The sequence below is a fragment of the Alternaria hordeiaustralica genome (genome assembly GCF_023758085.1).
Source record: "Alternaria hordeiaustralica strain BMP 2776 chromosome Unknown scaffold_12, whole genome shotgun sequence".
NCBI lineage: Eukaryota > Fungi > Ascomycota > Dothideomycetes > Pleosporales > Pleosporaceae > Alternaria > Alternaria hordeiaustralica.
The window spans coordinates 1-952,179 of NW_026056784.1; the positions used below are offsets into that span (position 1 = coordinate 1).

The following is a 952,179-nucleotide window of genomic DNA, read 5'->3' on the forward strand; positions in this document are numbered from 1 at the left end:
GCCCTAACCCTAACCCTAACCCTAACCCTAACCCTAACCCTAACCCTAACCCTAACCCTAATTATAATTATAACTATTTACCTAGAAGCGTATAGAATAAAGATGCCTATAATAAGTAATATAGTTAAGATATAAATAATAAATATACGTCTAATACGTAGCTAGAATTAAAGTGTAAGTAGAAAAAGATAACTAAATAAGTTAATAAAGATATAGTTAATTATCTTAATCTTTAACTTATATAAATAATTATAAGTATCTAGAATTAGAAAACTATTTAAAATCTAGAGGCAATATTAGGTAAAGAGTAACATTATTATTAATAGGCTTAATAAATACTAAATATAAGCTTAAATATAATTACTTATATAATTAAAATAGTAAGAGCTATAGAGATAATAGAAGTGTTTAAAAATTAGGCTACTATTTTTATTTTATAGAAGTAATAGAGAGTAAAGAGTTTATAGCTCTTTAATAAGCTAGAACTAGTTAAAGATAAGAGTTTTAGTTTTACTTCTTATATACTAGGTACGTAGCTTACTTAGTAGTTAGTATAGACTCTTAATATAGTACCTCTAGAAATATAAGTAGAACTAGGTACTAATAAGTTAAAAAAGAGGTACTTTAAGGTCTAATAAACTTACGCTAATATAATAGTAAGTTAAATATAGTAATATTAGAAGATAGATACTTTTTATAAGAAATATAAGTAGATATATAAGAAAATAAAAAGGTAGAGTATAGAAATAGGTTAAAGAGAGTAAAGGTATAGTAGTATTATAAAAGAGATATTATTTACTCTTATATATAAAGAGAAATTAAAGAGAATAGCTATAAAAGAAGAGAATAGAAAGCTTTAGATTAAGTTTAGAGAGTACCTAGATTAGAGTAAGCGCTAGAATATTCTTAAGAAGTAATTTAGAATAATTAGTATCTTTATATTACTACTATATAGTATAAATCTAAATAACTAGGTTAAGAGAAAGATTACGTAGGCGCGTGTTATATAGTAGATAGAAATAGTGTTTAAATATAATAAACTAGTAGTTAAGTTAGTAATAAAGATTAAGTAGTTAGTAGTTAAGTGTATATATAACTAGAATCTACTAATAGAATATACTTTTCTTAAGAAGCTATATTATTTCTAAGATACTAATCTATTAGCGCTGCTTAATAGTATATTAAGAATTATAGATAGTAGTATAAAAGAGAGTAGCGTAGTAAGTAAGTTAGCTTAGAAAGCTATATTTAGAAATTATAAGGTTATAGTTCTTAAAATTACTAAAGAGTAAATAAAATAGCTATAGGTTAGTTATAATAAAAGCACTTCTAGAATTATAAGGTTTTTAGATATATATAATTCTAAGACTATACTTACTTACTACTTAATATTTAATAGATTATAACTTTAGGTTAACGTCTATAAGCAACGTATTAAGAAGAGGTACTTCTAGAATTATAAGGTTTTTAGAATATATATAATTCTAAAACTATACTTATATATAGCTTAATATTTAATAGAACTTAACTTAGGTTAACGTCTATAAGTAACGTAGTAAGAAAGAGTACTTCTAGAATTATAAAGTTTCTAAAATACTTATAATTTAGAGAATAGTCTTATCTATATAGTTATGTTATAAGTAAAATAATTTAAATTATAAATTTAGATTAAAATAGATAATATTAGTTATCTAATATTACTTCTAGGCCTGCTAATATTAAACTTACTATAGCTAATATTACCTCTACGCCTACTAATATTATACTATATACTAGTAATATTACACTATAAGATTACTACGCACGTACTATATTTTACATAATAATAGTCTATTATTATTAATTCTAATAAAGTTAGAAAAGAACTAGAGTTTCTTTTTACTATAGAATAAGCAGCTAGAATAGGTAAAAGAAAGTAGTAGAACTATATTAAAGAAGCTTATAGAAGAAAAAGAAGCTCTACTATTAAACTATAACTATAGTGTAGAGATAGTAATAATAATTCTATACTTATAGTTATTAATATAAATACTTTTACGTAAAATATAACTCTAAGTAGCTATAGTTAGGTTAGTAGAGCTAATATAAACCTAAGTAAAGTATAACCTATCTACGTAACGTTTATAGATATATAGTAGCTTCTAGTATAATAATATACTCTAATAAAGTAGCTCTAGTTAATAGATATATACTTATAGATAAGCTGCTAACTACTAGTAATATTTACGAAGAAAGAAGTAGCTTCTAGTAGTAATGCTAGTGTTACTAGCATAGATAGAGTATCTACTAGAGTAGTATATATAGACGTAAGTATTAATATACTACGCTAATAGCTAACTAAAGAGTAAATAACTACTAGCAGCTGCGTAAAGTTACTATAATAAAGTTAAAGTTAAAGAGTTAATTAATAATCTAGTATAGTTAAGTTCTAAGTATACTAGATTAGTAAAGCCTAGACTTTAAATAGTACGTATAAGACTAAATAGTCTACTTATAGTTACGCCTTTAATAGAATAAGAACTAGCTCTATTAGTAATTAGCTACGCGCTATAATTACCTCTTTATATAGTAGTTTAACTTATAGTAAGTATATAAAGCTAAGTTATTAAGTAGATATATCTAAATATATAGCTAAACTAGCTATAACTTTATATAGTAGACTCTATTATTCTAGAAAGTATTATAACACGTATAAGAATATAGTTAGTTATATACTTATAGTTAGAGCTAGTAAGCGTAGAAGGTCTACTTATATAATAGTGTTTTTAAGTATATATAGCTCTACTCTAAACTAGTACTCTCTTTATTTCTAGAGTATTAGATTAGTAGAAGTTACTATAATACATACTAAGTCTTTACCTAAAAGAAGTATAAACTTAGTGTAGTTATGTTAATAGTCTTATACATATATAATATAGTACTTAATATTTATAGAAGTTAAACTAATAGAAGGTTCTATAATATAGCACTACCTTACGTTAATAGAAATAACACTAGACTAGAGCTACGTATTATTCTACACTATTAAAAATAACACTACTATATATAGCTCTACTACGCTTATAAGCTTACTAAGACATACGTAGTTTATATAGTAACTACTAGTATATATTAAAGATATATAATATATAGTAAGAGTATTAATAGAAGTATTATTCTATATAAAGTTAATAATAACGCTATAATATAAGTGCGCTAGTAACTTATTATCTACTATAATAATAACACTATTACTCTTACTAGTAAGGTCTAGCATATTAATAACCTAAGTAGTTCTAGTAGGTATAATAGTGTTAAAAGGTAGTACTTTAGAGATAAATATAGGCGTTAGAGCTAGTAAGTAGTAGTTAAGTTAAAATAAAGAATAGGCATAGCTATAACTATAGTAATGCCTTTACTCTAGACTAAGTAATTTTAAGCACTAGACTACACATACTTTATTTTAGTACTACTAGTAGTTATATTATTAATATTAAGCTACTATAATATTATTTATAACGTTTGCTAAGTAGTACTATAGTCTAAAGAGTATATATAGAATTATAAAGTTTACTAAAAGCTTATAATTCTATAATTAGTTATAGTATAGTTTTAATATTACTATATACGTTAATATCTAGCTACTATAATATCTATAGAAAAAGGTAGTGTATAGAATAGTAGCGTAAAAGGTATATAGAAAATTAATAGGTTTTTTAAATACTTATAATTCTAGAATTAGGTATAGTATAAAGTTAGAGAGTATGCGTATTAAACTAGTTTATAGCTTATATCTTATTCTACTATTATATTCTTGCGCTATATCTAATAATAATACTTACTATTAATATAGACTACTTATCTTATATCTTCTTACTTTACTAGTTATCTAAGAGATAAAGGCGCACTTTCTCTAAAGCCTTTTCTAACAAGTTCTTTCTAGTATACTTACTACCTCTTTCTACTATAGTTTTTATACTATAGCTAATACTCTATACTCTATCTCTATAAGAAGCCTTATATAGTAGTTTTTCTCTAGTAGATAAGAGCTTATTAGTAAGCTCTAGAGCCTAGGTAGAATTATAGAACTTATAGAGGTTACTCTTAACTATAATATTCTAAGCAACTATTACTATTAGTAGTACTTATCTATATTAGATTAGTATTTCTACTAAGCTTCTACTCTTCTACGTTAAAGCTCTAAATCTAGCTACTAATCTACTTTACTTTAAATAGATTAGAGTTATTAAGAATAGCCTTACATTTCTTATAGTTACTAAACTTCTTTATCTTCTTAGCTTAAAAATAGTACTTAGTTATAAAGTAATAATTATTATCTATAATAAAGCTACTAATATATATCTAGCTAAGGTAACTATATAGTCTATTCTATCTATAGAAATATAGTAGAGCTTTAGAGTTAGAGTACTTTAGTAGTATAGTGTTATAAAAGTAATATAGAGTTTATAGTAAGTAGAAAAAGATATATATAAGTAAAAGAGAGAGAGAGTAAGTATACTCTTTATATAGTTACTATATAGTTTACAGCGCACTATCTCTTAGTAGTAAAATAGATTAGTGCTTTTATTTTACTATATACTTATTTCTATAGTAATTATCTTATTATATCTTATACTATTACCTAAACTAAAATTTGTAATATTTACTATATTAATTATATTACGTGTTATATCTATAGTAACGTAAGTAGACTCTACGCTTATTATATTTACTATTTTAGTCTAGTTTTATATTTAAAATCTCTAATTCTTTATAACTCTCTATTAATTATATAATATATTACTATTACTATTACTATAGCTAACACTAATTCTACCTTTAAAGTTATTAGCATTACTATTAATACTCTAATTAGACTACTATTAGGCTTTACTAGCACTCTAACTAGATAATAAAGTATTACTTACTATAAGTATATATTTACTATATTACTAGTTTGTATTTATACTTTATATATATATACTATAACTAATACTAATAGAAGAAGGTAATTTCTACTATCTATATTAGTATTAACTCTATGCTTAGCTTATTTGCTAGTATTAAGGTTATAACTTATCTAGCTATCTAGGCTATTATTACGTACTATAATAACTTTTAATATTTTATTACTAACTACTATAAACGTATTAGTCTATAGTAATCTAACTAGATAGCTATAGAGTTAACTAGTTAGAACGCTGTCTACCTATCTAAGTATAACCTTACGCTTTCTAATAATCTACTACTATCTTAACTTATTATCTACACACTAATATTAAATACTACTACTATAATATATAACTATATCTTAGCTAACAAAATTACGCATTTTACCTATACTACGCTACTTAGAATCTATAAGACTAAACTATTTTATATTATAGTTTATACTAGAACTACTAATATTTTTAATAACTTCTAGTAACTTCTACTATAAGAGGCTATAAACACTATTATTAAATAGGCTAAGATATACTCTATAGCTATTTACTTTAAGTTTATCTTTAATAGTCTAAATATAACTAACGCTATACTATCTATACTTATTTATAGTATAGTTACTAATAGTCTAGCTCTATATCTATATTAGTGCGTAGAGTTAACTACGCAGTAGAATATACGTTTTGTTACTAGTAACTAGCTACTAGGTACTTCTAATACTACTTTTACGTATATAAATAGTTAATTTATAGTTAGAGTATAGTATTAAATAGGCTAGTTAACTACGCAATAGCGTTATAGTAATAGTACTAGATAGATAGAGTTTACTAATACTTAGTTATATTTCTAAATACATCTATATTATATATATATACATTAGTTTATATATTACTATATATAATATACTACCTTTAATATCTTAACTTATAAATATATAGTCTCTTATATTAATATACGTTAGTAATAATACTACTACGTATATATGTGTTTAGTTAAATCTACTATATATAAAATTATAGTCTCTTAGATATATATAGTACTATTTAAGTATAGTAGATATTATATATAGTACTTAGTTATGTTGTTTCTATACGTGCGTAGTATATAGAGATATCTACTTTATAAGTATAGAGCTACTTCTAAAATTATAAACTTTTTACTACTTTTATACATAAAATATTATAATTCTATATATAGCCTATCTCTAGTATAAGAGGTAAAAGGTAGCTTAAGAAATTATAAACTTTAAAAATAAATTAGTAGTAAAATCTTACAATCTTGTAAATAGTATATATAGATTTATAATAGGTATAATATAGGTAAATATTTTCTATAGTAGATAGATATCTAACTATTCTTTCTTATCTATAGAGTTAAAATCTATTACTAGTCTTACTACTATAGTATACGTAATAATTTAGAGCTCTTACCTTTATAAAAATTACCTATTCTATATACTTCTATTATATCTACGCTATCTATATAATAGAATTCTATTTACTCTACGCCTACGCTACCTACGCTACTCTCTACTACTTTGCTAGCTTTTTATAATTCTTCTTCTTATAGTTCTTAAGCTTCTTAGTCTTTACTTTCTAAGCTGCGTAATTAATAGAGTTATTAGTAAGGTTATTAACTAGGTCTAGCTTTAGCTTTTTAATAATGCGCTTAGAGTTAGACTTATTAGCCTAGTTAGACTTATTAGGCTAGATATCTACAGCGCCTATAGTAATATACTTACTAGTTAAATTCTCTTCTATATTCTTATCTTTATATATCTTAGTGTTGCTATTAAACGTAGTAAAGTTATTACTATCTACTTTCTTATTATCTATCTACTTATTATTAATATTTATATTACTACTATTTTTATCTAATATATTATCTAGATTATCTTTAGTATTAGTAGGCGTAAAGCTAGTAGTAGTATTCTTAATACTCTAGAGTAGAGTTAGTAAAGACATAGAGGTACCTCTATTAAAGTTATTACTAAGAAGTAGAGTTATCTTACGCTAATAACCTAGAACTAGAATAGATATATATTAGTAATTAGAATTAGCTAAGATCTTATTAAGTATTATCTTAGTAGTATAATATAGAAAACTTGCGCCTAAAAGTAAGTAGTTACTATACTATAGCTTACTATAGATATTATTCTAGTACTAGAGATATACCTTCTAACTATAAGTAATTAAGAGTAGAATATAAATTAGCTTAGATTTTATTATAGTCTAGTTAGTAGATATAGAGTACTTAATAAGCTAATAAGCGCTGCGCTAAGTTTTCTAAAAGGCTAGGTAGATTATAGTTACTAGAGTATAAGTTACTATAGTCTAAGACGCTCTAATAGTTATATTACTATCTATAAGCTTATACTTCTTACTTAGAGTACTAATAGAGGCTATAGTAGGCTCTATCTAACTATTACGCGCTTAGACCTCTTAGAAACAGGTTATATTAAATATAGTAATAAGAAAGTTATCTAGCGTTATCTCTAGTAAATTAAGGTATACCTTTAGAAAGTTATAATTCTTCTTATTTCTTAACTTACTATTAATAGAGACCTATCTCTCTATACTACTTATACTTATAGTAATAAGTTTATCTTTATTTATTATATTCTTCTTAGTCTAATTAGTCTAGTTAAATGCCTTAGTAATATTTATAGTAGTAGCTAGTATAAGTAGTATATTATCTATAGTAGTCTGTATAATGTTAATATTGTATATATTAGAGTTATATAGTTTAATAATAATATACTTATATTTCTAGTTTATATAAACTATATAGCTAACTATCTAAATAAATATTAAATTAGAGCTAGGTAAATCTATAATAATTATATAATAGGCATAGTTCTATATATTAAGTCTAGAGTTCTAATTCTTTAAAATGCAGATTACGTTATATAGCTAGTTATACTTAGTATCTATTAAGCTATTATACTACTTATATAGATTAGTATTAAACTTATAGAGAACTAAAGCCTTTATTATAGAATTAAGGTAAGTAAGTAGAGCTATAGATTATAGGCTAATAATATTAAGAAGAGTATTAAGAAACTTCTACTCTAATAGATTTATATAAAAAATAACTACTTTATAGCTATTCTTAATATACTATTTCTATAGTAACTTTAGAATAGTAATAATATAGGCTAAGTAAATAGTAAAGGTAGTAGCAAGACTAGCTGTATTATTAATATCTAGAACCTTATTATAGAGTAGTACACTAGTAATATCTATATTCTTATAGCTAGTTTCTACGTCGCTAAGTAGTAAATAGAGATACTTATAGTATTACCTAGTATTGCTAGATTATTATAGCTGCGTAAGAAAAGAGTTACTATTTATAGCTTATATACTTAAAGTATATATAAAACCTAGGTATAATAACGCTAAATTTAGTATACGTATAATATTACTATTTAAATTTATAACCTTTATCTTATCTATAACTATATTCTTAGAAGAAATATAAATATTCTTTAAAAGCTTAGTAGCGCGCGCGTTATAGAGGCTTTAGTTAATTACGTTATTTTTAATATAAAGTTAAATAGTAACGTAGAAAGAAAGCTTATTTACTAAGATATTAATATCTCTATCTAGATATATTATATATTTAGTATAGTACGTGCGCATAAAGAGTGTATTCTTAAAGATACTACGTAGAATAAGACTCTTAGTAGCTATAGTAATACTATTAACTATATATTTTTAGAAAGTAGTTATAGTTAGATAGTACTTAGTAAGGTTACTACTAGATAGGTATAAGTTACTATTAGTCTTAGTAAGAGCTATCTAAGCTTTTTTATCTAAGTTCTTATCTTAAATAAGCTTTAGTAGACCTAGATAACTATAGAAGTACTAAGAAACTAGAGTAGCTATTATAAAAATGTTAAAATAAGTATTAATTTATAAAAACACTTTTAATACTTATAAGTACTTATTACGTAGATAAGTAGCCTTATCTAATATAAGTACGCTTACTCTACTATCTAGGTTACTAGTAAACTTAGAATAAACTTTATATTAATTATACTACTTCTCTACTTCTTTAAGACTTAAGCTGTAATAGTTTATTATCTAGGTATTATAGGTAGAATAACTATGTTATGTTAATAGAGTATTATAAGTTATTAAGATTATAGTTTAGTAATTAGCGCGCTTAGAGAGATTAAAAAGTAGATTATTAATCTTTAAGAGGTTAGTAATATAGTAAATACTATATAGTAGTAAGATATTAGTGTCTATTATGTTGTAGTATACAAAAACATAAACTATATCTATTACTCTAACTAAAGCCTTTATAGTTTATGTAATAATAGCTAGATTAGTCTACTAGATAACTATCTATAACTACGCTAGCTTTTTTAAGCGTATCTAGTCTTTAGCGTCTTACGTAGCTTATATCTCTATATTCTAGTTATTAAGAAACTAAAGATATTAGTATAAGTCTATATAAAGGTATATTTAAAATTATAATATTTCTATTTCTTTTACGTGTATAGTATATATTATATAAGGCTATATCTAAAATTATAAGGTTTTTAAATTCTATATATTTAAGCTATAATCTTACGTAGGTACTAGCTTTATTCTATATAAGAGTATTTCTAAAATTATAAGATTTTAAAACTTTATAAATTCTATAGTAGCTTTATATAGTACGTAGCTAGTATCTATATTATTAAAGCTTATTCTAAAATTATAAAGTTTTTAAACTATATAATTTTAAAATAGACTTTATTATATAATATTGCGTTAGAGGTAAACTTACTTATATAATTATTATAGTAGCTCTATTAGTCTTATCTAACCTAGTAGAGTTAGTATATATATTACTCTTAGAGCTCTTTCTATACTTATATTACTTAGTAGCCTTATTAACTATTCTTGCTACTACTATTATCTATAGCTAAAGTAGAGTTTATAGTTTAGCGCTGCGTATAAGTAGATTTAACTACTATCTAATATTAAGTTAACTAAGCGTAGCTTAGTATTCTAATACTAGTATATACTTTAAGTTACGCATAGTAAGAATACGCTACTACTACTACTTAAACGCTTTATTCTTAGCGCTAATAAACTCTACACTATTAGTAGTGCTATCTTCTTTATTACGTTCTTAGTTTATCTCTCTAGTAGTCTCTAGCTTAGTAGCTTCTATAATATTTAAAGTTACGTTTAGCTTAATAGCTTTACTAAAGATATCTATATAACTAAAGCTACTAGTAAGTATATTAAGAAGTATGTACTTTGCTATATAAGTCTTGCAACGCTTAGCTATATTAGGTAATAGGTCTTTAACTAGATAGGCTAGTACCTAGTTCTATAGTAAGGTAAAGTTATTATTATTTTTAATTTCTATCTTCTTAGTAGGTTCTAACTAGTTAGGTATTTTTTTACTAATAAGCTTATAGTACTTATAGGTCTTCTATAGAGAAGTATTATAAAAGTTTATATCTATATTATTCTTCTAATTAATCTTATAGTTAGAAAAAATACTAATAAAGTAATTAGCGCTAATAAGCTGTGCGCCTTCTTTACTCTTTACTTTATAAAACTAGTTCTTAATAGAGTTATTATTAATATTATTACTAATTAAGTTACTAAGTACTATAGCGCTTATAGATCTAGTAACTAGTAGTTTAGATTTATAGGTTAACTACTACAAACGCTTAGCGTTAGAGGTACGCTTAGTTATAGCTATATTACGTACGTAGATAGCTATAGTAGTTAGCTTAGATTTAGCTACTACTAGAGCCTTTTTTATTTAGATTTTACTAAGTAGAATAGTAGGTAGATCTTCTGTCTCTACGTAAGATATTGCCTACTTACTTTAGGCCTTCTTACTTATAGTTAAAGAACCTACTACCTAGCTAGTGCTATTATTCTCTACGTCTAGTATTAACTTATTATTACTATTATTAATTAGCTTCTAACTAAGTAGCTACTAGTAGCCTTAAAACTTCTTCTTAGATATAGACTATAAGCTACTAGCTTACTTATTTAATCTAGGTGCTAGCGTCTTAAGAACGTCTACTTTGTAAAGAAGTAGGTATAGTATAAAATATTAGTCTATACGCTATATATTAGTAAGGCCTAGATTACTAAATAGTATAGATGTATTGTTAAAGAGTGCTAAGCAAAACTAATAAATAAGCTAGACTACCTACTTAAGCTATAACTTATTAGCTATTATTAACTCTATAATATAAATTATTATACCTTAGTCTAAGATATAGTAACTAAGTAGCTAGTAGTGCTATTAGTAATACTAGTAGAGAAACTAGAACACTTAGCATTTAAGCAGCTCTAAACCTTAGCCTATATAATAGTTTCTATAGTATTACTAGTATTTAGAATAATATTAGATAGGCCTTAGATAAATAAGAGAATTAAGTAGTTAATAGCGCTATTAATAGTATCGCGAAATTAGATATACTTAAAGATATTAAAGTAGAGGCCTAATATAGTCTAAGATAACGTAGTGTAACTACTAGTGTTCTTTCTATATTTATTATAGGTAGTATCTATTAATAAAGAATTAGATATATATAACTTTAGAATAAAAGAGTTAAGCGCTAGAAGCTCTATATTTACTAATAAAGAAGTATTACTAGGCGTAGAGAGTGCTATTATACTTAATAGCTCTATAACTATACTAGATAATAATAGCGCTAGAGTATATTCTATAGCTACTATCTATAATTTCTTCTATTTCTCTAGCTACGCTAAAGCTAACTAGAATAAAAGTAGCGTTTAGTTAAGAAGTAATATTAGAAGAGTTAATCTATAGTAAATAAGTAAATAGATAATAAAACTCTAATTAGTTAAGTAATATAAAATAGTAAAACTATAATATAAAATCTATTATTATATTAAATACTATATTAATATTTAAGACTATAACGCTAAGTGCTATAAGTTCTAACTAGATAATAGTAGGTACTATAAAGAGTGTTAAGGTTAGTGTAGTAATCTCTATAGTCTAAAGTTTATTAGTAAATACGCTTATTAGAGTCTATTACCTTATTATCTATAACTAAAGGCAGATTTAAAAATTATAAGGTTTTAAAAATATAGCTAATATAGAAGGCTTTCTATTACTTATTATCTATAACTAAAGGTAGATTTAAGAATTATAATATTTTAAAAATATAATTACTATAGAAGATATTCTATTACTTATTAACTATACCTAAAGGTAGATTTAAAAATTATAAGGTTTTACTATTCTAACTATAATCTATATTTATTAATTCTCTAATATCTATATAAGACTATATTAAGAATTATAAAGTTTTTTTAAGTTATTTTAAACTTATAAGAATTAGATTTAGATTACTTAATTAAGATAAGATAGTTAAGTAAATAGGCGCTCTAATTATAAGAAAAGAGAGAGAAGAAGTAATAGAGGAGAAGAGAGACAAGAAGTTTATATACTCTAATTATCTTAGTACGCTAGCTAACTAATCTAATAACTAAGCTATTAAATCTTTTAGTTTTCTTAAAAGTACGTAATTAATACGTTATTTTAACTAGTCTAGACTAAAGCTACGTACTTTATAACGTTATTAAATACTATTACCTATACTAGCGCTTTTTCTATTATACGCCTGCAAAAGGTTATAATTTTAGAACTAGCCTTACTTATTATCTACACTAGTTTATTATTAGTAGTAACTCTATTATACTACTATAGAGTTATTATAGTATTAAGAAGTATTAGTATATAAGTATAGTAAGAGCTATTTTAAAATTATAACCTTTTTAAATTATACTTATATATTATAAATAGTAAAAAAGTTATAATTTTAAAATTAGTCTTATATTATATAGAGTAAGATAATATAATTAAAGATATATTTTAATTTTAGACTATATTATAAAGTAAAATACTACTTATCTAACTAAAGTTGCGTATTAGTATCTACTATAATAAGTACTTTAACTACGCTATACTCTAACTATTAGAAGAATATCTTAGTAATCTAATATATATCTAGATATATTTATCTAGCCTTAAAATTGTTTTAGAAATTCTTTACCTAGTAGAAGTATTTACTAAATAATATAGGTGTTTTAATCTACTTAACTCTCTAGCTTTTCTAAATATATTTAATCTAATAGTTACGTATACTTAGAAAGTTACTCTAGATATATATCTAAATATTATAAATAGTGTATATATCTATATAAGACTGCCTAGGTTGTATTACCTACGTAGTCTCTCTATTACCTCTAGACACTACCTATATTAGATAATAGTTAAATAGTATAAGATACTACTAATAATAGCTACTACTCTATTTATTCTCTATTCTAGACTAATACTTATTAACTATATACCTAACTATATAGTTATATTACGCGTAGAAGTAGTTCTATAGCTCTATAGCTATAAAACATACTATATAGTTTTTAATCTAAAACTATTAAGTAGTAGAGAGGTTATCTAAGAATAACTATATTATTGTATTAGTTTAATAGCTCTACTACGCGTAGTTAAAAGTAAGTTATTATTTATTATATACTACTTTAAAGGCAACATTAATAGAGAAGCTTAGTAGAGGTAAAGAGAAAATATTATAGTTTACTATATCTTATTAGTCTATTACTTATTATATTACTATTATATTACTTATAGAAATCTTATACTTACTTTAAAGAAAATAATAACGCTATAGAAGATATAAGTATTGTATTCTATACGTAGCGTTTATAACTACTTTAGATAATAGTTATTAGCTATAGTATCTAAAACACTAGAAGTAGAACTTAGAATAACTTACTACTTTTTATAGTTAATAGTACATAGGCTTTAGAAGTACTATCTTCTCTTATAGTTAGCCTACTCTAGCGTTAGTTAGAGATAACTAAGGTAGTTTTAGGCTCTATAAAGAATAGAATAATATATTTATTATATAAAGCCTCTTCTTCTTTATAATATAAGCGCTTTTTGTTTCTATCTATAAACGTATTAATAATCTATTAATAATACTTTATATTATAATAGAGTAGCTATAGAAACTTATTTACTTAGTCTTATTTAGCTTATTTTACTTTATTAAAGTGCTAGTTTAGTATACTACTAGAGAGAAGAACGTAGGTAATATAAGGTAATCTATTTTATTTTTCTCTTCTACTTACCTATAGAAACATAATAAAGTTACTTAGCTTACTAATCTATAAGACTATATAGATATTAGAAATATAAACATCTATTATAAAAGTACTTATAGTAATTATTACTCTAAATATATTTAATGCAAAAGTACTTTAGTTATACGCTTAGTTTTCTACGCTTATCTAGCTATAGTAGCTATAATAATCTATCTATCTAGATAAGCTCTCTACTATAGTTATATAGTTAATAAATATAAGAACTTTAAGTTCTATTCTTTGCACGTATTAGATATAGTAGATTAGATTCTTCTTATAGCTATTATCTTGCACTTCTACTTCTTAAACCTTATATACTATATTTATACGCACTATAGGTTTTTAGTATATATAAGTATTACCTAGAACTCTAGCTAGTTATAGTGCCTCTTATTAACGTGCTATAGAGATAGTAGCTAATAGAAAGGTTAAGAGTATTATATATTACGTTAGTAAGTAAAGAGATAGTAAATATAGATAGTATTTGCTATTAGGTAGTAATATAAAGTAGAACTTATCTACTATAATTTACTCTAGACAGCGCTAGCTTTAAAGTTAGTAGATAAATACTTAAAAGGTAGAGTTAGTAATATTCTTAGAAATAGTAAGAATAATATATACATTCTTATTACACTAGCTCTACTTCTATACTATAGTTTTAATATCTATTACTATATATTACGTAGTAATATCTATACGTAGAGCTACTAAAGATATAATAATAATAACCTTCTTATAGCTAGAAAAGTAAGTTAGTAACTAAAAGAGTAGGCTTTTACTAGCTTCTATACTAGCAATATATAGAATAATAGTAGTACTCTCTAGAATAGCTTTTAGTGCCTTCTATTAATAGCTATAGTACTTAGCTTTTAGCTTTAAGTTTTCTCTAATTAGAGCCTTATAGTTTGCGTTACACCTTAATATAAGAGCCTTAGTTATTAGATATATTACGCTATAGCTCTTTTTAATATTAGGTTTATAACTTATAAAACTAAGCACTTTATACTATCTTACTAATATTTTATAATATATAGTAGATTAGTAAAACTACTAGGTAAATATATTTTATAGATTAAGTGCGTAGATACTATACACTATTTTAGGTAAATACCTAGACTAGATTTTCTAAGCTTTTGTATTTACTACTTTATATAGCTTTTCTACTTCTTTTTTTAATAACTCTATTAGTATTCTAGCTTTACTATTAAGTCTACGCTTAAAGATAATAATAAGATATTATAGTGTACTAATATTAATGTCTACGTCTATCTAGCGCTAGGTTATGTAATAAATAATTCTAGCAAGATATACTCTATTACACTTCTACTATCTATTCTTATTAGGCTATAAAAGTTAGCTTATAGCTTATAGATAATATAAGTTAATAATATAAGAAGCAGCTTAATATAAGATTATACTATAGAATAGCTATATAAGCTAAATATACTATATAAGAAGACTATCTATCTTACGTAGAAGAAATTAGTAGATAGCTTTAATTAACTTATCTTAATTATAGCTTTTATAGTATCTTAGAACTAGTGTTACTAGGCTATTATAAAAAAAGATATTATATAATCTACTTTCTATTAAGTTCTTAAAGTAAAGGCTAGTAGCCTCTAGTTTATAAGTAGCGCCTTTTCTAATATAATAGCTAAGAAGAAAAAAGTTTTTTAAAAAGTCTTATAGTGTATTATACTATACTAGAATTTCTAGAGTATTTAAGAGTTATAAAAGAATAGATTACTAACTACGCTCTTACGCGTTAATAATATAGTTTATAATAAAGTCTTAACTATAAGTAAGTATAGAATTAGTAGGTAAGAATACGCTAAAGCTAATACTCTTATTACTAGATTTATTATATAATTAATTCTATAGTATAGTTAAAAGCTCTACTCTAGAAGTAATATCTATAAGTTTATAGAGGTGCTGTAAGGCTTCTTTATACTTATTCTAAACTATACTTTAGTACTTAGTAAGTAATATCTAAACGTTACGTACACTTATAGTATTACTATTCTAGTAAATAAACGCGTTTAGATTCTCTCTATAGTAATACTAGCTAAGGTTCTACGCTATATAGATAACCTAATTTATTAGTATTAACTCTTTAGTAGATAAGTAGTTAGAAATCTATACCTATAGTAACTTTACTATAGTATAGTTATTAGATTCTTTTATACTTAAGCCTCTAAGATTAATCTTATAGATAAGTATCTCTACCTCTTATAAAGATATTAGGTAGTAGAGTTTATTACTACTTACTTAGTATATATTAGATAATATATTCTAGAAGTGTTAGAGTATAGCTATATAGGTAAACTTTTTAATTACTAAGAGGTTAGTTATAAATAGATACGCCTCTTAGAATCTATTACTCTTAGATAATATAGTAATAAAAGCTAAAGAAATAAGTATAGATAGCTCTATATTAGTAGTATATAATATCTATATAATAAGAGATATCTAGAATATATAGTAATATCTCTCTAGCTTCTCTAATATAGTATAGGTATACCTAAAGTTAAATTTATACTTTTCTAATTTATTAAGGTTATAAAGATAGTTATAAATAGCTCTCTATATAGTGTACTAGTCTTTTCTTAGACATAATATTAATAGCGTAGAGTAATATTACTTAAATACGTAATAGAAGAAGAGAAATATCTTTTATATTATAGTAGTATAGTAAAGGTTAAAGTTCTAGTAAGGCGTAAGTAGGTATAGTAGAATATCTTAAGAATGTTCTTTTACTACGTAGATATAAGTATACTAGCTACTCTAAGCTATAATATTCTACTAGGTTTAGGCTATAGTCTTTACTACGTTATAGAGTAAGTGTATCTTATAGTCTAATTTTTCTACTAGAGGCGTAGTGTATAATACTATACGCTTTTATAATATACTCTCTAGTATAGTAAGAAATAATATATACGTAATCTATAAATTTATAGATATATTAGGTTAGATTAGAATCTATATAAGAGATTTATTACGCTTACTTATAGTCTATTACTTAGCTATCTATAGCTATTTATAAAGAAAAGATATAGTTTATAGTAGTATAGTAACCTACGTATAGTATAATATAGTATTAGTAATTTTAGGTAGAGATTTAGGTTAAGGTAGACTACTACTCTAGTTAATAGAAGTGTTAGAAGAGAGAGTTACAATATCTACTTCTATATTACTATAGTTAGATACGTTAGATTTATACACTTTAAAGTATTTTATAAAACTAGAGTTTTAGTAGATAGCTAGAATACCTATAAAGAAGCGTTAGCTAGTAACCTCTCTAATATAAGAGAAATACTAGTTAGCGCTACTAATATATTATAGTAAATTAGATTTAAATAAGGCGTATTAGTTTTATAGATATAACTATATATTACTACTAGCGTTAGCGTCTTCTATAATAGTACTACATTAATTATATTAATAGAATTTTATATAGATAGTAAGACTATATATAATAGAAATAGCTATTAATAGAATATTAAAATTACTATACTTAGTTTTTAAATTAAGGTCTTCTTATATAGCTATAATAGCGCTAAGAATAAAGTAGCGTTTAGACGTAGTAACGTTAGTTTAATATTAGTCTTTAAAATAGAATAGAATAGTTTAAGAGAGAATAATAATACTATAGATAGAGTAAATTAGAGCTCTATACTTATAGTTATAGATAAGTTATTTTAGAATTAATATGTTAGATAGTGTATTAGTAAAAGTAGAAAAGATAATTTAAATATAAATTTTAGATTAAAATAAGAACTACGCTGTAGTTCGCGTAGGCGTAGTAGAAACTAGGCTAAGTAGTATATCTAAAATAGAGCTATAGCTATACGCTAACTAAATAAGGTATAGACACAGAGTTAGTAGATCTATCTTTTTAGTTTAACTACGTAGAAATACTCTTCTACGTTTGCTTAATACTACGCATAATAATATAACTACTACTAGTAGATATAGTAGCTTATTCTATATTCTATATTATTTCTAACGCTATTATAAACAACGCGCTAGATTTATAGGTAATTAGATAAGCTATCTAGAATAGCCTTTCTAGTATAAAACTAGCTACGTTTATTTATCTTCTAGATAACTTAGTTCTATATATAGCGTTTATATTACAAAATCTAATAGACGCTCTATATTAGATATATTAAAATATTTCTAAACCTAAACTTTTTAAAGTTCTTAATTATAATTATAACTATCTACCTAGAAGTATATAGAATAAAGATACCTATAATAAGTAATATAGTTAAAACGTAAATAATAAATATACGTCTAATACGCAGCTAGAATTAAAGTATAAGTAGAAAAAGATAACTAAATAAGTTAATAAAGATATAGTTAATTATCTTAATCTTTAACTTATGTAAATAATTACAAGCATCTAGAATTAGAAAACTATTTAAAATCTAGAGATAATATTAGTTAAAGAGCAACGTTATTATTAATAGACTTAATAAATACTAAACGTAGGCTTAAATATAATTACTTATATAATTAAAATAGTAAGAGCTATAAAGATAATAGAAGTATTTAAGAATTAGGCTACTATTTTTATTTTATAAAAGTAATAAAGAGTAAAAAGTTTATAGCTCTTTAATAAGCTAGAACTAGTTAAAGATAAGAGTTTTAGTTTTGCTTCTTATATACTAGATACATAGCTTACTTAGTAGTTAGTATAAACTCTTAATATAGCACCTCTAGAAATATAAGTAGAACTAGGCACTAATAAGTTAAGAAAGAGGTACTTTAAGGTCTAATAAACTTACGCTAATATAATAGTAAGTTAAATATAGTAATATTAGAAGATAGATACTTTTTATAAGAAATATAAGTAGATATATAAGAAAATAAAAAAGTAGAGTATAGAAATAGATTAAAGAGAGTAAAGGTATAGTAGTGTTATAAAGAAGATATTATTTACTCTTATATATAAAAAGAAATTAGAGAGAATAGCTATAAAAGAAGAGAATAGAAAGCTTTAGATTAAGTTTAGAAAGTACCTAGATTAGAGTAAGCGCTAGAATATTCTTAAGAAGTAATTTAGAATAATTAGTATCTTTATATTACTACTATATAGTATAAATCTAAATAACTAAGTTAAGAGAAAGATTACGTAAGCGCGCGTTGTATAGTAGACAGAAATAGTGTTTAAATATAATAAACTAGTAGTTAAGTTAGTAATAAGAATTAAGTAGTTAGTAGTTAAGTGTGTACATAACTAGAATCTACTAATAGAATATACTTTTCTTAAGAAGCTATATTATTTCTAAGGTACTAATCTATTAGCGCTACTTAATAGTATATTAAGAATTATAGATAGTAGTATAAGAGAGAGTAGCGTAGTAAGTAAGTTAGCTTAGAAAGCTATATTTAGAAATTATAAAATTATAGTTCTTAAAATTACTAAAGAGTAAATAAAATAGCTATAGGTTAGTTATAATAAAAGCGCTTCTAGAATTGTAAGGTTTTTAGATATATATAATTCTAAGACTATACTTACTTACTACTTAATATTTAATAAGTTATAACTTAGGTTAACGTCTATAAGTAATATATTAAGAAAAGGTACTTTTAGAATTATAAGATTTTTAGAATATATATAATTCTAAAACTATACTTATATATAGCTTAATATTTAATAGAACTTAACTTAGGTTAACATCTATAAGTAATATAGTAAGAAAGAGTACTTCTAGAATTGTAAAGTTTCTAAAATACTTATAATTTAGAGAATAGTCTTGTCTACGTAGTTATATTATAGGTAAAATAATTTAAATTATAAATTTAGATTAAAATAGGTAATATTAGTTATCTAATATTACTTCTAGGCCTACTAATATTAAACTCGCTGCAGCTAATATTACCTCTACGCCTACTAATATTACACTATATACTAGTAATATTGCACTATAAGATTACTGCGCACGTACTATATTTTATATAATAATAGTCTATTATTATTAATTCTAATAAAGTTAGAGTTAAGAATAGTTAGATTAAGAGCTTATAAAAGGTAATATTTCTAAAGTAGTATAATCTTATTATTACGTATAATAAATACGTAGTACTACTATTAGATATAATTAAGAATATAATAATAATACTAATAGAAAGATACTTTCTACTATTAAAATAGTTTACGTTTAAAGATATAGAGAAATAGAACTATATTTATAATAATCTAGAGAGTCTATAGTTTTTACTCTAGTTTTATAATCTAAATAATAGTTATAGATATATTTAGATTAGGTAGCGTCTAGTAGGTACTATAGAGCCTAGAGATATAGTAAAGAAGAGATATTTAAGTAAAGATATATTATTTTTAGAGTATAAGTAAATATAATAGTTTTGTATTATACTAAGTTTAAATATATTTAGTGTAATCTCTAATATTAGTGTTATATACTATTATATAGAAAGCTAAACTTAGTTATAGTAACGCGTCTCTTATTCTAGTCTCTTTTTATATTATATCTACTATATCTTCTTCTATTATTATATACCTATAATTATTTTATAAGTAATAAAGCTCTACACTAGTAATATTTACTAATATTCTAGTCTACTATAACTAAATAGATATAGCGTTTAGAACTAGAGCTATAAGTATAGTAGAGCCTCTCTAAAGTAAGAGAAAACTACTAGATAGTTTTACTTTAGCTAAGCATAAATATACTACGTGTACTACTATACTATTAAAAGATATATCTATTAAGAATATTATCTACGTCTATACTCTACACTAATTATTTCTCTTTATATAGTTATTAAAACGCGTTACTACTTCTACTTTAGTTTAGAATAGTAAGAAGTTAGTATACATCTACTATAGAATATTAAGCTTTAAGTATATTTCTATAGAAATTAAAGTAAAGTTTAAGCGTATAAAAGGCCTAGTAGAAAAGCTATATATAAATTAAAAAGAGTTATATTATACTTAAATAGAAATAGTCTACTTAGAGAAAGTAGTAGTAGCGCTATAAGATAATATTATAATAGAAAGGCTAAAGATAGCTAGAGCTTTAGATAAGGTTAATATAGCTAAAGTAGAAGTAGCTTAACTCTATAGTTATATTAAGATAAGTAAGAGTATACTCTATAAGGTTACTAAAAGCTATAAAACTATTATTAACGCTAATAATGCTGCTAAAGTTAACTACGCTAGTTTAGATACTAATAGTATACTTACTATTAATAGTAAGGTAGAGAATAATTAATAAGCTTTAGTATATAATAGCTAGAATAGAGAAATAATAACTCTATTCTAGAATATATATTACACTTACGTAATATAGACTTTTTTCTATACGTATAGTAGTTATATTCTAGTGCGTTTTCTATCTTCTATAAGAACCTTTATACACAAAATAATCTAATATAAACTAAACCTATCTATTCTAATATACTTTCTATATAATATACTACTATTATATATATATAATATATTATATCTTATTATAGACTCTAGCCTACTTATTATATATATAGAATAGAAGACTAAGATAATAAATTTTATAATAGGTTTATACTTAGATATATTAATATTTAAAATAAAAGTTTTATTACTTAAATAAATATAATAAGTTTACGTTAGGTATAGATATAAAAGATACGTATTATATAAAGGTAGAAAGGTTTTATATCTAGCCTAGATAGTAAAGTTTAATATTAGAGTTAGATAGTAAAGATTTTATATCTAGATAAAAAGTAAATAGTTCTTAGTACCTATATATACTCTAACTATAAGCTAGTAGATATCTTACTCTATAGTTAGAATTATATAAAATACAGTAGGGTGACAAAAAGAAAGAGACATTTAAAAAGTTATCTTTTTCAAAGCTATATATCTAAGCGACTAGACTAGCTAGAACTAAGATTTTTAGTGTTTTAAAAAGCTAAGAACTTCCTCTTTAAGTTAGCCTCTTTAGAATTTTGCTTAGTAAGCTTAAATCTGCGTAACGTTAGCAGTGTTCGAGTATACTAAAAAGCTCTGCTCTTTTTAGCCTATATCTTTTTGTTTACAGTATTAATTTCGCTAAAATTTTAATATGCTATTATATACACCTAGATCTATTACTAGTTTGGATTAGAAGTTATTCTATCTGTTTTTGCAATAGTTAGATTAAAAAGTTGTTTTTTAAGCTTTTTGTATTATAAGCTAGCTAGATCTAGTAACTAGTACTTAGTATACCAACCCTTAGCTCTTTTTACTGCCTTATAACGCCTAGGTAAGCTTTTAATGCAGTTATCTATCGATTCCTGCGGTATAGCTGCCCACTCTTCTAGAATAGCAGTAGAAAACAAATCTACTGCTTTCTTACTAGCTTCTACGCCTAAGGAGCTAGTAGGTCTTCTTGCTAGCTTATTCTTTAGTAAACCCCAGACGTTTTCTATAGGATTTAGATCTGGGCTATAGGTAGGATGCTCGAAGAGAGAAATCCTATTCCTTCTAAACCAATTGAAAACGGCTGGGGTTTTGTGAATCTTAGCGTTATCTTGCTGAAATTTCCACCCTAGATAGAAGAAGATATTAGCTTTCTAAATATAAAAAAATTTTTAAAAAATAATAAGAATTGACTAAGTTATAGTCGTTTAAAGTTAAAATTAAAAGAATTCTTTCTTACCTCTTTTAAAAAGGGGTTTAACTATAGAAGTTAAAACCTCTCTTATATATCTTGTATTTGTAAAGCTTCTAGGCTCTTGTGGAGTCTTAGTTATGTATAACTTAGATCTTCTACCTATCCAGATAGCTCCCCAAACAGAGATAGTAATGTCGCGGGCTATAACTTAGTTAGTAAGCTAGCTAAAAATAATCTGAAAAACTAGAAAAATACTAGATTTTCCGGAGAATAATTTGGCTTATTCAGAATTTTTTTAAACGTACTAGTATTGGTTGTAGAGACTTGTTCAGGCCCAGTCTTCTGATTTCTTCTCTTTCTAACGTATTCTTGCCTAGCACCGTGCCTACGCTGTATAGAAGACTCGTCTGAAAATATAACTTTGTTAAAGTTTATATTTCTAATATTTTTAAGAGTCTTCTTAGCGTATTTTCTTCTAAACAAAGCCTTTTCTTTGTTTAAAAGCTGCTTTTTCTTAGCAGTAGAAATAGAGTATTTCTCTGCTCTTAATAGGCGTTGTAGAGATCTAGTAGAGAAGTCTAGATTGTTCTCTTCTAGAATACGTCGATTTGTCTTTTTAGGACTGCGTTCTAGATCTCTATTAACTACTCTAGTAGCTCTTTTAGAGATCTTTAAAGGCCGGCCTAGTTTAGGCTTAGAAAGAGTAGTAGAAGTATTTTTTTTCTTTTTAATACGTTGTAGAGCGTTTGTAATAGACTTAGAAGACTTTTCTAGTATAGTACTAATAGCACTAGTAGATAGTTGTTGCAAAGATAGAGTGTAAACTTGTTTTTCGAATTTCGAAAGTTCTGCCGACATAGAGAGGATATAGAGAAGAGAAAAGTTAGACTTAGAAAGAGAAAAATATATAGAATAAGACTAAAAGAAGCTTACGTAATTTTAGCGCCTTTTTTTAGCGTACTTTTTTTTCTTTTTATTTTTTAAAATTGTTTAGATAAGAAACTATAGTCGAAATTCCGCTTACATAAGCATTATATAAGCTAGTATTACGTAATTTTTTTTTAGAACTTTTTACACGCTAGTTAAAAAGATGTAGCTATATTAAACTAGGCTTTTTTTTTACTCTATGTTTAACGTTACTTTTCTTCTTATACCTGCTTACTAAGCAAAAGCCTAGATAAGCTAACTTAAAGAGGAAGTTCTTAGCTTTCTAGAAAACTAAAAATCTTAGTTCTAGCTAGTCTACTTATTTAGATATATAGCGTTGAAAAAGATTACTTTTAAAATGTCTCTTTCTTTTTGTCACCCTACTGTATATAAGTATATTATTACTTATATAGAAGTATATCTACTTTATATAAAGTTAAAAGAATTAGTAGTTATAGAATATCTATAAGAAGATTAAAGTTTAGAACTTTAACCTAGATATTATCTAAAGAATCTTATAGACTTTAACCTAAGTAAGCACTAAAAACTAAAGTAGTATAGACTACTTATAGCAGACTTTAACTTAAAGTTTATATATCTAATACTAATAGTTATAAAAGATAAAGTAGAGTTTAATAAGATAAAAGTACTAGTTACTAAGTAAGAGAGTTATAGCTTAGTTTTTAATCTTACTAGATAAGAAAATATTTCTAAGATAAGTAGCTTAGCTTTTAGATAAGAGAAACTAGTTTTATTAGTAAGATTTACTTTTACTAAATAAAAGAGAGACTAGTCTAATTAGTAAGATTTACCTTTACTAAGTAAAAGAGAGACTTACTACTAGATATTCTATATTATTAATATTAATACTAAAGAAGTTTAGTATACTACTAATATATATCTCTCTATTTTTATCTTACTTTCTTTTCTTTACTTTTCTCTTTACTTACTTCTTAATTCTTTTTATAGATATCTTCTTTTACTAGTAGCTTCTATAGCGTCTATAAACTTTTCTTTCTATTTACTAATAATTAAAAGTTTCTCTACTTTTATAATAGATTAACTATATATTAATAGAATATATAGTTACTATATTTATAGATATTCTATATACTATTAATAGCTAGAATTTAGTAATATAATAAACTTATCTTACTATTTACTAATACTAAGCTTTAACTTAATAGATAAAAATATAAGTTATTTTACTATAACATATTTAATAATATTTTACTAATAGCTATATAAAGTTATCTAGATTTTTATATAAAGCTTACTTATAAAAATACTAGTATAATAGCTTTTTTATTAGTAGTACTTACTAGAGCTATTACTTAGAGTTATTAAGAAATACTAAAAAGTATATAATCTTAGCGCTTTACTAATTAGAAAACTATTTTATACTTTTAAAATAGAGTAAAGTATAAGTTAGAAGCCTTATATATTAACTAGTAATACGTTATACTACCTAGCTACCTAGAAAGAAGTTTAATATCTACTTAACTACTAGTAAAGCTATTAGATAATAAAGGTGTTTATAATACTACTAAAGAGAATAATAAAGAAAAGCTAACCTAATTCTACTTTATAGCTATCTAACTTCTTTATTAATATAAGTTTATTAGTATATACTTTAATATTATAAGTATAGAGCTTAATATAAGTTCTATTAGTAAAATTATATAAACTTTTATAAGTATAATTACTAAGAATATACTTTATATAATACTTTTAGTAATCTATATTTACTTTATTATTAAAGAATATAGTAATTAGTGTAAATCTATTCTTAGTCTAGAAGATAAGGCTTTACTTATAACTACTAATACTAAAGTAAAGACTAGAAAGTTAATCTAGTAGCACTAATAGCTAGCGTTTCTACGCTATTATATTTATTAGAATAGAGTTAGTATATTAGATATAGTGCGCTTAAATAATAAAGTCTATATAAGTTTCTTAAAGATATAGAAGATTACTTAGAGTTTATTAGAAAGGTTAAAATAAGTACTTTTTTTTTAACTATTATTAGCGCTTTAGTATATATTATAATAGTAAAAATAGTATAGATTCTTTATATATTTATTATTTCTTCTCTTTTATAAAAAGAGTATTTAAAAAAATCTTTTTTAGTTCTATACTTACTATATAATATTTTAGTAAAAGAGTAATAGAGAAGATAGTATAGATTCTACTTATATTTATTACTACTACTCTTCTTAAAAAAGTACTCTAAAAGTTATTTTAGATTTAGTACGTACTTTATAATATTTCTAATACTTTAGTAATAATTAATACTTTCTCTCTACTAGTTATAGTTTATATTATTTATCTAGTAGTTAAGCTCTTTTCTAAGTCTAATAAAAGTAAATATATAGAACGCTACTAGCTACGCTAAACGCCTCTTAGTTATACTTACTCTAGATTCTATATTAGAATACTATATATATACTTTCTATAACTATTAACTATAATCTAGTTATAATAATATTAAACTCTAGTAAGAAGTATATACTTACACTAGTAGAAGATATTATTATAAAAATAATAGTATTTCTATATAGTATCTATATAGTAATCTACTACTATTTTCTACTACACTATAATATATAAGTAGATATATTATCTAATTCTTTCTTAGATTTAAATAAGTATATATTTAGGTATAATTCTTTAGTAAAGGTATATAATATAATAAATAGTCTACGTAGTAAATATATAATTATAGTAAAATAAGATATTATAGATAATATATATCTATTACTATTTATTTATTATATAGAGATTTAGAGTTCTAATAATAGATATAGTAGTAGTAACTATAACGCTAGATACAACGCTATATATACGCTAGAGAGTAGATATTTACTATATTACTAAGTACTTAGTTAGTACGCTAAGACTTAGTCTAAACTAGTTCTTACTACTCTTATTAAATATCTATAGTATAGTAGTACTACTAATTTTATAAGTATCTCTATTACTAAGTATATAGATAATATAATTAATATTATAATTATATAGATCTAATTAATAACTTTACTCTTTAGAGATAGTATTTTAGAGTATAAGCTAAAGAATATAATATATATATACGTTTAATAAGGTATAGCTTAGTTATTATTATCTAAACTTATCTATCTATACTTTACTATACTATTCTTTTACGCTAAATATTAGCTATATATATATATAATTATCTATAATCTCTAATATATTACTAATAATAAGTATATTATAGTTTAGGTATTTATATATATAAATAAATTTAGTAAAAGAGAAGAATAGAAAATATAGTTAAACGTAGTATAAAAGTAAATAGATTTTATTTTATAAGTAATAGTTTTGCTAGTACTATTACTAGAATTAAAAAAGTAGTAATAATAACTACTATGTATATTTAGTAAATATATTACTACTAATTAGTGTTAGTATTTACTTTATATATATAACATATTAAAAAATAGAAATAGAAATTATATAGTAGTAGAAGATATAATAGTATATATTTTAATTTATACTTTAGTAGTAGCTCTTATTTTAAGAGGCTAGTAGATAGTATATACTACTAGCGTAATTATTCTATACTACACTAGTAGAATAAAAACTAAGTTACTAGGTAACTTAAAAAGTCTTTTTAGATTATACTTTTACTATACTTTATATAGTATAGCGTATTTAATACTAAAGAAAAATATTTATATTATAACTTATTTAAAGAGTAGTATATACTACTAGTATAATTATTCTACACTAAGCTAGTAAAATAAGAACTAAGTTACTAGATAACCTAAAAAGTTTTTTTAGATTACTCTCTTACTATACTTTATATAGTATAGCGTATTTAATACTAAAGAAAAATATTTATATTATAACTTATTTAAAAAGTAGTATATACTACTAGCGTAATTATTCTATACTACGCTAGTAGAATAAGAACTAAGTTACTAAATAATCTAAAAAGTTTTTTTAAGTTACTCTCTTACTATACTTTATATAGTATAGCGTATTTAATACTAAAGAAAAATATTCTTATTATAATATATTTAGAAAGTAGTATATACTACTAGTATAATTATTCTATACTACGCTAGTAGAATAAGAACTAAGTTACTAAGTAACCTAAAAAGTTTTTTTAAGTTACTCTCTTACTATACTTTATATAGTATAGCGTATTTAATACTAAAGAAAAAGATTTTTATTATAATATATTTAGTTATATAATTAAATTTTTATTTCTTATAGATTAGCTTTTTACTATATATATATTTCTTAAATATTCTCTCTAGGCCTTAGAGATAGAGCCTACTACATTATATTTTATAATATTATACTATATTATAAATAATAAATAAATAAACTTTTAAGCTATTAAAACTAAGTCTAAACTTAAACGCCTCTTACTACCTACCTATACTACTTTTCTTTCTTATATAACTTTATAATAAAGACTTATAATCTATATTAACTTATTTATTACTACTAATAATATATAGATAATATCTAGTAGTTACTACTATATTAAATGTAATTCTTCTTAAAAGTAAGCGCTACTACTACTACTACTACTTCTATTATAGTTATAATTACCTAAACACTTAAGAAAATTCTAGAATTAGTAGTAGTAATAAGTCTATAGTACTATAAAAGAGCTATATATTCTCTCTATACGCTAGTCTAAATATTCTAGAATAATCTTAAAAACGCCTATACTTCTCTATCTACTCTAATACGTTAATCTAACTATAAATACTTCTAAAGTCTATTTCTATTACGTATTCTATTATAAGCTTATTAATAAAGCTAGTAGTACTATTCTATTATCTAAGTTATCTACTTTATTTAAATTACTAGTCTAGTTATAGGTTTATAGTTATTATTATTATTAATTATAAGCTTATATAAAAAGCTTAAGTAGCTTAGCTATCTAAAGTAGTACTAATAGTATCTAGTTATAGTATTAGAGAGTAAATAATATATATTTTATAAAGTTAGTCTATATAGGTAATAGCTAGTTATACTATCTAGCGTAGTTAAGAGCTAGCTAATATTAGTACTATATCTTAGAGTACTTTATATACTTAGAAAAGCTACTACTATCTATTAAGTTCTTAAAGAGACTACTAAGAATAAAGATCTTTACACTAAGAATTTTATCTTTAATATAGCGTTTAAGCTTTTTATAAATATTAAAGCTAGATTCTAAGTAGAGAAAGTAAAGCTTTACCTTCTTTAATACCTATCTATAGGCCTTAATATTTTTAATATAGATATTAAGGTTAATTTCTTTTAACTTATATTTTAAAATAACTAATAGAGGTACTATCTTAAAGAGAGAGTAGATTAGAAGATATATTAGAAGGTAGTCTAATATATTAGTGTTATTATTATTATTATTATTATTTTTATTATTATAAGCTAGTGTTTTAATTAAGAAATAGATATAAAGGTAGATCTAGAAGATATAGAAGATATAGAGAATAAAGAGAATAAAAGAAAAGAAAAAGCTAAATATAAACTTTTTTACTTTTTAACTATAAGTAAGAGTCTAGTGTATATACGCGTATAAGACTTTTTTTTATAGACTTTTTTTATAAAACCTTTCTATCTACTTAGAATATCTATTATATATTAGATTTAGAGTTACTACTATATATTACTATCTTATAGCTTTATTTTAGAAATAGCTTTAAATACTTTAAGTTCTTAGATATTTATAGCTATTTCTCTATAGTTATAGCTTTTTCTACTCTCTACTTTTATATAAAGCTTCTAGAGAGTAATAAGATATATATATAACGCCTAAGAGCCTCTACGCCTCTAGTATAAGGTATATAGAATGTATACTCTTCTATTTCTCTTTCTCTATAGAATCTAGGCTAAATTCTAGCTTCTTACTTTTATACTTTTATATAAAGTTTAGAAGTGTTAAACTTTATAGCTTAGTTTTAATTACTAGAACTTTTAAAAGAATATATACTACTATCTACTATAAAATAAAGTATTTAGAAAATATACCTATATTATAATTATATACTATATTACTTAACTATGTTATACTTATATTTCTGCACTAGCATATTTAATAAAGTAATATTTCTTAAATATAATTATAATTAAGATATAAGTTAGTATTAAAGTATATTATAATAAATCTAAAAAAACTTTTTTAGAAGTAGCGTTATATAGCGTAATATATTAGTAGATAATAGTAGAGTAGTATTTAGAACGCGTATAAGTACTACTAAAATAGCTTTTTTAGTTACTTCTTTACTAAGTAAGTATAGATTATACTATAATTAGTTATAATTCTATAGGTATAGTTTAGAGTTTTAATTTATTTTAATATTTATTATAATAGTTTATATCTATCTTATAGAGCATTTCTAGGTACTATAAAAGTTATTAGATATATAGACTTTTTTTTATTTAGTTAGATAATTACTTATAAAGATCTAGCGCTAATAACCTTATTAGTTATATCTATTAGATTACTTAGAATACTCTATTAGAATCTTTATAGTATAAGCTTTTAGTTAAAGATATAAAAAGATAGTATATATATATACTCTATACGTCTACTACTAATCTAATTTATAATACTTATATTAAAAGCTTACTTATTATATATAAGATATATATATAAGTTTTTTAGATTAGAGTATATTTCTAACTATAGAATTTAATACTAGTAAGGTAAAAATAATCTTTTTATAAGCTTATATACTAAGCTATTCTTAGATACTATATAGTGTATAGGTGTTAGAGAGTATAAAGATATATTACTATAAGAATATAAGGTAGTTAGTATAGGTAAGAAAGTATATAGACGTTAGTTTAGTAAGAAAAAGTTCTATTATAGAGAGATTCTATTATCTAAAGTATTATATAAGAGTCTAATTTTAAAAAGTATAAGTAAAAGATAAAATAGTAGATAATAAGATAATTCTAAAAAGCTCTTATTAAAAGATGTTCTTTCTCTAGATAATTCTTAGGTTATTAAAGATCTAATTTATATAAGAACACCTTATGCACTAGTATAATAGTAGTATTTAAAGCTTAAGAAGCTTTATTCTTATACTTATCTTTCTATATTACTTTATAAGTAGCTTAGAAAATTTATATTATCTTTCTACTATTATTTATAAAGAACTAAATCTATTCTTTTTTCTTAAGCTTTAAAATCTTAGTCTAAATATAAACTTCTACTTCTATAATTCTATTATTAGTAAGATAGTATATATTATATATAAAGTTTAGAGTTATATATCTATTTATATTATCTAAGAGTAGTAGTACTATATATACTATAACTTTTCTATTAAGTAAAAGGTATATTATTATATAATAAAGAAAAAAATAAATAAAGAGCTTTAGTTTATAAAGGTTATATTTAATCTTATTCTCTAGTAAAATCTATTCTAGAACTAAAGATAAGAAAACTAAGTATACTAAATAGATTACTTTATTAAGATTAAGAGTAAAGTCTATAGTATAGTAACTATTCTAAAGTAGTAATATCTCTATAGCTACTAGTAGAAGTAGACTAGTTATAGTTCTAGCTTATAAAATTAGAAAGAATTTACTACTTCTATAATTAAGTAAAGAAGCTAAAGTATAGAGAAAATAGTCTTATAAATAAGTAGGTTCTAATTCTCTATCTCTATAGCTTAGTACTATCTATATAGATAATAGATACTATTTAAGAAGTTACTACTTAAGAATATACTTAAATTCTAAGTAGATCTATAGTAATATATAATATAGCGTAAGATCTAACTTCTATATAAAGTATATAACTATTTTCTTATTAATAATTTCTAAGCTAAGAAAGTAATTATAAAATAGTAATAGCTCTAGTACTACTTAAGTATTTAGTTTAGTTAGAAAGTAAAACTTATAGATACTATTCTAGAGTTCTAGAAAGAGTTTATAAATATAATAAGTAAAGTAGTATAGATTATTTAGATTATTAGGTTCTTTCTTAGAATAATATAAGTAGATTATATTCTTAGTAATAGTAATTACTTTTATATAAAAACGCTTATTATCTAAGTCTAGTAGATATAATATTTCTACTATTATTTCTACTTTAGTAGAAAGTAGTTAGTTTAATATAGTAAAGTCTAATATTATTAAACTTCTAACTACTAGTAATTTAGCTATATATTAGTATTAGAGTCTAAGATAATTTTTAGTTTTATAATTAACTTACTATATACTTAATAAATAGTAAAGTAAAGAGAAGAGAAAAGAAAAGATAAAAATACTAAGGTATAAGTAATAGCTTATAAAATATACTAGTATTATCTAAAAGGTAAGATAAGATAAAATAGAGTAAAAGAAAAGATAAAAGAAAGTATATAAAAGAAGATAGAAAGTAAAAGAGTATAGAAAATAAAAGAGTATAAAAAGTAAAAGAGCATAAAAAGTAAAAAAGTATAAAAGATAAAAGAGTATAAAAGATAAAAGAGTATAAAAGATAAAAAGTATATAAAATAGAAAAAGATATAAAGTATATAAATAGAAACTATTAGATATAATCTACTTTAGAATTAGTATATATAAAGCGTATAGGCGCGTAGTAGCTAAAGTACTATAAGATATATAATACTATAAGAGTATATAGAGTTTAATTTCTAAAAATATAAAAGTAATATAATTTTAATTATAATTCTTTTAGTACTATATACTTTACTATATAATAATAATAGTAGCTTTATCTATAAGCTAAACGTTTAGTTTATTAAAGTATTAGAAATAATCTACTTTAGAATTAGTATATATAAAGCGCGTAGACGCGTAATAGCTATACTACTATATTATATATAATAAAGTAATAGTACGTAGATAGTAAATTCTAAAAAGATAGAAGTAATATAATTTTAATTATAATTCTTTTAGTACTAGGTATATAGATAAGTAATTATAGTAGTAGTAGAAATCTATTTAAGAGAGTAACTAGAAAGGTCTTTTTTATTTATAGTAGACCTAACTCTCTAGGCCTCTTACTATAAGTATAGTATTCTATTTCTAATTATAAGTAATCTATAGAAAGATAGTATTATTAGTAATATAAGTATTAGTAGTAAAGCGTACTCTATATAAAACGCGTAGACTAATATATAGAATTTAAAGTAAGTTATTAAAATAAAAGTAGAAAATATATATAAGTATTTAATTAGCTTTTAACTTTATATTATAGCTTCTAGAGCTAGTATAATAAATATACTTATAGACGCAACGTATATATAGTATATATAGTATTAACTCTAAAGTTAGATATATTAATATTTAAAATAAAAGTTTTATTACTTAAATAAATATAATAGATTTATATTAGATATAAATACTAAAGATATATATTATATAAAGATAGAAAGGTTTTTTATCTAGCTTAGATAGTAAAGTTTAATATTAGAGTTAGATAGTAAAGATTTTATATCTAGATAAGAAGTAAATAGTTTTTAGTATCTATATATACTTTAACTATAGACTAGTAGATATCTTACTCTATAGTTAGAATTATATAAAATATATAAGTATATTATTACTTATATAAAAGTATATCTACTTTATATAAAGTTAAAAGAGTTAGTAGTTATAAAATATTTATAAAAAGATTAAAGTTTAGAACTTTAATCTAGATTTTATCTAGAGAATCTTAAAGACTTTAATCTAAGTAAGTACTAAAAACTAAAGTAGTATAAACTACTTATAGTAGACTTTAACTTAAAGTTTATATATCTAATAGTAATAGTAGTTTATCTAAAAACTTATTTAAATAGTAGCTTAAATATAATAGTAGCTTTTCTATTAAAACTATAGTCTACTTAAAAAACTATTTAGATAGTAGCTTAGAGTATTAAAAGCTTTTTATACTTAGTACTTTTACCTTACTACTATATACTTATTATAGTACTTCTTATAGTTTACTTAGTATCTTTAGAGTAAACTAGTTTTACTTTTAATAGATTAGTAAAGCTTTCTAGACTTAAGTTTTTTTAAGTAACTTTTTTTTTACTATCTATATAGTATAAGAGCTCTTAATAAAAAAACTAAAATCTAGCTATATAGTTAAAGCTTAAGAGCTAGAAGATAGAAGCTAGTAAAGAAAAATAATAAAAGCGTATAGATATATTTCTAGTAGATTACTATTAGATTAAACTAAGCTAAGATATAGCTAGCTATAAAAAGTATTTTACTAGTTTTAATAAGCTAGTAGTAGCTACTATATTTTCTTTTATAAAAGTATAATAGTATAGTAGTTTAGCTATAATAACTAAGCGCGTAGTAGAGTTTTTAGATAAGTATATAGCTTTAATAAATTATTAAAAGGTATAAAAATTAATTATAAGTAAATAAGTATTATATATAGTAGTATAGTTACTTAATAAAGCTAAGCTTTTAGATAGAGAAAATATATAGTAGAGTAGATTACGCTTATTATATATTATATAAAGCTAGTACTTAATAGCTTATTAAAGCTATATAGTATATAAAGAAAAATAATATCTAATCTAACTATAATATATTAAGTATAATCTTTTTTATAGTATAAGACGCTTTTAATAAATATTACTATAATAAATAGCTTAAGATATTATTCTATCTACTAGTTAAATATAGTTAAAAGTAGATATTATATATTATAATTCTAAAAGTTAGACTAGAAAAATAAGACTATACTTAAGATAATACTAGAGAATATAGTATTATAGTTTACTCTACTATATAGTTTTTCTATTCTTATAGTATTTTAAATTTTAGAATTTATTATAGTAGAAACTTTATAAAAAAGTAAAATATTTAAAAAAATAGACTCTATTCTTCTACTTTAATTTTATAGCTACTAGATATTATAAGTTTTTTTTATATATACTAATCTACTTCTCTCTCTAAAAGTAAACTATATTTATTTTTTAGTATTAATTAAAATATAGCTTCTATAATTTTACTAGATAAGTATTTAGATATAGTCTACTTAGTTTAGTTACTAGAAGGTACTATCTACTTAGACTAGTAGCTAGAGTAAGTAAACTAATAGTATATTAGAAACTTAAAATAATCTTAGTAGAACTTATTACTATAACTTTCTAAAGAAGTTCTATTCTTTTTATAATAGTTTTTCTAATATCTAGCTTTATATCTTAGAATATATTAGTATAGAAAATAGTAGATATAGTAGAATTTATATAAGAATCTTATATAAAATCTTAGAGTTAAACTATATATCTAGTATATCTTAGAGTAAACTAATATTATTAAGATATAGTACGTACTTATACTTATTATAGATATTAGTTATAATATTACTACTTTATAAAGTATTATTAGCTTTAGAAATAATAGATAGCTTACTAAATATAGTAATAAGCTAGAATATATATAGTTAGTAAAGTATATATATATAGAAAAGAAAGAAAAAAGAAAATAAAAATATATATAGTAATTAGAGAAATAATAAAGTAGCTATTATTAGATAGCTTAAGATAGATATAGTAGCTACTAGTATTATTATACTACTAAACTCTAATATAGCTATAAAATATAATAACTATAAAAGAGTTAGTATATAAAGCTTAGAGTAGAAAAAGTTTTATAGATAGTATATAGCTAATTAGTAGCTTTATAAAGTAAAGTAAGAAAGTATTAGTATAAAAATTTAAACTCTTACTTCTTAATAGTACTTAGTAATACTAGGTAGAAATACTAGATAGTTAAAGTATCTTTTCTAAGTAAAATACTTAATAATAAATAACTATATAAGCTATAATAATAATAGCTACTATACGTAGATATACTAAAAGAAATAAATAAGTTAACTAGATCTATAATTATAAGTAGAAAGAAATCTTATACTATACTTTTAGATCTAGTAAATCTATAAGTACTATAAAGTAAAAGATTTTCTTATAATAGAAGTAAGTCTATAAGATCTATAAGTATAATAATAGTAGATAAATCTAGTAGTAGATACTTCTAGGTCTACTAGACCTAAAACTTTCTACTAAAAATACTCTATTTTAGTTTATTTTAAATAGAGTTTAGTATAAAGTTTTATATATAAACTATATAATCTAAATAAACTCTATTTAGATTTCTAACTATAGTAAAACGCTATATTCTTCTAGACTCTATATTCTTAGATACTTATTCTTCTAGTCTAAATATAAAAGAATATTAAGTTTAGTTTTAGAGTATATATACTATATTTTTTAGAATTTAGAGTCTATATTCTAAAACTTAATATAGTTAGTTAATTTCTTATAAAGTTTTTATAAAAAACTTTATTAAATACTTTATATTCTTTACTTTACTATTTTTTACTCTAGACTATTCTACTTCTAAAAACACTATCTTTTTACTTTACTTATAATACTTTTATACTTTTACTTTTAACTTAATTAGTATATTTATACTACTAACTTAGAAGTATAGATACTATAATAATAAATATATAAAGTCTTCTAGCTTTTTAATTATAATATATACTTACTAGTCTAAGCTACTAATATTAAACTATATAAGTATTTTTTATTAAAATCTAAACTAACTCTAAATAAAGTTAAGCTACTCTACTCTTCTAGCTTTACTAGAAAGTAGTAACTAGATTTATTATAAGATATATATTACACTAGCTACTAGCGTAGCTTTTTTATTTTCTATATATTCTACTATAAAAGCTTAATATAATATATTATATTAGCTTACTACTATAATTATCTAAAGTTTTAATATTTTTTACTAAGACTCTAGCTACTTATAGTAGTAAGCTAATATAATATATTATATTAATCTATCTAATAAAGCTAAAAATACTAATCTTTATAATAAAGTTATTATATATAGCTAATAAGTAAACTACTTTAATTAGCTAATTAGAAGCTTTACTTCTATTCTATATAGTCTAAGCTAAATAACTTTTACTTATAAACTACTACTTACGTAGTAGTCTACTTATTAAGTAATAAATATAGAACTATATATAGTATTAGTCTAAGAGTTAAAGTATAGAAGTTATTAGCTAAGTAAAGAGTAGATAGAGAAACTATAAGGTTAATATAATAAATACTAGTAATTATTACTATATACTAAAATAGTAGTAATAGAGTAGAGTTAGAGTTAAAGACTAACTATAACTCTATCTAGATATAGTAGCTATTATAAAGCTAAGAGTTATATAATATATTATTCTATATCTTTTCTCTACTTAATTATATTCTATAAGATAATTATTTTAAAAAATTCTTTCTCTTACCTTTCTAATTAATTCTATCTTAATAAGTTCTTAATAGAGTATTAATTAAGTTATTAGTAGTAGGTATACTACGTAAGAGAATGTATTTAGAGAAGAGTTAGTAAGTTAGTAGATTAGTACTAGATATAGCGTAACTACTAGTCTATAGTTATTCTACTAAACTAACTAAAGCGTAGACTACTATAATAACATAGGCTAGAGGTCGAACTATTCTATCTCTCTACTTTTCTTCTCTTAATGCATTCTAATTTATTTGTCCTCTAATTCTCCGAACGGACATCTTGCGCCCGCACTCGACTATGTTTCTCTTCCTTGCACACTAGCAAGCGACGGCAGCCTAACAGTTGCGAGAGCCCGCACCCGCGCAAGAAGACACGCAGTGTTGTGCTAAGCGAGCTCGCGGCGACCGACCAGAACATGTTCGTGCCCTCCCCCAACGAATATCGAAAGGAAACGCATGCGCACGCCCTCGGCATCGAAAAGTCGGCGCCGATTGCCTGACGTCATGTAGTCGCCCGACGATATCGATGATACGACGTCTCGCCTAGACTACTTCGCACGCGACAGACCCCGTTCCTACTCTTCGTGCAAACAGGCTCTCGCTAACGAGCACATCGAAGACAACGATGACCCCCACGCCCATTTGCCTGCACGATCGCAAATCAGTCGCAATAATCTACCCGTACGGCCAGCCCTAAGAAAATTACCTTTTTGTGGGATGTTGGAGATCAAGAGACATACACACACTCGGCGGACACAACTGCTTCGGAACGGGAGCAGCTCGATGGAAACGGGCTTTCGCTCTTGGGAAAGCTGGAGGACGTTGAGGCCGGCCTTGTGGTATCTACTGGACTCAAACAACGGCTGGCGGAGGCGGACTGGGGCAGGGTGAAGCCGTAGTAGTCCGACACATCGGACGAAAGACCAGTGGAAGAGCTGCCGTAGGCGCTGCGGACCATACAGAATATCGTTTCGCTGTCCGGTGAATCGTGACCATCCAACCAAGTAGAATAATAGTGTGCACACCAAGGTGCTGGAGCTGACGTTTGGGAACGATGAAACGAGAGTCCGGTTGCGGAGCGTGTGAGTGCCCTTCAGCCTGTCTACGACTTGAGACACTCAAAAAGCTTCGCTAACCAGGGTGACACCATCCAGAATTGTAGCTACAATTGCACCGGAATTGCACTGGAATCTCGCTTCACAAATTCGAACAGCCTGACTACTGGCAAGATCGTCGGTTATGTCATTCACATTGAGCCCTCCGGTTAAGCGCATCACATTGTGTCATCTCTCCTCGGGATGTCGACCGATTTCATCAACCACGTTGGCTACGAGTGTCTGCGCGCTTGACCTATCGCTGTATCCATCGAGACCAAGATCGAGAGTCGGACTGTGAAGGAGGTGAAGGTACAACTGGGCGTACGAGTGGCGGTGCAGGCAGCACGGATCGATGCAACGTTGCGGGGTCTTGTTAGGCCTTAGTTCCTTCGAACGAGCGTACTGCGTTAAGAACCGTACTTGGCAGTGACTTTGCTATGTATGAAATCATTTCCTGGCTTGTGCGATTCTATTTTTTCAATCGCTTTTTGAATCCGACCCCGATCAGTGGAGTTGTGACGCGTTGAAGATGTGTTGTTGTGGGGGTGGGACGTTACGCGAACCTGTGCACTACGCGCACCGGCGGTACTCCTCAGCTGAGCGATCTCTGCGTCAACAATTGTACATGCCACGATGGGCAAACGTTGGTATCTCTCACGACTTTCACGATGACATCTAAACATCATACTTTCAGCTACTGTCTGCCAAGAGCTATTGATAATGTACGGCTTACTGAATGCATTCTGATGATCTTGCTGTTCGTGCGGAGGAACTACCAGGATGCGCATTCTCGACTTTGGATTGACTTCTCAATCTGCAGTTTTATTCCTCTAGCTCCGGCTTCCTCTCTAGCCCACTCATGTCCTCGCAGATACGCATTGGCTGTTTCATGATAACGTGCGTGCCACCACGCTGAGATGCACTTTAGACTGTTATTTCACGACTCAACGTCACAACACTAGCTCGCGAATAGGTAAGACACAGAGAAATATACAGGATGTGCTGCTGCAGGCTTATTAGACATACATCGTGACTTCGCTTACAAAGTCCCCAAAGATTGCACTTTGTTGGTGTTCTTTGCCTTGTTGCGCTCTCTGAGGTCTAATTCTCTCACTACCGCTTTAGCCAATTTCCTCCTCTCTTCGCGATCCTTCTTCTTTATTTCATCCGATCCTGTCTTGCCTGATTGCTGATTGCGAAACTCTTTCCAAAATTTTCCATAGAAAGTAAGGTGCTGGTCTGCTTCCTCCTCAGCCTTGCGCTGATGGTGTTCTTCCTCGTCCTCAGTGTCGTAGAATTCCAGATCGCCATTCTTTTCAGGGAGGCAGCGGATCGTTTCAGATAGCTGTGTGTTGATGGAGTGCTGGTAACGGCTTTTATCCCCGGCTTTGGTACGTTTGTAAGCGCTGTACCCATCTAAGCAACTGAAAAACAGGAAGAACGTAAAAAAGGTGCAAAGTCCAAGGGCCAGTATGCCGCCAACAAAGATGAGACAAATGTTTATGATAGAGTTTGTCCAAAACATCGTGTATAGGTATGCAGAAGAATTGTTGATTTCAGAGTAAGGGAAAGGAAGATTGCAAGAAAGTGGGTGGTTTTCTAGTTCTATCCGGGTAACCGGAGTCTCTGACGCAAGCCGCGCTGTGCTTAGTCGTACCGGATAGCTCGGCCGTTTGGACGAATCGTTCATTGATCCCCGCACGGCAAGCAACGCCACCTTAGCCTAACTAATATAGGTTAGTAGATTATCTAAGATAATCTACTATAGATTACAACTTGTAAATATATACAGGCTGTTGCGGAAGTGCGTATACACTATCTACTGTTTCTCGAGATATGTGCGCAGCAAGGCGAGCGACGCGATGCGACGCGACAGCTCACACCTTCTTCACTATCCAAACCTGCGCCAGGTATGCGTAGCGCGTCAACGCTCTCCGGTTGAACCCGTACTCTGCCTCTTTACTCCGAACCTTCTTGCCCTCGAACGTCAGGTCGCCGCACTCGTCGCCCAGATCCTCGAACTCAAAGCCCATCTCTTCAACAACGTCGACAATCTCCTCCAAGCTCAGCTGCACGAAAGGCCCGGTGCCGTACAGGAGTGGGCCGAAGTTGATCCATTTACCACCGGGCTTCAGTAGCCTCTGGATAGTGTCGAAATAGGCCATGAGGTTGCGCGCCGTGTCGATGAAGAAATGGGTGACGATGATGTCGTAGTGACCTGGTTGATCGTTGAATGCGGTGTTGAAGTCGCCCTCGACGAGCAGAACACCAGGGTTGGGGGCGATGTTGGGCACCGTTACACTCCGGGTCATGTCGGCCTTCGTAGCATGGTGCGACATTCCGTCGATGAATGGGTGTATGGTCACCGCGTGCGCATCCTTTTGCGCTTCCATGTACCGGTATCCGACGTTCATGAACATTGACCACTCATTGATCGTGACCTCGAAGCCTGTCATTGCGTCAGTTGCTGCGCTTCTGCCCTTGCGCGCCACACTTACCTCCGAGATTGGCGACATCATGACCTAGCCGTCCAACGCCGGAGCCTGGAAGCAGTACCCTGAGTGGTGCGCTTTCAGTTGACTCTGCTTTGATGGCGCTCAAGGTGCTCAGTATGCATGGGAACGCTTCGTTCCTCTCTTTCAGACCTTCGTCCGCCCAGTCGCGTACGTAATGCTTCAGGGTTTGGGCTGTCGCAAACTTGTCTGCTTGGCGCTTGTCGCTCTCTGCTTGCTTCATGTGCTCATCCAGTTCTTCCTGGCTGATGCCGTAGAACTTCATGGCTTGCATGGCTATACTCTTGGAGACGGCCGCGTTTACATAGACCAGCTCTTCGAGTTCATCCAGCTTCTTCGTGTAACCGACGGTGTTCTCCAACGTCTGTTCCATTGTGAGCAACCGGTATCACAACGCGCAGGTGCGACCGACCTTCTTCTGCTTCTTGCTGACGCTCTTGTACATACTCCGCCAGCGATCCAGCTCAGCCATGTGGCGTTCGCGGTACCTCGTATATGCCCACAGCGCTTCGAGAAGCCTGTAACGCGGGTGGCTCGTTCCCCATTTACCGCTCTTCTTGTCCATCCTCTTCAGCAACTGTAGCTTCTCCCTTCGATGGCGGGGCGAGGCGCCGTTGTCGCTTGGTGACATTGCACCCATCATCAAGGGATCTTGCGCGACCTGCGCATTGTCCATAGCGATCTTGACTTCGTCGGCGTTCGGTAAGTTGCTTGTGGCATGGGCTTGGCTTTCCCCGCTCGATGCTCCGACATTAGCCAGGGCTACTGAGCTGAGGCCAGCGAGCAAGAAAAGCAAGGATGACTTCATCTTCCATGCGCTCACGGCACGCGGTCGTTCCGGATAGATGGCGCGACGCACAGTATCGCAATTCGAGTTTTGCGGCTGAGTACCGTGCTGGCGCCAAGCAGGCCTCGATGTTAAGCGTTAGATACCGCATATTGTGGGGTGTTCTTCGCGAAAGTATCAATCTCAAGAAGAGCGCTTGATATAGTCACGATACTATGCCAATGACGAAGCGTAGGAAGACAACGACATGGGCCGCCTTCCATGCTCATGCTTGACGGTATGCCTCTCGTGAGAGCTTACAGGCGTGGCTTCGATGAACATGTCGGGGAGCGGCTTTGAGCGTGGACTCATTGTCGGTATCGATTGCTTGTGAATGCGATGCCATAGTTGTACGGTTCAAGGGCGCGCCTGCATGCACCGGCGCGGAAGACGCGTAGAAGGTGCACGAGCCATCGTCTGAGCCACCCGTGGACCCGTCGAGCTCTCCTTGGCGGGTGACTCCACGCTCCGACACTATGAAGGAGAGCACAGCCTTCAGCCATTCTTACGCCAATCTCCTACAACGATAGCTCCTTTAAATTCGCTCACGGCAGTCCGTCTCCAAACATTTCGCGATGGCCGGCCATAGTCTCGACCGGCGAGAAGTACCGGGCGATAACGTCATCGCACGGAATGCGCATGTCACGGAGGTCGCGCATCCGCTGTATGGTCGATACCAAAGACAGAACCAACAGTTCACCCTTGACTCTTCAGCTACCCACGTTTACTTGAATCCTCTGGTACTTCGAGCTCTTTCTTGGTGATGAAGGGGAAGTAGCGTTGGGGGTTGGAAGACCGAGTGCAACATACCGCCAGTCTGCGCAATGGTTATCAAATGACTCGGCTACTTGCTGGGACAATGCACATAGTACCGGGCTGTCTAACACTCATACGAGAAGCCTGCGCCGTAGACACATCAGTCGCCCCATGCTTTATGAACGGACTGCCTGGGTTATTGGACTGCTGTCTTGCGGTCAGTTCGCAGTTTCAAACCGAATGTTTGGAAAAGCGCTCCATCATTGGCCACCCCAGTAGTTGCGTCGTTCTGTCTTTGAATGATCAGCTAAGAAGGTGAGAGACAAGGGTACGCTTGGACAAGCAAGCATCGAGCTCTGCGCATTAGTTCATGGAGAGGACCGCTCCCCGCCGCAACTGGGTTTGGGCATCGTTCGCTTGAGTGACGGTAAGGCAAGCAATTATGTGGTTGGTTGTGCCTCGTCAAACACCGCGACGGGATTGTTTGCGCAGTTCCGTGGAGATGAGAAGACTCATAACAGAATCGAACGTCATATCGAATCCTTCAAGGTTACAATACTGAGTGAAGAGTCGACGTGTTTGGATCCGTGCGGACTCACCTTCACTGCGACTTTCGCTTAGCAAAGCGCGACAACGGCCACAACACTCCGCAGCCCGTTCCCCTCCACTCGCTCTACTTCCCCCAGATGTCACCCGCAACACCAAAGGAAGCGCCTGTCAACGCTAAGGACATCGACATGGCTCGCCTCAGCGGTCCCGCTAACGCGACACCGAAAACCGATCGAAAGCCGAGCCGCTTCCGCGGACTCTTCAGACAACAATCTAGCTCGAGCGCATCATCCAGTCCCGCTACCCTGCAGAAGTCGCCTCCGTCTGTCACCTCCAGCCCGTTGGCGTCGCCATATGTGCGCCCAGGATACGAACAGATCGGTCTCCTACCCAGCGAGCAATCCATGCACAGTCTACAGGGAATTGGTGAGACCGAGGTTGGCGATGGTGAGACGATCGGCTCTACAGCAGTTAAAGGTGCCTCTCCAAAACGCCATGCTGAGGAAGCAGGCCGCGATTCCGTTGAATCTGAGGTCGCCAAAAGCCAGGATACCTCTCCACGTACAGCTGGTGATGCAGACAAGCGCAGCGGGTTGCCATTGGGTTCTTCCCACAAGATCGCAGAGGCCATGGACAGTAAGTGTCTACCCAGGGCGCTTCGATACTACATGCTAACATTGAAACAGACGCGAACAGCAGCCATGTCAAAGATGCATGGTTCGCGGACTCCGCAGGGCGTCAGATTTCGCCTGGTACGTCAAGTTACTCACGATGTCAACGCACTCACTAACAAGCTTGCAGACAGCCCCAGCTATCCCCAGCACGGCGGCCCCGTCGAAGACCCCAGCATGGTGCAGTACAAGACCACCAGCATCAAGCGCACAAACGACTTCCTCAAGACTGCTCGTATATCGCCACAACCCCCACTTCTCATCGACACCGCCGACGAGCACGGTTACTCCACGCTTTTGGATGAAGACGAACCCAGCCCCCGCAAGTCTTTCGCGTCCAACATCTTCGACGATGACAGTTCGCTGAGTCAAGGCATCCGCGAGTATGTCACTAGCAAGATCGCCGAAGCGCTGGTCGAGCACAACCGGGAGCGGCAAGGCGACGCCGATGCTACGGTCAACAACATAGGCCCGCTAAACCTCATCATCAAGATCGACGCAGCCGGCCTCGCCAAAGCGAATACCTCTAAGCGGCTGGTCGGGAACGATGGAAAGATCGGCGACTTCCCGGAGCGCCTCACCATCGGTCCCTTCGAGATTTCGAATGCGCAACTAGAACGAGACATTCAGTTCGGTGTCATGGCCATGTACGCGATCGCCTTCCTCAGCGCATCTCTTCTGGGACCGAAGACTCTGCTTCTTACTCTCTGGAAATCGGCGATCTTTATGGGGGTTTACGCCGCTCTGCTGCGTCAATTGTGCTGGACTGAGAAGGTCGAGCGCGACGTGCTGCTGGCGCCTGTGTGCTTCGTGGTTAGTGTGGCTACAGGCATGGGCGAGCAGCTGCTTGACCAGGTGCGCATGATGATGGTTGCGGTACTCGCTGAGGCTATCGAACGCGTCGCTCAGAGCTGTGATGTGCAGTTACATAGCGGGTAGATGACTCAAACAGTATGGTGATAGTTCATGTTCCGATTGGTAGCGGTCGTAAGCATACTTAGGCTCCCGCAGCTAAGGCTGACAGCTACATGAATGGTAAAACATTAAAATTCGTGATACCCTCGCAAACGGTGATGTAGTGAGGACGTCGGGGAAGTCGTAGGTCAGACGTTGCAGTAGAAAACGCCTGCATGTACGTCATAGCTCGACGTACGACCAGGCGCTGCTTCGTTGCGCAGAACATCCTCACCTACATATCTGCGACCTGACGCCCAGTCATCACTGTATTAGCTTTCCGCTATGATGTGCTTTCTTCTTCCTGGACCAGTGTATCAACAATCCTTTCAAACCAACACGATAGACTGTTCGCGAATGGTGCTGTCTCGAACCGCTTCCCCGTGCATGTATCCGTCAAAATAACAGTCGCCGATAAACTCGTAATAGCCTTCAGGCGGCTTGCCCAACTGGCCGTCAAACCTGAAGTTGATTTTTCCATCACTCCAGAATCCATCCACAACTACGGGATTGAGTGCATCGCTTTCTTCTGTGTTCAAATGCGCGTGCCGCAGAATGAAGGGTACGTTTCCACCGTCTAGAACCCATACCTCGTCCTCTACACGAACGTGCGGATAGCAGAGGCCCTGGTCGTTGTCCCCGGTTTTGAAGTAGCGACGACCATGTGTTGTGACGGAGATCATGTGGCATAGTGTGGCATTGATCGTATCCTCTTTTCCTTCCACCCATGCAAGAAAGTGTTCGAGCCAACGCATTGTTGCCGGACTAGTTCCAGGACTAGATTTGAGATCCCACGCGTGGCCTTCTCTATCGACTGGAATGTCCAATCCACTAAGCATCGTTCGCCAAAACGCCATGACGTTATTCGGACCTTTATAGAGATTGCTCTGCATACTAATGTGAGCTAACATGTCCAACGCACTCGAGTCGAGCGCGGATAGCATCCATCTCCTGAAGACGTCTTTATGTCTTATATCAGCATCGTCTGTCGGGGATATTAAGGTCTGTACGTCCTCGGATACAAAGGTAACTTTGCCTACGCGCCTGCCTACGACCTCAAGGCCCACTCGTCTTGCCATCTCACCCGACGACCGCGGGGAAGCTCTTAGCAATACAGGCCTCGACCTGTGGTCGTCGGAAGCATTGAAAACACCATCATCAAATAATTTGTGCCGATCGAAAACTACATCGACGTCCATGCGATCGCAAGGCGCATCAAAGTCCCGCACCCAGGACGCCAGTTTGTCCGGCGCTGGGCCATATTGAGGGCCTGTCAGACTCTTCAATGACCCCCATTTGCGACAAAGCATTGTGTAAGTAGCTTGAAGAAAAACCTCCTCTTTAGACAAAGTGTAATCCGGGGTGAAGAATCGGTGATCAATGACACCCAACAGCCCGTAGACCTTGTCGCGTGGGTCCTCACACGCCCGGAACCCGTACACTACATGTTGAGTTTGTAGGTCATGTCGCCTGAGCTTGCCGCTGACATCGCGTTCTCGATCCCAATAGAGGCTCCGAGTCATGGTGCAGAAGTCCTTCAGAGCATTGATCATTGTAATAGGCATTTGCGATACGGGGGGATTGCAACATGGCTTCCAGGCATGTTGGTCGTAGTATAACCCGCAACCGGTGACCGTCTGAAGCGAGGTCGTCCATGTATCGAAGTACAAAGTGCCTGTCTTTGGTAAGATGGCTTCTTGTACAGTCCAAAGGCGTGTCCACCAAGGACTTCGGTAGATAGCGAGGAAGCCTTCGCACATCATATTGGAGGCTTCGTCGGGCTTGTAGACAGCCGTGTCGGGCGTATGGGGTTGGAAGCATTGCCATTCATAGACATGGCGACCACTCGCTAGCAAACGTACGATTTCGAATGGATCCGCTCCTGTTGAGTCGTCATTCGCTCCATCGCCAAGGCGACATTGCGAGGCATCGCAGCCTAGCCAGATCCGTACCTGGGCGCATCTGAGATATATCTTGCCCATAAGGGCCACTTGGTGCGACTTCTCCGTCGTATCCAACTGATTGATGCACACAGCGTCTACCCAGAGCGGAAGTTCATTTTCCGGGTCGCGCATGTGCCGGAGCGCCTGCTCGAGATTGGAGGTAACTTTAACCGCGACGCCATCGACCTCGATCAGCTTGGTGACGTTGGGGTCGCCCCAGGTATATGACAGAGCGTCATAATGTGGTCTCTCGTAGAGCCTGACTAGCCGCAAGCTACATCGGATAGGCTCCCAGGCGTTGCCAGCATGCAGGCTGAGAATACGCAGGTACTCGCTCGGATGCGGTAAAGGCTTGTAATCAAGGTGGGCGTGGATTGGCTTGGCTTTGTTGGCGTGCACACCCATCGTGAGTGGTTGTTGCCTGAAGCCTCATCAAAATGGCAGCTTGGAGGGATGCAGCTTACCGAGTGATCCCGGCGAAATCCTGCGTGCCTGCCAGATTAACATAGAATAGCGAAGCGAGCCAAATCTGAGTCTCAGATGGTTTCAACCATTTCAGCGCCGAATAAACCTTATCCGCTCACCATTTGCTTAATCTCTTGTGCGCTGAGAAGTAAACGTGGAGATGCACGCACAAGCTTCCTCTTCCACAATCTTATCAACCCCCTCGCAGTCGCGATGCCGATCGCATTGTACCCCGCCTCGCCTAACACCTCTATTCTTCCAAAAGCAGTATCTTTCCCAGTGCGCACGCATCAGCCGACTCCCGTACCCCAGCGACAACAATGCGCAAGGCTAGTTCCCACGATACAGTTCACCCACCTGCAGGCCAAATGTGGCGGCCGACTAGCTTAATAAGACGGCAAGTCCGTCCCGCACCACCCGGCAAGCGTACCCCTTGCCTCGTCGCACGCCAATAGGCCGTGCAGCCAGCAGGAACCTTGGGACAGCGCCTGGCTTTGACATGTGCGACTGCGACCCGGAACCGATAAGAACAACATCAACAACTGCATCGACTTAAGGCGCGCGTCTGGGACGTTGGGAACCCGGACATTCCGAGCTTTTCTTCTCGCAGCGTCTTGCAGCGTTATCGTTAACCCAGCCCATATCCATCAAGAGACGGACACCCTCTTGTGCGCTGCGCGCCATCTATGAATTGAAGCCGTCCGCAGCACCCAAAATGGCCGACTTATCGCACACCCGAACGAACGACTCGATGATTAAGAACGCCGCGCACCTTTCGGAGGACGTCCCACCCGAAGACGACGAAGTAAGCGGGTCCTCTAACATGAGAATAGTCGACTTTGGAAGAGACGGTACCGCCGATCCCGAGAATGGAGTGGTGGGTGAAGCACACCAACAGCCACCAAGACGCAAAAAGAGGAGGTTTGGACTGGGGAAGAAGAAAGAGAGTTATAGCCATACGCATTACAAGGTCTACAAGAGACGGTGGCTTGGGCTGGGCCAGTTGGTGTTGTTGAACATTGTTGTTAGTTGGGATGTAAGTTGACACCTGTCACCGTCGCCCGTTCCGTTGTTTGCTTCTGCGGGTGTTGGGAAAGGGTCTTCCGTTCCGGACTTTGGGCATTGCCCTGCGTTGTCGATCGGTGGTGTTGGGACAACACCGCATGAACTTCATTCTTGAGCACCAAGAAACTGCGAAGCATGAACATAGCTAACACACAACATAGTGGCTAACATTCGCCCCCATATCAACAACCTCATCGCAATACTTCCACGTCCCGGAATCCTCCATCAACTGGCTCTCAACCGCCTTCCTCTTTTCCTTCGCCGCAACATGTCCATTAACGATTTACCTGCTCCACCGCGGCCCCAAACCATCCATCATCGCCGCATCCATCTTGTTGCTGATCGGCAACTGGATCCGGTATGCGGGTACCAAGACCAACATCTTCCCTGTAGTCATGGTTGGGCAGATCTTGACAGGGCTAGCGCAGCCGTTTGTGCTCGCGGCGCCGACTCGGTATAGCGATATGTGGTTTACTGAGGGAGGAAGGATTGGTGCAACGGCGGTGGCTAGTTTGGCGAATCCATTTGGGGCTGCGGTGAGTAATGACGCGGGAAGAAAAGAGGAAACGATGGCTAACAAGACATAGCTTGCGTCTCTCATCAACCCGTTCTTGGGCGACGTACCGACTACGGTGTTGATAGTATCAATCATCGCAACCGTAGCATGCCTCCCGGTACGTCTTCTCATACCTCCAGTCAACCTCCACAACATATCTGACTAACACCTCACAGTCTTTCTTCATCCCCGCGGCACCACCAACACCCCCCTCAGCTTCCTCCGTCATCTCCAAAACGTCGATCATGACCTCCCTGAAGCACATGCTACGCACCCCCTCCTTCTACCTCGTCTTCTTCACATTCAGCGTCTACACCGGCTTCTTCAACGCCTTCACTTCGCTGCTAAACCAGATCCTGTATCCATACGGCTACACCGAAGACGAAGCGGGTATCTGCGGCGCGGTGCTTATCGTTGTCGGGCTGGTAGCCTGCGCCATCACCTCGCCCATCATAGACCGCACACACGCATATCTCCTCGGTATCAAGATCCTATGTCCCGTGCTGTCGGCAGCTTATCTAGCGATGATTTGGGCGCCGCAAACCAGGACGATCGTCGCGCCGTATGTGCTCGGCGCTGTCTTAGGCGCATGTTCGTTTTCCCTGCTTCCGATTGCTTTGGAGTACCTAGTCGAGATCACTTTCCCAGCTAGTCCAGAAGTCTCTTCCACCATCTGCTGGGTCGGAGGACAGGTCTTCGGCGGCATCTTCATCGTCATCATGAACGAGCTCAAAGACGGAAGACCCGTGGATCTGGACGCTGTACAAGATGCGGGCAGGGATGAGGCGACGGGTGGGAATAGGCCGCCTGGACATATGCTTTGGGCGCTGGTCTTCCAGGCCGTGGTTTGTGCGGTGGTTCTGCCACTGCCGCTTATGCTGGGTGTGAAACGATTGGGCCTCGCTAGTAGAGAGGGCAGGCTGAAGAAGGATGTCGATGGTGATAGCGTTGTTGTCGCCGAAGAGGGGTCTGGCGAGGGCGTGCAGGGACACGAGCAATGACTCCTTGGGGACATGGATTCTGGTGACGATTACGAGGATGATGATGACGACGACTAGGGTTTCTTTGCAGGCTAGGTTTTCTTACCTTGTCTTTTCGGGTTTATCTTAGGAGGGGAACTGGTTTCCTTGGTTCGTCTTTTTCATTATTATTGTAAACGAGATTCATGTCCGCGTAGTATCAATCAAGACGAAACTTTGCGTCGTTCATTCATGATGTTGTGCAATGTCTTGATTTGGATCGGGAGATAGAAGTACAGTGATATTCTAAACACGACTCTAATATGTACAGTCATCCACGCATGTGACATGTCTTGATGCTTGCATTCATTCCATTCCGAAACGGCTACGTTCCTACTACTTGTCGTGTGCCAATATTGTATTGTTATTCGTTCGTAGGAGGACGAGGATCGGCGGGGGTCGGGTCTGTTTACTTGAGCTGGGCGAAGAGCTTGGGGGCGGCGCATTGGGACGCGCAGTGGGCGAGGTGGAAAACTGGAGGCGGGTTAGATGTTGTTGTCATGGTGAGAGATGAGCTGACGTACATTCTTCAACGCAGTCCTCGCTGGCCTTGCCGTCATTCTCGATCTGGCCTGTTACCCGTTGGGCGCACTCGTCGTAGTGGTGCTTGGGGCCGTGGCATTCTTTGGACTCGGCGCATTCTGGGTGAGATGGTTAGTCACTGTTTCGTCTGCAGTGGCGCTGTGTGTCTGGTATCGGGCTGTGTCGGATACGGTGGGTTCCTTATCAACACGTCCGACCAAAGCCGAAGCGCCCCAGACACGCAATTGATCTCTCAAGGCCGCTGGATTGCCAGATTCGTAGTCCGGGATAACTCACCCTGCTCAAGCTTCTCCTTTGGGTCGGGCTCCTCCTCGTCCTCTTCCTCCTCCTCGGGCTCATCCTCGTCATCGCCGCTTGGCTTGTGTCCCTGCTCGCCCGAGTCGCCGCCCTTCTTCGCATCCTGCTTGTTGACCTCGGCCTCGTCGCCGCTCTCCTCGTCGGTGCCGGAGGCGGGCGTCTGGGTGCTGGTGCCACCTTGGACGGGCGGTTGGCCTTCGGCGTCGGCCGAGGGGTGGGAGAAGGTCTCCCAGACGTCGGAGAAGAAGTCGGTGATACCCATTGTGGTGGCTCCGGGGCAATTGGGGGTCCTCGAGTTGGGGTGCGGGTGGTAGCGGAGGTGTTGGGCGATGGATATGAGAGCTGCGAGAGGTGTCATGCCGGGATCGCGAAAATGGGCGGTGCACGGGCCAGCGAAATGGCTAGCGGCGTCATGTAATTCTGAGCGATCTCAGTGGTCTCTTCACTTTGCGATCACAGCCGCCGTGTCTTTCTTCAACAATGTGGTTTCATATTGTAGAAGAGATATGACTAGTTTCTATGTCTCTTGAACGCCTCCTCTACGCTCACTCCGCTGCCTACGTCCGCAATTACCCTCTCATCCGCCTCGATCAGCTTCGGTAGTAGATCGAGCAGCTCGTCTACCTTGCCCCGTGGCACCGCGACCACGCCATTCTCGAAAGGGTCAATCATGATGATGTCGCCGGCTTCGACTACCGTCTCGCCGATTCTGACGGGCACATTGTGTGCATGAAACTTGGTCTCGGCCCCCGCGCCGATGACAGACGTCGCTTTGGACCAGATTGGCAGCTGCGTCTGATTTAGCGCAGTGATGTCCCGCACGCGACCGTCGACGACAATACCCTCTGCACCGAGATGCTGCATGCGAGCCGCCATGATACCGCCGACGACTGCGCACGACTGCCCTGGAGGCTGGCTGATGACTACAATGGTGCCGCTCTCAGTGTAGTCCGCGTACGGTCTAGAGTCGGTAAGGTTGGAAGCTGGAATGCTGTCCGCCATCTTGGGAGGGCTCGGGAAAGACTTGGTCGCTTTCGGGATCATGAGGAAGGTTGATGCGGGCGCGAGGACCTTCTTAGGTTCAGGCTTGGGAATGCTGGCCGTATGAAGCAGCGGCCCTGACGAGGTCAACAAGTCATCCTGTGCAATGGTTTCAATTGATCGTACTGATATCGGCGAGGAAGCCTGCGCCCGGTACGTGCAGCTTCAGTAGACCATCAGCGAGCTATGAGAGATTAGCTACGCGTCTAGGCGTGGGAAAGGTAAGCGTACATCGCATGCTGCGTACTCGTATAGCTTCTTCCATCTTGGTGATGCCATTGTCGTGATTCTGTAGTATAGAGCGCGAGACAATGTATATGATCTAGACGTGCAGCGCGACAAGCTATGAGGCTCTTTACCCCGCCAGCCGAGGTGCACCGCGACTCTGGGAACTATGTCTCCTCCAACATGGAACTAAACGACCCTGAGTGTCGCATGCGTGACTTCAGATGTGAACTTCTCAGTCAATCGGACAGTCGAGATTGATCGGTTGCACTTGCTTCCTCTACGTCATCGGCCAATCGCATCAAGCCCTGAGGCGCGTCACGGAAGTAGACGCCGCTGTAGCATACTGCACGTGAATAAACGCGATAACGCAAACGCAAAATATTCTACAAGATGATTATGTGATGAGCCGTGGCGGTGAATATGACCCTGATGGTGGCGCAAGGTCGAGTTCCGCCGTATCGCCAAGCACACGACAGATGCAAGGGTCTCGGAACTTAGATGCATCTCAGCACTGGCCCATTCTGCCACTTTCCACAGACGTGACGACTAGCTTTCCGTGGCCTCTCGCCGCCACGCCCAATCCACCGCCCACGCGCGCCTATTCCTTTTCTTTCATCTGGTACTTGATATAGTCCCTGCGGCCTCTGCGCTGCGCATTCTTCACCATGGCCCTCCACGCGGCCGGCGCTGCCCAGGTGCGTTTTGCCACGAGTTCCGACATCGCGTCATTGAACCCCTACTGACTTGGATATAGAAGGTCGCTTCTGTCACGTCGCAACTGTCGCTCACCATGTCTACCGCCCTGCGCTCCCCGTGGCAGGCCCTGGGCCGCATGCCCACGGCTGCCGGCGTCAGGCAGCTCACTACCGCATCTTCGTCTTCATGTTCAGGTAAGTCGCAATGAGGCACAGTCGGAGCACAACACTGACACTCTGCAGTACCGCGCGTCGGACTATGCAACCCCCTCGCCATGACATCGCCCGTCGCTGCCCTCAGGGCACGCCAATTCTCTTCCATGTCGCGCAACGGCCCTCTCTCGCACCTCCGCCAGCTGACCAAGCCCGGCATGCTCGGACTCAGCCTCGTACAACAGCGCTCGCTCTTCGGTGGCCCCTCTCAGGAACAACTCGCTCGGCTTGAACAGGCTGCTAATGCCAGCCCTACAAGTGCCTCCGCTCAGGCTTCCTTCTACTCGGCTCTGCTGCGCGGCAACTACCACCAGATCATCATCGACCGGTACAACACTGGACGTTTCGCCACCAACTCTACAATCGACAAGATGTACAACAACGCCTTGGCAAAGACGGGACAGGACGGCGGCGAACACTCGGGGCTCACTGCGAACCAACGCCAGGCTATCACCCAGGCTATCGGCGCAAACGCTGGCGGTGCTCAGGTCGCCAAGACCAGGGGCGGCGCTGGCGTCAAGGCCGACCCTGTCTACGTTGTTGTGGAAGAGTCTTTGATGAACGTTATCTTTAAGTGGGTCCGCTGGATCTGCGGCTTCGCTCTGGCTGCCTACGTCTCCCTGATCCTCATCACCCTCTTCGTCGAGACCAGCGGCGTCCTCAAGAAGGGCGTTGGCGGTAAAGAGAACGCCGAAGTCCGTCCCGAGCAGCAAAACACCCGCTTCAGCGATGTCCACGGTTGCGACGAGGCCAAGGAAGAACTCACCGATGTCGTCGACTTTCTCAAGAACCCAGACAAGTACAACAAGCTCGGCGGCAGACTCCCCAAGGGTGTACTCCTAGTTGGCCCTCCTGGTACTGGTAAAACTCTGCTTGCTCGCGCTTGCGCGGGAGAGGCCGGTGTTCCCTTCTTCTACATGTCTGGCTCTGAATTCGACGAAGTCTACGTTGGTGTCGGAGCCAAGCGTGTCCGCGAACTCTTCACTGCTGCTCGAGGCAAGGCGCCCGCTATTGTTTTCATCGACGAACTTGATGCCATAGGCGGAAAGCGTAGGTCGCGCGACGCCAGCTACCACCGCCAGACCCTCAACCAGCTTCTCAACGATCTCGACGGTTTCGACCAAAGCAGTGGTGTCATCTTCATTGCTGCCACCAACCACCCCGAGTCTCTCGACGAAGCCCTGCTTCGCCCCGGACGCTTCGATCGTCATGTCCAGGTTGAACTCCCTGATGTAGGTGGCCGGCTGGCTATCCTCAAGTACCACACTCAGAAGATTCGCCTCTCTCCCGATATCGACCTTTCTACCATCGCCCGTGGCACACCTGGATTTTCTGGTGCCGAGCTAGAGAATGTTGCCAACTCGGCAGCTATCCGTGCTTCCAAGATTCAGGCAAAGTTCGTCTCTCTCGACGACTTGGAATGGGCCAAGGACAAGATCAGTATGGGCGCAGAAAGGAAGAGCCGCTCCGTACCACTCAAGGACAAGATTCACACCGCCTACCACGAGGGTGGCCACGCGCTCGTCGGTCTCTACAAGCCTGGCTTCAACGATCTGCACAAGGCGACTATTCTTCCAAGAGGTCACGCTGCCGGTATCACCTTTTTCCTTCCGGAGGAAGAGGGCCACCACACTCGCAAACAATACATACGCCAACTGCAGGTCTCTCTAGGTGGCAAAATTGCCGAAGAACTTGTATATGGTGAGGAGAATGTATCCACCGGAGCTTCTAGCGACATTTCCAACGCAACGAGGATAGCGTACATGATGGTCACTCAGTGCGGTTTCTCGGAGAAGCTCGGCAACGTCGACTACAAATCCAACTACGAGATGGTCGCACCCGAGACCAAGCGAATCATCGACGACGAGGTGCGAAAGCTGATCGATGAGGCAAGAAAGGATGCGAAGGAGCTGCTGCTGTCGAAGCGCAAGGAGCTCGACAGATTAGCCGATGCGCTTGTGCAGTACGAGACGCTGGACAAGAAGGAGATCATGAAGGTCATCAAGGGCGAGGACCTTCCTGGCCGGCTGAAGGCCTTGCCTGATGCGCCTATCAAAATCCCAGATAATCCACTCCCCACGGCGATAAGACCAAGGGGTGATGGTGGTGACGGCCCAGAACCTCCCGCTCCTATACCTGCGTAGTTAGCGGGATGGGAATGATGGATGTGCATAAAAGCACGTTGTTTATGAGGTGAATGGCGTTCGTTCGACCTCTTCCCTCTCGTTGGAGGGTTTCGCTTCATTGGTCATGTACAATATTAGGAATACTTTAGCTTAGCGAATACAGCGAGCTATTGACCACCTCGCGCCATTGACAGTGGTGAAAGTCGTATATGGAGATGACGGATAGAAAGGGGTAGATTGACGATCGTAAGAAAGGAATGAGGAATGAAGATAGACACATCAACTCAAGCAGCGTGCGATCCAGATGAAGCTGCCGGGTACACTTTTGGAGGTCCTACGCTCCAACCTCCGTAAATTGGACAAAGAAATCGCGATTGCGATGTATTCACTCATGTTGCCAGTGTGACGACCAGCTTTCACTTAGCGATAGCCAAATGAGAAATGGCGAGTACCTGAGCCCAGTCCTCTCTGCATGCACTCTCAAAAGTCGCGAAACAAGAACAACCCACTATGTACCTTCGAGCTTTGGCAATCACTGCAGCCAACTCAACTTCCTCACGGTCATTTCTACGGCTCCAGCCCCCTCCTTCTGTTCGACCTTGGAATTACAGCATGGCCAACTCCCGTAACAACAGGACTACGCCTTCGGCATCACAAAATATGAACGACGTCGTCGACAAGTACGCGTCACCGGCTATGGGGTCATCACTACCAGAATACTCGCGACAGTCATATGATCCTGTTCTGAGCCGTCGTGGGCACGGTGATGTCAGCATGTCTTCGTCGCCATCGCCATACCCTCTTTCAGAGCGCAGGAGAGCCAACCTCCATCAATCAACATCCACGCATTCAGGCTATCTCGATCGCGCCCAACTCTTCGGTCGCACACCTATTTCTATCCAACACAACGCACGTCGCGCCCGCCCTTCTTCAACCTCGAACGAACGAAACATACGAAAGCGATCCTCGCGTACCCCGACTGGTGAGTGGGCGGAAGCCGGTCTTCCTGAACCACCTGTCGAGGACAGAAGCGTCTCCTTGGACGTCGCATCAGGCCTGATCTGCACTCCCAACGGCATCACCACGCTTGACGTCGATAAAAACACGCCAGGTCGCTTTTCACCAAAGGCCCAGTCGCCTACTTCCCGCAAGACTTCGCCTGCTGAAGATGCGTTAAGAGAGCAGTTTGAGAAGGGTAGGGTAGAGCTGGCTAGGAATCTTGCGTGGCGAAGTAGTTCGAATGGGAAGTCGAGGTGGGCTGGCAGGGGGTTTGATACGAAGCGTGAGGGGTATGTGGCTCCTAAGACACCTTCTGTTGCTTCTGATGAGGAAGAGGAGGAGTTTGGGTATGTGGATCCGACTAGTGTACGGGATGTGCTTGCGAGGGTGAAAGCGAGGGAGGCGACTGGACGTACTCAATTGCCTTCCGACGATATGAAGCGTGGGAGGAATGGACAAGAGCAGCGCGAAAGGTATTCCGACGTCGGTGTCCCGCGCCGCAGTAAGAATGCACTCCTTGCCAATCCATCGGATCCAGATAAGCCTTTACCAAAACTTCCGAATCGCCGTGTGTTTTCGCTAGTCGAACCGCCGCCCATGAAGACACTAACTCGGAAGCGTCCATCTACAGCTAGCGGCCGGACTAAGCTTTCGTTCTCGCCCATCACCCCTGCCATCAACGTGGCTCCCCAGCCAACACGCCAGGATCTCGCTATCACGCCCGTTTCCACCTATCTCTCCTTCAGCTCCTTCAGCTCCGTCACAACAACAATATCCCAACCACCTATCCTTCCACACAATCGCACTGGTCTCACATTCTCCCAAGCAATCGCAATAATCTACGGCTGCATGGCCATAACAGCATCACACCAAGCGCTTCTTGGTCTAGGCGGTGACATCGCTGCTAAGGACTTGATCATGGGTCTGTACGGGGCGTTTATGCTCGGTCTTGCTATCTGTGTGGTCTTGCAAGTGGTTTTATGTGCTAGACTGTGATGGGTGCCAGGGGACGTTGGGTGATAGTGTGGGTGGGCATGGGGATTTGCACGTGAGGTCTTTTGGGAGTGGTTTGAAGATGGAGTTTGAGAGTCTCGCGGTCAGGTGTAGACGCGCGGCATGCATACTTTTTGAATGCCGGTATGGGGGAAAGGCTGATGTTTGAATAGACAATGAGTTGCTCTTGCGATGTGTAGGGGCATAATGTAGATATAGAAATGATGCGTATCGCGGCATAGTGAGTAGTCATGTAATTTGAATGTCGATCGTTGATATCATTTCGTATATGAGGTTTTTTAGCCTTCCATGACGTTCGTGAACGTATCCATGTGAACCCCAAGATGTTCACGACCATCACGTACCGCTTGCCCTCCCCTCCCCTTCCCTCCACCACCAACCCAAGTCCACACCCCATCCACACCCACATCCCCTCCCCCGTCCATACCCCCAATCACTCCTACGGCCTCCTCCTCCCCTCCTCCGCCTCCCGATCCCCCATCAACGACTCATCCGCATCCCCATACTCCATAACGCGCCTACGCGCCTCCCTCGATATCGCGTCGTTCTCTTCTTGCACGCGGCGCCGCTCCGCTTCAGCCCGCGCTTCGATAAGATCCTGGACGTACATCGTGGCGTCGGTGAGCTTGGTGATGATGAAGTTGGCGATTGCTCGCAGGGAGCCGGGGCCGTTGCTGTCCATTGTGTTTTGGAAGGTGTTGTAGGGTATTTGAGTTGGGGATATGTGAGATATGTGGGATATGTGAGATATGTGGGATATGTGAGATTGAGTGGTGTAAATTATGAGATTTTGGGAAGTCAGAATGAGTAAGAGTTGGGGATGTATGGTGGTTGCTTTTGTTGCGGCGATGGTGTGTATAGAAAGAGGTGAATTGTGCCTTCACCTGCTTCCCATGGTACGTGGTGGACCCTTATCCGCCTTCCACGTTGATACGTCCAACCTGCTAATGTGTCGCTTCGCGAAGTTCACTACCGCATTCACATTCGATTCCAGCCTTGGAATGCGCCCGCTAACCTTCACTCGTTGCGCTGTTCGAAATTGGTGCCGACATGCATGCAATACTAACAGGTCAAGACTTGAGAAAGTATCTCCTTCGTCTCCTACTCCACATCCTGTTCGTTCTTAAAATACCATAGCCCCACCATCAACAATGATATCCGTCCCATTGATATACCTCCCTGCATTACTACACAGCAACACCAACGGCCCCGTCAACTCCCACGGATGCCCCATCCTCCCCATCGGATTCCTATCATTCCAACTCTTCCTCGCCCTAATCAATCCATCGCCATCATTCAAAATCGTGTCCATATACCCCGGGCTTAAGCAGTTCACCCTGATACCATAGCTACTCCACTCCGCCGCCAGACTCTTTGCCAGCGACAACAGCGCCGTCTTGGACGAATTATACGCGCATTGCGGCTGCGGGTAGTTTGTGTGATGCGCCGAGATACTCGCTGTAAACGTAACACTACCCCCCGTCCCCTGCGCACGGAATTGTTTCGCGACGGCTTGTGCGCAGAGGAAGGAGCCGGTAAGGTTGATATCGTGCGTCCGCCGCCATTCATCCGCCGCCATCTCAATCGCGTGTGTGCAGCCTACGACGCCGGCGAAACAGCAGAGCATGTCTATGCTGCCCAGCACTTTTACGCTACTTTCTACGGCTGAAGCAATGGCTTTCTCGTCGCGTACGTCGACGGCTTCGGTTATGATGCGCGCGTGCGGGAACTTGGAGTGCAGTTTCTTGACGCTTTCGAAGGCTTGGTCGGGGTTCATGTCCCAGAGGGCGAGGCCCGTGGCGCCGTGTTCGAGGAGGGCGGCTGCGGCTTCGAGGGCGAGGGTGCCGGCGCCGCCGGTGACTATATTAATGCTGGTTAGTAGGATGGTCTTGGTGCGTGGTGGGTGTAGATGCAGATGGGTGAGGTTACCCTAGAGGCGTTCACGTACTGATCGCATTGCCCTTGACCTGGAACCTATACTGCGCTCTCTCTGCCGTAGACAAGTTCTCCAAGGGCGGTCTGGGTGCTGTAAGAGGGTTGTCGGCTGTTGACAGGGTCATCTCTGGGAGCTGTCGGTTGACGAGCGCGGCGCGGTCTTCTGCGTCTCCTGCCATTTTGATTGGATTTCCGCGAAACGATGGATCGAATGAGACTTGTGGCGTGTGATCAGGGGAATTGCGGGCTTCAAGATGGCCGATTCGGCCTTCTTATGGACGCGTTCGGACGACAGAGGTCCGTTTGTTCGGAGTGTTGGTGGAGCGCGCCCAGCTCGAACATGACGTCGGAAAGGGTCCGCCCCACCAGAGAGTGAGGAAGGTGTGCCGAGCGCGGGGTTCACTGCGACAACACGATCTCGATTTCCACGGTGTTGATGTACGACCATCAAGACCTCATCAATGCGCCTCGGCGACCCATTCGCAGCACTACTGTGTTCAGACTCGACATTCCCACAAGTCGCGATGTGCGCATCTGATCCGATCTAGCAATTCCACACAGCGCAACGTGCGGAGCGACTAATCACTGAAGGGTGAATGCCTTGATCAACATGTGCGCTCAGTACAGGCATTCTCTTTCACCCAAGACCTATAGTGGTGGTAAGCCGACTCTAATCACCTCTATCATGTGCTTCATCCAAATGAGTGAGATCCCACTCAACGGCATTCTTCATTCAGATCAGCTCAACCATGAAATACTCATCACAACCAACTCCGTCAACCCTCGAAAGGGACTTCGGACCCGAATGGTCCGACCGCCTTCGCACAAGTATCCCTTCCAACTCAGAGCTGATGATTGTCGAACAAGAAGCATGGAAAGATCAAGCTCATTGGAGAGACAACGACTCAGGCACCCCGAGACCTGTTGACCCATGGAGGCTGATAACTCCACCGGGAACGCCTGGGAAAGAAGAAGGATATCTAAGAGAAGTGGCAAACGATGGGTTTACGCTCGAACAGAAGTACGATGCCGCGAGTTGGGCGCTGGTCAAATACGATGACAATTTCGACGGTTTCGAGAGAGTCAAAGCGCATCGATTGCGCTGTAGTCTGGAAAGGCAAAATTTAGCGAAGAGGTTCGTGTGGTATGTTTTTTTAGCTGTCCTTCTCCATGGTATTTGGACGCACTGGAATGAGTCTGAGAAGCGCGGCATGTGCGACTGCCATTGTCCGTACTGTACTGCAGCAGTCGACTGATGTTGTGGGTTTGCTGGAAGAAGTCGGATGAAGTGAGCCAATGTATGCGACGCGCTCTTGAACATACCATGAGCCGACCGAGATGTTTGAAAGATGCGTGGTCTTCTTCACGCGTTCTTGTACGTTCTGGTAGTTAGATAGACGAAGAAGTCGCTGTGTTCGCATATAACAAATTGTTTGATTCACCGTGATGATCCGTAAATGCTGCCTCAATAGCAACTCCAGACTCCATCCATCACTGTGCTGCGCTCGATGCAGCTAAGATGCGGGGTCTCCACATCGTACCTTCCGCTAGTGATAGTTCGATCTGCATCATGAAAACGTACAACGACCCAGCTGATCAACGCTTCTTGATCATGACCGGCAGGCCCGGGGTCTTATCACATCTCTATTCGCGCCCCTTTCCGACCACGTCCAATGGCAAATGAAGACAGTCTGGTAAGACGCGGTAACAAAAGAGCAAGAACGCGGCACGGGTCAGTACAGTCCGAAGCACACCACAAAGCACAACTTGCTGACGCACATCTCCCAGCTGCACAAACTGCAAGCTCAAAAGACGCAAATGCGACGAAACGAAACCCACATGCGGTCGCTGCGGTAGCAAAAACGAACAATGTCAATGGGCTTCTCGCCTCACCTTCCGGGCCGAGAACGCTTTAGGTGTCGGACCATCGTCGCTGCATCGCCCATCCGGACGCCCACCAGCGCGCTTTAAGATTAAGGATGTGACGGAGGAAGTTATACGCGACTATCGGCATTATGATCCAGTGGACGACGTTGATACACCAGATCGATTTGATGATCGGCAGACTCCCCCTTCTACTTCTACCACCATATCGCCTGCTACAGCCGACGAGCAGGTACCTCCGCATCATGCTCACACGTATTGGACGTCAAACACGCCTTTCTCGGCTGCCGAGAATACTCTAGTTACTCTCCAGTCGACCCAGTACGTTGCTTTACCCACTCCGGACGATATTGGATCTATCTGGCACAGTCCTGGCACCACTACGTACCTGGACGACAGCGTGTTTCTACCAGGTTCAGCGTATCTCGATGCGCATTCCACATTTCGGAGCCATTTGATACAGGAAGTGAGATCTAATGTGCCGACGAGAGAAGTTACACCGGATGCTGTGCGTGTTGGACAGGGCTGGGAAGAGTCACAAGCAAACTATGCGACAGATGCAGCGAGGCACGTTACGGAAAGTTCTCTCGATACCACTACCGTCGATGAGTCAGAACCGACGAACGTCTCACCGCCTCATCTGTCCGCGGAAGACGACTTCGAACTCTGGAAAAACTGGCTCGACGAAGTAGCACCCTGGATCGATAAATTCGACCCAGAGCGCCACTTCCAACGCACACTACCCATCATGGCACGCTCACATGATCACTTGCGGTATTCGATGCTCGCTCTCTCGGCACGGCAAATAGAGCGGAAGAACAACAGTAAACACACATCACGCAGTCTAGCGCTCTACCAGACAGCCATCCAGCTCGTCCTCCCACAACTACACACACGGAGCACGCCGGTGATAGCATCATGCGTCGTGCTATGCGTACTCGAGATGCTGAGTAGCTCGGCGAAAGCGTGGCATCAGCATCTAGATGGATGTGCGCATTTGCTGGAAGCTGTGGGGATTAATGGCTTCTCAGGCGGCGTTGATCAAGCGCTGTTTTGGTGCTTTGCTCGTATGGACGTCTGCGGCGGGCTTATCGCATCGTCTAAAACGCTCATACCGGTAGAGCACTGGGCTTCTTCAGGAATGGGTCTCGATGCCGACGTGGATCGCTTCCGTTCCGTTGGCGACTACAATGTCTACGCGTGCGAAGCCGTGTATCTCATTGCTCAAATCCTTGACCTACTGTCTTTCCATTCAAACCTAGCCGGTCGCGTGGGCGCTACACCACGCTTACCCACAGACACAGATGCCGCATACACCGCACGCTGGACCCAACTCTGGCACCACATCTCAACATGGTACACCACGCGCCCCGCCGAGATGCTCCCAATCTCCTCCTTCACCCCACCCACCTCCCCCTTCCCGCGTCTCCTCTACAGCAACCCCGCCGCCATGTCCGGCAACCAACTCCACCACACCGCCTGCATTTTGATGCTCCGCCACAAACCTCCCAACACTACCGTTACACCCAAGCCCAACTCCGTCTTCTGGCACGCAAGACAGATCTGTGGAATCTCGATTAGCAATGATGATCATGCTGCTTGGACGAATGCGATTCAGCCGTTGTGGATTGCGGGACAGTGGATGAGCCATGAGAGTGAGCAGAAGGCTATTTTGCAACTGCTGGAGAAGATTGAGAGACTTTCGGGGTGGAGTACGAAGTGGAGGGCGGAGGATTTGAAGGAGTTTTGGGGGTAGGGCGGAGGTGGTGTGAGGCTGGGGGTCAGCCTGGCCTTGTACAGTGCAAGTGGTGGCGATGTTGCGCGAAGCCTTGTGTTGTTTGCCGCTGGAGGCGCATTTGTTATTCTCGATGGGTGAGGCTCCCAATCATACTCGACGAACTTGGAGGCAGAAGTTCAGCTTTAGAAGCTCAGTGTCCAGTCGCAAAAGCCACTCGTGTTCACGGGCTTGGCGGCATCTTTCAGCCCCCCATGTTCAGCCTCGTAGCCTGGACTATTATGTTAAAAGTCTTGTTGCTGCCAGATGTTGCGACAGTCTAATCCATATCCGCATAGCCTTGTTATAAGTCGAATCCGCCGAAATGGGCAACAGTTTCGGTTTCCTCAGAGGCGAAAGTGGAAGCGGATTTCAGTTCAACGTAGTGGAGGCTTGCAAGGCTGAGGATGTGGACCTCGCTCAGGCTTGTAGCCTGACGTTTGGTGCGGATCATGACCTAGTCTCGATTGGCAATGTTACGAGGGGAAGAATGGTGCCGCAGCCTGGTATCGCTGGCATTGGAGTAAGTCAAGATGGCAGATGCAGATATTGTACGCGAGCTAACGTCGCTAGATCTGGATCGCGATGGTACTGTTCTTCGTTGTTGTCGCGATATCCCTCGTCTTTGTCTTTATCGAACTCTGGATTAGAGCAGATGTCTCGTAAGTACCTTGAACTGGTTGTTAGACAAGGCTAATCATCGATGTAAACAGTCAGTTCGGCAGTGCCTTCGCAAGCTTCAGAGACAAACCCAACAACAAGACTCCCGAGAACCCGAACGCGGATCCGACATGGAAAGATAGAGTGCGTGCAGCTGGCCGGACTTTCGTCTTGGGTGTTGCAGACACTCAAACCATCTTCGTCGGAGCTTTCCTTCTCGGGTTTGCTGGTCGGAGCAAGTGCAAGCTGACAAGTTACCACTTTACAGTCGCCGTCAGTCAGATGATGATCGCTCTGTCTGTTCTCACCTTCTCCATCGCACTGGTGCGGACCTATTGGCGAAATCCCCTTGCAGCCGCTTTTCGATTAATACTTTCCGTCGGAGCCTTCATCGGTGTCGGATTGACGATCTTCAGGGAAGCCAATTATGCTCCGTATGACGCGCTCAAGCACTCGAGCCGAGACAGCGCCATATTACTCCCAGTAGCATGCATGCTGGAGATGGACCTGCGATCAGCGGCAGAAGAGCAAGCGCGTCAGAACCAAGCCGACCTCGGTTTCGGAAACGCAACAGCCTGGCCACCTGAAAGATTCATGTACATCGTCCTCGGCATCGCTTTCATCGCTGCGCACATCTCAGTCCCCATCCGCTTCGCCGAATCCAGAGACCGCGCGCCAAAAGTCTGGACGGATAAGCGTGCATTCGTTACCTTGATCTACTGGATCTTGGTGTTGCTCACACCCATCGTAACGTCGATGTTCTGCTGGTTCCGCGTGTACACGATGCGCGAGTGGATAGCTGGTTCGGGTTGGATGGAGGATCCGAATACGGAAATGATAGTGTGGGATTCGAGACAGTTGATTGCTATGGGCGTGCTTATTACGGTTATCATGAATGTGCTTACTGAGGCGATGGAGAGGGAGAAGAAACACGCGAAGAAGAGGAGTGACGGAATGGATGGAGAGGCGGGAGTGGAGTTGCTGCCGACTGCGTATCGTGGGTATGAGTATTAGGGTGCTCGCGTCTTGAGAATGGTAAAATTTGACGAGCGGATTGTAGCCCTTGAGGGCATGACCCATGATGAAGCTATGTCAGCATCGGATCGGGCTTTGCACGTTGTCAAAAGTAAGTTTCGTTTGCGCCTGAATTGTGACATTGTGTTGGCGATAATGAAGAGTGGGCGCGTCGCGATTTCAAAGCGCGATGACGGCACCAGAGTGCACGGACTCTCGGAGGTTGCGGCGATGTCGACCACTGTATGGTTGTCTCCATTACCACGACCATCGCCGCCCGAGACACGCAGAACCCGGTCGAAGGCCTTACGTAGCTTGCGCCTTCTATATGCGAATCACGACGCTGAGTGCACCTCTTTCCCTACGGATGCGCACACCTCCACCTCGCCCCCAACTGATCGCTGCCTTCCAAGGTTGGCTGGTGCCGTGTGCTTTCACTATTACCGTTATACAGCGACATATTCACACCTAATCTAATAGTTCCCCTGCAGACCGACCCACCACAGAGAGCGTCAGAACCTATCTAAACACATTTACCCTACACATACACCGATTCGACGTCTCGCACTGGCCTCTTCAACGCCCCGCCACCATGTTCACGAGCTTCACCGGCAACACGCGAAAGGCGCGCCAAGTCAACCTCGGCGGGAAGAAGACGAATCCCTTCGGTCCTCCCGGCTCCGGCGCCGGGTCACAAGCCGCCCTCGACCGCGCACAGCAAGAGCGAGCGCAACGGCAGCGGGAACGAGACACGCTCAATGCGGCCAAGCGGATACAGAAAGTATGGCGGGGTCACTCTGCCAGGAGAGATGTGGCTGACGAGCTACGGGGCGCATGGGACCGGGTAGAAGAGGCGAATGGCTCCTCGAGGACGGTGACATATGACTCGGAGGAGGAGGCTCTTGCCCAATTACAACGGCTGCTTCGATTCGCATCCTCACGGAGCGATGACGACCTGCGACGGATACAGCACTATGCATCGCGGCAGATGGAGACAGTCAAAAAGTTAGGCATCACATCCAGCGGGCCGTGGCCGTGGGCATATCTAAGGCTGGAGCGCATCCTACTCGTGGCCATAGAGCGGCAGCTTCAGAAGCACGCGCCCATGCAATGGAATCAGGTTGGGGCCTCTCTCACCGTCTTACAGTTCCTCGCAGACCAGATACCCGCCGAAACGTCCCAGAATGCCGAGCATTACTACCGCACTCTTGCACGCGTCGTGGCCACCTTCACCCCAACACTTGAAACGCAGAGCGAAGGATCGGAGATAAGTGACACCATAGTCAGGGCGGCTCTCTCGCCGATGACGCGGGTGACTGGGTACACACTGGATGCTTATGAGGCTTTCGGTATACACTTCTTGACTCTCCCACTATTAGGCTCGGACTCAACGTCAACACCATTACAAAAGTTCCGCGACTCGCTCGCCGACGCCATCAACTACAAGCTGCTCGCAAATGCACTGGCGACACTTTCCAAGAGAGCAGGGCTGCAAAGCAAATCCGAGCTGAAGAACACATCAAGTAGACTGCGTTTACTAGGAAACTTTATCTATTTCCACCGCTACGCCCACAACTTCGACACTCCCGAAGCCTACGCGGTTCACAAGGACTTTGTAGCCGTCGTATCGGTTCTGTTGAACTCCCTGCCAATCAACATTGTAGATGACGATCATCCAATTGCCGAGCTTTCCGAAGACGACGGTGCCGATCAAGACGCCAGCGCCGTGTCAAATTTCTTGAAAGAGCAAGTCCGCTCCCTGGTACATCAGGAAGGTATTGGAAGTCTTTTGGCTGGATCATCACAGTCAGCGGAAGCTTCTGAAGATGACAAGGTCGAAGAAGCCCGGCAGCTTGCAAACTACGCGCTTGCATTACTTCGCTTCTTCCCTCGTCGCGGTGACGAGATACGAATGTGGCTTTACATCGGTCCATCAGAGGCGTCTGGAAAGAGCGCAAGGAAGCTTCCAGCGATCAGATACTTCTGGGAAGCATCAAAACGATCATCAGTCTTTACCACCATCTTCCGGGACTCAAGGGCAGCTATTGGACTCTTGAAGCCGAAATCTTCAAATCTGAACAACTCTGACCGCCCCGGCACATCTGGACTAACGCAACATGGATTTTGGCAGCCAGCACAACAGCAAGTCGATCGCGACGCAGTCACCACCGACGAATGGCGCGTCATTCTGGTATTCCTCGAACTATACACCTTTGTACTCAAAGTCACCGACGACGAGGAGTTCTTTACGTCGGGGCAGAAAGACATCTACTCGGGCCAGATCCGCGACAGCGGCTTGCCTCTAAGTGAAGTTAAGGACCTGACGACCTTTCTAAAGAATTTGGGTTTTACGCTCTACTTCAACGCAGTAGACATTACAACTTCGGAAGATGACATGGGAGGCAATAACAGAAGTCTTAGCTACTTCAATCCTGGCGTCATGGACAACCAAACCCAGAAAGAGCATGCTGAGCCATCAATAGGTGGTGTCGCAGGCTTGAGGATAGATTACGTGAAAGGGCTGGTCACTGGACTACTTCGTATGGTGTACGAGCGCGACTCGCGACGCAAGTTCCTGCCTTCGGACCACTGGCTCATGGTCTCGCGCTTTGACATGACCGGGTTCATCCCGGCTGTAGTGGAGGAGGAAGAGTCGCGGCACAAGATCCAAGAGGAAGATGCGGAAGATCTCGACGACCTGGAAGAAGAGGAATTCGACGACACACCACAACTCATCGGCACCAGCCGTACCCAGACACAACGACGCTTGGAGAAACTACAACGGCAGCAGCGCAAGGCTTCGCGGAGACGGTACCTGCAAGCCGTAGCACCTCGTCTCGAAATCCTGCAGAACATGCCGTTCTTCATACCCTTCACCACTCGTGTTCAGATCTTTCGCGAGTTTGTTAAACTGGATATGATCAAGCGACGAGGATCTGCGGATCCTGAGTTCTGGCGGTTCCGGACTATGCAGCAGCCAAACGCTCGCAGTCAACTTGAGAAGCATACAGCGAGGATCCGACGAGAGAACGAGTTCGACGATGCTTTTGAGCAGTTCTATGAACTAGGCCAGGGCTTGAAGGAACCAATCCAGATTACCTTCATGGATCAATTCGGCGCTCCTGAGGCCGGCATCGACGGAGGTGGTGTCACGAAAGAGTTCCTCACCAGCGTCACCAGCCGAGCGTTCATGCCGACTGAATATATCGACATGTTTGTTGAGAACGACCAACATCTGCTGTACCCCAACCCCGCCGCAGTCGAAGAGCACAAAGAGGCCCTCCGGCAAGCCGGCATACGCGAGGGTACACAAGAGTACCGTGCCCAGATCACCGAGCTGCTTCAACGCTACGAATTCCTAGGCCGCATCATCGGCAAATGTCTGTACGAAGGTATCCTAGTCGACGTCAACTTCGCACCCTTCTTCCTGCGCAAATGGGCACTAACCGGCGGCACGGGCTCCGCCCCCAACGAATCCGGCTACCGCCCCACGCTCAACGACCTCCGCGACCTAGACGAAGAGCTATACCAAGGCCTGCACAAGCTCAAGACGTACCCCGGCGACGTCGAAGACTTCTCGCTCAACTTCACCGTCACCGACACCGTCATCGTAGACCACACGACCTCGCCCAAGAAAACCAAAGCCATAACCAAGGACCTCAAGCCCGACGGCTCAAACACCCCCGTCACCAACCAGAACCGGCTTGTGTACATTAGTTACATGGCGCGCCACCGCCTGCAAAACCAACCCTACGCCCAAACCACGGCTTTCCTCCGCGGCCTCGCCACCATGATCCAACCCTCCTGGCTCTCCATGTTCAACCAATCCGAACTCCAGACGCTCATCTCCGGTACTCGGACGTCCATTGACGTCGAAGACCTGCGCCGCAACACTATCTACGGCGGCACGTATGTCATCGGCGACGACGGGCTCGAGCACCCCACCATCCAGCTCCTGTGGAAGGTCATGAAGGAGATGAGCGATGATGAGAGGCGTGCGGTGCTGAAGTTTGTGACGAGTACGCCCCGCGCCCCGCTGCTGGGATTTGGTACGCTGAATCCGAGGTTCAGTATTAGGGATGCGGGGAGGGATCAGGATAGGTTGCCTAGTACGAGTACGTGTGTTAATTTGCTGAAGCTGCCGATGTATGATGATGAGAGGACGCTGAAGGAGAAGTTGCTGTATAGCGTTTTCTCGGGTGCTGGGTTTGATTTGAGCTAGGGGGTTGTGGCTGGAGGACGGTTGGATGGTGCGTGGTTGGGGGAGGGGGGTTGATAGATTTGCATAGCATGGTATTATGGGGCTATTATGAAATAGACTTGCATGTTGCATGTATACCATTCGACTACAATTTGATCGCCTTTGAACCTTGTGGTTGTTAGCCATGTGCAGCAGTCTTTCTTCAGATTGCCAGTGATGATTTTATTCGCCACGGGGTTGTTCGTCTCAGACCATGATATAATTGTAGGGATATCAATAGTTGCGGGTTTAATAGCGTATGGTAGCTTGAGTAAAAATTGCATTGTCGCCGTTCCAAGATCCTGCGGCTAGTTACGCTCACTGTTAAAATCTTGTCTCCATTATTTGATTGGGGGGTTTCCGGCATCGTGTATGTTGTTCGTGTTGTGGGAGTCGTAAGTGGCTCGCTGCGTATCGTCCATAGGTCATCGTATGGGTTATCGCAGTACTATGAGATGGGGTGGAATGGGGTCGAGATTTTCGCACACAGATACGAGTCAAAGAAGAGAAAATAGAAACTTCGCTGTCGGCTAGAGACCTAGAGGTCTCGTGTTCTATCTAGGCCACCGAGCGAACTAAACAACATGCCGTAACTTAGGAAATGTAAAGAAGAGAGTGTTATAAGAATCATGAACACGAATCCAGGCCACTTCCAACCTTCGCTGTTTTGCTTCCTCTGAGCCCCGTTGCTTTTCTCTTTCCACCCCGTTGCGAGTATAGTCTGAACCTTGTCGTACTTCGTGTTGAACTCATCTAGATCTTGCTGGGTGCTATCGTTCTTTGCGCCCAAAGGATTTGCGGCCATGACTTCAGATTGAAATTCTCGGAGCAACCTTCGGACCCCCGGACCAGTCACTTCCGCATCTAGGCGGAGCTCGCGATTATTGAGGAAAGCAAGACACAGATCCATCGTATTGTTGGCGAAATCAGATCGTAATACTGAGCTGCGCATGGCTGACCGCAGCTCCACGGTGAGTTTGTTCCAGCAAGTACGTATATCCATGTTTATAGATGCTTCGGCAGCCATATCGAGAATCTGGAGAGTAGCGGTGACGGCATTCCTGGCTAATCCGTCCTTTCGCTTCAAATCTTCGAGGCACCAGCATAGAAGTGAGCTCGTCAGCAAAGTTCGTTGTTCGGTGGTGACGGAGTCGTCCCACAGGACTTTGTCGGCAACATAAATGTAGCATCCATGGATCATAGCAAGAGTTAAGAAGGCAGGCTGCCCTTTGCGGCGAGAGGACGAGACTCCACTCTCAAATCGGGATAGTTCGAATGGCATGTTCCCCGGGTGTGTCTGTTTACGGCGTACCGCGCGCTCCTCGTGGTCATTGGTGGGGCGTCTAGCCTGCAATTCGACGAATTCTTCGAATGTCATGTTCTCCGTGACCTGTTCACGGGATTTCGCGCGCTCCTTGTACATCGTCGTCTTTGCCCAGTGTAGCCTCATTGTCTTCTCCATATCGTCTAATAACTCCGTATGGGGACGAAGGTTACATCCTTCCAGGAACCCGACAAACCTAAGTCCTTGCCGCATGTTCGCAAGAGAACGGTTAGTTTCTGTTACAAGTGTACTTTCCGAAGGCAATGCCTTCATCTCGAGAAGACTTGAAACGAGTAGAGTTTGGTCGACGTTGAAATGAGAGCCAGCTTGAGTCTTCAGTAGGTCCCATATTTCATCAGAGCGGAAGAAATCGATCGCAGTCTTATGGTAGAACTCGACCCATTCATCAATAGAAGACAAGCCTTGTTCAACAACATTGTCTTGGCCTCTGACTTCAAGTAGACCCTTCGTATGCCCATCGATCCTTCTTTTCATCCGTAAGCATAGCGATCGTCGCTTGTTTGACGGCATGGTCCGCACCTCCTCGGTGATAGCTTTTTCAACTGTCGCGTCGTCGTTGTCAGCCAGAGCCAGTTGAAGAGGGCTTATCGGCTCGGAATTTGCCACGTCCTTGCTTCTCAGCATTAGGAGGATCATTCGAGCCGTACCCGTTTGAGTTGCTGGATCTAGCGATCTGAACATGTGCTTGTACATTCCGTGAAGATCCGGCGGGAGCGCGTCGAGTTTGAGTTGCAAACTAGATGCCGTCTCACCATTTTGTAGTCCTTCTAGAATCGAACGAAGCGCTAACACCACCCAGAGAAAAACGCCGGCTGACATGTCGCATAGGCCGCACACCAAGGTTGAACGAAGCTTTGGATCTAGCTCTTCCATTTCTCTTAACCCCCGAGAGTGATCCAGCCTATCAGAGACAAACTTCATCATGTCTCGATACGTCAGGTCTTGTAGCCGAAGCTGAGGCATGTTTTCGAAGGCGTCGTTGAACGCTACCAATGGTCGGCTAGACAGTACCAGCTTCAAGTTGTCGTAAGAAGACAATGTTTCGAAAATGCGAATAAGTTCACCGTGATCTCCAGCGTACTCGTCCAGTCCATCGATGAAAAGGCAAATTTTGAGGCCTTTGGAGTTTTCGACAAGCAAATTAAGAGCTTGAACAAGCTCTGGAAGCGTCCAAGTGAGATCCAACTTGCGTCCTGCAACGATCTCGGTGCAAATTTCGGGAAAGACTGAAGGTATGAGCCGTGGGCATTGCGCAAGTAGCGTGTACAGAAGGCCTCGTAATAGACCCTCGTGAGATGATTGCAGGGTATGACCGGCCGCCCAGAAGAAGAATCTGGCCTGGAGCAACGTAGAGCCATCTCTCCACAAATCAAGGAGCTGAGTAGTCTCAGAGTTTGAGCAGATATACTTCATCAACGTAGACTTGCCGCTTCCGGCCTTTCCTGAAATCCAGTATAGACTGTTCCCACTACGGAGCCATTCCGCGAAATTTGACCAACGACGGTCTTCCTCGGGTGCTTTGAAGATCCATTCATATGTCTCATGATGGGCTATCGCTGTATCGCTGAATCTGCTTTGTAGCCCACGATATTGTAGCGCGGCCAAAACGTTGGTCGAAAGCGGCGAGAATCGCTCGTTGGAGACCGTTTCCACAAGCCCTGTGTTGGACTGATCTCTGAACGTGATTACACGCTCAATTGAGTTGCCAGGAGCCGAGTCTTCTTGGCCGGCAATTGCGAAGTTCTGGTCAGCGACTGAAAGTGTGGTGCCATCTTCAAGCCCCAGAATGACGCGGAGCACTTTCTCTCTTCTAGTATTTTCGCTCTTGCTTTCGGGATTCCCCGTAAGATCGCGAGGTGACGCCGATGATTCTGAAGAACTTTGTGTAAACGTCAAAATCTGCACAATGCGATTACTTGCCGTCTCCAGATTGTTAAGGCGCTGAGTTACTTCTGAAGAGTATAAATCCGTCTTCGCGTTGAGCAGGGCAAGGAGGCGTAACGAGAGGTCCTGCTGATAGCCTTCAAGCCTGCTGACAAGCCCTTCGATTTGCTCTTTCTTCAGAATAGTCCGAAGCGCAATGTTGACACTTTTCCATACGGATCGTTTGTTCGCTTTTGGGATAAGGTCTTCCAGATATTTGATGATTTCCGTTCCAACTTCAGCGCAGCCTGCAATGATGCGGTCAAAGGCCTTCAACAATTAGCACCTTATCCATCCATGCAGTCACACCAGCTGGGCTTAGGATGTACCTCATATTCATCCTTGAGTGAGTCCTTACGACCGCTGATTGGTGCACGCAAGCCATTGACCCAGGATTTGAGCTCCTGTGCTCGGTGCTCGATCTCTGAAACGCCGACAGTGGTACCTTCCTGGTAAATTTCGTGGCCAAGGAGTACAACTTTGACAGTAAAGTCAATGAATGTGACAACAGACGTCGCGATGGAGAGTGCGCTGATGGGATCCATCGCATGACTAGAATCGATAACGAGTTGAGAGATTAGCAAACTCGCGCAAGGCCTGAGCCAGCCTTTATCTAAGCATTTTCACGCGGAACCAAGGACGTCCGACGAGCACTCGCATCGCGACTAATGCTATGCAGCCAGGCTGAGGTGTGCATGGTGGAGATTCCAGGCCCCGGTGGAAGTTGTATTGTGTTTGGTGGTTGACCTATCAGATACTACCTACGGCGATGGCGGCTGAGGTGGCGGGGTCGAGGCTGCCTAGGTATAGACGAAGGCTGAACAGCATGCGCACTGCGTCGGCGTGAGCATGCCTGCGGCGCACTTAGAATCGGCTAGCTCAGTTGGAAGCTCATGGAAGCTAGAGGTATTTGACGCTGACAGTGGGCGATCTGGATGTTGAGAAGGGCTGTCGAAGCGAAGGCGCAGCCTGCGCACGCAACGCAGCCGCACGCTGTTGCCCAGCCCTGAAGGAGCTAGTCTTTATTGGGTTGTAGGCTGCCTACCACCGAAATCCGGACAGACCTTACAACACAATAGAAATGGGCTCCTTCGTAAAGGCCCTGGAGTATTGGACTCCCAATGAACCTCAATGGCACCCCGAAATAAGGAAATGCAGGAATGGTAGAAGATATCCGATCAGTGAAAGCGCTTGGTTGCCATCGCATTCTATTCCATTGCTATCCAACTCAATCCCATCCATAACCAACCCCACCACCCCTTTACTCATCATCCCCATCTCCATCCCCATCCCCCTCCACCCCCGGCGGCAACGGCGGAATACTGAAATCCTCCAAACTCGCCCACTGACTACTCCTCCACCCCCCAGCAGCATGCGTCGCCTGCGTCATCCCAAACATAGGACTACTCCACCCCTCACCCTCCGCAGCAACCTTCTCCGGACTGGGGAAGCTACTCGGTATAAACAACGGCGGCGGTTTCCCCGGCGAGATATTCGGCTGAGAACTAGCGATACGATGCGGTGTTGTGTGCGTGCTGGAAAAGTGCTGAGTACGCTTCCGTCGGGGCGTGCGCTGTGTGATCTCATCCACGGTTGTGGCTTGAGAGGGGTGGTAGGCTGATGGTTGGTGGGTTGAATGTGAATGGGGTGCTGTGGGTTGGGGGAGGCGCGGCGTGTCGTTGTAGCTGAATGCGTCGGGGGCGGCGCGCATGCTTGAGGACTCGGGAGGTCGGGCGTTGATGTATTGGGAGTATGAGAACCATTCGTTGTGGAGTTGCTGCTCTGCTTTGCTGGAGTGGGACTGTTGGGTTTCGTGGTCGGGGGACGGGGAACGGGGGACTTGTATAGATTCGCTGTTTAGATCTGCTGACTGGTGGATGTCTGTTGAGGTGGACTGCGGTACATGTACCTTACTTAATCGTGGAGGTGTTGGGTCCGGTGGTGGGGCATCTTCTTCTTCTTCCGATGAATCGTCGTTGATGATCATCGGGGTGGATGGACAGGTTTCTTGATTGAGGTCTTCAATGACTGGAGGGGTGGAGCGGAGCTGCTCTTCTGGTAAAGGTAGCTCTCCTTCACTACTCATGTTAGCCTCGCTCTTGATTGGCCTCTCTTCATTCGACGGATTTAACGGGACTGTGGGCAGTATTGTTGCGTCGTCGTCTTCGTCATCCTCGTAGTCGTCATCGTCATATCCGGGCTCCTGCTTAACAGCGACGGACTCGGCTACAGTGGAGGACGATCTGCCACTCGACTGCTTTTGCGGGTCGCCAAGTTCGGGAGAAGGTTCTTGGTCACCGCGAAGCTCAGGTAGATCGCCTGATTCTTGTGATGATGCCGAATCCTCCATGACTTTTTCTCCGTTTGTATCAGCACACGCCTGGTCGATCCTGTCAAGTACTGCCTGAGTATCAGCGCCAACGGCTTTCCCAGTTGCAACTTTACGGCGCCCGATAGAAGCTTGCGCATCCCCAACCCTGTGACGTCCTATAGTAGGCAGGTCTTCTTCTATGATACCATCATCCTCGTCTTCGGAGTCTTGTATCGTACTCTCAAACTTCCTCAGTGTTGGTGGTGGTATAGGCGTTTTTGAGGGCATCTTAAACGTCACCTGCTTGCGTTTCGAAGGTGTGTCTGGTACAAGAATTGGGTTATCCGAGCGCTGCTTGAGAGGAGAGCGGTGTAGCTTTTGTGGAGAGACTTGGGTCGATAGTGGCGAGTCGGCGGGTGACTGAGAGGAGGGAATCTCGCGGATACGGCGTTTCTCCGGGGTCGCTAGAAGGCTGAAGCGGGTTTTACGGGTCTTCGCCTGCCCTTGCGGCGCATAGAAAGCTTCCTCCGTGTCTGCGACTCGTGGTTTGTTTCCTCGTCTCGTCGCCCGGGTTGTTCTTGTGACAGGTGCTTCGATAAACTGTGTCGGTTTGTAGCTGTCTTCACAGTCCTCGTCCATCTCGTCCTCCACTGACTGCACCACCAACTCCGGGGTGCCTTGCGAGTTTGCCGTGGGCTCCTTCTTGATGTGTTCATCCTCTAGGTTCTGCTCCATGTCGTTTCCAGCTTCATTTGCACCGTTGTCCTCTCTAACACCATTCCCCTCGACACGATAGAAGCCTTGTTGCGCCAGACGCTGCGCAACAGCATCGCCGTAGGTCTGACTAGCCCTCTCTTCTGCCTCGACATCGCTCAATATCTCGTCTAAGTCCTCATCTGACATGATCTCTTGCAGCCGCATGCCTGGTATCATCTGCGTCAACGTGCGCTGCTTCCCGTCGCTCTTTGCTTTGCTTTTGCCACGTCCACCCCAACTCAGTCGCGAGCTCTGTTTTATGGGCTTGAAGCTGGGCTCTTCGTCTTCTGGCAAAGGCTTTCGTCCGTCGACTAGTTGTGTCATTGTTGATTGTCGCCGTAATGTGCGCTCTCGGTTGGTCTTGGTAGCTGTCGCTTCGTTGTCGTCATCGGATCCGGCTTCAACGCGCCTCGAGCGGCGAGGATTCTTAGGCGTGGCTGCCGTCCGTCGGCGTTTAGATGTAGGTTGCACTGGTTCGTCCTCTTCGTTGTCTTCTTGCTGTATCCCATCGCTGTTCCGCTTCTTCCCCTTCCTCTTCGCCTGCCTCACCGGCTGCTTTTCTTCTTCCTCATCCACCTCAGCCTTGATAGAAACTCCTCCGTCTTCCAGATCCTCCTCCAAATCTGTGTCGCTGTCCTCATCCGAGTCAGCGACAACAGGAGTACCCTGCCTCCTCATCTTGTCCGGCAGGAAGACCATTTGCCGCTTCCCATCGTGTACCGGAGTCGAGCGCCGGCGCACAGTCTTGCGCTTATGTGGAAAGCGCACCTGCTGGGGCACTTTCTTGGAATAGTAGACCTTGTAGTCGGCGTCCTGGTTGCTGGAACGCGTCTTGGGCGTCATGGCGGGTGGGTGGAGCAATCGATAAGTTGGGGCGTTGGAGCGTTGGTCGACGCGACGCGTTGAGGGGACTAGCGCGTCGTCGAGCATGACAGGGGTGTGCGTCATCACCACTTTCGCTCCTGCCGTCTCCGACTCACATACGCTATGCGCGTCAAGGCAGTAAAACAATGCGTCCACATAACTAGAGACAAAGCTTGTGGTCAAAAGATGAATTCTGGTTATATTGCTACATATATATTCGTTTCGGCACCTACGGAAGTCTAGCGGAAGAGATACTGGCTTGCCATCAAAGTGTACCATGCTAAAATTCATGCGGCTCGAGGGTGCGGAATGTAAAGAGACACCTTCCCAAAGAAGCAGTCATGCCAGGTTCAGCTTGCCCTCGCGCTTGTAAACCTCAGCAACCAAATCTTCCCACCATGGCTCGGCACTGGGTAGAATCACAGTGACATCCGAAGTGTCTAAACTCGTGGCCTCGGATGACCTGTACTTCGCATCAAGCCACTCCCATATGTGCTGTATCGTGCGCCATACCGGCGGGACGTTCTAGTAGTGGTTAGTCCGCGCGATGAGAAAGCTGTACAACGCGAACCACTTACGCCTCTAGTGCCGTGGACGAGATCTTCGAACCACGCCCTCACTATGTCACGATGCTTCTGTTCAACCGCGACAATTGCGCCAACGAAGACACGCACTTGCGCATGTGCCGCAGTAAAGTGTGGGCCGGATGTCGCCATACGATCAACGATCCACAAGAGGCGGTCGACAATACTCTGAACATGTGGGTGCCTTCTGGATTTCCTCATGAGACGGCAATACAGATAGATCTGAGCCGTTGCTACGTAACTTTCGGCCAAAAGCTCAGTAGTCTTAACAGCTGTGAAGATCTTGCCATTCTCGTCTAGTTCGCATGAATCCAAAAGAGCTTGAGAAGTGGGGTAGCCGTCAGACAAATCGGAGTATTGCTCGAAGTTTTCCAGGCGTTCTCCAATAACTTTTGCCAGGTTGCGCGCTGCTATCCTGTTGGGATCCTAGACTACGGTTAGGAAACCGTACAGCATTTCAATCGGTATGCCACGTACCTTATACAGCTTAGTGGAGAGATGGGTTATCTGCGCAAAGGTGTGCATGAGTTTTGGACAGAGTCCAGTACATCCAACAATCTTGTGGAGTTCCCGTTCGCCTCCTTCGAGCAGCCAGGTGAAGGAGCATCTGGCCTGATACTCGTCCAGTGGGTAAATCATGGCACTCATGATATTGTAGAGGGCGATTCTGTTGCCAAGCGTGATGCGAGCTCGAGAGCATTGTACGTTGCTAGGCGAGTGGTAATTGTAGAGGGGATCAGACATCTCCAGAACCCGCTCGGCAATTTCGGTAGCTTTGGACCAAGGTGGAGACTCATTACCGGAGTCAGTGGCCTCCCAGTTGATGTTCTGTCAGCAATCAGCTGTTGTTCTAGCTCAGAGTGGAGAAAGCATCGCCAACCTCATTGTGACTGAACAAGACCATCGCCGCAAGAACTGCGTTCTCTTTGCCAGGCTTGCATTTCTCCGTAGCTTGAAGCTCTCGACTAAGAAAGTGCACGGCTCGCTTCCAATGTAGGTTTGCTTGAGTCTTGACCTTCTCCTCCCCCGAGTAATCCAATATGTAGGTTGCCGCCAAAGCCAAGATCGCGTGTTTCACACAGTCGCTTTTGACGGCTATCGGGATGATCTCCTGCAGGTAGCAGTTGTCGGCCTTGATGAGGGTGACAGCCCCGCAAATTGCGATACGATCTGCCAGGTATAAGTGCAGGTCAACAGGAGATGTAAATCAGCTTACAAAACTCGAAAAGCTTCTCATTCATCCCAGTGAGCTTCAACCCTCGCCCGAAGTCTGGTGGCAGACGCGCCAGTCCATCTTGTATAGCCTGATCGACGACAGGTGCCGCATGCTGTGGTTTCTTCCAAGAGAATCTCTGCAGTCGTGCCGTAGGAAACTTCTGCTGATATCTGCTCATGTTCAGGCGAACCTTGATAAGGCCGTCGATATAGCCATCTTCAGGTATAGCTACCGGCACAGTATAACGCCGTAACCGTGGGTGGCTACGGGTCTGTTGCTCGAGGAAAGGATTGACGATGTCAGGAGCCCATGAACGTGCGGGTAATTGGAGAACCTCAGGGCCGAGCTCGGGGAAATTGATTCGGAGCCATTGCGATACGTCGCTAGCCTCGCCAAAGGATGGCGGTCGTCCTGAAAAGTGTCAGTGAATTGTCGGCGAGAGAGGCAGCGGCATTCTAGGCCTCGGCGATGCCTGAACACGGGAACCCGGGCAAACTTACGTCGCTTGCGTGACTCTGCATAAGACCCGTCATGGCTATTCAGTGGGGCGTCTTCCACTGACACAGGAATGAACACATCCTGCCATTGATCGTCCTGGAACAGGCCAGGCTGGTTTCGGCCCTCGCTGTTGGTGTCGATGTTGGTGTTGGGCAGGGTCAGTGTGGGTACGGCGGCACCGCGGGAGGGAAGAGCGACGCCGGCCACTAGTGTTAGCGCACCCTCCGTCTCGCCAGCGCGATGGCGCTTAGAACGTTTACCATCAGACGACATTTCAGTTTATCCTCAATAACCCTCGAATTCTCTATTTGTAATGTACGAATGCGAAATAAAGCTAGCCGGAGCTGCGAAGTGGGTCTATCAATATAGGGTCAGCGTTGTATAACAACCTGTGCTCTCGTTTTCTCAGCCTTGTTGGCTGAAGCTCCCAACCCTTTGGATCGAATCAGACAATGCCCGCATGCCGTCCGCCCGGCATCCATCTCCATTGGTACCCTCCAATAGCAGGGAGTGAGAAAACGAGAAAAGAGGAAACAACGCTAACAATGAGGTGACATTCTGAGGCGCAGCGCAAGTGCTGCAGCCCTGGAAGCTGAACGCTAATTTCCCCACCAGCATGGATGCCTCAACCCACCTGTTCTTTGAGAGTCTCCGCCTTGAGCCAAATTGGATCGATCAACACCTAATGGCCAGTTCTCCCCACTTGATTGCGACTAGCGGGTGGCCTGTCAGCCTGTCGGGATGCCCGTTAACGGACGTCGGCAATTACCTCTTACGGGTGCTACATGCTCTCGTCGCTTTGTCGGAGAGTCTAGTAATGGGAGAAGTTATCTCAAAGCATATAGACGAGCGAACACGGGAATTGGACGCGGAGAATGATTGCCACACTGCAAATTTGTTGGATGACAAACACGCGGCGCTGAGGTAGTATGATTTGTATAAATCGGTCTTATCAGGAAAGAACACTGACACCTTTAAAGAAGTATCAAGGATAGGTTTAACAGAACGTTGAGAGGTTGGTGCATTCATTTACTATCGTACGCTTAGTGTTCAAGCTTCCAGGTATTAATGAACGCAAGCGACAAGGCTCTTTGCTGACGCATGCCAGCAGACTGCGAGACCGAGTGGGTTTTCTCACTACCTATACCGCCTGCAGACCCGGAATTATTCACCGACATCGCTGATCCAGAGCCTCATCCTATCTCGCCTGGATCAGAAGAGGCTTTCATGACTGCCATGACTGCCGAGGCTGCAGACTATGGCATGGGCGATGCAGCGGCCGGAAGTTCTGCAGGCGTTAGCTATGGGCAGACCTCTTCTTCAGATGTGTGGCTGGACGATCCCAATGTCTCGCCTAGCAATACTGGAGAATCAGCCCCAGAGGCGCCATCTATAGAACAACTCAAATCTCGTGGTAAAGGTCACTACACGTGCCCACGAGGTACTGCATGTGACAAGGGTGGTGTGCAGATAAACGGTCAATTGACTGTGTACGAGCGCAATTCTGCTTTCAGGTACGTGTTGATATCCAAAAGCTAACGCCACAATCGGTTGGTGCAAGCCTACCTAGGTACTAGAACCTGGGGAACAAGCAACGTATGGCTCAGCGGCACGGGCTCGCATGCACCGAAATCTTACGCCTATCGTATTACGCTAGCTGACTATGATGATAGGGCGCACTTGCAGCTGCACGAGCGTATGTTCCAATGCGACATACCGGGCTGTACGAACAAGAAAGGCTTCGCGCGCATCGACCAGCTTGAACGACACAAAGCCACGACGCGGCATACGATACCAACAGGTCCTTCCGGCTATCCGGCTTCGTAAGCGAAACTCTTTTCCTCCTTTGCGGCCACCACTTGTATGGTGGATTCAACAAATCAACGATAGGGGTCAGGAATAAAGTTCAAGCATTACATTGATACATCTGCTTCCGCTTGAGGAAGAACGTTTAAGCAGAAATCTTCTGGACATAATCGCCTTTTATAGATTATAAAACATGGGTGGCAACACGGGTATCAAAAATGGTGGTGTACGGCTGTTCCTCTCGATCTCAACAACGCCTCACGTCTCTCTGCAGATACAGTCCTACGCCTCACCCAGCAAAGCCCGCGAATCAAAATCAGGCATGTAATCCGATCCGTTCCTATCTGCAACATCTTTAGCTGCGTGCTCGATGGATCTACAAGCTGTCAACATCTCCAAAATCCGTGCTCATTCGACAAGACTTACCTTAAATGATCTGATTAGCACCAAGCCCCAACTCCAGTCAGATCTGACCAGCCTGTCTCTTTGCAACAATCGAGGGTCTCTTCTGGCTCGCGCATCGATGAAAGTTGCCCCTGGTTGCGAGCTGTCGCAGGGCTATGCTCCGACTGCGTCGGCGACGCGAGCAGTCTTCCCGCTACACGATCGCCCTCGGTGTCACCTAACCACCTTTGGATCGCGAAGTCATCGATCTCGTCCTGCTTTCTCGTGCCAGTATGGTCGCTCAAGGATGAAATCAATGATGAAGTGAAAGAGGTAGTCATGTTGGTCAGGAAAGGTTGGCAACCTCTGATGGGAAGATGGAAGAAGAGCTTTGTTTTGAGAAACTAGATTGCAATAGCTGAGTCGCAGGCTTCTCTGAGGGTACTCATCGCACTTATACACATTTCGCAACCTCATTTCTTCACTATCTGAAACACTTCAAGTCTCTTGGGTGGTGTAGCACACTTCTCCGCCTCACAAGTAGTTTTCTCAATTTCTATAAGCCTATCGCTTGCAAGAACGAATATCCCCTGTCAGACTGAGGAGTATGCTCAGCTTCGACTTTGGTGATCCGAAACCAGGTACACACACAGGGAGGACAGGGCGCGGGACCAGATGGTAGAGACGTGGCAGTGCCTCTCTCGAGTTTGTCGCTTTTGACTTACCGGGATCTGCGCCATACGGCACAATGAGCGGTCAGCCGCAACGACATGTCGGCAGTCTCTATCTTCATCAGATTTCATGGCTGAGCGCTTTTTGTGAGTATGCGCGAGAGATTACTCGCGCTTCTCGATGCCGAAAGCCCGTTCATCGTGAGCTGATTTCATATATGTATTGCAAGAGCCACCATGAGCTGCGAGTTTGCGCTCTGCATCTATCACGCAGTCACCTGCTTTAATCCTCGGTCGCGGAGACATGTGAGCACATGCTATCGCACATGCAATGAATAACAAACCGATCTCTATCCAGGCAACAAGATATGCTCGATGCTTATTCCGCCCTGGAAATACATGAACGCACCCGAGCTTGATCGTTTCGTTGATGGGTGGCAGTCACAACCGGCGAGGCGGCTGAACACTCAAGCGGTAAGCGTTGTTTTCTCAATCGCATCGACACTTGGTCGCGCAAATGGGAGGGCAACGGTACCGCACGTGTGTAGAGCTTGCAATACAGCTAGACGCTCATTCGCTCACGCATGATACCATTCGTGCCTCTGAGGCTGAAAGGCGATAAGCAAAGTAGGCGGGGAACCCTGTCGTGAATTGAGAGAACTTGCAAGCGACCACGGTGCGGCAACCTGCATGCCACCATGGCTGTGCATACACATTTTAGCGCTGAGGAAAGAACGCTAGATGCTTTCGTCATAGCACCGATTACGACTTCTTGCCCGTATCGAATTCGCCATCGCAGCATCACTATATGTATTCAGGCTTCTGATCTACCCTGAGCACCTCATGGTTGCCTTGTCTGGGATAGCCAAGCCCTCGATTCCGTCACACCAAAGCTGTTCTCGCTTCGCTACGTTCCGATTGTTCAGCCACCAATCTCGAACTAGGCAACGACTGCCAAGGTCACTACACACAATGAGCGCCCAGCCATCGCATCTCATCATCGGTGCCGGGGTTTTCGGGGTTTCTACCGCCTACCATCTTATCAAGAAGTACCCTGAGGCTTCTGTACGATTGGTCGATCGAACGCAGTACCCCTGCCCTCTTGCCGCATCCTGGGATTGGAACAAAGTTGTTCGTGCAGACTATGGCGACATTTTCTACATGGAAAAGGCGTTGGAGGCCATACAACTGTGGCGAGATGACCCACTCTTCAGTCGGTTTTACTACCAAAGCGGTATGATCAACATCGACAATACCGAACTGGGGAAAGAGATGTTGCAAAACTATGAGAAGCTTGGAGTCAAGGTTGATGCGGAGATGGCGAGCCCGGAGCGCTTCAAGAAGATGTACGGTTCTTTCTACGATAACACCGATTTCTCTGAAGTCGGCGAAGTGTTCGTGAACAGAGACAGTGGGTGGGCGGAAGCTACCAAAGCTTTGACCGCTTACACGGACGCCGCGATCGAGGCAGGAGTCAAGTATACCGCAGCTGATATCGATGTATTGACATTCGGTACTGATGGAGAATGTACTGGAGTTCTAACGAAAGGTGGTGAAAACATCACAGCAGATCGCATCATCCTCGCTACTGGTGCAGGGACCGCCAAATTGATCGCCGACAGTGCTCCGAGCAGAGGCGAGCTACAAGTCGACGGGCGCCTGGTCGCTGGAGCAGTAGTCACTGGCATCGTCAACCTAGACCCAAAGAAGGGGCAGCAGTATACCGAGATTCCAGTCACAGTACATTCTGTCTTACCAACACGAGGTGAGGAGACCGACGTCTACCGTTTTTACTCTGACTGACAGAATCCAGGGGAAGTGATGCCACTAACAGCGCCTTTGTCGGACCAGGATCCATACACTGTCAAGTTCTGCAGAGATGAAGCCTACAAGAACACCGTCAAACACGAGGCATCAGGTCAAGAGTTCTCCTCCCCACCAAACGAGCCCGGTCAAGCACAGAGACAGCCGAATGAAGCTCTTAAACAGCGACTTGAACTCGTCAAGAACGGCATACTGGGTGAACCCGGGAAGGACGTTAAGTTTGACGAGTATCGTGTTTGCTGGTAGGCTACATCTCCGAACCACTACGATAAATCGGGCTAACAGTTCGTAGGGATGCCGTGACACCCTCTCAAGACTTCATCATCACGCCGCACCCGCATTCTCAGAATCTCTACCTCGCGACAGGCGGTTCTTTCCACGGATGGAAATTCATGCCTACGATCGGTCGCTACGTCGTGGAGATGCTGGATGGTACCCTAGACCCCTCTCTTGCCAAGCGATGGGCGTGGGATCGTGAGAACGAAGGCGGTGCACATGCTCACCTGCTTCCTACGATTGAACTACGAGACTTGTGAGACGGGTAATAGAACGCTCCCAGCACCTCATACAAGGGAAAAACTGAACACCCTAGAGGCTACATCAAGAAGAAAACCTGCAAATTAGGTAGCCTAACGTCGATGTAGGCTCTAGACCTGTCCAGGTTTCCCTTAGGTTGACGTGCCAGCGAGATTTCGGCCACGCCGATAACCTTACTAAGTAACATCGACATGCGAACCAAAGAATACATCGAACTGTCCTGTGACTCGACCTAATGCCGCAAGAAGCGAGTATGTTCCAAATGGGTATTAAACATTACAATATAATTTATTTGAGACAACCAGTCCTTGCACGACGTTCCATGTGAATAGCACGGCGTGGTTTGCCACTCTCAATTCCTCCACGTCTATTACCCAAAAAACCGCACCATGGTATCTTCAATCCCTGAAACGCCAACCCCGAACAGCAAATACCGAGCCCTTGCCCCGACCCAGAGATCGAACCAATCCAGTCTTTAATCCCATTTCAACACACCAACCCTCACCCTACCCCCCTCCTACCTCTTCCTCCCTCCACTCCGACTCCTCGCCCTCTCCGTACTCTGCGCAACGCTCAGCCCATTCGTACTGGGCCTCTCACTCTCCGTCCTTGCCTCGAGCCCCTCACACCAAGCCCGTTCCTGCGCCTTCGTCGCCTGAACCTTACTCAGCGTCTTCTTAAGCGCGCCATACAAATGCTGATTATCGCTCGAATCCAAATCAACCCAAAAGCTATAAATGCTCAGTGACTGATGATTCATATTCTTGAACCTGCGTAGAATGTATTGTCTTGCACTGAGTTCCGGATCCGATTCATTGCGTGTGTAATCTGGAAACAGTTTTTCCAGGGGTGCGTAGGCCATTTTGCTGACGAAGCGGGTGAAGTTGTTGAGGATGAGGATGATGGTTGAGTGGGCGAAGCCGGGGCGGTTGACCCATTGTTCGAAGCCTTCGAATTCGTGGACGAGGATGGATTCCGAGGGGCGCTCTGGGCTGGGTTTGTTGTAGAGGGACACGTCGACGGTGAAGATGACGGCGGTGGCGTCTTCGAGTTGGTGGTACCAGCGCTCTTTGAAGTGTTGTGGGACGTAGCCTTTGATGTTGAAGAGGTGGATGTCGAGCTCGTCCCAGTCGAAGCGGGTTTCGTTGATGCCGCCGCCAGAGCGGGTTAGCCGGATTATGTCGGCTTCGCTGGGGACGTAGTCCTTTTCGGCTATCCGTGGTGCTTCTTGTGCGAAGTACGGCGCGTACTGTGGGAAGTCGATCTCGAAGTTACGGACGTAGAGTTTGGAGAACTCGGGACACGACCAGATTCTGGTGATGGCCTTGACGGCGTCTGACGATATGCCGTCCTCTCTGGCGTCCAGCTCGTGCAACAAGATCGCGAAGTCGTGGGTCAGTTCGGCAGAGAGTGTAACGCCGGTCTCTGTGAGTAAATTCGTGATCGACGATATGAGTGATCTTACAACTTGGTAAACTGCGGGGCGGTACTTCAATCGTTCTTCCATCTTATCATAACCCTCGGCGAACTGCACTTTCAGCTGATGCATTATCAGCTCTTTGCCACCCTGTGGATTGCCTACAAGGACCAGCTTAGTCTCGTGCCGAAGGTTAGTAGCTTCTCTCTCCAAAGCACGATCTATTGCTTCGGACCGGTTGATTGCTGCCATATGCTCGTACTCTTCGTCCGATGGTGTGATTGTTCCATCGGAATCGTTCCGCGCAATCTTCATGTGGAACAATAGTCTCAGCCATTGGATAAATCGCGATATTTGCGCAAGGCTGGTAATGCAAGCGCCGTTTAATTTCGAGGATTGGGTGAGAGTCCTCAGATTTGCCGCATCTTCCTTCCTGATCTGGCGGCTCTTATGAAGCAGGATCTTTCGCTGCGCTTGGGCGGTACTGGCAGTCATTAGCATCGATTGTAAGCAAGGTCAACTAGCAGCTTACCATTGACATGCTGCAAGCAGCAAGTTCACGGCATCATTCTGTCGTTGGGCGACCTGTTGCAGTCGTTCCATAGATCTACTAGCGACGCTGTATTTTAGTTTGGAAGCGACATCGACAGCACCATGGTCCCGGTAGTCCAGACGCGCATTCAGAGCATCTACATGGCGTACCAGCAGCCCACAAGAATGCGCTAGCACGTCCAAGTCGGACACCAGTTGTGGATGGAGGTCGCTAATAGCATAATTGAGCCAGTCCAGGATGTTGCCGAGACTAGACTTCAAGGCTGTTAGTTGCGCGATGAGGTTGATGGAGGAGCCATTGCTATCTCTCCAACGGTTGTGGATCTGTCGCAAGCCGTCGATGTCCTGTCGCAGCTGGTCGCGAATGGTGCCGATGGCGCTAATTAAGGCGAACACCCTTTTCTCATCGTCCGCCATGGCGCAGTAGCGTAGCGTCGCGTCGCGTTGCAGCAAAACAAATGTCGTGGATCGATTGGGCGGCGCCGGATTGCTGTACAAGTGTCTGACTGTCAGGAATCGTTGCGACTGACGGCAACGCTCGCGAGACCCCGCGCATTTAGTCAGAAACAGCCAGGATTAAGGTTGGCACTTGCGGATGATTGTCACAAGACAGAACACAACAAGGAAGTCATCAGCGCCAGGTCCGCGGGGGTGGATGGACGGCCTGCTTATAGGGATGGCCCTGGTCCCGAGAAGATACCGCGAGCTTGGGGCGCGATGGGGCTGTCTGGCGAGAGTTGCACCGCGATCAACAGGGCGTGCTGACAGTGCGGGATTCCAACAACAACGGCTCGGCCTCGTCGCGAGAACGAGCCATCAGTCGCAGCCGTGATCTCAACGGTGCGATAGCGCGTTTTGATGCCAGGGGAATCGCGGCCAGCGGGTAGTGTGGCGGTCCCTGATGAAGGATGCCGGCTAATTTGGGGCGCGGATGCCGAGCGGCGCAGTTCAATGTCAGGTACAAAACGATATCGTCTCCTGACTGCACAACCGCTTTGGGTTGAGCTGATGTCGTCCGAATCAGGCGTGCAGTATACGAAGAAGAGTCACAAAGTGGCCTTGTTGTCGCCATGATCGATGACTCCCCAGACCTTTCGGCTCATATGTGGCTAGTGCAAACGCCACCAAGCGAGAACTCTGTCGTCATCGTCCGATGAGACACCTAGGCATTCACTTTTCCGCCCAGCAAACATGAGCCCTATAAACGCAACCATGCCGACCCTGCGATTGTTCGACTAATTACTGACACTTCAAATATCAACATTACATTATCAGTCGTCGCAGCCTTGAGCAAAAGCTAAGGGACGCGACTGCAGCATGGCGACTATCGACACGCTGCCGAATGAGATTCTCTCGTTGATAACGACCCATCTTGAACGACCGCGGGATTTACTTTACCTCTCTTTAGCAAGCCGCCGGTTGAGCGAGTTCGCAAAGCTCGATGGATGGAAAGCTTTGCTCAGAGGCCGCTTTGGCCTGAGCGGTCTGGACGCGGATGCCTACAACGCCGTCCACGGTGTGACAACACTATGCCGAAACTGGGATCGGAGAGGCCTGATCGCGAGATATCTTGAGCCAACAGAAAAGACGATGAGCATGAATACCTGGCGAGCCGAAAGATGGAGGGGTCCACAGGGCCAGACAATGGGCTATCAACCTAGCATTGACAGCTATGAAGAGATATATGGATCGTGGGGAGAAAGAAAAGAAGTATTGGCGTGGTCTGCTGGTACGCAAATTGTTATGCGTACGAAAGAGACGGGTGCGAACATCGAGAAGATCAGGCAACGCGAAGAGGGGCTCGACCAGGCGCCTGATCAGACGTGGAGGTATGACGCGTTCAAACACCTGACCACGTGGTTCACGTATAAGATCCCAGACAGCTCTGAAGGTCGCGACGACATCGTCAACTTAAGGTTGCTCCGTCCGCACCAACGGGATTTGGCCTCCGAAGACATCGTCTTTGGGACGGCATCAGGCCAGCTATCGGTACTCAGCGCCAGCCCTGATTTTGCAGAGACGCGGGTGCAAAACTATAACACTGACCGTCCTGATGTCTTTGATGAAACCAGAAAACGAGCCATCGCTGATCTGTCGATATCGTCCTCGAGCACGCCCTTGTTAGCCACCGCACTTTCGGATACGTCGCTAGCGATTTACCCTATCGATCGTCACAACTTCTCGGATGAAGCGATTAAGCCCTCTTCCGCAACAAAGACCGTATTAGACGGAAAACCACAACGTAAAATATGGTCATGCGAGTTCGTATCCGATGATGCAGTCGCCGTTGGATGGGGCCCCCACACCGAACCTATCGAGGTCTACCACATTGGGCCCGAAGGCTTTCTATCCGAGCCTTTGCGTCGCTTCAATGTGGCCAGCGAGAGCGTGGCGCATTCAAATCACACGGCGGTTTATTCAATACTCCCATTACCCAGCACATCACCGGGCGCATCCGAAGCAGGCTACACTTTCCTGTCTGGCGGCTACGATGGTATCGTTAGGCTGCATGACATGCGCTCACCACGCGGCTTCGAACAGATCTTCTGGGATCCAACAAACGATTCGGCCGTATACTCTCTTGCCGCACAAGGGCGAGAACGCTTCGTAGCAGGTGTGGCTCTACACAGCATGATCAAAGTGTTTGACTTGCGCTTATCAGGCTCGCATGCATATCACACCATTTCCACCCCTAGTCACAGACCAAAAGGCAAAGCGGTTTCGCGCGACTCGGCCACCAACATCATCATCGATGATAATAAAAGCCAAAGTTCGAGAAAGAGTGGCGGTTGGAATCTCTACCTCAGACCCCGCAACCCTGCTTCACGCACGCAGCAAGGTTCTCCCGTCTATAGTCTTTCCATTCCGTCATCCACGTCACAGAACTTATATGCCGGTCTTGAAGGCGCCGTCCAAAGTCTTACTTTTCACGGCATCGCGGATAATTACCCGGATCCTATGCTGTCATACGGCTTGGTCCGACATCACAACAACATTGATGTTCGCAAATCCTACAACCCAGACGGTGGAGTCATGAACTTGGGTATGTATGAGCAAGGTACGGAAGAAGGAATAGGGATGCAGTTGTTGGTTCAGGGCGGTGTGACGGCTAGCGTCGTACGCAAAGAACGGAGAGACAAGGCAATGGCTAAAGGGATAGACGAACGTTGGATTGACTTGAGAGATGAGCAGGATAGGTGGTCTGCTGGTGAGGCGCCACCGCCACAGGAGGAGCCACCGAATGATTCGAGAACGGGTGGAAGAAGACGCAGACGACCTGGAAGAGGAGGAGGAAGAGTGGCTTAGGATCTCTTTGCTGTATAATTTCACCGTCTATTTCTGGGTGGTGTAGCTATCAGAAGATTGCGCTGCCAGTTGTCTAGCTAGACGAGTGTAACCGTGCTTGCTAACGCGTGTTCGTCAAACCAACGCTTCTCTAACCGAGAAACTAGTCCAATCCTAACGTACTCCCTCTTCCCATTATTTGTGGGCTGCAGTAAAAGTGCGTCAACATTATCGTATTGTTGATTCCCCACGTATAAACCGAAACAGACCACCGACTTCCATGCGATCTTATCTTGCAACCCCTCATAGGTTAAACCGCTATCAACGGGCGGACATGGTTCAGAAGTGTCGAAGCTGAATCCCGAATCGAGGAACACGAAGATCTTTCTATGATTGCCGTCAACTAAATACGTCGCTAAGCGCATGACGATGTGATCTCCAGGTACCACCCAGCCGCTGAGGCAAAGGGATGCATGTAGAACTGGTCCGTAAGGATTGGACGTGGCTGGCTGGGTTTGGAAACTTTTCAAAGTACATATGTACCGTTCATTCTCAGCCGGGTCGTCAAAATCTATGCCGTGCACGTGTGAGCTCCATGAGAATGTAGGGCCCAGGATATCAACATCCTCGGGGTATTTCCAACGTCTTGTAGCGGGACCTGTGTTAACATACCACCCTAGTTGACACACGATGCGGTGTTCCCAGAGTCCTGCGATGTACTCCCCAGGCTTCAAGTGTTCCATGCATGCTGCCACTCCGGAAAGCGCGGGGAGAGAATCTTGTCCATAGGTAAGTTCCATCTTGCTGTATTCATGCGCTATGTCCATCCATTCCGACGCGAAACTTTCTGTCATCTCTGGGGCAGCTCGCAGGTTTGCAAACATCCAGTATCCTTTGCCAACGCGCCGCACCATCATTTCCTTACTGGCCGCGCCACACTCGCATTCTCGCCCATGCTCGCACTCAAAAAGAATCTCATTTGGCAGGAAATGAATAATTCGACGAGCCAGAAATCTCTCTTGCATGCACCAACCCCGTTGGAATAACGTGTAATCGTTCTTGTTTGTAAAGCGAAGACAGTCGTGGCTTTCAATGAGTCTTGCACTCACTTCACGGCCCTGCTGGCCATTTCGTGCGTATTCCATGACTAGGGGCTCCAATCTTTCGTGCAAAAACCCATCCTTGGAGTCCTCAGTCGCTGTGGCTGACAAGACGACATACGCGTTTGCGTAGATATCTGCCATAAGGGATGCCTCTTTCGCCCATTCTTCATCATCGTCTTGCACAATGCAAATCCGATCAATCCATATGTATTCCAGACCGAGTCCTCTAGCAACCTGAATGGCGTCTTGGAGAGTCTTTGGGAACTCTGAAGTCATCAGCTTCTTGAACCGTGCTTCAACGTTTTCCTTCGTCGTCTCGGACTGCTTGCCTGGTCCCCAACGGTAGGAAAGCGCAGCAAATTTGACTGAGGATTCTGGCGAGCAGAGTCTATAAGATTTCCCGTCATGGCCACAAATGTCAATCAAGCGTGTAGGCCTAGACTCGTGTTTGGGTGAAACATGCTGATGGGTTTTGTCGCAACGATTTATCCACTCCTTTATGACACTCATCGAGGCTATCGAGTCCGCAGACTCGGAAACATCTTTCGCGCATCTGAAAGGGCTCACAAGAGCCTCTGACTCTGTCGCTTGTATCAGCCAGCCCTTCGAATTAAAATCAAGGACGAACCTTTCGAGTACAACTGAACATGGACTCTCTCGCAACCAGCCGTTGAGTGCCCACTGCTGTAGCATATCTGGATATCGGTCTTAAGCCCATGGGAACTCAATTCCATCGAATTCGCATCTTTTGCAAAATGCTGCTGACACTTGCGTAGGATTCCGCAGAAGATGCAGTTTACGTTCAGGTTCTTCACAAGAATAAAGTGTAAGCAGTATTCATCACTGTTTTGGTGGCATACGCCACAACTCAATTCGTATAAAGTATACACTTTGTCGGGCACCACAGCAAGCTCGTTCGATTTTGCGATGATCTTCTTTTCACTTTTGTCTGGATAAAGTCTTCTGGCGAGGGACCTGACCAAGATTAGTACGCGTTATCAAAGCGTTTCAATCACCTTACAATAACTCTGAACGACTTCGTGGAGACACCTCCATGTCTGACCGTTCCAGAGGTACCACCCCCCAGGCTGAAGAGTCGTCGCTGGAAGACATCTCCGCATCTGAAAGCTCGTCGCGGGAAGACATCTCCACATCTGAAAGCTCGTCGCGGGAAGACATCTCCGCATCTGAAAGCTCGTCGCGGGAAGACATCGCCGCATGGAAAAGCCTGGGTAAGCTATAGTTCCATAGTAGATGTCATGCGTATATGGGAATATTGCCTCAACAGCAGCAACAGTGCTTCAGTTACTACGCGAAGTTAACACGCACACAGCGAGAGCTAGCTCCCGGGGCCTAGTTGATAGGCTGTCTCCGGAAGACCGGAATACCTGAGAAAATGGCGACCACACTGAGCGCCACTCCTCTGAACACCTGTGGAATGGCGTGTCGTGCGTCGATTCTGTTGTGTGTGTGCGTAGGCAGAGGAAGGAAGGCTGAACGGGTTCAGCTGATGACGCGGGCAGGTTGCACAGCCTATCCAGGCTTAGCCGAAAGCGGACTAGGCAGGTACTCCCCATCGACGAGCAGGCAGAATAGTAAATGCACATCGATAGTACTCAAATTTTGGACGTTTACACTCGCAGTTGTAATATTTCCACATCAGAGTATCCCCTCTCTCCACTTCAGTTCAACAAGTACTTAAGTTTCAATCAGAAGTGTGACCGGTCAGCTGACGTCACGCGAGGCCACCTAAACATGTACCCTACTCCACACGCAAGATGCTCGGTAGCCTTTCAGCCGCAGCATTGCGCGCCTCTAAATCAAAATTCCTATCCCAACCCAGTTCCAGTTCCCCTTTCAACGAAAGTCGTTCACATCCTCGTCACCTCCCAAGGCTCATTCCAACTTGCCCCAACAAGTTTCAGTACAGTCAAGATACCCCTCCATCCCATCCACCCCATCCATCTCACCCATACTCCCGCAAGTAACGCAAGACCGCGTGGCCATATGTCTCAGATATCGTGATGTGGTGCTACCAGCGTGGCAGTAGTCTTGGCGTAAGCTGTTTTCGCGGCTTCCGTGCGTGAACAATAGCCCGATGGAGTAAGATACTTCGTTTGAAGCGAACTGTGGAGACAGCTGAAAGTCGATTGTATCGTTGTGGTTATTCTCTGTGCGTCGTAGTTTGCCGGTCCAGTGATGACGCGCGTTGTCTTGGATTGGGGAAGAGGCTTCGCCTTGATTGCGACGGAGGAAACCATCTGGCATGTTTTTGTGTGCCTTGCCCGCACTGAGTGAGCCACTGCGGACTAAATTCGATGCGTTGTGAATGTTCAGATGTAAACCAGCCGTCCAAAATCCGAAGGATCGCATCCAAGCGCGTACTGCTAGGTGTTGGTCACGTCAGCTTACTTGCTGTCTCCACCCAAGCCATACGGCAAAAGACTGGGGAAGAGGATCTCGAACCTCAATGTGGAGCATTCCGCCGGCCCTGGTGATACGGCGAGTACGAGTACGAGTTAGGCAGACTCACGTTGGGGTTGCCAGGCGCCTGGCTTTGTGGTGCGTAGTTTGCGCTATAGCCGTAGACGTCTGCGTTCGACGAGAAGTCGCGTTGAAGATGCGATGGCGAAGGTATGTGAGATTGCTGGAAAGATTGTTGCGCTGGGTGGGTGTGGTATCGGTACATAGAGGGGCGAGTGGTCGCAGCTGCCTGCGCAGAGTAGTCTAAACTCGACATCCACGCTGGCGGCATGTTCCAAGGTATGCTCGCTGGTGGAGACGGAGAGTAGATGTGCGTATTCCAATGGGGTGGGTAAGAAGGATACGCTTGGTCGACTGCGAGGTGATGGGGATCAAGGGATGCGACGGTAGCTGCCAGGACGGCTTCGTTTGCGACTGCGCTGCTTGTGCCGAAGACACGGCTTGAAGGCATCTGGTATGGTGATGAAATCGCGCCTGTAATGTCGTAGTCTGCGGACAGAGAGCGCGGGTACACTTCGTGCTGCTCAGGCGAAGGTTCTGACTCCTGACGGCCCTCTGAGTCGTCCCTGATCAACTGCTGGAGGTATTGGAGCTTCCGTTTGCGCTTCTCTCCTATACCGAATGTCATTAATTGTGGTCACCACGAGCAACGACCTGCGGGTTGACGTACGATAGTTACGTGAAGCTATCCTGTTCTGTTGCTTTCGTATCTCGCTGTTGGGCTTCTTAGGCTTCTTCCCGGGCTCCTCACTCACTGCCGCTCGTCTTGGTCGAGCATCGGGTGTGGAAAGAAGCTGTGACGATGAAGTGGTAGGAGGAGAGTTCATGGCGCCAGCTAGTGTGTTCGGTAACCAGAACGATGGGATCAATATTGCCCGAAAGCGTTGGCGAAGGCTTGCTTTTGAGCCGCTGATCAGTTCCTAATTGCAAGACGGCAGGGTTACATCCAAGCCGTAAAGAGAGCTTAGCCTAGACCCTACATCGATGTTGACTAGGTAGAGCCAGGCGACGGCTTCTGATTCCGCGCTTTTCCTGGGCACTGCTGATTAAACACAACAAGAATAGCAACAGCCCCAATGGGCGGCGGAGGCAAGTAACGCACTTCATCACTATGCTGCCGTCAACCACGGTCTTAACTTCGCCGCACGGCATTATGATATGGTCATCCGAGATGCCAAATCTGAAGGGCCTCCTTTGAGAAGACTTAGTCATGGCTGCCGGGAATGCTGTGCGACACATGCGGATTGAAAGCCGCTTGGTCACTCAATCCCAAGATTACTTGTTTCCGCATTAGGCATACTGGACGAACTGGATAGCCATGGAGTTTGCGTTTGACAAAGAGCTGAATCATCGCGGAACCGCAATCCGATCTGACGCATGTATGGTGGATGCTAAGTTGCACGAGAGCAGGCGGAGCAGGCGGTAGAGACATCCACCTCATCCCCACCGCCTGCGCTATCATTCTCAGAAGAAGCTGAATCATCTGAGAAGCTTCGCTTTTAGCTGAGTCTTTCCAACCGAAGTTGGACGCCAGTGTGCGGAACAGTGTTGGTGGTATGGTGCGGTGTCTTTCATCCGCGCACGTAAACAGGAGGCGATTGTAACTCGGGCTCGCGCTTCGGCCCTCGCTCTGGCGATAAGATTCATTATCCTGCCTTTCCAGACGGTTCTCACAGCTTTGCAACGTCTCGTTGGCGCATTTGACGCGTCACCGCCACAACTTTCTGCCGACAAACGCAAACAGACCTCAGTCCAGCAGCGCATGCGATATCAGACGTGCGATGACGAGAGGATTGCCAGGTAAGTAGCTAGCTGGCACACGAGAATGTTGAGCTGAGATGGTACTGTACTTGTGGCGTGTCAACATTGTAAGCTACTAGCCAATAGTGGTAGGAGCTAAGGTGCTGCGTAAGCAGTCGCGAGACAAGGAATCTCACGCCGCCTTTTTGAGGGAAAGGGGCGAGCTGTGCATTATTCATACCTTAGAATAAAATTACAGCATTGGATGTGGCGTTCCTCCCATGATACTGTGGTGACACGAGGCAGACGAGCCACTCCCAAGGGCGCAACTTCCGAACTCCAAATCGCACCCACCCAATCAGGACATCTCGGCTGAGAAGCATTTTGAATTCAGAGATTTCCAAGGGCTGATCTGTCACGTTACTGTGCCGACTTCCAAGTTCAATAACAGGTGACGTTACGTGACTTGCCAAGAAGAGGCTGAAGCGCAGTCGCGTCTCCACGACGAAAGGTATGCGCGTTTGATTCACGCAAGATGGAGCTGCAGTGTGATAAAGAAGCTTTACTCAAGGTATACACTTCTGCTGATACTTGCGCAAGACGAGACAACACGAGTCTCCAGTCCAGTACGCAAACGCCACGTGCCAACGTATCATCAACACTGCCCAGGTGCAACTCAAGATACAGGCTTGCCGTTGACAACAACGCAGGATGCGACAACACGTCCTCGCTTGAAGGCCTGAAGTCGGCAAAAAGGCAGCCTTCCATCATATCATCAACACTGCGACTCAGCGTACAGTGTCGCGGTTCAAGGCTCAAAGCCCGCAAAAAGGGCAACTTCCCCTCAAATCATGCACAGCGTTACACCCAAGAACCATCTCAGATCACGTTCTTCAAAAAGACACAACACAGAGCCACCACATCGACACCACTAATGCCTCTCCGGCATCTGATGCTGCCTCTTGAGATAACTCGCCTGCAACACTGGTCAGCACCCAACATCCTCACATCATCACGTTGTTTCAGAAATGCTCTCTCTCACCTCATCAAGTACAGCCTGTAGCCTGCCTTCTTCGGCGACAACGCGCTTGACGGTATCGCTCACGTTGCCTTCGAGACCGACGTTGCAGCCGCGAGGTAGCCATCGGAGTATGTGGAATGCGTTGGCGTATACGCTTGTCGCGCCGGTTACTCGTCCGTCGTCTGGTAGGCTGGCTTGGAGGATGATTTTGAAGGTCTTGAGACCCCAGCAGTAGCGCAGGCCTAGGCGGACGAGGTCGGCGAAGCCGTCGAGGATGTCGTGGTGGGAGGGTATGGTGAGGACGACGTGTTTGATGAGGCTGCGCGAGCGCTGGTGCAGTGTGGAGAGGGTGTGGATGCCGCTTGTGAGGCTGAGGGTGAAGACGTTGTCGCTGTACAGGACCTGGCGCGCCTCTCTGTATATCAACTTGTTCAGCCGCAGGATCTCGGGGACGATGGGGTCGTCTAGCGGGATGCGCTCGGGACCCTGTCTGGGTCGATGGAAGGCATAGCCGGGGCCGGGCAGTTCGTGACGGGGCATGTAGGGGGCGTAGAGGTTGTTTCGGCGCGGTGCTGCGAGAAGGTCGTCGCCGTCTTCGGGTTTCTCGGGCGCGCGGTCGGCATGCAGGAGGAGCGGCTCTTCGCGCACGAGCGCCATGTGGTAGATGTGGATGCGCAGTTCGGCGGGAAGCTTCATGAAGGGGAAGAAGTTTGCCGTTGCGGTCTCGGACGTCTCTGAGGTGTCGACTGGAGGCTCGAGTTGCGACTCGGTCAAGGTGCTGGGTTCTGGCGTGAGAAGACCACTGCGGGCTCGCGAGCTTGATGCTCCAGCAGCTTGAAGCTTGCTGCCGGCCACATCGTCCTCAACTGAGCCACGAGTGCGAAGCTTCTTAGGCTCTGTCGCATACGATTCCGCTTCCTCCTCTTGAATGGCACGCTTTCGGCTACTCATGGCGGACACCGGGCGTGTTTGTCGGCGCATTGCCTCGTCTTCTGAAGTCATGTAGGCTCTTGGGTAGAACGATATTTCCTAAAGATGGCGATACTAGTAATCGTATTTGTTTTGTCTGTATATCAAACGATGGCTGGCTGGCCGTGACGCGTCGAAGTTGCCAAGTACAGTAGCGTGAAGTCTGCTGGCCAAGCGTGAGGTCTAGACAATGCGCGGCATTCGATAACAGCTGGGCTAAGAGAATCGTCAAGAGTGAATACAATGGCAATAAACCAAAGCGGCGCAAACGATAGCCGGCAAGGAAGTTCGCGACACGGCGAGGTGCAGGTGGACTCGACGCGGAGGTGGATGATTGCGGGGTTGGATAGCGTGTAGAACGGCTGTGGGCCCAGCAAACGTCAGTGCGCATGAAGATTGCGTCACGTGTGCCTATTTTACAATAGCTTCCCGATTCACGGTGAGAGGGCGTAAATGGACGATAGGAAAAGGCCGTCGCAGTCTCATGCTGGTACCCGATAGCTTCCACGTTTTCACTTCACGGAGAGGAGCGTGAAAAGAGAATAGGGATTAATGATTCCAGTCTCAATCTAGACATTTGCGCGGCACCACAGACGAGCTGCACTATCATGGGTTGAATAGTCTCATCAAGCTATCTACACTAGCCACCACTGACTCGTTGCGCTCGTCGCTCGCCTCTATGCAAACCGCAGTGGTCGGGGGAAATAATAATAAGGGAATCAAAATGACCACGCGTTCCCACCAGCCTCGTCCAAGCTCCTCTCTGCCTTGCCATTCGTGAATGCGGGTTTGGGCCTCTGAGGGAGAGGGGATCTGGGGCAGGCCTGAGTGCCACGCTCCAGCATCGAAGAATGACCCGAAGCGCCAGCTTTACCCTCTGGACCAGCACACTATAAGTCTATTAGGTTGTTGGCACCAGGCTGACGGGGTTGCTGCTGCTGCTGAGGCTGAGCACCGAATGGATTCGCGCTGCCGTAAGGGTTGGCGCCGAAGTTGCTCGCTGGGCCAGTTGCCGCGGGCATCATGCGGTTTTGCTGCGGCATGCCGGTGAACTGGGAGTTCAAGAACGGGTTGTTACCGGTAGCGTTGGCGTTGATCCGGTTCAAGCCCGCGCCAGCCGAGTTGACAAATGTTCCAGGAGCTGTGTGCTGAGCTGGGATACGCATGTTTCCAACGTTGCCGAAAGTGTCCTGACCTTCGCCTGTTGCAAGAAGCGCGTTGAGTCTGGCAGCGGTCGGGTCCATCTCTTTTTGTGGCGCCTGTGGCTGCTGCTGCTGCTGCTGCTGTGGTTGCGCTGCAGGTGCAGGAGAGAAGGATACTGGAGGGTTGAACGAGGTGTTGTTGAACTGGGTCTGGGTCTTCTGCTCGCTCAACGAGTTCAACGTCGGTTGCGTGAAGGTCTGAGTGGGCTGCGGTCGGTTGAAGGACTGAGCGAATGGGTTGTTGGAGCCAGTGGGCTGCGGCTTGAGCGACTCTTGAGTCTGGTTGCTCGCCCATGGGTTATGACTGCCAGGCTGGAGTGCATTCTGATCTTGCTGCGGTTGTTGCTGTTGCTGCTGACCCATGTCACCAAAGCCTCCACCTCCAAATTGACCATACGGGTTGTTGTTGAACGAGGTTTGCTGAGGTTGGATCGTGTGTTGGGGCTGCATGTATTGCTGCTGTTGCTGCTGAGCGCCGAACTGATCAAAGCCGGTAGGTTGTGGCATTTGGGGCTGCTGTTGGAAGCCACCGTAGCCGCCGAACCCATTCTGGAAGCCAGTTTGCTGAGGCTGCATTCCCGTGGGCTGTGAGTATGCGTTGTTGAGGAAGCCAGTGTTCTGAGGCTGCTGCTGGTTCTGGTCCATGAGGTTACCGAACCAGTCCACTTGGCCCTGCTGCTGGTACCCCTGGTTGTTGCCCGTGGGCTGGTAGGCATTCGGCTGTGCGGTGGTTTCGCCAAAAAGTAGGTCGGCGTTGGTCTGTTCGAGTTCCTTCCGGCGCAGCTCCTCCTCCTCCTTGCTCAGCTTGATGGCCTTTTCCAAGTCATCGTCGGTGTCTTCGACTCTGGCCCCACGTTCGCGGCGCTTCTTCTCCTCCTCTGCCTCGTTCTTGCTTGCCTCGAGCGCGAGTCTCAGCTCGAGATCTTCCTCTTCCGTTCTGCGGTTGCGGCGCTGTTCGCCGTTTCGCGGGCGCGTGGCTCTCTCCCCGCCATCTGGACCGTGGTGGCCTCCACCGGGGTACTCTTCGATGCCCGTGACCCGCGACTTCCATGATTTCCTGTCGGCTCGCTCGGCGCGCAGGCGCTCTTCGTCCAGAATGAGCGAAGTCAGCTCTTTAGCTGCCATTCGCACTGCGATTGTCTTAGTAAGGCACGAATTCGCAAAACAGGACGCGCTTACCGTTCTGGCCGACGTCGCGACCGTCCTCGTCGGTGTGCTGGAACTCGCGCAGTGTCTTGATGATGTAGATGTTCTTGCGCGCCCATGTCACGACAAGCTCAGAGCCCTCGTGCAGACAGTAGTCGAGCACCTTCAGCGACTTGAGGACGTGACGCCAGTTCTTGCCGCGGTCGTTCAGGCGCTTGTCGAGCATGTCCATGACCTGATAGAAGTCGGTCGAGCTGGGTAGCGGTCAGCATGGCTCGCGTAGCCTTCGCACTCGTCGTACCTATTGAAGGTGATTTGGGCGATCTCGGCCATGTCAGACCCGACGGGGCCCCATGGGTCGTTGCTGGTCGCTGCGATGGTCAGCTACGCCGTGCATGCAGCTCCTGGTGCACTCCATACCATTGCGGACCTTGACCTCGACCTGGCTGTACCCCTTGGTCACGTTCTTGACCGATCTCGCGATTTTACTCATGGTCGCGACGTAATTTCCGTCTCGCGGTGTGCGGTGTCGTTGGGTCGGAGCTGTCGGGAGGGAAGGGTCGCCAGAGGAGTGGCTGAGGTATAGCGCTGGGCGGATGACGTGCCACTAAGTAGACGGGCGCAAGCAATCAACAGCGCGGTTTGTCGTCGGAATTGATTGCCCAGCGATGGTGATAGTAGCGAGATATGGCAGCGTGGGTTGTGGCAAGCTGGGGTAAAATGGACATGCAGGAGAGACGTGGATAGACGTAATGCGAGGCTGGTGCGATGACCGCCTGCATAGGACAGGGCCGAGCGACCGAATTCGAGGGTCAAAGCGCGGCGACGACGTCAATGCCGGGCACCACCAGCACCTTCACTTGACGTCCAACATGGACATTAGTCTTGATATTGTGGCATTCACTCGTGCTAGATACGTGGATAACCTTCTCTGTCGTGAAACAGCTGTGCGAGCAGCACGCAACTATTGCGAATGAGCTGACGAGGCTTCTCTTGTCGCCTGGGCAGATCTTGGATGCAACGGGTAATGCTCGCAATGCGCTGAGCCCAATGAGGCGACTGTAGGGCAGCACACAGAATACGAAGGCGCTCGTCTCGAGCAACTTGTACGCTTAACTGGGATGCACCCTCAAGCATGTATTGTTGTCGAACTTTATCGTCAATTCAAAGTTCTGCGAACACCTTCAGGGTATTCAGGTACAGCCGAGCTCATTCACGTTCCTGCCATGCACGACGGGAGCACAACATCTTTGTACCTACCATAATGGAAATGGCATAGCTTTTCACATATTACGCATCTCACTTGCATACCGTGGAATGAGTGTATTATAGAGATTTAAATTTTTGGCTCCGCTTGCGCAGAATAGTGGTGTAGTCTAAGAGGCGGATGTAAGTCCTTCATTAAATACCAGTCTAGAGAGGTTTGCCGGTGCATATGAAAAACAAGACAATACGGAACAAGCCCGGACGCCCTTGCCCGTCTTGGTGTGTATGAGGCACGCCCAACGCCTGCCATCCCGTCTCGAGCTCCCGATGGAGAGAGGGATGGACGAAAACCCATGGAAAAACCGCCGCCAGATAACCACGACCCGGAGATGGGAAGACTTGCAACAAACAGATATGGGCAAGTCGAAAGAAACAGGAAAACTAACGCGCTCAATGACCCGCTAGCCCATAGGGATGCCAGTAAGAAAATTTTGTGGAACAGGGTATAGGTCCTGCCTGCCGAGAACACCAGAGTAAGGATCGCACCTCATACCAGGGAAAAACTGAACAGGTCTGCAGACTACATTGACCCAAAACCTTGCAAAGGAGGCGACCCAAAGTCAACGTAGGCTCCAGGCTGTCCAGTTTTTCCCTAGGTTGGCGTGATCGCATGTATTAGTTTTACAGTGGGGAAGATTAACCGTGACGCCACGGTGGAGCTTGCTCAAGCGTTACGTCGGATGTATCTTCCAGGATCTGTGGGAGAACTGCGCCAGGGCCGCAACTCTATTGGACAGCAGGAGCCCACATTCCGTTGCCCATCTCGCGGTGGTTGGGATTGTAGTGGTCCGGCTCAGTGCTGTTGGGACGACGGATGTTGTTTTGCTGGTAGTACATTCCGTTTTGTGCCTGGTACTGGGGCTCTGGGTAGACGTAGCCGTTGTCTTGGGCTCCAGGCGAGGGGAGAGCCTGTTGGCCCGGTGATTGCCAGCCCATGGCGGACATGTGAGGGCTGCCGTTGGCGCTGGTGGTGCCTCCGGACTGGTTGTGGTTTGCAGACGCAGGAGGCTCAAGAATCGGCGGTGGGCCGTAGGCGGTCGGGTGAGAGGTGATCGCTGGGCGAGAGCCGCTCACGTTGGATGTGTATGACTGAGCTGTGAGCGCAGGGGAGGCACGAGGGCTGGGCTGGGGCATCTCATGACGCATGTGGGGAGGGACGTTCATACCGCCCATGTAGGCGTAGTCGGAGCCCTGGCGGTGCAGGCCAGGCATACCACCAGGAGGCATTCCCTGTGCGGGTGAAAGAGAGAGATTGCGGTCATTGGGCGAAGGAGTGCCGAGCGGCGATGCTGTCTCGGAGTAGTCACCACCGTCGGAGCGACCGGTCCTGCTCGAGGCAGAGGCACGCGATGCGAGCGCAGCAGCAGTGGCGGCAGCGGCCTCTTCGACAGTGCCGGTGTGGTGGTTCTGGTGACGCGTCAAGGTAGTGCGACGCGTAAAAGTCTTCTGGCAGTCGGCGTAAGGGCACTTGTATGGGCGCTTGCCGGAGTGGATGCGACGGTGGCGGGCTAGCGAACTGGAGTCACTGAAAGGCTTTTCGATGTTAGTTGTGAATGCAGTGCAGAACAGAATTTTCGTACCTTTCCGCATCGCTCGCACATGTGCGGCTTCTCACCAGTGTGGACACGTTGGTGAACCGTGAGGGCGGAGCGCTGAATGAACTGCTTGCCGCAGTTGGGGTAGTCGCACACGTGAGGGCGGATACCGCTGTGGATACGTTCTGCATGCTGTCAGTGCTCTGCTTTTGATGTTGGGGCCAAAGCTTCTTACCATGACGTGCGAGGTCACTGCGTCGCGCGAAGCCTTTACCACAGGTCGAGCACGCGAAGGCCTTAGGTGGACCCGTGTCCGACGCGGGGCGCCCACCGTTGTGTTGGTGTTGGACCTGCGCGTCCGCCATCTGCTGCTGCTGCTGCGCGTACGCGTGGTCTGGCGGGTTGGGAATGTAATTACTGTTGTTGAGCATGGGCATGGGCGCCTGCATTTGCGAGGGCGAGGGGTAGCGCAGGCCGTTCATGTGCTGTTGGGGGATCGAGGGATACGAGGGGAGTTGCTGCTGCGGTTGTTGCGACGAGTAGCGCGACGAGTCTGACGGGTGCGGCGACACGCCACGCTCCGAGCCGTTCTCCGACTTGATGTGGCCGCCATTGAGGTAGCTCGGGGGCGCACCGAAGTGCTGGGGCTGCATTGCGTGTTGCATGGTGAGCGCTCCGTTTCCTAGGGATGCTGTTAATCTCTGGTTCAGAATCGTGTCCAACTCCATTCTCCGGTCGGCGGGATGCGCGTGACGGAAAGCGGCAAGGCACTGCAGGCCCGATGAGCAAGAGACGGGACGGTGCGCACCAAGTGAGGGTGAGAGCCTGTAAGGATGATGCAAATCAGGCGTCGGGCGAGGACGCAGCAGAGATGGGCGTGGGTGAGGGCGTCAGGTCGAGTCGTCGAGGGGCCGCGCGTAGGTCAATGCAGCGGATGCACTACTGAAGATGGCGATGTCAGTTGCGAGGTTGAGCGGGCGTCGTGGCAGCAGCGTCAAGGTAAAGGGTGAAAGAAGGGCGCGCCAGAAATTGTCGGTCTGGCAGTCACGCTGGCCACGTCGGAGCAGGAGAAAAGGGGAGTGGAGCGGTGAGAAGGACCTGCAGCGGGAATGCGCGGGCTGCACGGGGCGAAAGGGAATCGTGCAAAGCGGGAGTACGTACCTGAGATAGATATAGACGCGCGAGAGGGCAGGGCAGGGGATGGCGGTGATGGAGGGCGTGGTGTTGGAGAGTCTGCAGGTACTTCTTTCCTCGTTGCGCGTAGTTGCCCAGAAAGTCGTAGGGGCGCTAGAGCAGATTCGGCCTTGGGCGGATCGTCCTAGGCGCTAGTCGACAAAAAGGGACCACGATGTGCAGGCAGCGTCGCTGTCAAAGCGTCTGAAGCCCACCACACTGACACTGCGGTTTATGTAGACGAACGGCTATGCAGACACACGAAACTGCGCGTCTCACCGCAAGCAAACTGAAGAGTGGCGGGGGCGGCGCGGCGGTTCTGCTTCCCTGGCGTCCTGGCTGTCCACCTAGACAATGTGGTGACGTGACGTACAAGACACTTTGGGCCGGAGTGCTGATTAGATTGCTTCCGCCCAACAAGAGGGTCGGTATGGTCGGTAACTTTGTCGTGGACTGATGGGGGCGCTGGTCGATCGTGTTCCTCCCTAGGGCCGGCAAAAGAAAAGGTGAATCGTGGCTGCAGCAAAATCAGTTCTGCTCGCTGACTGTGTCTGAGGCTCTAGGTGATTGGTCCTAGCAGTCTGGAGATGTGGTGCGTGTAGAGGGAACGGGCAAGCATTCTTCTGACAGCATGGAGCAGGGCACGTTCAAATACACTCGATCAATGCATCGCAGCGCATCCAGCTGTGGAGCGGCCCTATCCTTGCGTTCATCTCGCGCTCGCGACACTACAGCTTCACCATGACCTTTCCTGTTAGCATGCCGCTGCTAGCTGTCAAGGAGCTGGGGCAGTCCTGCGACCTTGTTTGAGGCGTATGTGGCGCTTTTGTGCACAGATGAGGATCCACAAGCCGACGGTAGTCTCCAACGCCCATGTTGGACCTTACCACGCGACTGGAGGTGATGAGGCATCGTGACTTGACAAGCAGCATAGAGTTGCGGCTCCGGCGTTACATGCGGTCGCCACGATACCTCACCCTCCCCTTTCCACTACCGCGCAGATTGGGTCGCAACACCATGTGCAGCGATTCAGCGGTTCCTGGAGGCTGCTGGGATGTGGGAGCATGGGCCAGATTTGGAAGGCACATAGAAGGCCGCTAGAAGGGAGGGAAGGCACGGTGCATAGCACTTGCTTAGAACGTGCAGCAGGCGACAAGAAGCCACCAGGGGGCCAAAGCACCAGCCGGGTTTGAGACAGCGAAAAAGAAGCATAACGACTGAATAACCAACGTATTGCCTTTGCAGTCCCGCCGCCTATTGGGCCACGCTTGTCCATTTTGTGGAGGTTGGAGACTTGTGAGACACCCGGAGACGCCCCTGACCGCCGCCGAGTCAATCATTCAGGGCGCGAACGCCAGGTCTGCGTGGTCTACACCGCCACCACGAGGCCGTATCCAACGTCGTCGATGTCCATGTCCAACTGCCAACAGGGCGCCTCTGCATCCTTTGCAATGCACGGCATCTTCAAAGGGAATTCAATATCACAAAACCTCCTTCCCGGCAGGTAAAGCGTGCCTGCCGCTTCCGCGTCTCTAGCACATCCTCATTAAGGCAAGTCAGGCACGTGGTTCCTCCCTCACTCCCTTTTCCAAGCCAAGCTCTGCCCACCGACATTTGCTGCCTCCTGGCCGCGTTGCGGTGAAGGGGTCCCGCATATCTTCAACTCTTTGCAGCCTGGTCGTCGGTATGCTTCCGCCAGATCCGTCTGTGCTGCGCGTCCCACCTAAAGCCAATGCCCATATTTGCCGGACCCACTCCCAGCCTCGTCGCGTTTCTGTGCCTGACACGAGCGCATCTCCAAAACAGTTGTGCACGGGGCCAGCACATCACAAAAGCATAATTTCTCTACACCGCACTCCCCAGACTCGTTCATAGACGATCGACACCGACAAGCTAAATCTTATTTCTTATTGAGTCATCATCACGCGCACACAACGCGTACTGTGCCATCTACGGCAGCGCTGCCCACAGCTGTTTCACATCCTCACCCGACATGGATTCCTGGGAGCTATTCTTGTCTCCGAATGCACGGGCGCCTCACAATTCCTTGCGCTTTGTGTCATCGCCGCAGAATATGCCACTGGCCCAGCCGGCGGTTGCGGCCCCAGCTCCTTTGACCAACGTTCCGGCGTGCGTGCCAGGATGACTTGTCGCAACCCTGCGCGTAAGGCTCACACATTGCCCGAGCGCCCTTCTGCGCAATTTCTAGAAGACGCTCGCATTGGTCAGGCTCACGGTGCGCTTCACTCGCCCACACCCTGTCTTTTCCAGAAGATTACCCCTTTCGCCGGTTGTGACTCCGAACACGAGCCCGAGAGATGACTCTGCTCAGAACCTGCATGCCGTCATCTCAGTTGGCGCCTGCTTTCTACCCGCCAGGCTACCAGCCACCCAGATTTTTGGCCTTTCAACGCCTTGTTTAGCCCCTATGGACGAATTAGACGTCGGCGGCAGCGCGTACAACTCCGACCTGCATGAAGGTGATAACGGACAACGTTCAAAATTCGGCCCTACCTTGTCGTATGATCCTACCGGCCCTGCTGTACTGGCAGTTGTGAACTATATGCGCCCCTTATGATCGCGATCAACATTCAGTTCAATTGGCAAATTACGAAGACAGTTGTTTCTGCTGAGTTGTTCTGCATTCAGATATGGGATCCTGGTAGTATTCGATATTACACGTTCTATTGAAGTAAACAAAGAGATTGCCGCGTGCCTCTCGGGTGGCGTCAGTATCTGGGGTACAATATATCCAAAACGAGCTTCTTCAAAGACCGTTCCTACATGGTCCCAGACATGGGAACATTGCCCTGCATCTGGCGCAAGTGTGCGACCTCTGGCCTGACCTGGTGAACGACCAGGACGTCGGAATTGGTCAATGTCCTAGTACCTTACCTTCCCGCTGCCATCTAAGAAGATCTACCATCAAAGCTCCTCGTTCCGCTGCACGTGTCCGTAGGAGCGTTGCAAATGGCATCCTACGGCATGCGCGTTGTGGTACGCATCCCACATGCCGAATTAGTGGCTTGTACGCCGCTGCACTGACGAAATCTGCTGCGCGACTGGCGCGCGGATGAGTAGAACGGTGTTGGATCTACTAATACGAAATCTGGTATACTAAACAACTAGAAATACGATGAACGCATCACTAAGCCGATCGCTATTCCACCAACAGCCCTAGACCCTCGGTACTCCACCGGTACCGAATAACTCCATCTTCACCCGTTCGCTAGCCACGCCATAGCTCTTCAGCTTTGCCTCAACGTCGAGCATGAATTGTGTGGGTCCACAACAGTAGTACTGTGTCTTGCCGTTGTCGGTATGCAGGTACTTCCTGTCAATCTTGTCCAGATCCACGCGACCTTTGATATTGTAGTCACGGCCCTGGACTTCCCCTTCGCCCGGAGTCGACGAGTAATACACTGCATGCACGTTCTCGTTTGCTGCAGCGCATTGGTCAAAGTGCGTCTTGAAGGCACGTGTCTTTGAATTGCGTGCGCCCTGTATCCAGGTTATCGGTCGATCCGATTTCTCCGCTGTCAGGGAGTTGAAGATGGAGGTCAAAGCAGTGAGTCCGACGCCTGCTGAGATTAGAACGACGGGTGCGTCTGCATCGACCTCTTTCGTGTCGAAAAAGAATTCTCCGAAGGGATGCGACACCTTCACTACGTCTCCCTCGTTCTTCGTGTCGTGTAGAAGGTTGGAGATGTAGCCCGCATGTGTCATGTGCTTTGGTTCCGCAATCTCAATCACGGGCTCTTTCTTCACACTGGTTCTCAAATACTTCTTTCCCGGCGCATCGCTCAAACTGTACTGTCTCGCCTGCCACACGCCACCTTCCAGCTCATCCACGAAGACATTGACCGAGATATATTGTCCAGGTTTGAACATGGGTAGTTTAAGATCCACGTCCACTGGCTCGAGGTAGAACGACGTAATCTCCTCACTCTCCTTCTCTTTCTTCGTGATTGTAAAGTCCTTCCAATCAGGCCAATACGACGTCTCTTGATACAACTGATCTTCCTTGCCAATCATGATATTCGCCAACTGCCAGTACGCCGCACCCCACGCCTCCAGAATATCAGGCGTCGCAGCATCACCCAGTACCGTCTGCATCGTCTCAAGTAAATGCTTGCCGACGACATCGTACTGGTCCGGTCGAACAAATAAGCTCGCATGTTTGTGACACATGAGCTCCACCGCTGGACTCAACTTCCCCAGGTCGTCGATGTTGGCGGCGTATGCGTAAAGAGCCCCTGCAAGGGCCTGTGCCTGGTGGCCTGTCGCTTGGTGCGTATTGTTGAAGACGTTCTTTAGTTCGGGGTGTACGGAGAGTAGGTCATGGTAGAACTTTGTTGTTATGGTGTTGCCGTGTTCCGCAAGGACGGGCACTGTCGATTTGATGGTCTGCACTTGTGATGGGGTTAATGCGCCCATTTTTGCGGGTGTTCGATGGAGATTATCTGGAAGGTCTGGAATATCGGGTGCGAAATTGGGTATTGGTCGTTGTCGTGGTGTTGTGAATTTTCTTAGGAGTTCGATGGCTGGAATATACCACAGAAATTGAGACAACACAAACATATGATATCGACAAACACTTTCCAAATCCCACGCGACTAAATATCTCTCCCTCCCCCTCTCATATACGAACACGCCATCACCCACTCCCTGCAACACCCGCTGAGTTGTGCATCTCCGCGGTGTTGCATTTCCATCCAGCAAGCAACCAGGATATATCGAACGATGATAATAGTCCGATGGGCCCACGTTGCAAAAGCGTGACAGAATTTACGCCAGCGCGTAGTAATCTAGAAGCAATCGTGCTGCAAATGCGATCGGATATTACGTATAGCACACGTGTGAGTGATGGATCTTGTCGTATCCGGGCGCCCGCGGCTTTTCCGCTGCACGGCTACAGGGATGACGCGCGGGTGAGGATGTTCAGGTACGAAGTACATTGACGCGCGAAAGCTACGATAGGACTAGACTCCGACATGCGACAACGTTTTTAATCGCGTGTCTAGATTCGTGACGGGAATGTCGTAGTAGACCGCTAGAGTTAGTTATCCTGAGGTCGTTTCGCCGCAACTTTCTATATCGGGCATTGATGTTTTGCAAGTGCCCTGTCATGTCGACGTCCGCACCAGACTCTGCAACTCATTTTAAGTCCCATAGCTACCAAAATCTCACAGTCGCTAATAGCCTCAAGTCTGATGATGCAGTTGCAGTGTTCGGTGACTAAAAGTCACACCATCACCATCCGATGGTTCCTCGCAGCTCGCTTCCGAAATGCCGACTTCTTCCGAAGGCAACGCTGCACCTAGGTGCAGGCACGCTCTGAGGTAATCAGCCATTTCTGAAAGTCTGCTGATGGGTTGATGAAATCTTATGACGACGTCTGTATATTTGGCTCACGATTTGGAGTTTCTCCGCGGGAGAGCGCGTGCGCATGCCGCGTCTTGGCAGGCTCAAGGGTCAAAAGGCTGTGGTAACTCTGTAGACGCTGCAATCGACGGCGTTTGGAAAGTTGCCTGGTTCGGACTACGCCAAACAACGCATCACAGCATCCGACTCCTCGAAAACCAGGTCCCGCACATGCTTGTTGCGCAATCATCAAGGAATCCATCGTTAGCATTCCCGCTCTTTTCGTCAAGATTGCTATACATCTAGTATGGGCTGTTGACTGAGGCTAGAGGGTGCACACGGCAAGCAATCTGTCGTGCACACGCGACGCGTCACGGTCGCGTCCCAGCACTTGGGCATCTCCAGCAGCGCACTCGCCGTCGCGACGTGTCATCTAATGTCATAGGCAGCTTACAGTACCATACATACTCTGACTTGTTCGTTAAGAAATACTGCGACGCGTTGCGACAAATGAATCACAAAGCCTCGAGCACACATGACGGGGACCCTCACGTTTTTAGGATCGTCCTAACAATCTCAATGGTTTCCTGAGAGTTCCAGGCACAGCTCGATCATAAGCGCATACTCCAGAGACTTCGAGACAGGAAAGCGTTCAGCGACATCAATCTTTCATCTTTTGTATTTTGGTGTTTCCAAGCTGTGGCAATTACTTCCATGTGAATGGAAGTATAGCAGCGACGCCATTTCATGGAAAAACATCATCGAATTTTTAGAGTCCACATTCCGATCTCGCAAAGCAGTCATTTCCGACTAGGTTGTAATTTTACAGACGCCATCACTCATAGGTTCTCCTCTTCTTGAATTTTGAGAAAGTACATCGCGAACAGCAGACTAGGAAAGAGATGGTAAGTCAATTTTTTTGGAAGTACAGACCGACGAGGAAAAGATAGCAGGTTGCATAGAACTTATCAGATCATTTGGATCGTTTGTGTGGTTCTGCGGAAGACAAAGGCAAAAACATGCGATCTCGTTCTTGAGTTTTTTCTTAATGAAAAGCAGACCCCAAAAGAGAGGAAAGCCATGGGGCTGTGTTCTCGAATTTTTGGAACTTGAATGTCAAGACATAGTAATTTGAAGAGAAGAAGAGACAGATCAACGAGGATTTTATAAACACCTCCACCCACGCTGACACGTGATCTCACGCGGTCTCCCAGTTTCGCAGACACAGCTACGTACGGCCACACTTCATCCACTTCATCCTCTGCCCTTTCCCTGCAGCCATAGCGTAAAACCAAACACCCTAGAGCCTACATCAACGTTAGGTCACCTACTTTGCATGTCTTTGTGTTGCTGTAGTCTGCAGACCTGTTTAGATTTTTTCCTTGTAGAAGGTGGGCGTGAGGATCAGTGCGTCGATCAGTGTATGTCATATGTAGTAGCCGCACCGACACGGATGTCTACATAAACTCCGTCTCTTACATCTACGACCTTCCTTCAACAACGTGATATCCACGCTTTCAAAATCACGAGTGCCATTACCATGGCAGATGACCAAAAAATTCCAACATTATCACCATATGCGAAAGACCAAAATCATACTTCGCATCTTCGATGTGTGCGAGTCTTCCGCGCCTTCTCCTTCCACTTCAATCACCAAAAACATGCATTTGAGCTGGCTATGATCAATTCCACCGTCTTTTCCAGAAACTGATCGAAGATTACGACATGTCTGCAGACCAAAAGAACCACCACCAGCATTCCCATTTGTGCAGAGGACCAAAACCGTTATCTGCTTCAGTTCATGTGTGCGAGACTTCCGGTTCTCCTTTCTTAACTTCAGTTACCAAAACCAAAGACGATCATCGCATGTTCGAGACCGCCGCCTTTTCCGAAACACGAATGAAAAGAGAACATGTCTGGGAAGCAGAAACAAAACCACAACAACATCATTACATGTGCGGAGCACCAAAGTAACCGAAAAAACCCAGTAATACTGTATACATGTGCGAGTCGCGTTCCTGCACTTCAACTACTAAAACCAAACTGGCTTGACATGATGTTCCTTCCTTCCTTCCCTCGCTGGAATTCGAAATATCCATCAAAACGTAACTACAGGCAACGTATTTTTCTGAAATCGCAACAATGCCTGCGCATGTGCGATTCAAAATGCCAGCAATCCCCCCCATGAGAAGAAGCCTGAGAGCCCACGACGACAAGGTGCAAAACACAAAATCATAATCACCAAATGATGTGACTAAACGCGGGGGGTACATGTGTGATGACAGCAACGTCGCAAGATCGGAGATCATGATATCTTCGTGCGTACTTTTCGATACACCGAGCGCAGAGAACGCACCATGAAGCGCTTGTTGGATTTGTTTGGTAAAGAAAAGAAGAAAGATGAGTTGACAGAGAAAGACATGAAACGCGATGGGTATTTATACTCGCCAGGTATCAGTCACGTGCCGAGCCTTGATTGTCTCAAATCGATCCTCCGTATTTCGATGAAGAATCAACGAAAGAAAACATCAAGTGCGACATGTAAATTCTCGGCAGCGGTCGAAGATCACACGAAGACAACACATGAGCAACACACACAGTTCTCCGTTCCCCAATTCAGCAAAATCATAAAACGAATTTTCATAGGCATCAATCAAAACCCATATACTATTGTACAAAGCTCATATCCTAATCATCCCATCTCATCCTGTCCATACCATACCACATCCAACCCAAGCAAACTTCTAACGATAATCATTAGAGTTATAGCTCTGCCTATTCCCCTGGTATCCCCCTCCGCCTCCACCGCCACCACGATGTCCACCACGTCCACCTCTTCCACCGCGACCACCCCTATCATCTCTCGGCGGACGGTCATTGTAAGGGTTATTTCCTTGGTATCCGCCACCACCACCACCGCCGCCTCCTCCACTGCGACCCAGAATCTCGTCTGCGGGACGGTAGAAACGCTCATCCCTCAACGAGCTGTTGTTGGGTGCGTGGTGTGGCGGCGGAGCGCCATGTTGCTGACCTCCACCGTTCATCCAAGCTGGACGCTGTGTGACTGGTGGAGGGATGGGAGGTGCGCCGTATGGAGGAGCGCCGCCTTGCCAGCCACCTATGCCGGGAGGAGGCACCCATCCAGGTGGTGGGGGAGGAAAGTTGCCTGGGAAAGGAGGCGCGAAGTTGCCGCCGGGAAAGGGAGGAGCAAAGTTCTGCGGGGGTGGAGGACCGCCGTAGCCACCTTGGTTGCCTCCATATCCGCCGCGGTTGTTGTCCCAGCCACCGCCTCCACGGCCGTTCTGGTAGCCGCCTCGTCCACCGCCGTTGTTGTAGTTGTCGTTGCCGCGACGGTCGTTGTTGTAGCCGCCGCCTCGGTCGTTGTTGTAGTTTCCACGGTAACCTCCACCTCCTCGACCACGGCCGCCGCGGAAGCCACCGCGTTCGTTGGAGCGACGGACTGATTCGGCCTCACCGGGGCTGAGCGCTGGTTTGGGCATGATGACGCCTTCGAGGAGGGCGGACTTGTGGGCGCGGGTGTTGCTCACGCTGGGCATTTCGTAGTATACTCTGAATGACTGTTAGTACTGTCTGGATGTAATGTTGATAGAATTTTGAACATACCTCATGGACCGATCTTGAGTAATCTCAAACTCCGTGATACCATCTGCATCGAAAGGCGGCACGAGCTGACTGTCCATAACGAAAAGGTCGTGCGGCTCAATCTCTCCATGGAGCGCACGGCTCTTGGCAGGATCGATCTTGTACTTCTGCTCTCCCTTGCGGTACAGGGCCTTCTCAACATCGTCGAAAAGACCGCTCTCTTGGGAGAACATGAGTGTCTCTTTTCCGAACTCGTTGCGCTTCCTCTCGTCGTCAGAGAGCTCAGGGTACTTGGTTGCCATGGCATCTAGTAGTCGCTTCGAGTCGATGAAGGGCAAGATGGCGACACCCTGCCAGGCGAACTTCTTGCCGTTCAGATCGATAGGGAAGTCTGGAGGGTAGAAGTCGACGATAGAACTTTGAGGGTCTTCCATAAGTACACGGAAGGGTTCGGGGATGGCGTGGTTCGATGCGGCGGGCAAGACACCCATGAGTTGCTCGTATGGGTGGAAGGGTGTGCCCTTCTCGAAGAGCTTGCGGGGATCCATGTCTTCGAGACCGACAAAGTCTGCGGCAAAGGGAGCGTAGTGGTGAGGGAAATACCATGTCCACGACGGGCAACCTTGCATATAGTAGGCCAACACCCAGCAGAGACCCTCCGCGTACTGACGCGCGACCTTGTTACGGAAGGCAATGTCGTTGGGGTCAACGCCGAACTTCTGCTCATAGTAACGCTCCTCGTAGCCTTCCTCCCAAAGCATGATGGTGTCTTCTACAGTGCCGTCGTCGTTCTTCTTCGGCTCGGCAGCCTGGGCGGGTGGGTCGGGGATGACGGGCGTATTGCGACCGGGTGTGCCGTTGTCGGCGTCCTCAACCTCATCTGCCTTGCGCTTTCCAAGGTGAACGGTTTCGGTTTCAGCAGCGGTTTCCGACGAAGGCTCAGAAGCTGGGGTCGGTTCAGGCTCGGGTGCAGCGGTGCCATCGGCCTTGGCCTTCATGAGCTCCTTGAGTCGAGCAGCAGCGCTCTTGTTGGATTGGGCGTCACGGGTGTGCATGATGTCCTTGTGCACATCGCGCACTTCCTTTGACTGTGCATCCTTGGGGTCGAAGAATACAATACCCGCGCTGGTATACGTGTCGGTGCTCTCTTTGGCACGCTTGAAGCCAGGTGGGCCGCTTGCTTCAGTCCGTTGGCGCTTGTTGCCGTTCTGCTGTGCTTCGCGCCTAGCCCTGTTTGCTGCCTGGCGATCAGAGACTTCCTTTCGCTTCTTGAAGATGCCAGCCTCTCGAGTCGCTAGGGCGGAGAGAATCTGCTGCACACGGCGCATGTCTGGGAAACCATCTTTGGTCACGTAGTCATCCATTTCAGCAGCGAGATCTCGCCAAATGCTGATGAGCAAGTCGATACCCTGATCTCGGATCTCAAGACTAGGCAAATGTGGCAAGAAATCGTTACCGACAAAGAAACACATAAAGACCCAGTCATCGAGGGAGCGTTCTAGATCGTATTTGAACTTGCGCTTTGGCGTCTCCATTTCGACTGCCAGGTATTCGCGCAGAATGTTGGTATGCAGCCAGATGAAAGGCTTGAGTTGGTGCTCAGAAGTGGCCCACTCTTCGGCAGCTTCTTCTTCGGTGAGCTTCTTGCCGTCGTCGGGGAATTCACAGTTGTTGCGGATATGTCCCTTGCGGCCACAGCGCGTGCAGACCTTGTCCTTACCCGAGTCGTAGAAGACATCTTCTCTGAGAACACGGAAATAAGGCTCATGGGTAGCAAGACTCAACATGATCAAATCGGCGTCCAAGCCGTAGATAACGTGCGAGGTGTTGGGGTCATGAGTAGGCATAGAACGCTGCGAGCGGATAAAGTTCATGATCTTGTGTTCACCCTCACCAGGCACAGACGCATCGGAGATGATGACTTTCATGTCCTTCCACGAGGGGTCGGTTGTGAACTTGTAGGCACACCAATATTGGAGACTCTCGGCAAGGAGATGCATGAAGGGTGTACCGGGGGTGATTGCATTGGAGTCCCAGGTCTTTTCGATGACCTCTTCGAGACTGGAGATGTCCTCGCCACGACTAGCTTTTTGCGAGTTGAGCATTTTCTGGAATTCAGCGCGCTCGTCGTCCTTTTCCTTTGCCTCTTTGGCGGCACGGAAACGACGCGAACGCTGCTGGTTCATCTTGGCACGAGGCGCAACACCATCGACTGCCATGTAGAGAAGCTTACGAGGACGGACCATGCCGACACAGCGATCAGTGTATTCAAAGATGGCCATCATCATGTCGGCCTCGGTCTTGGGCGCGGGCTTATCTTCGGGATGCGAGCAAGGATGCACGATGCCGTTCATGTCGAGGTAGAGGTTGTCGAACTCTTCGCCGTTGGGGTTGGGGCCGGTGCGGTCTACGGGAATGACATTGTCGCCGACCTTCTTGGGCAACTCCTCCTGCACAGTTGAGACGATCTTGGGGTATTTCTGGCTGAGCCAGCGGAACATGGCTGGGACACCCATGATGGCGGTAGGCGCTCGGTGGCGCGCGACGTGTGAGGGTGAAGGGTGGCTATAGTGAGACTGTAGCTGGAGGGTAGTAGTGCGACTGCGATTGCGACGAGTGCGAAAGCGCGTGTACTAGTAGTCTGGATATTGTGGTAGTGCTGCGACGATGCGCGGTGGAAAGAAAAAGACTGCCTGATGGCGATGAAAGCCCTTCCCTCCTCTTGAAGTGCCGGATGCGATATCCAGTGCGGCGATGTGAGTGCTAGTGCCGCAATCTCCGTCGGCGCGCGATCACCGAATTTGCGCACGATGGTTGATGGGAGGTGGTGATGGGGAGAGAGAGGGAGAGGGAGCGGCGATGGAAGACGCGCTCTTTCCTTAGCATCGCGGCCGGGACCCTGAAGGTCGCGGTTTTGCCGACTCGCCGACGCCGCAGGGATGTGGAGGAGCCGCGAGCCCGTGCGCCAAATTATACGTGGAGCTCCACACACTATGGTTGCGACTATACTGAGTCGACTACGTTCCCATGGATAGTCATACGTATGACTGAACACTCGTCGTATATTCTACCATGAAGCCATAGCCCTGTCAATCCCCCAAGATGATGCGCGTTCTCGAGGCCAATGCGCCTCCGAAGCAGACGGCAACCGACACCATCAGCACTCTTAGTGGGAGGCTGACGAGCGCAAGCCTCCTTGAAGACCGTCGCGCTGCCATTCTCGGCCTCCGGAGCTTCGCCAAACAATATCCCGCCTCGGTCGCTTCCGGCGCGCTCAAAGGGCTCATCGCCTCGCTGACTAAAGATGGCGACGACGTGGACACGCTCAAGGTGGTGCTCGAGACACTGCTCATGCTCTTCCACCCCGACGAGACCAGTCACGAGGCCTCGGAAGAGTTGGAGTTGCTGCTGGCCGACCAGTTCTCACAAGTAGGTCCTGTCCTGCTACACATCTACTAGTGCTGAGCTTATGATAGCGGCAAGACAACATAACTCTCCTGCTTGATCTCCTAGACAAGCCCGACTTCTACTCCCGCCTCTACTCGCTGCAACTGATACGCGCAATCTCCCTCGCCCGCCCCCAACGAACCCAGGAATGCGTCCTCACAGCGCCCGGCGGCATCGAGCGCCTGGTAGCCACCTTGGACGACCCCCGCGATGCCATCCGTAACGAAGCCCTCGTCGTCCTTACCGACCTGTCCCGAACCTCTGCCGAACTCCAGAAGCTCTTCGTCTTCGAGGATGCCTTCACCAAGGTCTTTAACATGATACATGCCGATGGCGGCCTCACACAGGGCGGGGTTGTGGTTCAGGATTGCTTGAGTCTGCTGGCTATCCTCATACGCTTCAACGTGTCAAACCAGACGAACATACGCGAGATGGGCCATGTTGCGAGGTTTGCCGCGCTGCTACCCGGCGGCAATAAGCCGAAGAAGGCACGCGCGAGTGCCGAAGAAGAGGACAATTGGGTCAGTCCGCAGAGCGACAAGAACATCTGGGGGCTGCTCGCCATAATGCGCATGTTCCTCGTCAAGGGTAGCCCGGGCACACTGCAAAACCAGAACGTCTTCCAGCAGCATGGCCTCGTTCGTCAACTCCTCAACATCGTTTTCGACCCCGCAACCGCCATGCCCATCAAGATCGAGGCTCTCAACACGTGCGCAGATCTAATCAGAGGCAACGCTCGGCTCCAAGAGGGATTCGCTCAAGAGCAGGTCAGGCCCATTGTTGAGCCCCCTACGAATGGCGTCACTTCTCCCAACGGCGTACCTTCCGTATACGTTATTGAAGCGCTTCTGAACCTGGTCCTCTTTCCGGCGCCGAACGACCTGTTCGATCTGCGCAATGCAGGATGCGAGTGCATCAAGGCCTACTTCTACAACCACAGACAAATACAAGAACACTTCCTGAACCGAGCCATCGGTGGCCATGAGGGCGGCGACGAAACAGCCAATGCTCTTACAATCCTCATGGCTGGGCCACAAGTTCCCCCAACTGGCGACCCATACAGAATCTGGTTTGCCTCAAATCTAATCTACCACCTCATCTTTGATGACTATCAAGCGAAAGACACTCTTATGGGGGTCAAGGAAGGAGATGCAGAGAGCGGTGAAGAGGTCGTCACGTGCATACAAACGCTTACGGCGAATCTCATTGCAAGCCTGCAACTCGGGGAAGATGAGCGCATATCGGTAGCCTACCTAATGCTATTGCTAGGCTGGCTTTTTGAGGATGCCGCTGCAGTAGATGATTTCTTGGGAGAAGCCAGCAGTCTGCAAAGTCTAGTACAAGCCGTCCTGACCCCTGGAGAAGACCGAGTCATGATCCGCGGTCTTTGTGCTGCACTGCTAGGAGTCGTATACGAATTCTCAACAAGGGACTCACCCGTGCCACGACGCGAACTACAACCAGTTCTCATGACGAAGCTCGGTCGTGACAAATACCTGGACGCCATCACCGGATTGCGACGTCATCCGCTCGTACGAGACTTTGAGGTCTTGCCCCGGACTGCGGGCGGGGGTGGTGGTTTGCCGGACATCTTTTTCGACGAAGCCTTTGTAGACTTCCTAAAAGACAACTTTAGCAGACTATCGCGAGCTATCGATCGCAATCCAAACATCGAACAGCACCAGTCACATGATGGTGTTGACAGAGATGTAGTCGATGCGCTTCGTGGGGAGAGCAATGAGAAGGAGCAAACTATCCAAGAGCTCAAAGCACAACTCATGACTTTGGAGCAAAGAATAGATCAGGAGCAGGCGGAGCATCGCAAGACCCAGCAATCAGCCGAGGAGCAACGCAGCACACTGAAGCGCATCAATGATAAACTGCACGACGATCTCGATAAAGAAGTTGCGAAGAAGGATCGCGAGCACCGACAAGCTATGCTGGAGATGGAAAACAAGTACAATCTTCAAATCGTTGCGCTCAACAACAAGGTGCAACAAGCGAGCAAGGACGCCAATCTAGCTATCGCAAAGGTCAGACAAGAGTACGACGAGCAGCTGCACGACGCACATAGAACACGCACTGAGCTAGAGCGTCGACTGCCCGCCTCAGAAAAGGCCCGCCAAGAAGCCATTGAGAACATCCGTAACCTCGAACATACACTCATACAAACCCGCACCGAAGTCGCCACCATCACCGAAACCCTGCGCAACGCACAAACGCACGTCCAAAACAGCGAAGCGCAGCTCCAGCTCCTCACAGAAGAAAAGGAGACGCAACTCAGAGAGCTGGAAGAGGAGAAAGAGACTCAACTCAAGCAGCTCAAAGAAGAAACTGAGAAGTCCAAATTCACACTCGAAACCCAGCTCAAGCAATCCACATCCGACAAGGAAATTCTTCAATCTACCATCGATAAACTCAAAGCCGAGAACCAGGATCTTAAAACCAAGGCTCAAGATTCGACTTGGAAGGTCAAAGAAGCAGAGGAGAAATTACGGAAAGCTGAAGCCGCCGCTGCTGCCGCCAAGTCCACCAACCAGAAAGGTAAGGCTGGCGCTGGGGGTGCAAGTGAAAAGGAACTCAAAGACCTCAAAGAGAAGTTGCGTAAAGCGGAAGAGGCGGAGAAGGAGAAGGCGACTGAGTTGGAAGATCTTATTATGGTGCTGGCTGATCTCGAGGAGAAGAGGACGAAAGATAAGGTGAGTCTTCTTGTTTCGTGTGGTGATTGGTATGGATGTGGGACTAATGATTGTAGGAACGACTTAAGGCTCTCGGGGAAGAAGTGTCGGATGCGGAAGATGATGATGAGGACGACGACGACGAAGATGAAGATGATAGCGACGAGGAAGAAGAAGAAGAAGATGATGATGAGGACGACGAAGAGGAGAAGAAGAAGTAGACTGGCTCGATTAGACGCAAATCGATCTATCTTCGCCATCCATCATGAACTTTGTTTTTGGGTCTACATCAAATATTCTTGTGGGCTGCATACAAGAGCTTGTTGCTTGTGGACTGGCCCTTTCCATGAAACAACACCCCGTGAAGCGTTAGTGGGGTACGTTGTCCTGATACTCACTATAGGGCAAATCGCTGCGAGTGCTGTTGGGGTAACATCTAGGTGATGCGTTTTCCTCTAGGCACTTGGCTTTGACAAGATGTCGCGTTGGACGGGTGGGTTGTGGAACTCACGTTGGTTCTTTATCTTCTTTGTTCAGTGGGGGGCTTTGGCGTTGCTTGGATCGCTGGTAGGTATATGGCTGTAAGCACTCTCTCCTTCACTACATCCTCGAATGAAGTGAGGCAACCAGCGGAGGAGTGGAAGGCATCGTGACCTCACTTTGATGTTGATGATACTCAAGCCAACCCTAGCACTAGCACTCCCCATGGAGATTCGACCGCTTAGATGGGGTCAGAGTTGGATGAAAGGCAGTGGATGTTATAGCCAAATGTGTATGTTAAGATGAGTATTGAGCATAACGAAAGTCGCAATTAGGTTTAGCAGTAACATATTCCGAAACGTTAATTCGGAGAAGAGAGGCTGGGGAAGAGGTAAAGGTCTTACGTGTTACCAATGCGCAAGCTTTATCTGCGCACGTGTTGCATGGTGTGTCTCTAGAATCAAGTGTGGGCTATAACCAAGGTAACAACAGATGGGGAGGGGTGGTTGCGTCATGGTCAGCGGTCACGATTAATGCTGGATCCTGATGCGCTTGAGTTTTTTTTCTCAGGATCAGTGTTGAGTGTATCTAAAGTCGCGCCCAGCACTAACATTACCCATGAAGATTGGGCCGCCTCGAGATGAAATAGCACCAGCTTGACTGCTCTTAGTTTTCTCTTCCCTCTGCGCCGGTTGCCTTTCTCCTGAGTTTGCCGATTCAGACACTTCCGATTCACTTTGCGCCGGTTGCCTTTCTCCCGAGTCTGCCAGTGCAGACACTTCCGCTTCCCTCTGCGCCGATTGCCTTTCTCCCGAGTCTACCGGTGCAGACACTTCCGCTTCCACTGGTACAACGGATGCTTGCTCTGACTCGTTCGTCTGCGAGACTAGTGTCCGTTCGTCGGAATCAGTTTGGACTGGAATTGTCGCAGTGGCACTAAGCTCTCTTTTGTTGATTGCATCGACCCACAACCACAACTGCCCCTTGACTCTTACATAACCCGGATCCGTCGCCCCACTAAATTTGGTCATGTCCGAATGATTCTGATGGATAGCGGCATTGGGGTACTCAGGCAGAATAGCCGACTGACGTGGGACGATATCTCCTATGCCCACGTAGCTCAACTCCTCGTAAAAGGAGAATATCTCGATCCATTTCCCTTCGTTCCGACGTCGGTCTTCGAGCATGCTGAAGAAATCTTGTTGGAGTTGTGCTAGCATTTCGGACCTAAAGATGGGTGTAACAAGTCAGTGTTTGTCTCACGTATAGGCTGTAAGGGACATTGCTGACCCAGGCTCTAGAACTGCAAGGATTCCTTTGTTCGTCCTTCGGACCAGGGAAATGAGTTGGTTGAGAGGACGGGCCCTGTCTGCTTTGCCTGAGCCGAGTTGGGGGGTTCCCATGAATGCTATCGCGGTGGTGTTGATGAGGAGGGTTTTTACATGGTGTTCGGAGGTACCGCGGGAGATCAGGAGGGCTTGTTCGACGACGAGGCCGCCGAGGCTGTGGGCTACGAAGATCACCGGTCGTGAGGTCTAGTACGGTTAGCTGGTAAAGCGGCGTTGTGATGGTGGTTGTACTGTGTTCGTTTCTGCTCTTCGCAAAGAAAGGTCTTGGGCCAGAGACTTCCCATGGTCGCGCACCATGTTTCCACCAGCGATTTTGAGCAGCTTGACTACATCCGCGTCGTATCCGAAGGTGAAGATGCGCACGTTCTGGAGGTCCTTTGCTAGGAGATCTTTCGGCCAGAAGATCGAGTTCTTGTGCGTCCAGGTTGATTCGCGATTGCCAGTGAGGCCGTGGACAAATACGATACTAAGAAGAGTGTTAAGTGTATTCTGATAATTAGGCTGGGCGCCTACTCTACGGTGTCAGTCTCTCCTTCCGCTACTGTTCTGAGTCCGTAGTCGCCTGCCGTGCTGAAAAGCTCTCCGGTAGGCTCCTCTTCGTCATTGTCGTTTTCTAACCCTTTCTTTTTTTTCCTTCTGGCCTTCAAACTGCGAAAAACATTTGTTTCTGGCATGCTCACAGCTCCCGACGCAATGCGAGACAGGCTGAGGAAGGTTTCGAGCAGACCGATGGCGGGCCAGCATCTGCCTTGCTTCAGCCGCAGCTGAGCTGACCTCGGGACCAAGCGGGCTGTGAGGTGTGCGATAGGCTCTTAGCCTTACCCCGCCTTCTGAGTACCTCCAGAAGACTACTTCCATCTTACATGTTACCGAAGCCCATCTATGAGTTGCATGTCGCCGCCGGGCTCTCAATATTTTTCCGGATGATTGCGAGATCTTAGCCAAGGTCTTTGAGCACGAATGGACCCACCGAACCGAACCGTGGATAGCGGGGGTGGCGCCGTCTTCCAAGGCGACATTACGGCAGGCAGAGATATCACTATCAACCAGATCACCGAAATACGGCAAGCTACTGAACGTTTGAGTAGTCGTTGCATTGGAGCAGATGCCTCCGACAAGTTTCTCGGTAGCCTGGAGGCTCTGAGTGCAGCTGCCGAATTCACTGAGGACTATGTGAGAGAGCTAAATGCGAGTGTCTTCGCAAGCGATTCACTCCGTGAAAGGGTTTCTCGGGAATGCGCTTCAATCTCAAGCGAGCTCAAACAGCTGGAGAACTCGTTGGGGCGAGATGGAAATGGGACCTATGTGATTACCGCTTCGTTCAGTCAGGACGTGGTGGACGTAAGGTCGAGGCTAATGAGTCTGCAAATGCACCTCGGCAATGTCAACAGTCGTAAGACCGCAAAAGACTCTGAGGCTATTAAGGAGGCAGTTACTCAGCTGATGAATAACCACCAAAGTTCAGATGACGCTTCCTCTATCCGCAGCTTCTTTACGGCTTTCTCTATTCCATATGTTGAACGGAAGATATGGCAAGAGATTGAGAAAGCTCTACGCGAACGATTCACCACTGGATATGTGCGAGATAACTATGCCCTGATAGTGGCGTCAGTGGAAGAGCTTGTTTCTGAGCGAGCCCTAGCTAAACCGGACCCTACGCCACCTGAAGCGTCAAATATAACGATGACGGGTAGAACATTGCGTTTATCCGAGGAATACAACATTTACGTTGATCCCGATGTGGAAAACTCGGTTTCCGACGATAACGCATCGTTGCCTGCTCTGTACGGCGATGGCAAACCATATATGTCAGATATCGACTGGACAAGATCGGTAGAAGAAGGAACAGGGACATGTATACTGACTCTTGGTTAGTCTCCTCATTAGTAGTCGCGGAGCGGTCGCTGACACGGGTATCAGATGGGGGTGGGGTCAAATCGTATTCAAGCATTCTGATCATTGAGGCACTCATGGAAGAGGTCATAGCTTGTGAGAACAGATTTGAGCGAGCATTTACACACTATCCCAGGAACTTCGAGACTTCCGAATTCCGTCCATGCCACTATTTCCATAAGATGTACGGTACATCAACAGGAGGGTTAGTAATGCCTCTTGGATGTGTACTTTACACAAGCTTCCACCACAGTTTAGCTGTCATCTCATATCAACTCATGCTAACAGAACGCACCAGTATTTTAGCTATCGCACTGAGTCGGCTTCGCATGACCGTAAGTAAAACGATCTACGTGTTCATAAGCCTTCTCGATGATATGTACGGAGAAATCCGAGGCATTCCTCTTGCCACAAAGTATCACCATGAGTCACTCGAGTTTTCCCTCATGGACATGGCCTTAAGCAATTGCAAACAGCATTGGCTGAATCGATCAAAGTTTCGCTGGCGCCCGCCAGGCTATGGGACTAATGGTTATGAAGACGATTCGCACGATTCAGCAGTTTTGGACGATCTGGGCGTACGGCGAGATCCTCCCTCCAAGGAATCCAAACTCCATGCGCTCGAGCCAGATACTCCAGAATATCACCTTTGCCAAACGTGAGTACACCGCAATAATACAGCCGAAGTGAAAGAGCTCTTCATACGAGGGCATGCTTATCCAATGGAGATCTGGAAGCCGCTGACAACGCTCAGAATATGCGTAACCACTGTCCACTCAGGGCAGGTAGACGAGGCATATATGTTGCGCACATACACCCATCACTATGACCCGGATATATGCCCTCCTTGGGTCACTAAATACAACGAAGATACTCTCGACCTTAGAATCTGGCAGGTCGGTCGTGCGACTACCGCTACACCATCCTTGTTCGAAATGTTAGTGGCCACCGGTCCTGAGGGTCATGTGGGCATGAAAGACGGTGGAATACGGGAGAATAACCCTAGCTATTGTGCTTATTCTGAAGCTGCCTCACTTTCGGGAGACGACAACCAGCCCAGTCTTCTACTGTCCATTGGTGCTGGTCATACTAAATCAACTCCCGATGACATCGCCAAATCAGGAATGATAACGTCTGGTCTGTCCAGCTTGACTAAATTCGCAGACAGATTAGCGGTGTTCAAAAACGTGCTGATCAAATATTCGGCTGGCCAAGACCGGCACGAAATGATGCGCACCATTGCCAGGGGCGGACATACATGGTACAAACGCTTCGAAGTCACAGACGGCTTGGAGAAGATGAGAGCAGATCAGTGGGAACGCGGAGGGGTCCTCTCAGAAGGCATAACTCGGGCTGTTCCAGGTGGAAAAACCTTTGACACTATACGCACGGCTACCGAAGCATATCTGAATCGCCAGGGGCCTGATAAGAGTGTCAACGAATATGCCGCCCCGCGTGAGATGCTGAAGCAGACCGCGGAGAAGTTGGTTCGCATGCGGAGAGCGCGAGAGCTCGAGGCCATGACTCAGGGTGGGGAAAAGCGCGAGCATTGGGAAGCGTTCATGGGCAAGCACCTTATTGGTGAGCGGGATTTCTTCCGAAAGTACCAAGAGGAGTGGGACTACGCCCTGCTAGGTCGTAAGAATTAGATCAGACATGCGTAGATCAGGCGGGACGTGTGCAGGGATCTAGCTTTCGGAATGGTAGACCTAGCGCTTCCATGGACACTGACTAGTTACGCCCCATCCATACCTCGCCAGAAGCGAACTTGCGATCACATGTCCTCGTATCGAGATGGTTGTCAGCAATTAGTGGACGTTATGGTATGCGATGTGGCGTTCCAATGCACATACTCACGATTATGATGGAATTGTAGCGGACACTACCTGCTGCATACTGTGGGCAAAGGTGTTTGGGAAATACACCTGCATTGCGATTACTTACGGTGTTACTCAGCCGCGTCGTGCCTGCGTTATGCCACCAGCACATTCAACAAGAAAAAGTAGCGGAAACTACATATGAATTAGGTATCAGTGACTTGCGTACATGAGGAAACCATGAATATGGTAGACTAAATACCTACAGCAGAATCACAATCCGAACCCTCCCACTCCTCACAATCGTCCAAGAACTCCTCCAACACCTTCTCAAACCCTGCCGCATCTTCCCAAAATGGCGCATGCCCGAGCCCAGATAAGCCCAAGCACTCACCCCTCCAGAGCCTTTTCCACTTCACCTCCTCGTCGATATAGTCCAGGTTGACAAACTGATCTTCCACTCCGTTCACGACCGCGATCCACACATCTGTCGCCTCCACCACACGCTTCTGATCGCAACCCTTAGGCGGGCAGTCCTTCGTCCCAGTCGCGGCATCAGCTATGAAGACTGTCGCGCGCCCATCCGTCCGCTTCGCATCCTCCAACATCCACCTCTCATAGAACTCTTCCTTGCCCGCTGCCACGCCGTGTCTCAAATACAGCTCAGCCTCCAGATTGACCCAATTCCTGTTCCCCGCGAATGTAAGACCACCAGCCGGCATCTTGAACGCTTGAGCCATCTGCTCGGCGCCACGCGAGGGAGGGGTACCGATAAGCATAAGCCCTTTGACGCTGATCCGAGGAGCATCTTCCACCATGGGAGGATCGTCATGAGCGAGACAAGGAAGCATTTCGATCGCGATGTGACCACCCAGACTCCAGCCCATGAGCACCACAGACTCGATTCTGAGGTGCTGCAAGACACGTATGACGAGGTCGGCGTAGCCGCGATGACAGTACGTAGTCTTGACATCAGGGGCATTGGACGAGCAGCCGTGGCCGGGGAGGTCTAGAGTAACGATGCGCCAGCCCTTGTTGATGGTGGGGGACTCGATGATATGGCGGAATTGTTTGGAGGATGAGGCGTTGCCGTGTAGGAGAAGGAGGGCGGGCTGGTCGTTCTTGAGATTTGAGTCGTAGATGCTGATGAGACCGTGTGAAGTTCTCATAAGGAAAGAAGGCATGGTTGGAATCAGGGATGCGTTCTGAAAGAATATCGTAAAGTGGGAATGCTACGATGGTGGTGAGGATAGTGTTGCTCTCTTTGTTGGTATATATTGCGTAAAGTAGACGTGCTACTAGAAGTGTTTCTGAAGAGACATCCGGATGTGGTCGTCCTAACAAACAGCCACGAACTCACAAATTTATATATTTCTCTCTTGAATACCTATCGCGGCCTGCTTGAGTAGACAAAGCGGCAAAGACATTCTTCCATCGATTCGGTATTCGAATCCGTGTCAAACCGGAATGCGTGCCGCCATGATGTCGTTTAGTGCGTACCAATAACGAGCAAACATGAGCCTAAGACATGAGTGTTGACCGTCCAGAGACGTATCGTGACAACGTATTATTGACGTTGGTGGTCGTGGCAGCAGTACGGCAAACGTGCAAGAGCGGGAAGTTGAGGAGTGATCGGCGATTTTAGCGTCCCGTTCTGTCAGATTACAAAACAAGCCCTGGAGATGCACGTTCCAACGGTGGGGTAGCGTTTTCTGGTACCCAATCGGTACCCAATGGGATCCTCAAACGTGATAGAGCGCTGATCATTGCGATCCTCTAGTGGAAAGCTGAGACGCATGGGATTGAGACTTCTGCATGTGTGCGTGCATTAGTCCTGTCAGAATTTCTTGGGAGAGATCTAGGCATACGGCTGCAAAGCCTTCACCAACCCCTCATGCTTGACGATCCAACTATCATCCTTTGGGAACCCTGGCGCGTGACTTACTGAGCCTCCTCAGCCTCCTGCACGATACGCAATAGCATATGTACAGGAACCCGGCATTCCCCAGCATGAAGGGTGGCGGCATTGCTCCATGAGCCCCTCGAATGGCGAATCCTGCATCTTCAAGCTTCTGATAGTCTTGCGTTGTAAGATGGTGGTAAATCGCTCGCTCGGGATTACCTATCCGCGCGCTACTGATAGCGAGGACGGGACGCCCACAGCTTCGTATTGCCTCATTGCCCCATATCTCCCAAGTCTTGTCAGCCGCATCACGAGCGATATCCGAATCTACTGCAGGCGAAGGGGAAGGATGCCTTGCATCATGATGAGGCTGCGGGATTAGTCCGTGAGCTATGAATCGTCACACCAAGAGCTGTTGAATCCCTCCTAGACACTATACAGGCGCTCGATACGAGGTGGCAGGGCTGAGCCCGCGGCTACATGGATCCCCTTCTCGGGAACGGAATGGTGAAGTCTGTATTTCCAATCTACAGCGGCATCTCCAATCTACAGCGGCATCTCCAATCTAAAGCGGCATCTCCGTTCTACAGCGGCATCTAGACAGTAGCGTTAGTATGCAGTTTGGTACGCTAGGTTGCGAGTAGATTTCGGCGGAGTATTCTCCGTGATGCTGTGGGTTCGCGGACTGAAGCCTCACTTGTGCGTGGTTGTGTTAAAGCCGGGATACGACGCGATGTAGTCGGTGGTAGCGGTAAGAACTTCGTCTCAGCTCAAATCTGTTCAGTCGTAACGGAATGAAGGCTGGGAGGCTTTCTTGGGGAGAGTGAAGGAGGATCAAAACCTTTGTCATCTAGATAGACATCTCCCAAACGCGCAGTCGAATCGACCATTGCAACGGTATCTTCTACCTGTGTGATATATTCTTCTCATTTCTTTCCTGTGCAGCTGAGCCGTGCTCTGTACTCAGCAAGACGCTCCATTACCCGAGTACCGTTCCATATCTCTTCACCATCGCTCACTTCACAAGAAGGCAAACCGATCTGCTCGATAGCAAAACTTGCAGCCACGTTACCGTACATAGAAGCTTCATGAATATCTCCTGATGCTTTCCAGCCTGCAATAAACCCGCCTAGATACGTGTTGCCACCACCGGTGGGGTCGATAACCTTGACCGCCGATGGTTCGTAGTATGGGGGTAGCCATACACTTTTAGCTGCATGTTGAGTGGTCAGTGAGCCATGCTCACCTGCTCTCACAATAACGATTCCGCTTCCGCTCGGTCCGATTGCCTTGCTGAACTCTAGTGCATATGTTTCCAGTCGGCCAGGCTGAAAGCCTTCGCAGGGTGAATCCTCGAGCATGGTAGACATTTCTAAGTGATTGGGCGAAAACACATCCACAAGTCTGCAGGCTTTCAGGAATGAAGGTCGGTTCTGGGTGGTGCAAGCTGCTGGAAATGGTTCCCACACTATGAATGGCCGGTTTTTGAACCCGTGTTGCCTGCGAAGCTTTATCAATTCTGGAATCTGTGTTTCGACAACCTCGGGCGGTGCAAGGAGATGAAATGCTTCCGAGCCAAGTAGATTTGTGTTTACGAGATCGATTGGTGATGGCTTCAACGGCTCCGTAGTATAGCGGAACTTCTTCGCTAGGCAATCGTAAGCTGCAAAAGTCTATCACTAGAACAAGGCAGTCACATACGTCCAAATGTATCATCTTCGTACTCAAGAAGCCCTCTGGTGCTCAGTCTGTCCTGCGAGACGTTTACGTGCAGAGTGGTCCGCCAGGACTTTAGCTGTTCTCGCACAGCATCGGGAAAGTCGTAGCCCACAAGAGCCAGACAGCCCACCGTCTTCGATCGCGCAGGGGTCTTGAACAGGCGGCTCCCAAGCGTTGCTGTTTATCGTAAGTTTATCAGCGTTCTAAAAGCGCCACACGTGTAAGATACATACCGTAAGCTCCGGAGCCCCCCGCTACGTCAATCAAAGGCGATCGTTTTGGCAGGTGGATCTCATCAATAACCACCATACCAAGCGACACAGTACCGACAGTCGAATCGTCTTCTACATTTGAGGACCAGGTATCCATGTTGCGCAGTAGGGACATAGGGATAGTCAGTGCTATTCAAGAAAGGAAGGAGTGGACTACGGAAGTGGTGACAGCCGCGCCAATGTGACGCATGGAATGGACTGCGTTCGCGAAATGTGGAGTCATTCAAGGGCGCGCGCCGGGGGTTGACTGCATGCTGACCTATGAAGCCCTAGTGTGCCAATCTCGGCTAGTACACACACAAGTAACCTTGTATCTCCATGCCGAATAGGTTAGTATTTTGGACAAGTCGCAGGGTATTCATGAGGTTGCACACAGGAATCTGCGCGTGATATCCGTTCTCGGGGGTCCCGGTTCCGCGAGCTTACTCCGTACGGCCAACTCAGCCACATTCTTGTGTGCGCACTTGAGCGTAGGAGACGTTCTGCAGGCAGATGCCACTCAGCCTGACAGCCCCTACACGAGTATTATCGATGCAGAGATTCGCAATGGTTGCGTTAGACCGAAAGGAACCAAAGTGGGTGCGAGTGCTCCAGATGGTGAAATGAGACGTTCTTCCTGGATGATGCTTTCATAGGCACTAGACCACAATAAAACGAGGCTCGCACGCTTACCACCAGTAATCTCGCAAAAACTGGACCAAGCAGTATCTTGAACGGGATGTTGGTTCTATCGACCTTCTTATAGTCTTTGACTGTTCTGGGTCTATGTTGAAGCAGCGCCTGTCGCAACGCAGCAGAGCCGATGGCGATACCGATAACATCAAACGGCGTAGCGAGACGTTCAAGGGCTACTTAGCAATGACACTGGGCAGTTGCCGTGCTTCCGAAAAAACCGTACGATGATCGCAAACGAGTTGGCAATCGTTATTGGTGTGTGCACTCGCGCGTAGTGAGCAGGTGGCTGCTCTCGCCATAAGAGCGTGCTACGCTGGCCTAGAGGAGTTGGGGCAAGTATTCCGCCCACGCGGGCAGACTGATGCGAGTATATCGAAGCGTGGCGCGAAGAGTCTAGTATGCTATTAAAGAGGGTACTCTAATGTTGTTGATGTGGATGGTGAAGCAGGAACAGCCACGCGGATCGGTGTGGCTGGGATTGTGGGAAAAGGAAAGGGTGATGACGTCATTGATCATCATCTTAGAGCGCTGGTGATGCCGACCGCCCGGGTAGTTCTCTCTGTTGCGCTTCAACAGATACATCCTCACGCCATCTCGTTGCATTTTATGGAAATCTTTGAGGACCGTTCTCTCTCGCCATGTTGCCCACTAGGTAGACGCAGATACTCCCAGGGTCCACGAGCCGCTAACGGTGCTTCATTGCATATGCTTGCTGGAAAGCTATTCGTTTTGCCGAGAAAGGGAGAAAGAGATATTCAAATCAAGCATGCGAAGAGAAGCTGCTCAGCTAAGATGGCCGATACTTAGGTCTTGGTACTGAAGATAGCATTGGCACTGCGTCAAGATATGCAGTGCTTCCGACGTCGTACTACGTACGGCCTTCAAGGCCTTATCTTCGACCACCATTGACCTTCAATAGTGCCTTCAAACTTGCTATACAGTCTCACGTGTGGTCGACAGGTCCACTTCTTGCGTTACTTCTCTTTACCATTGCTTCCATCTGCTTCTACCGCTTTTGACTGCGATCCATTCGAGCGTCTTCGTCGCGTCTGTTATGTTGACTTCCTAATCGGTCGATCGCCGCACGCTCACCGCCTTGGCGCGGTGAATGGTGAAGATGAAAAGCGACGCGTGTTGACCTGGATCTTGTAAACGATTTACAGCTACCCTCCAGTCATCCTCTCTTCTCTTCGACTACCTTAACAACATGGCCGACTCCGAGAAACTCGCTGACTTGTCGGCACGCCTGCGTAGCCTCGCCAACGGCGACGAGAACACCCAGGACACGTCAAAGAGCCTGCTCTTAGAGGCTGCAGTTGTCTTGGAGCAGTCCTACTCATTAGAGAACTCTTATGTGCTGGTCTTGATCGATGCGCATAGCCATCCAGTAAGTTGCATTACCCATGTATATCGCACCCTGGAGCTGTACGCCGTATTGCGCTTTAACAAAGCATCAAATACATCGCATTGAAAACCTCCAGGGTAGAGTACAACTTCCAATAACGAGAGTCTTTCTACGTCCCAGTCATTGTGCCAGACTGCCAATGCTAACTGCTTCTTAGTTCATCAACGAGATCTTCAACAAGTCCTCCAACCAGAACTACCCCGCCTTGGACCGCGATCGACCATACAACCTCAGAAATCGCCTGTACGACGCGATTAGGAAACAGTTGATCGAAATCTCATCAGCTGCGTCACTTCGCACGTCTCGATTGGTGGTTCGCGTCTACGCCAATTCTGCCAAGCTGGAGAATGATCTCCTCTGCCCGCTGCAGCAATTTACTATCCAGTTCTCTTCGATGGACCCTTATTTCGACTTCATCGGAGTTCGGGACGAGGCTATCGTGGAAGTCAAAGTCGCTGGTGAGTGACACTTGCAATACATAATCTTACAAACCGTACCCTATTCATGTTACACCCCGGAGGTATACACTGAGCTGTGTCTTGCCAAAGCATACATCGCAACGCAATGTATACCTCTGGCGTGGGTTATGCTTCACATAAAACGAGCAGCTTCGTATACATAATGCTTACTTTACCAACCAGATACCTTCCAAACTGCTCGCCATGACCCGAACTGCAAGCACGTCTTCTTCGCCGCTTGGATGCGTCCTGTCTACCTCGCAATGCTGCAGACACCTTCCCAAAATGTGACGCTAGTTCACGGAAAGGCCATGGGCGCAGGTGCCAAGTCGCTTCGTCTGTCATACAAATCTGTCAGCATCCCGGAAGTCTTCAGCAAGCCCGAAGGGAAGGATCTGTTCTCCTCGCTTACCTCGCACTCGGTTGGCAAGCAGCTGGTGGAGAATTTGATCAGCAACAAGGCCTCCTTTGAAGATCATGTCGCCACCAGCTGCGATGACGATGTTGACTCTACTGCATCGGACGGCACCACGGATGCGTATCGTCGAACAGGTCAACTTCTACAGCAGCGCGACGCAATTCCCGGCCACGTACCCGTCAACGCAGATGGACAACGCCTCGACTATGTCATGAAGCGACCTCTTTTCATAGCCCAACAAGCGTACTCCAAGAAGTATGATACTGGTGAGCTACAGCCTTGTAAATGGTTCCATCTCGCGAACGTATGCCACTACCAGGACTTGTGCGCTTTCGACCACTCGGATATCAGTACCCAGGTTCGCAAGGTGCTTGAATACACAGTCAGGAGGAAGCCTTGCAATATGGGTAGTGAATGCCGTCGCATCGATTGCATCTATGGGCATGTCTGCCAGGACATGAGGTGCATCACCGACGGCCTCGAGACTTGCGGCATGAGGAGATTTCATGGAATGGATAAAGACTTCGCGAGGTGGGTAAAGGGCAAGCATGCGCCAGAGTTTCCCACCGGTGTCACGAAAGAGGCACTGGCGGAGGATGGAGGAAATGCTACCGTAGAGTCTTCCTGGTTCTAAGAGGTGATGACGTGAATGCATCCAAGGAGTAAAGGATTTTGGCGGAGTCTGGTCTTGACGCAAGTAGGCCGTACTCTATTATGTAGCCTACAATAGCCTTCAATGAACACATTCAGACAATACGAATGCGATGTAGATGTCCTACGCAACTGTCGTACTAGCAACCGATAATTCGTAATCTCGAAATGCGCTCCATGAAATGTGCGAAAAGACTTACCGCGCCGCTTTCTACTATGCCTTTCTTCTAATCTTATTACTACACAGCAAACTTCCCACTTAGTGCGTTGTTCGCCCGTGATCCGCACTTTATTTTTACTTTGCGTATCTTACTATCTTGTGCAGGCTCGAGAACTAGTAGTCGCCGATTCATACTACGGTCGCAGTCCATATAAGATCATCCCGTCGACAAGCAATTACAAGCTCCCAGCTTGTACCCTGAATTCACCCGTGTTGGGTCTCAAGAAGGCTTTGACGCACTGACACAGTATGAGGGAGACCGTAATTGTTCACACAGACCGCTGCCTAAGGGCCATACACTTGGCCGTTCTTTTCGCCTGCGTATATAAAACCTCTGTCCATCACACTCCTTCCCGAACTATGACCAGTCGCTGTATACTCAACCCCTAGACCTGGCGGCAAAATGTCACAACACTCCAGTCGTCAGGAAGCTCCCAATGCGGTCGGAGAAGCAGTAAGTTTGACTCATACAACGTTATTGTATGGCGACACTGACATTTCAAGGAATTGATCTCGGCCTCTATCAACGAGTACATTGCCGAGAAGCGCCGCGGATGCGCCACATTCCACGCGAAAACGGTCGGGCTCAAGGTGTCTCCGCGAAAGATCCAACAAGTTTCTTCCGGCTACTATAGCTTCGTTGGTACAAGCCCAGGAACCCCTCGCGTCAAGATACGCTATGATCTATCGTTGTCGAACAAGTCAGACATAGCAGACATATCTCCTCTAGCATGTGTCCAGGTCCGCGGGCGCCGTAGCTGGCGTCCTCTACGTGATTGGGTTGAGGTTCGGTGCAAATGTAAGGGCTTTAGCAACGAGACCGGGCTTGTACGTGCGACGTGAACGTTACTCGAATACTAGGCTGACACGACTCTCAGCTCGTTGACTACCGTATGTTACAGGACCGTCTCCTCGAGTTGCGCAAGATCGACTTCGATGTATGGAGGAAGACCTCGATCGCCGACATGTCCTTGGAGTCGCTTCAAGACGGAACCTTCTTCGCGCGCCATACATCTGGGGAACTTGGCAAGACAAATGCATTACAGATACGCCGACGACCCTCATTGGTTCTTACATGCGGTCCAGTAGCAACCTTATTGAGCGACGTAGAGATTCAGCTCTCATATCAATGGGTTTCATTCGGAAACTGGCTCACGGCAAAGCTCGCGACACTACCTCCACGTGCTGTTGACAACAGCCAACAGTGCTGGTGGCAGGCGAATGGCCGCGCTTTTAGGTTGTTGGACTTGCCTTTCGAACTTCGCTCGATGATATACAGACAGCTTCTTGGGCTTTACATCTGGCCTCACAAAAAGCTAGGATACCATGAACACCCGTTAAGAAGTCCGTTGAGAATCTTCGGCCAGGCAACGTATACAGCGTACACTAACCGCTGTATGGCATTCGCACGGACTTCTCAGTACTCTCTCGATCCCATCGGAAATGAACGACCTTGGGCGTCGATCAACACCAACATACAGTACATCTGTAAGCAGGTAAGAGCCGAGTTCCGCAAGTTTACCGTGACATCGACTGTGCCGCATTTTCGGGATCCTTGGACGCTCATAGAGGTGTTGCCTAGTTTACAAGGCAAATGGCTCCGTCACATCTCTCTCGGTTTTCCCAACTCCATTTACTTCAGGTTTCTGGGCTATGATGACCAACGCCAAGTGGAGTGGCCAGGTCAAGCTTTGATTCGAGTCTTTGGGAAGATCCCGACGTTAGCTCGCCTCCATTTGCATTTCCAGGTTTCTCTCCCCCGATGGATAGAGAGGGTAGGTATCGAGGATCAATTCTTCTCCCACGACCCTTGGGTTCGGTCGTTGCCGAGCCATCCTACTGACCTGATCTCCTGTCAGAAGACACTACTGGATTGGTTCTTCACACTGGCGCTGGAGGACCTTCGACAGATACCATCAGTAACTATGTCCGGACATGTGAAACTCAGCACACGTACTAAGTGGGAGGCAATACTGCATGATGAGCGCAATGGCACGCTTCACGACCTTTCCGCTGAAAGGCTGACAATCATGTCAGATTACTTGCGGCGACCTTTGTAAGTCCTGTTTCCCTCCAGCTTGAGACTGTTGTTGCCGGTGTGTGTTCTGACCATCTCTTGCAGTCCTCCTGTGTGCTTCTGCAAGCGCTCGTGCCACTGGTGGAAGGAATTCGGTCCGCCTGCCTACGGCGAGATAGCTAACTTCGAGTTCCCATGGCCTACAGGCCGCATGAATTACGACCCCAAAGTACACGATCGGTTCGTATGCGAAGATTGAGGCACAGAACACTTAGAGGGATAGGCGGTAGAAGGACTGGGATACCTGGAGACAAACATGCTCTTTACGACCCGCGCCGCTGAAGCCTGAGGCGTAGTGAGGTTGCGCGATAGGCTAGACACAACGAAGATATTATCAGTAGAACAGCAGGAGCTCCCTGTCGTGATGTTGGACCGTCGATGCTGGTGTCGTAAGCTCGGCGTTCTAGTCTTCTCGTGGCGGCTTCCCCTTACTTTCCCCGCATCGCACTAGTGACGTAGCGCGAAGTAGCGTGGCTCGGCAGTTACACAAGTCGTCAAACCTCACTCACGATCACCAAACCATCACTCTTTCGATCAAATTCCCGTGCGGTCAGCTTAACCCTCGCTTGAACTTGCGCAGCGTGGCTGAGCGTGCTCGAAAGACATTTGCCGCCCACTTCATCCGCTGCCGCTCGATCCCGGAACCTGGGTCGAGATCACAGCGCTGCGAACATGGGTATGTATCGACGTACCGGGGCTAAACAGAGGCTAATACGTGCTCAAGGCTCATGACTGGACAGCGCGCGCCAAAATGTGCCGTAGATGATGTGCTATGAACGATGAGACGGCACGCAGGTCCTTCACGTGTGGAAGATGCGGAGAACCTGGCTGTTGGAAATCAGGCTGGGCGATAAGTAGCCAGACGCTCAGCGGAGGATCATCCGGCCGTTGTCTACACATTTTAGTGACCTTTTGTCTTGGATTCTGCTCCGACTACAATTGCCGGATCACGAGAGGTGCTCACGGTGCTATCCTGCCGACATCTTCACGCGCTCCATGGCAAGCCACGTCTGACTTGCACTCCGGCTGGTTTTCGAAAGTCGAATCGCAATAGCACCGACATTCCAGATTGAGTCAGAATAGGCCCGCGAAGTGCGCCTGCTCGTACAACACGCGATACAAGTACCTCGCTGCGTCCTTGGTCTGAGCACAACCATTGCCTCTCACACACCAGTTGCTTCGATCACGATGGAGGCACACGACTATAATGAAGATGTAAGTCTCCGATACAATTGATACCGCCCAGTGCTAAGCGATGCAGGAACGCCGGCAGCTCGAAGCCGAGCTCCACACAGAGATCCTTCCTGGCACGGAGGTCATGGCAGATGTAGGCTCACACCATTTCGTCAAAGGAGCGCACCGCCAAGTTCTCGTCCCACAACCCAGCGATGATCCCAACGATCCTCTCAATTGGAGTACCGGTTGGAAGATGGCATGCATCATCTCGGCGTCAATGGCCACGTTCACGCAGGGATTTGGTCCACTGGCTCTAGCACCAATGTTTCCGGCACTGATAGAAGCTTTCAATACCGATCTGGCAGGTGCAGTCCAATTCACTGGTGTTTGCATCTTGGTACTGGGATTTAGCAACTTCATCTGGTGAGTAGCATCAAACTATGATACAGACGCCAAAGACTAATGGGTAATGCTAGGGTTCCAATCAGCACATCGTTCGGTCGTCGCCCGGTGTATCTCGCATCCCAACTCATCAACTTCGGTACCTCGATATGGCGCGCCAAGGCCAACTCCTACAACTCGTTCATGGGCGCGTGCATTCTCAATGGCATCGGCGCTGGACCGGCCGAGACCATCATGCCCGAGATCATCGCCGACATCTTCTTCTTGCACGACCGTGGGAAGTGGAACACTCTCTACTGGGTAGTCTACATGGGCTCGCTGATGGTCGGTCCCATCGTGTCTGGATCAATGACTGAGACGGTCGGCTGGCGCAGCTTCTGGTGGCTCAATACCGGCATCCTCGGCCTCTCGTTCTTGATGGTGGTCTTTATGTTCCCAGAAACAAGGTTCAAGCGCGCCTTGCCCGAGCACTTGGGACAGAAGAAACCCAGTTCACTAGAAGAGAAGACACGAGCGACTACCCAGGAAGACATCAACCACTCCGACAGCGAGAAAGAGACGAATCCAATCCAGCACATCAACACAGCTAACTCCGTCCTACCCAACACGGCGGGCCTAGAGATGTCCGAGACAGCTCAGCGAGACCCTTTTCTTGGCCGCGGTAAACCTGGCAAATGGCAGTGGAAGATCTTCCAACCAAACGCCCACCCGTTCCGTTCCATCTTTCTCGATCTTTGGATTCCCTGGAAACTATTCGCCTTCCCCATTGTCGAATTCGCCGCTTTTGTCGTCAGTTGGTCATGTTCCAGCTTCCTCACCATCAACCTTACACAAAGCCAAGTCCTCGCCCTACCCCCATATAACATGAAGCCAATGACGGTCGGATTTACAAACTTCGCTATCATGATTGGTGCCTTCATCGGACTCTTCACTGCTGGTCCGCTCAGCGACTGGGTGTCTGCAAGGAGCACCAGGAAGAACAATGGTATACGTGAGCCGGAGATGCGGTTACCAGCCATGATACCTTATGTCGTCATCATGTTCATCGGTAACATCGTCGTCGCGATAGGCTATGAGCGCAAGTGGCCTTGGGAAGCTATCATCGTCATTGGCTACACATGCGCTGGTATACAAGTTGCAGCGCTACCTGGTATCGTCAGTACATATGCTGTTGACTCGTACAAGCCCGTTGCAGGCTCGCTATTCGTTGCCATCACCGTCAACAAGAATCTTTGGGGCTACGGGTTTGGCAAATTCATCACACCGTGGAGTGAAGAGGTTGGGTAAGTCTCGTAAAATCCGATCATGAAGGAGCATTGCTGACTGTAGTAGATTTATCTCGCCCATTATGACGAATGCAGCTCTTGTTACGCTCTGGTGCTCGTTTGGTATTCTCTTTTGGTGGAAAGGCAAGACGTTCCGTCGCTGGAGCAAGAACAGCAGCGTCCACCGACTGGGCGCTTTGTAGTGCGCAGCGCACCTCTTTATTTGCAAGTCTTCCTGGCAGCACCTTGCCTACTTATAGCTCTCATCCTGCAATCACCTGCAATCACCGACATTTACTCATCTTCCTTCTCCCTCGCTCTCTTGCTCCCAGGTGCCGCACTCTTCTTCACATCATCAGCAATCCACTCCGACTCATCCGCCTTGCCCTCCAACTCCTCCCACCCATGCACCTCCATCTCCTCCAGCACCTCGTTATTCTGCCTCAACCACTGCCAATGCAGTAGCACCTGCCACACCCTCTCCAGCAGCGCGATACCACTCAACCCCGCCACCTCTTCATCAGTCAACAGCAGATAATCGTCCAAAGCCGTAACATGATGTTTCATCCTCGCTATCACACCATGTGTCCCATACCCTCCCGCCGGCGCCGCAATCACCGTCGCAATGATATTAGGCAGGCGCGCCCTTCTATGCGGAAATCTAGCAGGGAAAGTAACAGGAACCGGATCAGGCGCTGGTATCCCCGTCGGCGGCACCGAAGCAACCGCAACAGGCATCTCGCGACCCGTCGCCCCATGCTCCATCTTCCACTCCCTCAACATATCATACCGCAGCACCAACCGCATAGCAAGCTGTTTCTTCTTATCATAAAGCCTAGCCATCAGCGCCCTATTCTGCACAATCCCCTCCGGCAACAACGTCCGCGTGACGAGGAAAAGTAGCTCCTCGCACAGATACCGGAAACGACCTGTGGGCCTATCTTCAATCTGACTGAACAGAGCAGGCCAGTCCGTCTTGTTATCCACGGGCCGGAGTAAAGTATCAATGAGCGGATGTAATCCTTTCGTTCCAAGATTACCATGAACTCTGCCCCAGGCTTGTATCGCATCCAAACCCGCTTCCAGCGTCCCTGCAAACGGATTCGGGACTGTGGGCGCGAAGTGGTAGTGTAAGGATAGCTTTGCGGCTGCTGCTTCTTTCCGCGCGGACTTTCCGGGCGTGTCTTGTTCGAGGAGCGAGGAGGGCGCGTCGCTGACGGTGCTGTTGGCGCGTACGCCGCGGCCGCTACGTGTGGGTGGTGGTGGGGGCGTGGGACGCGGTGTGTGGAAGGAGGCTTGGGAGTCGGAGAGGATGCTTTGGGCGCGGTCGACGCGTTGGAAGCTGCGGCCGCGGGCGCGGTTTGGTGTTGCCATTTTGGGTGCGTGGAAGGAGTGGAGTGGACTGGACTGGACGGCAAGAGCGAGCGAGTGTGGAGGTGGTGGTCGGGGATGGGTGGGTAAGATTTCGAATAGAGTATGTTGAGTATATGGGATGTTGTGTGTGAGTGAGAGTGCGCGTTGTTATTGGTATGACGTGTGTGATTGTAGTGGATCGGGTGGAGGTGAGCGTGAAAGCGCAGTGAAAGAGGATGTGATATTTTCTGTCATGATGGTAAGAGGCAGGTGCGTGTTTGCGAGGCAATTGGTGTGGCTTGCTGTCTTCTCTGGAGCTATAAACTGGTCTACATAGGTTTGACACAGAAAACTGTTACCTGTACGCACAACGTGCTGATACTTCGAAATAGATTCTTCGATTCATACAGCAACTTTACCGTACTCGCCACCTGGGACTACTCGCATCAAACACTCAGCCCTTGATAGCCTGCTGTTGCATCTTCTCACCACTCTCATTCGCAGGCCCCAGACCCATCTTCGCCGGCCCACAAAGCTGCACACCATCCTTACTAAACCTGCTCCCATGAACCGGGCAATCCCAACTCTTCTCAGTCGTATTCCAGCACACCACACCCTTCAGATGCGGGCATAGCGCGGAGAACTTGTGGACCTGGCCACCCTCATCCTTGTACACGGCGAGCGGGTTGGCGGGGTTGGTGTTGAGAACACCGCCCTCACCAGGTACGAGGTCTTCGATGTCTTTGATGTCGGACTGAGCGAAGCGCTTGTATTGGGCGTTGATCTGGAGGTCGTGGCTGATCATGCTGGTTGCGGACTTTGCGATGGAAGCGAGACGCTTGGGGTCGTAGGCGGCAATCCAGGAGTTAGGTTGCTCGGTGATGGAGTCTGCGATGAGCTTTCCGGCGAGGACGCCGTGGGTCAGACCGTTGCCAGAGTCGCCGGTGATGATGTAGATGTGCTTGTTTCCTTGGTTCTTGCCGATGAAGGCCATGTGGTCGACTGGCTCGAAGACCTGACCACTCCACTTGTAATCGATTGTGGTTGCTTGTGGGAAGCGGGCGCGTGTCCATTCCTCGAGTTCCTTGAAGGGCGCGACAGTATCGGCTTGGCCAACTTTGTGGTCACCTCCTCCCACGATCATGTAGTCATCCTTCTCGTCGCACTCGGTGAGACGTATGTACTTGTAGATTTCGGCCGAATCGTAGATCAGGGCGTCTTCGACTGAACCCTTGGGTACGCGAATAGCAATGCAGTAGGTGCGGAAGTACTCCTCCTCGGCGATGACAGAGAGCTTCTGAAGCGGGACACAGGTAGCCTCGACAGCATCGGCACACTTGATGGTGTTTCCGTCGGCTGTCTTGACATATACATCCTTATGGCCCATGCCCATAATCTCCACGCCCTTCTCCTGCACGTCGATGCATCGGGTGTTGGTGTAGCACGAGAAGTTGGACTGCTGCTTGAGAAAGTCGAGCACACCAACAACGTACTTGGTGGGATGAAACGTGGCCTGCTGAGGGTAGATGACGGCATCGCTCTGATCAATGCTACCCTCCCAACCCTTGAGCTTGAAACCCTCCTTGTATTCCGTGGGGATGCCGAGCGCCTTCGCCTTGTCGCCGTCCTCGATAAGAGTCTTGATGTCGCTCGCATGGTCCTTTGAGTCTTTGGGGTATTGCGAGAAGTCGTAGCCGGGAAGCTGGCGGTACTCGCACTCAATGCCCAGCTGCTTGGAGATCTCGCCGACGCGGTTGAGCGCCCAGGTATGTGATTCGGCGGCCGCCTTTGCGCCCTTGTCCCCGTGCTTCTTTGCAATTGCAGCGTAGCCGTCGTCTATGTCGTTGGCGAGATGACCGCTGGTACGTCCAGTCTCACCTGAAAGTATCTCCCGGCCTTCGATCAAGACGACGTTCAGGCCACGAGTGACGAGCTCATAGGCAACTGAGACACCAGAGATGCCGGCGCCGACAATGCAGACGTCCGTCTCGAGATCCTTGTCAAGCTTGGGGAACTTGGGGATGCTCTTGTACGGCAGGTGGTGAATCCAAACAGGATCCGTCTCTCCGCTCGTGTACATGAAGTGCTCTGGGCTCGAGGTCTTGGCCGTGGCTACTGGCGCGTCGCCGCTCATGGTCGCCATGTTCGCTTGTTGTCCTGCGAAAGCGTATTTCGGTGTCTGCTGTAGGCGGGGCGCGACTCTGCTATATGAAGCCAGACGTATGGAGGATAGTCGTGCGGTATTTCGTAAGAGAGAGGTACGGAGGAGACGAGGGGCAGACAGCGACATGTCTTAACGGCAGGTGCAAGGAGCGTAGGAGCTGCACGTGGAGGTACATGGTGTTGTATATGCCTAAACTGTCAATAATCATGACGGGTTCATGTAATAGCCTGCGCATCATTGGTCCAGTGCGTCGCGTGAGCCAAAACAAAGCATTGGCAATGGTGTAGCTTTGACGACGACATGACGTCGATTGTGCGACTCCGTGGAGCGTCAAGTTGTGGACGACAGGAACGACTGTCAGCGGGGGAAAGAGTCTGAGCGAGAGTTATAAAATAAACAGGAAGTCAGCTAACGTATGTACAGTGGAAGACAATTGCGCAAAGACGATGATGAAGTCGCGATAAGAACAATGATGTTTGCGCGAAACCGTAACACGCTAAATTTCATCCGCGGCACGTCAGCACGTGACATAGTGCTTACCCCCTCTCCGCGGGCTTCAACAAACCCTCCGCAACATCCTTCAACACGAACTTCTTGATCTTACCGCTACCCGTCAACGGTACTTCCGCATCGCAGTCCTCTCCTAGCCAGAAGATATGCACAGGCGCCTTATGCCTGCCCAGCACCTTCCGCACCCAGCCCTGCACCTCAGCCAAATCTGGTTTATCCGTGTTGGGCTCGTGTAGGAGGAAGGCAGCGGGCACTTCGACGTAGCGGGGATGTGAGACGCCGACGACGATGGCGCGGGCGATGGATGGGTGTGCGACGAGACGTTCCTCGATTTCGAGGGGGTAGATGTTTTCGCCGCCTGATATTCCGTTAGCATGATGGCTTCAAGGGTTGTATTGACGGAAGAGAAATACATACCTCGGATGATGATGTCCTTGAACCGTCCGGTAATGGTACAGTATCCATCCACATCTAGAACCGCCTCATCGCCAGTGTGCAGCCATGGCTCGCCATACTCGTCGCGAACGATGAGCTCCGCCGTCTTCTCAGCATTCTCCCAGTATCCGCGGCAGACTTGGTATCCAGCGACGCAGAGTTCGCCTCTGACGCCGATGGGTACGACGCGATCCTGATGATCAACGATCTTGACGCGCGCATGTGGTAACACCGTCCCGACAGTAGTCAACCGCGCATGCAGCGAGTCAGTCGTATGTGCGTTGAACACCGTAGGACTGGCCTCCGTTAGCCCATACGAGGACGTGAAGTCCGACATGTTGAGCTCGTTGACCATGCGCTCCATCAGCCACTTCGGCACCGGACTGCCTGCCACGATGCCTGTTCTTAGATCACTCGTCCAGCCTTCCGGCCGTGGTACGTCCATTATAGATTCCATCATAGCTGGTACACCGTGTAGGGCTGTGCAGCGTTCCGCGTCGATAGCCTGCATACAGGCAACTGGGTCGAATTGTTCGGCTGGGAAGACAATCTTTGCGCCGTGTGTGAGGCAAGCGAGGAGGCCGAGGGTGAGACCGAAGCAGTGGAAGAGAGGTGGTGGGCAGCAGAGGGTGTCGTTTGGTGTGAGATCCATGCGGTCGCCGATGAAGCGGGAGTTGTTGATGAGATTGCTGTATACATCAGTCAAGGACCAGCTGAGATGATACGGTAACACTTACTGGTGTGTCAACATGGCAGCCTTCGGGTTGCCAGTACTACCACTTGTGAACTGCAGGTTCGCGACATCGTAGGGACTTATTATGCCGTCGAAGATATCTAGGATGTGCTCGGGGATGTATTGTGCTTCTTCGATAAGGGAAGAGTAGGAGATGAAGCTGTCATGTTGGCCGCGTATCAGGCACACAGTCTTGAGGTCTGGTAGTGTGGAGCTGATATCGGGTTGGCTGAGCTTCTCAAGCAATGGCCCATTGTCGAATCGCGCGATCGTCGGTGTAGTAAACAGTATTCTGCATTCTGCTATGGTCAGTCTTTCTTCCATGTCGTACGTCAAGTCAACTTACTGGTGTGCTTCAGCGCATACTCCATCTCCGTCGCCGTATACGTGTTGTTGAGCGTAACGCAGATACCACCCACTCTCGCACAAGCAAAGAAGAGCGCAACGTACTTCTCGCAATTCCCGCTCATGATTCCTATTCTATCCCTCGGTCGCACTCCCTCTTTCAGTAGAGCTCTTGCGAGCAAACTTGACTCCTCCCATAGCTTCTTGTACGTCCACCGCGCACCTGTCCAGGGTATGACAACAGCTTCATTGTCTGGGTAGCACTCGACTTGCCGCTGGAGTAGTTGCGAAAGTGTCAGTTGGAGTAGTGGTGGGTCTAATGGCCCTGCGACGATCGAGAGATTGGGATATGGCGGTAGGATGTAAGGGTCGATTTGAAGTAATGTTTGGTTCAGACGCTGTAAAGCGTCATTCCGCGATTGGTCGTATATCTCCCCCATTTCGATGTGTGTATCTCGCTCCCTCGCAGGCAGCGTCTCGAAGTACTGTGGTCGAATGCGGAAAGCGATCCGAATGCTACCTCCAAACTAAGAGTTCGCAACGGAGGGTATAAGTTGGCGACTAAGCTGATGGAAAGCGTAGAAAGAGAACGATAAAGAAGCAATAGTATACAACAACACCCAAAGGCAATCAATCACCCGACGATGAACCTTCGAAGTAGCAACTTCAGCCATAGCACCCAGCGATAACAAACAGCTCAATGACGGTGCTTCGCCGATGTCTCGGATCTAATCTCACAAACAGGCCACCCCATCTCGCCCTCCAAACAGTCCGTCTCCGGAGCCCTCGAAACGACGCGTCTGTGGGCCATCACTCACGTTCCGATCGCCTACCCACGCCATCGCCGGCCTCTCGCTCAGCCCTGCTCCTTCCGGACGCACCGCCGCAGGCAAGTCTAACAGGGCCACCATCAAGTGATGGGCAGAATTTTCCTTACTCACAAGCAGGCAAAGATCGACACAGCAAGTCGCATCGCCCCCGTGAGTGTAGTTCGTTTCCCAGTGCATGTTGGGACCGATGACAGCAAGCGGCGAAGCCACCATTGTCGGGGTAGTAGACTGACAGGGGTCGGGCGCTCGATCTTGATCTGATAAGATTAAACGGACCACCTAGGAGTATAGCAGCTGCGACATCGGTGGGCCTCCTCGTATGAGTAAGAGGCGCATTGATGCAGAGCAAATTTTTATCAGATCAAAAAGAAATTTTTATCAGATGGAAAGTACGAGTAAGGCGTCCGTCCTGCATGAGGCGAAGCGCTGCATCAATGTGGAGAGAGTGGGAAGGATGCTCTAGCGCCTTGTATCCGGCTGGGCAATAACCTCCAGCACTTGAGCGGATCAGATAATTTACTGGCCTGCCCCATCAGGCGCCCAGGTGTCATGCCGGTGCATCTGATAATTTTTCATCCACATCCACATCCACCATCGCGCAGCGTAGCGATCTACCAGTTCGAGAAACGTATGCGACCAGGGCCTGTGCATGTCGCTGCAGTGCCGTTATTACGTGTTGCATCCACACCAACATCTCCACAAAGTGACCGTCATGCGAGCGTGCGTGAAAATGCGGTCGAAGACATGCCGCGCCGTCCACTCTGGTTGCGCACTGGCTTGAGCGCCATGCACCGACGGATCAGATAAAAAAATTGCGGCTAATTATCAGATCCGCGTGCTGCAGCGAGTGAGGCCGGGGTGCAAACCGCACTCATTGGGTGGCTAGGATGTGAGGTCATGTCATATGTGACGTGCGTGTCGTCGGTTAGTGTGGGATATACGAACGGCCGGATGAATGTAATGTCGTACAACGGGTGTAAGTTTGGCTTGTGAAAAGCGATGCGGAAGCTGTCTAATGCACATCACAATGTTTGCGGCCGTCTCCAGGCGAAACCCGGGTTGCGGTACTTGGGAACGGAAGCTAGTTCCGAAGTGATCGGAAAGGGAAATGGCTCACGCTTTGAGTTGGAAGATGGACAACATGTGATATTTACATTAATGGAAGTTGGTATAGCTACATGGTATCGAAAAAGGAGCGCATAATGCCAAATTTACAATTTCGCTTTCGCGCCTGCATCCAGGCTTGGGCGGACCTTTTTCTCGCCGTCCCAAGTAAATGGACTCAGCGTGAAGAACTTCTCTCGGTTGACCATCATCAGCGCACTGCGCTTGTGAGGAAGGTCCATAAGCTTCTCAACGTGGAAGCCGTGGGCGAAGTCATATGCTAGCACCGTGCTACTCGTTGCTGCGGGCTCACCGACCAGGTTCCAGGTGCGCGGCTCATCGAGGAACATGTAGTGCATTAGGCCCGACCACCACGCAGACACGCGATATGGTCCTCGGAACCGCACGTCGCCGACGAGCGAGTGCCTGCCACGGTCGTAAGGCGAAGACTGATAGTGAGCACCCATGTGATCCTCCTGTGACATGTGTTAGTCCATAGGTTGTACGAAATCGAAGATGATCTTAACTTACCATCGCCCAATAAACTTCAAAGTACGCAAATAGTATGTCGTCGAAAGCCGCAAACATGGTGAGTACGTGGGGGTCCTCATGCAGCTTTCGGAGATATTCGCGGTGTTGATCCAGGGTACCGGTTTCGTTCCATCCCGCAGCGACACGTGGGTCGTTTTGCCACTTGTTGAATAGGCGGAGATGCTCATCATTGGTGTAGTCGAGAGCCACCATCGTGAAGTGCTCCTTCAGATGTGGAACCCATCGGCTATAGATGATCGAGCCCGGCTCGGGTTTTGGCTCACGGACTGGATGCTGCGTGTGCCGGGGGAGAGCGGGGAACTGTGTTGATGGCGCATTTTGAAATGGAAAAGGAGGATACCGCCTATCGATCGGCTTTCCTGCGGCGTCGAGGTGTGGTGCCCAGACTGGACGAACACCGAATGGAGATGCCGCGCCCTGCCAGAATGTTCCTCGGAAGAGGAGATGGCCATCATGAGGCGCCGATGCGTTGGAAGCCTTTGGATGCGAATGAAAGAGACCAGTGGCGTATAGCTCTTGGGCTAGTGCTTGAGAGTCCTTCCCTGACAATAGCACGCGGAAGTTCTCAACTAGGGGATGCAGCGAGACCAACGCGTAGGCGATGAGCCAGAGCTGCGGGACAGATGGACGATCTTGGGTCCACGTAACTGTCACATATGGAGATCTTCGAGTGCGCGCCCAAGAACTGTTATCTCCCATCGGCGGTACAGCATCTTGGCTCAAAGTCGCAACGTCGCTGAACGTCACAGTCTCGTTATGTAGAGTTGCGGGTGGAGCGATCCCTTTGCCGGCATCGCTCTGTGACGAGAGCTGAACTTGATAGCTGGCAGACTGGCCTTTAGGTGCCACGTTCGCGACAGCATATGCCGTAAGGTATGGGTGAGGGAGCTTGAGAACGAGCGGTTCCTGCGCGGTATCCGGCTTAGCTTGCTGCGCCATGGTGATGAACAAGAACTGAGAATGAAGAAGAAGTAACTGAAGATACAGTCGAGCATGCGACAGCAATGAACGAGAAGCTATAACCCGGATGCTTGAAGTCTCTCAAGATGCTCAGGAATACGATGCGTGAATGTTTAACCGAGGTCGTTCCCAATATCCGGTATAGCTTAGGCCACTGCATTACGCAGGCTTAGGTGGATTTGTTACCCATTCTCCGGCAAGGAAAACAGGTCACAGGGTCGTAGTCAAGAGGTGGCGTGAGGAAAGCTCCGATTTGGTGGCTGATCCACCCCATGTGGGCCGCTGTCTAGCTTCCACAAATCCATGCAGGTCGGCGTCAGTGGACGAAAATGCATCGCGCATTTGGTACCGGCGACGCTAACCATTGGTGACATCGTTGTTTCGAGCGTGGGCATCGATATACCTGATGATGGCCAGTGCGCAGGGTCTGCAAATTGTGCCTGAGCTGTGCAATCGTGTTATGTCGCTGTAGTACTATATCTCTTAGCGCTGAAACACCTTCTTACTGTACAAATCAAGAAAGCGACAATCGATACTTGCTTCAAATTGACCCAACAATCTTCCAAAATGACTTCGACCGAGAGAAGAGCAAGCGACGCAGCGACTGCCGCACCCATGGCGGATTCATCGCCATACTACGACGTTGTCTGTGTCGGCTTTGGCGCAGCTCAACTCGCCACAGCCATCGCGAATCGAGAATCCAAGACGCCGTCCAAAATGCTTTTCGTCGAGCAGAAGAAATCCTTCTCATGGGGATCGACATCCAACATCTCGAGAACGCGAATGGAGAGCCCCTTCATGTACGACCTGGCGACCCTGCGCAACCCAAGGACTGCTTTCAGCTATGTCAACTATCTGCTCGCTCGTAAACGTCTCATCGAGTTCTCAAACTCGGATCGTCTCAACCCTTTACGAGAAGAATTCGAAGACTACATGAGGTGGTCCGCCGAGCACTTCAAAGACGAAGTCCGTTATGGCAGCGAAGTCGTTGGTGTAGCGCCCGAGGTTGAGGCAGATGCTGTGCAAAGCTGGAAGATGGCCGTCAAGGACAGCGCAGGCAAGACATACGTGGTGCGGGCGAGGAGTCTTGTCGCACCCTCCCCATCAAGAGCGAGCAGTCCGGCTGCGCAGCCATTACCGACTGTTGACTTCCTATCCGGGCAGCGGATCATCTCCATGGACGAGTACCCCAGCAGGCGTAACGAACTGCGCGGCGCCAATGAGCCACGACTCAACGTGTCTCTTGTTGGCTCAGGCGAAAAGACTGCCGAGGTGCTGGACGATCTCCTGACGTGCTCGCGTCTGGGAAACATTACCGTCGTGACAGAGGACGAATCGCTGGCCCCTCTGACGGTTCTCGACGACACGAAGCCGTCGCAACCCCAGCTTTGCTCGATCTGGGCCAAACCGACTAGCGCGCAGCCAGCCTCCGTCACGGAAGCATCAGAGCTCATCCAGACGATTTACATGCGCGCGTACGAGAAGCTAGTCCAGTCCAAGGGCGAGTTCAGACTGCGCGTCATCATTGGGAAGGACGCTGCTGCCGCGTGCTCACATTCCGACTTCATCATCAGGGATACGGCAGCCAGTCCGCTTTCGAACACAGCATTGTTCCAGGGCATTGATTCGCTCATCCTGGGCTGTCGGCCAAAGGGAGAGAGCCTGGAGGAAGTGCAGTTCAAGCGTGGCGCTGTCGCGGAGGGCTGCCGGCTGTGGCTGGTGTCCTCGAAGTCAGAGGGCGGACGTGCATTGGCCAAGGACATTGCCTTGATGGCTGGCGAGATCGTGCGCAAGGCAGCGACAGGGTCATCTGAAGTACGGGATGGCGCCGGACTACAGGTCCAGGCTAGGATATAGAGCGGGATGATGGTGCGCAGCTGTGGGTTCTGGGTTCCAAGGTTTAGGCGCTAGATGGTGCAGAATTTTATCTAATCTGATGCAACTTGAGCACAGACCCAATGCAAGTGACTCGGTGACACGTCCTGAAGCCTCCACACACGAACCACACCGGCCCACACTACTTTCCACCACGCATCCTTCTTCACGTGACGCTATGCCCCTTCACGCTGTGCTAGCAGTTGACCCTGCTGCTGCACCATGTCGATCTTGGCCATCGCCTCCTGGCGCGGCCATAGCGCCCGGGGGGTGAACCTCATGCAGGCGTCTTCGCGCAGCTTCACCACTGCATACGGCGCGAGATACTCCTTCTTGAGCTCCTAACCACGTCTCGCAGGCTCAATGCCGTTCAGTAAGCCCTCTGGGGCCTCTATCAGGCGTTTCTTTGGTTTCCTACACCTCCTCTTCTACGCAGACCCGACATGGCTCGACAAGATACTGGTCTTCGTGGGCGCAATAGCTGCCATTGCAGCAGGCGTACCATTCCCACTCATCGGAATCGTCTTCGGCCAATTGGTCGATGAGATCAATGTTGCGACATGCAACAACCGCGAAGGTAGCTCTAACGGATCTGAAGAAGCCAACATTACGCCCAAGATCCTGCTGCTCGTCTACATTGCTTGTGGCACTTTCACTTGCATCTACACGCACCTTGTATGCTGGAACTTGGCATCACAGCGCCTAGCTCAGCGCATCCGAGACCGTTACCTCCGAAACCTGCTGCGACAGGACATGGCCTTCTTTGACAACCTACAGGCCGGAGAAGTGTCTTCTCGACTCAACGGCGACATCCAGTCAATCGAGAGTGGTACTGGCGAAAAGGTTGGCGTGGCACTGACTTGCCTCTCCTTTTGTGTCACGGCCTACATCGTTGGCTTCATCAAGAATGCCGAGATCGCTGGCATGCTCGTCTCTTTAATCCCTGCATTCTTGCTCATGGCCGTGGTTGGCGGTCACTTTTTTGGCAAGTATGCTGCCAAGGTCGGCGATTGCTTTGGGTCCGCTAGCGCCATCGCGTCTGAAGCGCTCAGTCATGTAGGCCTCGTGCATGCGCTTGGTGCAAATGCCAGGCTAGAGGCAAAGTTCGAGGGCCATTTGAGCGATGCTCGTGAGGCAGGTGTCAAGAAGGCCACGACCGCTGCGGTCCAAGCTGGTCTGCTCTACTTCATCGCCTTCTCGGCCAGCGCCTTAGGTTACTGGCAGGGTAGTCGCAGGATCGCAGACTCTCTCGAGGGCAAAGGCAGTGCAACTATCGGAGAGATCTACACCGTCACGTTCATTCTGCTCGATGGTCAGTATCTTACCGATCGTTTGAGTCTTCCGATGCTAACTTCCGATACTAGGTGCCATCGTTCTCAGTCAGATTGCGCCGATGTTGCCATTGTTTGGCGGGGCTATATCAGCTTTCGAGCGCTTGCGCAAGGACATCGAGACTCAACCAACCATTGACAACACCTCGTCATCCGCGGAGAAGCCTACTCATGTTGATGGGACTGTTGAGTTCCGCAACGTCGCGTTCACGTATAGTTCAAGGCCTGATCATCCCGTACTGAACGGTATCTCCTTGACATGCGAAGCTGGTACGTCACTTGCATGGAACGAAATGGAACTACAGATGCTGACCATCTAACTCAGGTAAACTGACTGCTATCGTGGGTCTTTCCGGAAGCGGCAAGTCCACAGTCGCCAGTCTTATCAGCCGATTCTATGATCCCGAATCTGGCGATGTACTTCTAGACGGCCGCAATGTCAAAGACATCAACATCAAGTCTCTCCGAGGTTTCATCAGTCTCGTCCAACAAGAACCTTCACTTCTTGATCGCTCCATCTTGGAGAACATTGCTCTCGGTCTCGTCAACAGCCCGCCTCATGCCCATCTCGAGAAAACGCTGCTGAGCGGAATCCTCGCTCAAGTTGCGGAAGACGTCAGGGGCGGCCAGGATCTTACTCAAGTCGCCGAGAAGGCTGGTCCTGAAGTTGTAGAGATCGTTCAACTTGTGAAAGATGCTGCGGACCTCGCCGATGTTGCTATCTTTATCGATCGCCTGGAGTTCGGGTTCGCGACCTCGGTTGGCTCGAGTGGTAGTCTCGTCAGTGGTGGACAGAAGCAGCGTATTGCTCTCGCCCGAGCTCTGGTCCGCGATCCTCGTATCTTGATCCTCGACGAAGCCACCGCTGCCCTAGATTCAGCTAGTGAGCAGCGCATTCAAGCTGCTATTGAACGGGCTTCCCGCGGCCGGACAGTGATCTCGATCGCTCATCGATTGTCCACTATCAGAGCTGCAGCGAAGATCATCGTCATGAAGAAGGGTGACATCATCGAACAAGGAACCCACGATCAACTCATGGACTTGGAAGGGTCATACGCAGACATGGTTCACCTCCAAACCGTCAAATCTGACGACGGTGCGACCAGCTCAAGAACCAGTCTAGACTCCCGTGACGCCGATTCTATCACCAACGAGAAGTTGGCGCTAAGTGCGCAGGAGCCCGATGCTGTACCAGCGAACGACGCCAATGCCGCGGAAGCTGTCGAGCACACTAAGGGTGTCGTCATTGCGGGCTCTATCAGGAAGACAATGCTTCCTTTGACGCGACCGTACCTACTTCTCGTAATGCTGGCTTTCTTGGCAGCACTGGTAGTAGGTGGCCAGTACTGCGGATCGGGTCTCCTGTTTGGTAACATCATGGGCACCATGTCTCCATGCAACACGCCCGAGTATGTTCGTTCTCGAGGTGAACTCCTCTCTGGGATGTGGTTCATGCTTGCCTGTGTCGCCTTCCTGGCCAATTTCACCAGTTGGGCGTCGTTTGGTCTCTTGTCCGAACGATTGATCTACAAGGTCCGCAACCTATCTCTACACACGCTACTCCAACAGCCGCTACAATGGCACGAGTCTGAATCAAGAAGCCCGACCGTGCTCCTCGAATTTATCACCAAGGATGGCCAATCATTAGCGGGCTTCAGCGGCTCCATCATTGGCACACTCTTCTCCGTCGTTGTCAACTTCATAGCCGCCATCATCCTCTCCCACATCCTCGCATGGAGAATCGCAATTGTCTGCCTCGTCGTCGTACCACTTCTCTTGGGCGCCGGTTTCATGCAGTTGCGTGCTATCGGTAAATTCGCCGCAAAGCACGCTGGAGCTTTTAGCTCTTCTATCGGTGTTACCATCGAAGCTGTCTCTAACATCAAGACTGTGCATGCACTCTCTATCGAAGAGGAGATCATTTCAACTTACAGACGATCGCTGAAGGCTCCACGCAAGGAGATGGTGAAGCAGAGCTTCAAGACCAACGTCTGGTTGGCCGTCGCCAACTCTTGTGGTACATTCATTTACGCTTTCGCCTACTGGTGGGGCACTAAGAACATCATCGAAGGCAGGTACACCCAAACTGAGTTCTTCGTCATTCTCATCGCCATGCTTGTCTCCGCACAACTATGGGGTCAGCTGTTCACCCTCGCACCTGAGATCTCGAAGGCCAAGAGTGCAATGTCGCGCATTTGCGGACTAATCGAATTGGGCAAGGATGGACCTGATACGGATCGCCACAATGACCCCAGTCTCTCGGAAAAGAACCAGAACGATATCGAGGCACTGGCTGAATCGCCAATACCACCTACCACGCAAGGTGGTGCTAGGGTTATCTTCCGAGACGTGGGCTTTTCCTATCCAGCACGTCCTGGTGTGCCGGTCTTAACATCTCTTTCCTTGACCATCCAGCCCGGTCAATTCTGCGCTTTGGTCGGACCATCTGGTGCAGGTAAGAGTACTGTTCTGGCCCTTCTTGAACGATTCTACTCTCCCTCCTCCGGTAGCATCTCCATCAACGGCCTCGATATCTCTCGGCACCATGGCGCGTCATTCCGCGATGAAATCGCCTATGTACCCCAAGAGAACATTCTCTTCCAAGGAAGTATCAAGTTCAACATTGGATTAGGAGCAAGACCTGGACACACACCATCCGACGAAGAGATTCAAGAAGCCTGCAAGTTGGCGAACATACACGACACCATCATCGATCTTCCCCAAGGCTATGACACGGAGTGTGGCTCCAAGGGCAATCAGCTATCTGGCGGCCAGCGTCAACGTTTGTCCATTGCTCGAGCTCTTGTGCGTAAGCCCAAGTTGCTGCTGTTGGACGAGAGTACGAGCGCCTTAGATGCGGAGAGTGAGAAGGCCTTGGAGCAAGGCCTCGAACGGGCCGTCAAGGGTCACGGTGTGACCGTCATCGCCATCGCGCATCGACTGAGGACAATTGCTAGGGCTGATGTGATCTTCTTGGTCGAAGCAGGTAAAGTAGTGGATCAAGGACGTCACGAGGAATTGGTACAGCGCAGTGAGAGCTACCGGGTTAACGCTCTTCACCAGATGCTTGGATAGATTTGTTCGTAATATGTATCTTTATATCGCTTTCCACCATGTCACTTTCACGCCAGCTCCACAGACTTTGGTAGTCTCTTTTCTGCGCCTTCCGGCAGCCAGACGAACAATGGAAGCTCTTGGTCCTCCCTCGCGCCGTTGGTCTTCTCCGGAGTAATGTCTTCCGACTTGTGCACCAGCTTCTCTTTCAATCTTCTGCTTCCCATCTTCTCGTAGAGCTTGATGCCTTGCTTGGAGCTCTCTATGTACATGGGCAACCCAGTCTGCCGGCAAATGTCGGTCTCATACTTGAACAGCAACTCGCCAATGCCCCGCCGTTGGTAGTCCGGGTGCACAGCCATGACGTGGCAGTAGACGTATCTCTCATTGAGCCACAGCTTCTCTCTCGCGTCCCAAAGCGGCTTCACGAGTGCCTCGGCCCGTTCACGTTCCTTGCCCTCCAGCCATCCAATCTCGCCTCTCTTCCAATCACTAGGCGCGATGTACACGTCGAAAAGCGCCATCCCAACGATCTTGTTAGTTTCGGTGTCGACACATTTCAGGGTGTATTGCGTTGCACTTGTCTTCCAGTACTCCGAGACATGGCCGGTGTGAGCCTTTCTTCTCCTAGTCAGTCCACACGTCCGACAGTCAACGCGATTCAATGACCGGCACTTACCGAAACTCGGAAGTTGAATCTGTCAAATCTTGCTCGGTAGCCGAAGGAAACAGCGCGCGCGTGATCGGGCTGTCCTTGAAGGCCGCAAAGTGCACGTCGTACACGGCGCTAATGTCTGGCACAAGAGCGGGGAGGACTACGAAGCCCATATTGAACGATTCGTCAACTTAGTATAGTGTCGTTTGGATGATCGAGCAGCGGGGAAGGATCTAGACCGCCTGCCAGTCAAGATGTAAACTTAGAAACAAAAGGTTTTGGTAACGTTTGACAGCTGCAGCGACTGTTCGACCCAAAGACATGAACTTGGTAGCATTATCGCCCATTAACCACGCGGATTCAACGATCCACTCTCGATGCCCAGCCTTGCGGTTCAGAGATCGTCAGTCACGCATACAACATACTTTGATACCAAGCAGTTGGAGGGCGGGCACCATAACTGTGCCAATTCCTCGGCTGTCACTGAAACACTACCACATGCTTCGCAACGCTAAATTACAGGGCGCAAAACTAGAATGCGAGACCCACATTACGACACGAAAAACCCTCACGCCACCGACGACAACCAGACCTTCTCCATTGAGGCGTACCGGCCGTTCTGCCTGAGCCTCCCCCTCGCATGTGCCGATTAAAGTTATCTGATCCGTCCTTAGCGAAACTTCCCGGCCACGGCGAGGGATGTGCCGTCGTACAACCGGATGACGCCTAGAGCGCCAAATCCGAGAAATACCATAGCCATGCACATATCCACCTCTTGCCGCGATCAGCGCGTACAAGAGAATTTGCCGTGTCGTTCACGCGTGGGATGGCCGTATCCCGTATGTACGGCGTGCATACTGCAGGCCGGCCCTTCTCACTGAACCAGCAACATCCCTAACGAATGATGCACGACACTTAAAGCCGGTGGACGCTGTCGATCGATGCAAGCAACGGTCATTGCTGCTGTAATTGGACGCGAGTAGTTCTCCGAACATCGGCCGTTATCAGATGGAAAAAGATCTGCAGCGCCAAAGACGTAACCCTGCATGACTCCTACTCCATCGGGCAATTCCGCGCTTGCATCGATACCACATCATCAAATTTATCAGATGAAGCCTCATGACGCCGCCTTTCACGCTAGAGTTATCTGATCCGCTAAGTGTGGGGATGGGTGTGCAGGGGCGGACGAGGCTTTTCTTTACGGCTAAATCGTGGTACTGCGCCTGATCCCACATTGGTGACATCGCCTCCGTGTTTACGTTAGGCGATGCGCAATACAGCCTGCATCGAGAAAGACAGAATGGCGCGATATAGTGGACCCTGTTTCTGCGTCGTAAGAGAAAACTATGACGCCGACGGCTGTCCGACCGAGGATGATGGGTCACTTGAAGCGGTCTGGTGTGCTCGTGCCGGAGATTCATCCTGGCGCGATGTGTGGAGAGGTTAGTTTGTGAGAGAGACGGAAGATCGTGGGTGAACTTGGTGGACTCGCGGCTTTGCACTGCTTGGCTATTGCTACAGAAGTATCCGGGGTCTTCATCGGACTCGGAAACATACACGTCTTCCTCAGCTCCACATCTTTCTCCAAAAATATATACCAACCTCGCCATGAAGAGACCACATAGCAGTTTGAGCGGCGACAAGATGCATCTTCGCAACGGCGAGCATGTATCAAACTTCGGCGGTGCTCCAGAGGAGCATGTTGCGAAGAAGGTGCAAAGCAATGGCGCCTCGAAGACGCACAAGCAGGCCGCAACCCAGAATGGCGACCATGACGTTCTGCATGCGAACGGCCACAGCTCGAAAGCCAACGAGATTCGGGCACTAATACCCAGCGACTTCACCTCAGATGCTGTTGTGGATACTGTTCTGGCTGCATGGTCGGTACTCATACACCGATGCCAGAGAGATGTCTTCCATCAATTCACTTGGGGCGCGGTCGATGGCCGTGATCGGGCTTCGCAATCCATCAACACAATCGATATCAACTTCGCCAGCCACCAAACAGCCGGGAGTTTGAAGTCGCAGATCAGCAATGTGCGGTCAAAGGACTATGATGCGCACAATGCTACTCTTTTCCTCAACGATGGATCATTACATGAGGTATTAACCAGCCCAACCATTTCCCTAACACGACTGACATGACCCAGTGGACTTTTGAAGTATCATTCAGAAGGGAGGGAGGCTCTCTTCATGCCAGTTCAAGATGGCAGACGACGACCATGTCTCGCCACCAAGCCGTTTCGCAACTTCATTTCTTTGCTTCGATTCTTGATACCCTATTCAGCAACCCTGATCACACCCTCTCTTCCTTCATGCCTGTTACCGACGAGGAACTCGATGAGCTCTGGAGTTGGAACTATCCCTTACAGCCAGAGTTGAGGTTCTGCATGCATGAGAAGGTTTCGGAGCAGGCGGCGCTCAATCCGGAGAAGATCGCCATCGAGGCCTGGGATGGCACTTTGACATATCGTCAAGTCGAAGATTATTCTACCGATTTGGCGCAGACCCTGCAACTGCTGGACGACTCGCCACGTCAGATCATTCCGGTACTTTTTGAGAAGTCGCGATGGACTTCAGTTGCAGTGTTGGCTGTCATGAAGGCCGGCGCATGCTTCGCGCTCCTTGACCCAGCACAACCAGAGGGCCGCCTACGAGCAGTAGTGCAGCAAGTCAGCGCGAAGCTCTTCATCTCATCGAAAGCTCAGTCTACACTAGCTGCGCGTGTCGCCCCATCGGCGACTATCATCCCCATCTCCGCATCCAAGTTCGACAAGGTGTACTCTCCAGCTGCTGCGCAGCAACCCAAGACCACTCTCGCACCAGTATCACCCGACCAGCCGTTGTACATCCAGTTTACCAGTGGAAGTACGGGTCTTCCGAAGGGATGCATCATTACGCACAGTCAGTACACGTCTGGTGCGATACCGCGCGCTGACGCTGTGGGCTATCGATCGCATTCTCGCGTGCTGGATTTTGCGAGTTATGCCTTTGACGTGTGCATTGACTCGATGCTCTGCACTCTCGCTCACGGCGCCACGCTTTGCACACCCTCCGATGAGCGTCGTATGAACGATATGAGTGGCGCGATGCGCGACATGCGCGTGACATTCGCCGGCATGACTCCGTCAGTTGCTCGTACGCTTGATGTAGACATCCTTGACCACTTGGATTCCATCGCGCTAGGTGGCGAAGGAGTATCGACCAGCGATGCGATGTCGTGGGGTCAAAGAACCAGGGTCGTCAACGCCTATGGACCATCAGAAGCCACTGTTGGTGCGACCATCAACGACAACGTGGCCGCTAAGCCATACATTACTATGGGCAAGCGCAAGGGATGCGCCATTTGGCTGACCGAGCCTGAAGACCACGACAAGCTCGTGCCTGTGGGTGCGGTCGGTGAACTGCTCATCGAAGGCCCCATCGTTGGCGACGGGTACCTCAACAACCCGTCAAAAACGAAGGAGGTGTTCATCGAAGACCCAGAGTTCTTGCTCAAAGGTAGCAAGAGCTACCCGGGCCGACATGGTCGCATCTACAAGACCGGTGATCTAGTACGTTTCGACCCTGATGGCAACGGTGAGCCCATCTTCGTTGGACGACAAGATCAGCAAGTCAAGCTTCGAGGCCAGCGCATCGAGCTAGCTGAGATTGAGTTCAACATGCAGAAGCATCTCCCCGCGGACACTCAACTCGCTGTCGAAGTCATCAAGCCCAGCGGAGGTGGTGAACAGACGCTCGTTGCTTTCCTCGTCGAGCAGAAGAAGAACGGCATGCGACATCTGGATGGAAACGTGTTTGGAAGCTTCACCACCAAGTTCCAGTCAGCTCTCAAAGCCATGACCAAGCAACTCGCTATCGACCTCCCCGGCTACATGGTGCCAAGCGCCTACATCCCGCTCTGGAAGATGCCACTACTAGTGTCGTGCAAGACAGACCGGAAGCGACTTCGCGAGATCGGTACCTCCGTCACACGCCAAGATCTCAGGCGCTTCAACTCAGTGATATCTGAGAAGCAAGAGCCTACCACCGAGACGGAGCTCAAGCTCCGTTCCTTATGGGCGAAGCTTCTCGGAGGAGAAGCGGACTTCAGTGCCAACGACAACTTCTTCAGTATGGGCGGAGACTCGCTCCGAGCGATGAGGCTGGTTCCTCTTGCGAGAGAAGCTGGGTTGTTGCTACACGTTCCAGACATAATGCTGAATCCTACCCTGTCGGCTATGGCAGCCAAGGCAACACCGTTGTCGGAAGAAGCAACGAACGACGTACCTGCTTTCTCGCTGGTTGGAAAGGATTGGGAAGCGAAGTCGGCACAAGCCGAAACTGCCAAACTATGTGGTGTCGAAGTTGACGAAGTCGAGGACGTTCTGCCTTGCACGCCGCTTCAAGAAGGTCTGATGGCTCTCTCGGCCAAGTTCCAGGATGCGTATGTCGCTCAGCGAGTTGCGACATTGCCATTAGCGACCGCTCAGCGCTTGAAGAAAGCTTTCGATGTCGCAGTTCAGGGCTCGCCCATCTTGCGCACGAGAATCGTCAACGTCTCTGGTCGCGGCCTATTCCAGGTTGTCCTCAAGGACGGCAAGCTTCTGCGCGAGCATGGCTCTGATCCAGCAGAGTATCTTCGACGCGACCGCGAAGAAGCTATGGATCTCGGAACTGCACTCTTCCGCTACGGTCTCGCTCAAGAAGCTGGTAGCGACAAGACTCACTTTGTCATCACGATGCATCACGCTGTTTACGATGGATGGTCCATGCCTCTCGTGTTTGATCGCATCAACCGCGCTTTCAACGGCCTCACAACGGAGAGGCCTGTATCTTTCAAGCATTTCATCAAGCACCTCACCAGCCTTGACCCGGCTGTAGCCCGAGACTACTGGAAAGAGCGATTGAACGGCGTCAATCCGCATCAATTCCCTCCTCTACCGCAGAAGGGATATGTCACCCAAGCCGACTCATTACTCGAACACTACGTTACCGTTCCAACATCAGCGCACAACAAGCTCACTCTGGCAACCATCATCCGCGGAGCTTGGGCATTGACCTCATCATTGTACATGGGCCACCCCGACGTCGTGTTCGGAGAGACGTTGACCGGTCGTTCCGCGCCCGTACACGCGATTGTGGAAATTGAAGGACCCATGATCACAACCGTTCCTATTCGCGTCCGGTTGAACCTCGACCGACCAATCGCGGAGTACCTACAAGCCGTTCACGCGCAGACCGTGCAGCAGATCCCGCACGAGCACTTGGGATTGCAGAACATCCGCCGACTAAGCAAGGATGCTCGTGTAGCATGCGATCTGCGCACGGGTCTTGTTTTGCATCCCAGGGAGGACGATGACGGCGCTCCTGTCGATATGGAGACTGCCCCTGCCAACACGTTCCTCCCCGCTGATGACGCGGAAGCTGCACGTGAAGCACTCAAATTCAACACATACGCACTCATGCTCGTGTGCACATTGGACGAGAACGGCTTCTTGGTCATGGCCAGCTTCGATTCAAAGTGCATCAGCAAGGACGCTATGGAGCGGGTACTCGTCGTGTTCAACCGCATCATCACGGCGTTCTTGGGTAACCCCGAGAGCAAGCTGGGCGATGTCGCTGTTCTCGATCCCGCTGAAGCACGAGATGCGGAGGCGATGAGGCCGCGAGATGTCATGAGCGACAGTGGTGTAGGCACCTCGCCAATCGACAGCCCGACTCAAGATGCCAAGTCAAAGGCGTCGTCGCCAAACGAGCAAAAGCTGTGCAGTATTCTCAGTCGCATCCTCGGTATGCCAGAGGCGGAGATCAAGCCCAGCGACAGCTTCTTTGAACTGGGTGGTGACTCCATTGGTGCGATGCGCCTCGTGTCCGATGCGCGCGCACAAGGCCTGAACCTGACGGTGGCGCAAGTCTTCCAGAGCCAGTCTTTATCCGAGTTGGCGGCTTCGACCGGCAACGAGAAGGAAGATAAGCTGTTGGATATCCTGAGCCGCATTCTTGGTATGCCCAAGAGCGAGATCAACGGCAGCGACAGCTTCTTCGAGCTCGGAGGCGACTCCATCGGTGCCATGCGTCTCGTCTCTGATGCGCGCGCTCAAGGCCTCAACATCACCGTCGCGCAGGTCTTCCAAAGCCAATCTCTTTCCGAGCTTGCTTCGTCCGCGGAGGAAGCAAATGCATCGCAGACTAACGTGAACATCGATGCGCCTTTCGCCGCGCTCGGCAAGGAAGCGTCGCTATACAGTGCCGACCGCATCGGCGCATACCTGCAAGACCAGACATGGCAGATTGCGGATATATACCCTGCAAGACCGCTCCAGCAGCTCGCTGTCGAGGGTACCGTGGACTTGCCACGCTACTCACTTCGTTACGAACTCATCAAGTTCGTCACACCAGTCGATCGTCAGAAGCTCGAGCAAGCATGCCAAGATCTCGTAGCACGCAACGAAGTCCTGCGTACTGTCTTCGTCAAAGACGAGAGCAAGGTACTTGGCGTGGTGCTGTCGTCTCTGCGGGTTCCCTACACCGAGATCGCAGTGCCAGACAACGAAGACATCGACACAGTCGCCCAAGCCTTCACAAAACAAGACATCCAAGCACCCAAGCCGCATGGCTCGTCATTCGTATCCTTCACCCTCTTCACAAGCGCAAAGACCGGCGCCTCAACCCTCGTCTTCCGCATCTCCCATGCCCAATACGACGAGATCTGTCTTCCCATCCTGTACGAGCAGCTCTCCGCGCTATATGCAGGCACCGACGTACCAGAGACGATACCATTCAGCAAGCACGTAAACCACGTGGTTCTAGACAACATGCCAAAAGCCATTCCTTACTGGCAGAACCTCCTGTCCGGCTCCCAGATGTCTGTCATGACGCCCGATATTCCACTTACACACCGCGGTCCCGCGGATGTATATATGGAGTTCGATATCTCTGCCCGCCCGGCAAACATCACGATCGGGTCGCTGCCAACCGCTGCATGGGCCCTCGTTCTATCACAGCGTCTTGGTCTCAGAGACGTAGTCTTTGGCGAAGTCGTCTCGGGAAGAAACATCGGCGCGGCGAACGCTGATCGCATCTTTGGACCGACATGGCAGTACATTCCCTTCCGCGTACCCTTCAAGTCTAGCTGGACGTACCTCGACCTGTTGAACTTTGTGCAGCACCAGCACATTACCTCCGCAGCCTACGAGTCCATGGGTTTCACGGAGATCGTGGAGAACTGCACGGAGTGGGATGCTAAGAAGGTCAACTGGTTCGATACAGTTGTCCACCAAGCACCTGCTTGGGTCGAAGAACTGCCGTTCGGCAATGGCGTTGAGGCGAAGTTCGAAACGCTGTATCCGCATGGTGAGCCGTTGAGGGAGTGGAAGTGTCAGGCCTTTGTCAAGGACGGAGGAAAGAAGTTGGGTATTGAGATTGTTACTTTTGAGGAGTGGAAGGATGTGGCGAGGGGTGTGTTGAAGGAGGTTGGTGAGGCGTTGGAGTGCTTGATGAAGGGTAAGGCGGGAGAGAAGATCTTCGATGGTGGAGATGCAGTTGATGAGGGCAAGCAGAGCTTGGAGGATTTCGAGGGCGTAATGTAAGTCGCATCTCGGTGTTTGCGTAGGCGTTAGTGTGATTGTAACCTTTTCCCATTTAATTCCTTGGAACTTTGATATCTCCCGCTGAATTGTGATTGTGTACGTGACTTGGCTCGATATCACTCGTTCTTCCCTTGGTTTGCGTACCACGCCTCATCAGCTTCGTAATACTGTTGGGCATCATCCGCCGAGTACAATCACGCTGCAATTTCTTTTCCCCAGGGTCAATATAGATGTATGTCGTGGCTCAGCGTTCCTTGACTAGGCACCATGCGGATATGAGTTCCTAGTGATGCGATGGTACTCGTCCGCGTAGCGTTACGCACGTGCTTGTCATCGAGTCCAAGTGTGACGAAGTTCATCTCGAATAGCGTCTTCGTGCTACAAGAGTCGGTTTTGATGTAGAGTAGACGGACATGAGAGACTGTGATAGTTACCGGACGTTGTTGACATTTGCCCTATGCCTCCTCTCGTTAGGTCAAACCGGCTGGTATCGTACATATACCACGGATGTGTCGTTTGAGAGTTCAATCGACACATCTACCAGCTGCGCTTCATCGATATACGCTGTTATCGCCCATCGATCGATATAAAATCTGCTACCATGAATCTACTTCTCACAATCGTCTCTCTCGCCGTCTTTGCAGCAGCGGCCCCTCCACAAGGACTGAGTAAGAGACAAGGCGCTCTCACCGGTCCTATTCCCGCTCAAGGCCAAGTCGAATGCGATGGCGAACCCGGTCGCACATATTGCTTTGACGAAGTCGTTTGGGGAAAAGGTACATTATCCATCGCGATACCTCGCCCAATCCACCTTTTTGCAATTTCCTCTTCGTTCCTCGATATACTCGCTGGTTAGCAAGGCTGATCTCCTACAGGCCAAGACTACCAGACGCTCCTTCACAGCTACTGTCAAGGGGAATACGCCCACGACGCTCTGAGCTGCCACGGATGCATGCGCCAGCCGTTCCCAACTGACCTCTGCGACGCTGGGCCAGGGGCTTGGAACTCGGCGTTTTATTGTACCGAAGATGGCTACAAATTCTCGCATCGATGCCAAGATTGGTGCAAGAATGGACTGTGTGAATGATTGACGACAGCGTGGCGTATTGTGGTGGTTGAGTGCGCGAAAAGGCGGTGGTTGGGAAGAGAAAGCAAGGGGCTCTCTCCTTGCCCAAATGGGTTAGCTCGGTTGGCGGTGGACGAAGACAGGATCTGCGCTCTCTTATAGATCAATCCGGTGCCTCGTATCTTTTGTGATTCTATGGAAAATTTTATCCCGCCGTTATCCTAAATCTTGTCTGTTCCTAGACTGTCCAGATAGCATATCGATGTCGGGACCTCGGGAAGGAACGCGTCCGGGTCGGTGCACGTGCTTTCGTGGTTAGCGTGATTGCCCAGCATTCCATTATGCCCCGCGTCTGCCTAGCGACCTTGATCACACATCAACCCTCCACATGTCACAGAACGCTCTCGCTCTGCTCTAGTACGCGCATCCAGCATGATGGATGCGGAACTACCACACCTTCCCGCAGAGGTACATCGCCTTATCGCAGCATACGTCGACCGTGAGGATTTACCAAACTATCGGCTCGCAAGCAAACAGTTGTGCGTTATAGGCACCGAAGAACTCTTCAATACGATTGTCTTCCACTACAGTACTGCGAGCATCGATCGCCTGCAGAAGCTCAGTGCAAATGATCGACTTCGAAGATGTGTCAAGACCATCTTCTGGGACGACAATTTGTGGCATATTTATCGCGTCGAGGGCATGCACGAATGGAAATGGTACTGGGACTTCACAGCAGGTCTTTTCCTGCCCCGTCATCGCCGTCGCGTTTCACAAGAGCTAGATAAGCCGTTATATGCTCAGCTTGCGGAGGACCGACGAGAGTATGAGGCGTATGGTGACAAAGTAAAGGACGAGAGAATCGCAAGACAAACAATGAGCCAGTTTGAGGCGCTTGGAAGCTTTCAGAACTTACGTTCCATACACATGTTGAACGGCCAGCTTTCGCAGGCCCACCGAGGTGTGAGAAAAGTGGCACATGCGCTACCCCGCGCTTTGCCCGTACCTCCCGTGTTGCGCAGAGGAGAAGGTATCAACGCTTTCTATGCGCTACCAGGGGTTGAGGCTTTCCGGACTATACAGCAATATTGCAAACCCTCGCTGAGAAAACTCAAGTTAGACAGAGTACAACCTCAGGCTTTCACCTCATGGGAGCCAGGTGAACTACATTGCTTAACAAGTCTGGACATCACGATCTTTGGATTCTCCGGTGACTGGCGCTTCCAAAGCACTAAATGGACGTTGGAACTACTAATGGAAAACCTGGAGATGTTCATTGCGTGTCTACCAGAGCTCGAAAGTCTCAAAGTCGGCCTTGAGAACGGGTCAGTGGACACCACTGCACCACTCGCGAGCATCCGCCACGTTTTCGCTGCTGAAACTACATGGCCCAAACTACGGAAATTATCGTTGTCTGGGTTTTCTGCTACGCCCGAGACATTGGTGTCACTTCTGAGCAGACACAGCTCCACGTTGAAGGATCTCAGGCTACGCGACATTTCCTGGAAGGCAGGCCCAAACGACGCAGCAGAAGAAAAGCCCAAGGTGTCATTGAGGTCTATTCAGCATTGTGCATGGCCGCGAGTACTGCAAGAGATAGCGGAGTGCTTGTCGCTGAAACGTGCGACTGTGTCGGGAACGCTTGGTGAAAACGGAGATGTGCTTGGATGGCGACTGGACAAGAACGATGAGCTCGCCGCTGATGTTGAGGATTTCTTTGTCAGTGGAGGGCAGTGCCCGCTGACGGCTCACAACGCTCACTTTGCGATCGACAATTGCGAACTCCCACCAATCTCGGTCGCATCATCGTAGCGATACATCAAGTATAAAAAGCGGATTCTGGTGAGCTTTACTAAAAGGCTCCCCCTGGAGATCTGCACGCCACTATTCGTCAGGGTCGCGCATAGAACATCGCGTATATTCTTAAGGTGCTTTACAGTAAGAGGCACAACAAGGCAACTAGCTTTTGGCAATCATCTTCACGTGAGATACAGTCAGAACCTGCAAAGATGAGGATATGGGGTCGGTGTCTCATGTGCCGTCAGTATCGTTACAATCTCGCCTGTTTCAGCCACTTTCATTTCATGAAGGGGCCATGCGACCCAATCGTACCAGTCGCACATAGTCTCACAATCGACAGGACGTTCTCATGGATACACATGTCATTCTAATAAAATATTTACAGAAGCGCTAAGAACACGAAAAGGCGTAAACGGGCACTGCCACCCAAGCAACGCTAAACACAAAAGGCCAAACAAGTTCTAGTAGTTGTACTTGTAGCACAGCGTCGTTCCAGTGGTGTCGAGGACATCCCTGACCTTGACATCAGGGCGAATACCGTAGACGTTGATGTTGGTGTCGAGGGTAAGGGCGCGGCCAGATGCGTCGTTGCCGTTGATGGTGTTGACACGAGCACCGTTGGCGTTCTGCCAGATGCGGAAGTTGCGGTCGACGAAAGCGTGGTGGAGCCAGAAGATGGGGTCGGCGGGCGAACCGTACGTGTCTTGCATGACAGCGCCGATGCCGTTGTGGCCCCAGGCGTGGGGGCCTCCCTCTGCGCATTGGGCCATGCCGGCGAAGTCGCCGTAGGCGTTGCATTGGTTCACGTAGTCGGAGTTGCAGTATTGGGTCTTGGCGGCATCGCCGTTGCGGGCAAGGCAATGGGGCGTGTTGCCTGAACCGGGGCCAATGTTAATGGCAAGGTTGGCGAATGCCTGCAGAGTGTTAGTTGCTTGGTTATAGGAGGCGTGTCGGACAATGGGGTTGTACTTACGCCATTGGTTACACAGTTTCCGCCCAGGGCAATGCCTCCGAACCACTTGGCTGAGAAGATGGATGATGCCGAGAAGCGACCGGCGTACTTGGTCTCGTCGAACCAGGGCATGGTTTGGCTGAAGCCACATTCTGAGCGTAGAATGTCCTCGAAGACCCAGGTGTAGTATCGGTGCCAGAGCAAGAATTTGGAGTTTCCATGCACGTTGGGTGTCAGGGTCTGGTGGAGGGCGACGAGATCCTCGTACCGGCTCTTGGCTGCGGGAAACTGGCCTGAGGGAGCGCGGCCCATCAAGCACTTGATGGCATCCACGAATTGTTGCTTGCTGCTGTCGGGGTAGGAGTCCCACTCAACGCGGACGCGGGGGTTGGCGCATGTTGCAGCGGCAGCGAGTGTAGAGACGCGGAAGTTTTGGTTTTGCGCAGCAGGCTCCTCTGGCTGTGTGGCATTGTGCTCCTCGAATATCCGCTTGGCATCCGCGAGAGGAACGGGCTGAACGAACTTTGGTGTCTCGGCGAAGATGTTGAGGGGTAGGGCCTTGATGAGCTTGGTCAGGGGAAGTTCCTGGGGAGATGGAAGCGCAGAAACGCTGGCTACAACAGCCAAGGTGGCGGACAAGATTGAGGTACGCATGATTAAGGTATAAGTATTAAAAAGGTACTAAGATCCCGATTGACAGTAGCAGGAAAGCGAAGGACAACAACCTAAAAGCGAATGCGGTTGCTTGGTGTGATTGTTGAGCGAGCTGTACAAAAAGATCCCGACATGCAGGACGGCCAGTCATCCTTATACCTGGGACCTGCATCTTCCGCCTTACCGCCCGACTGTCCACAGCGCGCGCGCCTCGTACTGCAGATCATTCGCAGTGCGCTTGACGAGCCGTCTCACCAGCGACACCTGATGATCGGTCATGGAAATACGAAGCACGCATGTACCGTGGGCGTGAATTCGGCCTAGGCCTGCAACGTAGTATTGGAAAGTAAGTAAGCGTGCGCGAGCTACAGCAGAGGGAACAAATGATAAGTGGGAGGCTATACTGCTTTTGGGCCGTGGCTCATCAAACGCTGGCCGGGCGCCCAGGTCAGGCCAACTCTCGGGCTTGACAGTCTACACACGAGGATAATGCTGCTGGCCGTGGCTCCTGGGCCTGAGCCGACCCCGAGTTGCGCGGAAATTGTCAGCGCGCGCTGACGTGAACGAACTACTGTGGAGCTTGTCGCTTTTCCTGGGCTGCCCACGCTGCGTTCACGCGGCGGACCTGCCGGCTGCCGGAATGCAGGGCCGCCATGATTGGATGGCGCATCGTGTTTTTCTCTTCGCTTCCAGATGCCGTGCAGCCAAATATAGCTCTCAGGAACGCCCTCGGTATCTAGCAATGTCTAGTAATGCTCCGGTCAACATGGCGTCCGCCAGCGTGCCATAGCTACTGTCATGCAGACTGTCACATCGCGCGCGGGTGAGTTGTCAATTGAATACGGCAGCGTCATCTCGACTGAAGGATTTGCTAGTATCACCCTTCGCCCGTTCAGCTGAGATTAGAATGCCACAATCCATTGTGCGACGGTAAGATAGCAGCCGTTGCCGTTGCAAACAAAGTGGCTGTGATTTGAAAGGGGGATCTGCGGCCAGCATGCACTTCCTGTCGCTAAACACCCAACCCCCAGCGCCTCACATAAAGGCGCTCCACACACATGCGGGAATAACCTCGCACAAAGCATCCCGAACAATCCACTATCGCCTTATCACGCAAACTCCCCATCGCAATCTCCTCGCGCACAGGCTTATCGGCCGTCTATTTCGAGTGGCGAGCTCCACTTCCATCGTGACGCCCCAATGCCTCGTCGTACGAGGTCCAATTCCACAGTACGAAGGCAGCATGGTGATGATGTTGGAAAGTGCGCGAGGGCGAAGGAGGAATACGGTCTACCCCGCCGGCTACTCAGCGCTAGCCAGCGCCGACACGAGAAAAACAATAACACTACTGCTCGAGGGCTGAAGAAGGCTGAGCTTAGTACCTGCGAGGCGTGCGAAAAAAACCATCTCGTGTAAGGTTCTTTTTAGCAAATCGAAAACGGCGAGCCCGGCGTGCCGCGATACTTCTTCACCGCCAGACAACTCACCAGTGCAAAGCCCCAAGCAATGCCGCAACGGGCATGGGCCACATGAGCAAAGAAGAAAAACGTTCAATCTATGTGTAGAACGCATGTTCGCGCTACTATAGGGCGTGTCTCAGCCTCATGGGACGGTTGTTCGGTTACACACAACCCACTAGAGCCTACCGCTACCAGCGTCTCTACCAGCGGCAGCGGCCCCCAACGCGGAAAGTCACACGGCTGGGTTGGAGAACACCGGTACTGGTACCGCTCGCGATGCGTGCACGTGGCAAATCGAGCATATGATGCTTTTGTGCTCTCATCAGCAATGTAACCCGCGCTACGCCTCGCAAGCATTCGTAGTCGACCCAGATGGTGTTTTGGAAACCGAGTACTTCCTTACAACTCCAACAGAACAATATTGCCGCCGCGCGGAGATCAGCGGTTTCCGCGATCTAGGTCTGGGAAGCCGAGAACTGTACATGCTTGTTCGCGCAGGCCTTCTTTTTTCCGTTTGCCACGCTTCGATCAGCGGTTTTGGTTGGCGCAGTGATGCTGGGTTTGGGAAGCCGAGTATATACTGCGGCGCATGCTTCTCGATATCCTTCAACATGGGCCTGTTCCTGCCACGCTGAACTCCGCAGTTTCGGTATGCGACGCATTGTCTCGATATGGAGTCGTCATCATCTATGAGGTGCGCATTGAGCCTGTAGTGGTCGATTTCATTACGTCTTACAGTCGCAAGACTCGTCGCATTTACTTAAACTGTCAAGTTACACGACAGACTATACATTGTTCAATTTGTTCGGACGTTGGGGTTTGAGTGCGTCAATACAAGACATGGTTTACCCGGAGGCCGAAATTGATGACATGAACCTTGCTTCCGATACTTTCGGTGACATGTCGGTTCCCTCCCTTCCGCTATGTCGACATCTGCCGCAACCCGCCGTAAGACCTAACAAGTGCATCAGCACTACGGTAATGGGAAGCGCATCTCACTCAGCCCTGGTCATGTCTTAATCAGACTACACGCCGTGTGACCCTAACTGAAAAGTCCTCCATAATCCACATCCCGGCGTTGTATATCTTCGCCGCTTCGTGCGGATGTACGATCGAGAAATCGAACCGCCTCAGTAGCTCGACAAACACTTTGTTGAATTCCATCAACGCGACGTTCTGGCCCAAGCACTTGTATTTCCCGTAGTGGAAGACTAGGTCCACGGTACTGGCCATGTGCGCAAGACGTGCAGGATCTTCCGAAGCGTCCAGCCAACGTTCTGGCCTGAAGAGCTCAGCATCTGGACCGAAGATATCTGTAGAGTGCTGGATGCTAAGATAGGAAGACCCAATCTGCGTGCCTGCAGGAATGAATTTGCCGGCAAGGATATCACCGCCTGCAGGAACGGCTTTGAAGTTCGACCCACTCGCTGGAGGCAGAATGCGCAAGCCCTCTTTGATAGTGGCCTGAAGATACGGTAGTTGTCGCGCCTCAGCATCCGTAATAGGCGAGGAAATCGTCCCAGCAGCAATACTGTCATCGATCTCCGCTTGTAGTCTTCTATAAGAAGATGCATTGGCCAGCGTATGCAGCATTACAGCGCGAATCGTAGACGCCGAAGTATCGCTACCAGCGATAATCTGCAGGAGCGCCTCGCTCGATGCTTCTTCCGGCGTAAGACCATGACGAATAAAAGATCCGAGCATATCGGACTTGGGCTTGGAATCCTCGGATGCAAACCGCTCCGCGACCGCCTTCCTTGCAACGTTGATGAAGGCCCCGAATCCGAGCCTGTCGCTCTCTTTGGGAAGCACACCTCTCAACAGCCGCGAATGTAACAGGTTCGCCAGCCAAGGCACGTACGAAAGCGCCATCATGACGGGAACGTAAGTCGTGGTGATCTTGATGTAATCGTGGAGATCGACGTCTTGCTTTAGATACCCCATCGGTTTCCCGAATGCCAGTGCACTGATGACGTCCAAGGTGAAGTACTGCGTTTTGAGCGCTAAATCCATGGGCCGGTATTCGGTCGCGGTCGAGATATACTTCCTCTCGATCAAATCGATAAACGCAGCAACCTGTTCATCAACAGTACCTTCCATAGACTCATTCTCCTTTCCAGAATACCCAGGAGCCATCTTATTCCTCAACTTCAGATGCGCCACCTCGTCGCGCATCGAAAAGAGATTGTCGCGTCCAGGCTCCAGCTTCATCGCATCGTACCATGGCCCTCGCGTGTATTCAGACCGCACTGCCGTTGTTCTGCGCACAATGTCTGGATCGCTGGTGACCAGATCGGTTGGACTGACGCGTACCAGCGGGCCATATTTGTCGGTTAGTTCTTTCGTCGCGAAAGGCAGTTGCCCTCTGAGCGATTTCGATATGATCCAGTAGGTGGAGATTGATGCCCAGAAAGGGCCGGGAATGTGCGATAGACGGTACCATTGCAGTGCGACGCGGGTTAGGTATGTCAGCAGTAGTGCGGTTGGTACGCCAATCGCGATGAGGCTGTTGTAAGTGTTCAGAGCGGGGCTGGCCCCGCCATCGTCAACGCTACCCGCCATTCTACGACGGAATACACTGAAGGGAGGTGAATACTGTGCGATGCGCATCTCGTCTCGCGACGCATCATATATGTCTTGCCCATTGCATTGCTGGGCGTAAGCATGTTTTGTCGTGCATTATCGCACGACAGGCATCTCTCGCTGCTTGAGTCCCTTCTCGCACTAGCCTGCAGACGGGCACATCGCACGAGAGCTATACCCAACCGCTCAGCGCGGATATGCCAGCCAAAATCTTTCGTTGATATTCATTAGTTCTGTTGAAAAAGAGGGTGAGGTCTATATCTCTTCAGTCGCTCAGAATCTTGTGTTGAAGCAGGCTCGCGTGTTTGCCAGTGGTGATGGAAGGCATGAGTTGTAATCATTACATTCTGACAGGCATAGAATCTATCTCAAAGCAGTACCCCGCATGACACCGAGTTCAATCCCCCGCTACTTAATATGAACTGCGTCATCGTGCTTAAAGTCAAAGTTGTCAATCGCCGACGTTGCGCATTCGAACGCTATGAATGATGTTGCCAACGCCTCTGAACTCGAAAACACAGCACCTGATCAATCATCGTTAGCACACAGAAAGGAGAGTTCTCGAAGCCACACATACTTGTACACTGTTTCGCAAGACGATACACCTTCCAACCGTACTGAACCGAACACCAACGTAGATCTTGCACCAATCAATTGTGTCGCACGTCGTTCGAATCAGGCAACTCCTGAGCCACCGGAGCCGTGTACATCTCCTGAGTACCCGAATAGAACTCATTGTTCTTTTTCTCTGGCTGACCATATTGCGCTGGCATTGGTGACAACGCCGACATTGGCGACATTGGCGAGCCATATGCGTGTTGTTGCGGTGTGGGAAGACCATCATCCGGAACGACTTTACGGTTGTGTTTGCGTCGGAAACATAGGAAGAGGATAACGGCGATGATAGCTATACCGCCAAGTGCAGCGCCGATCCCGATACCTGCTTTGGCGGCCGTTGACAGCTCTTGCTCAGATCTGGTATGACTCCCTGTTGTGTTGACATCGGTGTCGTTGGGTGAGTTTGGCTTCACACTCTCAACGACACTCCAATGTCCCGCCCAGCTCTGATTGAAGTAGTTCGTCTTCTCGCTATCCCAGTAGTCCAGAGTCGTCGCCCCGTCGGCAATGTCTGTGAGTTGATCGCCTAGGCCCTGACCGTTGAAGCCTGGTCCAGGAGCTTGACCAAGCCATGTGATCTGCGAAGCCCAGTTGCGACCAACGTATGCTGCTTGGAGGAATGCACGGCCTAGTCTATAGCGGTCTTCGTCGTTGGTAGGCGTGTAAGAGTGGCAGGGGAAGTAGGGTGTTGGCTTCTCGACGATAGGGGTGTCAAGTGTGAGGTTGAGTAGTGCGAAGGGGACTTTGATCGTGACGTTGAGGCTAGCTCCAGAGCCAGGAGGGAAGGTAAAGCTGAGGTATGCGGGAGAAGTGACGATCTTGGTGTAGTTTGGGTCGTCCGTCTTCCAGAGAAAGTATTTCGTCGTTGGGTCGTACTTGATTGGAAGCACTTTGGCAAGACCTTCGCACGTGTTGTCCGGCAGTGAGAGGTACGGATTACGAGGGTCGATGATGACTTGTTGGGCCTTGCCGGTCTCACCAGTGTCGGCGACAAGCAGATTACTGATGCTGTCCACTTCGAAGGGTGATTCGCCATACTCAACCCCGATGCCAATGTCAAGGAGGTCAACTTTATCCTGGTCCCGAAATGACGTTGGCGGACCTATAACGCGACCTTTGTTGTAACCGCCGAACACCAGCGAGCCAGGGTAGTCGAACGCCGCGGATCCAATATGTAGTAGATATGAGTATGAACCGATGATGCCATCCTTGTATAGCTTTCCGTTGTAAACGTTGAGCGAGACATCGTGTCCCGCCACACTGTCGCTCACCGAGAAGGTTTGTACTTGCTCTGCAGCCCCAAGGCCTAGGTAGCCAAGCCTCAACCCTGAAGTCTTGCCGTCGAATGCCGTGATATTGCCCGAATTTGTATGCATGATTGAGGCGTTCCAGACAGTCGCGCCGCCAATGGTCAATGCTCGGTCCGTGTAGTTCGCGGGGCCTGCTACTAGGCCGAATGATGGGAACTTGACAGTAGGATGCCAACCATTCGCTGGTATGAAGCTTGTTGCACCGGCTTCGGGCTCCCACGTTCCTCCTTCCCCACAGGCACTGTCCGGGAAAGGATCGCAAGCGGATCGGCTAAAGACGAAACTCTCAAACGTCCCTCCCGGATAGACGTCGACGTCGGCATGGTTCTGACCTCCTATTTTCAGATTGGTGTCGTTGCCTCCGAAAGTTACTCGCACGGCCTGCCATGGCCCATCGGGGCCATATTTCTTGTCACTCCATGGTACGTCGAGGTGGCGCTGCGCAGTCGAGCGAACTGTGAAGAAGACTAGGAAAGCGACCCCTATCTGGAGGAAAGATCGTGAAGACATCGGGCAGCATGCGACTGTAGAATCGAGAACAGTGCGATAAGTCGTAACAGGATATCTGACGACCAGTCATGGCATGCTATACATAGTCAGTGTGAGCCAGTGTGTAGAGGTTACCCCACTCGTGGGTGACACGAGGCTTCCGATCCATGTAGGTTGGAACGGATAACGACCTACATGGCGTTTCGAATGAAGTCACGGGCGGGGCCCGAAGTCTGCACGATTGGTCGAAGATGCTGTTCTTTGTGCATACATCGGTCCTGAAGCACTATAACATTGGCATTGTGCCTCGCACAGGATGTACTCCGCCGACAATGTAACCTTCTCGTTGTCGTCATGCGGTCATTCCCCGAAAGCATGTAGTCAGCCTTCGTCTTGGAGTGTGCCTTGCTGCAAGTAATCTCGTCCGCAGTGTCTTCTCGAGGGAGTGAGAAGTGGCCACGACTTACATCTGCAAGCATCCAGCGACGCTCCATGCCACGCACTCTCAGTTCTTGTGTTTACTTCTCAACGCTCAAGGATCGTCTGTACATTACGCATGTCTTCGAACTCTTCCGTTCTGCCCTCCTTTCCATGCCATGGTCGAGGGTCGCATATACCGCTCTCCGTACGTTTCCAATATGCGCTTTCGGCACGCAGGCTACGCATTCTTTTCATGGTTGGAGCCTTTCTGCTGCTGGCGGGTGTCTTAGTAAGGTACGATGAGCATGTTGCTCGACTTCCAACCCAATTCCGACAATTCACCAAACACAACCCTCCTTACTCAACGGAGTCATTGCAGTGCTCGATGCCAATCACAGACAAGAGCATCGTTTGGTCAGACTTCGCATACGTACAGTATGTAACAAACTCGAACTACCTCTGCAACTCTCTCATGATCTTTGAGGCGCTCAGACGACATGGGACGAGAGCCGACCTTCTCATGTTGTATCCACAGAAGTGGAAGGTGCCCAAAGACGTACTCGATGACGACGCACCTCCAACCGACTATGAAGGCAAGCTGCTTGCTCAAGCTCGGGACCAGTATCACGCAAAGCTGAACCCTATCCAAGTAAGGACGTATGTCAATGAGAAGGATGCGACGTGGCAAGACAGCTACACGAAACTGTTAGCATGGAATCAGACTCAGTACAAGCGCGTCATTTCCTTAGACTCGGACGCGACGCTCTTGAATGTACGTGCCTATCCCCGTCGACAAGCGAAGCTGTCGCTTGCTGCAATGACCGGTGTTGACGATCAGTAGCATATGGACGAGCTTTTCCTCCTTCCCACGGCTCCAGTTGCCATGCCTCGCGCATACTGGCTTGAACAATTCTTCCTGTCGTCCCAACTCATAGTCATCGAGCCATCGGAGGATAGCTGGCAGCGGGTGCAAAGCGCAATGGAACACCACGAGGGTCACGACTACGATATGGACATCTTGAACAAGGTGTTCGGTGCCTCAACTCTAGTGATACCGCATCGTAGATACGATCTTTTGACCGGTGAATTTCGCCACCAGATTGATCAGCATGAGGCCTACCTCGGTTCGCCGACGGAGAGTTGGAACGCAAGGGACGCGGTGAAAGAAGCCAAGTTCGTCCACTTTTCAGACTGGCCGCTGCCAAAACCGTGGTTGAACGCGACAGAGGATCAGGTCGCAAGACAACAACCGTCATGCACATCGGTGTCAGAAGGCGAGTTGGATTGTACGGACCGGGACGTGTGGTTGGAGCTTCGTAGGGACTTCTCAGAGCGACGTCTGGTATGTCAGTTCTGTCTTTTGCAATGTGTGGTACTGACAGCTCGCAGCGGGTGTGCGGAAAGGCTTACGACAATGTATAGGTAGCGGGTTAGATGCGCGCCGCATCGAGCGCATGGCATCCTGCTCTATTGAAACAGCTGTTGATATTATTGATTCCATCCCGGAGGTCAATCAAGTCGAACAACGCGTATCAGATCAGTTATCCATATCGCGAACTACTGTATCATATATGGCTGAGTGGTGTTGTCCATGGCGCAGCGGACGCGGTGACATAGCGGAACAGCGGAGAAGGAGCCGCGAGCCCACCCAAGCAGCTAACGATAGCTTCCCTGCGAGCTTGGTCAGCCGGACTGTACAGGATTAGTATATGCGTCATATGCCAATGTTTGGTACCTATAAATGCTGTGGTACCACAATGTCACGATACGTGCGAAATCTCCAAAGATTGACTCTATACACACATAGCCGCAAAAACATGTCGCACCTCCAGTATTACGCATACCCCGGCAAGGGCGAGTCAGCCAGAGAGAACACCAGATACAGCCAGTCTGTTCGTATCGGCGACCGCATCGAGTGTGCAGGCCAAGGTAATTTATACCCATGACTTTTTTGAGCTCCACAAACTGATGACTGCGACTGAAGGTGGATGGGATCCCATGACCAGACTCATACCCGCAGACATCGACGCTCAGATCGACCAAGCTTTCCAGAATGTGGAACTTGCTCTGAAGACCGCTGGTGGGAAGGGTTGGTCGCAAGTGTTCCGCGTAAACTCTTACCACATCCCTATGGACAATGAGGCGTTGGGAGCTATGGTGCGGAATTTCAAGAAATGGATGCCGGATCATCAGCCAATCTGGACGTGTGTTGGCGTTGTCAAACTGGGCGAGGATGCTATGAGAGTGGAGATTGAGGTGTCGGCTCATGATCCTCAATGATAGGACGATGATAGAACACTCGATGAGATCGTGTTGGACGCGCCCCTCAGGAAATCATGATTGATGCAAAAGGACCACGTTGGTAGCCTACGTGTGTGGAGGGCGATCTCGTGTATGGGTATCGCGTTTATGTAAAGAGCCCAATTCGAATTGCGATTCGTCAGCATCAATGCGAGATGGCGTGGTTAGTGATGCGTGATGTGGAAGGTGTGGACTTTGGGACGGAACACGTGAAAGGGCGACGAGGCTTGCCAAGACCATCGGCGCAAGTATCGCCGACGGGATTCTTCCAGTTCTAGCTCTTGCGACGCGCTCCGTACTCCACGCGCAACTTCGCTACCAACTTCATCAATCCCAATCTCTCATTTCTACGCCCAGACGAACACTTAGTACAAGATGCCGAAGTTCTTCTGCGACTACTGCGATGTCTACCTCACCCACGACAGTATGAGCGTGCGGAAGGCGCACAACAACGGCCGCAATCACCTCCGCAACGTCCAGGCCTACTACGAGCAGATATCGAGCGACCAGACACAGCAAGTCATCAATAGTATTACCGACGCATACAACACAGAAGGCCAAGCCAACCCGCTGTTCCAACAGAACCTGGCCGGTGGCTTCCCTGGAGGACCTATGGGCGGGATGCCCCCAATGGGAATGCCACCGATGGGTATGCCTGGATTCCCGCCGCCAGGAATGCCGCCCATGGGTGGAATGCCTCCAAACTTCATGGGCCGTGGAGGTCGTAAGTTGCCGCATAGCTACCACACACGATCCTTTACTGACAGCGCGACAGCTCCAATGCCACCCAACGGAATGCCACCCTTCCCTCCGCCAAACGGTATGCCCCCGGGCCCTGGTGGTATGCCACCCTTCCCACCACCACACATGGGAGGCGGCCCACCCCAAGGAATGCCGCCTTTTCCATTTCCACCACCAGGACAGGCAGGCTCACCCCCTGGAGGAATGCCTTATCCACCCCCAGGCGGTATGGGAATGCCCCCTGGCGGACCTCCTGGCAGATACCCCCCTGGACCACCAGGACGTTAGGAGCGACCTGGTGCACATGGAGGATTGATACCTGCCTTTGGTCACGACAACTACGCAGCTGAGGCCCTTGAGGCGGGCATGAAGAGGAAGAGGCAGAACGATGAGTATATACCCGGAGTTTCCATGAGGGATGGCGGACGAGAAGGAGGTGGAGCAGCTACAGGCGCGAACGCTATAGTCCCGACACGGATCAAGAGGGTATAGCGCAGGCTGGGACCATACGCTAGGGGAAGCGAGAGCAGTGAGACGGCTGCGAAGGCACATGGGAACAAGTACGACCCATCCCCAGGCTGTCGCGATGCTTTCGGCTCACGCTCGTGTAGTATTACTTGTCAAAAAGTTTATTAGTAATCACACGTAACGCGGTTTACGAAATCTATCGAAACTCACTCATTGCTTTCAGTCGCCGACCACCTTCTATCTACTGAACAAACTTCTAGTAAACGTCTCAACATCCATCACGTCCATGCCCAAAGCCTTATTCACCGTCTTGCCCATCTCCCACCACACACCATCCCTGGCGAATACCAGCCTGTACTTCTTGATGCCATCTTCCGGCGCCAAGTCAAGCTCCTTCTTCAAATGCTCAAGACTCCACGTCTCTTGCTCAACCTGCTTCCCGCTCACCCGCTTGACGATGTCAACCAGTTGCCCATAACTGATTGTATCGCCCGCGATGTACAATACACGGTCCTCAGCCTCCACATCCCCCGCTATGATCCTTGCCAACACCCGTCCGATATCATTCACATCCGTCACAGTAACCTTGTGATCCCAGTCTTTCAAACACCTCACCACCACTTTCCCTTCTTCCTCTTTACTCCTATCTACGATTCCCCAAAACTGCTCGAAAAGAAAAGACATAAAAATCCCCGTGCTGACAACCGTCCACTTGACATTACTCTCATCCGCCTTCTCCCTCAACAAATTCCTCACATCGCGCTGCGCACCAAACAACGGCATCATCCCCTCTCCATCACCAATGACATCGTAATCAACACCCCACTGCCAGGGAAAGAACCAGAATTTCCCTTTCCCCTGTTCTTTCCTGATCTTGCCAGCTAACAGGGCTTCCTCGGCGAGCTTGAGAACGCTACTGGGGTCAGCACCGAAGCCCGTGGCGGAGATGAGGATGTCGTATGCGGAGAATATTTTGGCGAGTGAGGGAGAGGGTGAGGAGAGGTCGATGGCTGTGAGGGAGATGTTGGGAGATTGGAGGTGGGTGTATTTGGATGGGGAGCGGATGCCGATTGTAATGTGGGTGTTTGGGAGGGCGGAGAGGTGAGGGAGGAAGGCTGTGCCTAGTTCTCCGGCGCCGAGGAGGAGGATGGTGGTTTGGGGGGAGGTCATTTTGGAGGAATGTTTGATAGTGTGGTGTGCGAGTATTATGAGATGGATGTTATCTTAATCGAAGTAAGTATGGGATAGAGCCTTCTGCTTATATGCACGTGAGTATCAGTCATCACAGTAGATCAAGAACAAGATCAGGTCATCATCTATCACATGCGAGGTATGCTGTTTTATGCGTTTGTGCATGTTTCTATGGTGGGGAAGTAGCGCGGAGATAAGACTTGGGAGACCGGAGTTAGTCGGCTTTGGATGGAAGCTGTGAAGTCAGGGAAGGAACGAGTAGAACTGTTTTTCCCAGCTTCAATCATACACTGATGAGATACTTAAGAAGACAAATCAACGTCAATGCTTATGTAATAAAGGCGATAGTATGGCACAAATTGCACAGGTGAGATACGCGCAAGCAAGTTGACCCCTCTATACCTGACTTTAGAGTGAGTTGTTAAGAATCCAAGATCGCGTGGAGTGGCGTCAGCGGTAAACTACTATTCATTAGGGCTGTATCACTCACTCCGGGTACTTTATTAATGGCTTGACAATGTCATGTCCAAGTGAGGTCAAATGTCGAGTAAAGGGCTCCTGTGCTGACGGTCCACGCTAAGCCCAAACGACGCTAGTGGTTCGCCTATCAACCTTGGAATTTTGAAGCCTCCAGCCTTTGTGCGCAGTGCTCTTCGACGAACAACTATTAACACCCGAGTGCGCCTACGTCCATCCCAAGCAGAAGCCACTCATCGCAATCATGGCCGAGCAACTCGTACTCCGTGGCACCCTCGAGGGCCACTCCGGCTGGGTCACCTCCCTGGCGACCTCCCTGGAGAAGTGCGTATACGCGGGAAGAGGGAAAATGCACGAATGCGCAATACTGACACGCGATTAGCCCCAACATGCTCCTGTCCGGATCGCGCGACAAGACTCTGATCATCTGGAACCTGACCCGCGACGAGACCTCCTACGGTTACCCCAAGAGGAGTCTGCACGGTCACTCCCACATTGTCTCCGACTGTGTACGTTCACCACAAAATTGGGCAATTGGCTAGCTAGGAAGCGACGACGGCTGAGCTGACAATTGCTGCACAGGTCATCTCCTCTGACGGCGCCTACGCTCTTTCCTCATCGTGGGACAAGACCCTCCGCCTCTGGGAGCTCTCCACCGGTGTCACCACCCGCCGCTTCGTCGGCCACACCAACGACGTTCTCTCCGTCTCCTTCTCCGCCGACAACCGCCAGATCGTCTCCGGATCGCGCGACCGAACCATCAAGCTCTGGAACACCCTCGGTGACTGCAAGTACACCATCACCGACAAGGGCCACACCGAGTGGGTCTCATGCGTCCGCTTCTCCCCCAACCCCCAGAACCCCGTCATCGTCTCTGCTGGTTGGGACAAGCTCGTCAAGGTGCGTACATCCGCGTTTACACCAATTCCTGCATTTCCTTGTTTATATGATGAATATCTATGTATTTGCTACTTCAGAGCTTCGGCTATGAGACAATTATCACCTAGTACTGATTTACGCTCCTCACTCGATCTGCTTCAAGCCACTTCAAATTCGGGAAGCTGACAATATCCAGGTCTGGGAACTCGCTTCCTGCCGCATCCAGACCGACCACATCGGTCACACCGGTTACATCAACACCGTCACCATCTCGCCCGATGGCTCCCTCTGCGCCTCCGGTGGTAAGGACGGAACCACCATGCTGTGGGACCTGAACGAGTCCAAGCACCTCTACTCTCTCTCCGCCGGTGACGAGATCCACGCCCTTGTCTTCTCCCCCAACCGCTACTGGCTGTGCGCTGCCACCGCCTCCAGCATCATCATCTTCGACCTTGAGAAGAAGTCCAAGGTTGACGAGCTCAAGCCTGAGTACATGGAGGTTGGCAAGAAGAGCCGGGAGCCCGAGTGTGTCTCCTTGGCCTGGAGTGCCGACGGCCAGACCCTGTTCGCCGGATACACCGACAACCGTATCCGCTGCTGGGGCGTCATGGCGAGGGGATAAGGTAGTGCATGTTGGGTAGTGCAACGGGGCGTAACGGGAAAATCACGATTCCACATCTTCTGTAGCATGCCATGGGTTATGATTGATGCTCATGCGGGATGGGTTTGGGACTCTTCCGGCATTACCACGTCCAGGCGCTTAGAGTCAATGAAAATTCTCAAGTCCAAAAGTGGTTGCTTGCCATGCGTGGTGGCTATGTTTTCGTATGTGGGCTATGGAAGCTCGGGTCACTCACAGAAGTGTCGCTTGCGATGAATGAAGGCTATATTTCATTGACTGTGTATGTTATGGTGAACGTCGAACCTTTTGTTGCTCTATCCTGCCTTCCCCGTCTGGCTCATAGAAAAAGCAACGATTAGGCCCCATGCCGTGATCATATACGCGCTCACACCGAATGCACCCTGGATGTCCGACTCCAGCACCGTCCAACATACCGCGAACACCAGACTTCCCAATACAAGCATTAAAAAGCTGATCGTTACCGGAACGTCGAAATCCCAGCCTTCTTGGAAGTAAAAGCCCCATCCATCAGCTGGCTGGTCACCACCAGCTCCTGACAGTTCTCCCGCAATACGTTTCGGTACCCGATGCAATACCCAGGTATAATCTTTGGTGATGGTTTCTGGGCATTTGAGCATGTGGAGCAGCTTGCTCGATCCGATGGGCGGCCACGTATCTGGCGGGCTAGGAATGTTGCAGCGGTACTCTGCGTTTAGGTACGGCTCGACGATGTGTATTGGAGGTAAGCAGCCACAGTAGCTTTCTGTTGATATTCTTGAGGCACAAGATTCGTTGTGGTCGCGAATCTCAACGTGGTCATTCGTTTCGAGAAGGAACTGGATTTGCATGAGCCCGTGAGCGGTGTGCTTGGAGATGCTTTGGTTGCTTACCTTGGTGAAGAAGATTCCTTGTATTGAACGACATGAAAGTGCACGGAAGAAGCGGTTGTGGCGTTGAGATACCTTGGCTTTGAGAAGGCTGAAGAGTTCTCGGTCGCTCTTGATGTCATGGACGTCGATTTGGAGTAGTGTTGGGTCGTCGCGCCTGCGATGTACGCAAGACATGAGATGGACCGTGTTTAACTGCTGTTGTGGGTTGCTCGGCTTTTTGATGTTGGCCGTGGGAGCTGTGTTCCCGGTCTTATATCGAACGAGGCCAGGAGAGTTTTGATCGTGCCAGGGAAACATCGCTAGCAACATGCTACTTACATGATGCATCCATGTTGACACTCTGATAGCATACTTCCGTGCCTTGACGCCAGGGCGATACGGAGTCACTGTAACCTTGGTGTTTACAGAGGATTTCTTCATTTCTTGTACTAATGCCGCCACCCCACCACTGTTTAGTTCTTTGAAGTCGTCAAAGAACTGATCGCCGCATGTCTGTGTTCACGGTCAGTGGGGTGGTTTTGCAAAGATACCTTTCTAATAAGCTTACACATTCACACCATATACGCGTCCAGCCACCTCGGAGTGGAGGCTCCAGTAACCCTAACGCCTTGAGGATATTATGTTGTAACGGAAAGGCAACTTCTGTTATAAAACGTAGCGCCAGGCGTTCCAGATTGATGCCTTGAGCTCGGTTATATCTTCTCATTGGAGTACCGAGCAAGCCTACACGCGCCGAGACAAATCTGCGTAGGTAATCTGCGAGAAAGCCATACACCAGGTTTTTTGCATCTCTTTGCCATGCATACCAGTTAAGCCTAGTGTTAGCTCTTACAGGAGTTGTTAACTCTGGATTGGAGATTGTTTCCATGTAAGCTGCGATATAAGCTGTCGCCTCTAGGTGTGCCGTACAAAAGCCATGGATGTTTGCTTGTAGTGTCGCATAGGCATTGCTATTTCCCAGGAACAAGTAGAAAGTCTTCAGGTTTCCCAATGCCGCAGCCACAAACCACATCTCCTCTGACAGTTTCACTGTCTCTTCTTTCGGGTTACATCCAAGGTCCTCTCCACTGGCGATAGATCGAGATGCGTAACCTGCCTTTGCTCTGACGAAATCGCAAGCAGCAAACTGAGAAGCATCGTTCGCCTCCTCTCTGAGCTGCTCCGCAAATGTTCTCAAGGAATAGTCGATGTATGACATGAGCCCGGCGGGTCCAACACTGGCATCGTTGCGGACTGACTCATATAGAGGCTTCAGTAGTTGATCCTCCCGCAAGATTGAGACGAGGATACATGTAGCACTCTGTATCTTCTGAATCATAAATCTGTTACCTCCACGTGACCCCGTTGCTTTGATCTCCAGAGACTCTGCATAGGAGCTCAGAGTATTTGCTGCTGTGTACGGAACACAGGGATCCTGTTGCTGAGTCCCTGATGCCACTTTTAACTTCTCTTGCGCCGCGAATAACTTGAACTCCTCTAATTCAGCAAGGCGCCTTTCCTCTGATTTTCCCATTTCGTGCTGTATTCTCAACGCAGCGAGCCCCCGGTCTTCCTTTCCAGACCTGTACCCCTTAGCTCCTCTCAGCCTGATGACCCTCACCTCAAGGTGATGAATAGGTTAGAATACGTGTATAACAACGCTTAAAGAAGCTCGACTGGTTTTTAGCTCTCGAGGAAGTGATGGAAACCGGCCAGCGCGATGCAATGCAGTAGATAAGCGCGCATCAGGCTGAGGCCTGTCAGATGATTAGGCAACCACACCTACGCAGCCTTGTCATCGTGCATGACTTTCAGCCTTCTGCCAAAACTTGTTCTCCAAGCCAGCCAGCGATATGAATGGCATGAGCCACCATTTTCATCGACGAGCAATTGGATGCGGTCGGATTTGAAGCAGCAGCGGAACTGGAGCAGGTGCACGCACACCCCTGTCAGCGATGAGCTCTTCTGATCCTAGATAGGCTACTCTCAGAGGTCAAGTATTGCGATCCGGACGAGGTTTTGACGGTTTGAGGTGACTTTTGCATGCCCAAAGTGTCTCCGCGTCTCAGCCTTTGGAGGTACGCCATCCTAGCGACGCGATCAGGGCCCCGCTAAACCGCATCCAATCTACCTCGGCTTGATCACGCATCACAAGCTCCCCAGCCGAACGACTCGCGCGTCCAGGTCATCAAAGCCGACGACGTCTCACTCCCAATCCTTATTCGAAACTTAGCCATTCGCAACATACAAGACCGCAAACATATTCCGACTCGGCCGATAGAAAGAAACGGCACGGAAAGACATAGGCACCTACAGTGGACAGCAGCGGCTCACGACCAACAAGCACAATGGCGGAAGCATACCAGAAAGAGTTCTTCAACGTTTCGTTTCCGACGGAATACGTCGCGCATGTTGAAATTAACAGGCCGGAGAAGCTGAATGCTTTTAAAGAGGTGTAAGTACAAAACGCATTCCCTACTTTCCCGAAGATCAGGATATATAGCCAGGGACGCATTTGTATCACATGATGCCAGAAAAGAGAAGGGAACACACTGGCATCTCGACATCACTAGACATACTGCCTAGAGAGCTCTACAAACGATATTTAATCCATTGATACCCCTACGGACTACCACGCGGAAACCCCATGTCCCCCAACTAACAACCCCCCAGCATGTGGCTAAACCTCTCCTCAATCTTCCGCCAACTCTCCCACGACCCCTCCGTGCGCGCCGTAATCCTAACCGGCGCCGGCGACCGCGCCTTCACCGCCGGCCTCGACGTGCAAGCCGCCTCAGAAGGCGGCGCCCTCTCATCCCAAGCAGACATCTCGGATGGCGCACGCAAAGCCAACGCCCTGCGCCGGCACATTCTGGAATTCCAAGCCTGCATCACCGACATTGAAAAGTGCGAGAAACCTGTCATCGCTGTTCTGCACGGCGTGAGTTTCGGTCTGGCGCTGGATATGTGTCTAGCATGCGACATTCGCATTTCAACGACTACGACTCATTTCAGTGTGAAAGAAGTGGATATCGGACTTGCGGCTGATATCGGCACCCTATCGCGTCTGCCTCATTCCGTTGGAAACCTATCTTGGGTCAAAGACATTGCGTTATCAGCGCGTATCTTCGGGTCGGATGAGGCGTTGCAGCATGGGCTTGTGTCGAAGGTGTACAAGGATAAGCAGGAGGCGGTTGCGGAGGCAACTAAACTGGCGGCGTTGATTGCTTCGAAGAGCCCGGTTGCGGTGCTGGGGACGAAGGAGATTATCAATTACTCGAGGGATAGGCCGATTAGTGAGGGGTTGAATTACACGGCCGTGTGGAATGCGGCGATGTTGCAGACGGCGGATGTTAAGGATGCTATGATGAGTGGGTTGAAGAAGACGTCGCCGAAGTTTAGTAAACTGTAGATGGTTGGTAACTCATGAAGAACGAACAAAAGCAGACTGGTGTCATGCCTCAACTCTTTGGAGCAATCCTGGTGTGAACGCCAACCAAACATGAGTCAGTATATCTGCATATTGGAAGGAAAGATGAACAGAAAGTCTAAAATTAATGTATTAGAAACGTACATATCCCGCCGCAAGCAGCGCTAACATGCAACATCTACCAAGCACCAAGCCTAAACAAACGAAACATCCCCCTCCCCTCCACTCATCCCATCAACATCTACCTAGGACCAAAAGGCCTAGGTCCAATAATCTGCCTCTTCCCCGCCCCAATCCCGCCCAACTTATTCTGATTATCCCCACCCATATACCCATACTGATTGACGTCCCAGCTCTGCCCACCCCCAGTCCCCGCATTAGGGTCCTTGGCAGCTTCTTGCAGCGCCCGCTGCGACTCTTCCCACTCCTTCTGGCGCTCGCGTTCGCGCTCCATTTCGCGCTCGAGGAGGGATTTGCTGGCCCAGCCGCCGGCTTTTGTCTTTGTTTGAGCGGCGGCTCGGCGGGCGTCTTCGCCTCGTTGTTCGGAGGTGGATGTGAGCTCGGGTGGGATGTAGGTCTGGGGCTTGGGTGGTGTGGGAGCAGGGTTGGAGGAAAGGTAACGGTCGGTTCGGCTCTGCTTTGTGTATGCGGCTGGGTCGGGGAGGGGTCGCGTGGTTGGTTCGGGTAGTGGACGTGTAGGCAGAGAGGGCGCTGCGGGTTCGGGTAGGGGTCGTGCTGGCTGCCTCTGCGTTTGATCCCATTGCTTGCGCAGGTACTCGCGATCGTCTGCTTGCGCCCATGAGACGTTGCTGTCTTGTGGTGAGGGAGCGCGGGGTGGAGGCGCTGGTCGGGCTCGACTCTTAGATCGCTCGCGTGTACGGCTCTTGGACCGCGACCGTACCTTCTTGTCAGACAGGCGTCCTTCTCGCTCTGCCTGGTACTGGCGCTCGCGTTCCTTGGCCTCTTCGAGCTGGCGCTCTAGCTCTCGTATGCGATCGCGCTCAGCGTTGGGCTCCTCGCTGCTTCCTCGTCGGCTACGCGGTGACCTGACCTTCTCCGCCTGGTATTCGCTCAGGTACTGCCCCTTCAGCCTGGCATCACTTCCAGCGCGCTTTCGTCTCGTCTCGGCGTCGATTCTATCCTGTGCCTCGCGTTCTTCACGTTGGCGTTGCTCCTCCTCCAGCTTCCACTGGCGCTCTTGCTCTTCCCACTCGCGCTTCTGTTGATCCAGTCGCGCCTGCTTGGCTTCTTGCTGTTTGCGTGTCTCCTCTTCCCACTTCTGCTCCTCCTCTATGCGTATGCGCTCTTCTTCGGCTTCGCGTTCGACGCGACGTATGTTCTCGGCTTCCTCAGCTTGCAAACGTAGTCGCTCTTCTTCGGCTGCCCTCTCGCGTCGCAGTCGCTCCTTCTCAGCCAGGTTCGGCACGTGCGGACCTGCGCTCGTGATCTGCCGCCGGCCACCAAATGAGATGCCTTGATTGCCTTGACTCGCACCACCCATGTATCCGTACTGATGAATGTTCCATGCCGGTGCCGTGCTGCCTTCGTCGACCTTCTTGCTCCAGCTACTGACTCCGCCTGGAGGTGACTTGGGGAGACCGTTGGACGTGTATGATGTGTCTGAGCCTCCAGTGCGTGCGGCACTAAGCGTCGATGCTGTCCTTTCGGCAGGAGGTCGAGCAAGGGGGTTGAATGTGCTCGAGCCGCTGGTGTTGCTGGCGGTGCTAGGTCCCCTGCTGCGTGGGAAGCCGGGAGACGGCAGTGCAGGACTCGGCATGCCGCCAGTTGCCGTCGGACTCAATGCGCCAGCTCCACCACGCTTTGGGCCGATGACGTTGGGGAAGTTGGACGGGTTCTTCGCGTTGGCCACACGGCTGAAGGCGCCGAGACACTGCAGCACCTGAGCTGGGTCCTTTGATTCGTAAAGGTCGACGGTGAGGAAGCGATCATGGGCAGGCATGTTCAGCGGCGGCTGTTCACAAGCTCGCAGGAAGTGCGAGATGTTCTCCATCTGTATGAAGGGCATATTGGACTTCTTGAACCTAACCGGCGTGGGTATGGCGAGGTTGATGAGTCTGGAAGAGTTAGCTATACTGGCCCGGCTACCTGGTAACTCTACGGATATCACTGTACCTGCATAATACGGTCCCGTCCTTGAGCGCATCTAGCAGATCTCCCGCGGGCAGGCGCTCTCCGAGTGTGTCTTCTATCCAGCTGCGGACTTCATTGGCTGCTTGGGGGGTGTATCTGTCCATCCGCAGCCTCCGCATGTCCTGGTCCAGCGACGTTACAGACGCCATGGTGGTTGGTTTGGGCGCAAATCAGGCTTGTTGCTGTTGGGCACGAAGGTCGTGTGGGCGGTGATGGGGAGGGTGCACGAGGTGTAGTGGTGAGATATGATAATGTATATGTCTCTATGTAAGGGCCTCGACTGCTACGTGTGTTGTTGTGGCGTCGGGGTATGCAATGATGGCATGTGTTGTTGTGTGGAGAAACTTGGTGGTGGGGGGAATGCTTGCACATGTGCTAACGTGAACGCACCAGCCACTCGCCCCAACGTCACCGGCCTGCGCGTCAAAGTCGCCTCCAGATATTCGCCCGCTGGAATTTGTTCGCGGCCCAACGAGACTCAGCATGGCGGGCGCACCGGGTGCAATTCGCAAAGCATGGTACCAATGGAAGATGAAGCGCTTCCCCTGGCGCAAGAAGTGGCTTGTGGGTGAGTGCAGGCCTCGACATAGGTCTCTGGCGTATCCTTGCTTCCAAGTAATAACACCTCGTAGGCTTCGATCTCCAGGGCAACACTTTCTGGGAATTCAAGGACGCTCTGCACGCCCTGCGCAACCGACGGATAGCAAAATACAGTCGCAGCACTCACTATGGCGACGTGCAAATATCACGTTCGTTCCTTCCATATCCAGTGTTTGACCGAGGCTGACTGTGGCAGCGTCATGGATGCAATGGCTGAGACACACGCGCTACGAACCCCCCACCGTCGCCGAACAACACCAGGACATGATGAGGCAGGAGCGGATGAAGCAGCTGGCGGCGCAGGCAGATGCACGATGGGCCGAGAAGCCGTCAGCACTCGATGCGCCGGATAAGCAACAGCCGGTGCAGATGTTGCAGTCGCGAGACCCAGACAGCGGCGTCACGCAAATGAATGCAGACCAAGAGACAAGGGACAGCATAGAACCACCGCGGCCACTCGATCAGGAAGTCGCGAGACCAGCGCCAGTAGAGCCCGAACAACCCGCAGAGCCTCAGCAGATGCCGCGCGACCCACCAGCACCGCCAGCCGAAGACGACACGCCTGCATTCACGCCCAGAAAGAGAATGAAGAAGGAGCCCAAGGACTCGCCATGGAAGCAGGCGGCTCAGAGTCAGGAGTGGCAACCCCAGGGCTGGAGTCCAGCGCCAGCCAAACGACGATCATGACCACGTTCAACAGCGACTGTATAACTACCTGTTTCAATACCTGACAAATATCAGCAAGCATATGCGATATTCAATGTCACCAAAATACTGCTCTCCGTTCGATTAATACTTCAAATTGTACACTGTCAAGATAGTCCTCCGTGGCGGTGTATCTGTCATGCCACGCTACCCAACCATGGCTCAGATCTCGAGTCGATGCGAGCCTGGCAAAGCCGTTTCCTCCGCCGGTCTCCGTCAACACCAATACCCAGCACATATTCACACTCCTGCTAACAATACTGTCGCTTACTTATTCCCAACGCAGCAGTACCAGAAATTCACCTTAGTGTCTCCGCGTTCCCGCACTATGTCAGGTGTCGAGTACGAACTGTGGTACCGATTCACGAACCGGACTGTAAACCACGCGCAGTGACGAAAATCATACCAACGATGCGCTTATGCATGCGCTTTGTAACATATATAGGCTCTTTACCCATGTCTTGACGTCTACCCGTTAAGACAGTATTCAGAACCATGGCACTACTTTCAAGCATCGACGATGACATGACATTCCAAGTCGCTGCACAAAATTTACCCCCAGAACTACTCCTCATCGTACTACAGCATTGGCTCGGCCAACAACGCATCGTAATCGATGGCTCCGCCCAACCTCATTACACACTATCCTACTCCAATCCCGAAAACATCGATCCTTTCGCCACCATCTCCAGCACCAGCGATGCCCCATCATTCATTTTCCAAGAATACTTCCAGTCTCGGATACGCTCCTGGCTGACCGACGCCAAAGAGTTCTCCGACCCAACAACATTCTACATGAGCCATCTCCTGATGAGTCTGAAGATGAAGGACCGTATAGGCTGGTACTATTTGCCCAGTCAGCCATGGGATGCCATCTGTCAGGACCCGAAACTCTCCCTGTCGACGAAGTTTCCGGTAATCAGCGATCGCAGTGCACAATACGCTCGTATGAAGCATCTCTCCTCGCTCCACGGACTAGAGAAGATTAAACTCGACTTCACAGCCGAACAATACTTCGCCATGTTCGACGTCGCAGTCCCACCCTTCCATTACCGCGACGGTGCAATCGCCGGCGACAACTTATACCGCGACGAATTCTGCCACGGTGCCGGCCATTTTCTTCTGCACACGAAAGAGCTTGAAATCCATTTCGGCGAAGCATACAAGCAAGCAAACCCCTGGTACGACGTCCAAGAAGCTGCTTGGTGCGAGACAAACCCCGCAAAGAACTTCCCTGAAGCAAGACTACGCCCGCACGTCTGCGATAGTGGCTTGGTTATAGACTGGATACTGGAGTATGCTTGGTACAACGGGCACCTCCAACATATCAAGACGATTACACTGACTGGCGATATCCAGCAATGGGTGAGGGAGAAGTGGTATGATATCTTCAAGCGGCATGCTATGTACCTCGAGGCGTATCCTGGACTGTACTATCGTATTTTTGCTGTTCATGAGCCTGATCCTATTGAGATGGAAACTATTGGTATAGAGGGCGAGGACGAGGATGATCAGGATGAGGCGTGGAGGCCAGAGAATCATTATCCGCCGGCTTGTAGGTGTGAAGTGGGGTGCTGGCGATTACGGGGTGGGAGAGTTGAGGAAGAGCTGGAGGCTAAGTCTTGGGAGGAGTTTGAGAGGTTTTCTGATGAGGTAGTGGACGGTTGGATGAGTGGTGTTGTTTTGGGATCGCTTTGAGGCCTACGTTAACGCCACGTCTTTTTATTTGCTTCATACCATCCCAGTGTATCCTGCAGGCTTGTCAAACTTCTCCGTTGCATGAGACGGTATTACTCATCCATTCAAGCACATTTCCGCACGCGTTGCATCAACGCGATCAGAATAAAATAGTCGCACTGGCTGCGGCGGTGCTTTGCGTACATGAGTTTGCATGAGCGTGCATACAAGTTGATATTAGAATCGAAGCCCTGAGTGCGCAACGGTAGACATTACGAGCCCTGTCGGCCGTCACGCTTAGGATAGTGGTCCGGATTGATGAAAGTAACAGCACGGAATGCAAGAATGTTGGTTAGACGCAGCTATGGATAAGTGTAAGTAACAATAATGTGGAAACAATGAAGATACTCAAAAGTCATGCATCATCCACATGTCGAACTCCCAAGGTCGTGACGCCGTCGCCTCTACGCATCGATCTTGAGAGCATTGAGTCGTCACACTCATCGTATTGTTGCTAAATCCGAAAATCGATGTACAGCGAGGCAGGGATGAATGGCCAGGTAAAGCGAATGCAGAACAACCAATATATCCTCGGCCCTCAAACTCCCTGCGACTATGACGTCACCGCCCGACCACCTTCCCGGCCCACGTCTGCACAACACCCCAGACCAGCAGCACAGCTCGAACTCAATCGACCAAACATCTCCATCCCATCGTGCCGACCTTCCCCTCTTCCGTCCATTCCAATTACTCGCATCACCGATCCACGCGCCGTGGGTCTGGAGTTCTGTCGATCTGGCGCGCCTAGCCGCCGATCAGCAGGAGACGATCAGCCACGGCGTCCAGGTCCGTGGTGATATACACGATCTGACCAGTCGAGGTAGTGATTGACTACGGGTGACTACGTGACTGCGTGGGGACTATATGCCGGCTACGACTAGCTATGCAGGAACTACGCGGGACTATGCGAGCTACGTGACGCTATGGGAAGGCTCCGAGGCAAGATCCAGAGCTCTAAGAGGAGGATGAGGGGTCAGCGGGATTAGGGTCGAGTTCATTGGATGGATGGGGGGATGATGGGGAGGCACGGTAGTACCTGGGGTGTGGATGTGGGAAAGCTTAAGGACGGGATGGGCGTCTGTTGTGGAATGTCTTTTGTGTTTACTATCGCTTCTTTGACTGTCTTCAATATCCTCCCTTCGACAGATCCCAAGGAAACATTTATACGTCCTTCGATTACGAAAGATGCGTTCCACGCTCGTCACCACAGTGCTCGTCGGAGCAAGCGTAGTATCAGCAAAAGGCCTCCTGGACCTCCCCACCGACATAGCGAATCTACTCACTTCGCTCGCTCCAGCACCAGCAAGCGACCCACGATGGACAAACTGGCACCCCGCTTCCAGCGGTGACGTACGCTCCCCCTGCCCCGGCCTCAACGCCCTAGCAAACCACGACTTCATCCACCGCAACGGGCGCAACATGACCATCCCCCACCTAATCGCCGGTCTCGCCGCTGGCCTAAACATGGGCGCAGACTTCACCACCGCCATAGGAGCCGCGGGTCTACTCTCCTCTCCAAACCCCCTGGGCGGCTCCTTCGACCTCGACGACCTGTCTATGCACAACTTCCCCATCGAGCATGACGCCAGCATGTCCCGCCAAGACGCGTACTTTGCTAACCCGCAGCCCTTCCACAACCCTACGTGGCAGCAATACATTTCCTTCTTTGATGGGAAAGAGCGTACGGATATCCCGACGGCGAGTAAGGCGAAGTACGCGCGCACGACGGATAGTCAGAAGAGGAATCCGGAGTTTGTGTATGGAGCGAGAGAGGCGGTGTTGAGTTATGGAGAGAATGCTTTGTATCTTTCCACCATGGGCGACCCGGTTACGGGTAAGGCCAAGCTGGAGTATGTGAGGAGTTTGTTTGAGATGGAGAAGTTGCCGTTTGAGCTGGGGTGGAGGCCGAGTGTGCTGCCGACGACGTTGCCCAGTTTGGGGTTGATGATTGTGCAGTTGCAGTCGAGTTCGCCGGAGCCGTTGTTGGAGGGGGTCAAGATTGTCGCGTAAGTGTTCTTCCTGAATGTCTGGTTGTGTGGGATGTATGTGCTAACGGCTGCTGCTAGGGACTCGTACAAAGATGTGTTTTTCGCTATTGTTGGTGGGTCGAATATCTTGGGTAACCTTACCGGAGGTATTAGTGAGGCGTTGGGATTGTAGTACATGCTGCTGCGTCGGCGTTAAGGAGTAGACTACGAATCGAATCTTATCCATTCAGCGGCCGAAGCCCATCGACATCATTTCTTCCGCATAACTGTTAAAATGCGGGCGTTGATGTGCCGCATGTGCTGGCCACTGTACTGGCCACTGTCTGTAGTAGCCAAATCCTGGCTGCCATGGGATATACTGCTGCTGGTATTGAGCATGATACTCAGGCGTATACATCGGCTGGGCAGCATGGTATTGTGAGTACCCTGGTGGTGGTTGAGGCCGACATTGCTGATACGGAGGTAACTGTTGACCCTGCGACCACTGTGTATACTCCCCAGGATACCAATGAACGAAGCTCTGCCGCGTGTAGTTCTGATGTCGTCCCCACAATGCGTGTAGACGTTGTTGCCACTGGTTCTGGTACGCATGGTAGTTGCCAGGCTGCCCCAACGACCTGTCGGGCGCATCGTGGACAGCTTCGTAGGCAGTATAGGGCGTTGGGTTGTAGTCAACCCGTTCGATTACTTTCTCCAGGTCCGCGGCGATCCGCTGTTCGCGGCGCGGCTTTGGTGCGTGGATGATAGTCTTGCAATCACCGTGCCCATCATCTTCAGCAAGATCAGACGAAACCTGCGTCGGCAGCGTTGACTGATTCCCGCTGTATGCCTCAGAGCTCGATCCAGAGTTACCAAAGTAAAGTGAAAAAAGGACGGGATGCTGCGCCCAGTATCGTTTAGTCTTGTCGGTAGTTTCGTCGAAATCTTGCCGTGTATGATCAGTCATGTTGCTGAAATACCTTTCAGCCATACAAGCCGGCGATTCGCGGATCAGCTGCAAGAAGGCTTCGTGCTTACGGGCTGCCTGGAATTCTGGGCAGTCTTGGTGGTCTGGCTTCTCTGGGTGAATTTGCTCCACAACAGCGACCTTATGCTCTTGCATGACAGGCTTGTTGATGGGAGCGAACTGATTGCTCTTGGGAGTTGGGATGTGAGAGAACATGCTGCTGATTGATACTTGTTCTGCTTTCGAAAGTGTAGTCGCGTGATGTTGGTATGCGCGTGGTTGAGAAAGTGTCTGGTTTGGTGAGTGCACTTGGATGAAGATAGTCTGAAAGTCTGGGAGGGAAGGTGAACAAACAACCACTTTTACTGTGAAATGCGAGAGTTATTATATACATATCTCGATGCGAAGACGAAAGCTGCACTAACGCAACTATGGTTGACCTGCGATACATTGACCAATGCAGGACAGTCATTCATACTGCCACAGTAAGCAAGTCTGGCATTATGAGGACGTCTTGTAGCCTAACCTGGGGACAGAGTTGAGAACCAAGGTTGCCGAAAAGAGTGGGTCACCAACCGGAGCGCAAGCTCACAAAGGGCACGTGACGAGCAGTGTAATCGCATGGTATAGCCACGAAGAGACTATAGAAAGTAAGGAGAAAGTTGTATTAAGTTATGAAAGGTCCAGACTCTTCGAACTCGAAAGCAGTGGACATCGAATTCCAAAAGAGAGGAAACGGACGGGTATCAAGGCTGTAGAGAAACGCCGCGCGCTATGCATGATAGAAAGCAAAAACACAGCGAGAACAACACAAAAGCAGTACAACAACGTAATGGAAATGAAGCGGGGTCCGCAAGCCTGCTTCCGGTCATACCGTGACCAAGTTTGAGCAGCGGCCTCATCTCCGAGAGGACAAGAGTCCTAAAAGCCTGGACGACTGTAAGAGTGCTCGATGTGAGATGATATCCATCTGGAAATCTCTCTTCACTCGCCAAGATGTTCACGCTCGCGACGTTCCGCCTCGTAGTCTGCGTTGAACTGGTCCAGTAGGCCCGGGGCTTCATCGCATGTCGCAAAACGAAGAGGCATGCTGTGTCCCAGCTGGTCTGGATCTTGCGCACCATGGGGAATGCCGTACGCCATGTGGAGGTTTGTAATCCGGCGCTTGTTGAAATGCTTCACCGAAGCCATCACGATACGCTTCTTTTGGTAGTCGTACTGAGCAGTATTGCTCTCCAACGACGTGTCGGAGTTGCGACGGTTGGCGGCCTTCTCGTCTTCGCTCTCGTATGAGCTTGCATCCGAGCTCGACTCTGACGGCGAGGCAGCACTAATCATGTTGGTGAAGTGGCCTTCGGAGACCACTTGGTCTGCTTGGCAGCCATATCCGAGCAAGATCTCACCATCGTGACCGCGGGGGAAGATGAGAGTGCAACCTTTGAGCTCCCATTCTATATCGCTCGCTTTCTGGAGCTCACCCTCTACTTCAGTCATGTCGTCTGCCTCTCCAATAGGCTCCAGTGGCTCACAGTACACCCCACTAGCGTCGGAGAGAGTGACATGATGGACAACCAAAGTCTCAATGGATGAGACCCAGCCAAGAACGATATTTCGCTTGCGCTCCGGAAATATGTTCTTGAGCGCGATAGGGTCATTGAAGTGATGCTCCCCTTCGTCATCACTGTATTCGCTGATGATGTCGCAGATGCAGGTATCATCCACATCGGCAACATGCTTGCTGTTACGCAAGATGGCGCGCATCTTGGCCTGTAGAAGAAGGATGACACTGCGGTCGTCAGATTCCAGGATTCGGGGGATCTTCAATTCCTTCAGAGAGATCTTGCGCAAGGCCTTGTGTTCTTCCTCGGTCTTCGCGACGTCAGGAATTAGATCTTCGATCTTGACCTGCAGCAGGCGACCAGGTTCCAGAAGCGCAGCTGCGTTTAATTCAGCTTGCATCATCTTCTCGGCCTCTGGGGGCGCGTCGCGGCGCGCGGCGTGAATAGCAGCGCGAAGCCTCTTCGCGGGTGGTGCTCCTTTATACTTGTTGACAACAGGGAAGACTTTCCTCAGGAGTATCTCGTGCGCAAAGATATCGCTGTCGGGGTAGTCTTCCGAAAGTTCGAGCGCGACGTTGAACCACGGCCTCAGAAGATAGAACTCTTCGTGCCATGGCGGGACGACCGGGAAGTCGGGGTTCTCGAGGAGCTTGGCCGCGAGAAGGCTGTAGTCCTTTTCCGCGACACGGCCGGCGGGGAAGTCATCCAAGAAGAGGTTGAACTTGTTATGGCGGCTCACCTGGTCAGCTGTGTGAAGCTTGACAGGAGACGAGTGTGTGGGTAGCTCCGGGACATGTAGAGCCCCCATCTCCAGTGCTAGCTCGATCTCGGACGCTACTGCACGAAGGGTCGCGGAGAGGCTATCGTGGGGTATGCGAATTAGGTTCACCAAGATGTGATCCCATGCTTCTCGATCGACCTGGGCCACAAGGATGGGGGCCACAAGGGTGATGGATGCGAGGGGAGTCGAACGCAGAAAGCTTGTTGCGCTGAGAATATCGTCCAGTGCTGGCGCTGTCAGTGTCTTGGCCTATGAACTACATTTGAAGATCGGCGTACCTTTCGTCTGCTCCTGCTCCAACTTCAAGGCGACTGTTGCAGCGCTCACTGTCGTCTTGCTCGGGACCGACCAGACTGAGCCCAGACGCCGAAACTTGGCGTAAGAAGACAGTCCAGGGGCGCGGGTTGAGCCGGTGACTGTCTGGCGAAGATATGTCTCCGCAGGGGGTAGAGCGCCAGTGCGACCACCACGCGCGCCAAATGGACCGCTGAGATGCTCGAAGATGGTGTACACATTGCTGAAGAAGTACGGCGCGGCCGGAAGAGAAAAGCAACTCGCGCGTAGTCCGAGGTGAGCCATGTCGGCGGTTTTGTCGGGTCACAGCGAGTGGTGGATGTTTTGACGACTCGCGCGAGTGGTGAGACGGTAGAAGCTGTTTTTTGTATATATCAAAGTTCCAAGCGCGTGATCTAGGCGTCGCTGGGAACTTTCGCGGTTCTGGGTTAGCGTATCGTAGTGAAGTGTACACTTGAAAGGGCTCGTGCTTTCTGACGTAGGTTGAAGTAGTGAATTCTGAGCAGAACCTTCCAAGAGTGCACGAAAAGGGTTATGGGTCGCGTGACCATACAATCACGGCGGCAAAGGGCGCCTATAATGGCGCGCAGCCTATGTCAGTCGCAGAACGAACGCGGTGTCTAGAGTAGGAACATGAACTGTGCAGCATAAGCTTGCTACCATACTGTCTTCAATTTACCATAACGAGTGAGCTGCTGTTTGCTGTAGACACTCCAGACGTGTCGGCTTGCTGACGCTGTTTGTGAAGAGCTACTCTCCCATGGACTCCTTGGAACCAACGGTAGACGCATACAGCGCACAGGTCATGCTCGCGGTAGCCATTCCCTGAAGACGCCGTCGATTATATGGAAGCCTGAAATTCCATGATTGCGACATGTTTAGCGTGAACGTGAAATCTGGCCTTCTTTCAAAGTCAGGTGTTTGGGAAGCATGTAATCGATCCGAATATTGGTGGTGTCTACCTCGCGGTAGGCAGCAAAGTACCAGCAAAATTCCACTGTCATTTCCGATGATATCCATGCTCTTTACAAAGTCGGCTGTTCGCTTGTGATAGCATATATGAAGACATGGTTTATGTGTCCACCCAAACTTCGAATGGGGAGCGAACGCGATCGGGCAGCTTCAGCTGTGCGGGTCCCTGAGGCATGCTTCAGCTACGAAGGGTTGTGGGCTTCTCCCTTGAACATGCGCTCATGAGCGTAGTAGACGGACGTTGCGCCAGGATGGCAGCTGGGTGTATTTGAAGAGACAGGAGGAAGCTACCCGTGGACCCGTGGACCCGTGGACGCTGGTTTGAGGTTTGCCGATGACGTCATGGGCAAGCGCCGGCCTCATCCGGCACCCTTGGCCGCTTGAGGGCAGTCGCCACTACCGAACACGTCTTTTACACTCCTATTGCACCGTCCACATGTATTTGTATCGTTGCGACAGCCATATATGGCCTCAATTACTGGGATGCTATGATCGCGGCGCACCTGCAGGCCCACGTGGGAGACCACGTCGCAGCAACTCACGAAGCAAGTCATCATCGCATGTCTAGATGCACAAGACCGCGAAGGGCTTACTGTCTTTTCAGATACAGTACATGGAGGTTGCACAGTATTTGCCAACATTTGTCTGCTTGGTCATTTGGTGTTGTCGCTGCCAGGCTGCCACCAGACGCGTTCACAAAGTGGGAAGCGTATCTCCGCAACGACCCAATGTGTACGTTGTCACGATATCAGATCCAACAATCGCACAACACCTTCCAGTTGCTTCGTATCTCGCAAATCTCGGGTTATTTACCAACACGATCAGCATTCCCGGCATCGACGCATTCTTTAGACCCTACAGCACGTGCGGAGTAAGAAGACGATATAAGTCTGCGAGTCTTACAGCGCTTCAGATGTACCGCACCCGCTCTAACTCTACACAGCCTATTGGTGTAGATTTGCAGGTCGGCCCGAAGGCATGTACGATCAACTCTCGTGTCGCCGCCGATTGATGGTCTAAGTATGCCAGCATGTGGCACAGCTCAGTTAGCCAGCCAATCGATACCGTAGAGTTACGCGCGGGGTGCCCAGCCTTGCTCAAATATGGCACAACAAGTACAAATAGAGGTAAATCCGCATATTGGCCTTGCTAATGCCTGTATCAGGCTTTTCACATGACGACCCCGCAGGCGCTTGGTATGGAGTGACATCTAGCTACATCTTCCATTTTACGACGCCTTCCCACTACTCTCGACTTTCGCGTGCTACTAATTCTACGTATATCCTGCCCACGAACAAAACTACTCTCATTTCGGCTTGTTTCAGGAGATGACCCATACGATGGCACCCGGTGCTGGCTCTGGAGACAGCTCGTCAAGTGGCCTGTATTCTCCTGTGGAGTCCAAGACTGCCATTGGGTTCAACTCATACGCAGAATATTTGTCGAAATTGGAGCGATCACCTGTCGTCTCTGACCTATCCGACCGTGATGAGATGAGGCTGTGGTTAGCAAGCTTCGACGGGGAAGGTCATTGTATGGAGTGGAGTTACTGTAACCTCTCCAATCAAAACAGGTTCGACGTGCCCGAAGGCCTGCCCGCCAAGGACGGAAGCGGTTTGACACCCCACACATCAGCTCTTTCCTCCCATGATTTTCGGACATCCCTACAATCCCCGGCTGAGAATGTGGTCTACAGAGTAGTCATAGCGAATTGTGCATATCACGGGCCAGATTCTCGGATGGAAGACATTCTCGGTCTTGGACTAGACCTGGGACCTGCGATATTCGATTACACGAAGACGTGTTTGAAACAGGCCTTCTTCGCAAACGAAAACGATTTTCCTCGACCTTGGTACAAAGATTGTCCAGCTCTACAGATAGGCGAGAGCGTTTTGTGCATCCTTGAGGCTGTGCCGGAAGAAGCACGCAAAACTGGTATGGTCTATGGTCCAAGCCCATGCAATCTAATTAGCTGACCAGTACTGTAGCAATCCTGTTCTTGGGGTCCAGTGGAGGGACACATTTCTGGGAACCTGCAATTTCCACCGGCTCCGTTATGTACCCATCCCAAAGACCATCACAAATCCGGGAGGGACTCAGTGATGCTGTTGACCAGCCTGACTCGATTCACTATAATACCTGGCTTGTGCAGCGCTTTATTACATCCGGAGTAGGTATGAGTAACTATTTCGGTGCAGGCAATTTTCTCTACGTATGCCTAGCGGCGCTAACTGAGCTCCATCTATCTACTGCACCTTGCTATGTACCGCATATGGAACAGGAGGGCGATGACCCCAAGATGCCATTGAAGTATCGTGGGCAATACCTGGTTGACAAGAAAACAGCCGTGACCCAGATGCACAGTTCAAGTGATTTATGGATTGCATTGAGGGAGGAGGTGGACGAGCAACGAACTGCACTCCGCTGGATATCTCGCTTCTCCCGAAAACACTTCGATCACAAGAACCAGAATCTTCAAGCAGATTTCGATGATATCATGGAACGATTCACGCTTCGAGTACAGGATCTCGAACAATCCGAGTCACAGTTCAAAGATTATCTAGCGGTAGAAGGGGCAAGAAACAGTATTCTCATGGCAGAGATGAGCATTCGTGAGAGCAAAAGAGTCATGCTGTGTATGTCTAGCTCTGCAAGAGATCTGATAATCCCGCTGACGCCTTTAAGTGACTGCTTTGGCATTCGTATTCCTACCGTTCTCTCTTGCTTCGTCAGTATATGGAATGGTATAGCAACCCTATTGTTTGCGGCTACTGCACAGTTCGTTTTCTTACTAACAATCCCCATAGAATGTGCAAGAGATCAACAGCAGTGGTCATTCCATCAGAGCTTTCATAGTTACAGGAGTTGCAATGTGTGCATCTTCTGTAGCTGTGTGGGCCGCCGCTGCTGCATATCAATCTCGCTTAGCCCATGTACAACGCAAACGAGGCTCGCCTGAAATTTTCAATATGCCATGGTATGATACTTGGATTCTACGCAGCCCGTATGTTCCGTTGCGGTTGATGAGGTGGTTTCGGGATGTAGCTGTAGGGGGCTTCGATATATTACAAGGATTGTGGAAGTCCCAAGTAAGAAGGTCTAGGTTCTAGAGCCGCAGTAACTGTAGGCTGATAACGTGTATGCCTTTTGCCCGTGCTCTCACATTAGGAGCCACGAGACGTGAGTAGCATTTCTCTTAGACTGCTACTAGGCTGCCCGCCGCAGCGAGTGAGGAATTTGGGTTTCTCGAGTGGTAAATACCATATCAAATCTGGGCATGTGCGTGTGCATGTATATATATTGGTTAGAAATAGCAACCTGCTCTATATTGAGTTAGTGTACGCAATATGCCTGGGCATCAAGACAAAGCGAATGATGGATACATCGCGACACAAAGCAAGTTATCGCGCGTCACGAAATCGTCAATGATAAGCCGATGAAGACACTCACGGATCTTTCAAAACGAAGCCAGAAAACCGCCTGCCAACGCTCCAAGAGCTCTTCTCACAGCTCCGCCACGGAAAAAGACCAAGATGTCAGTCAGCCACGAAGGCGGAGTTCGGGCCATGTGCCTCCGTGGTGTATCCTCGTAGAGAGAATATGGCGCGCCAAGTATCCCTTGCCACGCTGTACATCGTCAACTGTAAGACTCGGGCTTACCTCGTGGAAGCGGTGAGGCTGTTCACATTGAGCGACGAACACGGCGGGCAGTGTTGTTATCAGTAAATCTCGTCCGCGCACTTGGCACTCCGCGACGTACCGGAATGAAGCGCTCAAAACGAACTTTTTTGATTAGATGGTCGGCGGTGGGCCAGTTTTGAATGATCTGCAAGCGGTTGTTTTGACGTGCATGGGCCACTCCAGACTCAGATTGGACTTGGCGGGCAAGCGCGACGGGGTGATGACATCATTAGCTCTGGCTGAAGCGCGCACCGAGGCACACATGTTCAAAACTCATGAGGCTGGTGAGAATGCGATATAGACATTCTGAATCAAGTCTCTGCAGTTTCTGAGACAGCGTGGCGATTAGTGAGGGAAATATGTGACGATATGCTCCACTTCCCCTGGGCAACCTGGCAGCTCCCGAGCTAAACCATGCGCTGGTACCCGCTTGGCGTCTACACAGCCTACCTCACCAACCACCTCGTCATCTCAACCGGCCAGGAAAACAGCGAGCCAGCACTGCCCTCCTCCCCCTCTCGATAACTAACCACTTTCGCCGGGTCCTCGCTGCGAAGACACAACCTCAAAGCATTTGCCAATTCTCCTAGCCTGTATTCCGCCAATCGCAGGGCGTGCATTCGGCAGCTACCTACCAGACCAGCGAGCTTGGCTTCGACAAGTCATATACTGCTAGCTTTCCCGCGCCGTGCGCATCTGACTCTTCTCCCGAACAGCAATGAGTGAGTAACAATGGCCCTTTTGATTCATTTTCCCGCACGCGGCAGTTAGCCGGCCTTGTCATAGTCGCTTCGCGCAGCCTTGGTATTTGGATCGACCCTACAACACCATCGTTGTTCGGCTTTCCTAACCAAACCTCCATCGCCGCCGACCGACCGACCGGGGCGCAGCACAGCACCATCATCAACCTTCATCGCGCACTCGGCCCACGAATTATATATCGCTAACCCGCGCCCTTGGCAGAAAACATAAAGCAGTCTTTCCACCGTCACGGTCGAGCACAGAGTTATCACCGTCACCAGCAGCAAGCCATGCCCCAGCCCGCCAACGGCCGGCTCCACGATGAGCACACCCCGCTCATCGGGCGCACCCAGAATTATGAAGACGAGTCGCGCGTCAAGACTATGCCCAAGCATGTCTTGCATTTGATCTATGCGACACTCGCCAGCAACTACGTCAACGTCTTCCTCGTCTTCGTGCCGCTCGGCATCATCGCCGGCGCATTGCACTGGAACCCTACCGTCGTCTTCGTCCTCAACTTCATCGCTATTATCCCTCTTGCTGCCCTCCTGAGTTTCGCGACTGAGGAGCTTTCCGCTAAGCTTGGCCAAACCCTTGGTGGTTTGATGAATGCGACATTTGGAAATGCCGTCGAACTCATCGTAAGCTTCCGCGCGCATCCATTGCGCTGCAACATTGGCTAACCGCAACAGGTCTCTATCGTTGCGCTCAAGCAGGGCGAAATCCGAATTGTCCAAGCCAGCATGCTGGGCAGTATTCTGTCCAACATTCTTCTTGTGAATCAAGCTACTCCATTACTCATATTTCAGCGCTGACTGTGACCAGGTGCTCGGATGCTGCTTCCTCGCCGCGGGCCTGACTCAACACGAGAGCCGATTCAACGAGACCGTCGCATCCACCATGTCATCGCTCATGGCCGTCGCATCCGCCTCGCTCATCATCCCCGCCACCCTCTACGCTGTCATGCACGGTGACAACAAGAAGGACAACCTCGAGACTGACAAGAACATCCTGGTCCTCTCCCACGGCACCGCCATCATCCTACTCATCCTCTACATCCTATACCTCTACTTCCAGCTATACTCCCACCACAGCCTCTTCGCTGATGTCGAGAACCAAGAGGGAGGCGGTGAGGAGGAGGAAGCCCAGATCTTGTCGCCCGTTGCTGCCGGTGTTGCCCTTGTCATCGTTACCGTCCTTGTCGCCATTTGCGCCGAGTTCCTCGTTGATAGTATCGACTCGATTGTGGAATCCGCACACATCAGCAAAACGTTCGTCGGTTTGGTCCTGATCCCGATTGTCGGAAACGCCGCCGAGCACGTCACCGCCGTCATCGTCGCATACAAGGGCAAGATGGACCTCGCTATCAACGTCGCTATCGGATCCTCCATGCAGATCGCTCTCTTCGTCACCCCCTTCCTTGTCATCCTCGGCTGGATCATGGGACAGCCCATGACTCTCCACTTCCAGGGCTTCGAGACAATGATCTTCTTCATCTCCGTCTTGATCGTCAATTACCTGATCCAGGACGGAAAGAGCAACTACCTCGAGGGCGCCATGTGCATTGGCATCTACGCCATAATCGCACTTGCGTTCTACATCTACCCCGACAACGCAGCCGGCGACATCACCGTCGACGTTGTCAAGCGCTTCTTCGCTGCCACCTAGACGGTTGAAACCTTCTAGCTGCAAATCGATTCGCGTTCGCTGAGCGGCGCGATGAAACCCATTTCCTTTGTACAATCTATGTTCTGCTCTAATATATCTTGGCACAAGACTACAGAACGGAAGGGCCTCTTTGTTTTCCTATTTGCTACTGCATTTCCTTGGTTCCTTAGTCTCCTTGTACGAGTATCTGTGGGGCGGTGCAGCTGTTCTTGGCGTTTTATCTACTTGTGGCAGTGCATCGGAACGATCGGCTGCCGAAAAGTGGAGTGTGGCTTGACGATCGAATGTGGTCTGAGCTTGGCAGGGACCTCATGTTGGTAAGGTGGAGGGAAGTGAAGGATTTGTATATGTAGGATTGAATGAACTGTCAAAAAATATTCATATGTTCTTCTCGTTGTGGATACTCACATGCTCAGGACAAGCTATTCAAACAACACCCCAACCCTCCTACCCGATCACCAACCCCATCTCACCACCCCTCACCGACCCGCTTTAGCAAACTCCCCCCAAGCCGCCGCCCAAACAAGATACCACGTCCTACTCGCCCCACCATCAATCCACCTCTCATCCCAAAACCCATCAATCCCATCTCTGAAGAAGCTATAACTCGCCCTCGGATCAATCAAAGCAAGATTCGCATACAAAATCCCGCGCCACCCTCCTTCTACATTCGCCCGCCCTTCCGTGAAGAACGTATCCCATTCCTCTCTTACAAACCCCCGGGGCCGGATCAGCGAGGTGCACGGCGAAATGGGCACGATGTGGATGCCGTGGATGAGGGAGGTTTCGAGACCGAAGTACGCTGGAGAGTGTTAGTACGAGTGGGTTAGACGGGAAGGCGGATGGGGGTTCTTGATGTGTATGTATGTGTATGTGTGGGTGTGGGTGTGATGATGGGCCTTACAGCAACAGCAAAAGGTACTATGACGGGCATACGTACTCGCGTGATCGATTTTATTCTCAAACAGGATGCCTGCGACTTTGTTCTGCGTGTAGCGGTTTGGGTGGTTTGTGTTGTTGGAGCGGATGTACATGTAGGAATTGAAGCAGCGGGCTTGGATGGCGAGTTGGAGGTTTCCTGTTACCTATTGTCAGTCCACTCTTCACATCTCAACCCAACCCGTAGTCAATCTGGCAGATGGTAAGATGATAGGAGGAGATGCATACCCCTCTTCTCCATATTCGCATCCCCACTAACCCTCCCCCACATCTTAACCGCATAGCAAGAAAACGCATCTTCCCCCGTACTCTCCATATCCTTCCCATCCGCACTCTCAAACAAGCCCTTCGCCCAACTATGTCCATGCCACCAGTCAAACGCGCGTTGAAAAGGATAGTCCCGGCCGTTGTAATCACTCTCCGCATAGTCCTTCACCAGCATATTCGTCCACGCCCTGTTATCCCCTTGGCTCAACCACTCGGGATCCAAATACCCAATCACAGCGGCCGTGTAGACAAAGTATGCGTAGTGGAAGTGATGGTCGTTGTAATACGTATTCCCGAAATCGGTATTCGGATCCGTGAAGCCAGCGGCGGAGACGACGCCTTTCCAGCTGTCGTCGTAGTAAAGCGGATTACGCTGTTGGTTTTCAACATAGCGCGCGAATTCTTGTTTTAGCTTGTCTAGGCCAGCGTTGGCGATGGCTTCGTGGTTCAACACGTCTTTGATGACCCAGACGATGGTTGCGAATTTCGAGAGCGCTTTGCCGGCGAAGTACATGGAGTCTTGTGGTATGCGTTCGGTCATTGCGCGGCGGAGGTCGCGTTCTGCGACGGCGGCGATGAAGGCGAGGACTTCGGGGGGATAACGCACTTTGGCGTTTGCGCTCATGGTGGGGTTCCAGGGGCCGAAGTGCATGGTTAGCGGGATGGCGGGTTCGATGAAGGTCAGCTTTTCGGCCCAGATGGCTGTTGCTATGCCTTTGGTTGTGGTGCGGAGGCGCAGGTTGGTTATTTGGTTTCGCATCTCGGGGTCGAGCGATTGGATGTGGTGCGGTAGGGCGAACATGAGCAGTGGTGAGTGGCCGATCTTTATGTAGCGGAATGTGTAGATGCCTTTGCCGTCTGGTACTACGGCGGTGAGTCTGGCTTCGCATACGAAGGCTCCGCAGGCTCGGTCGTACATGGCTTCTCCTTCTGCGCCGAGTGGGTTCTTTGCCACTTGGATGGTGCCTTTGAAGGCTGGCGGGCCGACGAGTGTGTTTGCATTGATTCTGGCGAACTTCGTGGCGTCGTAGTCGAGGCTCGCTACTGGATTGATGTACATGGCCCAACACGCTCCGTCCTTGTCTTTCAGACGATACTTGACTGTACGGCCCATGATGATCGGTCCCACCACGTCTACGAAGCCGCGACCGCCAGTCTGTATCATGGGCGTTGCATCTCGATAGCCAGCTGTGACGAAGCTCATGCCTTGAACGACAGGGAAGATAATTTTAGGTTCTTTAGGCGTTGAATGCGCGTTGAGGTTGATGTTGACGGAGAAAGGGAGATGAGTGTCTGTGGTAAGGGTTGTCCGAGCATCGAGTTCGACGGCACTGAGAACAAGGTGCTGTTTGTGTAGCGGATTGATGTAGCCCTTCGCAGGATGCCCTGGCTCGAAGACCAAATCCTTCTCCTCAATATGGCTCACGCACATGCCCCATGTTTGTACCGTCCCCACATCCGATGCCGACTTGCCCCACCATATCGAGTAGGGATGTGTCCAAATAGGCTGGTTCTGCTGACCCAGAAATGCATTGGCGTAGAATTTGTTCGTGTGCAGAGTCGTCTTGTCGTCATCCTCCACCCCCGTTCTAGGGACTGGGTGATGCCGGCCGATCGGTATCTGCGGAAGAATGCTGTCTTGTTGTATAGGCGTGAAGATGTTATCGGGAGGTATCTCGTCTGGAACAGTCGAGCCGTTGTAGCCTAGCGAGGTCTTGATGCCTTTACGTGTCTCGCGCAATGTTCCGAACCAACTATCCTTCTTGCTGGATTTCGAAGACTTCGAAACCGGTCGGGGATCGCCGACGCGGGATTGCGATGGTCCCATCGACGCTATCGTAGGGTCTGGAAAGGGAGCTACTTGAGCCGAATGCTCGATGGGAATTGCGTGTCAGTCTTCTCCGTGTATGCTCGTAGGCGTGATAGTGATCGTATATCGATACAGTTGATAGACAAGTAGGTGGGTAGCGGTGATATCGGTTTAGGTTGTAGGATGCGGTCTGCAGACTGCGAATGATCCATTGCCTGGTGTTACTGTCGCGATGGGCGCAGTAAGGGTTGGGAAGTGACGCCTGGCCAGTTTGCTCAATACCACGAGGTTTGCGCATTTGCGCGGTCAAACGGTCGCACCACAGCGGCATCCCGAAGGCATGCACGATGTATCAATGAGTAAAAAGAAGAAAGATAAGGGGAAAATGACGTGCAGTGGCGGATCGTAACATGTGACTCTGTAAGGAAAGGTGGAAGGGGGAGGAAGTCACAGTGTAAGTGGAAGGAGGAGCTTTTCCACGTGGCTTGCAGAAGTGACTGCCAGCACATGACAGATAAGTAAGATTGAAGAACTGATACGCTTCCATTGCAAGGCAAGCGAACCTTTGCCTAATACCGTCCGCCTATACCAGCGGTTTCCGCAGTGGCGCAATAACGCCCTGTTTAACAATAACCCTCGGTCTCGTAACGTCTTGATGCGTCTTCTTAGTGACCCACTCCTTGCCCTTGGGCACGCGCAAACTCCTCTCATACTGTTCCCTGTTCTCGAATGGGAACGGCAGCTGGCTAGCCATGTACTTGACGTTAGGCTTCTGCCTCTTCTCATTGATAATGACCTTGTCCATTTTCCTGTCCTTTCGCCTGTCGGCATCGATGCCGGGCTTCTTGGTGACTGTTTTGGCGCCGAGATTACGCTTCTTTTCGGCCTTGGACATGCCGTCGCCGGTCCAGGAGCCCCATCCGGGGAGGATAGAAACTTCTTCGGTTGCTTCTTCGTCTGCGATGGTGGCTTTCTTTTCGGCGTCGAAGTCGGCTTCGACGTCATCACCGGCGAAGCCCTTCGCTGTGAGAGCTTGGTTGCGCATGACAACGTCAAGATCGATACCTTCGTCTTCGATGCTTTGCTCGTCCATGTCCTCGTCTTGGCCACCAATGACAGTCGCCCAACCATCGTCATCGGCCGTGGTGACGCGTTGCTTCAAGAAATCGTCGACCTTGGTCTCTTGAGGTTTGGCCGCTTGCTTCGACTTCTTTTGAGGCTTGACTTTGGGCGTAGGCTTAGAAGCGCCGGCCTTAGCTTGCGTAGCGGTGGTCGTGCTACTTGTAGCTTGGAAGAGCTCAGGCTCTGTTGTGGCCTTCTTCTCCTTCTTGGCCTTGGTCAAGAAAGGGTTGGACTCTCCGCTGCCGTTCTCTACAGGCGCGACAGCCTTGCGCTCTTTGCGGGCACCATTCGAGAGACCGCTCAAGCCGTTCTTTTTGGCGGGCTTTCTAGCTGATGCTGCGTCAGCAACAGACCCTTCGCCTTCCGCAGTCGGGTTGTTTTCGTTCTCTGCGTCGGAACCTTCGTGCTCCTCGAACTCGCTGCGGTTGATCTGTATAGCCGGAGCTGACACGTCCGCATTGGGACCGTATCTTCTCCGTCCTGCCTTGGTAGCATTCTCATCGATTTCGGCGTTGTCACTGTCTTCACCTGCAAGCTCGCGTCTTAGAGCTTCAACAGCTTCGTCGTTCTGTGCGCGTTTCGCAGCCTCGGACTTCTGCATAAAGGCCATCTGACCCAGCTTAGACTCCTTAGTCGAGAAGGGGTTCGACTTGAGCTTGCCGAGAGATTGTTGTAGTGCGTCGTTGTCCGATTGATCGTCGTCATCGTCGCTCTCTTCCTCCTCGCTTGGCACATCAGATGCTTCCTCATCGTCATCGCGCACGGTCTTGCCCTCAACACGACGACGAAGCTCCTCGTTCCGTCTGGCCATCTCAGTTACACCGTCGAGCGCATCCTGGTCCCAGTTCGCTCTTCCGGTAGCCTTGATGCCCTTGGCCCACTTGCTCTCGCGATGCTTAGCACCCATGCGTTCCTCTGCTCTCCGGCGATCGTTATATTCGCGCTCTTCCTCGGACAGATCAACGCCATCGGCCTTGAGTTGCTCACGTTCCTTCTCCAGCAGCTTTTCGCGCTCCCTGCGGTGCACTCGCCGATAAGACTTACTCTTGATCTTCTTGATGCGCTTGGCGCGAACCTCTTCGCGGAACAATAGCTCTCGTTGCATTCGCAGTTCAGCGCGTCGCCTAAGGACCTCCTCGACTGGCAGTTTGTTCGTTTGGAGCTCTTCCCACTTCTGTATCTTCTCCTCGTCTTCCTTGCCATTTGATAGCCCGCTCTGCTGGAGGATGGACTGAATCGTGCTTTCGAGATCGTTTGTAGGTGCAGCGATCGTAGTGGGTAGGAGGGTCTTCTCTCCCATGTCGCCTCCGGTGGGGTTTTGTAGAGGGAACATCAAATGTTCCGCGCGGCGGTTTTGCTTGATCGTGTCGGTCCACCTCTCAAGAGTTTCATTCGCTTTGGCGTTAGCTGCAGCGCGATCGAGCTTGTCTTGTTGTCGCTTCGGTAAAGGTGCATCTAGTTTCCTAGCAATGTCATTTCGTTTTGAGGATTTGTCGTCCTGCAGCAGCTTAAGCGCCTTCTTTTTCTCCGCGTCGGCGACCTTAGGCTTGAAGCTGAGGAGGTCGACTTTGCGGGAGACACCAAACTCGTCTGGCGCAGCCGACTCATGGACATCCACTCTCCTGCCCTTGGGTTTGTCGTCTTCCCGCGAGGCCAACGAAGAGATCAAGTTCTGCAATTGCGCCTGGCGATCATCCTCATCTTCTTCGTCGGATGAGAGGTCGGATGCGCCATCCGCTGCGGGGTCCTCGCCTTCACTTGGTTCCGAGTCGCTGTCGTCGAATGCGGAGACCTTCTTCTTCTTCTCTTTTTCCCTTCGCTCCTCAGCCTCATCCTCCTCGTATTGATCCAACGCAGTAGCTAGATCGATAGCATCTTCGCCAAGATCGTCTTCGTCTTCTTCCTCTCCATCTGCACTATCGCCCTCGTCGAGATCGATGTCGCCATCTTCGTCCATCATGTCTTGCTCTCGTTTCGACTTCTTTGCCTTTCCCTTGTGGTTCTTGGAACTGCCTCTGAACGTGTAGCCTTCGAAGCGTTCCTCGTCGCTCTCGCCGAACGCCTCGTCCGAGTCGATGCTCTCGTCATCGTCGTCGTCTTCCACGTGACCCATCTGCCAGGTGTTGCCCTCGGAGTCGCTTCCTTCGTCGTAGCTCTCGTCGCCAGACTTCTTCTTGCGCCTTTTGGGCCCGTCGTCCTCGTCCTCATCTTCGTCGTCCTCTTCGTCGTCATCGCGCGCGCGCTTGCGGTTGAAGGCGGGGTCGAATTCGCCTAAGCGGTTCTTGCGCACTTTCGCATCGTCTGGATTCTCGTACTGGGCGATGGAGAAGGCGTCGAGGGCGCGCTTCTGCGCTTTCTTGGGGTTTCGCGATTTCGCATTGCCTTTGCTTGAAGCGCCACCGCTTTGAATCGAGCTGCGTGCTACTCGGGGCGGCATTTCGGCGTTGTAGTTGAGAAGCAAGGCGGCGGAGCGACCTGCAGAACTTCTGGGTTTGCACTTTTTTGACGCACGGGCCACGCCCACCTCCGCTCCAAACTCCGCAAACGCCTCGAAGATTGACCGCGACCATCGTCGATATCATCGCATTGCTTGCTACAACGGCAGGGTCCAGCTAAACCGCCACCATGCAACCCACGGCTTCTCTCCAGAAGATGCTGCGGCGCCTGCCGCTTTCACCCAAACAGGCCGGCAAGGAATACTACAAGGGAAACCGCGTGGGATCCATGGGCACAATCAACAGATACGGAAACTTCACACCCGATTGGAGCAAGATACGGACATATGTGTACCCACTTCACGGCACACATAACATCGAGGTGCGTACAATGATTTGTTTGGCTTGCGACAGCTGGGAAGACATGGTAGAAATCTCATGCTAACATCTGTATAGTTGACACCCTTCGTAGACTCCAGTCTGGAAAAGGTGCGAGGACTCGACGTCGGCAAGGCGGAGAACTACGAAAAGCGATTCACCGGCGAAGACTACCTGAGGGCGTGGAAGCTGGCCGGTGGACATGATCTCGTGGAGACAGGGAGTGAAGCGGTAGCCTCAGGCCGGAATATACCAACACCGTTTGAGGAGAGACCCGCAACGAAGTCATGAAGATGGCCGAGGAGGACTCAGGGCGACTACGATATTTCGGCGCCGATATTGAGAGGGACATGATACGAAGAAGCGCTGGGACACGTCGCGCTGCATTGGGGAAAACCTAGTACATGCGCACCACTGCGACGAACACAAACGTAACGGAGCGCTTCGCATAACGTTGCTACAGCGCCGTGTATGAAGACTTCGAGGAAGCATAGCGTACGTAAAAGCCAGGCGGCTATGATGTTGTATATATTGTACATTACTTGGGTATCATATGCTCCCATCTGACCATAACACTTACACATCACCTCACATCACCACACCCCGCTTCATCCCCTCCTCAGCCCTCCCTCCTAACACCAAAGAAATAATTCCCCCACTGCTGACTCCCTGCCACCTCCTTCCACCCCAACCCAGGCACATACACAACACCCATACACTTGACATTCCCCCAACCAGGTTGTTTCGTAAACCAGCTCCTCAACTCCTCTTCGTTGACGTATTTACTCCACTCATGCGTCCCCTTGGGCACAATACCCAGAACATCTTCTGCAACCACATTTGTAACTACCCAGCTCGTCCACGTCCGCGCAATCGTGCTCATTATCAACCAACCGCCGGGCTTTACGTGCGGGAGAACGTGTTCGAGGAATGGGCCTGGGGCGTTTACGTGCTCGATTACTTCGAACAGCGTGACGATGTCGAAGGCTTCTGTGTCTGATTTCGGACGCGGTAGATCTTCGATAGACGTATTCAAGTATGAGAGTTTACCCGGCGAGGTAAGCGTAGGATCACGTCGCTTGTGCGCCTCAGCAATGGAGAGGACTTGTGGTGTGGGATCGATTGCTGTGACGGAGGTGGTGGTAGGTAGGCGCGCGGCTGATTCAGCGAAGATGCCGCCGCCGCAGCCAATGTCCAAGTATCGTAGTTTCTCAGACGGGTTTGGTGGGGATGTCGAAGAGCGGCATGAAGTTATGAAGTCGTGGCGGAGCGGGTTCATGAGGTGGAGGAGGCGGGAGGGACCGTGGGGGTCCCACCATGATGATGCGAGCGCGTTGAAGTGGGATACTTCCGTTGGGTCGACCGTGGAGGTGGAGTTGGGTGTTGGGTTATGGTGTTTGGGGGCGGTGGTCGATATGCATCGCGAGCTTGGTAGTGGTATTCGGAATGGGGATTGCTTGGTTGCTGTTCGACATGATGAACTTTGTGGTAATCCTCTCTGTATTGAGCGCACTGCTCTGGCTGTGAGTTGTGGCTTCATAACGACAATTGAAGCTTAATCGTGTCTATGAGACGCGGTACACGTTGATGTCACCAAAACTTTGGATCTGCGGCCTCGGCCATCTCAATTCCTTAGTCATCCCTTATCGATAAAGTGATCGAACAACCCATCATGTTCATGCTTGATCCGATCTTGAATACTGTCCGGCAATGGCTTTCTATTCTTTCGTCAAGTCTGCGAGCTTGATGATGGGCCTGAGCCTACCACTTTTTGACTTTTTACCGGGCACATCCTCTGCTCACACAGCCAGGCGCACTTCATCTTCTAATCATCGATCGTCACCGTCGTCGGAGATAAACATGACGTACATGATGCAATAATTGCTAATGGTAAAACAAATTCCAGAGTGACGAAAATTTGTCAAACAACGTCAGCACGTAGAGCTGAAGGTCATTCGCTGATGCACATGTGTGTTGCGCTTACCCGGCAGGCTTCGCCTGGATGAGGTCTTGTCAAGTCTAACCTATCTAGGACGAAAGGCGCATCTACATACAGCAAGTGTACTTAAAGTCGCGCCATCACAACTTCAAACTTCAAACCCAATCCGCTCTTCTCACTTGCAACTTTTCTCAAGAGCACTACTCTATTCGAAGCATCCAACATGTCTCATGGAATATGGACACCAGAAAACTTTGGCTGGATCGCCGTACCAAGAAACCGTTCCAACATCCCATCTGCCGAAGAGGTTGCTGGAATGAACAATGATTCCTATTCAGACCCCATGGACGCCTGGCCCGTGACCGATGTGACAGACAAGGCGCGCAAGTATGCCCAGGAGCATCTAACCAAGGAGACCTACAATCACAGCATGAGAGTATTCTGCTACGGTACGTACTACTCGACCACAACCTTCCCCACCATCACGACGACCACGCAACTTGTGAATTCTACAGAACCACTGACACTGCATAACAGGTATCTACATCATCCAACACTACTTCCCAGAATACCATTCTAAGGCCTTCTTCGAAACCTGGGCACTGACCTGCCTATTCCACGACATCGGCACGACCGATGAAAACATGTCGAACACGCACATGTCCTTCGAGTTCCAAGGCGGCCTCCTGGCTTTGACAAAGTTGCAAGAGTTCGGCGCTCACAAAATTCAAGCAGAGAGCGTTGCCGAAGCCATCATCCGCCACCAGGATCCCGGTGAGACAGGCACGGTTAGTGCCATGGTGCAGATGATTCAGATTGCTACTGAGTTTGGTAAGTCATACTTCTGTTGATAGTACTCTGGATTGACAAGTGATTGACATTACTTAGACAACATGGGACTACAACCGCATCTTATAGGCCGGGAGGTTATCGAATCGGTGACGGCGCAACTGCCTCGAATGGGCTGGTCGGGATGTTTCTCGAGCACAATTCTGAAGGAGATTAGATTGAAGCCTTGGTGCCATACTACGGCGTTGGAGAACTTTGCCGAGTCTGTGGCAGGGAATGAGCTTATGAGACCTTACGAATAAGCGGGGCGTGAACGAGAGCAAGATATCAAGATGATTGGAAACGACGATATGTATAAAGAACAAATGAGATTACAGAGCTAGAGTAGTATACAAATTGCGAATAGGTCAATCCAAGCTCGTTGCTTGCGGGTATGAGACTCTCGTACCCACCAACTCCCAACCCACAACCCCCTGCATCATGAGGCGAAAAGTGCTGAGAGCCACTGGAGCTCCACCCTTACCTTGGATCATTAGTATCAGTCACCGAATACGTAACGCACCGATACGTGTATCTCCCAGCGTTAAACTTATCCTTGATAGTATTGCACTCTTTGATCAATTTGCGAACCGCGTACCGACAATCATCTTCATCCAATTTCCAGTTGAAGCCCCTGCCACAACAATTAGCATCGCTGAAACATACACAAAGGCAAAGATAAGGACTTACTCGCACCACTCCATATCCCCATACGGTTCCTTCTCCCCCGTCTTCACCGTCGCTACATTCATACGCATATGCATGGGCGTATGATCGTTCGGGTAGAAAGGCGCCTCGCCTTCTGGCGGATACATGAAGCCGTCGGCATTGTTTCCGAATCCGTCGATCGTAGTGCCATCTTTACACCATGCGCTGATCGCCTTTTCGATGTCGTCTGGGGCGATTTTACGGTTGAGAAAGTATTTTTTCGGATCCCAACATTGAGTTGTGTAGGGGTTGTTGCTGTCCTTGGCGGTCAGAAATTCTGGAGCGGGAAAAGCTGGGTGTTCGTTCCAGGGAGGGTTGTCGAGCTGCGTGACGCCGCTGAGGTCGAGGCTGTAGTCGATGGTGCCGACTGTAGCGGTGAAGCCGTGGGTGTTGTCGGAGTCGGGGTCGCAGGTGCTCAGGCCGTTGGTGAGTGCGGCGACGCATTCGTCTTTCACAAACGAAGCTTGTTGGTTGTTGCCGTTTGGCTTTGCACGGAGCCAAAATGAGCGTCGGTCGGGCACGTCGAGTTGGGTGATGCCCCAGCGCCAGTATACGTTGTCGGAGATGGAGTTGGAACTGAATTGGTGGCCGTCGTTGTCGCTGCACCAGGTTTGGATGGCTGACTCGACGCTTACTCCACTGGAGGCGGTCTTGTCGTTCTTTGGTGCGTCGAGTGGGTGGTTCAGGCACTCGACTGTCGACTGAATCTGATGATGGGCAGCAAAGGAATATGTACCACAGCCGATATCGATGGCCCCACTCCCTGCCAGGAACTTCTTATCGTCACCTACTTTACATGAATCGTTATCATTCAGGGCTTGGAAAGATTCCTGACATGACACGGCGCACTCAGTAGCATTGTCTCCAGTGTTAGGTCGCCACCAAAGAGCGAACTTGTATTCATCGTGCTCTTCAGAGGTCTCGCGTCTCCAGAAGCGCCGGCGTTGAAGTTGCGACTGCTCTCCGAGGGAGTTGACCATCCAGGTGACATCTTCCTTGGAACCATCGGCCTTTTCGCAAAACTTGGTGTAGGTTTTGTTGAACGCGTCGACGGGAAACTTCGTATCTTCATTGGGTAGACAGAAGGCGAAAGTGTTCTCTATGGGAACCATTGGAATCTGAGCATGATATGGTACAGTCCATGGCTCGATAGTTGCTGTAGTAACAGCATAGGTCGACAATGGTGGGGCCGATGTCATTGTAGGACATGAAGTGGTACAGTCTCTAATATTGCCAATCTGTGTACAAGACGCAGTGCAAGTGACCAAGCCGGAGGAACTCGAGCTGCTCGTAGTACTAGACGCCGATGACATGGTAGATGTAGCTGTTGTTGTCATGGAGCCGATGGATGCTGTCGCGGTACCGTCCAGCTCGGTCTTGGACCAATAGTTCGTTACCGACGGAGGCATCATAAGGACAATGGCGTTGTAGGCCAGCAGGAAAGACGCGGCGCCAATAATTATCATGGCCTGCCGGGGTTGAGCTAGATATACCGCCAAGTCTGCGGCGAAGTCCAGTACCCCAAGCATCGCTTGCTGTACGTCTGGATTCGTCCATATCGGTTCCTGTCCTTCCAGTAGACCCAGCTCTGCGAAGGGGCCACTGGGACCGGCGTTGAGAACGATCTCCCGTGCTGCGCAGACGACTTCTCCAAGCTGATCTTCAACATCTCGACTGCGAAGCTTGCGTTTGTTCGATCCAGAGAACTCTGCACCAGCCGCGCACTGTTTACTGATGTTTATCATGCTGTTAAGGCGGGCGGCTAGATCAGCGGAGAGAAAGAGGGCCACGTCGCCGGTTGAGTGACCATCTTTTGACTCGGTCAGGGTGGTTTGGCGTGGTGCATCAGACCTAAGTATAGGTAAGTATAAGTGTGCTCTATTTAGTGACCGTTACTTACTGAGTAGTCGTGACAACGTCCGGCGTCGGGGTGATGAGTAAGGCTGAAACAGCGGACTCCGTGACGTAAGCAAAGGTAGATGACTGCGCTACTGATGCTGCAGAACTTAGTTGTGTAGCCGGAATGTGGAGCATAGAGGTCGCTCCTGGTCGTTGTGACATTGCTTGCGTAGGGTCGGCTGCTTGCTGGATGATCGGAAACAACAATGCGATAAGAGGGATGGCGGCAAGTGCCATCTCCCCAGCAGTGAGCTGTCTTGCTTCCAGATTGGTGTCACGGTTGAACAAAAGGCTCTTAATACTGTCGAAACATACACTATCGATCGTAGTGCAGTGGCTGTTCAGAGCCTCATTGATGCTGGTGCGCAACTCATCTGAGATGACCATGTCGACGCCATCATGATTGGCAGGCTCAGTGAACATGGCACGAGAACCACTCAGACTAGGTGTAGTGCTCTGGTGCTGATCAGTATATCTTCGATGCGTGAATTAAAGAATAGAGATAATGGCTTACGAGTGAGACGGAGTATTGGGAGAGATTGCCAACAGATAGTGTGATTGTGTCGGCACCAGCGATGCTAGCCATGGCGACGACGCTAATGGCAGTAAAGATAGAGATCATTGTGATAGGTCGTCACTTGCGTGGATGTATGCTGTAAGGTAGAGCTCAAGAATGGAGCTTCTGCAAATTCAACAGCGACATCTGAAGGCTTTAAGTACCTCGAATTCGCGGGTCTGACGGTGATGTGCCCATCTCGATGATGACATTTGAAGACATGAACGGCTGGTTTACGTCGCCCCATTCCACCCAACCTGAGATGCCGGGCAGGATTGTGTGTCTCCGCCTCCTCCTGCATATCCGCCCCACGATGAGGATGAGGATGTATGCATAGTCGATCCGTGGCGGCGCAGAGGTTGGTGATGTCCTACTGCGCCTCGTGTCATCATGTTGTTGACGCCGGTACGACGTCAATCAACTCCTGAGTGCATGGCTCGTACTTTATCGCGCATGCCAGCTCCAACACACGGCGCTGGCCGGTTCGGGTAGCTGATCTGCGATAGTTGCTCTGATGCATGAGATTAGACGGGTAGTAAGCCCAGAACCACTATCTGCATTGGTGAACACGCATCTCGACCCCAAAACAACTCTCCCTAGCCCCATGCGAGTGCACATCTAACAAGTCATCCCACCAACAGTGCAATCACCAGAGCGAAGTCATTCTCACTGGACCCCAACACACGTCTCCCGAGACACCTCAAGGAACAGCAGTGCTGGACGCCGCATCTATGATGGCGGCCAACTCGGGCTGATCAATGTCTCTTGCGTACTCTGCTGCTGTCTGACCGAGGATGTCACGGTACGATGTGTCTGCGCCATGTCTCAGCAGAACTTCCAGCTGATCTTTCTTGACCCAATGAACGGCGTGACACAATGGTGAACCCCATCTCTCCGTGGGATGGTTGATGTCTGCGCCTTGTTCAATCAGTAGTTCTAGAGTCGCTGTGCCTCTAGACCAGTCGTGATCACTGATGGCGGCAAACATCGCCAAAGGATCCATATCAGCCCCATGAGACAACAGTATCTTAGCCGCAGAGGGATCAGAGAGCTTGACCGCCGCAATTAGCGGAGTGCAGCGCTCGGCACTGAAGCCAGGCTTCTGTCCGGCCTCTGCATTTGGGTCCGCGTCATGTGCGAGTAGCCAACGGAGTAGCGTTTCATTCTCAACGGCTGCCCTGATTTCAGATGAGTGAAGGGGCTAGAAATGTGGCACAACATACACTCACTCAAGTGCCGTGGGGCCATATTCCGTGGAATTGACGTCCCAACCGTTTTCGACCATCAACTGAAGCAAGGCAGGATTCCCTCGATCAAAAGCCGCGTAGAAAGACTCTTCCGTCATCTTCGCACCCCATTTGATGAGGGCACCAATTGTTTCCATAGATGCTTCCTTCATGGCAAATATGAGGCATCTATCCAACTCCTCCTGTTCGAGAGGTGGATGTTGCGATAACTCGTTGTTCAATCTGGACAAGTCGTCGGATCGGATGATCTCTCGCAAATGGTTAGACAATGGTGGCCACATGTTTCGCGAATGGCTTCGTTATCGCACGACGTGCGACTGCAGTGATGTTCGTCGGTGTGATGATGGAATGGATGAGTCCAGAGGCGTGGTTGCTTATGTATGTACATCAGCAAGTGGTATTACGGCGTAGCAGCGCTTCGCGTGACGTCGCTTCCAGGATAAGTTACGAAGGTGCGTCATGCGCCAAGCTGTCCAATAGCAACTGTGAGCTTCCCCGGATAACCCCAATGGAGTTGGCCCCTGACTAGCGATATGAAACAATGGGGGCAAGTCGATAACAGATATTACAATTGCCGTACACCATCCCGCTATCGCCCCCCATGACTAGGTGCGATCAATGGTGGCGCGACCATTGGGGCCATCGCACTCTGTTTCATACCCCAGGAGTTTACCTTGCCGCAATGGGTCCATTTCTCTCGTTCTCAAGTCGCATTGGAAAGTTCCACTGCTATCATATAACCACAATGGGGTATTTAAAGAGCGCTTCTTGCTGGCTGAGTCCACATCACCAGAACTAAACTCAGGGTACCATACCAATACATCAGCGCATCACACGTCAGTCAGTCAGAATGAAGATTCTCCCACTCCTGATAGCCTTCTGTCTTTGGCAGTCATCAGCCAATGTCATCTTCAGTGCGTACTGCGTAAGAACATCCCACATGTCAACTTGTTCTGACACACTAAGCAGGACATTTCTTCGACATCGGTTCTGATCGATCGGTGGACCTCTATAACCCTCCTTCAAAGCATTTTGGAACGAAGGGTACCGCAGGTCAAATACTGCCGCGCGATGACGACGAGACGGTATGCCGTCCTCCGAGCAGACCTGTACCTGAAGCCAAAAGGGGAATCAATGAATCCCCTTCAACTGTGCATAACCAAACCTTATGGAGGCGTACCATGCCAGTTCCTGATCCTGGAGATGAAGATGCGTACATCGTGAAACAAACCGAGAGCAAGGATACATATCCCATCTGGTGGGGCGTAGACAATCCAGCAGAGGCCGGTCGAAAAAGGACGCAGTACGACGTCAACACAGCATTGTTCAGGAAATATGGGGATGTACCCATCAGTCTGTCAACGTTTGATCTCCATGGTTGCTCTTGCTTAGCTATCGTCAGCCGCAAAGGTGTTTACATGTCACACTACTGGGAGAGTATTGCATACTCACCGGACAAAAAGCAAATGAAAGCAGAAGGCACAAACCAACCTGATCTGTTCGAGAAGTTCGTTCTTTCAGGACTACGAGACGGGATCAAGGGGGCAAAGATAACTGAGCAGGCATCGCTTCGAGACAACGCGCAGCTGTTTGACGACGATCACACTTACGCATATCTTATACACCCTGCACCCAAAGCCGGCAACCGGAACGGATACCAGGTCGAAGCGCAAAAGATCCGGACAGTGGTGGAGGACCTTGTCCCCAAGATCAAGAATTCTGGAAGATTCATTCTTCATCCATACGCGGTTCAATCAAAAAAGTCAATACGCATGAAGACGTCAGCCGGGAGAGCTTTGTTTCTGTACGACCCGAGAGAAGCGGATCCACCCCAAAGAGGATACACCACGGCGAAGATTATGCTTTGGAGCGAGACTAGGGTCATACATCAAGACCAATGGGACTACAGCCGCAGAGGTTGATTTTTACATATTTGGAAGGAATATGCGTCTAGCGTAGCAGGCTGACTGTCTCCTTTATCTCTAAGTTTGGGGCTTACACTCGTTTATTGGACCGTTATCGTTGCGCAGCTTTCTCATATCGGCGATTCGACGTCAATTAGTAGTTAGTATACATTACATTATCTACACAACAGTCTAGTACATGTCAAGACTTGGCCAACAGAGAAAGACACGCAGATTGTTCGATCACCTTCACCACAAAGGCATGTATCTAAACCTTGGGGTAACTTTGCACCCTAGCGCATGCATGTGTTCCTCTAATTCTCCTGCCTAGCCTCCGCCTCCTCCAAGATCTTGGCTAACTCCGGCTGATTCTTCGCCCTCGCAAACATCGCGGGCGTATCCTCACTCAACCTAGATCCTCTCCTAGGATCAGCCCCATTTTCCAATAGATACACCAACTTCTCCTTTGCGCCCCAATTCACAGCATGGTGGAGTGGAGTCGCCCAGAGACTGGCTACATAGTTTACATCGACACCATGCTCCACCAAAGCGATCGTAGTAGCCATACCGTTTGCTTGGCCCCTAACCCCAATAGCGTGGAAAAGTGCCAAGGGATCCATCTCAGCACCGTAAGAGAGAAGTATATCGAGTGCGGTCGTATCATCAAACTCTGCTGCGGCAGCGAGCGGTGTGCAAGGCTGTAGACAGGACGCGCCTCGCCTCACAGATTTGGTGTTCGTATTGGCGCCGTGATCCAAAAACCAACGCAGTAAACGTTCATTGTCCAGAACGAGCCTGAAATTGATTAGCTATGGCCAGACTGATGCTGAATAGTTCACTCACTGTACAGCGGGTAGTTCAAACTCCGTAGAATCGACATCCCATCCATAGTCGATGAGTTTCTGGAACACGGCGGTCTCTTTCCTTTCAAAGGCTTCGACGAAGGCTAAGAATGAGAGTGTGGCTCCATGTTTGAGTAGGGTATCGATCATCTCTAGGGAGCCATTGGGCATGGCTAGTAGTAGACATTCTTGTAAGATCTCATAGCTGGGTGGAGGATGTCTTTCTAGCCATGCTCGTACACCATCGACATCGTCAGAACTGAGGGCGTTTTGGATGACCACCGGTGGACTGTTCATTTTGTGGCCAAGAACAGTCGTCTCATGACCGCATCCAGATTGATATCCGCCGGTATCAATTCAACTCCGGAGATGTGAGTCATCATCAATTCAACCACGCCGTAAACCCGCATACCCGTCTTGCTTCCACTAGGCTGCCACCTTGGCAAAGCCTCTGCGTGTTCAGCTTCCCGCCTCACTGAATCTATGTAAGGCTGGAGCAAGAGCACCTTTGCTCACTATTTCCTATGAATTCAACCCAATATGCAATCATATTCTTCTTCAGACCCTCTAAGTCTCGAACTCGTGTCCTTAATCCGGGCCAACGACGTCCCCGGCCTCCACGCCAAATTCTCCAAGCGCGGTCGTCCTAAGAAAGATACGCGAGCCATCACAGAAGAAGATAAAGTGTACTGTCTCCAAGTAGCCATGCCGGAGGCTTCTCTGGAGGTCATTGACACGCTGATCGGGTACGGAGCATATCTGAATTGGAAGTCTTTTAGAGATGCGCTTGCGAGGGGAGATGGGGAGACAGAATTACTGGACTTGATGCTGAAGAGAGGATGGACGTTGGGGGGACTATGGTATGGAGCGAGTGTAGTTGAGTAGGTGTATTCCTGAAAATGTTGTAGTGCGCTTTTGTTGGTCGATACCGTCACTGAGAGCTCTTTTGCTCATTCCCTTGATCTTTTCTTTATCGATATCTGCGCTTACAGAATATACGGAGCAAGAAGATAGGCCCGCTACGACCCACTTGTAGAGCCATTGAACTCTTCTCAATCAAGCTCGATGCTCGAAACCCGAAGGCTTACGCTAACAGACATACAGATCAGCTATCCGGCACGAAAACACTCTCCGCTGGCTTCTCATCCATGGCGCAAACCCGAACATAACGTCGAATCCCAGACTGGTAGGTTCCTGCGCCGATCGCACAACCCCTTTAGCAAGAGCTGCTGGATCTGGACGAGTAAACGCCATGGAGATCCTGCTCGACCACGGCGCAACGCTAGATCCCAACGCCATGCGCAGCGCGATCAAAGGGCAAAAGACAGACATGTCAGCCCTGAGATTCCTCATCGCGAGAGGCCTGGATGTAAATCGAAGTAACCTCAAGAGAAGCACGCTTCTAAACCAAGCAGTGTATCACAGGAACGTGGAAGCGGTCAAGGTCTTGTTGGAGGCGGGTGCTGATCCCAACATTGTGACATCTGGTTCCACGGCTGCGGACTATGCACGGAAAGTAGGCCGGGTGGCAATAGCAGAGATTCTGGAGGCGGCAATGCCGAGGAGGAGTAGGAGACTTAGAGGGGTGAAACCACTTGCGCAATGCTGAGATGGGCTGTACAGTAGAAGGAACATGTGGGCTGGACAGCTGTCACATGTAGGCAGTAGTAATAAAGTACTTCATTGAATACAAGGCTATAAAGGAAGTTGAGGTTGTGACCGTAGCACCATCCAACAATCGACCCTACGACTTGCACACGAACAGTGTATTCCACAGCCGTTAACCATTTTCGTCGTTTCGCCATTTCGAACGCCGATATGCCCACCCTTCCAAGTATCATGATATCGTTGCAAGGTTGCTAAGTGCATGCTCAACGAGTGACTGGCCGTGCCAACATGAGAAAATAAATGGACCCAAAACAAGCCAAACATGTACGCCTTAACCGTCATCCCATGCAGGTTGTGCGCCATATTTATCCGAGAAGTTTGTCCTTGGGTAGACGCTTGAGGGCTGCCTCAACGTCCTTGTGGTCAACGACGACGCCGCTCTCGGAACAACGGGCTTTGGCGCGGAGCTCTGAGCAGAGATTGTCGATGTCGATTGTGCCATCCTTGAAGTCTGGGCGACTTGAGAGCTTGTCCCTGTGCGGAGTTAGCGTACCAGTTCCCAAGTAATCACAGGGTTGTACTGACCATATCTTGTGGCAGTTGAGCAGCGAGTTGACATCCTCGCCGGGGACTACCTCGTCCTCGCCATCTTGTATGCGCTCAATTTCTTCAAGAGGATTCGTCTTCTGCACAGCAGGTGTGTCACCGAAGTGGAAGGGGCTACCGTAGCCAGTATTGAGGAAAGCATCGTTAAAGAAGCCACCAGTGAAGTCGCCGTCGCCCACGATCGCATTCTGGGTATCGCGGTACTCCCCAAAGAGTGTCGGGTCGAATTGGCCGCCGTTTTGATTCGCGAAGTAGTCGATGCCGTTGACGGCAGGTGTGGGGGATTTGGCGGCTAAGACTGCAGGAGAAGGTTTGTCGTCAGATTGGGACATCGCACGAGGCATGGGATTACGAGGGTTGCCGCAGGCCATGTTGAGCTTTTCGCAGAAGAGAACCTCACCTTCGGAGTTTCCATGACACACATAACCGTCCTTGATCGTGTCCAACTGCTGATTGGGCGAGGTATGACTTGGCTCTGGTGATGTCCCGCAGGAGGAGTCTTGGTTGGTAGGCGATGTGGATGAGTTGGACGGTGAGTCTGAATGGCTTGACGAGCCACTGTTGAACTGGAAAACACGCGATTGCGAACGAGTGGAGTTTTCTGTGTTACTGCGGGAGGGTTCGTTGTTCGTTTTGTTGTTGTTGTCGAATCCGAAAAAGCCGTTGAGACTGCCGGAGCGCTGCGCACTACCTGGGCCCATGGCGCCAGGGGAATCTGTGAGCGAGCCGTTGGCCCTGCTGGTCGGGCTAAGGGCGCGTCCGGTGCTGTTTTGGCGACCAGATGCATTCGACGAAACCGACGTGTTCTTGTTCTTTGCTAATGGACCGTTGTCTAGTAGCTGAGCACCAGGAAGTCCGCCGAAACGTGGAAACTCGAAGGAGAAGTTGTTGTTATTGCTATTGTTGTTCAGCATAGAGCTGAAGCCTCCAGCAAGAGCAGGAGTACGAGACACTCCGGTGCTGTTGAGCGAGAGTCGTTTTCGGTATTCGCGAAGTTCCGTTTGCAGCCGTTGCACCTGTGCCCGGAGGAGACCATTCTCGTGGTTTGTGGCATCGGAAGCCTTCTCGAGTTCCTGCACTTTGGTCTCGAGGTCCTTCAGGTGCTTCTCTTTGCGTTCTCGGAAAGCTCGTTGGGCCGCGCGATTCTGGGCTTTACGCTTCTATGCCTGCTGTCAGTTGGGCCAACGTGAGCATGCTCCGTAAAACCTACAGTTGTGGGCTCCGAAGTCAATGGTTTGCGACCTGGCTTCTTGGCTTGCTTGTCTTCACCTTCCCTGCGCTTGCCGCCGCCCTCGTCATCGTCATCGTCACCGTCGTCCGGACTCTTCCGCTTTTCGCTCGAATCGCCGGGAGTATCCCCAGGTAGTGAGCCAATCATGTCGCCGTCTGCGTTGTCGAAATCGAAGCCATTGTCGCCATCCAGGTAGTCGACAAAGGGACTCTCTTCCATACTTCCGCCGTTGAAGCCGTTCGCGGGTGTTTGTTGTTGGGGCGACGTGAAGTATGCGGGATCGAGGCTGTCGAGAGGATACTGGAATTGGGAGTTGTTCATAGACTGCTTGTTGTTGGAGCTGCTGTCTAGGCCAGCGGAAAAGATGTCGTTAGGGTTCTGGTTGTTCGAGGCCAGGGCCGCGAGGAGGAGATCCTGCTGCGTCGCATCCAGGTAGAAGGGCGCGCCATTCTGGAAATCGTTGGTAGTTCCGGCCATTGCAACTACAATCGCGAGGTAGAAGGTGGTTGGTGTTGTGTATAGCTCCGAGGAGAGCTTGCGGGTTGCTTACCGCAGCTGCGCAGCGTAGCGGAAGTTCGGAGGGGCTGGCTATCGGTCAACCACGTGCGATAACCGTTTTCGCCACCCGGACACCGCAAAATGTGGAGGAGCGGGCGCGTTGGGGTTCTGAGAGGTGGTATGAATGACGCAAGATGGTTGGGGTTGATTTGGGTAGCTCGTTCAGCGGGCGGAGGCGGGCCAGTAAGCCGACGAAGGTTTCGCGGGTATGGGAGGGCTTGTGCAGAGGGCAGAGCGCTCTGTGAGTGTAGCGCACTTGACGACGGCCGCAGAGGGGTATGCGATGTCTTTTGTCAAGAAATGGGCAGTTTGAGCGAAAGGTGGTCAGATGGTGAAGGAGCAATGGTGCAAGAAGTCAATTCGCAGCCTCACAGCCTGGAAGCCAGATCCAATGCGGCACCTGGGTACCCTAGCTGGTTGGTTCGGGCGACTTTTCGGAGCAACGCTGTTAAGCCTGTCAAAAAGCGGCCGACAACAGGTGAACGGATGATCAGCGTCAGTGATAGGTTGGGGCCGAGAGTGTGACTGTTCTCGCAGAGGCACGGCGTCAGAGAAGGGCGCAGCAGACGGCAGGCTCAGCATGCGCTTCCTGGTCTGATTGATAAGCACAAAGCTTGGTGGGGTAGGGGAGAACGCCATCGAAGACCACCACACCGGACGCTGATCACCGCGTCCGGTGCCTGGTCCTGCAGCAGATGTGAGTCTCGCCAGATTCTCGAGTGCTGTCTGCTGGAAGGAGACTGGCTGGTTATAACAGAATTGGGGGTTTCGCTGCTACTATACTCATTGGCGTCATGCGTCATGCTGAATAAGAGTTGCCACTGCGTCTCTCGCAGTCTACTTCCGAAGACGGCGCTTTTCTGGAAAGAAGAATACTAATCATCTCGCTGCGTACTTGCCTAGTCCATGCGACTCGGCCATAGTTGATCATGGATACTATCTCTCATAAACGTCGGTGAAGCAGCGTAGAATGGTGCCAAGCATGAAGATGCGGCAGGGACTATCAAATGCAGAGTTGATGGCTGCAGCTGCAGACGTTAGGTGACGTGAGCAGTGAGTTTGGGTGACGGTGGTGACGGCCCCAGTGCCATTCGACATTCACGCACGCTTGTCTCACTTATAGGGCTGAAGCGCGGAGAAAAAAAGGGTCTGGGCTGTGTGGGGCGGCGCCAAGACCAGCGGCAGCCTGCCGGGCGTCACTGCTGGTCGCGACTTCCTACCTGTACGCGACTGTGATTAATCCAACCCACGACAACATCGCAACCACAAGTCAACCAGCGATTGCAACATGGCGGACAACACCAAGCAGATCAAGAACGCCGTCAACGCCAAGAGGCAGGCAATCGCCACGGAAGAGGCGCAACGTGCAGGATGGGCAGGTCAAGTAAGCTGCGCACCACGGAGCTATCGCATTGACCCAACTGACATTGTATAGCTTCCGGAGATGGAGGCTCTGATTGCCACCGTCGGAGAGACTGAGGAGACGACTGGTTTGCGTGCGGAAATGCAGCAGCATATCGCCGAGCACGACGCCAAACTTGAGGTCCTGCGATCCGAACTCGCCGCTCTCGAGGCCCAGCTTCCTGAGGACGCCGCTGAACCTGCCGGTCCCAAGTTCGATATTGAGAAGCACCCAGTCCTGCGCAAGACCATGGAGAAGCAAGAGCCCGAGAAGGCCGTCGTATTGAACATTGGCGACATCTGCGAGGCGCAGTGGACTGACAGGTCCTGGTACAAGGCCAAGATCCAGAGTAAACTCGGCGCCGCCTCAGCCCCCAAGTACCTTGTTCGCTTCATCGAGTACGACGACACCTTGACCGTCGATGGCTCCGCCGTACGCCCTCTGCCGAACAAGCGCAAGCGCGACGCCGAGCCCGCGTTCGCCGCAACTCCCTCTGCGCCCGTTGTCTCAAGTGCCCACGTCATCTCCGGAGCTGCTAGCATGAATCCGAGTGCGCAGGCTGCCAAGAGCGCCGGAGCTGCCCAGGACGGAGAAGAGAGGAAGGCTAGTCGCATCGCCAACAAGGGCATCCTCAAGAAGAGGCAGTCAAACTGGGCCGACTTCCAGAACAAAGGTAAAAAGAAGGGCGTTGTTAAGAAGGAGTCCATGTTCCGTACCAGTACCGAGGCTGGCAGTCGAGGTGAGTAAACCTAGCAATCTTTCTGTGTCTCATTGCTAACGCCTCACAGTCGGCTTCACGGGCTCTGGCAAGGGCATGACCGAAACCCACAAGCGTCAGCGTTACGACCACAAGGCCGACGCGGACCAGGACGAGGAGTACTCTGGCGACCGCAAAGGCTTCTAGACCGTCCAAGGCGAGGTCGACGAATACTCCGTGGTACGTACAAGTGTGATCGAAAACATTTGATACTCTGAATCCCTTGCTTACGTTGCCCTCGGGCCAACTTCAGACCTAGGCATACCTCAGCTACATGGAGTGATCCATTGTTGATCGAGAAGCGAAGCTTTGGCTTTGTATAAGAGGATGGAGCTAACCTGATGCAGGAGTTCGCACTCGTTTCGACTACTCACGACTACTCGATTGAGTCTACACGAAGACCACGACATCTGCATCTTTCGGTATGACTCTTCGGTACACACTCTCGTCTGTTGAGCCAACTCACTAAGCACGACGACTCGATAGGCGTTCGATACCCACTTCATCTGACATCACTGGTCACGCATCACGTATGGCTAGGTTACATTGTCAGGTAAGATACATGCACTTTTACTTTCTCCTTTCGTGCGTGCGTACATGAGCCACTACTCTTGTGCGTACATCATCTGCGGCCAGGTCTTTTACGTAGTCGGTCGGACAAATAGCGTTTGGGGATTGTTCATAGGAATCAAACATTCAAGTTCAAGATCACTTGCCACCGTGCCATAGCCATGAGCAATAAGTGTAGCCTCGTGTTCTACGCGAAGGACGTTGAGTTGCCGAGCACCTTCCAAGGCGGTGGTCGCGGCTTTGTTCCCGAATGCCCCGCGGTCCCACCAGCACACATCCTCGCGTCTTCTAGCTCCGGCCTCACCCCACGCCTCGACGGTCCAACTACCGCGACGCGTCCGTCAACCACGAAGCGCAAGGCATGTCGGGACTGCTCCCTAGAGCTCCTGGACTGCAACACGCGACTTCAGCATGGAGGCGGATTGGGACGAGGTAGGTAGCCGACGGCATGCCAATCACGCCTACCGTACTGACCACTGCGCAGCTAGCCATCGCTCAATTGCCGCCCCCAGGACCACACCTACCCGCTGTACCCATATCGACGTTCGCTTTCGACACAACACAAGAACTGCTATGGACAGGAAACAACCATGTGAGTACGTTCACACGCGACCCGTGCCAGGTGCCGTGCGACTGACATCTTCGCAGGGGCGCGTCACGTCTTTCTACGGCCCTCACCTCGAACGCTACACCTCGTACCGCGGACATGCGCCTCCCGATGGCCCCGTCAAGCAATTCCTCTTCACCGAGAAGGGGATTCTCTCCATCTCTAAACAAAGCGTCCACTATTCCCACCGCCGCGGACTCACACAATGGCATCTGACGTATGTTGGTTGCGGAAGGGGAAAGAGCGCACAAGGGCAGCGGCTGACCATCAGCGTATAGGAGCGCCGAGTTCAAGGACATGACATGCATGAACTTCACCTCCAAAGGCACGCGCGAGATCCTCGTCGCAGGATGCCAGGCGCAAATGTTCAAAGTAGACGTGGAGAAGGGCATCATCACACACACGGTATATCGCATGCCTTCATTAATTACCCTGAACTAACCAATCGAAGCTCCCTAACGAAGCTCAATACACCATCATGAAGCGTGCTGGACAGTACCTTTGCGCCGCCACGAAGACCGGTAGCATCCACATCTTGGACTCAAATTCGCTTGCCGTCATCAAGGTGTTCGAAGGTCATACTGGTAGCATCAACGACATGGACGCAAAGGGCGATTTCCTTGCAACATGCGGATGGTCTCCACGACAACAATATGCATATATGCTGGACCCATTCACCAATGTCTTCTCTTTGAAGACGCTGAAACAGCTACCTCCCATCCCATTCCACACAGGTGCAGCCTATGTGCGCATGCATCCCCGTATGTCTACTACAGCTTTCATCGCCTCTCAGAACGGCCAGATGCAGGTCATCGATCTCATGAACCCCGACTCGGCCAACCTCCGGCAACTGAACTTCTACGATTCGTTCCTCACTGGCTTTGAGATGGCACCTTCTGGCGAGGCTATTGCACTAGCAGACTCCAACTCGCACATACATCTTTGGGGCTCTCCGACCAAAGTACACTTCCCAGAATACAGCAACCCAACAGAGACTGCAGATCATAATGTTCCACCGCCCCCACAGATGGATTGGAACCCTGACACGTAGGTCTTACCGATTTTCAAACTTGACGTATTGCTTACTCTGCCCAGACCCCTGAGTACTGTTGGTATGCCATATTACAAGGAACAGCTACTTTCGAGTTGGCCTAGTCATCTAGTTTTCGAAGTCGGTGCCCCTCCGCCTAAGATTGATAGCACGATACTCGGCAACATGACGCGCGCCGAGATTGGATTCTACGCCAAGAACCCCAATACGAAGCGCAGAAACCAAGCCGAAGCAACACGGCAGGTGGATAGAGTGAGCGAATCGCTGTCTGCCCCCAAGTTTCTAAGTGAGAAAGCTCGGGCATCGCAGTCCTTCACCGAGCCAGATGCCCGGATAACAGAGACTATGGAGACTTTGACCGACCTGCATCTCGACGATGTTACACGCAAAGATGTTCCAGCCATGTATGGAAACGTGGAGATCAAGTACAGCAAGTTCGGTGTTGATGACTTCGACTTTGCGTATGTCTTCCCAACAACATCATTTGCCCACGCACTGACACGGCACCAGCTACTACAACCAGACACCCTACTCTGGTCTAGAGACTCACATTACCAACTCTTACGCCAATTCACTTCTGCAACTCTTCCGATTTACGCCGCTGCTACGAAATCTTGCTCTGCAACACACTGCTTCGCCATGCCTCTTTGAGTCTTGCCTTCTTTGCGAACTGGGGTTTCTCATCGATATGCTCGAAAAGGCGGCTGGGCTCAACTGTCAAGCATCTAACTTCTTGAAGACCTTCAGTGGCCTTTCGAATGCAGTCTCACTGAATCTGCTTGAAGAATTTGCTCCCAACGTTGCACTTACCACTATGATCCAGAACCTCAACCGCTTTCTGTTGGACAAGGTTTCCGAAGAATTCCGACAGATGCTTCCAGGGAACAATGGGCCTTCAGCCATGGATCAAGTACTGGAAACCCAGGCAAAAGCGAGCATGAGATGTGCACAGTGCAATAACGAAACCATCCGTGGAGGCAAGAACTTCGTCAATGAGCTCGTATATCCTGCGAAGCAGGTGATGAGGAACACTAGAATAGCACGTCCGACCTTCTCACAGATCCTGAAAGCTAGCGTCGAGCGGCAAGATCAAACTCGGGGTTGGTGTACAAAGTGCAACCGTTACCAGCAGATGGTACAGCGGAAGACAATCCAGTCAGTACCTGGAGTGTTGATGCTCAACGCTGCCATACAAAGCCATGAAGCCAAGTTGTTGTGGTCGACGCCCAATTGGCTTCCGCAAGAGATCGGGATCATAGTAGATCAAGGTCAATTCTACTGTTTCGAAGGCCAAGACCTGAAGCTACACCTGCAACGCGGAGTACATCAGATCATGGTTTATGAACTTGTTGGAGTCGTCGCGGATATCAACAGCGGCGAGCGTCAGAAGCCTCACCTGGTAGCGACCATCAACACCGCACCTTCGTCACGAGAAGAGGATTTAGAAGACAGATGGCATCTCTTTAACGACTTCCTAGTGAGACCAATCCCCAAAGAGGAGGCTCTGCGCTTCGATACAAGTTGGAAGCTTCCGTCTGTCTTGACCTTCCAGCTGAAGTCTGCCCGCAACAAGATCGACGACTCGTGGAAACAGAACCTTGACACTTCCATTCTGTACAGGTGGTGGTCGTCTAATCCAACGCCTCCAGAGGAGAAATTTAAGCTGCTTCAACACTCATCAGAAGAGCCACGCCCTGGCTACCCAGTCGCTATCGATGCCGAGTTCATTCGCCTCCAAGCCGAAGAGATCGAAATGAAGGCCGATGGCACCCGCCAGACCATTCGTCCTGATCGCAAGGGCTTAGCTCGTGTCTCTGTATGTCGCGGCGAAGGAGAGCAGGCAGGCCTTCCCTTCATCGATGACTACATCGCTGTAACCGAGCAAGTTGTCGACTACCTCACCGAATGGTCTGGTATATCTCCGGGCGACCTCAGCCGCGAAACCTCTCCACACGCACCAGTATCCCTGAAACACGCCTACAAGAAGCTATGGCTGCTACTCAATCTAGGATGTGTCTTCGTCGGCCATTCACTTGCCAACGACTTCCGCACCATCAACATCCATGTTCCCAAGAACCAAGTTGTCGACACAAGCAACCTATGGTTCAAACCAGACTTCAAGCGAAAACTGAACTTGAAGTTCCTGGCTTGGTGTGTACTGAAAGAGAGCATCCAAGAGGATACGCACGATTCCATCGAGGATGCGACGACGGCGCTGAAGCTGTGGAGGAAATGGCAGGAGTTTGATGATGCGGGCGTGTTGGAACAGATGTTGAACGACGTCTACGCCAAAGGCAGTCTGGTAGGATTCAAGGCGCCGGGCAGTGGAGGAAGGGCTGTCGGAAATGGTGGGCAGGGACATAGGGCTGTGAGTGGTAGCTATGGTGGGGAAGTACCGGATCCATTGACGACACCGAAGAAGGGAGGTAGCCAGTTTGGTAGTATGGGCTTCCGCAGTCCGCTCAGACGTTGAGGTATGACTTTGTGTGTAGGTAGAGATGAAATGATACTATTCGGAAATCGAATACAGATCTAACAAAGTCTTCGATATGCGGGTTTCAATCCTAAAGACTTTACTATAATACATCGATCATGCACCTCGCCAATACGCTGGATCATTGCTGTCTTCCCCATCCTGTCTCTCTTTTTCCTCTTCTTCAATGACTCTGACATCAATCGTCTTCCTTATGCCCTCCTCACCCAAAATACTCTCTTCGCTCGTGTTTCTTACATGAGTTTTGCTCGCCCTCTTTCCCGTCGATAGCACCGAGAACAACTCCATCTGATCGCGCGAAGCTTTCCGTCGTCGGGTATAAGCAGGCCTTCCACTGCCTACTGTGGGATAGTCGCTGGCGGGTCGAACGTAGGGGGACGAAGAAGATGAAGAGAAGACCTTGTTGAAGAGGGGTCGGTAGGCAGGCGCGGACGCGGAGATCATGGCTACGTTTACTTCGATCTGGGAGAGGAGGAGGATCTAAGTGGAAGTGTCAGTGGATAAGAGATTTGGATACCTTCATTGGAGAGGTACATGTGACAATGAGGAGACTTACGAAGATGTCATCGTATGGAATATCCTTGGATACGGCGAAGACGTAGAGTGCGTAGAGGCGCATGATAGAAGCTATCACTGCGATACCTCCCACCATGAAAATGCCCATAAGCGCGACTGTGCTCTCTAGTCAGTTTCGGTACCCTGCTGACTAGAATGGAGGATACGTACAGCGCTTCCGTGGGTGCATGTTAAGCTGCTTGAAGACTTTGAACGGCATGATCAAGATGACTATATCGGTGAGGATGTTCACGGACGCCATAGCGAAGTACGTCCTCGGCATATCATTGCAGCCTTCTGGGAATTTGGCCGACCACGCTCGGGACGGCTTGGTGCCGCATTCGAAAGCCTATTCTTCACAGTCAGTGGAACTGAAGGTAAAGAGTAACTTCGTCGTAAGCGCACGTTGATGAAAGTAACAGTGATGGTCTGTATGATGATAAAGCCTGCAGCATAATATATCCAGCGTCGAAAGCTGTGATGCGTGAAGATTCGATGGTACAGTGCTAATATGCTGGCTTTCACGCAGAACAGCGCCCATGGGTAGACCAGTTGGTATGCATACCTGGTTGTATGTGGAATCAGCAAAGAAATTCAAGCTGTAGCAGAGAGAGCTTGACTGACCAGTGTTTGAGAGTGGGTATCAAGAAGTGGTCGAAGTTGAGATCTTTAGATTGCCGTCTAAAAGTGTTAGCTGGTCATTATTTTGACGATGGAGTGAAGTAGGACTTACCCGGTCCCATAACTGACTTGAAAACCGTTCATGATGCCCAAGCCAATGGCTACTACCAGGGCGACGAGCATGAAGTAGTCATCCAACCCAACGCAGCGTACGAGTATAGCGCGGCAGTACAATCTGAGTGAAACTGCTATCAAAGAGAAGAAGAGTAGCACGCCGGTCGTAATGAGCATCATTGGCTGACGCGAGCCATTGTCGCTGGTGATGTAAACACCGTCGCCTGCCATGGTATTGGTCTACATGCACGTGTATGCCGGAGTTGTACTTGGGAGAAAGCATTGCCGGTGCGTGGGTATAAGACATAGTGATCAACCACGCCGCACACAGCATTGTTCATTGAGCATCTTCCCAGTAGGATGGCACGGCGGATGGTCAGATCAGATCGAAGACGAACGGAAGCCTACAAATCGCTGTAGCCAATCGCGCGCGGTCAACATGTGGCTTGCATTGATGTGTTTGTAACCGAGCGAGGCAGCACGTGGAAATTGTCATTTCGTGGATCTCCGATTACCACTTGGAAGGTTCGACCAAGCGCCACTGGAGATGAAAGTCTTGTGCAAGGGGGATTCGTGAAATGCCTGTCTTGCGAATCCTCCGGATGTATGCTTTCTTGGCGCTGCCCAGGTGGCGTAGGTACCTACCTGGACGCCCCAATCAATGCCGTAGTCAGGCATACGAAATGGCGAACGTAGTTCAGTGTGCGATGAATCGTGCTGCTACACGTATAGACAAACTCCAGTGGTGTTGATGTTGCGCGCTGTTTACAATCATCAGAGTAGGACCTCGGGAAGAAGAGAAGATCTGCCAAGCCGGCTCGAACTCCTTGGCACGCTTTTCGGTTGCGCGAACCGAATCAATCTCTCCAAAACTCGATCCTTCCCCTTCCCCGTCCATAGCGCAACAACATACACCAGGCCAGATCCGCCAAGAAAGAACGGGTGTACTATCTAAAGACGCAAATGCGGCGCAGGTCATATCGGTACCTGTTCGTGCAGTACACTACTGGCATGCGTCCCGTCTGCTGCCGTGTCTCCCGGATTTCCCATCAATCACTTCCCCCGCCATTCACATTGGAGCGCTCAAACCCAAGCTATACCCGCACCTGAGAAAAGTGGCCACTCAGAAGACGCGCGACTACGGGAGCGGGCCATTGCCGGGTGGCATTTCTGGTTAATCCGATAGTCGGACATAGTGTCTTTTACACCTGCTGTATAGCCAGCGTCTGAGACCTGCCAAGATAACAACATGTACCAATTCTTTCAATTAACCTGTATGGCAGCCAAAGACATCGGTATTCTCTCCTGCCGCGTCTCCAACGACGGCACACTCGGAGGGAATGGGCCGGAAAATACATCAACCCTAGAGTAGGCAAAAGCTCCGATGTTGCATATCATCCTGCAGGATGCTTTCGCTCTCAATCCTTGCGCCCACCGGCTGCATGCGCCCAAGTTGCCCCCGTCCCTGGAAACATCAAGTACTGGGAGATGGTTACGTCTAAAGCCAAACACACACTCAACAACGAACAACACGGTGACGTGCACACATCAGTTCAAGCTCTGTCTCTTGCAACGCTTACCTAGTCAGGGTCAAACGAAGTCCTCTGCTGGATGCAAAACTGCACACATGGCGCTTTCGGCCTTCTTACTCTCGTCTTCGACAAGTCGAGTTGATTCAGCGTTCCCGTGCTTAGCGAGTCATGTAAACAGTCGCTTCCTGAGCATCGGTATTTAATTTGCATATTCTGGACTCAACATTTGCTGTGCCACATAGGCGCATGTAGACCCTGAATCACCATGCATGCGTAGAGCCTCCTAGGCCCGGCACTCTCACCAGAATCCAACAGCTCGTACCCAAATACAGGTCCGAATTTGCTGCCCTTGTGGCCGCCTTGCAGCGTCGTACGTTAGTGCCTCGTTCTTCTCGGGGCAGTCCGAGGCTTAGATGCACGTTGAGCGGCGCTGGTGGACTGGTAGAGGGCTACATAAAAGCTTGAGACCCGTCGTTATCTGGGTGAGTAGATCGCTACAACTCACCTTACCTTCAGTCATCGATCTCGAACGCTACGGCAGATACATCGATCGCCATGGTCAAACTACAGCTCCTTGTTTCATCGTTCTGCTTGGCGTCACTGTCAACTGCAGCAGCACTTCCTCCAACCAATTCTGCCGTGTGCAAGAACCCTATCAAGCGACAGGAATGGTAAGATGGACCCACATTGGCACACGATAGAATTTCGCTAATCATGGTGACATCACAGGAGACAGCTGTCCATCCCACAGAGAAGGAACTATATCGACGCTGTTCTATGTTTGACAGCCAAGAAAGCCGTGTCAGGGATCCCTGGCGCCCTAAATCGATTCGACGATCATCAAGCCGTTCATGTCAACCAAGCCGACCATATTCATTTCGTAGGACACTTCATCCTATGGCATCGTTACTTTGTCGCAACATACGAGAAGGCTCTTCGTGAAGAGTGTGGTTATACTGGCGCTCATCCCTACTGGAACTACTCCTTGGACGCAGAGCCTCACAACCCTACCTCTACCCGCGTTTACGACTCAGAGATATTCTCTCCCGATACCGGCTTCGGCGGCAATGGAAACAAGGTTGAACCTCTCCCTGGACAAAACGAGTTTGGCATGGAGGGCGGTACGGGTGGTGGTTGCGTCCAAACCGGTCCTTTCGTGGCCTCCAAGTTCACAGTCAACTACCCCGGCCCAGCAGACTGTCTTCGACGCGACTTCATACCCGCTCTCATGAACACTTGGGCAGACCCAAAACTCGTAACGAAGCAGCTCGAAGCACCGGATTACACCACCTTCGACCGCTTGATGCAAGGTGACACCACATCTGGCGCTCCCAACATCCACGGAAGTGGCCACTTCGGTGTCGGTGGTGCGTTGGGCCAGGCTGGCAACGCTGCGAACTCTCCTGCAGAGCCGCTCTTCTACTTGCACCACGCCAATCTAGATCGCATCTTCTGGGAGTGGCAGCAACTTGATTTGAAGACTCGTCTCAACCAGGTTGGTGGACCGATCGTTCCGTTCGACTACAGCGGTCAGAACGTTACGCTGGACTACACGATCAATATTGGAAAGCTGGCGGGTGACAGGAAACTGAAAGAGCTTTTGGACACAACAGCAGGGCCGTTTTGCTACACTTACTGAAAGCATTGGGAGATACCTACCCGCTTTAGCGTGCATGAGTAACGATATACATAATAATAATAGTCTCGAAAGCCTGATCTACTCTCACCCTTAACTGACTCGTAAGTGACTGTTTGTAAGTCCTTCGCAATTGTGCAAGACCACCGTACCGGTGCCGTTCGTCGAGACTGCGTTGGTGAGGAAGACAAGATATCGCGAGACAAGGGTGGGGTAACACTAGCGGCTCACCCTAGCGTCGTCTTGCAAACCTAGGGAAGGAGCTCTCATCCAACAACTGCCTTCACACCAGCTACACGAAACCACCTGGTTTTGGTCCCAACACTCACTATCAATATACCTTAGTTCTCAATGCCCTTGGAAATCGAATACTCAGCTTACTGTCCACTGCTACAATTGCAACATTGAATGACTTGATAGATGTCTTTGAAGCCATGCGACACCTGAACTCAAGCATCAAACAATTGCGTAGCTCTGGGGTTTCGACGTCACATGGTCTACAGCAAAGGGTACGAACGACAATGCGACTAAAATAAAAGCCCACCATCTATACACAACAATACCCGCTACGCATGCTCGTGTCTGAGCTCAAGTGCAGCATCTAGCCATGTCCAACACACACACATACGAGCCCCTCTCCGAGCGCCATATCAGGCTCCTCAAACTTCCCGAGACCGCGCGGCCTATCCAAGAGCCTGATATCATTGAAGTATCTTTGGAAGCCGCGCCTCCATACGAGACGATCTCCTATGTATGGGGCGAGCAAGATAAATCTTGTGTCTTTGAGTTGGGCTCGGGGAAGTCGGTTCTCATCACGCCTACATTGCGCACTACACTCACGCGAATACGGCTTCATTGCCAAACCGGCTATCTTTGGGTTGATCAGGTACGGCAATACACTACCTAGCAGATGGAGGTGCCATACTGACTTTGTTGCGACGCCCGCAGTTATGTGTCGACCAAACAAGCATTCCCGACCGTAACCAGCAAGTATCTCTCATGGGCGAAATATACAGCCGATGCCAACGCGTCTTAATCTGGCTCGGGCAAGAGACACCCTCCACCTCATACATGTCCTACTACCTATCCCCCACGCCCCCTCCCGAAATCCAACAAAAAACCAAACACACACCCTCATCAGCATCCCTTGTATCAAAACCCGGGCCCCAATCCTTCGTCCGAAACCTCCTCGCCCTACCCTGGCTCACCCGAGCCTGGGTAGTCCAAGAAGCCGTGCTACCAACCAAAGCCACGTGCTTCCTCGGCGCCTTCACCTTTTCCCTAGAAGATTTATGGGCCGTTGTGGTCCATTTCCGGAGTGCAGAACGGTATCTCACAGGGAGGGACTATGTCAATTTACGTCAGCTACCGGGGTATCTAGTGCTGAACGAGATCATGCGATTGCGGATGCAGGCGCGGTACCAGCGGGGTCCTAGCCCCAATGAATCGACGTGTTTCTACCATTCCCTCTCTGTCTTTGCGCCGAGATCCAGGACGTCGAGTCGGCATGACATCATTTTCGCTTTTCTGGGGCTACAGCGAGATCGAAGGGTGAAAATCGTGCCTGACTATGACATGGATTGGGACGTCGTACCTTGCGTAGCCACCAAGTCGATTATCGAAGCTACAGCCAGTTTAAACCTCTTCGGACTGCTGCATCGGAAGGACGAAGAAACGAGTCGGTGGCCGGTTTTGCCGTCTTGGGTGCCGGATTGGTCGAGGACGGCGGAGGCGGAACCGTTGGTTTTTCCGAGGAGTTGGATTTACTTTGATGCTGCTGCTGGGAGACGGTATGAGGTCAAGGCGGTGACTGACCTCGACGCCGCGTATTTGGTGGTTACGGGGAAGATCATTGGTGAGGTGGCGCATACACTTGCGTTTACGAAAGGCCTTGCTGAGCCGCTTACGAACCGCCATGGATGGGACATTTGCTCTTACCTCAACTTGCCACATCTACACTATTTGCTGGGACAGATGTGGCGAGAACAGAATACGACTGCCCCGTCAATGGAGCGTTTGCTGAAAATAATTTTAGCCGACGGTTCCTTCACACTGAACCAGAAGCTAAGGGAGCACTGCAGCGAAGGTCTACCAGCTTCAGACATAGACGAGCTGGTTTCGACGTACTTGGCCACTGAAAGCGCTCCAAAAGAGCGCGATGTTGTCACAATGGGTCGGTCCAAGAACGCTGATGATCTAGGCAAACGAGCGACCAGACTTCGCGATCATGCTCGCGTAGCTTGGGGCCGACAGGTTGTCGTGGGACGCGATTGGAGACTTGGGCTTGCACATCGATCGGTCTGCGAGGGCGACTTGGTATGCATCGTCCACGGCTCGAAAGTACCTCTTGTGCTCCGTCGTCTTGCAAATGGTTATTATCGCTTGATGGGCCAGTGCTATTTGGAGGGCACTATGCGCGGCGAAGAAGTAACTTGGGATGAGGCGAGTGCAGAAGAATTCGTACTTGTGTAAGCGTTACTGCCCCTTGTTGTCACTAAGCAAATGGCAAAGCACGTTCCATCACATAAGACAAAAGCGGATATCACGATTCCCATTTACAACTTCGTCTCCGTCCCCCTCAACGCCTCTATATCGACGACTTCCTTGACCGCCTCGGTGGTGAGGACATACGGACTCTCGTCATCCACACAAACGCTATCTTCAATCCTCATGCCTATGCCCCGCGCCCATTTAGGCCACCGCTCTTCATTCGGGACGTAGATACCGGGCTCAACGGTGACACACATGCCCTTTTCAAACTTCCTACTCCGGCTCAGACCGGGGGAGTCGTGCACATCGAGGCCAACATAGTGGCCCACGTGATGTGGAAAGAGCGTTTGGATAGCATCGGCATCCATGTCGAAGCCGAGGTCCTTCAGACCGGCGGCCAGCGAGTTGGAAGCTGTATGGTGTAGTTTGTCGAGGGTGAAGTTTGAATCTGTGCGGCAGAGCGAGATGCAGGATCTTTGTACTGCGAGCAGGAGGGTGTAGAGATCGCGTTGGGCGGGGCTGAACTTGCCGGATACAGGCCATGTGCGTGTTATATCCGTGACGTAGCCTCCATACTGTGCGCCCGCGTCGACGAGGACGAGTTCTTTGGGGTTGAGCAGCATGTCGTTGGAGACGTAGTGGATGGTGTTTGCGTTGATGCCGCCGGCTACGACGGGGACGTATGCTGGGCCGTCGCAGTTGTCTTGCTTGAACCAGTAGTCGAGGAAGGAATCCAGGTCTTTCTCCGTGGTGAAGGACTGCCGCATTGCGTCTGTGATGGCGCGGCCCGAGTGCTGGCCTGCGCGGCGCATGTTTGTGATTTCGGCTTCGGATTTGATAAGGCGGAGTTCGTTGACGAGGGGGCGGAGGGGTCGTACGCTTGCGGGTGCGTCGCGGAAGACGTTGAATATGCCGCCTGTGCGTGAGGGCTCTGCGCCTGCGAGGTATCGTGAGAGCAGGTTTTTGGATACACGGGATTGGGGGAGGTCGGTGTATATGGCTTGCGCGCGGTTGACTATGTCGGGGAGCAGACGGGGTAGGTCGTCAATGCTGCCGCTCACGTCGGCGTTGAAGACGTCTTCCGCGGCCTCAACGCCTGATCGTGGTCCCTCCCAGGCTTCCACCTTGGGGTCCTTGGGCCGGACGTAGAGGTGGAATGTGTGCTCTCCATCCTTGTGTTTCTCTATTACCGCCACTGCATCCTGCTCTCTAAACCCCGTCAAGTACAGGAAGTCTGGGTCCTGGTGGAACTTGTAGAAGACGGCGCCGGATGCATATTTCAGGTCGTTTGCGGCGAGGATGGCGGTCGAGTTTGGGGGCAGTTCTTTGGCGAGGGCGGCGCGGCGTTGGTGGTACTCGAGTGCCGTGATACTGGGGGTGACTGCAGGATGTTAGTAGAGGGTAAGACGTTGCTCGGGCGGTCATCACCTTCCCCAGCCTTGAGTAGGTGTGGATGCGTCTCATGGAGCGGTTGGCCAAAACGGAGTTCAGCGGCAGGCACAGCAGCGGCCGCATACGCCCTCGTGCCGCCGACTCTGGGCTGCACCCGCCCGACGCGTCTCGCAGCATCGCACCGGTATGGCACGCGTGTAGCCGGTCGCAGCCATTTTATCGCAAAAGTCATGGTCGTTGGCGGAGAGGTGGGCTCGGGCGAATCAAGCTTCGGCGGAAGAGGCATCGGTTTCCCAGCCTAGTGGGCGCTAGGCCGCTAGTGGGAGAGCCTGACGTACCTTGCAGGTGCCACTACCGCCGCAGCTTCCCCCCTCCCCGCAAACACCTCCAGGCCCCCGTTTCTGCCTGTCGGACAGACAACGCACACATGACACGCCCGGCCGCTTATCTTCCGACTCTTCGCACGCCCAGTCTGCGAAGAAGACCACCACCGCCGTGACGCTGCCCAACATCATCCGCAGAATGGCCTCGTCGGCCGCCCAACCCAGCGTCGTTCCGCCCAAGGACCTCGAGAGCTTCCAGCAACACCTGACCAAGTCGACGCGTATTCTCGCGCTTCTCGGTGCGGGGCTATCAGCCTCTTCTGGACTACCCACTTTCCGAGGTGCTGGGGGTATGTGGAGGACGCATGACGCGACCTCACTAGCGACTCCCCAGGCCTTTGAGCGCGATCCAGGACTCGTGTGGCAATTCTACAGCTACCGACGGCACATGGCCCTCAAAGCCAAGCCCAATCCCGCCCACTACGCCCTAGCCGAACTGGCGAAGAAGAAGGAGCAATTTATCACGCTGAGCCAGAACGTCGATGGTAAGCCTGCGCCTCAGACCCCAGCAGTCGCATAGCTAACACTCCCACCCAGGCCTATCACCGCGCGCTCAACACCCCGCCGAACAGCTCAAACTCCTGCACGGTTCTCTCTTCGACCTCAAGTGCTCAGACTTCTTCTGCAACTACTCGGAGCGGAACAACTACACCGACCCCATCGTGCCTGCTCTCGCCATACCCACCGACGAATCGGACCCAACCACAAACGCTGCCCTTGCCGCCCGCGAACTAGACATCTCAGACATCAACGTCGAGATCCCGGAACTCGACTACAAGCACCTCCCCCATTGCCCCGAATGCAAGAACGGCCTGCTACGTCCGGGTGTAGTCTGGTTTGGCGAAATACTGCCTAAGAAGGTTATGGAGGATGTTGACGCGTTTATCGAGGACGAAGAGGATATTGATCTCATCATGGTCATTGGAACGAGTGCGAAGGTATATCCTGCAGCCGGATATGTGGATCTTGCGCGCAGCAAGGGGGCGAGGGTTGCCATTATCAACATGGACGCCAATGATGTTCCTGCGGGAGGGCTGTACGATGGGGACTGGTTCTTCCAAGGCGATGCAGCGCAGATTGTGCCCGAGTTGCTGAAGAGCGTTATCGGAGAGATTGATACTGAGAAGATGGGAGATGCTGCGGGAGGAGCTGGCTTGAGACCTGCCAGACTGCATTGAGGTTCTGTGCTGGATTTGCCCTGTTGGATTTTAGCAAGACTGAAGTAATGCAATGGGGCTAGACTATAGGGTTTCACCTCGGTAGTCTCCTGCTAGTGCATCCCTACAGCATGAAACAACTGTCACGTGGACATTGTCAGTATGCCTTCATGTGAAAATCCGCCCCTGTTGCATCAAACGAGATGAATTGGTCATGAACCAATACTGCTTTTTATTACTATCCTGCTATTACTGTTCCGTGAACGGTATACTATGTACTTGTGTAGTTCACCTTTCCCTAGTCCTGCAAAGTCGTCGTTGCGACGCGAGTCGATAATGTGACACGCGCAAGCGAATGCTAATGCTATTATACAGCATCTCTCCTTCTTCTTGCATCGCTGTTCGAGATAGTATTTGGGTATAACACGCGTAAGTGATGTTGCGGTAGCGACGAGTGTTGGGCCCCATTCGGCTGACACATACAACGTGGCCGTTTGGTCCTCCAGTTGTCCCGTTTTTAGCCGGCGGTGTTCTAGAATGCGAACCTATCCTGTTTGCGACTTTTGGCCCCGTTGATGACGAGGTGGGGATCCTTTTGAGATACCGTTGTGATAAAGCGACCGCTAGCATGGAATAAGATGTTGATTCCGCTGAACGGTAGGCCCCCGGTTCCTCACCAATCGCATCATTTTGTGTGCAGTCGGTGCTGCAGTAGTTTTGCCGCGAAAGGTACTCCCCCGTCCTCATAACATGTGAAAGTGGTAGTTGCCGAAGTTGTCCATTTCATAACGGAACAAGGCTTCAGCTGGTTGGTCGTTGTCCGGCCATGGTAGATATTGCGGGTCGACCTTTGCTGGTGCTGGTTGTTGTAGCACCATGATGACCTCGTCTGGGAAGGCGTCCGCTATGTCAGCCCAGACGTACGGTTTTGACGTCTTGACTATCGAATATACGACCTGGTAGGCGCGGGACGCTAACATGTTTGTGTCGCACATGCTGCGGAGTGAGGTGACGAGTTGCCGTGTGCTGTGCACAGACGCTTGTAGTGTGTCGCGGAAGTGATCGGGGCAGGATATGGCTATCATGAGAACGGCGAGTGATTGCATGACTGTCACACATTAGTCAGTAGGTGATATAGGGATTTGAGGCGTCGACATACTGTTGTGGACGATTGTCCACCAGGGCCCTTTTTCATATAGACTCCTGACATTAGGCTCGTTTGCCAGCAGCGATGCGACATCCCGTGCCGCTTGTACGCACGACTCTGCCACAGACTGATCGAGCGAATTGAAGTCATCAGTTCCGGCTTGGAAGCAGCGTTCAATACGGCGGAGTGAGGGACGAGTCGTCAGAACCTTCAGTCGGTAGTACTGAAGTTTGAGCAAGAAGACGTCGCGTTGTTGCATGCGAGCTGAGTTCCGTTCTTCGGAATGAACTTGGGGAATGTATTCAAATGCCCACTTGTCAAGGTGTTCGCATAGAGATATGGTCATTTGCTGGACGTAGTCCCATGATGGCGCAGATCTACGTTGTGTGTAGAGATTGGAGATGATTTGCTGGGTCAGGAGGTTCAGGTGGATATCCGCATCGAGAAAGTCGAGATTGGACACAGGTACGCTTTGGGTCTGATCGCTATTCACGGCACTGGGCAGCGGAGTTGTGATGTCTTCGTTGGGTATAATGCTGGGCCGGCCCGTAATCGAACTCAGCATGCTCTCGAGTGCATGTAGACTCCACCAGGTGCAGACCATGCTCTGCCTTCGGGCGGCCGAGACAGATTGATCATCTTGTTGCACGTGAAGGCCGAGCGAGAAGGCCGATCGCATCGCCATGCCTACCATTACCCAAGCCCTGATACAATATTAGCATGCAAGCACGTCGATTCAAGCAAGAGACGAAGAGAGAATGAACTAAGTAGTCACGAGCAAAGATCTTCCGCATACGTACCGATTAACATGGCCAGCAGTCATGTAGTAAATCGCAAAGAGTCCAGCAGCCTGAAACGTTTAGCATAGTCAAACAAGATCAGCAGCTCAGACTTGCCTGCGTTGTGAGCAGATCCGGAGTCGTTAGGACAACGATTGTGTCATTCATGCTAAGCAATTGAAAGGCACGCGATAAGTAGACGATGTGATCCAGCTCGTCGGCTCGCCATTCAGCCTGGATGAGATGTGAAAACTTGGCGCCTATTGCAAAAACAAGGTTGACCAGCGCAAACCATTTCTCCGGGCAATGTATCGCCTGCCCGTTCCGAACCAAGGTGTAGTACTGTTGTAGCTGGTGCTCTATAGTTGGGGGGAGGATGGGAAAGGAGCCTTGGATGGTCTGGGTGAAGCACTGGAATAGCAGTACTGCAGTATGTTCTGGTGGCAGCTCAAAGGGATTCCCACAGTCTGTGAGTTTGATGCCTTCGTCATCGAGATAGTAGTTGGTGAGAGCGATGTGTTCGAGCGGGGTCGCGGCAAGGGAGGTGGGTGACGCAGTGAAAGTAGGCGAGGGTGGCTGAGAGAGTGGCGCAGTGGTGTCAGGTGGGCCAAACAGAACGGTATCGAGAGCTTGTACTCTACTCCTGAGCGTCTGTAGCCACTGTACTTCGGAGATCTGGCCCAAGAAGCCTGCTTCGACTACATTGGGCAGTTCGCCACCGTCTTCGTCGCCAGAGTCTTCCGGGACAGTACCGTCCAGGCGAGGAAGGGGTGACTGATCCGAGGTAGGCGAGGTTTCTGCTCCGAGCGGCACATAGCTAGAGGACGGGGCAAAGGGGTGCATGCGCAAGTGCTGAGAGAATGGTTGAGGGGCGGATGCTCGCGAAGAAGAGGATATGGAGACGGGCGACCCGACCTCGTCATCTGACTTGGCGGTATTAGTTTGAGCAGTGGCATCCGGCTGGCAGGTCCTGTACTCACATCCTGGAGGGCATCTTCAATTCGACGTCGGTCATCGTCGCTGACGCGCAAGCTGAGGTCTTTGAGGACGGAGACGAGGGCATGGTTGCGGTCTTTGGCACTGGCGGAGTCAATTTCAGAACTTGGAATCAGGTCGTTCAACTGACGTCGCCAGCCGGTCTTTCCTGGGGCGCTCGTATACACATGTCTTGTCGGTCTTGTCGCAGTAGTTGCAGCGGGGGAGGCCGCCGCTACACTTGATCTCTAGCGTGTGTTAGAGGTCGAGAGAAAGTGAATGATGTTGGAAAAGACAATGGCAACGCACTCCGCTTGTGACAGTTGCGACATGCCCGCTGGACTCTGTCCCTCTGGCGCGACTTGGGCGTGGTGGGTGGCGGGGCGCGTCGGGGTGGTAAGCGTGGAATGGCGACCTTGAACTGCGACCCGTAGGGACCGGCCGAGGGGTGACCAGCCGGAGGGGGTCCAGGTCGCCTGTCGTCTTGCATCGGGCCGCTCGCGAAAACTCACGCTGCGTGGTAAGGGAACAAGAGTCATCTCAGCGCATCTCGCATCGTGTTTATGAAAATAACCGCCTGCGTCATGGGAATCAAAGATTGGGGATGAACGCTGCGCCTTGGCGGGAGCGACCTCGTAGTGATTGGCTTCGGTGCACAAGTCCGCATGGCCAATACTCATCGTGCCCGCGCATTTGCCCTGGTTCTGCTGCGTGCGCCGCCATTGCAGGGGCGCGCCACGGGGCGAGTGTCGAGACGAAGGTTCCGCCGCGCCCCATATAGTGACTTCCTCGACCACGGGCGCGGGCAGAGAAGTAGACGGCGTAGACGTTGACTCCAGATCCGCAGGCGCTAGCCCTCGGGCCCCTCTGCCGGTCGTCCCCTCCGCCGTTCAGCGGCATCCCGCCGTCGCTGGCCACTCGCACACTGCATCACAGCAATTTCCCATGCGCGACCAGACAGGTCGACATGGAATTTGCCTCGAATGCGATCCTGCCGGCACTTCACTTTGTCACCTTAGCACAAAAGCAAACCTTGGGACACGTGCCCGCTATCAGTGGTCCGAGCTAGCCCCGCCATCCTCAAAATTTCGATTCGAGTTCCGCCGAGAAGAATTACTGCTCTCGCTCTAGACATCTCGCTGCTTGTAAGCGAGGAACCCAAGATTGGGGCGCTGGCGTGTTTTCTTTTGCCGTATCAACGCCTCCAGATCGCCGTCCTGTCGTCCTCGTCGTCCTTCTATGTACCTCTGCAGTGCCATCGCACAAATAACCCGAGTCATGCACTATGCTGTATAACCTTATCGTGACCGGACGGCATATGGTGTATCTCCTAGACTGCACCTTGTTAGTAAGCCATGTCTTGAACAAACACGCGCATCACCATACTCCCACCTAAGGATAAAACCCGATCTTTTGTGGATCAAGTCATCTCAAACCACCGGACAACACCCGCCAATCAGTGCAGCTGCCAAATTTGGGTTGTCCCTCGGTTGCCCGGTTTCGGCCTAGCGCCGCTAAGGCACATGCAACCTTTAGCTTTACACATCCATAAATCCTCCCGACTGCGAATGCGAATATAGTCTTGCATAGCTAGGAACAAGCCCATGGCGCTTCTGCGCGATATAACGACCTGATCTGCGCTTTGTGCCAACGCAGCACAGTAGTACCACGGGTGTGTGCAAGCATGGTTTCATTTCGCCGGCCTGCAGGTGCATCCCTTGCTATAGCACAGGTCGCCACCCAGACCAAGGGTCGTGTTCCGAAGGCCACCCGGCACATGTACTTTCACAAGCAAGAAATACGAAACACGACTGATTATAGTTCAGCCTCAATCTCGGTCCCACTGGTCCCTTGATAATCCACTCTTATATCCACCGCCGTCCGCTCAGGCATGCTCGAGCCACACCCCGCCAACCCCGCCACCTCTTTCTCCACTATCCAGCCTCTCCGCGGAGCCTCCAAACTTTCCGGCCTTCGCGTCTGTTATTAGGACTACCTCGCCATACCAGAATCCCCTATCTTTAACGCGTTGCTGCTCCTCCTCGTTCTTTGGCAAGCGCAGTATAATCTTCGCACCGGTGTCACGAGTCTCCACTTCATGCACGCGCCTGAGCTTGAATTCAAATCCTCCAACAACCTCTTCACCAGCACTACCGATGACGGCGTCGTAGGTTCTTCTAGTCTCATCTAGCAGGGCCTGGTCGCCCACGATGATAGTAAGTCGGCTGACCCCAATTGCGCCGCATGGATGAGTCGTCTTCGAATCGTCTATTGGAACGCGGACATCTCGAGGTGTAATGTCGTGGCAGAAGAATGGCACCCTGCCCCTAACACTCTGTCCACCTTTCTCTCCCTTGGGGAAGGTGACAGCCCAGGCTACGTCGACTCCATCAGCTCTCTTTCTTCCACCCTTGATCGGTTTTGAGTGACTTTCTATCACCGCCTCGTAATTCTTCTCGGGCGAAAGTGAGTTGGTGAGGCACCAGTCTTTCCAGCCTACGAAGTCGGCGTCCGGGCCCCACCAATGCTCAGGCGCGAGGGAAGGGTTGACGAAGGAGATGAGTTCGATGTAGCATCCGTCTGCGAGGAGAATCAAGACATTCGATGTCGCGCCGTCAGCGTGGAAGCCTCCTGGGGTGAGTGTAAAGTTGTCCGAGAAGAATGGAGGGACTTCGGGCAGTTGCGTTGTTGGGTTGGCGGGGACGAAGAGGATGAGGTGGTCTAGGCTTTGCTGTGACGTGGCCATCGCGGCAGTTGTATCTTGGTGACTGATTTGGTTGTGACCTCAGATTGTCTCACGGTGAGTTAATTACTACCTGAAGAGCTCAGCACCAAGTGTTCATGGACGTGGAGTTATTGCGCCCGGGCTTGTCCGGAAGAGGGATGACTTCGGGAAGCGACAGGGATACATGAGGGGTAGCTCCTGCCAACACTGCTCATCGCGTGAGTAATCAGTCACTTATATACGCTGATCTTACTCGATCGAGCTTGAATACTCCGAAAGACCCAAATCTGGCGCTTACCTCTACGAACGACCACCGTATGACTTGACTTTGCCGTATCGCAGTAACTTTCGCGCGACCTCGAAAGAACGTGCACTCGACAGTGAAGCGGCGGCAAGCAACACATGCGCATATCGTTTCGTGCATCACCATCTACCGTACTATCATGGCAAATGAACGAGACTGCATCAATCATGAAAGCGACGGATGCTAGCCGATACACCATCCCAGCCTATCGATTCAAAACAACATCCCCCGTCCAACCCTCAATCCCATCCTCATCCTCATCCCATCTCCTCGCCCACAACTTCTCACACTCCCTTCCCAACCTCACCAACACCACTTGCTCTTTTCCTCCCTCAAAACTCTTCTCGTCCTCAAATAACTCTCGTATACTCACATCACGATCCAGCATCTGCCCTTTGTTGTTGCCGTATTTGTAGCCTGGCATAGGCAGGATGGCGATGTTAAGCAGTGCGCGGGCTTCGGGTGAGAGTCGGATTGGCGTGTTTCTGGTGGCGCCTTGGAGGGTCTTGAAGATGTGGACTGCGTGGTGGATTTCTTGATATGCTTGGGCGGCCCATACGGGGAGGGTGGGGAAGTGTTGGAGGAGTGTGGAGGGGGTTAGCGGTGGGAGGGCTCTCGATGTGGCTTTTGGTCGGATAGGCAGTGTGGTTGGTTGAGACATTGGTGCGGGTATTGGGGTGCTGGGACGCGATGGCGAGGGTACTTTCTTCTTGGGTGCTGGGCGGTTTGGCTGATGATTGCTCCAATCTTGACATTCTGATTGCCCCCTTATAGAGATGAAGATGTATGCTCTGCCTGACATGTTGCGCCGGGTCAGACATGTGTCTTTCGTTATGACCAAGACATTGCACTGAGTGGGCTTGAGACCCAAGTGAGTTGTGTAGGCCAATGTTTCAGATAATCGGTAGCTAAGTATGTATATGATAGCATCATAGTTCCCCTCCAGGTGCAGTCTACAAGGGACTAACACTGTACTGCCGTGGTACCAAGGCGGTACTCAGGAGGTACTCCACGTTCCTGGCATCGTTCGGTGCACTCGTAATAACCCGTTGTATACAGCTGGCAACTGTTTTAGAGTGCAGAAAACAGAATAACACTGTTTGTATCCACGTTGCCGAAAGGCGTCATCTAATCTTGCAGTCAAGATAATCGCCAGGCCGCTCAGTCTGTAGATGTGAAGGGGCACGTCTCTGGTGTGATTCTCAGTTCTCCGATATCGCAGTGTCTTTTGAGTGGGCTCTTTCTTGAGCGCCTCGGCTTCGTTGGCTCTGTTCTTCCTCTCTCTTTCTGTGGCGGTCACGAGAGCTAGGCATGGAGGGGGCTGAGAGATTGTCGACTTGCGCTGGGTTGGGCTTCTTCCGCTTTTCTCATGCGTTCTCGCTGCTCGGGCTTCGAAGTACCCTGCTTTGGTGTCTACGCCGCTCAATGCCGCAGCAATGTTCAAAGCTGCGTCGTACTGTCGACCGACTGCCGTGGTTCGGTTCCTTAGTAGATATTCCGGATGCCAGGCGTACACGACGACGAACAGAATCTTTTGGGCGTTGTTGCGCACTATGCCCATGAGCGTCGTGCTGCCGCATGATAGTCGAACTGTGATATTTTCCACGTTGTGTCGCTCATGGAAGCGCTTTCTGTTAAAGGCGCCAAATACTAGTAAGACCTTCTTCGACAGCGACTGACATCTGTAGGCAAATTCGTCATGCAGTTGTTTCACTTCCTCTTTTCACCCGTCGGCAACATTCGCGAGGTGACTTACGGACGCCGCGCTCAGACGGCGGAAGTACGCTTCAAACCAATAGGTGTTACTCGCCACGAAGCCCTTCTCGATGAGGATTCGGATGCAACAGTTGGTCGCGTCTAGAGTCTGACCGTCGTTGAGATGCTTTGTCGTGAACGTTGGGTAGTGCAGCTGCAGATGCAACAGGGACGTCGCATATCCTGACGGTGAGACGATATGGGATTCTACCATGCCGCTTCGCCTCGCCTCTTCCTTCTTGAATGATTGGAATAAGCCGGGCATGTTGAAGGTATCCTGTCCGTACTCCAGGTCATACTCAGTCTCTTCTAGGAACTCCCGCGCCTCGCAGGTCATCATGGCTAGAGCTTGCAGCACTTCTGCCCGCACTGCAGCGAGCCTGGCCTCCGAAGGAGCGTTGATGGATGCCGTACTCTCAGAATCCATGTGCGTCGCCCATGCAGCTATTTCATCTGGAGTCATGTCGTTCGTGTCGAGATAATCGCCGTCATCGAGCAAGATAGCGCCATGCTCTCCACCAGTCCATGTGTCCTTTACGTTATCTGCCCGAGTGACGTCTTGCACCAACATGACTCGGTCATCCTCGTCTACCCATACGTCTAAATGCTGGGTCGTGCTCGCGACGTCGATGATGGCTCCTGCCTCGTTGGCCATTGTGTTGTCGCTGGCGGCTGCCCGCTTGCCGTCGACGCCTGCATGCTGAAGTGGCATAGTCGTTGATGCTCGATCCCAGGCGAAGGCTGACTCGCTGGTCTTGCTCGCGTCGTCGATGATGGCTGCTGCCTCGTTGGCCATAGTGTTGTCACTGGCGGCTGCCCGCTTGCCGTCGACGCCTGCATCCTCAAGTGGCAGAGTCTGTGATGATCGACCCCAGGCAAAGGCTGCTTGCTTTGTTGGCCTCGTGTCCTTGGCTTTTGGTGCTCGCTTCCTACTGATAGTTAGCGGTTAGCGGTAACGATCATAGGAAAGCGCATCTCACCTTTTCGGCTGTGCATCTTCTGCCAGCCGTACACCTCGTCCACTGGAAGACAGTGTGGCCTGTCTCTTTTGGTCGCTGGCGGTCGACATACCTCGGCGATCGAATCGAGACTTACCCGTGGACTGTAGGACGAAGATGCGAAGGACGAAGCTTGAGCACGACCGCACTCACCGTTATGCTGTTGATGTGACGCCATCTCTCTAGCAAGCAGGTGCGTTGGGGGCGTATCCTGTTGGAGCAGGACGCGGCTTCCCTCACTTGGGCGGGCACAGAATCCAGCAGGCGCGCGCCCCATTCTTGTTGGACAGCCCACCTGCTCTCTCATGATCCTTCCGCAGTCGCTTCGAACGACATGCTAAGTCGCGAAACTCGTAAGAGTATCGCGTCCGGCCTCGTAAGATTGGCTAATGCGCTTTCTTTGAAGTAAGTCATGGCGGCACCACCTTAGAGGCACTGCTCGCTCAACTTCCTACGAACTAAATAGAGCAAGTGTAATGAAGGACGCAAGGTAGGTGCATGTCCCTAATCCAATATACACCTCCACCTTTGAACATGCAATGCAATACGAAAGATGTTGATCAATGGTAAAAAGGTGTCTTATTCTGGGTCGAGGGCAAGTGGTGATGATTCTCAAATGCGGGCGGAACGCTGAAGTTTGCCGAGCCCTCCGACGAAAACCGCAAGCACCGAGCCTCCGGCGAACGCCACTTCAGATCATGATCATTTTAAGTCAGCCGAGAGAAGGCTGCGCAACGTATTGCTCGTATCATGTGCCATACTCGGAACTCCACTTAAAGGACGGTGTGATTCTACTGTCTCTTGTGGCATGATGACTAGTTGTGTGCCAGTGCGACAGTGTCTGTGGACCTGCCTCTAAGACACTAGGACATTAGCTTGCTGGTGCATCTAGCGCATGCCAAGGTGAGCCTGTCTGTGGATGGGCACATAGTCCCATTGGGGCTGGTGCCTGTTGACTGCTCTGCAGGGTATCTGTCACATTATAAATGATAGGTTTTCTCAACCTTTCATCAAAGTCCGGTATGGTGTATCGGCTAGCATCCGTCGCTTTCATGAGTCAATTGTGTCAGCTTCCGACGAGAGCCGGGTTCGATTCCCGGTACCGGAAAAAAATGATCTTTTTTGCATCTATTATCTTTTTTACAACATCATCTTTTTGCCCGCGTCTCAAAACTTAATCTAGTCAGATGCTACATTGATGTAAGTGACCTGCAGCTTTTTTGTTTGTTCATATCTGTCATAAGGCTTGAGTCTACGCATCTTGAGACGGACACTGACGGTACCGGAAAAAAACGTTCTTTTTCGCCAATTCTTCTTTTTGCCCGCAGCTCAAAACTCAAGATAATTGAATGCCATACTGCCTTTAATGTGAGAGTAACTTCCAGCTCTTTTTTTGTATGTTCACATCTGTTGTAAGGCAGCTTGAGACAGACGCTGAGGCCATGTAGTGATGCCATCGCCTGCCACGTGAAAGCGCGCTTCGGCGCGGGCGCGTCTGGCCTTGCAGCAACTCCCCCACACTAGCACCTCAGCACAACTATCGCGTTATGGCGAAACTCGCAACACCAGCTTCTGGCTCCAAAACGTCGAACTCTTCCGCACCTACCAATGGACATGCGCGATCCGCTGCACTGGAAGCTGTAAGCGCACGACCACGGCACAAGCAACGCCGGCCTACCAAGCAAGCGTCTTACGAGCTCACCAACCATGCCAAAGCCTACCTCGAGGGCGGTCAATGTATGCGACACCACTAGCCACACAGTATCAAGCTTACACTGACTCTAGATGCCAGCGGGTATGACTTCCTCTACAGCCTTCTCGCCGCCGGCACAAGCATATCGAGACCTGCGCAGCCATACATAGGCTTCCTCGCACCGCCGGCATACATCGCCTTCGCCTCCTCCATGGTCGCCGACCCCAGATTTACCACCAAAGCGCGATCGCGAGACGCCGCCAAAGGCTCCAATGCCGCGCTGCGATATCTACAATGCGTGCACACGACGATAGACGACCCCGCATACCCAACGATAAGGAAAGCCTTCATGTTCCCAAGAGAACGCAACAGGAGGAGCGCGCCCAGCTACAGGGCTAGTGCAAGTCTATCACCCCAGCTGAGCAGCGACATCAAGCGAATAGCGGGCGAGGCTGCCAACGAGAAGAGCCTGTGGTATCGCGCAGACGACTTCTGGCATGCTGTGGGATGGGCGTTCAATTGCGCGATAAAGCACAAGAAACGGTGGAGTCGGTGGAAACTGTGGCTGAGGGTCATGCTCGACTTCCTCGAAGCCGATTGGGATGTCTGCGTCAAGCAAAGCAACCAAGAGGGAGCGAGCGACGAGACAACCCTCCAGCAGAGTCTCCTCTGGCACTACATAACCGGCGACGAGACAGCAATGAATCGCGCAAAGAGGCGCCGGATCATCAGAGCTGTACTCGCAACGGCGACACCCGACTCGCTCAAAGACTACCCGGAAGTCTGGGAGAGGGAGACAGCAGAGCCGAGACGTGAAAGAAATGAAGACCAGCCAGTGGGTGAGGTTGACTTCGAGACTGGGGAGTTGGCGGATTATGGTAGCGATGAAGACATGCAGGACGCATCGGACGATGGCGGGGATGAGAGTGGCGACGACACGTCTTCGGAGACCAGCGATAAAGGGATTAAGAACGTAAACGACGCCATAGAGCGCCTTGGCGGACAGGACGCGATCGAGCTGCGGCAGCGTCTCATAGCACTCGTAGGTACCTTTTTGGTCGGAGTCGACGACAACTAACAACAAACAGCTCGCCGAAGTGGCCGTAGAGCTACCGGAACTCTTCACCCGGATATATGACCTCTGCGACAACATCTTGGAAGAGTTCAGTCAGGTCCCGACCATGACCTTCCAGGTGCTTTTGTCTACGATGAAGCTACCCGATGACATTCGAGTCGCCTTCACCGCGAACCTTCTACATGGTATGATAGCCAGCAAGCCACCGAGCTTCTTTCTCCGAGACCCTATTCAACAGGATTTCGAAAAGACTCTTCTTCCACTGAAAGGAACAACGCAAAGCTTTGCAGCAAACACCAAGATCTCACTCATACTGGAACAGTTGTTCATGCACATGATGAAGAACAATGCTCTCGCCCCTAACCAGGCTCTTCGCAAAGCTATGGAGGCTGGTATTCAAGCACGACGTAGTGTATATGGTACTGGTAAAGGTAAGAGAGGTAACGCTGAGGAAGAAGAGCAAGCAAAGAAGCTGCTACAGGAAAGCTCGGACAGGCTGTTGGGATTGCTTGAGGTATTGGAGATGGCTCATGGTAAAACTCCGCAGTCGACGAGAGTGAAGGAGTCCGCACTGCTTTCTTTTGGCTCGGGTTCATCGCTTTCTCCCGCGCCTGATAGCGAGACCGAGCCTGAAGACTGAAGAGGATTAATTGTATTTCCTCGGGAATCTCGAGGCCGCTCGCAATCAACTAAGAAGCAGCAAACTGAACGACACTGAGGTTTGGGCGCTCAGTCCCGCCTCGTTTGCGCTACCGCGTTTTCGATACCCAAACAACCACGCAATGAAATACTGGCGTATTCGGTTCCAACCGCGCCGCAAGAACATTTATTTACGAGCTTTCATCTCTCTAGGTACCCCGTGCACGGTCGCACTGGCGTCATGTCTGTCTTTATTTCCGATTTGCAAAACTGACACTTTACTGGCACCCATTGGTACTCATCTGCGGAGCACGGCCCCCACCTGCCTTACTTTCGGTACCAGCTTTTCGACAAGTACACCAATACCCATACAATCCACCGAACAAAGCCGCAATGGCTCCTAAATCTCGGCCCCAATCCAGGCCCGCGCAGATCGCTGCAATGAAGGAACGAAAAATATTGCGCACCCTCATCGTATGCTACTTTTTGACCTTGGGTAAAAGTAGATATGCTGACGGCGAACCTAGACTGACACTATTACGGAGATCCAGGCGTACATTAAATACCAGCAACAAAAGAGTCTGAGGTTCAGGCTAAACTCGAGAGGACTGCGAATCGAGCGCTCCATAGCTTCCACGTCATCATCGACGCCCATACGACTCATCCAACCCGGGGAAGAGGATATACTCCTCAGTGTACGGAGACAGTCTTTGAAGTCTACACTGCTCGCGGAGCAAACACCGCACCCGCAGACCAATCAAGAAGACGAGTGGCTCACGTTGCAAGAATGGTTGACTCGACGATATGGGATTGCCTCTCATCTAGAAGATGAACCTGACGATCCAAAGAAAGAGTCTCTAAAGCAGGCAATGGCAGGGTACATCCGTCACCGGCATCGCACCGACTTCGAGTTCTGGAGAAAGACGGCTGACGTCAACATATGTTTGAACCTGTTAGAGCAGGACATATCCTCGTACTGCAAACATGACCTTACAGACCATCATTTGAAGGGCCCTTCCAGGATAAAAGCCGGTCGCCCCGAGTCAGAGTCCGCAGACCCATCAATACTCACTCCAAAACTCGCGTTAGAGATGGATACACACCCCCGTTGGATACCGTTTCTTACTTGGATGGCTGAAGACCTCGAGTCGCTCAACCCCGCTCCTTTTACAATGTACGACTGGTGGAACTCCAACAGCCGAGCTTTCCGGTTCCTCGATCTTCCTGAGGAACTGCGGTACCTTGTATACGATCAAGTCATCGGCCCCTACATATGTTTATCGCTGAGCAAGGGCGACTCCGACGGAAACCAGCATGTCAGATTATCCCGCCCTAAGCGCCGCTCCACAGACATACATCGCTTTGGGAAAGTGAGTGTTGACGAAAGCGAATACCAGATTCAGCCGAACATGCTTGCTCTCACCTGTCAGAAAATCTGCTTTGAAGTCAAAAAGGCCACATGGGAGCGCACGACAGCACTGCTCAACGGTTATCATCACCCTTCCATATGTCCCACCTGGCCTCATGTCTTCATCCCCTATCACGCCATGCGTCGTATCGAGCTCAACCTCTCCACGTCGGATTATTTCCGCTTCCTCGGCCTAAAATGCGAACGACATCAGGGCTTCGTCGAATTGGACAACGAGATGACCCCCGCAATCGCCCAACTGCGCGAAATACCAACGTTATTCCATCTGCATCTCCACTTCACCACCCGTCCGCCTATACGGATTGGTCCTGGTAATACGTGGAGGTCTTTGGATCCTTGGCTTAATATCGCAGGGAGCAGGGGTACCAAAGTAGTCTCGTGCCAAAAAGTCTTCGTTCACTGGTTCTTTACCTTGGCGTGGGCGGATATCAGACACATACCCCGAGTCACGTTCTCCGGTCATGTTAAGAGACGGATACGAATGATGTGGGAGTTCAACTTTGCTCTTAGCACTCTAGACAAACGGAGTGATTCCAAGGCTGGATCAATCGCACGGATACAGGCTACGCCGTGGCAAAGACTGTAGGTAACCCACCCTGAAAAATGGTGTTGACGTTGCTAACGACTCACGTAGGCCCCCGGTATGCAAGTGCGAAATACCTTGCGATTGGTGGAACGTCCGGGGCCCGTATCTTGAGGGCCAGGATCCGAATTTTCAGCCTGGTGCTAAGGATGTTTATGATTACGACTTCGATCCTGAGGAATTCGATCGATTCGATTGCATGGACTGGGATCATCCGCGACCGTCATATTGGCGTTGTCAATAGGTATCGGAGGGAGGTGCGGCTTCAGCGTATGTACACACTCAGGTTATGCATCTTGCGCAACGCTCATTTGTTAGCATGCTTTGGAGGGACACAAGCAGAGCTCAATGGGATGATTAGCGCTCATTCATTCCAATACACCACATGTGGAGCAGCGAAGAAGATCAGGATGCGTGAGAAGCATGAAGATATAAACGATAGTATTATATTACATCACCATGGCGATGTGGGTATATAGAGTAATGAGCCTGCCAATGAGAACACGCTCCTTGCAGCCGACTGCGCTGAGCACATCATACAGCGAACAATGTACCGCTCAGAAGACGTTACCCTTGGTCTGCTTGCCGTTCTCCTCCTCAAGCTTCTTGACGTTGATGTTCTTCCAAATGTAGATGCTAGCCAAGCACAGCGGTACAAAGCACGCACCAGTGATGACCATCTTGCGTTGCACATCGGCATAAGCACCAACAACGGCATCGCGCTCTGGCGTACCATCGAGGAACGATTGCTGCAAGGTGATGTTTCCGAAAATCGCCCTGTACTCGGGCTTGCTTTCCTCGGGCAGACGCATGAGTAGCTGTCCAGGGAGGATGTTGTTCCACATTCCACCGGCGATGGCATATCCGATGGATGAACCGAAGCTGCCAAAGAGACCCCAAACGGCGTTGACGACGGCGATTTCTTGGTGAGTGACGGGAACCATGACGGCGAGCTGGGCGCAGGTTGCGAAGAAAGCCGTACCGAGACCGACGAGTACTTGAGTGAAGGCGAGAACACCGGGGTTGGTGGAAGGGTTTCGGAAGGGGATCAGGAGAGCAGTACCGAGGAGAACGATGGGTACACCAGTGTAGGCCGTCCACTTGAAGTTACCGGATTTGTGGATCCACCATGCGATGAGCGGACTGAATGTCGACGAGGTAAGCGAGAAAGCGTTGAGGATATATCCAGCGTGGGGAATGCTTTGCCTGTGTACGACGAGCAAGTAGGAGTAGAAGTATCCGTTCCAGCAGAAGACGGACAGGAACATGACGCAGTAGAGCAGGCAGGATCCAATGATGGTACCGTTCTTGAGGTACTTCCAGGGCAAGAACTGGACGGGCGCAAACTTGGCTTCCCAGATGTAGAAGACGGGGAAGAGGCAGAGTCCGAGGACGATGCAGGCGATGATATACGGGGTGTTCCAGCCTTGGGGCGCGTAGGCGACGAGACTGAAAGGCAGAACAAAGAGACTCCACGCGCACATGATGAGGACGATGCCAAGGACTGGATCGCGCGTTAGTAGCTATACGGGTAAATCTTGAGATGAGTGTGTAGCTTACTGTCGAATTGTACGGCGTAGTACCACAGCGATTGGAGGAAGTTACGATCCGACTTTACGTTCTTGACGAGACCAGCCTTCCTGGCCTTGCGGTACATGAACATCATGAGCACCAACGCGGGAGCGCAGCAACCGACGAAGATGATGATGAATGCACCGAAAGCCCATCGCCAGCTGTTCTGGTAGTAGAACATGTCGGCGATCACGGGTGCGGCGAAAGTGCTTGCGATACGAGGAGTTCCGTTGAGGGTAAAGATGATCATGCGGTTCGTCAGGCTGGTGCAATCCGCGGCCATGATGTCGGCAACGAATAAAACACCAATGTGACCAGCCCAGTAGAGGACATGACCGGCGATGTACGTCTGGACGTTGGTGCAGGCGGCTTTCATAGCCATACCGGCGACGACGACGAGCAGCATGAAGAAGAAACCCTCCACGCGACCAAATATATCGATGACCTTGGCAATGACGAGAGGAAGACAGCCACCGAGCGCAGTTGCCATTACGCTTCCGACGTTCAGGAGACCGTGTGTACCGAATGCCGAAGTGATGAAGGGGTTGAGCGCGGCGTCAATGCCATTCTGCAGGAAAGCGACGAATTCGATAAGGTAAATGCTACATGAGCAGGTCAGTCTTTGAATCTCGCGGTTTGAATGATATTAGACATACAAGACCAGCATCGTAATCAAGGTCTTCGTGCTCCAAATCTCAGTGATAGCGCGCACCCGCTGAACACCGTTCTGGAAGGTTTCCGATTCGACAGACTTGGTCTCTCCATCGCTGCCAGTCTCGTGGGCATTGAAAGCCTGGTCGCCATTCTTCTCCATGTCGATATCTCTTGAGGGACGACCAAAGCCCTCTACAGGTCGCACGGCGTCAGTCGCAGCCAGGTTCGACATGGCAAAACAAGGATGCCGGAAAAGTGCCGGGCAAGGCAGGGTATGAAATTGGGATGCAGGTGAGCGACGATCGTAAGACAGGCAGCGCTGCCATACTTAAGTATACCCTCGGCCCACTCTCCGAAGACCGGACAGGGAATGTCAGCGCAGTTACAGCGTCTGAAAAATTTGCCATGTGTATCCCACCCGGTGGCTTGGGATCATCTCCCACCGTCCAGGTATCTCGTATGCCCAGAGAGCATTAGGCGCGGCTAGATGATCAGATAAGTGCTAGATGATCAGATAAGATCCAATCTCGCTGTGAGCTGATTGCTGGCTCGTCTTGGCTGTGCCGCAACTCTGCATTGCCAAGGTCTTGGCCCGGGATGTCAGTGGCGGATGGAGCTCCCGGCTCATCGAAACGAGCAGTGTGCGCCGAAGCTTCAATTCCGTGCGGGACCAACCTGAGGGTCTCGCCTTGTGGATGGAGCCGTACGAGGAAGAGCATCCTCGTTGAGCAAGCGCGTCGTGGTTGCATGATCCAGTTTCGCGCCGTTCCTGGCGTCTTCTAGCTGGCGGCACTAGCAGCCAGCGTGGGAACTCCATTGTGAAGAGGCCCGACTGCTCACGAGCATGAGAAGAAACTTCTTCGCGCCCAAGTCTTTGCTTGTGGCTGTTTTAATGGAGACATGTGGCTTTCGTAGTGCTGTTGCTGGATCATGAGATGGATGTTGTTGGGAAAGAGCTCTCCCCTCATGACAGCTAGGAAGCGGCGCTAGCCGGTCTTGCTGGTCACGATGACATCTAATCTTATCAGATCATCGCATCTAGCTCGGCTGAAGCGGCCATTTGACAGGAACTGGCCACCTTCCGCGTTAGACGGTGGGGCATGGAATGAAGAGTCGGGTCCTGCAGGGTCGTGAGGGGCCGTTGTGGTATTGGAGACGCAGCCACTATCACCAATGCCCCACTGTCTCCTGGTCGCCACGATGTTCTGTCGCTTCCCTCTCCTAATCTTTCGTGGCGTCCGAGAACGCGCTCAAAGTGGTACAGTCTGGAAGAAGTGTTTTCCTTCAAAACTGTGGGTATTCGTATGAGGGGTTTTCAGGTACACGGCAGGGGCGACGAGTGTTGAAGCCGCGTCATGACTTTGGTCGACCCGTACGGACATGACTCCGCTGCGCAGCATATGTACAGCCATTGGGATATAGGTCGCACGATATACTGCTTTACTTAGAACTCGTCGGCGGGAACAACCCCATACAGGCTATGTATAGCACGCAAGTTGTCAGAGGTCAAAGCCATGCATGCCTGACACGGATTCTGCGAGCTCAGCACACGCAATCGCTTCATTATGCGAATGTAGGAGCTGCTGTCAGGAAGTAGCAGACACAACATTTGCAGCTGCTGAGGTCAAGATCAACATTCTCTCAGATATTTGGAACGCCGTTGTACGTTCGAATTTCCTGACACCTGCACTCCCGATGTACGTAGGTACCTAGGAATGCTCTTTTCACATGATAATATCGGAAGGAAACGGGTCCAGTTGTATTGAAGGGTTGATGCTAGTGGAATCCATCCCAAGGCAGTACGGTACAGTCTCCAAAAGCAGGTGCTTCAAGCTTGCAATAGGTAATGTAGTAATCTAATTTGTGTTGGATGTTTCGTGGATGATGGCGTGTTACGGAGTGACCTCGGAACGCGGGATCGGAACTGGCAGAGTTGGGGGGGTTCCGCTCACGTGGTGCTTCCAAGGCTGCCCAGGTGGCTAGCTTCAACTCTGAGAGTAACACAGACGCGTCAGCTCTCCTTCACTCTTCCACGGCATCTAATGCTCTACCAACATTCCTCGGGGATTGCGATCATATCATGTCTCTCTCTCGGTATTTCGTGCCACAACCTAGAATGCTCGCGCTTTAACAGCGAAAGACCATCCACGCTTGGTACAACAATTTGTTCGTCAATCCGTCCCATTGAGCTTCGACTTGCCAAATTGAGTGGATCGCAAGCTGCAGCCAAAAAAACTATACTCATCAATGTGCACCTTCATCGTATGGTTTGTCAATTCAGATTAGGGGCAACGATCACGTCGCCTCATCTCTAGTAACGTCATTGTCGCACACTGGATCTCAAACCTGCTTCACCTGCAGTACAGAAGCGCTACCGATTGTGGTGAACACATTCCGAGGCTGGCTACCAACTACCTCCGCTTCATCTATTTCGTGCCTTTCAAAGTGCGCCGCATTCCGTTATGGTCGAAATGTGGTCGGCACGAAGCAGAAAGAGTTGGATTACTGCGATATGGGCAGCCTTTGTGTCACATTCGGAAAATCGTAGTAGTTCCAAAACTGGCCCCTGTTTGTCTATCCTCTGCCTCGAGAACAGAAAAAGTACAAGGGAGAGGATCTGGTACAGTCACGCTTCACGCCGCCGTTCTAAAGAATGTGCTCGCATTCCTCGGGTGTAGATACGTCATCGTACAATTCTACTCTTCATCCGACGACTACTAGCTCGCAGTCGAGTGTTTGCTCACCTGCACGTACCACAATTGCGCGTGGTGGAGTTCTCTTGGCCTCCAGGCTGCGACTTGCTCTTCTCCCGACAGCGTTATAAGTGCTTCCACCTCTGCCCACAACGAGCTGGCTATCCGCGAAAATGTTTCTGTTCTACCTTCTAGAATTCGCCGCCCTTGCGGTCGCAGTCGCTATCAACGAACCAGTCCCCAACTATGGTCCCTTCTGCGGCACTCCCTCGCCCGTGTTCGAAAATGGTACTAAAGTAACTGATTGGGCGGAGTACTTCGAGGAACTTGAGACCATGTCTGGTCAGAACGGTCAAGGTGCTACCGACGCCTGGGGCTCGAGCCCTGGACCAATTCGTTGGCCACGTGACTCAACCAACAACGTCGTTATCCCATACTGCTTCACACAGGAGTGGGATCGCCACAATATCCGCCACATCACTGAGAGCGGTATGGCGAAGTGGGTTGAGTAAGCAAAGGCAGATCTATAATGACATGCGATGAGTGTCTAACTGACCGCTCTAGGTATCTTGGCGGCGCTGCGGGTGAAAAGTCCGGTCACGCTATCAGCTTCAAAGAGCGCTTGACCAGCGATGGAAAGCCAATGTATTGTGCACCCGTGAAGAAATACCGAGATGGCTGGAACGCAGGTATACCTCATGACACTGTGGCCATCGAATTCACCGACGGCGCTGGCTGGGGTGCCGCTGTGGGCCTGACGCAAAACGGAAAGCCGTGGCAGAATCTGGTTCGCCTCGCCGATGGCTTTACGCTCGGTGGTGTTCTACACGAGCTTGGTCATGTACTGGGTAAGACATCGCCAGCGACCGCAGACGTCGATCCTAACAATCGCAAGGCATGGCGCATGAACACAACCGCAACGACCGCGAAAAGTACATCAAAGTACAATACAAGCAACTTGCTGACTGGGAAGACGTAAGTGACAACCATTATCACTGACGCGTACCGCATACTAACATCACCAAACCAGTGCTGGCACCGCGCTCGTCAAGCGGAAGGCGACCGCATCACCGAAGACGGCCTCTGCCTATCCATGTACCGCGCCCTGAAATACCAATGTACCTGCGTCGCCTTCATCAAGAACTTCGTCGAGCCCGGCTGGCCCATTCAAGCTGCCTCTGGCTACGACCTCGCGAGCGTCATGCACTATCCTAGCCGCAACGGCTATGCAAAGCCAGATTGCAACGACAATGGTGTAGACTGTCCCATCCAGGCCTACCTCGACTGGAACGACCATGGCGAGGGACTTGGGCTGTTGGAACGCGCTACGAAGCCGAGCGAGATGGATATTATTTGGGTTAAGCAGAATTATCCTTGGAATGTGGATGCTTGAGTGTTGGGTGTAAGATCATTCACCCTTCGACGCGTTTAGAGGTTGCTAGAATGGCGCATAGCGGTTAGAACGGCTGTCGCACCAAGGTCTCTCCATGGGGGGTCAGACTGGTGTGCTTGACGGCCATAATACATTCCCGATCGCGAGAGCGCTCGTTGCCCAAGAGTGATGCATATTCATTGTGCACCATTTGGTCAGAGTATATAATGGCCGTTTCTTCGTCCGTGAACGCAACGGGCACATTGCCGGACCTTCGCTCGCCAGAGTGCATCCATCAGCCAGCTTGCAGAGCCGCATCGAGGCTGTGCACCTGCCAACCCCCAACAAGACGACCGCAGTCTGCAGCAACCGTTCACTCGGATCTCTTTCGGGTCGCAAGGATAGCAGTGGCTTGCGCAGCCACATGAAAAAGTGTTTTCACTTCGATTGTGTTTCAAAATCTGTCCGGTGCTCTATCGCGCTGACTGGTGGGCATGCAGCAACCTCTTCTGAAGACAAGGATCGTTGCATATATGGAGTGCAGAACGCATGCGTTCGGGCTGACAGACATCCGGCGAATGAGAAGGAGGAACGTGCGAATGATGCAGCGGTCGAGTGGATTTGTCGGTGTTCCTGGAGCTGTCTTGTGTAAACGGTCAGCAGGGATGGGATGGTATTACACATCAAAGCCTGCGACGGATAGGCTTTGACCATCGTACATGCGCTGAATAGACACGGAGCGAATGAAAGTGAGAAACGTGCGAGAAATCGAGGGAGCTGCATACCTAGGTTTCGTCTTGAACCAGAGTTTCCTCCCACCTGCTGCCGCCTGGACCATGGCCGCATCGCAATTTGGACACCGGACATATGACGACCCTGGGTTGATATTGCCGTATATGCGCCAACTTTACGATGATACAACAGACCCTTCTACGTCACTGGCGCTTGTAGCGCTTTATTTTACTTACCCTGGGGCAGTGATGAAGAAGCCGACTCGGCCGAGGTGTTGTTCGCGAACAGGCTGACCGCAGTGCATTCGGTAGCTCAAATATGGTGCAGCGATCTACAGCTGTGTACCACGTCGATAAAGCAGGACGCAGGACGCAGGTGGATGGTTGCACCTTCTCAATTTATAATGCAGGGAAAGTGGACAGGTTGGTCAGATCTTGCTGAGAAATTCTCCCACAAGCCCGCTCGACTACACACACACACAGCCAAGCGACGGTCACATGTCTCCGCTCATGCCCATGGAGGTGGTTACCATCCCGACTCGCTTGATAAGCGATTGGAAGGATTGGGCATACTCCCGTGCGCATTGTCCAAGCGTCGACATGAATGACAAACCCTCGTCATACCATCGCATATTACTGGTACGCTGAAGGTCGGAAAAGTTTCGGTAGAGTAGCATTACCAATGTTGAAGGTTATTTCGCATGCCGTAACACGACGCGTACCCAGCTGTTGGCTTTTGGGGGCCGCATGCGAATGCGACAGCGTGAAGTCACGTCGTGCGCACCTGGCCCGTGTTATCGAATAGGCTTTTTGACATCCCAAGAGTTCCCCCGGTTAGGCCTGGGCCCACTGCTACTCCAGGAACGCTGTGGCACATCTTACACCGATCAGCAAACTCTGTTCCTCTTATGGTCTGGCTTGTGGCTAGTGCGGTGAGCCTTACAGCCTGCGCTACTCGCGCCCAGCATCTACGTATACCTCGTTCGATGAGACAGAATGGCATTTCATCCGCCGATCGGGACGACTGCCTTCTGTCTTGGAAATCGTGCGTGCAGATTGCATACGATGACCAAGAAAGACCCAGAAGCTGCAGAATGATGAGGTTACACGGTCAAAGTACGAGAAAAAAGAAAGTATGAGCATGGATTGCTTGAGCAAGTGGCCCCTGCTGTCAGTCAGCCATCCCTGGGCGTTGCTTGTCCCTACTGAGGTGTGTATGTACTGTCAAATTCACTCACCACGCTTGGCGCGCTTGCGTGTACCCAACTCCTGGCTTGAAGTCGCGCAAAGCGAGATAGTAAGACGCCGTGATAGCAATGGGGGCGGATGAAGCAGACTTCGTTGGCCGGCCCTGACTAGTGACGCTGTCAGACGCACGCTGAGAGCCTCGAGTCGCTGGCCCAGCGGCAAGCGCGGGGCTGGAGCTCTCCCCCAGGGCCCACGCGTTCGTTGCTCGACGACCCATTAACGTACGTGCTATGCACATCAAAGGAGTTCCAAGGTTACGACGCGCAGCAGCCGACGATGTCAAGATTCAGCCCCCCGATCTCGTGCGTTTTTCTCCTGCAGCGCCCGGCCGGTGAAGTTTTGAAACGGGCTGCCAGACGGTCGCAACACGCGGCTCGGCAACATCACCACGCCCGGCCCTCGCCTCGCCTATCAGGAGTCGCAACCCTCTCGCTTCCGCCAAACTATCCAATCTCCGTGCAGGGCTCACAGCCATCGCAGCTGAGATGAGTTCCCCTTTGTAGCAACCATGACGCTTTTGCCGGTGGTTAGCTTGGCGAACCTACCCCAGGACGACGTCTTGGCTCTTGTTAGCTGCTCGATCGGGAAAGGGCATATGCCTTGGTCGTGAGGCTTCAACGTGGTCGTGAGGACGGCCGCTGTGACAGTCATAAGTGTGCCATGGACGCGTATGCGCAATACCTTCTTGCTCATTTCTGCGGATATACTGACTTGCTCACTTGCCAACCTCGTTCTCACCTTGCACATCAATACTATATAGTCGCCTTGTACATCGAATCCTCTCTCGACAGTTATTTCACCTTGGTACTCTATCCCAAGAAGAGACTACATAAACTCGAACACTCAACACATTCTCACTCAGACATCGTTCATCCATCCATCTTACTACACTCGACTACCGCCCAACTTCTTGACCGTAACGCCCAACCACATCCAAAACCCATACAAGTTACCCGCCATCGTGGACCATGTCTCACAACAGTAAGTCAGCTTACCGTCCCGTCCACAACTCCGACTTCTTTCCTTCTCCGACACCACCGACACCACCGGCGAGCTGCGCCTCGGCTCAGCCCACCATACTGCTTTTGGTCTAGCGTGCCGACATATCCGCACCAACTCCCGATCCATTTCCCAACTTTCTCGATCTCACAGCTGACCCACCCGTTCCCAGCCTATCCCTACGCCGTCAAGCTCCCGTTCCGTCGCTCACTCGCTTCCATCGGCATCCCGAGTCATCGCGACGCTCTGGCAGTTTACTTCCACTGGGTGCGACAGCGTTATTATCGCGCGCAAGATGTGATGGGCGATGAGCTGTCGTCGTCTGTGAGGTCGGTAGTTGGTTCATGCGATGCGTCGCGTATGGATGACTACGAGCTTGCGGAGCCTCGGTCGAGGGTTCAGAGCGATACTGAGAGGTTCAGGGTCGACCTCCTGAGCATTGGTGCGGGTTTCGAGGTCGAGGCCGTCGCGCTGGCATATCCTGGTGAGATTGACGTGCGGGGCTGAGGGCACAGCCCTGAGGCTTGGACATCAAAATGAGGGGCACGAGAGGCACGAAGGGCACGCACATGGGCATGACGAATCGGCGTTTTGGAAGCGCTTATACTGGCAGCGATGGGTCTTCGCAATTGGGTCACGGGTTACGATCTGACCATTTGTATAACACTTTGACGAATTTTGGGTGGATAGATAAAGGACGACAGGCATAACCTCTTTGTAGTGAGTGTATTGGGTTACAAGCATTTCTCAGATTGTACATTTTCTTTATCTTATATCCGCTTAACACCAAACACCGAGACAGTAATCCCGAGTAGTCTTGTAACGTGCTACGAGGTATACGATACCTCATTACTTAGTTAATAGCGATAGAATACGCCGTCGTAGTCAACTTCGCATTGCTTCCAGTGAACACCTCCGTGCCCGCCTGCACGACCTGCAGATACAAACTACTCGTGAAGCCATTGCTACCGTAGTTTGCCAATAAATACTGAAAGAACAGATTCTGCGTCGACACATTAGCTTCTCTATCATCTCCACAAAGTAGACTCATGTAACGTACCAAGTCGGCGCTGAAGTTCGTCGCCCGACCGCCACGAGCAACAAAACTGTATACCTTGACAGAACCATTGAGACCGTATGCAAGATCGAAGATCTGGCCGCCAATAGTGACGGTCGCGATGGGCGTGAAGGGATATCCGTTCGCGGACAAGGGTGATACACCGCCGTAGACGCCGAGCCAGACCATGACTTCAAAAAGGTTGGTTCCGCTGGCTGATGCGCCGAGGAAGGTGTCGTAGGCCACTGCGGGTAGCACATCAAGGTTAGCCTACATATCCCAGAGACGAAGAGAGTGCACGAGAAAGGGCGGAAGTAACACACCATTGACTCGCAAATCTGTGCCAGTGTAACTCCACTTCCACGTCGTCGGCATACTCGTATAGCTACCAATCTGCTTCTTGGTGAAGCCCGTCTCGACGTTTGTGTAGCTCTTGACTTGGTTGGGCGTGCCAGACCATGACCATGTTGTTGACCAGGCTAGGCCAGCTGTGCTGCTATAGCTGTCAATCTGAGAGCACTGAGAGCCGGTTCCGGAAGAGAAGCCCCAGCCATTGGTGTAGAGCGTGTATGGGCCGGATGACTGAGATTGGTATTGGCCGCACTGAGCGGCGCGGGGTAGGAGGGTAGCGGGTGCGGCGAGCGCAGTTGAAGAGAGAAGAAGAAGAGCGGCAGTGGAGAATAACATGCTGATCGATGGATGTGAGTCGGAGCTGTGGTATGTTGTTGATGGATGAGGTGGATATGAAGCAGGTGCGGGTGCCTTATGTAGCCTTCAAGGTGCTCTGATCGTCCATCTCTTACGATGTCGCCTCCACATCCTCCAAGCGACCACTCCTTTTCGCAACAACTTGTCACATTTGGATGCTCCGCTCTTCCGTTTACCTGTCTTCTACTAGTCGTTCTCGCGCATGACCCACAATCCGACATCGCAGACGCGCGTAGATCTTTCCATGACCCAGCAACCAACCATACTCATCAGCGCTTCCTTAACTCTCGCTGAAGTCCGCAAGCCACTGAATAATCCTATGCCCACCGGATACCATCTTTCCATCGAAGAGGAAGTTCTGAAAGCCAGTGTAAGCCATAGGCATGCACGACATCAGCCGGTCCAATCATCAGCGGTCAGGGTCCACCAATATAGCTCGCATGCTGCACGCGCGGGACGAACCACGATTTAAGGATCGAGACCGGACTTGGATAACCTGGTTTTGAGAACGGAAGTGGTACGGATGCGGACCGAAAGACCAATGGATGATATGCAGAGGAAGGTCGAGAAGCATGCATGCATCGGTGGCGTGAACATTGTGCGTGACTTGGAGTATCGGTTTTCGAGAGACCTATCAGATGATGTGATCGAAGGAGGGGATGGCAATAGCATGCTAGCGCTGCTGAGGAATGGGTGAGGGATCGTGCTCTAGCTTCTTCTTTGGCATCGCAAGCGCTGTGGAGCTAGAGTGATGACCGCGTTCTACGTCCACCGTGTGCGGAAGGACGTCTGAGCTACGAATGTGATCAGCCCTCCCAGACCCTGTGATGCGCCGATAGTCGCTACTCTCTACGAGCGTGCGAAGCAGCATCCCCTCTACCTCATGGCTTAGGCGGTACCGCGGAGAGATCTGCGCAGTGTGGAAAGGTCTCGTAAACAAGTCCAGCCCAACTCGAAGAAGGTGAATGACACGCAAGTCTCGCCGAAGATACGACACAAGCCACTCGCGCATGCGCTCGAACCGAACACCATTATCTAGCTCTTTCGTACGCTGCGCCGCAGCATGTTTGCTCGCCGCACTAAACCAGGAAGGCTAAGCTCTTTCCAAAGGCTGCAACGTGGAGCTTGTTGATCCTCGGCGCGTCTGAAATCAGGATTAAACATACCATTGCAAACAAATTGGAGGGAGTAAGCGCTGCATCCCTTCCTGGGCTTTACGCTGTGCGTTTTTGAGTGCTCCGTCATCTCCAACGTTGACTGGCATGTGCCAAGGCTACGACGCGAGCATTCTGAAGGAGACCAGCGTCGCATACGGAAAGCTGAATTACGACGAGGCACGCTTAAAAGATACCGTAGACAGAGGCCGCGAAAGCATAGAAGAGATTGCCCAGGCTATCGCCCACATCGTGAAGATCGAGAAGATAAGTTGCTCGGGCGAGCCTGGAAGAGATCCTCTGAGAGATTGGAGAGATCGCAGAAAGCAGCGACTTCCTACTTATAGACCAAACTACCGCAGAGCAGGTCCGCCCAAGCTAGAAGATGTAAGTTGCACACTTGCTGCGCCGCATCTCGTGAGCTGGGTACTTCTCACGGCATCACCATAGATTGCTGAGCGTGCAATTGACTTGCGCACAGCCCCGATCACGACTGAACCACTCTCTGGTGTGGACATGCCTTCGAACAACAATGTGAATCCATCTCGTGGCACAGCGAACAAGTGCAGGGCAGCCTCGTGCGGCGCTCGCCCATGAAACGGAATCTGATGGAGGGCGACTAAATTGCTTTTGCGCGTCGAATAACGCGACGAAATTGTGAGATGTCGGCGTCGGGGTGCATATCGGGTCGCAGGTTCAGCCATTGAAGGAGACGAGCGGAGGACGCATCGAAAGTCATGCGGAGGTGTTCGCGACAGGCCGCGGGTTCTCAGACGACACGTGATCGGTTTCGCCGGCTAACCATCTAGAGGCTAGATCATGACGTAGCTCATCACAAAATCCAATCCACGGATCCATGGATGCTCTGCTATCCGAACAACACTCGCCCGCAACAATGCACGCAAGACCTGCACGACCCAGATACCATACAGTCACAGGAGCGGAGATGTGATCGGTGTCTGCGCGTTATACATGCTCATCGTTGCTAATACTCTACTTATGGGCCGCGCGTCCTCCTCGGTATGCGGCAACCCCAGGTCAAATACAACCCGCTTCAGTCCTCGAAATCCCAATACGCCTTATCCAGCTCCGCCTGTATGCCCTCGATCAACCTCATTTCGTGCGGCTGGACCCGGAACAAGCGCGGTCCGCCTACACATGGGTTGGAGCATTCGCATGCAAGCGAGGCATCTAAAAGGGAGTCAGTACGTATTCCACATGCCTTTATAGGACTACTTACTGTTCGTTATGGCGATCTGAAGATCCTGTTCGAGAATGCGTATACCGGCAGTATGATCATTGCGCTTGTCGTTCAGTAACCCAGTCCAGTAATTCTGGGTGGAATCTTTGATGCAGCCACTCATGGAATACTTAATTCCTTTCGAATTTCGGAGAGCGACCAGATCATTCCAGGCGGTGATGAAAAAGACATCAATCCACTTCTTTTGGCATGGATGAAGCGGTCTCCAAGGGCAGTTGGCAAGCTCATGTTCAGGACCAATGAAGCGAAAATCGATGATATCGAGGTTTCCTAACCCAGCCATAGACATGACATTAATTGGAACAACGCCCCTCTGAAGCGGTTGTCCCAGTTGCGGACAAATGCCCCCGAATGCCAAGAACTCAGTTGCAGACATCTCAAGTTGAAGCCTCTTCAGGAAGTTATCAGGCGTTACTATTCGCCTGAGTTGGCGCCAGATCTTTTCAGGTGACGCGGCGGGCCCAATGCCATCACCACGCGTACGGATTGTTGTGAATCGCTTCACCGTGTCGCGATTGGCGACTTGGGTGGCTTCATCCTTGACCTGGCGACTGACGCGCATGATCTCCATATTGGGACGCTGTATATTGGGATCTCGATTGCGCCCTACGCGCTCGGGATTATCGTACGACAGGCCATACCCAAGCACAAGCTTCTCCCCGCCACCATGCTGTGTAACGACATCCGGAACAACGACTGGCCCGATGACGTGTAGGTAGATGGCTTCGCGCATCTCTAGAGGTAAGTCCAGCAGCCGGAAAGCTTGCCCTGTACCTTCCCACCACAAGCGCTGTTCCTCGTACTGCGATTCTGGGAGCCTCATCGCCCACATATCGTCTTCGGCAGTGCAGTACGTATCGCGGATCCATGCAGCTGCGTCGCGCTCGGTTTTCCTGATCCTGCCAAACTCGGTGATGATCATATCTCCAGCAACACATCTCGCGGATGGGATATCGATCGCAGCGGTACGGGTGTAGCCGTCCGACCTCAGCGGCTCGGTGAAGGTATACCAGTCACTATGGACACTTGTATCGTGCCGAGCGATAGCACGTACTGCTTCGATATCTTCGGCATTGGCCTGAGATACTACGAGTAGCTCGTTCTGGTGCTTGTGGCAGTGGCTGTGCTGCGACAAGAACGAGAAGTTGGTCCTGCGCTCTTCCTGTATGAACTCGTGGAGAGCGGCGATGAGGTCGGAAGGCTGCGGTAAAGGTGTAATGACTTCACTCCCGTGTTGCCTCTTAGACCCAACGCCATCATTTCGAGCAGATTCGTCGTCGCTATCGCGTTGTCTTTTCGGCATGATATCGTCGGTTGCGTGGGTGAAATTGGACCCAAGGTGAAGTGTAGAGAGCGTAGATCTTATGTCCTCCATAGTATGAATAGTTGCGACTGTCGCCGTGAGTGAAATGACTGTTGCTTATTCCGGAGGTGAGCGGTTCGTAGGTATACGTACCAAAGTTTATCACCTGAGCAGGTGCACAGCAGCACGTCCGAGCTGCGTCATTCGCGGCACTAGTCTTCATCCGTACTAGTGCGCAAACACTACCGTGAAAGCCCTGGAGTGAAGACACAAAGGAGTGCTGTTTGTATAGTGGAGTGAAAGGAAAAGCGCATGCATCATTCTTCTCGGTGATTCCCTAATTGTCATGTCTTCTGTAGATAGTGTTTTTCCCACTGATCTACTCCGCACATTATTAGCCAGGGTAAACAAAATATCGGCGCCGCCTCGGGCAGGAGAACGAAAGTCTTGAGGTGCCTTGCTGCATACATCAGTCTAAAATCAAAAGATCGACCATATCTGAAGGCAATGTAGACTTCTGAGAGGTGAATGTTCAGTGTTTTCCCTGTGTGGGGTGGCGCGGCGCAGGTGGAGCAAATCCATCCCCGGATGGCATCAATAAGATGCAAACACTGTGGACAGGAGAAAAGATGATTGAATATGTGAAATTTGATTTGACATCGCTATGCTGATGCTAGACTCATAAGTCGTAATAAGCGAAGCGCCTATACAAGGGCTTCTTGGTATATATACATGTTCTCGTCACCCCCAAACTATGCGTAAGACTGAGCAGAGCATGTGAAGGGACTTCGTACAGCACCGGAGTTGTACTGTGTGATGATATCCTCGACGGACGCGTAGGTACCGGCACCGAGAACAACAAGTCCAATGACGAAGACAATGGAGTTGAGGATGCTCAAGCTGATGTTTTTGGCGTTTGCGTTCCACTTGCCCTCCTTGACGAGCTGGAACCAGAAGAGCGCGGGCCAGTAGAATGTGAATCCGGAGATGAAGAGGGAGGAGATGAGACCGAGGAGGGCGTTGAAGAAGGGAATGGCCTCGGCGATGATCCATCCAATGACGGTGACAACGGTGATGAGTCCAACCCAGACACCCCAACCCTTGACGTCCTTGACGAAGCGGATTGGCGAAGTGGGGAAGATGCGGTCCATGATGTAGCGGCAGACGACGGTGCCGTTGATGGAACCGGAGATGAAGATGACGGGGAGTGCGATACCGAAGGCAATGCGGGAGACGGTGTTTCCGGCAGAAAGAAGAGCAGGCGACTTGACCTCCTGGCCAACGAAAGCGTAGATGAGAGCACCAGTCATGGTGTAGATGAAGATCTCAATCAGACCAAGGGCCCAGATGGACTTGACGTAGTCCTTGGGGGTGTGCATCTCTGACATGAAAGAGAATTGGCAGACGGCGAAGGAGTAGGCGAAGATGATGTTGGTAGTCGCCAGGAAAGCTTCGTAGAACGAAGTTCCGGGTTGAGGCCACGCGGACCAGTTGACTGCGCTCAATCCGCCAGGGGCATCGTGCGCTTGGATACCAGTTGCGATGATGGTGAGCAAGATGGCGGCGATGATACTAATAAAGTCGATGTAGCCCAGGAAAGCAAAGTCGTGGAACGTGGGTGGCAGAGCAAGAACCAGCAAGATAATCATGGATACTACACCCCATACGAGCGCGCATGTGGTGTAGTTTCCGATGATGTTGATAAAGGCGATTGTTCCGGTAAGTGCGTGCGATCCAACCAGCAAAATGAGGAAGAGGGCGAACATGACACCGGTGAGTTCCTTTCCGAATTTACCCCAGATGATTTCGACGGCATCCGAGTAGTGGTTGACATGCGGGTAGCGCATCTTGACCTGACCGACAACGTACGATGTGTAGATTGCGACGAGTCCAAGACCGACGCACATGATGACACCGGGGACCATTCCAAGAGTAGCGAACGCGCTAGGGATACTGAGAGAACCAAGCGCAATAGCTTCGACAATCAGGCAGACTGTGAGTTGCTTCCATCCGAGACGGTGGAACTTCTCCGATCCCTCCTGGACGGTGGCAGTCTTATCGACGGGCATCATGAGCTCGGGGTCGCTCTTCTTGCCCTCAGACGAAAGGTCGTCCAGACGATAGGTCGGCGGTGCAGCAGCGTAGTGCCGCGCGGGGACGCCAGTGTTGACGCCGTTGGAGGCGTATTGTGGCTCAGGGTTGCCCGTCGTGAGCCCGTGGGCGTGCGGTACTTCCTGCATCTTGGAAAATGCAAATATGAATTTTTCAAAAATAACGGTGGGGTGGAGTCGTGGTCAAGTCGGAAGCTGAAGGGCACTCGCGACTTTTTGGTGTTTGGCGCCTGCTGACGAGCTAGTTTGCCCGGTACCCCAAAAACAGCAGTAGCAGTGTAGGTCACAGGTCCAGTCGTCGGAATCGGGAAGACGGCGGCGCGTGATATCGACTGTCTGTGACGTACCGTGGGACCGGTGAGAAGGTAGTGTGAGTTAGCAGCGGCACGCAGGAATAACCGTTTTCAAGGCCAGCGGCTGCTCTTGTTTCTTATATCAACACGTCTTATCTCTCCGCATGTTCTGCATGTGTAATAGAATGTTCCAAGCGGCCTTCCCCCGCGCGCTCCCAGCATGCTGGGCGACCGATGTTGACCGAAAGCTGGCTATCGAGGGCCTTAGCGAACTTCGGTCTATTGCTCGCATCGTACCAGAGCTTGGTGCGTGCAGCCAGAAGCGTTGCCCTTTAGTGGCGTCGTTAATGACGCGGTCCACATGGTGCGTCGCAGTTGACGTAAAATTTTCTCTTTTTTACGTGTTTGAGTGGTGAGTTTGGGGACGTGCTTGATGTGACATCGCCTGGATCCGTGCTAGGTGACATCAGAGCGAACCATGCATGCGGTTCTGGAGATAAGAGAGCTGCGGTGCTCACGCGACAACCTGTAAGCTGGGGATAAGCGTCTGCACTGGGTGGTGACGACGACAGAGGCGTCGCGTAGGGCTGGTTTGGCTGCATGGGGGCGGCGACAAGCCTTTAGGGCCGCGCCATCCCGGGCCTCGGCGGGGCTTGATAGATTAACCGAACAGGTACCGGGGCGCAAAACTCTGACTAAGGCTGCTCCGATGCGTCCCGTCGACTACACCCAGCGCGGTAATGCACGACGCGCCCCTCGGTGATTTGGTCTGGCCGCACTGCAGCTTGGCTGCTCGAAGAGTCATAGCAGGCGCGGCGTGACCGTGGCTTATCTTTGATCCAGGGTTTTGTGGAGTGCATTGCCGAACTTTGCGCCGCCCAATGATATGGGGGGTGAATGTGATTGCTTGGACCTGGCTACCGTCTACCCCAGGATCCCAAAAGCCTCAGGGGGCACCGGGCACCGTGGGATGTTGCGCCATCATGGCGCGCTTGCCGAACAGCCGTGGTACTCCAGATTAGGAGCGAAGGGAGAATCCGTCGATCAAAGGGCGCGAATGCACTCGGGCAAGTTACTACAGGAAAAACGCATCGGGTATTGGCTATTCGTGGACCCTCCGGCTCTTGGACAACGGACGGAACGGCATGCCACAGCCGTTGTCGGAAGCTACCTGAGGCCGCGGCCTTTGTACACTACTACTCAACTACGCCGCTGTCTTGAGAAACTCATCCACTACATGCGGGTCCTTCTCGACTTCTTGGGCACCTCTGCTTCGCCTGCTCTCCCAAGTTTCACCCACGTGGGCGTCCTCCGTCGTCGACTCAGGTGTGAAGGTAAACACGCGATGCTCACCTGTCATAGAGTTAGCTCAAACTGCAGACTAAATATAGAGATGTACCGACAATTCTTCCACGCTGTGCCTACCATGGGGTCTTCGACTTCCCAGTCCTCGGTGAGGAAGTGTGCGAATGCGCCATGGGTGACGACCAGGACCTGTTCCATTAGCAAACCGCTGTTAAGAGGAAACTAACGGCAGCTTTACCTGCGCTTCGGGCCTTTGGTACAGCCAGTTCCTGAGATCAGAAGCGCGCTTCGAGATGGCGCGCTTCTCGTACGCCCAATAGTCTTCCTGCGAGGCGTTAGTAAGCATGCATGCTGATGTCAAACCGGGAGATCGACTAACCTTGGAGTTCCAGCCCGCTGTCACCGCTGATGCATCAACTTTGCTGATTTCAAAGTCAAGCTCACCATCTGCGAACAGCTTTGGTAGGAATGCGTGCACATCATCTGCAGTATCTGCAATTCCGACATCACATCCAATGTTGCTGACCTCTTGCAAGGCTGGCAACAGCACGAACGGCACCTCTTTCCGCGCGAGCACAGGGCCAAAACTCAGCGAGGCGGTCTGGATCGTTCGTCGTAGCGGCGACGCAAATACTATGTCTATCTCCTCATGATGTTTGAATGCCGAGCTAAGCGTGCGACATTGTTCTTTGCCTTTTTCTGTCAGCACAGCATCGCGAATGCTGTAATTGCGCTGCCGCCAGTCAGTACTATTGATTTAGAGGTTCATCTTCTCAATCTGGAACATACAGTCGCGTTGTGTTCTCCTTGCGCATGGCGTACGATATGGATCTTGGGAGACATCGTGGTGTTGGTTGAGAGTTGCTGAATCTGCACTCTACGCTGGATGGTGGGGCTTGCCGAAGGAGCCACTAAAGTGCTATCGTGCAGTGGCGAATCTGAGATTGGTGCGTGAAAACTTGGTCTCAATATAGCTCCTCAGATGGTTCTGTGTTCAGTTCCAGCAGTGATATTGAATTGAGGTCTTGCCTTCTGCTGCGTAAAGCTCTGCGCTGTGTTCGTACGTGTATCCAAAGATACTTCGAGTCTGACACGGAAGGTTAGCCGAGACAGCCTGCGCTAACCATTCCTGGAAATGCATCTCGCAAGCAGCCTCTACATTGGAAGAACAGGTGTAGGACCGTGAATCCTTCGTCGGTAGTGAACATCCAGAACTGAAACCGAGTAAGGCCTCCAGGCTAAACATTCGACATCTTCGACAGGTTGCCGATGATGCAACCGGCTAGTCCGTCCAGCTCTGCGGTCAGCCCCTGGCTTACTCCATGTCTCTTGCCATCACCAGCTCTTTCTCTATCATCGTGTTATTCCAGCGCATGCGTATTACCGGAAGTGACTTTTCGGGAGTCATGAATACCTATTGATGAGTGAATGGTGCCCATACATGTAAGAGACTGGTTGGAGAGCGTGGAGCACGATCAAACAAAACTGCCGCAGCAAATGGGTCGAACATGTAGAGAACAAATCCGTTCGTGTTGAACTGCTGCCATTGGTATGCGCGATGTGCGCCGCTACTACTGACAAGCACGCGCGTGATGGATGGTGTTGAGTGTTGGAAGTAAGCTGTATTATTCGGAAGGAGCGATGACACTCGAGCTCTAGTTAGCGACTTTTCACGACCGATGTGCCACCATGCCTCTACGCCATCGCGACGTACTCTTTAAGCTGGTCTCAACCACTAAAATGCATTCTCGAGGCGATGCAATTGATGCGACATTCAAGGACAACGCGTAAACCTTGTTCGCGACGGTCGTCCTTGCACCTGCCGCGACACTGAATACTCGCGACGTCGCGACGCGAACGCCGGTCTCCAAGCAAGCTTCGCGCATCCCGCATCGACTGCGATCATTGCCAAAGCCCAATCGGGGCTCCAGAATGTCACTTGTCAAAGCAGCGCAAATTTGGACAGAATAGGGCTCATTCGCACGCGCCCGCTTTTGTGTTGATACGTCATGTTCGGAACGCGTTGTACCTGGGCATCGTGAGTTCCTTCCCGATCGCGCGAGCCAATGCACGTTTTCGCGCAAGCTGGGGCATCGGATCCGCAGAAGACCCCGCAACACTAGCGCAAGCAGTCTCATCTACCATCCAGGAAGCCTCACCATCATCCTGGACATCGTTGAAAGCTTTACGACTTTTGATCACTATTCGTTCAATATGGCAAACAGCGAGCCTACGATACTTATCATAGGCGCTGGTACCTTTGGCGCGTCTACGGCCTACCATTTGGGTAAACAATACAAAGATCCATCGCGAATTACTATCGTCGACCGTTGGGATAGCAATACATCCCTAAAGCAAAAGCAAGCGGCAGCCATCGACACTAATCGCATTATTCGTACCGACTACGAGTCACATCTTTACTGCAATCTTGCCAATGAAGCCATTCATTTTTGGTTCTGGAGCATAGCAGTACAGGGGCATTTCCACAAAACCGGTTGGGTCGTTTTAGACAAAAAGAACGGTACTTTTGGCGACGCGATTAGAAAAACATTCGTTGAGAGGGGGGGCGACTACACGCGCGATCTAGAACCGCAAGAGCTGGACAAGTACGCTGTGACGAAAGGCATCAAGGCTGCAGAATATGGAAAGGGCTACTTCAATCGTGAAGCCGGCTGGTGCGACGCGGAAAAAGCAACACAAAGCTTCACGAAGGTTGCATTGGAGCTAGGAGTCAAGAGGGTGACTGGAGACGTGCAAGAGTTATTGCTGAGCGCCGACCAACGCAGCCTAGCAGGTGTAAAGCTGAGAGATGGTCAAATTCTGAAAGCCGACAAGATCGTATTGGCAGCAGGAGCATGGACCAGCTCTTTGATGTCGCCGATCGAGGATGCTTTGAAGATCCAGGAACAAGACCGCATCGAGCGCCAGATCACCGCTGTAGGACGGGTCTCTGCTTACTATACACTGAACGAACAAGACACTCAGAGCATGATCGACGAAACAGTACCTGTAATCGTCATTGGCGGAGAGGTCGACATCATCCCACCCTCGCAACCGAACCGAACGCTGAAAATCAACGACATCAAGACAGAAATCATCAACACGGTTACGACCCCTTCTGGTCATAATATCACTATGCCATCTCGAAGAAACCAGAACGATGTCCCTGAGAGACTCAAGCGTGAAAGCGCACAAATTATGCACGGTGCTATGCCAGATTGGACACGAAGCAAGCAACCAGACCGATGGCGAATTTGCTACGACGCCGTTACGCCAACCGAAGACTGGCTAATGTGTCGACATCCTCACAAAAGTCTCGCCAACTTGTACCTCGCCGTTGGCGGTAGCTTCCACTCGTACAAGTAAGTGACTTTAGCCTTCATCTCAAGAATGCAATGCTAATCAACTTCTCAGATTCCTCCCCGTCGCTGGCGCATATATGTGCAACGTACTAAGTGGTAAGGGCAACGGTGAGGAGAAGGATACGGCCTGGAAGTGGAAGAGCGCGGAAGAACTGTCATGTCGCAAGGGCAAGGAATTTGGTGAAAGCCCCAGAGATTGCGATAAGAAAGAGTTGAGTGAATATGAGGAGGGCGCAGCATCAAAGTTATGATCGTTAAGAAGCATTACAATTAAGTTTACTCAGCATCATACATCGCAATCGACTGAGGCTTCGTGAATCCCACGCTAAATGACACTGTTCATTCGCCATTATTAACGACAACGAACGGGCTCTTAGTCTCTTGGTCTCTCCCATTCACACGAGGGTCGTATCATTCTGGTATTACTGGCAATGCGATGATCGTCAGTGGCTCGCCATATTTGCCATGTCTCGACCACCCGCTTGCTTCACTCGGGCTCCATTTGCCTTCGAAGGACAAGCGACTGCTGGTAAAATGTTGATATAATGAAGCTTGGGTCGCTTTCATGCGGATCGCAGCCTTTCTTGTTGATATGAGTGAAAGAGGGTTGAATGTCGCCTTGGTGGCGCGATCTGGTATAGAACTCCCAAGGCGCATATATACGCAGCTACCCTAGCATGGAAGTGTTCACACTGTCACTCCACAGCAGCGTAGTCACCCAACTCGCGGGCACACCAGACTACGCTATTCCTTCTGTAACGTGTCACACTATCCTCCAACGCACAGTTTAAGACATGTCTTCCAGCGAACACCCTGTCGCTAGTAACGACAACAGTGACAAAGATTGCGCCATTCTTAAGCCCAGCGAAGGCACCTGTGGAATTTTACCCGACACCGATAAAGACGTCGTCACCGTAGACGAAGAGATCGCCGAGGATCAAGAAATGGAAGACAGCTACGTGTTCGTAGAAGCCGACTACCATTCCTACAGCGATGTCGCATCTTCTGTCACCGAAGGCTCGAGTTCGGAGCGTGAGCTCTCAGAGCGTGAAGAGCAAGAACATGCAAAGTCCAAGAGTGACGCTGACAAGATGGAAGAGCAGAATGGTGGTGTCAGGAAGGGGTTTGTCAAGGGAACGGCGGAGAAGAAGAGTTCCACTGGTGAAGGTAGTAGTGGCAAGGATAATGGAGAAGATTTGCCAGATTTCGTGAAGGTAAGTCAAAGTTCGATAACCACGCATCAAGTTGCTGATGAGAACAGACTGTGTTGTCACTGTTTCTACGCTCGATTTATGGGATTGATCTTGCAGGGTTGAGCAGAGAATCGTGGCGGCGAAAGCCCGACAGGGGAGACGAATAGCAGATAACCGAGTTCAGGAGAAGCGGGAGGCATGAGAGGGGCGTAGTTTGGCATGTTTTGTTTCTTGTTGGCTCCCTACAGCGGCGAGCACGGACGTAGTTACAACTTAACGTCATGGTTTAGAAGGGTACTTCACGAAAGAGAAAGCTCAATTGTACACTGCATATCGCATCATCTTGGCATTGAATCGCGCCTCATGCACTGACCTACTTCCTGTCATGTACCAAGGCGATGGCCGGCCTAGGAAGAACACTGGGCTCTCTACTCCCGTAGTAACTCAACTCCGGTAATACATACAGAGTTGACAGACTTCTCACCACTAGGGTAACCGTCATGCCGCATCCATTGAAACCTCACATGAACGACGACATCAACAGCCAAGAAGACTTCACCCAGCTCGTCGACGGAAAGCAAGTCGTCGCCCTACCCAACGATACTCTGCCGAGGCACCCTGATGGCAGCTACGTGTTCGTTCGTGACGAGACTGCTAAAACCATCGAAGTAAGCATACAAGCACCCTTCAAAGCTTAATCATGCATACTAACGCTTCCGCTTAGGACAAAAACGACCAAGACATCATCGCCTACTACGCCAAAATCCTCGCCATCGAAACAAAATCCAGACCCCATCCTAGCCTAACATCCAATGCAATCATTGACGGCCTGGATACCCTCCGCATCTGCTCCAAGATCTTCGCCGATAACCCAACTAAGCCATCTTTCGTCGCGGAATACTTGCACATGCTAGCGCCGCAACACCAACTCAGTCTGTCCATCGTGCTGTCAATCATCCTCGATACCGACGATTGGATGGAACTAGAGCGCCAAGTCGTCCGCGACGAGGAGTTCGAGATCTCAGTCGTGATTTGGGCGCTGAAGCTTGGGCCTGAAGGGCTTATGCTGGGCAGGGTGGAGGGCAAAAGCGAGATGCAGATTTTGTTGGGGGCAGAGGAGGCGTGGATTGTGGTGAATGAGGGTAAGGTGGAGTATGAGGAAAAGAAGATGGAGCTTATGCGGGTTGCTGCAGAGGTGACGATGTGGGGGAGGGGCGCGGCTGGGATGTTTGCTAAGAAGGGTCGGACTGAAGATGACGACTGAAGGGTCGATGGGACTTCTACGCCAGGGAAAACATGTGCGTCTCGGCACTGGTCATGTCTGACATTTGGTCTTGATATTTGCCTCGGTCGAGGAAGCGTGTAGGATCGAGTTTTACCTTTGCTTGGAGGTCAGCTTGCGTTCGAACAATTGCTGTAGCCTGTAGCCAACAAAGATACCCACAGACATATATTCTCCGAGTACGCTTAATCACGTTCTTCTGCTGTGGCCTGAATGGTTGTACAAGTGAGCGCTTGGCCTGGTGATCTGCACACTGCGAGAGGGTGCGATGCACACATTCACCGCACCCTTCTCCTTATGGAAGAAAGCCCCAAGTCCACGGACCTGTTCCAGACCCACTTATTAAATGGCATTCCCTAGCTGTATTCTCCCCTTCTTGTGCTATATAAAACGTCAGACTCACATCTCCGCGCCCTGATTCTAAACACGCCTCAACTTTCTTCATAAAGTATAGTGACAACCAACTCACACTCGCGACGAATATGCCTTCCTCCCAAATTCCAGAGACTGCTGATAGCGTCAGTAGCAAGGGCCCTATGAATATCGCCGACGACGTGGAAGACACGGACGACTTCGTCCTCGTATCCCCCGGCGACTACCCAGAGGTATTCACACCATCCTCTACTGCTGCGAAAGATGTCTGGACCGAGATCATCAAGATCACCCGCACTGAGGATAGTCTCTTCGAGAAGGTCAGCACTACTCTCTTTGGACGTTGAAGCCTTCCAACTGACATAATACAGGGCGAAAAGCACGTCACCGCCGTCGAGAACTGCCGGTATCACCTCCGCCCCTCCGAGTGCCGTAAGACCTGCAACAGCACATTCAAATGCTATGCTTGCCTGTCACTCATCGCCGGCCTCGAGACTCTCGCCAACTGCGCCTGGGAATGGTCCAACGAGAGCAAGCCGTTCCAAAACAACATCAGCAACATCATGCACTGTCTGCACCGCCTCCCCTTTCATTTCCAGGAAGGTCTCTACAGCGTCATTGAAGCTGTAATGGACCACGAAGAGAACTGGCCGACGGCAGACCGAGATAACTACGAGTTGTGGGGGTTCAAGATCTCTGCTGCTTTATGGATACTTCGCCTGGGTGTTCACGGTTTGGCGTGGGCGCTGGAGGAGGGCAAGGAGTGGCGCCTTGTGCTGGCTGAGACGGAGCGGTCGTGGTACGAGGGACTTGTCGTTGCTGACGAGTACGAGGAGGCTATTGAGGAGACGAAGCGCTTTACCAAGGCTTTCCGCAAGTGGGGTGCGAGCGTTGATGCTGAGCGGCGCGCTCGGTCTTCTGCTTAGTCCATCACGAGGTAGCAAATAGCAAGTGTTGAATTATAATATATTCTTACTCACAACGCACCAATAACATCATCTACTCCTTCACCTTGATGACAACCTTTCCAAAGTGTCCTCCGCTGAAAAGGTACTTGATCGCTTGATCCGCCTCTTCGAACTTCCAAACACGGTCGACCACTGGCTTAATCTTCTTCTCGTCGTAGAACTTGAGCATTCTCTCGAGCTCAGTCCTAGGACCGTTCACAATGCCCTTGAGTGTGACATTCCTCTTCAGACACAGCAGGTTCGTGTTTGTCCTGTCGCCAGCTTCGTCTTGCTTGCCGGACAGGTAGCCGATGCAAGAGATCAATCCGCCGAAGCGTACACACTCGAATGATTTGCGGAGCGTTTGCGCACCACCGACTTCGATGATAATGTCGGCGCCTTCGTCGGAGGTAGCGGAAAGGACTGCGTTCTCCCAGTCGGGAGTGTTGCGGTAGTTGATGGTTGTCTTCGCACCGAGCTTGGACGCACGCTGGAGCTTCTCGTCGGAGGAAGATGTGACGATGGCATCTGCGCCTGCTGCGGATGCGATCTGGGCTGCAGAGATGCTTACACCGCCAGTACCCTGGCACAGGATCTTCTCGCCCGGTCCGATGATCTCGCCATTTGGTCGCATACAATTCAAGCTCATCCAGGCGGTTACAGCTGCGATTGGCAAGCAAGCCGCTTCGTCATCGGATAAATAATCTGGTATCTTGACAACGCCATACGTGGGGAACACGCGGTACTGCGTCAACACGCCAGGAGCAGGTCCACCTAGGCCACCCGCGATGTCTGAGGCCTTGATTTGACCGCTGAGATGCTTCGGCGCAAATGTACTGATGACCCGGTCGCCTTCCTTGAGCTGGAAAGCTGGGTTCTTGTAGGGGTCGGAAGTGTTGTTGGAGACTGGGCCAACCGCAACGACTACACCGCACATGTCGCTGCATGGGACAATAGCGGGGGGATGTTCTACGGACTTGTGGTGGTTGTAAAGCCCCATGGCGACTGTCCACGTATTTAGCGTTGTTCAAATGGCCGTCTGGACCCTGCCACAAAAGTAGGTGTGACCACATCCCACTGTACGTACCTTCGGTATCCCTGTAGTTCAGACTCACGGAATGGACTTCAACCAACACCTCGTCTTCGCCAGGGGTTGGGCATTCCGCCTCGCCCATCCTGAGCTTATCGAGCCCGTCCTGGCCCGTGAGCCATTGCTTGATCTTTTGTGGAGGCGTCATCTCGAGATCTCGAACTGAAAGTTGAAACAGAGTCGAAAGCTTTAGGGGTGCCGAATCTAAGGTTTACAGTTGACGTAGATGTCGTGTTCTTAACGTCCCTGGTTTTGCGCTGGGAAAATAATCCAGAAATTTCGCTCAGCCAGTCTCGGCGGTCTTGGGAGAAGGGTGGGGTGGGCATCCCGGGCAGTATCGTCTACTTAAGGCCTGGATTTGCTATGTAAGCTGCAAGAAATGCAGATGGTGGATCTCGAGCAGCGGGCAGAAAACCGCCGAAAGGTGTGGGGATGGGCATTATTTCTATGTGTCGTTGCGATGACGATAGGGTGCTCACGGCTGGTCATCGAGGTGTTCGTGAGGAGCGTCACCGCATTGGCCGTCTTCGCCCGATGAGCCGAGGTAGGCAGGGTGTTGTCGGAAAGCGCGAGCCGATGCCAGCCTACAACACCAAGACCTTTCTCACGAGATTCAGGAGCGCATGGAAGAAGCCACCGACAACTTCATTCTTCAATTCTTGCACATCGCGCACGGGGCTGTCTGCTAGGGTGAAACCTGGATCTTGCCAGATGATGCAGCATCCCTGATGACGCGCTACGATCGATCGACCCCGGAAAGCGGGAAGTCTCAGGGGTACCGTCTGGAACAAGGCCATGACGATGCTGGTGACCACTAGATCGGACAATAACATGCGATCGGGGAAAATGACATGCGATCGTTCCGGAACGTCTTATTTTATTATTGTATTGAAACTGCGCACGGCTCGTGGGGTTCAGGTACGATATTGGAGCTGCCACGCGACTTAGCGCGTGTGGGATGGGAAGAGAGCATGACGACATGCGATACTGTGATATAAACGCGACGCGACCCTCTGGAAAGTAGGCCAGCATCTCATCCACAGCAGCACATCGCATCAACATCCTCAAGATCTCCAACATCTTCACCCCTTCAACAACATGAGGCCCCAGCTATACTACTCTGCGAGCCAGGAGGCCGTCCCTCCACCACTCAACAACTTCTTGAGCCCCGAGTTTGCGCCAGCCCTCACTGTGATGGAGCAGTTCGAAGCGGACCTTTTGCGCATGGACGAAGAGCACCTCCAGCATCGCGAGCGAGCTGTACCCGAAGTCCCCTCACCATCCCCATTCCCTGACGATGGACTCTCAAGCGACTCCACTCTATTCGGCAGAGTGAGGACATTGTACCGACGATTCTCAAGTTTCTCTCAACGCAGCGGCAGCCGTGCGAGCGACGCCAGTCTCTGAAAACAAAACATGATATCGTCATGCAGGTACAAGCGTTCGCATAGTCGCACGCACTAGTCGCTGTCCTGTCCCCATCGACCCGGGCCGCCCTTCAAAGCCATGCGCTATGGCCACCACAATCTCATTCCCGGATCGAACAAGTATCGACAGGCAGCATCAACTATACGAAATCGCATCATGAATGCGCTCAGCCCGGCAAGCCTCAACTCAAAGGCAGATGCATAGATTGCACACCGAGCTACCGCCAGCCCGCGACCCGTGTCATGACATGGACCATTGATCCCGCCAGCCGCCGCCGCTAGTCGGCTGTCCCGCGGTGTCGATATCGATCGCGGCTCGGGAACCCGAGGCCCGGGTGGAAGAGCGGTTGGTTGAGAGGAAGGTCAATGACGTTGACACAGTCGATCTGTCTCGTCACGATTAACACACGTGCTTCAGTGCAGGCAATCTCCTTATTGGCTATCAAGGAGTTATAGTCGAGCGTCGGGCTGGTCCTGATACCTCCCGCTCTGCTCTTGCGCCCAGCATGGGCCTGGCTAACCGCCACGCCATTCGGAGAGCTCAACATGGCCTGAAGTGGAGTTTGAGAATTTTGACTTGGGATGTTGGTTTCTAATAGTGTACGCACCGTTTAAGATGCATGAACGTTGGCTGGATGTGTTCAGTGTTATAATGTCTAATTACCATTCCAATTTCAACCTAGGCGGCATCTTCTGATACCTCTTGGAACGCCGTCGCAATCACTTTACTGTTCACTATGAATCGCGCGACGCGAGATAGATTACCGTTCTGGTTCAATGTTGTAATCCGCTGCTCGAGCGAGCGTATTGCGCTTTCCGGCCCATGAAGACGTGATGACCGCGACGTGCTATGTGAGCGCATCGGCATCAGGTAACTCCGCCGATCGCCGTGAGCGTCCAGTGATAGTCAGGTTCGGTGGGATAGTGGTGAACGCAATGTACGCAAAGCCCGCAAAATACTCAATCAATGTGAAGGCTTTTCATACACCTCAACATCAATGATTGAACTAGCTGAGGCTCGCAGCAGTCGTGATCGCGAGTTAGCTGTCATTACGTATGCCAAGGCGCTAGGGCTATCTTATCGATTGGCAAACCTCCCGACGTCCCGTCCCCTTTCCTGTCCACAGCTGTCTCTGTCGTCACATTTGCCGACTACAGCTTTCTCATTTAGACCAAGCCGTTCAATTGCGTGCGCTGCTACAAAACAAACGATCAAAAATCTGTGGTTATGCAAAGTTCCTCCATTTTCACACTCTCACCTTTTTCCAAGCTTATGTCCTGCACGGCAGCAGCATATACACTTCCGTTATCGTACGGCCATTTGCGTGCCTTACCAACTCTTCATTCATAAGTCAGTCCCGAGCCAAAGAAATGGTGCCGCGCTTCAATACTTTGCTGCGAGACGTAGGTAAAGTTCGAGGATGGTCGCTTGCGCGAGGAAGCAGAAAGCGCGATTATGAAATTCACCAGCCAAGCTTTTGCGATATATTTCATTGATCCACACAATGACTCTGGTACCCGGCTTCCATACTCTTAACGAGAAACCGAACCGACTGCTTGTGGTATATCGGAAGCCCCAGGTTGCAGGAGAGGTACGCAGCATTCACCTCGTGCAGCAGCGGAGCGCGGTCATTCCCTCGCGTTGCCCTAGCAAGGCGGTATCGCAGGCACCGCCAAGCGATGAGCTTTCACATGGTCACGTCGCTATGTGGCATTGTGCGTCAGGCACTCTCAGGTCAGTCACATGTACTTGGCTGAGAAGGTTTCTTGCGCGCAAATTACGTGGACACTATCCGCATAGTGAAGAGAAGCGACCGAGATGACCACATCATTCGAAAGACGTCGATAGAAGGACCTAGTTGAGCGCGCGCGAGGAGAAATTGTCGTACCCTTTTACCTTTGTCCGCCTGGGACATTGTCGGGTGGGCTTGCTTACACTGTTGCTGGCTTTGTTGATCCGCGCACAACTTTGGTTCACTTTCAAAGGACACCAAACGCGCAAGATGTATTTCTACACTGTGCGATCTAGATGTCAAAGCGCCCTCCTCACGCCCCAGAACGACCTTTCACGCGTAGCCTTACAATGGCCGCGCCCCGTCCTCCTACTTATTGCGCCCCGTCTCCCACTGCAATTATGTCTTCCCAATCCAGACGCGCGTCAACTCTCTACCAGTGCGCCACTCCCACCCCGCAAAGCAAGGTTTTCGCTCCCTCCTCTGCCACCCGACTCAACAACTCTACACGCGACCCCATCCAATTGCTCTTGAAACCTGTCTGTGCTTTCGATACAACTACTCCACCACCTGGCTCGATCCAATACACCAATACGCAACTGACTCATCCCGACATGTCAAAGCAGCCCGCCGATTCGAAGCTCGGGCAGAGTGTGACTCCCAAAACGCCGAGGAAAGTGAAGAAGGCTGTTAGTTTTGAAGCGGCGTCTGCGAGTGCGAAAGACGAATCCAGTGCCTCTGATGCTGCCGCGCCCGTCGAAGAGCAGGAAGGAGGACCCACAGATGAGGACGAGTCAGAATCAGAAGAAGCCGCTCCTACCCCGAAACCCAGGAAGGGCGCAAAAGCCGCTGCCCCCAAGAAGTCCAGGAAGACCGCAGCACCTAAGGAACCCGCCGCCACGGAGCCAAAGGCCAAGCCAAAAAAGCCGCCCGTCGGAGAAGGCTTCGATTCCTACACCCATAGTATTGTCATTCCTCCGACGGACCAATGGAGCAAGTTCTGGGGTGTAAAGCCTGTGTCAGGTGATCCTCGGCCCAGCCCTAAACAGCCTTCCGCCCGTGAGAGCATGGGTCAGACTGAGCCTCCCATGTGGGAGAATCGTGGCTTCCGGTACAAGCGCGGTTCGCGCGACACAAAGCACAATTTCCAGGTTGAGCCGGACAACATTGATCAGCTCCCTCAGGATAAGAACCAAGAAGACCTACTTGCCATCCCACTCATGGACATGCGGTTGAAGGATAAGAACGAACCTACATCCCACAAGAGAGAGCCGGTCATCTACTGCTATAACAAGGTACCAAAAGACTGGAATGACAAGCAAACAGTCAAGGCTCTTAACGACCGCCGTTACCAGGGTATTGATCGCGTGACCATTGATCCACCGTGGTCGGAAATCGAGCGAGAATATCTGGCTTCCCTCATGCGGGACAATCCCGACGCATCCATTTGGGAGTTGACTGAGCTTCACAACGATCGCTTCAAGGGCAAGGACTTCAGGGAAGCCACTCCTTTCGGGAAACTCTCTGATGGTCGGACAGTAGAGAGCACTCGCTACCAGTACACATCGTACAAACCATGCTACGATCGTGGCGAAGACCCACCGAATGTAAGATGGCGCGGCGACCCTTCGCCTGAAGCCAAGGCACTCGAAGCGTCGGGGCGCTTGGTGGCCGCCTTTGGGAAGCCGGACAAGGCTCTACTAAAGGAGTACGACAACACCCACGACGGCAACGATGGCGACGACGAGGGTGGTAAGCCTAAGAAGCCAGCCAAGAAGAAGCCGTTGAACAAGAAGAAATCGCAGGCTGCCGTGGAGGAATCGGAAAGTGAAGATGCGTTCGGTAGCCCTCTGGTTCGCAAGCGCCATGGTTCGGAAGACTCTGGAGACCAAGAGCGGCCTGCTAAGAAGTCGAAGACCAAGGTGTTTCCCCCATATGCTGAGCAGCCCGAGCTTGACGAGGAAGAAGAGGATCTTCTTGTCCTGGCCGGCGCCTACGATGATGACGATGGTGATGATTCCTCATCGGTGATATTCGAAGACGACGATGCTGAGCAAGACGAAGAGATGGGAGAGGAAGACTATGACGACGCCGAACAGCAGATGGTCTCAGCCGCGCTCGAAGACTCCGCAGCTGAGGCAGCTCAAGGTCGTCTAATCGAACAGACTGCAATCGAGCAGACTATGATGATTGAAGAGACGCATGCTACTCGTCAGATCGTGGTTGACGAGAACTATAGCGACGAGGAAGAGGCAGAGTAGGTGGAAGGTTCCGTGGAGACATCAATCCCTTCGGCGCAGCAACCGCTTTCCAGATGCATGGACAGACGGTGGCCTATGGGTACTGAGTTGGCCTTTGTATTTTCATTATGTTATATAAGTGCGCATCAGATGGCGCAGTGTCGTTGGGGGGTTGGACGTTATGTGCAGTCGTTGATCTCCTCGTGGAGTAGTACTAATGCGATTTTGGTTTCTGCTTGTTCCAACATTCAATAACCAACAAACCCGCAATTGCTGCTGTTCTGCTTGTTCCGCTTCCGCGTTTTCTTTTTTTCAGTGTTGGATGGTCGTCGCGCGAGGTACCCATCTTCTTCTAGCGCCCGCCACAACATGCTAACGGCTTCCACTCCGCGCTTAGCTGATTGGTCAGTCTTCGGACAAAATCCGGGTGCGTGATGCAACGCGCAGCTCTCAACAGCTGGTTGCACTCCGCAGCTAGTGACACTTCGGAGTCGTCGACACTCCGCAACTTTGTACAAAGGGAAGATACCTCGATTGATTAACATGCATCATCAGCCTGCACTGAAACAACGCCCTCCAACTCAATCATCTTTATTTTCACCTTCCTGATCATGGCTTCTTCATTCCTAGTCGTCGGCGCCACAGGCAACACTGGCCGCAGTGTTGTTGAGACCCTCTCGAACCTCATCAAATCTAGCAAGACGTTCTCCGATTATCGCATCCTCGCCATCACACGATCTGCGAACAGCTCTTCAGCAAAAGCTCTCGCCAAATTCCCCCATGTCGAGATCATCGAATACACCTGGGTCGAGATCACTGCGGAGTGGCTACGCGAACACAATGTCGCCCGCGCATTCATAGCTTCACACAATGAGCCCAACCAATTCGCCGAAGAATCGACATTCCACCTTGCAGCCCGTGACGCTGGCGTCAAGTACGTCGTGCGCATCTCCACGACAGCCGCGAATGTGAAGCCAGACTGCCCTGCCTACTACCCACGTACGCACTGGGCCATTGAAGCTATGCTTGACTCGCCAGCCTACGGAAACATGCACTGGACTTCGCTGCAGCCAAATGTGTTCACGACCTTCTGGCTTATGCCCGCTGCTGAGCTGATCAAGGCTGTTCGCAACGGCGGGAAACAACACACATTGCGCACGATGGCGAGCGCTGATGGGCCGGTCGGCGTCATTGACCCACATGACGTTGGTGTATTTGCTGCGCATCTCCTACTCCAGGAAGACACCTCTGCGCACAACAAGCGCAGGTATGTGCTCAATGGCCCGGAGGACATCACCGGCGACGAAGTTGTAGCAATGGTTGAGAAGCATATCGGCGCCAAGGTTGAGGACGTCAAGTTCAAGGATCTATCGTTCGTAGAAGACATGGTTGCTGCGTCGAACCAGGCAAAGAACGTGATAGGTTCTATCAAGCGTGCTCCGCAATCGGCGTGGAATGGCGAGGCGAAGGCGGAAACGACAAGCAAGGAGGTGCTGGAGATCGCAGCGCCGAAGAGGACGCCTGCTGATGTTATGGCGATGTTGTTGCAGTAAAAGATGTAGCAATTAGACTCAAATGAATTTGTTTTACTGCTACACTATCCCGAAAATGCTCTGAACTTGCTCATAAAAGTCGTTGATCGCCCTGCAACTTCTCGTAATGCTCTTGACACGCAGTTACTCGCTTGCTTGTCCACCAGTCAAGAGCATCAGATGACACTCGGAAGATGCCCCAAACAGTGATGAAATTGGCTTGTCGTACGACCCTGGACAGTACCCAGAGGTTCAAGTAGACACCCCATATAGTCTTTGTATTGAAGAAGACATTGAAGTTTCCGAACATTTGCATGGCCAGGCGACCATTTGCAGGGGTCGGATTCACCGTGCTGTTGATCGCGTAATTAAAGCATCCACCGACTAAGTGAAAGGGTAGACTGTCGAGGAGGAGCACACGTAGGATGTAGTACACCGTTGATACGAATGATTCTTCAGACCCCTTGTTGTTTCCTTCGTTGACAGATCCCAAATGCCAATATACACTCTGATGTCTCGAGACATTAAACGTACGATCGCAGTCTGCAATCCAAGAACGCCACGAAGATTTATCCGATTTCTTGAAGCTTTTGGTAGCGTAGTATTGTCGGTGGTATTCCAGCTCCGAAAGGACGAAGAAGGCAAGCGCAAAGTGTACAGCGCGGTGCTGAATTCCAGTCTCTTCGAAGTTTGGTTCGGCAGTCTTGCCAATAGCGGTCGTAGCTTTGTCGAGGTACAAAAGTATGACTGTAGTGATGACGCAGTATGTTTGGGACGCAGTCATATCGGCTGGGCCAAATCGTGTTCCGAAAGCGACAAAGAGGCCGATGTATGGCGCGCTACCCCAAATCATGACTGTGGGAGTAGACGTCTGCGCGATGAGGGTGGAGAGGTAGACTGCAAACATGCAAAGCGAGACTTGCACGGCGTAGCGACTGGCTGAGACGCACTTCCATCTGCGGTCTGCCATGGCTCTGGTAAGTGAAGGCATGGATAAGAGGTTGTCGTACAATTATGTTGTCCGTAATGAAATTTGCGTTTAATCGATATATTTTTGGGGGGACGTGGGAGAAAACTTCGGAAAAGATAGAGGCTTAAGAAGACTTTGGCGGTACCATGGTAACTTCGCCCCACAGTGCCACACACTGAAGCCGACCCTTGCGAAAAAAAGCCCTGGATGTCTCTTTGAGCTCTTCGTATATTGGTTGCGTCTGAAATGCGATGGCTGTGAGTGGCTCGCTAGGGACTGCTACCTACGAGTCATCGTTAGCATTGCAACTCTTGGTACTCCAATGAAGCAGCCTGAATTCCAAAATTCCGCATCTTCGACTCTCTATAAATGTAGTGCTGGCCCCATCTTCGGTCAGACTGTGCAGCCATGGCTTCCTTACTCACCCTACCCCGAGAGCTTCGTGATGAGATCATCGATTTACTGCTACTTACGCAGAACCCGCAGCCTGTGGATGTATCCGAATTCGACATTTATGAGCCACTTGAACTCTATCAACCTCGGTCGTCTGCCTTTCCTCGCCCCGTCAAGCACCACGCTGCTGGCCTGTGTCAGGCCTCACGTCAACTCCGTGTCGAGGTTCTCCAGCGCTCAGGTTCGCTGCGCGTGGGGTTGCGATATGCGCTCCGAATCGTTATTCATAGGACGGAAACTCGCGAACATGGTTTACGTCTGGAGCCTCGCCTGCGATGGGTTGACACACCCGTTGCCGATGCCACCAACCTCGACAGATTCGATATCTTGTTTGAGTTAAACGACTTGTGGCCCTGGGGATGGGTCATGACCTATAAGGATCGTTCGAAAGTCGGTCGCCTGCTGGATGATGCTATTCACGCAGTCATGTATAGGTATGGACGCACCAACCGCAAGACCACTATCAACAAAGTCAACATCGAAGTCACCGCTAAAGAAAGCTCAGCATTTGCGCGCTCTGGTGAAGGTCTCAAAGGCGACAATGCTTTGGAGAAGCTGGAACGGATCCTTTCTGATGGCGGACAAGAACTTGCGAACTTCTGCATAGCAATGGCTATCAAAAGTGACTGCCTCGGATATGTTAATCTGGTAGAGTATACGGATACACAACCCGTGTCACTTCTTGCACATAGGACGACCAAATATTGGGAACGGATTGGTAGCATTTCCCTGCAAGCCGGTACTGCGGTGCGCAAGAAGACCTGGTATATGGATCGAAAACTTATGGATCGCATGCATAATGTCCAAGATACGAAGTACCACGAGTTCATTGCAGGGCTACTGCTACAAAGAAGTCGTGCTGGCCTGGATCATGAGTCCAAGCTTGCGGAAGATCACTACGAGGATCCCGAAACGGTCATCTTGCAGGGAAGTCGTCATGTACATGCCAAGGGAAACTCTACAGGCGTCCGTATTCACGAGGCTTTGTCTGGCCAGTACCATACGAAGGCGAGGTACTACGGGGCTTCGAAAGGAGAGTCGAGACGGGAATGTTTTCGAGAGGAGTGGAAAGCTTGAATGGGTACTAAAGATACGATCAAGGAGACCGAGATGGCAAAGAAGAGAAAATGGAGAGGCGGCGGGAATGCCATCTCGGGCCTGCGCTGGTGCTGTTGGAGGGTGGGATCGGAGTTGCTGTCGCGTCGCGGACGCGTCAGAAACATTGAATAGTGATGATGTCATAGCGTGCTGCAAACTTGTCCTCATTTCCTCACCAGCCTTCGCCCACGCCCACACCCGCGCATCTCTTCATGCATCGCTCGCCGCTTTAACAAACCGCTCTTCCAACGGCTGACGACACTGCCATAAAGCCACAGGTGATTTTACAGGAAGGCTGAATTGCAGACATTTCATTCACTCATCCGATTGTCACACAGGGCCTGCTACTGGAACCGCAAGCCGGTCGACACGACGAACCGAAATGCTCTCGTAATACTCCAAAATGCACTATGAATGCCTCCCTATTCTCATCTCCATTGCACCTTACGACAGGCTTGATACGCCGCCAAGATCTTCCCTGCCGGTTATGTCCTCCCGTCATATTCGCCCTCCCCAAACTCTCTTTTATCGATGTGTATGAAGCGACTTCGAGGTCCGATCTACCGATATATGTGGATGTATCATTCTTGATATGATGGCGCTTACTTTGAGCGCTTCTTCGGTGCCCGACCTGCTCCTTCTCCAGCCACTGCCGCAGCCTTCCGAACGCGTTTTCCGCCTGCGTTCGCATCTTCTCCCTCTCCTCCCTTGTTACCACCCTTCTGCTTCTTGGGCTCTGATGCCGCAGCTGCCTTTTTCGCTGCATTCCTTGCCGCGCGAGCAGCGGCTGTGATCTTCTTCTTCTCCGGATCATGGAGATGGCATCGCCAACTCGCACAATCCTTCTCTTCAATATCTAGACTTCTTCGCTGACAGGCTGTTCCGTCATTGTTGGTGCCTGTACATCTAGCGCGGACCTGACCCTGCGCGAAGTCTCCAGGCTCTGCATGTTCTTCCTCATCGGTCGCTCCGGAGTTCACGTCGTCGCCCGCGGCAGATATGTCGTCCTCGTCCATCAGTTCCTGGTCTGATGTGTTCGCCTGGTCGTTGACAGGTCCGGATTTGGTCACGGAGTGGGCGCTACCATCGTTGTCGACATCTCGTGTGTGCTCGGCCTGAGTGACGTCTCCTTGGTACTCCGGAAACTGGTTCCGAGCAGCGTCTTCGAGGAACGACCAAAGCGCGGGGTACAACTTTGGGTTGTATATGTATGTATCGAAGCCAATTCGCTCGCGTATCTCGCGGTACTCCCGAAGCATGACCGGTGACACTTTGACGTGGTGGAACTTCTTGTCGAAGGTAGCTTTTACCTTCGTGGCTTGAAGAGCCCACATAACCCATCCAGATAGCTCGTCCCGCTTGGCGGTGAAGGTGTTGATACTTTTTACCACTCCGCTGCCTGTCTCTTCTTGAGGGTCACTAGTCGCGGCGTCCGGAAGAGCGAAGTACTGACAGTAGCCAACATACTGAGAAATGTCGTTGATCGAATGAAAAGGTGCGGCGGGTAGGTGCGCGACGGCAAGGAGCAGTTCGCTATGCAGTTGGATGTATAGGCATTCATCCCTGCTCCAGTCTCCTAGCGCAACACGCGTGACCGCTGGTTCATCTGGAGGGCTGCCATTGTCGGCCATGGTGCGCTATTTGCGGTGTGGTACTTTGAGAAAGAGAACTGAGAGCGAGTTGCAGGGTGGTTTTGAGGCCAAATATTGACGGAGAGTAGGAGACGTTAGTATGCGTACCGTCTTTCAAAGCAGCGCGCTGTCCTGCAATGTAAGGGCGATGTTACAAGACTGTCAGACAGGCGATAGACTGTATCTTCTAGAGGTTCTGTATCGCAGCAATGGGCGTGGCGCGCTAGCCCGATCAAGGTCTAGCTAAAGAGTTTTGATCAGATACAGCCATGATTTTGCGATATTCACTCCGCTAAAAGGTTGTCTAGCTGCTACTGATGCTCTTTCAGGTCTTCCGACTACTCTGATTTACCCTCCTCAGCAGTATCCTCCTGTACACCACCTGCATCTTCTCCTACAGTTCCACCCTGATCAGTGTCGAATTTGAACGAATAGGCGTCCGCAAGGGCGTTGTCGTCTGGATTGTCACGACACCTCTCCAGTAACTCAGCATCTGATACGGCAAAATTGCCAGGCACCTCATCTTCTAGACGATACCTTAAGACCGCTGCTCGATTCGCCAACCGAGCCTCCCTCATGTAATCCTCATATTTACGTCTGATGTGATCCTCTCTCAAATCATGCTTCATCCATTCGCGTACGTGTGTATCGCCGACCAAATGGCAGTCTCCTAGATCGCGTCTCATCTCGGCCAATAGTTTCTTCGCTCGACGTACTTCGGGTTGCGCCTTATCGAACTCCTGTCGGTATTTCGCTTTTACTTGGAGATCAGTCCAGTTGTCCAACGCGAACCACTTCCAGATCATTTCCTCCGTAATTTCTTGACATTCTCCGATTTCTTCTTTGCACATGCGATGTAGCACGCGAGCAAGCGGACGGTTCTTGTTGTAGTCGTGCACTGTTAGATGATACTTCCGAGTAATGTCCCAGTCCGAATCGCCTGCTTGGAGACAGCTCTGTGTGAACTCAGCTTCCCATTCTGGTATACTGCCAAACTCTTTCTTCAGCTTTGTCGTCAGTCTCTCGGCTCTTTCGCTCATGGTGTTCTTGAATGAAGACGTTTTGTGGTTTCAGATCGCGCAGATTTACGCTGCTCTTAAGGCTACCCATGTTTGCTATAGCTAGTCACTCCCAGCTTCGATTGATGGTCACATGAGACTGGCAGATTGCTTCGGCCAAGGAAAGCAATCTTGTAACAGGCAGAACTCGTGTTCTAAAGAAATGTTTTGGGTGATCAAGGCTCGCATGTACGTAAAACCCTTGTGATGTGCGATGTGCAGAGAAATATCTTTGAAGCCATCGAGAACCGTTGTCGATGTCTAGACCGACCATGTTACAAATTCCAGCCCGAACACCCTCAGTCTGAGACTGGAAAGGATATGCGACAATCAAGCCTGGATAGATGAATGGAGTCTCAGGTTGATAAAGGACGCCTTGTGCGCTTCTGCATGCGCCGTGTCTTGAGCGATAGATCTTACCAATGCCTCCGTTCCAATCCACCACACCGTCTGCTTCCTAGCCTGCGTTTAAGGACACAGGCCACCAACAAGATACCGAGAGAAACATAAATTGTCCGACCGTATGTGAGATAGTGCAACGTGAAGATCCACCCAATTCATGTTACGCTATGCTGCCGCTCCATTAATACAACAGGCTAGTGAGATACGAGATCAGTCGTCCCGCACGTCTTGATCGGTCTACAACGACATCAGTAAAGCTTGTTCTCACGGAAGAGCTCGTAGACATACCACGTGAACCTTTGACCAAAGTTGGCCCGGCCGAACTGGCGCACTCTTCTTCGGCGGCGGCGGTGGCGGCGGCGGTCTCCGTGGTGGAGGCGGCACGTATGAGTCGTCATAGTCAAAGCCTTTCAGACCTGTCGGACGGTGTCCCAGTGAGCAAGGAGCGGGGCACAAGCATATCGGTGGCCTATCACAGTCGGTCAGTCCAAGGAGCATCAGAAACCAGTCGAATTCAGACTTGCCGGTGCATAGGGCGCTGTTCTTCTAACAGCTCATAAGCCTCCATAGCAGGGTCGTATCTGTGAGTCTTGAAGCTCTCTTTCCGCAAGTAGTACTCATTGCTTAGGATATGTTCCCATTTCGATTTTGTGCAGGTCTTGATACAGCCTGCGAGCCGAACATTCGGGATGTGCTTGAGGTATGGAAAGGCGAAGATCAGCGCCCACTCGACCATGATCTTATGACACGGATACTTCATTATGGTTGGCGGGCGATTGGGAAAAGAAAACCAAGGGTTTGAATAGGGGACGTATGGTGATCCAAATACGATTTCGAGGTTATTAAGGGTAGCGATTCCTTGCAGCAAACGAGCTTTTGGTACAAGCGGCGGCAACCGAAGGACGGGGTGAATGTCAATCCCGAAAAATCGGAAGCATTCTTTTGTACTCATGGAGAGTTGGATATGAGTGAGCCAGCGATGGTTAGATGGGGCAATTGGTGCTTCCAGCACTTTCTCCAGCCAAAGTCCATCTGCAAAGTGCTTTGTTGTACCCTCCCACGCCGCTTTCAGGGCCTCATTGTAGATCTGTTTGCTGGCTCGAAGGATGGCATAGTTGGGTGGATCTGGCCGGGAAGCCGGTGGGACTTCAGGCCAATGAGATACAGGCATATTCCCGCTCTTGGCTCCCAGAAATACTACAGGTCCTGACACATTCGGATTTTCTCTGGCAACAGGATAGATATTGCCACCCAAGATTTGCCGGAGAATCTCGCAGCGTATTTCGGCTGGCAACGTCATGATGAGGAAGTTCTGACCGTTCGAAGCCCACCATCCCCGCTGGAGCTGCCACCCAGCTTCACCCAGACGATTGCTACTATTGACCAGCGAGAGAAGCCATGTCTTTAGCGGCATGCCGCGTTTGGGTCCGTTCATGTCATCTTTCTCGCGTACCAGAATGGTATCCGCGGTCAAAACGCGACAGCCTCTAGATAGTGTTGTCTCAACTGCCATCGGAAACTCTTGATCCTTCTCCTTGAAAGCGTACAGCTTAGTCGAGTACTCCTCTAAATGGCGGGGCCATAGGGGAGGGCTCATCGTCAAGTGTGACACTTGTAGACCAATGCGCCAAAAGAGCATTTGTTGCTTATTAAGCTCGGCGACCGTATTTTTGATGACTAGGAGCATTTGATCGTTCCTCTGCGGTGGCAGTACCCTCATTTTCCACTTGTATTGATCCGAGGTAAGGTACAACTTTGAGGACGGAGGGGGCGATAGGCAAACGGAGAACATGCGACTCGGGTCATGGCGAAGACGGTAAATGCGACCGATGAGTTTGTCGTCGATGGTGTCGCTGAAACCGTACATGTAGTCGATGGAGTGAGTCGTGATGTGCTAGAATGGTCTTGTATGGTGGAACGGTGAGACGAAGAAGAAGTAGCCGGATTAGTAGTCTGCTGGTCGAGCGGTTGGGCGACAAAAGGTAGAGTGTGTAATCTGGCTGTCGCCGTCGAGCCCTTGGGAAGTGTATGAGTGCGGGAGTAGTAGTGGGAATGTAGTTGTAGGCCTTTTGAGTGCGTATATGCCGGAAAAGGGGGCGCCTAGTAATCAGGATCGAGGGGTCGTATAGTCAACAGCAATGGGGTAAATATCAGGCATTAATGACAGAACAGGTTATGTACGAAAGCCCGCACTGACCTCCGCGGTCACAATGAAGGTGACGAGTAGCCTAGCAGACTTCCAAATACGGACAAGCACGGCACTGCATTGGTAATATAGCCGAGACAGCGTCCTTTGGGGCGGCAGATCTGGGGATGTGATAGATATTGGAACTGCAGCGCAGTGCGTTGGAAGGTCCGAGTCTTCGTGGTGGTCGACGTCGAGACTCGGCTGTGATTGAACTGCGTACAGCCCTCTCGGAGGATTGTCGCTGGACGAGACCTCGCAAGCAACAAATCTTTGCGAAAGTGTGCTCGGTGTAGGAAAGATGATCACCACCGTTATCATTAACCTCGGCCTCGAAAGTCCTTGTGGTAAACCATGTAGCAACTCACTCCCGTCTCATCGTCCAGAGCCTCCCACGTCACAGCTCAATCAACGCGTTCGGAGACCGTGAAAATTTCTAATCGCGCGATGATGTTTGGAGCCCTCGTACTGAACTTAACGAGCTGCGTTGGGCGTTGCCGATGCGATTGAAGAGGCCTGCGATTGCTCCATGTGGGCGATTTTGTAGTAGCGAAGACCATGCCCGGACTATCGCCACCAGATGCCCACTTTATGGAAGGAGCATAGTCTGCATACTCGGAGAATGAGGTCGATGGAGCGTTTGTCAGGCGTAGTAGTAGTTGCGTCCGGTGCCGGCGGCCTAGTAAATGCAGAACTTTTCCGATACGCTGCCTTTCTCTTCCCATTCTCTATGAATGCGACCCTCGTTGACGTCGTAAACATAGCATTCTCCTACCAGTCTCCAGAGGCCATCGCCCGCAGGTCTGAGGACGAAAGGTATGGGGGTGCCGTGTAGTACGACGACAACATCGCCTGGGAGCACAGCTTCGGGCCCGAGACCTAGAATTCCTGTGCTAGTGATGAAGAGGGTGTGGCCAGGATGATCAAAAAGGCATCGGCGGAAGAACCTATCCGCACTTGGTATGTATGTGGAGACAGAATCGTCTACGAATCGTAGCGTCGCCAGAGGCTGGTATACGTTTTGAGTAAAATCCCTAGTCATGAACGTGTGGTATTCGCTTACACGATTCGCAACACGGACAGAGCATAGAGATCGATATTTGGACTCGTTTCCAACTGTGCAGGCAAGGCATCGTTGACCGTATACTTGATCCAAAGAGCGGAATACGGCTTGAAGGCGTGCAGGTCCGTGAGGATCCTTCTCAAGATCTCCCAGGTCCACAAATTCTTCGACTTGCCGGTCTACAGTATCAACCCTGAAACCAGCGATCTGAATACAGCTCGCATCACCTTTCACTGTTTCAGATATATCAGGGAGACCTGGTTTCTCCAGTGTGAGCCAAGTTGGATCAGGCACGTCCCCAAATAAAGTGATTCGGGACCCGCTCCAATCCGGCACCCACGATGGCAAATCCTTGACGAGTATAGAAGGCCGCCCCGCCCAAGAAAGCACTCTGAGATCGTAAGGCCCTGAGAGTAGTCTACCTGCGACTCTGCGATAGCATTCCGCGGTCGTAATATTATAATCTGGATCTACCAATAACCGGCCATCCGGAGGATTGTAATCAACCGTCTTCAGTCCAAGCAGGCCATAGATTCTGTCTTTTGGTTCACTGAAAAAAACTCCCATGGTTGCGTGAAGCAGAGCGAACCAGGACTTCTGAGGAGCTCCGAAGTTATTGAGCGACGGACTCATTTCGAAGAGGTAGTAGCACTGCATCATGCCGAAACTAAAACCCCACATGGACACTGAAGGCGATGTAATGCAACATCGAATCGCAATTCCTAGCCATTCCAAGCCAATCTCAGCGTGCCCTCGATGGACCGACGCCGAGGTGCCTAATGCCACCTCTTGAATGACCCATCCGCGCCTAAACCAGGATGAGGAGCATACATGACGCAAAGCGTTGATCGCAGCAAGAGTGATATCTGGTGAATCGTCCTCGCTGACGCTCGTTACAGGCACACCACGCCATTTATAGAGTATCTGCGAGCTCTGTTCCTGCATGCGGAGTTGGGGAAAGTCGGCGAAGCCATCTGATCGAACTACATATCGACATATAGCGTTCAAAGCATCTTGGACTACTTGATCGTTGTCATGCTCTAACCACACAAGCACCCGAGCAGCTCTTGTGTAGATGAACCTCATCAGCCGCACCTGCGAGGTTCTTTCGTTGTTATCGGCCTGATTTATGCATAGCGCATCGGCCCAAAGCGTCCGTATGGTAAAGGTGTAGCGGAAGCGTTGCAAAGCCTCGAAAAGGCTGCGTGTTACACTGACGTCGCACCCATTGCACATGATGGTTTTGCGATCGGTGGGGTCGCCCCAGGCATATGAAATTGCTTCGTAGCGAAGGTCGTCATCGTCCAGATGGACCGCCCTCAAAGAACAAGTAACAGGCTCGTCCCAGGTACCGGGAGCTAAATCGATGACTCGAATATAGCGATCTTGTGTTATGCGGTCGTACTGGAGTGCAGATCGCGCGTCAAGGGACATGGTGAGGCCTTTAGCCTCGCCGGAAGGTTCGTGCGAGGGCTCGTTGAATCGACGTGGAGAAACAATGGCATCTTCCATAGCCTTGTGTAATAGCGTTCAAACTTAGCTTCCGTAGCTGGTGAAATATGTGTGTGTAGGGCAGGAAGACACGATGGGACAGAGACACCTTTGTGAGTGGCCGGGCTGAGGCCACGTGCTGCGCTACCAAAACCCCGCGCCCATCCAACAACTTGGCATACTCACAAGGCTCCCGTGTGGGAACCTCAGCTCATATCAACGCACCGCTATTCAGCATGACCTCCTCCTTCCTCCGTCGCGCCTCAAGCTTCTTTTCCCTCTGCGCAAGGTATGCCTCCTTCGCCAGCCGTCGCTCCTCTTTCTTGACTCTGTATTCTGCCTGAAGTCGCTCATTATCCTGTTCTTTCTTCTTTTCCGCCTTGATTGCATGCTTGATCTTCTTGTGCTCGGCTGACGTTATACGCCATGGTCGCGACAAAACTGCCTGCTTGAACGCAGCGGTCTCAGCCCAAGCTTGCGCTTCTTCGTTGGTTGTTTTGACAATTGAAATGCGCTGCAAGTCCAGTTGCTTTACGCCTCTGAACTCTGATATGAGGCATTTGGCCTTGACGACTGTGCCGATGTCTAGGGCTTCACCGTCCACTACAACGTCGAAGATGCCGAATCGACTGACGATGTTCAGGTTCTTGATTTTCGTGTCCGAGGAGGTATCGACCGGGTTTGGCTCGGCGGGAGGTAATCGCACGATCTTCAGCTCGATGGTGGCGCCGCTTCCGTCGTCGATGGTGAGGGCCGTGTATTTGAGGTTGATGTCATCGATGGCTACTACGACGCCGACGATTCGGACATAACGGATAGGGTGATTGAGATGGAAATAAATGCGCTGGGCTGTTCATGTGTCAGCAACAATCGTAGCGCTCGTCGGGAATGCTGCTACCTTGGAAGTCTTTCTCAGATCGAAGAGCTTGCACATCTGCAGCAGTGAGCTTCACCCAGATATTGTATGTAGGTGATGCTCTGAAACAATAGGCGGGGTATAGCCGATAAGGACGCGGTGGCGGATCCGTTGACATGTCATATTGTGTTGCTGGTGCACAAGGTGGGATGAGAGCAAAGGAACGCGACGCGTCTCATCGCCACCGCTCTACGGTGTCACGTGGCCACAAATGCCAAGCCAGCTAACCCAATTCGACCGCATCGGAAGATCGGCGCTTTGCGTTCACTATCTGCATGCACCTCACCACGCGATGCCATCCGATGCAGCCGCTCCCAAGAACTGTGGCTTGATCGCATTGCAGGGAACAATATCAAGGCCTTCACTCTAGCAAACTGTATCTCTAACCCTCCGCCCCGCTGCCAGCAAATGCATCGTTTACAGGATGGGCAGCAAGCATGCTACAAGGTCCACCCGGCCACCTGTAGCCCCATCACACCTCAACACCGCCGTTTTGCCATCATGCCCGACTCTGGTCTATCGCAAAAAGCAGCCAAGTGGGACCACTTTACCGCGAACTAGACCTCGGTGCCGTCGAGGCTACCAATAGTGCGACTCCCCGCTAAGCCGGCATGAAGCTGTCCATGACGAGCTAGCCCAACCTGCAGCAAGCTTAGAGCTATTCCCAGCTCTCGATTGAGAGCTTCCAAGGTATTCCGGTCAGACTTAAGGGCAGGGTAGCAGCCCGGTATGCGCCCGACGACTGCTGATTTTGATCTCTCATCTTTTCGAGGCTGTGCCTTTTCGTCGCATACTAACCCCGCAGCTTTTTCTTCGGTTTCTAGACGCTCGTTGTCGCAGACTTTCGTTCTACTACCCGGCTTCTTCCTCTGACAGCCTCGGCGACTTTCAACGCGATGAGATCATTTGCGCCATGGAGCCTCGTCGCTGCGACATTGACATTATGTGTCGCGGAACCGATCGCAAAGCCTGAAGCTATACCACAGCAGATCTCGAACAATGCGCCGTTCTCTGGCGCTGTGTACATTGTAAACCCAGACGGCCAGCAAGTCGTAGCGCAAGACGCAAATTGGTGTCCGTCGTCAGCTTCAGTAAGCTGCAGCAACGTCAACCAACCAAGTTGGTGAGTAGGAATTTTGAGAGATGGCATGGCTCTTGCTGATCAAACCCAGGTGCTGTCCATCAGGCTACACATGCGCCGTACCTGGCAACTCCAACGGATTGATCGGCTGCTGCCCAAGCGGAAACCAATGCGGAGGCGCAGTAAACGTCGCACAAGTCACGACCGTAACCGTATACCCCCAGCAGCAAACGGCTGTCGTGTACGCTCAACCACCTCCTCAAACCACCGTATACCACAACCCGGACCAGGTACAAGGCGGCTTCTGCGCTACAATCACAATGGACGGGCCTGATCTACCGAGAGCGGAACAAGGAGGATGCGGCACAATATTGATCGTTGCGGGAGCACCGAGTCTGAGAGTGCTAGGTGTAGGCGCCGGCGCAGTCGCGCTGTTCCTGCATATAGCGCTCGGAAGGATGTTCAACGGCGCGTTGTGAGAGACGATAGATGTTGTAATGATTTTACGAATTACGAGTTTACGCAGTACGATAATGTACGCGGCGCTAGATTGTTCAATACATAACGATGAAACTACTGGTTTCCCCTCTTCGCGTCCTCCTCGTCGTTCTTCGGTACACCGACGAACTTGGGTACGGTGACAGCGTTCAAGTGTCGGAAAGCCTGTACAGATCATTAGCATGCTACACAGTTTAAGCAAGACATGTGTGTAACTTACGTTCGCAATGCTGCTATCCGGCAACTTGCCATCCCACTTATCCTCGACCTTCTTAATCTTACCCTGCTCATCCAAATGAATAGCAACAACACTCTGAATCAACTGCTCCTTATTCAACCCCTTGATCACATATCTTGTCCTCAGGTCCATCAAAATCGGGTTCCCCGCATCCTTAACCTGGTGGTTGAGTCTCTCAATCTCACTAAACGCACTCTGCAGTCCGTACCATTGCGCAGAGTACTTCTCGCGGCCCTCGGCAATGGTAATGGGGTCCGTGAAGGTGGCGTCGTCACGCCAGAGTTGCAGTTTGGGGAGCGAGGGGCGGCCGGCGAAGAGGTCGAGGACGGAGCCTACGATGGTGTTTTGTTGCTCTGAGAGAGTGACGCCGGGGGCGGTTTGGACGTTCTTGGTCTCGATTTTGAGGTTTGAGGGGTTTGTTGACATTTTGGCGGTTGTGATTCTGGATACCTGGGATGAGAAGGCTGGTTTGCTAAAAGTACGCAGTGTTTGATTGTAAGTTTGTGTAGCAAATGGGCGGAGGTAAGATGTCATTGTAAGAAGTTTTGTAAGAGGGTATTAGATGGACGGGTTATTATAGGTAATGTATTCGGTGGCTATGTACTTGCCCACGAGGCGTTTTGTTATTCTAGGCTTTATCCAATTGCATGATTTTGGCACGCGTCATCATGAGAAAGGTGGTACAAAACGGTCAGGGTTACGCAATTCGCGTGGTGATCGATGGAGGGGATGGCATTTTGGTCGATGCGAATAAGTCATGACGCAATGGTGGTCCTAGGTGAGATTCGCGGGCGATCCCTTCGCGCGTCGGGGGTCGAGGTACGCGAGCCCTTACTTAGGTAGCGGGGTAGGGGCTGGGTTGTCCCGAGAGCCGGTTGTGAACGTAAATGTCGATGTTGAACTCCGTGTATTTGCTGCTTGATAGTCAGAAACCATTTCAGCAGAGGAGATGGTTGGTGTTGCGGGCTGCTTGGCACAATCCGAATCGGGTAATTTGTCGAAAACCGTCGATTGCCGGTGCCTGGACTATTACCACGAGCCGTCTGAACTTCCTACCAACCTCGAAATCGTCTATGCCCCCTCTAAGTGCGCCATCAGTGAGGCCAACATGCGTACATATCAGGTACTAGAGGGTACAACTCAGCAGAAGCTCCTGGGGTTGGATTTACTCTCTATCCCGAACCGAGTTTGGGGTCTCCAAGGCGTCAAGAACAGCCAAAGTCGCCTAGCCTATCACATCAAAGGTTTCTCATAGATGAGGACCTCATGCGTTATCTAGATGGGCCTCAACGTCGCCCGTCTGTATACTAAAGCTGCTCCGTGCTTGCCACCAGGATGAATACTTCGGGTCATTGTTGACAGGGATCCTCATCCGCGCCTTCCAAGAAATGGGAAACCTTTGTCCCAATAACATTTGACCCGACAGCTGGTGGAACACTTCACGAAAGGTAGTCTCCTTCTAGAAAGACTTATGAGATGGGCGACTACCCAGGTACGCAAAGTCGGTGAGCATGGCATAGGTTGGTGAGGCACGAAAACTATCCGCCAGTGTGCACTTTCGTCTTCGTTCATCTTGAGTTTCTATTGATTCAACGTCTTATTACCACGTCTGTTCGTTGTTCGTTTCTTACCCATCTACCTATTTTTATTAGGGATCCTACTCCTGTGGACAAAGAGAGAGATGACGTTACTTCTCAGACGAGCACCTGAAGTCGCTGGCGGGCCTTCGATAGCCGCAAATCTTGAAAGTCGACATATCTCGGCACAAATAGGACTGCAAAACTGCAGGACTAGCGCCCTGGAGTCACCCGTTACCTCGAGGCCACAGAACTGGATGGATCAGACTTCGGGACAGAGCGCTCCGTTTGACGACGTGCCAATTACCTCAAGCAAGGGAACGGCTACGGACCCGTCGTCACCAAAGACAGTCACAAAGCGAGAAAGCCGATTTGCATCTCTGTTCATTGCACTACTGGCTGTCAGTCCTATGGCTATCGAATACGACGCGGCGGACCAGCAGACTATGGAGGCAGCACAGGAGGCATCTGTAAGCGCGACGCAACAGGAATCTCCTAAGAAGACAGAAGCTCGGCCAGGAAGTGGGGTCAAATCATCAGAGATTCGCAAGACCAGATGGAAGCGATTCAAGTACGAACTGGGGCTGAAGATGAGGATTACCGGCAGACGGAAGGCAAACGATCGGTGGAAGTGGACGCAGGCGGAGGATATCGAGCTGGAGGTTTTGAGATCAGAAGAGCGATACATCTATGCGGATATGGAGATGCAGAACAGCAGCTAAAGTCAATGGAGCATAGATTGCGCCTTGAACGCTCCTTTCCGTGCATTAGATTCTATACGTCTTCCATATCATTTCCATATCAGAAAGTTACTGTTCATGACCCGCGGTGGCAACACTCAATATTTTTTCTTCCAGCCCCGGAACATGAACGCACTCAATGCCATGTTCCTCTAGCTTTTTCCGTCCCGCATTCTCGCCTACAAATTTCTCCGGCTCTTTGACGCCAAGATACACCTTCTTGATCTTTTGCTCTCCATCCTTCCCTCTCGTTCGAATGAGCCGATCCGCGCATGGAAGGTTACCACTAAGCCGAAGATTACAAGGCTCCATGGTAGTGTAGATGACGGTGTTGGGTGGTAATGCTTCGCCGACCCTCTCTTCAGGCAAGCCGTGTGCTTGAGCAAGCTTCAAAAGACAGCATTGCTCCGCATGCGTATTCCCTTCGCATTCTAGAGTGTAGCCGCGCGAAATAATGTTCCCGGTATCTGCATCGACTAACAGGGCGCCAACGCGGAAATTTGAAGGTTTCGGCGGTGATTCTTGGGCTTGATCAAGGGCCAGGCGCATGTATTGGAGGTGGTCGTTGGGATCTGAACCTGCGGCTGGGGGTACCGGGCCGTCCCATGTTCGCACGGGACCTGTGTCGTAGTCGACTTGCATGTTGGTGAGGGAGGAAAGTGAAGGTGATGTAATTGGCGTTCTGGGCGGTGGTGATTGGGGAAAAGTGGGTCGAGGCGCCAACTCCGTTAAGTCCGGACTCACGGTCGCGTCGCGTTCTCACGCAGGCGTCGACCGTCGGTAGTCATACAACCTCCATATCCATAACACAACTACAACATGGCACGAAGACAGAGAAAAGAGCCGTCGCCTGAGGAATCTGCGGAGGATGACTTTGTAAACAACAATGAGAGCGAAGGCGAGAACGACATGGACGAAGAAGATGGCCCTCCCAGCATCAACCCGTATGAGGTTCTTGGACTCGAGACAGAAGCCACTGCCGACGATGTGAAGAAGGCATACCGAAAAATGGCGCTCAAATGCCATCCAGGTTTGTGCCCTTAGTACACATTGGGTGTTGCATCGCTGAACCATGACCAGACAAGGCTGCACCCGACGAGAAGGAAGCCGCCAACAAGGCGTTCCAAGAGATCGCATTCGCCTACGCCGTACTCTCCGACGATCGCCGACGCAGGCGCTACGACCTTACTGGCAGCACAGCCGAGACAATGGAGGACGACGATGACTTTGACTGGCTGAAGTTCTACCGCGAGCAATTCGAGAACGTCGTCAATGAGGAGGCTATCAACAACGTGGCGAACGAATACAAGGGCAGCGAGGAGGAGCGTCGCGATTTGGTCAAAGCGTTCAAGAAGGTCAAGGGTAACTTGAACAAGGTGTACGATCTGGTCATGCTGTCCGACATCCTCGAGGACGACGACCGGTTCAGGAAGATCCTAAACGAGGAGATTGAGAACGGCACAGTCAGCTCGTATCCTGTATACGAAGCGGAGACAGACGAGACGCGTCAAAAAGCCAAGGACGCTGAAAAGAAGAGGCGTGAAGACTTCGACAAGAAGCAGGCCCAGAAAGAAGAGTCGGGAGCCACAAACGGCAAGGCTAAAGCCAAGGCGAAGCCGAAAGGCAAGAAGAGCGGCACAGACGACATGGCAGGCCTAGCCGCTCTTATCCAACAGCGCCAGAAGTCACGAGCAGGCAACTTCTTCGATTCGCTGGAGGCGAAGTACGCGCCCAAGTCACGAGGCTCAAAGCGCTCGACGCCCATGGAGGAGCCGTCAGAAGAGGCTTTTGAGGCCAATCGCAAGAAGCAGAAGAAGAATAGTGGTTCAAAAAAGAAGGCTAAGGAAGAGAGTGAGGATGAGGAGATGGATCTCGACGAGGAGGAGGATATTGGTGACTCTGAGGATGAGGAAGAAGAGGCACCTCCACCAAAGAAGTCAAAAGCAAAGCCCAAAGCACGCGCAACAAGGGCACGTGGGCGGGCTTAGTTTTGCTGACAAGGCCTCTGGGTTGGCATGGGAAGCTCTTGCATACGGCGAGAAAAGGGTGGCGTTCTCGGAATCATATACCACAGCAATTGGATAGCACAGTCCTTGGAGCTTTGAGCAGGATCTACTTTGCCAGCTCAGCTGCGTTGTCTTTCGCAGTATTCGATTCTGCCCTTGCTAATATTTTCAAAGAGTCCCTTTTACATGTCTTCGTATTACATTCCTCGTTTGAACTACGCGACAGCGAGATGTCATGATGTATCGTAATCGCAAGCTAGTGCCGTCTTCCCAGGTGAACGTTTGCCTCTCTCACCTCGACACCTGATGGTCGCCTTTAGGTACCGGGAACAACGTCGACCAAACAGTTTAGCCCCTCTTTGAGGCCATTACGACGTCAAGGCTGCTTCACGTCTCGTCCCTTTGTGGGCACCCACCCTGGCTTGTCTTACTAGTCCGCACTCACCCTCACGTTCACCACGCGTTTCCACGCTTGACATCACACTATTTCACCTTGCCTTTCTTGTTCAAACTGTCTCTCGCAAACAACACGCTTATCACGCCAATCTCTCACATCCTCTACGCGTTTTACCAAGTTTCCTAACATTCTCTCCGACTAAAACATCATCGTGCCGAAAAGATGCCCGGTATCACTACGGCTATCAACCCAAAGGCCCCTACAGCGAGGAAAGTGAGTTGAGTTTTCATAGCATGAACAACCACAAGCAGGATACTAACGATGACAGAGCCCCGTCACTCCCACACCAGGCCCCAAAGTCCCCGCAAAGTCCCAGCAGCAGCGCAAAAGCTCGAATGCGCAAAGCTCGCCGAAGGTTGTTGTTCAGCAGCAGCGTAAAATCTCTGCTGTGAAGCCGACGGTTATGGTGGACAATAAGAGGAAGATCAAGGCCGAGGTGAGATGAACCGCCACCTCATTCAAGAAAAAAATTGAACAGGTCTGCAGACTACGTTGACCTAAAACCTTGCCAAGTAGGGGATCCAACATCAACGTAGGCTCCAGGCTGTTCAGTTTTTCCCTAGGTTGGCGTGCCGCCAGGGATGTTCTCAGGAGCGAGACTGACAATAATGTAGGGAATTTCACCGAAGATGGCTGATGTCCAGATCAAGTCCTTAGGAGCGGACAAGCGTACTGCTCAGGCAGAGACCAGAGACGAGTCCCTGCCGAAGAAGCAGAAGATCGAGGAGGTGAAGAACGAAGTACATGACACGGAATACCTAGGTGACTACATGCTAATACCATCCCAGATCTGTCATTACGCCGCAGTCACATCGCCGGGAAAGTCCACTTCCACTACACTCACCACGCAACAGCCACCCGCGCCACTGTCTGCCACCGCTGCCCAATCAGCTCAGTCCTCCCAGCTGATGAAGAACCTCCTCCGCCACGTCCTCCAAACCCAGCCAACGCTCCTCCCATCCAACCTCTCCACCCCCATAACATCCACTCACATCGACAATATAGCTCACACAATGTGGCAAATCGCGTTCAAACACGTCGTCATGCTCCAGCGCGCCTGCCAGTACAGCGCCATGTTCTCGCCCCTCAAGTTGGCCGCGCTGGCTAAGTTGAACTTCCTGCCCAGCTGGTGGTTCTTTAGGGATTTGGTCGTTGCAGGGTTGCCGGAGTTGATCAAGGGTGTTGATGGGAAGGGAGAAGAGAAGGGGCGCGGGGTGCTGATCGATGATATGGAGATGCAGGGGGCTTGGAATGAGGCTATCAAGTGGTGTGGAAATGTTATTGCGCGGAGGGAGCGCGTTGCTACGCCGGTGGTTACGGAGGAGGAGAGGGCGAGGAGGGAAGCTTTGCAGGTGGCTCAGGAAGAAGAGTTGATGCTGGATAGCAAGATGGGGGGTGACGACGATGATGAAGAACGAGAGGAGTGAGGCAGACGTAACGCTATTCGGTAAAAGTGCAAGCGGTTCATGATGGAGTTGCTGGGTATGGAAGCAGGCGTTTGATGATCGGAAGACAAAACTTAGCTGTCAGCGAACGAACTGTGACATGCAGAGGAGATGGCAAAGAGCACTCCGTTCAGTAAGCCTTCATTCAAAAAGGTATCAATTTTACATCTGCTTCAACGAAAGACACAAAAGTCTTCATTGCTTCATGAATTCATGAACATCTATCTCACCCCAATATAGACTATAGCACAGATGTTCACTGTTCCCTAGTACAAGCTACGTACATGCCTTCATGCGTGCAGCAACGGCTCCCTCTCACCATCACTACCCTCATCTCCTGCCTTGCAACTCCGCATCACCTCCCAAAGCAACCCGGCCTGTACGCCCGCAAACACCACATAACCAACAGCAAGCCAGCCCGAATAATTATACCACCCACCCCACCACCCCAAAAACCCATCGTACCATTCCCACCGCGAAGGTACCTCAACGCTTAACCCCCATACTACGCCCATGACGCCAAACACCACCGCCTGCATCGCAAGCCCGACTCTACTCAGTGCTCCCTCTTTCCCCTCATCATCCTCTTCTTCCCCATTCTTTTCGGCACCAATCGCTCTCGCCTGCCAAAAGAACGACGCGATGCCCAAACCGATGACAATCCAATTGATGCAGAGGATGTGCGCGCCATGCCATGCCCAGGCGAACATGATGTGGGTAAACCAGTCAATGCTGTTAGCGTAGAAGGCATAGACGAAGATCGGGAAGATCAGTATGAAGAAATATGTTGCGTAGGCTGTTATGGCGGAGCTTGTTGATACGTCGCGGTAATTGGAGGGGTAGTGGAGGTGTAGGATTGACCTTTGCGGGTGGAAGTAGTCAGTATGTCTACCTTACCTAGATATGAATGGAGAAATAGAATTGACGGAAACGGCACTTACAAGGTGAGCCAGTACAACAGTACAACAATCGTTTGTGCTAGATCGATCCAATTCCCCACGGTTACGGGTTCGCGGTGAAAACCTTTGTCTTCTCGGATAGAATCTACGATGTAGAAGAAGGTGAAAGCGAATTGTTCGGTTGCTGAGATGAGGTTAAACAGCAGGTAGTTTGTCGAGATACCCGAACTGTTTCTTCTGCTGATAGTGCGATAGAGCTGTGGTATGATGGAGGCTGGAGTAGACACTAGGAAGACACTGGGTACTGTTAATATAGTATACGGAGTACTGCAGAATACGTACATGCGAAGCCAGTTTGGTAGGTTTAATACCGGCATGTTGCAAAGCTCGAAAAGCCGTTTATGAGTGTCTACCGCAACACCCTAGAGATGCGAGTTAACTTACTGACAGCCATCTTCTCAATCATCTTCGTTGCATACAAGAGTACAACGCTGATGCCTAGCACATCTAAGACATCCAGGCCTGCAACGCTGATCGCGGGGGCGGCACAGTGCATTAGCGCTGCGCACCCCCTTGCTTGCCAGCAAAACCTCCGACCACACACTCGACCCTAGTCCTTCCACATCCCAAACCAAAAATCCGAAAGATGCCCCGGCCCATCTACCTCATCGTATTCAACTCCCCTCTCTTCCCCGCGCACTGGGGCTTCTGGATCCCGCACCTCTCGTCTAGCGACCCTCAAACCGGGACCTATCTCAATGCAACTGGCGACGCAGCAAGTGGCTTCAGTATTGAATTCGAACGCAACTACGAGCTTGGTGCTGATGGACGACGGTACCAACTCATCTCTTTGGGGGACGTTGCGGATGAACATGTCGTTGACGTAAAGGGTGATGGGAAGTGGTCCGTTGATCAAGTTGCGAGAGATCGGCTTGAGGAGGTTGTGCTGGGTGTGAAGCCACCGGGGCCGAGTTTGGTTGCTGCGGATAGTAAGGTGAGGTTTTCGATGTGTAAGCAATTTATGGAATGGCTGATTGACTGGATGTGGTAGGTACCAAGAAAGAAGGTGGAGATAAGGAACTGTCAGACTTGGATACGCGATGCGGTTGCAGCGCTGGTGGAAGCAAAAGTCATGGACGAAGAGGCTTTGCGGATAGTAGAGAAAGCGCCGAAAAACTGATTGAGAAATGTCGACGCAGTTCTCTTCTACATACTCAACGATCACCACCAGCTTCTTCCCGCCCAAAACTCGGCACATTCAACATACCAAGCCCCCCCCTCCATCAACCTACCAAATCTTCGGCACAAACATCGGCGTCTCCCTCTTCCACTTCTGATAATCCTTGCGATCCCCATACCTCTTATCATACTTATCCTCACTCAACGGCACCCCACTAACCTTCAACAACAAGAAAGACACAAAAGCCGGACTAGCCGCACACATACCCGCAACAAGCACCTGTCCCCCAATCCCTCCACTCAATCCCAAAGCAGCCTGCGCAGGCTGTCTAACCAGCAACCCCGCGGCCGCAATCGCAATACCACTCCACAGCGTCGCCTCGCCGAAGTAATTCGGATGCCGACTCTTACTCCACAGGCCGTGTGTGAGGAACTCTTCGGAGTGTTTCTTTTGCTTTTTGCCTTGGACCCAGGCGTCCTTTTGTCTATCGGCCACAACTTCGAAAGTGAGACCGAAGACGAAGATGGCGAGGCCGAGGATATCTGTTAGGTAGGGTTTTGAGGATACGGCTTGCCCGAGGAGTGAGGTTGCGTAAGCAGACCGAGGAACGGAGTTCACCAGGATAACGGGCAGGGTGCAGAGAGACACCCATGTTGCCTGAGCGAAGAAGGCGACGAGGAATTTAGGCGGGGAAGTACGGATGGAGTCGAAACGCGAGTCTTTTCCTTCGTCGCTGGATATGCGTTTGTAGAGGTAGGAACCCACTGTTTCATCACCATTAGCACCTGAACTCTCCTTCAAATCCAACTATTGCGCGCGGAACGTACATCTCGTAGCCCAAATCCCCACGGCAGCGCTCAAAAGCGCCTGTCTCCACCACCACGTGCCCTGTCCCAGGCCCTGGGCGCTGAAATACTCGGTTATACCGCCGGTGATGGTGCCTGCGGCTCTTGCGCGCATGTAGGGCAGGACTAAGCTGAGCGCTGTGCAGGACAGGTATGTGAAGCTGCCGGAGAGGTCATAGTACCGTTCCGTTTGCGCCGCGATGGAGGGAACAGCGACGGCAGCCTGGATACCGTACGCAAGCGCAACAGAAGGAACAAGCGTACGTAGAAGCGGGTTCTTGAACGCCGTTGCGCGAAGAAGAGTCTGCAGGAGCGTCATATTGCCGCAAAGCTTCGAAATCAGAAAAGCAGTTGAGGAAACTTCGGCGCACCCCAACATATAACCCTCAATCGGAAACCGGGAGGATCTTCAGGTACTCTTTATGCAACCTCGCTATTTCAACCCAACAAACACACTCATCGGCGGTTCATCCGGCGCATACCGTTGTTGCAAAGCGCCTGGCGATCTAGACTCGTAGTCAGGATCGATGCCGTCATTCCTCGCTTACCTCCACTTGTGACTGGGGTCCAGCGGTAAGCTTCCGGATAGCGCGTAGGGCTCGGTGCGTTCGGACGCCGGCGGGCTTCGCATTCAGGATACGAGATCTTGCTTACGTGCATAAGGATGCGTGTTGACGTACTGCATTGAGATCTAGATTTACAGAAGATGCATGTATGGTGCGGGATGATGAGGAAGCCCGGAGGCATAACGATACATTTCGCAATCACTCGCGCCGCACCAAAACACCATGCAAGCCGCGTACCTAGCCCAGCATCCAGCCATACAGCCCCCAACACCCAACTATCATAGACGCGTCAATGCAAAACACTCCAATACACAAATCCTAACAACACAACAAACACCAGCAACACAGCGATGCAATTGACACTACACGACAAACCCGAGAAGATGCCGACTCCCACTCTTCCGAAGACTCTATCTCCTGAACGCGGCTTCGACCTCCTTGGTGCCCCAATCAATCTCCACCTCCCCACTATATACATCTTGGTTGATAGTCGTCATGCGCTCTGACACCTTATTGTATGTCTTCTCGCATTCCTTGAGGACCTTGAAGACGAGGTCGCGGCTGATGGTTGGGTCGTCGGCATCGCCAAAGTGCTTGTCGACGCGCTTCTTGAGGGCTTCGATGCCTTTGCGTAGTTCTTTGGCGTCGTGGGAGTGGACTAATTTCTTGAAGACTGAGCGCGAATGAGAGGAGCGTTGGGCGATGGCTTGGGCGCTTGCGCCGGGTTGTGAGAGGAGGGTTTCGGTTGATTCAATGAATTCCTGGATCATGTTAGATTTGGTGGTATATGAGGATGTTTACTTACCAGAAGCTTGCCCAGTGGCCTCCGGATGACGGCGTCGACATAAAGACTCATGTGCTCGCTGTATTCGTCTTGAGCCTTGCCTTTCCAGAATTCTAGGACATTGACCGAGCGGGCATCAACCTCCTCCATGTAGTGGTTCATGTTCTCGATGAGCAAGATGTGGTAGTTGAGCGCCTCTTTATCTTCAGGGTCGCCCTGTCCTTGTGAAGCCATGACGGTGGGTGACTCCTTGGCGATGACCTTCAAACTCTCAAACATGGCCTTGTTGATCCTTTGGTACGCTTCGTCAACCATGTCGCGAATTTCCAACTTGTCTCCGCCTTCTGAAGCAGGCGGCAACATGTTCTCGATCGCGACAGAGAAGTGTGGGAAGGTCTTCATGAATGAGATGACTCCCTTGCGCTTCTTGATCTTGACCTTCGTATCTTCAATGGCCCGTATCTGCTCGTCCAAGAAGCGGCTGAACAGCCCTTGCAAACGTTCGTGTATCTTTCGCAGGTTCCTTGTCAAGAAGTCCTGGTCTGTCTCTGCGATATCGAGCAACTTCCGGTCGACAGCACAAAGAATGCCTACACCTTGCCTACGAATAGTCAGTAAGCGAGCAATGTATAATATGAAGATGACTTACAGAGGATCAGCTTTGGTAGCCCAGTCCACAAGGCTCTGAATCTCAGAGGGCCAGAAAGAGAAGATCTCCTCCATGACACCAGTGACGTGTTTTGCCATGGCTCGGTCCGCCTCGAACTGCTTGCGGATCCAGAGGTTGGGTCCACGACGCGCTTCAGGGGGCGCGGCTTGCACGGCCTCGGGGAAGTCAAGCGAGTCAGTTGAGGTAGCATGGAAGAACTCAGTAATGAAGTTCTGCTCCGTCAAAAGAACCGGACCGGTGTCTTCTAGGATCCTAGCGAAGACGTTGAATGCGTGGAACTTGCCGTCTTGAGCCACTGGCTTTGCCTTGCCATCTTTGTCCCCAGACGCTGATCTCAGGCCACGAGCTAGGGTCTGACTTCGCTTAACGGTCAGCTTCCTTGCCGTACCTAATGTGGAGGTGGTTTCCGGCTCTTTCTCCTGTGCAGTAAAGAGCAATTCTTGCTCCTCGCCAGTGGGCTTTCTTGCGAACCGTCTCCATGCCAGGATATTGTCGCGAACCTCTTGTTGATACACCTGCGCTGCTTGAGTTTGATACATGCGTAGTAGTGAGTCCCATGCTGCCCTGTCGATTTCTTTCGCGAACAGCATGACTGGGCTCAACATCCACAACTCGTTTCGACCTGCGTCATGCGCTTCTACGTTCCTCTTGAGAGATGGCTCAGATCCCTGGTCATCGAGTCTCGAAAGTGCGTCTTTCGTCGATAAGAATGCTGCGCCGAACGTGATTTCCATGTGCTTCTTGAGCCTCTCGAGGAACATGGAGCCCTCATTGAGGTACCTGTCTCGTTTCTCTTGCAGAGCTTGCATCGTTGCCAAATCGCTATTACCAAATCCTGGTCCACTGCTGATTGTGCCTTGTCGAGCTCCGGCGACGAAAGAAGGGTCGATTGTAATGAGTGCCTTGTAAAGCAGAACCAAAGAAAACTCAATATCTTTGAGTCCATTGATCTTGCCTATAGGAGCGCGTCTCAATGACTCCAGCTGATCTGATGTGATCGAGATAGTGTCGACTAGCTGCTGAAGTTCGTGCTGCAGTAGCCGCTGGTTCGCAGTCTGCACTTGCAGACCTTGACTCTGTGCTTCGATGAAAGCGATGTCATCGTTCAAGCTGCTCAGCTCAACGTTGTAGAGGGTTAACAGACCCTCAAGCTCGTCGCACTCAGCGATCGCGCGGTCCAACATGCGCTCGACAGCCTCTACGCGATCGTCCTTCTGCTCCAGGTGATTTAGCCAGCTCCCTGCTTCCACGCGGGCGATTTCACGTTTGATATCATTCTCCAGAGACTCGATGTGCTTGGCGGACAGCTCGTTGTTTCCCCATCCCAGTTCAGTCAGCAGACTCTCAAATTCCAATCCCCGCTCGTCAATGATATTCGGATCTATACCAAGCTTGGATATGTTGACAATCTGTTGGTTGGACCGGCGCTTCTTTCGGCGCACCTCGGGCTCAGGTTCAATGTTCCTTGACGCTGCTTTTTCTGGAGGTGGCGGAGCAGGCTGTTCTTCGACTTCTTGGACAGCGCCAGCCGCAGTGCGATCACCTGGGCCAGAGACTGTAACAGACGGAACCACCTCGGTACTAACGCGCAGTCGCTCTTTAGATGACCTGTCTGGTATCGATTTGGAGGGCTCTTCGAGTGTCTTCTCGACTTCTTCTTGAGGTGTTTCTTTTGGTGTTTCTTTTGGTATTGGCCGCTGGGGCACAAACACTGCGCTGACGCCGTCTGCTTCATCGGATGTTTTCGTCTCCTTATTGAAGAGCTTTGCAGCAGCTCCGCCAGCACGAGGCTTGAATGCGCCTGCCGCCGCTGCTGCCTTGCGAAACTTGGTCGCCGCATTATCGTTAAGCAGCGGCTTCTTGATCATTGGCCCAAGGCCAGGGCGTTCTTGATCCTCAGGCATTGAGTTGGTGCGTTCTAGTGGTTCTGGCTCAGGCGCTGTCGGTGGTGTGGCAGGCGCCGCTACTTCCTCAGCTTGTGGTGCTGCTGGTATTGGCGCAGTCGGGATTTGTGGAAGGGGTGATGTGGGAGGAGGCGTAGGCTGTGGTGGTCGAGAAGGCAGTGGGTCTGCGGGAGGCGCGATGTTTTCCTGAGAAACGGGCTTCAGTCTCTCGGGTATCTCCTGAGGTCGTCTCCGCGGCGGTACTTCCAGTGGTGGGGCAGGCGAGCCTGAAGGCGTATGGAATGTTGAGCGTGGCTCTGCGCCTTGGCTATCGACACTTCGTTGTGACATCTGTGACGGCCGGGGCTCCATAAGTGGCCTTCTCCTTTGGGGCGGTTCTTCTGGCGGCATGTCGTCGTTTCGTGTGAAGTTTGAACTGGTGTTGCTCTGAGCTGTACCTGGTCGACCAGCGCTTTGGGCTGTTCCAGGCCTGAGACCCCTGGGCGACGGATCTCTCCTAGGCGAGGGGTACCCGTTCTGTCTGCGTGGATCTGGTGGCGCAATACCTGGTGGCGCGCCGTCCAACGATGGTTCGTCAAGGGATCTTTCCGACCGTTGCGATTGCGCATCCTCACGTGGCGGCCCGCGCCCTGGACTCAAGCTTGCTGGGAAGTTGCCTGAATCCGGTGTCCGTGGCCGACCAGCGAATTCAGAATTCGAAGATTGTGGGGTCAAATTGCGAGACGCAAACTGTGGTGGGATAGGGCTTTGTCCCTGGCCAGGACGAGGTCGCATACTATCGCCGCTAGGCCGAGAGCGAATGCTTGGGTCCATTGACCGCTTTTGGCGAAGGTCGGGCATAGATGGCGCGACCGAAACTGAATTCGGCATGAATGGCGGAGGCCTACGGGCGTCATCCCCAGTACTCGGTCTACCCAAGTCGTCTGGTCGTCCTGGTCTTCTAGGTGGCCCCCCTAGCTCTCCAGGAGGTCTCCGGAAGTTTGGATTTGGGCCAGGTGGAAGGGCTCTCCCGTCAGATATAGGCGGAGATTCGCCGGGTCTTCTCGGTGGTGGTCCAGGTGACTTTGGAGGCATTGGTCTTTGATCTGGTGGCCCGGGTCGCTTCTGGGACGGACTTTGACCACCCTGACCACTGGCTGCGGCGGCTCGACCTTCTGGTGTCGCAAGATGCGGCTGTCCGTTGGTCAGACTATTCAGCTCTGTCACGCTGAATCCTGTCAGGATAGGAAAGTCTCCTTTAGTGTACTTGTTGTAGATCTTAACCATACTTCCAATAAAGAACTCCTTCTCCTTAGCCGTGCCCGCTTCCCAGTAGTAAGGCTTGCCTATGGTCACAGTGAAGCCTTTTTCCCCAGCCCATAGCTTCCGCTGTGCCTCCTCTTCACTGGTAGGATTGAGGTGGGTGTAGTTCTCGATAGCCGTAAGCTCCTCCATAGGCCACGATTTTCCAATGGAGAAGGAGCCGTTGGCGTTCTCCCTGGCTTTGTGCAGCTTCACCCTGCCTGTGTTTCGCACTGATATCATGATGATGCGCGCCTTCTTGTTCGACGGGGCCGAGCTCGGTGGTGGGGGCGACTGCGGGTAGCCGCCATCTTCTTGGACGCGGATGTGGGTGATATAAGATTCCTGGACTTGGGTTTGTTAGTCGATGTTATAGCACGTAGAGGTGTACGCCAAGCATATATCCCAACATGCGCGGGTACTGATGTAGACACGTACGCTGGCCCTGGTCATCCGTCTTGGAGAAGCAGCTTTCGGTGATTCTCTTCCGCTCGTCGTCGAATCGTTCTGCGCGCGACATGCCAGAGGGCGTCGAGCTGGAGGCAGAAGGCGCCCCCCTCGAGCTGCCAGGTGGGCGGCCGGCAGGAGCTCGAGGGTCCCCCGCCCCGTTGGTGTAGTTGCGTGGCCTCCCCTCCATTCTGCTGTACGGCTATCTGCAAGGCCGATGGGGTAGTTGAAGGCGTGGGTGGATGATGCGCCGATTACTGCCGCCGGGCGCTAGCGAGAGGACCTCCGGGAGCTGCCATGAATCGCGAAAGGTGGTAATGAGTCTTGCGATGGCCGGGCGATGCGACGTCGACGGGTGGAGCGGCGGTGAGGAGCAATCGGGGTGCTCAATGCGGTAGTCCCGGAACAAGTGCTGCCAAGTGCGCCGTTCGAGGGAAGAATGTGGGCGGCGAGTGAAAGAGGCAATGGGGTGGTGTGCGGAGAGGGACGTCTGGCGTCGTGTACTCCATATGAGACGGCAGGCGCGCGGGACAAGGATCACGTTTAGGGCCTAGCGCAGCCGGGGCGCTGAACCATTCCGCCTACCGTACTTTTTTTCTTGCGCGACGTCTGCTACCTTTCACGCCAACACCACTACTCCACCACCGCATTCCACAATTTACGACACGTATCGCGCGCAATGGCTACCGGAAAGAAGGCCTCTAAGAAGTCTAGCGGCGACAAGAAGCAGAAGGCTGCATCGACAGAAATTCCGCAGCTTGAGCTGGTAAAGAAGTTCCTCAAGAAGAAGGGCGAGAAGGATGCTGTCACCAAGATTGACGAGGAGTTTGACCGATGGTGTGCGTCGCCCATGAGCGACAACGATTCTGAGGCTAGCGACGAGGAGGAAAGCGCGTCCAGCAGCGACTCAAGCAGCGAGTCTGAGGCCGAGTCTAAGCCAAAGAAGGCCAAGAAGACCGCTGAAAAGAAGGCAGCTGCGAAGGACGATGCTTCCAGCTCATCGAGTTCATCCGACTCTAGCTCCGACTCTTCCAGCTCCAGCTCAGATTCCGATTCCGAATCTGAGAAGGAAAGCGCGCCGGCGAAACCCAAAGCGAAGAAGGCCAAATCCGTGTCTTCCTCCTCCGCTTCCTCCTCCAGCGACTCGAGCGACTCCGATAGCAGCTCTGAAGAAGAGCCCGCCAACGTCCCGCTTCCTGACTCCGACTCGTCCGATGCCTCCAGCGACTCTTCGTCCAGCGACTCGGATAGCGATTCCTCAAGCGACAGTAGCTCTGAATCAGAAGCCGAGAAGAAGAAGGACAAGAAGGTGAAGAAGAGCAAGAAGGCCGCTTCAGTCTCATCATCGTCTGCTTCAAGCGACTCGGACTCTTCAGATTCTAGCGACTCCAGCGACTCTAGCTCCTCCGACAGCGACTCTGATGAAGAGCCAGCCAAGACGAAGAAGGCCAAGAAGAGCGCAAAGAAGGCTGCCACACCCTCGTCCTCAAGCGATTCTAGCTCCTCCGACAGTTCGGACAGCTCTTCGGACAGCTCCTCCGACTCCGACAGCGACGACGAGAAGAAACCAGCCGCGCTCGAGCGCAAGGCCTCTGGCAGCGACTCGTCCCAGACTCTGCCAGCAACATCCCCCGAGCCAAAGAACAACAAGCGCAAGGCCGGCTCTCCTTCGCAAGACGCTCCCAAGTCAAAGCGAAGCCACGTCGAGAACCGATTCCAGCGCATCAAGCCCGACGTCGTAGTCGACCCCAACCTCGCAAGCAACGCCTACGTTTCCTACGATTACGCCGACCGCGCGCACGCCAAGTTGATCGTCACCAAGGGCAAGGGCTTTACCAAGGAGAAGAACAAGGGAAAGAGGGGCTCGTACAGGGGTGGCATGATTGATACCTCTGGCGGCAAGGGCTTCAAGTTTGAGGACTGAGCGTCACAACCGGATATAGATGGGAGACGATTCGCAAAGCATTTTCACGAGCAAAAAGAGGATATGCGCCTTGGCGTGTAAGAGTATGGCGAACACGGAGTTATGTATACCAAAAGCAGCATACCCTTAATTGGCGACACTAGTACGAGACTTTGGTCGACTGAGGGTCGGATTACTGTGTTAAGAGTTTGAGTTTATAGATTTGTACAATTCTAATCGTACATTGCATATGCACATTTCTAGTTCCATCTCCATGTGCCAGTCCGTCTCAGTGTTCTTCATTTCATCCGAGAAGACTCCGGTTTCGTGTCGCGATGCCAGTGATTCCGTATTGTACCCCTCATCGCTTGTAGACTTTATCAGCGCGTCATCCTTCCAGCCATCATGCCCTCCAATGTCTGAAATCGCACTTCGCACGCATCCATCTCACTCCAGCCAACCCCATCCCACATCTTCAAGCCTTCTCCCCACCCTCCTCCTCAAACTCCACCGGCAAATTCATGCCCACCCTCCTCGCGCTCAATCTAACCCTCTCCTCCTCTGTCATACCCATGCCCGGATTATACCGCTCCAGCAATGTCGAATGCATCCGTTGCGCCTGCACATATTGTATGAATTGCTCCGCCTGTTGTAATTGACTTTGCGTGTTGGCATTAGGGTTCGGTTGCGAGAGTGTCGAGCGGATGCGCTGCTGCAGTTTTGAAGGTGCGGAGAGCTTTTGGTGTTGGGTGCGGGTTAATTGGGGGGTGGAGGGGAGTTCGCGGAGGAGGCGCCGGTAGATGGAGAGGATTTGGGGGCTGGCGGGTGGTACCATTGTGGGCGGTGGAGGTAGTTGGTTTGGTTTGGGAGATTAGATGTATCGGAGAGGGATCGTGGTCTTCAGGATGTGGTGGTTTGCCGATGTGGTGATGTTGGAGAAGTTCACCACACGGAAGTGCTGCGGCGAAAAGATGCGGAAGAGCTTTGACCAGCCGTGAACTTCAGGTGCACCACCACTGTTCCTCCGTCTTCTTGTACGAACGTGATGAACAACTTACCGCCCAGCTCACGATACGTATGCCGCAATTGCATACAACGGCTATCGCGCCAACATACCACACCCCTCGCGCGATCGCAAGTCCGCCTACAGACCACCGATGCATCTCAAGATGATGCGCCCAATGCGAGATTACGGATACGGAAGCACTGGAAGGGCGATGCGATAGCGAAGTTCAGGCCAACGGCGCCAACACGCAGTATATTGCATATGAGCAAGACGGAAAATAAGCTGCGCGTAGAATTGACGGACGAGCAAAAACCGTCTGCGGAGGACCTTGAACGAGTAGCGAATGAACCACGACCTCTTACGATGCGAGAGAGACGGCAACAAAACAGAGATGCGCCCATGACCACCGCACAAATGCGAGCAATGCGTGAGAGCCGAAGACACAAGAGAGAGTCGGAGATGGAACAATTAAAAGAAGAAGGGAAAGAAATCGAACTAGCGCAAATGAACGCACCTCACAAACCTCTTATCAAAAAGCCAAAGAGCGTTGTCATTCGCAAATGGGAGACGAATTTTCCTGCTGGTCGTAAGAAATCGTTCGAAGACGAGCTAGTACCCTCTGCGCCATCAGCGCCCTTAGGCAGACGATCAAAGCCCGAGACAACACTAGTATCAGCGCCTGAGACACCAATCAGTTCGCTCTCGCTCAATCTCAACAAATTGCAAGACTTCAATTGGTACTGGGATACCTTTCCCCCTACGGTTGCACAGAAAACAACTGCAAACCACTTCTTCACTACCCACGGCCGGAACGCAAAGTTACTAAGGAGCATAGCTCAATTCCGTCTTTTCCCCGAATCTGATGTCCCCGAGGTAGCTTTCGTCGGTCGTTCCAACGTCGGCAAGAGCTCGTTGCTCAACGCCGTCGTAAACGCCGATATCAAAGCATTACTAGCGCGTACCTCATCCACCCCAGGCTTCACCAAAACAATGAACCTCTACGGTCTCGGCGCCGGCAACGGCGTAACCATCAAGAAACAAGGCCAAGACCGCGAAAAGATCGTCGGTCTCGGCGGCCTTACTATTGTCGACATGCCCGGCTATGGCGAAGGCTCACTCGCATCCTGGGGTACGGAAATCATGAAGTACATCACCAACCGCAAGCAACTCCGCCGTGTCTTCCTCTTGATCGACGCCGAACACGGTATCAAAGATAAAGACCGCTCCCTGCTCGCCTCGCTGCGTTTGGCTGGTGTAAGTCACCAAGTCATCCTCTCCAAGCTAGACAAACTGTACATTCCCGCTGCCAAAGAGATCAAACGCCATGATGGGAAAGTGCTGCGTCGCTTGTCTCCTAAAGGTAGCCCCGAGGAACTTAGAAAAGCGATGGAGAAGTTGAAGTACGACATCCAGCCGCCGGTCGGAGGCGGTGCGCTAGGAGAGATTCTAGGTGTGAGTGCGGAGACGCTGGTGGAAGGGAAGAGGTTGGGCGTTGATCACGTGAGGTTTGCGGTGCTGAAGGCTGCGGGGTTGGATCAGAAGTTTAGGAGGGAGAGGAAGATGCAGGAGGAGAGAGCTGACAAAAGGGCACTCGAGTCGGGCGACTTTGAATAAGCCAGAGTTAGAATCAACACTCCGTTCTCCAACACACACAAACTTTACAACCTCGCCCTCACACCCTTCCCTGGTATCTCCGGCAACCCGCCCTCCAAATCCCTCGGAATCAGATGTTCCACATCCCCCAAGTTGAGATACCTCGGATGGCACTGCTCCAACGACGTTATACCCAGCAACCTCATCGTCGTTTCTAGCTCATCTTTCATAATGTCGATGAAGTGTTCCACACCTTCTTGCCCATACGTCAGCGAATACAAAAACGGCCGACCCATTCCCACGGCCTTAGCGCCCAGACACAGCGCTTTTACTATGTCGGTTCCGCGCCGGATACCGCAGTCCAGGTAGACTTCTAGGCTGGAGAAGACTTCGGGGGCGTGGCGCCGGATTTCGAGGAGGGTTAGGAGGGAGGGTGGGGAACTGTTGTTCTTTGTTAGCAAACCACTCTACCATTTTGTGGATTTGGAAAGGGAAGGTTAAGAGAACATACGTATCCAGATTCCTACCTCCGTGGTTCGTTATCACTATACCATCTAAGCCGTATTTCACAGCTAGCACCGCGTCTTCAACTGTCTGTACCCCCTTCGCTACGATGGGTAGTTTAGTTGCTTTGCGCAGCCAAGCGATATCGTCCCAGTTAAACGTGTCGTCTATGTAGCCGCCCATGGTGCGACCGAGGCCACCGCCTTTCTTGTCGTTTGTGGCGGCCGCACCGCTGATGGCGGCTTTGGCGAAGGTTGCGGATTCGACTTTTACGCGCTCGTCGCCTTCTGTGATACGGAGTTAGCATCAGTCTCCGGGTGCTGGAGATGCAGAGAGGAGGGTTTGGTAGGATGAGGTAGGACATACCTCGTTTCCCCTGCACGGGTCCGTCGATAGTGAACCACACACCCTTGATCCCATTCTTCTCCGCGTCTTTTAGGAGAGTTTCAGATGCTTTTCGGTCTTTGTTGACGTAGAGTTGGAAGAAGAAGGGTATGGAATCCTTTTTCACACTCCCCGTAATTTCTTGCATGGTGAAGGATGCATTTGTTGAGATCTGCAGATCATGTTAGCACACCATCTTTCTCACCTTCCCATCTTTCAACCCATAAACCAAGGAACGAGTCAACATACACACTGCGCAACCCCCCTCCCCTCACACCCCCTCGCCAACGCCTTCTCCCCCTCCGGATGCGCCAACCGCGCCATCGCAGCCGGACTAACAAAAAACGGCAATTCCACGCTCTGCCCTAACATCTTCGTTCTCGTATCCACATGCCGGATGTTCCTCAGTAGTCTCGGTCGAAACCATATCCGATCAAACATGCTCTTGTTTGCGTCTCGCGTCACCAGGTTTGTGGCGCCGCTGGAGTAGAAGGCCCATGCTTTCTTACCCAGAACTTTCTCGGCGACGGCTTCGAAGTCGTAGCTGTTTATCAAACTGCTGAGAGGCGGCTTTGAGGCAATTGATAGGGCCGGTTGGGCGGATTCTGTTGGGGGTGGTTTTAGGAGGTCGTAGGAGGGTGTTGAGGAGGACACTTTGCCGATGCGTTTGCCTGGAGCGAGAGTCTTCTTAATCAAAGTGGGTGAGTGGACGGAGTTGTAGGTTAGGGACGCGTCGAGACCGGCGTGTTTGGTAATTACTGGGTTATTGTCAGCGGTAGCCTATTCAGAAAGATTCTGTCTAGACCTGGCTGTGTTGTAGTGAGGACCCCAAGAAGGGGTTGGCAAGAAAGTTTAGTTCTTCTAGGTACCCCCAAACACAGCATGACTCTCGACTTGAGTAACAGAATTGAATGCACTCACTCTCATTGCCACCAGGATGGCTCGGTATGAACTCTGTTATGTCCCAGACCACATCATCAACCACTATCCAACAGTCTTGTTCACTGGCATGCTTCTTGATCTCTTCTACGGAAACGGGTCTGTCCTCCATTTTGTCAACGTGCAACAATAGTTCGCGACAATTTGATCGGACTAAACATGCAAATAACTTCGGAACGTATGTACTATTCGCGAGGCTGTCAATTGGCGCGGCAGCCACCTCGCTAGTCGATCTGCCGACGTGACTGCGGAGAAGTGGGCCCGGCGAAACTCCGATGGCTCGCTGGCAGCGACGAGCCTCTGGCAACCGCAACCGCGGCCGACACCACCAACGCTATCAAGCGTCTAATCATGACGGATACAATGAACCGAGGGGAGAAGGTGTCGCGAGCAACATGCCTGCATCATAAGGGCATACAGTCGGCCGAAGCACCGCTCCGATGGTTGCGAAGCGTGATTCGTATATGAGTAAAGTTTGTTTGGCAGAGCCGCATGTCATCTCACACTATCCCAGTTCATCAAAATCACAATGCGCATTCTTATCACAGGAGCCGCCGGCTTCATCGGCCAACTCGTAGCGAAGAAACTGCTCGACGACGAGAAGGCAGCACATTCACTCATCCTCACCGACATCATCGAACCACCCATCCCATCAGATGCGCGATCCTCAACACGAGCACAAGCCATCAAGGCGGACTTGTGTACAGAAGCAGATGCAGTCGTTACCAAAGACATAGAGGCCGTCTATGTCTTCCATGGCATCATGTCATCAGGCGCAGAAGCCGATTTCGAGCTGGGCATGAGAGCAAACTTCGATGCTACTCGCGCACTACTCGAATCTATCCGGAAAACATGCCCAGGAGCGAGAGTAATATACGCATCAAGTCAGGCAGTATACAACAACTCCGTCACATTACCCGTCACGGAATCTCAGATGCCAACGCCGGAGACGAGCTACGGTGCGGAGAAGATGATGTGCGAGTACCTCATCACTGAGTACACACGACGTGGCTTCATCGACGGCATCTCACTTCGCTTCCCTACCGTCTCAGTACGGCCAGGGAAGCCCACCGCTGCAGCAAGTTCTTTCATCAGCGGTATGATCCGCGAACCGATGAACGGCATCAAGTGTGTCATTCCACTAGAGGACAAGCAATGGCGACATTGGCTATGTTCTCCTCGCATTCTAGTCCAAAATCTCGTCTACGCCGCTACAGACTTCGACATCAACCGCTTAGCCAAGTTTGATCGCTGCCTCAACTTCCCTGGTATCGGCGTCTCGGTGCAGGATATGATGGACTCCCTTGCGAGGGTCGGAGGTAGCGACAAGCTTGAGCTGCTTGAGATGAAGGACGAACCGACGTGCAAGAAGATTCTATACTCATGGCCTGCTGAGTTCGACAACACTAAGGCTCTGGATCTTGGGTTCGTGAGAGATACCGGGTTTGACCAGATCGTTCGAGATTATGTGGAGGCTTTTGCACCGAAACAAAGTGTGAAGGGGACCGGGCAGGCGAGCCAGAAGATTGAGACTGTACATGTCAATACTGTAGAAGTCGCAGCATAATATATGACGAACCACGATTCATTTGGAAAATCAACACAGTCGCTATGCTACCGTTTCTAGCAGCGCTCTCTTATGGCATTCAAATCATCGCGTAGAGACTATTAGGTCTGCAAAGATACATGCCAGGGGTCTTTCTTTCGCGTTCCAATAATCGAGTCACTACTATCTTACACAAACTATCTTGTTCTGTGTTGACACCCGTATCGTATGCAGTACAGCCTTACGCACTGCCGGCGACTGAATGCACATGCTGCCCGTCGGCACGTTCCATCACGACCCTGTTCGGCTATACATAAAGCACCGTGATCGGCGCATCCCCGGTCCTCCCCTCATCTCTCATCCAGATCATTGCCAACTCGCTCAAAGACCGATACTTTAGCATGCAAGCAACAGCCCAGTATGTCTCGGCCAAAATGCCGTGATCACCAGGCTTGGCTGGCCACTACAACTGCTATGCATGTGCGACTTGCATGGACGACCTTACCCGGCCGGGAGACATAGCTAGATGCGGGAACCCCCGCATCTCATCCCACACTAAGCTAGCCAACACCAGCAGGTAAGACGACGACGTGACTATATGGGTCAAGGTGGGAATATAAATTGTAGTCTACCCCAGATTCGTGGGGTAGGTAGCGTCAGTTACGCTCCCGCCCTCTGACTACTCTCCCAGCCTTCACGACCGCGAAGCCTCTTCCAATCCATCACCATGGACGTCGAAAAGCACTCCCTAGAGAAGGATGTAGCATGCGAATACATCGAAGCTACAAACGAATCTCACAACTCCGTCCCCGAGATCCTGCGAAACCACACGCCTGAGCAACTTACCGCTCTCGAGAAGAAACTTGTACGAAAGATCGACTTCAGAGCCCTACCAATCTTGATCGTCCTCTTCTTGCTCAACGTCCTTGATCGGAATGCTATCGCCAACGCACGCCTCGGAGGTCTGGAAGCTACACTGGGTATCGACGATGTCGAGTACCAGACAGCAGTTATGGTTTTGTGGGCTGGTTACATCTCCATGATGATTCCGTCAAACATGCTTCTTTCCATCTTCAAGCCTAGGCTGTACCTGCCAACGGTCGTCATTATCTGGGGGATCGTGTCTGGCGCTACAGGATTCGTTCAGAACCACGCTGGACTAGTCGCACTGAGATTCCTGGTCGGTGTAACGGAAGCACCGTACTTTCCTGGGTGTATCTTCTTCCTTTCGTGCTGGTACACGCGGAAAGAACTACCAAGTCGTATCGCCACATTCTATTCTGGATACACTCTATCGTCAGCCTTTGGTGGATTGATCGCAGCGGGTATCGTCGACGGCATGGAGGGTCTTGGTGGCTACCCATCTTGGCGCTGGATCTTCATTCTAGAGGGGGCTCTGACGATCGTTATGGCCTTTGCTGGATATGCGCTTCTTCCGAATTATCCTTCGAACACCTCCTTCCTATCGCTCGAAGAGACTGCTATGGCGCAGTGGCGACTTGACCGCGAGAATGATGGTGTGGCAGATGAAGTGAATGAATCGGTCTTCGTCGGACTGAAACAGGCTTTCTCCGATCCGAAAGTGGTACGTATCTCTCTCATCTTATCATTGCGTGTCGAGAATCGAAATCCGTAAACCAGTACGCGTTGCTAATGTCGAATGCCACCTCTAGCCATTACTCGTCTTCATCCAGACATGCGCCGTCGTATCCATGAGCTTCACCTACTTCTTCCCATCCATCGTCCAGACACTCGGCTTCCCCCGCGTTGAAACGCTCTTACTCACAGCGCCGCCTTACTTCCTAGCCTTCATCTTCTCGGTCGCGAATTCGTGGCACTCTGGGCGCTCCGGCGAGCATTGCTTCCATATTGTTGCCGCATGCGTCATTTCCGCGGTTGGTCAGATCATCTCCATGTCAACATACCAGACTGGCCCTCGCTACTTCGCCATGTTCCTGCAGGCCATGGGATCTTTTTCTGCCTTCCAGCTTATCTTGCCTTGGGTCTCTGCGACAGTCGCACGACCAAAGGCGAAGAGGGCTGTTACACTGGCATTGGCGACGGCTGTGTCAAATGCGACAAACATCGCCACTGCTTACCTATATCCCGCGTGGAGCGCACCGTAAGTCTCATGTCATGTTCCAGATCAACAGTCACTAACTCAGCGATTTAGCCTTTACCGCATGGGCTGTATCGTCTTGACAGTAGCGTTACTTTGCTGCGCGACTGCGTCATTGGTGCTGCGCTTCTGGCTACAGAAGCTGAATCGCAAGTCTGACCAAGCGGTCGGTTTGGAGGGTGTCGCGAACGGGCCCGGCCTTCTTTTCCGCTATACTTTGTGAACAGGCCATATGTACCTAACATTCATATTGGTTTCGACATTACACTATCGCATCATTGTTTCTGCTTTCCCCTCATCATGGTGCTCTCATACTTTGTGACTGACCGTGTCGTGGTTATTCCGGGAACATCAGCAAGTCTGCTCAGGTGCTTTTCTCAATGAGCTCTGCTTCTACTTCTCGCTCCTCCCGAGTCTCATTCATTCCTGTGTAACATCCTACATGGATTTTCTTGGCCTAACCCCCATCTCTTGCATGGGTGGCATCTAGTTCCACTGGCGGTCCAGATATGATGTGCACACTCGTCGACCCAGCCTCGACTGGAGCCGACGTTCCATCGGTCTCAGCCCTCCAATGGCCACCTACAAAGCGTTTTGAGTCGCGCGCATCTCCATCTATCTCTGCGACCCCAATCTGAGCGGATGTCTCTTGCTCCTGCTCCTGTTGCTGTGTATCCTTCTGTTGTTGTCGTTGTCGTTTCCGCCTTCGCCATAAAAACAACAGGAAGACGACACCACTTATGACAGAGACGCAAACTCCAACCCCGATGCCGGCTTTGGCGCCTGGACTTAGCCCCGAATTTGGACTTGGCGAGGCCCTTGGCGGCACTGAAGAGGAATCGGTTGACGACAGCGTGGTCGATAGCAGCGAGGAGGGTGTAGCAGGGTTGCCAAATGGAACACTCATCACGGCTGCAAGAGAAGATGCGTAATCCTCAGGGAAGAACGCAAGGTCGCTAGAATGCCAGTAGACGAAGGTCGGCGAAGCGAAAGCTACAGCTGAGGAAATCACCGTCTCACTCTTTAGAGGAACGGTCGTGCATCCCCCGGTGCTGCACAACACCGTGTTTTTGTCGAAGACATGGAGAAACGTGGAGGTCTGTCCAGAGCTATCGACCCACGTGGTGTTGAACCGAGCAAGCACAGTTGTGGTTTCCGACACGGTTTTTTTGCACATCCGCACTGAAGGATCGCTGATCATGTCGCTAAAATATAGTTAAATGAGTGATTCACATGGGACAGTATTATATAGCTTACTCGTTGCAACAACCTCCCTGCCAATAGAGGTCATCCCCGAGATGGAGTTCCCATATTCTGGCGAGGGTTTGGCCATGGCCGCACATTCCTGGGCTATACACCGGTGTTGTCCCGTACGGATTACAATCTGAGTAATAAGATGAGTCGAAAGCTGCAGGAAAGCTGATCGACACGTCTATTCCACTAAAGAGTTGTTCATTGTCACCACCCGAGAGGTACATCCAGCGTGTCGAGCATGACGCTGGAGGAGTGAATACAGTCACAAGCGGCGGTAAAGACGTCGGGCTGATGTCGCTGTACAAGGAATTTGACTGCAAGGTGACAGTAGCAACTGATGAATTCATGATAAGTGGAATTGGTAGAGAAAAGAAGACAGTGCAGTATGTGCGGGGCAAAAGAGAACGCGAAGGTTTTGGCCAGCGATACGAAACTTGGTTTCAAATGTGGAGAAACGACAAGCATCGAACTGTTTTTTGATTGGTAGCGTTGCTACGCCGCAATATGCGGCGTAGCTGTCGGCGCGTATATGTGAACTCCATGCAGGAGCTGCAGCCTGTACTACACGACGGGCCGATCCAATGTTTCCCTGTACTTTGTCCTCAGTTTTTACTAGACAAAATGTAAAAATACAGTACCCGAGTTGGCTACTTCGGAAGCTTGTAGGTTTTGCAGTTCGAATTCGTTGCAATGCACTTCGCGAGCGCAGAATCGCATGAGACGAGCAAGGGTATGCATTGTTTAGTTCCACAAACGAGTATAGACGATACCCTGTGCGCCTTGTGTGGTGATCGATGCCATAATAGGGTACCTGCAGTCCTGTTGCATGCACGACGGGTATGCAAGCAACAGTGACTCAAGAGAACGATAGGCATCGCTCAATTGCCATCATGAAAGCGCCCTTCTCTTTTCCGTATCCTCAACCGTCTCTCTCCCGCTGCGTGCTGTCCAACTCCACCGGCGACCGCGGCACCACACCTCCCGTCCCAGCTTCGACGGGCACCGACCTTCCATCCGCCTCAGCCCTCCATTTAGTATCCACAGGGTGCATGAACCCTTGCGAGTTTCCATCCATCTCCACCTCGTTCGGCTGCTGAAGACGTTTTCTCTGCTGCTTTTTCCTTCGCCTCAAGAACAAGAGGCTGACGACACCGATAATAACGAATAGGCCTATCCCGACGGCTATGCCCGCTATAGCGCCAGGACTTAAGCCATCATCTTTTGAGTCCGGCGATGGATCTGCAGTCGTATTGTTGCCTCCAAATGTAGTGTCAATTAGGGACGCGAGTGACGAAGCATACTCGGTAGGAAAGTTCGACAAATCCTTCTCTTCCCAATACACCCCGAAGGGAGTAGCAAAAGCCATACCAGAAGATAACACAGTCGGCCTCTGCAGCGTCGTCTGATCTGCGCAAGTCTGGGAACCGCCTGACCTTGTACAAAACCTCGTTGCTGTGTCAATGCCAGAGACGGTTTGAGTCCTATCCCACTGGTCTATAATCGTCGTCGTGAAATTTGCGAGCGCAGTCCTAGGAGTCGAAAATTCGCCTTCGCAGTCCTGTCCAAGAACTGTCATGGACATTCCCCTGGTGGATACGTAAGCCCGGGTTTAGAGATTCGGATTCAGCCGTGGGCAAACAACCTGTCGCAACACCATCCTTTCCACCTTCGCGAGCTGCCAAAGCGCTGCTCCTCGATACCAGCTATCGTTTGTTGGCTTGTACATATTCCCGGGCTGTAATAAGGCTGATCTATCGGCTGGAGGAAAGGGCGGCAAGACTTCCAGTAGTTCGCTGATAGAAGGCTTGCGATACCCGTCCGACCACCCGGGTTTCCGTTTGTGGATTGCCAGACAAGGTTATTGTCTCCGCTTCGGATGTTGGTGGTATTGACAGGATTGTGTATCCATTGAGTCGCGCATCCCGGGCTAGGATCATATCTAGTCGTCAGAGGGGGAGGATCGCCAGATGGACCTGAACTGCTCCATTGCGCAAGGTCCGTAACAATGGCTATGCTGGATACCACCATGCTTGATGTTGATGGGAAGTCGGACTGAGCGCAAGAAAAAACGTTTCAGGAGAAAGGGCTTGGGAGCACGGGAACTATGAACTCGAAATCGAGCGCATAGTAGTTGAGACATCGGCGACTTGAAGGTTGCGGGGCGGCCACCAATCTTCCGACATGGCTGACCGGTGGCCCGCCTGCAGCCACCAGATGAACGGCGACCTCTCATAACCAGCCTACTAACACAAGCAAGCCTTGTCAGGCGGAGCGGACCCTATCAGCGGTGTCGCGCTGTCCCGCCCGAAGCCACAGAGTAACACCTAACAGCCCTGCCGCATCACAAGGCTGGCCCCCACACCGTATCGGAAACCGGTAACAAGCTGCGAGATCATCTAAGTCATTAGTCGTAGGCCCATGGATGCGACTGAACGCCGAACTGGACGCCTTATTCTCTTTACCCACATCATAGAGCAGGCCTATCCAGGCAAAGTCGATGGTAGATGGGAGCACGACAGATGTTAGAGGTTGCGATGCAGGGGGATGGAGATGCGCATTCCGGAAATAGAGTGGATATTGACTAGTGCCAAACAGAAGAGAAGTGGCCAATCAACGAAGCACAGCCGCAATTGCCCAAGATATAGCAGCAGCAGTGGCTAAGTGATTGCATGAGGCTGAGGGATGCTACACTGCCAGGCTGCTGTGTCGATAAAGTCTAACGAGAGCCCCTCCAGGCTGTGCACCATGAAAACCTCCAGACGTCGATGACGAGCGCGAAACGAAACCGGGCCCTGTTTGAGTGGAAGATGTATTCTCTCGTTTGTAAGGTGTCCAGTCGACGGTCATCGCTTCTCATTCGTGAAGCATAATCGTAAAAGCTTTCGCGCAATCGTTCCCAATCTGTCAATCTGCGTCGCGTGTACCGCATCCCTGCTTTTCAATACCTATGTATGCGATTGCGAATCTCTTTCCCTCTGCGTACCATCCAGTTCGACCGGCGGCCCCGGAATAATCCTCACGCTTGTTGATCCAGCTTCTACCGGCTGTGAAGTTCCGTCCGTCTCAGCTCTCCACTTCCCACCCATGAAGCGCTTCAGCCCTCTTGAGCTTCCTTCCATCTCCGGCACGTCCGGGTGCTGTAGACGTTCTCGTTGCTTTCGTCTTCGCCAAAGATACAGGAGGACAACGATACCGGCTATGATCAATGCGCCAATTCCGATAGCTATTCCGGCTATTGCTCCAGGGTTCAGACTGGGGCGTTTGCTATTGGAGTTGGCGGGTGAAGGTGTTGATGTTGGATTTGTATCGTTCGACAGCGCTGAAGTTGCACTGTCGAAAGGCACTTTGATTACTGATGCTAGTGACGATGCGTAATCCGTAGGGAATAGAGATAGATCGCGAGATTGCCAATAGACTATGAATGGCTTTGCGTATGCTGAACCAGAGGAGATCGCAGTCGGTCGCCTAAAAGTGATGATCTCTGTCTGTTGGATATTCTCATGAAGCACTTCGCATACTTCTAGTGTCATATCCAGAGCAGACACAGTGAAGGTGGAAAACCAGGAATTGGAGTGCTCAAAATCACAAAGAATGGTTTCGCTCATTACACTCGTGAATGGTGTAAGAACCATCATAGATGATGTAATCGCCTTTGCGCAGGCTCCGTCATATTGAGGAACTGTCATGTCCCTGGTAGTAAATGTAAGCATTGTCTGAACTCGATAGTCTTCAGATAGGGGAATGGCAACCTATCGCAGCATGTTCCCCACCAAAGCGTGGAGCTTTTGAACCGAGCTTCGGTGATGTTCAATACAGCCTGACCAGACGAACACATCCCGGGACTGTACTGTGCAGTTGTGAGATTGTAGGGGCTACAACGTGCGTAGTAGTCGGTTGGCACGCCTCTGTCCGAAGAATCATCCCATCCGCTCTTAACAGTCCCTCCATCCTCTGATCGGATCGTCCATTTGTTTGAGCATCCGGCCGGAGGCTCGAAGAACGTTGTCAGTGCAGCTAAATTGGGAGGCACTCTGATGCTCCACTCGTTCGAACTCGTAAAGATGGATGTGTGAATAGTGGCCATCTTCGCTCCTGAAAGTCGGTGGTTCGCATAGAGACCGAACAGAATATGAAGAACGAGATCAAAGGCCGTGTAATAGTAAAAGAGAATGATAAACATGGATTGGGGCGGACACCGATGATGCCCCCGAATTACCGGCTAAAGCTCGTTGCATGTTGTCCGATAACAACAACACTTTAATGTAACCAATCCGCCGGGAGTGCCACAGCATTCACAGTTGTGAGAAACCTAGGCCAATGAAACCGGCGTCAAGGAGGCGAAGTCATGCAGTATTACCCCTCTAGCCTCAGCGATTCGCGTTGAGGTATAGTGCTGACCCCCACATAGCCTCGCCAAGAGACGGAGCGCAAGTAAGCCAACGCCTGACATAAGGACTCTCTCATTCTTTTGATTCGTTGCTGCTGAAACAGCTGTTCTCATGAGTGTTGACCGGACTGCGGGTTGCGGTATTCATCAATGTCAGAAGAGGGAGAAGGAAACCCCACCAAAGTAGCAGATTAGCAGATTAGCAGCACACATACTCACAAGATAAATGCAAAGTGAAGACGGTAAGTTGTATTGAAGTCGACATCGGCTTCCTAATCCACACATCGTCCAACCTACGCATGTCGCCTCCAACGGACATCTAGTTGGGTGCTCCAGTACCACGCGGCCTGTGCGCCACAGCCCGATGCCTCTGGGGCTCTTCCCTGTACCTATCGATTGTTAGCATAGTCCCGCAATCCTACGTCTCGGTGTAGACTTACTTCTTCACAATCCTCTCAATAGAATCCAGTCCCTTCTCCAAAACATCCATCCTCGGTCCGTAGCTCAACCTAACAAAGTGATGGCACGGTGAATCAAACAGATCCCTGCGACGGCTAGGGTTCAAATCGAAGAAAATACCAGGCACAACAATGACCTTCTCCTCGAGACAAGCCTGGAAGAAGTTCAAACCGTCGTTGATACCTTCGGGCAAGTTCGACAGATCGAGCCAGAGGTAGAAGGTCGAGTTGGGCATGTACGGGAACTTGAAGCCGATTTCCTGGAGACGGCCAATGACGAAGTCGCGCTTGGTGCGGAAGTGCATTTGCAGAGCGCGCATTTCGTTGCGGACGCGGGGTGGTGAGAGCATTTCTACGGCGGCTTCTTGGAAGGGCACGTTGCAGCCACCGTCGAGGTAGGAACCGCAGGAGCCGATGGCTTGGATGAATTCCTTGGGGCCGATGACCCATGCTACACGCCAGCCGGGGAGGCGGAAGCGCTTGGTGAGTCCATCGATGATGAGTACGTCGTCCTCGTCTACGTCTTCGACGTTGTCGGCGGCCGAGATGACGGTGCCGTCGCAGTTGGTGGTGTAGTTGTATCCGCAGTAGAACTCGTCCATGATCAGGGTTGCGCGGTCTCGGCAGATGTTCTGGATTTGTGCGAGTTCGGGGTTGGTGACCTAGTACAACGTCAGTGTATACCTCACAACAGTTTGTAAAAACGGCTACTCACCATCTGGCCAGTCGGGTTCCTCGGGTTCGATGTGAGAATAACAGAGGTACCGCGAGCGATTTCCTCAGCAATCTTGTCGGGAGACATGTGGTACTGATCGGCCTCGCCTAGGGGAACGGGAATAGCAGCGATGTTACGGAAGAGCGACAACATCTCGTTGTACGCAGTGTAGTCTAATCTCGTTAGCACCAGCCACAACCCGCGATTCCAATCTAAACATACCAGGAATGAAGAAGCCCAAGTAGCAGTTACCCAACACAGCAGCAATACGGATCAAACCCGCACGTCCACCAGGCACAATACACACATTCTCCCATGTGTACTGGCTCTTGCGCCACTTGCGGTGGTGCTCATTGTATAGTGTCGCGACCGCCTCTCTCAGCGGCCTGATACCGGCAGTTGGGCCGTATTCTCTGCCATGGGCACTGATATCGACCTCCTTCGGCCTCTCAAAGCAGCCTTTGATGCTGTCGTCGACTTCAGGCGCACCCTGACCGAGGTTTGCCCATTCTTCTGGGTGTTCGAGGAAACCGTGCTTATAGGCTTGTTCGGATGTCCAGACGACACCTGTGGAGGCGCGTGTAGCGTCGAGACCGGCGTGTGGCTTGTGGCCTTCGTGCGACTGGCGGAATTGGCGATGGATGGAGGATCCGAGTTCTACGATGTGTTAGCAATCGCGACCTTAGCATATATCCTCCCAGCTTATAGAGACCTGATTCGTGTCTGGTATGCGACATGGCTGCAAGGAACAACGCAAGGAACGAGGTGCGATAAGAAAAGCGGCTAAAGAGACAACGGCACCTCCAACAAGACTCTCCAAAAAAGACGCAAAAGTTGGAGAAAAGACCGATAGGAACCTCAAGCGGTAACATCGGAATGCCTAAGCTCCCCAAACCCCCATCTTAAGCAGCGCGGCGCCCCCAATTTTCTCAGATCCACTTCCATTGGGTTGTACACCTCAGGAATGACGTAGCATGGGCAATCGCGGGAGGAACAAACGGGTAGGTAAATACGTACCACTCTCGCTAGGATCCTTCGAACTCGAGAAGCGCCTCTGGGAGAACGCGCCCTTGAGATGACTGACTTTGTCTGCCGAGAAAGACATCGTGTGTGTAGAGTTTGGTGGTTGCGCGAAATCAAGCTTTGCCTAGCTTTCGATGATGGAGGGGTGGGTGCGCAGATCTGCGTAGTGGGGTGGGTGGAAGGAAAGACGGCAGGTGGTATCAACAGAACAGAGCGAGCAATGTTCAAGAAATGAGGGGCTCAAGGGATAGATAACTTGGGTATGTAGGGTAGGTAAGGCGCATCGGCCCTTTATAACTCGCCGTACGAAGTAAACACGCGTGTCGTGGTCGCCCTCTCGCACGCCGCTCGCACGCACGCCAGGTAGGGCATCCACCCACAAACGCATGCATGCACGCATCCACAACTGCACATGTACTCACTCTATTCGTAGCTAGCCCCAATACCGTATGTAACATTCCTTCTTCCGCGTCCTGCTTCAGCCACCGGGGATAACACAGACAATGCCTTGCGACGTTGCTCAGACAATTCCTAATCCCTAATCAATTGCCTCACGGAGATGATGGAGGCTTACGTCCCGGATCGGCGCGTGCCTTTAGCCTCTAGATCACAAAGCCTCATCCTGATCCTGGGTAACTTGTCTTCACCGCCTGACGGTATGCGTAGCGTACGGTAGTTAGTGCTGCCGACCGCGTCGAGGCCGATGTAAGAACTTAGTCCATGCCACATGGGACGGATATGCAGGTCGGCATTGGCGTGGAGAAGACGCCATGCACGACGAGCGACATCGAAAGCCAGTCATGCTTGCTGCCCATGCAGACCCCTCCAAAGATGTGGCCAAACAGCCCCCTGTCAGCTTACGCCTCAGCACCGCCAGATGTCACAGCTGCAGCTGCAAATGTCATCACCGATATGAGGCTTGTAACACTGGTCGCTGATCCGCGGTTCCGTGGCGCCCAAGGGGAATAATGCCTCACCCAGCCACAATAACAGCCTTACGATCGTGGGCCCACTCATATTTCCTGTCCGCGGGCCAGGCACACGGTTTACTCAAGACCCGAAACTCTCCGATCAGCAGTTCGTGAGAGAATTCACGCAAAAAAGGAGTTGATTCAAGTTTCAGAGTGGTGTGCTGTCCAAGCAGAATTTCTTGACAAACCGAATACTTCCGGTACACCATGTCTCTTCCAAACCACATGGACCGAATTAGTCTAATGTTCAAGTTCAGCGACACGAGGTAATACGGAGTAAAAATATCCATTCCTATATACAGACATGCAAAATTACTCTCATCATATTCCTACAGCCGCACCGCCTAACTAACCCAGAAAAACAAAAGGAAAAGGACATCGCAAAAAACAAAACAGCAAACTACTCTACAGGCTCATCCTCAAGCAACTGCTTGAAGCTAAACGGTTCAAACGCCACACCGTCACCAATAAAATGCTTGCTCATAGCCTCGACCCAGTGCAGACGCAGCGAATGCAACATGGCACTCGTACCCTCCATGACACACAGCACAGCAACCGTGAGTGCGAACCAGAAGTAAAAGACAAAGACCATGATGAAGGCGCCGCCGACGCCGGTAAAAGCGAAGGCGTTCTTCATGGTCATTTCCCAGAGGACGATGGAGAGACGTTGGTGGGCGAGGGAGAGGGCCCAGAGACGGAGGTAGGAAGCTGTGTGGGAGACACAGTTGAGGCAGAATTCTGGAAGACGGTGTTAGTGGATGTAGTATGGGATGGAGGTGGAAGACTTACCGATGGTGTGAATGACTTGGTGGATCATGACTTCACTGAATTCAAACTCCTCGTGGTCTTCGCCGTGGCCAATGTCCTGTGTGATCATGGCAATGCCGTCGTCGTCGTCTCCGTAGCTATCACGTCCGTTGGCATGACCGTTCTCGTCGTCGTCGTCGAGCGCGCTGACTCGCGAGTTCTCGCCGATGCCACGGTAGCCCATTGCGCGAGCCTTGTTGTGCTCGTAGCGGAGGTAGAACGGTTTGAGGAACAGAAGAACGGGAACGCAAGCAAGCGCCAACAATAGGAGAACCACTTGAATGCCTGCTTGATGCGGGTAGAGCGGCTGGGTGCCTTGCTCGAGATTACCGGGACTCAAGAACATGTAGATCAACATGTTGAGCAGACTGGGCGGGCTCTCGCCACGCGCAGGCCAGTCGATGCACCATTTGTACACAATGGTAAAGGCGAGGTAACCGAAGATGGACTGGAAGAAGATCATACCGGGAACGAAGTTACCCCAGATGTCAATCTTGGTCTTGAAGTAGCGAGCGTTGACAAGCGACCACATCAGGGAGAAGGTCATGTGGGTCCAACCGAGCAAGATACTGAGCTTCATCTTGTAACTGTTGGAGAACAGCAGATCATTCTCGGTGTCGTGCCAGCGGTAGTCCAGACCGAAGGGGTAGGTGTAACCTTCCACACGGCTCGAGGTTGGGCCCTTGCCGTCGTTGTCCCACACCCACATAGACTTGAACCAGGGCAGTCCGAGAGAGAAAGCGTCGCAGTATAGAAGACCGGTGTAGATGGAGAAGAGACCCATCATGAAGACAATGTAACGACCGTAGAACATCATGGAGAACAACTCATCGAGCTTGCTGCGCTCAAGTCGCTTCTCGAAGTAGATCATGGCGCAAGCTGCGAGAAGCATAATGACACCGTGTCCGGCATCACCGAACATGACAGCGAACATGAAGGGAAACGTAACGATGGCTGGCAGCGCAGGGTTGACCTCGCGGTACTTGATCGTTCCGTAGGCATCGATGATGGTCTGGAAACCCACTGTGAACCTGTTCGACTTGAAGTATGTTGGTGGCGTCTTGGTGGTCTTGATCTGGTTGACAATGGTGGGAACTGACAGGCCAGCACGCTCGTTGACATCTGACAGGGTCGACTTGATCAGACCGAGGGAGTTGGTAGGGGCCCATGCCTCAGCAATGAGCGTCTTGCGCTGGTGGTCGTAGGAAAATTTATTCAGCGTCTCATAGGTAGCCTTCTCTTTCTTGATGACGACCATCCAAGCTGCGAGGTTGCGTCCTATCGCGGTCAACTCGGCATCGAGGGTAGACTTGGTGTTCTTCAGGACGCTAGCCAAGTCACTCAGGCGGGTGTTGACTTCGCGAATCTGGTCGCGGCGGAGTTCGCTGTTCTCGTCCACGCTGTAGAGGTCGGCGCCGAGCGACTCTGAGATCTTGCGGATCTTTGCGATGATCTCCTTGCCGTGCGCGAAGATGATGAAGACGTTCTTGTTGGTTTCCTCGTTGTTCTCCGGGTTGATGATGGCCTCGGGGATCTCCGACTGGTTCATGTACAAGTTACCGCGGAGAGTACGCCACAGGATGCGCTCGAACGCGGCAATGCGTTCGCGGGGAATGACACCAGCGACGAAACCGATGTTCATGACGGTGAAAGAGCGCTCGGCACCCGTGTCACCCTGTCCGTTCTGCTCAACATCCTGGAGCAGCGGCGCGTCGTCATCATCAACAGAGTCCCTAATCTGCTCAGTCTGACCACGGGCCCGGTCGAAGAAGCCACCAGCCTCTCTCAACACCCATCGCCACTCTGTGAGCTCCACCTCGCGCTTCTTCAGTGTCTCGTAGCTCTCGTTCAACGAAGAGATTCTCTGCTCCAAGCTCTGGCTCTTGTCCGCGAGCTCGTCGATCTCGGAGGCGGAAGGCGCCGTGAAGGGGTTGTTGAAGTCGTAGATGGAGCGCATCGAGATGTCCGACTTCTCCATCTGGGCGCGAAAGTAGCGGAGCTGGCGTTCCACGTTATCGAGGCGGCGAATCTCCTGGGTGAAAGTACGTTGGAAGGCGGTCGTATCGGCGTTGAGCTAGCACATCTTGTCAGCTTCCCATGCCATCACATCCGTCCCAGAGCTGCCAGAGAAGCTCCAGAACACGTCTGCCTGTGCTCACATCTCTAAAGTCCATGACACCAAGCTCTCCGAGGCCTGAGACGACCTCGCGGCCAATCTCATTGGCAATGTACAGCTGGGTCAAGGACATGTCCGCGGAGCGGAACATGGTGTCCTTGTTGGGCGCCATGATGGCGGATCGGGAGACAAGACTTCGGGGGAGGTGTGCTTGTCCCGGAATTCGATGGGGGCGGGTTATGCGAGATGGAGGTTGATGGAGCGAGAGCTGCCTCGAACGCCTGCGCGATGATGATGCGGCGAACCCAGTGCCAGCTCTTAGCGTCTTGACGCGCCAAGCCCCGCTACTGCATCCATGCCAACCACACCCATTCACCATCTAAAAGCAATTCACAAGCAATACAAGCAACAATGAGATCTGATGTTGTTCGCCATCGCGAGATCGTGGTGGTGAAACCAATATTTATTTATCTAAGTAGTTGGCGAGCAACAAAGCCTTGCACAGGCATTCGCCTGCTGGACGTCCCTCCCACCCCGATACAGTGCTGCTTGCCATAATGCAAGAAGCCAGGAGAAGACCGGAATATCAAATGACGAGGAATCAAAGTTTGGCTTTATTAGGACAGAGTAGAAATATCCAGACTAAGAAAGATACAGCCACCGAACGCAAGACGCAGAACACCATGCAAACGTAAGCAGATCATCTCTTGTGTAAAAGAGTCACATCGTAAGCAGCTGAGAAAAGACCGATGCCCGCCAGTACATTTGATAATATGAATGTTTTTGTGTCGCTTGCTGTCGTGACCGAGGGAAAGAACCAAGTTACGCTGTCGAATGTGCTTCGCCTAGAACACCAAATATCCCAATCGAAAGCCAGATGCGCCATGCTCGACTGCAAGGAAGGAACTGTATAGTTGGACGTAACATGTCGAAATGCAAAACCGATAAGCAGAGCGATTGTGAGATGGGACGTGGGCGGCAAGGATCTAGTCGTCTATTGTTGCGGGTAGAATGGCGCGGGCTGCATCTGCTGAGGGTAGTAGTAGGCGCCGTCCGGGCCGGGTGTCATCATGCCTCCCATTCCAGGAACGGCATAGCTAGGCTGAGCATAATTCTCTACCGGCGGCGCTGGGTAAAGTGAGGCGGAATCCACGTAGTATGTCATGCCGTTTTGCTCGTAAGCCACCATGTTGGGAGGGCCAGCAGGTGCTGGTGGAGCCGCGGGAGGAGGAGGAGCAGACACGGGCATGACATAGCCAGGCTGCTGGGCACCAGGAACGAACATTGGGACCATGCCGGCAGGGGCCATGTATTGGGGCTGGGCGCCGTTTTGAGGATAGTAGTATCCCTGTGGCACGAAGGCTTGTGGCTGGAAGCCAGGCTGCGCATAAGGCTGGAATGCGGGAGCGTGGATGGCTCGTTCGGGAATGTTGGGTGTGCCGGTTGACACTTGGCTTGGGTACGAAGGGTGACGTCCATGCTGATAGTATGGCTGCTCGACCGCAGGAGCAGCTCCATTGATGTGCGCGGGAACTTGCTGGTGGAAGGGTTGCTGCTCTTGTTGTTGCGGGGGGTTGAAGCTCATAGATGCAGGCGATTCGATACCAGCAACAGAGACAGTCTTCTGCGGGCGGGGCTGGTGCATCGGAAGTGAACCCTGCCAGTTCTCCCGGTAGGTAGGCTTCTGCGGGAGAGGGTAAGGTGGCTGCACAGCGCCGTGTGTGGGCGAGATCATGGACGGTCCATTGGGCATCCGAGGGCCACCAGGCGGGAGGCGCACGACAGGACGACTGGGATCAACGAAGCCACCGTTACGTGACATAATGGAACCAGCCGGAGAGACGAGGTTGTCCCGGCCCATCTCGCGGGCAATAGACGACCGCCTGCTCATGGCCACACTTGGCGAGTATACACTGCCTCCGTACGCGCTTGTTCGTCTGCTTGAGAAGCCTCCGCCAAAGGATCCAAATCGACCGCGACCCCGGCCGAAGCCTTGTTGGTTCGGTCGTAGGGCCCTTGGGATGAAGATGAACGAGCGCTCTGTGGTGGGGAAGATGTAGCGCGGTGGAGCCGGAGGTAGGGATATGCGGACTGGCTTGTCGCGGCGGAGGGGTGGCCGGTGGTTGGGCAGACGAGTGTGCGACTTTATGGGGACGTTCTGGAAGTGTATAGGGCCCTTCATGTTGGGCAGGAAGACGCGTACCATGGCATTGTGTGTATGCGTCGTGGTGGAGAAGTTGCGAGCTGGCGGTGGCTTTTGGCTAGTGCCTGGCGGCACTCTCGATGCGAACATGGGACCATTGGAAGGATGGTGTCCGGCGTGAGCGTGAGAGCCGGGCGCATTGACGGTCTCGTGGAGGTCGTGCTGCCAGGGGGAATCCGTGGCTTCCTGTGGCTGCGGCCGCATGCTAGAGCACGTGTTAGTTGAATGCCTCCATGCTCTCCGGGTCTGTACGTACTTGGCTGGGGAAAAGGGCCCGCCGATGGGAGCACCCCGCCCACGCCCACGGCCTGCGGGCCTGAAGCCATTCTGACCAGGAGCATGCCGTGAGTCGTGCATGAAGAAGGCGCCGCGGTTGGGGATGAAGGCGGGATCCGAGTCGCGCTTCTTCTTGTACTCCTCATGCTCCCGCCGCCGCCGCTCCGCCAGCGTCTCTGCCCGCGATTGCGGCGCACCAACGGCGGGTGCGGCTTCCACTGCTGCCACGCCCGTCTCGAAGTCGACCACTTCCGCGTCCTTTCCGTCCTCGCCAATCTTCAGGCCATTCATCATGATCTCCGTCTCCTTCATGGTGGAAAAGGCCACATCGGAGCGGGCGATGGGCGGCGAGGGTTGGCGATTGCTTGCATCCTGCCGGGCTTTTGCATCACGCGCCCCGTTTGCTTTCCGCTTGGGCTTTCCTTGTGTGAGGGAGGGCGCGCTGTCGACTTCGCTGAGGTCGCTGTTGTCGGCGTCGGCGTCCTCGTCGACATCGCTCAGCAGGGAAGCGTCGCTCTGCGAGTCGTCGGCAAGGGTTGCCACCGACTGGCTCTCATCCTCGTCATCCGTCCGCCTGCGACGCGCGATGTTGGTGGTCCTCTTGCGGGCGGGAGCCATGATTGCGGGGTCTGGGTAGTGGCGGACGATGGAGGCGCGATGTCGTGGGCGTGGGGTGGTCGTGGATCGGCTCGTGTACGGCGGAGCGATGACTCGGCAGCGGAGAAGGTCCGGGAAGAAGAGGCCAGCGACGTGGGAAGCGCCGGGGGTGCGGGTCCAGAGGGTGCAGCGAGTGCAGCGATTGCGGTGGTGATGGGCGAGGGCGAGTGTTGGACGGAGGGCTGGAATCGGATCGGCCAAGGTTGGATGATGTCTGATGCCTGTGAAAAGATATGACGGAGCTTGCCGTTGCGGGAAAGCCTGGTCAGCGCGGAACCGGTTGATGCGCGCTACTCCACAACAACACGTCTCGGAACCAGGACAAAGGCGATGATCAGGCACAGAATGGTGCGGAAAAGACAATCATCAAAAGGAGGGCGCCGAGTGCTTCAGTCGTTTACCACGTGATTGCTTTTCTCAAACATGCAGCCTTGAAACTGTTTGGGCCAGAGCTGCAGGTTCCAGGCTGCGAGCGAACGCTATCGACTCCACTGCAGCTGAACATTTAGTCCATTCCCCAAGGGCGCGTCATCACTCTAGGTAGCATTGCGACACCAAGTAACAGATCAATAAAATGCAAGTATGTGTGAATAGAATGAGGATGCTATCCATCTGCACAATTACTATCATCCGACACATACCACTCCTAACCCATCCATGTCTCCGTAGAGATGCGTCCCACCCATATCCATAACTATCCCTATTTGCGCCCTTCAAATGCTGCGCTACTAACAAACGCCTGTGAATGCTCCGGCCTGCGCGCGTGGGCAGGCCAACCGCCCGGGGTATGCATGCATATGCTCGAATGACAACTAGGAAAACATGAAGAAGAAAGGAAAGCGCTTGTTATACAGATCCACCATATTCCTCCAAGGGACACCGCAGCTTTTGCAACGACATCATTGCCCGATCATCTTGGGGTCGTGAATGTAGGTGCAGTTTTCGCCTTTGTTGCAGAGACCCTTGGCAAAGAACTTGCATGCCAGGACCTTGTGAGGCTTGTGATCTCCGCGATTCTTGGGCCGCTTTCCCTGGTTGCGATCGTTGTTGCCGTTGCCGTTGCCCTCATCGCGTAGCCGCTTGGTGCCACCGTTCGTCTGCTGGTTGTACTGCGGCTGCATCTGGGGTTGGTAGGTGGACGCATCCTGCATCTGTGGAGTCCATGCTGCAGCTTCAGGCTGCTGAGGCTGGGGTGGGAAAGCGAATGGGAACGGAGGGAAGCCAGTTGGGAGAGGTGGTGGTGGAGGAAGAGCGCCGCCTGTTGCTGCCTGCATGTTGGCAATGAGTGCAGCAATATCCAGGGGCATGCCTGGCTGCTGTGGCGGTGGCTGCATCGGGAAAGACACAGGTGGGGGCTGAGGAGGGGCTTGGCCATTGCTGATGGAGTTGAGTATGGTCTGAAGGCCAGCGGGGTCGAATGGAGCAGCTGTTGACGCAGGAGGCGGCGTGTAAGCCTGTTCGACAGGAGCCGGAGTAGCGGCAGGCGGTTGACTGGTTCCGGAAAGCTGTTTGATTATGTTCTCCAATTGACTAAAGTCGGGTACACCTGCAGACATTGGCGCTTGTGGGCACCTGTTCTTTACTATATCGGGCGGAGTACCGAAACTGACCACGGTGCCAGTCGATGTGTTGTCTTGCCCTTGTTCCACCGGCTCTTGGGGTGACGGTGGGATGTCGTCAGGACTTGAGTAGTAGACCATTAATGTACCGTTCTCGCGCTGTACGTTGGCCTCCTTCTCAGGGCACGACGGCTCTTTCTCTCCGCCACCGTAAGGCGCGTAATTGCGCTGGCGCTCGTCTTGAGGCACCACGCTGAAGTCGACTTGAGACGGCGGGGGCCATGATCGGCTGTCGAAATCCATCTCCTCATCGTCGTCGTCGAGATCAAGCTCCTTGTGCTGCTTGAACATGTGTCCTTCTCCACCGAGGTCACCGGCGTCCCGAACAAGATTGTCGCCCTTGTTGTCCATCTCTTCGTCATCCGCCTCGTGATCAAAGTACTTGACCTCCACCAGTGACGTCTCAGGCCGCCACGTAACGCGAAGATGTCTCCGAGCTTCCTTCCGTAGACGCTTCGCCTTCTCTTCCTGTGTTTCCGCTGGAACTGGCTTCTCGGATTTGACTGGCGCAGCTTCTGGCTCTTTTGACTTCTGAAGTGAGGCCATCGTTTGAGCAAACGAAAATGCGGGCTTCGATGTCGTCGTTGCCGCTGGTTTCTTGTCTTTCGGCGCGGGGACTGCAGCCTTAGGCGCAGCAGCCTTCGCGGGAGCTGGTGCAGGCGCCGACTTCTTACTTGCCGCGTTGAGCGAGGCAAAGATGCCCGAGGGCTTATTGGTAACTTGACTAACACGGGTCTTGACGGGAGCAGGCGCAGGTGCCGCCCTCTCGCCAGGTCGCTTCTGTGTTGTCGTGTTCGAACCAGTGGTTGCAGATCTCGAAGCCAAAGTGGACGCGAGATCCTTCTTGGCAGCGTTCACAGGAGCTTCGGGTGCCTTTGGTTTCTTCGTCAAAGGGTTCTCGGTTGATGATCGGCTCGCAGCATCTGGTGCAGGTCGTTTGATGCCCTTGTTTTCTGTGGGCTCGCTTCGTGGCGGCGAGCTTGCCTTGGCCTTTTTGGAATTTGCGGAAGCACCATCTATGATTTGTTGTATGAAGGCTTTGTGCTTGTCATTTGCGTGTTTCTTCATCGAAACAAGTGCCTTTCCTAGCCTAGTCTCCTCAAGGAGCTCAGGAGTCAAGGTACCACATCGAGAGAGCACTTCGTATATGACCGCAGACAAAGGCCCATCGTAGTCCTTAATTTTGAACCGGTTTGCCAGAAACTGATAGCACATATACAAGAAAGGCTTAATCAGTCCCAATTGATATAGCACATCGGGATGGGAGTGCTCAAGCGCAGCTTGAAGGGCAGACTTGAGCAGGTCACGCTGACTGGTTACCCGGCTTTTCAGCACGGGCAGCTCACCTAGCTTCTTCTGTTCCTCCGCTTCCGTCACAGCTTTGCTGTCGGCTCGCCACCGCTTATGGATTGTGTCGAGTACTTCCCATACCTCTCGCATGCTGTTTTTGATCTTGTCAGAGCTAGGCGAAGACGAAGAAGGATGCCATGTAGCTTTGACCACATCATAACGAACAGCCGCATCAGGATCATCTGGTCTTGTCTCTGGAATGGGCATCTCCTCTTCTTCTGAAGAGTCACTATCATAATCCGATGAGTCGGTAGTACTTTCACTATCGCTCGCCTGCCTCGTAGGCTTCTTTGTGGATTTGAAGGCTCTCGACTGAGACTTGGCAGCCGAGAGACTTGCACGAAGCTTCTTGCTGTCGGCACCAGCCTTCTTCAGGTCTTTGAGCGATTGCCGAGGGACGTAGACGGGGAGCGCAGCTGTGCACATGTTAGAGGATGCTTCAAGCGCAATATTTGTAGTATATTCAGGCTTACTTCTATTGGTTGCGAGATGAAAAGGTTCGTTGCCCAATGTCACAAACTTGTTCAGAGGAGTAGAATTGGTAGCTTTTGCTAGTGCAGCCTGGTCTAGAACGTAGAGACCCCCCGACTTCCTTCCCTTTGGCATGTCATATTCAGGCACGGGTACTGGCTTTGCAAACGTAGCAGATGCACGCTGTTGAGCAAAGTTGTCTGCCAAGGTCTTCGGTGCCTTTAGAGAATTAGCATTTGATAGATGACAGGAGGCAATGGTGAGGCTTACTTGATAAGGAGATGCAGTAGGGCGGGCTTGTTGCAGCGAGGGCGTGTTGTGCTGCAGAGCTTGTGGTGTCACGGTACTTGCGTGGCCCTGGGGAGTTTGAGTTCGCATGGGCATAGGGTATGACGACTGTTGCTGCTGTCGAATAGCATTGGGATCCATGCCTAGCGATGGGTCGACATTCGATTGCTGTCCGTAACCGCCCAAGGAGCTTTGCTGGCCAAACTGTCCATACTGATACGGCGACGCGGTGCGAAGACCATGTGATTGAGTGGTGTATGCTTGGCTGCTGCCGCTAAAGGGTTGTTGTGCGTAAGCCCCATGGTGCCAGCTCTGGGCTGAGGTATTAGGTGGCAGCGCCGAGTGTTGATGTAACTGGGCATCCCATGAAGGGGTGCCGTAGCGGTCGACACCAGGGAAGAGGTGCTGATATGACGGGTCGGTGTAGACATTCTGGCCTTGCAAAGGCACCTGGTCACTCGGCACGTGATTAGACGCCATGTTGTGGCTGGTGAAGAGGATTTTCTTGGCTGGCCAAAGTGTCAGCTGTCAGCTGCAACTGCAGGGGTGTGATTGGCGGATGACGCACAAGTGTCTGAAACCAGCGAACGGAATGAATTAGGCGACTATGCAGCAGCACTAGGCGCCAAATGGACTGGCGCAGAGTCACAAGTGTGAAGGGTTGCCGATTCGGGGATGGGAGAAAAGGTCGATAAAACTTCCGGTTCGGGCGGTAGTGCTGTTGTGCTGTCTGAAGGCCGTCGCAGGTCGCAGGCCCTCGGATGTGGTGGGAGATGCAACAGACCTGGCTCACAAGGCAGTACTCGTGTCCCGACGCCCGCGATGCCGTGTCGCCCAGTCCACGATGCGTACAGTAGATACGGCTTTTATGGAGATGGCACTTTGCCTCGCGTATTATGCGATGAGGAGCCCACTGCTGGGCGCGTCACTTGACGTACGTTTGCGCGCACCAGAGCACAGCACGTGTTGTATGTCTGCGACAGCGACAGCGGCGGGCAGTTCTCTCCGGCCAGACTCCCTGATGCGCAGCGCGTCGAATCGAAGATGGAGCTGTATTAGTAGCAGAAATCGAAGATGATTGTCACTCTGCCCTCCACAACGCAAGCCTTCCTCACAAACGCCGCCGCCAGCCTGAGCGCGCACTTCCCCCAAAGCAAGGACCCGAAGGTTGAATCTAGCCTCAGAATCAGATGCCCTTATTAGGTGGGCGAGAGTTCACTGAGAAGTAGCATGAGTGTCAAGAGGGAAGAAGGGGATGATTTGGGTGTCGTGGGCGAGGTGAGTTGAAGAGCGAGGGAGCGCAGCGAAGGGGCGAGCCCGTTTTCAAAGGTCGCCTGGCCGCCAAGTAGCGCGTCGCGCTAGCCCCCAGTGGGGCGGCGGGCAAGCTCGAGCTGCATCACCAAAGGCCGGGACAGCAACCGTGGAAGGAGCGCGGGCAGGCAGACGCGCCACACTATCTTCTTTGTGCACTCTGGTATTCGCGTACGTCTCACGCTCTTTCATGTCCCTCTGCGCATGCACTTAATTTAACAAGAGGCGGGTGCCAGCACGGAAACAATGGCTCTCTCACTGCGGGATCGCCAGATTGGTATGCGATGCGACTTTCTTTGAGACGCTGGAATAGCACTGACAGCACGTGATAGCTGCGATCAAGCGCATACTGAAGTGAGTGCTGAAACCGCTTCAACGACGGCACCGCTAACCCAGAAAGCCTCAATGCCCCCATCCACGATGTCGATGCTCCCGAAGATGCCAGCGCAACCGCGAATACCTCCGATATCGAATGGAAGGTCCTAGTCCTCGATACACAGGCAAGGAATGTGATATCAGCAGTTCTACGCATGAACGACCTGAGGGCAGCTGGGGTAGGACCAAATCCTGAGCACCCCATTCACGGTGGAATCTGAAGACCGTGGAGCCTACATCGACTCAAAAAAGAGCAAACGTGCAGGCTCAGCGTCAATGTAGGCTCCACGGTGTTCAGATTTTCCTATGAGGTGTTGGTATACGAATCATATACTGAGAACACACAGGTCACTGTACACTTCAACCTGGCCTCCAAGCGCAGCCCCATACCCGACACGCCAGGCGTGTATTTGATCGCCCCCACCGCCGAGAACCTCGCGCTAGTCACCAAGGACCTCAACGATAGCCTGTACACTCCGATATACCTCAACTTCCTCTCAAGCGTCCCCCGAACACTCCTGGAAGACTGGGGTAGTCAGATTGCTGCGTCGCCAGGAGCTGCCGAGAATATTGCCCAGCTGTACGACCAGTATCTCAACTTTGTCACCCTAGACAGCGACCAGTTCTCCCTGAACATCGAAGATGCGTATCGAAAAATCAACAGCCCGAAGACGTCGGACCAGGAGCTGGACGAGCTGATCGACCGCATTGTCTCAGGCCTTTTCTCTGTCGTCGTCACCATGGCCGTCGTACCCATCATACGATGCCCAACTGGAGGCGCTGCTTCTGATATCGCTGCAAAGCTCGATCGAAAGCTGCGCGACCACATCCTCAACAGCAAGGAGAACCTCTTCTCCGCCAACACAGCGTCTCGTCCCGTCCTCATCATTGTCGACCGCAACATCGACCTCAACCCCATGTTCAGCCACTCCTGGATATACCAAAGTCTTGTCTACGACGTGCTAGACTTTTCCCTCAACAAAGTCACCGTTACTGTGCCAAACGACAAGGAGAAGCCAGAGAGTGGTTCCAAGAAGCAGACGTACGATTTGACTGCGAGTGACTACTTCTGGAAACGCAACGCGGCCCAGCCGTTCCCTCAAGTAGCGGAAGACGTCACAAACGAATGGACCAAGTACACAGCAGACGCGGAGAAGATCACGAAAACCACAGGCTCCAACTCTCTCGACGACGTAGAGACCCAGTTTGCAGCTCATCTGAAAGGCGCCATATCCATGCTGCCCGAGCTCCGTGATCGCAAGGCTACCATTGAGAGTCACATGAGCATGCTGGAGTCTGTCATGGATGGCATCAAGCAGAGGAAGCTAGACGAATTCTTCCAGCTCGAAGAAGAGCTTGGAAAGGCCACCAAAGCAACAATAATGGAGATAATCAAAGCCGCAGATAAAGGAAACGACCCCTACGACAAGCTGCGCCTGTTCCTACAGTGGTATCTCACCACCTCTGACGACCTATCGCGCAACGAGCTCGACAGCTTCACACAAGCTCTGGAACAAGCTGGATGCGATACAACTGCCGTGGCATACGTCAAGACAGTCCGCCAGATCACGCGCATGACAATGCTCAGCTCCGCGCCTGCACAACCTGCCCAGACGACGTCGTCGAACCTTTTCGGCGGCTTTTCGAGTTTAGGCAGTCGCGTTACCGACAAGTTCAAGGAAGCCGGTCTCGGAACGCCTAATCTGGAAGGTGTATTGGTAGGTTCATAGACCTTTATATGGGACAACGACTAATGTGGCATCCTCTAGTCCGGCATTAAGAGTTACTTGCCAGCCAACAAAGACCTGACTCTCACCAAAGTCGTGGAGGCCATTTCCGATCCTCAAAGTGAGCGACATCCCTGGGCATATCAGAAATTATGCTAATGCCTTTCTAGACGCGACTTCCAGTGCGCTCAACAAGATCGAATCGTGGCTTTACTTCGATCCCCGGTCAGCGAACGCGCGTGGAACCATACCGCCAGCCAGTCAATCACGCAACCAAGGCACTGTCTCACGCGGTATTGAAGCCTCTTTCGGACAAAGACGGCAAGGCTACACAGAAGCCCTCGTCTTCCCAGTGGGAGGCGGCAGTATGGACGAGGTGAGTAGCCAATTACACATGCATCCAAGACATGTTCTAACATCTCCATAGTTTGGCAACCTCCAGGCATGGTCACAACGAACCAGCGCTGCGGGTGCTGGTCAGCAAAGAAGAGTGGTGTATGGCTCCACCAACCTATATTCCGCACGTGACTTCATCGTCAACGAGCTTGCGCCTTTGGGTGCGGAGAGCACATGAGCTGAACTGGAGCTCTGAAGTCTACATTAGCTTGAAAATACGAAAGTCGTAGTATCCAAAGGCAATGTAGCCATAATAACTATTGTCAAGTCTTGATTTCGTGTCGTATTCTACAAAACTACCTAGGTATTTTGAGGTTGAAGTATACATCAGCTCAGGACGTATCCACTCATCAATCTTCAGCCACATGTATGCTGCGACATGCGACACGAACTCTGGCCATTCCTTGTGCCCTCTCTCACACCATGACCTTGCCTACAAACAGATCCTCACTCGGCGTTCAGCATAACAACCTCGGCTCACCATCGTGACGCTCAACACCACGCCAAAAGAAACGACCTCAACTACAAAACGACCTGAAACATCGCTCTGCATGTTTCCAGCTACCTGGATTGCAAGATACTGATGTTTGATCGTCCGGATAGTACTCACGAGAGCCACGCCAGCCACGCCAGCCCTATCGTCCTCAAGCACGCAAGGTCGTAGGCATCTGCATAACGCCACCACAACCAATCGCATCCCAACCTTTCGACAGCACCACCAATCGCATCTCGGTATCACAACACCCCAACCGCACAGCATCAATATTTCTTTTTCTTTCTTATGTGACCTCATCTCACAATCATGCACAGAAGCCCTCTCAGCCTGCATAGAAGGATCTGAAACGCCCCTAGCGTATATCTCGCATCGTCAATTTACTGAATCGTACAACACACATCAACAAGCATACATGTCAAGGGCATGCATATCGTGGCTTACGCAGCCTTGCGTAGCCTGGTCGAAGGATTCGGTCCGTCAACCGAGTGCTGAGGCAGACAGCTGGCGGATGGAGAAAAAGTAAACATGGTGGGGTAGAGACGTTTCGAGATAACGGGTTTGGGGAAAAAGCAATGTGGGGGTGAGAGATCGTGACGGGGGTTGATGTGTGGTTTGGAGGGGGCTGTTTGATGGGCGGCGGGGGTGGCATGCAGAGGTTGCGAAGAGGGAAGTGGGTATGTGGGAATAGGGGTGCAGATGTGTGGTGACGAGGGTCGGAGGATCGTGGTGGGTGTTGAGTCGTGCTTGTGGTGTGGGTACTCGTTTGCTGACGAGTATGTATGTAGGTGAACAGGGGTGGGATGTGAGCGACGGATGCATGATGTGACGCGTGGAAGAACTTTTTTTGGTTGATGTGCAGCATGGAGGGGTTGGCGTGGGACGAGCAGTCGCTAATCGTGATCATGCACGTGGTGAAAGATATGTGAAGTCAACTCAACTGCAGTGGAAGACATCGTGACAGAACGTCGAAAACATGTAGATAACTTGTTAATATACAATACATTCATAGCGGTTCGATGAACCGCAGCACATCAATCTAAAGGGCTCACGCCCAAAAAGGTCTATCTATCACATCAATCTAAAGTGTCATGAAGCCATCCAATCCCATCCCATCCGTCTATCCAGTCTATCCGAGGTATAACCCAAAACCAAGTGCCCAGTAAAACGCCCAAAAGAAAAGGAAAAGAAGTGTTACAGCACCAGGTATCAGCGACGCAAAGGACCGTAAACCCTGTGATTCCTGACGTCCACAGCGCCACTGGCTGCTAGTCTCGTAGCGAAGTTGATGTCTCCGAAGATAGCGCCTTTGGACTGTAGTGTCCAGCTGACTGTCGGTTTGGGGCTGCCAGTGAAGGGGTTCATGCTGGTAAGGATCCAACCGCGGGCCAATGGAGAGTACTCGGTCCCCTTGACGACTTCAGGGACGGCGATGAGAAGCGTCTTTGAGTGTTCAAAGGGAGCGAAAATGATGGCTTTGCCGCTTAAGAGTGGTGCGCCGGTATAGTCGTATGTCGATGATGGTGAAGAGGGCGCGGAGATGATTAGAGGGCCGTGTGTGCGCTCGGAAGCGCCTGAGGGCCAGGGTATTCCCGATGTGATTAGTTTAGAGAGGAAGTGGACGAGCGATGAGAAGGCTGCGCGGCCTTCGGTAAGGAGCATGTAGTTCTGTAAGATGAGATGAGGATTCAGCAGCATCTCAATGTTGTAGGGCTCCAGTCGGGGTTCGTTTGGCTCCTGGAGGCTTGTCGAGACTTCCAGTAGCCATTGTGAGCCGCAGCTCAGTACGCAAGCCAGTGTTTGGATGAAGATGTTGCGTAAAGCTGGTGTTCGTGGATGGTGAGGTGCGTGTGAGAAGTTCCACAATCCTGTGCCTGGTATCTGGTATTGAACACAGAGATCGATGATTGTACGCGCTCGCACAACATGTGCGGGAAAAGACGGGCTGGGTTGTGTTCGGTGTGGTAGATCAAGGAAGATGAGATCTAGCTGCGCATACTCGGCTCTGCCGTCTGAGGCTTGAACAATCTGACTTGCTTGGCTTGAGAAGCGTGGGGGTGGGGGCCGGGCCGCGTTGGTGTCCAGGGAGGTTGGACGGCACAGCCATGAGACTGACCCGTCGTGTAGTTGAAGGGGTGTGCCAGTTGTGCAAAGTGCAACAGGATCTCGCGCCGCGATACCGACGAGTAGTAGTGACCGGAGGCATTCATCTTCGATGTTCGGTCTCGAGAACGGACCTGGAGGAGCAAGTGCTAGAGGTAGGCCTGAAGCGTTCAAAGCGATAGCGGTTTTGTCCCGGTTTGCGTCAAGCCTTCGCATGTACTCGGGTAATCTTGGATTACCACCGGCTCTCATGCGAAAGGTTTCCGCAACCAATGACGTAAACGATTGCATCGTTGGAGATTGATCGTGTGGAGTATCCGGTCTCTGCAATGTGCCTTGGCCATGTGCACTTAGTGTATCGAGCTCCTGGAAGAATGCCAGAAGCGAGCGGATCTTCATCGAGACTGGATGTGTGAAGGTTGTGAGCTCACTGGCAAGAACCAGTAAGTGAGTGAAGAACTCTCCGGTAAATCGTACGATTGTCTGGACCTCATCCTCGTAGTGCCGTAAGCAAGGTACCAAGAAAACGTGGCTTCGTCCCATCTTCATCTCGTGGGCGCACCAAGCGCGATCAAACCACTCAGAGCTGAGTATTCGTTCCAGGAAAGTCTTGAGGGGGCTGAACTGCTCCATGAGAGGCGGAGTAAGTCCTGCATTTGGTTGCTGGCCCGAAGGCACCTGGGAGTAGCTGTATTGCTCGACGTAGTAGCGTAGAAACTGTTCCTCGTCTGGCGTGATGGCGACGTCGTCTATTGCCACGACGACCGCCCTTGCGTTCTTGTAAACGACATCGATAGCACCGGCAACCCCTGTCCTCTCACTCTCATCCTCTTGTTCAAGGCAAACTTGGTCGAACCACAGCCCTTCGCCCTTGTTCTTTTCTCTAATGACAGCCTCGAATAATGCCGCACCAGTCGGTAGCGGGAACTGCTCGATTTCCTTCTGCCATCCAAAAGGAAGGTCTCCGACCGGTGTGACTACTCTTCTCGGCGCGTTCAGTGTGAAAGATTTCCGGCAGTAGCTGAGTGCGATATACGACTCTTCCTCGCCGCGGAACTCTACGTCGTTGATCAACCGGAAGGGGAAAGTGGCCTCCAGGTGGTCCTTGGGAACAAACTCCTTGGTGAGTGCCGGTGCTAGACGGCTGATATTTGCCAAGAGGGTAGTCGCATTGATGTTGGTGGTGAACGACGGCGCCGTCCATCTGTGCTGATTGATCAAACTCTCTCGGGCACCAGATTTGACAGTGCGTGTAGTAAGACTCGAAGTATCCAGCTCGTCTTCGTCGATATCCAGAAAATTGCACTGTCCGAACCGAGAGTAGTACTGAAATGATGTTGACAAAGCCATGGGAAAATACATTATCCAGCGAGCTTGAAAGGAAGACTGTTGGTGTTCGATGATGTGACTGGACTCTTGTCCAAGGCACCCAGACCTTTTTGACTACAATGGCCTCGCTCTCCCTTCATGACCCATGATCCCTCCTTCTGCACCCAAGAGCGCCGGCGCAAAGCCGTGCTCTGGTCTTGGGGCCAGCGGTAGACAAGCTGAGAGGACGGTGCCATGCATGAACGTTTTCCGTCAGCCCACTGGCGCCACAAGCGGGCCCTCGCGCACCTGCTACCGCATTGCGTATTTGCGGGGTATGATGAAGGCTTGGCTGGCTTTTGACGATACGTTAGGATGCATAAGGCGTAGTTGGGTATAGTAAAGTTTGAGCGATCCAGATGTTCGGGTACAATTACGGGTCCGCACGGTCCTCGCAGGTGCAAAGCAGGTGACGTCGCAATCTTTCGGAAGGGGCAGTCGCGACTGCAAAAGAAAAAACACGAGCTGAAACATGCAGACTCATGGATTTGTTCCGGTAAACGCCTGGTTGCGGACTCGACATGCCGCGCTAGAAGTTCTAGAAGGAAAAAAGCAATATGGTATGCATCGTCCTGCAATTTCACACGGTACGTAATTTTCCGGACAAACTTGTTCTAGCGACGAGTGATCATGATGCAGCAGACATACGAAGTTGAACGGTCAAGTCATGAAGAGGCTAAGCCCTACCATGGATCGTCCCAGCGCGGAAGGATGCTGAAGCATGCTGTGCCTGAGCACGATCTTGATATAAATAGACTCGCGGCACGAGATTGACTCCCCGATCTGTGTAGAGATACATGTGTTGTGAGAAACAGAACCCAGACTCCAGCCATTACCAAGCCAGGCACGTGATGCTGCCGGCCAAACCGCTCACGTTTTGGAAACTCAAATCTCAGGCTTGCGATGGCAGCCACCCGCCGGACCAAAACACCCCCCAAAACGCGAATTGACAAATTTCCAAACGGGCATCAATCGATCTTTGCATTTGCGAGCCTGTCATTGGAGCCTGCGATCACGTTCGACATCCGAACGTTCTGCCGTTTGTATTTGCTGTGTTTCCGGAGCCGTTTCCGTGCAACCATGACTGGTACCGACGACTTGGTTACAAGGTAGTTACTGAACGATCCGAGAAGAACACTGCCGTAGTTAGAAATTGCGCGCGTAATATTTGTAAAGATCAGCTCACCCTTTCAACGCGTTGCGGCCTCGCGACCCCAGGATCACCAGGGTAGGTTCCAAGAAGTCAATCTGTTCAACGGCTGTCAGCAAACCGGTCCAATACTAGATGCCAGATCGAAATCTTACCACTTCAGTAATCATGTGCTTGGGGCTCTTGCAGTGAAACACCTCAACAACGGCACGCACTTGCAGCCGGGTCTTCCTTAACAGCTTGACGCACCGGTCCGACACCTCTACGCATGCCTGGTACCTGTCTTTCTCCGCCTTTCCCATGTTTTTCACGTTGGCCTCGGTGGCCATTATGGAGCTGGACAGCGCGGAGAAACCAGGTCTTGTGGCTGGTAACCCGTCATGGTTCGACAGCGTCCGTTTGAGATGATCAGATTCCTGCCGTCCGGTAGTACCTTGACTGATAGGTGCACCTGAAGCATCCGTGGTTGCGACTCCAGTTTCCTCATCGACGGCATAGACGGCGAGTAGAGTGTCGCCATCTCGCAAAACGGTGCCGATGGTCCACTCCAAAGCATAGGCTGCTTCGTCACTTAGATCAGTAGACACCAGATACACACGCTGTCTTCTCAATCCGTTCTTCGCGTCTTCAGCAAACTGAACGTAGTCGCCCCGGATTATTTGTCGAACACAGCGGTGGGCCTCTGGGCTGGACTGGATGGGGGAGATGTTCAGCGAAAGCTGCTGGGCTGATTTGATCTCTGCAAGCTCATCCTCGTGGTCTGAATGGACTGGGGTCGAAAGACCAGACCCGCCCTGGTCAAAACTGGTATGGGGATGTACCACTCCCGACGAACCCTTCCTCGAAATCCTCTCCCCGTTGGGGCCAGTAATGTTTATGTTGGGGTCTAGTAATGATCGTACTTTGTAGGAAACGGCGACATCTCGCCCTGTGTGGAGTTAGTGAGATGTACAAGTCAATATAGGTAGGTTGCAATGCTTACGCTCTTGCTCGGCAGCAGCCAGCAGGCTCTTAGCAGTGATGACTTCTCTGCCCATGCTGTCGGTGCCTCCGGACGACTTTCTCGACCGTTGCCTGCCTCGTTTTCTCTCCTTGGTTTTGTTCCACCCGTCTTCCCAATCTGAGCTATCCGAGGCATTGTCACTACTTTCGACAGCAGCACTATCTTCACCGTCGTCGTCTGTCGCCAGGCGCACGCCTCCACCGGGCGCGGTGGCCGTGCCCTTGACTGGATCAACACCCTTGCGATTCGGCAGTGAGGCCAATCCGCCCTCAGATTGTGCCAAAGCAGAGTCGTTCAGTTTGCGATATGCCTTGTCCATGTCAATGCGCTTGCCCGAGTCTGTGACGAAGGTATTGTTCGATGTCGGTGCGGCCGGCGTTGGGTTCGCCATGCGCGTTACTGGAGAGGCAGATCGGCCTGGCCCTGGAGAGCCAGACTTGGATCTGCCCAAGGGCCCACTCGCGGAGTTGTGCCTATCTCTGGAGTTGCCTAGGAAGCCGCTGGAGTTGCCATAGACGGAGGACATGGCACGCGGCTTCGCAGCGGCATCCAGCTTGCCACCCTGCGAGACTCGCTTAGGCATGGCATGTGCGTCGATAGAGGGCAGCATTTCGAACTTGTACGCCGATTCGGGGTTCACGCGACGCGGTGACGAGGGCATGGCGAAGGGGATGCCAGTGCTGCCGCGGCTGGAGCTCCTACGCTGGGCCGGCGAGTCGACGTCCAGCATGCTGCGAATGGGCGAGGCAGCGGAGCCAGGACTTTGCGCGCGCGCGGCTGGGCTTTCTGCGCGTCGTGCGCCGGGCTTTTGGTTGCCTTCGAGAATCTTAACAACCTCTCTCATTTCCTCGTCAATAGCAGCTTCGAGTGACGCCATGGTGGCGGTGTGCAACTGGACGAGAAGACACGGAGTCGCGTGTGGAGTGCGGGCTGTGGAGTTTGTGGAGTAAGTGAGTGAGGCTGGCGGCTGGTCGGAGTGGAAGTTTGGTAGTAGAACGCGGTCGTGCTCGCGGGGTAGCAGAAGTGATTAAGGTATCAATTGGCGTCGCGCTATGGCATCATAGGCGGTGCTGTGTGCTGTCGGGTGAAGGGGCTACAAATAGCAGCGATGCAGTCCCGAGCGCAGTCGTCTGGAAAGATGTGGGGTGAGCGCGTGATGGGATGGACTAATAGCAGCGGTGGGGTAGCAATTCCAAAGACTGTAGCAGCTGGCAGTAGCTGAAAGCGATGGCGGGCCGAACCGTAGTATACAGTGTAGCTAACCGCTGTCGGAGAACAAGTTGTTCCCTAGCAGGTTGATGGAGGCGGACGACATGTGGAAGTCAAAGCGCGAGCAGCAGGCGATGAAGCTATGCACGAACAGTCAGCGCGCGTCGATGGTCGCGGGTGCTCTTGGTCCAGGCGGTGCGAAGTGGGCATGAAACCCCTCCCCTCAACATCTGGCGGTTTGGCAGCGCTTGGCAGGCGAAGATCACCAGAGACTGCCACGCCGCTGACGCAGGGACGAGTGACGATTCTGGTATGAATAGGCAACAACGCGTGGATATTGAAAGCCTTTGCGATATATTCTTCTTAGTCTTGGTTTATCAAGGCGCACGCATATCTGAGCAGTTCAACAGCAGCGCGCATCTTTCATATGATGCTTGGCGATTAGTGAAGCAGCCCAGGGTGTGGCTGTGCTGTGTTGGCAGTCGCTCCATCCATGGATTCTCATGTGGAGCTTCCTGCGATCTAGCCAAAAGAACAATGAAAGTTACCTCATCATTCCCGAATCAACCGACGCAAGGCGAAAAGAGATGCATACGAGTGCAGGCATCAATAAATATATTATACATGGAGGCTCCCTAGTTAACAGCAGTCTACCTCTTCCTGGGCAAGACAATGTTAGCTCGTGCAGCGACACCAAGCTTGTGGATAGCATTGCGCCTGTCCCAGATGCCGCTCGTGCCCTGTACTACAGCAATGAGCTCCTGCGCAATACGCTGGGCAAAGCTGCCTTTTCCACTGCCCATATTTCTTCGTTTAGAAGCTGCGGCCAGGATCCACTGGATAGCAGAACGTCGCCGTTGCCTTTGACCCAGCGGAACCGGGATCTGAAGGGCAACACCACCTCCAGCAGCGCCACGCTGACTTCGGATGCGCATCAGAGGCGAGACAGAGTCAATGGCGAGAGTGAGGTAAAGCACAGGGTTGAGGGGTAGATGCGATGGTGGCGGCGCACCAGGAAGCAGAGGTCGTGCTGGGTTAATGGTAGGAACCGGTGATGTGCGAAGGTGTTGCAGGATCAGTGCCATGTTCTGCACGTCAAGTCAGTTATTTGTAGGTTACAGTTCAAGGCTGGCTGACCTACTCGCTCCGCAACGCTCTTCTTGCCGTGTCGCATGAGCAGATTGGTGACCTGGTCGACTACGGGGTCGTGGCGATGCTTGACATGGCCGTCCTTGGGCAGCGGCAGAGTGGGCATCTCATACTTGAGTCCTGGGGTCGTTGGTGCTTTGGAGGCAGCCTGGAAGTCTACGAGACCCATGTCCACGCCGCTGTTTCCACTTGGCTGTGTCGTCATCGTCGAATAGGACCGCGAGCCCTTGGGTGCCATGTTCGGTGTAGTCTTGGGCTTTTGCGAGTTGAGCTTGTCCTGCATCACCTTGGGCAGGTTCGCTTGCGCCTCTTTGTCTCCCTTGACTACCTAGCACACTGTCAGCCTTCGCCTTGCCATGTTTGCTGTAGATGACCCCACATCTTCAATTGGTGTGCCCTGGTTAAGGTCGGGACCGTCCTCTCCCATCGTCTTCGCCATCGAGGCTGCTTCTTCCGAGACATGTTCAATCGGCTTTGCATCCTCTCGCTTCGATCGATCGGCGGCGGGAGGCTTGGTTTGATCCGAGTAGAGGCGGTATTGCGACGGCGCCATTCGAAGCGCTGACCGAGCAGGCCATTGAGCCTGAGGCCTTGTTCGGAACGCGATCGAGCGCGTGATTGCGGGGACGTTTAATCGTGGCGGCATTGTGATGTGTTGTGGAGTCGGCTTGGTGATGTTCTTGCAAAGTGACGCCGAATATTCAAGCCGATGTCGCGCTACAACGTCCGTGCGCAGTTTGCCTTTACCCCAGATCCATCACAACGTATTCGGCAAATCACCACCATGATCTGATATTGCCAGATCCAAGATGCTTCATGAGCACCTTCGCTCAAAACGTACCCTGAAGGCCTTCCATGCATTGCAGGCTGCAGAACTACGATACATGATGTAGCGTATATCTCCACGGTGCAGGTTGGGTTGCGACTTCCGCAGAACGAGCTGATTCGTAGAGATCGTTACACATGGGCGAAGGGAACCGGTGAGACAGACGCCATGGCCGTTCGCCATTGGGCGTTGAGGTGAGCCTGCCCCGTCCAGGTGTCGAAAGGTTTCAGTTGCCCGTCAGTCCATCGCTCTTGTAGCAGTCACGATCTCATAGTAAATATCCTACGCTTTGTCTCTTCCCTACTCTCAAGTCACTTGTACTAAATCGCTCCATCAGCCTCTGCTTTTACTTAACGAACACAATATGGCCTGACGTAAGGAAGACCTATCATGCTGTGGATCAAGTTCTTCGAGCTCAAGGGAGTCAAGCCAGATACAGACCTGTATCGGTACTCGCTTGCATCATCCGGCGACAAATTCTTCAAGCCCCGGAGTAAGCGGTTGATTGAACTCCTTTTGAGCATGCCGCTCTTTTCAACAGCCAAAATTGCCACCGACTGGAACAAGAACCTTCCAAGGTTGCGTCTCTAGCCAAGTTGAAACTCGACTTGGAATGCACTGTTATATACAATCCCAAAGGTAGTGATCGTTTTCCTCCGCCAACAGATAACGAGGAAATCGGTCTGGCCAATGCTCGTCTGGGGAACACGTATCAGATTACCGTCGAAGAAGTTGGCACTGTATAGTTAAGCAGGTCTCGGACTTCTTCAAGAAAGTCAAGGTCGAGACAAATCACACCAAAGACCACAACAGCCGCAACAAGGAGGATAAAGGAACCGAACGCAAGGTGCAAAACATCATCGGTTTCGTCGTATACGGAAAGAATAGTACAAACGTCACATTCGAAAAGGTCGTCGATGGAGGGGCCACCCATCCAACCGTTCCACACTGCTTCTGGCAGACATACGGTATCAAGCTCGATTTTCCGCAAGCACCGTTGGTCGATCATGGCAATACAAATGGGCCAATCTGGCTGCCCGTTGAACTGGCCAAAGTTGTTCCTGGGCAGCTGGTCCGCCATCTCCTTGCTCCGCTGCAGACGGCCGCCATAATCAAATTTCAGACTTGTTGAATATAAGGTGGCCGGGAGGAAGTTAGTGTGTTTTGTATTGGCTTAAATTCAATCTTAAAGTTATTGATCAGCTCCAGGCTGTCAGATGGTTGTGGCTGGAAAACCTTCCAAGTCGATGTATACACCTTGCACCCTTGAGATCGCATTGCTTTTGCCTCCATTTGCGCATCTATTTCAGCTGTCCCCACCTGTGCCCATCTAGAATTGGCGATAGGTTTGTTTCTTGCTTGACTGCACTCTTCCTTTGCATTGATCGTCGGGCATTGCTCATTGGTCACTGCTGTCTTAGATGGAGCTAGTACCCAGTATGGTGCATATCATGTAAGTCAGTCGCTCGCCCCCGTCCCGCAGTGTTGCTCCACAGCGATGACAGCCAATCGGAGAGCAGCAACTCCGCAACGCGCACCCTCCGCGATGAGTGGTGTTGGACTCTACTCGAAAGCTTGAGGACGCAAAGACCAAGGGCTTACTGCTTAATGTTATCGTCACCACTCGGACGGGCATGGTGGGCTGCAAGGGTACGGAATGCGTGCTGCAGGGCGTCACGGGGTCGCGGTCGCGCTTTCCCCGCACTAGCCCGGATGGACGACAGCCAATCAAGACTCAGCTCCCAGCCACTCCGTTTCACCCCACTGCAGCCCTGGACAGCACACGGGCGATTAGATGCGCTCGCATAGGCGGGCTAGCTTATCGGCGGTATACGGGGACGCTCTGTGGGCTCCTCCACCATGATCGCATTCCCTCTCGACTCTGTCTTGACCAAAGCGCTAGGCACCCACCACCTGCAAGGTTCCTGCCCCGATTCACGCGTCACAAGGGTACTCCCATGTGCCCGCCAGAGCCTCGACACGCCCGTAGTACCGCATAGCTGAGACGGCGAGCCAGCCTTCCCATTCCGCCCATTCCTCCCATTCCTCCGCCACCAGCGACTGCGCGCAAACCATGATGGACACAACCGATCGCGGGAGCTTATACGAGCACGACATCCCGTCGCTGAGCGCGTCGCTCGAAGCCTTCGACCCGGAGCGCAGCATGCACTCGGCCTACAGTGGGCGCTCCAACATGCATTCGTCGCGCTGGAGCGTGCCCCAGGACGAGGTAGACAGTGAAACCGAGTCGGACGGGCCGTGGGCGCCACCCGCATGGCAAAAGTCGCAATCTAGCAATCACTGGTACAGAAAGTCGCTGCTTGGTGAAAGCGCCATGCGCAACAGCCCGTCCAAGTCGCCGTTTGAGTACCGCACCGATCGCGACGTCACACCCTCGCGCATACCACTGCCAGAGTCGCCCTACAAGCAAACACCGCGCACCAGCCCCGAACCCATTCCCGAGGAGGAGCAGAGATACATGTCGACCAACATTGCGTCGCGACTACAGAGCCCGGAGGAGGAGCCGCAACCGAGCGCGGGCGCATTGGCGGGGACCGAGTCGACGTTGTCGCAACATGACGATGGGCCAGTCGAGGGTTGTAAGTAACGCGAATCAATGCGCGCTGTTTATACTGACAGCTATAGTCATGCGCTTTGCGTACAGAGGAGAAGCTAAGTTCCGCACAGCGCCTATCGAAGATACAATCACCACCTTCGCAAGTGGCCTTCACATCTTTACGAGGTCAAGAGCCAACCTTATCTTTACTGTCGCGACTCTTTTAATGTCTTACCTATTGCTGCATCCCTGGCAAGCCAGTCTTATTCCTGATGTCGCAAACGTCGCCAGCATGGCGAAACAGTTTGAGCCTTTGCTATACGCTTCAGAGAGTGTCATTCCACGGTCGCGCGAGCTCGCAGACGCCAGCATCGCCGTGCAAGACCTGGGAGAGAGCGTCCGCGCGACCAACATGTCTGCGTCGCCTGTTATCATCGATCAGCTAGACGACCTAGGCGATAGTCTCAGGATCCTATCCGAGAAGATTACCAGCTTCTTTACCAACGTAGATGGCGACATGGACTCGTAGGTATAGCCTTCTTGACCTCATACACCTACTGATAACTGTAGCATCCTCATTACTATGGAATGGGCCAAGCGAGAGTTAGCAAGTATTCAGGGCCCAAAGGTTGGCATGATTGACACAGTCATCGACAATGTCCACGGCGGCCTCAACGCGATTGGCCTGCTTGAGCGCAACGGCGAAGCTACAGCCGTTGGCCGTGTTGTCAACGATATCCTTGGACACACCACACAACAGCGGTCGAAAGCTACCCTGCAGCGCACCTTCGACTACCTCCTGACCACTCTAGAGGAGAACATTGCGAATGAGCTCGCGCGCGCAGACGTCCTCTTCCAACTCTTCGAGAGTGTAGACCGCCAATTCCACAACCTCCACCGCTCCGTCGCCAAAGAAGAAGACTCGCTCGCAAACCGCAAAGACGAGTTCCTCGCTTCCATGTGGCGCACCTCCATCAACAACAAGATGAAGATCAAAAAGTACGAAAAGAATCTCAAGCTACTCAAAGACGTGCGCGCATCAACCCTCATCAACAAATCCGAGCTCAAAGTACATATCCAAATTATCCATTCCGTCAGAGACCAGCTAGACAAAGCACGCAAGAACCTCATTAGCCCTCTGATCCGTGCGGCGCAGAGCAACAGCTTCGGTTTGGACCAGCAATTGAACGACCTGACGGGTACATATGGGTTCCTGAAAACGCTGAGAGACGACCAGAAGAAGAAGGTTCGACAGCAAATGTGGGGCGAGCCCAAGAAGCGCATTGCCATTACTGCTGGTGGGAAAGAAGAGGAGATTGAGGGAGACAGCGAATAATTTGCTCACCTCTAGTCTTTCTCTCTTTCTTCCTCCTTTTTGAATACTGTTTTCCGGCGTTCAAATGCATAGCTTACCTCTCTTGCCTGGCTACTACTACTGCTTCTTTCTTGATCGTTCTAGCATGGCGACTTGGTTAGATAAAGGAGCGGTGTCTTGCTTATACTTATCGCGGCGTCTGACTGATGAGATATGTACCATGGCGTATTGGACATATCGTATGTATGGCATTTTTGCCTTGGAGCTTTTGGAGGGAACATGGATGGGATGAATGGGATGAATGGAGGCGTTTGTGTTATCAACAGCTTTGTACAAGCATTACCACTACCACATACTGATATCAATCTAAACAAAAATATTACTATGCTTGCGCCTTTGTCGTCAACGAGATCTAGAGTTTGGTACGCTAGAGCTCTGTACAGTGGCTTGCATATTGCTACCGGTGCGGACTCGTTCCGCTTGTCTTACAGTACCTAGGTACCTAACGAACGTCAGCCGCCCCTTGCTGATTAGCACACAGTATGCTTAGGCAGCCAGACTACACTTCAACATATATGTTGTATAGCTACCCCACTACATTGCGGCACAGTTATCGCAGGGCCTCGACTTGAATCATTCCACAGAAAATACACCGAACGTTACATAACTCGAGATTACATCTCACTTTCCATCACCTTTTCTCTGGTCTCTATTCAAAGAAACTCAACTTATACCAAAACACGCTGCAAATCTGGCCGAGATGCCCAGGCGTCTTCATCGCTCCAAACCCGTCCCCTCCCCTACAGTCATAGACCCTCCTCCCCCAGGAACCCAACCCGTCATCCGCCCAGGGCCCTCCGCAGTAACCTACCACATCCCCATCTCCCCTCCCCCTTCCACTCAATCCACATCCAAAACCACAATCTCTCTGCCCCGTTACTCGAAATGGACATCAGGCCTCCACTTCCACACCCTCCACACAGAATACTTACACCTCGTCCGCGGCTCCATCTTCGTGTACCTAGACGGGCAAACCAGGATACTGAGCGCTGCGGCCGGTGGCGAGGTATGCGTGTACGGCAGTTACAAGACTGAACCCGGACTAGTTATACAGATCCCCAAGTACGCACGGCATAACTGGGGTAGAGCGAGAGAGTATCTAGCGAAACACAGACCATCTTGTGTCAGACCACGCTTTCCGGCTGATATCGACGACGAGGTGGTGGTGGAGGAATGGACGGAGCCGGCGGATGGGGCGAAAGCGCTGTTCTTCTGGAATTTGAATGCGGTTATTCAGGCACCGTCCACCACGACGCTGCCTCCGCTTCAGCATTTTGCGCGATGGGTTTTGGGGCGTTGGTGGGTCGAGTTTCAGCTGTGGAATGTGTTTTGGGAGTTGGATAATTGGCCTGTGGTGCTGGGATTGAGGAATATGTTGGGGGAGGGGAGGGATTGGTGGCCGTTGTCGATTGATGTTTATTTGAGGGTTAGAGATAGATTGCCGGATCTGTTTTGGTTGGGGCGGTGGAATCGGAAGGTGGAGGCGTGGTTGGAATGGGTTATTATACTGGTTTTGTTTGGGTTGGTGAGGGGCGTGGGTTGGGTAGTGGGTGTCAGGGCTGTGGAGAAGGAGAGGACGCCAGTGGCTTTATGGGAAGAGTACCAGAGAAAGGGACGCAGAGATTAAGTTGTGGGCTGGGAAGACGTCTTGAACTATTGTAAACATGTTTTGAAATCTGGATATGTCCTACCAACGCCGCTCCAATCGTGTGTGAAGTATGCAGGCCATAACGCTCCGTACTCGTAACCATACTCATCCGTACCTGACGTCTCTTTCTTAACCAAAACGACCATATTCCAAGTCTTCCTCTCCACTCCACATCTCTAGATTAGATGCTTGCTCCTGAAGTAGGCGCGGAGGTATACAACCTGCCAAGCCCCCAATCCAACCAACATACCCATAGTGCCCAGCGCAAACCACTTGACCCGCTCATTGGTGCTTTCATTGGTATCACGCAGCTTCTGCTCCCGGCTCCTCAGGTAATCCATCTCGGTGACAATCTCGCCAACCGTCTCCTCGATCCGCCTGAGTTCCGCTTCTACAGGCTTCAGCTTGTCGACGGCTTGGATGGCGTTCCAGTCCTTGGCGTCGGCGCCAATGTCAATGTCGAGCTCGACGTGGCGGGGTGCGATGTTCTTGGACGAGCCGGACGAGGTGAAGATGTTCTCGAAACATACGTCGAAGGCTGAGTCGGCGTGCGAGGTGAAGGCGTAGCGGTTCTCGCCTACTACGTCTTTGGGGCGGTGGTAGTCATTGCCCATTGCGTCGCGGATCTGTTCGTCGTTGTCAGTAACGTCTTCACACAGTATAATGCTCGCATGATGCTGGCTTGTTGACATGGCGCTGGAATTGCAACGTACATGCATATCCACTCTCTGTCCATCTCCGCGGTATCCATCCAGAATCGCCGTGACAACCACCAACTGGTCCTTGGCAACAAAGTTTCTAACGCATCGCTCGTACTTGGCCGAGTCGTGTGGTGCGACCGGGTGGAGGTCGAATTTCAGGGCCGCGGCGAGGGGAAGGATTGCCAGCAGCACGCAGCTAAGAAGACGTGCTAACCGGTCCATGGTGGATTGGGAATGTGTGGAGAGCTGCAGCGCTTGCGGACTCGAGTTGTTGCCCTCTTGGTGGCTCCGCGAAATGTACAGCTGTCGCAAGACCGCGCGGAAGGACAGATGGTCCGACTGTAAGCTAGCGCGGAGTGGGGAAGGCGCGTGCGGACCCTGAACCAGAACAGCGACTGGGAGGAGCGTGTCTTGCCATCACTCTTACAGCTTCAACATGTTGAGACGACCACGAATTTGTGTTGACTTGACAGAAGTCTGATGATAAAATTGTGAAAAGCTTATCAAGGACTAGACTATTTCGTAACGGCGTTAACCCATACCAACGCCAACCTGTCGCTGAGAACGCTCAAAAGACATATCCTACAGTACGACAACAGCCTTCTTACCAAGCGGTAGTACCGCCATCCAGCTTCAGATCATGCCCAGTCATGTAGCTGCTCGCCTTACTCAACATGAACAGTCCCGCAGCCTTGTACTCTTCAGGAGTGCTGAGCCTGCCCAACATGCTGTTGTTCTCCCATTCCTCGCGGCTGGCCTCGCCGGCGTCGAAGTTGGCTTGCACCATGGGGGTAACGATATGACCCGGGCTCAAAGAATTTACTCGGATACCCCCTGAACCATCTGGATTCTTCCTTCCCCACTCCATGGCCAGGTTCCGTGCCAGCTGCACCACCGCCGCCTTGGACGAGTTGTAAACTGGCGCGATGAAGCCTCGGTTGGCAATGGTGCCACTCATGCTTGCGACCAGGCAGATCGAGCCTTGGATCTTGTATTCCATCATCTGACGGGCGCATTCTCGGGCTGCTAGGAACACGCCGGTATAGTTGACGTCGAGCATCTTTGCGATGTCTTCCTTCTTGAAGTCGATCGCGGGTGTGACTTGCTGGATGCCGGCAGCTGGAGAAGGGATGGTTAGCATTGGAGTTCCGAAGTATTTGAAGAATTCCGTACCTGCAATGAGGCCGTCAAGCCTTTGGTGTTCCGAGGCAATGTCGCCAATGCACTTTCGCATCGCCTGCTCGTCTGTAACGTCCACCCTATGGTACTGCAGACCTGCACCGATGTTGCTCTTGAGACGGCCCTGAGCCTCTTGGAATGCTTGAGGGGGCTCTGGTAACCGGTCGAGACAATGCACCTTGCCACCAGCCTCTACGAGCCCTTCGGCCATGCATAGTCCCAATCCACGACCTCCACCTGTTGATACGTTAACACGGGTTACAAAGGCATATTGTCTGCTCTAGAGATGGGAGGAGGACGGCATGCTGCACCTGTAACCACAAAAACCTTTCCATCGAGGTCGAACTGGCTAAACCGCTTCTCTCCAACAGTCTCATGTTTTTCGTATGGAACTTGGGGATAGGTTGCGTCCTGGTGTGAAGCGAGACCTCGACGCTGAAGAGGGGTCGTGCAAGGCTGAAGTCGAAACGCAGGTGGCGCTGGGCGCGCGAAACGTCGAAGCAACATTCTCGAAGACCGGAAAGCTGCCATGACTGATGTTGTGTGTTTGCAGACTGATAATCGAAAGTAAGAAGACAAGACGAGAGGAAACACAATGTTGAGCGACAAGCTAGGGCGCTCCTGTGCTGACATGTATATGTCACACAGGCATGATGTAATTGCAGCTCATACGCGTACCTCGCCTTCCTTCACCTTGGCTGGCCGACAAAGCATCGTGACTTCCGCGGCGACCCAGCCGCACGATTCGTTGAGACCCTAGATGGACGCCGCTGCAGACGAGCAGGGCAAAAGCTTGATGCTAGGCGCGTGACAGAGACACGGCATAAGATTTAGTAACGATTAGCTTACTGGGCTTGCCACACAGACGTACGAGCATCAATCTCACGATGTTGGCACCTGCAGGCACGGCTGGCCTGCGTGGTCTGAGTGGGTCGCGCCTGTTCCCAACCGGTATCCGGAATGCGGGGCTGTGGGGACACAGGGCTGGGTGGTAGTTGTGGTGATTGGTCGCGGATGGTGTCGCCAACACGCCAGAGGTACATCATTCTGAGCAAACATCGATATGTTGGTAGTTGATGCGTTATCTAAGATGGAGAAGTTTTCATTTTCCCATGATAAGAGTCTGACCGCGCAGCATGCACGGTCGTGGTAGCGGTTGCTGTGGAGAGAATACTCCACTTTGCCATGGGATTCACGTCAGGCTTTCGCAGCGTCCCTTGCATTGCAGGATTCACTTTTCACGATAGAATGGCCTGGACAGCTCGAGAAGCGATTACATCGTGATTTGGTTGACCGGGCTTACTCAGTTGAGAAGCACACGTACTTGCACAATGCAACACAGCGCGCTACACAAATCATACCGTTGCTATCTAAGCAAGCTTGACCTGGACCTACGGGTTGCTAGATACATGAGTATGACGGTGTAACAATGAATGGTTGGAAGCAAAACGCGCCATTTTTGCGCAATCCGCAAAGCTTTTAATCAAATATTGCAGTGTTTGTAGGCAGTGATAAAGCTTTTCACTATGAGGCACGAACGCTTTCTGCAGCGTGTGTGCAAATACTCATTGCATCTATTCTGGCAGATTAGTGTTTGCGGACCAAGTGACAGTTCCAAGAACTTCTCTAGTCGAGATGGCTATTCTCTCGTTACACCCATCTTTCTGCCGCTTATCTTATGGTTAATACCACGATGTGATTCTACACACTCTGATGCTTTGTCTGAGCAAATTTCCATTTTTTGGAGGGATGAGAACCTCTTTGGATCCTAGGAGGCCGATCAAATGCCACGGAACCTGAATCGATGCTCATGATACTGTACATGCTTTTACGGCGCACAGTTGGTCTTGAATTTGTAAACTTTTTCGCATGCTGTGCTTTAGTGTTGCACTTTCTTATGATTTCATATTACTGCGACCCCATGACTGTTATCAAGTGCGATCACTACATTGACAACGCAGGCTCTAGACATCCAGATCATGAATGCGGTGTTGAGGCTTTACATCGAGTGCATTGGAAAGTACCTCGGGGTCCTAAGTTGTCGAGCGAGAACGAGTCGCGGTGGAAACATGAAAATGCAATATCCAATATTCTTGGGTCAAATCCGAGGGGCAAGATAGTGAGACTAGTGGACTAAGGTGGGGTAGATGCAGCATGTCTCGCTTAGGAACGCTGATGCGCCAATTTTCGACGCAGCCCCTTTATTGCAAAACCCGCAATATAAACACACCAAAACCACAACCTTCCATCAATCATCTCTTCAAGAGATCCATCGGCCTGATGGTCTAGTGGTATGATTCCTGCTTTGGGAAATCACGTGACCGTGATAAGCCTATTCTGCAGGAGGCCCCGGGTGTAAGTTCACCCATTAAGATTCGAAATTGAACGCAAACTAATAGCGTCTAGTCGAATCCCGGTCAGGCCCAAACTTCTTTTTTTGCAGCATTCTACGCATGAGGAGATCAGGTATGAGTTGCGTGTGTGACTCACATCTTTCTGTTTCATTTTATTTTATTTTTTCATTTTTTAATCGCGCTGGTCTGGGAACGCCAAATGGAGCGGTTGAGCAACACGTTATATTATCGCAACGCAAACACACTGTAATAACTTTACGCAGCTGTATACCTTTATTCTTCGCGGATTCAATATCAACTAAGAAAGGATTAAGAAAAGCACACATACGAGTGGGTTGCATGTGACGTTTGATCGCTGTGGCTATTGTCGCAGCCTGACTGCCGCGCAGAAGAGCAATAAGCTCACGAAGTTACTTTACCAATACCTACTTGTCATCAACTTCAACCCCTCATCTCCAAATTCGCGAATACCCCTCTCCTCCACCCGCGTCCTCGTTCGAAACGTCTTCTCAACCTCCCCAGTCTTCAGATTCATCCCCTCATGTTCATACTGCTCTCTCTTCACAAGACAGCCTTCTATCGCCCATCTCGGCACCGCTTCCTCAAACCTAACACCTTTCTCCTCTAGCATCGTACTAACAAGATCCTTCGTCTTCCTCCCATTCATCTCCTTGGTCGAATAGATAGTCCTTGCAAAAGCAGAAACAGAATTCCTCACAGCATCATTGCGACAGCGCCAGATGAGATTGTTAAGCGCCTCTGCTATGTCAGGCACAGGAAAGAACCTCGCATCGAAATGTGCCGTTCCAAGCACTTCTTCCACATCGCCCTTGACTGCCGGCTCAGGCATGGTCTTTAAAGCATTAGTAAGATGCTTGTTGAATCTCACGGAGCAGTAGCTAGCGCTTAGACTACATAGCTTTTGCACTCGCTCGTTGAAACTTTGCACGCCTTCTGGGAAGACTAGGGTGATCTCGTCGGATTGCGTGTATGCGACTGTGGCTCGGGGGAAGAAATGGAGGAGATCGGCGCATGTTGATATCATGGCGGTGTGTATGCGCTCGTCGAATGGGCGCGCGAAGTGCGAGGTAAAGCGTGAGAAGCCATGGCCGTCTAGACGAAGGATGATGGGCTTGTCGAGCGGGAGGGTTTGGTCGAAGTGTGCTTCGTAAGACTTCATGCGCGCTGCGAGGGATATGGGTTTATTATCGGTATGCTGCGCTGCCGGCGCATCGTCGTTGTCGTGATTTGGCATGATCTTGGTGTTGGTATCGGAATGTGCAGGTTGACTATGTGGACTGTTGGGAGGTAGGACTACATCTGCCTTCACCCTAGATTTAACGATGACTCATCAGTCTCACGTGCTTCCACTATGGTTGCCCGGGGAGGATCGTTATGGTGGTCACATCATGCTGAAAGTCAGATTGGAGGGTACTTCTGAAGTGGCATCACCGTTCATAGTATTATGTACATCATAAGAGCTTCATGCTCAGCCATCCCAATGATCATTCCCAGCTTAAGGCAAGCACGACAAGATCGGCTTGAGCTTGTTGATGATCTCAGTCTGAACCGCAGCATCGTTCATAGTCGTCTTGTCGTTTGCATCACCAGGGCTGATGGTAACGTAGCAATCGCTTCCTCGGATCAAGATGACATCGGCCTCCCACGGCAGGCGCGTGCTACCGCACCATTCCGCATCGCGGGCGCTCAGGAGACCAGTGTTGATGCGAGTAAAGATGTACTTGAACTGGCTGGGGTCGCTGCACTTGGTCTCGGATACAGCGGGGAAGTTGACGTTCAGGAAGGAGTTTGCTGGGAGGTATGGCTTTCCAGAGTTGATGATGGTCGTGGTAACGTTCAGAGCGAGATCAGCATAAACCTTGCTGTGAAAAGGAGTAGGTGCGTTCCATGCAGTAGGATCTCCTGTCACGCCAGAGAAGGCGATGGCTGGGATCTGAGCCGTCTTTGCCGCGAATGCAGCGGCGCCGACTGTGCCGGAGAAGGGGACCTGAACAGCAACATTGCTGCCGACGTTCGGTCCGGTCAGGGCGAGTTCAGGCTTCGCGCCGTTCCAGAGCTTGGGAGCCGTGACATCGATTCCCTCCTTGATCGATGTGACTGGGAAAGAGTTGACGTAGTTTAGGCGAGGGTCTGTCGCGTTTGCGCCGGTTGGCGGGCTTCCTCCCGGGCAGGACGCATGAATGCAACCGTCTGAATCAACGGTTTTCGGGGGTGCGTCGGAGGATCCTGATATAAGTCAGCATGCGTATATGGCCATGACTCGACTACCAACCTCGGCCAGACTGGTTCTCAGCGGGACCAGACAGTACGACTTCGTGGCTAGCAGAGTTCAAGACGTCGAAGAAGGTACGAAGGTTCGCCTCTGACCAACCGTCATCGTTTGACTGAACGATGCGAACGGCCTGAGCAAAAGGAACCGCCGCAGCGAGTAGTAGGAAGGATCGCATTTTGAGTAACGAATGGAAGATGATGAAGCGAATGTGTTTGATGGAGCGACCTGGGACCTATGCAAGTAAACAGCGCGCACCTGACGTTTATAACAACACCCTCCTCCCGATCTATCCTTACGCCAGCCACAGCGTCCCCAGTCTTGATCCACCGCTAATGTTCCAAGCATTATGCGAGCCGAACGGGCGAACAGAGGTCAGGAACACAGCCATGGCACACGCCGCAGTCTAGTCACAACGTGCGGGTAGCAGCGATCTGATTGCTCCTCGCATAAATGACCGTGGTCGTGACATGCTCCAAACATCGGCTTTGGGGCTGTGAGTGGTTGTTGACCTCCGAAACGGAGACATTTCCAAGCCTTTGGGGGTGTCGCCCCTAGCGCCTCGGCTGCAGCCACTCAAATGGGCAGGAGCGCCCGGTAGTCTTTCGCACGTGTGAGGAGCTTGAGGTGTCATTCACGGATTTTGATATGCAAGTAGTTTGGTTCATGGTCTTTCATATATCCGTCGATCGATTTTCAGGGAACCGTTCCTCACACTGACCATATGGGATGTCATCCCGCGCATGTAATCAAACGGCCCGTTCCTCGAAGAACTATGCTTCCATTATTCAATACTGAATCGTTCGGACCGCTGCGCATGAAGGTTCATGCGGCATGTCGACATGTGAAAGTATCCGGAACCCGTGGTATCAATGTCTCCTAATTGCCAGAACGCCTTATCCAAATGCTCTATATTTCTCTGCACTTCGCCAGATCCTTAAGATCTCCATCTCTCGCTCATACGATATGAGCAGGCTTCACCGGCTGCTGGTAGTAGTCGGTCGCAGCACCGCTCTGGTATGGCGGAAGATACTGGTTGTTCATCTCAGCAGGTTGCGTCTGCGAGTGGTATGCGGTATTTTGGTATTCGGGTGCGCTGTTATACGGAGATGATTCCTGAGCAGGTACGGAACCCCCGAATGGGTTGTGCGCCGGTGCGTACTGGCCTCGTTTGGCCTCTGCCTTCGCGCGACGATAACCGATGACCGAGTAGATGAAGAGACCGAAGTAGCTGAGGCTGCGATGTGTTAGTACTGCAAACGACCTCCTGAACTCTGAACGTACAATACAAAGACGCCGAATCCAAGCCCGACGTGGCTACCGCCCTTGCCAATATCCGCAAACTCCATGATCAAGGCGACGCCCCAGAACGCAGTCTGGAACGAGTTCATGGTGAGGAAAGTGCCGGGTTTCAGCGCATCGCGAAGGAAGAGCAGGATGGCGAGAATGTCGATGAGGAGCACTATACAGCTGAAGAGTATAATGACAATGAGCAATCTACTGGCTGTAAGCTTTGTGTCTGCGCTGTTGATGGTGCGATTTACGAGACTGAGGGTTGGATAACGTCTTCCAATTCTTTCACATTGCTCAGCGAAATGCCTACTGCTCCAATGATCAAGAGCATGATACATATTCGCACCACCCAGAAGGGCACGAGAACGCGCTTCTGCCAAAATACCGGTCGTTGCGCCATGGTGAATCGTGCCGCTGGTGACTATCGTTGCTTGTCGGTGGCTAGGTGCAATGTTTGCGCAACAAAAAGAGGAAACCAGGATATAAGTCTCTGTTTGCAGGGCTGAGCGCGAGATACACCGATATTTCGGGAACTCGCGTTGACTGGGCTGTGATGCGTACGCTCAGGGGAACGCCTTGCGGCGCCGTGATGAAACACGCGTTCGGCCCTGTACATCTTCATCTCCCTCTTTTAGCAGCCGCGCCGTTTGGGGCCGGTGTTGCAGCATTGCCTCTATGCGTATGTGGTGATGGATGTGTTGGATGCGTGTTCAAAGTGTTTCAATTGGTGCGGTATAATGTTACTCGCTGCCCTGATGAAGAAGCAAAACGGCTGTCACGAGTTTCAGGGTCTGTGGAGATGGGCCGTTAGGCGATGCTCGTAGCCTCGTACGCGGTAATAGCGCGGTGGTAGTAGCGCCGTGGCTGAGGCAGTCAGGCAACGATAGACTCCAGCACCCGATCAACCGTCGTGAGTAACGCATGTGCCTGCGGAGTTGTGCACAAGTCGGCCTGTCTCGCATGTACGCATCATGCTTCGATGCACGTCGATCGAATGTGGAAGGTATGGAGGCGGGCACTTTCCGCGCCAGCCATCTGATCGGAGTGGGGCTGCCACGAGACCCATGCACGCGTTGTTCCCGCCCGATAAGCGCGATAACGAGCGACACCTTGATGGGCAGCCAGAGCTTCCCCAGATTACAACACATAGCTATCTCTTGATCGAGAGCTGTACGATAGTCCGCAAGTTCTGTCCCCATCTTCATCATGGGCAACAATCAGTCACGACCGTCCGATGCTGCTGTTAATGAGAAGTTGATGGAGCGACTCCAGGCGCTCCACATGAAGGATGAACGACCCATGAACGAGAAGGATGGATTTGTCGTTGTTGGCGGAGAGGCTCGTACGTTACATGACGTTGAGAATGGTATACCAAGTCTAACTGTCAAAGCACCTCGATACACCCCCGGCGTCAAGTACCAACAAGATGTATCTGCCGCGTCAGTGTCAGAGTGGGAGAAGGAGCTTATGGAAGACCCAAAGGTACTACACACAGCTCTTATACTGTCTCCTGCTTACCTCTGTAGAACCGCCTCGCTCTCGCAGCTCTTAGCTCCAACTCTGCCAACGCCGTACTCTCATCCCGATCCGCTGTCATCGCAGACACCCAGAAGTTCAACATCAAGATTCCCTTCGAGGGCTCGCCCGTCACAAATCAAGCCTCATCCGGAAGATGCTGGCTCTTCGCATCCACCAACGTCTTCCGCGTTGCGATCATGAAGAAGTACAAGCTATCCGAGTTCCAGCTGTCGCAGGCATACCTCTTCTACTGGGACAAGATTGAGAAGGCAAACTACTTCCTCGAAAGCATACTGGATACGAAGGGTGAGGAGATTGACAGCCGGATCGTGCAGGCGCTGATGTCCAGCCCTGTCGGTGACGGCGGACAGTGGGATATGGTGGCCAACCTCGTGCAGAAGTATGGTCTTGTACCGCACTCGCTCTACCCAGACTCGTTCAACGCGTCCAACTCATCTACCATGGACCGTCTGATTACGACCAAGTTGCGCGAGGATGCCGTCCGTCTGCGTGCTATCGCATCCAGCAACGCATCGCCAGACGCGATCAAGGCTACTATTGCTGGAGAGAAGGAGAAGATGCTGCGTGAAATTCACCTAATCCTGACACTGATGCTAGGACCTCCCCCGTGCTCTACCAAGCCGTTCACCTGGGAGTACTACGACAAGGACGGCAACTTCTGCACCGTCAAGACGCGACCCACTGCTTTTGCTAAAGAACTGTCCGACAACAAGACCGTCCGCGCGCTGTCTGGAACGGACGTGCACTCGCTCTTCTCGCTTGTCAACGACCCGCGCAACCCCTACAACCGTCTACTCAGCGTAAAGCGACTCGGCAACGTCTGGAACGGCCGCCCAGTGACTTATGTGAATGTCGACATGAAGACCATCAAGGACGCCTGCATTGCCATGCTGAAGAAAGGCATGCCCGTCTTCTTCGGCTCAGACGTAGGCAAGTACTCCGATTCCACCAAGGGAATCATGGACACCGATCTCTTCGAGTACGAGCTCGGCTTCAACATCAAGCTCGGCATGTCCAAGGCGGAGCGTCTGCAGACTGGTGAGAGCCAGATGACACATGCCATGGTGCTGACGGCTGTACACGTCGTTGATGGCAAGCCCGTGCGCTGGAGGGTGGAGAACTCGTGGAGTGAGCGTGCAGGCGACAAGGGCTACTTTGTCATGAGCGATGCTTGGATGGATCAGTTTGTGTACCAGGCAGTCGTTGACCCTAGTGTTGTCAGCTCGACGGTCAAGAAGGTGCTCGAGCAGAAGCCGAAGATGCTGGAGCTGTGGGACCCGATGGGTGCGTTGGCGTGAGTGTGATGTAGATTATGATACCTTTGATGAATTGATTGATGCTGTGAGAGAAGCTGATGGATGTACGATTGAATGCGAACCTGACGTGCGGTGAAGTGACCGTCTTTCGTCGACCAAAGGGTGCGCAGTGGTGGCAGACGAGTGTGGTAGCAATTTGGGTGGATGCTTCACCAACCAGATTTGCCAGAGCTTCGACCCAGCAGTGGCTAATTACTTTCTATCTAGTTGGTGGGAGTTGAGCAAAATGTTGAGGCTTCGTGAGACAGTCGCATCTTGATGTCAAGCAGCACACAAGATGGTCTTTGGAATAGATTTATCGTCGTCGGTTCAGTATGGCCAAACGGCACTTCCGCGTCTTGAACCCAACAGTAATCAACCACCATTCTTCCCCAATACAGTAGTAGTTGCTGGGTGTAAGAAGATGGCGCTCTGGACGTCTGGGTGAATCTTAGGTGTGTTTGAGTTGGTGGGGATGGTGTCCCGGGTGCGTTGAGTTGGCAAAAATGATTCTGTTCAAACCAAACACATCTAGTATGTTTCTAGATTGTTTAGAATAGTGTAGAACAGCAAAAAGAAACTGTTTCCGACACCGGGAATCGAACCCGGGCCTTGCCGGCACTGCGCTGCTGTGAGGCTGCGAGCTTACTCTGCGATGAGAGCGGCAAATCCTAGCCACTAGACCATATCGGACGTTGATGGAAGGAAGGCAGGATAAAAACAACATAAAGAAAGGCGTCAGCACCTGACGTGGTTGAGAAACAAGTTCGAAAAGATACGAGTCAGGAAATCGGGTAGGGAAAAGTTGGACCAAGATCAACTAGATCAAATCAAGCCTATATCTTACAGACCCACAAAGACTCGAGGCTAGACTGTCTGTACTTGTGATACATCCTATTAGAAGCCCTAGGTGCATACTACATTATATGTGGTTTGCGAAGCCACTGTTGACGCATGGCCGAGGAGGTCCTCAAGACACTTTCGGATTACGCAGGATATCTAGTACCGTACTGAAGTACACCAGGCATCTCTATTGTATTCTGATCGAAATCTGAACAGCTTGCGAAGACCTCCTGGCTTGAGAGCTCGTACCACAGTTCATGTATTATCTCATTCGACCAACAGCTTTGACTGTATACTCGCCCACCGGACGCAAATAGTTCACCCGAAAATGAAAATCATTACCTGCGCCGAAGAGCAGCTCCTATGAACTAGCATCGATGTTCCTCAATCAAGATAGTTCTCCGATGATGTGATGACTCCCGACATCGCCGCGTCTCGCCCCGCGAAACAAAAAGTTCCCCGCGAACACCAACTTCGACTGGACATAGCGGTCCTCGACTCCAACCCCCAATTCCTTTTATCCGCCCACAACATACACAATGGTCGCAAAGAACACGGCATTCGATCTGCAGAAATGCGCGCGATCCAATATTCTCGCCTTGGAGCCGTACCGATGCGCGCGCGAGTAGGTGAATATCCATGACTCTTACCGCGGTACCCAGCTCACGACGCGTAGCGATTACAAAGATGACGGCACCAACATCCTCCTCGACGCGAACGAGAACGCATACGGGCCGGGACTACAATTGAATGGCGAGGGCAAGCTGCCTGGCGCAAATGTCAATGGCACTTCCGACTCATCTTCCGCGATTGATGTCGATTTGCTTGGCCTAAACCGATACCCAGATCCGTATGCACACCGCGACCGCTTGCATCGCACACGCTGACGACGTACCACAGCCACCAAGAAGAACTTAAGCAACTCCTCTGCAACCTCCGAAACACCCACACCCATACCTCCAAGAACATAACACCCGCCAACCTCTTCGTTGGTGTCGGCTCAGACGAAGCGATCGATGCCCTCATCCGCGCCTTCTGCGTCCCCGGCAAGGAGAAGATCCTAACATGTCCACCCACATACGGCATGTACAGCGTTTCCGCGCAAGTCAACGATGTCGCGCTGGCCAAGATTCCCCTACAAACACCAAGTTTCGATCTCGACGTTCCCGCGATACTGAAGGCCATGGATGAGGACAAGAGCATAAAGCTAGCGTACCTGTGTTCGCCGGGCAACCCGACCGGGAAGCTGCTCAAGAAGGAGGATGTACAAAAGATACTAGAACACCCGTGGAACGGTGTCGTAGTGGTGGACGAGGCATACATCGACTTTGCGCCCGATGGAACAAGTCTGGCAGAGTGGGTCACCGAATGGCCTAACCTGGTAGTCATGCAGACACTCTCGAAAGCCTTCGGTCTCGCAGGCATTCGATTAGGTGCTGCATTCGCCGACCCAGCAATTGCCCAAATCCTCAACAACATGAAGGCGCCCTACAACATCCCCAACCCAACGAGCCAGATCGCGCGCGCCGCCCTGAGCCCGAAGCACCTGCAAGTCATGCAAAGCCACAAGGACCTCATCGTCAAGCAGCGCGACAGGCTGATCGAGGAGCTGCCCAAGATCCCGGGCATTGGAAGTCTTCACGGCGGTGTAGAGTCGAACTTCTTGCTCTACCAGATACTCGATGCGCCGGCGGACCAGGGCGGCAAGCCATCGAACGAGACGGCATTGGCGGTGTATGAGGGCTTGGCGGAAGAGAAGGGCGTGGTAGTAAGGTTCAGAGGCAAGGAGCATGGATGTCTGGGCTGCTTGAGGATAACGGTGGGTACGGAGAAGGAGGTAGATCGCTTCTTGCAGGAGATCAAGCAAGTGATTGAGGGTATCCACAAGAGCTCTGGCAAGCTGGGAAAGAAGGGGGAGCAAAGGAGGGAGAAGGAGGCTAATGACGTGGTTGCATAAAGCATGAGCAGGTAATAGAACTGTACATCAAGAGACGGTATCATCGAAGCAATACGACATCTTCCAGCTGTTGAGGTAAAGGTAGCTCCTCGATAACCGCCCCACTCTGACTCCACGGCTTTCTTGTTATAAGTACCTTATTCTCTTGCTAACTCCCTCTCTCACTTTCTATTTGTGATCTACTACCCATAGCTGCTGATCCTAGGTCACGGCCAACCACTCTACCATTTGACTTTCTCTTTGTTGGTCAGCTAAACTGTCGGATACACCATGGCAGATAAAATCGATACGGCGAACCTAGAGGCCGAGTTCCAAGCATTGAAGGTCAAGGGCAAGCTTTTGCAGAGAACACTAGCTGTAAGTTATTGACGAGCGACTCTTGTCACGCAAACTATGTTGACTTTAGTTCAGGATGTATCTTCGGACTATGGAGCTTTCATGAAGCAGTACAATGAGGCGAACGACCGCATATTCACTAAGAGCACTAAGCTGCAAGACACAACAAGAGACGTCAATGGTGGAGCACAAAGCAAGAACCCCATCGTCTTGATGCTGATCGATGCATCAAGCCACAAGGTACGCTATGGTAGTCTCATGTTGGACGGTTTCTAACGATAGTGTTTAGTTTTGCGATGAGTTGCTAAAGAAAAGAGGCCCAGGAGGTGCTGAAGCAGCGATTCTTCTGCGCAATGCACTCAACGATAGGATCGCGGCTAGGTTTCCAGACATTGCACGAAACAAGTACTGCCTGGTCATCCGAATCTTCGCCGATCTAAAGACGTTGTCGCTCAACTCAGGTGCGAATGGCAAGATCATGTCTCTTGCACCGTTCTTCACGGAGTTCGAAAAGGTTGGGGCTTTCTTCGATCTCGTCGTCACAGCTGACGACATTGGCGTCAAAAACAAGATCTGTGGTCAGTTGAACATTGTTCTTAACTTATTCATGCAAAATCTAATCTTCTCCAGATAACCTCAAGCTGTATATGGGGAGTGAGCAATGCAAGCACGTGTTCCTGGCTGCTGCTGAATCACCTCGATACTACCAAACCCTCCAGATCTATCGAAAGGAGACTTCAAAGATCACTTTAGTCTTTGGAAGTGGTCTGGACGGCGGCCTGCGGAAGATGGGTCTACTTCTGGTGCCATTTCCGAAGGTGTTTGCGCCACCGGAGGGTTTCAAGCCGCAGGCTATCAGCGGTGCTACGTTTGTGGAGAAAAGCGAGATCAAAACCGACGACGTACGCGCTCTCACACTGTAATCGGATTCCTGCTAACACGATCATAGTTCTTGAAGTCTTCAGTCGCTGTCGTTGCCAACGAGAATCTGAAGGATGTTGGCTACACTGAGAAGGCCTTATGGTCACCCCTGTTCTCGTCCAAACTTCCAGCATGCTATATCGGCGGTCGCATCCCAATCAACAGCGCAAAGCAGCGGATCGACATCTACGTACGAGAACCAACAGCTAGAGAGCTCGAGGTGTACGAAGCGCGTTCCAGGGTTCAGGAACACCTCTGCGTCGACCACTTCTTGCGCAACAAGTGCGAAAATGTCAACTGCGAGTTCTATCACGGTACCCTCGAACCGGAAGCACACTATGTTCTACAGCACATAACCCTGGGTACTCCGTGCTCGAAGGGTAGTGTCTGCCGTGTTGCAAACTGTGCTTATGGTCACATTTGCCAACGGGGCGAGTGTGGTCATGCGGGAAACAGGGTTGAGGGATGTCGCTTGCCGGGCTCGATGCATGGGCTGGATACGAAAGTCTCTGAGTGGGTTTCTCCGGATGAACACATCATGCGTCCTCGCGCACCCGCTCACGACAGTACCACGTCAGCTACCGGAGCTTCCACAGGTGGTGGTGTGGCTCTCTCCATCGATGAGGATCTCCTTGGATAGAGTTGGCCTCTCCGTGCACGCATGCCATATGCAAGTCAATTGGATGGTTAGAAGGAAGCTCAAATATAGGAAGGTTGCTGAGCACGTCAGGAGATCGAAGTGGGTAGACTGGAAAAGTCTTGAAAATTGATATACAGGTATAGAGATGCGAGCTCATAGTCGAATAATAAAAATGAAGGATCTGAAGCTTTATCACGCCTTGGTGATGTCTGGAGAGTACGGATGGATGTACCCATTGCTGCCGAGCTTTGAGAAAGTGCTTTCTTCACCAATACCTTCATCTGATATTTTTTCCAAGCAGTGCCGTAGATGAACGCAGGCTCATCATTGTAAAGATGCGCTGCCTTTTGATTCGTCGAAGCAGATGCCATGATGCGCGTGTTAGGTGACAAGCAGCAGGACCTGGAGCAGGTAGCTGTCGACTTACGATTCGGTGTGGGAGGTATATATCTGAGAAGCATATCGCCTGTTACTGAACAAGCTAATGTAGTTGCCGTTTACATGTCCACGTCAGAAGCTACGATGCAAGGTACCACGACGCTGACTAAGCCAACGGTGACGCTTGCTATCTGACATGAGCCCCACCAATGTTCCGATCGGACCTCCATCATCCCGACCAGAAAGTGCTCGAAGTACCGCGCTCGACACTCCCTCTCCTCCAGATACTCACTGTCTGACCTCCATATTCCAATTCCAACCTACATCGACCCTACAAATCCAACAAACACCATGGTCCGACCAGACAAACCGCGCGACCCCATCGCCGGTCCCGAAACACCACAACCACCCTTCCCAATAAAGCTCCGAGGTCCCGTAGTAAAAGGCTTTGGACGCGGAAGCAAAGAAGTACGAACCATTCCGACCTCTGAACCGTCACCCCAAACTAACTTAACCAGCTAGGTATCCCCACGGCCAACATCCCGCTCTCCGGCCTGAGCATAGGCGGCCACGACGAGCTCGAATCCGGCATCTACTACGGCTGGTGCACCCTCGACACAACCACAATACCCACCTCCACAACCGCCTCCAGTGTCCCCAGCGCCACAGACGATACATCTATCCCTTCCCAATCCTCATCCCACGCCGTCCTCGACCTCGAATACTCCTCAGAAACGCCCACACCTTCCACCATTTACCCCACCGTCCTCTCCATCGGCTACAACCCGTACTACAAAAACAGCCAACGCAGTATCGAAATCCACATCTTACACAGCTTCGAGAAGGACTTTTATGGCGCGCAGCTCAGCCTCATGATATTGGGTTTCATACGGCCGGAGTACGATTATGTGAGTAAGGAAGCGTTGGTGGAGGATATCAGGGAGGATATTAGGGTTGCGCAGAGGAGTTTGGGGAGGGAGGGGTATGAGGTTTGGAAGAGGGATGAGTGGTTGAAGGGTGGGGAGGATGTTAAGGTGAATTGGAATCAGGAGGGGCAGAAGGATGGGGTGGGGATTGCGCAGATGATTAATTAGGGTGTGATGGAGGGGATGGAGAGAAGAGAAGGTCTCACGATGCGCGTAACGAGGGATGTTATGAATGAATGAAACATTATTATCATACTGTTGTTCTAGCCGTGGAAAGCATTGGTATCGCGCCTTTGGTGGCAGCTCGTCTACTCCGTTTACGCCTTAATGTACGCCCTCGAACACCTGAAACAAATAATAAGTAGCATACCAAGCACTACCTTCCATGATGCGCACGTCTCGTGAGACGACTCTGGTATCCATGCATATGCGCCAATATTCCAAGCAAACCAAACCATAAAAGCACTTTTTTACTGCCGCCATAACATGACCGTTCATCAAATCTGAAGTCCATTGTCCGTAATCAGGCGACCGATCGTTAACAGTTGCAACAAGAGCTGCTTGGATTCAGTTGTTCGAGCGGAGGCCAGGATTCATCTTCGAATCCATCTCGCTCATTGCAGCCCTTTGTCAAGGACAGGCATCACCTAAAACCGATTAGCACTTGACCCGTACACGATACCAGGATTAAACTTACACTCATACAAACAAGCACAGGCATATCAAACATATCGCGCTTGATATGCCACCAGATCATACAATCAACCATACCGTTCTTCGCACCGAGCCGTTGCATGGCACTCTCGCCCTCCACCTTGACAAGCGGATCGACCTTGACATCAGCACCGGCATTCGCATTCTTCATTTCCTGGATGCGATCCATGTCTGCCTTGGTCTGGTATCTGAGCATGTTGACGCGTTGAGAAGCGTAGCCGTGGGGGTCCTGGTAACACAGTTCAGAGAAGTGCTGGAGGAATTCAAGGGCGGACTTGGGGTCCATGAGCTCGATGATGTTGACGCTTGGTGTGGTCTCGGAGTCTTGCGCCGTGAGGTTGGGTGTGGTGTTTTGGGTTGAGCCCGTGTCGCTTTCGCTTGTGTCGCGGTTCGTGCCCGTGTTGACGTTGAGATTGGGCTCGTGGCCGAGGAGAACTTGGTCTTTCCAACCCGTGAGAATGGTGAACTCCTTGTTGATACCGACAATCTCGCCTGAGCGACGACAGATCAAGAATGGTGTACCGACTTCCGCGAAGTGATCTTGCAGTGTCATAACCTGACGCTGGAGACCCATTTCCTGATGGATCAGGTCATCTCTGTTCAACTCTTCCCGCACTTGTAGTAACACCGGTCGGTAGTTTTGAAGGTACTGTTGTGCCTTGGCGACCCAAGGCCTCGAGTAGTTCTTGTCGATCAGCTGATAAAGCCGGTGGTAGCCCTTGACGTAATCGTATGGCTTGGTAACTCCTTGGTAGATGCTCTTGGTGTCGCGTTGACGCTTGCGAACGCCATTCGAGTGTATTGGTTGAAGTGCTGTGGTCGAAGGTCTGTTTTCGTGTTGTGATCGACTAACAGCCGGCGAACGCTGCGCATGCGTTCGGTTTGTGTTGGCGAAAAACGCTGCGGTCGCCAGTGGATTGTCACCCTCGAAGGTAGACGCATCCGTAGAGGCTGGACTTGCTGTATGGCTAGCAGGCCCTTGGCCGATGACGAATGCGTGAGGACCGCTGAGGCTGTCGTTTCGAAGACTATGGTGATCGTGGCCAGCGGTGTTTGGCGTGTGAACGTGCATGCTCCCTTGCCGCGAATGTGCGTCTTGCCACTCGCCTGCTGGGAGTCCGTTCGCATTGTATGCCATAGCGGTTGCCGCGTTGTTCTGGTCCGCGTAAGTTGAGGGCATCTGTGCATTGTACATGTTCACAGCGCCGTTCATGTTCATCATCGCGTTATCATGGGGTGCGTCCACCGCGCCTGATGACATGTGACCAAGCATGCCAAATTCCAGGGCTCCGTAATGGTTTCCGAAATTGAGGCTCGAGATGTCGAAATTGAACAGTGCGGGGTCACTTGGGTCGAACAAAGGTCCAAACTGCTGCAATTGGCCCTGCTGATTTTGAGACATGGGGTTTGGTGCGTTTTGTACTGGGCCGTGGTGTGTCTGGTTGAACGGAGGTGATATTGGCGACTGCTGATTGCTGAAGGCGTGACCGTCTTGAGCCACAGGCATTTGCCCTGGTATCGAATTGGGCGGGTAGAATGCCGCGGGCTGGGCTTGATTGTACATGTTGCTCTGCGGAGAGACCGAGACTGGTTGTGTGTCGTGACTAGGTATCGGTGTTGGGCGGTTGCCGTTCATATACGGGTAGTGGCCGCCCACACCAGGCATGAGCGCTCCATCTGGCGCATCGTGGAGATACTTGGCCTTTTTGCGGACGCCGTCCATGCAATGATCTTGGAGACCGCGCTTGATACAGCGATTGCATGGTCTCTCGTCGCCTAGAAGCTGTCAGTCCCGCCATTGAATGCAATGACTCACAATCAATACTCACCACATGTTAGATGGGCTCGCTGGCAGGCAAAGCACGCTCTCCGCGCCTTCTTCCTCCGCGGTCTTAGAGGGTCTTTTGCATTGGGCTTTCCATTGGTAGGCTTCTGGCTGGAATCACCGTCGCCAGACTGGCGGTCTGTAGTCTGTTCAGCAGCCATATCGTCGTCCAGGTCGCTCCTGTACTCGGGCGAAGGAGAGGCATCTTGGGCGTCTGGGGTGGTCATGATATCCCCTCTACTGGCGCAGGCACTCGGCCAAGCACGGACGGTCGCTGCGGTGGACGGAGGCGCTGGGGAGAGAGCCTAGTGCTGCGTGTAGCCGTCAATGGTGATCTTGGGGTGTTCCCAGCAAAACGGTTCAGCCAATGTGTCTGGGGTGCACGGCTTGAGGCGTTCCAGCTGCGTGTTTTAGAGTGCGATCACGCGTGCGCTGGCTGCTTGAACGGGCGCTGCCGTGGCACTCTGACAGGTCCAATGACGAGCTATGCAGGGGACCCAGAGAGTGAAGGGCTCTCAATCCGGCGGACAGGTATGGGACAGTGCTATTGTGGTACGGGGCCGGGGTCCATGTAATCGAGGGAGCATTCCAGGAGCACACAGAACCATGTTTGATAGCGAGATGCTACCGAGACGCGCTGCCCATGCTGCTGGGAGTCGAGTGTGGTTCTACGAGCGGTGCCGGGGTTCGTTCAGTGAGCCCGCGGGAGGTGAGAGCAGCAGCGTGGCAGTCACGGGTGCGGCGTCGCGTCGAGCGCGGAAGGCGCGACACGATAGGGCAGTGGGGTGATACAGCGCGTGCAGTCACGGTCAGCGCTGGGGCAGGTGCGATGGGCGACAGCGATGTCGATGGCGATGGGCGATGGGAGATGATCGTCTGGGGAGGCCGGCTACGAGTCGCGACGGAGCGCGCGGTCGAGGCGATGGAGGCGCTGCTGGGCTTGACGAGCGGCCAGGGCACTTGCAGCGCTGTGTGCAGTTGAGAGTGGGCTCGCGGCGTCGGGCGCTGGTCGTGTGCGGTATATTGGAGCTCGCTGCAAGATGCGCGCAGATGCGATTCCCCGCAATTGGCTGTTCGAGGTTTGCTGGAAGGTGCAGCCCACGCAGCTGCCTCGGTCCCTGTCGACCGGTAAGCCGCTTGCTTGGCCGGCCGCTAGCCCGCAGTCACGCACTTCTGCTTCACTATTTGACGTCGCTAGCCCTTCAGCCACTCTGGGGCTGCTGTCTGCCACATGATCGTCGTCAATACATAGGTGGATCGTGGTCAGTCCATCTTTGCAGATTGGGCACCCTGCTGCAGACGGCCCTGCCCAGTCACTCGCAATTCCCACCGCGACACCTCATGCCACACAGCGCATCCCCAAAAAGCAAGCAGCCGGCATGCCCAACGTGCCTCAAACTCGGCTATGAGGCATGCATGCAGTGTGGGATGCGAGGCCTTGGCATTGGTTCTCACTGGCGTATCCCCAGCCTATGGGCGCGCTCGTATCACCAACTATCATCACTCGCTACGCTTCGCGAGCGCTGTGTGCCCTCACTGTCTCCCTCACCGTGTCTCTGGCCTGCCGACCACGTTTCCTCGCACGCCGGTGCACCGCCCCCGGCAACGGTACCATCCGCAGCCGCTTTCGTCTCTTGTGCATCCGTTGTCCCTCGAGCTGGCGTGGCCGCCCTCGTGGCGCTCATGTTCCGTCGCACAAGGGCCCGGCCATCCTGCTTCATGTGGTCTCACGTGTGGGCGCAAATTCCTTGATTCAATAAAATTCTTTCGCATCAAACTGCCGTGTCACTCGCTATTATTAGTCCTCTTCCAGTCAAGTCTGCCACATGCCCTCGCGTCGCTTCCATGCCCACTATGCTGATGCATATCGACTGCCTCCCCTGAGCCGCTTGCCATATCGAAAGAACAAGATTGGAAATCTGCAACAATATACGTTAGTGGTTCCCACGACCATTCTCTTGGGTCTCTTACGGTGCCATGGCCAGCGCAAGGAACGCAAGTAGAGTAGTTGCCCACTGGTAGCCGAGATCTTTTCCAAATCAGTGACCGCTCTTTCATCATGGTGTGCGTCCTAGGAACTTACTGTTGTACATCTGAACACCAAATAGTCTATGTCGTTAATTAGTAATGAAGTCTGCCCCAACGTTGGTGCTAGCTTACGGGAAAGCCGCAGCAAAGTACGACCGCGCGAAGCTGTTGGCCGCGAGAGCCGATGCAGCGTAGACAGGGTACTGTTCGGCGAGGTCACTATCTCTGTACCCAAGAGCCTGGTCCGACTTCGGTGCGTGGTGGGACTTACAGCTTCCACCAAGAATGTAAAGACCCCTGAATAGACCCAGATGACACTACGTCACGGAATACGGTCAGTGAGCTGTTCATCGACGACACCTGAAGCGTCTGAAAGAAGAAAACCTACCCAAGGCCAAATACTGCTGAAAAGATAATTGGAACTGCAGTGTCATGGTCAGTTGTTATTGCGACTGGACAATATGCACGATGATGTCGTACCTATCCAGTGAACCTGCGGAAGCCGGGATGTTAGCCATGGAATCTTCCATGCCAGTAAATTCTAAACTTACTGAGGAGTATGTCGTCCACCCAAACCCTGCATACGTGTGATTAGAAGCTTGTTCGAGGCGAGGCCATGCAGCGGCTTACCAAAGAGTGCGACAGGGACGACCCAGGCCCCAACAATAGTCGAAGGGAGCCGAAATTCAGGTTCCGAACCTCCGGGCTCGCCTCCTTGCTCCTCGCGTTGCCGCACGAGCCTGCCGTATATTCTTCTCCAGAAAGGGTCCGTGGAGACACCCGCGAGCATCCCAACCAACAGACCCAAGAATGCGAGTCCAACCTGCGAGATGCTGAAGCCATGATTGTTGCCGAATACGAGAGGAAAGGCGCCAAAGAAGAGGTACAGGATACCCAACAAGATTGCCGACAAGATGCAAAGACTCAAGCACTAGATCACAACAGTCAGTCCACCAATCACGGTCTCACTAAGCGCGGAGACCCACCATAGGCTCGAAGAAAAGAAGTTGAAACGGGCGGATGCATGACCACAGCACGGTTTTGGCGATAGATCTGTCCATCTTCTCAATGGGCGCTATCCACTCTGGGTTGCCGGTTTCTTTTCGCAGTCGAATCGCCTTTCGACGGAGCAAAACGGGGTGGTACGTCTCAGGCACGAAAAGAACGATTAGGCAAAGCTACCAGACTAGCATTAGTCTCTGGTACACATGGTGTGCAGCACAACCTTACCTGAACTCCAGACCAGATGATGAGAACATAGAAACACCTGATTGCGTGTCAACAAATCGCCGATTCTCCGCAAGAGATGATCGACAGCACACTCGATACGAGCATCAGGGGTAGATGCTGCCAGCTCGGCCAACGCCATCGCAGCTGCAGGTGCAGTGTCGCAAGGTGGGGATAGTGGGCCTGGAATAAGCACTTACCATCTCCATGTAGTATTTTCCACGATGAAGCCTCCTATCAGAGGGCCTACCTCTGGCCCAACGAACGGGCTGGCTGTGTAGACCATCATAGGTGCAGATAGCTCCTACACTTACGTCAGATATAGACGGCTAGCGAGCATCGAATGTACTGACGTGTTTCCCGAACATGTCACCAACAGTCCCTCCAGCAACACTGAGGAAGGCTGAGCCAGCTAGGCCGTCCAAGAAGCGCGCAACCAACATCGTCTGGATGTTCTGTGCCACGGCGCATGGTATCATCCAGATGAGAAAGAATGTGAATGAGCAGATATAGATTGGCCTTCGACCATAGAACTGGATCATGTTAGTCGATCACGGGTACAGCGAAGTGCCGTTAATTCCCGGCAGCTGTACGCACCTCCGAGAGTGGACTTAGAATCATCGGTCCTGCGCCGAGTCCCGCAACAAACATAGATAGACCAAGCGTGCAAACTAGGCGCGAGGCCCCAAACTCAGGCTCCAGCTGACTATACGTCGACGTATATAGCGATGAGGTGCATGTCCTACATTTAGCAATCGTTAGTTTGTGCGCGTGCAACGATTCGTATATGGAGTTGATGACGTACACGCATAGTGAACTACTGGCGCATATCAACACGATGAGCCATCTTCGTAGTTTGCCCATGCTCCGTGGATTCTCTGGGTCGGCGTTACCATCCCAGGTCACGAGGTACGGTTGCTCTGTCACAGGTCCGGGTCGGGAGTTGTTTGGGCCTTTGGCATTGGCTTCTGCGTCGAGGCATGTGTAGCCATCTCCTCCAGCTCTCGAGTGATGCGATCTGACAGTCTTCAGACTCCTTCCGTCTTGCGAACGTCTGCTCTGGCTGTGGCCTCTTTCAGCTGTTGCGTCATTCTCCTTCGTTGGAGACGGCATAGCTCCGTCATGACCATCAGCTTTCTCTTCGTCGATGTCGGCAGCAGATACTCCTCTCTTCTCGTACTCGCTTGACGCGCTGTCTTCATGTTGTTCGTGCGCAGAGCCTAGGCTCGTTCTCTCCTTCGACTCCATTCTGATGAGTCTCGCCGTCGCTACAGGTGTTGGAATGAAACGCAAGGACCGACGAGTACCAAAATCACCAACGACACGCCAATCTTTCAGAAACTGCTCCACTCAGGAAATGACTAGTTGCCGCTCGGATATAACTCGCTAAGGTTCTCAAAGAACCCCTGATGACAAACTCTGATTATGCGACGCGATGCAGGTCCAACAGGCGAAGGAATGAGGTGGAAAAACTGCGGCACGAAGGGATACTGTATACTAGAAGCAGACATCGCGCTTCGACTAAGCTTTCAAACCGCGCCGCGGCGATCGGCCCAAAGGCTCTGGAGCCACTCGTGCGCAGAGTGGGGTGGCGTCTTTCTGCCATAACGGCGCCAGTCTGTCTAGATTGCTGGGGTGCGTATGTGCGTCATCCGGCTAAGACATCTGCTAGGGTTCTGACATGAACATGTTGATCAGCATGGTGGTATGTAATGCGGATTTAACGCGCGAGTGCCGACGATGAATTCCATGGCAGATGCACTCATCGATCTGGAGATACAACACCGTCGTCTTTCGTGAGCGGCCTTCCGACGGTACTTCCGACAGTGCTTCCGACGGTGCGATTCATGTCTTCGCCCTTGAATTGCCGCGATCGGCGCAAGACCTGCCGATGCAAAAGACTAGCGGGCCGTAATTAGCAAAACCATCCGTTCGGAAAAGCATTTGCCCTGGTCCCTGGAAACTGCTATGTGATAACGTCTTTCGACCTCACGTTGCCCATTTCAAACGTTCGCAGAAGGTAGCATGCCGTATCTACGTGTTGAATTCCGTTGCAGCCACCGATTGCGTTGGAGTTGTTGTGCAACTGGCGAGTGAGGGCGCACCTGCCCACCACGATTGTCATTAACTCCAGTCCCCGCCCGAGACCATTAGGCGCTTCTTCCTCGCTTTGAAAGCAGAACGCAACATGTTGACGCTTTGTAACAGTACATCTGCTTACATAGGTGTAGTTGTTTCAGTGTAGAGATGATATCAGATGTAAGCTTCTGACATGCATATTCGGACTGCCGCAATAACGGCACCACGTGGGAAATGCACTAGGGGAGATGGCGGGCGTTAGTAAGGAAAAAGCAAGCATGAAGCCCTTCTTCCAGACGTTTCTAGGTAGCGCCTTGAGCGCGCAAATAATACCCGAGTACGCCGCCGATGGAATGGCTGATGCATGTCTCTCTGGATTTGTCGTGGATGGCGATGTGGTGGGAAAGGCGTTGCGCATTCGATACATGTGTAGTAGTCCGCCTCATTGATGTCAATTAAGTCATCAAAGCTCGGTTTTGGTCCATACGCCCTATAATGGCTGTTCTTATCAATCAGGCTCAAAGCAGAGTATGCCCCATTGACTGGAAAGCCGCGGATAACGAGGTAAGCGATGCGGCGTTGATAATTTGCTCGGGTTTTAGACTTGGAACCATTCGAATTAAAACTACTTCCGTATGTCATGCTAGTTGTAAACTATCACAAGTCTAGAGTTTTGAAGGGGATCTCGCAGTTCCTGGTTCAATGCTCGCAGCCCATGAGCTGGTTGTGCATCCATGACATCGAGCAAATAGAGCAGTGTCTATCCATGCAAGTCTTGTTAAACGATTCTCCTCATTCTATTTCCTGCTAACATGCGCGAAGTACACTGACTTTACCGACTGTGATTGTGATCACTCTTGTTCGATGGAATACTTGGTGCTCGTTCGAGTGATGCGCAGTTGAGATATACATAGCGATGCACAATAGAACACACTCCACAGCATATAATCATACAAGCAGAATGTTAGCTAGACGATATCTCCAAAACGTCGCCTTCCACAAGAATGCGTGAAATCTAGAATGTGTATCATAGCTAGCAACTCATGCTTTCCCAACCCACGAATCGTGACAATCAAACTCCATGATGCAGCCCTATTCCTGCCATACGACCATACTCCCCTTCTCCATACCCCAAATCGTGCCTTCATCGTGAACCACTCCTGCCACGAACCATCAGGCCCTTCTTCCCCAACGCGTGCCACTTGCCATCTGAAGAGCCCCCATGCCATCTAAACGAGCAGCCACCCTCAGTGCCATAGCAAGCGCATCTGAACACTGGCAAGAAGCCCGCCGCCCCAAGCCCCCTACAAAACCCCGTCCTCGCCCTCAACACCATCTTTTCTCCTTCATCCCACTTGCATTCGTTTTCGCCCTTTCCTTTCCTTTCTTTGCACAGTGCACGGTGACATGCTAACATGAGGGCTACTGAGGGATACGAAGCCCGCGCCTTAGGAAGAAACTCTGCCTTGCTTCCTCATAGCATGTGCAGCCATCAGGCGCGGGCAGATCAACTGCCCTGTACCAGCGTGAGCCCAGAGTGTCTTCGGATGCATTGACGGTGTCTCTCTACTGTTGCCTAGAACACTTATTGGGCTACATTTTCCTGCATGTTCAGATTAGTGCGAGAGCGCGAAATGGCAACTTTCTTTCCCCTCTTGCCTCTGCCTTTTGCTTGTGATGCTGTGATGTGACTTTAACTCCTCGCCTTTTCCTTTGCCTTTGCCTTCTGTTTGCTGCTGACAAGGGGTCCGCAGATGCAGGTGTCGTGATTTCATGATTGACAGTTCGTTGGTGGGGTTGTCGCTCCTGCGTCCTAGGAACTATCGGAAAGGAAACGGTGACGCATGTGGTGCGTATGGTTGCGGTTAATGCGACCTCGGGATGCAACAAGAAGGCAGCCTCGGAAGAATTAGTTTGATAATTGCAACATATCTCATTGGAGCGCGTAGTACATCTGTGCAGGGAATGTTGCAACCAGGTGTGCATGGCGGACGTTGTGACTGGGTCATCACCTTGCAACATCGCCGTACCAACGGAAGGAGTGGATCACAACCGAGGAACGGCATCACACTACTCGTTACAAACACGACGCACATCTCTCGCCCGCTTGAAAGTCCATTCCGTGGTCGTACCGCGCTACACTCAACACCCGAGAATATAAAAAGCCCGCTCATTCCCCAACTCATCTCTTTCCTTCCAGGACTCAGCAGTTTCTTCCTATCATTCGGTGGCAGAACACCGAAAAAATCTTCCGGGGCGCCTCTGTCCAAACCCAATATGCCTGAGCAGCCACAGCCACCAAGAAACACACTACTCAAAGCCCCTTTCTTACTTGGCTAGAATGCGTGGTTCTGGATAAGTGTCCTTGATGGACTCGAACTCAACAGGCCGACAGTTCATCGGAGGCGGTGATGATAACGACAGATGGACAGGAATCTCTCCAAGGAGGGAATCCACAAGTCCGAAACTGAAAACATCTGAGCCTCATAACTAAATGGTTGGGAAGTTGGGAGGGTGATGGGCGGGTGGAGTTTCATGGTGAGTGCGGCGAAGCTGGGGATGGGTGGGATTTGGGTTGCGGGTTGCTGCATACATGCTGTTGAAAGTTGATAAGTTGCTACGGCATTAGACAATGTATACCTCAACCTGAAAAATGTATTTTGAAACAATGTTCTTGCAGATGGCGGTACGGGATGTAGTTAATCACTCACAAGAAGTGTCATAGCAAGGAAAACAGTTCATTTGATCCAATCTCGTTATAACCACCGCGTCCAGCGCGTATATCCTAGTAATAAGGCCCAGGAGTAGGTTCCCAGTAGTGGCTATCTAAACATTCCTCACGACCGCACGCCTCGTAGCCATGCGTCATGATTCTGTTGAAGGTGCCGCGGCGCTGGAAGCAGTGTCTGCACAGCGCGTTCCTCTTCCAGTCGTCGCCATGGGGATTCTTGTATATGGAGATGTCGTGCCTGAGTTCGTCGCTCGTATCCATCAAGTGTAGTGGTCTTAGGTAGCTGGGGGTCTCAGGGGGTTCAGGGGACCCTGACGTATACCTTCGCGTGTCGTGTCGTTCAGGTGTTCCTGACCGAGGTATTGTAGGCGCCAGGGTTTGTTTTGGTGAGTCGCTCCGCAGCTTTTTGGTCTGATGTTGTCGCCGGGCTGTCTCTTGGCTTCTCCCTCGCTTGCGTGCTTCGCAATGTCAGCGCCTGGGTATGGTCAAAAATTTGGATGTACGTACGACACGTGACCCAGGAACTCTGATCTGAAGGCACAGTTGAGTCCGTCAGCGCTGAGCTCGGAACCGTCGTCTCAGTTGAAGCTGAAGTCACTGCCGAAGTCGGAGGCTCAGCAGGTGAAGGCATGGACGATATATCAGAGTCGCAGAAGAGAAGTGGCGACTTGGAGGGGTCGATATCCTCCCCAGTGGCATCTGGCTGAGTTATGAAGCGCGAAAGTGGGATCTGTAGGCTCCTGAGTGTTGGTCGGGGCGGTCGGGGCGTATCCTTTGTAGGGCCATCTTGTGACCTGATTTCGTCGAGGAGCAGACGTAGGAAGGATGACGACGGCGCGGCACCGCTTGGGGACTTGGAGGTGGGCCGTAGGATGGGTGTAGGCATCTTGATGCTTACAGAGTGCGATAGGCGATGCAGCTGGTAATGGAGCTAATGGTAGCGCAATAAGATTGGGACGGGACTGGATGGTGTGAGGTGAGGGAGATGCATGGCGGAGGAATTGAAGTTCTTGAGTTGATGTCGTGCGTGGGGAAGGTGTCAAGGTAACAACAGAAGAGGCAGCTGCGTTTGCCGTCACATGCGACTGCCCCGTACAGCTCTGGAGGCTTCCATTGGATGCACGTGTCAGCGAGAGAGAGATTACGTCGGGTCTACACAGCGAACGGGTCATGATGAAGTGAGATTCGCTACGAGATGCCACATAGCTCTCACCTGATATGGTATACTACAAGCCTCGTCTATCATGCAGAGGCCGTTCCGTTGCGCCTGTTCATATCGTGCATTGGTCGTGTTGCTCATGTCTCGGACATCTCGGTGTCCTCAGCCTTGGCCAGGCCGTGCTCCTTCAGCAGAGCATCGATCTCGTCCGCTCCCCACAGGTGGTGGTAGATCTTGCCCTCCTTTGTCCTTCCTACTGTCGCAAACTCAACTGTGCATTGTTAGTACTCTCCCGGGATAGTAATGAGATGATGAACGTACTCTTCTCGCTGCTCAGCTTAGTCGAGTCCATGGTCTTGCTGAGCACCTTGACTGCGAGGCCGCATGCCTCCTTCAAATCGCACTCCTCCTTGTAGTCCTGCTTCAACAAGCTCTGCGCAGAGGCATTGTTCGCGCCGACACTGGTAGCCTTCCAGCCGCCGTAGTTGCCACTGGGGTTACTCTGGTAGAGCTGGAACTGGCGCTGGGGGTCCCATCCTGCGTAGATGAATGATACACCGAACGGTCGGAGACCTCCGTGTTGCGTGTAACCCTGCTTGAGATCGCATAAGCGGCGGACAAGCTGCTCGCACGGGATGTCTTCGTTGTAGGTGAGGAGGTAACGTTGGGCGTTTTGACGGGCGTAGTTGATGAGGATGTTGGCGTCGGCGGTCATTCCTGCTACAGCGCAGATCATGTTACTGGAAGCACATTAGTCATGGTATTATGATGTTGGCGGTCCACGCACTCGTTCAAGATGTACAGCTTCTCGGCCGATGTGTCTTGCTCCAACAACTTGCTGGTGACCTTCCTCTCTGCGGCGAGCACGATGCCATCCTGGGCCAAGATGCCTAGCGCTGTTCCGGCGTGCGAGATGGCTTCGAGGGCATATTCGACTTGGTAGAGGCGACCTTCGGGGGAGAAGATGGTCGTCTATGCACCGTTAGCAGTGTCCTGGCCGTAGTTGCGGGTATATCGTACCCTGGAGTCGTATCTCCGTGACATGATTGCGGTCTACTCTGGCAGTCTGGGTGGTATTGGGGGTGTAGACAGCAGTGGGCGAGGGAGAAGGCGGCGGGGAAGTCGGGGCGTGGGCTGGTGTTGATGGAAGCTCCAGGCACAAGCTCCTACGCAGCGCGTCGGCGATTCACGCTGCTTGGCGCCGACCACTTTTTGGAGCGCGCGCTGCAACACCAACTTTCCCATCCCCAACTCTTTTCGCAAGAGTTGAATAGCTTCAATTCCGCGCTGCACCCGACATCACAATGTCGGACATACCGGTGCGACCGCCTGCACCAGCTGCACCGCTTCCTCCAGGCTGGACCGAGCACAAGGCGCCTTCAGGTAGCTATAGCTCCTACTTGCGTCATATGCTTCCGCTAACATTACAGGCCACTCGTACTACTACAATGCCGAATTGAATAAGTCGACATATACGCGACCTGTTGCAGAGATCCCGCAATACCACAATCCAACGCCGCCGCCTGCACCTGCACCCTACAACGCGCCTTCGAATTACGGCCTTGGCCACGATAGTCAGACAGCGCAAACTGCCTCTCAGCCTCAGCCTTCAATCAACGACTTCATCTTCGCGAGCGCGCCGAAGCAATTCCCCAAACATGGCGGGGCGCACCAACAAGCAAGAGGTGGGCATCGTGGAGGCATGCGCGGAGGGCAGAACAGCTTCAACGACCGAAGAAGAGACCGCGATGATAGGCCAAAGCATCGCCAGGACATACCAGACTGCGCGCCATGGGTTCTGGTCAAGACAAAGTTCGGACGACGTTTTGTGTGGAACAAGGACACGAATGAAAGTTTCTGGAAGTTCCCGCCAAATGTCATGACTGCCGTTATCGAGTTCGATCGGAAGGAGCGCGAAAAGAAGGAACGCAGGGAACGGGGCGAGCCAAGCGACGTGGAAGAGGAGAACGATGCTATGGCCGAGATTGAGGCCGAGCTCGCAGAAGCGGAAGAGGAGGTGGAAATAGTCGAAGTGGACGGTGAGGAGGGTATGGAGAACGATGAGGAATATGAAGAGGTTGAAGTCACGGACGATGAGGGCGAGGCGTCAGGGCATGCACAGAAACGACAGCGCACCGAAGAGCCATCTGGAGACCTACAACCCGAGGAAGATGACGATCTTGCATGGCAACTGGCACAGATGGAGGAGATGGAGATGGACCAGGGCTACGACGATCAATTCGACGAGGAGGAGCCTGCTTTGTCCGAAGAAGACTGCAAAGCGCTGTTCAAGGAGCTCCTCGAAGATACCAAAGTCAGCCCATTCGCACCCTGGGACAAGATCATAGAGGACGGTGTGTTATTTGACGACGACCGATACAAGGCTCTACCGAACATGGCAGCGCGTAAAGAATGCTTCAACGAATGGTCGCGTGAGAAAGCCCAGTTTCTCAAGGAAGAGAAAGCCCGGCAAGCGAAACGAGACCCTCGGATACCGTACCTGGCCTTCCTCGACAAACATGCCACACCAAAGCTCTACTGGCCAGAGTTTCGCCGGAAATACAAGAAAGAACCTGAGCTCAAGGACACCAAGCTCCCAGACAAAGACAAGGAGAAGCTGTACCGCGACCACATTAAGCGTCTGGCCATGCGATCATCCGACCTGAAATCCGATCTGTCAGCGCTCCTACGGGCTCAGCCTCTCGCTCTCCTCAACCGCTCCACAACCATCGATACCCTACCCTCCGCCGTACTAAGCGATCTCTGCTACATATCCCTCCCGCCATCAACACGCGAAGGCCTCATCAACACATACATCTCCACGCTACCACCCGCACCCGAAGGCGTCGTCTACTCCGCCGAAGAAGAAGCAGAACGCGCGAAGAAGTGGGCCGAGCGTGAACGGCGCGAGAAAGCGCTCGCAGACCGTGAGAGGCGTGTTCGTGAGGAAAAGAGAAAGCAAGAGCGCGATCTAGCCTATGGGAAAGGCAGGTTACGCGAAGAAGAAGCCGAGATTGAGCGAGCGATGAATGTAGGGAAAGAGGGCTTGAAGAGTTATCTGAAAGAGTAGATACCCATGCACAATACATACACTGAAGTTCAACTTACATCGATGTTATCAAGATAAGACTTGCATATTGGTGTTTCTCAGAGTTTGGTTCTGCAGGATTGTACCACTGGTACGCCTTATAATCCCCTTCTTCATCATACGTCCGCGTAAGTCTCATCCCCACATGCTCACCCACGCCCACGCACATCCTGCAACACGTATATAATCCCCTCCACCTCCCCTTCTCCTTCCTCCAACTACTCTTCCCATCACCCCAGACCCAACATACAACTCGTAAGAGATGTATGCAACTGATAATCGGACTCATCCTACCCCTTGTCCCCCCAACAAGAGTAGTCCCGAAAAAGCGTTGAATGCGACATAACCCCTACAGGTGGTTTACTCGTCTTTGATGCTTGAAGGGATATTAAAGAATTTGGTGGAGCACGCCTCTGTTGAGGTTACTTCATCAGATTCTTCGGTCTGGGTATGAGCGAGGCGGTGATGAAAAGGACAATGAACAAATCACCCTGATCAGTTACTGATTCAGAATAGGTAACGGTTGTTCTATATACATTTCTGAGCCTCAGGTTGGAGTTGGGGGTGATGTTGGTGCTGGTGGTGGCACGATGGTTATTTGATCGTTAGTATGTTTGTAGTTCAATGGAAGATATGTAAAATTGTCCGAGAAAGTTAATTGGATGTTCGCTTTTGAGTTTCAAGATACATCATCACTCAGTACTTTCGCTTTTTCCATGAGAGCGTGTTACTTGGGACTGGCAACGTCGATACCGTCGATTTATTCGTCAGAAATGTCGGTCTTGGTGTCGGGCTGAGTGGAGTGAGTGGGGACGGCAGAGATCGGGTGAGATGAGATGAGATGAGATGCAGGTGGGACCTGAGTGGAGGTTGCATGTATTCACGGCGATACTTTTCCTTGGCCTAAGCTCGTGTTTACGAGGTGTCCTTCGCGTTCGTTATTTCCCTTAGTGTTCTCGTTCTTGCGTTCTACGGCGTCACTGCTTACCGCGATGGGAAGTTATCTTAATATCCATCGATCACAGCCTCTCGTTCTGTTTCTCATTCTCATTCGGAGTCACAGTTCCAATCAAAGTTCTCGCTTTCGGATCCTTCCCACGTCTCCACCGTACTCATACCCAAACCTTCCCTGGCGCTATTAACCTTACATCCATGATCCCTCGATCGCCGCAGGGACAATAACTCTCTATCACTAATCTTGTCTTTCCAACTGCCCAACTATAGTAATTCCACGCCCATCCATTGATTCCAGCATCGGATTCGCATCCTTCGCCGTGGGTGACCCCTGTATCCACCGACACGTTACCTCCAAGAAAAATAAGTAATCATCGGAATCCCACGCCATAGCCTCATTCTCCACACCTTAACCTACTGTGCCTAACCTCTAAACCTCCCCAAATAAGTAATCCATCGATCACAGCACCGCATTCGCATTCCCTTCCGCCAAAAACCCTATCTTCGTATCCGGAGTCGAGATAAAGGAAGGAGTAGCGTACCAGTGCGTTGGTTTGTTCGCAGTCTCGTGTGGTAGGAGCGGGTATCTTACAAAGAACCGTGCCCAGGCTCGCTTTCGCTTTGGCTCCGATTACTGATTACATGAGGACTACGCTAAGGGAAGGTGCCGCGCAACATCGGTGTGTGCGGTTGTTCGCGGTCGGTGGTTTTGCTTTAGCTGCGTTGTTTCTTCTACGAATACGAAATAACTGCATGCAGTAGTTGCTGAAGGAGGTGTTGATGATAGTCTCGCGTTCGCGTTGGGGGGTTCTGCTCGAGCAGTGCGTATGGGGGTGCTAGTGGGTGTAGTGTAGGTCAGAGTAACAGCTCATGACGACGGCGCGAGGGCCCTGAATCTCGGTCTCGATCTTGTTCTCTTTCTCATTCTGTTTCTGTCATGTGCTGGAAGTCTGACTCATTTCATCATGTTGCTCCCGACTCTGGCGCAAATGATGAGGCATTCCCTCGACATCTCCAAGAGGATGGATACGTGGATACATGGATCCGCAGGTACGCGAGCTGAGCGCTCCAGAGTCGAGCGGCGTCGAAGGAGTCTAGATGCAATATTGATCTTCCGCTATTTGCGTCTTAATCCGCTTCCCTGCATGCGAAGTGCAAAGTACGATGCGTAAACTGTATGGTGCTGCGTTGGCATCGCACATGTCAACATACGCCTGCCGGTCACTCTCCCGTGCGTGGGACACCGGCGAGACGCTTGCGAGCCAATCGCAATCCTGACCCTAGGACGGCTTTCCCCGTTAGGCAACTACTGAGAGACCATCGATGGCGGCAGAAAGGGCACTGCGGGGCTCCCAGCCCTGTGGAACCAATGGCAGCGTCGCCGGCAGGGATAGGCACCGCATGCGGTAATTCGCGCGAGCGGTCGTAGATCACGGCAGTCTTGGCAAACAGGGCAGTGTGGAGCCGCTACTGGCCCTACAGGGCCAATCGCAAGTGCGAGGCAGGGTTGGCGACCCCGTTGGGAAGGTTTGCAAAAACTGTCGATTCCACCCACAGGAAGGGCACTGGCCCTGTGGAGCCAATGGCGGCCGCCAGACAGGGCTGGGTTACTCGGATAGGTATGTTTGTGAGGGAGCTGTTGATCGCGGTGGCCGCGAGTGAAGTAAGGGCCACGAGGTGACGACCCGAGACCTCGGGTCTAGGTTGCCTCTCGTTTGTACTTCTTCTGTGAACCTTGGAAGTATTGGTCTCACCGTGCAATGTTCTGAACCAGCGAGCTGCAGGTGAAAAGATACTTCATGTAGAAAGTTCACGGTTGGCCATCGATTACAGACAGATGCCCGCATAAAATTCTCCATGCACTGCTTCACTTCCGGTCTTCTGTACCTCCCTGTACCTCCATTTACCTCCTTGTCCGCTTCAGGCCATCGAGCTGCAGCTGCGAAGATACTTCATCAGGAAAGTCTTTGGCTCGCCATCGATTACAGCGTGACACTATGTAAGTCGAGGTCGACGTGCATGCATGAGTACCTAGGTAGGTATGCCAAGTCCCCTCATCTGCTGTGCCCTCCTAATACCACCTTGCCTATCCCAGACCAGCGAGCTAGAGATTGGAATCTACTGTATCTAGCAGGTTCCTCGTTAACCGTTGATTCCCAGAGTGTGACACCGCGTTTTCAACACTTTTTGTACTTCCTCCACACATTCAACACACCATTGCGAGTAATGTTAAAGCCGCGTGTCGATGACTGCGTTCCACATTGCCGGTTGACGGAACACCGCAGTAGTCACTAACACAACATGTGCGATCGTCATTACTCCGCCGATTCTACTCAACACAGCAATTCCCAGGTGAAGTGTTGATTGTAGTTCCTGCAGTTCGACCATATTCGTTATGTATCCCCACGTCAATAGTCACGCAACAGTTACACAGCGTCTGCCCTCCCCGTCCCTACCCCGCCAATTCTACTGTATTCAGCAACTTTTAAGTAAACTGTTGATCGTAGCTCCTCCTGCGAGCCATGCACAGCCGGCATATTTAGGCATCAATCTACCTAGTCAAAGCGACAGTTACACAGCATACATGCGCGCACCTCCGTTGCATCACACGTTACACCCCGTGCCAACACACTCAATATACCGGAAGCAGTAACTTGGGGCAAAGGTATGGATCTATGGATGTGGCATGGACACAACCCGCATATGCGCCATTCCGGTGCCAAGAAGCTCAACGCACTGTATCGAGTAGGTTGGGGGAAGAGTGTAGATTGTAGGTGCATGAGAAGACATCGGGGATGCGGAAATGCACCTTATGCGCTCTTCTGCATGCTGCGTCATGGTCACAAAGAGGGGTGATTTGCGCATTCCTGTGTACCCAGGTAGGTAGGTGTAGGTATGATGCCTGTGTGTGTGGGTGTCTGCTTGCAGATATGCCGGTGAACGGGGCGAGGATTAAGGTTCGTCACCGATGAGAGTGTAAGTCGGACAAGGGTAGACGAAGGAGGGGTTGTTGCATTACTACATATAGTAAGAAAAGTCGAAAGGGCCAGAAAACCGTAGATTACAGCGAACTGTCAATCTCGCTTACCGCATGGCCTCAAGAGATCACCTGGGGAGAAAAGGCTTAGCTGGAGGCCTGACACTGCATAGCATGCACCACCACCATCAGCTAGCCAGGTTACACAAAGCAGTGCGAGGAGGCATCATTTTGAACGAAACAGTATGTGTATTTTGAACAGAAAGAAGCAATGAGCGTACACGTAAGCAATGAGGTAAATGGATGGCAGAAACCGTCTCTGCCTCATCGCATGGGACAAACAGGGTACACCACATGTGGGTATCAAATACAGGAGAAAGAGAGCGCCGCCCACAATTCCGCATCCCGGCCTCGCCCTGCCTTGCTACAAGAAACCCTGTACATCCATCCAAGCGCCCCAAAACACCGAACCTGAAAAGCATCGCTCCTCCTCTCGAATTCAGCGCATGTGAATGCGCAAAGAGGCCAGCGCACCTGATACCCTTACCTACGGGGCCCCAGATGGCTGTGCCTGCTGTTGGCCATTCGACTCGGTCTTTGAGCGGAGGTGGTTCGTAAGCACTGTGATGTTGTCGCGCGCCTCAGGCACCGTTTCGACGATATGCCTCAGGTTGATCATCTGCAGTTCCGAGACTACAGAGTTTTGGGACAAACTAGATCCCAAGATCGTAACAATGACTGGCGCATCGATGTATGGACCGAGAATTTCAAGTGCCTTGGGGATCTGGTGGTGTGGCGGGCCGTTGACGGGTGGCGTGGGTTGTTGGACTGGGACCATGTTTGCAGGCGGTGCGGCGAAAGGATTGCCGTATTGGCCTGATGGGTAGGCAGCACTGACAGGCGAGAACTGAGGTGCGTGAGGGTTGCTAAGCGGCGATGGGCCGTTGTTGAGAACAGGCGGGGCGACTTGACCAGTTGCAATCTCTTGTTCTGGGTATCGCTCGAAATGTTGGGTAGGTGGAAGCTGAGGCTTGATCTCGGGAAGCTTGGCAACCATGGCTAGGATTAACATGTGTTCCTTGCGAGGGGTCTCGATAGTGCAGTACTCGAGCATGTCGATGAAAGGAGGGAGGTTGCTGCCGCCCTCCTCAATGGGGATGACGTAGAGGTCGCGCAGGATGTCGTTGTCTTCGACAGGTACTACTCCCCATCTGCCGCGTGAGTGGAAGTACTCGTACAGATGGTCCATGATGGTGCGTCCATCCGTTGTAACAGGGCTGACGGCCAGGATGGAAACTTCATGGCTCTCGGTGTGGCCGATGTTCTGGATATAGTCGTTTCCCTTTGCGCTCTCGATGCGTCCTTGGATCGCCACGGTGTTGGTCAGCAGCTTCTCCCACGGCACAATCTGACCAAAGTCACCACCAGCGACGAACCTAGCGACCGCATCGAAAGGCTCCATTGACTGCATGTTGATGGAGCCCTGCCAGCAAACAGTCGGGTCCGAGGAGTATCCTGACATCTCAACATCATTGTCTTCGTCTTTGAGTAAACGGTCGACGTCGGCGTCATCAACTGCAGCCGGAGGCTTGTCTTGCATGTGCATTGAGCTTTGGCGACGCTGTAGGAAGGCCTGCTGATCATGCTGCGGCGATCGAACTTTGTCAAACACAGAGTTGATGTCGAAGTTGGCCGATGCTCGTCGTGCGTGCTCAGACTGGGCGGTGTCAATCTCTGTAGGTCTTCGTGATGCACCGGCGGGACTCTCTGGAGGGCGTGTTCCGGATGGTGACTGCATCGCAGTGTCCTCGGTGATGCTCTCTCGTTCGCGGAGTGTGGGCTGCTTAAAGTCATCATGGTCGTTCTCGAAGTTGTCTTCGCCGACAATCTCCTCGCCCTTGTGAGTCTTGCGTAGTCGCGGTCCGGCCTCCTCAGTCAGGATCATCTGCTTCTCGGCCGCTTCGCGCATGGCTGCGTATTCACGTTGCTTGTCCTCGCTCGCCATCTCTTCAGCCTCCATACTGACCAGATCATCAGCTTTCAAGCTTCCAGAAAGGAGGCGATCCACGAGCACCGTGTTCTTCTTGACATTGAACATGATGGTACGAATCTTGGTGAAGTATGGCGAAGACGATCCAGTAGGTTCGCCGTAGAGATTGAAAGCGGCATGGCTCATTTCGAGAGTGTACTTGGTGGCGAGGGATTTGGCAGTCTGCCCATCCGGTATGCGGAAACCCCTGGTCTCCGAGGCGGTGCTGATCAACGGTGCAAGTGTGTCCCGAAGCTTCTCTGCCACAGCCTTTTGGTTTTGCGGGAGCGAATCGATGTCGCCGACTGGGGCTGACTGAGGGGTAGGCTTGCTCTCGTGGTGGCTGGACTTTCTGCGCTTCTTGCTCGCGTTGGCCTTTTCAGTGGCAGGCTCATGGCGACGCTTCTCACCAAGTGGCGATTGTGGCTGACTCGTCTCCTGTTCACATGTGTGAGCGTGCGACAGTTTGTTTAGTGTAAAACGACATACCTTTGACTCTGCATGTCCGTTGGAGGCCTCTGGCGTAGGCACAGTGACGGGAGCAGGCGTGGGCGTGGGAGCCTCAGCGGGGGCCTGAGCGGTTTGTGAGGGCGTGGCCGACTGCTGAGGCGTGCTGGCCTTCTCGGAGACGGCCTCCTGCTTGACGTCGCTGGGGCGGGGCTTAGGCTTGGAGCCCTTCTTGCGCGCCCACGGTCTCTCTCCACGCGCCATGGCAGCGAGCAGCTCGGTGTGGTCTTCGGGCCTGCATTGCTCGCAGTAGTAGTTCTTGCCCTCCCAGAAGTCGCCCTCGGGGAGGCCGAGGCACTTGTTGTGTTGCCAGGCCTCGCAGCTGTCGCAGCAGATCATCTGGCGTCCGCGGATGTCGCGCTGGTCGCCGCAGACACAGCGGATGATGGCGTCCTCCTCTTCCTCATCTTGCTGGGAGGACTGCGTCGACTGCGCGCGCTGTGACTGTGCCTTTGCTTGTCCCTTCTTGCTTTGCGCCTGTCCCTTCTTCTCCGGAACTGGTGGCGCCTTGGCCTTGGGAGCGGGGGAGGGCTCGTCGAGGGAATCTGCATTCTTGGTGTGGTGGCCTTTGTTGGCGCGGCCGGAGCGGCGGATCTCGTCTGCAGTGGCAATATCAGCATCAGTGTGAGGGTTGGGGATGGGCGTGCGCGTGGTGGTGCGGGTGCCATGAGGGGCGCGACTCAGTGGCTTGATGCGACGGATGCGCGTAGATGGTGTCTGCTTACCGGCCATGGTGTCGGACACGGGTGATGGGCTCAATATAGACGATACCACGAGTGCAGCTTATGCTATTGCGGAACAAGATTCAAAAAGTCTCTACGGAAGCCCCAATCCTGCCTTACGCGCGTCGCACTGCGGACAGACGGACACCAAGTATGGAGCCGCCTCTAACTAGTAAACGAGCGCGAGCGAGCGCTCCTGCCCAACTGCACAGACAGAAGGCGCGATGCGTTGTGCGACTGCCGGTTATGAGTCGCAACTGCCTCTTGCGCGTACCTGCCGAATGCGGAGCCGGTGCCGCGCGGTGCGTGGGCGCAAAAGAGATGTCAGCCGCGAGGGATGGAAGCTCAATGCATGCGCTGGGTCGTGAGCGCACTAGAAGATAGCAGTGGGCGGGCGCGGGTTGCCAGTGGGAGTCGCAATGTGTCGTGTGGTGTCGGACTGAGTGGTGTCAGTGAGGAGGTGGAGCTTTGACACAGCGTTTTGCCGACGCCTTGGCTGCCGTAATCCTGGCCACTAGCGAGCTGTGGACCCTTTGCGCGGCTGGCGTCAGAGCTACTGGGAGCAGCGCCAGCCAGTCTCAACAAGAACAAGAACACTGGCGGCATCGCAGACTATAGGCACATACACGACGACCCATATTTCCAAAAGAGCAAGAACCACCTGCACCATCATGGCCGACGCACGAGCTCTTTTGCGACAACAGCGCGCAGCACGGCAGCAGGCGCAAAAGCCCCAAAAGCAATCGGCAGCTCCTGCGACGGCACCCGCGTCGAAAAAGCGCAAGGCTACAGACGAGACCGTGGAGGAGAGGAAACGCACGCGAACCGAGGAAGAGGCTGGCGTACCAGCGGGCTTCTTCGATGCTGGAGCTGCACAAGATGGAGAAGAAGCCGCGCCGACAGCAGACCAGAAAAGCGCGCCAACGCCAGATACCCAGCCTCCAGAGGCACCCAAGGCGCCTGAGCCCCAACTCGATCCCACAGCCCAAGCAGAGCTCGATGCCTTCTTGAACGAGATGAACGCCGAAAAGCCTATGCCACCACCACCTACTCGATCCGCCTACTCGGGCGCTGTCATCGAGGCCGCGCCCATGACAGCCGCCCAGATCGCCGCACAAGCACGAGAAGACCAGAGTGCACAACGCGCAAGGAGGGACGAGGAGATGGAGGGCGAGAAAGAGGATGCTGCGCGGGCGCTCGAAGACGAATTCGAGGAGATGGAAGGCCTTGAAGAGAGGGTGAAGCGGCTACGGGAACAGAGGGAAGCATTGCGATCCACGTCTGGAGCACCAGTCAAGGCAGAGAGCGTTGCGCCAGCGCCTCAAACCATCGAAGAAGATGGCGAGAGCGAGTCCGACGACGAAGACTGGGACGACTGGAGGTTCCGTCCCGCTTGATTTTCATAACTGCATTGCATATAACAGGCTTTCTGGTGGTCAGCGCATGTACTATATTGTAGCATTACCATTGTGATACCCGGGGAGGCGTTTCCAAGCAGCGATGCGTTCAGTCCAAGCAGGGTTGTCCTTGTCATACAAATACGACATCACATAGAGACAATTACCTATCTTGCTTTTCCAACACTTGGAACGACTTGCAGCCCAAACCAAACCCCTGACATGTGAGATGGCGGTATCGAGTGCCAAGGCGAGCGTCATTGGTGAGAAACCAAACGCTTCAGGCACGAATGAGACAACCTAACCCCACTCACCCACTTCCACCCTCGACTGACACGTGCCCTCGCGAGTTATTACTGCGCTCTCTTAGACACACGCGTTGAAATACGACTCGGCACCCCCAACACGAACTCCGCACACGACATCCTACCCCACAATGTCGCGACGGCCCAACCCTGCCGCTGATCGGGCGGAACAGAATCGCGCCACGCTCAAGAACTTGGTGAAGCTTGAGGGCAACAAGACATGCTCCGACTGCAAGAGGAACAAACGTGAGTTATCGAAGATCTACGTATAATGCGCCTTTACTGACAGCTACTGCAGACCCACGATGGGCCAGCTGGAACTTGGGCGTCTTCATCTGCATTCGGTGCTCGGGCATCCACCGTGGCATGGGAACACATATCAGCAAAGTGAAGTCGGTCGACCTCGATACCTGGACCGACGAGCAACTCCAGAGCGTGCTGAAATGGGGCAATGCGCGAGCGAACAAGTACTGGGAGTCGAAACTGGCGCCTGGCCATGTGCCGTCCGAGGCAAAGATTGAGAACTTCATTCGCACAAAGTACGAGTCGAAGCGATGGGTCATGGAGGGACCTATGCCCGATCCCTCGACTCTGGAGGCGGACGATGACGATATCGTGAGTGGGCCAGGCCGGGACAGCAAGACATTAGCACAAGATGGTAACTAACAAAGTATAGCCATTGAAGAAGGTTCAGGAGAAGGTCCAAATAGAACGCTCCGCATCGCAACGCCTAGCTCAGAGCTCCAGCCAGCCTCCTCCTCCCCCGCGACAAGCGCAGCCGCCGCCAACCATCGACCTTTTCGGCGACGACCCCGTTCCTCAGCGACCGAGCACCGGACCCCCGATTGCAGCCAGAGGGCCTCCCAAGGCAGAGGCAGCCCCACCGAAACAGAACAAGGCAGGCGATTCATTGCTGGGATTGGACTTCCTCGGCGGGTCGTCTTCTGCGGCACCATCTCGTCCATCTAGCACAGGCCCTGCTGCAGCGGCGCCGTCGAGACCAGATCTCAAGCAGTCCATCTTATCGCTATACGCTTCCAAGCCTGCCGCACCACCCCAGCCCCAGCAGCATGCACGTCAAGACTCATTCGGCGGATTGCCGTCACCCCAAGGACAGCAATCGCCCCAACAGTCGGCCTTTGGTGGCATGAACGATGCCTTTAGCAGTCTGTCTTTCAACCCTGCTCCGGCAGCTAAACCCTCACCTTTCTCTGGCCTCGACAGCTTCTCCAGCGCAAAGTCACCTCCTTCAACCTCTTCCTCCAACATGTTTGGTGGTGGCGGCAACTTCTTTGATTCCAAGCCTGCTCCCCAGACCCAGTCGCAAAGCCGCACAATGAGTCCGTCAGGTGGTATGGCTGACTTCAGCGCTTTCTCATCCCCTGCCCCATCCAAGGCTGCAGCTCCCGCAGCAAGCGGCATGAACGATCTTCTGGATCTGTCTATGCCCTCTGCACCGGCACCTGCACCAAGGGTCACTTCCCCACCACTCGCATCGCCACAAGCGAGCTCAGCTTTCAACCTGTCTTCACCAGCACCAGCACCCGCCCCCAAAGCTGCCCCTGCCCCTGCGACCGTTAACTACTCAGGATTCTCGAACATGGACGCTTGGGGTAGCAATGACGTCTGGGGTTCTTCTGCTCCGAGCCAGCCCGCAGCTCCATCCACGGCATCGCACGCTCAGCCTACGACCCCCGGCTGGGGCGCACCACAAGTAACCCAAGACGACGATTTCGGTGGTTGGAGCAGTGCCGCACCTACCACATCCACGCAGACGACTACCACAACCCACACCACGACTACTCAAAGTAAGCCTGCAGGAGGGTTCGGTGGCGGAAGCGATGATCTCTTCTCGAATGTTTGGGAATAGAAGTGGTGTGTTGGATCCGTCTTTGCATGCTACACGTACTTTAATTCGTATCCTTCAGAGCGTGAAACAAGATGCGGCTCTGGATGGAGCGTAATGTACATAGTATGATGTTTATAGACCGCTGAATCGAAACCGCAATAGACATGCCCCCAAAACGCCAGATATGCATACGGCCCCTGCCATTTCCGCCAGTAACACATCATTCCTGTGACCCTGTCCCAGGACTCATATCAGTGTCCCGATCGTGATTGCCTGCGCTCCCAACCTCATGTCCTCTTTTGCCGTTTTTCCTCGATGTCGCACCGCGACAATTCTGGATCATGTTTCTGTATCAACTCCCATCTTCGTACAATCCAAATTTTCTCAGAAAATCAGATGCCAGATCCAATACAACACCACCACCGTCCCTATTATGATCCCCGCCAACTTCAGAATCGCGACTTTGTTCCCCGAAGACGCCATGCGCGTGAGGCGTGTGGCGGAGCCTTTGAGTGATGTGCCAAAAGAGGAGAAGGTGTCGCTCTAGAGAAACAGATATTAGCCGTGTTCTTGTATACGTGTTGGGGGAACGTACCGTGCTGTCAATGACATGTTGGTCGCGCGCATTATCGTAGATGTCTATCGTTACGCCCCGCAGCGCAGATACTTTGGAGGCGAGTTCATCGAGGCGGGAATTGTTTTGTTGTTCTCGCTCGTAGGCTTGCGACATTGTTGCGGGTTATCGGGGGCGCCCGGTCTTCGTTCCTGTCGAGAAGGCTGTATGTCGGGGTATGTACGGTCGCGTAAGCGCAGAGTGATTGCAGCTTAGTGTTTTGGCTTGCTGTCGTGCTGAGAGTGTCTTCGAGGCGGTTTTGGGATCGGCTGGCAGCCTTCATACGCGACTTGCCATGGTGACGTTCGGGCGCCAAGGGACCCTGAAGGAATGGGGCTAGCGTCAATGGGCGGGTTCACGCGTGCCCACGCGGGTCTGGGGAAGCTGCGCTCCGCCCATTCTGCAACATCCAAACGTCTGCATACTTTCTGCTGTCATCTTCTTTCGTCTTGCCCGTTACCATGGCCTTGCAAGTACATCGACCACGCCGATGATCACCCAATACCTAGCACATCATGCAGGTGCCTAAAGGCAGCAGCAGCAAAGTACTTCGACACCCCTTGCGCAGCACCCATCGCCATCGGAGAACAGCGTACCTAGGTACTGTCATGTAGCACTACATCCAACGACAAAGCACCTGGAGATCAACATTCTGGAAGATACGGCTAAAAGCAGCTTCCGCCTATGATTCGCGCGTCCCTGCACACCGCAGTCTTCAAGCATGAGAGATGCACACACGACAACCCGGTGAAGGCAGCATGTCTGCATGGCTTTCAACTCGAAACACTACGGGGTCACTCACGCGCTGCAGTGTTCTGAAAACATGCGTCATGCATCTACTGCGCCGCAAAACGCAGCATCGCTTGCCAGGGGAGCAACAATCATTACAGCGACGCCTTCCAGCTACCTGCTGCGGGGTAGGTGTGGTAAGTCGCTCAGCCTATATCTTTTGGAGGGCTTAGATACTTGGGCTCCGTGGATGTGTATGCCCATAAATAGTATACGGATTCTATCTGCGCCAGCCTTGCTTATCTCCCCGCCGGTTCGGTCTCTTCATGGGGGCCATCATGATGGGGCCGAGACATTTCCGCATACCAGCACTGCTTGATCGTATCTGCGAGGTCAAGGCCGCAAGGCTGAGGTTGAGAGCGCAGTCTGAGTACATTCGCAGTCTTACCACAACGACGAGATGCATACACTTCTCGTACTCACTCCTTGGCTTTGGATCTGCCTTCTCTCCCTTCCACCCAGTACTCCAATAACACCCTGCTCACCATCCCTACCACTCACAGTTCTCCCCCAATCTACCGGGGAATGTATCGTAGCATGCATGTCTTATTACCGGGAGACACACACAAAGTACAAAGTAGGTCACGATTACCGTCGCAGATGTACCAGAGCCTAGTCGATGTAAGTCCGAAGGATGCTCTTCCTTACAGTATCGCCGGTTTTGGTATGGTGCTGGTGGCGAAGCAGTGTACTGAAGCATTTTCGGTTGCATCCCGCATATTCGGCCCCCGGTTGTGCTACGCCGCAAAGCCTCGTGCCGTTTGATGGTACATACCCGGATGTACTGTGGTGGGATGAGGAGTGGTGGTGTATAAGTGTGTAAGCATCGTCTCTTTCGAGATGTAGCAAGTCTCTGGCCTTTACTACTCTTCTTGGGTCATTTCAGACGCAAAGTTCGCTTCGATTTTGCATCTATTTCTGCGGACACAATGGCGCCACTTCGCAATTTTCTCTTGTCCCTTGCCTTCACTTGGGCTCATGCCGCGGTCACTCCACTCGACTCCTCCGTACAGGTCCGCAATGCTCCAGGCCACTCTGCCGAGGATACATACCATGCCATAAAGCGCGGCCTAGCTCTAGCCAGTCTAGAGAAGCGAGATTCCTTCAAGGCTGAACCCATGAACATAGCGAGAAGCTGGAGTGGTGCTACTTTGCTATCCGTGTGAGTACACATCTATAGTATTCGTTACGTCGGCGGGCGTTAATCATTCGTACAGGGCACTCGAACCAAATCCGCTACAGGAGCACGAGAATGGGACCACGACAGTCGAAGCTGGTATAGAAGTCACCTGCCGGAAATGCTACGTCAAGGGAGTTGCCTCTGCTGAGCTCACTATCGACGCCGAGTTCGACGCTGGCGAGCTCCTCAACAACACAATCAACTCAGTCAGCACAGCTGTGCAAAACTTCACTGAAAGATTCGAAGAGAAACTAGGCGATGCGGTAGAACACGTCTTGGACAACCTCACCATCAGCGACGGCATTGACAGGTCAGACTTTGAGTGGCCAACTTTCGATCTTGCATTCGACCTGAACGTTCCGACCATCGACGCAGCCAACCTACACTTACAATTCGATGGTATGGAGCTTTACCTAGAGATTGGAACCGTTCTCAATGCTGGAGCGACATATGAAATCACTCTTTTTGCTACACAAACTCCTGTCGGTATGAAGATAGGGCCGAACCTGATGCTCGGTGCGGTGCTTAGTATTGATCTTATCTTGGCTGTGGAAGGTGCCATCGACATTAGCAGTGGCTTCCATGTCAAGCTGGACGATGGCGTCGCGATAGATCTACCCTTATTTGGAAATGAGGTTGCCGACATGACAGTGTAAGTCTCCTCTACGACTACACATTCAACAAGTGTCCAAATGACTGACCATGTGCAGCAACGGGGGACAGTTCGAATTTCTGCCTGTCACCCTCGAAAGCGCAAGCATCACTATGCAAGCAGCCCTCCGTATCGGTGCTCACTGTGGGCTCGAGGTTGTGATGCCAGAGCCACCACCAGGTTTGAGCCTGGTTGATAAGTTGAGTCCACAAGTCGAAGCTGGTATCGAAGTCGCCATCTACGCAAACATAGCCGAGTTCAACACCAATGTTACGTACGATGCAGACGACGAGGACTGCAAGTTGAAAGTCATTCAAGAATATAACTTCGCCGTAGGCGCGATCGCTGGCGCATCAGTCGCTGTCGAATGGTTCAACGAGACCAAGACATGGGGACCGGTGGCCGAAGCGTCTACTGCCATCTTCACGACTACGTTGGCGGAGGTATGCGGCATTGCAGGCAAGCCAACGTCGGCACTACCCACCATTACACCCGCTCCAGAGAGACGCGAAGATCTCACTGAGACTGTAATAAGTACTGAGATCACCAGAAGCGGTGTTAGCTGCAACATCACAGGGCCTGCCAATTGCCCCAACTCGCAGCAAGTCACTACGAGCAAAACGTTCATGTCCTTCATCACAACGTCAGTAGCACCAGGAGTTGAAGCGACATGGCCAGTCGAAGCATCTGATACCGTCAAAGAGACTGTTGCATTCGGCACGCAGGCAAAGACTATGCGGGCCGTATCCGGCAAGCCAACTCCGTACGTCGCTCCGCCCGACGAAGACGGCAAAGATGGAAGCGACCATGTACACGATCTCGTTAACGGCTCGACTGGAGGTGTCAGTAACAAGATCATCATTGGTGTTTGCGTTGGTCTAGTTTTGCCTATTCTGATCGCCATCATCGGAGCTGTTATGTAAGTCTAACCTCTCACAAGTGTCGCGATACTGAGACAGATACTGACTTATCGTGACACAGCTTCTTCCGTAGGCGCAAGAGGTATGCTGCCGTGGGAGGAGGACCTGCGGCACCTATGGTCGCTGAGCCTTACACCGGCCACAACGACTATAAGGACCGGATTGAGGAGTCGAAGTCTCCTAACGGTGGTGTTTCGGAGATGCGCCATTGAGTTCCTCTCTCAGTGCTGTTCACAATTTCCTTTCGGTCCTGTCGAATGATGCGATGAGGCTTTCCTTTCCTCGTTAAGTTCGGGTACTTGGTCGGCGTCTCACTTCTCTCTTTATCTTTTGCACGGCCATCAACCCATTCAAAAACCACGGCTATCTATCGTAGACTTCAACTCATTTCAGTGCTCCCACGACCCCCCAGCGTGAAGCAGCTCGCTGACCCCGCTTGCGGAACCGTGCGGAGATAGCAAGCGGACCGATGACCTTATTCGGCTTAGCTCGCGACGTCACTACCACCGAAGCTCACCACTGAACCTCCGTGATCTTCATCCTCCACAACTTATCCGGAAGCTTCACCATGGCAAGTGGATCCGTTCTGTGCAAAGACAGTTTAAGCCGACGGCCAAGTATCGCCGAGACAGCCACCCCGCACGCTGCATGGCGGGGAAGTACCTCTGTAGGCTAATGTCCTGCGAAAAACGTTCTACGGGCAGCGGTTTATGTACTGCCCAGACGGGCCGACCATCATGTTTCTTCCGTTTATGACGGAGTGTGTGCATGGGACGGAGGGAAATGACCCGTAGTGTGCTCTATCGCATCGTATGGTTCTGCTTGGGTACAAAGTAGCCGTGTATCTACCGTCTTCGTCGTTCACGCTTATCGCTCATCCTTAGTGACAGCATCGGTGCCATCAACCATCAGATGAGCTAGTTCTGAAGTTGGTATATTTCCCAACATATCACCACCCATCAGGATGACGGGTTCCTTGCGAGCGCTGTACAACTCGTACAGCATACTACTCCTTGGCTTCTTGTTCTCAACCTGCTTCGACGCTACAGCCGCTCATGTGGTGTCCAAGCCACGATCTACAACATCAGGCCGTCAACGTACTTCGCTAAACGCAGACTGGCGATTTGAGCGATTCACCTCAGATCCAGATGGTCTAAGCTATGAGGGCTTGAAGCCGTGGATGCTACCTTGCGCGAACGACTTCATCACCGGAAAAAAGTACGAGAGACCTTCCGGTGCCGCTCCCGGCGCCAACATCAGCTATGTTCAATCTAGCTTCGACGATGCCGCGTGGGAGGCTGTCTCTCTCCCGCATGACTGGGCTATCTCCGGTACTTTCGACGCCCCAGGCGTTGAGGGAGGCTTGGGTCGCTTACCGATCAACGGAATTGGATGGTACCGCCGCACGCTCTCCATGGATGCGGAAGTCCTCCACTCTGGCAAATCCGTCTTTCTGGATGTCGATGGAGCTATGTCGTATGCTGCGGTATGGCTGAACGGCCACCTTGTTGGTGGATGGCCATACGGCTACAACTCTTTCCGTCTGGATCTTACTCCTTACGCCAAAGCTGGCGAGAACACACTTGCTATTCGTCTGGACAACAAGCTCGACTCATCGCGCTGGTACCCGGGCGCTGGTATCTACCGTAATGTTTGGCTTGTCACTGTCAACCCAGTGCATGTTGGACATTGGGGAACCTACGTCACTACTCCTAGCATCTCGGAAGCGGAAGCTACTGTCGAGATGGTCCTTGATCTGGAAAACAAGGGTAACAGCAGTCAACATGTTGAAGTTGTCACCGAAGTCTTTGAGCGCGACGCAACAACGAAACAAGCTACTGGTGAAGCTGTCGCAAAATTTGCTGCAGCGAACGCGGACGTTGCAGGCCATTCTAAACAAGCAGTACATGGCTCGGTCACAGTTCCAAACCCAAAGCTTTGGGGACCACCACCTAGCCAAAAGCCTAACGAGTACGTCGCTATCTCTACCGTCTCAGTCGGCGGAGAGGCTATGGACACCTATGAAACTGTATTTGGTATTCGCTCGGTCACGTACGATCCAAACCAAGGTGTTCTCATCAACGGCGAGCGTATCTACGTTCAGGGATCTTGCAACCACCATGACCTGGGCGCTCTTGGAGCAGCTTTCAACACCAGGGCTGCGGAACGTCAGATCGAAATCCTACAAGAGATGGGCAATAACGCTCTTCGCACGTCTCACAACCCACCTGCCCCCGAGTTCCTTGATCTCGCGGATCGATACGGTCTCATGGTCATGGATGAAATCTTCGATACCTGGAACTTTCCCAAGGTGGAGAACGACTTCCATCGTATCTTCCAAGAATGGCACGAGCCTGACCTCCGATCGTTCATTCGCCGTGATCGCAACCACCCCTCCATCATCTCATGGAGTGTTGGCAACGAGCTTCCCGAACAAAGGAACTCTACTGGTACTGAGACTTGCAGAACACTCCAAGACATAGCTCACGAAGAAGACCCTACCCGCCAAGTGACCATCGGTATGAACAACGCTAACGCCACTACTGGAATAGCAGCCGTTATCGACATCGTCGGTCTGAACTACCAAGGTGAAGGCAAAGGAGACTCCTGGGTGAGCACCTTCCCCAGTTTCAAACAAGAATTCCCCGAGAAGATGATCTGGAGCACCGAATCTGCATCAGCACTCAGCACTCGCGGCAAATACCTCTTCCCCATCACCGCAAACAAGAGTGCCATCGTAGGCGGCGGACCAGGGGAAGGCGGAGACCCAGAGAACAGCATTGTGTCTTCATACGATCTCTACGCACCTGAATGGGCCGCTTCACCCGATAAAGTGTTCGAGCAGCAAGACAGGCACCCATATGTCGCTGGTGAATTCGTCTGGACTGGATTTGACTACATCGGTGAACCTACCCCATACGACAACTCAAGCCGCAGTTCCTACTTCGGCATCATCGACCTGGCTGGTTTCAAGAAAGATCGCTTTTACCTATACCAAGCACGCTGGAGACCAGATCTACCCATGGCCCACATCCTCCCCCATTGGACGTGGCCCGAAGATCGCATCGGCGAGATCACACCAGTACATGTTCACACTTCTGGTGACGAGGCAGAACTCTTCGTCAACGGTATCTCCGCAGGCCGTCAATCAAGGGGAAAGTACGACTACAGACTGCGCTGGGATGGTGTGAAGTACCGTCCCGGCAACATCAGCGTCGTCGCGTACAGGGACGGCGAAGAATGGGCCACGGCATCTCAGTTCACAGCTGGTTCAGCAGCGTCGCTGAACGTGACTGCTGACCGCACAATGATCGCTGGTGACGGCTATGACCTCTCCTTCATCACTGTTTCCGTGCATGACGAGAATGGTATCTTGGTCCCTATGGCTGATGATGAGATTAGCTTCGAGGTCTCGTCTGGCCCAGGCGTTATCGTTGCTACAGATAATGGTGATCCGACAGACATGAGCCCGTTCCCGGAGACGAAGAGGAAGGCGTTTGGCGGAATGGCCCTGGCTATCGTGAGGAGCGAGGCGGGTGCTAGTGGGGAGATTGTAGTTGAGGCGAAGGCGGAGGGCTTGAGTGGTGGGAAGGTTGTTCTTACTGCTAGTTAGGTAGTAATGTGTAATAAATGAGAGCAATATATCTGAATAAATCCACATGATATTCCTTAGTATTATCAGTGTATTGGAAGCTTGAGTGCAGGAACGTCGACTATCGCTTGCTCTAACAAGTCTACGCTGGCTTAAATGTGTTCATGAAACGACCTCTTTGACTCAATAGTGAGTGTTGATAAGCTTCCAGCACTTCGGGGGTTGCGATCTGATGCTCTAGCGCGTCTGAATCGTAAACGCGACTTTGAGAACGCAGTGCATGTCGACCACGTCGTCGCAAAACGGAATGCAGATAATGGCGTATACTTCCAACACTAATTTCCATCCCATCTCTGTCGAGATAGAGAGAATTTCCTCGTTGCCATAGCAAACTCGCGCGTCGGCGCCCGCAACCCACACATATAATATTTTGATCCCACCCGACTTCTGCCTCCTCACCACATCCACACATTCGAGTAAGCCCCCTGCTTTTTGCACCTTCTCTCATATCCAGACACTCACATCGTCACAGACTAGTCACAATGCAAATTGCCACTACCCAGAAAGTCGTGAATGCGCTCTCTCCTGCCCGCCGCGTCCCCGACATGCGCCGCGCCGCAGTCAACACTAATGTCACTGCCAACCCGGTCAGGCCGCTGTACCAGCGGCTCCATCGACCAACTTCTTCAAGGACAAGGCTAGCTGCTACTCCGGTGGCGGCGAAGCAAATCAAGCCAGCACCTCGTGTGTTGGCGTCAAGGACAATCACTCGCGCTGCGGCGCAAAAGGTACCCAAGATACTTGCTAGAGCTCGAGCTGACTATAAGCAGAACGCGGATAGCAAGATCGGTAAGACGCGTATCCCGAGGCCCACGATTACGGCGGTGAAAGAGGCTAGTGTACGGAGGCAGTCGAGGCTTTGGGCGAGGATGACGAGTGTGGTTATTCGGCGTAAGATTACGGTACTCGCTGCCGAGACCACTACAGAGGCGGAAGATGATGAGGAAGAGTTATATGAGGAGGTCGAGAAGCCTACGATGGAGTTTGAAGAGCCGGCATCGGAGATCGATGAGCCCGCGGACGACGACATGGACAACACTTCGCTCATGTTCAACGACAACAGCTTCGACGACTCCGTCAGCCCTGAGCAGCAGACTTCCGCCATGAACCTCTTCGGACGGAAGATGGTCAGTATGAAACGGCTCGGTATGGGGCTGCGCACAAATCGGGATTGGTTCGTTGGACTGTCTCGCTGCCCTGACTACACCGGTGATTCGGTTGGTCTAGAGCGCGTGCGACCAAGGACTGCGGTGACGACTGAGTCTCATCTGACACAGGACGCCAGTGAAGGAGGTAAGTTCATTGAGTTCGAATCGTTTTCGCAACTAACGGCTTCCAGTTTTAGCTTTTGTCGAAAGGCCACATTCGGCGAAGGCTCCAGCTTCACGGCTGCCTGTTGTCAAGCCAAAATCTGTTGTTGTCTCCCAGAAGACTACGAAACGACAGATGACTACCTCGAAGACAACGTCAACATCATCATCGAATCGCGACGCCACGGCGTTAAAGCCACGCAAGCCGGTCGCTCCGGTGGTAGCTCTGCGCAAGACTCCGAACAAGCCAACCACTGTTGCCAAGTCGCTCCCGAAGCGGAACTTGGCTCCAGTTTCGTTGTCGAAGCGCAGAGTCAGCCGTGCGAACACGAAGAGGTCTGCAAGGAAGCCAGATGCACAGGCATCACGCAAGGCCAAGACTGTACTGAAGTCTGCCATGCGCAAGCCCAACTCCCAGGCCGTCAAGAAGCACGTTTACTACGTTGAGGGACCCATCGCGCCACGCTTCTACGACGTAGAAGAGACCGTCAAGCAGTCCGCTACTGCAGTTGATGGGTCCACAGCGTCCTTTTCCTGGGAGCCACCGACGGGCCTTCTCCACTCTCAGCCACCCTCGCCAGGCAGAGGTGCAACTCAACTCTTTGAAGGCTCCAACAGTGGCGCTCTGACCATCAAGCGACGCTTCCTCAACCGCTACGCCAGCGTCCAGCGGTACGAGGCGCGCCGCCGCCAAGAAGCGTTGGCTCGCAGCGAGCGACCAGCGCTGGGTCAGCTTGACTACGGCAACGCAGACTTCAGGATCGCCTTGCAGGCCTCCAATGTCATCACCGCAGATGACATTGGCATGATGCAGGATCTGAGCAACATCGGCAAGGCTGGCAAGTTGTGGTGCGGTAATCGGGCGATGGAAACACCGGTGCTGGTTTTCGGGTCGTTCAAGGAGCCGTTCGAAGATGCGGCTATCCCGGCGAAGGGTGTCAAGGCGTACAAGAAGCCTTTGCGATGGCCGACCACTGGGGTTGAGTCACGGTTAGAGAAGTTTGCGGACGAGCACCTGAAATGTCTTCAAGGTGCCGATTTGGTGATCTGAGAGATGGGCCTATTGGAGGTAAGAGACTTCCAAAGCGGTTCTACATTCTTCGCTAACGACGATTATCAAGGCTTTGGTTGCGGACGAGAAAGGAGCGCTATGCAAGAGATGGAATGAGATGATGGGAAGATTGATGGAGGTCCGGTAAGATAGGTGGGTTTACGCTAACGATCACCAGCCCGTAACAAAGCCGGGGCGTCCTTTTCGACAGGGCGGGGCGAGTGGTGGGACCCCGCATTTATCGCGAACGCTATTACGACTTGGAAACCGATGCAGTGGGACGCGAGCGTCTGGGTGGAGGTGCGGCAGACTCGCACAGGTGTGATAACGGTTCTGTTGGCTTTGATGTTGGAGGATTGCGTTTGGGCGATTTTCACATTTTGTATACCGTTCTTGTTTGCTTACTACTCATTCTTCTTTTCGTCGTAGCGCAATGCACTATACATGTTCATCTTCCTCTACGTACGAACCTGTTCTGAAGTCCGGGGCTTCCAGGATCCAGGTCTTGGGGATTTCGGAGTTGGCATGCCGCATCTGGCCCGTTACCGGTATCATCATCACCGTCATCGGTCCGCCCATTTTCCCGTTAGTATGAACTCGACTATGGATAGCTCGGCTCCCAGGGAACTGTAGTCGCTCCTCTAAGCGCCAGTTGAATTGGTTTATCAACACCCCAAGCCCACGTGTTGACGGCAATGTCATCGAATTCATGCAGAAGGCAACGCCGAGTTCCAGGTCTCCGTGCAACGTTCCTGCGTCCTGTAAGCCCACGTCGCACGTGTGTTGCTCATTGGTGAATTGTTATCAGGCACAGCAATGCGCCAAACCTCAAGAGGCAGTTGCCGAGAATTAAGCACGGCCACCGCCAAGGTCGCCAAGGCTGAAATGCCGTGACTGCAGCTACTGAGGCGGCGGCGTCCGCTTTGTTTGCGTGGTACAAATAGTGACAGGCTGCCAGAAAGGAGGCTTACTGTCGTGCTCGTGCCTCTTCTCACCAACTCCACCAAGCCCAGTCGGAGTGAAGATGAAGTTCGCCACTGGATCTAGCGCGTCACTTATCGCCGTCTCGGCGCTGACGGCGATCGCTCAAGCAGAAGACGCGCTGTACAGCAAGCGTATGGTGAAGCGAGGTATCGATGCGGATGGAAACTACAACATCTGTAAGTCAGCATGTGTTGACTCCAACATTGCTTCTGCTCACGTGATTCAGCATTCTTCCACATCAACGACGTGCATGCCCACCTTGATGAGTTCAGCTCCTCAGGAACCGACTGCACCAGGCCCGAGCGCGGCTGCTATGGTGGTTACGCGCGTGTGAAGACCGTCATCGAGGAGCAACGCCCCAACTACGAGGACAGTCTTTTCTTGAACGCCGGTGATGAGTTCCAGGGCACTCTGTTCTACGGCTACTACGGCGGTGAGAAAATTGCGGAGACTCTGAACCAGCTCGGATTTGATGCCATGACTCTCGGCAACCACGAGTTTGATGGCGGTGATGCGGCGCTCGGAGAATTCCTGGTCAACCTCACATTCCCCATCGTCAGCGCGAACGTGCATTCCGAAGACGAGAACGTCAACAAGACTGTCAAGCCATACACCATCTTCGAGGAGCACGGCTTGGCGCTGATCGGTGTCACTGCGGAGGAGACTGGCAGTCTCAGCAACGCCGATGTTACCACCGTCTTCTCCAACACCGTTGAGGCCGTCCAAGGTGCCATCGATGAGATCAAGGCCACTACCAACATCACCAGGATCGCTGCTCTCACTCACATTGGCTACGACAAAGATCAGGAGCTGGCCAAGGCTACTACTGGTCTCCAGCTCATCATGGGTGGCCATAGCCACACCCTTCTCGGTGACATGGAAGATGCTGAAGGCAAATACCCAACCATTGTTGAGAACCAAGATGGCGACGAGGTCTTCATCGTTACTGCCTACCGTTGGGGTGAGTACCTCGGCTACATCGATGTTACCTACGACCCCCAGGGCAAGATCCTTGCTTACCATGGCGCTCCGATCCACCTCACCAACACTACCGAGCAGGATGAGGACCTCCAAGAGCAGATCGAGGAGTGGCGCATCCCCTTCGAGGAGTTCGCTGCTGAGGTGCTTGGTACCAGCGAAGTAGAGCTCGACCAGACGACCTGCCAACAACAAGAGTGTCTGCTCGGTGACTTCATGGCTGATGCTATGCTCGCCTACCGCAAGAACAACACCGATGACGTCGACTTTGCTCTCATCAACGCTGGTGGTATCCGTGCCACCATTGATCAGGGTGACATCACCCGCGGCGAAGTCTTGACCTCGTTCCCCTTTGGTAATGCTATTGTTCAGGTCGAAATCGATGGCAAGACCCTCTGGGAGTCTTTAGAGGGTATCGTGACCGGTGTCAACGTCGGCAATGGCAGGGAAGTCACCTCCTTCTTCCAGGTCAGCACCGGCATCAAGGTCGAATACAACCCCGAGAATGCCAACAACTCCAAGCTGGTCTCTGTCACCATCGGCGACGAGCCTCTCAACAACGACACTACCTACCAGATGGTCACTCTTGACTTCATCGCTGGTGGCGGTGACAACTTCTTCGAGCCATCAACCGACTTCATCACCCTGGACACTCAGGATGAGGTACTCACTTCTTACATCTTGAGCCAGACACCAGTAAACATCGAGCTCGATGGACGTATCGAGGAGGTCGACGGCCAGAGGGAGGACACTCCCGGAGCTGGTAACGGTACCAGCAACGGCACCTCACCCACGACTGGTGCACCGCCTCAGCAGACTGAGAACGCAGCTACACGCCTTGGTCAAGGCGCCGTTGGCGTTAGCGTCTTTGGTGTTCTTGCCGGACTGTTCATGCTATGAGCTTGGAGCGATCCAGAGGCACGGGGTGCATGATTCGATGTGAATGATATAATAAAACCATTAATGAAATATTTACTGTCATCAGATGCATCGCATTTTCACTCTTGTACAATCGTTTTCATCTTTCGTCAACTATTCGCTACCAGTAATGCAAGACAGCGAGCCACATGCGCCCGTACAGTACAAACCTCCGATGCGAGCGCACCAGAAAGCATAGTCTCGCTCCAGTCAGATCAACATGGAAGTGAATGACAGGGTCAGTAGGTCGTGTGCAAAGCACCTTCTGGCTACAATAGCTTTTGGTTGCTTTACCTAATCACGTTCGCTCAACAGAAACGCCTATCCAACTCAACTCCGATAGTCGCACTATACTCATCAAGGTATGCCTAGACGCGACAAGAAAAGCGAACTCAGAGTTGTCGTGGGGCGTCTGAGAGGAGTGAATGACATAAGAATCGGCACGCCGGCACACCCGCCTTCCTTCTTGCCACCCAATACCACTCCAGTCGCGAAACGCAAACCTAGCATCACGGAATACACATTTGAGCAATATCAAGCTGCCAATCTCAACGATGACGAGAAACACGCCGTCATCGGCAAGCTCCGCGGTGAGCTGCCCATCATTGATCGCGATGAGGTCGACGAGGTTCTTCTCCGTTCGATGGCACAGCAGCTTGATCTGGCGGTGTTCCCGACTTGCAAGATGATGCAGGTTGATCCGGCAGCGGTCAAGCGTATGCTAGATGACCAGTTTCGCAAGGCGTACGGAGCGGAGGTTGAGGCTAGCGTGACGAGGAAACTAGGGCTGTGCCGTGTTGAAGATGTTGAGCTGGCAGTGGCTGCGGAGAGGATACGTATCAGTACTAAGAAGAAGGGTAAGAGGCAGAAACTGGGGAAGAGTGAAGAGATGCTAGTAGAAGAGGAGGAAGACGCCGTTGCGACTGCACCATCTCCGCCGACCAAGGAGGTGAAGACGGCGCCAAAAAGCATTGAGAATGAGATCAAGGCCCATATCGCACGCCGGAAGCGAGCAAAGCAGGGGGTAAAGATGGTGATGCTGCGTTCGGAAGCTGTTTCGCAGGAATGGGAGAAGTTGAGTAATGCGACGTAGCATCATCTGCCCGAGCACCCAGGTAGCCGCCCATGATAATGATACCTTCGGGAGAAAAAGTTGGACTAGACAGTGGTTGTTGAATATCTTCATATACATCGCCATCCCCTCTCAATTTGTTGTGCGCCGTGTGGACATTCCAGTCGAGGCTAGTGCGCAATGGACGCTGATTTCTCTGTTTTAATGCTGAGCTTCCAAGCCAGTCGGATCCGGACGCGCTGCAGCACTAAGGTGGCCCACATTTGTACTCATTACTGAGTCGCTGTATACACGCTTAGGTATCATGTTTCAGCAAGTAAGTGCTATGCAAGATAATAACTACTTCTACCCCTACTTCTTTCTTTTGAAATGCGACATAAGATGTGGCCACCTAGTGCCAAGGTGTCGACGCGTGACGTCATGTCTGTGCTTTTTCGTCTCCGGATTATCCAAGACGCGTTCCTCCTCGCGTGATCCTCACCCACTTCATACCCCTACACACGGCTCAACACGCGGATCTGGAATCACATTAGACCTCACAAATGACGCATTGATTCGCCTATACGAAGTCCGACGTCCCCCTTCCTGCTTCGGCCATTGCACGGTACTGTGCAACGATGCGAACCTTGGAAGTCATGTCTATGCTCTTCACATCCGGAGACAGCGCGTCATTGACGGAGATATCACAATGACCGTGATGAACTGCACGGCGTGGTGCCCTTTTGGGCCATAGGAGGAAGCTCATCGTTCAATTTGCTATGTTTCAGCTATCGCTTGCTGCCGTGGTCATTCGCATCCACCATTTTCGGTATTTTACAAATACATCTGCTGAACTCAGTACGAAGCCGCTTGCTTGGAAAGAAAGTTCATGCCTTCGAGTCCACTGCCGCTGTCTGTCTAGTCTTCAAGCATAGCGTGTAGCAATCAGCTTGTGAGCTCTACAGTCGTCATCTGGCGTATGCGTTCCTTCAGCAACAGATGCGGCTGATCTAGTGCGAAGCTCGCGTGCGCAGCAAAGCTACAAACAGGGTGGGCTGGTGACATTGAAAAACAGCGACGAGCAAGCAGCCTTGATGGCATAAAACATGGCCAAGTTCTTGTCGAGATGTCTCCACCAGTCCACAGTCTCTTCTCACATCTGAAAATAGGCAGATGGCAACTATGGCAACCACAGCGACCTCTCCAGACAATGACCCGTCTATCAGCATCCCTTGGAATGTGCAACCACCAAGCCCTTCGGCCATCTGCAGGATCGACTACCCCATCACCGAGACGCCGGAAATTTTTGTGATTCCCATCAAAATACTTAGCGGCGGACGAAAGCTTCCTACAGCAAAACCTGTCAACAGCCAACGACTCAGGAAAGTGGCTATATCTGAATACGTGAAGAAGGCTTTCAAGCAGTACGAGCATCGCTATGCTGTTCAATTTCGAGCTGAGGCAGCTATAGTAGATGAGGCGGGGCTTCAAGAAGCTCCTGTCGATCACTTGCTCTTACTCAAGCTTCCAAGCGAAACGCGTGATCAGATGTCCGCCAAAATCCAGGAACAACGCAAGGGCAGAGTTCGCATCCAGACGAAGAAAGTTGTTGTCGAGACGAACGGCACACGCAGTAACGAGGAGATCAAGTGCATTATCGACGCAGAGGCCCTCGTTCTCGATGGGTTGGACCACAACACGGCCGCAGACTATTGGAAGAAGCTTGACATCCTACTACAAGCGTTTGTTCGCAATACTACGTTTGAGAAAGCGACGACCACGAAGAGCAAGGGCATTTTAATTCCAATCTCTTCCTCGAAGACTTTCTCACGAGACCCAGGACCTGGAGACGTCACCGAGACTCCTCCCGTCACATCTACGGAATCTGCCCCTGCAGTAGCCAACATCGCCTCGATCAAGTCTGCCAGCCATATCCAGGATGCGATCAAGGTCGACGGGTTCCTTCGCACATTGGTGAAGTTGGATCCAAACCTGAAGAAGCTGCATCTGGAGCTCGATCTCGTGCCTGGAGTCAAGGCGAACACTTCCTTAGCAGACATTGTTACGAGTGTCTTCGGGCGCGCGATTCAGGGACCGAGTGTTCATCATCATTTACCAACAATTCGAGCGATGCTCATAGGACTGGAAGTCGATCGTAACTACACTCCTCCTGCCGCGAACGGGCTTGAAGATACAGGCGAGGTGCAATCGTCGAACCTTAACAACAATGCATTCCCACAGTCTTCACCTAGATCAGGCTCTGGTGCTAGTTCACGGAAGGCTTCCAAGCCTCTTGGCGAGCTCAATTCAAGCGATGTCAACATGAAAAGGTCACCTACAGCGATGACTGCGAATACCGGCCACGTTCAGCACGATGATGCAGCCCGCTCCTGCCGCTATGTTGTTTCCGATATCCAACTGGCTGGCGATGTGCCTGACTTCGTTTGGAAAGATGGGAAGCGGTATTCCGTTGCCAAGTACTTCAGAGAGAGTAAGCGTTATCATCCGAAGTCCTCGTATCATGCTAACTTCCATGACAGAGATAAATGTCAAGATTGAGCGACACGATCTTCCACTGGCGAAAGTAGGGAACGACTCATGGGTGCCTCTCGAGATGCTCGTCACACACGGTACTCAGGCTTTACCTACCTCTACCCTCAGCCTCGGATTGCTCAACGACGTTCTCAAAGGCGACAACCTTCAGATGCAACATGAGAACTTTGCAGACTTTGCAGCAAGTGTTGTCACGCAGATGGGTTCCTTTGAGTCTTCAGTAAGATCAACTTCCCAATGTCAAAGAGTGGACTAACGAATCCATAGAAAGACTCAACTATCCCCGAGGGCTTCATGAACGTTCGTGTAGAGGACGGCACCGTCGTCACACTATTGCCCAAAGATTCGAAACCTCGCGCACATACAGCAAGAGATCCGTTGCCGCGGGCGACCGGATCGAAAGTCAAGATGGGCTTACTCTACGTCAAAGCGAAAAGCACGAAGCGGGAAGACGCCATAGACTTCATTGAAAAGGTCGCTGAGGCACTCTGCCTTCCTGGACAGAAACACAAGCATCATGGCGATCAAGCATTGCAGATCCTTCAATTCGACGAAGACTCACAGCCGCGCGTCTTGACAGCAGTCGTCTCGGATGTGAAGCCTCTAATACTGACAGACTGTCAGCAAGATGAAGCTGTAATGGCCATACGAGACAAAGGGCTTACGTCCATTCTTGCCATCATTGACGAGAAGGGTCGTAGCAAGCAGGAAGTACGCGCCGTCCGTGCTGAGCTGCACAAGTTTGGCAATCGAAAGGCTGGCGCAGCGACCCATTGCATGACTGCTCGAACACTCAAGGCACTACTCGACCGCAATAAGAACGTCCAAAATTACTTCCCGATCGGCACTCTTCGGCATCTCAACGGTATGCAAGGCGGTCGGAACTTCAACGTCGAACCGTTCATGTCTCTCTCTCAGAATGAGAACATGATGATAGTCGGTGCGCATGTTTCCCATCCAGCCTCTCACGCCTCCAAGAACTGCCCTTCGGTTGCTGCGGTGGTTGGCAGTTTCGATGCACAGTTTACGCAATATCCTGGATCCGCACGTATTCAGTCTACTATCCGCCGAGTTCAGGACAAGCAAGGCCACTTGAAGTACCACCTCGACCCGCAGATTCAAGACCTGCAGGAAATGATGGAAGAGCGCATTGCAGCATGGCAAACCAAGCATGCTGGAGGTTCTCCCCATATCATCTTCTACCGCGACGGCATGAACATTATGAAAGGGCAGTTCATTGATAGCGAGGTGCAGAGCATCATCACAGCTGAGGCTAAGGCTATTGTCAAGGCCATCGAAGCAAAAGCTCCGGGAGTTCGACCCTCGCTCAGCTACATTCTAATCAACAAACACTCCGTCGCCGGTGATGACTACGGGCGCAACGTTGAAGCATACCTAGCCGAGCAGAGCATCACCAGGTTCTCCCCTGCGTTGGATCACGCAATCAAGAGCAGATACGACTATCATATCATGCCCCAGGTGGAGAACTCAGTCCCAGTCCAAGTCGACTATGCGGCACTAGTAAGTCTGAAGAACGAGCATCTGAACTGATCAAAATACTGACATCGCACAGACTGAGTATCTCAACGTCAACTATCAGCTTTCCAATACAGCTATCCCTGCTATCGCACTACCAGTCCACTACGCCAAGAAACTTGCTCTCCGTGTGTTCGACTACTTCCATTACGCGATCACCAACAAATATGACGCTGTCTCCAGTGTTGTTCGTCGTGCGAAGCATCCCGCCGCAGAGGAGAATCTAAACGACGACCGCATGGTAGAGCTCACTCGCGCATATCTTCTCGCGGATGATGAGCTGAAAGACGCAGACGCCAAGACAGGTGATAACAGATCATCCTCAAAGGAGAAGGAGACGCCTCGCGCCAATCCTTGGCCGGAGTCTCTGGACGAGACCATGTTCTACCTCTGAGCATCTCAAGCCGGTGCGCAGTGGCAGAGGTCTGGCCTTCACCCCGCCTTCGCGAGTGCTACTTGGCTTTCGATCTTTTGTTCCCGATATCGAATCTTCCATGCCACTCTTCCGGGAGGCATATCACCCTCACTTCTTTCCTATGTTCGCGTATCCACCACCTCATTCGCTCCCCACCCCCCTCCTGCCCACACATTTCTTCCTTTCCTTTGTTGGCCTTGTCCTTTGCGATCTCTTACCGCCCCACACCCCCTTTCCCTGCCCACACCATGCCCGTTTTCCTTGGTCCGTCTCGATCCCTGTCTTGCGTTCTGATTTCCGCGCTGCTTCAACTGTTGGCCTCACACAGGTCCTCTAGTTAGTCACTCATTCAAAAAGAATACCAGTCACTCCTTTGAAAGCGCGTACGTCTTACCGTGATATGAGTTCTTGAGAGCCTCGCACAAGCCAATGCTGGCACTTGTAAGAGTCTTGGTGCGCTAAAACATGGTGTCATAAACTAATCTACCACCTTGTAGAAGAAGAAAACTAAACAGGTCTGCCGACTACATCAATACAAAAGCTTGCAAAGTAGGTGACCTAACGTCAACGTAGACTCTACGCTGTTCGGTTTTCTTCTAGGTTAGCATATCGAACTAATCTATTATGTAAGACCATGCCGAATGTCAAGCACATGTGGGTGTTATATTCGTGGTCCCTCCAGCGACGACGCCAGTGATTGATGTCACGATATGCTTGGGTCGGCTTAACGACTCCAAACAGCGACAGAACGGAGTTTATCCTAGTACAATCTCTTTCCACTTCATCGGTCTGCGACACGACTTGAACACGCCTTCTCGCTGGAGATAGCCAGATCCAATCCTCTCGGCGATATCCCCGTTCCACTCGATCATAATGACTCTGTACTTTTCGGATGGAATGTAAGAGCTGCTCCTCCACCGTTCGCAGCTCAGATCTCCCTCTTCGTAGATAAGGATGAACTCGTGACATGACCGAGGTGTCTCCACGTCTTCTAAAACGGGCTTACGGTCGAAATCGCAACTTCCGACTGGATTGCTCTCTGAGTCCAACAACTCGCCTCCCCTGCCTTCTGTATTGTGGCGAACCTCGTAACAAACCGAAACTGTCCAGAAATGCAGTAATGGCAACTTTGTGCGAGTCGCGAGCGGTGCCTGATCAAAGGAATGACGATATGACTTGGAAGGAAGGGTGTTGCATGGCAGTCCTGGAAATCTAGCCTCGTGTGCCTCAGTAGCGGAACTGACACCATCAGTAGGCCTTCCGCCGCAAAGCCACCGAGGTTCATGTGCAGTGTTTTGGTTGTTCCAGACGTAATAGACTATCCAGGTTGCATGCTTCAGGTATAGTTGCATAAGCTCCATCTCCGAGGCCTTGTGCACCCATTCTCGATGCTCATCGTCCGGATATCGCTTTGCGTCCCCATATAGATGTACATAATCAAGCCCTTCGCGGACGTAAGTCAAACGACCACTCCAACCAGCCCAGGTCCAGCTGGAAAATTCTTGACGTCGCTTTAGCCTAGAGCCCTGCCAAAAGAGGGCGTGGTCGAAGTAATCAACAGGCAAGCCCTGAAAGCATTCTCCAACGTCAATTCTCTTTAACACACCTGACAGAGCATCCAATACGTCTTCGCTCTTCGTAATGTTGAGTCGAGAGTATTTTGACAATGCCCATCGGTAATCAGTATGGGGCAGGTGGCCACGTAAACGTCGTTTGAGAGAAAAGGGAAATTCGGTCTTTTCCTTAGATACGCGCAGCCTATCCGACGCGTATCGTGACTCATATTCTTCTGGACCGTCTTCGGTGTAACTAGCCTCGTCGCATAGAAAGTAGACCTGATCATTGGGCGCGAAGATCAGTAGACGAGGTGCCAGCTGGAACTCTTGGAATCTATCTGCGTGAGCTGGTCTCCGATGTCTGTTGCTGTGGGCTTACATACGTCCACGCTCGCTTACAATACGTTGTCTTTCTAAAGAAGTACTCAACGTCGAAATGTGCTAGAAGCGTCACCTCCGGGGAGATCTCGCGGGTAACCTGTTTACAGTGGCGTTTGGTGCTAACGCCTCTAAGCGCGTCGTCGGCGCTATTGCATGTACCCGCAACGACGGTAAGTAGAGACCCAGAATAAATGTTGTCCATGTTGGAAATCGCCGCTTGCCTTACAGCAGCATCGTCGGATACGATACAAAGAGCATCTACCCAGAGGTACCTTTCGCCCAACTTTTCAACCAATATCATGGCATCGCGGATCGTGGCAGGAATGCATGCATCAGATAGACTATCTTCTCGTGAAAGCTCAAGAAGATTATCTTTTCTGAGCTGCACTTGAGTAGCATTTCCCCACACATAACTGAGAGCTATGTAGCGGCAGGTCTCGGGCGCGGGAACAAGACACTTGTGTAAGACGTCAATCACGAGAAGCCCCTCTTTCGAGATTTCGCTCTCCGCTGCTGATCGCTCTCGACAATGGGGGTGTTGGGTTTCGCAGCGTGCGATCCAATGTCGAATTAGATCGTAGTCCAGGAACGAAGGGGTTTGGGGAAGCAGGCGACTGAAGTAGGGGTATTTCGTAGTGTTCTCTGCAGCCGGTAAGATCCCACCAACCAAATCCAGGTCATCAAAATCCAGCGCAATCCGGGGCTGTATTCTTGACCCAGTATGTGTCTCCACCTCCGTGTAAGATCCGCTAATACAGATTGTGAGATCATCGTCAGTAGCGTTGCGAGATGTTCCGCGAAGAACAGTCGCTTCCAATAATTCCGAAGTGAGGTGACATATGTCGCATTCCAGCGGCTTCAGCGAAACGCCGCATTTGTGTCGGTGACATGGCTTCTCACCATCTGCGAGTGCAAAAAAGCTTTCGGGAGTGATCTCGAGTTGAGCGCATCTTTTACAGAACTTCATGATAACATATAGAGTAGAAACGAAGAAGAAAGGGGGGTGATGCCTCTGAAGAGCAATGAGGGGCAGTTTCGACCCCACCAAATTGCGGGCATGAGGCACAGCAAGACACCTACATCAGATCTAACTCTATCCATACATGATGGGCAGGGCATGCGTAGCCGCCAAAGGCGGCTCTGAAAGCTAAGCCCTCGAAACGACAATAACGTCTGAAAGTGGTTCAGCTGCTGAAGGGGAAGGCATCGTGAACGCTGACGAATGTATCCTGGGTCTACGACGACATGAAGATAACCGGTAGTAAGATATTGCCAGCCAACACGAAACAACTAGAGGTAAGGTCGATGAAGGGTGCATTGTTGGATGGTGTGAAGATTTGTCGCGGATGAGGAAAGCGCGAAGGCCACAGTGAGGCTGCGGCGGATGCTGCTAAGCCTCGCGCTATGACATCACCGACCCCTTTCACTCGTGCCACGAATCCCTCGAGAAATCACGCGCAAGGAGTTTGTTATGCACGCGCGAGTTGGGTATATCATGATAGTTAAATGGGAGACATGAAGAGCATCTATACTTGCAGTCGAACACTGCGGATCAAATTGCTGCGCTATTTAACTCCACGTGACTTCTAAAGACCATGCCCAGCATCGACGAAATAACAACAAAAGTCTAGCCAAAGCAATATCAATCTGAAAGCAACCGAACTCCAAATAGTACGTTCTCATCTTCATCGAACCCCGACAATACGCTCCCATTTCGCTCAGCTCAATGTCCCCTGGCGACTCCTCTCCACGCCTGCCGGCGCCGTGCCAATTTGGCTCACGAGCTCCGCTTCATCGGCCCGATTCAATTTAGAATCAAGCGCATCATCCAGACCAGTATTCCTCTTGCGCATCGGACTCGTCGCATCTGCCGCACTATCATCAACATCGAGTTCCTTTTCCTTGCGTCTGATCGTACCCATGCTTGCTACACTTGCATCGTCGCCATCGAACTTCTTCTTGGTCTCGCCCTCACTGTTTTGCACTTCGATGGTGACATCGGTGTTGTCTCTGCTGAAGACACGGAGACCGACGACACACACAGCGTTCCAGGGGTCGCGCTCGAACTCATCTTCTTCTTCGACGTAGGGGTACCGCGTGTTGTTGTTGTAGCCGACATAGCGCTGGCGTTCGGAGAACATGCGCGGAATGTCATCTTCATCGTCGGAGAGATCCGAGTCGAGCGAGCAGGGGCCATCGAGATCAGAATCCCAGGAGTCGTCGGATATATCGTCGGGCGAGTGCATTCCGTGCTGTGCGCGGTGGGAGTACTCGCTAGCACTTCGTCCGCGAGTGACCTGAATACCGGGTCGAATACCCGGGATGGGGGTTAGTGTGGCTCGTCGAACGCCAGTTGATGGTCGGTGCTCAGGACGTGGACTGTATGTCCTTTGACCGGGCGTTCCAGGGCGAAACTCATCAGTCAGAGGCGTGGGGACAGGCGTCGGCAATGGCGTAGGAATTGGCGAATCCGTCATCTGGCCTTCGTTGTACCCGTCGCGACCTTGGTATGTGCCAGGGAGTTCGACGTTGTAGCCACCGCGACCCTGAAGCTCTCCAGGCATGTTTTGATTGTAACCTCCGCGACCCTGGAGTTCTCCTGGCATATTCTGATTGTACCCACCTCTGCCTTGCAACTCGCCAGGCATGTTCTGGTTGTATCCTCCTCTACCCTGCAGCTCTCCAGGCATATTCTGATTGTAGCCTCCGCGCCCTTGAAAGCCCTGACTATGGGTCGCAGGAGAAGGTTGGGGACTGTGGTGGTATCCACCACGTCCCTGAAGGATTGCAGCTTCGGGGATCGCAGAGCCATGGCTGTCGCGATTGTAGCCGCCACGACCCTGCAATGCTCCGGGAAGCGATGCATTGTAACCATCACGACCTTTGTTGTATCCGCTCCGGCCGCTAAAACCGCCACCTGGACTAGCCGAGCGCTCACGGAGTGGGTCAAGGCTCGATGCACGATGGTGCCTGGAGACCGCTTGGTGAACAGGCTTAGCGTCTTCGTCGCCGGAAGTGCGGTTATCTTCCTCGACATTTATCCCAAGACCAGACAGGCTTTCGAGCTTCCTCTCGACTTCCGTCATATCGCCAGATCGATTGAGTTTGCGCGTTTCTTTCGCAGCTTTCTTCAGATCACGCAGCTCAGCCTTTTGGCGTAATCTCTTACGACGTTGATGAGCGTGCTTCATCTCGGCCTTCTTGCGCTCAACTTTCTCCTCTTTGTCACGTTTGGCCTTGTCTTTCTCTTGCTCCCGGAACTGTCCTTTGGCATGCGCGAGATCGTAAGACAGCCCGATCGAGAGCAGTTTCTCGCGCCGTTTGGTACAGGTCATCCGAATGACTTCATCAGGTGTCGGATTGTCAGGAATTCTGGTCGCTTTGATCTTGAGCAGGACGGTATAATTACCAGGCTCAAGATCCAGCTCGGTAGAGACAGAGCGCGTCATGTAGTACGTGCCGTTGCTGCGAACGATGTACTCTTCTTCGTCGTCTTTGTGGAGCCGGAACTGTAGGTTAAACTCATACTGACCTTCCAGACCTTGGTAGTAGCGATCATCAAGCTGGCTAAGCACGATGACTACGGGGCCGCCCTTCGCGAGATGTATCTTGAATTTGGTGTCGAGGTAGTCGACGCTCCACGGAACGTTGACACTTGTCCACTGCTGAGAAACCGTCCATTCCGGACCGAACAGTCGTGTACGGTCAAAATGCTGGTAGGTACGCAGAAGGTCCTTGTACGAGATCCAGAAGACACCGTCGTCCCCGAATTTGTGGTCGAGCTTCTTCATCCATTCCGGAGTCCATTCTTCTGAACCGTCGCTCCAGCGACCAGTCCACTCGGTGCGGCCCCAGGGGTTCCGAAGCTTCAGCAGGCGCTGGCCATCGATCTCGCGTGCTTCCATGACGGAGTATGCATGTTTCTCCTGGATACCTTTGCGAGCGCCGTAAATACCGCCCATCTGGCCACATCCGAAGAGAAACGTCTTATTGACGTTCATGAGCTCTTCGTGCCAGAACTTGTCCTTATCCAAGATGTCGGTTGCAAATATTTCAGACGTGACACCTCCAGTCAGGTCCTCGATGCCTTCGCCTACAAAGCCACCATTAATGGCACTGTAGTCGCCGTGTGCTTTGGCAAAAGCCTTTTCCAGCAGTGGCAGCCATGTTTCATTGGGATCGCTGCATTGCGCGAAGTACAGGGCCCTGGAACCGGTTTGCATGACAGTCCGGTATTCATCTTCGGGGCTTTTCCGGTTCTGAAGTTCCAACCAGTGGGAGCGCTCAAGTTTCGCTTCGTCAAAGTCCTCCTTGATGAGATATAGCTTGTCATCGATGACCTCGGATATCCATTCGCCATCTGAGATAAGTCAGCTTGTGAGCTACCCGACTATATAGTCATGTCTTTACCTCTGTGGAAGACAAATCCGTACACGCCGACCTGCTCATCGCGCGCAACGCACACCCGCTGTATCAATTCTTCCTTGTTCGAGATCGTCGCCAGTGCCGACATGAACCAGCAGTCACCGTCGTTGCCCTGTCGTACATCGTTTGCGGTGGCGCCTTCGATGAAAAATCGTGGTTCATCGAAGATGTCCTATGACGAGTTAGGCATGCGACGATAGTGGGGTGGTAATACATACCTCGACTCTCTTAACCGACAAAGGATGGAAGTCGGCATTCTCTTCATTGAGCCCAGTCAAGCAGTCGGCGGGAGTGTCTGGAATAAGCTGCGACCGTTTGAAGTCGGCCTCTATATCGAAATGTGGATCTCTGTATTTCTGGTTCAGTCGCCGGCACTCTTTGACGATCTTTGCGACCTTTCTGGTGCATGCTTCCTTGGCCTCCTCGTAGGATGCAAGCGCATTGACCCCGGGTATGGACCCTCTCGGCGCATGTGCGGCTGCACGTTTCGCATACAAATTGTCGGGTAAGATCGTAAAGATCTTACCGGGGTGTTTGGTCGTAAATTTGTTCCAGAACTCGTCGATGTTCCTCTGAGGAGCTTGTTTTCTGACCGGCAAGCGTGGCCGTAGCGCAGGAGCAGGCGTATCTTGAACCATGCTGGGCGCCCTAGAGTGTGGAGTGGTGATGTTGATGAAGTCGTTGTGAGTACCATTCGATGCCATTGTCAATTGTGTGCCGCGGCCCAAATGCTCAGGGGCTGGCTATGCTTCTTGGGGCGTACGGCGTCCATTGGGGGCTCAGTCGTTAATAAATGATTTGGGATGACGATGAAATTCTCAGCCCCCATCGAAGCTTCATACAGCTGCCATGTATGGTGTGGTATTTCGAGAGCCTGTAAGAAAAGAAGTGGGTCAGTCAGACACGAGGCGTTGCTCGGCGCTGCCGCAGGGCCCCCGCTCGCCATGCCGCTGCGAATCAGCTTGCCGCGGAGCTTCCGAACCCATGCTCGCGGCCGTCATCAAGCGGAGAGGCAGATACAACGGCGATCGGCTGCAGCTGCACTGGCCTGCGTCTTCAGCTGCAGACAAGGACCGACGACGAGTAAGAGTGTTGGGTTGGGACGCGACGCAGTAGGGAGGCTCTCGTTCTCTGGAAACGGCTCAGACGGCCAATGCGCGCAACTAGATTAGCCTGGGGGCGGCCGGCTAGCCTATTCTAGCTGACTACGGGTGGAAGCCTGACCGACTTCTTGTCTTGTCATATTACCAGTAAACGGTCATCTGGTGATGGTTTAGAGGTGAGCAACGTGTTCGCCGAATCTGCCTGCATATGGTGGTGGTGCTATGACGCCTCTCACATCTTGGTACCATCACCGTGCGGCGTTCGCGATGGTCTGATCAAGCGTTTCTTTGCAGACTGACAGGAGTAGCACCCAGACATGTGAAACGTTCCATCTGCGTGTTCAGCTCATGAGATGATAATTTTGGAGCTGTATGCCTACACCTATGGGTCATTTTGTATCCCGGTCCAGTTTACAGGAAGGGCAATGGACACGGGCGCAACACCAGCGAGGTTCGAGAACAGATTGATGCCGTACTAGGATCCACGCGAGGATGGATCCTGGCTAGAATGATTTCAGTGGGTGTTTGTGTATCTCTGCGCGCCCGAGGTGTGTGCCGACTCTCCATCGATAGGCAACTTTCCCCCGCGAGCGTGGGACATGCATCAGGTATCTCGGTTCCGAGCTGCCGGGCATGTCTCATTGCGTCCATGGTGCTGGAAACGACGCTGACTAACGCGCGCAGTGCCTGCATAGGTGCTGTAACGTTCAGCAAGGCTCACAATGAGTCGACAGGAGTAGCGGTAACGGCTGCGCGCTCGTCGAGCCGATGTCTCGATAGGGAAAAACGGCAGACGTAGCTCCCGGATGAAACAGTATCACCAACAATTGTCAGGTCTCCATGTCAGCCCTAGCACACAGCCCTACGAGCGATGCTGCGAGCGTCCTGCGATTTTGCAGGGATGCGATCTCACCGTAATTTCGACGCGCACAGCCAATCGCGTTGCGAAGCCACACCTGGTGTATGGATAACGATAAATTCCCTTGCGCCGGACACAAGGGCGACCGTCCAATCGCGAGTACGTTACTTGAGAGAACCAACCTCTTTCAATAAATCTATCGTGACGTCCGGGGATGCACAACTACGTAGGCTGACACTTTTTCCAGTAAACAATAAGGAGATACAAACTGCTGGCCAACTCGGGCCTTGACGCGACACTTGACGCTGTGACAATGCGAGGTCAGCTCGGGGTATGCAACACAGCTGGCAAATTGAGCGGTAAACACATCCCCCGAGTGTTGAGAACGTGTCGACCCCCGAAGGTTTAGCGAAGAACCCGATACCGATTTGGAATGTGAAGTAGCGTCAGGCTGAGTGCAAGGCTGAAGTGGTAAGATGTGGTGTGAGGCTTGGAACGTGTGCCGAACTCGGGATTCCGGCGCTTGCCGAAAGCACAGACGAAGGCTTTAGCTTGATGCCGTCATCAATCCCTTTGCTTGAGGCGCGTCCTGCTACCACAACCCTTTTACTCTATCGACATCACGGGAAGACGACATGAACAGCATCACCCAGTATCATGTCGGGCGGCTCAGTTACGAGCCTACACCTCGTAGCAGTCGACCTCTATCTCCGCTGCTTCTCATTCGTCGCCCTCTGAGCGGAGCCGCTATCCCTCTAGATTTCTAACGACTTTTGTCTAATTCCTGTTCAGCTATTCGCGAGCATTTACGGCAGTCTCGACAATGTTGCTTAGGAGGCCCCTCGATTGACTATAATTTTTGTAATTTCGGATTTCGATGCAGCATGCGATGTCCACCCAATCCTTCAAACCCGAAGAATAAAGCCTCATCGCTGCTTGACTAGATCACAGATACCCACCCCGCTTCTCGGTCGCCCAACTATCAATATATCGCCGTATGTAGTCATCATCATTGAACACGCTGATGCTATCCAGGTTTGCGTCGCCTACCATGAACTTGTTCCTCTTGCGGCTGTGTTGAGGTAGTCTCGAGCCTTCCCTATCACTTAATCTGCTTCCCGCGGGATTTGAGCTCCCAGTCGATGAATCAGATGCTATGGAACTAGTCTCTGATCCGAACCCACCGTCGGAGTCCAGCTCCAATACTGGCCATGGCTCGTATTTCCGGAAGCTATCCAGCCATCGAGAAATCTTTCTGCGGTCGACATTTGCTATCAACTTCTCAGCGTTTTCCGCGACCAATCTCTCCAGGTACTTCTCATCTCCACCCAAGTCGAACGCATTTTCCGCATATGGATCGATTCCAGCTGCTCTGGCTGCCGCTCTTCTAGCTTCTAGCTTATCCTCCGCGTCCTGTAATATCGTTGCATATTTACGTGTAAGCTGCACGAATTGCGGGCCGTACTCATCTTTCAGCTCTTCCGGGTCGCGATCGGGATTATCTCTACAGTAAAAGTCTAGCAAGGGCCCGTGGGTGCCCCGAGCGTCGTCATGCATCTGCCTAGCCGATTGGACCTTTGCTTCGAGGCCTGCAAGGTGTTGCACCCACTCGTCTTTTATATCAGCTAGTTCTTCCTCATACGTTCGCGGAGCCTGCGCCGGCATCTCGTTGGGCTCTGGTTCGGGTGACACCGCACCACAAGAGCTATCAGTGTTGGTATCTTCACCGTTATACACATCACTATCCCCATAGTATCGGGAGCGAATTCTGTGATGGAATCTGTAGTCGGCTGCGTTCCAGTCTCTCTCATCGTCATCTGATACAACTCCAGCATCTTCCAAGATCAGGCGGTGATAATGATCAAGATCCCACAAGCTGGTCCACCAAATGTGTTCTGCATCCCGCAGCCTGCTCTTAAGTCGCCGTTCGCGCGTCTTGAAGGCCCGATAATTATTCTGTGCGCGCTTGCGATAGTCCTTCACGGCTTTGAGACGAATTTGTTCGTCATAGTGGGGGAGGCGTGCAAGACGTAAATCCTTCTTGACCTGCTTGACCTCCGCAATGGCGCGTATGTACACTTGCCAAGCGGGTCGCGCCTCTTCGTTTATCGCATCTAGTTCCACATCAACTTGCTTTTTCGTTCTACGATACCGACGACCCTCATCAACAGCGTTGCGCATCGCATTGAGCAGTTCACGGGCGACCACGAGAGATAAGACGTTCTTCTGACCGTTGAAAGTCCGAGACAAGACGGAATCCCCCTCGGTGAAGATATCAGCATCTGGCGCAGTTTGACAAGTGTGCCATAGGTCGTATCCTGGACCGAGATCCGCGCAATCCTCGCAGGAGGATAAGCCGCAATGAGCGGCGTGGTAATCACCTGGATAACAACGCTGGCAGCCCGCCAACTGGCAATCGCAATGTTGAGAACCGTCTCTTGCTGTAGGGTGGGCCGTTGGCGCATGCGACTTGCCATTCACGTTGACTGCTGCTCTTGATCGACTGGGCTTCTCAGCGGATGTGTGTGACTTTTGTTTTGTCGTGTTGGACCTCTCGCCTGTTGCCATGGGGGACGTTGCATCTTGGGTGCTTCTACCCGATGCGTTAAGTAGATTCGCTTCTTTCAAGGTTTGGCGAAGTACAGATTTCTCTTCGCTGTACAACCTCCACAGTTCACTCCTGGAAGAGGTGGTATTAAGTTCTGATCGACGATTCGGGCGATGCGCGACTGGAAACAATCCAATTTGAGATCGTTGCCCATGGTTTCCAGGATATGGGATACGCTGCTGTCCAGATCTGGAACCTCGCAAGAAGTATGAGATACCTTTTCGTTTGGATGGCCGACACATACCGGGCATATGACCTATTGGGCTACAGTCTGCTTGATGGTGTCTACGTGTGAAGTGCTTGCCAAAGAGCAACGAGAAAAGCGAGAGAGTCACAAGCTGAACAAAGGGCTCATCAAAGCTCCAAGTGTGTGTGTGATGAACAAAGCCGATAATTCCAACCCTTGATTCCAAAAGCTATGACCACCCTTGTTCGCCACAACGGGCACTTCCTAGCGACAACAGGAGTGGTGAGAATGCGCCTAGCGTTCCGTTACTCGCACACTTTTGAACAGTCTCTCTTGGAATCTTTGCTTCCGCGTTTGAAAGTATCTGCGCAAATTGCGATGCGTTTTATCGCACACCCCTAGTGATGGACGAGTTAAGACATTTGTTCGTCATGAATGTACACAACACCAATCCAGTGGTCTTCTCTGTGATGTTTTGAGATTTTGAAAAGGCAGCAATCGAGCAAATTTTCTTCTCTATCCATTGGTAGTGGAAGAGTCATTAAAAGAAGATCATCATTCACTATATCGTGAAAAGGCGGTCGCCCTAAGCCCAAAACTGCGTCTCTAAACGAAGCTTCCACAGAATGAAGGGCCGCGGCTACAACGAGCGCTATGTTCCGGTCACGCCATTCACGAGCATACTTACTCAAGCGCTCCGCCCTTGTCTCTCTACCGAGGCTTCTCACTCGACACACCAGATTCGAGACCTCAACCTCAATCGACTCAACCAACAAGTTCGACATTCACAGATCACGAGGGAGTCAGGCAGCTGACGCCCCTCGCTAAACCATGACGAGCGGTCGTGGCGGAAAAGGTAAGATGGTGTCCATTCATTCTCACAACCATAGTTTAACGAGCCTCAGGGCAAGGCAGAGGCGGCAAAGCAGGGGGCGGCGCGGACGAAAACCGCCAGCAACGGTCAGATTACAACCGTGATGGACAATACAAACTGAGGAAGTACGATAGCTGGGTTCCCAACAATGAGAAGAACGATCAACCTAGAGGACGACCAAGGCCTCCGATGCTATTCGAGCGTAATGTTGGACGAGACCACCACCAAGATCGCCCGATATCAGCATATGGGGACTCACAGGCTGTTACCTCCATCGAACGCCACCGAGGACAAGATGATCGTAGTGATCATCGCCGCGGTGATCGAGAGCGTGAACGCCCGGCATCATCGGTCGAGCGTGATACCAGTCGCCCATACAACTCGGAACATGGAGTAATGGATCCAGAGACGCTTGCATCTACCGGCAGAACTCATCAAATCGTACATGCGGCTTCTGAGAATACCCAAGTCAAGTACAACGTTTCGAGCAATGGCGTGGATAGCTTCAGCGAACACACTGCCCTCCGCCGACATCGCTATCGTACTAGAGACAGTCGATCACTTTCAAACACTGTTTCCCATCAGGATCTATCCAGCATAAGTAAAGCGATTAGCGATAGCAACCTAGATCTTTACGAAACGCCTGACAAAAAGCATTCGAAGCGGGTAATCGGATACCAAGCAATCTACGAGGGAGAAGATCAAAAGATTACCCTTGCCCAACCGGACGATATAGAGATTGGTGATGTTGTTGAAATTCAAGAGACGGCACTTACCAGCGATCGAAACGCACACCTGGGCAATGGAAAGACCATAGCTTCATCAGCAGGCCTTCAAAGTTCGAAGAAGATGAGAATCGTTGTCACCGGCGGGACTGGAGAGCTACGAAATGGCTTCCGCATTACTAGCTGCAACGACAACTTCGTGGAGAAAATCAAGAACATGGGCCCTTCAGCATTGACAAGGTTTTTCCTGATGGAGGTATACGGACGACACGCACCCCCTAACCCACTCGGTCTCCCGACATTGCGCATCGAGTCTAGGGCACAGTGGCTTGAGGTCTCCGCCGCGGACACTGAGAACATCGTCAGTTTTCGTCCATATATAGGTATGCGGAATTTGGGCAATGCAGAGATCAGTGACGTAGTCACGGCCGTACTTGTGAAGAGCCAGCGAGATATTATGGGAGTAACAACATTGGCCCAAGCTTTCCAAGGCACACATCCTTACGGGCCGTTCCCCCGCCGCAACACACTGTCAACCCCAACAGTCGACCACGCAACGCCATCTACGGTATCGCAGACACAGACACAGTCTCGAACGATTACCTCCGCGTCCAACCCACCCACTGAGCCGCGAGCTCCGGTTAGGCGATCTGGTCGACTGGCAGGTCGAGGTCCAGATAATGCAGGTGGTCACAACGCAGGTCACCAGCAAGGTGCGATGGACCCCACATCACGGCCCGCTCCGCAGGTCAGAACACATGAACTCCCGCCTCGTCCATCAAACATAACGTACCAAGAACCTACGCAGAGCGCGGGTGATAAGCGCAAAAGGGACGACTCGGTATACGATTCCCAGGAGCGCGCCCCCGACCCATCCTCGTCTCCCTCTCATAGTCCGCAGTAGACTCTCTGGGCTACCATTGACATCTGTTTCTTCACGTACATCCGCATCTTCCTCATGTACAGCTTTGGCATTTTGACAAAGGTATCATGGTCTCTCCACACGGCCTCGCCTTTGTTGCAACACTAGCTCTTCTTGTTCCCATCACATGTCTTTGCAGACATCGCTCATCGATGTAATTGCATGCTTCATTAGTCGTAGCTGAAAGTCCCAGATCGACAATATCTCTGTGCATATTCTCTCTTGCGTATCCTCTGCGTCTCTTACTCGCTTCTCCGCGATACTACAGCATAACGACCCCGCCTGGTTGGAAGCATACTGGTCATTGTGTAGTCTTCCTGATCAAATTTCATTTTCTCCATCAATCACACCAGTGAGAGCGCTAGGCGCCATGAGCCATAGAAAAACTCATTAACACAGATGAACAGTGCCCAGTTAACGAATCCCTCGCACTCTCACACAGAAACCGGCAACTGTCTCCGCCGCGAGTAGCCAGCTTTCCATCATCTTCCCATCACCATCGCGCTGTAGTCTCCACAACGCCCCCTCCCCGATAGCAACAACAAATTCATTCATCTCACACAGCCATCGTGGGCTCTCATTCAGCCATATAGCCGCCCAGCTCGCCAGATGTACCAGCACATCATGTCCCAGTGACGCAAGTCCTGAGATCACCCACTCATACCGCTGCGACATGAATGCTCGTAGACCGTGAAACATTGCGGTGGTGACAGATGCGACCATGGGGAAGTGCGCATCAACCAGGGTGCATATGGTGTCGAGAGTGATGCGCGAGAAAATGTGTGCGTTGACGAGCAGGTTGACGAAGAGCTTGAATGTAGGTTCGTGTAGTAGGATGGCGATGAGGAGTACGAAGAGGATGATCTTACGGAACGTAAAGGCCATATTCGCGAGTCCAGCGTGGACACAGCTATCGGTAAAACGACGGCTTATCGAAACTGCTGGTGTTGATGATGCCGCTTGGGGGAGACGCTAGTCCTGGTCCGGCTACGCGCCTTGGCAGGTAGGCCGTCGGGAAGGTAGTACACCTGGGGGTTCCACGAGCTGCAGGTCGCTAACAGAGTATTTTCAATAGCACTCACTCGTAAATCGAATGCTCAGCACGGATCTGAACGCCCGCTGTACTAGTCAAAGTTTCCGGCGATCTAACGTGAATGTGACGATCACGTGACAGATTGTACTTTCACCGCATCGCACATCAATCGTCAGTTCGAAGACGGATTGGATCGCATACGTTATGAATGCGAAGAAATAATAAGGCAAAGTTCTGAGTGCTCCAATGATCTTTTGTTACAATTCTTCCACACTTCAACCGTAAAGGCAGCTACCGCTTGGTTTCCCTGTCTATCGTCGGCGCAGTGCAAGACAATTAAGAGCCACTACCACGTGTCAATAACGACTCGTTTTAGAGCTCATAATCAATGACAACTGGTACGTACGGAGTATTCGGGTTCGGCGCGCCTTTGACAAGCTTGAAGCCACCCGGTTGCAGGTATTGGAAGACCTGTTTCGGATCGTACTTCTTGGATATCTTCATCAGTCGTTGCTTGTTCTTCGCTCCGTAGCTGCCGATGGGGTCTTGGTATTCGGATGCGTAGTTAAGATACACAAAGTCGTTGTCCAGCTTCCTCCGCTTCGCTTCCGCTTTTACAAGTTTGATGATGTTGGCAATCACACTGTGAAACTTGGGCTCGTCTTCTTTGTTGTTCCAGGCAGCGTTTAAGTTGAGCACGAAGTACGGGCCGTTTGTTGGATCGATACCTAGAGCATTCCCGCCGTTCTTTTGCATGGCCTTGGTCGCGCTTTCGGTGATGGGCTGGATAGCCATGATGAGCAGGATCTTCTCGATGTCGGCGACGGTGGCTTCTTGCGTGTAGAACGTATCGACGATGAACTCGAGCAGTGATCTGTCCATCTTCAGACTAATGCCCCACCAGGTCTGGAAAGCACCAGGAGCAGGAGCACCCTGATTGAGGAGATCGGCCATGCCGGACATCTGGCGAAGGCCAGTCGTATCATCGATGGCAGTGATATTACCCCAACTCGAGAAGACAGGCGCGTTCGCAATAGGCTTCGCGTAGTGGAGGTTGGCGAAAGCCACCTTGCCGATCCCGGGCGCGCTTGCGAAAGTCTAGAGATGTTAGTTTTCCGTGTATGAGGATTCGGCTCAGCGCACTTACAACAATCTGGGCAGCATCTTCATCCTTGACAGAACCAGAGACTGTGAATTGATGGATCGCATCGAGTACCGCGGGGTATGCATCTTCGAGGTACACCCGCTGGCCTCCCCACATCTGGCCAAGGGGGAAAGCGTCAAGCTTGAAGTTTGTAACGATCCCGAAATTGTTGCCGCCTCCTCTCAGTGCCCAGTATAGGTCGGGATAAGTGGTCGCGCTGACGTTGATCGCGATACCAGAAGCTGTGACGAGTTCGAAACTCGCCACGTTATCACAAGCCCAACCGCGCTTGCTCGCAAAGTGAGATATGCCGCCTCCGAGAATGAGGCCAGGCACGCCAACGGGGGCCATCTAGTCCTATGATCAGTGGCAGAACCATAAATTTGGCGCAGATTCGTAGACTTACACGTCCTCCCGCGACACTCAGACCGTCTTTCTCAACAGCATTGTAGACGTCTATCCATCGGAGTCCAGGACCAATGTCGACCGTCTGCTTATCGGAGGCAACAACAGCCTGCTTGAAGTTTTCAAGCGATACAGTGATTCCGTCTTCGATACTAGATGCACCGGCCCACGCAGCATGGCCACCGCCTTTTACGGCGAAGGGGCATTGGTACAATCTAGCCGCAAGCACCAATGTTGAGACCTCAACTGTCTTCGTGGGTTTAAACACACAAGAAGGTCGTACTAAACCTTGTTGAGCAGACCAGTATCCGCCGGTGAAGTTGCTGTATGTGGTTGCTCCTTCAGCCAAGACCTTGTCGGTGCCGAAGACTATCGTCAACGCAGTACACTAGAGTCTGTCAGCTTGCGCAACCCTACCTCCGTAATATTGTGACAAAACTTACAGCATGTGAGCATTGCGCATCTGAGACACGGGCATCGAGTGCATTCGCAGGTTCTGGCAGAGCCGAGACGTCGACGCCGAGGTTTTCGAGAGCCGCAGTGATATTGAAGTCTTGCGGCTCAAAAGCAGCGCCGCTAGCTTGCGCTCCCACACCAGCTGCAAGAGCTGCAATGGAAACAAGACGTGTGACCTTCATCGCTGCTGATCGCTGCAATCAATTCTGCGAGTTAGGTCACTTGGCAGCGCGTTCGTGACAAAAACCTGCGCATTTGGGTCCCAAGGGCGCGTCGAGGTCTGGGGGGCCCGGGGCTCTCTCACTTGGGGGCTCTTTTAACAGCATACCAGTGCGCCGCATCCTTCTGCACCTCGCTTGGCTGTAAGCATCTAATTTGAGGTACGTCTGCAATGATTGGCGCAATGCTAAGCCTCCTGCAAGAAGACGGTTGGATCCTGCGGAATTGTGGCGATGTCGTGAGCGAAGCCTTGCCGTGTCCTGCACGGAATGGGCACCTGGCATGGGCTATCACCTGTTCCTAATCCAGCCTAGTGTGGTCCAGGGGAAGTCGCGTCTCGCAATCCGTCGCCGCTATGAAGTTTACACGAACAAGCAGCCTATAGCACTTTCAAGGCCACAACAACATTGATTCCGAAAAGGAGATGAATCAAAATCGACCGACGATGCGCTCTGATAGCAGAAGGATGCTCGGAACGGGGATGGCTATGCCGGCCGAGCGGCAGAGGCGGGACGACCCTGGAAATGAGAACCTTACTCTCGGTAACATCGCCCCCACCAGACTGTGAACGAGACTGCAGGTACCTCCAGGCTCCGCTAAACGACATCTTCAAATACCTAAATAAGAGATGTTCAAAGTGGTGCGCTATTGAATGCCACCGACGAGGTAACCATGGGCTCTACCACTTTTGCTAGACTGGTCGCACGATGGCAGTGCACGTTGTGTCTGCGCAACTGGGTTGTGCAATACTGGTCTTCGTGAGATATGCAGTAATACAGACCCACGTCGCAAAGTACCCTGTACGGCAGATCAGTCCTATCAAGGTAGACAGGCGCTTACAAGAATACTCATCGTGTGGCTCCGCTTCGCAAGCGGTCAGACATCGAATACTTGATCTGAGGGATCCATACGTTCCCGTTGGTGCTATTGATCTAGACTTTCCGCTACTTCATCGATCGTTCCACACCTGAGCACCCAAATACCTGGCGACATCAGTACTGGAACGCTCACCGCGTCGGATGTTCGACAACACACTTCCGATATACCCAAACCCGACACCATGACGTCCCAACAACTTGCAGATGTCACTTGGGACAAGAATGCACCCCCAGCGACTATGAGTCGACGCGAACTGGAAGGCATCAACACCGCCATGCTGACTGTAACGTCTTTGGTCTTCGTCGCGCGCATTGTCATTCGATTATCCAAGCGGAGAACTTTCGAGCTGCAAGACTTCTTTTGCTGTCTATCTTATCTGTTCTATGTCGCAATGGTCGTCATGCTTTTCAAGGAGAACGACCCGCTTTATCGAGCCGAGCGTGTTCAGAGAGGCGAGGCGCCGTTGTATCCAGGGCTCCGTGCGTACAACCATCTCTTCACACGCAGACAAAGCGGCATGCTGACGGTCTTCAGTTCACGATGCTGGAATGGCCTATCGATGGCTGACAGCTGGCCAACTGCTGTACTACTCGTCTCTGACGGCAGTAAAGCTATCACTGTTAGCCCTATACCGACTTCTGTTGAACAAAGCCTCGCCAAAGTATAACATCATGTGGTGGACGATTTTGGCCTTTTGTGTTTTGGTAAGTGCAACGCATGAAGATCATTCAGCGCTCATTACTAACACTCGAACAGTCCTATGTGGGAAGTGCTATGACAACCATCTTCGTCTGCGACGACCAAAAGGCGAAGTACAACTATGGCATGTGCGCGAAGCCGAATGAGCAGAAACGCGCACAGTTTAGCCTATGGTTTGCGTACGCAGTAGATGTAGCTGGTGATCTCGCAGGTTCGTATACTAGTCCTATCGATCAAGGAATTGTACTGACAAGTGCAGTAATGTTCCTTCCGTTTCGTATGACCTGGAACCTTCGGCTACCTAGGGCCCAAAAGCTCGGCATCTTCGTCCTGTTCGGGAGCGGTTGGATTTGCATCGTATGTACTCAACGAAATATTTCCTGTATTCAAACAAATATACTGACACTGCTATTGCTAGGTCTTCGCCACGCTTCGTGTCGTTCAAGTAAGCGTCAAAGACGGTCTACCAAAGATACCAGACCCGAAGTGGTTGCAAATGTGGACCGTCATTGAGACTTCGATGGCAGTTATTATTGGCTGCGCTCCAGCCTTCAATGCTCTTCGTCGTCGTTCTGAACACCACAACATTGAGATAACGTCAATCCGTCTTGATATGGAGACCGCAGGTGATGGCCATACGATGGGAGCGGAACCCTATAAGCGAGTCCTGCAAACAAACGAGCAAGGCAGTGAAGAAGCACTGCATCCACGCAGCACGCCTGGACTGGCATTTTAGGTTGAAGCTTTTTCACAATCATCACCGTCAGCATGTCATACAATTGGCTACTATCAAGAATGCGTGTTCTACGAGTGGCCTCCGTCGTGTCCATCGGGTTATGAGCCAAAACTTCCGCACACGGTCCGATGCCCGAATTAAGAAAAATCGCATTTTGCTTGTTTGTTTCCTGGAAGTGAAAGTGAGATTCTTTCCGCTGCTGCAGTGACGTCAGTCTAAAGCACGCAGTCACCACGAGCATACTTCATGATCTATGTGTGATCTCTCGGTCAGATACCATCGTTCCAAACTCGTTGACTCTTGGTCTTGTTTTCGTTCACGTTCACTTCTTCTGAATCGAGACGACAACAGCCAGTGTTGTGGTCGCGCGGCGTCATCAACAAGTGTAAACAACAACGCGTACACTGCGCGCCCTCACACTCTTTCACCCACGCGTTTTTCTTGAAAACTCTTTCAGTCACCACTCACCATCGCGCAATCTTGCAAGCTTGGCTCTACGTTGCATCTTGTCTCTCATTCAGACTTCCCTGGCTCTTCTTCACAACCATCCAAACCACACAACACAACACCGCTCCGACCATAGTAGCACAACCCACAAGAGGTAAAAAACCCAGAAGTCTACACAACGGCGACTGCTCACTAACTCACGTTTCGGTGCGAAGGTAGACAGCAGGGTATTCAATTTTCACATTGGATCTGGTGCTTTCGCCTGTCAGCTCACACAGCAAGCAAGATGCCTACCTTGCGCAGAGGGATCAGAGGCGCTTCCGAAATCCACATCTCGATCCATACCCCAGCGCAGACAATGAAGCTCGAGCCCCAGCCACAGCCTTCCGTCATTTCCATCACCACACAGAAGCGCAAACGCTGCGCAGACGAGCCTACCAATCCAACCCTCACGTCACCAACCAAGAAGCTCAAAACATCATCAAAATGCGCACCAGTCACCACCGAAAAGCCTACAAGTACCAGTCGCAACACACCCGGCTCAAAGTCCACGCTCGTACCCCGCGGCCCCCGCAAAAAAGCCACCCTCGGCGTCGAAGACAAATCCCTCCTCCTCATGCTCTGCGACAGCAACACCACCCCGCGCAAAACAACCGAACTCCACTTCCGCAAGATCCCCCACTCCCTCATCAACTGGCACAACCCCCACCACATCTCCCAGATAAACGCCTGGCGCAACCAGATCTACGGCCGCGCCGGCCTAAAAGCTCGCTCGGTGAGCCTCTGGTACGAAGCCGAAGAACTCTGGTTCGAGCTCTACTTCCAGCTCTCCATTGTCGAGGCGCGGAAGCGCGGGATCATGCTTCCGGGTAGCAGGCAGGTGCGCGAGGCGTTTAATAAGACGTTTGTGGGGAGTGTGATTAAGGGGAGGAGTGGAGAGGATTTGGAGCCGAGGGTGGAGAGGGAGGGGAATGCGTTTGCGTCGAAGTTTAATCGCATGTTTCCGCAACTGAGGGCAAGGTTGAATGGGTGTGTGGTTGGGAGGTCGGGGGATGTTTTTGTGCCGGTTATTACGTTTGGGATGGTGGAGAGGTATAGGGTGATGAAAGAGAGCTTAGTGAAGAGGGGCGTTGAGACCGAGTCGGAGTATGCGGATGGGCTGGAGGAGTGGCGGTGGTTTCTGTCGCATCTGCCAGATGTCGAGATGGAGGCTGTGGTCAAGGAGGAGGCGGAGGCCAGAGAGATGGAAGCGAAAGAGTATGATGCTGTTGCTGCTTTGGTCAGCCTCGCCAACTCGCCTGTTGACTCTAGGGATGGCTAGAGTGCGTGTTGCGTACACTGTTGAAGTTGAACATCTTGAACGTTGCTAAGGTTATGTATACTTCTGGCTCAACATCCTTTCATAGAAGGAAAGACGTTCTCACAGTATGAATGAACAGAACAAGGAACAAAGCGAGTTGAAGAGACGAGGCCATTGCTAGTGCCTAGATTTCGCCAGATTTTCACCAACCCACACATGTCCACGTTGCCTATCCATTGCATCGCAGCGACTTCAGATGTAGCACCTCTAGTCATCAACAAGTTCCACGATGTCGCCGAACTCTTGGAACAGCCACGGCTCCAGATCCTTGAAAGCTTCGGGTACCGGCTTCTCCTCGATCAGTGAGACAACGGCCGGCTCATCGCCGAACATGTTCAATATGCCTGCTACTTCTTCTTCGACACACGCGTCTTGTTGGTCGCCGGCTGTATGCAGCTCGCGTGGCGTAGCCGTGCGTTGTTGCATGTCTGGTGACGTAAATTCCTTTCCGGTTATGGCATTTGCAGTCTCGGCTTCGGCACTGTCTTCGCTGTCAAAGAAAGGCGATCGAGAGGTCTTGATTTGTGCTTTGCTAGGGTGATCGGGATGACTGAACTCCGGCTTTCGCGGAACGTGATCTTCGGAATTGATCAAACTAGAGTTCATCTGCTCGTCACCTTCTCCGTAACCCATATTGTCATCGTCGATAACGGTTTCGAAGGGCTGCGTGGTATTAGTGTCGCTTTCACGAATCTCCTGAAGATTCTGAGAATCTGCAAGCCCAATGAAAGCCTCTCGAAGGACGGAGTCGTCATCGTCAAAGGCGTCAGATTCGTGAGAGGCTACATGAGCTGCATGCTCATAGTCCATGTAATCTTCCGGCTCTTGTGGGCCACCGAGTGAGCTTTGCTGCGCAGACTGATGCTGAGGATGATCGAAGTTGATTGATGGCTCGTCAAATCGAAAATCACCGTAATCGCTTGATGTTGGATGCCGCTCGGGAGCGGAGCCGCCCATAAAGTCAAGACTATGCTCACCACCTTGAGAATAGCAATATGCTGGCTTCTTGTACATGACGGAATGAAGGGAAGAAGGTAGCTCTTTGCCCTGGATCGTCTTATGCAGCTGATGGAGGCCGCGATAGTCTCTGGGTCCGTTGGTGCCATAGTCGGCTTTCTGCTTCTTTTCTTGCTGCGTGAGATCGAGCTCGTCAATCGGCGCAGAGACCTTCCTCTTGGATGCTGTAAGCTGAAGCTTAGTTTGCTTCTCTTTGCCTTTCGGCGGCGGTGGTTGCTGCGTCGGCTCAGGTCGATCTTCGATCGATGGTACGCGTTTGGCGACAGCTTTCTTCTTCGATGGTTTGTCCATACCAGTTTTGCAACACTGGTGCTTGCATGCACTCCGATCTTTGCACGGGTGATTGCAGGCCCACTTTCCATTAGCTAACTGTACTGGCTCTGGATTGTCTTGTTCAGCAGCAGCAATCGGTCGTTTGCTCTTTCCGTCATCCTTGTTCTTGGTCACTTTGTTCTTCGCAGTATTCTTCCGCGTAATAGAATCGATAGGGTCGGCGTAGTTCTCGATGTTATCAAAGTCGAGATCACGAAAGGAAGCATTGACAAGAGCATCGTCATCCACATCACCATCTCCATAGTCATCGCTGGTGGCGGACACCTTTCTGCTTGGCCTTGTAGTCTCCGTGCGGCGCTTTGACATATTAGACTGGTGTGATGCTGGCCGCTCTGACTCCAAGCGCTTTGGGGCTGAGAACATAGAGGCGGCGACCTGGGGCTTCACGGCCGCGGCACGCATACTGCCAGCTTGTAACAGTCAGTCTTAGCTCTCATAATCGAGCCGAAATACATGCCTATGCCATCACACATGACGTAGCAGTTGATTGACTGGTCGGGGTTTGTCAAGAGCGCTGGGAATGTGAGGCTTTGGCCAGACCCAAGCTTTGGGCCACTGCGACAAAGATTAGTACAGCGCAATACCGAGATCGTGATGGCCTACCTGATGCGAGCAAAATGCACCTTGCGGCCATCGGAAGTGTCCACCAAAAGGCACACGTATATGAGTTTGTTGTTGAAGCGCTGGGGCGGCTGCTCGTTGATGAAGCCAATGTCTGCCTTAATCTGGATTTTGACTCCGTCATGGGTTTTGATTGCCTGAAAAGCCATTAGAACATGCACTTCAAGGAAAGATCGCAGACTCACGGTTGAAGGTTGAGCATTTAGTGAGACGCGAAGCTTCGGAAACGATCGGACTTTCTCGAGCACGTCGAGGCCAAAAGGGGGATTTCGACCCACGAGTGCTTCGATCCGGTAAGGCTCGCAACCTTCAAGATCCTCCATGGACTTCAGCCCGGCGTTGACGAGCTTCCTGACAGCGACGTTGCCGATGCTTCCAATTTGCTTCATTTGGAGAGGGCTATCGTCCCAGATTCTGGCGCCTAAGCTTCTCTCGAGCATAAGAGCACTGTGGATACTGATGGAGTCACCTAAGGCGATCTGGCAGTCGATGATGCATCGAATTAGACTGCCAATATTCTTGAAGATAATCTGTGTCTCTGTCGTATATTGAGAACGATGCTTGCCGGCCTCGCCTTCCCAGGAGATATCGGCAGACCCAAGAACGGATTGTACGATGAGAGATACCTTCTGCGATGGTAGATCAAGGTTGACAGGGATAGCCCAGCGGATCGAAGCGGACTTGTTGAGCAGCTTGTAGAACGCCTTTTCACCTTGACGAAAGCGTATTGTAGAGTACTCAACAGCTTGAGCGATGGCGGAGAGCTGTGTATGAATGTCAGCAAGGTCCTCCAAGTAGCGCCAAGGTTGTGTAACTTACAATCTCCGATGGAGTGGACCGCAGCCCGAGTTCCATGAAGACTTTCATAGTCTCGAAATGTACGTAGTACCGTGCCATGGCATGGCCAAACTCGGTACATCGGAAGTACTCTTGCCCTGACACAAGATTGGTCTCGCGCAACAGTGTGATGTCGCGGAAGCATATGTCGTCAACTTGCTCCTCGATGCTTTGACCACTTCGAGCGCCGTCCAATTTGTAGTAACTGGGATTCTGCTGAAGTCGGACGTAAAGGAATGTACCTCTTAGCCACTTCCTAGCTGACTCTAGGTCGCTAATAGTTCCAAGTCCAATCTCGGCGTTCATGTGATCTACCAGATTGAGATGGAGTTTGCTCTCTATAAGATCCTGGCCTGTGACCAACATTTCGTACCGTCGGACTTTCGCCTGCCTGGTCATAATCACTGCTACAGCTGAGTCATCGTACTGAGGTCGTCCCGCGCGACCCAGCATCTGCATCATCTCCAGGTCCGAGTACTCCTGCATTCCCTCCGCACCCCAGGCCATGGTATTCTTGATGATGACGAGATGGCAGGGTAGGTTGACTCCGACCGCGAGCGTGGATGTGCAGCAGATGACACTGATCTCGCCAGCGATAAAACCTTTTTCGATCTTGGTTTGATCATCGAGATCAAGTCCGGCGTGATGAAAGGCTACACCGGAAGACACGGTATCTCGAAGCTCCTTGTTCAGCAGCAGGGGTGGCTTAGACGGCGGCTTCCACATGCGATCTCGGTCTGATGCTGAGACCCACCAGTTTGCTATCAGCTTTGCCGTGCTGACTGTGGAGTTTCGGGTTGCGCAAAAGACCATGAGAGGCTTGCGCTGGGAGTGAGAAGCAATGGCCTCAGGGATCTTAGCATCGAGCACTTTTTCAAAGCCGAACTCGTTGCTAGAGTTGTACGCAAAGCCACGAACGTGCTTGCGCAGTTTGACTGGTCGGAACTCTTCACCAAACTTCTCATTGGCGGCTGGGATGTCTGGTTCCGACGAGTTCTTTCCTAACCATGCCGCAATGTCATGGAAGTTGGGCACTGTAGCTGATAATGCCACAAAGCGCACATCTGTGCCAATAGACTTCATCCGCGAAACGACCGTCTCAAGCGTAGCACCACGATCTTCCTTGAGTATATGCACCTCATCGATAAGAAAGACGCGGATGAGTCTCATCAGTTTCTCGTGGTCTTTCCACTTCCTGGTCATGCTGTCCCACTTCTCGGGTGTCGTTATGATGATGTTGGCGCTCTGTACGTTGCGTAGATCCCCAAGGTCGCTGTCGCCGGTCAGCTCGGCGCATTTGAGGCCTAACCTGTTGAACTTGGCTTCCCAGTCACGTTGGCGTTCTGCACACAAAGCATTGGTCGGCGCTTGATAGACCACTTTGTACTGGCCGGTCGCGTTGGTGGTAACAGCTCGACAGATAGCGAGCTCGAGAATGACGGTCTTCCCACTGCCAGTAGGGGATGCAAGGACGAAGTTGTCGTCGGTCCTGAAAACTTGGTCGAAACACTTGGACTGTACGGCGTTGAAGGTCGGATAAGGAAATACCGTTCGAAGACGATCGGGCAGAGTAGTGACAGGGACCAGGCGGATACCTTGGCACATGGGCGCAGCGCTAGACACATCTTCTGGGTACGTCTGCGGCTCCGGGGGAGCTTGTCGATGATGCGGAGGATTGAGGTTGCCTCTGTGCTGTGCGGCGGATGTGCGTTGCTGGCTAGCATGTGGTCGAAAAATGGGCAGTGTAGCCTTTCCATGGGAGCGCTCATGTTGTTGTCGGTACTCTTCAGCAACAACATGGCTGTCGCCTTCGAACGGTGGGGCCTGTGAGCCGTGTTGAGGTCCGAAATCAGTGACTTGCTCGGCACGCCGCTGACTTGCCCTGAGTGCTGGACTAGAAGACGGGCCGAGCGGCATGTCGGAACTAGACTCTTGAAGCGGAGCGGCATTGTAGGCAAAGCGGCCTGGACGGTGATCAGCATGGCCACAACCACCAACGGCAGAGGTGCTTTCGACTCACTCATTTGACCTCGCATAGCCTGCTCAGGACGCAGATGGTACTCTGCTTCTTAGTCAGCAGATGCGTCTCTGCAGTCCAGGCTAAAGTACCTTCTTCATGGTACATGTCTTGATCACGAGCCTGGTAAGACGGCTGCGATTGGGTAGGCGCCGCATGACTGTAGTGCGTGGAAGGGCCTGGTGCAAGTGACAACCTCTTTGTGCCTTGTGCAGCTTGCCGCTGAAAGTCGGCATATGGTTGTCGAAGCACTCTGTCATCTGCAAGTGTGAGCGAAGAAGTTGTGGAAGCGAGGGGACCACATACCGAATGAATCGAGTTGCTGACCTCGGTCGTACATGCTATCGTCCTCAACCACGTCATACTGGGGGTCGTCATATTGAGTGGCGCGATAGCGATCCCGAGGTGCGACTGATCTTCCAGGCTGCTTGAACTGAGGCCGAAGCATGTCGTACTGCGACGTGCGGCGGGGAGCGCCGAACTGCTCGTAGCCATCATGCGGATAGTGGTCGTCGTCCATGACTGCTATACGCAGCTTGATCAGAGGCTCTTTGACGGTGGAGACGTGGCGGGATAAGTTCAGAATCTAGAGTGGGGCGTTAAGTGAGAGTTGAGATGAGAGGGAAGTGACGATGGAGGAAGTCGCGGCCTGACGTGCCACATCCAGATTTGGCGGAGTCACTCAACGGCAATCCTCGATCAAGGAAAGTAGTAAGCGCTTAGATCTCTGTGAGTTATGCATGCAGATCATCGGCGTCTCGATCAATGGTCCCTAAATTACTAAAGCTCAAGCATCTCGCTTATGGGAATGCCGTTCTATAGAGGGCGACTCCGGTGCTGCTTTTGGAGCAGCCTCATACACTGATGACCTCCGCGGCTTGTTGGTATCGATGGTGCGATCCACCGTAGTCTTCTCGAAGTCGGCAATCCTGACTGGCAGCGATTGCGAGCCCCGCTCAGGCTTGGTGTAAAGATAGGTCGCGAACAGTACGACGCATGTGCCTAGGAAGAACTGCCGATGGTCAGCATCATGAGCCTCACTATGGCACTAGAGACTTACTGATCGCGTGACCCTGAAGTCAAAGAAGTATACGCTTGCAATGCAACTAACCAAGATGGAGATCGATGTCGCAAAGTTCTTGGCGATATTATCGGCATAGTTGATGACGAGCGCAACCACGATGCCACCAGCTGCTTGAAGACCAATAGCCGTCCACACCACCCAGTTGTAGCCGACGAAGAATCCAGTCTTCGCTATGATCTCCCCATCCTTCCATATCACGCCCAGGAACAACGACGGAAAGAGCGACCAGAAACAGAGCTGGCAGTTGCGGACCCAGAGCGGCGTCTGCTTGGCGCTTGTTGAGTCCTTCAAGATCTTCTCAAAGGTAACTCCAGCTAGGCCTGAAAGCGCGCAGGAGATCAGGACAGCCATGAGCCCAACCCGGTAATTCATGTGGGGTATCTGGGCTGCACGATCCTCGTGTATGCCCTCGTATGACCCAGACCGTCTCCCTAGCCGCCCTGCGACATTCTCACCAAGGTCGTGTAGCTGCTCCAGCGTCTTGGTCCATGGCTTTGCACCAGATGCTTGTGGTGGTGACGGCGCAGTCGCTTGCGGTACTTGTATAATAGAGACGCCGATGATGAGAAGCAAAAGCGATAGCCATTTGCGCGCCGAGAGTGTTCTGCCCAGCATCAACACACTGAAGATAGCCGTCGTCAGGATCTTGAGCTGGTATGTGACCTGAAACGTCGCGGCGTCCAAGTTACTGACAGCGATGTATTGGAGAGAGTTCTGTATCGTGTATAGCACGGCGGGTATCGCAAGCTTCCAGCTTTCGTTCGTAAAGATCGCGGTCATCAGGGTACGGAAGAGTGTGGGGATCGTCGTGTTCGAAGGAAGGTTGCCCGACATTTCGTGTAATGCCTAGGACGATCGTGAGCCTGAAAGCCGTTCATCCCTCTCAACCCGAGTTCCGTACCATAGTCAAGCTTATAGCGAGCTTGATGACCTCGTTCAAGAAGACGCTTGTGCTTGCGTGGTATCGTTGCTCTCCAGTCAGAGGCATTATCCTGGAGTAATGCATAACCTGGGGTCGCGTCAGCCACTTTCACTCCCCGCTTGCTTCTCCAGGGTATTCGCATGTTCTGTGTGCTCTTCGATCGCGTTGGGGTAATGCTTCGCGGTGGATGGCAATCGTACCAGGATGAGGGCAGAGTTTTGAAATATAAGCTGTGTAGGGATTAGCTTCTGCGTAAACAATGAGTGCGACGAAGATTGGCTTACTGTCACGAGAGAAACATGCTTCATGGGCACCCCGCCCAGAGTTCCTGAAGCCGACCTGACAACCATGGTGGGCTTCGCTCTCTTAGATGTGCTGGAATGATGGGGGTTCGCTAGATGCGCATGGCGAATATTATATCCGGTAGCGATAGGGTGTACGTAGAATTACAGTGAATGTAAGGTCAAACCGGTGCAGGGCAAACGAGACATGTAGACTGGGTCCATCTTGAGTGCTGTCAGCTGGAGATGGGGCGCGGCTTCCGCTGCTCGAGCATCCGGCGCGATGAGCAGGGATACTTAGCGCCGACGATCGCGCTTGGCATTCAGGCCAATTTCCGATGACGCGCATCTCGACGCGTCACGGACATTCTCACCCTCACGACCACCACGACACTCAATTACTTGCCATATATGTGAGACGTTCAGCACAGGTATCTTGAAAGCGCTGCCAAAAAGAATGGCGGTTTCAGCAGTGCACTACGCGTTTCCGGGTATTCTGAGTATTGACCGTGGTGTAGGATTTGCTCACGCATCGCCGTTAGCTTTGCCATTCCGAGTACGCTGGGTACTTAGTGATCTGATATAAAAGGCTGCAACTTGCCATGAAGGGCTATGATTGCTGTATCGCGGTATAGCACTTTGGACTGAGGCTGCCTCTGGGATGGTCGAATTTTGTCGAACCGAGGCCTGGCAAGGCTTCTGTCTATGTGCCCGGGCGCCTTGTTCACAATCAACATCTCGTCCTCGTGCATATGGTCTCATGAATGACTACAGATATCGCGTTTTCGTCTCGAGCGGGCGTAGATATACGACTGCGACCGTCATTGGACCCATGGATTTCCGGTGAGAGCTACAGCGCCACCTCATGGCGTTTTCACAAGCATAGCGCCAATCACACACAACACCAACGTTCCACGCATGAGCTCTCCCTATCATTCGCTCACAGCACAGAGTGCTGACATGGAACACAGCGGTCGCCGGTGCTTATCGATGCAGCCACTGGCATACTTCTGCTGGACTTAAGTTGGAGCGCGAAGCATGTTCCGTGATTTCATCCGATCTCACTCATCATCAACCGCTCCAAGATAACGTCAAACCCACAGTGCCCACAGCATCTGATCCGTTTCGTCTCTCACAACTACCGCCGCCTCCGCTACATGAACATACTCAAGCTCGTTAAGACCACTAAATTGTTATATCGTACATTCCATCAACTGAACGCCGTGGTGTCGTTCGATTTCGTGGTTACAGGCCTGAGAATCTCGCATCCTCCATCTGGTTTACGTTCATCCGAAGCCTCGGCCCTTTCGCTTCTGCATTATCATGCTTCCATACCGATATTCAGCTCTTCCGCTTCCCGAAGCAGGCAAATACACAAGGCTTCTGAGACTGAGTCCTGGCGACTATTCAGATGACCTTCACGTGGAGCTGGAACAAGTGCTTTTGGATGACACATCCAAGTACGAAGCTTTATCCTACGTCTGGGGCTCGACAGCCGATCCGGTTCCCATCCTCGTCGGTTCTTCCCGAAAACGCACCATCTCGGTGACGCAAAACTTGGCGACAGCATTACAGCATCTCAGAGACGCGAACGAAATTCGAATATTGTGGGCAGATGCAGTGTGCATCAATCAGAACGATATGAAGGAACGAAGCCGCCAGGTCACTTTGATGAGCGATATCTACCGAGGAGCATGTCAAGTTGTTGTCTGGCTTGGGCCCGAAGAAGATGACTCCTTCCATGCCTTCAACGCGATGCACTTGATCGGTTCGATCATCGATGTGGATTGGATCAATCTTTCATTCAAACCTAAGGTGGCGGTCAACGATCCATCTTCTGGTGTGCTAGAAGGACCGCGGAAATACCGGCTTCGAGACAAGGAAGCCCATGCTGTCAATTGTCTCTTGCGTCGACAGTGGTTTGAACGTCTCTGGACTCGGCAGGAGATCGGGCTGGCCACTCAAGCAATCATTTGTTGTGGTAGACTCTCCATGCCTTGGCATCTATTTAAGGATGCTATCTTCTTCATCTACAGTGAAGGTAGCAGCCTGATGAATGGAGCACTTGGAAATCAGCTGGAAAGTTTCATCTTCCATTTAACACGGGTGCACAAAATCTGCCAAAAACGGGTATATTTTTTCCAACGTTTGCGAGGAGACCTTGCCCATGTTGCGTGCGCAGACCTTCGAGACAAGATATATGGCGTGTTAAGCCTGCTTCATCCAAGCCAACAGAACATAGGCATTGTTCCGGATTATAATCGGGATGTAGCTCTTGTCTACCAAGACACTACTACACGATTCATAAATCACGCGAGAAATCTATCCATACTCATCCAGTGTGAGCTACAAGACACTCCTCCCCATATGCCAACATGGGTCCCAGATTGGTCAACTGACCTAAAAGCGGAACTAATTAACGGATCGAGCGATGCAAGCGCTAATACAGAGTCGATTGCAACTAGCGAGGGAGAAGGGATGTTGAGTGTCGCTGGTGCGGCTGCCGCGATGATAGAAGATGTACAACCTCTGCATCTCCGCGAAAGCGAGGACGATTTTCAAACCATACTAATGGCTCTTTGGAAGATGGTCATATCCAATCTGGCAATTTCAAATGACATCGAAATCCCTCAGTTGTCTGCGATGTGTGAAATTCTTTGTTGCGGCATGTTCCGCCATTCCACTATCCCAGTCCGAAAAAACTATCCAGAATTTGAGCTCGTCGTGCAGATGCTCAAGTCTATATTGACAACCAACTCCCCATTACTCGAAGATCTGGACTTCATTTCTCATTGGAACAGATACGAAGGCTTCGTCAGACATATGTGTCACAACCGGTCCTTCTTTGTCACGACAGAAGGCTCAGTTGGCCTCGCTCCACTATCCGCCAGACCGGGTGATATAGTTTGTGTCCTTTTGGGCTGCCGTTCTCCCATCCTACTTCGTCAGACCGGACCTGAATCCTATCAAGTTGTTGGCCAGTCATACATGTCGGGAATGAACGCCGGAGAGGCACTGTTGGGACCTCTACCCAAGCACCTATGGCCAATCCATTACTATGACGAGGACGCAAAGGGATACAAATTTGCCTTTTGGAATGAGCGCACAGAAAATGTACAGTTCCAAGATCCCAGACTGGATAAATTGCTCCTCAACCCCGGCTTTCAAGTCCATGATCGTGGTCACAACAACTTTCCAACAATCGAGACAAGTGTGGAGGCACTCAGAAACGCCGGTATCGCGGCTCAATACTTTAATCTTGTCTAGTCAATTGCGATCTTCTTAAACTGTACGTAGAACACGTCACTAAGACTGCGATAACGCAGAGCGAGCAGCGAGCCTCTCACAATCTCCGTAATACAAACTCATCACCTCCACACAAAACTACTCTTGAATAAGAGACATCGCAATCATCAGAGACGAGTCAAACACTCCTCTCTAACTCGTTCAGATAGATAGAGTCTTATGCGTAATATTGCGGTACATCAGTCAAGTTTTGTGTAGCTTTTCAACCTTCTTCAGCGCTGTAGTTTCGTCCTTGCAATTGATGTCAGCAAGTAGTTGTGTGGCAATACACCCAGCTTCTGCACGTGTACTCGCTCGCATATGCGATATCAAGACATGTTACTTTGGTTTGTTCGCATTTACCGTATAGGTGGGGCTTCCTGTCATGTTGATCCCAAATCGTCAGTTTACTGATGACATTGACCACGGCTGTCGCTCTTGAGTGCTTTTTGGAATCATGTATCCTCGAAAATCATGAATAACGTTCTGTTCCTATCGTACTATCTAGGAGAACAACGTATCCAATAATCGCATGCACATCTCCCACCCCAATCCTCGCCCTCTCCTCCCCACTCGTAAATCTGTCCAACTCAAGCTCCTCTCGTCCCTTCTCTTCAAACCCCAACCTCCCATACAACCCCCTCGCCTTATTCTCCTCCCCGGTCTCCAGATACACAATCACACCCCTCTCATCAGCCAATTCCAGTATATGACCGATTAGTTGCGCAGCTAACCCCCGTCCCCGATGCCCCGGATGCGTCGCCAAATTTTCGAGAAGGAAATGAGGAGCACCTTGTAATATGCGCTCGCGTAAAACCCTGAGACGCGTCGTGAATTCCAGGATGAGAGCTGTGTTGCAAGATGCGGGGAGGGAGTTCAAGTATATCTCTTCATCAAACGCTTCTCTCTCTTCTCGTTCTTGCCCCGTTTCCGTTTCTTCTCTTGACTCCTCACCGTCTCCCACGGATATAGAAGGAGGTACACTCCACTGCGCGACACTGACGACATCCTCACTTTCCTCTTCACGCGCAACCATAAACAGCATACGTTTCTCTGCTATCTGCTGCGCGATGCGAGGCGTCATTGCCTTAGCCAGGTCACGTGGTTCCACGTTGCCGAATTGGAGGCGCGAAAAGGGGGATTGCCATGATAGTGCGAAGAGGGAGGATATCGCCGAAGCGTCTGAGGGGAGCGCGTTTGAGATTGCGTAGGGAGGAGGCATTGGGAGAGGGTGTTGCTGGGTGTGGATACTGATGTTGAGATGAGGGTTTGCGGGTGAGGTAATGGATGGATAGATGTTCGGCGTGCCAAGATATCGGTCGGTGCTCGGAGTGGGAGCGGAGTTCGAGATTTGACGAGATGAGCCACCTCATACCAGGGAAAAACTGAACACCCAGGAGCCTACGTCGCTATTAGGCTATCTGCTTTACACGTTTTTATCTTAATGTAGGCCCTAGGGTGTTCAGTTTTTTCCTTAAATGGGGTGGAGCTAGGCAGGGACGACCTCGAGAAGACACGATGTGACGATGAGCGGAAGTCATGAATCGAATGCGGCATAAAGTCTTTCGAGAACTTCAAACAATCGTATTTCAACACCTGCAACCCCTCAGCACGATAATCTAAAGGTACCAACGACTTAGTCCTAGACCGAAGACCAAGACGTCAAATGAAAGACAAAAAAGTTCAAATTCTCAAGAAACTGAAAGCATTCATTACATCATTCAATCATACCACAACCCAAGCCCACCCACCCTATAGTCTTCAAGTCGAAGAAAGTAAGAGAGAAAAAAGATGAGCCGGCACCGCCTACGAAGCAGCTGAAGAAAACCGGAAGCTCGTGGTATAGATAAAACATGTCTTTCAGAGTATAACAAGGCGCAGCACGAGATCACGCTCGTCTGTTGTGAAGAACAAACGCACGCAGGACAGAACCAGCTGATTTCCTCCAACCAGCTCTGCATCCCGCAAATGTGTGTTAGGGTAGGATGATGCGATAGTGGCGTTCGTTCGGTCGGTAGAAGAGAGAAGAGCAAAAAAGAGGTATTTGTGAAGCCAGCCTCCCTCCACATACAGACACAAACCCAAATTTCGCCGGGGCAAGAAGGGTATGTTTGCCCCTAGGATATATCATGGAACGGGAAGAGAGAGTAAAAGAGCAAGCGGTGTATGCCGAGCACGCCGTGGAAGAACGCCTGAATCAATGCCCCAAATGGTGTAGTAGCGCCCGTGATGCCGAAAAGCAGTGTAATAACAGAATTTACCGTTGGCAGAAAAGTTCAATCTCGCCGAGGCCGCCGCCGGGGTTGAGATTGCTTTGCTGCTCTTTCCAATTCTCAAACGCCTCTTGTACGTCGTCGTCGCATTGAATGCTGACGTATGTGTTGTCGCTGTCCAGGTACTTTAGCTTGACTTGGCCGGAGCCAAGTGAGACGGATGTCGATCGCTGGAGCTTGGCATCGATGCGATCTTTGAGCGACTGGTAGCTGATGTTGGTGCTGACGACCAGAACCATCGAGCTTCCGGCTGATGGGCAGTGCACCTTGACTTTGAGTTGTGTCGGTATGCTCGAGTCTTGGCCAAGCGGTGGCGACATGTTTCGTGAATCCATAGATGCGGGTGTCAAAGTGCCCTGGCTTCGCTCAAACGATGATGCGGGCGTCATTGTACGTATTGGGTAGTTCGGATCGCGGCGCATGGCATTGTTGTGGTACTCGTTGTTCGCGTTGGCCAACTCCGCGGCGGTTCGTTGCTGTATCAAGCGGTCTCTTTGGATCGCTGGTGACTGGGTTGCAGCGCGTGGCGGTGGGTTGTTGGGCGAGTTACTGTTACTTCGGTTGACAATCGCGGCATTGTAGGCGTAGTGGGTAGGGAAAGGTGGCACATCTGGTACTGGCTGTGACGGCGGCGCTCTTCGTGTTTGTCCTTGGAGATGTGAGTTGATGTCAGGGCTACTAGCTGCCCGCAATCTACCTTGCTGTGAAAGAGTGGAATTGGCCGGAAGTGACGGGCGTTGCATCGCACGGCCTTGGGGGTGTTGAACGTTCTCGCCCCTGGATCCGTGGCGCGACTGAGCAGGAGCAGTGTGGCGGTTATTCTCATCGTGAGAATATCCGTTTGGTGGAGCTTGACGGGGAAAGGGGAATGTGCCGTTCGACGACGAGCTTGTGCGGGCATTGGAGTGTGTTGACATGGGAGTTTGCATTGGTGTTTCTGCCGTAGGTGAGAAGTAGGATTCATTGTTGGAGGCATTCTGTATCTGCTGGGTGCGCAGGGTTAGTGCTGGCTGACCGTTGTAGCCCATAGGAAAACGTGGAGGCGGTACCCTTGAGTCTCCATCTGGAGGGCCGCTTTCACCAGTCGTTGACCGCGAACGCAACGAGGGCGTGGAACTGTTTTGTCTGTAGGGATAGCCTGTGACGGGGTCAATATCCTCGTCGCCATCTTCATCGTCGTCTTCCTGGTAGGGGTTTTCGAGCACTTGATCGCGCATGTACGCGAACTGGGTATCTGATGGCTTGGAGGCTGTGGTGCTGGCACTGGTGCGCGCCTGGTCCTTCCACACGCGGCGCTGGGTATCGACCTGCATGGCCCACTTTTTCATGGTTTCCTCGGAGGTGAATTTGATGATGAAGTTTTCGATTCCAGGGTCGCCCTTCCAGAAGATCTGACATGTGTAGGAGCCTGAATGGTTAGCGGGTACAAAGTAAGTGGAGGATGTCAAGCGCACCTGGCTTCTGTAGGGAGATGGTCTCTGTGACATTTTGCATGAAGATGCGGCCTTTGAGTTGCAGCTTAGGCTTTCCGTCTTTGGTGACCAGGGTGCGGGTTGACATTTTGTTCTTTGGCTTGTTGACGTTGATCTCTTTGCAACAGAGGAGTATCATTTCGAACAGGTAAATCTTGTACTGTGGGGAATTAGTGATGTACGGAGGTTTGATCGGTGATTGTGCCTACCTCGCGCTCTTCGTTCTTGGAAGTCATGCTCTCGCCTTTCAGCACCGTGTACTGGCCGTGCAGAAGCAGGTCTCCGAAGCCTTCGATTCGGTGGCCCTTCCAGTCCTCTACAAGCGTCTTGAGCTCCTCGACCGCCTCGACGCGTTCTTCCCGGGCAATCGCGTCGTTGGTGCCTGCGAGTACGGAGGAGGCTGCTTCGATACCCTTGGAAATGTCTTCGCGTCGTCCTTCGTCGAGGTCGCCCTTATCGCGCAGTTGCTGCAGTGTGTTAGAGATGGAATTCTGGGCTAGGTTTTGGAGATCATACCTGAAGTAGGAGGGGGTATTTGGTGAGTCGTTGGAAGGGCTTCAGTAGGAAAGATGCGAGGAGGGTCGGCGATTCCACCATCTGTCGCATCTCTGCCGGCCCGCCCGTCTCCTTCAGCTTGTCGAATTCGCGCATGGCGATCTGCTCGCACTTCTTCTGGTTCGCGATATACGGCTCGTAGACCTTGAAGGCATCCTTGTACAGCACGAAAAGGTTGCCCCAATTTTGCTCGTCCGGGTGCTGTGCATTGGTCTGCTCGACGCGGATGAGGAAGCGGCGCTGGAAGTCGAGGAGGGCGTTGAGGTTGAGGAAGATGTCGTGGACCTGGTCGCCGCTGATGACGCCCTTCTCTTCGACCAGCTTCTTGAACTCCTGCAGCAGCTCCAAGTGCTGCACGTAGGTGCGCTCCGTCTTGACCAGCTCGTCGATAATGTGCTCGCGCTGGGTGCGCTTGGTGACGACGCCGCCGACATTCTCGAGGGTCTCGGCGACGCCAGCAATCTTGCCCTGGGCGACCAGCTCGTCGAGGACTTTGTTGACCACGTTGGTGACCTGGGGATGTGTTAGCGCGGGCCTACCCCACAGTCTCGTCGTGCGGGCTCACCTTCACAAAACCAGTTGTGTCGTCACCGTACAGGTCGCCGAGGATGAAGCAGCTCTCCTGGGGGATGCCCAGCTCGGCGACGCAGCTCTGGATGAACTTGTAGCAGGCCATCTTCTCGTTCTTCTTGAGGCTCTTCTCGTCCTGCTTGGAGCTGGGGATGCTCAGCAGCGTGCGGGGCCCCAGGGCGTTGTACAGCTCCATGAGCGGGTAGCCGCGGCGGAAGGTGCGCCAGAGCAGCGTGACGGGGTCGGCATCGTCGTCGGCCTTGCCCTCCTCCTCGGCGATCCAGCGGTCGAAGCCCGGGATGAAGCGCAGGCGCATCTGCAGCGTCAGGCAGCGCTGGAACAGCGAGGTGTCCTTGTCGGCCCGCTTGTTGAGGACATTGTCGCTGGCTTCGACGGGCCCGCCATTGACGGGCGTGGAGGACGTGGGAAAGGCGGGCGGGGGGTGGAAGAGGGTGCTGCTGCTGGTGGCCTGGGTGCTCTGCGTGTCGCGCGCGCTGCTGTGCGAGTAGCTCGAGTAGGTGCTCTGGAAGCTCTGGTGCGACATGAGGGCAGGCGGCCCGGTCGAGGTCATCCGGGCGTGTGCAGTGTGCTGTGAGGGCGACTTGGGGGGTGGATGGGAGACGGCAAAGGTGGTATGGGCTCTCACCAGACCCGAGTGAAACGATAGTCCGCCCTCCATGCTGCTTTCATCGATCTCCTTGCGCTCGCGCTAGCACCTAGGCGGTCAGGGTCGCTGCTGCTAACTGAACAGGGCGGCGATGTGGAGCGTGCGGCGACAGGAGCAAAATCACCGCCGGCCTGCATTCGGGTCGCGATAATCTCTTATTGCTGTACTGTAGATGGGCGATAATCGTGTAATCTCGCAGGACGTCTCGCATGAGGTGTCGGGCGGCGCACGCCTAAAGGGGTTCACGGCTCGTCGTTTCACCCGCCCTGTAGGCGTTGCAGCCGGCACGTGACTGCGACTACAAAACTCAATACACGCCCATCACTGGCATCTGCTGGCTGTCCCAGGCTGTCCAGCTGGCCGTTGGGCGCTGCTTGTGCCAACGACGCTGTTTGCAGCACGGCTCGGTGACACCCCACAGCCATGCGGCGCGTCGCCGTTCCACTCATTTCCTGTGCCAGTCCTTTGATCACGACCGAGTCTGCGATATATGACAGCTGACTCACAACGGCGCCTCGCTCATGACTTGCGATGACTTGCAAGGTTAGCAATGTGAATGCACGCGCGTGCCTATCACATCATCTCCAGCATCTGCCGCCTGCGGTTCGTCATGTCGGCACAGGCGCTGCCTTGGGCCGCGATCGCCCCTCTGCCTGCCCGTCGCGGACCCATTTCTCCAGCCTTGCTAGCCCCAAGTACACCACGCGGCTCATGCGAGTATTGCTAGAGAGCGGCAGTCGAGCGGTGTGAGAAAGCAATTCCCATTCTGTGGCCATGAGGTTGCCGGGAAGGCCATGGGAGGCTGGATACGCGCCCGTTCTCACATGCCGTCCGACGGGCACACAGTATTGGTCCACCTCAGGCGAACGCGAGAGCAGGTGATGTTCCCGATCGGCGCTTGAACGCCCGCAGCTACCTGGGCGATATAACAAAACCTTCAAGACAGCCGTCAGACATCCACGTGAAGTTGTCACATCTGTCAGGCATCGTCAGGCATCCTCAAACAGCGTTAACAGCACAAATTCCCCCACGATGTCCCAACAGTAAAACTCAAACAGGCGATTGCGCAACCGTTGACTAATCGCTGCTTCACGTAGACGGCACACCTTCACATGAAAGCAACGACATCGGGGAATTGTTGCATTTCTTCTAGCCCGCATCCTTCAACTTCTAGTGCATCAGACCGTTAAGCGGGCATCTAGCGTCCCTCTCCTGGTGTGTCTCAGATGCAGCGACTTGGCCGCACGAGTAGTAGTCCGCATGCCCTAGGCAGCTCGGCTAGCGGCAGATCTGGAGTGAATGGGCGCGGGTGCACGGGCGTGTGTCGCGGGAAGCCATGACATGCTGCACCTGGGCATCTCGAGGCTCTGCGAAAGTGGGAGAGCCATCGCGAAGTTGACATTTCCATCCTTGACTTGACCTCACCCCGCCGTGATAACCCGAACGCGCATCGCACCCCGTACTCGCCACCCGTCGCTTTCCGCATCGCCAGTACCGTGATTACCAAGAGCGCCAGGCAGCACCAACCTCACCACCCTGCCAGCGCATGTTGAGACAGCATAACACAATCCTCTCACCGCAGTCCAGCGCGCTGCAAACGGCCGCAGCATCACTTTTCAGCTAGCGACCTTTGTCTCCACTCACCCACATCCTCGCGTGCACCACCATGGCAGGCCCTCTAGGCAACCCCAACGCCCAATTTTCGGGCCCGCCCTACATGCATCCTTTCCGCCCCGCCTCTGCCATGAGCGCAAACCGCTTCGACGAAGGCTACTCCGAGGACACAAGGAGCCAGAATGAGGGCGACATGGCTATGCGCAGCGACGTGCGCTTGACCGACGCCGAGATGGACGCCGACTCGCCGTTTGCCCTGCCCGACTGGGTTATGAACCTGAGCGAGAACGAACGCAGTGGTAAGTACATATCACGAGAGCATGCGCGTCTGCGCTGACATCATATAAGAATTCGCATACGCCATACTACGCTCGCTGCGGACCTCCTCGATAGCCGGTATCGTCGAGAAGCTCAACCCACTCCTCCATCTCGACCCTGTCATGTACCTTCCACCCGAGATCACCTTCCAGATCCTCTCATATCTCAACCCCGAGACGCTATTACGCGCGTCGACACTGTCCCGCTCGTGGAGAGAACGCGTGCTCGACAGCCCCTTATGGAAATTGCTTTTCAGGCTAGAGGGCTGGAACTCCAACTTCCCACAGGTGCGCGCATACGAGGAGGCGCAAAGACAGAAGCGCGCAGAGTTTAAGGAGAAGGAGCGGAAGACGCGACACAGAGCCGCCGAAGACACCGATTACGGCAAACCATCCCACAAGAAGCGCGTGCGAGAACGGCAGTTGTTTGGTGACGGGGCCGCGTTGGAAAATGGCACACAAAACATATCAGAGCCAATGGCCGTTAGTGGCTCAGCGGGCAACGCTTGGGGCGAACAACACGGTGCTGTAGAGGCTGATGACAGCCCATCCGTCAGGTCTGAGGATAAGATGGAGGGCATCTCCTTCCACGGTGCATCGCCTACAGCCTCGCCCACCGACGTGGCACGCCGAGAAAGAAGACAAGGCGCGGTCACCGAAGAGGCGTCACAGGCGAGCACCTCCGCGGAGACCAACGGGCCTCCGATACACCCCTCGTTGCTGCTTCCAGGCCCAGAAGCAAGGATCAACTGGCAATATCTCTACAAGCAAAAGAGGAGGTTAGAAGAAAATTGGAGCACTGGCCGTTATTCCAACTTCCAGCTACCACACCCTAACCACCCCGAGGAAGCTCATACCGAGTGCGTGTATACCATACAGTATTCTGGGAAGTTCCTAGTGAGCGGCAGCAGGGATAAGAGCATCAGGGTCTGGAACCTGGACACTCAGCGCCTTGTACACCCGCCACTCGTCGGCCACGCAGCGTCCGTGCTGTGCTTACAGTTCGACGAGCGCCCCGAGCAAGACATTGTAGTCTCTGGTGGCAGCGACTGCAGAGTGATTCTGTGGAAGTTCTCCACAGGACGCATCATCAAGGAAATCGAAAAGGCGCATTCCGAGTCGGTCCTGAATCTCAGGTTTGACGATCGCTACCTAGTCACTTGCTCGAAAGACAAGACGATCAAAGTATGGAATCGCAAGGAGATGCTGCCCACGGACGACACCTACCCTTCATCCACCATGAAGTCGGGCGCTCGCTTCCCCTCTTACATTATCAACATGCAGGAACACGTCGAGAGCCAACACCTCCATTTCAAACCCCTCCTTCCGTACAGCCTGATCATGACTTTGGAAGGACACGGTGCTGCAGTCAATGCCATCCAGATTCTTGATGGTCAAATCGTGTCTGCATCTGGAGATAGGAGTGTCAAATGCTGGGACGTCCGCACTGGTGCATGCACGCGAACCTTCTCGGGCCATACAAAGGGTATTGCATGTGTTCAGTTCGACGGACGACGCATCGTTAGTGGCAGCTCGGACGAAAGTGTACGCATCTTCGACCGCGCAACTGGGGCAGAAGTAGCCTGCTTGAACGGCCACAGTAATCTTGTGCGCACCGTGCAAGCTCAGTTTGGCGACCTTCCTGGCAACGAGGAGGAGCTCGAAGCCGAAGCGCGGTCAATTGATCAGAACTACTTCGCAGCCCAGGCCAGTGGCCAGCTCACTGGTCAGAACCTCAGCCGAGAACAGCGACGCGCTCGTAACGCCGGTTCTCGTGACCCGTCGAAGGTATTCGCCTACGGTGCCAAACTACCACCCGGCGGCGGCGGTAGCAAATGGGCGCGCATAGTCTCTGGCTCGTATGACGAGACAGTCATCATATGGAAGCGAGGCCCAGACGGAGCATGGGAGAAGTCTCAAACCCTCCTCCAAAACGACGCCGTCCGAGCAGCCGGTGGCCGCCCCCGAAGACCTGTCAACCACGCAGCCAACGCAAACCACCCTGCCCAACCCCCCAATCAACAAGCAACCCCACAAACAGCTGCACAACAAAACAACTTCCAAGCCCTCGCACAGCAAGCACAAGCCCAAGCCCAAGCAGCCCAAACCCTCGCCCAACAAGCCCACGCCCTCCACGCAGCATCCCAAGCCATGCATGGTCCTACCGCCGCGGCCAACGCACCAGCAAACACAGCAGCCACCGCCAACCCAGCTCCCACAGCGAATAACCCTCCCACCGCAAACGCGGCACCCGCACAACAAGGTACCGCCGGCCCTGCAAACGCTGCACCGCACCACCACCATCACCATCATCATCACCAGCCTCACCCCCTCGCCGCTCCTCTTACCAACAACGGCACCAACTCACGAGTCTTCAAGCTGCAATTTGATGCCAGGAGGATAATTTGTTGTAGTCAGGATCCGACGATTGTGGGGTGGGATTTTGCGAATGGGGATAGGGATATCATGCTTGCTAGTCAGTTCTTTGGTGACTCTTATTAGATGTAGGAGATGGTCTGGTAGCTTTGAGTGGTATTCTGGTGCATCTGGAGTGTGTTTGGGGGAAAGTTTGTGATGATTGATAGGGGTTATTTGTATGATGATTTATGTATATAGGGGCATGTTTGCATCGCATTGGGTGGTGGATTCGGTTTTTGGTGGGTTCGTTTGTAGCGCCCTTTGGGAGGTTAACGATATATCAGATCAAGCGTACTTGTTCGATCTCCGAAATTTCTGACGGTACAGTGAGAGGATCTGATCGCTTCATATTGTGTCATCGACTTCCAATCTAGGGGCTTCCCTAATGTCCAGCTAACGCTATACTCGCACATGTGACATACATAATGGATTGTTGGTCACGCTGTCTCCTGAGCCAATGATGATTGGGGTCCAGTGCATGTGGCCGATTGGTCTGATTGGTGCGGTGTACGCCATAACGCCATGGGGTGGCTGTGCCTTTTGTAGGTCTCACCGGAATCTACTCGGGCATCTGATCGCGTCCACGATTCTTTGAGTCACTACTTTCGCGCTCCCATCCACTTTCCCAGAGCGCAAGTCGATTACGATGAGATCTTGAACACAATAGCTAAAAGCCACCCTACATACAGCTATCGCGCAGCAACAATGACGTACTGGACTCAATTTTGGAGGCAGTTCTTTAAGCTCAGCTCCCTCCCCTTCCATCTCGACCGATGGTTATTTCGGCTACCTACTGGATGGCACTTCGGCTTCGGATTCTGGATTAGATGTACCGTTGACAGTCCAGGAGCCGCACCCTCTGCAATACTAGTACGTCCTACAAAGTCGTGACATGACTAGCGCTTAATTGTGTAGAACGAAACCGAAGAGCATTACAGCCACGATGCCCTCGACAAAACAGAAGGGGAAGACTTTCGTCTGCTTAAACTCCATCCAGGCAACTCAGGGGACCCGATCCGGATTAGTCTTATAGCAACGGCATTATATGACGCACCCGCATACGAGGCAATATCCTATGTCTGGGGAAACGGTCTCGACCGCGCCGAGATCATTGTCGACAGCTGTCGATTTAGCATCACCAAGAATCTTCACGACGCTTTCGGAGCTCTACGACATTCAGCGTCAGTACGAACGATGTGGGCTGATCAAGTGTGCGTCGACCAACGAAGCGTAGAAGAAAGGAGTCATCAGGTTCAAAAAATGGACATGATCTACGGGACTGCAAAAAGTGTTGTTGTTCATCTTGGTGTACCGACGGAGGAGACAGGAACAGACATGGAACATTTGCAATATTTTTTACAACGTCACGCCCAAGGAGAAGCTGCGCCCTGGTCACACATCGCGATACCCGACCTTGAACGTAGCGTTTCCAACATCATCGACCGACCATGGTTTGAACGCATGTGGACCCTGCAAGAGGCAGTTCTGGCTCGGCATATCGTCTTGCAATGTGGCCAGTATCGAATCCAATGGACCGCTGACTTTCGCACTTTAAGAGCGTTGGTCTTTCGCGTCAAGTCTGCGATCGTATCTCCGCTCTACAACCTGCACGAACGGAATGCGAAAGAGCTTGATTGGATGCCGTTGCTTCACATCCTTGAATCTCAGATGAGGCAGGCTGCTCGTAGAGAAGGTGTAGTGTTGCAGCGGAACCTTCTCGATGTTGCGTTTGACTTTCGACATCGACGCTGTGGCGACCCGCGCGATAGGTACTACGCTATCCTCGCTATCATCGAGAGCGATCAAAGGGGTTCGTTCGATGTCGTTGTAGACTATAGTCTGGGCGTCGAGGAGGTTTATGAGCGTTTCAGGGCTGCCATCCAGCAGATCAGCGAGATAGAAGATGTTCCCCTTGCATGAACTTGCGGGTCGTGAATGTGAGGGTGCCTTCCAGGACTACATAGATTCCATTAAACTTTAGAAGTAAGGTCTGTTTGCCAGATTGATCAATCACAACTGCAACAAGTTACCAATGCTCTATATTCCACCCAGTACACGGCACTCAGACCCTCTTGCGCAGTTTCCCCGTCACCGTCAGCCTCGCAATGAGAACACATAGTGCCGACACAGTGGCCGTTCCACCAGCGTAGAAGATGGCAGGGCGATATACGTCAATGTTCTGACCCGATGCAGCACCTTGTCTACCGCCAGCGGCCTCTAACAAGTAACCAGCAATTGGCGCGCCCATCAGATACCCCACGCTCCAGCCAGTGACCGACATGCTCATAGCTACTGCAGCTCGTCCGGGGCCAAAGATACCAGCAACTACCGTTGGCTGGGTGGTAAAGTACGCGCCGTTTGCAACACCGTTCAGGATTGCGAAGAGTACGAGTGGACCGAGGGTATTCGAAACTGGCCAGATGGCAAGCATGCTCGCGGCGTTGAGGGCCATGACGATGACGAAGGTATTGAGTGGGCCAAACTCATCGCACAATGGACCTGCAATGAACCGTCCGATGGCATTGCAGGCGTTGAAAGCAGCGACGAGCGCAGCACCAGTACTGGAACTGAGTCCAATCGACTGCGCGAACAATGGAAGATAGTACGGCGGGACGAACAGTGCAAACACACCAATGGCACTTGCAACGAACGTAGCGATGAACGTAAGAGACTGGAACATGGAGAGATCGACAAAGGGTATGTTCCTGAGCGGCACACGATCCTTGACCATCCACGCAGCCGGAAGACCAATAGCCCAGGTAAGCAGGCCCTGTATGCGGAAAGTCCACTCGATACCGACTTGTTGATACAGCGAATTCAACGCCACGGCCATGACGCAGCCACCTACTCCGCCGCCCAGCTTGATAAGACCATTTGCGAGACCGAGACGAGCGCTGAAGTACTGCACGGGAACTGTGTTGCAGACAGTCCAGTTGAGCGACATTCCAATGCCGCCAATGACGCTGTACGTGCCGAACAGACCAGGCAAATTGGACGTGCAGAAGCTTGCTCCGATCAAACCTAAGCCCATGAGGAAGACACCGAGGAGGATTGTTGCTCGGCCGCCTATCAATCTCATGAGACGGACAGCTCCTAGTCCGTACAAAGCGCCGCCTGCGAGTCCCAGGGAACCGACGTAGGAGAGTGTGGATGGAGGGACGTCCTTCAGCGTTGAATCGAGTAGCGCGGCTTGTAAGACGCCCCAGCAGTTGATGATGGCGTTGTTGCAGAAACTTGTCGTTGAGGAGCCTGCGACTACTATCCATCCGTATCCGCCGTCTGGTACTGCGGTGACGGAGTAGGCTGCGTTGTCTGGTGTTTCGTCATGGATGTGACTCAGAGACGACGGTCTCGAATTTGGAGTGAAGGTCTTGCTTGACGGGGATTGCGGAGTGTTATGAAAGCTCGTGAGCTCGATGCGGTCTTCTGTGATGGTAGTAGTAGACATCTTGATGCTGTTATGCTGGAGTCGTAACAGGAGGGCAGACGCGGACAAACTTATGCGTGTCTTGCAAAGGGCGCGCTTACACGCCTTAGACGCCAGAGTAACTGGTACTCAATGTAGCCATGCAGGTAAGCGCAGAATGCCATGGGCCGATTTACCCTCGCTTCTTGCAGACGGGGTTTTTCCGATGGAAAGGGAAATGAGACCTACAGCGTAAGGATTTCTCAACTGCAAGCAACGATGGATCTCCAGACGTGTTCATGTGTGTACGTCTAGGAAATCATTGTGATAATGCGTCTATTGCGGCCCATACCTCCAGAGCATGTATTACTTCTGCTTCTCTCGGGCTGTTGTCGCATCGCACGTATTATGTTCCCATTGCTGCATTCACCTGTTCGATTGTTCAAGGTGACCGTGAGATATGGAAGGACAGATCAGTAGACGACTGCTTTCCGACGCATAATTACGTTGGATGGTAGTCTGCCCCAGATTGCTGAAGGACAAAGCGGGGAAGCTGCGGAGGTGCGCTAGTATGTGCTTAGTCACCCGAGCTCCCCAGGGTCCAAGGGTCCTCAAGCTATCGACTGTCTAGCAGTCTGGCACTTACCACACGCTTTCGAGTCCTACACGTCTCACGATTGTTCAGACTACAGACTTTCGGCATGCGTAGTCGTTCTGCCTGATCTCTCGGTGCTTCCCAAGATTTGCAAGCCGTGAGACCAAGTTTCCTCCCTCAACTGCCCGGTTTTCCAGGCTAGGCGCGCTCGGTGCCCACTCGCTGAGACGCGACACGCCTCATCCAACATCGCATCCTTGATCAGTCCACGTCATGGCACATGGCACAATCTATACACAGCATATAGAGCCGTATCATAACAGATCGTTTGCTAAACCTTCAAACCTATTAACACATAGCTTATTTACTCCATAACCTACAGTCACAGCATCCACAATGGCAACAGAAGACACCGTCGACCTGAGCGCATCGCACGCGCCCCAACAAGCATCCCTCGAAGCATTCAACTCTATCCTCGACGCGGTGAAAAGCGAACTCCTCAAACTACGACGCGACCACGACAGTAAAATTTCCTTGCCCGCCTTCTCTCCTCCATCCCTCTAACAACCCCTGCAGAGCACGAACCCGAATACTTCCGCGCCGTCTCGCACCTCTCCGACAGCGACCTCGCATCCTTCACCGCCGAGAATCTCGAATCCGTTCGCGTGGCCGTAACAGCATACGGTCTGCATCTCTTCGGCAAAGTCAAACTGCCCGCTTTGGACAACGGATACATTCACATTCGCATCTTTGGGTCTGCGAAAGATGGGACTGATGGAAGTAGTCTTGATGAAAGGGAGTATAGTTTGCACAGTATACATACGGAGGAGGTGCTTAAGGAGGATGGAGACAGGGGTTATAGGGCGGTGTTTGGGAAGGAGGATGAGTTGGAGTGGTTTGAGACTTGATTGTTATACTGGGTATATCTAGATAACGAATGGGGATTTTTGGAAGGTATCTACAAGTCCTCCAGGCCTAAAGCCTCATTCACCTCCAAAATGCGTTCGTGAACCATGTTAAGGGTCATCTTGCCAAACTCCTTGAACGCCTTGTCGTCTACTTGCCCGTTCAGCATCTCAAGCTCATGGCGGTAGGCTTGACGAAGACCAAACATCTTTGCAATCTCATTGTTGATGCTCTTCAGATTATCATCTCTGCTCTCTCGTCGCTTGTTTGCCTCACCCAACCAGTATTCTTGAGCGCCTGGCATGCGACTCATGGTTTCGTACACGGGGATCATCTCGACATCTGAGCGATATAGCGTGACAAGTCGATTGAAGCGGAACTCGTTGTCGGGATGGAAGTACTCTTTGATGCCGATGAAGGCTTTCATGGTGTTGACAAAAGCTTCCCACTTCGCGAACAGCGCCTCGATCTTGCTCAATGCCGACGGGGAAGAGAAATCACCTTTATTGGTGATCTTCGCACCAATGTCATCGAGATTACCGGCGAGCTCGACGAAAGCGGAAGGAGCGCAATTGCCTGCATTTGCGTTCAGCCATTCGGCCTCGCATGCATTGATGGCAGCAGTCAGCTCTCTGATCCTACCAGAGCAGTCTACTGAGACGGCCTTTTGTGGCCTTTCCGTCTCATGCTCCTTTGGAGCGGCCAGGGGGACCTCCTGAACTGCGCGCTCTTGACTGACCCTGGCGGTTACGTCGTCGTCAGCGAGGGAAGAAGTAGTAGGCTCCAGGCTATCGTCGGCGGCAACCTCCTCAATCTGCTCAGAGTCTTTGAGGTCTTGAACCTCTGAAGTCTGACTGGCGACATCATCGCCAGCCGAAAGAGATCCATTGACGGCCATGTCGCCGCCTGGGGGTGCCGTGAAATCGAATGCACCAGTCCAGTTTTCAGGGTCGAAGCTGGACGGGATGGTAGGTACAGCGACGCTGCTTTGAGAAGGCTTGAAGGTGAAAGTGATAGCTGATGCTACCGGAGATGCTGCGACAGGGGAGCTAGGGTGAAAGTTGACACCATCTATGGTGTTTTCGCTTTCATCCTCATCGTCGCTTTCGTCAGACTTATCATATATTTCGTTATCTTCAGCGTCGTCTGCAGAATCATCTGATAGCTCTTCGTTACCCCCAGCAAGATCCCAGAGCTCGTCGGCAGTATTTGAATCAAGGCCATGGTCTTCAGAGGTCTCGTCAGTGACGTATTGCGTTTCAGTCTGGTCATCCTCGGACTCGTCGTCTGAGCCAACGTCGACGCCACCATCATTATTGTCGGTCTCAATGGAGGAGCAAGCATCTTCACCATCTTCGTGAGGATGTGAGGGCTCTGTCGATGCTTTGACTTCATTCTGCAGTTCAGTCAGCCCATCTGAAGAAGCGTCGCGCGCCTGAAGCTGTTGAACGTAGTCGAGGAAGAGCTGCCGACCGGTTCGGCTGCCTTCAGGGTCGCCTTCAGAAGAATCCCAGTACGTTTTCCAGTCATCCAAGTCTTCCAGTGCCTCATCTATGTCCTCGTTATATGAAGTGTTGCAGTCTTCGTGCTCGAGCAACGAGGTCCAAATTTCGGACTCCCAAGATGATGCAAGCGCGACGACGTCAAGGTTCGCTGTATGATTCGCGGATCTCAGCAACTCGCAGATGCCTCGGATATGGCTTCGGAAGCCTCGACGGTTGTCTTTGCGCAGCTGCGCCTCTGTTGAGAGGCCTTCTCGATGGTTGTCCGCATTGAGTATGGCCTCGGTGGCTTCGGTAGCGGAGTCGGATTGAGTATATACATAGCTGAGGCTGGCTGAAGTGTCTGCAGAATGTGGCCCAGATGCGATGCTCTCGTTCTCCAGCATGTCGAAGTTCAATCTGTCCATCTCCCAAACGAACCATTCTTCACCTGACCAATAACTTCCATCATCGACTGGCCAAGCCTCAGACCACTTCTTGTCACACTTCGTGAGGAGTCGCAAGGTTGATCTGACTTCGTCGTCGTACTTCTTCCTGTCGGAGCTTTGTATCGATCGGGTCCAGATGTCGAACTCCCATTGCTTAGCGAAGACCTCGGGCTCACGTTGCATGATCGCGGCATTAGGTGAACTGAGCTTCCTGAACCTGGAGAGTTTGGCAGCCAGCAGCTTGGTAGCTTCCACGCGGAGGTTTTGGGTTTCCTCGGTCCATACACGCTCTTTTGTGGCTTCCACATTTGGAGCATCCGTTGTCATGTTTGTGTCGGGTGGGCGCATCCCCGCAGTCAGACTGGGGTCGTATAATCTCTTCCTTGCGCGAAGCGGTTTCGGAATGAAGCCAGGCTCGGGACAGTTTGTTGCATCTGGCTGGGCAGAGGCGGGATCCGTACTGCGAGACGAGTCGTTCAGTTGAGACGACATGGTAGCGCTTCGGAGGCGGAGAGTTGTGGAAAGATCGCTGAGATGAGCTGTAGGTTGTTTCTGTAGTGAGCCTTTCGCGTGTATTATTGGGCGACGAGAAATGGAGAAACGAGGGGCGGGGTGTTTGCGTGAATCTAGGCGGAATTGCAAGTTGCGATGAGCCTCAAGAGGTCGCAATGGTTGGCTGGGAGGCTATTGTTTCAGGCTCAACAATAAGAGCGGGCAGAGCGACTGACGAGTGCATGGTGGTGGTATGTGCGCAGTGGAGTGAAAGTGAAAGCCAAGACTGCTTCTGCTTCACAACATAGCGACCGTGTGTAAGGCCATGTAGTCGCCGATACTAGGGACGTGGGCCCCTTGACAACTGCTATGAGAACATCATGAGGTGTTTGATAGAAGATACAGAGAACAGGCGGCGATGGCCGCACATACTACCTTGCGCAAATGTGAAGACAAACATTGTTTCCAGTGTCCATAGTATTCGACTCGCCGACGATACCACGCCTGAAGTCCTGTCCCCTGCCATGTTGCCAATCTTGAGGTGCCATGTACAGGATGGATAGCTGGCTATGTCCGAGCAGACGAAGACTAGCCTATGGTGTGCATTCACGGCTTACGGAGCCTTCCAAGGGTCCATGGAGACCGTTGCTGGAGGTTGGCATGACCAGAAGCTGACATCCGGGTCTAGAGGGTTGTCTTGGATGGCGTCCGACATACGCGCTTGACATTTCGGCCGCAATGTGCATTAGGCTACACTGAGCTAGTCCTCCATGATGGAGAGACCCCGGCGATTGAGAAGTGACATCTTGGCTCCTTACAACGGCAGTTCGAAGGTGAGAAGACGAGGCGCGGCGTTGTGAAGAAATGAAGTAGACATCTGCCGGAGGACGTGAGGTTTGGGAAATTAGTGGGCCAGATCGCAGCCAATAGGACGCGTCGGAAGCGCTGTCGCCCCGCCTCCCATGCTTTCTTCACGAGCTTTGCCACTTCCACTATGCTCAACCGATCGCAGCGCGTTTCCAAGCAGCGACAGTCCAAAGGCGTCTGCTTGTGTGCTGAGCAAACAGTCTGGCAACGATTTCTGAAAATGCAGCTAAGGCATCTCATCGACCGATTGCTTCGGCCCGGAGGAAGGCGCCAGGCCGGGATACATTGCGACTAGCAGTTTTCCGAGCTGAACACGACAAACAGATGCAAACAACTCATCCTCGTCATACCAGTTCTTCTTGAGGTACTATCGGTTGTCGCGATCGTCGCCGCAGTTCTAATCCTTCGCGGTCGCCACAATCCTTACGATCGAGCATCTGGACCAGTCTGGAACGTTACACCCGGCGCGCCCCTCTGACAGCCTTAGCTCCCGCAGTGTATCACACCTCTGCAAAACACTCTGCGCGACCTTTGCTTTCAATGCTGGGTAGTAATCCGACATACAGATATCTCGATGCATCTCATGGGCGGCCAGCGCGTTGCCTTCTTCCCGAAGGCAGATGCGGCCGTCCTCGCATCGAGGCATGCTGCGCCGGCATCGTCCGAGCGCCCGACCACCACCGCGCCAATACTTGATCTTGAGAATGCCGACAAACCCCTTGAGCCATGGACTGCCGAACAAGTCACGTCTGTGTATCCCAGCGATGGCGACATCTGGACACCAGCACCAATACCTGCCAAAACACTATGTCCACCTCAGTGCTCTTCGGATCGCTATCTCTTCCCAGTCTTGACCCGGAATGAGAGGCTGAGGCTGACATTGCTATACTACTATACTCGCGGGGCGCTTGAAGATGTAGAGTTGATGTCTCGCCTACAGGAAAAGGTCCATCTTGCGCATGAGACAGTAGGATGGGAGTTTGTCATTGCCGGCCTTCTCAACCACAGCACTTATACTCGGATGGTCACAGTGAACCTTCCTCTCGCGATATTACCACGTCGCGAGAGTACCTGCGCGCACACCATCAACCAACCACCAGGCGTAAGTCGGCACTCCTCTTTGTCACCGGACCACTACTGATGTCTACAGACTGTTTTTGCGCTGCAGAATATGGCCGAAGATTGGCGCTTCGAGAAGTCACCGCATGTTGAACAGGGTGGCTTGCGCGCATATGCCGGTGTACCGCTGAGATTTGATACTGAATTTGGGGAGCACGTGGCTTTCGGCTCCCTTTGTGTCGCTTCTAATTCCCCGCAAGAGCCTCTCTCGCCATCGGTACAGCAGGCTCTTGCTAGGCTTGCTGACTGGATTGTTACGGATATAGTGCACAGTGCAAGAGCTCGCCGTCAAAAGGAACGTAGGCGGATGCTGGAACTGCTCTCTCAAGCTCAGCAGCAATGCGACAACCACCACAATATGGAGGAAGTGATCCCTAGAATGCTCGAGGATGTTTATCTTAATACGCAGGTGAGCATTCATCAGACCACGGACAGCCACATAACCTTCGCTGGTGGTACGAGATTTCGCACGTCAGAGCTGGAGCAAGGTCTTTGGGAAGATACAGCTTGTGAGTCATTATGATAGATGCGAATGTGGCATATGCTGACTTTCGCAGATTTCGACTACGCCATCGAGAACCTCAATCATTTGGACATGACTGCGCCTCGGCCTGTACGGGCTATCGCGGCACAGTGCACCAGTCAGCGTGCAGCGATGTTCCTAGTAGTAGCCAGTAAAGACCTCAAGATGGTCTTTGACGATATAGATTCTTGGTTCGTGCATATGTGTGCGGTAAGCAATGCTAGGCTCATCTTGGGGGATTTTGCTGACACCTCGTGACTTTTAGACAATACTATGTCGATATTGGCAAGGCCGCGCACTCCAGGAGGCGCTCAGCGCAAAGGAAACGTTCCTTCGCGGCATTACGCATCAGCTTCGAACTCCTATACATGGCATTCTTGGCTCTGTCGAACTTCTCACTGAAGAGCTAAAAGCTCGAAACGTGGTCCCTTCAACAGCCGCCTCATCACCCACTGCCAGCCCGGACATTGAACAGCTGGACCCATACACCTACATTAAGACCATCAAGACTTCGGCAAGAGAGCTGATCTCAACGGTGAACAATCTCATCAAGTTGAATCAGTGGGCAGATATTGCACAGGCGGAACGCGTTCTTACCATGCATACCGTCTCTGAGATTGAAGATGCTTTGCTGAAGGAAACTCTGCTAGGACTATCAGACGATCTCTCTACGCGGCCATCTATCGTCATACAACACCATCTACCGCCGAGTTGCGACTTGCTTGCTATCGATAAGCGGGTATTCTTGGACTGTATCCAGCCGCTTATGGTCAACGCCGCTCAAAATGCTGCTGGCGGTATGGTAGCAGTGACTATATCAATTGAGGAGGGCTGCCAGTCTCTCGTCGTCGACGTCAAACACAGTGGGCGTAAAATACCCAAAGGGAATTACGACCGCGTGTTTGACGCACACGAACAGATCGATCTTAGCGGTACTGAGTCTGCTCTTGGTTTGACGCTGGCGAGTAAAGCGGCAACACTGTTGGGTGGTGAGATTAAGATGGTCACTTCACCCTACGGTGCAGGCTCGCACATCAGAGCGACGTTCAACGAGCCCGTCTGCGCAAGCTCATTACCTGCTTCCCATCCAGTGAAGGATAGATTCAGTGAGCTCCCGCAAACCTTCCATCATCTCACGTCTAAGTCAGCAACGTCGTCTCTCGGCGACTATTTCACACAGTATCTTTCAAGCGCCGGTTGGACAGCTTCCAGCACACCTAAGGGCGCTTTTGTAGTCGTCGACTACACACCCAATCTAGCGGAGCTCTACCGACACACGTCGAACATCGATGCTGATCAGGTCGCGATATGTCTCGTTCCAGAATGCGCATGCTTTCTCGACTTCCATACTGAACGTGTGCGACGGCAGGGAAATGTTGTATACGTTCAAGGTCCCTTTTTGTCGGAAACATTTGAACAAGCGTTGAAGCACGCGGATGCAATCTCGGCCGAATTCCGCGCCTCTGCTCTGGACACGGAGTCGCGTGCGACCGGTGGCATCGTTATCGAGCCACCCAGTCAAGCTTCTACACTGGACTCGAATGAGCGCCCACAGCTCCCATCTGAGCGAGGTTCAATATTCCCCGACAAGCTTCAGAATGAACTAGTCCAGTCGGTACGGACCTTGCGCATCGAAACTAAGCCTCCGGCTTCCACGAAGGAGACCTCAACATCGAGCAAACCCCTGACACTCCTTGTTGATGACAATGCTGTCAATCTTCGTCTATTGGAGATGTACTGCAGTCGTCGTGGCATCCCATTCCGAAGTGCGAAGGATGGCCAGCAGGCAGTCAACATCTTTTCCGAAGCTCTCGTACCCAAGTACGACCCACTGCTCCGACAAAATCTGCCCATCCAACCATTCGGGCTCATCCTCATGGATCTTCAGATGCCGGTTTGCGATGGTATCGATGCAACACGACAGATACGGCGATTAGAGAAGCAGCATGGGTATGAACGGAGTGTCTTGTTCATTGTCACTGGTCAGGACTCCTCGAACGATCGCAAGGCCGCAGACGATGCCGGCGCAGACGAGTTCCTGACGAAGCCGGTAGGGCCCAAGGTTCTTGACCAGTGGGTGAAGAAGTGGTATCCCGATATCGACATATGAAGGATTGACTACCTTCGAGTTCCCAAACTCATTATCCGAGGATTCGTGTACAGCACATTTACGAGATGCCATACGCCAAGGCTGTGCCGATCGCTACATCCGCACCGAAAGTCATTCGCGTACAGAGTTCACGCAGGATGATGCATTAGTTCCCAGGGCCGGTACGGTGTGGATGTCGTATTGTCTGCGCATTGTCGAGCGCCTCGAAATCACACACCGAAACGCTTGACCAGAGTCACTTGTGTAGTCAGGAAGATCGATAGTGGCACAAGCTGGATCAGCTCCGTGACACGCAGCCTTTTGTCATCACAAGCTAGCGAGACGAGATATGGTTGCCGATTGGTAGTGCCACCAAGCGATGACAGCTTTCGGGTCGCATCAGACGCCGACTGTACGCTTGCTAGGACTTGATTGTACTCTGAAGGTTGAAGCATGCAGCATCCCAAGTATGATGCAATTGTCAGAGGAGGACTGTACGTATGTAGTAGATTGCGCGACGCATTTCGTCATCACCGATCAGGCCTGCTGACGCCAAGTGATTATGTCATCCACATGTGAAACCAGATGCCGCAGCATATGTCCACGCCAGTAACACCCATATACCCTACCTCAACCATTATATATCTTGGTCCATCCTAAAACTCATCATTCATGCTGTCTCCAAGATTGCCATCGACAGTTTGACAATATTCAGCTGCATTGGCCCGTCTGCCCGCAGTTTAGGCGCCAGCCTCCCTAACTCATCTCAAAGATGGTGCTCTCATGGCTATCCTACACATGCATAGCCATACTCCTCGGAACTGTATACATCAGAAAACGACTCAGCGTCCGCACATCCCAAATAGAACGCGATGCAGAAGCCGAGAAACCTGGCCGTCTTAGACTCGACGATGGCCTAACAGCATCTGGACGGCAACTGAAAGCCAAGCTCGTCGCAGCCATTCCCCACATCGTCATCACGCCCGACAAGGCAACGGAATTCAGAGAGTCGATGAACGCGTATTGGGACCAGAAAGCGTGTGAGGTACCGCCCGCATGTGTTGTGCGACCCCGCAATGTGTGGGAGCTAGCGCAGGCGGTCAAGATTCTCAAACGCGAGTTCGATCTGAGGGTCGAGCGAGCAAAGGAAACAGGAGAAAAAGGGGAATCGATTTTTGCTATTCGGGGTGGCGGTCATTCTGCTGTTGCTGGTGCGTCGAGCATCAAAGGTGGGGTCCTTATCGACTTGTCGCTCTTCAAACAGGTCGTTCCTGCTGAAGATGGCCGAAGTGTGGTTATTGGCGCGGGCTGTAAGTGGATTGATGTGTACTCAGAACTCGAGAAAGAGGGTCTCGCGGTCGCTGGTGGGAGGAATTCTGCTGTTGGTGTGTCTGGCCTCACGCTCGGTGGAGGCCTCTCGTTCTTCTCGCCGCAATACGGGTTCGTGTGCAGCAACGTCCTTGGATACGAGGTCGTTTTAGCAGATGGAAGGATCGTAACTGCTTCGGAGTACGATAAACCTGATCTTTGGCGTGCACTCAAGGGCGGAGGAAACAACTTCGGCGTCGTGACAAGCTTCACAGTCCGTAGTTTCGCTGCGAAAAGCGTATGGAGCGGCTTCATCTATCTCCTTCCATGGAAAGCGCCTGGTGTGCTCACAGCATTCCATGATACCGCCTCGAGAACACTGGCCGGTGGGCTAGACCAACGCTTCGACCCCTACGCCGCTGGCCCTCTGGCATGCTTCACGTACCTCCAATCCGTTGGCATCCAAGCAATCTCTGTGCACCTTGTTCACACCGCGCCAGACACGAAAGAAAGAGGCTGGCCGGAATGTTGGCGCAGCTCTGGGTTCTATAAGATTGGGCGTGTGTGGAGTACGTTCAAGATCCGCAGTCTGGTTGGTGCGACAGACGAACTCAGTGTTTTGAACCCGCCCGGACGACGACAGGAATTTGCGACTACGACGATCAAAAACGATAAGCTGACGCTGGAGGCGGCGCATAAAGCATATCGTGATGCGATACCGAAGATCAAGAAACATAGTATCAAAGGGATGAATTGGACGCTTGTCCTTCAGCCTTGTTTACCTTCTTGGGCGCGGAAGGGCGATGCGAACCCGCTGGGCCTTGACGAAGGATCTGATGATCCGCTTGTGAATGTACAATTCACAGTGAACTGGGCGTTGGAACAGCATGATGAGGTAGTGAGGGCTATCACTAGAGAAGCGATCGAGCAGATTGATGCTTTTGCCACTGAGCATGGGACGAGTCATCGGTATCGCTATCTAAACTACTGCGCGGCGTGGCAAAAGCCATTCGAGAGCTATGGGGAGGAGAATTTAAGATTCTTGAAAGGTGTTAGTGGAGACGTCGATCCCGAGGGATTATTCCAGCGTGGTTGTAGAGGTGGTTTCAAGTTGGGGTAGTGCGATCATCTCGCCTTATCGTTTTGTATCATGGGAAGTGGACAGGTGGTTTAGAATAATATAGAAATATTACACGTGCTACAACGGCCGTCGAAAAGAATCATCATCTGTCATCAATCCTCGTATCCTCGTCAACGCCGTTCGCTCTAGGAACACTTCCTCTGAGCCGCCCATGCTACTACAACTCCGCATTACACATTTCTTAAACGCCGTGACACCCCTATTGCAACCAATATGTCGTTGCGTACTCAAGCAAATCAATTAGTCAAGGCCGGCGGCGATCGCGGCAAGCGCCCAGTCCATGAAACCGGCGTTGGTGTCAAGGATGTTGGTGTTGAACTCGGGCAGAGTGGGGTAGAAGTTGGTGCTGTATCCAAACTCCATGGTGAAGCCGTGGATCTTGTTCGCGCCAGACTTGGCGTATGTACGGCTAGCAGCGTAGTCGTCCGAAGCACCAGAGGTGGCGTAGAGGCCGACAGACTGCATGGATGTGTAGTCACGGCCACCAACTGCTCGCATCGCAGCCGCCGTCTTAGCAGCAACGTTCTTGATGTTTGTCGCATCAGCCGAGGGAATGTACTCCTTGTACGTGGAGTCGCCAAGACGACCTCTCTTTCCATCATACGCGCTGTTGAGGAAGTTCATGGTGGTGCTAGTGCTCTGGAGCTCATCATCGCCCCAGTTGTACAGGATGTCGCCAGTAGCGGAGTGGATGTCCATGAACCACCTGATCTTCGGGAATGAGTCGTAGACACTGACGTGGTTCTTGGTCTCGGGCTCCGATGCCGCAGCTGAACCGTAAAATGCCTCTGAGCTTGGCGAGGTGGAAGCAGGGGATGTGGAGGGGTCAAAGTACTTCTTGAAGTTCCAGAGGAAGTCAAAGTTGCGGTTGATGTCTACACCGACGGAGGCACCGCTAGTGCCGGACCGCGTGTTGCGGTTCTTGCGCCATAGTGATCCTGAAGACTGGTCGTATGCGACACCGTCTGGGTTGACGAGTGGGAAGAAGACGATACCGGCGGCAAGGACGCTCTTGACTTGAGCATTGGTGTATGTTTTGCTACCGTACTTCAGACCGCTTCCAGCCTTGTTCGCGGCGAGGAGATCTGAGATCCAGTAGATGAGCTGATCAGGGCCTCCGCGTTCGCGTGCGTGCATTCCAGCGGAGAGATAGAGGCGGTACTTGGACTTGTCTGTGCCGGCGCCAACGTATCCGGCGGTTTGCGTAGCGCCATTGAAGGTCTTGTATGGCAGAGTGACGGTGCTGATACCGTATCCGTTGACGAGTCCCTTGATGGCAGAGTTGATCTCGGTGGGATTCATGATGCTGCTCATGGTCGATCCCGTAGCCTTGGTGCCAAGACCAGACGGTGTGACTGAACCGCCCGACCAACGGTCGCCAGTGCCGATCGGTGCGGTGGCAGCCCTCTTGCTGAGGTCACGACGGTGTAGGCTGATCTCTGCATGGTTCTCGTACTCTTTGGACAGATACGCGATTTGGTCCTCGGTCAGCAGGGCGTGAAGCTCGAAATGGCCTTCTTTCGATGGCACCGCCTTGGGTCTGCAGCCAAGATCGTATGTGCCATTGTTGACGATGTCGAGAAAGTGTGCTGGAGAAGGTGCGTTGAAATGGACAGGCAGAAGGCTACCGAGTACGGTAGTGCTCTGGAGTATCAGAGCTGCGGCAAGAGCGTACTTCATCTTGAGTCTGCTTGGGGTGAAGAATATGGGGAACGTTAGAATGAAGTTGCCGATGCTCTACAGTATGTCGTGAAACAAGGTTGTTTTTATACATTCCTTCCATTTTGGTGTAACGATCGACCTTCTCCTAATGGTCGGCAGGTGATACTCTAGCATAAACGTGTCGGAGGTGCCATGGTGTCGCCTGCCGCTGATTGGCCGACTTCGCGAATTACGCCGGGCGCTAACTTGATCTCCTTCTGCTTTCGTCCTGTCTCCGCTGAAACTCCAGATGCACCTGCCCGGGAGGATCAAGTAGATCCAGAGATGCATGGGCAATGAGAGGACCTGCCCTGGGTGATGTGCAGCACTAGATAAGATAGATTAACTGGCCCTGAAAAGCAAGCCCTTTGGGGCAAAGTTTAAAGCTGGCTGGCCGGACGCTATCGTGAAGCGGTGATTTCCATCTGGGCATTCCAGGGGAAGCAGGTGCCAGGACAAGACGGCTTCACCGAGCATATGTGCTGGCCATAGGAGTGACGCTATGTGGTTATACTGGGTTGCGCCATACTGGGTGGCGTCGGTAATCGACGGGTGTGCGCTCTTACAAAGCATCCACGAGATATCGCGCCATCGTTGGGGTCCAAAAACTGATCGCTGAGAAAGGTTGCAAGTCACAAACGTGCGACTTGCGGATACTCAAGCCTCGGTGGTGGCAGGCGAAAGATGCGGGTACCCGCCGCCAAGAGGGCCACGTGCCTGAGCCTAAGCAAGGGCAAATTGTCCGGCCGCTAGGTACGTCACCGTCACGCCAAACAGCTCAACATGCTACATGCGACACACGACATGCGTGACAGACTCTCCCATCTGCAGATATCAGTCGATTGATGAAGAACGCTGTACGACACGCCTGTGGCCCTGGTATGCTTTTTCCGCGTGTTGGCAAAAAGCAGCTCCGCCGGGGACAATCACACTTTCGCCACCCTATCATGCTTCAAGAATCGAAGATTGCGCCACAAGCCGGAAAACGCCGCCTCTCCATGTCCAACACGATTTTCAGTGTGAATCGCTTGTTGCTGATGACCAGCACAGCTTCTGCGTTATTCCCACGCCACTCACACGTGCATTTGTCACAGATCAGACCACATCAATCATAGGAGTAACCGAATGGCGGTGATCAAGCAACGATGCGACTTCAATACACACGCGACCAACGCGCAACTTGGGAAGATTAGCTGAAGCGAAGCCGCCCATCAATTCAGCTATACCTATGTAGCTAATTATATCCTTTCTAGGTACCGTTGGCCGGTTGGTGATACTCCACGCCGTCTATCGTTGTGGTCAACGTTCCGTTTGCTTCGAGTATGTTCTTCATTACATCGATCCTTAAATGAAATCCACCCAGGCCAGTCTTCTTACTCCCAACCGTGGACCCCGTTTGCGAGATATCAGAGTACCAATCAAGTTTCTGGTCCCACACATTCGGAGTCGAAACCGTCAACTCAACGTCTTCCCAGCCGTTGATGACATGCTCGCCGTCGTTGGAGAAGTTGGAGTAGTTGGCAGCGACACGCTTGATGGAGTCTGCTTGTGGATGTGCCGTGTCTCCGATGAGCTTTACTTTCGCAAACCCAGAGATCTTGCCATGGAGTGTGTAGTTGCCTGGCTTTAGTGTAAGCTGCGAAGGGACTTTGGCTCCTGATGGGAACGGCGTCGCCCACGGTATGCGACTAGGCACCTCGTACACTGGGGCTGGACGCGCAGGCTTGCGATCGGGCATGCGAGCGAGCATGACACGATACTCACGCCCACCTGGCGCAGTAGAGACTGGACACTGTAGCGGATTAGTGCCACCACATGCTGGCGATGTAACGATGGCCTGCCAGTACACAATGCACGTGCTGTCCAAAGAGAAAGCCGGGTCCGCTCGGCCGTTCCAGTTCGGATCGTCATAGCCTCCTTCGCTACCATCGTCTTCTCCGTTGACCTGCTGTCCGTAGTACGACTCACGATCCCCATAACGATCTATCAAGATTGGCTGGAAGAAGCGACGTGGGCCATTGTTACGTGTAGATGCGGCTACGGCGACAGCAACGATGTCGATGAGAGGCGGAATACCTCGCATACCCGACATCCACATCTGGCGCTTGCTGGCACGCGTATCTTGAGTGACGAACCACTCGTCATCGGCAGAGAAGGCGATAGGATCGGCGTAATCAGGGTGACTGGTCAGACGACGAACAATCCCAGTCTCGATGTGGACCGCATACAGATCGATATTTGTCGACTCGGTTGGCGCACCGATGTAGAGTATCTCGTCGCCTGAACCACTGAAGCCCCGCAGTTCGCCAATCGTGATTGAGTCGGGGTGAAGCTTCAACTCCTCGCCCTCGGCCGTTATGAAAGCTCCGCGCTTTGGATCCACGAGCAAGTCAACATCGACCAGGTCATAGCGAGGCGCACCAGGGCCCGACCCTGAGGGTCTCGCATTGAACTCCAGACGCCCGAAGTAGGAATATTGCCCAGCGTCGTTGGTGAACGAACTCCAACCAATATGGAAATCGTCAGGGTGCATACGCAACTCACGCGGACTGCCAGCTGACCAATGAATCGGATAGATGTGGATATTGTCAGGCGTACATTCATCGCTAGCCAACTGCTCTCCGTTGCAGTCGAGGATGTTGTGGCCCCAGATCGCTTTGTCGCCGCTTCTGAAGACATGAGGATAGTCTCGTTGTGGATCCAATTCTCTTGCGTTCTCAGCCGGTACCCCACACGTTAGGCACTTCCACGCATCGCCATTGCTGAAGTTTGAGCTATCAGCTTTGATGAGGATTAACTGAACTCCATCGTAGATGCTCGCCGGGTCGGGAGCCGCGGGAGCTCCAACAAAGGTCACTGTGACGATGACGTTCCGGCCGTCCGGAGTGAAGTCTCCAGCTTGAAGCTTCTCGGTAAGCTCTCTTGCGATGCACCCAGTCTGATTCGGACATGCGCCAGGGTCTTGGCTTGGAGAAACTGGAGGTAAAGGTAGTTCGACGATGTCAATTTTTTCTGGCTTTGGAGGCTTCGGAATGTGTAGCGAGGTGTTGAGAACAGCTTGTTGGTTGTTGTTCCTGGCTGGAAGGTCGTGATTGCTTTGACACGACGGGGGCAGGCTTGCTCCGAGGGCAGCTGCACCTGTGTACAAGTGCAGCAATACCATTCTGTAAGCAGTAGTCTTGGCCATGGTAACGGCTCGTGTAGATTGAAAGCATAACGGTGGGTCTTGCAGCAGTTGTTTTATAGATGATGCAGAGTGAAGCTTGCGGTAGCGCACCTCAATACGCCGGATACGCGATACGCGTACTGTGAGCTTTGACCCCGCCACCTTTCTATAGGCCGCGCGTGCCCAGGTGGCCTCCGACCGCAACACCACGCCATGCACCAACAGATCTGAAGAGGTGCTCGGGAGTCTACTTTTACACAAAACAAAGAGTTCTAGGTTGTTTTAGGGCGATGTAGCCCTCTGGACTATTCGTGGAGAGCTGCGCAGAACAAGGCAGAGGCGGCTGAGATCGCACGGTAATCGGACTGGATGTCCGCCAGCACGGCGACCTCTGTGGATATGGCTATGGGGAGGATCGAGGTGTGGTAACAGGTTCGATCTTGGATCTTAAAGCACGATATCCTTTCTCCTCGTGATCCCAGTTGGATGCAAAGCTACTGACATCCCTGGGAGACTTTTATGGCCTGAGCTTCAAATCATCGTCCGTACCAGCTTCCGGTCGCAGTACTCTTGCATCCAAGAACTGGGCCAGAAACTTTTCGACTGCCGTGTCGCCCATAGTCTTCAGTTCAGGCGCGTGTTTCCGGAAATAGTCTAGAGAAGCTGCAGCGTGGAGCTATTTGCCTTCTTGGTGAGCTCTCGTCAAGACAACAGCAGGTACGCAGGTGCGTTTGCTGCGTCAAGGAGCCGTGGTACGAAGTCGCTTTCTTCAGCGACTGCAAACCTTGGAAATAAGGGATCAACCTCCATCATCTGACGATTCGTTGCCCCGACTGCTGGCCAGTGGAGGTGAAAGAGCCGTGAAGGATACGACGCACTCACTTCTGGGAGGCGCGAGCATACTAGCGGGGCCAGGAGGATACAATGTGCTATTCCCTTTTGGAAGCATCTTTGAAATGATTGCTAGTGGTATGGTGATGAGTAATGATGGGTCAACGTGACTGCCGTTTGCATATCTTGGCATTGTTGTTGTTGTTTACGAAGTCTCTTCGCCAGTGTCTCACTTAACCACCCACACTACACAATACCCGAAAATTTCTTTTCTTCCCAAAACCCTCTTCCAATCTCCACAATGGCTTTCCCACGTCTACAGAAGTTGGTCGACGATGCAGCTGCACAGCTCGACGAGGAGCTGCTAGCTGGACTGCCGTTCACGGTCAAAACTCCATCTCCAAGGCGACTTCTGAAGCTGATCGTGGATCACGCTGACGATCTGCATGTAAGCTCGTGTGATGTAACTGAACTCACGACATGCTAACGACGTCAACTAGTTCCACGCCTGGGAATATCAACATTGCACAGCTGCGGAGATGTTCTTTGGAGATTACACTGAGGCGCTTGTTGCCGGCGGTCACCTCAAGCTCGACCATAGGCCTGCTTCAGCTACTCGAGCTACGCCATCAATGGCTCCTACGCCAATAGCTACTCCTCGTCAAACGATAGCTGTCACTCAGCGAGAAGCTTCTCGCGAAGCTCTAGTACTTCACTTACGGCGAAGAAAGGCTTCACGCAGCAACATGTGGGAAGCTTTTCAAACCCTTGGACCTTTGGGAAATGCAAAGCTCAAGCTTTGCTATAGCTTTTTCCGAAGCGCACGTGGTTGTGTTCGAGGTAAGTCCTTCTAGATGAGCCATTTCCGTATCATGTGTTAACACACGATAGGACATATGTGCGAGCTTTCGCACATCCACCCTACCGAGCTTCAATTCGCCGCTATGGAGCGATATAACCCAGCTTTAACTTCCTATCTGAAGCGAGCTTGTGAACTTCGGCCTCCGGAGTACACTAGCTGCTTCCCAAGCTACGCAGAATGTGCCCGACACATTCCGGGGTACGAGACCCAAATGCGGCGTCTCAGTCAGGCTCGATACCAATGAGCTGATCGAGCTGATCCGCGACATCAATGAAGAACAGCTTTTCCTCTTCTTGGAATCGGATGAGCGAGCTGCGCCTCTGGTCACGAAGCTCCTCGATATCAACGACAAGGATCGGGCCGAGTTCGCGAGCTTACAGCGAACACATGCCGCATTCCCCAAGCGGTATCAGGAAGCTCAAGCTGAGTTTTCGTTCGAGCTCCATGAGACAGTTCTTCAGCTTGAGAAGAACCGAGCTCTGCATGCCCAGGTCGAGCAGCTAACTCTTGAGCTGGAGTTGGAGAGGGAGGCAAAGCTTAGATTCAGGAAGCTGCCGAGGGGCACGTGGAGCTTTCGGCAAGTCGACGTGATGCGCTTAGTAGCGTGTGTGCGCAAGAGAGGTAAGTTTCTGTCGTATCGTACTTGACACTTATACTAACTTCGTCTTACAGAATGCGCGGCGAGCTCCAGGCCAAGCTTGACCTTTCGATCGAGGCTGCCGCCATCTCCCAGGCTGCGCAAGAAGTCGATGAAGGTCACCGACGAGCTTACTTCTGGCAGGGCTTCCTCCGCGGAGCCAAGTGGGATAACAAGCTGCAACCGCTTCGGCGGCTTGTTGGAGAACCAAGCTCAGCTGCTTCTGCCACGACCTCTCGGCCTCCCGCGCCACTCTCCGACAAGCTTACACGTGCCGAAGCTTTCCACGAAGCTGTGGTCCTGCTCTCCTCCCCCCTTCGGAGGACATCAAGCTTACACTACGGGAGCGAGCTGCTCAGCTTTGGGAGCTTGTGCGCAAGACCGATGGCAAAGCTGCGAACTTGCCAGGTCGCTTCAAGGACAACAACAAGGCGGGAATGGCATATCGGCTAGCTGCACCTGCCGAGCTCAAGGCAGAGCATCCTTCCAAGGTCTACTTCGACCGGTCTTGGTCTCACGCTGTAAGTTTCTCCCCTACATAACATGATGAACTCCGCTCACACTCTCAGCGAAAATAGGCTACTAGCCTTCACGTCTGCAGCTGCAGCTCTTGTCTCCTTCTCGCCTCGGTCATCCCAGCTAATGACCATGTTTCCTCTTGCGTCCATAGCTAAATCAATCTCATGATCAATATCCTACTTGTGTGCTTGTGACGTGATACGTCTTGCAACATGACAGCTCACGCCTACTGCGCAGCCACTGTTCCATATCCCAACGACTTGCTTGTCGCGATAGTATTGAGCCCCATCGCGGCCTTCTTATGACTGGGCGCCCGGGTTGATGGACCACTTCCTGCAGCATTGGAGATTCATGTCGGCCAGGTCACATGATCGCTGCAATCGCTGCGCCCGGGCGGGCTCTGGGTGACCTCCAATTAGCGTGAACTCTGCGCCGCAACAGGGCCCGTGCACGTCGTTCACCCCGATCGGGTTTGCATATTGACCGACGCTGGACCTTTAGCACCTTCACCTTCTCTGCAATCCTCCCTCATCAGGACTTCCAACGACAATGGAAGTAAACACGCGCCCCGGCCCCCCATCCCCTCCAGCTGCGGGCGATGACTGGCCATATGGAGACGGCTTCCCAAATAAAGAAGTCGAAGCCGACATGAGGGCCATAGAGCAGGCCGAAAGCTTCTGGGCTACATACGCAGACCCCGACACGAGGAATGAAAAGTACAAGGTCCGGTTCCGCGACGCACTCGCTAAGCATATCGCGCGGTTGGAGGAGCTATGGGAAGCTGTAGCTTCATACAACGCGGGAAATTTCTCTTACACGTCGCGAGGCACAACAATGGACACCATACTGCGGGATCCCGAAACCCCTAGCTTGTGGGAAGGGCTTATTGCCGAGCAAGAGGCAAAAGACGAGAGCGATGACACTATGGAACCGCTCCATAAGCTGGAGCAGAAGCTTCGTCGGATTGCACTGACTGGCATCCACGTGGGCAACCTCACCAAGAAGCACACCAAGACTGAGGAGGCAGCTGGAGGACCTGACATTCGGAAGCCCGTGTACGCTTCATGATCCAAGGACAAAAAGCCCTTATATCGCACGAATACGGGGAAGTTAGTATGCGAGCAGGATATAGTGTGGTTGCCGAACACGACAGAACACGCAGCTATGCGGAAGGCGGAATACCGATGGGGGGACATCAGGGTGAGTTCATTATAATGTCTATAGACATCAGTGTTCCCGGGTGTGCTAACCAATCATTGTCGCAGGGCGTACTGACGCTGTACGAGATCAAGCAGCTGACCATGACGGAGCTCCAATGGTTCACATTGAACTATGCTGTTATAGACGCTGGTATCGCATGGAAGCGGCAGCTTTTACCGGAACATGACGACGCAGCTCGAAACATGTCGCAGATCATCTGGAAGCGGCGGACCGACGCAGAGGAGCGTTTGGCAGCTGTGCGCATGCTTTTTTTGTTCATGCTGGCGCTCATGGCAAGCTCGCTTTCAAAAGCCTTCTGCCTCTGGGTACATCTGGGGATGTAGTCATAAATCGCCTTATGACTGTGAGCTACGGAACCATCATATCCTATTTAGTGAAACGGTACGTCTCTTTACCCTGTTTTCAGGGTTCGCTTGAGTGGCTTTGTGTGGTGATGTTGGCCGTGACTCAGAAGAGCAACGAGGCGAACCGCTGTTTTGGGTGGCGCTGCGCCCTTTTGCTGACTCCGACGTCGAAACAGTACCTTTAATGTTCGAGGCGTAGTCTTCGCGCACCAATAATAGCCCTCCGTCGAGAGCGCATCTGAGCTCGTCTGAAGCTGCGGTAGCGTGAACGGTCGGCTGTTCAGATAATAGGTCGTCATCGCAGAGTGCGCGTTATGATCGCATACATGGATCGCAATCCAATATAGTCTTAGAATGACAAGCGCATTCTAAGACTCACAGGAGCTGGTGTTCCTCCGCACGCACATATAAAGTGACTCGTCCCGTCCAACGTTGCCTAACGAATCTACTACCTGGACGAGAGACCCTGTTCAACACCAACACAAAGACTTCGCTTCTCCGACAAGAGCAACAAGACGATCCAAAGGTCACAAGAAGTTGCTACGGTTGTCAAATTTTTCTCTCAACACCACTCATCGACCCACAAGCTACCGCGTCATCTCAATGTCTACCACCACCAACAAGGCCGAACAAGCCGTCTCTTACGCCGCCTTGATCCTCGCCGACGAAGGTATCGCCATCACCCCCGAGAAGCTGCAAGCACTACTCAAAGCCGCTGGCATCGAGGACGTGGAGCCTATCTGGACCACGCTCTTCAGCAAGGCTTTCGACGACAAGAACGTCAAGGACATTATCCTCACCGCGACCACGGCCACACCAGCCGGTCGCGGTACCGCTTCCGATACCAAGGACGATGGAAAGACAACTGGAGAGGATGGAGATGACGAGAAGGACGGAGAGGAGGGTATGGATATCGACGCGGACTCGGATGATGGGTCTGCATTTGGGGATTTGTTCGGCTAAGCAGCCAGCGGTAACGGGTAGGAGACTACGGAAGAAGGGAGAGGAGCAATATCGTCTTTCTGGTTGGACTAGGAGGAGGGCGAGAGTTTTGAGATGCTACGTTAGTTGCGCAACGAACAAGAGCATCTTTCTCTCGCAAAATCTGCTACCTGCTTCATGTGCATCTGACTAGCCCTGGGGCGCGCAGCGTAAGATGCTGTCCGGCTTGATCAGTAATGTTCAAAATGAGTTGAATGCGGCCTGCTGACACTCCAATGGCTTAACGCCGCAACCTGCATACATGCTTCCGTCCTGGTCTTGAAGCACTGCGACTGTAAAGCTGTGGAGTAATCATGCCGTATCAAGAATCTGCGGACGTGGCGCTTTACTTGGCCAACATAGCTGGTTGCTGTGAGGAGATCTGCTGAGCTTCGAGTTTGAGGGTGAAGATGCGCGCTTCCTTCGCGAAGTCGGCAATGCGCTCAGACCTGCCGCTGATCATAGATCGAACTGATTCAAATACCCTAATGCCAGGACACCGGAACGAGTAGTAAGCATTCAACTTGAAAGCACTTCGCAACAACAAGGAAGAATGTTCGGTATATGGACGTCAAGCGACCTGTGCAAATCGTATGTTTTGCGTAAGAGATGCGAGTAAGTTGCGTGTTTGAACATCCATCCTAGGCCTTGCTGCAGTGCGACGTGATGTGATTCTAGAGTCCCCGAGCTACGACCGACCGAATATTAAGCTTTTGATTGCGACAACCCGCGACCCCTGCTCGATCTGCAGCCATCTGAATCGGAACCCACGCCCAAGGATTTGGTGAGAACTCTCACCCCGCAAGAGCTTGCTGACAGTCAGCTCGGGTCCGTACATTTGGGTCAAGACACCCAAACTGGACGGGCCGCTGCGGCGGCTGTAGACAGAAGGTTTCTGTAATACAATTGCGCCATGATGAGCTTTTTGGCTTCCAGGGTTATGAGCAAAAGTGCTGTGGCGTGTCGAAGTAGTGCCGCCGGCCTGTGCATAAGATGTGCACGCGATCGAGGAGCGCACTGTGATTCGGTTCGGCGCATTCCGAGACAGCAGGCTAAAGTAACATACGACTGGTAGGTGACATCCGTAGTATTCTGATATCAAATAAAGCGCACCGGTTCTTTTCTGGATCGGTCGACCTTGAGGTCAAACACGTCGGGTCGCTGATATCCACCAACTACATCATGGTATTGTTTGCCCTCGATGCAGTCGTCAAGATTCATGTCTGCATACAATATGTCTTCTTGATCTTGCAATGCGGATACATATTCCTTCTCCGCACCGTCGTAGGTGAAGCTAGGCAACGGCGCGCCGGTAGGGTCCAGGAAGAAGGTCGCAGCTCGAGGCATAGTGTGTAGGGTCTCGGCTACCACATCCGCTTGACTTGCACCCTCGATGATCGTTCCGATAGCATCTTCACCAAGGTGGCCTGAGCATGCTACACCAAAACATTTTGCTTCAAAGCAATGTGCTGCAGCACGGGTCTTGTTTGCGGCTAAGTTGTCGTAGTTTGTTCCACGCGCAGCGCTTGGACTCGACTGCTCATTGCTATCGTCGGTGGTTTGCTCGGCAGTTTGCGCTGTGTGACGCGAAGTTCTTGTCGGCCATATCGTCGGCCAAGTTGATATATGAATTTGCTCTGCTTGCGCGATCAAAGAGTACCTTGCAAGTGCATTAGTGTTTTCGCCACAGATTAACGCGCCGATACGCCCGTATTGCGTGTTAGCAACACGCAGCCCATAGCCGTCACCGCTACTCCATGTGAGCTTTTCGAAGAAAGTCGGGACCAGCTTTCGATGGTGAACTAGGACTTCGCCTTCGGTTCCAATGAAGATGTTCGAATTGTACAGGCAGCCGTTGCTGTGTCGCGACCTTTCGCTGAAGCCGATGCTCACTAGGATGTTGTTTGACCGAGCCGCTTCGCGCAACGCCTCCATTTCATCGCCATCAGCATAGATAGATTCTTGTACCATACGCTGGAAAAGCGAGTGATTTTCAGTAGGGGGCCGTAGCGAGCTCCAGATTGGAAAAGCAGAGATGTAGGTTTCCGGAAAGACCACGAGTTTGGCCTTGTTAGATGCCGCTTGTCTGATGAAGGATAGAGCTTTATCTGTTGTTTTGCGTGCATTGAGAAAGACGGGTGATGCGTGACAGGCAGCAACGCGTAAGCTGCTTGCCATCATGGAAGGCTTCTTCGATCTGTGCTCGTGTCTATGAGTGAAGAAAGAGGACAGTGTTGATGGTTTGGCATTGCAACCCCGCGCCTGCGGCACAATTTCCCCGCACCTCTTGGAACCACGCAACCAGTTCATGTTGCCCTCACGAGCTTTCCAGGCTCAACAGTATTCAACAATTGAGCCTGCTGCATCACTGGAGTGTTCCATGATCTCTGGTCCTCTCTCGGTTCCCGAAGCGGCTGTCACTACGCCAAGAGGAGGCATCGTTTCACGGACGGAATTTACACAAAGCTTTGCCTTCACGAAGCCCCCTAATTTCGTACGCTCAGAAGAGAAAGCCTCATCAGCCAAGCCATGGTTGATGTCCTATTAAGAGGCATCGAATGCGATGCTTTGCAGGGAGCGAGCAAGGGAAGACGGAGATGCGACCTGGGCGTAATCGGATTTGCCCGGTTCCCTGGCGGATGGTGCTGACACCCGTTCTTCCAGCTATGAATGTGTAGTAAAATCGATACACAGCGTTGATCTGGGATGTTCGCCGTCGGTGGATAGACAGATGTGAGCAGGAACCCGTGGCCCGGTGGACGAGAGCCTTGGCCGTTTCGCGCTAACCCACTAGCGTAGTCAGGCTGTAAATTATCTGGGCCACTGTTCACTCCTTCATCGTTCCTCAGTATCATGTATAATCCACACACGTCTGTTCGCGCGAGAAAAAGTTCTTTCAGTAGGCGGTTAGGGGACGTGTGACTGTGCCGACATTGAAAGACCTGCATGACAGCCCACTGGAGTACAGGCGTAGCTTCGGAGCGGCGATCCGATGCGGTAGCACCGTAGGTACAACATCAATCGCAGAGAGTAGCCAATTTCCTGAGATAACGAGCTTTTTTTCAGGAAGTCCGGTATGCACATGGCCCGATGCAGCATGTGCGTACGATCGATGTTGCGACCTCGGGCCAAGGACAGCAATTAGCCGCCTTGCCACAACGCCCGACCAGAGCACCCATGACACACGATCTTGATCATCGTTACGATGCCGTATTGATGTATCATCTCATTTTGATCTCAATATCTCTCATGTGAAGTTCGTCAGGAAGCAACAAGTTGTAATAACTCAGTATTGTCGTAATCCTGATGGGGGGATAACGACGTTGGTTGCATCATTTATTCATCATTAATCGACCAGAGCATAGCCCGTCGTTATATCGCCATCGGTGACCGATGTAAGGCTTAGTGAAGCAGCGGAATCAAGGCGCTGCTTGCTTTGTCACCAAGCTGAGAAGTTGGAAGGCGTTTCAGCCTAGCTCGTGGGATAAGTGACGTTCCAGGTCCGGCAATGTGCCGAGCAACCTGGGAATCCCACGGCAGTGACCGAAGCCACCTTCCACGTTTCGAGCTGGTTCCGGTACCTCAATTTCAGGAACTGTGCAGCCATTATCAATCTACTGACCAATCAAGCTACCGCGACGGCACCGATTGATGTGAAATTCCGCTGTGGGTCACCCGCGTGCCTGGACTGACAATCCTGACATGAACCACATCGGTCCGATGCAGCTTCGGTGCCCTGTGCGTCCAATTCATGCTAAACAACAACCCAGTCGCGACCGCCTCTGGAGCGCTTGGCGACACAGCGGGACGTAGTGGTGCTCCACTTTAGACGTTTTGACAGGATTGTTTATCAGATGAAGGGACTTCGCGGCCCTTCTCCGATGACGCAAATGGTTTCGAAACCCAAGTTGGCAAGTAGCGCCATGTCAAGTCCAGTTTGGCACAGATGGTGTGCAGGCAAGGGTTAGATGGCATGCAAGATCTTGTGCCCAGAGTGACTTGCATGCCGAGTAGGCACAGCACTGCCTGTCCCATGTCTCCCAGGCTTGACTGAGGGGGTATAAGAGTCTTGGGATCTTCCACTCATCCCATCTTTCACCCAAAGTCGATCTTTCCTGCTCTTAGATACCCCAACAGTACTCGCTCAAGATGCGTTACTCACTCCTTGCTTTCGCTACTTGCGCTCTGGCAGCACGCCCTTTCCTCAACGAACCCGATACTGGTATCGACGACCAGTTGGCTGGATTCGTCGCTAATGACACCCTACCTCCTCTCAAGTCTTTGGTCGGTCTGCCAGACTTCCAATGGGTTGGCCGCCAGCACATGAACACCTCCGCCTACACATACTACCGCAACGGAGCGGCTGGCGAATGGTCATACCGCAACAACCTCGAAGTCTTCTCCCGCTACCGATTGAGGCCTCGCGTCCTCCGCGACATCACCAACATCCAAGCCTCCATGCCCACGACTATTCTCGGCCACAACTTTTCAGCGCCCTTCTTCATCTCCCCATGTGCACGCGGTGGATATGCCAACGAGGATGGTGAGCTTGGGCTCGTCAAGGGTGCCGGCGAAGGCGACATCCTCTACATGACCTCGCTCTACTCGTCCAAGAGCTTGGAAGACATCTACGCTGCTCGCCCCAACGGCTCAGAGCAGGTCTTGTTCCAACAAGTCTACCTTGACGGTGACATGAACGACACCCAGGTCCTCTTCAAGAGGATCGAGGATCTCGGTGCGAAAGCTATTGTCCTGACTGTCGACTCTCCCGGTGATGGTGTCAGGCACCGTGCTGCCCGCTACGGTGTTGGTTCCGCCGACGTCAACCTGAGTCTCTTGACTTGGGATCTGTACCAGCAGCTGTCCAACATGACCTCCCTGCCTATCATCCCCAAAGGTATCCAGACTGTCGAAGACGCTCGCGAGGCCGTCAAGCAGGGCGTAAAGGCCATCTTCCTCTCCAACCACGGCGGCCGTCAAACCGACACTTCGCCCTCCTCCCTTGAAGTCGCCCTAGAGATCTACAACGAGGACCCTGAGATCTTCCAACAGATTGAGGTCTACGCTGACGGAGGTATCCGCTACGGAACCGATGTTCTCAAGCTCCTCTCCCTCGGTGTAAAGGCTGTCGGTCTCGGAAGGCCCTTCATGTACGCCAACATCTACGGCGCTGAGGGTGTCGCAAGGGCGACAGAGATGCTCAAGTACGAGCTCATCAATGACGCGGCGAACATTGGTGTAACCGACCTCAAGAAGATCGGCCCAGAGTTCGTGAACTGGAAGACTCCCGCTGTAAGCTTCAGCGTATAGACGGTGACGTCACCAGTTCTTGCTGCGCCGGAGCTCGAAAATTCCCTTCTCTTCAACTAGATGTATATACTTTTAGCGAACAATTTATCAAGACTTTCTTCAACTTCAAACATGCCGTTACGTTCTGCACAATCCATGATCGCGACTTCACGGCCTGCAAAGACCTATTGCTATGGACTATAAGGCTTACCGTTGTCGCGGCGGCTAGAAAGTACAGCAAAGTAAACATAGTTTGTTCGATGACATCGTCAGTAATGTCGCAACAACTCTACACGCTTGAAGCGTCATGGAGGCTACTTTCTACGCGTTCACGCGTTCAAAAAGCAAGCCCGTAGCCTCCCAGGGTCAAACGCGCTAGTGTCTTAGCGTGTCGCGCGCCTTCCCGAGGCCCAGTCTCACGATTTTTGGTTCCATCCCAACCCTCATCGTCAGTCGCCTGCAGTTATTGAGTAGAGAGCGTCAGACAATGTCCGATAGATCTTCGTGGTTTGCTCAGCGACGAAAAGCGTAAAATTTCGCGAAACCACCATATCCCGTTCACCATTCGCAGGCCTATTCGGTACCTTATCGCGCGCCTTATCGGCCACGTGTAGGGCGCATCTCAAGCAGTCCATTCCCATGAAAATGCGCTCCCTCCTTAGCCCTACTTACGAAATGACATACTCAATCGGACATCGGTTAGGTAATGAAGACACTCGCGCTAGACATTGAAAGGCAGGTGTACGCCGGACGCGACAGCGTTCTACACTAACAATATTTCCTCGCGCTTCATCTACGGCTTCCATAATTGTGCCTCAACCTCAACGCGGTTCTCCTCTCAAACTCTAGCAAGAACGAAGCTATCGGCATAGTTCCTCGGATCTTCGCCGCTCACGTCCCAGTCGACTTGAACAGAAATAGCGGACTCGGCCAAGTCATGGTACATGCCACGGAGACGGATGCGAAGCCACAAGATGCTACAAAACCCTCGACGCAGAGCGCTGCTATCGGGAACGGAGCGAACACCTTGTCTGGGAATGACGTAGTCCTCAGCTACCGAGGTGGCATCATCGAGAACAGACACAACGTACACGCAGCCATTGTTAATGCATCTGGCAAACTACTCTACACAATTGGCGACTACCGAAGGATGACCCTTGCGCGATCATCAACGAAGCCAATTCAGACCCTTGCGATCTTGGAGACAGGAGCTGCGGAGAGATTCAATTACGATGACGCAGATGTAGCGCTCATGTGTGCTTCGCATAGTAGTGAACCTCGACATATCGAACGAGCACAAGCGATGCTGGAGAAGACAGGAGAGAAAGAGGATATCCTTACATGTGGTGGACACCCCGCTCAGAACGCTGCTATCAATCGCGCGTGGATCAGAGAAGACTTTACACCGACTGCTATCTACAACAATTGCTCTGGAAAACATGTCGGTATGGTAGCAGGTGCGGTGTGTCTGGGCGCTACGGCTCACGACTACTACCTACATGAGCATGCCATGCAGCAGCGCGTGTATCGAGCTGTTGAGGACATAAGCGGGCTTACTAAGGAAGAGGTGCTATGGACTGTCGACGGATGCAATCTTCCAACACCAGCGATGCCTCTTCCGAACCTCGCGCTCATGTTTGCCAGGCTTGCGGATGCCGCTGACCTTTCCGATGGTCCCTCGAAAGAGACCCTGGATCAGAGAACACAACATCTAGCTCGGATTCACAAGTGCATGGCCAGCTACCCTGGACTGGTTGCTGGCGAAGGTCGCTTCGACACAGCGCTTATGACGCCTTACAACGGACAAGTCGTTGGCAAGATCGGAGCAGATGCCTGTTATTCAGTAGCAGTTCGTGCTTCACCCCACGCTGATCTGGCTGGGATGAATCACGGCGCTATGGGAATTGCCGTCAAGGTTGAAGATGGCAACCTCGATATTTTGTATGCTGCCGTCATCGAGACACTGGAACAGCTGAACATCGGTTCAAGCGAAGTGAGGCAGTCGTTGGACGGTTGGCGATATCCAAAGATTGTCAATACTGCAGGTGTTGTCACGGGCGGCTACGAGCATTGCTTCAAAGTACGAAGTGTGGTGTAGTGACAATCTTACAGAACAATATCGACGCATATATTACCAATCCTCTATAGCCCTCTGAACCGAGCTGCCGCAACATACCACCAATACAAACCGAAACGGTGTGTTGACTAACCTCGTAGATATCAAGAGTTGGACGGCCTAGAAAGGAAGCATCCCATCAGACCCGCCGTGAAAGGTATCAGAACTTTAAGAAGATCATCTAACCTCATACTCAAAGGAGCAAAGCTAGCCATGTTCAAGAGTATGGAACCCACCTCTTTGCAGAACACGAAGATCGTCATACCATCCCTCACCCATGTACGAACATCTCGGCACATTTCCAAGTACGGTCTTTGCCCTTTCCTTTTCTCCAGTGGAAGCATTTCGAAGCCGGCTAATATGCTGGGTCCATCGCCGGAAAGTCCGGTTTTCTTGCGGAACTCGACAAGTGTTTTCATGCATGCTAACCATCTGTCCAGAGCCACTTTACACTTTTCGTACTCATTGTGCAGCGCATTTTTTAGCTCCTCGGAATATTGCACAGCTATACTTTTGATGCGCTCCATAGTGTTCTGCGTGTGTGCGATCTCATGATGTCCAGCGTTCTGTGATTCGAGAAGAACAAGTAGCTGGATTCCCAGCTCTCCGCGATCAAGAAGTGTCTGGTTCGACATCGAGCCCAGACTTTGAACAGCATTCTCACTCCCGACTTGATCGTCGACTGTTGCTGGCATTACAGGACGGAGGAGTGAACGAGGTTGTTTCGTACGGGGTAGGCTCGTTACTGGTTGTGTTCTCGTTGGTGCCTTCTTCGCGTTGCTTCGTACAGACTGCGCGGTCGTGTGCTTATTTCCTACCAGTTCGTTTCGCTGCGGCTTCCTCTTGACCGTTCTTGTGGTTTTGGAACTCCAGGGCTTCCTTCGGGATACCACAGCAGCTACGCGTTTGGTATTGGATCGTTGTGCAGGAGTTTGAACTGGATTCTGAGATGCTCCTGGTGATTGCAGCTGACTTCGAGGAACAGCATTGATCATTTCTGCGTGTTTGGTGTTCCCTGAAGTGCCAGCCCAATAGTCAAAGTCCAATTCATCGATATCATCATCTGATGACAAGGTGAGACAGCGATGAGGCTCATCGCGATTCACACGGACTGCTTCCACGAAGCTCGAAGATCTCGTAGACGTTTTCACCAATTCATCAGTCTCATCATTTGATGACAAGGTGGGACTGCGAGGAGACTCATCCCGATTCGCACGGACTGCTGCTACGAAGCTCGAAGGTCTCGTAGACGCTTTCACCCGTGCTTTGTAAGGGTTCTTCTTTCCACCGGCTTCGACTTTTCTACAGGCGCGCTGGATGATCCACGCAGAGACTTGCAGACGTATTCTATGTGAAGTGAGCTTAGTACCTTACGCTTGAGAATATATTGTTGGTAGGCTAACTTACTTGTGTTGATCACTTCGATCTTCGTAGATTAGATGTCTTGGATACGTGCTCTGGGCAATCTTGACACGAGCCTTGACTTTCGTAGACTTCTGAACTCTGAAGGTATCCTTGGCTTTGTGGTTCTTGCTGACTCTGTCCGGAGTATCGATACGTGTAACGAAAGATTTTTCAACGCCATCATTCCAGACCTGCTGGCCGAACTTATCTACACAATCTCTTGAGATTTCCTCTAGACAGATGTGTCGATCTCGGAGAGCATTGCGTATAGCGTTTCTTGTCTTGTATTGCGTCGCAATAGACTCGACAATAGGCTTCGTTGAATCCCAGAACCGTTGAACTTCGGGTACTGATTTGAAGTCTGGCTTGCCGCACTTCCTAGGATCCTTTGCTAGATTGAGTAGCCCAAGGCGTGACAGATATACAACAGCGTGTATTCCCCCCTTGGTGCATTCCTCCATCAAGCTCAGGGAATCATCATCTGGTGGCATAACCCCAGGATCAGTGAGTTCTGTTGCTGTTAGTTAGTCGATGTCTTCCTTCTCAGAATGCATATAGGGGATATTGTGCGCACCTTCGAAGTAGAATCGAAGTCGTAGAGACTACAGGGCGTTGATAGCGTCTGAAAGTGATTGCTTCGATGTGATGAACACAGTAAGCGCAATACAGAGGCTACCGAAGAAGGACGAGGTTATTCTGCAGTGCCGTGCTGCGAGACTCCCCATGTGGTATGCAGAGATGGCATCCTAATGCTTTACTTATAACAACACAGCAACGTCTACATACCAGAGTATGTTTTGTGCCCAGAAAGATGATGATTTCGGCAGCCAAGCGCAGGACTATTTCGCCGAATCGCCGGAAGGATTCATACCTGGAGAAGAATCTACTCCTCGCATACTATGACTCATTTACCTGGTGGTTTCCCGGAATCGGGGTACGCTATGCCAGAACAGCTACCGTGGTTCTACCAGTAGAGAAGCTTGGACGACACTCGCAGCTCCTATTCTGAGGATGCAATTTCGGGGAACGTCGTCTCGTGCCAGATTGCTTCCATGATCGGCGACGAAGGACCTTCATAGCTCTACACAAAGTTAGCCCATTGGCTGAAATGATGTTGAGATGATGTTGAGCTGCAAGACGTCCAAGTACGTTAGGCAACAGGCCAAGATCTGGTCTGAGAGCGTCCCTTGCGGATTTCGAGCGGAGCGGAGATTACGTCCTACCCACTCCAGATTCCCTGCTGTTCTTCAACGGGAGGAGCGGTGCTCGTTCCCCAGCGAATCGTTGCTGATCACCCAGTGCCTTATCAGACGGGTGTAGCAAAACCGTTGCCGCAGGCCGTGCGTTCGGGATCTCATAGGCTGTAAGCCAGCCATACCTTGAAGGAAATCATACATCTTTCGTGGGAAATACGAGGAATGAAAGCTTGGCCACACTAATGTTTCAAAGATTGTGTCACAGCAAGAAACTGGCGCTCTCGATGAGTCCGTCTGGTCTCGGGAATAAAGAACTGCCTAGGCTGGCGTTGCCGATGACCCTCCGCAGCGTAGGCAATGGTGCTGACAAGACCAAACCCCTGGGAATAGAAAAGTAAAGGAAGATAGACGCCGTGATTCAAAGGGTGGCTGCAATAGTTCTCATGCGCAGACTGATGGTTTGTGGCTTGTCGAGCCGAGACTGCATGGCACGTGAGTCCGAATCGCACACGTTAGCGAGTGATTGGCAATAAGAGAAAGTGCTGAGTACCGTTATCGGTGAAGCTTTGGGGATTTTGCGTCGCTTCTACCTGGGAGCGTGCATGCACTGCATATTGTCTAGTGGCTGATACACAAACACTGACGCTAACTCGATTCAGCTGTAGAGGCAACCGCGCCGCATTGCTGCCAGCATCTTTATCCTGCCGGTGAAGGACCTGGCAATAACTAGCGACCCCTTACGCCCCTTTCTTGCGGCGGAACGCACCGCGCACGTTCCTATTCAATTTCCTGGGTCGGAGGCGCACACCACAGGGGCCGGGAAGAAACAAGGAGTCCAGGAGCCGGACCCCCTAGTCTATGGCGTCGCCTTAGCCGACGTTCCGACAATTGTAGGTCCGAGGCAGGGGTCATATGTTCCGATCCCTAGTGAAGATCGGCCCGGAGGACATTTCGGACGTCTGTCAAAATGCAGCGTTGACTTGATCGAGTAGAAAGAGTAGGTTAAAAACGTACAATTACTTCCATAACGCCATGTACTGATTTCCTTCCAACGAAAAAAACAGATCAACAAACTCCTGACCCTTGTGTAACCTACAATAACAGAGATGGAACATGCGCGAAAGCCCTAATTGAACCCTACACCCAGAAAAGTCAACATGCTGACCTATTCAGTCCCCGGAGACTGATCTCGCGATGCGTTCTTTGTATAAACAGCAGAACGCATGCCATATAGAAGAGTTCGGTTTCTTGGTAAGGACGATCCCGTATTCTCACGCATGCACGCTGAAGGATCCAGCAAGACACGAGCGTTTTGATGCTGTGAGGAATACGTTAGCTAGTTCTCAGACCCATTGTTACAATACTGACTCGACGCGATCTTGATCGTCTTCGTACAAGAGGTAATCGGGGCGAACATAGTCCTGGTTCAGTTTGTCGATGTCGTTGGCACATGTCTTGAAGGAACTATTGTGGTTCCATAACCAGGGACCATGCTCCTTCAGGAGCGGCTCTATGCTCGCATCGAGAAAGGTAGGCTGTGAACATATCGTCTCACATAAATCTCCCACGGAGAGATACGTGTCGACGATTTGATCCACAATCTCTTTAGTCGCTTTGTTGAGGTCGCTGGCTATGCCCTCGTATCTAGGGCGTCCTCGTTTGGTTGCGCCTTTGTTACCTACAGAGGGTTGTCGGAGACCCAAAGGCTCGGTGTAATGATGAACTCGGGCTGTTTTGAAGGTAGCTTCGAGTAGTCTTCCCAATGTTTCGGGTGCTTTGAGGGTCGCCATGTGAGAACCCGCATTGAGAGTCGGCATTTGGAGCCAAAACAGGTGGCGAATGATGAAACTGGAAGAACGTCAGTCAAGATATCAGACAGTGGACGCGTTGCTTTTAGCGCACGAAAGCGTCACATCTCCCAATAAAGCACCCACGAATTCGTAAAGATCGCTTACCTGTCGGAGTTTTGCGAGTCTGCACAAACAGAGAGGTGCTGGGTCGGAGATTTTAGGTACAAGCTGGATTATGCAACAAGAACTCAGCTTTGAGAGAGTAGATGATTTAAGTATGCAGACGAACCTTGAGCCCTCACTGTCCTCCACAGCAACTCTCAGCACGAACAGCGTGGCTCAGAGACATATGCCGTCCCGGGCTTGTCTCAGTGACCATTGTTGTTCGAGCGAGACCCGGCTCGCTGCCACTGGAATGTTCTGGCTTTCCACAAAGCTTGTGGCCACGCATTGTGAGTCAGACATGCCAGGTGGGCAGATGAGTTCTCGTTGGCGCCAAAAGGTCTCAGCCGAATAAGTGGGTCTCATTCGCCGACATCATTAATGACACATCGGCCGGGATTCCGGGATATCTTCTTCGCGAGGCCCTGCATGCAGTCCGGTTTCGTGTTGTGCTGTTTGGTGCAAGTCGGGTGGAGTGGAAGCCGCGAAGACGGCACCAGCCTGCAGCAATACTTAGCGCGAACGCGTGACGTTATCGAAGTTGAAAACAATGGTGTTGTGAAGTTGACTATAATTGGATTGCCGTTAATCAACTACCTCCTCCCTGCTAACTTTCAGCCAAAAGTGCCCAGTCGTCCTTCAAGACATCAATGAACGTCCGCCCATCTTGTCAACGCCCAGAACAGCAAACAAACAAAACTTTTTAGGACCGCTTTTGCGCCACCCACCTTATTCAGAGCTGTCTAGCTTGTCTGTGATCGCCAGCAGCTCATTCTGAATGTCCGCCCCTTGCTTGACTTTGACCTTCTTCGCCTCTGGTCCAGCGCTAATCCCAGCGGCCTCAGCGTTCCGATTAGTAGTGAAACCTGCATATACTGCAGCCATGTCACCGGGAATAGGTCTAGGTCGCTTCCGCATGGCTGCTGCTGGGATGTCGAAGTACGGTGAGCCCTGGACAGCCCTGTCGGTGATGCTCAGTGGCTTGATGTTACCGTCTATAGGACCAGGGACGTAGGGACTAGGCTTGAGCATAGCCGGCATGGTACCGCTGAGCGAAATTTGTGCTAGCCTCGATTCTCTTTGCTTGCGCATCCTCTGCTGCTCTCTTCACGCGCGAGTTAGGGGTATATTCTGGCGAGGCGGGGCGACCACAGAACTCATATTCGGCTGTCTTGTTGCGAAGAAGTGGACCCCTGGCGAATACCGTGGTAGAGTTTTCGAGATATGCTGGCCGGCCACGATTCGGCCTGCTGGCTTTGATGTTGCCCAGATTGTCAAAATCGTAGGGCCAGAATGTGCTGAGCTCCTTCGCGGTGTATTTTTGAGAGTTGTATACTGCGTAGCAGGCTTTGTCGTCGAGGTATACATACCTTGGGGGCTCCCTTCTGCCATAGATAATGGGACGTGGTACCTTCCCCATGTACATCTTCCAGGTTGGATGACCGCGGACTGTAGTCTTCGACCGCATAACGAAGGCCTTGTTGGAGTCGCCATTGCCATCGCCATGGTGCCAAAGGATTCGCATTCGTTTGCCGTCGGAGACCATTGTATTCTCCCGACCGGGGGTTGCTGCTGCAATGTATCCAGATTTGACCATGATGTATCCGTCTGAGTGGTATTTTACCTTACCTTCCAGAAAATTTGACGTATGCAGGCGGATACAGGGGTTTGCGGGAGCTCGGGATTGTAGGGCTGCTTATTTGATGCCTGGAATCATGAATGGAAAAGAAAGGGGAACTTACCACTGAAATGAATGAATGATGATGAAGGGACGCTCGGTTAGAACTATATGGGGGAGGGAAGAGGAGTCGTGCAATGAGAGAGGAGTATTATATAGAACTTCAAGAGCTCTGCTACCAGCGAAGGCGGAAGCCAGTAACCACGTGGCAAGTGAGACGTACCTTGGAATCCACCATGATCCACTACCACGAGGTTTAGACAAGAGGAATGATGTGTGTTGATAAGATGCCGCGCTATATAATCAGGGTCTCCAGCAAGACAGCTCGTAGCTATCGGACATTCCACACAACAAACTAAATGTTCGATGACCTGCGATCAACGAGACTACCATTAGCTTGTCCTAAAGGCGTGTGCCGTCCTTCGTGGAGATGTCCCGCGACGTTTTAGATATGTACTTGTAATTGATGTCGAATACTTGACGAAATTGCGAGAATACGAATCCATTAATGCTCGACATGAACAGGATAAGAGGACGACACTGTACAGTGACAAGAGCTTTACTTGAAGAGCGTTGATCTATAGCAACATGGCTCAAATTCGCGGAAATCCATGGATTGTAGGAGCTCAGAGTCGTGTTGCGAGTGATTCTGGACGAAAGGAGTGTAATTGCATCCTTGCGGCATCTCGTCGATGGTCCGTGACGATGATGATAATGGTGCCGTCGAGTCGGACCTTCCTGGCGGATTGATGTCAACGATGTTGGCTCGGGCCAATCAAAGACGCCAAGAAAACGGTAGGTCATCCAGATCGAACTTCACGACCGCCACCACTCGCATCGCCAGACCCAACGCTCGCTGGACCCCCGAGCATCAATTGCGCGAGACAACACACATACAGCAATCACGATGCTCGCACGACACGCACCTGCCTCATCGGCGCTCAGCGCGGCCGCCCACCGAACGCTGCCCGCGGCTTCGGCAGCTACTCGCCTTTCGGCCGCCCCCCAGAACCGCACACAGAAGAGGACGCTCGCGACGGTCCAGGATGCGCCACCAAAGAGGACATATGGCGGCTTGAAGGACCAGGACAGGATCTTCCAGAACTTGTACGGACACCACGGCGCGGATCTGAAGAGCGCGCAGAAGTACGGTGATTGGCACAAGACGAAGGAGATCCTGCTCAAGGGTCACGAATGGGTGTGTAGAGGCTATCGTACACGGCATACGAATCAAGGCTGACGGATATAGATCATCTCTGAGATCAAGGCTTCTGGTCTCCGTGGCCGAGGTGGTGCTGGTTTCCCCTCTGGTCTGAAATGGGTAGGCAACGTCAAGATCTGTTACCGCGACCTCTGCTAATGGATGCAGTCATTCATGAACTTCAAAGATTGGGACAAGGACAGCAAGCCCCGCTACTTGGTCGTCAACGCCGATGAGGGTGAGCCCGGAACCTGCAAGGACCGCGAGATTATGCGCAAGGACCCCCACAAGCTCATCGAGGGCTGCCTCGTCGCTGGCCGTGCCATGAACGCTACCGCCGCCTACATCTACATCCGAGGAGAATTCTACCACGAAGCCACCGTACTCCAGCGCGCCATCCAGGAGGCATACCAAGCCGGTCTTATCGGCAAGAACGCCTGCGGTTCCGGATACGACTTTGATGTCTACATCCACCGAGGAATGGGCGCCTACGTCTGTGGTGAGGAGACCTCCCTCATCGAGTCGCTAGAGGGCAAGCCCGGAAAGCCTCGCTTGAAGCCTCCGTTCCCCGCTGCCGTCGGTCTTTTCGGATGCCCTTCCACTGTCGCCAACGTCGAGACTATCGCTGTCGCACCCACAATTTGCCGACGAGGAGGCAGCTGGTTCGCCGGCTTCGGTCGTGAGCGCAACCAGGGTACCAAGCTATTCGCCATCTCCGGTCACGTCAACCACCCTTGCACAGTAGAGGAGGAGATGTCAATCCCTCTCCGCGAGCTCATCGACAAGCACTGCGGTGGTGTCCGTGGTGGCTGGGACAACTTGAAGGCCATCATTCCCGGTGGTTCTTCGACCCCCGTTCTGCCCAAGCACATCTGCGACGACCAACTGATGGACTTTGACGCGCTCAAGGACTCGCAGTCTGGTTTCGGTACTGCCGCTGTCATCGTCATGGACCAGTCCACAGATATCGTCCGTGCCATCACCCGTCTTGCCAAGTTCTACCACCACGAGTCCTGCGGTCAGTGCACACCATGCCGTGAGGGATCAAAGTGGACTCACCAGATCATGGACCGCTTCTCCAAGGGCCAGGGTCGTGAGCGTGAGATCGACATGCTCCAGGAGTTGACCAAGCAGGTCGAGGGTCACACCATCTGCGCGTTGGGCGAGGCCTTCGCATGGCCGCTCCAGGGTCTCATCAGGCATTTCAGGCCAGAGCTTGAGGCTAGGATGCAGGACTACGGATTGAAGAATGGTGGCCAGGCGCTGGCAGGTGGATGGGCACACGATTCCGCCAAGAAGGGTCTTCTCGTTTCGCCCGGCCAGTAGAGGATGAGCTGGGAGATTTGTACTATGCATTTTCCATGAGTTTGAATTTTGATTTCGGCGTGCAATTACTTTGAAGAGCTGAGCTGTAAATAGTTTCTCGGCGCAAATAAAGCAAGATTGAAATTGACTCGCATGACCTCCTTTCTCGCAGCCATGACGGCAACGCCGGGAACGCCTTGCAAACTAATATAACAGTAATCCCCTTCACCCTTCCTCAAGTCCCCATGCAGATCTGAATAAATTCCTCCCTCGAAATCGCGTTATCGTTGTCCATGTCGAACTCCTCAATCATAGCCACCAACTCATCATGCGACAGCGCCTCACCCAGTTCCCTCGCAACACGCGTAAGATCTTGCAGAGTAATCGTCCCCTTCCCGCCCTCGTCAAATAGCTCAAAAGCCCTAAGAATCTCATCTCTCGGATCACGACTCAAGATCCTCTGCGCCATGAGCGTCTGAAACGCTTGAAAGCTCAGTAACTGTCTGCCCGGCGCCGCATACTGCTGCTGCTGTTGTTGTCTCGAACTCTGCTTCCCACCCTGCTGACCCCCCTGCGTCCCATACTGTTGCAAAATGCCCAGAATCTCCTGCTTGGGCAAATCAAACCCGAGTGCTTTCATAGCGACCTTCAGCTCGTGGTAGTCGATGTAGCCGTCCTTGTCGAGGTCGAAGAGGTTGAAGGCTTCGCCGATTTCTTCTCGTTGTTCTTCTGTGAGCTCGGCGAGGGAGGCTGCGCCAGAGGCTTCCATGCGTTGGGCGGTTTCGCGCGCGGCGCGCTCGCGTTCTAGGCGCTCGGATTCAAGGCGTTGGGCGTTTTTGGGGTTGGGCGGGAAGGCCGGTGTGCTGCTGAAGGTGGGTTGCGGTTGGGTGGGTTGTTGGGGTGGTGCGGTGCGGTTTAGGCCGTAGCGTGGGCCGGGGCCGAGGGGGTTGGAGGATGTCGCCATGGGGAAATTGGTGGTGGTGGTGGTTGAGGATGGGTGTTGTGGGATTGGTGGGGTGCGCGAGGTGGTGGTCGACTTGCGCGCGCGGTCTGTTAGGCGAAATTATAGGCCCAAGGAAAATTGCGAGCGTTCACGAAGGTTGCAAATGTATCCCGTTGAGTTGCGACAATTCTTCTCGCTATTTGGAGATTCTCGATGTGGACGAAGATGCGCAGTTGTTTGGGACGCGAGGCGCGTCGGGCGTGCGAGCTTAGCTGCAGCTCTAACGCGATTTGGCCTGGCAGTGGGGAATTGAGTTGTGTAGGGCTGACAGAGGCCCCGGCATTCAAACACGATGTATATTCTGGTACAATATTAGATTTGGTACCTGTTCATTGATTCTTCTTCCGAAAGCGGTCTCAGCAACTTCCTGCGTTTGTTCTGTTCAATGAACAAACAAGACGGCTCGATTACTGCCACGAATCTCCATGCAGCTGATCGAACCACCGAGGCAGTTAGAGCGCAAGCAATATGCATTGCATGTAAGCTACCCACATTCGACTGCCTATCGGACCTTCAATCTTCACATGATCTGAAAGACGCCTGCCTTATCGACCAACCCTGCACTTGGAATGACGCGGTGGAGCGGCTGAGAGGAGGGCGTGAAGTAAGGGAGCGTAACGTCTCACCAGGCGCAAAAACAAGTCCTTTGTCTGGCACACCTTCGTCCCAGCCAGAATCACAGTCATCCATCTCTGGCTAGACCGGTCTCTTCCTTGCAATGTGAGTCCGGTTGCGCGAGGATTTGTTGCCAAGGCTGTCTTCAGTCACCAGGCAGCCGTAGGTAGCAACAGGTATCCATCAGGCATCTTCTCGCACAAGTCGCGCCCAGAAAGCGTGTCGTATTATTCGTCAATCGCTGTCTCGTTTTGTCATGCGTGCAACAGCTGCAACCGTATCGAAGAGTCTTTTGCTGGCAATCGTGTTTAGGAGAGGCACACGTGACGCCCGGTGACGGGTTAGCGCAATTTTGACGTGCCTTCCTCCTAAGTGCAACCTCACCTTTGCTTGTCCCTCCAAACTCTCGCGCCCGTCGCTCTTTCCCTTCCATGACGGCCATTTCACTACTTAATCAGTGCCGCGCCTGATCTTCTTACTAATTCCACTCTTTACTCTTTTGCTCCTCGCAGCAAACCCCCACCGCGCCTTGTTCTCGTCCGCCCATTCCTTGGCGCGTTTTCCGCGAAGCTCTCATCAACACCTGCCTCTCTAAGAGCTGCAGCGCCTCGAATCTATCAACCGCCCAACAACCTCACGACGCTACAGCGCATTGCTAGCCAACTAGCCACCAGCACACGCGCAACCCGTCGGACACGCTCAAAATGTCCTTCGGCGGTGGTTTCGGGGGCTTTGGCTCCAACAACAACAACAACCAGTCCACTGGCTTCGGTGGATTTGGCTCAACCAGCAACAACACATCGACCGGTATGTACAAACTCTTGCTTGAATTCTTGGATCCCTTTACGCGCGACCGCTTCGATGCGCCCTGCGACATCGCCACGGCCTCCTCGACGAACCGTGTCTAACTTGCCCTCCGCCTCAGGCTTCGGCTCAAACGCGAACACCGGGACGAGCATATTCGGCGGCGGCGCAAACAACACGGGCAGTACAATGTTCGGTGGCGGCAACAATGCCAGCTCGAGCTCGCCTTTCGGCGGCTCAGGTACGTGGACCGGTTGCGCTTCACTATCGCGTCGCTATTTCGATCATTCCGCGTTCATCGAGGTCGCTATCTGAAGTGCTGCAAGATTGTCAACAACGCTACGCGTTCAGGTGCTCCATCGCGATAGCCTCGACCTTCACGCGGATCCATTTTTCACGACCCGGACCAAAGACTAACTTTCCCTACAGGAGGCTTCGGCGCTAACACGGCACCCAAAACCACTTTCGGTTCGCAACCCTTCGGCAGTTCGACAACAGGTGGCGGTCTCTTTGGCGGTGGAGGTGCTTCAGGTGGCAGCGCGTTCGGAGGCGGCGGCGGCTTCGGAGCGTCAAACAACAACACTACCTCAGCTTTCGGCGCCAGCAACACAAACACTGGAGGTGGTCTTTTTGGCCAGGCCAAGCCGGCGACGGGCTTCGGCGCTTCAACAACAACTAGCGGAGGTCTATTCGGAGGCGGCAACACCAGCAGCGGCTTCGGATCTACCAACGCGAACACTACAACGGGCGGTTTTGGTTCCAGCACTACTGGCGGTTTTGGTGCAGGCAACGCCCCACCTCCAAACAACGGTACCGCCAGTACTCCGTTCCAGGCATTCCAGGAGAAGGATGGCACAGGCAACGCGCAGTCGCAGTACCAGACCATCACCTTCCAGCAACCGTACACGAACTACTCCCTCGAGGAGCTGCGAGTAGCCGACTACAACCAGGGCAGGCGGTATGGCAACCAAAATGGTCAAGCTGGAGCGTTCGGACAGAGCACTGGTTTCGGCGGATTTGGTAGCAACAACAACACCACCGCTTCTACCGGCGGTTTCGGTGCAGCGGCCAACACTGGCGGCAGCTTGTTCGGCGGCGGCAACACCAACACCGGTACCACATCAGCATTCGGTCAGAGCACCGGTTCTGCGTTCGGAGCAAACAACAACACTTCAAGCGGTGGTCTTTTCGGTCAGAACAAGCCTGCCACTGGTGGACTATTCGGCTCAAACAACAACACCACAACTGGAACCACTGGTGGCCTCTTCGGAGGTGGCGCTCCTGCGACAAACAACACTACAGGTGGGTTTGGTTCTGGAGGCGGCGGTTTCGGTGCATCCACAAACACTGGTGGTGGTCTGTTTGGTCAGAACAAGCCTGCGACTGGCGGCGGTCTCTTCGGAGGCGGTGCCGCGACCAACACCACCTCAACACCTTTCGGAGGTGGTGCCACGAACACTGGTGGCGCGTTTGGTCAATCGAACACCACCGGCGGTGGTCTCTTTGGCCAATCCAACAACCAGGCTTCGTCTACCCCCGCGTTCGGAGCCAACAACACCGCCACAAACACCGGCGGAGGGCTCTTCGGCAACAGCACGGGTGGAGGCTTTGGACAGAACAACCAGGCTCCTGCTCAGAACAACACCTCTGGAGGTCTCTTCGGCGGTGGCGGTGGTGGCTTCGGTCAAAACAACAACAATCAGCAAAAGCCCGGTGGCCTCTTCGGCGGTGCAAGCACTGGTAACACGGGCGGCGGCGGCCTCTTTGGTCAAGCCAACCAGAGTCAGCCAGCTTCTGGCGGCCTGTTCGGCGGTGCTGCTGCTAACAACAACACCAACAACACTGGAGGTGGTTTGTTCGGGCAGAAGCCTGCTACTGGCGGCAGTTCTCTATTCGGCGGCAACAATGCTAACACTGGATCATCTGGTGGAGGCTTGTTCGGCGGTCTTGGGAATAATAACAACACTCAGCAGAACACAGGAGGTGGTCTCTTTGGTGGTGGTCAGAACAACAATCAACAAAAGCCTGGCGGCTTATTTGGCGGCTCTACATCGAACCAGAACACTGGAGGCGGTCTCTTTGGCGGCGGAATGGGACAGCAGAACAACCAACAACAGGGTCTTGGTGGCTCACTCTTCTCGAACCAGAATCAGCAACAGGAGCAGCCGAGCCTCAGCAACAGCTTGTTCGGGGCTTCGGGGAGCTCTCTTTTGAACACGTCGATGAACACCAACCCTTACGGCAACGACGCCCTCTTCGCTGGCCTTGCTACCCCAACACAGAGCCCTGGCCCAATCGCCACCCCCTTGTCGAGCAGTCAGAAGAACAAGAAGAACGCCATACTTCCTCAGCACAAGCTCAACCCGGCTGCTTCGACACGTCTTCTCACACCGCAAAACAAAAGGGGCGGTTATGGATTCTCATACTCCACATACGGCACTCCAGTTGGTGGTGCGAGTCAGAACGGTGGCCAACTCGGCGGCAGCCTGTTTGCGAGCGGCAGTTTGTCTCGATCCCTGGGTAAGAGCCTTTCTACGAGCAACCTCCGGAACAGCTTCACACCCGAGACGAACAGCATACTGGCACCAGGTGCTTTCTCCAACACGGGACGCAACTTCGGTAACGGCAGTCTCAAGCGACTCAACATCAACCGTTCAATCGCAAACCGGGCCCCACTGTTTGACGAGCCTTCACAGAAGCGCGTCAGCTTTGCTGGTGGTGAGAGCCCGAACGGTGGTACGAACGGAGAGACTGCGCTGGTCGTCAGGCAAGATGAGGAAGATGCTTCTCCCCGGTCCAACAAGGACACCAACGGCGAACCGACTCGCCCAGCAATGCAGCAAGTCAATGGAACGGAACTCGCCCGCGTTTCAGAGGAGCACGTACTTACCCCCAAGTCCTCTGCATCCATCAACGTTCAACCGGGCCAGGACCCCAAGCCAGGCGAGTACTGGTCAAGCCCCTCGCTGGATCAGCTGAGGAGGATGAGCAAGCAGGACCTCAAGAGCGTACCCGACTTCATTGTCGGTCGTCACAACATTGGTCAAATCAAGTTCAACCACGGCAAGCCTGTCGATCTGTCCGAAGTCGATCTTGACAGACTGTTCGGTGACATTGTACAGCTCAATGCTCGCAACGCTACCGTGTACGGAGAGAGCTGTACATGCCTGCCAAAGCCACCGCTAGGCAGCGCCCTGAACCAGCCTTCCGAGATTGTCCTTGGTAACTCCTGGCCTCGTAACAGGGCTGGCAAGAAGGATGTCAAGCATCTTGAGCGTCTCAAGCGAGTGGCTGGCACTACTTTCATCAAGTACAACCAGTCCACTGGTGAATGGACCTTCTCTGTTCCTCACTTCTCGTCTTACGGTCTGGACTACGACGACTACAGTGAAGACGAAGGCGAGGACGAAGATGCGTCAAGCGATCTCAGCGACGTCCCTGACACTCCCGCTGAGCAGCAGCACCGCTCGAGCCAGATGACCAGTACGCCCCAAGACGACTCCTTCATGAGCCCACAGTCGCAGTCTAGCCCTGACGACACATTTGACTTCAAGAAGGGAATGCGCAGCAGCCGTACTAGCGTGCCTGGTGGCTTCGGCGATGAGACGGCGTATGTGGATGACGAAGATATGGAGGACACCCATGGCGAGTCTTTTTTAGGGCAGCGCTCCGTGGGTTCGCTTGATGGGCAGCACGATGCTGACTACTCTGAAGAGAGCGAATCGGAATTGGCACGCGACCAGAGCATGGCGGACTCTGTGTCAGGACCAGTTCGAACCACGGAGCACGACACCGCTAAGGAAGACCCGTTCAAGAGCACTTTGAAGCCAAAGTCAATCTTGAAGCCCAGCCAGCTCATGAAGCCCGGAGCAGGCACACCTACAAAGGCGCAACCGGTATTCGATGACGATTGGGCAAACCAACTCCAGCGCACCATCAGCCCAAAGAAGCAGGATCGATTTGCTCTCCGCGAAAGCCAGGGCAACGTACTACGAGAACACGAAGCGCAGCCTACGAAACTATCGCAGTCTTTTGGTGCGCGACAGATGACTACTGCCATGGATTTAATGGATTCTCTCTTCGGTGAGACCGAGAAGCAACAGCTTCCCAAGCGTGGTGGACATGGTATTGAGGTTTGCACTCCCCTTCCTATTGGCGTTTGTATTCATGGGGCGTAATCTGTGGCGGGTTTCCTACGTGGTTCTCCTTCATAGATTGACGCTAGGACCTTACGTCCGCCCGTGTATGTAGTCACAAATTGATATGGGGCAAGATTGCTGAAACTCTTGTCTCTAGTTACCCTATTCCAAGCGACCCAAAACCGCCTCCGATCTCGACGAACTTGCCGATGCCGACAAAGAGTTCCACGGTTGCAGCAAACCCCACTTCAGCGAAACCAACGTCCTGATCTACGGCAACAAGGGTCCCTCGCACCTCGAAGGTGGTGTCTTCGCAACCGCTCAAGACCCACTCGTCGATGCTACAAAGGATATGCGCTTCGTCAAGATGCCTACCTTTACTGATGTAAGTTTTGGTCTATGACTATGGCTATGATGTTGTTACTGATCATTGTAGTGTGCATCGGAAACTCTGTCGCTTCAGAAACAGTACACGAAGATCTCCAGAACCCAAGGCGTACCTTCAGCAAGACTCGTGACTGATCCCGCCCCAGTCGAGTTCTCCAGCATGGCAAAGGCCGTCGCGCTCGACACGCCAGCTGGTGTTCATGAACAACAGGCTTGGCAGCTACTCTCGCTTCTGTTCGACGATGCCGACACGATTCCAGCCGATGTGCCAGAGGAGAACGTCAACACCTACCGGAAGGAGAAGTTGTCTGATTTCTGGAAGCTCCTCGTCTGGGAAGATGCGCAGAAGCATGCCCAGCAAGCTGCCTCGCCTGAAGAGCGCGCGATCGCCCACCTCAGTTGCAACAACGTTGCCGAAGCTTGCCATACATTGCTGGACGGGCTCGACCTCCGGTTAGCCACGATGGTCGCGCAGATTGGTGGTGATGAAACGATGCGCCAGAGCATGGTAGCTCAGATCGAAGAGTGGCGGCGTCTGGATATGCTTTCCGAGATGGAGGACGCACACCGTGCCCTCTACGAACTCCTAGCCGGCAACTGCAGCAAGTCCGAGGGTAAAGCGGGATCTGGCAAAGAAAACCGTGCTTCTACCTTTAACGTCTCGAGCCGGTTTGCCCTTGACTGGCGACGGGCCTTTGGTCTTCGTCTGTGGTACGGTACGATGGTTGACGAACCTATCGAGATGGCTGTCGCGCAGTTTGCGGACGCCGTTAGAGACGGTAACGAAGACGTCAAACCAGTTCCCTGGTTCATTAAGGACAATGCCGACATGGGCTGGAAAGATCCGGATGCTGAGCACCGAGAGGACCTGCTCTGGGGCATCCTTAAGCTCTATGCGGCAGAGAAGATGAGTCTTCCTGCAAATGTCGAGGACGTTCTCGCTCCCGAAAACGTGTCCGGCAACCCCTTCAACGCCCGTCTTTCATTCCAGCTCTTCCAGCTCTTCAAGTCTAGGCAAGAAGATGATGCTGAGGCTGATGAGCGCAAGGTCGCTATGCCTACCGCTCGCGGTCAAGACGAAGAAGATGACGATTTCCGCCGGTCACTGCAGTCATGGTCCGCACCTGGCGCTGCAGAAGATGTGCAGGCAGCGAATCCACTTGTCGAGTTGGGTGATAAGATCACTCTCACATACGCGGCTTCGCTACATACACCAGAGCACTGGACCACTGCGATCTGGGTATACACACATCTGTCTTCTCCAGCGACGCGGGAGCACTACATCCGCTCGCTCGTCAACCAGTTCTCAAGCTCCTATACCTTGGAGGAAGGCGATGCCACTTATAAATACCTCACAATCGATCTCCAGGTACCTGCAACATGGCTTCACGCTGCCGCAGCACTACAGGCGAAGTCAGGCGGCGATGCCTTACGCGAGGCGACCCATCTCATCAAGGCCGACGAGCTTGAAGAGGCACATGAAGTGCTCTGTCGAAAGGTCGGTCCTGAAGCTATCGTCTCTCGCGACTACGATGCCCTTCGTGAGCTCATGGGCGGCTTTGTGTCCACGTCGCCACCTGATCGCCCTAAGGAAGCCCTACAAGGCTGGGCCCAAGGTGGTCAGATCTACTTCGACTACATTGAGCTGATCGACCTGACCGGCCAACGCTCAAACTACCGCGTCGACGAGGAGCTAGACAACCGTGTCAAAGAGCTGCTTACCAAGCTACAACGCGCTCTGGAAATTGCCGGACGCGACAGGCTGGGTACATGCGGTCTGGAGGAGCGTGTCGCTCTCATGGAGATTGCTGGTACCGTTGCCAACCTCATTTCAAAGACTCAGGTATGTCAACTCCTTCGTTTTCATGGGGCGTCTGAACTAACAATCATACAGCAATCCAACCGCAACGCTATCCTAAAGCTTCCTCTCACCGAGGACCTATGGCTCAAGCACTCGATCGACCTCAGCACGAGCTACTACCGCAACGTCATGGTTACTACTCGGTAGGACCGATATATACGAAAACTCCGATCGGGAAACTTGCGTGATCTGCTCGAGCATGAACAGTTGACTGGGATTATCAACCCAAAGCTCATGGCGTATTGAAGTTTGGGTTTTAACTGAATCGACTTTTCGCGAATGGAGCATGCATGTTGGGGTATTGATTAGACTGGGGAGGAAAAGCGTCTTCACTTCGATCATGTGTATAATAGGTTTTTGAGTGTGGAAAATGAGTTTAATGCATTGGTTATGTTATTTCATGGTGTGTTTGTTTTGGTGATGATACTGAGCTTTGTGGTACCTTTCAAAGTGCACCGATCGAACACATGGATTTGGAGCTTGAGCTTTTGTTGTGGAAATGCGCAACTCAAGTTCTCAGACATGAGCGTTGCTGCCGCATCTTTCGAACTAATGGTGTTTAAGCATGGAGAGTTGCGATAAATGAAGCAGGGAGGTAGCAGAATACGACTTATATATCTCCGCGCTTAGTTATTCTGAGTTTAGTCAAGCTAGTGGTACTAAGCTATGCGGCAAGCACATATACAGATCGTCCTAGCTTATGCGAGTATATAAATCCCACCCACGACCCTCAAGCTTCGTTCCTTACTTCCCATCATTCCTACTGCAAATTCCAAAAATCACAAACTCTACCCACATGTTGCGCGCTCCTTTGAGTTCTCAAAGATACCTTCCGACGCCTCGATGTTACACAAGGCTTGAGCTCGTGTACAAATCCAAATAAGAAGAGTAAATAATTGATGGGAACGGAACTGCGCCCCCGAAATTGAAATATTACCTTGGGTATGCTGATGACAGACGTGCACTCTTGAGCCGCGACACATATCGCTGCCCGAACACATCATTTCGCATCTTCTGGACATAAGGCAAAACTTGAATGTCTGTCGCGTTCGAGAAAAGAAGCGAGTGTGATGGGAAAGGCGTCTCTGAGGCATTTCAAACCCCTACAACAAAGACTTCATGTAAATCTGGGTTGTACCGGGATACGAGAACGCTGTCCAGGTTAAAGCGATGCTGGGTTTATAAAAGCCCCCCCTCACACGATTCTACTTCCTGCATCCTACTTCTCCGACATAGCATGTCCTTTTCCAAAAACAAGATGTCTTCTCTGCATACCAAAAACTTGAAGACAAAACCGCCATGGCTCTGTGGAGTCCTCCTCTTGAGATACCTTCTACGACCTCCAAAAGGCACATACACTTCATCGATGGTCTGAGAAACTCTTGTTGGAATATCCCACCCATCTACCTTCTTCTTCCCTCTATTTACAAGAGCAACAACGAAAACATTCCGCGACCGATTGCATGAGACTCATCTGTATCTATCCTCTCGGTTTCTACTTCTGAAAACGTGCATGGAAGCGGATAATGACTTCTCGCTCGACGAAACGCCTCTAGCATCACTCATAGTCTGCTACCGGGTTTCTCTAAAAAAATTGATCGCACTCGGCATATAAGACGAATTGTCTGCTCTCTTTTTCCAATTTACAAAGTAGCATGATGAGAACACATGTCTGGGCTGCTCTGGGAACTTCGATCTTAGTCCGGTCGCCTATTTAAGCATCTTCGATATCGCTGCCTCCTTCACTTCTCAACTACATTCATGAGATTCTTCCTTCCAAAGCTTTCGTAAACTCCACGATGGTGCCTGTCTTCCTGTGCTTCCAAAAGCTTCGTCGGTAACAAGCCATGAGAACAACTCCCGCCTTATCCTCACGCTTTTCCACAAAAACCAGCAACGAAGATGCTATGGTCTGCTCGTGCGATTGCAGCTTTAAGAACCCAAGATTGTCTTTCAACATGTCTGGACGTTGTCTGAAAATCACACAAGAACAAGTCATGTCGGCGTGAGAGTTTATCGAGGATAGTCATGGGATGAATCCGAAAAAGCGATGAATGACCTGTTATGAGAAGCAAGCAGCCGCCCCAGACCGCGGATATCACATCAAAAGCGCAATACTAAAGTTGCCTGCTGTCATGGCTGTGTGGCAAGCTCTGTTGGCAACCTGAAATGGGTGTAAATTGGTATGATGTAAATATACAGGTATATCAAGATGCTAGATGCTATATACAATGACACCACTTCGCTTCACGTCCGCGGAACAGAAGCCTGAGCTTGCTGTGCAGACGGAGCGGTGCCATCTCTCGGTGGCCCCTGTGAACGCCCACCGCGTGCACCTCCTCGACCGCCGCGACCGATTTTACCACGCCCGCCTCTAGCCGCATTATCGCGACCAGGTGCGCGACCACCAGCATCCTGTTTCGGACCCGCCTTTGGTGGCGCATTATCCTTCGCAGCTGGCCCAGCACTACCATCACTCTTCCCTTTCCCCCGATCAGCATCCTCGACACCGTCCTTCTTGTCCTTATCCTGACTCTTCGCCTTGCCACCTCGACCACCGCGACCTTTGCCCCGTCCGCGGCCAGCACCCTTTGAGAGTTTATCGACGAGCTTCTTCGTTTGTTCCTCTTCTTCAATAACACGTCTGCTCTCTTGGTCCCACCATTGTTGGAATTCTTGCTCTTGTTGGATTTCTTGAAGACTGCGCTTGGCTGCTGCGTCGCGGATTGATGTCTTTTCTGCTTCTTGCAGGGAGAGGATTTCCATCATGCTGAGGTGTTGGCTGGGTGAGGTTGAGGAGTGTTGTGGGAGGGGGATGTGGCGGACTGATCGAGGGGTTGGAATGGGGTCGGTTGAGACGGACATGCCTCTTTCAGAAGCAGCGGGACGGGGTTGGGAGGGCGACCCAGCACCGTTTGCATCCTGGCTCTGCGAAGCGGCTCGCTTGTCCTTTTGCTTTGATCCAGCGCCCTTCTTTGCAACTGTCTGTCGCATGGTAAGCTGAGGGGTGCTTGATGCGCGAGAAGGCTGAGGCGATGGCTTCGAAGGCGGCGACGGCGCCGCCACTGGGGCCACGACAAGATTGTTACTCGGTTTTCGATGTGCGGCTGCTGTCCAAGGGGACACAGATGGTGGAACTGGCTCTGGTTTCGCGATAGGTGTGCCGAGTTGCTGGGCTTGAAGAAGACGTTTGCGCTCCTGCAGAGATAGGAGTACGAAATCAGTATATGTCTCACATGCACTTTGTACAGTCAGAACTTACCTTCTGTGACAACTTGGCACTGGCAGCCTTCGCGACTCGCTCGCTCTCGCCTCGTGAAAGACCGAGCGACAGGTTCGATGGTGTAGCCGAAGAGTCTTGAGCCATGATGTCTTTGAGATCTAGCTTAGGACCTGCGAGCGGTGTGGTACCCCACGGCTGGCCGGGTACTCTTGTCTCCTTGACAGCTGGCGGAGGAAGAGGACTGACAGACTTCAGTGGTATGTCTCCTTCCTTATCAAACGTGTGTGGTGATGGTCGTTGAATCGTGCCCCAGGGTGTCTCAGGAGATCCGACTGGCGTTTCCACTGCCTTCTCCTCCCCAATCTGTTCTGTGAATCGCGGAGGCTTGATCTTCTTTGGCACATCGTCATCGTCTTCCCCATCTGACATCTCAAACATGAGGTCCTGAGTGGAAGCTTGCCCCTTCAGTGCTGGCGAAAGCACTGGACTCTTAGCTTCTTTCGATACTCTCCTTCGGTTGCGCTGACGGAGCGGGGAAGCTGCCACTTCTTCCAGGCTCTGAGCTCTGAAGGAGGACGAGAGATTGTCACCATCCGCATACTTATTCGACAATACTATCGCATCGACCTTGGCGCGCTTGCCTCGCTCTATCCTTTCAGCAAGCTCGGGATAACGGTCAAAGAGAAGAGCCTCAGCCCGTCCACTCCTTGCAAAGGGTAGGTAAGCGAGCTGGTTTTCATGGGCAACTTGGTTGAGCTCCAGCAGCAAATCCTCGTCCAGTTCGTCTAGTGAGCCATTCTGCATGACTGCTTCCAAACTCAAGCACACGTACTCAAGGGCTGCGTCCTTGAACTCGGCAACTGAGCTAGGTGCAACTGCTGACAAGAGAGAGCAGACGTTTCGAGCATTGACTGGCATACAATTAGCGAGTGTATAACAAGACCAAACGTTGATACATACCATAGCGACCTATCAGTCTTTGACAAATCTGTGACAGACGGTCCAACATCAATTCATTGGCCACAGACATGACGTCCATCACATGATCGAGCAGCTCGTCGAGCGCTAACAAGTCATTCAGATCCTCACTCGTGACATCCTCGAAAATCTCCTCGCCAGCGTCGGTGTAGAGGTGGCGAACGATGAGCTCAAAAAGACGAGTCTCAACATGCGTTAAATCAATATGGATGAGTGAAGACTCTCCCGTCCGCCTTCCCGCGAGCCACTGACCACCAGCACGTCCTCTGAACAAGCCTTCGAAGAAAGGACAACGCTGGCAAATAACATCCGAATGCAGGAGCATCTCGCCATCAGCAAGGTCAACGATGACGTCACCGCTCTCGAAGAAGGACTGCTCCTTGATGGCGAGCTCCATATCCATATGCAACGATCTCCGTGGTTTGACCATTTGACGAACAGCAGGCTCGAGCTGTCGCATTTCGAGACGAGAAGCGACCTTCATCAGTTCTGTTCGTACCGAGCGATACCTGTGCGCCAAGGAAGGATAGTGCCGAGTAACGTTCCAGAAGTCTACCACGGAGTCGGTGTAAGCGTAGAGGACCAGATTGAAGATGGTGAGGAAATCGAGACCCTGGAAGAGTACCAGGACTCTGCCGCCCTCTGCGCGGACAGTAAGTAGATCAGGCACCACGTGTTCGGCGCCCCTGACACGAAAGTCGAGTAGAGCTTCCCGCAGTATACGGCTGCGCCCAGTCAAGATGAACTCGTGAACAGGTATCCGGACATCGGACAGGATCGATCCGACTTCCATATTGTATGTCCGATCTTGTGTCATCGACGAGCCTCGCAAAATGTCAGTCATCTCCGCTTCTATGTCCTTTGATTTCAAGACACGCTTGCGGAGACCTTGCGCTTCTGAAGCTCGAGTCCAGAATCTTGGTGTCGGCTCTTCATCGTCTGACGTCTCCTCATAGTTTGTCAATTCGTGGAAAGAGAGCAATGGTGCAAGGTCATCCCAGAGCCCGGCCTCATCCACACCTATCTGATTTCTGGTAACGTCGCAATCCTTGCGAATCGCGGCATACGCACCAAATGCAGAGGCGCGGACAGCAATGACCCTGGTCAACCCCGAGACACGCTGAAACTTGTAGTCTTTTGGCTTGGATTCCACAGCAGCAGTGATGCTTGCGTTCTTGATCGTCGCGCGTTTCGTACGTCTCCAGACGCTACCGACTTCAGTAGTCAAGATGATGGAACCGTCCTGATCGACATCGACATCCCTGGCTGCCATGTGGCTCTTCTTCGACGACCAGATGCGGAACGGTGCAGAAAGTGCTCCTCTGATTTGTTTTGGATTGGTGGTCGATGTACCAGCGTCCTGGGCACCCTCTGAACGTCGACTGACTGCAACTGTGAAGACCTCACCAGAAGTAGATAGCGCACAGATGGTGTCACCACCTGATGTGATCTTGCTGATCCTGTTTGGTGCAGTATCATACTTCGTAGTCAACCAGCTCTCCTTGAGGAAGTTACTAGTGAACCCGTCCAAGGGAAAGCTGAGTTTCGCATATCCGTAATTGGCAAATACCCAGACTTCGCGACTTTCCAACAAACACACTGTAGCCCCGTCGATAGCCGAAACTGAGTGAATTGGGCTGGAGAACAGTGCTGCCGCAATTTTCCTGGGAACGACCTGCATCTCAAGCGACCGTGCATCCGAATCGACAATACCGAGTTGGCCCTCATTCTTGCCAAAGGTGTACAGCGAGGTCGCAGTATGAACGACTGAGTGTATTCGGGATGCCGAGATGCCGGTAACAACATCTCGCTTCAACGGTCCAAAGATCTGGCGGGGAATAGTCGATATCGGGTCATCGTCTTTTACGGCGGGCTTCGGCAGCGCGTACCCTAATTGTCCGTACGCGTTGTTACCCCAGGAGTAAATCTCGCCTTCTTCGGTAATGGCCAAAGTGTGGTTCTGCCCCAACGCGACAGCAGCCACCTTCTTCTGACCTAGTCCGCCGCTTTCAATGCAGGTAAATTGATATCTCGTCGTTTCATTACCCGTGCCTAAGCGACCACCTGGACCGTGCCCACACATGTACAGATTGGAAACTGGGTCAGTGGTCAAGACGGCGGTGTGCAGTTTCGACATTCGTACGTCTTGGATGACTATTGGAGTATTCCGGATGTGAGTAGGAAGATCTACAGTACTGCGCGCTTGGAGAAGCCCAGAATCCTGCATTGGCGCGCCTGTCGCAGCCCAATACTGATTTTGGCGCTCGCGATGCTCCCTATAAAAACGCTGAAGGAGGTGATCTGGGCGGCGCAGAGTGATGCGTTCCGGATACTGACGATCATCCTCATCACCAAAACCAAGAGTGACGTTCTTGTTGCTGCCAAAGGTGTAAACTTCATCTCCCTCGAGAAGTACGGGCGGTGCGATCAACTTCTTGCGCATCTCGTCATCCACATCGCCACTGTCGCCGTGAGCCATCTCATCGTCCGAGTCAGAATCGAAAGCAGGCGCTTCTTCGGGTCGCAAAGTCCGGTCCTTGATAGTCATGGAGAATAAATCCAAAGGACCGTATCCTTCCTTGTCTTTGATCTTGACCAGACCCCGCGCGTGCTGATTGAACCCGCTAGACCCTTGGCCGAGGATGTCCTGCGCATCGCGGTTCAAAATGAGACGCGCAATGGCGATGTTGCCAAAGTAAAAGGCCCTGTGGAGCGCAGTCCAGCCATTCTCTGCATCTTGTATGTATACATCGGTCCAGGGATGTTCTAACAGTGCTTGCGCGAAGTCCACGGCGCTTTCGGCGGTGGACGAGGCTGAATGGTGCAGGATAGTCATTCCTGCAGCATCGCGACTATTGATGTCGAATCGACTCAGGTTCGCAGCCGCGCCCATGCCCATCTTACGGCCCTTGGCACTCGTTATTGGCGATGCATTGTAGCTACCCGGACTTCCGTTCACTGCTGTGGCAAACCCTCCGCCCTGCCAGCCAGTGAAGCTTTTCTGTGTTGCGGATCGGTGCGTATGTGTGGGGGTTGCGAGGACATGTCGAAAGTTGTCGACATCATCTTCGAGGTAGTATTTCCAGAGATAGCCGCTCATGTGCCGGTAGGAGGAAGGAGTGATCCGAAGCTTTTACGAGTAGCACCTGGCCTCAACCTCAGGGGGTCAAAGCGTGTTTAAAGGCGCTGGCTGTAAAGCTGAGGACGACTCCGGGTAGGGGGACCGAACGCGACGGGTCGGCGGGGTGTGTGACAGATGTAGTCGTTGGTGGAGGTAAGACGTGTACGTGTTTCGGTATGCGGGTGGGAATGCGCGGGGGACGAGGAAGGAGCAAGGTGGCAAGTCGTCCGAAAGCGATTGCTGGTGGTTAGATTGAGCCTGCAAGAGGTGCGAAGTGGCAAAAGTCGACGATGGATTGCGACAAGCTTGCTGGGCAACGTGTGCGTTTGTGTTGGTTGTGGAAGGCGCAAGTGGCGGGGCGCGAAATGGGAGTGGGTTGAGGTGCTAGGTATCTATGACGAAACTACCGAGGCGATTGATTGTAGGGCAGTCGCTGAGTCGCGAGAGTGAGATGAGTCAGAATGAGACTGCTATACTTCCTCAAGCATCCGGCAGGCGCGATGAAGGGGTTAGTTATATGCGGCAGTCGCGAAATACCTTTCGGAGGTGCACTGCGGGCGCGTTGTGGGATGGCCATCTCGAAGCCATGGGGTTCCAGCCAATGGCGTGCGCCCTCCTCTCCACAAGCTGTGCTCGGAGGTCGACATTGCTTGCAACGTAAGCTCCTAGAGTGACTACAGTGGTTTGTGACTATGGCATTCAAGTCATGAGATGTCCGACCTCGGCTATGACATGTCGATGAGGACGCAGAGCTGTGGAGTGGTTCAGTGTTGCGCGCGATGAAGGCGCGAGCCCGACTATACTATATACCATGCACGGTTACTCCACACTGACTGGCGGTCAACCTGCCCTATATGACAGACTTCAAATTGGCGCTTGTAGTCACTGGAAGGGCCTCTCAGGCTTTGGGTGCACTTGGAGGGCGAGACTTGATTGTAAAAGAAACGTGAACCGCTGCAGGGCGGGAGCTAGCCTCTGGAAGCTACTCGGACCTAGCGATGAGTTCACGACCAGGGAGCTACGAAGAAGGTCCGAAGACACGGCGTCAATCACATCATCGAGCATGAGGTGATAGCACGTCTTGATAGCCACGCGTTCATGGGTGCCTTCGAAAGACGCGCCAAGGCCAGGCCGTAGATATCAAAAGCAAGTGATGATGCTTTGCAGTGCATATGCAGCTGAACAGCCACAGGAGGTGCTCTTGCATGCATCGACACGTCTGTTCGACATGGGTCGTAGGCAGCGAAGATACTGGTCTGCGCAGATGGACGTTCTGCGCAGACATTGACACGCAAGCTAAACCTTGTATGCGATAGATGGAGTGCCTGTTCCTGGCTCGCCGGCCATGACATGATGAAATCGGCACAGCGCGTCTCACCGGCAACGCGGTAGCACAGACGATAAAGCAGATCTTGTATGACCGGTCAGAGGCCAGAGGCTGTGAAAAGGCAAGGGAGGCGTCGAACGGTGGTGCATAGCCGGGCTCGCTAACCAATGAGGCAGTCTGTGCCAGGATAGCCGTCCACGTCGACTGGAGGGCGAGGGTGAATGCGCATGCGCAGGCCACGATGGTGGTGGTGGATGATGGCGTGGCCGCGGTCTCGATGTCGGAGGAGTGGTCCCAGCTCCCTGAGCCCGCCGAAGCTTCCACAACGAGTCACGCCAGTCACGGCTTGGACACTGCACACCTCCATCTTCCCCGGATTTGGCCCAAGTCAGATAGATTCCCTCATTGAGCACCTGCTGCTAGCTCCCTGCAGCTCCCGATAGCTTTATCTTGCCCGCCCGACTACTGCGCGGCTGCTGCGTCGTTTATCTCGTGCGCGAGCTTAGCTATCTTCCGCCCTCGTCATTCCACCACGGCCGCGTGACTGACTCCCGGCGCATGCGTCCCAACCCTCTCTGACTCTTCATACGCCATACGCCATCCGCCTGCCCTGCCTGATTGCCTGCCTCTGTCCAGGACTCCGCCGTAGCAGTTGTCGTCCCAACAGCTGCAGCCACCCTCACTGCGCCCTTCTACCTCCCAGCCGGGTGCTCAGCTTAACTCCGCTCATTGCCCCAGGCACGCATTCAACACAGCGCCAGCACCCTGCATATCATGGCTGCTGCCTGAGCCCTACCCGCCTGTTGAACCATCCCCCGCGTGCCCAAGTCTTCTGAGAGACATATCTGACGGCTCCTACGCGAACCTGACCCTGGCTGCACTCGTGATGGCTACGCGCATTCACCCTCGCCTGTTTCCGCCGCAACCATAACCGTCCTACTTCACTCGCCCGAGTCCCTCGCTGCCAGTCACGACACGCTCTCTTCCCGCCCGTACCTGCAGGAGGCCGCCGCCATGCACCCATACTCGCGCCCCTCGCCGCGGACAGCCTCGCCTGCCAGCAACCTCCAGACCAACCCCACACGAACCAACAACCAGCGGCATAACAGCCAGGACATGACGGCATACTCGACTACCCCGCCCTACAGCGACCGCGGTGCTGAAGAGTCGGAAGGCGAGATGATGTCGAGGGGAGAGCCCGCCTCCGAGTCGAGGGGGCAATACCACAAGGTCAACCAAGTCATCCAGGTACTTATCTTCTCCTCCCATCTGTGGCTGAACGCATACTCACTTAGACCAGAACTTCTTCACCAAATCAGCCCTCGCCATCGTATCTTCTCGCGTAACACTGCCTCCAGCATACAACAAGGATGGCAAGATGAAGCACAACAAATGGGTATGTGCTGCCTATCCCGCAACTCCACATTCCCACTGACATGCCATAGTTCAATGTCGTCCTCCCCGATAGCGATGTGCTCCAGCGCCAACTCGCCGAATGGAAACTCATGGATGCCGTGAACGGCCAGCATCCCTCACTATGCATCGACATCTACCTGGACATACAAGGCCTCGGCCACAACCAGTCGCTCGTCATACACGATGATGATGGAAAGAAGTGGGACGTCGCTGCAGCTCTCAGCTCTGCAGATGCGACCTCCCGATCGTCAGGCCGCACTGGCAAATCTACACAGGTTGTGCTCGAGCGTTGGAGGGTACACGTCGGAGACAAGAGCTTGGTGCAGCCTTCGGAGCTGAGCGAACCGCTTCCCAACGTGTACAAGAAGGCCGTCGTCACTTTCCGATCGCTGTTCGCTTACCTGCGCTTCATGCCTGCGTTCAGATACAACAAGGTGCTCGCCAAGCAACCCGCGAATTCACCTTCACTGAAGCTCAACTATCGCGTTTCAAATGGGGATTTCAAGAGCCCCAACGTCGACACCCTGAATCTGCCGCTCTACCCAACCGACCCAAACGAAAGGATCACAGACATAAACGACATCGAACCCACCAACTCCCCTGTAGGCCCTCTGAGTGTGACAGTTGAGTACCGCACCAACTGCGAGTTCAGCGTAGAAGACTCAGAGTCTCTTCTGAGTTCGCAGTTCCAGGGCCTGGACGACACTTATTTCGAGCAAAAGACACGCCAACTACCTGGATCACTTCCTGTAAATAAGATGAATGCGCAAGAGAGCCCCGATGTTGGACAAGCATACGGCAGCCTTTCAACGTTCCACCAAGTTGGTCCGCCAACAGGAACAAGCCCCATCTCAGCTCTTCGCGCAGCACGGGATATGCCGTCATCATCACCCATGGAGTCACCACCACAGAGGCTGCCACCCAACCATCGCACCGCCCAAGGCTCCAAGTCATCTCTACGCTCCGTGGATACGCCGTCATATCAGCGACGAACCTCGGTCTCTTTCCAGCCCTTCAAGGCTGGCTCACTCTCATCCTCGCCAGCCCTCGGTGTGCCCCCATCTCCCACCAGCTCAGTAGGAAGGCCCGGCAGCTCCCTTGGTCGAACCGCTACTCCCAACCCACTCACTCAACCGCGTAACCGAACGTCACTGACTGCCCTCCCTCAAACGGCGCTTCGGACACCTTCATTACCCAACGACAATGTCATCACTTCTTCTGCATCAAGTTCGCCAAAGCCTGCGCCCATCAGTCGCTACAGCAGTAGCTTCGGTCATAGGAGAAGTAAGTTTTCCACAGGCGGTGGCAGCAAAACAGAGGACGATAATCTCAGTAGTGGGAAGGGAAGCCTCTCCTCGTCAGCGCAACGAGGGTCTGACACCATGAATGAGGGAACAGGCGGCAGTTCAGGCGAAGTCAAGACGGATGATGAGAACATTTCCGACTTCCTGAAGCTTCTTGAATCAAAGAAGGATCTGAAGAGCTTCACACGGAGCGACCAATCCGCAAAGGCAGCCACCATGCACAAGACTACTGCTCAGCTGTCCAAGTATCAGCGGATGCGCGAGTCACATACAGGCCTTGCTGAATCGGTTTCTTCTTCCACCATGCTTCATCGCACACCATCATCCTCCAGTCGCCATCTATCTAGCGTTCCTGCGATGATAGGCGGCACATCGGTATCCACGGCGTCTTCGCCTGGCAAGCCAATCTCACCCCATACTCCGCATACACCAGCCATCCCGTCCCGTCTCAGCGCAAATAGCATTGCTGAATACGACCAACCTACACGCAGTCGAAGCCGCCCTGGTCGAAGGACGCGCGAGCACGATGTAGTCAACGTCGAAGAGCAGAGCGAGAGCGAGGATCAAAACATGAACGCCATTGCCATTCCAACTTCACCACGGCCGTGGCACTACACCCGCCGATCGAGTTCCGTCTCCCAGCAAAATAGAACACTACCTGACGACGAGCCCGACGTGTTCGGCGTCCGATCGGCCAGTCTACCATCGGAGGAGGTTGATCGCGCTAACGATCTGCATCGTCTGACCAGCGCAGGTCTTACGTCTAGTGGACTATTCGCGCAAACGGAGCTACTAGCTAGTGGCAATCGCGATAGCCAGACTGCTGATAACGATTCTCGCGACGACTTGCCCCGGCCGTCGTCCACTTCCAACATGGCCAAACGCGGCACCCAGGCTGGTGCGCGTGGTCGAGGCGGATTCTTCTCGCATAGCTCTTCCACCAGCCTCAGCACTGGCGGTACGAGCTCGACTGAACGTCAAAGTCGCTACAACTTTAACAGCCGCGCTGCTACGAATGTCGACGACGACGAACCTCTGCTCTTCCAGATGAGCGAGATTGGTGCCGGGGGCTCCCGACGCAGTCTTGAGGAAGCACGAGGCGGCACCAGTACAGGCAGCGGCGGAAAGCGTGGATCGTACTTTCGCTGAGCATTTTACTTTCAAAACAAACACGTCAAGCTTTTGCACTTCTCGATCTCTATTACAATCCTTTCCAATGGCGTTTCCGGGGCATGGAGTCTGGGATATCCTTCTATCATCCCTTTAGCGTTTTACATACGTTGTTGCGCATTTCCAACTTTTCGTTCTTTTCTCACTTATCAGATTGAGTACCCATGGCGGAATGGATGGACCCGGCGTTAAACAAATGCGTGTTTGTTTCTTTTTTTGTAAACGGCCGGGAAGGACATCTAACTCTCATGTAAGGAGTGGATCTTTATCTATGATTGTCATCAGTGTTTGATGCTCGGCGGGCGCGGAGTTTCTGGGATGGTATGGGATGGGCATGGATGGTATGGGTATGGATACGGTTTATCAGGGTAGCGCAGACCGTCTTGATTGGATCGTCTGCAGTATGAATGAATATGTTATCACTCCGCTCATTTTGTACTCGACTTTAAATTCCTGGGCGATGCAGTAGTGATGCATCTAAGTAGAGGTACTCTCTACTTCACCTTCTTCCCCTCCAACAAATCATCCAACCCCTTCAGCCCGCCCTCAAACCCGTCAAGATCATACTCCTTCGGATACCTCACAAGCACATCTTTCAACTCCCTTACATGCTCCCTCTGCTCAGCCGTCAACTCTTCCCAAACCCCCTCAAACGCATTCCGGATACTGGGTTTCTTCTCCTTCTCCGCCTGTTCGAACGCACTCAACACCTCTTTCCTCGTCGCACTCCTCAACTCCTTTTCTTGGGCATCGTCCCAGAGTTCGCGTCCTTCAAGCCACTTCCTAAGCCGTGTGATGGGATTATCGCGGCGCTTCCAGTCTTCGACTTCGACGCGTTGACGGTACGCGAAGGAGTCGTCAGAGGTGCTGTGGTGGCCTACGCGGTATGCCATCATTTCTATCAGGACGGGGCGCCCGCCGTCGTGGAGAGCGAGGCGTCGGGCTTCGGCTGTGGCGCGCCGGACGGCAAAGATGTCGTTGCCGTCTACGCGGAGAGTGGCGATGCCGTAGCCTGCACCGCGGGAGGCGATGCCGTCGCCTCGGTATTGGTCTGATGTTGGCGTAGAGATGGCGTACCCGTTGTTGCGGCAGATGAAGATGCAGGGGACTTGGCGGGTCGCAGCGATGTTAAGGGCGGCATGGAAGTCTCCTTCGCTGGCTGCACCCTCGCCGAAGTAACACACCGCGACCCGTGGCTCTGTCTCAGGGTTCTGCACATTCTGCATTTTGAGGGCGTAGGCGGCGCCTGCTGCGTGGGGGATTTGCGTTGCGAGGGTTGAACTGATGGTGTGGATGTTGAGTTCTTTGCTGCCGTAGTGGACGGGCATGTTGCGGCCCAGACCGTTGTCTTTTGCGTTGGCGAAGAGCTGGTTCATGAAGGAGGAGAGGGTGAAGCCGCGTTGGAGGTAGACGCCTGATTCGCGGTATTGGCAGAAGATTACGTCGGCGGGGGAGAGCGCGCTGGCGGAGCCGATGGCTATGCCTTCTTCGCCGGCGGAGACCTGGTTCTGTTAGTGTGAAGTTGAGAGATGGTTGGTGTTTGACGTACCATGTAGAATGATAGTCTTCCTTGCCGTTGCGCTTCAAACATCAAGAGATCCATTATGCTCACTGTAGCCTGTCAATGGGATGTCCACACGCAGTAACAGTCTCACTGACGCTTGACCATGTTCTTGTATAACGACAGAGCTTCCTCATCTGAGGTCTCCACGCCAACCTCTTTGTCTATGATCTCTCCATACTGGTTCATGACACGGTACGTGGATATCGCGGGAGCCTGAGCTGGTTGCATAAACTCCATAGTATTCGTGAACTCGCTGTTCAGCGCACCAGGAAACAACACTCTGAACATTATGTCAGTCTCCCATCCCAACGCAATCCATACACAAAAACTCACCTCTCAGCCGTAGGCGTCGAAGCAACACCCCGACATGACTGCAACGCCGTACCGACAACCTTCCTCGACCCATGAAGCCCTCCTTGCAGGCCCGAAAGCCTCTGTAACCGTAATATCCGCGAAGTATACCGGAACGACATAATTGACAATTCTACATCTTCAAAGCCAAACTGCGGGCGGGGGGGACAGCGGTATATCAATAATTCTGGGGAAGCATGCGCCTGGGGTAGGCGGCAAGCGTCGGCGTAGTCGACGTCAACCGCGGTCAAACAACAGCGGGCGGGCGCTAGCAAACTTCCGGTTGGTACGGCTGGCTGGGCTAGATGCGCGTGTCATGGCGCATGAATTCGAGAAAGTCGCCCGCCAAGCCTTGTCGAACAACAACCCACGACCAGCGCAAACATGCAGGCGAGCCGACAGAGGATAGGACGGCAATTGCTGGGCGGAAGGAAGAGCAGGGTGGCTAGGGAGCCGTACAGATGTTTCTCGTGCTCCATCCGACAAGCGCAGCAGAGCACGCCACCACCGAAGTCGCCGCAGAATGGCGGCAGCGGCCAGCAAACGACGCATTTTGGGTTCGAGACGATATCTGAGGCTTTGAAGGAGCAGAGAGGTATGTCAATTGCATTCCAACTCCCCCTACATGCCCGTTACTGACGGGAAACTCCAACAGTCGGCGCAGTATTCTCCTCCGTAGCCTCTTCCTACGACTCGATGAACGACTTCATGTCCCTCGGCATCCACCGCCTCTGGAAAGACCACTTCGTGCGAAACCTGAACCCGGGGTTGAACCCCCTCACCTCTCCCACCAGCCAACAAGGCATGTCCATCCTCGACATCGCCGGCGGCACCGGCGACATCGCCTTCCGCATGCTCGACCACGCCTCTACCATAAACCACGACCCACACACGCGCGTCGTTGTCGCAGACATAAACCCCGACATGCTAGCTGAAGGCCGGAAGCGATCTTTACAGACACCGTACGCGCGGTCTCCACGATTGGATTTCGTGGAAGCCAACGCCGAGAAATTGGACATGATACCCGACGCATCCGTCGACCTCTACACCGTCGCCTTTGGCATCCGCAACTTCACACACAAAGAAATCGCGCTGAAAGAAGCTTTCCGCGTTTTGAAGCCCGGCGGCGTATTCGCGTGTCTCGAATTCAGCAAAGTCAATAATCCGGTCTTTGATGCCGTGTATCAGCGCTGGAGTTTCGGTGCTATACCTCTGATAGGACAGGTGGTTGCCGGGGACAGGGAGAGCTATCAGTATCTTGTGGAGAGTATAGCGAGGTTCCCGAGTCAGGAGGAGTTCAGCAATATGATTAGGGAGGCGGGTTTTTTGGTGCCGGGCAAGGGGTGGGAGGATTTGACGATGGGGATTGCGGCTATCCATAAGGGGGTTAAGCCGAAGGTTTAGGAGGGTGAGGATATGGGTGGCGTAGTGTTATGTTTGTATGAATACACGAGTTGACAAGATGATCACTATTTTGAGACCCTGATCATGTCAGTTTCGCTGATATGCCATTATCCAAAATTCATCCATCTTTTTACATAGTCTTTTGTGACCATGACATTTCGGTTACGGTGTAAGAGAAGTAATTGGCCACGGCGTCAATCCCCCTTCGTTGCACCAACTCCGACATTCGCTTCCCGAATTCATTCCATCACACCGCAACACCGTTCCACCAGACCATCAAGGTACCTGAACACGCGAAGCGGTATACATCGGATAGCTGCCCTGTCCGACGTGTCAAAAGCTGTGCAAGGTGATGCACAGGCACGTCACATTCATTCAGTGTAGTGTTGTACTAGAAATTAATTGGCATTAGACTACTCCAATCTAATCCTTCGCCGAAGCGATTGACATAATGGTGACTATGTAGCATCGACCAGCCAGTCGGGATCAGCGTCTTCGTCTTCGGGGTCTTCCATCATGAGGGAGCCGGTTTCTGATGGGGATGAGGAGGGTGGAGAGGGCATTTCGGTGTCGGTAGTAGGTTTCGGGTCAAGGTCATCGGACTGCTCCGGGGGTGTAGGCTCTTCGAGATTTTCCAACTGCGCGTCGGTGGTGGGTTCTGCTTCTGGTATGGAACCTCCGGCGGTTTCTGCAGTTTCGTCAAGCTGCGAAGGCCCGGCATTGGCGTCTTTGGTAGTAGTGGAGGGGCCTGCTTCGTCTGGAGAGCCGTCACGAACGAAGCCTCCACCTTCTTCATCATCCTCCGAAGAGTAGATTTGACCATAGCTACTCCTACGCCGAGGGAGAAGTTGTTGCGAGTCTAGGATGGAACTTTCGAAGCTTTGATGTCGGTTTAGACTGATAGGCGCCGGACGGTCGGGTTCTTCTGAGATGAAACCGCCACCTCCATCGCCATCGTCTCCTTTATCATCCTCAGGCAGGAACCCGCCATCTCCGTAATCTTGCTCAGGCGGTTGGTAGCCACCCGCTGAGGGTTTTGCAACATCACCCTCATCAGGGAAGAAGCCTCCGGCCATCTCCTGTGCCGCTAACTCTCTGTCCTCTTTACTAATCTCATCTTGAACATCAATGGCCGGGCCTTTCTCGCCATCAATCTCGATAGCGTTGACGCGTTGTGCGATACGAAGGCCAAGGAAGAAACGCCTCCACAAGCGCAGAGACTCAACCCTTCGCGCTTCGGCTTCAGCTTCTTCTTGTTGGTGCTCCATTCCATCAATGACTGCCTGGACAGCATCTGCGTACTCTTGTGCAACCACGACACCCTGAACGATTGCTGTACCATGGCGACCCTTGAAGGAAAAGCCAGTAACAGCATCTGCATAGTCTACCCCAACGATACGCGCTGCTTTTGATGCGAGCTTGTGTCGGATATGCGTACCGCCGGGCGGACACATGGACGGGACGTAGAGGTCAAGATTACCATAGGCATTACGGGACACGCGCCCGCGGACAACGGGAGGAGGAATGTAGAGCTCGGTCTGGAACTCTGCAAAGAGCCCCGCACCAACCTCGTCAACTTGCTCGTCAACATCCATGTCTGCTCCAATCGAAGACCTTCTTCCTTTCTTGGGCTTGGCGCGTTTGAGTGGCTGCTCGCCGACTTTGACGTCCCGTCCCATACGATACCACTTGTCGGCTGTCCGGACTAGATGAACATTTGTGCGACGATAAATGGGTTCCATCTTTGGGTTCATGGCACTGCCGCAGTTGACCTTGCCGACCTGGTTCAAGGGATGTATCACTTCGTTATGCCTGAGATGACGCTCAAGAACGTAAACTGGGTGGCCTCTGAAGTCTTGCACGTTCTTTGGAATACCTTCGGCAGCTTCTTTGCGAGCCAAAGTAGCGTCTTCCATCTGGTCTCTGTCGAGAGTGGTTCCACGCTGGAAGAATTGCATCGCCCGTTTCCACCATCTATCGCCATCAGGGGTGATTTCGACACGGTATTTCCGCGTCTTGGCATTGTACGCTTTCGCGTATCTTCGGGTGACGTCTTTGGCAGTATAGTCTTCGTCAAACGCTATCGCGTAGGAGAGAATGTTCTGAGCAAAGTTAAGCGGTGGCTCTAGCTTCTCAGGCGAGTTGACGGTAAATGTAGAGTGTGTATCGATTGGAATCCATTTCTGGTAAGAAGGGTTGAGTACCTCCACCCAATACACTGGATACGGCGTGTGATAGGCTTTCTGTTTCTTGGGTGTTACACCTGTCTTGTTCAGAACAGCATGTCGCTCCCCCATCACACGCTCGAGTCTCGATAATTTCTTGTTACGCGGGCCCTGTGACTTGGTTTTCGTTGGACTGGGCTCTGCCGGCTTGTTGTACGGATCGACAACTATCGTGTTTTTCTGGGCGCTGGTCTTCTGCGGGGTGGCACGTTCGGCTGCAGAAGCAAAAGGTAATGGCTGTAGCGAGCAAACAAGCCTAACCTCAATACCGATGCCACGAAGAAGAGCGCAAAACAGTTGCGTTCCAACGTCCTGAGACCCTTGTAAAGTATGCGCTGCGGTGCGAAATTCATCCTTGTCCATAGGGTCATCAAGGTCGTCAAAGTCGGAGAAGGGTCGGATGGCGGCTTCGGCTTCAGCCCATCTAGGCTTGTACATGCCTTGAGCCGTGATTCTGAACCGCTTTGACCATAGTACCTTTAGCTCGTTCAACCCATCTATAAATTGCTTCGAGGCCGAGTACTGCGACAAGTCGGGATTGGGTACCAGATTGGATAGGGTCTTGGACGGCACAATTTTACGTAGCGTGCTCTGTACCCTCCTGTCGTTGCACCAGGCATTTCTGCGATGGACGTGGTAGAGTAGACAGAGAATGTGCATCTTGTGGATATCCAAACGTCGCTTCTTGTCTACCGAGGTTATGGCCCGCCGACGCACCTTCCTCCTTGTCCCAGTCTCCTCTGTCTTTTTGGCTCCCATGGTGATGTTGACGTCGCCAATCTTGGGTGCAGCCTCAACGCCTTCGTCGGGGTCATCGCTCTCGTCGCCGTCGGCAAGCGCGTCTTCCCATTCCATATCGCTGTCATCTGACTCGTCCGAGTCGATGATGGTCTGGCGCACTCGCTCGTTCGTACGCGGTTCCTCGTCAGTGACGGATTGGGCCTGAGCGATGGGCGGCGATCGCGTGTGCGACGGCATCTGGGATTGTGATGCAGCATCTTCGGCTTGGGACGGTACGGGTAGTGGCGACTTCGGAGCATCGGTCAGCGGTCGTCGTTGTCGTACGGGCTCAACATGGTGTTCCGGGCTTGGTTGTCGTCGTAGAGGCGCCGTTTTTCTCTTCTTGAGCGGCGGTTCGTCTGTGCTCATGGCCTGCTCTTCGCGCAGCATCTCCTGGAACACGGCTGGTACGCCTGCATCCTCCTGTTCCTTCTTGGCCCTCCGCGTTGACCGTCTTGGAGTAGCCGACTCCGCCGCCTTATGCGACCTTCCTCGCGCGCCTGCCATGTCTGCTGTCACCGGTAGAGTTGGCGCAAAGTGTGCGGATTCGATTGTGACGCTTGCGGTTGAGAGCTACACAGCGCAACAGCAACCACCATGGCTGCAATAAGCCGAGAGTAGATTGCGTGCAGATATCGCGATTCGTGAGTGTACTGCGTTGCGGCGGCCTGCTTGGAATGCTTCAGTGAAGGCTGACGGTGATGACGCAATCGTCCAAAAGCGCGCTATCACGTGTTTGGCGACCTAGCTTCGAGTCGAACCCTGGAAGGTCGCGTCACATCACGCTCGACCAAAGTCACCCCAAGATGCATCGCAAGGCCAATCCCACGCTCCACCCCATACAAGGAAGGAAAGGGACAGCTCTGCAGCCTAATTCAAGGTAGAAACAAGCAAAGTGGGTCATCTAACGTCAACGTGGGCTCTGAGATCTTCAGGTCTTTCCTTGCATGAGGTGGCTCCATGAAAAGGCACTTCCCATGCTGAACCTAGTATCTGGGACATGTAGTACAGATTGGCAGCCTTCATGGCTTTCGAGGTTGGTACCCGGATACTATGGACGTTACTACCGCGCGTAGCACAGCAGGCTGTCGCTCTTCCCTGACCAGCATACTTCCTCAGTCGCACCTGTATGCTTTGTGGAAGGCGTGTTACAGCTGTCAGTATGGATCTGGGACAGCTTGATAACCAGCCCATATCTATGGCCATTGATCGAGTAGGCTCGTACTTCCGAGCTGTTACCACAAAACCATACCCTGGAGGTATTCAGTGCGGCTTTACACTTCTACAGGATACCAGACAGCGCCTACCTTCAAAGTCGCTTTTGTATGAGGCGGGTTTGGCGACACGCTCCTTCGCATTGCAAGGTTCTGTCTGCTTGACCGTACCTCGTTGCTACCCTCAACAGGACTTGCGCCTACTACATCTACGTGACCGTATGTCTTGTTATCTCCCAGCCTGGTGGAGCTCCCGGACGCATCAGCATCATCAGAATCATCAGCATTATCAGCTTCACCAACATCAGTAGCAACACCAGAAGCATCTATCACTATCACAGCAACTCATCATGGCCATGTCTATGAAGCCCACCGAGAATGGCATTCCACGCGCTCATATTCTGGGTCTTCCATTCACGGTTGACCGAAGCTCTCCGAAGCTGCCTACGGTCGAGCCACAGCCTGTTGCATACCCGCCGCGAGCACCGGAATATACAGGCTCTCAGTACTCTGAGGCGGTGGAGGAGATAAAGGTTCCCGCGCCAGATTCAGTCCATCTCCCAAAGAAGCCACATCACCGTCCATTTGGCGCGATTTCCAGCTGCTGCTCGACCAGTCGACCTCACACACATCCTGCGACGGCAACGGTACATGCACACGGCGATGCGCATAACGAAGAAGAAGTCCCAGCCTTGGAGAGCCCACATACCCAATCTCACGCCATGGGTATTTGCTGCTCGGGGTCTCCCCGTCCAAGTGAGGACTCTTCGCTAAAGCATCTAGGTGACGTTGCGATCTCGAGCGAACAAGAGGACGTTGAGCTTGGCCCTTCAAATTTTGAGCGAGTCGTTCTCCGAATCGATGGTCTCAAGTGCGGATGCTGCGAATCAGGGCTTTCGCGGGCGGTTGGCCGCATCCCTGCCGTTAGGAATTTTCAAGTGAACACTGTCTTAGCTCGGGTCGAGCTAGAGTTGGATACCAATCGGCTGTCCGTTGACAGGATTATCGAGCTACTGGAAACGAGGACTGGATACAAATTCGAGGAGCAGGTGGCGGTTTCTGGTCAGGTTTTAGAGTTTATCATCACCGATCCCAGGCGTTTGCAGCATGCCGTCCAACCACGCGGCGTCACACGTGTCGAGGCCCCCGAACGAGCACCATGGCGTCCTTTCGGCTTGTTGAGTGGGCGCAAGGGCTTAACGCAGAAGAAGACGGTCGACGCCAACGGAGATCCCGGTGCCGAGGATAGCCCTCGCGGAACCTCGAAGCTACGTATACCACCGACCAAGATATATTACGACGCGAACGTCATTGGAGCCCGAGACATCTACGAACACTACCTCAAATACGATCCCGATCTAACTCTAGCACCACTAGTGGCAGACCCAGGGCTTGATCTTGGAGCCAAGCAGACCAGAAGAGCCCTGAAATGGTTCCTTCCCACACTGGCTTTCACTCTCCCCGTCCTCGTCTTCGCATGGGCGCCACTTAACCACGACAACCCCACTTTCGCCCACATCTCATTGGCTCTGGCTACCCTCGTACAGCTAATCGCCTTCTACCAGTTCGTCCCGAGCGCCTTGAGATCTCTCTATCATTCTCACGTATTAGAGATGGACTTCTTGGTGACATTCAGTACGCCAGCTTCAAACTCCATGCTCAGAATACGTTTGCTGACTACATACTTCCATAGGTACCACGATGGCGTACGTTTTCAGCGTCGTATCCTACAAGTACCAACTTGATGGTAGGCCACTAGAAACTGGATCATTCTTCGAGACGTCTACGTTGTTGGTCTCGCTTCTCTTGCTGGGCCGCTTCATCAATGAATACGCCCGTTATCGAGGTAAGTGAAACGATATCTTATCATCCAGGATCCTGCATCGCCTTTAGATATTGTGATCATGAGTTTTACTACCGATCTAGTCTCCAGGACACATTCTAATCTTTTCTTGCAGCTGCGAAGTCGGTATCCTTCAGATCGCTCCAAGTCGACCAGGCAATCCTTGTGCAGCAGACCACGACGTCGTGGGCCAACGCAATCACGAGCAGAATAGACAGCAGACTACTACAGTACGGTGATTACTTCTGCACACCACCGCACACCAGGATCGTGACAGACGGCGTGGTCGTATACGGAGGCTCCGACGTCGACGAATCAATGATGACGGGTGAATTCAAGCCGAACGCGAAGGGACTCGACTCGGAAGTCTTCGCAGGCACCAACAATGGAGACGGTCAGCTCATCGTGAGCTTAACCAAGCTGCCTCACGAGAACTCGGTCCAGCAGATTGCCGCCTTGGTAGAAGACGCTGAGTTGACGAAGCCGCGAGCACAAGCACTGGCTGATCGGGTCGCTGGTTGGTTCGTCCCCGCGATGGCTTCCATTGGGCTCACGGTCTTTCTCATCTGGCTATTCGTTGAGCGATACCACAACACAAAATCCTGGAGGGTACGGTATCCGTCCCGCGTATATTCTAAATCTCTAGCTAACTGTTTTTCAGTATGCGTCCGCCAGGCTCTACTCCGCGGAGGCAGATTCAGATCAGCGTACTGACGTGTGAGCAGAACCGCGGTACTCACAGCCATTACCTATGCCATCGCCACCCTCATCGTCTCCTGTCCATGCGCCATCGGTCTTGCCGTACCCATGGTCGTCCTAATCGCAGGTGGTGTGGCCGCACGGCACGGGATCATCTTTCGGGACCCTCAAAAGCTCGAGATCGCACGCAACGTCACCGATGTCATCTTCGACAAGACCGGTACCATTACCACAGGAAGGCTTGAGATCATTGGTCTCCCTATGCATCGCAACACGGACCACACACTCATGAAGGGGCTGTTACTAGGCCTTGTGAAGGACATCAAGCACCCTGTATCCATCGCGATCACCCAGTATCTGGAACGTGACATACTCGCCCACAAGAACTTTGAACCTCTTCAGGTCAAAAACATCACCAGTATTCCTGGTAAAGGCGTCCAAGGCATTTGTGCGAAAACTGGGGTGGAGATTCGCGCAGGTAACGCAGAATGGCTTCACATCAACGTCATTGGACAGGGGAAGAACACAGCATGCTACTTCACCTACGGCGGCGATCTTCGCATGAGCTTCGAACTCCTGGATCAACCCCGGCCTGAAGCAATAATGGTAATTAAAGAACTCCACGCTCGAGGAATAAACGTACACATGCTCAGTGGCGACAACGACGGGGCTGTCAGCGACGTGGCGACAACCCTATACATCGACGAGGCGAATACAAAGGCTCGATGCACACCCGAAGGAAAGATGCAGTACATCCGTGATCTCCAGGACTCACGCAAAAGATCCATCGTCATGTTCCTGGGAGACGGGACGAACGACTCTGCAGCGCTCAAACAAGCCGACGTAGGCGTGCACCTCAATGATGGTTCCGACGTTGCGAAGTCCGCGGCTGACGTTGTTCTCATAACGACCCGACTACACGACGTTCTCATCCTACTTGACATATCGCATGCGGCATACCGACGTATCTGCTGGAACTTCAGTTGGTCGGCATTCTACAATTTCTTCGCCATCATCCTTGCTGCCGGCGCATTCGTCAAGCTCCAGGCCAACATGAGGATTACACCGCAGTGGGCGGGTCTGGGCGAGCTCATCAGTGTCCTACCGGTGGTTCTTATCGCATTCCAGATGCGCTTCCGCAACTATGGGAAACCGTACGGAGCGATGGAGAGGACGTATCAGAAGGTTGAGGCGCCGAAGCGCGAGCAGCGACGTAGTCGCCAGAGTGCTAGTTCGGCGAGTGCTGGGTGTTGTGAAATGCCCACGTCGACTTTGGCACATGTTGACGCTATTACGGGTATGAGTGAGAAGCGTGGGCTTGGGAAGATGGCGTATTGGCTTTCTTCGAGACGATGATTATCTTACTTGTTTTGCGTTTGGAGTTCTGTTGGGGGTGTAGGGTGAATGGGAAGCGCGTAATTCATCGTTCTTGTCTCCTCCTCATGCCTATTCGCGCTACTTTCTACGTGCACCACTCTATTGATTCCTGGAAATGAGCCCTGGAGTATACATCGCACTTTACCACGACATATCACAGACTGAACAGTGTATACCTTTAGGGTCGGTGGTGACACAAAACAAGTGAGTTCATGTTATCTGTGACACGCTGACGCTAAAGCCGCCGCTGCCTGCCCATTCCACAGTCATGCTTTCCTGTTCTCAACACTGAAATCTAAGACACCTCCCAACTAATCGGGGCTCTCACACACAACCAACAAGCTTAGGCGAAGCGCCGAGGAACCGACAGTAGCCCCAAGATGCGATGCGGATAAGATTCAAGTGAAGGATCAATGGTGCTGAGGACGACCAAGCCGGCTGAATTTGCTCCAAAGTGCTTCACAGCATAGAGGCGTTTTCTCGGCACGTTGGGTGGTGTAGCGGCAGTTGCACAAATCTTGATCGGTACAGTCTTTGTCTTGAGGCAGGTTGGCTTCTATTGGTTGGCGTAAATGGTCCCGCGAAGGTTTCTGGTCGAGTCTAGGTAAAGCTGGGTGGAATGTACGGTTCGCTACCCAGATACCGCTCTCATTCCCCACACCTTCTCCGCGCCCATTACAGCGCGTTTGCATGGCTTCAACGGATAGGATGAACGCAATGATAGGCCAGCTAGATGACGAAAGAGGGGGGTGTAGAGAAACAGTGGCGCATATTGTGAGAGCGTTTGCGCACGCGGCGCTCATGTGCGACTTCAGTCAGCCGGAGAAGAGGATATGCGACGGCTGCGGTCATTGAAGCCTACCTTGGTTCACATCCCTTATTCAAGTCCCTTCTCTTACATACTTGGTATATAACCTTGCCGTGGGATATCCGGCCAAGGCTTGTCATACACTTGGTGCTGGGCATACAGAGATATAGGTATAGACTTACCAGCCGCTTATCCGACTTAGCAATGGCGACTTACATTGGTACGTGCTCTTGCTTCAGTTTCGCTGTGAATTTTCAGGATTCTCTACGCAAAAGATGCGGATGCGCAAAAAGCACCAAGAGATGTCGCAATCCTGGGGGCTACCCCAGACTTTATACATCCCCTGACTGATCCACACCCCGGTCGCATCACCCCAGATGTTCCGCACAAGGATTCCATCATGCACACATCACACCACTTTACTAACCTCCCAACGCAGAACCCCTCGCGCACCTCCTCACCGGTAACGCAACCTATCGCACCGACACCACAGCCCTCGATCCCAACGCCTTCACACTTCTCGCCCAAGGTCAAGCTCCCGACATTCTGTGGATTGGCTGCGCAGACAGTCGCATACCCGAAACCACTGTATGTCACTGCAAGCCTGGTGAGATCTTCGTGCACCGCAATATAGCGAATACGGTGCATCCAGATGATCTTTCAGCGGCGAGTGTAGTAGAATATGCGGTCGTGCATTTGAAAGTCAACAAAGTAGTCGTCTGCGGACACACGAAGTGTGGCGGGGCGAACGCGGCTTTGGGAGACGACGATTTGGGCGGTGTTTTGAATAAGTGGTTGGGGCCTGTTCGAGAGTAAGTTTACCATTTTGATTACTCCCTTCTCTGCGAGCATGTGGGGAGGGGATCTGGTGGGGCGAACGCGTGTTCGCAGGATCAGTATCCTGGAATTGAAAAGCTACCGTACTAACAACACCGACAGACTCCGTCGTAAACACAAAGTCGAGTTGGAGGGCCTTCCCAACGATGATACGAGGGCGGCGCGTGTTGCGGAGCTAAATGTTCAACAGTCGATTGAAGTGCTGAAACAGCATCCGGCTATTAAGAGAGCGGTTGTGGAGCGTGGGCTGTCGCTTCATGGGCTTATCTATGATATTGGTGCGGGACAGTTGAAGATTTTGGAGGAGGTGGGCGGGAGGAAGATGAATGGGCATTAGACTTAACCTTGAAGGATTGAGGGTAGGCGTTTGGATGATACAGAATTATTGCGGCAGTCATGGTCATGACTGCTTTCATAGAGGTTTCGGTTTCGGTTCTATAGCGTTTGAGGATTATCATAGGTATTCGGACTGACATGCTTAAAAGCCCTCCTTCTCCTCAAAGTACTTCCTCGTCTCATACACCGACATGAAGGGAATAACGAACACAGGATGTACCGCCCTCACCGCATCACCCTCATCCCACACCTTGTCCTCACCGTCATAACGACCCTCCATCTTCCAATGGAAAGGTGCGCCAAAGGTACCCGTACCAAGAGTCTTGTTTACATTCTCATCGTAGGCGTACTTATGTTGTACCGCACTCAGCCCAGCCAGGTTGTAGCAAGTGTGGTATGCGTCTGCGCCTTTGCCCGGCTTATCTCTCAGTCCACCCTTGTTTTCTTGACACGCAGCTAAGATGTAACGACCAAGTGCGCCGCGGTTCCATAGTCCTCTCGTGGTCGCAGCTTCGGCAATGGACCAACAGCCGCCGATCCAGTGGGAATAGCAGCCGTCGACGAGCTTATTTGTGCGGCCATTATATCCACCTTCTGGTGTGCATTGGCGCGATGATAGCCAGTAGATCAGCATATTGACGTCCAGGTACTTGTGAAGCGTCTCTTTCGGTGGGCCGAGGATGGCGAGACTGCCTAGTCCACAGAATGCGTAGGCCCCGTGAGCTTCGTTGCCTGGAGCTGCGGAGATGCCGCCATCCCAGGACTGGCATTTGGAGATCCAGTCACCCAGGCCGTCTGTGAAGGTGGTGAAGCCTTGTTTTCGTACTGGTGCATCGGGTGGTAGCTCGAGAGGGAGGTTGAGGAGAGATAGTACGACTAGGGCGCAATAGGCACCGCGGATATCTTCTTCGCCGCCTGCGCACATGGTGAAGCCTCCGTCTGCTTGCTTCATCCGACCCAAGAAGTGCCATAGTGTTTTGCGATTGATCGTCTCATATGATTCCTTTCCGCCGACCGTGGCGAGTGATAGTACTGAAGCGTATGTACAGGCAAGATGAGCGTATTGTCCATAGCCACCTCCAAATCCTCCGTCCGGATGTTGGGCCAGGGAGGCGGTGTGTGGTGTTCTATGTGCTATCAGAACATGTACGGTTGGAGTCATGTATTGGACTTTTGTTTGCAAAGGTTTGTTCGAGTTGGAAAGACCTACGTTCTGTTGTAGTCGGATATATCAGACCCCAGTGCGGTCAGACCCTGCAGAGACCAGTAGATAATCCATGGTCGCGCAGCATCCAATGCGGCAGCGCGTGCCGGCCAGTCATCAAGTTGTCCTTCTAAGAAGTAGGCGTGCTTTCGTCGCTGCAAGCTCGGTATGCCAGAAGCGTTGAGTGGGAAATTGTTGGGGTTGCCTTCCAAGAAAGGCAATATGGCCTTGGACGTTTCATCATCCGCTTCCGATGTGTCCGTTACGAGTGAATCTCTGATTGGTATCCTTATACTCTCCAGATAACCGATGTTTGCTTGCTCTTCCATAGTAGCGGTTCCCATATCTTCGTAATCGCTGTCCAGCTCTTCGTCTGAAAGCTCTTCAATTCGTTCTGATCCGGGAATAATCTCCTCTAAGCGGGAAGCAGGAGCTGAGGGACGTAGTGGAAGAGCCATCTTTTGTACGTGCACTTCGCGGCGTCTCAATATTGAGCGGTACACGACTGGGCATCCGTGAGTGGCTGGCGCGTATGATGACTTTTAGCAAGGGTTGCTTAGTATTGTTCGAGTGCAGGTGCAGCGTCCAGATATGGTATGGGTATCACGGTACGCGCTCGCATAGTGTGGCCAACATTACGTGAGTTAATGACTGCTCTTTGTCTGTTGCAAATGCTACGCAGGTACAGGAAAGAAAGAGTGGAGCACGTGGGGAGTGATCAGATTGAGTGCTAGCTGGCTTGGCGACATCTGCTATCGATAGGGAACCATCGCATCTTGTTCTTCATCGACACATAACTCAATCCGAAGAACGCACGCCAGCCATCCCAGCAAGTTCCTCGCCGACCGCCTCGCCCGCAAGCTTCAGTGGCTTCGACTCCTGCAGAACAAACAGCATGCGCGTCCAGTCGGTCTTGCTGTGATTGATCCACTGATGCATCGTTCCACGCTGAATCGCAACGTCACCCCGCTTCATCAACCGCTTCTCGCCGCTGTCTAGTAGACATTCGACCTCGCCCTCGAGCACGCAGCCGTAGTCCAAGCTCACAGTCCGGTGCATCGTGCACGCTGTGTCCGGGGGGATGTCGACGTGACGGAGAACTGTGCCACCAGAGACGACGAGGCCCGGGGCGTCCTTGAGATAATTGCCGTATACATCGAGATCTTGGTCGTCGTTCATATCGACGGGGAAGCCTTTGGTGGTGAAGCTGAGGGCGAAGGCGATGCCGTCGTCGTTGGCTTTCATCTTGCTTTCCTCGTTGAAGGCTTTGCTGAACACGGCTTTGCCTTTATCATCATGCGCCGTGATGTAGCGGTGGATCTTGGGCAGCGCGCCGATGTGTGCCATAGTAGGGGTCTTTTGGAGAGTTGTGAAGTTTGCTCGTTCGTGATGATTGAGTGGTGTTGAAGGTGAATCTGGCAATCAAAACACTTGACTAAGTCGCGCCTTCTATCTCGCCAGAATGGAAGTGACGATTGGCATGCCCCACGAGAGTCTCAGATATACTGCTTCACTCTCTCCGTGGGTTACACGAGGTACGGGAGACGCGCGTGGAGCCGAAGGCCGGCTGCGGATCCACACATCCAACTTCCCGTACTCCGCCATCTACGGCTCTTGAGTAGGCGTCATTGCATCAACAATAGCCTGAGTTATAGAGTTTCCTCTCGCTGCAGTTCAGGGTTCGGTATGTATAAGGTGTGCTATATTGCCGCCACATCGTTTATACGCAACAAGTTTCGGCATCTGCGAAGCCAGTAAGCTGGCCAAGTGGTGAACACAGACAGCTGAAAAGGAGATTGATTCATACCGATATATATACGTCTTCTCAAATTTCCTTCCGCTATGGTTTTGACTTCCTCAAACGGGAAACATGTCGCATCGACCACCTCGCAGTGCACGCCTGAACTTTAGTTGACTAGTCCGCGTTCAGGATCATATCTTGATCGCAAGCTTTTGGTATGCATCTGGCTATATGTAGATATTCGTCTTGGCCAAGGTAACAATGCAACCCAAGCAAAGATCGCTACACAGCGACGTCAGTGACACCAGTGGGACATGGTTCAGTGACAGGCAGCACAAACGTATCTGCAACAAATGAACTAGGCCTGGATAAGACCGTTCGCGCTGTGTCGATGTAGGCCAGTCGTTTGGCCCTGGGCTCATGCTGAGCTGACATCACAGGATTCTCTGGACTATAGTTCAGATGTGCAATTACTGCCCCTGAAACAGGGTGAGAACTTTGCATGACCTGGTCAGCAAAGTTTTGTCGAATGAAAGCTTGAATGGTGTTGTAATGGCCGACAGACCGTGACGTTCTTCTTCGGGTGGACCAAACTCTGGCTGCCGCGTGTACGGAAAGAGCGCTCCAGCACACCGCGACTTCCTTCACATCACAAACGGAGCAAAACTTTGTCGCAATCGCTGCTTTTCTGTTATTACATCGCCACTTCTTCTTGTGCTCACCATTCATTCCCTTAACCCCTGCTCTCATTCTACCTGTTTCTACTGCATGGCGCTACTTGCGTGGTCTTACACCCGTCACCACTTCTAGTGCTACTCCATACTCACGAGACGGGGAAGAATGCATCCCACAAAGTACCCAAATGCCTCATCCAATCTCCCCAACTGTCAAAGCTAAGGAGATCAACCGGTCACTCTCCTATCGAGTGCGGGGATGTTCCCCAACCTGTCGCCTTTCCCTTTCGTACTCTGCGCAAGTCGCAAGTCAAACCCAGTCAATAGGAAGACAACGTTGCTCGCGTCATACGGAGACCCAACATGCGGCCGCCTCGCCTATGGTACGCCCTGAGAATGTTGGACAAAGAAACGTCAGCAAGGCCGTACAGTAGCACAACGCTATCCACTCCCCATGACTTCGGATGATGGTGGCTTGCGTGGCTACTGACCTGTTAAATTGTGGGTGCGACACTGCAGAACCACGCAGATCTTGCCGAAAACGTGGAAGCATCTCTAAGACTTGGGAGGCATTCGACTACAGTATACTTCAAACGAAAGTAAAACGAAACAGATGGCAGAGATGGTCACGAGCACTATGACGAATCTCGGCATGCCACAGCAAGAGTGATACCAATGTAATACGCCTACCAGTAAGACCAGGGGCGCTATCCTGTCAAGCTGTCGCTGCTCAAACGGCGATATGCGGGCAAGGCATGACAGGATGCACAATACTTGAAACGGCTGCCATGGACGAGAATCCGGATGCAAGACACGGCGCTCAGTAGTACGATCGGAAGCGATGTTACGCAGAAGGCGCTCGGCATGCCAGGGTAACGATGAGCGCTTGCCAACGCGAGGAACCGCCGGCGAGTGGGCACCGCGCGTGGAGGCAGGTATGGCGCTCATGCTGCGGATGGCCGAGGACTCTGGAATGTATGATGACGGCGGGACAAGTTGCGAGGCATCCTCGGACGTGTCGGTGAGTCTGGACGTCGACGGCGAAGTGCCGTTATAGAGTCGCAGACCGGGCCATGCCAGTGAGGCAAATACGGACAGCCCTGGTCCATGGTAGTATCCGCGACTTTGCCCACCATTTGTCGCAGTCTATATTCTTAGATCCACCGACGGGCGCCAGTAGCGCAGGCCGGTTCGCCTGGTTGCATGTTGAACAGCTCGTTCGAGAGGTGAAGGTGGACGATCCAGCACGGGCATGAGTGGTGGATATAGCCTACAGCGTCGAGTATAGGCTGTCTTTGCTTGTTGCGGCATCCCCAACGCTCCCCTCCACACCCTGATGCTACCTACCGGACCCCGAGTCTAACGCTTATCGGCACTATCGCAAGAGGGGTCATTGTGCTCGATAGGCGACAGCTGATCCGAGAGAAGAGCGATATTGCGACACACTGGCCTGCATCGCCGTCTCACTGGCTGCTGCAGGGTGAGGCGTCAGCTTGCGTGGGTTCAGTTAGCCAGACGACAGCCAGACCGAGAGGCGGAGCTGGCTAAGGACACCTGTGGAGCGTCTCGGCGGGCGAACACAATTCGGTTCTGTCGTCGCTCAACGATCTGCTCACTAGAGGCGCCTCTCCACGATAGTTGAGCACCCTCTCGCTACCCGCACACCACCCAACGCGCCCGTCTAGGAACCCTCGTGCACGTCGGCGCTGGTCAGGGTTTTCTTTGACCTCGATTGCGAATCGCGCGGTCCGCTGCAGCGCTTCTGGCGCTATCCTAACCAAGTGTAGGACTAGACGAGCCATTGGTGTGTGGGGCTGGGACTTGCATACAAAAAGCGGTGTACGCGTCTTGGCATCATCCTCCTACACTCTGGTCGGCCCATCGCCCGCCCGCTTACCTTCACCGCTTACTATCAGCTCGAAGAGGCTGAGAACACTCGAACCCCATTTTCACTCTCCGTGCAAACATGGAGAACCAACACATCGACTTTGACGGGGCCATTTACGGCGTGGACGGTGCCTTTGACCCTTCCTTCGACCCGAACAGACAAACCTACAACTTCTCCCAGACGTGGCCGCTGCCAATCTCACCCGGCAGTATGACACAACAACAGCAGCACCACGATGCCAGCCAGCAGCAGCAGCAGCAGCAGCACTCGCACCACCAGCAGCAGCACCCACACCAGCAGCGCCGCATTAACAACGCGGCCGCGTCTACCGCGCACAACTCGCACCCGAGCACGACGAGCATGGCACCTCTCCACATGGGTCTCGGCTTTCCCGCGGCCATGCAACCGATGAACCCCATGTTGGCCACTTGGATGAACATCAACACGGATGGCTTTGGGCAGGATAGCTACGGGCAGGGCTCAATGGGAATGGGCACGGAATTCAGCACATACGGAGGGCCTCTGCAGACGTCGCCTGTCGAGTTCGGCATCAACCCGCACATGATGAACTCCATGTCCATGGCGCCCATGAACTTCATGACCACAACCAGCATGGACGGGCTACCCACCCTGACTACTGCGCCCTTTACAATGCAAACAATGAACGACTTCCAGCAAGAGTTCACTCACCTCGGCAGCGCGCCCGCCGAATACACCGCTCACTCAAATCCCAGCGTTGGCACTGGCTCACCTGGTGAGAACTGGATGGAGATCCGTTCGCTCTCCAGCAGCGACAACGGCTGGGTCGACGTCGGCCTCGGCCACGGTCACCGCAACTCGTACGACTACTCAGATAGCTCTGCCATCATCTTCAACCCAGCCCAGTCACTCCACATCCGCACCGGCTCGAATTCGTCAAACTCAAACCACTCCGACGTGCCACCGTCAGCCCATTCCTTCAGCAGTTTCGAGGAGATACAGTTCCCCATGCACTCTCCTCAATCAGAGAACAACTTGGAGCTTGTGCACTCGCATAGCCACTCCCACTCCCACTCCCACTCTGACAGCTGTAATCACACCCACGGGCTCCCGATGAGCGATCACGACTTCGCCAGCTACATCTCGCCTACCCAGTCCGTCAGCCCGCCCATGGCACGCGTCGAGCCCATTGTCATAAAACAATCCTCGTCAAATACCGCGTCGCCAACCTCGTCAGCCGTCAGCTCACCGCCGGCTCGTCGCAGGAAATCACCCGCAACCGCGACCGCGACAGGATCGAAGCCTGCCAAGACCATCGTCAAGAAGACACCCGCCCACACCACCAAGAAGGACGCCACGGGCGAGAAGCGCGTCGGCAGGAGAAGGGGACCTCTCAGGCCTGATCAGCGACAGCAGGCTCACGAGATCCGCAAGCTTCGTGCATGCCTGAGGTGTAAGTTCCTCAAGAAGACTTGTGACAAGGGCGACCCGTGCGCTGGTTGCCAGCCATCCCACGCGCGTCTCTGGCAGGTCCCGTGCACGCGTATCGACATCAAGGATATTGCCTACTTCATGAAGGACTGGAAGGCCGACTACGAGCGCCATGTCAGCCTTGGCTTCTCCATCGGCAACATCAAGGGCTTCTCGACATCGGAGCGTCTGATCTACGTTACCCACGGCTACGGCCACTACCTCCCCATCATGGCACGCGATGTCTACGTCCGTGATGAGAAGTGCTTCGGCGTTGACTGGCACGAGACCCTCAACGGTCTCCACTTCGAGATCAACACCGCCAAGTTGTCCGCTGGTATGGAGGGCATCTCCCGCGCTATGCTCTCCGACTACCTTGACCGCCACATCGACGGCGGTTTCGAGCAGTTCGTTGATGAGTACTTTGAGGGTACCTACTTCGTCACCGAGTTGTTGAAGACGGCCTACCGCTTCTACACTCGCGAGAAGCTTCCCGTCATCCGCAAGGCGCTCAAGCTTGTCCTCGCCTACAACCTGACTCTCCACGTCACCATGATCGAGGGTCTCGGCGATGAGGACAACACGCCTGGTAAGGTCGAGGACCAACAGTCCAAGTTCTCTGGCAAGACCATCGCACCTGTCATGATCAACTTCCAGGTCAAGTGTGCTCTTGCCGACATGTGGCGTGAGCTGCAGAAGGACGTTCTTGAGGAGCTCTCTTCGCTCTACCAGTCGGTCTACAGTGGCGACAAGTTGAAGAACTGGCCCACCATCTTCATGCTCGCTGCTATCCTCCTTGCTGTCTGGGAGTTGATCCAGTTCGACTGCAACTACCGCGTGCCCGACGTTGGTGCCGTCAACAAGTTCTGCGGTGAGATGGAGGGTACACCTGTTGGTGTCATTGTTGGTCTCTTCTCGGCCATCTCCCAGAAGCTCCCTTCTTTCACCGAGTGGGATTCGAGGAAACACCACCACCTCCTTGCCTCCAACCCTGCGGTCTGCGATGCCATGACCGAGGTCCGCGCGCACGTCACTAAATATGGTAAGTCTGACGTCCCTGCTACTGTCTACACACACTAACGAACATTACAGAAACGTACCTCCGTTCAAGAAGTGACTGCAAGTTCGACCGTACCGACTTCGACTCATTGTCGAACAAGTTCCTCTCGAAGCTTGTCATCAGGGCCAACTAAGCCCTACCATAATCTAATCACCAGGCTGCACATACTCTTCACGACCAATTGTTTACGCGCGACTCATCCACCGACAACCCTCTCAGCAGCCTGCTTTCACGGCACAACCCATATACATAGAACGACCCACGACTCATGTGTCCGATGTTTGCACGCATAACGGCTGACGACCCGACCTAAAATGATGAACGACCTGTCCTGCATTTCCTGCGATTCCCCGGTGTCCTATGGATGCCAAGTTAGCCCGCGATCTCACGATTACAAGCAGCTTCTGGCTCATCCTAACCCTCCCAACTACATCACGCTCACTACCCGGCGACACCGGAAACCAATATTCTTTCACCACCACAAATGAATTCATACGACTTTTATTGACCTTCTGAACGGAGACGGCTGCACGTATGATCTACGACAACGATCACGACTACTTGATTTTACAACACGAGCAAGCGAGGCAGAGCCGCGGACCGCTGGTCCTGTGTGTTCTTTGAACTGTTTATTTTTTCCTGTTTCCTTTTTAGTTGTTCCTTGCAACATTGTTGGAAGGGTCCCTGGTATGGTGTCGCACTCCAACACTCCTGTGTTGTTGACGTTCAACACCGTGTTGCCAGCCTCCTTTTCCAAGCAAGCAAGCAGAACAAAGTCACCTTTTCATCTTCTTGACGATTGTGTTACTGGCATAGCGAGCGAGCAGGCTTTCTTTCTTTCCTTGAGGCTTCGAACATACTCCTCCGGCCCTTTTGGCACCTGTTTGCCGAAAGCTGTGAGTGAGGCGGATTTCTTTTTTAACTACTGAAAACAGAGTATGTATCTATCCATCATTGTCTTTATCGGGGGTATTTTGCTAGGCTATAGCAAAATCAAAACATGGGAATTATCAATATCGGTATTATCACTATTGCCTTCACATCTACACAGCTCTACATCGTGACTCGTACGTGAAGATTTCTGAGCAAGGGTCCTTGTGACTCAATCGCACCGACTCCCCAGCCACTTCTACACCGCAACGGCAAAAAGACTTCACAAAACCAACCCCCAATCTCCGTGCCTGCATTACATCGCCAACCCCTCGCCACCCCACTTACCCAAAACAGCCAGAACGACAGGAACACGCCTTCCTACTGCAACTTGTGTTTCACGTTCAATGCAGCCCATGAAATCGCCGGACTGCATCTCCGGCAAAACTCCGGGCTAGGTCTCGCTCGCGGGAAAAAAGAGACTGGCTGCACCACACCGCCTTTCCCGCCCCTCGCTTCCGACACTACCCGCATACGCACTATCCGTTAGGATGAGGTCTTCTGCCACACGCTTCAAACGCTCGAGAGAAGAGCGAGGAACAGGTTTGTTAATTTTGGCCCTTTTGAATGATCTACCCGGCCCCTTCCTTGTCGATCACGATCACGCCCGCTGACTAGCCGATCCGTCCGTCAACGGGTCATGAGCGTGCTTAGGCGAGAGTTTGGAGGACGGGATGGGCCTGTCTTCTTTGCTGTACAGCGTGCAAGCGTGTGTGGTAGTATAGAAACAGGCGTATGCTTGCGATCACCATGTGTGTAAAGTAGAGTTTAGACCTCCGTGGGCTAGATTTCTGCTTAGTTACCATCTTACTGCGGGGTTAGAGTGTTGTGTGGCGTTGTGTAAGTGTGTAAAGGCGGGTTCCCACATTCACCGGAAAGGGAACGCATGATGATCTCATTCTTTGGCTGGGTTCGAAGTACACGCGGTTTCGAGTCTGAGGGACCGGATTTCGTAGCCGATTGTTCTTGGATGCGTGAGAACGGACGGGAATTAGTTCGACGTTGGGATTACGAGTTACGAGTACTGATATGATGTGGTTAGCTACATCTCAACGTTTCATGCACGGATCTCGGTACACTATCTTGAGCTTGATCAGCTCGCTACCTCTCTCTTCACATAGTTGAGCCGTCTAAGATTCTGGAAGGGAATTTTCCCTGCGCCTTTTCTACCCGCCCATACCATACTTCCTCCTACCCACATACCCAGCTACCACAAACACCCCCGACCCCCAATTTCCCAAACTTCCATCTACCAGACACCATCCTCCCGCTAGAAGCAGCTAGAAACCTCGCCACCTGTGGGGCTAGCCCTACAGCCCAGTTCGAGAAAAAAGCAACGTACTGATGCGTTGTACAAACGACGCCCGCCAGACCGGCGTGGTGGCGCATGCAAGGTAATGTATCATGTACGCACTCCGGATGTACATACATTGGTCTCAACGGTTTTCCGAGGGGCTCGTCTCGAGATGAGTTAGCGGTGGGAGATGATTGGTAAGTGTGTGGTGGGAGGCCGGTGGTGAACTAGTGGCGCGAACGCGGTGTGGTAGGTAGGGCGAGTAGGTCAGGTGAGGGCAGTGAGGTATGGGATTTGTAATGCCGATGGGGATGAAGATGGAATGGTGTTGGGGAAGTTTTGGGGGAATTGTGGTTGCTTTTGGTGTCGTTGAACGGGGCAATTGCGACTGCTTTTTGCGTCGTTGAACGAGGGTTTGGAGGGGCGGTGTGTCCAAAATCAACATAGAGACGAAGGCGGATTGTGATGTCCATTCTTGTTGATGCTGAGAACTTGGGACTGGGGTTGTTGAGTAGATTTTGAGCGGATGACAGATAATGCGCCCTCGTGAGTGAAAGTTGCCGATCAGGTTGTGGTAAAAGTAACGTCGGCCGAGACATTGGGCGATCTCAAGAAATCGCTGCTCATACTTTGATGCAACTCTCACGTCCTGAAAAGCCACAGGGTGCAAAGGAGAAAACCAAGAGGCGCTCCGCAGGCTACCTTGATGCAACAATAAATGACGACGAAACTGTAAGGCATTGTAGACTTTTAGGTGTCTATCTATTTCCTTGAAGGGGTGAACCAGATAGACTCTTTGATAGTGACTGCATGTCGTTTCCCTCAAACCACGATATCTAACACTATCATCTAAAAGCCTTGCCTGGCCTTCGGCACATAAACCTCCTCCAGATACTTTGCATCCTCATCACTGAGCTTGAAGTTGCTGTTCTTGACAGTTTCATCAATCCTCTCCTTAGAACTCAACCCAATGATAGGGCAAACTCCCTTCTTAATCGTCCACGCGGTCGCTATACAGGCCATGCTAACGTTGTTCTTCTTCGCCACCTCTTCCACACGCTCGATGATCTTCTTGTCAATGGCGTCTTCGCGACCGTGCACAAGCATTTCAAGGAACTTGTCCGTCTCAGCGCGCTTGGAGGAGCGGTCGCTCCAAGGCCGAGTGAGAGCCCCACGAGCAATTGGGCTCCACGGGATGAGGCCGACTCCGGTGTCCTGACAGTATGGAATCATCTCGCGCTCCTCCTCGCGGTAGATAAGGTTGTAGTAGTTCTGCATGGAGATGAACTTGTGCCAGCCGTTGCGGTCGGCGATGTTCTGTAGCGTCTGGAACTCCCACGCTGCCATTGAAGACGCACCTATGTAGCGAACCCACCCGCGTTCAATCACGTCGTTGAGGGCTTTCATGATCTCTTCTCGGGGCGTACCGCGGTCCAACCGATGGATCTGAAGCACGTCGATGTAGGTGCCGAGGCGTTCGACGCTCTTCTCGACCGCGTCGAAGATGTGCTTGCGGCTGAGGCCGACTTGGTTCACCATATCGCCATCGTTGGTGGATACGGAGGCGATGCCCAGGCTGGGGTCTTCCTCGACGACGCCGAAGTAGCATTTGGAGAGGAGGACGACTTTGTTGCGCGGGATGTTGTATTGCTTCAGCGCCTTTGCGATGATCTTCTCAGAGTGGCCGTGGGAGTAGATATCAGCCTGTCGTGTGTTAGTTCTGCATGCTTCACAAATTTATCGGTATCTCAGTAGTATGAAGCCAAGAACTGTGTGGGCTTACCGTATCCCAGGTGTTGATGCCGCTTTTGTATGCATGCTCGAGAAGCGGCAAGCTCTCAGCTTCGTCCAGGACCCACGGCTGCCACTTGGAACTACCGAAGCTCATGGCACCTAGGATGACTTTGGACACCTTGAGGCCGGACTTGCCCAAGCTGTACTCCAGTCAGCTTTGTTATTGCCGTGGCTGGTCCTTGGCCCAACAATGGAGGTATTCGTACTTGACGTATTGCATCTTCTGGTCTGCCATTGTTGCAATCGCTTGTGTTTTCGAGGAGCGTATCGTTCGTAGTGTGTAGCTCCGAAGCTGTTGTTCCGCACGGCGGGGCGATAGCTATATGTTGGTGGTTGTCGCGGAGATGGTGGCGGAAGTAGCTGGAAAGGCCGCAGGTTTAGTCAGATTAGACTTTAGGAGCTGTAAAATGGGTCCGAAGGTACTCTCTCCTCTTTGAAGATGTGGATTTGGTGCGACGTGCCACTGTAGTTCATGGAGTTAGCGGAAATAATGTTGGTCGATGGCGTCAGAAGTGGGGTCAACGGAAAGAAGCCGCGGTACATGAGCGTCGTGGCAGCAGCGCATGCTCTCGGCGTCGCAATGAAGCCGTTGGTGTTGCTGAGTACCAAGATGGCGACGGCGACAGCGACAGCTACGTCGATGGCAAATGGATGTGTCGCAAAAACGAAAAGCTACAAGGGAACCACATAAGACAAGTATTGAGAAACTCTCAGCGCCCGTAGGCATGCTTGATGCATTGTTCAGGCTTTAACAGCCGTCGTGTAAACTATGAATAAGACCAGATCTCCCGCAGGCAGATCATCCCATGAACGCCCTGTCCCAGATATCATCGTGAACCGTCAATCATCAACCACCTACTGTCCGCCACGCAGACGAAGCACCAAGTGGAGAGTAGACTCCTTCTGGATGTTGTAGTCTGAGAGCGTCCGGCCGTCTTCCAACTGCTTACCAGCGAAGATAAGACGCTGTTGGTCAGGAGGAATACCCTCCTTGTCCTGAATCTTGGACTTTACGTTGTCAATCGTATCGCTGGACTCGACTTCCAATGTGATGGTCTTTCCAGTAAGAGTCTTGACGAAGATCTGCATACCACCACGGAGACGAAGCACCAAGTGAAGCGTGGACTCCTTTTGGATGTTGTAATCGGAGAGAGTACGGCCGTCTTCCAGCTGCTTACCAGCGAAGATAAGACGCTGCTGATCCGGAGGGATACCCTCCTTGTCCTGAATCTTCGACTTTACGTTGTCGATGGTGTCGCTGGATTCCACCTCAAGGGTGATGGTCTTTCCGGTCAGGGTCTTGACGAAGATTTGCATACCACCGCGCAGGCGCAGGACGAGATGCAGGGTGGACTCCTTCTGAATGTTGTAGTCGGACAGGGTGCGGCCATCCTCGAGTTGCTTTCCGGCGAAGATGAGGCGTTGTTGATCCGGAGGGATGCCCTCCTTGTCTTGGATCTTCGACTTGACGTTGTCGATGGTGTCGGAGGACTCAACCTCAAGGGTGATGGTCTTGCCGGTGACTGGAGAGAGTTAGTAAGGGTGTTGGGTCACGGACAGCGACGTGGCAACTTACGGGTCTTGACGAAGATCTGCATACCTCCACGAAGGCGGAGGACGAGATGCAGGGTCGATTCCTTCTGGATGTTGTAGTCGGACAGGGTGCGACCATCCTCAAGCTGCTTGCCGGCGAAGATCAAGCGCTGTTGGTCCGGGGGAATGCCCTCCTTGTCCTGGATCTTGCTCTTGACATTGTCGATGGTGTCGGAGCTCTCGACTTCGAGCGTGATGGTCTTGCCGGTGACTGTGAACGTGTTAGCAGCTGAGGCGCAGAGACATGGCGGTGGCGGTGACTACTTACGGGTCTTTACGAAGATCTGCATGTTTGCGGTGTGCTGTGTGTCGGTGCGGATGTGGTGTTGGTTGGGTAGAACAGCTTATGAGTGGGCTGCAGGAGTGTGAGAGTGGTGTGAGAAGGAGGAAGAGAGGGGAGAGGCTGGTTTATATGCAGGCAGGCTGAGGCAGTGAGTGAGTAATGATGCGGCGAGAGCCCGTGCGCCAATCAGCAGCTGCACGGGAACATTCCGGCTGCTTCCACACACCGCAGGCAACGGGCCATTACTTGACCTCGCTGTTTGCCATCACTCGGCTTGTCTCTTCACGACGGCACCCAGTCCATTGTCTATTACCTCCTCACTGTGCTCCATCACCGTCGCGGCCGCCCTTCACTGCTACACCGCGCAGGTTCCCCGCTGGCCCACCGCCCGTTATCGCCTGGAGCCTGGACCAGCATGCGCCCGACATGTGACGTAGACGCCACCAAGGCAGCTGCGCCCTTGCCTCTGCGGTCCTCAACCGGCGCCTCCACGGCCGAAGACATTCCATGACACTCGCCATCCAGATCTTGATCAAACTCTGCATCCCGAGTCTTCACCTATCGCGTGGGCAGAGGCCGGCATGGGACACCGAAGTATGGATGCGCGATACGACGTTGCGATTACGGACCCGCTTACTCGCAGCACCCCGCATACCCGGCATGGGTCCGCCGAGCGATTCACCTTCCTGGCTTTCAAGTGGCGAGCATCGTCTAGTAAGCTTGAAATCGCGAAGAGAAGATTTCGACCAGGCAAGACTGTTGCGCGGCCATCGCGTAGGTCCCGTGGCGCGCGACCTTCCTCTTTGTGAAGGCGCGCTTTTGGCTGGTAGACCAAATCAATTTTGAGATGCGACAACGCATAGCTACGACACTGTTTCGAATAACGTCGCATCATTTCGACGACAATACCGACGGTAAGTATCGAACGCGCCGCCCAGGCAAGCATCGACAATGAGAAATGTGATGTCACAATGGCGTCGCGGAACAGGCCTCTGCCTGGAACGTGGCGCCATCATCTTGGCCGGCTCACCATCGCAACACCGCAGCAACTTAGGAACCGCGAACACTTCACCCGATACCAATTTCAGTCATTGCGACATTCGAAATCAACATGACGACGCCAACACTCACGAACCCGTCCTTGACCGCTGCGATATGCTCGCTCGAACACAAAGCCTGGGCAGCGCTATGCAGTTCCGGCGCCGAACTCGTCCCGCTTCTCTCCAGCAATCCCGTCATGATCTTCCCGAGCGACCTCATCCTGACCTCCGTATCGTCCCCAACAGTCCACAACATGCTTCAAGGCCCCGACTTCAAGCCCTGGAAATCATACAAACTCAGTCACGATGAAGTCGTTATACTGGGCAAGGACAGTGCGCTGATCTACTACCGCGTAGAGGCGACAAGGGACAGCGAGACGTTCAGGGCCATCTGCTCGAGCGCATGGGTGCTGCAAGGTGCTTCAGAGGGCGTGTCAGGTGATTGGAAGATGGCGCACCACCAGCAGACGCTGATCTAGGGACCTTTGTTGCTCAGATACCGTGTTTTAGGCCGTGGAGTCTGGGAGTCTTTGATACCCGTGGACAGTTCACATAGACTGCAGGCAGCTGGTTGCTGTAGAAGCGAGAACTGTGGGTCTCAGAATACGAGCAAGCATACATTGCGGCGGTTGAACACTCTGGCCAGCTACATATACTTAATAATACTGCGGTTCAATACTTCGAAGCCTACGACTCAATGCATCTCCACCTCAAATCACGAGGTTTGGGGTACTCCCGTCCTATAAACCTAAACGCGATAGCTCGAGGCATCTCCACATAGCGCGGGCGCATCGCTAGTGGCCGTCGAGTGACGTATGTGATCTTCCGAAGTTCCGTACAACATTTCAAGGGGCAGCTCGTGAAAGTGCTCACATCACCAGCCACGTTCCCAATTTCAATGAGGATTGCTGTCCTCAGGCAGCTGGGTCAATCTTTGTCATCATCACCGTCTAACAGGATCACATTAGCAGCATCACCACGATTCAGCACAATGGCAGTTACCTACGCAGCCGCCGTCAGCACACCCAACGGCGGGGTTCGGCAGCCTCAAATCCAAGCCCGAGCCTGTTCAGACCCAGATCTACGCGCATCCTTTGAAGCAACGCAAGCACAGCAAAAAGAGCAGGCCAAGAAACCACAACGCCCCGGCGCGGGAATCCGTGCCAAAACGAGTTTCCGCGGCTGGTCAACCAAGAAGGAAGGCAAGACCAGTCCCAAGCAAGCCAACAATGAGCCATACGTCGTGGAAGAAAGTCGACCATCAGGACATTATCCCCGACAAGAACATAGACCGAACACCGCTTCTCAAGACGAACAGGTCTACGTCCTCACGCTCAAACTCACAGATTCTCTAGCCAAACCCATGGACGACATGCGAAACCAGTATTTCCCTAAGCACCTCAACCGCACAGGCGCGCATTTGACGCTCTTCCACGCACTCCCACATTCGCACATGGAAGCGCTAGAACAAGGGCTCGCACAGGTATCGGGGAGCATCCAACCCTTCGACGTCTCAACCGGCAAGCCCTTCCGTATGCGCAAAGGCGTTGGCATCAACGTCGACTCAGGTTACACAAAGATGAAGAACGTCCATGCCGATCTACAATCCCAATGGTCTGAATTCCTCAGCGAGCAAGACGCAGGTGGCTTCCGCCCTCACTGGACCGTCATGAATAAAGTCGATGAGGAGACGAAAGTGGATAGCGCGTTTGCGACGATACGCCAGGAGTTGAGCGAGAGGAACCAGGAGGGTCGTGCCGTGGGCTTGGATCTATGGCGGTATGAACGTGGGAATTGGATTTTCGCAAAGGAGTTTGCGTTTGGTGAGGGGCTGGTTAAGACGCCGACGAAGACGGGGAGCCCGCGGAATCAAGGGCAGCGTTTGTCACCCGAGCAGAGTCCTACGGATGGGCCCGGGAGGAGACCGGGCATGTTTAAGCGGGGGAGTAGTGTGGGGGATGCGTTGAGGTCCATGAGCTTTCGGAAGAGGAGTTGAGATAATACACGAGTCTGTAGGATGTGAGATTGGTTACGAAGTTGTGTATAGTACGTGTTCTGGGCGTTTGTACGGGGAGTTTGTATATTACATGATTCAGAACCAGCGTTCAGCCAATGCATGCGGAGAAGAAATGGTCTGGTTCCGGCATGCCATGTCCATGGTTCGCGATGACCGAGGGGAGTCCCGCTGGCGACCGAAGAACATCGTGGAGACTAGATCAAAATAACGGCAGAAGCGCAGTTCTATTTTATCTACCCGTATTCAAGACTGCGTAAGCGCATTGGACGCATGATTGTGGCAATCTCGCCACCAACATACGACGCGCGTCGCATGAACGCGGATTGAAGCGGAGCGAACATCGTGAGTGTGGCTGTGAGGGGCCGGATAAGGTACCATGGATCTGCAAATCCAAAACGTCGTGCATTGATGATTGATCAGGTGCACCATGAGCGACGTGACAGATACATTGGCGTTTGTCAAAGGCTTGGTAGTGTTCTCGGTCAGCCACAGCCAGCCACATGTCGGCGGTACCAAGGGCGCGGATAGCTTTCAGGGTCCCGACGTGGGGACCGAGGCGTGATCAGAAGATTCTGAGATGACCACGCCGCCCAATTCACAGCTTCACGGGCACGTGGTGCAATTCGCTCTGGAAAAGGGAGAACAGAGCGGTGACCAGCGTCACGTACCCAAGGAGCAGAAATGAGACGAGCTGATTGTTCCCTCGTGATGGAATACGAACTCAGCCTATTAGCAGTCACAACACGAAGCTACAGCCCGAATTAGAAGCGGATAGGGCGAGCGATCAGGAACAGGGCCCATCTGGCCAGGCCACGATCACGATAGCGGTTAGGGAGTTGGTTTAACGAGGCGTAGCGGGACTCGGGGGTTGCGCATGTGGTGGGTGAAAGAAAGGGGAACCGGCGCCGGTGTGAGCTAGAACATTTCCAGGGAAAGCATTAGCTCCGCTAATTGTGGACGCGGGTGCTTCGACGCATATAACCTACAGCTGGCCTCATCACCAACAAGCTCCCTTGCTCTTTGCCCTGCGCTTTCACTCGACCGTGTGACTCTTTTCTTCTTCTATACCCGGCAATCACTGTCTGCTTGTGCTGTGTGGAAGACTTGACTGTTTTCTTCCGTTCCTCCCTGCGACAAAGTTCCTAGTACCTGCGCCTTTACACAACTACACCACCACCAATATGAAAGGTACGCCTGGCCAATTGCGACTCTGTTGTACGTAGCTAACAGCCAATGCAGCCATCATTCTCGTCGGAGGGTTCGGTACCCGTCTGAGGCCTCTCGTACGCCCTCGTCCCCGCGCAGCGCTCGCTCGAGAGCCCCGCGATGCCAAAAGCAACGGCCATGCTAACGCGAATTGCAGACCCTCACCTACCCCAAGCCGCTCGTCGAGTTCGCGAACAAGCCCATGATCCAGCATCAGATTGAGGCCCTCGCCGCTGCCGGTGTCACAGATGTTGTCCTCGCAGTCAACTACCGCCCCGAGATCATGGCCGAGGCGCTCAAGACAGTGAGTATACCCGCCCCTCTGCAAACCAGAGCACACGAATAACCGGCTGCGCAGTACGAGAAGCAATACAACGTGACCATCACATTCTCCGTCGAGACCGAGCCCCTCGGCACCGCCGGCCCCCTCAAGCTCGCCGAGAACGTCCTGGGCAAGGACGACTCGCCCTTCTTCGTCCTCAACGCCGACGTCACCTGCGACTACCCCTTCAAGCAGCTCGCCGAGTTCCACAAGCAACACGGCGACGAAGGCACCATCGTCGTCACCAAGGTCGAAGAGCCCTCCAAATACGGTGTCGTAGTCCACAAGCCCGGCCACGCCTCCAAGATCGACCGTTTCGTCGAGAAGCCCGTCGAGTTCGTTGGCAACCGCATCAACGCCGGTATCTACATCATGAACACCAGCGTGCTCAAGCGCATCGAGCTGCGCCCTACATCTATCGAGCAAGAGACGTTCCCCGCCATTGTCAAGGATGGCCTCCTCCACTCCTTCGACCTCGAGGGCTTCTGGATGGACGTCGGTCAACCAAAGGACTTCCTGTCGGGAACATGCCTCTACCTCTCTTCGCTCGCGCGCAAGAACTCCAAGCTGCTGACCCCCGCTTCGGAACCCTACGTCTACGGCGGCAACGTGCTCATCGACGAGTCTGCCAAGATAGGAAAGAACTGCCGCATCGGTCCCAACGTGACAATCGGCCCCAATGTTGTCATCGGCGACGGTGTGCGTCTCCAGCGCTGTGTGCTGCTCAAGAACAGCCGCGTCAAGGACCACGCTTGGGTCAAGTCGTCGATTGTCGGCTGGAACAGCACCGTGGGCAAGTGGGCGCGTCTCGAGAACGTGACTGTGCTTGGTGATGATGTTACGATTGGGGATGAGGTTTACGTTAATGGTGGTTCGGTTCTGCCGCACAAGTCTATCAAGCAGAACGTTGACAGTAAGTTTCCCTTCACACCCCACATTCTCGCACTATATGGATCACAGTTACTAACGCTATTCAGCTCCTTCGATTATCATGTAAACGCACCCACGAGATACCCGGTCGAATAAAATGTCGACGCAAATCTTCTACACACACCTTTTTTTTAATAACGTGTATCTTTCTTGTATATTTCTGCATACACTCCGGCTGGCATATAGAACTGCGTGGTAGTAGTTGTGCATTTTCTACGGAGGCGTCTCTACAAACACTCTACATCTCCCCTCTTCAGCATGGGGGAGTGTGTTCACGATACGAAAAAGCGTCTGGTTTAGTACGGATGGATGGATGGATGCTTTGGGTTGGGTTGGGTTTAGCGATGGGATACAAGCAAGATTGTGCTTCGGCATGCTGCCTTTTCTCAAGAGGAAACGGGAAAGAATGGGGATGAAGATGGAGATGGAGACGGAGATCATGTGTGCATGTACTGTACTGCAGGTATGAATACCAAAACCTGAAAACAAAGCTTTGCATTTGAAGATTGCGTACAATTACACGTTGATTATCGTTACGATCACCTACCTTACCTCACTTATCAGACTTGTGCTTCCCACAATTATAGTCATCTCCCTCCTTCATGTTCTTCTCTTTCTTACACGGCTCGCCCTTTATCGTTCTCCCACTACACTTCACTTTCTGCATATTCTCACCCTTCTTTCCCTTACCGCCTTTCGGGGTGTTCTTTGTCGGTTTTTTAGGAGGGTCTTTCTTTGATCCCGCCTTTGCGTTTTCCTTCTTACTGTTGTTGGTCTTCCTCCCCTTCTTCTCCTTCTCAACTACAGCCGCAACTGGCGAAGGAGGTTCGGGATTTGACGGCGCATCCGATAACTCGTCGTCATCCTCCGGTGACACCACGCGTACTTTCTTCCTTGGCGGAGCCTTGCGCTTATTCTTCTCTTCCTCCTCGCGTTTCCGTTTCTTCGCTGCTGCTACCGCGCGGGCTACCCCAGCATCTGGCGCGTCATCCTCCATACCCGTTTCCGCATCTGTGTGTCCTGCTCGCGGGGCAATACCGACTGGCATACCTCTTTTCTTCGGCTTATTCGCAGGTGGACCTGGGGAAGGAGGGGGTGGAGTGGGACTTTTTGGACCTAGCGGCGATGAAGCCGCTGAGTTGACGTTTGGATCTGGTGGCGAAGAAGCTGCTGAGTTGAATGAGTATACGGAGTGTCCCCACGATGGGGTTCTGTACATACGTTCTATGGGCTCTTCGATTATGGGGCTCTGGGCCCCGACGAAGCTGGTCTGCGGTTCTCCTTCGTTTTCCCCCTCGTTTCCATCGTTTCCGTGTGGTTCTTCGTCGGCATCCCAATTTATATCATCTGAAAGTGGATCAAGTTCGGGTTCGGGTTCGTCGGTGTCGGACTCTGTGGGTGAGCCCGGCGGTGGCCAGGTGTATCCCACGACTCCTGGCGCTGCTTCTGCTTCTTGGGTTGGCTCTGCCTTTTGGACTGGCTCTACATCTTGGGTTGCGGCTACTTGTTGGGTTGTGGCTGCTTCTTGCTTGACCTTTGGTTTGTAGTCTTCTGGTTCTGCCTCTGAGCTACTGGAGGAGGAGGCGGAGGAGTCATACGTTGGTAGACCTGGTAAGGATGGTGTTTGACCCTTTTTTGGTGACATGGTTCCTGTGCTGAAATTTCAGCGGGCACCTGTTTAGGAGTTAAGGTAGAATTGGAAAGGTTTTCCGGTTTTGTTGATGTTATCGTGCTGGTGAGTTTAGTGTTTGAGTTTATGTCGAAGACTATTGCGTGCCCATGAGGTCGTTCAGATTTGCTATCTAGGTAAATAGGGATGTGGTTGAGTGCAATTCCACTCTTATGAGTAGCCGGAGATGACCACGATACACGGGTATCTTTTGTTGGACAGTAAAGATGTTGTCTCTTTCATCTGGTGAAAGAAGCGGAATCAATTTGATTGTGACATTGTATACTGGCTTTGGTCATTGTAAGTCGGCATAAAATACTCTTTGTGGTTATGGCTTTGTTTCTGTGCTTGGTGAGCAGCTTCAGCAGATGTTTCACTCATGGTTGACATGTCTTGTGCGTGGCAGTAGATGATCTTCATCAAAGACTATCTGAAATCAAGATTTCAGACTATTGACTTTGCCTGGAAGTCAGGCAGTTATCTTAACCCGAAGTTTCGGGCGAGACGATAGAAGAACTCAAGCTCGTACTGTTCGGTTTGCACGTAAACCATCGGAGTTGTCTTAGACAAAGATGTTGGACCAGACAAAGAAGGGCCGAGTAATGAGACTGCAGCTAGGTCTGATGCGATCAATCCCAGTCATCACGTTCTTTGCTTTGTCGATACGTATGTCTGGTCGAGCAAGACTCTTATTTTCCCTACTCGGCTGATGTTGTCGTGGATAATTGCGTAGGCATAGGCGCTATCTTTCGTCATTTCTGGCACCATCATCACAACAGAAAACAAAGTTTGCCATGTGTTACTCTTTCGATTCCATGTATTCCACTACAGCGCTCAACACCCCACATCCCAACCCCTCTATGCCATATCCGAGTAGAGGACGAGCGGTGGCGAGTTGACCTTCGGCTTAAAGTGCGCCTTGATCTTAGCATGTGCCTCATCCTGGTTGTCGTAGTAGTCCATATCCTCCTTAGACTCGAATATGCAACGCGCCAGCATCGTGTAGCCCTGGCTGCGCGGGTCGTCATAGGTGGCATTGGCTTGTGCAAGCTGGATGTACGTCTTGCCGTCCTGCACAAAAACACAATGACGTTAGCATGCATCCTCTCGATAAGCAGCAACAAACAACAAACGGCGGACGACGATAGCCTCGGAAGTCAGTCGGTGCGGAGGCTGTCGGTATATCTCTAGCGTCAGTCTGTCCATCGTGAGGCTTCAATGGATCCAAGGCGGCCGATATGTGCGTCGTGACTCGGAGTTGATTCCGCGCGCTGGTGTCGCCCGCTTGCTGCAGCCTCGTCACCCCCACCCCATTTCTCCTAGCCGCGGCAATATTTCCAGCGATTACCCGCCAGGGACATTGCTCCGCGCGCGCGAAGAGGAGGGTTGACGCCATTATCCGCTCTTTTCTTATCGAGAGTGCAAGATGGAAATAGCCCGAGGGCGATTAGAATAAATCTGGGGTCCCGACGTGATGAGATGGTCCGTCGTGCAGGGGACGGGCGGTATGCACTGCACGTTCGATGGATATGTGCTGGCCGTAACTCGGCTCAGAGAGCGGGTATGTATGGAGATCTAGAAGGGGAATGGGAAGGCTTGGAGGGGATGTTGGCGAGTCAAGAAAGGGCTTCGACGTACCTTCTTCGCGTCTTGGGCGAGAGTGTTGTACATCTGGATGGCTTCTTTGACCATGTCCTGGTCGGGGATCTTGAACATGGTGAGGCGGACGATCTTAGGCATCTTGACGGTTGTCGGTTCTGGTGATTTGGGAGTAGCTGTAGTAGTGGTTTGTATGATTCAGTTCGTTGTATGAATGTGTATATCATGTGTGAGGCTGTCAAGTTGGTATATCTAGGTATTCTGTCGGACTCCGGAGTAGGCGGAGAGCCATTCGAAACGTCAACGTCAACGTCGGTTCCCCTACGCTTTGCACAGCGTATTGTTCAAGACGTCGTACATACTACATCTACGGTCTAATTACATTTGCTCTTTGCGGACGCCGTAGTCTGGCCGTTGACCCCGCGTACGGCGCCTGTACGACGGGTGGTCTGTTTGTGAGCTGACAGCAATTACGTAGCCTGTCTGCTACGAGACGGCGAGGCGCACATTCTCGATGCGCAATCCATGCCTGTCTCGATAGTCTGAAACGTGTCACTAGAGAGGGAATGTCGGTTTGGATCGTGGGGTAACTGATGCTACTGACAGTAGACGACAGACACCGCTATCCGATGCCGGTGAAGGATGGCAGTCATATGCTGTTAGACGTCACACATGGAGCGTGGAAAGAGCTGGCCAGAGCCTTTACCGCATCCTCGAGTTGTGTAAGGGTGAATGGACCCTGAGGGGCTGCAATCTGCAATGTCGAGATTCGGAGGGTCGGGACGGTGCGTTGTGTCCCTCATCGAGCATCGGTAATGGACGCGAAACCCGGCCCCTCTAGATTACCCTGCACCACACCCGGCTGCAGCACCACCTCTCACCGCGCGAGGCTGAACAGGAGGGTGAGGGTGCTCTTGGTTGGAAAAGCGCTCGAACATGTGGGTCTTCAGTAGCCTATTGATGGAATCAGGCCGATTCGAAGACGACATGTCCACGACAGGACGCCTCCAGGGCCGACGACTCTGCGGTCCAAATGGCCGCCCTCTCTCGCGGTCGAGTAGGTCGAAAAACAGTCTTCTTTGCTAATGCGTAGTGTCAAGAATTGATGCGCAGAAAGAGGGGCGCATGGTTGACAGCGCTGGCTTCTTCACCGCCTGTTTTGCAGCTTGGGGCGGGTGGCCGTGCTGGCGCGCTCGCGTCATCCACAGATCTCCCGCGCGTGCGACATAGTTCTGAGGCTCGTTCACTCATCTCCGCGCTGATTCTGCTGGCCTTGGACGCGCTCGTCTGGACTTCAAACGCTATTCTTTGTCCAATATAAGTGGCTGTTCCTTGCGCTTCGTTGCCGCTATTCACAAGCGCCATCGTCCCGCTCCATGTATCAACCACCATCTTGGATCGGCGCCAGACAGAAGCGGTCCTTACTGGGACCTGGGACCTAGCCATGCACCGCTGCCTGTCGTGAACCGCGCCGGCCTATCGAATCGTCCGAATTTTGCTTCCGCTCCACGACGACTTGCTCTGTGCACCCTCAACCTTTGTACTGCTGCTATCCACTTCGCGGCAGGTCAATTGTCGAGTACGCTCTGCAGCCGCCCGACGCATGATCCCTTTGTGTCGATTCGAAAATTTCCTCCCAAAGCTCCAGACCCGTTCGTGCTGAGCTTGGCATCCTGCTATCTTCAATGTCTTGACTTCGGCAAAGTGGGGACTGCTTGATGCCCTACCATCAGCCTTGAACATGGGGATCCCAGGGTCTGTGAACTCTTCATCTCTGTCTCTCTCGATTGACCGGGATCGCGTGCGCGAGAACGCCTGGCCCCTCCAGCTGTCCTCTCCTCGTCAATCATCGCCTGTCAAACCGTACTCCACTACGTCTCGCGAACGTGCTTGAGCGCCATCAGACAGTCTCCGCAATGCCAATTTATGCCTGCATGCACACGGCTTACAGCTAACAGCCGTTGACCCTTTCCCTATTCGAGCTGCAGGCGCGTTTCCCAGTAGCGATATTCAGAGGACCGTGCTTTCTGCATGTATGCGTTGGCAGTGACGCTTGATGCTTTCTGGTAACACCAACCCCAGGTATCTCCTCGAACCCTCGAACGCATCAATCAACTCGTCTCGCTCGCCCCTGGGGCTGTCGGGTAGCTCCATGCTATGCCTGTTGTGACGCGTTCTCGCTTCGAGCCACTATGCTTTGCATTGTCTTGCAGTCACACAATCGTGTCCAACTCCTCTCCAGTCGCGACTCTGGTGGTTGGTACCCTAGCCGATTAGCAGTCCCATTTTTTTGCTGCACGTCTGGTCTGGTCTCTGATTCCTTTCAGACCCTGCCTCCCAAACCATACGCCGATATCACGCATTCTGTTGCCAAGATTTCAGGGTATCGGTACACTTGACAAAGGGTGCAGAGTCTGACGTATTTGCGTTCTCCCCTCACTTTGCATATTGCATTAGTGGGCCCAGTGCATCCGGGAGATACGAGCAAAGAGTGCTGTTAGGATGCACGTCTGCCACCTCGTTGTTTATGCGCCCATCCTAGGCGTCTAAACCTGCACAATGCCGATCGAGACATGTCCAGCCTTGGGAAAACGGGTTACAGCAATTGTGTCCGATCGCCAGCCGTTTTTTCACTGCGCTACTGCGTGCAGCACGGTGGCAAGAGCGAACCGGTCAGGCTGTACCTTTTGAGGTTTGAGTCTCTTACTAGCTAAAATTCTGGAACCTCTACCGTTGGCTACCTTCTCGCCAGCACATACTATGGGTCTCCCTCATTCAGAGCCGCAACAAGACCCGCAGATTATCCATTTCCACAAGCCCAATTGCCCCTCCGTTTTTACTGGTGGGCGAGACGCGCTTGGATACATGCTACACTCGCCTGCTGCAATATATTCCTCCATCCCACAGTAGGCACATATGCTTCCCCCATCCCCGTCCGACTGACTGCAAGCCGCTCCCTCTACCTTGCTCTTCATACATCAACGCTTTTCATCTCTTTTGTACAGCTGTCAATGCTTTATTGGCAACTGTCACCCACACCCTAAAAGCATTTACTGTCGTACAACCACTGCCACGGATACCTTCTCGGCCTACTATCGTCGCCACCAACGAAGGCTTGCCAGTTCAGCAATACTCCGCAGCAGTAGTCTTGCCCTCAGACTGACAGCTCACCATCGAAGCGCCATCAGTCGTTCCAATCGCTCCATTACACGTCAATAATCCTTTTCGACCACCTCCAACATGTTCTACGTTATGTACCTGACAGGTTAGTGCTAGAACTGTTCCTTTTCTTTTTAGACAGCTGGTACCACATAGCCGGATCTAGTTGTGCCAAATGAGGTCTTGACGACATGGCAATTGGTGCAAGACTCATGGGTGATAGCCCTGTCTAGTGTAGGGGATCCACACAACGGGGTGGAAGACCAGGTCTAAGACTTGACAGCACGATAGCAGATTCAATTTGTGTGTGTACTGGTTGCTGACCCTCGGATATAGGTCTTTGCCAAAGGCGCCACTGGCCTGACCCACTTTTCCAAACCTACCGAACACGCTACGGTTACGGATCAACAGTCAGAGTAAACAACCGAGAGTACTCCACGGATGTTGAATACGAAAGCGAGGAGCTCGCCAAGAATGCCGCCGCCACCCGAGCCTACATGATCTGCCGCAACTTCTCGGTAAACGATGGAATGTACCCAGGACAACGGCCCGGCCAGGGCGCACAAGGACTGCCAACACCGATAGGAGCGGGCCGACGCAATACTTCCTCATCCAACGACTACGACAGCTCCAGTACCACCAGTGGCGGCACCAGCCCAAGGAGCTCCGACTGTGGTCTCGATGCTGCACAGGCAGCCGCGGCAGGAGGACGACGACCCAGCAAGGCTTCTGTCGCGCCATCAACTACCTCGGCATGCTACTGCGGTCGCGGATATGTCCGTGCTTACGAGAGATGCTCAGGGTGTCTCCAAGAGGCGGGATACAGGGTGTAAGATATCGATAGACTTCGCTTCCCTCGACGGGATCCACACCAAGCAACAACGAAACCAAAACCTTACGACGACCGCATCGAACCAAAAGACTTGAAGAGCTCGAGCTCAGCGATACCACGATTCCTACGACTCTGCATCCCTTACGGCCTTGCTACGAGCTTATCCTTATCCAGTACTGCGGTGATATCTTATCGGGCCCGGACGCCTTGTTCCTACCCCATCGAAACGAGCTGGGCTATGTAACGACCACCATACCCACGCCCATTTTCCTTACCCTGATCTTGCTCTTCCTCCCCAGCGGGGCTGCATAGCGACGGCATTGAAGCGTTTTTAGCGAAAAACCTATTCCTCTTATTGCTTTCTGGATCGGCAACCACCTTTCCCTTGATCCTGGGTTGGCTTCTTCATTTTCGCGCTCACGAAATTGCTCTCATATATTACGATGATGACCTTTTCCTTGGTGTTTCCTTTGGCACTCGCCTGTTTTGTCTGATGATTGAGCCAAAGAAGAAAGATGTATGAAAGAAGATCACATGATGATGTTGGCCACGCGGCTATATAACGATGATGCTTATGATGGTTATGAAATTATATACCTTGTTCCACTATTGCGTCGGTTCTGTTGGCTCGAATGATTAAAATGAATTTCCGCCCCCAAATCCACGACCTAAACACGTCTAGCACAGCCCCACGAGGTCACTCGGGTGATTGGCTCGCTTCTCTGGCCCCAGCTTATCGGATATCCAGATGCCATCACAGCCAACAACATCAGGAAGGAGCAAACAGTCCGTGCCACCGTTGACGTCAATTATAGGGGGAAATAAATGAGAGGAAAGCGACGCGTAATCCGCGAAGTTCAGCAGCCTCTCCCGGTAACGATGTTGAGCCATGCACCCAACGCGAGCCGTCGCAAACTGCTAGCAAGTTCAGCGCCCAAGCATGTATTCCCAGCTCGACGCGTCCCGGAAAGAAATACGTCTACTCCATGTTCACCCGGGGGCCTGGGATGATGATATCGAATGCCATCTCGAGACTGCCTCGCTGAACGACAACCCAAAATTCTACGCGATCTCGTATGTTTGGGGCGACCCAACGATAACGTTACCCATCAGGATCGATGGCGAGACGCTGGAGATAACACAGAATCTGCGCAATGGGCTGCAACGATTGCGGAGAACGGATGAGGCCTTGATCATCTACGCAGATGCAGCCTGCATCAACCAGTCAGACCTCAACGAGCGTTCTGAACAAGTACAGCTTATGGGCGAAATATACAGTTTGGCGGAAGAAACGTTCACCTGGCTCGGCTACGGACGCAGCCCGCGAGCACCCTTCAAACGGCCGGCCACCGTCGACTGGACTGGAGATGAAAGAGACGTCACAACCGTGGATGCCTACTTCAAGCAGAGCAAGATCCGAGATGGTGGAAGAGAAGAGCAAAAGGAGGCAGAGGACGTACTCGGCTTCTTCGTTTACATACGAATCTGTGGCATGGACAAGCACGTAGGCGAAATCCCCTTCTTCACTGTAGAGAACGGGCGGCTGCTTCGCAAGGAGGGTTGGTCAGCAGTCATTCGAGCTACGAAGACGTGGATTTCCAATCCATGGTGGTATCGAATCTGGGTTGTACAAGAGACGGTGCTTGCTCGACGGGCCACGGTGGTTTACTGCAACAATACCATGCCATGGGATACGCTCATAGAGGCAGTTCAGTCAATAACCAGACACTCTAAAGGCTGTTGCAGAAGTCTCAGCTTATCGCTGCCGACAAATGGCAGGTTGGCTTGGAGTCAACTATCATTCGCCGTGCACACCGGTGCGGTAGCCCTCCAGAAGCTCAGACAGCGAGGCAAAAGACTGTGTCTGAGTCAAGTTATGCGTCTAGTACACCTGCACGAAGCGACGAATATCAGAGACAATGTGTTCGGTGTACTAGGCCTCGTCACAGACTGGCAAGGTACACCGCCCATTATCCCTGACTACAGTCTCTCCCCGAAAGAAGTCTTCATTCAAGCGACCATCAGGGATATACGCGGTACCCATTCGTTGGGTGCATTGATGGGTAGAACCATGGCCGGCGTATCAGGCATACCATCTTGGGTCGTGGAAATCAGCCCGAAAACGCCAACACAGTACGCAGTCGCACAGCTCAAAGTACATCGCTCAGCACTATATTCAGCGGCGGGCGGAACGGCAGCCCACATCGAGAGAAGGAAAGATGTACTCACGGTAGACGCTTTCGAGCCACGCCAGACAATATCACAAGTCTCACAGATATTACATACGGAGAGACTTACATGGAAAAGCATCATCGACACTCTTGAGACATGCTATCGCATGATCGAGGCCGAGAAGAAAAACGTCTTCCGCGCTTTGGCAAATCAGTCGTTGGAAGAAGCGCTCTGGCGTATCTTGACGACTGACTGCTGGGAACCGCTTCCGTCGAACCACGCGGCTTCCTTCAACGACTCTTCGCGAGGAAACAAATCACAGAGATTCGGCAACACAAATGTCTCGCGCTTGGGACGGAACTTGCAGACGTGGTGTCAGGCTCGAGCCACTAATCCTGATGCTGTGGGAAGCCTACATGGCGACGATCTTAGCGACGATCGCTTTTTCTATGAGTCGTGGTTTACTTCGGGTTTTGATCGGAGGTTCTTTATCACGACGGATGGTTACATGGGTGTAGGTCCGCCGGAGATGCTGCCCGGTGACTCTGTTGCTATTTTGTTGGGAGGACGCGTACCGTTCTGCCTCCGAGCAGCTGAGGATGGGACTAAAGGTCACTATACGCTCGTCGGAGATACGTATGTGCATGGCTTGATGGATGGAGAAGGCGTTCCGGCGAATTGGAAGGAGCATGTCGTTAAGATACACCTCCATTGAAAAGACTTCAATTTAAACAAGTTTGCCCTCCGACACGTAAACTTTTCCTGCAGTTGTAAAGTGCACGACACCTAGGATGTGTTGAGATAGAGTACAACATACTGACAGTGAATAGTCGAAGAATTTGAAAACAACATGGACCCTGTTGAAGTGACGTGTAATAAACATACCAACACTCGACTCATCAGTCGAAGCGGTATCATGAAAATGCCCAGATATCTAAGCTTACACTCCCCTGCGTACAAATGTAGTAAACTCCAAACAATACCGTGTCGCTCATACAGAAGAAAGCGGAAACAGCCTTTTGCAACCTCACCAACGCCACGCAGCAAGGGCTTTACAAACACATACTACTACATCTAACCACCACCTTCAGCGATGGCCTTGAGTAGACCGCCGACATAGTTCCGAAGAGTAAGATTATGGCTTGCTGTGAAGGCGATCTGGTCCCGCAGCGGAGCAAAGATGCGGGGGACCCACCCAGCGTTCTTGGCTTCTTCTTCCTCCTTTTCTTCGTTCTCTCGTCTTTGTTCCGCCGCTGCGTCGCTGAGACGTGGCTTCTTACCGCCAGCTGTGGCTCGTCTGGCGGCTTCGGGGCTTCCTTCACTGGCGCTAAATGTCCGCTTATGGGCTGGAGAGGATGGTGAGGTAATGTCGGTGACAGTGGTTGGTGGTGGGATCTTGTTGAGCTGGCGAGCAAGGTTGCGAAGGACGAGGACAGAGGACAGGGGAAGGCCGGCGGCATCATTGGTATCGTCGGTTGCCGTGTTGTAGTAGCGGAAGTTGGGTGCTGATTGTGCTCCTGCTGCATCCTCTCGGCCACCGTATCTGCTTGCAGAGCTGGTCGATGAACTTTGGTGTCGCCCACCCATACCCAAACTACCCAGCCCGACCGGTTGTCCGAATTGCGGCTGAAAGTTCTCATGTCGTGCTTGTGCGGAAGAAGTCAAGGGCCGTGACTCTGAAGGCGTGCGGTTGTGTTTCGCGTGGATGGCCTGCTTGATACTCGTATCAGGCAAATGCGTCTTGACATGCTGTCCAGCCTCGAACGCGGATTCCGTGCCTTCAGGCGAGAATCGAGTGCAACCGCCCCAGTGACAGTAGTACTTCGTCGCTTCTGGGGTGTCGCCGTTCTCGATGTTGACAATGTCCTTGATGTCCAGCTTTGGCTCAAGCAACCACTGTCCGGTTTCCTGGTCGCGGGGAACTTGGAGATGGACACTGACCACGTGTTCCCACATAGAGCGTGCTCCAGAAGCGAACTCACCGCACTCGATGTTAGCTGTCGAATGTTTCGAGTCGGCGTGGCCGTTCAGGAGGCTCGGTGGATGCCAGCAGCAGCGCATGTACGGCCTCTTGGTGCTTGGGTCAACTGGTACGGATCGTGGCCGTATGCCTCTTATGGTATACTTTGGCTGCCCACCCACGGTCAACACCTGAGCGGAGGCGCCACCGAACGTCGTCGATACATTCGTGATGAAGTCCTTAGCTGGCATCAGCGCCTTGAAAGAAGCCGGATTATTCGTCATGTGTTCTGAGAAGGCTGCGTTGTAGGCCGACCAGAGCTGGATCTGAGTAATCTCGCCAGTAGCGTCCTCTTCGAAACACGTCTTGAGCCATTGCGAGCTACGCTCTGGCTCATCAAGCGTCACGAGATGATCTATGATTGCAGACGAGAGCTTAGGCGCATTCTCTGGGGGTGCGGAGGTCTTTGCCGTCTTGGCGGCACTCCTTCGTTCTTCGTATGCAATTGCACCGTACTGTAGCAGGCGTACCAGTTGTTTCGCCACTCCTTCAATGTCAACTTCGTGTACAAGCGTCTCAACGTTGTCGGGGAAACCAGTAAAGAGATAGAGGAAGTCCAGGCATGCTATGCGCAGATCTTCGTCTTCTACTAGCAGCCAGTCGCAGATTGACTTGAGGGTCTTGACTGGCACGTCAGAGAGCTTGTTTGTAGCCTCCAGGTTCATTGCTATCCGGGCGAGTGCTCTCAGCGACGTGATAATGCGGCCACGGTCGTCGGAATCCACTTGGGCGAGCAAAGAGCGATACAGCGGGCTTTGCGAGTCCAGTATCCAGTACTTTGTCAGCTGCTCAGCAATCTCCAGGGCGTAATGCTGTAGCTCCACGATAGTAGAGTGGCGGGGCAGGTTAAGTGCGATAACGATCATGTCTTGGATGGATGGCACAGAGGCCGCGAAGATGGCATTCTCTTTCAGCATCACCATGTTCCGGATGATGAGCGCAGCCTCGTTGATCATGGTGAGGGCCTTTGCGGATTGCTCGGGTAAGAGGTTGTCGTGCATGTCGAGTGGGCGGAGAGATTTGATGCGCTGCAACAGGTCGCGGGTGCCGGTCAGTCCGTTAAGGGTTTGCGGCTGAGTAAAGTCCTCTTCGACGTATGAGATGTCCCAGTTCACGTCGAAGAACAACGTGGACACGTCAATGACCTTGGCGATGAGTGCATCTGCGAGCCCCGGGAACTGATCGAAGCGGTACTTGTCTCCACGCTCGTGCGAGATCTTGACCAGGTGGTGCAGCGCGTATGCCTCCTCCTCAGGCTCCTTTGACCGCAGCGCGTTCAAAGCGCGGATGTATATGCTGGGCCCTGAGAAGCCGGTACCAGGCAGCATCATGCCCTTGAGCGGCACCGGCCTGTTCTTCTTGTTGAGGATGTATTTCTTGCGCGACTGTATGTAGGTATCGAGGGAGTTGGACGGGGTAACGACGGGCTTCATGGTGGCTGGTACGGCGGTCCGTGGTTCGTAGTTCGCGATCGTCATGGCTGCTCCGCTGGTGCCGTAGCCGTTGGCTTGCGACGAGGTCAGGTGGCCTGTCGATTGGCGCGTCTGTCGGGTCGAAGACTCGGGCTGGAAGAGCACTCGCTGCGGCGGCGCATGGCGGAGGGACCTCGTCGACCGCCCAAGGCTACCGGGCTCGTCCACGTCCATCTTGTCGTCTTTCGGTGTCTTCTCGACGTCGTCTTCGGAGTCGGAGTCCTCCTCTCCCCTTAATCGCTCAGCCTCTCTGTTGCTGGTTGGGAAGAAGTTGTCGACAGTCCGGTTGAGCAGGTCTCCGCCCTTTGCAGAGACGTTCTCGAGGATTTCGGGCGGCGGGGGTTCGCGCTTGTGAACGGTGGATATTTCGTAGGCGCTAGAGCAGGCGTCAGTAGTGGTAGGCGCAAAGTTGTCTTTCACCATTCACGTACGCAAGGTTCTTGTAGTAGGCCGTCTTCACCAAAAAGGCCTGGGTGGTGATGCTGGGGCTCTTGGGCAGGAACTCAGTCGCGATTTTGCGCCACGCAAGCTTGTTGTTTTTGGTATCTGAAACCCTATCGTAGCCTCCCTCTTCATTAACGCGTTTGTAGAGTCGCAACAGGTCAATGTGCCGGCTCCCGACCTTGGGTTCGCGATCCAGGACAGTGCTACACGTCGGGTCAATATGCGCTCATTGCGGCGAGACAAAGAACAAAACCCACCCGCGCTTTTCGTGGTATTCGGCCAAGGTGTTCAGGAAGTCTTCATGTTCTTGGGTGCGCTCGACAGATTGTTCCTCTGGTTTGTTTGGGGCCATGGTGCGGCTGTCGCATTTACTCGGGACTGCTCGGGCACGGGGCGCGACGCATGCGTGGATTCAGCTGTGTGCCAGGCGCAATGGTGGATCTGCTCGTGAATGCGCGGCGCGCGTCGTTCGCGATGATGGATGGGCGAACACCAGAACTCCAGACTGCACCAGGTCCCTCGCGTTGATTCGCACGGACCACATCATGTGACTGGTGGCAGGTCGCGACTTCCTTCGACCATCTCTCACATCCTCAACACATAGATGCGCGACCTCGGCGTTTTTCCAAGACGACAACGTTCATCGCACAAATGCCATCAGATGGCAGCTGATTGATCTCGACTAACAAACAGCATTGCTAACAATCATCATGCTATCCCTTCCACTCCAGACTCTGTCAACAGCACAGGACACCGACGCCAGCGAGCAGAGGTTCAACTGGCAGAAAGAGACCAATGACCTCACACTCATCATCGACAGATATGGTGCGCGCGGGGGTCTTCAGCTCATGAAACTGTGTCAAGGCTCGCAGGTTCGGGTACGACGCATGCATGACTGATTACCCACCCATTCAGATTGGAAACCCGCTTCCAATGATGTGCTAGCTAACCGTTGGATGACAGCAAACCATCGAAATTGAGAGACTGATCAACCAAGGCAATCACATTACGCGTCTGAGTGAAGAGCGCGGAGTGCAGGTGCAGCCCGACCACCTACACATATCCGCCATTGTGCGCTGCCCTCTGCTCGCTATCAAATGGCAAGTGGCCAACGACAAGATCAGGCGCATCCAGATGAGGTTCAAGTCGGACAAAGACTTCGATACCGCCTTCAGCCACCTCCTTCATCTCGGTCTCTACATGGGCGGCCAAAAGGCTGTCCCGTCTCAGCCAAGGTCTACGGCTCAGCCACCATCTCCGGCGCGAGGAGGATCGTCTTCCCGGCCAAGATTGACTGCTGTTGCATACCCTCAGCTGCCTAATATGAGCTCTGCCATAGGTGGACCATCATGTCCTCCTTCACGACTGGCGGAGATCTCTAGTCGACCGTCCACTAGCTACGACGTCTCTGCTTCCTTGAATCATGAACTACCCACAGCATCATACACCCGTCCAGTTTCTGCCACCACAGGCTATACTAGAGAGGCGGGTGGTGTGCCGGCACCATTCTCAGGTCCTCTTGCTCCTCCAGTATTGTTCACTCGTCCTACCTCAGCAACCTCGGATATCTTAGGACGCTCGCATGTTGACTCTTCATATACGTCAGATCAGCACATGTCGGACCTTCAAGATACTCATCGTATGTCTACGGAGCGACCGGATACTGCTATGCTCTTCAACCGCCCTGGTAGTGCAAACCGTCCCGGTACTGCGGATCGCCCAGGTAGCACTGAGATACTACCACCGAGACGCGAGCTTCCTTTCCCACGCTTATCTTCGCCGCGCTCCTCTGGCAGCGACAGCGTGCGGCCCTCTACTGGCACAATGGGGCCCCCTCCTCTACCAGCGCACGTAGCCAGTAACCGACCTGGTTCCAGCCGAAGCGCAACCAGCAAGGAGATCGAACTCCCACCTCTGCCCCAACCCACTGTCATCAGCAAGACCGCACGTGGAAAGCAACCAATGCAACAGCCTCCTCGCACACCGAACCAAGATCAGTACATTCCTGCACGCGCAAAGACATCTCCACATGGCGGCATCGAGAATCAGTCACCGTTAACATCGTCTCCAATCTCCTCTCCGCTGTCTTTCAATCGGTCAAGCTTCAGTGCCTTGCCGACACCGCAACCTCTCGGTGAACGGAGTAATGCTGCACAGAATCTTCATCATAACATGTCATATAGTGTTTTCGATACCCCACCTACGTCTGTTACTGGTCACCGTGGTGTGAGCGTGTCAAATCCAGGTGCTACTGTGAGTGTGAATGAAAACGACCAGCTGGCGACATATGCGATGCAGTCTGACGAGGGACGCAGAGCAGCGCTCAACGAGTTCGTCTACCGCCACCTGGAAAGCGACGACTTCCTCACGCTGGTCCAAGACATGGAGGCGACTTGGGCGAGAGTTGTGATGTGAATGCAATGAAAGGACCGCTGGCGATGGAGATCTAGCAATGACTATGTGAAGGAAGGAGAATCTCGTCGAGACTGTTCAAGAGGACGTAGTGAAGAGTATGGAAAAGGGCGCGACGGTATCTCATAAGCATCAACACGTTCTGTTGTTTCAAACGCTTTCGTAGTTCCGAGATAGTAATACTGTCAACAGATGATGAGAATCGAAGCCCTCGTCTTGCATCTACTCAATGCCTACTCCCCTGCTCACCAACAACATACCCCCTCGCAATCCCACTCCTTCCCTCTTCCATCTTAGCCGCCCTTTTCCCACCAGCCCCCTCTTCTCCATCCTCCGCATCCCGGTAATCCGTACCCAGACCCTGCCATGTCCTATTCGAGCGCAAGTACTCTGCACCAGGCGACGCGACGCCCCCCACAGCCGCAATATCGCCATTCGCCCGTTTCGTCAGTGCCGAACTAGACGACGACGTCGTTGCATTGCCGTTAACGGTTTTCGTCGCGCCGCTCGAGCGCATAGGTCTTGCATGCGAAACATAGCGCCCAGTCCTGAGGTCAAATTCCGGAGGCGCAGATTCCTCTTCAGAATCGTAATCGCCATTTGCATTTGCTTCTCCGTCCTGCCCACTGCCCACCTCTTCCTGTGCTTCCTCTGTGCTTTCTTTCACATCCCCCTCCCCCTCATCCAAAACCTTCTGAAAGTCGCCCTCCCACCTCCCCGTCCAAATCCTCTCCTCATCCCCCATCAACGCCACCTTGAGCTCCCACGGCGTAATCATCGGCCGCCAAAACTCCCTACTCTCAATGAGACTACTCTCCCAACACCCTATCACCACCCACCCCCCGACCTCACTGAAATTAGCCACCTTGGCTGCATTCACTTTGCCCACGACAAAGGTGTAATATTTCTTGCCTGCAGCCGTGATCTGCCGTTGGACGTGCGAAAGGATGTGCATGTAGTTCTTTACGGAGAGTGTATTGATCAAGATGCCGAAGATGGGGGTTGTGGAGAGGGAGGTCAGGAGGGCGTAGCGGCGCATGAGGGTTTGGTGGGTGCGGGCTAGGGAGGCGGTGGGTGGGGTGGCGGAGGGGGTGTCTGTGGGGTAGATGTGTATTGAGGCGACGCGCGAGGAGAGGGTGAGGAGGAGGGAGGTTGGTGGGTCGGAGATGTGGAAGAGGGCGTAGTCGTGGAGGGCTTCGTCTGTTTCTGTTGTGTTCGGTGGTATTGTTCGGTTTGGAAGCGGCGACGAGGGATTGTGTACGATCTCTGTGGCGTGGATGTGCGTGTAACCGGCGTCTTGGAGGCGTGTGTGGAGTGTGGGGATGTGGTGCGAGTATGGTATGTCGGCCATGAGTATGATCTTTGCGTCTTTTTTTGGATATGTTTCTTGGAATGTTGCGATTGCGGGGTCGAGATCTAGCGGTCGTTCGGTAAAGACGTATACGACTGGTAGTCTTGAAGGAGGCGAGAGACATGAGCGACCATAATGCACGACAACATCCGCATCGACGTGCTCTGCCGCAACTTCGTCTACACAGCACGCGCCATATGACGTGTCGCCCAGTATAAACAGACTCTCGTCTTTGCTCTCCTCTTCACTTATCGCCGCCTTCTCCATGCCCGCGCTGATTGCTTCCACGCCTGTTGTCCCATTTGTATGTCCATTCGACTCTTGCACACCATCCCGCGCCTTCCTCGCCTTACCCAGCCCCCGACTCAGCTGATCATACACCCTCGGCGCATCAGTAAGCATGTGATCAGGAAACTGCAACGCAATCCTCTTCCACCTTCCCTCGCGGATTTCCCTGACCGTGCGCTCAATCTCGTATGTGAGCGTGATCTGCTCATCGGAAAGTCTGGGGAGACTCGACGTGTCTACAGCGGGAGTGGGGTCTTCGAAGATGTGCGTGTCGGGCGTAGAGAGTACGGGCGCGCCTGCGAGCGACGGAACGGCGGCCATTGTGTGTGGTGATTGCGGAAGAATGGCGTTGAGTGCATGAAGCGTGGCGGGGTTGTAACTTTTTTTGATGAGCGCGCAACTGGCGGGGCACGCCTCGGTGATGCAGGGACGGGCGGCGCCGAAGAGCCGCAATGCATGGTATGGTAATGTCGCACGTGTGATAGGTGAATGGCAATGGAACGTTCGGTATACGTGTATTGACTCAATTACTATCTACAAAAGAGAGGTGGTATCATATTTCAACCCGCGCTGAATCCAATCCCTATGTCGCCAAAAGCAAACTAGAAAATATCTCACATCATCAGGTATCCAGACACGGCCGCTGCCAGAGCAAGACCGAGGACGTTGGGCACAAACTTTCCTACACCGCTGTCATCATCGCCGTTGTTTGTAGTGGCGAGCTGACCAACGATCAACTCGGGAGTGTATGGCTGCGATGTCTCGACTGTGGTGCCGTTCCAGCAGTAGTCAGTGAAGCACTGCTGGCACACTTGTGGGATAGCCTCGCCGTTGCGCTCCAGACTCCTAGAGAGAATAGCGCATCCGACGCAAGTAGGCCAGTTTGAAGCACCCTCACGTGTGGAGTTTGCTTGGGTGACGACGTCGTAGCCGTTCTCGATCATGCCGTTGCGCTCTGAGATGCTGTAGTCGAGCTTGTTGAAGGTGGAGGTGTTGGACCAGAAGACGTAGGGTGCGTTGGGGAGGTAGACGACGAGAGGAGGGATGTTGTCGCCCTCAGTGACGTTGCTGCTGTTGCAACCAAAGAAAGCGGGGCGGCTGTTGAAACCCAGGGCAACGAAAGTGTCCTGACCGGGGATGTAAGGGAATGAAGTCCTGTTCATGAGAGTGCCGCTTGCACGCTCGTAGGTCGCAACCAGAGAGGTACCGTTAGGCCAGTTCTGCGATGGGTCGTCCTCCTCGACGGTGTCGCCAGAGGAGTCGATAGCAAAGACGACATCGACCTGGCGTACGGGCTGAATGACCGGGTTGAAGGGAATGTTCTGGCCATCCTCACCACCGTCAACGAGAGTAAGACGCTCCCTGTCAGCACTGGGGTTCGTCTCGTTGTGGTAACGGAAGAAAGGGTTGGGCGAGTAGTCGGCGATATCGTCACCGTCTTCACCGATACCCTTGAGAATGTTCGATACAAAGTTCACCAGGATCTGAGGTACGTCCTGGATGGTGTTCAATGTGAGGAAGATCTGGTTGAACAAGGAGCTGCTGGTTCCCATGACGAAACCCAGGTTGTCGAAGCCCTCAACACAGCCCTGGTCTTGAGCAAGTTCACCCTCGCTGAAATTGGAACCGATGTACTTCAGAGGAGCAAAGCCGTAGGTTGTAGGGTCAAATGAGCCCATTTCGAACGGGTTGAACTCGAAGTTGGTGGCGTTCAAAGAGATGATCAAGTCTCCGGGCGAACGCTCATCTGCGACGAGGATAGGCATTGGTGCGTTTCCAGACGAGAAGTCTTGGTCGTCCTGGATGGAAGAGAAGGTGTAGGCTATTGGGGTTAGCTTGTGGACTTAAAGGATCTGGGGGTAAACATACCTGGAGCACCATCACTGGCGTTGATGAGCTGGAAAGAAAGACCGCGACCGTACACATCGGTAATCGACGTGTTGAAGTCACCAGCCGGCGAATCGCTCTTGTCCTTAACTGTGCTGACCAAGTTGTCGTAGTACTGCGCAGTCGAGAGCAGCTGGATTCCCTTCGTAGGAGGCCCCTTGAACAGCGAGTTCTGGAATTGCCAAATCGCCGAGTCCTCCCCCTTGTTGATGATTGCCTCAACGGAGGTAAAGTTGTTGGCGTAGATGCTGCCAATCATCCAGCCTCCTCCCGATAATGCGGAAACATATGTGGATGCCTGCAAGATTCCTCCCAGATGTCCTGCACTCGTCGAGTTCGATGTCCGACTGTCAAACGCCGCTAGAGCACCCGCACCGTTCAGCAGGGCCCGGTATCCTCCACCAGAGAACGAGATCGCGATGTTCGGTAGGGCGGTAGTGTTGTCGCGGTGGTTGCTAATGTATTGACCAACGTCGAAGCCCTCAATGTTGACGCGTTCGAGGAACTCGCGCATGGGATCGATCGTGTTCGGCCTCCTCTTCTGGAGCCATTCTGTCTCTTGCTGTGAGAGTTTGTCGGCGGATCGAATGCTCGGGCGCGTGGATGGGCAGTTGACTTCGGCTGGCGCGTATCCGTTGGGAGCCTGGGGCGAGGCACGCTTCAATATATCCAAGTCATTGGGAGGTACGACTCTAGCTTCCCGAGGAACAACCGCAGATGCTGTCATGCGTCAGCTGGGTCCCTGCAGGAACACAAGGAGGCACAACACTTACAGGTCGCTAAACTAGTCAATGCCGAAGCAGACAACACAGAAGAATACTTCATCCTAACGAATGGATGTGAAGAAAGGAGGGTGAGAAGGCTGAGAAGACGCGAAATGAATCGCGAACAAATGCGGAATCATGGCAATGTTAAATGATGCGCTCCATGCTGACGGGAGGCTGCGGAATGACCCACACTGCACAGGCGGCTATGCTCCTGGCTCCAACGCACCAAACGCCCGGAAGAGCTAGGAGGATCTGACCTCATAGGCGTGCTACTAGGCGTGCCACTTGTCGTGGCTGAAGGCCCTGACGATCAAACTTTATTTTTAGTCCCATCTCTTCTCGTCGAGGTTTTGTCCGTGTTTAGCTCTCAACTAGCCTTTTCTCACATCAACGTTCGAAGCCTAATTTCTAGCTATTCTATTAGCCGCCCCACCTATTAGTAGGCCTATATTAGGCGGCAGCTAATCCTAAAAAAAATCTACTAGCCTTTTTTAACCTAGCTACTAACACTACAATTACCCTAAATTTCTAAAAAAACAATAATTACAATGCTAGCTGCTACGCCTACTACGCCTACTGCTAAGGTAAGTGCAATTTAGTATAAAGAAATAGTACTAATAAGCATAGCAACCTGCTATTTGCAACCTCTATAGAGCACTTAGTGTTTAGACTCCTCTCTTATAGTAAAAAGACACCTATCTCTACGTTGTAAACCTTTAAAGATACTATTATTAGATATATAAAGAAGCCCTCGCTATTACTCTTAAGTAATAATAATAAATTCTTGCTGTCTATAGTAATTATAACTACTCTAATAATGTTAAGATTACTACTGCTATTGCTTTTATTAGAGACTACCTTCTTAAGGTCCTAGCCCTTAGGCTTATCTTGTAGACTAATGTTAGGAATACCCTAGCTACTAAGTACAACCTAGAGGCATAAGTTAGATCTATGTTTAGTAGAAGAATACACTAAAGATAGATTAGCTAAATGTAGATTAATCTAAAATTAGTTAAGAGCCTTATGCAAAGCAAGGATTGGTTTGTAAAGTGCTGTCGCATGCTCGCCTGAATCATCAGGCCCTCAGCCATCATCGGTCTTGACAGATCATCTTCGTTTGCAGCAGTCGCTAGCTGACACCGCCTTTCTGCGGTAAGGCTGTGGTCAGCGGGCACCGTTGTGGCGCGTCATCTCCCGTGAGTGGCTGGCGCTCATTTCGAAACAATACGCTTTCGGCACTCGGCAAGCTGCCGGTACGAAGGGTACGAAAAAGAACCTTGATACGACCCTGTCACCCTGGCATTGAGTGTGGTGTGTTACTTTCTCCATGTTTGAGATGTCGAGACAAGCGTTTGGCGCAAAGTAAGTATCGCTGCCCTGTTGTTATGCAATAAACAATGTCGTCATCTTCGTTAGGCCCTGATCGCGACTATTGCCGTACACAGCGCGTCGCGTCCACGACGCTAGGCAGCCTGCGTACGGGCATTTCACTCGACCGAATTCCCAGACATTACCTGAAGAGAGTGTTTTTCTTCACCACAGCGTATGCGCCATGCGCAGCGAGGAGTAGCTTCGCAAATAGTTCTGTTCCGAGGCTCCGGACTCCGCCATGACGATCAACGGGCGACACATAACGTCGCGGCGGTGCTATGGCCTCGCGCTACACAACGAATCGCGACGGTGCATAATACTAGGCTATGAGCTAGATGCATGTATGGAGATGAAAGTATTGTTGACGCGGCCTGCAGGAGATGTCGCTGAGCGTAATCGTATACGCCGTACGAAAAGAGACGTTCTCGGCGATTGCGCCCCGCGGCTTCCACCCGAAGTCGCTCCAACGGCAACTGCGTACTGCCATGTTGAGAGTACGCCACCTCCGCCTTACAAATCGTTCGTTCGTCCGAACCTAAGCCTCCACCTCCACGTCTCCTTCCAGCCCATGGATCCTGTGGCGATGGTCCGCCATCGACTACTCAACAACGCAGAGGCACTGCTAACGGGTGGCTTACTCGCTGAGAACCAGTGTGAGGTGAACCATGATTCATGCATACCGAGCACAACGACAATGAGGAAGAGCATGCACCTTGACTCATACTGGACCCTGGTCACGGTCAGGCTAGTCATTGAAGTCTTACTGTACATCTCATGAAGATCTGCGGCATACAACCTCACAAGCAACGACGATGATGGTCGCCACCTTCATATCATCATCGTACATTGTATCAACTTCTCTCCCTGTATCTCGTGCTTTCCATGTATATCCTCCAACTACTCATTTCGTCCACTCGGAAGACCTAGCTACCGCACTTGTACGAGCCCAATCTCCCTCCGCTATCATCGTATCTAGCACTAATCCCCACGGCAACATTATGCATACCTAACACACTCTAAGCACGCCGAAGTCTACCTGGCTTCACTACTGGCTCCTCATCGGAGTCATCAGACACCATCGTATCCGGCAACTTGCTCTTGCCCATAAGTCCGGCCAGACCATCTATCTCGCGCGAAGCCATCGTGCCAGGATGCGCAGCCTCAAAGGCCTCTTCACCCAAATCAGCATCACGCTTGACCGCTTTGCCCTTGCCGCTAGCCTTCGCATAGCGTTCTTTCTTTGCATCCTTGACCGTGATCTTCTTGTTGTCCTTGGTCTCCGGCCACACGGAATCGAGAGCATCGGCAGCCTCATAGAGTGCGTTGATGGCTTCGCGAACGTCTTCCTCTTGCAGTTCCTTTGGACCCCAAGGAGTGTTGTCGAGACGAGCCTTCTTCGCATCGATGAGCGCATCTGAAGCGATCTCGTCGTTACCCGCTGTTGCTTCAGCGAGAATCGCGATCAGAGCGAGGACCCCCGGCTCAAACTTCATCGCCGTGTCCTTGATCCACCAGAAGCTCTTGATGTCGCGCTTCGACGCGGACACACTGTACTTCTGCTTCAACGTCTTCGCGTTCGCAGAATCGAAGTCCTTGATTAAGCTCGCGATACGGCTGTATGGCTTGACGAGGCGGAGAACGTTCTTGCGGAGGGGGGCATCGCAACGACGAAGCTTGCTCATGTGGTTGCGAAGAGCTTCTTTTCCGAGTGACTGCAGGTACGTTAGTATGTTTTCAATGCAGAAATCGTCATCGTCGTCGTCATCGTCTTCCTCCAAAGATCGGACCTTGCGTGTGGCCTGGATGAGTAGACCCTCAGTCTTGAGGATAGTAGGCAGTGGGCCAATGCGTAGTCATAGATGCATTCGCTGAGTTCTCTGGGTAGGTGGGCGAATGGGAAAGTACCAGTCGTTTCCCTTCCTCAACAAATCTTGAAACTTACCCTTAGTGACCTGCGCAATAGGCCTGATGTATCATCAAGATACAGAACGACCTCGAGCTCAGGCTCTGGGCGGATACGGTGGTAGTCGTAAGTACCGATCAGCAGCCTTTCTCCATCGGCGACATTGTTGAAGTGGAAGGAGTTCATGTCGCTATTGTAGAGTAGCTCGCCATTGATGTCGCAGGCCCAGATCTCTTGATCACGAAGACGAAGTGTGCGCTCAATGTTGAAGATGATGTCGTCATGTGTCATTGACGGTGTAATGAGGAAGTTGTCCGCTTTGTCACCGGTCTCGGGGCAAAAGAGCTCCACCTTGATGGCGCGGGAGCGGTTCGGCGGGAGGGGGGTGGTGGGTGCCATGATGTAGATGTAGATGTAGATGCGAATGTAATGTATGTAGTCAGGGGATGGGGATGGTTGGAGAAGAGAGTGTTGTGGTGGCAGAAGAAAGATATATACCCACTGACATGATACTAGTCGCGGTGAAGATGAAGGTGAAGGTGAGCACGGCTCAAAATCTGCGCCCAATTTCGCAGTGACGTCGCCTCCTTGGAAGCCTCCATTGCCTGTCCGTGGACAACAATAGAGGTCGAGGTGAAGGGGTGCTGCCTAGATATGTGCGCCATCTCGGGGGCTTCCTTTCACTGAATCACTTCGCAAGTTTTCGTATTTAGCTAGGTCGAATGATCACGAGCAAGGCTTTACAAGTGAATTCTTGGAAGCCCTCATCAGACGTTCATGTTCTGTTGCTGTAGGGACAGTATTTGCGCAGCGGTATCACACCGCGCGGATGGCCTGGGTACAAACGAGCGCTCGCTCACCTTCACAAATGTAAACAACCCCACAGTTCTGGGGCACCCACCATCAGCCCATACTAAGCGGATATTGAATTCTTCTATATATACCAACTAATTCGTCTATATTCCACGAAGAAACAACGAACAGTCTGGCTAGTGTTCTACGCATGTTTCCCTATAGTCTAGGGAGTTTAATCCGTGTCTCTAGTGGCTTAGTAAGAGTTTCTTTTTGCCTCTTTCTGCGGCCTCGTGTTCGAAACTCTGCAAGATTTACTATTTTTTGCGCTTTGATGCGAGACCGTACCTTGGTGAAAGTGAATCATAAACGTGATTAGGTTGAGTAAAGTCTAGTTGTTTGCAAAAAGAGGCAAGCTTACGAAGACGTGCAGTAAATTGTATTAATTACTATGTTCAGAGGATGTTGTTAGGCGTACACGAGTACGAAGTAAGTGTATATGGCTACCTACGTAAGTATATGATAAACTTCTAGGTGTGCTATAGACCACTAGAATGTTATTCTGAAAACTCTTGACATACTCCTAAACGTCGCTAACTACTCGTATTCGTTACGGGAAAGTAGGAAGTAGATGCCTGGGGAAGTCGCAACAGTGGCATGATTGTGAATTCCAGCTTCGTTCGCTACGGTCAACCTCAAGAAGGATGTCGAGTACGTTGCTTGAGATGAAAGATTGGGGCGTCCGTACTACAGAAATGACCAAAAACCTTATACGAGACCCGGGGTTATTCGCTACGATCGATTTCTTTGGCAAAATCGTCCCTGGTGAACACCTCTCAGGTGAAGACTTCCTCCTCGCCAGTGCCGAGGCTAGCCGCCAGGCTAACATCCTTCCGAGCCCAAGGATATCCAGGATTAAGATGTGTTGGACGCCGTCCAAACCATGTAAGAGGCCGCCGAAGCGATTGATTTCATATCAGACGACAACGATCCTACCCGCGTAAATCAGGTTAGTGGCTGAGCCTGGAGGATGTCATTGAGATTGAAGTGAGTGGAGTGATACATGCCGAGACGTCAAAAACCTCCTGGGTCTGGCATGATGTTCAAGTGGATACTTGGGCATTCATAGAAGGTGTTCTGGGTCTACTATGATGGACTTCCGATCCATTGATAAGTCACTGAAGAAACTCTGGATACCATGAGAATTTGACTACTTGATCGAACGCACGATGATAATAACACGCCTACTGAGCAGATGCTTGATCCCATAGCCTTGAAGCACAGAGGTAGTACAATACATATGGCCGCTCTCGATCGAACGCCCTCTCGTTCATCGCATATACTTCTTCTCACCACCAAATGCCCAAGCTTAACACCCTAGGCCGCTTTCTCTACAGTCAGATACCTCTTGTACAGGCCGATACTGCCCTGCCTCTTGTCATATACGTAAGGGCCCCAGACCACCTTAGCGCCAGGTCCGAACAGTCTAGTGGCCAATCTTTCAGCAAGATCAAAGGTCTTCGTATGGAAAGCCTCGTCTCCGTATTCGCGCCTTGTAGGAATCGTAATCTTCAGCTTCTGCAGCCTACCCTCCCAATAGCCAAGATCCAAAGTGTCCCACTCTTCAATACAATCTTCTAGCGAATCCTCATCATCCGATTCATAGTCGAGACGATGACTCCATTCCAAATCCATCGTCAAGTTTTCAACTTGCAGGCCTTGAAGAAGGACCAGGAATTTCGGGTCGTCGTCCATAAGCTGGTCGACCTCTCTCCTGATTGCGATGTGGCGAATGACGTTCCTATTCATGACCAGCGAGTTGGTCAAGCCAGCCATGTCGGGAGGGTTACTATGGGCTTTTGTGTAATTGGTGTAATCGTAGTAGTCGATTATGACGAACGTTCGGGTAGCGCCAAAGCACAGGAGTGCTTCTGAGCAGAGTTGCTTGTTGCTGCGAAGCCAGTTGGGAAGACCTTCCGGTACGGCTGAGTTAAGACCCATGTACCACATATCATAGCGACCCTCATACCATTCATATTCTTTCCACATATCACCTAGGTAGCCACCCTCATACCATCCATATTCTTTATCTCGATCCTTCTCTTCTGTGTCTTCTTTATCCTCTTCCTCCTCAGATCCCTCGCCGTTCACCGCATCGATCTCCTTCTGTTCATTCACAACCCGGAGACCGTACTTGGGAGACGTTTGGCAAGTGGCTAGCAACAGGAGATTATCGGCGCGGAATACTCTGGCCTCCGTTCTTAGGGCGTACTTGTATATCGTATCGCGGAGTTCTCGTGGAAGGCGGAAGAATGGAAACACACCGGGCGGAACCCAATCTTCCGCGATCTTTGCTACTTGTCGTGCTTCCTTGGGTGTGGTGGGCGTTTTCTTGAGCTTGCCGCCGTCGATCCTTTGGAAGAGCGACTCCCGAACACGAACGTCGAAATAACTCATGGCGGCTTAGAGTAGGTGGATGAAGATATCTCACCGGAGAGAGTAGTCTGAACGCGAAGGAAGCTGGCGGAAGGCGATTCGTAAACAGAAATGATAGAGCCTAGTGGGTACTAGCCCTGATCAGGCAGCAACGGTCCACTCTCACTTCGGTGAGTGAGTGCGAGCGCACGGGCGCCTTCACTGATACAACCCGCAAGAGGGCAACGAAATTTGACAAAAAGACATGACTTGTATGCAAAACCGAACACCAGGGTATACTGTTAGCTTTGCGATTACCATTTGCTTTCGTTACAGGTGTCACAGATGTACTGCGTTGATAGACTTGGTCGAATGTTTGATGACAGTTACACATGCATCAAGAAGGCTTCTCCTATACATGACTACATACGGGCACGGCTCATAGCAGTACCAGCTACTCAGATCCCTCCGTTCAGGTAGTAATCCAGAGGGTATCCCAGCCAATCACACTGCTCCACATCCGTGTATCCAGCACTCTTGCTAGGCCAATCCAATAGCCTAATCTCATCTCCCGATTTCTTAGTCGCATCAACCTGCATCCACTGACCATACTTCGTCACACCTTCAAGCACCTTGTAGTACCCTCTTACATCAAGATACTTCAAGCTAGGGTTCGGGTCGCCGTTCCTGATAAAGGAAGCGAAGTAGCTGGTAGTGAGTTGAACACTCCACAGATCCTCTGGTTCGCGAATGCGGTTCAGAACGCCGAAGAACCAAGGTGAGTCTGCGCCGTGGAAGCGGAAGTACGGGTTTTCGGGGTTGTCGTTGGCGGGACCACCCAGGTTGTTGGGGTCGTAGCCGTCGATGGAACGGTCGAGTTGGTAGTAATATGTCTTTGAGAAGGCTTTTGATCGCGAGGCAGAGTAGACGGTCGATTGGTCGGCACAGCGGAATGTCTTGTCGGTGGCAATGCGTTGCGAGACGTTGAAAGAGTCGAGCGTTAGGTTACCGGTGCTGGTAAAGGGAAAAAGACCGGACTGGATGACGCGTTCGGCCCATGTGCTGTTGATACCAAGCGCTTCCTGAAGGCCTTGAGAATGGTTTGAGATGGGGCTTGTGGGGTATGTGGAGAATGAAGCGCCATCGTCGAGAACGGTGCCGAAGATTACGGGAATGTGTGCGGTACTGGCATTGCGAGTTGAGATGATGAGTTCGGGCGTGTTGACGTAAGTACCGTCTTGGACAACGTATCGGGCTACAGTGTTAAATCCAACTAGGTCTGCAGCAGGAACCTTGTCGAGGCAAGCGATTTGAGCTGACACATCAGTGCTGTTGCAGCCAGCGGCCGCAAAGATCTGAGGTCCGGCGACGGTGTAGCTCTGATTGACCGTGTAGTAGGTTGAGTATGTGGTCCCATAGTCACCGTCTAGACCAAGTGTTACGCCTCCTCCGAGGTTAGATAAGGCAACGGCGCCTTGAAACTTTCCAATGGCTTTAGGAGAACCCAATAGTGTTCGGACAGAGCCGGCTCCGGCAGATCCGCCAGCGATGGTTATCCTCTCTGGATCACCACCGAAAGCAGCGATGTTTGCAATGGTCCAGTCAAGTGCCACGATCTGGTCGGCGATACCGAAGTTGCCCTTGATGTCTGTTCCAGGAATGGCTAGGAAGCCGAGGGTGGAAAGACGGTAGTTGATGTTGACAACAACAAGATCCTCCTTGCTAGCAAGGTTTCCGCCGTCAGAGAGTGGATCTGCACCACTTCCTCCGGTGAACCCACCACCATGGATCCAGAACAATACGGGACGGAGCTGCTTCTTCGATCCTACTTTGGGGATGTATGGTGTTTGGATGTTGAGGAAGAGACAATCTTCGCTTCCACCGCCACCTTGGATGCAATTCGAGCCGTACTCGGTGGCCTGAATTGTTTGGCCCTTCTTGGAGTAGAGCGAAGAGTACTTGAAACGGGTAGGCGTGTCGGCATATGGAATGCCGAGGAACCTAAAAGACTTCTGATTTCGGTATCCGACGAATGTATTTCCACCCGACGCAACTGAGATAGAGCTTCCGTTCACAGGCCCGGCACTTGCTGATCCATTGTTTGCCGATTGGGTACACAAGACTGGGAGTTGCTTGTGGTGCGATGAAGCAGACATGTACTTCACTCGGTTGCCGACTGAGACCACGCCGCTGTCGATGTAGTACCCTCGTTCAGCGTCGGTGTATTTGGCATAATCTTGATACGAGAGAGCATCGTTGAAGTCAGCCTGGTACTTCTGGAGCGTAGCCTTGGAGATAAGTTTCTCATTGAGCGAGGCACAGGCTGCTGCTGCATTGGCTTGAGGAACCGGATCGAGAATGATGGCACCGATGTGGTTCTTGTCGTCTGAGCCGTTGAGATTGTTCTGGTAAACGAGTGTCAAAGAGGACTTTGCGTTCGAAACGCTGACAGCAGGTGCTGATCCCACTGGCGAAGCCTGAGAGACAGCAACAATACCAGCCGCTGCGGCGGCAACGAGGGTGGTGATGACTGTCATCTTCAATGTCCAGCTTGGCGCAGAGACTTGATCGACAGCTGGAGAACCATGGTCGTTCATCTTGATCCTCTTATACGGCACCGGTAACCCGGATGGCGTCGTGCTTGCAGATGAACAACCGTAGCGCTAACCACAAGCAGCTCTCCTCCACATGAGGCTATTGGAAATAAGCATTCGAGAACGGGCTAACCCCAGGAAACGAGGTGTAGATCGATCACTAGGCAGGGGCAGTGGCAGAATGCTTAAGCAGAAGACTGGTACCGCAACGATACTACCGAACGACATAGGCGTACTAAAACCTCTCGTATCTGAAGCGGATGCACTCGCCTCAACATGGGCATACGATATGCATCTTCGGCTGTCACTTAATATCGCAATGGATGTGAATCCTTCCAGATCGATGTATCGCTTGGCCTGCAGTTAGATCACACCGAGCGCAGCATCGCGATAGTGGTCTATGCATCTTCATCCGAGGTTCAGATCCGATGTAATTTAGCCGTTTAGGCACTGCGTGTAGCCCGCCGGCCTCGTGGCGATGGCATCATGGATGCTAGATGATGCAGGGGTCGAGGTGGACGTCTTCGCTGTCCGTTCGCGGGGTGTGGCTTGAACTGGGGAGCGGAGGAGTGGAAGCTGGAAATTTGATGGGGTTCCGGGGTCAAGACGCGCAGCTTGGTGCTAGCCATATTGGGCGCTAGTCGCCATCTTCCCCTCACACCTGGGCACAACCTGGCAGGTTTGATCCTCCCGGCAATCGACTACTTCCTTGCTTGAGGGAAACGGCGGATGTATCTACACGATTCTGACGGCTGTGTCTATGGTCATTGACAGAATCCTGTATTGCCGCGAAACACGACAACTCAAAAGCATCTTTCATGCGTACCGCTGGGCATCCTTCATCTCATTGGAGGATTAATCTGACGCTCTTCATCTTGGCAAGTAGAACAACACCCTGAACATAATAACGGCTATGAGATATGCGATCTGATTTAGATGCCAAAACGAACAAGACTCAACATGTCTCCTCCTGCTAATAAGTCAATGTATTTGCGTGCGTTCGCACCATGCAGTAAATCGCAATACGAAGCAATGCACAGAGACAAGAATTGGAGTGGGTCGCGATAGGCAAGATAGATTGGCAGGCGTCATTGCACATCATATGCATGTCAGAACTCCAAGAGTTTGAATGCCAACCTCACATTCTACCACATCTCTCTCTGTCTCTCTCGAAACCACGATCCACCGTCTTAGGTTTCCATGGTCACTTTCAAGATGCGGCTGAAGCTACTACTTCTCACGCAACTCGTTGCGACAGCATTTGGCGCGAACACGGTTCCACCCAGTATCTGGAACTACACTTACCCATGGCCAGTACAGTACTTTGAGTTCACGTCGCAGCGCGCGAATCTCTCAATGGCTTACATGGATGTACCCCCTCAAAACACCAGCTATGCCTCAAACAAGACCATCATGCTTTTCCACGGCAAGAACTTCTGCGGCGCGACATGGGAGGACTCAGCGCGTCGCCTCTCAACCCACGGATACCGCGTCATCATCCCCGATCAAATCGGCTTTTGCAAGTCGTCCAAGCCACCCGCCTACCAATTCTCGCTGCAGCAGCTGGCGCGAAACACACATCTCTTGCTGCAAAGCCTAGGCGTCGAGTCAGCATACGTACTAGGACACTCCATGGGTGGTATGCTAGCCACGCGATTCGCCCTCATGTACCCAGGACAAACATCCCATCTCATTCTCACGAACCCGATCGGCCTGGAAGACTGGAAAGCACTTGGAGTACCCTGGCGCAATCTCGACGCCTTGTACAAAGACGAGCTGGCCACCAACTATACATCAATCCGGAAATACCAACAGGCTACTTACTACGTCAATACCTGGAAGCCGGAGTACGACGTCTGGGTCAACATGCTTGTATCGCTTTACCAAACGTCACCCGAGAACATTGACTTCGCGTGGAATATGGCGCAGACGACGGATATGGTCTTGACTCAACCGATCGCGTATGAGTTCGAGCTGGTGCAGCCCAAGACGCTCCTCTTGATAGGAACCAAAGACACGACGGCTATCGGGAAAGCCTGGAGCCCGCCAGAAGTGCAGGCTAAGATAGGGAAATACGAGGTGTTGGGTAAAGAAGCAGCGGCGCGAATCCCAGACGCAGAGCTTATTGAGTTTGAGGAATTAGGCCACAGTCCACAAGTTCAGGACAGTGAGCGATACCATAGCGCGCTGCTAGGGTGGCTGGAGGGGTCTGACTAAACTTGTTGTGGCAGTGCGGATGCGTGATGCGTGACGGATAATGAATTGGGCAGCAGCAAAAAAAGATAAAAGATCATCGATTTTGATGGACGAAGTCAGTTTCGAACCCAGAGCAAAAATAGATCGCTTCAACCGAAGCCTGTATGTGAACGGATCACACCCTGCACGACAGGGTAGACATGCGAAGGACATACGCTACGGGCCCATCAGATTCTATTGAGATATTAGTAAATTATTGCGTATATATACTACGATGCAGTGTTTCAATTGCTTGGAGGTGATGGGTGAGAGCGCGTTTGTTTGTGTGACTGTGAGAACGAGGGCGTGCAAACAGTCTCAGCACAGACTGGGTACGTCACGTCGACAGGCCGGATAAGCATACTATCTGAGTGAAAGGGACCACATCACTCGCATGTCGCGGGATGACATGTTCGCCCAGGTGCCGAATCTGTATGTCAATGTCACTATATCTGCGATTAAGTCACTGCCGCGTCAATACATCCAGAACGATCATCTAAAAATCACATTGACAACAAAGTTAATCGATACTATACCGCATACCCTTCTACCCATCCCAAAGCCACTGACACACTCCACGCCCCACTAACACCCTCACCAATCCGTCCTCATACTATAATAAAAATTCCCACTAACCTTCCCCAACAAATGATCCCCATACCTCCCCTTGCCATATCCGCCCTTCCCGCCCGTCCTCTTCACACACTTCCCCAACGGCTCAACCCACGCCTCAAAATTCGGCTCATAGAAAAACGGCACACTAACCCTATACCTCTCCCCCCTGTGAATAACCCGATGTTTAGTACTCTTCCACAACCCGTTCGTCCACCGCTCAATCATATCGCCGATGTTGACGACAAACGCGCCGGGCAGCGGGTCCGCGTTCAGCCAGGTCGTACCGTCTTTGAGAAGGACTTGCAGGGAAGAGGGAGTGGGGTCTGTGAGAAGGAGGGTCACGCAACCGTAGTCTGTGTGGGCACCGCAGGAGAATTGGTCGATGTTTTCGTCGCCGGAAATGGGGGTTGTGAGGGGGGGATAGCCGATCATGCGCATGACCCAGAAGGAATCGGAGCAGTTACGCAGGAAGATCTCTTCGTCTTGCGTTGATTGTGTTGCGCCTTCTCCCGGGGGCGGACCGAGATCGAGGGCTACGCCCATGGCGTGGACGAGTGCTTCGCCGACTTTCTTGACGCGCGAGATGTATTCTTCGTACACGGGTCTGAGCTGTTCGGGTTTCTCAGGCCATAGATTAACACCTTGAAGGCTCTTGACGCTGCCTGGTCCGCCATCGCCTGGTTCTCTTTTGTCAGCGGGCCAGTCTCGGTACCAGTCGATGGCTTCTTGCATGTCTTGCAGCCCGCCCGTCACGTTTTCGCCCAGCCCCTGGTAGCCTCGTGCGCCGTCGCCTCCTTCTGGACTGCCGGCGTCGAAGCGCTTGATCTTGTTCTTTTCTTCTATGGTTAGAGAAAAGAATTCCCGCGCCAAATCGATGATTTCGTCGAGCTTGGTGGTGGGAATGCCGTGGCCGGTTAGGTAGAAGAAGCCGTAGTTTATGCAGGCGGCGTTTATGGCGGAGGCGGTTGTGGAACGGGCTTTTTGCGAGGAGGAGGGGTCCATGAAGGGCGATATGTCGATTATAGGCAGTCCATCTTTTTGGGCCGCGGCGATGGGCTTATCGTAGCGGGAGCCGGAGTCGGGAGTGGGGTTGAGGTCTGTGGGAGATGTGGATGTGGTGCCATTTAGATGTCCATCCCCTGCTGAATGTGGGACTTTATTCATATCCGACATTGTACCTTCCGTCAGATGACCGTCTCTTGTCTGGTTGCTAACTCTCTTTCAACTCGAAGATTGGTGATGGATCGTATTGCCTCTGACTCAGACACGATAGCGGTCGTAGTAGCTCACTCAATCGTCCTGAGATGAAGTTAGCAGTGATATATAATCTTGTAAAAGCCCTGTGTCTAAATCTCGACGAGGTTGGCGAGTTGGTACAAACGTGTGTTGGAGTGGAAAGGTGGAGATGCTTGATGTTCGGATGGCGATGCCTGATCGAGACTAGACGCGGCTATTCTAGGACATGTTCAAGAGACGCAACTATGGGAGATGTGCGTTCAAATCATGCTACCAAGAAGGAGTTTGTCCAGATTGATGACTACACACGGTGCCTGTTCATGATAAAGATCTTCCCTACACGTATGCGGCACGTCAATCAGTTTGCTGCCAAACAATGCATGATAGCATAGAGCAGTGTCCAAAGATACGCGTCTTCACGAATGCAAGCAAAAGATGCAAGACCATTCTTTCTGTGATCGTGGGTTCATTTCAAGTATAGTGGTATATCGCTCTATCCAGTCATGCATCGCATGATGATTAATTTCTATAGATGCACCTGTATCGCATCATCACGCACTGCCAACTAGCAACACACTGTTACCAATCGTGGTCATTTACATGATGACCTCGTTCGAGACGTCCTATACAACACGTTAGCACACGCTGAGAACACAGATATTAATTGACTCACCCTCTTGAGCTCCTTGTAGGGCAAGCAGACACAGTTTTGCACACGGACTTCATCAGCAACAGCACACTCCTTGCCGAGAATGGTGATGCTCTGGACCTTGACGCCGTTCTTGATGACGCTGGTCGTGTGGCTGGTAACGGGGGTAGGAGTGCCCTCAACACGCGCCCAAGCACCAACCTTGCTGTGCCAGCCGATGATGGTGTACAAGACGCAAGCGTCGTGCTTGATCTCAGAATCTTCGAGGACAATGGACTCCTTGACACGTACACCAGCGCCAATGACGACGCGGGGGCCGATGGAGACGTTGGGACCGATCTTGGCGGTTGGGTCGATCTGCGCGGATGGGTGGATGTAGACGGGGGGTAGGATGTTTGCGGAGGGGGCGGCGAGTTCTTCTGAGCCTGCCTGGAAGGCCTTTAGGAGGTACAGAGCATTCGCTGGCACGGCGGAACCAGCGGTCTTGATCTGGCGCCAGAAGTCCTTGGTCTCGAGGACGAAGAACTGCCTGCTGTCGGCGATGTCAGACAGCACATCCTGCTCCAACCGGATAACGGCATTCTCCTTGTTGTCATCGTCGTCGTCGTTTTGGTAGAAGGAGGATTCGAGGTTCTCGGAGGAGGGGTACGACAGCAGCCGTGGGCGCTCGGTCCGTCGCTTGATGGCGCTGCGGATGGCGGGGAAGATGCACTCGGTCGCGAAGAGGTAGACGCCGCAGTTGATGAGGTTGGAGATGTGCGACTCGGGCTTCTCGACGTAGTGCAGCACGCGCTTTGTGTGCGCGTCTGAGACAATGCATCCGAAGTTGGAGGCGGCGTCGTTGGCGACCCGCGTACCCAGCATTACGGCTTCCGCATCCTTGTCCTCGAACAGCTTGAGCATCTCCACCAGCGGGAACGAGGAGCAGACATCGGCGTTGAGCACGAATAGCTTCTCGGGCCTGCCCTTCAGTATGACGTCGCGGAAGTGGTAGAGACCGCCCGCCGTGCCCAATGCCTGGTATTCGCGGAGGTACTTAACGCTCAGGTGCGGCCAGCTGGTCGAGACGGCGTTGATGAACTGCTGGAAGACGGACTCCTCGTAGTAGCCGACGATGAAGACCTCCTTGATCTCGGGGACGTTTGTGATGGCGCGGAAGCAGTGCTCGATTATGGGGTGGCCGGCGATGGGGAAGAGCGGCTGGAGCAGCGTTAGCGGGGACGCCCTGGGGCTGGCTATTTCGCGTTGTCGCGCACCTTGGGCAGTTCCATAGACAGAGGCCTGAAGCGTGTGCCGCGAGAAGGGCCTCCGACCTAGTCTTGTGAGTAAACATGGCGGCGTCGGTGTTGTGGGCAGTATCTACCAGAATCACGGCCTTGGTCGAGCCTCCAGACGGAGACTTGGGCCTCATGGAGAGGGAAGGCGGCTGCAGACTCATATTGGCGTATTTTTGGATGTGAAAAAGCAAGCTGGATTCAAGGGATTGTCGGAATGTCTCAAGATCAGAAGAAAGGTGCAGTGAGTGCAATTGCGAATCTGGCCTTCAGGAACGAGTTGGTGGACCCTGGAAATCCAGCCCACGTTGGCGTTGGCGGTGAGGCGCCCTGGCGAATCGGGGCGTCGGCGCATCGTCAGGTGCATGGCGACTTCATCCCTTTTCACACGCCAGCCGTGAGGGAATACGAGCAAGCTAAATCCGTCGCGCATATACGATGTCACCATGCTAACAATTCTGCTACCAAAATCATAATCTGGACTACTCGATAGCTGCTAAGCATATCGTCTGTCAAAACCTCCCATCACCTATGCTATACCTACTGGGGATTCCCATCAACCTATACCAGCACTACTTTCCTACGCCAGTCGCGAGCTTCTTGTTCTTCTTGATCAGCGCATTGAGCTTCTTCTCCAAAACATCGTGCTCTCTCCTCGCCGCATGCATCGCTTGCTCCGCCTCTTCCATGGTCAGCACACTACCTCTTCCTCTTCTTGTGTTGCCATATCCACCCATTCCAGCTGTCGTCTCAATCGCGTTCATTAACCCCTGCATGTCCAGTCCGCTTCCACCGCCATTTCCAAAGGTGATGTTGCCGTTGCCGTCAAGGCCGAACTCTTGTGAAGACTGGTAGCCAAGTCCAGCACCCACGAGCGCTTCGAGACCCTGCACAAACACGCCGCCAAGCCTGTCAGCCGCCATCAATCCCATGCCGTCTATTTCTGTGCTTCCTACCGCTCCTCCCTCAACCACTGCTTTGGCCGCTTTGGCTAGTCGGTTCGAGTTGACAGAGATGTTCGCTGTTCCGGCGCCAGGTGCGCCACCAACAGCCGCCATCTCGGGACGTGGCTGGTTTGGCGGTGGGTTGTCCGTCTTCGGGAGAACGTATTGATTCAGATAAGCGCCGGCATCTGCGGGTGTTTGCTGCTGTTGTGGGGGAGGAACCTGAGGCATGGACGCGTCTTGTCCCTGTACCGGTGGCAAGGGAAGGTTCGTCGAACCGAGAAGTCCAGAAGAGTTGTCCAGTCGCGGCATCTGCTGTCCGCCGTTGGTGTTCAGCTTCTTACCTGCCTCCTTGAGTGCAGTGGCGATAGCTGGGAGGACGTCATTTGAATGCGCCGAAGTAGTCACACTGTGACCGTGTGCATTCTGCTTACGAGGGTGGAAGCGGGCATGGCCTTTGAGCTCCTCGATATGCTTCTCAAGCTCAAGTGCCTTGTTCTCAAGCTCCTCAGTCAGCCCCCAGAAGAACTTGCCGTTGGGTGTAATCAGAGTCCTAGAGTCTGGCTTTGCGTCCTGGCTGTTCAGACGTACTGGCTTCTTCTTTGCAAGCGCCTCGAGGTCGACTTGGGAAAAGTGCAGCTTCAGATCCGGAGGTGTAGACACATTACCGTTCTGAGTAGAGCGGGTAGCATGAGCGAGTGACGAAGACAACGGTTTGAAGAACTCAAGGGTCGATGCAAGGAGCTCGCCCGTGCGCTGCAAGTCGGCCATGATCGACTGAGCTGAATGTTCCCGCTTTTCCTTGGGCTGCTCGGGCTCCGGCTCCGGTTCAGGCGTTGCTGTTGCCGAGATCTTCGCTGACGAGACTCTCCGTGAGGCCACTGTCGGTACTTCAGGTTGTTCCTCTTCCACAGTAGCCGGCTTAGGCGAGGCTGGCTGGCTCTTGAAGGCAGCGGCAATAGGTTTGGCGTTTGTTGTCGGCTTTTTGGCTTTCTTCTTGCGCCCAATGATTGGAGCTTGCATTACCTCAACATCCGACTTGTTGTCCTCCAGTATTTCTTCTTCTATCTGCTTCTTTCGCTCTTGTCTATCCTTCTTGGCTTGTGACTTTGTCTTCTTCCTAACAGGCGCAGTCCCGACCTTACCGCCGATCGGAGGCGGTGAGCTGGCCCTTGAAAATGATGTAGAGGTAACTGAAGCAGTGTCCGATATCATTTCGCTTGGCGTGCCTGGTATATTGACGGAAGCGATACTCGCTTGCCTAGATCGAAGCTTGTCGACCGTTGGGATCTGAGGCAAGGACGGTTGGGATGCCGCGGAAACAGGCGGTGGCACTTCTGTCTTTGGTGTTGCGACGACACGCAAAGTCCTCGGCGCACCCGCGCGCTTGATTGGCGATCCAGTCACCGCTGCGGCGGGACTTGGAGGCACAGAACCAGCTGATGTCGTTGGCACAGAACGATTGCTTTTTGCCTGAGAGTCTGTCTTAGATGAGGTTGGAGCTGGAGAGCCAGCTTCAACCGGCAATTTAGTTGCTGCTTGAATATCGAGTTTGCCAGGAGGCTGTCGCTTGGTCGAAGCTGGAGGTGTCGCAGTCGCCGCAGGAGTGCGCGCTGTCTCTTTCTGTGGCTCTCTCTTTGGGGTGGTCTGAACTGCAGCTTGAGTTTTCTTAGAAGCACCCTTCGATTTTGGCGTGTCCTTGCTGATCGTTTCCGCCATCGACTTCTTGGCGTCTGGTGTGGACTTCGGTGTCTGCAAAACATCCTCTTTAACTGCTTTGGACGCCTCTCTAGGTGTGGGTTCCTTGGGTGTCTGTGGAACAACAACTGCTTCCCTGGTCGTTGTTCTTGAGGGCGTCGTAGGCGCAGGTGAAGGCTTGGAGACAGTGGTCGCGGTAGTTGCTGCTGCAGGAGTTGCAGGTCCAGTAGTCTCAGCTTTCTGCTTGCCCTTGGTATTCTTGTTAGGAGTTGAGTTGGGAAGCGGTGTGGCAGGTACAACAGGCACGGCCGGTATAATGGTCGAAGATGTAGTACGGGACATTGGTCGAGATCCAGCACGCGAACGTGACTCTTCAAGTACTGCTTTGGGAATTGCTGGTACTGTGAAGCCAGGGGGTATAGTAGGAGTCGATCGGCGAGGATGCTCAAAGAATTGGCCGCTTAGTGGAGTGCTTGGAGCGGGCCGTGTTGGCTCATTGTCGCTGTCGTTAACAAGTGCATCGACGTTGATAGATGCCTGTTCCTCTACACTCAAGGATCCATCATCTGCAATACTACGTCAGCACTAGAATCTTCAAAGTGTAAATTGACAAAAGCGAGGTCATGATCTAAGTACGGCGGCCGCCAGACGATGGTCAGGATGGGTTGACAAAAGCGTAAGGTACATCATGTTGCAAAGTCGTCTCTCGAACATCTTCGTCACTTGGTGGGCAAGAAAACAGTGAACAGGCCATCTCTCTATTAGAAAGTAAGCATGCCGACATGATGCGGCAGGAGGGGTAGTTACGTACATGCGATGGCCATGACGAAGACGACGAGAGAAGCCAACCTTTGCAGCGGCAGACAGCGCAATCCACCAAATCATAAAAGAAAATGAAAAGAAACGAGAAGGTATAGGTGCCGTGAAGACATGCCGGGGCCATATGCTTTGACAAAATCCGTGCAGTCCAATCATAACGCCAGGCGATCCAGTGTCGAAGCACTGAATATGTGCCGATGCATTCGCCGTAAATCCGAAACGCCATGCAGCCATCATTGAAGTAAAGTACTGAGACAAAATGTCAAGCCGCTAGGCCGACCCGAGTGCAGAATGAAAGTGACTACCATCGTCCAGCGCCGCCGTAGTTGTTGTTGGAATAGAGCGAAGAGAAACCACCTTGGCCTTGACCATACAAGCCCTGCCCGGCCATTCCGCCTTGGTGCAGCCTCGCCTGCAAGATACTCGGGTCTTGGACATCGGCAAGACCGCCACCCCCAGAGGAGGAAGTGTTGGCATGCCTATGCTTCTTGCCCTTTTTCTTGGATTTCTGCGAACCAGACTCCTGGTAAGCTCCAGGCGAAGGTCCATAAGGGAAGCTGAGGAGGCCAGGGGCAGGGGCAGGTGTGGAAGTTGAAGGATGTTGATTAAGGAAAGAAGGAAACATTGACTCACGCTTTCCAGCATCAGCTAACCTGGCACCGCCGTCCATGTTACGGCTGCGGAGCAGGTCCTGATACATGGCATCATTGTTGTTCCTTGCCGTTGCGCCAGCCCCATAAGGTAGACCACCAGTAGCGAAACCGTGGCCTTGACCGAACATGCCAGTCCCGCTGACCGGGGGTGTACCAGTAGGCTTAAGTCCTGGAGGGGGTCCCTGCACGTTGGTGAAGAACTGTCCACTCAACTGCTGATGCTGAGACATCGGGTTGAATTGGTTGGCGTTCTTGGGCATCATCGAGTTTTGCTGGCTCATCAACTTCTGGTTCGCGACAGGCTGCACATTCGCGGAAGCGGAAGCGCTGTCGTTGGCGAAGCTGAAGCGTGAAGTGTGCCTGGTATGGCCAGAAGCATTGTGCTGTTGAGGCTGCTGAGCACTCGGCATGTTGTTCAGAATGCCCGTGGCTTGGGTGCCAGACTTGAAGTTGGAGAGCAATAGCTGCTGCTGTTGCTGAGGTGTAAGGCCTCTGTTACTCAATCCCAGGCTGCTGAAGTCCTCGGCCAATGGCGTGTTCTGCCCGAAAAGGCTGCCTCCGAAACCTTGCTGACCAGGTGGTGCAATCGCGTGTTGATTGAGGTGGTTGGTATTTGTCTCGGGACCGTCTTCGGGCTCTCCGCCTAGCTGCAAGCTGCCGCCAGCCGTTGCTTCGTTGTCTTCACGCTCAGCAGCCGGGGCTTGTTGGGACGCTGCCTTTGCTACAGCTACAGCTTCCGCTTCAGCCTCGCGCTGCAATGCCAGTTCCTTCTCCTTCTTTTCTTTGATGGCACGACGCTTAGCACCGCCATTGGGATCCAGTAGTTGAGGGAACTCAGTGACAGCTTTCAGTTCTTCCTCCGACAGAACGGCGCTTGAGAAGACGAACTTAAAGTCTGGTGAGCAGATGACCTTCAGTAAATCGTGAATACCATTGTCGCGGGGCTTCGGAGGGCGGGCGGCGGGTGCGGGTGTCGGAGCAGGCGGCGGGGTGGCAGCCTTCGATGCTTGTGCAGCCTTCTCCTTTTCCCTCTCTTTCTCCTTTTCTTTTTCTTTTTCTTTGTCCTTGCCCTTCTTCTTTGGTGGCTCAGCTGCCTTCGATGGTTTGGGTGGTTGCGCGGGAACAGCATTCGTGACCATGGGACTGGCGTTGTTCGAAGCGACCGTGGATCGGCTGGCTCGGCGTTCCAGCAACGCCTTACTTCCCCAGCTAGCGGTTGCAGGCAAACCGGGTGCCTCGTGTATCGAGCTCGACGTATCGGTACTATCCTGTCGATGCATCGGGATTGCGGCAGCGACAGCGGGGCCCTGGTGGGCGGGGGGCGCGGCTCGAGACGTAGACGATTGTGACGGTTGTTGCGTCTGGATTGAGTTCATCATGGAGAGATCTTGGCGAGTGAAGCTGTCGTTATCTTCGCCGGGTTCGTGCAAGAACATGCAATTGCGGTTATTGCAGGTCTCGCCGCGGAGGTACGCTGAGCAGTACTTCGTAGTACCAAATTGAGCCCTGCAAGAAACGTGAGCTTGTTACATGACACGTGTGCATGGATAGAGGTTCACATACCTCAATGTCCTCTCGCCATTCTGAGAACCGTCGACAGCGTTGATGCACTTCTCTGCATCTTCCTTGCGAGCAAATGTTACATAAACACCCACCGACTGTTGATGCTGCGCGTTCTCCTTGGCTTTGCTGACGACAATCTTGAGGATCTTGCCGTACTGGCCGAAATAGTCGTCTCCACGAAGAGTCTTGAGCAGTTCGTCTTCGCGTATCGTCGGCGTGAGACCGGTCACGTATACGAGGTTCTTCTGGACGACACGCAGACCCGACAGATGCTTGCGGCTGAGAGAGTCGGCTTCGGCCTTTTGTGCTTCCTTCTGCCGTATCTGCGCGTTCTTTTTGGCCTTTTGCGCGATGAGCTGCTTGTGTTGTGCCATCCTGGGTAGTGTCAGATGTGTTTAGAGATGGAAGGTGCAGGGGACCCACTCTTCGGGGGAGATGGTCTTCCACTCGATCGTGGAGTCATCGTAGGGGCGGCGGCAGGCGGGACACAGGCCGTTCATGGTCGTCTTGATGTTGTTGTAGCAGAACTGACATATCTGGCACGTGGGTCAGCATGGGACTCGAGATGGTTCACCGAGTTTTGGCACAGAGGCGTACTTGGTAGCCGCATGGGCAGGGGCGGAAATTCCTGTCCGAGAGGTCGAACTCTTCGACACAGAGCGGGCAGCACTCCTCCTCGTCATCGTCGACGAACTGGTCCTGCTGCAGTCGAGACATGGTGTGTGTGGTTGCGATGTGTTGTTGAGAGCGGGTGGCGCTCGAAGTAGAGATACGTGGGGTGAGACGAGACCTGGGGGTCGGGACGAGAGGTCAGTAAGGAAACCGCGGAAGTACAAATAAACGCCGGCCGAAGTGTCGCTGTCGCTGGAAGAGGGATCCACAGGAGGTGATGGGGGTTAAGAGGCTGCACCTGCGCGATGGCACACCAGGTTCCGCTTAACGCTAGCGACTTACATAAGCGCGCATTTGCGGGTGGGAGCTGCGAACTCGACGACGTCGACGACATCACCACCCGCAGTCGCCCTCACCTGCTACATCGCGTAGCCTCACCACTCTCTCACCGCACACAATGGCCATGCGGCTAGCTGTAGGCCGGCCATTGGGCGCCGCCGTCCGCGCCTCGGGCTCCTCCCGCCATGCAGTTCGCACCTTTGCCTCCACGGCTCTCCGGGCAAAGGAAGTCGCGGGTCCCGAATCGGAAACGCCAAACATGAGGGTGCGCATGTCACATGATATGGTGAAGACGTGGTTTCTAATGTGATCGCAGTTTGCCCCCCGCGACGAGACCGTCACGCTCAAGCGCGCGATCGTGAACCCGGCCGACCACTACAAAGAGAAGGGCGAGGCTCTGCACAAATATGGCCAGTACATCATGTCATGTCTGCCCAAATACGTCCAGCAGTATGTCAATTCACACCTGGGAGTAACTACCGTCTGACCCTACCCAAGGTTCTCCGTCTGGAAGGATGAGTTGACCATCTACGTCCCGCCCGCCGGCATCATCCCCACCTTTACCTTCCTCAAGTACCACACCGCCGCAGAGTACACACAAATCTCAGATATCACCGCCGTCGACTACCCCACCAAGGACCAGCGTTTCGAGGTCGTCTACAACATGCTCAGCATCCGTCACAACTCGCGCCTGAGGGTCAAGACGTACGCGGATGAGGCCACTCCAGTACCCAGTCTGTGCGATCTCTACGATGGTGCCAACTGGTACGAACGTGAGGTCTACGATCTGTTTGGTGTCTTCTTCGTTGGACACCCAGATCTGAGGCGAATCATGACCGACTACGGTTTCGACGGCCACCCACTGCGAAAGGACTTCCCCATGACTGGATACACTGAGATCCGATACGACGAGGAGAAGAAGAGGATTGTCGTAGAACCCCTGGAGATGACACAGGCTTTCAGGAACTTCCGTGGTGGTTCATCAGCCTGGGAGCAGGTCGGTCCTGGTGATGATCTCAAGCCGGAGAACGTAAGCTATCCTTCATACCACGTTCTCGACTCAACCTCTAACATGCACGCAGTTCAAGCTCCCTACGCCAAAGCCAGAGCCTCCCAAAGAGGGAGAGCAAAAGAAATAGAAGGTTTAGAGCATTTGGATTGTATATACCTGCGAATGAATGTGATTGTACAACATCCGATGGCCCACAACGTATACACGCTGCTGTGATGATTTGCTCGGTGTAGTTGCTTCACTTGTCGGCGCTTTCGAGTCTGCACAACCCAGATTGCACGTCGGAGTAAGATTCACGACACTTTCATATGGGATTAGCCATGCTGGGCACGTGTCCGACTGCTGCAGCCCGATCGCGTCTCGTATTTCGTATTTGAAGTCTCGATGCTCATGCCAAGCAGATCTCGCATTTCCCCGCTCAATCAGGGAAGCGCCTAGCACTGCACCTTCCTCCGTCAGTTCCCACTTGTCGGGTAAACATCGGTACCCGCTAGACAACGTCTTGCATGATCTGCCGTAGTATGGCTTGATGTGTAAGACGAACCACCACAGCTACCCATCGGAAGTCGAACCTCGCAGGTTCTCGCCCGGAACAGTACCCCGCTTTCCCCGTCTGCATCACAAGATGCCGACATCCCAGGATGAAAAGGCTTCGGGGTAATCTCCTTTGGTATCCTGAGTGGGCTCTTGAGCATGGGGACCTCCACCGCCATCACAATTATCAAGCTGTATCAAACCGACGTTCTACCGTACTTCCGACTTCCAGCCAATCGCATGCGTTACCATAGTTTAGCAGTAATCGCCGTCGTCACGCCCGTAGAGCTGTCTTGCATCACTGTGCCAAGGTATAAATGCAATCAAGATTCCATAGATTAACATGCATCATCAAGATGAAGTTCTCCATTCTCTCTTTTCTTGCAGCTACAGCCACAGCCGCAGTCACTATGTCCAACACGACAACCACAACCATCAAGCCTTTCAGCCTCTCGGCTCCACCAAACACTGACATCTGGCGCAAGCCTCCCATGCACAACGCCTTCAATGCATCGACCTACCCAGAGCAGCTCCCAACCTACACTCTGAAGAATTTCCAGCGAGCGCAGCTGTCGTTCGAGCTTCCACCGTCCGACCAACTCCGTCAATACGACCAAGCCGGCCTCTTGCTGCATGTCACCAAGCCAGGTGTTCCAGACAACCAAACCAAATGGATCAAGACTGGTATCGAGTTCTACTACGGAAAGCCATATGTGGCGACCGTGGGCTGTGATGCGTGGGCTGACTGGTCGCTTACACCCATGCCTGAGTTCAAGAACGGTACTATGCCCGGCGCCACCATTGAGGCGAGAAGGGAGAGCGATGCGCTCGGCAACAGTCTTTGGATTTACTGGATCATCAAGGATGAGGCTGGCAAGGAAGTCAGCAGACAGCCGTTGCGAGAAGTCACCTGGGTCCTTGCGGAGGAGTATGAGCGATGGAGCGTGAGTATCGCAGGATACGTTTGTCGCCCGACCACGGCAGGTGGCGATGGGATGCTTGAGGCAGAGTTCAAGGACGGTCTGGAGATTGAGACTCTCAATCACGTGTAATGGAGGTGTGTGAGCTGGACGTTTGTTAAGGTACGTGATGTCGTCACCTGCGGTTGCGATAGTGCCTGAAAGCAAACAGTAGATGGAGTATAAGTCGCAGTGACGCGTTAATAGCCAGTAAACATCTCAATCTGATATCGTTTACCTCCATATATGCGAACTCCCCCGCATGTATCTTGCTCAATAAGGCTATCAAATCCATATCTTGCGACTGGAGTGAGCACAATGTGACCCAAGTCTGCTTCCAGGAGAGTCAAGTGAGTCATCACTGGCTCCTGAAAAGGGTCAGCCGAGCGTAAGCGACAGTTTCTGTCCTTCATTGAGCAAAGCAAACTCACTGCGCCTGCCTAGAGAGAGCACTGACCTCTGGGCTATATATCCTCATCGATTTTGATCTCTTGATCCACACTCCCTCTTTGACAAGAATAGTGATCTTATTCAATACCCTCTACGATTTCGCGACCATGGTCAACGTCCAGCTACACTGCCCTTCCACCAAGAATACCGTCGAGGACTTCTTCGTCACACCGTTCCAGACTCTCGAGCAAGTTCTACCAAGTGTACGACTTGCCCTCGACATCAAGTATGCCGCGATATATACCACAGAGGCCAAGCGCATCACGGAACCGAGTACTCTCCAAGAAGACCAGCGAGTGCTGGTAGCAGCTAGTGCGAAAGAGGTCATGTTACCTGACTCGCCATCTGAATGGGTACTGTACGACGGTGAAGAGGGCGACGATGTTGACATGAACGCCGAGTGCTACGGCCTGGAGTGGGTAGTAAGTATACATTGTTATTTTTCCATATCAAAGACACGTCACTGACTGAAACTTAGGAGCTATGCGACCTCGACAAGTGCCTTCACATCGCCAGTCTGAACAAGCAGAAGCCCACAACTCGCAACAGGATGCGTATCACGCGCGAATACAAGCCTGTTGAGGTCGACATCGAATCACTGGATTCTACGACTTCAACTCCTGCACGTGTTGCCGAAGACGAGGACCACATCGAGAAGTGCTGGGGTGTCGCCGTCGAACACTTCCTTCCTACGTCGATGAAGCCCGCCGCCGCCAAGTCCAGTTCGAAGTCATGCGACTCCTCCACACTGGCTGTCCTAAGCATCCTCGCGGGCTTTACCCAGGGTCAATCTCGTCTCACTTTAGAAGTTCTGGAAGAAGCTGTCGCCCTTCGGACGGAAGAGGATCAAGGCGACGACAAGGATCCCGCTTTGCAGAAGGGCGATGTCTTGAACGCTATCACCCTCATCTATGAGCGGGCTGAAGTCATCGAGGCTAAGCTCATCAAAGGCAAGGGCGCGAAAGGAAAGGGAAAGGGGAAGAGGAGGCCTTCGAAGGGCACTCCGAAGAAGCTTGGCGCTATGTCGAGTTGAGTGAAGTGATGGATGGACGAGGCGGCTACAAGACGGGTCTAGTGCTTACATGGAGTTACTTGAGCGAGCGAGGATATACCCGGAGTGTTTTGAAAGTGAAATTAGAGATGGGAAGTCTTACCCAGGCGGATATATTGGGTTTGTACGGTATGCATGAGCAATGGGAGATACCTATGTAGCTGGGATGACTGTGTACGGAACATGATTGCAATGGATCTATCAAGTTTGTATTTGTCTACCAACTGCCTTCATTACTAACAAGCAGAGGCATCAGGATATGTATACTTATACCTTCCGAGACCTACCTACCCTCTCACATCTTCCACATTCCATCTCACCTACACGCCCAAAGAATGTCAGGACTACCACCACCAAGTGCACAACCAGCAAACGCGCAAGTTACAGAAGAACCTGCCATCTCTAGTATGTTCAACTCCAAAGCTATTTTCCAATCAAACCGTACCAGTCATCTAATCAAGCAGGTCAATGGCTTCTAGACAAACTCAAGAAGAAGTCCCGTGAAGACAGAGAAGATTGTACATTCACTATCCAGCTCACTCTCTTTCCACCATCCATACCCCCGAACTTACCACTCTATATCCTCATACCCCAACCCCTCAACCCTTCTAGACTATCCTAACGCCACCCACAGACCTCCGTATCCTCCGCTACAACGTCAAAGAAAGCGCCGCAGAGAATGCATTGCAACAAGCACGCAACACCACAATTTCCGAATTTGTACTACAGAAACTTCAGAAACTTGAAGGTGAACATCCGGAACACGATGTCGATGCGGCGAGGGATTATGAGAGAATGACGAGGTGGAAGCTGATAATTGAGAAGGCTGTCGGTGATGCTAAGCATGAGGGATTGGTGGAGTTGGTGAAGAGGGTTGAGGAGCTGATTGAGGGTGAAGCAGATGGACAGGCTGGGGTTTGATGATGCGGGTTTGTGACGGTCAGGGGGCGAAAGACGAGACTGTTAAAACGACGATCGAAATGACATGGGGTCTGCATACCGCTTGCCTTGGTAAATCCACGTAGCGAGGAGTAAGCAGCAAAGCCCATCGAATCCATCGAGTTTGTAGCTGTGTACCAAGCACCTCAGGTACTAACAAATAATTGTCACCGATACAAGCATGACCACATATATCAGCGTCAGATTCTTTCCAACATCCTTACTCCATCTGCTGCACACCTAGAAGACAGCATCCCGAACGCATCGCTCAAGTATCTTCAAACAATTTGATCGAGGTCAGCATGGCCGAACAAGAACAGCCACCAGGCCCGCAAATCTACATGTGCCAAGGGGATAAGTTCTCTAGTAACGAAGCCCCCAAAGTCCCTTCTTGGAAAAGTCAACGACTTGCTAACTCGATACCATGAAGCGGTGACGGAATACCTAGATTTCCTCCAAACCCAATCACGACGTCCTAAAGAAGAATGTACGTACACCCCACACCCCAGACGGGCTCCTTCTCTGCAACGGTCACTTACGTGTAAATTTTGACACTTGTATAGGCCTGAGCGTCCTGAAGAAGTCCATTGACAAGAGCGTGAGACGTGTAGCTGAACATTGTGAACGCGACGAATTAGGCATAGAACTCGCTCAGTCAGAAGTCGAGGCTATGGAAGAAGGCGAAGAACGAAAGCACGAGGTGGAGAAGCTCGAGTTTAAGAAGAAAAAGAGAATGTTTGAGTCGTTGGTGGATGCTGCCATGCATGACGGCTTACAGAAGTTGACCGGTGCGGTCGAGGAAATTGTGCGGAATCATGTGCCGAATGAGGCCGATGCTCATCGATCCTAGATGGAGAGGGTTGGCTAGGTTTGTAGTTTGCATACCCTTTGTCTTGTTTGACCGACGTAGTAAACAGCAAGCAGTGCCATCACATATATTCCGGCAGTGCGATACTCCTTGGCTCGGAATCTCTATCACTCTTCTGCCAATCAGCGCTAACTCAGTCATGAACTCACATCTGACCTCTGTATCTAAAATGCGGCATCCGAAAAGCACCAACGACTTGCGAAAGGCGCCAACCATGATTACAGATGCCGAGCCCCTAAACCCACCCGTTCGTCCAAACATATCCAGTGAGTGCTACCGCAACGTCCTTTTCCGAGAACAAAACAGCAGACTAACGAACAAAAAACAACAGGCTCATGGTTCACCTCCAATCTCCCCAAGATGACTCTCAAAGATCGAAATGCCCGTACGTGCCTAGCTCCCCTCTTCTTCCTCACCCTGATCTTTCTTCTACCTACCCCTACCTAGATGTTGCCCGCTCTACTTTACCACCTCACATAGTCCACCTCATACCTAGGTAGCCACCAGTGGAGCTCGAATCTTCTGACACGCATCCAGATAAACGCACCCTGCGCTCCTACATCCAAGACAGCATTGTCGAGAGACAATCACTCACTGACAAATCCGACGATGACATAAAACGGGGAAAGGATCGTGTCGAAGATCTGGAAGAGCAGCTAAAGCGTGCGAAGGAGAAACTAGAGGAAGAGAGGCGACGTAGCAAGCTCGAGAAGGTAGTACATGATACTAAGCACGAAGGCTTGGTGGATTTGCTAAGCAAGGTCGACCAAGCGTTGTGGAAAACATCTTGGAGTGGGAGGATCTAGCGGGATTGCGGTTTGTCGATCTACCAGTCATGTCACCAATCGACGGGTTATATAGCAAGCCGCACGCAGTCTATACAATCATGATACTAAGCTCTCTTATCAGCAGTTTCCCAGATCTGTCTCCCTTCTACCAATCCGCTATTGCACCTTGACCCGCCAAACACCTTCCCGTATCTCCATCCCAAGACCCTCTCTATAAACCGAAACCAAAATGTCCGACGAGGAAGAAGCTCCACTCCCCGCAACCATCGAGATCAATAGTAGGCAACCTTCCCTCCCCCCTCTTGCAGAACCGCTACCCTAGCCATAAGAAAGTACCAGCTAACCAGCCCCTCCTCAACAGCAGCATGGTTCCTATCCAAACTCCCACAGCTATCGCATGAAGATAGACACGAATGTAAGTAACCATCGCCATGCTACCTACGTATTCCAACGCAGCCAAAACACGCTACTAATCCAACCTAATCCTTACACAGACAACGCCGTTCTCATCCGTAACATCGAAACCATGATGCAAGAGTTGGGATTGCCCGACCCTGATCACCACGCCGCCAATGTGAACGCCGATGCTGAAGTCGTCGCAGCAAGGAGATTAGTTGCGCAAGCGAAGGAGCTGCTGAAGCTTGCGGACGAACGTTTCCATCGTGTGCATGATATATCCATTGCTATGGGTGCGGAGAAGGGTAGGAAGATTAGAGCCTTCCGTATGCTGCTGAAGAAGATTAGAGAGGCTATGCGAGAGGAGGGGTGGACAGATCTTGGGGAGGCAAGTGAAGAAGAGGCTGACAGCTCTGATAGTAGCTGATTTCCAGGCTGTAAAAGAACCTGGTGATATGTAGATTTGGTAGATGATGCCTTACATGTTACTTACACCCCAGACCCACCCATCTCATTCCTGGTCTTCATCCCTTTACGCCGCCTGCGCAGCCCTCAACCCCCCTCTCTGTCCCGCATTCCGGCTCCTGACCTCAGTCTGCCCAACTTCCAAATGCGTGCCCGCCCTGCTCTTCTCGAGCGACACAGCCGCCCGGTCAGTTACCTCAATATAATCCTTCGCATCACGCTCGACCGCACCAGGAGTAGAGACGTGAATACCCTCAACGAGAACCTTCTCATCATCCGGTATCTCCAGTGTAGTGTCCTTAATATCGGGGCCTTGTGTCTTCGTACCAAAGGGCGGATCGAAGCGCTTCCGCAGGGTTTCGATCATCTTGCCGAACCAGAACCAGTTCAGGCCGTTGAGGATGATGTTGGAGGCGAGGTAGGCGGTTATGAGCCAGAGAGGGACGGTTTGGCCTTCGGCGAACCGGAGGATGTCGTGCTTGAAGCCAGCGTTGTGGAGGGTGGTGTTTTGCGATAGCTTTCCGACGTCTGGGTCGGAGTGCGTGTATGCGCCGGCGGCGTAGGCGTGGTAGACGTCGGTGAAGACGCGGATGGAGTTGTAGGAGCCCCACACGATACGGCAGGAGAAGAAGGTGCATAGCAGGATTATGCCGTTGACGAGCTGGATGGTGGTGCCGGTCATGTTGAGCTTATCGCAGAACCAGTGGATGTTTAGGAAGGGCGAAGAGAGTTCGTAGAGGATAAAGGTGCACGCGTAGTAGTTCACGAAGGGACGCTGTCACACGATCAGTACTCCGAATAGCTCCCATGTGCTCTGAGAAGCACCGTGGTCTACTTACGAAACCCAGCGAGAATACGCAGAGGGCACAGATAGCATGGAACAGCATGCCGGTACCGAATGCCTTGACATTCTGCAGCGTGATGACCAAGTCCCAGAGGAAGTAGCCTCCTGCCATAGCTTGGATCAAGCCAGACGCTCCAGTATATCCATGCACGCGCTCTGTCGAGTCCATCTGATTCAGCTCCTTATCCGTCCACATGACCCATAGCGCCATTCCGCAGACCAGCGTGCTCTGCACAAATGACACGATGTGCACATCCCAGTTGAGCTTGGTTCGCGCGGTGAAGTTGGCGTATATCCGCGGGAAGAAGAAGCGTGAGATGGCGGGGGCGCCGTAGCTGAAGATAATCTGGTAGAACGTGAAGGCTATCGCGACTTCGTGGAAGTGCAGCGGCAGCGACTTCATGTTGAGGAAGTCGGCCACGGGCTGTACATATTTGACCAGGCTCTCCGGCGGCGCGAAAGGGAACGGGTCGTGCATCGTGGCAGTCGAGTGTGGGGTGCAGCAGACGCGGAGGTAGGTGGAGGTGGAGGTGTGAGGAGTGATGTCAGGGCGGTAAGAGTTGCACGCGAGCAGGAGCGATGGTCCCTTCTTATGCAGGGAAGCAGCGGAGGGGCGTTCGGCAGGAAGGCAGAACAAGAGCGGTTTTATACTCGGGTAGATACGAAGATCAAGGCCGCGGCGGCACACTGATGCACGCCGCTCGAGGATGCCTGGGAAAAGGTGCGGATGACGACCAAGCTTGGTGCAGTCCCTTGTTCTAGGCCGAGATGCGATTAGCGAGCCGAGGACCCATCGCCCTGCGCCAGAGGCACACGACAGATTTCATGTCCACCGGGTCATTTTTGTGGAATGCTAAATCACTGCCACGGGACCACGTCATGTTGGATGCTGTTGGATGTGTATGGGTGCAGTGCACCGCCACTAGAGGCGTCATGCCGTGACAAATCTCACCCTCTTCGGACGCCGCATCACCGCATACAATGAAGAAGTTGAATATTTATTAGGAACAAATAGCTCGGAGGTTTTCGTTGACTTGGCTAACTTTCGCTGTATAATAAAGTAGACTGCAGTGCAGCTGCCCGGCGTTTTCCTCGTAGAGGTGGTAGTGGGTATCTTAAAGCAATAACATGATGATGAAGACGCCGCGCTCAAAGCCCATCAATTCTGACGTTCTGATTGTGCCAGCAATTTATGCATTTATCCGCTCTCAACCTCGCAGCGTATGCTACGAGAAACATCTCTGCAACGTACGATGTTCTCTCGATTCTGTCGAGAAGGAAGTAGAAGTCCTGCAAACTCCTATAGCTAATGATCCGATTGCTGTGACCGAGTACATTTGCCGGGTGGACGGTGAACTGGCTCTGGTGTGCGACCGGTAGAGGTGAGTTGAAGAGGGCATTCATGCGTCTAGCCTCTTCCATGGAAGATACCGGCGGCGTAGGTAGCCCAGAAAGATAGTCCGGCTGAGCTGACGCATAATCATGTGATGCCATGTTGGTTGGTCCTGTCCATCCTCCTGTGTTCCCTCCAGGCAGAAGAGTACCTGCTGCTCTGTTTTCGGCCAGCCCTCTTTCCATGTCCAACTGTGAACCAATCCACAATGACCACACAGCTTCCGTCAAGTTGTCATGTGTGGGTACAACGTTAAACGCGAACCCCATCTCGTGCTCGTTGTTGAAAGGATAGTATCTGTTGGTCTGGCTATGCCTCCCACCAGGGAAATAGTCTTGGTAACTGACAGTATGATTTGGAACGCCGAGTTCGTCGTTGACCTGCTTGTTGAAGTATGCGTTGCGATGCTTCTCACTCATCGACACCAGTCCTTCTTCCCACATAAGTCGCTCGGCGACTAGGAAAAGTTTACGCACGTGGGCATGCGCCTCACGCTTCCCTCTGCAGATGGGGCAACAGTAGAATGGCATGTACTGAAGGTTTGGAGTTTGCGTGGCATGTGCCTTCAATCCCTGTAATGGATATGGAATGAAGTCTTGCCGCGGGAATGGTACAGTCGCGGACTGTCCTTGGCCCCGACTCGTACTTGTTCTGCGCCTTTTCTCAGTTTCAGCAATAGAGCCATTTTCGAAGCAGATGTTGGAGTCTTCCGGGTCGGCCAGAGGGTCGCATGCCGGGTCAATTGGGCGATTGCCAGGATTGGGAGTCATGGTGAGTAAGTTGTAGGAGAGAGGCCAAGATAACTCATGGTTTACACAGGTCTGTCAGGCAGGCTTTTGAACTCGTATTTGAAGCCCTGACCCAACATGAGGATGTATTACGAGTACTTGCGAGTGTCTCACTGGGGCTTCACAGGGTCACCGCGGTACCGTGGTCGTGAGCGGGTTAAGGCGGGAGGACAGGCGAATAGACATTCTGCCCTCACATATTGTTGAACTTACGCGCAGCGTTGCCATCTTACTCGCCTGGCTGATCCTCAACAGACACCTGCTGCGAATAGTATACCCATGTAAGGCGGAGTGAAAGAATGCGGGGAGGTTTCGTGACGCGACTTACGCGACGGCTGCGTGCAGGGATCAAGGATGCTCAAAAGTTAGGAAGGCGCGAAAGCGGGACACTGCAAGAGATCCGACTGCAATTCTCATGTTACAACCATGAAAGCTGTCCGACCATCTTTCCGCGCCAATGCAACACGTCAGAGGCAAATCTTCTGCAGCAACTTAACGTCATGCCGGACAAGTTCACTACCACGCCGAGCATACACACGACCCGCGTTCGCACCGAAACCCACCATCGACATCAAACACATCCGACAGAACCCAGGACTATATGAGCAGAACTGCATAGATCGCAACTATGCCGCACATAGCAAATCGTCATGGCGGATCATAGAGCTGCACGAGCAATGGCTCGCACTTCAGCAAAGCAGTCGCGACCTACGAGAGCGCAACAATCGCATACGGGCCACTCTAGCTAGGACAGCATCGCGCGCCAAGGACGCCGACGGCAAGCCGGTAGCCTTGAGAGAAGGATTGATCAGCGATGCAAAGGCACTGAAGGCAGAGTTGAGCTCTATCGAGGCACAAGAGTCAGAGATCCAAGAAGAGATAGAAGGGCTGGCGCAGGATCTACCCAACTTAAGCAGCACATGCACGCCCGTCGGCACCGAAGCAGATGTACTCGGCTACATCAACGAGTCATCGAAATCACCGAATCGCAGGTCGCACGTTGACATTGGGCAGGAATTGGGGATACTTGACTTCTCGGGCTCAGCGCAGACTTCGGGCTGGGGCTGGTACTTTCTGGTCGGAGACGGTGCAATGCTGGAACAGGCGCTCGTACAGTACGCTCTAGGTGTTGCTAGGAGGAAAGGATGGAAAGCAGTCGCACCTCCATCCTTGGTGTACTCGCACATTGCATCTGCATGCGGATTCCAGCCGCGCGATCAAAACGGAGAGCAACAGATCTATGCCATTGAGCAGTCAGAGAAGGACAAGGCAAAGCCGCAACTCGCTCTCGCCGGGACTGCAGAGATACCGCTTGCCGGCATGAAGGCCAATCAGACCCTGGAAGAAGCGGAGCTGCCGCTCAAGGCGGTCGGCGTGAGCAGATGCTACCGTGCTGAAGCTGGCGCAAGAGGAGCCGACACAAAGGGCTTGTACCGTGTTCACGAGTTCACCAAGGTCGAGATGTTTGCCTGGACAACGCCCGACAACATGGGAGAAGACCACTTTACTACTCCAACGGCACCGAGCTCAGAGTCATTTTTTGACGAGATGCTGTCAATCCAAAAGGAGATACTAGAAGCACTCGGGCTGCACTGCCGCATCCTGGAAATGCCCACAACCGACCTCGGTGCCAGCGCGACGCGGAAAATCGACATCGAAGCCTTCTTCCCATCTCGAGAGAAAGACGAAGGATGGGGCGAGGTGACATCATCGTCCATGTGCACAGACTACCAGAGCCGACGACTACAGACTCGCATGCGCGTGAAGGGAGGCAAACTAGAGTTCCCGTACACGCTCAACGGAACAGCACTTGCTGTGCCCAGAGTCCTTGCAGCCATTCTGGAGAACCACTGGAACGAACAGGACAGCACGGTCACAATACCAGAGGTGCTGCGACCGTTCATGGGTGGGCAAGAAAAGATACAGGCGGAGCGTCGTTGATGGTGTGAAGAAGTACTGTACGATATGTATCATGTATCTAGACTATGATGTCAGGTGGTTGGGTGTTACTGGTGCCGCAACTAGATGCGCGACACCACTCAAGAAACATGCAGTCAAGATATCCCATGGCCACAGCCGTCTACAAAGTACAAAACCACGCTGCTCGCCCCCTGCATCAACTATCAAAGCTTCGGACCGTCAGATGCTTGCACTCCCCTGTTTTGGCCGCGACATCCCAGCTGGCCGCCATCGAGGCTGACTCTGCGCTTGGCCCGGTTATGGCCGGCGATTGGCGCACAGCCTCCAACCTGTTCGAGCTGGGTGCCAGGGTGCATGAGGCCAGGTGCATATTGGATAGCGGCCATGTGAACAACCGCCACAGCCACTGCTGTCCGCTGCTGCACGGCTCCTGAAACATCTTCTCAAGACTGCACATGCGTCGCAAAGCAGCAGAGTCTACCCTGTCGCGCTGAACCGGTTCTGGGCCAAGGTCCACCTTTGGCGCCATCGCATTCGAGGTGGGGTGGTTAGCGGGCCATTCTCGTCTACGGCCTACGCACCAGCCTCCAGCGCTCACCAGCATCAACAACCCGGCCGCCCACCACCAGCCTGCCTGCACCGCGAGCTGCACCGCTGCGTGCAACCACCGCACCACGCAGCTTTGTTGCTGTCGCCACCTGCCCCCGCCCGACAAGTGTCACCCGCCTCCAGCCATCCGCGAGCTGTCGCAATATTGTTGGAACGCATCATTGTCGCAAACCACTCCTTCGGCCACCCCGAGCACCACAACACCAGACCCGGACAGCGAGATAGCAAACGTCGCGGCGCATGGTTTCCTACCCAGACTCGGCGAGTGCAGAGCGCTCACTGCCCATACGGCGTCCCTCGTCGGTTGTGTCGCACTCGTCGCGCGCATCCACCGTCCGCAGACATCGCCAGCACCGCTCCAACGTGGGTGGCTCGTCGCTAGCACCCCAAAATGAGTTCCCCGTGTTCACGCATACCGGCGACGTCGAAATCGTCATCAGCAATGGGCGGAAGGAAATGCGTTATCTGCTGCACAAGTTGATTCTGACGCAGTGCTCGGGCTTCTTCGAGGCTGGCACGAGCGATGAGTGGGCGACTGCTGGCGATGTGACCAACGCCGGCCCCAGCAACGGCACCGCCCTGTCGAGGATACCATCAGGATCACGACCCGAGCAGAAGCGGAAATGGAGGTACGAGATGGATTGGGGCAGCGGCGATGACGACCTGCCCATGCTCGTGCAGAAGGTGTGTTTGTTTACCGTCCGCGACGGCGACCATGCTAACGAGAGTACAGAAGAACCAGCCTACCATGTTTGGCGGCGACCCAAGTCCACCTGTGCAACCCCCTACTGCGCGCAACAAGCCTGCCGCACCGCAGTCAGGCTTCTTCCGGAGCATGGCCAACTTCTCCACCCTCCACGTGCCCGCGACAGCCACTCCCGAGACCGACCCCGACGACGACACCTTCCGCGACTACGACAACTTGTTCCGCATCTTCTACAACTACCCTCCCACGCTCGACTCTCTCAACATCGCGAATGCCTACGTAGAGTGCAAATCGCTTCTGCAGCTCGCCGACATGTACGACGCGCTTGGCGTCATCGGACCACGCGTAGACCATCATCTGCTGCGTTTCCAAGGCCGGTTATGGAAGCAGATCGCGAAATACCCGCCCAGCTACCTCAAACTTGGCTACATGGCACGGAGTAAAGCCATCTTCGCCGAAGCCATGGTGCACGTTGTCGGACAGTGGCCACAAGGCATCAATCAGCTACGCGGCCAGATCGCTGAGCCCGTCATCGAGCTGATAGAAGACAAAGTCGACGAGATGGACGAGCTCAAGGCCAAGATTGAAGTCAAGCTCTTCCGCCTATCCCTCACAACTAGTCGCGGCGAGCGTGTGAGCCCATCGAGCAACTGGCTGGACTGGATAGCAGTCTCGCTATTCCGACAATGGCTCGCCGAGAACACCACGCCACCCCCGGCCCCAATCCTCAAATCGCCACGACCCCAGAACTCGAGAGACGGTGCGCCGCTGCCACCTCCACCAGTCTTCAACACCGGCCGCATATTCCGCTTGCTCGGCCAGGCCGGCTCAAGTTACCTGAACCACGACGAGTGCAAGCGCTTCCTGCGACTGAACCCCGACCACTACAACCGCGACAACCTGAAGCGCTTCGAACGCAGGATTGAAGAAATCAAGGTCAAAGCCAAAGACGCAGTCAAGCCGCTGATGCGCAATTTCCTCGAGCTCGACCTACGAGAGGGCGGACTTCCCTATTTGACATGCACAAGGATCGATCCGCAAGACTTCCCATGGGACGACATATAAGACTGGAGGGAGGAAACGACTACATTGACAACACACACCCACTCGCTTCGACGTTTATAGATTGGCAGCAATCTGGCGCTTTTTGATCTATTTGGCTTTTTTGGTTTTGTTACGGATGCGGGATGTTTTGGCGCCTGATACCCTAGGATGTTTACATGTAAATACGCCGTTGTTGTTCTTTTTCCGCTATTCCCACCCCCGATTTCCTTGACGATTTGACGATATGGGAGAGATAGAGAGATGTGTATGTATGTAGAAAGAGAGATGGTAATTATCGTGTGTAAGAGAAGGAAGAAAAGAAGAAGAGGGTACATGCTGGCCGTGTGCTTTCTTCTTCTTTATCTTTCTATTGGGGCAGATGAAGAGACAAGATGAGATAATCGAGATTTTCACATTCCTCCACTTCTCTCGTGACGCCCCCTGTTCTGTCTGTTACATTGCCGAGCCAATATCCCTTTTCATGTGGGTGTGGGTTATGATCGACCCTCGGTTCACATGTCCACTCCACACCTGCATCCTACAGGCTCTTGAAATACACACTACCATAATTCCTTCTTTCGGTCCCTGATATCAAGAGATAGCATGCGGTACGTACTGCACCCGGGCATCCGAGCGAGATAGGCTCAGAGCGGAAGGCTTGTAACTATCTGCCGTCATGATCGACGCTGCAGCCGCGCCAAGCCGTGGTAGCGTGTGGGGGCTGGTGACGCGATACGGCGGGTACGGGGAGGATGGAGAGATAGGGCGGAAGGATGGGGATTGTTTTACGGAATTCTGGAGCTGGCATCGATGGAATCGATGAGTTGATTGGAAGTGGTACCTAGGTAGTGCTGGTATTGGTGGGTGCGGAAGATCGCCGAGGTGGCTGGATCGTTGATCGTTGCTCGCTTGTCACAGAGATTGGAAGATGCCCAGGTGTGGAAGATAACGTGGCTAACATCAATGACAGGCATGGCAGATCTTTCTGTCAGGTTGTGGGTGTTTCGGTGAGTTGAGTATGCAGGTACCGTTTCAAACTCTGAAGGTATCGAAGGAGATCACCACCCGGCCATCTCTGCCATGACCTTAACCACCGAATCTCACATACAAGACCTCCACTACCTACAACTCCACTGCACACTTTGATTTACAGCGATCATGCGGGACAGAACCAAACAAACAACCCTCCGATAACACTACTCCTAATCACTACCAAACATCTCCAAGAACCTGGATTACTCTTCTAGTTCTCGCCGACGGCCCAAACTCTCCCACAAGCATTGCTTATGCTCGGCATACGTCCAAAGCAGGAGCTTATCAGATCTACATGTCGCTTCGTCCCTAGCTCGCTGCGAAACACTAAACAGCAAAGCACTACCCTGCCGTTCATCAGGTCCCCACATATGTCGTTGCCTTTTCTGCACGGTAACGCAGGGTAGGCGGCCAAACAGAGAGGGAAACTTCGCCCAAAACGGCGTGACGTATCTGCTTGTAGACTACGTGGCGCACGGGGAGGTAGATTGGGCGTACTTAGCGGATGGGGATCGTCACTGGGTATCTAAGCCTCATGTCGATCGTTGTGGTGGCTGATAGGTAGCTGGTTGGAGATTACAGATTGTGGACAATCGGAGAATGGTCTGAATGGTCGGCGAACATTGGGTAGTTTGTGGGATGTAATGACGAAAAAGAGATGGGGAGGAGGGTATTGGGGATATTGATCGTCGTGTCGTGGTCTTGGACGTGGGAGCATGGGATGGAATCGGTAAGATCGAGTATCGTACGAGAGTAGTGTAGGCAGTGTAGCACAAGGGGGCAAGGCAAAGAAGGGCATCATAGGCAAAGGAATCATCTCCGCCATCTCGTTCATCAGAGATATATAAGCACAAGGCTCCTCCCTCCAAAACAGACTCATCATCACAACAGTTCCATTTCATCATCTACAACACCTTCACAAGACTACCACAACCCAACCAACCCAACCCACCAAACCACCAAAATGCAGTTCACCATCTTCACCCTCACCGCTCTCCTGAGCCTCACCTCCGCCGCCGCAGTCACCAAGCGTTTCCCATACACTGCCACTTCTGTCCAGGCTCGCCAGAGCGAGATCTGCGGTGGCCTCGCCACGCCATTGTGCTGCCAGACTGATGTCCTCGGTGTTGCCAACTTGAACTGCGCGAACGGTACGTTACGACATCCAGTCCATTGAAGTGAGGAGAACGAGTGCTAATTTGCATAACAGCCGGCGCTGGTATCGAAACAACAGAGGACTTCCAAGCTGCCTGCGCTGAGGACGGCACGACGGCTCAGTGCTGCATTGTGCCGCTTGGTGCTGATGGTCTGCTCTGCACTGCTGCTTAAGCTGTCTCCGACTTCAATACAAAGGTGTATTCGGGCATGCTAGATCTGCTGCTGTAGCAGTGAACCATCCAGAGATGTGGATGTATATAAGCGGTCAAGACGCTGCTGAGATATAGCGAAAGGGGTTTTACTGTTCTTGTTGTCACTACCTACCACTCCTTTAGGTGGGACAGTTTATTTGTAGATATACTTAGAGATGGAGGGCTAGTAGGAAGAGAGGGGTGTATGATACAATGAGAAATCTGTTTTTCTAAAGCTCCATCTTATACGTCGCCTCGTGAATTCGCTTTGAGACCCTGTTGTTTACTTACTGAAATTCTTCTGCTGGTCGGATGATGACTCTCCATGTGATTCCCGGTTCGATGAGTCGAACTTCACTTGCTCATCATAGAGTCCGCAAAGCCAATGATGAAGCTCCAGAACAGATTCCGACTCTTGCTACGACCCAATGACACCAATACCATCAACAAACTCACAGAAGAAGTAATCATATGCATTCAAGCCTCCCTGAGAACAGTAGAAAACACCGCCATGCAAGCCATGACACAATCAGATAATCGCCTACCCAAATACCCATCCGCGCTTATGCTATCACAAAAGACACTTGCCTCCCTCCCTCTCACCCTAATCATCCACCTCACTCGTAATCCAAGCTATCCCTCACACACTTCCTCACCCTCTTCTTAAACTCGGGCGTATTATCCCTCCACAAGCTCGCCGCCTCCACATTCGCTGGGCTCTCGTCGTTCGGGCTCGACAGCATGGAGATAACTGACAGAAGAATCGTTTCGGGTGTTTGGACGGGCGACCAGCGTTCTGCTGCGGATTCGTAGCCGTACTTGTCTTCTTCGGGTGGGTGGAGGATCGAGATGCATACTTCGCCGTTTTGGTAGACTGGGAGGTGTTAGTTATGCGATTCGAGTTATGAGGGGTTTGTGAGGAACGAGACGTACTGTTAGGGTGGAAGATGGGTGTCTCGAAGCGCATCTTTGGTGGGAGGAGCGGGTATTCGCTGGGGAAGGTGAGGCGCGCGCGGAAGAAACCTCCTGTCTGGTGTTAGTACTGGAGCTGTAACTTCTGAAGACCATGTCTGGATCTGTACCTCCGTAGAACTTTGTGTCATCGTCGATCATCAGCATCACCTCCCACTCGAACACATTGTTGTCCACCAGACCGCAGCTTATGCCTGATATACTCTTATCGTTTTGCATTTGCTTGAGTTGACGAGCCAGCAGCCCCGCTGCCGCAGATGACGACGCCATAGTACCCTTCTTTTCGCGTATGTGTATGTGAAGTGGCGCTCGAAGTCGAACCCTCGGTATGCGCAGAGAGATCGGGAACGGGTGGGGGAACGCAGCCGAAGAGACGGTTATAACAGCTGCGACGCAGAGATTGCACACGTTCTACAGCGATCCGGATGCAGATGTTCTTGCGTGAGGGAAGTTTTGTGTGCGCCGGTTCTGTTGCGGAAAGAGGGTAGGTGGAGATTCCAGAGGCGCGTTCGGGCGCAGGACGTGGAGGGCTCTTAACGGCGGGTGTGGCGGGGCAAGCTGCGGGCGATCGGCAGGGGGCTCGCTGGCAGTCGTGGGTAGGGGATGTCTGGCTGGGTAGGAGTATGCGCAAGAGTCAGAGTGTCTCCGTGAGTCTTGTTAGTGAGCGTGAGTGAGCGTGATCATATGTGAAGAAGCAAGTCGGCGGCATGCTCCAATGGCCGCGTCGCATGTGGCGGTATGCGCCAAGTCGAATACCGCTTTGCAGGGGTCCTTCAGGGTATTCAGGCCTTCCCTTTTGCGTCTGCTCTGCATTGAGGACGGGTGCTTGCCGATAATCAGCCCTAAAGGCGTGTGGGAGAGCTGGATTCGGTGCTTGGTAGATGAGCAACGTGAGAATTTGGACCTCGGCTTGAAACTCGATAAGCCCTACGACGCCTTCACACCAAAGTAGCTTCTGTGGCTGCAAGGAAGATCACTATTTGCTTATATAGGTATACCGATTCATGTCCCGATCTACTCGCCCAATACCTGTCCATCTCCGTCTGCCCAGTCCCCATTACGTCCCAGAACGCCATCGTAACCATCATAGATGCGATGCCACTCCCCGAGGACCCGTATCTAGGGTATCATTTGATCCAAAGGGGATATAGATTGGAAATAGCAAGACTCTAGAAGAGGTAAAACGTAAAATCGTACATGTAGGGAGCTTTGATTAGCCGAAGATCCGGAGAAAGCCCCATAGCCCGGCTCCGCAAAGCACGGGGATGGTGAGATTATCGTCCCAGCCAAAAACGTCAATCGCTTCACTGGCACTGGCGATGATGCCAGACGCCAGAGACATGGCGCCCAACGCCCAGTATCCGGTAAGGGAAGCTTGCTTCACGGAGAGAGCAAAAGTTTCCCGCGCCTGGGGAGGGAGCGTCAGGGCGCCTTGGAATGCAAAAGCGTATTCGCCGTGATTGTACTCTGAGTAGAGGGGACCTAGCCAGCCCCACCATACAGCCGCCGTGATGACACCGGTTACGCACGCCGCGATGGAACCCGCAAGACTCTTGCCTTTCCTGACTCTGGGCGTGAGGTGGCCCCAGAGCCTGCCGAAAGTCGAAGCAGCAGTATCGCACCAACTTAGTAGCAAGATGCTCATGACTGCTATGTCTTTCGGGCAAAAGCGCATGACTATCCATGCGCCCAGAAGGTAGAAGATGACGCCATTGTACCCATCTACTTCTGACTCGCGCATGAAGGCACCGAGGCAGCGGATGTAGAAGCGGTTGACTTGCCAGTAGCGGTGTCGGACGACGTCGGCGAGGGCGATGGGTATCAGCATGGTGAGGAGGACATTGTGTATTTGCGACGTTTGCGTGCCGGTGCAGTAGAGGAAGATGGTCAGGAAGCCGATGGAGACATGGAGGATCTTGCGAGGAATCTCATGCCGGTGAATCTATCGATGTCAGTAATCAACTCGCGAAGGCACCCTGCGTGTACTCACGAATGACCGCCATTTCTGGTGAATGGGGATCAAGCCTAGAGGACTCGGACTCCTGCTCATCTCCCTCCAGTAGTTCTTGTTTGCTTGCGCGGGTGACAGGTGGCCGTTTGAAGTGTTGCCAGGCAGCGCGAGATCCTTCTTCATGCCCCCGTTCATCTGCCTACGGCTTGTCAGGCCGCTCATCCTCCGCCGTCCCACGCCTCCATCCAGGATAGGACTCCGACTTCTGGCGTTCCGGCTCCTTGCTCGAGCCCTGCTGTCGGGATCTGATCCTGAGTCCTCATCGATAGGTGGAGGTGACGTAACCCGTTGTTTGCGCGTCGAAGAGCGCGTCACGGGTCCGAAATAACCATCTTTCGTACTACCCGCCTCCGAGGGCGTTGGCGACGGTGAGATCACACGCGGCGTGTTGGGGATCTGGTATTGGCGTGAAGACTCCATGGCAACGCGCCAGCAGGTGGGAAAGTAAGGGAAAGTAGGAGCCCGGATGACGCCGGAGAGAGTGGAGTGGGCCCTGGCACAGAGTAGGGCGATGTTTACCAGCAGGGACTGGCGATCCGAGGGTTGGGAATAAAGGTAATGAGGCTGGGTTGGCGCGTCACAGCTAACATGTGGGAGGGCGGCACTTAGGGTGGCTTCGACATTGATGTCAGCATCAGGCGTGATCAGAGGCTCATGGCCCGCGGATTCGTCCGGGCAGCGCGCATCGTTTAGGGAGGCAGAAGATGCCACAGTGCGTGCAGGCGACAGCAGCGGTCGTCTTATTTGTTATAGGCGGGTGAACAGGGAAGGGGTCGGGGCGTGACGGCTGTAATCTTGCTGCATGAGCCTGGGAAATTTGGTCTCACGGCTACGCATGTATGATCCGGTCTCGCGAATGCGCCTATGATCAGCGTGGCGGCGGATCAGCCTTGGCGATGCGATCAGGTTCGAGAAAGGAGACACCGTGTCAGTGTGTCATTGCAGGCTCGCGAACTGGATGCATCATGTTTTGAGTAATCAAGCTTTTGTCAGATGCGCTCGAAGCAGTGACAGTTCCACATGTGACGACCCCGCGTGCTCTCGAGTGTACCTGCCTGTGAACGACAGCCCTAGAGTGTGGCGCAATGTGGCCGTGCAGTGCTCCACTTTATTTTCAAAGTTCGCGCGACTTTTCTGTACAGCCGTGGCGACTCCAGCAGACATCTTCACGATATCATAGTGCATCATGGCGCCCCAGACTAAGATAGATCGTTCATTCAGCGCATTAACGCCTGCCTTGTCAGAATGGATTCTCGAAGCTGTGGATTCCATGGGCTTCGTAAAGACCACGCCTGTGCAGCACGCAGCCATCCCCATGTTCATGAAGAACTCTGATGTTGTAGTCGAGGCCGTCACAGGAAGTGGAAAGACTCTAGCGTAAGGTCATACATTGCCAGACTCTATGCGCATCTAACAAGTTCCTAGTTATCTCATTCCCATCGTCGAGCGCTTGTTGCGACTGGATGCGCCTATAAAAAAGCATCACGTGGGTGCCATTATCATCTCACCTACCAGAGAACTTGCAACACAGATCCACACAGTCCTTTCGTCGCTTCTCAGATTTCACGCCCCCTCTGCCGCGCTACTGGATCCTGAAGATGAAGATACCGACATGGAAGACGCCGATGCTCCGCCAAAACCGACCTTTCCACCCGGAACGTTGAAGGTCATACCCCAGCTTCTTCTCGGAGGATCAGTGACGCCCGCTCAGGACCTGAGCAGATTCCTCAAATCATCTACCAACGTACTCATCGGCACACCAGGACGACTCCTCGAACTCCTTTCCTCACCACATGTCCATTGCTCACAGTCATCCTTTGATGCCCTCGTTCTCGACGAAGCGGATCGTCTTCTAGACCTTGGCTTCAAAGATGACCTGCAAAGGATTCTCTCACGACTGCCAAAGCAACGCCGAACCGGTCTCTTTAGTGCTAGTGTTTCCGAGGCTGTCGACCAACTAATCCGCGTGGGTCTCAGGAATCCGGTTCGTATCGCTGTCAAGGTCAAGGCGCGAGCTGCACCCAATAGTGAGACAGGAGAAATGGGCGCCATCGAAGACAAGAAAACGCCAGCAAGCTTGCAGATGACATATCTGACCATACCAGCATCGCAAAAGCTACCCGCCATCAAGAAAATCTTGAAATCATTGGATCCGCAGCCGCAAAAGTCCATCATGTACTTGGCGACATGTTTCTCAGTCGACTACTTCCAACACATCCTACCTGAAGTTCTGAAAGGATACACCATTGTGCCCCTGCACGGCAAACTCCCGGATAAGGTCAGGAACCGCAACTTTATCAAATTCGTTGAGAGCATCACCCCATCCATCCTCCTCACAACAGATGTCGCTGCTCGTGGTCTCGACATCCCGTCAGTCGACCTGGTCCTTCAACTTGACGCACCAAGCGACCCGAAAACATTCATCCATCGCTGCGGCCGCGCAGGTCGGGCAGGTCGTAAAGGCCTAGCCGTCACATTTCTCAGTCCAGGCCGAGAAGAAGACTACATCGAGTTCCTCCGTGTCCGACAGACCCCAGTAACGCCGTTAACAATACCTGAAGTCACAGTATCTGCGGAAGAAGCCACAGCCATGAGCAATCGGATACGAAAGGTGGTCAAATCCGACAGAGCATTATTCGACAAAGCACAACGAGGTTTCGTCTCCTGGGTCCGCGCCTACAGTAAACACACCGCCAGCTCCATATTCCGCATCCCCGATCTCGACTGGACAGAACACGGCAACGCCTGGGGTCTACTTAAACTCCCCAGCATGCCTGAACTCAAGAAGTGGGACGGAGACCGCAGTCTAGGCGTAGCCATGGATTTCAGCACATACGCGTACAAAGACAAAGCGCGCGAAGCACAACGACAGGTCGAGCAGAGCGAGTACGAAGCTAATAAGGCGGAAGGGAAGAAGGAGGGCAAGAAGCGATATGTCACGGAAGATAAGAAGGCGTCGGCGTGGACGCAGCAGAAGGACGCGAAGGCGCTCAAGGAATCACGGAGGGAAAAGAAGGCTGCGAAGCGCGAACATGACCGTGTTGCGGCCTTGACGGAAGATGAGCGGAAAGAGGAAGAGAGGGTGAAGGGTATGATTGACCAGGTTAGGAAGAAGGTCGCAGAGAAGGAAGCCCAAGAGGCGGCGGATGAGTTTGAGGGTTTTAGCGATTGATTGCTGGGCGTCTACTTACCTTAATCACTTGCAGTAAATGTTGTCCTACTACGAGAGCTCTTTGAGTCTGCTTTGATTTGTTCGGAGTCACTTCGCTTTAACGCATAATGACTTAGCTTGTAAGATCGCGCAAAAAGAGTCACAACGAGTTCGTGAATCGAACGTAGCAAAAACAAAAGAATCAATGTTAGAGTCTAGAATCGAACTCGACAGCAAAAAAGAATATCCTTGATCGGTGCTATCTACTTGGTTGGGTGTATCAAACCCGTCTTCTGTTTTCAAGCTGTGATGTAGGAGGAACAGCTTTGAGTGTCTCAAACTCGCCGTTGAACCCATTCGACCACCCGGAATGTTCTTATGAAAACTCACGATATTACAAGCAATATATAGGCAATATCAGGTTGCTGTGGGTAACAACAGTGGATCACTCGCTAGACCCCAAGACTCTGCCCGCAGTGAAGGCGAGGCGGTGGAGGAGCGCTCACCAGGCAACGGTGACGTACTGTCGCACAATGCAAACGCTCACCTTCACCTTCGAACGAAGAATCTTCTAGCGCGTCCAAGCTCTCCAGACTTTTCTCTCACTCTTGCGTCTTCTCATAATCTGGCGTCCTTTACCTTTACCATCTACTCCATCACTTTGCGCTTACTACCACGTCAACGCCACCATGGGTCTCTCAATAGCTCTTCACTGCCCCACCATCAACAAGACCAAGAGCGCATTCGGCCTCGTGCCATCCAAGAAGCACGATGAGATCCTCCAGGACATTCGCTCGCTCTTCGGTATCGACTACGCCGCCACCTACGACATCCGCGGCAAACCAATCGATGACATCTGCGCCTGCAAACCCGGCGACCTTGTCCAAGTCGCTACAGAAAAGTTCGAGATCATGGTGCCCTACTCGCCTAGGAACTGCATCTTCTACAATGGCGAAGAGATGGAGAAGATTACCGACGCATGGGCTGACGGTTACGGCAAGCCGTGGAAGGTATGAATTGCTGCCTATTGAACTGCCTTTAGCAAAGACTGACAGAATGCTTAGGAACTCAACGACTCACAGCGGTGCGAACACATCACCAGCCTCGGCACAAAGGCTGAAGATTCCGTCTTGGTGAACACTATCCGCATCACGCGCCCGTACGTCGAGGTTCAACAAGAGTTGAAGGACATCGCCGCTGCCGCTCCTGAGGACATGGACACCAAGCAAAACCTCGGAACGGCTATCTTCACGAACTGGGGCAAGAAATGGGACATGCTCCTACCACCTACTATGAAGCCCGCCAACGACGAGATGTCCGCCAAGGTCCTCCGTCTTCTCGTCGCCCTTTCTTCTTTCACTCACGGTTCAGCGCGCCTAGTGCGCAGGTACCTCGTCGAAGCCGTCAATGCGCGCCTCTCTGGTCCGGGAGGTCGTGAGACGGATGACGCATTGTTGCGAGATGAAGACATCGTGCACGTGATCGGCACACTGTATGAGAAGGCGGATAGCTTGGCGGCCGAGATGGCGCTAGCCAAGGAGAAGAAGGTGCAGAAGAAGGTGAAAGACAAGACGCGGAAGCAGGCGTGGAGGGCGAGGAAGAAGGCGGCGAGAGGCAAGACGTCGTCTGATGTGGATGACCTTGCTGATTTGATGGATGTCGTTTAGGACTACATAGATTTTGTGCAGAAGAATATCAAGATGATGTACCGGCCAGACTCCTACATACCTGATAGACAGTAAAGAATGAAGCTTCCCAAACTCCATGTAGACATCTTAGTGATCAGTCATGATAGAGATGACAGCTTCCAAACTCCATGTAGACATATTAGTGATGAATGCCAGTAACGATTGAGTTTTTTGGAGTCCATGTCGTCATATCAGCGTCTCGAACTTTCAGGACTCGCAAGTCGTCTAATACCGCAACCACTGAAAATCATCATGCGCAAGTACTAAGTTGTGTCCTTCTCCCCATATCACCCCTTCCGTCGCAAACCGCAAAGAACCAATCTGTATCAGCGGGAACAGCCGGTCACAGTTGTTTGCGTCGAATGCCTTGAAATTGTTTGACGTAATCTGGAGAGTGTTGCGCATAGTGTTGTGTAACTTGCGGGCTTCGGCTTGGTCGACACGAAGCCGCCGCGACAAGGTGATTGGATTGTGGCCGTTTCCCCCAAGCGCTACCACCTTCGTTGGCGTACGCAGGTTTAATATCATACGTTCGGTGTATAACACACTGAAATGAGGATTGCCCTGGAATAATAGATTGGCAAGTGTCTTCAGGAAGATAGCAATGTAATCGAAGAGCTGTTTGGCAAAACAAGTCGGCGAGTGCTCCAACAAATGAGCCAGCTCATGCTCATGAGGAACAAAAGATTCGCGCGGCCCGTCTCGGAGGGACTCTCTTGTGCGCAAGTCGACGTTGATAAGGAGTTGATTGATGGTAGGCGAAAGCGCCGCAAATTGAACCCAGCTCAACGAAAAGTACGGCCGGCCATGCGAGAAGGTAATGTCGAATTCGTAGTTGAGGCGTTTCGCAGCGACCAGGTGTTGGATTGCTTGCTTGAACTCTCCGTGTGTCTGGCGACATACGCGCAGCAGCCCGCGATAACACCGAAGCGGTAAATCGTTCCTCACGTAATGCTCTGACACCACCATAACCCCGCGGAAAGAACGCCCCAGCTCTTCGTTAAGCAACACCTCGTAGACATGATTTCGGAGTTCAAGTGGAAGATCCAAAAAGCCGGGCATGTTGTTGGTGACCAAAAGTGCGAATGCGGCTGTCGAAGATCAGGGTCCAGCGGCAGGCACACGGATGTTCGGAAGCGAGACCGAAGGATTATTGAGTATGGTTCAGGCCTGCACTCGCTGCTTGCGGGACCAGAGAATGGGGATGCGGGGGTGACGACAGGGAACTGACGTGATCAAAGGAAGTTTGCGGAGAAGATTGAAGTGAGGTTCAGCCTTTTCGACGAGGTTCAGTGTTGTGAAACTGATCGGTCCGTGCTACCCACGTGATTGGATCTGGGCTCTGGGATTTGCGAGCGGGCAATGGCGGCGCGGCGACTGCATCGTCATCGCTAAAGTGGTGTCTTATCCAAGATGGCATTTCCAGCCGGCCTGACTGCTATGCACACTCGGACAGCGCATCGCATAGATGGACGACTACGAACTTGATCGCGTCGCGTCGGATAATCCTGCTCTGACTGCGCCTGCGGCCCAGCGGGCTCCCATACGACGGCTGAAGTCTCCGGGCCCGACATCGACGTCAGCTGCTCAATCTACCGGTTCCAATACTACGGTCGCATCTGGGGAGTTGACGAAATACGACGTACGTTTTCAACACACGAGGCTTGGAAATGTACTCTAAACAAGCATAGGTGGGCTGGCGCAGGATTGTGAGGAACTTTTCGCCGTCATGGTTCTCTGTGACCATGGGCACGGGAGTAGTTTCTCTACTTCTCGTCGCTATACCGTTCAAAGCAGACTGGTTGTACTGGCTTGCGGTTATCTTCTTTGGACTCAACACTATCCTGTTCGCATGCGCCTTCTCTGTCTCTGTCTTCCGATATGTGGCATACCCTGAAATCTGGACCGTTATGATCGCGGATAGTGTCAACTCGCTCTTCCTTGGAACCATTCCGATGGGATTCGCTACCCTCATCTCAGCTTGGTGCTCAATATGCATCCCATATTGGGGGCCCTGGGCTGTTACCTTTGCTTGGGTTTGCTGGATGATCGATTCTGTAGTCGCTGTCTCAGTCACGATATCGCTCACGATCCTACTGATCTCTGCCTCTGACCGTCAGGCTTTGGATCGCATCACAGCAGCTCAGCTATTACCTATTGCTGCATCCATAGTCGCAGCTGGTACCGGCGCCAGAGTCGCAGAGCATTTGACCAACCCGCAACATGCTCTGGGCACGATACTTGCTTCGTACATTATGTGGGGTATGTCTACACCACTAGCGATGACGGTTCTAGTCATGTACTACACACGCCTGGCTTTGCACAAGCTACCACCACGAGAGATTGTTGTGTCATCCTTCTTGCCACTAGGACCCCTAGGCATGGGCGGCTATTCCATAACCTATCTTGGTTCGGTCAGCAGACGGGTCTTTCCAGAAACGGACTTCTTCTCAGATATTCCCGTGGCAGGCGACATCTTCTTCGTCTTCGGGGTCTTTCTGGCGCTCATCATGTGGGCGTTTGGGCTGACTTGGCTCTGTTTCGCACTGGCTTCCATCTACAAGTCTCGGCCGTTTCCGTTCAACATGGGCTGGTGGGGTTTCACGTTTCCCCTTGGGGTCATGGCGCTTAGTACGATGGAGCTTGGTAACATCTTCCCGAGTCTGTTCTTCAGAGTTCTAGGGACGATCTTCGCCGTAGCCGTCATTCTGCTGTGGTTCGTAGTAGCTGTTGGCACAGCACGCGGTGCATGGAGCGGTCGTCTGTTCAATGCGCCGTGCCTCAAGAACTTGCCGAAGAGAGATTCTACGGGGAAAGATGAAGCAGAGAAAGAGAAAGGGCTAGTGCAGACATGACCCTGAGTCACTATCATCGACACAAGAGGTGCGTATGTGAAAGTTCTATTGGGATCTCATAAATTGCGTTACGTTTAATCGTAAGAGTATGTATGTGCAAAGCCCCTCGTCGCAAAGCATCAAGCCCCTCGCTGACCGCTAAAGGACCTCCAGCATACCCCGGTTCACTGCCTCAAAGGGTAATTCTAGTTGCCAGCACCTGCAGCATCGCATTGTTCTACCATATGATTAGCTTCGTTCCAGAGACTATCAATCATCGAACTCACGCTTCTGAGCCTGGCAATCCTGAGTGGAGAAGTCTCCCTGTCCACCATTGGCCAAGTTCGCGCAGCCGTTGAACTGCTGGTCGCAAGAGCGCTGGAGAGCACCCGAGAGGTTGACAAAAGTGTCACCCTTGACACTGAAGGGGCGGTTGGCGATGCCGGAGTCGAGGATGGGTGTAGCAGCGACACCACCGAGAGCGCCGGTGAAGGTCTGCGCGTTGTTCTGGCGAACATAGATGGCGCGTGCGTTGCTGAGAGCAGCGACGCTAAGAACGATGAGGGTGCTGGTGAACTTCATGTTGACAAATTGAAGTATTTGGAATGAAAGTGCGTTAAAGCGATGGGTATCTTGATGTGCTATTGAATGAATGGGGCGACCGAGCGCTGAAGAAGTGAAGTAAAGAGAATGAAATGAAGTGAACGTGAGATGAATGAGTGTTGGCTTGATGATGAGCTTTTCGCAGAGGCATCCTTTCCTACATATATAGTCCTACATTTGCCCCCACGGCGCCTACACTCAGATCTACAGCACTTCTGTCAAAATTACTAGGCGGGGTCACAATGCTAGCGTCCGCCGATGTTGGTGTTCCAAAGTGCTGCCTCAGGCACCTGAAACCCCGCAGGTCTTGGAGTCGACACACCAAATGCCTCATTACTTTCGAATCGGCTACGCGACTAAACAACTACACCACTCAAGCTACTGTTAAGAGTGAAAATGTTTATAGCGCAGGTTTGACAGGTGGTGACAGCTGCTTGCAGCCATGATCCTGGATTTCGCGAGCCGCGTGGGTATGGCGTCGTTTGTCTCGGTGTGCTTCATGTGGTGATTATAGCCGCGGCGCGACAATATGTGATACGTTATAGTGTTCGAGAATGTCGTTGAATGAATCGAGGATTCTGTAGTGAGTCGCATCGACGCACATGAGGTGGCATGCGGATCTGACGTGCGACCTTCCGAGGCATGATCAGCCATGGCTGCGATTGATGATATGTGATGCACGTTATTGTTCTTCTATATCTTTCAAATAGTTCCGGCAACGCCGCTTTGCTACGACTTTGTAGGCTCATATGTATGATCGTTTCCTGTCCAGCTTTCCTACGTTCCTGTCGGCCCTCGCAAATGCTATCGCGCCTACGGCCTCATTCGGGCAGACATCTCCTATGCGTACAGGGTAATCGCGCATCAACGCTGTTCTCGCCAATCCAGTCAAAGTAGTTCCTCCCGTAGGCGTTGGGACATAAGGATTCAAAAGCGTCAGCGAGGACGCATAGCCGATGATATCCGGTGCGATCGTGATGTACTTGAGTACGAGTCCGGTGTACGCGGCGGCAAGCAGTATGAATGAGCAAACCAATAAGGCTGCGAACCATCTCCAATCTGTTTTGTACATTGGCGTCGTATCCTGCGATACATTGGCTTCGGTCGCGACGAATGTAATATTGGCATCTGCACGTTGTGCCTGGGTGAAGTTCATAGCGCCGGTTTCCATCACGGATGCTGGTAAATTTCCGCCGATCGCTCTGCTGGCGTATGTGGACTGCCAGAATGTGTTGTACAGAATAGTCAGACGGTCGCCGAAGACTTGCGGCGACAGCTTGTAGAGTTCGGCATTTCCAAAGAATACGCCGGTGAAGTCGAGTGGGTCCTGCAGCCATTTCTCCATAGTCGTCGCGCCTCGAGCAAATGCAACAGGCATATTGAAGTTGTCCGCGCTCGTCATGGCGAGGAGCGCGGTAGCCATGAACTGCCTCCTTAGGGCAATATCGTAGCCTATTGGGTAGTCCTCGTCATACAAGTACATCTTCCTCATCTTGTAAGCGGCACACTCCGTCCCATTGCAGCGTACTCCGACTTCGTATTTCTCGAACGACAGCCCACAATTCGCCACTGAGTACTTTCCTGTATCCAAATCGACGAGAGATTCACTCCGGATTGGGCAGGGGTAACTAGCACAAACCGGGGGCGCACAGAACGTCTCGTTCTTTTTACAAGGCGGCGGCGCTGTATCGTTAACTACTTGGAGTTGCCACGTGTATTTTGACACAAAATCTATAGGTTCTCCTCGTGATGCATTGTTGCTTGAACAGGTCACGTCAAATTGGCGAGCTTCGATGTTGAAAGAGCTAATGCCGACCGAGGGAGGCCCGGCTATCGGGATACCGATTAGGGAAGCGTATGTGACGTTGTCGGCTGTACCGTTAGGCACAAACTTCCACTCGTCAGACGTACTGTTCTCGATAGTACGATAGAGCGGGAGTTTGACATTTCCCCATAGGTCCATGGGTGTAGTACGGTATCTGGTGCTGCTGAGTATAGATGTGAGGAAGATCGGAGTGAAGGAGCTACGGCCTGTACCTACGAATAGTGTAAGTATAGAGCCAGTTTACGTCTGAAATGAGCTTGGCATATGTGAACTTACTAAGGGTACTAGCAGTCTCCATTAATGAATCCATAAACGTCGTCGGATGGAGGTAGCGCACTTGTTTGGTAAACTGGACGTTTCCAATCTCTTGGTCAATAAGACGAAGTGCAGACTGTCCACCGACTGGCGAAAGGAGCCAAATCAAGACGGATGCAAGTCCAAGCAGAGACCAAGATCTCAGACAAAATTGACGTTCGAGTGCGGAGAAGACGGATTGGCAACCTATCAGCTGTTCGAGACGGCCGAGAGTTGTGCCTCGTTGAGCAAGGAAGAGACCAACATGTCGGAAAAACCTTCCCATCAAGGCCGCGAAGATGAGGGGGAAGATTGTCGGCGAAAGGAGAAGTGTTTGTTCCAGCTTGGTACCATAGTCCGACACTTCTTTCCCGTTCAACCTGGCAGCGATAAGGGCCAGAGCTGTAGCATGTCAGCAAGTGGTCGATGTAATCGTTAAAGCAGCTCAGTGTGGTCACGCTGAGATCGATCGTACTCACCCAGAAACATAATAGGCGATGAAGCCAAAATCACATCGAAAACCAGGACCAGTGCTTTCAATGGCGTAATCCTCCCAACTTTCCGTAAATCCGAAGGCCATTTCTGCGATACGCCCTTCGTATTATCAACACTGTATTCCGTATCGCTATCCTGGGGAACATGCGGGGCGGTATTGTACGCCCCGGAATCGTATTGGGTGTTCAGGCCGCCATCATACTCCACCGACACATGTGGACCTTTTGCCTGGGGTCCAACGGGTTCATAAGCCATGGCGTTTGAGCGTACCGGAAACTCTCGTCGCCAAAATTGAAAAGCAGTAATGAAAAACGAAACAGAGAAAGGAAAGCTTGAACAAGTACGCAGGTATCAGGAAGGATTCTAAGGACGGAGCATGAAATATGCTGCCTGCCACCTGCATTTTTTTGGCCCCAATCACACACATGCGGCATGGTACCTTGCAGCGGGCACCGCCCCGTCCTGAAACGGGGGTTAACTTCGATAGAACAGTCGCGATAAGCGGCTGAGGCTCTCGGTGAGGCTCCCAAATCGTAGGATCGTACATAAGTTGACGCCGCATTGGGGCCATCATGTGTTGCGCGCGAAGTCGACGACGCTGTGTGGTGGATCGGATTGTTTTTTGCCGCTAGGATGCTAGCGTGGTCCGAAAATAGGCTAATGCAAGGGTCATGATGTCTGCACTCTGTCAAACGCGACATGGAACGCCGCCATGCATTCCCCACATCTCCAACACCATACCGCCACACGACAGCCTTGGACCCAAGTACGAGCAGACTGGATACCACGGTACCTGAATCTTCTTATTTCCGAGTTGATCTAGCCCGTGCGATGTTGCCAACCTTGCGCGTTGGATAACCCGCGCAATGAGGATCACAGCATTTCTCTGGGCAACCGGGACCCATATCCCTCGGCGCATGAGTAGAAGCACCGTCAGGGAAACTCTGGGGCTATCTGAGAAACAATGGCCAATTTTCCTGGTACAAATCTCGCTCAATCCGTTGTCGCGACGCGCTCATAGTGCTGACTTTCTCGCAGCGTGTCTCACTCGCAGTTTGCAAAGACTTCACACGCTCCACATTGACCGAGCTCACTGCAAAAGAGAAGGAATATCTGATTCAAACGATCAGAGAGTCTGTAGTGAAAGAAGGGCTTCCACCTGTAGACGATGAAGGGATCGAGTGGCGTGTTTCAAAGGTTCTACCAGAGCTGCGCCACTATCAGCGCTGTATGCATACTCGGCGCACATGACGCTTATCGATGCTAACCGATAACAGTCGCAGATCAGTACGAAGCCTGGGAGAAGGTAGCTCAAAGATCATTCCCTTATGTAAGTACAATGTCATGCATTCGCTTGGTGACACGGAGCGTTATCACATGTTCTAATCCACTTCCCAGAAAGTACTTCGCGAGGCGGTCAATGCAAACATGGAAAAGATTCCCAGAAAAGGACTCCGCTACTGGATGGATATTCCCGAAGATGTTCGAATGGAACTCGCGGAAGACGTTAACAGGCGACTTGATGAAAGTGGCCTGCCTACGATGGACGAAGAGGCCGTGTTGTATCGGCTCAGGAAACACGTGAATCATTGGATAAGGGACCACCATGTGTCGCAATGACACGCCGCACTTTAATGTAAGCGAACTGCATCAATTTTTATCAATCTGATGGCCTCAAGAGCTTCACGATTGCGACGCCTTTTGGGTAGCTTTGGGGCAGAAGTAAATTCCATGCCTTGGGTGGTCTTAGCTAATAGTGTGTAGTTAGAACGGAGTCCCCAAGACAGAACGATGACTAGCTTCAAGCGATTGCTGTATCAATCGAGAGCAAGTTCACACACTGTCCTCGCTAGAAGCATCTGTTCCGAACGGCCAACCCAACTTCAATCCTTCGCCCACTCGTACTGCAAGCCACTGATGCCACATATTAGGCAACCGGCGCGGATGGTAGAGTCCTAGACTACTACTTCCTCCAAACAATGAGCTTGCCTGTTCCCTTACCCACAGCATCCAGCCATCCCTTGAATTGCCCAACGTCAACCCGGAAGCCCTCAACAAGCGGTATACTCCCAGCCTTCTCCATCTTGGCGACCGTCCTCTTCAACGTCAGCGCACCCTCTTGCGGCTCAATGCTCGATGCATCCACCTGAGGCAGCTCCGAAGTGCTCGAGGCTGAGCGGATCTCGCGATGGAGATGCTTCTGGCCACGGCTTCCGCTCACGAGATTCTGTAGGGAAACAAAGTGCTTCAGTGGCTCCTTAGAAGATGTCGGGGTCGTGGACGGGTTACCAGGTGCAGGAGCATCCTTCCCGGGAAAGACAGTGTGCAGGCAACTCGACACATCGGTGACGGCGGAGATGTGCCACGCAAGCATGATATGCGGCGGCGCGATGTCCTCAGGCGAGGTGGGGTGACCCTTGATCAGGACGTACGCCCATCGTCCCTCTCCATGGATGGCAAGATGCATCTGGTCCTGGGATCGAGTCGCCTCTCCTCCCGGCCCACGGTACCCGCGTCCAAGCTTCAGCTTCTTCTTCATTTCCTCGAGCTTCGTATGCTTTTGCTCTTGCTCCTCGAAAGCAGCGCGTTCCTCCTTGCCACGGATTACGTCGACTTCTGCGTAGGCGATCTCAGCCGCATCACCTGGACCCAAGAACCTGATCTCCTTGTGGGGAACGACGCTGGTGTCGTAGAAGCCGACGGAGATGAGGTGGTTGTAGATCGGAGCGGTGACGGGGAAGGGAAACGAGGCATGGGCGCGGAATGCCTTGGGGTTTGGAAGGCGCCGGTAGAATGACTGTACTGTGAAGGACCAGTTCAGGAGGATGGTGAGGAGCGCGGGAGTATACCCGGGGAAATCGATATCCCATGAAGATGACTTAGGAAGGGTTGGTAGGCCGGTTGTGCCGTCTACACGGGAACCTTTGGGAGCCGGGCCGGAGAGTTCATCACCGCCTGGAGGCGTACGCTTCTTAGCTGACGAAGGCTCTACTCCTGATGGGTCGTGGATGGCGAGGGTATCTTGAATAGGTGCCATAGGTTGCTTACCCTTGGCTGTTGGAGTAGACATGGGTTCCTTACCTTTGCCCTTGCCCTGTCCTTCATCCCAAGTCTCTGCCTCAACTTGAGGAGAAGGGAACAGCGGCTTATCCGGTAGAGGCTTTTGCATATCCGCCGCCTGACTCAGCACATTCAACCCAAGGTTCTGCATCTTCTTATCGAGTCCATACTCCTCCAATCCAGCCTCAAAATCTTCCTTTAGACCCTCCGGCATGTCAGGCGGCATAACGAACGGCTCTGGCGGTGCTATGCCCAAGACACGGTGCAGCCTCTTCGCTGCATCAGTGGCTCGAGCGAGACCCAAAGCGCGAGTCGTCTTGCTCTTTCGTGATTGGGAGGGACCGGGCTCGGGCTTGTTGTGCACATCAGGCTCTGGAGACGTCCAATCATCGAAGCCAGAGCGAGGTGGAACCGGGTTCACAACTGGTGTCTGGGGACCTGTCTCGTTGCCCGCTTTCTTCTTGTCAGTGGTGCTCAGTTGAGGTGTAAAGTTGCGCAATGCGAAGTTCAGGGATGAAGTAGTGTTAGGCGTGTCGAGCTCGGGGAGGTCAATGGGGGACTTGAGGTTAGTGGGTGCGGGCAGCTGTGAGCTCTCTGCCTTACCCTCATCGCTGGCTTTGGGGCCTTCTTCGGTGGCCTCTTTGGCGTTGCCTTTGTTCTTGTTTTTGCGGCGGTTCTTGCTGCGGTTCTTGTGGCCGCCAGCCATGGTGAAGGTGAGGGGGATGGGATCGAGCAGCTTGCTTGCTAGAGTCGTATAGACGACCCCTTGGGGTTGTCTTTGGATAGCAAGTTCTCGCTCTCAAGATGGCGAGTTGTTTGGTGAGGGTAAAGGTGTAAAGGAAGGAGCAGTCGGCGAGATGGACAGGGACGTAGGCAACGACGACGGCATCGAATCCGCGGTGACGGCAACTCCAAGGTGACCGCAAATCCATGTTGACCGACGAAAAGGAGTATCACAACAAAGAAAGCAAAGCAAAACTCGACGTGAAGTAGGAATGAACCTCGATTACCATTACGACATCCTCAAAAGATGTCTAATTATACTATCGCACGTGGTATCATGTCACCTTACTCAAGGCTCCGCTCTTTCGCCACAGTAGTGCGAAATCTACTCAGTGGTAGAGAAGACGTACTGGGCCTCGAGTGTGTAAGCTCCGCTGGAGGGACCGAAGATCTGCTCTTTCTCGCGCCTCCATTCGGGGTGGTTGATGGCGTCAATCCAGTCCTGAACCTCCATGACGACGCAGCCGTACTTGGGGACGTAGCCGCTGCTTCCCTCAGCACCTTGAGTAGACTTGATAGGCAGAGTACCTGGCACTTTTATTAGCGGTTTTACGAAAATATTGCATGTCTCACATACCATCTTGACCGGGGCAGCTGTACATCTGGTACGCGGCTTGGTCAGAGTAGACGTCGAGCTTGATGCCGGACCACTCGCTCCACAGAGAAGCGACAGGTCCAGAGTTGCGCCAGTCGAGAGCCTCAGCTTCGTCGCGGTTGACGAGGTAGCAGTTGTCGTAACCGGTGCAGTTAGTTCCGCAGTTGCCGAGAAGCTCGGGCGCAGTCTGGTTGGCACCAATCTGCTTGGGCGCCGACCAAAAGTCGTTGACAGAGTATTGCTCGTTGGGAAGAATAGTGCCGGTGGGGATAAGAATGGCATCTACATCCATGCGCTGGCCAGAGTATGGGATATGGAAAGTGTGGTTGAAGATGGTCTCATCCTCAGGGTTACCGAATCCGTCCAAGTTCCAGTAGGTCTAATCTGATCAGCGTTGCAATATACATCAAAAAGCAATTTACTTACGTGAGAAGTCAACATGATGGGCGTCTTCTTGGTGGTAGCAAGCGCCACGATCTTGATGTTCCAGGTGTTCGGAGTCATGGTGTAGGTAACGTAGCTCACGACCTCACCGGGGAAGCCCTCCTTGCCGTCGGGATCGACGATTGAGAAGGTGATGGAATCCTCGGTATGCGCCACAACAGTAAAGTTACGGTAGTCCCATCCATCCGGTCCACCGTGCAGGGTGTTGTTGTTGTTGTTCTCGTTGGGCTCGATGAAGAACTGCTCGCCATCGATGGAAAAGGTAGAGTTCCGAATGCGATTGGCGTAACGACCGGGCACACCACCCAAATGGGGATGAACCTCGCCCTCGTAAGCAGTCGCGTTGTCGAAGCCGAGAACAATGTCGCGCTCAACACCGTCCTTGCCCATGACGAACAAGTTGGAGACGGACGCTCCATATGGAATGAAGTGACCGCGAATGCCCTCAGACAAGATCTCGTACTTGCCGTCCTTGTCAGGTCCGGACGAGCTCGAGTTGGTCGGCGGGGTGCTGTACTGCGCGAGGGCAGTCGCAGCAAAGAGGGGGAGTGCACTTGAGAACCGCATCGTGACTTGCCAAGCTCGATCGAGTTGAGAAGTGGAGGTGATGTGATGTGGTGTGGAGAAGAGTACGGGGTTGACGGGCGGAGGGTTATTATATACTGCTATAGACGAACAGGCTACCGGCGTAATTACCGTTCCACGATCCTGTGACTAGGATCCATCCCGCATATTCTCACTTCTCCAGCCTCCGGGTTTATGGTGCTAACGGGCTCGTACTGGGGAAAGTGCGGGTCGCCGCTCGAGGGTAGCGAACGTGCGCTTAGAGATAAAGGGTAAAGTTTCACCGCGCGCAGCAAAATCCTTGTATTTACTAATTATCGCTTATTAGCTTAATTTACGCACTAGTAGAGCTTAGGCTACCTACCTAGAAGAAGCAGTCTTTTAGATAATTATAACTATTATAATAACTACTACTTATAACTATAGCTTTAGCTAAGTTAATTAAATTTGCGCGTAATAAAACTCTTTACTATTTATTTTATTTTTTTTATATTTACTACTCTACTTCTATAGCTTAAAACTAGTTTTATATTAACTACGCTAGTCTTATAAGTTATAAGGTTTTATCTAAATAAGCTATATCTATACTAACTTTCTACTTTAAAGCCTACTTTCTAATTTTTTACTTCTTTACTTATACTACTATAATTTAGTAGTTAATAGGCTAGTAATAATTTATAAGTTCTCTCTAGTCTTTTCTCTAGTCTTTTATTTTAAAGCTTATTAATTCTAATTATATTCTTATTCTCTATCTTAGAGTTTAGTATAATATTTTTACTCTTAGCTATAACTTCTAAATCTATAAGCTTTCTTTCTTACTTTCTTAGTAGCTACCTTAAGTAGCGTAGAGTTAGCTTCTAATTTTTAGTTTATATACTATATTCTACTATCTACCTACTTACTTTTTACTTTAAACCTTATACTTTATAAGCTTTACTCTCTCTTTTCTAGTTTCTTTCTTACTTTATACTAACTACTTTACTTTCTAGACTTAGCTTTACTTCTAGTAGAACCTCTACTAGAATCTATAGCTATATTATAAACTACCTTACTATCTAACTAGCTACTACTCTAGCTATTAAGATTTTAAGCGCGTCTAGCTTAAGCAGTAATAGTACTAATACTACTATAGATAACCTTAGTAAAAATAATAATACTATACTTAAAACTAGTAAGAGCGTTCTAGATACTATTAAAACTAGTAATATTAAGATTACGTAAGAAGATAAAGAGGCACTTAAGCGTGTTAATAGTAATAATAAAGATAACTACTCTATTTCTAAAGGCCTTGTTAATCTAATAGATAACTATAGTAATAAGAGTAATACTTTATCTCTATTCTCTATCTCTTCTAAGATTATTCTATAAACTTCTTATAAGAGAGTAAAGAAGTGTAATAAGCTATATTAGCGTAAGAAAGAGTAGTATAAAATAAAGAGCTACGCTAGAGTTAGACCTCTCTACACTTTATTTAAAAATTAATAAACTAAGCTATAACTTAAAGAAAAGAGTAAGAACGTATATTTCTAGACCTCTAATTTAAAATCTTATTCTTTTCTAGTAACTACTAATATCTACTAAGCAAAATATAGTATAGAGAATAAGGTTATATAAGTAGAGCTCTATTCTTCTATTTTCTTTCTTCTACTATTACTTCTCTTCTATTCTATTCTTCTAGTATACTTAGCTCTACTTCTTCTTCTTTCTAATATCTCTTTAGCTCTCTATTCTAAAATCTTAGTCTTTCTAGTATCTATATCTAGACTTTACTAACTATACTACTATATAGAATTATATTTTATAACTATAATAGAAAGACTCTATAATATCTATTGTAGTAGTAAAACTAGTAACATAATAATAGGCTAAATAGCTATTAGGCTTAAGAGTTAGTGCGCTAGAGAAAGCTAGGTCTAAACAGTGTTTAGACAAGAACAACAGCTAGATACACACATAATATAATTAACTACATTAAGCACTTATTCTAATAGAGACACTTCTAGTCTCTCTACTATATATAGTAACTAACTAAAACTTAACCTATTTAGCCTCTTACCTTAGAAAGACTACGCGCTACCTTTAAGTGCGCATTTTACCTACTAAAGGCTTATTAGAACAATAGTTTAACTAGGCTTTAGAAGAGATATAATTACTACGCAATATAATAGAATAAGTAATAAGTAAGTATATAAAATAAAGAATAAGATAATACGTAGAATAGTATACCTAGAAAACGCGTAGAAGTAAACTATAAGCTACAGAAACCTAATAGTATAGACACTTAAGAAGTAGGCGCACTAAGAGACCTCTAATAATATAAATAATTAGATAATAATAACTGCTACGTAGGCTAATAGATAATATAGCTATAGTAGCGCTACGCTAAGTAATACAAAGAGCTAGACAAGAGGTTTAGACTAGGCTAATTGCCTTTTAGACAGCTATATAGATAGGAAATAATATAATAGAAAGTATATAGCTATATTATTCTACTAAGAATAAATAATAAGACTTAAGAAAGGTTAGAAGAGCTAACATAGTAGATCTTAATTTTAGTATAGCTAGAAAAGAAGAGGCTAAACAATAAGATAGTAGTAGAAAGCTATTATAGTATATAAAAAAGGCAGCAATAGTTCTTCTAGTAAAAGATACCTAACTTTGTTAGTAAGTAAATAGTTAAATCTAATTAATAGCACTTATACGTTTAATATTTACACTAGCTATTATACTATTTATAATACTTATGTACTACCTTACACAAATAAGTAAGAGTTAATCTAATAAGGCTAAGGTTAATAAATAATCTAAGTTAGTTGCTAAAGCTCTTTTAAAAGCCTAGTTTACTAAATAACTATCTTTGCCTCTCTAAACTAAGCCTATAAAACCTAAAGTAACACCTACGTTATTTTAGAAGAATATTAAGATGCTAGACATTCTAGAGTTCTTAGGCACTACTAGCTAGCAGCCTTAGGCACAACCTCTAGTATAACTCTAGAATAATAATATAGCAAAGCTTCTTTAGATAATAGCTTAGTCTCTTTAGTAGCTAAGTAGTTACTCTCTAGTCTATTCTATCTAGCTTTCTCTGTACTTATTAAAGATAGTTCTAGTGTTTAATAGAACTAACGTTACTACGTTTCTTAAGCGTTTTAAGAACATGTTAAAGTACTATAAGTTTATAGATAAGATAAAGATTAATTACCTTTTAGCGCACTACAAATCTAAGTAGAGAGTAATTATCTAGGCCTTAAATAAATATTTTAACGCTCTAGTTACTAAATTCTAGAAGAAGTTTAGAGAGGCTCTTAGAAAGCTCTTTTGTACTAATAACAAAGACTAATAGAAAGCTTAGGCTAAGTACTTTAAGCACTAGCTTCTCTAGTGCTAAGCAAGGTCTAATCTAAATATTAAAGAGTACCTATAGAAATTTTAGATTTGTAGTAAGCGCTATATTAAAGTATTAACTATTAATAAAGATTGCTAAAATTTCTATCTAGTTAAGAGACTACTCTTTAGGCATGCTATAAAGATACTTAACAAGTTTAGTTTAAAAACTAACAACTTAAAGGTATTTAACTACACTAAGATTAGTAACTACCTTACTACTTATCTAGAGGTAGAGAAAGAAGCTTATATGCTTAACCTCTCTAAAGTAGTTAAAGAGATTATTCTAGAAGTTAAATTTAACCTAGCGCAGCTAATAGCCTGTTAGTAACCTTAGTAACTAGCACTAACTCTCTAAGATAACTACACGCAGGCTTTCTAGCTACCTAAGCTTAATATTCTACTCTAAGATAAGCTACTTAGGCTCTATGCCTTCTAGTCTTCTCTAGAAAAAGTACCTACTAATATAGAGGTAGATAACTTAGTTAATAAGATGCTTAATCTAAAGATTAATTATGCTAGCCTAGAGATAGAACTATAGAAGATCTAGTAGACCTACTATAAAACTAAACTTATAAATAACTCTAATATACGCAGTAAAGTAGACTATTAAGCTAATAAACGCGTAAACTACCTAAGAGCGTATCTACTCTAAAGCTAGAGGCAATTCTAGCTAAATAACTAGTATTAACTTTAGTAGTAGTAGCAATATAGTAGTTACTAATAGAACACTAGTTAGACTTTCTATAATAACTTACAAGGCTTTTAGAATCTAGAAACTAGATATAATTAAGGCACTACAAACAGACAGGCTCTTAGAGTAACTATAAATTATTAGGTATATAATAAGAGTAATTATTATAAGTAGAACTATCTAACTCTTTAAGCGTATATAGACAAGAGCTAGCTTTATATAGATAAATAGAATATACTTTAGTAGAGTACGCTAGAGAATCTCTAGAGTTATATTAATAATCTAGGCTAGAGACTATAAGCTAAGAGCATTTTAGCTAAGATTAAGTAATAATTTCTAAAGAAGGACATTAACTCTCTTATAGTTAACGCCTAGTTTAGTAACCTAAAGGCTCTAATTAGTGTAAAAAACAACACTATTTTAGTTTAGCTTATACTAAACTCTACTAGAAGCCTCTAAGTAGATAACGTAGAATAATTCTAGAAGCTTTTAAGCATCTTTGCTAAAGATAAATTAGACTACTACTTACGTCTAGCAAATCTAAATTAATGTAATAACACTATTACAGCTATAACTATTTCTAGAGTATTCTTAGAACCTAAGAAGGTAGTATCTTATAATTCTTCTAAGGTTTAGAAGAAGATAATACTACAAAGACCTAGTAATAATTATATCTCTTATCTTTAAAGTTATAAGAATAGAATAGAATACTCTTTAAGCTATTAGGCGCTAAATAAGAAGAGAGTTATCTAATTTAGTAAAGAAGATAATCTTATATAACTAGATAATAAAGTATCTAGAACACTACAAAGATAATTAGAACTAAAGCCTAAGATAACTAATAAGTAACTAAGAAAGCACAAGATTGTTAATAAGCTTAAGCCTAATGTATAGGCTATAATCTATAGTATTCTAGGCACTTTAATCTCTCTTTAGATTAGTACTCTTCTTAGTAATATACCTAAAGTCTGTAAGATGCTGTTTAACTCTAACTACATAAATAAGAAGCTAGATAAGTTTAAAGTTAATATTATTAAGATATTAAGGTAATAGGCTAGATAAGAGAAGCTATAAAGAGAGAAAAAAAAATAGAAGTTTAAAAATCTCTTAGACGCTGCAGTTAATACAATTACCTTTAGTACTCTCTCTAACTATGTACTAGTAGAAGTAGAAGCTAGTAGAGTAGTTAACTACTATAGCCTAAAGGCAGAACACTAGACTAACTAGAAGATTAGCTATGTGTAACAGCATATTATTATAGATTAAGGCTAAGAGTATAACTCTAAAGACGTAGATTATAACTACTTAAGAGATAATTAAGCGTATAACTAACTAATAGGTATTAAGCACTTGTGTTAAAACTACCTAAAGGTCTCTATTAATATTAGAGAGAACTCTTTTCTCTACCTCTTAGACTTAGGCGCTAAGCTAAACACTATTAAGAAAGAAGTAGCTAAGAGAGCTATATTGCTAATTATATTACTACTAAGTAGTATAAAGGCTGCTTAGATAGTTACTACAAATAGAAGCATAGTAAGCTTTATAGGTATTATCTAGAGTGTCTCTATTATTATAAGGTAGATTAAAGTCTAAACAAACTTCTTTATTATAGAATTCTGCACTAATCTAATTATTCTAGGTAACTCTTTTCTAATAAACGCTTAGGCGCGTATTAAGTATACAACTAATAGATTAACGTACTATTATATCTTTAGTGTAGATAGCTAAGCTAATATAAGATTTATATATACTAGAAGTAATAAGCTTATAGCTTCTAGTCTTTATACTAGACCTACGTTAGAAAAAGGTATAGAAGTGTAGTAGCTAGCGCTACACTCTAGTATATAACTAAAGAGCTAGTAGGTAGTACAGCGTGCGCGTATGTAAAGGTAGTAGATATAATAATAGAGAAGGTTAGAGATAGTAGACTAAATAGTAGTTAAATGTCTATATAACTTATTAGTAAATAGGTTCTATAGAAGAAGCGCAGAGCTCTTAGAAAAGATTTAACAGCGTACTTATTAAGATTAAATAGTAAGTTAATAGGCCTTAGGCCTAACAGAAGCCTACTAATAAGAGATAATAAAGGCTTGTGTATTTTTAAAATAGAAGACATTAAAGAGTTATTAGCCTAACTTCTAAGTAATATTGTAGAGAGTATTAGTAATAAAGATACTATAAAATAGAGTAAGGCGTTCTTCTAGGTAAAGAATCTAGCTAAGATAGATAAAGGCCTTACACTAAAAGTTAATATAGTTATAGTGTTGCGCAAACCTGCGCGCCTGCCTACTAAGCATGTAGTAAGTTAGCTAAATAACGCTTAGATTAATAGAGCTTATAAGTGTAAAGGCGTTAAGATTAAACTTATTAATAACTCTAGCTAACTAATGCAACCTATTAAGAGGTAGTTAGACTAGAAGAAGAAGGCGTTAGTAAAGCAAGTATCTAATACTAATAGCTAATTAGCTTTATTTACTAAGTATTTTAAGCTATAATACGCTGCATTTCTCTAAGGTACTTAAATAATACCTAAACGTATTTTAGAGATAAAAATCTTATTAGAGTTATTACTAGTAGAGAAAGATATGCTTTTAGAGGTTCTCTACTAATAAGAAGTAGCACTAGCCTAGAACTTTAGAGAATCTAGAAGAGTTAGTAAAGATGTTATCTCTCTAGTTATTATTAATATAGTACTACATTAAGCCTAGAGAGCTAACTAGTTCTCTATTCTAAGAAAGCTTTAGTAGGTTATAATTAACATAATTTAGAACTATATTAATAGAGGTACCTTAGAGTTATATAAGAGCTAGTATTATAACCTATAGTTCTTAGTTACTAAGAAAGATAAGAGGTATTGCCTAATTAATAATGCTTAAAAACTTAATAGAGTTACAATTTGCGACGCTAACCTACTACCTAATTCTAATAAGTTTTTAGAGGAATTTGCAGAATACGTTATTATAAGCCTATTAGACTTCTTCTTAGAGTATAACTAAGTAGAACTATATAAGAACTTAAGAGACATAATAGCCTTTTTAACACTATTAGAACTTATACAATAGTGCATACTTCTAATAGATATAATAAACTCTCTAGTAGAGTTTATACGTGTTATAATAAAGATTTATAGAGACTACATCTCTAATAGGTGTATACTATACCTTAATAATGTGTATATTAAGAGGCTAAAGAAGCGCTATAGCAACTATAAGGTAGAACTAGATATAAGGTAGTTTATTACTAAATACCTTTTAAATATTAATAAAGTGCTTATAGATATTAAGCGTATAGGCGCAATAATATTAGACTATAAGTCTAACTTCTACTACTTCTCTATAATTGTTGTTAGCTATTAAATTAATAAATATAGCTACTACCTTAATAAAAAGAAGGTTAATAAAATTACGCGTTAGCTAGATTATTATAATACTAAAAAAGTCTAAATGTTTCTTAGAATCTACGTTTACTATAGAGTATAGGTACTAGGTTTTACTATTATTGTAGCCTCTTTGTTTAAGCTCTTCTATAAGAATACACTATTTAAATAGAGCCTAGAGTAGAAGTAGGTAATAGAATATCTTAAGGTAGCTCTAACAACTACTCTAGCGCTAGTTTCTATTAATTACACTAAGCCTATCTAAAAGATTATTCTTGTAGTTAATAGTAGTAAGAAGAGTTAGAATGTAGTTATTATATAGCTTAATCTAAATAGCTATTATTACTCTATACGCTTTAAGAGTAGAGTTTAGTCTACTATTAAGAGAAATTAGAATTTAAGTAAGTATAAATATAAAGCTCTTCTACTTTCTTTAAAGAAGTTTTAGTCTTATATCTATAAAGTAAACTTCTAAGTTAAAATAGACGCGAAGACGCTTATTACGTAACTCTAATAAAGCGTAATAGATCTCTCTAGAGCTCTAATTACTTAGTAGCTTGCACTTCTTAATATATAGAAGTTTAATATTATCTATATAGCTAGTAAGAAGAATGTTATAGCTAATACTCTTTTAAGAATACCTAAGCTAGATAGCTAGAAGCTATCTAACTAACTTAAGAAAGATGTAGAAGACTTTATTAATGCGCACCTAAATATAGTTTAGCTTATCTTTAGTAAAGCTCTAGCGCACGCGTATAGAATGTGCTAGGTAGATCTTTTTTTTAATAATTAACTACTAGTAGATAGCTATAGTAACAAGTTATAAGCAATTATAGACTAGCTTCTGTTCTGTAGAAGGCCTAAGTATATATCTACTACTAAGTTTTGTAAGTTTAAGAAGAAGGCGCTTTAAATAACTATTAGAGAACAACATCTCTTTATAATCTTCTTAGAAAGCTAGCCTCTATAAAAAGTAGTTAACTTAATAGATAAGTAGTATAAGATTATTAGATCTCTCTATAATAAGTCTAGCTACTAAAGTAAGAAAGGTATCTAGCGTAAGGTATAGGCGCGCTACTATTAGAAAGAATAGTATAATTAAGTTAAACGCTATATATAGTTCTACTCTAAGTGCTAATTATATATATTAGTAATAGTTTAAGAAGAGCTTTAGCCTATAGAGCTACTAATAATACTATTTGCATAGATTACTATTAACGTTATTTATATACTGCCTAGCTATAATAGTAAGAAGTTTCTTATTATTGCCTAAGACTACCTTTTGTAATAGGTAGAAGCTAAGGCTTTAGCTAAGAATAACTTAAAGAGCGTTTAGAAGTTTCTACTGCATAATGTCTTTTATTAATAGAGTATTCTACTTAAGATATTAGCTAATAGAGGCTCTAAGAATAAGGGCCTTATTAAGAAACTTTAGAAGTAATAGAGAATTAATAGAGTTATTTTAAGTGCCTACTACTTTTAGAGGTAAGAACTTATTAAGTAAGAGTACGCGCCTATTATAGCTGCCTTAAAGAAGCTTTCTAGTAACTAGGTAGATAACTTGCCTAACGTTTTATAAGCTAACTACACTACTATTAAGTAATTTACAAACAAGACACTAGCGTACTTAGTCTTAGGCTAGTAGTATATCTTGCCTATTAAGCTATCTATTCTAACTTAGTAGACGCTTCTATAGAATAATATTTAGAATATACCTACTCTTCTTATAATATAAGCCTGCTAGTTTAACTATAGAGATAAATAATTTAAGAAGTCTATTAACTATACTATACGTCTTAGGTATAAGAATAAGAACTATTTTAACTAGTTAAGAGTTCTTTAGCTAAGTAAGCTTTCTCTAGGTAATCTTATTCTGTTAAGAGACTCTTTCTATAAAAACAACTAATCTATGCTTACTAAGTTTCTACCTAAGTAGAAGAGGCTATTTTGTATTAGTAGCGTTAATAAGAAAGGTTAGTATTAGTTAGAAGAGCTTAATAGTACCTCTTTCTAAAGTTATACGCTAGAAAACTGCCTAAAGGCCTTTTACTAGCGCACAGTAGTAGATCTCGCTAAGATTAATAAGCTAGACTACGCTATAACTATATTCTCTACTAATAAAACTAATAATGTAGATTAAGAAGTAAGTAGTAATAATAATAATAAGACGTCTAAACAGCCTACGTACAGCTAAGACATTCTAGATACTCTAGAGTTAACTAAAGTTTAAAGAAGCCTATAGCTAAGAGCTTAACTAGATAATCTATTAGTTAATATAGAAGAGAAACAAGATATAGAATAGGTATTGTCTAGACCTTAGCAATTGTTAGTAGTTATTCTAATAAAGAAGCTAGATTTTAACTAGAATAAGTATTAAGTATATATATTATAGGTAGAGTTTTAAGTAGTTTTAGACATATATATATTAAATACTATAACTAAGCTCTAAACTACGTCTATAAATACATGCAGAGAATAGCTACTACTATTTTAGCCTACAACTAAGCAACGTATCTACTTCTTACCTTTCTTCTTTTTCTTACTAGAGGTCTTCTAGACTAATAAGCCTTTAGACTTAGATAGAGTAAGAAATTTATTACTCTTATTATTATTAATATCTATAGCCTTAGTAGAAGGCGTAGTAGGCTTATAAGTACAAAGAGTGCGTATAAAGGTAGGTAGTAGTACTAGTTTCTTTATCTTTTTAGTAGAGGTAGACTTTATAGTACTCTTAGAAGAAACGCGCTTACGCTTAGAAGATAGTAGAGCTAGAAGACTCTTTAGAGCAGCTATAGCCTTCTCTAGCTAAGTAAGCCTTAGCTTATAATTCTTCTTAGAGATACTCTTACTATAGTTACTAATATCTAAGTTCTAGAACTTCTTAGTAGAATTATAGTTACTATTACTAACTAGCTTCTTAAGAGTACGCAAAGCCTAAACTATAGAACTCTTCTTATATAACTAAAGTGCGCTTAGGCTATTAGAGCTATTAAGAGAGAAGAAAGGCTAGAATAATTAATAAGAGAGGCAGAATACTATAGAATACTTATTAAGATCTACTAGCTTAGTAAATATAACCTTCTTACTAGAGAAGTTAGACTAACCTAAGAATAAGTTAGCTGTTATACTAATACTAAGAAAGTAGATATCTAAGAGGTAGTTAGAAACTTATAAGTAAAAGAGCACTAGAGTTCTGTACTCTTTGCGTAGTAATTAGTGTAAGTTCTCTATAGTATTAGAAAGCTGTTTAATATAACTAAGTAATATAACTTAAATAGAAGCTTTAAACTATATTTATAATAGCTATATATTTTATTATATCTACTAAGCTTTTTATTCTTACCTAAAGCTAACTTATGCTTAATTGCGCTAACAAGATAATAGTATATAAGTATAGTAATAAGAGGCTTAAAGATAATTTACTTATAGTTTATACTAAGAGAGAAGAACTTATAGAAGAATAAATAGTTCTTAGATATATCTAGAGGCGCTAAATTAATTTTGCGCTTAATCTAAGGTTCTTTACTCTAAGTTAGAAAGTAGGCTACTATAAGAACTAGTCTAGCTAGAGTCTCTAAAGTATTAAGGTTAATAATATATCTATAGAGGTCTTTAACCTAGTTAATAGTAAAGTCTACGCGTAATATATGCATTACTATAAAAAAATATAATATTAGTAGAATATCTTTTAGAAAGCAAGAAAAAAAGATAGTAGACTTACTCTAGCTAATAATAGTATTAGAGGTAGAAATACGCTTTAGTAGCTTATGTAACTCTGCTACCTAATTACTAAGAGCTTTAGGCACTAGACGCTTTTTTATAAGTAACTTAGAAAGAACTTTAGACTTAGATAGGCTAGAGCTCTTAATAGAGAGGCTAAATTTTTTAATATTAGATAGAGTTTTATAGTAGTTAGGTAGTATAGTAGAACGTAAAGTATTCTTATCTATAACACTCTAAAGCGCCTAAGAGGCGCTTAGTGTGTAATTAAGGTTAAAATCTATTTACGTAATACCTAAGAATGTCTTAATATTAATCTACTCTTAAAGGCTAAGAAGAGATCTCTTATTATCTAAGGTAGAGAAATTAAAGTTATTAAAAGGCTGCGTGTCTAGCTTATTAAACTTATTAGCACTTATAAGTATAGGCTAAGCAGTAATAGTAGCTAAATAGTTCTTAGCCTTAGACGCAGTAGTTATCTTATTAGTAGAAGTTAGCTTAGTAGTAGTAGCCTCTAGCATAGTAATAGTAAACGCTTACTTAGGCGTAGCGCGTAGAAAAGCTTATAGAGTAGTAGAGTAGGCGTTGTTAAAGTTTAAGAAAATAATAGACGTGCTCTTAATAAGAAGCTACTTAATAGTCTTATCTTTAGGCGTAGTGTTAATAGAGCTAAAAGCTATAGTAAGAATACGCGTAGAATAATAGTAGTAGTAGTAAAGTAAAGAGTAAGAAGAGGTAGAAAAGCGCGTAAAAGAGTATAAGGTAGTTAAAGCGTAGAAAGAGTAGAAAGTAGTAATAGAGATATTGTAGAAGAATTTGCTTAATGTGTTTACTACCTAAAGAGCTATTAAGTCTATAGTAATAGACCTACTTTTCTTACAAGAACTACTACGTAACACTAGATTACAACACTAGAATTTTAAAGCTAGCTAGCATGTAATAATGCTCTTAAGATATATTAGTAATATAAGAAGAATATTATAATACTGTAATATAGAATGCGATATATTTAGAGTAGTTAGAAATTTAACTAAAGGCTGCTTAGCTAGAGCTATAGCAAAACTCTAACTAGATATCTTAAGTAGGCGCTTAGATTAGTATCTACTAATAAGAAAAGGCTCTTAGACAGGCTAGAGAATAGCTTTAAGAACTTTAGAAATAGATCTTAAGTTTATAGAAGAATTATTTTAATATAGAAAGATATTAGAAGATCTTCTATATAATTATAAAGACTGCAGAGGCTGTTGCTATTAGTACTTCTTAATTATAGCTTAGAACCTAGTATTATTATAATAACTACTAAGAACCTAAGAATATTATAATAGAAAGATTATATCTAAATAATATTTAGAACCTAAGGCTAAAAAAGAAAAGACCTTCTTTCTTTTAAGTGTAGAAGGGAAGTAATGCAGATTTAGGTATTATAATATTATAAGTATAAAAATATAAGATAATAAGAGAAGACTTAGAAGTATATTATAATTTTATTTACTATAACTATAGAGTAGAATAGATAGACCTAAGAGTTAATTAGAGAGAAAAGAGACTAGAGAACTACCTGCGCATAGAAGAGCTAGCAGAGCTAGAAGTTATAGAATTAGTAGAAGTTAAAGAAGAAATAGGCTTAGTAGTTTTAGTAGAAGTAGTAATAGAAGTAGTAATAGTAGAAGCCTTAGACTTAATAATATTGTTACTAATAGTATCTACCTTATTAGTAATAGCTGCCTTAGGCTTAGGCTTCTTATAAGGTTAACTATAACTACTACCTAGAACCTAGATAGAAGAAGAAGCAGCATAGAGAGCGCAATAATAAGGCTTTCTAGTTAGCATAATAGGCTTAAGAACACTAGCAGCTAAACTACTATTAGGCCTAATAGAAAGCGTAGCGTCTAGAGCAGGCTAGCTAGTAGATAGATTAGACTTTGTAGGTTAGCTCTAACACTTAGCAATAGTTAACCTAGACTTATTATTACTCTTACTAAGAATCTTTAAGTGTAGTAATAATAACTAAATATAAGGCGCGCTAGCAGAATTAGAAGTAGCCTTAGTATTAGAAGCCTTCTTAGGCGAATTGTAGCTAAGATCTCTTAGGCTTAGTTAGAAAACTAAGTTGTAACTAGCGTTAATATTACTTAAATAGTATCTATACTAAGTAGCTAGACTATTACTAGCCTAGGCAAATAAGGCCTTATTACTCTCTTTAGATATAGTAGTTAGCTTCTTACTAGCCTTAAGACGAGTAAGAACGCTCTTAGAGGGACTAGTAATTATATTAGAGGTAACTATAGACTTAGCAGCTATAGTAGACTTAAGACTATGTCTTACTACTTAGATCTCTAGAAGAACATGTTAGCAAAGATACTAGAAACAAGAAAGTAAGTATTTAAGAGATAGTTAGTAACTTACTATAAAAAGAGTAGATCTAATAATTACTATGCTTTAAGCAATTAGTGTAAACTCTACTCTTTATTAGCTAGCTATTAATGTAGACCTAGATACACTAGCTAAACATCTTTCTATAATTTAATAACGTACACTAACTATAGATAATAATCTTAATAGAAGAATTCTTAACTAAAAGATTAATTACACTAACTAACTTAGTACTAAAGTAATAAGATAGTATAAGAGCCTTTATATTAGAGTTAAATAGCTAGTGCGCAGACTTATTATCTAACTAAAAGAACTTACTAATAGTTATCTCTAGATTAGCTAAGTAGAAGTTGCTATAAGCGTTAACTTGTATATTAGACTAATAGCTCTTCTAATTAGTAGCTAGAATAGATAAAGAAGGCTTAAGTATGCGTTCTACGCTTTGCAAGGTATATAAGTAATTCTATATATCTATAGTAAAGCTAAGAGTAATAATATAGGCTTGCTAGTTAGTTACTAATAAAGTAAAAGATATTAGAATAATATTTAGTTAAAAGGCTCTAGAAAAGAGAAAAGACTTACGCTAGGTAATATACTAATTATAACTAGAGTTAGAAGTTTTGTATTTATACAACTTTACTATACGCATACTACGCCTACTTTTTTTAATAGCCTTAGTTAAAGTAAAGATAGAAAGGCATAAGAACTTACTCTAGTTCTTCTACTTCTTAGAAAGGTAAGACGTAGGCGTCTAAGAAGCTTTTATTAGAGACTTAAGAGCTAACTTAGGCTAAAGATAGCTAGCGGGGTTAACGTTGCAGATAGAGAAGAGCAGTATAGTAGCATTAGGCACGTTAGTTATAATAGTATTAGTTTAGCTAACACTAGCGCTAGTCTTAGCTTTAATTAAAGGCGTAGTCTTAGGTAGAGTAGGTAGAGTAGGTTTAGCTAATAGCTGTTTAGGCGCACGCGAAGGTTAAAACAACAGCGTAGTATTATTACTAGTACTCTTAGTTATAGGCTAAGTAGTAATAGTAGTAGAATTATCTATAGCCTTAGGCTTAGTAGTTATCTTATTAGCAGAAGTTAGCTTAGTAGTAGTAGCCTCTAGCGTAGTAATAGCAGACGCTTACTTAGCTATAGTAGACTTAAGAGTAAGTATAGCAGTAGAGGTAGTAGAGCTATTATTAGCCTTAGCTATAATAGCTAGCTTAGTAGTAAGCTCTTAAGTATAAAAAGTAGATATAGTAACTAGTATAGTGTCTATAGTAGCTAACTTGCCTTTAGAGCGCTTAGGTAAAGCTATAGTAAAGAAAGAAGGTTAAAGTAGAGTAGAGTAGAAGAAGAGAAGAAGATAGAGAGAGAATAGCAAAAGGCTATACGCGTAAAGGTAGAGTTAAGAGTAGTAATTACTATGCGCAAGAAGAAAAGTTATAATATTATTATTTTAATAGCCTAGTTACTAAGCGCTAAAAGGCTTTTAGGTAAAAAAGTAGAGTAACTAGCGTACTAGTTCTAATAGTAGTGTAGTACGTATAAACCTTCTAGAATATCTCTATAAATGTACTAGTAATGCACTAGAGATAATAGAATATCTATTAGAGAAAAGGCTAATATTATAGAGAGTTAAGCGCTAGATAGGTAGGCGCTATAAAAAAGTAAAGATTAAACTTAAGAAAGACATAGATTTAAGCCTAAAGAATTATTAGCTACTAATATTAAAAGTAATTAAGATAAAGTTTAGAATATACTAGAGAAATAGAGGAAGAGGCTATAGGCTAGTAGAAGAGATTAAATTAAAATAAGAAGAGTAATAGAGGGAGATATACTAGAATAGAAATAGTCTAAAGAGATTTTATATTTAGATTTCTAAGTAGAAGTTTAGCGCATAGTATATTTAGATAGAGTAGATAGAATCTAGTAATATAATAGGTAGAAGAGAATGTCTAAAAGCTATTCTCTTATTTATACTTAAGAAGAAGAGAAGGCCTTCTTTTTAAGTGTAGAAGAGATATAGTAGTAAAACTAGTAATATAATAATAGGCTAAACAGCTATTAAGCTTAAGAGTTAGTGCGCTAGAGAAAGCTAGGTCTAAATAGTGTTTAGACAAGAACAACAGCTAGATACATATATAATACAATTAACTGCATTAAGTACCTATTCTAATAGAGACACTTCTAGTCTCTCTACTACACTATTCTATAAGAAAATAGATAGTGTACGTATAGCTTATTTCTTCTAGAGATCTTAGAAATTCTACTACTTCTACTAATAATATTAGTCTATACTCTCTAAGAAGAATGCCTCTAATAGTACTAAGCTATATATAGTCTACTCTTATAGCTATCTCTTTACTACTATCTTTCTTAAAGCTATCTATATAAAGTAAGAGCTCTACATAGTATACTACTCTAAATACTAGTTATTCTCTAGCTTTGCTAATAGAATATCTAGAAGATAGCTAAACTCTACTACTATAATAATAAGCTAATTAAGCTAACCTAGTTCTTTAGTAAGTATACGCTTATAATTCTTACTATATTTAAGATATACTTTAGTAAATTTATAGTTAAGAAGGTATGTTAGACCTTCTAGTAGCAAAACCTTAGAATATATAAGAAATATAGCTAATAGATTCTATTCTATAGACACTAAATATTAGTAATATCTAGATAAAGATGCTATAGAGCTAGATTAATACGCGCAACACTTTAGAAAGTTACCTTAGTACGTACTTTTATCTTTTCTAATCTTTAGATAGAACTTCTACTAATTATTTCTAGCTTCTACTATTAATATTAATAACTATCTAATACTATAAGTAAATAGAAAGGTAGTAAAAGCGTTAAGAGTAAAGTTAGCTTAGGCCTCTAAGAAGCGCTCTATAGAGCTAGATAGTAATAACGCTAATATAGAGAAGACACTAGTAAAGAAGAAAAGTTATTCTATAAAGACCTACAAGACCTAGAAGTTAATAGAGATTTAGACTAGTATATATATTATACTTACGCGCTATTGTGCGCTTTCTAGAAGGTCTAGTTACTATTATATATATAATACTATAGTAGAAGGTTAAGTAATAAAGTATACGTATTTAAGATTAGAATACTAAGTTATATAAAATAGTTAATAGATTACTTTTCTATAACGTAATACACCTTAATTTCTATTAATTACAATCTTTCTTATATAATATTATAACATTTCTACTCTTATATAGCTAACTTTATCTCTAGCCTTTTAATATAGGCTAGTTTTGTATTACTACTAAAGACTCTATACTACCTATACGTAATTTAGCTATTTTATACTTAGTAATTTTAATAGTATTAATTAGTTAGATTAAAACTTTACCTTTTAAAAGCCTTTAATTTCTTAGTATATATAGAAAGTATAGAACAATTAGTATAATTACTAACTTTAGAAAAGAGTAAAGTTTCTTATAGAAAGAAACGCGCGTTTTATAAAAAGAGCGTAAGTAACTAAGGTTTTATACTAAAAAGCTTAGAAATACCTACGCTAAAGGTGTAAAAAATTTTTAGTAACTACGTATAAATATAAAATAACTATATTAGTAGTATTATAGCTATTACTACTCTAAAAGTTTAATTATTAGTTTTACTACTCTTTTAACTATATATTTTATAAATTATAGAGGTTTTCTAGTAATTATAGTAATACTATAATTTTTTAAAGTAACTTTATATTATAAGTTAATTAGAAAAAACTATACGCTTACTTATAATAATAGAAAGAAAATATAATAGCTAGTTATACTACGTATTCTATAGTATAAGCTTGTATTTAATAAGTATTTTATCTATAACTTATATTATTATTCTTACACAAAGCACTAGCTATCTATATATTTTATTTTCTTACACTACTTTAATACTTTAAAGTATAAAAAAAATAGTGTACATAATTAATAGAGTTATTTCTCTAAATACTTATTATCTCTATTACTATTACTAAAGTCTAGCTAGTTATAGATACTGCGCTATTTTATAGTAATATCTACGTCTCTAGTTATTAGTACTCTCTTATTTCTATTCTCTCTATATAAGAATATATCTATAAACCTATCTTCTAGTAAAGTGTATACCTCTACTACTACTAATTTATTAATCTATTATTATTCTTTATAAGCTTTCTCTACAATCTTCTTCTAAGGTAACTACTTCTAGGTCTCTGCCTTTTTGCTACGCTTAACTATTCTATAGTATTCTAGCTAGAAGCTATTAGAAGAATAATACGTCTTCTATATAATAACTATAGTCTTTTTATATATTAGCGTAATTATATTAGTTTCTCTAGAAGTTATATACGTTTTGCTTACTCTAGTGCTTTAAGTATATTACCTAGAAGTTAGAATCTTCTTTAGTAGAGCTCTTGTAAATCTAAGGCTAATAGCTAATTAGAATATTTATTCTATTAATCTATAGTAGTAAAGCTAAGCTAAAGTTCTAGTTATATATAAGAGTTTTAATATTATTACTATAAATCTTCTATTCTCTTAGATATAGCACTATGCTAGGTACTACTATAATACACTAACTACTTACTATAATAGCGCAGCGCTTAGAGCTATTATAAAGGCGCCTTAAAGGTATTTAGAGTTCTAGTATTATACTCTAAGTACCTATAGTAATACACTTAGTGTTACTAATATATTACTAGTTATTTAGCGCAAGACCTATTAGTAGTAGGTCTACTCTAGCTCTCTAGTGTAACTAGTAGTAGAGAGCTGCAAAGAGTGTAATATACTAGTGTAGTTCTATATAGAAAGTAAGTAGCTACTAAAGTAGATCTACTCTTTATAGTAGTAGTATTAACCTTCTATTATTATTAAGTTTAGGTATAATACTCTTATAAATACTAGAATATTTATCTATTAACTTCTTACTACTAGCTTACTAAAATTATCTTAATAAATTTATATAATATAAATATATGTAGAGAGAATTAGTAGTTATAAGCTCTTCTAGTGTATAGTAGTGTATATTCTATTTAGCTAGGCGCCTTACGTAAATATTAGTATTATAATATAATTCTAGTGTTTTTATAGAGAGCTTTTATATATAAACGTGTAGATTATAAGGTTTTATCTTATAAGGTAGCTATAGGCTATAAATTCTACTACAGCTCTATACATCTCTCTTATATTAGCACTAATATTAGTATTTTCTATATTTTAGACTATATCTATTAGTAGCGCTACTACTATATAAGGTAGTAGTTACTATTTTCTATAGACTTATTATCTACTAGCTATAGTTATAAGTGTAAGTAAATATATAGTTAAAATAGAGAGAATATCTTATTTTATATAAGAATTCTAAACGCGATATCTATTAATAGCACTAGAGTAGCTAAGACTAGCTAAAATCTAGCCTATAGCTAATAGTCTATAGCTACATTTTATATTAGAACGTTAGTGTAGACTCTAAGAGCTGCTAAGAGCTTAGTCTAGCTAGGCATACCTAGTGCTTAATATTAATTAGCTAGTAATAACAAAGATTACTAAATAAAAGACTAGAAATAGTAGCACTATAATAAGAAGGTTAGAGTCTAGAGTTAATAAGAAGCAGGCTCTTAGGTCTATAGCTTCTATCTACACTACTCTACTAATACTTATAATATATTACACTAGTATTACTTTCTAAAAGCTCTAAGATACTAAGAATTATAACTATAGTCTAATACTTTTATAATCTTATTTAGACTATTACTTATAGCGTTAGCGCTAATAGAGGTAATATTTTAGATAGTACTAACCTTAAGATTACTAAGAAAATAGCTAAATAAGATTAGATTATTAAGAATATTAGAGCTAAATCTAGTAAAAACCTAGAAATAATAAGTAATTAATAGGCTGCGCTTTTTACTAGCGTCTAGAAGAACGTAAAAGAAGCTTATACGCTATATACCTATAAGAGCTATACCTTATATATAACGCTCTTCTTACCTAAACTCTTTAGTTTTAATAAGTTTATAGTTAAATTACAAAACTAAAGGCTTTTATAAAGTAGTATTATCTACCTAAGTATTAAGATATTAGTAGGCTCTATAAGTATACTTTGTAGGTTCTATATCTTTAGATCTACTTTAGCTATAGAAAAAAACTCTATAGTCTCTTAGTAAATATAAGAGTTTTAGTGTATAATAGTAGCGTTAATAAAGTAGATAATATACTCTATAAGAAGAGCTAACCTTTTAGATAGTCTACTACCTCTACTATATAAGCTACTACTACGTACTACTATATTTATAAGCTTAGCTAGTCTAATACTATATATATCTAAAATATTAATAGCTCTTAGTTAGAAAATCTATATAACTTAAACCTTATCTAGCTATATATATAGTCTCTTAAACGCTAAAAGGTATATTAAAGCTCTATAATACTAAGGTAGTAATATTCTATATACTAACTACTCTAGGCGCGTAAGAGTATACTATTATCTAGTTAGAAGGCTATTACTAAGAAAGCGCTTAAGTAGTTATACTAATATAACGCAGGCGTAGAGTATAAAGCTAGAATTAACTAAGGTTCTTTTAATAAATCTAAAGAAAGACTTTAGAGTAGATACTACTAGTAACTTATAATAACGCTTGCGTATATAGTTACGTTTTATTATCTATTACGCCTAGATAAAGTGCTATATATTTAAGTATAATATATCTACTAGCAGAATTATAAATTAGATTAAGTTAAACTTACGCTAAGCTTCTGCAAAACTATATAAGCTAGAGGTAAGTTTTTATAAATACTAAGGTTTCTATATAATACTTATAGAGATGTATAGACGTTAAGCTCTTTATTTTATATTTTAACTAGAAGAGGCTATAGATTAATATATCTACTCTATTAGTAGAGTAGCTTACTACCTCTAGAATTAAAAGAGAATACCTATTTATACTATTTACTATATTTAACTAACTAAAGCTTATAGATAGATAATAGAAGAAGCTAGTACTATTTACTAGAAATACTAAGCTTTTATACGCTAATGCTCTGTAAAGCTATATAATCTTTCTCTAAAACTTCTACTATAACCTATATAATATTAGTAAAGAGGTTTAGCTATATAGTAGCTACTTCTTTTAATAAGAGGCTATATAGTAGTATATAATAAATAAGATATAGAATATTATTATACTTATTTAATAGAGAGGTTAGAGTAAGAAATTTAATATAGAAATAATTATTTAGTATATAATTAGCGTTTTTAACAAGTAGGCGCATAGCTAGATAGACTACCTCTATCTCTTCTCTAATAAGAATAGCCTATATTATATATATAAAAGAAGCTATAGGTATAAGCTCTAGCGTAGTTATTAGATTATAGACTCTATAATAAAATTCTTATAAATACTAATAAATTTCTCTTTAGGTCTAGTAATATTACGTTATGCATAGATTAGCGCTCTCTAAGCCTATTACTATAAACTATATAGTTCTACTACGTTTTTCTATCTTATAACTCTAAAATTCTCTATATACTCTATATTATAACTAATACGTTGTAAACATAGATATAACGCTCTATATCTATTATAATCTCTACTCTTCTTTATATAGTCTTTTACTTTTCTCTTTAACGCGTTTTATTACTAGTAATAGCTTTCTAATTAAAAAAGAATAGAAAGCTACCTAAACCGCGCGCGTAAGAAGTTAGTAGAAAGTTCTAGAAGTAATAGAATAAGCTTACTATTTCTAAGGTTACTACTAATAGAATCTAGAATATCTATAATATTCTAGATAATAAGCTAGCTTCTATAAACTCTAAGCTACTATATAAGATTTCTATTAATTCTGCACTATATAAGCTGCGCAGAAATAATAGAGTTTAGTAGTAATAATCTTAAAGCTCTTATTACTTTCTATTATACTTACTCTTACTATCTACACTTAATAGAGCTATTAATAGAGATAGAGGTAATAGTGCTATACTAGATAAAGACTAGGTAGCACTAGTTAGTATATAATAGGCTTCTACCTTATTAACCTAGTAAACTTACGTAACTATAGCAAAAGCCTTAGAAATTAAAGAGTATAAAAAGCAGAATAGTTAGCTACCTAAGAGTAGCTTTACTAGCTCTAGAGGCTACTATAAGACGTGTCTACTAGTAATTATATTAGAGAAAAAGACCTAAGAACTCTAAGATAATAGAAGAAAAGCTTTAGTAATTCTAAGAACCTATAGCTTTTGCGACGCCTACTTATATTAACTAAGTCTTACTTTTAGAGTAATAGTAATACCTACTCTTACTATTATAGCTATAAGATATTGTAGTCTATAAGCTATACCTTATTATCTTTAATATTCTAGCTACTAACTCTTAGTACTATAGCGTCTTGCTATAGGTAATAATAGCTCTAATAGTACTAAAGATAAAGAGCTTCTTCTATATAGCTACCTCTATAAGGTATTTATATTAGAGATATAGTATATAAAGAAGAGGTTTTTTATAGTATGCACTAACTAATACTTATTTTTTCTAGTCTTTCTAATATTAATTCTTATAGAATATAAAGAATAAATAGGTAGAGCTTAAAAAGGTAAGTAGCTAGGTAGAGTATATTAGTTCTAAAACCTTTAGAAAATATAAACTACTACTTCTCTAATTCTAGAAGATAATGTTTAGGCGCTTTAATTTTAATATAGTAGATTATATTACATAGTATTTCTAGAGCGCCTTCTTATTATTAATAGATATAGCTGTTTAATTACTATAGATAATAGAAAATAAGACTTATTACTTTTAATAATAAAGAAAAGCGTACTACTACCTATTTTTATAAGTCTATATTATTATAATAACACGTCTATAGCTAATACGTAATACTAGAACTAAATTCTAGTTATATATAGTAAGTATAAAAGAAGTGTAAGTAAATATAAAAGTAGTTACGTAGTATATAAATATAGTCTATACTAGATATTTAAAGTTTATCTAATCTACTACTTTAACTACTCTTGTAATATCTAGGTTCTACTATTATAGCCTTATTTATTATAAGATTCTATTCTATAGTGCTATATACTAACTAGTTATCTACTTCTCTACTTACTATAGAAATTCTACCTAGTTCTAAAGCACTACTACTTTATAGTAACTAGTAGGCTAGCTAAAATTTATAAGTTCTTTTTAGCCTTTTCTCTAGTCTTTTATTTTAAAGCTTATTAATTCTAATTATATTTTTCTTCTCTATATTAGAGTCTATTATAATATTTCTACTCTTAGCTATAACCTCTAAATCTATAAGCTTTCTCTTTTATTTTTTTAGTAGCTACTTTAAATAGCGTAAAGTTAGCTTTTAATTTTTATTTTATATATTATATTTTACTACCTACTTACTACCTTTTATTTTAAAACCTTATACTTTATAAGCTTTACTATCTTTTCTTTAGCCTCTTTCTTGCTCTATACTAACTACTTTATTTTCTAGACTTAGCTTTATATCTAGTAGAAGGCTCTACGCCTATAAGTATAATAATTATAATACTTCTTACTCTACTACTATTTTACGTGTCTCTTAAGTTATAGAAAGAAAAAGTCTATATAAAAAATAGCTATTTAGAGTAAATACCTTATTAAGACTAAGAATATTATTGTAAATAGCTATTAGAACGCGCTTAATATCTTTTAGACAATCTTAGTCTTGTACTAGTAACTTTAGAAAGAAGAATAATAGTTAAGATATATATATAGAGAATAAGTTTTATTTTATATTCTATATAGTAAATATTAATTAGACTATAAACGTAGTAATAAGAATATTAAGCTCTAAACTTTTGTCTCTACTAAGATTACGTCTTTAAAGAGCCTAAGAGCTATATTTAGATAGCTACTCTACGCACTAAGTATAACGCTAGATAGACTAAGCTAAACTCTAGAAGTAAGAGTAAGAACGTATATTTCTAGACCTCTTAATTAAAATCTTATTTCTTCTAAGTAACTCTTTATATCTACTAAGCTAAATATAATATAAAGAATAAAGTTATATAAGTAGAGCTCTATTCTCTTATTCTCTTTCTTCTACTACTACTTCTCTTTTATTCTATCTCTCTAGTACGCTTAGCTCTTCTTTTTCTTCTTTCTAATATCTACCTAGCTCTCTATTCTAAGCTCTTAGTTCTTCTAGTATCTATGCTTAAATATCTATAACTTTATCTATATAAAATCTAATATTCTCTAACTAAATATATAAAAATTTAAAGTGCTACTATAGCTAATCTATAGTAGCCTTATATGCAGCCTATTTCTTCTTAAGATCTAGTTTCTTCTAATTATTCTAGATAGAATGTATAGAAATGTATAGCCTTTATAACCTTCTTATTTTCTACTCTATTACTATAATATCTTAGTAGATTTTATACTATAGTTACTATCTAGTATATATACTTTTCTTAGCTTATACTAAATAGCTATTATAATTTTAGATACTCTATATCTATTTCTTAGTAATTCTAATCTCTACTACTCTAAATATTAGTAGTATTGCGCTTTAACACCTTAAAAGCTTTATAGTAGAGTTTACTCTCTTCTATATATATAAGGTCTTCTATACCTTTTTATAGTAGCTCTTAAAAATACTAAGAGAATAGTATTAATATTTATAGTCTATACTACGCTAGATAAAGATATACGCGTAGTAACTATACTATAAAAACTAAAGTAGTTATATACCTAGTATAGCGTAAGCCTATAAACCTTCTCTTATATCTTCTAAGGTTATAATAGCCTTTTAATATTTACTTCTAAAGCGTTATTTTTGTAGTTAAGTTAAAACTATAGCTATTAGTATACTTAAAGAGTATAATAGCTATAGTATAATAGAAGTTATATAGTTAATATATAAAGAGAATAAGAACTAATATATTAAGTATTATTTAAAGCTTAATACTTAGTATTTCTAAAGTCTATAGTATAATTTCTAGTAAGTCTACTAACTTTTATTTTATTTATAGCTCTAAGAAATTCTATATATAATAATATATATTACGTAAGTATTTATACTTAACAAGAGAAAGCTAAAGAGTATCTACTCTCTCTAAATATATAAAAAGAAAAGCCTATTAATACCTACTCTTTTTTATATACTATTGCTATAACTCTGCTTCTATATATAGTACTTCTAAACTTACCTTAGTACTATATATTATAAAAAGAGGTATGCGTTTATAAACTCTATTTTTAATAAGCTTTTTAACTCTAGCACCTATATAGAGATACTAACCTAAAGTTAAGTTAGCTTCTAGATTTTAGCCGCGCAGGTTTGTGTTTGCAACTTTACCCCTTAGCGCCTAATTCTGCTTCTTCCCCGCAGGAAGGCTATGTTAATTTCCCCAGGAACGCGGCTATGACGAAATCGGCCCGCGTAAGCTCACAGAAGCTGCATACTAGTCACATCTGTGCCATGGAGCGTGACGATCAGCTGTCGCACAAGGTTGTCGCTCTCAATTGCAGTTGTTCTTCGTTCGTGTTGCACCGTGAGGCATCCAGCTCCGTCGCAAGCTGGAAGCCTCGGTCGTCATAGCTCTCAGAAGCGCGACTACACAATCTCACTTGACAAGGATCAGTCGAGTTAAAGGCACCGGCAAAAGTCGCCATTCGCGGAAAATAGCGGAAAAAACTAAACGCGCCGCCTTCACAGGCAGAACAACGTGGAGATGGCTTGTTGTTTACGCGGAGAGCGGCTGGGGTGAAGTATCCCTGCCGATGAGCTTACCCGTTGAGGCGGAAGCTTGAACCACGCCACATGTCGTGTATGCAAGGTCGGGATGGTATACTGCATGCAGCAATGACACCGCCATCTGCATCATTTTACGAAGCAGCTCGTCATTCATCATCACGCCCTGATCATACAGATACAACATGATTTCGGAAGACATTAGATTAGATCGCGCCATGTTCTGTTGTTCTACGAAGAATCGTTACATACATGAGTCGGGTATTCTCGTCGATTATAATCGTACACTCCTTCTGTAGCTCCAACTACTACAGCACTCGATGGAATCTGCTTCATTTTTGCTGACGCTTGCAGTCATTTTCCATGCGACCTGCTCCGTTTTCGTCCCAGTAGAGCGCGCAAACTGGCTAGCTGGCTAGACCTAACGGTATTCCGCATCTGCACCAGGTGAGAACGGCGATCCGAGAGCTGCATACTGTCGCCTCGATCCGTCTAACTCCAACTCGTTGGCGTTATTCCAGTGTGAATCGGCGAAAGAACGTGAGGGAGGAGGGTACTGGTACGATCCATCAAGAACTGGCAAAGCCATGTGTACTGGCACGTGAACACCTCGAAGGCCAAGTCCCTGTGTAGTGTATGGGTACTGGCGACCGTATGCAAGAGACTCCTCACGACGATCATCTGAAGCGTTCTGCCAGTTGGTGATGTACTGCCTGTTCTGTTCAGCAGCGGCTGCCTGAGCATCGAGATGAGAGACCACTGAGTCGATGCGTCCTTGTGGTCGTGGCGCGTCGATCTCGGATGCGACGTTGACAGCAGTGAGCAGGTCATCGAAACTTGATCGGGTAGGCAGCCGATGAGAATGATAAGAGCTCATGTTTTCGATAGGCTGCTCACTCTCTTGACGGGGCCGCGAAGTGTCGGCAAAAGAATGGTTGCGGTCTTCAGAGGTAGGTACCATCGAAGGCACCAATGGGGCTTCTTGGGTCAACGTCCTCGGTTTCAGAACGGCCGATGAAGGCTTTCGTTGCGCGACGCCCTCTCTGCAGCTCGGATGCTCGTTCCAGCTCACGTCTGGCTTTTTGTTCTTCGCCCAACAACCGCTAGTTGTCTCCAGATCATCAAGCTTCTTACCCCAGTGGTGTTTCTTGACCTTTGACCTGCCGGAAAATCCCTTGCCGCACAGACTGTGAATGTAGGGCCCTCCTGTTCCTTGCGACAGGGTGTTTGCCTCTTTGATCTTCTTTTCCGGCTGGTTTGGGACTGAGAGTCGATCAGCGATCTCGGCATCTTCTTCTCTTGGTTCCTCCTTCGCCTGAGCCTGGATTGTTGAGCTTTGACGACGACGGCGTTTCTTTGATGGAGGGGGCATCTCGTCGATGGGCTGGCCGATGGGTACAGCGACGGGTACTCCAAGCACAGATGGGCTAGCGGTGGTAGTATTTCCCTTCCTTGGCGAGAGAGCTGGAGACAGTTGGGTTTGGTAAGAGATCGCTGGTGAGCTGAAGTGATTGCCTGTGGGAGACTGCGCATGATCGAGCATCGGACCGTTTGTGACGGGAGACCAAGGCTGGCTATAGTAGGTATGATCATCCTCGTGCCATAGTGGAGAGATTCGGGGTAAGCGCATCTGAGGCTGATGAGCCGGCTGCAGGAATTGAGGGCTAGGGCTAGGTTGTTGGAGTGGCTGGCGGAACCCAAAGTCGAAGTCGCCCACGCCTGGAGGTCGACGCACGACGTCAGTATATGTCTCACATGCATTCCGTATAGTCAGAACTTACCCCAGTAGGCCTCTCTGTGAAACAGTATGTTCAGAAGATCTTGCTTGAGGTCTGCGTGATCTCCAAGCGTGTTCCTGATCGCAACGAGTGTGTCTTTCTTCGACATCTCTCCAGCTCGGAATGTACCAAGGATGTTCAAGATGCTGATGACCTCAGTCGAATGTTCACCGAATCGGAGCTTCGATAGTCAGTCTCAGATGCTACAGGAATGCACCCTATTTAAAGGAAAAACTAAATACCCTAGAGCCTACATTAAGATAAAAACTTATAAAGTTAGTAGCTTAACAGTAACGTAGGCTCTTAGGTGTTTAGTTTTTCTCTTGTATAGGGTGCAGGGTCTAAGATAAGTGCAAAAGCAACGACGCACCTTGATGTTGTCCAGGAATATGTAAACGACCTGCCCGATAGTCGGTTGATGACCACGACTCACGTGCTCGTGTCTGCCGTTGATCGTTCCGGAGTGGATCATTTCGGTTGGGTGTCGCGATTGCTGCGCAATATTGAGCATGTTGTCGCTGTCGAGAGCTTCCATGACGTTCGTCCAGGCGGCAGCACGGTCACTATCTCTTGGCCACAACCTTCAGTCCAGTCTCAATACCGGCGTTGATGCGAGATATTTGCAGAATTGATGGGTGCTGGAGCCTCGTGGTACAGGCGCTCGGTCCTCAAATAGCCGAGTCTGGTCTGTGAGCAGCGATTGCACCTTCCGGTGAAGTGAAGATGAAACACGTGAGTGCGGCTCGCCCACCGCTTTTCGGTCTCGCGGAGGCGGAAACGCAATATCGCTCGCACCTCATAAAAGGGAAAAACTAAACAGGTCTGCAGACTACATTAACCTAAAACCTTGCAAAGAAGGTAACCTAAAGTCAACGCAGGCTCCTAGGTGTTTAGTTTTTCTCTTGTATAAGGTGCTCGTTTGTATAGTGAGTGGAAATGCGCGGGCAGGAGTCTTCGCGGGTTGTTTGCACATACTGTGTCACAAGCAGGGTCTTCTAGGCCCCATTGGGACGACTGCTGCATCTGAAGGAAGTCGCGATGACCGCAGGGGAACATCACACTTCTCCCCAATGGATCAATCTAAGGCTGCTGAACAAAGCGACAGGCATAGACTCAGATCAAAAAGCGCGGAGTGGGTAAAGTTTGTATACGTACGTTTGAGATACTAGGTCGCATCCTAGAAACTGTCCTCCAGTGTCACCAACTCGATCAAAATCACTGAAGAATCCTCATACATTACATTCGCGTATCTTTCGATGCAATCAACCGGCCTCTGAAAACCGTTTGGCGAGCATTCCCGGCATCATACACCACCTCTACCACGCTCTTTCTGCAGTGCCAGCCACTGTCCATTCGGTCGAACAACACAAAGTCGGCAGGCTGACCCGGCTTTAGGGCGAGAGACGTCGAATCGCAGCCAATAGCGGTCTTTGCCCGTGTAGATACGGTTTCCTGCATGGTTAGCATGAGCAAACGGGGTGTTGAACGGCTGCTTACATATAGGAGTTCAGCGTCTTTCTTTGTACCAGCCTGGTAAAGACCAACACCTAGTGATGCAATGCTCTAGTCACGGTTTCAGCGACATTTCTGTATGAGCATGTATGCGAGATGTCTTACCAGAGGATCGCAGTTCCCGTACGGTGTGAACGCGTTGCCCACGTTATTAACGGCAATGGCAGCATTGAACCCGTACTCGTTGATGAGTTCAACGACCGGCAGAGTCCCGCGCACATTCTCTGGTGTTCGCATCATGAACAGGTCGGAGGTCGGCAGGCCTACGAAAGAGATTGGCAGGTCGCCTACTTCTTGTCGCAGATGCGTCCACTCGTCGTTCCGGAATCTCGTCAATCTGGTGCAATGTCCTAGCGTGATTTGCCTGTCTCCCGCCTTTTCGTTCCATTTGAGCTCTTTGAACATGTCCAGGGTATCCCAGACCAGTGGCTTTTTGTCTTCTTCCAGGAAGTAGTCAAGATGGAGATCTAGATGCTTCTGATATTTGAGTGCTAATTGCGTGATCCATTTCACGTTATCCTTGGACTTTTGTTCATCATCCTCGACATATGGTGTGCTTCCGAGCACAGCCACCTTCTCCAACGAGGCAGCACTGGTCATCAGCTTCCTTACTTCCTCACCCCCGTCTTGACCAGAGAATAGCGGGAGCTGGGCGAACGCGCAGATTTGCACTTCACAGCGATCCTTGAACATTTCTTTCAGCTTGAGACCTGCGCCCAAACATTTCATGTGCACCACCCCATCCACTTCTACAAACGCCCGCATAGCGGTCACACCATGCTGGATACTCTCTTCGATGAGACGCGCGCCCCTCCTCAGGAGATCATCTTCCTCAAACCTTGACTTGGCCTCACCCGTCATCGACATGGCTTCCGTGAAGTCGCCGCTCTCGATTTGTAAGTCGCTGAATTTGGGGTCTTGTAGGAGGAAGCACTTGTCAAGGTGGATGTGGGCATGACAAAGCGATGGCGCTATGAGACGATTGCCTCCATCTAGCGTGTCTTCACTGCGCGTGTCCGAGTCCTTGACATGGCTGTCTACCGAAGCAATTCTCCCATCGTTGATCGTGATGTCCCAGAGTGTCGACGACGGTTTATCCGGTATACGCACGTTGGTAATTCTTCTGAGAGGTTTCTTTGACTTTTGGTCCTCCATGCTTCCTTCTCTTCACTCACGCCAAAGACTAGAATGCTGGGTGTCGACTGGCCTTGCCTGTTAGGTGCAGATGGGAGAAAAAGAAAGGAAGAAGGAGACCAGGGGACAGCGATAATGACGCTTAGATAAACTTGGAGGATACTAGATCGCTTCACTGAACGAGCGTCAATGAGTGCCAAGACGGATGCTGAAGCAGTGAATGAGACGGGGCCCCAATAGCAGCGAGAAGCACCTCTTGAAAGCTGCTATTTTACATCACACGCGGGTCCCTGATGTCGATGAAGCTGGAAGTAGATGGAAAAGCTTGTGCAGTCGAGGGCTGGGTGGGGGTGATGCCCCGCATGGCCTATAGGGGGAGCTAGAGTATCCGTGCATGCACGTAGTCGTACCTAACCTCGACGCGTCTCGAAGAAGTTACCATCCTATCCACCTTCCATCTCCACTGACGCGCTTTCATCGCGAACTTCGCTGCCGTTCATTTTCGCACACTTTGCACCATGCAACCGAACTATCAGGCACGGGGATATAATTATCCGCAACAGCACAATGCAGCTACGCCATCCCGGCGACCAGGTAAGTACCCATTGCCAACCACAGCTTCCCCAACACGCCCCATCGCACCGACCGCCTGCGCATACCTTCCGTAAAAGACGATGATTAGTAGGAACGACCTCGCTCACTTGTTTCGCAACCCAGGCCCCATTGTCCACGCTGCGCACCCGGCTGCGCAACCGCAGTACAACAACGCCAACATGCAGGCTTCGCAGCGCGCCGAAGCTGAACGCCGCGAGAAGATGCGCCGAATCGCGAAGAACCCGACCGATAAGAACATTCCCGAGGGCGTGGAAGACGTGTGCATCGGCGACGCCGTAGCCCGCTACAAGGAATTGCGCGAGGTCGAGCGCACGCTGGATGCGACCATGATGCGCAAGAAGCTGGATGTCATGGACTCAAAACACCATTCGCGCGCATCGCGCTACGGCACCATGCGCATATGGATATCAAACACCGCCGAGAACCAGCCTTGGCAGAGCACCGGCCTCGACGCAGACGCTTTCGATTTTGACGGCGAGAACAACGCGACATACCGCGTTAAGATCCAAGGCCGCCTGCTCGACGAGGACGGCGACGAAGGCCTCGAGGAGGATGAGGACGAGGAGAAGGACGCCGATGCTATGTATGTCGACCTTTTACTTGCGCCGGCGCCAGTTCGAGCGCCTGTCGGTCGGATTTTACCACGTACAGCAAAACTGACTAGCATCTAGGGATGAAGACGGAGCCGAGAAAAAGCCAGCCGCGAAGCCCAAGCAGTTCTCACACTACTTCACGTCCATCAACATCGATTTCGACCGCGCCAAGAGCTTACAACCTGACAATTTCACGCAAATCGAATGGAAACGACCCGAGAACCCCACTGCGAAGGAAGCCAACTTCAGCGAACTCGAGTTCGAGCGCAAGGGCGACGAGAACATCAACATCACGATCAACCTACAGCGGTACCAAAACCCCGAGGTCTTTCGCCTGAGCAAACCTCTCGCCGAGCTGCTTGACACCGATGAGGAGGATCGCGCTGGTGTTCTCATGGGCATCTGGGAGTACGCGAGATCACAGCACCTACAGCAAGAAGACGACGAGCGCAAGTTTGCATGCGACGCGAGGCTGAAGGCTCTCTTCGGTGGCCAGGACCACTTCTTCTTCCCGAACCTGCCCCAACTCATCAAGCAACACCTCACGACTCTCCCACCAATCCAACTACAATACACGATCCGTGTGGACAAGGATTACATCTCGCCAGCTGCCGACTCCGGCAAGACCCCCTCCGAACCGACCGTATACGACGTTCAGGTAGCACTCGAGGACCCGATGCAGCCGCTGTTCCAAGACATCCTCCGCCGACCAGATAGCATACAGACCCTGCAAGAGATCCAGAAGATTGACGAGCAGCTCGTGCTGTTGATGGGTGCAATCGGACAGTCGAAGGCGAAACACGCCTTCTTCACCAGCATGTCCAAGGACCCCGTGGCCTTTTTCAAGCGCTGGTTGTCCAGCCAGAAGCGCGACCTGGAAGTGCTACTCGGCGAGGCCACACGAGGTGGCGGCGAAGACGTGTCTGGCGAGGAATGGCGACGAGGCGGAGCTGATGGCGTATGGGGCAGTGAAGTCGCAAAGGAGAGCGTGGCCTTGTGGCTCGCCAGGTCCAGCATCAAGCCTCATTAGGTAGAGGCCTTGGAAACTCAGGCCTTGGAAGTTCAGGTCTTGGAAACTGAGACTTTGAAAAAATAGGAGCTTGATGGCTTGCTGCTTTATTGGTTTTCTTGCTAGGTGGTAGGAGTTTGCGCTCGTGTTATGGAGAGCCGCGTGAAAAGACGGCGTTCATATTCGATACCCAACGATTAGTTCCTTCCTCTCAGCTTCGACCTGCAATGTGACTTCCAAGGTTGAGACAATGCGGCTTAGTTTCGACCGGAAGCAGCTAGCGGGGTTAGTCATCGATCTCCCGCCTTCCGGATGCCAGAGTGGTATTCTGTGTATCTGGTACCTCTGCGGCACGAATCAAATCAGCGACATTTACCCGGCATCTGTTGTAGTGCCCGCTCGCTTCTTAACACAGCCGACGATGCTGTTGCCAATCCATACCTAGGTATCCTGCTGTCACCCGTTCAGTCGCGGTCTTCCGTCCTATCAACTACGAACCCAGAAGGCACGATGCATAGCAACAAAGGTTGGCCAATTTGTCGAAGCATACTAGAGGCACGCTTAGCGCTTCAAGGCCGCGTTCAGATACCACGAGGCTGAAGTATGGCGGCAATATGTGGATTGTCCAATGACAAGCCCTGACAAAATCAGTATGCCTCCAGCTCTTCTCAGCCTTGTGCCATGCCGCGTGCAGACCTTCCCAAATCGTCTCGATTATATCGCAGAACCTTCATGCAGATATCATTCTTCCAGCCATCTAATGTGACTCTATCGATCGCCGTCACTATGCCTCCAGCGTCCGTCGTCGTTGTTATAAGTACAACACTGTGAGGACGTTTCATAGACGTTTCTAGCTCGAAAATCATCTACCAGCCTCTACACATCATGGCCGTTCTATCGAATATCAGGACTGTACCACGGTCGCTTCAGCCACGCGCCACCACTAGCAATGGTCTCGGAGCTGGTGCAATAGCTGGGATCGTTCTGGCATCTATCTTTGTTGCGCTTCTTCTACTGGCCATTATCTATGCATTTCAACTGGGAAGCTGCATCTTCACCAGGGCGAGGAGTGTGTCAACATCGATTGTAGACAAGGCTGAGAAAGGTCATGCTTGCGCAAAAGATCTCTACACGGCTGGTCGGGAACGGAATCGTCAGCCGCCGGACCTACAGAACGCGGCTCACTATGGCGAGCTGGGTTCAGAACTTCATAGTGAATCTGGATCGACATTCGCTAAGAACCAACGGGAACGCAGAGAGTACATGAACAAAAACTGGAGCGGATACACGCCTTCCCCCACCTTGGAAGTGCCCTGGAACAACGATGCTTCTGGAGAACGACCATCGTTCGCCCATGGACCGACGAAGGATAAAAAGCCAGTCGTGGTGGATGCGAAACGCGTTCTGGGTATCGATGATGCCTCATACTTGGACGAAATCACATCTCTTGGTCGTAAGTGCTCTAATGACCTAACGGAACTTGAAGTGTGAAGCTTACATTACTGTAGGTAAAGAACCATGGATTACCGCAGCTCCGGCCTGTGTAGCTTCAGGTTCTCGAACGCCAATTTCCGAGGCTGAGGGCTCTTTTGAACCTACGCAATTACCTGAAGAATCTACATTCGGCTATTGGAATGGTAGACGTGACGTGCTCAAAAGAAGACCTATGGATGGTGCGCCTGCACTACCATCTCCTCTCCGGAGATGTGAAAGTAATCTTGCTGCCTATGTCGATCCATGGGAAGTTGAGTGCCGGCCCAATCCAGTTATATTTGCTCATTTGTCAAACTCAGTCGAGGATACTTCGAAACAAAACACAAGCAGAGAGACGAAATACGATGCAAATCTGGCAGCGTCGTCAAACTCCGGAGAAGCCATTGACACGCTTTGCCCAAATACGAACAGCTTCGAATCTCTTCCGGATCTACATGCCCCACCCACAACAGTCGATCTTGGAAGTACTTTGATAGGGCGTCGATCTATCGATGCTGAATCTTCAGATGATACGGTACCCACCCTGGTATCTAGTATATCGGAAGTTTCAGCAGATGATATTTCACCTGTCACAACGTCAGAAGAATCTTCACCTTTCAAGAGTAAAGAGCGGTGCTTAGAAAAGCTTGGGACGGTTGAACTCATCAACTTTGCTGCGATTGTACCGGCGAATGAGCCCTCAAACAGCATCGAAGATGACATCACAGTCGCCTTGTCGTTAAGATCTCACGTCTGGACGAACAGCGGCGCGATAGGGTCTCCTTCGCCGGCAACACCGCTTTCGTCATTGACCAGCGTATCGACGACAGCGGAAACTTCACTGAATCCTTCGGAATCAACTGAGATAAGCACTGATATGGCGTTCCCATGCCCTTCATGTCACCTTAGCTTTCGAACATCAGGCCTAAGAAGGTACGTAGACTTGATGCACAAGCAATCTTCAGATTCATACTAACAAAGGACTTGTCAGAAACCACCAGAATCGTAAACACAACCTCCGATACTCCTGCGGAATCTGTAGCTCAAGGTTCGGGCTACGGGCAGACCTCCAACGGCACGAAAATAACGTTCATCGATATGATACGCGCGTCATTCCTGCGAAACTGTTTCGATGCCCAAATATGGACTGTACGACTCCGGGAAAGACATACGCCCGGAAAGATAACTTCACACGACATGTGCAGCGTTGCGAGAGGACCATCGCTACAGCGAATCCAACGAGAGTTTGAGCTTGGAAAGTCATAAGGGCGATATCTGCGCCAAAGACTACGAGCCGAGCACGGAATGGGCCCACATGCAGCCTCGTGAGGCATACCGAGTGTAGTTGGAGGACTCCAATTTGCATCAATCACAGGCCCAAGATTCATCAGAGGCGCACCATATACACACCTATCCACCTTGTTGAGTGCCCTTTGTATGGCTGTATGTGGGCATTGCGCTTCTCCGGACGTATGCTATAGGGCAACCGTTCAAAGAGGCGGCGTGAATGTATCGCCTCTCACGATATATGCCAATAGAAAGCGGAAGACATGTCATCTATCTTGATTGTATGAGGGCAATCTGCATTTGCATGCTGTGCAAGATGGAGTCCTTCGAGTTGGCGCGACCTGCACCTGTGATTGGCTCCGTCCCAGCAGTATGAGTATGCCTCACTCAGCCTCATGGTCTATCAGCATACTTTATAATTATAGTATGGTCTGTCTCTGGCTGCCTCAAAATAACTCTTTCATTGTTGAGTAGCCTTACACCGGCGATATGGCCCCCATCGTCTTCGCTGTCCGCTCCGCAATTCTGCAGGATGCTCCTTCTCGGAGCAAACGAGCCTTACCTGCGGCCAACGCTCCTTCAACCGTAATTGGCATCACTGTCTTAGTCACTTGCTGTGCCGTTGCTATTGGAGCAACATGCTGGCTATTCTGGTGGAAGAGAAGAAGGGGGACCAAGACGCAGTCAAGCGTGTCCGAGCTTGGAGGGACAATTGTTCACGAGCTCAAAAGTGAATCGGTCGCATCTCAGCCCGCATCTGAGCTCATACCCGAGCCCCAACCCGAGGTACACGAGCTAGCTGCAGCCTCAAGCTTAGCAGACGAAAAGGCTGCCCTACCACCTGAATACTCGGAACCACAACACTGCCAACACCCGGCCTTAAATAGAGCTCCAACGTCTCAGCCGACCACTTCGACAACACTTGACACTTCAAAGACCGAAAAGCGTAGTGCCATCGAGCGGATTCTTGGTATTAGCACGAGGTTTGGCTTGGAACGATCATCAATTTACGGAGGTAAGTCTGGCCCTAGCTACTCTCTGGCGTCAGCTGATAAGATATTTGCAGCCCGACCAAGCCTATATATTGCTCCTGCAAATGTTTGGAATAGTAACAGTTCAGGAATCTTGCAGAATCACCCGCCTCAACAAGCTTATGTTGATCCACATGAAGTTGAGTTTCGCCCAAACCCCGTGATTTTCCCAACATCACGTCCCAGCCCATCGAACAAACCAGACGCGACTTCGCCTATCGAGGTGATCTCAACTATCGAGCCGCTTTCTCCGGAGACTGAGGTGCAAAGGCTCGGCGAGTACGTTACGTTCGATTTTGATCTGCCTCTACCAGAGACAGAAATGTCTGATCACAACGAGCTCGATATGCGCCAGCCAACGCCTGATGGTAACGGAACATACATCGATACCACACAAGAAGAATCCACACCGCCGCGAAGTCACGATCTCGCAAAAGCTCATTCAGACGATGAGATGGAAATGCAAATTGACCATTCAAGGGGACCCAGTATCCAACGGGAAACGATATATGATGTAGTCTCGAGCGATTCTCCCGATCCAGGAGCAGAAGACCATGCTTCAGTATTCGTTCCAGCATCCACTCCCGACCTGGCACCACGCAAGAGAGTAGCAGGCCGTGACCTAAGCCGGTTAGAGACCAACAACTCAGAGGCTGAGTCATTCGACAACCGCGAGCGCACGAATATCGATCGGTCAAGGCAACGGCGTCGTCACCATCAGCGTGCTTTGATGCCTAAAACGTCTTCACCACGGAGCACGAATGTCACAGCAAGTCCGCAGTCCAGCAAGTCCACGCCTGGCTCTGCAAGAACAGACTTGAGTTTCGCTTCGACAGCCACACATATACCCTCGCCAGGTTCATCGGTTATCACAACACCGTCAACAGGTGCTGACTCTCCCGCGACACCGTTCACCTCGACAGACAATAAATTAATCTGCCGAGACTGTGGGCAAGTGTTCAGCACTCCAGGCCAGCAAAAGTAAGTAGCCTCATTTGTTTCTCAGTGTCAAGACAACCTTCACTTCTCATCCAAGCATACTAACTTCTTCCCTGCAGAAAACACTACAACCGCCAACATAATCTCCGCTACGTCTGCGACGTCTGTTTGCGCCCTTTTGGGGTACGAGCCGATCTCGAACGCCACGAACATACGGTACATGAAGACCTATTCCGGTCCAATAAGCGCTCTTGGTGTACTGTACCTGGGTGTCCGACGCCAAATAAGGAGTGGAAGCGGAAGGACAACTTTACGAGACATGTGAGGAGCTGCGAGGCGAAGGCGGCGGGTATGGCGGGTATCTACAGGGGATATGGGAAAGGGAAAGAATTAGCTTTGGATTTGTGACAACGTCGTTTGGCTGGTTTAACAATTTGTGAAAGGCTCGATTTGGTAATGCAGGTAGCAATGCGCATATGTGATGGGGCGTGTGACTTTGCCAAGAGATAACAGTATGCCTCTTGTAGCCTCGTGGAACAGTGATGTGACTGAAATCTTGTCTTTCATCCTCAGTCTTTACTTTCTTTCTCTCGAACACCATTAACATTCTGCCTGTGTTGCGAAACTTCTTCAAGCCGCCATGGTCGAATCAAGAATCATTGGCCTTGTTACAATCGTCGTCGTCGCAGTACTACTGGCCGTATGGGCTCTATTTGTGAGCAACCATTTTCAGCAATGGCGTCGAAACCAGAACCAAACCCTACCTGGACCAGCGGGAAACGAGAAGAGAATCACGTTGAGTCCGAAGCAGATATTGGGGCTAGATGATGACACATATCTAAGGAGGCTGCCGCATGACGAACGTTAGACCTCCCGCTACCAGTACAGGCAGTAACATACTGATAGTGTGTCATCAGTGTCTAGGAACCCACTACCCATCAAAGTACATCCTGCTCGACAAGAGAGCCATTCGGAAAGCAGTAGACGCGATTACAAACGGGCTGGCTACTGTCAGGATCCAGGAGTCAACCCATGGCATGTGGAGTTCGAGCCCAACCCAATAATCTTTGCCCATCTCGCGCCGCGAATACCCCGACTACAGACCCAGCTTCCAAGATACTCCGAATCATCGAACGATATATGTCCAGATGAAAGCGAGACTGTCCCAGCATCATCAATGGTGGACACACTTTCGTCGGTTGACAACGCCATCAGCTCAATCAGTGTTTTGGACTCAGGTTCGAGCCAAACATCAGAAGACAACCGATCAATAGAAGTTGTTACGAGAAGACCAAGAAATGATCCACACGAGTAAGCTTGACGCTGGGTATGCCTGACAAGCGTGGACTAAAACAACTAGGCAAGTCCCGCAAGGCCAGCAGGCGATGAATGACAATGGGGAAGGAGCCTCGAACCAATACAGTATCCTATACGGCAATCGAAATGACTTCCTCGAGGTGTATACGGTCTCGAATTTCGCGACAGCACTACCTTTCCGAGAAGGTGGAGATGCAAATGTCGAGGAAAGCCAGTGGCATACAATACCTGCGATGCCATCAGCACCTGAGCCTGCGCTGATATTACGCAATATGGCAGGCGGGGCAAGACTGCCATTCGAATGCCCAAGCTGCGACAGGACATTTGACAAACCAGGTGAACTCAGGTAATCAATGCCCGCACTTCAACCAAACATTCTTTAACATCCCCTTAGAAGCCATCGCTACCGTATACACGACCGCCGCTATACATGCGAACTATGCAACAGCAAGGTCTTCGGTCTAGCAGCAGACTTGAAGCGTCATAAGAAGAGTGTGCACCAACAGCATCTGGACAGTGATGAAACATACCAGTGCACCATCCCCGGCTGCTCTACACCCAACAAGATATTTCGACGGAAAGACAACTTCAACAGACACGTGAAAGTATGTCGTAGACGGATTGGAAAGGGGAGAGCGGAAGAGCGTGTAGAATCTGAAGTCCAGGAGGAATGAGGCAAGTAATGCCATGTGCCGGTTTTCCTGAGAAGAGTAAAAGTCTGTCTCAACTTTTGTCCATTAGCCAACATTCAACTTGCAGAACACAGTCCAGAGAAAGCGCAAGTGAAGAGTAGGAATATGGGTATTTAACGTTTCGCGCACAATTATCGAATACAACATCCATCCCCAGCATAACCTCCACTCGTAAGATCTCATAGCGGCGACAGCAGCGGCGGCACATAGCGCTGCCCATAGCCCATGCATTCAGCGTCCCGACATCTCTATACCCACACATCCAAATGTACAACAGCGCAACCTTTCTTCTTCGGGAAGAGGAAAAAGCCGGCGCCTCATCTGTCCCTTCTCTTCTCTTGCCTTCCTCAATCTATACCCTAATCTCGTTCTTCGTTCGTTGTGCTTACGGGTCAACATCTGCCCCATGTGTCCTGCGGTCTCTCTGATGGGAAAAAACAAATGCCTACAACGCCCGTTTCGCGCACACCTCTTTTTTCTCAGGGTGGTGGAACTATGCAACTTCGATGCGGTCGGATAAGGAGAGGAAGCGACGACCATGATGTTCCAGGCGTCATCGCTGAAGGAGATGTAGGGGGGCTGGCATGTATGAAGCCTAAGACAGCACGCCGGAAAACGCCACGCAGGAAGAAGAAATCGGCCTCGGGAAAATAATCTCCTGGGAAAACATCATCTACGGCAAGGGAACTCGTTGGAAGAAAGGGCGTTTTGTGTGGGCGTGACGTGAAAGAAGGCGTGCGAGCGGAAAAGGGTGAGGAAAGGAGAGCAGGCATCTCAAGTATTGCTGATGATGACTCTGGCGCCTTCTTTACCCAACACACCCCTCTCTTTCGCCTTGGGACTCCTGTCCCGGCCCTTTTTGCGACTGAGGAAGCCGAGCATTCCGGAGGGTTTCTCAGCTTGGGCATCTTTCTGTACGAGGGCGGAACTTTGGTTAGCCATCTCAGTCCAAGAACCGGTCTCGTTGAGAACTACCTGTACGCCTCCGCTGGTGCTGATGCTGCGTTGCGAGCCTCGCTGGCGGTTGTTCATCGGGCGGGAGAAGGAGGGGGTGGGGACTTCGGAGCCGTCGTTGGGGAAATAGTCGACGTGCTCGCCACGTTGCGAGGTGGGTGAGCCGGTGTTGGCGGTCTGGTTCAGTATGTTGGTTGCAAGGGGAGGGCTGCCGTTGGGAGATTGCGTCGATCGGCCAGTAGCGGCGGAGCGTGTGGGATGGAGTTCTGCGTCCTGGGGATTGTTCGCAACTGGGCGACCCCAGGGATCTACTGACGGTGTGGGGGGTTGATCCGGTGCGCTTTGGTTGCTCGTCCTTGAGCCGCCGACAGAATCTTGAGGATCTACGACTGCGACGGCGGCAGGCGTTCGTTGGTCACCAGCGGTGGTGTAGTTGAAGGGCTCGAAGAGGGTCTCAATCATCCTGTGCAGCTCTTCAGCCCTGATCTCCTGCTCGGTCGCATCGTCCTTGAGCGCCTCTCTAGGCTTCTGTCTCCGCGCTCTTGCCTCAAGCGGTGCTTCTTCCAACAACAGCTCCTCCAGGTCGTAGGTGGCATCGAAGTTGGTCTTGTCGCTCGACGGGATAAAGACGGGCGGAATCTCTTTGCGCTCTAACGCGATGAAATCGATGGGGCGGAAGAAGGGGTTGTCTGTGAAGGACTCGAATCCGATGGCGCCTATGCGCTTTGTCCTGTTCTTCTCCAAGAGCGAGCTAATGGCATGTAGACAGGGCATGGATACGGGCGGACTGGTAACGGGGTATGTGGGCTCTCCCTTGGAGATCTTGGCGGCGAGAGAGTCGTGGCTGCTAGCCTCGAAGGGTCGCTTGTTGTAGATGCACTCGTAGAAGAGCACACCCAGTGACCACCAGTCGACCTCGCACGAGTATCCTTTGCCTTCGTAGACCTCGGGCGCAAGATAGGCGAGCGTGCCGGACTTGCTCGTCAGCGGCTTGGTGGGGACAAAGTCGGAAGCGACGTTCTGGGGACGTTAGTGATGGCCAGAGACATGATGAGGACCGAGCTTACGAAATCTGCCAGATGGACATGACCTTCGGAATCCAACAGCACGTTGTCTGGCTTGATATCCCTGTGTACGATGCCCTGCTGGTGGATGTAGCGCACAGCGCAGCCTAACTGGGCTATCCAGAAGCGCACAGCCTCCTCTGTAAATGTCTTTCGCGAGATGTGGAAGCGCAGGTCACCGCCATTCATTAGATCGACCACGATATATCTGCCCTTGTCAGCCGCGTGCTAACTCATCGCTGGGGGGTATGACGTACAGGTATTCGATGTCCTGGAAGCTGTAGCGCAAGTTGCAGAGGAAGGGGTGGTTCAGGTGCTCGAGCATGCGCCGCTCGCGAATGATGTTGCGGACGCTCTCCGAGCGTACGACTGTGACACGACGTCAGCTCGAGTAGGGCTGGGAGGATGCACAGGGCATGGAGACGAACCTTCATCTTTGCGTATGTACTTGAGCGCAAAGGTGAGACCTGTGTCTTTGCGCTCGACAATGCGCACCTTGCCGAATGCGCCCTTGCCGACGACTCGCAGCAGCCGGAAGTGGTTGAGGTTTACTGATGGTGTTAGTCTGATGCCCTTCTCTTCACTACGCATCCACCTATGCGTCTCTCATCTAGGACGCACCTTGGTCGGTAAAGACGACGGGCTTGCCGTTGCTCTGACCCATTGGATGCTTCTATGGCAGACTGCCTGGAGAGTGGAATGCGTGTCTAGTAATGCATCAGGCGACTGGGAAAGCTGGCCGGGGGGATCGGGTGGGGACGGGGCCGTGGTTGCGGGCGGCGGTGGGCAGGAGGGCAGGCTTGGGCGGGCGGGTAGTCGGGGATTATTAAGGCAGAAGCAACAGGTGTCGGACTCGTGATGGCAGTGAGCAGCACGTCGAAAGGAGGGCCCGACAGGATTGAAGAGGCACGTTTCGCAGGCGTGGCCCTTAGCGTCGGCAGGAACTAGCATGGGTAACACGTTTGAGTCGCATCCTTGCTTTCACACGAGTGGCTATCAAAGGCGACCGAACCCCCCCAGAGCTAAGCGTCGACGCTCCCTAGAGTCATGGCCTGCCAGCCACACCACAACGCCTGGCCGCACGATAATCGAGCGCCATGGCATGTCTAGATTTAGGGCTGGCCTTATTGGGGTACAGCTGCAGCACGCAACAATCCCCCCGTCTGCCATGTGCAGTCCACCCGTCTCCCACGCGGAGCTGTCACGGGACGGGCACTCTATCTGAGCCCAAGGTTTCCGGGGTGGAGCGAGACGGACGTCGTCGTCTTGCTCTGCTCCCGTCTGATCTGCACTACCTAGCTAAGCTCGGACACGTGCTGAAACACATCTTCAACCACAGGGACGCTGCGCAGTCATAGCACGCGATGCATTTGTCCGGCGTTCGTGACAATTTCCTTCTGCAACCATCTCGTCGATGCTGGCAGCAAACGGCCCTCTCGCCGATGTTAGCCTGTCTACAGCCTTCATCGTCGTTGACAGACCCCAGAGAGCCCTCGCGGAGCCGGCGCCGATTGGCGTCTCCTAGTTTCTTCTTTCTAGACCCGCTTTCTTCTACTAGGTAACAACGTAGAACCGTGCCACGGGCGACCACCTCTGCCTCCAGCCAGCTGCGGGTACTCAAGCCGCCGAGTCCACTCCACGTCAAACGGAATTGCTTTGGCATCCTTCGCGCAGCCTCGACGAAAAGTCCAAGAGAACAAACAGTCGCCAAGATGATCAGATACGTGCACCCTAGCAATGCAGGCGGGGAGAGTAGGAGCCAGTGCTCACATGCAGACCTCGACGAAGAGCGGCGGCGCATTGTATAAACTTTCAAATCTCTCCTCTATGGCCTAGGCGTAATAGTCTTGGCAGCCCCTCGCGCCTTCTCCGGGACTGACTCTCACTTCTCACTCCTCGCGACGAACACCACGGCCTCATTGTCATAGCATTCTTGTTCTCGGGACCTTCTGAGTCGACATGCATAAATCCCTGTCCACCACCGCTCCGGCCCGAACAGTTCCTCCCACTGACATAATGTTGCACGACACCTCATCAACCGTGGGCACAGACAACAGACCCTTTCGCGGATGCACTCCGCTGCAGTTGCACGTGTCTGTTCGCGTGCGCGTAGGGACAAAGTTTCGGCTGACTACACCCACACCAGGCTAAAGAGGTCGCGTTCTAGAAGACTTCCGCTTCCTCCGAACGTGCAGCAATGTGGACACAACCACGCGGCTACTGCGTGCTTCATGCAGCCAGGTGGGTTTCTTCAGCCTCGTCAGTCCCTATTGCTGCAGTGCGCCCACCCTAGTGCTGTCTCCAAATCACCTTTGGATCCGGCTACAGTTGTGGCTCATTTCCCTAGACGCATACACCTCGTGTCGGTACCTTAATGCCAGGGCAACCCTTCGAACGCCCATCCTGCTTGCATGCGGCACAGCAAACTCCTGACGCAGCCCCCTTATGCGTTGGCAGCCAATCTTCGAGCAACGGTATTCTACCCACAGCTTCCCCGTTCCCAAGGCCTTGTTGCTGGTTTCGCACCCGCGAAGCAGTCCAATGTCTGTCCAGTCAGTGGTGTTACGGCTATCGATCGCTGCTATCCAGCGTCTTGGGATCCAGCCCTACGGAAATGCGCTCGGGCGGCACAACCAAGTCGAATACCACGAACATCAGGATCACGATGAGCTACCTCCTCTGCAACTCTCGCTTAATACAAGGATCCATTAATCTGCAACAGGCGGGCGTCAAGAGCCCCTTGGTGGTCCTCCGTTGCCTTCATTGGCTGGACCTACATCCCGCAATGCTGACTACCGAATGCATCACATCCGGAAACTCCAGTCTTGTACTAGCGCTATTATGCATCTGAGGACCACCCACAGGATGTGAAGCACTTATCTTCGACATTCCAGCTGAGCTCTCTCTGCGAGCAGTGCTTTTGCCTATTCTTAGCGCTATCGGAACCAGAGCCTGTTTGCACGGACTACATATAAGAGTGTGTGGCGTTTGAATAACGTCCAGCGCAGAGTGGTCCTGCAATGCCTGGACTCATGCTGCGGAGAAGATGCTGAAAGCCTTCTCTCCAGAACCAAATTGGGGGAGTCGATTATGTCGCCATTAACGTGGCTGAAAAGCCTGACGAAAACTGTCTTCACATCCCTACATCGCTTAGGTGCAATACCTCCACTTCATGCACGTAAGCTATGGATATCCCAGCACGCACGAGTTTGGGGTGTGCAGATGATTTCTTGTACCACGATAGTATGCGTGGTCCAGGACGGGAAAACTCGTGCTGATCGCTGTATTGACGGGCAAAAGAATCGATGATTGTGGCTTGCATGTACCCCGGAAAACTGCCAGAAAAGAGTCAAGGCCGGTATTGATGAGATGATCGCCCATACCCTGTCCATATTCTCATAAGTGGAGCACACCGCCAACGTGATCACGAGTACACCATGCAAGGGAAAGATTGGACAGATATCTGCAGCTTGCACCGGGGTGGAGCATGTAGATCAAGGAATTAACGTAGGCTTCTACAGTCTATCATACCAGGTGATTGTTCTTCCCCTTGAACAGGAGTGATCTATTCTCGTCCCGACTACGATCCGCCACCATACGGCATCGCACTTTGAGCAATACATCGAGGTCAAAAGGGTCTTCAGCAACTTGCTGTAAACAACTATGGGCAACCACTTTGATAGCCTTGTAACAGTCACCCAACATCTAGAACACGCTCGCACTCCAACGATAGGTGGCAAAATCAGGACGACGTACTCTTAGGGGCCGATCGTTTCCTAGACAATAGCACGAACACAGATGGTTGGTCCATCAGGAACTCCAGGCAATCTCCTTCATCAAGCCTATCTGTACCGATGAGAAAGCAGGATCAACGAATCATCATTGACGAAGACTTAAGCAAGAAAAGATTAGTTGATAAACGACAAACCATCACCTTTCCTGACCCATACTCGACGAGTAAAAGGTCAAGAACCAACAATACGCAGCTTTACCTTATAGTCCACGACTCAAGGGTTCCTGTGTCACAACAAGTAGTCTACAAGTGATTTCAACCCCCTAGAACTCATGTCGTAGAGTAAGTGTGGGACTGACATTACCTACATGTCGCATCGATGGTAATCAGCGGAAAAGTATCTGCATGCAGAAATACCCAACGAATACAAAGAAGGAAATAACAGCAACGAGGAAGAGCAAACCAGCGATGGTTTCAAGGATGGCGTTTGATGCATCGAGGGCAGGAGTGGCGTGCCGGCTCTGCGCAGGTATTGTCGTCTTGCAGCCGAGATGCAGTGGTGTAGGCAGAGGAAGACGGAACAAGTGATGCGATGTGAATGAGGGCCCAGACTCAAACTCAGGCAGCAACCGCGGTGATCAACTTATCAGCCCACCAATATACACACCCAAAGTCCCTCGCGAAAAGACTTCAAGTTCGAGCGCGAAGCCCACAAGAATCAGGCAGCATGCGAGATGGTTGTTTTGTCTGCCCGCGAACAGGCTAACTGTGCCGTTGGTTGTTTTACGGCATATGTGTGCAGAAGATGAGGGAAGGAACAGATAGTGTTCTTGTTTACAGGCTGGGGCTCTTTTGCTACTGAGCCAGTCACTTGACTGGCTTCTGGTCTCGAACACTCTCCATGCGAGAACGGACGCACTGTGGACTTGGTATAGTGGTGTGTAGCGAGCGCAGTCGGATCTGCATGGACCCGCGTAGACCCAGCTACCACCAGCATCTCCGCTGCGAAGAGCGTGAGTCTATGAGGGGCGAAGGAAGGCGGTAGCGACTCACCGTGTTTTGAACGGAGTGTGAAGCCATTGTGCCAGGTCTATTGGCTTGCTCGTATATGGGGTTTATGTCCACCACAACACGGCTTTCGCTGATCTTATGGAAGCTATCTTGATGTGACTTCTACCGAATAGAGTACAGCCTCACTCATGCACGTCACAAAAAGAGAAGTATGTTCCATGCAGGTGTCGACATCCTCCAGTCGAGGCATCATCGACATCAAGTCCCACTAGATCTCACTCGTTCTGGCGATCGAACAGGAAGGAGGCAGAATGAGGGCGAAGAAGAAAGACACATAACCACAACCACAACCACCACCACCCGGGTTATCATCGGGTAAACCCCCAACACTCCACATACTCTCAGCCCTAGCTAGCCCGATATCAGCCAGCTGTGCGGCACGTGCCGTGCATGGCGATCTGCCGATTCCCAACTATGAAAGTATTGGACGGAAGAATACTTCCTCGAGCGCCCCAGTGGCGATTCTAGAAGAAGCTGAAGGTGTCGTGCATGAAGGATATCGTAGATCGGGTGCTGATCGACGGGCACCCATGGAGGTTGCCTTTGCTTTTTTAAGGCAGCATACTATGAGTTTGGTATAGCTTCGCAAAAGCAAGGGTTTGACTATACTCTGGGGATAAGTGTTTTGGTGTTGCTGATGTCTAGTGTAGCGTTGTACTACGGGCTGCTGTGCGAGATGCCATGTGGTGTGTGAGTAACATGGATGAACCTGTGGATAGCTACAGAAGTCTGTTTACGATAAGCTACACATGCTGACCCTTGCCATATCATATCCATAGTGACTTTAGGCGTACCAAACTTGATGCTGTATGTAGCTTTCCGTGCTTGTGAGGAATACGAGGTTCGGGTAGTACGGCGCATGCGGACATGGATTCGGCTGTATGCGCAGTCAATAGAAGCTGGAAAGAAGGTGAGTCGATCAGATAGCGCAGTTCGCGGCGTTGAAATCGCATAGATTGTAGCCAAACTGTACCATCTTTCTTTTATATTGATGTGCAGTGCGGTGATATACGAGCATCTGGTCGCGGTCGAGTCGAGCATGCAGATGGCGTAAGCAGGCATATACGTTGTACGACGTACAGTCGAGGTCTGCGGAAGAAGGTCTGTCTGAGATTGTCTGGATGCAAGCCTTGACGAGACCTTCGTATACCCAAACATCTCCAGATCGTCGAGGAACCTTTCCAACGTACCTGGGCGGGGCGGATGCGACGGGGTCGGCCGGAGCGGCGCGAAGCGTAATCCGGTTGTTTGCATTAGACGTTGTTGTCCGATTCCTTTGAAGTCAGTCTTGCAAGAAATCCTTGAGGCCGGCAACGAGCAATGTGGTAGACTCGGTGGGTGGGTTGATGCACTCCTCATCCGGCTATGAGAATGAGGTATATTCACCCTCTTGTTGCTCTTCCTGTCGACACCAAGAAAACCTTCGTCACTGCCTCCAGGGTCGGTTTCCCGCTGTTGTCTTGACTACGACTAACGCGGTGGTGATGTTCATCTCGCTCCAGTCGACAAGTAGAATTTTAAACGAGGATTTGATGACACTGAAGATGGATGAACCCTTTTCCGCATGTCGAGGTCGCGTTGCTTCCATATTTGGTGCAGGTTCCTGTCAAAGGTGTCATAGATACGAAGACAAGCTCTGCTGTACCGTTCGCTTCCACCAACACCCAATGAGTACCTGTGAGTTACCCTCGCTACCATTTGATATGTGAACTGCGAGACCAGTGAGTCTTCTTATCCTGGCGATGACCTGGCTCGCTGTCATTTGTATCGACCTTCACAGGCTAGGCAGGCGAAAGCATCTGGCCCAAGGCAATCAGGCCGCCTAAGTGGAGTATCAGACCATAGACCTCCATTGAAGGTGTGGCGCATTGTTCCTATAGACTTCAATCCATAATGAAATCGTTGGAGGCACTTTCACCTAGATGGGTTGTTGAGGGTACGAGGTTGGTGGTGGCCGGGGTCTGCTTAGTGTTCGTGCTTTCCGATCCTCGGTTCGACCCGAACACGTCGCGACTGCCCAGCACCACTTCGAGCAATACACGATGCACTCAACCAGCAACTTCAGCCCCTCACGCCATGAACGGGGCAGAAACACGGATATACGGTGAATCGCATACGCTGGGCCAGCTCCCCACGCCTTCCTCGACGCCCGAACCGGACGATGTGGCACCTCCGAGTGGCCGCCGCGCCCATGAAGCCAAAAGCGAGGAACCGCTGCAGAACATGACGAATGGCGCCAAAGCCGAGCCAAACAGCGCAATCAGCTCCAGTGCGCCGAGCAGGAGGCCCAGCGTACACGAAGAGGCCATTCTCTCCGACACCAGCGAGAAGATACGGCCTATCAAGCGGCCTGGAGACGGGCGGCGGAGGAGCAGCGTTTCCGAGCACGAGAAGATTCTCAAACTCAGTCCTCGCCAGATCCAGGAACTCACGAGCGAGCCTGCGAGCATTCCCATCCGAGCAGCCACGCCGATTCTCGAAGACGAGCTGGAAGACGCCACGCCGCTGGAAGATGGCGATGACCAGGGCAGCAACAAGCTCTTGGGTGTTGTGCTAGAGCGACCGGTGGAGCTGAATGGCGAGGCGAAGAGAGAGAAGGGATCAAGAGGGCGGGGTGGGCCGCGAGAGAAAGAAGTCGTCCTGATCAAGACACCTGCAACTGAACTGCGCAACGGCCGCCCGGTGCTTTCCTCACGATCCGTCACTACGCCCTCGCTCCCACGAAGGACCACGTCAAGGTCGCGATCACGCACACACAACCAGACACAAGAGACTGAGGATCGGAGGCATGGCAGGCATGTTCCTCCACCCTTGAGTCTGGACCACAGAGATGGCACGTCCAAGGGCCATGACCGACACAAGGAGACGCGCGAGATACGTGAGCAGGTCTCTCCGACACAAATCGCCCTCCCGCTGCCGCCAATGTCGATGCCTACCTTTCTCTCCCTAGAACTCTCTGCGAGTCGTCCCTCTCCATTGTACATATACCGCCCAGCGACGACAGACTTTCCATACGAAACATCCGAGATCAAGTACGAGCGCTTGCTCAACTTCCTGAGGATACCGCTGAAGATCGAGGGCATACTTGGATTTGGAGCGCTAGCTTGTCTGGACGCATGGATGCACGTCTTGACAATCCTGCCCCTTCGCTTTCTGCTCGCCATCGCCATTCTTGTCAAATGGTGGGGTTCAGTCATCGTGAAGGAGTTTCGCGATCTTTGGGCTTTTGTGTACGATGGCCTTCCTCGCCTTTGGCAGCGCAGAAAGCAGACCGATGGCCCTACACCATTACCAACACCAGCCGAGGAGGTGCCTCCGTCCATGTCACGGAAGCCATCTTCCTCAACTGTTCCCTCAGCCAACGCCACAGCTAGGCAGAATCCTCAGATGTCGACGACTTTCAAGTTTCCAGACATGAACGAGCTCAGGGCGCGCCGGCCTCGAAACTCCCGATTCCGTCACCGCCGTACCAAGTCCACGCCTTCTACACTACAACCCAGCCACAAAGCAGACATACTGAAAGGTCTACTGGTCATTGCCAGCTGCTTCGTCTTGATGCGCTTCGACGCGAGTCGCATGTATCATGGCATTCGTGGACAGTCAGCTATCAAGCTGTACGTCATCTACAACGTCCTCGAGGTCTGTGATCGCCTGCTCTCAGCCGTCGGTCAAGATGTGCTGGAATGCCTCTTTTCTCGCGAGACGCTAGACCGTAATCCCGACGGCAGGAGCAAGGTCCTCCGTCCATTTGGAATGTTCGCACTTGCACTGGTATACACTGTCGCTCATGCTACCGCGCTGTTCTACCAAGTGATAACGCTGAACGTGGCCGTCAACTCCTATTCCAACGCACTACTGACGCTCTTGATGTCCAACCAGTTCGTCGAAATCAAGGGCACGGTGTTCAAGAAATTTGAGAAGGAGAACCTTTTCCAGATCACCTGCGCAGATATCGTAGAGCGCTTCCAGCTCTGGCTTATGCTTCTCATCATTGCAATGCGCAACGTCGTCGAAGTTGGTGGATTGAGCATTCAAAGCAGCGACACCTCTTGGACAGCCATGTTCACAGGTTCTGCCAACGTTTCTTCTGCGACCTCGTTCAAGGCTACGAGTATCATACCTATGAGCTTTACTATCTTTCCAAAGTACATTGCACAGGTACTCAATCCGTTCCTGCTGGTGTTGGGTAGCGAGATGTTTGTCGATTGGCTGAAGCATGCGTACATTACCAAGTTCAATCAGTACAAGCCAGAGGTGTATAGCAAGTTCTTTGACGTTCTGGCAAAGGACTACTATTCTAATGTAAGCCGTCAAATCCTAGTATACTTTGCTAGCTAACACTTCACAGGCTTTTGCTGACGCGGACTTGACACGACGTCTTGGTCTGCCAGTTATACCACTGTCATGCCTCTTCATACGTGCTGCCATCCAAACCTACCACATGTTCATTGCGATGCACATGCCGCCCCCCCTCCACACCACATCAACATCCCTCTCTTCGGACCCGACATCCTCCCCCACAACGACCGCAGCACTAGCCCACATCGACCACGTCTTCCGCCGCGCCCTAGGTCGCTCCTCCTTCGGTGCCGGCATCCCCTCCCAAGCCTGGTACAATCCATTCTCCTACACGCTCGACGACCTCATCGCCGGCTCCACCATGCTCATCGTCTTCCTCGTCGGCTACCTCATCTTCCTCGCTTTCAAACTCATTCTCGGTATGCTCCTCCTATCTGTCAGCCGTAAACGGTACCACGGTATGCAGGAGCGAGAGAAGATGAACGTGGAAACAGGGGGTAAGAGAATTGGGGGCTGGGGCGTTGTAGACGTCGATGAGGAGAAGAGGAAGGTGATTTACGATGACGACCCTGAGACGCTGAAGAGGTTGAGGGAGAGAGATGAGAAAAGTAGGAAGAAGGAGGCGGAGGAGAGGGAGAGAGGGACAAGTTTTGGGCATGTTAGTCGGTATGCTATGGTTGCCAAGAGGATTTGGTGATGTAGGGTAAATGCATGTTGTATATTATCAACTGATCGAAATATTGTTCAAGACTTTCTCCCTACCTACGCCAAGTCACTGCTGCTGGAGAGCACTTCGCAACGATACCTTGATCTGGGTGAGGGGCTGCTTACCAGCGGGAAGTCCTGCCGAGGTTAGATGATTGGTGCATCACGCTAGCGGCACGACTTCCATCCGTAACGGCCGCAACGGCCGCAACATCCCCAATAGCATATATACATCGATCACAAGCTTTATCATTGGAGATCCGCCATCTTAAAATCAACGCACTAGATCAGCGTTGCCTGCTGACCCTTCGAACACCGATCTGACACTTTCGCCACACCCAACACACGTCAAACCTCTCCATCCAACCAAGATGACCAACCAACCCAATCCCCCACAAAAGCCGTTCATGGAGCAACTGGCCCTACGCCAAACCGGCAAAAACGAATTCGAAATGGTCAACCTACCACAGAAAATGGGCAATCCACTAGACATTGCCTACGGCGGCTACACCATCGCCGTAGCCTGCAAAGCAGCCTGTCTCACCGTACCAGATGGCTACAACCTCTACTCCCTCCAAGGAAACTACCTAGGTCCAGCATACACCGACAGACCTCTCCGCGCCAGCGTACGAGTTGTACGCCAAACCCGGACCTTTGCAACGCGCCAAGTCGAAGTAAGCCAAACGACCACTCCCAAAGAAGGACAAAAAGAAGAAAGCAGAATATGCCTCCTCGCAACCGCCGATTTCATAATCAGTTCACCCACATCCCTCCTATCCTACTCCCAATCCCACACCCACCCAAACTGGCGCGACTGTCCTACACCGGAGGCGGCCTTCACCGCGCTCGTAGAGAAAGGCACGGTCCCATTAAAGCTGAAGCAAGCCCACGAAAAGGGCTTCAATCTAATCTCCCACTTCTACGACCAACGCCTCGTCCCAGACAGCGTCTTCACCCAGAACCTCTACGGCATCGCCGCCTCAGCACCGCACACCCAAGACACGCTCGCGCCATCGGAGCGCAGCACCGCGGACTGGATCCGCAGCAGAGAACATCTCCCTACTGCTACCGACAACATGACGTCCCTGACCTTCCTCATGGATCTAGGCATCGCGTTCCTGCCCTTGTCGTTCAATCATATGTGGTTTGGGGATGCGAGTGCGGTGTCTAGTTTGGATTTCTCCTTGAGGCTGTTTGTGGATACGGAGGAGTTGAAATTGGATGAGGGGTGGTTGCTGAGGGAGTTGAGGTGTAAGGTAGCGGGGGAGGGGAGGAGTTTTGGCGAGGGTTGGGTTTGGGATGAGGGGGGGAGGTGTGTGGCACATATGACGCAGCAGTGTATTTTGAGGCCGTTGGCAAAGAAGAAGGGGGAGGGGAAGGAGAAGGAGAAAGGGAAGTTGTGAGATGGGAAATAAGTTGGGGAGATTGCATGTAAGTTGAAATTTCTTAGATCTATGGATGGATATACTGTGCACGTTTACGTCGCGTGTTTTACACTCAATTTTCCTTCAAGTAATCATAAGACAATGAATCTTGGAAAGAACGGCATGGCCATTGCTCAGACGTGCCGTCGGTTGTCTCGATAAGCTCATCAGCACTACCCCAGGCCGTCCCGCAACGTTAGAGATATATCTGGGTGGGCAATCGGACCGACGGATCTGTGCGGAGGGAAGACGCAATAGTAAGCCGGACCCCTTCATGTCCCCGACTTTGAATGCTACGACATATATAGGTTCTCACGTCTCGGCGATGTTGGAAAATCCAGCGGTTTGATCCTGAATTCGTTTCCTGTCTCGCTGCACTCAGCGGTTCGGGTAAGAATATCGCCATGTCGATTCTTCGGTAGCTGTCTCGACGAGCTGCACGGCATACGACCGGTGGGAATTGACGAACGTCTGAGTAAGGATGCTACCGTTATATAGGATTCAATGTCGCACTCTTGGCCATCTTGTTGTATCGCGATAAGTTGGGCAACAGCTGGTCGCACTGATTATGTTGAATCGCTGCCTGAGGCCCTGCTGCAAGGAAGTCGTCAGATCGTTGAGGAATATCTGGCGTCTGCAGATAAGAGGCCAAGTACTGACTGAACCTATCGCAAGTCCAGTAGCTCGATCGATGGCTTGATGACTGCCTAGATGACTGTGAGTGGCATAATATTACCCGGGGCGTAACATGCCAGCGCTGACCGGCATAAAGCAGTCGTAAGATGCACACCGTTTAAACGGCATACAACGAGCTCGAAAAAGCGCGCACAGTCAGCAGTACATACCAACAACATACCGCGCGCGCATTTGAGGTATATGTCGACAGACCAGCCCCCGGCGATCGGAAAGGCCAAGATCCGCTATCCTCGCCGTATCCCGGGGACCAACGACCTCACAGACCCTCTCTTGCGGCACGACGATAAGCAGCCGCAGTCAGCAGTGGAGATTCCAGAATCAGTATCGAGAAGCAACGGGACCCGGAAGCCTTTTGAACCATCACCGTGCCGCGCACATGGCAGGTGTCAGGGTAGGGCTGAACGTCTTCCGGTCCCACGGAAGACGCTACATCCGCCGCCGAATCGCGCTAGAAAGATGGTGCAAGCACAAACACCCGGGCAACCTTGAAAAGCCACCACAACACCACGAAACGGCAGGTCGAACCGGATGCAGCACCAACACCGAGCAGATGGCCACGCAACCACTCCGGGGGCTGGATCCACTCTGCCTTCACCCTGAATCTCGCGATCTGCGATTTTCGTCCGCTGTGCTTGTGCGAGGGAGGGGTCTGGGGCTCTTTCGTTTGGGAGGGGCGTACCGGGGTGCGTTTGATTGGCGCAGTATGCAAGCATGCGCAGGGGAAACGGAGATGCACGACGTCAAGATGAGGTTACAGTGTTGATGTGTTTGTTTCTGTCGGTTGCGTGCAGTGTTGCGATGGCGTGTGCAGCCCTCGATTGCCTGAGACAGTCGATTGTAAGACCTTCTTTTTCTCTAGGGGTCTGGCGGGGATTCGCTTTCTCTTTCGCTTATCGCAGAGGGCAAATGGGCTGCATGTGAGCTTGGCCAAGGCTTAGGGGCAGCCGCGGGCGTTGGTCGGACGAACTAGCTCGGATATGGTGCTGTGTACAGAGGACAGTGTACAGTACTCCGTGGGCGATGCAGGTTCCACCACTGTGGTTACCAGAGAGGGCACTCGGAGCCGCATGGCCGAACGGCGATCGACGACGACGGACGTAACTTTGTTCGGACCGTTCTTCGCGAAACGACAGTGGTGGATGTAGAATGAGTCGAAATCGCGTGGCCGTAGTGTGCTAGTCGTGATTGGCTGTTGGACCTTCTGGATACCGTATCCACGCCGTATCCGAGGCGTGACACTAGCCCACTCGATGCAAGCGAACCGGAGACGGGCAGGCAGGCCATCCGGCGCGCTGGTGCTCGCCAGCCAAGCCGTCAGTCCGCCGCCCGCTGGACCAAATCCTTTACTGGGGCGGCGCCTGGGTCCTCATTAGCAGTAGCTGCTGCTACCTTTATTATCATCTACCTCATCCCCCCCGGCCTGGCCTTGTTGTCCTTGCCATACAAACTCTACTACCTTTTTAATACCTGTCCCTCTTTGCATTTCTCCTTCGCCTGACTAATCTCTGCCCCCAAGTGGCGATATCTCGCCCACCATGAGTCTAGTCGGCAATTTCACAACCAACATGGACCGCGAGGCTGTATCCGGCGGCGTTCCACCACCAGAGATGGGCGGCAGACAGCCTTCCCACTACAACGACAACGAGCAAGCAGAGTCAGATGCATCCACAATAGCAGCTGTCGAGGGCTCGCCACAAAGTCACAACAACCACACCGACCGCAAGGATGGATCTTACAACACACATGACGCCGACGAAATCGCCGAGGCTGCTCGGAGAGAAGAGGCCGTTCACCAATTGGCCCGCAGACTTACCTCGCAGAGTCAACAATCTGCAGCAAACCAAAATCCCTTCAACGCGGCACCCAATTCCGCTCTGGACCCCCATGGCGAGCACTTCAACGCACGAGCATGGACCAAGGCTATGCTGAACCTACAGCTGAATGACGAGAATGCGCCTCCTACACGAACTGCGGGTGTATCTTTCCGCGATCTCAACGTCCACGGTTTCGGAACCGACACCGATTACCAAAAGACTGTTGGCAACGTGTGGTTAGATGGACCTGCGCTTGTCAAGAAGATCATGGGTGACAAGGGCCGCAAGATCGACATTTTGCAGCACTGTGATGGTTTGGTCGAGGCTGGCGAGATGTTGGTCGTTCTTGGACCTCCTGGATCTGGTTGCTCGACTTTCCTCAAGACTATTACTGGAGAGACGCACGGCTTTGTCGTCGACTCAAGCTCGCACATCAACTACCAGGGTGTCAGCCCAGAGCTCATGAACAAGAACTACCGCGGTGAAGCCATCTACACTGCCGAAGTCGATGTTCATTTCCCTATGATGACTGTTGGAGAGACTCTTTACTTTGCTGCTCAAGCTCGTCGGCCAAGGAACATTCCAGGCGGCGTCAGTGTAAAACAGTACGCCGAGCACCAGCGCGATGTCATCATGGCCTTGTATGGAATTTCTCACACCGTCAACACTCGTGTCGGTAACGACTTCCTTCGTGGTGTCTCTGGTGGAGAGCGAAAGCGTGTCACCATCGCCGAAGCCTCCCTCAGCAGAGCGCCACTGCAAGCGTGGGACAACTCCACCCGTGGTCTTGATTCCGCCAACGCCATCGAGTTCTGTAAGACCCTCCGCATGGAGACCGAGATCAACGGCACCACCGCCTGTGTCGCTATCTATCAGGCACCCCAGGCTGCCTACGACCTCTTCGACAAGGTACTTGTGCTCTACGAGGGTCGCCAAATCTTCTTCGGAAAGACCACCGACGCGAAGGCCTTCTTCGTCAACATGGGTTTCCTCTGCCCTGACCGTCAGACCGATGCCGATTTCTTGACTTCCATGACCAGTCCTTTGGAGCGTATTGTTCGCGAGGGCTTCGAGAACCGTGTCCCACGCACTCCGGATGAGTTCGCGCAACGCTGGGCCGAGTCCGCAGAGCGAGCAGCTCTCCTTCAAGAGATCGAAGCCTACGAGCAAAAGTACCCCATTGGTGGCGAGGCTGGCCAGCGCTTCAAGGAATCGCGCCAGCTGCAGAAGGCCAAGGGTCAGCGCGAGAAGTCCCCATACACTCTCTCGTACATGCAGCAGGTCAAGCTTTGCTTGTGGCGAGGCTTCGTTCGCTTGAAGGCTGACCCCAGTATCACCATCACGCAACTCATCGCCAACTCCATCATGGGTCTTGTCATCTCGTCCGTCTTCTACAACCTCCAGCCTACCACTTCGAGTTTCTACTCTCGATCCGCCCTTCTCTTCTTCGCCATCCTGATGAACGCTTTCGGTTCCGCCCTCGAGATCCTGACCCTTTACGCTCAACGTCCCATTGTTGAAAAGCACTCTCGTTACGCCCTGTACCACCCGTCCGCTGAAGCCTTTGCCAGTATGTTGACCGACATGCCATACAAGATTGTCAATTCCATCACCTTCAACTTGGTCCTGTACTTCATGACGAACCTCCGACGAGAGCCCGGCAACTTCTTCTTCTTCGTCCTCATCTCCTTCACATTGACACTCGTCATGTCCATGTTCTTCCGTTCCATCGCCTCCCTGTCCCGCTCTCTTGTCCAGGCTCTCGCACCCGCCGCCATCCTCATTCTGGGTCTCGTCATGTACACTGGTTTCGCTATCCCTCCCAGCTACATGCTGGGCTGGTCCAAGTGGATCCGCTACATCAACCCTGTCAGTTACGGTTTCGAGGCTCTCATGGTCAACGAGTTCCACAACAGGCAATTTGAGTGCAACGAGTTCATTCCTTTCGGCCCCGGCTACGAAGACATTTCTGGTGTTCAACAAGCTTGCAGGACCATCGGCTCTGTTCCCGGACAGCCATTCGTCAGTGGTGATGCTTACATCAACTCGGCCTTCAACTACTACGCAAAGAACAAGTGGCGCAACTTCGGCATCATGTGGGTCTTCATGTTCGGTCTCATGGGTGTCTACCTCGCTGGTACTGAATTCATCACCGCCAAGAAGTCCAAGGGTGAAGTCCTTGTCTTCCAGCGTAGCCACAAACTCCCTGCGCCCAAGAGCAAGTCCGAAGAAGATCTGGAAGCCGCTCAACCCGCCCGCAATGCCTCTGTTCAGAACAGCTCCGACGACATCGCCATTATCGAGCGCCAAACCGCCATCTTCCAGTGGGAAGACGTCTGCTACGATATCACTATCAAGAAGGAGCCTCGCCGTATCCTCGACCACGTTGATGGATGGGTCAAGCCGGGTACTTTGACTGCGCTTATGGGTGTCTCTGGTGCTGGTAAAACGACTCTCTTGGATTGCTTGGCTACACGTACTACTATGGGTGTCATTACCGGTCAGATGCTGGTCGATGGCAAGCCTCGTGACGACTCTTTCCAGCGCAAGACAGGTATGTCTCCATACTATCGCTAACATTAGGAACACACACTAACTTCGCATTCAGGTTACGCTCAGCAGCAAGATCTCCATCTTTCCACCTCGACCGTCCGTGAAGCCCTCACCTTCTCCGCCGTCCTCCGCCAACCCGCACACGTCTCTCGTCAAGAGAAGGTCGAATACGTCGAGGAGGTTATCAAGCTTCTGGAGATGACTGAATACGCTGATGCCATCGTCGGTGTCCCCGGTGAAGGTCTCAACGTTGAGCAGCGCAAGCGTCTTACTATCGGTGTGGAACTGGCTGCTAAGCCTGCTCTTCTTCTCTTCTTGGACGAACCCACCTCTGGACTCGACTCGCAAACCTCTTGGGCTATTCTCGATCTCTTGGACAAGTTGAAGAAGAACGGTCAGGCTATTCTCTGCACCATCCACCAGCCTAGTGCCATGTTGTTCCAACGCTTCGATCGTCTTCTCTTCTTGGCCCGTGGTGGACGCACTGTCTACTATGGAGATGTCGGTGAAAACTCGCACGTCCTAGTCGATTACTTCGTTCGCAACGGTGGTCCTCCTTGCCCGCCTGCCGCCAACCCTGCTGAATGGATGTTGGAAGTCATTGGAGCCGCTCCCGGTTCGCACACAGACATCGACTGGCACCAGACCTGGCGCGACTCCGCTGAGTACCGTGAGGTCAAGCGCCATCTCGCCGAACTCAAATCCGAACGTGGCCAAGCCGAGGCTCTTCAACGCACCATGTCTGCTCAGAAGCGAGAGGACAAGGCTGCCTATCGCGAGTTCGCCGCCCCCTTCATGGTTCAACTTCGCGAGACCATGTCCCGTGTCTGGACCCAGTACTGGCGCACACCCTCGTACATCTACTCCAAGACCTTCCTCTGCACGCTCTCGGCCCTCTTCATCGGTTTCTCCCTCTTCCAGATGCCCAATACCCAGACTGGTCTCCAGAACCAAATGTTCGGTATCTTCATGTTGCTGACAATCTTCGGTCAATTGGTCCAACAGATCATGCCTCACTTCGTCACTCAGCGTGCTTTGTACGAGGTCCGCGAACGCCCCAGTAAGACCTACTCTTGGAAGGCCTTCATGATCTCCAACATCGCTGTCGAACTCCCATGGAACTCGCTCATGGCCGTGATCATCTACTTCTGCTGGTACTACCCCATTGGCCTGTACAACAACGCAGCGCAAACCGACAAGGTCACCTACCGTGGTTTCCAATTCTTCCTCTTCGTCTGGATGTTCCTGATCTTCACGTCGACATTCACACACATGGTCATCGCTGGTATCGACTCCGCTGAGACTGGTGGCAACATTGCCAACTTGATGTTTTCGCTCTGCTTGATCTTCTGTGGTGTCCTTGCCCAGCCTTCCACCTTCCCCCGCTTCTGGATCTTCATGTACCGCGTCTCGCCCTTTACGTACATGGTGTCTGGATTGCTGTCTGTCGGCCTGGCCAACGCCAATGTGCAGTGCGCGCAGAACGAGTTGATTCACTTCGACCCTCGCGAAGGCGAAAACTGCGGTCAATACATTGAGGCCTGGAAAGCATCTGCCGGTGGTAAGATGACCAACCCCGAGGCCATGACCGACTGCAACTTCTGCGCTATCGAGGACACCAATGTTTTCCTGCGCAGCATCTCTTCCGACTACGGCGACGCCTGGCGCAACTTTGGGTAAGTCACTTCTCTCTACATCTTCCATTTCGAACCTGTTACTAACTCAACCTCACAGTATCCTCTGGGTCTACGTCATCTTCAACGTCGTCGCCGCCCTCGCCTTCTACTACCTCCTCCGCATGCCCAAGCCCAAGAAGGAGAAGAAGAACAAGAAGGAAGTCGGTGCCCACGCCGGCGCCGTCAAGGAACAGCATCTCGACCAGCCCTCGCACGTCGGCAGCAGCCTCAACTCCAACACCGAGCAACACGCCGAGAAGAACACCGAGACCGCGCGGTACGCTTCCATTACCGGAACGACCACACCACCGGCTCAAGCACATGAGATCTCAGAAAAAGCATAATCGTCCTTTATGACCCTGCTTTGCTGTTTTTTTCGTACTTTCGTTTTGATGGGCGTTTTCGCTGCATGACGACATATTAGTTGTGTACATGTTTGGGTGCGATATCGTTTATACCTTTTTTTCAAGACTTAGATCTACTGTTTCTCATACGCTCAAGCGCTGAGCACATATCTTATCAAGCATGTTTTGTTTCTTACATGTATGTACATACAACCTCACCTAATCCAACAATGGTCCGCTTGCCAGCTTGCGTACCATTACGTTGATATGACTAGAATGTTGAACTTGATGGTTTTTACTAGAAGTGTTTGTGATTGTGAGACTTCTGAAATGTCATGTATATCATGTTATGAAGACCGGCGGCATCTAGCCCCGACCCCTCTGTGATGACAAGCTCATTTACGCAACAGTATCACTCTCACTATGCGCCAACAACCCCGCCCTCTCCCCCCTCTCACTTCCCACGCTCCTCCAAACCGGCTCCTCAGCCCTGCCCATCTCAATCCGCCGCGCAGCCACAAACCCCCAATGCCACGCCAACCCGCTCACAAAACCCACCGCATCATTCTTAAACGTCAGCAGCGCAGCCACCGTAACAAGCATAACCATCCACCTCTCCTTCCTCTCCCTCTCATCCAACTCCTTAACTCTCTTCCCATCCCACGTCATATCCCTCTCCAGCACCCTCAGATCCCTTGCATCGGTATTAATACTCTCCCCCACCTTCGCTAGTTCCACGCCCGCAGCCAGAACCAGCACACCCAGCAGCGCCTTGGGTATATCATGCAAAGTACTGATAATCGCATCCGCTTTCCAAAACGCAATGAGCCCTAGCATGAACTTGACTGCCCCCAGGAAAATTATACTGCTCCCGCTCCGAGCACCGAATCGGAACTGGCCGGCCAGGCCACCGGAACCGTGGCATGCGGGCATGGCGCCGAACCAGCAGCCGAGTAGATTGATAGCCGCGACTGAGATGCCTAGTTCTGTTACGGTGGGCGCGGCGGGGTAAGGCGGTGAGGGGAGCAGGTCAGACGATAGTGCTGAGGCGGCGATGACGGAGTTGAGTAAGGTGAGCGGGAGTTGGCCTAGCGATGCTGTTGTTGTTGCTTCGAGGAAGTCTTTGGCCGAGGGATGCAGGATAGGGATTGCGGCGTGTGGTACCTGGACTTTGTCGTTTTGTGGGGAGGCGAAGGAGAGGAAAATGCCGATTAGGAAGATTATCATGGCGTAGGGTACGCGGGGGTAGGGGAATGTGCATAGTAAGAGGGCGACTGCTGCGATGGCTATGAAGAGGTTGTCGCCCCACCATGGTCCCGTCCAGGTAAGTGAGGAAAGAAGTTTTGTCCCTGTGCTTAAGCATAGCGATAGGCCTGCTCCAACTTGAATCCCCTTTACCACTGGAATCGGCGTTACGCGATTCGCCCAGTTAATTAATCCTGTGATGCTGAACACACCCACTAGGCCCGCGACCACTAGCCCCGCAGCGGCATTCTGTTCCAGCGTGAATTGGCGTGCGACTGCTACTGCGGCTATGGCTTTCATCGGTTGTACTGGTAGCGGGATGCCGAAGGCGAGGCCTGTGAGTACATTTGCCGCGCCCGTAAAGAGGAGGGTGGACGGGAGCGATATCGAGTTTGTCAGGACGAGGGTTGTCATAAGTGGAAGGAGCGTCCCTAGATCACCCAGCGAACCAGATAGTTCGGCCAACGGTTGCGATTTTATCGTCTCGATGTTGTGCAGCTGGGTGCGGCGGAAGCGCCGCGTCGTGTTGCGGATTTGCTGGAGGAAAGACATGACTCGACACGCTGAAAGCTGGACGCTGGAAATGCAGGGACTGAACGCGCAGGAAGAGAACACACAAAGAGACAGGCAAAAGGAGATCTAGGGTAAAGGGATCATGTTGGCAGAGGAAGTCTGTGTACATCGTGGGAGCGGTGGAAGCGGTGGACGCGCTCGATAAGCTCATGCGCGGGCGGAGCAAACGACGTCATTCAGCCTCAATCGAAAGGTCTCGTGAACCACCTCACCGCCTGGACGTACGACGCTACAACGCGCATTCCCTGCGGCGGTGTCTTGAAAGGGGACCATGCGCATGGACGTGCTCCGAAGAAATCGATGGGTGGGCTGGAAGTTACTGTACAGAGTAGTTTGAGGGTTCCGGTGGCGTGCAGGAAGGGGCACAGAGGGCACGACGGCGTTGGACGGTCATTGGGTGGATCAGTAGGCGTCGCGTGGAAAGGGCACGAAAGGGCAGCCGTGATCGATGGTTTTGCCAGAAGTTGCCGAAGAGGGTATGTTGGGTGCTGCACCGGATCCTCGCCACAATCGACGGCTTTTTGAGAACTTGCCCAACGTGGTGGTTTCGGGTGGTGAGCTTGCAGGGTACGACAACCCCGCTACGGTTTGTACGGCCTGTCAGTCTTTGTCAAGCGATCGATGGTGGTCGGGAAGTTGCCTAGGGCGTTGGCTTCGACATGCAACGCGCATGGTAGGGCACCGTCGCACAGCTGCAATCGATGGTTCTTTCGAAGTTGCCTGATTAACGTAGCGGATTTCTTGTACCAAGTGTCTGTTGGACGGGAAAGTAGAACAATGCACCAGGCAAGAGCACGGGTACCTGTATGTTTTACTTGCTGAGCTCGAGCATTTCAAGCACAACTATACTAGGAATCAACAGATTTCGGCGACATCTCTCGACCTCCTTCTTCCTGATGCGGTAGCCGCATGCGCAGCCAAACAGTACCTTGAACGAGGTTGTTTCTCTTGGCAGCGGTTAGGATTGCTCGTTCGATCAACTCGGAAACTGCTTGAACCCTTCCGGTCCCACACTAGAGCTACGAACACCAACGTCCATCCACATACGCGCCTCGCTGGATCTGCGACAATGGAAGTCCAGCGAATTAGTTCCACATATGCGGCTATCATGTCGAATGTGGAGAAAATGCGCGTCTATATATTCCATGAGCTTCGGTATACATGGAAGCTGCTTGCGTCGTCGCTCTTCAACACTTTGCATTCAGACCCTCTCGTACACCAGTCCTTGATCTTTAGGAGATTCTGACATCCCACGAAGCAAAATGAGTCCATCAGCCATCAATACGGTCACTAGCGCTCTTGCCTCATCCACGACTCAAACATCAACCGCGCAAACACCGGCACTCTTCTCCCTCGCTGGAAAGACAATCGCCATTACAGGAGGTGGTCGCGGACTCGGCATAACCCTCGCATTCGCTGTCGTGGAAGCAGGCGGACACGCAGCCTGCCTAGACATCCTCCCAGAGCCAAGCAACACAGAATGGCAAGCCTTGACAAAGCTTGCGAAACAACTGGGCACTACAGCAACATACCGCAGATGTGACGTTACTAGCGAAGCGGAAGTCACCCAAGTCCTCGATGAGATATCACGCGAGGCTGATGAGCAAGGCGCGCCATTGAATGGTATGGTCGCATGCGCGGGTATCCAACAAAGAGTGCCAGCGCTCGACTACGAAGCATCGGACTTTGAGCGCATGCTACGAGTGAACGTTGTCGGCGCGTTCATATCAGTCAAGAGAGCTGCGAGGATAATGAAGGACAAGGGTACTGATGGCTCCATCGTGCTCATCGCTAGTATGTCGGGTCAGGTTGCCAATAGGGTACGACTATCTATCTCAGTCACAAGCGTTCAGTTGATCTAACCACAACCTTAGGGTCTTACTTGCACAGCGTACAATGCCAGCAAATCAGCTGTACATCAGATGTGTCGCTCGCTAGCGCAAGAATGGGGCCAATATGGTATTCGGGTGAACACGCTCTCGCCAGGTGTAAGTATATTCGCACCCCAACATCTGCACATGTCCCTAACTGCATCCACAGTATATACGAACTGCGATGACCGACGAACTTCTCGCAGCAGACCCAGACGTAGAGAAGACGTGGATGGCTGGCGCACTGCTTGGGAAGCTTGGTGTACCGGATGACTTCAAAGCACCAGCAGTTTTCTTGCTAGCAGAAGGGAGCCGATTCATGACTGGTGCCGACCTCAGAGTGGATGGCGGTCATTGCGCTTCTGCCTAAGTTTTGTGAGGTCGGTGTAATCTGCTCAAATCCCCGTTGGCGGTAATGCTGATGTTTGAAGTGGACGACTCATGATCGTAGACCCATGGTTCGCTATTACAATGTATGGTAGAACCCACTATGAGCAAGATCTGAAATACTTTCAAGACTACTTTCTTCACTCACAACTCCTCCACTACTACAACACCTCTCACAAAACTCAAAACGACCTTCATACAAAACTTTCGAGTTCAAAGCAGCCATGTCAGACGATAACACCTTCACGTCATACGATCAGTCGTTCGACTGCCCACCTTCTTACTCTATGCATGATCACACGTCACATACTGCATCAGACAACTTCTGCAGCACCGCTTCCCACCCACCAACACACAACACTCACGATCACATCCTCTCCTCACCAGAGCCCGTCCACCATTCATCAAACCACCATTCATCACACCACCATTCCGCACCCAGCGACCCAAACTACGACATCGAAGCCGCATCGCACTTAATAAACGCTTCCAACACTACGAACATCGCTCTCTCCACGCTGCAGTCAAATGCCGCAGGAGCCCAACGCACAACCCACACCCCAGCGGCTGAGGTCCCATACACTACACGCAGCACTGCACTCACGACGCCGAAGCGGAAGCCGAATTCTGAGGAAGACATCTGCTGCTGCTGCACTATCGTTCTGGCCTTGGTGATCGTCGTTATCGTCTTGTCTGTACTCATTTTTAAAGCTAAGAAGGATCTAAAAAATGGGAAGGTTCAAGGTGTAAGTGCGGATGGAAGACTGAGTGGCGACTGGAGTGACTTGAACGCCTTGAACGATGCACTAGATGGGCTGTATAGGGGGAATTGGGGGCGTTGAGTGGTCTGCGAGTTGATTTGGTGGAGGTAGAATTTGGGAGGGGGTGGGCTGTAGGAGGCGGAGATGCAGAAGGTGGTCTGTCTAGGTTGACATGTTGCTTTCGACAACGACGGTCAGGTTATTGCAGCTTCAACTTTACTTCAGAGTCTTCCTGATTCCCGACGTCTGTAGTTGTAATTTCATTCCATTAGATACCAGACACACATCACATGCTTACACCGTCCCAGTGACTTTGATCGTTGAAATGCGTTTTAGGCGTCCATGTACTGCCTGTACGTCATCACGACCCCACATCCTAAAGGCACCCGACCAATGAGGGTTCTTTAGATGCATCTCAACCAATGCTCTATGAAGGGTTTAGATTTAAGTTTACGTCCCGTTGTCAACATCGTTATGAGTCTTGCGTCCCTTGAAAATTCGTGACCCCACGGCCGCTCACATGCTCAAGGCCAGCCACAGTCACATCCTCATCCTTACCTACCTAAGCAGGTAGTGCCTGACACCGGCGGTCTCACTCCAAACAAGCCAGGAGACTACATCATCCCTCACGATGACAGGTGTCATGCTATTCTGCATCGCCGACGAGGCAAAGCCCGCAAGTCTTACCTCTTCCCAACCCCACCCCTCTCACAAGCCTAACACCCATCCCAGTTCGTCCACAAAGCCACCCACAACATGCCCGACGACTTCTCCCCCTTCTACATCGCCTCCTCCAAAGCCAGTCCCAAGGCCCGCACCGACTACACCAAAAAGCCCTCCAGCCCCTCCTTCCCCTCCCCCTTCACATCCACATCAGAATGCAAAGACTGGCTGTTACGCAACCAATACAGCGTAAACTTCATAAACCAAAATATCATGTTCGTCGCCGATGCACGGAGTGCAAAAGATGAAACTCTCCTGGCTTACACGTATTGCGAGAGGACTATGCGCTTGGGACCGAATCACGAATGGGTGCTTCCGCCAAAAGCGAAGACGTGGTATGAATGGCGGATTAGGTATCGGGATGCGCTGATGTTTCAGGTTCATATGCAGGAGGGGGAGTTGAATGAGACGTGGTCGTTGTTTTATTTGAGGGCGGAGGAGATTATGGATGAGGATGGGGTTGTTGATATGGAGAAGGCTACGAAGATTTGTTACGGAGACGCGGCATAGATAGGGAGCTGAAGCGCTTCGCGGGATGTGTTTTGTATGACATTGCGGCAACTGTAGTTTTCATGGATAATCTTACAGAATTTGCTTGCATCTGGGTCTCGAAAGAGCTGATAACTAAAGGTGGCATGGCTCAGGCTTTCCGCGCGCCATGAATTTAGAGGCTGACATATGCGAAACCTTCCACGTTGGCCCTTGCCTCTGATGAGGTAGACTCAACCGTCAATACGGTCAGCTAGGTGAACTTGCGGCAGGTGTATACGGAGCGGACCAACGGCGCGATCGCACTCCAGTATGACGGCAGAGGATTTACTCCGCAAACTCTATATTCGTCATCCCCTCATTTCAAACTCTCCACGCTCATGTTTACTCCGGGATGCGATGATCACTCGTACTAGGTCTACTTAGTCCAGCTCTAGGCCGCGCTACAATCGATGAATGCGACACCAGCAGCCCGATGGCTACCCAAGTATCGACGGGATATGGAATGCCTTGGGCGACGATGAGGATATATTTGAGCCGAAGGGGAGTTTGTCGCTCCTGACATTGCGATTGATATGTAAGGCGACTCTATTTAAGGTCGCCAAACGAAAGAACCAACAGAACGGAAATCACTTAGCCGTAGGACACGGCAGGAGCGATTGGATAACCAGCTTATTAAGCTTATCATTTCCAAACAATGCCATATCGTGACGTCTCCTATGCCACGTGAGCGAGGCGCTCTAAAGAGCAAGATGCATATTGCATTTCCCCTAGCAGCCAATACATGTTGCTAGCGTAAGGGGTAGCCACATGGCAGCGCTAGGAGCGAGGCGACGATCCCCGCACCGTCGTTCAGCTCATGTAGTGCATATCGGTTAGAACAATCGTTGTGCTTGTTGCGTGGCGTCTGGATATTCAGCTCTCTTCATGGCGATGTAGTCAGCCTGAATCGCAGTCAGCCAACGCCGAGATGCTTGGTTCCGGTATCGGCGATATGGTGTCAGGACATCGACCACGCCGTCAACAATCTCCACAGCAGGCCTATGCAAAGTAAGAGGCCTTGCGACAATATCCATCCTCATAGATCCCCGCGGCGAGTTTCAGATCAACCACGGCCCGTGGCGCATCGGGAAAGCCGCGTTAATCCGCGCTCAAAATACTCCATGTGGATTGTTTGTTACACTAGATCCGGCGACAGCACAGCTGCGGCGCGGATAAAATGGCAAACCGCATCAAGCGCCATGAAACCTGAGATCGGGGCATTCTAGATGTGGCCCAGTGGAGTCCCACAAGGCCAGAAGACGCGTAATTGCTTTTGAGATGCTGCGAGGCGAGGTATCGTGGTGGCATGGTCTAGGGCTGGAGGGCGATTGGTGTAGCCACGTCGTTCTTGTGTGACTCTTGAGATTAGTCGTCGAGATGGTGGTGTTCGAGGCAGGAAGAACAAACAAGCAGGCTAGATGTCCTTGATTAGTTTATCGAATCTCGATGGCCGCGAGTTCTTCCCGTGGGCGTAGACTACCCCAGCAGAAGGAACGTGCCAATTAGTATACTCGTAGCGTTCATGCGAGATCGTATGTATAGTAAGCGATGTGTTTGTTCCCCGGAGGTGGTGTGTAGAAAGCCGTTTGTTGGTGAATGTTGGGCAAGGGGCACCTTGCGATATATTTGCGGCCCCATGCAGTTAATCCCCAATGCCCTGGCTGCCGGGTTCGCTCCTGCATGTGAGGAGAAGCGACCCAACGATGACACGGGTGTCACCAACGTCAATATGGATGGTCGTGTTGCGCAATGGAGGACGAAGGCAGACGACATATGCAGGCGAAACAGCGCTGCAGGCAGTGGAAGGCTGACGGCATTCCAAGGACTCCACTTGGTGCTATCAGAACTTCATTAACGCGACTAGGCGAGTCTCCGTCAACCGTCGCATGGACTAGCTCCACCTTTATTTCCAACACGAGCGACCCATTCCGAAGATTGACAAGATTCCATTTGCAATCGACGAGGTGCGCCCGTGGTGTGCGTCTCGTCAGCTACGATAACAGAGATTCGGTCCTAGATACCCGTGGACAAGAGGCGACTTCCACAGGTTGTGGGTGCGGGCGCCGGCCGGCGACCTCCGAATAGCGCGTCCGCCCTGATACGCCAGGGCTGGCGTGGCTTCGAGGGGGAAAAGCATGTGTATGCGCCAAGATGAGGTGTCGCGAAAGGCGAGCTGCCGTGCCCGGGACTTCACTCTACGTTCCCCAGGCTTAGGCTGAGGGAAGCGGCCGGTCACCTTCACGCGCAGCACGCCGAGACAGCCTAGCTTGCCGCGAAGTGGAATCGCATGGGCCGCGCGACTAGTCCAACTAAAGCAGGGCTTGATCGGCCTGATATGGGTCATTGGTTCTTCGCGGGAGGTCGAACGCGACAGGGTTGGTCGTCGCCGCTGGTCCTTATCTTTTTGGTGCGGGATACACTTTCATTCACATCCGCCGTCCAGGCCCTGTGCTACGAACGCACCCTGACTTAAAAGACTCGCTTCGCCTTCACTGGTAAATCGAGCAGAGCTTGACGTCGATCCTCTCGCCGGTCTACTCCGCATCAACTGTACCTCTTCATCGCACACAACTCAACTCAATTTTGCGATTATCAACCGCGGTGCCGTCGAGAAAAAATTCTGCCACAATGTCGGGCTTTGTTCACAAGGCCAATGGCGCGGTCGCGCGCTCCTTCGTCGGACGGTACTTTCGCCTCGAGGGATCAGGGCATGTATGTATATCGCGTGTCGATAGTTGGTACATGCACTAACAGCCCTATAGCCCAAAGAGCGCAAGGGGAGCTACTTCTTCACTGAGTTCCGCGCGGGACTAGCCACCTTCTTCGCCATGGCTTATATCATCTCTGTTAACTGTATGTCCATTGCGGGATGTCGTTGACAGAACCGCATCTGATGACCATGTGTAGCATCCATCGTGTCAGACACTGGTGGTACTTGCGTATGCCCAGGCCTCCCTGACGACCCCATCTGCGAGACCAACCCACAGTACGCCCTCTGTGTCCAGGAAGTCAGACGTGATCTGGTTACTGCGACCGCTGCCATCTCCGCTTTGACTACTTTCTGCATGGGCTTGTTCGCCAATCTGCCCATTGCCCTGGCTCCGGGTATGGGGCTGAACGCCTACTTTGCGTACACCGTAGTTGGTTTCCATGGTACAGGTACGTTGCACCAATGCGCCATTCCCCGTTCCCGTTTATGTATCCCCGTTATGCGGTTCCCTAATTGGGTCTGCTTACCGGCGCCACGGGTCGTACCAGTTGATCTTCATGGAACGTTGCTAATTGCTTTTTAGGCATGGTCCCCTACGAGGTCGCTCTTACTGCCGTATTCGTCGAGGGTTTTGTCTTTGTTGGTCTTACTATGCTGGGTATCCGACAATGGCTTGCACGAGCTATTCCTGCTAGTATCAAGCTCGCCACCGGTGTCGGTATCGGACTATACCTGACTATTATTGGTCTCGCCTACTCCGCTGGTATCGGTCTCATCACCGGTGCTCAATCGACCCCTCTCGAACTCGCCGGTTGCGTTGCCGCAGACCAGGTTGATGGCGTCTGCCCAGGAAGTGTCAAGATGAGGAGCCCAACCATGTGGATCGGTATCTTCTGTGGCGGTGTCTTGACCGTCATGCTTATGCTGTACCGCGTCAAGGGTGCCATCATCATCGGCATTCTCCTCGTTTCCATCATCTCGTGGCCTCGCCCAACAAGCGTCACCTACTTCCCGTACACCGAGACTGGCAACTCCGCTTTCGATTTCTTCAAGCAGGTCGTTACTTTCCACCCGATTGGCAAGATTCTTGCTGTTCAGCAGTGGAACATCTCGGAGCACGCTGGTCAATGGGGTCTAGCTTTCATTACCTTCCTCTACGTCGATATTCTGGACTGTAAGTTGCGCGTTAGACGCTTTTTGAGCAATATGCTGACATCACTAGGCACTGGTACCCTCTACTCCATGGCTCGTTTCTGCGGTGTTATCGACGAGCGCACCCAGGACTTCGAAAACTCCTCCATCGCCTACTCCGTCGACGCTCTCGGTATCAGTATCGGATCGCTTATGGGATGTCCTCCAGTCACTGCCTACATCGAATCCGGTGCCGGTATCTCTGAAGGAGGCAAGACCGGTCTTACCGCCATGTTCTCTGGTATCTGCTTCTTCATCGCCATCTTCTTCGCTCCGATCTTCGCATCCATCCCTCCCTGGGCTACCGGCTGTACCCTGGTAATCGTCGGTTCACTCATGGCAACCTCGGCCAAGGACATCAACTGGCGCTACCTCGGCGATTCCATCCCCGCTTTCCTCACCATCGCAGTGATGCCCTTCACATACTCCATCGCCTACGGTCTGATCGCCGGTATCTGCTCGTACATTCTCATCAACGGTACCGTCTGGCTCGTCGAGCTGGCTTCTGGTGGTCGCATTGTACCCCCCAACAAGGACGAGAAAGAGCACTGGACCTGGCGTCTCGAGGGCGGCCTCCTCCCCCCGTGGGTTAAGAGGCTCGCCAGCGGAAAGAAGGACTTCTGGAGATCTGACCCGGAGACTATGGGTGTCTCAGAGCCGCATAGCGGAGGCAGCTCGGCTCACGATGACAAGGAGTTCGTCACCGATAAGCGGGCTTCGTAGACTGTGTCTGCTTCGATATTGAGATTGTATATGGGAGTTTGATATTTTGCAACCTTTTTGTATACGTGGCGTTATTACGCCGACGCGCCTTAATGCGCGCCGACGCGGGTAGTTTTCTTCGATTATACCCTCACTTGTATCTGATATAGATCGGATTTATTACAATGGTACACAAGACGCAACATCTCCATTCTTGAAAGATTTGCATGTGATTACAATTGTCATATTAGAACGGGAGAGAACGCCGTGTTCCAAAGCCACATCGGCGCACGACATCTGTCATCCAGCCCACCTGGTACAAGGATATCCAGACTTGTCAGACACCGCTCTTGCAGCAGGCGCAACCTGAAGCCACATCGGCAGCGCCACATCCGAGTTACCGACCGAGGCAAGAACCTTGAGATGTCAATAACCATTCAACTATCGCTCTTTGGAACTACGTAGATTACTACCCGACTGCGACCACAACGTCCATGATGCACAGTCAACATACGCTGCCTAGGCGTGCGCTGCGTGACACCGTGCTTCATACGTCGCATTTCAGACATGCTTATTGTACTTATCCCTGCCGCCCTTGTTTTCCCTGTCATCATCCTCATCTTCCGTGAAGACGTGCAACGCCAATCTGCCACTGCTCCTGCCCAATGGCTTGTTAGAGACATACGTATTGGCTGCACCACCGCCAAATGCTCTACAATTCTACTTTTGCAGACTGCGAGCGGGCTGGGCGTCGTCTTGCAGAGGCGCTGTAGGCTTGGTGGGCGATTTCACGACGATGCTGGGCGTTGGTTCTACGGTAGTTGCTTCGACGTCTTCTCTTCCATATCATTAAGAACAGACTGTCATATATGTAGACCGAGGACCTCATCTTGCGCGAGGAGTAACTTACGGCGCAGTTGCTAATACGGTTGCTGGATACTGCAGACGCGACCGAGATCCAGAACGAAATGTGCAGAAATTGAGTAAAGTGGTATGCCGGCGTAAAGTGAAACGGAGTGAAAATGTTCTGCCTCCTCGCGTAGCAAACAAGTTGGTTGTTGTCCTATACGCAATGCTTGGCATCCAAACTCTGGTGTCTACATCGTTACATTTGCTCTCCCTTGTACTTTTGCTGACGCAATACTGGAATTCCCACAAACCTTCACGTAACAAAGGCGAAAATGTGTGATCCATACGCAGCAGCAAAACTGTATCGGAAGACCTTCGAGGACGCAGAAGCGCTCTTCGACAGCGGCGATATAGCTGGCTGCATATCGGCAGCTAAGCACAACTTAACGTAAGTGGCAGCAAAAAAGTATCCGCCAAAATTAGTAATGCGACTGACTTTCCCCAGCGACACAACCCTCCCGTCGTACTACATTATCAGAAACTGCATACTTCTTACGGGCGCTGTGGATAACTGGGACGATGGCAATGAATGGAGGCTCGCCGCGGTAAGATCCCCAGTGTACAGATATAATGTGAGACATACGCTGACGTCAAATGTGGCAATTCAGGAGAGCATATACAGTGATGCGTTGAAACGATCAACGGAAAAGAACGATGCGAAATCGCTCACCGTCCTACAAGGTCTCCGCAAGGAGCTTGACGTGTGGGCTAGGCAGCGAGAGCGGGATCTCCAGGAATACATGCTTGAACAAGAGGGAGAGGACGACGACGAAGAGACGGACTCGGAAACAGATGGAGTTGAGCTAGACGACACCGAGGAGGAGGCGGAGATGGAAGCCAAGGGCGTTGAGTTGGGCGAGGGCAACGCGCTGCTGGGAGGTGGGGACACTCAAGTTCTTCCGATCCGCGGACACCAAGCTCCCACGGCAAGCCTCGTAGTCAATCGAGAGGACGAGCGTTCTGCCATTCTTGCAGCGACCGCCTTCCTTTTCGAATGCCAGTCGTACATACCGGAGCATGTGCAAGGTCAATATACCCAGGTGGTCCTGGAACTTCAGGAAGTTGCCATGCGCAGCATCAACAGCATGTCTTCCACAGCTTCCGCAGCTTAATGGTTTCAGGTATGCATTGCGCGAAAGGGATGTCCTGGATTCGGAGGCCTCATCGGAGGCGTATATGATAAACTTCCTTTGTAAAAGATCGAAAATGACAGGTGCATGTACTATGCAGGACGTAAAGTGTTTCCATGGTCAAGCCACTCATCGGAGGCGGCCCGGGGCAAGCCCGATGGCCGATGAGTGGCTTGAGCTCCGAGGTCCCCGGCCCCCTCCTTCCAGGAATCTCGTGATACACATCCAACTCGGTTCCGCATACAACACTACCGTCGACTCCGCTCGTATTACTTCAATTAACTCTCGCATTGTCTCGCAGTATACATTTGGACGTACAGCATACACAAGACGCACCATTCTACAGCTTAGCATACCTCGAGGTTCCAGGCGCGGACATCCGGTGGCTTACGAGATCTTTTTCTAAGCAAAGTGGTAGCGAGCTCTACGCTTTGCAAGCACGCGGAACGGTCAAGGTCCATACATCTTCCCTCGACACGACTACTATAAGAGAAAGCGATACCGGGCGAAAGTAATTGGACCAGAGTCATACCCCAAACATGCCTGCAGAACTCCAGAACGGGCTGCCTGCCCACGGCACAAATGGCGTCAACGGCAACGCGACGGAGCTCTCAAATCCCACACCCGCACACCCAGCGTTCGACTCGATACCGGATGTCATACAAGCCTTCGGTACGTGTCTGCGAGCACCACAAACTCCAGCAGCAACCCTACCCCTCACCCCACTCAACCCTTACTAACGCGCCTTCCAGCGAACGACGAATTCGTAATCGTCCTCGACTCACCCTCGCGCGAAAACGAAGGCGACCTGATAATCGCAGCCGAAGCCCTCACCCCCTCAAAAGCCTCCTTCATGATCCGCTACTCAAGCGGCTACATCTGCGCACCCCTCCCCGTCTCCCGCGCCGCAGCCCTGCACCTCCCGCAAATGGTCGCCGACAACGCCGACCCCAACCGCACCGCCTACGCCGTCAGCATCGACTCATCCGACGCGTCCGTCACAACGGGCATCTCAGCGACCGACCGCAGCTTAACATGCCGCATGCTCGCCGACCCCAGTGCCAAAGCCAGCCATTTCAGGAGACCGGGCCATATATTGCCGTTGCAGGCGCGGGATGGTGGTGTGCGTGAAAGGAGGGGGCATACAGAGGCGGCGGTAGATCTGTGTCGGTTGGCGGGTAAACAACCCGTGGGTGTTATCTGCGAGTTGATTACTGATGGCGATGAGGTGCCTGGTAAGCCGGAGTTGATCGGTGGGGGCATGATGAGGAGGGATGACTGCTTGGCTTTTGGCAAGAAGTGGGGGATTAAGGTGTGCACGATTGATGATATGGTCAGGTACATTGAGGAGAATGATGGGGTTTTGGGCACGTCGTCATAGTTTGAGGCGGGCAAGGGACCGGGTAAAGGTGCGATCATGAGAGGAAGGACATTGTGGAGATGATCCCGTTGGTATGTTGTACGTGGACGGTGTCGGCGCACTTTGAGGATACACGCGCTTTAGTCATGGCATGGAAGAAAACCTGATACTGTACTATTAGATACTCCAATCCAGCGCAAGCTTCTCTATCCAAAAGCCAGGAAAACCGTACACATGTCATTCTATACACTCCGACGAAAACGAGCTCCGCCTACGCTTATACCATGGAAAGCAAACACAACGTTCCCGCCCATCGCAAACAGCACAGTACGCGCCGAAGCCAAGCAAGCAAACCACCTCCCAGCTCTACACTCCAGACGATAAGACCGCCCTCATCCACTCCCCCCAAAGAACTCCTCCAGCTTCCCCACCACCTCCTGCATAACCTCTTCCCTAACCGCAAAATTCACCCTCGCCCACCCCCCATCCTTCTCCACCCCATTGAACGCCCGCCCAGGCGCAACCTTGATCCCACCTCTTCCTTCCAACTCCCTCCAGAAAGCGTTCTCCTCCTCTCCTGTCCTAGTCTTCTTTGCTAGTTGAGCAGCGAGGAAGGGGCCGTGTGTCGGTACCACGGTCTCGATGTCGCGGCGTCGGAGGAAGGAAGCGAGGATGTTGTAGGAAGTTGACAAGCGGGATGTGTTCTGAGTGAGAAGGGAGGGGAGGAGGGATGATGTAAGCAGGGAGGTCAAATAGATGGTCGAGAGGGAGGAGGGGTGTGTAGCCGTCAGTGCCAGGGAGGAGAGGAGAGGGGTATTTTGCTGGGATACCACGCAACCCTGAAATACTCAAATCAGCTCCTGGTCATTCCAGCCCGTGCAGTTTTGAGGGAACAAGAAGAACGACTTACAACTTTCAGTCCACCTAATCCGAATAATCGACTTGCATCCCACACCACATGTACACGACTCGGATCGACCTTGACGGCTCCCTCCGGTACCAGCGGCTCAGTTAACGACAACGCGCTCACAAACGTCTCACCATTTCTTTTCTTCTTAGCTCCTCCGCCCCCTTCCTTCCCATCTAATGCCATCAACCCAGCCCCCTCATCAACAATCAAATGCAACCCCCTCTCCTGACAGAATTCCAATAACTCCCGTAACGTTTCTCGGGGGTAGCATCGGGAGAGTGGGTTGTTTGGGTTCGATAACAAAACAGCTTTAATCCGCGTTCTGTAGTCGGAGAAATCGTAGGCGGCTTGCAGGGAGGGGACGAGGTAGTTGTCCCAGTGGATGTGGGTTGGTGGGATGACGGGGATGGGTGTTACGTTTGCTTTTCGCTTCAGTAAGAGCGAGAGGGTGGCTGTGGTTGTATCAGTCAAAGAGGGCAATTCTGTAAGTGAGGGTTGGACAAAATTATGGATTTGACCGGGGATACTAATGTGGGAGACTTACGACAACTCGGACCAGGAACAAGCACACTATCCCCATCGTCGCAAACAGCATGGATAACATTCTCAATCGCGTCCGTAGTCCCAGCTGTAAGAACGATATGTTCAGCCCTCACAGCATGAACAGGCTTGAAATACGCATTGAAAAACCCCGCAAGAGCACTCCTCAACCCTAAATCGCCGCCGTTAAGAGAGTCCGTGGGGGACGTAAATGTCTATCGTAGATTCATTCCGAATTAGTACATGCGCAAAACTATACTTGTATAAATGCATCCCGACGATCTCCAAAACCGGAGCGAACATACCTCAACCGCCCCCACATCCCTCACAACATCCCCCAGAAACTTTTGTAACTCGGGATACAACACCTCATTCCCCCCACAACTGAGATCAATCGTATTGCCAAAAGGATCAAACGACGCTGGTGCGGTACCCTCAAGCGCAGGCCCAAGCCCGTCGAGCGCGTTCCGCGCCCGTCGCGACAGTCCCGGGTCCATCATGGCTGAGACGGAGAGGTGGCGCGTGCTGCGCATTCAGTATGCAGGATGTAGTATGGCGATGCGTGATGTATTATGTCCAAGATCGAATTGAGGTGGTTACTGTGGGGAAAGCGATCCTGCAGCACGTCGCTGTCGCAGATAAAAAACGTTGCGATCTCATTGTCCGGGGTGTGCTGCCAAGGGTGGTCGCTGCGGTCTGCGGCACAGTTATTTGTGAGGACCCAGTGGACTGGTAACCTGGGGCTGACGCGACGCGTTCTGTTGGTTGGGCAGGCGGCCGGCGAGGGACGGGTCATAGCTTCGATACGGTGACGGGATGGGTATCTCGAAGAAGAGTAGGAAAAGAGGACAGAGTGAAGATTATAAAATCTATTATTTGATTCGCGATAATGAACACAAGCGTGTGGGGAATCTCTGAAGAAGTCAAGGAAGGGAAAAACGACATCTCCCCTCTGCACCAAGACCATGCAAGTCATAGAGCCTGCACGCGTGCTTTTCTCCCCTGGTCTATCCTAAGCCTCATGCCCTGCCCTGCCCATCACTATTACACAAATGCATGCCCCAAGCCAGACCAACGCCGTTGAAGATGCTCACAGTCAAATGCATGCAGAGCGCATGCAGGATCTAAGATAAGCGAAGAGCTACGAAGCCCCATGAGCGCCCTCGAGGAAATCTGTGTGGGCCCGTCTCGATTTTGGGTGAAGCGCGGCAATTCGTTCGTGCAAGCGCAAAGATGACTGCTCGTCGAGAAAATGAGGTCGAATCGGCAAGTCGCTATTCTATTGCTGTGGCCGTCCGATACCTTGCTTAGCCTGAGGAATTGTAAGCTTCGTCGTTAAAAGTAAAACAAAGACGGCGGTCTTCTTCAAAGTGGGAGGTGTCGGAACTGACCTTCATCATCTCAATCCTCTGCTTGAGATTTTGGGTAACCTCTGCTGCGCGCTTCCAGCTTTCCGCACCAGATGCTCCTGCGGAAGGTACCCGTTGAGCTGTTCCGTTCTCTGTTGGGCTCCTGCCATCACGCGACATCGACGACAGACCATCTGCTCGTGGACTTAGTTTTCCGCTCAAGTTACTGCCAGGGCGAGATAGAGAATCAAAGTTCTCCTTACCATCGCCGCCCGGGCTTCCTGGCCCACTGGCAAAACTCCTCTCTCGCCTTGGGTGCATGGCCCGACTGCCATAGCCAGAGTCACCGAAATGCGCGCCGTTGGTGTTACCAACTCCGTTGTCAGTGTATATCTGGTCTCCGACGTCTGTAGCTGGCGGAGAATTTGAACGCGCCTGCCTAAGGAGTTCGCGCTTCAATCTATCAATCTCGCGGCGCTGGTTCTGTACTGTCTGTTCGGACGCTTCAAAGTCTGAGCGCGCACGGACGAGCTGCGTCTCCTTTGCCTTTATCGAGAGCACGTCGCGGGTGTGATCTTCGATGAGTTGGGCGTTCTGGTTCTGGAGCTCATGGATCTGCGAAGTGAGGTTTGTCCTTTCTCCACGCAAATCTTCATTCTGTCGCCGTACTCGTTCAACCTCTGCTCGTAGCTCATCAAGTTCCGCACGTTCCACCAGGCTGAGGCCGGTTGGCGCTTGTGGTGCTGGGGCGGCGACGGGTTCAGCAGCAGGCCTTCCTAGGGGACGACCTGCGAGACCACGACCGGCACCAAACTTGGGCTGTGGCGGCGGTGCTTCTTCCTCGGGAGGAGGTGAAATAACAGATTTCCGCGGCGAAGGAGCCCCGAGACCTGGTTTCTTCAATCCACCGAGCCTTGATGGCGCAGCAAGACCGGGCTTAGCCCCCAATTTGGACGCGGCGGGTCTTGAAGTCGGCTTCGGCTCGAGAGGTGCGGCGGGCTCTTCCGCAGGCGGAGGCGGGGGTGCTTTTGCCGCAGGAGCCGGCTTCTTTGCACCACCCGGTGCTGGCCGCTTACCCATAGGCTTCTTAGTCGGTGCTGCGGCTGCAGGCTTGGGCGCTGGCGCAGCCTTTGGCTTGTATTTGGACTTGACTTCCGCAGCATCGAAGAACTCTTTGATCTTGGTCTTGCGGATCTCGTCAAGTCCGTCCAGATGAGCGTTCATGATACGGTCTCCCATAATCTTCCACAGCGTACCAAGCACCTCGGCACCAGCAGCTCGCTGTACCTCTTGAGATTCAGTGAGGAGCTTCGTAGAGCCCTCTGCAATGGCCTTGGCTTGTTCCGGTGTTGGGGCTTCGCGGGTGTTCTTCAAGCATCGAACCAGGAATCTTGACGATTCAAGTTTGACCTGAGGATTCTTGTGCTTTAGGAACTCCAGGATTTCCTCCAAGCATTCTTGAAAGCTCGTACATGCGAAGCAGGCGTCCAAAGCAGCTCCAATGGCGTCAGTCACAGTCTGTTTCTTCTCCTTCAGGCGCTCCATCATTACGTTCATAACGTCTTTACGGTACTTGGCGAAGCTCTTCTTTAAGCCCTTGGCTAAAAGCTCGACACAGTTCGCAGCAGTTACAACACAGGCGATATTCGCATCCTTCAGGCAGGTCTTCGCAAAGCCGCGTACTAGCTCATCGAAAGGTCCTTCGGCGATCCTTGGGTGATCAAGAGCTTTTTGCGTGTCGTCGAGCGCTTCTTTTCGGTCTTTCCATTTTGACGAGGCCAACTTCTCCGAAAAGTCTTTGGGAATCTTTGCGAATACATCAACGGCTTCGTACTCGGGCTCAAGATCGATGGCGGCCTCTTCTTCCTCTTCCTCCTCTTCGACGTCTGGCGCAGCGGCAGCGGCTTCCTTGGCAGCCTGCTGTGAACGGAGCAGTCGCTCCTGTTTTGGCGAGGGCTCTTCCTTGACCTTTTCAAATAGCTTGTCGAGATCTTGCTGTTGGACAGGCTTCAGATCGTTCCAGAAGAGCGGCTTCATGGCCTCTTTTAGCCATCGGTAAAGTTCGACTGTCAACTCCTGCGCCTTGGCGCGAACGTTCTTGTCCGCATGGCCGTAACATTTTGGAAGCGCCTTGAGGACGGGCTTGGGCTCGATGGTTTTGCAGCCGTAGGCATGGTAAATCTGTGTAAGGGCGTCTAAAGTCGCGGCGATGACTTTGGGTTGCTTGTTTCCTAGTACTGGTAGAAGCTCTTCGATTACGGGGTCGGGCTTGTCGGTCTCGATGTATAGCATGAGCGCTTCGAGCGCCTTCGCCTTCGCTGCCGGTCGCGTTGAGGGTAGGCCCTTCTCGGCGATGGTTGTGATGGTGTTTCCGCGTGACCTAAACAATGCGTTAGTATTGCGCCGCGCAAAGTTTTGCAAAGTACTTACCGTACGCAGCCCTCCCTTCCTGCTATCTCGAGGAAGGCGCACAGTGCGCCGAGACCTTCTTGTTGTGCCGCGACGTTGGAGTCGCCCGCAACACCTTTCCATACGCTCGCATCGTTTATGAACTGGCGCACAATGGGGTCTGATTCACTGGCGGCGAGACTGAACTCTTTGGCGGCGGCCTCGTATGCTTCTTTCCGCACCTTCCAGACCTTGTGTACGAAGCGATCCGGAAGCGGCAGAGAACTGAAATCTTCCTCCGCGGCGTCGGCCATGGCCTGTTATGGAATGTGATGGATGTAATGCGGGGTCGTCTAAGAAACCAGAAAAGCTAATGAAGAGTAAGTCGCGGAGTTCGGGAAGGTTGGAATGCCTTATAGCAAGTGGCGCAACAGTCCAAACACTGTGTGGACAACAGTGATATGCGCGCGGATGGGCGCGCGTGCAGTGGACCATGACTGATGCAGGAGGCAGGAGCGGCGGAGACGTACCAGATGATGTCAGTAGACAATGTTGTCGATTGCTTTTTGTGAGACTATTGGATCGCAAAGTGTCGGATAGCGATAACAGCGGAGTGTGAGGGGTCGAGTATGGTGTGAGGTGATGATGTAGAAAGTGCAAGTATGTTTTGGCGGGCGCTCCAGGGCTCGTTGTCCGGGCGAACAGCAGTGTTCCTTCCTAAACAGATCCCTGCACCACATGAATGCCCAACCCACCTACATCGTCCAGCACACACGTCACCTCCAACACACGCCCGCATTATTGCTTCGAGACAATCGCTATCCTCCCGCCGTCGCCATTCCGCTACCTCTAATTTGCGCCCCCAAGATACCCCACCCCTGCAGACATCCTCCGCTCACCGCAATTCCCCGCGCCCACCAAAAACCTCCGCCTCGACCGCACACGACTACGCACCACGTCGCGATAGTGCATGGTCCCGTCTGGCGTCAATCGCGTATGACCTAGCCATTACGCCATGAGCGCGATATTGACAGACCGGCAAGCGGAAGAGCTGTGAGCATTGCAGACAGCAAGTGACTCGAGAGCCATGACTGACGACGAGCCAGGCACAAGGCCATAATCGCATACCTGGGCGTTATAAACGCGCCAAAGACGGCGGAAGCGTTCCGGGAAGAAGCCAACATAGCCGAGAGTTTCGACGATGCCACGCGGAAAAAGTACGAGGGGCTGCTGGAGAAGAAATGGACCAGTGTAGTGCGGCTGCAGAAGAAGGTACTTGCGCGCCAACGCCTACAGTGAAACCATATGCTTACACTCTTCAGGTTTTGGAACTCGAGCAACGCAACCAGAGCCTCCAGAGCGAGCTCGACTCCACAACGCCAACCTCACTCATCAGGAGAAACCAAGACCCCACCGCCTGGCTACCACGGGCTCCAGCACGACACACCCTCCAATCACATCGCTCTCCCATTACCTGCGTCGCCTTTCACCCCGTATTCTCGTCGCTCGCTTCAGGCTCGGAAGACACTACCATCAAGATCTGGGATTGGGAATTGGGTGAGCTGGAAAGGACGGTGAAGGGACACACAAAAGGAGTGCTGGATGTCGATTTTGGTGGTCCAAGAGGTGGCACACTGCTGGCTTCGTGCTCGAGCGACTTAACCATCAAGCTGTGGGATCCTTCGGACGAATACAAGAACATCAGGACGCTTCCTGGGCACGATCACTCCGTCTCTGCGATTCGATTCGTTCCTAGTGGGGCCGCCGGATCTCCATCTTCAGGGAACCTACTAGTCTCTGCGTCCCGAGACAAGACACTGCGCATTTGGGACGTCACAACGGGATACTGCGTCAAGACCATACGCGGACATGCCGACTGGGTACGAGACGTAGCCCCTAGCTTTGACGGCCGATGGCTCTTGTCTGCAGGAAACGATCAGACTGCTCGGCTATGGGACGCAAGCTCAGGAGAGCCCAAATGCACTTTCCTCGGTCATGAGCACGTTATCGAATGCGTTACAATCGCGCCTCCGGTATCGTACGCCAACCTTGCAGCACTTGCCGGACTCAAGAAACCACCACCACTCAGTAGCTCCGCCGAGTACGTAGCGACTGGATCAAGAGACAAGACCATAAAGATATGGGACGGACGGGGAACACTCATCAAAACACTTACTGGCCATGACAATTGGATACGGTCGCTGGTCTTCCACCCAGGCGGCAAATACTTGCTATCGGCTAGTGACGACAAGACAATCCGATGCTGGGACCTCACGCAGGAAGGCCGATGCGTCAAGACTGTTACCGACGCCCATGGGCACTTCGTAAGCTGTATGCGCTGGGCCCCCAACGTCATCAAGGACGTACCAGTCAACGGGGATGCCACCAACGGCGCAACCAACGGTGCCAGTAAGAAGAAAGAAGAGGAAGCAGCCAAAGCAGGAATACGTTGTGTTATTGCGACAGGCTGCGTCGACTTGAACGTTCGCATCTTTGCCTCATGAGAGACGACAGCTTCGCCACTTTTGTTCGCATCGTTGCCAGTACGTGTTCTGCATAGGAAGGTTGGATGTACAGGCGAAGGGGCTTCCATACACGCGACTCTATGAGTTCCAGTTTTTACGACTTCATGTAAATACCCAAGTTACGCGCCATGATAGTCTCTCACGCGTCATAGTAAAGGCGCAGGTCGGAGAAGGGCATGCATATCAGTTTGGCGTCAATATGGGTGGAAAGATCAAGGATAGAGCAGCAAGAGACATGCGATCAGTGATTTCACCAAATTTTCACAGAGCGAGGCAACATGACTCGCGATCCCCTCGTGCCTTGCTCAGTAGTCATTATGTGATTCTACGATGTTCTCAGTGCTGAGGCCCGTGTCTCTATGAGGCTGGGGGTCCACCTTCGCGAGATGCTGGCTTAGTCACAAACGCGCTAGTGGAGCGGAAAAACTAGCGAGACCTCCGATAGCTTAACTTTTCTCTCAGCGGCCTACAACTTGTCTTCCTACACCATTACTGCTTCACACAGGAATGGCGCATCAACGATACAGCAAGCTTTGCTGTTGTGCGCACAAGATCTACGACTAACCGCCAGCACTAACAGCACTGCTTACAGCATGCGCTCATTTTTGTAAGTACAAGTACCCTACCCTCCATCCTGCGCTTTCATGATGATTCACAAAGCCAAAAACAAATTAGAGTCTTTGACCTCTAGGGGAATGAAACTCAAACTTTTGCACGTCAGTCTGATCGCGACTGCGCTCACCACATTCGTCCTTGACTTTTGCGACGAGAGCATCAAGCTAACCAGCTCCAGAATTTCTTGACATGCACTTACACTCGAGCGCATTGCGCTTTCGCGCTCATGACTGCCACAGGTAGCTTCGCAGCTCTGCGATATCACTGGTAAGCACACCCCCCCTCCACCTCCCCTCGTCCAATGATGATCAGATTGTGCTACGGCACGCTGGAAATTACCGACCAAGGCTTCTGCCGGTGCCGATAAACAATGGCTGTTTCTGATTTTGACCTTCAACTCACTGCTCTTCTCAACATCGCTTGTAGCTCTCGCTAACATCTCGCGCGTTGCAGATACTATCATTCCGCGCCCCAAATGGTACGATTTCTCCCTCTCGAACCCTCCTCGAACACCATATGATGATTCCGCACTGGGCACCGACAATTCGTGACGGATACGCTCATTATGGCAGGCCTCAGAAACCTCGCCGACTGACCTCGCTCGCCAACACTGCACATTCATACAAGCGTCGTAGAGCTTCGGCTAACAACGCAATCAGTCTGTTCTCCAACAACAGTCTGTAACATCCTCAATGGTAAGCGCACTCCTCTTGCTCACCTTCCGGGAAATGATGAACACTTGATGACGAGTCCGACGGGTTCGCCCGGTGAAGACTTAAATCAAAATATCCATTCATGTCAACTGATCCCACTTCAATGCATACTATTTGCTTTCTCTTCACTGGTAGAAGCTTTTGCTAACTTGCCACCCAGATCCATCAGTGCTTGCCTCACTACAATCGGTACGCTCGCCGCCTATCTCCTTCCTCGATATGATGATACGACTTTATCAATGACAAGCATATGTCCAAGCTTCGGCGACGACGAGAACTGTCCTGTCTGATCCACACTATACTGTGTTGCACTATGAAGATGAGATACAACAGCAACTGATGAGTTGCATAGGGTCTTATACTCATGTTGCAAGCGTGATGCTATCCTCTATGGTAAGTCTTCCTCCATCCCCTCCACTTCCTTTTACAAGATGAACATTCAATTTATCACGACGGTCTACCGAGCTACGGCAATGGTGATAACTGCCTGTGACAGGGCATGAGTCTGATCAACACCCTCAACTTGCACATATTGATTATTTTTGATGCATCAAACGCTAACAATATGTTCAGATCTCAACCCTTTTCCATGAATCCCGTGACTGAAAACGCCCTCCTATGCTCTCGCGATGCCGCTCCAAGCGTCTTCCAATCAATGTCCTGGAATCTTCGTGCGACGCGTCGAGAATTGTCCGTAGTCCACCATGCCAGTAGCTCAGTACAATCCAATCGTAATATCTCCACGAATCCTTGCCGTCAAGTGAATCTCTGCCTCCAAATCTAGCTTGATACCCAGGAGCAACGCCGCATCCTTGGGCTTGCCGTTGTCGTCCACTGGTCCCTTGATGATGTTGCCGGCCGGTCGGTTGAGTGTGGCTGAGGATGGGACAGGGCCAACCTTGGAAGTGGAAGACACCTTACGGCCACCGGAGGCTTGTCCGTCGCTCTCAGTGTCGGAGCCGTAGGCTGTTGGGCGGATGGTGGAGTCGCTGATTGAGGTTAGCACATGTAAAACCCTTCGTACCAGTGTTGCTTACAGGGTAGACATTCTGATGGATGGTTGGATATAACAAGAAGTCGATATTAGGTATTAGGCAAGTGGTTCAAGCTGGTCAGGCGCCGGGCCGTTGCTGGGTATTGGCGATGGTGGATGATGAGGATGAGATGCAGGTCAACTGTACTGGCCTTGATGAAGTGCCATATCTCTGCCTTATAAGCAAAGTCGCCATCAGATACGACAACAGCATATACCATCCACCTTTGCCATGAGTCGATGTCGCGCTGAACGCTCGAAACGGCTGTTGTGGCACTCCTGCGTCTCAAAGTCGCTGCCATCGTCCGAGTCTCGTACCAGCCTCACTACCGAAAGGGAATCAAGGGTCCAGACAAGACGATCAACCGCAGTCGCTTGAATGTTGTGGGGATGTGCTATGCTTGCCGGCGGGGCGGCTGTGACGATGAAACACACAGGGGCTGGTGAAGCTCAGGGCGACCGTCTCAGCTCGGACACTCTTGTTCTCAGTCGAGCGACCATCAGACCACCGGAGTTATCAAGCGATCCCGATTCTATGGAACCACGGTAATGCGCATAGACCCAACCGAATCCCATCCGCAGGCGATGCTGAACATGGTGCATGTCCATGCCAACCTCCACCCGCAAACGCATCCCCACGATGCAGCACACGCAAAATGGTCCTCTCAATCCTCATCGCCACAATCGTAGCCCCCGGCCTCCTCGGCTCGCAAGAAGCGATCCGGCAATCGCAATCCAAAGAGAAGCGCGAAGAACACCGCGCCCGCCGCTGCAACCTCATCGCCACATGCGTCAAGTCTTCGCATCGCAGCCGCGAAATCGACGGCCGGCAAGTCGTCCTGAGAAACGGGAAGCTCTGGATTGATACTGGGACAGAGGACGGAAGCCCGTTGGGTCATCCTTATGCAGGGTATTACTTACCGTACCCGGATACGAGTTACGAAGGGCTTGTCACGACGATTACGGATGTGGCGCCGATTATGAACTGGGTGTATGTTGACGAAGAGACGGGAGAAGCGAAATACGGAGTGCGAGCTGATGCGCAACCGCATCTGACAGGCCCGTTCGATTGCACGCGTCAGGATCGACGGCTCACATTCGATGGCTGGGAGGGGTGGTGTGCAGTTGAACAAGCACCTGGGCTATGGGGCTTGTACTTTGATCTCGATGACGACGGCCTCAAGTCTAGAGTTGCACCTGGTACGAGAGTACTGGAGATCGAACTCAGTCGCAAGGAAAAGAGGTGGAAGAAAGAGGCGGACGAGAGGATGGCGGATCAGACTACTAAGAGGGCTGTTGAGAGGGAGGAGGATGCGCCGGTTGATAAGCCGTTGGGTGGGGAGAAGGTGGAGGTCAGACCGGGGGCTGGTGCTGCAGTGGGAGAGGGGAAGGAAGAGGGTTGGAGGCCAATGAAGATACCGAAGTCTATTTTTGAGGATCCGCCGCCGGTGGTGGAGAGTCTGGTTTTTAGGTCAAGGACACCGCCACCAGCGTATTCGCCTACCGGAGGGGTTGATGAAGAAAGCTCGGCACCGACGAGAGGACAAGACGGAGCATCTGTTGAGATATCTGGCTTGGGTCAGAATGACAGCCCACCTGTCATGGAAACGTCCCCGTCTTCTATCGTAACGGAACCGGTGCCAGCCGGAGCCCAGTCAATACTCGTTGAAGAGACTGAAAGTCCTTCACGTGAGGCGAACTTCCCGCTGGTTCAACCACCACCGACACTTATGGATGAGATTGGAAGCACTCCGGAGAAGTCAGACTCTACATCTCCCGGCGAGAAGCGAACTACACCCAAGCTAAACAGAAGCAGCGGCTCTCGAGCTCTAGCCCAAGCTCAGAAGTTCGAAGCCATGGCAGCAGCGCAAAAGCCTAGTCCTGAGTCTCGACGACGATCGAGTGAACGCGGATCTCGTGCTAATAGCAACACCTCTTCTGTATATTCCAACGAAGATGCATCACTGAGCGTGCCGGGAGCCAGTACACAGCCCCAAGCCTCCCCAACACCAGCCCCTCTAGCACTCGCCGTCTCCAAAGCGAAGCAAGCAAAAGCACTGGCGACACGATCACAGCCATCGACTACACAAAAGATTGTTTCCGATCCCTCCATCCAACGACCGATAACACCTCCCCGCCAACGCGCACCCTCTATCCGGGAAGACCCAGCCATATCCGCAGCTCAATCTACATCAAACACAAAACCAGTCGTGTCTCTACCCCGTCGACCGAACCCAGATAGATCTACTTCTACTCCTAGCCCAAGCCCCTCATCACGACGATCAAGTTCACAGCGACCGACACAAAGATTCACTTCCGATCGCCAGCAAAGAGATCGATCCATCTCTGAACTCTCATCATTATCCTCTTCCAGAGCCGCTACGTCTCGTTCCTCACCTGGGTCGTCCACTACGGCATCAGGTCGCCAGTCTCTTGCGAGGACTATGACCAGTGGGAAGGGGAACCAGGGGATGAGTAATAGGATTGGAGGGGGTCAGGGGAGAGGGAGTGCGAGTGGAGTGGGTAGGCAAGCTAGTAGTGGTTCTGTGAGTGGGAGGGGTAGGGGAACTGCTGTTACCGCTGGTGGTAGGGAAAGAGCGGCGACAACGGGTGTAAGGAAGACTACGTCGGCGCTGTTTAGGGAAATTGATGACTTGGTTGGTTTGGAGGACGAGAGTGGGAAGACGAAGTGATATAGCGTTGAAACACCATCACGAAGATGAAAGATAAAAATCGATACAGAGATTCCATCAAAAATCATTGTATCTATTTCAAAAGTAGGTAGTGCTTGGTTGAGTAATCACGTCCTGTGTTGATGCCCGAAATCGATTAGGCGTCAATGCCACCTTCCATAATTCGCTCAGTGTCGCTAAACCACCTTCTCTCTTCCACAACCCTGATTCCCACAATATCCAAAATCCGGAGCTGAACGACCACCACATTCGATCTAATGTTACACCTTACCGCATACGACGGATCTGCCGGCTAACCCGCCCGTTGCATGTCGAAGCGGTCCGGCAATTGTGAAACTCGACCCACCATCGACCGACTCACTCATCGCAAATGCTTCAGCTTTCCGACACGTTTTGGCAACATGTCGCAAGCGATAGTGATCACGCGATAATGTGTTGCCGTGTAGCGAGAAGCGTTTGATGGAAGATATGGTAATGCTAGGTGGTGTGGTGAAGTGATGGCTCGTTGAAAGCTGAGGTAACCATCCAAGCGTGCCTGGTACTGACTGCTAACAACTAGAGAACGGGCGAGTCCTTCTTTCCAGTGTATTCTTTGCTTTCCTGTTGTATACAGTTCCTTTTCTTAATCTTCTCGACTAATGCACTCCGTTGCCGTTTCGGTACGGGACAGGTCCGCAAGTGCTACACGGTTTCTTTCCACTTTACCGAGTATCCGCCATGGATGCATCGACACGGCTATACAAACGTCTGGGCGAGATACCAGAAGACCCAAACGACCCCGAAAGTCTGGACGATCTGATAGTATGCGCATTCGGCGCCTTTGAGCGATACTATGTTTGCTGGAAGACAAAAGGAGGAGAGTTTAGACAAGGTGCGCATACGTTATCCAATGGATGGTGAGGTTCCACGCTGACACTCAAGAGATGGCTACGACCTCCCTCCCGCACTCAAAGATTGGCTCTACCCCACTGACGGCACCACACGAGATTTCGCATCCCTTCAAGTCGTCTTCGGACGAGGTGAAGAATACTTCGCATCCGACAAGAACGGCAAACTGGAGTACAAAGAGCCGGAATTGAAGAAGCCGGCACCCATTGAAGACGACGAGAAGCTTGATAGGCAAGCACTAAGGAGATCTCGAACGGTCTCGTTCTTACGACCATTATCGGAAACGAGTATGCGATCGGATGGCGGAGTGAGCGATACGAATAGAAGCAAGCGGTCGAGTTCAATTAGTTCGCAACGAGCGAGTCGGCCACCGAGTCTAAGTTATACGAATTCGAGGACGAACTCGGATATTTCGCTGTTGGGGGAGACGATTGTTGAGGGGCAAATGAGGCAACCGGGACGGCCTTCGTATATATCGCAGTGGACAGCTCTTAGCTCGGGTGTAGGCGATTCAGTGAAAATGGAGTCGCCGCAAAAGTCAGATCAGAGGACCGGCACCGAGCCAGTGATAGAGCCAGACCGCGAGCCGGTGTCGACGAAGACGATATCTCCAGCACCAGTTGAGAGCACACCATCGCCACCATCATCACAGCCCGCCCTGACCCCGGGACCCACGATACTACAACAGAGTCCTCCACCTCAACCAAGACCCACTTCAGAAAATCCACCATGTACATGCAACTGCCACGCTACACCGAACCCCTCACCACCCTCGCAAAAGCCCACCTACACGACCACCGCAACCCAAACATCACCTCCCCCTACTCCTCTTGCCAGAAAAAATTCATCTTCATCCTATTGGCCATCGCAAGCGAACTACACTGCCATACCTCAAGAGCCTTCCTACTACACGGACGAAGACTACGATACACCACCCGTTTTCATGGGGCGCATGTCGACGTACTTTAGTAAACCGGGGTACCAGTTGGGAGATAGCTTATTCAGTGGGTATCAGCCGATTGATTGGGGAAGTGGGTATGAAGAAGTGGAGGTGGAGGGGGATGGTTAGGGTGAAGAGAAGGCGAGCCGAGCACTTTGTTGAAGCGGAAAACTAAACACCGATGGGTCTATCATGACGCTACGTCTTCTTGTTTGCTTGTTAGCTGTTCTAGTGTAGGCTGCAAGCCTGTTCAGTGTCTTCCTTATATGAGGTATGAGGAGTGATGAAGTTGTTCAGTGTGTGTTGTGTATGATACTGACGAGCTTTTCCCTCCCTAATGCAGTATTGATATTCGACAATTGACTTCTCGAAGGTCATTCGGAAACACTTTCCATTATCAATTGTTCCACAACATTCTTTCGATGTTCGCCGTTGCCTCACGGAAATACGTATCGCTTTCCTTATAGGCGCATCTTCACTTATTCTGATCGATCACCTTCACGACACTCATCATCTAAATCATTCTCCTTTTCTTTTTCTACACACACGCGCACACTGAGTACACCACACCGCCAGTAAAACCGCTTTCAATGCATCGATACTCGACCAAGACCAAGCGTACACCCCTTTGTTTGCGCCATGCAGCTTACTTTTCCAGCATCGACACCGCCAGTCCCATCCATGCGACACCTACACGCGGTAAACGCGCCACCAATCCCGCCGTGCAACGTGCAACCAAAAGAAAGCTTGACCGTCACATTCCAACGATCGACTCGACAGCTGCATGCAGGGTGAAGCGGAAATTCTCCGCCGTGCATGTGATTGATGACTTACATCCGAACCTTGCACCTCAGCATCGGAACACCTCAGCACCGGAGCATAACGTTGAACTAGTGTTCACAGCATATCCGGGGACTTGCTTACCGACAGCTGATCCCCATGTCTACGCTCGGAAATGAGACGGTTATTAGCAACCGACCTCGTGGGCGATGACGTCGTGTCTCGTGTTACCTGACCTTCCATCGCGAACTACCCTTACCTGGGTACTGTACGCGAAACGCAGCAATGACAGCTGCCCGGGCATGTTCCGCCTCATTCTTCTTCTCACCACTAAACTCCCCTCGATCCACAGCGCAATAGATACTGTAAAAGCAGATGATTCCGCACCCCCACAACCCCCACAATACAGACACGCGCGAACTCCAACTCGCAAAAAAACTGAATCATTGTCGGCGTTGGCGATCGCGATATCCAACTGGCAGTATTACCCAAAGGGGAAAAAGTCGGTGGAACGGTGGAACCTCGTTGTCTCTTCGCTTGCCTCTGCCTCGGTTCAAAGAACGCGAAGGACAAACACGAGACGTTGACATCATTTTGAACGGGTGTCAGAGAGACGCCAGGGTCAAGGACAAGGGCAATTTTTCAGGGTCCTGCCGAAAGGTCCGATAGAGAGCGTGTGCGACAGGTGCGACAGCAGACAGTACCGACGGCCGATGCCGAAGGTAGGGGATTCAGGGATCGACGATCTTGCCTTGTCTGAAGGAAGGGTCCCTGAGGTCGACTGACGTACGTCTGGATTGATCTGAGAACCACCAGAACCTTCAAGATGGTGTTCCAACAGAGCGCGCTCGTCTTCTGACATTCTGGATGAGCTTGCTTAGCGCCAATAAGCTGGTTCTTCCACCAGACCCCGCAAAGCCCACGCAGTCTGCGAACGCCCGAAAGCCCGCGGGAAATGGGTGTCATGATGCAAGCGATGCGACGCATGGCGTCTAGACATTCCATACAACCTTCACATATCGCTATGCCGCGACTCTCGAGAAGGAAGTTCAGTTCGCTAGGCGGGATTGTCCGCGGCTACATATGCGAAAGTCTATAGATGCATTGCATGCGTGCGTGATTTTCGCTATTGGAAGGATTCGTCACGAAGGCGGAAGAGAGGATACTGCTGTTGCGGCTGCAAGTTCGCGATGAGTGATTATCACGAAAGCTCGGTTCGAGCAAACATTGTTGATAAGCTGAGCTACCTCTCCATCCTCATGGACAATTGCTACAATACCTTCCATTCTTTAGTATCTGTTGGGATGGTAAAAACGGCAGACTAGCACTATCGTGAGGAAGTATGCACCCGCCCCCATTACGAAAACGCGTGAGCACACCCAGCTTACCCGCATCTGGTTCGCCAGAAAGCCCACTGCACACCTCCCACTCTGGCGGTTCGTAAAGAAGCGTAAAAGGGAGGCTGTGCACTGGGCATTGGCATGCACAACACACACAAACAGCGGTTCTTTGTTTGTGCTGTGCAGCGGGCGCCGGATTGTGAACGCATCCGCAAGCACCAGGCTCGTAAGTGGGATGACATGCTCGTGGTCATGCTGCTGATTTAGCTTTCCTGACGGTGCAGTGCGATGCGCCTAGCTAATTGACTGACTTTGCCGCGCTTTGCTGAGCCGGCTCTGGAGCTACGACAAGGTGTGTTGCGACTGACATCGGTGTTTAGCCTTGATACCTAGGTAGCCTGGATGCCACCGAGGCCGTCCCGGCACATGCTCTTGTGCAGTGCGCCGCATTGCGAGTGATCACGTCGATTCAATCGCAGCCGCCGCGAGCGCCTGGCGTAGCGCTCTCGTCGCGCATCCCGTGAGACGACGTAGTGGTGTTACATCTGTCGCCGATCATCGACGCACCTCATCGTCCTTTGGTGCAGGACGACCCCAACGTGGGATCTTGACAGAGCATGCGCGTCCAAAAGGTTAATCACGGTTTTGCTGGGAGATAGCCTATCCCTGTCGACCGATCAGAGGAAACTTGGAAGGTCAGCGAAAATCTCTGCGCTCCACGCTTCGCATGCAGGGCGTCTCATCTGGCCGCTTGAGGAATACGTCGTGTGGGCGAGGCGGGAACCCTGAAAAAATTGGATTGGCAGAGACGCTAATTGGTGGAGGAGGATAACACGAACCTTGCGGCCGTGCGGCACGCCCTGATGCGACTCAAGGACGTCACTCGACGAGGCTTGAGGGGTCCGTTGAGATACCTCAATTGACAATGCGTGTTCACGATGAGAAGCACATGAAGATGCAGGATTGTTTTACTTTCTTATTTCATTGTGGGCCAGACGTCAGAACGCCAAAGGCTCCGTCTATACTTTTGCGAAACCCCCACGGGCAAACCGCCCAAGCATTGAAATCACCACCCAAATCCATCCCATTGTATATACGTATGCTTGCTTGTTCAACACTCAAATGCAACAAACAGTGATGGCGGCGATCTATGTAGAACGGCCTCAAACGCACATCAAGCGAATGGTTCGGGCCAGGTCATAAAATATACACAGGCGACCGATAGTCAAAAGGGTAGTCATGAAGACTAAAAGAAGATATGAATAGAGATCGCCTAGGCGTTGGTATCATCGCGCACCAGCAGCGTCATCAATCATGGCGTCATCAAAAGCGACAGTAGCTGCAAGAGCTGGCTGTCCCTTCGCAGGCGTCTAAAACCAACCACTATTGGTATAAGATAGATCAAAGTTGTTCATCGCGTTGAAAGCACCATTGGTCTGATCTATAGGCCATGGGTCCATGGGAACAACATCTTCGAAATTGCTAGGCATCGAGAGGGCGGCTGTGTCGGCAAAGTCAGGCGAGGCGGTACTCGTCATAGTTGCTGGCGCAGCAGTCATGCTCTTGGCGTAGATAGGATCGAAGCCGAGCATGTTCGGCATGGGTGCCGTAGTGGCCATTGGCATGGGCGCGTTGACGGATTCACTCGGTACGGCAGTGCTAAAGCGATACGCAGGGGTATCTTCCCAGAAGAGCGACTCGCTGGCAGCCGACTGAGGGGCTTTGAAGTCCAAGTCCCCGAAGAGGGCTGGCTCTCCAATTTCCGAGTGCGCAGATGAGGCTACAGTAAGGCCGGGACCGCTCAATTTGGACTCTCCGCTGTGTGAGATCGGCTGCGCCAAGTCGTCGTTGAACTTGCTAGGGTCCAGCGGGAGATCAGTAGCAGACCAGACGTGGTCGAAACCAGCAGATGCTGTCAACCAGTCGCTATCCATGTTTGGTAGGCAATCTTGCGATGGCGAGGTGGACAGGCTGCCCAGACCGAACGTACTGTTCACGGGTGTTACACTGTTGGCTATCCATGGCCACTGGTTCGAGAACGTGTCGCTGACGTTGCTGTTGGGAGACTCGCCGTCTTGTTGAAAGACGCCGGGCTGACTGCTGAACATCTCGTTGAAACCGAATGTGTCGAGGCTACCGCCGACGTTGGGAGTCGGCGACTTGTCGGCACAGCGCTGTGTAGAGCCGAACATGGTGTGGAAGTCGTTATTCGATAACGAAAGCGTGTCCATGGAGCGTGTTGCGGGCGGTTCTGGCTTGCTGCGTGCACTCTTCTCTTGCGAGAGCGCGGAGAAGGCGGCATGGCCGTGTAGCGTATGCGGACGAGGAATCTTGTACGGAAGGCCAGAGACGTGGGCCGAGTTGTTGTTGCGATGGCAAGGCTTGTGGTGTCCGTTTGCGAAGACGGTCAAGTGACTCTCCGAGTGCGTCGCAGTCAACTTGGGCTTCGCGCGAGCGTCGTGGAGCGTCTGCCGGGTAGTGTCGATCTTGAGATCGATCTCTTCCTTCTTGGTGCCACACAAGCACTTGCCGCCGGAATGGCACTGGCAGCGGTTGTCATGTGCTAGAGTAACGTCAGAGATGTCGGGGACGGCCAAGCCAGATGTGAGCTCACTCTTCGCGTCGCCTTTGTCTTTGTGCAAGTCCTTGTCCTTCTTGTCGCCACAATCACACTTGGCGTGATGAGACTTGGACTTGCGCGCACCGCGACAGTGCTCGCATTGCTTGACAGGACGACCCTTGGGGTTGATGTGGTGGAGATCGCGATCTTCAAGACATAATTAGCACTGTAAGGTTGTGAAGCGTCGCACTGAGCGACATACCAGTGTGGTTGCAACCGCTCACACGGTGGCCCTTGATGCAGGACGAGCAAGCCCATTTCTCGCCATCGATAACAGGCATACCGGGGCGTTAACGGCCGAGTGCGGTCGTCGCAGCTGGCTACGAGCAGCTGGGTAGGAGCGGTCCAGGGAGCCAACGGGCTAGAAGCGGCGAAAAATGACGAAAATAATGCCACACGCGCGGTGTGAGCGTCTGGGTAAAGATACAGGGAAGAATGGTAAGGTTCAAGAGAAGCTAGTTCAAACGCCAGAGGGTATCTTGGGCAATGGTATGGTATGCTGACTTGTAACCGTGAACGCCGGGGAATGAGACCGAGGACGACAGGATGGAGTGGAGAGTGGAGTGGGAGATCAAAGGGGAACCGAGCGCAAGAGGCGCTGGCCGAAAGCGTTAGACGGAGCTCCTTGGGAACGACCAGACCAGTATACTATGTGGTGTTGTGCGGGTGAGGTAGTGATGAGAGGGAAGAGAGCGAGCGGGAGGAACAGGTTAAGAGGAACGCACACGGCCCTGCGCGGCGTGTAATTGGCTGTGGGGCTTAGCGTCATCGGCAAGTGCGCTCAGACCTCGACGCTCGAAGCAAGCGCGATCAGCCATCATGACGGCGGCTCCTTCGGGCTAGCGCAGGAATCCCACACTTGCATGCAAGTGCAAGCGCAGGTGCAGGTGCGAGCCAGCAGCACCTTCTCACCGCATGAATCCTGCCATCCGCCAGCCCGCCGCCGTCGCGATCCACACCGGACGCCTACGACGCCTGCGACGGAGCCTGCTCCTGTGCTGCGCTGGCCTCGCCAGCCCGCCTCTAATCATGCGGGACTCCACGCACGGCATGTTTCATTGCGGACGCGATTCGCTTGTCGAGTCAGCATGTTTCCCTTACCGCGACGGCCGTAACTCGAAGCATCCGTCGCCCGTTGCCAAGTGGAGATCATCACTATTGTCTGCGTCGATAGCGTCCAGCACATATAGAACCGGAAGCAAGCCTATCCATTACTCTCAGGTACAGTGCCCGCTTGTATATCTCACATGAATCCTCCGGCCCAGGGAGCGCTAGCCCGACGACACGAATTTGACCTTTTGTGGGACAAATGGAATTTAGATCCAACAGAGCGTCTAGCCCTTGGGACCACTGGGCACAGCGTTGGCATAATGTTTTTGAAACGGGACCCCATGGCTTCTCCGTGGGGTATACTCTGTCGGTGTATTGCACCGCTCTTATACGGGAGATCCTGGTGATCTTACGCTTGACGCTGCAGCCAGCCGTCAAGTCGTTGATCGTCTCGTGGAACTCTGGTAGCGCTAATCTACGAGAGCCGGAGTAATTACAGCATCTGACATTGAACGACTTCGCATTCGGTATGCACTGGCCTTGTACATAATCGTGACCCGTGAACAGGTGTACGTATATCATATGATACGGTGATTCTCCAGACCGCGTACCCACCAATGGCTCGAAATTGTTGAACGTGTTGCTCAACGTATCCAAGTGCACCGGGGACTTTTTATGGCGAGCTCATTGTAGTGTGTGGTGACCCAAGTAAGTCGGCACTAAAACCATCATCTGAACACCAATGGATCAGCGCATGATAGACAGGACGAGGTCAATATCGCGCAGCAGCAGTACAGTGGCAGCAGAAAAATATGGCTAATTCAGCAGTATCTTGACGTCCATAATGCTATTCATCATCGGTTGCAGTGTGCGGGCATTTCTGATGATGGCTGTGCATGGTGCTCCCACTGGCCGCCCGGAGCGCGTACGGTGAAAAGATAATCCAACAGCGACGTCGTCACCGACCAGTTAGTAGCTTCCGATCCACGCTGCAAGCAGATAACATCTCCCATGTCTTAGGAAAACGACAACCACCATAATGTTGTTGTCACTTTCCCATTCATCCAAGGCCATGAGGACCTGCTCCCTCTTGCCATGGTTCACGCTAGCGCAAAAATCGCAAAGCTCGCACAACTCTCCTCGGCGGCCTCTTACACAACACGCTCCTCTCGCTTCCCAACACCAGAACCTCGCGCGCGATCGCGCAACAATACCGGACCGGTGCTCTGGATAACTCTCCACGACATTTCTACTCGCAATCTCGAATACGACGCGCTGAAAAATGGCTGGCTACGGGGACTCGGATACGCAAATGGGAGGAGGGCCAGGCCAATACGCGAACCAGAATGGCACACCACCGGCGCAGCAACACCAGTTGACTGATCCCGAATTGCGCCTACAGGAGAACCTACAGCAGCTGCGCGACGGTGGAGACATGATGCATCCAGTCGGTCCCCAGCAGCCTCAGTACCAGCAGATGGCTCATATGGGACCTGCCATGGGCGCGCATCCGCATTTTGCAGGTCCAACGCGCCCCACGCATTCTCCACAGCAAATGGCGCAACATGTCATGAATATGGACGGACACCACGACCCGTACGATCCCAACGACCCGAATCGCAAACGCTCCAAAGTCTCACGCGCCTGCGACGAATGCCGAAGGAAGAAGGTATGCGATGCCTCCCTTCCTGCACAATATGCGCTTACGCTGGGTAGATTCGATGCGACGCGACCAGCGAGAACGGCCCAGAAGCCTGTTCTAGCTGCAAACGGACTGGAGCCCGCTGTCAGTTCAGCCGTCAGCCTATGAAGCGCGGCCCGAGCAAAGGGTATGTCGATTGTGTGCAGTTTGGCGAGCTTGCTAACACATTTCAGATACATCAAAGAGCTTGCGGACCGGCTTAATTCTCTCGAAAGCCAGATCCACCATCCTCCGGCGCAGTCGCATAACTTCGACTTCGGAACATTGGGCGACCAACCGTTTCCCGATACTCAGAGCCCACCGCAGTTCAAGCGCCAGCGCACTCACTCCATGACAGACGGGTTCCACGAGGCATTCAGCCGGCCCAACTGGTCCGCACAGGATCGCGGTAATGGTGGATCTGTAGACGCACATGGTCTGCCTGTGCTAGGGGATCAAGACTCGTCGCTCAATGGCAACCGGCGTACCTCTTTTGGAGAAATGAGTTTGGGCGGCAGTCTTATCACAGGCTCTCACGAAGAGATTCTCAAAGCGTACGTATACCCGCACATGTGAAATTTGCCAGACACTAAACCATATCTCAGGTATTACAACATCATTCATCCCACGTTGCCTGTTCTGCCACATCACGAGTCACAACTAAACCGCCTTACAAACTGTCCGTCGAAGTTGCGAGAGACGTTCTTCCTCGTGCTAGAAGGCTGTATCCGGTCTATCGCCTCGAAGGCTCTGCCACCTATCGATATCAGTCTTAATCAGCTGTTACAACAGTGCTTTACTTCAGTCGACGCGGCGAACTATTGTCTTCATGACACAGATAGCTCACGACGGTTCTACAACCACCTGGTGTACTGCCAGTCACTGATCCTGCTTGCCGCAGCATCTGACAGGCCTGGTCCAAGCATCATAGGCAGTACTACTGGACTGCTGGCCCGTGTCTCAGCATGTATCGCAGATGTCGGAATAAATGATGCCAGAACATTGGCTGGACTGAAAGAACAAGATCTCGAAGTGTATCAAACAGCACGGCGCGTATATTGGACTGCGTTGATCATAGACCGTTTCCACGCGTCTAGTCAATCGACGGACATGATGATTCGAAGATACTCAGGAACACTTTCACGAGACGACTACTCAGCTCTGGGTGAAGTCGCTTATTATCTCGCTCGTAAGTGCAAACTCATTTCAATTAAAGACCATTCAAGACTAACATCCATCAGGTGTTGCCCTACTCGTTGGCCGCATAGCCTACGTCAATCGCGCAGGAAGCATCCCAAATGTTGACCCAGCAGCTCCATTCGCCTTTTCTGCACTCAAACCCGGAACGACGGAGTCAGAGTACCTCAATGGAGCACTAGATGAAATCAAGCAGTCCATCGACCTGACCACCTTGACAAGTAACTCTCCTCCTCATTTGGCGCACCAGTATCTCAGAGTGTTCATCGCACGACTTTCAGGGCAGAATCTGCCTTCTGCCGAGGTCCTCGAAGTCACCAAAGACCTGCTCAGCAACCTCATGAGCGGCGCGATCACTCCCTTGCACCATATCTTCGCCGCTCTAGTCGCTACATCCCTCACTGAACTCAACGACCGAGGCGAACTGAAAGCAGAAGCAAGCACAACCATCAAAGAAATGAGCGACGCCCTATCAAACGGCCAAATCATCCACCGCAGCTCCGACGGTCTAGGCTGGGAAACTGCAATCGGCGACCTACTCCACAAGAAGAAGTCTTCCACACCTCCCTACACCGGTCCCGAACAAGCCAGCCCCGCGCTCGAACCCAACATGGCCGGCCTGCAACATCTCGCTGCAGCTGCAGTGGGAGAACGGGAAGGAACGGGCGATAATAATCGTCCTGGTAGTTCTTCGCAGCAGAAGGTTGATAATGATCTTTCGGCTGCTATGGCGGCGGCGAATGAGGCTGCGAAGGCGCAGGCGACGGCTGTTGCGGCTCAGGATCTTTTTCACTAGATGTGGTGAGCGTGGTTGTGCGTGAGCGATGCTTGTCTTCTTTCTTGTAGTGCATATACCCCTTTTTAGCTATGAGCTGGTATGATGGTCTGAATTGTAGGCTTATATCATTTTGTAATGAGATTCGTTTGGCTACTTGCTCTGTTGACAGTTTGAGAATCCTGAAATATCGTGCTCCAGTTGTTACTACGTTTCGAGGGCATACGCAGTGTTCCACCTTACTCCTCTACAGCATCGCTCTCGTCCTCATCAAGCGATTCGCTTTCGTCTTCTTCGATCAAACCGTTCTCGCCTTCATCAACCATGACAACACCCATTTCTCGCCTACCCGCAGCATGTGCAGCCTCGTCCTCTTGCTTCAGTCGATCCAGTACGATGTTGACCTCCGGTACTAGTACGTTGTCGACGAAAGATAATAGATCGCCGTCATGTGAGTCGTACCGTGCGTCAAAGAGAGGCACCAAGTCTTCTAGCAGACGTACGAGATAGGCGTCTTCTTCTTGGATTCGGCGCAACTCGTCTGGGGGGTATCGCGGTGGAGGCGCACGATGAAGGTCGGGTACGACCGCATGCCTGAGGGACTCCATGAACCGCATGAGATTTCGGCAGGTGTGCCGAACGCCTAGCCATGAGAAGACACATAGCCTGATGAGGTTGGTGATTATCCACCTATTCGCCGCATTCTTTGCCACCTCTGCTACGCATTGCAAAGACTTCCTACACGTTTGATACATATCTTTATCGCGAACATCAACGCGATCTAACTTTAGTAAACCCAATATCCCTTCCGAGTTTCTACCGCTTGTGAAAGAGTACTGGCAAGTGATATCATTGAAGAAAGAAACCAAGCTAGTACAGCCGTGTGTACTACAGCTGCATTGGCAGTCATCTGTGACCGTGTGTCGAAATATTTTTGCAATAACATCGCAAAGATCGTCTGTAATCGCTAATCCGTTGACTAGCGTGAAATGGGCCGCTTTGTTGCTGACGAGATGTAAGGCGGAGATCTTTGACCCCGGCCAGCAATCGGTGACATCCGCCCCTTTGCCGAGGAACCAGTCTATCATCTTGAAAAACTCGGGCATTTCGCCAGGATGACTATGATTTTTCGTCCAGGATGCGATGCCGGTGAGCAATGGCGAGCAAACCATATCGAGGCAGCATTCTTTGTCCACTATAGCAACGTCCTTGAAGCCAGTGTCGTACAGGAATTGTAAAATTTTTAACGGCGAAATTGACGCAAAGTTGGCATCGGGTTGTAGAAACTCGTCATAGATTGTGTGGACGTTGTATGTATAGACTGAAGTCGGCCGAAGAGAGGGCGGGATCTTGAGGCCTCTTTTGTCAAGTGCACGCGTTGCACACGTGGCGTGGGCGTCAAGAACGTCTCCTGATCTTTCGACGCACTCGCATTCGATGCCAGAGTTTTCTATCATCTGCCGAAGCTGGTATCTCTGTTCGATCAGATGTGCGGCGACGATCTCTGCTATGTTCACTTGAGAACCCGCCAATGCGTGTACAATGGCAAATTCTAAGCCTCCAATGTTTGCAAGACATTCTGCCGTGGCAGTTTCGCGTACATCAAGCCAGAGTTGCACCATAGCTTGACTCTGAGAGTCCACGGCCTCCAAGAGAAGCAACTCAGGCCACGTTGCCAAAGGCACATCTGATGTATAGCTCAAATGAGCATCGAGGAGGATCTGGCAGCCGCGTGTCCAACCCATAAGAGTTATCATATGATATAACTTTGATGTTTCTTCTTGTTCCCACGTGTGATTCGAACTGTGCGTTTGAATCGCACTGCTGAAGTCCGTTTCTGATCTCAGCAACGCTGCCACAGTGGTGTCACCAAGGTCGAAGAAGGGATCTGGGAAAGATGTGAACGAAATTCCGACCCACGAGCTATAGCTGTAAGAAAAGTCAAAAGCTGTCGATATCCTTAGGTCGTAACGCAGAAGATCGGACCCCAAGATCTTGAATCCGGAGTTGGACGCGGTGTAGACGCTCGAACTACGCAAGAGGAGGTCTATGCATGTTCTAATCTCATATGATTAATCGTTTCTGGAATTCAGCAATGTGTCTTGTTTACCTTCCGCTGTCATCAGTATCCGATGCATCTGCGTAAGTCATGTAACCTAGAACCTGCTTCAGGAGCAATTGACAGGTATCGACGCTGCTGGGGCTCAAGTATATCGCCGTTTCATTGATCATTTGACAAAGGTACTGTTAGATTTTAGCAATGCCCCCAATAGTTAGAAGAGGCGCCCAAGAGCTCACGTGTAACAGCGTTCTTCCGTCCCCTAAACGTTCGTGAGGTGAAGCCTGACGTGTATGGAATATCTTGGTTAGCTCCGCAGAGTACTTCGGGATTCCAAACATATCATCACGATAACGAAACAGCATGTTATGAATCAAGCTGAACGCTGGGGAGGATTTCACGGTGACGATCCTACGGAACGACAAGGTCGGCACGATCGAGAAAGTCCCACTTCCAACCGAAAGTTGCATAAAGAAGCGGAGTTTCAAACCCAGGATTAAGTAACACAGTATCATCCCAAAACTAAGAGTCATGTCGCGACTCCCAGCTATCCAGAATGGGCAACTTGAATCGTGAAAGTGGATTTCTTTCCACGACACAACGAACGGTAACTGCACAACTTGCTTCTTCAGGTGATACTCTCGGCATGTACATGATCTGGAGATGTTCAGATTCTTCGATAGTCGTGATCGCGTAGATAGTGTTCTTCGATGGAGATGTTGAAAGTTGGTGGTCTCCTGCTCTAGACCAACTGCAGACATTGGTAGCAGTTCATGACTGAAATCTTTCTGTGGCCACGCTGCGGGTGCACTTGGTAAGTGAACTTCAACGAGAGGATCCTGGCCAAACACATGATCATGCTGGCTGACGAACGGCTGTATGAAACCTGACTGTCGTGGACTGGTGGCCAAATCTGTGCTTGAGCTCTGGCTTTGCTCAAGAAAGTGGCGATTAGGGGAATTTTGAGCGCGTCGCTGCTGATCGAGAATCATCTGGGTATTCAGCGATAGTTGACCAAGCTGTCCTTGTACAGTGGCGAAGTTCCGTTGCCACTGATCTCTAAGAGCTGTTAGCTGAGATGTCGTTTACACACAAGTGCAGAAATTACATCTCCAACGCCTGCAACGCGATCTGCAGGTTCTGTCGAATACTGCTCAAAGTATCTCTCCAGTACTTGATGTCGCTCTCTTTGAACGGATATGCTAGCCGTTTGATCACTTTCCGCGACTGGGTCGAGAATCTGCTGGAGCTCGTCGGAGGAGTGTCATCTCCGACCTTCGTCCTGATCGACTCTATGGAGAGCGCGCATTGCTGTATGATAGCTTTCACCAATGCGATAGGTGTGGTAGGGTCCATTTTGCTGGTGGCAGTCTCCAGATACTCAAGGAGATTGACCAGTGTGTCCAATTCGCGGGTGATCTGTTCAGCCTTCTTTTTCGCATCTTTGACACCATTCGTATATTCAGAAATCTTATCATACAGTTGTATTGAGAGAGAAATGACACCAACGATGGTGCCGGCCACTTCGGCCATGGCGGGCGTACACAGAGATGGAAGGAGCGACGAAGCGAAAGGCTGGAAAGTGGGCAGATGATAAGACTTTGTAAGAAGGCGCAGCACAGCAGTGCGCCTGCCGCAGATGGCGTCCACTCATTGAATTCGGCATTGCGGGGGTCAGCCCAGCCTTGCGACGATATTAACCTTGCAGACTTTCAGCCTGGCCTCAGCTACGTGCCCGCTTGATAAATCTGAGAACGTTGGCGTGATTGGTGCGCTTCGCTGAGTGTAAACAGCTTGATCTTTAGGCAGATTGAAGTCACGTACAAGCGCGACAGCATCGCGGACATCATTGAAGAGGTTCATGCATTACCAGGTCTTAACCCATCCCCAACAGGCCCTTAAGTCTAGCTATCTTCCCGATAATAATACCCTTCAGCCCCCCAGCACCCATAGTAGGCACTTCATCCACGCCCACAAAGCGCCTCACAAGTAGATTGAAGATGTTGCCAAAGCCCAACGCCATGACCGTACTAGTCAAGATAATAACGTTATACGGCATACTGAAATCCGGCGTGGGAAGAGGAAGTAGCAGCGAAGTCGTGCGAACGTAGATACCCTTGTTATCTCCTGACTGCGGCGACAGAATACGGATAACAGCAGGTGCGACGTCGAAGCCTCGATTCGCATCTGGCGGGTATTCTGTGTAGCGCAGAATCGCTTTCTCGAAGTCGTAAGAGAGTGTGAGAGTGGAGGCTGGTGGGATAACCATGCGTAGCTCGAGGTGGGTGCCGCGCTTGCGGTCGACGGCTGGGCGGTAGTAGGTCTCTTTTATGGGGCTTTCATCTGTGGTGTCGACGCGGGCTTGGAGCGTGTGAAGGTATGGTTTCATGAACCAAGGTAGAGACTCTAGGTATACTATCTCGACTGCGTCGGTGGTAGACGGGTTCTTGATGACGGACTGTGTACTACCGCGTTCCTGGCCGTGACCGTTGATGGATCTTGCGGCGAAGACTAGAGGATCGGGACGGACAAGACCGGTTTTCATTTTCTGCTCGGGTAGAACGAGGTCGAGGTCTTCGCCGACGGGGAGCTTGTAGCATCGGAGGGTGTCTGATGCCAGTCTAGACTCTGTGAACTCTCCTGTTGTCTTGACCTCGAGCTCGCGCTCCGGTGGCAAGTTGATGCAAACGTTATTCGCCTCTCCCTCAGCCTGATCTGCCAGCGGACAGGCCCCCCTGAGCGGTCTGCCGAAGACCTCCTCCAGTGTCCAGGCGGGCTCGGTGCCCTTGTTCAGGGGATAGCAGGTATCGTGCCCGTTGTATGGCTTGGACGTATCGCATTCCATCTGATTGATGGGTAGGGGTCGCGGAATAGGGTTGTCTCTGGGTCGCTTGGCTCGCGCAATGTCCAAGACCATGTCTACGCTTTGCTCCATCTCTATTGAGCAGCTTGAGCTACCCTCTTCGCACGTCGGGCGTACATCGATGGCCATGGTTTGGAATGAAGCGTCGAATAACTTGTGTCCGTCCAGTAGGCTGGATACACCGGCCTTACCCTTACAGGGCAGTAGCTTAAGAAAAGGCGTAAGGTTCTCCGTGCAGACGACTTCGTGCGGTAGCGTGCCGTGGAGGAGGTGAAGGTTGGACGAGTTACGGTGTTGGCCTTCGGGGTCGAATGACATGACGGGCCGTATGGTCTTGGTGGCATCGATGAAGTTGATCGAGGCACAAAAGAGGCCTGACAGAGCGTTGGTAAGCTTCAGCCATCGTGCAAATGCTCTGTTGCAATTAGTCGAAGTTTCTCGCCCAATGCATGGAAGTCGTACTCTTCCTCAGTATCAGCCTCTACCCAAGCCCACAGTTCAACGCCAGTCCCTCCTTCTCTTGCGCCGTTCCATGGCCGCTGTCCCCAATTCTCAGCATCCCATCTTCCAACACTGAACCTTAAATGTAGCTCCCTCGTATGCGCATGTTGCAGAATCTGTCCAAAAGATCGCGGGAAGTATCGGAAGTTCTGTTGTTCGAATGCAGTCGCGCTTTCGTTGCTCCGGAAGTTGAAAGAGGCCAGAAGGGTGTTCTGGGGAAGGGGTCGCAGGAGGAGGCGCTCGCTGTAGTCGGCGCCCGCAGAGACGAAAGCGATCAAGGCATTGAGCAACACAAAATAAAAAGACGAGAGCATCGCAGCATCGTAGCGCTCTCTACGCGAAATGTGAGCGGGAAGACTGACGATAGGCCCTCGATGTTGGGGTTGCGGCGGACATGTGGAGTGAAGGCGCCCCACCGGTGATTGGTCACCCGGCGTGGATACTTGGCACTGCCGCGGTCGCGATTTCTTTTGGCTGTCACTCACCTTGCAGCTCTCCACATCACGACCCAACCGCGCATTCCTAATATCTACACACCATGGCCGCCGCAGAGACGCGCAGGCTGCTTGGTGGGTCTCCCCAAATCACTATTACTAATACAGCTCCATGCTAACGCGACACAGAGCAGCTTATGGGCGAACAGCTCATGAGCGGAACCGACCAGCGCGCGCCCCAGCTAAACATCAACGACACCAAGGTCTGTCGCTCCTACCTCGTAGGCAACTGCCCCCATGACCTCTTCACCAACACCAAGAACGAACTGGGCCCTTGCTCCAAGGTGCACAACGAGGCGCTGCGGACCGAGTACCAGGAGGCAGACGCGGAACAGAAGCGCAAATGGGGATTCGAGTTTGACTACATGCGCGACATGCAGCATCACATTGACAGCTGTAATCGCAAGATTGACACTGCCCAGCGCCGCCTGGAGAAGACACCTGAAGAGATCAGGCAGACCAACGCTCTTGTAAGTATCCCGGCCAGGGGACCTGCACTATCTGCTCACGCGCGACAGCTCAAAGCGATTAACGAACTGACCAAATCGATCGACGCCGGCATGCTCGAGATCCAAATCATGGGCGAGGAAGGCATGGTCAACATGGCCGTCCAAGAGTTCACCAAGGTCCGTTACAAGAAAGCCGAGAAGGAGGAGCGAGAGAGGGAGCTGCGCGCTCTGTCAGACACCGGAGGTCCATCTGGACATCAGAAGCTCCAAGTGTGCGACGTATGTGGTGCGTATCTCAGCCGTCTTGACAATGATCGGCGTTTAGCAGACCACTTCTACGGAAAGATGCATCTCGGCTATGCTCAAATGCGCAAGTCCTACGAAGCCCTGACCAAGGAGCTCAAGGACCGCCAGCCACCCCGCAATTCCTACGCTCCCTCCGGCGGCGACATGGACCGAGGCGGCGGTGGAGGTTGGGGAGGAGGTGGTGGTGGATACGGTGGCGGTGGCTTCCGTGGTGGACGAGGAGGTCGTCGCGGAGGCAGAAGAGGCGCTTGGTAAATATCCCCGGAATTTGGCGTTAAGGTGTGTCTATGCGATTCCCAAAAGGTTCGGCTTACAGCAGTATTGATGCGAAGACTACCGCGACTCGGCGGTACTTGTACAACAAATGGCGACTTTGGAGGCCCTTTCGGGCGTATGAGCTTGAGACAGTCCAATCAGAACATGTACGCTTTTCTCCAACATGCACCTGACATGCTTCTAACCACCGTCAAGGGATTTCTGTGCGATCGCTGGCCAGTTGGAGGAGATGGGATCTTCCCGCCTGCTATACACTGTCGCAGGTGAGTTGCGCTTTATGTGGCATATTTTTGCAATGTGACACGCAACATTTGGTCATGGTCACGACATGTCTGATATGAACCGCTCATTGATTTCGTAAACTCACACCATAAGCCCGACCTTCCGGCATATACGCATTTCAAGGTAAGTCGTAGAAGCATCGAACATACCCACTTGCTGTATGGTCAGCCGCATTCGCAGCATGAGAAACTCGCAGATCTCGAAATATCTCTGCATGCTCGTTGTCATGACCTTGGCCAGCTCAAATCAGGCCTCTTCGCATATATATGGCTTGCTCAGCTCTTGATTGATCAGTATGTCAAATTGGGGTTTCAGTTATCCACGATGGAGAAGTCGACGATTGCACAAGACAAACGATGCGTATATACACCAATGCATTCCTCTAGAATTCTATATACAGTCCAAGGGGGTATTCGCTAGCCACTGTGGCTTAATGGGTATCGTTATTCGCGGGCATTTCGCCCGCCATCCTATGCTCTCTTCAGAGCATGTACTCGCACCAGAAGAAAATGCAATCTACACAGACCATCATCTCCGTCACCATCTAAGCAGTGCCGTAGTTCCTGAAGTTTTCGCAAGGCAGGTAGTTGTTCTCGATGAACGCCGAGCTGAACCTGATTCCATACGCGCACTCGAACTCCTGTTCGCTCTCAAATGGGAAACCCTTGGTCTTGACGGTGCCCTTTACGGTCTCGATCTTGTTAGGGCTTGTCGTCAAGCTGGTGTTGAAAAGACGGATCATGTTATCGCATTGCTTGCCGTCGCCGAACATGACCTGGTTGGTGACGTTCATGAAGAAACCCAACGGGTACTTCTCCTCCGACGTGAGTGACAGCCGCGTGCTAATGGATGCGGCGCCAGCCTCAGCGCTCGTCGCCTCGAAAGACGTAGTTCGCGGTTCCTTAGCGTCGGGTACCGCACTGTATGCATCGCAAGCAGGCTCGAACAACGACGGGTAAGTCTTGATTCCGTAATCCGCAGCGCCCTTAAGAGCGATAACGTTTTCGGCCGACATAACAAGCGATGGCGTCCACTTGAAGGACGTGGCATTGTCGCCGAGGAGATCGAGGAATGGGAATTCGATGCCACCACGCTAGTCAAAGTTAGCACTACTACTGCGGATCACGATCTAAGGTTAGGCGCATTATCGTACCGAAAAGTCGGGTATTTGAAAGCCGAAAGCTTGTACGCCATGGTCGTGGACTGCCTGGAGAAGGGCTGGGTACATTCCTTCCGGGAAATCAGGGAGGAGATGGCGGTATGCGTGCTCCAAGATGCGGTATTGCGAAGGGATGACTTTGCGTGCGAGATCCAGTGAGATTGGTAGGACTGAGATTGTGCCGTTCAACGTTCCCGTCGCATTTGTTGGGTACTGTGACGCAATGGGGTTTGGCTGGTCAACTGTCTTGCAGACAGCCTGTTCGACGGCTTGTTGGATTTCATGGATGACCGGAACCTGAGGACTCGCGTTCGTCGTACTCGCATAGCGAATAGCAAGCAGCGAAAGAAAGCTGAGAAGAAAGTACTGCCATTTCGAAATCGGGGCCGCCATCTTTGGTCGTTGTATCGAGAGGAAAGCGAGTACAGGATGGCACAAAAGCGCAAGGTCCAAACAGGTGCTTATCATGGTTGCTGAGATTGACCTCCGGGCCGACTTGACAAACACTAGACGGTCGAAAAGCTGATCATGTGAAAAGGTTGGTAGTACAGCAAAAGGCGCCAGCCCATTTGGCGTAATGAAGGACTTTTTCAGCTACATAAAGGTAGTCTATACACACCGGCAACGCATGAATCCGCGCCACTAAAAGGGCGCCGCAAGGGTATCGAGTACTGGAACACAGATACCCGCAGCTGAGCGGGACGACTGACGCCGGGTGAATCAGGTACGTACCTGACCGCAACAGCGTCTGCGCGAGACGCAGCGGTGCTTTGGGCTGCTGGAACGAGCAAACGAGCAAAGACCAGAGTCAAAACGTGACTAGTGCCATGGAACTGCAAGTTTCCGAGACGCTGATCTGTCAGGTGGAGGCATGCTGCCGATGGGCTAGGGTAAGCCCTTGCGCATCGAAATGCTTAGGCCCGACTGCACTTGCTGGTTGAGTGCGCCCGCGCGTTGGGAGGGCGTGTATTGTTGCCGTTGGAATGGCGGGTGGTGCAGTGCGTGTGTCAAGGAGACGAGGTCGGAGTTTCATCGGCTTCGAGATGCTTGCGGGGCCGAGCGCGCACGTGCTTGCTAGGCTGGGTTCCGACTGGCGTGCGCAATGTATTCTCCGGTTCAAATCATTCATTGATTGCTCTTTCACCACGCTTCTGGAAATGTGTTATTCCATGGTTCTGAAGCACGCGTCGCATATACCGGTAGAGCTTATTGCTCGCGCCGCAGATGAAGCAGTCGCGATGCTTCCTCTTTGATAGAGAAGCAACTGACGATATGCGAGAAGACTGTTCGTCAAACAACATCCGGTCGTACGTCATCCGTATTTATCATCACTCTATACGGAACTTAAATCCATGGGCTCCTTGCGCTACATACAGCCGCGTTGTGGCGTTGGATATAGCCCGTGAAACGGCGGCGGACAAAGTTACAATCATAATCCTCCGGTGCTAAAGAATCCCATATCCGGATCCACGGTCGGCCTCAATTACACTAAGGTAGCGTGCTACTCATTTCAAATTCAACCACTTAGATCAACACAACAGACCTACGAAGCATTGAGATGTCGATTACTACAAGATTATACCAGCTATTGCCCAAGAACCGATGCGTATACAGGATATCACACACTTCCGTGTCGACCCCGCAGGTACTGCTCTACCGTTGCATCGTCCATCTTGTCGATCTCAGCTGCCATCGACTTGTTTGCTGGCTGCGCCGAACTACTCCTGCTGGAAGGTTCGGAATCCGACGAGGAAGATGAGGAGTTGCCGAAGCCCAAGGCCGCGTATACAGCCACCACTGAGTTTGCAAGGTTTGTCGCAGCGCTCGTTGCTTGGCCGATGTAACTCTGACCCTCTTGTGCCTCGCCATCGATTTGAGCGGCTGCTCCAGACGCTGAACCTTCTTGACGGGTAGGTTTTGCAGAGGATGGCGTATTGTCGTTTAGTACAGTGCGAGGTGCAGGTTGCGAAGCCCGTCTTTCGGCCTCCTCAGCAGCGCAAACTTTCGTCAACTCCTCATGACCCGTCCGAGGAGGAGGTTGTGAAGCTCGTCTCTCAGCTTCTTCAGCAGCGCGTACCCTCGTCAGCTCATCGTGGCCTGTCGGCTCTGGCTTCGGCTGATTGTCCACAGCCACAGCCGGCGGCGCACTCTCCCTCCTCTTCTCTTTCTCCAACGTATCATCCAATTCCTTGCCAAACAGCAATTTGAAGAAGACCACGAGAAGTACCTCCTCCGTCTTTCGATTCCGAAGTACGTATCTTAGATGATGCGTCTTCTCATCCACGTATTTGGCTACACTGATCGAAAACCCGGGTAACCTCAAGGAGAAATTCGCAAAGTCAAGATGTGGATTGAAGAAGTCGGCATGGTACATGCGGCCCTTTTCGAACGTAAATGCTGACAGCGCTTGTTCGTCAAGGTAATGCTTTCGCCGCTTCTTCCATTTCGAAGGCATGGACGACGCTTTGCGCGCTTCTTTACCGCTCCCCGATGCCCCCTCTTCGATCACACTATCACTCTCTTGACTGAGACTTGCAAGTTGATCTTGTGCGGACACATCGCTCGTCCGATCTCCGATTCGGAAGGCAAAGAAACTTGATAGCGCGGGTCCGTAGAGATACGGCTCGTCAGAGTATGCATCTGAGTAAAGCCCGGGATCCAGCATACTCGTGGCGATCTTCATTGCGTACCTGAAACCTGGTGGAAGCTGGTGCTTGATCGAATGGCCGTAATCGAAGCCCATGACAAGGTCGGAGCCGGACATGTCCTGTTTGGGAACGAAGGAGTAGGCGATGGAGTATCTATCAGAGGTATGTTGTGGGTGATCAAAGTAAGATGATGAAGCTGGTGAACCGCGAGGTAGGCCATGGTAGTCTTTGATTCGGACGCGTATCCATGCTTCAACTAGGTCGCTCTCGACGTGTGTGGGCTCTGCGCCGTTGACTGATACCTGTTCGTGCTTTGAGGCGTCATAGGATGGTCCGGCAGTCACTAAATATCATCAGCATTTCGTGGGATCATTCAAGTTCACTCCAACGGACCTTGCAGGAGGTACTTGTCGCGTGCCTCAGGGTCGACAACGTTGCCCGACATGCTAGTAGTAAAGTCCGACGATGAACTAATGCAATAGCCGTAACTGCCCAGGTGGTCTATCGGGAAAGGAGGCCGGGCAAGTAGATCTGCCAGGTGGAGCGACAGGTAGACTTATGTACCGTTGGATGCATCTTGTATTGAACGATCAGGCATCATCGTAGCTCACACATCAATCAAGCTCGAATCCGCGGCCCAGCGTTGGTGACGACCAAACGGTTCCACGAGTCCATGACGTTATGATCAGCCATTGTCCAATCAGAAGATGTGGCTAAGCCGCTTGCGTGGCTGCTTCGTCGTTCCTTCTCACCAAGCATCACGAACAACACCTGGGCAAGAGCGAAGATAGACATAGCGGGAAGCAAATACTATTGAAACTACCCAGGTACATACAGCTTCAAGCCTGCGCAAGGAGCAGCTTACTCTTCTCTGCCAAGCTTTGTGCCAATTGTGTCATCGGAATGTTCTGCAGAACATCAAACACGGAGCACTCTACCAACATCTCACGCGCAACCCAATTTCTCACCTCAACAGCCACCAGACTGTCAACACCATACGCGCTCAGCGGCCTACCAGCATCGATATCAGCCTCGGGTATCATCATCAGGCTCGCAAGACGCTGCACGATGGCGGCTGTGATGAGCTGCACGGCCTCTTCGTTCGCCGTGCCGCATCGCGTCAACTCCTCTCGCAAAGAGATAGTCTGTCCAGCCTTCGCCGAGGAGCCAGCTGCAACATTGCGCAGTGCAGAAAATCGCGCGTCGGTCATCCAGTACCAGGCGTCGTCGTGCTCGTTGAAGGGCAGACCGCACATGACTTGCCCAGGGTGCTGCGAGGGGCCCTCGATGGCGGTCGCTAGCAGACCATGAAGATCCGACGTATGCATGACCTTGAGCCCCATGGCCTTGACGTGGTCGACATACTCGTCATGTTCAGCCACGAAACCTACCGACAGAAGATAGCCGATATCGATGGTCATCGCCGGTAGGCCCTGGTTGCGCCGGAATGCAGCAAATTCGTCTTGGAAGTTGTTGCCGCAGCCATAATTGCCCTGTCCACGATGGCCCATCACACCGGCTAGCGAAGACAGCATAACGAAAAAGTCCATATCGCGTGGCAGTAGCTCGTGCAGGTTCCAGGTGCCGTGGACCTTGGGACCGACCGTCGTACGCACATGGTCAGCCGTCATCTTGTCGAAGAGGCAGTCTTGTAGGACCATGGCGCCAGTCGCACAGCCCTTGACAGGTGGCAAACCCTTAGCTTTCAGGTCATCCAAGACTGCTTGCAGAGCGGTCTTGTTACCAACGTCGCAGTCATACGCCAGCGGCGTAACGCTGTACGTCTTCTGCAGTTGCGCAGCGAATGCTTTGTTGTCTGTGCCGCTGGCTGCAGACCGAGAGAGGAACACCAGGTACTTCGCGCCCTTCTCTGCCAACCAACGCGCAATCTCACGCGTGATACCACCAAGTCCGGCAATCACGTACGTCGCGTCAGACTGGACACGTACGCGTGGAATTCGAGGTACGGCACGGACCAAGTCTGCATCGTCAACGCGAACGACCACCTTGCCCATGTGCTTTCCTGCCTGCATATGGCGGAAGGCCTTCTCGACTTCGGCCATGGTAAAGATCTGGAGTGGCGCAATGGGCTTGATCGCCCCCTCATGGATCATCTTCGCCGTGTCATGCCAGAGCGCTACTGCTCGCGGTGTCGGATTGTTCTCGAAGTCCAGCAGGTTGACACCGATATAGCTCTTGTTGTCCAACAAGGGCTTCATGTCAAGACCGGTGTTGGCGAAGAGATCCGCCTTTCCGATCTCCAAGAAACGACCGAATTTGGCCAGGCAGTCAGTCCATGATCTACGAAGAGCCTCGCCAGCCAGCGAGTTCAGTACCAGATCCACACCCTTGCCGCCCGTGGCACGGAGCACTCCCTTGACAAAGCTGGTGTCGCGACTGCTGAAGATGTGGTCTTCGGGGATTCCATACTGCTCCATAAGAAGCTGTTTCTTCGCGTCCGCGCCGACCGTAGCGAATATCTCTGCACCCTTGGCTTGCGCGATCATGATAGCGGCTTGTCCGACACCGCCAGCAGCGGCATGAATCAAGATCTTCTCGCCAGAGACAATGCTACCTGCAGTTACTAGCGCGTAGTAGGCTGTGAGGAAGATGAGTGGCATTGAGGCGGCTTCCTCGAAGCTCATGCCAGAGGGAACGGGTATGGCACCCTTGGCTGGGAAGCGGACGTAGGTGGCGAAGGTATCGCAAGATGCAGTCATGACCTTATCGCCGACCTTGATGTCTGTGACAGCTGATCCGACACGAGTGACGATACCTGAGGCGTCGACACCGAGCTTGTTCTCAGCCAGGTTACCCAACGCCACGAGTACATCCTTGAAGTTGAGGCCAACGGCCTTGACCTCAATCTCAATCCAATCCTCAGGTAATGGCGTGTGGTACGTCTCGTCTTCTTCCCACTGGAACGTATCGAGAAGACCAGGTGTCTTGATACTCAGCTTGAGGGGACGTCCACAGCTCTTGAATGATACCATCTCGGGATCACCCTTGGCCTCATACTTGCGCAAAGATGCATCCACTTCCATCGTTCGCTCAACACGAGGTACGTAGACCATGTCACCACGCGCAGCGAATTCACCCTCGGTGCCGTCACCGCGGATGTGCTCATAAGCGACCTTGAGTGTGTTCTGTGCCGCTCTTTCGAAGTCAATGGTCGATGGCGCCTCCAGATCGAGACAAGCAAGGCGAACACCGGCGTCTTCATTGCGAATGGCTCTGGCAAGCCCAACCATCAGACTCTTCATGGGAGATGGCGTGTCAAGGGCACCGCCACCTGTGATCCACAAAGCACCCTGGGACGAGAGAACAACTTCGCGCAATCTGCGCCAGTTGTCATCGGTAAGATTGGCGAGGACAGCGTCATCCCATTCGGCAAGACAGAGACAGTACTTGCCCTCCACATGTGCTTTGGAGATGTCATTCCACTGGGCGATGCTCGTGTCGTGGCCGGCGGAGGCGAATGCTCTCTGGATGGCAGAGGCAAGTCTACCCGTCGCTTCAGTCCCAGTGGTAATGACCAAGCAAGGAGGCAGGCTAGGACTTGTAGTCTCGGGCTTAGTCGAAATGAGCAGCGAAACAGGCTCTTTCGAAGTTTCTCGATCACCGCGGATATCGACATCAACACCCGAGAATCCGGCCAACTTCAATGCGACGTTCCACTCTTCAGCATCCAAAAGTGGACCTCCCTTCCTACCGTCCGCTTCTCCTAGCCACCAGCCGGGCAACGGTCCCATGATGAACCCAGAGAAGATGCGCTTGATGGTCACCTCGGACAAGACAAGACGGCCACCTGGCTTCAGCAGCATCTTGCAGTGCGCTAGTGTCTCCTGGATGCTCTTCGTCGCGTGAAGTACATTGGCACAAACGATGAGATCGAAGGACTCAGGATTGAACCCCTGCTCTGTGGGGGAGTTTTCAATGTTGAGCGTGCCAAATTGCATGATGGATGCATCCTTGTCGAATCGGTCTGCCGCCTTAGCAAGGAAACCAGGAGAGATGTCCGTGAAGTAATACTGAGCTGCCTTGGAGGTACCATCGGGGTTGCGCAAGCGTTCCAAGACATGGTATGTCGTACCACCCGTTCCGGCGCCGATTTCCAGGATGCGCAATCCAGGTTGCTTGTCGGCGATCAGACCGACGTACTCTGCCACGTTGGTGTTGAAACTCGTGCCGAAAGCGCCGCGGTAGAAGGAGTAAAGAAGATCACCCTCAGTCATGCACTGCAGAGCTTCAACCTCGCGCGTAAAGATGCGAGAAAGATTCTGCCCAATGCGGTCCACCATCTGCACCGTGATATCGCCGCTCTCCGACTTGATGATGCGTTTCCGGGCTGCCTGCATCTCGGTCTCGATATCTTCAGGAAGCGGAGGAAATTGCTTCACGGTGTCATGCATCCACTCCACGTAGGACTTCCAGAAGCCGTCCTGCGGCACATGTGCCTTGCCTGCTTCGCTCTGGAACCAGTAAAGGCAGCGATAGATGTAAACAAGGCAGACAAACTCGAGCAGATCAAGGACGGAATCGTCGTCTCTACTCTTCAACGTGCGCTTGTAGACGAGTTCCTTGATCTGAGACGGAGACAAGAGATCAGCATCCACGTGCCAGTTTTGCGCGAAACAAGACGCACGCGTCTCAAGCTGTTTCGAAGCATTGTCTGTCGCGCCCACGGATGCTAGTACAACGCCTTCCATGATGACGACTGGATCGGTCATGGTTGCCTCGGACATCGTGATGCTGGAAGTCCACGTGGTGTAGCTCAGCTTCTTTGCGGAGGAGCAGCCATGTAGCTCCGAACCAGCGGTCTTTGGTATAGCGGCGGATACGAATATGCGATCCAAGGACCTAGGGACGACCGCCTCGTTGAGAGCTTGCTCATCTCCTGAGATACTGGGAAAGACGAGATGCAGGACCGAGTCAAGCGTGGCAGGGTGAACGATATACGGGTATTCGAAGCCCTTGGGCATTACTGCCTTGGTATCAGGTACCTTGATGATGCCATAGCTGGAGCTAGGACCAGCATACAGCTCAGTCATGTTGCGGAAGGTCGGTCCGTATTGCATGCCGATCGTCTCGACTGTGTCGTATAAGAAGCTTCGTGCCGGCTTCTGGCAAACATCCCTTGCCTTGGAAAGAGACGACATGTAACGCTCGTTCTCAAGCGCCAGCTCACGCTCCATCGAAGGAGAGAAGGCTTTGAAGACGACGGAGACTAGACCACGAGCATGAGCACTCCAAGAGTTCATCTCCTCACTCCAGGAAGAGACAACAAACTCGTAAAGTGTGGAAGACGGTGCTGCTCTTGTTCCAGTACGACGATTGTGTAGCTGCGTCATAACTTCAATACCCTTCTCCGTATCAGGTACGCGAAGCGCAGTGTCGATGCTAACGTCGCGCAACTCGAAACCAAACACTTCGTCGGCATTGGTCTCCTGGGCCAATTGGTGCGCCGCTTCAATAGCCATGACGAGCATGCCCGCACCTGGATACAGGATATCGCCCTGGACTTTGTGCTCACGGATCCATGGATTTTCGTTGCACCGCAGGAAGTTGCGCCATGTGTGCTCTGGCGTTCCAGTAAGGCGATAGCCGACAAGGTCGGTACGTGGCGACTTGCGAAGGCGGTGTTGCCGGCTGAGGTGGGATTCGTCCCAGTACGCCTTGTGGTTCCAGGCGTACGGAGCCAGGTCTACCAACATGCTGGTGTTGTCGGGAGAAACGTCATTGGCTTTGCTCAAATCGACTTTGCATCCATGCGACCAGAGATGGCCCATGGCTTCCAACATAGTAGCAGCGCCATCGTGGTTGCGGCGAAGCAGATTAGTGTAGGTCGTATCGGCAGCACGGTTCGCACTGGCGAAGATGTCTAGGAGGTAGCTGCGCAAGGCAGAGTGAGGGCCGAGCTCGACGAACAGGTTGGCGAAGGCCTTGCGCGACTTGCTCTCTTGGGGATGGCTCAGAAGGGAGCGGGTAGCCGCGACAAAGTTGACAGGAGACACGAGGTTATCCACCCAGTAAGAGGGCTTCATCTGTGCAGGATCAACCAAACTTCCCGTTACCGAGGAAAACATGGGAACGGTCGCAGTGGAGCCATGTGGGATGCCCTCCAAAGCCCTCTCATATTGTTCGCGAGCTGACTCCATGTGGAACGAATGATATGCGACGTCCATGGGCAGTCGGGTGCACGGTATCTGCGCGTCCTTCAACTGCGTCTCCAACTCACTAATGGCTGAAGCGTCGCCGGTGATGGTGCAGGCCTTGGTGGAGTTGAAGCATCCCACGACTGCTCGACCGCTCTTCAAGCCATTGAGATGATCCTGTACGCTATCGGCACTTGCAGAGACGGCCAACATACCACCATTCTTGGACACAGTCTTGCTGACCTGCCCTCTCAACCAAGCAATCTTGACTGCCGCTTCTTGATCGATGAAGCCAGCGGTGTACGCAGCCGCAATCTCGCCGCTAGAGTGGCCGAGAACGGCAACAGGTCTTACGTCGAAACTGCTCAAGAGGTCCACGAGTGCGATCTGGATAGCGGTACAAGCCGGCTGACTGTAGTCAGTCTCACGTAGCTTGGACTCATTCTCGCTGCGATTAAGTTCTTCTCCAAGGCTCCACGGGCAACCGAATGACTTCAGCATGGCCTCGGACCTCTGCATGCTCTCAGCAAAGGCCTTGTACGACGAAAGACCTCTCCCCATTGCATGCCACTGCGCGCCCTGGCCAGTGAAGACAAAGGCAATTCGTGGTATCGCAGAAGTGGAGGAACGGACCACTGGAGCAAGGCTCGAAAGCTTCTCCCGCAGGCCGCTGACGCTCGAGGCGACGGCATATGATTTCCACGGCAATGTGGTCCTCTTGGAGCTCAGCGTGAATGCCAAGTCGTTGAGGAATGAAGGCGCAGTGGATGTCTTCAAGGCCAGATAGTCTTGCAGGCGCTCGGCATTGCGCTTGACTCCTTCTTGGTCGTTGGAAGATAGGACAAACAACCTCGATGTTGGGTGAAGGTCGCGCAAGATCTCGCTCGACACATCACTTGTATTGTCGCTGCACTCCCCGCTAGTCGTCTCGTCAGCGACAGTGCTTGCAGAGCTGCTAGGACTGTCACTGGGATCAGCAACGCGCACACTGCTTGGGCTAGGAAGAGATGGAGTTGTCGCATGCCGACCCTTCAATCCATGGCGTGACAGGACAGATGCTGCGTCCTCAAGAATGACATGTGCATTCGCACCACCAAAACCGAAGCTGTTGACGCTTGCGCGGCGAGGGCCGTTGTGTGGCCATGGCGTCAGCTTCGAAGCTATCTTGACGTTCTCCGGTAAATTAATGTCGGGATTGAGCTTCTCGAACCTGGAGGATGTCAGTATCTGCAGATTGGGAGCTTCAGCGATTTACTTACCAGAGATTCGGCAGTATCATGCCTCGCTCAACAGTCAGCGCAGCCTTGATGATACCCGCTACACCAGCTGCGCCCTCGAGGTGACCAATGTTCGTCTTGACTGATCCGACGTATAGATCTGACGACCGGTTCTCGACTGACCCAATGGTTTTGAGGATAGCTCGGGCTTCGAGTGGATCGCCGGCTTGTGTACCCGTTCCGTGCGCTTCAACATATCCTGTCTCTGCTGGATCCACACCAGCCTGCCGGTATGCGGTTCGGATCAGTTCTTGTTGCGCCTCGCTGTTTGGCAACGAAATGCCTGGTGTGCGACCATCCTCGTTAGCGGCCGTGGCCAGCACGACTGCTCGGATGTTGTCGCCGTCGCGGATCGCTGCGTCTAGAGGCTACATGCCGCCACTCGTCAGTCAAATTCCTCATACCGGAACCGCGGCGGAAGCGCTTAGTACACACCTTCAAGATCGTAACGCCGAATCCTTCTCCACGGGCGAAACCATTCGCGTCTGCATCCCACATCTTGCTCTTGCCTTCAGGCGACAGAATCTTGGCAGCGCCCAGGAGGATGGACATGTCCGGTCCGAACATCAGGTTGGCACCACCAACCACGCTCATCTCAGCCTCGCCTGTGCGGATGCTCTGGCAAGCCAGATGGAATGCTGTTAAACTTGATGAACAGGCCGTGTCGACTGTCAGTGAAGGCCCCCGCAGATTGTAGAACCACGATAGTCTGTTGGAGGCTAGAGATGCTGACATGCCAGTCGCGTCTGCAGAGAAGGCTTAGCTTGGACCAACATCATATGGACTGGATCACTTACGGTATATTGAAGGCCCTTCGTTATCACGGGCTTGCAGGTTGGGAAAGTCTGCTGTGAAGGTTCCGATGTAGCAGGATGTCTGTGTGCCTGAGACTTGCTCCAGAGTCAAGCCGGCGTTTTCGAAGCCCTCGTACGTGGCTTCCAGTAGAATGCGATGTGTCGGATCCATGGCCTTCGCTTCCTTCGGCGTGATGCTGAAGAAAGGTGCATCGAACACCTTGAAGTCTTGTTCCAGGAAGTGCGCATGTCTGTCGCAACAGCACATCAGTATGGTCAACGACTTGAGCAGGACAACAGATTGAGCCTACCTTTGTTGAATGCTACCTAACCGCTCTGGATCGGGATGGTAGAAAGCGTCGACGTTGTAACGGTCTTTGGGGATCTCGGTGCGTGCGCTGCGACCCTCTACGAGCATACGGTAGAAGGCTTCGGGGTCGCGAGCATCGCCTGGACCCCGGAAAGAGATACCGATTATGGCGATTGGCTTGTTCATTGTGACTGCTTGAAGAGGATGGGGGTCTATGAGAGATGGTAGACAGCTGTGTGGTGGCAGCTCGGAGATAGGAAGAAGAATTACGGGAAGTAGCACACAGATGTGTGATGCGGTAGGTATGAAGAGACCTGGCGCGAAAGCCTACTGTGAAGGCTATAGGTACATATCCTTTCCAGACGTCTCATGAGACTCTCATCTACTAATCCTGCAGGTTTCGCGTCCCAATGGCCCGATCACCGTTCTCAAGCCCACGCATCCGGACTGCAATTAGGCAGGAGCGATATGAAGCCGGTCAAACATCTCGACGAAACTATCCAATACCGCTGTGTTGTTCGAGCACGCAGCATGTTGTTTCCCCGATACAGGTGAACGTGTTCGACTATCTTCCCAAGATCTGAAGGCGACCAGGGTAACCGAAGCCACGACTCAGGTGTGTCTCCACCACTCTAAACAAGACTCCCCAAGACTTTTCCGACCCACCGAAGGCCCTTTTAATCGGAGAATTATTAGCGTCGGCTTCAGATATTTCCCCAGATCGTACTGCTGTTGTCCTCGCTTCGAAGTCCAGCGTGGGTCACAATGCGCCAGAGTACCCACTCCCTACTGCGCCCATGATTTGGCCAGATTTCGGAGTTCTAGCAACATCTATAGGCCACTCTTCATGCCCACGTGTACGCACGCGGCCTTTTACTGTTCAACAGCGAGTTGGCATCGTATCTGCTAAGCTATCGAATATCTCAAAACGCTCACAGGTACACCAAGGGTGCCGCCACCATGTCTAAAGGCCCGCGCGTAGGCGCAGGCAGGATCATGTTGCTAAATACGGTATTTCATCAAACAACATCATTGGTAAGCTATGTCTGCGTTGGATGCTGCTCCAAAGATCTACAGTAGGTACTTCATGACTCAACGAGTGGTTGGTACCATCGAAACGCATTGTCAGGATCATATCTCTGCTTGAGAAGCCGGAGCTTCTCCAACCTCCAGGGCTCGTAGCCATATAGTGCTTCAGGCAGGTCCTTCAAGGTCGCCGTGCCATTACCATAGCTCACATACTGTTGCAAACGGCCGTATCCAGACGTCTCGACGAAACGTTGCTTCCAGTAGTTGAGATGGTCCTCGAAAACCTTGCGGTCTTCCAGTCGCTTTGGTGTTGCATTCAGCATACTACATCCCATATGTTAGAACTTGCTTCGTAGAGGGACCAGTTTGGTACACTCACAGGAAATGATTCGAACCTCCGCGCCACGGAAAGGCTGTCGCATCGTCGGGAATCTCGCGAACACGCTGGTCAGGCAGGCATTCGAACATGGCACTGAACCAGCCGCGGTCCTCCCACTCCTCACTCATGGCTTTGACACTCTCAAAGAACTCGCGTGTCGTCTTGAGGTCAAACTTATCGACACAGGCTGCGCCCATCATCTTATAGGGGCCTCGGAGCCAGACTTCGGGATTGCAAAAGAGCTTGTTTATCTCTTTGTAGGTGGTGAACGGTAGCTCTGGCCATGACACGGACTTCCGCCCGGTGATCAAGACTGGGTCCAGGGACTCGAAGCGCTGCACATAGGGGTCTGCACCCGCAGCTGGACCAGACCAGACTAGGTTGACAAGAATGATGTGCTGGACCTTGTTAGCAGCGTGGATGCCTTACTCGTTAAGCGACCTACCTTGCGACCGCTGCTCTGGCGCAACCATAGGACGAAGATTGCCAAGTCCGCGGGCATAGTCTCGTAGACGCTATTCAGCGTCTCAAATACCGCATCGCACTGATCCAATGTATACTCCAGATCCCAAGTATGGTGTATACCTCCGTGCGGCTGCGGATAGACTTGGAACGTGACCTCGACTGCGATACCAAAGTTATGGCCTGCGCCACGAATGGCCCAAAACAGATCCGGATGCGAGTCCTTGGATGCGACTACCACACTTCCGTCGGCGAGTACGAGCTTACACGAGATCATGTTGTCGTTTAGAAAGCCATATTTGCCTTGCAAACGACCAAGGCCTGCACCAAAGGCTACACCAATGACACCAGTCGTAGGACACGATCCCACATCTTTCAGCTTTGTAAGTACTTTGGCTGGCACTAGAGGCTTTGTTACACTTACTAACTTCCATACCCAAATCATGCACGAAGCGCACGAACTCATCAGTGATCGCTCCACCACCGGCGGTAACATGCCGCTTCTCAGCATCCCATCGCATGTGGTTGAGTGGGCGCATGTTGATGCATATACCGTTCTTAAAATGTCTCATCGTGGTAGTGACTGCATGGTGACCACCACGGGGTGTGAATGGAATACCCTTCTCCCGCGCATACTTGACGACCTCGACTACATCGTTCTCACAACCTGGATCGACGACAGCGAGGTATGTTGGGCGCTCGTACTGAGTGAAGCGAAGGTTGCCCTTGTCGAAGCCTGTCTTGTCCTCGTCGAACGGCAGATGGATGCGCGCTTCGCTGGAAAGCTTCTGTTGAAGCTCGGCACGGATTGTCTTTGCCAACGAGGCAAGCGCGTCGTCGGAGCCATGTTGGTTATCCATGTTTTTTTTTGGTAATACAGATGTTACCGCGTTGACTGGCGATACCAAAGAGAGACGTCAAGACCGAAAAGAGATGGTGTTTCGTACAACGAGATGCTCAGCTACCCGCAGACCATCAGTTCGTCATCACAGCCCATCTCTTGGACACATTGACAGGCCAGCAATCCAACGATACCGCGTGCTGGAGGCTACGTAAGAGGAACTGGCATCTTTCCAGATCAACAGGGGTATAGAAATGCTCCACCTTACACTGTATCGCCGTGTTGTAATCACGAGTCATTTTTCTCCGTACCCGTGGTCAAGCTTCCACCATTCACCCCAAACACGTGGCCCAGCTGCACATAATCGTTTGCGCACCGTTGGCAAATCCATGTTTCCCGCCAGTATCCACAATTGCATGCGCACAGCCGACTATCTGCAAGCCATTTCGGAGGGAGGATCGGCCCGACAACCAAGGGCCGAATGAAAGTCCGGGTCACCTGAGCTCACCTTCGTATCTTCACCGCGGAAAACTTCAATCTCTTTAAACACCAACTGTAGCAGAGCGTGCGTAATGGAGGGGATGCAATTGGTTACTTCTGGTCTGCATATCGGTCGGCGAGTGCGACGTTTGGCGATAGTAAGGGAATTAGAGGTTTTTGCCAAATGCCGCATGGATCGAACACGTCGGGGTAGAGGCCTCCGGCAGTTTGAGCGTTCAACGGGGCGATGAGCTGGAGAAGGCTGAGCTGTTCATCCCCCGGCTTTCGAACCGCAGGCTCTGAGTTTCGTCACAGTTTGGCAACTTCACAACATCATGGCTACTGCTTTCATACCAGATAGCCTATGGCAACAATTACGCCAAGTGCCATCGCTGACATTGCGAAACATCACCGCCGGTATCTTCGTGCTTGTAAGTCTACGCGAATCCTAATTTGGCTTCTGCATGAGCTCACAAAGATTACCAGATCCTGCTACACGTCTTCTTCAAGGTCGTATACAACCTCTATCTCAGTCCTCTAGCTGGCTATCCGGGCCCGAAGCTCTGGGCCATCTCTCGTCTACCATGGAATCGCGCAAACATGAAGGGTCGGATCAGCTGGAAGATTCGCGAGCTTCACGACAAATACGGCCCTGTTGTGCGTATCGCTCCTGATGAGCTCTCTTACACGACTTCGGGAGCGTGGAAGAAGATATACGGACAGCGAAACCCTGAGTTTGTGAAGGCTCTCGACGGTAGAGGTATCGCGCCTGCGAGTATAGGTGGCCAACGCAGCTTGATGACTGAGCATCAAGATCGACACTTGAGGTTGAGAAGAGCTATCGATCCGGCTTTTAGTCAGAGAGCGCTGTGAGTCTATGCATCGAGATGCAGGCATGGTATGACAATACTGATCTCATATTAGTCGCGAACAAGAGAGTTACTTCCAAGACCACTCGGATAACCTCGTCCAAAAGCTGAAGGAACGAAGCAAAGACGGACCCGTCGACATGACTACATGGTACAACCTCGTCGCATTCGATATCGTATCCGACCTGGCTTTCGGCGAACCATCAGGCTGCGTGAACAACCCTGAGCAACCGTGGATACAAGCTATTCTCGCTCGCGCAAAGGCTATCGTCTGGTTCCAGCTTGCCGTACAGTACGGCTTCATGGGTCTGCTCAACTGGATGACCCCGAAATACGTCACCGAGTCAAGGAAGAAGCACATCGCGATGACAGAAGCCAAGTTGAAGGCGCGTGTCGAAGCCAAGAACCCTGGGAAGGATTTCATGTAAGCTCGATCGACTCATTACCCAGTCGAAACACTACTGACTCAGTGACTGATCAGGTCTTACATCCTCGAGAACGACGAGAAGCTTAACCACCTTGAACTGGTCATGCTCTCCTCCAACTTCATCGTAGCTGGCAGTGGCACATCGGCAGGCGGCATGTCCGGCTTGACATACCTTCTCCTGCGTAACCCAGATAAACTCGAGAAGCTCAAGCAAGAGATACGTGGCCTGTTCAAGAACCGCGCAGACATGACACTCCAAGCGGTGACGAGCTGCAAGTACCTGCGCGCTTGCCTCAACGAGGGTATGCGTCTCTACCCACCAACCCCAGGCTCACTACCACGCTTCGTTCCTGGAAAGGGTGAGATGATTGAGGGCAAATGGGTTCCCGGTGGTTATGCCGTTGCTGTCAATCAGCTGGCAGCCGGACACTCTGAGCGCAACTTCAAGAAGGCTCGTGAGTTTCATCCGGAACGCTGGTTAGATGACGCACCCGAAGAGTTCAAGGACGATGACCGTTCATCTGTTCAGCCGTTTTCCTACGGTCAGAGGGCTTGTATCGGACGATCTATGGCTTATGCCGAGATGTCGCTTACGATGGCGAAATTGGTACGGTTCTTTGATTGGGAACTTTATGATCCTGGTAACGATTGGTGGAACAAGCAGGGCACTTACTTGGTGTGGGAGAAGCTGCCTTTGATGGTCCAGCTAACGCCTGTGTCTGATCTGAATGGATAACAGCAGCCGAGGATGAAGCCATGCAGGTGTTTTTGATGTATATGCCTTGCGTATAGCGATGTAGATAGCGAGGTATCGAAAATATAACCGTGATGCGATCATGATCGCACATGCACTGTAAACGCAATGACTCGCTCCCGGCCATTCCCACAAGCAACGCCAAGCGCGCGGTTTCCAGCTCAGAATCCAGGAACTCGACTGGATAACCATCCCCTGCTTAGTGTTATGCACGTGGGTCAAGATTGGTGCGTCAGGATGAATAGCTCGGTAGCATATTTAAACTGAGAGTGGCGCACTGTCAGATCAACGCAGCTTCGATTACAGAAGCACCCACACAGAAACATGCAAACTCACCTCTTCATACTAGGAGCTGGCTTCCTGCTCCTCATCCACATAGCTAACCTTTTCGTGATCAAGCCCTTCCGCGACTACATCAAAAGCCGTCAACTAGGATGCGGTCCCGTCCCCGTCGAGCCCTACCACCTCCCCTTCGGCATCGACACCATCCGCCGCAGTCTCCTCGCCGACCGCGAGCAACGCACCCCCGATTTCGTCTTCTCCCGTTTCATGGCCATGAACCGGTACACATGGGCGATATCCCTGCTCGGCACCACCAATCTCATCACCGCCGAGCCACGCAACATCCAAGCCCTACTCGCCACGCAATTCGACGACTTCATCATGGGCACAGCTCGACGCACGAATTTGAAACGGGCGCTGGGGCGCAGCATTTTTGCTGTTGATGGGGTGGCTTGGCATCGGGCCAGGGAGACTATGCGGCCGCTTTTTAGTAGGGAGAATGTGAGTCGGCTGGAGGTGTTGGAGGGGCATGTGGGAAGTTTGTTACGAGTTATTGAGGAAAAAGAGGGAGGTTTGAGGGTTGATGAGGAAGGAAGAGCGTGGTCAGCACCGGTCAGTTTGGCGGCGTTGTTACCGAAGCTGACGATGGATTCGGCGACGGAGTTCTTTTTGGGGATGAGTACGGGGTCGCTTGATGCGCTGCTCGCGGAAGACCAGAAAGCGAAGGACAGTGACACAGACCAGCACGATGAAGAAAGCTTCGACCACGCATTCGAGCGCATGTTGACCATCCTCGGAATCAGGATGCGCCTTCGAAGCTTCTATTGGCTCTACGGCAACACCGAACTAAACAAATGCATCAACACTCTCCACACCTTCGTCGACCGCGCTATCGATGCCGCAGACCAAGCGAGAAAACAGGGTTCTTCGTCGCTCCGCTACGACTTCCTCGAAACACTGCGATCGCGCTGTGCCGACCGCGCTGAAGTCCGCGAGCAAGTTCTCGGTCTGCTAGCCGCAGGTCGGGATACGACGGCATCACTTACATCATGGGTTTTCTACTGTCTAGTGCGGAACCCACGAGTATACAACAAGCTACGTGAAGTCATTCTGGCGGAATTTGGATCTTACACAAGTACCATCGTTGGACAGAGTATCACGTTCGAGAAACTCAAGAGCTGCTCTTATCTACAACATATTCTTAACGAGACATTACGCCTCCACTCCGTCGTCCCCTTCAACTCCCGCTGCGCCATCCGCGACACCACGCTCCCCACTGGCGGCGGCCCCTCAGGCACCCTCCCCATCTTCGTCCCCGCCGGCACAGAAGTAAACTTTAGCACGCACGTCCTGCACCGCCGGAAAGATCTCTGGGGTGAAGACGCCGACGAATTCGTACCTGAACGCTGGGAGAAGAGGAGACCGGGGTCGACGTGGCAGTACGTCCCGTTCAACGGGGGCCCTCGTATCTGTATTGGGCAGCAGTTTGCGCTTACCGAGGCGGGGTATGTGATTGTGAGGATCTTGCAGAGGTATGATGTTATTGAAGGACTGGATGTGGATTTAGAGAGGGATTGGCATAATTTTACGGTGGTGTGCAGTCCAGGGAGTCCAGTAAAGAGGGAGGAGGCGGTTTTGTGTAGATTGAGGGTTGCTGTTGAGTAGACTGTGGTTGCTTTAGACGAGCTGTACTGATGCGTCATTTTCATTGGTTGACTCAACTGTGGCTCAATTCTTGCATGGTGGTGCCAGTGTGAGTGTAGTCACGTGCTGTGTTCTCTCGACCTCTCCTAACTTAGAACTCCAACGCTCATGACAGAATATACGCTGAGCCCTCGTTCTTTCCTCTTCCATCAACACCGCCCTCGTAACGATGCCATGCAGCTCCCGAGTCAGTACAACGATCAACGGCGACTAGGCGTCACTAACGAGGCCGGACCGAATGCGGGATCGAAGTACTAGTAGCGCCGAGAGCAGGAGCCGCGTGGGGTCACAATATCGAGAACAACGAGTGGAGTCACATTCGAGATCAGACGCTCACAGTAAGTCGATCAGCCACGTGGATGTACGTTTACTCCCATTGGCTCGTCGACTGCTACATCTGCGACGATGGCAACGATACCAGAACTACCCTACGAACGAAAGAGAATCAGCAATCGAGGTGGAAGTGATTGGCTCGCTTTACGTACAAGAAAGAAGATATGTGTCGATGCCACTACCTTGAGTGTGCGGCCATGAAGCTCATTGTCTGAGACTTGAGCGGAAGAACCAGAACGAGCGAACACCAAGCTCAACGCCGAGATGTTGTTCACTATAGCCCTTCTCTTCTTCCTAAGTGTACGTTAGCACCTCTGATACCCTCAATAAGCTCCTATATCCTAACCGCGCACAGCCCATACTCTACTTCCTCCTCCGCTCCCTCTACTACCTCACCCTCCACCCCCTCTCACGTTTCCCAGGCCCCAAACTCTGGGCCATCTCCCGCCTACCCTGGCACTATGTCAACCTCCGCGGCGACCTCGCATGGCGCATCCGCGACATGCACATCTACTACAACAGCCCCGTGATACGCATCGCACCCGACGAGCTATCCTACACCAGCAGCACAGCCTTGAAGAAGATCGACGGCTCACCCCCACCACGCGAATTTCTAAAGTGTCTGGATGGCCGTGGAATCGCTCCTGCGGTCGTGAACGGTCGTCGTAGTATCGTTACCGAGACGCCTGAGCGCCATGCCGTACTACGGCGTGCGCTTCAGCCAGCGTTTAGTGAACGCGCTTTGCGGGATCAAGAAGATTTCTTTCGGGACCACACTGATCGGCTTGTTGCTCAGTTACGGAAACCGCAATATCATGCTGTAGAGCAGAATATCCTCCGTTGGTTCAGCCTGTTGAGTTTCGACATCATGAGCGACCTGGCCTTTGGACAACCAGCCGGCTGTCTCGACCGCGCCGATGAGCCCTGGCTTGACGTTATTGGGTCGCGCGTCAAAAGCATTGTTTGGTATCAACTCGCTACGTACTACCATATCGAGTGGATACTCAAATGGACGGCACCCAAAGCGGCCATGGAGGCGCGGAAGCGGCATCAAACACTCACCCTCCAAAAGGTACAGCGACGGATTGATGAGGAGCGCGCTGGCACCCGAAAAGGGAAGAGACGGGATTTCATGAGCTACATCCTTGGTAACGAGAGTGAGAATTTGAGTAACATGGATCTTTTTGGTATGGCGAGCGCGTTGATTGTGGCGGGCAGTAACACGACTACCTATACGATGAGCGCATTTGTATTCTTCGTTTGTGGGCATTCGGACGCTTATAAGAAGGTCATTGCCGAGGTGCGGGGTAGGTTTGCGAGCGAAGAGGAGATTACCATGGTTGCTGCTGGTGAGCTGGTTTACTTGAAGGCCTGCATCGAGGAGTCGATGCGTGTATCGCCGCCTACGCCATCAGCTTTGCCGCGCTGGGTTCCAGAGGGTGGAGAGGAGATAGATGGAAAATGGGTACCGGGAGGTGTAAGTATTTGTTCGCGTCTCGGCCGTGGCGAGTTTGTACTGACTAGTCGACCAACAGACAGCTGTAGGCGTGCACAATCTCTCAGCCTGTCACGCTCCATGGAACTGGCATCGGCCTCTTGACTTTATCCCAGAGAGGTGGCTGCAGACGAAAGATGGGGAGTTTGCTCGTGATGACCGAGGTGCATCTCGTCCTTTCTCCTATGGTAGACATGATTGCATTGGACAAACGTAAGATCTCTCTTTCCCTTTTCGGTATCGGTGGAACGATTGCTGACTTCATGGTTTTCCAGTATGGCTATGAATGAGATGAGACTGGCTTTGGCTAAGCTCTTCTGGAACTTTGACATCTCTCTCAGCCCAAACAGTGAGAAGTGGTGGATCACACAAAAGTCGTATTTGGTCTGGGAGAAGAAGCCGCTCATGGTCTCCATCAGGCCGAAGCGGTAGTCAGAACTTGATTGAGCATCTGTTGTATCAGCACGTAAATCTATAAGGCTATGCATACCGGCAGCGTCAGAACAGTGTACAGAACGCTTGCGTAGGCCTCATGACGGCCAAGTACGCCCTGTACGGTGAATACGGTGAATACGGTGAATACGGGTGATGATGTGTGTGCGTGTATCAGATCCGGATATCGTTGATTTACCTCATGTGATTCGACAGCAGAAAGCCTGTCTTTTCGATAACATTCTTACCAAGCCAGGATGTTGGTTGCGCGTGTTCCGTTGTACTCTTGGAGTGTAGACCAATTATGCGCGATGCGTTTGCAGTGGCACTTTACTCGGCCCGTTACACTTCGGCCCGAGCGTGTTGGAACTAGGATGGGGTCTACCGGTAGATCGTATTGATAGCAGTGGGCGCTCTTCGGCGCTCACATTTGAGTTAGACAGCGGCAAGTAAGATGACCACTCCTTTGACCACGTGGTAGGCGGTCCAGTAGATGAGTATGGAATGTTTACCACGGTCCACGGTGGGCAGCAAGTTGGGATAGTCACCTCTCTGCCGAGCTTACAATGGTCAAGAAATATCACCTTCTGTCCCACTCCCAACCATCTTCACTCGTCGGCCATTCTGCGTGATTGAGACCAGCTTTGGTCTAAGCCATGGCAACACCAACCTCCATTGCCGACCGCCCAAAGCGAGAGCTGAAGGTGTTTTCATTGGGGATGACGCGTACTGGTGGGTTCCTCCAACGTTTGCTTTTGCTATTGTTACAGCCGTCGGGAGAAGCTGACTGAAGCGAGGGTAGGGTCGGCCTCCATTACTCAAGCTCTCGAGATTCTCGGATATCAAGGCGTGCACCACGGCATCCAGGCCATTAGTTCCCCAATTGAGTGGGAGTTCTTCAGCAAAGCATGCGATGCCTTTTACCCTTCGCTGCCGACCTATACAGGCGCACCTTTCACACGCGCCGATTGGGACGTTATCTTTGGGCCTTATGAGGCCGTCACCGACATGAGCTCGTTCTTCGCGACGCAGCTCATAGAAGCCTATCCCGAGGCGAAGCTAATCTTGGTGGAACGTGATATCGACGAGTGGTACGACAGTATGGAGGCGGCCATCTTCAGCACGACATGGGGGCTTCGCGCTGATCTCGTGATCAACGTACTGGGACCACTGTACGGTCTCAATGGCGGCAAGACGATTCGCAAGATCATGCTGGGCTTCTATGGCGTGCGTAATGTGCATGAGATGCGGCGGGTTGCCAAGGATCGATATAGGAAACACTATGCAGAAATCCGTGCTGCGGTGCCTGCCGAGCGCTTGCTCGAGTTCCGCTTGGAGGATGGCTGGAAGCCGCTATGCGAGTTCCTCGAGAAAGAGGTGCCAGAGGAGCCATTCCCTGTCAAGAACAAGAGAGACGAGCATGTGAAGCGGGTAAGGCAGAAACAGGACATGTTTTTCAGACACGTTGCGACAAGGTTTGCCAAGAAGGCGATACCCTCCGCCCTGGGTGTCGGCGTTCTCGGTCTGGCTGTGTGGAAGAGCAGGTCTGGTGCGCGGTGGGCTGAGATACTGAGTACTTTCAGGGAGACTTTGGCAAAGGCCTGGTGACGAGTTCCGATGGTTGTGTCGGCGAAGCGGCTGATCGGCAGAGTGGGACAGGGGAACGGTCGCGAAGGTTCTCTTGAGCAAATCTCAAGCTATTCCGGAATGGAGCATCAAACAACGCACTATGGTGTTTTTCGCACTTCTTGCTTTCAAAGAGGCCAGTTTTACCTACAGGCGAGTCCTTTCACATGTGCAAGTATGGTGATTGGTTGTGCACGGTGGGCAGGGTGCTTTGATCCGTCCTTCTGCTAGGCAGCTATGAAGATTTGAAGCAGCGTGTTCACACCCGTGGCAAAAAGATTGAGGAAACGTTGCATATCGACCAAGGAGTCATCGAGGTGAATGGTGTTGGCGGTGCGGTGGAGCCGGTGTCTCGTGTAGATCGGTCTGCCTAGCGACTGGAAGACCACCGGAAGGACACCTGGAACTTGGGACAGACAACGAGGGCCGTGTCCGAGATTACCGACGCAGCGACTCAGACTGGCTGGGGTTCGCGCATGGAGGAAACGGCGATTTTGCAATTCAGATGGATTGATTCGCGACTTGGACGTTGAGATGGTAGAGCACCGAGGTTTGTAGATGTTCGCGTTCGCTTAGATGGAGGGGTAAATTGGCCTAGAGGCACGATAGCAGATAACGACGGAGCTGCGACTTCCCCATCATCGTCTGCACAAGAAGCTACTGTGGCCTATAGGTCTGCATAGCGCGGAGTCACACCTGCTACACGGGCGCAGTGAAACCACAGTGCTAGCGAACTACACGTGTCCTGTAGCCAGCTGCGTCAAACGCAGGTGAAATTGAGGCTGATGCGGGCGGTTGGGGCAAAGTGAACGGGCCATGGGCGAGGTGCGCGCTAGACCGTTTGCGGAGCAAGATCCTCGAGATCGCAAGGTGTTCTTTCGAAATACTTCCACGACGTGTCCATATAACAGTAGCCGCCCACCGCTACTTGCCCTCCCTCCTCCACTCACCTTGCAACTGCAACCACCGCAACTCGCCTTTTGTTTCTTTCCCAGCGATACCCGGAGAGCCCCGTCTACTCCACACATTGCGAGCTCCCAGAGAGTTACGCCCGCACTTGCACCTGGCATCTAGGCCATACCCCCAGTCTTGACGACTACACACACATCACAATGGCACGAAGCTCGCGGGGCGCCAACCAGCGCTCAACATGGTCCATTGCCTTCTACCTCCTCCTCGTCCTTGTCGGCGGTCTGATGCTGGCTAAGACAGCACACGCCCAGGACCAGGAGCCCATCAAGGAGGACGCCAATGGTGTCTCCGGCCCCGTCATCGGTATCGATCTGGGAACCACCTACTCTTGTGTCGGTATCATGAAGAACGGCAAGGTTGAGATCATCACCAACGACCAGGGTAAGTCTGCGTGCTCGACCATCTCACACACCCAAACTGACATGTGTCCTCTCCAGGTAACCGTATCACACCTTCTTGGGTAGCCTTCACCGATGACGAGCGTCTTGTCGGAGACGCCGCCAAGAACCAGTTCGCCTCCAACCCCGAACGCACCATCTTCGATATCGTACGTACACTCCCGTATACCCTTGTTGCAAGGCTGGCATACTGACTGTGGAGCAGAAACGTCTCATCGGTCTCAAGTACAAGGAGAAGTCTGTTCAGAATGACATCAAGCACTTCCCCTTCAAGGTCGTCAACAAGAGCGGTCAACCCAAGGTTTCCGTTGCGGTTCACGGCGAGGAGAAGACCTTCACCCCCGAGGAGGTCTCCGCCATGGTTCTGGGCAAGATGAAGGAGGTGGCCGAGAGCTACCTTGGCGAGCCTGTCAAGAACGCCGTCGTTACCGTTCCCGCCTACTTCAACGACGCTCAGCGTGCCGCCACCAAGGACGCCGGAACTATCGCTGGTCTCAATGTTCTCCGTGTTGTGAACGAGCCCACCGCTGCCGCTCTGGCTTACGGCCTCGACAAGGTAAGACATCAGCATCCTCCGTTGGAGCAACTCAGCTAACGCACCACAGACCGACCAGAAGGAACGCCAGGTTCTCGTCTACGATCTCGGTGGTGGTACTTTCGATGTTTCCATCCTCACTATCGAATCCGGCGTTTTTGAGGTCCTGTCTACCGCTGGTGACACTCATCTCGGTGGTGAAGATTTTGACAACCGTGTCATCAACTACTTCACCAAGAAGTACAACAAGGAGAACGACGTCGACATCACCAAGGACTCCAAGACCATGTCCAAGTTGAAGCGCGAGGTTGAGAAGGCCAAGCGTACTCTCTCTTCCCAGAAGACCACCAAGATCGAGATTGAGTCTTTCTTCAAGGGCAAGGACTTCTCCGAGACCCTCACCCGCGCCAAGTTCGAGGAGCTCAACAACGACCTCTTCAAGAAGACCCTTAAGCCCGTTGAACAGGTTCTCAAGGACGCCAAGATGAAGAAGAGCGAAATCGACGACATTGTTCTCGTTGGAGGTTCCACTCGTATTCCCAAGGTCCAGGCCATGCTTGAGGAGTACTTCGGAAAGAAGGCCCGCAAGGATGTCAACCCCGATGAGGCTGTCGCTTACGGCGCTGCTGTTCAGGGTGGTATTCTCACCGGTGACGCCGCCACCGGCGACGTCGTTCTCATGGATGTCAACCCTCTTACCCTCGGTATTGAAACCACTGGCGGTGTCATGACCACTCTTATCAAGCGTGGTACTATCATCCCCACCAAGAAGAGCCAGATCTTCTCCACCGCCGCCGACAACCAGCCCGTAGTCTTGATCCAGGTATTCGAAGGAGAGCGAGCCATGACAAAGGACAAGTAAGTATCTACCGCGCCATTGCATGTCCACTACAAAGATCGATTTGCTAACCTATGTCTGCAGCAACCAACTTGGAAAGTTCGAGCTTACCAACATCCCTCCCGCGCCCCGTGGTGTTCCCCAGATTGAGGTCACTTTCGAGCTTGATGCCAACGGTATCCTCAAGGTCGGCGCTATCGACAAGGGCACTGGTAAGGGTGAATCCATCACCATCACCAACGACAAGGGCCGTCTCAGCAAGGAAGACATTGAGCGCATGGTTGAGGAGGCTGAGAAGTACGCCGAGGAAGACAAGGCCAACCGCGAGCGCATTGAGTCCCGCAACAAGCTCGAGAACTACGCCTACAGCCTCAAGAACCAGGTCAACGACGACGAGGGTCTTGGTGGCAAGATCGAGGAGGAGGACAAGGAGTCTCTCCTCGAGGCCGTCAAGGAGACTCAGGACTGGCTCGAGAGCAACGCCGCCGAGGCCGCCGCTGAGGACTTTGACGAGCAGTTCCAGAAGCTGTCCGACGTCGCCTACCCCATCACCTCCAAGCTCTACGGCGCTGGCGGCCCCGGTGGTGACGATGAAATGCCCGATGACCACGACGAGTTGTAGATGGTTGACTGTAGAGTCGCCATATATATTGCATCCTTCATGTCGTATTTTGGTTGCATTGGCACCCACGTGTATGAGTAGAAAAGCACTTTTCGCGCTGGGGACACAGCTTGCTTAGACGCACTCAGATATATGCGCAGTTTGCTTTACCAGTCATGGGCGTATTTACATGGAATGAGATACTTATGAGATCACTTCATCCTTTCAATGATGCCTGGTGTTGTTTGAATTCGTGTTGCATGCTGCTGCATACACCATGTTGAATGTTGATACGCGACTACTTCTTAGGACGATGTAGACTCCTAGGTTGGTTATTGATGTAATACACAGCTCGCATCCGTGCCGACTAAGGGTAGCAAATCTTATGTCGAACAGCGTCGCTAAGCGTCAGTCGGATGTCTTCTTCAAGCGCTTCTCTTGCGTTCTTTGCGACAAGTCTTTTGGAACCAAGGCCTTTCTCAACGGACAACTCGACACAGATCGTCTCAAGTCTGTGGTCGAAGATGGTGTGGACTGTACTGCAAACCACCTACACATAACTACGAGGCCAAAGACCGCAATGTGCTTCACCGTCGTCAGTCGAGCGCGCGCCACAAAAAGCGAACTGCTAATCTACCAGCAACGATGACGATGCGTATTTTCATTCTTTCTCGTGAATCCTGTGAATGTGGGTTTTGTGACGCGTTTGGATGAGTTCCAAGGTTCTTTTGTAGCCTCCTTGTCGTCCGTAGGGGCGGCTAGATCATGATACATAGGGTAGGAGCATCCACCACTCTAGAACATCTCTACTTACCAGAATCTAACTGTATGTGTACTATAAACTGCGACACAACATCTAGCCCATGTCTTCCGTTTGACAGCCGCATCTAGAAGGCTCCTTCCTCGTGGTTCTCGTATCGCATGTGCCGCTTTACCCAGCTTAGCCTACCAGGACAAAGGTCCGGCGAGCTGGTGTACCAACGAAACCGAGGTTCTAGAGGGATGTTGAATATTCGATAGTGTCATTGCCATATTCTCGTATCGTTCGTGTACTTGAGTGAGGGGTTTCCCTTCTATGTTTTCTTTTTGCTAACGTGCATCGTGTCTTTGTTGCTCCTTCCTTACTCATAGTCTGCGTGTCGCGTGTGGAAAGAACATGCTCCAGGACTCTGCTGATGATCAAGCCCATCAAATTACTCGATACTTACTCTTCCTTTCTCTTTCGTTGTCACGCGGGGTTCTTTCGTTTGGTGCCGTGGTTGCGCTTTCCCCTTGCGAGCGTTCTTACTTCAACGTCTTTTCCCGCAGAGCGTGGAACGCCAGACATGTCTTTTGTACATCTGCCGGGATTACTGTGAGTGACTCAATCCAAGACAGTGTCGCGAGGTTCGATTCTTTGGTCGGGTGTTTACGTTTTCTTTCTACGCGCGTGTTGCGACTTCCTCCTTTTGACACCATGGCTGCCGCGCTCAAAACACTCTCACCGGGTCGTTCCTACCTTCTGATGAATTTTTCTGGCCATCGCTCTTCGACTTTCGCTCGCCGTCGCTCGCTGGATCCTACACCTCGCCTAGGGAGGGTGAGCACACGCACTGCGGATAAACCTCCAGGCCTGGCTAACCACCGTGCCACCGTCACCAACAATGCGGCACCCAACCGAAGGCACGCGCGATACACACCAACAGACAGGTCGTTCGAAAACAGAATCGGGAGACGCGCGCAGAGTCGTCGCAGTCGATCGATCCACCGTCGGGTCGCCTTATCGCTTCGTTAAGCCAGCGCTATATTCTAATAGCCCAACGATGCATCGAAGCTACGAACAGACTACGCGGCCTCTGATCACAGCCACCTCCATATCCTGGACCACGCGAGATTTGGATCGTGAAGCGACAATCGCTCCACTTGTGCAACAATAACGGCTATACATACCTACCCCAGGCAATACGCTCCACGGCCGGAAATTTGCTTGCGAAGTCCTGGTCCAGGAACGCAACAACCTTGGAGATAGCAGCAAACGTTATGTCTGAGCGTCAATATTGGAGAACCAGGATAGTCCCGAACGGGAACCACGCCGATCGCAGCACGCAATTAGACGTGATGACGCGTGCAATATCGCGAGCTTCGGGTTAGATTTCAATCAAGCAAGAAAGGTGATGTAGTTTTTATGGCTTTTCGAATTTGCGAGATACTAACAATAAACATTTACAAAATACACATAGACCGCTAAGAGCCGTGACGAGTAACGCGAATGGACCTGCGACCACTACCCAAAGTGCACGTGGGCATCTTGCCAGGCAACTAAGTCAAGATGACTGCCTAGGCAAGGAGACGTTCAGGTCGACAAGGTACAAAGGGGGAATATGGCGAAGAGTAATACACAAAATGACCCAAAGCGCAATCCAACTCCAAGCATGTTCATGTCGGAAGCGTTTAGGAGATGACAACCTTGACGGTCTCACCGTTCTGGCCCATGGAGCAACCACCGCCGGTACCGGCCATGATTGGGTCGTAGCCACCACCGCCGCCACCGCTGGAGTTGCAGTTGAAGAGGTCGTAGTCGGAACCCTGCTCGCAGGTGTCCATGCCGTTCTTGCACTTGAAGACACAGGTGTTCATGTCGGAGACGCACTTGGAGCCCTTGGAGCTAATGCTGTCACCGTTCATGTTGATGTTGCGCGAAACATCGAAGGCACCCTGAGCACCGAAGGTAACCTCCCACCAGGTGTTGTTGATTTGGAAGCCGTCATCCTTGTAGCCGGGGAAGACGGGGGCGCAAGCGGAGGGGACACCCTCCTTCCAGGAGAGTTCGAGGGACTTGCCGGCGGGAATCTTGACTGAGATGTCGGGCTGGTTGGCCTTGACGGACATGCCAGAGTAGCCGAGTGCCCTCCAGCAGAACAGGAGCATGTCTTGATCGGAACGGTCGTTGATGAACTCAGCCTTCCACTTGCTGTCACCGCCGACCCAGATACCATCCCACTGTGACTGCTTGTTCACTCCCTTCTTGCAACCGAGCTCCTCGACCCAGTCCTGGACATCGTCGAAGATGGAGCTGACGAGTCCACCGATAGCGTCACCAACGTTGTCCAAAGCGTCGCCGAGGTCACCAAGAGGGTCGTTAGACTCTGCAGAGGTAGCAGCTGGCTTGGCGCTGGTGGTAGTGGGCTCCTGCTTGGTGGAGGAAGGTGTGGGCTCGGCCTGAGTCTTGTAGTCGGCAACCTCAGCGACCTTGGGGGCAGCCGCGGGAGCAGGAGTGGGAGTAGGGGTGGCGAAGACGGAGCTCCAGTCGACATCGCTCAGATCGTATGCGACCTTGCTCCAGTCAACTTCGTTGGCAGCGCTGCGCTTGACCTCACTGCGAAGAGTTAGCATCCTGGTTTCGTTGTCGACTCGAAGGCATTACTTACGCTTGACGACGGGCGTGGAAGCTGGCGTGACGGTTGTGGAGGTTGGCAGCAGCAGCCTGACCAACGACGATGGTGCTCAGCACCGCGGCGGAAGAGTAACGCATCGTGAAGTTGCGTAAGGGTGATTGAGTGAGGTAAGCGCTAGGTATTTATACTGCGGACAGGTCGTAACGTCGTTCAACGGCGTGTCGTGATGCGCTGGTAGTGGTTGGTCAACGAGTAGTTGAGGTATGAGTAATGAGTGACTGGGTGAGCGAGAGCTAGCAGGCGCAAGACGGGCGTGAAAGAGTGAACGCGCGAATTTGCCTTTTCAAAAAGAGGGACAATGTGTGGATTATATGTTGGGGTGAAGGAGGAAAAGGGAAACAAGCGGCCAGGCACAAAGGTAAGTGGCCCTTCAGCCGGGCTGCCCCCATCTCATCTCCTGGGAGACAGAATTGGCCTAGCGCGCTGCGGACTATCCCCGTTACTAATTTAGTCAGGGCCAATTGCACCGGATGTTGCACCCCTGGATAGCGCGCGATCCTGACTTGGCTGGCGCTTCTCATTGGTGTGCCTGAGCCAGGCACAGTTGGCGCTCCGAGGTTTCAGCCGCTTTTGATCTCTCTTCGTCGCTTCATCGCCTGTCGCAGCCGCGTTCCCCTTGGCCAGACTCGCAAGCGGCAAGGAAGCAAAGAGTTGTCGCTCGACTTTCACAACGACAGTGCGCAATCCCAAGGCGCGGCACTCGACTCAGCACCCGCGGGCGACGTCGTGAAGGCCGCGCAATTGCGATCTACACAGTGTGGAACCCAAACAGCTGTGATTGGGGCAGCCGCCCGTGGATACTGACCCTCCAGATTCCAGAACGTTTTCCACACATCGGCGCCGCGTTGCCTGCGTGTTCCTGTCACACTCCGGCACGTGTTTTCACCCAACGAGTCTAGTCTCCGTCGCCCTGACGAGTCCACAACCTTCATCTATCACTGTCACTGCCGTGTGCAGACACAATGTACACTCGATTCAGCCGCGACAGTCTGTGAGCCGGACACGTCTTCCCCCTCGGCTATGCATGCGTAACTCTCCAACTCCGTCAGGGCATGCAGTCCTTCCGCAGGATCGTGACGCAACCGTCCACACGACGACTTTTTGCCCGCCCATTTCCACATCTGCAGCCCACCTGCACCTAGGCAGGATTCTCTCCATTCACGGATCAGCAAGATGTGCCGATACAACGTTTGTGGAGCCCCGGTGCCGTCAGCGGGACGATAAGGCTCTTTATCGCAACGTGGTAGCCGGTATATGCATGGTGAAAATCTGGAAGACTACCCACTGCTAGTACGGTGTACAGCGACACCGCCAGCCGTGACCAGAAAAGCCTCACACGACGTGGTGGGTCGCTGTTCGCTGGATCTTCCCTGTGACGCTCCTCTGAGCAGAAACGGACCGGTAAGCGAAAACCATGTGTACCTTCTGCTCACCGGCCGCTGGACCTTCTCTCATGGCCAGCGAGAGTAGTGACGCGGACATGTTTGTGCTTCCATCATCTGTCTTGGTTCTTTCATGGTTGTGCGGCATGTCGCCCTCGACATTGTACATCTGGTCGAGCAACCTGCCCTTGCACAGAGCAACAACACAGCCTCTATGCGCCAACTGAGACATTGCGAAACCAAGAGCTACACAGAAACACTACTGCATGCGGACACCTTTTGTTCCTGCCGCCGTTCTCTAGGCGACACACATGCTCTCTAGTTCAGCCAGCCATACGATTACTATTATCTGCCGGACCGACAAGTCCTGCATTTGTCGCTCAAAACTTCCCATTGGCGGACATTACAACACTACCATCATGATTTTCCACACAAACCAATCATACGAACAGCGCAACGTCCTGCGGAGCCGGCGACGAAAAGCTCATGCAAGACGTTCGCAAGTGTTGCCCGCTTATCGATACCTACTCGGAGCCGGGTTGGTGTGACATCACTAGGTGTAAGACTACCAACAAGCGGATGTGTTCTAGACAACTACAGGTAATTTCGCTTGTGGAAGGGATTTGTGGTGCTGTGGAGCGGATTTACCAGTCATACCTCGAGGTTGTATGCTCGACTGGCTGCGAGATGATGGAAGAGTGCTTCCTGGCAGAATCTTCTTTTTGCGACTACACACCCGTTGACAGGGTACAAGCGATCAGAGGTCATAGAGACACGCGAGCGGGTGGAGATATCGGTCAGATCGGGCAGCAGGCATGCAACATGACGGACGTAGTATCTGGCTTCGAATCGAGGTGGAAGTGGCCATATCGATCGTAGTGATGACTCAATCATGTCGCCATGAGGCGGAATGTTGGGTTGCGGAACCCGCCCTACGCACTTGCGTTGATTGCAAATATCGTCGTCCATAACAACAGCAACAGCAATCTGCCATAGTAGCGGGGACCCATGTACACTCCCCTCAGCACCAGCGGTTCCCCCTCACAGGCACCCCTCACCCAACAATCCCAAACACAATCTCGCTACCACGCAAAAACCAAATGGCACCAAGAACGCCCCAACGTTCTTCTTTCTAAGCCGCCGAAACAAGTTCAAAGCCACCGAACGTTTCTGAGTACGCGCGTGCTAGTCCGTCAGAAAAAGTCTGGATTGGCAGCGGGCGCGAAGTTGTGTTGGAGCGTGGTTCGGTCGGAGGACGAGTCGGCACCATTGCGCTGGTGCGGATGTGGTGCCTGTCGATCAAACGCGTTCTCGGTTGGTGCTGCGTGCGCAGCGCAGGAGATCAGGTTTGCCGATCAGAGTGCCGGGCGGGCGTGAAGAGTTCGCGGCACTAACAACAGTGTATTATACTTGCAATTTCTCTTATTTATAAAAGTATCTTTTTATTAAAATTATTAATATTATAAAAGTTATAAGTAGCTTATTTTACTTTATATTATTATAGTACTATAAAGTAAAGTAAATAGTAACTATAAAATAGAATTACTATATATAAATATAAGTTAAAGAAAAAAAAATATAAAAAGTAACTATAGTAAGTATTACTTTTTAAAAATATAATATATTTACTATAGCTACTAATATAATTACTATTTTTTATATAAATACTTAGCTTACTTTTAATAGTAAATTACTACTACTTAGTATTTTTTTATAACTTTTAGCTTTTTTAAAGTTTACTATTATAATAAAAAAAGTAGTAAAATTATAAGCTACTTATTACTAACTTATTATTATTTTTAAAAGTAGTACTTTTTTTAAAGCTTAGCTATACGCTAAATAGTTATATAATACTTAAAAGTATAGTTTTATTTTTAATAAATATTAAAGTATATAAATATATATACTAAAAATACTAATATAAATATAAATATAGCTAATATTTATAAGTATAAACTAAGTAGCTAAAAACTTTTTAATTACTAAAAAAGTAGTAGTATTAAATTTTATTTAGTAACTTTAACTACTTAGTATTTAGCTTACTTAAGTAAAGTAAAATATTTTAAATAGTTAGTTTATAAATATAAACTAAAAAGTATAAATATTAGCTATTTTAGTAAGTTATAAAATTATTATAAAGAATAAAAATAAAAATATATAAAAAAAGTATTATAGTAATAGCTAAGTAGCTATTATAAGTAATAGATTATTTAGTTAATTATTTAGATTATCTAGGTTGTCTAGTGCTAGTACATTAAATGTAAAGTCGGCACTAACAACACAACACAACACAACACAACACAACAGTTATGCTTGATATGATATCGACTATCTTATGCGCTGCATGCGACTGGTAATGTTGCTGTTGTGGAAAGTGTTGCGACATTTTGGCAGCGATGAGAAAGGCATCTGACATTTCAACGGTGCTGAGGCACAGCCCACAGCGTCGCCAGGCAGCACACGTTACCCTACCACAACGTCCATCTTGCTCGCAACACCTGTCAAGTCATGTCATTCGGACAACTAACCTCATGCTACAGTTTCCGTTCAACTTAGTCACACGTGGCCGGTTGGTCAACGGACTCTAGAAGTTCTGACCTCGCAGTTCCCGCCCGTCGCGAGACGCGCAATGCCGACCCTCGGTCCCCGAGCTATCCACACGTTCGCAGAAGCGCGCAGACAGCGTGGCTGAAACCGATTACCTGCATCTACTCGTAGTGTACCACGCGAGAACAGCCCGCTCTTCGCTATCTTATCGTCCATGTTTCGCGCGGCGCGTCCCCGCCACTGGCACCGCCGTCACTAGCAGAAACAAAAGAGAAGGGAAATGTGAAACATGCATGCTCACATACATGCCAATCGTTCAGCTCATATACGGCCCCACTCGGAGTTCTACACTTCTTCGTATCCAGTGTCGCGAAAGCCTAGGTATGCAGGTTGGACATCTCCCGGGCGCCGCGTAGCGTTGGAGGCCGCTGACAAGTCGAGTTTGTTGCTGGTATATGCGACGGACAATGGGGCTAGGGAGGAAGTTGAGGTTGTAGCGCTGTTCGGGGTCTGAACGAATGAGTTCAGTGGTACACTTGCACGGGTAACGGTACGCTTGACCAAGTTAGGAAGGAGTAGAGGCATGGACGGAGGTAGCTAGGTGTTAAAGGTATGATCGTTCGCTGTCAACCACGTAGGTCCCACATGGTATAGGGATAAGGGAGGAGGGTGTAAGATGGCGGTGAGGTAAGATCCGGCTGTTCTGTATCGTTTGCTGGGTTCAGGTATGTCGGTGTACGTACAGGTAAGGCATGGATAGGCAAGAGTTTGCATTCCGTTCCTCTCTCCTGCTTTAAGGAGAGGGAAGATAGGTGATGTGATCAACGTGTACTGATAACGTACTATGTTTACTTGGAGATATACAAAGTACCTACCTGTCGACATATCCCCGCGGCTGCCTTTCACCATCCCTCCTCCATCTCGGTACCCGGCAAACCAAAACGCACATCTCCTTCACCGCGCTACTCCATACGTTCAACCGCGTACATCAACTCTCGTGGGAATACGTTGTTCACATCATTCATATCGAGCAAGTCTATTGACAGAAAGGTAGATCCTCTACCATCTCAACAGCCTCAACGTCCCTCACAACCACGCTCAACACGTTAATCAAGCATGTGACAGGAAGCTAACGCACATCTAGACGCTTAAACCCACAGAGTTTGCATATGCATCGGCATGAGCCGCTGCAAACTGTTACCCGGTTGTGCGGTAGCTACTGTATGACTTTTGCTTTTCCCGCGTATATGCTTTTTTCTTCCCACGAAAGCCGAGATACTGGTTCAACGGGTGTGTCAGATGTGATTTGCGTGTTTCATAGTTTGTCTCTTCATACGTATACGAAGAAGAAGACATACTCGAGATGGAGAGGCGATGGGGATGTGGTGGTGTGGTGGTGGGATCCTGGTCTGATGTGAAACTGCACATCAGCGCTACTAACAAAATGCTTCGCCAGCTACTTCGGCATATGTTATATGCATAGCGGTAGGCGTGTGGCGAGTGAACACAAGCAGACATGAACGCATCTCAAAGGTATGTGCCAGGGAAGTGACAATTTATTGATAGTAGTTCATAAAACGAGTGTAGTGCCAAAAGATTGTACCCGAGAAGTAGAAGCTTTTGGCGAGTAGTCGATGAACATCGACCCTGTCACCATCTCAATAGCAACATCTTCCACATACTGCCGTAAGTACAGTCAATCCTCTAACCCTGGGCCTCAGTGAGGATCAGCTTTAGGTCCTACACGCATCCATTAGCACAGCGCTCACTTCTCACGACCCAGAACTTACACAGCCTCCGTCAGCAGGAGCGCACTGCGTCCCACCAATACTAGCCAACTGGCAGTTGGAAACCTCGAAACGATTGTAAATCTTGTCGCTCTTGCGGAATAGATCGATCGCAACGGAACCAGCCCCATTCTGTTCGTAGACCCAAGTTGCCTGGTAGTCGTCATCCAAGTCTTGAGTACCCCCGTTCTTCATATCGAAGTTTTGCTTGCATGTGCCAGCAAAATCCACTGTTCCGAATGCGCCCAGAGAATCTTGGTCGCCGACGATGAAGTTGCAGACAGGGATGCAGCAGCCTCCGGGGCAGCCACCGAAGGTACCACCGTCGTCAAGGCTCACTTGAGCTTTGGTCTGAGGTCGATGTTAGTTTTGATTTGGCGCACTGGGAGAATATGAGGGAAAGGGGAGGTGTACCGTGGCGAGGAGGGCGATGAACGCCAGGCTGATAGATTGGATGGAATGCATGTTGATGGTCCTCCTGAGTCGGATGATTGTCGTTGATATTGTTGAGGATGTGAGTGGAGTTTGTTGCGAGGTTTGAAGATCATACTTATACCTTTTCTACCAAGTACCCATCGTCGATTGCTCACACTGGTACTGCGGTGACAGAGACCGACGAGCCACTCATGATCCCCGCAACCATCCCATACGTAAAGGTATTCCTAGGATTAGAGATATCGCAACCATCAGATATGTCGATCATTCATAAGTCTGTTTCTGAGCACGTCCCTGAGAGGCAGAACATGTTGTCCTTACTCTACTGTAACTGGTAGACGGTGAGTATGTATCGTAGTTTAGGCTATATAAAAGGGCGGTTGCTTATAGAAGCCTTGGTCTAGACAAGAGACCAATTGCCTATAGTAGTCTTGAACTTGACAAGTTGATGATGGCTTACGTTGATCTCAGACAGAACAGGAGCGTGATTGCTTATAGTAGTCCTAAACCGGACAACAAGGCGATTGATTATGGTAATCTTTGGCTAGACAGCAGGGCGATTGCTCATCGAGTCTTTGCACGTCGGTTAATATCGAATTCGTGTGTACTGGCAGACACAATACCTCCTCCCCCAATAGAAAGACACCTGGGCAAGCTTAGATGGTCATAGCCAAAACTGTTCATGACAAAGCCTAGTATACTTCACCACGTTCTGCACAGCGGATTGAATATGTCTCATAGCCATGTCATCCTCAGTGTCCTTCATGTCCTAGCTCTCCACTGCTGGGGGTCGCACTGATATCCTCCTCGCTCTGTTGTCTACTCACCTCCACCGCCTGGGACTGAGATGAGATATTCCCCGCTCTATCGACATCTCTTGTCCGTCAATCTATAATGTACCGACAGCCTCCTCGCTGAGGTTGGTGTGCGCCGTTTGCGTCATTGTCTGATGTGCGCGCTCACTCTCCGCACCACCGCGTTTGCTCTCACTTCGACCCATATCTCCCCACAACCAAAACGCCCATGACTTCTGATATGTGTATATATATTAATTAATTGAGCAGTATTCCATCGCAACACGACTCCGAATGGCCTAATAATCCCTGGATGCGTCTCCTGGGTTGACCTTGAGAATACCGTTGATAACAGCCATTTCGGTGAGTGAGTTCGATCCTCATAGTCTACCGCAGTGTTGTGATTATTTATTTTTGCTCTGTTTTGCTCACTTTGATGTCTTTCACTCGCCTTCACTCAGACTTAAGGATGGCGTCATTTTTGCTCTTGCTTAATTCAGTACTAGCGGGTGAGTATACGTTGATTGCAGTCGCAGTAAGTGTAGATATTTGGCGGGAATATGAAGTGAATGTAAGAGTAAAGGAGAATTCACTACCCTCCTTCACTGCAGGACTTTTACGCACTGGAGCCTAGGCCATATAAATCTTCTTCTGGTCGTAACTCTGCTTCCTTTAACCACCCACATACAATCAAGCTATCATCACTTTAAAGCTTTTTTGTATACATCATGCCTACATTCTCCGAGCTCACCCGCACCGAGAAGCGCGACATGATTCGCGGCGAGCCCTTCGACGGTCCGCAAGTCACCATGGAACCCAGGAGCGTACGTGACCTCCTCGATACGCTCGAAAGCATCCCCAACAACAAGTTGGGCACTACACACCCCGCCGCCGCCTCCCTCGCCCTCCTCGAAGAGAACTGGGGCGTCGACATGACCTCCTTCCCCCCTCCCCCTCCCATGTACGGTGGACGTACATTCCGTCCAGACGGCGACGCGTCGACTTGGGACTTGCGCCTGTTGGCCACTCTGGCAGTCTTGTCGGAGTTTACGCACGGCCAGGGCGACTACATGGGCAGTCAGATCAATTCGGCGGTAGAATTGAGGAACATCAACAAGAGGTTCAAGAAGGACCTTGACTTGGTGACTACGGTCGATGTGGTGAGGGTGATTCGCGATCTGCTGCATCCTCTTGAGGTAAGTCTTTTTTTCTTTTGAAGATATTTCGATTGCAAACTACAAATGCTAACGATATATAGATGAACGAAGAAGATGTCTTGGCGACGAGGAAGCGCAAGACCGAGTACAACGGCCGCCGCCAGTCCGAGCGGAAGAACATGAAGGCCACCGAGCAGGCCATCGACACCGACATGCCGGTTGGGGGTGAGGCGATGGAGAGGGTTGAGAAGAAGTTGAGGAAGACACGGCTTCCTGACAAGGTCGAGTCTGACTCTGAGGAGGAGATGTTGGCTCCTGGAGAGCGCATGGAGTAGATAGTTGCGGCGGGGTGAGTCGTTGTCGTCGTCTCGCATCCTGATGATGCTGGACTTCGCGCTGTGAAAGGGCAGCCTGGCAGATACCAATACAGTACAGTACTACCATATCGATAGTCGCCGCCATGCTGTGATTGATTGACGAGGCAAAGTTTCTCAACGTCGATGAATCTCAAGTCTGTGGTATCCGGCATCTTAGTCCCTGGGCTCTTGATTGTATGATATACGCCACCGTGGTCCTTTTCGCAACTACTGATCCATGTCTTAATGCCCCCGATGTTGATTTCTTGGTGGAACAGGGAAAATCCGGACGCATTTGGAATTGGTTGAATTTCCACGAGTAACCAACCGGAAAGTATCTCCTCACCCTCGATTCTCTCGCCCATAATTCGTAACGTCCAATCACCATCGGATTTGCGGTAGTAGACAAAGCCGACCCATTCTCCTACATAGTTGGCTTATGTATGAATTCCGAACCTAAGCGCTATTTTTTGGCATGTAACACATCCAGCGTTCTCCTGGACATCGCGATTTTCCTACACGTACTCTCTGGGATGGGGTGTCTTCTTCTCTATCGCGTCTGCGACTGATTTGCAAAGTGCACACTGCACCATATCTCGATGGCGTGACAAATTTGTGCGATCTGGAGGGCGACCACGCGTATGAGACTCTTCGTGCAGATAATAAGGCCACCAGCCACTGTAGACCAATGCGGGGCTAGGACCCCTTGGACATACGGACGATGCTGAGTTGGAAGAGTATCAGCCTTTAGATGACCATTAGAGGAATAACTCGAGTAAAGATCAGATGAAAGCTTGAGGTTTCGATGAGTAGAACGTAGGTGAGTGCGGAGTATATGACAAGGCAGCTGCCACCTCATGCGCAGCATGATGACATCATGCTTGCTTATCTGCATTGCTCAAGCCTTGTGAGTATATTGATCAACAAAACAGAAGGTGTACTTCATGTGAGTAACTTGTTAAAAAGAACGTATGGGAAACATCAGAATAGGAGAACGGCATAGGCGGTCAATGGGCGAGCATTGACTAGATGGTGGTTGACAAACTTCGCGCTAAAGGACATCGCGATCGCCGGACCCGTGGACGCATCTGCACCCCAGATTCAGAGCCCACTTCTTTCTTCGGGAATAATGGGACATCAGTTCAATCCGATTTCACCTTCAGCAATGGTACATATCCAGAATTTTATCCATTCGACCACGAGTTAACCACACTATTCCACAATCCCATGAAGATCCCCATGCCCCAGCCCCTCCCACGGAAATAACGCCTCCAGCCTTGACAGACGTCATGCCTAGCGCACAACAGTCACGTCCCAAGCTTATGGCGCGGGCACCCTCCCCCTAATCCGGGAGATCTGACTAGTGGAATGAGGGGAAGTACGAGATCGGCTTCCAATGGCGTTGGCATCAAGATGGGGAATTGTGCTGTGACGTCTTCTAGCATACGGGGTATACAGAGCCGAGGGCATGCGACGAGACATGCTTAAGCAGTCGTTGTCCGCCTAGTAGACTATTTGTTGTGCATCTGCTAGTACCCTCCTCGCTCTGGCACTGGTCTTGAGGCTCAACAGGCTTTGGATTAGACTGTCCCTCATTCTTCGTTTAGTGTTGCTTTGACGTGCGTTTAGCATGACATCTCAAGGACCTATGGCCCCAGGGCGGTCAATCACACAGGATTGGGCAGACGACCGCTCCGATGATCGCCTGCACAGCGTTACTTCTGGTACGAGTGCTACACCTCTGACCCAAGCGCAAACACAGTATTCGGCGCATTCTACCAACTCTGAACTCTCGGCCCATCGAACGTCGTCGAGCGCTCAACGGAAGCGATCGGTACTTGGCTTGCATCCTCAAGCACCCATCGACGAAGAGCATGACCACGGTGCGGCGTCGGAGTTGCTTTGGTCGCGCATACGGACGGTAATGAGGGAGCCGTTCGCGGAGTTCTGGGGAACTGCTATAATGGTTATGTTCGGTGATGGAGCGGTTGCGCAGGTGTTGCTTTCGACTGGACAGACGACGGCTCCAGGTGGTAATGGGTTCGGGCAGTATCAGTCCATCAACTGGGGGTGAGTCGAACATCGAAGTATTGGAAGATCGCAAGGTATGCTAACACCAAGAAGCTGGGGCCTGGGCGTCATGCTTGGGCTGTACGTCGCAGGCGACTCTGGCGCATACCTGAACCCGGCGATTACACTCAGCAACTGCATCTTTCGTCAGCTGCCCTGGCGGCGGTTCCCTATGTACTTCGCCGCACAGATGCTCGGTGGGTTCGTTGGGTCTGGGATCGTATACGCGAACTACATCAGCTCCATCGACTGGTTTGAGGGCGGGAAGATGCGAACAGTGCCTCCGGCTGAGAAGGCTACTGCGAACATCTTCTGTACTTACCCACAGCCATTCCTTACCAAGACTAGCCAGTTCTTCTCGGAGTTCATCGCAAGTACACTGTTGATGTTCGTCATCTTCGCGTTGAAGGATCCGAGCAATAATGGCGTTCCGAAGGTACGACTGACAGCAGTGATAAATGAGACAATGCTGACCGTTCTATAGTCCGACAAATGGTTTCCTCTCTGCCTATTCTTCCTGATCTTCGGCTTGGGGTCTTGCTTCGGCTGGCAGACTGGTTATGCGATCAACATCGCTCGTGACTTCAGCCCAAGACTGATGTCTTATGCGGTCGGGTATGGTCATGAGGTGTGGTCCGCTGGCGGCTACTACTTCTGGGTTTGTCTTCTGATGGCGTTCATAGCTCTTTCTGACCATGTCTAGATACCGATGGTGGCACCATTCCTTGGCTGCGCGTTTGGAGGCTTCCTCTATGACATCTTCATCTACACGGGACCCAGTCCTATCAACTCGCCATGGCTCGGCTTGAAGCAGCTCACTCCGGGTAACGCGATGCGAGCGAGACGAGAACACATAAGGAGAGAGAAAGAAGAGGGGATTGTGTAACAGTCCATTCTTTGCATCCGATCATGAGGCCTGGCAAGGTAGATATTCCATGAACAGAAACGCAGGCTCTGAAACAGCCAAGTTCCCTTTATCGAGGTATTCTTTGTTCGTGCTGTATCTAGAAAGGTGATTGTAAGCCGAAACGAATGACATCTCATCTGTTCAACAAGAGCGAAGACGTTTGCGAGTACGCGTGGAAAGAGCCTTCAGTGGTGCTTAGTCATTCACGCGTGTCGGTGTTGTCTGACGCCATTGTGCCCCGCTGATGCCCGCAAGCCGCTGTCAGGCGCCGCATACCAAACTTTGACTCACTCGCAACTACACACGACACATCGAAATACTCGCGCACCACGTCCATCCACTTCGGAAACAAATACGATCTCGCATACCTCACAACACAATGGCGAAAAAGGGCGCGGCCGGCGGCGATGGAGGGGGCTCGAAGAAGGCACAAGGACAAGCCCGCAAAGCAGACGCCGCTGCATCGAAGCAGGCTGCAAAGAACCAACAAGCTGAAAAGGCAGAGGCAGAGGAATGGAACAAGGGCGCAAAGTCAAATGCAAAGGCGTACGTGCATCTTCGCCCCTACTTACGCAGTAGCTAATATATCATAGCGAGGCCGCAGCAGAGAAGGCCGCTGAGGCAGCCCGTAAGAAGGCTGAGAAGGAAGCCCTGCTCCGTGAAGAGGAGGCTTCCCTGCCCTCCAAGCCCAAGGGCAAGAACCCCAAAGCCGAGAAGAAGCCCCGCGGGGGCGGCATCGACTCAGCGCTCGGCTCCTTCGACGCGAAGCCTGGCGCGCTCAACGCCACCGGTATCGACAACGCCCTCGACGCTCTGGACATCACGGGCAACAGCCAGGACAAGGTGGACCGCCATCCCGAGAGGCGCTTCAAGGCTGCATACGCTGCGTTTGAGGAGCGAAGACTGGACGAGATGAAGGACGAGAAGGGTCTGCGACGACAGCAGAAGATCGACCAAATCCGCAAGGAGTTCGAGAAGCACCCCGAAAACCCGTTCAACCAAGTCAACGCATCGTACAACATGACAAGAGAGGAGATCGCCGCACTGCGCGAATCAGAGAAGGAGAAGAAGGAGAAGAGGCTTGTGGGGGTCAACTGAGTGGCTGTGTTACTTTCGCGTACTATTCATATATGGGGGCGTTCTGGGTAGACCTGGGACGAGACGCCTCAGCGCATGATCGCAGACGGGCCGAGGCATGAGTTGGGGGATTTTGATTAAACTCCGCCTCATGAACGAGCCATGGGTCCGTAAGCTGACTTTCACTATTCAACATTCTTTCCTGTTGCTTATGGTTGTGATGATCCCCGCGCTCTTAGCACTACGACGGCCCCTCTCGCCCCTCATTCGTGCGGGTAGTGTACCTCTAGCTGATCATCCGTAGCGTAAGAGATGGTCGTGCAGTCGGTCCTGGTGTTGGTCGTGAGAGCACTGCGACGCGACGATCTTTTCTTAGCAGCCAAACAATAGCAAAGGAACAACGCGTCGGCACGGCCAGTGAACACAAGGGATTTGAGGAGGCCAAATAATGAAGGACAAGCCGCCCGGACGACCGTACAGTGGCGCCAAAATAGAGGCCCAAAAGCAGCGCAGCCGCCGACCTGAAACATGCGTGCTAGTTAGCCATTGGCCGACACCAAATCTGTTCCTGCGTTTCGAAACGCCCGCTTACCCAATCCCTGCTGCACCCGCGCGCTCCTTCCCCGACTGCCCTCACCGAAGAAATATGGGTCCACGCGAGTTCGATCTTAGATAAGCCCTACTCCCGGCATTCACCATGCGTGCTTTGCTCTCCTTCACATTCTGCAGCCTCGGCGCTATACAGTCGTTCTTTTCTTCCCTTTCTCTCTTCCTGACTTTTAGTCGTTACCTTCTTTTGATCTCTACCCATTCGTTTCTCAACCAATATGAAGTACTTTACCACTACTGGAGCAGTGCTCCTCAGTGCCCTTACAGCGACCGCCGGCGGTATCAAGTTCGACCCCGAGGATGAAGGTGAGAATATTCGCAGCAACCGCGCTACAAAGCTAACCTTCAGAAGCGTCAATCCTCGCCGTCACTCGACAATACGCGTACGGACTGATGTCGATGTACCAGGGCAACGCCACAGGCACATCCATCGAGGGTGTCGGAGTCTGGCCCAAGCCCCACTACTGGTGGGAGGGTGGCGCCGCGTGGGGTGGCATGATCGAGTACAGCCAGTTCACCGGCGACGACTCACACGTCAAGACGCTTCAACAGGCATTGACTGCCAACTACGGCCCCGACAACGACTTCATCCTGTCTTACCGCAAAGGAGAGACTGGCAACGATGACCAGGCTTTCTGGGCGCTTGCCGTCATGAGCGCGGTCGAATACCAATTCCCCGATCCCGCAGATGCGCCTGCGAGCTACCTCGAGGTCGTGACCAACGCATTCGAGAACATCGTCGGACGCTGGGACGAGACGAGCTGCGGTGGAGGACTGAAGTGGCAGGTGTACCCTGAGAACAGCTACGGCTACAACTACAAGAACTCAATCTCCAACGGCTGCGCTTTCGCTCTTGGTGCGCGCCTTGCTCGCTACACTGGCGAGCAGAAGTACGCGGACTGGGCTGTCAAGATCTACGACTGGACAAAGAAGGTTGGACTTATCAGCGACCAGTACGAGGTGTTCGATGGTACAGACGACAAGACCAACTGCGCCACAGTCGCCGACAAGACCCAGTGGTCTTACAACAACGCCATGTATCTCCATGGATCGGCCTTCATGTACGACTACACCAACGGCGAGAGCACCTGGAAGGATCGCACTTCCGGCTTCCTTGATCACGCTGAACTGCTATTCTTCAGCCCCTACGAGAACGCCACAGACATCATGTACGAGTGGGCTTGCGAGACGGGTGAGTCTGGCCGACACTGCAACCTCGATCAGCAATCATTCAAGGCATACCTTTCTCGCTTCATTGCCAAGACTGCCATGGTCGCTCCCTTTACTAAGGACAAGATCGTGCCGTTGCTGAAGGCTTCCGCTGTCGGTGCGGCCAAGGCCTGCTCTGGAGGCACTGACGGCGTCACATGCGGCAGCAAGTGGTACACTGGAAGCTGGGACGGCACTTCGGGTGTCGGCCAGCAGCTGTCGGCCTTGGAAGTCACCCAGGCACTCTTGATGATCGAAAAGGGTACCCTGCCTGCAAAGGGCAACGGCGCGCCGAAGCCATCAAGCAGCCCTTCCCCGAAGCCTAGCTCTACGCCAGCGCCATCACCTGCTCCTGCGACAAGTGACGCCGCTTCTTCAGCCACCTCTGTGTCTAGCCAAGTCCCAGCTGCCAGCGAAGCTACTCCCTCATCAAGCGTCACCAGCGAGACCCCTGCACCCAGCAAGGCCCCATCCACCGAGGCGCCTTCGAACGACAACCACAACATCGTTCCCAAGTTCCCGGAGGCTGATGAAGCTCCTGTTTCCACACAGGTTGTCTCTTCGGTCGTTGTCGTAACAAGCACGTCGGTCTCAAGCTCTCAACCCTCGGCCTCAGGCAAGCCTGCTAGTCCGTCGAACGGAGGCTCATCCAGCAGTTGCGCCCGCAGCGTAACTCGGACTGTGACTCTCGCTCGCTCCTCCGCGACAATTAGCTGCACGCCCAGCGTGACCGAGACTGTCTACGTACCGGCAGCATCGGCGACCACGGGCCTTGTCGTAGACTCTTCGCCAGCTCCGGTTGTACCTCCTGTTACTACCACGTTGATGTCGGCGCCCGCTGCTAATACCAGCTTGCCCAACCCGACATCTCCAGAGCAGTTCCTCGGCGCTGGCTCTGCCCTCACCGTCAGCACCTCTGTTGTCACCGTGTTGGTGGCAGCGATGGCCTTTGCTATGGTGTAAGCCGTAATCTGCACATTGCATCTTGTCTTCATCTTCTTTACTGTACATATATACCCTTCTTGCTTTATAGACCACCATATTCCCGGGCCGCTTGACGTCACCCTCTGATAGATTGGAATGTATAATGGTCCTTTCGTCTGAACTATCCGCATCTGTGATTATGATTATGACTCAGTCATCAACGTGTGAATCCAATAGCTAACAATGTAGGTAAACTTCTGCCAGATACCTTCATCGGTGTGGCGCATCCTCAGCCGTGACATTTGGTGGAGCGGGCTCAGCTGGCTCCTACCCCACTAGAAAAGGGCCGCCAACAATTAATGTGCGATGACATAGCAACCATCCCACTTCCCCGGCCCTATCTGCAACCCTCCACATATCCGAGCTCAACAACGAAAATAGCGCTGCGGATATGCGCTGCTGAAAGCTTGATCTCCTCAGCAGGGCCAGCGCTCGTCGGGTATCGGCTATCCAGGTCCGCGCAGACTCGGAACTTCCCTTTACTGTGGCCTGATGTTCTTCTTCTGCACGCGACCTACATAGAGAAAGTGCTAGAACGTGAAGGTGCGTGACAACATGTCTGAGTCTGCGCTCTGATGCTAACGAGGGATAACACTGTAGCTTCCAACGCAGCTTCATCGTCAGCGACCCTGTATCGCCGTGCGCGCATTTCGTGCCTCGTCACCCCTCGTTTCCTGTCGCATTCGCCATCGCGTCCGCGGACGGATACGCACCACCAGCCATAGGAGGCTACACCAACCTCGCCCTCCTGGCGGCGCATACCATATTCTTCACATCCGCCGGCAGCATAATCGTGGTTTAGGTAGCCGCCATGGCGACCCAGAAGAGAGATGCGAAGGGCAAGAAGCTCGCCGTCATGAACAAATACGTGTACGATGCTTTCTTGTGGACGTTCTCGATCCTGGTGGAGCTCTTCTTCCGAGAAGTGCATCCTAGGAGTAGTTGGAAGGTGCCAAAGGAAGGCCCCGTTATCTTCGTGTGCGCACCGCACGCGAACCAGGTAGGACATGTTGCGACGCTACCTCGTCAGGATGTATGCTGACACATAGCAGTTTGTCGACCCCCTCATGTTGATGAGAGTCGTAAAGAAAGAATCCGACCGCCGAATCCAATTCCTAATCGCCGATAAATCGATGAAGCGCAAGTTCGTAGGCGCAATGGCTGGCTTGACAGGTGTCGTGCCTGTAGGAAGAGCCATGGACATGACGAAGCCTGCAGAGGGCAAGATATACCTCCCCGATCCCATCAACGACCCGACGCTTGTTCGGGGTGTGGGCACCAACTTTGAAGATAAGAAATTCCAGGTCGGCGGCTCCCTCGTACTGCCTAAAGTGGACAACAAGGCGGCGACCGCTGAGATACTCGAGATCAAGGGCCCGGAAGAGATCAGGCTGAAGCGTGGCTTCAAGGGAGGTGTTGCCATGCAGCAGATGACTGGGCGAAACGACATGACCAAGGACGGCACATTCGTGGACGGAGCCAATGCGAAGAAGGGTATCGCGGATGGTTACGAGGGAACACCCTTCCAGGTAGCGCCCAAGCTCGACCAGACAGAAGTTTACGATGCGGTACATGCGGTTCTGCACCACGGTGGAAGCATCGGTATCTTCCCTGAGGGTGGCAGCCACGACAGAACTGATCTTCTTCCTCTGAAAGGTGCGTACTCTAGTAGCTGAACCTTCCATATACTAACATCTCTCAGCCGGTGTTGCTATCATGGCGCTCGGTACAGTGCAAACGAAGCCAGACTGCAATCTGAACATCATTCCCGTCGGCATGAACTACTTCCACGCCCACAAGTTCCGATCAAGGGCCGTCATAGAGTTCGGCACGCCCATCCACGTTCCACCTGAGCTAGCGCAGAAGTTCGACGGCCCTGGAAGACGTGAGGCCATCGGTGAGATGTTGGAGACCATCCGACAAGGACTGATTTCTGTTACTGTCACGACACCCGACTACGATACGCTTATGGTACGTACAATACACCCCATACGCTTTTGCAACGCTGACTCTTCTAGGTCATCCAAGCTGTGCGCCGCCTTTACAACTCCAAAGGCACGAAGCTTCCTCTTCCCAGGATCGTGGAACTTAATCGCCGCCTCGTCCAGGGTTATGAACGCTACAAAGATGACCCTCGCATCGTCGAACTCAAGAAGGAAGTCACCACTTACAATGGCAAGCTTAAGGCGCTCGGCCTTCGGGATCATCAGGTGCAATACGCCAAGATGCATCCTATCACGGCATTTGGGCTTTTCTTCTACCGTCTTGGAAAGCTGCTCTTCCTGAGCATGCTCGTCCTTCCCGGAACTCTGCTCTTCAGCTTGGTCTTCATTGTCACTAAGGTTGTCTCGATCAAGAAGGCCAGAGAGGCACTCGCTGCATCGAACGTCAAAGTTCAAGCAAGAGATGTCATGGCTACGTGGAAACTTCTCGTTGCCATGGCTGCCGCCCCAACAGCTTACGCCTGGTACGTTTGCTTGGGACTCTACTGGTACTCCTACAACCAATGCAACGGATACCTTCCTGCTGGCATTCAGAAGCGCTGGCTCATCATCCCCCAACTCGTCGTCTACGTCACCCTCACATACGGCGCTCTCCGATTCGGCGAAGTCGCCATGGACATCCTCAAGTCCCTCGGCCCCCTCTGGAAGATGATGAACCCCTTCTCCAACAACGAACTCGTCAAACTACAAGAGCGCCGTGAGAACCTCGCCCAGCGTGTGAACGACATCATCAACGAACTCGGACCGGAGATGTACGAGGACTTCCACTCCAAACGCATCGTCGAGGATCCCTTCATCAAGCAAGAGCGTCCCAACACACCACCGCAAAAGTCCGACGAAGACGCGGAAAGAGAAGCAGGCCAGGACATCGAAACCTACGACTACCCCGCGTCACCCGGCTCCATCAACGAGATACCACGCAACGAATCATTCCACGACCTTGCCAACCAAGACTTCTTCTCTAGTCGACCGCAGACGCCGAAGAAGAGCCGCAGCAGGAATAGCAGCAGTGCGAACCTGGGCGGCTTCCAGCTCAAGCCCTTCAGTACTATTGATGGCAACCTGGATGAAGTGAAAAGGCGGTTGACAGATGGTGTCAAGCAGCGGACGAGGAAAAGAAGGAGTAGTGGAGAAGGCAGCTGGGACGACGGCGAAGATGGCGAGGGCCTGACAATGGGAGGAAGGAAAGAGCGCTCGTATACCAAGTAGTTTTTGGTCGTGATGGTAGTTTGGATGAGCGGTGTGTCGGTTTTGCTTGTGCGTTAGTACTAAAGATACCACTTTCCTTTCTTCTCCTCAGCGGTTGAAATTGGATATGTTATGCATGAATACGATTTGCTTGCTATGCTTGCTTGCTTGTAATGCTATGCTGTGTTGTGGTTGTGGTTGTGCTATGCTAAGTGCTCTTGTAATATCATCGCTTGTACATCGTTCGCCCTGCCTACAAATATGCCTGAATCAATAGAAAGAAGTTACGGATATCCCTATATCCAGAAATGCCAAATCATGCAAAAGCGCTGTGCCCGAAATCCAACCTTTCCTCTTGCAAAAGTGGTATCTTGCCTTCCCTTTCTTACCAATTCAAATCCAAATCATCGCCTTCCGCTGTCCAAAACCAGTACGTGACACAAAGAAAACCCCATACCTGAGCGCGGTATCCACCCATCTACCCAACAACAGCCTTCTGACTCAGTTTCTCCAAAAACCCACTGAGATCCTCCTTCTTAATCTCAATCACACACGCCTCGAAACTGTCCATTCTTACTCGGGCTCCCGTCTCCCGCACAACCTCCTGAAACGCATTACCGAATCGATTCCTGCCGGACCCCCTCTCCTCATCCTCATCTTCAGAATCCTCAGAGTCGTTATCCGAGGAATCAGATTCTTCGGCTTCAGACTCCGAGTCATCAGCGACTTCATCTTCTTCAAGTCCCGCAGCTAGATTCCGCGCAACACGCGCTTTACGGCGGGACTCTCTCGCTTCAGCTTTCTGCTGTTGACGCGCTTCTTTAGCCTTGAGTTTCGCTTCCCGTTTCTGAAGGCGTGATTTAGCAGATTCGGTCGCGCCACCGCCGCCAAGGCCGACAACAACGTAGAGGCCGCGGGAGTCATCGAGGCCCGCCATGACGAGCTCGCTGCCTTTGTTTTTACCCTTTGTGCCGTTGAGTTCGACGATGGCTTCGGCGATCCAGAGGGCGAGTTTGGTGAGGGCGCCTGGGTGGGTGAAGAGCTGGACGTCGGGGCCTTCTTTAACGACGGCCATGCGGAAGGCGCGCAGGTGGCGGATCTGTTTCTTCTCGATTAGGGCGGTTCCGGTGCGCAGGATGGCGCGGTGGAGGTGTTGGGCTGTGCTGATGTGCTCGACTAGGCGGTCGATGTCGCCGAGGGCATCGTAGGCGGTCCAGAAGCGGCTGGTGATGTGTTCTTGGGCGAGGTCTTGTTGTTCTTGCGTGGAGGAGGGCATCTCGGTGTGGTCGTTGGCTCCGACAAAGTTGGAGCTGTCGAGGGCGGATTGGTTGAGGTTCTTTGCGTCGCCGACTTCGAGGATGGCTCCTAGGATTACGCCGGCGTCGATGGCGGAGAGACATGCTTTCCAGCCCCAGCAGCGTACGAAACCCCATCCGTCTTTGGGGTCGCCTGTACCTGACTTTGGTGGTACGAGACCATCGAGACCATATTGTGGGGCGAACTTGAGGAGACGCTCTCGGAGGCCTCGCTTGAGTTCCATATCCATGTGCGTGTATCTTTGCTTGCACTCAGTGAGTGAAACACCCATCTTGGCGAGGAGTTTGGCAAGTCGCTTTTGCCCTGCATCACTCCAGATGTGTAGCTTGGCGGAGAGGTAGGGCGAGTGGAGCATACTTTCGTAGAGAGACCAGTGCCGGAGAAGGAGGAAGCGCGGTTCTGGGGAGAGGCGGATGGACTTGTCTGTTGCTGAGAGAGCGCTTGTGGGGATGACACCCCACACTTCGCCCATTGTTGCATTGCGAGACACACTCGAGGCGTCTGTGACAGGGTTCAGTCGCCGTACTTCGTCTCGAAGGACAGAGCGTATGTTCTCTCCGCGGTTGCCGTTCCATCCCGCCGAACCTCCTTGTGCTGAGAGGGGGTTCAAGCCAACACCGCTTCCTGTCCGCCCGTATAGTTCCAGACTGCTGACACCAACGATGGCATTCCATAGCAGATCATTGTCTTCGCGGCCGAGTTCCGATGCTAGGTTGTATACGAGAGAAGAGACGGGGTCTGAGTAGGAGGTACCGAGTCCGTAGTATTTGTCGAGCGTGGATGCGTACTTGTTCCGCTTCTTGATCAGCTGCCTTCGAAGGCTCTTTAACGACTTCTCTTTCGGTGCGGCTACTGATGGGGATGCGGAGCGGCTGCGGGAGTCTGAACGAGAAAAGTCGGAAGAGCCGCCTAGTTGTTGCGCTGCTAGTAGACCTCTTCGCCGTCTCGGTTCGGGTGACGATGGTATTGAGCCTCCCTGGGTCATGTTAGTATGGACTCCGTTTGAACGTCGATTATGCATACCGAATTACTCCTCCGTCTTTGTGCTGGCCGTTCGTCATCTGTCATGTCATCCTCAGAGTCGTCTTCCTCGCCCCAAGACTTCCTTTTCTTCGGTGCTTGTCCAGATGGCGGCTCCTCATCATCCTGGTCGTCCGAGTCATCGCTGATGTCGTCTTCTTCCCCCACCTCTGGCATCTCCTCAAGCCCAGCGTATGCTTCACGCTCTGCCTGTAGTTCTTCGTCGATGTCACCGTCGTCAAAGACTATGATTCCACCTCGTGACGACTGGTATGACTGCGTGATTTTGCCCTTGTCCACCCCCGATTGTCTCCGCACAAACTCTCCCGTTGCGGGGTCCTGACTTATGGGGGCGGCGAAAACATTGGTAAGATTCCACGGCCGTCTCGCGTCCAAGAGCCAGACCTCGACATCGCCAGTGCCACCCTCGCCATCTTCATCCACATCGAGGCCTAGTATCTCTTCCATGTCCACCATGCCTCCGACACCCAGACATATTACGACGCCTCCACTTCCACCGTCTGTTGTCCGCATCGGCCGAACCAGCTCTTCTGCCGCTCTTGATAGGTCGCCATATCCAGCGATCGGTTGGATTTTATGTTGTATATAGTCGCGCTTCAATAACGCGGTAAGGATTCGGCAGGCACAAAGCGCGTCTGGTTCGAGGGCGACGAGGAGTAAAACGGGCGGTGCGGCGGCATGTGTGCGTTTTATGAGGTTCTGGTATAGGTGGGCTATGAGGTTTCGCGGAAGGTACATGGCGGCGGCGGTAGAGTGGTTTGCCCTGCGTGCGGGTGTCGAGAAAACGCGCTGCGAGACGCGTCGGGAGGATTTGAGAGGGGCTGGTGGGGCGGCGTGAAGCTTATGGTATGCTCTGCATTTGCATGGAGAATGATAGAAGACGTGATTAAAATAAAGAGTATGGCAGAAGGGCAATTGGCATGCGTGGGTGCGGGTGCTTGCACAGCTCGTATGCGTGTGGTATCGAGGATGCCCGAGACGCGTTCGGCGCTAGCCGCGGAAATGGCTTCGCTCGGACGCGCCTCTGACGTGAACATTCACCCTCATCTCGATTCCGATCGCGTCTCATTTCTCATACAGATGAAGGCATCACCATCTGACTGCTGTCGATAGCGCACATTTCCCCGTCTTCCTACTTCATACCTATTCCTCCCGTCCTACCCACGTGGTCCACGTACACATGAAGAAGCGATCCAAATGCATTTGCTATGGACCTCGCGCAAACCGATAACATAGACTGGATAAGCATGCTGATCCTCTTCACTTCTGCCAGTCCGACTATGGAGAGTCGACGCAGGAGTTCCAAGGCCATCTATGAGTATCTCTCTCCCTCGCTTTAGAAAGAAAATACCATGAACTCGATTCCGCCAAATTCGCAAGCTCGACTCGTTCACGGTTGATCCCGGCCTCCGATTCCTAGGTATTCCCCCAGTAGTTCTTCTTCAGTTTTGAGCTTTTCCATCCGCAAAGGGTTTTTGACGTTTAAGTCAGTTGCTAGTCCAACACCACTCAGGCTCTTGCTTCACTCCAGGCTCTTGCTTGATGACAGGCTCTGCGTCAACAATCTCCTGGCGGTGATCATCGAGATTATCACCTAGGTCTTTCGGCTCCAGTTGCACGAGGGTGGGCACAATGCTGTGGTAATGGTCGTAGTGCTCTCCATGGGCATCGCCCCACTTAGTCAGACCTGGATTGATGACGAAAGCCACGACACTTGCTCCCATGTCTTCATCATCGTCGTTATCCACCGACAGCATTTGCGCCTCATGGAACTCGGCCCCGACGGCCGGATAAGTGACTTGAAATCGCGATTGCTGCGTGGACATATGTAAGGCCAGCGAAAAGGCCTTGTCGATGATGAGCTGGATGTCCGAAATCTTGAATCCGGGAGATAGCGACTCGAAATGGCCGCAGATAACACTCATTACAAGGAGGCGGACCTCGACCACACTGGCTGTCAAGCCTGCAAACAAGCCTTCTGACTCTCCATGTGCAATGGTGTCTGGACTGGTTTGCTTCAGCAACTGCTCCACTGTCTTGACACGCCATGACTCGCAGTGCGAAGATGGAATCGGCCATTCGAGAAGATGCTCTGCCCCATAGATTTGGACCCATGCCTCATTCAGGGCTTTGCAATGATCTCCGAATACAGCGTAGGGGCTTTTGAATACCAAGCAAATCAGGATGGACCAGATCCAGGCTTCGGTCAACGCCTTTTTCCTCGGTCGTCCATTCCAATGATGAGGCGCAACGTCGTTGAGTAAGGCGACGGAGTCGAGAACCTCGGTGATGTTGACGTGGGCGATGAAGCGGAGTGAACGGCTGAAGCACTTGATAGATGATGCAAGGGAGCGAAATTCCTTAGCGAACTGGTCGTCGGACGTGGCATCCACCTTGTCGACCTTGGCGAGCATGTCCTGCTGGAGTTCTTGGATCTGGCTTCGCAAACGCTGGAGCTCTGCTCGCAAGGGCCTGACTTGACTGGATTGCCTGAGCATCGTGTCTAGGAGTGTCTTGACAGATTCATCGGTCATGCTCTGAGAGTCAAGCTTCTGCTTCACTGCGTATGGCTTTACGACCTTCGCCATGATGTGGTTGTACATCCTTCCAATGTCTTTGGATTCTTCCTCCCATTCTTTGCACTCGTCTTGCAGTTGCCTGTTTTCGGCTTGCAGCTTGCGATAAGCCGTCTCAGTTCTTGCTATTTTTCCTTCTTTCTTTCCTATGTCATCCTTGTGACGTCGCAGATTCTCTCGGAGGTTTGATACGGTATGTTCGACATTTCGTTTGGCTCGTTCTAGCTCTTGGTTGCGCCTCAGCGCGTTCTGCAGCTGTTGGAAGATGTTGCTCGACTGGCTTCGTGTGACTCGCTGCTGTTGGCCGTTTTGCGGGTTCCGATGATCATTGCCGCGTACCCTGTTCCACTAGATTGTCTGTGTAAGTTTGGATTGCGTATCTCGAATTACGGATGCGTACTTACTGCGTCGCTCATGGTGGACCTCATAGCTTCGAAAGGCGCCTTGATTTTGGTCGGTCGGGGTATCCAAAGATTCAAAGGTTAGTTGATGGTGTTTCAAGTTTGGCTAAAGGTCGGTTGAGGGTAGAAATTTATGGCCCGCATGGACAGCGTGGTTGGCAGTTGGAAGCCCATCTCACCTTTACTTGAGCTGCTGATCACCCTCACTTGAGCTCTGGAGCGGCGGGCCTTGGGGAATTCGCCACCAACCAGACAAGTGCTGAGCAGCGCGTCTCTCACCTTTACTTAAGTAGCCTTCCGGTAGCCTACTTGCTTCCAACTCTACCTCTCTTCTTCTACAACTTCTACAACAAAGCGAGCCACTTTCATCGATACTTCAAGCATCAAGGTACACCATCAAACCGCCATTCGATATCACGTCGACATGAAGCCCAATCGTTTGATCGTAGGCCTAGACTACGGTACTACATACACCGGTGAGTTCTCTATCGTAGGATCATGACATCCACTAACTAGGCAGGTGTCTCTTTCTGCGAAACCTCTGACAACGGCATTGGTGACGAGCACATAGAGGTCATTCACGATTGGCCGTCTCAGCATACCAAGATCGGCACCAAAGAGAAAGTACCGAGCGAAGTCACATACCAGAAGCAAGGCCTGCTATGGGGTGCCCTCATACCTCCTAATGTTCAACGCCATATGTGGACGAAGCTTCAATTGGATCCAGTCAACAAAGGACAATTGGTCAAGATCGTTAGGGAAGTCTCCACATCTACGGAGAATACAAACAAACTGCCCGTTGAGATCATCGCGGACTTTCTTTCGCAGATCAAGGCGCACCTCATCAAGAACTTGGATCAGAAATACGGTAAGGTGCTGTGGAGGGGCCTTGCCATCACCTTGGTGGTCACCGTTCCTGCAGTGTGGACAGACGTCGCCAAAGCCCGCACACTCGAGGCTGTCGCGAAGGCTGGGTTCAACATACTCGAGTTCCCGCAACTGAAGAACACCATTATGACTACTGAGCCTGAGGCGGCTGCCATCTATACAATGAAGAGTCTACGAGGTATGTAACCTCCAACACATGATCAACTACCCTGGAGGTACTCACACGATTTCTGGATTGACAACTACATGTCGAAACCCCGCGAAGTCTTCTGGGGTCATCTTCACCAAGGACGAGGAACTTTACTAATTCTGCGATAGGGACTACCCGAGAAAGAAAATTTGCTGTCGGTGACGGCATCATCATTTGTGACATGGGAGGCGGTACCGTTGACTTGTAAGTCTTCACCGTTGTCGACATCTTGGATCACTACTAACTTGACTGCGAAATTCAGGATCTCCTACAGGATCGCTGGACTCAATCCAACAGTCATAGAAGAAGCAACGACAGGTACCGGTGACCAATGCGGAGGCAGTTTCGTCGATCGAGCATTTTTCAAGTGGCTTGAGCGCCGCTTGGGGACCAAAGACTTCATGGAGATTTTCGGGTGCCGAAGTGAGGACGTTCCGCATACTTCTCTCGAGAAAAGGGCAGCCAGATTGCTTCAAGACTTCATACTCGAGGCGAAGAGTGGCTTCTCGGGAACAGAGACGAACTACCTTCGCCTACCAGCTCCCCTATGTGCTATCGAAGAAGACACTACCAGAGGTATATGCGACGGCGACATCATGATCACTCCGTAAGTTATACCATTGTATTCAATTTCAAACGCTAATAGAACGCAGAGAGGACATGATTGAAATATTCGAGATGTGCGTCCGCCGCGCCTATGAACTCATGGGCGAACAGTTGGAACAGTTGCGAGCAAACAAGAAGGTCAAGGTGAAGGTCAGTCTCACTCCAGATCAATGCCTCTTCCTGGCGGACCCAAAGGTCTACGACATGCGACATGCTGTCTCCACGTATTCACCTTGCTCTAGTTGCTTTACTCGTTCCTCGTCATCGATATATGTCCCTATGCTAACAACCTACAAGTACGTCTACATGGTGGGCGGCTTCTCCGAGAGTCCATACATGTACGAGAAGATCAAGAACTTCGCCGCCAGCTGCAACGGCTTAGAGACGTTCAGACCAACCTATGCGTAAGTAACCGGTTCTCGATCTTCCGAAAGCCCACTAATACTTGATTTAGATGGTCTGCTGTCGTACGAGGCGCAGCCGCGAAAGGATTAGAGGGAGAGAAGAACAACACTATCAAGACACGCAAATGCCGCCGGCACTATGGCACCAGCTATTGCGCCGAATTCTCCGCACGCAAACACAAGGAATCTGACTCGTACATCGACTCCTACGATGGTATCAAGAGAGTTGGTAAGCAGATGTCATGGTTGCTCGCCACAGGTCAAGATCTTCCGACATCCAAGGCAATTCATGCCAAGGGCAGCTTCAGCGCAGACTTCTGGGCAAGGGAGAAGCGAGAGACTGAATTGATTCTCTTCGCTTCGGATTCACCGAAGGCTCCAGTACGTTCTGATGACAAGGTAAGTCACAGTACCATACATGCAGTTATTGCGGAAACATTTACTGACTATAATACAGGGTGTGCACAAGATCACCACATTGACCGTTGATCTAAGTGTCGTTCCCAAGAAAGAGTTCAAGGCTGCGAAGAGCCCCGCGGGTAAGCCATACCACAGCTTGAACTACGATGTCGCCATCTCGGTACAGTCGTCTCTGCAGTACTCTTTGCTGGTCAATGGCAAGACTTACGGCTCGGTGACTGCGAAGTATGATTGAGCGGTCGCACTACACGCTACTCCAGCACTATGTCATGTAGATGCACAGGATGGTGAATTTGGAAAGGTCGAGCCGGTATCTGAGAGAATGGAGACAAAATGATGGAAGATGGAGACAGATGGTATCTGTGGACTTCTAGAGAGTGAAGGTTGAGTAAAAGCGTGGCTGATCTGGAAGATTGGCTAGTATCGGCAGTGGATTTGGTTTCTTACATGCATCGGTCTTTGAACTTCTGTGTCAGCTGAACACATCGAATTAAGCACTTACTTCAAACTTAAACGCACCCTGAACTCCCTCCTCTCTTCACACCGCGACACCAACCCATCCTGCCCACCACGCCACAACCACCCCATCACCCCCTCCAACCACGCCTCCCTCAGCAAACCCCCTTTCAACCCCTCAACAATCATCAAACCCCCACCAATCACCACCTCCCCCTCTGCCAAGCCCCCAAACTCTCTCGGCCCAACCGTCCCTTAGCACCACGCACTAAGTCACGTTACCTCTATCTCATGCGCGTCATCTCACCAACCATGCCCTTTCCAGCCATACAGCCGACGCGAAAAGTGGGGCCCAACGATCCTCAAGGCAATGAGTGTGAAACGGCGATCGTGGGAAAGGTTTAGGGTGCTGTGTGGCGTTTGAGCTTGACGGGCGGCGCGGTGGCTTGGATTAAACGCGAAGACGCGCGAATGTACGCGAAGCACGCGATGGGGGAAGCGAGGCGAGGGGCTGGGTGGCTTGGGTTGGGTCCGGCAGTGAAGGGAGGGGGGATGTGGTGCGAGTAAGGGCTGGAGCGAACCGAACCATTACCAGTTTTTTTCTTGCTGGGGCAAGCAGATGGGGGTTGTGGTGGGAGTAGTGTAACGTGTTTGCATAGATGGGAGTGTCTGGTAGAGAGACGGGATGGACTGCGGCTCGAGAGAAATGTATTCCACGGTCTCGATGACCTGTTCCCTTAATGGAAGGGCCTCTCGTCCCCGGATGAGCCTGCGACTCGTTCATCCTGTCACTCAACCGTCCCCAAACCTTCTTCATCCTCACTGCGCGATGCGAATGCAGCCCAACACGGAAACCACGAACCCAGCTAGCACGAGATCTCGTCTTCGTATCGCCGCAAGAGCATGGCCTGTGTTGAGTTAGGCACAAATTTGCCCGCACAAGAATCTCGTACCATTTTTCGTCAGCTGTGACGGGAAACCCCGGTGTGTTGCTACTGCACGGCATCGCCCGATGTCACCAGGCAGGTTTTCGCGGCTGTCGATCACTAGTTCAAGCGCGAGTCTGAGACTGGAAGTGCGCAATGAGATCTACGCTACACGTTCGCTTTCGCATGTGACGGTGGTAACGAGCCGAGTGGCCGCCTTTGTCTTCCAAATCTTTCAGGGCTTGCGCGCGCTGGTAGTGTGTGTTGCGGCTGCAGGTACGGCATCGGGGGACGCGATGCAAAGGAAGGTCTCATTTTCAAGCGCATCACTCATAGGGATTCAGTGTGTAATTTTGAATTGTTTGTATTTTGAGTTCGGTGAGCGGTGTGTTTTTTTGATCCCAAGGAGGGTAGGGTTACTACTCTCTCCGTTGACAGTGTGATACCTAGTACCGTAGCGATGTATAAGAAAGAAACAAAGAGAAAGACGACTTCATGTTGTCGTGATTAATGACTCCGTACCCAAATGCATAATGCCCTCGTCATAACACCATGCTGATAAAGAAAAGCGTGGAGACGACGACGTCCGAAACCACGCGCAAACCGAGAGTGTAGAAAGGGTAGAGACAGCTAAGTCAAATACCCATCGAAAACTGAGTGAACGAGACGGACGCGTGGTGCGATGCCTTCTCCAACGTGTGCGTATTATGTGAACTCGACCTAGTCATCATATGTTCATCCAGGGGAATTCTTCCTCCGCCTCGTCCTCGCATGACAAAATCTTGATATCGGGGCGAAACTCGAGCAAGCCGGTCGCAAAATCTCGATATGGAGGAAGTCGATCGGAGTCTTCCTAGACCTTATAATCCGTCTCCTGTTGAATCTTGATATCGGGCCAAACCTCGGGCAAGTCGATCGCAAAATCTCGATATGGAGGAAGTCGATCGCGGTCTTCCTAGACCTTATAATCTGTCTCCTGTTGAATCTTCTGATCCCATGGATCAACATTTTGATGATCGACGTACGAGGGTACCATGTTAAAGTTCATGGAGTTGTACACCTGTTGACCTGGGTGACCTGGGTGACCTGGATGACCTGGATGACCTGAATGACCTGGGTGGAATGGCATCCGTGGTGGTTGTGCGAGAGTGGAGGAAGCGTACAAATTCATGCTATTTGGGTACGCTGGCAGAGGTGGGGGGTCAGAGCCCAAGTTGGTAGGCAGGATGTAGCCAGAGTCTTCTCTCCTCCTCTTGTTGGAGTGCTCGTACTCGTAGGCGGAGTGGTCGATGGGTGCCTGTGTGGTCGGCTCTGGGTTTAAGGGTAGAGTGTATTCTTCCCTTCTTCTCTTGGACGACTGGAACTCGTAGCTGGGTGCGATCTGTGCCTGGGAGGTGGGCTCTGCGTCTCCCTGGAACGAACGCTTGTTGTTCATCATCCCTCTAGCTTCTTTGCGCAACCTGAGTCGAACGCCCTGGTCGGAGAACGCTCGCGAGAGATACGTCGACTCTTCGAGACCCTTGAAGTCTTTGGGAAGTACGACGTCGAACTTCTCACTAAGTACAGAGCCGAGGTTCTGTACCTCCCCACGTGAAGGGTGGAACTCGTACATGCTGAAACACAGTCTGAAGCTGCCCTGAATCCGGACAGAAATATCGCCGAAGACGAAGAAACCGCCGTCCTTGTTATTCACATCCTTAAGACGATGCAGGGACGACACCAGTGTGCCGGCCATGGATTCATTGGGAGTGTGCTCGACGGGCTCATCTCTGTCCGCTTTGTACAGGGATGCACTGAGGAAGATGTACGGGTTTTGTAAGAAGCTGTTCGAGGCGTCAACGCCATCCCGAAGGTTGAGCTGGAGAATGGGTGGAGGATCCACAGGCTTCCGGAACTTTTCCTTGCTCTTGACCGCGACCAGTGCCTCTTTAGGCTGCTGGCGGACGGACAGGTAGCAATTGTTCGGGCTCAAAGGCTCGGGGCCTTGACTTGCGACTGGTAGTGTGACAGGCATGTGCTGTTGATAGTAGGGCTGGTTATACTGCGGCGGCATCGGGTGGTGCGGATACATGGTTGGGATGTTCATGTTCATGGTCTGGCCCTCTGTAGCAGAGGTCGGCGGTCGTAATCGTGTTGTAAGGAACCCAAGGATCAAGTCTCAAAGACGCCCGAGAATGTGGAGGTGAGATGGAGTCGTCCGGTCGAAAAATACTGAGAACATAAGAGAATTTGGAAATTCGGCTAGCGACCTTTGAGAGAAATACGCGAAAGGTGACCAATCGAACAAAGGTTTGAGTCACTACGGAGTGCAGTGCCGCCCGAAGGTGCTGCGTGACCAGTGACTGTAGTGGTAATGAGCGATGAAAATGCGAGTGGATCACCGTTCCATGGGTGGAGGACCCTTTTCGGAGAAAGTACCGTCAAAGCGCGGCTGCCTGCTCTCAGTGTTCCAGTCCAGCACAGCCGATAATAATGCGTGTCCTCGTATGGTATGCGCTGCCTTTCTTAAAACTGGAGGCACCTCTTGAAAGCGTCGATATCAGAATGGCGCGCGCGGGAGTGGATCTGGCGCTCGCCTTTCAACGGGACCGAACTAAAGGCCCGCCTGCGGAGAGAAGGTTGACTCCACCCTTGACCGTGACTTCCAACAGAAATAGGCGCAGATATAAGCAACAACGAAAAATGTGTACTGCGCCTGCGTCGCTCAGCACCTGCAGTGTGGAACCCGTAGAACACTGTACTTTCCGCACTGTCTCCGCAAGGCATAGCACCAGCTTGATGTCGAAGAGGAGTTTGCGATTGAACTGAGGTTACGCAGGTCTGGTACCGAACCGTGGTCGAGAGTGCCCTGGTGTGCTCCGAATATTACAACAAAGAGGGCCGTTTCCAACGGCTTCGAGGGTATTAGTGTCGTGCTGGTCGACCAGTCAAGCAGCGATGACGTGTCGGGGGGTAAGTCTAGGGTAATCTGGTAATATTAAGGAATTAGAAGTGAAGGTCAGAGGAAGAGCGTCGAGGGCGACGACGTCGCAGTGCTCATGAAGGAAGACGCACAAGAGTAAGACACAAGATAGAAGAGCTGGCAAGGGTACCTCGAGGTAGTCGTCTCAATCGGGGCTCCTCTACACTCGTGCTTCCGTGGCGGCTTCGACGGTGATTCGTCGCTTCCCGTCTAGTCTCGAGTGCAACTGGTGCCGAGCGCGGCCGATCAGTGCTGTAGGGTCTCTCCGAGCTAGCGTGCTAAGAGATGAACGAGCGGCGGCGTGAATCATGCGAACAAGCTCTAGTGCAGCCAATCAAACGTCGCCTGGGCTTCTTTCTTCTTCTGTAGGCACGGTCGCTTTGGAAGCTAAGGTTTCTCGCTTGTTGACACAGGCCTGGTTGATTTTGCTCTTGCACCTCGTCGAGTCCGGAGAGGGCTGCAGTGTGGTTGATGCGTTCTGCAGATGACGTCGAGGGTACAATCGAAAACGACAGGACGGTATGCACTCAGCGAAATACCGGGTTTGCGATGGAAATGGGACCTTGTCCAGCCCGCTGGCGCATGTGTCAGCGTGCAAGGACGGCACGGCGGGACGAGGTACAAGAAGACAGGCTGGTCGCAGATGCTGTGCCGTAGTGCAGCGACTGTTCTATATGCTCAACAGCACTTTCGAATGAAGCCGAAGAGAGCCCAAGGGTCGTTTGGCGCTAGAATGCAGCAATAGCCCGTCCGCACTATGCTGCCAGAGCGAGGGTAACCCATGCAGCCGGATGGCAGAGCCTGGCTGCACAGACTGCGCGGCAGTAGAGCAAGGATAGCGAGACGGCTTGGATTCAACGGCAATCCCAGGTTTGGGGTTGGTAGGGCACTGTCCAAGGGCATCGAACGGGGGACCCGGTTGCATGCAACGGAAGAGCCCCATGTCTGTAGACACTCACAGAGACGCTCGGAATTTAGCCACTGCAACTACTCTACTTGAGAGGTCGTATATAATGATCCATTGGCGCCCAATATCTCAGCATCACGCCGTTCGACAGCCTGTTTGCTACGGTTCCTCTGATCCGTAGCCAGAGACACAGAGCGCTCGAGTTAGCTGATGAACGGACCCCAACATATCCGTCGGGACCACTCGCAGGCGAGTGCAGTGGTACTGAACACGTCCACACACATGGCGGCTGTCACACGCCTTCCGACGGCGCACGATGGCGGCTCCGGGACGTGCCTCAGGACTCGAAGGCTAAACTGACAGGACAGTCAAGGCTAGGATACCCACAACATAGTCGCGTATCACTGCAGCAGACGGCACGCACGCTGCGATAGAGTGCCCGGTACGCTCGCTGTCGTCAATCGGACCTGGAACGGGCGTCGAACCGTGCAGGAAACGTCCCCATTGGGCGCTGCAGACCGATGGGGCAATGACGCATTGTGCATTCACGTTCGTCGGGCTGAGGGCGGGTGATGTCGTCTGGAGGCTATGAAGATGCATGTGGGGAGGATGATCGCCGTCAAATCGCGCGGTGGCTGGGAGGATTTCTGCAGGGATGTGGTTCGATTCCAAGCGAAGACCGCCGAATGCTCCGTTCTCCTCATGAAAGAAATTCTACGATGTTACACCGTCATCCGCACCCCCGTCCAACACCCCTTTAGCCACAAACTGCCAGCGAGTGAGAGGCCGGCGCACTTCCTGCGATGCCTCATGTGGCCGGCAGTCTACCTCAGACAGCAGCGCTATAGCCAGCCATGTCCTTAGCGAGGTCTTGCCGGGTCACCATCACCAGGTAACACTCGCTGTCGTCAAAGCACGATGATCTGAGTGCTAGCTGCTTGCTTGTTGCGCCTCTACGACAGATCGTCTCGTTGTCTCGGCAGCCTTCCCTCGTGCACCACGTCTTCTCTCCGTCCTCCGACATGCCGCTGTTCCTGCAGGATACGAGAGCCTCCCGCTATTGGCCCTTTGCATATGTTGCAAATATTGTCCCAACATCGACCTTGTATGCGCTTAATTTACTTTTCGCTTACTACGGCGGAGGCTCGGGCTGTTCATCGTTGTCGAGAGATTATCAGCTGCCGTCACGGGCTGCCATGAGGTTCACTGTCACTCAATATTGCAATACTAGTCAGGCGTGCACTCTGGGATATCGCAAATCTGCCTGCACAGTCCAAACAAAAGGGTTGCCCTTCTGCTCTGGTATCCGGCCTCCATCCAAGCGTCTTAATCTGGATATTTGCATTGTGCAAGCTCGGAAACCTTTCCAGTGCCTCGCGGTTGTGGGCCCCTCATGCGGATGTGGGGTGGTGACATGGCCTCTATCGCAAAGACCTCGTGGACATTCTCCCTGCATCTTGTTGGATCTAAGATCTCTACTGCACAAACACGGTTGGTATCTTGGGACACATCGCGACTAGGCTTCTGGTTCCGTTGAGCCGTATGCAGTGGACGCAATGAGTCTTAGGCGCCATAGCCACGTTTACAACTGCCGCAGCAAGGCAATGATCGAAAGAATGAACACACATGGTTCACAAACAATGCACTAACGACCATAGTACATTCTCGTGCCAAAGATCGGACGGCTCGCTGCAACTACACCACCGTGCGTCTGGGCTAAGATGTCAGTAACAACAGCCTTGATCTGTAAGATCAGCTGGTGATTTGACATGAGCATGCGTCGAGGCGGTCAGTAGATATGCATCCCGGCATACCTTTTCTACCTGTGAAGCTTGTCAAACAATTCTTTGAGTGTACATTGCAGATTATCAACGGCACACACCGTAGACATGACGGTTGCGTACATCTCAGACGGGTTGATCGGCATTCACAGCAGTACCTATGGGATTATTATCAGCCCCCCAATAGGGCCAGATGGCGCTGCCTCTCTGCCGCAGCAACTAACGACTGCTTACATGCAGCTTCGACGCCAACTACCGTCCGGCGGCCCCGAAATCCATCATCCATCCGAGCAGGATACTGTCGCATGATAATCACTACACCGGTCTTGGGTTACACGGCACTTGACTGACAGAGTGTAGCACGGCTGCACTTCGCCTGCCCTAGCTACTCGAGTCGAGTGCCCCTCGAATGCGAATGCGGCCAGGTCCAGATCCACAACACTTCCAACTCCGTTATTGTTGCTGTACATATTGGTCACAGCTCTTCCCGACCGCCCCCACCTTGCACAACGAACACTCCACATACCACTCCACATGGATCGCTTTGCGTAGAAACGCAAGCTTGTGACCGTCGAGCAGCTTGACCGACTGCCAGATCAATCCGCGAATCATTGTATCATACACACGTGTCCCTCATGATACATTGTGGCCGAGAGTTGAGACATCGCAAGCGGAATTCGGCGATCCGCGTACATTGAACTGTCACCAGCAATTTGGCCACCTATGAGCCAAGAAGATATGATGTATGTACGCAGCAGGTCACTGGTCGCGCAGAACGACATGATCCCTGGACAAAGGGATGCTGCATAGCCGGTGTCGAGCGAGCCCGCGGCTTCCAGGTCGCCATTGGCTGTACGAAACTGTGGCAGAACTACGAAGACTTGCGTTGGTCTAGCCGGGTGGCCGGTGCAATGCAGCTGATGCCAAAGCTGATGCGTTTGTATTGATGGAAGAAGCAGATCAACAAGCATCATCTCTTGCCCAGATGAGACAAGAAGCATACCACCGCACTGACAGAAACCTGTCCAAACAGTCGAAGCCTTCACAGCCCGCCAAAAACGAGTTGAACGCTCCTGAAGGAATCTAACGCTGCGTTCCCCACGATAGCGCATGAGTTTATGACTGTTGATTGGCTCAACTACGTGCGGTTCCCACAGCTCTACCATGGTACAATTTCTCAGCGGCGTGAACCGGCCGCACACTCTTAATTCGCCGTACGGCTGCCGACCGTATGCTTGCTTTTACGTCAAGGCGATTCCCCGCTAAGACTGGTTGCACGTGCGACGGGGCAGATGCTTCCTTCCTTGTCAGTGTCGGAGATCAGGGTCCAAACATGCCTGATCATTGAGGTAAGAGCCTTCAGCAAGCCTCGTTCCTACTCTACCTTTGCAAGTCTTACCATGAGCTTGTCACTCTTGGGCGGCGCGGTATACGAATCCATCTGCTCGATGCCTGTGTCGTCGACGATCGTGGTGCTGTAGTTGGAATACAACGCTGCGACGATGTACTTCATTTCTGGATTCAGTCAGCGTCTAGCATCCATGTCTTGGGAACGGAGCGCCCAAAAGCAACCATGGAGGATCAGCACTTACGATATATCGCCAAGTGACTTCCAACGCACATGCGTCCGCCACTGTCCATGATAGTGAGTGTCAGCGGTCAACGTGCTTCGAGAAGTAGTACTGACCTTCCAAAGGCCCAAAACCACCGGCTCTCCATATCCCTCCGCTTCTCCTCGTCTAGCCTGTCCATGTCCAGCCATCGCTCTGGCCTCCACTCGTTTGCGCGCTCGAACACTTCCTCGTTGAGGTGCAATAGGCCCGCGCTTGCGCTCACCCTTACTCCACTAGGAATGTGGTACGAAGCCTCTTCAGGCCCAAGTTGACAGCCTTGCGGCGGCGTGAAGCGTGGCTGGGGGCCCGGAATGGCCGAATGAAGACGCAGGGTCTCCCATATGACGGCATGGAGGAATGGTAGGCTGTCTACAGCCTTAGCATCAGGCAGTGTCGGCGCTGATGACGGGATAAGCTGCGGCGAGAGACCAAGCAGCTCAGCGCGAAGACGGGCCTGGATTCCCGGATGTCGCGAGACCTCGTGGACGACGTAGGCCAGTGTTATCCCGGACGTATCGAACCCGGCCGCAAGATGGTCCAGCACCTCGCTCGCAATTTGAGTCTGTAGTGCGCTCTCCCCACCCTCCTTCGCGGCTTTTGTCATGGTGTTTTGGAGCTGCTGCCACACCACAGGTCGATCCTCGATCTGTGCATCGCCTGCGCTCGAGACAGCACTAGCATCGTCGCACATCCTCACCGTCCACCTCTCGATCTCACCGTTCGCCTCATCGACCCACTTCGGTGTCAATCGGTAGCCAAGCCACTTCTCCACAAAGCTAGTAAATCGTGGGAACTCCTGCGGCCAGAAGTTGTAGGATCGACGCGAGTTGTACAAATCAAGAAACCACGCAAGCTGCTTTCGGTCATCGATTAGGTTCGAGCCTGCCTTGAGCCCGAAGATGAAGCACGTCACAATGTCCATCGTGGTCGCGCTGAGTAGTGCGTAGACGTTCAGGACACCCTTCTCAGACTCGGCGAACGTTGTCTCCAGATACGGCAGAAAGCGCTTGTACATAATGGCAGACGTCTGGCCGAGCAGTGCCTCGCTTGCCGTGACATGAGACTTGCTATAGATGTTGCTCAGCATTCGCTTCCTCTGGGAATGCGGCTTATTGCGTCCAGTGGAGAACATGTTGTCGACTCTACGATGAGTCAATAAACGCACGGCCGGTCATCTGACAGTGCTTACCCTCCATAATTCGAAAAGAAAGCATACCAATTGTACCCATCCTTGGCACTGCTTTTCTCAAATCCCCCGGCATAGACGTCTCGGATCCCTCCTTTGACGCAGTTCACGCTGATCTCGCTGGGTCCCAAACACACAATTGGGCCCAAGCGGTCATGCGCTGCCTTCAGTGTCGCATTCTCGACACCCCGCCATCGGACTGAATGCATCCAGAGTGAAGTGATATGCGCCAGCGGATGAGCAGCGGGGACCTTTCGCAGTGGATTGCGCACATAGCTAGCCAGCACTTGGACGATGAGCAGAAGTGGGAAAAGGATACCCAGGGCGGAAATGGACAGGCCGAGCATCGTGTTGTATCGTGCCACAACCCCCAAAAGCAATTGTAGAGGCGCCTTCGAGAATGCAGGAACGCAAAAGAAAAGGCAGATGTCAACGACGCCTTGCGAACGACGGCGCTAGACTCGGGCTCTGTCCCGCTTCGATCGGGATATCCCACTCTGACATCCCCGCAGCACATCACTCTTATCGCAACCCGGTCCAACCGTATCAGGACTAGTGCTCTCAGCCCTATCCGTCGCTATCCAGCCACGAGCATTCTCAGCCTCCTTCAAGTCTCAACACGCGAATCGAGATTGATGATGGATGTCTAGCAAAGGGGTTGACAACGAATGTGTCACAGTACACGATCATCGCGTGCTCATAGCCTTGGCATGCGGTATCGGCACCCCAACGGCGCTTCAGGTTGCACAAGTCACTAGAGGAATGCAATGCAACGCGCTGCACTGCGATGCAAGGAGGAGCGAAAGCGGCGAGTTACATTGAAGATGGAGTTCATCCTTTGGGAACGCCGGTGTTCGGCAACTTTTACCAACGACGAGCGGAAAAACGGGTTCTGCTTACACAGACCGTATGAGATCGTCCTTGCGTGCAGAGAAGATCGGACTGGGCGTTAATCGTTCAGATGGGAAGATGTATGCTGGGTGATATCATAGGGTTTGGGGCGATGTATGGAGCCGGGAGAAGATCCCAGGTCATACTCACTTGAAAATGCCATGGAGACTGGTGGGTGACGGACTGTGCACTGTAACACGACCTGTTCGGTAAACAATTTGTGTCCGCTGCGGTGCGAGGTTCGGTACGGGATACAGTTTGGAAGTCCGGGACTGAATGTCGAGAAGGGCGATGAGACGTCCCACGCGATGAGGAAAGGAGAAAGCTCAGTTTGAATGGATGAGCGATGTACTCCCATGCTCGCGATACGCAACCTTGTTGTGCGTGAGATTTCATTATATCGTTGTTCTACCCTGCAATTGCCCGACCAGTCCCCAACTCCGAAGGTTGAACTTCGTACCATACGCTTCTGTCGTCCCATCTCTGCCATTCTTCGTCGCATGCGCATCCACTAGTGTACCAGTGAGGCCCCAAGTAGTGATGTCGCTGGACATATACCTTAGGATTTACTGGCGCGCTACATCAGCAGGTTCAGTCTCAGATACGGGGGTCTACTGACTCACCTATTGAGGGACCAATGTGTTCTTCAAGATGAATTCATATGCCAGTATAACAACAGTGTCCAGAAAGAGACAATTGGACCTGGAGTAGAAGTGGATATGTGATGTTGATATGCTATATTCGTTCATCAAAGTAGACTGTAACTATGCGCGCGGGTATCTGCATTAACAATATCCGAACAATCACAGGCTTATTATTCAGTAGTCTTGACATCTACAGCATGTTACTCCACTTCAAAGAACGATGATTCGATCAATATCAGGCAACTACATCTACTTGCATATCCACCGTGTTGTTTTCTGTGTGTCCATGATGACATCGCTTCCATAACCTGCAGGAGTGTCTAGCCGAGCATGTGCGCGGAATGTGGACACAGCAGCACTCTTGGGATTTGTATTGCTACCTAGCTCGAGCGCCCCGGGGGTGTCAGCTGGATCGAGTGCGTTGAGGTAAGAGAACAGTGGAAGATGGAGCATAAATGAGGATTGTGATTGAGGTTTAGAAGAAAGAGAACTAAGACAGCGTCATTGATACTCGTCATTCGCCGGAGATATCACCAGCAACAACAACGAAAGAGTGGCACAGCCTCAGAAACTTCAGACCGACAGGCATCACCGAGAGTAGTTCATAGATGAACACACACCCTAAATTGAAACTCAACATGTGTTTTTTTCTTTCGAGAAGAGGGCCCGAGAAAGGCATCCTCACACTCTCTTCTCGGAAAAAAACCACACACCAAGCTCAACTCAGGAGATATGTGCAAATACATTGACTAACGCCCCCGCTTCGCAATCCCATCCCATCCCATCCCAAGGTATCTCCGTAATGCATATACACCAATAGCCCCAACTAGCTTACAACCATAACACTACAAAGAATCGAAGCCCTAGTTCTCCGCGCTGAAACATAAATAGAAAGGGGAACGAGAAAAAAGGTAGTTAGGTGTCAGATCAACACCGACCACCAAACACTAAATATTATTACAAGACGTGAGCGGGAGAAGTGAAAAGGGTGTTAAGCAACACTCATGCATCCTGCATGATGATATCATCGTCCTCCTCGCCCTCGGCATCAACATCCATATCCCCCTCTTCCTCATCATAATCGCCATCGGCGTCGATATCCTCATCATGCTCCTGTTCTTGTTCTTGTTCCTCTTCAATGGGCAGCGCTTTGCCTTTACCCTTGAAGTCAATGCTACCCCTTGAGCTAGCAGAGCTCCGTGTACTCCTTCTCCCGTTAACAACGACGGCTTTAACAGCGCCTCCGTCTGAAACGTCGTCCCCGTTTGTAACACTTTCGCCGAGGCGGCTGCGTGTGCGGCGGAGCGAAATGGTACCGGGCGTGAGGGCGCCGTTGGCGGAGGGCGACATAAGGGCTTTTGCGCCGCGGCTGGGCGAGAGTTGCATTTTCGATACGGGGGCGGTGTGGATGGAGAGGGATGTGTTGCGGACGCGATTGGGGGTGCTGGTACGTCGGCGGGTGCCGAAGGGGCGCCCTGGGCGGCGGCGCTGTGCAGGTTGGCCCGGGATGGGAGGGAAGATTTCGTAGCGGGAGGGCGGGATTGCGGGTTCGTCCATGTGGGAGCCGGCGAGTGCGACGGTGGAGCCGTTTGCGAGGGGTGTGCCGGGAGCTGGTGAGCCGCCGTTGACAGAGTCTTCGGCGGGGTGGGGGCCGTCTGCTTCCTCACGTGTACCGTTGGCTTTTGCTGCGGCCATCTGGACTCCTTCCTCGGGTGCAGGCTTGTCTTCTTCTTCGATTTCGTCGCGCTGTTGTACTGTCTGCAGGGCGGGTCCATCTTCGTACTGGCCCAGACGGCCCATGACGTACGGTGTCCATATCAGACATTCTGGGTTTATTTTTGGGTTGCCTGCAGCGTTGCATTTCTCAATGTATGACTTGAAGTAGTTCAAATCAAGGCGAAGCGCGTACTTCTTCGTGACAGGGTCGCGCACGAGAGCTCGTAAGCCTTCCAACGCTGATACAATGTCATCAGGTGTCATGCCGGTGCGATCCGATATGGCCGATATGCTGATCGCAGCCTTTTGCTGGAGTAGTTCCTCACATAGGACAAGCCGCCAGTATTTCCGATAACTCACCAAACCCATGTCACTGAGCGGTTTCTCGGGGCTTCCAGTTTTTCTCTCCACGCGGGTCAAGAGGTAGGAGAACTCTATCAGGTACTGTCCGTAGCCCTTGCGCATGTGAATGGGAAGTACGAGAATACAAGAAACATTGTTGAGCGAGCTGGGACGCTTCTCTTTCGAAAAGTAGCCGACGAAGTGACACCCGAAGTTGTCATTTTCTGTCATGACGTAGAACAAGAAGGGCTCGACATCGTAGTATAGCGTCTTGGAACCGAGGAACAGCTTGGCGAGCAAACAGAGATTCTGGCAGTATACTGGATTCTTTCGGCCATCGACCTCGAAAAAAGAGTACTTGCCGTCGCGGTAGATCTCGTCGCCAGGAGGGTGCTTCGCTGGACATTTGAGCTGTGTTTGTTAGTATATGGTCATGGAAAGAAGTCGAAATGCTTACCTTATGCCGCCATGCCACATAATCCGAGTTCATGTACTTGAGACAGAACTCGCATATGTAAAGCACCCGATTCTTGCTGTACTCTTCAGGATATGGCGCAGCGTGCCAGGTGTCGATCTCCCAGCCACCGAAATTGACGCATTTGATCTTGCTCGCCGTGGTTGCTTGCTTGTGCGACCGGAGTGGTTCGGGCGGGTAAAGTGCGGCCTGCTTCACTTTCCATTCTTCTTCAGCCTTGATACGAGCATCGTCGAACCGCTTCCGGTCGGCAGGCGAAGGGTAGGTTTTGGACGTATCAGCATCCGCTTCTGAAAGTACACCACCGTAGGGCTTGCTCTTGACCTCGTCTGGCTCCCTGTCGGTGAAGCCTGGGAACGGAGCGGCATTTTGAATGTGTATTGTTGGGTAATGCAAGACCTCTGAGGATTCTCGTGCAGCCTGTGCAGCCCGACGATTTCTTTCGCGACGCTCTCTATCCCTCTCGCGCCGCCTCTCCTGTCGCTCTTGCTCGCGCGTGAGTGTCTTTACTTTGGGCTTGGCGGTGACAATCTTCTGGACTTTCTCGTTGTTGAGATGGAAAGCGATGATCAGGCTTCCAGGCTGGGCCTCTTCGATCCATGCGAGTGGTCGTTTGTCGGTCCTCTTAGGCTGACCACGACGTGCTCGCGCTGGTCGTAAGCGACCTGCCTCTCGATCTGAACCAGTGTGCTCTGCCTCGCCTCCACTCTCGTGACCATCCGTCATGACGCTACGAGCACTTCGTACGCTTCTTGAAGGTGGCCGGGGTGAGACAGCAGGCACTGATGGCGCCGCATCTGAGTTGGATGCTTCGGAAGGTCTCCGCTTCTTCCGTGTTTGCCTCGACGGAATCGGCGCTTCCTCTTCCTGCGAAGTCTTGCGTTTGCGCAGCGAACGTATTCCATCTGCTGATTCGTCGGGAAGAATTAGCTCTTTGAAGATTGAATGTCCTTCGGGGTCAACCCCACGATGTGAAGGGAGCAACTCTTTGGTCAATTTGTTCGCAGACGAACGTCTCCGACGAGTCGAAGGCTCGTCTGCCTCTTCTTCTGCTTCCGTTGGGAAGTTGTTGATACATCCTTCGCAGCGCCAAAGCTTTGCATCTATTCGTTGTTAGTAAGGACCGGTTCGGGCCTGACAAGGGAACATACCGTCATCGGGACTAAGCGTATTAGCGTTACGCGCGCATTGCCGATGTGCTGGACCAACAACGTGTGAGCTACCACATCGTAAGTCGAACCTCCCCACTGAGTACTCACCATTGTCTCCGCACTGGGCGCAAGAGAGGTACTCCTCGAATTCCGGGCTGGGGTCGTTATCCTCGTCTAAATTACAATATCTGCTCAGTTAGTAAATGGTTTTACAGGCTCAATCTTCTGGGCCGATACTTACATGCACACGTTTGGGTTGTTCGACCTGATGATTTCATCTTCTTCACCGCCATCGCTCGCCTGCCATTGGTTCTCCTCTTCGGAATCAAGGTTGCTTGACTCGTCGCTGTCGCTGGACTTGGCATCGGAGGATTCTCTCGCGACATCGTCGCCGTCATAGTCCTCTTCCTCGTCGTCGGACCTGGGTCGACGTAGTGCGATCTTGACAGCACCGACGGGCTCAGCTTCGTCCTCATCGTCGTCCACCTCTTCGCCCTCGGCGTCCACATCTTCACCCTCAGCATCGACATCTTCGCCCTCGGCATCCACGTCTGAACCCTCAGCGTCTGTAGTTTGGCCTTCAGCATCAGGCATGTCCTCGATAGGCGGGTCTGGCGCGTACTCTACATCGTCCATCTCGTATTCGCCATCCGCATCGATGTCGTCCGGGTCGGTGTTGGCCGCGGCTTGGCCCATGATTTCCGCCATTGCGAAGTTGACGGCAGAGGCCACCTTGGAGGCAAGAGAAGCCACTGTCGCAGTCCAATTGGTATAGGCCTTAGAACATTGGTTGCGCGAGCGGTAGCAGCCGCGGAGGCTCTCTCATGCAGTGGTTGGTGAGCGCGTCGTGTCTGTGTCCTAGCGCGTTGTCGTGACCCGTGAAACTTATAACCGCGTGTTTTCGACTGAGGTGTATCGTGTAATCGGTTTGAGAGGTCGTGAATCGCCAGCGGCAGATGCGGCGGTCTCGTAGTCGCGTTGGGCGTGACTGTGGGGAAGGCGGAGGTGCGATCGCAGCGGAGGCAATTATTTCGAGGGTCTGGCGGCTGAAGGTTGCGGGTTTCGCGCCTCGTATGAAAGGGTGAGTCTGTGCGACACCGAGAATAATTGTCGCTCGGCAGGAAATGGTATGGGCGATGCGCTGTCGTCGTCCGAAATGACACCCTTGGTGGTAGTCGGGGTCGCCGCCAAGGAGCAGTTGACGCACGGCCGCCGCACCTCACTTCACGCCGACGGCACCTCCAGCCAGTCCGCACTGATAGCCCACCCCGCAACACCACCGCGCCTGAACACACTACCGCAATCATGGGTGTCCCATTCGAGGCTCTGCTGCCCTATGCCATTATGACGGGCGTGAGTAATTGGCGCGCCTGGGAGTGAAAGGTTGCTAACACGGGGGCCAGTTCTTCGCATTCAGCGCCGTGTCTGTCGGAAAGCTCAAGGAGATCCAGAACGGAGGAAAGAAGACCAGAAGGGGTATCGACCAATGGGACAGGGTAGGTTGCGAGAGACATACGCGCACCAGGAGTAAGCTAACATGTGTGCAGCAAAGTACGACAGTTTTACGATGACCTCATGCGACATACTTACGAGACCCAGTGATGGAGCGCGACCGCCGGCTGACAGGATTCATGCGCGGACAGACAGACAAGCCGATTGCTCCGGAAGGCTTCGAGCTCAACAACCCATGGAGGGTGCGTATGGAGGTGCTGGGCTGTTGGAAGATGCTAACCACGGGCAGTGCGAGAAGCGATTCCTCTAGACGATGCGAGATACTCCGACACAGCATACAACATACCCAATAGTAACTACATCGCGCTGGGAGGGTCTACGGCATGCACAGCAATAGTAGGCGTGCGAGCAATCAACAATTCTCAATGTTCAGTACTGGTGTCTACTTGATCTCTGATGGCAGTCCGGCAATGCCTTCTCGCTCCACGTCTCTGAACTTCATCCCAAAGTACTTCTCAAGCGCCTCCAACCTCTCTCCCTCACTCTTGAACTCGATTTCTTTGGTTTTCTGGCCTTTGATATTCCACTTCAACGAAGCAGCCGCCAGACTCATCTTCCCTTCCAGCTCCCCATCATCACCTAGAATCTTCTTATCTGCCACCACCATCTGCGTGAAGAAAGTATGCTTGCTGGTGGAAGTGTAGTAGCTCATGACTGCGTAGTCTTGAGGTTGGAATTCCAGCTCACTGTATGAGTATTTGGTTTCCCAGTCGCTCTCGTCATTCCTCCGGTATTCGTAAACCCAGAAGCGCTGGTCGGGGTCAGTGTTGCCTGCAATGTTGCGCCATTGGAGACGGGCCGATGCAGGCTGGATGTGCTTTTGGACTGTGCCCGAGCGGTCGAGAGGCATTGGGACAACGGGCCCGTCAGCCCCGAAGCCAACATCGACATGGTATTTGGTGTTACCGATAGTGACAAAGTTCACCATATGCGACCAGCCCGTCCAGCTGTCAGCAGCCCAAACTTTGCAGCCGCCTGAATACAGGGTGAACCCCAGCGAATTCAACAGCGTGCCAAATAGTCTGTTGTTCTCCATGCAATACCCACCGCGTCCATTGTCATCGTCAATGATCTTCTTGAATAATTCCTCCGGATGGATAGAGATGGAATGATGGGCCGAATAATGCAGGGTGATGTTCTCAAAGGGCACGGCTGCTAGCTGCAGCTTCTGGAGCAGTGCGAGGTACTCTAGTGCGCTCTCCGGGTCCAGGCCGGCTACATCGTACTTTCTCTTTTGGTCCGGCAACCCCAGGCGGTCGAAGTACTTTGTTATCTGGTCTCTAGTGTAGGTTGCGCGTGCGCTCATGTTGTTGACTGACACGGACGTTATCGATAGCGGAGTGCAGATCCGAATTTGGCATGCGGCGAACTGAGACGCAATCAGATGGGAGAGGCACTTTCAGCACGAGATGCACCAGCACTAGAGTCACTGCAGAGAAATATTTCGCGCGGGGCACGCTACGAGACGCCAGATATGGTGTCGTCAGGACTGCGCAGCGAATACGGGACGAGAACGCGGGATGGTGGGGAATGTCTGGATGGGCGGTGCCTGCCAAGCGCGCATGAACGCGTGAACTCCCGCCGGCTAGTGGCTCATTCACCCCTTGACGGGCGCAGTCGAGTGCTAGGAGCAGACTGCTAGAGTAGCGTCTCCTGAGCCAACTCTCCAATTGCAACCATGTTGAGCTGCTCGCCGTGAGCGCGCCCACCACCCCCGCTGGCTGCGCGAGTATTACTGTTGGGCGCTCCCGTCGCCTTCTCCATCCGGTCCTTTATCACCCCCCAACGCCCCGAGTCGCCGCGTCGCTCGCTCAGATTCAGAAACATGACCGCCAATGGCCTGCGCACCCAGTACCCCTACGTCGGGGACACGCTCAGTCCCCGCGCCCTCTATGACTTTCCCTCGCCCACGTCCAACTACCCGTCCGGCATCAATGGCACCGCCTCGCCCAGCTTCTTCCCCATGGCCTACCAGATCTCCCCGCGCTTCGGTGCCAGCGCCTTCATACCGCCCCCAGAGGTCTTCGTAGACGGCCGCAGGGAGACCATCCGCGAGAATGGCGTCTACACACCGCGAAACTCGGGCAAGCGAAACTCCGACGCGCTGAATACCGACCCCGTGGCTATGCATCTGCTTGTTGAGACGGCAATCGGAGACAGCCAGTATTTCGATATACTCTCAGTCGAGGAGGTGGAGGCGCTCAAGCAGGAGCAGAAGAGCCTGGACACTCGGCTGGGCACGGTCAGGCGGAAGCTGGAGTCGGAGACGAAGATCCGCGATGCGACGCGCTCCCTCGGACGGCTGGCCTCGAAGAAGGCAAACGGACACAAGCGCGGACAGAGCAGCAAGAGCAGCAAAGGCAGCAATCCCGCGCAGGACTACGACCCCAAGACAGAGGAAGGGCTGGAGTCAAGCAACAAGAAGGTCGAGGAGTTCATTCGGGAGTGCCTCGAGATAGAGTCTCGCATGCGCATGATCGATATGCAACTCCTGATGCACACTGCGGCTGTACTGCAGCTTACGCACAAGGGACCGAAGCAGCGTCAAGACGACTCTGAACTGTCAGAAGACCGCTTCCGCAGACCAGACAGCCCCGCAAGCCTGAACACCTACGAAGACGGCAGACTCAACGGCGCTTTCGACGAGCGCAGCTTCTACAGGACGCCGGAAAATCTCGACAACCTCATGAACGTGCTGCAAACCGGCAAGCATCTCACAGCCTCCACAGAGCGTCACGACCAAGCCTTGAATGCGACTGCCACGCGACTCCAGGAGATCAACGAGCGTCTGAGATCACTCATCATCGAGGCGAACCCCGAGCGTGACGAAGACTATTCACTGCCACCGTTGGCGCTTGAAGGAACGCCCGACGCGTCAACCCTAGATCGCCAGCTCGATTTCCTCGATCAGGGCCTCCGCAGCATCGCCGCCGAACAGTCCAACATCCGCAACAATTCAAGGCATACTCTGAGCGAAGTCGAGGGCCGTCTGGAGGGCATGAACAACCAACTGTATGCGGTAATATCTCGATCCGAAAACGAACAGTCCGACAAGATCCCACCGCCACCCGCCATCACTGGCGGTGGCGCCACCGAACAGCTTAACTACATGGAAGACTCCTTCTACAACCTCGAGCAGATCCAGTACGCAATGAATGAGCAAATCAATGAGCTTCGTTCCAAGGGTCCTGCGGTCGATGAGTCCGAGAGCGCTGAGAAGGCTGAGAAGTACGAGACTACAATCATGGGCCTCTGGCAGACTATCCTCACTGGCGAGGAAGAAGCACGCGAACGCAAACGTGAACGACGCCAGTTGCTTGCCGAAGATCCCGATGCCAATGAACAAGTTTCGCCAGACGAAGACTACGTCAACGAGAGCTACTCTCTTCCTGCCTTCTCTTCAAAGGTGCAATTACTGTTCAGGCGAGCGACTAGTCTCAAAGACAAGCAATCAGTCCTGATGCGCCAGATCAAGCAGCAACGTGAACTGAACAGCAAGTCGGACGCACAGAAAGAGGCAGAATTTGAGCGACTCAACACCAATTTGCTCAGCGCGAGATCTGAGAAGAAGTCTATGGAGGGTGAGCTCGAGCGTGCAATGGAACAGCTACAGCAATTCGATGAGCAAAAGGTCTCGACTGACACACAGATCTTGCGCGAGACGCAGGAGCGGAACGCTGGTCTGGAGGCTCAGCTGATCAACGTACAAGAGCGAGTGATGGCATTTGAGACTGAACTGAACCAGGCCAAGCAACGCGCTGTCGCGTACGAGAATCAGCTCAAGGACGTGCAAGAGCAAGCTGTAAACTTCCAGAGCAAAATGCAAGAGGCCGAAAAGCGTGCGGCCACGTTCGAGGAAGAGCTAAAGGATCACCAGGAGCGCAACACCGCATACAACGTCTCATCACAAGAGGCTGAGCAACGCACTGCTGGCTACGAAGCCCAGGTTCGGGACGCGCAGGAACGGGCTCTCATGCTAGAGACCAAGTTGCGGGATGCTCAGGACGAAGCTCGTACCGAGGCGGCAACGATCCAGGCTCAACTTGCCAACTCTATGGAGAAGATCACAGAGACTACAGCTGCTCTCGAAGCCGTAACTGCCGAGAAGCAAGCTGCCGAGGCTCGCTCTTTGGACGCAACCAACTCCCTCAATGCTAAGGAGGAAGAGTTCCGCAACCTTGAAGGCGAGATCGTCCGTCTCACAACCGAACTCACTTTCGCTAAGGCAGAGCTTGATGGCGCTTACGGTACGCGCGCGCAACGTGCCGCCGACTCCGCCGCCAACCCGGCCATCAAGCGAGAACTCGACGAGCTCACCGAGCAAAACCAGGCGCTCCTTGGCGAACTAGAGGCGCTCCGCAAAGTGCAAGACGTTGCCTCACAATCCGAAGCCGAAGCCCGGCAATCCGAGCGCAACCTCAAAGCCGAGCTGTCCGGCATGGCTGCCGAGTACGAAGCCCTCACTCGTGACGCCATCCAAAACGAAAAGGACCGCGAAGTCCTTGAAGCGCAGATCGACAAGCTGCGCGACGAAAAGGAGGCTCTTGAGCGCGAGCTCAGTGACGAGAAAGTCAAGTGGCTCGGGGTTAGGAGTCCTGGACCTGGCATGCCAAATGGCGCTGCTGCACAGCTCGACATGGGCGCGACTAGTATTCGCATGTTGAGAGAAGACTTTAGGAAGATGATGAGGGACCGGACGGCTGAGGGGTTGAAGGCGCTGAGGGTAAGTCATATTCATGCACGACTGTTTCGCACATCACTAACAATTCACAGGCGGAACAAGAAGAACGACGAAAGCTCGAAGCCGTTGTTCGGCAGCTACGCAAAGACGCTATGCCACAACGTTCTCAACTCTCCCGCACTATGACTACGCCACAATAACGCCGAGTCGCTTGATTGCATCGCCATGTTACGTTTAAACTTCACTTCTCTTTCTTACACTTTGTATTTCTATATACCCACTTTGTACTCTTCTGGATCCGTTATCATTCACGCATTACACGCGGAGTTTGGGACTTGCATTGCAACACATATTGGCGTTGCATCGCTGCTGCTATAGTGGAAAGCATATCTGCATATAAAGTAATGTATACGCTGTGCTTATCAATTGAAATGATGTTAGCATCATATCGCAGACAAATCTGGTCTTTCTTGTTCCGTTGTGACGGGCTGTCCATGGAGTGAGCGGAACAAAAATTGAGGTGGACAAACCCCGCATTTATTCATCTAAAGCGTTTTCTTCTATACATGTTCGACCACTGCCCAGCGCCCAGAGAAGAAGATGTAGGGTGCCTTACAAAATAGACGTTACTAGCGCCCCCACATTGCTCAAAGCCGCCGTACATTCGGACCGCATCACATCATGGTCTACCCTTTCACAAACCCTCACGCACCTGCCGTAAGACAACGTCATTCAGGTCAAAGATCGATCGAACTGTCGCAGGGCTGACTTCCAGTAGCAAACCTGTGCAACTTCCCTAGTTCACCTCCAACACCTATGAGGCTCCCATGCGACACCAGTGCCGTCTTCCGAAGTGCGGCCTTATCGCAGAATCAAAACACATGCATCTCCACTTGCGGTCCATACTCCCCTGTATACGGGTGGCCTTGAGCGTACCATCATGGCGAGAGAGTACGAAGTGTCAGCGCTCAATTCTCCGAGTATCCTACCACATGGGCGGCCTGAAGAACCGGTACAGTGGCTGTGTTACGTGTTCGGCGATCAGGTTCCCTTTGTCATTGGTTGTCTGGTGTCTTTAGTATGAGCAAGTATATCGCTGCTCTATCCTCATGCTCGCCGATTAACTCAGAGGGGTCCCCGGGCTGACACCGAATGTCACCGGTGTGCGAGTGGAAGCTTCACGATATGGTTGCCTTGGAGGCCTGAGAGGAGGGTTTAAACAGATTGCTATGGCGATGTGGGAGGTGAAATGAGTATAAATGGGTTGAAGGACGTCGCTTGCACATGCCTACATTCCACCAACGGCCATTCCATCACATTTAACTACCTTTATCCCGCGCCCATCCAACCCTCACCAGAATGAAGCTCTCAACCCTCCTCACAACCCTCACCCTCGCCACTCTCGGCAGCAGCACCGCCCTCAAATTCCCCCGCTCAAAATTCACCTGGACCTCCTGGGTCGACAGCCTAATCGCCGAACCAGCACATGCCATGAGCCCCGAGGAAGCGATTGCCGCCTTCAATACCGCAAACCCCAATCCCAACCCCGACCTCTCCACTGACGATGCGAACCTGGACAAGCGCCAAGCTTTCGGCAACTGCCAACAACTCTCCCAACGACCCCCTTCTGTGCCCGACGCCGTGGCTTGTATCAATGATCTAGCGAGCAGGGGCAATGCGGGCCAGGAGTGTAACGTTGATGGGTTTACCGCACGGGTGCAGTGTAGATTGGGTAGTGCGGATGTAGTTAGTGTAAGGGGACGGGATGATGCTCCTAAGAGTGTGAACTGGTGAGTGAATTTTCCATCTATTCTTGGTTGTTATTAGTATGGTTTGTATGGAGTGCTAACGCGTGGGTTTAGTAACGATATCGCAAGGTCGGCTGGCGTTATCATGGATCGGTGTACGAGAGGTGATAATACGGTGTCTGGGGCTGCGTATATTCCTCAGGGGGGTGTTGCGGTGCAGATTCAGGGTCAGTAGATGGGGGTGTGAGGCGCTGGTGGTGGGTAGTGTGGAAGTGCAGGGGTTTACTGCTAACAGCAGGAAAGTATCTCGATGTTGGGCTGGATTGCGTCGTTTATGAGAGGCATGTCACCTACAGTATCAAGAAAACTTAACAAGGTGCTTGATAAATAAGTGTTTCCTTGTTCGTGTATAAGACTTTCGATCGTCAGTCTGTATAGTAGTAATGTTTGTTCGCTTCATGAGCAACTACGTTGATACTCTCAACCACAACAATTCGAGGACTAGAGACGTGTCGAAGAAGTCAGAGACGGAAGACCACGTAGCCATCCATCGGACAACTTACTGAGCCTCAACGACGTGTACGTCATAAGAAGACGCCATAGTATTCGTGAGTACGACCACAATAACTCGCATACTTAACACTCTCTCCAACTCAGCGAACTCACACGATCCCGCAAAGAACAACCCTCGCAGTTGACAAAAGTAACAAACAAGCCCACCTCAACGTCCCAAACAAGTAACCCCATCAGTGGCTCCCCACACTTCCCCTCACTCCTTCTTCCCAAAGCAGACCTCCTCACACCACCACGACAACCGCTCTCCACAAACGCGGTGGATATGATCGAAAAAAGCAAACGCTCGAAAATGCCCGACCAATGTCACACAGCACACCGCCAACATGCGTGGACGAGGTACCCGACTCAATCAAAAAAGCATAACAGCCCTCTTTTCGCTTTTTCCCAACGTCTCGGGAACGCGGAATGTTGAACGGCTGGCTGCATCCTGCATTCTTCCTTGATGCTTGCATTGCGTCCGCCACTTTCATTCTCCTTCGCATTCTCGTTGGGGTCGCACGGGGCGTGCGAGAAGCGAGATAGGGCCGGGTGCACGGCCCTACAATGACATGCTGGTGTTTCCCTAAAAAAAGAAAGTCGTTTGAGAAGAAAAAAAGGGGTGCATGCATCATGGGTGTGGGGGAACATGACAAAAAACATGGCATGGAAGATGGCATGGAACATGAGTTGCGTTGGAAAAGTCATGAAATTATATTGTCGGTCGCAATTGCATGCGCGACTCAACTCTAGGTTGAAGACTCGGTTTACGAGTCGTGAAAGTATCTATGATGACCCAACCTCATCACCAAACCCCGTCCTCATACAATAATGGTAATAGTGGTAATGAAATCCATGCATCTGATGCTGGAAACCCTGAGAAGGCGATGCAGTGATAAAAAGCGACAAAGGAAATCGTACAACAGATATCGACTTTAGGTTTACAAGTTAAGGTAAATAGGCCGACCGAACTGTAAGCGGCGGGTGAGAAGCGGAGGGGTATCATACCGCTGAAATGGGAATGATGTAACCGCCAGAAAGAGAAGTTCGTGACCAAATGTGAAAGTATGGTGAAATGAGAAGAAAAGAAAAATATGCGAGTCTAGTACGTCCCTCCCAGACTGCCCCAGGCAGCCAAAACGTCGTCACTGACGCTGTCCCTATCCCGATCATTACTCGTCATCCTGGGACTACTCGTAACATTGGCGTCTGGGCTCAAATGACGTGCCCTCCCCTTGCTGGTAGGCTTGTAGTAGCTAGATGACTGCGAGTAAACCGACGTACGGGATTCAGTAGAACGAATGCTGCTCTGCCGACTCCGTGTTTCTATGCTCGCGAGCGCGAGTTCGCTGATGTGTCGCGCGTTCTTCTTCGGCATCTTTGGTAGTGCGGGTTCGACGATACTGGGAGCACGGGACGAGGCCTCTGAGACTGGAGTCAGGTCGCGGAAGCCGGTGGATGTGGGCGGCACCGGGAAGGTTATCTCGGCGTCGCTGGATGCGGTCCTACGTCGTCGGTGGGAGGATTCAGACTTCGCACCCACGGAGGGCATACGCATGATACCGTGATCAAGCATAGCTAGCTCGTCAAGCTCGTTGCTTGTGTCGCTGCTCGCAACTTTCACAGCGACGTCTCTCTCGTCGGCGTATAGAGCAGGCGTCATTGGCGAGGGCAAGGGAGATGGATGGCCGGTAGTAGTGGGCGATGCGAAGCTCCCAGCAAGCGGCGGAGACGGGGGAGACAACATGTCCTGTGGCGAGAACACGGACGGGGTGAGCAATTGGTGCGACACTCTCCCGCGACTGACAGGCGAGTAATTTCGATCTGACCAAGTGGTGCTGGCCGAGGTGTCACGGAGTCGACTTGTAGTTGCACGGCTCTCTGTCGTCGAAGATCTGCCACGTGATGGCGCAATGGAGCAAGGTGCACTCGTGGGTGCTCGGTGTTTGTTCCGTGACTCAACCATTCGCGCAGAGCTGGGAGACATACCTTCTGCAAGAGAGGCAGACGTGCGATGCGGCGGTGTAGGACGTTTAGATGACTTATGTTGATGCCGATCTTGTTCCGGTGTAGATGACTGCGATGATTCGATCTGTTTGTTCATAGCGGCACGTTTCTTCCTCATCAGCTCCAACAAAGCCTCCTCTTCTGGCGTGACTTGCATAAATTTGCGTGACCCTTCGGACTGAGCCTGTGGTGCGCTGGCTGACGTGCGCGTGCTCACGACACTGTGTGCCGTTGGTGAAATTGGCTGGGTAACAGCGGTCTTTGGACGGATGTCGTCGTCTTCGTGAATGATCGAGGGCTGCCTGACGTGGCTGGACAATCTGCCACCGCTGTAGGTACTGCCACGAGGGTGATGATACGAAGGGAAATGCGGTTCTGGTGCATACATAACTTCGATAGTGGCGTTTGTTGACGTTGAGAGTATGCTCAGTTTTCCCGACGACTGCATACGGCGATGTGGTGGAAGCTCGTAAGCTTGCGCCCGACCGATAACGATCTCCCCTGTGTAGTCGGCGCTATCCATGCTCTTGCGGACGCTGCCCTTGCGAGATCGTGACCGGTCGTCAGCTTCATCCTCAGACGAGGAGAAAGACAAGACACTAGAGTCCTGGAGATTAGTCTTGGAGATAGCTGACGTCTTGGTCTTTGCTGAGATATGTGAGCGATATGTGTCCAAAGAGTACTGGCTGGGTGAGGTCAGATGGGTAATGTCGACGATATCCTCAAGCGCAAAACTGTCCCTCTTAAACGCTGGTGTGGGATTCTGCGATCGACTATCGCAACGAGATGCATTCCTTCCTTGCCAAGCCTCGATAGCAGTAGGCACAAGGTCTGGCATAAGGTCTGGCTCAGTCGCGACGCTGTTGTGGCGTTTGGGTTCTAAGTCGCGTACTTCCTCCTCACTTTCTTCACTATCCTCATCGAGCGCATCGAACCAGTGCTGGACGCCTTTTGGCGGACGGCGTACGTGAATCTTGGCATTATCATACTGATCTCTCTTGACTTTGCGTACTGGACTCATATGCGGTTGAGGTTGAGGTTGAGGTTGAGGCTTTACTGGAGGATCATGGTACTTCATGCTCTTCTTCTTCTGTAATTTGGCAGGCTGTACTTGTGGCGTCGGTTGTCTCGTCATTGGGCGAGGAAAGAACTCAGAGGTGGATGACATAGCGGCCGGCGAGTTGACCATCTTGGCAGGCGAAAGCAGTGTACCGCCATGACCGTCGCTGCCATCCTTCGGCTTGGGGAACAGTTTTGTAAGATCTAGCCGGGCTGGCTTACTCTTTCGGTATTCTTTCTTCCTCGTTTCCTCCAGGATGACAGGCGACACTGGACTCGCTTCGTGATTGTCGTACCCATGATCCGTCAATACCGGGGGATACCCTCTTCGTAAAGCCCTGTCTCTGACTGCCGAGTCGGAAGTCTGCTGGGAGATGGCGAGCGGCGACTTCTTTGCGTCATAATGTGATCGAAGGGTCGAATTCGACGTTTGAGGGTGTAGCCGGCGATGGAGGGAACTGCTGTCAGAGCCGTGCCTGCTTTCCCCAGTATATGTGCGTCCCAGAACGTTTGACGAGGCTCGTGTTGCCATGGTGGGACGTTTCAGGTATCCGTCGTTCTCGGTGGGTGTTGCCGTGTTTCTCTCGTCGATGTGGGAGCCGAAGCTAGCCTCAGACACAGTGATGGACATGAATCCAGGACTTGGTGGTATTGTCGACTGCCGAGATGCCGTGCGATGCAGGACATCGGACGTCCCTAGGATTCGGTGTGCTTTGCTGGAGGTGTCTTCGAGACGAGAGGGCCTGTCGGGGCCAGAGGCAATCGACGGTGCAGGGCGGGCGTCGAGGTCGTCGTTCTTGGGTCGCGAGCGGCGAGGTAGAGGGAAGGAAAACTTCTTGGGTGCGCGGTCGCCGCGAGCCATGATGGTGGAAGATTGGTGGCTGTGGTGCCGGCGTGGGCGCGACTCAGGGTAGTTAGAGATATGACAGTCGAGACTGAATCGCGGGACCAGTTCAGTTGGCGCTACGAAGTCAATGCCCACATAGGGTGTAATTGCGTCGAATGGCACGTCTTGTGCTACCCCCGGCCAGCGCTGACGGCATTAAGTGATGTTTGCTTTTTGGTGCAGATGACGATCCGATATGCGGTAGGAGAGATCCGGCAACCTCAATTGAGGAATCCAAGGGTTCAACTGCGGGCCCCTACTGCGCTGCTGCACTGAGCGCTAATCGGGCGTGGACTGGTTGAGTGCTATCTGCAGGAACGGCAGCGCGGCGTAAAGTAGTACGATGTCATGCAGCGCCGCTCCAGGACTATCGAGTTTGCTGCTTCTGGGGGCGATGGGGATGGCGGAGTAAAGAACCAGCTTTCGAGATCTCCCAGGAAGATGGGCGATGGCGGGTATAACCCGCGAGTATTAACCCAAGGATCCATTGAATTTACCGCTTGTGAGGAGCTGGTGGTGGTAGGATCCGCATCGTAGTAGGCTTTCAGGGGTATCATGCCATTCGGCAAGACGTGCGGACCGCAGCAAGGCACAAGCTCCGAGCCAAAAGCCACACTGCTGCGTCGCATACATGCATTCCCTGGGTTCCAGTCAGATGACAGCACGCCGCCGCGACCCGAATGTGCAGCAGTGCGGAGAGGCACGGCCTCGAGCATATCCGCCTGTTGCCCGTCACCGCATCAGACGAGGCTGGATCTGTCGGAAAGAAATTGCTCAAGTGGTTGAGCAAAGCTAGAGCTCGCGTTACCGAAGTTTGTAGGATCGCCCATGCTCAGTAGGCGACATGCTAGCCTTTGCCAAGGCTCTAGCTCGTGGCATGCCGAATATGGACGAGGAAGTCGAGCATGGTCGTGTTATCGTGGTCCTCCATAAGTCGCCAATTTCCACCCTTCGTACCTGCATACTGCCTCCTCCATCGGGTTCACTTCCGACTCACCGTCATCGCAGGTGGTGTCGCACAAGTCGCATTTCGCTTCGCGTTCATCCACAGAGTTGCGACACAAGGCGGGTAGCAGCGCTGAGGCGTCCGCAAGTTGGGTACATTGGGTATCTTGGGTATCTCGGGTTGTCGAGCATACTCAGGGATGCGAGATGAATCGTGTGATGCGCCCGCGTCCTTCCCTTCTGGTCGCAGGTCGTCTCTATAAGGATATGGTGTGGATTACTCCACGGTGATCAATGGACATCTTCGTGGGGACGGACGAAAGCCAAGCCGGCTCTTCGCCGATCCGGCTATCTCCTCGCGACGAAAGCGCGATCCCCTTGGAAGTCCATCACAGCTAGTTTGTGATACCAAGGTGGTCCATGTCCTGTACGCGTCGAACACAATCATTATACTTCACGTAGTGCTGATGCGAGAGCTTGTCGCGCGTTGCTGTCCAACGCTCTGTTCCCTACATTAAACCTTGAAAGGCCGTTCAAAGAAGGCCCGGACGTGAACGACAGCCCTACTTTCAGGGTCAATCGAACCCAACATGTCAGCGTGACAAAACCATTTAGGCCCAAGAACGAGGCTGAAAGAACGCAGCCGAACGCATCTGGTGGCGTTGAGGGGCTGTCGGAGTTTTCGCCGTGTTACTATGAATATAGATTGCACCGCGAACTTTTGACAGGTCCGGCTGGTACTATGGGTTCTCGGGCTTGGGAAGGTCGTTTCAGCTTGCTCGGTGCGCTCATGTTTGCTCCCTATGGGTGACTCCGGAGCAGGTCCTGGCTAGCCGTACGAAGGAGATACACACATCATCCGCAGTCTGAGTAGTAGAGTTTACAAGCTCCTCCACCCGAACCCGAGCAACGAACATGAACCCGACAATGCGAACTCTCTGTGATGAATATCCGAGATGCTGCAGCTGAAACATTAGACGCACATCCAAAAGTTAAAACACATTCTTCTCAAACTATCGTTCAGTCACCCCGAGCCCGGGAGCCTGGTCGACTGGAACGATGATAAGTAACTGCGCTTTGGGTATCAAGATATCTTTCCTCCTTTTATATTGGGTGGAGAGAACGACAGCGAACAGACAATGAAATCTCTTTCTCTCGCTTTCTCAGACACTCTAGCACGAAGACGCCGACGTTGCTGGCGCAAACGCAACGAAAGGGTTTGATGAAGGATGCTGCCTTAGATGAGAAGGCAGGTCATGGTAGACACATCATACGACGACAGCTCGTCATGTGCGGTTCTAGCGGAAAGCATCGTCTCGGTTTCACTGGTCACGTTACGATGAAAGAAGGTCGTCACGTGTTTTTATACAACACACTTGGGCAACAATGATTTCCTATTATTATGCAGATTCAAGTGAGTCACGCCACATGTCGGACGTACGCTCCTTCGATATGTATTAAGAAGACATCTGATCATGGCAAGTCGCCAATGTGGCGATGTGGCCATCAGCCGGGCTTTCAACCACGCAACCGTCCATGTCTTTGCGACTGCATCTTGACAGTCACTCTTGCTGGATGCTGCTGCTGCTGTATTGCTCATTGGGTATTGTGTTTGTCCAGATGTGTCATGCAATGTGGCGCTTTCCGGCGTCGTGCAGCTGTCTCTTGCAACACTGCTGCCTATGTGTCCGACGCATACACAGCGTGTAGTCTCGAAAATCGAACGGATCCACGGTATCGTTTGTTATGGAAGCTTTTTCCCTCAGACAAAGCGGAAGATGGTAAAGCATGAGGGCGGCGCTTGTTGTTGTGATTTTGCCACGGCGGGAAAAGTCGATGGGGCAGTGATCGAATCACACGAAGGCGCCTGAGCCGAGTGACGCGAGAACACTATCCACCCGCAAGCTGCGCAGGTGCAGCGATAGCTCATGTCATAGGAACCATAGCTTCGACATAGAGAGGAAGAGGCGTTGCGATGTATTGAGGTGATTTCTACATGCTGGAGAGTATTGCTGGGATAATTTGCCCCGCCGCGAAGACTAGAAGCTTGCCGCTGCGCGTGATATGTGTGAATTGGGGCGGTTGACACCTGCATGGATGGAGGAAGCTAGCTTTGCCCACCAGCCAGGTGCCTTCGTTACCTTAGACCCCACCACCACTGTCAGTCCACCACACTGCCTTTTACACGACTACACGACCAACCTTCGTTTCTGGCGTCTTCCCGATCCACCGCGTGCCGACCTTACCGCCACCTTGCACTTCGCGTTCCGCCACGGCATCACGTCTCCAGCGGCTCCTATCTCTCCGTCAGCGGCGACACGTCGGATAGCAAAGTACCAGGTTCCCGTGATCACCACAACGAGCCCGTACACGACGAGCGTACCGACTGGCGACATGTACGATTACTAGAGTTGCTGCTCTTCCCGCCTGTCTTCTGCTCCTCCGAGCTCGCGCTTTGATCCCGAGGTCTCAGGTCCCGGAACAGCACCACTAACGTTTCCGCGAGCCTCTTCACTCGGCAAGTGTCCCGAACAGGCTCTCCACGCCCATCCTCCCACGAATCACTGGATCCCGAAAGAGCCTTCACGCCCTCAGTCTCTCGTCACGTCCGTGCAACATGGCCTCCAACGCTGCTGGCCCCGGCGCTGACGGCGTGGCCAAGACGGTGCACACCGAAGCCACAGACCCGTACGCCACCATGGGACAGTTCTCCTTCGCGCCTGCCACCAAGACTACCGTAGTCACGACCACATACACCACGACGACCACGTTCCCGCCTTTGTGTGTAAACGCCCCCGGCAGCCTTAGCGAGCGGGACCCCAAGGACTACCCGCTGGCCCACGTCCAGGCACCCGAGTCGATACGCAAGTTCTACTTTGAATCTGGAGGCAACCTGGCCTGCTTCGAAGAGGCAGGTGCCGCATCGGACAAGGTGCGAGAGGTACGCATTCCTCATGCCAGGGATATGCCTGCGGCTGAGGCCCTTCACGTCGCATCTGCCAACCACCGGCTAACGCTTCTACTGTAGCAGAAAACACTCCAACGCAACCTACGATCGACCAACGGCACTCTCAGAAAGGTCGAGTCGTATGACGGCCCGCCAGTCTTCACGACACCCAGCCGCTCGACGCGTCCGAAACCACACGCTCCTCACCAAGGCCTACGCTCGGTATCTGGCCGTCGGAAACGGGATAATGCAGACGACTCACCGCCGCCACCGTCAATAACAAAGGCCGTCGAGCTTCTCGGCATACATCGCCAAAGCAAGAAGCCCCGGCTGGAGCACGAGAATAAGGACGTTACACGTACGGCCTCCCGTTCCACCTCGGATGACATGGAGGATCCGCAGCTGGCCACACCCGATACCGACATGGCAGGCTCCGGACCATCCAAGCTGGCAAAACTCCGCACCGCCGCCCATCTACACAACTCCAAGCTACGGACTACGTCACAGCAAATTGCACCAGACGAAACGCCGCCCAGATGGCGGCTCCAAGAATCAGGCGCTCGGTCATCACACTCCAGCGGTGGTCTTTCGGACCATCGCGAGCCTTCTCCCGAGCACGCCTTCCCCACAGGTGTATTCGATGGCCCCGGCGTAGCTGCTACACCCCCAATCGCCGAATCTGATCTGGAACCAGTTGGACCCTTCGCCGACGACGCGTCCTTCACCCCCTCACGCCTCACGCCTCTTGACACAACGTCTGCACAAGACGCGAGCCTACCTAGTCCGAGCTTGTCGCCCATCACTGCGGCCGCAAACCTCGCCCAACAAACAAATGGCGGGGCTTCCTTCTCGGGCACAGACATGGACTTCGATGCGAACGACGTCTCCGGGCTTGACCTGTCACAGGGCACCTCAAGCAGCTCACGCGTGGGGGATTTCACCCTGTTTCCTGGCTCCCGACAGCGTGACAACGCCGACAGCTCCAATACGCAACTACCCACACCCTCCGCCATGGACATACCGAACATGCTGAACTCGTTCGATGCTCTGCCGGAACAGATGAAGTCGTACGTCTTATACCAGATGCTCAGAAGATGTAAGAAGCCGACCTTACACTTCGTTGCGGATGTCGTCAATCCCGCCCTAAAACGCGACTTCATCGCCTCGTTACCTACGGAGCTCAGCCTTGAGATTATCGGGTATCTGGACGTCAAGAGCATGTGCAGTGCCGCACAGGTGTCGAAGTACTGGCGGAAGCTCACCGATACCCACGAGTCTGCATGGAAAGATCTGTTGGACAAGGATGGCTACAAGCTGCCGTATGGCGAGTTGGAGCGCGCTGTGCAAGAAGGCTGGGGTTGGCAGTATCCTCATTCTGCTGACAGCTACGAGCGCGATCTCAGGGCTCAATCGGTAGCCTCCAGATCTGACAACGAAGGCCTCTCGGGCTTTTCCAGCTCGGGATTCTCCAGTGGTTTGCTAGACCAGGAGGGCGCAGTGACACGATCGTCTTCGATACGTCAGAAGAGGAAGGCTACCAGTAAACATGGTAGCGGCAGCGGCAAGAAAGCGCGCAAGAGCCGCCCCTCTACTAGGACACAGATGGCCCTCTATTCGCGCCCCGCAGACTGCCAAGAAGGGCCGCATGCTTTTGCCAAGCGAGCAGAGGCCGCCATTTCCGATCCCAATGTTGGTTTACCTGGTCTTCGTGCTATGCATCTGTTCAAGTCTCTATATCAACGTCATCATCTTATCCGCAAGAGCTGGATGGCGACTGACACGAAGCCGAAACACATTGCATTCCGCGCCCATCAGCGCCACGTGGTGACATGTCTTCAGTTTGATACAGACAAGATCTTGACAGGCAGTGATGATACGAACATCAATGTCTACGACACGAAGACAGGAGCGCTACGAAGCCGCCTTGAAGGGCATGAAGGCGGCGTGTGGGCCCTCCAGTACGAGGGCAACACACTCGTATCCGGCTCCACCGATCGCTCAGTGCGCGTGTGGGATATTGAAAAGGGAAAGTGCACGCATGTTTTTCAGGGTCACACCTCCACCGTCCGATGCCTAGTAATACTCAAGCCGACTCAGATTGGCGAGACCCTTGACGGCCAGCCAATCATGATGCCGAAGGAGGAGCTCATTATTACGGGTTCGCGAGACTCTACCCTTCGCGTCTGGAAGCTTCCCAAGCCAGGCGATCGGGGCATCATGCAGGCTGCAGCGTCATCCAATGATCACGACAATCCGTACTTCATACGCGCCCTTACGGGACACCATCATTCAGTGCGCGCGATTGCTGCACACGGTGACACGCTCGTCAGTGGCAGTTACGACTGCACTGTCCGAGTGTGGAAAATCTCTACCGGAGAGGTTCTGCAACGCCTTCAAGGTCATTCGCAGAAGGTGTACAGTGTTGTTCTCGACCATGCGCGCAACCGCTGCATCAGTGGTTCCATGGACAACATGGTCAAGGTTTGGTCTCTGGAGACAGGGGCCTGCATCTTCACGCTTGAGGGTCATACCTCGCTCGTCGGTCTTCTCGATCTGAGCCACGAGCGTTTGGTATCAGCGGCTGCTGATTCAACTCTCCGAATTTGGGACCCAGAGAATGGACAATGCAAAAGCCGACTATGTGCTCACACAGGTGCCATCACTTGCTTCCAGCACGACGGCCAGAAAGTCATATCTGGCTCTGACCGTACACTCAAGATGTGGAATGTGAAGACGGGCGAGTTTGTCAAGGACTTGCTGACAGACCTGAGCGGCGTATGGCAGGTCAAGTTCAATGAGCGTCGTTGTGTTGCTGCTGTTCAGCGCAACAGCATGACATACATCGAGGTAAGCAACTAAGGACAGCCTTCACGAATTACTAGCTGACAATTGCAGGTTCTCGACTTTGGTGCTTCACGCGACGGAGTTCCCGCCGACCAACGAGGAAGACGCATTGTCGTCAACTCCAAGGGCCACGAGATCGAGGATATCACCGAGGGCGACTTAATCGACGTGGACCAGGCTTAGTTCTATTCTACCATTCAACACTGCGAGTTACACGAAATACAGTTACACCCATCACCACTTGGGACCGGCGCGAATGTTTTGGCCATGTTCAAAAGCGATACCCACTACGCGTTCTGGCGAATGACTTGACGACACGGCAATCGAATCTTATTTATTCAGGTGGCATCATGAAATGCCTTTCTTTGGCTCGGCCTTGGCCGTCTCTTTTACCGTACACATGGTGTGGGAAATGACATCTTTGCCGGGATAGCGTGTTTCTTTACAATTTCTTTACTATTGCATAGCTATGGCGTTTACTATATCCGAAGGACAGCATTAAGGGCACGCCATGGGCGACCACCATTATGAGGATTAGCTGGACTTGCAATGCGTAGGTACAGGGCAAGAATGAAATATAATTTTATCACTCCAATCCTCAAAATGTGCCTTTGTCGTGAAGCCGTGCGCGTCTTGGTGCGCTAACATGTGCGGAGAGATGCGGGAATGACGCGCTTGCGCTTGCCCCACTGCCGCGGCTGCAAGTCACGTAGCTCAGGTCGCAAACACGTTGCGTACGTTCCAAACTTCTGTTCACAATCACACTCGTTGGAAATGCAGGCACCTCAATAAGACCTGATGCCGGCGTACTTTTTCCACCTTACCTTCGAGCTGTATCCCTCGCGCTCGTCGCCGGACAAGACGTTTCTACCTAGCGACATCTTCGACTCGAAGCTTCCAGCCCATCGCCGAGCGTCGTGGGGCTCCTATCCCCCGGCATCACGCGCATACAATCATTTCCCGAAACCCATAGCTTCTAGCAGTGAGGCCAGCCAAGCTGCTGCTGCCCGTGATCGCACATCTACCGCCCGCCGGTTCAGTCATCGCACGCGACCATCCTTCTCAGACCACCACGAAAGCCCGGTACCCGTCGTCAAACCGCCCAAGAGGCCGGGACACAGGCGAACACAAAGCTTTGCACACAGGGATTGGCGCTTCGACACCATCTCCATACTGAGCATCGACATGAACCCGAGCACCGGCACTGAACTCGATCGAGCTCGACTCAAGCACCCCTCACACGCGCCAAATGCCGGTGGTCTCGCGACCAAGGGCAAGTTCATACCCTCAGATCTGAAAGACACAGATGTTGGCTGGGGTGTCGTACATCTCTATCGCGATGGACAGGACACGCCAGGCTTGTACGATGAGGTGGACGGAGCGAGCAAGGACTTCAACGAGGACGACTGCACTACGCTGTGCATACTGGCGGTGCCCTCATACATGACACCTTCCGACTTTCTCGGCTTCATGGGCGAGCAGACGAGGGAGGACGTCTCGCATTTTAGGCTCATCCGGACAAGCAGAGCGAACAAATACATGGTGCTGATGAAGTTCCGGGAAGCCAAGAAAGCGAGGGCGTGGAGAAAGGAATGGGATGGCAAGGCCTTCAACAGTATGGAGGTAAGACAAAGGACTATTATAGTCAAGAGGTCGCAGCTGACAGAAACAGCCTGAGTACTGTCATGTCGTCTTTGTCAAGTCGATCAACTTCCAGAACGGCGACTCAAACCGCGATCCCACCTCGTATCCTGACCTCACCAACGATCCCTTCGCGCCCGCGCCGACCAAACAGCCCACAGCTCCTCTTCCGCCAGCTAGCACCGTACCTTCACCAGTCGACGGACCATCAATCGCTACTTCGCTTACCGCGAAACCACACGCTCCACCTACACCTGCTTTGGTAGAGCTACCAACCTGTCCTGTCTGCCTCGAACGCATGGACGAAACAACTGGCCTCCTCACCATTCTCTGTCAGCACGTCTTCCACTGCGCCTGTCTTGAGAAGTGGCGGGGCTCAGGCTGCCCAGTCTGTCGGTACACACAAAACGATGCCTTTACCTCAAATCGGGGCGCAGACGGCGAGAGTCCAGACAACGAGTGCAGTGTCTGCGGATCCACACAAAACCTCTGGATCTGCCTAATCTGCGGTAACATAGGATGTGGCCGCTACGACTCAGCACATGCATTCGCACACTACGAAGCAACAAGCCATACCTATGCAATGGATGTGGTGACCCAACACGTCTGGGACTACGCAGGCGATGGCTACGTCCACCGCCTAATCCAAAACAAAGCAGACGGAAAACTCGTCGACATGCCCGCCTCGAACCAATCCTTCAGCGCACCCGGCATGACCGGCTACTCCAACGACACCGTCCCGCGCGAGAAGCTCGACAACATGGGCATGGAGTACGCCTACCTACTCACTTCCCAACTCGAATCTCAACGCGCATACTTTGAGGAACAGCTCGAACGCGCAGTCGACAAAGCAGCAAAAGCCGCCTCCACCGCCGACGAAGCAACCCGATCCGTCGCCTCGCTGTCCCAGAAACTCGACCAGCTTTCCACCTCCCAGTCCGAAGCAACAACCACCATCGCCTCCCTCACACGCGAATCCGCGCGCAACGCCCAGAAAGCAACGTCCGCCTCTGAGCTCGCACGTAAACTCACCAAGCAATACAAAGAAGAGCAGATTGTGAATGAGAGTTTGATGGAGCGGATTAAGCATTTGGAGAAGAAGGCTGAGGAGGCCGAGAATAAGGTTAAAGAGCTTGAGGCCCAAAAGGCGGATCTCGAGGAGCAGAATCGCGATTTGAGCTTCTTTATCAGTGGCCAGGAGAAGTTGAAGGAGATGCAGGGGAATGAAGTTATGGGGTTGCAGGAGGGTGAGGTGGAGGGTGGGACGGTGGAGGTGGGTGAGAAGAAGGGGAGGAGGAAGGGGAAGAAGAAGGCTTGATGGGGTATGGGGTATGACTTACGAAGAGTGTGAGGTTTGAGGCATTCGTGTGGAGTTTATCATTTAGCGGCATTGGCATGGTCATGGCAATGGCCTGGGCTAGCGGAGTTGGAGTTGTCAGACATCAGATACCCACTTAGAACGTTGAATAGAGTCCTGGTTAGGGCATTTGTATCACATCAATCATAATCACAAAACGACCAAATGTTGAAGATAGATGACCTGAATTCTCCCGATCAAAACTCCCATATCAAACATTATACGCCCCAGCCCATACCCATGCATCTCAAACATTGCGCATAAACAATAAAAAAAGGAGCGCAACAACAAGTATATGTATACACTATACACGCGTCCCATTCACGTATCTGTGTGTCGGAAAGAAGGTCAGAAGGTAGTAAAACACAACGTCGTTGCCCCCCAAGGCAAAGGGAAGCCAGCCGTGTCGTGTCGGTCGTGAGAGTCATGTCATATGCTAAGGTCGTGATGTGAAAGAGGGAGAGATATTCGTTCATGACCCCAGGAATGCCAAAGAGAGAGTGTCGTGAAAGAGATCCAATGGGGGTGGGAGATGAAAAGATTTGATGCATGCTGTGATTTGATGTTGATTTGACGATGTGACGATGTGAGATGGAATGCAGTGGAGAGGTGATGAACGCCGTTGTATCCGTGTTTGCGCCGGTGGTGAAAGCAATGTTGATGGGTTTGGTGAGTTCATGTTGGGTTGAAGCAGTTGGTCATCCAAAGGAGGAGATGGTCGAGAGTGGCTGTTGGGTAAGAGATATCAGGCTGGTATCCAAGTGGTAGTAGATGTTGGACAGATAGCGATGTCGAACACCTCAAATCCAGTCATCGTCTACTTTGTTCGTACTGCCAATGGCAATCTCCCGCTCAAAACCCAGTCCGAGACCAAGCCCAACATCCATCTTAGGCGGTGCCATGAGCTGTGGTGGAGGTTCCGTCTTCTTCTTCGGGCTCTGCTTGGCAGGACTGACACTGCCGCCCTTGCCATCGCCAGCACCCATGCGCACAGTCTTGACGTCCCAGTCGTCTTCGAGGGCGGCGCCGATCCAGACTTTGACGCTGTCGTGTACAGCGCCGTAGTACTTGGGGTTACAGGCGCGGAGGTGGCCGAGCAGTTTCTCGAAGCCTGAGATCTTGAGTTCGGAGCGGAACTCGTTGCGTGCGGTGCGTGTGGGGAGAGAGGCCATGATGCCGTTGAGGAGGTCAATGTGAGTGGCGAGGTAGTTGGTTGCGTCCCATTCCACGCCGCCAACGTAGGGTGCTGCAGGAACGATTGCGCGTTGACCTGGGAAGTGCGTTTTCGCGTACGACTTTCCCTCCGTAGGCTTGGGGGGAACGGGAATGACGTTGAGGTGGTGGATGAAGATCCAGAAGACTTCTTTGGTCACGTTGGACAGCTCCTTGCACCAGACCTGGTAGGGCCGCTGTGTGTGCATCTGAAGGATGAACGGAACCGTCGAAGCCTGCTTCTCTTTAACAGGGTCTTTCAGGTACTTCATCAGCTCTTTGGCGCGGGTCTCTAGCTCGCCCTCGGGTGCCATGGAGATGTGAGCGAAGATGATCTCGATGATGAGTTCACGCGTAGTAAACTCGCTCGGACCTTTGTGCTCTTCGTCGAAAAGCATGGCCAGTAATGCTGGGTACAGTGTCGACGAGATCTCATTGAGCTGCTTGAGAGCCGTGGCGGTTGTGCAGAGTCCCTTGAGACATCGAAGGAGTTCGTGCAGAAGCGTGTCTTCGTGGTCTTCGCGCCATTCAATCTCCATGATGCGGTGAAGCAACGCGACCAGCTCAGTCATACCACCATCCTGGATGAAGTTGTCAACCCAGTCGACAGTCTCGTTACGGATTAACAGGCGAAGCTTGTGCAGCTTGCCGACTTCGACGTTCTGTGGCTTAGGCGTCTTCTTCAAGTAGGAGATGAACTCGTCGGCCTTGACCGATTTCGCTCCGTTGGACACAGAACGATCAGAAGCATTGGACCTTAGTGACCTCATAGACGGAGACTTGGGAATAGGCGCTGGTTTTGAGTTCGTCTTCCGTTCGCCCGATTCGCCCTTCTGCTTCTTCGTCGGAGAGTCACTCCTGTTGAAGGTGAATGTTCGGCTCCGCGGTCGCTCACGCTTAGTAGAGTTGGCTGACTTGTCCGCTTCCGCCTCATCCTCTGCATCCTCGACGGCAGATCCATGTCGGGACTTGGACGACTTCTGTGGCGCCTGCTTGGTGTTCTCGCCAATGGAAGACTGGGCGGAGTTTGTTCGCGAGGTCTGGGGTATGTCGAGTTTGTGCATGCGAACGAAGTCGGCCTTGACCTCAAGCTTCAGTGTCCGCATCTGAGCGCGTTGGTGTGTGGGGATGTTTCGAGATTCCTGGTATCATTAGCAGGTATTCATTGGGGGCTTCGGACAGCACTTACCAGAACCTCCTCGAACTCGGCGTCTACCGCCTTTGGATCGAGCTTGGCAGACGCCGGAGCACCGTCAGCTTGCTTTGACTTTCCGTTAAAGGCAGCAACGGCAGCCATGACTCGGTTCTGCTTCTTGGTCGTGGCGGGCGGCGGCGGCGGCGCCATAGGATTGAGACTGTAGTCCTTGCTGCCGGTGTCGGTACTAGCCCTACTGAGTACGGGTCTTGCCGGCTTTACAGGAGAACTCTCCCTTGTGCGTCCCTCGTTGCCCTTGGTGTCTGATAGAGGAACGCGCTCGTTGCTGCGCTTGCGCGAGAAGGTCTCAAGCAAGGATGCCGTGGAAGTCGACTTGGGAGCAAACATGGACTTGGGCCGCTCTTTCGGGGCTGGTCGGAGGGCTGGCTGGCCGACCTCGAAGAAGTTGCGCTGCTTGGTGGGGGAGTAGTCCTGGGGAGTGTAGAGGGCAATCTCCTCCTCGACGCTCCGTCGCTGATCGTTAAGCGGGACTTTGCTCGTGGTGGTGACTTCCTGTTGGGAGCTGAACTCGGCCCAGATGGGAGTACGAGGTGGGGCCTTGTTGTGAGAAGAGCGGGGTGGTGTAGTGTTCTCCTTGTCTCTGCTCTCCTTCACAGGTGACTTGTCTCTCCGGCGCCCGCCGAACATGGCAGCCAGATTGGTCGACGACTTTGTCTTCTTCGGCTTCTCGCCCATCTCGGCCTCTTCCTGAGATCGCCGCGAGTCGAATGACTTCTTGTAGGCCGGCTTCTCCTTCTCCTCCTTGTTCTCCTTCTTGGCCAGTGACCGCAGCGAGACGGAACTGAGTGTCTTCTTATGCAGGCTCTTTTTGGGGCTCGAATTGACGTCTCGCGACTTGCGCGGTGACGGCGGATTGGTGGGAACGTTCTCCGTCTGATTTGCCGCGCGCAATTGGCTATGGGGGTGGTCTGGCGGCAGGAGCGGCGCCTGGAAGTTGGAGACAGGCATGTACGGCGGGCTCGCTATCTGATTGTTGTGCAGCCCAGCGCCCTCGGTCGGCGAGCGCTTGTGGCCTTTGTTCGCGATGATAGACTTGAGCACTCCAGCTGCAGCGCTCCTGTTCCGTCTATGCGAAGGTGCGGCGGTGGCCATGTCCGGCGTCGACATGATGGTGCTCCAACAAGATGGGGATTGGGGAAGCGTCGACTGAGGTCGGGGCCGGGAAGAGAAGGCTTGAAACGTGGGTTGTCTATAGCAGAAGGATGGCGGGCATATTTGGGGAGGCGATGAGGCACATGGCCGGCATACTTTGTGTTTACGTCGCGGACATGGCGGGCGATCCCCACGGCAACGACACCAGCGCGTGGGGAGCACGCTAGGACCCGCTAGACGCCACATTCATGCGTTAGACATTAAACATTGCACCCGTCATATCTCGCCGTGGTTTACAAGGCCGCTCTACGATGGCCTGCATCTGGACACCTCCACACCACCTGCATTTCCCCAGTCGCGTCGCGTATTGTTGCCTCCAAACACGCGACCCTCTACACTGGCACCACCCGCTATCGTGTGTTGACATCGCGAAAGAAGCTAGCACCTAACTTCCGAGGCACTGACCGCTCACTGCAGCGTCACTTGACAACAAAAAATTGCCTTTATGCACCGCGAGCTTAATGTCGCACTGACGCCAACCGCTATTCACAACACGGGATGCCGTTGCCGGTGTAGGTATAGAAGCGAAGGATGTATATTGTGTTGTGAAGACCATTGTACAACGCCCACTAGCACATTGGCAGGCACCCAACTATTCCCAAATCACAACAAACCACGATGCCGCCCTTTTCCCTGCGTATGCTACCACCATGCTTTCGTCCCATACTTAGAGTTGGTTCGCCAACCCTCTGACGGTCCTTCTGCGCTTCTCCATCTCTCCGATTCGGATCAGCCCGCCCATGACAGACAATCCTTCGTCCCCACACCCAGTGGTGCCAACGCAGATGCCCTTGGTAGTATCCGCACAGTCACAGACGTTAGGCATGCAAACTGTGCCGATCGGACAGCTGGCTGAGGTCCTGCATTGAAGGATTCCTGGGTCAGAACAGTTTGTCGCATCCTTGTCGTAACAGACACCAGCGCCATCCATGGTCCTTGCGCACCGGCATGACGAAGTTCCGTTTCTGTTGCACAGGCGGTCAAATTCGCAGTTCGAGTCGCATGCACGAGATGCGCAGACTCCGTTGTTGCAGAGGTTGCCCGCGACGCATGCGTTGTTGCACCGGCCACAGTGAAGAACGTCAGTCGCGAGGTCGCGGCAGGCGCCGTCACAGAGACCAACACCAAAGCCTCCACACACGGGTGGGCTGGGCGTTGCGCTCGTTGTGGATGTAGTCGACGATGTATCAGTGGTTGAGGAAATCGATGCAGTACTGAATGACAACGAAGAAGATGATGACGAGGACGACGGACTGCTAGTAGACGTGCTCGAATCACTGGAGGTTGAAGTTATGATTGTAATTGTTGACAGCGAGGAGGACGAGTCGGTGGTGCTCAATGAGAATGACAATGAACTGCTGACAGACGTGCTTGAAGCACTAGAGGTCGTCGGGTCTATGATAGTGGACGATGACAGGGAAGACGACGAGTCGGTGCTGCTCGCTGAAGACGCAGGCGATGAACTGCTAGCCGATGTGCTCGAAGCACTGGAGGTCGGAGTCAGAGTAGTGATTGATGATAATGACGATGAGGAGTCCGTGCTACTCGTTGAAGATGACGAACTACTACTTGCAGATGAACTTGAGTCGCTAGAGGTAGATGTTGCACTGGTCGAAGATGAGGATTCGGTAGTGCTAGTTGAGCTTGTTGAGACGCTGCTGGAGGAGCTCGATATGTCGGATGTGCTTGATGAAGAGCTGCTGGAAGAGCTTTCTGATGACGTGGTAGCTGACGAGGAGCTTGGTGTCATGGTGGATGATGAAGACATGGAAGAGCTTGACATGCTGCTTGTGGCAGGGACTTCTCCCGAGGAAGTCGAGGAGCTGCTTGATACCGTGGACGAGGTGCTTGAAGTGGCGGAGGGCTCAGTCGAAGTACTGGATGAGCTACTCGAGCTCGTGCTGGATACATCGCTTGTGGTAGATGACGACGTGCTCGAACTACTAGACAAGCTGCTAGATGAGCTGCTTAAGCTAGTAGACGAATTACTAGATGTTGCAGATGAAGAGCTGGAGGAACTAGACACAGTCGGTGTGCTTGACGAGCTACTAGACTCAGTTGACGATGCTGAAGAGCTAGGGCTGGATGAAGTTGGCATGGTAGACGAGCTAGATGAGCTACTACTGTCGATCGAGGACACTGAAGAGCTTCCTGTGCTGGATGACGATGTCGCCGAGCTTGAAGAACTATCCGTGCTCGAGGATGATGAGATGGTAGAGCTAGTGCTGCTAGAAACACTACTGGACACCGAAGACGAGGTAACCATGCTTGAAGTTGAAGAGCTCATCGAAGACGATGGTGTGATGATTGGGCAAGATGTTCCGGTAATTGTAACGCTGGTATACGTTGTAGTCTCAATATCTGTCACAGTCTAGAACATGATTAGCTGTTACCCATCGCACACTGACATAAAACTTACGGTGCTAAGATAGGTGATAGTATCTTCGGTGATGCTCGCACATCCGCAAACAGATCTGTATTCTTGCGAGACACAGGCTTGGGTGGCGTATGTAGGCACTGGTCCAAAGACGGTGGTCGTGGACCAGTTAGTTCCGGTTGGCAGTGCTTGTCGAATCCATAGTTTTTCTTCGTCGGAAGTAATGGGCTCATCTGTCGGAACGGGCAATACCTCCGAAGGGCATGGTGTTGTCAGAGTAGATGTCGTAAGAGTAAAGGACGTGATAGTGGTGCTGGAGTAGACTGTTAGTGTGTTCGACAGACATCTTGATTGGAATACAAACATTGGGTACCATATGACACTTGTAGTAAGGAAGTCATCGCAATCTTCTCCCGCCCTGATTATCTGACCGAATCCGCCGCTGCCGAAAACTGCGCGGAAGCAGTCATCCTCATTGCATTGCTGTCTAGTGTCGAGCACGGCTGCCAAAGCCACGGACAGGCTGAGGAAGGTAGAGAAGGTAGAAAGCTTCATCGTTTTCTAGTAACGAGTGTAGGTCGGACTAGGCTGATGAGCACGGCTACCAACCAAAGCAGCTTGAAGCAACCTTTATAAGTCGCCCTCACTATGCCAAAGACTAGTGACAAAGCTGGCGTGGCCAAGCCTTCCTTCTGTCTTTCCGAGAGGCCCTCATCTTCGCTCCAACATTCTGGTTGGTGTAGGTGGCGTCGCTGTGAGACTTGACGGTGGTCATCATTCTCAAGCAGAAGGCTTCTGACTCAGAAACTAGGGCATTGATCAGTGTCCTGAAATGGCGCGTTGGTGTTCAAGAAGTCATTTTCCGTCGCGAAAACAGCGACATTGCAAGGCTGTCGGTCATGTGTAGGGAAGCAGTGGATGATGCAATGTTCTGCTTCGCCCAATGTGTCGCATCTTGCAGAGGGGTTCGATATCATGACGTTTTTGTAAACAACTGGACTGGAACTGTAGTAGTATGCTGGCACAGCATCTCGCCATATTGTCGCATCGCCAACTTTTATACGATGATCTAGGCTTCCATCGGTAGGCTGGCGTCAGTAGCGCATGCAGGTACAAAGTCGTCAGACCAGCTTTCCATGATAGGCTAGAAAGACAGGTCAGCCGCTCTATGCGACGTTCATCTATTATCTCCAAGTTCCACTGTAGGGTGCATGTCTTGACACTTGCGATGGCTGGGACATTAGAGCAGCAACACTAGTAGTGAGACTGTGAGGTACTTGGCATCATGACGGCCTCGTAACTGATCGTTCAGCTTCTGCCGCAGTGCCAAAATTCGCATGTAAGACATAGGTTTTAGCTCGGTAATGTGTGTCCTCCTGAGCTATTCCTACGTTTAGCACCAGCTCGCCCGGAGAATTAAGTAACCTTCTAGATGTACCGAGTGTTGTGGTAATTGCGAAATATTCGTATTGGAGTTCAGGAGTCTGATCATGGCGTTTTACTAGTAATAAGCTAAGTCGTACAGACTGTCTGGGCGTCCGAATCGAGGAGCTATGTTGTAGAGCTCACGCCACCACTTGGTGTGTGCGACAGTATTTGCGCGGCCTGAGATTTAGGCCGGTGGGAGGAAGTTAGCAAAAAGCATTCCCTGTATCAAGCAATACATGATGCTACCTCTGATAAACCACCTGGCTGTTCGTGAACGGTTTGCTGCCGGGCGAGTACTTTGTGAATCAGCCAACCACGTAGCGACGACTAGATACCACATCGGATAGCCGGAAGCAATTCGGTTCACAATCTGGACGTGAAAACTGGTAACGGCTGTTGCAGCCAGTAGTAATTGCGGGAGTGCCAATTCCGGTAGCTTGCATATCGCGGAGGTTCCGTTCCTGGATTTGGCTGTTTCACCAGTCTGGGGTACAGGACGCCCACGCAACGGGCGTGGGACACCGCTGCGGAGAATGGTGACACTTGATGTGAGGAGTAGCCACGAAACTGGTGCCGCTAGTATGAACAGAGGCAGATTTGAGATGGTCCAGTAACGGAAGAGTCCTACGTTCCTGGAAGAGGTCAGACTAGTAAGTCATCGTATTGGGGTAACTGACCAGTAATGGCTTTGTACCCACGAGTAAATGCTCGGGAAGGTCTTGTCACACCACGGTCTAGTTCCAGTGCCGCTGCCTCGGTCGCAAAATTCCGTGTATGCCAGATACTGCGGCCCGAAGAATGCCAGGGCTATCAGACTACCTGCCATGCATGTGACAAGCATCCTTCTTACATCTGGTATACGCAACTGCGCAGACGTCAGAGAGGGCATGTACTTAGCGACATCGTATAGGAGGATTAAGCCGCTGAGTAGACCGTTGCTTCGCATCAGTGTAGCTGCTGCGAAAAAAGCACCAGATCCAATCTTCTGAAAGTCCGCTCGAACCCATGACATTCCAGTCTCAGCCGCAGTTTGAGATTGAGCATAGAGGAGCATGCCTGTGAAATTGAGCAATGAGAACATGGCTTCGGCATACGGTGCACTCATAAAAAGAGAAGCTGGCGTCAGGATATGCAAGACAGCGGCGATGAATGGGATGATCTGTCGCCGTTGAGGTTCCAGGACCAAGGTCAATAGGCGATACAGCACTAGCACAGAGAGGAGGTGGCATATGTTGGAAAGGATGATTCCGGCCAGAGCATAGTAGTGCAGAGGAGCCTGCGCATCGCCAGCCATCACTGCGAGATATCAGTGCCGACCCAAATGACTGGGCCTCTGGTGCTCACATTGACCGGTTAGTCGCAGGAGATACGAGTACGCCCCGCTGAAGGCCCACGCTTGTTCGTGGACATGACCCCGCTCAGCTGCTTTCACAAAGTACAATGCGTCCCAGTGGAGCAGATTGAGGACAAAACGCTCATAGCGGGAGGTGACATCCAGCTCAACATGACGCCGGGCGCTCGCGTCGAGCAGTATGAGACCAGAGGTGTCGTATCCGGGACCTGGGCAGAATGCAGCGAGCGAGAGGAGCAGCGCTTTCCATAGGCAGAATATGGCGACGAGCTGCGCGTTACGCCCTTTCGCGCCGAGATTGATCGCGTTCATGATCTCGCATTGAAGTTGTCGCGGTCGATGATGGATGGTGAGGCACCACGCTACCATTGGGCAGGTACTAGCGCCGGCGAAACGTTCTTCCCCACCCGCGCGCACTCGCTTCTGTGGATTTCGGTGCCGACAACTTTTGCGCCCGCTTTCGAACGTTCGTCAAGTCCACCGTCGCCAATCTTTACTTCGTCGCCGCCAACACACCAGGTAAGCGCATATCCGCCATGAATGCTCGGTAGCATATCACAATCGCACGTCTCTACATGAGCGTGTCGCATACAAATGATGGCTAGAGTGGAGAGCGGCTGAAAGGCCCTCTCGCTCTTACGAGATTCAGACCTATAGTGAATGAACATTCGCTAATGGTTTCTGTTCTCTATGACAGCCTCGACAATGCCTCCCAAAGGATCCGGAAAGAAGCCTGCGGCTTTCCCCCAGGCCACTTCTAAGTCGTCTGCCGCCAAGAAGCAAAAGGTCTGCCCATTCCCCAAACATTCAACTACAACCGCTCACAATGGAACAGAACCCTCTCATCGAGAAGCGTCCTCGCAACTATGGCATCGGTCAGGACATCCAGCCCCAGCGCAACGTCGGCCGCATGGTCCGCTGGCCGTAAGCAAACCCCGATCCACCGCAGATGGCAGATACTGACAATGTACAGCGCGTATGTCCGTCTTCAACGCCAGAAGAAGATCCTCAACATGCGCTTGAAGGTCCCGCCGGCGATTGCCCAGTTCCAGCACGTTGCCGACCGTAACCTTGCCACCCAGGCTTTCAAGATCCTCAACAAGTACCGTCCCGAGACCAAGGCCGAGAAGAAGGAGCGCCTCACCAAGGAGGCCACCGCCGTCGCTGAGGGCAAGAAGAAGGAGGACGTCAGCAAGAAGCCCTACGTCGCCAAGTACGGTCTCAACCACGTTGTTGGCCTGATTGAGAACAAGAAGGCTTCCCTCGTCCTGATCGCTAACGACGTCGACCCCATCGAGCTCGTCGTCTACCTGCCCGCTCTCTGCAGAAAGATGGGTGAGTACTTTAACTGCGCAAACGCATATAGAACCTTTACTGACCTCAATCAGGTGTCCCTTACGTCATCGTCAAGGGCAAGGCCCGTCTCGGAACGGTCGTCCACCAGAAGACCGCCGCTGTTCTCGCTCTTACCGAGGTCCGCTCCGAGGACAAGAACGAGCTCCAGAAGCTCGTCACCGCTGTCAACGACGGTTACCTCGAGTCGCACCACAAGGACGCTGCCCGCCACTGGGGAGGTGGTATCATGGGTGCCAAGGCCAACGCCCGCATGGAGAAGAAGAGGAAGGCCATCGAGAGCGCTATCAAGATCTAAGCGGGTCCTGATGTGCTTTCTCGATTTCATGATGACTTTACGGCGTGTCTCTTATCTCTGCATATAGTCGGTTCACAATACCAACGGAGTTTAGGAGGGTTAAAAGCGGTCGGCAAACGACTGCATTGACTGGAATCAATCACGATAACGCACGCCATTCGCATGATTTGTTGCTTGTGATTATGCTCTGATTATATATGTTGAATTATGACTACCACCTCAGCTGCACTCGCAGGAGCCGAATTGCTGTGATCCCACTTCCAGTTCCGATGGATGCGACAACCCACCCTAGAAGTTATCGATCCTCGTGCCGATACTGCGCTCATTCGCTATGCGAACAAGGTCACCGCCCACCACGACGTCCGTAAGACCCAGTCCCACACTCTTATAAATCACATTCCCCTTGACCAACCACTCAATCAAGCTCTTATGCGCCTTGTCCTCTCCTTCATGATGTTTCTCCTTCTTCCCACTACTCCCTCTCCTAGCCTTCTCCGTCTTCTCCCTCCGATTCATCTCGCACTCGCCAAACTCCACACCCCCCGTATCCAGCCCCTCCGCCTCCATCAACCCTTTCCCAGCCAAGCACTCCCGTCTCCTCCTCTCCGCATCCCTCTTCAACATAACCAACTCCCCAATTTCAACAACCTGATCCGGACCCAACCCCGCCTGCACCACCTCCCCACCCTCTTTCAAAGCCTTCTCCACACTATCCACCACCACTGCCCCACTCTGCTTTGCGTGCTTGTGGAAATGGCGGTGGCCGTGCTCGGGCGCGACGTTTTGGCGTAGGATGTCTGGGTGTAGTTCTGTGGCGAGGGACGAGAGGGAGCCGATGGCGGCTATGTAGCGGCCTTTTTTTCGGCCTTCGGGGTTCGTTAGGATGGGCGCGGGGAAGAGGGGGGTGGGCGAGGCGGTGCAGAGGAATAGGACGGAGGAGGAGCGGAGGGTGGCGTGCAGGAGGCGCGGGTATTCGCCGTGGCCGGGGGTGAGGATTTGGATTTTGGGGCGGTGGAGGTATTGGTGTTGGGTTTCTTTTCCTGTTGCTTTGCTTTTCTCTGGGCCTGATGCGCGGCGGTAGGTTGGCACGTGGTTTGGATCTGGGTTGAACGTCGAAGGAGCGGAGTCGGGATCGTATAGTTTCTCCAATAACTGATGTACGCGTTCGAAATCCCGATTTATGATATTGAGATGATGGATATCCGGTCCGCGTAGCAGGAGCGCAAGACGGATGTGCCAGTAAGCTTGTTTCCCTGCGCCGAAGACTGTTACGTCGTGGACATTTGCTCGTTTCTTAAAGAGCATTGTGCTTGCGAGGGCGGTGCGGAAGGCTGTCATTTCAGATGAGTTCAGCATGGCGCGAGGGTTTCCGGAGCGGTCGAAGAGCGTGAGACTAGTATTTGATGCGGATGTCTGGCTTGATGAGAGAGAGGCTGTGGTTGCTGAGCTTTTACTCGTTGGCGTGGACTGTTGGGATAAGGCGAGCGAGCTCATCGACGAAGTAACGGAGGCTGTGTCTGAAGAGTTGGACTCTGGACGTGTTGTTATTTTGACTCCGAGGCCATCGTTGCTGCGTACAGTCAGTCGATGCATTTGTATTTGCAAGAACTATACATACCTGCTCGCCGGCGCAACCGTCATCATCCCTCCATCTTTAGTCTTCACACTCGTGCCTGCAGACTGAAAACTCTCACAACATCCATTGTTATCGTCTTCTTCCGTGCTGGTAGAGTAATGGTGCAGCGCATCAGCGAGGTTCTGCTGCAAGTCGAGAATGTCTTGTTTGGTCAATTGCAATAAGAGAGTGCGCACATCCGCGTCAGTAAGTACAGTCAATGGCATTGTAGATTCGATGATGGGGTAGTGCCGGAGAATGAGTGCTGTTCATGCGTCGCGCAACGAGCGGTGATTTTATTGTTGATGGTCGGAAGGTCCAGGGTATGATGTCACATGTGCAGGCGCAGGTACAGCGGAGCGGGGGAGGGGCAGACGGCTTTAAGCAGGAAGGAGCGCGCGTCGGGTCGCGACTGAGTAAGCGTGCTGAGCAAAAAGGTTCATTGTGTAAGCAAGAGACTATCTAGAAAATGCTATTTCCACTAGGCGCCACTGATGCAGAGCCTGTTCATATCGCTCGTAGTCATGACCCGTCCGATCTAACTTATTGTACATGTCCATCGCTTATGGTTTCATTGAGCGTCGTTCGTAATATCCCATTCGCCGCATAGCTGTCGTTTAAGCAAAGTAGCTCTTCCACAGCACACCCTCCAGATCTTCCAGCTGCTCTTGTTCGAACGCCTGAGTAATGATTAGCACAGTTCACGATCATATCAGAGTAGAAATTTACCTTCACATCAACATGCCAAGTATCCTGCCTAGTCTTCTTGAAGTCTGCTAGAACAGTCTTGACACTCTTGCCAACCATGCCAGGATCAGCCGCAGCCTTCCTAGCCAGTGTAGCAAGTACATCGGGCAACCAAGCTGGCGGGGGGCTCTGGTATGGGAAAGCTTGGATAAGCGCACCAAGACCCAGCACAGCTGCGTGGCGCGTCAGGACGAGCTTCCCTTGCTCTGTTGTCGGCGTTCCTGGGTTGCGCTTCTTTGGTAATGGGTTTTTGTTGAGCTGCTTGGTAAATCGTTCCTTGAGTGTGGAAACTTGGCGGTCGCGGAATGCAATTGGCGAGCAACGAATCATGCCTGATAGCGTGGTGGCAGCACCCATTCGTACTTCGAGTTGTGTGTCTGACAGCATGGCGGAGACGCAGTCAAACATGCTCTGTTGCTGCTCCTCGCTCATGAGGAAGAGTCGGCGGAAGTAGATCACTTGGATGTTGATGAGGATTCTAAGACGCTGATGCCAGCTCGTTGCGTTGCGTCCGATGCGAATGAGAGCAGAGATGAAGTCTGAGTCCTCACCTTGGCGATGCGGGATGTTGGGCAGGTGGCGGAAGACGTGGTAAGCGAGCGACTGCAATTCAGGGTCCTCCTTGATGTCCATCATGTGTAGCAGCTGCTCCATGAACATATCGGGGAAGAACCTAACGAGCGAGGTACACTCGTACGAGGAGAGCGTAGAGTCGAGCCAGAGAAGAACAGTCTTGCCACCTGACGTGTACGACGAAGGTGTCTGTTGACCTGCCGGACGCTCCCCGCGCCAGACCTCAAGGCGATCAAAGACCTCGGTGATCGTCTTAGTGAACTCTTCAGTAGGCTGGTAGGGGCGTTCGCCGATCGACGAGGCGTCCTTTTGCGCCTTCATCAGCGTGTCGACATCCTTGTACGATTCGTGGTAACGTGTCCTAAAGATACTCGCGATGGTCTGACCCATGGCTTCTCGCACGCCCTTGTACGGATGGTCGAGATGCTTCATGAAGTCTTCCAAGATCGGCTTCTCTAGACGGAAGTGCCAGCCCGCATCGCAGATACATTGCGTCAGCAAGTGGACTTTGGAGCTCTCTTTGAAGGCGGCGTTGGACTCCATGTCAAGGCGGAAGCTAGCTAGCCAGTCGACCAGCGGCCATCCTCGGCGTGGATCCTTCGACTGCAACACAACATGTAGGAAAGTGGTCCAGTAACCGGAGTTCTCTGGTGTCAGTCCGTCTTGGAAGATGCCACGAACGATAGGGAAGACGTATTCCCATACGGCTTCGCGCTGGTCTGCCTTCAGATCTGGGGCGCATGAGAGCAGTGCGGCCATGATCTCAGCGGTGGCACGGTGCTGATGCTTGTCGCTTCCGTCAGCATAGACAGACTGGGTCAAATCCTTGATGTCTTCGAACGTCGCCTCGGTCAACCCGCCGAAGACTAGGTCGAATGAGTGAGTCAAAACCATCGCGCTTGACATGCGGAACCTGTCGGCGCTGTTGTCACGAGGCTCTTGCTTCATGAAGGCAAAGTAGTTGGAGAACCAGGATCGAGTAAGATGCTTGGCGATCTTTTGGCGGATGCCATTCTCGACCTCATCATACGATAGCTGGGGCGCATTGGGCTTGAACGCGGTCATGCTCTTGTTCCACACAAGCCAGCCAGGATAATCAAAGTCGACGTAGTACTTGGCTTCTGGCTGCGCAAATGAAGCGAGGTACTCCTCGGTCCAGTTTGGGTCCTCTGGCTTAGTCGGTACCGAGATCTTATCCGGCAGCTCTTCTTCGCTGAGCAAGTACTTTTCGTAGTTATGTCCAGTGATCGCACGGGTCTGGATCACGGAGTATAAGCCGATAAGCGCTCCAGCATAGAGACCACGAAGACTAGGGTGTTGGTCGATGGATCCTTTCGCCACGAGATCAATCATCTCGTCAGAGGCAATGCTGTCGTAACGCATTCCCAGGTTGACAATGATGGCTGCAGTCCGACTGACCTTCTTCCAGTGCTCGGTCTTGGCAATATCGACAAGCTCCTTGGACAGTTCAGCCTTCTTGCCTTCGATGCGAGCGCGCTTCTTCTTGATATAGTCCCGACGCTTGTTGACTTTGGTATGTACACCATCGCCCTCACTAGAGTCGATAGCGTATGCGATCGCTTCCACAACCTCCTTCGGGAGGATAACCATGCGCTCCATTGCCTTACCCATGTCCATGATTTGGAAAGTAGCGTTAGTTGCTAGCTTCTGCACCGAAGGCTTGTCGGCACCGGTAACCTCGATGAACGCTTTGATGAGCTTAGGCGTAAATCGCCAGTCGCGGCTGATGGTCTTCGCCAGGCTACCGAACAGAAGAGTGAACATCGCACCCTTAATCCGAGGGTAGTCACTCTCGGCAACAGCCTTGACGAAAGCATCCAGTAGAGGAGGAATGACAAGAGGCCTAGCACCCAGCACGCACTTAACGGCTGACTCATTGGCTGTCTGTGCAGTGCGCCGGATCTCTGTGTAGACTGAGATACTGGATTCGGCGAGATCAAGCAGCAAGATCATGTCGAGATCAGTCTTGGGTCGTGGGTTAGCATTGTGCCGTAAACGCTGCAGATGATAAACGTTTGCGCGGCGCACTAGTAGAGGTCGTGGGTATTGCTTTCGGAGTCCACTGAACCGGAAAGGCCGCTCGTCGTTCTCTAGTAACCTAGAGATTCTATCAAGCACATGAGCGGATCGCTCGATGCCAACATCGATGAACCACGACCGATAGGCGTTGTACAAAGAGTTGAAGCACGGCACGTCGTCAGGCTGCTTCTCGATCAAGAACTGATGTACGTTGTGTAGCATCTGGCCAACCTGTTCGCGAAGATCGTGAATGAGGTTGTAGTTGTCATCACCACGACGCAAAGGGTAGCCGGCTTCGTACTGGAAAGTAGGCTTGACCTCTTCATCTTCAGCTTCTCCTAGGCCAGCATCGTCATCGATGCCTTCTGTGTCCATCGCATCAGCGTCAGAGTCATCATCAGACTCGGTGGCGCCATCAGCAGCCTGATCATGCCGAACATCAAACAAGACGGAGATACCGGAGATGATCAAGCGCAACAGGACAAGATTCCGAGAAACCTCGTCGGACCAATCTTTGCCAGTGCCTTCGCGCTTGATCGGCGAGTCTGGTTGCGTCAGGGCTTTGAGTGCCTTCATCGAGTTGTTGGCGTGAGTCTCGAAAAGCTTGACGGCGAAGTCAATCTCGTCGGAGCTCGGAGTGTGCCACTTGATGTTCAGCTTCTTAATATCGACCTGTCTACCCCACGACTCTGTCGACAAGCCTTGTGTAAGCTCATCTTGCTCGTAGATCGAGTAGTCGATGGTGTAGGTGCAAGTAAGGTTAAGTAGCAAGTGATGAATGAAGTTGGAAACATGCACGGTGGGCGTACCGCGGCACTTCTGCTGCATGTATTCTGCAATCTCGAAGAGCTCGTCTTTCCACTCAAGAACTGCGTCACCAACATGGACAACACACATGCTAAGAATGCAAAGGTTCCAAACAAGAGCACGATCGCGGGGAAGTACCTCGGCGCCTGTTGTTCGCGTCGATCCAGCGCCAATCTCATCAATCTCAGTACGGATGCCTGCCAGGAGATGTGGCAACAGACGCTTCAGTGCCTTTTCAGGGTTGATCTTGACAAGACTGTTGCAAATGAATGCGATGGCATCTTTGGCTTGGTGAACGACATGGTTCGTGATGAAGTTTGCGATCTTATCAAGGGCAACATCGTACAGCTCGGGAGAGAGTGCTGCAAGCAGCGGCGTGAAAGCAGCTGGCAGCTGGTTAACCACATACTCTTCAGGAGAGCCACTGCGAACTCTAGACGCATCGGGCAAGTTTTCCAGGAGCGTGAACACGCGACCAAGGAATGTAATCAGGAATTCGTTGAGACCAGTCGTGGATGACCGTAAGATCATTGCCTCATCCTCGTCACTGAGCTCCTCGTCGTAGTTGATCTCAATGTTCCCGTTGGCGCTTTCTAATCGCTCGACTTGTGCTGTGATCCATTCCAAAGCAAGCCCTGTGTTACCGCCAGCATCATCCGGTGTACTTGCTCCATCTCGAGCTGTCTCATCCGACGCCTTCCGCGCCTTGGTGAGGTCCTGGAATGGAATGAGGTAGCACACGCCTTGGACGTATTGCAAAGTATGCACAGTCTTTTCCAGGTCGTTGGCGTCGATACCCGGGAGCGCAAGCCCAAGCACAGAAGTAACGTGACACCGGAAGCCCTTTGTCTTAGCCATGACCTTGGAAAGCATGTGCAACGCACGTATTGACGAGATGGTGCGATGTACCTCGACAAGCCCTTGCATTGCGGGGTAGATGCGTTGTAGTGCGCCGGGAAGAATCAGGTTGGGCTCGAGGTGTGCCAAGCTCTGTAGGGTGGACAAGGCGTATTGTACGGCTTTGTCGCTCTTGGAGAAGATGCCCATGAATGTGACCTCTCGTAGACAGAGTACGAAGCGCCTCTTTACTGCGTCGTTCAGCTTCCTCTCTTCTGGCACATCCATCTCCCCGCTGTGCTCTCGATTCCACCGCAACACAAAGATGTCGGCTAGGTAGTAAACAAACTGCGCCAGAGGTCTAGTCCAGCTACCCGAATTGGATGGATGGAAGAAAGTCTCCACAGCCTGGATGAGTCCTTCGAGCTTAGTCAGAGTAGAGTCAGAATGCTCTGCACAGGCAGGAGATAATGACATGGCAATGATGCGGGCGATGTGGTGAGTCGACGGGTGCTTCCGCGGGTCACGGTCAAGCATAACAGCAAGTCCTGCACCTAGGTCAACAGTATTGCTGTATGGTGACGTGGCTTGGCCGACTGGGATTTCCAGTAGCCGCAGGATAGCCGTGAAGATCTGAGACGACTGCTCGCCGGTAAACACTCCGTATTGTGAGAAAGGCACATGCGCCGCGGTCAGGTTGTCCCTAGACAGCCTCGAAAGTGTATCAATGTAGTGCGCATCGAAGAGCCGCGACCGGTTTACGAGCGACCATAGATGGAAGAAGGTCGGGAGATATTCTTGAGGCAGCAGTTGCTGCATGTCCTCGGGTGCCGGGTGGGTTGGGAAGAGCAGGTTCAATAGACCAACAACCACGAATGCGTTCTCGCTGAACGATGTGCTAAAGAAGGGCAGGAGCTCTTCCAGTATAGCCGGTATCTCCTTGGGGTCGAAGTACGACTGCGCAAAGGTGCACATCTTCGTCAACGTACGGATATTGCGCTTTACGTTTGGCGGATGTGAGCCTCCGGATTCTGAGGGCAGGACGAACATCTTCAGCTCTCGATACAGGGGTCGCCAGTCGAGTATGAGGTCTTTGCCGGGTCGCAGGTAATGTTTACGCCTGTCGTCGTGTCAGTCTCCACCCGTCATCCAAACTCTAATGTGTGTCACTTACTTGGTCAGGACCATGAACATGCTAGCGAAGCGCTCCGCGACCAGGTAGTCCAGACCGGGAGCCAGCGCCAGCTCATAGTAGAGCTTCACGAGCTTCACGCGCGTGGTGCGGGGGAGGTCGAACTTGAGCGAGAGCCAGCCTCGGATCTCGCGCGTCCAATGTACAGCGCCAGGCGCAAAGTCGCCGGCCGAGACGGCTATGTAGAGGTGCTTCAGACATGTGTTGAGGCTCTCTTCGCGATCGCTCTGGTCTTCCGTCTGGTACGGAAGGTATTCGAAGTAGGGGAATGTGCGTGGACGGCGCCGGTCGTCTGCTCCGTTGACGCCACCGTTGGGCTGCCGCCAGTCGCTACCTGGTGACGTAGCACGCGAGGTATCAGGGCCGGAGCCCGTATCGAGGGCGCTCATGAGCTGTGATATCCGTTCGCTGACCGCCATGGTGCCGAATGGTGGTGGTCGAGGTTGTGGTGGGGGGTCGTGAGGCGTGTGCCTAGGGCGCAGTGGAGGGACGAGTCTTGGGAATGCGCAGTCATCAATGTACAGCTAGCAATTCACAGTCGAGGGCAGCCGGGACGGATTGACTGCAGACACAAACAGTCAGCAAGTGGTTGAGATGTAGTCGTAGTCACGGGCTGTGAACCACAGAGTAACCGCAGCACGTGGGGCGGGCGGATTGCTGTGCGCGCTACTTACTCCACAAATGCGCCGTGTATAGCAGATTCCGGGTGTTGGGCGTGAGTGCGGGTGGAGATGTAGTCGGGTGCAATGGTTGACGAGCAGTGGTTCATGTGGGTATCCGGCGCCTCGTCCTGATGACATCTAGTCTGGAGCTCCAACCCTGCAACCTTAGGCGAGAGAGCGGCGGCAGCGTCGAGATCGTGGGGGAACAGTCGCTGTCGCGGTCGAACGTTTGCAGAACAACTAATCCGCTCGTTTAATCTCAAAGAGACCTGTACGCGCTGCTGAAAGGCGAGGTGCGCGGTGATTCATCACATTCGGACGAAACGCGCTATATATCATCGGACCTCCGCCAGGCACTCAAAGACGCGCAATACACACAGAGGCGACTACGCAGTAAGCTACACGTTTCTACCATCTTCTGACCCGCCTTCTTTTTGCCTCTTCCCGCCCCGTTCCTACTCGCAGGGCTGCATGCGTCCTCCATTCTGCCTGCGCTTTCATCTCCTTGCATATTCGTCCCGATGCACCAGGCTGGTGGCACGACACGCGACACGTCGGTTGCCTCGTGCAAGGATGGCCTCTGATGCATTTCTTTCGCACCGCAGCATCAGCTGAAAGATAGTCAATTTGTTCCTGTTTCTACGTGTCGGCTTACTGACAGAAATGCTTGTCAGAAGATGAGTTCGTATTACGACGTCGACGCCATCTTGACGGATGCGCAAAAGGTACCATGTACCTTTGAGCTTACCGTTCCTGGCCTCGGCTATCTCGAGGGCAACATGAGCGGCGATATGAAGCAGGGTTCAAAAGTCGAGCTTCCACTATGGCTCGGCGAGATGCTTGCACTGAGGTAAATGAAGATTCTAATCATATGTACATTCCGTATTCACAATATCTACAGTCAAAGTCTAAATACATCCTCGCTCGTGACCATCGATCCTCCATCCGCCTTATCTCCGCGCGTCCTGAACGCCCTCAAAGCCGACCCACGGACCGTCGATTTGCGAGCTCTCGCCCCGCACTTCTACAATCTCGGCGCACGAATCTTGGAGCTCTTTGAGGAGGAAGAGATGATTGAGGTACTGAGCGATGTGAGTTCTGTGTTTGGTCGATGCAACGGTATATGCTAACCCGTGTAGACATTCAAGGCCAGGGCTGCCCTCATAGCTGATCAAGCTCATAATCCACGAGGTGCATTAGGGGAAGGCGCCGACTTCATGCGAGGCCTAGATGAGAACGAGCGGCAACGTAGGTGTTGAGAAATTCAGCCATGCAGGAGCTAACGACGATGCAGTATTTCGTGCGGCACACGATAGCGCAAAGGGCGTACGGACGTGGATGGCAGATCTGAAGAAGAAATGAGCACGGTAGCCGGATCGCAGAAGATGAGTGCCATAGGGTCGGCCAGGAGAGGTAGAAGATCGACGCGCAGGAGCTTTGAAAGATGGACGAAGGCACAGCGTAGTAAGCAATGACGAGCGCATGACAAGAAGCACGACGATACCAAAAGACGAGGCGAGGCGTAGTTGTGAAAGAAGCAGCTGTTCGAGCCTACCTTCTGAGTACAATACCATACCTACAAGCACACAGCCAGCGAGAACATGTACAGTGAGTGTTCCATGTCTACCGCAGTGACGCACCCAGATTGCTGTTTTGCAATAGTATAGCCAACTGCTCGGGCGGGTAGCCCAAGAATACAGGCCCGTTGAAAACCATCTGCGGTACCATTTTCGGGCTTTCCGTCTCTCTCGGTGGTTGTGATGGTTCAGGAGCTCGGGGCTGCGGTGGGGTTTCTGTCGGTGGAACATGTGTGGTTGGGGCCCGAGGTTGCGACTGCGGTGGCATAGTGTATTGTGGCACTTCAGGCTGCTGCGGCGTCTGTCCCATCATCGCGCGATGATCGAATGGGCATTTGCCAGTCTTTTGGGGCGTCTCGCCGATTGGACGGCCAGTCTCGAGGGGTAGTTGCGGCGACGCTGTTGGTACTGAGCCAACCGAGGATGAGCTGTGTGCATTGGTGTATTTGGCTGGTATCGAGATGCCCCAGGGCCGACTTGGAGATTCGCCAACTCTGACTTCTTTGAGCGGGCGGTCAAAGTGACCGCTTCTCGACTCGTCCAATGTGTTTTCTTCTGGTTCCTCTTCAGGCGGTGGGGTGCCATCGTTGAGACTTGCCGAGACAGCTGAGGCCCAATTTTGAACTTTGGTGTCCGCCTTTGCGTCAGTGCTGAAGTGGGCTTCAGCCTCGGGCTCTTCTTCGATGGCGTCGTCGGGATCCTCAGGGAGCCACTCCTGATGTTTCTGACCGAGGCCCTGGATCATATTAACCAGATTGCCATACTTGCGATCTAGCTGCTCTATGCTCTCTTGGTTACTCTGGAAGCGCTTGATGCAGACTTCATGGCTTCTCGGTAGCTCATGCTTGTGTTTCTCAAAGTATTGGGCCACCTCCTCTGGGTTGTGTTGGTCGAGGAAGCGTATGGGGCAGACGGCAGCGGAGCCAGACGCCGCGACTGAGGCAGTTGCGGAAGCAGCAGGATTGTTGCTGCATATTTCGGCTCGAATAGGATCGGTAAAGGAGGGTCGTTTCGATCTTCGGCCACGTGCGCTTAACCGGGACGTTGAGCTACGTGGGGTAGCGAGCGGGCTGCCTCTGCCGCTGCCAGAAGCGAAGGGACAGGCGAGCTTACTAGGAGTTCCAGCAACAGTGAAGTCTTTCTCAATGGGTGATGTGGCTCTATTGGTCTGTATCTCAGGTAACGAGGCGGATTTGTCTGCGGACGGACCACTCCATATTTTTACACTGCTAGTATTCTCATGGGCGTGCAGCTTGACAGCAGCCTCCTCAGCCTTCTGGATGACCAGTGCTCGGCTCTTGCGCTCTACATCATCGCTATGTGCCAACTGCTCCACCAAATTCACATGTGTCCGCGGTTGTTCGTCTCCTACGCGCTCAAGATCTTGCAGGAAGGTAAGGTGGTCTTGCGACAACGTGTTCGGCGAGAAGCGCTTCAGGATGTCAAGATACTGGGTATGGTCAGCAGTGTACGTCAAAGGTATTGTATGCTGAAATGCAGAATATGTATCCAGGTCAGGCTAAGCTGTGATTGTTTTCGATCAGAGCTGCGAGTGCAGCTTCAGGTCTAGAGCTAAAGTTGTTCATCATAAGAGGAAGGGGCGTAAAAGGACATGGCGTACCTGTTGCTTAGCCCACGAGAGCTTGCTTTCGAGTTGTTTCTGTGAATCAAACAAAACCTGGTATTCTCCACTCAGAGCTGCAAAGCCTTCAACGAGCTGCTCGGCGAGCTCCGTCACGTTACTCTGAGGCTGTTCAGCCATGGCGATGATGTATGTTAGTAGAGAGATGGGTGGAATGCTACAGCAGGGCGATGAGCGCAGTGTTGATGACGCGGCAAGTGAGGCTTGCGTCGGTGAAGAAGAAGAAAGATGGTCGGAAGGTCGGCTGCCGGCAAAGAGATTCGAGAATCGGAAGCGACGGGTGCGCCACGCCTAACGCAGTCAGCCCAGCCACACCGCCGCAGGGCCCCAAAGTGACGCGACTCCCAGACCATCGCTGCGCCTTGAAGTCATACGTAGCGTCTAGCATTGGCATCAATCCTTTTACACCATGATACCCTGACTCCCGTAGCATAGTCTCATCCATCCGACTTCTCACCCATCTATAAAACACGACGTTGTATCCTCCTCGAAATTCCGACGCCCCTACGCCCTACGCCGAGTACCTCAACAATATTCACCATGGGCTCCCTCCACGATTCACGCATACACAAGTGGTTTGCGACCTCGCCGCCCGTCGCTTGGACAGTCAGACAGCTGCGAGAGCTTCTTATCGGGTCACTAAAGCAGGGCCCCATCCCGCAACATGTTGCGTTCGTAATGGACGGCAACCGCCGGTTTGCGCGCAACCACCACATTGAGACGGTAGAAGGGCACAACCTTGGATTCGAATCGTTAGCGAGGGTATGGGAGACTGTTATCAGTGTTTTTGAGCCATGCTAACCAGCTCAGATCCTCGAAGTCTGCTACAAGACTGGCGTCAAGGTCGTCACCATCTACGCATTCAGCATAGAGAACTTCAAGCGCTCCAAGCATGAAGTCGATGCCCTCATGTCCATGGCCAAGGTGAAGCTGCAACAAATGGCAGAGCACGGAGCCTTGCTGGATCGTTACGGCGCATCCATCCGGGTGCTGGGAGAGCGCGAGCTCCTCAGTCCCGATGTACAAATGGCCGTGGACAAGGCTGTTGCAATGACAGCACACAACAAGAAGTGCGCTGCCCGCCGACCATTATGTGACATCGCTGACCATCCGCAGGGCTGTCCTCAACGTCTGCTTCCCCTATACTTCGCGACACGAAATCACGACCGCAGTCATGAAGACTGTCGAGACGTACGGCACGCCGATACACAACCTGCCCACTCCTTCGAAGCGAACCTTTTCCGAGTCCCACATCACCCAGCATATTCGCAAGCAAATGTTGGAGGAGGATACAGAGGGCCTTGCCGAGCAGGCTGATTCGCGGCCAGCGTCACCCTCGAAAGAGGCGGCTCTGGCTGAAGACGGGCGTTCCTCGTCAACCTCGACCGCCATCAACTCGCCTGAGAAGGATGACTCGAATAACGGGCCGACGTTTCTGGACCCAGAGTCCATCAGCGCTCAGACTTTGAACGATAACATGATGACGGCTGATGCCCCGCCTCTTGACCTGCTAGTTCGCACCTCTGGCGTCGAGCGGCTGAGCGATTTTATGCTATGGCAAGCCCACGAGAACACGTCTATCGTTTTCCTGAAGTGTCTGTGGCCCGAGTTTGATCTGTGGCAGTTTCTACCCGTGCTGGTAGAATGGCAGTGGCAGCAGAAGAAGCTGCAAGAGGAACAACAACGGACGCGTGGGCGGTCCAAGTCAGACTGAGGGCGTTGGCTATAGTATATGGCGCAAAGTCCTCGCGGACCATAGAAGCAGGCAGATCTGAACTTGAGCGAGCATCGAAGATACCCAGAACAGAGCATTCCATTCGTCTAGCCGTAGGCTTTCCACAGCAAACCATATCTTGTAATACATGTCGATCTTGCGCTATCGTGGCACGTGTACATATGCGCAGCTAATCGCTCGCCCAAACCCTGACCGTTCGTGGTTTGCGACCGCGCATGCGACACTTCAGGCGCGCACTAGCCCATTGCCTAGTGCGCCGAACAGCTTCAAACGTCATCTCACCCTCGGAAGAACCACCGCTGGCAGGGAGCTCCAGCCGGGATGTGAGCTGAACATGACTTATAATCCGCGCGTTCCGCAGGATTGGGCTGGACTGACAGCTGCCGTCAGATCGTTCCCATGTAACCTGATCTTGCTTATCGGCCAGTTGCACCGCTTACGCAGCACGACCACTTGTTTGGGTCCGGCAACCAACTTCTGGGATAGACTACTCCTTATCAATAGCAGCTTCTTTAGTATCGCTTGGTTCCCTTAAAAGCAGGGAATCGCACGTTCCTGCCCTTGAAACCATCGCGGCGCGACAGCAATATCGACACCATGAGCGCCCCAAACCTTCTGACGATACCTGTTGAGTTGCGCGAACTCATCTATGGCTTCCTCTTCAGCAGCTACACTATCCGACATGGCTTCAAGCACGCTAGCACACCTAGCGACGACTCTGAGTCTTCTAATCGCATAGCGCTCCTGCTTAGTTGTCGCCAGATCTTCGCCGAGGCGCACCGCCATCTCCCGCTCAATTGCACACTTCACTTTCGCGGTACAGAGAATCTACTCGAGACGCTCCTCTCCGTCGATCAGAGTGTACTTACGCGTCTGCGCCATGCCCGAGTGCGCGCGTATCCCTTCCCGTTGTACTCCTCCGGAAGCTCACAGTACTACCCGACCTATTATGCAGCGAATGCGCTCACACTACTTCCCGGTCTCTGTCTAGATACACTGGTCGTCGAAGATTGCTGGCACGGTTTCGGCATGGGCGACGGTTGGCGAGACGTCACAACCTACTTCGATATCGAGACACTCTTGAACAGCGATGCTTGGAAGGAACTGACCTACATCACCCCGTGTACCGATTTCATCGCGTCCGGCTACGACCATCGGCGCAAACGATCGGCACAACCTGAGAACTGGGATGCGCTCCTCAAGGAACGGGATGGAGAGGAGTTCGGCGCAGAGGTCAAGATGTACATCGTTCCGTATGCGCAGCAGACGGCAACTGGTGATGAGAAGACCGAAGATGGGCGCACTATGCAGCCGTGGGCAGCGAAGCCAGGGCACGAAGTTAACGAGAATTGGAGAGTCGCAGGGCCGGACCAGGATATGAAAGGTGAAGTGAGACTCATAGCAAAGAGAGGCAAGAGATCAAGAGCTGTACAGCTAGGATTGGCCGGGAAGAAGACCTGGGAGGAACTGAAGGGCAAAGAGCCAGGCGGCTTTGCCCCCGAAGGTAAGTCTCATTCCAACTCCTGCAAGTCCTCAGCTCACACTACGCAGGATGGATACCGTACCACAACGACATGGCCGACGCGGTTGCGTGGATATATGGGGGCCACGGCAGAAGGATACAACTGGCCAACGCGGCTCTGAACAGTTGACTACATGGCTTCACAACACAGCCGGTTTACGCGCCTTGGATGTCGACCCAAACGTAAGGGTGGCTGGCGGCCGGATCCATGACCATGCAAGCCCTTGTCGGCATTTAGGCTGTATGCACCCGACACTAGGGTACGGCAAGTATAATTTCCTAGACACGTTCCTACAAGCCTCTAGCACGCGGCGTAGCGCGTAAATAGCACAAGGTGGCTGAGATGTCTTACACAACGCGCTGTGATGATGAGGCAGAGTGGTGCGCGACAGGACAGATGCTTCGGCGAGCAACAGAATGCAGTGTGTATTGGAAGGGTACAGCTGCATTATTGTGAGTGATTGTGCACGACTATTGTGATACCGAACTGGATTTCCCTTTCCCTGCCGTTTACATCATCGCGTAGTATTGTAGTACAAACGCTCGCTAGTCCTCGTGGCGTGTACACCCGCGCAACGCTCTCTTCGCCGCTGCTCTGCAGTGAGCGAGGGACTGCCCGTTTCGCGCATCCCTTCGCTTGTCCGAAGTGAAGGAAGGCGCCTTACAAATACCACTAGGCACTACACGCGGTTGCCTCTGAACGACCGTCGTCTTTTCACTTCCTCAACACGGGACCAAAGACGCGGCACTGCGCATCGCTTGACTGTAACAATTCGGCCGCCTGCTCTACCTTATCAGGCTTCTTATCCTCATTCTCATGCGCGATAGCTTTCCGCTACACCGGTTCCCGCCAACATGGTAGGCACACTGCTCTGCGCAAATCGACCAATCACTGACGGTCATTAGATCCAACTACTTGCCATCGTTCTCATGTCTGCTCTCCACGCTGGGTCCTCAATCGCCCAGCAGTATCCACTACCTGTAACCTACGATACCGTTATCCAATCGCCTGCGGACCCGCGCATCACCATATCCTACAAATCACCCGAGGCCCACGTATGCGCAACGGCGTTTGAGACACAGAAGCAGTATACTGGATATGTCAACATTCCCCCGTTCACACTGTCGCCGGCCGAGCAAAACTACCCGATCAACACCTTCTTCTGGTTCTTCGAAGCACGTGAGAATCCGGAAACTGCGCCATTGACCATCTGGCTGAGTGGAGGACCTGGAAGTTCGAGCATGATTGGTCTCTTCTCAGAACTGGGTCCATGTGAGCTGGTAGAAGGGCCAAACGGCAGTTACGTCTCTCAGCCTAGGGTTTGGGGATGGGACCGCAGCTCCAACATACTCTTCATCGACCAACCTACGCAGGTCGGCTTCTCATACGATGAGCGCGTCAATGTTTCGGTCGACTTCAGCACAGGCTATTGGGCAGATCTAGACCAGCGTCTAGAACCATCTCCGCTTCCCGCCGACGTCCCGGAATGGCGCTTCAAGAACGGCACTTTCCCCTCTGCCAGCTCTAGGAAAACCGAGAACTTGACGGTCATTGCCGCGGATTCCTCATGGCACTTCCTCCAAGGCTTCTTGTCAGCCTTTCCCCAGTACAATCCTGGTGTTCGATCCGACAGCGACACCGTCAACCCCTCTGAGATAAACCTGTTCGCTGAGAGCTACGGGGGTATTTATGGTCCCGTCTTCGCAGATCATTACGAAGAGCAGAATGATCGTCGAAAGAAAGGCGATCTTCCGGCTGAAACGCTGGAGATACGCGTTGGTTCAGTGGGCATCGTCAACGGTATAATGGATGTCAGGACTTCAACAACCTCGGGCTTGCTCTTCGCATACAACAATACCTACGGCATCGAAGGCTATGATCTCACAACCTATCAAAACGCGATATCAGAGGTCTACACAGAAGGGGGTTGTGTAGATTTGGTTGACCAGTGTGCTGCTGCGGCTGCTGCCAATGATCCCCAAGGTTTGGGTACCGTCCAGGAAGTGAACGACATCTGCATAAGTGCGCTCTTAACATGCCAAACAAACGTTGGCCCTGCCTATCTTCCAGGTAGAAGTATCTACGACATCCGAGCTCTCCCAACCGTTGGCCCTAGTGACGCGCTTGAGACGTACCTTAACGAAGAACACATTATGCAATCCGTGGGTGCTCCAGTCAACTTCACTTCTACGAATGACATGGTTTTGGATGCTTTCAGCTACAGTATGAGATCATGCCCTATCCTCGATTCTATACGATCTACCTTGCTAACCATATATCTAGACGGAGACTCTGCCCGCGGAGGCGCATTGGAGGCCGTGGCTGACCTGCTCGCCCGCGGCATCAAAGTCGGCCTCATCTACGGTGACGCGGACATCATATGCAACTGGTATGGAGGACAGAACAACTCTCTCGAGATTGCCAGTCGTGTGCCAGGCTACGAGACGACTTTCAAAGAGGCTGGATATGCGGACATTCAGGTGAACGAGGCTTACGTTGGCGGCGCTGTCCGTCAATATGGCAACCTGTCCTTTTCTCGGATATACGACTCCGGTCACTACGTCCCGAAATTTCAGCCAGAAACCGCATTTACCGTCTTCAGTCGCATCATTCATGGCGACGATATCAGCACCGGTCGCGACGTCGACCTGTCCAGCTTCAGTACAGAAGGCCCTAGCACCTCTGAGCACAGAAATGACCCAGGAGAGAGCCCTCCATCCATCTGCTGGATTCGTCAAGCAATCCTTGCCTGCACGGAGGAGGAAAACGCAGCTATCATCGCGGGCAATGGTACCGTGAAGGCAGGCATCTGGTATCCATCCGAGGAGGACGTGCCGACGACCGCGGGTGAATCCGAACCACAGCCCACTGCAACGAACTCGATGCCCATGACTGGAGTGTACACCGCTACCGGCGACCAGAAGGTTAAGCAGACCTCCGGAGCATCGGCACTCCGATTCAATCTCCCTTTCAGCCGTTCGCGCCGTCAAACCCCAGGCGATATATTGTCTGAAGCTGATGCTCGCGAAAAGGACAGCAGCATCAGGAATGGGCTCATTGGTGGTCTCGCTGCAGCGGTAGCCCTGTTCCTGTGAGTGCATAGCACTCTTCCCATATCTGTCATATAGACCGCCTTGCACACTCATTCGCGCAATTTCTCTTCACAAACATCACCTTATAGCTACGGCCGCGCTTTCTCTTCTCAAACCTACCTTTTACTGAATGAATATATACAGAGGTTTACTTTCAATGCTGTGCTGCTGTCGTTGCTTCAGACGACGTAAAGTCTACGATGGACCTTTTCCGGATGATGATGAAAACGGTCCAATCGTTGTTGAGCAAGTAATTGATGATGATCCAACGCCGACGCCAACGTCAACTATTCTCGGTCGGCAAATAACACACATGGAGTCGATACCAGAAGTAAGCCCTAGACCAAGCGATGATCTCAGAGATAGAGAAGCGGCTGTGTCAACCAAGCCAGCACCAATGCCAACCGCAGAAGAGGAAACTTCTACCGCGCCCGTGCAGCGATCACTCTCCCCGTCGCAAGATGCAAGCCTATCACCGCGCGTCCCAGCCATCCCACCTACAGGAAGCTCGCTTCTCCCTCCCAACACAAGCATTGTGGCGCGTCCCCAACTCTCGTCCTCGGTGTCCGTGCCGCCAACCAACCCGCCGCCCTTACAATCCTCCACCCCAACACCGCCAATCAGTCCACCCACGCCCCCACCACCACATGCGACACTACCTGTACCTGAGCCAACACCATCTCCGGCCCTGACTCCTGGGTCAACGGCCATCCCTTCCTCTCGCTCACCCCTGCGCACGCCTCCGAGTAATGGCCCGGCACCACATGACCTGTCGCCAAAGATAGAAGGAGAGCACGGCCCAGAATCGCCACAGCCGTCGCTATTTTCGCGGATTAAAACGCTTTTGCTGCCTAAGTCTGCGTCAGAGGATATGGAAGGGGCTGCAATGACTGATGGTACGATTGATCGGCGGGTGTTGAACCCGCGGGTTGCTGTGAGACCGGTGCAGAAGCATGTGACCAAGGCTGCGGTGCCGAGTTGGTCGACTGAGGTGTGGTTTTGACGGGGGTTGCGGTTGGTATGAGTTATTGGAGTTGCGGTGACGAGGGACTTGTGAGTTGGGATTGGCTGATTGTTGGTATGCGAATGATGGTCGGGTAATGATAATGCTGGAGCGCGACGCGTGATGTTGCGAGTGTAAGGGTGATGGTTGGGTAGAAGGATTGGGTGGTGAGTAGCAATACATCCTCAATCCCCAAAGGAAATGACTTGTCATCGTGCCTTAAAACGTTTTGGATCTGATCTGCATCGCCGTTGCGCCTACGAATCCAGAGTGGTAGTTCTTCGCGAGACAGGTATGAAAGAGAAGATGCGCGCGACCGGGTATTCATTACTATCATACTTTGATATGGTGACAGTTCCCCAGCGAGTCTAGCTAGATGATGATATTACAGGATGGCGGAAGAAGACAATAAGCTCTTTCAACGTATGCAAATACATGGCATCGTTCTGGAGACCTAGAACCAAGAGAGGAAATAATGAAGTTGTAGCCCAACTCCGCATTGTTTCTTGAGAACGTCGCTCAAATATGCGAGTGCGAGGCCCTGAGTCTAAATGTTCCAATTAATTGGATACCGGTTTGTCTCGCTCTTCATGGGCTCAAATAGCTTCTCTGGAACCCATTCCCTCTCTCTCGACCCTCTGAATGGCTCTGCAGCCATGTAAGCTGTCCGAGTGATGTGAGCTGCATAGCCCAGTACGGCTCCCACATCTTCCTCCACATCCCTCGGCATTGCCGGTGAAGGCTCGTCGAGCATATCTGAGTGATCTAGGTGGATGCGAAATCTTGGCGTTCCAGGTATCTTCCAATGGTCATCTATCCAGTGCGCGCCCTTGATGTCGTCGCGAAGTTGCTCTGCATTCTGGACCCATGTAGACAGCATTTCGGGTGCGAGACTGTGTAATGCGTCTAGGAGGTCATCGACGCGGATTCCATCGTCCCGTCGTAGTCTCCTCATGAGCGCATGGGTTCCCCATCCTGTCAATCCATCTGTGCTATACTGATATATCCCTAGGCTCCGGCATGGTGGGTGCGTGACCTGCATAGATGCTATAGCCTTTACGAAGAGCTTTGTTGAGGCCGACGAGTCTAGCAAGAGAGTGTTGAACGTGGGAGAGCTGCGTATGCTGATTTCCCAGCGTCCTAAGCGCTGCAAGATGCGATTGTCTTCCGAGAACAACAAGCAGAAGTAGGGGTTGATTTGGAGCTGAGTGAGATCTAACCAGTAGACGCCGGCGCTGCGAGAGACTGGTTGGGGTGGGTCATGGAAGTTATGGTTGGCTTGGCTGCGATCCAAGCGGGAGAGAGATTGAGCGGATGTCTCTGGAAGGTCGCGCAGCTGGGCGAAGTGAGCTGGAAAGTAGACATATTTTGACCGGTTCCTTCCTGCCAGCCTCTTGAGCGTGCTTGCGACATGCAAGTCGAAATGCTCAATTTGCTCAGCACTGGGCCTTTCGGGCGCCAAGATGTCATCTTCGATGCTCTGCCCATATTGTATGGGTACACAGGCTGAAAGAAAAGGTAACGCATCGTTATTATTACAGCTACCTATAACAGAGAGCGCAGAAGCCTCCCATGCTGTCGATATGACCAACGAGCGGACCTGAGCCTCGGGCCCGGCAAAGTGGAGGATCAGATCAAGCAGTTCAGGGATTTGAATTACTTTGTGTTCAAAGCGGTGATGTGTGCGCCGCTTGTGCGCGGTCTGCACTGTGTCTGTTTCGCGACAACGGTATGCGGCTATGCGAGCATCGACATGATCGCCAACCTGGCGTCTCCAGAGCTCTACCGCTGATTGCTCTTGTTGTGAATAGGATGGGTGCGCCTCTGGAGGCGTGTTCGCCACGTCGCGTATGTTGTTCACCGCGTTGAGAACATTGCGGTGTGACTGCTCAAGAGTCTCCGGATCATACTGTGGCTGGTGGATAGAGAAAAGGAATGAATCTCTGGCATTTAGAGGCGAACTGGATCGATCGACAATCTTGGACGATGCTATTGCGGAAAGCGCGGATCCCATGGTTTGTCGAGTGAGGTGAGGATTCGATCGCGTTCTCTTGGTCACAATAATGAGCAGACCTTTGAAGTCGCAGAGAACAGTTTGCGAGAAGCTGAACTTGTCCAGCTGTCCTCCGTAAGTCCCATGGTTTGCTTGTTGGAGCCTTGCCGCTAGCTAGGATTCGGCTTAGCGCAAAGGCAAACCGGGTGCCTTCAAACCATCTTTGCGAAGCAGTGGATAGCCGAGCGGACAGCGGAACGATGAATGCCCTGAATGTAGTGCGGGATCGAGTGATCAGTATGTAGGCGCTGAGGCAAGGAGCTGTGGCCGAGATGTGACATGGTTTTCCGACGACAATGGCATCTGGGCGCGATTGACACGTCGAATGCGCGAGAATTCGCCTCTTTGCCGGTAGATCTAAACTCTTATGGCGTTGGCCTTGATAATACCTAAAGGATGGGAAAGCAAATGCGGCGATGATGCTCAAGCCGCACGTACCGCGAGCGGGCGAGCGGGCGAGCGGCGTGTTGGTGATGGACGCACAGCGCGCAAGACCCTGCGGGTTGAACACCGTGAGCTCGGGTGCGGCGACAGTAGCGCCGGTACCACGAACTACTGCTTTTGCTGTGATCGCACGGGCATGGATCTTCCACGTCACGATCACGTTTCGTCGATAACGCATCCCAGCTCTCGCATTGGCCTCGATCATAGCAGCTCAAATGTGCTCAGCTCGCACATTCTCGCGCACTACTTAGAATTATGGAGCGGTTCGTCGACGATGCGTACCTAGGTAGCGAGCAACGAGCCGCCACTGGGCATCTCACAACCTACCTCACAACCATGGAAACAGATGTGGATTCTCGAGCGAGACCTCTCGTGACGGTAAGCAGGCTAGTGATATAATCTGATGCTACTATATGAGAAGGCAGACATACCGCAAGATCCTTAAAAACTCTTTTTGAAAATAACATCAACGTCCCAAAACTATCTGCCTCGACACAATGCAGGTGGCTGCATTCGCGGCAATGAGCATCATCACGACAGGGGCGGCCATCACCTCGTCAGGCAGGGTCACACCCACAACGCGGACCCACGGCAATCTTATCGTATCGCGCGATGAAAGATACTTCTGCTTGGAGGAAAATAACTCGTATCTGCAAGCGACTATAAAGTGGTGGCACAATCTCAGGACACAAAGGAAATACCTTCGCATCGCGAACCGCAATCATCGAGATTCTGCACTATACCGTCTACCTAACGAGCTTCTCGAGCATGTGGCCATGTACCTCCCTCCCGCCGACCTCCTAACGCTCGTTCGTACTTGCAGGCATACCGCAATTTTGCAACGCCGACGTTATTTCGATCAACCCGCTCTACTGGTATACTGGCGACGCATGAGGCGCGATGTCTTCGCCTCTCGACTGATGCTCGAGAACAAAAGCTGGGATCTGCCTGGGATGCTGTGGTGCGACCGTTGCAGCGAGTTCCACCCAAGGAATTTTTTCGCGAAGACTTTGAGAGATGCGCCAGACGATGGGAGGGAGTGCCAGTTCGCATCAACGGTTTGGCTTTCCTGGTATTTCCAGCATCGAATTGGTGTGCCGGAGAGGGTGTGAGATTAGTTTAAGACTTGCAGCAGCTATCGATCAAATCAGAGATGCTGCAGCTACCAACGGACTGAGGCTATGTTGATGCTAGGCTTGGGGAAGGTCAAGAGTGGCAAAGTGAAATCACGCATACCGCTAAGAGGATAGCAGATCTTCCAGGTTTGATTCCGAATCATTGTTCATTTTAGGAGAGAAAAGGGATAATCCCCTGGTCATTGATTAAAACGGTAACTTTGAAGATCTATGTTGTAACTAAGTTGGAACAAGGAGGCTTTCCCATATGCTCACCTCGCGTGTGAAGATGAAGCTTATGGGCCGAGTACGAGAATGAAACAAAGGAAGGTAGACAGCGTGCCAGTGATGCCTCGAAGAACCATACTAACTCTCATAACTCTCACGCATCCCAATTGATATTTAAACGCCCACACTCGGTCTTCATAGGCTTAAACAGTTCCTTAGGTAGCCACTCGCCCTCTTTCGTCCCTCTAGGTAGCTCCGCTGACATGTAAGCGGTGCGTGTAATGTGAGCTTAGTACCCTAGAGAAGCAGCAAAAGCTGCCTGAGCTTTGTTTGTACGTTCCACGATTGCTGGCGCCGCAAGTACCTAGGTATGGTGCAGCCTGGCACTAGTCCCAGATCAGCCTAGCTCCCGTAGTTGAGCTTATCCCGGTCACCGGCGCAGCTGCGCCAGATCTCCCTAACGTCCAGCAATACAGTTAGAAGGTAGTACTCACAAAGGTCCTTTGTCGTTATAGGCTGTGGAATATCAACACATAACTTCAAAAAGGCTACAAGTCTGCAAATAACTGTCGTCAAGCTTCCTTCCGACATGCAACGGGAACCGTGAAGTTGCGTCTTCGCACGGTTGATCAGTCCTGCGTCCACTGTGACAATAACATACACGTGTGCCTCTTGGAATGCAATCAAAATACAAGCTCGTAGTTCGCGCGTCAACTGCAACGTGTCATGGTAGTGAAAGCGTTGACAAGCTCGAGGCTGTGACGTCGTGCCGTAGGAAGGGCTGACACGTCATATAAAGAAAAAGGTTGAACAGGTGCTCTACTATCTATAATAGTATATAAGTTGGAGTTTAAACACTCCTTACAGCAATGTAGACTTCTAGGGGGTAGATGTCTTGTCTTTTCCTTGTGCAAGAGGCTGCACATGTGTGAGCGGGCCCGAAAGTTTGCTGGAACGCTAGCTGCTTTCTGATTAGCGTCAAGGCAGCCGTCGGCCCCGTTCATCGACGGTACCAGCGACCGTGGAACACACAAAGGACAGATGTACTGAGCTTGCATACCTGGCGTGTACATAAGAAGGGGTACCGCTTTACCCTCGCTCTGATTTCACATACAGTCCACGATATGGCTGATTTATTCCGTTACCGCTCTACGCCGGAGGGGGCACTCGCATGGAGCAAAGAACCTCGAATGCTATTACTTCAATCACTCTACAAACAATACCACAACCCTAAGCGCCCCGTTTCCGAACAAATCGGCAGCCAAAATATCATGAACGACCTTCGCGACAACTGTAACGTACGCCCGAAGGTAGAGCCGCCCTACTCTTGCACAGAGCGTTCAGCAGTCGAAGCATGGAGACAGCAAGTCGAACGGCAGGTGAAGACACGTATATCCGGCTACCGCTGCACGGCGGCAAACACACAAGAAACTCTTCGCTGTGTGAAACTTGGTGTTCGGGACTATGTCCGTACAGAACATCGGATGTTCCAGATTCCCGAGTTACTAGACGTCATACTCCAGTTCGCAGGACCTGCGGCGCAGATCCGCGCGTTGCGAGTATCAAAGCCCTGGCACAGAAGCGTAATGGCCGTTATCAGCAGTTGCAATACCGCTGTCCCATTCCGGGCATCACCGCTTTGCATGCCGGCAGAGCACGGAAAGCTTATCGATGAAGACGTCATGGCACCCCTCCAGCCCAGTTCTGAAGAGATGAAGAGTTTCGAATTAGATGTCGAACGTATCAACGAGATCTGGGGCAAATCGAAGGGCAGGAAGGCTTACTACTTTCCCGCAAAGTGTGCTCAGAGGCGTGACCTCCCCAGTCACTTGTCAGAGATCCTCAACCATGTGGACACTTCCCAGCCCAGCGAGGCCTTTCCTTGGAACCACAATGTACGTATATCTCGTGAGACAGATATATATTGGTTGGACCTGAGCCAGTTCGAGGTGAACCCATACCTTGAAGCACTCTTCGCGGAAGAACACCAGAGCAAACATCTACTTGGTAGATGGGAAATTTGCTTAAGGAAAGCGGCAAGCAGCCCGGAAACACTTCTACTCAATTCCTCCCTCGCAAGCAAAGCTTTGTTAGACGCTATTGGGTCTATGCATGTCACGCACCCACCCTGCCGAGCGTTGGGAATCTATCATCATGACTTTAGCAGAAATACGCCATGTGGCAGTAATGTACTGCTCGCTAGGGTCAGGAATGATCACGGTATACGCGTTGACGAGTTCATGGGCGCATTGCAGAACTCTTTGCCTGCTATTCGGGATACATGGCTCATGAACGCTGACCGGCTCGTTGAGGAGATACAACAAGCGCACTGGATTGATGACATCTGGACTATACCTGGTGCGCCCGCAATCCGTGTCTACTTGGACAACGTCGATATGTTAGATGAACGTAATGTCATCAACCTGGTTCCATCCTCAGACGAGTTCCTGGCGTATCACCACGCGAGAGCCAGGGTTCTCGGCTTGTCAAGCCACATCACACGCGCTGCTCAAATGGACGCAGAGCCCTTTCGGAGATCGAGAGAGAAGGCATGGATATCAGAAGATCTTATTGAGTTTGCTGAAAGCACTACCGGTCGGCATCCCATCAACTGGCATACATGAAGAAGTTGGTTGAGGCTGCATGGAAACCGACGAATACTACGAAAGCATGTTTGAGAGGCTCATGCAATACATCGCTTTTGCCGATGGCCACGTGCGTCACGAAGTACACTCATTCCCTCAAGATTTGGTAGAATGATTATTAATTATTAATCGTCTCTACAAATACACGCCCTAGTCTCCAATGTCGTCGCAGAAGCCAATTGTGTTCCAAATATGCAGTGAAATATGTTCGTAATCCCGTGGCGCCTTACCGTTTACAAAGGGTTGTTTAACCCACTCACACACCGTGAGGGCTGCACGCAATGTTTCGGTTGATAGATACCAGTCATCTACTGTAATGTGAAAAGAATTGTCCTGAACCATGGTAGATAGGCGACACCCACTGTTCTGGCCAATGCGACACGCTCACAATGTAATTCCAAGAGATGTAAGTCCTCAAACCAACGCACCCGCGCTTGTTCAGACCATTGTAGCAATCGCAGAAAATCGATGCGACAACCGTGCACTACTTCACCTCGATTGCTTCATTCCGAGAAGGTGCGACCGGCGACAATTCTCTCTCTCACCTTGTCACATACCACCCGCCTTGAAACCGAACTCAACCCTCCGCAACTCATAATACACTCGCGACTACCTCAGCTCTCTCAAATCCAAAATGACAGTCTTCGCAAGCAAAGAGATGTTCAACAGCCTGGGTCTCGAGCAGGTCCAACAGTCGCACGCGCATGCATCGCAAGATTGCACCATCTGTCGCCATCCTCTCGCCCTCCATCCTACGAAGAGTAAACCCGCGGAGTCCAAGCTTCACCGTGCTGTACGAATCGCCGCCTGCGGCCACATCGTCGGTCAACAATGCCTAGACGCCTGGCTCGAGGTCGGTAACACATGTCCAACATGCAAGCGCCTACTCTTCGAACCTACTGGCGGCCCTATCACACAGCAAGACATTAACAATATCCTTCGCACCTTGGGCCCGCAATACGGTGAAGATGCGATCATGGCCGTTGTGGCGCGACGCGTCGCCCGCCAGGAATATGAGCATGCGCGTATGAGACAGGCTCATGAGATTGAGCTGGAGAGAATGAAGGCTGAGGAAACGGAGGCTAGGAATGACGCGTTCACGCTGTCCAACGACGATCTCTTGGACAGCGATGAGGACATGGATTTCGAAGAGGATGAGGAGGATGACGATGAGGCCTTTGAGGCAGAGGAAGATGGCTCAGACTCGAGCTAGCACTGTCTACTGAGTTGATGGAAAGAGAAGGTCAGCATGTGCGCGTAGCCAAGGCAATCTTTGCGAAGCGATCGGAGGTTTGTGAGTGAAAGAGTGCCTCCGATGATATCTGGAATTACTTAGGGGAGAGCACGCACGTAGTGAATGGCTGTGATGTCTTGACCACAATGGTCTATGTATCCGAAGCTACTGAGTACCTTCGGGGCCTTCTAAGACGTTGGGATGCAACAATGTACACTTCGACGTATTCGTCAAATATAATCATCATCGCTGAAGCTCCATGCCGATCTTCGCCCGCTCACTTACTCTCCACCCTCAAGTTTGTCCACATCATACCCGTGACCGGCACCTTGGCGACCGCAAACCCGATGAGTACCTTGACCTGCAGGTTATACGCCTCACCAAACACCTGCCTCACATGCTCCAACGTTTCCGGTGAAAGAGTCTGCACTAACTCCGTCTTTTCTAGCAGGCTCTCGGCAAGCTCCAAGGGTAAGATATCGGTTAGATGGGAGCGAATGTAGGGTGTGGAGATAGATGTAACGATGGCGATACCGACTAGACCGCCCAGGGTGCGGAACTGCGATGTAGCTGCTGAGCCAACGGCTGGTGGTCGTTAGTAAACGAAAACCTTGAACACATGCGTGTGTGAATGTTGTGAACAACTTACCCAAATCCCTTTTATCCATCGCGTACGGCACAAGCAGGATGAGTCCCGAGTTGACAAGACCAGTTCCCGTTCCGGCAATGATCTGGAACGCATACTGACTAGCATCGATATGCGATGAAGTATCGATCTGCGACAGCAACGCAATACCGAGAATCTCCATCAGGGAGCCACCGAGAATGATCCAGCATGGCGGTATCCTGGGTTTGCCCATCATCGCACCAGCGATACCACTGCCAAAGGGCACGAAAGCTCCGTATGTGAGGAGCCGGGCGGCGGCGGCGAGAGGAGAGAGGCCGTTCACCGTGATAAAGCGTTGGGGGATTTGCGCAATGCATACGAACATTACTGTGCCGGAGAGATAGGTATTGCTGGATGTCTGTATCAGTATGATGCATGATGAGGATACAAAATTGTGGACTTACATGATCATGCCGAGCTGTATGCGGCTCTGACAGAAGCGCCACGGAAAGACGGGCTCAGGGTTGGTGCGACGCTGTGTTATGTACCATTGCCATGTGAAGAACGCGACGGCGAAAGGCGCGGAAACGACGAGTAGAGGAAGGACTTTGTTGGAAGACCATGCATAGTCCAGCGACGCTTGTTGGAGACCTGTAGCGAGTAACACGAGAGTGCCGAGCATCAACGTCGCTCCAAGGAAGTCAAGTCGACTGAGGGAATGTTTCGAGAAGATCGGGTGTGTCTGCTGCGCAGCTGGCTCGTTGAACAGCGTTCGCGGAAGTGTGAAGCAAAGTGATATAGCAGTAAGAACTCCGACAGGAACGCTATACCAATGTTAGTACGTTGACGAAGGTTCTTCAATGACGTGTACATACTTCAAAAGGAAGATCCAACGCCAGCTACCATGCAGGGTGATGCCGCCACCAAGAAGCGGTCCCGTAATCAGACTGAGTGCGAGTACCATACTAACACCTGCCATGTACTTCGGCAACTTGCCTGGTGGCGCAATTTCCATAAACATGAGTTGAGTGAGTGCGTATACACCGCAACCGCCGATACCCTGACACCATCGGAACATGATGAGCTGAATGAGTGTCTGACTAGCTCCGCAAAGCGCCGAGAAGATGGTGAAGATGAGCAGCGAAGCGATGAGAGTGTATTTCCGTCCTGCAATGTCTGAGAGCTTTGCCCAGATCATCTGGAGACCTTGGACAGGATTAGCGAAGTGGTCGGTCTGTGGGGGTGAGAAAGTGCTTACTGCAGTAGGTCAACATATATGCCGTGAAAAGCCATGAGCTCTTCTCATAGCCACCCAGTTCGTCGGTGATGTCCACAATGGCAGTGCTGATGACGGTTGATTCGAGAGTAACGAGGAAGATCGAGATCGTGAGACCAGCATTGATCAGGTAGAGCTTCAGGCCTGTGATGTACCTCGATTCATCAGTCGCTACCACCGGCTCAGCTTCATCGGGGGCGGAAGTATTTGTCGACGCCTTCTCGGCACTCGAGTTATCCAGTACGGCGTCGTCCTTAGGAGTAGAAGACATGGTCATGCTTTGGCAACGAAAGTGTGGAGTTGAGGTGCGGTGAGTGAAAAACAGCGGGAGAGAAGTGCAGGAGTGAAAGCGCAAGAGGTTTCGCTAAGGGTCCAGAGAGGCAGGCGCGTTGTTGTCGCTGCTGTTGCTGTTGCTGGGTGACCAAGGAAAGTGCGAACCACAAAGTCAGGTACGACTTGCATAGCTTGTGTGGAAATGTGTGAGGTGAAAAGGATAATGGAATTATAAGAGTGCTTCAACAAGGGGCTGACAACTGTGCCACGTATTGTATGCAAGCATGGCGTTTCCCTTGCTCTGTCGATAAGACCGTGCCATTCACTGGTCGTGAAAATGCGGTTCTCCATCTGCGTACGGCGAAGAGTACTATTCGAGTATTGACAGCCCGACGATGTAACAAGTTATGCCTCCCATTTGCCGTGCCATGGCGCGAGTCTATAGTAAGTAAGCTGATTATACCGGGGACGCGGTATCACATAACGCCGCAATCAAACGGGGTTTTGGTTTTGGCCCCATGCATAAGCGAGCAGGATCAAAATCCCCATATGTGAGGCTGTTCTCGGTATACCCGAATTCGTGCAGATAGTAAGTACGTTAGCTCTTAGTTAAGCTGTGGGTTGCCATTTCCTTCCCGGTAGGATCATTGTTGTGGGGGCGGGGCTGTGCGACCATTGGGGCTGGTCTTAGCGCAGGCGCGAGCCGCCCGTTGGATGTTGAACCTGGAGCCGTATTTATCCCGTACCGAGTGCTTGGGCATAACTCATCCATGGTCCAATAGAAAACGCTCGCATGCGAAAATCCTCTCGTTTTATCGACTGTGCCGGAGTGCTGCATTCTTTATCTGTCGCGTGGTGCCATAATGCGACCGGAGAGGTTGTCCAGTGCGAATGGCCCATATGCGTAGCGAACGTTAGAGCGCGAGATTGGAGTTGACTTGGCGAAGGACCTTATTCTCCCTATAACTGATGATAGTAAATCAGCCTGGGAAAAATTGGATAGGTCTGCACATCATCATGGAAACATGCAAAGTAGGTGACCTAACGTCGATGTAGGCCCCAGGCCTGTCCGGTGTATGAGGTGGCCCCCAAGATGAGCCCCTTCAATAGGCGCCCGAGCTACAAAATGAGTATAACTTGGTCGTCGTCGGGGTCGGCGACTTGAAGCTGAACGAACGCTGGATGACTGCAAACCCCACAACCCATTATGCCGCGATGAGACCTAATCTCGAAGAATGACTATCATAGCCACATCCGCTTACGTGCAGTTTGACATTATACTCAAAACATACATCGCGCTTATAACCTCGCCAAAAGCAAGACGACGGGACGTCTTAAACCATCGTTGGCATGGGACCATGTGCGTATGGGTGTATTGAAATGTGGCGTTAAGGGCTACCGCACTGTCAAACCCCGCCCCGCTGATATAGCACTAGTTCGCCCAATATGCTCGGATGATTGTTGATGGCGATGGCCTTCCTCAGTTGGGATGGTATGGCGTCGGGAGTATGTCGAAAGTAGTGGGTTGGGGCTGCGTTGAAGACATAAAAAGAAGTCGAAGGAGTGAGTGGTGGTCAGATGGAAGGCACGCCCGACACGTCGCGACAAATTGTGCCAAATTGTGCAAAAGGCGCATGGGAAAGCTTCATCTTGGTATGGTGGCGGGCCGTCTGAGGTGGAGATTGAGGGACGAGATAGTGTGCCCAGGCGGTTCGAGCGTGTCTCGCGGTGTTTGAGGAAGCCCTGGAGGCCGTTGAGAAGGCTCGGAGCGGCAAGATATAAAATCAGTCTCATGGAATCTTGATTTCCGTAGTATCAACCGTTACAATTTATCAGAACTCTCCAACATGACTGTCACCGTCCCGCTCGTTCTTAGCGTAGCTGCCATCTATGTCAGTATACTCCACCTTGATACACGGTCTCAACTTACATGGGATAGCTCATGTACTCCACGATATACAACCTGTGGTTCCACCCTCTCACAAAACAGCCAGGACCACTCTTTGCTCGCATCTCCGGCATACCCTCTTTCTACCATGCCTGTAAAGGAGACCGCCACATCTGGTCTTGGAGGCAGTTCCAGATCTATGGTACGTGTGTCAGGCTTCGACCCTTGAAGTCATGTCGTTAACGTTGTGCGCAGGCGACAAGTTCCGGGCAACTCCCAATCTCCTACTCTTCCAGACGCCGCAAGCTTACAATGCCATGTTTGGTCACAAAGCCAACGTCAAAAAGTCCCCATTCTATGAGGTTTGGAGACGGAATAAACATGACCTAAACACACTAGGCTGTACGGATGTAGAGGTGCATGCTCGAAGGAGAAAGGCTCTTTCTTTGGCGTTTACCGAGCAATCTGTCAAGGCCACTGTGCCCTTCGTAGCTCGACATGTCGATCGATGGAACGAATTACTGCCGGGCGAGACCTTCGGTGGTGAGGGGTGGTCTGGACCACAGAATCTAACCAAGTGGGCTGACTACTTGTTGTTCGACATGTTTGGCGACATCTGCTTCGGCAGCTCCAACAACACCAAGGAGCCAGGGTCGAATGACCTGAAGAGTATCCCACACAACATTACCAGATACTTGCGCTTTTACAATCCCGTAAGTCGTCACCCCTCTCCATCGAACTTCGTCGCGCTGACCGCCGTAGCTCGCCAAGTCCCCGTTCCGAAGCTTGTTGCTTTGGCTGAAGCCTCGCGGCCTAGATTCGTTGATGAAGCTCATCACCCCGAAGGAGATCAAAGCGTATTTCGCCTTCACGGAAGGTCTGGCCAAAAGCCGGATCGAATCCGAGCGGAGGAATGAGGCCGAGAAACGTCCAGTTGCTCGGGAAGACATGTTCCACTTTCTATGCACGGCGAAGGATCCAGAGACGGGTGATTACGCGCTGAGTACCGACAATCTGATTGCCGATGCAAACTTGCTCACAGTTGCTGGCTCGGATACAACCAGTGCAACAGTAACCGCGCTCTTCTTCTTCATTACTCGCAACCCCAAGGTCTACACAAAGCTCGTTCATGAGATCAGGACCAATTTCAACGATGTCGAAGAGATCGGCTCAGCTCCGGATCTAATGGCTAAGTGCGAGTATCTCCGAGCAGCGGTATACGAGTCCTTGCGCCTATCACCGGCTGGCCCAAGTGAGCTTGAACGCACCGTGCTTCCGGGTGGCATTATGATCGCTGGTGAACACCTTCCTGGCGGCATCACAATTGGTGTTCCGAAGTGGTCGCTCGGTCGAAATGAAGCTCTTTGGGGCGATTACAACACCTTCCGTCCAGACAGGTGGATAGTCTCGGACACCAACACACAAGAGGAGGTGAACCATCTGAAGCGATCGTTCCATCCTTTCTCCAAGGGTGTCGGTAGTTGCCTAGGTCAAAAGATGGCGATGGTACAACTCTGTATGATCGTTGGTAGGACCCTCTGGAGATACGACGTGCGTCAGGCTCCTGGACAGAACGTGGGAGAAGGCCGCCCTGATCTTGGCTGGGGCCAAAGGAACCCTGGTCACTTCCAGTTGAGGGACGCGTACATCTCGCTTCGTGAAGGTCCCATCGTTCAATTCAAGAAGAGGGTGTTGTGAGAGGCACGGCGTTGCAGGATTTCGAAGCTGAGACTTTGAGATCGCTGGGGGAGGTCATTAGGTCGTCTCTTTTCTTAGTTTCGTACTGCATTTGGTCTCCGTTGCGTGCTGCTGGTTGGCAATAGCGTCCGGCGCGTCATGCGAATTGCTCCATAGGTAGGATAGTCATCGTAACCAGGGTTTTTAGGACTAATAACGCGTCGCTTTCATCGAGAGACGTCACAAGGCAACGCTGATGTGAGTTGGGGTGATCTTCGTGCAGTGGTAAATTTGGAGGGGGCTGGTACTGGTACGCGGGCGTGTCTAGATGCGCCGACTGTCGCCGTTCCCAGATTGCCTTAGTCATCGATCCCCGCCATCAATCCACATTTCGTGATCGCAGTCGGTAAGAATGTGCTCGCACCCTATTTAAGGGAAAAACCGAACACCTAAGAGCCTACATTAAGATAAAAGCTTGCGAAGTTGGTAGCCTAACAGCGACGTAGGCTCCTAGGTGTTTAGTTTTTCCCTTGTATGAGGTGCTCGTTCTGATAAGATATACTCGAAGTCTACACTTAAATCGTGCACCTTCTCTGTTAGGCATTCTAGTGTGAACTGCAACTTAGGCGTCCAAGGATGGGATATCTGGCAGCCCGTGGGGCACAAAGATTCATCATTCTGTTCAAATGCAAGTCCACATGTTGGGAAGCTCGATGCACATCCAGTCTGTTGCATGATTGATCTCAAGAGAAGCATCATTCACTAGGCGCAGTAGCAAACATAGTAATTTCACTACTTTTGAATGCAAAAAGAAGTCCATATTGGAATTGAGTGAAAGCTCACTCACTCATGTACTTGCTCACTAGACACGCAATCAACTGATAAGACCCACTTGACTATACCTGCGTGAAGACCCTGTCACTGTCGACAACTGGCTCAGCACCAAACTACTCCAGGGTTGAAGACACGTGTAAATGGGGTCCAGACTACAAAAGCAACGCGGAGGCGGAGGCTGATGGCAAGGGGAGATGTGTCGGTTTCCGGTGAGGGCGGGCGTGAGTCATAGGGCCGACGATCCATGCAACACCCAAAAAGTCGTGCACCAGCCTGCACCCTCCCAATGCCTCCACGATCATCCCCGGATCACAATCTCGCATGCGGCCGCCCTTCGCCCATCAAGTTCTTTGTTGTCGCCGTGATTGCGTGTTCTATTGTTTGCACTTTCACAGGGTGCGTGCCTAAACAGGCCCGGGGGAGGCGCAGCGTACCGCAAGTGTCTCAGGTCGTCGCACGCCTTTCAAAGGGCGGCAACTCAACCAGCAGAATCCAAGGAGTCCAAGGAAAGGTGTCGCGATGAGTTTTTCTCTTCGTTCTGCGCCGTTGCTGGTGGCCAGAGTGCGGCAAGTGAGGCGACGGGGTCGAGTGGACGGGCTGGATTTGGGCCATCGCTCAATCCGGGTCAGTGCGTCGTCATCGCTGGTAACGAGGGAAGGCACCGGCCGACCTGCGCGCATCAGTAAGGCAGCAACATGCGCGCTGCACCTTCCAGTATCGCGGAGAGGCGGTCGGCAGCGCTGCAGTCGACACAAGCAAACTGGCTCAGTGATTGCAGCGTCGCATATGCGGGGTGAAGCTGGGGGAGTGAAGGAAAACGGTTGCGCATGACGCTGGGAGCCCCTTTTACTCACAGCAGAATCTTCTCGCTACCGGGAATCTGAAGCTAAGCCCCAATCGCCGCCCAATCCCTGCGACGTAGCGGGGCGCTAACTGCTTGGCACGCAGGCAGCCACTACTATAAGTACTCGGCCTCCCCCCCAACTTTTTAACGAGATTTCCGCCGAGCCCGCCGTTGTCGCAACACCTCAACCCTCTACTCTACCATCGCCGCAGATCGAAAACTCACCTTTTCAACTGCGCGCTCTCTAATACTGCGACTCAGAAATCCCGGTGTGCCATTTTCGCACATATCCACTCTCTCAGAGGTCGCGATCGGCGCTAGCTATATTCAGCCTGCGACAGCCCAACAGCAGCCTCATCCTCAGTCGCAATCTCGACTTACCCCGCCAAAGGCTTGCTGGCTACGCTTTTGGTCACTTAATCTACACACTAACCCGCCGTCCACTGTGACAGCACCACTCGACGGCATACTTGTCAACGTACGCGAGGGACACATTCGCTTGTAGCTCTCCTGCCTCCGGTACCGTCTCCACCTATCTCATAGACACACCCCTCCGGTGTCGACCGACCTCGCTCTATACCTCGCGATCTCGTAGTCCGCCGACTTGACCGTCGCTGCCGCTCTAGAACACACTCTGACCTGCGCAGTCTGTCAAGATACCGCTCTCCTCAAGAGTCTATCACTCCAAATCCAATCAATAATCTCATCATGGATCCCAACTCTCTCACTTCTCACCCGTCCACCGCCGCCCAGGCTCAGACGGTAAGCTCTTGTGATGTCTCCCATTTGTCAAATTGTTCTAACGTTCGCTCTCAGTTCGTCGCTCCTGGATCTCTCTCGTACCCCCAGGGCGCGAACCTCGACCTGAGCGCGCCAACCGCCGAGCAGAACACTCAGCAGGTTGCCGACAACGCGAACGGTGTTGCGACCCCAGCGGCTACTCCTGATACTCAGAATGGACAAGTGCCCTCTGGTATCGTGCCTACTCTCCAGAACATTGTCGCTACCGTCAACCTGTCCGCTCGTCTCGATCTCAAGACCATCGCTCTTCACGCCCGCAATGCCGAATACAACCCCAAGCGTTTCGCTGCCGTGATCATGCGTATTCGCGAGCCGAAGACGACGGCCTTGGTCTTTGCGAGTGGAAAGATGGTTGTAACCGGTGCCAAGTCTGAAGACGATAGCCGCCTTGCTTCCCGCAAATATGCGCGGATTATCCAGAAGCTCGGGTTCAGCGCTAAGTTCACCGTACGTCGCATCGGACTAAGTACGTATGATTCAATGCTAACATTGCCATAGGACTTCAAGATTCAGAACATCGTTGGCTCCTGCGACATTCGCTTCCCCATTCGCCTCGAGGGTCTTGCATCTCGCCATCATACTTTCTCTTCCTACGAGCCTGAGCTCTTCCCTGGTCTCATCTACCGTATGATGAAGCCGAGAATTGTCCTCTTGATCTTCGTATCTGGCAAGATCGTTCTTACTGGTGCCAAGGTCCGTGAGGAGATCTACCAGGCTTTCGAGCTCATCTACCCTGTCTTGTCGGACTTCCGCAAGTCATGAGCACTCTTTCTTCCCAGGATCCGGCCTCAAAGAGCCTTGACGACACCACCTTAACTGGTGACATGGCTACGACTTGGGCCTTTCCTTCTAACTTGTCATTTTTTGCGGCATTGCATGGTGTTACGGTGGGCAGCATTTCCTTCTTCATGCCTTTTCAAAACTCCAAATTACCCTCGACACGATTAGACATCTGCACGCGGGGTGCCTTCAACCTCTCTTAATCCGGGTCACGAAGGCTTTTTACTCTCTTCTCTTTCCATTTACGGGTACGAACACGTCGGCGGGCGGCGTGAGGGGATGGTCCCAAAGATTGCTACAACGGGCGGAGGAAGGAACGCGAGGACGTTCGGACAGTGCGACCGTAAAAGCTCGCACCGGGAGCTCGAGAAGGTTGACGATATGACACCAGAGCTCTCATCGATGGAAGTGCTTCAAAGCATCCATCGTGTATGTGTACATGACCCTTGGCCTTGAAACAGGTTAGGCAGTAATGTTATCATGATCATAATAGCCTTCTTCACCCTTGATGTGACGTGACTGCATGTGATCATTGACTGCCCACCCGAGAAGTATGACCGTCGCTGCTGGATACCTATTTGCACCAGCGATACTATGCTTGGGTCATACTCCTACCTTGAACAAGCCATCTTGCTCCATGTTCTCGAGGCTAGAAGAGGTGCGGACTATCGTCTTGAACTGTTGGTCGTGATGGAGGTAGTAGACGAACCCAGCGACGTCCATATGTAGCCTTCTGTTGTACCGCACGCGCGGCTATTGTCACTAATGAAGGCGGTGGCCAGGGCGAGCGAGCGCGCGCGAGAGTGTGCGGTGATGTGGACATGCTATGTGTTTCCTCCTGACTGGGTTCGCCTTGGCGGTATGGGTGATCGAAAGCAGAACAGTGGAGGCGCTATGCGAAGTTCGGAGTAGAAGAGGAGATACCTGACTACGAAGTCGGTAGCCCGTTGCGGCGTCTGAACGTGGGTCGATGTAGCGCTTCAGTGGTCGAAGTATTTGCTGGAAAGCGAAAAGGGGAACGTATGCGAGACTGAACCTGGTGTTTACGGTGAAGGTGTAACTCGGGGCCGGGTTGAGCGAAATGGGAAGAGATCGGGGACCTTGGTTGCTGAGCCAAGCTCTTCGGTCGCCCTAGAGCTCGGACAATCTTGTGAAAGCCAGTGCTTAGGAAGTGAAATTCAATGGAGTGAATTCCTTGCCTGCCTGTTCCTCTTTGTCCTGCGGCGCTCCATCACGTCTCAGCGCGTGATGCCTTCGGTCGGGTTTGTCGAAAAGGGCAAACGGCGTGCCGCGTAGCTCGAAAGCTTTGTGGAAGGGTATCGATTTAGCTCGTTCTGTGTGGCGTTTACGAGCGGTCCAGGTTTGGTCGAAGATTGACTACACGGTAGCCCGGGGACTACCGCAGTCCGAAACCGTGTTGTGGTGTATTCATAGGTAGTCTTGGTTCGAAGCCACAGGTTCGCGAAGTCATCCATATGATAGCTTCATCATCAACCCTCCAGTAAACCTACCTTTCACCGTAGCTACTAAGCAAGACGATGCGATGAAGCAGGATATGACTGAGAATATGAAGAATGAAGAAATCAAGATGTGACGCTGGACTTGTGAAGAATCAGGAGACAAACGAAAAAAGGAATAAGAAACACTGTGCAACCAGCGCACGCCGGTTTGGGGCCGGACGCCTAACCTTCAGAAGCCCTTGCGAACGTGCATGGCCGTGAACGATAAGGGAGGGTTAGCGCTATACAGTACCTGGAAGAGTTGAACCACATTTTGGGCAGCAGAATGAAGATGTGATTAAGAAACTTGGTATAGACCTGATAACCTTGGCGGATAAAGCGTCAGGGAAGTACCAAGCTCCTGAGACATCCCGCGTTTCCATCGTGAAGTTTATTGAGTTCAGGCGTTAGAGGCGGCTTGCGTTGTTGCGTGTCTCAGCTAGTGAGCATAGACCGCTTGGTCAATCATGAGATCCTAGTCTTTGATGTTTCGAAACGTTTGTACAAGGAGGCGAGAGCCGACGTGCTGCCTCGTATAAGCAGGAGATTGAACAGGTGCGCTGAAGTTTGCATTAGTATTAGAACATATGTTTATAAAATTCGAAAGCAATGTTGCTTCAGGAGGCCTGTTTCGGGAGTCATACTTTGTCGAGGAGTCGGTGTTCAATTAATTCCTTGAAAGGGGTGGTGTGGTAATTCTCCGAGCGTCTATGCTACGTCACGGTCGAAGGTACCTAGGTATCGATGGAGGAACGGCGTTTCTGCGCTGGCTGGTGTATGGATGTAGAGTGGCACAGAGAAACGAAGAAAGTGCCAGAGTAAAAGACACAGGTCATGCGTACTGCTGTAAGTCAGTGGATTCGTTTTCAAGAAAAGTTCCCTGGAATTTAGAGGGTAGTCGCTGATTGTGTGGGAAACGAGATGCAAACACGTGGGCCGTGCGTCATGCATGCCGTTTGCGTCAGTAGCATGGCGCGCCTTCCCTCCTTTCACCAGCAGCCACCATGAGCGCATAGCTGCATCCTCAGCGCATCCAGGCCATGTAGCCACACTTCACTTCTCTAGCTCTAATTTGTAATATCCTCAGACCGATGCCTACATTCCTTAGACCGAGCCCTCACCACCGCCGCCGCCATGCGCATTCCTCTCTTCCGCATCTGGTACTCGACCACGTACACCACCCTTCTTATAATCCTGCTCCTGCTCCTCGCCGTTACGCCCGCCGACACAATATACCAATCGATCAAATCCAAAGAGCTCCAGAAGCTATTTGTCATCGGAGGTGTCTACCTGTTGACCTGTCTGATTGTCCTGTTGATCTACTCGACGCGCATCTACACAAATAGGACTGTGCTTGCGGCGATACCCAAGAGCTATGTGCCGATTGAAGAGGGAGAGGTGGGAAAGGGTGTGCGATGGATGATTGTCAAGCACTTCAAGAGAAGCGCGGTCATTGCATGGGACAGCAGGCCGAGGGACGTTCGCGGCGAAGTCGACGTGGATGAAGAGAAGGGCGAGGAATCACGACCAAACACCGCAGAAAGCAGAAGAGAGAAGCACAAAGCGAACAAGAAGAAAGGCCACCATCACCATCACCATGCGCCTGATGCGACAATCATCCCTGTGTCTGCGAACTCGCCGCCTTGGGGCAACGTTTCGCATCCAGGCTGGGCGTCACCTTCGTCGCCTGATCTGCCAAACCTCCAGTACTGGGGCGTCATCTGCGAACTACCGAACCTCATCGAAGCGAAAGCCGTCTCCCTCGCACCGCCAGACCCAGCCCTCGAAGAAAGCGCCCAACAATACCCCGACAACGCGCCGCCCCTCCCAGATGCGCGCATCGTCACCCTCCTCCAGCGCCCACGCGCAATGGGCCTCCGCGAATACCTCGCCCGCCTCGCAGAATTCGGGCTGCTCAATCCATCCTCTCTCGGTGCCACCTTCCTCGCGCAATACGAATACGCCCGCTTCTCCACTGCAAGCCTAACCGAGACACAATTCCGCGACACCATGGCCACTTTTGCAGAGATCCTGAACGGCATGACAGAAGTCGACCCGGGCGTTATCGAAGAAGCCCGCGCCCAGGACATTGAATCCGACACACGCAGTCTCGCGCCCACAGAATCAAGCTCTGAAACAAGCAGCTCCTCGCACTCCCAACTCCCCTACCGCACACCGCAACTCGAGCGCCAAGCTTCTCTGTCCTCTTTCAACAGCTCCCTACTGTCCGCTGATAGTAATTCGACTACGCATTCCCCACAAACCGTCCGCACCGCTCCGTCGCGCCAACAACAGCGCAGTTCCACCCTCTACGGTACACCGCGTACACCCTCGCAACGATCGCATGCGGATTCAGGCTCGGAAACAGGCTCTGTCATAGTCCGTGAAAGGCCGCGCAGAAGCCCGAGTACTCTGTTGCCCAATTCGAGCGAGAGTTCGCTGGGGAGTGGAGGCAGTGTGATTCGCCTGCATCCTAACCCCAGTGAGGGGGATTTGCCGTACGAATATACTATTGATGCTGGTTGAAGGGTGGGGGAGGCGTGCTGGAAAGCACGTTGATATTCTAAATACATACCAGGGAGGGTTAAGTCAGATCCGCGGCAGCATGGGAATCGAACGCAAGGCCGGAGACGAGAAGACACCCCCGCGCGAAGAGGGAGAGAGAGCATACTACGACACAGCGCCATTCCTCTATGTCGAGGTGAGAGAGAGCAGGAGTGACGTTTCGAGTAAACGCAGTGTTGGCAGTTGAGGCATAAGGAACTGACGCAGAAGTTACTGCAGACATCATCTCAAACGAGCGGAGCATTATTGAAGAAGAAGAAGAAGAAGAAGAAGGACGATCAACGATTCTTGTATATATCATTCACAGTACATAACATTTTACCCATCATACCATCATGTAATCAACGTACATTCAACCTAATCCTTACTTTACCATCCTACTCCGCAACCCAAACAGCAGCCATACCCATACCAGTACCCACACACATACTAGTAACACCCACACTCTTGCCCGTCCTCCTCAACTCCGTAAGCAGTGTACTAACCTGCCTCGCACCCGTAACACCAAGCGGATGCCCAAACGCAATCGCACCACCCTTGGGATTAACCTTCTTAACATCCAGCCCCAACTCATTGATACAGTAAAGACACTGACTAGCAAACGCCTCGTTAATCTCCCAGATATCCACATCCTGCTTATCGAGACCAGTCTTCTCGAGCACAACAGGAATAGCAGCAGCGGGACCCACGCCCATCATGAGCGGCGGGACGCCGACGATGGAGGCTTGGACGAACTTTCCGATGATGGGTTGGTTGAGGCGCTGGGCGGTGCTGCGTTTCATGAGGAGCACGGCGGCGGCGCCGTCGGAGATTTGCGAGGCGTTGCCTGCGTGGATGGATCCGTCTTTGGAGAAGGCGGGGCGGATTTTACCGAGCGATTCGGCGGTTATGCCTTGTCGGACGCCGTCGTCCTTGGATACGGTGATGGTTTGTTCTTCTTGTGTCTTGGGGTCTGTCCACTTGACTTGTAGGGGCGCGATCTCCTCGTCGAAGAGACCGTTCTTCTGGGCCTCAACGGCTTTCTGGAAGGAGGATGCGGCGAAGGCGTCTTGCTCGGAACGGGGGATGTTCTTCGCTTTGGCCATTTGCTCGGAGAGAACGCCCATGGGGACTTTGCAGTTTGCAGACTCCTTGTGCGATTCGAGGAGTTCGGAGAACTCAGAGACGGCACCGGGACCGTACTGTGTGCTCATGCTTTCTGCGCCGGCGCCGATGCCGATTTCGATCATGCCGCTCTTGATAGCGTTGGCGATGTCGACACAGGCTTGCAGGCCGGAGGAGCATTGTCGGTTCAGCGATTTGACGGCTGTTGTGGTTGGGAAGCCGGCGGCGAGGGCGGCAGCGCGGAATTCGGTTGCGCCGCCTCCTGGGGCGAGGACGGCGCCGACGGCGATGTCTTCGACGAGGTTGGGGTCGATGCCGGAGCGTTGGAGGAGCGCTTTGTAGGCGCCGTGGAGGAGGTCCGAGGCTTGCGTGTCTTTGAAGCCGCCTTTTCCGCCCTTGGTGAAGGCAGTGCGGAGGGCGCAGGTTATGACGATCTAGGAGATGGTAGTCAGTATGGTGGTTCGGTGACAGTAACGAGTCTTCAGCTGGAAGGACGTTGAGCTGATCCAGCAGTCGCCGTCGCATCGCTCAAAGACAAGATGTGTAACTCACGTCATCAGCCTTCTTCTCCAACAACCCCTTCTTTCCCTTGGAGCCCGCAGCCCCAGGACTTCCACTTCCACCCATGAGATGGCCCTCGACCTGCGTAAGGCGTTCTTGAACTGTATAACCGTCAGCTAACTCATCCATCATTCACCAACGCCACTTCTTCTACTCTCGCCCAACATACCTTTGTTAGGAGCTTGATTGGCCATATTGAGTACTGTCGTCGATATAGAAGCTGTGTAAAGGGAAAGCTGAAGAACAAGCTCTGGCGTGAAGTATATGAAGCAGCACTACCGTTCGGTCGCGGCAAGCATTAGGTCATTCGCATGCGAATCGCCGAGGTACGTTGCGCTTCCGGTTAGCGCGTCTGTGGGGCGCGTCATCCGTTCCGGGGGAAGCTAGCTTTCACATGCTTCCAGATGTCGACTTTGCGGGCGATTTGGGGTGCTTCACATGTCAGTGTGGGAAGTTTGCTCGTCATGTGCGGTTCTGCGGTGCTGGCTATCGTGTTGCTGATGCTGACGGAAGATGCTTTGTGACACGAAGCAGTGGATGTGTAGGTGTTGAGATGCAGACACGGCATTCGCGAGAGCAGCCATACTCAACAAATCACAATCTATACTCTTCAGTAACTCAGACAAAGTGGAGTATCAAGAATAATATGATAATAATCCATGCGGCCATGTGAAGCCGACGACCCCGAACGCCCTGCTCAAACACACCCATCTAATCATGACAACGTTCCTCTTCACCGCCTCGCCTCATCTTCCTTCCAAGGATTATTCATCATCTGCCTCTCCAACTCATCTACAATGCTCCCACGCTGGGTCTCCTCATAGCCTGGCGGCGGATCCGACGGTGGCTCGAAGCGCTCTTGTTGAGTCCGCGGGCTCGACAGCGGACTCGATGCTTGTGGACTGGACGGCACAGGAGCCGCAACGACAGGACCGCCTACGCCTGCTGCAGAACCATCCATAGGCGGACTGGGAAGCGGATCCGGTACTCGGGCATGTTGTCTGCTCTCCTCGTATGCGGGTAGGTCTTCCAGATGTACGTTGTTCATGTTCACGCCTCCAACGCCTCTGCTTCCATCTTCCACGTCACCGCCGCTCTCTCGCGCCACCTCGACAGCCTGCCGTAACCGCTCCTTTAACCGCTCGAATATGCTCGCAAAGTCGAACGCGCCGCCCTCTTTGAACTCCATGACGAGGTCGAGCTCGGCGTGCTGTGGTGGTATGCCGCCGCCTTGGACGGGCTGGATGATGGCTTCCCATTTGTTGGCGCCGAACCAGGGAGCTGTTACGCGGGAATCGGTTACGTTGAGGATGGGGACGGCGAAGGATTGGAGTTGGGGGGTTGGGGCGACGGGGAGGTATATCATCTGGTGGTCACGTTAGTCGAATTCCACATAATGGGGGTGACATGTACGTACCCGTCGATTTGTGAGGTATACAACGCCCGACTTGCATTGTTGTGAGTAGGACTCGCTCGGACTACGCTGGTGGCTAGTCTGCAGCGAGAGGGTGGTTCGAGGAGGAGACTGGTATAGTGTCTGTTCGCCAGGCAGAGGAGTGTACCCGCCATTCTCAGCGAGCATAACCCAACTAGTTTTGCGGTCAGACTTCGACTTCTTCATCTTGTGTGTCTTGAACCCCATGCTGCTATGCCGAAATGACTATGCCCAAAGCTTCTCGTTACAATCCGCGGGGTAGGAATGCGAGGGGCAACACAAGCACACACGACAAAGCCAGGACAGGACGTTCAGGCAGAGCGGGAAACGGGGCGAGAGAGAAAGAGGAGAGAAGATACTAACTTGACAGACATGGTTGGAAACCGCCTTGCAGCAGACTTGTTCACGGATAAAGCGTGAATAGTTCGCCCACTCCCCAACTGTCAATGCAAGCCAGCCTTCCTTACCGCGAATGCGCTAACTGTGCCTGCGCGTGAAGCGCCCGCCTTGATTGTATCGGCCCGACCGCCGACTGCCTATCAGATCTCGCGTTGCGGTTCCCGCGCAAATGCGAGTGATCGGTTTAGCGTGGTGCGGTGGAGACGAACGGTGGGGTGGCTACGGTCGAGAATTGTCGGCTGGGGCTGGTCTGCCGCGGCGAGCGCGGTTGTCGCGAGTGCAAACGTGTGCACTGCGGAGGGCGAGTTGTGAACACTGTATAGAGGGGTAGAGGTGAAGATATGTAGATGCATGTGTCGATATGCGTATGCAGCTCGGATGCGGTAGTTACGTGTTCCGAATGGGCTTTTCGGACTGGTGCCTGCAGTATGTAGGTAATGCAGCTGATGATGATCCCGTGAGATGCCCAGGTGGGCTTGCGTCACTCGTTGAAGGTGGAACCCAGGCCTGGAAGCATGGCAAACGTAGCGCGATATTGGATCGAGTGCACCGCAGTCATGGGCAAACAACATGCACGTGTTTCATAGATATTGTTCCCACCTGAGTAGGGTATTCCATTCATAGCCGTAGCCTTCGCTGATCAAACGCCATAGTCCGCCGCTACAAATGCTAGTCATGAATCAATGAAACACAGTAATAACCCCAACAGCCCATCGCTGAATACCGAAGATACGAATAGCATACCAACACCCCTCATCATTCGGGGGAAAACACGGATACCCTAGAGCATACGTCGACGTTAGGTCACGTACTTGACATGTTTCCATCGTGATGTAGGCTCCAGGGTGCTCAGTACTTCCCTTTCTGAACTACTCCTCCCTCTCCGTGACCGTCCATCGCCGCTTAGGCCCATGACTGTGCTCGTAAACGTCGTCCAGCTTTGGCGGCCCCCAGAGTCCGTTGTTGGCCTTTGGGGCTACCTTGGCGCCCCAGAGACCGCCAGCAGAAGTACTTGGAGCGCTCTGTTTGCGCGTCTGGGCACTGACTAGAGGAGTCGGTTTATCGTTGACTTCTCGCTCTTCTTTCGAATCGAGTTTTGTCAAGCGATTGCTCACATCAGACGCGCCATCCAAGTGTGCGATAGAGTTGCTCTTGGATTTGGAGGCAACTGCGGCAGCGGAAGTCGACTTTGGCGGCTGTGGATGCTGGTTTGAGAAGTTGAGGACCATGTCGGCTTCTGTGGCGGGTGTGCTTGCGCCTGACCACAATCCGCCTGATGGAGATGCAGCACCGCTTGTCGCACTCTGCGCAAATCTCGAGTTTGATCCCGAGCTCATCGTCCGTCGCACGCCGCCCAGTGAGCTGTTCCAGTTTCTGTACGGCTCGCCGAGCGAGAAGGGGGAATCAAGTGGACTGCTAGTCGTCGATGATCCTGTGAACCTTCGTCGATACTCCAACGATGGACTTGCTGCGATGGCCGGAGATGATGTTTGCGTCTGCACAGATGGCGGTTTCGAAGGGTCAACGCCAGGCCGCAGATGGTCGACTGAAGCCGAGAGTTTTATGTCGTAGGTATCTGACATACCGGGGTCTGCTACGGAAAGTCTTCGCGTGTGTATTGTGGCTGGTGCGGATGTCTGCCTAGGTTCATCTCTCCGGACTGCCATGGACAGCGACGCCAGACCTATATCCATCAAGACAGGCTGGTTCGTCATGGCGCCGAGCAGCGCATTGCATCCTGCTCCATGAGTAATCAGAATCAGAACCAGCTCTTCCTCTTCATCCGCGGTAGGATCATCGCTGAAGTTGGGGAAGGGGTCGGACTTGGTGTGCGACATAGGCGGTGGCGTTAGGCGCAGCGGTTCCTTAAACATGAAGCCAGGAAACTGGTCCTTTGGAGGCGCTGTGCCGTGGACTCGATACCACTCCATCATGCCGGCAAGGCCTTTCCTGAAGCGCTTGTGCATTGTGCTCCATTCGTCGCCGTACTCGCCGCCGTCGCCCCAGTTCTGTGGTGCACGCATGCTGTCCCATTGGAAGTCTACTTTGACGCAGGCTTCTTGAGCGTGCGCGACGTAGCCTCGCGGTATCGGATCGGCTGGGGAGACGGAGTAGGAGGGATGCGGCGGTTCGTAGACGCGGTTGGGTATCGCGGTCGGCTTGGGTGTCTGAGTTGGCATCGCCAGTGGTGCAGTAGCTTCTTTCGATGGTGTTCGTTCCAGACCCAGTGGGCCGGCGTAACTGCTGGAGCGCTCTCGAAGCGGCGCAAACTGAGCCAGACTGCTCATAGCAGTGCCAGCTCCTCTACCACCATTCGGTGTGCTTGTGCCTGACTTGTTCCCCATCCAACCTCCTGGGAAGTGGCCCTTACTGCTGTTCCGGTTCGGCTGTTCTTGGATGTAGTCGCCCCTCCGCAGCAGATCAGCTTTGGCGCCCGCTACCATCATAGTCGAGTTTGGCGGGGCCGTGATGTCGGCGTAGTATTCGGGAGACAGCCATTCGCCCAGGAACGCGTCGATGCGCAGGAGCACCCTCTCAGGGCCTGTATGGGGTCGCGGCAGTATCTCGAGATTGGGGTCGGCGAGCGGCTCGAAGGTTCGGGGCTGCGACGAGGTCGACTTGGTGCGCGGCGCTTTCGGCGAAGGGACTCCCAGCGAGCCATTGGCGTCTTTGGAGGGGGGTGTGGGCACATTGAGCTGTGGCGTGGTAGGCGAGTGGTATTGCGAGATGCCGGCTGCGACCGCCGTGCTGGTCTGGACGCATCGCAGGAAGGGACTCGAGTGTATGATGATCTTGCGCTTCTTCTTGGGCCGCCCTTGCGCCTTGCCGTCTTTGGAGATGCTCAGCTTGCTAAAGTCGAGATGGGCGGGGTCGTTGGTGGTCGCGCTCTTCGCGTCTTCTGCCTGCTGGATGTCTCGCTCATGGAGGAGGGCGGCTATGCGCTGGCCGAGGGCCTTTGCCTGCGACCAGCCGCCGTACGTGAGGGGCGGATCATACGGCGTGGGTGAGGAAAGATGCCATGACTTGTCGGCAGCGTCGAGGCGGGCGCCGTGTCTGAGTGCAAGTTAGCTACAGAAGCGGAATGTGGAGCCGTGAAGGCTGGGTGAGACGGTACCTGGCGACGACTACGACTGCAGGACCCTTCGCCATGCCCCGCTAGAGATGCTTCGCGTGCGTCTGGCGTGCAGCTGTGCGACGGTCGTGTATGCAATGCGCCTCCAATACGAACAAGCAAGTCGGTGGAGAGAGCGATTGTAGAGGCTTGAAAAGAAAACAAGGTGACAGCTGCGCGGCGTCAAGTGATGCTGCAGACGCTCCAGGGTTCACTATAACTTTGCGACCCTGCAGACGCTATGACACCATCGTCTCTCGCGCTGACAGCTGGAGCGGGCGCTCGAGAGGGGTTGGTCTGGTGTTAGGCTGTTTGTGCTTGACGCCACACTGCCGCCTGGTGTTTCACTGCTGCATGCAGGTGTCGACTTCTTTCTCTACTTTCGCGCACGTGTTGGCTACAAGAGAACGCGTAGGTCAAAACAACAAAAACTTTGTCTCGCCTTCGCATATGTCATCTTGGTCCGGCGGCGGACTTAAGACGCCGGTGGGGCCGGGAAGAGCCCTGATAGCCCTGGAGCACGCCATCAATTTGCATGTGATCTTGATTCGACTAACACGCCTACTCCAAATAATCTCCCTGCGTCTCCTTGTGTATAACGTCGAACAGCGGTTTCGCACTGAACCACCCAGCCAGCGAGCTTCCAATCGTCTTGTGTGTGTAAACCGCGTCCTCTTCTGTAATCTTCACCGTCTCGCCACCCCGCCCAACCGCCGCTGCATCCGCCATCAGCTGTGATTGACAGCACTTCTCCATGCTAATGAACCAGAACACTGCCTCCTCCACGCTCTTGCCTACAGTCAGCAGGCCGTGGTTCTGAAGCAACGCAGCCTTCTTGTCGCCTAGACACTTTGCAATGTTCTTGCCCTCTTCCTCGGCCAGTACCACACCGTTGAACGACTCGTAAATGACGTGGTCGTTGTGGAACGCACATGAGTCTTGTGTTATGGTGTCGAGTTTGCGACCAAGTGCGCAGAATGTGCGACCGTAAATCGAATGCGAGTGTGCTGCGGCGACAACATCGGGGCGGGCAGAATGGACAGCGTGATGGATCATATAAGCTGCCGTGTTCAGCAGTCGGCACTCGCCACCATCGATGACCTCGCCCTTTGCATTGACGAGAATGAGGTCCGAGGATTTGATGAGGCTGAAGGCGACACCAAACGGATTGACCCAGAAGGTCGTAGGGTCCACAGGATCCTAAGCAATCAGTATACTGCGCACAACATGTGCTACACGACTTACTCTCAGTGTGATATGGCCAGCTACACCCTCATCAAACCCGTACTTTCCAAAGATGCGGAAAGCAGCTGCCAGTCGGCCCTTCAGGTACGCCCGCTCCTTGTACGGGTCGTCAAACTTTGGTGGCTTGGGAAACTTCAACATCTCGATCTTTCCATCCTTCTGGTTCAGACCAGGCTCGTTCGGTGCCACCGTGTTCGCTCTGGTCTCGTCGCCTGGTTGAGGCTCGATTGCTGACGGAGGAGACATAATTGTATTCTAAGGGCTAATCGAGTAGGATTGTGAGGTTCTAGGCAGAGAAGAGCTTCAAACGAAGAGGAAGTAGCACGAGTATCGAAACAGCAGTAGAAAGAGCCCTCCGTTCCAACGTGCGGCAATAAACAGAAGTCGCGACGGACCAGCCTTGGGAACCGCCACCCCTCCTACGAAGGCAACCACGACCTCGGTCACTACCTCGGAACTACAGACGTAAGCTCCCTATCCGCCAAAGTAATCCGAGTAATCACCTGCGTTATCGGAACGCTTCCGATAGTCACCCATCCGGCGTTTAGCACGTTAATGGACAACGCGTGGTTGGTCGGCGACCGATAAGTAGATGCGCGTGCGGGGCATGATGGGCGGGGCGGGGTAACTGTAGGCATCGCCGCTCGGCTTTTGTGAACAACGAAGGTTTCTGGTGGCGGGCGGAAGTGGAAGGTTTCCTCGATTACGGTGCCGAGCGGAGATGGAAAGTCTCCGTGATTATGGGTTCGGGCTGAGGTGAGACGGAGAGCTCGGTATGCCTAGGTTTCCGAAGGCGAGGTTGAAGCTGGAGTGGATGAAATGAAGACACCGGTTCGAGGAATAGGCATGTATCTTGCGTAGATGGGTGTTGAGATTACTATACCTTTGACTAAATCGCGAAGAATGAAGAATAGAGGGCTCCTTTGGCTAACACTGAAGCCACTTCTAGTCAATTACTCGGACATGCAATTTCTAGGCAGAATACTGAAATTCACACGCATATCACGGTCTACGTTAGTATACGCAGTAGACTAGGTATCTTATGTTCTTATAATTCTAATATCTTGATACGTGCTGCTTAGATGTTTGCCGCAGTACGAGGATGAGGTCTTATTTTACTTTCCCTTCGCACACCAGTAGTAGTACATAACCATAGCAGGCAAGCTACTCAGATTATTATAAAGTAACCGGAAGAGACACGGTTATACTAGTGGTACGACTTTCAACCGACGTGTGATAGTGTTTCTAGCTTTTACGACCACACGCAAGCGTATATGCCATATGGGTATCAAGGAAGGGCCGCCGACCGACTATGCGATGCGCAAGGAGCATGTGAGAACTGGAGATGACGTATTTCAGCATGCAATCACGAAGTAGTTGGAGACCAAAGGTGCCTAGGCACTACCACTACTGCTGCGTCTATCCCAGCGCGAACTGATCTCAACGTTTGAGTATGCAGACTAGGTACGCCATGCATGCGAGGAGCATACAACCCTACCGCTAATCCTGTCAGGTAGGAGAGAATCGTGCTCATATTATGCAGGTGAAGTATAGTCCCCGTTCTGGAGCTGTGCATGGCGTTTTGAGTACTAAGACTAGTACCGACATCACCCTGCATCATGTCGTGGAACGGTGGAACCGGGTGACTGCGTTAGGATATGCATGTCGGTTCCCGTGTATTACTATGGAACCACAGATGCTTCTGAGAGGATATACAGCAACATTTGGCAGTGGCTGGTAGTCATGCGTTACTCATGTATTTCTTTGTGGTTGTGAAATCTTCATAGAGTCGGAGTTCGATCTAGATACTTGGTCTCTCTCTCTAACACGGGCATTAAGAGACAAGAACGATTAATGGTGCCTTTCCACGGCTGGCTTTCGTAATCTTGGGGAATGCGACGGTGGTTTCCAGTGTCAAGACGTTCAGTCATGGAAGCCAGAGATCACTTAAACATCATGATCGCAGTCGAAAAGATGGTATATCATTGGAACTGTCTCGTAATCGTGCTAGACGCAGACTCATTGTGATGTGACATCTCGGCGAGATCGAAGAAGCCTTAATGCGTTTGGACGTCAGAGAAACCCTGCGCCTGCCACTGAGGGCGTAAAATTCTTCCCTTATCGAGGAAGGGGATGCGTCTTTGACTTAGACCGGGGCCTGTTCCTGTTCTAGACTGGCCATCGAAGTCGTATTTTGGAGTTAGGAATAATTGCGATAAGTCTATGGTGATTCTCCCTCATGTGTGATGTCAAATATGAAGAGCGCGTATTCTGACCTGTGATATCACCAGACATCTGCTTGACTCGCAACCACCGGAAACAGACTGCCGATCAGTTCCCCAAGGAACACTCTGCTAACCACACTGCGCAACCCCCACTGTATCGGTTTTGCCGTACTTATCATGCGCAGCCGATCTGATTGGCTTTCATCCTTCTCACACTGAAATTGCGATGCAGGATCAAAGTGGAGCGATTTGCTGCATTGTGTCTTCGATCATTTCGAGTCAGACTAATGATCCACTTGAAGTAGATCACTACAAGCGAGGCGACGTTCAGCTGAGCGTTCCGTGGCGCCACGGGAATCCGGCATGTCAGAATGTCAATCACGGCTCCCAGCGCCTCGCACTGACTGTGCTCGTCACGTTCGCGTGGCATGCATGTCTGCTTCAAACACTCCATGTATTGCCTTTCTCGCGAACGACTCGCGGAGCAATTATGCCGTCATACAGACGTAGTGCTGTTGATGATTACCCGGTGGGGGTTACAATAGACTATCGTGAGTATTGTGATCCGGCGAAGCCTCACCGGAGACTTTTGTCGCTCGACCGTTCACGGTAGCCGAAAAGTAGCGTGTTTGCCGTCGTGAGCACACTTGACACTTGTGAGGGTGGTGCAGATCAGCGCGGTAACCTTTGCAATGCTACGTTACCACAGCCTCCCACGCTTGGATGCTTCTTCTAACTTCCGTCCGATTGGGGGTATGGCTGCGCCTTCGTACCGTTTCGGACGAGGGTCCTGTCGGTCGCAGTCTCCAGATGTATCATATTGGCGAGCTAGTATCGAGTCCAAGACATCGCCGATATCTGGGTAGCTGCAGTGTCGCTTAGTGTAGCGCCATGCTGGATGATAATGCTCACTGCCTCCACTTTACATGGAATCTTCTCCTGTTGGTGATTGAAGAACGACCGGTAATGACGCCAGCTGCCCATCACTGCTTGTGGAGACGCTCTTTCATTGAGATTGCGTGGTTGTTGAGATTTTTCGACACGCCTACTGCTAAAAGCATGTACTGCTATGCTGGCGTCAACGGGTACTCTACACGCTGTCTGAGCTCTCCGAACCCAATTGCCTTACAGGACACATAAAACTGCAGATCCCACGGACGAATCAACCAAAAGAATTCGCTGGGAAAATGTTCCGGCTTTCAAAACACGACGACGATTAGCCGTGCACGGTATCCGTACCGTGCTGGGGGAAGCTGTTGCCGGGAAGCCCGATGACCCGGCGTTCGAGCCGAATCTTAATTTCGTGGCTCCCAATAAGGAATACGGCTGGTGAGGAAATGCCAAAAAGGACGCTGGTGGGACGCGCCATCGTCTAAAGTAACTAGAGTTGGAGATGCAGACAGCCTTGGAAGTGGAGGTGAGTGGAGGCCAGGATCTGCGGCTAGGGCGCGGGCTGGCGCATGACGTAGCGTGGATACAAGCAAAAAGCACACATTCCGAAGGACACGTCGATACGGAGCCCGATGCCAATCTGAGCAGCGAAATCAGCTTTCTCCCATCTCTCCTAATCTTTCTTTCATCTATCAGAATCTCTGGCCGGTGTCTTGAGCGTCGTCGAGAAGCGATTCCAACGATGCTGTCGCGGTTCGATAAGCGAGCCCTGCCGTGGAAGCGTAAATCGACGGGGAAGGCTAAAAGGAAAATGCCGAAAGCCAAGGACGCATCGACGACCTCTCTCCGAGGCTGAGGAATGGCTCTACTCAGATCCCGGACACATCCTGCACCGATTTCCGGCAGCGCAATCGATCGACGTGAGTGGTGGGTCTACCCTGCTCCCATCAGCTCTGCACTCTGCCTTAGCGGGCCGCCCATCGATGATGCTAGGAGCAGATCAATCTTGAGGCTTGCAGATGTCGGCGAGCAGCGATGTGAGTGGGCCGCTTGGCCCAAGAGCGGGAGGACCGTTCCTCCACCCGCAGATCCACCTGGCCTAATTGCGACAGTTCAGCTCTCGCCGCGGGCCATGAGATCCACACTACTGGACTTCGGTCAACCCCGCCTACTTCCTAAACTCGATCAACACTAGCGAGGTATCCCGTACTTCCATCTAGAGCCACGGCAGACGTGGTCGCCGACCATTCATGGAGCAGCTAACAGGCTGCTCGCTTGCAGGCTATCGTGGCTTGCCCACGCTGTTGAGAACGACATTGCACCCCAACGGCGGTGCCTGTGCTTGCCGCCTCGTCAACTACGGAAAGAGAACGTGTTTGACGGGAGTGGAGACGGGCAAGGCGTGGTGATGCAAAAACAATCATGGAAAATGAAACGCGAGACATGTGATATCTCACTCCTGCAGAATGCATGTCGTGGATGCGGTACGGTTACCACTCTATTGGAATCTTCTTCTCCGACAGTCTAGCATGGGCTCTGAAAGACTGCAGATCGACGCAGGTTCTGAGGGACGGAGAATCTCGACCACGAGGACTCCAGATGACTTTACTGGACGCCATGGTATCGATGTGCAGCCTCCCAGCTATACCAGGCTGATGACAAAGCTCCCAAAACGGTACTCCTGTTGACCGGTCTTGGATAACCTTCACATAGATTGACTGAGCCCCGCTCCTTGCAGCGATTGTGTTGAGTCGCTGCGGCATCTGTCCAGATCAAATCGCCATAGCTCAAGCTTCCCCACTCCGGCTGGGTCCTTAGTTGCACTGGCTTGGTTCATTCGACTACGGAGCAAGCGCAGCCTCCCCACGTACTCCATACAGTGGAGCTCATGCACCATGCGTGCGCGTCAATGCACTCACTCATGCCAAAAGCGACGTAACAGACGTGTCAAGCTCGGCTAGGATGCATGATCGCCGACCTGCATTATCGACTCTAGGGCTGTCTTGAGCCATCCACAGAGCTCATCCTGGTTCAAGGGACTAGCTCATGCGCGTAGAGCTGTTGATACTCATCGGGAATACTCGCAAGCTCAGACTATGACGACAAGCTGTTGATCCATACTATCAAAGTACATGTGCCCCGCTCGTGGTCTGTGAGCTCTGCCGCATCTGATCGTAGCTTTTGAAGCCATTGGGATATATAGGGACGACCTGAATATCATTGGAGGCATATCTTTCATGTTCCTCTCAACTCATGTTACAGATTTTCAGTGAGTCGGCCACTCATCCTCAACATTTTCTCATACTGATCCAGCTTCCTAGAGAGACATAAAAAGAAGCGCTCCTCCCAGGCATCCGTAGATTCTCAAGATCTTAATAGACGCTCAGCCTCCATCGCATCTATCGAGACCGACGTAACCTCGTCTCCTCCGTCCACGAAGTATTCATCTTCGCCGCCGTCATTACCAGTCACCAAAGGTCGACCCTCTCCGGCACAAATCAGCTACTCCACTTCGGCAGTACCTGGAATTAATCCCCAACCATCACCAGAACCTACTGTACGACCCAGTCCAGTGATAAGAAACACCTTACCACTCACAGAGTCAATACCTTCGGTCTCGCCTGCATCATCTCGGATTGCTCCTACAACACCCACACCAGCTCGCCGTAACACGGAGCTAATTTTTGACTTGTCTCCGCAACCAGACAGTCCTCCTTCACCATCCCCCATCCGTTTCTCAGTGAGCTCCAACATCTCATCTGAGTCCGTGGTTACCATCAAATCTCCACAACCTTCATCGCCCATCATGCAATCCCCCAGACCCACCTCGTCTAGGCAACAGACGAACGGCGCGAACGGCTCATCTGCGGTTTTCTCTCCACCACAGTCACCTCAAGCCCTCTTCCGCACAAAGGGTCGTCTGCCATCATTCACCTCTTCTCGCGCAACCAGCGGAAACTTCAGCATGATGAAGTCGTCGTTCAACAACTTGAAGCGAGGAAACGGCAACCAGTACCAAACATCCATGGTCCAGGACTCGGCAGCCTCTCTCCGGAAGAAGAGCATGGCCGAGCTGGGCGCCGGTGTGTTCCAGAGCATCGGCAACGTCTCTTACGTTGCCTTCCTGGAATGGATCAGATCCGAACGCCTGACCACTCTCCCTCACAAGGGCAGTCGCTGGGACAAAGTTTTGATCCGCGCTCTGTACTTCGCTGAGCAGCTTCACAAATTCGAGCAAGCTGTCAAGCCATTTGCTCAGGACAGCAGCTCGGCAGCTACCATCGGATATGGACATGCACAACTCCTTCTCGAGTTGAGCCACCACAACTCCGAGGCTCTTGACAAGGCCTTCTCCGTCTTTTACAAGTTCGCCATGTCGTTCCAGTCGGTTCTGCACCGCTCAGAGCTCTTGAAATCAGGTAGCTCAGAGATCCGCGAGCAGATCTGCTTGTTGTACACAGACCTCATCACTCTCGTAGTAGATGTGGCCATCAAGTTCTACAAGACCGTCAAGGGCATGACTCCTGGCCGGACAACGCTTGACATCTTTGAGCTCTTCGGTGAGACCATTGATGCTTTCCGTACTCGCCAGAACACCGTCGTCGAGTTGATCTGGCAGTCCCAGATCGAAGGCGGTGAGTTTGAAGAGGGTGAGGCCATCGATGTTCAGCACTTGAGCCGCTGGTTGGCTTCGCAAGACCGTGTCATTGCCGCCATCACCAGAGACCACGAGACATATGTAGACAACCAAGCCGAGTTCACTTGCCTCTGGTTCAACAAGCACATGACCAGGTTCTTCCAGAGCGAGAACAAGGTCTTCCTTGTTACCGGTCAGTCGGGCGCCGGAAAGACGACATTGGCGGGATCGATCGTCGAGCGACTGCAGCGACCTATGAACAAGAAGCAGTACGACACACTTTTCTGTTCGCTGTCGCCTGACATCCCGACTGCTGCTACATCCTTGGCAGTGGTAAAGTCGCTCTTGTACCAACTGCTTAACCTTCGCATTGGTAACATGGGTGTGTACCACGCCCTTTTCAATGCCTACAACCGATGCAGAGGCACCGACGATATCAAGGCCTACGAAGAGACCATGTGGCAGGCACTGGGCGAGGCTCTCCAGCAGCCCGTATCCGGTAGCAACGAGTTGGTCATGGTTGTCGATGGTCTTGATGAGATCGCAGCCTCCAACAGCGCCTCTGTCCAAGCTATGGGTGGTTTCAGCCCAGCTGATCTCCTTGAGAGGCTGGCTAAGGTGACTCAACAAGGTCACGGAGTCAGACTCATCACATTGTCATCTTCCATGAAGATGCCAACTTCGGCCAAGGGAGTTCAGCATCAGATCGTCAAGGAGGACGTTCGAGACGACCTTCACGCTGTTGCCCTGCGTGCTCTGATCCACAACCACCACTTCCATGGTCAGCGTCCTTTCGACCAAGAGCAACTATTGGACCGCATCATCACCATGTCTAACGGATCTTTCCTCCATGTCACTTTGACTTGCGAGTTGCTGAACACCCAGAAGTCACCGGATGCGTTGATCAAGACTCTGGAGAGCTTTGAGTCGTCGAAGCCGTCCGTTCAGGACCTCACTCTCAAGCTCTTTACCGCTCTCAACCCCACCAACGAGGCAAAGACTTTGTTGTCATGGGTCTTGGCTGCTGAGCGACCTCTCACAATCGATGAGATCAACACCTTGTTTTCGGTCGACGTGCAGCGCAGCACTGTATCCGACAAGGGCGTCAACACGAACGAGATCTTCAAGACTCTTGAGCCGCTGTTTACTCTGCACCAACGCATCGTTCGTTTCAAGCATCCCGTCATCCACTCCACCCTTCACGACTTCTCCGCCAACGGAAAGATCCCTATTCCTTTGAAGGACAGTGAGACCGACATGCTTCTTAGGGTTCTTGCTTACACCAAGCACACTTTGAAGGACCACAACACCGAACCTACCTTCGACACGTTCGATCCTACCACACCCGACAGGCTGTTCAGAAGGCACCCTTTCCTCGAGTACGCGGTGCGCTACTGGGTTCTGCATCTTCAGCAGTCTCCATTGGCTCCCAAGTCTACTGGCGAGTTCAAGCCTACTGCCGAGCTTCAGAAGGTGTTCCCCCAGAGCACCATGTTCCCCATCTTGGAATCCTACTGCTGGGACACTCAACTCCCCATCCCCGAGGCTTTGGATCTGCAAAAGCTTGTGGTCGTTCTCCGCAAGAGCACCCTGCCAGAAAACCACCCTGGTCTTCTCCAGACGTACCTGTCCATCGCGACGAGCTATCTGCTCATCTCCAACATCCCGGAAGCGACCAAGTACCTCTACTTGTGCACCTTCGTCAGCCGAAAGGTCTTGTCTGACATGCATCCGTTGACTCTGGAGTGTGCTAGTCAGTTCTTGAAGATCACTGAGACCCAGACTACCACCACGAGGACTGAGATCATGACTCATCGTGAGGAGATCCTCAAGGTGCTGATCACGACTTATGAGCGTCAGTACGGAAGCACCTCTGAGCTAGTCATTGAGACCCGCAAGCTCCTCGCTCAGCTCTACGCCCATATCAACGAAGAGGATAAGTCTATCGAGATCTACCGTCTCATCCAGGATGCAACCATCCAGCTCTACGGAAGGGACTCGCACCAGGCCCATGACATCAATGACCACCTCAAGGTCACTCTTGGAAAGGATACCGGCGATCGCGAGATCGAGATCTACGACGACTTCACTTTGGATTATGACCACGAGGAAGAGGAGGCCATTGAAGCCCTCACCATCTCCACTATCAATGCTCAGTTGATCCAGATCCAGAAGCTTCTCTCTATGAAGAAGTTCGCGGAGGCTGAAAGGATGTACGTCGAGCTTTGGATGGAAGTCTCCTCCAAGTGCCGCACCGTCCAATCTGTGGAATGGCATGAGAAGAACATTGAGATCACCACCTCTTATGCCCAGTTCTTGAAGAACCAGAAGCGTACCAGCGAGTCTACCGCCATTTTGTCTTCAGTCTGGCAACAGTACGAGTCGCACCAGTTATCTTTCGCAAACAGCATCGTCTCGCGCCTCTTGACTGTCGGCAAGGAGATGCGAAGCATGAACGCCCACTCGCAAGCTCTCTCGATCTTCAAGTTCGCCCATTCTTACCACAAGAACATGAGCTCTCAGGAGAGCAGTGAGTCTCGCGAGGTCAGCCAGCAACTGTCTGAAACTTCGAAGGAGCTCGTCCAGCACAGCCTGAACAGCACTGGAACTACCACTACGACGACTGTATCGGAATCTGTCTACCAAGATGTGTTCTTCTCGACCATCGCAAGCTCCAAGACTATTGAGGCAAGCACCATGTCGCTAGCCAGGCAGCTTGTCACTCAACACATGGCAAAGAAGAACTACACCGCTGCCATCAACGTCATTCACGCGACTCTACAGCGCACCTGGTCTTCATTCCTTGCCAACTCCATCCACGACGTCACAATGGCGACTGTGTTCACTCAAGAGTCTATCGAGCTTGTCGAACGCCTCGCCGAGTGCTACTTGCAGACCCGCCAGCTTGACAAGGTTGATGATGTGTACAACCGCTTCTTCCGCGCGGTCTTGGTCACCGAGAAGGTCGACAAAGCCACCTTCGAGAGATCGAAGAACCTGTTGATCAACTTCTACGACAAGCACGGCTACGCCGACAAGGCTATCAGCACGTACCAGGAGATCTTGGTTGTGTACCGCGCACGTCTCGGTCACACCCACGAGCTCACCATCCAGACCTTGTACATCTTGGCCCAGAGATGCCGTAGCCACCCTCGCAACCACGGCTACTGGCTCGACTACTACCTGCAGATCATCACTGCTCTCAACAAGGACTCCGATGTTTGCCACAAGGACGCACTAGACGCCATGCTGGTAGTCACTGTCACCTACTGGGAAGACCGCAGGTATGCTGAGGCAGTGACCTTCTACGGAGTCTTGTGGAACACATTCGTTCGTCAGACCAAGCAGCACAAGGTATTCACCGACGTCAAGTTTGTCGAGACGCTGTACGAGCGATACTACCAGTGCCTGGAGGAGACTAAGGCCAACTGGTCTGAGCTCTACAAGGTTACCAAGGAGTACCGCGAGACTGCCATTGCTGTCTTCGGTGCTGAGTCGACCACCGCTATCAGCGCAACTCTCGCACTTGCTCAGGTTGCTCAGAGCAGCGAGGCGCACATGTCTGAGGCTATCTCTCTCTACGAGGCGGTCCAACAGTCGGGAAAGCAGGTCACGACGACCACCAGCACCACTGAGATCAACCAAGCGCTTTCTTCCCTCTACGTCAAGCAGATGCACTCTTCGCTGTCTAGCAACATGAAGGCCGAGACTGTCCAGCGTGCTCTGAGCATGTCTGAGTCGCAGTTCCAGCAATCTACACGCGAAAACGGCTACAGCCACGAGTCCTCGCTCACTAGCTTGAGGGAGCTTGCGTCTTTGTACTCGCGCCAGCAGAAGTCGGACGTCGCGGTCAAGCAGATCTCCAAGGCTGTTTCCGAGATTGTGTCCAAGGAGACTTCCTCGCAGAAGCAGATTGAGTCGGCCAAGTCCATTGCCGCGACCTTCCAGGCCATCGAGCAGACCAGCACTGCTCACGCCATGGTTCAAGAGCTTCACCGCCAGATCTGCGCCAAGGATGCCCGCAACGCTTCCAAGTGGTCATTCGACTTGACTAAGAGCAGCCGCACTGCGATTGCCTTCCTGGCATCTCTCCAGTACAACCTGCGCAGGGATCTCAGCATTGGCTTCTCGGAGATCTACGCTGATCTGACCATGGAGTACATCTACTGGGTGCAGTTCCACTCGACCCTGGACAACAACGAGAGCCTTACCAACATTCTGCTCGCTGCCGCTCCTCTTCGCTACTTCTTGCGCCGCAACGATCAGCAAGACATGATCACCGTTGTCGAGGAGCAAGCCGTTGGTCTGTTCGTCAAGCGCGACGCCCAGGACCTGAAGGACTTCAGCAAGGAGTCGCCACGCATCTTCATCATTGGCATCCTTGACTATCTCGGCCACGGACGCAACAAGAACTTCAACCGCGCTGTTATTCTCTCCAGCAATGATAGCGTCGCCAAGCTCACCAAGGCGAAGAAGTTCCATGAGGCTTACGACATTGCCAACCTCGGCTTCCTCTTCGCCCGCAAGAATGACGGTTACAATGGTCCTCGTGCCATCAGCATGGGCTTCAAGCTCGCCTCCCTGCTCGTTGGCCGTGACGGTGAGAAGTGTCCCGACGCCGCTCTCCGCAAGAAGATGCTGGACCTTTCCAACCGCATCGTCAAGCAGATCTTCGAGATTTGCAAGAACCTCAAGATCAACTTCGCTCAAGTCCAGCTCTACGAGCTGTCCCACCTGTCCGCTCTTCTCGGCGAACAGGAAGACTACGAGACCCTCGAGTGGCTCCTCACCACTCTTTGGCAAACCCGCGACGCCCAGCGCTCATGGCCCTCCGAGGTCCTGCTCAACCTCGGTCGCCGCCTCATCTGCGCCCGCTACCTGGCGAACCATCAAGTCAAGGCCATCCGCCTCGCCGAAGACATCGCGTACAACATGCGCCGTGCCCACGGTCCCCGCGCCCCCGTCACCATCGAGACGTACGAGCTCCTCGCGCAGCTCTACACCTCCACCGGCCACGCCTACCAGGCCCAAGCCGCCAAGGGCGAGAAGACCGCCAGCCTCGCAGCCGACTACTTCAAGAAGGCCATCAGCGTGCACGAAGACATCCTCCGCGTCCTCGTCAACGACCAAACCTCCGCCTCCAACGACTCGGACGACGAAGACGACACCACCGCCGAGCTCCTCGCTCGCGAAGGCGTCAACGTCCAGAACTCACCTAACAGCCCCCGTCCCGCGGCCGTCGACTCAAACACACTCGACAAGTCCGCCACTGCGCTCAAGCACTTGCACCTCCTCAAGCTGGCGTACCAGCGCTACGGCGGCTGGCCCAAGAGCTACAGCGAGTACGAACACCTCAATGCTCAGCTCTTCCGTCTGTTCGGCGCAGAGGCCAAGTGGAAGGGTGTTGAGGGCACCGAGAAGTGGGATGCGAAGACCTTTGGTGCTGGAAAGGCGGAGAGCCAGGAGGGTGGCTTCCGCGGCATTGCCGACTGGAGCCTTGGCAGTGAGGAGCTGGTCTCTGCTGGCCATGGACATGGGCAGGGACAGCATGGTGCTATGGTCGGTAATGGTGTTGTTGCTCCCCTCAAGACTCACATTGATTACTAAGGGATTTGGATTGGAATAGTTTGAATAGCGTATTGATCGTTGCTCACACATTTCCTTGAGTCATTGAGTTAGAGATGGAAGAGGTTTTGCTTGTTTCGATCAACAGGTTTTGATCGTGTTTTACAAAAGTTCACACTTTTCTTTCTTTGTGTCAGTTAGCTAGTTGGTAATAATAGTTTCACGGCGTTTCTGAATCGATCGTCCTTCTTCACATCTTTTCCATTGGTGCTGTGACGCTTACGTATATACAATGATACTTCAAGTTACCCTATCATCTGACTGTCCTTCTGTGCGTACTCTACTCTTTGCTCAACAAGTCCGCAATCGAAGCCGCCGTAGCGTTATGGATAGGGAAGGTAGGATGTAGCTCGTTAAGCCACAGATACTCGTTGACCGGGTACTCGCACGAAGTGTCTTTGGTGTACCAATCCGGCGTCCCACTATCAACCTGTTAGCAATGCTCTTTTGATCTCTATCCAGGACTTACTTCATGTACGCCGCACAGTAGCCCGTGACATTCTTCAATCCGGCCGTTTGCTCATAGCTCGCGGGGTCTTCAATAACCTTATTGAACAACCCCCACGTGTCATGCACAAACACCTTCGTCCCGCTATGATTCGCCTGGAACGCATCAACCATCTCCCCCACCCTCTTGTTCCAATCTAGGATGACCTTCCCCTCGTTCTCCACCGCATACCCCCCATCATCCTGGTTCAGCGTCAACGGCGCAAGATTGACAGGCGGTACGCTCAGAAACAAGAAGTTGCGCGCCCCAGTCTCGTACACGTCGTTGAGGAGGTCGGCGTAGACGGAGAAGATGGTGTCGTAGAGCGTGGCGTTGTTGAGCCACCAGCTGTTTCCAACGTCGTTGATGCCGATGAAGAAGGCGAAGAGGGAGGAGGATGACGTCCAGGGTGCAGTCGCAGGGTGCGAACCATAGGTAGGCAGAAACTCGGTGCGGACCTGGTTTTTCATGCTAATGACTGTGGGGGCGTATGGTGTCACGAGGTCGGAGTCAACAGTAGCGCCACCGTAGGCCATGTTGTAGGTGAGGAGGTCGCTGGCATTGTAGGTTGTAGAGAGAAAGCCGACCCAGTTGGGTCCGTTGGAGGACGTGTAGCCGGGGTACGCCGGGTTACCGAACGGGTTTGAGGGACTGGGCTGTGTTCCGTTTACGTCGAAGCCGGTTTGTGTGTAGGAATCACCGAAGACGAAGAGTTGTTTGACATTTTTCCAGCCTGACCATGATGAACTGTTTGTGTATGGAGCTGCGAGGGTGGTAGTTGCTAGGGATAGCGCGAGGGTAATTGACTTGACCATTGTGTTGTCCGTTTACTGCGGTTCAGACAGAATGAAGGTAGCTAGGAAATAGACATTGAAGAGACAACGGCATGGTAAGTATAGTAAGGGCAGAATCACACTAGTACTTAACTAATCTGGGTCTTCGGACTAGACGATCTACAGGTGCGAACGAGGTAAATTGCTCGAGATTACTTGACGTATGCGAACACCCCACATATTGCAACTAGAGCGCATACTACACTGAGTCGCTCGCGGAATAATTTTGGAAGGACGTTTGTGATGCACTAACGGCTTGCGCGTGAGTAGTACGCGTAGAATGCTTGCCCGGAACGAGGTCCGAAGAGGGTGACGCTCCGTGTTGTAACGGGTATAGTGGGTCGGTGAGCATCATCGTCGACGCGCGATATTGGAGTTGCACTCCAGATTACTGATCTGAATGGATATGAAACACGTGCGATGTTTGTAACTGTGCTTACCTTGACACAGGGTGGCTGGTAGAAACTTCTGGCGCGAGGTCAGTGCGGCAGACGTTGTGAGATGCAGGCAACAATGATATGGCGCAGTCTTCGCGACCCTTGAATGTTCAAGCTCAGATGAGAGAGTATGCGAATTGATGTGTCCTCCTGGGGTATGCAAACGCGTTATGGTGTGCGTCTCCGAGGTCCCGTCTGCGTGAAGGGAGCGGGTGCAGTCCCACCATCTCAGAACGACAACAAAATTGGGATGAAGCCAAGACTGAGTGAAAGTGTTTCTGGAAGAGAAGCGAAAAGGGAAGAAAGTGTATCAAAAAGCGCCGGGCAGTGTGGTTGCATTTGCGAGAGAACTGGACCTGAGGGTCGGCTGTGAAAGTGGGGCGTGTCACAGGCACTCAATCAGCGCTCGTATACACGTATAGCGATGCGACCGGCGTACTTCGTACCGGCAGCCAGCGGACCTCTGTCACGAGATGTAGAAGGCAGAAAGCATTCGGCCGTAGTTAGGTATGATATCAGTCGGATGGAACGGGATGATGCGGGAGTCGGAAAGCAGGAAAACTCCCATCGGCCGAAGCAGGATGCACATGGGGAATGCATCAGAGGGCGTGCGCGCAACGAAGACGTGCTTTCCCATGCTGCGTGGCATGCGAAACAGGATGGAAGAAAGACGGGTAAATATCGCAAACTGTGTGGCTAGAAAGCCGGTCAGTCGAGTAGCTCTGGGTGGAAAAGGCGTGGCTGAGGAAAAGATGGCGTAGTAAGGCTGAAGACCCTGGCTACCAGCCGCCCGCGTAGACCGCCCGCGTCGACACATGTCATCCACGCATTGGAACATCGTCTGCCCGTTGCGCTACGTTTTTTTGCATAGCTGTTACAAAGAAGCAACGTGGTAGTTCCCCTTAGTACTCTTGAACAGTCTGGAGCCAGAAAAGGGTCAAATTACCCCCAGATCGGCGCTCTACTGTTCGGCTTCGCAGCAATCCGCATTCCGAGTCGACAACATCGTCACCAGCGCGCCCGTGAAAGCTGACAAGGCACCGAACACCCGCCCGACCCTTAGCAATCCGACTTCCGAAATGCCCGGCTGCTAGGAAACATCGTCACCATCGTCACCGTCGATCCCTGCATTCGCTCCACCGCCAGACATTTATACACGCTTGCGCTACACGCCTGCACCCCGCGTGTTTGTACCAAGATTCACCCCCACGACCACCTTGACGCATAATAAAGAGAGTTGTAGTAGCAGAGTTCAGCCATGGCGGGAATGGAGAACATCGAGGTGCATAGCAAGGTATGTACAGCATCCACGTCGCGCTTCCTCGCTGACTGAAGGCAGTCGTACCTTGTAAGATGGGTCAATGTCTCGTCAGGCCACACCATCTCCTGGAGCGTCCAACCCCATAAGAAGTCGCTCAACTTCGGCATCTTCAAGCACCCCGGCACAGCTACCGGCGCAACTCCCCAGCTGCCCACCTCTGCCCTCGTCGAATCTGGGCCCGGCACGCCGACCCTCGAGCCACCTACAACACGCGGACGCGGAGCTTCGACGTCGCGGAATGACAGAACAGTCGTTTTAGATAAGCTGGCGGCTATTGGGCTGCGGCAAGTGCACTGGCATGGGAAATGCGAGGCTGATTTGGTATCCATGGGCACATACGACGTACCGCCAGGCGAGGGTGGCATGTACGGACTGGTCTTTGACAACACCTTCTCCAAGACCGTGTCAAAAACTGCCACCTTCGTCCTCATGACATATCCGACCAACGCGGCGCCCAAGTCTGGTCACCACATGCACTACGCGCAGGCCATGGCGGGCGCGAGCACCACGAGCCTCCCGAAATCGAGCCCCTCCATGGGCCCCATCGAATCCTCCGAATCCCTACCGCAAGCCTACGCCGAGCGACCGAAATCACAATACGGGCAGAAACAGGGGAGTCTTTCCGGCTCCTCATTCCTGACAGGAGTGCTGCAGAAGAAGAGGAGAAAGAGGAACCAGGGCTATGCCAGGAGATTCTTCTCTCTGGACTTTACATCTTCGACGCTCTCCTACTACCGGAACGACCATTCATCTGCACTGCGAGGAGCCATACCTTTGTCACTGGCGGCTGTGGGCGCGAACGAGGAGACACGCGAGATATCCGTCGATTCTGGCGCCGAGATCTGGCAGCTGCGAGCAAATAATGAGAAGGACTTTCAGATGTGGAAGAACGCGCTCGATCGCGCCTCAAGAACCGCTTCGGATAGAGGGGCAGTCGCTTCTCCGACCCTACAAATCCAGGACAGCCCATACCAGAGTCTCCCGCACGTCTTGAACTCTGCCGAAGAGAACGAATGGGCAAGGGTCGAGGCCCTAGTCGGCAGAGTCTCAGGTACACGGGATGCAGTACGGAGGTTAGCTCAGGATACCGATCCAAAGTACAACGCATCGTCTGCGATGAGCGTTAGAAACATGGGCGATAGTCTCTCCCCAACGCCGTCCAACGACGAGGCGGGTGACTACTTCCCAGAACAAAAGGCCCCTGAGAAGATGGCTTTCTGGAAGCGCAAGCCGAGCAGTTCCGGCACTCAGAGTCCATCCGGCGGCATTTTCAGCAAGAGGAGTGTGTCAGCGCAAGTAGGAGTTGCGTCGCCTGGAGCCGTCCCTCCTGGTGCCTCCAATGCGGCCGGTAATGGCACCCTTGCCGTACCCAAACGCAATGGACGCGCGAGCACCATGATGAGCTCCGCAAGCATTCCACATGAGGAAAGCGTTCACGACAACTGCATGGCTCTACTTCGAGACCTAGACTCTGTTGTCAGGGACTTCGCTGACCTGATTAGCGAGAGCAAACAAAGACGAATGCCCCCGGCTGCACCTCTTTCTGCCGTAGGATCACGGCACAGCTTCGACTCAGTGGCCGAGTCTGTAGATGAGTTCTTCGACGCGCCAGATGGCGACGCAAGCAAGTCACAGCTTCTGACCATCCGGCGCGACAGTCAAGAGGACAGCCGCGAACGTGAGCAGTCACCAGATGCCGATTCAGATGGCGAGTCGGAGTCTTCCTCAGAGAATGGCAGTGTGGGAATGTTGGACCGACCTCGCATGTCGCGGGAAACCACTCCAGCACTCTTCCCTACACGTCCCAAGTCGCTTACACCTCTGCCACTTGACCCTGTGAAACGTCGGGGCACAGTCCCAGCACCAAAGGTTCAGCCTCCAAGTCTCATTGCATTCTTCAGAAAGAATGTCGGCAAAGACTTGTCAACCATCGCCATGCCGGTATCAGCCAACGAGCCAACATCCGCGCTGCAAAGACTGGCAGAACAACTAGAATACAGCGAGCTGCTCGATGCCGCAGTAACCGCAACTCCAGACAACGGCAAGCGCCTCGCCTACATGGCCGCCTTCGCCATCTCCGCCTTCAGCAACGCCCGCGTCAAAGACCGCGCCATCCGCAAGCCCTTCAACCCCATGCTAGGCGAGACCTACGAACTCGTCCGCGAAGATAAAGGCTTCCGCTTCTTCGCCGAGAAGGTCGTCCACCGCCCCGTCCGCATGGCCTGCCAAGCCGAAGCCAACGAATGGACCTTTGTCCAATCTCCCACGCCCATGCAAAAGTTCTGGGGTAAGAGCGCAGAAATCAACACCGAAGGTCGCGTCCGTATCTTCCTTCACGCCTCAGGCGAACACTACTCCTGGACGCTCGCCACATCCTACCTACGCAACGTCATCGCCGGCGAAAAGTACCTCGAGCCCTCCGGCACCATGACCATCATCTCTGAAACCACAGGCGCAAAAGCCGTGTGCACATTCAAAGCGGGTGGCATGTTCGCCGGCCGCTCAGAAGAGGTCTCCGTGCAGGTCTTCGACGCTTCAGGTGCCGTTCTGCCCATGGGTCTAAACGGCAAATGGACATCAGACCTCCAACTCACATCCAGCGGTCAGCCCACCGGGAAAACAATCTGGAAAACAGGCGATCTGGTCGATAAAGCGGAGAAACACTACGGCCTTACCACCTTCGCTGCTGCACTCAACCAAGTCACGTCCATCGAGCAAGACCGCATGGCGCCCACTGATTCCCGCTTGCGACCTGATCAGCGCGCCTTGGAAGACGGTGATGTGGATAAGGCCGAGGCGCTGAAGGCGAAGTTGGAAGAGCGTCAGCGGAGTCGCAGGCGCGTGCTCGAGGAACATGGCCAGGAGTGGCAGCCTAGGTGGTTTACCAAGGTGGGGCCTGTGGAGGCGGCGGCGTTGGGCGATGAGGAGGTTTGGAGGCTCAAGGGCGGGAAGGACGGGTATTGGGATTGTAGGGAGCGTGGCGATTTTGGGGATGTGGAACAGGTTTTTGAGACGTAGACGTGGACGTAGATACTGGGGAAGTGGTTGTAGAGAGAGTGCTGTGGAATCTACAAGGTTTTCTACATTGGAGTTTGAATCCGTTATGATTTGACGTAGTCTTATTGGTATGGCATGAAGTGTACGAGTTGATCTCGAAAATAAAGGTCTTTGGTATATAATACTAATTCAAGAAGGCATACCAGATATTGGCACGAAAAGACATGAATACCCAAGACACTCATTCACCCATGGGTCTCAGGGCAGCCGGCAACCGGAAGAACACCACGCAATGCTATAAGAACCCAAAACATGCAAGCTTTTGGTGTCTTCATCTATAACAAAAGAAGTCAAGCTGGAAAGAAGGCAAGCCAAAGCCCAGTACTAACGCCACACCCAGCCCTATGCTTGGAGGCCGCTCAAATCTCAATATCCATGCCAATATCCATACTAGCAATGATATCATCATCCATCTTCGGCTTCCTAAACGTGGGCAGACCTTTCCGCTCCGTCTTCTTCTTCTGCGGCTGCTGCGGGTTGGGCGTGCTAGCTCTGCTGGAGCCATCGCCATCGAACAGGGCATCAACATCCAGGTTGTTGCTCTTCTTGAGCGCCTCTTCCTCCTGCGCCTTGCGAGCTTCTTCTTCGGCCTTGCGCCTAGCAAGTTCCTTCTTCTGCTCCATCTTCTTCTGGCGCTGTTGGTCGAACTGCGCTTTGCGCACGCGCTCGGCTTCCTGGATGCGGTTCTTGCGGTTCAGTTCGGCGATGCGGGCGGCGGCTGTTTCTGATTGGGTTGCGATCTTGGGCTGGGCGTCGGCGTTGGGGCGGTTGAGGAGGTGGGCGTACTTCTTCGACTTTGCGATGCGCGCGCTGATGTCGGCGTCGGTCCAGTGGTGGTTTTGGAGCGCCTTGAGGTCGTCGTATTTGCGCTGGAGGAAGGACTGTGTGGGGACCTTGGCGTTGGTCTCTATGAGGGATTGCCGGTAGGTGTCGAGGTCGTTCTCGGTGAAGCGTTGGTTGGACATGAATTGGAACTGGTAGTCCTTCTTCACGGAGCCGTGTTGCGCAATAACGTATTGGTCGGTCGCGACGCGCTTACCGTCCTTGCCGTCGAAAACGTATGGTTTGCCAGCTGAGAAGCCTGAACAGAATGTTAGCATTGTTTGTAGTACAGCTGGAGCCGTGCATACCCTTGATTTGCGCCATCTTGTACAGTGTCCGCCGTTGTGAGTCCTGACCGACGCCTACACGTCCAAATGCGCCAGTCAGAGCCTCCTCAAAGCCAGGGTGGAAGCAGACTTCTGAGAAGAATCCTCTGCCAACACGAACCGACTCGAAATCGCGTAGGGTGGCAGGCAGCTCTTCGCGGGCCTTCTCTGGTGCTCGGTCGTCCCACTCCACGTCGCTCTCGCCATCAGCGTCGACATCCGAGCCACCGTCACGATCTCCGGAGCTGGACCGCCTGCGGCCACTGCGTCGGTCGTCGTTGCGCTGTCGTTGCTGGCCACGCTGCTCTCGCTCACGCTTGTATGCCTCGAGCTTCTCGTTCTTCCGCGGTTGTACCTTGGGGCGAGTGCTCCTGCGCTCGTCGGCGTCTTCGGAATCAGCCTTGCGCTTCCTGTCGTTCTGGACGTTGGCGGCGCGCCTGGCGAGCTCAGCCTTGAAGTTGGCGCTGCTCATCTCCTCGGCACGCTGACCGAGAATCTCTTCCCGCTCCAGCTGCGATAGGCCCAGAATGCGGCGCTTGTCTGATTCGTCGATGTACTTGCCCTCTAGGGGGTAGGGGACGTCTGCGGAGCGCTCTGGTACGTCATCGTCGCGATCTGAATCCGACTCGTCCATGGCGTCGGAACCCAACGAGTTTGGCGACGAGGCTGCGGGCGACGAGCTACGTGGAGTCAGCGCCATGTTGCGGTAGGGGGTTGAGCGGTCGGTGGAGAACAGAGCGGAGCGGAACGGAGAGGAGAGGAGCGAGGGAAAGGAGCGAGGCAGAGGCAGAGGAGGAGAATGATAGGTGAGAGATGGTACTCACGCCTCGCCTTCTTCGACGTCTGCATCTTCGTCACCGCCAGCGAGGGCGAAGAGCTCGTCGTCGATATCATCGGCCGACATGTTGGGTGGGATTGGCGAGGATTTCGCGGTGATTTCTGGATCGTAGAGGCGCGTTGGAGACGGACCCGGTGTCGCGGAGGGTGCCGTGAGTGAATTTGGGCGTGATTAGGGGGGAAGAGGATGAAAGAAGAACGTGGGAAGTCCAAAGGTCGGGGAAACGCTCGTTGAGCTCAGGCCATGCCGCGTTGAAAAGTGGGCCGTGTTAGCGTGCCTTGAGCGCATCATACCTCACCCGCCTATTGTCCGACTCACTCAATTCGAGAACAATAGCTTCGCCCCTTCACCTGCTCACCCGTATTACCTGTATTGCATCATAGTCTGGCCTGGAACATGTCTCCCGTCCTGCTCCCACCGCGGGCATTATCGCGCACTGTGGCCCGTCGCAGCCTCCAATACCCTGTGCTCGACTTTCTTGCCCCCAGTACCACATGCGCACCACGCCAAACGTCACGCCTGGCCAGCACCGCCTCCGCACCCCAACCCCCGCCTTCACAGCCCGACTCCGCGCAATCACCGCCTTCACTGCAGACGCAGAAAGATGGCAAACCAATACGGCCGCTGTCGCAGCAGCAGCAGGAGTTCCTCTCTTCCGCGCTGCGGGTGAACCAGACGGGTGAACTCGCCGCCATCCTCATCTACGCTGCCCAATCGCCCGTCCTCACACGGTCACACCCGCACTTGCGACCGCTGATGAAACACATGTACGACCAAGAAGCCGGCCACTACAAGTTCTTCAACGAGGTCATTTCCAAGCACCGCATACGACCCACCGCAATGACGCCCATATGGACCGCCGCCGCCAGCATGCTCGGGTGGTCGACCGCTGTCATGGGCCGCGAGGCCGCCATGGCATGCACAGAGGCTGTCGAGACGGAGATCGGTAACCACTACAACGAGCAGGTACGCGTGCTGCTAGACTGGGCGAAGAAGTGCGAGCAGCGGGGTGAGAGCCTGGGACCCGAGCTGGACAAGTTGGTGGTTGAGTTGCGGCGGATTAGAGACGAAGAGCTGGAGCATCTGGATCATGCGGTGGAGAACGATGCCAAAAGCGCGAAGCCTTATGATCTGCTGAATGAAGTCATAAGAGGAGGATGTAGAGGCGCCATTTGGGTGAGTGAACGTGTGTAGTGTGATGTATGACTGAGACGATCTTGTATATACTGTAACATTAGACACGCATACCTGGCTTCTGCGTTGACCGTCTTCCTTCAGGTGAGGGGTGGTGAGGGGTTCAGGCTCTGTTGGCGATGCTTCCTTTACCATCTTCGTCCTCAAGCCAAGGATCTCATACATCTGTTGCTCAACTTCCTCGCTTTTATACGCCAGTCTCTTGTCTTATCTTCTTTGATACCCATGCTGGTCAGGATGGCGAGGGCTTCATTCTTCTGTTGGCGATGCTTCCTTTACCTTCTCCGCCCTCTAGTCAAAAGTCTTAAACATTCGATACTCAGCTTCCTCACTTCAACACGTCAATCCTTCCTCTTCTCTTCTATCCTTTGATTTCGCTGCTGGTGTTCATACCCCACACGTCCCTCGGCCAACTCCGTGGTTTTCTCCATTTCTCGCTTTCACCTTCACTTAAGCTCCCACTCCACCAAAACACGCTCTCACCACCACAACAACACTGCCATCACCACAACAACGCCGCCACCCACTCTTCCCACCACCCACTCACCCTATTTACTTTAACCTCTATCCATCCCCGCTCTCTCTCCTAATATATACCACTTACTTTGACTATTTTCCATCAAAACAAGTGTCCGGCACAACACAAACGACTTGCCAACCGACCCAACTCGGGTTAGGTTAGAGGTTCGATCCCTCTCACAGACACATAACGGATGGGAGATTCATCCCCATAAGGGGCGTCGGGTATCATGTACCTGCTAGGCTTGCTTAGCGGGTATATGGCACCTGAGTGTGTCCGACCAAGGGAGACGTCCCTTGGTTGGATGTGCTCGAGTAACGTTTGAGAGTGAATCATCGAACTGGCGGAGGCAGGGGCCTGTTCCATTGATCTGTTTTTTTTGCTGTTTTTTTTTTTGCATGTTGTATGTAGTACTGAGGGCGACACTTTCTTCAATAATGCATAACTAGTGTGTGAGCGGTTGAACTCACTCAGTTCAGGATGCAAGAGGTAAGCAGTTAGAAATTGAAGGTGCGTTGTGCGTGCGAGGGCGTCAAAGGAGGAGAGTAGGGATGGGCGGTGGAGGTAAGTTTAGAAATGGTAGATAAGTAGTTGCATCATTGTATAAAGAAAAAGCTACAGCGAAGTAATACCTATCTAGCGCACTACATAACACCCAACACCACGCGCGTACATGCTGGAAAAACCCATCTTCGCAGCACCTACTCAAACCCACCACCAAGATCACTAAGCACACTCCGCATACCCTGCTTTCTCCCACCCTCAACCTTCTTCCTCAACGCCTCCTTCCTCTTGCCCTCTTTCTTCTCCAGCAACGCCCTCCGCTCCGCCTCCCTTGCCTGAGCATGGATGTTGCTCCGTCCAGTACCACCTCTCCTCACTCCACTCTCCTTTGGCGCACTGCTACCCGCGGACCGCTCGCTACTGACAGACAGATTACTAGTTGCCTGGCGTATGAGCGACGGAACGCGGAACCCTGGTGTCGCAGCCCCGCGCGATGGAGCATGGAAAGCGAGATTGGTGTCTGCGCTTACAGACTCTTCGACTGTGGATTGCCGGCTTAGAGTCAGGCGGTCGATGATGGGTTTGCGCGCTGCGGAGACGAAGGCGGGTTCGTGGTCGTCTTCTGCGTCCGAGAGCTGCGAGTCTGGGATTACGATGCGCGTGTCTTCGATGAGCTCTGAGATGGAGTCTCTGACGTCGTCGGCCGTGAGGGGCTTGCGCGCGAGGCTTTCAGATGCTGTTGTGCGGCGCATGTGTGGAGGTGGGCGGTTCTCCTTCTGGGAGTCTTGGGACTTGCGCTTGAGTGGGCTGTTTGGTGCTGATAGGTTTTGGGAGGCGGCCTGGGAGTCTGGGACGGCGATGACGTCGCCTTGCACTTCCTCTTGCGACTGTGACTGCAAGTCGTTCATGTCCGGCTCCTTCTCGGGCATGTTGAGATAGTCGTACTCGCCTTCGTCGTCGAAGTCGGCCAGTGTCTTGAAGAACGCCTTCTTCTTTTCGTCGTCGGCGAGTGCCTTGACCTTCTGGTCCTGCAACAAAGCGTTGGTTTGCTTCTGGAATGCAGCGCGCTTCTTGCGCTGGCGCAACTCGGCCTCGTCTTCAGAGTCAGACATGTCGAAGCCGTCATAGCCGCCACCACCTCTGCGAAGGCCACCCTTCCTTTGCATCTTCTTGTAGAGCTCGGCGAGATGCTTTTCGTCATCCTTCTTGGTCTTGTCACTGCGTTGGATTAGTATTGACATGACACGAAGATGGGAGTTGAACTTACGCGTAGAAAGCAGCAATCTGGCGCTCGTTGACTTTAACGTCGTTGTGGTCGATCATGTCCTTGAGATCTTCGTCTTCCTCGCCTTCCTCATCATCACTAGCTCCTCCAAGCCCGGCGTATTCGTCCTCAGACTCCTCGGCTTGTTCCATGACGGCTTCTCTCGCCATGCTCTTCTTCTTGTCGAATTCTTCAGCTGCCTTGGCCTTCTTAGCCGCTTGCTGCAACTTCATGAAAGCATCTTTGCTGAGCTTAGGAGGGCGTTGGATGTCGTCCTCGCTCTCTTCCTCAGCATCGATCGAGTCGTCTTCAACGTCAGAGAGCTCAACAGCAGCCTCTCGCCGTCCACGCTGAAGCTTGCCTTTCTGCTTGATTGGCGACTCGGCAATGAGCACCATGACGGTATCGGTCGTTGATGGTGGCGGGGCAAGGCCTGCTGGCGACCGAGAGAAGGAGAAGCCTGCATCCTGTGTTGGTTCAAAGTCCTCGACCTGGGTCCGCGAGAACATGGGGGAAGTCCTGACGACTTGGCTGATCCCCATGCTGAATTGAGACTCGTCGCCAGTCTGTGTTTGCTTCTGTGGCGACATGAAAGTCTGGCTGTTGGGGACTACAAACTCCGAAGCCTGGCTAAAGTTTGCTGCGGGTTGGGTATCGGGCAGGTTTCGCAGGAACTCTAGAGAGTCTTGTTCGGTGTTGACGGCGGCAGCAGGTTGGGAGTCAGACTCCAACTCGGCCATGGTGCCTGCGAACATCTGTGTGAGGCCTATGCCGGTGTTGGCGTTGCCGAACCCAAAGGCGGCCATTGTGTCGGTTTGAGTTGCTGGTTGAGTGGGTGTGGCAGGCCTAGGAGCCTCTGCATCATCATCGTCGTCATCGTCAACGACTCGGTTGCGGGCACGGTTGATAGTTTGCCTTCGAACAGGAGCGACGGCATCTTCGTCTTCCATATCGACATCCTCGTTGACGTTCTGGGCTTGCACTGTCTGCTCTGGCTCGTCGTCCTCGTCAGCCATTCCGTCGATGAGAGGATTGTCTTCAGCGTCGTCTTCCATCTGCTCGTCTTCTGAGCCTGATAGAACAACCTCGGCTTCTTCTTGATCATCGTCCTCTTCTTGGTTGGCGTCCTCCTCGCCGCTGCCGACATAGTCGCCGTCTTCATCATCGCTGGAGGGAAGGTCATCGATGGTCTCGCCGTTTTTCTTCGCCTCCTTCCTCTCCATCTTGGCTAGTTCAAGGTCCTCCTGCCTTTGCTTCTCGAGCATTGCGACCATGTCGTCGATCTCCTCTTGGCGCTTCTCCCTCTCCTCTTCAGTCTCAGGGTTGTGACCTCGCTTGATCAAGTCGGCTATTCTCTCCTCTTTGGCTTTCGCAGTCTGTTGGCGAGCCTTCTGAGCTAGGGCGAATTCCATCTCACCACGAGTCACTATCTTCTGTCCCTTCTTGCCCTTTGGTGGCGACTTGGTCAACTGAGCGAGAGCACGTAGATGTACGAATGACCCTGCCTCGTTATCCTTCTTTGTGGGTAACCGGTCAAAGACGGGGAATCGGCTCTTGGGCTGTTCCACCTTTGCATCATCGTCCGAGTCCGAAAGTTCCACCATATCGTTGTCGGAGGTCTTTTTGGTTTCCACTGCCGCTGTATGCACAGTGACTGGATCTGCCTGCTTCATCCAAGGATGTACCGGCAAGTGTTGGAACTCGGGTGCTCGCCCTTTGCCCTTGTCCACTCTCGCGGGCTCGGGTGGCTGAATGTTGCTTTCGGGCGCCGTGGTAGATGTTTGTTGATCTACGGAAGCACCCTTTTCCTCCGTAGCATTTTGTCTTTGGGGACTCGTCGGCGGCGTGTCCTGTATTTGGTTTGCCTCTGCATCAGACGATGTAAGGGCCGAGCTGGCCTCTGGCGTTGGGAGAGGTACGACTTCGGCGTTGGGCGCTTGGTAGTTGAACTTCTTGAACAGATCCTGGGTTGTGAAGCGCTTCTTTGTCTTGGCTTGGTGGGTAAGCTGCATGTTACGGCTTATGCGCTGCTGGTCGCGAGCCATTGCCTCCAGGGCCTTCTTTCCAGCTTTGCGGGTTGGCTTCGCTTGTTGTGTAAGCCGCCTGCCGCTCTCGCCATCCGACTCGCTGCCAGAGCCCTGATCTGCTAGCCGTCGTGCGAGCTTCTTAGATTGTGCCTGCTGCGCTTCCTCCTCTCGCTGTTTCGCCAACCTTTCCTCTCGAATGCGTCGTACCCGCTCTTGCAGGTCGGTAGTATGGATGGGCCGCGAAGACTCGTCGGAGTCTGAGCCGGCATTCGCTGATCGCCGTGATGGCTTCTTAGCCGGTGATGGACCCGGAGTCACGAAGAGGCCTGGGGAAGATGGTCGTGATCGTACGCTTGGCGATGCGGATGCTCGAGGGCTTGCAGTCTTCGTCCGGGTTGTGGCTGGTTTGCGGGCATTCGCTCGTACAGGCATTGCGTCCTCATCTTCGCTACTTTCGATGGTAGCAACAATGGGTGCTTCCTGCTGTGCTTGTTGCGGCGCGGCCGATTGTGCTGTCGATGAGCTCTTGTTGGCAGCGAGCCTCTTCTTCATGAGTTCGTATGCGTCTTCTCCATCGCTCTCGTCTTCCTCGTCAACCTGCGTTGTCGCCGGCTCCCCACGTGTTGTTGTTGAAGGCTTTGCGCTGAATGTGGGTGCTGTGTCATTCTCAGATGCAGACGCTTCACTATCAGATCCGGCTTCGCTATCTGAAGAGTCCACGGTTTTGCGCAGAGCTGCTAGCAGCTTTGGCCGAGGCTTCGCGGACGCGTCTGCCGCGCGTGTTGGGGACGTTGGTGCTGGTGTCATGGTGTATGCTGAAGTCCCTAGATTGGGGTCGTAGAAATGGGTGTTAAGAGGCGCTGGCGGTTCGTATGTTCTGATATGTGATGGTGGTTGTAGGTAGAGGCCGCGTGAAGTCTTCGTCGACGGGGTAGACCAGGAAACCTAAATGGAGGGGTATTAAACGCGTAATGCAAGTGCTGAAGATGTATATCGAAAGACGTAATAATTTTGCAAGGCTGGATACGTTCAATTGCACATGCACATGGCGGGGAAGTGTCGTGGTTGGAGCAAGCTTGGACTACGCGTGATTCTGGACGTCGCGACACGCGACTTACGACGCGACTTCTCGCGCTTGCCAAATGTGGCTTAAGTGCCACCATTCCTTTTTCTCTCCACCACCAGATCGCTCCACATCACGATACATCGCATCGTCTGAGACAACGTCGCAGTTGGCGACTTCTACCGGAATACCAGCAGGACATGCTTCATTTCAGACAGCTCGCTTTCCTTTATCCGCGTGACCCGCCACTCACAAGCCTCGCTGAGTTCTCGGCCAGAAAGTCCTCCACCATCCCACATGACACTGTCGTCGCGTGTGTTGTGTGAGCAAGATACATGGGTTGCGCTCCGAAAGAGATGAATTTCTTGATTCGATACCACCACATCCCGACCACTTCTGTTTATCCATTTAGCCAAGATTTCGATCGCGCTGTCCTAACCGTGATAGTCCGTCTCTGTTAGCAAGAAACCAACGGGACGGCGTGTCGCGGACTGATTGGGCACGTCGACATCATATGTCCATACGAGTGCGAATGCGTCAGCCCTATGCCTCTTCTCTGACCAAGCAGTAGCCGACCCACTGCAGGAGTTTGCTCCGCCACATAACACACGATCAGCATGAATGCAGACTTCCATGCAATTTGACTATCTCCTTTGTTGAGGCTGCGATTTGGCGTAAACACGATGGAGGCCTGATCACGTTTCATGGAAGCCGAATCATCGTCGCTTACAAAGGACTCTGCGCGTGAATCAGACGTGCAACTAGGTTCTTAGCCTCCTGGATTTCGAATTTGATGCAGGTGTAAGTTCACGGGGTGTAGGAGTTGTTTTGCATGAACTCTGGCACACAGCCTCGATGGATACCTTGGGCACGCACAGGCAGCTGCGCCGCAGAACACCCGCTTGGTCAGCTCATACTCACGATGATCATACTGGTGGCCAGTCCTCTCTACAGCGGGCGCGTTTCGACTTATGCAAGGTGGTGGTCATAGCAGGAGGGAAGGTCGACGTTTTACAGGCGTCTTACCTGTTGCGATCGGACCATGGTGCTCCGCCAAAAATAGCACCCGTTCCTTCGTCGGTAACGCGTACCCCAGAGAAAGACCGTTGCCAGCCAAGCAGATCTTGCAAGGGCCACTTTCACTTTGACTGCTCGCGAGCATGGCTGGAGCGATCATTCGACGTTATGCGGGATCTGCAGAACTCCTTGCCTTATCTCGCGTCCACATGCGTCTGAAAGATGACGACAGACGTGAGCAACAAGCGCCTAACACGCTACCACGCGTAACGCGCCATTGGTGGCTTTCCGCCGAAACGAACGCGATGTGCTGTAGCAACGGAACTACCGATGCGGCCATCGCGATAGTACCTGTTGTTGCTCACGGAACTGACTGCGAAACGCCTCAGGCTGGCTTTTTAGTGTTGGTTGTTCGATGTGTCTTACAGGGCCACCCTACTTCTTTGAGCACTGCCACCAGAACGGCACTTTTGCAGGAACGCATACTGCGACGAATTTCGGGCCAATGGCCGAGTGCGAACTTCTCTTACAGCGCGATGGATCGTAGATGGTGGGGGTGAGGAGTTGGGATTATGTCACGTCTGATGCAAGCGACGGCTCCAGATACCTTTTACGCGTTCGACAGTGAGGTGGAGCGGTACGACAGCTTTCAGATGGCGAGCAGATGCACGTTTCATGTGGTCTGCTGAATTACCCCTGAGAATGCGGCCCTAGGTTAGTAGCGCTGGGGGTCCCTGCAGCGCCGGCGCGGCGATCTCCCTTAGAGCATCGTGAGGCTCGACGCGTTCAGAATTTGAGATCGCGGAAGGAGAGATCACCATGGACAATATTGATCACTAGAGGGAGTTGCTGCAGCGCCGGAAACTCTCCGTGCAATAGTCACTTGCTCTAGTACCAGACAGGTGTGGAGGCATGCATGCCTGGGTGCCTGCATGCCAAGGCAGCCTCTTAGTGCCCTCTTGAAACCCGTGAAACAGACCACGGATGTTGCTCTTCTAAACAAGAGCCGTCCGTCTCCGCCCGGAAATTGGACGATCAATGTCTTCCTGGCGGCCTAAGAACTGAGCTTATACCCATCCGTATACCGTCAAAAGCTTCTCGAACGCTTCCATTTCGCGCGCACTCGCCCTCCCTACATAGTAACCACAGCTCTGCCCGCCCAAGACGGACCGTGAACCACCAATCTCCGGCATGATACTGGCGATTGCGCATACATCGAGATAACATGGAGGCCGACGACGCTCAACTCTACCAATTCAGCACCCCTCAGCAGAGCAACTCGTTCAAGCGCGCGCGGCGCAGTCTACAAAGCTCCACGCCCTTGAGCAGCGTGACCGAGAGTGTCACTTCTTCCCCCCGTCACTCTGGCCAGAACCAGTTGGCACCTCAGCTCTTTGACCATGTCAATGCGCTGAAGCATCTTGATGACCAGCAGATCCTCCAGCTACTTTCCGTTGCGCGCAATGGAGGTCAGTCAACGTTCAGCCCTGGCGGCGCGTTGTATGCTCACGCGTATCCAGATGGTATGCGTCGGTCGGGCGCCGACCGATCGTCCATGTCGACCGTCGGAAGCCGCGCGTCATCATACCTGAGTGTACCATCCAGCAGAGTACCCAGCATGCTCTCGGACCCGCGCTCGTCCATCGCGTCTACCGACTCGTCCTTTACACACTACAGTGCCGCATCCTCGCGCCTGTCGACCGCATCATCTCGTCTCTCCACAATCTCCACCACATCGACGCCCGCGCCCAAGAACTTTGCCTGCACATTTTGCGACAAGGCTCTCAAGTCGAAGCCATACTGGAAGTCGCACGAGGAAGAGTTCCACGAGCAGCGACTTACCTGGAGATGTCCCGACTGCGAGCAGATCTTCCATGCTGGCAAGCGGTTCCGTGAGCATCACACCAAGCTACACGTACGTCAGAATTACCCTTCATCTAGATTAGAGGCTAACATTTCACAGGGCTGTGAACACTGCAAGCAACCGAGGGAAAGCGGTCAACCCACGAGCAGGAAAGCATCGCCATGCGTCAAGAAGTACGAGATCGTCATGCACGACAAGGACGCCTGGGGCTGTGGTTTCTGCGCTTCTCTTCTAACCACCTGGGAGGAAAGATGCGAACACATCGCTCTTCACTTTGAAGAGAAGGGCGGATCCAAGTGGAACTTCACCAACGTCATCCTCGGTCTGCTGAAGCAACCCGAACTCGCCAGCGCATGGAACCAAATGATGCTCGATCGCCATGGCGACGAATCAAACTGGCCGTCGCTGGCGTGGGAGTCTAAGAAGTGCAACCGCTTACGGTATAAGCTCGAGACCAAATGGGATACACGCGTTTTCGACATTGAGAAGTTGGTGCAGGACACCTACGACTTGGCCGAAATCGAGGTTAAGGACGTCGTCGAACCCACGACTGAACTCACGCCCGAAGCTCCGGAGTCCCTCGACAACAGCCAAGGCGAAATCGTGGAGTTCAAGTTGGAGTCGAATGACTTCATGACGGACAACAGGTTGCATAGCTCCCACGGCCTACCGTCCGATAACAGGCTCCACAGCTCCCACGGTCTGCCGTCTGAGCATATGATGATGGACATTGACTCTGTGGAGCCCCCACAGATGCATCATCAAGATATGCAACAATCACAATGGCCGGTCAGCCAGGACATGCACCACAGCATGAGCGCGGCAACCGCCATGGGTGGCTTCGGTGCTTTCGATACCACCATGACGTCGATGCCAACGGACTTTTCGCAACCGATGGCGCAAAGCTTTCAGCCACAGCAGCAAAGCTGGCCAAACGCCGGCTTCGCTTCGACTCCCGACCTGCTCAGCTACCAACAACCAGCGCCATACATGGACTACCAGCAACCCAAGGAGATGGTCTCTGTACCCACATCGCAGTACTCCAACTTTGCGCACTACCCCCGCCAAAGCCTCCCACCAAACTTCTTGCAGCAGCAACAGCAGCAGCACCAACAACAACAACAGCAACAGGCGCCCAGCACGCCAACCTCTCGTCGCTATGTCCCCAGACTAATTAATATTTCGAACAACTCGAGCCACCGCGGCGTTCAACTCGAACAGCCACCGCCGCCACCACCCAAAGACGAGCACCAAAACCGCTTCTCCCGTCTCATCATGAGACGGCGCCCAAGCAATATCTCCCAGCACAGCATCGTCTCGCACCGCGATATGGGCGGAACCTGGGGCGACGATTCCAACTGGGGATAACTCTGATTCAGCACTCTCTCCACCGCGCATACACGCACATAATACCACCTTTTGCACCCTCGGCTGGTCCGACCACGCACACTCTCCTTAGAAACAAACAAATAAAGCACCGCAACAGGTGACTCCGAACCTCGCTGTTCGTCCCTGGGTCCTGGCTCCGCCCTGCACCCCTCGACGAAGCGAGCTACACGACACCTCAACGGAGATAGTACCCACACACAAGACGCTTCATCAGCGCTTGCCACTTGTTTTTCCTTTACCGTTTCCTTTCTCCTTACGTATACAACAGTGTTTCCAGCGGGATGGGATGAGGATATACCCATATATGCAGCGACTTGCCTTTTTTCCCACCTTGTTTGTTGTCGCTGTTTCGCCGCAACGTAGTTTAGTGTCTTTGTTGAGAGTTTCAACTATCTTTGCTTGCATGCACATGCACCTAATACCCCCGCACCTCTTTTTTCATGTTGCCATTTGGTTGCGACGCGATTGATGTAATGATGGGGTTTGGAATGAAATATCTAAGGAAGGGAAGGAAGAATGGGATGGACAGGGCAGATACCATATAGAGTTACTTCAATGTGCTTGTTAACTTGTTTCAAACGTTGACTTTTGACTGGCTGGGTGATGTTTCGTGTTACTACTGTGCTTCATGCGTTGGATTTTGAAAGGCTTGGTGATGTCGTGTCATGGCACTGTGGAAGAGACATTACGTTGCAACGGTTGATGTCAACGTGAGGGTATTGATTGCATTCTGCAGGTCTTACATTTAGTGCCTCTATATACCTCACGCCGCCCACGTAAACTCCACAATCCGCTATCTACAAGACCACACGTCCACCCATGTACCCCTGCATGCACCTATGCTGCTCAGAAACGCAGCGGAAGCACAACCATTTCTTGTCGTTGAAGAGGTGGTTGGCCAGCTTTTCATCCGCAAATCTGATGGCCGCGTCCCTAACCTTGGTGTCGACAGGAAGGTATCGCTTGTCGTTGCGAGTAAGGCCATTTCCGAAATTAGCCAAATCGATCACCATTGACGCATGCTTCTTTCGCTGAGGTGCTGGCACCTTGAAGGCGCACAGCACCTTCTCGATCTGCGCCTGAAGGATGTCAGGCTGGGCTTTCCGAAGCCCAGAAAGGCGCAGAGAGCCGTGCTTCAGCTGCTTGAAGACGACGTGGAACGTCTCAGGAGGAAACTCCTTCCTGAGGTCCCTCACGATCTCGTTAGTGGACTTGCGCTTTGGCGCCACGCTCTTGCCGCCCTCGGGGTCGCCCTTGATGCGGGATTTGGACCCAGATGCATGCATTGTAGGCTTCACAGGCTCTTGAGGCTTCGCGTTTGATTTGATGGAAGCCAATGTCTCCGCCCGGCTTGCTTCAGCCTCTTCCACCAGTCGATCAACCTTGGCTTGTAGACGGCTCATGGCCCCCATCAGCTCCTCGACTTTCGTATCAGCCTTGATACGCGCAGTCCTCTCTTCCTCCAGAATGCTCAAGATCATCTCCAGCTGACCCTTGTTGGGAGAGGGCGCCAGGTCAGTCTGAGTGGATGTGGACTTCGATGGGACGGAGTCTAGAGAGACCGCCAGTGACGAAACGATCTTGGGAGGGGAACCATCTTTGCTGATGAAACTGGGTGATGATGGTGAGGGAGTCGAAGTGTGTCGTAATCTCTTCTCCTTTGGCTCGGCCGATAAGCTAGGCTCTAGTGTTGAAGGAGCTGCGAACGATGTTGAGGAAGCACCAAAGTCAAAGACGAGTTTCGGTGCTGTGACTGGCGGCATTGTCTTCTCCACGGGTGCGGCAGCAGTAATTGGGCTTGTATCAAGACCGCCAGGCGCCAACTCGCCATTAGGCTTCTTGGAGCGCGACCCTTTTTTCAGAGGTGCCAGCTTTCTTTCTGGTACCTTGGCTTCAATGGACGGGAAAGGCTTGTCTGCAGGCTTCGCCTCTGTATCAACCTTGTTGAATATGGACGCACCATCGGGGCCGACGAAGGGGTTTACTACTGCTGATACCGCTGGAAAGCTCATAGCTATACCAGGAAGCTGCAACGGGGAAGCATCGTCGGGTGGCGAGACGACAACCTCGGGAATCTCGTTATCTTTCTGGACGGGTTCTACAGTGACAGACTCCAAGGCAAGGTCCGTCTGAGGTGGCAGCGGACGAGCGGGAGTGGTGTTGGGTGTAACGCCTTCCGGGTACTTTGTAGCGTCTCTTAGTAGCTCTGAGAACTCCCGCCAGTCGGCTGGAAGATCGTCACGAATTATCTCAAGCCTCTCAATGAACTCTGAGCACACTTGGTGATAGTCTGTTACATCCGTCCTATTGTCCCATGTTGACTTCTCGAGTCCTCTGACATACGCACGGAGAGCCGCGTCTGACAGGATGAGCGTCTGCTCGGGACAGTCGCTGGGGACCTTGTTGCGACACTCAATCACGAGATCAACTGTTCTCCGCGCATAGTTCTGGCGTTCTTTCGCTTGACTGGCTCTGTCGCTCATGGTGTATGTTGGGGTAAAGGTGGGCTGCTTGGTATCGTCGGGTAAAGGTGGATCGTTTGGTATCGTTGAGGTAAAGGTTGACTGTTCAGTGCCGTGAGTCGGAAGTTCTGCACTTGAGGTGGAAAGGATGGTTTAAAAAAGAAGTAGAACTGTACCGTGCGATTATATCGTATAACGCGAGGCTGTGACTTCGAAGTGAATTGGAGTGTTTACGCCTTGGCGCTCAGTCGCAGCGCTGCACAATAGCAGACGCTGGTATTGTCGCTGAAGCGCAAAGGTGTCGCAGAGTGCGCTAGTAGAGGCCGTGTCTAGCAGTATCACTGGTGAAGGTGGAATTATGAGAGATTGACGACTTGTTGCTGGACGCAGCGGGGGTTGTGGAGATTTGGAAAGAGAAGAGTTTGAGCGCAGGCGGGGAATACAGAAACGCAAGTGCGAGTAACTATTAGCGCTATCAAAAAGCCCACAGGTTATGCGGTATGTGTTCGCAAAAAAGGGTGGAGCGCGTGACGGGTATCGGCCCAGACGCGTTTGCGCTGAGGGCCTTTCACTACGTCTAACGCAAATCACACATCTTCCGACTAAGCATTCTGGCTCCTGAATGAAAGTGTGATGCTGAAATACTGGCATTAGATCTATTGGGTCTGTACGAGTATCCAGAGTGACACCGACGTTGAGGGTATTCACCGCTAAGAGTTTGTCCATCAGTATAGTTTGTCGGTGACGCAATGAGCCTCGAAAGCGCAGAATGCGACAAACGTTTGTGAGAAACTCCGCATGCGTTTCTTGACTGACCGATGTCTCCGCAAGGAATACCAGATCTGCTCTTTCTAGTGATGTGAACGTGGTTGCTTACAGGCCATGTGTACGGGCCTCCAGAAGCCTGGGGACAGCAGAGGAAAATGGCGCAATAGCATTTAGAAGATGAGAAAGCATTTCCCATATATGAAAACAAACAACGAGTGCTATCCGAGTACAATGATCTTGGATCTTCTACTGAAAGCTCTATTGTGTTATCTCGTCCTTCATGGTGGGCGTTCGAGTTGGGACGTCGATATGTACCTAGGTACGCTGTAGTAGCATGAGTGATGATATAGACATGACATATCAGTGTTCGATATGTGTGTAAAATCAAACAAAGACGCCAGTTATTCACGTATGCAATGAGATGGTGAAGAGGAAGGGAAGGAAGGGCTGGCGTTGAGGTTGGATCGGGCTGGCCCCACTTCGGACGGACCGCTCCGACATGAGCCCGCAAATCACCCAGGCCACGGAGCGTCTGGCGTCCTTCAGTTGCCAGGCTAGGGCGAGTTGTTCGCTTGTAGATGACTTGGTGGTTGCTCATTTCGAGTAATAATCGCCCTGTGCGACATTTGCTTGCGTGAACTGCGGCGCACGACGTTTAGACTAGCAAGGTCCTACCTGGATGATGACACCACGGCGGGATTGGTCAATTCGGCTTGCACGTACACTTGGGGTAAGATCGAGTCAGATCGCGCGCAGGTAATCTGCGTGCCGTTGATGACAGCGGGAGCGATGCGAAAAGTGCACTTGTTCGAACTCATTTCCGAGTGCAGAGAGCATAAGTTTTCATAGCGAATGATCGGCATTCACCGGAGTCGTTCCGGCATCACTAGTATATCATTCATTCACACTTCCCGATTTCAATAGCTTTGGTGCCCTCAAGGCGGCCATCAGCACTAAAAATGTGGCTAGATCGTTCCATGCTACAAGAGGTTGTCGTAAGCGCACACCATATCCTCTAGCTCGTGCTTTCTCCCGAGCAGGTACGCACGGTATAAGCAGGTCGACGAACAGCGAAGAAAGAACCAGAACCTGCGAAAGAAACGTTATCAGCGAGGTTGTTCCAATCCAGGGCTCACCTGCCATGAGGAATCGCAAGATCGACTTACGCAGCAAACATTGACAGTCCATACGACCATCTCATAAGCTCGCAACCGTACAGGTTTTCCTTCCATGCCTCCGCACACCCACGTTCGAGATACCAAGGCCGGAGACTGATATGCTCTGGATCTGACAGGTCGCCCGAGTTTTGGATCGAGGCACTATACATCCACAGCCCCGCCAGTATGATATCGTACAACGCGTTGACCGTGATCGAGGAGTGGAAGTCGAGAGTTTGCTTGCTGAAAGACATGATTGAGAAGCGGACGAGCCATGTGAACAGGGTTATAATGGCAATGCATAGGTTGCATAATGTACAGCTGGTTGAAGTGTTAGAAATCCAAATGGCTGCTGTTTTGAGGACGTGGGAGGATACCTTTCATCCCATATCAATGGTATGGGTGGTGATTTCCGATAGTTCGCATAGTCGTATACACGTTGGATAGGATCGGAATTCCAGCCTTTGGTGCCGCCTTCTTTCCATAGTATGCTGCGGAAGCGATCGGGATATGCAGTCGCAAAGAGAGATACGAGCGCGATGGCTAATATGAGATCAAACAATGTGGCACTGAGAAAGATCAGATAGGGATTGCGGAGCATGGTGAGCGTGATAATAATTGAGGAGCGACAAGTCCGACTGCCAGTTTCACCGAACGACATAGGAGCCGTGCAATGGGATTGTTATGTCGACTCAGTGATTGATTTGACAGAGAACGTGCGCTAGCGCGATGTCAGCTCAGTTGTGGTTGTCTCAGGTGTTCAGCGCCACCCCATTCAAGGAAAACATAGAACACCCTGGAGCTTACATGGACGCTACGCCTCCATATTTGCTCATCGTTGGTCTAATGTAGGCCCTAGGCCTGTTCGGTGTTTTCGTTGTACAAGGTGAGCGCGTCGTGACAGCGGCAGGATTCGGAAGAGAGACATCGAATCTCCGTCAATCATCAAGCCTATCAGCACCGAAGACAGGTAGCAATGTGGAGTGAACTACAGTGACAGCAATGCCTTAGCCTGTTCTCTTTGCATTAGCTTGTTGTTCAGTAGGGAAGAACGCCAAGCAAAGTTGCGCAAATGGCCTCATTCTGACTTTCGAGAAGCCACACCTCAAATAATGCCAACGTGATGTTGCGAAATTAATGCGATTAGAAAAGTGCGCCGATATGCGCCCATTCCCATGTGCCACCTCGCCTCTTGTGTAAGTGGAATGGCTTGCCACATGCACTAACAGTCGGGTATATGTATGTTGGGTGGAACACGAGAACATCATCGGATCCCGCAGTGTATCGCAAAGCAAGTTGGTCGTCTATGCTCATTACATTATGCATGCGCGCATATATTCTGCGCTTGTCTAAGCCATGGTGATTGATGCTCACCAGCTCTCCTGTCTTGCGACAAATCATCTAACTCCTGCCCTGCTCTTCAAGCTCTCTTAAGCCTTGCCAAACCCCTCCATTGCCCTCACGGGCCTCGCCGTAATCGCTACTTTTCTAACGGACAGCATCGTCATCTGCGTTTCCTCACGTCATCTCTCTTCGTAATGCCCCTTCCATCGGAAGCTCACTGCTTGAGAGCTGAGCCGATAGTGAGTGTGAGTTGAGTGTAGTAGCTGGCTCATCGGGTCTTCTCTGCAGGTGCATACCTCCTGGCGGCTCTTCATAGTCGGGATCTTTTGGCAAGTACCACATGGCGAGTCCAGCTTGGTATAGTGGAGGCAGCGTGCCGAGGCGAAGATTGGGTTTGGGGGCTATGATGGCTTGAGCGTTTGTAGGAGGATGATGTTGGTGGCTTGAGTCGTGTGGGCGAAGGATCCATCCGTGGATCACGTTCCCACCTCATACAAGAAAAAAACCGAACAGGTCTAGAGCCTACATCAACGCTAGGCCACCTATCTAGTAGGTTTAAATGTTGATGTAGGCTGCAGGCCTATTCGGCTTTTTCTCAATTGACGTGTTCCGGTCATGTGACTGTGACGTCAGATGCGCGTCCTCCCGCAGCGGCACGACTGTGCCACATGGACGTCAACAACAAGTGCGCTCATGTCCGAAGTGACACTTGCCTCCCACGTCGTACAATGAAGCACCTCACGTTTTCCGAGAAGCCGCCGTGCTACGCGCCTGCTTCGTGCATCAACGTCTCTACCCCCAACATGCATCGCTGTGGCTAGCCATCTCGACTCTGCGCCCCAACAACGCACTCATAACCGATCAAGGTTATATTCTTTCGTAACTTTGATTTCGTTCAGCCCCAATGAGCCCAGTCTCTCCGAAGGAGCCGATTCATTGTTCAGCGTGACAAAGGCAGCCGCCTGCGGTTTGATGCCTGGCATCCATTGCGAAGGAGGTGCGTTGAGATTTGATGTCGACGAGCCGTTGCTCTGTGTGCGGAACTTCATCCGGCGGAGACCGATACCGCCATCCTCAGTCGGGAGTGGAGGAGTTCGGCGCCACGAAGGAAGTGAACGGACGTTGGGAACGCAACAGCAGACGATACCGACAGCGACCTCGATTGGGGAAAAGCAGATACGCCACCACGACGCACCGATCGGATCATCATTGACGTTGCCGAAGACGTCGATCGCGCAGTCGATACGGAGGACTGCTAGGATAGTACAACTGTGTGGTGTCAGCAAGAGCTATTTGGAGCGAGCGCTTAGCTTCACGTACAAGCATCCAAGGAGGAACAAGACCATCACCCACGCCTTCTTCTTGCCTGAGAGATCTGCTGCTGCTATGGCAGGTATCGGGGCAAAGAGGATGACACTGTTGAAGAAGACGTGCAGCGATCCAATGATGATGCACGACTTCTTGCTCTGCAGCTTGCACTCCCCCGGTGGATGGCACATGCTGATCCAACCCGCGAGCGACCAGATGTACCAGACCGCGATGAGCGCCATAGACGCATAGCAAGCGATGCGAGCAAAAACTCTCTTCTCGTACAGGCGGAGGTAGGATTTCGCAAACGCCACCTGCACCGTTGCAACCGATGTGGCCCAACAGATATCCAGTGCGAATTGTATCTTGAAAGCCTGTTAGCCAACTCTCAAGAAGCCTCCAGCTAAACATACCCGCAGCCAGAAACGCTCCACAACGTCAAAGTTCTTCGTCGGGTCCGCCTGAATCTCATAGCTCGTAAGCCCTTCTCCGCCGAGGAACACCAGCACGTAAACTAGCGTAACCACGACAAAGCTCATAGCCTACGACTGTTAGCATGGTACCGCCGTCAGCATTCCATCGTCTTACCAGAGCAGCCAGCATCAGCGCATCTTCGTTGATCGTGTTGACCCGTCTGACACTCCTCGTGTACCATCTCGCCGCCACCGCTGCCGCAGCCACCGCAAGGCATAGTGTAGGCGCAATCAACAACGCAAGCTGCTTGCCATTGACAATGTCGAAACGATCCGATTGCTTCCCCGCCATGATCAATACTTTCCAGCTCTTCTTCACTTCACCGCATACCGAGCGCACATCAAAGCCAAAGTCGTCGAAAGAGAGGGGCGTAACTGGAACCAGGATTAAAAAGCCCCGAGCGGAGCGAGTGAACGTAGATAAAGCCAAAGAGGCGATCCTCCCAATTGCCTGGTCCAGAGCACAGAGCTGTCATGCACTATGCTCGTTGAGTCCGCCGTCTTCAACGCCTATCTCGCGTCACCCAGGGTGCCTCAGCCGTGCGGCCCATGCGACAAGTGTACTTGTAGTGTTGGCCTTTCGGGAAGCAAGACCTAGTCAGGGAGCGCGGCGGGGCTCATGCTGTGCGCCGCTGATTTGTCGCACATCTGACGGTCCGACGCGGAACACGGCTAACCTGCATGCATCCCTGCCAGCCATATACCTGTGACCCAATGAAAGCTACCACACCAGCAGGCCCTCCGTTCATGGGGGCTTGCGCTTCCGGGGCACTGATGCGGCTAGCATGAGCTATTGCAGACAAAAAGCAATATAGCAAGCTGGCAATCCTTTGCCGTATTCTGGTAGGTTTCTTGATGATAGTTTCACTTCCCTCGAGGCGATCGGTTAGCAAAAGAAAAGTAACTCAACGCTATGGGCGATCCGCGCATATGTCTGCATCACGACGTGCGGGGTTGCCGAAGCTGAACACCCCCGAGGCGACGGTTGGCTTCCCCTATCGATCACGCAGCCCCCATGCTCATCACCGCGAACTGAAACAAGCCCGCCGCGTCGGCCGTTCTTCGTCGCGTGGTCTGCCAGGTCATGGTTCCGGCACAAGCGAGGTGGCGCCCTTCTATCGTGACCTAGAACACAAAATCCACCTACCAACAAGCCTAACAAGATTGTAACTTTGCTTCTCGAGATTCCCGGCACACGTTGAGACAGCATTCATGCCTGCTATATACTCTAACCTTCTTTCTCAACAGTCGTGCCGTCTCGCTCAACACTACACATATTAAAGGACGCCGCCCTCTCTTTTTCTTTTCAATAGCGGCCCGATCGGTCCTCCGAAATAAATCTCCGACATGACACCGCAAATGCACACGCGTGCAACGGGAGAGTTACCGCAAAGATGCCTTCTAGAATTAGCCCAGAGATAAACCCGCATCTGGGGTATATCTCGCTCCGATCATACGATCCTGCAGCTCTTTCGGCCTAAAATCCTAGAGGTGACGTCGCAGGCTGTATATTGGATGAAGTCATCGGGCTAAGGTTCGGGCAGTAATGCGGTCGTCTGCGTGTCATATGCAGGGCAATAGGAGGGAGGGAGGTCATGTCACGTGGGGTAGGCTTATCTGGTGCTGTCACATGTGATTGGGGACGGCAGAGAACGGGTGAGTGAGGGAGAGACAATGCATTCGGAACTACAGAAACCATACGGTACGACCATGCGCGGAGGCATTCGCAACCGTGAAAACCGATAGACGCCAACGCCAAACCTATCCCAGGAGGTATTCAGTGACCTCTGACCCAGCCCAGGCAAACTTCATAATGATGCGCGTCGACCTTCACGACCCCAACACCCAAAAAACCCAAACGCCAAACCCATCCCAGGAGGTCGTCGCATACTTCGCACGGATGCAGTGAAATGCTAGTACTCAGAAAGGAGGTTCTACCCACCCCCAATACTCCCTGCTCGCCTCCTCCTCCCTCTCCACCCTCTCCCTCTCCATCTCTTCCTGTGCCCATGTTGGGAACAGTACTGTCCTACACATAGGACAAGTATTACACCTCTCAAACCAAGTCATGATGCAGTTGGTGCCGAAAACGTGGCCGCAGACGTTTAGCTTTGACACTGGTTGCTCTTCATTGGTGTGGTGGCTGTGAAGAGGCTTTGTGGATTTGAGCCAACTTGACTTGAAGACAATTGTGTTGGCTGGGTATTGTAAGGCCAGTTCAAGGACTTCCTTGTCGGCGGCGGTGAGCTTGGTGGCGGAGGGGTTCTCGCAGGCCAAGTCTTTGGTGCAGATGCTGCACGTGTCTGCTTCGCTGGCGGGCAGGAGGTAGGGAGACATACCCGCAGCGATGAAGTCGGCCTTGCAGGCGTAGACAGGTGTGGTTGAAGACATGTTTGTTGTAGTGTGGTGATGTTGTGTTGGTAGATGTGGTAGTAGTGTTGGTAATAGTGTTTGAAGATAGTTGAGATGGAATGGTAAAACTTTCTTCGGATTTTGGACTTTGAATGTGATGGATGATGAAGAAAGGATAATGGAGAGAAGAGAGGGACAGAGCACTATTTATTGAGTTGGAAGCGTCTCTGTGACTCACACTGCACGGTGGTAATGAGTTAATTATTGAGTTGGAAGGCTATCTGTGACTCACGCTGCCCGTTGATAATGAGTGGGTTTGCTGACCTTGGAGACCTCAGGAGTGGTGGTTACGTACTATCAGGAGCGCACGATCGCGCATTGTTCGCCGGAGCGCCATGCCGAACCTTAGATTTTCAGATAGCTGTGACTCAAGTGCATTGACGTTCCTATGAGAAAAAGGTCGTGCTCATCACATACAAGGGAAGCCTAGAAGTCTCTACTGCGCTGAGATTTCGCGTACTTTCGATTCGATACCAATGTGGGCTGCAGGATTTCTGTTCGCTTTCTTCCATGGACAAGGTGCGGGCAAAAGTTCCGGATCAACAATGAACCAGATCTATTAGAATTACACCCCCACACACACACTATAGCTCCTCAAACTTCTTGCCCCGTGTTCTGCTCAAGGCAGCAGTAGCGCCAAATGCGATACGACCCACATCATCCGTGGGTTTCTCGTCCCCGACGAACCCTGGGCACGCAGCAACAGTCTGCTTCCACTGCTTGTCCCCTTCGGCAGCGCTCAGAATATCGGCATGTGCCGTACCAGCCTTGACAACGAGTTCTGCACCCAACCAAGGCGTGAATGGCCTCATCCAAAAGGCGTACAGGGCAAGCACTAGCAACCCGAGAAGGTGGAGGCCGAGGAAAACGGACCCGGTGATGACCCCCCAAAGCGCGATATATGTCTTCTTGGTTGGAACGCCCGTATCGACATATACATTCCGCGATTGGTCGAATCCTCCCCATCTGTGGAATTGGCTCGGGTTCAGCCACTCCTTGTTGGCGAGGAAAGCGGCCACAGTGAACGCCCTACTTGCAGAACGTTCCGAATCAAAGAATGCGGCTAGTTGTCTCACGCGGCCAAGGACGTCGACTTCGGACTGGTAGTCGTAGTCGCGGAGGCACGGGCCCCCTATGGCAAAGTTGAGAGGCATATTCCCGAGGCAGTTGTTGCCGAAGTTTCTGAACCATACTTCATCATCGACCTCAGGCCGATCTACAAGGAAGGCGGATGGATTTGAAACTCTTCTCTCGATGAAAGAGCCTTCGCCAAATAGTGCCAGTCCAATAGCAGTCAGCGGACCGATGTGATTTCCAATGGGTTGTCTCACATTTCCTGCGTATGTTTCGTTGGTTGCTCGTTTCTCATCTCGACTGGATCCGCTGGTTGAAGAGCCTCTAGCGCTGTCCAAGGATAGCTTATGGAGTAACGGCCCGGCGCGATTGCCGTTCTTGGTATTAGGAAGTTCGAAGTAGCCTAACGTCGAACGGGCGGTGATTTTCCACATAATAGGAGTGCGTAACATTGAAGGCACCGAAATTGCGAGAAAAAGGTCCTCGGTAATGTCCTGCCGGTTGTACGTAGCTTGCCAAGGCGTGCCAGAGATATTGGCGGGTATGCAAGCTATTATATCGAACTCCCGGTATCCCGTCTCTCCTCCACGGTATTGTGCGAAAAATACATCTTCTCTGTCGCGAACGCATTCGGTTGGCCACTCAGCGTCTGTCATGTTCCTGTATTCAATTGTGGTATTGAGGCGCGGTGCGTACTGAGGGTCAACATAGACACCGGTGCTGAAGTCCAAGGGAACGGGTGAGAACCAGGCATCTAAGCTCATCTCATCAAGTTGATAAAGACTCCTCGAGAAGCGGTTACAATTGGTGGCCACACTGAATGTATCGTAACACATTTCATTATCCAGTCCATCCTTCTGTTCATCGATCCAGAGGTAAGGCTCATGTTCTCTTTCCGCGCGCGATTCTAGAATGCTACGGAGTCGAACAACTGCTGTATTTATGTCATTGTCGGTGCTGCTGATTAGAGCAGGTATATCAGCGACCCTAATCAGACCGGACTGTGTGCTGCGAGTTGGTATTCGTGTCGGAGTAACCTGGATAAACGTTGTCTGCAGAATCGGGAAGACAGCACCTGTATTCGAGTCAACACCGGCTTCCTGCCAAGATCTGGGCATGACTCACCCACTAAGGTCAATGCAAAGGCGAAGTACAATGGAAGACTTCCAACTTTAGACCACCTAGCCCACATTCTTGGGCTGATCCAGCCTTGATCTGCAAGCGCCATAGTCTGACGCAGATTCAACTTCGTTCTCGAGCTGCCAGCCTGGATATAGGCAGCGAAGGCTATAGAGCATATCGCTGAAGTGATGGGAATGGTGAGTAGGGCGACTACCGATTGCAGGATCTGCGCAGCCCTAAGGATCCTCTCGTGTTTAGCCAAGAGACGAGCTACATCTTTAAAGTAGTCTTGATTATCCGTATAGCTTAACTTGCTTCCAATCGGCCGGCTGCTCGCGACACAAAGAACGATCCAGGTGAATAGGGCGAGTGTAGCGTAAAAGATGAAGACCATCAGCGGCCAAAACGAAGTGTGGAGGGTCCTGACGATGGGCTCGCGAACGGTCATGGAAGACGCTCTCGACAGCCTCGACGTGTACATGGGCTCGTGAGTAGTTTCCGGGACCTTGGGTGCACCCGCGTTTGCTTGTCTGGTCTCCTCTCTGACGCTGTGCATCTCATGCGACTCCCGTTGCTCCATGTTTGGTGTGATCGATCCGCCGTTAGGGAAGATGGGGAGTCAAGATTCCCGCTGTAAGGGATGTAGCGTAGATTTAATAAAGCATGCGGATGTTATCGTCTGACAGCGCGTAACTCGACTGCGCCGTCTTGGCTCTTGTCTTGGCGTGCAGTTTGTATTGAAGTTGGGGGCTAAGAGCGGGTGTCGGCACGAGGGAATGCGATCCTCCACCATCGTCGCACAGGGGCTCCAGAGGGAGGCATACTTGTACACCAAACGCAGTGCCAAACCCTTGTGAACCTATTCAAAGGCCAGCCCACAGATTAGTCAATGAGACATCATGGCGCAAACTCGCAGAGGGTCGTCCAACGCGTACACTTTTCGCGGCAAGTGCTGGTGTCTTATTTCCACCTCAGCCTTACAGGGCTGACTTCAGGCCTCCCATCACACCGGTAAAGGGTCCAGGCGAGGTTAGATCTCGTATAACCGACATACAACTCATTTCTTCGCGACCACTACTACGCCACGCACAACTCCGGTCCGCCCCCACCAGCCGAACATAGCTTTCGCGACACCAAAGCGACCTAAGCCTAATCCTAACATCTTGAGCCTGTCGTCCTGCTCTTTCAGGAATGCTGCCAGTGGCGCGAACACATGTTCTGAGATGTCAGTGGTGGTGATGGCTTCAGGGTTGTATCCTATCTGCTCCAGCCTCTCGCGGTACCCCTGTGGTGTGGTGAAGTTCGCCCAGGGCGCACCCATGAGGGTAGTGAGAAGGCGAAGCGTCGTTCTCTGGGCCCATGTAGCGGTAGGAGAGAGACAAAGATCAAAACCCATCCAGCTTGCTTCTAGCTCTGAGTGGGCGTACTCAATGATGGGCCAGCGTGAGGGGGCGAAGTGATATGCTGTGTCTAGTGCCAACACCCAACGCTCGTCTGTGTCGTCCTTCGCATGCTGCAACTTTGTTTGCAGCTGTTTGTCCCAGGACTTGGGTTTCGACGCGTCGGCACAGAGGAGGGATATCGTGGGGGTTCCACCATCTTCCATCTCAGGAGATGCCGCCTTCGTCTCATTCTTCTTGAGCTCGTCAACTCGCTCCGAGGCGTATCGAGCCTGCACAGCATCTTTCGTGATGCCAATGTAATGTTGGTATGTGGCGCAGCAATCTCTTTCATCCCACCAGTCTTTGTCGCACGCTCGAATAGGTTCCTTGCTCATGAGATAGATGGTTTGGTCCCCGCATCCGAAGCCCAGATCCACCAAGGCTCTTCTCCGTGCTGCTGGGCCTTTGTCGCTTGAAAGGCCAGCCTCAGCAAGGATTACGTTCAGCATGTCTCGACAGGCTTCGCTTAGTGTCGTTGAAGTGGTGGCGTTCTTCCAATACCCCATGTTCATCCACATGGCTGTGGGAAGCTGCAGATGTAGCCGCCCATGTTGCAGCCCGTAAACTGAAGCCTTGTCTTCTTGAAGGCCCCGCGCTCTCATCATCAGCCAAAACAGTAGGGTCGCAATCCCTGCGCCTAGTATCTGCGTAGCGAACATTTGTTTGGCGTGTGGTCGTGATTGGTGCGACGCAGAGTCGGGTGCTTGTGGGATTTCGCGGGAAGCTTCAACGATGCAATGACGCTAGCCGTTTCTGGCGAAATGTCTGACGAGACGCCATATGACGCGCACAACAGGAAGTCGCATCCTAGACCCGTCAATGCCGAATACTTTGACTTTCGTTCAAACAATCTTGGATCGCCTACATCACTTCCTGAGTCCTAGCATGCTAATGGGCATGTTGTCTTGCCCGGGTATCTACTCTATTGGATTACCTGCAAGGCTACGAAAGGACCAAAGGCAAGAGGATGCTCCATGCGTCACAATCCGGGTCCGAATGCGCTCGACTTCATGAATCACTGATGCCTCCAGGGCACCGCGACGTCGAACGCATCAGCCACTCGCATGGCCGAGACAACGCAGCCTTCCAGGAGGACCATACCGTCCCAACACCAGCCGCCCACGAGCCAAACATTGTCCTCGCCATTCCTCCACTGTGGCACTGACTTGTCATCTGTGTCGAAGTTCGAGCGCTTATCAAATATGGCATTGACGATGCGCTGGCTCTCCGGGCTGCGAAGAACGCGCGTGAACCGGCTCCGCTGAGCAACGCATTTCTCATCGAGAGGAGTGCATGGGCAAGTGGTTACTACGACGCCACATGGTTGGACATGATGTGATTCGGTCGTGTGCGTACCGGAGGTTGCTGTATTGAGGTGGATGAGCTGCGCGCCTTTCTTGTCGACGTGCCTGGCGTCGCTACCGTGGAGGACTGCCCAATCCGTGTGAACGACACTTTCTACGACTGCAGTTGGTATGCGCTGCATGTGGTGTTGCAGAGGTCTGAAGATACGGCCGACGACATCTGGGGCGACGGCTAGAATAACCTTGTCAAAGAATTCCGTTTTCTGAGCGTCTGACCCGCCCTGAGACCAGGTTATCCGAACGCCCTTTTCGGAGGGCTCTACCGCTGTTACAGTGGCCTCGAGAGTAACATCGATACCCTTGACCAGGCGGTCTTGTACCCCTCCTACGCCATCTGATACAGTATAGTGTGGTGCGCCGTGGCTCCTCCGCTTGTACTCGATGATATCGCTGGCAGGGAATGCGAGTAGCGACTCGTGTGGACAGGTGGATACGCTCGATAAGAGGGGGAGGAGGTAGTAGGTAACGAAGTAGGTTGGGCAATATGTGCGGTCCAGGTACTGCTGCATAGTCTCGCCTCGTCTAGGCTCGAAGAAGAAACAACAGAGCGCGAACCACGAGTAGGCAAGCGTCAAATATAGCCATTGCATCAGGTACGAGGTCCTGCTAACTCTGCTCGGTCGGGACGCCATCTGGTGGAGGTTCGATGCATGTGTAAAATACGACGTGTCGCGGCGGCCAGTCGCTAAGGCCTCGGGGCTCGCATCGCGGCATTTCGCGAATTCGAAGAGGAAGGGCTGGGAGTTGTATTCGATGCGCAGGTAGTCGTACAGGGCCTTGAGGTTGTTGTAGTAGCCGCCCGCAAACGCGCGCATGGGCAGGTCCACGCGGGTGGAGGCGTCGGTGGCTGCATCGGGGATGGAGATGGAGGCGGCGTCTAGGGAGAGCGTTTTGCCCTAAAATTACTTTTGTGAGTACAGTCGCGGATAGAGTGGGTGTTAGGCGGCCTACCGACTCGAAGACCCTGACGGCATATCGCTGGCGGACATCGTGGAACAACAGGTTCGCGCTAACCAGTCCCGCCAGGCCAGAGCCTATTATTGCGACCTTCTCGCGTGGCTGCTCCATGCTGAGGTAGTCGTGGACGTCAGCGGTGTGGAGCTATGGTGTTGATATTTAGGGCATGACGTGCAAATCGTCGCATGTCCTCGGCTGCTGGCCCGCAGCAGTCTCAGAACAGGCATCGTCCGTCTCTACCCAATTTGATAGCAAACATCAATTGGCGACGGCATCGTCGCCGGGGCTAGGCTCAAATGGAGCAAAGTGCATGGAGCAACGTGTGCCCGTCGGAGAGTCGCGCGTCCTGTCTTGATGTCATCCTTTAGATTGAGCGTCTTGATTGGTTGAGGGAATGTCACCGACGCGTCCCTTGCATGCGACATTCTCTGTCTTTTACGCTTAAGCCTAAGAGGTCTTTTTGCGTACTTTAGTTATATATATTAGAAAAAAAGATATTTAGTAATAGTAGTTTACTAAACTATTTATTTAAAGTAGTTATCTTTATATATACTTATAGTAGCTAAAAATAACTTTATAATAAATATATAATAAGTTATTATAATAGCTTATAGAGTAGAAATAGCTTATACTATAAAACTAAAGTTAAAGCTTAAATAATATATTTATAAAAGCGTATTTACTACTATTTCTATCTTTTTATTATAATTATAAATATTTTATACTTTTAAAATTTTTTTAACTACTATTTTTTTATTTTTACTAATAACTAAGTAGCTTATATTACTTTCTTAGTCTTTACTCTAAATTTTAAACTTAATATAATTTACTATAAAGCTTTATTTACTAAGAAGCTATTAGAAGTATATATATATATATAAAAAAGCTAGTAAATACTTTATTATAGTAAAGTATTAATATAGAGTAAAGTAATAAAATATAGTTAGTAACTTTATATAGTAATTTTAATATAAGTATATTTTTTAAATACTTTATACTTACTATATATAACTATAAAAATTAAAAAAACTCTTTTTATAATATTTACTATAAATATAGTACTTTAATAATAATAATAATATACTTATAAAGAGTAATAGTAATAGAAACTTTTTTAGTAAACTTAAAAGTAAATTTAAAAGTAGTAATAAGTAAGCTATAAAGCTATTAAGCTATAGAAATATTAAAATATTCTTAATTTTAGAATTTAATATAAAAATAAGCTTTCTAAAGTATAAATACTAATAGTAATAATAAAAAGGTCTTAGTAGAAAAAGTAAAAAGTAAAGCGTAGTATAATATTAAATAAAAGCTTTTTTATTAACTATAGAAGTAGATAGAAAGCTATAGTAGAAGTAGTATTAAACTATAGTACTATATAAGTAAACTTTAGTTAGTAATAGAGTTAAATTATAGTATAAAGAATAGTAGCTTAAAAGAAATTATATAAAACTTTATATATAAAGAATACTTCTTTTTATTTTATATTTTTCTTAATCTTTATATACTTCTAATTTACTAATATATTTACTAAATATAAAAAACTTTCTATACTAAACTTCTTTTTTATACTTATAATAAAAGCTTTAGTTCTTATAATAATAATAATAATACTTAGTATAATAGAAAGTGCTACTTTAGTAGTTCTTACTAGTTATATACATAGTATATTTAACTTTTTAGTTTATCTTAGAGAGTTTTTAATAAAAAACTTATAAAATATAGCTATAAGAATAAAGCTAAAAAAGAACTTCTATTAAAATAGTATAAAGTAGATAAAAGTAATTACTAGTAATAAAAAACGCTTTATAGCTTTATATATTATAAGTATATACTATCTCTTCTAAATAAACTTTTTTTTTAATATTTTAGTAATTATAAAAAAATAGTTTAACTAGCTTAGTATATTAAATAAAAAGCTTACTAAAGTAGTAAATACACTAGTAATTTAAGATAAGCTTAACTTTATTAAGCTTATAAAAAGTAATATTTTTCTTAGCTAAAAAGAGGTAGCACTTTACTAGCTATAAAAGATAGTATATATATAGTATAGTATTAAGCTATACTAATAGACGCGTAATAATAGATAAAATAGATAGTTAGTATACTAAAAAATAGTATAATATAGCTAATATAGCTAAGCTTATAAATAATTATATATAAAATAGGCTTTTAACCTAGACTCTCTAGTCTAAGTTAGAATAACCTACCTATGTACGCCTACTTAACACAGCTTTTAAGCTTACTAAGACTATATAGCGCCTTAGGCGCCTACTACCTTAAGTAGCTATCTAGCTAGTACCTTTATAATATATCTATACCTACACATCTATCTATACCTATACACTTATCTATACCTATATACGCTACCTTACGCACTACGTAATACCTAGTTACTCTATACTATACGTATTATATTACATTATATATATATACTAATATACTAAATATAGCTTTGTATTTAGCTACTCTTATAGAAATACTATTACTAGTAATATTATAATACTACCTATACTAATATAATACTTAACTAATATATTATACGCGTTTTATAAGTACTACTTAAGTAATATAAAAGTATATCTCTAGACTATTCTATACTTTAAGCGCTTTTATAAACTTAGTTCTATAAGCTTTTAGGTTAACCTTATTACCTATATTATAGCTTAATAACTTTAGTAGCTTACTCTACTCTACTATAAACACTTTCTCTATACTATTTATATTACTTATTTTTTATAAGCCTACACTACGTAGCTATATATATATATACTATATACTTACTTAATTCTTTATATCTCTAAAGAGATATATAAATAGCCTAAGCCTTAGTACTAGCTTTAATAATAAAGCTTTCTTATTCTTCTTATTCTTCTTACTAACACTAGCTACCTTTTTATATACTACTATCTCTATGTTTAGAGACTTAAAGTCTACCTTATTTATAATTTTATTTAGGTATACTTTTAATACTACCTATTATTAGCTATATATATATATATATATAATATAAGAATACTTACTAGTTATAACTAGTTCTAGAATAGAAAAAGGTATTATCTTATTTAATACTTTTAATATTAGGTTCTAGCTCTAAAGAGTCTAGGCTAACTTAGTATTAGCTATAAATACTTTAAAATTACTATTATAGCTTAGTAGTAATTTATCTCTAGTCTTTTTAAAATAATATACCTAATTATAGTCTAATATTATATATCTAGTATTTAACTAACTCTATTATTTAATATTTAAATTACTTTACTTTATAATACTTTTATATACGCTATTTAGATATAATAAGCTCTAAAGTAGATTCTACTAGCGTAATATAACGTAGTAGTAAGTAAGCTATACTATTCTTACGCGTAATAGATAATAACTAGAAAAAATTAGCTTTTATATCTTTAAAAGTAGTAATACTACTTACTAAGAAACTTATAAACTTATTAGAAGCCTCTTTAGATATTGCTAATCTAGCCTTAATTATTAGAAATAGTAACGCGCTATTAGAGCTTATTTTAGAGCTAACTAAGCTCTTATAGACTACTACTACTAAAAGTAAAAATAAATAGGCTATTTTAACTTATAAACTTAAGAAGTTATATAAGTAAAAATAATTAGAGCGTACTTATTAAGATATAGCTTATCTTAGAAAATTAAAGCATAAAATACTTATAAGTAACTACTTAGCTCTTAAAGAGAATATTACTTACTATATCTTAGCTCTAAGAGGTAAGCTCTAGTTAAACTTAGAAGCTCTATACTCTAAGAACCTAAAGATATTTACTACGCGTAACTACTTATAGTATAACTACTAAGTATATAATTATAAGGCTATTTTTAAAAAAGTGCTCTCTACCTTTTTTATAAGTACCTAGAAGGTAGACTTTACTATAAGGTTTTTAGACAAAACTACTTACTCTACTTAGAATATCTACTTCTAGAACTATATAAGACTTAAAGTGTTTTAGACACTTACTTAAAAGAAACTTAAAATAGTTATACTTAATACGCTTAGTTCTAAGTTATTATAATATCTTATAGCTTATAATAGGCTTAAATAAGCTAAATAAAGGCTAGATTAGAATTCTAACTCTCTTTTAGTCTACCTTAATACGCTTTAGAGTAAACTAAGTAACTACGCTAAAGAGTAGCGCTATATAAACTTTATAAGCGCTTTTCTTTCTAATATTTAAAAAGAACTCTTACTTTAAGACTTAGAAGACTATAATATAGTCTTTAAGCTTAATATCTTAGCTTACTACTATTAGAGTAAAATAAAGTATACTACTACGCTTTCTAAGTATCTAGCTTATAAGAATAAATTCTATAGCTATTAGGCCTAGAACTTTTTTTTAGAGCTTTCTTAGACCTAAAAAAAGGCTAAAAAAGCTAGTTTAGTAAAATCTAACTTATAACTAGCTAAATTAGACTAAAATAGTCTAAAAAACTCTAATATAACTTATTAAAAGTATAATAAGACTAAATACTTCTAAAGAGACTATCTAAAGTCTAAGAGAGACTCTAAGAGCTTATTAAGTTAGAGATTAAAAAAAGGTAGTAAGTAGAGAAGCTAGAGTTTTTCTTAGCTACTTATATTACTCTAAACCTAGTATTCTAGAACTTAGAACTTTTTTATAACGCGCTTTACTCTAAGCTAGTAAAGCTACTAATAGTAAAAGTATTACTTAGCTAATTAAAGCTTATTAAGGCTCTAGTAAATAGAGGTTTTTAGTTAAACTTTATTTTAGCGTTACTTACTATAAAGTAAAGCTTACTAGTTTACTTTCTACCTAAGCTATTAGTAAATAGAGTAAATAGTAAAAAATTAAAGATTTATAGCACTACTATAGTAACTATAAAGGTAGTAGATTCTTATAGAAAATAAAAGACTTAGAATATTCTATATATTATTATAAAAGTTTATAAGTATTAAATATACTTAGGTCTACTTTAGATAAACGTATATTACTTAAAGATTAGCTACTTTATATAAAGGCTACTCTTTTAGAGCACTAAGTCTAAGAATAAAACTATTTATAGAAAGATTATACTAGAAAAGGCTAAAGAGTTTAAGAAGACTATACGTAATTCTATAGTAGATATATATAGCTATCTTATTACTTTAATACTTTAGTCTAGCCTAGAAAAGGCTAAAGAAAGTAGTTTACTTCTATAATATACTAAGTTTATATACCTTAAGTTAGAAGATAACTTAAGGCTTCTTACTAACTATAGTCTATAAAACTTAGCTATTAACCTACTACTTAGAACTATAGCGCTCTATTAGCTATTATATAACTTCTCTAAGATAAAGTTAAAGCTTTTATATAAGTATTTAAATAAGTACTTAGTGTAAGAGTAAATTAGGCATAGTAAGTCTCTAGTAAAGGCGCCTATACTCTTTACTAAGAAAAAAAATAGTAGTATACGCCTATATATTAACTATAAAGGCCTTAATAAGGTTACTATTAAGAATTAGTACTTCTTACTACTTATTATAAAGTCTCTAGAAAAATTAGCTAGCGCTAAATTCTATACTAAACTTAATATAAAAGAGGCTTACTATAAAGTATATATTAAGAAGAGTAATAAGTAGAAAACTACCTTCTATATAAGATATAGTAGTTTTAAGTATACTATAATATCTTTTAGCTTTATAAACGCTTCTACGTAGTTCTAGGCTTATATTTATTAAGTTTTTATAAAATTAATTAATATAACTTATATTATATACTTAGATAATATTCTTATCTTCTTTAATACTAAAAAGAAGTATAAAAGCTATATTAAGAAAGTCTTACGTAGATTATATAATATAAAGCTATTTTTAAAGCTTCTAAAGTATAAGTAGTATACCTAGTATACTAAGTACCTTAGGTATATAGTTTTCTCTAAGAGAATATAAATTAATAAGAATAGAATTAAGATAATCTAGAAATAGCCTAAACTACGTATAGTGCGTAAGATTTAGATATTTATTAGCTTTATAAACTACTATAAGTAGTTTATTACTAGATTCTTTTAACTTACTTTACTATTAACTAAACTAATCTAAAAGAAGCTAGAAGTAGCTAAGAGTAGCTGCGCCTAGTAGAGAAAGAAAAGTTAAGTTCTTAACCTTAATAAGAAAGCTAAAGAAGCCTTTTAGAAGCTAAAAGACTCTTTTCTAAGTATTTTTATCTTAACTTACTTTAAGTAAGATAGAAAGACTAAGGCTAAAGTAGATGTCTTAGGTAGCATAATTATAAGTATATTAAGCTAATATATACTAAATAGAGCTAAAGAGTACTAATAGCGCTTAGTTAACTTCTTTTTATATAAGCTTATTATAGTAGAGTATAATTATAATACGTATAACTAGAAGCTACTTATAATAGTTAAGAGCCTAGAGTATTAGCGCTAATATCTAGAGAGTATACACTTTAATCTTTAGACTAACTATTAGAATCTAAAATAGTTTATAAAGACTAAGACTCTTAACTATTAATAAATTAGATTTTATATTATACTATCTAGGTTTAATTTTAATATCTACTATAAGGTAAGGTCTACTAACTCTATAGATAAGCCTTCTTACTACTCTAACTATATAGTAGAAGCTTAGAAACCTACTTAAAAGTATAATAAAGCTTTTATCTAGCTTATAAGAGATCTTATAACTAATAGTAATAAAACCTCTTTTTTAGTAGCTATAGTATAAACGCGCTCTACTAAGTATACTAAGAAATAATAAGACTTTACTAAGAGTCTAGAAAGCTTTAACTAGGCTAGTAGATATACTATACTAGAGCTCTAGACTCTAGAAAAGTGTAATAAGATAAATTACGCCTTCTTAGGTACTTTAGATAAGTCTAAGTCTAAAGCTAACTAGTCTAGCCTAGATAGAGCTAAAACGCGCTATTACGTAGTAAGAACGCTAGTAACTACTAAAGAGAAGTTATAAGCTCTTTAAGAATATTATAATAATCTTCTAGTAGGCTACTTTAAAGTAAGATATACTCTAGAAAAGCTATAGAAGTACTACTTTTAGAAAGGTATATATAAAGATATAAAGTAATACTATAAGAATTACTTTATATATAGAAAGTCTACTTCTATAAAGTATAGGCCTTATAGCCTACTATAGCCTTTTCTAATACCTAATTACTTTTAAAAGAAAGTAATAATAAACTTTATTATAAAACTACTACTTAGTATAGTTTCTAGTATAAAGTATAACACTATACTAGTTATTATAGATAAATTAACTAAAATAGCCTATTACGTGCTAGTATAGGCTAATTAAAATAGTACTAATCTAGTATAGACCTAAATACGTAAAGTTATCTAACTTTATAGTATATCTAAGTATATTATCTTAGATTAAGGCTCTTTAATAAACTCTAAGTATTAGAATACTTTTCTTTATTACTTTAATACTAGAAGAGTACTTACTTCTACTTTCTATTCTTAGACTAATAGCTAGATAAAAAAGTAGAACTAGACCTTAAAGTAGTACCTTTACTATTATTACTTTCTAGAATAGAATAATTAGGCGCGCTAGATATCTATTAAAAAGTTTATATATAATAATAGTATCTACTCTACTACTAGAGTTACTTTCTTCTAGGCTTACTATAAAAAACACTTTTATAGAGTAGATTAGCCTAATTTAGCTTTTAGTAAAAGAAAAAGCTTTATAAAGGCTAGCCTTACTAAATAAGTAATTAAACTATAGTAGAAGTACTATAGAAAAATTAAGATAGTAAATACTTACTAGAAAGAGTACGCTAATAAGTACTATACGCTAATACTCTTTAAAGTAGAAGACTAAATTCTAGTTTCTAACTAATATATTAGAAGTACTTACTTAAAGAAAAAGCTAAATTAGAAGTTCTTTAGACCTAGAAAAATTAGAGACTAGATTAGCTTCTTAGCTTTTTAAGTTAACTTTTTAAAACTTAATAGTGTCTATCTAGTATTCTATATATTACTTTTAGAGCTTTTTAACCTAAAAAGTACTATTCTATACTTTAAAGTACTTAAGTAGAATACTTTAAGAAAATTTAGTAATAATATATATAAAGTAGAACGTATTATTAAAAGATAGTGTAATAAGAATAACTAATAAAAGTACTTAATTAAATAGATTAAGTACCTAAAGAAAGAAAACTTATAGAAACTAAGTTTAAATATCTTAGCTAATACGCTATAGAAGTTCTAGAATAAGAAAAGAATATAATAGCGTAGAAAATCTTTAAAGGCCTAGCCTAAGAAGTAACACTATAGATAGCTTTATAAAGAAAGAAAATAAGTTAAGTTAAGCTATAATAGGCTATTTTAGTGTAAACTAGAGTATATCTTTACCTTTTTTCTTTATATAGAGTTTTTTAAAGTATTTAATAGTATCTTAGACTAGAATAGCCTCTAATAGTCTAAAAGAGCCTAGTATAAGCTATTTTACTTTAACTCTTTCTAGTATAGAGTTATTAGTTTTTTAGATCTTATAATTAGTTTTAAAGAATAAGATATTATACTTTAGATAAATTTATATAGATAAATAATCTTAACTACTATAAAGAACTTTTATATTTATAGAGAAATTCTAACCTAGGTATTACTTAAGAGCTTTTAACTATACTATAATAGCTTATAATAGCCTAAAGTAGACTAGTACTACTTAGTCTAAACTAATTCTACGTAAACTTTATTAAACTCTATCTAAATATTCTAGAAAAGCTTATATTACTTTAGAATAGACTAAAATAGGCTATAAAAGACTATTAGAAGTTATCTAAAAGTAACTTAAAGAACACTAGCTCTAAAACGCTTAATTTTATCTTTCTTACTCTTAATCTACTTCTTAAGCTAGCCTTTCTTAGTAGTAGCTTTATTACTTTTTAGCTAGAAAGTAAGCTTTACTTAAAGTTCTTAAATAGCGTTCTATAAATCTTTAACTATAGAAATAATAGCCTACTTAGTAGGCTTTAAGATAGAATACTATAAAAAAAGTTAGTATAAGCTAAAATAGGCTATAAAAGACTAAAAGAGAGTAAATAAAAGTAAGATAGCTACTAGTAATCTATAAAGAGCTAATTAAAGCTATAAGAGCTTAGAAAAGAGTATTTTAAAACTTACTAAGCGCTTAAATAGTAATCTAGCGTTAAGCGCACTAGTAACCTTATTAGCTCTCTTCTTAAATATATAGAAAGTACTATTAGTAAAGCTAGTAACTATAGTCTTAGCTTTAGTCTTATTATTAAAACGCGCGCTAAATTTAGTAGTAGTATAGCTATAGAGTGCGCTAAAATAAAATTATAAGTACTTTTAATTAGAGAAGTAGTTACTACTAAAGTTAGTTAAAAGAGTCTAGAATAGACTATTATAGGCTAACCTAGCTCTTTTAAGTTCTATAAAGGCTTTACTAACTCTAAAGAGAATAGAAAAGCTTATAAGACGCTAGATTAGACTAAAATAGGCTAAAATAGATTAAAACTTACTTAATAATATTATTATAGATACCTTTACACTTCTCTACTAAGTCTATCTTTAGGTAGTGTAAGTTACTACACTTAAAGTCTTCTATAGCTAGTAAAGTAGGCGTTAAGGTATTATTAGAGGCTTAAGAATATAAAATAATAGGCTTCTTACTAATAAGCTTCTAGTTAGATAATAATTAGTAGATAATCTTAAATATAGCTTCTAAGTTAATAAGATTCTCTAAAAGCTATATTAGTTAGTATTAGCGTAAAAGAGCCTAAAATAAGCTAAAATAAACTAAAACTACTTATTCTAAAGCTATTTACTATATATTAGCCTTATAAAAGCTAATAAAAGGTAATAGTAGCTAAAAGAGAGTAAAATAGATACTTATAGCAAAGCACTACTTATTTATAGTCTAATACTAGCTATATAAAATAGTTTAAGTAATAGTATTTCTAGATAGTACGCTAGTAACCTTTCTAATTATGCTAGTAAAGACAGCGTACTCTTTCTTAGTCTTAAGAACTAGAAAAGTATAGCTATAGTAGTTAAATATATAAGGCTTATTAAGCTTTTATAACTATAAGTAACTAGTATATAGCGCGTAACTAATCTTAAAAAGCTTAGGTACGTAGACGTAGCTTATAGTAATCTAATTATTACTAACTATAGTTAAGTTAAGGTAAAAAAGACTATTAAAGCTTAAAATAAGGTAATATAAAGTATAAAAAATAGATATAAATAGAAAGAAAGTAAATTAGTATAAAGTGCGTATTAATAGTTTTAGTTAGAGTACTAGAGGCTAGTTAGTAGTAATTTAGTATAATTTACGCTAGAAACTTCTAATTTAGACTAAACTACTTTATTATACTCTAAAATAAGCTATAATAGGTTACTTTAAACCTTTTTAGAATTCTAGAAATAATAGGTAAAAAGAGCTAATACTTACTATTATAGAGTAATTAAAAAGTAAAAATAAAAAAGAGAAATCTAACTAGCTAGAAATACTTAGAGCGTATAAGTCTACGCTAGCTTTACTAGTGTAGGTAGCAGCCTTACGCACGCGTTTATACGTAATTTTCTAAAACTACTACTTTTTATAATAGATTTCTACTTTTTTATAGATATAATATATTTACGCTAGCTTAGAATAGGCTGTTATAGACTAAAATAGCCTATTATAAGCTATAGTTATCTTATCTAGCCTATTAAATAACTTTAGAAGTAGATTAAGAGTAATCTACTCTAAGAGAGAAAATAATATTAAGTTCTAGCTCTAAAGAGCCTAGGCTAACTTAGTATTAGCTATAAATACCTTAGAATTACTATTATAGCTTAGTAGTAATTTGTCTTTAGTTTTTTTAGAATAATATACCTAATTATAGTCTAATATTATATATCTAGTATTTAACTAACTCTATTATTTAATATTTAAATATTTAGAAGTTTTTATAAATATTTAAGAATACTTTTTTTACCTTAAAGTTCTTATAAATAATATACGCTTCTTTACTACTACTCTCTTATAACTAGACTACTCTCTTAGCTTTTACTTTTTAAGCTCTTTCTTTTACTTTAGCTTTTTAGCTACTACGCTTTAAAATATAACTTAAATTAATTTAAAATACCTATTACGTTCTAGCTACTTAACTTACACTTACTATAATTATACTTTCTATTCTGTCTATAGCTACTATAATTACGCTTACTACCTCTTCTTATATATAAAATATAAGTTACTAGTATTTATATAGATATTATATAAGTATTATATAAATATCTTAAGTTATCTTAGAAGCTTTATACTAGTAATAAGCTTACTTAGTTTCTTTTTAGTATTACATAATTATATAAAGCTAGTACTAGTACTAGTTAATAGTTTAAATAGCTATTAGTAATATATAATAAATATAAAGTAGTTAGCTTATTATAAGTACGCGTATAGTAAATATTATATTAGTAGTAGTATAAATATAAGTATTATAAGTTATAAATTTAGACTTATATTAGAGATTTTTAAGTTTACTATTAAGTAATATAGTAATATATTATTACGTAATTATATAATTACGTAATTTTAAAAAAAGTACACTATAGACTCTATCTCTTAGGTCTAGAAAGAGTAAATACTTTATAAGCTTAAAGTAATAGTAGCTATATTTATATTTAAGTAGCTTAATAATAGTATATAATTTACTTAAGTAATAGTATAAAGTTACTAATATTTTTTTTAGTTTTTAGCTTTTTTAACTTTTAAACTAATAAGCTTATAAAGCTTAAAGCGCTACTTTAAAAGCTATTCTTAGTATAGCTATAGCTTACGCTTAGTAAAAAAAATTTTCTTAAATAAATAAAAGAACTTAAGTAGTAAATAGTATTAGTAAATATATTAATTAATTATTATAATAAGTAATTTTAGTAGAAGTAAAAAAAAAGTATTATAAGTTAGTTTTAAGCTTTTATAGTATTTTTAGTTTATATAAATAAGTAGTATTATAGAAAAAAAATCTACTTTTAGACTAGCGCCTTAGTAAATAAAACTAGAATTATATTAATACATTAAGGTTGCATGCGATATCTAGCAGTGGCCACACGAGATGTAACTCTAGACTCTAGAACATCACTTTCCTGTAGACGTTGTAGATATCGTTTCTGAATTGATCGTGGAAATGGCAGGCACCGACAAGCTTCCTGCGATGCGAGTCGCCGTCATTGGGGCTGGGTACGCCACCCTCTCAACAAAAATCATCACATGCTAACACGGCGGAAGTCCCGGCGGACTGACGACTCTTAAGACACTGCTTGAGGCATCGACACCTGATCGGCCGATAGAGGCTGTTTTGTTCGAGGCGTAGGCATACTCCACTCAGCCCCGAGCGGGTTTACCATCACATGACCTAACACCCTCCAGCGAAGACAATATCGGAGGCACATTCCACTACCGTGCTTATGAGAACGCCGAGCTGGTATCTTCAAAGCAATTGACCACCTTCTCCGACCACCGCTTCCCCGTGTCAGCACCAGACCACATTTCGCTTCCACAATATGTCGGCTATTTGCAGGACTACGTGGACAAGTTCGACCTACAGCCGCTCATGAAGATGGGCTGCAGAGTCAACAAGATCGAGCCTATATCGAAGTCGACTGATCGGAAGTGGAAGCACCGTGTCAGATACGTCGACAAGAATAGCGATGGGGAGGAGCGCACTTTCGACTGTTCACACGTCGCTGTCTGTACTGGACTGCACGTCGAGCCCAACATTCCCAATATCCCTGGCATCGAGAATGTCAAAGGAGAAGCTTTCCACTCTTCACAGTACAAGAAGCGAGCACAGCTGACAGGCAAAGATGTGCTCATCATGGGCTGCGGAGAGACCGCCATGGGTACACTATACGAGGACACGGAGACGAGTACATGCTAACGTTTGTAGATATCGCTTACGAAGCCATGAAGGGTGACGCAAATTCAGTTACCATGTGCTTCAGAACGGGCTTCCTTTCTTTCCCCAAAGCGCTTTCGCGTTTCAAGGTGTTCGGCAAGCAGTTCAAAGGAGGTCTACCTATCGATGGTCTCATCACCAACCTCTTCGAGACAGCCTACGTGCATCGCGCGATAGCTGCGAGTCGACTCCGTTGGTTTGTATCGGACTTTGTCATCAAGCGTGTGTTGTGGTTCTTGACTGGCACACAGGCGGGCATGAAGTGAGTTTCCATCTAATCATAGCGAATGGGCACATGCTAACCCAATACAGTCAACACGTCGGCGCACTACCAGCCGACAGACTAGGCAGAGCTTTCGTCTTCCTAAACAAGAGCAGTAAAGCGATGCCATATCTAAACCGGCCCTACAAAGAGAGCCACCCTCTCGCCTTCCTCGGCAACGGCTACGTAGACCCACCCGAAGACGCGCAGTCCAAGAAATGGGTAGACACATGCACATTCCCGGAGCGCATAGACGAGACCGGGAGAGTGATGTTCGAGAAGCGCCCCGACCGTAAAGACTGGAGACGCATGAAGGACACGGAAGTACGTCCCAACTGCGTAGTTTACTGCACCGGCTACAAACAGTCCTTCTACTTCCTTGACCCACCATACCCTACAGCAGCCGATGCCACCATTCGCAATATCGTCTCGCCCGCAGATCCTAGCATATCCTTCATCGGCTTTGTACGACCTGGTGTTGGTGCCATTCCGCCCATCGCTGAACAACAGGCGATGTGGTGGACAGCGCTCATCACCAATCAAATGGCCATGCCCACTGATCCCCCACATTACCATCTCTTGGCTAAAGAGACCTCGCGCATCAAGTATGGTGTTGACCATAGCGCATACATGAGCACTCTCGCGAAAGACTTTGGTGGCGCTCCCGGGTTACGCGAACTTTACATGGCGCACGGGTTGAAGGTCCTTCTGGTCTACTGTTTTGGAGCAAGCTTCGTTACGTTCTACAGGCTTGTCGGGCCTTTCAAGAGTGATGTCGCCCCTAGCATCACGAAGACTGAGTTGGCAGAAACTATTCTTCGCAGAGGCATTCTCGGCAATTTGTTCTTCGGGGTAGGCAACAACCAAGCGCATTTTCGTAGTCTGTGTACTTACTAACGTCTTCGCAGGTGATACCAATGCTCTTCTACGGGTTGATCAACTCCACGGCCTGGATGCTCGAAATGGTGGGTCTTATTCCGGAGGAGAAGCCGGTCGTTTGAGAACCGCGTGGCGTTCTAGTCATTGCGGTTTATCTCGTTGGCATGAAAATAGCAGAGTTCATCAGAGGGGGGGATATATTCGATAACGCTGGTTCGCCAGGCTGTTAAGTAGTCGTCTCCATATACCGTGGGTGTGTATAGAGACGACCACTTAACAGCCTGGCGAACCAGCGTTACCGAACATGGGGGGGGGGGGGGCGGGGGGGGGG

The 952,179-nt window shown here is 51.1% G+C and overlaps 285 protein-coding genes and 2 non-coding genes across 287 annotated transcripts; 144 read left to right on the forward strand and 143 right to left on the reverse strand.

Annotated features, from left to right (window-relative positions):
- Window positions 1-39,015: 39,015 nt before the first annotated feature.
- On the reverse strand, window positions 39,016-41,597 carry J4E84_006272 (uncharacterized protein; the record flags this gene model as incomplete). The annotated part of the gene is made up of 5 exons (XM_049388863.1): window positions 39,016-39,382; window positions 39,858-40,425; window positions 40,475-40,853; window positions 40,902-41,372; window positions 41,577-41,597. The coding sequence occupies 5 exons, from the start codon at window positions 41,595-41,597 to the stop codon at window positions 39,016-39,018; spliced, it is 1,806 nt and encodes a 601-aa protein (XP_049243137.1).
- Window positions 41,598-42,757: 1,160 nt separating this feature from the next.
- On the forward strand, window positions 42,758-44,230 carry J4E84_006273 (uncharacterized protein; the record flags this gene model as incomplete). The annotated part of the gene is made up of 3 exons (XM_049388864.1): window positions 42,758-43,256; window positions 43,307-43,372; window positions 43,422-44,230. 3 exons carry the CDS (start codon window positions 42,758-42,760, stop codon window positions 44,228-44,230), a joined length of 1,374 nt encoding a protein of 457 aa, XP_049243138.1.
- A 3,138-nt stretch (window positions 44,231-47,368) lies between these two features.
- J4E84_006274 (uncharacterized protein) lies at window positions 47,369-49,275 on the forward strand (the record flags this gene model as incomplete). The annotated part of the gene is made up of 4 exons (XM_049388865.1): window positions 47,369-47,689; window positions 47,880-48,254; window positions 48,306-48,392; window positions 48,451-49,275. The coding sequence occupies 4 exons, from the start codon at window positions 47,369-47,371 to the stop codon at window positions 49,273-49,275; spliced, it is 1,608 nt and encodes a 535-aa protein (XP_049243139.1).
- Window positions 49,276-49,702: 427 nt separating this feature from the next.
- J4E84_006275 (uncharacterized protein) lies at window positions 49,703-50,491 on the reverse strand (the record flags this gene model as incomplete). Its single annotated transcript, XM_049388866.1, has 3 exons — window positions 49,703-49,767; window positions 49,818-49,934; window positions 50,113-50,491. 3 exons carry the CDS (start codon window positions 50,489-50,491, stop codon window positions 49,703-49,705), a joined length of 561 nt encoding a protein of 186 aa, XP_049243140.1.
- Window positions 50,492-50,643: 152 nt separating this feature from the next.
- Window positions 50,644-51,453, reverse strand: J4E84_006276 (uncharacterized protein; the record flags this gene model as incomplete). Its single annotated transcript, XM_049388867.1, has 3 exons — window positions 50,644-51,251; window positions 51,301-51,358; window positions 51,406-51,453. 3 exons carry the CDS (start codon window positions 51,451-51,453, stop codon window positions 50,644-50,646), a joined length of 714 nt encoding a protein of 237 aa, XP_049243141.1.
- A 614-nt stretch (window positions 51,454-52,067) lies between these two features.
- J4E84_006277 (uncharacterized protein) lies at window positions 52,068-54,454 on the forward strand (the record flags this gene model as incomplete). Its single annotated transcript, XM_049388868.1, has 3 exons — window positions 52,068-52,097; window positions 52,157-52,292; window positions 52,341-54,454. 3 exons carry the CDS (start codon window positions 52,068-52,070, stop codon window positions 54,452-54,454), a joined length of 2,280 nt encoding a protein of 759 aa, XP_049243142.1.
- Window positions 54,455-55,048: 594 nt separating this feature from the next.
- J4E84_006278 (uncharacterized protein) lies at window positions 55,049-56,431 on the forward strand (the record flags this gene model as incomplete). The annotated part of the gene is made up of 1 exon (XM_049388869.1): window positions 55,049-56,431. The coding sequence occupies one exon, from the start codon at window positions 55,049-55,051 to the stop codon at window positions 56,429-56,431; it is 1,383 nt and encodes a 460-aa protein (XP_049243143.1).
- A 1,367-nt stretch (window positions 56,432-57,798) lies between these two features.
- On the reverse strand, window positions 57,799-58,563 carry J4E84_006279 (uncharacterized protein; the record flags this gene model as incomplete). Its single annotated transcript, XM_049388870.1, has 3 exons — window positions 57,799-57,845; window positions 57,926-58,309; window positions 58,398-58,563. 3 exons carry the CDS (start codon window positions 58,561-58,563, stop codon window positions 57,799-57,801), a joined length of 597 nt encoding a protein of 198 aa, XP_049243144.1.
- Window positions 58,564-60,064: 1,501 nt separating this feature from the next.
- On the forward strand, window positions 60,065-62,024 carry J4E84_006280 (uncharacterized protein; the record flags this gene model as incomplete). The annotated part of the gene is made up of 2 exons (XM_049388871.1): window positions 60,065-60,078; window positions 60,173-62,024. The coding sequence occupies 2 exons, from the start codon at window positions 60,065-60,067 to the stop codon at window positions 62,022-62,024; spliced, it is 1,866 nt and encodes a 621-aa protein (XP_049243145.1).
- A 343-nt stretch (window positions 62,025-62,367) lies between these two features.
- J4E84_006281 (uncharacterized protein) lies at window positions 62,368-63,716 on the forward strand (the record flags this gene model as incomplete). The annotated part of the gene is made up of 2 exons (XM_049388872.1): window positions 62,368-62,565; window positions 62,730-63,716. The coding sequence occupies 2 exons, from the start codon at window positions 62,368-62,370 to the stop codon at window positions 63,714-63,716; spliced, it is 1,185 nt and encodes a 394-aa protein (XP_049243146.1).
- A 156-nt stretch (window positions 63,717-63,872) lies between these two features.
- On the forward strand, window positions 63,873-67,938 carry J4E84_006282 (uncharacterized protein; the record flags this gene model as incomplete). The annotated part of the gene is made up of 2 exons (XM_049388873.1): window positions 63,873-63,879; window positions 64,208-67,938. 2 exons carry the CDS (start codon window positions 63,873-63,875, stop codon window positions 67,936-67,938), a joined length of 3,738 nt encoding a protein of 1,245 aa, XP_049243147.1.
- A 556-nt stretch (window positions 67,939-68,494) lies between these two features.
- J4E84_006283 (uncharacterized protein) lies at window positions 68,495-71,769 on the reverse strand (the record flags this gene model as incomplete). Its single annotated transcript, XM_049388874.1, has 2 exons — window positions 68,495-71,494; window positions 71,554-71,769. The coding sequence occupies 2 exons, from the start codon at window positions 71,767-71,769 to the stop codon at window positions 68,495-68,497; spliced, it is 3,216 nt and encodes a 1,071-aa protein (XP_049243148.1).
- A 716-nt stretch (window positions 71,770-72,485) lies between these two features.
- J4E84_006284 (uncharacterized protein) lies at window positions 72,486-75,134 on the reverse strand (the record flags this gene model as incomplete). The annotated part of the gene is made up of 1 exon (XM_049388875.1): window positions 72,486-75,134. One exon carries the CDS (start codon window positions 75,132-75,134, stop codon window positions 72,486-72,488), a length of 2,649 nt encoding a protein of 882 aa, XP_049243149.1.
- A 360-nt stretch (window positions 75,135-75,494) lies between these two features.
- Window positions 75,495-77,726, reverse strand: J4E84_006285 (uncharacterized protein; the record flags this gene model as incomplete). Its single annotated transcript, XM_049388876.1, has 6 exons — window positions 75,495-75,680; window positions 75,734-76,165; window positions 76,217-76,567; window positions 77,146-77,366; window positions 77,456-77,659; window positions 77,714-77,726. 6 exons carry the CDS (start codon window positions 77,724-77,726, stop codon window positions 75,495-75,497), a joined length of 1,407 nt encoding a protein of 468 aa, XP_049243150.1.
- A 3,560-nt stretch (window positions 77,727-81,286) lies between these two features.
- On the forward strand, window positions 81,287-82,674 carry J4E84_006286 (uncharacterized protein; the record flags this gene model as incomplete). Its single annotated transcript, XM_049388877.1, has 3 exons — window positions 81,287-82,079; window positions 82,128-82,380; window positions 82,431-82,674. 3 exons carry the CDS (start codon window positions 81,287-81,289, stop codon window positions 82,672-82,674), a joined length of 1,290 nt encoding a protein of 429 aa, XP_049243151.1.
- Window positions 82,675-83,192: 518 nt separating this feature from the next.
- J4E84_006287 (uncharacterized protein) lies at window positions 83,193-85,061 on the reverse strand (the record flags this gene model as incomplete). The annotated part of the gene is made up of 2 exons (XM_049388878.1): window positions 83,193-84,576; window positions 84,625-85,061. 2 exons carry the CDS (start codon window positions 85,059-85,061, stop codon window positions 83,193-83,195), a joined length of 1,821 nt encoding a protein of 606 aa, XP_049243152.1.
- Window positions 85,062-91,499: 6,438 nt separating this feature from the next.
- Window positions 91,500-92,343, reverse strand: J4E84_006288 (uncharacterized protein; the record flags this gene model as incomplete). The annotated part of the gene is made up of 2 exons (XM_049388879.1): window positions 91,500-92,128; window positions 92,187-92,343. The coding sequence occupies 2 exons, from the start codon at window positions 92,341-92,343 to the stop codon at window positions 91,500-91,502; spliced, it is 786 nt and encodes a 261-aa protein (XP_049243153.1).
- Window positions 92,344-94,268: 1,925 nt separating this feature from the next.
- Window positions 94,269-95,228, reverse strand: J4E84_006289 (uncharacterized protein; the record flags this gene model as incomplete). The annotated part of the gene is made up of 1 exon (XM_049388880.1): window positions 94,269-95,228. One exon carries the CDS (start codon window positions 95,226-95,228, stop codon window positions 94,269-94,271), a length of 960 nt encoding a protein of 319 aa, XP_049243154.1.
- Window positions 95,229-96,136: 908 nt separating this feature from the next.
- On the reverse strand, window positions 96,137-98,087 carry J4E84_006290 (uncharacterized protein; the record flags this gene model as incomplete). The annotated part of the gene is made up of 4 exons (XM_049388881.1): window positions 96,137-97,578; window positions 97,628-97,848; window positions 97,896-97,965; window positions 98,015-98,087. The coding sequence occupies 4 exons, from the start codon at window positions 98,085-98,087 to the stop codon at window positions 96,137-96,139; spliced, it is 1,806 nt and encodes a 601-aa protein (XP_049243155.1).
- Window positions 98,088-99,586: 1,499 nt separating this feature from the next.
- On the reverse strand, window positions 99,587-101,123 carry J4E84_006291 (uncharacterized protein; the record flags this gene model as incomplete). The annotated part of the gene is made up of 3 exons (XM_049388882.1): window positions 99,587-100,393; window positions 100,441-100,580; window positions 100,631-101,123. The coding sequence occupies 3 exons, from the start codon at window positions 101,121-101,123 to the stop codon at window positions 99,587-99,589; spliced, it is 1,440 nt and encodes a 479-aa protein (XP_049243156.1).
- A 3,622-nt stretch (window positions 101,124-104,745) lies between these two features.
- Window positions 104,746-106,005, reverse strand: J4E84_006292 (uncharacterized protein; the record flags this gene model as incomplete). The annotated part of the gene is made up of 1 exon (XM_049388883.1): window positions 104,746-106,005. The coding sequence occupies one exon, from the start codon at window positions 106,003-106,005 to the stop codon at window positions 104,746-104,748; it is 1,260 nt and encodes a 419-aa protein (XP_049243157.1).
- Window positions 106,006-109,676: 3,671 nt separating this feature from the next.
- J4E84_006293 (uncharacterized protein) lies at window positions 109,677-113,051 on the reverse strand (the record flags this gene model as incomplete). The annotated part of the gene is made up of 2 exons (XM_049388884.1): window positions 109,677-110,502; window positions 110,557-113,051. The coding sequence occupies 2 exons, from the start codon at window positions 113,049-113,051 to the stop codon at window positions 109,677-109,679; spliced, it is 3,321 nt and encodes a 1,106-aa protein (XP_049243158.1).
- A 586-nt stretch (window positions 113,052-113,637) lies between these two features.
- Window positions 113,638-116,881, forward strand: J4E84_006294 (uncharacterized protein; the record flags this gene model as incomplete). Its single annotated transcript, XM_049388885.1, has 3 exons — window positions 113,638-113,964; window positions 114,012-116,681; window positions 116,738-116,881. The coding sequence occupies 3 exons, from the start codon at window positions 113,638-113,640 to the stop codon at window positions 116,879-116,881; spliced, it is 3,141 nt and encodes a 1,046-aa protein (XP_049243159.1).
- A 4,223-nt stretch (window positions 116,882-121,104) lies between these two features.
- On the forward strand, window positions 121,105-122,031 carry J4E84_006295 (uncharacterized protein; the record flags this gene model as incomplete). The annotated part of the gene is made up of 1 exon (XM_049388886.1): window positions 121,105-122,031. The coding sequence occupies one exon, from the start codon at window positions 121,105-121,107 to the stop codon at window positions 122,029-122,031; it is 927 nt and encodes a 308-aa protein (XP_049243160.1).
- A 422-nt stretch (window positions 122,032-122,453) lies between these two features.
- Window positions 122,454-123,383, reverse strand: J4E84_006296 (uncharacterized protein; the record flags this gene model as incomplete). The annotated part of the gene is made up of 1 exon (XM_049388887.1): window positions 122,454-123,383. One exon carries the CDS (start codon window positions 123,381-123,383, stop codon window positions 122,454-122,456), a length of 930 nt encoding a protein of 309 aa, XP_049243161.1.
- Window positions 123,384-127,975: 4,592 nt separating this feature from the next.
- J4E84_006297 (uncharacterized protein) lies at window positions 127,976-129,683 on the forward strand (the record flags this gene model as incomplete). The annotated part of the gene is made up of 3 exons (XM_049388888.1): window positions 127,976-128,155; window positions 128,331-128,631; window positions 128,815-129,683. The coding sequence occupies 3 exons, from the start codon at window positions 127,976-127,978 to the stop codon at window positions 129,681-129,683; spliced, it is 1,350 nt and encodes a 449-aa protein (XP_049243162.1).
- Window positions 129,684-133,185: 3,502 nt separating this feature from the next.
- On the forward strand, window positions 133,186-135,043 carry J4E84_006298 (uncharacterized protein; the record flags this gene model as incomplete). The annotated part of the gene is made up of 4 exons (XM_049388889.1): window positions 133,186-133,212; window positions 133,259-133,596; window positions 133,650-134,858; window positions 134,908-135,043. 4 exons carry the CDS (start codon window positions 133,186-133,188, stop codon window positions 135,041-135,043), a joined length of 1,710 nt encoding a protein of 569 aa, XP_049243163.1.
- A 1,604-nt stretch (window positions 135,044-136,647) lies between these two features.
- Window positions 136,648-138,483, reverse strand: J4E84_006299 (uncharacterized protein; the record flags this gene model as incomplete). Its single annotated transcript, XM_049388890.1, has 2 exons — window positions 136,648-138,397; window positions 138,476-138,483. The coding sequence occupies 2 exons, from the start codon at window positions 138,481-138,483 to the stop codon at window positions 136,648-136,650; spliced, it is 1,758 nt and encodes a 585-aa protein (XP_049243164.1).
- Window positions 138,484-138,893: 410 nt separating this feature from the next.
- J4E84_006300 (putative NRPS-like protein biosynthetic cluster) lies at window positions 138,894-140,820 on the reverse strand (the record flags this gene model as incomplete). The annotated part of the gene is made up of 4 exons (XM_049388891.1): window positions 138,894-139,225; window positions 139,285-139,991; window positions 140,040-140,334; window positions 140,382-140,820. 4 exons carry the CDS (start codon window positions 140,818-140,820, stop codon window positions 138,894-138,896), a joined length of 1,773 nt encoding a protein of 590 aa, XP_049243165.1.
- Window positions 140,821-142,421: 1,601 nt separating this feature from the next.
- On the reverse strand, window positions 142,422-143,805 carry J4E84_006301 (uncharacterized protein; the record flags this gene model as incomplete). The annotated part of the gene is made up of 2 exons (XM_049388892.1): window positions 142,422-142,790; window positions 142,846-143,805. 2 exons carry the CDS (start codon window positions 143,803-143,805, stop codon window positions 142,422-142,424), a joined length of 1,329 nt encoding a protein of 442 aa, XP_049243166.1.
- A 636-nt stretch (window positions 143,806-144,441) lies between these two features.
- J4E84_006302 (uncharacterized protein) lies at window positions 144,442-145,683 on the forward strand (the record flags this gene model as incomplete). The annotated part of the gene is made up of 1 exon (XM_049388893.1): window positions 144,442-145,683. The coding sequence occupies one exon, from the start codon at window positions 144,442-144,444 to the stop codon at window positions 145,681-145,683; it is 1,242 nt and encodes a 413-aa protein (XP_049243167.1).
- Window positions 145,684-146,064: 381 nt separating this feature from the next.
- J4E84_006303 (uncharacterized protein) lies at window positions 146,065-150,107 on the forward strand (the record flags this gene model as incomplete). The annotated part of the gene is made up of 3 exons (XM_049388894.1): window positions 146,065-147,013; window positions 147,066-147,302; window positions 147,358-150,107. 3 exons carry the CDS (start codon window positions 146,065-146,067, stop codon window positions 150,105-150,107), a joined length of 3,936 nt encoding a protein of 1,311 aa, XP_049243168.1.
- Window positions 150,108-150,154: 47 nt separating this feature from the next.
- Window positions 150,155-150,914, reverse strand: J4E84_006304 (uncharacterized protein; the record flags this gene model as incomplete). Its single annotated transcript, XM_049388895.1, has 2 exons — window positions 150,155-150,707; window positions 150,766-150,914. 2 exons carry the CDS (start codon window positions 150,912-150,914, stop codon window positions 150,155-150,157), a joined length of 702 nt encoding a protein of 233 aa, XP_049243169.1.
- A 1,435-nt stretch (window positions 150,915-152,349) lies between these two features.
- On the forward strand, window positions 152,350-158,680 carry NPS6 (NRPS; the record flags this gene model as incomplete). The annotated part of the gene is made up of 3 exons (XM_049388896.1): window positions 152,350-152,844; window positions 152,892-158,308; window positions 158,626-158,680. 3 exons carry the CDS (start codon window positions 152,350-152,352, stop codon window positions 158,678-158,680), a joined length of 5,967 nt encoding a protein of 1,988 aa, XP_049243170.1.
- A 2,959-nt stretch (window positions 158,681-161,639) lies between these two features.
- J4E84_006306 (uncharacterized protein) lies at window positions 161,640-162,784 on the reverse strand (the record flags this gene model as incomplete). The annotated part of the gene is made up of 2 exons (XM_049388897.1): window positions 161,640-162,092; window positions 162,152-162,784. 2 exons carry the CDS (start codon window positions 162,782-162,784, stop codon window positions 161,640-161,642), a joined length of 1,086 nt encoding a protein of 361 aa, XP_049243171.1.
- A 2,480-nt stretch (window positions 162,785-165,264) lies between these two features.
- On the reverse strand, window positions 165,265-166,854 carry J4E84_006307 (uncharacterized protein; the record flags this gene model as incomplete). The annotated part of the gene is made up of 1 exon (XM_049388898.1): window positions 165,265-166,854. One exon carries the CDS (start codon window positions 166,852-166,854, stop codon window positions 165,265-165,267), a length of 1,590 nt encoding a protein of 529 aa, XP_049243172.1.
- Window positions 166,855-167,477: 623 nt separating this feature from the next.
- Window positions 167,478-169,265, reverse strand: J4E84_006308 (uncharacterized protein; the record flags this gene model as incomplete). Its single annotated transcript, XM_049388899.1, has 1 exon — window positions 167,478-169,265. One exon carries the CDS (start codon window positions 169,263-169,265, stop codon window positions 167,478-167,480), a length of 1,788 nt encoding a protein of 595 aa, XP_049243173.1.
- Window positions 169,266-170,049: 784 nt separating this feature from the next.
- On the forward strand, window positions 170,050-171,086 carry J4E84_006309 (uncharacterized protein; the record flags this gene model as incomplete). Its single annotated transcript, XM_049388900.1, has 3 exons — window positions 170,050-170,436; window positions 170,506-171,006; window positions 171,054-171,086. 3 exons carry the CDS (start codon window positions 170,050-170,052, stop codon window positions 171,084-171,086), a joined length of 921 nt encoding a protein of 306 aa, XP_049243174.1.
- A 395-nt stretch (window positions 171,087-171,481) lies between these two features.
- Window positions 171,482-171,944, forward strand: J4E84_006310 (uncharacterized protein; the record flags this gene model as incomplete). The annotated part of the gene is made up of 2 exons (XM_049388901.1): window positions 171,482-171,593; window positions 171,649-171,944. The coding sequence occupies 2 exons, from the start codon at window positions 171,482-171,484 to the stop codon at window positions 171,942-171,944; spliced, it is 408 nt and encodes a 135-aa protein (XP_049243175.1).
- A 396-nt stretch (window positions 171,945-172,340) lies between these two features.
- On the forward strand, window positions 172,341-172,994 carry J4E84_006311 (uncharacterized protein; the record flags this gene model as incomplete). The annotated part of the gene is made up of 2 exons (XM_049388902.1): window positions 172,341-172,689; window positions 172,741-172,994. 2 exons carry the CDS (start codon window positions 172,341-172,343, stop codon window positions 172,992-172,994), a joined length of 603 nt encoding a protein of 200 aa, XP_049243176.1.
- A 417-nt stretch (window positions 172,995-173,411) lies between these two features.
- J4E84_006312 (uncharacterized protein) lies at window positions 173,412-174,344 on the reverse strand (the record flags this gene model as incomplete). The annotated part of the gene is made up of 1 exon (XM_049388903.1): window positions 173,412-174,344. One exon carries the CDS (start codon window positions 174,342-174,344, stop codon window positions 173,412-173,414), a length of 933 nt encoding a protein of 310 aa, XP_049243177.1.
- A 742-nt stretch (window positions 174,345-175,086) lies between these two features.
- Window positions 175,087-176,343, forward strand: CPC2 (cross-pathway control WD-repeat protein cpc2; the record flags this gene model as incomplete). Its single annotated transcript, XM_049388904.1, has 4 exons — window positions 175,087-175,166; window positions 175,225-175,351; window positions 175,425-175,742; window positions 175,918-176,343. The coding sequence occupies 4 exons, from the start codon at window positions 175,087-175,089 to the stop codon at window positions 176,341-176,343; spliced, it is 951 nt and encodes a 316-aa protein (XP_049243178.1).
- A 3,217-nt stretch (window positions 176,344-179,560) lies between these two features.
- On the forward strand, window positions 179,561-180,624 carry J4E84_006314 (uncharacterized protein; the record flags this gene model as incomplete). Its single annotated transcript, XM_049388905.1, has 2 exons — window positions 179,561-179,667; window positions 179,886-180,624. 2 exons carry the CDS (start codon window positions 179,561-179,563, stop codon window positions 180,622-180,624), a joined length of 846 nt encoding a protein of 281 aa, XP_049243179.1.
- Window positions 180,625-180,883: 259 nt separating this feature from the next.
- On the reverse strand, window positions 180,884-182,942 carry J4E84_006315 (uncharacterized protein; the record flags this gene model as incomplete). The annotated part of the gene is made up of 2 exons (XM_049388906.1): window positions 180,884-182,717; window positions 182,776-182,942. The coding sequence occupies 2 exons, from the start codon at window positions 182,940-182,942 to the stop codon at window positions 180,884-180,886; spliced, it is 2,001 nt and encodes a 666-aa protein (XP_049243180.1).
- Window positions 182,943-183,276: 334 nt separating this feature from the next.
- Window positions 183,277-184,080, forward strand: J4E84_006316 (uncharacterized protein; the record flags this gene model as incomplete). The annotated part of the gene is made up of 3 exons (XM_049388907.1): window positions 183,277-183,361; window positions 183,426-183,542; window positions 183,590-184,080. 3 exons carry the CDS (start codon window positions 183,277-183,279, stop codon window positions 184,078-184,080), a joined length of 693 nt encoding a protein of 230 aa, XP_049243181.1.
- A 513-nt stretch (window positions 184,081-184,593) lies between these two features.
- Window positions 184,594-185,796, forward strand: J4E84_006317 (uncharacterized protein; the record flags this gene model as incomplete). The annotated part of the gene is made up of 1 exon (XM_049388908.1): window positions 184,594-185,796. The coding sequence occupies one exon, from the start codon at window positions 184,594-184,596 to the stop codon at window positions 185,794-185,796; it is 1,203 nt and encodes a 400-aa protein (XP_049243182.1).
- A 1,109-nt stretch (window positions 185,797-186,905) lies between these two features.
- Window positions 186,906-187,995, forward strand: J4E84_006318 (uncharacterized protein; the record flags this gene model as incomplete). The annotated part of the gene is made up of 3 exons (XM_049388909.1): window positions 186,906-186,911; window positions 186,982-187,841; window positions 187,902-187,995. 3 exons carry the CDS (start codon window positions 186,906-186,908, stop codon window positions 187,993-187,995), a joined length of 960 nt encoding a protein of 319 aa, XP_049243183.1.
- Window positions 187,996-189,753: 1,758 nt separating this feature from the next.
- On the reverse strand, window positions 189,754-191,688 carry J4E84_006319 (uncharacterized protein; the record flags this gene model as incomplete). The annotated part of the gene is made up of 2 exons (XM_049388910.1): window positions 189,754-191,336; window positions 191,388-191,688. The coding sequence occupies 2 exons, from the start codon at window positions 191,686-191,688 to the stop codon at window positions 189,754-189,756; spliced, it is 1,884 nt and encodes a 627-aa protein (XP_049243184.1).
- Window positions 191,689-197,087: 5,399 nt separating this feature from the next.
- On the forward strand, window positions 197,088-198,465 carry J4E84_006320 (uncharacterized protein; the record flags this gene model as incomplete). The annotated part of the gene is made up of 3 exons (XM_049388911.1): window positions 197,088-197,438; window positions 197,490-197,573; window positions 197,623-198,465. The coding sequence occupies 3 exons, from the start codon at window positions 197,088-197,090 to the stop codon at window positions 198,463-198,465; spliced, it is 1,278 nt and encodes a 425-aa protein (XP_049243185.1).
- A 940-nt stretch (window positions 198,466-199,405) lies between these two features.
- Window positions 199,406-201,499, reverse strand: J4E84_006321 (uncharacterized protein; the record flags this gene model as incomplete). Its single annotated transcript, XM_049388912.1, has 2 exons — window positions 199,406-199,543; window positions 199,633-201,499. Coding segments are annotated over 2 exons (2,005 nt in total), but the record flags the coding sequence as incomplete, so codon positions are not given.
- Window positions 201,500-202,064: 565 nt separating this feature from the next.
- Window positions 202,065-205,040, reverse strand: J4E84_006322 (uncharacterized protein; the record flags this gene model as incomplete). The annotated part of the gene is made up of 1 exon (XM_049388913.1): window positions 202,065-205,040. One exon carries the CDS (start codon window positions 205,038-205,040, stop codon window positions 202,065-202,067), a length of 2,976 nt encoding a protein of 991 aa, XP_049243187.1.
- A 188-nt stretch (window positions 205,041-205,228) lies between these two features.
- J4E84_006323 (uncharacterized protein) lies at window positions 205,229-205,707 on the forward strand (the record flags this gene model as incomplete). The annotated part of the gene is made up of 2 exons (XM_049388914.1): window positions 205,229-205,420; window positions 205,495-205,707. 2 exons carry the CDS (start codon window positions 205,229-205,231, stop codon window positions 205,705-205,707), a joined length of 405 nt encoding a protein of 134 aa, XP_049243188.1.
- Window positions 205,708-206,035: 328 nt separating this feature from the next.
- On the reverse strand, window positions 206,036-206,695 carry J4E84_006324 (uncharacterized protein; the record flags this gene model as incomplete). The annotated part of the gene is made up of 1 exon (XM_049388915.1): window positions 206,036-206,695. The coding sequence occupies one exon, from the start codon at window positions 206,693-206,695 to the stop codon at window positions 206,036-206,038; it is 660 nt and encodes a 219-aa protein (XP_049243189.1).
- An 883-nt stretch (window positions 206,696-207,578) lies between these two features.
- Window positions 207,579-208,206, forward strand: J4E84_006325 (uncharacterized protein; the record flags this gene model as incomplete). Its single annotated transcript, XM_049388916.1, has 2 exons — window positions 207,579-207,804; window positions 207,893-208,206. The coding sequence occupies 2 exons, from the start codon at window positions 207,579-207,581 to the stop codon at window positions 208,204-208,206; spliced, it is 540 nt and encodes a 179-aa protein (XP_049243190.1).
- Window positions 208,207-208,869: 663 nt separating this feature from the next.
- Window positions 208,870-211,376, reverse strand: J4E84_006326 (uncharacterized protein; the record flags this gene model as incomplete). The annotated part of the gene is made up of 4 exons (XM_049388917.1): window positions 208,870-209,990; window positions 210,189-210,742; window positions 210,792-211,246; window positions 211,305-211,376. The coding sequence occupies 4 exons, from the start codon at window positions 211,374-211,376 to the stop codon at window positions 208,870-208,872; spliced, it is 2,202 nt and encodes a 733-aa protein (XP_049243191.1).
- Window positions 211,377-212,046: 670 nt separating this feature from the next.
- On the reverse strand, window positions 212,047-212,874 carry J4E84_006327 (uncharacterized protein; the record flags this gene model as incomplete). Its single annotated transcript, XM_049388918.1, has 2 exons — window positions 212,047-212,524; window positions 212,576-212,874. 2 exons carry the CDS (start codon window positions 212,872-212,874, stop codon window positions 212,047-212,049), a joined length of 777 nt encoding a protein of 258 aa, XP_049243192.1.
- Window positions 212,875-213,443: 569 nt separating this feature from the next.
- On the forward strand, window positions 213,444-214,515 carry J4E84_006328 (uncharacterized protein; the record flags this gene model as incomplete). The annotated part of the gene is made up of 2 exons (XM_049388919.1): window positions 213,444-213,507; window positions 213,563-214,515. 2 exons carry the CDS (start codon window positions 213,444-213,446, stop codon window positions 214,513-214,515), a joined length of 1,017 nt encoding a protein of 338 aa, XP_049243193.1.
- Window positions 214,516-214,811: 296 nt separating this feature from the next.
- J4E84_006329 (uncharacterized protein) lies at window positions 214,812-215,510 on the reverse strand (the record flags this gene model as incomplete). The annotated part of the gene is made up of 2 exons (XM_049388920.1): window positions 214,812-215,292; window positions 215,341-215,510. 2 exons carry the CDS (start codon window positions 215,508-215,510, stop codon window positions 214,812-214,814), a joined length of 651 nt encoding a protein of 216 aa, XP_049243194.1.
- Window positions 215,511-215,879: 369 nt separating this feature from the next.
- On the forward strand, window positions 215,880-216,948 carry J4E84_006330 (uncharacterized protein; the record flags this gene model as incomplete). Its single annotated transcript, XM_049388921.1, has 2 exons — window positions 215,880-216,085; window positions 216,444-216,948. The coding sequence occupies 2 exons, from the start codon at window positions 215,880-215,882 to the stop codon at window positions 216,946-216,948; spliced, it is 711 nt and encodes a 236-aa protein (XP_049243195.1).
- A 364-nt stretch (window positions 216,949-217,312) lies between these two features.
- On the reverse strand, window positions 217,313-219,261 carry J4E84_006331 (uncharacterized protein; the record flags this gene model as incomplete). Its single annotated transcript, XM_049388922.1, has 2 exons — window positions 217,313-218,713; window positions 218,764-219,261. 2 exons carry the CDS (start codon window positions 219,259-219,261, stop codon window positions 217,313-217,315), a joined length of 1,899 nt encoding a protein of 632 aa, XP_049243196.1.
- A 1,369-nt stretch (window positions 219,262-220,630) lies between these two features.
- On the forward strand, window positions 220,631-221,648 carry J4E84_006332 (uncharacterized protein; the record flags this gene model as incomplete). The annotated part of the gene is made up of 3 exons (XM_049388923.1): window positions 220,631-220,726; window positions 220,778-221,483; window positions 221,533-221,648. The coding sequence occupies 3 exons, from the start codon at window positions 220,631-220,633 to the stop codon at window positions 221,646-221,648; spliced, it is 918 nt and encodes a 305-aa protein (XP_049243197.1).
- Window positions 221,649-222,482: 834 nt separating this feature from the next.
- PAN2 (poly(A)-specific ribonuclease) lies at window positions 222,483-226,202 on the forward strand (the record flags this gene model as incomplete). Its single annotated transcript, XM_049388924.1, has 7 exons — window positions 222,483-222,503; window positions 222,556-222,663; window positions 222,720-222,895; window positions 222,957-223,083; window positions 223,130-223,725; window positions 223,774-224,190; window positions 224,240-226,202. 7 exons carry the CDS (start codon window positions 222,483-222,485, stop codon window positions 226,200-226,202), a joined length of 3,408 nt encoding a protein of 1,135 aa, XP_049243198.1.
- A 117-nt stretch (window positions 226,203-226,319) lies between these two features.
- Window positions 226,320-226,842, reverse strand: J4E84_006334 (uncharacterized protein; the record flags this gene model as incomplete). The annotated part of the gene is made up of 3 exons (XM_049388925.1): window positions 226,320-226,511; window positions 226,566-226,703; window positions 226,780-226,842. 3 exons carry the CDS (start codon window positions 226,840-226,842, stop codon window positions 226,320-226,322), a joined length of 393 nt encoding a protein of 130 aa, XP_049243199.1.
- Window positions 226,843-229,600: 2,758 nt separating this feature from the next.
- J4E84_006335 (uncharacterized protein) lies at window positions 229,601-230,684 on the forward strand (the record flags this gene model as incomplete). The annotated part of the gene is made up of 2 exons (XM_049388926.1): window positions 229,601-229,716; window positions 229,775-230,684. 2 exons carry the CDS (start codon window positions 229,601-229,603, stop codon window positions 230,682-230,684), a joined length of 1,026 nt encoding a protein of 341 aa, XP_049243200.1.
- A 2,552-nt stretch (window positions 230,685-233,236) lies between these two features.
- J4E84_006336 (uncharacterized protein) lies at window positions 233,237-234,795 on the reverse strand (the record flags this gene model as incomplete). The annotated part of the gene is made up of 2 exons (XM_049388927.1): window positions 233,237-234,552; window positions 234,600-234,795. 2 exons carry the CDS (start codon window positions 234,793-234,795, stop codon window positions 233,237-233,239), a joined length of 1,512 nt encoding a protein of 503 aa, XP_049243201.1.
- A 290-nt stretch (window positions 234,796-235,085) lies between these two features.
- J4E84_006337 (uncharacterized protein) lies at window positions 235,086-236,124 on the forward strand (the record flags this gene model as incomplete). The annotated part of the gene is made up of 2 exons (XM_049388928.1): window positions 235,086-235,431; window positions 235,484-236,124. 2 exons carry the CDS (start codon window positions 235,086-235,088, stop codon window positions 236,122-236,124), a joined length of 987 nt encoding a protein of 328 aa, XP_049243202.1.
- Window positions 236,125-236,846: 722 nt separating this feature from the next.
- Window positions 236,847-239,336, reverse strand: J4E84_006338 (uncharacterized protein; the record flags this gene model as incomplete). Its single annotated transcript, XM_049388929.1, has 5 exons — window positions 236,847-237,211; window positions 237,263-237,937; window positions 238,143-238,956; window positions 239,010-239,109; window positions 239,314-239,336. The coding sequence occupies 5 exons, from the start codon at window positions 239,334-239,336 to the stop codon at window positions 236,847-236,849; spliced, it is 1,977 nt and encodes a 658-aa protein (XP_049243203.1).
- Window positions 239,337-240,889: 1,553 nt separating this feature from the next.
- Window positions 240,890-241,750, reverse strand: J4E84_006339 (uncharacterized protein; the record flags this gene model as incomplete). Its single annotated transcript, XM_049388930.1, has 1 exon — window positions 240,890-241,750. The coding sequence occupies one exon, from the start codon at window positions 241,748-241,750 to the stop codon at window positions 240,890-240,892; it is 861 nt and encodes a 286-aa protein (XP_049243204.1).
- Window positions 241,751-243,756: 2,006 nt separating this feature from the next.
- J4E84_006340 (uncharacterized protein) lies at window positions 243,757-244,857 on the reverse strand (the record flags this gene model as incomplete). Its single annotated transcript, XM_049388931.1, has 2 exons — window positions 243,757-244,717; window positions 244,769-244,857. The coding sequence occupies 2 exons, from the start codon at window positions 244,855-244,857 to the stop codon at window positions 243,757-243,759; spliced, it is 1,050 nt and encodes a 349-aa protein (XP_049243205.1).
- A 945-nt stretch (window positions 244,858-245,802) lies between these two features.
- On the forward strand, window positions 245,803-245,894 carry J4E84_006341. Its single transcript has one exon. It is a non-coding gene; the product is annotated as a tRNA-Glu (tRNA).
- Window positions 245,895-246,333: 439 nt separating this feature from the next.
- J4E84_006342 (uncharacterized protein) lies at window positions 246,334-248,194 on the forward strand (the record flags this gene model as incomplete). The annotated part of the gene is made up of 3 exons (XM_049388932.1): window positions 246,334-246,523; window positions 246,572-247,521; window positions 247,568-248,194. 3 exons carry the CDS (start codon window positions 246,334-246,336, stop codon window positions 248,192-248,194), a joined length of 1,767 nt encoding a protein of 588 aa, XP_049243206.1.
- A 392-nt stretch (window positions 248,195-248,586) lies between these two features.
- On the forward strand, window positions 248,587-250,449 carry J4E84_006343 (uncharacterized protein; the record flags this gene model as incomplete). The annotated part of the gene is made up of 4 exons (XM_049388933.1): window positions 248,587-248,667; window positions 248,721-249,933; window positions 250,141-250,204; window positions 250,257-250,449. 4 exons carry the CDS (start codon window positions 248,587-248,589, stop codon window positions 250,447-250,449), a joined length of 1,551 nt encoding a protein of 516 aa, XP_049243207.1.
- Window positions 250,450-250,762: 313 nt separating this feature from the next.
- J4E84_006344 (uncharacterized protein) lies at window positions 250,763-252,663 on the reverse strand (the record flags this gene model as incomplete). Its single annotated transcript, XM_049388934.1, has 3 exons — window positions 250,763-251,709; window positions 251,766-252,379; window positions 252,434-252,663. 3 exons carry the CDS (start codon window positions 252,661-252,663, stop codon window positions 250,763-250,765), a joined length of 1,791 nt encoding a protein of 596 aa, XP_049243208.1.
- Window positions 252,664-255,297: 2,634 nt separating this feature from the next.
- Window positions 255,298-256,517, forward strand: J4E84_006345 (uncharacterized protein; the record flags this gene model as incomplete). The annotated part of the gene is made up of 4 exons (XM_049388935.1): window positions 255,298-255,632; window positions 255,689-255,972; window positions 256,020-256,099; window positions 256,155-256,517. 4 exons carry the CDS (start codon window positions 255,298-255,300, stop codon window positions 256,515-256,517), a joined length of 1,062 nt encoding a protein of 353 aa, XP_049243209.1.
- Window positions 256,518-260,327: 3,810 nt separating this feature from the next.
- Window positions 260,328-261,218, reverse strand: J4E84_006346 (uncharacterized protein; the record flags this gene model as incomplete). The annotated part of the gene is made up of 2 exons (XM_049388936.1): window positions 260,328-260,776; window positions 260,855-261,218. 2 exons carry the CDS (start codon window positions 261,216-261,218, stop codon window positions 260,328-260,330), a joined length of 813 nt encoding a protein of 270 aa, XP_049243210.1.
- Window positions 261,219-263,447: 2,229 nt separating this feature from the next.
- Window positions 263,448-264,957, reverse strand: J4E84_006347 (uncharacterized protein; the record flags this gene model as incomplete). Its single annotated transcript, XM_049388937.1, has 2 exons — window positions 263,448-263,584; window positions 263,634-264,957. 2 exons carry the CDS (start codon window positions 264,955-264,957, stop codon window positions 263,448-263,450), a joined length of 1,461 nt encoding a protein of 486 aa, XP_049243211.1.
- A 752-nt stretch (window positions 264,958-265,709) lies between these two features.
- On the reverse strand, window positions 265,710-267,197 carry J4E84_006348 (uncharacterized protein; the record flags this gene model as incomplete). Its single annotated transcript, XM_049388938.1, has 1 exon — window positions 265,710-267,197. The coding sequence occupies one exon, from the start codon at window positions 267,195-267,197 to the stop codon at window positions 265,710-265,712; it is 1,488 nt and encodes a 495-aa protein (XP_049243212.1).
- A 1,368-nt stretch (window positions 267,198-268,565) lies between these two features.
- On the reverse strand, window positions 268,566-269,509 carry J4E84_006349 (uncharacterized protein; the record flags this gene model as incomplete). The annotated part of the gene is made up of 5 exons (XM_049388939.1): window positions 268,566-268,714; window positions 268,765-268,855; window positions 268,905-268,991; window positions 269,046-269,399; window positions 269,456-269,509. The coding sequence occupies 5 exons, from the start codon at window positions 269,507-269,509 to the stop codon at window positions 268,566-268,568; spliced, it is 735 nt and encodes a 244-aa protein (XP_049243213.1).
- A 1,371-nt stretch (window positions 269,510-270,880) lies between these two features.
- Window positions 270,881-272,032, forward strand: J4E84_006350 (uncharacterized protein; the record flags this gene model as incomplete). Its single annotated transcript, XM_049388940.1, has 1 exon — window positions 270,881-272,032. The coding sequence occupies one exon, from the start codon at window positions 270,881-270,883 to the stop codon at window positions 272,030-272,032; it is 1,152 nt and encodes a 383-aa protein (XP_049243214.1).
- A 790-nt stretch (window positions 272,033-272,822) lies between these two features.
- Window positions 272,823-273,423, forward strand: J4E84_006351 (uncharacterized protein; the record flags this gene model as incomplete). The annotated part of the gene is made up of 2 exons (XM_049388941.1): window positions 272,823-273,242; window positions 273,406-273,423. The coding sequence occupies 2 exons, from the start codon at window positions 272,823-272,825 to the stop codon at window positions 273,421-273,423; spliced, it is 438 nt and encodes a 145-aa protein (XP_049243215.1).
- Window positions 273,424-273,745: 322 nt separating this feature from the next.
- J4E84_006352 (uncharacterized protein) lies at window positions 273,746-274,485 on the forward strand (the record flags this gene model as incomplete). Its single annotated transcript, XM_049388942.1, has 2 exons — window positions 273,746-273,889; window positions 273,946-274,485. The coding sequence occupies 2 exons, from the start codon at window positions 273,746-273,748 to the stop codon at window positions 274,483-274,485; spliced, it is 684 nt and encodes a 227-aa protein (XP_049243216.1).
- Window positions 274,486-274,985: 500 nt separating this feature from the next.
- J4E84_006353 (uncharacterized protein) lies at window positions 274,986-275,801 on the forward strand (the record flags this gene model as incomplete). Its single annotated transcript, XM_049388943.1, has 2 exons — window positions 274,986-275,195; window positions 275,247-275,801. The coding sequence occupies 2 exons, from the start codon at window positions 274,986-274,988 to the stop codon at window positions 275,799-275,801; spliced, it is 765 nt and encodes a 254-aa protein (XP_049243217.1).
- Window positions 275,802-275,874: 73 nt separating this feature from the next.
- Window positions 275,875-277,060, reverse strand: J4E84_006354 (uncharacterized protein; the record flags this gene model as incomplete). The annotated part of the gene is made up of 2 exons (XM_049388944.1): window positions 275,875-276,827; window positions 276,910-277,060. The coding sequence occupies 2 exons, from the start codon at window positions 277,058-277,060 to the stop codon at window positions 275,875-275,877; spliced, it is 1,104 nt and encodes a 367-aa protein (XP_049243218.1).
- A 3,626-nt stretch (window positions 277,061-280,686) lies between these two features.
- Window positions 280,687-282,333, forward strand: J4E84_006355 (uncharacterized protein; the record flags this gene model as incomplete). The annotated part of the gene is made up of 1 exon (XM_049388945.1): window positions 280,687-282,333. One exon carries the CDS (start codon window positions 280,687-280,689, stop codon window positions 282,331-282,333), a length of 1,647 nt encoding a protein of 548 aa, XP_049243219.1.
- Window positions 282,334-282,923: 590 nt separating this feature from the next.
- J4E84_006356 (uncharacterized protein) lies at window positions 282,924-283,865 on the forward strand (the record flags this gene model as incomplete). Its single annotated transcript, XM_049388946.1, has 1 exon — window positions 282,924-283,865. One exon carries the CDS (start codon window positions 282,924-282,926, stop codon window positions 283,863-283,865), a length of 942 nt encoding a protein of 313 aa, XP_049243220.1.
- A 1,357-nt stretch (window positions 283,866-285,222) lies between these two features.
- Window positions 285,223-286,344, forward strand: J4E84_006357 (uncharacterized protein; the record flags this gene model as incomplete). The annotated part of the gene is made up of 1 exon (XM_049388947.1): window positions 285,223-286,344. The coding sequence occupies one exon, from the start codon at window positions 285,223-285,225 to the stop codon at window positions 286,342-286,344; it is 1,122 nt and encodes a 373-aa protein (XP_049243221.1).
- Window positions 286,345-286,967: 623 nt separating this feature from the next.
- Window positions 286,968-287,996, reverse strand: J4E84_006358 (uncharacterized protein; the record flags this gene model as incomplete). The annotated part of the gene is made up of 1 exon (XM_049388948.1): window positions 286,968-287,996. One exon carries the CDS (start codon window positions 287,994-287,996, stop codon window positions 286,968-286,970), a length of 1,029 nt encoding a protein of 342 aa, XP_049243222.1.
- Window positions 287,997-288,334: 338 nt separating this feature from the next.
- J4E84_006359 (uncharacterized protein) lies at window positions 288,335-289,036 on the reverse strand (the record flags this gene model as incomplete). The annotated part of the gene is made up of 1 exon (XM_049388949.1): window positions 288,335-289,036. The coding sequence occupies one exon, from the start codon at window positions 289,034-289,036 to the stop codon at window positions 288,335-288,337; it is 702 nt and encodes a 233-aa protein (XP_049243223.1).
- Window positions 289,037-294,406: 5,370 nt separating this feature from the next.
- Window positions 294,407-295,229, reverse strand: J4E84_006360 (uncharacterized protein; the record flags this gene model as incomplete). Its single annotated transcript, XM_049388950.1, has 2 exons — window positions 294,407-295,044; window positions 295,094-295,229. 2 exons carry the CDS (start codon window positions 295,227-295,229, stop codon window positions 294,407-294,409), a joined length of 774 nt encoding a protein of 257 aa, XP_049243224.1.
- Window positions 295,230-296,765: 1,536 nt separating this feature from the next.
- Window positions 296,766-297,354, reverse strand: J4E84_006361 (uncharacterized protein; the record flags this gene model as incomplete). Its single annotated transcript, XM_049388951.1, has 2 exons — window positions 296,766-296,855; window positions 296,911-297,354. The coding sequence occupies 2 exons, from the start codon at window positions 297,352-297,354 to the stop codon at window positions 296,766-296,768; spliced, it is 534 nt and encodes a 177-aa protein (XP_049243225.1).
- A 1,255-nt stretch (window positions 297,355-298,609) lies between these two features.
- Window positions 298,610-299,227, forward strand: J4E84_006362 (uncharacterized protein; the record flags this gene model as incomplete). Its single annotated transcript, XM_049388952.1, has 2 exons — window positions 298,610-298,614; window positions 298,717-299,227. The coding sequence occupies 2 exons, from the start codon at window positions 298,610-298,612 to the stop codon at window positions 299,225-299,227; spliced, it is 516 nt and encodes a 171-aa protein (XP_049243226.1).
- An 87-nt stretch (window positions 299,228-299,314) lies between these two features.
- On the reverse strand, window positions 299,315-299,887 carry J4E84_006363 (uncharacterized protein; the record flags this gene model as incomplete). The annotated part of the gene is made up of 1 exon (XM_049388953.1): window positions 299,315-299,887. The coding sequence occupies one exon, from the start codon at window positions 299,885-299,887 to the stop codon at window positions 299,315-299,317; it is 573 nt and encodes a 190-aa protein (XP_049243227.1).
- Window positions 299,888-300,064: 177 nt separating this feature from the next.
- Window positions 300,065-301,233, forward strand: J4E84_006364 (uncharacterized protein; the record flags this gene model as incomplete). The annotated part of the gene is made up of 2 exons (XM_049388954.1): window positions 300,065-300,275; window positions 300,326-301,233. 2 exons carry the CDS (start codon window positions 300,065-300,067, stop codon window positions 301,231-301,233), a joined length of 1,119 nt encoding a protein of 372 aa, XP_049243228.1.
- A 637-nt stretch (window positions 301,234-301,870) lies between these two features.
- On the forward strand, window positions 301,871-303,135 carry J4E84_006365 (uncharacterized protein; the record flags this gene model as incomplete). The annotated part of the gene is made up of 3 exons (XM_049388955.1): window positions 301,871-301,921; window positions 301,977-302,144; window positions 302,323-303,135. The coding sequence occupies 3 exons, from the start codon at window positions 301,871-301,873 to the stop codon at window positions 303,133-303,135; spliced, it is 1,032 nt and encodes a 343-aa protein (XP_049243229.1).
- Window positions 303,136-304,090: 955 nt separating this feature from the next.
- J4E84_006366 (uncharacterized protein) lies at window positions 304,091-304,429 on the reverse strand (the record flags this gene model as incomplete). The annotated part of the gene is made up of 2 exons (XM_049388956.1): window positions 304,091-304,309; window positions 304,424-304,429. 2 exons carry the CDS (start codon window positions 304,427-304,429, stop codon window positions 304,091-304,093), a joined length of 225 nt encoding a protein of 74 aa, XP_049243230.1.
- Window positions 304,430-305,340: 911 nt separating this feature from the next.
- On the reverse strand, window positions 305,341-306,396 carry J4E84_006367 (uncharacterized protein; the record flags this gene model as incomplete). Its single annotated transcript, XM_049388957.1, has 2 exons — window positions 305,341-305,996; window positions 306,060-306,396. 2 exons carry the CDS (start codon window positions 306,394-306,396, stop codon window positions 305,341-305,343), a joined length of 993 nt encoding a protein of 330 aa, XP_049243231.1.
- A 657-nt stretch (window positions 306,397-307,053) lies between these two features.
- J4E84_006368 (uncharacterized protein) lies at window positions 307,054-311,919 on the reverse strand (the record flags this gene model as incomplete). Its single annotated transcript, XM_049388958.1, has 4 exons — window positions 307,054-307,404; window positions 307,449-308,028; window positions 308,077-311,632; window positions 311,721-311,919. The coding sequence occupies 4 exons, from the start codon at window positions 311,917-311,919 to the stop codon at window positions 307,054-307,056; spliced, it is 4,686 nt and encodes a 1,561-aa protein (XP_049243232.1).
- A 489-nt stretch (window positions 311,920-312,408) lies between these two features.
- On the forward strand, window positions 312,409-313,653 carry J4E84_006369 (uncharacterized protein; the record flags this gene model as incomplete). The annotated part of the gene is made up of 1 exon (XM_049388959.1): window positions 312,409-313,653. One exon carries the CDS (start codon window positions 312,409-312,411, stop codon window positions 313,651-313,653), a length of 1,245 nt encoding a protein of 414 aa, XP_049243233.1.
- A 1,408-nt stretch (window positions 313,654-315,061) lies between these two features.
- Window positions 315,062-316,252, forward strand: J4E84_006370 (uncharacterized protein; the record flags this gene model as incomplete). Its single annotated transcript, XM_049388960.1, has 2 exons — window positions 315,062-315,065; window positions 315,120-316,252. The coding sequence occupies 2 exons, from the start codon at window positions 315,062-315,064 to the stop codon at window positions 316,250-316,252; spliced, it is 1,137 nt and encodes a 378-aa protein (XP_049243234.1).
- Window positions 316,253-316,296: 44 nt separating this feature from the next.
- J4E84_006371 (uncharacterized protein) lies at window positions 316,297-318,170 on the reverse strand (the record flags this gene model as incomplete). Its single annotated transcript, XM_049388961.1, has 5 exons — window positions 316,297-316,672; window positions 316,743-317,022; window positions 317,102-317,291; window positions 317,369-317,877; window positions 318,041-318,170. The coding sequence occupies 5 exons, from the start codon at window positions 318,168-318,170 to the stop codon at window positions 316,297-316,299; spliced, it is 1,485 nt and encodes a 494-aa protein (XP_049243235.1).
- A 417-nt stretch (window positions 318,171-318,587) lies between these two features.
- On the forward strand, window positions 318,588-319,625 carry J4E84_006372 (uncharacterized protein; the record flags this gene model as incomplete). Its single annotated transcript, XM_049388962.1, has 1 exon — window positions 318,588-319,625. One exon carries the CDS (start codon window positions 318,588-318,590, stop codon window positions 319,623-319,625), a length of 1,038 nt encoding a protein of 345 aa, XP_049243236.1.
- Window positions 319,626-320,331: 706 nt separating this feature from the next.
- Window positions 320,332-321,946, forward strand: J4E84_006373 (uncharacterized protein; the record flags this gene model as incomplete). Its single annotated transcript, XM_049388963.1, has 3 exons — window positions 320,332-321,189; window positions 321,278-321,726; window positions 321,778-321,946. 3 exons carry the CDS (start codon window positions 320,332-320,334, stop codon window positions 321,944-321,946), a joined length of 1,476 nt encoding a protein of 491 aa, XP_049243237.1.
- Window positions 321,947-327,683: 5,737 nt separating this feature from the next.
- Window positions 327,684-329,642, reverse strand: J4E84_006374 (uncharacterized protein; the record flags this gene model as incomplete). Its single annotated transcript, XM_049388964.1, has 5 exons — window positions 327,684-327,753; window positions 327,805-328,484; window positions 328,538-328,710; window positions 328,760-329,194; window positions 329,555-329,642. The coding sequence occupies 5 exons, from the start codon at window positions 329,640-329,642 to the stop codon at window positions 327,684-327,686; spliced, it is 1,446 nt and encodes a 481-aa protein (XP_049243238.1).
- A 1,289-nt stretch (window positions 329,643-330,931) lies between these two features.
- Window positions 330,932-333,626, reverse strand: VPH1 (H(+)-transporting V0 sector ATPase subunit a; the record flags this gene model as incomplete). Its single annotated transcript, XM_049388965.1, has 3 exons — window positions 330,932-331,269; window positions 331,321-333,412; window positions 333,498-333,626. 3 exons carry the CDS (start codon window positions 333,624-333,626, stop codon window positions 330,932-330,934), a joined length of 2,559 nt encoding a protein of 852 aa, XP_049243239.1.
- An 822-nt stretch (window positions 333,627-334,448) lies between these two features.
- J4E84_006376 (uncharacterized protein) lies at window positions 334,449-336,551 on the reverse strand (the record flags this gene model as incomplete). The annotated part of the gene is made up of 2 exons (XM_049388966.1): window positions 334,449-335,862; window positions 335,914-336,551. The coding sequence occupies 2 exons, from the start codon at window positions 336,549-336,551 to the stop codon at window positions 334,449-334,451; spliced, it is 2,052 nt and encodes a 683-aa protein (XP_049243240.1).
- A 938-nt stretch (window positions 336,552-337,489) lies between these two features.
- Window positions 337,490-340,798, reverse strand: J4E84_006377 (uncharacterized protein; the record flags this gene model as incomplete). The annotated part of the gene is made up of 3 exons (XM_049388967.1): window positions 337,490-339,975; window positions 340,033-340,249; window positions 340,301-340,798. 3 exons carry the CDS (start codon window positions 340,796-340,798, stop codon window positions 337,490-337,492), a joined length of 3,201 nt encoding a protein of 1,066 aa, XP_049243241.1.
- Window positions 340,799-341,875: 1,077 nt separating this feature from the next.
- J4E84_006378 (uncharacterized protein) lies at window positions 341,876-344,305 on the forward strand (the record flags this gene model as incomplete). Its single annotated transcript, XM_049388968.1, has 7 exons — window positions 341,876-341,906; window positions 341,962-341,983; window positions 342,030-342,183; window positions 342,352-343,722; window positions 343,774-343,852; window positions 343,902-344,107; window positions 344,159-344,305. 7 exons carry the CDS (start codon window positions 341,876-341,878, stop codon window positions 344,303-344,305), a joined length of 2,010 nt encoding a protein of 669 aa, XP_049243242.1.
- A 1,524-nt stretch (window positions 344,306-345,829) lies between these two features.
- On the reverse strand, window positions 345,830-348,073 carry J4E84_006379 (uncharacterized protein; the record flags this gene model as incomplete). Its single annotated transcript, XM_049388969.1, has 1 exon — window positions 345,830-348,073. The coding sequence occupies one exon, from the start codon at window positions 348,071-348,073 to the stop codon at window positions 345,830-345,832; it is 2,244 nt and encodes a 747-aa protein (XP_049243243.1).
- Window positions 348,074-349,059: 986 nt separating this feature from the next.
- J4E84_006380 (uncharacterized protein) lies at window positions 349,060-351,121 on the reverse strand (the record flags this gene model as incomplete). The annotated part of the gene is made up of 4 exons (XM_049388970.1): window positions 349,060-349,228; window positions 349,278-349,339; window positions 349,397-350,169; window positions 350,224-351,121. The coding sequence occupies 4 exons, from the start codon at window positions 351,119-351,121 to the stop codon at window positions 349,060-349,062; spliced, it is 1,902 nt and encodes a 633-aa protein (XP_049243244.1).
- A 982-nt stretch (window positions 351,122-352,103) lies between these two features.
- On the reverse strand, window positions 352,104-353,248 carry J4E84_006381 (uncharacterized protein; the record flags this gene model as incomplete). Its single annotated transcript, XM_049388971.1, has 3 exons — window positions 352,104-352,541; window positions 352,595-352,930; window positions 352,982-353,248. The coding sequence occupies 3 exons, from the start codon at window positions 353,246-353,248 to the stop codon at window positions 352,104-352,106; spliced, it is 1,041 nt and encodes a 346-aa protein (XP_049243245.1).
- Window positions 353,249-353,818: 570 nt separating this feature from the next.
- On the forward strand, window positions 353,819-354,560 carry J4E84_006382 (uncharacterized protein; the record flags this gene model as incomplete). The annotated part of the gene is made up of 3 exons (XM_049388972.1): window positions 353,819-354,006; window positions 354,072-354,159; window positions 354,180-354,560. 3 exons carry the CDS (start codon window positions 353,819-353,821, stop codon window positions 354,558-354,560), a joined length of 657 nt encoding a protein of 218 aa, XP_049243246.1.
- A 942-nt stretch (window positions 354,561-355,502) lies between these two features.
- J4E84_006383 (uncharacterized protein) lies at window positions 355,503-357,321 on the forward strand (the record flags this gene model as incomplete). The annotated part of the gene is made up of 3 exons (XM_049388973.1): window positions 355,503-356,028; window positions 356,075-356,510; window positions 356,556-357,321. 3 exons carry the CDS (start codon window positions 355,503-355,505, stop codon window positions 357,319-357,321), a joined length of 1,728 nt encoding a protein of 575 aa, XP_049243247.1.
- A 1,863-nt stretch (window positions 357,322-359,184) lies between these two features.
- Window positions 359,185-359,931, reverse strand: ERV25 (vesicle coat component; the record flags this gene model as incomplete). Its single annotated transcript, XM_049388974.1, has 2 exons — window positions 359,185-359,634; window positions 359,722-359,931. 2 exons carry the CDS (start codon window positions 359,929-359,931, stop codon window positions 359,185-359,187), a joined length of 660 nt encoding a protein of 219 aa, XP_049243248.1.
- A 382-nt stretch (window positions 359,932-360,313) lies between these two features.
- Window positions 360,314-361,223, reverse strand: J4E84_006385 (uncharacterized protein; the record flags this gene model as incomplete). The annotated part of the gene is made up of 2 exons (XM_049388975.1): window positions 360,314-361,163; window positions 361,216-361,223. 2 exons carry the CDS (start codon window positions 361,221-361,223, stop codon window positions 360,314-360,316), a joined length of 858 nt encoding a protein of 285 aa, XP_049243249.1.
- A 2,434-nt stretch (window positions 361,224-363,657) lies between these two features.
- Window positions 363,658-364,653, reverse strand: J4E84_006386 (uncharacterized protein; the record flags this gene model as incomplete). The annotated part of the gene is made up of 2 exons (XM_049388976.1): window positions 363,658-364,540; window positions 364,649-364,653. 2 exons carry the CDS (start codon window positions 364,651-364,653, stop codon window positions 363,658-363,660), a joined length of 888 nt encoding a protein of 295 aa, XP_049243250.1.
- Window positions 364,654-364,758: 105 nt separating this feature from the next.
- J4E84_006387 (uncharacterized protein) lies at window positions 364,759-365,710 on the reverse strand (the record flags this gene model as incomplete). Its single annotated transcript, XM_049388977.1, has 2 exons — window positions 364,759-365,489; window positions 365,536-365,710. The coding sequence occupies 2 exons, from the start codon at window positions 365,708-365,710 to the stop codon at window positions 364,759-364,761; spliced, it is 906 nt and encodes a 301-aa protein (XP_049243251.1).
- A 779-nt stretch (window positions 365,711-366,489) lies between these two features.
- Window positions 366,490-367,225, reverse strand: J4E84_006388 (uncharacterized protein; the record flags this gene model as incomplete). The annotated part of the gene is made up of 3 exons (XM_049388978.1): window positions 366,490-366,769; window positions 366,817-367,029; window positions 367,077-367,225. 3 exons carry the CDS (start codon window positions 367,223-367,225, stop codon window positions 366,490-366,492), a joined length of 642 nt encoding a protein of 213 aa, XP_049243252.1.
- Window positions 367,226-368,031: 806 nt separating this feature from the next.
- Window positions 368,032-369,662, forward strand: J4E84_006389 (uncharacterized protein; the record flags this gene model as incomplete). The annotated part of the gene is made up of 2 exons (XM_049388979.1): window positions 368,032-368,307; window positions 368,352-369,662. The coding sequence occupies 2 exons, from the start codon at window positions 368,032-368,034 to the stop codon at window positions 369,660-369,662; spliced, it is 1,587 nt and encodes a 528-aa protein (XP_049243253.1).
- Window positions 369,663-370,243: 581 nt separating this feature from the next.
- On the reverse strand, window positions 370,244-370,352 carry J4E84_006390. Its single transcript has one exon. It is a non-coding gene; the product is annotated as a tRNA-Glu (tRNA).
- Window positions 370,353-371,041: 689 nt separating this feature from the next.
- Window positions 371,042-372,459, forward strand: J4E84_006391 (uncharacterized protein; the record flags this gene model as incomplete). Its single annotated transcript, XM_049388980.1, has 3 exons — window positions 371,042-371,127; window positions 371,179-371,352; window positions 371,403-372,459. The coding sequence occupies 3 exons, from the start codon at window positions 371,042-371,044 to the stop codon at window positions 372,457-372,459; spliced, it is 1,317 nt and encodes a 438-aa protein (XP_049243254.1).
- A 270-nt stretch (window positions 372,460-372,729) lies between these two features.
- On the forward strand, window positions 372,730-374,356 carry J4E84_006392 (uncharacterized protein; the record flags this gene model as incomplete). The annotated part of the gene is made up of 5 exons (XM_049388981.1): window positions 372,730-372,816; window positions 372,871-373,035; window positions 373,085-373,373; window positions 373,426-373,697; window positions 373,745-374,356. 5 exons carry the CDS (start codon window positions 372,730-372,732, stop codon window positions 374,354-374,356), a joined length of 1,425 nt encoding a protein of 474 aa, XP_049243255.1.
- A 729-nt stretch (window positions 374,357-375,085) lies between these two features.
- J4E84_006393 (uncharacterized protein) lies at window positions 375,086-375,828 on the forward strand (the record flags this gene model as incomplete). The annotated part of the gene is made up of 2 exons (XM_049388982.1): window positions 375,086-375,202; window positions 375,253-375,828. The coding sequence occupies 2 exons, from the start codon at window positions 375,086-375,088 to the stop codon at window positions 375,826-375,828; spliced, it is 693 nt and encodes a 230-aa protein (XP_049243256.1).
- Window positions 375,829-376,274: 446 nt separating this feature from the next.
- Window positions 376,275-378,426, reverse strand: J4E84_006394 (uncharacterized protein; the record flags this gene model as incomplete). Its single annotated transcript, XM_049388983.1, has 3 exons — window positions 376,275-376,307; window positions 376,358-378,150; window positions 378,204-378,426. 3 exons carry the CDS (start codon window positions 378,424-378,426, stop codon window positions 376,275-376,277), a joined length of 2,049 nt encoding a protein of 682 aa, XP_049243257.1.
- A 9,134-nt stretch (window positions 378,427-387,560) lies between these two features.
- J4E84_006395 (uncharacterized protein) lies at window positions 387,561-388,467 on the reverse strand (the record flags this gene model as incomplete). The annotated part of the gene is made up of 4 exons (XM_049388984.1): window positions 387,561-387,694; window positions 387,745-388,163; window positions 388,211-388,395; window positions 388,444-388,467. 4 exons carry the CDS (start codon window positions 388,465-388,467, stop codon window positions 387,561-387,563), a joined length of 762 nt encoding a protein of 253 aa, XP_049243258.1.
- A 260-nt stretch (window positions 388,468-388,727) lies between these two features.
- On the forward strand, window positions 388,728-390,493 carry J4E84_006396 (uncharacterized protein; the record flags this gene model as incomplete). Its single annotated transcript, XM_049388985.1, has 2 exons — window positions 388,728-388,806; window positions 388,854-390,493. The coding sequence occupies 2 exons, from the start codon at window positions 388,728-388,730 to the stop codon at window positions 390,491-390,493; spliced, it is 1,719 nt and encodes a 572-aa protein (XP_049243259.1).
- Window positions 390,494-394,989: 4,496 nt separating this feature from the next.
- J4E84_006397 (uncharacterized protein) lies at window positions 394,990-397,710 on the reverse strand (the record flags this gene model as incomplete). Its single annotated transcript, XM_049388986.1, has 2 exons — window positions 394,990-396,909; window positions 396,961-397,710. 2 exons carry the CDS (start codon window positions 397,708-397,710, stop codon window positions 394,990-394,992), a joined length of 2,670 nt encoding a protein of 889 aa, XP_049243260.1.
- A 661-nt stretch (window positions 397,711-398,371) lies between these two features.
- J4E84_006398 (uncharacterized protein) lies at window positions 398,372-399,097 on the forward strand (the record flags this gene model as incomplete). Its single annotated transcript, XM_049388987.1, has 1 exon — window positions 398,372-399,097. One exon carries the CDS (start codon window positions 398,372-398,374, stop codon window positions 399,095-399,097), a length of 726 nt encoding a protein of 241 aa, XP_049243261.1.
- A 436-nt stretch (window positions 399,098-399,533) lies between these two features.
- On the forward strand, window positions 399,534-401,272 carry J4E84_006399 (uncharacterized protein; the record flags this gene model as incomplete). The annotated part of the gene is made up of 3 exons (XM_049388988.1): window positions 399,534-399,648; window positions 399,701-400,017; window positions 400,079-401,272. 3 exons carry the CDS (start codon window positions 399,534-399,536, stop codon window positions 401,270-401,272), a joined length of 1,626 nt encoding a protein of 541 aa, XP_049243262.1.
- Window positions 401,273-401,635: 363 nt separating this feature from the next.
- J4E84_006400 (uncharacterized protein) lies at window positions 401,636-401,981 on the reverse strand (the record flags this gene model as incomplete). The annotated part of the gene is made up of 2 exons (XM_049388989.1): window positions 401,636-401,794; window positions 401,847-401,981. The coding sequence occupies 2 exons, from the start codon at window positions 401,979-401,981 to the stop codon at window positions 401,636-401,638; spliced, it is 294 nt and encodes a 97-aa protein (XP_049243263.1).
- A 1,650-nt stretch (window positions 401,982-403,631) lies between these two features.
- On the forward strand, window positions 403,632-405,617 carry J4E84_006401 (uncharacterized protein; the record flags this gene model as incomplete). The annotated part of the gene is made up of 4 exons (XM_049388990.1): window positions 403,632-403,639; window positions 403,871-404,485; window positions 404,544-405,404; window positions 405,467-405,617. 4 exons carry the CDS (start codon window positions 403,632-403,634, stop codon window positions 405,615-405,617), a joined length of 1,635 nt encoding a protein of 544 aa, XP_049243264.1.
- A 752-nt stretch (window positions 405,618-406,369) lies between these two features.
- J4E84_006402 (uncharacterized protein) lies at window positions 406,370-409,018 on the forward strand (the record flags this gene model as incomplete). The annotated part of the gene is made up of 1 exon (XM_049388991.1): window positions 406,370-409,018. The coding sequence occupies one exon, from the start codon at window positions 406,370-406,372 to the stop codon at window positions 409,016-409,018; it is 2,649 nt and encodes an 882-aa protein (XP_049243265.1).
- Window positions 409,019-409,539: 521 nt separating this feature from the next.
- Window positions 409,540-411,418, forward strand: J4E84_006403 (uncharacterized protein; the record flags this gene model as incomplete). The annotated part of the gene is made up of 2 exons (XM_049388992.1): window positions 409,540-410,350; window positions 410,403-411,418. The coding sequence occupies 2 exons, from the start codon at window positions 409,540-409,542 to the stop codon at window positions 411,416-411,418; spliced, it is 1,827 nt and encodes a 608-aa protein (XP_049243266.1).
- Window positions 411,419-412,442: 1,024 nt separating this feature from the next.
- J4E84_006404 (uncharacterized protein) lies at window positions 412,443-414,280 on the forward strand (the record flags this gene model as incomplete). The annotated part of the gene is made up of 2 exons (XM_049388993.1): window positions 412,443-412,578; window positions 412,629-414,280. The coding sequence occupies 2 exons, from the start codon at window positions 412,443-412,445 to the stop codon at window positions 414,278-414,280; spliced, it is 1,788 nt and encodes a 595-aa protein (XP_049243267.1).
- A 382-nt stretch (window positions 414,281-414,662) lies between these two features.
- J4E84_006405 (uncharacterized protein) lies at window positions 414,663-415,391 on the forward strand (the record flags this gene model as incomplete). The annotated part of the gene is made up of 1 exon (XM_049388994.1): window positions 414,663-415,391. One exon carries the CDS (start codon window positions 414,663-414,665, stop codon window positions 415,389-415,391), a length of 729 nt encoding a protein of 242 aa, XP_049243268.1.
- A 1,140-nt stretch (window positions 415,392-416,531) lies between these two features.
- J4E84_006406 (uncharacterized protein) lies at window positions 416,532-419,832 on the forward strand (the record flags this gene model as incomplete). Its single annotated transcript, XM_049388995.1, has 4 exons — window positions 416,532-417,840; window positions 417,890-418,122; window positions 418,170-419,423; window positions 419,476-419,832. The coding sequence occupies 4 exons, from the start codon at window positions 416,532-416,534 to the stop codon at window positions 419,830-419,832; spliced, it is 3,153 nt and encodes a 1,050-aa protein (XP_049243269.1).
- Window positions 419,833-423,508: 3,676 nt separating this feature from the next.
- On the reverse strand, window positions 423,509-426,919 carry J4E84_006407 (uncharacterized protein; the record flags this gene model as incomplete). The annotated part of the gene is made up of 3 exons (XM_049388996.1): window positions 423,509-426,150; window positions 426,201-426,387; window positions 426,434-426,919. 3 exons carry the CDS (start codon window positions 426,917-426,919, stop codon window positions 423,509-423,511), a joined length of 3,315 nt encoding a protein of 1,104 aa, XP_049243270.1.
- Window positions 426,920-429,122: 2,203 nt separating this feature from the next.
- Window positions 429,123-430,745, reverse strand: J4E84_006408 (uncharacterized protein; the record flags this gene model as incomplete). The annotated part of the gene is made up of 1 exon (XM_049388997.1): window positions 429,123-430,745. One exon carries the CDS (start codon window positions 430,743-430,745, stop codon window positions 429,123-429,125), a length of 1,623 nt encoding a protein of 540 aa, XP_049243271.1.
- Window positions 430,746-434,898: 4,153 nt separating this feature from the next.
- On the reverse strand, window positions 434,899-436,713 carry J4E84_006409 (uncharacterized protein; the record flags this gene model as incomplete). Its single annotated transcript, XM_049388998.1, has 4 exons — window positions 434,899-435,624; window positions 435,674-436,021; window positions 436,077-436,463; window positions 436,519-436,713. The coding sequence occupies 4 exons, from the start codon at window positions 436,711-436,713 to the stop codon at window positions 434,899-434,901; spliced, it is 1,656 nt and encodes a 551-aa protein (XP_049243272.1).
- A 2,597-nt stretch (window positions 436,714-439,310) lies between these two features.
- Window positions 439,311-440,832, forward strand: J4E84_006410 (uncharacterized protein; the record flags this gene model as incomplete). Its single annotated transcript, XM_049388999.1, has 2 exons — window positions 439,311-439,319; window positions 439,867-440,832. 2 exons carry the CDS (start codon window positions 439,311-439,313, stop codon window positions 440,830-440,832), a joined length of 975 nt encoding a protein of 324 aa, XP_049243273.1.
- A 246-nt stretch (window positions 440,833-441,078) lies between these two features.
- Window positions 441,079-442,623, reverse strand: J4E84_006411 (uncharacterized protein; the record flags this gene model as incomplete). The annotated part of the gene is made up of 1 exon (XM_049389000.1): window positions 441,079-442,623. One exon carries the CDS (start codon window positions 442,621-442,623, stop codon window positions 441,079-441,081), a length of 1,545 nt encoding a protein of 514 aa, XP_049243274.1.
- Window positions 442,624-442,820: 197 nt separating this feature from the next.
- On the reverse strand, window positions 442,821-446,216 carry J4E84_006412 (uncharacterized protein; the record flags this gene model as incomplete). Its single annotated transcript, XM_049389001.1, has 5 exons — window positions 442,821-443,606; window positions 443,662-445,643; window positions 445,700-445,741; window positions 445,789-445,956; window positions 446,003-446,216. 5 exons carry the CDS (start codon window positions 446,214-446,216, stop codon window positions 442,821-442,823), a joined length of 3,192 nt encoding a protein of 1,063 aa, XP_049243275.1.
- A 267-nt stretch (window positions 446,217-446,483) lies between these two features.
- J4E84_006413 (uncharacterized protein) lies at window positions 446,484-448,052 on the reverse strand (the record flags this gene model as incomplete). Its single annotated transcript, XM_049389002.1, has 5 exons — window positions 446,484-446,708; window positions 446,757-447,626; window positions 447,682-447,789; window positions 447,903-447,932; window positions 447,987-448,052. The coding sequence occupies 5 exons, from the start codon at window positions 448,050-448,052 to the stop codon at window positions 446,484-446,486; spliced, it is 1,299 nt and encodes a 432-aa protein (XP_049243276.1).
- A 5,473-nt stretch (window positions 448,053-453,525) lies between these two features.
- J4E84_006414 (uncharacterized protein) lies at window positions 453,526-456,682 on the reverse strand (the record flags this gene model as incomplete). The annotated part of the gene is made up of 5 exons (XM_049389003.1): window positions 453,526-454,949; window positions 454,996-455,173; window positions 455,223-455,480; window positions 455,530-456,081; window positions 456,134-456,682. 5 exons carry the CDS (start codon window positions 456,680-456,682, stop codon window positions 453,526-453,528), a joined length of 2,961 nt encoding a protein of 986 aa, XP_049243277.1.
- Window positions 456,683-458,471: 1,789 nt separating this feature from the next.
- Window positions 458,472-461,238, forward strand: J4E84_006415 (uncharacterized protein; the record flags this gene model as incomplete). Its single annotated transcript, XM_049389004.1, has 2 exons — window positions 458,472-458,718; window positions 458,768-461,238. The coding sequence occupies 2 exons, from the start codon at window positions 458,472-458,474 to the stop codon at window positions 461,236-461,238; spliced, it is 2,718 nt and encodes a 905-aa protein (XP_049243278.1).
- A 621-nt stretch (window positions 461,239-461,859) lies between these two features.
- J4E84_006416 (uncharacterized protein) lies at window positions 461,860-463,074 on the forward strand (the record flags this gene model as incomplete). Its single annotated transcript, XM_049389005.1, has 3 exons — window positions 461,860-462,024; window positions 462,070-462,335; window positions 462,924-463,074. 3 exons carry the CDS (start codon window positions 461,860-461,862, stop codon window positions 463,072-463,074), a joined length of 582 nt encoding a protein of 193 aa, XP_049243279.1.
- A 142-nt stretch (window positions 463,075-463,216) lies between these two features.
- J4E84_006417 (uncharacterized protein) lies at window positions 463,217-464,602 on the reverse strand (the record flags this gene model as incomplete). Its single annotated transcript, XM_049389006.1, has 1 exon — window positions 463,217-464,602. The coding sequence occupies one exon, from the start codon at window positions 464,600-464,602 to the stop codon at window positions 463,217-463,219; it is 1,386 nt and encodes a 461-aa protein (XP_049243280.1).
- Window positions 464,603-465,551: 949 nt separating this feature from the next.
- Window positions 465,552-466,063, forward strand: J4E84_006418 (uncharacterized protein; the record flags this gene model as incomplete). Its single annotated transcript, XM_049389007.1, has 2 exons — window positions 465,552-465,678; window positions 465,732-466,063. The coding sequence occupies 2 exons, from the start codon at window positions 465,552-465,554 to the stop codon at window positions 466,061-466,063; spliced, it is 459 nt and encodes a 152-aa protein (XP_049243281.1).
- A 50-nt stretch (window positions 466,064-466,113) lies between these two features.
- On the reverse strand, window positions 466,114-468,483 carry J4E84_006419 (uncharacterized protein; the record flags this gene model as incomplete). Its single annotated transcript, XM_049389008.1, has 1 exon — window positions 466,114-468,483. One exon carries the CDS (start codon window positions 468,481-468,483, stop codon window positions 466,114-466,116), a length of 2,370 nt encoding a protein of 789 aa, XP_049243282.1.
- A 1,450-nt stretch (window positions 468,484-469,933) lies between these two features.
- On the forward strand, window positions 469,934-473,102 carry J4E84_006420 (uncharacterized protein; the record flags this gene model as incomplete). The annotated part of the gene is made up of 4 exons (XM_049389009.1): window positions 469,934-470,452; window positions 470,501-470,978; window positions 471,027-471,202; window positions 471,258-473,102. The coding sequence occupies 4 exons, from the start codon at window positions 469,934-469,936 to the stop codon at window positions 473,100-473,102; spliced, it is 3,018 nt and encodes a 1,005-aa protein (XP_049243283.1).
- Window positions 473,103-473,853: 751 nt separating this feature from the next.
- On the forward strand, window positions 473,854-475,509 carry J4E84_006421 (uncharacterized protein; the record flags this gene model as incomplete). The annotated part of the gene is made up of 1 exon (XM_049389010.1): window positions 473,854-475,509. The coding sequence occupies one exon, from the start codon at window positions 473,854-473,856 to the stop codon at window positions 475,507-475,509; it is 1,656 nt and encodes a 551-aa protein (XP_049243284.1).
- Window positions 475,510-475,770: 261 nt separating this feature from the next.
- J4E84_006422 (uncharacterized protein) lies at window positions 475,771-477,210 on the reverse strand (the record flags this gene model as incomplete). The annotated part of the gene is made up of 1 exon (XM_049389011.1): window positions 475,771-477,210. One exon carries the CDS (start codon window positions 477,208-477,210, stop codon window positions 475,771-475,773), a length of 1,440 nt encoding a protein of 479 aa, XP_049243285.1.
- A 1,270-nt stretch (window positions 477,211-478,480) lies between these two features.
- On the reverse strand, window positions 478,481-480,418 carry J4E84_006423 (uncharacterized protein; the record flags this gene model as incomplete). Its single annotated transcript, XM_049389012.1, has 1 exon — window positions 478,481-480,418. One exon carries the CDS (start codon window positions 480,416-480,418, stop codon window positions 478,481-478,483), a length of 1,938 nt encoding a protein of 645 aa, XP_049243286.1.
- A 1,111-nt stretch (window positions 480,419-481,529) lies between these two features.
- On the forward strand, window positions 481,530-484,314 carry J4E84_006424 (uncharacterized protein; the record flags this gene model as incomplete). The annotated part of the gene is made up of 5 exons (XM_049389013.1): window positions 481,530-481,676; window positions 482,267-482,694; window positions 482,763-482,925; window positions 483,096-483,248; window positions 483,748-484,314. 5 exons carry the CDS (start codon window positions 481,530-481,532, stop codon window positions 484,312-484,314), a joined length of 1,458 nt encoding a protein of 485 aa, XP_049243287.1.
- Window positions 484,315-484,804: 490 nt separating this feature from the next.
- J4E84_006425 (uncharacterized protein) lies at window positions 484,805-485,774 on the forward strand (the record flags this gene model as incomplete). Its single annotated transcript, XM_049389014.1, has 2 exons — window positions 484,805-484,810; window positions 485,346-485,774. The coding sequence occupies 2 exons, from the start codon at window positions 484,805-484,807 to the stop codon at window positions 485,772-485,774; spliced, it is 435 nt and encodes a 144-aa protein (XP_049243288.1).
- Window positions 485,775-486,890: 1,116 nt separating this feature from the next.
- Window positions 486,891-487,763, reverse strand: J4E84_006426 (uncharacterized protein; the record flags this gene model as incomplete). The annotated part of the gene is made up of 1 exon (XM_049389015.1): window positions 486,891-487,763. The coding sequence occupies one exon, from the start codon at window positions 487,761-487,763 to the stop codon at window positions 486,891-486,893; it is 873 nt and encodes a 290-aa protein (XP_049243289.1).
- A 2,178-nt stretch (window positions 487,764-489,941) lies between these two features.
- Window positions 489,942-491,102, forward strand: J4E84_006427 (uncharacterized protein; the record flags this gene model as incomplete). Its single annotated transcript, XM_049389016.1, has 1 exon — window positions 489,942-491,102. The coding sequence occupies one exon, from the start codon at window positions 489,942-489,944 to the stop codon at window positions 491,100-491,102; it is 1,161 nt and encodes a 386-aa protein (XP_049243290.1).
- A 916-nt stretch (window positions 491,103-492,018) lies between these two features.
- Window positions 492,019-493,179, forward strand: J4E84_006428 (uncharacterized protein; the record flags this gene model as incomplete). Its single annotated transcript, XM_049389017.1, has 1 exon — window positions 492,019-493,179. The coding sequence occupies one exon, from the start codon at window positions 492,019-492,021 to the stop codon at window positions 493,177-493,179; it is 1,161 nt and encodes a 386-aa protein (XP_049243291.1).
- Window positions 493,180-494,004: 825 nt separating this feature from the next.
- Window positions 494,005-495,326, reverse strand: J4E84_006429 (uncharacterized protein; the record flags this gene model as incomplete). The annotated part of the gene is made up of 3 exons (XM_049389018.1): window positions 494,005-494,095; window positions 494,605-495,112; window positions 495,320-495,326. The coding sequence occupies 3 exons, from the start codon at window positions 495,324-495,326 to the stop codon at window positions 494,005-494,007; spliced, it is 606 nt and encodes a 201-aa protein (XP_049243292.1).
- Window positions 495,327-498,478: 3,152 nt separating this feature from the next.
- J4E84_006430 (uncharacterized protein) lies at window positions 498,479-499,295 on the reverse strand (the record flags this gene model as incomplete). The annotated part of the gene is made up of 2 exons (XM_049389019.1): window positions 498,479-498,854; window positions 499,120-499,295. The coding sequence occupies 2 exons, from the start codon at window positions 499,293-499,295 to the stop codon at window positions 498,479-498,481; spliced, it is 552 nt and encodes a 183-aa protein (XP_049243293.1).
- Window positions 499,296-500,334: 1,039 nt separating this feature from the next.
- On the forward strand, window positions 500,335-501,954 carry NUO51 (NADH-ubiquinone oxidoreductase 51 kDa subunit, mitochondrial precursor; the record flags this gene model as incomplete). The annotated part of the gene is made up of 3 exons (XM_049389020.1): window positions 500,335-500,625; window positions 500,677-500,748; window positions 500,797-501,954. 3 exons carry the CDS (start codon window positions 500,335-500,337, stop codon window positions 501,952-501,954), a joined length of 1,521 nt encoding a protein of 506 aa, XP_049243294.1.
- A 214-nt stretch (window positions 501,955-502,168) lies between these two features.
- Window positions 502,169-502,897, reverse strand: J4E84_006432 (uncharacterized protein; the record flags this gene model as incomplete). The annotated part of the gene is made up of 1 exon (XM_049389021.1): window positions 502,169-502,897. One exon carries the CDS (start codon window positions 502,895-502,897, stop codon window positions 502,169-502,171), a length of 729 nt encoding a protein of 242 aa, XP_049243295.1.
- A 1,515-nt stretch (window positions 502,898-504,412) lies between these two features.
- J4E84_006433 (uncharacterized protein) lies at window positions 504,413-510,889 on the forward strand (the record flags this gene model as incomplete). The annotated part of the gene is made up of 5 exons (XM_049389022.1): window positions 504,413-504,596; window positions 504,785-508,488; window positions 508,652-508,879; window positions 508,931-510,724; window positions 510,776-510,889. 5 exons carry the CDS (start codon window positions 504,413-504,415, stop codon window positions 510,887-510,889), a joined length of 6,024 nt encoding a protein of 2,007 aa, XP_049243296.1.
- Window positions 510,890-512,989: 2,100 nt separating this feature from the next.
- On the reverse strand, window positions 512,990-518,043 carry J4E84_006434 (uncharacterized protein; the record flags this gene model as incomplete). Its single annotated transcript, XM_049389023.1, has 3 exons — window positions 512,990-513,940; window positions 514,005-514,876; window positions 514,926-518,043. 3 exons carry the CDS (start codon window positions 518,041-518,043, stop codon window positions 512,990-512,992), a joined length of 4,941 nt encoding a protein of 1,646 aa, XP_049243297.1.
- Window positions 518,044-520,405: 2,362 nt separating this feature from the next.
- On the forward strand, window positions 520,406-523,260 carry ATG13 (autophagy protein 13; the record flags this gene model as incomplete). Its single annotated transcript, XM_049389024.1, has 3 exons — window positions 520,406-520,639; window positions 520,692-520,787; window positions 520,837-523,260. The coding sequence occupies 3 exons, from the start codon at window positions 520,406-520,408 to the stop codon at window positions 523,258-523,260; spliced, it is 2,754 nt and encodes a 917-aa protein (XP_049243298.1).
- A 515-nt stretch (window positions 523,261-523,775) lies between these two features.
- On the reverse strand, window positions 523,776-525,318 carry J4E84_006436 (uncharacterized protein; the record flags this gene model as incomplete). The annotated part of the gene is made up of 4 exons (XM_049389025.1): window positions 523,776-524,783; window positions 524,831-524,892; window positions 524,941-525,125; window positions 525,179-525,318. The coding sequence occupies 4 exons, from the start codon at window positions 525,316-525,318 to the stop codon at window positions 523,776-523,778; spliced, it is 1,395 nt and encodes a 464-aa protein (XP_049243299.1).
- Window positions 525,319-525,580: 262 nt separating this feature from the next.
- On the forward strand, window positions 525,581-526,600 carry J4E84_006437 (uncharacterized protein; the record flags this gene model as incomplete). The annotated part of the gene is made up of 2 exons (XM_049389026.1): window positions 525,581-525,791; window positions 525,852-526,600. The coding sequence occupies 2 exons, from the start codon at window positions 525,581-525,583 to the stop codon at window positions 526,598-526,600; spliced, it is 960 nt and encodes a 319-aa protein (XP_049243300.1).
- Window positions 526,601-527,058: 458 nt separating this feature from the next.
- Window positions 527,059-530,112, reverse strand: J4E84_006438 (uncharacterized protein; the record flags this gene model as incomplete). The annotated part of the gene is made up of 1 exon (XM_049389027.1): window positions 527,059-530,112. One exon carries the CDS (start codon window positions 530,110-530,112, stop codon window positions 527,059-527,061), a length of 3,054 nt encoding a protein of 1,017 aa, XP_049243301.1.
- Window positions 530,113-531,541: 1,429 nt separating this feature from the next.
- Window positions 531,542-534,717, forward strand: J4E84_006439 (uncharacterized protein; the record flags this gene model as incomplete). The annotated part of the gene is made up of 5 exons (XM_049389028.1): window positions 531,542-531,545; window positions 531,603-532,454; window positions 532,513-532,665; window positions 532,778-533,179; window positions 533,405-534,717. 5 exons carry the CDS (start codon window positions 531,542-531,544, stop codon window positions 534,715-534,717), a joined length of 2,724 nt encoding a protein of 907 aa, XP_049243302.1.
- A 2,144-nt stretch (window positions 534,718-536,861) lies between these two features.
- Window positions 536,862-538,381, reverse strand: J4E84_006440 (uncharacterized protein; the record flags this gene model as incomplete). Its single annotated transcript, XM_049389029.1, has 2 exons — window positions 536,862-537,846; window positions 537,930-538,381. The coding sequence occupies 2 exons, from the start codon at window positions 538,379-538,381 to the stop codon at window positions 536,862-536,864; spliced, it is 1,437 nt and encodes a 478-aa protein (XP_049243303.1).
- A 340-nt stretch (window positions 538,382-538,721) lies between these two features.
- On the reverse strand, window positions 538,722-539,270 carry J4E84_006441 (uncharacterized protein; the record flags this gene model as incomplete). The annotated part of the gene is made up of 1 exon (XM_049389030.1): window positions 538,722-539,270. The coding sequence occupies one exon, from the start codon at window positions 539,268-539,270 to the stop codon at window positions 538,722-538,724; it is 549 nt and encodes a 182-aa protein (XP_049243304.1).
- Window positions 539,271-542,304: 3,034 nt separating this feature from the next.
- Window positions 542,305-544,868, forward strand: J4E84_006442 (uncharacterized protein; the record flags this gene model as incomplete). Its single annotated transcript, XM_049389031.1, has 2 exons — window positions 542,305-544,717; window positions 544,768-544,868. The coding sequence occupies 2 exons, from the start codon at window positions 542,305-542,307 to the stop codon at window positions 544,866-544,868; spliced, it is 2,514 nt and encodes an 837-aa protein (XP_049243305.1).
- A 2,940-nt stretch (window positions 544,869-547,808) lies between these two features.
- J4E84_006443 (uncharacterized protein) lies at window positions 547,809-548,988 on the reverse strand (the record flags this gene model as incomplete). Its single annotated transcript, XM_049389032.1, has 3 exons — window positions 547,809-548,663; window positions 548,743-548,893; window positions 548,960-548,988. The coding sequence occupies 3 exons, from the start codon at window positions 548,986-548,988 to the stop codon at window positions 547,809-547,811; spliced, it is 1,035 nt and encodes a 344-aa protein (XP_049243306.1).
- Window positions 548,989-551,740: 2,752 nt separating this feature from the next.
- Window positions 551,741-552,148, forward strand: J4E84_006444 (uncharacterized protein; the record flags this gene model as incomplete). The annotated part of the gene is made up of 1 exon (XM_049389033.1): window positions 551,741-552,148. The coding sequence occupies one exon, from the start codon at window positions 551,741-551,743 to the stop codon at window positions 552,146-552,148; it is 408 nt and encodes a 135-aa protein (XP_049243307.1).
- Window positions 552,149-552,660: 512 nt separating this feature from the next.
- On the forward strand, window positions 552,661-553,665 carry J4E84_006445 (uncharacterized protein; the record flags this gene model as incomplete). Its single annotated transcript, XM_049389034.1, has 1 exon — window positions 552,661-553,665. The coding sequence occupies one exon, from the start codon at window positions 552,661-552,663 to the stop codon at window positions 553,663-553,665; it is 1,005 nt and encodes a 334-aa protein (XP_049243308.1).
- A 1,202-nt stretch (window positions 553,666-554,867) lies between these two features.
- On the forward strand, window positions 554,868-556,211 carry MPG1 (mannose-1-phosphate guanyltransferase; the record flags this gene model as incomplete). Its single annotated transcript, XM_049389035.1, has 5 exons — window positions 554,868-554,874; window positions 554,926-554,969; window positions 555,050-555,196; window positions 555,251-556,127; window positions 556,192-556,211. 5 exons carry the CDS (start codon window positions 554,868-554,870, stop codon window positions 556,209-556,211), a joined length of 1,095 nt encoding a protein of 364 aa, XP_049243309.1.
- A 486-nt stretch (window positions 556,212-556,697) lies between these two features.
- Window positions 556,698-557,789, reverse strand: J4E84_006447 (uncharacterized protein; the record flags this gene model as incomplete). The annotated part of the gene is made up of 1 exon (XM_049389036.1): window positions 556,698-557,789. The coding sequence occupies one exon, from the start codon at window positions 557,787-557,789 to the stop codon at window positions 556,698-556,700; it is 1,092 nt and encodes a 363-aa protein (XP_049243310.1).
- An 882-nt stretch (window positions 557,790-558,671) lies between these two features.
- Window positions 558,672-559,553, reverse strand: J4E84_006448 (uncharacterized protein; the record flags this gene model as incomplete). Its single annotated transcript, XM_049389037.1, has 2 exons — window positions 558,672-558,884; window positions 559,452-559,553. The coding sequence occupies 2 exons, from the start codon at window positions 559,551-559,553 to the stop codon at window positions 558,672-558,674; spliced, it is 315 nt and encodes a 104-aa protein (XP_049243311.1).
- Window positions 559,554-562,652: 3,099 nt separating this feature from the next.
- On the forward strand, window positions 562,653-563,404 carry J4E84_006449 (uncharacterized protein; the record flags this gene model as incomplete). Its single annotated transcript, XM_049389038.1, has 2 exons — window positions 562,653-562,677; window positions 562,983-563,404. 2 exons carry the CDS (start codon window positions 562,653-562,655, stop codon window positions 563,402-563,404), a joined length of 447 nt encoding a protein of 148 aa, XP_049243312.1.
- Window positions 563,405-564,343: 939 nt separating this feature from the next.
- On the forward strand, window positions 564,344-565,137 carry J4E84_006450 (uncharacterized protein; the record flags this gene model as incomplete). The annotated part of the gene is made up of 2 exons (XM_049389039.1): window positions 564,344-564,962; window positions 565,118-565,137. 2 exons carry the CDS (start codon window positions 564,344-564,346, stop codon window positions 565,135-565,137), a joined length of 639 nt encoding a protein of 212 aa, XP_049243313.1.
- A 1,512-nt stretch (window positions 565,138-566,649) lies between these two features.
- On the reverse strand, window positions 566,650-569,863 carry J4E84_006451 (uncharacterized protein; the record flags this gene model as incomplete). The annotated part of the gene is made up of 3 exons (XM_049389040.1): window positions 566,650-569,443; window positions 569,499-569,714; window positions 569,769-569,863. 3 exons carry the CDS (start codon window positions 569,861-569,863, stop codon window positions 566,650-566,652), a joined length of 3,105 nt encoding a protein of 1,034 aa, XP_049243314.1.
- A 358-nt stretch (window positions 569,864-570,221) lies between these two features.
- On the forward strand, window positions 570,222-571,926 carry J4E84_006452 (uncharacterized protein; the record flags this gene model as incomplete). The annotated part of the gene is made up of 4 exons (XM_049389041.1): window positions 570,222-570,389; window positions 570,475-570,746; window positions 571,389-571,595; window positions 571,827-571,926. 4 exons carry the CDS (start codon window positions 570,222-570,224, stop codon window positions 571,924-571,926), a joined length of 747 nt encoding a protein of 248 aa, XP_049243315.1.
- A 223-nt stretch (window positions 571,927-572,149) lies between these two features.
- On the reverse strand, window positions 572,150-573,883 carry J4E84_006453 (uncharacterized protein; the record flags this gene model as incomplete). Its single annotated transcript, XM_049389042.1, has 1 exon — window positions 572,150-573,883. The coding sequence occupies one exon, from the start codon at window positions 573,881-573,883 to the stop codon at window positions 572,150-572,152; it is 1,734 nt and encodes a 577-aa protein (XP_049243316.1).
- A 293-nt stretch (window positions 573,884-574,176) lies between these two features.
- Window positions 574,177-576,176, reverse strand: J4E84_006454 (uncharacterized protein; the record flags this gene model as incomplete). Its single annotated transcript, XM_049389043.1, has 2 exons — window positions 574,177-575,384; window positions 575,432-576,176. The coding sequence occupies 2 exons, from the start codon at window positions 576,174-576,176 to the stop codon at window positions 574,177-574,179; spliced, it is 1,953 nt and encodes a 650-aa protein (XP_049243317.1).
- Window positions 576,177-578,603: 2,427 nt separating this feature from the next.
- Window positions 578,604-579,889, reverse strand: J4E84_006455 (uncharacterized protein; the record flags this gene model as incomplete). Its single annotated transcript, XM_049389044.1, has 2 exons — window positions 578,604-579,407; window positions 579,530-579,889. The coding sequence occupies 2 exons, from the start codon at window positions 579,887-579,889 to the stop codon at window positions 578,604-578,606; spliced, it is 1,164 nt and encodes a 387-aa protein (XP_049243318.1).
- A 1,770-nt stretch (window positions 579,890-581,659) lies between these two features.
- J4E84_006456 (uncharacterized protein) lies at window positions 581,660-582,739 on the reverse strand (the record flags this gene model as incomplete). The annotated part of the gene is made up of 1 exon (XM_049389045.1): window positions 581,660-582,739. The coding sequence occupies one exon, from the start codon at window positions 582,737-582,739 to the stop codon at window positions 581,660-581,662; it is 1,080 nt and encodes a 359-aa protein (XP_049243319.1).
- Window positions 582,740-583,155: 416 nt separating this feature from the next.
- J4E84_006457 (uncharacterized protein) lies at window positions 583,156-585,234 on the reverse strand (the record flags this gene model as incomplete). The annotated part of the gene is made up of 1 exon (XM_049389046.1): window positions 583,156-585,234. One exon carries the CDS (start codon window positions 585,232-585,234, stop codon window positions 583,156-583,158), a length of 2,079 nt encoding a protein of 692 aa, XP_049243320.1.
- A 1,257-nt stretch (window positions 585,235-586,491) lies between these two features.
- J4E84_006458 (uncharacterized protein) lies at window positions 586,492-587,508 on the forward strand (the record flags this gene model as incomplete). Its single annotated transcript, XM_049389047.1, has 1 exon — window positions 586,492-587,508. The coding sequence occupies one exon, from the start codon at window positions 586,492-586,494 to the stop codon at window positions 587,506-587,508; it is 1,017 nt and encodes a 338-aa protein (XP_049243321.1).
- Window positions 587,509-588,120: 612 nt separating this feature from the next.
- J4E84_006459 (uncharacterized protein) lies at window positions 588,121-589,314 on the reverse strand (the record flags this gene model as incomplete). Its single annotated transcript, XM_049389048.1, has 1 exon — window positions 588,121-589,314. The coding sequence occupies one exon, from the start codon at window positions 589,312-589,314 to the stop codon at window positions 588,121-588,123; it is 1,194 nt and encodes a 397-aa protein (XP_049243322.1).
- A 659-nt stretch (window positions 589,315-589,973) lies between these two features.
- Window positions 589,974-591,464, reverse strand: J4E84_006460 (uncharacterized protein; the record flags this gene model as incomplete). The annotated part of the gene is made up of 4 exons (XM_049389049.1): window positions 589,974-590,000; window positions 590,051-591,226; window positions 591,283-591,339; window positions 591,390-591,464. 4 exons carry the CDS (start codon window positions 591,462-591,464, stop codon window positions 589,974-589,976), a joined length of 1,335 nt encoding a protein of 444 aa, XP_049243323.1.
- A 408-nt stretch (window positions 591,465-591,872) lies between these two features.
- Window positions 591,873-597,694, reverse strand: J4E84_006461 (uncharacterized protein; the record flags this gene model as incomplete). Its single annotated transcript, XM_049389050.1, has 5 exons — window positions 591,873-594,508; window positions 595,395-596,920; window positions 596,978-597,352; window positions 597,401-597,513; window positions 597,575-597,694. 5 exons carry the CDS (start codon window positions 597,692-597,694, stop codon window positions 591,873-591,875), a joined length of 4,770 nt encoding a protein of 1,589 aa, XP_049243324.1.
- Window positions 597,695-598,046: 352 nt separating this feature from the next.
- On the forward strand, window positions 598,047-599,067 carry NUO31 (NADH-ubiquinone oxidoreductase 30.4 kDa subunit, mitochondrial; the record flags this gene model as incomplete). Its single annotated transcript, XM_049389051.1, has 4 exons — window positions 598,047-598,193; window positions 598,245-598,378; window positions 598,427-598,958; window positions 599,011-599,067. The coding sequence occupies 4 exons, from the start codon at window positions 598,047-598,049 to the stop codon at window positions 599,065-599,067; spliced, it is 870 nt and encodes a 289-aa protein (XP_049243325.1).
- Window positions 599,068-599,884: 817 nt separating this feature from the next.
- On the forward strand, window positions 599,885-600,526 carry J4E84_006463 (uncharacterized protein; the record flags this gene model as incomplete). Its single annotated transcript, XM_049389052.1, has 1 exon — window positions 599,885-600,526. The coding sequence occupies one exon, from the start codon at window positions 599,885-599,887 to the stop codon at window positions 600,524-600,526; it is 642 nt and encodes a 213-aa protein (XP_049243326.1).
- Window positions 600,527-600,990: 464 nt separating this feature from the next.
- On the forward strand, window positions 600,991-601,916 carry J4E84_006464 (uncharacterized protein; the record flags this gene model as incomplete). The annotated part of the gene is made up of 2 exons (XM_049389053.1): window positions 600,991-601,305; window positions 601,362-601,916. 2 exons carry the CDS (start codon window positions 600,991-600,993, stop codon window positions 601,914-601,916), a joined length of 870 nt encoding a protein of 289 aa, XP_049243327.1.
- Window positions 601,917-602,269: 353 nt separating this feature from the next.
- Window positions 602,270-603,723, forward strand: J4E84_006465 (uncharacterized protein; the record flags this gene model as incomplete). Its single annotated transcript, XM_049389054.1, has 3 exons — window positions 602,270-602,339; window positions 602,569-602,682; window positions 603,437-603,723. 3 exons carry the CDS (start codon window positions 602,270-602,272, stop codon window positions 603,721-603,723), a joined length of 471 nt encoding a protein of 156 aa, XP_049243328.1.
- Window positions 603,724-604,101: 378 nt separating this feature from the next.
- On the forward strand, window positions 604,102-604,547 carry J4E84_006466 (uncharacterized protein; the record flags this gene model as incomplete). The annotated part of the gene is made up of 2 exons (XM_049389055.1): window positions 604,102-604,126; window positions 604,279-604,547. The coding sequence occupies 2 exons, from the start codon at window positions 604,102-604,104 to the stop codon at window positions 604,545-604,547; spliced, it is 294 nt and encodes a 97-aa protein (XP_049243329.1).
- Window positions 604,548-604,758: 211 nt separating this feature from the next.
- Window positions 604,759-605,352, forward strand: J4E84_006467 (uncharacterized protein; the record flags this gene model as incomplete). Its single annotated transcript, XM_049389056.1, has 2 exons — window positions 604,759-604,807; window positions 605,024-605,352. The coding sequence occupies 2 exons, from the start codon at window positions 604,759-604,761 to the stop codon at window positions 605,350-605,352; spliced, it is 378 nt and encodes a 125-aa protein (XP_049243330.1).
- Window positions 605,353-605,457: 105 nt separating this feature from the next.
- On the reverse strand, window positions 605,458-606,712 carry J4E84_006468 (uncharacterized protein; the record flags this gene model as incomplete). Its single annotated transcript, XM_049389057.1, has 2 exons — window positions 605,458-606,165; window positions 606,230-606,712. The coding sequence occupies 2 exons, from the start codon at window positions 606,710-606,712 to the stop codon at window positions 605,458-605,460; spliced, it is 1,191 nt and encodes a 396-aa protein (XP_049243331.1).
- A 2,129-nt stretch (window positions 606,713-608,841) lies between these two features.
- J4E84_006469 (uncharacterized protein) lies at window positions 608,842-610,356 on the forward strand (the record flags this gene model as incomplete). Its single annotated transcript, XM_049389058.1, has 1 exon — window positions 608,842-610,356. The coding sequence occupies one exon, from the start codon at window positions 608,842-608,844 to the stop codon at window positions 610,354-610,356; it is 1,515 nt and encodes a 504-aa protein (XP_049243332.1).
- An 828-nt stretch (window positions 610,357-611,184) lies between these two features.
- On the forward strand, window positions 611,185-612,715 carry J4E84_006470 (uncharacterized protein; the record flags this gene model as incomplete). The annotated part of the gene is made up of 2 exons (XM_049389059.1): window positions 611,185-611,628; window positions 611,678-612,715. The coding sequence occupies 2 exons, from the start codon at window positions 611,185-611,187 to the stop codon at window positions 612,713-612,715; spliced, it is 1,482 nt and encodes a 493-aa protein (XP_049243333.1).
- Window positions 612,716-614,690: 1,975 nt separating this feature from the next.
- J4E84_006471 (uncharacterized protein) lies at window positions 614,691-615,055 on the forward strand (the record flags this gene model as incomplete). The annotated part of the gene is made up of 2 exons (XM_049389060.1): window positions 614,691-614,877; window positions 614,937-615,055. 2 exons carry the CDS (start codon window positions 614,691-614,693, stop codon window positions 615,053-615,055), a joined length of 306 nt encoding a protein of 101 aa, XP_049243334.1.
- Window positions 615,056-615,692: 637 nt separating this feature from the next.
- J4E84_006472 (uncharacterized protein) lies at window positions 615,693-616,317 on the reverse strand (the record flags this gene model as incomplete). Its single annotated transcript, XM_049389061.1, is given in 3 exon segments — window positions 615,693-615,949; window positions 616,009-616,101; window positions 616,119-616,317. The coding sequence occupies 3 exon segments, from the start codon at window positions 616,315-616,317 to the stop codon at window positions 615,693-615,695; spliced, it is 549 nt and encodes a 182-aa protein (XP_049243335.1).
- A 943-nt stretch (window positions 616,318-617,260) lies between these two features.
- J4E84_006473 (uncharacterized protein) lies at window positions 617,261-618,478 on the reverse strand (the record flags this gene model as incomplete). Its single annotated transcript, XM_049389062.1, has 2 exons — window positions 617,261-617,989; window positions 618,038-618,478. 2 exons carry the CDS (start codon window positions 618,476-618,478, stop codon window positions 617,261-617,263), a joined length of 1,170 nt encoding a protein of 389 aa, XP_049243336.1.
- A 766-nt stretch (window positions 618,479-619,244) lies between these two features.
- SPB4 (ATP-dependent rRNA helicase spb4) lies at window positions 619,245-621,230 on the forward strand (the record flags this gene model as incomplete). The annotated part of the gene is made up of 2 exons (XM_049389063.1): window positions 619,245-619,435; window positions 619,484-621,230. 2 exons carry the CDS (start codon window positions 619,245-619,247, stop codon window positions 621,228-621,230), a joined length of 1,938 nt encoding a protein of 645 aa, XP_049243337.1.
- A 668-nt stretch (window positions 621,231-621,898) lies between these two features.
- Window positions 621,899-622,876, forward strand: J4E84_006475 (uncharacterized protein; the record flags this gene model as incomplete). Its single annotated transcript, XM_049389064.1, has 2 exons — window positions 621,899-622,219; window positions 622,274-622,876. 2 exons carry the CDS (start codon window positions 621,899-621,901, stop codon window positions 622,874-622,876), a joined length of 924 nt encoding a protein of 307 aa, XP_049243338.1.
- Window positions 622,877-622,929: 53 nt separating this feature from the next.
- On the reverse strand, window positions 622,930-623,959 carry J4E84_006476 (uncharacterized protein; the record flags this gene model as incomplete). The annotated part of the gene is made up of 2 exons (XM_049389065.1): window positions 622,930-622,937; window positions 623,446-623,959. 2 exons carry the CDS (start codon window positions 623,957-623,959, stop codon window positions 622,930-622,932), a joined length of 522 nt encoding a protein of 173 aa, XP_049243339.1.
- Window positions 623,960-624,365: 406 nt separating this feature from the next.
- J4E84_006477 (uncharacterized protein) lies at window positions 624,366-625,935 on the forward strand (the record flags this gene model as incomplete). The annotated part of the gene is made up of 3 exons (XM_049389066.1): window positions 624,366-624,539; window positions 624,589-625,740; window positions 625,897-625,935. The coding sequence occupies 3 exons, from the start codon at window positions 624,366-624,368 to the stop codon at window positions 625,933-625,935; spliced, it is 1,365 nt and encodes a 454-aa protein (XP_049243340.1).
- Window positions 625,936-625,937: 2 nt separating this feature from the next.
- J4E84_006478 (uncharacterized protein) lies at window positions 625,938-626,313 on the reverse strand (the record flags this gene model as incomplete). Its single annotated transcript, XM_049389067.1, has 2 exons — window positions 625,938-625,969; window positions 626,019-626,313. 2 exons carry the CDS (start codon window positions 626,311-626,313, stop codon window positions 625,938-625,940), a joined length of 327 nt encoding a protein of 108 aa, XP_049243341.1.
- Window positions 626,314-627,079: 766 nt separating this feature from the next.
- Window positions 627,080-628,297, reverse strand: J4E84_006479 (uncharacterized protein; the record flags this gene model as incomplete). Its single annotated transcript, XM_049389068.1, has 1 exon — window positions 627,080-628,297. One exon carries the CDS (start codon window positions 628,295-628,297, stop codon window positions 627,080-627,082), a length of 1,218 nt encoding a protein of 405 aa, XP_049243342.1.
- Window positions 628,298-630,911: 2,614 nt separating this feature from the next.
- Window positions 630,912-632,714, reverse strand: J4E84_006480 (uncharacterized protein; the record flags this gene model as incomplete). The annotated part of the gene is made up of 1 exon (XM_049389069.1): window positions 630,912-632,714. The coding sequence occupies one exon, from the start codon at window positions 632,712-632,714 to the stop codon at window positions 630,912-630,914; it is 1,803 nt and encodes a 600-aa protein (XP_049243343.1).
- Window positions 632,715-633,116: 402 nt separating this feature from the next.
- J4E84_006481 (uncharacterized protein) lies at window positions 633,117-634,397 on the reverse strand (the record flags this gene model as incomplete). Its single annotated transcript, XM_049389070.1, has 3 exons — window positions 633,117-633,319; window positions 633,369-633,765; window positions 633,813-634,397. 3 exons carry the CDS (start codon window positions 634,395-634,397, stop codon window positions 633,117-633,119), a joined length of 1,185 nt encoding a protein of 394 aa, XP_049243344.1.
- Window positions 634,398-660,064: 25,667 nt separating this feature from the next.
- On the reverse strand, window positions 660,065-661,530 carry J4E84_006482 (uncharacterized protein; the record flags this gene model as incomplete). Its single annotated transcript, XM_049389071.1, has 2 exons — window positions 660,065-661,362; window positions 661,425-661,530. The coding sequence occupies 2 exons, from the start codon at window positions 661,528-661,530 to the stop codon at window positions 660,065-660,067; spliced, it is 1,404 nt and encodes a 467-aa protein (XP_049243345.1).
- A 1,127-nt stretch (window positions 661,531-662,657) lies between these two features.
- J4E84_006483 (uncharacterized protein) lies at window positions 662,658-664,088 on the reverse strand (the record flags this gene model as incomplete). Its single annotated transcript, XM_049389072.1, has 3 exons — window positions 662,658-662,873; window positions 662,919-662,984; window positions 663,039-664,088. 3 exons carry the CDS (start codon window positions 664,086-664,088, stop codon window positions 662,658-662,660), a joined length of 1,332 nt encoding a protein of 443 aa, XP_049243346.1.
- Window positions 664,089-664,634: 546 nt separating this feature from the next.
- J4E84_006484 (uncharacterized protein) lies at window positions 664,635-666,305 on the forward strand (the record flags this gene model as incomplete). Its single annotated transcript, XM_049389073.1, has 3 exons — window positions 664,635-664,661; window positions 664,739-665,265; window positions 665,354-666,305. 3 exons carry the CDS (start codon window positions 664,635-664,637, stop codon window positions 666,303-666,305), a joined length of 1,506 nt encoding a protein of 501 aa, XP_049243347.1.
- Window positions 666,306-673,797: 7,492 nt separating this feature from the next.
- J4E84_006485 (uncharacterized protein) lies at window positions 673,798-675,705 on the reverse strand (the record flags this gene model as incomplete). The annotated part of the gene is made up of 5 exons (XM_049389074.1): window positions 673,798-674,997; window positions 675,045-675,249; window positions 675,299-675,410; window positions 675,470-675,592; window positions 675,663-675,705. The coding sequence occupies 5 exons, from the start codon at window positions 675,703-675,705 to the stop codon at window positions 673,798-673,800; spliced, it is 1,683 nt and encodes a 560-aa protein (XP_049243348.1).
- A 6,216-nt stretch (window positions 675,706-681,921) lies between these two features.
- On the forward strand, window positions 681,922-684,841 carry J4E84_006486 (uncharacterized protein; the record flags this gene model as incomplete). The annotated part of the gene is made up of 2 exons (XM_049389075.1): window positions 681,922-684,099; window positions 684,194-684,841. The coding sequence occupies 2 exons, from the start codon at window positions 681,922-681,924 to the stop codon at window positions 684,839-684,841; spliced, it is 2,826 nt and encodes a 941-aa protein (XP_049243349.1).
- A 379-nt stretch (window positions 684,842-685,220) lies between these two features.
- Window positions 685,221-686,252, forward strand: J4E84_006487 (uncharacterized protein; the record flags this gene model as incomplete). The annotated part of the gene is made up of 1 exon (XM_049389076.1): window positions 685,221-686,252. The coding sequence occupies one exon, from the start codon at window positions 685,221-685,223 to the stop codon at window positions 686,250-686,252; it is 1,032 nt and encodes a 343-aa protein (XP_049243350.1).
- A 2,252-nt stretch (window positions 686,253-688,504) lies between these two features.
- Window positions 688,505-693,356, forward strand: J4E84_006488 (uncharacterized protein; the record flags this gene model as incomplete). Its single annotated transcript, XM_049389077.1, has 3 exons — window positions 688,505-691,337; window positions 691,392-693,012; window positions 693,071-693,356. 3 exons carry the CDS (start codon window positions 688,505-688,507, stop codon window positions 693,354-693,356), a joined length of 4,740 nt encoding a protein of 1,579 aa, XP_049243351.1.
- Window positions 693,357-696,436: 3,080 nt separating this feature from the next.
- J4E84_006489 (uncharacterized protein) lies at window positions 696,437-697,415 on the forward strand (the record flags this gene model as incomplete). The annotated part of the gene is made up of 3 exons (XM_049389078.1): window positions 696,437-696,994; window positions 697,049-697,162; window positions 697,215-697,415. 3 exons carry the CDS (start codon window positions 696,437-696,439, stop codon window positions 697,413-697,415), a joined length of 873 nt encoding a protein of 290 aa, XP_049243352.1.
- A 1,534-nt stretch (window positions 697,416-698,949) lies between these two features.
- Window positions 698,950-699,426, forward strand: J4E84_006490 (uncharacterized protein; the record flags this gene model as incomplete). Its single annotated transcript, XM_049389079.1, has 2 exons — window positions 698,950-699,248; window positions 699,270-699,426. The coding sequence occupies 2 exons, from the start codon at window positions 698,950-698,952 to the stop codon at window positions 699,424-699,426; spliced, it is 456 nt and encodes a 151-aa protein (XP_049243353.1).
- A 3,316-nt stretch (window positions 699,427-702,742) lies between these two features.
- Window positions 702,743-704,071, forward strand: J4E84_006491 (uncharacterized protein; the record flags this gene model as incomplete). Its single annotated transcript, XM_049389080.1, has 2 exons — window positions 702,743-703,331; window positions 703,380-704,071. 2 exons carry the CDS (start codon window positions 702,743-702,745, stop codon window positions 704,069-704,071), a joined length of 1,281 nt encoding a protein of 426 aa, XP_049243354.1.
- Window positions 704,072-705,384: 1,313 nt separating this feature from the next.
- Window positions 705,385-706,071, forward strand: J4E84_006492 (uncharacterized protein; the record flags this gene model as incomplete). Its single annotated transcript, XM_049389081.1, has 1 exon — window positions 705,385-706,071. The coding sequence occupies one exon, from the start codon at window positions 705,385-705,387 to the stop codon at window positions 706,069-706,071; it is 687 nt and encodes a 228-aa protein (XP_049243355.1).
- A 557-nt stretch (window positions 706,072-706,628) lies between these two features.
- On the forward strand, window positions 706,629-707,470 carry RIB3 (3,4-dihydroxy 2-butanone 4-phosphate synthase; the record flags this gene model as incomplete). The annotated part of the gene is made up of 2 exons (XM_049389082.1): window positions 706,629-706,761; window positions 706,842-707,470. 2 exons carry the CDS (start codon window positions 706,629-706,631, stop codon window positions 707,468-707,470), a joined length of 762 nt encoding a protein of 253 aa, XP_049243356.1.
- A 2,736-nt stretch (window positions 707,471-710,206) lies between these two features.
- Window positions 710,207-712,950, reverse strand: J4E84_006494 (uncharacterized protein; the record flags this gene model as incomplete). The annotated part of the gene is made up of 2 exons (XM_049389083.1): window positions 710,207-712,628; window positions 712,679-712,950. The coding sequence occupies 2 exons, from the start codon at window positions 712,948-712,950 to the stop codon at window positions 710,207-710,209; spliced, it is 2,694 nt and encodes an 897-aa protein (XP_049243357.1).
- Window positions 712,951-713,651: 701 nt separating this feature from the next.
- PAC1 (protein with putative role during mitosis) lies at window positions 713,652-715,140 on the forward strand (the record flags this gene model as incomplete). Its single annotated transcript, XM_049389084.1, has 3 exons — window positions 713,652-713,689; window positions 713,743-713,908; window positions 713,959-715,140. 3 exons carry the CDS (start codon window positions 713,652-713,654, stop codon window positions 715,138-715,140), a joined length of 1,386 nt encoding a protein of 461 aa, XP_049243358.1.
- Window positions 715,141-725,533: 10,393 nt separating this feature from the next.
- Window positions 725,534-727,064, reverse strand: J4E84_006496 (uncharacterized protein; the record flags this gene model as incomplete). The annotated part of the gene is made up of 2 exons (XM_049389085.1): window positions 725,534-726,930; window positions 726,986-727,064. The coding sequence occupies 2 exons, from the start codon at window positions 727,062-727,064 to the stop codon at window positions 725,534-725,536; spliced, it is 1,476 nt and encodes a 491-aa protein (XP_049243359.1).
- A 2,951-nt stretch (window positions 727,065-730,015) lies between these two features.
- Window positions 730,016-731,507, forward strand: J4E84_006497 (uncharacterized protein; the record flags this gene model as incomplete). The annotated part of the gene is made up of 2 exons (XM_049389086.1): window positions 730,016-730,019; window positions 730,756-731,507. 2 exons carry the CDS (start codon window positions 730,016-730,018, stop codon window positions 731,505-731,507), a joined length of 756 nt encoding a protein of 251 aa, XP_049243360.1.
- Window positions 731,508-735,421: 3,914 nt separating this feature from the next.
- J4E84_006498 (uncharacterized protein) lies at window positions 735,422-737,223 on the reverse strand (the record flags this gene model as incomplete). The annotated part of the gene is made up of 2 exons (XM_049389087.1): window positions 735,422-736,823; window positions 736,871-737,223. The coding sequence occupies 2 exons, from the start codon at window positions 737,221-737,223 to the stop codon at window positions 735,422-735,424; spliced, it is 1,755 nt and encodes a 584-aa protein (XP_049243361.1).
- A 224-nt stretch (window positions 737,224-737,447) lies between these two features.
- Window positions 737,448-738,413, forward strand: J4E84_006499 (uncharacterized protein; the record flags this gene model as incomplete). The annotated part of the gene is made up of 2 exons (XM_049389088.1): window positions 737,448-737,478; window positions 737,533-738,413. 2 exons carry the CDS (start codon window positions 737,448-737,450, stop codon window positions 738,411-738,413), a joined length of 912 nt encoding a protein of 303 aa, XP_049243362.1.
- Window positions 738,414-739,260: 847 nt separating this feature from the next.
- J4E84_006500 (uncharacterized protein) lies at window positions 739,261-740,201 on the reverse strand (the record flags this gene model as incomplete). The annotated part of the gene is made up of 2 exons (XM_049389089.1): window positions 739,261-739,809; window positions 740,196-740,201. The coding sequence occupies 2 exons, from the start codon at window positions 740,199-740,201 to the stop codon at window positions 739,261-739,263; spliced, it is 555 nt and encodes a 184-aa protein (XP_049243363.1).
- A 1,292-nt stretch (window positions 740,202-741,493) lies between these two features.
- Window positions 741,494-742,968, reverse strand: J4E84_006501 (uncharacterized protein; the record flags this gene model as incomplete). The annotated part of the gene is made up of 2 exons (XM_049389090.1): window positions 741,494-742,866; window positions 742,917-742,968. 2 exons carry the CDS (start codon window positions 742,966-742,968, stop codon window positions 741,494-741,496), a joined length of 1,425 nt encoding a protein of 474 aa, XP_049243364.1.
- Window positions 742,969-743,362: 394 nt separating this feature from the next.
- ALT5 (Type I Iterative PKS) lies at window positions 743,363-751,245 on the reverse strand (the record flags this gene model as incomplete). The annotated part of the gene is made up of 5 exons (XM_049389091.1): window positions 743,363-749,888; window positions 749,938-750,323; window positions 750,391-750,701; window positions 750,753-751,000; window positions 751,061-751,245. The coding sequence occupies 5 exons, from the start codon at window positions 751,243-751,245 to the stop codon at window positions 743,363-743,365; spliced, it is 7,656 nt and encodes a 2,551-aa protein (XP_049243365.1).
- Window positions 751,246-752,144: 899 nt separating this feature from the next.
- ALT4 (FAD-linked oxidoreductase alt4) lies at window positions 752,145-753,789 on the reverse strand (the record flags this gene model as incomplete). Its single annotated transcript, XM_049389092.1, has 4 exons — window positions 752,145-752,412; window positions 752,468-752,865; window positions 752,913-753,262; window positions 753,354-753,789. The coding sequence occupies 4 exons, from the start codon at window positions 753,787-753,789 to the stop codon at window positions 752,145-752,147; spliced, it is 1,452 nt and encodes a 483-aa protein (XP_049243366.1).
- A 1,632-nt stretch (window positions 753,790-755,421) lies between these two features.
- ALT3 (Cytochrome P450 monooxygenase alt3) lies at window positions 755,422-756,282 on the forward strand (the record flags this gene model as incomplete). The annotated part of the gene is made up of 3 exons (XM_049389093.1): window positions 755,422-755,425; window positions 755,536-755,543; window positions 755,617-756,282. The coding sequence occupies 3 exons, from the start codon at window positions 755,422-755,424 to the stop codon at window positions 756,280-756,282; spliced, it is 678 nt and encodes a 225-aa protein (XP_049243367.1).
- A 225-nt stretch (window positions 756,283-756,507) lies between these two features.
- ALT2 (alanine transaminase alt2) lies at window positions 756,508-758,247 on the forward strand (the record flags this gene model as incomplete). Its single annotated transcript, XM_049389094.1, has 2 exons — window positions 756,508-756,513; window positions 756,595-758,247. 2 exons carry the CDS (start codon window positions 756,508-756,510, stop codon window positions 758,245-758,247), a joined length of 1,659 nt encoding a protein of 552 aa, XP_049243368.1.
- A 636-nt stretch (window positions 758,248-758,883) lies between these two features.
- Window positions 758,884-760,219, forward strand: ALT1 (alanine transaminase; the record flags this gene model as incomplete). Its single annotated transcript, XM_049389095.1, has 2 exons — window positions 758,884-758,888; window positions 758,929-760,219. The coding sequence occupies 2 exons, from the start codon at window positions 758,884-758,886 to the stop codon at window positions 760,217-760,219; spliced, it is 1,296 nt and encodes a 431-aa protein (XP_049243369.1).
- Window positions 760,220-761,265: 1,046 nt separating this feature from the next.
- On the forward strand, window positions 761,266-762,154 carry J4E84_006507 (uncharacterized protein; the record flags this gene model as incomplete). The annotated part of the gene is made up of 2 exons (XM_049389096.1): window positions 761,266-761,272; window positions 761,349-762,154. 2 exons carry the CDS (start codon window positions 761,266-761,268, stop codon window positions 762,152-762,154), a joined length of 813 nt encoding a protein of 270 aa, XP_049243370.1.
- Window positions 762,155-763,284: 1,130 nt separating this feature from the next.
- J4E84_006508 (uncharacterized protein) lies at window positions 763,285-765,537 on the forward strand (the record flags this gene model as incomplete). Its single annotated transcript, XM_049389097.1, has 5 exons — window positions 763,285-763,525; window positions 763,582-763,691; window positions 763,748-764,098; window positions 764,148-764,935; window positions 765,000-765,537. 5 exons carry the CDS (start codon window positions 763,285-763,287, stop codon window positions 765,535-765,537), a joined length of 2,028 nt encoding a protein of 675 aa, XP_049243371.1.
- A 2,409-nt stretch (window positions 765,538-767,946) lies between these two features.
- J4E84_006509 (uncharacterized protein) lies at window positions 767,947-769,027 on the reverse strand (the record flags this gene model as incomplete). The annotated part of the gene is made up of 2 exons (XM_049389098.1): window positions 767,947-768,905; window positions 769,024-769,027. 2 exons carry the CDS (start codon window positions 769,025-769,027, stop codon window positions 767,947-767,949), a joined length of 963 nt encoding a protein of 320 aa, XP_049243372.1.
- A 7,938-nt stretch (window positions 769,028-776,965) lies between these two features.
- Window positions 776,966-777,387, forward strand: J4E84_006510 (uncharacterized protein; the record flags this gene model as incomplete). The annotated part of the gene is made up of 2 exons (XM_049389099.1): window positions 776,966-776,972; window positions 777,164-777,387. 2 exons carry the CDS (start codon window positions 776,966-776,968, stop codon window positions 777,385-777,387), a joined length of 231 nt encoding a protein of 76 aa, XP_049243373.1.
- A 1,669-nt stretch (window positions 777,388-779,056) lies between these two features.
- On the forward strand, window positions 779,057-780,364 carry J4E84_006511 (uncharacterized protein; the record flags this gene model as incomplete). The annotated part of the gene is made up of 4 exons (XM_049389100.1): window positions 779,057-779,478; window positions 779,533-779,914; window positions 779,963-780,136; window positions 780,182-780,364. The coding sequence occupies 4 exons, from the start codon at window positions 779,057-779,059 to the stop codon at window positions 780,362-780,364; spliced, it is 1,161 nt and encodes a 386-aa protein (XP_049243374.1).
- A 400-nt stretch (window positions 780,365-780,764) lies between these two features.
- On the forward strand, window positions 780,765-781,483 carry J4E84_006512 (uncharacterized protein; the record flags this gene model as incomplete). Its single annotated transcript, XM_049389101.1, has 2 exons — window positions 780,765-780,931; window positions 780,979-781,483. 2 exons carry the CDS (start codon window positions 780,765-780,767, stop codon window positions 781,481-781,483), a joined length of 672 nt encoding a protein of 223 aa, XP_049243375.1.
- An 806-nt stretch (window positions 781,484-782,289) lies between these two features.
- On the forward strand, window positions 782,290-784,243 carry J4E84_006513 (uncharacterized protein; the record flags this gene model as incomplete). Its single annotated transcript, XM_049389102.1, has 2 exons — window positions 782,290-782,377; window positions 782,424-784,243. 2 exons carry the CDS (start codon window positions 782,290-782,292, stop codon window positions 784,241-784,243), a joined length of 1,908 nt encoding a protein of 635 aa, XP_049243376.1.
- Window positions 784,244-785,075: 832 nt separating this feature from the next.
- Window positions 785,076-787,476, forward strand: J4E84_006514 (uncharacterized protein; the record flags this gene model as incomplete). Its single annotated transcript, XM_049389103.1, has 4 exons — window positions 785,076-785,264; window positions 785,317-785,920; window positions 785,967-786,235; window positions 786,283-787,476. The coding sequence occupies 4 exons, from the start codon at window positions 785,076-785,078 to the stop codon at window positions 787,474-787,476; spliced, it is 2,256 nt and encodes a 751-aa protein (XP_049243377.1).
- Window positions 787,477-787,933: 457 nt separating this feature from the next.
- J4E84_006515 (uncharacterized protein) lies at window positions 787,934-790,551 on the reverse strand (the record flags this gene model as incomplete). The annotated part of the gene is made up of 2 exons (XM_049389104.1): window positions 787,934-789,748; window positions 789,796-790,551. The coding sequence occupies 2 exons, from the start codon at window positions 790,549-790,551 to the stop codon at window positions 787,934-787,936; spliced, it is 2,571 nt and encodes an 856-aa protein (XP_049243378.1).
- Window positions 790,552-791,300: 749 nt separating this feature from the next.
- On the reverse strand, window positions 791,301-792,805 carry J4E84_006516 (uncharacterized protein; the record flags this gene model as incomplete). Its single annotated transcript, XM_049389105.1, has 2 exons — window positions 791,301-792,737; window positions 792,794-792,805. 2 exons carry the CDS (start codon window positions 792,803-792,805, stop codon window positions 791,301-791,303), a joined length of 1,449 nt encoding a protein of 482 aa, XP_049243379.1.
- Window positions 792,806-793,214: 409 nt separating this feature from the next.
- Window positions 793,215-793,864, forward strand: J4E84_006517 (uncharacterized protein; the record flags this gene model as incomplete). Its single annotated transcript, XM_049389106.1, has 2 exons — window positions 793,215-793,280; window positions 793,307-793,864. 2 exons carry the CDS (start codon window positions 793,215-793,217, stop codon window positions 793,862-793,864), a joined length of 624 nt encoding a protein of 207 aa, XP_049243380.1.
- A 3,771-nt stretch (window positions 793,865-797,635) lies between these two features.
- Window positions 797,636-798,733, reverse strand: J4E84_006518 (uncharacterized protein; the record flags this gene model as incomplete). Its single annotated transcript, XM_049389107.1, has 1 exon — window positions 797,636-798,733. One exon carries the CDS (start codon window positions 798,731-798,733, stop codon window positions 797,636-797,638), a length of 1,098 nt encoding a protein of 365 aa, XP_049243381.1.
- Window positions 798,734-803,989: 5,256 nt separating this feature from the next.
- On the reverse strand, window positions 803,990-805,139 carry J4E84_006519 (uncharacterized protein; the record flags this gene model as incomplete). Its single annotated transcript, XM_049389108.1, has 2 exons — window positions 803,990-805,083; window positions 805,133-805,139. The coding sequence occupies 2 exons, from the start codon at window positions 805,137-805,139 to the stop codon at window positions 803,990-803,992; spliced, it is 1,101 nt and encodes a 366-aa protein (XP_049243382.1).
- A 2,527-nt stretch (window positions 805,140-807,666) lies between these two features.
- Window positions 807,667-811,056, reverse strand: J4E84_006520 (uncharacterized protein; the record flags this gene model as incomplete). Its single annotated transcript, XM_049389109.1, has 4 exons — window positions 807,667-809,133; window positions 809,180-810,300; window positions 810,349-810,359; window positions 810,590-811,056. The coding sequence occupies 4 exons, from the start codon at window positions 811,054-811,056 to the stop codon at window positions 807,667-807,669; spliced, it is 3,066 nt and encodes a 1,021-aa protein (XP_049243383.1).
- A 1,186-nt stretch (window positions 811,057-812,242) lies between these two features.
- Window positions 812,243-813,166, reverse strand: J4E84_006521 (uncharacterized protein; the record flags this gene model as incomplete). The annotated part of the gene is made up of 1 exon (XM_049389110.1): window positions 812,243-813,166. One exon carries the CDS (start codon window positions 813,164-813,166, stop codon window positions 812,243-812,245), a length of 924 nt encoding a protein of 307 aa, XP_049243384.1.
- Window positions 813,167-813,685: 519 nt separating this feature from the next.
- On the forward strand, window positions 813,686-816,741 carry J4E84_006522 (uncharacterized protein; the record flags this gene model as incomplete). The annotated part of the gene is made up of 2 exons (XM_049389111.1): window positions 813,686-816,583; window positions 816,634-816,741. The coding sequence occupies 2 exons, from the start codon at window positions 813,686-813,688 to the stop codon at window positions 816,739-816,741; spliced, it is 3,006 nt and encodes a 1,001-aa protein (XP_049243385.1).
- Window positions 816,742-817,900: 1,159 nt separating this feature from the next.
- Window positions 817,901-818,335, forward strand: J4E84_006523 (uncharacterized protein; the record flags this gene model as incomplete). The annotated part of the gene is made up of 1 exon (XM_049389112.1): window positions 817,901-818,335. The coding sequence occupies one exon, from the start codon at window positions 817,901-817,903 to the stop codon at window positions 818,333-818,335; it is 435 nt and encodes a 144-aa protein (XP_049243386.1).
- Window positions 818,336-819,943: 1,608 nt separating this feature from the next.
- On the reverse strand, window positions 819,944-822,207 carry J4E84_006524 (uncharacterized protein; the record flags this gene model as incomplete). The annotated part of the gene is made up of 2 exons (XM_049389113.1): window positions 819,944-822,177; window positions 822,204-822,207. The coding sequence occupies 2 exons, from the start codon at window positions 822,205-822,207 to the stop codon at window positions 819,944-819,946; spliced, it is 2,238 nt and encodes a 745-aa protein (XP_049243387.1).
- Window positions 822,208-826,355: 4,148 nt separating this feature from the next.
- J4E84_006525 (uncharacterized protein) lies at window positions 826,356-829,712 on the forward strand (the record flags this gene model as incomplete). The annotated part of the gene is made up of 3 exons (XM_049389114.1): window positions 826,356-826,679; window positions 826,770-829,532; window positions 829,581-829,712. 3 exons carry the CDS (start codon window positions 826,356-826,358, stop codon window positions 829,710-829,712), a joined length of 3,219 nt encoding a protein of 1,072 aa, XP_049243388.1.
- Window positions 829,713-831,146: 1,434 nt separating this feature from the next.
- On the forward strand, window positions 831,147-832,488 carry J4E84_006526 (uncharacterized protein; the record flags this gene model as incomplete). The annotated part of the gene is made up of 2 exons (XM_049389115.1): window positions 831,147-831,152; window positions 831,202-832,488. 2 exons carry the CDS (start codon window positions 831,147-831,149, stop codon window positions 832,486-832,488), a joined length of 1,293 nt encoding a protein of 430 aa, XP_049243389.1.
- An 839-nt stretch (window positions 832,489-833,327) lies between these two features.
- On the reverse strand, window positions 833,328-836,062 carry J4E84_006527 (uncharacterized protein; the record flags this gene model as incomplete). Its single annotated transcript, XM_049389116.1, has 2 exons — window positions 833,328-834,881; window positions 834,929-836,062. The coding sequence occupies 2 exons, from the start codon at window positions 836,060-836,062 to the stop codon at window positions 833,328-833,330; spliced, it is 2,688 nt and encodes an 895-aa protein (XP_049243390.1).
- Window positions 836,063-836,892: 830 nt separating this feature from the next.
- J4E84_006528 (uncharacterized protein) lies at window positions 836,893-838,482 on the forward strand (the record flags this gene model as incomplete). The annotated part of the gene is made up of 2 exons (XM_049389117.1): window positions 836,893-836,901; window positions 837,223-838,482. 2 exons carry the CDS (start codon window positions 836,893-836,895, stop codon window positions 838,480-838,482), a joined length of 1,269 nt encoding a protein of 422 aa, XP_049243391.1.
- Window positions 838,483-842,594: 4,112 nt separating this feature from the next.
- Window positions 842,595-842,914, forward strand: J4E84_006529 (uncharacterized protein; the record flags this gene model as incomplete). Its single annotated transcript, XM_049389118.1, has 2 exons — window positions 842,595-842,598; window positions 842,652-842,914. The coding sequence occupies 2 exons, from the start codon at window positions 842,595-842,597 to the stop codon at window positions 842,912-842,914; spliced, it is 267 nt and encodes an 88-aa protein (XP_049243392.1).
- Window positions 842,915-843,202: 288 nt separating this feature from the next.
- Window positions 843,203-844,617, reverse strand: J4E84_006530 (uncharacterized protein; the record flags this gene model as incomplete). The annotated part of the gene is made up of 2 exons (XM_049389119.1): window positions 843,203-844,327; window positions 844,609-844,617. The coding sequence occupies 2 exons, from the start codon at window positions 844,615-844,617 to the stop codon at window positions 843,203-843,205; spliced, it is 1,134 nt and encodes a 377-aa protein (XP_049243393.1).
- Window positions 844,618-845,146: 529 nt separating this feature from the next.
- On the reverse strand, window positions 845,147-851,144 carry J4E84_006531 (uncharacterized protein; the record flags this gene model as incomplete). Its single annotated transcript, XM_049389120.1, has 3 exons — window positions 845,147-845,209; window positions 845,259-850,653; window positions 850,708-851,144. The coding sequence occupies 3 exons, from the start codon at window positions 851,142-851,144 to the stop codon at window positions 845,147-845,149; spliced, it is 5,895 nt and encodes a 1,964-aa protein (XP_049243394.1).
- Window positions 851,145-852,064: 920 nt separating this feature from the next.
- PSF3 (DNA replication protein) lies at window positions 852,065-852,749 on the forward strand (the record flags this gene model as incomplete). The annotated part of the gene is made up of 4 exons (XM_049389121.1): window positions 852,065-852,237; window positions 852,289-852,478; window positions 852,527-852,635; window positions 852,682-852,749. 4 exons carry the CDS (start codon window positions 852,065-852,067, stop codon window positions 852,747-852,749), a joined length of 540 nt encoding a protein of 179 aa, XP_049243395.1.
- Window positions 852,750-853,010: 261 nt separating this feature from the next.
- On the reverse strand, window positions 853,011-854,726 carry J4E84_006533 (uncharacterized protein; the record flags this gene model as incomplete). The annotated part of the gene is made up of 2 exons (XM_049389122.1): window positions 853,011-854,414; window positions 854,586-854,726. The coding sequence occupies 2 exons, from the start codon at window positions 854,724-854,726 to the stop codon at window positions 853,011-853,013; spliced, it is 1,545 nt and encodes a 514-aa protein (XP_049243396.1).
- Window positions 854,727-855,146: 420 nt separating this feature from the next.
- On the forward strand, window positions 855,147-856,320 carry J4E84_006534 (uncharacterized protein; the record flags this gene model as incomplete). Its single annotated transcript, XM_049389123.1, has 3 exons — window positions 855,147-855,368; window positions 855,417-855,676; window positions 855,723-856,320. 3 exons carry the CDS (start codon window positions 855,147-855,149, stop codon window positions 856,318-856,320), a joined length of 1,080 nt encoding a protein of 359 aa, XP_049243397.1.
- A 901-nt stretch (window positions 856,321-857,221) lies between these two features.
- J4E84_006535 (uncharacterized protein) lies at window positions 857,222-857,985 on the forward strand (the record flags this gene model as incomplete). Its single annotated transcript, XM_049389124.1, has 2 exons — window positions 857,222-857,229; window positions 857,268-857,985. The coding sequence occupies 2 exons, from the start codon at window positions 857,222-857,224 to the stop codon at window positions 857,983-857,985; spliced, it is 726 nt and encodes a 241-aa protein (XP_049243398.1).
- An 808-nt stretch (window positions 857,986-858,793) lies between these two features.
- Window positions 858,794-860,959, forward strand: J4E84_006536 (uncharacterized protein; the record flags this gene model as incomplete). The annotated part of the gene is made up of 2 exons (XM_049389125.1): window positions 858,794-860,087; window positions 860,148-860,959. 2 exons carry the CDS (start codon window positions 858,794-858,796, stop codon window positions 860,957-860,959), a joined length of 2,106 nt encoding a protein of 701 aa, XP_049243399.1.
- Window positions 860,960-867,470: 6,511 nt separating this feature from the next.
- J4E84_006537 (uncharacterized protein) lies at window positions 867,471-868,423 on the forward strand (the record flags this gene model as incomplete). Its single annotated transcript, XM_049389126.1, has 2 exons — window positions 867,471-867,478; window positions 867,985-868,423. The coding sequence occupies 2 exons, from the start codon at window positions 867,471-867,473 to the stop codon at window positions 868,421-868,423; spliced, it is 447 nt and encodes a 148-aa protein (XP_049243400.1).
- A 655-nt stretch (window positions 868,424-869,078) lies between these two features.
- On the forward strand, window positions 869,079-869,657 carry J4E84_006538 (uncharacterized protein; the record flags this gene model as incomplete). Its single annotated transcript, XM_049389127.1, is given in 2 exon segments — window positions 869,079-869,084; window positions 869,103-869,657. 2 exon segments carry the CDS (start codon window positions 869,079-869,081, stop codon window positions 869,655-869,657), a joined length of 561 nt encoding a protein of 186 aa, XP_049243401.1.
- A 298-nt stretch (window positions 869,658-869,955) lies between these two features.
- J4E84_006539 (uncharacterized protein) lies at window positions 869,956-871,832 on the reverse strand (the record flags this gene model as incomplete). Its single annotated transcript, XM_049389128.1, has 5 exons — window positions 869,956-870,263; window positions 870,328-870,695; window positions 870,750-871,109; window positions 871,161-871,491; window positions 871,544-871,832. The coding sequence occupies 5 exons, from the start codon at window positions 871,830-871,832 to the stop codon at window positions 869,956-869,958; spliced, it is 1,656 nt and encodes a 551-aa protein (XP_049243402.1).
- Window positions 871,833-873,870: 2,038 nt separating this feature from the next.
- On the forward strand, window positions 873,871-875,420 carry J4E84_006540 (uncharacterized protein; the record flags this gene model as incomplete). Its single annotated transcript, XM_049389129.1, is given in 3 exon segments — window positions 873,871-873,924; window positions 873,938-874,435; window positions 874,485-875,420. The coding sequence occupies 3 exon segments, from the start codon at window positions 873,871-873,873 to the stop codon at window positions 875,418-875,420; spliced, it is 1,488 nt and encodes a 495-aa protein (XP_049243403.1).
- A 2,365-nt stretch (window positions 875,421-877,785) lies between these two features.
- Window positions 877,786-878,640, forward strand: J4E84_006541 (uncharacterized protein; the record flags this gene model as incomplete). Its single annotated transcript, XM_049389130.1, has 3 exons — window positions 877,786-877,839; window positions 877,894-878,325; window positions 878,377-878,640. The coding sequence occupies 3 exons, from the start codon at window positions 877,786-877,788 to the stop codon at window positions 878,638-878,640; spliced, it is 750 nt and encodes a 249-aa protein (XP_049243404.1).
- Window positions 878,641-881,291: 2,651 nt separating this feature from the next.
- J4E84_006542 (uncharacterized protein) lies at window positions 881,292-882,683 on the forward strand (the record flags this gene model as incomplete). The annotated part of the gene is made up of 1 exon (XM_049389131.1): window positions 881,292-882,683. One exon carries the CDS (start codon window positions 881,292-881,294, stop codon window positions 882,681-882,683), a length of 1,392 nt encoding a protein of 463 aa, XP_049243405.1.
- A 416-nt stretch (window positions 882,684-883,099) lies between these two features.
- Window positions 883,100-884,581, reverse strand: J4E84_006543 (uncharacterized protein; the record flags this gene model as incomplete). Its single annotated transcript, XM_049389132.1, has 3 exons — window positions 883,100-884,260; window positions 884,379-884,488; window positions 884,557-884,581. The coding sequence occupies 3 exons, from the start codon at window positions 884,579-884,581 to the stop codon at window positions 883,100-883,102; spliced, it is 1,296 nt and encodes a 431-aa protein (XP_049243406.1).
- Window positions 884,582-885,120: 539 nt separating this feature from the next.
- Window positions 885,121-886,029, reverse strand: J4E84_006544 (uncharacterized protein; the record flags this gene model as incomplete). The annotated part of the gene is made up of 2 exons (XM_049389133.1): window positions 885,121-885,753; window positions 885,805-886,029. The coding sequence occupies 2 exons, from the start codon at window positions 886,027-886,029 to the stop codon at window positions 885,121-885,123; spliced, it is 858 nt and encodes a 285-aa protein (XP_049243407.1).
- A 1,061-nt stretch (window positions 886,030-887,090) lies between these two features.
- J4E84_006545 (uncharacterized protein) lies at window positions 887,091-889,371 on the reverse strand (the record flags this gene model as incomplete). Its single annotated transcript, XM_049389134.1, has 2 exons — window positions 887,091-889,275; window positions 889,337-889,371. 2 exons carry the CDS (start codon window positions 889,369-889,371, stop codon window positions 887,091-887,093), a joined length of 2,220 nt encoding a protein of 739 aa, XP_049243408.1.
- A 523-nt stretch (window positions 889,372-889,894) lies between these two features.
- J4E84_006546 (uncharacterized protein) lies at window positions 889,895-890,824 on the reverse strand (the record flags this gene model as incomplete). The annotated part of the gene is made up of 2 exons (XM_049389135.1): window positions 889,895-890,533; window positions 890,579-890,824. 2 exons carry the CDS (start codon window positions 890,822-890,824, stop codon window positions 889,895-889,897), a joined length of 885 nt encoding a protein of 294 aa, XP_049243409.1.
- Window positions 890,825-896,500: 5,676 nt separating this feature from the next.
- On the forward strand, window positions 896,501-902,938 carry J4E84_006547 (uncharacterized protein; the record flags this gene model as incomplete). The annotated part of the gene is made up of 1 exon (XM_049389136.1): window positions 896,501-902,938. One exon carries the CDS (start codon window positions 896,501-896,503, stop codon window positions 902,936-902,938), a length of 6,438 nt encoding a protein of 2,145 aa, XP_049243410.1.
- A 298-nt stretch (window positions 902,939-903,236) lies between these two features.
- On the reverse strand, window positions 903,237-904,258 carry J4E84_006548 (uncharacterized protein; the record flags this gene model as incomplete). Its single annotated transcript, XM_049389137.1, has 2 exons — window positions 903,237-903,378; window positions 903,426-904,258. The coding sequence occupies 2 exons, from the start codon at window positions 904,256-904,258 to the stop codon at window positions 903,237-903,239; spliced, it is 975 nt and encodes a 324-aa protein (XP_049243411.1).
- A 1,713-nt stretch (window positions 904,259-905,971) lies between these two features.
- Window positions 905,972-909,052, forward strand: J4E84_006549 (uncharacterized protein; the record flags this gene model as incomplete). The annotated part of the gene is made up of 2 exons (XM_049389138.1): window positions 905,972-906,007; window positions 906,053-909,052. 2 exons carry the CDS (start codon window positions 905,972-905,974, stop codon window positions 909,050-909,052), a joined length of 3,036 nt encoding a protein of 1,011 aa, XP_049243412.1.
- A 398-nt stretch (window positions 909,053-909,450) lies between these two features.
- J4E84_006550 (uncharacterized protein) lies at window positions 909,451-911,143 on the reverse strand (the record flags this gene model as incomplete). The annotated part of the gene is made up of 3 exons (XM_049389139.1): window positions 909,451-910,172; window positions 910,222-910,919; window positions 911,064-911,143. 3 exons carry the CDS (start codon window positions 911,141-911,143, stop codon window positions 909,451-909,453), a joined length of 1,500 nt encoding a protein of 499 aa, XP_049243413.1.
- A 330-nt stretch (window positions 911,144-911,473) lies between these two features.
- Window positions 911,474-912,271, forward strand: J4E84_006551 (uncharacterized protein; the record flags this gene model as incomplete). Its single annotated transcript, XM_049389140.1, has 1 exon — window positions 911,474-912,271. The coding sequence occupies one exon, from the start codon at window positions 911,474-911,476 to the stop codon at window positions 912,269-912,271; it is 798 nt and encodes a 265-aa protein (XP_049243414.1).
- A 2,287-nt stretch (window positions 912,272-914,558) lies between these two features.
- Window positions 914,559-917,633, reverse strand: J4E84_006552 (uncharacterized protein; the record flags this gene model as incomplete). Its single annotated transcript, XM_049389141.1, has 2 exons — window positions 914,559-917,463; window positions 917,626-917,633. 2 exons carry the CDS (start codon window positions 917,631-917,633, stop codon window positions 914,559-914,561), a joined length of 2,913 nt encoding a protein of 970 aa, XP_049243415.1.
- Window positions 917,634-919,891: 2,258 nt separating this feature from the next.
- Window positions 919,892-921,898, forward strand: J4E84_006553 (uncharacterized protein; the record flags this gene model as incomplete). The annotated part of the gene is made up of 2 exons (XM_049389142.1): window positions 919,892-920,581; window positions 920,630-921,898. The coding sequence occupies 2 exons, from the start codon at window positions 919,892-919,894 to the stop codon at window positions 921,896-921,898; spliced, it is 1,959 nt and encodes a 652-aa protein (XP_049243416.1).
- Window positions 921,899-922,716: 818 nt separating this feature from the next.
- On the reverse strand, window positions 922,717-924,402 carry J4E84_006554 (uncharacterized protein; the record flags this gene model as incomplete). The annotated part of the gene is made up of 1 exon (XM_049389143.1): window positions 922,717-924,402. One exon carries the CDS (start codon window positions 924,400-924,402, stop codon window positions 922,717-922,719), a length of 1,686 nt encoding a protein of 561 aa, XP_049243417.1.
- Window positions 924,403-932,427: 8,025 nt separating this feature from the next.
- J4E84_006555 (uncharacterized protein) lies at window positions 932,428-933,041 on the reverse strand (the record flags this gene model as incomplete). The annotated part of the gene is given in 2 exon segments (XM_049389144.1): window positions 932,428-933,025; window positions 933,037-933,041. The coding sequence occupies 2 exon segments, from the start codon at window positions 933,039-933,041 to the stop codon at window positions 932,428-932,430; spliced, it is 603 nt and encodes a 200-aa protein (XP_049243418.1).
- A 2,055-nt stretch (window positions 933,042-935,096) lies between these two features.
- Window positions 935,097-935,987, reverse strand: J4E84_006556 (uncharacterized protein; the record flags this gene model as incomplete). Its single annotated transcript, XM_049389145.1, has 2 exons — window positions 935,097-935,946; window positions 935,983-935,987. 2 exons carry the CDS (start codon window positions 935,985-935,987, stop codon window positions 935,097-935,099), a joined length of 855 nt encoding a protein of 284 aa, XP_049243419.1.
- Window positions 935,988-936,496: 509 nt separating this feature from the next.
- Window positions 936,497-937,913, reverse strand: J4E84_006557 (uncharacterized protein; the record flags this gene model as incomplete). The annotated part of the gene is made up of 2 exons (XM_049389146.1): window positions 936,497-937,741; window positions 937,797-937,913. 2 exons carry the CDS (start codon window positions 937,911-937,913, stop codon window positions 936,497-936,499), a joined length of 1,362 nt encoding a protein of 453 aa, XP_049243420.1.
- Window positions 937,914-949,936: 12,023 nt separating this feature from the next.
- J4E84_006558 (uncharacterized protein) lies at window positions 949,937-951,821 on the forward strand (the record flags this gene model as incomplete). Its single annotated transcript, XM_049389147.1, has 5 exons — window positions 949,937-949,989; window positions 950,038-950,118; window positions 950,179-950,651; window positions 950,699-950,969; window positions 951,020-951,821. Coding segments are annotated over 5 exons (1,680 nt in total), but the record flags the coding sequence as incomplete, so codon positions are not given.
- Window positions 951,822-952,179: the final 358 nt, after the last annotated feature.